This window comes from Mesoplodon densirostris, chromosome 15 (assembly GCF_025265405.1).
Source record: "Mesoplodon densirostris isolate mMesDen1 chromosome 15, mMesDen1 primary haplotype, whole genome shotgun sequence".
Taxonomy (NCBI): Eukaryota; Metazoa; Chordata; class Mammalia; order Artiodactyla; family Ziphiidae; genus Mesoplodon; species Mesoplodon densirostris.
In genome coordinates, this window is record NC_082675.1 from 58495332 (window position 1) to 59648764 (window position 1153433).

Sequence of the window (1153433 nt, forward strand, 5' to 3'; positions counted from 1 at the left end):
AGAATCTAAATATCTATACACAGATGTATGTATATTCCTGATATTATATATATATATATATATATATATATATATATATATATATATATATATATATATATATATATATATATAAAACAGTTTTGCCAGTTATGAACCTAATATAAATGGAACCATACTGTATGTATTGCTTTTTCCTCAACATTGTATTTATTATATTCATCCACGTTGATTTGAGTAGCTTAAGTCGGTCATTCATTTTCACTGCTTTATAGAATTTCTTTGTATAAATACATTTATTATCTATTATGTTGTGGGTGAATTTTTGGCTGTTTCTTAATGTTTGCTGTCGTGAACAATGATTCTGTAGACCCATGTTCAATTTATTCTAGTACATAAGTATAGTAATGATTCTATAGTTTATACCCAAAGACAGGATTGCCAGATGGTTAGACATGGGCATATTCCACTTTACTAGGCAACACCAAACTTTTATCACATTGGTTTTACAAATCTTTAACTGTTCCAGCAGTGTATGACAGTTCCTATTGATCTATATGCAAGCCATCATTTGACATGATATGTATTACTAGTGTCCATCAATATTTTCAGTTCACTTCTTCTTTCAGAAATAACATTCCCTAACCTCTTTGAGGTGAGCCAAAAGCATGAGACCTAGTTTGTCCTTTCTTTGAACAATAATGTTTATTTCTGGGTGGAAATATTTAAGACCTTTTAAGTAATTCTCCACATTCTTTTCCTGCTGCAGCAAATGCAGATGACAGTGTCATGCAATGGTAAAAGTATTTTTAGCCTTGTCCCCAATTTATTATCATGTGCAGAACCCTTAGTCAAGCTCCTGTGTTGAACTTAGTACATGATTAAGAAATAACCTTTTATTGTTTGAAGCCAGAGGATTTTTATTTTTAAATTACTGCTTAGCCCATGACATTCCAGCTTAACACGCACTATTTTGTCAGACTTTGTAATTTTTGACAGCCCAGTAATTGTGTAATGGTATCTCATTGACAGTTCAATTTGTATTTGTCTGATTCTTGTGAGCTGGTATTTTTCATATATTAATGTTTATTTGAGTTTCTTCCTCTGGAAATGATCTTCAATAACTTTGTTCCTATTTTTCTATTAGCTTGTTTGTATTTTTCTTACTGATTCATAAGATATCTTTATATGTTACAGATAATATCCTTTGTCAGTTATGTGCTTTCAATTTGTTTTATTTTTCCATTTTATGATGTATTTTGAACTTTAGAGTCTGAACTTTGAAATTGATTAATCAATCAATCTTCACCTTTATGGGTACTGTATTTTGTGCCTTGTGTAGCCTTTCTCTATCCCAAGATTATGAAGATATTCTGCCCCTTTCTCTTCTGAAGTCTTTTAGGTTGAAATCTTAAGGAATCCATAACTGAATCTTATATAACATGGGAAATAAATATGTAAATTTATTTTATTCCACAAGAATAACCAACTGTCCCAGCACCACTTTTATATAGTCTATCCTTTCTCCATAGATCTGCATTACAACCTCTGTCATAAAGCCCATCCATGTCCATACTTTACATCAGTCTGCTTATGGACTATCCATATTTTTCCAGTGATCTAGTTGTCTATCCATCAGTTCCATACTGCCTTATTTACTATAGCTCTATAATAAATCTTGATCTCTCATAAGATGTCTCCCATCCTCAGTTTGTTTCTTCAAAATGTTTTGACAATGCTTTATTACTTAATTTGACAAATACCTAAATCAGTTTGCCACATTCCAAAGTAAAATCTGTGGGAAGTTACACTGCATTTATAGATCAACTTTGGGGAGTTCTGACCCAGGATCCAGGAACATAAACTTTAACTCCATTTATTTAGTCCTATTTTAGTATCTCTCAATCATGTTGCATAATATTTTCCATAGAGGACTTGTAAACCATTTGGTAGATCTGTTTCCAGGTACTTCATATTTTTGATGATATTGTGAACAGCAGCTTTTAGATTTTTTTAATTTTTCTATTTGCTTTTGACATATAGTCCTTTACTTTATTTTCCTGTGGAATAATTTTGTGTCCAGTAATCTTATTAAAGTTTGTTATCAATGCTAATATTTTTCCTATGATTTATTTTTGATCTTTAAAAAAAATAACAAACACATCATTACCAATTATTGTTTTCTGTCCTTTACAAATTTTATACCTTTTATTATTTTTTAAAAGGCATTATTATGCTGACAAATAAAAATGATGATAAAAGGCATAGAGAATTTCCCTAAAAAATGCTTTAAATGCAACAATATTAATTATTGTATTTATTTTAAGATTTTTTTCCTTTTTTTTCTTTACCTTTAATTTTTTCTAAAGATACTTATACCAGGATAAAGAAATTTTCTTCTCTTTGTAGTTGGCTAAAATTTTTTTCATCATGAATATATGTTGAACTTTATTAAATGTTTCTCCAATATTTACTGAAAAATTCCTATAATTATTTTTCTTTGATTGTGTATGCAGTGATTGATGTTAATTTCTAATGTTAAATCAATCATTAATTATAATGATAATCCAACATGGTCATAATTTTTATCCTTTTATAAGTTGTTATATTCAGTTTACTAATATTTTGCCTTAGTTAATTTTATATATGTTCATGAGTCACATTGGGCTATAATTTTTCATTCACATAATCTCCTTGCCAAGTTTGGTATCAAGCTAGTTCTCAATAGGGACTGTTTTTACACCCCTGGGAACATTTGGCAATATCTAAAGAAAGTTTTAGTTGTCACAGTTCATGGGGAGCTGCTATCTAATGGGTAAAAGTCAGGGATGCTGCTAAATATCCTTTAATGCATAGGACAGCATGCCACAACAAAGAATTATCTGACCAGAAATGTTAATGATACTGAGGTTGAGGAACTTTGTTCTAGCCTTATAAAATTGTATAATATATCTAAAATTGGAATTTTTTGTTTTCTTAATGTGTAGTATAATTCATCAGTGAAGATATCTGGGCACAGGGTTTTCTCTGTGGGGATATTTTGACCTTATGTTGCTTTAGTGGTTTTAGAATTTCTAATTCTAATTCTTTGTGTGTGTGTGTTGGGGGGGGGTTAGTAAAATATGTTTTCCTGATAATTAATTTGATTTATCCAATATATAAAATTTACTGGCTACAGTTGTTCATAATATACCTTATAAATGTTGTCATGTTTATGTGGACTAATCAAAAATATATATATATATATATATGTATATATATATATATATATTTGTAGTTTCTTAAGTAATAAGAAAAGGAGGAGCATCTCTTGTTCTAATATTTGGTCTTTGACCCTGTCCCTTACATGGGGCTCCTAAAATTCTTGTAAATTCCTAAGTGATAGGTGCACTAGGAGCATATTTTATTCTAATAAGGTGACTCTGGGTGGACTCCTGGATGACTCCTGGTGGAGGCTGGTAACTAGAAAGACCAAGTCACAATCAGAAGCTTAGAATTTTCAACTCCACCCAACTCTTCTCCAGAGAGGGAAGAAGGGCTAGAAATGGAGTTTATAATTGTTCCTGCTGGGAGATCAAGATGGCTGAGTAAGAGGATACAGACCTTACCTCCCCACATGAACACATCAAAAATACATCTCCTTGTGGAACAATCCTCACTGAAATCTTCTTGGAGCCTGACAGAAAGACTTATACAACTAAAGCTGTAAAAAAGAGACACACAGAATCAGATAGGAAGGGAAGAGAAGCAGTCAGGTTAAACTTGTGCCTCTGTGAAGGGGCACAGAAGAGAGGGGTATTACACAGGTTTGGAGACCTTCCCTGGGGAGTGAAGAGTTCAAGTCACATATCAGATGCCCCAGTCCCCTTAAGGGAATGAGTCCTCTTAGCTGGTTTGAAAACAAGTGGGACTAATGAGAGGGCTGTAAGAAATCTAGATTCCACTCATGAAGAGAGCATAAACATTTGCTTATTCCTGAAAACCAGGTAGAGGAAGCAGATTGAAACTGCTGAGGATTCTGGCTGGTTTCCTGTGACCACCCTGGATTGCACCACAACCTGAGCCCAGAGCTCACTCAGACCAGCTTGTTCCACGATGCATCTCCACATAGGGGTAAGGGCTACTGTGGCCTAAGAGAATGCATGGTTGTGAGAGATGGAGCTGACTCAGACATGGTATAGCATCTTAACAGGGCAAGGACAATCATTGCAAGAGCTTACAGAGGCAGCACAATGGGTATGATCTGGAACTCTGACTGGGATCAGAATTGTCTCAGTCCACACCAAACATCATTCTGAGCAGTCACTCCAGGCCCTCTTGCTCCAGCAATGTTCCCCTCTGGGGTAAGGATGCTGGTGCTGGAGAGGGGAGAGCATATACTTAGAGGGAATGGAACCAGCTCATACCTGACCCTCAGGTTTTCTTCTCCAGCAACTTGGGGCCCAACCCCATCCTCAATAGAATGATGTTGTTCATTGAGCAAAGAAACCCTCACTCACACTGGCTCTCTGGCTCTACCCTCTCTATCACCATCCCCACCTCCTATTAAGGTAATAGATTCCAGTACGTCCTGGGGGAAGACATGACTTGTACTCCCATCAGATCCAGCTCTCCCACCAAAGCCACTGGGCATATGCAGACTGTATAGGAACACTCTTATACAAAGAGAAGTGTTTGACTCCCTTCAGGAATGAAATAGGTGGCTTTTTCAGCTAATTTCATAGAGACAGAGAGTTAAGCAAAATGAGAAGACAAAGGAATTTGTTTCAATTGAAAAAACAAGAAAAAGAACCCTGGACAAAGAACTAATGAAAGAGAAATAGCAATTTACCAGATAAAGAACTCAAAATATAGAGAGAATTCTGAAGGAAGCAAGAGAAAAACAAAGAGTCATATAAAAGAGAAACCCCATAAGGCTATCAGCTGATTATTCTGCAGAAATTTTGCAGGCCAGAAAGGAATGGAATGTTGTAGTTTAAGTGCTGAAAAGGGAAAACTCTGCAACATAGGATACCCTACACAGCAAGATTATGATTTAGAATCGAGGGAGAGATAAAGAACTTCTCAGACAAGCAAAAACTAAGAGAGTTCATCAATACTAAACCTACCCTAAAACAAATGTTTAAAGGGCTAATCTAAGAGGAAAAGAAAAAGCTAAGATAAGAAGAATCTATAGGAAAGGAAAAATCTCCCTAGTAGAGGCAAATATATAGTAAAGGCTGAGGATTAACCATTAAATAAGCTAGTATGAAGATTAAAAGACAAAAACATGTAAAATCAACCATAAATACAATAAACACTGAAGGGTTAAACATGAAGATGTAAAATATAACATCAAAAGAGAGGGGAATAAAAAATGTATATCTGTTAGAATGTATTTGAACTTAAATGACCACCAGTCTAAAACAAGTAGATATAGTTATAAGTCAAAATATATGAACCCATATTAACCATGAATTAAAAACCTGCAGTAGAGGAACAAAAACTAGAGAGAAAGGAACACAAGCATAGCACTGAAGAAAATCGTCAAACTACAGGGAAGGAATTAAAAGAAGAAGAAAGGAAGAGATAAGACCTACAAAAGTACCAAAAAAACAAGAAACAAGATGTCAATAAGAATATACTTATCTATAATCACTTTAAATGTCAATATACTAAATGCTCCAATCAAAAGACATTGGATGCCTAATTGGATAAAAAAAAACATGACCCATCTGTATGCTGCTTACAAGAGACTCATATCAGGGCTAAAGACACACAGAGACTGAAACTGAGGGGATGGAAAAAGATATTTCATGAAAATGGAAATGACAAGAAGGCAGGGGTAGCAATAGTCATATCAGACAAAATAGACTTTAAAACAAAGTCTATTACTAAAGACAAAGAAGGGCATTATATAATGATAAAGGGATCAATACATATATGCACCAAATACAGGAGTACCTAAAAACATATAGCAAATGTTAACAGACATAAAGGAAGAACTTGACAATAATATAATAATAGTAGGGGACTTTAACAACCCATTTACATCAATGGACAGATCATCCAGACAGAAAACCAAAAGGAAGCAGCAGTCAAATGAAACTTTAGACCAGCTGGACTTTATAACTATATACAGGACATTCCATCCAAAAAGAGAAGACCACACGTTCTTTTCAAGCACATAAGGAGCATTCTCCAGGATGGATCACATGCTAGGCCACAAAACAAGTCTTAATAAATTTAAGAGAATAGAAATTATATCAAGTAGTTTTCCAACCACATGGGCATGAAACTAGAAATCAACTACAGGAAGAAAAATGGGAAAAACACAGACACATGGAGACTAAACAACATGCTAATAAAAAAATTAAAATAGGTCAATGAAGAAATCAGAGAAAATCACAAAATACCTCAAGACAAATGGAAATAAAACATAACTTTCCAAATACGTGGGATGCAGCAGAAGCAGTTCTAAGAGGGAATTGTATAGTAATACAGGCTTACTTCAAGAAGGAAGAAAAAACTCAAATGATCTAACTTATCATCTAAAGGAATTAGAAAAAAAAGAACAAACAAAGTCCAAGGTCAATACAAGGAAGGAAATAATAAAGATCAGAGAGTATCAATAGATAAGTGGATAAGGAAGATGTGGCATATGTATGTACAATGGAATATGTATATAGATATGTCAGAATTGAGTTGAATTCTTGAATTCTTGACTTCCCTGGTGGCGCAGTGGTTAGGAATCTGCCTGCCAATGAAGGGGACACGGGTTCCATTCCTGGTCAGGGAAGATCCTGCATGCCACAGAGCAGCTAAGCCTGTGCACCACAACTACTGAACCTGCACTCCAGAGCCCATGAGCCACAATTCCTGAAGCTTGGGTGCCTAGAGCCCATCCTCTGCAACATGAGAAGTCACCTCAATGAGAAGCCTGCACACCGCAATGAAGAGTAACCCCCACTCACTGCAACTAGAGAAAGCCCACACACAGCAACAAAGACCCAACACAGCCAATAACTAACTAACTAACTAACTAACTAAATTAAAACAAACAAACAAACAAACAAACAAACAAACCTGCAAACAGATCCCTGGAATCAGACCTTCTTAAAAATAAAAAAAGGGGGTGGGGAACATGCACATATTTGATGACCAGAAGTTTCTCTTTGAAGATAAGATTCACACAGGAAAGAAGGACATAAGGAAGAATTGTTTTGTTTGTTTTTCCCTGCATAGAAAAGTAGAAAACGGAGTTCCTTCTTAGCAGTTTACAACAGCTGTTGTAATGTCTTATTTTTTATTTCTCAAAATCTCTTACGTGTGTCTTTTACGTTTTTTTTTTGTTTGTTTGTTTCTTTTGGCCAATCACACTGAAGTTTTTCTGTTTTATTCATTTTTTTAAAGAACCAGCTTTGAGTTTGTTGGTACTTCCTGTTACATATTTATTTTCCATTTTGTTAATTTTTGCACTTATCTTTATTTATTTATTTTCTACTACTCTTTTTAGGTTTATTTTGCTGTATTTTATTAAGTTCTTAAGATAGACAGTTCATTCATTAGAGTTAGATTTTTATATTTCCTAATATTAACATTTTAAGGCTATAGATTTCCCTATTGATTTTTGATAGTTGCATACTACTTATATTTATAAATGTTCAATGTGAACTTAGAAATTATTGCATGTAATATTCTATAGCAGTAGGTTTGGTGTAGTAATCATACTGTGAAAATCTATATTGTTAATTCTTTTTGTACTGATTACTGAGGGATGTGTTATAATCTCTTATTATGATTGTGAATCGTCTTTTTCTTTTAGAAGGTATCTCAATTTTATCTACACATGTTGAGACTGCATTATTAGTTACTTATTAAGCTTAAAATTATGTGTTATTGATGAATTTAGTCTTTTACTATTATGAAGTACTTATATCTAGTGAAGCTTTTTACTTAAAGGTATATTTAAGGAGGTGGGACAAGATGATGGAGTCGGAAGAATCTGGGTTTTCCTCTTCTCATGGACACACCAAAATTACAACTATGTATAGAAAAATTATCTCTGAGAATGACCTAAAAACTAGCAGAAAAAAAATTTCACAACAAAAGATAAAAGGGAAAAGCCACACTGAGGTGGGTGGGTGAGGAGGAGACATAGTCTGGTGGGGACCCACACTCTCAGTGCTACAACCCACAGACAGGAGGGATATCATAGTCTCAGAAGTTCCCCCTGAGGAGTGCAGGCTCTGAACCCCATATCGGACTCCCCAGCCCAGGGGACCTACATTGGGAAAACGAGGCCCCAGAATATTTGGCTTTGGAAATCAGCAGGGCTTATGTCTAAGAGAACCAGAGTGCTTCAGGAAACTGTGAATCTTCTCTTAAAGGGTGCATGCAGAACTCACTTGTTCCAAGTCCCAGCACAGAGGCAGCAGTTGGAAAAATGCCTAAGTCATATGTGAAGGAGATTCATTAACTAATTTTAGACCATGAGGGCATGCACCTGATGGGCAGGGATTTGGTAGAACTATCTCTGGGTACAGAGGAGCTGTATATACTGGACATTCCACCCCAAAACAACAGAATACACATTATTTTCAATTAAGCATGAAATATTCTCCAGGATAGATTACATGGTAGGCCACAGAACAAAACTCAATACATCTAAGAAGACTGAAATCCTATTGAGCATCTCTTCTGACCACAAGAATATGAGCCAAGAAATCAACTACAGAAAAAAAAAACACAACAAATAGAGTCAAAACAACATGCTATTAAGCATCCAATATGTCATTGAAGAAATTGAAAAATACCTGGAGACAAATAGAAATGAAAACACAATGTTCCCAAACGTATGGGACACAGCAAAGGCAGTTCTAAGAGGGAATTTTATAGAAATACAGGCCTACCTCAGAAAGAAAGAAAAACCTCAAATAAACCTTACACCTAAAGGAACTAGAAAAAGAAGAACAAACAAAGCCCAAAATTACTAGAAGGAAGGAAATATTAAAGTTCAAAGTGGAAAGAAGTGAAAGAGACTAAAATAACAATGGAAAATATCAATGAAACTAAGAGCTGCTTCTTTGAAAAGATAAACAAGATTGATAAAACTTTAGTCAGACTCATTGAGAGAAAAAGAGAGAGGACCCAAATAAAATCAGAAATGAATGGAAAGAAGTTACAACCAACACTACAGAAATATAAAGGATCATAAGAGATTACTATGAAAAATGATATGTCAAAAACTGGACAACCTATAAGTAGATAAATTCCTAGAAATATACAATCTTCCAAGACTGATCAGGGAGAAACAGAAAATCTGGCCAGACAGATTACTGGGAATTAAATTGAATCAGTAATCAAAAAATTCACAACAAACAAAAGTCTAGAACCAGATAGTTTCACAGGTGAATTCTTCCATACATTTAAAGAAGACTTAATACCTATACTTCTCAAACTATTCCAAAAAGTTAAAGAGGAAGGAATGCTTCCAAACTCACTCTGTGAATCCAGCATTACCCTGATACCAAAACCAAAGATATTGAAAAAAAATAAATGGAAAAGAAAAAAAATACAGGCCACTATCCTGATGAACATGGATGAAAAAATCCTCAACAAAATATTAACAATCTGGCTTCAACAGTACATTAAAATGTTTCTACACCATGATCAAGTAGTGTGAAAAATTTTGTGTGAGGTAAAATTGGAAAGGTAGTTTAATTAACTTCAACTTCAGTCTTTGAAAGTTTCCAAATTTTTTGTCTTTTTAAATTAGAGGGGGATTATTTAGAAATATTAATTACCTTTGATATATAAATAGATTAAATCATTGAGGGTCTGAAATCAGGGAAATTTATTGTGAAACAGATATTAAAATCTGGGCTTAAGGTGGTTAAGAACAGGATTGAGGCACTTGTAATAAAAGTGGAAGTAAAGGAATGGATTCAGGACATACTGTGATGGAGGACATGTCTTGAGTCCTGATTAGATGTGAAAAGGATAAAGATAAAAGGTAGCTAAATTAAACTCTTGTATTTTTCAAGATAGTAGCTAGAAGCATGTTGTTTCACAACTAGAGAACAGAAACTTGGAAATATTTTGAGGGTGGATATAGATACAGAGATAGAGATAGGTAGAACTGGAGATGGGGAGAGAGAGAGAGGTTGTTTGAGTATGTATTGGGGAAGTAGCATGTTGAAGAGGTATTGGTTGATGTTATGGGTCAATAGTTGACAAAATTGTCTGCCTATCAGAATAATTTGCATTGATCTTCAATTAATAAACCATGGACCACACCTCTAGAGAGTCTAACTCAATAGGTCTATATATGTTTAAAATATACACATAATAAATCAACCTAACAAACAAAAGTTTCCCAAGGGATTCTGAGGGGCAGGGTCCTTGCTAAGTTATATGACATTTTTGTGGAATTAGGGAAAGGTAAACCTCCCATTCTCCCCCAGGGCAGACTCAAACTTCTGCAAAGGTGCAGGACTAGGTGAATACAGTATTCACCGGATTTCAAGCCCCATTCACCTTCTCCTTGACTAGATATTTTTGTACAGTATATTTACTATACAACCAAGGGCATCAGCCCTGCTCATGGGCAACTTAGAGCTGGATCTGTTTACATAAGATCACAGAATATTAAGAGGTCTCAAATATAAATATCTCTTGTGCATCCCAAAATATCAGTCAGAGCCCTGGGATTAAATTCACACTAGCAGAGGAAAGTTTTAAATGCCTTTTTCCATGTCACTGTGTGCATTTCCCCTAATCTATCTTTGTCTTTTCTCATAGACTGTCTCCTTTCATGCAGTACTCTGACCACTCCAATTGCTAGTCTATAGCTCACAGTGTCCTCAGATACCACCTGGGAATGATATCTCACTCCTGTCAGCCATTTATCCTGGGATTAACCTCTCTCAAGAGATGAAGAGGAATTCATTGGTCTTATTTAAATGGACTTGCAAAGTTAGCTTATCATATTTTGTTTAATTTGTAGGACATCATCAATGGATTACTTTGTCAAGTGCATGCAAGTTCAGCAGGAATTACACTCTAAGTGATTTACTAACACTCAGTGCCAGTGACAGCAGTGATACACTGCTGTGCCTGAGGGTGATAAAAATGGCCTGTGCACCAACCAGACAGTTATGCTGCTAAATCATGGAACATCTTTAGGTAAATATCAGAAAAATAATTACCTTACATTTGCAAGTAAATGATAATGCTTACATTTGTTTCTAATAAAGGCTACCTTCTCTGTGTGAGAATATGGATCATATGGACATATGTGTCATGTCATGCGGTTTGTTTGAGTTTTTCTAAGTCTACCCAAATTTTCTTCTATTAAGGCCTAAATTCTGCCTTAATTATTAATTCCTGGGTCATAAACAATCTCTAGATAATTTTGCATGTGAGAAAACTAAGGTTCAGAGAAGTGAAGTTGCCAAGGGCCACATAGATCTTTGTCCACAAAACTAAGGCAGAATTCCTGAATTCTTGTTTTACGTATTTTTATTATGACATGTTGCATTTGGCTTAACCATTCCTCTTGCCAGTATTCTATTTCACAATTAAATAATTTCAGGAGAGACTGTATAGTAAGTTCTTAACACTTTAGTATGAATGAATTATTGCTGCAAGGTAGTAGAAACCAGGGTAAGATATTATTGGATCTTAAGAAATGAAGAGAAATAGAAAGTGATAAAGGAAAAGGAAGGTTGAGGAAAGGGAGATTAAAAGAAAAGCCTTGGAGTGACAGAGGGAATTTTTGGCTGACCTAATTTTCAATTTTACCTTGGACCTGTATGGTTTTGTAAAATATAAAGCGTTGTTCATTTAACTGATTGTTTCCCAAGACCAGTGTATTATTCCCAAGATCAGTGTATTATCTGTGAAATTTCATGTTACCAGTTCATTTTATTTCTATCCCTTTTATTGTGAAGAAGACAAACAATTGTGCTGTCATCGAAGTAGGCAGCGCCTTCTGCAAAAGTGTTCTGCTCCCATGAGTAGGGTATTGATGCTCTTTTTAAAAAACTTTAAAATCAGAAGAGACTGCTACTAACCACAAAGAGAAATTCTTTAGTTCTTTATTCCGCACTATACTTTCTAACTTGCCACTGTAATCTTCATATAGCTGAAGGAAGTCAGGCATGAAATGGTGTTCTATTTAGTTTAATGGTTAACAGACTGCTCCAACAGCTGCATTCAGTGCATCATCCAATGCTGAAAGACCTGATAATTTTAATAAGGCAAAAAAATATTTGGTGTATTACACTGTATGGCAGAAATATACTTGACCCTCTTTTTCTCTTCATTGTCACAAAATATATTGGACAGGGGCGCTTCATAATAATGCTTTTCTAGCTTTTGCTTACACAAAGCAAGGAGCTCATGGACCTATGGAGTTCAAAAGAGAGTTAAAATTACAAAATTTCCTATAGATTTTGAAAGATCTTAACAGTTCTCTAGTCCAAATCATTTTATTTGTCAGTTAAATAAATCAAAACCAGAAAAGTTGAGTGGCTCCAATAAGTCAGTTAATGCATAGCTTCTTTTCTCTCCTTCCTTTTTTCCTCCTTTCCACATTTTTTCCTTTATTTTTTCCTTCCTCCTTCCCTCCTTCTTCCCTTTCTTCTTTTCTTCTTCTCTTCTTATCCTCCTTCCTTCCTTCCCTTCCTGTGTATCTTCTTAGTGTCACAAGAAGATTATGTTTGATACCTCTCTCTTTCAATCCCATACTCGTAAAAACAATTTTTGTTCAAGACTGCTCCTCCCCACACTCACACAGTGGGTATTTTCTTGATAGGCAAAATGTCCTTCTCTTGGAAAAAAAAGGAAAATTAATATGTAATACTTGATCTCCTCTCTTTCTTATTATTATATTTCCTAGTCCCAAGAATCCTAACCTTCAAAGCCCTCAGTGCAACATAGTTCAATTTCAATATTCATTAATTAACTAGATGAAGAAATAGTTTTATCTAAAAGTAATTAAACCTTTATCTTTCATCTCATAGGATTACGGATTAAAGACGCTAAAAATGTCATAATTATTATTGATCATTTTGACTAAAATATGAAATACCTTGTAAATATGGATAATTACACTCATTTTTCAGAGTTGTCTCACATTATCATCTCATGTGAGCCATATACCCTCTGTACTACCATAGAGAATATATCATTATTTAAATTTTATAGATGGTAAAATGAATTTCTGAGATTTTACATGACTTGGTCAAGGTCACACAGTTTATCAGTATTAGAGTCATGACTAAATACCAGATTTTCTAACACCCAGCTCTATGTTTTTCCCACTATACCAAACCATTTCCACTCATGATAGTAATTACCGTCTGGGTGTAGGGAGATGAAACAGAAAAACTGGACTGAGGAAGAATTGTGGGGAGAGAGAGACTTGGGAAAGCATAGCAGAGGAGAGCAGAGGAAGGTAGAATTTGCACATTTTCCTGCAGGCTCATGTGGGATACTAGTGGAGTGGCAAAGTGGTGGAGAAACAATTGGTTCATGAAAAATAGACCCCTCATCCTTAGGAAACTGCAGGCTGGATCACACTGGAAAGTTGAGCCCCAGTGTTGAGGTAAGCACCAAGGACAGCTCCAAAACAAGCTATGAATTGAGGCAAAGGTCACACAGAATACAGCAAAACTGATCTGATGGGAGAAAATAGTAACGGGAACAAATAAGATTATATAGTACTACTGAAAATTTTACGCTTTTTTATCTTAAAGAAATAGTCTATCCACACAAACTTCTTTTCTTTTTTAATGTTAAATTTATTCTCTTCTTTTGTATAACCTGAAAGTGTCATCAATGTGCTTTCAAGAGTGATTAAGGTCAGTTCCATGATAGCCTTGCAATATTGATTATCAGATACTTCTCATTCTAGGGCTCTGTGTCAGAAACTGTATGTGGAGCAAGATACCCTAGCTTGGGACTTAATAAATATATAGTTGATTTTGCATTGGTATCTTATAGGCAAATATTTTGTGAATGTAAAATTTACTCCAAGAAAAATGGCATGTCATGTTTCTATTTAAGATGTTAATAACAGTTCACTTTACTTGGAGGGGCCATTTAACAAGATGGTCTAAAAGATATATCTTGAGCTGCTTCTATGAGTTTATGTAAATTTATTGAGCATAAAATAATTTATTTTTCCAAAAGATGCTCTCTCCTTTAAAGTAATTATCATGGGAGATAGTAAATAAATCCAAACAATATTCCTATTTTTTGAACTCTTTTGTATACTTTAAAAACTTTACCATAGTACTTTATAGGAGTTTGAATTAGAGTAAATGCCTCCCAAAATGCTTGCTTATAAGTATCATGTATACCATAGAGTTATGACTAAGAAATAGAAAATAGAAATAATCCTCCCAAGGAACTATGGAGACTTTGATTCTTGTTTATCTCCTTTGATGTAAGTCAGAGACATAGTTTCCAATCCAAGCTTTTTCATTAATTAACTGTGTAGCTTTAGGCAAATGTCTTAACCACTCAGTTTCTTCATCTAAAAGATTGGATTACATGACTTTTCAGTTTCCTGCCAGTTATATCAGTTTGTATTTCTATTATCTACATGGTGCCAAATCCAGCACCAGGTTCTCTTAGGGAAGGTGTGATCTTTAAAAGGTAAATTATGAGTAATAAGGGACATTTGCAAACTTCAATTCCAGTGAACAGAATGAAGTTTTTAAACACAAATAAGTGTCTAATTGTACATATTTATATTCTCTTGGGACTTCAGGAAAGAGCATTGCCAAGCCAAATGCCACAAGCCTTGCATGAGACAAGTGGTCAAGAAAAAAGTCAGAGGGCAGAGAAAAGCAAAATGAATGAGAATGAGAGAGTAGTTAAAGAGTTATAAATATTCAAAAGAACTAGTCAAACAAATAACACAGACATATCTTTAAACAATTATGGGTAGATTCAAATAAATATAACATAAAAATCAACATAATGAGGATAACAACTTCTGTGAAAATTTGTACATTTTTTGACAAGTAGAAGTAATTGAGAATGGACACCTGAGAATGGAATACAACAGATACCAGCAGAGGTCACCATACCCAATGAGAATGAAAAAGAATCAGCCCAATTACCCCCACATTTTATGGGATGTCACACGTTCTTTCTAAGATTTTGGTAAAATCCCAGGGTCTTGGAGTTTCCTAATCATTTCTGGCCTCAAGTCTTCCCTCCATCCAGGCTTGGACCTCAGTATAGCTTCCCTCCCATGGTAAATCTCTGTCCTATGCTCTATGTTGACCCAATATTGAACTCAGTATCTTGATGTGATTGTCTACCAAAGCCATTCTATGAAATGTCTGTGAATGTGCAAAATATCTGGGATAATGTTGGGTGTTTACAACAACAACAAAAAAAACAACTTGTAATTGAATCTTGAGCATCCTGTTGTGATGCTTTTGGGCCACCCTATCATGTGGAATTCTTTTCTGATCTCCTTAAATATAAATTGGGCACTTTCACTTAGGCAAGACCTTTCCTATTCAATTCCCCGTCCTCTAACTAGGTCCACTGAGGGTGTTCTCTGCAGATTGTACCCTTCATGAGGTCTGTGGTTGGGTTTCCCAGTATCAAAAAAAGCCTAGTACTATGTTTAATGAAGTTGATCAATAACAGTACTAGCTGAGAAAACAAAATAATATCCCAGACTGTTGAGTCTGGGTAATGTTTTTGACTTTACCTCTTGCAAACTCTACAACTGCACATTGTTCTTAGACCATGAAGCTATCACAATACTTATTGTTTGAATGTTTCCCCTCCAATCACACATACCTTCTATCCAGAGACATCTTTAAACATGGAGACTTCAACACTGATATGAAACTAAACACAAAGCATATGGCTAGTAAACATTACCTATCTGCAGAGAACAAGGAAGTGATTTAAAATCTTAAGTTTCTGTCAAATAAATCTTAGGCAAAGTGCCAAAATACTTTTGCATCCATTGAAGGAAGACTATATATCAGGAATGGCACTGACAGCAGAAATAAATACATGAAACTATCTACCATTATCACTAAATAATTGTTTATTCTTTAAAATGGGCTTGCAATGTTGCATTATTTCTTAAAACATCATCCCATAATATTAAAATCCAAACTTGCAAATTTCTAGGAGTTGTCAAACTGCTGTGCTGATCAAATGAGAAATCTGAGCATTTGTATGCAGAAAAATTCCCAAGGCCATACTCAACTAGAAGGAAGAATTAGAAGAATAATATGATGAAGGACTGTGGTTGAAAATTATCACTAAGAAAGTGAATATGCCGAGGCTAGGAAAGGAAAAAGGATAAAAACCATGCAGGGAAGGATATGCATGTAGGAGAATAAAAGGTTTAAGTGCTGTGCTACCAGTGCAGAGTCACAAGTTTGGGGGGAGGGTGATGATGAAAACAAGTTGGCAGGAATCAGAGAGAGCAGAGGGTGAAAGAAGGATGGAAGAAGTGAAAGGTGGAGGAGGGAGGGAGGATGCTGGAGGGTGGATATGATTCTGAATGAGAATATAATTACCATGTAAGTGTTCAGAGCACCCCCTTTCTCAAAATGAATCTGAGGTCTCTATCTGCTTAAGTTCCCCTTCTTCTCATGCTATTCCCCCCAAATGTTGTCAACATTCCTTCCTTGCCCCACTTATCTTTCTAAGGAGAGTTCTCTGTACAAGACTGAATCTTCTGACTTCAGAGATGATTTTTTTTTTTTTTTGTGGTACACGGTCCTCTCACTGTTGTGGCCTCTCCCGTTGTGGAGCACAGGCTCCGGACGCGCAGGCTCAGTGGCCATGGCTCACGGGCCCAGCCACTCCGCGGCATGTGGGATCTTCCCAGACCAGGGAACGAACCCGCGTCACATGCATCGGCAGGCAGACTCTCAACCACTGTGCCACCAGGGAAGCCCAGAGATGAAATTTTAGAAGAAACTGATGAGTTTGATGGAAGAAGCTTAAGGGAAAGATGAGATTCAAGGAAAGGCTTGACCTGTATAGTTTTGTTTTTTTTTTTAGTTCTTCTAAAAAAAGCTAAAAAGGAGAAGGAAATTTAGCAAGCTGCACGGGAAGGAAGGCTTTAATTTAATTTTGGGCTTTGTTTTCTTTAGCATTTCATTGTGTTTTTCCAGAAGATTTAAAGAGGTAGTTGTTGGATCATGAGTTGCAGAATGTAAGGATGGTAGACTTAAGAGTCCACAGAATTTTAGTAAGTGCTGCCAATGGATTATTATTTAAAACATCATTTTGCTGCTTAGGAAATAAGAGGCCAAAATGTTCAGTTATTTTGATATGCCTTTATTTGTTGGATTTTATTTCTTGGTTCAAGAAGAGGTGTAATCCATAGGTCTCAGATCTATCCAAATTGCATTTGGAGTAGGGTGTCAGATATTGGTGCATGCCACTTAGATTTTTCAGTTGGAAAGACCAAAAGAGGTGTAAATGATACTGGAGGGCTTCTTTAGTTGGACCATGAAGTGAATAGAAAACATACAATAGCTTTAGGCTACCATAATCTTACCTGTAAAAGCCATGAGACTTAAATAAAAACAGGACTTAGAATAGAACAGCTGGACTGCTGGTCTTTTTACACACTTGGAATAGCTTTAGTATTTTTTAACCCTGTTGTTGATGCCTGTGGTCTTAACATTGCAAGGAACACTAATAATAAGAAACGTGAGTGGCATACCTGTGCTGTTTCTCATGAGTTGGGATCAGGTTTTCACTTGGCAGAGAGAAATAACAAATTTAAAATGATTAATATTGACTAGGGATAAGGTTTTGTATTCTAGCAAATGCTCTTTAAAAGTGTCTACTTATATACCAAGGACTGTGCATTTCCTATAGGGAAGGTATGAATTTCAAAATTATAATCATCCTTATATATTTGCTTAGTTTTCCACAATATCAAGTTATATATTAATACCAAACATTCTCCTAAATTACTAGCCAAATATGAGAAAGTCAAAATCATAAGGCTAAAGCTACCTTAAATGATAAAAAAAAAAAAAAATCACCGTTTTGCAGGTTTAACTGGAAATTGAGAACATTCTAACAGGAAAACTACCAATCTTTAAGGAGCAATTGCCACCAAAGAGTGCTCAATTTATGTCATGACGATTGCTGTATCATCTATTGGACATTGCATTTGCCATTTAATTTTTTTAACATCTTTATTGGAGTATAATTGCTTTACAATGGTGTGTTAGCCTCTGCTGTATAATAAAGTGAATCAGCTATACATATACACATATCCCCATATCTCCTCCCTCTTGCATCTCCTTCACACCCTCCCTATCCCACCCCTCTAGGGGTGGGATAAAAACACCCAGCTGATCTCCCTGTTATGCAGCTGCTTCCCATTAGCTATGTATTTTATATTTGGTAGTGTATATATGACCAAGCCACTCTCTCTCTTTGTCCTAGTTTACCCTTCCCCTCCCTGTGTCCTCAACTCCATTCTCAATGTCTGCGTCTTTATTCCTGTCCTGCCCCTAGGTTCTTCAGAACCATTTTTTTTTCTTAGATTCCATATATATGTGTTAGCATACTGTATTTGTTTTTCTCTTTCTGACATAATTCACTCTGTATGACAGTCTCTAAGTCCATCCACCTCACTACAAATAGATCAATTTCATTTCTTTCTATGGCTGAGTAATATTGCATTGTATATATCTGCCACATCTTCTTTATCCATTCATCTGTTGATGGACACTTAGGTTGCTTCCATGTCCTAGCTATTGTAAATACTGCTGCAATGAACACTGTAGTACAAGGATCTTTTTGAATTATGGTTTTCTCAGGGTACATGCCCAGTAGTGGGGTTGCCGGGTTGTATGGTAGTTCTATATTTAGTTTTTTAAGGAACCTCCATACTGTTCTCCATAGTGCTTGTATCCATTTACATTCCCACCAACAATGCAAGAGGGTTCACTTTTCTCCACACCCTCTCTAGCATTTATTGTTTGTAAGTTTTTGATGATGGTCATTCTGACCGGCATGAGGTGATACCTCATTGTAGTTTTGATTTACATTTCTCTAATGATTAGTGATGTTGAGCATCCTTTCATGTGTTTTTTGACAATCTGTATATCTTCTTTGGAGAAATATCTATTTAGATCTTCTGCCCATTTTTAGATTGGGTTGTTTGTTGTTTAGATATTGAGCTGCATGAGCTGCTGGTATATTTTGGAGATTAATCCTTTGTCAGTTGCTTCATTTGCAAATATTTTATCCCATTCTGAGGGTTGTCTTTTCATCCTGTTTAAGGTTTGTTTGCTGTGCCAAAGCTTTTAAGGTTCATTAGGTCCCATTTGTTTATCTTTGTTTCTATTTCCATTTCTCTAGAAGGTGGGTCAAAAAAGATCTTGCTGTGATTTATGTCACAGAGTGTTCTGCTTATGTTTTCCTAAGAGTTTTATAGTGTCTGGCCTTACATTTAGGTCCTTAATACATTTTTAGTTTATTTATGTGTATGATGTTAGGGAGTGTTCTAATTTCATTCTTTTACACGTAGCTGTTGAATTTTCCCAGCACCACTTATTGAAGAGGCTGTCTTTTCTCCATTGTATATTCTTGCCTCCTTTATCAAGGATAAGGTGACCATATGTGTGTGAATTTATGTCTGGGCTTTCTATCCTGCTCCATTGATCTGTATTTCTGTTTTTGTGCCAGTACCATATTGTCTTGATTTCTGTAGCTTTGTAGTATAGTCTGAAGTCAGAGAGTCTGATTCCTCCAACTCCGTTTTTCTTTCTCAAGATTTCTGTGGCTATTCAGGGTCTTTTGTGTTTCCATACAAATTGGGAATTTTTAAATTCTAAGTCTGTGAAACATGCCATTGGTAGTTTGATGGGGATTGCATTGAATCTGTCAATTGCTTTGGGTAGTATAGTAATTTTCACAATGGTGATTCTTCCAATCCAAAAACATGGTATATCTCTCCATCTGTTTGTATCATATTTAATTTATTTCATCAGTGTCTTATAGTTTTCTGCATACAGGTCTTTTTTCTCCTTAGGTAGGTTTAATCCTAGGTATTTCATTCTATTGTTGCAATGGTAAACGAGAGTGCTTCCTTAATTTCTCTGCCAGACTTTTCATCATCAGTGTTAGGAATGCAAGAGATTTCTGTGCATTCATTTTGTATCCTGCTACTTTACCAAATTCATTGATTAGCTCTAGCAGTTTTTTGGTGTCATCTTTAGGATTCTCTGTGTATAGTATCATGTCATCTGCAAGCAGTGACAGGCTTACTTCTTCTTTTCTGATTTGGATTCCTTTTATTTCTTTTTTCTTTTCTGATTGCTGTGGCTAAAACTTCCAAATCTATGTTGAATAATAGTGGTGAGTTTGGGCAACCTTGTCTTGTTCCTGATCTTAGAGGAAATGCTTTCAGTTTTTCACCATTGAGAATGATGTTGGCTGTGGGTTTTTCATATATGGCCTTTATTATGTTGAGGTAAGTTCCCTCTATGCCTACTTTCTGGAGAGTTTTTATCATAAATTGGTGTTGAATTTTGTTCAGGTGTTTTTCTGCATATATCGAGATTATCATATGGTTTTTATCCTTCAGCTTGTTAATATGGGTTATCACATTGTTTGATTTGTGTATATTGAAGAATCCTTGCAACCCTGGGATAAAACCCCATTGATCATGGTATATGATCCTTTTAATATGCTGTTGGATTCTGTTTGTTAGTATTTTGTTGAAGATTTTGCATCTATGTTCAACAGTGATATTGGCCTGTTGTTTTCTTTTTTTATGCCATGTTTGTCTGGTTTTGATATCAGGGTGATGGTGGCCTCGTAGAATGAGTTTGGGAGTGTTCCTCCCTCTGCCATATTTTGGAAGAGTTTGAGAAGGATTGGTGTTAGAGCTCTTCTCTGAATGTTTTTGATAGAATCCACCTGTGAAGCCATCTGGTCCTGGGCCTTTTTTTGTTGAACGATTTTTCATCACAGTTTCAATTTCAGTGCTTGTGATTTGTCTGTTTATATTTTCTCTTGCTTCCTGGTTCAGTCTCGGAAGGTTATGCTTTTCTAAGAATTTGTCCACTTCTTCCAGGATGTCCATTTTATTGACATGTAGTTGCTTGTAGTGATCTCTCACGATCATTTGTATTTCTGCAGAGTCAGGTTCTACTTTTCCTTTTTTCATTTCTAATTCTATTGATTTGGGTCTCCTGCCTTTTTTTCTTGATAAGTCTGGCTAATGGTTTATCAATTTTGCTTATCTTGTCAAAGAACCAGCTTTTAGTTTTATTGATCTCTGTTATCATTACCTTCACTTATTTTTCATTTATTTCTGATCTGATCTTTATGATTTCCTTACTTCTCCTAACTTTGTGGGGTTTTTTGTTGTTGTTTTTCTTTCTCTAATTGCTTTAGGTATAAGTTTTGGTTGTTTATTTGCGATACTTCTTGTTTCTTTATGTAAGATTGTATTTCTGTACATTTTCCTCTTACAACTGCTTTTGCTGCATCCCATAGGTTTTGGGTCTTTGTGTTTTCATTGTCATTTGTTTCTAAGTATTTTTTTATTTCCTCTTTGATTTCTTCAGTGATCTCTTGGTTGCTTAGTAGAGTGTTGTTTAGCCTCCATATGTTTGTATTTTGTACAGATATTTTCAGTAATTGATATCTAGTCTCATAGTGTGGTGGTCAGAAAAGATATTTGATATGATTTCAATTTTCTCAAAATTACCAAGGCTAGATTTGTGACCCAAGATATGACCTATCCTGGAGAATTTTCCATGAGCACTTGAGAAGAAAATGTATTCTGTTGTTTTTGGATGGAATTTCCTCTAAATATCAGTTAAGTCCATCTTGTTTAATATATCATTTAAAGCTTGTGTTTCCTGATTTATTTTCATTTTGGATGATCTGTCCATTGGTGAAAGTGGAGTGTTAAAGTCCCCTACTATTTTTTTTTTTTTTTTGGCTGTATGCGGACCTCTCACTGTTGTGGCCTCTCCTGTTGTGGAGCACAGTCTCTAGACGCACAGGCTCAGCGGCCATGGCTCACGGGCCCAGACGCTCTGTGGCATGTGGGATCCTCCAGGACCGGGACACAAACCCATGTTCCCTGCATCGGCAGGCGGACTCTCAACCACTACACCACCAGGGAAGCCTAAAGTCCCCTACTATTTTTGTGGTTCTTTCAACTTCCCCTTCTATGGTTTTTAGCATTTGCCTTATGTATTGAGGTGTTCCTATGGTGGGTGCATAAATATTTACAATTATTATATCTTCTTCTTGGATTGATCCCTTAATTATTGTGTCATGTCCTTCTTTGTCTCTTGTAATAATCTTTATTTTAAAGTCTATTATGCCTGATATGAGTATTGTTACTCCAGCTTTCTTTTGATTTCCATTTTCATGGAATATCTTTTTCCATCCCCTCTCTTTCAGTCTTTATGTGTCCCTATATCTGAAGTGCGTCTCTTGTAGACAACATATATATGGGTCTTTTTTCTGTATCCATTCAGCCAGTCTATGTCTTTTGGTTGGAGCATTTAATCCATTTACATTTAAGGTAGTTATTGATATGTATGTTCCTATTACTATTTTCTTAATTGTTTTGGGTTTGTTATTGTAGGTCTTTTCCATCTTCTGTGTTTCCTGCCTAGAGAAGTTCCTTTAGCATTTGTTGTAAAGCTGTTTTGCTGGTGCTGAATTCTGTTAGCTTTTGCTTGTCTGTAAAGGTTTTAATTTCTCTGTCAATTCTGAATGAGATCCTTGCTGGGTAGAGAAATCTTGGTAGTAGGTTTTTCCCTTTCATCACTTTAAATAAGACCTGCCACTCCCTTCTGGCCTGCAGAGTTTCTGCTGATAGACCAGCTTTTAACCTAATGGAGATTCCATTGTATGTTATTCGTTGCTTTTCCCTTGCTGTTTTTAATATTTTTTTCTTTTTATTTAATTTTTGATAGTTCGATTAATATGTGTCTTGACTTGTTTCTCCTTGGATTTTTCCTGTATAAGAGTCTCTGCTCTTCCTGGACTTGATTCACTATTTCCTTTCCCATATTAAAGAGTTTTTCAACTATAATCTCTTCAAATACTTTCTCAGTTTCTCAGTCCCTTTTTTTCTCTCTTCTTCTGGGACCTCTATAATTTGAATATTGGTGCATTTAATGTTATCCCAGAGGTCTGTGAGACTTTTCTCAATTATTTTCATTCTTTTTTCTTTTCTGCTCTGTGGTAGTCATTTCCACTTTTATCTTCCAGGTCACTTTTCCGTTTTTCTGCCTCAGTTATTCTGCTGTTGATTCCTTCTATAGAATTTTTAATTTCATTTATTGTGTTGTTCATCATTTTTCATTTCCTCTTTAGTTCTTCCAGGTCCTTGTTATACATTTCTTGTATTTTCTCATTCTATTTCCAAGATTTTGGATCATCTTAAAATTGACTCCCAGCCCCCACCCACCCCAGTGAGTGAGCAGACAAGCGTCTCAGGCTTGTAAGTGCTGGTCAGCACTGATCTTATGTACAGGAATCTCTCTGCTTTGCTGCCTGTGCCCCTATTGCTGCGCTCTCCTCCATGGCTCCAATTCTTTCCCCCCCGCCCACCTCCAGTCTCCACCAGTAAAGGGGTTTCCTAGTGTGTGGAAACTTTTCCTCCTTTACAACTCCCTCCCAGAGGTGCAGGCCCCATCCCTATTTTCTTTTTTTTTTTTCTTTTTTTTTTTTTTTGCGGTACGCGGGCCTCTCACTGTTGTGGCCTCTCCCGTTGCGGAGCACAGGCTCCGGATGTGCAGGCTCGGCGGCCATGGCTCACAGGCCAAGCCGCTCTGCGGCATGTGGGATCTTCCCAGACCGGGGCACGAACCCATGTCCCCTGCATCGGCAGGCGGACTCTCAACCACTGCGCCACCAGGGAAGCCACCCTATTTTCTTGTCTCTGTTTTTCCTTTCTTCTTTTGCCTTACCCAGGTATGTGGGTGTTTTCTTGCCTTTTGGGGAGTCTGAGGTCTTCTGCCAGTGTTCAGTAGGTGCTCTGTAGGAGTTTTTCCACATGTAGATGTATGTTTGATGTATTTGTTAGAAGGAAGGTTATCTCCATGTCTTACTCCTCCGTCATCTTGAACGTCCCCCCCACTTAATTTGTTTTATCTTTCCTGGCTTTTTTTCTTACCATTTTTCAGCATTGTTATGGAATATATACATAAAACACCATTTTCTGCCACATTTCTTCAAAAAATATTTAATGAGTTTTTGTCATTGCCTATAGGATCTAACTCATCACTTGGTTTTTATAAAAGTCTTCATAAAATTATTTCATTTTAGATATCATTTTTTTGAGGGGGTTACATTAGTAAGGTTGGTACAAGCCCAGAACAAAAGCTGACCTGGAGGGCCTATTCAAAATAGTTTAATCCTTTAACCCAAGCAGAAAATATAATTCCCTATGTCAGTTTTAAATTTCCTCATGATTTTCTTCTGACTACCTCCCTCTTGCCTTATTTGTCAGCCATAACTCACTCCCACTGCTGGTACTTTGTCCAGTATGTGGAATACCCCATGTTCTCTCTTGCTTCTTGACTATTGCACAAACTATGCTTGGAATATTTTGTCCCAAATTTGTAGGTCAGATCTCTTGTTTTAGCTACATTTTACCCATCTTTTAGGTAATAAACCAATTTCCCCATTATTTGAGAAAATTTTCTGGGATAGTTGAATATGGATAAATCGCATGCCATATGTTGCCATAACATCTTGTCCTGCTTTTATCATATACAGATATTGTCATACATCACTGTAATTGTTTCCAATTATCTGCCTTCCAATAGACTGTAAAAATCTAGGATTATGTTCATCTCATTCATCATTATATTTCAGTGCCTCCCATAGTTCCTTTCTTACAGCATTCATATGAGCACAATTTGAAAAATGAGGCTATGAAATGTGATGTTTTTGTTAAAAGCAGAAAGAAACACCAAAGAGCACAGTGATGAATTCAAATTAATACCAAAACAATTTTCAAATTTGCATCAGAGTGGAAACTATGATCATGAGTAATATACAGCAGCTACCTGGGGGATCAGACCAAGAGGGAGGGATTTGGCTAAACCGACTCAGTGGGATTCTTGCTAAAACTGGGCTGAAGGGGCCAAGGACAGGACCCAAGGTGGGGGCTTAGTCAGAGAGAAGACAGAAGAGCCTGGCTCAGGTTTGCTCAAAGGAGAGTCCTTGTCACCTCAAGCATGCAATGAAGAGAGAGTGGCTGGAGCTGGAGAGGCAGGTAGGGTGATACAGAGTGAGACCCTGTCTTCAGGCTTGTAATATTGTATATATTTCAAATGTACAATAGCATTAAGTATAAATTAACTACCTCAAGGCTGCATAATAGACACTGAGTAGAGGACTTTCAGCTTTATGTCTTTGGTTTGAATCTATACCTAGTTTAAGACTAACTGAAAGTCATTATCTTTTGTCAACTGTTTGGTGACTTATGAAATGAGTTATTGGTCTTAGTTAAGTTCTGTAGTCAAAAAACTTCACAATTGATGATCTTTGGGAGCTATTGGAAGTTAAGAAACAGGGCGAGAGATTGAATTGGTTATGAAAATTGAATAAGTGTCTCTCTGGTCCACTTTTTAAACATACATTGAGGCTTATAGTTTTATCCTTCTCTAGAAGAGAATGATATGTCTCAAGAGTTGTTGATTAGACATCTTTCATTAGCATAATAGGGTGGAGACAATTTATGGCTTTTTCTTCTAGCTAGGGAAGCACAATTATCTCCAATTTCTTTCTTCACAAAAAGAGATATCTGAGGGCTTAGTCATCTCCAGGGTATGCTTTTTTTTTTTTTTTTTGAAAACCTCACAAAGTACAGATAAAACTCTGAGATTCCATAGCCTTTCTTATAATTGTCTCTATAGGGGCAAGAACATGTTGGAATCAGATTGTTATTTCTGTCTAGAAATAACATGGCTTAGTAGAAAGCATCCTTGTCATGTGGAGTTTTCTCTGTTTGGTTTTTAGTTCTTGCTCTGCCTCTATCTGTAAAACATTGTGTGCACTTTTACCCTAATCACAGGGCTAGTTTATTTTGATATTAGTTTAAATGACATCTACTTAAGAAGGTCTTTCCCCACCTCCTCTTTCAGTCTCTTTTCATCTCCTTGGTTTTGTGATTTTTGTGTGTGTTTTAAATAAGATGCCTTAGCCCTAGCAATTATTTTACTTATCCGTGTAGTACTTGGACTTTAATTTTGTACTTTTTTGTTTACTTTTTTCTTTTTCTTGCTCTGTTAATGTAGAACCTAATCTCCATAACAGAAGAAACTCTATCTATCACGTTTAGCACCATATCTTTAGAATGGTTTCTGACATACAGTAAGTTCTAAATAAATATTCAAGGCTTGCTTGACAGATGGAGTGAATGATTTAAGGGGATGCAGTATATTTGGAGGAGAATATAGCTCTAGGAAAGGAGAACTAATAGATGACATCCAAGGATCTTCAGTCAATAGAAGGTTCTAGGCTTGACATTGGTACCACAGTGGAGATTAGGTCTTAAGTAAGACAATAGGGAAAACACTGAAGTGAAGTGTCAGAGAGGAAGCTCAATTCAGTAACTGGGCAAATATAAGTGTGGCTTGTCAGTAAATGTGCTGTAAGGGCTTGATATCCTGACAACAGTTTGCCCTGGTCAGGTGAGGCTTAGATGCAACACAAGAACCCAGCAGGCAGACCAAGGTATAAATCCAAGAATCAGGCAAAGATGAATATAACTGGAAAAGAGGGCAGGGAGCATTACTCTCTTGTCCAATTTGGAATACTGAAAATGTGGTTTTACACCAAGCATTTAAGAAGTGCTTAATAAAATTAGGCAAGACATGTATGAGTGTCAAATGAATGAATGAATAATTAACCTATGTATGTAAAGACAATTACTGGGCTTCCCTGGTGGTGTAGTGGTTGAGAGTCTGCCTGCCGATGCAGGGGACACAGGTTCATGCCCCAGTCTGGGAAGATCCCACATGCTGCGGGGCAGCTGGGCCTGTAAGCCATGGCTGCTGAGCCTGCACGTCTGGAGCCTGTGCTCCACAATGGGAGAGGCCACAACAGTGAGAGGACCACATACCACAAAAAAAGCAAACAAACAAAACAAAACAAAACAAAAAACAATTACTGTAATGTCTGGTATGTTAGTCACTTGTCTTCCCTCCCCTTTTCTCTACCTTTATAAGTTGTAGCAAATGATGGAGGTGATGCTGCTTTGAAACTTGTCAGGTATGCCTGTTGGATGGGGGTGGGCTCTTGAGGGACTGGCAAATACTGCTATGTGGAAGTTGGGAAAGACAAAGATGATGGGGAAATGAGGCAGAGACAGAAGAACTGACTGCTGCTGTAAGTAGACTCCCTAAAGAGAATATTAATATTGTCATTACTCAAGTGACATTTCTTCAGGAGTTTCTCAGTAACATGAGTTAGATTAAGCTTTATATAATTAACACTAAGAAATTATCTTTAGTCAAGAACTCAATTCTATAATTTACTTGCTCCCTGATCTCTCTATTTCTTCCTGTTCTTTTTGGCACTCAATCCTATTTTATACTAGATTGATATCTGTTGAATCAACTTCCCTGGCTATCTAAATGACATTTGACCTAAAGGAGAAATAGTCTTAATTCCCATAGTATACCAGTTTTCTAAGGCTGTAATAACAAAGTACCACAAACTGGGTGTCTTAAAACAGCAGAAATGTATTTTCTCACAGCTCTGGAGAACTATTAAGGATTCTTTACAGAACTCTGCCTTGGGACTTATTTTTATTTTGTGTAGTTTTTTTTTTTAATTGACAGTGTATATTATCTAGTCTAGCTTGCAGACTGAAAATATGAAGAGAAGGGGAGAAATATTTTAAGAAGCTCCATGTCCTTGACGCCTTCGTGAAATTTTTCTCAGTAGGCTGTCTTGTGGGTTGTAATTTTTTTTTTATTCTGGGTTTTACTTTATTAAGAAAAGTGACAGGACTTCCCTGACACTCCAGTGGTCAAGACTCCACACAGCCACTGCAGGGGGCACGGGTTCTATCCCTGGTCGGGGAACCAAGATCCCGCAAGCCACGCGGTTCGGCCAAACAAAACAAACCAACCAACAAACAAACAGAAATGTGGCATTTCCCTGGGGACACTGACTGTAGCATCTGTTTGGGGGCCCAGAGGAAGAAAGATCGCTGTAAATGTCAGGACAAAAAATGTGAAGGAGAAAGTGCTAGAAACACCACCGGGGTCAAGAGCTCAAACCCTTCCCAAGAGGGAACTTCACAGCTGGTTCACTGGGGTGGGCCTTGAGCTGGGACTGGTTGCTTGGTCAGGGTCTCAGGCAACAGCAAACACTGGAGTGGGCAGCTTCCCAGAAGGAAAAGCCTCTTTAGTGAAATCCACGGGGACGCGGAAGCCACACAAAGCCCTGCCCCTGAGATAAGGGGGTGAACTAAGCCAGGCCGTCTTCCTCCTCATTCATCCCTGCCGGCCGCTTGGGTGCGGGATTCCGTGGAGAGCATGGGCCCGTGAAGGGGCTCTGCAGCACGCCTACCTGACCTACTGCCCTTTCCAAATTGGCTTTAATGAGGTTTTCTCTGTTCCTCATTTCTTGCAGCTGAAGCAATTTCCTTCTGGAATCCTCCCGAAGCTTCTCTTCAACCTTGCTCTTTTCCAGCAGCGTCATAGAGATCAGGCTCTGCTCGGTACTGCTCCTTTTCAGCTCCACCCTGAGCTTCCTCATTTCTTTTTCCATGTCATGAATTTGGGTTTTGCAGAGTTTTAACTCTTTCTCTTGGGCTTCCCACTTCTCCTTCTGGGCATCTTCCTTCTGTAACTCTTCTTTCAGCATTGAGCATCTGGAGCTGAGGACTTCGAGCTGGTGATCCTTTTCTTTGTTCTCACTTTTCAGTTGATTCACCTCCTGTTTTAGTTGTTGAACTTGACCATCCTTTACTAACACATCTCTTTGCAAAGATGACACCATCTCTGATGTGATGGCGGCCTCCCTCCTTAAGTTCTCAGCCTCGTGCTTCAGGGAGGTGATTTCTAAGTTTCTCTCAGACAGGGTCTGGCACAGCACCTGGTTGTAGCCTTGCTGTAGGACACTGATCTGGTTTTTCAAGCTCTGGATCTCTCTCTGTTGGGCATCGTCCTCTTCATGCAGAACCTGAAACTTGGGCGGGATCACCCTGTCCTTCTGCCTGGAGGCGGCTGTTTCAGCAGAAGTTGTTGGAGATGAGAAGTCAGAAATCAAGTTTTTGGCAAGTCTGTGCTCCCTATAAAAAGTCCAGGAAAGACTCTTTCCTCTTCCTAGTTTCTGGTAGTTGCCAGCAACCTTTGACACCCTTGGCTTATGGATGCATAACTCCAGTCTCTGCTTCTGTTTTCACATGGCCTTCTCTATGTTTCTCTGTTTCCAAATGTCTCTACTTTTGTAAGACTCTCACACTAATCCAGTATGACTTTATTGTAACATTATTACATCTGCAAGGACCCTATTTCCAACTAAAGTCACATTCACAGGTTCTGGCTGCATGTGAATTTTGGGAGGATTGTATTGAACTCAGTACATGTAGTGGGAGGGAAAGTACTATTATGGGATACTCCCAGGCTTAAGCCCTTATTGAGAAAGGCCTGGGGAATTTTTCACATTGAGTAGATTTATTTTACAGATACTTTTTCAAAAGGAAATGTGCCTTAATCTTTTTTATATTCTTCATTCTTACAAATGGTTTTATACACAGTGTGTATTTACTGAATAAACAAATTTGAATAAATGAATACTACTAATGATCTTCTTGGCTGCCCACCTCCGTGGCTCACTAACACCACAAATGAAGTTTTGTATTGACTCAGGGGCTAGGATAGGAAGTGCCTGGATTCAGATGCCTTGGTCTCCTGGGCCTGCCACACTTTGTTTCTGATATGTCTGTCACCTGGTTGATATGTTTATGATTCCTTTTAATACTTGAATTTTGAGACAGTGTTTTGAGAAACAAAGCCTGAAGTATGAGGAATTATCTGTTCAAAACAATGTTACTGAAATATTGGACATTAAATTAACTGTTTTAGAATCATATTTGTATAGAAAACCTATTAATATAAGAGATAGTCAATACAAATAGCTGTTCTTCATTTGATAACCAGCTTTTTGGTTAAACTCATCTGTATTGCTTTTAAAATATATATATATTTAGACAGTGTAAATCCAAGCCTTAAAACAAATGAGCTTGTAGAGAGAGACAATGTTACATTTGCATGGCACTTTCTAATTATCTCATTTGATCACTGCAAGGTAGGCAAGACATGGATAATTTTCTCCAATTGACCAAGAAGGAAACTGAGGCTCAGAGAAGTTAAGTAGTCATATTAAAGAAAAGAAGTAAATAATGAGGGTATGAGGACTTCATGTCTTCATATCCTAGTCTCTTTCTTTTTCCAGAATACTACCATGCTTCTCATCACTTGGAGTATCTGAATGGTTAAATTAGGTTACATTGTCAATGACTACACAGTCTGAATAAGTTATAGCTCACATCTACATTGGTCATACAATGGATTTTGTTTAGGAACTACTACTAGACTTTTTTTCTTCATGTTCAATTAGTATTAATATAATTTTCTTTTTTCAAAGTCTTATTTTATTACAACCCAAACAAAAGCATAATATTAAAGAAGAAGAAAGTCCTGTGTAAAGAGTATCAGATCCATAGGCTGACAGCTTGAGCTTAAGTTCTGTGTGATTTGGGACGAGCCACTGCCTTTCTAGGGATCCCAAATGAACTCCAATGTAGACCTCTACACTTTTTGACCTTATGATATTTCAGTATCTGGTTGGAGTTAGGGGGAAAATATCTTGTGCGGGGAGTTTGGAAAAAAACTGGTCATTCTGGTAACTTTACCAATTATACTTTGCTCAGCACATGAACAATTTTGGGCCTATTGATATTTGCTGTGACACTTAAATGTTCAGCACAGTATTGATTCTAAATGTCAAGCCCTCTGCTTAGGTGATATTTCTGTGTGAAGAGCAGATCACAAGAGAATATTAATTGAACCCTTTAAATACACACTTACTCACAAATGCACACATATACACACATTCCTATATGCACGGTACAACACACAGCAATTTAAGTGCACGTTTAACCAGAGCCCATTCTCAACTTTAACAGAAACAAAATAGCTATGTTTTAAGTGTTGCTAAATAGTTTGTAGTGAGTCTTCCACCAAAATACATAATTTACTGCTGTAAAATAAGGTTACATGGTTTGAAATGGTATCTGGGACAGTTAATAACCAGATTAGGAACAATGATGAAATAGAATACTAATCTGAGACAGAAAATATTATATTATCATGCACTAAAGGGAATAAATGAAATGTAATTGACTTAGTGCACTTGAAAAAAACAAGGTTTTGAAGAAAATTTCTAAGGTTATTAAAGCATCTACAGAAAAGTTGATAAGAATGAAAAACTGTTTATTGGTAAAATCAAGAAAAGACGTGTAAGTTGATTAATGTTAGTCTATGTTGTAAAATCATTCTTAATATTCTGTAATTAAATGATTATTTGGCATCTCAGAAGCAGAGACAAACTAACAAGCAAAGTTGTTTATATCCACATTATCTCATGTTTTCAGTGCCACATAAATTCCATAATAAAAATTCTTATCACAAACTTCAATATCTGTGTTTTTTTTCTTGCCCAATAGAGTATGCCCCCTATCTGATAATTTCCTACAACTGTAGTAATTATACCTCACATCCATGCTTTCCCCTCACCTCTTCTGTCCCCTGAACAAGTCTGGTCCTTCTTCACATGACTCTGAATGGTGCAGTGTGCCTCCTCACCTTGAGAATTGTAGGTAATTGACACATCTTTTAAAGGCATTGACCTTTCTGTGTCATGACTCAGTCATAACTATAAATTAAATCCTTGGTGCATTTAAAACAGTTGTTTTGAGAGTTCAATTTTAAATGATTCAGTTGTAACTTGTTCATCTTTTTTGAGGGGTATATATATATATATATATATACACACACACACATACATATATATAAACATATATATATATAGATATAGATCAATATGTACACAGATAGATATATTAAATCATTTTATCACATAATTCTAGAAGTTTAGTTTAAAATTAGCAAGAAACTCTTTAACCCACACTCACTTGAGAAATGCAAGGTCTTTATATTAATGAACAAGAAATATCTGATCAAAATTAGAAAAATATACTTTATGATTTAAAAAATAAACTGTAAAGTTCTTGCTGATACTCAAATCATATGAGAGGTCTTTCTTAACTCAAGTCTCCTCTGATTCTGAAGTGATAATCAACATCAGGATGTCCTGAAGCACAGATTGGAGGAACCAAGATGGCGGAGTAGAAGGATGTGCTCTCACTCCCTCTTGCAAGAACACCAGAACCACAACTAGCTGCTGAACAATCATCAACAGGAAGACACTGGAACTCACCAAAAAAGATACCACACATCCAAAGACAAAAGAGAAGCCACAATGAGATCGTAGGAGGGCGCAATCACAGTAAAATCAAATCTCATAACTGCTAGGTGGGTGACTCACAGACTGGAGAACACTTATACCACAGAAGTCCACACACTGGAGTGAAGGTTCCAAGCCCCATGTCAGGCTTCCCAAACTGGGGGACCAGCAAGGGGAGAAGGAATTCCTAGAGAATCAGACTTTGAAGACTAGAGGGAATTGATTGCAGAACTTTGACAGGACTGGGAGAAACAGACACCCCACTCTTCGAGGGCATACACAAATTAGTGTGCACATCGGGACCTAGGAGAGGAACAGTGACCCCAGGGGAGACAGAGCCTGACCTACCTGCTAGTGTTGAAGGCTCTCCTGCAGAGACATGGGGGGGGGGCTGTGGCTCACTGTGGGGATGGAGATCCTGGCAGCGGAAGTTCTAGGAGGTGCTCCTTGGTGTGAGCCCTCCCAGAGTCTGTCATTGGCCCCACCAATGAGCCAAAGTGGGCTCCAGTGTTGGGTTGCCTCAGGCCAAACAACCAACAGAGAGGGAACCCAGCCCCACCCATCAACAGTCAAGCAGATTAAAGTTTTACTGAGTTCTGCCCAACAGAGCAACAATCAGCTCTAACCACCACCAGTCCATCCCATCAGAAAACTAACACAAGCCTCTTAGATAGCCTCATCCACCAGAGGGCAGACAGCAGAAGCAAGAAGAACTACAATCCTGCAGCCTGTGGAACAAAAACCACATTCAAAGAAAGATAGACAAGTTGAAAAGGCATAGGGCTAAGTACCAGATGAAGGAACAAGATAAAACCCTAGGAAAACAACTTAATGAAGTGGAGGTATTCAATCTTCCAGAAAAAGAATTTGGAATAATGATAGTGAACATGATCCAGGACCTCGGAAAAAGAATGGAGGAAAAGATTGAGAAGATGCAAGAAATGTTTAACAAAGAACTAGAAGAATTAAAGAACAAACAAACAGAGAGGAACAATACTATAACTGAAATGAAAACTACACTAGAAGGAACCAATAGCAGAATAACTTATGCAGAATAATGGATAAGTGACCTGAAAGACAGAATGGTGGAATTCACTGCTACAGAACAGAATAAAGAATGAAATGAAAAGAAAACAGCTTAAGAGATCTATGGGACAACATTAAATGAAAGAACATTCTCATTATAGGGGTCCCAGAAGGAGAAGAGAGAGAGAAAGGACCAGAGAAAATCTTTGAAGACACTATATTTGAAAATTTCCCTGACATGGGAAAGGAAATAGCAACCCAACTCCAGGAAGTGAAGCGAGTCCCATACAGGATAAAGCCAAGGGGAAAAATGCTGAGACACATAGTAATCAAATTGGAAAAAATTAAAGACAAACAAAAATTATTGAAAGCAGCAAGGGAAAAATGACAAATAACACACAAGGGAACTACCATAAGGTTAACAGCTGATTTCTCAGCAGAAATTCTACAAGCCAGAAGGGAGTGGCATGATATACTTAAAGTGATCAAAGGGAAGAACCTACAACTAAGGTCACTCTACCTGGCAAGGATCTCATTCAGATTTAGTGGAGAAATCAAAAGGTTTACAGACAAGAAAAAGCTAAGAGAATTCAGCAGAAGCAAACCAGCTCTACAGCAAATGCTAAAGGAACTTCATTAAGTGGGAAATACAAGAGAAGAAAAGGACCTACAAAAACAAACCCAAAACAATTAAGAAAATGATCATAGGAACATGCATATCGATAATTACCTTAAACGTGAATGGATTAAATGCTCCAACCAAAAGACACATCCTTGCTGAATGGATACAAAAACAAAACCCATATATATGTTGTCTACAAGAGACCCACTTCAGACCTAGGGACACATACAGACTGAAAGTGAGGGGATGGAAAAAGATATTCCATGCAAATTGAAATTAAAAGAAATCAAAAGAAAGCTGGAGTAACAATACTCATATCAGATAAAATAGACTTTAAAATAAAGAATGTAACAAGAGACAAGGAAAGACACTACAGAATGATCAAGGGATAAATCCAAGAAGAATATATAAAAATTATAAATATAAATTATAAATATATAATGTACCAAAGATAGGAGCACCACAATACATAAGACAATTGCTAACAGCTAAAAAAGAGGAAATAGACAGTAGCACAATAAGTGTGGGGGACTTTAACACCTCACTTACACCAATGGACAAATCATCCAAAATGAAAATAAATAAGGAAACAGAAGATTTAAATGACACAATAGACCAGATAGATTTACTTGATATTTATAGGACATTCCATCCAAAAGCAGCAGAATACACTTTCTTCTCAAATGTGCACACAACATTCTCCAGGATAGATCACATATTGGGTCACAATCAAGCCTCAGTAAATTTAAGAAAATTAAGATCATATCAAGCAGGTTTTTCTGACCAAAATGCTATGAGATTACAAATGAGTTACAGGGAAATAAACGTGAAAAACACAAACACATGGAGGCTAAACAATATGTTATTAAGTAACCAAGAGATCACTGAAGAAATCAAAAAATACCTAGAGACAAAAGATAATCAGAACATGACAATCCAAAACCTATGGGATGCAGCAAAAGCAGTTCTAAGAGGGAAGTTTAGAGCAATACAATCCTACCTCAAGAAATAAGAAAAATCTCAAATAAACAATCTAACCTTACACCTAAAGGAAATAGAGAAAGAAGAACAAACAAAACCCAAAGGTAGCAGAAGGAATCCTAAAAATCAGAGTAGAAATAATAAATAAAGAAAACAATAGCAAAGATCAATAAAACTAAAAGCTGTTTTTTTGAGAAGATAAACAGAATTGATAAACCATTAGACAGACTCATCAAGAAAAAGAGGAAGAGGACTCAAATCAATAAAATTAGAAATGAAAAAGGAGAACTTACAACAGACACCGCAGAAACACAAAGCATCCTAAGAGACTACTACAAGCAATTCTATGCCAATAAAATGGACAACCTGAAAGAAATGGAAAAATTCTTAGAAAGGTATAACCTTCCAAGACTGAACCAGGAAGAAACAGAAAATATGAACAGACAAATCACAAGTCTTGAAATTGAAACTGTAATTAAAAATCTTCCAACAAACAAAAGTTCAGGACCAGATGGCTTCACAGGTAAATGCTATCAAACATTTAGAGAAGACCAACACCCATCCTTCTCAAACTCTTCCAAAAAAGTCAGAGGAAGGAACACTCCCAAACTCATTCTATGAGGCCACCATCACCCTGATACCAAAACCAGACAAAGATGCTACAAAAAAAGAAAATTACAGACCAATATCACTGATGAATATAGATACAAAAATCCTCAACAAAATACTAGCAAACAGAATACAACAACACATTAATAGGATCATACAACATGATCAAATGGGATTTATCCCAGGGAAGCAAGGATTTTTCAATATATGCAAATCAATCAATGTGATACACCATATTAACAAACTGAAGTATAAAAACCATATGATCATCTCAATAGATGCAGAAAAAGCTTTGGCAAAATTCAACACCCTTTTATGATAAAAAGTCTCCAGAAAATGGGCATAGAGGGAACCTACCTCAACATAATATAGGCCATATACAACAAACCCACAGCAAACATCATTCTCAATGGTGAAAAACTGAAAGCATTTCCTCTAAGATCAGGAACAAGGCAAGGATATCCACTCTCACCACTATTATTCAACATAGTTTTGGAAGTCCTAGCCATGGCAATTAGAGAAGAAGAATAAGTAAAAAGAATACATATTGGAAAAGAAGAGGTAAAACTGTCACTGTTTGCAGAAAACATGACACTATACATAGAGAATCCTAAAGATGCCACCAGAAAACTTCTAGAGCTAATCAATGATTTGATAGTTTCAAGATACAAAATTAATGCACAGAAATCTCTTGGATTCCTATACACTACTGATGAAAAATCTGAAAGATAAATTAAGGAATCACTCCCATTTACCACTGAAACAAAAATAATAAAATACCTAGGAATAAACTTACCTGGGGAGACAAAAGACCTGTATGCAGAAAACTATAAGACACTGATGAAAGAAATTAAAGATGATATCAACAAATCGAGAGGTATACCATGTTCTTGGATTGGAAAAATCAATATTGTGAAAATGATTTTACTATCGAAAGCAATCTACAGATTCAATGCAATCCCTGTCAAGTAACCAATGGTAATTTTTATAGAACTAGAACAAATCATCTTAAAATTTGTGTGGAGACACAAAAGACCCCGAATAGCCAAAGGAGTCTTGAGGGGGAAAAAAAGAAAGCTGGATGAATCAGACTCCCTGACTTCAGACTATACTACAAAGCTACAGTAATCAAGACATTATGGTACTTGCACAAAAGCAAAAACATAGAATGGAACAAGATAGAAAGGCCAGAGATAAACCCACAGACGTATGGTGAACTAATCTATGACAAAGGAGGCACATTTATACAATGGAGAAAAGACAGTCTCTTCAATAAGTGGTGCTGGGAAACCTGGACAGCTACATGTAAAATAATGAAATTAGAAAACTCCCTAACACCATACACAAAAATAAACTCAAAATGGATTCAAGACCTAAATGTAAGACCGGACAGTATAAAACTCTTAGAGGAAAACATAGAAATAACACTCCTTGCCATAAATCACAGCAAGATCTTTTTTGATCCACCTCCTAGAGAAATGGAAATAAAAACAAAAATATACAAATAAGACCTAATGAAACTTCAAAGCTTTTGCACAGCAAAGGACACCATAATCAAGACAAAAAGGCAACCCTCAGAATGGGAGAAAATATTTGCAAATAAATCAACAGACAAAGGATTAATCTCCAATATATATAAGAAGCTCATGCAGCTCAATATTAAAGAAACAAACAACCCATTCCAAAAATGGGCAGACGACCTAAATAGACATTTCTCCAAAGGAGACATACAGATGGCCAAGAAGCACATGAAAAGCTGCTCAACATCACTAATTATTAGAGAAATGCAAATCAAAACTACAATGAGATATCACCTCACACCTGTTAGAGTGAGCATCATCATAAAATCTACGAACAACAATGCTGGAGAGGGTATGGAGAAACGGGAACCCTCTTGCACTGTTGGTGGGAATGTAAATTGATACAGCCACTATAGAGAATAGTATGGAGGTTCCTTAAAAAACTAAAAATAAAATTACCATATGATCCAGCGATTCCATTACTGGGCATATACCAAGAGAATACCATAATTCAAAAAGACACATGCACCCCAATGTTCATTGCAGCACTCTTTACAATAGCCAGGTCATGGAAGCAACCTAAATGCCCATCGACAGATTAATGGATAAAGAAGCTGTGGTACATATATACAATAGAATATTACTCAGCCATAAAACAGAACAAAATTGAGTCATTTGTTGAGATGTGGATGGATCTAGAGACTATTATACAGAGTGAAGTAAGTCAGAAAGAGAAAAACAAATATATATTAACGCATGTATGTGGAACGTAGAAAAATGGTACAGATGAACTGGTTTGCAGGGCAGAAGTTGAAGCACAGATGTAGAGAACAAATGTATGGACACCAAGGGGGGAAAACCGCGGTGGGGTGGGGATGGTGTTGTGCTAAATTGGGTGATTGGGATTGACATGTATACACTGATGTGTATAAGATTGATGACTAATAAGAACCTGCTGTATAAGAAAATAAATTAAATAAAATTCAAAAATTAAAAATAACAAATCAGAATATCCTACAAATACAAAATGCATTCTTTATTTAGCACCTTCTTTCTTTGTCTTTCTGGTAGATTGCCCCATGTTTTTCTTAAAAGTTGAATTGCAAAGCAGCCTTCAGCTGTTTTCAAGCAGAACTTGGGACTTACTATTGTGTAAAAACAAAGATATCCACCCAGAAACATACTCTACACCCCAAAAGCATACCATCAGTATTATCTCTCTTTGTTTGAGATACTGTGCCATAAACCATGGTTTGAAAATTTCAGTTCCTCTAAGCTGAGGCAGCAATATTCAAAATCTTCAGTGGATTTGATATAAGAAAGACCAATGCAGACATTTAATGGAAAAAATGCATTGTTATGATTAGTGGACCATCATCTAGAACAGTGATGTTAATCAGTTTCACCACCAGAGTACTAAATTCACTCCTTGAAATAATAACACACAAAACCGTGGGTTGATATTGAGTGTTAAGTGTGTCCTTTTATGTTTCTTCATGAAGATGAGAATTAACCATGGCTTGTCAAGGATTTATAGGATAATCTTGTTTATAACTTCAAAAGGCACATTAGACATGATAAAGCCAGTTATCCCAGCACTCTTATCTGCAATGTTATCTCCTTTGGTGCATACATGCATCTGATGCACTTAGCTGTGGTGCACTTTAATAGATCACACTATCAGAAAAAAACGATGGAGTTTTAAAGGCTGTATTGGGGCCTGCTACATATAATCAAATACAGTGGGTCTGATCCTATCAAGTGCATAAGATACTCTGGAAGTTGTCAGGCAGCGTGTGGAGTCCCCCTGAGCTCACTTGCTCTGGTTCTGTGTGATTCCAAAGCCAACAAGGCAGGGTTATCTATTCCAGCATCACCAAGACAATGTCAGCAATACTGTCAATGAACTATATTTCCTTCTTTTCTAAAGGCTGATAGATGCTGTTACATGAACCTCCCAATTAGCTATTGTTTAAAGAGTTATTTGTTGTAAGGAATTTAATTTTGTTGCCTTAAGAAGTGAATTTGTTTGTAGTTCCAGCTGTCAGAAAATACATCATATGGATGTCATTAACATCGTGGTCCTGACTCAAAGAAAATGGAAGCCTTTTCTCTCAGTTTCTTCATCACTCTTGGTACAATTCCAAGTCCAGTAATTCAGCTTTCAAAAAATATGGCTTTCGTTTATTTTCTTAAATCAATTTAATTTCCAAACCTGACTTGCTGAGGTTGATGGGAAATTTTACATTATGTCATTTGAGTTTTATGCCCCAGTTTTACCAAGGCTTATACCAAAGTTCCATGATTTTATGCAGAGCTAATGCTCCAGGGAGGCCCATCTGGTAATTGTCTTTTTTGTCCATGTTGGTAATTGTGGAGATGGCTCTTGGCTTAGCACTTATTGTCCTTAAGTTTTGAATCATCCTCTTTCTGTGCCTTGAAAAGGATTTGGCATTTTTGGTGAGGTATGGGATTTGCTTTGTTCCAAGGACCCAGAGTCTTCTAAGTCCTACCTCCTCCCCAAGGACATTGCCAAGATTAAGAGAAGGAATCTGCCTCACCAGGCATCTGGGGCCCTTTATCTTCAATTCTCAGAAGTTACCCTTCTCTCCTCAAATCCAGTATTAGTTATCATCAAAGCAAATGGCTCTTGAGGCCAAAGAAGTAAATCCTTGAGGCCATTAATTTAAAGGTCCAAAGGTCTCTACAATATCTTGTTTCCAGGACACTTGGAATAATCATCTCAGGGACTGTGGAATTTTTTGAGAAATGGAACATAGGGAAGGAAGTATCTTCCCAACAAATTTTTCCTTCCACCCAGTGACAAATCCCCTTGACTACAAGTCAACCCTACATCACCACAGGCCAAGAGATAACAGAACTTGAAGCTGTTGTATAGAGGGGTGGATATGGGGAAATAGTATAAAAACAACACTGGTAGTGCATATTCATCCTGCCACACTCTTCATGACAAAATCACCCACTTTGTTCCAGGAATGCAACTTTGTAGTTACATTTTACTTCCTGGATGACCTCCTGCCAGTTTCCTCCTAGGGATCGCTCTTCCCATTTTTTCCATCTTTCCCTCTCCCCATCCACAAGACCTCATACTATTTCAATTCTTTATTGAACTGAATGTGCTGAAATTTAAAATCCTTGAAAAGAGAAGCTTGGGTCTATAACCCAAATGTTTGTTCATGTTGGTTGCCTCAAGGCAGGGATGTTTTCTTTTTTAGTCTGTTCAGTCCCAGTGCATGTCCTCTTTTGTTGAATGAATGAATTCTACCACTACTCAGAGGTGTCAGGCTGAGCCAGTAAGGGTTCATGATTTCATGAGGCTCTTTTGAAACATCTTTGCAAGATCCATATCCTTCAATTTGTATAAATCCAATTTCTTGAGGGCAATTTCTTTAATTAAAGGTCACATTTTTTAAAGTCTAACTGGGAATATGACTTCCCTCCTATAGCAGCTGGGCTCTAATTGCTGCACATAAGTAAACATCATCTGGAATAGAGCCATCTTATAACTCTAGATGCTACTCATTTCCAGACTGCCATGGTCATTTATTACTAATGACATGAATCTGTAGCTGGCTGAAGCTGGCAGTCATGTTCCTATGCAATCAGAATTTCAAATTGGCTGTGTGATTTTGGGAAAACAGCCTAAACTTATGTGCTTCATGTCTTGATCTAATTTCCATGTCCTACAGGAAGTCTTCCTATGTCACATTATGATCCATTTGTTGTCCATGTAACAAATTCATATACAGTTGTGTATCATTGTCATATACTGCTATTTAGATTCTTATACATCTATGTCATTCATCTTAAGGGATAAATGAGATTCTTTAGGAAAGCAACTGTTTCATATTTGAATTATTCAAAGCCATAAGCACAGAAATTTGACATTGCTGAATGTCTAAAAATAACCAATCAACCTGTATAAGGGATCATCCAATCCAAACTGCTCAGTTGACAATGAGAGAAAAACAGGGTATGGAAGGGACCAAAGAAGAAAATAATTTACTCAGTTTGTTTATTGCCTGCATTTCTTCATTTCCAGAAGTCAAGGATAACTATCCCTTACTGACAAACTCAGCCATGCCATGTACAGTAATATTGTGCTTGTTGCAGATTAGAAGAAATTTAAGGAAAATTATGGCACAGAATTCACTACATTAGCAGTTCAGCCTTAAACTGGAACCATTCTAATTTAATATCTAGATTTTTTCCTTCCAGGTTTATTGAGATATAACTGACATACAGCACTATATAATTTTAAAGTACACAGAATAAAGATTTGACTTACATATATCATGAAGTGATTGTCACAAATTTAATGAACATCAATCATTTCATATAGAAACAAAATTAAAGAAATAGAAAAAGTTTTTTCTTGTAATGAAAACTCTTAAGATTAACTCTCTTAACAAATTTATATACAACTTAGAGCAGTGTAAATTACATTTATCATGTTGTACATAATATCCTTAATACTTATTTATCCTATAACTGGAAGTCTGTATCTTTTTACTGCCTTAATCAAATTCCTTCACTCCCCATCCCCATGTCCAATAACCACAAAGCTGACCTCTTTTTCTATGGGTCTCTTTGCTCTTGAAGTATGATTGCCTGCCAACATTAAGTTAATTCCTGCTACACAACATAATGATTTGGTATTTCTAAATGATCACCATGATAATTCTAGTTAAGATATTTCACCATACTAAAATATTACATATCTATTGACTATATTTTCCACACTGTACATTTAATACTCATGATTCATTTGTTCTGCAACTGGAAGATTTTACCTCTTAAATTACTTCACCTATTTCTTTCCTACCCCCAATCCTCTCACCTCTGGCATCTTAGGGTTCTGACTGTTCATTTTTTTTGTTTGTTTCTTTTATTTTTATGAGTGTGTGTGTGTGTGTGTGTGTGTGTGTGTGTGTATGTTTCTGTCCGTGATTTTGTCTGTCAGGTTTTGCTTTTACCATTTGGTTTGGGGTACTACCTGCTTGGCTTCTTTTTCCTTTTTTTTCTTCCTTTTCTTCTGAGCCGTGTGGCTGGCAGGGTCTTAATGCTCCAGCTGGGTGTCAGGTCTGAGCCTCCAAGGTGGGAGAGCTAAGTCCAGGACACTGGACCAGCAGAAACCTCCCAGGCCCAAGTAATATTATTCAGCAAGAGCATTCCCAGGGATTTCTGCCTCAACAAATAGACTCAGCTCCACCCAACAGCCAGCAAGCCCCAGCGCTGGATACCCCATGCCAAACAAATAGCAAGACTGGAAAACAACACCAACCATTAGAAGAGAGGCTGCTTAAAGTCATACTAAGTTCACAGACATGTCAAAATACATCACTGGATGCCACCCTGCCTGCCAGCACCAAAAGGAAAATATCCAGCCCCAACCTCCAGAACACAGGTACCAGTGCCCCCCACCAGGAAGCCTACACAAGCCACTGAACCAACCTCACCCACTGGGGGTAGACACCAAAAACAATGGGAACTACGAACCTGCAGCCTGCAAAAAGGAGACCCCCAAAACAGTAAGTTAAACAGAATAAGACAGAGAAATATGCAGCAGTTGAAGGATCAAGGTAAAAACCCACCAGACCAAACAAGTGAAGAGAAAACACATAGCCTACCTGAAAAAGAATTCAGAGTAATGATACTAAACATGATCCAAAATCTTGGAAATAGAATGGAGAAAGTACATTTAGAAAAGTTTAACAAGTACCTAGAAGAACTAAAGAGCAAACACACAAAGAAGAACAACACAATAGATGAAATTAAAAATTCTCTAGAAGAAATAATAGCAGAATAATGGATAAGTGACCTCAAAGATAAAATAGTGAAAATAACGGAAACAGAGCAAAATAAAGAAAAAAGAATTAAAAGAGCTAAGGACAGTCTCAGAGACATCTGAGACAACATTAAATGCACCAACATGTAAATAATAAGGGTCCCAGAAGAGGAAGAGAAAAAGAAAGGGTCTGAGAAAATATTTGAAGAGATAGATTATAGTTGAAAAATTCCCTAAGATGGGAAAGGAAATAATCGATCAAGTCCAGGAAGGACAGACACTCCCATACAAGATAAATCCAAGGAGAAACGAGCCAAGACACATATTAGTCAAACTATCAACAATTAAATACAAAGAAAAAATATAAAAACAGCAAGGGAAAAGCAACAAATAACATAAGAGGGAATCCCCATTAGGTTAAAAGCTGATCTTTCAGCAGAAACACTGCAAGCCAGAAGGCTGTGGCAGGATATATTTAAAGTGATGAAAGGGAAATACCTACAATAAAGATTATTCTACTCAGCAAGAATCTCATTCAGATTTGATGGATAAATTAAAACCTTACAGACAAGCAAAAGCTAAGAGAATTCAGCACCACCAAATCAGCTTTACAACAAATGTTAAAGAAACTTCTCTAGGCAGGAAACACAAGAGAAGGAAAAGACCTATCAAAACAAACACAAAACAATTAAGAAAATGGTAATAGGAACATATATATTGATAATTAGCTTAAATGTATATGGATTAAATGCTCCAACCAAAAGATATAGACTGGCTGAATGGATACAGAAAAAAAAAAAAAAAGACCCATATATATGCTGTCTACAAGAGACACACTTCTGACCTAGGGACACATACAGACTGAAAGTGAGGGGATGGAAAAAGATATTCCATGCAAATGGAAATCAAAAGAAAGCTGGAGTAGCAATACTCATATCAGACAAAAGAGACTTTAAAATAAAGACTATTACAAGAGACAAAGAAGAACACTACATAATGATCAAGGGATCAATCCAAGATTAAGATATAACAATTGTAAATATTTATGCACCAAACATAGAAGTATCTCAATACATAAGTCAAATACTAACAGCCATAAAATGGGAAATCAACAGTAACAAAATAATTTTAGGAGACTTTAACATTCCACTTTCACCAATAGACAGATCATCCAAAATGAAAATAAATAAACACAAGCTTTAAATGACACATTAGAGCAGATGGATTTAATTGATATTTATAGTACATTCCATCCAAAAACAACAGAATATATTTTCTTCTCAAGTGCACATAGAACATTCTCCAGGATCGATCATATCTTGGGTCACAAATCAAGCCTTGGTAAATTTAAGAAAATTGAAATCTTATCATATATCTCTTCCAACCAAAATGCTATGAGGCTAGATATCAACTACAGGAAAAAATTGTAATAAAAACCAGACACATCAAGTATAAAAAATACACATCTAAATAACCAAGAGATCACAGAAGAAATCAAAGAGGAAATCAACAAATAACTAGAAACAACTGACAATGAAAGAACAATGACCCAAAACCTATGGGATGCAGCAAAAGCAGTTGTAAGTACACAAAAATTTACCAATTTTGATAAATCTTTTTCAAATGGATGCTGATATGACAGCTGTTACATACAATCTAACAAAATTGTTTTGAATGAAGTTGAAGACCACTAAGTGCTACTAGAACCATATTACAGAAAAAAATGAACAAACCTTTTTTTGGCCAACCCAGTACCTCCTGCTTTGTTCTTTTTTCTCAAACTTGATCTAGCTACTCAGGGTCTTTTGTGTTTCCATACAAATTTTAGGATTATTTGTTCTAGTTCTTTAAAGAATTCCATTGATAGGGATTGCATTGAATCTATTGATTACCTTAGGTAGTATGGTAATTTTAACAATATTAATTCTTCCAATCCATGAACATGGTATATCTTTCCATTCGTTGGTGTCATCTTCAATTTTTTTTAGATCAACATCTTATAGTTTTTCAAGTATAGGTCTTTAATTTTTTAGTTAGATTTATTCTTAGATATTTTATTCGTTTTGATATGATTGTAAATGGGGTTATTTTCTTAATTTCTCCTTCTGATAGTTCATTGTTAGTGTATAGAAATGCAACAGATTTTTGTATATTGTATCCTGCAACTCAACTGAATTCATTTATTAGTTCTAATATTTTTGGAGGCATCTTGAGGATTTTCTATGCATAGTATCATGTTTTCTAAATTTAGTGACAGTTTTATTTCTTCCTTTCCAGTTTGGATGCCTTTTATCTCTTTTTCCTTGTTTGATTGCTGTAGCTAGGATTTTCATACTATGTTAAAGCTGGTGAAAGTTGGCACATTTGTCTTGTTACTAATTTTAGAGGAAAAACTTTCAGCTTTTCAATATTGAGTACGATGTTAGCTGTGGGATTGTCATAAATGGTCTTTATTATGTTGAGATATATTCCCTCTATGCCAACTTTGGTGAGAGTTTTATTATGAAAAGATGTTTAATCTTGTCAGTGCTTTTTCTGCATCTGTTGAGATGTTCATGTGATTTTTATTGTTCCTTTTGTTAATGCTGTGTATCATATTGATTGATTTGCAGATATTGAACTATCCTTGCATCTCTGAAATAAGTCCCACTTGATCATGATATATAGCTATTTTACTACATGTTGAATTTAATTTGCTAATATTTTGTTGAAGATTTTTGCAGCTATGTTTATCAGTGATATTGGCCTTCAATTCCTTTTAATGTGATATATTTGTCTGCTTTAGGTATCAGAGCAAAGTTGACTTTGTAGAATGAGTTTGGAAGTTTTCCTTCCTTGGCAATTTTTGAGAATAGATTGAAAAGGATAGGAGTTAACTCTTCTCTAAGTGTTTTGTAGAATTCACCTGTGAAGCCTTTCAGTCCTGGACTTTATTTTGTTGAGAGTTCCTTTTATTACTGATTCAATTTCATTATTAGTAATCCATCTGTTCCTATATTCTATTTTTCCTGATTCATTCTTGAGAGATTGTACATATCTAGGAATTTATCTATTTCTTCTAGGTCATCCATTTTATTGGTGTATAATTGTTCATAATAGACTCATGATCCTTTGTATTTCTGTGGTGTCTGGTGTAATTTCTCCTCTTTCATTTCTTATTTTGCTTATTTGGGTCCTCTCTATTTTCTTCTTGATGAACCTAGCTAAAGTTTTATCAGTTTTGTTTATCTTAGCAAAGAATCAGCTTTGGTTTCATTGATTTTTTTCTATTCTTTTAACTTCTTTATTTCCTCTGTGATTTTTATTATATCCTTCCTACTGCTGAATTTGGACTTTGTTCTTCATTTTTTAATTCTTTTAAATTGTAGGTTAGGTTGTTTATTTGTTTCTTGTTTTTTTTTTTCTTCTTGAAGTAGGCCTGTATTACTATACACTTACCTCTTAGAACTGCTTTTGCTGCATCCCATATATTTTGAAAAGCTGTGTTTCATTTTCATTTGTCTCAAGCTGTTTTGTGATTTTCTCTTTGATTTTTTCATTGACTCATTGTTTTTAAAGAAGAACGTTTTTTATTCCCCAAATATTTGTGTTTTTCCCTTTTTTTCCTGTAATTGATTTCTAGTTTCATGCCACTGTGGCCAGAAAAAATGTTTCATATAATTTCTATCCTCTTAACTTTGTTAAGACTTCTTTTGTAGCCTAGCTTGTTATATATCCTGGAGAACATTACATGTGCACTTGAAAATGTATTTTGCTGTTTTTGGATGGAGTGTCCTACAGAAATCTATTAAGTCTACTGGTCTATTGTTTCATTTAAGACCACTGTTGCCTTACTGATTTTTTGTCTGGATCATCTGTCCATTGATGTAAGTGGGGTGTTAAATTCCCCTACTATTATTGTATTATTGTCAATTTTCCCTATTATATCTGTTTGTATTTGTTTTATATATTTAGGTGCTCCTTTATTGGGTACATATATGTTCATGAGTAATATCCTCTTCTTGTATTGACACCTGTATCATTATATAGTGCCCTTATTTGTATTTTGTTATAGACTTTGTTTTAAAGTCTACTTTTTCTCTTATTGGTATTGCCAACCCAACTTTCATTATGTTTCCATTTACATGAAATATCTTTTCCCATCCTCGCACTTTCAGTCTGTGCATGTCTAGATCTGATTTGACTCTCCTGTAGGCAGCCTATATATATGTCTTCTTTTCCTATCCATTCAGTCACTCTAGGTATTTTTATTAGAGCATTTAGTCCATTCAAATTTAAAGTAATTATTGATAGGTACTTATTACCATTTTGTTAACTGTTTTTGAGTTGTTTTGTAGTTCTTTTTTATTCCTTTTTTCTTCTTTTGTTTTCTTCCTGTGATTTGTTGACTATCGTTATTGTTGTTTTGAATCCTTTCTTTTTTCTTTGTGTGTGTCTATTATAGATTTTTTGTTTATGGCTACCATGAGGTTTATATATAGCAATCTCTAATATATTAGACAACTTTAAGTTGCTGATCTCTTAAATTCAAATGCATTTTAAAAACCCTGCATTTTTACTCCTCTCCATGTTTACTTTTTTGACATCATATTTTACATATTTTTGTTTTTCATTTCCTTTAACTACTTATTGTGCATATAGGTGCTTTTCTAATGTTTGTCTTTTATCCTTCCAGTAGCTTTATATGTAGTTGATTTACTACATTTACTGTATGTTTCCTTTACCAATAATATATTTGTTTTCTTAATTTTCATGTTTCTAGTTGTGGCCTTTTCTTTTTCACCTAGAAAAGTCCCTTTAACATTTCTAGTAAAGCTGAATTGGTGGTGCTGAAGTCTTTTAGGTTTTGTTTGTCTGCAAAACTTTTTATCTCTCCATAAAATTTGAATGAAAGCCTTGCCAGGTAGAGTATTCTTGGTTGTAGATTTTTCATTTTTGTCATAGAGTATATCCTTTCTGGTCTGCAGATTTTCCACTGAAAAGTCAGCTGATAGCCTTTTGGGAGTTTTGTTGTAGGTAACTTGTTGCTCTTTCCTTGTTACTTTTAAGATTCTCTCATTATCTTTAATTGATACCATTTTAATTACAATGTGTCTTGGTGTGGATCTCTTTGTTGGTTCTGTTTGGGACTCTCCATGCTTCCTGGACCTGGATGTATGTTTCCCTTCCCAAGTTATGGAAGTTTTCATCTATTATGTCTACAAATATATTCTCTACCTCATTCTTCTCTTTCTCTGACCCCTATACTGTTAACGTTAGCATGTTTGATGTTTTCCAATATGTCTCTTAAACAGTCCTCATTTCTTTTTATTCTTTGTATTCTTTTTTTGTTTGTTTTTCTGTTCAACTTAAGTGATTTCCACTATTCTGTCTTCCAGCTCACTGATCTGTTCCTTTATATTATCCAATCTACTATTGATTCCTTCTGGTGCATTTTTCATTTCAGTTATTGTATTCTTCACCTCTGTTTTGTTCTATTTTTTGTTTTCTAACTATTTGTCAAAAACCTCTAACTCTGTTCATCTAATCTTCATCCAAGTTCTTTGAATATCTTTATGATTATTACCTTGAACTCTTTATCAGGTAGATTGCCTATTGGTTGGTTCTTCTTCTGGGGTTTTACCTTATTTCTTAATATGGAAGGAATAATAATTCTTTTGATGCCTCAGTTTGACTAATTTGTTGTTTTTATCTTTATGTGTTTGGTAGGATTTTCCTATTTTCTGATCTTATTCAAATGTTCTTTCATAGGAGATATTATATGTGTCTCAGAAGCACACTCCTCTCTGGTCACCAGAGCTATATGCTCTAAGGATACCCCTTATGTGGGCTCTGTGGGTACTTCTGTTGTGGTGGGCTGACTACTTTGGGCAGTCTAGTAGGTGTGGCTAACCTCTAGTCCAGCTAGTTGCCAGGCCCTGCCTTGTGTGAAGGTTACAAGCCACTGGTAGGCAGTGCTGGGTCATAAGGCTACTCCCTCCTGGGCCCCAAGGGGGGTCCCAGGGCTAGTACTGGACCGCTGCTGGGTGGAGCCATGTTCTGGGAAGTGTGATTGTAGAGCCAGTGTCTAAGATCTAGTTTTGGCCTGCTAGTGGGTGAGGTCAGTTCTTGACACAGCTGGCTGTTGGGTTTGGGTGCCACAAAGCTGTTGTTGGTTCACTAGTGTGTGAAGCTGCATCCTCCAGATGGTTGATGAGGGTTCCAATGTGTCTCAAAACTTGTGTTAGCCTGATGGTGGGTGGGACTGGGGCTCAGGAGGTCACAGGGTTAGTACTGGCTTACTGGTGGGTGGAGCCATGTTCCCTGGTCTCTGGCTGCAGTGCCCTGTGGATCCCTAAGCTGATGTCTGCCTGATGGTGGGTGGGGCCAGATCTTGGGGCAGCTTTTGAAAGGGCCCAATGTGTCCTAGAGCTAATCTGTTGGTGGGCAGGACTGAGTTTCAGGGCATCATGAGGTTGGTGCTAGACTGCTGTTGGGTGGGCTGTGTCTTGATTCAGCCAGCTACAGGGCTGTGGTAGCCCTGGGGCTGTTGTCTGCCTGCTCTTGGATGGGGACAGGGCCCAGTGGAACCTGTGGCTGGGGCAGTTGCATGTCCAATGGTGTGTGAAGCCAGGTCCTAAGGCTAGTGCTGGCTCACTTGTGAGCAGAGCCATATCCTGGGACTCTGACTGAAGGCTCCTGGTGTAACAAAGCTGATGTCTGCATGTTGATGGTTAAGGTCAAGGCCTAGGGAGTCCTGGGACTAGTTCCAACTCAATAGTGAGCAGAGCTGGGTCCCAGGGCCACTGGCTGCAGGGAGCTGGGGGTCCTGGAACTAGTGCCAGTACACTGGTATGCAGGGCTGGGACTTGGTCCCTCTGGTTCACAGAACCAGGTCTCAGGGCTGCTGTTCACTCAGGGGCTCTAAAGGCATCAGGCCTGCTATTGGGTAGGGTTGTATTTTCACCTAGTTAGCTCCTTGGCCTGAGGTGTCCCAGTACTGGTGCAGACACACTGGTGGGAGGGACCGACTCCTGGTGCTAATAAGCTAGAGGGAAGATTTCAATTGACTAGCTAATGCCAGAATCTCTGTGGTAGAATGAGCTCCCCAAAATGGCTTCTACCAGTCTCTGTGTCCCCAGGGTGAGCTCCAGTTGTCTCCTGACTCTCCAGGAGGCTCCCTGAGGGCAGAAAATTGATCTGACCCAGGTTTATTTCAAATTACTGCTTCAGCCCTGTGTCCCAGAGAATGTGAAATTTTGTATGCTCCCTTTAAGATTGGAGTCTCTATTTCCCACAGCCTCTGGTTCTCCTGAAACTAAGTTCTGTTGACCTCCAAAGCCAAGTGTTCTGTGAGCTTGTCTTCCTGGTGCAGGACTCCTAAGCTTGGGAGCCCAATGTTCCTTAAGGAAGACCTCTAAAATTGTAATTATCCTCCCATTTGTGTGTCACCCACCGGGGGTTATAGGTGTTGACAGTAGTGTGTCTCCACCTCTCTTACTCATCTCATTGTGGTTCTTTCATTATATCTTTAGTTGTAGAAGATCTTTTCTGCTAGTCTCCCAATTTTTCTCTTCATTAGTTTCTTTGTAAATAGTTCTAATTTTGCTGTGTCTATGGGAGGAGGTGAGCTCAGTGTCTTCTCCGAGTTCTGTGAGACACTCTAGCAAATTAACCAAACCCAAGGAAGGGGTCATGAGAAATGGATTTACAGCCAGTTGATCAGAAGCACGGGTAAAAATCTGGACTTTCAATTGGCATCAGAATGGGAGTGAGGGCAGTCTTGTAGGACTGACCCTTTAACTTATGGAATTGGACAATATCTCCACATAGTGTCAGAATCGAATTGAATTTTAGAACACTCAGCTGGTCTCAGAGAATTGCTTGGTGGTGTGGGGAAAAAGCCACATCTTGGAATTGGGAGCAGAATCATTAGAGACAGCAAAAAATCTAGTCAGAGACACAGAGTGTAGGCAGAAAGATATAGAGTGACTAGGAGAATTCTGCATTTAAGAAACAAACCCCATACAGACTGCTGGTTTCCAGAGCTAATTCCTACTGTTTCTGACCATCAAGAGGGGATGAGCAAAAACACAGTAGGGAGGGGTAAGATACCAGAACAATAGTTGATTGGACAAAAGAAAGGTTTAGGATCTTCACACATCTGCTTTCTCTCTGAAACACTATTCCCTCTGGCTCTTTCCCATCCTCCAGAGAGGCTCTGTCTACCACCAATCTAAAATAGTTATCTCTGTCCCTATTTGTCTTTCTCAGGACACCTGGTTCTTTTCCCTGTGTAACCTATCACATTTATCCCTATTTTTTTTTTTTTGTTTATTCCTTGTCTTCCCAACTAAAATATAAACTGTGAAGTTAACATCTAGTTCTGTTTTCTTCACAATCAAATACTCAGGGACTATTTATAAATATGCATTGAATGAATAAATGAATAACCAGGATTCAGACATAGGGGCAAAAGACATCAGCCCATTTAATGTAATGAATCCAAAGTTGAGGAGGAGACATCAGAGAGAAAAGATCACTTAAGTTGAATTACCACATTACCATTATTTAGCATTGATGAGCTTCCCAGGGTCTCTGGTACTAGATATTATAGAAATGTAATGAAGACAGAAGATAGACAGGTTTGCAAAATCCCTATGAAAATGTTATAAGTGGAAGGAGATTTGTCCCCTGATATAAACTCTGAAAATTCTGCTTACTAAAGTGCTGTTATATAGAATGTTTACCAGAAATGGACCTATATTTACCTATTATTTTCAATGAAACATTTTGCAAGCACAAAATTAAAATTTTAATGGGTTTAACTTATTCCACTTATGTATATGTGACATGAAGTTTTAAAAATATCATATTCTTTGTATCTGCTCATCAGACATAACACACACACCCACTATAGCCTCTCTCTCTCTCCTCTCCTCCCCAGTGGCCCTGATCTTTTTTACAAAAAAAATTCACTCTGAAGGTTCTGCTGAGGATGAGTGACTACAGATATGCCAACGAGCACTCCAGGAACCTCTAATAAGGAAGACATGAGATAAAAATATAGATGGTTATTTTTCCAAGAGATGGGACCCCTGTCATGAGGAAGCTCTACAGGCTGCCTCGCCTTTTGTGTTTTAATTTGGTTGTTAATAAAGAATAGCAAGACATTGAGCTGCCTGCCTCTCACAAACTCCAACTCCTAAACACAGGTGAGAGGGAGGGAATGATAGCCCATAAAATGTGTGGAGCTAAGAAAATAGTATGTAATAAACTTCACCCTATATGGAGGCACAGTGAAAACAAGGTGCCTCATTAAAGTGTTGCCTGCAATATGGTGTCTCATTCGAGGTCTAGGACTGCAACTGCCAGGTTTGTGCAGATCCTATTTATTTATTATCGACACCTGCTTTTACCTTCTACTTTCTCAGAAAGTTTCTCCTTTTGCCACCCCACAAAACCATCCTCTTTTCTTTAGACAAAGACCAGAGATTAAAAAAAAAAAGGCTGTAGCAAAAGAAATAAGCAGTGTGAGCCCTTTTAAAATCAAACTAAGTAATGACTGAGTAACATTTCATTAGATCACTTATCTACTTTCAGATTTTTTTAAATTAAATTTTATTAGAGTATAGTTGCTTTAAAATGTTGTCTTAGTTTCTGCTGTACAGCAAAGTGAATCAGTTATACATATACATATATCCACTCATTTTTTGGATTTCCTTCACATTTAGGTCACCACAGAGCATTGAGTAGAGTCCACTGAGCTATACAGTAGGTTCTCATTAGTTATCTATTTTATAAATAGTATCAATAGTGTGTATATGTCACTCCCAATCTCCCAATTCATCCCACCCCCTCTTTCCCCACTCAGTGTCCATATGTTTGTTCCTTACATCTATGTCTCTATTTCTGCTTTGCAAAATAGGTCATCTATGCCAGTTTTCTAGATTCCACATATATGCATTAATATATGATATTTATTTTTCTCTTTCTCACTTACTTCACACTGTATGACAGTCTCTAGGTCCATCCATGTCTTTACAAATGACCCAATTTCGTTTATTTATTTTTTTTTTTTTTTTTTTTTTTTTTTTTTTTTTTTTTTGCTGTACGCGGGCCTCTCACTGCTGTGGCCTCTCCCGTTGCGGAGCACAGGCTCCGGACACACAGGCCCCGCGGCCATGGCTCGCGGGCCCAGCCGCTCCGCGGCATGTGGGATCCTCCGGGATCGGGGCACGAACCCGTGTCCCCTGCATCGGCAGGCGGACTCTCAACCACTGCGCCACCAGGGAGGCCCTAATTTCGTTTATTTTTATTGCTGAGTAATATTCCATTGTATATATGTGCCACATCTTCTTTATCCATTCCTTTGTTGATAGACATTTAGGTTGCTTCCATGACTTAGCTATTGTAAATGGTGCTGCAATGAACATTGGGGTGCATGTGTCTTTTTGAATTATGGTTTTCTCTGAGAATATGCCCAGTAGTGAGATTGCTGGGTTATATGGTAGCTATATTTTTAGTTTTTTAAGGAACATCCATGTTGTTCTCCATAGTGGCTGTATCAACTTACATTCCCATCGACTGTGCAAAATGGTTCCCTTTTCTCCACAGTCTCTCCAGCATTTATTTGTAGATATTTTAATGATGGTCATTCTGACTGGTGTGAGGTGGTACCTCGTTGTAGTTTTGATTTGCATTTCTCTAATAATTAGTGATGTCAAGCATCTTTTCATGTGCCTCTTGGCCATCTGTATGTCTTCTTTGGAGAAATATCTATTTAGGTATTCCATGCATTTTTTTGATTGGGTTGTTTGTTTTGTTTGATCTTGAGCTGCATGAGCTGTGTATATATTTTGGAGATTAATCCTTTGTCTGTTGCTCCATTGTCAAATATTTTCTCCCATCCTGAGGGTTGTATTTTCATCTTGTTTATGATTTTCTTTTCTGTGCAAAAGCTTTTAAGTTTAATTAGGTCCCATTTGTTTATTTTTGTTTTATTTTCATTATTCTAGGAAGTTCTATTTCAGTTATTTCTGCTCTGATCTTTATGATTTCTTTCCTTCTACTAACTTTGGGTTTTGCTCATGTTTTTCTTCTCTTTCTCTACTTGATGTAGGTGTAAGGTTAGGTTGCTTATTTGGGATTCTTCATGTTTCTTGAGGTAGAATTCTATTGTTATAAACTTCCCTCTTAGAATTGCTTTAGCTGCATTCCATAAGCTTTAGGTAATCGTGTTTTCATTATCATTTGTTTCTAGGTTTTTTTGATTTGCTCTTTCATTTCTTCAGTGATCTCTTGGTTATTTAGTAGCATATTGTTTAGACTCCATATGTTTGTATTTTTTACAGTTTTTTTCCCCTGTAATTGGTATCTAGTCTCATAGCAATGTGGTCAGAGAAGATACCTGATACAATTTCAATTTTCTTAAATTTACCAAGGCTTGATTTGTGACCCAAGATAAGATCTATCCTGGATAATGTTCCATGAACACTTGAGAAGAAAGTGTATTCTGTTTTTTTTGAATGGAATGGCTTATAAATATCGATTAAAAGTCCTTTTTGTTTAATGTGCCATTTAAAGCTTGTGTTTCCTTATTAATGTTCATTCTGGATGATCTGTCCATTGGTGAAAGTGGGGTGTTAAAGTCCCCTACTAATTGTGTCACTGTCAATTTCCCCTTTTATGGCTGTTAGCATTTGCCTATGTATTGAGGTGCTCCTATGTTGGATGCATAAATATTTACAATTGTTATATCTTCTTCTTGGATTGATCCCTTGATCATTATGTAGTGTCCTTCTTTATCTCTTGTAATAGTCTTTATTTTAGTCTATTTTGTCTGATATGAGAATTTCTACTTCAGCTTTCTTTTGATTTCCATTTGCATGGAATATCATTTTTCCATCTCCTCACTTTCAGTCTGTATGTGTCCCTAAGTCTGAAGTGTGTCTCTTGTAGACAACATATATACAGGTCTTGTTCTGAATGCATTTAGCCAGTGTGTGTCTTTTGGTTGGAGCATTTAATCCATTTACATTTAAAGTAATTATCAATATGTATGTTCCTATTACCATTTTCTTAATTGTTTTGAGTTTTGCAGGTCTTTTTTCTTCTCTTATATTTCGCACCTAAAGAAGATCCTTTAGCATTTGTTGTAAAGCTGGTTTGGTAGTGCTGAATTCTTTTAGATTTTGCTTGTCTGTAAAGCTTTTGGTTTCTCCATCAAATCTGAATGAGATCCACACTGGTTAGAGTAATCTTGGTTTATCTCTTTCATCACTTTAAATATATCCTGCCACCCCCTTCTGGTCTGCAGAGATTCTGCTGAAAAATCAGCTGATAATCTTATGTGGATTCCCTTGTATGTTATTTGTTGCTTTTCTCTTGATGCTTTTAAGAATTTTTCTTTGTATTTAATTTTTGTTAGTTTGATTAATATGTGTCTCAGTGTGTTTCTCCATGGGTTTATGCTGTATGGGGCTCTCTGCACTTCCTGGAAATGGATGACTATTTCCTTTCCCATGTTAGGGAACTTTTCAACTATAATCACTTCAAATATTTTCTCAGACACTTTCTATTTCTTCTCCTTCCGGGGTTCCTATAATTCGAATGTTGGTGCATTTAATGTTGTTCCAGAGGTCTCTGAGACTGTCCTCATTTCTTTTTATTCTTCTTTCTTTATTCTGCTCTGCAGTAGTTATTTCCAACATTCTCTCTTCCAGCTCACTTACTCATTCTTCTGCCTCAGTTATTCTGCTGTTGATTCTTTCTAGTTTATTTATTTATTTATTTATTTATTTATTTATTTATCTCTGTGTTGGGTCTTCATTGCTACACACAGACTTTCTTTATTTGTGTTGAGCAGTGGCTTCTCTTCGTTGTGGTGTGCAGACTTCTCATTTCAGTGGCTTCTTTTGTTGCAGAACATGGGTTCTAGGCACATTGGCTTCAGTAGTTGTGGCACATGGACTAAGTAGTTGTAGCTCATGGGCTCTAGAGCATAGGCTCAGTAGTTGTTATGTATGGGCTTAGTTGCTCCACGGCATATGGGATATTCCCGGACCTGCGTCATACCCATGGCCCCTGCATTGGCAGGCAGACTCTTAACCACTGTGCCACCAGGGAAATCCCCTTTAGTAAGTTTTCAGTTTCAGTTGGGGTGTTTTCAGTTGGGGTATCTGTGAGCTTAGTACAACTTTAGGCAGCCTGTCTGCTAATGGGTTGGTTCGTGTTTGTCTCTTGCTTGTTGTTTGGCATGAGACCTCCAGCACTGGAGCATGCAGGCAGTTGGGTGGAATTGGGGCTTGGAGTAGAGATGGAGACTCCTGGGGGAGTTCTCACAGATTAATTTTCACTGGAGCTGGGAATTCTCTGGCAGTCCAGTGCCCTGGATTCAGCATTTCCACCCCAGAGGCTCAGACCCAACCTCCAGCTGGGGAAACAAGACCACACAGGACACATGGTACAGCAAAAAAAAAAAAAAAAAAAAAAAAAAAAGAGGGGGAAGAAAACACACAGATATGCAAAACTCAAGACAAATAATAAAGACAAAAACAAAGAAACAGCAACAACAACAATTTTTTTTAAAAAAAGAAAACAAGTGAACGGACAAATAAAACCCAAGAAAAATGGTAACAGCAAAACCAAACAAGCAAAAATATAAACTAACAAACACACACATACACAAAAGAAACAAAAACAAAGAAAACAAAAAACAAGAGCACTAGTCAAAAAAAAAAACCCAAAATGAAATCAAACAATTAAAGACAAAACTAACAAAAACAAAAAACAAGAAACAAAACAGAAGCAGAATGTAAACTAAGAAAAAGAAAGAAAAAGAAAAGAAAACATAAAACAAACACAAAAAAAATAAAAAAAATTAAAACCAAAATGGAAGACAGAAAATAAAAACAAAACAACAAAAAGTGAAGTAAAAATAAATAAATAAAAAAGATTAAAATTTTTTTAAAAAATTAAAAAAAGATAATAAAAAACATCAACAGAACAAAACATAAAATAATAATAGTAATAATAGTATTTTTTCTGGTGTCTCAGGTGTCAGTGTCCTTGACCCCACCATGAGCCAACCTCCACCTCCACAAGAGACCCTCTGATACCTCTATGTAGGTCCCTGTATCTGTAGTGGGCACTGTGGAGGCAGCTCAGACTCTGACCTAGCCCAACTCCCATGTGTACTTGCCCCAATATCCATGGCTACTAAAGCTAGACCTGTCTCAGTTGTGGGAATACTCGTAGTTCATTCAGATATTCCATAGCTACAGGGTTTACGAAGACAATCACAGGGATTTAGCCTGTGGCTTGTGCAGCTGCCTGGAAAGATTTTCATTCCTCTTCCTTAGTCACCCCACTACTGGGGCTCAGTTGTGGCTTTAGCCTCACCACTGCATGTGGGCCACCCACAGTGCTCTTCTCCTGAGGCTGCCATGGAGCACTCAGTTCTGCCCCAGTGAGGACAGGGCATGGATGTAACATGGCTGCCAGGGTCGTGGAAGCCCTAGCAGTGACAGGTGTGCAAGGGGGTCAGTGGCCATGAAAGATTCAGTCTTGCCAGTGAGGAGGTGTGTGGGGAAGCTGGCTGCCATGGGTGTGAGAGATCCAGCCCTAGTAGGAGACTTTCCTAGAACTCAGTGACCATCATGAGAGGATCAATGTCAGCTTTTCCTAGTGCCTGGTGACAGGCATGCAAGGGCCAGCCATGGTGGAGGCCTTTCCCTAGTGTTTGGCCACAGGCATGTGAGGGCCAGCCCTATTAGGGGCTTTTCCTAGTGCCTGGAGGCAGGTACATGAGGGCCTGCTCTGGCAGGGCCCTTTCCCAACACCTGGGAGAAGCAGAGGCTGGTGCATGGGAAGAGGAAGAGAGAGACTGCAATGGTGGCTCCACCCCTGTACGTCATTCAACAGTGGTGGCACCTTGTTTGTATGGTAGACCGGATTTCCTCTATAAGCATTCCAAACTGCAGATTCCCTTCCTCCTATTCCCTCAGGCTGTCTCCTTACAGCCAACGCCATTCCTCTCTCTGGGTTTGCTCTCCAATCCCCATGTTCTAGCTCCCAGCACTCATGTACACTGGTGGATACATGTCCCAGTCTGGGACCCTCAGGGCTGTGGCAAGCACTGTCTGTGTAGGTCTCACTCTGTCCTGTCTGTTACAGACCCACGTTTTCACCTTCCTCCGACAGCCTCAGATGCTCCCCTTCTTTCTTAACTGATTTTCCCATTGGTGAGGGTTATTCCTCAGATGTTAACCTCTCCTCTTCCTCAGCTCCCCCTAGGGGCACAGGTCCCATCCCCTTCCTCTCCTCTTCTTTTTCCTTTCTTTTTTCTTTCATCCTACCCTGTTACTTGTGGATCTTTCCTGTTCTTTCCTGTGTCCAAGGTCTTCTGCTCATGTTCAGTTGGTGCTCCCTGGGAATTGTTCAATCTGTAGATGAATTCTTGATTCATTTGTGAAGAGAGATAAACTCTATATCCTCCTACTTCTCCGTCATCTTGAAATCCTTCTACTTTCAGATTTTAATGAGACTAACTTCTGAATTTTACTATTTGTAACTCAAACCAGTATTTGCTTTTATGGAACCATACCTAAGAGATAAGGATAATGATTGAACTTCTTAATGGTCCTGGAGTAGTAGTCAGGTCTCCCATTCTCCCTCTTCCATTTTTCTAAAAAGAACCATCAGGTCCAAGAATGAGTAGCCAAACTCTATAAGTGGCTTCCCCAGAGAAAGGACTCTCTTCTCACACTCTTGTTCAGACTTTGTCCAATCTTCTTCCCATATACACATTGCTTGATTATTGATACTTGTAATTTCATTAGTCAAAACATATCTATTTTGTTTGTACAAATTATCCACTAAAAGCTGCTCTTAGATACTCATGCCTTAATGTAAATGAATTCCTAATGCTTCACAAAAAGCTGGTCTATGAGAGTGGGACTGTGGACACTGACCACCATAAGAAGGAGGAGAGGACAGAAACACATAAAAAACATCAGAGATGAGAATAATGGAAATCTGAGAGGCTGTCAGTGTCAACAAAGATATAGACTTAATTCACTATTTTGCCAAAGACACACTCTTCTTTTATTCTAAAATTCAAATTGGGAAATTTCCACCAGAACCACCTGTTCAGTACTGCTTGTTGAAAAATATATACAGATATTTGTCCATGGCTGATGCTGGCTAGCATGGAATCAAAGCAGGAAGAAGACAGTGAAGGATATGGTAGAAGATTCATTACAGGATGATATATAGTGTGACATTTAGATTTTGTTTTTAAATTGGTTTACAATGCTTCATGTTTTTTTTTTCTTCTTACTTCCACACTTTTTTTTTTCCCAAATATGTTAACACAGTTTTCACCAGTCTTGATCTCCCTAACTGTTAAGGTAAGTGCATAAGAATCAGAGATTAAAAAAAAAAAAGTCTCTGATATATGAAATTTAGGAGCATGTGCCAGAAAAGAAGTGACCAGGTTTTGAATCAGTCTGATATCCCTGCAGCATCCTCAGATTGCCTTCTGCTTCATTCTTAGTTCCTTTAACAACCCCCAATTTTTTCCCAGTGCCAGCCTTTTCCTTACAGTAGCAGAGCCTGGGAGATTATACCCATTAGAAAGGAAAATAAATTTCATCCTTCAACCAAAAGTTGATGAAAGAGCCTGCTATCAAATAAAACTGAGAAAAATGCCTCTCAAGTCACTGATCAGTTTAAAAAAATAATTAATAGGTGAAGAGCAAAATACCATTTTTAAATGGAAATGTTGAAGAAAGAACACTGGATGTGAGGAGCCAGCATCAATTATGATGTGCTACACATCAATTATGTGCTACTAATTACAACCCTGGTCTTCAGGTAGTCACTTATGGGAGTGGGTAGGGCATGGTCAGGCTCATGTACTCTCATGAAGTAGAAGAAGACAAATGTTCTCTAGTGTCTGTTTTCTTTTTTGTATGATTTCATGAGTTTTCATTGGAGAATAGCATTCATTTTTGTGGGTTCTACCAACATTCCAAGACCTGGCACCCCTTGTCTCTCATGTTCTTGTTTGCCTTTTGTGGGATAAATTCTCTGCAACACTCCCTAGCTATTGCAGTTGGAATTCACTCCAGTAATAGCTGCTGCTACCAAAATAATAGCTGCTAACAACTGAACGAACTATCTTTCATTAGGATATTCATTGTATTGGATTCTTAAATATGATTCTGAGGAATGATTTTTGAGACAGCGATCAACAGTGGAATAATTATTTCTGATCAGAGATCATTTCCCCTTAAATCACACCTGTTCCACTTCCCACTAAAGCCAATCATGCTTAAATGACTCAGCTAAATTCATCCCTTGCTCCCATTTAACCAGCCTTTATTTCCTTGTTTGTTCATCCAAATATGTTAATGATTACTCATGCACAGTGTTCCCAGTCATGCATGGGCTTGTTATGCAGGAGAGAAGATACAATTCCTATCCTAAGGAAACTGCATGTTTCTAACAACTAGCCTCTTCTGAAAGTGAAGAGGAAATTTAATGTTTTCTAATTTGACCTCTTTGATCCTCCAAGTTGTCAGAAAAGCATGTATGGAGGGTGGAGAAAAAAGAAAAAGAAAGGTAACCTAGAGTCAACAAGACATTTTTTATTGAGTGTGTAGATTCACTGGTGACTCATCCTGCCTCTTAACTTGTGAATTAACAGATGGTGACTTTGGTCAAAGGGCCAGTTGGAACACTGTCCTTGGCCCTCTGCAAGATCGAACTTGATCAAATACTGACTTGTATGTCACTATCTAAGTTCAGGGAAGTTCTTGGACGAAGGTGGGCCTTGAAGAGTTAGATTAGTACCAGGCTAAAAGGAGGGCATTCCAAGTGGGCCAGTGGGAACATCACATGTGGGATTCAATATTGCAAAAATGTGGGATGAGACATATGGTTAATGATCTATTTCATGTTGGGAATGTAGGCCTCTAACCTCTGTGGGGACCAGGCAGATCATATAAATGATTAAAGAGCAGAGGATAAGAACTAGAGGCTGATTGGCCCATACCAGAATTTGAGCTCAGCATGGAAGAAGTGTTCTATTCTATTGGTCAAGAGAACTTAGAAAGCTGCTTTTTGTCTTTGTGTGTGTATACTCTTCCTATTTAAAATGGTGATCATGTAGTTCTTTTTTTTTTTTTTTTTTTTTGCGGTACGCGGGCCTCTCACTGTTGTGGCCTCTCCCGTTGCAGAGCACAGGCTCCAGATGCGCAGGCTCAGCGGCCACGGCTCATGGGCCCAGCTGCTCCGCGGCAAGTGGGATGCTCCCAGACTGGGGCATGAACTCGTGTCCCCTGCATCGGCAGGCGGACTCTCAACCACTGCGCCACCAGGGAAGCCCTGTAGTTCTGTTTTTAAATCCTTGTGGTGCAAACAAAAGACAACCACTGTGTGGATCTTTTCTAAACACTACCAGTTTGCTTTCGTGTCTCTTCACAAAGACATTAAGATTAGACTGACAGAGTTTTTAACAGTTTTTTCAAGATGTCTTTCAAGGGGGTTAAAAAACTCCAAGTACAGAGACAAACTAGAATGATGTTACTTGGAATTTATGTAAAAAATGATAAAACAGAAAAGCAGAGAGAAATCCCTGAGAAGAAATTGTTCTATTGAAGATACATCTGATATTTATTATGGGCGATATTTCCACAATTTACATTGATTAGCTTTGAGGTAGAAAACAGAGACATATCGGGCTATTAAGATATGTTAAAGGGCTTTTTCTCCCTTTGTTTTTCTAAAAAAGTGCCAAGTAATTTTATGGTGTCCATAACTTGTTTATGCATTTCAGAACATTGACCTCTTGGGAAAAATAATGTTTATTTGGGTGAAGTTGTAAAATGCACACATTGTATCTGAAAACCTACACTTGACAAGTTGTTTGTATTTTTTTTAAATCAAACATTTCTGAAGAAAAATAATTCTCATTTTTATAGCTAGAAACAAGGTATCACAATGAGGATACAGCTTTTCAATTATGAAAAATGACTGGAAAAGATAAATTCTCCACACATGCTCACAAAACGTTACAAATTTTATGCCATGTGCATCTATTCTCCTAAGATGAACTTAAGTTACAAGAAAACTTATGTTTTCCCACAGAGGGTAGAGTCCAGACTGCTTGAGTTCAATATCAGATTTTGCTTTCTACAAGGTTCCATAGTTATAAATATTCACTATAGTGCCATGAAATCACACCATAAATCTATGTTAACCACCTCCTTTTATATTTATTATTTGGGAGCAGAGGAAAATCTTAGAATTAGAAGCAGCATCTAACTATTCTGTTAAAAAGGAAAGGCTTGTAATAATTTTTTTAAACGAACTCAATTTGGCATACTATATATAGTGAGAATGTATTAACCCAATTATAACAGCTATAACTGGAAGATGTTTCTTACCTGATAAAAAAATTATGTAACTGATTGTTGATTTATCTATGAATTCACATGGTATAATTATCATTATTTCAAAGATATCAGACAAATTTAGCTGTATTTATTTTGTCAGTCAAAAATCTCAAATTTGGGGTACTATAGAGATATATAATAAAAGTGTAGGATATTGTTGCTACCCTTAGGACCAGCTTCCCAGTAAAACCTTATTAAAGTAAAATTTCCTTGACTACCCAGGTTCTCATTCAAACACCTTGTGTGCCTTTGGGACAGTCTTATTCTTTTCCCAGATTCTCTGCAGGAGACAACTTACCACAAGATCCCTCATTCATCTCCATTATACAAATTGTTGTCCAAGTAGGCTTTCAAATTATTATTATTGACTAATTATTAAAGTCAAACTGTATATTCTAAAATATTTACATCTGAAAATAAGGATTTATAAATTATGTGAAACATATACATGAGTACCCAATCATATTCTTAAAGTACAACTTTCCCATTTGTTTGTAGAATGGCTTGGCCTCCAAGATTTGCTTTTTACAGTGGTTGGCACATGAAAGCCTTTGTATACCATCCTGAGAATCCAGGGTTTTGGCCATGTAGGAATCTTACCATGATGCATAGTACTTTCTGAAAGAAGAAGCTATCAGAACAAGTGAGTTCTTGATAGAGAGTTTTCCATAGGAACCTAATCATATATTTTTTTAATGATAAGAATGCAAAAATAATATTGAAACACTTGATATTGTCCATTTTCATTTATTGACAGTATCTCATTCTCTTCTAAATTCCTCCTTCCCTTTTGTGATCTCACTAATCTAAGACAGTTCTAATACCTACTGAGTGGAAAAATGAGACAATTATTCAGATAATTTAGGCTAAAAAAATAGCATACAGCATAGTCGACTGATTGTATTATTTTTCACAATATTGATTTTATTGATAATAATAAATAACTGAATAAATTTAATAACTGTTCACTTGATCTTGAAATTCACATACAAAGACAGCTTCTGGTGGTTATCAAACAAAAGATGAAAATTTCAAGTCTTTTTGGAGCATTCAATTTCTTTTTGTCCTATAACATGACAGTGAGGCTTTATTTTCATGGCCCTGTCAATCACTGCATTCAGAGGCAGGCTGAAAAATTTTTTGAAGCTCTTACCCTTTCTAGACAATGAAGAATTACTTGACCTGAGCCTGATCAATGTTGTATCAGAAGAGATATTTGTGAAAACTAATGATAACCTCAGGTGTGCTTCAACATTTACATTTCCTACTAAATTAATACATCCTCCTCCTGAAAATGATGGATATGTGCATATTTAGATAATTTTTATTAGCTAATGAATTAAAATACAGTGAAAGTGAACACCTTCCAAATCACTAGTTTACATACTTAATTAAAACTCTGTGAACTTCATTTAATATGCAAAATAATGATCTTGCGATTTGGGGATTAGAGGACTTTTGTTAGGGAGCTAGAAAATGCTGATATCATGAGCTTCTTTCACAGATTTTGTGAATCATATATATGGAAACAGTTGTTCTACATGTTTTAAACATTTGAGACAGAGAAAGAGGGGCCCAGGGTTTGGGAAAAGTGACAATTTTTCAAATCTCCTCCACTTATATGCTAATTTTAGTCTCCAAGAAAAAAAAAAAAAAACACCTCAAAATGAGGTGTCTGGTCTCCTTGATCAGGAGATGAAAAGTTATCCAGGAGTTATAGATGGGAACATGTGTCAGAGACCACCTTATAAGTTGGGGATAATGAACCCCTGTGCTTTGCCAGAATTTCTCACTTAAGAAGAAATGTGTCTCTACTTGTTTAAACCTTTCTTAGTATTGTTTAATGCTTTCAACTATATTCAGTGTATTTAAACACACATTTTTAATTCCTCATTTCTGTTCCATGAGTTAGGAAGGTTAGCTTACAAACTTCATTTTTAAGTGGAAATACTGAGTTCCAAGTGTCCTGAGGGCTCAAGACTCTGTGTCCAAAGTCACACAGAGTAGAAATGGTAACTCTTGACTAGGTACTGCCTGCATCTCCTTGGGCCTGCTGTCTGATGTCTTAACAAAATGCCAAAGTGTGATTCACTCCATGTAGTCACATGTGGCATTATATGTTTTTTTTTTTTTTTTCGGTACACGGGCCTCTCACTGTTGTGGCCTCTCCCGTTGTGGAGCCCAGGCTCCGGACGCATAGGCTCAGCGGCCATGGCTCACAGGCTTAGCTGCTCCATGGCATGTGGGATCTTCCCAGACCTGGGACACGAACCCGTGTCCCCTGCATCGGCAGGCGGACTCTCACCCACTGCGCCACCAGGGAAGCCCTTGTGGCATTATATGAAGGAAAGAAAAACAATGAGGCTGGAGGTCAGGAGGGCTTACTTATTCTGTACTCACCATTTCAGAGTCAAGGGCACATCTCATATATTTTCTTTCTCAACTATCGTTATGGAAATTGATGTGAAATGGTTTTGTGGTGGTGGTGGTTGTGTTTGCAAAGTCATGTTTCTTTGTGACCTATAAAATATGAAGAAACATATATTTTTGATATATACAGATAATAATACAATTTACATGTGTCAGGTTATCTTTATCCTTTTGATTACTTGACTGGATGAATTAGAAATTCGATAAAGCAGATTAAGAAAAATTAATCGAAATATATTTGTTTAGCACCTGGTTCTGTGTTACATACTTTGAAAGATACAGAAAAATCTGAAACATGGTTCCAATCCTGGTACTGACCATATTTTATGAGGTGAGGTATTCATGCCTGAAACCAAGAACAAATGAAATTCTAAAATACTTTATTGACAGTAAGGATGAAGTGATAAATCAGTATGATAAGAACCACTATCAGATAGAGACTAAATGCAGGAGCCTTGGAGCTAGACTGTCCAGATTCAAACCCTAGTTCCAACAGTCACTAGCTCTGTGGACTCACTTTTAGCCTCCCTTTACCTCAGTTTTCTCATCTGTCAAATAGAGATAATAATGTCAGCTATTAGAGCAACTGTGAAGATTAAATTAATTAAAATATATAATAGAGAAATCAAGATGGCAGAGGAGTTGGAAGACGTGGAGTTCATCTCCCTCTACAAATGCATCAAGAATACATCTACAGATGGAAAAACTTTCACAGAACACCAGCTGAACAATAGCAGAAGACCTCAGACACCAGAAAGGACAAAAAAGATCCCCACATAACCAGGTCTGATAAAAGAAAGAAGGGAAAAAGAAGAAGAGAGGAAGTGGGACGGGATCTGTGCACCTGGGAGGGGAGCTGAAGCAGAGGAGATGTTCCCACATATGGGGAAGCTCCCTCACTGACAGGGAAATCAGTTGAGACAGAAGGGGAGTATCAGAGGAGGGTTAAACAGCTGGCCTGTGGCGGAGAGAACAAAGACCTACACAGACAGTCCATGCCACAGCCCCGCATGCCCCAGACTGGGACGTGTGTCCACTGGTGCACACGGGGGCTGAGAGTTGGAATGTGGGGATTGGAGAGCAAACCCTGGGGAGGACTGCTGTTGGCTGTGAGGAGACAGTCTGAGGGGTTGAAAGGGAGGTAATCCACACTGAGGAATGCTTGTGGAGGAAACCCAGACTGCCATAGAAGAAAGACACCACTGTTGAGTGATATGCAGGTGGTGGAGCTGTCATTGCAGCCTCTCTCCCCCCACACGTTGGTCTCCTGTCCCACCAGACATTAAGAAAAGCCCCTACCAGGGCTGACCTTCTTGTTCCTACCACCAGGCACTAGGAGAAGCCCCCACCAGGGCTGACCTTCTCACACCAACCACCAAGTGATAAGAAAGGCTCCCACTAGGGCTGCATTGCTCACAGTTTTCCATGCACCTGTCACCACCAGGGCCCTAACGACCCCAGCAGCTGTGTCACCTCCACACCTTGTCCTCACAGGGACAGATTCAAGTGCTCCAGGGAAGCCGCGGGAGCACACTCTTGTGTGTGGCCTACACACAGAGGCGGGGTTAAAACCACAGCTGAGCACCAGAGGTGGGGTGACTAAGGAAGAGGAAAAAAAAAATCTTTCTGTGCAGCTGAACAGACCACAGACTAACCCCCCCACAATCAGTTTGGTAAACCCTGAATCTCTGGAATATCTGAATGGACAATGAGTTTTCCCACAACTGAAACTGGTCTAGCTCTAGCAGCTGTGGACTTTCAGGACTAGTACAAATGGGAATTGGGCCAGGTCAGAGTCTGAGCTGCCCCCACTGTTCCCACAGCCGGTACAGAGACCTACATAGAGGTATTGGAGGGCCTCCTGGGGAGATGGAGGTTGGCTGTAACTCTTAGTGGGGGCAAGAATACAGACAGCTGAGACTCTAGGAAAATAATTATTACTATTTTTTAATGTGTTGTTTTGTTCTATTGTTGTGTTTGTTAAATTTGTTGTTACTTTTATTTTCATTTAGTTTTTAAATTTTTTAAATATATTTTTATTTGTTATATTTCTATTTCTACTTTACTTTTTTCTTGTTCTGTATTTTTCCTTGTTTTCTTTCTTTGTTCTAATTTGCTTTTATCTTTTATTTTGTTCTATTTGTTCTTACCTTTTTTTGGTTATTTTCTTCTATTGTTTTTGTATGTTTGTTTTGTTTTCTTTTCTTTTCCTTCAGTTTGCATTCTGCTTTTTAAAAAAATTATTATTATTATTATTTTTTTTCTGGAACATGGGCCACTCACTGCTGTGGCCTCTCCCATTGCGGAGCACAGGGTCCAGACACACAGGCCCAGCGGCCATGGCTCATGGGCCTAGCTGCTCCACGGCATGTGGGATCTTCCTGGACCGGGGCACGAACCCATGTCCCCTGCATCGGCAGGTAGACTCTCAACCACTGCGCCACCAGGTAAGCCCCTATTTTTCATTTTTTAAATTTTGTTTTTAATTATTTGATTTCATTTGGGATTCTTTTGATTGTCTGGTGGTTCTCTTGTTTTTTGTTTTCTCTGTTTTTGGTTTTTGTTTTTTATTTTGTATGTGAGTGTGTTTCCTTGTTGTTGTTTTGTTTTTGATTTTGTTTGGTTTTGCTTTTACCATTTGTCTGGAGTTATGTATGTCCTTTTGTTTGTTTGTTTTTAATTGTGGCTATTGCTGTTTGTTTGTTTTTGTCTTTGTTATTTGTCTTGGGTTTTGTTTGCCTATTTTTATCATTTGTTTCCTTCCAACACCCCCCCTATTTTTTTTTCATTTCTTTATTTTTCCCTTTTTTTGCTGAGCCATGTGGCTTGCAGGGTCTTGGTGCCAGGTTAGGGGTCAGATCCAGGCCTCTGGGGTGGGAGTGCCAAGTCTGGGACGCTGGAATGCAAGATAATTCTCAGCCCCAGGTAACGTTAATCATCAAGAGCTCTCCCAAAGGTCTCCATCTCAACTCCAAGACTTGACTCCACTCAACAGTCAGCAGGCTCAAGTGCTGAATTCTCAACCCCAAACAACAAGCAAGACAGGAGCACAAAGCCATCCAACAGCAGATAGGGTGCCTAAAGTCATACTAAGCCCACAGACACCCCAAAACACACCCCTTGACATGACCCTGTCCACCATAGGGACAAGACACAGCTCCACACACCAAAGGTCAGGTATGAGTCCCTCCCACCAGGAAGCCTGCACAAGACACTGGACCAACCTCATCCATGCAGACACTAGAATCAAGAGGAATCATGACCCTTCAGCCTGTGGAAAGGAGACCTCAAACACACTAAGTTAGACAAAATGAGAAGATAGAGAAATATGTTGCAGACAAAGGAGCAAGAGAAAAACACACGAGGCCAAATAAATGAAGAGGGAATAGGGAATCTACCTGAAAAGCAATTAAGAGTTATGATAGTAAAGATGATCCAAAATCTCTGAAATAGAATGGAGAAATACAAGACATGTTTAACAAGGAGCTAGAAGAACTAAAGAACAAACAGTGATGAACACAAAACAACTGAAATTAAAAATACACCAGAAGGCACTGTTCACAGAATAACTGAAGCAGAAAAACAAATAAGTGAGTTGGAAGACAGAATGGTGGAAATAACTGGAATGGAACAGAATAAAGAAAAATGAATGAAAAGAATTGAGGACAACCTCAGACAACATTAAATGCAGCAACATTTGAATTATAGGGGTCCCAGAAGAAGAAGATAAAGAGAAAGGGCTTGAGAAAATATTTGAAGAGATTATAGTTGAAAATTTCTCTAACATAGGAAAAGAAATAACCACCCATGTCCAGGAAGTGCAGTGAGTCCCATACAGCAAACACAAAGAGAAACATGCTGAGACACATATTAATCAAACTAACATAAATATATGTTATATATTTGAAAATGAAACAACTGACAAAGGATTAATCTCCAAAATATACAAACAGCTACTGCAATTCCATATAAAAAAAAGCCCTATAAAAATGTCTAAATAGACATTTCTCCAAAGAAGACATACCAATGGCCAAGAAACACATGAAAAGATGCTCAACATCACTAATTATTATAGGAATGCAAATCAGAGCTACAATGAGATATCACCTCACACTGTTCAGAATGGTTATCATCACAAAATCTACTAACAGTAAATTATGGAGAGGGTGTGGAGAAAAGGGAACCCTTTTACACTGTGGGTGGGAATGTAAATTGATACAGCCACTATGGAGAACAGTATGGAGGTTCCTCAAAAAACTAAAAATAGAACTACCATGTGACCCAGCAATCCCACTTCTGTGCATATCCCAGAGAAAACCATAATTCAAAAAGACACATGGGGGCTTCCCTGGTGGTGCAGTGGTTGAGAGTCCACCTGCCAATGCAGGGGACACGGGTTCATGCCCCGGTCTGGGAAGATCCAACGTGCCACGGAGCGGCTGGACCCATGAGCCATGGCTACTAAGCCTGCGTGTCTGGAGCCTGTGCTTCGCAACGGGAGAGGTCATAAGAGTGAGAGGCCAGCATACCGCAAAAAAAAAAAAAAAAAAAAAAAAAAGATACATGCACCCCAATGTTCATCACAGCACTATTTACAATAGCCAGGACATGGAAACAAACTAAATGCCTATCAACAGAGGAATGTATAAAGAAGATTTTGTACATATATACAAAGGAACACTACTCAGCCATAAAAAGGAACAGAAATGGCTCATTTGTAGAGACATGGAGAGAGCTAGAGACTGTCATACAGAGTGAAGTAAGTCAGAAAGAGAAAAACAAATATCATATATTAACACATATATGTGGAGTCTGAAAAAAATTGGTATAGATGATCTTGTTTACAAAGCAGAATTAGAGCCACAGTCGTAGAGAACAAATGTATGGATACCAAGTGGGAAAGGGGAAGTGGGATGAATTGGGAGATTGGGATTGACATATATACACTATTGATACTATGTATAAAATAGATAACTAATGAGAACCTACTGTATAGCATAGGGAACCCTACTAAATGCCCTGTGGTAACCTAAATGGGAAGGAAATACAAAAAAGAGGAGATATATGTATATGTATAGCTGATTCACTTTGCTGTACAGTAGAATCTAACACAACATTGTAAAGCAACTGTACTCCAATAAAACTTTTTCAAAAATAAAAAAATGAATAAAATATATAATATTCTCAAATAGTATGTGCCTAATACTTCTTGGCATTTATTAAGGTCTTGGGCAATCCTAGAGGTTTATGCAGGAGACAGGTCTTGTAATAAATCGTATATAACAAAGCAATTTGAATGGAAGAGGGAATGGATTCTCATGTTAGCAATGTGAATATATAACTGTAGTGGGAATGTAAGTAGCTAGTTCATGGGTTAGTGAGAAAACCAGGTAATCTGGAACAAAGGAAGAAGGTAGAGGGAAAAAATGCTACTCAGATCGGGAGGTGTGGAAGAACTGGCTAAGAGATGATCTCATGAAGAGCTGGTCTGAGATGGGATGTGTGATTATTAACCAAACTGCCTGAAAACTGGAGCAGAAACTTTATCACTACTTCCCAGGTCCTCATTGGATTCAAGGTCATTTACTTACAAAGATAAGGCTGGCTACATGACCTCTTTTATAAGTGTAGACTTAGTAGTAAATTATCTGAGAGGAATGATTCAGGAGTGATTAACCAATTTTAACTTCTAAGAATTAATATTTTTATCTATAACTTCTCTGGACAACATTACAATGAATGAATAATGAATGAATGAATGAATGAATGAATAAATGAAATCACCGGTCCATTGGATGCTATCTCCATGCAGAAGGTTATGCTGATACACAGAACCTCAGTGTTAGCCTTTAGAGAGAGATTATATTATATCCCAAAGTAAATGATTCTAACTTGTTTCTAATTCCTAAAGTCTTTCTGAGAGACACTAGCTAATTGCATATACAGCAAACTAGATCACAAATATATTGATTTATTTACATTATTATATTACATTATACTATATTATAAATATACATTGTATTTGATAAATTTTACAGAGTAGGCTTGAAAGTGGTGTACATCAGTGATTGTCAGTGACAGTTAAAAAAGAGCTTGCATCATAATATAAATCTAAACATTCCTTCCTTAATCAAAATTTTTGTGTTATGAAAATGTACTTCTGGTCTCAACTCTGACATGCAAACTGCTTGGACTTCATCACTCCCATCTTCAAAACAAGTAAAAGTTTGAACAATCTGAAAATGAACAACTTTTCTTGGGACTATAAAAGAACTGACATTGCAGGGTAAACTGACACTCCAAAACCTGGAGAGGAAGGTGAATCTAGAGAATCACAGCTAAGATTTGCATACCTGGAATGGAAGCCACTGGAGCCATAAACTGAGAGGAATATTTAAGTGGTAATTTTGACAAATTGGTGGAAGCTGAGGATAAACTAGTGTGAATGAGAAACTCCTGGGGCCACATTCTTGTGGGGACTTCCATATTTTTATAGGTTTACCTCCAGGAAGTATCCCTCAATGCTCTGGGTAAGTGGGGATAGAGTAGTGGTGGTGGTGTGAATAATCACTGTGAAATAGAGTGCTCTCCATAACAATGGCCTACTTTCTGAGGGAAAGGACTTTGCCTGAGCCTTAGGGAAGTGTGGAGAATGGCTTTTATCAGAGTCTAGCCCCTCTAGCTTTCTTGCCTCAGCAAAGGGGGAAAATAAAAACTAAACAACTGGAGAAATATTTATGAAGGCCACAGACCACATACGCAGTCTCACTAAAAAAAACTGAGATTAATCATTATATTATAGAACACTACTCCTCTTCCATTATACACTTACCATCATGCCAACAAGTCTCCAGTAAAACACAAGTGGATTCGAGCTGAAAAGGTACAGGGAACATACTGCCTCTGAGAAGGAGTGCTTAGAAAAGCTCAAGTCAGGAAAAACATAAGCAAGGAGACTAGAAACTTTGGAGCCTCTGACACTTACAGGTACAAAAAGAATTAAAGATGGCCCAACTTTTGCCCAAATTCACATAAATGCTAATAGTAAAAGGCCTAATAGTCTCTGTTCTTATACCTAAGACAGCATGTCTGGCTTTCAACCAAAATTAGAAGTCTTGGCAAAAGACAAGAAAACACTATCTAAAGACACTCAGCAAACATCAAAACCAGACTCAAATGTGAAAGAGATGTTCAAATTTTCAGGCAGAGAATTTAAAATAACTACTATTAATATGTTAATGCCCTAATGGGGAAAGAAAAGAAAAGAAAAGATTCAAGGACAGATGAGTATGGTAAGCAGAGAGATAGAAACTCTAAGAAAGAATCAAAAGGAAATGTTAGAAATCAATAACATTAGTATATCAGAAGATGTCTTTGACACTCATCAGTAGACTGGACACACCAAAAGAATCAGTGTGCTTGAAGATTGGCCAGTAGAAACTTCCAAAAACTTAAATGCAAAGAGAAATGAGTGTGGGGGAAAAAAATGAGTAGAGCATCAAAGAACGTGGGACAGTTTCAAAGCATGTTCATATATACCAGAATTGAGATAGGAGGGAAGGGGTCAGGACACAACCTTAGAAGAATAACATAGCTGTTGAGAATACAACAAAAACTGGTTGGAAGCTATTAGGTCCAAGATGGTGGAAGATTAGGCTTCCAGTAGATCTTGAGCCTCATACACGCTCATTTACTACTTTAGCATGCTAAATGACACAACCACAGGTGCCATGACAGTTCTGAGACTGACAATAAATGGCTAAAAATTAGGCAATGATCCAATTCCTGGAAATCCCTGCCCCTTCCACAAAATAGTTGGAGTAATCCTCCCACTCATTAGCCTATGAAATTATCCAGCCCATAAAAACTAACCACCTTGGAATTGAGGGCTCCTCTCACCTTATGAGATGGACTGCATTCTGTCTACGGAATGTATATCTCTATCAGTAAACCTGCTTTCACTTTACTATGGTTCACTCTTGAATTCTTTCTTGTGTGAAGCCAGGGACCTTCACTTAGCGAACTGACTTAGGAACTTGCCTGAGACCTGGGATATGACCGTCCTCTTGCACCCCATTTTCCTGCTCCATCTTTACAAAGGAAGAGGAAGAAGGTGGTCTTCTCTCCCTCCCTACTTTTCCTTTGATTATAAAAATGTAGTTCACTTAGTTCTCACGGCTGACCCCTCTTGCCTTCCCAGTTGTATCCTTCACAATCATTCTATATTAATAAATCTACTTCTTACTTATCACTTTGCCTCTCAGTGAATCCCTTCTGCATGGAGGCATAAAGAACCTGAGCTTCATTAATTCCTGAAATGAGTTGTGTGGTTTCAGTTGGAAGATTGTGGGTTTGACTCCCATCTGAGGTGTGACTGGCTTTGAGTTCCATCTGAGGTGTGGTTTCAGAATGAGAAGAAATAGAGAACTTAGCAGAAGAAATATGTGAAGTGATGATGGCTTAGAAATTTCTAAAATTGATTACAAAAAACAGATCTAAGGAGTTCAGAGAACACCAGGCAGGATAAATATCAAAACACTGCATGTAGGCATAACACATTCAAACAGCAGAATAAAACAAAAAGAAAGACTTGAAAGATGCCAAAGTGTGGGGGGAAATCATCAATAGAGAACAAAGGATAAGAATAACTTTATGCTTCTCATTAGAATCATATAAACAAAGATAATAGAGTGAAATATTTAAAATCTTAAAAGAATGAAACAACCAACCTAGAATTTTATATCCAATTAAATCATCCTTCACAATTAAAAAAAATATAAGATTTCTCAGATAAATAAAAAATGAAGAAATTCATTAGTAGCTAATCTGCCCTGCAAAAAAATATTAAAAGAATTTCTTCAGGGAGAAGGAAAATGATAGTTTAGAAACTTGTATCTGAAGAAAGAAAGAAAGAAAGAGAGAGAGAGAGAGAGAGGAAGGAAGGGAGGGAGGGAGGAAGGAAGGAAGAAAAAAAGAAATGTAAAATAAAAATATTTTTTATTCTTAATCTGAAAGGTAACTTTTTTTTAAAGTAATACTAACAATGAGTGATTATAGCATATGAATAAGTGAAATGAACAACTACAATTTATTAAGGATGGGAGATGCAAAATTGGGACTACTCTCTTTAAGGTAACTATACTCCATGTGAAGTGATATAGTATTATTTGAAGGTGAAATTAGATTAGTTAAATATATATATTGGCAACTCTAGGCTAACTACTAAAAAACAAAGAGGTATACCAATAAACAAAAAAGGAAGTATAATTGATATACTAAGAGAGGAGAGAAATAGAATAATACAAAATGATAAAATAAAACTAGAAAAGGCAGAAAGAGAGGGAGAAAACAAAGAATAAATGCAACAAATAGAAAACAATTACATACATCATAAATATTAATCAAAATATACAAATAATCACATAAATGTGAAATGTCTAAATATACCAATTAAGAAATAACATCCAAGGACTTCCCTGGGAGTCCAGTGGTTAAGACCCCATGCTTCCAATGCAGGGGGTATGGGTTTGATCACTGGTCAGGGAACTAGGATCCCACATGCCGTGTCATGAGCCTCCTAAAAAATATTGACCAATAAAAATCACATGATCACATTTAAAAAAATAAGATCCAAGTATATGTTATCTACAAAGAACCCACTTTAAGTACAAAGACTCAAGTCAAAAGTAAAGGGATAAAGATATACCATGCTAACACTAATCAAGATAAAGCTTGAATGATCATATTGATTTCAAACCAGGAGACTTTTGAGATAGGAAATTTATCAGGAAAAAAGGATAGTTTACATAATCATGAAGGAGTTAATTTTTCAAGAAGATATAATAGTCCTAAATGTGTATGCACCTAAAAATACTGCCAAAATGTATGATGCAAAAACTGACAGAAATGAAAGGACAAATAGACAAAGACAATATTATAATTGCAGACTCCTCTTTTAGTAAGATATATAAAGATATCTAAATATATATCTTTATATATCTATATATCTATATCCATCTATATATATAGATATCTATCTATATATCTTTATATATATATAAAGATTTATAAAGTAAGATATATAAAGTAATAAATTAATGAAATTAGAAATAATTAATAATAAAATTAATTTAATTTTTTTAAAAAAATCTAACTTGAAGTATAAAATAAATATCTTTAAGTCCACAGTAATATGAATAAATAATTGAATAAATGTGGGAGAAGAGACAAATCTCCCTTGCAAAGAATTCCAAATTCTGTAGATATTCTGCCCTCAAGATTGTAGAACACAACTCGCCACTCCTTAAGTGTGGGCATTCCATAGTATCTTCCTCTCAAAGAGTACAGTATGGAAAGGGAGGGGAAAGAGTAACTTTCCAGTGGTGAAACCTCACAAATACTATCTCAACTAAGTGATTAATGTCAACATTAACAGTGATGTCATGATGATAGTATGTATTTTTTTTTTCATCCTACTGGGTGTGAAGTGGTGTCTCACTGTGGTTTTGATTTGCATTTCCTAATGACTAATGATGTTGACTCCAATTGACTCTTTTTAAAAAAAATAAGTTATTTATTTATTTATTGCTGCACTGGGTCTTCTTTGCTGCACATGGGCTTTTCTCTAGTTGCGGCGAGCAGGGGCTACTCATTGCTGTGGTGTGCGGGTTTCTCATTGCAGTGGCTTCTCTTGTTGCAGAGCATTGGCTCTAAGCACACGGGCTTTCAGTAGTTGTGGCACAAGGGCTCAGTGGTTTTGGCTCATGGGTCCTAGAGCATTCAGGCTTCAGTAGTTGTGACACATGGGCTTAGTTGCTCCATGACATGTGGAATCTTCCTGGACCAGGGCTCAAACCCGTGTCCCCTGCATTGGCAAGTGGACCCTTAACCACTGCACCACCAGAGAAGTCCTCCCATTGACTCTTGAACCCATGTCAATCAGATGGTCACTCCCACAGCTCCACAGATATTGCTCTTATCAAGTTCACCAAGGATATCCATGTTCCTAAAACCAATGGTCAATTCTCAGGCCTCCTGTTTCATGAGTCAGGAGTATCTGAGACAGTTGATTAGTCTCTCCTCTTTGAAATGCTTTCTTCATTTTGTCTTTCAAAATGCCATAATTGCCTTGCTTTCCCCCTCAGTTTCTTTTTTCTTTTCATGGTTTCTCTTAATGTTGTTGACTATTTAACTTTGGAGAAACCTCTTCTTTTCCACTTCTCTTTTCCATCTATACTCATTTTCTCTGTGCATGAATACCTCATCCATGTTCCAAGCCTGGAGATGGGCCACTGAAACTTACATCTTCACATCCGACCTTGTCCCTAATTCCAGATTTGTATGCACAATTGCGTCCAAGACACTTCCACTTGGATCCTTAGTAACTAGACCCAACTCCCAATCTGTCCTCCCCTTCCTCCTCCTTAAACCCCATGAAACCTGCTCCTTAAATGGTCTCCATTATCTCAGTAAATAGAACACCATTCTTCCAGGTGCTCAGGACCAAAAATGCTAGAGCTGCACTGTCCATATAGCCATAACCATATGCAATTATTTAAGTTTTTTTTTAAATTAACTAATTCATTCTTTGATTATCTCAATCAGTCACAACAATATTTAACAAATTCCTATTGAATTCCACACATTTTGCCAGGTTTGCAAATACAGAAATTTTAAGAGGCAGAGCCTGCCTTCCAGGAGTTCTAAGTCAAATAAAACAAAGAGAATGTGATCCATAATTAATCATATTCAGACACATGCCTCTATGACTTCTGTTGTCACAGGGGGAGATGATTTAGATTTAAATTATTAAAGCTATAAAAGATTATAAATTCAGTTCCTCAGTTGCACTGGCCACATTTCATGAGCTTCATCGTGGCCATATGTGGCTTATGACTAAATAACACAGGTCTACATAATTTCCATTAAGGCAGAAGGTTCTACTGGACATTGATGCTGTTCTGACCATTGACCCTTGACCACTTTCTTTCTCTCATACCCAACATCCTGATCCATCAGCAAATCCCATAAGTTCTACCTTCATGAAAGATTTAGAACGACTGCTCCTCACCTTCACTGCCATTGCTTTATCTCCAAGCTGCCTGTCTTTCCTCAATTAAAGTTGCTATCTCATGCCTGGATTACTGCAGCACCTACAGTGATACTTGCCTCCACCTTTGCCCCCTACAGTTTGTTATCCATGCAGGAGCTATGTAAATCAAATCAAATCATGAACTTCCTTGGCTCAAAACCCACCTACGATCTCACAGGGAAAAATCTAGACCTTGCAGTGGCCAAGGTCTTGCATGAACTGGTCCTCTCTGTTCTCTCTGACCTCACTGCAGATAGTTTGGAAGAGTACTGGTCATGTATTTTGTAGAAAGTCCCTCCATTTTGATTTTTACGAAGTTTTTCCTATGATTAGACTGGGGTTGTGTGTTTTGGGGAGGAAGATCTATTTTCATCACATCATATCAAGAGTACATACTATCTGAGGCGTTGATCTTAGACTTCTGACTCTCTTTAATGTTTAGGTCATTATCTTTTATTTAATGAATGGCTCTATTTTACATGCATACTTTTCAGAGGGTTTTCCCTTCATAGCAGTTGATAATTTATAGATATGGTATTTTCCCCATTTTGCTAATGAGCAATATAAACAAACTATTTTTTTCAATATTTAATTTTTTTAAACTATAAGCTTTCATGTTTCTTGCAGAGTCTTTCCAGAAATCCTACAGTCATTTACAGAAGGAAACTCCCCGGAACTCCAGACTATGCTCACAAACACTGAATGCATATGGCATCAGTCACTTTACATCACTTCCTGCTTGATTGAGCTGGAAATCTCAGGATAAATGACAGTTCTGCACTCACATCCTCTTCCCAGGATGTCTGAGTGGTTCAGATACGATGTGGAGGAGATTTTAGACATCTCACTGCTCAGACAGTCTGAAAGACCATGTTTGATGGGGCTTGCCCATGGCTAAAGAGACCATAATGTGACAATGAGATTTCTGTATCTTTGTAATGGTTTCCCAGACTTCTACCCTTGAAGTTGTTTTCCTTCCTCACTCTCTCAGGGAGTGATTTATGCATCCCTCCGGTGTGGATAGTAAGCCTCAAAGGCAAGATGATAGGAGGGGCTTAATGAAGTCCAATTCACTGATAAGAAGTTTCCTGCTGTTGGGAATTGCATTTATGTGAACAACTTTTTTTTTTTTTTTTTTGTCCATGATGTGAACAACTAAAATCAACTAAAATGGTGAAATCCTATCTGCTTCACAGATTGGATTCCATTTTCTTCTTTTCCATTATTATGAGTAAGGAAAAGGAGAGTGGGGGTGATGTTTTCTTCTAACTTTTCTTTTAGAAGAACATATTAAAATATAAATATTTTAATATGTATCTCCTCTATAAATGGGGACACTAATGTCTACCTGGATTCTAGAAACCTTCTTCTCACCATCTCCTTTCAGTTCCAGACACAGTTCTCATTTAGAATTTAGTGTGTGTGTATGTATGTATGTGGAGGGCATAAATGTGTATGGGCATCTGTGTGTAACTCTGTGTGTGTGTGTTGAGGGATACTGAGTAATTGTTGTTTCCCTTTTTTTGCCTAGGAATAATTGGTGTCAGCTTATGGGGGGAGAGATTTTCGTGTGTGCTATTTTTCCGAAGTAGATATTTGAAATGATTGTATTCAGATTGCTGACTTTCCCTACCAACACTCTGAAAAAAAAAAAAAAAAACTCAAGCAAGAATGCTCTGTATTTTAATTACTTGTTTTTCCCTCTTGAAGTGTGTTATTTTTAAGGTCATCAATTTACAGTAGGAATATTCCTTGAAAACATTGGGATAAAATGGAAAGCTGTGTCTAAAGTTAGGTCCATGTAACATGATTATATCACAAAGTAAAAGCAAAGAGCTGAACAATGTTGAATATAAAATTGTCCTCCAGGGCACTAGGCATCATGAGGGGTTAACAGAAGTCCCCTTCCTATGATATGCAGTAAATGAAAGAGACAGAATATGATTCAGTGATAAACAAAAATAACAGAATGAGCAAGGCAATGAGAAAGAGTTGTGCATGTACAGCACATCATAAGGCCAGAGAATTTTAAGTGCTAACAGATTTACTCCTGCATATTCCATCAGTGGGATAAGCTTTGTCCTTTCAATCTCAGTGACACTTTGAAGGTCTTTGCATTCATTAAATTTTTATATACTGCATTTCTTTTTACTCCTTTTATTTTATTTTCAACACACTAAAAAGGAAGAAGTTTATTGATACATTGTCCAATAAATACAAATCTGTTGCAACACAATGTATACCTTTTATTAGCATTTGTGTTAGTTCAAAAAATCAATTCATCCATAGACGTTCATTCCCAGACGTTCATTTTTTAATATCATTTAAAAAAATGATATTAAAGGGAAAGCTCCGTTTTTACAAGAGAAAAATTGTTAGAAAAATGACTAAATTTCAAAATGAGAAATTGATTATGATCAATTTCTGTTTCAAAAAAAAATCACCAGGTAAAATTCCAATGCCTAGTGATGTATTTTAGGAACAAGCCAAGGTTGGTCATTAAAGACATAGAAACATTAATATTTACAAATGGAGTTAACTATGTTTAATTCCAAGGAAAGGAGTCCTGTGGTCAGGACAAAGCCCATTCTGACTCTGTAAACAGATATTAACTTTGCCCTTGTCAGAATCCCCTTACATTCTGGAAGAAAAGTAAACAACTCCAGGGGTGATGAGGACTCCAAATGTGTCATTCCTCAAAAGTGAAAGGCAGTCCTCCCACTTTCCCTTGAGACATTTCTTTCCCAATTTGGGGATTTTTCAATTGCTGTTCTGGATGGCACACATGGTCTGCTTACATGTATGCCAAATCCCTCTCCTGGGTTTCTGCAAGAGTAGTTAATCCACCTAACAGCATTTTGATGAGACAAAAAGATCAGCTGATCCTATCTGGGGACAAGAAAGTAGCATGAACAAAGGCTCTGCTTGTCTCTTTTTCTAAATGATGTCCTAATCTGTAGTAGGATCCTTGATAGCATAGTCTCTGCTAAGGAGCTCTCTGCTCTGACTCTCTAGTCTTCCAGGTTAAAGGCATACAAAGCTTTCTGCAGTCCATTTGCCACTGTCTTCTGAATACCTTAAAAAATGGTATTAAAGTTCAGGAAAAGTAAATTTTGACTGTACATAGTTAAATAAGTAAGGTTTATAGCAGAAAAAAAGATTAAGAATAAATCCTGGCTTAGTAGAGCTATTAGTAAGAGGGAAATCAAGAAAAGTCTATAATTTTTTCTCTAGTAGTTATTATAGCTCTGAAAAAGAGAGCCAAAATGCTGCTGGAAAGGATTATAGCTTTCATCACTTAAAAGTATTAGTTACAAATTGGATTAGCTCTCCTTATCAGTTTTGGATTGAAAAATACTCTTGTAATGTCATAGCCCCCCATAATGAAGTGCCCTGCTAATACCTATCAGTGGTTTGTCAGAAATAAATCTTTGAAGAGTAAAAAATGATAGTAGCCCTATTTTCCAAACCAAATATAATGAACCAAACTCTGAAAAAATGAAAATTATTATTTTCAAATTTACCTACAAATAAATGTGTGTTATTAATGGTTTCAATTTGTTCAGTCCTCTCTGTGTCCTTCTATACGGACTCTGGGCTTAGCCATATGACTTGCTTTCCACCAATTTCCACCAACAGGATGGAAACAGAGACTTGACAAACACTTTTTCATTGGGTTCTCTCACTTTATATTGGAACCCTGCTACCAGGTGAGGGAGACTATGAAAATCTGCTGAGGCTGTATGGTGGGAGTAGAGATGCTTTGTCAGCAGTCAGCCAGCCCTAAACCAACACAGCAGCTGTCAACGGACTCATGAGTGAGCCCAGATAAGATCAGCCAAGTATATTCTGGGGCCACAGGGTGGCCCATCTGAACGAAGCATGCATTGCTGACAGGCAAATTGTGGGCAAAATAAATTGTTCTAAATTTGGGAACAATTTGTTACATAACAAAAACTAGCTGATACATTGCCATTAAAGAATGTTCCTAAAATATTTGACTTTGTTATTTGTAGTCAACTTAAAATCCTAGGATGTAACAGTGGGAAACACTTCACCCCTTGACTTTCTACATAAGGAAAGTGTGTTACAGAGATATGATATGACTTATTTAAAGTCCCACAGCTAGTTAGTGACAGCATGGAAGCCTGGTTCACTGGTTCTCCCCTAAGTGATCTCCCTACTAGATGATTACTGTGTTTTCTTTTGTTTATGAAAAAGATGTCATTTTCCTCACAGTATGTGTGCTGGAGTTACCTCACTAAAAATTAAAATGGAATGTGCTGCACACATTCACCTGTACCATGCCATGTCCTCCTGTGATAAGTTCCCAACCTATCCCTGGTTATGGTGAGTGGTTTGCCTGTGTCTGTGGTGCACATAGGGATACGTCCACCACTACCTATCTTGAACTCATTATCTCTCTGATCCTGAAAATCAAGCAGTTTCTAACCAGCTGTTATATGGCAGCTACTAGTCTAGTTAGCCATACGTGCATAGATTTTGTAAGGAGACAATGAGTTCAAATATGTTTAGACAGTAGGCAGCATAAACTGCATGTTCATTGAAGTTCCTCTTGCCCCCAAATCCCATGGGGGTGATGTAGAGGCAGGACCTGGTGGATACTATTCATACAAGTATTTGTTTCACAGCGGAGGGACACTGAGCTTAGGAAACTCCCAATCTTTTATAGAAATTATTAGCAAAATTGACCAAACTTTACCCTGCAAGGAAAGCATTATTTTTATTATCTTAGTCAGGAAACAAATGTACCCTCTGACCTGGAGGGAGACTCTACTTCTAGATTCCAGGGATATCTGTTATGCCAACATCCTTGAACAAAGTTGCCAATATCTTTTGCTCAGAAGATGTGGAAAAATGCCAGATCCATGGGGAATTATCTCCCAGCAACCACATGAGTTTGATCTTGGAGAGACAGCAGCAAGTGGTGGCTTGAAGTGAGATCTTAGTTCCCTGCCCAGGAATTGGACCTGGGTAGCCTGGGTGAAAACCAGGAATCCTAGCTGCTAGTCCACCAGGGGCTAGAGGCTAGAAGAAAAGTTGTCCTGGCTCTTGCCCCATTTGAAAAATGAATTTCTCAAGGAGACAAAAGCTGTAAAAACAGGTACAAAGTTTATTATTAGAGACACAGCACAACACTTGGGAGAGAACACAGAGAAATAGTTTGTTTATTTAAGACAGAAGCAAGGCAGAAATACACACCCAGAGAGAAAGGCTGTGGGCATCCTCCCTAATGAGGAGGAGCACAGTCAAGAGGTGGTTAAATCATTTATATAGGGCAGTTCTTCCAGGTCTTTATTTACCTTTCGACAATTATCTTTTTTTTTCCCCACACCTGACCTTCCCTAGGACCCTCCCCAATATGTGTGTGCAACTTTCTGCCAAGATGGATTCCAGCACAGAGGCCTGTGGAAGGTTTGACAACATTTATTATGGGGCAACACCCCCTCCCTCTTTGACCCTTGAGGAGCCTTCCTGAACATGTGCAATCCGGGAGATTTTCTTGACCCCAGGAGTAATCATCTTATCTCTTTACTATAGCAGAGCTCAGCTTTTGCCATTAACATTTTCCTTGGAGTGTCTAGGGAAAACAAAGCTCCAATTTATTCTACTTGACAAACTCCAGCTGCTCAGCCCAGGGGCCCATCTATCTCCTACCTCAGGTTCAGCTCACCTTCACCTCTTGTCTGTTTTCTTGCAATAGTCTCTGACGACTCATTTTTTTCCATTCTTATTTGATTCATACCCACCCTCCATAGTTGGTAGAACTAACTTTTTATAACAAATCTTATCATAACACTGGCTCTTCACTGCAGTGACAAAACCCCCATCTTACATTATTATATGGAGCAGCCTCTGTCCTGCTCACCAGTGTCATCTGTGGCTATAATGATCTTGTTGCTCTCTGAATTACTGAGCCACTTTGTGTTTTTCTTGTTTCCTCAAACACACTGATTTGTTTTTCATTCAAGGACATTGCACATGTTAGTTCTTGGAATGCTAAACCCTATACTTAATCACACATACTTCTCCCCACCACCTCACCAGCCTTCTGGTGCCTTCCTCCTTCTTAACCAATAGTTGTCATTTCAGAACCTAGAATTGGATTAGCTACTAGTTTCATTATGCTCACTGGTTTTATTCATTATTTTAAAAACAGCTTTATTGAAATAAAATTTATATACATCAAAATTCACCCACAAAAAGTGGACGATTCAATGGAATTATAAAACATTTACTGCAATCAATTCTAGAACAATTTCACCATTCTAGTGGTTTTATCCTTAACACTTGTAGAATTTGTAATGATATACTTTAGTTTGCATGTTTATTTTTTGTCTCCTTCACTATTGTAGGCTCCAGGAGGACAAAGATGGGGTCTCCTTATTCACTACAGCATATTCAGCACAATCATAGAATCTAGAACATAATAGACACTTACATATTTATTGGTTGAATGCAAAGAGTGATCTTGGGAGAAGAGTCTTCTACATAGAGAGAGCAGTATGATTAAAGGCTCCAGATGGGAAATAATATGAGAAGTTTAAAGAACTGAAAGAAACTGGAGTAGCTTGAAGAAGAGAGCAAAGGAGTCATGGTATTAAGATAAGGCTGGTGAGACAGGCAAGGGCCTTGCAAGGTTTTGATAAGAATTTCATTTTAATAACTACGTCTAGTCCACTTTTTTTTCTGCTTGAGGTTTACTGAGAAGCCCTTGACTAGATCAAAGAATTGGTATTTGAGTTCCTTCTCCAACTATTTGAGTGTTTGAAGATTCCCAGTGTTTACATAAGTGCTGAAGTACCACTGGGTGTATCCTCACATGATACAGGCTGATCTTTGGGCAATGTCTCAAGCATAGATTTTGCCAGAATCTTACTTAAACCATGGTAGAAAATGTTCCATTGAATCAATGTCAGGCTTATGCCCATATGGGCCCTTTAGTCTGGCTACTACTCCTGAATACTTACTTAATGCTACTCTCCTTCCCACCAAAACCAAATCTGGAACAGGTGTCAAGATAGGACTTTGGAATTCAATCATCTGGACAACAAATCCTCGTCATGCCCTGGTCTCTGCTGAACCTCCACATCTTTCTTCCTTAAGATTCCTGCCTCCTAGTAAATACTTCTAATATAAAGGTGTTCCTTCAACTCCTATTTTCCATAATAGTGCCTATGGCCCATCTGAAAAGGCATACAAATTATCGGTCATATTGTGGGTCAACTTCTCCTTACCCATCCACAAGGACACTGGGGGTTTTCTTATTACAACAGTGAAAAACAAGACACAAATTACTTTCTCAACCTGTCATTATACTAGTTCATCTTTGTTTCTACAGAAATTTTACCTTAAGGGCAATGAGAAGAGAGATCAGTGAGGTGTTTTAAAGCACATGGGGAGTGATTGTCAAAGAAAAGTATTCAAATCTGGACTTTTTAGATCTCTGAGGCTGGATTGCATGGGACAGAGACTGAATATTAAGTAACCATTTCAATATGAAAACAAAATATTTTTGTCGGCTTGGTTCTTGGGAGTGGTGGTGAAAAATAAGGAGAACAAACTCAGAAAAATATTTAGAAAATAAAACTGACTGGACACAATGAGAGGAGGGAGATGGTAGAGAGGGAAGAGTCACAGATGATGGCAAGGTTTCTGACTTGCATGACTGAATGATGGTGTTATTATTTATCAGAATGGGACCTGGGTGGAAAAACAGGTTTAGTCTATGGGGAGGATTAGTTCAGTTTAAACAAAAATTCTTGTGTGATATCCAGAGATTGGCAAGTAGAAGGTGGGTTTTATAGATCTAAAACTCAGAGGAAATATCTAGGCTGAAGATATTAATTTGAGAACTAGTAGCCCCTTTTCCGTCCCTAACTCACTCGACATCTCAGCATCTTTAAACAGAACAGAAAATTCTTTCTTAAAATAGTTTGTTACTTGGATTTTATGATACCTCAATCTCTGGTTATCTTCCTGTATCACTGGTCATTCCTTCCTTGTCTCTTTTGCTGCTAACTACTCCTCTTTTCAACCTTTAAATGTTGGATTTGGTATTGGGCCAATTTTTCTTCTCCATTAAATTTCCCTTGCCAAGTAATTGCTAGTATTATTCTCCCAGTGGCTTTCATATTTACATCTTTAGTCAGATTCTTTCCCCCAAAATCCAGATTGATATTAACATGTTCAAAACAATTCTTCCCTAACATTCCCCTTCTCAGTAAATGGTACCATCATCTATCCAGTTGCTCAGGTCAAGAATAAAGTTGAGGTCAAACACTTAAATCATAATAAAGTCCTTTTGACTCCACATCCAAAATAGTCTGAAATATGGCTACTTCTATTTTCACTCAAGCCACCATTTGATTTCTCTGGGATCATTGCAATAGTCTCTTAAATCTCTCCCTGCTTCATAGCCCACTCTATTTCTTTCCATTTTCTACACGGTAACCGCTTACATTTGTTATTTTTCAAATGTAAATTAGATGTCATTACCCTGCTCAACACACAACTTTGAATCCCTATCACACTAAGTATCAAATCTTCTTTGTAAACCCATTTGAACAGGCCCCAGGCCATCTATTGAAACTCAACTACTACTTTTACCATCCTTTTTCTCTATAATTCAGCCACAGTTGCTTTCTCCAAACCCTATGCTTCAAATGCATCATTTGCTTCCTCCTAAGTGCCTTTGCACTAGATGTTTCTTCTGATGGATAACTCTTTGCATATGTTGCTTTTCTTATCACTCCTGTCTTAGATGAAACATCACAACCTCTGTGAGTCCTTTCCTGACTACCCAACTTAGAGTAAACCTAGAGTAAAACCCTTGTTTTCTTCCTGTCACATTAACCTATTTTATTTAATCACATCTTCTTTGTTTAAGTTTTATTGTTCGCCCTCCCCTAAATTTTAAACTCTTTTAAAAAAAATAATGTATCTCTTAGGTTCAGTGTTATAATATTTTAGTAGTTAGAACAATGTTCACTGAATGAATGAATGAGATTTGTAAACATATTTTGATAATTGAAGTCATAGATATAAATGAGATGACCCAGGGAGCAAGTAGAGTGTGAGAACAGAAATTGGTTAGGACCAAGTTTTAAGGAATGCCAATATATATTTTTTTAAAGGCAGGGAGAGAATAATGAGCATGTGTGATGAGAGAGGAAGGTAGAAACTAGGAGAGAGTATGAAAACAAAGAGAAGGAAGAGGGAATGCTCATTATGTGCACGGCTCTTATGAGGTCAAGTAGGATAAAAACTGACTCATGTTCACTAAATTTTCTAATATATAAGTTTTTATGGACCCTTAGGTACGTCAATAGGCTTTTTAAAAACTGAATACCCTAATGATTTCTTGTAAAAGGGAATAAATGTGGACTATCTTACTCTTAACTTTCTCAGTTTTAAGTCTACCATGCACAGAAACCTCATTGTAGTAGATAAAGATGATGATGTTGCCTTATGGTCATCTATTGAAATTATTAGCCAGGTTTTTTATCATTGTGAGGATTTAGCCCTATAAGAATATTTTATTTGAGGCTAGAAGTAGGGCTGAATATAATGGAAAGAATAATATCAAATTTGGCCCACTACCTGTTTTTGTAAAGAAAGATGTATTGGAACACAACCATACCCACTTGTTTATATGTTGTCTTTTGAGTTATAAAGGACCAGTAGTTGTGACAGAAACCCTATGGCTCATTAAGTTTAAAACATTTACTATCTGCCCTTAACAGAATGTTTGTCAACCCCTGACTCCTGATTTAAATCATGAGAATACCCATGTTTTCTCTGTGGGATCTCCCCCCTCCAAAATATGTTTCTTTGGAGTAGGGACATAAAAAATGTTTCATCCCCATTTTTGTTTTCCTTGAAATTTAACGAGTCCTGGTTAAAAAAGTGTTGCTTACCACTGATGTAGTAATTATTTGATTCATATTACAAAATTATCTTAGAGGTGAATGATCATTACTGTTGAGAAATAGTTATAGTATCACTGGGAAACATTTACTAACCAAATATATCTCGAATAATCAGAGAAAATTTAAAGAGTCAAAAAATGTGTTGTTTTTTTTTCCTCTAGAACTTAAGGAAACTCTATTGCTTAAGGATTTATATTTAACTGAACAGAAGTCTAAGTTTGGATACTTTTCTTATCACATTAAAAGGTAGATGGTGTAGAGAAACAGAAGGGGAAGTCAGTCAAAAGCACACACAACTCTGATTTTAATAAGACTATTTTAAAATTATTTACTAGAATTTTTATTGGATTGTATAAGTAATAAAAACTTAGCACTTCCTAGATGTTGCTTTGCATGTTTAAAAAATAAAATAATGAGAGATGAAAAAAATACTCTGAATCTTTCACGCATATAAATCTGCTTATCTATTAGTTATCCAGGTGGTTCAAGCCAACACATTAATTTGACTAAGACAATTTCTACATGTTTATTGCCGTGAGGACAAAGCCAAAGACCTTAACACCTTAACAGGTAAAAGTTTTAAACTGAGGTCAAAAGGGGTCTTCTGCCACTAGTATCTGATAGAGCAATTCTTCAGTCTGAGAATAATCCTAATTCACAAGTTTAAGAAACAAAATAAACTCCAAGCAAGGTAAATGCAAAGTAGAAATATCTATTTAGGTCTTCCACCCATTTTTTTTTTTTTTTTTTTTTTTTTTTTTTTTTTGCGGTATGCAGGCCTCTCACTGCTGTGGCCTCCCCCACTGCGGAGCACAGGCTCCGGACGCGCAGGCTCTGGACGCGCAGGCTCAGCGGCCATGGCCCACGGGCCCAGCCGCTCCGCGGCATATGGGATCCTCCCAGACCGGGGCACGAACCCGTATCCCCTGCATCGGCAGGCGGACTCTCAACCACTTGCGCCACCAGGGAGGCCCCACCCATTTTTTGATTGGGTTATTTGTCGTCTTGATATTGAGCTGCATGAGCTGTTTATATATTTTGGAGACTAATCCTTTGTCAGTTGCTTCATTTGCAAATATCTTCTCCCATTCTGATGCTTGTCTTTTCATATTGTTTATGGTTTCCTTTGCCTTGCAAAAGCTTTTAAGTTTAATTAACTCCCATTTGATTATTTTTGCTTTTATTTCCATTACAATAGAGCTACTGTATGACCTTACTCTACAAGATGGATCAAAAAATATCTTGCTGTGATTTATATAAGAGAGTGTTCTGCCTATGTTTTCCTCTAAGAATTTTATGGTATCCAGCCTTACATTTAGGTCTTTAATCCATTTTGAGTTTATTTTTGTGTACAGTGTTAAGGAGTGTTCTAATTTCATTTTTTTTACATGTAGCTGTCCAGTTTTCCCAGCACCACTTATTGAAGAGACTGTCATTTCTTCATTGTATATTCTTCCCTCCTTTGTCATGGATTGGGTGGCCATAGGTGTATGGCTTTATCTCTGGGCTTTCTATCCTGTTCCATTGATCTATATGTCTGTTTTTGTTCCAGTACCATACTGTCTTGATTACTGTAGCTTTGTAGTATAGTCTGAATCAGGGACCTTAATTCCTCCAACTCCATTTTTTTTTCTCAAGGTTGCTTTGGCTATCAGGGTCTTTTGTGTTTCCATACAAAGTGTAAAATTTTTGTTCTAATTCTGTGAAAAATACCCTTGGTAATTTGATAGGGATTGCATTGAATCTGTAGATTGCTTTGGGTAGTATAGTCATTTTTACAATATAGATTCTTCCAACCCAGGAACATGGTATATCTCTCCATCTACTTATTTCATCCTCGATTTCTTTCATCAGTATCTTAGAGTTTTGTGAATACAGGTCTTTTGTCTCCTTAGGTAGGTTTATTCCTGTGTATTTTATTCTTTTTGATGCAATGGTAAATGGGATTGCTTTCTTAATCTCTCTTTCTGATCTTCCATTGTTAGTGTATAGGAATGCAAGAGATTTCTGTGCATTAATTATGTATCCTGTAAGTATACCAAATTCTTTGATGTGTTCTTGTAATTTTCTGGTAGCATCTTTAATATTGTCTATGTATAGTGTCATGTAATATGAAAAAAAGTGACAGTTTTACTTCTTTTTCTTTTTTTTTTTTGCAGTATGCAGGCCTCTCACTGTTGTGGCCTCTCCCATTGCGGAGCACAGGCTCTGGACGCGTAGGCTCAGCAGCCATGGCTCACAGCCTAGCTGCTCCGTGGTATGTGGAATCTTCCCAGACCGGGGCACGAACTCATGTCCCCTACATCGGCAGGTGGACTCTCAACCACTGCGCCACCAGGGAAACCCTACTTCTTCTTTTTCACTTTAGATTCTTTTTATTTCTTTTTCTCTCTGATAACCATAGCTAGGACTTCCAAAACTATGTTGAATAAAAGTGGCAAGAGTGGACATCCTTATCTTGTTCCTGATCTTAGAGGAAATGCTTTTAGCTTTTCACCATTGAGTATGATGTTAGCTGTAGGCTTGTCATATATGCCCTTTATTATGTAGACGTAAGTTTCCTCTAACCCACTTTCTGCAAAGTTTTTATCATAAATGGGTGTTGAATATTGTCAAAAGATTTTTCTGAATCTATTGAGATGACCACATGGTTTTTATTCTTCAGCTTATTAATGTGGTGTATTACATGGATTGACTTGCATATATTGAAAAATCCTTGCATCCCTGGAATAAGTGCCACTTGATCATAGTGTATGATCCTTTTAATGTGTTGTTGGATTCTGTTTGCTAGTATTTTGTTGAGGATTTTTGTGTCTATATTCTTCAGTGATATTGGCCTGTAATTTTCTTTTTCTGTGATATCTTTGTCTGGTGTTGGTATCAGGGTGATGGTGGCTTTGTAGAATGAATTTGTTCCTTCCTCTGCACGTTTTTGGAAGAGTTTCAGAAAGTTAGGTGTTAACTCTTCTCTAAATGTTTGATAGAATTCACCTGTGAAACCATCTGGCCATGGGCTTTTGTTTGTTGGAGGATTTTTAATCACAGTTTCAATTTCATTACTTGTGATCGGCCTGTTCATATTTTCAGTTTCTTCCTGGTTCGGTCTTGGAAGGTCATATCTTTCTTATAATTTGTCCATTTTTTCTATGTTGTCCATTTTATTGGCATATAGTTGCTTGCAGCAATCCTTATGCTCCTTTCTATTTCTGTGGTGTCTGTTGTAACTTCTTTTTCTTTTCTAATTTTATTGATTTGAATCCTCTCCCTTTTTTCCTTGATGAGTCTGGCTAAAGGTTTATCTTTTCAAATAACCAGCTTTTAGTTTCATTGATCTTTGCTATTGTTTTCTTCATTTCTATTTCATTTATTTCTGCTCTGATCAGGTGTAAGGATAGGTTTGTTATTTGAGATTTTTCTTGTTTCTTGAGGTAGGATTGTATTACTATAAACTTCCCTCTTAGAACTGCTTTTGCTGCATCCCATAGGTTTTGGATTCCAAAGAAGACATACAGATGGCCAACAAACACATGAAAATATGCTCAAAAAACTAATTATTACAGAAATGCAAATGAAAACTACAATGAGGTATCACTTCAAACCAGTCAGAATGGCCATCATCAAAATTTTTACAAACAATAAATTCTGGAGAGAGTATGGAGAAAAGAGTCCTCTCTTAAACTGTTGGTGGGTATGTAAATTGGTACAGCCACTATGGAGAACAGTATGGAGGTTCCTTAAAAGGCTCACAATAGATCCACTGTATGACACAGCAATCTCGCTCCTAGGCATATATCTGGAGAAAAACCATAATTCAAAATGATGCATGCCCCCCAATGTCCATTGCAGCACTATTTACAATAGCCAGGACATGGAATCGACTTAAATGTCCACTGACAGAGGAATGGATAGAGAATACGTGGTACATATACAAATGGAACATTTCTCAGCCTTGAAAAGGAGCAAAATAATGCCATTTGCAGAGGTGTGGCTGGACCTAGAGACTGTCATAAAGGGTGCAGTAAGTCAGAAAGATAAAAACAAATATTTTATAATATCGCTTATATGTGCAATCTAGAAAAATAGTAAAGGTTAACTTATTTGCAAGGCAGAAATAGAGTCACAGATATAGAGAATAAACTTATAGTTATAAAGGGGAAAGTGGGTGGCAAGATGAATTGGGAGATAGGGGTGACATATCTGTGCATTAATTTTATATCCTGAAAACTTACCATATTCATTTATTAGTTCTAGTAGTTTTCTGCTGTCATCTTTAGGATTTTCTATGTATAGTATCATGTCATCGGCAAACAGTGACAGTTTTACTTCTTCTTTTCCAATTTGTATTCTTTTTATTTCTTTTTCTTCTCTGATTGCTGTGGCAAGGACTTCCAAAACTATGCTGCAAGAAAGCGGTGAGGGTGGACTTCCTTGTCTTGTTCCTGATCTTAGTGGAAAAACTTTCAGTTTTTCACCATTGAGTATGATGCTTGCTGTGGGTTTGTCATATATGGCCTTTATTATGTTGAGGTAGGTTTCCTCTATGCCCATTTTCTGTACCATGTAAATTGATACAACCATTATGGAAAACTGTATGAAGCTTCCTTAAAAAAAAGAAAACTAAAATAGAACTACTATATGACCCAGCAATCCCACTACTGGGAATATACCCTGAGAAAGCCATAATTCAAAAAGAGACATGTACCACAATATTCATTGCAGCACTATTTTAAATAGCCAGGACATGGAACCAACCTAAATGTCCATTGACAGATGAATGGATGAAGAACATGTGGCACATATATACAATGGAATATTACTCAGCCATAAAAAGAAACAAAATTGAGTTATTTTTAGTGAGGTGGATGGATCTATAGTCTGTCATACAGAGTGAAGTCAGAAAGAGAAAAACAAATACCATATGCTAACATATATATATGGAATTAAAAAAATGTTACTGATGAACCTATTTCAGGGCAGGAATAAAGAGGTAGACATAGAAAATGGACTTGAGGACTTGGGATAGGAAGGGGAAGCTAGGGTGAAGTGAGAGTAACATTGACATATATACACTACTGAAGGTAAAATATTTGGCTTGCAGGGAGCAGCGGCATAGCACGGGGAGATCGACTTGGTGCTGTGTGATGACCTAGAGGGGTGAGATAGGGTGGCTGGGAGGGAGGCTTAAGAGGGAGGGGAATGGGGACATGTGTACGCATATGGCTGATTCTCTCTGTTGTGCAACAGAAACTAACACAGTACTGTAAAGCAATTATACTCCAATAAAGATCTATTAAAAAAATAGCCAAAATATGGAAGCATTCTAAGTGCCCATTGATAGATGAATGGATAAAGCAGCTGTATACACACAATGGGTTACCACTCAGCCATGAAAAGGAATGAAATCTTGCCATTTGTGACAACATGAATGGACCTAGATTGTATTATGCTAAGTGAAATAAGTCAGACAGAAAGACAAATACCTTATGATCTCACTTACATGTGGAATCTAAAAAAACAAATGAACAAACATAAAGAAAATAGAGACAGACTAATTGATACAGAGAACAAACATGGTTGTCAAGGGAAGGGGTTTGGGGGAGGATGAGTGAAATAGGTAAGGAAGATTAAGAGGTACAAATTTCCAGTCATAAAATTAATAAATCACTGAGATCTAGCATACAGCATTGGGAATATAGTCAATAATATTATAATAACTTTGTAGAGTGGCAGATGGTAACTAGACTTACAATGACAATCATATTATAATGTATAAAAATATCAAATCACTATATTTACAACTGAAACTAATATAATATTGTAAGTCAATTACACTTCAGTAAGAAAAAAAGTTCTGAGAGGGCAAATTATATTTTCTAGTATCTCTATGCATTGAAAAACCATTAATCAAGTGTGAAAGCAATAAACAACCATACATAGGCAAAAATAATATTTTTCAAATATGCGTGTTATTTGATATAGACCTATGTCTATTAAACTCAACTTGAATATATTATTTAGGATATATGCTAGTAAACCAACAATTGCAATCACTCTAAGCTTGAGTTGAAACAGTCGAGGTGAAAAGGTAAAAAAATCACAGGAGACTCCTATGACTCTGGATGCCTGTGGCATTCTCCTTAAAGTGACACAGATTTAGGGATACATGAATACATTTCCTTCCCTGTGGATATTATTTCACTACCCAAGTAGTCTGTAGAGAATTATTTGTACATAATATTCTACTGTTAATTCTTTCATTGGATGAGAAATTTTGTAATCAACTTTTAGAGAAAACATAGAAGATGATTTTAATCAGGCAACAAACTGTATATGTTAAATATAAATAGAATTTTAAAAACAAGAAAATGGAGAAGAGAGCAGAGTGGAAGGACATATATGTGCTTATCATCTTTCCCATTAAAAGTCCATAAATATACTCTGATACTGTTATGGCAAAGACTGGGAGTTTTAGTTTACTATCTAAAGTTACAACGTTGACCACTAGAATAATATAGTATTATATTCTTATAATACTATAAGAAAATCAAGACAATTTCTTGTTAATGCACTACATTTTAAAAAATTATTAAAAATTTTTAATAGAAACCCCCAGAAAAACTTAAAAAACAACCAACACATTAAAAAACAAAAACACCAAACTACTAATAGTGGTTGCTTCTATGGGCTGGATAAGAGGAAAACTTTTAAAATTTCACTCCTTTGTGTTTTTTTAATTTTTAAAATCATGCATAAACATTTTTATTAAGAAACAAAAACTATTTTAAAATGAAATAAATGGCTGTCCTCCACAACAGGGGATTGATTGAACAAATAGTAGTATACAGCTATCAGAGTCCAATGCCCCCTTTGGAAAGAATAAGATAGGTCAATGTTCTGTCATTGAAAGAAGACATTGGTTTAAGAAATAGAAAAAAAGTAAATTGCAATAAAGAAAACACAGAGCATAATCCAATGTATGTTTAAAAGTATATGCTTTTGAGTATGTGTTTCTGTGATTGTGATTGTATTTCAATAAAAAGACATCTGGAAGAAGGAAGGAGATGAGAGGATTTCCACTTTTTTAGTTCAGCCATTCAGTTTTATTTGAATTTTATAATGCATATTTTATTACCATAATAAAATTATTGTATCATTACACTCTGCAAAATAAAGCTATTGAAGATGTTAAAAGGCAAGCAACTTAGATGTCTCTAATTAAGATAGATAGAGGCAACAAAAAATCTCAGTTTTTTTGGAGATTCAAGGTTTCACAATGGAAAGTATTTAAATCTCTTCATTTAGTTTTCCCTTTAACTTTGACTAGGACATTTTTTGATTAGGGTTACTTTTCCTTCCTAACTTACTCATCTAATCAATGGATTTGATTCAGTGACAGGAGGGGTACAGTCTTCTAAGCATAATAGCACTTATGTGTTTTATAATCTGTTCCTCTTCCAGAACTCTAATGGTATCACATCACACACACACACACACCATACTCAACACACACAACTATATTGTATCATATATATATATATTTCAAAGTTACCACAAATTAACATGATAGCTCCAAAGAAATGAAGAAGATATCTATAGTAACCCTCTTTCAGGCTAGTTTCTGAATCTGTTTTTTTTTTTTTTTTTTAAGTTATTTTTCATAGAGTTATCTAGGTACTGTAAACTATGTAGTCACCAAGGGCCTTAATTATCAGTATGCTTTTTTGCCACTAACCAAATTAAAAGTAAAAAGAAGAGAATTTTTTTCTTTTTTTAGTGGCTAGAATTGGAATTCTTTTTAAGGAAGCTATTGTTAATGAAATTTGTTGCTAAGCTTCTGAGGGAGAAGGTGAGACCCTAAGCCATAGTTTCTCTCTGTGTGGCTCATCGACCTCCTGTATCTGTCCCCTATGACTGTTGAAATTCATATTCCTGAGTCCTACCCCAATAAACTGAAACTGAATTTCTGGATAGGAGACACCCTTTGAGATTTATCTCATGAATGTCTTAAGGAAGGTTGACAGGACTTTTAAGAACATAATTATTTTCTATGTAACTTGATGTGCAGCTGTAATGGTAAATGTCCCCCACCTAGTATTTATTTTCTCCATTTATTCAATAATGACCTTTGCATTCTTAAATGCTTTCATTAAGAACTCTTTTTGTTTGTTTGTTTTTTTGGTTTTGATTGTGTGTGTGCATGTGTAACAAAAACCAAGTTGGTGGTTCACACCTGTGTCAGTGCTGTAGGGACCAAAAGAAGCAGACTTAGAAAGAGGCACCTGAAGGCAGAAGAGAGCTTTAGAACTTGAGCCTCTATGGGAATACCCAAAGACTTAGGAAGGCTTTGTGTGTCCACAAAGTGTGTATTAGGCTTCTAGTCAATCTCAACTCAAGGATTTGGGAAGTCTGGAGGGCAACTATGTCATATAATTAAACAATTTCTAGTAGCCTCCTCTTTTGTTTGTGTGGTGCCAGCTGAGTCCTTCAGGAGCAGTCAGTGGATATTGTTGAATGCTATTTTCTCTACAGGAAAAATCTCCAAGGAGTTAAGAGGCAACATGTTTTCAGCCCTGAAGATGAATGTGTTAGTGTTCCTCACATACACCATAGTCACAAGCAGTATTAGCTAATGCTCTAGTTCAGTGGTCTTCAACATTTTTGGCACCAGGGACCAGTTTAGTGGAAAACAATTTTTCCACGGACTGGGGTGGGGACGGGGTGGTTTTGGGATGATTTAAGCACATTACATTTATTGTGCACTTTATTTCTATTATTATTACATTGTAATATATAATGAAATAATTATACAGCTCACCATAATGCAGAATCAGTGGGAGCCCTGAGCTTGTTTTCACTTGCCACTCACTGGTAGGGTTTTGATATGAGTCTGCAAGCAATTGATTTATTATGGTCTCTGTGCAGTCAAACCTCTCTGCTAATGATAATCTCTATTTGCCACAGCTCCCCAGAGCTAGCATCACTTCCTCGGCTCCACCTCAGATCATCAGGCATTAGATTCTCATAAGGAGTGCACAACTCAGATCCCTTGCATGTGCAGTTCACAGTAGGGTTTGCACTCCTTTGAGAATCTGATGCCGCCGCTGATCTGACAGGAGGTGGAGTTCAGGTGGTAATGCAAGCAATGGGGAGCAGCTGTAGATGCAGAAGAAGCTTCTCTCACTTGCCCACTGCTCACCTCCTGCTGTGTGGCCTGGTTCCCAACAGGCAACAGACTGACCGGTTCGTGGCCCAGAGGTTGGGGAACCCTGGAGTACAGTACAAGGAACAAGAAAGATGAAGAACACTTTCATGCAGGCAGAGTGCAGAGTCATGGGATTAGTGATATTTTTAAAAGCCACTTTAGTATACAGGTGCTAAAAGAAGAGCTTGGGCCTTTTTTACAAGGAACATGTGAAGGAATTCTTTGTGGCATGTAAATAGCCATGACTTTCATGTGGCAATCTGTGCAGATAATTTTGTAGAGGGAATTGATTTTAGAGATTAGGTTAGGCCACTCACCCTTAATTTTAAGAGAAACTGAGCTCCAAAGACTTTCCGAAACTCACACAGTTTGATTATAGCAGAGGTGGGATGAAGGAGAATGGAGAGTAACTGCTTAATAGGTACAATGTTTCCTTTTAGGGTGATGGAAAATTTTGGAACTAAATAGAAGTGGTTGAACAATATTGCAAATGTGCAATACTAACTGCCACTGAATTGAACACTTTGAAAAAATTAATTTCGTGTTCTGTGAATTTTACCTCAATAAAAATTAGTAAATATATATACACCATATATATATATATATTCACATATAGTCTCAAGCTTTTTTGTTCTTTTCAGCAAAAGAGTTGGACAGAATTACCTTGTCCACCATTTTCTTTTACTTTTTTTTTTTTTGTCAGAGAGACCTAGTCTACCAATGTGCTTTTATTTAATACAAATCCCTTGTGTGTTCTACTCTCAACCAGGTTTTATCATCCTTGGCACTGTTGATATTTTGAGCCAGATAGTTCTCTGTTGTGGATGATTGTTCTGTGCAATATAGGATGTTTAACAACATTTCTGGCTTCTACTCACTAGATACAAGTAACAACCTAGTCCTAACTGTGATAAATAAAAATGTTTTCAGACATTGCCAAATATCCTCTGAGAGGCAAATTTGCCCCTGGTTGAGAATTTCTGCTCTAAGTTAAGTGTTCTTAGCTTGGCTTGCATCAGCTCCTAGGGTATGCAAGAAGGGTCTATGAACCCTCTGAAATTGTATGAACCCAGAAGAGAAAGTAGAGTAGGAGTTAACAGTTTCATTTGAAGAAAGTTTTAAAAAGTTAAAAACAGGTTTGAAACTTATTCTCCTCCAGGAGTTGTACAATAGGAGTCCAGAGTAAGGGGAGGTTCTCATTCTAAGTGCTTTCCTTTTCTTTAGTAGAGGTTTAATCTGAGGTCTGGGTAGGTAGAGTTTAAGTGTTTGTTGTTGTTGATGATTGTTTTGCTTTTAAAAATCACAAACAGAATTTTAAAAATAGAAGTAACTTGTAAACTACTAAAATGCCTCAGTCAAGGCTCAGATCAGGAAACAGACCTTGCTTTAGATATTTCAAATAGAAAGAGGTTTAGTAGATGCAATTGGATGCTACAAAAATTACTGTAAACTTTGGATTGTTACCAGTTGATTTCCAGGTCTCACCACCTCAGTCAGGGTACAGAGGTAAAAAAGCTGCTGTTGTAATCACTGACACTTTTTTTTTTTTTTTTTGCCATTACAACTGGCTTTCTCAAGCACAAAATTTTTTGGCTAGACATTGGAATGCAGAGACCAGCTGCTACAAAGGTATGGCTCTCCAACTGCTACAGAATGAGGATTGGTCCCTGTGCAGTTTTGCCTTCAATTGCCACCCAAGTGCATCAGATTAGGAGAACCTGAATGACCTCCAGATTCCTAGCTAAAAGAAGGTCTAGGAAATGTAGGCTATTACCTTAATTTTCTAATCTTTTCAAGTAGAAGGAAGATGGAATGGGAGTTTCAAGAACCAGTTTAAGCAGCTACTATGTAAGGAAATTCACTTAGATGATGGATTGCGTGAGTATAAATAATTACAAGAAACAGAAATCAAAGATCCACAAATTTTTTGAATACTGCTTATGAACATCAATATGGTAGAAAAATGGTCATTTTTACTAGTTTTCAAGTAAACAGAATCTGACACAATGTTATAGCCCAGACTGGGACAGTGCAAATCTCTGGGTTGTTCCTTCAAAACAAAGAGATAAGCTAAAAAGACCTAAGCTAAACTCTGCAGAAAAGAGCAGCTTTAGATACCTAATGCTGAGCACTTTCACATGAGAATTGACCTTATCTCAAGAGTCAGACTAAATAGAATTGAAACAAAACGTGCATTAGTTTTAGCATATGCAAAACAACAAGTGACTCATACATTAAAAATAATCATATAAAGTACTGACTAGACTTTTTTGTTCTATTCCTCCATCACTTAACCCTCTTCATCATGTCTTTTATGTAATGTTTATTTGGATAATCCAAATAATTTTCACATTATATTCTCTGGTTGAAGTTGCTTGTGAAGAGCAGAGTAATAAAGCTTCCAGGTGAAAGTTAACTTGAGTCCAATGGCCTTTCTCCGTAGATAATAAAGTTCTTTATTTACCAATAAACTCTTACACAAGTATATTTTAAAGTGAGATAAACCTGGAGAATATTTTTTTTATTGGAACTTCAGCATGCTAATTTTCACACAGGGCAGGAGAACTCCTGTTACCATCAGGCAAGTCAATTTTCTATTTGCCTGACTCTCACATGAAACAAATGCTGGAAAGGGCTGCCTGGCATGCATATTTGTTATGCTGACTTCTTTGGGAGATTACCTGATATGTGAATTGAACTGAAGACACTTTATTACTATTTCTCCTCTTGAAGAAGTACACAACCACCCTCATCAGATACTTTTGCTCATGAGGTCCCTGACCTTACCTTAAACAGAAGAAATTAATCTTATTAACTATATTAAATGTAAATTGTAGTGACTTGATGTTTTACCTTTCCTAGCACATTTGTATTTGAAACATAGCCCAGCATTATTCAGAAGATGTTTTTGTTCAGGACAACTCCCAAATCACGTTTCATAGATTATGGTATTATTTGTGCCTGCTTTGTTACTTGAGCAGGAGGTTCGCTGGGTAATATACACAATGATCGGTTGTTTGTATAGGCAACAGAGGACTACTCATCAATACACACATTTATACTGCTTGTGATAATATTCTGGTTACATGGAAGACATAAAATAATTGCTTTTTAAAGATACAACAGTCTAAATAGTATATTTTTGTTAAAAGTTGACCAGATCTTAAAGAATTACAAAACAAAGCAATCTAGTCTATGAACCAAATGAGGTAAAAAGGTGATTATTTACATAAACAGAAAATTCTTTACTGTAATATCCCTCATAGGATTTTTTTCCTATAGAGAATATGTACCCAGTAGTAAATCCACTTAAATACCACTGAAATATTTGAAACCATTTTTAAGGATTCATAAATTATAGTCATTTTTTAAAATTGGAGAACAAACTTAGATTCCACAGGATTATTTGTTTTATACAAGGCATATTCTGACACCTGACTGAGCAATATCTAAGTGTCATAGTACTGTATCTTTGGACAAATTAAATGCTTGATTTTTAGAGTTCCTATTATGAAAAAGGAGATGTCAGAGATGTCAAAACACAAAAATAATTTATTGCTTATTTAATTGAAAGAGGCTATGTTGGTCATGTACACTCTTTTGAGGCAGAGCAGGGCTATGATCTTATGATTTTTAGGAAGTTTCATATTCAAGGTCTGGCAAACTTTCAGAAGTGCAAGTTGATGTCAGCTATAGAAACATTCATGCTCAGGGCTTCCCTGGTGGTGCAGTGGTTAAGAATCTGCCTGCCAATGCAGGGGACATGGGTTTGAGTCCTGGGCAGGGAAGATCCCACATGCTGTGGAGCAACTAAGCCCATGCACCACAGCTACTGAGCCTGCGCTCTATAGCCCACGAGCCACAACTACTGAAGTCCACGTGCCTAGAGCCCATGATCCACAAGAGAGGTCACTGCAATGAGAAGACTGCACACTGCCATGAAGAGTAGCCTCTGCTCACCACAACTAGCGAAAGCCTATGAACAGCAACAAAGACCCAGTGCACCAAAAATGAATAAATCAAAGAAAAAAAAAGAAAAGAAAAAAGAAACATCCATGCTCAAGTGAGATTTTTGTTCACCGCGTAACGTTCAGAAGCATGTTTTTAGGTGTGAATGCACTCTGATTGCCTGACTTAGAAACAAGCTGCCGTCACTGATTTGTTGTCTTTCAGAAATGTATTCATTGGGTTGTCCTCATTGATTAAATGGTAACATGGCTACAGAACTATAAATTTTTTCCAAGGAATGAGAAAATATTTCTCCTTATAGCATAATTATCTTCAATAATACAGATAATCATAAGATATTTTAGGGAGGCTTTGTGCTGCAAATAATAGAACACCAGACTCAAATTAATTGGCTAAAGCCATTAGGAAATTTTTGGCTCACATAAGAGAAAGTACAGTGAAAGGATAGGCTTCAAGGACTGACTAAACTCAACATCTCTGAATTTCTTTACTTAAATTTTCTGATTCTCCCCTCTACAAAATATTGGCTCCAACCTCAAGATTTAGAGGAGGGATGGCAGGTATTCCCTAGTCCCATATGATGGCATCAGAGGAGAAAGGAAGTTAGCTTTATAAGTTAGGAAGATACATTCCCCCCAAATCTAGTCCCCTTTCATGGTTGGTCTGAATTAGGTTACATATGTATTTTTGGACCAGTCACTGGGAAGGAGGAGGAATTATGTTTAGACCAATTAGGCCTGCCCCCATATTTGTTGGTGATTTCAATATTCCTTGAGGTGCATGGGTAGGTGGCATGGAAAACAGAACACAATCACAGGTTTAGAAGGATAGAGGAAGAGACACTAGATAGGGGGAAGGGAACCAACAGTATCCACCAAATATAATAAAACAAAATAATGTAGAAAGCTCAATGTTTATATCATAATATGTAAAATTTACTATATAATTCACATTTTATTTTATTTGATATTCACAACCACCACTGATGGGTATTTAGAGTAGTTACTCAATGTATTCATTTTTCTAACTTTATTTTTCACGTCTTTTTAACTTACACTACATCCATTCTCTTTCTTTATTCCCAAAAAACTCTATATTCCATTTCTGAAGACAAACTAGAAATTTTAAGCTTTTCACTGACATTGATGTCCTTCAGTCCTTATCTTGAAAGTTTCTGTTGATTATTACTTTTTTTTATTTTTATTTTTTTAAATTTTTGGCTGTGTTGGGTCTTCATTTCTGTGCGAGGGCTTTCTCTAGTTGTGGCAAGTGGGGGCCACTCTTCATCGCAGTGTGCGGGCCTCTCACTGTTGCGGCCTCTCTTGTTGTGGAGCACAGGCTCTGGACGCACAGGCTCAGCGGCCATGGCTTACTAGGCCCAGCCGCTCGGTGGCATGTGGGATCCTCCCAGGCCAGGGCTCGAACCCATGTCCCCTGCATTAGCAGGCAGATTCTCAATCACTGTGCCACCAGGGAAACCCTGCTTATTACTTTTTTAAAGTTAAAAGCCATTTCTTCTATTTTTTCTTCCAGTTTTATAGAGATGTAATTGATATACAGCACTGTATAATCTTAAGTTGTACAGCATAATGATTTGACTTATATACAACATGAAGTACTATCATAATAAGTTTAGTAAACATCCATCATCTCATATAGATGCAAAATAAAAGAAAAAATTTTCCTTGAGAAGAGAAAAACTTTCACATATAACATAATGACAGTATTAATTACATTAATCATAATGTACATTACATCTCTAGTACTTATTTATCTTGTAACTGGAAATTTGTATCTTTTGACCCCCTTCATTCAATTAGTGCTCCCCCCGCTCCCCTCCTCTGGTAATCTCAAATCTGATCTCTTTTTCTATGAGTTTGTGTTTTTGTTTGTTTGTTTCTGAAGTGTAATTGATCTACAACACTATGTCATTTTTGTAGTGATTTGATATTTCTATATATTACAAAATTATCTTCATGGTATATTTAGAAACCATCTGTCACCATACAAAGATATTATAATAAAATTGACCATATTCCCCATGCTTTACAGTTCATTTCTGTTACTCATTTATTTTGTAACTGGAAGTTTGTGCCTCTAAGTCTTCCTCACTTATTTCACTCATTTTCCCAGCCCCCTTCTATCTGGTAACCACCTGTTTGTTCTCTGTATCTATAAATTCTGTTTCTGTTTTGTTATGTTTGTTCATTTGTTTTCCTTTTAGATTCCACATATAAGTGAGATCATACTGTATCTGTCTTTCTCTGTCTGACATTTTCCTTAGTGTAATACACTCTAGGTCCATCCATGTTGTCACAAACGGCAAGATTTCATTCTTTTCTATGGCAGAGTCATACTCCATTATATATATATATATATATATATATATATATATATATATATCTCACATCTTCTTTATTCATTCATCTATGATGGACACTTAGGTTGATTCCCTACCTTGGCTATTTTAAATAGTGCTGTAATGAACATAAAGGTGCATCTATGTTCCTGATTAGTGTTTTTTATTTCTTCAGGTAAATACCCAGAAGTAGAGTTGCTGGATCACATGCCGGTTCTAGTTTTAATTTTTTTAGGAACCTCCATATTGTTTTCCATAGTGGCTGTACAAATTTACATTCTCATCAAGAGTGCACGAGAGTTCCCTTCTTCCAACACTTGTTATATTTTGTCTTTTTGATGCTAACTCTTCTGACAGGAGTGAGGTGATATCTCATTGTGGTTTAGATTTGCATCTCCCTTATGATCAGTAATGTTGAGCATCTTTCCAAGTACTTATTTTTCATTTGCATGTCTTCTTTGGTAAAATGTCTATTCAGGACCTCTGCCCATTTTTTAATTGGATTGTTTGTTTCTTTGCTATTGAATTGTATGATTCTTTATATAATTTGAATATTAAACCTTTACCAAATATATTATTTTCAAATACGTTCTCAAATTCAGCAGGTTGTCTTTTCATTTTATTGATGGTTTACTTTGCTGTGCAAAAGTTTTTAGTTTGACACAGTCTCACTTGTTTATTTTTACTTTTGTCTCCCTTATCTGAGGAAACAGATCCCAAAAAATATTGTTACAATTGATGTCAAAGGGCACACGACCTACATTTTATTTTAGGATTTTTCTGGTTTCAGGTCTTACATTTAATTCTTTAATCCATTTTGAGTTTATTTTTGTATATGGTATGAGAAAATGGTTGTTTTATTCTTTTGCATGAAGTTGTCCAGTTTTCCCAACACTGTTTATTAAAGAGGCTGTCTTTTCCTTATTGCATGTACTTGCATTCTTTGTCATAGATTAATTGACCATGTAAGTGTGGGTTTATTTCTGGGATCTCTATTCTGTTCCCTTGATATATGTGTTAGTTTTTGTGCTAGTATCACACTATTTTGATTACTGTCACACTATAGTATAGTTTAAAATCAGGGAGTATAATACCTTCAGAATTGTTGTTCTTTCTCAAGATTGATTTAGCTATTCCAAGTCTTTGCATTTCCATATGAATCTCAGAATTATTTGTTCTAGTTCTGTGAAAAATGTTATTGGTGTTTTGACAGGAATTGCATTAAATCTGTAGATCGCCTTGGGGAATATTGTCATTTTAGCAATATTAATTCTTCCAATCCACAAGCAAAATGTATCTTTACATTTGTTTGTACTGTCTTCAATTTCTTGCATCAGTATCTGAAGTTTCCTGAATACAAGTCTTACCTCCTTAGCTATATTTATTCCTAGGTATTTTATTCTTTTATTCTTTTTTTTTTTTTTGCAGTTGTATATGGGATTGTTTCCTTAATTTCTCTTTCTGATAGTTTGTTGTTAGTGTAGAAAAATACAAGATTTTTGTATATTAATTTTGTATCCTGAAACTTTACTGAATTCTTTGATGAGTTTTAATAGCTTTCTGTTGGCATCAAAAATCTTTAGGATTTTCTGTATATAGTATTATGTCATCTTCACACAATGACAGTTTTATTGCTTCCTTTACAATTTTGACTTCACTTATTTTTTTTCTTGTCTTATTGCTGTGGCTAGGACTTCTGATACAATGTTGAATAAAACTGACAAGAGTGGGTATCCCTGCCTTGTTCCTGATCTTAGAGGAAATGCTTTCAGCTTTTCACTACTGAATATCATGTTAACAGTGGGTTTGTCATATATGGCCTTTATTATGTTGAGGTATGTTCCCTCTAAAACCATGTTGAGAGATTTTCCATAAATGGATGTTGAATTTTGTCAAAAGCTTTTCATGCATGTATTGAGATGATCATATGATTTTTATTCCTCAATTTGTTAATGCGATATTTCACATTGATTGTAGATTGAACCATCCTTGGATCCCTGGGATATTTCCCACATGATCGTGGTGTATGATTCTTTTAATGTATTGTTGAATTTAGTTTGCTAATATTTTGTTGAGGATTTTAGTATCTGTATTCAGAAGTGATATTGGCCTATAATTCTATTTATTTTTTTTGTGTGTGTGGTATCTTTCTGATTTGGAATCTGGTTATACTGACCTCATAAATTGAGTTTGGAAGAATCCCTTCCTCTTCAGTTTTTTGGAATAGTTTGAAATGGATACTTGTTAATTGTTATTTTAATGTTTGATGAAATCACCTGTGAAGCCATCTGTTCCTAGCTTTTATTTATTGGGAGTACTTTTATTACTGCTTCAATTTCATTACTGGTAATCTGTCAGTTAATATTTTCTATTTCTTCTTGATTCAGTCTTGAGAGGTTGCATGTTTCTAGGTATTTATCCATTTCTTCTAGGTTGTCCATTTTATTGGTGTATAATGGTTCAAAATAATATCTTATGATCCTTTGTATTTCTGTGGTTGTAATTCTCCTCTTTCTTTTCTGATTTTATTGATTTAGGCCCTCTCTTTTTTTCTTTTTTTTTTTCTTTTCTTAATGAGACTGGCTAAAAGTTTATAAATTTTGTTTATCTTTTCAAAGAAACATTAGTCTTGTCTAATTTTTTTTTTAGTCTCTATTTCATTTATTTCCCCTTTGACATTTATTTTATTTTTCCTTCTACTAAATTTGGGTCTCATTTCTTCTTCTTTTTCTTTTGTTACTTTAGGTGTAAAGTGAGGTTGTTTATTTTAGATTCTTCTTGTTTCCTGAGGTAGGTTTGTATCAGTGTAAACTTCCATCTTAGAACTGCTTTTGCTGTGTTTCATAGATTTTGTGTTGTGTTTTCATTTTCTTTTGTGTCCAGGTATTTTTAAATTTATTTTTGACTTCTTAAGTGACCCATCAATTGTTTAGTAACATATTGTTTACCCTCCACATTTTTGTATTTTTTCCTTTTTTTTTCCTTATAGTTCATTGCTAGTCTCTTCCTGTTGTGGTTTGAAAGATGCTTAATATGATTTCAGCCATAAATGTATTGAGACTTCTTTTGTGGCCTAGCATGTGATCTATTCTAAAAGATGTTCCATGTGTACTTGAAAAGAATGTGTATTTTGCTGCTTTTGGATGGAATGTTCTATATATATCCATTTGGTTTAGTTTGTCCTTTAAGGTCAGTTTTTCCTCATTGATTTTATGTCCGGATGATTTGTCCATTGATGCAAGTGGGGTATTAATCTCCCCTACTAATATTGTGTTACTGTCAGTTTCTCCCTTTAGTGTGTTAATATTTGCTGTATGTATTTAGAGTCTTTTAAATTGGATAGATATATATTTACAATTGTTACATATTGTTGTTGTATTGATTCATTTATTATTATATAGTTATCTTCTCTTTTTACAATCTTTGTTTTAAAGGTCATTTGGAATAATATAAGTTTTGCTACCATGGCTTTGTTTTCATATCCATTTAGCCACTCTGTGTCTTTTGGTTGCATCAGTTAGTCTATTTACAATTAAGGTAATTATTAATAGGCACGTGCTCATTGCCATTTTGCTCATTGTTTTCAGATTGTTTGTGTAGTTCCTTGTTTCTTGGGGAGAACTTCTGAAAATGTTATTGTCCTCCTGTTTGTAGGTCACCTACCCAAGGTGTGGGTTTTGACTGTATCACATCTCTGTCCCTCCTACCCATCTCACTGTGGTGCCTTCTTTATATCTTTAGCTGTAGAATATCTATTCTGCTAGTCTTTGGGTAATTCTCATTGATAGTTTCTCTGTAAATAGTTGTAATTTTGATGTATCCACGGGAAGAAGTGAGTTCAGGGTCTTCCTACTCTGTTATCTTGCATACCCTTCTGTTGATTCTTTAAGACCTCAGTTACTCTAAGAAGAATTTAGACCTCTATAATATTGGTCTTATTAGTGCCTTGTATTATCTCTCTGATAGCAATTGTGAGTTTGTTTTATAATTATGGATTTACACATTCATTCAACTTCTACAATATGAAGCTGAAGGTGAGTGGACAAAGCAAGAAGGGGTCAAGAACTTTATTTTAATCATATTTGTATCTCTAGTAGCTAGCAGTTCCCATAAGATAGGCATTCAAAATTGCCAAATAAAAAATGAGGCAAAAGATATGTAATTGTTTAACTTTTATCAATTCCAAATATTTGTTATTTCTTTCATTTTCAAATGGTAAAAATGGGGTTGATATGGAAAGTGAATGATGAGTGTTATCTCCCAAGATTATCAAATTGAAATTGGGTATGTTAGGAAACCTTTTGGAGAAAGGGATTTACAAAGATAAAATGTAGTAACATCATTATCACCATCATCATCATGCATTCATACAACAAATATTTATTATTTACCCTGTCTCAGGCAGAGCACAAGGAACACATTGCTAGCTGGAGAATATAGTCATTTTTTCTGAACATCTGTGCCTATTCTTTACTCATAGAAAACAGCCATTTTGGAGTACTTTCAGAGATTCCTGAATCTTTATGTTAACAACAGACATGCTTCTAAAATGTGGACTTTCAAAGCCAAATACTTGAAGGCCAAGTGAACCATGGAAGACCTCTGGTTCCCAGACAGATGACCAAACCCATGCATCCCTGAATTTGGATGGATGGTTTCCCATGGAACCTTATACAGATTGGACCCAGTACTGGAACAGCGTTGGCTTGGAGGAATAAGCTCCTAGAAACCTCACTTAGAGTTTGGTGTATGGACATTAAACAATGCTGAGGCTGGAAGAAATACATCACACAGCAGCTTCCAGGAAATAAGCAGAAGGCTGGCTGTAGGCCAGGGCAAGGGGCCAAATTACTTGTCAGGGACAATTCCCCACAGAGGAATGACAGCAGGTTTGAGGACAGCAGGTGTAACCTGAAGAGATAATTATATTAATTACATTTTGAAAATGGGAAGAACAGAAAAAGAAAGTGTTTTTTATTTGTTTCTCTAATGAGAGAGATTTTAATTTTTTACCCAGCTTTCATAAAAGTGTGAAAGAAATGAATAATTTAAAAATGAATTTTAAAGCAGTGTTAAGCATATTAACCATTACTACACATCAGCCTTATTATAAGTTCTTATATATGTATATATATATTATATATATATATAATATATATATATAATATATATATATATACACTTATTTAGTTTTCACAACTAACCTTTGTAATAGGTAGTTAATATCTCCACTTTACAAATGGAGGATATAGAGAATAGAGAGGTTAAGCAACCTGCTCTGGTTCATAGAAGTAGCACTGATGGAGCTAGATACCAAAATAAGGTAATCTGGCTCCAGAGTCTACTCTCTTAAACATGTTGTTGCACTACCTCTCTATTCTGTCATAATAATTATGAAGGGTCAAATTCACCCAGGAATAGATAAATAACCCAATGAAACATCAAAACAGAGCTCAGAAGGACTCTGGCACATACAGGATCCTGCTATGTGATGGAGGTAGAAAATAGATCAGTCAGCAAAAACGGATGCCCTATTTAATAAATGGTGCTAAGGCAACTGGTTTTCCATTAGGAAAAATACAAATTTAGGTGTTTACCTTACTTACACTGTATATAATAAATCAATCCAAGTAGATTTAAGTCTTAAATGTAAAATACAAAACTTGAAAATTGTTAGAAAAATATATTTACTGCCTATGGGGAGAAGAACAATTTTTCTGAAAGCATAAATTATTTGGAATTTTTGAATGAATTTAATTAAATTATACTTTAACATTTCAATTTATCAAGATACATATTTTAAAATGAAAACACAAGCTACACATTTGAAGAAGATGCTTGCCACAAATAAAATTCACAAAAAATTTGCATCTAGGCTATGTAAAAAACTCCTATAAATCAAATAAAAAACTCCTATAAATCAAATAATAAAATAATTGAGGAAAAGATACAAAAAAACATTTCATAGTAAAAGGAACATTAATGACCAAAAATGTGAAATGATTCTCAAGCTCACTATTAATCAGAAAAATTCAAACTAAATTCAAAGCTTTCATTTCACATTCATTATTTTGGTAAAAGTTAAAACTTCTGACAATGTCAAGATTTGGCAAGGATGTGAGACAATGGAGAATCTTACACACTTTTGGTGGTGATAGAAAAGTGTATTTGTACAACTACTCTACAAAACAATTTGTTGGTACTTGGTAAATTTGAAAATATCTAAACACTACAACCAGCAACTCCACCCTTAGATATATACTCTGAAGATCATCTTGGACATGTGCACATAGTACTAATTTTTATATAATAAAGAGCCTAAAAATAAACCCAAATAAAAATTGTGAGATTGATAAACAGTGATATAGTCATAGAATGGAGATCCAGCAAAAAAAAAAGAATAAACTACAGTTACACACATTAATATGTATGAACTTCACAAACTTTACAATGTTGAACAAATGTTGAGTAAAAGAAAAAAGCAAGAGACAAAATATAACTGTTATGATTCCAATTATTTAAAGTTTAAATACAAGAAAAACTATAAAAATGACTTTTGGATCATAATAAACTATAAAGAAAAGCATGGAAATGGTACACACAAAGTTCAGGATCATGCCTCCTTTTTTTTGATGGGGGTGGGAAGGATGGCAGATTCTGATATGAAGGGACTAGCAATAGTAGGGCCTTCAAGATTTCCTTGATGGTAAGTACATGCATATTTATTATGCTTTATAACTGAAATATGCACTATACATACTTATGTTTAGGTACATTTTTAAATGTACGCAATATAAGTTTTGCCTTCAAGTTGTTCTTACATTTGGGGAGACAGGCAGAAGAACAAATAAGTGCAAATATTTTCAGTGTGTCTATGTCCTAGGAGCTATGAAAATCTTGTCACTGGATTTCTGAGAAAATTACTTCTTAAATCTGTGGAGAAAGAACGACAGATAGACAATACTGAAATCAGTGAGGCTAGACAGACACTATAGTAACAATCTAGTCAAGGGACAGTTGCTGGGACCAGTATTGTAGCAGTGGAGTTAGAAAGAAGTGGACAGATTTGGGATATGTATTGGAGATACTCAATAGAATATGCTGAATGATTGTGATATAGGAAAAAGGGAACAAAAAGATTCACTAGAATGCATAGATTTTTGGTTTGAGCAATTGAATGTATAGTGGTGCCATCTAATATGATGTGAAAGGCTAGGGGACTGGCAGGTAAGAGCAGAGGATAGATGAGGAAATCAAGATTCCTGTTTTGCTATGTTAAGTTTGAGACACAAAATAGATTATTCAATTAGATATGTCATGAGGGAAGATAGATACATAAGTCTGGGTATTCAGTAATGGTTAAAGACTGAATATAAAATTAAAGTGTCAAGTAATTTGGGACATATCTAAAATCTTGATTTTAGATCTCAATTTTCTCATTAGCTAGGTTTACAGATATTTTCAAAATTAAATAATTTAAAATGTGAAAATGTTTTGGGTATAACAAGTGTAACATAAGAACATCATTATTAGTGGAAAAAATGTACTAGGATTAGAAGAAAGGCATTTTAGGCCTAACTCTTTCATAGGCTAATGCTACAACTCTAGACAAGTTATATAATTCATTGATTTGAATTTCTTTAGGTTTAAAATGATGGAATTAAAATCAATATTTATTGATTAGTTACCCATCTAACGTTCAAAAAGACATTGACATATTGACTTTAATTGTTCACTGGGAAGAACATGGTTATTATTATTTAGGTGCAAATTACATAGACGTATAAACTTTGTAATCACTTTATTTGAAAAACATTAAGCATCTAAATGTGACATTACAAGAAAATCTTAAGTTTGAGCCACAGGAAGGACTCAAGAACCAGACTGAATTCTTCAGTGTCTGTGCAATTTTGTATTAGAAATAAATTTGGTTTTCTCATTTGGATTTGCAGTGACATTTATATTTAGGCAGAATGGATCTGGAGATGAGAGCAAATAATTGTAAACAAAAACAAAAAAAAGTCTTGGATATAATATTTTTATGATGGACCATCAAACAGAAACCTTAATTTCCATTACTAAGCAAAGTCATGGTTGAAGCAAAAACTTTAGGAAGAATAACTTTGACTGCATCCATATTTTTCTGTAATCTTAACATTTTTGTAATATGCATGTAAATTTATAATTAGCTAAATACTTAGAGGATGGGTCAGAATAAACTAGCTACTGAGTCAGCATTTAAAGACCTAACAAGGGGCTTCCCTGGTGGCGCAGTGGTTGGGAGTCCGCCTGCCGATGCAGGGGACATGGGTTAGTGCCCCGGTCTGGGAAGATCCCACATGCCGTGGAGCAGCTGGGCCCGTGAGCCATGGCCACTGAGACTGCGCATCTGGAGTCTGTGCTCCGCAACGGGAGAGGCCACAACAGTGAGAGGCCCACGTACCGCAATAAAATAATAATAATAATAAATAAATAAAGACCTAACAAGAATATCACTAATCTCTAAATCTTATATGCCACACGTGGACTCATAAATTTCCAAAGACTAGAGAATTTAGAGTTCAACTTCTTTTCTTATTTAAGACCACTTGAAAGTGGCCTTGAATATTTCCAGTGCAGTAAACTGATATTTCATGGGATAGTCTATACTATTATTGTACAATTCTAAATGACAGACCATCTTTGCAGTGTAAAACCAAAGTCAACTGCCTTGTAATTCCCATCCTTTGATTCTATTTTTTTTCCACTTTGGAGAAACAAGTAGAAAAATAAACAAGCAAACATGTAAACTTTGAATATATTTGAATATATTGTATTTGAGGTAGGAAAAAGTGGGCTTCAGGCCATACACTTACAACTAGCTTCCTGTTTTCATTTCCTGAGAAAGGAGATAGGTGGGATCCAGGTTAGGCATTTACAATCAGCCTCCTGTTTGCTCTCTGAGATGGAAGTGACAACAGAAATATAGTAAACAGCCAGGCTTTGTCTCCTGGGTACATTTTAATATAACAGTCATGGCGGGAACAGAGAGGCACTAAACCTTGTTTGAGTAAAGGATCAAGAGGTCACATATTTTTCATCCTTGGAGCAAGGGAGACATTGTACATGTGCAGAAAGGCTCCTTGGGGGTTAAAAAGGAGGGGGCACTACCCCATAATATGTGATGCTAAGGCCATCTCAGAGGCCTCTGGGCTGGAGTCCATCTTAGAAAAAAGTTGTTCACGCATGTTGGGGAGGGTCCTAGGGCAGGTCAGGTGTGGAAAAAGAAACCAGCTAACTGGCCAAAGGTAAACAAAGACCCGGAAGAACTGCCCTATATAAATAACTTAACCGCCTCTTTACTGCGCTCCTCTTCACTAGGGAGGACGCCTACACCCTTTCTTTCTGGGTGTGCATCTCTGCCTTGCTAAACAAACTGCTTCTCTGTGTGCTCTCTCACTAGTTGTTGTGCTATGTCTCTAATAATAAATTTTTACCTGTTTTTCACAGTTTTTGCCTCCGTGAGAAATGCATTTTTTCACTGGGGGCAAGAGCCAGGGGGCCTGGTGGCTAGGATTCCTGGTTTTCACCCAGGCAAACCAGGTTCAATTCCTGGGCAGGGAATTAAGATCTCACTTCATGCCACCACTCACTGCTGCCTCACTGAGATCAGTATCTTCTCAGATCTTTCTATTCATTCTCATGTTCGTCAAGCATTTGTTATTCTATTTTCTGGACTACTTCATCCATAATTTGTCCTTTTATGTAAGAATTCATTTTATAGTTTTAATCTTTAAATGTGGTGACCAGAATGGACCATGATTATTTAGTTATGATATGACAATTACAGAAATTAGTGAGATCCATCACCTTCAAGATTGACTTGCATTGAACTTGTAGGATTCGGAAGCCCTTAGTCTTTCTTAAAAAGTGTCAAGCCAGGCATTACCAATTGTACACTTTTGTAATTTATTAAACTTCTTCAAATTTACATGTAAAAAGTTCAATAAACATTTCCTTCAACCTGAATTTTCTCTTAAAAGCACTCTGTTAATTTGGCTCCCATGGCCACTAGAATATAAATCTCTTATTTCTATTCTTTATGTTAATGAGAATAGATTAAAGATTTTTTCAGCTCAGGGCTTTTTATCAAATATCACTGTGACATATGAGGCAAGGTCTTTTATTTTTGACCAAAGCAAGATCAAGATTTGAGGTATATTATTTAATGTCTGCAAAAGACTAAATTTGAATACCTCTGACCCACAGCTCCAACAAATATATTAAATTCCTATTTTTGTAATGTTATAATTCTTGTCCTGTAGGGTTGCTCCCCACAGGCTTGCAAGCACTGTAATTGCCCAGCCTCAAGACTGGCAAAGAACCCAGAGTCGGTGACAGAGACATCAATGGTTTAATAGATGAGAGATCTTAAACATTTGAAGGAAAAGGGTCATAAAGTGACAGCCTACCATGAAAGGGACAGCAGATGGCAGGCAGGATGCTACAGCAGCAGTCTTCACTGGTTGTGGGGGTGGTGGTGGCATACTACCAGTTATAGGGGGAATTAATGTCAGAATGGCTCACTGGTTTCTAGGGAAACCAGCAGAGAGGCATGGCCCTATTAGTCCCTCTGGCTAAGTACTTCATAGGGCCGAGGTCTTCCCTTTGTTAAAACTATCAAAGGAGAGCCATTCTGAAATAAAGATTAGACTAATCACCAACTGGGCCCTAGAAACACGTATGTAGGTATTTACTGATTAGGCTCTGTAATTAAGGACGAAGGTCAGTCATGTAAGATGTAGGTGAAGCTGGGACTATTCAAGCAGTGGATCTACAGAAAACCAGCAAACAGCCATCTTGGGTAGCCTGATCATATGTGTCTTGAATAAAATGTACTCATAGATATCATTTAAAAAACTGTAACATTTATACTTTTTTATGTTGTATTTATTCTTGTTTATTTTGGCTCAGATTTCCACCTCTGAATATCTTTTTGATATGCAATCTGACCTCTATCTTGTTAGCTAGGTGTAAAGTGTACTAGAATGTTTTCTATCAATTCTTGATAAATATATTGTAAACACAAGGCTAAAGGGTCAATTCCTTGGCTGCTGGGAGACTTATATTAGACTTATTCCTCTTCAAATATAGACCATTCCTGAACTTAATATTACTTCCCAGACAGATGAAGACTAATGTCTGGTTTAATAAATTTAAATTCTATCTCTGTCTCTCCCTCCCTCTCTCTTTCCCTCTTTTCCTCCCTCTCTTTCTTGTCTATTAATCTTTCAGTCAAATTCTTTAACAAGACTCTATCCTTTCTCACTTAGAACATTTGCTTATATCCTTAATTCTATATCCAGGTCTTAGAGCATAAGGTGCTCAATTCTATGATACTTTTTCTAGTGTCATGACCTATTCTGCAAATATTGTCTGGGTCGGGGTAAATTTATCTGCATGTCCCATAATATGACATCTCTGAAATGAACTCATTCCTTTATCCCAGTCATCAAAGACTGCCTATCTGTAGATTTTCTGACACCCCCCACCTTTTTTTTTCCTCTTCCTGTTGCTAAAATTTGGCCTCTGTACACCAGTGCTGGATTAAATCTCAGAGACAGAGTTTTGGGTGAAGTAGAAAAAAGTGGCTTTATTGCAGGGCACCAAGATAGGCGTATAGGACAGCTAGTGCTTAAAAGTCCTGAACACACTAAAGGCTTTCAGGGAAAGGTTTATAAAGACATGGTGAGGGAGGGGGTTTGTGGGGTGTGTGATCAGCTCATGGACATTCTTCTGACTGGTTGGTGGTGAGGTAATTGGGAGTCAACATCATCAATTTTCAGGTTCCAACAGGTCTGAGGTCTACATGTTTGTGGGCAACATACAGTTAACTTTTCCATCTAGTGGGGGTTTCAGTATCTGCAAAACAGCTCAAATGACATGGCTCAGAATATTATCTATAGTCCTTGAGGAAGAAGTAAAAGTCCTTGACTTTGTTTAATGGTTAAAGTATTATTATTTTATCTTGCTTGACTCTTTTCCTTTCTTTCTGCATTTTCTCAGTTCTCTAATTAAATTTATTCTTTTTTTTTGACTAAAGTTTCTCTACAGACAAAAGGCAGGCAGAGGACAAGGGTGTGGGGAGTCTATTCTGGGAAGGCCTCACAGGGTCCTGCTCAGTTACATTCCCAGTTGGCTACTTTATGTTTAAAGCCTCCTCTACAACCAGTGTGCCTAGGTTGTCCTCTCACATAGTCCATTTTCTAATATTGTGTTTCTCTGCTGAAACATAGATAATATGGACACAATTAAAACATTTATCACCAAAAGAGCCAGTCATTATTAACATTATCTTCATAATAACATAATTACCATCATCAGCTTGGTAGAAGTCAAAGCGTTTAATTAGAGCTATTAAGTTTACTGTGGTAATGACATGATAAGGGAGTGAACATCACAAATACCAAGCTATTATTATCCCATCTTCTTTAACGTCAAATAAGCCTTTCTCAAACCAACCCTGCTACATTCTCTATTGATTAGTGTCACCTCTAAAATGGTACTTTATTTGAAATTGATCAGCCATTAATTTAAAATTTTTAAATGCCAAGATTTAAAGCTGAATATTAAAACAGGAGACCATAAGCTGTATTCATCTATATTGGCTCTTTAGATAAGATTTAGAGTTCACAGAAACTTTCATATCCCAAGTTAGTTCGCCAAAAAAATGCTCACAGGCCATTTTGATTTTCCACTACAAAAAAAGAAAATTAACATTAAAAAAAATAACTTTCATTTGTTTAGATACTTTATCTGTGTTTAATTATCACTAAATGTCTATTATTATCCTTATCTTGTAGATGTGAAGACCAAAGCTCAGAAAGATTAAATAGCTACTCAGAGAAATAAAATAAAAGAGCCAAGGCATGGATAGAAATCCTACATTCTTTCTATATTTTACTGCTTTCCAAGAAGGAAAATTGCCTAACACTTTACTAGTTATATTACCTTAGGAAAGTTGTTTAACTTTTCTAAGCTGTAGTTTGTCTCATCTCTAAATTAGTTATAAGAATAGTAATCATCCCACAGGATTGACACAAAGATTAAATATCTTAGAACAGTTTCTGTCATATAGGAGCTTCTATACATGTTATATGACAATAATGAGTATAATGAAGATTATGATTGCTATAGATTAAACTATTCAGAAAAAAAAATCTCGAGGAAGTAATGTGGTGTTTTAGAAAAAACACTATATTGGAAATGTACTCAGGAAGAGGGAGAACAGGAGGGTCCTTCTAAGATTTCAAGCCTGGCTGATGGAAAAAATTAGGATCTCACTATATAAGAGGGAAATAATAAGAGTAGTAATCTTTTCAGAATCAAAGAAGTTGGACATTTTTGTTACATGTGAAGTTTTTGAGTCTCTTAGACTGGCAAGATGAGGTTGTCTAACATGGAGTTGTATATGTAGGGATGGTGATCAGGAGAGTAGAGAGGCTGAAGAGCTATGTCTGTGAGGTCTCTACATACACCGCCGGTTGAAGTTAGTGGAATCAATGATGTAGATCAGAATGAGAATTTAATGTGTGTAAAGGAAAGCAATGGGAATGAAAACTTCATAATATCTACATTAAGAATAGAAATAGAGAACAAATTTACCAGCCAAAAAGACAGAGACCAGTATTCATCCTATTGCCTACAACCTGTCAACTGGAGTTTTGGGGGAAAATACTTGACTTCCTGCTCATATTTTAGCTTAAAATCAAAACAACTCTGCTAACTTGAAAGCTGTAAAGACATTTTGGCCTCCCCAACTTTCTGTCCACAGCACAGAGACCAAAGATGGGTATCCAGAAGAAAAGTGAACTATTGTTTTCTATTTTCTGCTTTTTTGTGATATCTGAGTAATGGTTGCTCATCACTTTTTTTTCTTCCATTCAGACACTGCAGTTTTCAAATAATATTAGGGCAGAAAGTTCAGAGTTGGAAGGCTGAAGCAGGTGGTAGAGGTTTTCAACTAGAGATACTTCCCTAGAATGATATTAGATTGTAACTTCATCTACCTGACCTCACATCTTGAGGGCAGAGAACATTTTTTTCATAGAGTAGCACTCAAATATTGTTAAGAAATTCAATGAGTAAATAATAAACAAAGGAGCAGATAAGATATGGTATGGGCCCAGGTAAAATGCTATGCTTGAATTTATAGTTTTTCATGTATTTTAACCATTTAGAGAATCAGATAAACAAGCAGTGGGGAGAGGAAAGAATATTGCTTCAGACTATCAAAGCTCACTATATACATGGGTACAAGACAGTGGGATTTGGGAAGAAGCTTTCAAATCTAGCTACCTTGTAGCTGTCTGAGAAGTAGATTCCTCCATCATCCAAGTAAATGCTGAAGGAAGGCAAGGAACATCTATATACACTCTTTCTATTGACAATATCGAGGGTGAGTAGATTTGCTTTATCCATGAGCATGTGACATGTAAACATAAAAATATACTGTAGAATATGAGAAAGGCAATAAATATTATGAAGATCTATGAGACAAACACACACACATCTGGAAATGTTTTCCTAAAAATTTAGAAAATTGCTTGCTATATTCAAAAGGATACAAGTTTTAGTGGTTTATGTCTATGAAAGAGAATAACAAATACACAAGGAAAGAAAACAACTGAAATGAAAGATGATACTAATGTGTATGAAGAAAACAAATTTTAATGTAAAAAGAACTGCCTGAGAAAAGGAACAATTGTGTCATTTAAAATTGCAAGGGTAATAATTGGAAATACACATGATCAGAATTCAGAATGCAGAAAGTTGAACCAGCAAGGTAGGTTATAAAATTGAGATACACTTCAGTGTAAAGGAATAGAACTACTACATGAAAACAGTAAGAAAAAAGATATAAAAATGGTAATAATTCAAACTGAGATTTATGGTTATTTTCAAAAAAGAAAAGTTAGGGGGAAGCAATAATCTAAAATGTAAGGAAAATATTTCCAGAATTGAAGAAAGTCATAGGTACTTACACTGAAAGATTCTATGTGTCCCAAGGAGATAAATTTAATAGGGCAACAGTTAGTAAAGAACATGAGAAAAATCATGCAAGTATCAGTCAAAAAAGAACAACTTAATGTCAAATAATCAAAATCAGGCTGGCATAAGCATTTTTCTTAGCAGTACTAAATGTTAGAAGAAAACAAAATTTTACATGAATATAGAGTTTACAGCAAAAGTATTGAGGACTAAGAATCACTAGAAGATGAAAAAAAAATTTCTTAGGTAAAAAAAGGTTCAGAGACTATGTCCCTCACTTTATTTTTTTCCCAGTGTGGCCCTGCCATCTCAGAAATTTCTGCTGTCTACCATATGGATTGGTAAATGAGAGCACATTGGGAATCTTGCAGGTATTTTTATGGACAGATCTGAATGTGATCATCTATTGTCAAATAATCATGTGGTCTTAATTCAAGAAGTTCGGAAATACAGTGCTTCTATGTATTTAGCAAGATCAAATGGGATTGATGAACATCTCCCTACTAATATTATGTTTTCCAACATTTCCCTTGGAGCTATAAGCTCAGTAAGCACATGATCTGCCTTCTAAGTTACAGTAAGTGACAGTTTTAGTGAATATTTTGCCACTGTATAACAAGAATCTCTAGCAACCCAGTCTAATATATCCCTTTCTTCACCAGTTGATGCCTAACATCTAAGCCAATACCATATGCTTTAGGATTTTATTTCAGTGGCGTCTCAATTTTGGTATCAATCTGGATTGCTTGAGGCTACTCTGCAGCATCACTTGTCCCCCACACCAAATCTTGTGGTTTAACTCAGTGGAAGTATGTCTTTAGCACAATTCTAAGTGGGATATAGGAGATGTGGAGAATCTCCTAGCTGATGCTCTTTGAAGCAAAGGTGCAAGGACCTTGGCTTCTTTTCTAGAGTAGCTCCATTACCTCATGTGTGCAGAAGAAAACTGAGTATATGTAAAATCACAAAATATAGTTTATGACCAGTTATTTTTTTTTGGCTACTGTGTGGACAATAGGCTGTAAGAGCAAGGTAGAGAAGGAGGAGACTAGATAGGAGACTATTGCAACAATCCAGGTAGGTGAGAGGTGATGATGGTTGGAGAAAAGAATTAGAGATGGTAGTGAGAAGAGACAGGATAATAGAGAAATTTAAGAAACAACCAATAAGTTTTGGTGAGTAATAAAGAGTCAAGACTGACTCCAAAGTTTCTGGCATAAGTAACTAGAAGGACAGAATGTCCATCAATTGAGATAGAGAAGCCAGTGGGAAGCAGGTATTTAGGGAAAGGTCAGAAGATGAATTTTGAGCATATTATGTTTGACATGTTTAACAGCTATCCACTTGGGATTTTGAGTAGCCAGCTGGATAGATGAGTCTGAAGATGAGGGAGAGTCTCTTCTCTATCAAGTTCATGCCTTTATATGTTACAAAATAAAGAGATACACAAGAATAAAGAGTAAGAAAGACTAAGAAATGGTAAGAGGGGTAGTAAAAGACTCAAACACTCTTATTGGGTGATAAAAGGTATCTGGTGATACTACTGCACTTTTAATTTTAATAATTAGAAAAACATAACTACAAGAATATTTTGAAAAACTTAGAGATAAATTTTAGTAGAATTAAAATGTATTCTGTACCTTATAAATTCCTGGATTAGAAGAAAGCAAAGGAAATAAAATTTATATGATGAAAAAATGAAAGAATGCAAAGAGCAAAAGCATATTAAAGTAGATATTTTTAAAAAGAATATAAAAATTAAGATAATAGGTGATTGAACATGTAAATATATCAGTGAACACTTTAAGCAGATTAAAATTTGAAGAATCAGAAGGAGGTTTTTTAACTTTATTCTGTTTATTAAAATATACATTAAGAATAAAGTGACATACAACAGTTAAAAAAATGAAATGTGAAATATACAAGCAAGAGAAAATGCTGACAATATTAATTTCAAGAATATTCTAGTATTCAAGGCAACATGGATAAAAGAGGATTATTTTATAAGGATAAAAGTTAGACCTACAAGGAAGATACAAAAACCAAGAACTTCAGGTACCAAATATAACTTCAATTACACATATAAAATAAATATTTCAGAAATCAACACAGAAAATTATATGAGATTACCTGTTACAGCCTATGCTGAACCAAATAAAGAAATAAAGAAACCTTGGAGTACATCAATAATACAACCCCAAATTTAAGTGAATAGATGGATATCAAATTCTGTTTCATACAGATTATTCTCCTTGTGTTTAAGAATGCATTATATACTAGGCCCAGAAAATAGAAAGCAGTTAATAGTCACCAAACCTCTGCTATGTGTCAGCAACTGTGTTGGACATTTATTTTCATTATCTCTTTCAAATTTTTAACTTTCATACGAATACATGAGATTGGTGTTTCTATGCCCATTTAACATACAGAGATTTCAAGAACACCAGTCCAAATTATATAGCAAATACGTGGCACAACTCAGGTTCAAATCTAGATTTGCTTGTCCTAAGGTCTGAGCTTATTGATTTCCTCCATGTGCCATTAATTTTACTCTTCTTCTTATGTGTGGGATAAGCAAATACTTAAAGCCTTGGAAGATAAAATCCACTTGCTCCCCCCACCCCACCACCCCAGTCCTGGTGAGTCCTGGCCAGCAGGTTCACAATCTAGTCATCTGTGGTGGTGGGGAAAGGCTTTCACCCATTAATACTGCTATGCTTCTTGTTAGAGAATAAGCCCCATCACTCAATTGCTCAGTCAAGTGTTCTTCCCATAATCCTCACTGTTTGGTTGTCTCTTCCATTTTCTTGTTTCCCAAGAGGCAGTCCAGGCAGTCTGTTATGCTGACTCTCCTCTCACTGGGCCCAAGATGAGATGACTAAATTCAACTACATTGCTGAGACAATGTACAAATTTTGTTCTTTAATTACTCCTACTTACTTTCACCACATATTGTGATTCATTTGCTTAAAACCACAACAATAGTTGCTGCCATAATAAATGATTTCCTGAGAGTCAGCTTAATGTTCCCCTTTATTTCTAGCATGTCTGCAATAATGCAGTCAACCGAAACAAGCTTATTTTTCACTCACAGCCTGCCTTTTATGAGTCCCTCTGACAGTTTCTTAATAAATAATGCATTTCTAAATGTTTCTAAGCTTTTCTCCTTATTAATAATTCCAGTAGATTTCCCAGGGCTGAAGGGTTTTATTTGGTCACTGGCTATATTTTATTCTTGCTGTTTTTCTACATTTTACTTTCTTAGACTACTGTCTGGACAAGCAGAATGTTGTGACAACATTTCCCCAATCAGAGGAGGTGTTCAATAATTATGAGTTAGTATAAACAAAACATTTAAATCTATAGCACAGACTCTATTGGGTGTTTTTTCCTAGTTTATTTTTGTAGTTCTGGCTCTTTTTTCATGGGAACCAAGGCCAATCCTTGGATTCCACTGAGAGAAATTTTAGGGCTGGTATTCTGGACACATCATGTTTGCAAAATGCTTTCTGAGGTCTGATTATCATGTTTGGACATGAGAACTTTATTTCTGGTGTTTGTACCAAACTACCTTTTCTTTATCTATAAGTATGAGAAACTGTAACTAATGCCTGAAGATAGGCCTTTTTAATCAAAAAAACATTGTCTCAATTAATTCAGAAAAACACAATTCAAGGGGGAAGAAAAAGAGCAGATCCACACAATTTCTCATTCTCCACAATGTATTCCTCTTTTCTCTTGATAATGCACTGTGGTGACATGGATGGAAAGGAAGTCCAAAAGGGAGGGGATACATGTATATGTATGGCTGATTCATTTTGCTGTACAGTAAAAATTAACACAACATTGTGAAGCAACTATACTCCAATAAAAATTAATTAAAAAATACTAATCTGGAATGTTCTCTCTGATATTCCTCCATGAAGCATTTTCTGGATAGCCCATTTCATGGCTCCCCATTCTGAAATTACTTGATTATGTGCTACTCAGTGTATGAATTGAATATATGCTTTCTTGTAGGATTCTCTTATTATTTCAGTGTTATGAGTTCTTCCAAGTAACTTGTAAATTTGGGGGAGGATAAGGCTTTGGCTTAGTCACATAACATTTAATATACGATGTAGTAGAGTAAGAGCTCAATAAATGTGCTCTGATTAATTGATTTGTTTACATCTACTTATGTTTCATCTTTTGTGTGTTTTGTATCTTTATTTTGTGCTTGTCAAGAATTTTCTGTATGGAAATTCCACAAGCCAACAGCTATGTTTTCAGGTTCTTTTGTATCTATAGTGACAATCAGATTATTCTACATATAGTCGGTGTTAATATTGATAAAGGATGTTGTACTACAGAAAGAGAGAGGGTAAATTTCACCATGATGAAGAAATGGTTTCAGTAAATTCTTCTTTCTATAAAAATTAAGTAAATCTTTACTGACTAGAGTACAATATATAATCTATATCATGAGATTTCTTGAATTGATGTAAAACTTGTTTATCACCTAAACTGACTGCATATGCTCAGCTTATAAAAAACAAAACAAACAAACAAAAACAAATACATTTGGATTCTATGATGTTTTGGCTTGGAAATTCTTATAATTCTATTTCTGATAATTTATGACACATATAATCTCACCAAAGCATTCAGTCTTTGGGGGTAAATCCTATCAATTTGTACCCATATGCTCTAACCTTACCTCTCCAGTACACACCAATTAACTTCTAACTGCCAGTTCTTGCCTTTCTGTTTTTTTTTTTGTTGTTGTTGTTGCATTGGGTTTTTTTTGCTGTGTGTGGGTTTTCTCTAGTTGTGGAGAGCAGGGGCTACTCTTGGTTGTGGTGCATGGGTTTCTCATTGCAGTGGCTTCTCTTGTTGTGGAGCACGGGCTCTAGGCGCACAGGCTTCAGTAGTTGTGGCATGTGGGTTCAGTAGCTGTGGCTCGTGGGCTCTAGAGCACAGGCTCAGTAGTTGTGGCACACAGGCTTAGTTGCTCTGCAGCATGTGGGATCTTCCTGGACCAGGGATCAAACCCATGTCCCCTGCATTGGCAGGAGGATTCTTAACCACTGCACAACCAGGGACGTCCCGGGTTTCTTTACTTAAATACTTTCCTTGACATGGGAAACCTCAGCCTTGCACCCTTTGGGTGGAATAATTCTGAGGTATGGGTGCTACATTAACTCCTAGAGTAACCCTCTGTGCTTAAACTCCAGTGCTCTATGGTGGTAGTTGGCTTGAAAAACTTCCCTTTGTTGTTTCCCTTCCTTTATTGTGCTTCTATTCCCTGTTTCAGCTCTCCACTTCCAAACCAGCATTTTCTTCACTGTCCAAATAAAATATTTAACACTTGAATTTGTGAATCACCTATTTCTGGGGAATCCAAATTTGGGCACTTATATACTACTCATTTCAACAGAAATGTACATTTTAATTATTTTAACTTATTCATTTTTGTTAATCATTTATTTTATAGAAATCCATTCTTAACAAATATAGAGTTCATGTGGGGGTTCTTAAAGATTTTTTGTTTTTTTTAAATTTCACTTGAGAAACAGGAATAAGCATCCTCATGAGGAAGGTGTGTGGAACAAGCTCAACTTGTATCCTTTTTGATATCTGTGGTGTCCTGCATGCAGGACTGTTGAAGAAGTCAAGTAAAGACATTGGCAACTAACTCTGACCTTGAAAGAAGCACTTGCCTTCAGAGACCAGAGACAATTTCAGTTTTTCTGTTTATCCTTGTGTTACTAAGAGAATAGAAGCAAACCAAAGTGCTGATACAGTGGGCATAACATCGCTGAAGCAAAACGCAATCCTAAGTGATGCATTCAGAGTCCAGATCTTGTGTAACCCTCTAAATTGCCTTAATTTCCATTTCAGAGCTGATTCAGAGACACTCTTTCTTAGGAATAGCTGCAAAAAGTTTGTCCCTGAAACTGCAGTTGGGATGTGAGGCACTGGCTCGGTAAAATACAGAGATGGCATGAGGTACTCTGGAGCTGATTTTCTCTCCTGACTATATATATATCAGAGTTTGGTTTACCACTCATTCAATTATAATTAGAGTGTTGAACACGACCCATTCACTAAGGATGTGAAGTTAATTTACATCTCAGATTAGAGATTGCTACATCTTGTATTTTGGAGTCCAATGATTTTAAATGTAATATTGTGTGTATTATATATATATGATATTATGTGTTTATTATATATAGATATACACACACGTAAAGGAATATACATACTTATGCAAAATCCCATATTTACATGTGCCTTCCTAAAGTCAGCTATTCTCATCCTCAACCTTCTTTCCTAATTCTCAATGCCCAAATGAGCACTCTGCCTCTTGCCCCTTCCTTAACACAGTCTGTACCAATTATACATTATATATGTGTGTGTGTGTGTGTGTGTGTGTGTGTATATATATATATATATATATTTATACATATATATATATTATATATATATATATAATATATATATTTATACATATATATACCACCTCTGGATGTGTTTTAAGAAGTTATCATCAAAGACACTAACTTTCAAATTCAGGAGGCATTTTAGATTCTTATATTACTGGACATCTCTGCGACATTGATTTTGTTCATCACTTTTCACTTCTTCAATATTTCTTTTTTCTTTTCTTCTATTGCATAGCACCATGTATAATTGTGATATCTTCTTCCTCTGTGATGATCCTTTCTCTTCCAAGTTGATGCCCCTCAGTGTTCTGACCTCAGCTCATTCTTCTTCTCTATGTGGACTCTCTCTATGTTTGATCTCCTCTCCTTATGGTATCAATTAACATTCATGTGCTGAATCCTAATCAATATCTCTAGTGCAGAGCCTGACTTTATTCCAATGCATGGGATGTGGGTTCGATACATGGTTGGGGAACTAAGATCCCACATATCGTGGGGTAACTAAGCCCACGTGCCACAAATACTGAGCTCGTGCACCTCAACAAGAGAGCCCACGTGCTGCAAAGTACAGAGCCCATGTGCCCTGGAGCCCACGCCAAAACCTAGAGGGAAGCCCGTGCACCACAACTAGAGAGAAGCCTGTGCACTGCAATGACAGATCCCACATGCCTCAACCAAGATCCTGTGTGCCGTAACTAAGACCCGACGCAGCCAAAAAAATAAATTAAATAAATAAATGTTAAAAAATAATAAATAAAAAAACAAAACAAAACTTCAGTTTCACATACCTGATTGCATGCTGGGTACGTTCATCAGGTATCCCAAACACAGTAAGGCCAAAATAAACTCACTGTTTTTCTCTTTAACTAATTTGGTTTTTTATCAATCACCAAATGCAACAGTTTTCCTCCCAAATATATCTCTAGTTCACCCTTTCTTCTCCATCCCTATTATATCATTCATCTCTCATTTGGACTGCTGCAGCAACCTCTCAAATTGGCTACCTATCTATAGGGCTGGATCTTCAAATCCAATCTCCACTTTGTCACTAAAACAAACTTCCTAAAACATAAATTAGACCATGTCGTTCTGCTGAAAATAAATTGATCCCTTTCATCAAGTGTAGCTTACTTAATGCAGCATGTAATGCTGCCTATAGTCTGCTGCCAGCCAATTTCTATAGACTTATTTTTCTCTAATTATTGTGCCAAGCTTTTGTTTTAGCAACATAGAACTTATGTAGTTGCTTGCATTTTTTTTTTACCCTCACTCTGTACCTTTGCTCATTTCTCTACTCTGTTGTCAATAAATAGCATCTTCACTTTCCCAATTCCAATTGAGCACACTCAAACAAAATACTGATAATTTTTATGTTTAGGAAAACATACTTGGTTTCACTCTTTAAAAAAAAGTGCACTTAAAAGTATTAACTTTGCTAAACAGCATAAACAAATACAACATTGTAAAGCAACTATACTCCAATAAAAAAAAATTAAATAGTATATTGTGGAACCATTTTTTCACTTTTCTGAATGGCAAAGGTAAGAAGTTTGATAATGAGTTATGGAAGATTATAAGTAAATAGGCAATCTCTATATTTTTGCTTGGTAATTTAGAAATATGTTTCAAGAATAAGAAATATAAAAGCACTGTGACCCAACAATTTCTCTTCTAAAGATTTATTCTAAAGATAAACATACTCAAATGTGTGAAATGACCTATGTACAAAAACATATTCACTGCAGCATATCAGCATTTTAGCAAAGATTTGGAAAATAAGTTAACTGTTCATCAACAGGGACAACTTAAATACATTATAGCACATTCCTACAAGGGAATTTTATGTAGCATTTAGAAAAATGAGGTTAATTTATGCACTAATATGAACAAAATTTCTTAGACACATTGTTAAAAGAAGATCTAGAACAATATGTAACCTCAGCTATTCCATATGTTGTCATTAGCCACATATGGCTATAGAGCACTCGAAATGTGGATAGTGTGAATAAGGAAATTAATTTTAATTTTAATTAAAATTTGCCTGATACTTGATTTAGTTATTGGAAAAAAAAACTAAGTATGTTTCGAATAATTTGTATATGAGAATCTACTTTTGAAGCTGTTAGTTTTGTGAAACCTAAACACAAAACAAGTATTTTACATGAAAATTCATTCATTGAAATGACATTTTCTGTAAGTATAAAACACACTAGATTTTGAAGACTTGGTACAAAAATGTAAAATATCTCTATAATAATACTTTAAATATATTACATGCTGAAATTATATTTGAATATACTGGGTTAAATATAATATATTAAAATTAATTTTACTTTTTTCTCTTTGGTTTCTAGAAATATTAGAATTAAAATGTAGCTAGAGGTTCTATTTCTATTATACAATATTTGTATCCAGTGTGCTTTTCATGATAGAAAAAATTATATATATATATATATATATATATATATATATATATATATATATATATATATATATATATATATTACTGGAGTGTAATTGTTTTACAAAGTTGTGTTAGTTTCTGCTGTACAATGAAGTGAGTCAGCTCTATGAATACATGTATCCCCTCCTTCTTGGACTTCCCTTCCATCCCCCTCCCTATCCCACCCATCTAAGTCATCACAGAGCACTGAGCTGAGCAGCCTGTGCTATACCGGAGGTTCCCACTAGCTAGATATTTTACACATGGTAGTGTATTTATGTCAAACCTAATCTCCCAGGGCATCCCAACCTCCCCTTCCCCACCTGTGCCCCTTCCCCACCTATGTCCAATCTCTACAATTGTGTCTCTATTCCTTCCCTGGATATAGGTTCATCTGTACTATTTTTCTAGATTCCACATATATGCATTAATATACGATATTTGTTTTTCTCTTTTTAGCTTACTTCACACTGTATGACAGATTCTAGGTCCATCCACAGCTCTACAAATTACCCAATTTTATTCCCTTGTAAGGCTGAGTAATATTCCATTGTATAAATGTATATATGTACCACATCTTCTTTATCTCTTCATCTGTTGTTTCCATGTCCTGGCTATTGTAAATAGTGCTGCAGTGAACATTGTGGTACATGACTCTTTTTGAATTATGGTTTTCTCAGGGTATATGCCCAGTAGTGGGATTGCTGGATCGTATGGTAGTTCTATTTTTAGCTTTTTAAGTAACTTCCATACTGTTCTCTATAGTGGCTGTATCAAATTACATTCCCGCCAAGAGAGCAAGAGGGTTCCCTTTTCTCCACACACCCTCCAACATTTATTGTTTGTAGATTTTTTGATGATGGTCTTTCTGACAGGTGTGAGGTTATACCTCACTGTAGTTTTGATTTGCATTTCTTTAATAATTAGTGATGTTGAGCATCTTTCCATGTGCCTCTTGGCCATCTGTATGTCTTCTTTGGAGAAATGCCTATTTAGGTCTTCCACCTATTTTTTATTTTTTATATTTTTTGCTGTACGCGGGCCTCTCACTATCGTGGCCTCTCCCGTTGTGGAGCACAGGCTCCGAATGCACAGGCTCAGTGGCCGTGGATCACGGGCCTATCCGCTCCATGGCATGTGGGATCTTCACAGACTGGGACACGAACCTGCGTCCCCTGCATCGGCAGGCGGACTGTCAACCACTGCGCCACCAGGGAAGCCCTTCCACCTATTTTTGATTGGGTTGTTTGTTTTCTTGATATTGAGTTGCATGAGCTGTTTGTATATTTTGGAGATTAATTCCTTGTCAGTTGCTTGTTAGAAAATATTTTCTCCCATTATGAGCAATGTCTTTTTCTCTTGTTTATGGTTTCCTTTGTTGTGCCAAAACTTTTAAGTTTAATTAGGTCACATTTGCTTATTTTTTTATTATTTTCATTACTCTGGGAGGAGGGTCAAAAAATATCTTGCTGTGATTTATGTCAAAGAGTGTTCTTCCTATGGTTTTCTCCAAGTGTTTTATAGTATCCAGTCTTACATATAGTTCTTTAATCCATTTTGAGTTTATTTTTGTGTAAGGTATTAGGCACTGTTCTAATTTCATTCTTTTACATGTAGCTGTCCAGTTTTCCCAGCACCCCTTAGTAAAGAGGCTGTTTTTTCTCCATTGTATATTCTTGCCTCCTTTATCAAAGATAAGGTGACCATATGTGCGTGGGTTTATCTCTGGGCTTTCTATCCTGTACCATTGATCTATATTTCTGTTTTTGTGCCAGTACCACACTGTCTTGATTACTGTAGCTTTGTCATATAGTCTGAAGACAGGGAGCCTGATTTCTCCAGCTCTGTTTTTCTTTCTCAAGATTGCTTTGGCTATTCGGGATCTTTTGTGCTTCCATACAAAGTGTAAAATTTTTTGTTCTCATTCTGTAAAGAATGCCATTGGTAATTTGCTAGGGATTGCATTGAATCTGTAGTTTGCTTTGGGTAGTAGAGTCATATTCACAATATTGATTCTTCCAATCAAATAACATGATATATCTCTCCATCTGTTTGTGTCATCTTTAATTCTTTCATCAGTGCTTTATAGTTTTCTGTGTACAGTTCTTTAACCTCTTTAGGTAGGTTTATTCCTAGGTATATTATTATTGTTGTTGCAATGGTAAATAGGATTGTTTCCTTAATTTCTCTTTCTGATATTTTGTTGCTAATGTTTAGGAATGCAAGTGATTTCTGTGTATTAGTTTTGTATACTTCAACTTTACCAAATTCAATGATTAGCTCTAGTAGTTTTCTGGTGGCATCTTTAGGATTTTCTATGTATAGTATTATGTCCTCTGCAAATAGTGACAGTTTTACTTCTTCTTTTCCATTTGGATTCCTTTTATTTCTTTTTCTTCTCTGATTTTCATGGTTAGGACTTCCAAAACTATGTTGCATAATAGTAGTGAGAATGGATATCCTTGTCTTCTTCCTGATCTTAGAGGAAGTGCTTTCAGTTTTTCCACCATTGAGAATTATGTTTGTTGTGGGTTTATCATATATGGCCTTTATTATGTTGAGGTATGTTCTCTCTATGCCCACTTTCTGGAGAGTTTTATCATAATGGGTGTTGAATTTTGTCAAAAGTTTTTTCTGCATCTATTGAGATGTTCACGTGGTTTTATTCTTTAATTTGTTAATATGGTGTATCACATTGATTAATTAACATATATTGAAGAATCCTGGCCTACTTGGGATAAATCCCACTTGACCATGGTGTAGGACACTTTTAATATGTTGTTGGATTCTGTTTGCTAGTATTTTGTTGAGGATTTTTGCATCTATGTTCATCAGTGTTATTGGCCTGTAATTTTTTTGTGTGTGTGTGATATCTTTGTCTGGTTTTGTTATCAGGGTGCTGGTGGCCTCATAGAAGGAGTTTGGGTGTGTTCCTCCCTCAGCACTTTTTGTGAATACTTTGAGAAGGATAGGTATTAACTTTTCTCCAAATTTTTGATAGAATTTGCCTGTGATGCCATCTGGTCCCAGGCTCTTGTTTGTTGGAAGATCTTTATTAACAGTTTCAACTTCATTACTTGTGATTGGTCTGTTTATATTTTCTACTTTTTCCTGGTTCAATCTTTGAAGGCTGTACCTGTCCAAGATTTTTTCCATTTCTTCCAGGTTGTCCATTTTATTGGCATATAGTTTCTTGTACTAGTTTCTTATGATCCTTTGTATTTCTGTGGTGTCAGTTGTAATTTCTCCTTTTTCATTTCTAATTTTATTAATTTGAGTCCTCTCCCTTTTTTTCTTGGTGTTTCTGGCTAAAGGTTTATCAATTTTGTTCATCTTCTCAAAGAACAAACTTTTAGTTTTATTTCTCTTTATTATTGTTTTCTTTGTTTCTATTTTATTTATTTCTTCTCTGATCCTTATGATTTCTTTCCTTCTACTATCTTTGGGTTTTCTTTGTTCTTATTTCTCTATTTGTATTAGGTGTATGGTTAGATTGTTCATTTGAAATTTTTCTTATTTCTTGATGTGAGATAGAATTGCTATAAACTTCCCTCTTAAAACTGCTTTTGCTGCATCCCATAGTTTTTGGGTCATCATGTTTTTGTTGTCATTTGTTTCTATGTTTTTTGTTTGTTTGTTTGTTGTTTTTTGGGTTTTTTTGCTTCCTCTTTGATTTCTTCAGTGATCTCTTGTTTATTTAGCACTGCACTGTTTAGCCTCACTGTACTTGTGTTTTCTACATTTTTTCCCTGTGATTGATTTCTAATCTCATAGCATTGTGGTTGGAAAAGATGTTTGATATGATTTCAATTTTCTTATCTACCAAGGCTTGATTTGTGACCCAAGATTTGATCTATCTTGGAGAATGTTCTGTGTGCACTTGAGAAGAAAGTGTATTCTGCTGTTTTTGGGTGGAATGTCCTATAAATATTAATTAAATCTATCTGGTCTATTGTGTTATTCAAAGCTCACATTTCCTTATTTATTTTCTGTCTGGATGATCTGTCCAGTTGTGTAAGTGGGGTGTTAAAGTCCCCCACTATTATTGTGTTACTGTTTATTTTCCCTTTTATGGCTGTTAGCATTTGCCTTATGTATTGAGGTGTTCCTATGTTGGGTGCATAAATATTTACAATTGGTATATCTTCTTGGATTGATCCCTTGATTATTATGTAGTGTCCTTCCTTATCTCTTGTAACAGTCTTTATTGTAAAGTCTATTTTATCTCATATGAATATTGTTACTCTGGCTTTCTTTTTTTTAATTTTTGTATTTTATTTTATTTTATTTTATTTTTTATACAGCAGGTTCTTATTAGTCATCAATTTTATACACATCAGTGTATATATGTCGATCCCAATTGCCCAATTCATCACACCACCACCACCACCACCCCACCACTTTCCCCCCCTTGGTGTCCATACATTTGTTCTCTACATCTGAGTCTCAATTTCTGCCCTGAAAACCTGTTTATCCGCACCATTTTTGTAGGTTTCACATATATGCATTAATATACGATATTTGTTTTTCTCTTTCTGATGTACTTCCCTCTCTATGACAGTCTCTAGATCCATCCGCATCTCAACAGATGACCCAGTTTCATTCCTTTATATGGCTGAGTAATATTCTATTGTATATATGTACCACATATTCCTTATCCATTCGTTTGTCCCACCTTTCTTTTGATTTACATTTGCATGGAATAACTTTTTCCATCACCTCACTTTCAGTCTATATGTGTCCCTAACTCTGAGGTGGGTCTCTGTAGACATCATCTATGTGGGTCTTTTTTCTGTATTCATTCAGCCAGACTGTGTGTTTTGGGTGGTACATTTAATCTATTTACACTCAAGGTAATTATCAATATGTATGTTTCTATTACCATTTTCTTAATTGTTTTGGGTTTGTTTTTGTGGGTCTTTTTCTTGTCTTGTTTCCTGTCTAGAGAAGTTCCTTTAGCATTTGTTTTAAAACTAGTTTAGTGGTGTTGAATTCTCTCAGCATTTGCTTGTCTGTCAAACTTTTGATTTCTCCATCTAACCTGAATGAGATCCTTGCTGGTTAGACTAATCTTGGTTGTAGGTTTTTCCCTTTCATCACTTCAGATATATCTGGCTACTCCTTTCTGGCCTGCAGTGTTTCTGCTGAAAATCAGCTGTTAACCTATTGGGGGGTTCCCTTATATGTTATTTGTTGCTTTTCTCTTGCTGCTTTTAATATGATTTTCTTTGAATTTAATTTTTGTTGATGTGTCTTGTTGCGTTTCTCCTATAGTTTAGCCTGTATTAGACTCTCTGTGCTTCCTGGACTTGGGTGGCTATTTACTTTCCCATGTTAGGGATGTTTTTGACTATAATCTTTCCAAATATTTTTTTCAGATCCTTTCTTTTTCTCTTCTCCTTCTGAGACCCCTATAATTTGAATGTTGGTGCGTTTAATGTTGTCCCAGAACCCTGTGAGACTATCTTCAATTATTTTTATTTATTTATTTTTTGTTCTGCTTCTTGGCAGTCACTTCCACCATTCTATCTTTCAGCTCACTTGTTCATCTACTGCCTCTCTTATTCTGCTATTGATTCCTTCTAGAGTGTTTTTCATTTCATTTATTGTGTTGTTCATTGTTCTTTGTTCTGTAATTCTTTAGGATCTTTGTTAAACATTTATTGTATTTTCTCAATGTGTACCTCCATTCTGTTTCTGAGATGTTGGATTATCTTTACTATCATTACTCTGAATTCTTTTTCAGATAGGTTGCTTATTTCCTTTTCCTTTATTTGGGCTTGTAGGTTTTAACCTTGCTCTATCATCTGTAACATATTTTTTTGTCATCTCATTTTTCTTTCTGATGTGTGGCACTGTGTTCCTGTCTTACTGGTTGCTTGCTCTGAGGCATCCATCACTGGAATTTGCAGCCAGTAAGGTAGAGCTGGGTCTTGGTGCCAAGATGGGACCCTCTGGGGGACCTCACTCTGATTAATATTCCCTGGGATCTCAATTTCTCTGTTAGTCCAGTGGTTTGCACTTGGTGGTCCCCATGCCCAGGAGTTCATGCCAAACCCCCAGCCTGGGATTCAAGATGCTGCAAGCCATGCAGCATAGCAAAAAAGAAAAAAAAGTAAAAGAAAGAAAAAGAAAAAAATGAAGAAAAAGAAAAAGCAGGCAGAACAATAACAAAGAATAAAAATAAAATGAAATTAGAAAAATAAAAAAAATTATTAGAAAAAATAAAAATGCAAATGATAAAACAAAAAGGTAAAGTAAAACCACAACAGCAAAAAAAAAAAAAAAAAAAAAAAGCCTGGAAAGTGTATTGGCTGTGGGGCCTGGGGCTTAGGTTGGGGGCATGACCTAGACTCCATGCAGCCAGAAGGGGCCTCAGAGTGCAGAGGATCAGGCCAAGGACCTCAGCAGGCTCCCTGGGGCCCGAGTGGGTGGGGGAAGCTTTGGCCCATTCCCTTCCTATGTTCCTAACCCCTGAGGGTCTCCCTCCTTTCGTGCTGATTTCCACACCATAGATGTGCTCTTCCTAAGGGTGGGAACCCCTCCCCACCCCCAGCCATCCCTCAGTGTCACTGGTCTCATGTGGTCTCCAGTTCTCCTTCCCCTTTCCTCCCCCCCATGACCTACCCAGTCACTCAGAGTTTTCTCCCATTCCGTTAAGTGTCCAAGGTCCCCCAACAACACTGGTAGCTGCCCTAGTTGTGAGGAGACATGAACTCAAAGTCCTCCTACTCCACCATCTTGACTCTGTCCAAAAATTATCTATTTTAAAATGTATGGAGTATATCTGGAAGGACTTGCAAAGATTTGATTATGTCCTGAGAAGGAAACTGGGTGACTATAAGTCAAAAGTAGGCGGGATGCTTAACCTTCATTCTCTTCTCATTGTACCTTTTGAATTTGTTTTCTATGGGCTTGCCAGTTATTTAAAATTAAAATAATAGGGCTTCCCTGGTGGTGCAGTGGTTGAGAGTCCGCCTGCCGATGCAGGCGACACAGGTTCGTGCCCCGGTCGGGAAGATCCTACATGCCGCGGAGCAGCTGGGCCCATGAGCCATGGCCGCTGAGCCTGCGCGTATGGAGCCTGTGCTCCACAATGGGAGAGGCCACAGCAGTGAGAGGCCCACGTACCAAAAAAAAAAAAAAAATTAAAATAATAAACATAAATAAAAAATAAGATTTAGTGCTTCTGAAGGTTTCCAGGAGTCTTTCTCTGAGTCCCTTCACTAGTCACAGTGAGGAACCCTTCTTCCTCCCATAGTTCCCAGATATGACTAATTTTACCCTCACTGAATTGTTTCATAATTGTCCACTTGCACCATTATGCCACACACACTCTGAGCTCTTTGAGACAGGAATAAATCATTACCTAATTTAACCATATATATAATTCTTAGCTAGAAATAATTCCTTGGGAAAGAAAGAAAAGGAAAAAAGAAAAAAATCTTATTTTTCTCTACTGTTGACCTTAACCCTGATATTCCATGCTGTGAAACTAAAGGAGAAAGAAAACAGAATTTTAAAAGTGAGAGAAAAAGAGAAATTTAAAGAGGAGGAGGAACTAGGGGAGCAGAGTGGATGGGCTTTCACTTTCTCATCATCCTCTTTACTCTATAGTTACCTATGTTGCTATATTCTTGACCTAATTCATGTACAAGATGACAGAGGCCATGGGTGGGCCCAACCATTCTTCTCTGCTGGGTACCAGACTATGGGAGATCCAGAACAGATGCTAGAGAAGGACCAATTCACCCACCTCTCAATCAGCTATTTCACTTGTTCTCTTGTCTGTGGCTTCTACACATTGATCTTAGTTCTATCCTTTTTAGCTAGGAAGAACAATGTGATTTCCTTTCACAGGATGACCACTTGTACCTTGAGAAAGTTACTTTAGTCGAAACTGAAAGTTGGATTGGCTTCCTGAAAATCTTATCCTCCTTTCACTGTCAAACAGAAAACAAAGTGTCTTTCATTTCACTTCTTATAGATAATTGACCAGAAATGAAGAATTTGGTTTTGCCTGGAAGCATTTATTTTAGATAAAATTGAAACATCTTATAAAAATATATTGACCTGTGGTAGCTAGAAGCTGAATTGCTAAAAATACAATATTACTGACAAAATGAATCACATTTCATAATAGGACTGGGACAGTTAAAATACTGAGAGAGGTGCCAATGCTTTAAATGCAGAGAATTTGTGGGTTTTCTCTTTTTTTTTTATTAGTTTCTGCTTTATAACAAAGTGAATCAGTCATACATATACATCTGTTCCCACATCCCTTCCCTCATGCATCTCCCTCCCTCCCACCCTCCCCATCCCACCCCTCCAGGCGGTCACAAAGCACCGAGCTGATATCCCTGTGTGTGGGTTTTCTCTTGTTGTTGTTCTTTGGATACAAACTGGCCCCAAGTACAGAGCCTATTAATGACCTTTAGAAGCTGAAACCATGTTAGAAATGTGTCTTCTCTTTTGTTCATGTAGGGAACTATATAATGGTTGGAGTTATGAGTGCAGAATGATCTTCAAGAAGGATTATATTGTCATGCTAGACCAGGATTAAAGATAGTTAGAAAGAGGTCATGGTTGGGTCTCTATTTTGTCATTGGATACTGTGCCTTTTAACATTCTTGTAACATAACCCAGCATGTATGATTATATCTCCTCTCTCTCCATCAAACTTAGAAAATTTGTCAGGATATCCATTGTGCTGAAGTCAGAAACCACATTTTGTTCAATAGATTGATTCATATTGTATCAAAATGCTAGTGATTTTCTTATACTAACAGAAAACTCACATGTGGACGGTAATTAGGGAACTACTAGGTCTGTAGCAGATGCAAACATTCTTTTTATCACGTCCTCTTTGAACAACCTCACAGAGACAGCACATTATGCTTTAGACAGATCTGAATCACAAAACTCTTTTCCTTTAATATATCTGCATTCTGTCTCCCTGCTACTTTTACCCTTAGTCTTTGAACTACTCTTTTTAACCAAGTAGAACAACAATCTTTCTATTTCATGGTGGTCCTTTGCACCCTGAGAAAGTTACTTCATCTCTCTTTTCTTTAGTTTTCTCTTCTGAAAAAATGCAGATTAATGACAGTATCAAGTTCTAGGGTTACAGCTACTGATTTTTTCATAGTAGTAGGTTGTTAATGCTACTACTAAATGAGATGACACATATAAACATTTTATAACAGAGTGTCTGGCACAGATGAACATTCAGTAAATGTTGGTAATTTTTACTATTATTTGAAGATAAGAACATGGTCTAATCAAATCTTCTCTTCTCTAGAATAAACATTATTGCCACCCTCATCTCTGGATGGTTTCCATGAAGTATAAATATCCTCTTCAATGCAGCAACCAAAACTGAACATTCCATCTTGGTTGGGGCTGAATGACAACACAGAGTGGACTGTTTCTGTGAGTGACCTCTGAGTACTATAATTCTAGAAAGCTGCTTCAACCAACTTTACTTTTGCCAGCAGCCACTAACTTATATAAAGTTTCCTATGCCTTGAAACTAACTTCACATGATCCAGTTCTAGTCTGTGCCTTTTTCTGTTTTGTCTTTTAACTTAAGGGCAGAAATTTACACTTATCCCTAATAAAGTTTATATTGTTGGGTTTCATTTTAACCCATTTTAAACATTCCATTTTTTAAATAGTTAGGTATTTATCTTCAACTGTATTTTTTTAAAAGGTCATATAAGTATCCTACTTATTTCAAACATGCATTTCAAGTGATTTTCAATAGAAAAAGAATGTAAGACAAAAGGATTTGATGTGTTCTTTAACTGTACTATCAGCGACTGTCCAGTCATTCCTGTGTTGATAAAAAGTTCTGTTCAACTACCCAGAGATCTAATGTTTTGCGTCCTTATGGGCTATTCAAGTGAAAAGAATATTAATTACAACAAATAAACCTAAATTTTGTAAACTTTGGTCAATCCACATTAAAAGCTGAAGAAATAGGAATCTGGAACAAATTACTGAGGGGCCCTAGAAGGGGCCCAACCCTATTATATCAGGGTTCATATCTTTCTGGGTAAGATGACTTGGCCCAACATTGGGAATTAAGAACACAGATCTGTAGGTAGCAGTTTGCTTCAGGCATTTTAATTTCTACCATAGGAAAGTTTGCTTTATCTTTACACCCACTTTGTATTGCTTTTTAGCAAATAAATGTCTATTGTCACTCTAGTCTCTAGGCTGTCAATTAAGCACTTAAATTGATTTACCTTTTTATTTTTTTATAAGGAAATATATCACTGGAAACAAAGAAATTAATCAATTTCACATCAGTGACAGAGCCAAGATTTCATTTTCTAGTTCAATTATTCCTGCACATCATTTTTGAAAAGGTAATTGGAGAATTGTGCACTTAGGCGGTTAAAGACTTTATCAACCAAAAATAAATATTTAATACTCTGTCTGATAGGTAAAACATTTGCCAGAAATTCAGAGAAAGTTTGTCATTGACCATAGAGGTTTAGAAGAACTGGCTTCTGAAGGGACTAGGAGAGAAGATAAGTCAAATATAGGTCAAGGATTTTCTTACTGGGTCTGAGGTATCTGCTATAACTAAATTTACTCCATATCTGTAATAGAAATAAGAGTATTGTGGTTTTAAAGATAAAATTTTCTTTTCACTTTGATCCTTCCCTGCTATGAACAATCAGACAGTTGTAGAGATATTGCACTTAGTTTTACATTCACACAGGCTCCTCCTGTTGTACTGAACTTTGTAATATACTATTTCAACAAAGAATTTATAAATAAAAAATTCTTACAAAAATAATGTAATTAGTTTAACTCACTAAGCAATTTTATTTGCCTAATATTTTCCCATCGCTGGTATAAATGTAATAAAATATGAAAGAAGTATAATATGACATTTGTAGAATCTCAAGATAGAAAATACTTTTAACTGAGGTTTTGGTTGACTGTGTCTTGACCAAAGAAGCAATGACACTCAGCAATGTGGTAGACTCAGCAATTCTTCACATTCTACTCCTAAAATCTACTTCCATTACAGATATTAGTGAAATACATAATTTTATTAAGCAGTTGGCAGGAGAAATGGAAGAGTAGTTTGTATACAAAACTCCTCAGGGTAGTCCCTGATGAATTCCCATAAGCATATTTTTTCTTTCCAGTTGTCTCCTCTCTCTCTCAAGCCACCAGCCTTTAGGTGCCTCTTCCCCCCTCTCCTTATAACACTTGATCACCAATGAATTTCATTCCAATATATTTTTTATTCAGAGCACTCAAATTCAGAAAGCAAAGAAAACTTTAATGACCATATTCCTTAGAAAGATGATGAAAATTATGAATTAAATACATACAAAATGCGTTCTCTTACATACCAGAGTGGAATTCAAGGAATGGCTAAATATCAAGTTAAGGTTATGCAGATAGAGAGCATTTTGACTGTATCCCTGAATTAGAATATAGACAGTACTATAGAGAAAAATAAAATAGATCTCACTAGGTAAAATGTATCATTACTCATATTTGAATTTCAAAAAAGATATCTTAGATTTCCAGATAAAATAATAGTCTTGAAGGCAGGCTAGTTTTACTTGGAAATCCAAGACTTGACCTTTATCAATAACTATTTGATCTATAAAACAGCCAGAAAACAATTAACAAAATGGAAATAGTAAGTCCTTACTTATCAATAATTTCTTTAAATGTAAATGAATTAAATTTCCCAATAAAAAGACATAAAACAGCTGAATGGATTAAAAAACAAGATCCAGTGATATGCTATCTACCAAAGACTCACTTAAGACTTAGTGACACACATAGATTGATAGTGAAGGGATGGAAAAATATATTTTAAGGAAATGGTAACTAAAAAATCAGAGATGGCTACATTTATTATCAGATAAAATCGACTTTAAACTAAACATGGTAAAAAGAAACAGAGAAGGTCATTATATGACAATGATAAATTTGTGAATCTACTGAGATGATACAGTAGTTGTAAACAGTTATGCATCCAATATCAGAGCACCTAAATATATTAAACAAAAACTAACAGAGCTAAAAGGAGAAATAAACAGGAATATAATAATAGCTGGGGACTTTAATGCCCCACTCTCAATAATTGATACATCTTTCAAACAGACAATCAATTAAAAAAACAGCTTTATTGATGCTCAAACCGATTTGAACAACACTATATACCAAACAGACCTAGCAGACATAGAGAAAATCTTATCCAACAACAAAAGAACACACATTCTTCTCAAGTGCACATGGAATATTTTCTAGGATAGACCATATATTAGACCACAAAACAATCCTTAGCAAATTCAAGAAGATTTAAACCATACTAAGAATCTTCTCTGACCACAATGGTATACAACCAGAAACCAATAACAGGAAGGAAACTGGAAAACTCATGAATATATGAAAGTTAATGCTCTCTTGAACAACTAATTAATTGAAGTAGAAATTAGAAGTGAAATTAAAAATATCTTAAGACAAGTGAAAATAGAAACACAAAATACAAAAACTTATGAATATAGCAAACACAGTTCTGAGAGGGAAGTTTATAGCAATAAACACATACATTAAGAAACAACAGATTTTTAAAATAAATCAAGATGGCAGAGTAAGAGAATGTGGAGTTCCTACCTCCATGAACACATCAAAAATACATCTAAGTGTGGAAAAATTCTCACTGAAAACTAACTGGAAGTTGACAGAAGGAATCCTGTACAACCAAGGCTGTAAGAAATATACACATGTAATCAAGTAGAAAGGGAAGAAAAAAAATCAGGCCAGGACATGTGCCCTTGTGAGGGAGCTCAGAGGAAGAGATTACACTGGCAGATATCCAAACTAGGGAGTGAGTGGTTTGAGCCACAGATTGGGCACCTCAGTCCTGGAATCCTACATGAAGGAGATAAACACCCTTGGCTGGTTAGAGGACTGCTGGGACAAACAGCAGGGTTGAGGGAAGCCTGGAGTCATTCATGAGAAGGATGCTCATACTGGCTAGCCTCTGAGGCAGAGTAGAGAGAGGTCTGCTCTAGTAGCTTACTAAAGCAGCACCTCAGAAGCTGCCTAGATATCTTAGAGTGGCCACTCCATCACAGTTCACCCCATGATAAACAGAGAAACCATGCAGACCTCCATGCCCTGTGGGGTGGTTCTATAACAGGGTGTGAGCAACAGAGGCTGTGGACAATGATCAGTTGTGAGAGACAAACAGAACTTGCTGCTGAGGCAGGATGGGGAGAGAACTGCTATTGCAGCTTCTGGGTTTCTCACTACTGCCTCACTGTGCATTCTAGCCAAAGCTAAGCAAATACTCCAACCTCACTCACTCCATGCCACAGCTTGGCACTGGATCTGGGGTGCCCATCACCAGGGATAAGACTCTACTCTGGGATTCAGAGGTAACCTGGTTCCAAGGCAGAACCTAGGTGGGGTGGTGGCACACATTGTTGGTGCTTACTCAAATATGCCACAGAAGTCACCCAGATTTCTGAGAGCAGTTGTTCCATCATAACTTACCTTCCAATACGAGCTGAAAATCCATGTGGACATTGTCAGCCCTGCAGACTGATTCCAAGAAAGGGTAGAAGACTGGAGGTAGTGATTGGCTATGAGGAACAAAGGAATCTTGCATATAAGGTTGCATCTGAGAAGAGATGCATGCCCCTACACAGGCAGTGCACCAGACTTCTGTCTGCATACAAGTTCCACTTGCCTCAGCACTCCCCTCTTCTGGGGCAAGAGTCCTTGTGTGGAGAGAGAGAAAAACACACACTTAAAAGGAGTAGAGTCAGCTTGGGCCCAACACTCAGGGTTTTTCCTCCAGCAACTTGGGAACAGACCCCATCCTCAATAGGGTGGTGATGGCCACTGAGCAGAGAGAAAGTTCTGCCTTACATCCAGTGCTGGTTCTAGACTGTTTATCTCCAGATCCACTCCCTATCAAGGTGATAGCTGCCAGCACACCCTGAGGAAAGATATGACTTGCATCATGTCAAATCCAGTTCTCCCACCAAAGGCACTGGACACACATCATCTATATAGGGATATTTCCTTATAAGAACATCCATTCAAGACCACAAAGGTAACTGTTTCACCTAAATTGATAGAAGCAGAGAAAGTTAAACAAAATGAAATGGCAGAGAAACTGTTCTCAATTGAAAGAGTAAGAGAAAACCCCCTAGAGAAATAAATAATGAAACAGAAATTTTAAAAATTACCAGATAGAGAATTCAAAACATTGGTCATAAAAATATTAACTGAAAATAATTGATGTAAAGAGTTAACATTTTAACAAGGAACTAGCAAATAAAAAAGGACCCAATCAGAAGTGAATAATTCAATAGCTGAAATAAAAAACATCCTAGAAGTAATGAATAGCTTACTAAGTGATACAGAAGAATGCATAAGTGACCTGGAAGATAGAATAATGGGAATCACCCGATCAGAACAGCAGGAAGAAAAACAAAACGCATTTTTAAAAAATGAAAACAATTTGAGAGATGTCTGGGATAACATTAAGTGTTCCAACATTCACATTATAAGTGTTCTAGAAAGAAAGTGAGAGAGAAAGTGTTCAAAAATGACGTTGAGGTAATTATGGCTGAAAACTTCCCAAATCTGAAGAAGGAAACTGGTATCCAGGTACAGGAAGGAGAGAGGTTTCCAAATAAGATGAACCCAAATAGATCCACACCAAGATGTATCATAATTAAAATGACAAAAGTTAAAGAGAGAATTCTAAAGGCAGCAAGAGACAAACAAAAAGTCATATACAAGGGAATCCCCATATGTCTACCAAATGATTTCTCTGCAGAAACTTTTCAGGCCAGAAGGGACTAGAATTAAATATTCTAAGTGCTAAAAGGGAAAAACTTGTAACTTAGGATACTCTACTCAACAAGAATATCATTTAGAATAGAAGAAGGATTAAAGAACTTCTCAGACAAGCAAAAACTAAAAGAGTTCATCAATACTAAGCTGAACATAAAAGAAATGTTTCATTGTCTTCTCTAAGTGGAAAAGAAGTAAGACTCCATAAGAAAGTGAAAACCCCACTAGGAAAGGCAAATATATAGTAAGGACTGAGGGTCAGCCACTTAAATAAGCCAGTACGTAGATTAAAAGACAAAAAAAAAAAATTGTAAAATGGAAGATGCAAATTATGACATCAAAATCACAAAATGTAAAACTGTGGAGAAATAAATGTACATGTTTGTAATGTGTTAGAAGCTAAATGACTACTAGTTTAATAGAAGTAGATAAAATTACAAGTCAACATATATGAACTCCATGATAAACACAAAACAAAAACCTACAATAGATGTACAAAAACTAAAAAGATGGGAACACAAACATACTGCTAAAGAAAATAATCAAACTACAAGGGAAGGAACAGCAACAAAAAAGAAATGAACAGAGAAGTACAAAAACAACCAGAAAACAAGTAACAAAATGGCAACAAGTACATACCTATCAATAATTACTTTAAATGTCAATGTACTAAATGCTCTGATCAAAAGACATAGGGGTGGGGCTTCCCTGGTGACGCAGTGGTTGAGAGTCCTCCTGCCGATGTAGAGGACGTGGGTTCGTGCCCCAGTCTGGGAAGATCCCACATGCCGTGGAGCAGCTAGGCCTGTGAGTCATGGCCACTGAGCCTGTGTGTCCGGAGTCTGTGCTATGCAATGGGAGAGGCCACAACAGTGAGAGGCCCACGTACCACAAAAAAAAAAAAAAGACATAGGGGTGGCTGATTGGATATAAAAAAATAATCCTTCAATATGCTGCCTGCAAGAGACTTACTTCATGGTTAAAGACACACACAGACTGAAAGTGAGGAAATGGAAAATGATATTTCATGCAAATTAAAACAAAGGAGTGTGGGTAATGATAGTCATATCAGACAAAATAGACTTTAAAACAAAGTCTAAAACAAAAGACAAAGAAAACATTATGTAATGATAAAGGGATCACTACAAGAAAAGGATACTATACTCATTAACATATATGCACCCAATATACGAGCACTTAATATATAAAGCAAATATTAGTAGACATAAAGGGAGAAATAGACAATAGTTCAATAATTTTAGGGATTTTAACACTCCACTTACATCAATGGACAGACCATCCAGATACAAAAATCAATAAGACAACAATGGTCCTACATGATGCAATAGAGCATTTAGACTTAATAGATTTCTACAGAATATTCCATTCACAAACATCAGAATACACATTCTTTTCAAGTGCACATGGAACATTCTCCAGGAAAAATCACACACTACACCACAAAATAAGTCTCAACAAGTTTAAGATAGAAATTATTTCAAGCATTTTTCCAATCACTACTGTATGAAACTAGAAATTCATTACAAAAAGAAAACTGGGAAAAGAACAAATAGTTGAAGACTAAAAACATGTTACTACAAACAAGTCAGTCAATGATGAAATCAAACAGGAAATCAGAATATACCTCAAGACAAATGGAAATGTAAACACAATACTCCAAAATTTATGGGATGCAACAGAAGCAGTTCTAAAAGGGAAGTTTATAGCAACACAGGCCTTCCTCAAGAAATAACAAAAATCTCAAATAAACAACGTAATAAAAAATATAGAAAGTATAAAAAACAAAGCTCAAAGTCAACAGAAGGTAGGAAATAAAGATCAGGCAGGAAATAAATAAAATAGAGATTAAAAAAACAATAGAAAATATCAATAAAACAAAGATCTGAGTTTTTGAAAATATAAACAAAATTGATAATCCTTCATCAAGCTTCACCAAGAAGAAAAAAGAAAGGACCCAAATAAATGAAATAATCAATGAAAGAGGAAAAAAACAACAACCAAGGGCTTCCCTGGTGATGCAGTGGTTGAGAGTCTGCCTGCCAATACAGGGGACATGGGTTTGTGCCCCGGTCCAGGATGATCCCACATGCTGTGGAGTGGCTGGGTCCATGAGCCATGGCCACTGAGCCTGTGTGTCTGGAGCCTGTGCTCTGCAACGGGAGAGGCCACAACAGTGAGAGGCCCACATACCGAAAAAAAAACCCCAAAAAACCCAATACTACAGAGATATAAAAAATCATAAGATAATACTATAAACAGTTATATGCCAACAAATTGGACAACCAGGAAGAAATGGACAAATTTTTTAAAGATACAACCTGTCAAGATGGAATCTGGAAGAAACAGACAAGTTGAACAGACCTATCACTAGTAATTGAATTTGTAATAAAAATCTCCCACCAAACAAAAGTCCAGGACCAAATGATGTCCCAGGGGAATTCTATCAAGCATATGAAAAGAGCTAATACCTTCCCTTCTCAAACTATTGCAAAATACTGAAGCAGGGAGAACACTCTCAAATACATACTAAGAGGCCACCATTGCCTTGATACCAAAACCAGACAAAGATAATACAAAAAATTACAGACAAGTATCACTGATGAATATAGATGCAAAAATCCTCAAAAAATATTACAAAAATGAATCCTACAATACATAAAGAAGATCATACACCATAATCAAGTTGAATTTATTCCAGGAATGCAAGGATGATTCAGCATTCACAAATCAATTAATGTAGCACCCAACATTAACAAAAGGAGAGCTAAAAACCACAATGTTCATCTCAATTGACACAGAAAAAGCATTTGACAAAATTCAACATCCATTCCTGATAAAAACCCTCAACAAAGTTATTTTAGAGAAAACATACCTCAACATAATAAAGGCCATTTATGAAAAACACATAACTAACATCATACTCAAAGATGAAAAGCTGAAAGCCTTTCCTCTTAATTCAGGAACAAGACAGGGATGCCCACTCTTGCTACTTCTATTTAACATAGTATTTGAAGGCCTAGTCATGGCAATCAGGCAGGTGAAAGAAATAAACGGCATCCAAATTGGAAGGGAAAAAGTAAAACCGTCAGTATTTGCAGAAGACATGATTTTTTACATGGGAAACCCTAAAGTCTCCACTCAAAACATTAGAACTAATAAATGAACTCAGCAAAGTGACAGGATATAAGATTAATATATATATTAATATATGCTTTTCTCTATACTAATAATGAACTATCAAAAGAAAATTTCAAAAAAAAATCCCATTTACAATTGCATCAAAAAGAATAAAATACATAAGAATAAACTTAACCAATGGGCTGAAAGTCCTATACTCTAAAAACTATAAAGTATCAATGAAGAAAATTGAAGATTATACAAATAAATGGAAAGATAGTCCATGTTCTTGGATTGGAAGAATTAATATTGTTAAAATGTCCATACTACCCAAAGCAATATACAGGTTTAAGGCAATCCCTACTAAAATAACCATGTTATTTTTCACAGAACTAGAACAAAGAACCCTAAAATTTATATGGAACCACAAAAAGCTTCAAAATTACTAAGGCAATCTTGACAAAAATGAACAAAGCTGGAGGTATGACACCTCCAAACTTCAAATTGTACTACAAAGCTATAGTAATCAAAACAGCAAGGTACTGGCACAAAACAAACAAGTAGATCAATGAAACAGAATAGACAGCCTAGATGTAAGTCCGTGCACCTATGGTCAATTAATCTATAACAAAGGAGGCAAGGATATATGATGGAGAAAAAATAGTCTCTTTAAAAGTGGTGCTGGGAAAACTGGGCAGCTACATGTAAAAAAAATGAGATTAGAACATTCCCTCATACTATATACAAAAATGAAATAAAAATGGATTAAAGACCTACATGTAAGACCTGAAACCATAAAACACCTAGGAGAGAACACAGGCAGAACACTATTTGAAATAAATCATAGCAATATTTTTTTGAATTTGTTTCCTAAGGCAATAGAAATAAAACAAAAATAAACAAATCGGATCTAATTCAACTTAAAAACTTTCACACAACAAAGAAAACCATCAGCAAAACAAAAAGACATTCTTTGGAATGGGAGAAAATATTTGCAAATGATATAACCTACAAGGGGTTAACATCCAAAATACATAAACAGTTCATACAACTCAATAAAAAAAAAAAAAAAAAAAAACAACCCAGTCAAAAAATGGTCAGAAGACCTGAGAGATATTTTTCTGAAGAAGACATACAGATGGCTAACAGGCATGTGAAAAGATGCTCAACATTGCTAATATTAGAAAAAAGTAAATCAAAACAATGAGATATCACCTCATACCTGTAGAATGGCTATCATTAGGAAATATTCAAATAACAAATGTTCAAGACAAGGTGGAGAAAAGGGAACCCCTGTACGTTGTTGGTAGGAATGTACATTATGTAAATTGGTGTAGTAACTATGGAAGACAGTATGGAGGTACCTCAAAGAACTAAATGTAGAACTACCATATGATCCAGCAATTCCACTCCTGGGTATATACCCAGAAAAAAATGAAAATATTAATTCAAAAAGATACATGTACCCCAATATTCATAGCAACACTATTTAAAATAGTCAAGATATGGAAGCAACCCAACTCTCCAACAACAGACAAATGTATAAAGAAGCTATGGTGTGTGTGTGTGTGTGTGTGTGTGTGTGTGTGTGTGTATAGAGAGAGAGAGACAGAGACAGAGACAGAGACAGAGACAGAGAGAAATATTACTCAGCCATAAAAAAGAATGAAATATTGCTGCTTGCAGCAGCATGGATGAATGAAGGGAATATTATGCTTAGTGAAATAAGTCAGAGAACAACAAATACTGTATGATATGACTTAAATGTGGAATTTTAAAAATAATACAAATGAATGTATATAGCAAAACAATAGCAGAATCACAGATATAGGAAACAAACTTGTGGCTACCAGAGGGCAGAGCAAAGGGGTAGGGGCTTGTTAGGGGTATGGGATTAAGAGATACAAACTACTATGTATAAAATAGATAAACAAGGATATACTATACAGCACAGGGAATTATAGCCATTATCTTTTACTAACTTTTAATGGAGTATAATCTTTAAAAATACTGTATCAATATGCTGTCCATGTGAACTAATATAATATTGTAAATGAAATATACTTCAATTTAAAAAATGTAGAAAGATTTCAAACAATGTAACTCTACACTTCAAGGAACTATATAACGAAGAACAAACAAAGCCCAAAGTTACCGGAAAGCAGGAAATAATAAAGAATAGAGCAGAAATAAATAAAATAGAGTGAAGAAAAGAATAACTATTTGCAGGCTTGACCATATTGTAGCCAATGTATAGGAAAAGCAAAAGAGTATATCATAAAAAAGGAGAGTTTGTTTCATACAGGGGAAGGTAAATCTTCCTTGTCAGTGGGAGGTGGTGCCAGGAAAGAATAGTGATATGCAAGAGGTCAGAGGCAAACGTGAGTGAGTATGAGGAACAGAAAATTCTGATGGTTTGGGAAGATTCAGGTGTCATATCTGATGTTTAATTTCTCAGGCACAGGCATGGGAAGATGCATACATTATCCATATTTAGTAATTCAGGTATGTACAAGGCTATATGCTGAGGCAATTATCAAGGCAGGAAGGAAGGAATGGCATTGACTTCAGCAACATCTAGTATCATGTCCAAAAGACCAGGTAGGACCAGGCAAATCCCACTGAAATAAGTTCAGGGTAATATGGATGAGGTGACCAGATGGTACCACCATGAACACAGCAAGAACCTGAAGGAGACGCCAGGATCATACACTTCTTCTCCAACTCCTGAGCTGTGAAAGTTTCCACTTGTCAGGGGATGGCCTTATTCTTTCTTAGAAGGCAGAGAAGGATGGAATGAGGAAAATCTCAAAAAGCTAAATAATTACACCCCCCCCAATAGGCTATAAATCATAAGAGCCTGAGATAACTTTAGTTGAGAGTGGGGATGAAAGAGATGAGCTTTAATACAAAAATTAAATTAGAAATTTGGCAATCTGTTTAATATTTTGTAAATTTTGACCCCTTTACAGTGTTTACAGTTAAGAGTTAAAATGAATTGTCAAAAGGAGTTGAGCTGGGAGAAAACACATGCTGTGACAAAAAGAGAAGAAGGAGAGACAAAACAAAGGGGATGATTGTGAGCTTGAGTTGTCCATCAGCTAGAACTAAAAACTCAAAACATCATACAAGGTAAGAAGTCAGAGAGGAGCAAATTAAAAATCAATACAAAGAAAGCAGCATTAAAGTGAGGTTATGGGAGGTCAATGACTGATTTAGCAAAAATGTCATGAATTTTTGAGTTTTTTCTCTTTTTTTCCCCAGGTTTAGATTGACAGCCAGCAGATAAAGAAAAAAGCTCTTCAACTCAGCAGGGCCATGCTTGCTGGAAAAGAATGACCTCACGTGTAAATACCTGACTATTGATTGTCTTTTCTCACCTCTCCAGATGTGGGTTCCTTTCTAAAGAAATTTCCCTCAATTTAAATAGAACATCCATGTTTTACAGATTCCTCAGTAAGAACAGTTCTTAAATCTTCAAGGCTGACAAATTTCCTTTAGGCTAAATAGCTCTCAAAGCATTCAAAGGTTTCTTTTTTTCTTAAAGTTTTGCATAATTGTGTAAAATTATAAGTAGTTTACATGTTAGAGAATGTTCACAAAAGTAGGCTTGTTCAAAAGTACTAAAGTGAACAAACAATGGAAAAGTGTAAGCTTGGAATCAAACTAAAGATTGGATTTTTGTCTGCTGGCAATGGTCATATAGTCATGATGGACTGAAATTGAATAGGGATATGACTTGTTTTGCTTATTGTGTAAGTTTTTTGAAAGAGTAATTTCTCCTGATTCTACGAAAAATACTCTCTTTAAACTGAGGTGTTTTGTTATATTCTTCATGTGAAAATTTTTTCTAAGTTTCTGTTGATTTAGATTACTGTTCAAGCATAATTGACTCTCCAAACATAACTGGTTTGGCTAGGAGAACTATTAGTGAGTGGCTCTCTGTCACCAATGGTCACGGTTATTTCCCTCTCATTCTTCAAAATCACCCCTAAGGACCACTCCCCAAAAGGTTCTGATTCCACATCACTGAATTTGGATGCTGTGTGTGTGTGTATGCCTGCCTGCCTTTTTGGCTCTCATTACTCTTTTGATTGCTCCTAAAGTTGGCTAAACAAGGCCTTCTTCCTCACTGTAAATGAGGACTAATTCATTTATTTTAACCATGTCATGGTTAGTTTGGTCCAATGCTTCTTTAGAATAGTTAATCAATCAATCATTGAGTGACTCAACAAATATTTATTAAACACCCTCATATGCAAATTCCGCAGTAGGCATTCTGAGGGAAACAAATCAAAAGCAAAGCATGATATCTTCCTTTAAGTATAGAGGGCCCAAGAATTGCAGTATTCTTATTGAAGGAGGAAACTTATGTACTTGAAATGCATGTAGAATGTAGATATGCAGAATAGAAGTGCCATTACAAACTAGGTTACTGACAAGAATAGAAGGTTAACTGAGCCTGATGGAGGTTGAGAGTGATGTGGGTAACCCACAAAGAATCAACCATCGAAAGCATTATCTGTTTAGTTTTATGATATTAGAAGTAATTATTTGCTCCCTAATAGATCAAATTTCCTAATTATTTAGACTTTGTATTATTTTTGTATTTCTCTTGTAACTAATTACCATAAGGTTGGTGACTTAAAATAGCACACACCTATTCTCTTATTTAAAGATCAGTTTAAAGATCAGTAATACAAAATTAGTTATAATGGGCCAAAATCAATGTGTCAGCAGAGCTGTGCTCCTTCCAGAGGCTGTAGGGGAGGATTATTCTCTTCGCCTTTTTCAGCTTGTAGAATGGCATTAATGGCACTGCTTGACTCATGGTGCCTTTTTTTGTTTTATAAAGATAGCAGCATAGTATTTGGCTTCAGTGCTTACATTGTCTTCTTTTTCATCATCAAGTCTTATCTTCCTCTTAGAATACTTGTGGTTCAAGATAATCTCCCAATCTCAAAATCCTTAATTTACTCACATCTGCAAAGTCACTTTTGCTGTATAAAGTAACACATACGGGTTCAAGGAATTAGGATATCTTTGGTGGGGGGGGGGCGTATCTCTGGGGGCCATTATTCAGTCTATCACAGACTTTTATTGTACTGACTTCATATTCTAGGAGAAAATATCAATTGAGGAAGAAAGCTGATTGTCTCTGCTGGAAAGATGAGCAAGGCAATATGCAAAGTATATCCAGAAATGGAAATAGAGAAGTGAATAATTCAGAATGTATTTTGAGCATGTATTGATACTTGGACTCATGTTTGTCTTACAGACACTATTTGTTGATACCACTGAGATTCTATAATGTTGGTCCTACATTTGAGAGTTACTGGGAGCACTCTGAAGGCATGAACTCAGGCATGAACTCCTCCATGTGAGGAGGTTTTTTTCCATATGCACATATTGCCCCTGATGTGTCAGCAGGAGCTACCTCCTTTGCTGTCAAGAAGAACTCCACCAACTTCACTCTGTCATCCTCAGTGTCTGGCATCTTGCTCCTAATCTGGCAGTATACCTTACTTGTCTGTGCATCAAGCAGTTGGCATAATCTCAACATCTGGGGTTTTCTATTTAAATAGCCATTCACTCTGCCTCTTGGCCACATATGCAGATGTCGTTATTCTAAGTCAACTCTCTCTTGTCATGCTGCTAGTGGAATTCATCCTTGAAGTGCAGCACATCACAGCTCAATATTTCTTTTTTTTCTTTTTTCTTTTCTTTTTTTTTTTTTTTTTGTGGTACGTGGACCTCTCACCGCCGTGGCGTCTCCCGTTGCGGAGCACAGGCTCTGGAGGCGCAGGCTCAGCGGCCACGGCTCACGGGCCCAGCCACTCAGTGGCACGTGGGACCTTCCCAGACCGGGGCACGAACCCGTGTTCCCTGCATCGGCAGGCAGACTCTCAACCACTGCGCCACCAGGGAAGCCCACAGCTCAATATTTCTTAAGCACAGTGTACCCCCTGTGCATTATCACTCTTCCAGAGCCCATGGCCTTTTCTTGTTTCTTCATACATGGCATAGCCACCCAGGACACCTAAACTTCCCCTGTGATTTCCTGCTAATCACTACTCCCACATTCCCAGAACTCTCAAAAATTGTAAACTCTTCAAATGCAAACATTTTTACATTACATGTATATGTTTTCTTAGCCACTGACACCATCTCATAATACCAAGCTGAATGTCACTTACCATTAGTTGCTCTTCAAATGAGCGCTGTTGTGGGGAAAAATGTGAAAACCTAAAACCCTTAGGTTTTACTTAATAGGAGTTAAGTATTATTATTTTTGTCAATACACTGTTGAGGGCCTTTGATAAATCAATTATCAACTTTAAGTTTTACAAATATTTTCTACAAATTCCTCATCAGACTTATTATACAGGGTTATGATCAGGGTTAAAGAAGGTCAAAGTTGAAAAGGCATTTTGAACAACTGTATTAGTATAGGGTAATCTTATTTTTTAATCATAGGAATTATTATACTCTAATAATTAGTATAATAATTTATATGATTATTATATAATAATAATCCCATAAAACACTTCTTTAATTTCAACTAAAATAACTTTCAAATATTTTTCAATAAATAGGAATTTTGAGTATGGAAATATCACAGATATTATATGTTCAATAACCCTGAGAAATAATTTCCATAAAATCAGAAACTCGTTAGTGGCAAAGATGGAAAGAGAGAACAGATTTTTAGTTTAAAGCAGTGCTTATTCTACCATTCCATAATACTTATAATAAAAAGTATGGTTGGCTTTCTCATGTATGATTCTTACACTCACATTACTTTATGTTCCCTGCTTCTTTAATTAAAAAAAATTTTTTTCTGTTTTATGTTGTACTTAAATATTTACTCAGTCATTAAGGTTTTATTTTCAAAGACAAGTTACTTTCTTGCTTAACCTTTGTAAACTGTCATTAATAAAATATCTGCCTTGTAACCAGAAGTCTTTGTTTTCTTTTGTTTTGTTTTGGAAAGGTCAGTTTCTTTATTTGTTCTCTTTTATTTAAATCACTTGGATGAGAATCTTCCAAATATAAACTACTGTAGGTTTGTTTTTTATTGTTGTTATTTAGAAAGGATGAAACTAAATTATCATTGCTCCCAGGTTCTTTATTATATACATAAAGAATCCCAAATAATTTAGAATTATTCAGATTAGTAAAATAAGTTATTTGATGCATGATTTAAAAAAAATGCTTTTCTACATGTCAGAAAACAAAACAAAAAAATGTTGGAGAAAGATTACATTTACCAAAGCAAAACAACAACAAAATGTTTTGCAAAGGACTCCCACAGAGCACAGTTTCCATTGTCATTGTTGCAAAGATCTGAGTTCCCATGTGGAATGTAATTAATAGATAAAGGGATTGGTCCTGTGCTGGCAATGCATACCTACCTAACTGCAACATGGTAGGTGTCTTTTTATACCTGAGCCTCAGTGATCTCATCTGAAGTCTGGTGGAAATGGTAAATTGTTCATTTTCATTGATGACTAGAATTCCATTGCTTGGATATCTACCAGTTTGCCCATTTTCTTATTGATGGACAACTGGCCTGCTTTGTCTTTATGTATCTTGGGTAAATATTATATTTAGGGTTGAGATTGTGGTGTCAGAGATAGATATACCCAGAATTAGAAGCTGTTTAATTTCTTCTATTACACAGAATGCATGACCTAGAATAAATGATTTGTTTCTAGGTCTCTCTGGCTGCATTTCCTCAACTGAAGTCATGAAATCATGAATCACACATCCTAAAATATTGTTCAGAGATGTAATCAATCAATTGGGGGTAATGCTCCAATCCATTTGTATATCTGCAAAGCTAGAAATTTCTACTTATCTTCCTTTCCTAAATTTGCAGTGAGCTTTGCAAAATTGCAGGGAAGTGCTAAGTTGTATTATTATTCAGGAGACATACTTGGGCTTGAGTATAAATTGTGATAATTCCAGAGTCTTTTAAGGTACCACGGGGAATGGATAGATCCATGTTTTGATTGGTTTAGATAGTTGTCTACACAGCTACATCCTGGCTATTTGTCTTTGCCAGTCACATGGCCCCGTACATCTCTCTGTGCTATTTCCCACCCCTGAGAAAACTACTGAGGTCATCAGACGCGTACTAGACATATCTGGAGAGGTTCAGCTAACACTGGGATGATTGCTGGTCTGGTGTTTTGGTTATATTGTAGGCACATATTTTGTAAAATATTTCCTTATTTTCAGAGTTTCTGCTCCAGGTGCTATGACATATGACACATTTTTTGTTTGGAGTGAACACAACATTTGTTTCTCATTTAATCTTAAATGTCTACTATTGCCACTTAAAAGAAAAGGCTGTGTTTCTGATAATGAAAGAAAATGGCTCTCATCCTTCTGAAAAGGGCCTTCCTGAGAACTGGTATACATCTGCTTGAAGAAATGACAGAAAAGATCTCCCCAAATTTGCAACAGCAGAAAAGGTGATATGGCCATCACCACTCTGGTACCAAAACCCTGATCCTTTAAAATTAATGAATGTTTGCTTCCTTTGTTCTCCTCACCTGAAAAAGTTATCTTCCTCAACCTTACTTACCTCTGCTGCTGACCTGTGTGTGTCTCTCAGCTCTACCTGTCCAAATCCTGCTTATTTTTCAGACAAAATATCATTTTCAGTGTTAAGCCTTATTCATCCTCTAAGTACATTCATATTCTCTTGGATAGAGTTTCCACTGAGTTTTGTTTTCATCTTTAATGATATCTGTGTTTTCCTTGTCCACCTTCCTTACTACTGAAGACCAAGATAACGTCTTATTCATCTTTCTGTCTGACCTGTGACAGTGCCAATGATTAACAATGTCCTGATACTTGTTAAATTATTTTATGTTTCTGGGTGACTTAGGAAGAATCCACTAAAATCATTCAGCAGGTCCTTTGTGCAAAAATCGTGAAAATATATTATACACTTTAGTTATTGGAATACACTTGGGGAGACTAATACACTAAATAAGGCTATCTGCAAAATAGTTTTCCTCATTAATGTAAACCTAGAGACTGAATGTAACTTACCTTATTAACACCAGGACTAAATTGAAGCATCAGGCCAGAAAATGGGCTGAAGAAGTAAAACCTCAAAGAATACGAATGCAGAATTGTATATTATTGGTAACAAGGTGTAAACAAAGTAATATCTCAGGGACAAGATGTTATTGAAAGACTTCCTTCATGTGTGTTTCTCTATTCATCTTTGGTTTTATTTGGAAGAGTTTATTCTGTTGGATCTTTTGGTTTTGCATTGGTTCTCTCGAATGGAGATAGTCTAGAAAACCAGACACTAATATGTATGTCAAAATTATATGAACAGCTGTCATCACTGGAGCATAGTGACATCTCAGTGGGGTCAACTACAGGATTATCTTGAAGCAGGCTGAAGAAAGAAGGGTAAGGAAAGGGAATTTTCTTTCTTGTTGAGTCCAAAAGAAGTTTGGCAGCCTTTTTTTCTGAGTCAAGAGGGACATGATCAAGCATACTTCTATCTGTTGAGGGAGGGTAAGATTACCCCTTAGCACACATCACCAAAAATATATGCATAAGCTATCAAACAATGTGCTGACAAGCAGGGAGCTAAAGGAGGAGAAGACCAGGGGGAAGACTCTAGCAGATAGAACTATGCTCATTGAACTCTGGTAACAATATCCCTGGAAACACAGTCGGTTTCTTTTTCCTTATCTCATTCCTAAGTGTCTAGGAGGTTTTGCTAAACTTTCAGCCTGGTATTTGTTGTTCTGGGTGGAATAAAGGGAGGAGTGTGCAGCCATGCTTGGTGTGAGATGGGAGATGAAAAGCCAAAGAGATGTGCAGCAGGAGGGCAAGTGTGACCCTCCTTGTTGGGGATTAGGGAGACCAGAGACAAAGAACCACCATGAATGTCTAGTTTACCTGTTAGGACTCCTATTCCTTACAACCTGGGGATAGAGTTACCTATAACAAATCAGTGCCAGAGACCGAATGATAGTTACTGGCTGTTAAAGGGAAGGTGGCCTCCTGAAGGCTGGGAAACTCAGGGACATTTGGTTTCATCTACATAACCAGAAGAAATAGAGATAAAACTCTGGGAACATCTGTCCTCTTCTCTTAAATGGTCAGTTCGTAAGTAGGAAATCTGAGACCAGCCAAGGAAGAACTTATGAAGTTGACCCTTGAAATACATGGGCTTAAACTGTGCAGGTCCACTCACATGCAGATTTTTTCAATAGTAAATACTATAGTACTACGTTATCCATAGTTGGTTGGATCCAGAGGAACTGTGTATATATGGAGGATGACTATAACTTATACACGGATTTTTGACTGAGGAGGTTGGGAACCCTTAGCCTCCAAATTGTTCAAGGCTAACTGTACTATAATAATATAATTGGCCAACTTCACAAAAGCAGATGAAATCTCAGAGTGGATCACTATGAGACTGACATTGAAATATATTGGAGAATGAAGAGAAGTGGAAATTTAAGAGTTATTTTATTTTTGATCTACGAGGAGAACACTGACGAGCAGCCCTCCAGTGAAGGTTTTCACTCCTTTTATCATTAAAACATGATGTGGGGGAGAAAAAGAAAACTAAACTTGAAATATTTAGGCAAAATATAATAAGGAGGTAATTTTCTTCCTTATCCCCCTGTTTTGGATGATCATATTTTTTTTAATAGTTTGACCTAAAGCAGTTGGCTTTGCTCGACTAGGTGGGAAAATCTCTGAGAACAGACTTCCTCCTGCCTCCAATTGTGGCAGCGATAGGTCACGTGTGACCTTTGGTGTGGTATTGTAGGGTTTCAGTATAGGCCCTGGCTAGGTCAGACAGGCACAGATGCTCTTCACTAAAAGTGCTCAGGTAGGCCAAAGTGAGAGGCTCCTGGCTCTGCACATGTTAGCCAGATGAAAGTAGAATTTAGACATAATTGGATCCATGTCATCCAGACTAAATGACATTTTAAAACTCTGTATTATGGATTTTGTTTCCCTTTTTGATTGTTAGAGTTTTCAGGGGCATCTGTGAGCACTTGTGGATATTCATTCAAAGTGCCATTGTGCAGTTTTGTAAAGGTTTTGTCTTCTAGAAGAGAGAGCACTGAGTTTGGAGTCAGACTGTCCTGGGTTTGAGTGACATTTTTGCTTAGTAAACGTGTTACTACTGGCAAGTTGCCATAATTCTGAACCTCAGATTCCAATGTGTAAAATAAAATAGTAAGGATAGTAATGTATTTTTACAAACAAACCAACCCTCACGTTCCTTTTAATCAAAACACTTCAAAACCTTAAGGCATCTTCCGGACCATAGGACAAGGTCGAACACACAACATCCATCCAGAGAGTCCTGATTTTCTCCCCACCTCTCTAATTTTATTTTTCACTCCCCTTCTACCTCTGCTCCTCACAATACTCCTCTCTCTCTCTGACCATTTTCACTGCTTACATCTGCTACCATCATGCTGACCTGTTTCCTGCCTTCTTGCTTTTTTTCCTAGTGCTCTCTGTGACTAAAACAGACTCCCCTCCCTCATCCCTGGCCAACTGGATAACACTAGGTTCTTTTTGGGGCTTAAAATATTATTTCTTTTGTTTAAACAGCCTCCTCATCTTTTTCTTTTTTAATTCCCAAGTGGGAAAAAAAACAAAAAACTTTTCCTTTGAGTTCCTCCTGACTTAAGAGTTTTTGTGTCCCCAACATGTAATACAGAACTAAGCACAAAAAAGACACTTAATGCTTTTGTTGAATGAATGGATCATTGACTGGGGAGTTAGAAGTCCATAGATTGTGTATTCACTATTCTGAACAAGCCATACTGTTCACTGGTTTGAACACCATTCTTATGTCCCAGGTTTTAACACTTACTTCAGCATCTGCAGCAAGATTAGTGAGCTGAGAGAATGAGGTGCTCACCTTTTCAGAAAGTCCCCATCCACTCATCCTCATTGTAGGGATGTAACATGTTTTCCCAGCTAACTCCTCCAATACCTCTTCCTACAACCCCAGTGTATGGGTCTAAACTTTAAGAAACATGGAAATGTTTTCTTCTGCATGGGCTATGGAAACAACAAAATTACTCTCTTCTCTCAAGATGAAAGAGAACAAGTCAGGCCAGAAGTAAGCACAATAGTGGGTGAGGTTGAATGCTGCCTGCTTCCTCCACCCATCCCTCCACTCTCCAATGTATAAGTAAGCATCCATGTCCTGCTCACTTCAGCCATGCACATTACCTGCCCAGCCCCAGAAGGGCTTGGAAGATTTGATTAAGAGCTTAAAGGTTTGGATATTGTTCTTCCAGGAAAGGAGAAAATGTCAGAGTAGAATAGGTGATAAGTGGAAGAATAAATTTTTATGAGAACAAAACAGTGCATATTTTTACTACCATTTAAAAATGTTCAAATATATGTTAATTGCAATTTAAATAAAAACTTAACAAAACTCCTGGTGCATTTCTGTGGAACTCCTGATTCTAGATATCAAAGTATAAAATCTAGTTATCTGCACCTTTCCACCAAATTGAACTCTCTAGAGCATCAGAAATAGACCATAGACAGTGTAAAGTCCTTTGTCAGTTGACAAGTCCATTTTCTAGGATTTGTAGCCAATCCCTATTCATACTAAGGCTGTATTTTCACAATGCCAAAAAGCTAGTCAAATTAATTCCAAAAGCAGCTACTCAAGATATTTTCCTCATGAATTAAAAGAGTAATTTTTGATGGACACATTAGAATCTCTCAGTGAGTGCTTTGTGATGTATGAACACTCTTAGAAAAAGCTACATGTGTGAGTTAAGGGGGGAAAATATCCTTGTAGCAACAATTTGTCATATCATACTATCAGTGTTTAGATTCTTGATAAAAAGTCTAGCTATACCAGGGGAACAAATCATGCATGAAGCATAGTGAATTCTCCAGGTGTCTAAAGTATTTAGAAGTATGACTTTGTGTGACCCACATCTACTGGGGCAATGCACACCTCTTAGTTTTATTTCTGATGTCTAGAAATGAAATGCACAAATCCAACTCGCAAAATCTACAGCAAAATCTATGTGAATAAAACAAGATGCTTCCATCATCAAAGTCTGATTGAACAAGTGTTCAATATGTTCAATGAAATCTTGGCTGTATTTTAAATTGTGTTTACTCTTCCAAAGTAAGGAGTAACATATCCATTTAGACTTGAGTTTTCTTTCACTCGGTGAGAATAGATTTTTGTTTTGTTTTGTTCTTTTCTTTTCTTCTTTTTAAAATGTGAGCTTCACTGAATGTACATAGTACTTTATTTTGGTCAGCTCCATTTGCTTGTCACTTTATTTTTTCTGAAGTGAATGATGCTGGGGTTTCAGGTAACATAGTTCAAGCTGTAACCAGATTCTACAATACAGTTTTCAGGGGCCTAACATAGGCTATGTACATACTTTAGTTTTAAGTAGCTTGTTTCCAAAATAGAGTGCTAGCTCAAACATTGTATGTTTCATTGATGCCCATTCACACAATGGCTATAGAGAACAAATAATTTTTTTATTTTAATTTTAAAGAGTGATAAATATTCTTTTGAGTGTTTGATTAAATACTAAAACCTAAGTTCACAAACATGTTTTGTTAGTTTATTACTAGCAAGGGAGGTAAGTGGCAGAGGTCCCCAGTCATCATTTTGGGAAAAAGTAATTTAGCGGGGGAAGGGTGTTCCATAATTCTCTAAAAGCTATATGCTCCACAAAGAATGAAAGTCACTTAAAGGACTAATGAAAATATTCATGTCAGAGTCAAAAAAGTCTTAAGAACTAGTGTTTAATGAAAGAAACTCTGTGCCTGCTGAATATCATTCTACTCATCTCATCTGCCACTTGGAGTTGGAGCTCTTACCTCTGAGTGCCCTCTGTGTTCCATTTTCTGCATTCCTGACTCATGTGTTCCAAACTCTAACATTGAATCTGATTACCCAAAGCAGCTCTGTGAGTTGTTTCAGTTGTACTTCTGTGTGCAATAGAAAAGGTACAAGGCTTGGAATCAGGATTTCAAGGAATCAGGGCCATCCCTTGATGGTTGTGTAATCTTGAGATGCTGTTCAGTTTTCCTGAGAGTAGGGTTGTAGTGAGAGTCAAATGCACTAATACACATCAAAGTGTAGCCAACAAACAAGTTAGAAAACAGTTAAATATCAATGTTTATGATTGTTATACCTTGGGTAGGGAATGAGGGAAATGCAATAAGGTGACTTCTGCAAAGTGGTATAGGCTTTTTTTCAGGTAACATTTGCTGACTGAATAAAAAACAGCACAGCCTAAAAGTTGAGAACTAGGGCTTCCCTGGTGGCGCAGTGGTTGAGAGTCCGCCTGCTGATGCAGGGGACGTGGGTTCGTGCCCCGGTCCAGGAGGATCCCACATGCCGTGGAGCGGCTGGGCCTGTGAGCCATGGCTGCTGAGCCTGTGCATCCGGAGCCTGTGTTCCACAACGGGAGAGGCCACAACAGTGAGAGGCCCGCATACCGCAAAAAAAAAAAAAGTTGAGAACTATATTTTATTTGGCAAACAAACCTGAGGATTTAAGCCTGGGAAGCACGCTCACAGATAGCTCTGAGAAACTGCTCCAAAGAGGGAAAGAACCAGGCAGGACATACAGGAATTTTTTCAACAAAGGCCAGGTAGTCGAAAATTTAAATGAGTACTGTTAATTAAAGAAAACTGGAGACCTTCAAGATGGCAGAGGAGTAAGACGTGGGGATCACCTTCCTCCCCACAAATACATCAGAAATACATCTACATGTGGAACAACTACTACAGAACACTTAATGAACGCTGGCAGAAAACCTCAGACTTCCCAAAAGGCAAGAAACTCCCCACGTACTTGGGTAGGGCAAAAGAAAAAACAGAGACAAAAGAATAGGGATGGAACTTGTACCTCTGGGAGGGAGCTGTGAAGGAGGAAAAGTTTCCACACAATAGGAATCCCCCTCAATGGCAGAGACGGGATTGGGGGGGTAAGATTCGGAACCATGGAAAAGAGCACAGCAACAAGGGTGCAGAGGGCAAAGCAGAGAGATTCCCACACAGAAGATAGGTGCTGACCAAGCACTCACCAGCCTGAGAGGCTTGCCTGCTCAGCCACCGGAGTAGAGTGGGTGGGGGCTGGGAGCCGAGTCTCAGGCTTTGGAGGTCAGATCCCAGGGAGAGGAATGGGGTTGGCTACATGAACACTGTCTGAAGGGGGCCAGTGCACCACAGAGAGCTGGGAAGGAGTCCAGGAAAATGTCTGGACCTGGCTAAGAGGCAAGAGACAATAGTTTCAGGTTGCGTGAGGAGAGGGGATTCAAAGCACAGCCTAAACAATCTCCAGAGATGGGCGCAAGCCGCAGCTATCAGCCTGGACACCAGAGAAAGGCATGAAACACTAAAGCTGCTGCTGCAACCACCAATAATCCTGTGTGCAATCACAGGTCACTACCCACAACTCCCCTCCCAGTAGACTGTGCAGCCTCCCACTGCCAGGGTCCCGTGATCCAGGAACAACTTCCCTGGGAGAACACACAGCATGCCTCAGGCTATTGCAATATCAAGCCCACCTCTGCTGCTGCAGGCTAGCCACGCATTCCGTACCCCTCCCTCCCCTGGCCTGAGTGAGCCAGAGACCACTAATCAGCTGCTGGTTTAACCCCGTCCTGTCTGAGCAAAGAACAGACACCCTCAGGTGACCTACACACAGAGGCAGGGCCAGATCCAAAGCTCAACCCCAGAAGCTGTGCAAACAAAGAAGAGAAAGGGAAATTTCTCCAAGCAGCCTCAGGAACAGCAGATTAAATCTCCACAATCAACTTGATGTACCCAGCAACTCTGGAATACCTGAATGGACAATGAATCATCCCAAAATTGAGGTGATAGACTTTGGCAGCAACAGTAGACTTGGTTTTTCTTTTCTGCAACTAATTTGTTTCAGTTTTATGTTTATCTTAGTTTATAATTTAGAATTTATTATCATTGGTAGATTTGTTTATTTATTTGGTTGCTCTCTTCCTCCTTTTTTATGTATAGATATATGTATTTTTTACTTTTTTTCTCTTTTTATGAGTGTGTATGTATATGCTTCTTTGTGTGATTTTGTCTGTACACTTTGCTTTTACCATTTTTCCTAGAGTTCTGTCTATACATTTTATTTATTTATTTATTTATTTATTTATTTATTAGTATAGTTTTTAGCACTTGTTATCATTGTGGATTTCTTTTCCAGTTTCATTTCTCTCTTCTTTCTTTCTTTTTTCTTTTTTTATTACTTTTTGGTTATTTTTAATAATTATGTTTTATTCTTTACTTTTAAAATTTATTTTACTTTATTTTACTTTTTATTTTATTTTATTTTATTTTATTTTATTAAATTTTATTCTTTCTTTCTTTTTTCTCCCTTATCTTCTGACAGGGAAGCTGGCTGACAGGTTATTGGTGCTCTGGCTGGGTGTCAGGCCTGTGCCTCTGAGGTGGGAGAGCCGAGTTCAGGACATTGGCCCACAAGAGACCTCTTGGCTCCATGTATTATCAAATGGTGAAAAATCTCTCAGAGATCTCTATCTCAATGCTAAGACCAAGCTCCACTCAACGACCAGCAGATCTGTGCTGGACACCCTGTGCCAAACAACTAGCAGGACAAGAACACAACCCCATCCTTTAGCAGAGAGTCTGCCTAAAATCATAATAAGGTCACAGACACTGCAAAACACATGACTGGACATGGTCCTGCCTACCAGAAAGACAAGACACAGCCACATCCACCAGAACACAGGCACTAGTCCCCTCCACCAGGAAGCCTACTCAATCCACTAAACCAACCTTAGCCACTGGGGGCAGACACCAAAAACAACAGGAACTACGAACCTGCAGACTGCAAAAAGGAGACCTCAAACACAGTAAGTTAAGCAAAATGAGAAGACAGAGAAACACACAACAGATGAAGGAGCAAGTTAAAACCCCACCAGACCAAAGAAATGAAGAGGAAAGAGGCAGTCAATCTGAAAAAGAATTCAAAGTAATGATAGTAAAGATGATATAAAATCTTGGAAATAGAATGGAGAAAAAAAGAAACGTTTAACAAGGACTTAGAAGAACTAAAGAACAAAAAATAATGAAAAACACAATAAATGAAATTAAAAATTCTCTAGAAGGGATCAATAGCAGAATAACTGAGGCAGAAGAACAGATAAGTGACCACAAATACAATTGTGGAAATAACTACTGAAGAGCAAAATAAAGAAAAAAGAATGAAAAGAATTGAGGACAGTCTTAGAGACCTCTGGGACAACACTAAATGCACCAACATTCAAACTGTAAGGGTCCCAGAAGAAGAAGAGAAAAAGAAAGGAACTAAGAAAATATTTGAAGACATTATAGTTGAAAACGTCCCTAACATGGAAAAGGAAATAGTCAATTAATTCCAGGAAGTTCAGAGAGTCCCATACAGGATAAATCCAAGGAGAAACACATCATGACACATATTAATCAAACTATCAAAATTAAATACAGAGAAAAAATATTAAAAGCATCAAGGGATAAACAACAAATAACATATAAGGGAATCCCCAGAGGTTAACAACTGATCTTTCAGCAGAAATTCTGCAAGCCAGAGGGGAGTGGCAGGACATATTTAAAGTGATGAAAGGGGAAAACCTACAACCAAGATTACTGTACCCAGAAAGGATCTCATTCAGATTCAACAGAGAAATTAAGACATTTAGAGACAAACAAAAGCTAAGAGAATTCAGCATGACCAAACCAGCTTTACAACAAATGCTAAAGGAAATTCTCTCGTCAGGAAACACAAGAGAAGGAAAAGACCTAAACAACAAACACAAACAATTAAGAAAATGGTAATAGGAACATACATATCGATAATTACCTTAAATGTAAATGGTCCAACCAAAAGACATAGACTAGTTGAATGCATAGAAAAACAAGACCCATAAATATCCTGTCTATGAGAGACCCACTTCAGACCCAGAAAAATGCACATACTGAAAGTGAGGGGATGGAAAAAGATATTCTGTGAAAATGGAAATCAAACGAAAGCTGGAGAAGCAATTCTTATAACAGACAAAATACACTTTAAAATAAAAATAAAGACTACTACAAGAGACAAAAAAGGACACTACATAATGATCAAGGGATCAATCAAAGAAGGAGATATAATAATGATAAATATTTATGCACCCAACATAGGAGCACTTCAATACATAAGGCAAATGCTAACAGCCATAAAAAGGGAAAATTGAGAGTAACACAATCATAGTAGGGGACTTCAACACCCCACTTTCACCAATGGACAGATCACCCAAAGTGAAAATAAATAAGGAAACACAATGTTTAAGTAATAGATTAAACAAGATGGACTTATGATATTTATAGGACATTCCAACCAAAAACAATAGAATACACTCTCTTCTCAAGTGCTCATGGAATATTCTGTAGGATATATCGTATCCTGGGTTACAAATCAAGCCTTGGTAAATCCAAGAAGATTGAAATCATATCAAGTATCTTTTCCAACCACAACATTATGAGACTAGATATCAGTTACAGGAAAAAATCTGTAAAAAATACAAACACATGGAGGCTAAACAGTATACTACTTAATAACCAAGAAATCACTGAAGAAATCAAAGAGGAAATAAAAAAAATACCTGGAAATAAATGACAATGAAAACATGACAACCCAAAACCTATTGGATACATTGAAAGCAGTTCTAAGAGGGAAGTTAATAGCAAAAAATCCTACCTCTAGAAAGAAGAAACATCTCAAATAAACAAACTATCCTTACAGCTAAAGCAATTAGAGAAAGAAAAACAAACAAACAAAAAACCCAAAGTTAGCAGAAGGAAAGAAATCATAAAGATCAGATTAGAAATAAATGAAAAAGAAATGAAGGAAATTATAACAAAGATCAATAAAACTAAAACATGGATCTTTGAGAAGAGAAACAAAATTCATAAATTATTAGCCAGACTCATCAAGAAAAAAAGGGAGAAGACTCAAATCAATAGAATTAGAAATGAAAAAGAAGTAACAACTGACACTGCAGAAATACAAAGGATCATGAGTGATTACTATAAGCACCTATATGCCAATAAAATGGACAACTTGGGAAATATGGACAAATACTTTGAAAATCACAACCTACCAAGACTGAACGAATAAGAAATAGAAAATATAAAATGACCAATAAAAGCACTGCAATTGAGACTGTGATTAAAAATCTTCCAGCAAACAAAAGCCCAGGACCAGATGACATCACAGGTAATTCTATCAAATATTTAGAGAACAGCTAACACCTATCTTTCTCAAACTCTTCCAAAGTATAGCAGAGGGAGGAACACTTCCAAACTCATTCTACGAGGCCACCATCACGCTGATACCAAAACCAGACAAAGGTGTCACAAAGAAAGAAAACTACATGCTAATAACACCAATGAACAGAGATGGAAAAATCCTCAACAAAATACTAGGAAACACAATCCAACAGCACATTAAAAGGGCCATACACCATGATCAAGTGAGGTTTATCCCAGGAATGCAAGGATTCTTCAATATATGCAAACCAATCAATGTGATAAACCATATTAACAAAGTGAAGGAGAAAAGCCATATAATCATCTCAATGAATGCAGAAAAAGCTTTTGACAAAATTTGACACCCATTTATGATAAAAACCCTCCAGAAAGTAGGCAAAGAGGGAACTTACCTCAACATAATAAAGGCCATATATGACAAACCCACAGCCAACATCATTCTCAAAGGTGAAAAACTGAAACCATTTCCACTAAGATCAGGAACAAGACAAGGTTGTCCACTCTCACTACTATTATTCAACATAGATTTGGAAGCTTTAGCCACAGCAATCAGAGAAGAAAAAGAAATAAAAGGAATCCAAATCAGAAAAGAAGAAGTAAAGCTGTCACTGTTTGCAGATGACATGATATTATACATAGAGAATCTTAAATATGTTACTAGAAAACTACTAGAGCTAATCAATGAATTTGGTAAAATAGCAGGATACAAAATTAATGCACAGAAATCTCTTCAATTCTTATACACTAATGATGAAAAATCTGAAAGAGAAATTAAGGAAATGCTCCCCTTTACCACTGCAACAAAAAGATTAAAGTAGGATGACTTCTGGGTAAGATGGCGGAAGGGTAAGATGGCGGAAGAGTAAGACACGGAGATCACCTTCCTCCTCACGGATACACCAGAAATACAGCTACACGTGGAACAACTCCTACAGAACACCTACTGAACGCTGGCAGAAGACCCCAGACCTCCCCAAAGGCAAGAAACTCCCCACATACCTGGGTAGGGCAAAGTGGAGAGATTCCTGCACAGAGGATCGGTGCCGAGCGGCACTCACCAGCCCGAGAGGCTTGTCTGCTCGCCCGCCGGGACGGGCGGCGCTGTAAGCTGAGGCTCGGGCTTCAGTCAGAGCGCAGGGAGAGGACTGGGGCTGGTGGCGAGAACTCAGCCTGAAGGGGGCTAATGCACCACAGCTAGCCGGGAGGGAGTCTGGGAAAACTCTGGAGCTGCCGAAGAGGAAAGAGACTTTTCTTCCCTCTTGGTTTCCTGGTGCGCGAGGAGAGGGGATTAAGAGTGCTGCTTAAAGGGGCTCCACAGACGGGCGCGAGTCGCGGCTGAAAGCGCAGAGCCCAGTGACGGACGTGGGATGCTGGGGCTGCTGCTGCTGCCGCCAAGAAGCCTGTGTGCGAGCGCAGGCCACTGTCCACACCGCCCTTCCGGGAACCTGTGCAGCCCGCCACTGCCGGGGTCCCGGGAACCAGGGGCGGCTTCCCTGGGAGAACGCACGGCACGCCTCGGGCTGGTGCAACGTCACGCCGAACTCTGCCGCTGCAGGCTCGCCCCGCACTCCATGCCCCTCCCTCCCGCCCGGCCTGAGTGAGCCAGAGTCCCCAAAGAGGCTGCTCCTTTAACCCTGTCCTGTCTGAGCAAAGAACAGACGCCCTCCGGCGACCTACACGCAGAGGCGGGGTCAAATACAAAGCTGAGACCCAGGAGCTGTGAGAACAAAGAAGAGAAAGGGAAACCTCTCCCAGCAGCCTCAGAAGCAGCGGATTAAAGCTCCACAATCAACTTGATGTACCCTGCATCTGTGGAATACATGAATGGACAACAAATCATCCCAAATTGAGGAGCCAGGAGTCAGTGCTGTGCCTCTGAGGTGGGAGAGCCAACTTCAGGACACTGGTCCACAAGAGACCTCCCAGCTCCACATAATATCAAACGGCGAAAATCTTCCAGAGGTCTCCATCTCAACACCAGCACCCAGCTTCACTCAATGACCAGCAAGCTACAGTGCTGGACACCCTATGCCAAACAACTAGCAAGACAGGAACACAACGCCACCCATTAGCAGAGAGGTGGCCTAAAATCATAAAAAGTCCGCAGACACCCCAAAACACACCACCAGACGTGTACCTGCCCACCAGAAAGACAAGATCCAGCCTCATCCACAAGAACACAGGCACTAGTCCCCTCCACCAGGAAGCCTACACAACCCACTAAACCAACCTTAGCCACTGGGGACAGACACCAAAAACAATGGGAACTACGAACCTGCAGCCTGCAAAAAGGAGACCCGAAACACAGTAACATAAGCAAAATGAGAAGACAGAAAAACACACAGCAGGAGAAGGAGCAAGATAAAAACCCACCAGACCTAACAAATGAAGAGGTAATAGGCAGTCTACCTGAAAAAGAATTCAGAATAATGATGGTAAAGATGATCCAAGATTCTATTTCCAAGATCCAAAATCTTGGAAATAGAATAGACAAAAGGCAAGAAACAGTTAACAAGGACCTAGAAGAACTAAAGATGAATCAAGCATCGATTAAAAATACAATAAATGAAATAAAAAATACTCTAGATGGGATCAATAGCAGAATAACTGAGGCAGAAGAACGGATAAGTGATGTGGAAGATAAAATAGTGGAAATAACTGATGCAGACCAAAATAAAGAAAAAGGAATGAAAAGAACAGAGGACAGTCTCAGAGACCTCTGGGACAACATTAAATGCACCAACATTCGAATTATAGGGGTTCCAGAAGAAGAAGAGAAAAAGAAAGGGACTGAGAAAATATTTGAAGAGATTATAGTTGAAAACTTCCCTAATATGGGAAAGGAAATAGTTAATCAAGTCCAGGAGGCACAGAGAGTCCCATACAGAATAAATCCAAGGAGAAATACACCAAGACACATATTAATCAAACTGTCCGAAATTAAACACAAAGAAATCATATTAAAACCAGCAAGGCAAAAACAACAAATAACAAACAAGGGAATCCCCATCAGGTTAACAAGTGATCTCTCAGCAGAAACTCTACAAGCCACAAGGGAGTGGCAGGACATAATTAAGGTGATGAAGGAGAAAAAACTGCAACCAAGATTATTCTACCCAGCAAGGATCTCATTCAGATTTAAAGGAGAAATTAAAACGTTTACAGACAAGCAAAAGCTGAGAGAGTACAACACCACAAAACCAGCTTTACAACAAATGCTAAAGGAACTTCTCTAGGCAAGAAACACAACAGAAGGAAAAGACCTACAATAACGAACCCAAAACAATTAAGAAAATGGGAATAGGAACATACATATCGATAATTACCTTAAATGTAAATGGACTAAATGCTCCCACCAAAAGACACAGATTGGCTGAATGGATACAAAAACAAGACCCATATATATGCTGTCTACAAGAGACCCACTTCAGACCTAGAGACACATACAGACTGAAAGTAAGGGGATGGAAAAAGATATTCCATGCAAATGGAAACCAAAAGAAAGCTGGAGTAGCAATTCTCATATCAGACAAAATAGACTTTAAAATAAAGACTACTAGAAGAGACAAAGAAGGACACTACATAATGATCAAGGGATTGATCCAAGAAGAAGATATAACTATTGTAAATATTTATGCACCCAACATAGGAGCACCTCAATACATAAGGCAAATACTAACAGCCATAAAAGGAGAAATCGACAGTAACACAATCATAGTAGGGGACTTTAACACCCCACTTTCACCAATGGACAGATCATCCAAAATGAAAAAAAATAAGGAAACACAAGCTTTAAATGATACATTAAACAAGATGGACTTAATTGATATTTATAGGACATTCCATCCAAAAACAACAGAATACACATTTTTCTCAAGTGCTCATGGAACATTCTCCAGGATAGATCATATCTTGGGTCACAAATCAAGCCTTGGTAAATTTAAGAAAATTGAAATTGTATCAAGTATCTTTTCCGACCACAATGTTATGAGACTAGATATCAAAAAAGAGCTGTAAAAAATACAAACACATGGAGGCTAAACAATACACTACTTAATAACGAAGTGATCACTGAAGAAATCAAAGAGGAAATTAAAAAATACCTAGAAACAAATGACAATGGAGACACGAGGACCCAAAGCCTATGGGATGCAGCAAAAGCAGTTCTAAGAGGGAAGTTTATAGCAATACAGTCCCACCTTAAGAAACAGGAAACATCTCGAATAAACAACCTAACCTGGCACCTAAAGCAATTAGAGAAAGAAGAACAGAAACATCCCAAAGTTAGCAGAAGGAAAGAAATCAAAAATATCAGATCTGAAATAAATGAAAAAGAAATGAAGGAAATGATAGCAAAGATCAATAAAACTAAAAGCTGGTTCTTTGAGAAGATAAACAAAATTGACAAACCATTAGCCAGATTTATCAAGAAAAAAAGGGAGAAGACTCAGATCAATAGAATTAGAAATGAAAAAGGAGAAGTAACAACTGACACTGCAGAAATACAAAAGATCATGAGAGATTACTATAAGCAACTCTATGCCAATAAAATGGACAACCTGGAAGAAATGGACAAATTCTTAGTAATGCACAACCTGCCAAGACTGAATCAGGAAGAAATAGAAAATATGAACAGACCAATCACAAGCACTGAAATTGAAACTGTGATAAAAAATCTTCCAACAAACAAAAGCCCAGGACCAGATGGCTTCACAGGTGAATTCTATCAAGCATTTAGAGAAGAGCTAACACCTATCCTTCTCAAACTCTTCCAAAATATAGCAGAGGGAGGAACACTCCCAAACTCATTCTACGAGGCCACCATCACCTTGATACCAAAACCAGACAAGGATGTCACAAAGAAAGAAAACTACAGGCCAATATCACTGATGAACATAGATGCAAAATTCCTCAACAAAATACTAGCAAACAGAATCCAACAGCACATTAAAAGGATCATACACCATGATCAAGTGGGGTTTATTCCAGGAATGCACGGATTCTTCAATGCATGCAAATCAATCAACCTGATACACCATATTAACAAACTGAAGGAGAAAAACCATATGATCATCTCAATAGATGCAGAGAAAGCTTTCGACAAAATTCAACACCCATTTATGATAAAAACCCTGCAGAAAGTAGGCATAGAGGGAACTTTCCTCAACATAATATAGGCCATATATGACAAACCCACAGCCAGCATCGTCCTCAATGGTGAAAAACTGAAACCCTTTCACTAAGATCAGGAACAAGACAAGGTTGCCCACTCTCACCACTCTTATTCAACATAGTTTTGGAAGTATTAGCTACAGCAATCAGAGAAGAAAAGGAAATTAAAGGAATCCATATTGGAAAAGAAGTAGTAAAGCTGTCACTGTTTGCAGATGACATGATACTATACATAGAGAATCCTAAGGATGCTACCAGAAAACTACTAGAGCTAATCAATGAATTTGGTAAAGTTGCAGGATACAAAATTAATGCACAGAAATCTCTGGCATTCTTATATACTAATGATGAAAAATCTGAAAGTGAAATCAAGGAAACACTCCCATTTACCATTGCAACAAAAAGAATAAATATCTAGGAATAAACCTACCTAAGGACACAAAAGACCTGTAGGCAGAAAAGTATAAGACACAGATGAAAGAAATTAAAGATCATATAAATAGATGGAGAGATGTACCATGTTCTTGGATTGGAAGAATCAACATTGTGAAAATGACTCTACTACTCAAAGCAATCTACAGATTCAATGCAATCCCTATCAAACTACCACTGGCATTTTCCACAGAACTAGAACAAAAAATTTCACAATTTGTATGGAAACACAAAAGATCCCGAATAGCCAAAGCAATCTTGAGAATGAAAAATGGAGCTGGAGGAATCAGGCTCCCTGACTTCAGACTATACTACAAAGCTACAGTAATCAAGAGAGTATGGTACTGGCACAAAAACAGAAAGATAGATCAATGGAACAGGATAGAAAGCCCAGAGATAAACCCACGGACATATGGTCACCTTATCTTTGATAAAGGAGGCAGGAATGTACAGTGGAGAAAGGACAGTCTTTACAATAAGTGGTGCTGGGAAAACTGGATAGGGACATGTAAAAGTATGAGATTAGATCACTCCCTAACACCATACACAAAAATAAGCTCAAAATGGATTAAAGACCTAAATGTAAGGCCAGACACTATCAAACTCTTAGAGGAAAACATAGGCAGAACACTCTATGACATAAATCACAGTAAGATCCTTTTTGACCCACCTCCTAGAGAAATGGAAATAAAGACAAAAATAAACACATGGGACCTAATGAAACTTCAAAGCTTTTGCACAGCAAAGGAAACCATAAACAAGACCAAAAGACAACCCTCAGAGTGGGAGAAAATATTTGCAAATGAAGCAACTGACAAAGGATTAACCTCCAAAATTTATAAGCAGCTCATGCAGCTCAATAACAAGAAAACAAACAACCCAATCCAAAAATGGGCAGAAGACCTAAATAGACATTTCTCCACAGAAGATATACAGACTGCCAACAAACACATGAAAGGATGCTCAACATCTTTACTCATTAGAGAAATGCAAATCAAAACTACAATGAGATATCATCTCACACCAGTCAGAATGGCCATCATCAAAAAATCTAGAAACAATAAATGCTGGAGAGGGTGTGGAGAAAAGGGAACACTCTTGCACTGCTGGTGGGAATGTGAATTGGTATAGCCACTATGGAGAACGGTATGGAGGTTCCTTAAAATCTATAAATAGAACTACCATATGATCCAGCAATCCCACTACTGGGCATATACCCTGAGAAAACCATAATTCAAAAAGAGACATGTACCAAAATGTTCATAGCAGCCCTATTTACAATAGCCCGGAGCTGTGAACAACCTAAGTGTCCATCATCAGATGAATGGATAAAGAAGATGTGGCACATATATACAATGGAATATTACTCAGCCGTAAAAAGAAATGAAATTGAGCTATTTGTAATGAGGTGGATGGACCTAGAGTCTGTCATACAGAGTGAAGTAAGTCAGAAAGAGAAAGACAAATACTGTATGCTGACACATATATATGGAATTTAAGGGAAAAAAATGTCATGAAGAACATAGTGGTAAGACAGGAATAAAGACACAGACCTAGTATAGAATGGACTTGAGGATATGGAGAGGGGGAAGGGTAAGCTGTGAGAAAGTGAAAGAGTGGCATGGACATATATACACTACCAAACGTAAGGTAGATAGCTAGTGGGAAGCAGCCGCATGGCACAGGGAGATCAGCTCGGTGCTTTGTGTCCGCCTGGAGGGGTGGGATAGGGAGGGTAGGAGGGAGATGCAAAATGGAGGGGATATGGGAACATATGTATATGTATAACTGATTAAATTTGTTATAAAGCAAAAAAAAAATTATTAAAGTACTGAGGAATAAACCTACCTAAGGAAGCAAAAGACCGCTACAGAGAAAACTATAAAACACTGATGAAAGAAATTAAAGATGACACAAACAGATATACCACGTTCTTCAATTGAAAGAATCAACAGTGTGGAAATGACTATACTACCCAAAGCAATCTCCAGATTCAGTGCAATCCTTATGAAACTACCAATAGCTTTTTTCACAGAACAAGAACAAAAAAATTTCACAATTTGTATGGAACCCAAAAGACCCTGAATAGCCAAAGCAATCTTGACTGCTGGAGGAATCAGGGTCCCTGACTTCAGACTATACTACACAGCTACAGTAATCAAGACAGTATGGTACTGCCACAAAAACAGAAATATAAATCAATGGAACAGGGTAGAAAGCCCAGAGATAAACCCATGCACATATGGTCACCTTATTTTTGATAAAGGAGGCAAGAATATTCAATGGAGAAAAGACAGGCTCTTCAATGAGTGGTGCTAGGAAAATTGGACAGCTACATTGAAAGAATGAAATTAGAACACTCCCTAACACCATATACAAAAATAAACTCAAAATAGATTAGATACCTAAATGTAAGGCCAGACACTATAAAACTCTTAGAGGAAAACATAGGCTGAACAGTCTATGACAAAAATCACAGCAAGATCCTTTTTACCCATCTCCTAGAGGGATGGAAATAAAAACAAAAGAAACAAATGGGACCTAATAAAACTTAGAAGATTTTGTGCAACAAATGCAACCATAAACAAGATGAAAAGACAGCCCTCAGAATAGGAGAAAATTTTTGCAAATGAAGCCACTGACACAGGATTAATCTCCAAAATTTACAAGCAGCTCATGCAGCTCAATATCAAAAAATCAAACAACCCAATCCAAAAATGGTTCAGAAAACCTAAATAGACATTTCTCCAAAGAAATTATACAGATTTTCAGCAAACACATGAAAGAATGCTCAACATCACTAGTCATTAGGGAAATGAAAATCAAAACTAAAATGAAGTATCACCTCACACCAGTCAAAATAGCCATCATTAAAAATTTGCAAACAATAAATGCTGGAGAGTGTGTGGAGAAAAGGGAACCCTCTTGCACTGTTGGTTGGAATGTAAATTGTTACAGCCATTATGGAGGGCAGTATGGAAGTTCCTTAAAATATTAAAAATAGAACTACCATACGACCCAGCAATCACAGTACTGGGCATATACACTGGGAAAACCATAATTCAAAGAGTCATGTACCACAATGTTCATTGCAGCTCTATTTACAATAGCCAAGACATGGAAGCAGCCTAAGTGTCCATCGAGAGATAAATGGATAAAGAAGATGTGGCACATATATACAATGGAATATTACTCAGCCATACAAAGAAACAAAATTGAGTTATTTTTAGTGAGGTGGATGGACCTGTAGTCTGTCATACAGAGTGAAGTAAGTCAGAAAGACAAAAACAAATACCTTATGGTAAAAAATATATATGTAATTTAAAATAAAAATGGTTCCTAAGAAGCTATGTGCCAGATAGGAATAAAGACACAGACATACAGAATGGAATTGAGGACATGGGGAGGTGGAATGGTAAGCTGGGCCTAAGTGAGATAGTGACATGTACGTATATGTACTACCAAATGCAAAATAGATAGCCAGTGGGAAGCAGCCACATAGCACAGGGAGATCAGCTCAGTGCTTTGTGACCACCTAGAGAGGTGGGACACTGAAGATAGGAGGGAGACACGAGAGGGAGGGTATATGGGGATATATGTATATGTATAACTGAGTCACTTTGTGATAAAGCAGAAACTAACACACCAATGTAAAACAATTATACTCCAATAAAAATGTAAAAAAAAAAAAAAAAAAGAGAAAACCAGTATATCAAGTTAATGAATTTAGTACTTTTCTATGATGGGAATAAACAAGAGTCTGGGTTCATTGAAATTATTCCTTTGATGTTCACCTCAGCTATCTGGGGTCAGTATCCTTTGTTTTCCTATCCCATTCTCCTAGGGCGCACTGTTGGTGGTGGCTGTAGTGGCTGATTGCTTGATGGCGGGCATCCTGTTTTAATCCTGAGTTCCCTCAGGGCTCACCATTAGTTTGGCTGTAATGTGATGGCTTGATGGTTGCAATATACTTTGTTTACTGATATGGCAGGCAACATTTTTTCATTGACACATTCAATCTAAAAGTTGTTATTTCAGTTCCAAAAGTCCAATATTTTTGTGACAGTGTTTCTCAAAATATGGTCTACAGTCCAGTAGTAGTCAGAATGGGTAGATTAACAATCCTTACAATTGATTTCATAAGAAAAACTATTTCTACCAGGAGGGGCAACTTCTGCAAAAGGACGTCTATAACTATATAACTTCATAAAAAGTTATCAGTTTTAGAATAAATATGAATTGTTTCTTGACTCTAACCTTGACTCAATGGTGTTAATTTGACCCTTCTCCCTTCTCCAAGAAAAATGCATTTTTTTGTTGTTGCTATTAAGTAGAAATTTATTATGAACATTGAGATATTGAAGATCTAATTGCATTTTCCCTCCATTTTTCATGATTCCTTTCAGGTATCAAACCCACCATCTTTTTATTTCCTCTGTTGACTTGGCTTTTCTGGGAGAGGAGATTTGTATCTGCTTCTATATGGGTAGAACAATGTTCAGGTGGTACTCCTTTAGAATGGACCATCTCTTAGACTTTGGTGGTGCCACTCTGCCCTGCCTTTGGGCTTACCTGTATGAGAGGAAATGGCTGGGTAACTTCTCAGTGGCAGTAGTACTCCATCATCTTCTCTAAGTCTAAGAATGTTAAATTTATGAGCTAAATACTATAAGAATGAGGTTCATCTACATCACTGAGCAGTGAGGCAGTGCTGTCTTGTGTAGCACTTTGGCACAAAACAACAGGCTGGTTGGAAGTGGAACCAGAGAGTGGCCATTTCACAGTCAGGTTACTCCAGTTGTCTTAACAACTGGATTGTTGCCAACTGGTAAAGTTAAGATGAATTGATAGGAGGCTGACTTGTAAATAGTCAAGCCAGTCAGTCATACAGACATAAGCAGTATAAAATAGAGGTCAGCTCATCTGGCAAGCAGTGAAGAGTTGTGCGGCTCTGGGTTATTTACATGAAATGACCCACATGTGAAAGGGAGAAGGAAACTACTTTAGTCAAGGACACTGAAATTGGTAATTCATAAAGATTCTGAAAAGTGGCTTGGAGAGTATCTAGTCCAACCTCTTTGTGTTATATATAAAGAGAGTGAGGTAAAGATAAATTAATAAATTAGCCAGCATCATTACAGTTAAGGAGAGAGCCAGGATTAAAACACAGGATTCTAACTTCCGATTCAGTCCTGTTACCATAACCAAGGGAAGGGTGCTCTGTACTTCCTTCCAATATTCCCTTTCCCTAACGTTGCAAATTAGAGAGCCATATATTCTACCTCACCACAAGGCAGGTGTGAACTGATGAACGGGTACTTAAGAAGATGAGGGAAATATCAGCCTCACAAGGAGGTAACATTGATATCCATGGGATCTAGTAGTGGAAGTGGAACATGGGGAAGAGTGTCTTCCTCTTAAAGACTTAATGTTTAGCGCAGAGTTCAGAATCAGATTCTATTGTACATCTTACTACAATTATATGTGTGAAGTTATTCTTAAAAATAACTGCATGCATGTTTAGCACTAAAGAAAAAAGGTTCAAAAGTCTCATGGATGTTGTGCTTAATGACACCTAAGTAATTTAATTTAATGCCATCTAAGTAGTTTTTAAATGCTTATGGTATTTCTAAACAGTGGATTGCTAGCTTTCTAGTAGGTTAAATTGGGAACTTGGTGGTTCTGCTGTTTTGCAAGAACTAATCATATAAGAGAGACAGCCTCAACTGTTACAGATAAACCCTAGTCCATGACCTTATAACACATTTTTAAAAAATGCTCTTGCCTTTGTACATTTGTTCCTATAATATTAATAATCAGCAAAAAGAAACAAAAACAGACAAATAAAAAGCCCTGACAAAGTAAATCATATGTTTTATTGGCCATATGCCTTTTTATTTGGTGCTTAAGCAATGTGTAAACTTCCTCACATTTTTTGAATTCTTTGAAAAAAGTATAAACCATGAAAATACTTGAAATTGCATTTATCTTCTTTATTTCTATTTTTGCCAAATCATTTGGTGAAAAAAATATGTTTTTAACTCCTCAAAGCTTATAGCTTTTACTTCTTATATATTCCTTAAGAAAGTTAGGTGCTCAATTATATTTATGTTAGTTACATTATCTAACAATTTAATTAAAAGTTCATAAAGGAATCAGAAAAGTTGGTGAATACCTGTGAGAGAAAGGTGCATACATTTTCCTGATAACTACCACCATAAACTTGGGGGTTTTAAGAGGAAAAAGAAATTCCAGGAATGACTTTTACAGTCATGGTCCTATGACTGCATTTATCATGTGTTAGAACATTCTCAGTGATTATACCTTATTGAATAAGCAGATTGCTCACCTGATCTCCATATTGTGGGTGCAAAGATAAATCTCATTTTATGTTATGCTTGGTTACAGGAAAAGAGTTAGATTATGTTGTTCTAAGGGACACGAGGTTATATATCCGTTGTAATCATCCGTAAAAATTACATAAAGTTGAGCCACTAAGAGCTTGTTGGGCCACTGAAAAATCTGGATAGCGTGCTTTGGCCCATTTCATGTAGTCTTGAAAAATATATATATCCTGGGCTTCCCTGGTGGCGCAGTGGTTGAGAGTCTGCCTGCCGATGCAGGGGACACGGGTTCGTGCCCCGTTCTGGGAAGATCCCACATGCCGTGGAGTGACTGGGCCCGTGAGCCATGGCCACTGAGCCTGCACGTCTGGAGCCTGTGCTCTGCAATGGGAGAGGCCACAACAGTGAGAGGCCCGTGTACCGCAAAAAAAAAAAAAAAAAGAAAAGAAATATATATATATATATATATCCCTGAGTGATTTGCCTCTAGACCTTTAGAAATGAGACAAATTTGTGGATTTTCTTCCTGAGAATCATATTGCAAAGGAGAAGTATTGATTTTATTTCATTCAGGCAAAACTGGTTATTTTTACTTATGACTATTATAAAAATGGGCTGATCTGCCTTGTTATAATTAAATAAGAATGATCTATATAATTAAATAAGAATGATCTATAATGGTTTCCTGAGTATTGAATAGAATCCAAACCATATTGGGGTCAGAAGTGTTAGACAATTTCCCAGTGTTGAGAGGTGGCGAAAGGATGAACACAGCTTGTGGACAGCATATCTGATTAGAGCAATAAACTTTGGCTGTGCCTGCACTTTTATTAGAAGCACAAAGGAATCAGAAGCCTCATTTCAGAAATGATAATGATGTGGACTTAGATGTCGATAATAAACTTGTAATTATTTTTCAGTCAGTTGGCCTATTTGATAATTCCTGGAAAGAAATACTCTACTGAATCAACATTTATCAGACACACAGACACATGCACACACACACAAACAAAATAAAGCACTATATTAGTGTCAAATGCCTTTGACGTCCAGTACCCCAAAGGATAGTGCATCTAAAACTACGTGAAATGAAATTTTACATATATTTATCAAACATTTATAGAATATTTGATTTTATTATTCAACTCCCTAACATTCAGGATGAGGAAACTGATGGCTATTTCTCTATTAACTCTATTATTTCTCTGTGTCTCCCAAGTCCCAAATCAGTATGCATGCCAGTAAACAATACTGGTATCTATTGCAGATATGGTAGGAAATTATTTAGGATAGTCTTTATCCACAGTGCTTCAATCTGTTTTTGTTTTAGTCTACCTTGTTTTTTCATTTCAGGTCTCAGTCTCAATTTTACCCTTTAGAAAAAACTGTAGTGATGACCCTATCATTCATCTCTTCATTACTCTTTCACTATATCCTGTCTATTTTACTCCTAGCATTTAGACAAATCTCTGATTATTTTATTTATCTGATTTATCTGATTATTTATTATTTTATTTATTTGGTTATTATTTATGTATTTGTCTACAGGTTTATTTCACTCTTCCTACCATTATGAAAGTTCCCCGAGCAGGATTCACATCTGTGTTGTTCACCACTCTATCTTTAGAACATAGTGTCTGGAGCCATGTAGGTGTTTGATTCATTTTTGAACATTGAATAAAATTAGAGAGAATGAGATAGAAAGAGAAAACAATTAGTAGTGTTTAAAATCCAGAGGGGAAAGGATCAAGAATGTTAATTGGCATAATGTTTAGCAGGATATTTTTATACTCTGTAGAGACATAAAAAATGTACCTTGTGTGTGTGTGTGTGTGTTTATGTGCCTGTCAGGCATGAGGTAGTAGATGAAAGAGAAAATGAGAATGTTTGGAAAACATCAAAAAAGCTTGATAAAAGGGGTCTATGGTAGGCTGAATAAATGTCCCCAACGATGTCCATATCCTGATCCTTCAACTCATGAATATGTTAGGTTCTATGGCAAAGGAGATTCTGCAGATGTGATTAAGTTAAAGATATTGAGGTGTGAAGATTATCCTGGATTATCCAGGTGGGCCCAATATAATCACAAGGGTCCTTATAAGAGAGAATCAAGAGAGTCACAGAAGACATAATGATGGAAACAGAGGTGATAGATAGACAGTGAAAGAGACACAGAGTTGAAGACATTATGCTGCTGGCTTTGATGATGGAGAAAGGAGCCATGAGACAAGGAATACAGGTGACCTGTAAAAGCTGGAATGCGCAAGAAAGTCCATTTTCTTTTAGAGCCTCCAGAAGCAGTGTGGCCCTGCCAACTCCTCTTAGATTTCTGACCTCCAGAAATATAAGTTTGTGTTGTGTTAAGCCACTGAGTTTCTTGTAATTTGTTATAGCAACAACAGGAAACTAATATGGGATCCTATTAAATATATTCCTTAAATGGTAGTTCTTTTACTCTTTTTAAATTTATTTTTTGAAAAAAATAACACATACTCACTGAAGAAAACTTGGAAAATGCAGAAAATGTATATACAAGAAAATAAAATTACGCTTAATCCTATCACCCAGAGAAAGAAGTATTAACATTGTATGTTTCAGTTTTATAAATGGACTTTTGATCAATGAAGACAGGGAAGAAGGATAATAAATCTGACACTAAAATCACTTTGTCATATTGAAATGAACATTTAGTTAAGTTTCAAATTACATGTCATATTTAATTATTATTTTCTTAGCCTTAAGTATAATAGAAGTTAGTGTGATAAAGAAAAAATGAATTAGGAAAAGCTTATATCTACTGCCTTCCCCTTTATCAGGGTGAATTTCTCTTATAAAGCCCTGGGCATGGCAGAGATGCCATTGCCCATTTTGTTTTACCATCACATTCCATCCCAGGGAGCATAATGAGTATTAGCCCAGAGTTACAGAATGAAGTTGGCAGTCTTAGTGCTTAGCTCTATCCCTCACATGTCCTTTCTCTTCCTTGGAACTCAATTTATCCATTAAACATCAGTCAGCTTATCTTGAAAGCCTTCTAGCTCTAACTTCCTAGGGCCCAATTTAAAGCTCTCTGAAAAGAACTTGTATTATTTCAATTTCTGTTACATTTGTTTGTTCCCAAGGGACTCTAGTGAGTACTCCTCTGTTTCCCCAAATCTCATTTCATTACTGAAGGAGTTAAAGAAATAAATTACTACTTTCTGGGAGACACTGACAAGACTGAGAAGAAATTGGCAGCCTACAATATTTTCATACTGTATACATTTTCAACTAACCCTATAGTTCTTAGAATTTTGTTCAGAACGTCAAAACAAATTTCAGTAGTAATGTTGAATTACTACTTACTATAATCATTTCAAGCTTACAAGGCTGGGAGTGGCAAAAGGAGTGTTAAAAACACAAATCATAACTGCATTCACCTGGGTTCTATAAAATGGGAGCTCTCAGTGTGGCTGGCCCTAAGTTTTTATCTCACATTCAGAGTCTAAAGGACAGAGAAATCATTGAGAAATCAAACAGACTGAAGTTGTGTCTGCATATACAAACTGATTTTTGGGGAACTAGGGGTGGAATTAGATTAAATTGCTATTTAGAATACAAATATTCAATTTTAAAGTAACGGGTCTTGCTGAATTCAACTCCTTTTCTGAATTCTGTATGTGCAAAGACCCTAAAATTAGTGTGAATAGCAAAATCCCTTTACCTTTTGCAGATTGCCCTCTTGAGTCCTTCCTGAGGGAAGAACTGCTCCCCTGGTATAGCAGAGAGTAGATGAGTGTTTTGAAGAGCCATTCAGTTTATTATTTGCAGTAATAATGAAAACATTGTGTTGAATAATTTAAAGGTCTGGATGAGTCATTCAGAACCAGGATCTGAATGACAGCTACTCACATATGAAACAATCTTGAGCTTAAAAAATTCTGCCTTGGGCCTCCCTGGTGGCGCAAGTGGTTGAGAGTCCGCCTGCCGATGCAGGGGATACGGGTTCGTGCCCCGGTCTGGGAGGATCCCATGTGCCGCGGGGCGGCTGGGCCCGTGAGCCGTGGCCGCTGAGCCTGCGCGTCCGGAGCCTGTGCTCCGCAGCGGGAGAGGCCACAGCGGTGAGAGGCCCGCATACCGCAAAAAAAAAAAAAAAAAAAAAAAAAAAAAAAAAAAAAAAAAAAAAAAATTCTGCCTTGACTGGGTAGGTCAGAACAAGTAAAAAGTTGAAGGGATGATAAAGTTATTAGAAAAAAAAAATGTTTAGAGATCTGAGAGCCATTTTTTGAAACACAGACCTCTATTTCATGAATAGAGAGAAAGGTCAAGGACATTTCTATTTGGCAAGAAGAAAATTCTTCACTTCTAATACAAGGACTAAATTATATTATGTATTTCATAACTGTGAAAGGTTTAATAACTCAAGTTCTGGATTAGTACATCCAGGATTGACTCTTGGTGATGGACCCACTGTGTGTGTAAGACCAAGAAAATGGCTTATCTTCACTTTCTTGCCTGTACAGTGGGGCTATTAGTAGCACATGATGGTCCATTCCTGGAGAGTTTTAGGAGAGCTGAAGTGAAATGATACATGTGGTTCCTGGAAAACAGTAAGGGTACAATAACTGTTAGCTTTTCATAGCAGAAGTAGTATTTGTAAAATACAACCTGAGCAATTCTTATGGGCAAACAGCAAGCTAGAATTTGAGGACAGAGTGCCATAATTGAAAAGAATATTTAAAAAAATATATATGTATATATATATATATATATATATATATATATATATATATGTATGTATATATATATATATATATATATATATATATCTTAATCAAATTGCTTCACACCAGAAACTAACACACCATTGTTAATCAACTATACTCCAATATAAAATAAAGTTTTTTTAAATGAAAAAAAAGGTAAGAAAAAAGAAAAAAAAAATCTCACTTGTAGACAGCCCTTTCAGTCCATGTCCAAAGTGCCAGCCTACTCTTCCCAGTAGGCTGTGCTATGGATTTTGGACTTGTCTAGCCAGGCCCCCAATCGTGTAAGCAGGTTCCTTGCAATAAATCTCACTATATACATATATATAGGAGATTTATTGCAATATATATGATTATATGTGAGGAAAATGCATAGAAGACTATTTATTTCAAGTCCAAGTGAGATGCAGAGAGAACTTTATTTAAGATAGTAAAAGTGGTGATGGAGAGATAAATATAAATCTGAGGGAAAGGGGTTTCAATTCTCAGAAAAATGTGGAAAGTGAAAGAGACAGAGATGTAAAGAATCACCTAATTAATTGTTGGTTATAACTTGGATTAACTGTTTTAATCACTGCTTCTATTAATCAAGATAAAGCATGCACATGGATCTTGGATTGGGAAGTGGGGAGAGATTGTGTTCTGTTTTAGAAATGAGTGTGAAGTGGTTAGCTTTCCTAATCGAGGAAGACCAGATGCCAAGTGCAATTACAGATGGGTAACTAAGGAGACAAGCCTTTCATGACCATGCTTATTTGGGGGCTGTCAAATCTGCAGGAGCTAGATGAGGCCTGGGCAGCCAATGTACTTCACCAGAGATAGACTTAAAAAGAAGTTTGGGGTAAAAATCATTGTCTCTACTGGAAGCGAAAACTTAGGTGTGCCATTTGTATTTAATTAAATTAAAAGGTAAATGGGGTAGAATGCAAACAATTGGCATCTCTCTATAAAGATTATGTGGGAATTACTTGTATTATTCTTACAACTTTTCTCTAAGTTTGAAATTATATTAAAATGAAAATGTTACCAAAAAAATCCTTCTCCATAACTGTGTCAATAGAAATGTTACCAAATAATTACTCATGAATGATTTCAAATCTAAAACTTTGTGTAGAATGGAGCCAACTGACCAGTTGGATGAAATATTTTTCTTTAATTTTCTTTATTAGTCTTTTTTGCTAATGTTGCCAATATAAGATTTTAGCTTCAACTTTAAATTCTCTGGTTAGAATTAACAAAAATTGACTAGTTGTGTGATACTTTGGAATTTACTTGTCATGTAGAGTGAGGAATTAAGTGAGCTTGTTTTTATTCCAGTCAATGAATATCAGTGAGATTTCTTCATGAAGATGAAGGAAGGAATAGAGGGATCAGTGCAGTTATGGGAATTCAAGTCTGTGAGTTTGGCACTGTTAGATGTATGCTCATATTAAGAGGACTCAGTTCATTTACAATCTCTGACTTGGGGCTCTTCCTTGGTAAATGCCACAGAAAATGACATAGCCATTTTTTTCTGTAATTCTTTCCCATTTCATTTAGCTTGAGAAAATCTACTGGAGCCCAAGGGCTTGGAGGAACTCCATACTTTTATTTGTTTTCTTTGGGAGGATAAGATAAAGAGACAAGTTATTTTGGTTCTCTGTGCATGGTCAGAATGTACCAGCCAGAAGGGCGTTTTTATGGGTTTTCCTATACAAGATGAAGGGAAATTTGTTATTAGAATATCAGTTCCAGTACACATATCTCTTAAAGTTTGTCATTTAATAATGTCTTCTGTCATCTGGCCTTTAAACACAAGTGTATATTTGAAAATGGAATTCACAAAATTAATTTTTAATAAGTTAAAACATCTGAAAGAGTAATTTAATTTAAACTTACTAAAAGTTTTCAAAGAGCATTTTAATAATAAAATTTAATTTGATTGTGGAAAAAATGTATAATTTACATTAGACCTTACATTTCTTCCTGATAACCTCATCCTGTGATACACTGTATGATATAATTACTTTGTGTAATTTTTAGTCAACATTTCTTGGTGGCAAGCCCCACCAGTGTTTGCTTCATCTACATGTTCTTGTTAGAATTATGCAACCATACTAAACCTCAGTTTCCCCCAAATGAAGATATTAGCAGCACCTACATCATCAGCTTATTGTGAGTATTAAATGAGATAATGCACATGAAATATTTAGCATGGTACCCATTCTATTCTAAGTGATCAATATACATAGCTCTTATTATCTTAAAATGAAAACTTTAAAAATTTTATCCTTTCTGACTAAATGTATATTTTAGTTTAGTAACACAATGAATCAAAATAGTCACATTGATCAATAAACCTTTTATTTATTTTTTTATTCTCTGGTCAATTTAATTGAACTCACAATGACGTTTTGTACCATAACCAATCAATCATATAGTCAGTCAGCTTTTGAAAAACACCTATAAGTCCCTTTCTTAGCCATTGTAGAAGATACAACATTTATGTTTCTCTTTCAGGTTTACCCTTTTAGCTAGGAACTCAACACAGAGTTACTGTTTGGATGTTCCATGAAGAACCTGCTATCCCTCTCAATTATTTCAATACTATTTAATTCAACATGCTCTGTTTTCATACATGAGGGATATACAGATTATAAAGGCTCAGGCGATATCCTTAAGAGTCAGTCTGGTGGGTAAAATGAATGATCCTAGTACAGTATTATATGTAGTACAATAAAAATATATGTATGACAAGATATTAGCAGACAGTGAAAGAGAAGAAAACTATGAATTATTCCTAGTAGATCCAAGAGGGCTAGATTGAGAATGAAGAGCCTGAGCTGGGATCTGAAGGACTGAGAAAGCACTCAGTTTGGAATCCCAGACAGAAGGAAGAGCCTATGTAAATACATGAAGGAATGAAATAGCAAGAATGTGCAGAACAAGAACTAATTATTATTTGGTTGCAGAGTATTAAGTGGGTAGAGGAAAAAAATTGGGCATAGATGATATAGGCAAAATAATATGATACTTCTTGATTATTCCCATTCCTACCACATTTCTTTATAGGAAATCTAGTTCTCCCTTCTCATTGAATTTATAGTAAAATACATTTTCCCCCATCTATTATTTCCTTGCTCCATATGAGACAATAGCGTGTGTATTCAATGTGGGTAATTTCCTTGGATGCAGACATGTGGGACTGGACGTCCTCAAACAATAAATTATAATTTTAATAATGTCTCTCTGCTGATCTCTAATGGAGCTTCCATTCACTATTTCATTATTTCCGGGGCTATAGTGATTCCTCCTGTATAGCTCTGAGGGATTTTTTAATCTCCTTTAGTACTGTCAAATCAACTTTTGATTCTTTCTGAAAGACTATTCTGAAGGAGTTTCTGAGGCACTCCAGATAGCAGCTGTTTGACACCTTCCACTTTTTGGGAAATTGTCCAAAGTTTCCTATCTTAACCTCTGAGAAACAAGCCTGTGAATAGCCCATGCTGTAAAAATCTTTGTTGATTTTAGCCTTTTCTTACTATGTTCCAAGTCAGGTGAAATTTTACTATAGTAGCTAAGAGAAAGTTCTAAAGTTATCTATAGGATCCTGCTGTGGGGGATGGCTTCTTGGCAGCACACTGATTCAGTGTTGTGGAAAGTTTGGCCAAAGCACAAAGTTCATTTTTACACAGTTATTTCTTCACTTACATAGGGCAGAGAAATATATGTAAAATTGTCTGAAATAGTCCTGAGTTTCCCATTTTCCTCCAAATTGAACAGGCAAACAGGTATAGATTTCTGGGCCTTACTCTTGACCAACTAAATCAACATCTCAAGTAGGGGACGCAGAATCTGCCTTTTAAAACTACCCCATAGTGATTATTTTGCTTGATAAAATGTTAGGAGATCTAATACAAAGTAAAAAATCTGAGGCACTGAAGAGTTTTGAAAGTTGTGTTTTGGGAAGATTAATGTGCTAGCATAGTATAAGATGGATTGGATCAAGGAGAAATTGGGGGCCATAAGACAGAAAGTTATTGTACTTCTAAAGCAGGTATAAGGGCATGAGAACTGATATTAATCTTGGTGTTTGGATGTATGCATGGCTCTAAATCACGGTAATGAATAGAGGAGATCTCTGTATAAAGGTTAATATTGAAGTGCTTAAAAGGCATCCTCTAGTGTAAAAAACCCTGCCCCATCCTTAAGAAATAGTGAAGGTATGGGCATATGCTATGACTTAAAAGGGCCAAATGTTCCCCGTGAGTGTTGACAGGAAAGTTGGAATTGAATATGATTATCCAACATCTCAAAGAAAAACATGCACTGAATTAATAAGATTGAGAAAGCATCATCTTGCCATTTTTGTGAATGTGACCAGATGGTCAGTCACACATGCCAATGAGAAACACTGAAGCAGTTTTGCTTTTTTTTTTTTTTTTTTCCAAACTAGCTTTTGATTATTCTAAGATGAAAGCTATTATGGGAAAAGTCCATAAAGATAGGCCAACAATAAAATCAACTGGGAAAGCGTAAGAAATAAAAATTAGAGTTCTGATAAGGACAGGCATAAAGGACAGCTCTAGTTATCCAGGTAAATGTAATTTCAGAATATAGTTTCTGGAAGTGCCTATTGAAGGTCCAATGCTTTTTACTCTACAGATTGGAAAACAACAACCCAGAGAGCTCAAAGGACTTTATTTTAAGTTTTCAAACTAGTTAATGACAAAGCCATAATAAAAGCCTCATATTCGGCAGATTTTCTTGTGTTCTTTCATCTACATCACAAAGCATTCTTACTTTCTTCAAAATCAATACATACCATGTCAACATAAACATGTGGTTTTTATAATTTTATTAATTTTAAGTAAACCTTTTACTAACACATAGCTTATATACTGAAAAATAATGTATACATTGCAAGCAATCTGATTAATGAATTTTCATCAAATGAACCAACCACATGAAAACAATGCAGTAAGGAAACAGAACATTATTTGAATTTGAATTATCAGTAATTCAAAGTTCCTCCCTCTCTTCTTTCCCATTCATCACTATCTACTCCATTCTCCCAAAAGTAACTATTTTTTAATTTTAACAACAGAATTAATTTTGCTTGTTTTTATTTCTTAAATAAAGGAATCATTCAGTATATACATATATATGTTTTTCAGACTTTTTTGCCCAACATTATATTCTTAAGATTTGTTTCTGAAATATGTAACTGTAGTTCATCATTTATTATTTTCATTGTCGGATATTTGTGCTAAATAAATTTGTAGAATGTATTTATCCATTCTACTGTTGATGATCACTTTGCGTGTTTCTACTTTTGGTCTATTATAAGCAATATTGCTTTGAAATATTTTTATTCATTTCTTTTATATACCTAGAAGTATAATTGTTAGATAGCAATATATAAATACATTTATCTTTTGTAGATTCTGTCAGTTTACTGGCCTATACTTGTGTATATGAATGTTCTATTTAAAATCAAATTAGCACTGCAGATCTGTGAGGAAAATGATAATCCTCTAATAAATATCACTAGAACAATTAGATATATGTTTTTTTTTAAATGAACCTTAATCCCTACCTCATACTATATACAAAAATCAGTGTCAGGTGGATAGTAGTTTTAAATATCAAAGTTTAAAAAATAAAGCTTCAAGAAGTTATATTAGAAAATATTATGTACTGTCAAGATTTTTAGGCAGAAAAAATCTTTTTATAGTCTATAGAAAGTGTGCTACATAAAGGAAAATACGAAGTATAACTACATTAATATTAAGAACTTCTCTTAAAAGCACCAAATGGAAGATATTTACATATGTATGACTATTGAACAGGGCATAAATCCAGAATATAGAAGATCTACAAATAAATAAGGAAGAGGCAGCATAATAAAAATTGGGGGGACCCGGAGGAAGATGGCGGAAGAGTAAGACGCGGAGATCACCTTCCTCCCCACAGATACATCAGAAATTCATCTACACGTGGAACAACTCCTACAGAACACCTACTGAACGCTGACAGAAGACCTCAGACCCCCCAAAAGGCAAGAAACTCCCCACATACCTGGGTAGGGCAAAAGAAAAAAAGAATAAACAGAGACAATAGGATAGGGACGGGACCTGCACCAGTGGGAGGGAGCCGTGAAGGAGGGGAGGTTTCTACACACTACAAGCCCCTTCGCGGGCGGAGACTGCAGGTGGCGGAGGGGGAAAGCTTCGGAGTAGCGGAGGAGAGCACAGCAACAGGGGTGTGGAGGGCAAAGCGGAGAGATTCCGGCACAGAGGATCGGTGCCCTCAGGCACACACCAGCCCGAGAGGCTTGTCTGCTCGGCCGCCGTGGCGGGCGGGGCTGGGAGCTGAGGCTTGGGTATCGGCTTTCAGTCGGAGCGCAGGGAGAGGACTGGGGCTGGAGGCAGGAAGAGAGCCTGAAGGGGTTAGTGCACCACGGCTAGCCCAGAGGGAGTCCGGGGAAAGGGACTGGAGCTGCTGAAGAGGCAAGAGACTTTTTTCACTTTTGTTTCCTGGTGTGCGAGGAGAGGGCATTAAGAGGGCTGCTTAGGGAAGCGCCGGAGACAGGCGCGAGCCGCGGGTAAGGCGTGGACCTCGGAGGCCTCCGCGGCCCGCCGCCGCCCGCCGCCCCCGCGGCCCGCCACCGCCGCCGCATGCCGCCGCCCGCCGCCGCCGCAGCCGCCGGGCCTGTGTGCGAGCGCGGGTCACTGTCCGCCCCGCCTTCCGGGGGACTTGTGCACCCCGCCACTGCCGGGGTCCCGAGACCCGGGGACGGCTTTCCCGGGAAAGCGCACGGAGCGCCACGGGCTGCTGCAACGTCACGCCGGCCTCTGCCCCCGCAGGCCCGCCCCACACTGCGCGCCCCTCCCTCCCCTCTGCCTGAGTGAGCCAGAGCCCCCGAATCAGCGGCTCCTTTAAAACCGTCCTGTCTGAGCGAAGAACGGACGCCCTCCGGCGACCTACGCACAGAGGCGGGGCCAGGTCCAAGGCTGAGACCCGGGAGCTGTGAGAGCAGAGTCAGGGAAATCTCTCTGTGCAGCCTCGGAGGCAGCGGATTAAAGCTCCACGGTCCATTTGATGTGCCCTGCGTCTGTGGAGTGCATGAATGGACAGCGAATCATCCCAAATGGAGGAAGTGGACTTTGAGGACAAGATTTAAGACTTTCCCCCCTTTTCCTCTTTTTACAACGAATTATTCCAAAGTAAGGAGGTGGACTTAGAGAGCAAGATTTCAGACTTCTTGCCCTTTTCCTCTTTTTACAACGAATTATCCCAAATTGAGGAGGTGGGCTTGGAGAGCAAGATTTTTGATTTTTCCCCTGCTCTCTTTTTGTGAATGTGTATGTGTAATCTTCTGTGTAAGATTCTCTCTGTATAGCTTTGCTTCCACCATATGTCCCAGGGTTCTATTGGTCCGGTTTTTTTTTTTGTTTGTTTTTTTGTTTTTTTGTTTTTTTTTCAATAATTACTTTCTAATTTTAATAACGCTACTATATTTCATACTTTATTCTATTTTACTTTACCTGCTCTTTCTTTTTTTCCTAACTTTCCTTCCTCCCTCCCTCCCTCAGCTCTTCCTTTCCTTCTTTCTTTTTCTTTCCTCCCTCCCTCCCACCCTTCTTCTTTCCACTTTCTTATTCTTCCCTTCCCCCCTCCCTCCCTCCTGTCTTTCTTTCTTTCTTTCCTTCCTCCCTCCCTCCCTCCCTTCTTCCATTCACTCTTCCTTTTGCTTTCATTGCTCCCTCCCTCCCTCCTTTCTTTCCTTCTTTCTTTCCATCCTTCCTCACTCCCTCCCTCCTTTCTTTCTTTCTTCCTTCCTTCCTTTCTTCCCTTCTACCTTTCTTTCCCTCTCTCTTTCTTTCTTCTACTAATTCTTTCTTTCTGCTTTTTCTCCCTGTTATTCTGAGCCGGGTGGATGAAAGGCTCTTGGTGCTGCAGCCAGGAGCCAGTGCTGTGCCTCTGAAGTGGGAGAGCCAACTTCAGGACACGGGTCCACAAGAGACCTCCCAGCTCCACATAATATCAAGCAGCGAAAATCTCCCAGAGATCTCCATCCCAACACCAGCACCCAGCTTCAGTCAACGACCAGCAAGCTACAGTGCTGGTCACCCTATGCCAAGCAACTAGCAAGGCAGGAACACAACCCCACCCATTAGCAGAGAAGCTACCTAAAAACATAATAAGGCCATAGGCACCCCAAAACACACCACCAGACGTGGACCTGTCCACCAGAAAGACAAGATCGAGCCTCAAACACCAGAACACAGGCATTAGTCACCCCCACCAGGAAGCCTACACAACCTACTGAAACAACTTTAGCCACTGGGGTCAGACACGAAAAACAACGGGAATTACGAATCTGCAGCCTGCAAAAAGGAGACCCCAAACACAGTTACATAAGCAAAATGAGAAGACAGAAAAACACACAGCAGGTGAAGGAGCAAGATAAAAACCTACCAGACCTAACAAATGAAGAGGTAATAGGCAGTCTACCTGAAAAAGAATTCAGAATAATGATGGTAAAGATGATCCAAAATCTTGGAAATAGAATAGACAAAATGCAAGAAACAGTTAACAAGGACCTAGAAGAACTAAAGATGAATCAAGCATCAATTAAAAACACAATAAATGAAATGAAAAACACTCTAGATGGGATCAATAGCAGAATAACTGAGGCAGAAGAACGGATAAGTGAGGTGGAAGATAAAATAGTGGAAATAACTGCTGCAGAGCAAAATAAAGAAAAAAGAATGAAAAGAACAGAGGACAGTCTCAGAGACCTCTGGGACAACATTAAACGCACCAACATTCGAATTATAGGGGTTCCAGAAGAAGAAGAGAAAAAGAAAGGGACTGAGAAAATATTTGAAGAGATTATAGTTGAAAACTTCCCTAATATGGGAAAGGAAATAGTTAATCAAGTCCAGGAGGCACAGAGAGTCCCATACAGAATAAATCCAAGGAGAAATACACCAAGACACATATTAATCAAACTGTCAAAAATTAAACACAAAGAAATCATATTAAAAGCAGCAAGGCAAAAACAACAAATAACACACAAGGGAATCCCCATCAGGATAACAGCTGATCTCTCAGCAGAAACTCTACAAGCCAGAAGGGAGTGGCAGGACATAATTAAAGTGATGAAGGAGAGAAACCTGCAGCCAAGATTACTCTACCCAGCAAGGATCTCATTCAGATTTGATGGAGAAATTAAAACGTTTACAGACAAGCAAAAGCTGAGAGAGTTCAGCACCACCAAACCAGCTTTACAAAAAATGCTAAAGGAACTTCTCTAGGCAAGAAACACAACAGAAGGAAAAGAACTAAAATAACGAACCCAAAACAATTAAGAAAATGGGAATAGGAACATACATATCGATAATTACCTTAAATGTAAATGGACTAAATGCTCCCACCAAAAGACACAGACTGGCTGAATGGATACAAAAACAAGACCCATATATATGCTGTCTACAAGAGACCCACTTCAGACCTAGAGACACATACAGACTGAAAGTAAGGGGATGGAAAAAGATATTCCATGCAAATGGAAACCAAAAGAAAGCTGGAGTAGCAATTCTCATATCAGACAAAATAGACTTTAAAATAAAGACTACTAGAAGAGACAAAGAAGGACACTACATAATGATCAAGGGATCAATCCAAGAAGAAGATATAACAATTGTAAATATTTATGCACCAAATGTAGGAGCACCTCAATACATAAGGGAAATACTAACAGCCATAAAAGGAGAAATCGACAGTAACACAATCATAGTAGGGGACATTTAACACCCCACTTTCACTAATGGACAGATCATCCAAAATGAAAATAAATAAGGAAACACAAGCTTTAAATGATACATTAAACAAGATGGACTTAGTTGATATTTATAGGACATTTCATCCAAAAACAACAGAATACATATTTTTCTCAAGTGCTCATGGAACATTCTCCAGGATAGATCATATCTTGGGTCACAAATCAAGCCTTGGTAAATTTAAGAAAATTGAAATTGTATCAAGTATCTTTTCCGACCACAATGCTATGAGACTAGACATCAATTACAGGAAAAGATCTGTAAAAAATACAAACACATGGAGGCTAAACAATACACTACTCAATAACGAAGTGATCACTGAAGAAATCAGAGAGGAAATTAAAAAATACCAAGAAACAAATGACAATGGAGACACGACAACCCAAAACCTATGGGATGCAGCAAAAGCAGTTCTAAGGGGGAAGTTTATAGCAATACAATCCCACCTTAAGAAACAGGAAACATTTCGAGTAAACAACCTGACCCTGCACCTAAAGCAATTAGAGAAAGAAGAACAAAAAACCCCCAAAGCTAGCAGAAGGAAAGAAATCATAAAGATCAGATCAGAAATAAATGAAAAAGAAATGAAGGCAACGATAGCAAAGATCAACCAAACTAAAAGCTGGTTCTTTGAGAAGATAAACAAAATTGACAAACCATTAGCCAGACTCATCAAGAAAAGAAGGGAGAAGACTCAAATCAATAGAATTAGAAATGAAAAAGGAGAAGTAACAACTGACACTGCAGAAATACAAAAGATCATGAGAGATTACTACAAGCAACTCTATGCCAATAAAATGGACAACCTGGAAGAAATGGACAAATTCTTAGAAATGCACAACCTGCCAAGACTGACTCAGGAAGAAATAGAAAATATGAATAGACCAATCACAAGCACTGAAATTGAAACTGTGATTAAAAATCTTCCATCAAACAAAAGCCCAGGACCAGATGGCTTCACAGGCGAATTCTATCAAACATTTAGAGAAGAGCTAACACCCATCCTTCTCAAACTCTTCCAAACAATTTCAGAGGAAGGAACACTCCCAAACTCATTCTACGAGGCCACCATCACCTTGATACCAAAACCAGGCAAGGATGTCACAAAGAAAGAAAACTACAGGCCAATATCACTGATGAACATAGATGCAAAAATCCTCAACAAAATACTAGCAAACAGAATCCAACAGCACATTAAAAGGATCATACACCATGATCAAGTGGGGTTTATTCCAGGAATGCAAGGATTCTTCAATATACGCAAATCAATCAATGTGATACACCATATTAACAAGTTGAAGGAGAAAAACCATATGATCATCTCAATAGATGCAGAGAAAGCTTTCGACAAAATTCAACACCCATTTATGATAAAAACCCTGCAGAAAGTAGGCATAGAGGGATCTTTCCTCAACATAATAAAGGCCATATATGACAAACCCACAGCCAACATTGTCCTCAATGGTGAAAAACTGAAAACATTTCCACTAAGATCAGGAACAAGACAAGGCTGCCCACTCTCACCACTCTTATTCAACCTAGTTTTGGAAGTTTTAGCCACAGCAATCAGAGAAGAAAAGGAAATAAAAGGAATCCAAATCAGAAAAGAAGAAGTAAAGCTGTCACTGTTTGCAGATGACATGATACTATACATAGAGAATCCTAAAGATGCTACCGAAAAACTACTAGAGCTAATCAATGAATTTGGTAAAGTAGCAGGTTACAAAATTAATGTACAGAAATCTCTGGCATTCCTGTACAGTAATGATGAAAAATCTGAAAATGAAATCAAGAAAACACTCCCATTTACCATTGCAACAAAAAGAATAAAATATCTAGGAATAAACCTACCTAAGGAGACAAAGACCTGTATGCCGAAAATTATAAGACACTGATGAAAAAAATTAAAGATGATACAAATAGATGGAGAGATATACCATACTCCTGGATTGGAAGAATCAATATTGTGAAAATGACTCTACTACCCAAAGCAATCTACAGATTCAATGCAATCCCTATCAAACTACCACTGGCATTTTTCACAGAACTAGAACAAAAAATTTCAAAATTTGTTTGGAAAAACAAAAGACCCCGAATAGCCAAAGCAATCTTGAGAACGAAAAAAGGAGCTGGAGGAATCAGGCTCCCTGACTTCAGACTATACTACAAAGCTACAGTAATTAAGACTGTGTGGTACTGGCATAAAAACAGAAAGATAGATCAGTGGATCAGGATAGAAAGCCCAGAGATAAACCCACGCACATATGGCCAACTTATCTTTGATAAAGGAAGTAGAAATGCACAGTGGAGAAAGGACAGCCTCTTCAATAAGTGGTGCTGGGAAAACTGGACAGGGACATGTAAAAGTATGAGAATAGATCATTCCCTAACACCATACACAAAAATAAGCTCAAAATGGATTAAAGACTTAAATGTAAGGCCAGAAACTATCAAACTCTTAGAGGAAAACATAGGTAGAACACTCTATGACATAAATCACAGCAAGATCCTTTTAGACCCACCTCCTAGAGAAATGGAAATAAAAACAAAGATAAACACATGGGACCTAATGAAACTTCAAAGCTTTTGCACAGCAAAGGAAACCATAAACAAGACCAAAAGACAACCCTCAGAATGGGAGAAAATATTTGCAAATGAAGCAACTGACAAAGGATTAATCTCCAAAATTTATAAACAGCTCATGCAGCTCAATAGCAAAAAAACAAACAACCCAATCCAAAAATGGGCAGAAGACTTAAATAGGCATTTCTCCACAGAAGATATACAGACTGCCAACAAACACATGAAAGAATGCTCAACATCATTAATCATTAGAGAAATGCAAATCAAAACTACAATGAGATATCATCTCACACCAGTCAGAATGGCCATCATCAAGAAATCTAGAAACAATAAATGCTGGAGAGGGTGTGGAGAAAAGGGAACACTCTTGCACTGCTGGTGGGAATGTGAATTGGTACAGCCACTATGGAGAACAGTATGGAGGTTCCTTAAAAAACTAAAAATAGAACTACCATATGATCCAGCAATCCCACTACTAGGCATATACCCTGAGAAAACCATAATTCAAAAAGAGACATGTAGCAAAATGTTCATTGCAGCTCTATTCACAATAGCCCGGAGCTGGAAACAACCTAAGTGTCCATCATCGGATGAATGGATAAAGAAGATGTGGCACATATATACAATGGAATATTACTCAGCCATAAAAAGAAACGAAACTGAGCTATTTGTAATGAGGTGGATAGACCTAGAGTCTGTCATACAGAGTGAAGTAAGTCAGAAAGAGAAAGACAAATACCGTATGCTAACAAATATATATGGAATATAAGAAAAAAAATGTCATGAAGAACCTAGGGGTAAAACGGGAATAAAGACACAGACCTACTTGAGAATGGATTTGAGGATATGGGGAGGGGGAAGGGTAAGCTGTGACAAAGCGAAAGAGAGGCATGGACATATATACACTACCAAACGTAGGGTAGATAGATAGTGGGAAGCAGCCGCAGAGCACAGGGAGATCAGCTCGGTGCTTTGTGACTGCCTGGAGGGGAAGGATGGGGAGGGTGGGAGGGAGGGAGATGCATGAGGGAGGGGATGTGGGAACAGATGTATATGTATGACTGATTCACTTTGTTATAAAGCAGAAACTAATAAAAAAATAGAAAAAAAATGAAACGAAACTGAGCTATTTGTAATGAGGTGGATAGACCTAGAGTCTGTCATACAGAGTGAAGTAAGTCAGAAAGAGAAAGACAAATACCGTATGCTAACACATATATATGGAATATAAGAAAAAAAATGTCATGAATAACCTAGGGGTAAAACGGGAATAAAGACACAGACCTACTTGAGAATGGACTTGAGGATATGGGGAGGGGGAAGGGTAAGCTGTGACAAAGCGAAAGAGAGGCATGGACATATATACACTACCAAACGTAGGGTAGATAGATAGTGGGAAGCAGCCGCAGAGCACAGGGAGATCAGCTCGGTGCTTTGTGACCGCCTGGAGGGGAGGGATGGGGAGGGTGGGAGGGAGGGAGATGCATGAGGGAGGGGATGTGGGAACAGATGTATATGTATGACTGATTCACTTTGTTATAAAGCAGAAACTAATAAAAAAATAAAAATAAAAAAAAAATAAAAATTGGGCCAGAATGGGAATGGGCACTTTATAAAAGAAGGTATCCCAATAATATAAATGAATGAATGAATGAATAAATAAATAAATAAATAAATAAATAAACACCTGAAGTTAAACCCCAAATTAGATGTCCCTGTACACACATCAGATTCTTTAAAATTCATTGCAGATGAAGAAGAGCCCTGAGCTCTCTTATACACTGCTGGTGGAAACATTTGTGGGCACAACCACTTATAAAAACTTTTTGGCATTATTTCCAAAAGTTATAGACACTCATATGAATCTATACCCAACAATATGTACCTCATTAGACAGATACAAGAATGCTCATGATGGGTTTATTCATAATAGGCCCAACATAAAAACAACTCAAGTGTTTTGTCAATAATAGTACAGATTGATAATTTTGTGTGTCAAAGGATAGAATGCTATAAAGCAGGGGTTAGCAAAATTTTTCTCAGGGGGGAGTGAGGGAGCAGTAAGGTGAAGGGACATTGTGGACAGGGAGGCTTTAGGCAGTCATCAGCCTTCTATTTCATTACCTGAATGGAGTTTATCCACTTGTTTCATTGAGCAATACATTTTTGTGCAATTTTTTGAAATATGTTATATTTCACAATGAAAATGATTTAAAACAATAAACAAACTCTTTAAACATTTAATAACAACTTCTTGCATTAGAAATAGGAGGGAGGTATTGTGGGATGGAAAAAAAAAAAAACTACAGCTCCAAAAACAGAGTATTTTTAGAAATATGAAGTTAAATTCACTTGTTATTTTCACAATATTTTAAAAATCACTATGGTGCCTTGAATAAATGAGAGGTAAATAGAATTAGGGCTTTGGAGTTGGCAGCTCACTTTGCAGGACAACATACTTTAATGATAACACAGCTTTGTTTGGACAGGGGTTGGGAAGAGTGGTTTCTTATTTATTTATTTATTTATTTATTTTCCTTCCAGTTTTATTTAGATATAATTGATATACAACACTGTATGAGCTTAAGGTGTACAGCATAATGGTTTGACTTGCATACATCATGAAATGATTATCAAAATAAGTTTAGTGAGCATCCATCAGTTTATATAGACAAACAATTTAAAAAATAGAGAAAAAAATTCCTTGTGATGAGAACTCTTAGGTTTCACTCTCTTAACTTTCATATGTAAGTATATGAAAGTTAAGAGTATATTTCTCACGTTGTGATTACATCCCTTGTACTTATTTATCTTGTAACTGGAAGTCTGTACCTTTTGACCACTTTCATCTAATTGCCTCTCCCCCTCCCCTGGCATCTGGTAACCACAAATCTGATCTCTTTTTCTATCAGTTTGTAAGTTTGCTTGTTTGGGTTTTGAAGTGTAATTGACCTACAGCACTATGTTAGTTCCTGTTACACAACATACTGATTCAATATTTCTATACTTTTTCAAAATGATCACCATGATAAGTCTAGTTAAGATATGTCAACATAAAAATACATTACATAGTTATTGACTATATTTCCCACACAGTACATTTCATACCCTGACTCATTTGTTTTTCAACTGGAAGTCTGTAACTCTTATCTCCCTCATCTTTTTCTTTTCTCCCCCTGCCCCCTTCTTCTCTGGAACCACCTGTTTGTTCTCTGTATCTATAACTCTGTTTCTGTTTTTTATGTTTGTTCATTTGTGGTTTTTTGTTTTGTTTTGTTTTGGTTTGGTTTGGTTTTGGTTTTGCGGTACACCGGCCTCTCACTGTTGTGGCCTCTCCCGTTGTGGAGCACAGGCTCCAGATGCACAGGCTCAGTGGCCATGGCTCACGGGCCCAGCCGCTCCGTGGCATGTAGGATCCTCCCGGACCGGGGCACGAAACCATGTCCCCTGCATCGGCAGGCAGACTCTCAACCACTGTGCCACCAGGGAAGCCCCATTTGTGTTGTTTTTAAATTTCACATATAAGTGAAATCATACAGTATTTGTCTTTGTCTGTCTGACATTTCACTTAGCATAGTACCCTCTAGGTCAACCTATGTTGTTGGAAATGGCAAGATTTAATTCTTTTTATGGCTGAGTAATATTCCATTATATACACACCACAACTTCTTTATCCATTTATCTGTCGATGGACATTTCAGTTGTTCGCATATCTCAGCTATTGTAAATAATGCTGTAATAAACATGGGATGAGTGTATATTTTCTAATTAGTGTTTTAACTTTCTTCAGATAAATAACCAGGAGTGGAATTACTGGGTCATATGGTAGTTCTATTTTTAATTTTTTGAGGGAACTCCATACTGTTTTCCACAGTGGCTGCACCAGTTTACATTACCACCAACTGTGCACAGTGGCTCCACTTTCTCCATATCCTCATCTACATTTGTTATTTATTGTCTTTTTGATAATAGCTATTCCAACAAGTGTGAAGTCATATCTCATTGTGGTTTTCATTTGCATTTCCTTGGTGATTAAAGATACTGATCATCTTTTTCTGTGTCTGTTGGTCATCTATATATCTTCCTTGGAAAAATGTCTATTCAGATCCTCTGCCCAATTTTAATTGGGTTGTTTTTTTTTTGATGTTGAGTTTTATGAGCTCTTTATATATATTGGATATTAACCTCTTATTGGATATACTGTTTACAAATATCTTCTCTAACTCAGTAGGTGGACTTTTCATTTTCTTGGTAGTTTCCTTTGCTATGCTAAATCTTTTTGGTTTCATGTAGTCCCATATGTTTATATTTGCATTAGTTTCCCTTGCCTGAGAATGAATATATATATGTTTTATATAACACATATACATAACTAAGACATATATATGTCTTACTTATGTATATATGTTATATATAACATATATATATGTCATATATATATATATAAATAATAACTATATAACTAAGACCTATGCCAAAGAGCTTAATAACTATGATTTCTTCTAGAAGTTTTATGGTTTCAAGTCTTACATTTAAATATTAAATTCATTTTGAATTTATTTTTGTTCATGGTGTGGAGAATAGTCCAGTTTGATTCTTTTCCATATAGTTGTCCAGTTTCCTCAACATCATTTATTGAAGAAGCTATCTTTTCCCCATGGTATATTCTTGCCTCCTTTGTCATAGATTAATTGCCCATATAGGTGTGGGTTTATTTCTGGGCTCTCTATTCTGTTCCATTGATCTATGTATATTTGCCTTTACCAATGAGATTTTTCCTTTTGTAATTGTCATATTTCTAGTTGTGACTTTTTCTTTTCCACTTAGAGAAATCCTTTTAAGATTTCTTGTCTAGAGCTGGTTTGGTGGTGCTGAACTCTTTTAGCTCTTGCATGCTCATAAAACTTTTGATCTCTTCTTCAAACCGGAATTAAACCCTTGCCAGGTAGAATGCTCTTGGTTGTAGGTTTTTCCTGTTCATCACTTTAAATAAATTGTGCCACTCCCTTCTGGCCTACAGCATTTCTACTAAAAAGTTAGCCAATAACCTTATTCAAGTTCCCTGTATGTAATTAGTTGCTTTTACCTTGCTGCTTTAATATTCTCTCTTATTTTTAATTCTTGTCATTTTAATTACAATTTGTCTTCATGTTCATACTCTTTGGGGAAATACTGTTTGAAATTCTCTATGCTTCCTGGACTTTGTTATCTGCTTCCATTCCTAGGATAGGGAACGTTTTAATTATTATTTTTTTCAAATAAATTCTCTGCCTTTTCCTCTCTCTTCTCCTTTTGGGACTTCCATAATGTAAATGTTAGTGTGCTTGATGTTGTCCCAAAGATCTCTTAAACTGCCCTCATTTCTTTTTATTCCTTTTTACTTTTTTTTCTGTTCATCTCCACTACTCTGTCTTGTAGCTCACCAATCCACTCCTCTTTATTATCTGATATATTGTTGATTTCTTCTAATGTATTTTTTATTTCTGTTATTGTATTCTGCATCTCTGTTTGGTTCTTTATGCTTTCTAACTCTTTATTAAAGACTTCTAACTTCTCATTCTCCTCATCCAATTTTCTCCTGAGTTGTTTGAACATCTTTACAAACATTACCTTGAACTCTTTATCAAGTAGATTGCCTGCCTCCACTTTACTTCATTCATCTTCTGTGGTTTTAACTTGTTGCTTCATCTGAAACATGTTTCTCTGTTGCCTCATTTTGCCAACTTTTCTGTTTTTATTTCCATATATTTGGTAATTTGGTTATATTCCCCAACCTTGGAGATGTTGCCTTTTGTAGGAGATGTCCTATGTGTCTCAGCAGTGCACTACCCTCTGGTCAGAACTATATGCTCTTGGGGTGCCCCTTATGTGAGCTCTGTGGGTCCTTCTGTTGTACTAGGAAAACTATTATGGGCAATCTGGTAGGTGTGGCTGGCCCCCAGTTTAGTTGGTTGCCAGATTCTGCCTTGTGCAGAGGCTGCTGGGCACTGGTGGGAGGGAAGTCTGGTCACAAGGTGGCTGGTTGCACAGCCTAAGGTGTCCTGAGGCTAGTGTTGGCCCATTGGTGAATGGGGATGTATCTCAGGGTGGCTGGGTGAGGGATCCAAGGTGTATCAGACCTAACGTTGCCCTGCTGGTGAGTGGCCTGAGTCCTGACATGGCAGGCTGTGGTGATCCTGGGCCTAGTGTCCACTCACTGGTGGGCACGGCCAGGGCCCAGGGTAACCCAGAGCTGATGCTTTCTAACTGGTGGTTGAGGCTGGGTTCTGGGGCTAGTGCCAGCCCCACTGGTGGGTGGAGCCAGGTCCTGGGGCCTCTGGCTACAGGGTTGAGGGATCCCAGATCTGGCATCACCCCCCTGCTGGGAATGACTTAGGCTCAGGAGGTTCCTGGGGCCAGTGCAGGCTCATTGGTGGGTGAAGATGGGTCCCAGCATCTCTGACTGCAGTGCTCTGAGTATCCTGGAGTTGGTGTGTCAGCCCTCTAGTGGGTGGGGCTAGAGCCCAGAGGTTCTTGGACTGGTATCTTCCCACTGGTGTGTGAAGCTGGTCCTGGGTCTGTTGCCCACCTGCTCGTGGGCATAACTTGGTACCAGGCCCTGGGAATCTCAAGACTATTGCTGGTGCACTCATGTATAAGGTCGGGTCCCAGGGCACTTTGGGGCTCAGAGGGTCTTAAGGCAGAAGACCCGCTAGTGGGTAGGGTGTGTCCCTGCCTGACCAGGTGCTCAGCTTGGCCTGAGTTGTCCCAGTAATGGTGCAGACAGGCTGGTGGATAGGGCCAGATCTTGGCACTAATAAGCTAAAAGAAGGATTACAAAATGGTGCTGGCAAATGTCCTCATGGTAGAATGAGAATGCCAAAATTATTGCTGCCAGTGTCTCTGTCTCCAGGGTGAGCTCCATTTTCCTCCTGCCTCTCTATGAGGCTCTCCAAGATCAGCAGGTGGGTCTGACCCAGGCTCCTTTCAAATTATTACTTCTTCCTTGGGTCCTGGAGTGTGTGAGATTTTGTGTGTAGCCTTTAAGAGTGGAGTCTCTATTTCCCTCAGCCCTCTGGCTCTCCTGAAAGTAAGCCCTGCTGGCTTTCAAACCAAGTGTTCTGGGGGCTTGTCTACCTGGTGTAGGACCCCTGAGCTGGAGCTCCTGATGTGGGGCTTGTACCCTTCATTCTTTGGAGAGAAATTCTGCAATTGTAATTATCCTCCTTTTTGTGGTTTGCCCACCTAGGTGCATGGGTCTTGACTGCATCTCCACCCCACTCCCACCTGTTTTATCATGGTGCCTTCTTTATATCTTCAGTTATAGAATATCTTTTCTACTAGATTTCAGTATTTTTCAATAGTTACTCTGTAAGTAGTTGAAATTTTGGTGAGCCCCTTGGAGGAGCTCAGGGTCTTCACACTCTACCATCTTAGCCACACTCTGAGAGTAGTTTATTTTTGAAGGGAAATTCAAGATTCTAACTTCTCTAATGCAGTTATATCCAAAATTATAAACCCTCTCTTCATTTATTAAGGTGGTATCTGAATTTATCAAAGCAGGAAAATGTCTGATTAAATAAATATTATGGAATATTTATTCTTCCTCTCTTGAGGGCACTGGTTCTGTTCTTAAATGGCTTCTGAACATCAGATTGCTATCTTCAGGACAGCTTCATCAAATCTGGCCTAGTGCCCACTCACTGGTGGGCAGGGATGCCATCTGACTGGGATGCAAGGAGGACTGTAGGCGCCCAAGACTGAGGCAAAAGAGGCTTCAGCACAAGGAACTCTTTTAGCCGAGGAGTCATTGAAACTTCAGTGTTGTCTGGCCTCTTATCTCTGTCTTTGGAGACATTCTATTGACTGACTATTTTTAATAGGACATTTTGCCATCCATATTTATTTCTCTCCAGATCTCTTGGTTGTTGACTGTTTTCATGGACAATTGACTCCTTGACTTAGTCTCTTCTCTATGTAGCCTCATCCTTATTGTTTTCTTGGCCTCTGATCTGTTCATTTCTTGTGTGCTTGGCTTCCTGACTCTGGCTCCTTACTTGATCATTTAAATTCTTGTCTCCCCTGACTTAACATGACCTCTGTAGATGAGCACTTTTTATGCCTGAGGAAAATGTGAAGTTTTGGAGATACTGGTTTCATAAGAAGAAGCAGAAATAAACAGTGAAGAGGCAAGGAAGGGAGAGGAATAGCTGGAATAAACAGTGAAAAGAGTATAAAAAAGTACTAAAAAGAAACTTGTTTAGATATAAGATTGAGTTAAGAGAACTCAAGTTACTTAAGAAAAGTAGTTGCAGGAGACAAAAAGAGGGCATATATTGATTAGAAGACCAAGTGATAGATCAAAAAAGAAAGGATAAATTGCAGAAAATTAACACAATGAACAAATGTTTAAAGAAAAATAAGCTTGTCTAGTGTAAAGCTGAACTTTAATTTCTATTAGCATAACAGAAAGTACTTCTGTTCTGAAATTAAGAGATGGAACAGAAAGAAATAATAGCAAATCCTCAAATACCAGAACAAGACACCATACCATTGTATACTGTGTATTAAACTGTTTCTAGCATATTTAACAATGATGTCACAACCAATAATAGGGATTGAGAGAGAGGTACAGAATAGCAATTTGATAAAATTGTCTGTTGGTTAGATGGTATGAGAAGTTCTGCTGAAGAGAAAGTGAAAGGACAGGTTGTAGACTGTTCATGGCAAGACAAAGCAAAGAATCAAATTGAAATCACTGTATCACTATTGACACCCCTGAGTCTCATGAAACATGGCCTTCATCTGCTTTCCTATACCATCACCTGCATGAATCAACATCCCTGACTTTGTCCCTTTTTCTTTTCTTCTGACAAATTTAAAGCTCTCTTCTTAGGTACTAGAGATGTACACAACCACTGCAAGCATGGAACTTGAAGTCAGGTCTAGTGGTGACACAGAATACAAATAAATAATTGATCAATAATTATATAAATAAGTGCTAGAAATGAGAAGTGCAGCTCCTTAAGAGTGTATAATGGGAGATTCCCCGGTGGCGGAATTGTTGAGAGTCTGCCTGCTGATGCAGGGGACACGGGTTCGTTCCCTGGTCCGGGAAGATCCCACATGCCGCAGAGCGGCTGGGCCCGTGAGCCATGGCCACTGAGCCTGTGCATCTGGAGCCTGTGCTCCACAACGGGAGAGGCCACAACAGTAAGAGGCCCGCGTACTGCAAAAAAAAAAAAAAAAAAAAAGACTGTATAATGGGACAAGTAATCTAGAAAGCATCTAGGAGATAGGGATACTTATGCTGAAATCATCCTAGCTTGAAACTCTTAACACATTCAGAATGACATACATTTTCCTACTTCTCCCACAGCCCTTTTTCATCCTGTTTCTCATCTGGAGGTTACCTCTTGGTTCCTCAACACAATAGCCTAGTGGCTTTCTTTGAATTGTTGACTACACCTAGTACTTTGAACAAATCGTAAAGCTGCACAGCTAATGCATTTTTCATATATTCATTTATTTTAAGTCCTCAAATGTATCATATCACATTAAAGTAAAAAGTTTTGCTTAAAACAAATTAAAGTTTAGAAAGCTTACAATGCACAATGGAAAGTTTGAGGTACAAAAGACTGGGCACATCAGTCACAATCATCAATTTGTGATCTAAATACTTCTTTTTCCTTAAAGTAGAAGCTAATGTAACCAGCAGTATATTCCTGTTTGAAGAGTTTGTCCAGTTACCCTTTTCTGTCCTCAGCCTTGTAGTGGTTTCCCAACAAGATTGAAGAAACAACATGTGAAAAATACAAGGTTGAGCACAATGTACTCAGAGAATGCCAAGGATACTCTCCTTGGCTGACATGGTGTGCGGTCTCACTATAAGGGAGAAAAGGAGGCAGTTGGTATTGTGGTTGGGAGACTGGACTTTTGATTCAGGAAGATAGGTTGTATTCTGACTCCTTCTTATTCTACCAATATGAACTTTGGCAGGTTACTTAACCAGTCCTTGCCTCAGTTCCTTCATTTGTAAAATAAAGATAATAATTATACTGTTGCAAGATTGTTTTAAGAATTTAGCAGTGGGGACTTCCCTGGTGGTGCAGTGGTTAAGAATCTATCTGCCAAAGCAGAGGACACAGGTTCAATCCCTGGTCTGGGAAGATCCCACATGCCACAGAACAACTAAGCCTGTATACCACAACTACTGAGCCCGTGCGCCACAGCTACTGAAACCCATGTGCCTAGAGCCCATGATCCGCAACTAGAAAAGCCACCACAGTGAGAAGTCTGCACACTACAACGAAGAGTAGCCTCTTCTCACTGTAACTAGAGAAACCCCGTGTACAGCAATGAAGCCCCAACACAGAAAAAAAAAAAAAAAAAGAAGAAGAAGAAGAAGAATTTAATGGAATATTTTAACTATAGCACTTAGCTCAGGATAGGAATATACTAATAAAGAATATACCTGCTGTAAAAGATTGAAATCCAATATAAAATAGCTTAAACAGACAAACCACGGGATTTTTTGACTTTCATAACAGGGAAGGATAGAGGTGAGGTTGATCATCAGCTCAAGTACAGGGAATCAAATTTCCAATAGACCTGCATCTTCATCACACTCAAATTGCTCCAGAGCCTCAGCTTCATTCTTTGCTATTGCAGGCTACTTTTTTTCTGTTTTGGGGGAGGCATGACACAGATTCTTCCAGACTTTACCTTGCCTTTCAATGCCAATGGTTAGAAGTAGGTTTCATGTCCATACCTCAGCAATATAGAGATCTCCAAAAGGACTTTTTTCTCCTATCTTGGTCCACAACACCACACTTATAGCTATGAGTCAGGGGGATTTACATTGTTATCCCTCACAGAACCACACAGTTAGAGTGGGGGAAGAATAATATCCTCCATGAGGAGCAGATAGGTATAGCCATAGGGGGAAGAAAGCAGCCAGATTAAGAAGTGATATAAAGTGTTACCAAAGGTGAATGTTAAATAGTGCTACCAAAGGTGAATGTCAAGTTTCTGTTATGGCATAAAATAATCATAAAATTTGAGAGTCCTTGACTCCAAAATGGGACTGATAAATGACTTCAATAAAATGGGAAGGGGTGAAAGGAGAAATCCCAGGCAGTGCAGCCATTCCTGCCTCTCATTTCACAGTTTAGAATTTGTCCCAAGACAAGGATAAAAGAACACATCTGTGGTGGGCAGAATAACAGTCCCCAAAGACGTCTATGTCCTAAATCTTCACAACATGTGATATATTATCTTACTTTGCAAAATGGACTTTGCAGCTTGATTAAATTAAGGCTCTTGTGATGGGAAGATCATCCTGGATTATCTGTGTAAACCCAATGTAAACACAGGAGTCCTTATAGTTGAAAGAGGGAGTTAGAGTCAGTAATGGAGATGCACTGATGAAAATAGAAGTAGGAGTGATCTATTGCTGGCATCAAAATGGAGGAAGGGGCCAGAAGCCAATAAATACATGTGGCCTCTGGAATTTAGTAAAGGCAAGGAAATAATTTCCTTCCAGAGTCTCCAGAGGAATGCAGTCCTATCAACACCTTTATTTTAAACCTGTGATACTCATTTCAGACATCTGATCTTCATAACTGTAAGATAATATTTTTTGATTGTTTTAAGCCACTAAATTTGTAATAACTTGTTATAGCAGCCATAAGAAGCTAATACAACATCAGTTCACTCTCCTAACATCTGTCTCTTCTCTTGCTCTCCTTCCCTGTCACCCTCCTTAATTTGCTAGGGCTTCCCTGTCATAATAGTTTGTCATTCATTAGCTCATATTTCTCTAAAAAGTAGGGCCACATCTTTGAAAAGTAACCTATTACTGAGTGTTCATGAGGATAAACTCTTGTGCCATTTCACTTTCTACACCTATGAGAGATGAGCTTCTCCATATTTTGGTGAGATCATCTAGGCAGTGCCCAAGTTAAAGGCAGGCAATAGATGCTTTTATGTTCCCAATTCATGCAACTAGGATAGGTAAATTTATTTTGAATTTTAATGCATGTCTTTCTGAAGATATTTCAAATGATAATTATTTGAATAGTTTTGAGTCAATTTTCCAGTTTTCATTTCTCTAGTTCCAGGGGAATTTGTGGGGAGGAGAAGATTGCCCATTACTGGCAGAAGGATGACACAGAATTGCCATGGAAAGAATTGCAGAACATATGTGGAAGAAGCTCCTTTTCACCTTTGTGCATCTCCAGCAATCTGCCATCAGAACTATCACTAGACCTCTTCATGCCTCTGCTCACTAATTGACATATAACTTGTGTATTGAACAAATAAGGCTTATGAATGCAATGAGAGCATAAATTTGTTTTCTCCTCCCATTGTCTTAGTTACTTTGCTTAGGAGGTAGGGAGTTACTTTTCCCCTTAATCTAGAAGAAAACTCATGCAGACTCATAACTTTTCTATTCTCCCAATTAATCCAATGTTCTACAGTCAATTTGAGCCAAAAACAGACTTATCTCGGCACTCAGAATGTTCAATTTAATGGAATAGTCAAATTCATTCACAGTTACAACTATTTTACCTGCTTCTCCAGCTGGAAGTTGCTGCAGTGGGTGATAGAAGTGTGGGCAGATTATTCCTTCTTCCCTTGACCCTCCCCCACAAACTTTCAGTTAATGAGTCCTCCAGAGTTGAATCTTAGTGAAAGAAGTGGGGTAAGGTGTTCACAAAAAGTTTTTACTTGGCTAGTGCAGTCACATGCTGTCTTTACGGTTTCTGAGTCTGGCCAATGTTCAGTGCTGATGTGCTTTCCTCAATAGGGTTTCCAAATAAAGTAGAATTAAACATGATTTCAAATAAATAGCGGTTTTTGTTTGTCTGATTGTTTGTTTATGCTTTTTTTTTAGTGTACTTATCTTCCACGCAAGATTTGAGACATACTAAAATACTACTTGTTGTTTATCTGAAATTCAAATTTACCTGGTGTTTTGTATTTTTCTTTTCTAAATATGACAACCCTAATCCTTAGGGACTTCCCATTATTACTGGGGACTTTTAACTATAGTTCCTTTGATGTGTGTGATCTTTCTATTCTGACAAAACTACCTTGGATATCTTAGATGGGGCTAAGGCCTGTTTGCTTCTGTAGGTGCCTTACTGGATAAGATCTAATATAACTCACACTACTGCTCTCTCATTCTTGATCCACATTTGGTCAGTTAAAAAATGCTCATGAAACCTTTGCCCTAATTAATGCTGGGAGTGAAGTTCACCAGTTTTATCACTTCACCTATGTTCCCTCTATCCAGGCTGCTAGCCAGATGTCTCTTGCCTTTAACTATTCCAGTCGATGGTTAGACACCAATCCACTTCACTTCACCTACAGTTGGCACATATTTCACTCAGAGGTTACACTGATGTCCATTCACCAAGCCTGAGGAGGGGGACTGACACTTCCCACATCTACCCTTAAGAGGCAGAGATTCAGAGCAAAGAAATACCTCTTTCTAGAGAAATATTCTCCAAATTTGTTTACTCAATTTCTAATGACCAGATCTTCTTATTCCTTTGAGTCTTGTAATTGGTTTCTATGTTTCCTTTGACAATGTGACAAGATGAACTTTGGTGCATCTTATCAGTTGTATCTTCCAACAAATTTTCTAATTTAATATCCTGTCTATGTAGAAGGAGAGGTTGGAGAAAATGATCCCTAAAGTTTCTTTTCCCCTTTTCTAGAAGTCAATTTTGTCCCCTTGGATGTTAGACATCTAATTTCTACTATACAAATTGGTTCTGATCCTGAAGTTTCTTTGTATATGCCCTTATTAGAAAATTAGAATTCTCACCTGAGTAACAACAAGAGCTACAAGGAAGCACAATTATTTATTACATATACAAGAATTCATGTAATAACAGTGGGTGCAACTTTCTAAAAAGCCATTTTGTAAAAATGTAACCCTCCTTAAAATTCTCTAAGACCCTTTTATTGCCTACAAGATAAAGTGCAAAATCCTCAGTAGGACATTCTTGCAATCCATTATCTGCTTCTTATTAGCCCTCTCATTTTTACCTTTAGTCCTCTTCACCATGTACCCTCTCTTTCGCCATTATAAACTACTTACAGTTTCTCAAATTAATTAAGCTACTTCATGCCCCATGCCTTTACTTTCTGTTTCCTGATCTTAAATGCCTTGACCTTGTGCAAGTAGTAGAAAATACAAGCCCCCAAAATTACCTGTTCTTAACAGTCCTTTTTGAGCTTCCACTATTTCCTCTTCCAAGAACTGAAGCACCCTTCTCTGTGATCTTCATTATATATTACAAACACTTCTAGAATGATCTTAGAGAAGAATGCTTCTAATTAGTACTCAGTCTTCTTTTTTTTTTTTTTTAGATGTTGAGGGTAGAAGCTTTTTAATTAATTAATTTATTTTTGCTGTGTTGGGTTTTCATTTCTATGTGAGGGCTTTCTCTAGTTGTGGCAAGTGGGGGCCACTCTTAATCACGGTGCAGGGGCCTCTCACTATCACAGCCTCTCTTGCTGTGGAGCACAGGCTCCAGACGCACAGGCTCAGTAGTGGCTCACGGGCCTAGTTGCTCCATGACATGTGGGATCCTCCCAGACCAGGGTTCGAACCCATGTCGCCTGCATCAGCAGGCAGATTCTCAACCACTGCACCACCAGGGAAGCCCCTGTACTCAGTCTTCTTTGATTAAAAGTTTGTCTCCCTCTATCTGACCCTAAGTTCTTTGAGGCAGGATTTGTATAATTTTTCTCTCCAACCCCAGCAGCTTGTTCAGTATTTTCCTCATGACATGTGTTGTTCAGAGAGTGAATGAATGAGGTGTGAGATCCCCTTATATATGGTTACTTTGGGATGGAACACCATGATTCTTCTAATATTGGCAGTGACCAAACTCTTTAGGGAAATACTGTTTTGAAACTCTGAACCATTTCAGAGCCATACAAGAAAAAGTTATTGCCTTTATATAACTTTAGGTTGTTGAAAATAAAACACAGTAGAATAAAATAAAATAAAAATCAAACCCACCCAGAAAATAAGGATTGATCTCCTTTGAGAAGGTTCAATATAGGCATTAAACAAGATTTGTTTGAAAAGGAAAAACAGTAGAGGTGAATATATTCCGTTAAAGACAGCATCCCAAAACATCTAATGGACTATTGAGAAAAATGTTACTATAGAAAGAACAATCTTTTGTTTCTACAAGATAGAGTTCTGATTTGATATTTTTTTCTAAATTACTGAGCAATGTTTTCAGAGTATCTCAAGTATCTTAGTCCATTTCCTACTAGGGACTACAGGATCTGTGGCCATCTTGAAATCAGGTGGTCTTGATCTACAGCAGCTTGAAGCAGGATTTCAGTTCTCAGCCAGAAACTGAAGTCAGGCTGTGACAGTGAGAGCACTGAATCCTAGCCACTAGACCACCAGGGACCAGTGGCTGGTGACAAGGCCCCTGGCCCTTCGGCTTTGTGGAAATGAATTCCCACAAAGACAGAAAGTAGTGAAACAAGTGAAGTATTTATTAAGAGGAAAAAGAGTTTGTGAGGATAGATACACTGGCGGACTCAGAGAGAGAGTCACACCCTCGTAGTACTTTGAATCACTTATATGGAGCATTTCTTCCAGGTTTCCTTTGGCCAAGGACCTTGCTTTGCCTGGTTCTGAGTCCATATTTGTTTTATCTCAGGGTCCTCCAATGTGTGTGCACGTATCTCTTAGCCAAGACGGATTCTAGGGAAGATGCCTATGGGTAGGTTGACATCACTCCATTTTTGACCTCCAAGGAGCCTTTCTGAGCATGTATAGTCAGGAAGGTCTCCTCTACCTCGAGAATGAGAAATATATGGTCTCTATCTTTCATCTGCACAGGGCGCAGCTCTTCTCTCTCTTCTGCTATTTTGGAGTATCTGCCCACAGGGGACAAACTCCAGCTGCTCAGCCTGGGGCCCATCTATCTCCTGCCTCAATCTCACTATATTGCTGTGTGTTTCTGGATAAAATATAATCATCTTTTTCAAATTTTTATAGAACTCAAAAGATTTTATTTTTATGTGATAATCTAAAAGTATGTGAGAGACTGAATTTACAAAAGGACAATGCACAGGCCATATATAAAAATAGAACTCTACCTCACAGCCTGCAGCAACCTGGCCAGGAAACCATGCTTTTATTACAATAAACAACCCAGGAAGCCAGCCTCCTCTGAGACATACTTGTAAGAAACCAGATTGTTGGGCCTCCCTGGTGGCGCAAGTGGTTGAGAGTCTGCCTGCCGATGCAGGGGATACGGGTTCGTGCCCCGGTCTGGGAGGATCCCATATGCCGCGGAGCGGCTGGGCCCATGAGCCATGGCCGCTGAGCCTGCGCGTCCGGAGCCTGCGCGTCCGGAGCCTGTGCTCCGCAGCGGGGGAGGCCACAACAGTGAGAGGCCCGCATACCGCAAAAAAAAAAAAAAAGAAACCAGATTGTTATCTCTAGTAATAATCCAGGAAGCTAAACAATAACTTCTGTAACAATCAGTTCAAAATACCCAGGACCTGATAAATAACTAAGAGTTTCCCTAATTTTTGCCCCCACATTCAACTTAGGACCAACCAGAGAAAGCCAGTTATGTACCCCTAACCAATCACATAAATGTCTGACTTCTGGTTAGCCCAACCACGTCTTCCCCAGGTCAATAGCCTCCAGGGCATTTCTGAAGCCTCTTTTTTTCCCACTACTAAGCTTTCCCACTCTTTTGTTGGTCTTTGAGTCTGCCAAACACAAGTGATGGTAGTTGACTCTCTTGCTATAACAAGCTCTGAATAAATAGCCTTTGCTTTTCCCATTTTGTTGATCTGATTTCCACATAGGTGATACTCATACTTGTTTTCCTCCCTTAAAACATGATAAATACCAGATATTTAAAATTGCTCTAGTTTTGTTTGTTGTTGTTGTTTGTTGGGTTTTTGTTTTGTTTTGTTTTGTTTTGGATTTTTTGGAATAAAGAAACATGTGCGGGTTTCCCTGCTGGAGCAGTGGTTGAGAGTCCGCCTGCCGATGCAGGGGACACAGGTTCATGCCCCGGTCCGGGAAGATCCCACATGCCGTGGAGCGGCTGGGCCCGTGAGCCATGGCCGCTGAGCCTGCACGTCCAGAGACTGTTCTCCGCAACGGGAGAGGCCACAACAGTGAGAGGCCTGTGTACCGCAAAAAAAAAAAAAAAAAAAAAAAAAAAAAAAAGAAACATGTGCAATTATGGCCACAATTTACAGGGTAGTTCCTTTATTTTTAGATATAGCAGACTATATTTAGAGTCTGGTTAGATTATGTTTTAACATAATAGCTCTTTTTAGTTTCCTCTCTTTTATGCTCGATGCTCCTGGTTACCTAGACAGTAATTGCAGTTTTAATTATACTCTCATCTTTTCCGAAGACCAGAAATATTTTAAAAGAAAAAAGTAGTTAATTTTCTGCTCACAAAGGATCCCAAAATATGTTTCATTTTATGAATCAGCAGTTCCAGCTGTTCTTTCTTCACAGCCCCTGTTTGAAAAGTTGCTTGATAGATGAGGAAACTACAGTGCAGAGTGCTTGAATATGCAAGCTGTACATGCTGATAGATGGAAAATTACAGTGTAAACTGCTATAATAATCAATATGCAAGTAGCAGCAGAATAGAATGCCATTCTGGCTTAATTGTTCCTCTTGGTGGATGGCTTTTCTGTGTTGCTAGTTTGGAATTCACCATAATCCTGGGAATTACGATCATGTAATCTTTTCGTAGCTAGTCTGCTGACATGTATATCATATGTTTGTTCAATTAATGTGCTCTAAATTCTAGCTAGGTTGAGGGTTCCAGGCTGTTTGTAACTCAATTACAAATGCTATGTAAATTTGTCTTTTTCTTTCAGAGAATGTATTTAATACCTACCTTGTAGGTTCTCTGCAAAGATTTAAAGCATTATAAGTGTAAAGTGTATAGTTTAGTATATGCTCAAAGCTTAATAAATCATGGTTCTCCTGGCTTTGCTTTTCACCTTGCTGATGTCCTTGATTCTGAAGACAGATAAAGTTAACAAAGCATTTTTTTCACTTAGATTAAACTAAAATTTCTCAAAGTTAAAAAGCATTAACAAATTCTAAAACCAGGATAAAGAACTACTCCATTTTTTTAATCGTATTGAATGACTTGGGATACTTCATATGCTATGAATGAATTTGTGGGTGGTACCCAAAGATACCTGGTGTTGCAAAAAATGACATGTGTTCAATTTTGAGGGACGAAGAATGAACCGCTTGATCTGAAGTCTTTTCTTACTGACTGTGAATCAGTTAGAGTCAGGATTGGGAAGGACTTACTGGCTTCAAAGTTATGAAACTGATGAAGTTTGTCTTTAGTAAACTGCCTCCCCTTTCTGCCACATCCAGTGGCTTCATTGTTAAAACCTCAATAGAAGCTGACAATAGTTATTCAAATACCAGTCATTATAAAACCCTAGATTCCTTCCCGTGAGAACGTTTACATGAACAACTTTTCTGTAGGAGCAGAAACAAGATTGGTTCCTGACTGAAGGAATATGAGCAATTTGCAAGCAGACCCAGAAAATGTTTAGAGTAAAAGGGAAGCCCTTTCCTAAATCTCTAAAGTAAGTCACTAGTAATGCTTAGGTTTGATTTTTCTTTTTTACTCACAATAATTTTTTAATCTGTTCAATTGAAAAGATTAGCAGATTTAAATTCAAGTGTGGTTGCTTTAAGAGCTATGCGCGCCTCGAAAAAGATGAAGAGAATGAATTCCAGGGCATATGCAGCAGTCCAGATATAGAACAGCATAGCTGTTACATAGTTTCAATAGCTATAAAATTAGGTAAAATTATTAAATATGAAAAAAGTAAGACAACAAATATGAATATACTTTAAAAGCAAATCACACCTGTGGGACTGTAGCAATGGAGTTCTCATGCATGAGAAACCATTCACTAAAGTATGGACTTTGGAGAACAAAAGGAACAACTAACTCTTTTTACATTTCATTTGAAAGTAAGTGAAAAGAAAGTAAGCTTAAATTTTGCTTCAGTAAATACTATTTACTTAGATGATTTTAGCTAAAGTTATAGAGTTAAAATAATTTCTTTAATGACCCACTTTACTTTTTTGACACAAAAATTATTTGCTTCTAATAAAACAGAATTTATTAAATAGAACTCAGCATTTTTAGATGAGTCCATTTAGATGAGTTTATTTACAGTATTTGGGATTAATCACAAAAAGAAAACCATAAGAAATTGCATTGGCATTGTCAAGGGTAAAATTTGAGCTATGAAAAGGATAAACACTGCATATGATTGAATTGGATTTCCTTGTTAATTTTTATTTTAAAGGTTTATTGTTGGTTTAAGCACAATCTTTTTCCTTGATTGGAATTGTGCTTATATGGATACAGCTGGTGAATGTGCCTTTAGATATGCATGCCGGTCTTAAGAAATTTACTTATATTTGAAAAATGCAGAAGTATTTATATTATATTTGGTGTGTGTTTAGCAATAAGGTAAAGTTTACTAAATAGATAATTAGCTTATGGGACAGAAACGTAAGAATATAAACATTTATGTTACATTTCTAGCTTTTTTTTCTAGACATTTGCCACTAGCCCTATATGATCCAGGCTATTTCTATATTCTATACATCAAAAAGGTGCAGAATAGTAGGAATGTATTGAATTTAAAACGCATGTAAGACTCTATAAACCCAGGAGATTTTAAAGCCTCTGTTCTAAAATTACACTAACTGTTCTACAAGTAACTATTTATACAAAGAGCATTAATTGTTCACTTATTCAGTATGTATTGAGCACACTCTGAGTAAGTACTAAGTCAGGTGTTCAGGATACATTGGTGACTAAGACTCAGTCCTTGACCCTAAGGAATGTAGGGTTTGGGAAAGACTGACAGATATGCACTTGTTACAGATGAGATCCATGTTCTGTGACAATGCAACATAAGGCTCATAACATACCTATTTTAAGAGTTATGGATGTCATCCAAGAAGAAGCAAAATTTAAAGTGAAAAACGAGGAGGAAGAGGCAATAACGGCATGGACAGAACTTTAGGCAGAATATACAAAGGCACAGCAGCATGGGAGAAGATGGTGCGTTCAAGAAACTGCGTAAAGTCCAAGGTCAAATGGTGAACTGAGGCTGATGAGGAGAACAGGGGCCAGGTCATAAGTCTTGATAAGTGGTCTAAATAATTAGGACTGTACCCTGTGACAATAGCAATTCCTTGAAAGATATTAAGCGAGGAAATTATATGACCAGACTGGACCCTTAAAAGATCAGTCGAGCTGCAATGTGGAAAATAGATTACTGGGTATCAGGAGTTGGGGTGGAGGATAAACTGCTTTGAGACTGTGTAATTTGGGAGAGTATTGGTAGCCTGGAATAAGGTTGTGTACTGATGGTACAAAGAAATGCACACATTTCAAAGATACTACATATGCAGGTAGAATCTAAAAGGCTTTGTGAGAGATTGGACAAAGGGAATAAGAAGCAAGTAAAATTCGAAACGAATGCCCAGTTTCTGGTTTAGGCAAGTGGGTTTATAGTGGTGTTGTTCAATAAAATAGGCAGGATTTTAAGAGGAATAGTTTATTAGTCAGGATAACTAATGCTAGTTGTTGTGTCACACATACCTGCCCCTGGTAACTAAAGGATCCTTGTTTTGATTTTTCTCTGTATTTATTTTAAAGCACCTGACATTTGTCAAAGATGTTTTACGGCTGTGCTTCAAGAAATATGCAATGATCAACTGCTCTGAACGGCTCTGATTTGACCACAGGAGCATGCCTGGCAGATGAGACTTGGAGGTGACCAAAAGTTACCTTTGCTTCATTACCATGCTGAAGTCTTGCCCAGGGGGAGACTTGCACTTTGCTAGGCACAATTTGTGCCATGTACAAAGAAGTGTGGAAGACTGCACATGCCCCAGCAGCCCCTGGAAATCTCTGCCCCTTTCCTAGACATACCTTCCTCTGGCCCTTAAAATTCCTTTACTCCTCTCCCCTTAGGAAGAAGGTGCTTTTAGAGCACTAGCTCTCCCTTCTCCATTCCTTGATCAAAGAATAATTTCTGCTCTGCTATACTGAATCCAATTTTGTTTGATTGGCATGTGCGACTCTGGGCAAAGGACCCACTGAGGAGTCACTGACCCATTGGGGATTTGTAACAATTAAAGCAACAACCTCCAAATATCAGTGGCTTCACACAGTAGAAGATTTGTGTTGCTCACCATACAGTTTGATGAAGAAAAGACAGTTCAGCTAGTGGCAGCTCAGGGATCTGGGTTCTTTCCATCATGGAGTTCTATCATTTCAGATTGATTCTATTTGCATTGGTGAAAACGAGAGAAAGATTTTTTTAAACTATTTTAAACCCTAAACCTTTTTTTTTTTTAAATAGCAGTTATTGTTATCCTGACTAATACAGATGTAGGTTGCTACCATAACAAACAGAACACGTGGCAAAGGCTAGTGGTCAGTCAGCAAGCAGGAAGAAACCTGATATTAAAGATTGAAAAGATGCCTATACATGTTATGCAGTGAAAAAAGTTTGGAAAAATATTTTTCTGTAATAACTTGGGAAACATGCTTTATGTCCCAAGTGAACTGGCAGCTCTAGGTAGAGTTGTCAGGTAGAAGTTTAGTTGTGTGTATTTGTTTTTAGTGGCTGTCTTGGGCAAGTGGAGCAATTCAGACAAGACCTCAGGAAACAAGTGGCTTTTAAGGATCTTGGCTAAAATTAAGGAAAAGGTAATATTGTAACTAGATGAATGTGTGAGGTCAACAGAGATTTTAAGACATGAGAAGATAAGAAGAAATGATTGCAGGGAATCCTGTCTTGCACAATATTCTAACTCTAACACCACTTCTAATCTTAAACTAATTTCTATACTTTATCCTAAATTTTCATGAAGGGGATGTCTTCTGCTTCTGTGTTCCCCAGGGCTGAACAGAGATTGAACACACAGTAAGAGGGTAATAAATATTTTATTGGTGTTTAACCACTATAGACATTGAGATTGCTTAATTGGAAAATGAGATTATGAGGAAAATATATCATATTAGATTTCAGAAAGAGAAATTTAGGATAGAAATTAGAAAACAAAAATATCCTACTTCCCAGAATTTTGATGAATTTTACCAGAGAATTTTGAGAACATTATTCTGTAGTTATTTTTAATATTTGTTTCCAGGCCTGTAAGAATCCCTTCAGTTGTAAATATGTACTGTGCAGAATATAAAACTGCACAGTTATATTATGTCATAAAATACTTAGATAGTCCTATCATTGTAATTTTATGTTACTTTTTCATTTTTATTTCATCTATTAATAATATTTGTCCTAATAAAATAATAAGAGCACCTTCACTTTTATCATTGTTTAACTTTCATATTTGTTGTCAAATCTTGACACAGTCTGGGAAGATAGACTAGGAAGACACATTTATTTCTACTTAGCAACAGATCTGGGTTTAGAATTCAGCTTCTCTATTTCCAGTCCAGGGATCTTGCACTATATAAATTCAATCAACACTTTTGTGACATTTCTATCCCAAGTATTTAGCTCATACAATCTGGTTAGTTTTTCTGTCTGCCTTCTTTCCCTGGTTCTTTTGATATGTTTGAAATAAAGAATAATTACTCTCATCTAAATAGAAATAACTGTTTAACACATCCATAAAACATTTATTTCATAGATGGCTTAGAGACAGTGAGGATTTGAGGAATACCTCCATCTGAGAAGCTCATTCAAATTGCCTGAAGCTTTTTTTGCTGTACAGGGCTGGCGCTTAAAATCTTGATTCTGTGTCCAATCTCAGGGTACTCAGGCAACCACAATGCACTTGCTGAATCTTAGAAGCACCACAGCTCTTAGCAATAATTTCTTTCAGTCAGTAGGTGGGGACTGTAGGATCAGGGTATTCTCTTTGCCTCTGAAATCATCAATGTCAATTGTTGTATATAACTGCCTATATGCAAAACTGGGCACAGGAAAAAGGCGATCTAGGTGAAAGTACTGGATTGATTTTCAGGGAGACAAATAATTTCAAACTATAGCAAATTTTAATTTTCAGAGGTTGTATCAAGAACTGTATTTATTTTTTTTTAAAGTGCATGCTACTAGTGAAGTTATAATATAGTAACTTATTTTTAGTAATGTCAAACTGCATTTGAATTATCTCTTTTTTTTGGTCAAATTGCAGATAATGACTTGTTCTTTTCATGAAAATAGAATAAAATAAGCCTTCAGAGACAGACGGAACATGGTCTCATAAGGAATTCAAATGGGTGGTACTGAGCTGTTGAGTTTGCACCCAATTCTGTACTCCAAATGGTACACTCTTTGTGATCAGATATTTTCAAAAATTACTTTTAAATTATGGGAAAAAAAAGATAATTAGTTGTCAGCTGGAGATATTTTAGTTTTCCACATAAATTTTGAACCAGATCGTAGACCCAACTTCCGAATACTTTGAAACAGTGCTTATACTGGAGAGTTAATCTCTCTCAGAGAATATTATATATTAAGTCTCCAGGTAAGGATTACCCCCTTAGTATATAGCACATGGTTTCAATTAAAGAGAACTAGAATGATCAGAGATGAGTGTTTTACAATTCGGTTCACCTAATATTTTTGGATACAAATTATTTAACTTCTTCATGTCAGTTTTCTCACTTATAAAATGGGAAAATAATGTCTGTGCCTTTTGCAGTATTTCTAAGGTGTTAAAAGTACATTTTCATTGAAATAAATATTTGGAAAATATCTCATTTAACAACACAGTGTTTATCATTTTTATGTCCTATGTATCATAATAATCCACTAGCTGTTGTGGACCTGGATCCTTTGAAATGTGGTATACTTGTTTTTTTTTTTTTTTTTTTTTTTTAGTTTCTATTTTCAAAATTGGCTCAGAGCTTGGATATATTTGAGTTAAGCAGCTCTTCCTTATGGCCCCAATTATATGGCTCTTGAGGATATAGAAAGAGTGTGAAAGAAGATGGTGGGAAAACATAACAATAAAGATTCAAACTTCTTAGAGTTTTCATGGCTTGAAGTATTATCTCTGAAAAGAAAAATAAGGGGAACAAAGAGAAAAGAAAAGAAAAAGACCAGAGTCATTTCCCTTTCTGTTTTAAGATATTTATTTGTGGACAGATTTACCTGCATTTTTTTTTTTTTTTTTTTTTTTTTTTTTTTTTTTGGTACGCGGGCCTCTCACTGTTGTGGCCTCTCCCGTTGCGGAGCACAGGCTCCGGATGCTCAGGCTTAGCGGCCATGGCTCACGGGCCCAGCCACTCTGCGTCATGTGGAATCTTCCCGGACTGGGGCACGAACCCATGTCCCCTGCATCCGCAGGCGGACTCTCAACCACTGTGCCACCAGGGAAGCCCTACCTGCATATATATATATATATATATATATATATATATATATATATATATATATATATATAAACTTTCATTAAGTGCCACTAAGAAACTATATTAGATTAAACTTTATTAACATCTCTTGAGCTCTGACTGAGTTTACATATGCAGGTTGAAGAAGGCAGGTATCTGCCTTTAAAAGAAATGTTTTCTTTCATTGATCTCCCTGTTTCAGGTTCTGTTTTTCATTTATGTCACCTGTAAAAGTGTACTGAGTCACAGAAATGATAGTTGAGGGAACACACACTATTTGGGTGTAAGCACAGGGAAGCAAACCTAGCAAGTAGCATTTGGTTTCTTAGATGATGGTGCCATATTCCTGACACTGATGAAGACAACGAAATATTCATGAATTTCTTAAAGTCTTTTAGAAAGAGTGTGTGCTGGAATGGAACATTAATGAGCCAATCTCTTTTGATTTCATGTCAAAAGGAGATGTTAAATAATTAAGGTGTGAAAGCCAGAGTTTATGCAGGAGGAGGTGGAAAGAAGCAGTCCTTCAGCATGAGAAATGTTCTCCTGCCATATTGAAATGAACACCCATCTGGGCCAAGTTCTCTTACATTATTTGAAGTATTCTCTTTAAAAATCTCAAGGTACAAAATTCATTAAATTTTTTTGACAGAAAGCTGCTGAGGAACATTGAGCTACTTCAAACATATTTGGAAATCATTCAATTAGCTTTTAGTGACTGTGAATAGCATTGTGAGGCAGTGAGGAGGAAAACAAAATAATCATACCTCAAAGTTCTTGCTTTCTAGTACCCTAGACTAATTGAAAAACTGTGGAAAAAAATTACTCTGTGGTCAATCGTAAAATTGTGTAGAGATTTAAATGCTTAAAGGAGAGATACAGTGAGCACTGTTGAGCCAAGGAAGTTTTCATGGATAATGGGGTATTTATCTTGGGCCTTGTAGAAGATAATAGAATTGCATGAGCAGAAGAGAAAAAAGGTTCATCTCTAAAAAGGAAGGAATAAGAAAATGAACAAAAGTACAGAGAAAGTAATGCACAAGTATAGAGTACAAATATTATGTGATGCCATATCATCAGTAGACAATATAGAAAATAGCATTCATATTTTACATCATACATGAAAATGAAATGAACCTAGGTCCTAAAAGAAACATTGAATTATTTCAGCTAAGTGTTGGCTCACCACAATATTCAGACTCTCTGAAAGGTAAGGTAGATTCCCAGGAGACATTGACACAGTCTTTCAGCAAAGTAGACAAATTGAAACCTAAGGAGTTTTTATGTGTGTGGAGCTTTCATATCAGACTATGAAACCAGACATTCTCATAGTTTTATATTAAATATGTAAAATCTCATGATACTTTCATAAGAGAAAATATTCTTGCTGCTTTACTTGATCACTCATATATTATCCACAGAATTGTTAGTCTGTGACTTTCTTTATAAGGCTGGCCTTTGCAGATATTTAATAACTATATTTGTTTGTTTATATTTCTGCTTTCACTTAAACAACTAAACACCCACTGCTCAGAACACAGGGATTTTTTTTTAAGTTAGTGTCTTTATTGGAGTATAATTGTTTACAATGGTGTATTAGTTTCTGCTGTATAACAAATTTAATCAGCTATACATATACATGTATCTCCTCCCTCTTAGGTCTCCCTCTAACCCTCCCTATCCCACCCCTTCCCTTTAGGTGGACACAAAACACTGAGCTGATCTCCCTAAGCTATACAGGTGCTTCCCACTAGCTATCTATTTTACATTTGGTAGTGTATATATGCACATGCCAATCTCTCACTTCATCCCAGCTAGCCCTTCCCCCTTTCCATGTCCTCAAGTCCATTCTTTACATCTGCATCTTAATTCCTGTTCTGCCCTCAAGTTCTTCAGAACCATTTATTAAATTTTTTAGATTTCATATATATGTGTTAGCATATGGTATTTGTCTTTCTCTTTCTGACTTATTTCTCTGTATATGACAGGCTCTAAGTCCATCCACCTCACTACAAATAACTCAATTTTGTTTCTCATTATGGCTGAGTAATATTCCATTGTATATATGTGGTATATCTTCTTTATCCATTCATCTGTCAATGGACACTTAGGTTGCTTTCATATCCTGGCTATTGTAGATAGAGCTGCAATGAACATTGTGGTACATGATGCTTTTTGAATTATGGTTTCTCAGGGTATATGCCCAGTAATGAGATTTCTGGGTCATATGGTAGTTCTACTTTTAGATTTTTAAGGAACCTCCATACTTTCTCCATAGTGCTTGTTTCAATTTACATTCCCACCAACAGTGCAAGAGGGATCCTTTTTCTCCACACCCTCTCCAGCATTTATTGTTTGTAGATTTCTTGATGATGGCCATTCTAACCGGTATGAGGTGATACCTCATTGCAGTTTTGGTTTGCATTTCCCTAATGATTAGTGATGTTGAGCATCCTTTCACGTGTTTGTTGTCAATCTGTATATCTTCTTTGGATAAATGTCTATTTAGGTCTTCTGCCCATTTTTGTATTGGGTTATTTATTTTTTGGATATTGAGCTGCATGAGCTGCTTGTATATTTTGGAGATTAATCCTTTGTCAGTTGCTTCGATTGCAAAAATTTTCTCCCATTCTGAGCATTGTCTTTTTGCCTTGTTTACGTTTCTTTTGTTGTTCCAAAGCTTTTAAGTTTCATTAGGTCCCATTTGTTTATTTTTTCTTTTTATTTCCATGTCTCTAGGAGGTGGGTCAAAAAGGATCTTGCTGTGATTTATGTGACAGAGTGTTCTGCCCATGTTTTACTCTAAGAGTTTTATAGTGTCTGGACTCACATTTAGGTCTTTAATCCATTTTGACTTTATTTTTGTGTATGGTGTTAGGGAGTGGTCTCATTTCATTCTTTTACATGAAACTGTCCAGTTTTCCCAGCACCAATTATTGAAGAGGCTGTCTTTTCTCCAGTGTATATTCTTGCCTCCTTTATCAAAAATAAGATGACCACATGTGAGTGAGTTTATCTCTGGGCTTTCTATCCTATTCCATTGGTCTATATTTCTGTTTTTGTGCCAGTACCATACTGTCTTGATTACTGTAGCTTTGTAGTACAGTCTGAAGTCAGGAACCTGATTCCTCTAACTCTGCTTTTATTTCTCAACATTGCTTTGGCTATTTGGGGTCTTTTGTGCTTCCATACAAATTGTAAAATTTTTGTTCTAGTTCAGTGAAAAATGCATTGGTAGTTTGATAGGGATTACATTGAATTTATAGATTGCTATGGGTAGTATTATCATTTTCACAATGTTTGTTCTTCCAATCCAAGAACATGCTATATTTCTCCATCTGTTTTTATCATCTTTAATTTCTTTCATCAGTGTCTTATAGTTTTCTGCATACAGGTCTTTTGTCTCCTTAGGGCGGTTTATTACTAGTTATTTTAGTCTTCTTGTTACAGTGGTAAATGGGAGTGTTTCCTTAATTTCTCTTTCAGAATTTTCATCATTAGTGTCTAGGAATGCAAGAGATTTCTGTGCATTAATTTTGTATCCTGCTACTTTACCAAATTCATTGATTAGCTCTAGTAGTTTTCTGGTAGTGTCTTTAGGATTCTCTGTGTATAGTATCATGTCATCTGCAAACAGTGACAGCTTTATTTCTTCTTTTTGATCTGTATTACTTTTATTTCTTTTTCTTCTCTGATTGCTGTGTCTACAACTTCCAAAACTACATTGAATAACAGTGGTGAGACTGGGCATCCTTGTCTCATTCTTGATTTAGAGGAAATGGTTTCAGTGTTTCACCCATTAAGAACAATGTTGGCTGTGGGTTTGTCATGCATGGCCTTTATTATGTTGAGGTAAGTTCCCTCTGTACCTACTTTCTGAAGGGTTTTATCATAAATGGGTGTTGAATTTTGTCAAAAGATTTTTCTGCCTCTATTGAGATGATCAGATGGTTTTTCTCCTTCAATTTGTTAATATGGTTTATCACATTGATTGATTTGCATATATAAAAGTTTCTGTGCATTCCTGGGATAAAACTCACTTAGTCATGTTGTATGATACTTATAATGTGCTGTTGGATTCTGTTTGCTAGTATTTTGTTGAGGATTTTTGCATCTATGTATATCAGTGATATTGCCCTATAATTTTCTTTTCATGTGACATCTGTGTCTGATCTTCATATCAGGGTGATGCTGGCCTCATAGAATGAGTTTGGGAGTGTTCCTCCCTCTGCTATATTTTAGAAGAGTTTGAGAAAGATAGGTGTTATCTCTTCTCTAAATGTTTGATAGAATTCGCCTGTGAAGCTATCTGTTCCTGGGCTTTTTTTGTTGGAAGATTTTAATCACAGTCTCAATTCCAGTGCTTTTGATGGGTCTTTTTATATTTTTTATTTCTTCCTGCTTCAGTCTCGGAAGGTTGTGCTTTTCTAAAAAATTGTCTATTTATTCCAGGTTGTCCATTTTATTGGTATATAAGTGCTGGTAGTAATCTCTCATGGTCCTTTGTATTTCTGCAGTGTCAGTTGTTACTTCTCCTTTTTTATCTCTAATTTTGTTGATTTTAGCCTTACTAATGGTTTATCAACTTTATTTATCTTCTCAAAGGCTAGCTTTTAGTTTTATTGATCTTTGCTATTGTGTCCTTCATTTGTTTTTCATTTTTATCTCATCTGATCTTTATGATTTCTTTTCTTCTGCTAAATTTGTGGTCTTTTTCTTCCTCTTTCTCTAATTATTTTAGGTTTAAGTTTAGGTTGTTTATTTGAGATGTCTGTTGTTTCTTCAGGTAGGCTTGTATAGATATAAACTTCCCACTTAGAACTGCTTTTGCTGCATCTCATAGGTTTTGGGTGGTCATGTTTTCATTGTCATTTGTTTCTAGGTATTTTTTGATTTCCTCTTTGATTTCTTCAGTTACCTCTTGAATATTTAGTAGTGTATTGCTTAGCCACAACATGTTAATATTTTTTACAGTTTTTTTTTTCTGTAACTGATATCCAGTCTCCTAGTGTTGTGGTTGGAAAAGATACTTGATATAATTTCAATTTTCTTAAATTTACCAAGTCTTGATTTGTGACCCCAGGTATGATCTACCCTGGAGAATGTTCCATGAGCACTTGAGAAGAAAGTATTTTCTGTTGTTTTTGCATGGAATGTCCTATAAATATCAATTAAGTCCATCTTGTTTAATGCCTTATTTAAAGTTTCTCTTTCCTTATTTATTTTCATTTTGGATGATCTGTCCATTGGTGAAAGTGGGGTGTTAATGTCTCCTACTAATTGTGTTACTGTCACTTTCCCCGTTTATGGATGTTAACATTTGCCTATGTATTGAGGTGCTCCTATTTTGGGTGCATAAAAATTTACAATTATTATATCTTCTTCTTGGATTGATCCCTTGATCATTATGTAGTGTCCTTCTTTATCTCTTGTAATAGTCTTTATTTTAATGTCTATTTTGTCTGATAGGTTTATTGCTACTCCAGCTTTCTTTTGATTTCCATTTGTGTGGAATAGCTTTTTCCATCCCCTCACTTTTCACTTTCCATCCCCTCATGTATCTCTAAGTCTGAGGTTGGTCTGTTGAAGCAGTATATATACGGGACTTGTTTTTGTATCTATTCAGCCATTCTATGTCTTTTGGTTGGAGCATTTAATCCATATTCATTTTAGGTAATTACTGGTGTATATTCCTATTACCATTTTCTTAATTGTTTTCGGTTTGTTATTGTAGATCATTTCCTTCTCTTGTGTTTCCCACCTAGAGAAGTTCCTTTAGCACTTGCTATAAAACTGGTTCAGTGGTACTGAATTATCTTAACTTTTGCCTGTCTGTAAAGGTTTTAATTTCTCTGTCAAATCTGAATGAGATCCTTGCTGGGTAGAGTAATCTTGGTTTTACATTTTTCTCTTTCATCACTTTAAATATGTCCTGCCACTCCCTTCTGGTTTGCAGAGTTTCTGCTGAAAGATCAGCTCTTAACATTATGGGGATTCCCTTGTATGTTATTTGTTGTTTTTCCCTTGCTGCTTTTAATATTTTTTCTTTGTATTTAATTTTTGATAGTTTGATTAATATGTGTCTTGGCATATTTCTCCTTGGATTTATCATGTATGGGACTCTCTGCGCTTCCTGGAATTAATTGACTATTTCCTTTTCCATGTTAGGGACGTTTTTCAACTATAATCTCTTCAAATATTTTCTCAGTCCCCTTCTTTTACTCTTCTTCTTCTGAGACCCCTTTATTTCGAATGTTGGTGTGTTTAGTGTTGTCCCAGATGTCTCTGAGACTGTCCTCCATTCTTTTTTCTTTATTCTGCTCTGTGGTAGTTATTTCCACTATTTTATCTCCCAGGTCACTTATCCGTTATTCTGCTTCAGTTATTCTGCTATTGATTCCTTCTAGAGAATTTTTAATTTCCTTTATCGTGCTGTTCATCATTTTTGTTTGTTCTTTAGTTCCTCTAGGTTCTTGTTAAACGTTTCTTTTATTTTTCTCCATTCTCTTTCCAAGATTTTGGATCATCTTTACTATCATTACTCTAAATGCTTTTTCAGGTAGACTGCCTATTTCCTCTTCATTTGTTTGGTCTGATGGGTTTTTACCTTGATCCTTCATCTTCTGTGTATTTCTCTGTCTTCTCATTTTGCTTAACTTACTGTGTGTGGGGTCTCCTATTCACAGGCTGCAGGTTCGTAGTTCCCATTGTTTTTGGTGTGTGTCCCCAATGGGTAAGGTTGGTACAGTTGGTTGTGTAGGCTTCCTTGTGGTTGGGACTGGTGACTTTTTTCTAGTGAATGAGGCTCGATCTTGTGTTTCTGGTGGTCAGGACCACATCTGTTTGTGTGTTTTAGGGTGTCTCTGAACTTAGTATGGTTTTAGGCAGCCTCTCTTCTAACGGGTGGGGTTGTTTTCCTTTCTTGCTAGTTGTTTGGCAAAGTGTGTCAAACACTGTAGCTTGCTGGTTATTGAGTGGAGTGGAGTCTTAGCATTGAGATGGAGATCTCTGGGAGAGCTCTCACCATTTGATATTACGTGGGGCCAGGAGGTCTCTGGTGGACCAATTCCCTGAACTGAGCTCTCACATCTAAGAGGCTCAGGACTGACACCTGGCTGAAGCACCAAGCCCCTATCATCCACAGAGCTCAGAAGAAAAGGGAGAAGAAAAAAGAGAGAAAGGAGAAAGAAAAAATAAAATAAAGTAAAATATTTAAAATGAATAATGAAAAAATATTATAAAAAATAAAAAATAGAAAGTAATAAAAAAAGTAAAAGAGAGCAACCAAACCAAAAGACAAATCCACCAATGGTAACAAGCACTAAAAACTATATTAAACACCTCTCCCCCCCCAAAGAAAAACTAAACTAAAACGGACAGTGAGAACCCTAACACAAATGGTGAAAGCAAAGCTATATAGACCAAATCACAGAAAGAAGCATATATACACACTCACAAAAAGGGAAAAAAACTAAATATATATATATATATATATATATATATATATATATATATATATGTAAAAAAAGAAGAGCAACCTAATAAATAACTAAATCTACCAATGAAAATAAACTCTAAATACTAAACTAAGAGAAACATAACACCAGGAACAAATTAGTTCAGAAAGCAAACCCCAAGTCTACAGTTGCTCTCAGTTTTGGGATGATTCATTGCCTATTCAGGTATTTCACAAATGTAGGATACATCAAGTTGACTGTGGAAATTTAATCTCCTGTTCCTGAGGCTGCTGGGAGAAATTTTCCTTTATCTCCTTTGTTCACACAGGTCCTGTGTTTCTGCTTTGGATTTGGCCCTGCCTCTGCATGTAGGTTGCCTGAGGATGTCTGTTCCCCACCTAACAGGACGAGGTTAAAGGAGCAGCTGATTTGGGGACGCTGGCTCACTCAGTCCAGTGGGAGGGAGGGGTACAGAATACAAGGTGAGCCTGTCAGGGCAGAGGCTGCCATGATGTTGCAATAGCCTGAGGCAAGTCGTGTGTTTTCCTGGGGAAGTTGTCCCCGGATCACGGGATCCTGGCAGGCTGCACAGGCTCCTGGGAAGGGAGGTGTGGATAGTGACTTGTGCTTGCATGCAGGCTTCTTGGTGGTTGCAGCAGCAGCTTTAGCATTTCATGCCAGGCTCTGTTGTCTGTGCTGATAGTCACAGCTCACACCCATATCTGGAACTTGTTTAGGTGGTGTTCTGAATCCCCTCTCCTTGGGCACCCCGAAACAATTGTCTCTTGAATTTTAGGCAGTTCCAAACTTTTTCCCTGACTCCCTCCCAGCTAGCTGTGGTGCACTAGCCCCTTTCAGGCTGTGTTCATTCAGCTATCTCCAGCCTGTTTTGTTGGGATCTGAACTCTGATGCCTGAGCCTCAGCTCCCAGCCCCCACCTGCCCCAGAAGGTGAGCAAATTAGCTTCTCAGTCTGGCAAGTGCCGATCAGCACTGATCCTCTGTGCAGGAATCTCTCCACTTTGCCCTCTGCACCCCTGTCACTGCACTCTCCTTCATGGCTCTGAAGCTTCCGCCAAGCCCAGCCCCCATCTCCACCAGTGAAGGGGCTCCCTAGTCTGTGGAAACTTTTCCTCTTTCACAGCTCCCTCCAAGAGGTGCAGGTCCCAACCCTATTCTTTCGTCTCTGTTTTTTCTTTTGCCCTACCCATGTAAGTGGGGAGTTTCTTGCCTTTTGGGAAGTCTGAGGTCTTCTGCTAGTGTTCAGTAGGTGTTCTGTAGGAGTTGTTCCATACGTAGATGTGTTTTTGATGTATTTGTGGGGAGGAAGGTGATCTCCACGTCTTATTCCTCTGCCATCTTGAAGGTCCCTCCTCAGAACACAGGGATTTTAAAACCCATCTCTTAATGGACTTGAGGACCCAGGGAGGGGGAAGGGTAAGTGGGGATGAAGTTAGACAATAACATCAACATATATACACTACCAAATGTAAAATAGATAACTAGTGGGAATCAGCTGCATAGCACAGTGTGATCAGCTCAGTGCTTTGTGACCACCTAGAGGGGTGGGATAAGGAGGGTAGGAGGGAAGCTCAATATGGAGAGGATATGGGGTTATATGTATACATATAGCTGATTAACTTTGTTATACAGCAGAAGTAACACAATATTGTAAAGCAATTTTACTCCAATAAAGATGTTAAAAAAAACACACACTCTCCCTTTCTTTAGCTTACAAGCTAGGTTAGAGAAATATATAAACAATAATGTTTATTAAAAGTCACCCATAATTTTACCAAAGAAATCATAGATAATAGTTCAGTGAATTTCCATTTAGCTTTTTAATCCTGTATGGTGTAATACTTTATTTACGTATTTATTTACCTACTATGATTGTGATCCTGCCAAACATATCATTGGTCTCCTAATTTTTTGCTTTTGTTTTATGTTAAAAATGTTTCCTATGCCATTTTCAAAATATACTTAATCTCCTCATAACATACTATAATTTATTGAAATATTCATTTTTGTTAAAAGTTTACATTTTTATAATGTTTCATTGTTGTAATTAACACTTTGATGAACATCACTCAACATCAATCTATAATTCAATGCTTATTTTCTCAGAGTAAATTCTCAGATGTGAAATGTCTGAATTGAAACGTATCAACATTTTTAGTGATTTGGGCACATACTGCCAAACTATTCTCCTAAAAACACCAACTTATAATCCAACTTATAATAGTTGAGAAGAGCCAACTATTTCATAAAAGATTCCTTGTCAACTTTGATATTATCTTGGATTTAAAAAGATCTTTGCCAATTTGATAGGTGAAAATATGTCATTGTTTTTATTTGCATTATTTATAACATTGAACATATTCTCTTCTATTTAATGGATATTTTTTGTGGATAAGTGTGTGTGTGTGTATGTGTGTATGAGAGATAGAGAGTCATTTCATCATGACTTTTGCCCACTTTTCTATTTCTGTGAATAGTCTTTAATAATTACTTATAACAATTATTATTTGTGAGGTCACAGGAAAACTTCTAATCATAATAAATTTGATCTGGATATTAATGAAGCATTATAGCTAGGATTTATTTTTACCCAAATCCAACATTACAGGAAGAAAATTGGAATCTCATTACTTTTTTTCTTTTTACTGTATTTTAAAATAGGTTCAAGTTATTAGACATAAACTTTAAAAGCTGATTACTTTCTTCTAATAACTGGTTTGAGTTTTAAACCCAAAGTCTATTTATTGGTCAACATTGCTTTATAACATACAACCTTCTATCTGGTTGGAGCTATTGACCTTCAGACATAGACTTCCAGAAGAAAATGTCTGTTTTCTGTTTTCTGTTTTTTTGTTTTGTTTTGTTTTGTTTTAAGACAGCAAATAGTACCTTTCATTATATTATAAAGAGATAATCTTTAAATGCATGGAAGTATTTAATAAACATAATTAAAACTTGCAAGTTTTTAGCTTGCTCACTCATCTCTCTGCTATCCACAAAAACGGGGTAAGCACATCATTCCCCATGGGTATAATTTCACTCCTCCATTACATTCTTCCTCTTCCCCTACAGGCATCCATGAGGTAGAGTCCCTTTTATTGCTAATCCTTCAATATAAAAAATCTTATTTTCATCTGTTTTTTCTACATCATTCACTGCTTTAAAAAATATTTTTCCTCAAACAGGAGAAGGAAGGTCTCTGGCTTCATGATATCTTGTATATTTTTTTAATAGTAGCTCTAATTTGTAGAGCTAAGAGGTACTCTTACTATTCTGGAATGAATATTCATTTTAGAATAGTAATTATTCATTACAATGAAGCAAAGAAAATATATTTTCATGTTAAAAGAGTTTATATCTAGCCTCATAAATAAGACGTTTCATGCACCTAACCTAACAGCATGTTGTTATCCAAATGCCTCATTATAAGAAAGTTACCAGTTGTCAGAGAAATAATGTCTGAGGCCCTTGAAAGCAAGACTATTTGGTATACAACTGTAAATGAGTGTGCTCTGTCTTGGGGTATCAAAAATCAGCCTTGGTTTTATATAGTATGGTGAGAGTGTAGTCAGGGAGAAGCACCCACATGGGTCACTTCTTCAAAAAGTTCATTCATTGAGAATGTCAGAATAAATGCATGAAACCGCACAGGACGCTCCCGGTACAAAAGCCCCTCCACGTTCCCTTTTTCTTGTTTATGAGGGAAAAGACTTTGGTCTCCTATGCCTTCCTTGAGTTTCAAAGAGCAGGCTCAAGCAGTTATTAGGACAATAGAGTCAGCGGACTCCTAGTTCCTCCTGAAGGAATATAGGTAATAATCTGATGCATATCTCTGAGTTGTTCTGCAGAAATTAAGACCCCATCTGGTGGAGGATGCTGACTACATGCTGACCACAAGCAAGCAAGTGAGGCCTCACTGTACATTGGGCACAGGAACTTGAGTTTGATCACATACACAGATAAAAATGCCATCACATTCATGAAAAAATAAACAAATACTATTAAAAAATTAGCTGTAGAGGAGAATTCACTCTAAGGAAGATCAATTCTGGAATCCACATAAGGAAGAATATATTAGTGATAGTTACTTTGCTCATGGGTTGCTCAAATAAGTCTTTATAAGTCAGCTTTGTCAATAAAACAAGATCAAGGCCAGAATTTTTAAACAGCCTTCCAATGATGTGCCTGTATCTAATGTAAGGCAGTGGGGGAGAACTTATCCTGCAGCTGTAGTCAGTAATTCCTGGTCACTGGCAATAAACACATAGGTCTTGTGTCTTCCTAAGCTTAAAATAAGGCTGCTCTTGACCCTAAGATTGTTTTTTTTTTCCCATCTCCCTATCCTTACTTTATTCTCTACCTACTCCCTCTTCATTCCTGGCTTTTATCCAATTCCTCATTTCTGTACTCATGGCTCACCCTTGCTTGACTTGTACTTGTATACCCTAATCTTGATCAATTTCATCAACTTTATCAGTCCTCTATTTCCTATTTACAAACTGGAACTCTGGCTGCTCACACTCAGCATCATATTTATTAGTCAAACCTTTCAGCTTTCCCTTCAAAATGTCTCTAGAATATAATTATTTCACAGTACCTCCATTGTTACCACTTTCCTCTAAAGCCACCATCACTGAATTCCTCATTTGTTATAAATAGTCTCTGAAATGGTCACTCCGTTTCCACCTTGGTCTATATGACAAGCTGAAAGATCCTTACTTTCCTGACCTCATTTTCTATTAACACTATTTTTCTACTCCCTTCAAAGTGGTCTCTTTAGTAGTCCTCTAACTTGCCAGCAGACTTCTGTATTAGGGTCATTGCAATTGCTGTTTCCACTACCTGGAAGGTCCTTCCTCAGAAAAAAAATAAAAAAGTAATGATTATTTGTTTCATATTTCTTAGATATTATCAGGGATTTTTTCTCTGACCTTCTTGTATAAAAATATACCCTATCTATCTCTATCTCCCTTCCCTGCATCATCTTTTATCATAATGCATCTCATCTTTGAACAGAGCATGTATTTATTGTTTATCTCTTCTTCTAGAATGTAGTCTTCATGAGGGCAAGTTATCTTTTTAAAACATTTGTACTACTTAATCTCCCAGTATCTGGCACTGAATGGTCCCATAATAAATGTGTGAAAGAAGAAAGTAGAATGAATAAATGAATTTATAATCTTTCTACCTCTTAACTGTATTGGAAGTAATATATATATAGCCCCCTCAAATACTTAAACATTAAAATAAAATTTTAATCTTACTCTCAGCACAGTTGTCCAGCAAGGAAAATAAATATAAAAGACAATTTGCTATGTATAAAGTCACCAAATGACCAATAAGTAAGAGGAGTATTTCTGGGATGCTACATTTATTTACTCATATCCCATTTCATCCCACTCATTGAAGCTACTTAGAAAAGATAAGAGAATGAAATTAGTAGTGAAGTAAATGAGACAAATGAAAAACAAGATCAGCAAAGGATGAAATTAATACATATAACTGCAGGCAGAGGTTGCTCATCTAGCTTTAATTGTCCTCAGTTTAAAAGTAAAGGGGCAACACAGATCAGCTCAAGATTTACAATGTCCATGAAGACAAACAAACTTATGCAAGAAGTAAACTATCCTTGATGATGAGATATGAGTGATACATCCTGTATTGATCAATTTCCTTGGAAATGTCACTTTGCTATATCTGCTAACAAGAAGACTTGAATAAAGGGAGGAGATGCCAGGAGAGCTCTCTGGTAAAATAACTGAAAATACCAGGTATGTGATTTGGTAGCATTCCATACTTTTCCTTGCCTTTTACATTGTAACTTCTCTCATAGATTCCTGTTTTCCCAGCCAACTAGTATGAAAGATAATGGCTATTAAGCTACTAACTATTTTATCCTCATTGCCTGGTACACTATAACATTAATAAACATTTAAGAACAAAGGAATGAATGAAAGAATGAATGTTAAAGAAGAAGATAAGGACATTTTAGGGTCTGTGATGAGATATGGTGCTTATTGGAACTGGAGTGAGTGACCCAGGACAGTCAGCTCCATATTTGTGTTTTTGGTGGGTATATATACAAGTTGAAAAGACAATAGGAATATTGAATAAACCTCAAATGATCAAATGGCTTTCTACTCTGTAATGAAAATCTGGCCAGCTCAAAAGGAGTTCTGGTCCTAAAAGTCAGTATATTGATGTGACAGATATTAAGGTAGGAATTAAACTTAATAAACATTGTCCTTAAATTCCAGAACTCTTGGGCATACTAATGTGTTCCAGCTGCTGGATATTACCTACTCCTAGAAATACTGGTCATGGGCGTAGGATGGACGTCTGAACTCTGACTTTTGCTCTCTGCTTAGCTTGAATTTTGCCCATCTTAATTTATTATTTATTTATTTAGAAATTACTTTTTAGCAAGCATTTTCTAGATATTTGAGATAAAGTGAAAGAGCCACACTCTGCTCTCACATAGCTCAAGTTCATGGTTAATGGACAAATAAAGCTGAAAATTTAAAACTTTCCTGTGGCTTATGGGATAATTTCTTGGGAAACCCAGTGGACTTTTAGCCAATTGCTACTCTAACAAGGTTGACTATTCAGTTTCTACTTCAAGGTGCCAACTCAAACCAGAGCCTTAATTGCCTCAGGGTCAGCCTATGTGTCAGTCTCCTCAGTACTGACCCTGAGAACTAGCCTTCCAGTCAAGTATATTACCAGTCCAAGGATCATTTCAGACACTACAACCACTATTATACCTGAGATCATTCCCTAAAACCTGGCCTACTTTCTTTTACTGCTGCAGTAGACAGTATGTTTTACTGCACTTGAAAGACAAGGTGAGTTCCGCAAAACTAAGTTCTGATACTCATCAGAAATAAGACCTTGCAAAATTATTTAACCTCTCAGATCCACAGTCTGTAATAATATGCCTTCCTCTAAAGGTTTCTGTGAAGGTCAAAGAAGATGTGATTTTATTCTATCACAATGCCTGGCATAGGAGCTCCTGTTTTCTTTCATAATTCCCATGAACATAAGTAAGGTGAGTAAACAATGTCTGAAAGAAGAAAGTATATGCTCAGGAAAACTGTAAAAGAGTTAACTCAATTTATAAATTGAGGTGATTCCACTGGAGAATACCCTTAAGTAAGTATTGAAAGCTATGACTTATTAGTAATGTTTGGGACAGAGTGACCTATCCCTTGGGAAATGTAGATGATGATATAGTTTCAAAATCACTCGCATATTATCTTGTATTCATTTCACACTTCAAAATACAGTGACTTAAATGCTGTATAGAAAGAAATTTACAATAGCTAAGAACCAACATGATTATTAATTGTTTTGAGTTCAAATCTATCAAGATGCTTATTAACTTATCTCTGTACAGCTCCCATAAAAATATTTAGGAATTAAATATAAAATTATTAAAAAGTGCTTTTCCAGAAAGGAGAAAAAGATGATTTATCTCATTTTTCTTTGAATTATGCCAGCTTTTGTGTATTTATGAATAGCACTGAAGTTTGGGGTGCCATTGTACACTTTAACTGTTGATTTGCACTTGAAATCCTCCAACTAGTGCAATCTAAAGTGGCAATTTAATTATATTTTTATTCATCAATCTCCCTCACTTGCTCACACTTGACGTTCCTGAGGCTATGAATCTTTATTAAGGTTATAAAATGCTTCAACCTTCATAAAAGGCATAGTGACTTCCCATGAGGTTCAAAGCATTAATGATGAGATGAAATGCAAAATCACTATCTGAGAGCAGCATCTCTCTTACCACAGAAGCTATTCAAATCATCCAATTGAAAGGCAAACCTATACAAAAGCTAGTAAAGATTCACCCTGGAGGTTGAAATATTGGACAAATTGCTTTTTGATGTTAACTGGGTGACAGCCAAATGATGCTGCTGGTTCACTATATTCCACCTCTGTAAGCTGGATAATTGATGATCTTTGGGTTCAGAGGTCAAAAGTTGTTTGGTGCCTTTACAATGAGAAACTTCACTGTGGAAATGGACAAGTGGTAAGTATTTATTACTTGCCATTGTCTTGGTACCAAAGGCTTTATTAGGGAAACCATGCTTCATTCAGGGTTAGTGTCACATTTGCATTCAACTGTTCATGAAAACTTGTAAGTGTGTCAGTGGAAAATTAAATGTTGACAACTTGAGAAAATGTCACTTACGTAAAAACCAGTTTATGAAGACAGGGTCTTCCCTTCTTCCCTTCTAAAGCAAAGCAGTGTGCAGCAATGTATGTAATACCCATAGGTGATGGTAGTGACAAATAAGTACCAATCCATTTATTTCATCTTAGATTTAAAGCCTGTATTAAAAAGAGGCTCAAGTATGTGAGAGCCGAAAAGTCCATCTTTATCAGTCTTTACCCTACCTTCATATATGTAAACTTACTCATTTTTTTAATAATGGAAGAGAAATTTCTTTATGATTACATCAAAATCCAAATTCTTTTGTGTCAATTAGCATATTTATAATGAGATAGGTGTTCTTGGGCTTCTATTGCACAACATGATGATATGATATGTACTGTCAGAAAGACAAGGAATGTTAAAGGGATCTAAAAACTTATCTATTTCATGAGTCCACAAAGGCCCACCAAGGTATAAATGTGGAAATATAGGTTGATAATAATTTTCAATGTTCCATAACACTTGCTGGACATTATAACTCATACAAACTAGGCATTAAGGCACGATAAACAAAACTGGTGTTCACTTCAGCAGCACATATAAAAAAAATTGAAACATTACAGAAAAGATTATCATGACCTCTGAGCAAGGGTGACACAGAAATTCGTGAAGCATTCCATATTAAAAAAAAAAGATTATTCCATCACACAGACTACTTTTATACTAGAATTTGCTAACTTGTAAAATGGAATTTTCCTTTTGGATGATAAGCAGGATTTCCTTATAAATTGGTCGGACACTGGTCACTTTTAGGAGAGTTAAACTCTAGTAATTATGACAGCTACATTGAAAAATAATTGTTCTGCAATTGTTTATCTTCATTTAGTTTAAAATTCTTAATGTTTGTAAAACTAAATTATTTAGAGGGATGAGGCAGAGGGGTGGGCAATTTATTTTGTAAGAGTAAAATAAATGAATATGTATTGAATATTAAAAAACAAACAAGACAAAAACCCAAAAAGCAGCACTTGACTGAGAATCAGGAGACCTGGCTTCTGGCAATGATGCAGTCAATATCTATGACAATTTTAAAGAGTTGTTTTATTTACTTAAGTTTCTAATTTCTGGTCATACCAGATAATCACTAAGGCTTCTTCCAAGTTTAAACTTGGAAGCTACTTTCATAAAGAAGCTACATTCTTCATTGCTAAATGTGCTTTTTATTGGAGCATTTGAGTAATACCTTCTAGTTACTCCCTGTAGGGAATGTTTCAACTCTGGTTTCTAATGGAAAAGAGAAGCAAATATGGTAGCTGGAAAACTATGCTTAAGTCCACGTCCCTCACTATTTCCTATAGAATAATACAGAAAAACAAGTCAGTCAAAATTACACATGAAGGACACACTCAATGTACTTAGAGTATCACTTAATTTTAAAATAACTGGAACCAGACTTCCCTGGTGGTGCAGTGGTTAAGAATCTGCCTGCCAAGGCAGGGGACACAGGTTCAAGCCCTGGTCCTGGAAGATCTCACATGCTGCAAAGCAGCTAAGCCCATGCACCACAACTACTGAGTCTGCACTCTGGGCCCATGAGCCACAATGACTGAGCATGTGTTCTAGAGCCTGGGAGCCACAACTACTGAAGTCTGCATGCCTAGTGCTTACGCTCCACAATGAACAGTAGCCCCCACTTGCCACGACTGGAGAAAGCCCATGCACAGCAACTAAGATCCAATGCAGCCAAACAAACAAACAAACAAACAAACAAATAAATAAATAGGACCAAAAAAGAAATAAGAAAAAAGCAGCAGAAGAAAAATCACAAAATGACCTCTTATGTTTCCATTATATCATAAGGCTTTGAGGTCAAGCAAGAGCAGTCTAAGCAAAAGTGCAGGGAAGAAAGAAGAAGGGAGCTGGTGACAGGACTAAACTTGAGCCAAAACACTGCCAGAAAGATTACATTAACTCTTAAGTCAGAAAATACTAACAATGTGCCTTGGTAGATCACAGCATGCATGGCAAAGAAGTCATTTACAAGTATGTACTACTTGAAATGACAGCCCTGTAGAACTTATGGGTGGGAGGAGGAAGAAAGGACAAAAGTGACAGAGAAGCATCTTTGGTGACTACGTGGAAAGAGAAAAAACAAAAGAGGAAAAACACAGTTCCACCCTCAACCAAACACACGTGCAAAAAGACAAAAATTCTCTAAAGCATCTAAACTTTGGAGAACTGACAGAATATGCCATTGTAAACATTAATCTTGTAAACCACCCCAAATCCACAGAATGAACAGAAGAGACTGGATAAATCTAGTCAAAATTACCATAACATAACAGAAAATATGGTTTAACACATGTTGACTGACAAAACCCTTTTTCAAAGTAGAAAAATACAACAAAAGAAAATTATAGATGCTAAAGTAGATTACCATTTTGAACCAGAATAGAAACAAAACTCTGGAAGCAATAAAATGAGTTGATTGTACTCAGGAACAAAATAGAAGAAATACAGAAATGTTTCTCAACTGAAGACTGTTGAAGAAAGTCAGGAAAATAACTAACAAAATGAAAATGAGGTAAGAAAAGAAGTAAAAAAGTCAAAGATGAAGTAATGCACATGGAAGGTAGACAAAATGGGAATAACATAGGTACAATCAGAGTCCCTGAAAAAGAAAACTAAACAATAGAACAGAATTAATATTTAAAAAATATAACTGAACAAATAAAAGAATGTAAAATTTACATATTGAAAAGGCCCACTTGGGACCTAGGAAAATTAACACAGAATTATCATCTCCAAAGTGTATCCTACTAAAATTATTAGACTAAAACAAATCCAAAATCCTATCAAGGCATCCAGGCAAAAATCAAATAATTTACAAGACCACTAGACTTTTTAAAAACAACACACAAGGAAAGGCAACAACAGAGTAACTTTAGAATAATAAATCTCAATGAATGAAGGTATGAAAACAGATTATTATTGCCAGCTAATGTGCTTGTCAAATACCAAGTCTTTAAAAAAAAAAACAGTTTTAAACGTACACAATGTAAAACATTCTCTGCCCATGAGCCCTCCATGAAGAATTTACTAGATTAGCTTCATTCAATCAATAGATAAATGGGAAAACCTCAGCAAAGGACTGATGATGAGCATTTTAATGCATACAGATGTAGATCTAAGACAAAAACAAAGGCATGGAAAGGCAGCTGAGCATGGGTTGGAGTGCAGAGCAGAGGGGACACAGGCGGTGCTGGCCACAGGCTGTGAGCAGGGGGGCTGGTGGAGCACCTTGGGGTGCAGTGAGGGGCACCCGTAAGCCCAGGGTGTCCAATGAACAGATGGCACCCCTGGGAGCTTTGCTGACTGGCAGGCTTACATAATGGTACCCCTAAATGGAGAGAGATTACAGGGCTGATCAGAGAGGACAAGAAACAAAGAAGGCTTCTGAAGGAAGGGATGCAGGTTAGATCCCTGATCAGGGAACTAAGATCCCATGTGCCACAGGTCAACTAACCCTGTGCACCACATCTACTGAGCTCATGCACCTCAACGAGAGAGCCCATGTGCCAGAAACTACAGAGTCCACACGCCCTAGAACACATGTGATACAACCAGAGAGAGAAACCCCACATGCCACAACTAGAGAGAAGCCCACGTGCCCCAACAAAGAGCCTATGCCACAACAAAAGATCCTACATGTCTAAATGAAGATCACGCATGCCACACCTGAGACCCAATGCAGCTGAATATAAAATTTATTTTTTTAAATCACTCATTTAGCAGTAAGCAGGCACCTCTATATTTCTAAATCTTTTAAAGGATATGTCCTATGTTTATAACTAGGTTAAAAACACTAATGAAAGCAAAGACCTTGATATATTTACATACACACATAAAAATAAATGCATATATATATTTACCTTGTACTTCTATCAAAGTGCACTAAACAGATTCACAGAAAGATAGACAAGATGAAAAGGCAGACGGCTATGTACCAGATGAAGAACAAGATAAAACCCCAGAAAAACAACTTAATGAAGTGGAGATAGGCAACCTTCCAGAAAACAAATTCAGAATAATGATAGTGAAAATGATCAAGGACCTCGGAAAAAACAATGGAGGCAAAGATCGAAAAGATGGCAAGAAAGGTTTAACAATGACCTGGAAGAATTAAAGAACAAACAAACAGAGATGAACAATACAATAACTGAAAGGAAAACTACACTAGAAGGAATCAATAGCAGAATAACTGAGGCAGAAGAATGGATAAGCGACCTGGAAGACAGAATGGTGGAATTCACTGCTGCAAAACAGAATAAAATAAAAAGAATGAAAAGAAATGAAGACAGCCAAAGAAACCTCTGAACAATGTTAAATGCAACAACATTCGCATTACAGGGGTCCAAGAAGGAGAAGAGAGAGAGAAACGACCTGAGAATATATTTAAACAGATTATAGTCAAAAACTTCCCTAACACGGAAAAGGAAATAACCACCCAAGTCAGAAAGTACAGTAAGTCCCAAATAGGATAAACCCAAGGAGAAAAAATGCCAAGACACATAGAAATCAAATTGGCAAAAATTGAAGACAAAGAAATGAAAGCAGCAAGAGAAAAATGACAAAAAACATACAAGGGAACACCCATAAGGTTAACAGCTGATTTCTCAGCAGAAACTATACAAGCCAGAAGAGAGTGGTATGATATACTTAAGTGATGAAAGGGAAGAACCTACAACCAAGATTACTCTAACTGGCAAGGATCTCATTCAGGTTCGTTGGAGAAATCAAAAGTTTTACAGACAAGCAAAAGCTAAGAAAATGCAGCACTACCAAACAAGCTCTACAACAAATGCTAAAGGAAATTCATTAAGTGGGAAACACAAGAGAAGAAAAGGACCTACAAAAACAAACCCAAAACAATTAAGAAAATGGTCATAGGAATATACATATTGATAATTACCTTAAATGGGAATGCATTAAATGCTCCAACCAAAAGACACAGACTTACCGAATGGATACAAAAACCAGACCCATATATATGCTATCTACAAGAGACCCAATTCAGACCTAGGGACACATACAGACTGAAAGTGAGGGTATGGAAAAAGATATTATATGCAAATGGAAATCAAAAGAAAGCTGGAGTAGCAATACTCATATCAGATAAAATAGACTTTAAAATAAAGAATGTTACAAGCGAAAAAGAAGGACTCTACATGATAATCAAGGGATCAATCCAAGAAGAAGATATAAAAATTATAAATATATATGCACCTAACAAAGAAGCACATCAATATATAAGGCAACTGTTAACAGCTATAAAAGAGGAAATCGACAGTAACATAATAATAGTGGGGGACATTAACACCTCACTTACACCAATGGACAGATCATCCAAAATGAAAATATATAAGGAAACAGAAGCTTTAAATGACACAATAGACAAGATACATTTAATTGATACTTATAGGACATTCCATCCTAAGAACAGCAGATTACACTTTCTTCTCAAGTGTGCACAGAACATTCTCCAGGATATATTACATCTTGGGTCACAAATCAAGCCTCAGCAAATTTAAGAAAATTAAAATCATATCAAGCATCTTTTCTGACCACAACACTTTGAGACTAGAAATGAATTACAGGGGAAAAAAACCGTAAAAAACACAAACACATGGAGGCTAAACAATACGTTACTAAATAACCAAGAGATCACTGAAGAAATCAAAGAGGAAATCAAAAACTACCTAGAGACAAATGGCATGAAAACAGGATGATCCAAAACCTATGGGATGCAGCAAAAGCAGTTCTAAGAGGGAAGTTTATAGCTCTACAAGCCTACCTCAAGAAATAAGAAAAATCTCAAATAAACAATCTAACCTTACACCTAAAGGAACTAGAGAAAGGAGAACTAATGAAATGCAAATTTAGCAGAAGGAAATAAACCATAAAGATCAGAGCAGAAATAAATGAAATAGAACAATGAAAACTATAGCAAAGATCAATAAAACTAAAAGCTTGTTCTTTGAGAAGATAAAATTGATAAAGCATTAGCCAGACTCTTCAAGAAAAAGAGGGAGAGGACTCAAGTCAATAAAATTAGAAATGAAAAACGAGAAGTTACAACAGACACCACAGAAATACAAAGCATCCTAATAGACTACTACAAGCAACTCTATGCCAATAAAATGGACAACCTGGAAGAAATGGACAAATTCTTAGAAAAGTATAACCTTCAAAGACTGAACCAGGAAGAAGTAGAAAATATGTACAGACCATTCACAAGTAATGAAATTGAAACTGTGATTAAAAATCTTCCAAGAAACAAAAGTCCAGGACCAGATGGCTTCACAGGTGAATTCTTTCAAGACATTTAGGGAAGAGCTAACACCCATCTTTGTCAAACTCTTTGAACAAATTGCAGAGGAAGGAACACTCTCAAAATCATTCTATGAGGCCACCATTACCCTGATATGAAAACCAGAGAAAGATACTACATAAAAAGAAAATTACAGACCAATATCACTGATGAATATAGATGCAAAAATCCTCAACAAAATATTAGCAAACAGAAACCAACAACACATTAAAAGGATCATACACTATGATCAAGAGGGATTTATCCCAGGGATGCAAGGATTCTACAGTATATGCAAATCAATCACTGTGATACACCATATTAACAAACTGAACAATAAAAACCATATGATCATCTCAATAGATGCAGAAAAAGCTTTTGACAAAATTCAACACCCATTTATGATAAATAATCTCCAGAAAGTGGGGAAGGAGGGAACCTACCTCAACATAATAAAGGTCATATACGACAAACCCACAGCAAACATCATTCTCAATGGTGAAAAGCTGAAAGCATTTCCTCTAAGATCAGAAACAACCAAGCATGTCCACTCTCACCACTACTATTCAACATAGTTTGGAAGTCCTAGCCACGGCAATCAGAGAAGGAAAATAAGTAAAAGGAATACAAATTGGAAAAGAAGAAGTAAAACTGTCACTGTTTTTAGATGACATGATACTATACATAGAGAATCCTAAAAATGCCAACAGAAAACTACTGGAGCTAATCAATGAATTTGGTAAACTTGCAGGATACAAAATTAATGCAGAGAAATCTCTTGCAATCCTATACATTAATGGTGAAAAATCTGAAAGAGAAATTTAGGAAACACTCCCATTTACCATTGCCAAAAAAATAATAAAATACCTAGGAATAAACCTACCTAGGGAGACAAAAGACCTGTATGCAGAAAAGTATGAGACTGATGAAAGAAATTAAAGATGAGACCAACAGATGGAGAAATATACCATGTTCTTGGATTGGAAGAATCAATATTGTGAAAATGACTATACTACGCAAAGGATTCTGCAGATTCAATGCAATCCCTATCAAATTACCAATGGCAATTTTTATGGAACTAGAACAAAAAATCTTAAAATTTGTATGGAGACACAAAAGACCCCCAATAGCCAAAACAGTCTTGAGGGAAAGAAACAGAGCTTGGGGAATCAGACTCCCTGACTTCAGACTATACTCAAAAGCTATAGTAATCAAGACAATAGGGTACTGGCACAAAAACAGAAGCATAGGTCAATGGAACAAGATAGGAAGCCCAGTGATAAACCCATGCTCGTATGGTCAACTAATCTATTACAAAGGAGGCAAGGATATACAATGGAGAAAAGACAGTCTGTTCAATAAGTCATGCTGGGAAAACTGGACAGCTACATGTAAAATAATGAAATTAGAACATTCCCTAACACCATATACTACAATAAACTCAAAATGGTTTCGAGACCTAAATATAAGACCACACACTATAAAACTCTTAGAGGAAAACATAGGAAGAACACTCTTTGACATAAATCATTGCAAGATCTTATTTGATCCACCTACTAGAGTAATGGAAATTAAAACAAAAAGAAACAAATGGGACCTAATGAAACTTAATAGCTTTTGCATGGCAAAGGAAATGATAAACAAGATGAAAAGATAACCCTCAGAACTGGAGAAACTATTCACAAATGAATCAACAGACAAAGGATCAATCTCCAAAATATATAAATAGATCATGCAGCTCAATATTAAAGAAACAAACAACCTAATCCAAAAATGGGCAGAAGACCTAAATAGACATTTATCCAAAGAAGACATATCCAAAGAAGATGCCCAAGAAGCACATGAAAAGCTGCTCAACATCACTAATTATTAGAGAAATGCAAATCAAAACTACAATGACCTATCACCTCACACCAGTTAGAATGAGCATCATCAGAAAATCTACAGACAACAAATGCTGGAGAGGGTGTGGAGAAAAAGGAACCCTCTTGCACTGCTGGTGGGAATGTAAATTGTTACTGCCACTATGGAGAACAGTATGGAGGTTCTTTAAAAAACTAAAATTAGAATTACCATATGATCCAGCAATCCCATTACTGGGCATATACCCAGAGAAAACCATAATTCAAAAAGACACATGCACCCCAATATTCATTGCAGCACTATATACAATAGCCAGGTCATGGAAGCAACCTAAATGCCCATCGACAGATGAATGGGTAAAGAAGTGTGGTACATATATACAATAGAATATTACTCAGCCATAAAAAGGAACAAAATTAGGTCATTTGTTGAGATGTTGGTGGATCTAGCGACTGTCATACAGAGTGAAGTAAGTCAGAAAGAGAAAAAACAAATATCATACTTTAACACATGTATGTGGAAACATAAAAATGGTACAGATGAACCAGTTTGCAGGGCAGAAACTGAGACAAAGATGTAGAGAACAAATACATGGACACCAAGGGGGAAAGTCATGGGGGGGTGGCGATGGTGGTGTGATGAATTGGGTGATTGGGATTGACATATATACACTGATGTGTATAAAATTGATAACTAATAAGAACCTGTTGTATAAAAAAATAAATAAAATTAAATTAAAAAAAACACCAACTCTAAAATTTCTTTGGGTTATTTGTATGCAAATATGTTAATATAAATGTTTCAGACATTACATGAAATTCCTAAGAATCTTCTATGTTTTGGTATAATGTTATGTCATAATTCTAGTTATTATTTTAAAATGTATATTTCAGAAATAACTAAAATTCCTTGTCCATTGCAAAAAGAAAACAAAGACATGAATGCACAGATGTTATATTTTATGACAAAACAGCAAAAAAGCAACTAAATATGAGAGAAGAAAGGAAACAGAAAGTAGAATAAACTCAACTCTAAGTCAATAAGTAGGATTTAAAATATACCATCTAAAATTAACAAACCAAAGAGTAAAATATCAAATAAGAAAACGTAGGATAAATGGTATTATAAAAGATATAAATTCAAAGGTAACCACTAGAATGAAAATATGATCCTTCCTAATTATTGTGTTTAATTAAAGAGCAAATAATGCACATTTTGTGAAGAAGTAAGCATAGCAAGTATAATCTAATACACGAAATTTTAAAAAATATAGTGACATAATTGCGACAACAGAATTGAGACATATTAGTCATATCAATAAATATGAATGAACTAAAGTTGTGAAACATTTTGATTTTCACTTTGGCTTAAAAAGCAATACCCAGCTAGATGCTGTATTCAAGGGACTTAATTAAAAGAAAGTGATTCAGCAAAGCAATCAAATGATATAGACAAAAGTATCCCAGGCCCATTAAAACAGTAAGAACAGAAGAATGTGAACTTGATATCTGTAAAGCAGTATTCAATTTAAAAATTAATTAAAAAATTGAGATTTTTAATGCTCATATTTTTAAATATGTAATTTATTAGTATATAAGAACAAATAATATAGCAACCACCTTTATGAAGTAAAAACTATAAAACATATATAGAAACACCGTAATAATAAGAGAGTTTAAGACAGCAATCTCAGATCAAGACAGAACAAGTGGACAAACCAAAATTAATTAAGGAGCCAGAAAACCTAACCAATATAATTAATAAAGTAGATCTTATCATCATATAACAAATTTTAGACCCTGATATTAGAAAATAGTCTTCCTTTCCAGTGCTTATGGAACATTTACAAAGTGTTTCACATATTATTTCACAAGAAAAACATCAAGATGTCCTATAAAGCATAAATACTACAAATGATACCCTCTGATGACAGTGCCATATAACTAGAAATTATTAACAAATGAAGAAATTAAAAACCGCTTCCTCTTTCTATGAGACAAATCTTTGGTGAAACAGAGAAATACAGATTGAAACCAGAGAAGTCAATCAAATAATAAAAATATTACATACAATAAATCCTGGGATACACTTAAAACAGTGGTCAGAGGAAAATTCATAACAAACTGTTTCACTAGTAAAAATGAAAGAATGTAAACAAATTAAATACCCAGCTGAAGAAACTGAAAAAAGAACAAGCAAAAGAAAGCTCAAGAAAGTAAATAATAAAGATAAAAGCAGAAGTTAACAAGGTATGTCTTAGAAAAACAGTAGATTATACGTGTGTGTGTGTGTGTGTGTGTGTGTGTATTTGTTCAAGTGTGCATGGCGGGACGGGTGTGGGATGGTTCAATGAGAATGGAGCAATATCTTCTTTCAGATTTGAGGATATTCTGTGGAAAACACAGGTTTCACTGGGATAGAAAAAATGTGTTTGTGTGTTGATGTATGTGTTCACATATATCTGAATTTTTGCCTGCAACTCACTGTTTTACAACTTGAAATGTGAACATATGTGGTTTTCATTATGTGAATTGTGACTGCTTATACTGAAATGGCAAGTGGGACCTAACACTACAAAACCTAAGCAGAATTGTGCTGTTTATCTCTGCAACAGTGATAACATGATTAAGAGAATCTATGATGTGGACAGCCACAGTGCTGGTGGCAATAGGAAAAGAACAATAGGAATAGGAACGTTACGCTTGAACAAAATAGAGATATTATCAATGCTGGATTTCTTCATTACATTTGGGTTTTACATTTATATTTTTATAGCTTTCTTCATGCCCAATATTAGTAAAATTATTTCAGGGAAGAAAAGACTTCAATATAATTAGTCTGAAATACTTTTGCCTCCCACCCCCATTTCTGTGAATCACTCTCATGGAACTATTGTTAGGTGAGACAATGTGGGTTGTGAAAGAATTCACAGAAGTGAGAAGAAAAGAAAGTTTTAATTCACATTCCAAGGGAGGAAAGGGTCCAGACGCATAGAATGGTGTTGTCCCTGAAGGGTGGGGGTTTGAGTCTTTTATTGGACTACAAAGGGCAAGGTACAGGAAAGAGGTGGAAGGTTCTTATGTATTTTGGTCCACAGTTGTATTCGAGCTGGCTATGCTTCTATAGGATGTGGTTTTTCTGAGAATCTGTAACTTTTTGTCTTCAGTAATTTTCCAGTCCTTGGGTGTCTGAAAAAGACTTGATAGTGGCCCTTGATGGGTGTTACTCTATTTTGAACAATGTTACATGGGTTTACATTTATTATCAAAATTACTTCATCTTAACAGAGCAAACATTTTGATTAGATGAGCTGAAAAAAGGTAAATTATTATCTTATAGAATATTTCTCAACCTGAGACTGAGAACAGTTGCTCTGAGGATTGAGATTCTATCTTACATATTAGGGCCCTACATATTCCAGGCTTTCAGAATATCTACTGACTAAATATACCAAAAATGAACTAATGTTCACTTTTTAAAATTTCTATGCAGATACAGTTTTCCCTTCTTTAGACACATTACAGTTTGTCAATTCCTTTTGTGGTTTATATCTCCATAAAATTTCAACCTCCACAAAAAAGAGGAATATGCTAGTTCTATAGGACTAGGCTTAAATTATATTTTCTTAGTCAGAAAACCAGCATAACAATTTCATAAAGTTTTCTCATTTACAGCTAATTAATCCCATGTTTTGACGCTTACCATAAATTTCAGCCAGGCTTCATTCTAATATTACTATTTGGTTCCTCAGAAGATGTGAAGGATGGCAATTTCCTGCACAATTTATCAGAAAGTGTTCAATGTTGTTTACAGAAAACTTATAAAAATACAATTTATGCAAGATTTATCACATTCCTTGAATTTTAGCATGTTTCCAGAACTAGCAACCAAATTCCTTCTTGACTGCTTTTGACAAGAGTAAGTTTAATAATAAATATTAACTCTCCTTCCCATAAAAAAGACATAGATATTATTTATTTAGGATGCAGTTTTGTGAAATTATTCAGAGATTTTCATACTCTACTGCAATGCCTATATAAGGATCATTCTTCCTAATTTAATTTGATTCTCTTTCCTCATAAATATCATTTAGTAGCTTTGTCACCTACCATTTATATATATATGTCTTATTGGTTCTGAACTCTGATGAGTATAACTGCTAATAGAGCTTTCCTATTTTTCCTTTCAATTTGTTTGGCTGAGGAAGTTTACGATATAGTATCAATTTCCTTCCTTCCTTCCTCTCAATATATACTGCCTTAAAGTTGTAATACTTTACCATCAGCAATCTGGATTTCCCCTTAGTGGGAGGAAGCATGGGCTGTGGGCTGCAGCCCAGCCCAAGGACTTCCACATTGATTCTTATGGGTCCCTGAATAAAATAAAGCGATCCTCCTCCTGGTGTGTGCAGCTCACTTGGGAATACTAAAATAAGGACAAGCCTTTTTAGGTTAAGCCAATTATCATCAAGTATAACCCTAAATTCTACCTAATCTGTGAACATATCTTAATCCTTAAATTTACTGGGGCCTGTGAGGGGACTGCTCTATGTTCTTGAATCTGTCTAGGTATAGTTCCATCACAAGATAGAACCTTTCTGGGCAGAAGAAAAGAGAGGCACAAACTCTCATTTGTTGAGCTCTCACTGTGTACCCACCACTGAGTTATTTGTTTTACTTTGTTATATTACTTAAAGTTATTCAGTTCACACCATAATCCTGTGAGGTAAACACTGTCATGAGAACACTTGAAATCACATATCCCCTAAGTGTCAGAGCTGCAGCTAACACCCACGCCCAAGATGGAACTTCCCTCTCATAGCTCCCACAGTTGCTCTGCTGGCCAAGGTGATAGAGATCCCATAGACCCATATCAGAACTGAGGATTGGCCTTAACTTTTAACCCTTTGTAGATATGTGAATTATATTCTTCTAAACACCTATTGGAGATGGCTAGGTGTCCACTACAATCCATATTCTTCTTCTTCCAAAATTATAGAATTGAACTAGGACTCAGCTCTCTAGGGAGCATGTATCTCAGCCTTCTTTGGAACTAGGTATCACTATATAATTGAATTTGTGCCTGGCAGCCCCAAACTTGGACGTCTTTCTGTATGTATTCTTTTCTGCCTTCCTGTTGACTGAGATGACCAGAGCATGGCCACTCAGGAAGTCATTTGTTGAAGATGGTGGAGCCACTGTTCCCCTATGTCTGTGAATCATGGTATGTGGGTAGCTGCCTACTGCCCCCAAACGCCCACCTTGGACTATTACATGAGTGAGAAACAAACCTTTTTATTTCTTAAGCGACTGAATTAATTTTGGGTCTCCTTTGCAGCAGAACATCTGAGTCTATCCTAACCAGGGAGCACTTTGTTTATATTTTTAGTTAATTTAATTAACATATAGGGTTCTACTATATGCAGATATAATGCCTTGTAAATGCATTTGTTCTTTGGTGAACTTATTCTGATGATTAAATTGATATCTTTGTGCATGTCCAAAATTAACCATCAAGTCAATAAATTGAAAAAAAAATTCCATCAAATTGGTTGGTGCTCAATGTGTAGAAAAAGTTACTGTTAATTTTGTTTACTGATTTCCCTTTCTGCTCTGTTTTAAGAGTAGTATGTGGACTCAATGCCAGATTAGGTGTGTCCTCAGTGCATTCAAGCCAAAGTATTTTTATTCTTTTGGTGCCCTCCACTGTACCTATGTCTTAAGTTTACCTGAAGCAAATTATATTCCAGAAACATTACAAAGAAAGAAGACAAATATTTCCAGCGTTTGTTTGTTTAATTCATATTGCTGACTCAACTTCTGTGATGTGTTTAAAAATGGCAGACCTTATTTACTATACTGATCAGTTTGGTGATGTCTTGATGAAAACAGGATAGTGGGATATATGAATTCTCATAGGCATTTCTAGCTTCCTATGACTATGACATGTTTATTTTTATTCAATAATTATTAGAGAAAGCTGTCATTTCAAACTTACTAATTTTTCTTTCCTCACATACAGCTTAATCTAGTGTTTCAACAATACACTTAAATTTATTTTCATGATCTTGGAACAGGTGGGCACAGACTTGGAAATGTCAAACTCTGTCAACCTGGCTAAATATAGATATGTAGCGATTTTCAATGTATTCGGAAAAAAATGTTCATCTGGCAAAATAGCAAGATAGTAGTGAGTAACTTCAGTCTTCATCTCCCATCTTACCCCAACTACAATTTTTTTCTCTTCATTTATATTTTTATCCTTCATGACCTCAGAATTCTCAGCTGAGTGATATAAGTTATAACAACATCTATTGGATTTTACCACATTCTTAATCAAAACTAATTCCACTTAAGGAAAAAAATACAAAATCTTTAACTTGCTCTCCAATGGGCATGATTTCATCCATGCCTTCATAAGCTCATGCTGTGGTATTATATGTTTTCATCATTCTCTAGACAGAGTAGCCTTTTATTGGATAGTTTTTTTGTTTGTTTGTTTGTTTTTTTCTTTGAACTTTAAGTGTTCCCTTTACAGGAATACTCTTTTCCTTACTCTTCCTTTTGTTTCAGGTAACATTTCTTCAAAAAGGCTTTCCCCAACCTTCAAATAAAATGTCCTGTTATAAGTAAACACTTATGAGGTTTGTAATTTGTTTTGTGTCAGATTATTACTTTAATAGTTGTCAATTCTCTACAGTGAGTGACTGTTGTTTTACCTGCTCAGTATTCCTCCATATTTTCTGTGACTTCTCTGGAAACTTCTTCCCCACTCCATCTATGTTATCTCCCCTAGAAATACCTTTTCTCCTATATAATTGTAATCTCACCCCAACAACAATTTCTAGTAGAGTAATGGGCACATTTATCTAGCCACAATTCTTCCCTAGGAGTTTGCAAACCTCAATGATCATGGTCAACATTTTCTCAAGTAGAATTCTGAGGCTCTTGCTAGTCTTGTCCCCACAATTTGGTGAAATCCTAGATGTCTACAATGGGAGAGAATGTGCCTGAAATACATAAAGAATCAGAGATGAGAAAAGGATTGAGAGTACCAGAAGTGTTTGAACGCCTGGTTCTAGTTGTTCCAGAAGCTAGATTACAATATTGACCTTCTTAGAGACAGACTGGAGATGATTTTATGAGATATTCCAGTCAATCTTTTTTTTTTCCTTAAGTTAGATTGAGTTAAATCATTGTCACTGGAAATTAAAATTGTTGATTACTAATATGCCCTGGGATATGTAAGGTCCACTAAGTCATCCTTTGTCTATCTGTACGTGATGTCCAGTCCTCCACTTTTCTTCAGAACAAACATCTTTTATAGTATTGTGAAGGAAGCTCTATCTGCTAAGAGTGTATTGAACTACAAAGGAATCCAAATACTAATAATCTCACTTTGACTTCTTCATTGCTTTCTAGACCTTGAATGTTTGTGTGAAGGTTTCTTTTTCTTTCTTTCTTTCTTTTTTTTTTTTGACATCTGGAAAGTGTCCAGACTGTGGAGCTTAATTTAAATATCTTGGTATAAAGTCAAACATTCTAGAATTTTTTCTATTACTTCTCTTCCTTTCCATCCTCCCAAAAGGTAAACTCTTCTTTGAAAATACATTGAAAACATGTCTTCTTTATATACATGTTTTTTGCTGATTCCTAGCATTTAAAACTTCCCAAGTTCTATCATCTTAGGTATGAGTGGGAAGTGACCCAGCTTCTTTTGTCACATTTTCTTGAGATTACCCTGCTAATAAAGGTTTCAGGGATCTGACTGGGCAATGTAAAAATATAAGTTTCCCCTCTCTCTCAAAATTCCTATCCTGGGACCAGTTTATTGCCAACTCACCATATGCTTAGTATATTTCAGGGAGTAAAGTCAAGTTGGAACTCTGTTTCTCTTACTGTTTCACCATGATTGTTTGTACAACAGATGCAGGCAATCCATCAAATCCAGGAGAAACTGAGAGGAAATTGCTCTCATAACCATAGACACTGAAACACAAATTCTCTCTTAAAAAAACAACATAGGGACTTCCCTGGAGGTCCAGTGGTTAAGACTCCATGCTTCCAATGCAGGGGGTGTGGGTTAATTCCCTGGTCAGGGAACTAAGATCCCACATGCCACGTGGTATGGCCAAAAAAAAAAAACAAAAAACAAAAAACAAAAAAAAATAAACATAGAACATTATTTTGACCCTTTGGGGGAAAGATGTATCATTAATATTAAAATATTTAAATAATCCATTTAGATGTATATTAAACAAAAACCTTATGGAAATAAAAGTTGTAGAATTAGATGTGAGAAATAATAACATGTGACTAAACTTTTAAAGTTTACAAAATACATTTAAAATATTCAGCAGCTCACAAGAGGCAACTTTTTAGAGATTAAGAAAATAAATTTAGGTTTGGGAAGTGACTGAATAAGTATTGCCAGATAAAGTACAAGTGTGATGTATCCAGTTATATTTGAATGTTGGATAAGCAACAAATTTTAGTTAAATATATTTCAAACATTGCATGCTTATCTGAAATTCATATTTAGCTGGGTGTCCTACAATTTTATATTCTGAATCTGGGAATCCTAGATAAAACTAAGGTTACAAAGTTTATAATTGGCAAAGCAGGACATCCTTAAAAACCAATGGGGTATATGATAGCTGACACGAACTTCAAAAAGATTCTAGCATACACTCAGATGAAATTATTGTCATTATCACGACATAAAATAAATAATTTCTGCACAACCCAGATTTCCAGGTGAAAGCTAGTGTGAAATTGTCCATGAATAGGCACTAATTCTGGTGGGCCTTTTTGAAATATGGGGGGTATATCGACCCAGTAGGAATAAGAATTCATCAGGCAGATTTCTTCACTGGTTATCCACCACATCCATCAATTCCTGAGGATTAAGGCATTATTTGAATGCAATGTGTGCTCTGGGACATTTAAGAAGAACTAGTCCATCATTTTTTTAAAAAAAACTGACAAATGGGTTTCAAATCTCAGCTTGGACCCTAATTAAAAATAGATCCCAGGGCTTCCCTCGTGGCGCAGTGGTTGAGAGTCCACCTGCCGATGCAGGGGACACGGGTTCATGCCCCGGTCTGGGAAGATCCCACATGCCGCAGAGCAGCTGGGCCCATGAGCCATGGCCGCTGAGCCTGCGCGTCCGGAGCCTGTGTTCCACAACGGGAGAGGCCGCAACAGTGAGAGGCCCGCTTACCACAAAAAACAAAAACAAAAACAAAACAAAACAAAAAAACAATAGATTCCAAAAGGGACATTTCATAAACAAAAGAGAAATAAGACCTTTTAGACTCTTGTACTCTTTGGGAATAAGTGTGGGAAGTAAGTCAATGAAGCTATGCTAGAAAACTTTGGAGGGGTCCTTGGTTCATTCTCTAGCACAGATATTTATAGATCCTACTAAGTCCTATTTATTTTTCACTAATAAAGTTTTCATTAATACAGTTTTCAGATGGTTAAAGCTGTATATGAGTACAAAGAAAACAGGTAAGCAGCCTATTGTTTTTATCAACAGAAATTTCATCAAAAATCTGAGTTTTTAATTCCAGAGTTAGCAATCATAGAGAAACTCTAAAAAGAAATATATGGCATTTTTTTTCCAGAAGTGAAGTAACAAGAGTTCTGTTACTTGCTTTCTAACTAGTATCATGCTAGACAGAAATGGTCAGTAGTGGCTGTAACTGTAATGTGCATATTATAGGTTTGAGCTTAGCAAACAGTTTCCTCTTTTCAGTGAGTATATTCACAGAATACCAAAAGTAAAGCACCAGTAGGGTAATCAGGACCATTGAGAATACTAAGGAATGGGATATTTTCCTTTAGGTGGCAGAACTGAAAGCCTCCAAGCAAGGAATCACTTGAATGATACATAATAAACTAACATCACGTTATTGTGTTTTAGATAAATCTACAATTTTAGAGTTTCAATCATAAATTTGAGCATTCTGGAATAAAGTGACCTGCAAATAACATACCTGGTGCTTGTCTATAGTGTCATGAGAAACGTGGACACAGACTCTACTGTGGATTGAATGATACCAGAGAGGATTCAGCAAGTCCCAATCTGTATGAGCTTAAATTAAGTAAGAGGCAGTAAGAAGCTTAACATTTCACCACAAATGCAACACTGAAAAGCATTAAGTGTGGATTTCCAGGGCAGTGCAAGAAATTATAAATTTTTATAAAATATAGACATGTGGAAAGGATGATATCATTTTTTTTGAATTTTTCAATTTTATTTTAATTCTTCTTTTATTTATTTTTTATTTTTTATTTTTTTATTTTTTTTTTGCGGTATGCGGGCCTCTCACTGTTGTGGCCTCCCCCGTTGCGGAGCACAGGCTCCGGACGCGCAGGCTCCGGACGCGCAGGCTCAGCGGCCATGGCTCACGGGCCCAGCCGCTCCGCGGCATATGGGATCCTCCCAGACCGGGGCACGAACCCGTATCCCCTGCATCGGCAGGCGGACTCTCAACCACTTGCGCCACCAGGGAGGCCCTAATTCTTCTTTTAAATAGCAGGTTATTATTAGTCATCAATTTTATACACATCAGTGTATACATGTCAATCCCAATCGCCCAATTCAGTACACCTCCATCCCCACCCTCTCATGGCCTTCCCCCTTGGTGTCCATATGTTTGTCTCTACATCTATGTCTAAACTTCTGCCCTGCAAACTGGTTCATCTCTACTATTTTTCTAAGTTCCACACGCATGCATTAATATATAATATTTGTTTTTCTATTTCTGACTTACTTCATTCTGTATGACAGTCTCTAGATCCATCCACGTCTCAACAAATATGCAATTTCATTCCTTTTTATGGCTGATTAACATTCCATTGTATATATGTACCATTACTTCTTAATCCATTTGTCTGTAGATGGGCATTTAGGTTGCTTCCATGAACTGGCTATTGTAAAGAGTGCTGCAATGAAAATTTGAGTGCATGTATCTTTTGGAAGAATGGCTTTCTCTGGGTGTATGCCCAGTAGTGGGATTGCTGGATCATATAGTAATTCTATTTTTAGTTTTTTAAGGAACATCCATACTGTTCTCATTGAGGCTGCATCAACTTACATTCCCACCAACAGTGCAAGAGAGTTCCCTTTTCTCCACACCCTCTCCAGCATTTGTTGTTTGTAGATTTTCTGATGATGTTCATTCTAACTGGTGTGAGGTGATACCTCATTGTAGTTTTGATTTGCATTTCTCTAATAACTACTGGTATTGAGCAGATTTTCATGTGCTTCATGACAATCTCTATGTCTCCTTTGGAGAAATGTCTATTTAGGTCTTCTGCCCATTTTTGGATTGGGTTGTTTGTTTCTTTAATATTGAGCTGCATGATCTGTTTATATATTTTGGAGATTAATCCTTTGTCATTTGCAAATATTTTCTCCCATTCTGAAGGCTTTCTTTTAGTCTTGTTTATGGTTTCCTTTGTTGTGCAAAAGCTTTTAAGATTCATTAGGTCCCATTGTTTATTTTTGTTTTTATTTCCATTACTCTAGGAGGTAGATCAAAAAAGATCTCGTTGTGATTTATGTCAAAGAGTGTTCTTCCTATGTTTTCCTCTAAGAGCTTTATAGTGTCTGGTCTTACATTTAGGTCTCAAATTCATTTTCAGTTTATTTTTGTGTATGGTGTTAGGGAGTGTTCTAATTTCATCCTTTTACATGTAGCTGTCCAGTTTTCTCAGCACCACTTATTGAAGAAACTGTCTTTTCTCCATTGTATATTGTGGCCTCCTTTGTCACAGATCAGTTAACCATAGGTGCGTGAGTTTATCTCTGGGCTTTCTATATTGTTCCGTTGATCTATGCTTCCGATTTTGTGCCAGTACCATATTGTCTTCATTACAGTAGCTTTATAGTATAGTCTGAAGTCAGAGAGTCTGATTCCACCAGCTATGTTTTTTTTTTAACCTCAAGACTGCTTTGGCTATTGTGGGTCTTTTTTGTCTCCATACAAATTTTAAGATTTTTTTGTTCTAGTTCCATAAAAAATGCCATTGGTAATTTGATAGGAATTGCACTGAATCTGTAGATTCCTTTGTGTAGTATAGTCATTTTCACAATATTGATTCTTCCAATCCAAGAACATGGTATATCTCTCCATCTGTTGGTATGATCTTTAATTTCTTTCATCAGTGTCTTATAGCTTTCTGCATACAGGTCTTTTGTCTCCCTAGGTAGGTTTATTCCTAGTTATTTTATTCTTTTTGTTGCAATGGTAAATGGGAGTGTTTCCTTAATTTCTCTTTCAAGTTTTTCATCATTAGTGACTAGGAATGCAAGAGATTTCTCTGCATTAATTTTGTAACCTGCAACTTTACCAAATTCGTTGATTAGCTCTAGTAGTTTTCTGGTGGCATTTTTAGGATTCTCTATGTATAGTATCATACCATCTGAAAACAATGACAGTTTTACTTCTTATTTTCCAAATTGTATTATTTTATTTCTTTCCCTTCTTTGATAGCCGAGGCTAGGACTTCCAAAACTATGTTGAATAATAGTGGAGAGTGGAAATCCTTGTCTTGTTCCTGATCTTAGAGGAAATGTTTTCAGTTTTTCACCATTGAGAATGATGTTTGCTGTAGGTTTGTCATATATAGCCTTTATTATGTTGAGGTAGGTTCACTCTATTCCCACTCTCTGGAGAGTTTTTGTCATACATGGGTGTTGAATTTTGTCAAAAGCTTTTTCTGCATCTATTGAGATGATCATATCGTTTTTATTCTTCAATTTGTTAATATGGTGTATCACATTGATTGATTTGTGGATATTGCAGAATCCTTGCATCCCTGGGATAAATCCCACTTGGTAATTGTGTATGATCCTTTTAATATGTTGTTGGATTCTGTCTGCTAGTATTTTGTTAAGGATTTTTGCATCTATATTCATCAGGGATATTGGTCTATAATTTTATTTTGTTGTAGTATCTTTGTCTGCTTTTGGTTCAGCGTGATGGTGGACTCATAGAATGGATTTGGGAGTGTTCCTTCCGTTGCAAATTTTAGGAAGAGTTTCATAAGGATGGGTGTTAGTTCTTCTCTAAATGTTTGATAGAATTTACCTGTGAGGCTATCTGGTTCTGAGCTTTTGTTTCTTGGATGATTTTTAATCACACTATTAAATTCATTACTTGTGAATAGTCCGTTCATATTTTCTACTTTTTCCTGTCTCAGTCTTAGAAGGTTATACCTTTCTCAAAATTTGTTTATTTCTTCCAGGTTGTCCAATCTATTGGCATAGAGTTGCTTGTAGTAGTCTCTTAGGATGCTTTGTATTTCTGTGGTGTCTGTTGTAACTTCTCATTTTTCATTTCTAATTTTATTGATTTGAGTCCTCTCCCTGTTTTTCTTGAAGAGTCTGGCTAATGGTTTATCAATTTTGTTTATCCTCTCAAAGAACCACCTTTTAGTTTTATTGATCTTTGCTATTGTTTTCTTTGTGTCTATTTCATTTATTTCTGCTCTGATATTTGTGGTTTCTTTCCTTCTTCTAACTTTGCGTCTTGTTAGTTCTTCTTTCTCTAGGGCCTTTAGGTGTAAGTTCAGATTGCTTATTTGAGATTTTTCTTGTTTCTTGAGGTAGGCTTGTAGAGCTATAAACTTCCCTCTTAGAACTGCTTTTGCTGCACACCATAGGTTTTGGATCATCGTGTTTTCATTGTCATTTGTCTCTAGGCATTTTTTGATTTCCTCTTTGCTTTCTTCAGTGATCTCTTGGTTATTTAGTAACGTACTGTTTAGCCTCCTTGTGTTTGTGGTATTTTTTATGGTATTTTTTCCCTGTAATTCATTTCTAATCTCATAGCATTGTGGTCAGAAAAGATGCTTGATATGATTTTAATTTTCTTAAATTTACTGTGGCCTGACTTGTGACCCAACATATGATCTATCCTGGAGAATGTTCCATGCACACTTGAGAAGAAAGTGTAATCTCTGTTTTTGGATGGAATGTCCTATAAATATCAATTAAGTCTATCTGGTCTATTGTGTCATTTAAAGCTGCTGTTTCCTTATTTATTTTTATTTTGCATGATCTGTCCATTGGTATAAGTGAGGTGTTAATGTCCCCCACTATTTTTTTGTTACTGTCAATTTCCTCTTTTATAGCTGTTAGCAGTTGCCTTATGTATTGTGGTGCTCCAGTGTTGGGTGAATATATATTTATAATTGTTATATCTTCTGCTTAGATTGCTCCCTTGATCATTATGTAGTTTCCCTCCTTGTCTCTTGTAACATTCTTTATTTTAAAGTCTATTTTACCTGATATGAGTATTGCTACTCCAGCTTTCTTTTGGTTTCCATTTACATGGAATATCTTATTCCATCCCCTCACTTTCAGTCTGTATGTGTCCCTAGGTCTGAAGTGGGTCTCTTGTAGATAGCATATATATGCATCTTGTTTTTGTGTCCATTCAGCAAGACTGTGTCTTTGGTTGGATAATTTATTGCATTCACGTTTAAGGTAATTATTGGTATGTATGTTCCTATGACCGTTTTCTTAATTGTTCTGGGTTTGCTTTTGTAGGTCCTTTTCTTCTCTTGTGTTTCCCACTTAGAGAAGTTCCTTTAGCATTTCTTGTAGAGCTTGTTTGGTGGTGTTGCATTCTCTTAGCTTTTACTTGTCTGTAAAGCTTTTGATTTATCCAATGAATGTGAATGAGATCCTTGCCAGGTAACATAATCTTGGTTGTAGGTTCTTCCCTTTCATCACTTTAAGTATATCATACCACTCCCTTCTGGCTTGTAGAGTTTCTGCTGAGAAATCAGCTGTTAACTTTATGGGAGTTCCCTTGTAGGTTATTTGTCATTTTTCTCTTTCTGCTTTCGATAATTTAACTTTGTCTTTAATTTTTGCCAATTTGATACTATGTGTCTTGGCATGTTTGTCCTTGGGTTTGTCCTGTATGGGACTCACTGCACTTCCTGGACTTAGGTGGCCATTTCCTTTCCCATGTTAGGGAAGTTTTCGACTATAATCTCTTCAAATATTTTCTTTGGTCCTTTCTCTCTCTCTTCTCCTTCTGGGAACCTTATAATGTGAATATTATTGCATTTAATGTTGTCCCAGAGGTCTTTTAGGCTGTCTTCATTTCTTTTCATTCTTTCTACTTTATTCTGTTCTGTAGCAGTGAATTCCACCATTCTATCTTCCTGGTCACTTATCCGTTCTTCTACCTCAGTTATTCTGCTATTGATTCATTCTAGTTTAGTTTTAATTTCAGTCTTTGCATTGTTCATCACTCTTTGTTTGTTCTTTAATTCTTCTAGGTCTTTGTTAAACATTTCTTGCCATCTTTTCGATCTTTGCCTCCATTCTTTTTCTGAGATCTTGGATCATCTTCACTATCATTATTCTGAATTCTTTTTCTGGAAGGTTGCCTATCTCCACTTCATTTAGTTGTTTTTCTTGGGTTTTATCTTGTTCCTTCATCTGGTATACAGCCCTCTGCCTTTTCATCTTGTCTATCTTTCTGTGAATGTGGTCTTTTTTCCACAGCCTGCAGGATTGTAGTTCTTCTTGCTTCTGCTGTCTGCTCTCTGGTGGATGAGGTTAACTAAGAGTCTTCTGTAAGTTTCCTGATGGGAGGGACTGGTGGTGGGTAGAGCTGACTGTTGCTCTGGTGGGCAGAGCTCAGTAAAACTTTAATCTACTTGACTGTTGATGGGTGGGGCTGGGTTCCCTCTCTGTTGGTTGTTTGGCCTGAGGCAACTCAACACTGGAGCCTGCCTGTGTTCTTTGTTGGGGCTAATGACAGACCTTGGGAGGGCTCACGCCAAGGAGTACTGTCCAGAACTTCTGCTGCCAGTGTCCTTGTCCCCACAGTGAGCCACAGCCACCCCCACCTCTGCAGGAGATCCTCCAACACCAACAGGTAGGTCTGGATCTGTCTCCCCTGGCATCACTGTTCCTTCCCCTGGTTCCCGATGCACACACTACTTTGTGTGTGTCCCCCAAGAGTGGAGTCTCTGTTTCCACCAGTCCTGTCCATGTCCTGCCATCAAATCCCACTAGCCTTCAAAGTCTGATTGTCTAAGAATTCCTCCACCCATTGCTGGAAGCCTGACGTGGGGCTCAGAACCTTCACTACAGTGGGTGGACTTCTGTGGTATAAGTGTTCTCTAGTCTGTGAGTCACCAACCCAGCAGTTATTGGAATTTATTTTACTGTGATTGTGCTCCTCCTACTGTCTCATTGTCTTTGGATGTGGTGTATATTTTTTGGTGAGTTCCAGTGTCTTCCTGTCAATGATTGTCCAGCAGCTAGTTGTGATTCTTTTTTTTTTTTTTTTTTTTTTTTTTTTTTTTTTTTTTGCGGTATGCGGGCCTCTCACTGTTGTTGCCTCCCCCGTTGCGGAGCACAGGCTCCGGACGCGCAGGCTCCGGACGCGCAGGCTCAGCGGCCATGGCTCACGGGCCCAGCCGCTCCATGGCATATGGGATCCTCCCAGACCGGGGCACGAACCCGTATCACCTGCATCGGCAGGCGGACTCTCAACCACTTGCGCCACCAGGGAGGCCCGAGTTGTGATTCTTATGTTCTCACAACAGGGAGTGAGAGCACATCCTTCTACTCCATCATCTTGGTTCCTCTCTCTATCTCAACATTCTTTTCTGGGAGAGATGATGGTGGGACTCTCATTGATCCTTTGCAGAGCAGAATCCAGTTTATCAGAGAGAAAATTGGATGATACCATTTTATCTAAGGAAATTAATCCCTATATGTGATGCTAGAAGAGCAGATAAAACTACAAGTAGAAAGTCACACAGATTTAATTAAGGAGAGGCACAGACATCACTGTCAGTTCCTTGGGAATAGCTCCACCCAAGCTCAAGCTCATGGATTATTCACGTGAGCACTTTTTCCATCTTACTAGAACAGAGAAATCAATAAATCATGACCATTTTTGAAATCAAGATGCTGTTTATTCCCCATAAGTTATCTGTAGTGCACTGTGGGAAAATGAATAACACATAAGTATCTCCTGCTTCAAATTCCTTCCTTTAGCATTTGAAATTATTTGCCATTTGAGATGTAAGTTCCTTAACCTATCTGAGCAGAGATTTGTCCTTACAAAGCAGTTAGGTCTAATGAGATTTTACCAGAGGTGGAAGTTTAGCACAAGGGAGCAGACTGTCAATAAATTTTACCATATGGACACTGTCATTGTTTGCCCTTAATAATGAGGGAGCAACACCAGGTCCATTCAGAGAAGTGAGTGTCTGACCTTCAGACAGAAGATTTAATGCATAGTAGAAAATAGATAGAGTCTGGGCATAGTGTGTGATAGAGTAAACGTTCTTATAAAACAATTTTAATTCGTTCTTCAAATGTTTGTCTCATTCCAATTACATAACAAAATTCACTCTAGTCTTGAGGAGAAAAAGTTCACTAATTTTGGCAGACAATACTATATACTCTGCTTATGTGGAGACTGATAGTGTTGTTGACTTGCCACCCTGGAGCCCAATTGGCAACTAGTTAGTCAGGGATAACATGAACTCTGCAGAAAGGATTTTGAAGTCTTTCTTGCCATATCTCTTTATGAAACAGAGAAACATGAGGAAGGAGAAAGAAACTGTCATTAAACTCTGATGCAGGGAAACATATATACAAGGTTTAATCCAATGTATGATGGCTTCTCAGACTATAAATCCTTTGAACATGCTATTTATCTCCCAAAGCATGAAGGACCAAAAGACCCAGAGATGCCATCATCTAGAACAGAACGTTATTTAGAAGCATAAAATTGTCATCCCAAGGAGAAATTTGTTGGAAAAAAAATTAGAACAAAGAAATAATATATCTATCCTCTGTTCAAATCTACCTATATAACTACTGCTCCACAAAGTAAGGAAAAGAAATCATTCATATAGCTGAGGACCTTGCATCTTTGTGCGTTTATGTTTCTGGGAACAATTTAAAAAACTGGCAATGAAGGTTTTTCAATGACATTTATATAGGTATTAAAATACTTATTGTCACCAGCTATGTCTGACCAATTTGTATGACATGTTCATGAGAAATCTGCTTCTCTGAGGGGCTGAGAAGCCTCACTGGAGAGACTTTCTCTGAAGAGAAGAATCAAACAGAAAAGCTTGACCTATTAATGCAACCCTAGTAACTTGCAGGTGAATGTGCCTATTGGATTTGAACTGAGGCTTATAGTATAACTTAATAGGTAAGGGGAGAGGAGTGTGAGAAAACATTGAAAAAGCTGTTTTTAATAAGACCTAGATCAGATACTAGAGAATGAGGTGGTCCTCCAAGAGTAAAACTCTAACATAATGACATTATAGGAAAATAGATAATGAAATTTTCTTGTTCTTGACCACAGACTATCAACCAGATTTGGCCCATTGGAGGTTCCAGTACATTCTCTCTCTGAGCCTCATTTCCATCTGTAAGTTAGTAATGATAATATCAGTATATTATACTATAAAGTGTGGTATATAATATTAAGAGTGCAAAGAGTATTAGAGATTACCTATTCAATAAATGAAGAAGAAGAAAGGAAAGTAAGAAGGGAGAGACAGGTGAAAGGAGGGAACAAAGGAGCAAGAGAACTAATAACTAGAATGACTAGAATGAATAATTTTCTAAGATCACAAATATTACTTGTAATAAATTCATCAGTGGATTTCAGTTTTATTTACTCCCAGTCCAGTATTTTTCAAATATGTTAGCTAGCTTATGATACATCTACAGTGAACTTCAAAATAATCTGTCCTGGGCAGGATATATTGTATATATGTTAAGTAGTTTAAGCCTCAGTTTTAGGAGCCATTGTCCTCATTTATAATGCACACTGCAGGGGGTTTTCATTGAGAAAAGTCTATATTCTAGAAGCAGCTACTACAAGTTATCTTGATCAGCACCTCCTATTACACAAGTCAGACTGGTGAGTGGGAGAAATATTTTTATTGGTGAATTTAGCTATTCATCTACTATTGGTTGACTCACTGGATGCTGAAGCTGGGATACGGGATGGCCAACTGTACAATATCATTTTACAAAAGGAACTTGAGTATCAGAGGATTTGGGTATCTGTGGGGTCCAGGAACCAATACCCTGTGGGACAACTCTACAACTTTTAGTGGTGATTATTAAGCATTTTAGATGACTAAGAGGAGAGGGATTTGGAAGAAGGGATTGAGTTTTGCTGCTACTTATTTCAAAATTTGAAGGCCACATATACTATTGCATGTATGAAGAGCCCACACTGAATAAGTTATCTATTTTCAGGAAATGAACAAGTTGAAGTTGGGAAATCTAAGGGAATTGACTTAAAAAAGGAGATGTAATTAAATGAGGATATGGATTTAAAGAGATAACAGTAACGCTTTTTTGAAACACTTTTGAGAAGTCTATTTTTGGGGAGGAATATCAAAGTGGTATTAGATAAATAATGCTGCCAAAAGAACATCAGGATCTTAGATGCTTTATGAGCACAGATTCATGGAGCTGAATTAATGAGGACATTTTGTATGAAACCGTGTGACAACCTGGTTGCTATTTGTCATTGAAATGTAACTTAATATACACTTTATATGCTATAAAACGTTCACCTTCAGATTTAGTATATTACAATATGAATATATATGTGCGTGTGGATATGTGTATTTTTCTCAGTCTAATTCTCAGTGGGGATGCATGCTGTCAGAAGGATGCACCCTTAGATGTTGAACAGGGAGGGCAGCACAATTAGAGGGCTCTTGCAAGTGGCCCCTAGTAATCTGCTAAAGAATTCCTACTAATGCAGAAGGCTGCAGGGCTCCTTATGTGGAATATATACACCTTAACCCAGTCACTGCCCTCCACCTGTCCATCTATACACTGTTGTCAGATTCATCTTCCTTAATCTCCAGATTTATCATATTCCTCCCCAATTTATAACCTTTCAACAGTTACCTATTTCTCACAGATGAAATCCAAATATCTTTACCTGGCAGTTTACACATTGCTAGGTATAGCCTACAGAAACGCTTCTCTCAAAATAAACTTGGGATTTTGATATTTTCTGCACATAGCTTAAACTTCCTTGACTGCACTTGTCTTAAGCCTTTTCAGTCTGCTTGCTTTGCAAAATCTCATTCTGAAAATCTCTTTGAAAAGAATCAAAGATCTTGTGCTTATTGGGGGTGAAAAGAAAAGTGTGCTCCCAGTTTCTCTATGCAGTTCTAGGGGAAAAGAAAGAAGGGAATTATAAAAATCTTCTTTTTCATGGGAAAAGACACCTTGCCCACAAACTCTGTTGAGCCATTCATAAGCAATTTACATAATCAGCATGAATTCCACATGTTTCTGTGCTCAATTACATTAGATAAAATTTGCTCAGTATAAATTCAGTTGGCTTCTCCACTTCTTATTTACAGTTAAGGAAAAGTTTCTTTACCTTACATGGAAAGACAATGTTCTAGGATCAAAATTGTATCAATGTGCCAAGGAAGTGACACTGTAAATTGCTCCTTCTAAAAATTATGGATTATTAAGGCTCGAGTCTTCCATCAGAGTGAGAAACATCTAAAGAAAGAATTGAGAGAGAGAAATGTCCAAGGAATGGAGGGGATTAGCTTTAGGCAGGTCCAAATGAAAAAGTTCCTGGCTCAATGCATCTTGGGCTGTGCCAGCCATCCCACCTGTGGCCAGACTGAGTTAAGGTAGGATAAAATATCTGTACTATGAAATATGTTCCTGTCGATGTTTTTTTCCCCCCTTATTGTTCTAGTTAAAGATGAATGACAATCTCAGACTAAGAATGCAACATTTTTTTCTCCCTGAGGCATATTTAACTGGTGAACAGTACATTTATGAAGCTTTACATGGTGGGAGCAGCATGAGGGGCAGCTTAGAGTCCCAAAATGAGTTTGGGAAGCAGAAGCAGAGAGAAATGATAGCAAAAAGCTATCCCTATCCTTTACTTTCCAAACAAAGGGATTCAGATGGTCTGAACAACACACCTGGCCAGAGGTGTGATGAAGGACACACCCTAAATTATTTCTCTCTGTCTTCATTTACTACTTACAATTAATTTCCTAAAATCTTAGGTTGATTTCATGTCCCTCTTCCTCTACTCATCCCCCTCCATATGAGACTTTGTAAACATCAAGCACTCAGTATTCTTCCAATTGTGATGGTGGTGGTGGCAGAGAGAAGACTGTATTTGGAGGAGGAATACATGTCCACTCTCATTGCAACCTATTTTTCAGGCCCTTTGGTGTGTCATTCTTGGTGGTAAGATTTGGGAGGGCTCAAATTGGTGACAGTTATTACTTTTGTTTTTGAAAAATAAGAGAGGTGAGGCCTGAGAGAAAACAAAGAGGTAGCAGTTCATGGAGACCTTGTAGGTTGTTTCTATGTGTTCAGTTCATTTTACCAGACTAGGAAAGAGGACAGGGACTTAAAGCAAAGACTGGTGAAAGAATGAGTCATCCTTTAATTACTGAAATCTCTTATAAGGATGAAAAATTATCCTTCTTATGCATTCCCATCAACAAAAGAGGTGGGGGAAAGGGTTGCTAATTTTGTGCATCAGAAGATTCCAAAACAGGTGGCCATGAACCAACATGGAATAGTAGAAAGACGTGCTCTCATTCCCTGTTGTGAGAACACTAGAATCACAACTAGCTGCTGGACAATCATCGACATGAAGACACTGGAATTCACCAAAAAATATACACCACATCCAAAGGCAAAGGAGAAGCCACAGTAAGATGGTAGGAGGGGTGCAATCATAGTAAAATCAAATCCCATAACTACTGGGTGGGTGGCTCACAGACTGGAGAACATTTATACCACAGAAGTCCACCCACTGGAGTGAAGATTCTAAGGCCCACATCAGGCTTCCCAACGTGGGGTCTGGCAATGGTAGGAGGGATTTCTAGAGAATCAGACATTGAAAGCTAGTGGGATTTGATGACAAGACATCAACAGGACTGGCAGAAACAGAGACTCCACTCTTGTAGGGCACACACAAAGTAGTGTGTGCATGGAGATGCAGGAGAAGGATCAGTGACCCCAGGGGAGAAGGAACCAGACCTACTGGCTAGTGTTGGAAGGTTTCCTGCAGATGCGGGGGGTGGCTGTGTCTCACCGTGGGGACAAGGACACTAGCAGCAGAAGTTCTGGGAAGTAGTCCTTGGCATAACCCTCCCAGAATCTGCCATTAGCTGCAACAAAGAGCTCAGGTAGGCTCCAGTGTTGGGTTGCATCAGGCCAAACAACCAACAAGGAGGAAACCCAGCCCCACCCATAGGCATTCAAGTGGATTAAAGTTTTACTGAGCTCTCCCCACCAGAGCAACAGTCAGCCCTAACCAGCACCAGTCCCCTAGCATGAGGAAACTTGCACAAGCCTCTCAAACAGCCTCATCTGCCAGAGGGCAGACAGCAGAAGCAAGAACTACAATCCTGCATCCTGTGGAACAAAAACCACATTCACAGAAAGATAGAAAAGATGAAAAGGCAGGGCTATGTAACAGATGAAGGAATAAGATAAAATCCCAGAAAAAAAAAAAAAAACTAAACTAAACTAAATGAAATGGAGATAGGCAAACTTCCAGGAAAAGAGTTCAGAATAATGATAGTGAAGATGATCCAGGACCTCGGAAAAAGAATGGAGGCGAAGATTGAGAAGATGCAAGAAATGTTTAACAAAGACCATGAATAATTAAAAAACGAATGAACAGAGGTGAACAATACAATAAATGAAATGAAGACTACACTAGAAGGAATCAATAGCAGAATGACTGAAGCAGAAGAACGGTAAGTGACCTGGAAGACAGAATGGTGGAATTCACTGCTGGAGAACAGAATAAAGAAAAAAAGAATGAAAAGAAATGAAGACAGCCTAAGAGACCTCTGGGACAATAGTAAACACAACAACATTTGCATTATAGCAGTCCCAGAAGGAGAAGAGAGAGAGAAAGGACCCAAGAAAATATTTGAGGAGATTATAGTCAAAAATTAACCTAACATGGCAAAAGAGCCACCCAAGTCCAGGAAGAGCAGCCAGTCCCATACAGGATAAACCCAAGGAGAAACACACCAAGACACATAGCAATCAAATTGGCAAAAATTAAAGACAAAGAAAAATTATTGAAAGCAGCAAAGGAAAAATGACAAATAACCTACAAGGGAACTCCCATAAGGTTAGCAGCTGATTTCTCAGCAGAAACTCTACAAGCTAGAAGGGAGTAGCATGATATACTTAAAGTGATGAAAGAGAAGAACCTAAAACCAAGATTAGTCTACAGGCAAGGATCTCATTCAGATTCGATGGAGAAATCTAAAGCTTTACAGATAAGCAAAACTGAGAGATTTCAGCACCACCAAACCAGATCTACAACAAATGCTAGAGGAACTTCTCTAAGTTGGAAACACAAGAGAAGAAAAGGACCTACAAAAAGAAACACAAAACAATTAAGAAAATGGTTGTAGGAACATACATATCAATAATTACCTTAAACATGAATGCATTAAATGCTCCAAACAAAAGACACAGGCTTTCTGAATGGACAAAAAAACAAGTTGCATATATATGCTATCTACAGGAGACCCACTTCAGACCTAGGGACACATACAGACTGGAAGTGAGTGGATGGAATAAGATATTCAATGCAAAGGAAATCAGAAGAAAGCTGGAGTAGCAATACTCATATCAGATAATATAGACTTTAAAATAAAGAATGTTACAAGAGACAAGGAAGAACACTACATAATGATTAAGGGAGCAATACAAGAAGAAGATATAACAATTATAAATATACATGCACTCAACATTGGAGCACCACAATACATAAGGCAACTGCTAACAGCTATAAAGAGGAAATTGACAGTAACAAAATAAAGTAGGGGACATTAACACCTCACTTATACCAATGGACAGATCATGCAAAATGAAAATAAATAAGGAAACAGAAGCTTTAAATGACACAATAGACCAGATAGACTTAATTGATATTTATAGGACATTCCATCCAAAAACAGCAGATTACACTTTCTTCTCAAGTGCACATGGAATATTCTTCACGATAGATCACATCTTGGGTCACAAATCAAGCCTCAGTAAATTTAAGAATATTGAAATCATATCAAGCATCTTTTCTGACCACAATGCTATGAGATTAGATATGAATTACAGGGAAAAAAAAACGTAAAAAACACAAACATATGGAGGCTAAAAAATACGTTACTAAATGCCAAAGAGATCACTGAAGAAGTAAAAGGAGAAATAAAAACACCTAGAGAAAAATGACAATGAAAAACATGATGATCCAAAACCTATGGGGTGCAGCAAAAGCAGTTCTAAGAGGGAAGTTTATAGCTCTACAAGCCTACCTCTAGAAACAAGAAAAATCTCAAATAAACAATCTAAACTTACACCTAAAGGAACTAGAGAAAGAAGAACAAGCAAAACGTAAAGTTAGTAGAAGGAAAAATGTCATAAAGAGCAGAGCAGAAATAAATGTAATAGAAGCAAAGAAAATAACAGCAAAGATCAAGAAAACTGAAACCTGGTTCTTTGAGAAGGTAAACAAAACTGATAAACCATTTGCCAGACTCATCAAGGAAAAGAGGGAGATGACTCAAATCAATAAAATTAGAAATGAAAAATGAGAAGTTACAACAGACACCACAGAAATACAAAGCATCCTAAGAGACTACTACAAGCAACTCTATGCCAATAAAATGGACAACCTGGAAGAAATGGACAAATTCTTAGAAAGGTATAAACTTCCAAGACTGAACCAGTAAGAAGTAGAAAATATGAGCAGACCAATTGCAAGGACTGAAATTGAAACTGTGATTAAAAACCTTCCAAAAAACAAAATTTCAGGACCAGATGGCTTTACAGGTGAATTCTATCAAACATTTAGAGAAGAGCTAACACCCATCCTTCTCAAACTCTTCCAAAAAGTTGCAGAGGAAGGAAAACTCCCAAACTCATTTATGAAGCCACCATTACCCTGATACCAAAACCAGACAAAGATACTGCAAAAAAAAAAAAAAAATTACAGAACAATATCACTGATGAATATAAATGCAAAAATCCTCAACAGAACACTAGCAAACAGAATCCAACAGCATATTAAAAGGATTATACACTGTGACTAAGTGGGATTTATCCTTGGGATGCAAGGATTCTGCAATATATGCAAATGAATCAATGTGATACATCATATTAACAAAGTGAAGAATAAAAAACATATGGTCATCTCAATAGATGTCAAAAAAGCTATTGACAAAATTCAACTCCCATTTATGATAAAAACTCTCCAGAAAATGGGCATAGAGAGAACCTACCTCAACATAATAAAGGCCATATACGACAAACCCACAGCAAACATAATTCTCAATGGTGAAAAACTGAAAGCATTTCCTCTAAGACTGGGAACAAGACAGGGATTTCTACTCTCACCACTATTATTCAACATAGATTTGGAAGTCCTAGCCATGATAATCAGAGAAGAAAAATAAATAAAAGGAATACAAATTGGAAAAGAAGAAGTAAAATTGTCACTGTGTGCAGATGACATGATACTATATGCAGAGAATCCTAAAGATGCCACCAAAAAACTACTAGAGCTAATCAATGAATTTGGTAATGTTGCAGGATACAAAATTAATGCACAGAAATCTCTTGCATTCCTATACATTAATGATGAAAAATCTGAAAGATAAATTAATGAAACTATCCTATTTTCCATTTCAACAAAAAGAATAAAATACCCATGAATAAACCTACCTAGGGAGACAAAAGCCCTGTATGCAGAAAAGTATAAGACACTGGTGAAAGAAAGTAAAGATGATACCAGCAGATGGAGAGATATACCATGTTCTTGGATTGTTAGAATCAATATCATGAAAATGACTATACTATGCAAGGAATTTACAGATTAAATGCAACCCCTATCAAATTATCAATGGCAATTTTTATGGAACTAGAACAAAACACCATAAAATTTGTATAGAGACAGAAAAGACCCCAAATAGCCAAAGCAGTCTTGAGGGAAAAAAAAAAAAAAAAAAACGGAGCTTGAGGAATCAGACTCCCTGACTTCAGACTATACTATAAAGCTACAGTAATCAAGACAATATGGTAGTGACACAAAAGCAGAAACATAGATCAATGGAACAATATAGAAAGCCCAGAGATAAATCTATGCACCTATGGTCAACTAATCTATGACAAAGGAGGCAAGGATATACAGTAGAGAAAAGAGAGCCTTTTCAATAATTGGTGTTGGGAAAACTGGACAGCTACATGTAAAAGAATGAAATTAGAACACTCTCTAACACCATACACAAAAATAAACTCAAAATAGATTAGAGACCTAAATGTAACACCAGACACTATAAAACTCTTAGAGGAAAACATAGGAAGAACACTCTTTGACACAAATCACAGCAAGATCTTTTCTGATCCATCTCCTAGAGTAATGGAAATTAACACAAAAATAAACAAATGGGACCTAATGAAACTTAAAAGCTTTTGCACAGCAAAGGAAACCATAAACAAGGTGAAAAGACAACCCTCAGAATGGGAGAAAATATTTGCAAATGAGTCAATGGACAATGGATTAATCTCTAAAATATATAAACACCTCATACAGCTCAATATTAAAGAAGCAAACAACGTAATCCAAAAATGGGCAGGAGACATAAATAGACCTTTCTCCAAAGAAGATATGCAGATGGCCAATTAGTGCATGAAAAGCTGCTCAACATCAGTAGTTATTAGAGAAATGCAAATCAAAAGTACAATGAGGTATCACCTCACACCAGTTAGAATGAACATCATCAGAAAATCTACAAACAACAAATCCTAGAGAAGGTGTGGAGAAAAGGGAACCCTCTTGCACTGTTGGTGGGAATGTAAATTGATACAGCCACTATGGAGAACAGAATGGAGGTTCGTTAAAACACTAAAAATAGAATTACTACATGATCCAGCAATCCCACTACTGGGCATATACCCAGGTGGTGGGGATGGTGGTGTGATGAATTGGGCAATTAGGATTGACATGTATACACTGATGTGTATAAAATTGATGACTAATAAGAACCTGTTGTATAAACAAGATAAATAAAATAAAATTCAAAAATTAAAAAAAAAAAGAACCAGGGGTAGGACAGAAATAAAGACGCAGACGTAGAGAATGGACTTGAGGACACTGGGATGGAAATGGGTAAGCTGGGATGAAGTGAGAGAGTGGTATGGACATATATACACCACCAAATGTAAAATAGATAGCTAGTGGGAAGCAGCCGCATAGCACAGGGAGATCAGCTTGGTGCTTTGTGACCACCTAGAGGGGTGGGATAGGGAAGGTGGGAGGGAGAGGCAAGAGGAAGGGGATATAGGGATATATGTATATGTATAGCTGATTCACTTTGTTATAAAGCAGAAACTAACACACCATTGTAAAGCAATTATACTCCAATAATGATGTTAAAAAAATAAAATTATTTGTTGAAATATAAAAAAAAAGAATACGATTCCAGAAAAAAGAGTGGATTGTGTTTTCTAGTGGATAGAGTTACTCTTCCTTTTTGTTTCTACTCTATTACACTTATTCCAGAGAGAGTATAGTTTGTGTGTTCACTCTCTCTCTCTCTCTCTCTGTCTTTGTCTTTTTCTCTCCGTCAGAACAGGGGGGACTATATAATACACAATGACAAATAATGTGGTGTAATATTTCATAACAGTGGTTCCAACACTTTGGAATTTCATGGGTTGGTAACATTTCCAGGGACTTACATAAACATGCTGATACTATTTTGTCAAGTAAAATATATAGTTATATATAAATAAATGTAAGTAAACATATAATCTATCATCATCATAATTTGATAACATAAATGACATAAAAAACATAAACATAAATAGTCTCAGAGTTTTAAAAAATAATAAATTTGTGTTTAAAAGAAATCTTATTTTTCAAATTTCTTCTGGTCAGGTGAAGACTTCATTAATTGTGAAATAAAAAGTCTGAAAGGGGAAACTTACTATTCAATGATGTTGAGCTACTAGTTTAAATCAATTTCTACATTATAAAGTTTTATTTTTTAATCTTTTAATATGATTAATTTATTAATTGATATTTAAATATTCAACCAATCTTGCATTCCTTGGATAAACCTTAGTTGGTCAAACTGTACTTTTAAAATATATTGTATTCAAATTTCTAAAACTGTCTTTATAATTTTCTTAGTTATTTCATAGATGTTGATCTGTAGTTTTCCTTTATAATAATGGTTTTGTCCAGTTTGGGCATCAATATTTAGTTTGCTGAATGGTAGTTACTAAAGAGATATGTCTACATCCTAATACCCAAAACCTGTGAATATTATATGGTAAAAGCATATCACCTTACGTGACCAAAAAGAGAAATAAGATTGCATTAAAGATCTTGAGAGGCAGGGTTTATCTTAGATTATCTGGCTGGCTCTCAATCCATAAAACAGAGGTAAATGGATATTTGAGACAGAGAGTAGAGGAAAGACACAGGAACATAGGCAAAGAAAAGGGAAGTCAATATATCCACAGAGGCAAAGATTGAAATGATGTGGCCAGAAGCCAAGAAACACCTTAAGAAACAAGAGCTGGAAGAAGCAAGAAAAGATTCTCCCATAGAGGCTTCAGAGTGTGTGTGGTCCTGCTGACACCTTGATTTCAGACTTCTAGACTCCAGAACTAGAAAAAAATAAATTTCTGTTATTTTAAGCCACGCAGTCTGTATTAATTTGTTGTAGTAACCTTAAGAAACTAACATACAAGCTAGTAATAGCCTCACATAATGAGTTTCTACAACAGTTTGTATGGAACTAGTATTATTTAATTTTCAGATGTTGTTAGAAAGTATCAGTAAAGCCATCTGGGCCTTTCATTGTGGGAGGCTTTTGTTATTTGTGTTTCCTACATATTTATTTTCTGTAATGGATGTAGGGGCTAATCAAGTTATTTATTTCTTCATAAATAAACTTTAATAGTTTTTCAAGGAATTTATCTATATCATTTATATTTTCAAACTCATTGGCATAGAGTTGTTCTGATGTCATTTATTATTTCTGATATTAGTTTTAATATTTTGTTTGATTTTTTTCTTCATTTTTGGTTGTTTCAGGTGTGTAATGGCTTGGATTGTGTTCCCTTCCACATGCTCCCTCTAAAAAAACACATCATATTTGAAGTCCTAACCCTTAATACTTCAGAATGTGACATTATTATGGAAATAGGGTGATGCAGACAAACATGTGCAGAGGAAAAATTTTGATCTCAGGTAATACCCAGAACCAAAGTTTCTCCCCTCTGCATGGAACCAAAGGACCAGGACAGGACCACAACCTGAATGCCAGAACCCTTTCAGAAATGAATGGTCCATTGTCCAAGAAGATCTGGTGCTGAAACCCCTTTACCACATCTTACCATTAACTGTCAGGTTCCAAAGCCCTCTAATTGAAACCTGCCCCACCAGTGCTTCTGCATACCAGCTCACCCTCCCCTAACCCATGAAAGTTTGACCTGACCCCAGATGGGAGAGACATATTAAAAATTTTACCTCCTGTCTCCCTTCCCAGTAGATCTCTCAATAAAGCTTTTTCTTTTCTGAAAAGCCAGTGTCATAGTATTGGCTTATGTGTGAGTTGGGCAGCGAGCCATTTCTTGGTAACAGTTTACAGGTTGCCCTATGAAGGTACATTGAGTCTGATTTATCCATAGTTTGGAGATATAGTCAGCTCAACATGGAAGGATTCCATAGGGCAAGCACAGTGGGAATGTGAAGTCAGCTTTGTTTTACACTGAAACACTTTGTTCTATACACATCCTTGTACCTAAATAACTTTACACACCTTTAGAAAATTTATTATCTGGACATTATCAGTTTCTCTTGGGAATAAGTTTACTGTGAGTTTTTTGAGAGGAGGAGATATCACAATTGGTGGCAAATGACTAGAGAGATTTTAATCTATTCTGTTTCTTATGTATCCTTCAGAGATGATTAGAGGGTAAAATGCTGGTGAGCAAATTTTTAATTTTTTCTGCACATCTCCAGGTTGAGTTTTAAAGAAACAGAAGAAAGAAAAAACATGGCTAGCTAGTATATATTTTGGTTCATAAAGGTATTTCTACATACTACATTTAATCGACTTATATTATCTAATTTAGATTTAAAATAACAGGGTAAATATGCTATAATTATATAGTATTTGTTGGTAATGGAAGTTTATCCAGCCTGGGATGGCATTAAAGTCATGATTTATGGTGCAGAACCCTTTTGTATTAACAAATAGGAGTTCTCAGAACCTTACAGATGACGATTGATATTGCTGTGATTGGTACACAAGAGTTTGTATAAGAATTCATTTTTTTATAACATCTTCATTGCACTATAATTGCTTTACAGCGTTGTGTTAGTTTCTGCTGTATAACAAAGTGAATCAGCTGTATGTATACATATATCACCATATCCCTTCCCTCTTGCATCTCCCTCACACTATCTCTATCTCACCCATGTACATGGTCACAGGGGACCAAGCTGATCTCCTTGTGCTATGCAGCTACTTCCAACTGGCTGTCTATTTGACATTTGGTAGTTTATATATGTCAATGAAACTCTCTCACTTCGTCCCAGCTTACCCGTCACCCTCCCCATGTCCTCAAGTCCACTCTCTACTTCTGCGTATTTATTCCTGTCCTGCCCCTAGGTTCATCAGAACCATTTTTTTAAAATTCCATATATATGTGTTAGCATATGGTATTTGTTTTTCTCTTTCTGACTTATTTCACTCTGTATGACAGATTTTAGGTCAATCCACCTCATTAAAAATAACTCAATTTCATTTCTTTTTATGGCTGAGTAATATTTCATTGTATATATGTGCCACATCTTTATCCATTCATCTGTCGATGGACATTTAGGTTGCTTGCATGTCCTGACTTTTGTAAATAGTGCTGCAATGAACACTGTGATACATGACTCCCAGTAGTGGGATTGCTGGGTCATATGGTAGTTCTATTTTTAGGTTTTAAGTATCCTCCATACTGTTCTCCTTAGTGCCTGTATCAATTTACATTCCCACCAACAGTGCAAGAGGGTTCCTCTTTCTCCACACCCTCTCCAGCATTTATTGTTTGTAAATTTTTGATGATGGCCATTCTGATTGGTGTGAGTTGATACCTCATTGTAGTTTTAATTTGCATTACTCTAATGATTAGTGATGTTGGACATCCTTTCATGTGTTTGCTGGCAATCTGTATATCTTCTTTGGAGAAATGACTATTTAGGTCTATTGCCCATTTTTGGATTGGGTTGTTTGTTTTTTGATATTGAGCTGAATGAGCTGCTTGCATATTTTCGATATTAATCTTTTGTCAGTTTCTTCATTTGCAAATATTTTCTCCCATTCTGAGAGTTTCCCTATCTTCTTGTTTATGGTTTCCTTTGCTGTGCAAAAGCTTTTGTTTCATTGTGTTCCATTTGTTTATTTTTGTTTTATTTCCATTTCTCTAGGAGGTGGGTCAAAAGGGTCTTGCTGTGATTTATGTCAAAGAGTGTTCTTCTTATGTTTTCCTCTAAGAGTTTTATAGTGTCTGGACTTACATTTAGGTCTTTAATCCATTTTAAGTTTATTTTTGTGTATGGTGTTAGGAAGTATTCTAATTTCATTATTTTCCATGTAGCTGTTCAGTTTCCCCAGCACCACTTATTGAAGAGGCTGTCTTTTCTACATTATCAAAGATAAGGTGACCATATGCGTGTGGGTTTACCTCTGGGCTTTCTATCCTGTTCCATTGATCTAAATTTCTTTTCTTTTTTTTTTTTGTGCCAGTATCATATTTTCTTGGTTACTGTAGCTTTATAGTATAGTCTGAAGTCAGGGAGTCTGATTCCTTCAGCTCCATTTTCCCTCCTCAATATTGTTTTGGTCATTTGGGTCTTTTGTTTTTCCATAGATATTGTGAAATTTTTGTTCTAGTTCTGTGAAAAATGTCACTGGTAGTTTGAAAGGGATTGCATTAAATTTGTAGATTGCTTTGGGTAGTATAGTCATTTTCACAATGTTGATTCTTAGTACATCTCTCCATCTGTTTGTATCATCTTTAATTTCTCTCATCACTGTCTTATAGTTTTCTGCATACAAGTCTTTGGTCTCTTTAGGTAGGTTTATTCCTAGGTATTTTATTATTTTTTTTGCAATTTTAAATGGGAGTGTTTCCTGAATTTGTCTTTCAGATTTTTCATCATTAGTGTATAAGAATGCAAGATATTTCTGTGCATTAATTTTGTATCCTGCTACTTTACCAATTTCATTGATTAGCTCTAGTAGTTTTCTGGTAGCATCTTTAGGATTCTCTATGTAGAGTATCATGTCATCTTCAAACAGTGACAGTTTTACTTCTTCTTTTCCAATTTGCATTCCTTTTATTTCATTTTCTTCTCTGATTGCTATGGCTAAAAGTTCCAAAACTATGTTAAATAATGGTGGTAAGAGGGGGAAACCTTGTCTTGTTCCTTATCTTAGAATAAATGGTTTCAGTTTTTCACCACTGAGAACAGTATTGGTTGTGGGTTTATCATATATGGTCTTTATTAAGTTGAGGTAGATTCCCTCTATACCTACTTTCTGGAGTGTTTTTATCATAAATGAGTGTTGAATTTAGTCAAAAGCTTTTTCTGCATCTATTGAGATTATCATATGGTTTTTTTTTTTCCTTCAATTTGTTAACATGGGGATGACATTGATTGATTTGCATATATTGAAGAATCCTTGCAATCCTGGGAGAAACCCCACTTGATCATGGTGTATGATCCTTTTAATGTGTTGTTTGATTCTGTTTGCTATTATTTTGTTGAGGATTTTTGCATCTATATTCATCAGTGATAGCGGCCTCTAGTTTTCCTTTTTTGTGACATGTTTGTCTGGTTTTGGTACCAGGGTGATCATGGCCTGTAGAATGAGTTTTGGAGTGTTCCTCCCTCTGTTATATTTTCAAAGAGTTTGAGAAGGATGGGTATTAGCTCTTCTCTAAATGTTTGACAGAATTTGCCTGTGAAGCCATTTGGTCCTGAGCTTTTGTTTGTTGGAAGATATTTGATCACAGTTTTGATTTCAGTGCTTGTGATTGGCCTGTGCATATTTTCTATTTCTTCCTTGTTCAGTCTCGGAAGGTTGTGCATTTCTACAAATTTGTACAATTTTTCCAGGTTGTCCATTTTATTGGCATATAGATGCTTGTAGTAATCTCTCATGATCCTTTGTATTTCTACAGTGTCAATTGCTACTTCTCCTTTTTCCTTTCTAATTCTGTTGATTTGAGTCTTCTCCCTTTTTTTCTAGATGAGTCTGGCTAATGGTTTATCAATTTTGTTTATCTTCTCAGAGAACCAGCTTTTAGTTTTATTTATTTTTGTTATTGTGTCCTTCATTTCTTTTTCAGTTATTTCTGTTCTGATCTTTATGATTTCTTTACTTCTGCTAACTTTGGGTTTCTTTGGTTCTTCTTTCTCTAATTGCTTTAGGTGTAAAGTTAGGTATTTGAGATATTTCTTGTTTCTTGAGGTAGGATTGTATAGCTATAAACTTCCATCTTAGAACTGCTTTCGCTACATCCCATAGGTTTGGGGTTGTCATGTTTCCATTGTCATTTCTTTCTAAATATTTTCTAATTCCCTCTTTTGTTTCTACACTGATCTCTTGGCTATTTAGTAGCATATTGTTTAACTTCCATTTGTTTGTATTCTTTACAGTTTTTTCCTGTAATTGATATCTAGTCTCATAGCATTGTGGTCCGAAAATATAGTTGATATGATTTCAATTTTCTTAAGATTACTGAGGCTTTATTTGTGACCCTATATATGATTTGTCCTGGAGAATGTTCCATGAGCTCATGACAAGAAAGTGTATTCTGTTGTTTTTGGATGGAATGTCCTATAAATATCAAATAAGTCCATGTCATTTAATGTGTCATTTAAAGCTTGTGTGTCCTTATTTATTTTCATTTGGATTATCTGTCCATTAATGAAAGTGGGGTGATAAAGTCCCCCACTAATTGTGTTATTGTTGATTTCCCATTTTGTGGCTGGTAGCATTTGCCTTATGTATTGAGGTGCTGCTATGTTGGGTGCACAAATATTTACAATTGTTATATCTTATTCTTGGATTGATCCCTTGATCATTATGTAGTGTCCTTCTTTGTCTCTTGTAGTAGTCTTTATTTTAAAGTCTATTTTGTCTGATATGAGAATTGCTGCTCCAGCTTTCTTTTGGTTTCCGTATGCATGAAATATCTTTTTCCATTCCCTCACTTTCAGTCTGTATGTGTCCCTAGGTCTGAAGCGGGTCTCCCTAGACAGCATATATACGGGACTTGTTTTTGTATCCATTTAGCCAGTCTATGTCATTTGGTTGGAGAATTTAATCCATTTACATTTAAGGTGGTTATTGACATGTATGTTCCTATTCCCATTTTCTTAATTGTTTTGGGTTTGTTATTGTAGATCTTCTCCTTCTTTTCTGTTTCCTGCCTAGGAAGTTTCTTTAGCATTTGTTATAAAGATGGTTTTGTGGTGCTAAATTCTCTTAGTTTTTGCTTGTCTGTAAAGGTTTTAATTTCTCCTTTGAAGCTGAATGAGATCCTTGCTGGGTAAAGTAATCTTGGTTGTAGGTTTTCCCTTTCATCACTTTAATTATGTCCTGCCACTCCCTTCTGGCTAGTAGAATTTCTGCTGAAAATCAGCTGCTAACCTTGTTGGGATTCCCTTGTATGTTATTTGTTGTTTTTCCCTTGCTGCTTTTAATATTTTTTCTTTGTATTTAATTTTTGATAGTTTTATTAATATGTGTTTTGGCATGTTTCTCCTTGGATTTATCCTGTATGGGACTCTCTGCACTTCCTGGAATTAATTGACTATTTCCTTTCCCATGTTAGGAACTTTTTCAACTATAATCTCTTCAAATGTTTTCTCAGACCCTTTCTTTTTCTCTTGTTCTAGGACCCCTATAATTCAAATGTTGGTGTTTTTAATGTTGTCCCAGAGATCTCTGAGGCTGTCCTCAATTATTTTCATTATTTTGTTCTTTATTCTGCTCTGTGGTAGTTATTTCCACTATTTTCTCTTCCAGGTCACTTATCCATTCTTCCACCTCAGTTATTCTGCTATTGATTCCTTCTAGAGAATTTTTAATTTCATTTATTGTGTTGTTCACCATTGTTTGTTTGCTCTTTAATTCTTCTAGTTCCTTGTTAAACGTTTCTTGTATTTTCTCCATTCTCTTTCCAAGATTTTCATCATCCTTACCTTCATTACTCTGAATTCTTCTTCACGTAGACTGACTATTTCCTCTTCATTTGTTTGGCCTGGTGAGTTTTTACCTTGCTCCTTCATCTGCTGTATATTTCTCTGTCTTCTCATTTTGCTTTACTTACTGTTTTGGGCGTCTCGTTTCACAGGCTGCAGATTCATAGTTCCCGTTGTTTTTGGTGTCTGCCCCCAGTGGATGAGCTTTGTTCAGTAGCTTGTGTAGGCTTTCTGGTGAAGGGGACTTATGCCTCTGTTCTGATGTGTGGTGCTGGATCTTGTATTTCTGGTGGGTAGAGCCACATCCGGCGGTGTGTTTTGGGGTCTCTGTGAACTTATTATGATTTTTGGCAGCCTCTCTGCTAATGGCTGGGATTGTGTTCCTGTCTTACTAGTTGTTTGGCATGGAGCATCCCGCACTGGAGATTGCTGACCTTTGGGTGAAACTGGGTCTTAGCGTTGAGATTGGGATCTTTGGGAGAGCTCTTGCCGATTGATATTACATGGGGTCAGGAGGTCTCTGGTGGTCCAGTGTCCTGAACTCAGCTCTCCCACCTCAGAGGCCTTGGCCTGACACCAGGCTGGAGCACCAGGACCCTGTCAGCCAGGTGGCTTTAGGTCAGAGGACTCTGAAGTCAGGATTTCCTAGTTTCAAAACTTAGTTTGGCCTTCTCTGGTTATGTGGTCTCAGGTGAATTTCATCATCCACTGGCTCCTTAAACACAGCAACCATTCACCATGACTGCAAAACTAAAGGGCAGAGGTGGAGGACTGAACTCTGAGGAAAAAAAAATACAAGAAAACCCAGAAGTTGGACAGCAAGTGGTAGAAACCTGAAGAAGGAAGACTAGGCCAAGAATTCCTTTTTAACTTCATTAGAGATCTCCAAATTCTATCAACAGAATTGAGAGAGAGTGAGGACTACTGCTTCTGCTGTTGTTATATGATGTTATGTTGTAACTATATTATTTATTTGAACTGTTTATTTGAAAATATTTTCAAATCCACAGAATAATTTTGATAGTGCACAGAACTCCTATATGCCCTTACACAGGGCTTCCCCAATTGTTAACTGTTATATTTGTACTAGCATTTCCTCTCTCTTTTTTGTTTTCTTTTTCTGTACTATGTGAGAGTAGGCTGCATATATGATATTAACATTTAATGTTTCAATGTATATTTGCAAAAAGGAGACATTCTCCTTATAACAACAGTACAACCATCAATATTAAAAAGTTAATACTATCTAATATCACCATCTTCTTAACTGATCCCACTCAAATTTTATCCACTGTCTAAGTGATATTTATAAAATCCAGAACCTTTTATTGCATTTAGTCATCATGTTCCTTTAATTTCCTCCAATCTGGAATAGTGCCTCAGTCTTTCCTTATGATTCCTGACTTTTATATTGATATTTTTATAGATTATAGACCAAACTCTTTGTAGAATTTCCATCAATTTGGATTTGATTTTATTGGCTCATAATTTATGTGGAACTTATACATAAATAAATAATAATTTGGGAAGGACAGGAAAATACTAAAAGTGATGCTATTTTCTTTTCATTGCAACACATTAATAAGAATATGATACCAACTTTTTCCATACTGGGGGTATTAACTTTTATCACATGGCTAAGATGAGGTCTGACATTTCTTCACTGTAAAGTTAATTAATAATTATGTTAAATAATTAATAAGTAATAATAATTTTAGGAGAAGATATTATGACTTCTACTGTAATGTAGAGCTGTTCCTTCTTACTCATTTAATCTTTTTCACTTATTAATTTATACCAGAATATAATCATGGGTTCTTATTATTTTACTTATAATTTATAATCTAAAATTATTTAATATCTTTACCTCTATCTCTGTGTCTGTCTCTATCTCTACCTCATGCTCACATTATCCCAGTCTTGTGTAATAAGAAACCTTTCAAGCTGGCTCCTTGTCACTTAGGCATACCTCCATCATTTTCTTCATACATTTTACATTCTGTTATATTTTCTTCTGGGATAATCTGCTACTTTTTGTGCTACAGTTTTGGAGTCAGCCATTTCACCAAAGATCTTTCATTTTTTCTCTTTAGTAGAGAATGGTATTTAGAAATCAAGCATACATACACATACATACATATACACATGTATTCCTATCTAACCTCTCTTCCTTTCTCTCTCTCTCTCTCTCTCTCTCTCTCAACTGTCTATCTATCTCAAAACCCAAAATTTCATCTTACTTTCTCCAATTTCAATTCAAAACTACAGGGTTGATTTTAGTATCCACTTTTATTACATGTACAGTGATAAATCTAGCTCCAATCATCATCAAAGTATTTACTTACTTGCTCAGTCTCCCATGTATATAACCAATCTGTCTGCCACAATAGCACAAAGTTCATCCTTGGACATACTTCTAACTTCCACCCTGGCACAACTTCCAAAACCAAGACTCAGAAAAGGAGGAAGAGGAAGAGAAAGGAGGAAAAAAGTAGGGAAAAGTGGTATATCTATTTATTTAATCATTAAAGTAAAGTTTGTATTTATGTTACTGAAATTGTATTTGAGATATATCATAACTGTCATAGAATGGAATATAAATATTTAATTTAAGTAATACCTACTTCACCCACTTTTATAACTAGGTGTGTTTTCCCTTTGAGGTAAAATGGGGACATCCATGGCATACATAATTCTCTGTTTTTTTTATTAGTATTTACTAATTTTCACCCAAAGGAAAAAATGATAGAAGAGGTAAGAACTGTTACAAAAATAGAAAGGATAATGATGAAGATTGTCCTGTGTGTGTGTGTGCAGAAACACATGAATACATTTGCATTTAGAATTTTTCAGAGGGCTTGTTATTATGAATTAAGACAATTTGGTCATGAAAAATATCATAATATTTTTGGTAAAAATCAATACTTATCAATAGTTATAGATAGATGATAACTATACTTTTCTTCCTCCACAACTATAGGGAAAGGTAATTTCACACATACAAATATTTATTAGCAAGGAGGCATAAAGTAGTCACATAACCTTATCAGTGGGCTTGATAAAATCTCATATCTGGCCCTTTGTGGGTTCCAAAGCACTTTGCACTAGAAATAAATGTGATAATAACTTTAGGGACATGATCCAGCTGACCCTGATAGTCAGAATCAGGTTACCAAAAACGAGTTGCTGGATACAGGTTCACTTATGAATCAGTCCTAGAGAATGATTGTGAAACTTGAACAATAAAAAATTAAAGATTCTTATACTCTTATGCCTATACTAGGCAACATTGTGGACTGTCTCAGTAATATTTTAGATAATCCATATATTTTGACCACCATTAATCTTGCCAACAAAACCTCAAAATTTTACATTCTTTGTGCTAATTAACAAGTCATTAATTCTACTACTGCAAACTTATTTCTAATATTCATGATGCTGTTTAGCAATGATGACCTTGTACATCAAATATACATTTTGGCTGAAATGCCAAATGGCTAAGTGGTAAGATCAATATTCACAGAAGCCAAGTGTGAAGGTATATATCAACATTTTTGGTCAGTTATTAAACCAATTGATCACCCTGGTATATAGATCAAAACTAATATTACTGAACACAAGTTCATGTGTCCAACACACAGTGAGGTGAAACAAACCAAAAAGTTGGAGTTTGGAGGAGAGAAAAGTTTGTGGTTGGGGCATGCAAAGAAATGAATGACTTGTGCCCAGAAAACTCTGAACTCTCTGAAGGGTTCCAGCAAAGCATTTTTATTCATTTGTTTATTTCATGAAAAGGCATTTTATCTTAAATATAGCAGTGTGTACATGTCAATCTCAAACTCCCAATCTATCCCTTCCCTCCCCCTTCCCCAATGGTAACCATAAGTTCGTTCTCTAAGTCTGCAAGTCTGTTTCTGTTTTGTAAATAAGTTCATCTGCATTGTTTTTTTTTAGATTACACATGTAAGTGATATCATATGATATTTGTCTTTCTCTGATTTACTTCACTTAGCATGATAATCCCCAGGTCCACCCATGTTGCTGCAAATGACATTATTTCATTCTTAATGGCTGAGTAATATTCCATTGTATATATGTACCACATCTTCTTTATCTATTCATGTGTCAATGGACTTTTAGGCTGCTTCCATGTCTTGGTTATTGTAAACAGTGCTGCAATGAACATTGGGACACATGTATCCTTTTGAACCATGTTTTTCCCCAGATGTATGTCCAAGAGTGGGATTGATGGATCATATGGTAGCTCTATTTTTAGTTTTTTAAGGAAACTCCATACTGTTCTCTACAGTGGCTGTACCAAGTTACATTCCCACCAACAGTGTAGGAGGGTCCCCTTTTCTCAACACCCTTTCCAGCATTTATTGTTTGCAGATTTTTTGATGATATGGTCATTCTGACTGGTGTGAGGTGGTATCTCATTGTAATTTTGGTTTGCATTTCTCTAATAATTAGCAACGTTGGGTATCTTTCCATGTGCCTCTTGGCCATCTGTATGTCTTCTTTGGAGAAATGTCTCTTTAGGACCTTGGCCCATTTTTTGAGCACATTGTTTATTTTTTGATATTGAACGGCATGAGCTGTTTGTAAATTTTGGAGACTAATCCCTTGTTAGTCACATCACTTGCAAATGTTTTCTCCCATTCTGTGTGTTGTCTTTTCATTTTGTTTATGGTTTCCTTTGCTGTGCAAAAGATTTTAAGTTTAATTAAGTCCCATTTGTTTATTTTGTTTTACTCTGGGAGATGGATCAAAAAAGATATTGCTGCCATTTGTCAGCATGTGTTCTGCCTATGTTTTCCTCTAAGAGTTTTATAGTATCTTGTCTTACATTTAGGTCTTTATACTCTTTGAATTTATTTTTGTGTATAGTGTTAAAGAAGGTTCTAATTTGTTTTCTTAAAAGTGTCTCTCCATTTTTTCCAGCACTATTTATTGAAACGAATGTCTTTCCTCCACTGCATAGTGTTGCCTCGTTTGTCATAGCTTAATTGACCATAGGTATGTAGGTTTATCTCTGGGCTTTCTATCCTGTTCCATTGATCTATATGTCTGTTTTTGTGCCCATACCATACTGTTTTGATGACTGTAGTTTTGTAGTGTAGTCTGAAGTCAGGGAGCCTGATTACTCTAGCTCCGTTTTTGTTTCTCAAGATTGTTTTGGCTCTTTGGGGTCTTTTGTGTCTCCATACAAATTTTAAGATTTTTGTACTAGTTCTGTGAAAAATGCCATTCGTAGTTTAATAATGATTGCATTGAATCTGTAGATTGCCTTGGGTAATATAGTCATTTTTTTTGGGCGGGGAGAAAAACTGGAAATTTTAATTATTTATAAAATGTACAAGAGACAGGATAAAATGTACAGGTAGATATCAAAGTTGAACATAAAATGGAGTTTACTAAGAGGTGAAAAATAGCTCAAAGATAATGCACAAGATTATAATCTAATAACTCACAAGGGTGCACTTAAAACATAAAACTTCTCTGTAGAGGCATCCCCTTCTGAGTCTTGTTTACAAAATAAGTCTGGTCTTATTAGATTTGGCCTTACTTACATAAGCACAGCAAGAATGGTAATTTACCACATGGGCCTTTCAAAGTTTGCTTTGTTGTAACTTTTTTTTATATAAAGTTTCTTTTTATTTATTTATATATATTTTTTGGCTGCATTGGACCTTTGTTGCTGCGTGCCAGCTTTCTAATCCCAGAACATGTTATATCTTTCCATTTGTTTGTGTCATCTTTGATTACTTTCATCAGTGTCTTATAGTTTTTGGAGTACAGGTTTTTGTCTCCTTAGGTAGGTGTATTCTTAGGTACTTTCTTTTTATGCAATGGTAAATAGGATTGCTTCTTTAATTTCTATCTCTCATCTTTCCTTGTTAGTGTAGAGAAATGTAACAGATTTCTGTGTATTAATTTAGTATTCTACAACTTTATAAACTTCACTGATGAGACCTAGTAGCATCTTTAAGATTTATTATGTATAGTATCATGTTATCTGCAAACAGTGACAGTTTTACTTCTTCTTTTCCAATTTGGATTCTTTTTAGTTTTTCTTCTTCTCTAATTGCCATGGCTAGGACTTCCAAAACTATGTTTAATAAAAGTGGCTATTCTTGTCACATTCCTGATATTAGAGGAAGTGCTTTCAGATTTTCACTGTTGAGCATGATGTTAGTTATAGGTTTGTCATATATGGCCTATATTATGTTGAGGTATGTTCCCTCTATACTCACTTTCTGTAGAGTTTTCATCATAAATGTGTGATGAATTTTGTGAAATACTTTTCCTGCATCTATTGGGATGATCATATCCTTTTTATTCTTCAGTTTCTTTATGTGGTGTATCACACTGATTGATTTGCAGATATTGAAAAATCCTTGCATCCCTTGGATAAATTCCACTTGATCATGGTGTATGATCCTTTTAATGTATTGTTGGATTTGGAATGCTAGTATTTTGTTGCCAATTTTTGCATATCTATTCATCAGTGATATTGGCCTGTAATTTTCGTTTTTTTTTTTTTTTTTTGTATCTTTGTCTGGTTTTGGTGTCAGGGTGATGGTGGCCTCATAGAATGAATTTGGGAGTATTCCTTCCTCTGCAATTTTTTGGAATAGTTTCAGAAGGATAGATGTTAACTCTTCTGTAAATGTTTGATAGAATTTACCTGTGAAGCCATCTGGTTTTGGGTTTCTGTTTATTGGAAGAATTTTAATCACAGTTTCAATTTCAGTACCAGTAATTGGTTTGTTCATAATTTATATTTCTTCCTGGTTTAGTCTTTGGAGATTGTGACTTTCTAAGAATTTGTTCATTTTTCTAGGCTCTCTATTTTTTTAGCATATAGTTGCTTTTAGTAGTCTCTTAAGATCCTTGTATTTCTGTGGTGTCATTTATAACTTCTCTGTTTTTATTTCTAATTTTATTTATTTGAGCCCTCTCCCTTTTTTTCTTGATGAGTCTGGCTAAAGTTTTATCAATTTTGTTTATCTTTTCAAATAATTTTTTAGTTTCATTGATCTTTTCTATTGTTTTATTCATTTCTATATCATTTATCTCTGCTCTAATCTTTATTATTTCCTTCCTTCTGCTAACTTTGAGTTTTCTTTGTTCTTCTTTCTCTAGTTGATTTAGGTGTAAAGTTAAGTTGTGTATTTGTGATTTTTCTTGTATCCTGAGGTTAGACTGTATTGCTATAATCTTCCATCTTAGAACTGCTTTTGCTGTGTCCCATAGGTATTGGATCATTGTACTTTCATTATCATTTGTCTCTAGGTACTTTTTCATTTCATCTTTGATTTCTTCAGTGATCTATTGGTTGTTTAGCAGCATATTGTTTAGCCTCCATGTGTTTGTGTTTTTTACAGTTTTTTGTCTTGTGGTTGATTTCTAATCTCATAGCATTGTGGTTGGAAAAGATGCTTGATATAACTTCAATTTTCTTAAATTTACTGAGGCTCACTTTGTGGTCCCACATGTGATCAATCCTGGAGAATGTTCCATGTGCACTTGAGAAGAATATGTATTCTGCTGCTTTTGGATGGAAGCTCTATAAATATCAACTAAGTTCATCTGGTCTAATGTGTTATTTAAGTTCTCTGCTTCCTTATTGACTTTCTTTCTGGATGATCTGTCCATTGATGACAGTGGGATGTTAAAGTCCCCCACTATTATTGTGTTACTGTCAATTTCTCCCTTTATGGCTGTTATTATTTGCCTTATAAACCAAGGTGCTCCTATGTTGGGTGCATATATATTTGAAATTGTGATATCTTCTTAGATTGATCGTTTGATCATTATGTAGTGTTTTTCTTTGTCTCTTGTAACAGTCTTTATTTTAAAGTCTATTTTTTTCTGGTATGAGCATTGCTACTCTGGCTTTCTTTTGATTTCCATTTGTATGGAATACCTTTTTCCATCCCCTCACTTTCAGTCTGTATGTGTTCCTGGGTCTGAAGTCAATCTCTTGTAGACAGAATATATACAGGTATTGTTTTTGTAACAATGCAGCCAGTCTATGTTTTTTGGTTGGAACATTTAATCCATATATATTTAAGATAAATACCAATATGTATTTTGATTTGTTCTTGCAGGTCTTTTTTCTTCCCTTCCTCTTTTGTTCTCTTTTCTTGTGAATTGGTGACTAACATTAGTTTTGTGTTTGTATTTCTTTTTTTGTGTGTGTGTGTGTGTATTGTAGATTTTTGGTTTGTGGTTACCATAAAGTTTTGATAAAGCAGTCTGTATAGTAACAAGGTTGTTTTTAGCTTCAACAAAGCATTTTTAAAGGCAAGGTGAGGGTGGGTCATGGTTAGTTGTTGCAAACTTCTTGGTGTAGGAATCCTTTGTTCTTTCAATTTTCCACATAGGTCAGGTCATTATGTTCAGTAAACCTCTAAAAAGACAAATGTTATTCTTTGTTCTGCAACTTTTTATCTCTATATGAATGGACTTTTAAAGGTCAGAGCCTTGCAAATAGGTTATCCTGTGTATTTCAGGATGTAAGCAACATTCTTTCACAAAAGGTGCAAAGCCAGCATGACTAAGCACAGGCAACAGAGCACAAATGTTAAAGTAAAAGGAACAAATTTAATATGGAATCAGTTTTATTCTTCTCTGTTACATTAATGCCAATCTCCCTGCTCCACACATATACATATTGCCTATGCCAAAATACTTTAAGACAAATCACAGACATCATAATGATCCAGCCCTAAATATTTCAAGGTGCTTTACTGAAAAATAAAAGTGTCTTTTTCATTGCTACAAAATGTGGTCAAAACAAAAATATGAATAATAATTTCCCAACATCATCTCATAACCAATAAAAATTCCCTTCTGTCTAAAAATGTCCTTTGTATTTTCTTCCAACCCAATCATAGTCCAACCCAAACCATATATTACATCTGTTTGTTACACCCCTTAAGTTTCTTTCAGTTCAAGTTGTTTTTGCAATGTCATTCTACCTATTGACCTGTTCATTGTTAACTTGGGATTTGTGTGATTACTTCCTTGTTGATATCATTTCATTTTTTCCTTTATCCCTGTAACTCCTATAAATTGGAAGTTAATTCTAAATATTCAATTAAAAACAAGTTATTTTTTTCCAAAGAGACATCAGATGTGATTTTATATGTCGCATATTTATTTTCTCACTTTGAGAAACACTATGGACCAATGACTTTTCACAGAATCAATGTATTTCAATAACCATTATTATATTTTTGATGTTCACATTGTAACAACGTTAGTCATCTGAACTCCCTCCAAGCTGTCATGTTTGTTCTTACTTTTTTTTTCTTTTTTTAATGAAAATATATTAGGCCTACAATATCATACTAGTTTCAGTTGTACATCATAGTAATTTGATATTTTTATAGATTACACTCCATACAAAGTTATTATAAAATGTTGACTGTATCTCCTGTGCTGTACATTACATCCTTGTAATGTATTTGTTTTATACCTAGTCGTTTATATTTATTAATCCCCTTCACCTATTTTGCACTTTCTCCCACCTTCTGCCCTCTTGCAACAATATGAATGGACCTGGAGGGTATTATACTTAGTGAAGTAAGTCAGACAGAGAAAGACAAATACTGTGTGTCTTCACTTATATGTGGAATCTCAAAAATGAAACAAATATAACAAAATAGAAACAGACTCACTTTTGTTCTTAGATATTGTCATATTAATCTTTGCAATCTTCCCTCTTCTTACACAAAAAATTACATGCTCTCCTTCTATTCTCCTTGCTTACATAAGGGAATTAGCCATTTTTACAAGAAATTCAGGATTCTGTCAGTTGAAAATTCATATTAGAAAAGTCTGGATTCTTGTGGTATATGTCAAGTTTGCATTATAGGGATGACCTGGGTCCTTGACAATTTTGTTGGATACATAAAGATACATATTTTTTTAAATCATGAGTTTAAAGTGCTATTTCTACATTAGCTCTAACATTACAGTGTGAGTATGGGTAAGGAGTGAGTAATTTTAAAATAGGGTTTTCAGGGATGGCCTCATGAATAAGTGATATGGAGAAACTGTAGATAAGCTTAGCAAACGTCCATGGTGGTCTAGTTAGAGGAAGGAGCAGGTACCAAAACTTTAAGGCAGGAGTTTGCTTAGTGTGAGGAACAGTGAAGAACTTGGTGTGAACTGAGTGAAAGCAAATGAAAGAGGGGTTAATGAGAAGATATGAGTCATCAGGGATGTAAAGCTCTGAGGAGGCAATGGCCAGATCATGTATGGTTTTGTAGGTATTTTAAAGACTTTGTATTTTATGCTGGATGAGATGAACAGGTATTTTTTTAACACAACCAAATATTAAAATGATTAATTACACTGAGCTCTGGAAAAAGTAAAAAGAAATAGAAGTTTAAAAGTTTATTTGTGTTTTGGCAAGAAAATGATTAAATCAATATTTCTCGTGGAATATTTGCTAATATGCATTAAAAGCCTCAAATATTAAAAAAAACTTCAAATATTTATAACCTTTTATTTTATAAGTCCATTTGTAAGAATTTTTCTTAATAAAAAAATGGAACCATGTTCAGAATAATTTAAAATAGGAAAAATTAGATACAATAATCTATTAATAGGGAAATTATTATAATTATGATTATGCAGCCTTTCAAAAGATGACATGAAGCTATATTTTTCACTTGGTAATATATATACAAAAGAAAGAAAAATAAACTAAACAGAAAAAAAAAAAGGAAGAAAATCACAAGATGCTTCTTTAGGAAAAATCCTCTTAGTCTTAAGTGCATAATCAAATTTCTGGCAGGAACAATAAAAATTAAAAGACAGATGTAAGTAAAACATACATTAAAAAATAAGTTGGCTATAATAACATGTAAAACATCATAAAGTATATGACAATAAATTTACTAAGAAAAAATTAGAGGTAGAAATCCTTGCAAAATTCTAAAATGCTAAATTGAACCAAAAAAGAAACTGAAAATGAATAGATTAATAATTTTTAATGATAGTGAAATGCCCAATAAAATAATAAAAGCTACTCTCTTTCCTCTACCCAAATTTAAATGTGCTTGGTCTAGAGAGTCTTCTGTCAAGCTTTTAAGAAATAGAAATTTTCTCTGTTATATAATATTTTCCAGAATAAAAGGAATTATTGTTTAGTTATTTATGGGGCTTGTATAAATTTTATTCCCAATCAGATATAGATAGGACAAGAGAAGACAAATATAAAAATTAAAAAACAAATATTAAGTAATCAATTCCAACTTTTCTATACAAATATATTCATGCCTGTTAAATAGGATTTATTGATCTCTAAGATGGTTAAAGATAAATTACCATACAAATTCCTAAACATGGTCTATAAAACTTCCATAATCTGGCCCCTGCTTACCTGTTTCAACTTAATTTGTGTCTCTCTTCATTGATGCTAGATTCTAGCCACCAAGTATCTTGTTCTATACAGAATCAAGCTCTTTCTTGATGTACAACTTTGTATCTATATTTCTCTTCCTGAAATTCTTTTACAACAGCTTTCCTACTGACTAGATATTCTTTTCTTCATATCAGGCCAAATATTTAACCCTCAGATAGATCTTTCTTGACCACCCACTCTGAGAGAAGCCCATCTACCTTCCCTTCTAGGAATCTCTATGTCTTTTTTAAAATTACAATTACAGTATGTGTTTATTACCTTTAGTACATTTGTCATTATCTGAACTATCTTGCACATTACTTGTTTATATGGGCACTGTATAACTCCCAGTGGTAGAACACAGGCTGCTGAGGCAGATATTTTCATGGGATAGTGCTGAACACATAGGGCCTTCTACACAACATTATACAAACTTCATAAATGAATGGAGCATGAAAAAGTTACTTAGTACCTCAATTTCCTCACTTATTACTTGAGGTAATAATCAGTGTCCTACTAACCTTAAAGTATATATATGATAAATAAGATATAGGAATGCACAAGTCTATTCTGACATATTTTTATTAGTATCATCACTCTAATCGTCATCTTAGCTGTTAACATCATTAGGGCCACAAAATACTTTTTTATCTTAGTTTCTGTCAGCATCATTTATATGAAGTAGGTCATATGGCAGCTGCATGCTGTAATCATTTCTAAATCATATCTTCAAGGGATACAGATATACTATTCACTACTTGCCTGAAAACCAAGATTATTACTAACATATTTTCCCACCACTGAGCTGTGTCAAGGATGTTTATGTGTGTTTTGTTGCCTTGTAAACAGATGAACAAGATCCAAAAAGAAAACTGCAGTGTCTGTGCTGGGATGAAGGGCTAGCTTGCTTTTTAAAAGCTATCAGTAAGAAATATGGCTCAGCATGAGAGATGATTGTACGTAGAAGGCATCTGAGACAGGAACAATCTGTCCATGAATAAAGCAACTGCCTATAAACCAGAAATAAGAAGAAATAGGTATGAGGCACAGGAGACACATCAAAGCATTAATTTTTAAGAAAGTTGGAAAATTTTATCAAAAAAAAAAAAAGGAATCCAAGCGTGGGATTGTTCTTAAACTTTTCTACTTGGTTATGTTGCATGAGTTTCTCATGGATCAATTATTTATTTCTTAACTTAGGTAGCAATACTTGTGGAGTACTCAGACGGTACCAAGCCTTGTTTTGGGTGTGGTGGAGACCACAAGAATAATCAACCACTGTTCACACCTGAAGTATGGAAGATTGCATAAATATTTTTCATATACATTTTTTTTTTTTTTTTTTTTTTGCACAGGCCTCTCACTGTTGTGGCCTCTCCCGTTGTGGAGCACAGGCTTCGGACGCACAGGCTCAGCAGCCATGGCTCACGCGCCAAGCTGCTCCGTGGCATGTGGGATCCTCCCAGACCAGGGCACGAACCTGTGTCCCCTGCGCCGGCAGGTGGACACTCAACCACTGCACCACCAGGGAAAACCTTTCATATACTTTTGAGTACTCTGTAATTTACAAATTGGTTTTGTGTACATTATTTTGTTGACTCCTGGAACAAATTTTGGAAGTATACAGGGCAATAAAATCAAGGCTATCTAGGCAAAGTGGCTTCTCAAAAGTCACTTAACCAAAGTTAGTATGTGGTGAAGCAGGTGGTAAAGCCTCAAGGCACTTACTTCCCAACTTTCCATTCCATCACACAAGTACTTGCTGTCTCAAAGGGCAACACAGAGATTTATAACACAAATTGTTATCCAGAGGCTCACATCAAGTAGCTGGAGAAATAAGAGGCTACCTAGAGGGTGTGGCATTTCAAGAAAGACTAGAGACATGAAACAGCTTCTGCCAAGTAGGAGTTCATGACCTTGCCAGTGTTTATGAGCTAGTCCACATCTGAACTAGTTACAAAGCAGGCAGCACAAGAAAGCAGTGTGAATACAGAGAAAGTAAGGTGATATCTGAGAAAGTGCCAAAGGACAGCAATAATTAATAAGAAGGAACAATAGCAGGAGTCATAATCAGGAACCCTTCAGTCATTGCATCTTGAAGAACTGGATACCTGATCTGTCAGGTGATCAGCATTACAGAGTGAGCTGCAGCATCACAGGTTCTAAGGTAGACTGGTCTGTCAGGTGATCAGAGACTTCAGTGGAGTAGAAACTGAATTGAAGCATAACAATAGATATTTATTTAAGTGTCATTTGGTTTCTCCTGAAATAAGCTAAAAATAATTAATCAAATAAAGCTTACAATGCTCCATTGTGAAGCCAGATTTAATTAGTGTGCCATATTGGCAATTCATTTCAACAGGGAGCTCAGGCTGGTTTTAAAGCAGTCAAGTGAGAAGTGATAATGGAGGAGGCCTTCTGCTATTTCTCATGTTTCCCTGAAGACACCACTATTAGATGGCTATTCAAATAGGGACTTCTAAACACAAAAGAAATAGATGCAAATTTTGGAAAATTTAGAAAAGGCTGATGTTAAAATAATTCAAAATGTTAAATCCTGGGTATAACCCACTATTAAATTTTTAAAGTATTAAGTTTTAGTCTTTTATCTGTATACTGTGAAATATGTATGTGTATAAAATGGTTGTATGTATTTGTCATGTATAGTTATAATCACATATATATGTATAATTATATGAAACATATATATATATATTTTGATAGATATATAGAGATATAGATAACTCTTTATATGAAGTGTGATTATACTATGTATAGAGTTTTACATGACCTGTTTTTTACCACTAACAATTGTAAAAAATTTAGAATTTTATATGGCCCTGAGTATTAGCCTCACCTCTTTCAAATGTCTTCTGCTAGCAGAATTTATGCAAAGGAGAATTTGCCAGACAGTTATCCCTGAGTCCATTTGTTCTGCAGGTGCTCCTTTTTGAAAATTTGCTGCCCTTCTAGTACCAACATTCCCTTTCCAGAAGCTCAACCATTAATTCAAGTCAGTTCTCCCCAATCTAATTTGGCCAGTACTCTACTGACCTCACCAAAGGGGTAATACAGAGAAGGGCACACTCCTCGATGGTCCCCATCTATAAAATTGCCTGGAAACTTTAGATGTATAACATACTTTACTGAAGGATGAAGAATAACTAGAGGTGATTAATGTTCTGGGGATAGTGTAGGGTGGGATATAACCTAAATACTGAATAGGAAATTCCCAGAATCTAAGGCAAGATATCAAATATTAAAATCTTCCTTGGTTCACCATTGCCTTTATTTGCTGCACTGTCTTGAAATGTGCTCTCCCTGACCCTGCCACCCCACAAAAGGACACAGTAACCTGAAGCATCGTATTTCCCAAAGTCTGAGCTATTTATTTTCAGAGGTGGGGTAGTCAGTGGTTAGTTGGAGAGGGGCCAGTGTATGTTTCCCAGAAGACCAGTTCAGGCCAGGGACAGGGAGGCTCCAGATCTGGTCTGCTGTGTGATCTTTGCTGGTGTCAGGAGAAGATAAGCCCTTTAATTTCTCACCTTTTTCCAGTCTTCATGGTGGGAAACTATTGGATCTAATTCACTATATTTATAGTATATTTATGCATATGGACACACACACATTACAAATAATAATTCTCACAAAGAGGACAACCTCCATTTCCTCTTTACATATCCTCCTCCACTTCAGGACATGTCCAGGGCCTACTTATTTATAAGTAATGAAGTCTCATAATTATACTCTTGAAACAATAGGTGATCTACTGAAGTTGCAGTTTTTATTTACCTCCAGATAGAAAAATTTCTTAAGCTTGATATGTTTCTTCTCTGAGTATCAGCATTTATGTAACTACTCACCAATTATTGACTATTTATGTTTTCATCTCTCTTGTTTACAAACATATCATCCTTTAAATCTTCCTTCACTTCACACAAGCTTCACAAAGAAACAGACATGTCAGAGGCCATAATAAGCTAAATGGCAAATACAATGAACTAAGTTTCAAAAAAATCTGGGTTTGGGTCTTTACTATTTAATTAACTACCTAAGAAATGTTGGACAAATTACTTAGATTTTGTGTACTTCCATTCAGTCCCTTTCTTTACAAAATTGTAGAGATGAGCAAAGAAGTCTTTAGGATACCTTCAAATACTAGCTTATTCCTCCACAAATTTATTTCAATCAGTAATTCTTGACCCTGAGACAAGTTACCTCTAAATACCTTGAAGTGTCAATGATATCAATCAAATAACTATTGTCTATAAAACTATTTATCTTTGATTTTAAGACAAATTACATCTGTCAATCAGAATTATTTGGGAAGAATAACTACTGTAAAAATCAATAAGGGGAGACAATTGCAAAAAAGTTAGTAATCAGTGATTATCCTGCTCACCTGCAGGCTTCCTCCATGCTTTCCACCACTTAACATTCACTGTTGTGAGCAGGGCACTTTCTTAAGCACTAAGAATCCAGCAGTAAACAAAAAAACAAAATAAGGTTCCTCCCCGGAGTCCTTAAATTCTACATCTAAAGAATTATCATTAAGAAGCTTGCCAATGACACATGGATATATATACACTACTAAATGTAAAATAGCTAGTGGGAAGCAGCCGCATAGCACAGGGAGATCAGCTCAGTGCTTTGTGACCACCTAGAGGGGCGGGATAGGGAGAGTGGAAGGGAGACTCAAGAGGGAGGGGATACGGGGATATATGTATACATATAGCTGATTCACTGTGTGATACAGAAGAAACTAACACACCATTGTAAAGCAATTATACTTCTATAAAGATGTTAAAAAATAAATAAAATAAAAAATAAAAGAAATAAAGTTAAATAAGAATCTAAAAAAAAAAACAAGACGCTTGCCAATGACAAAATGGGAAAGGTGTATATGCATGTGGAGAGGTGTGAAGGCTTGGTTCTTATGTGGAGTTTGGGAAGGATAGGGTCAAGAAAAGAGGAAGGAGATTTTTTCTATTAAAACAAAACAAAACAAAAACCTCTCCATGCTAAATCTCAATAACTCTTGTATTTTTGCCCCATTTGGGACAAGTACCTGGCCTGAGTGATCTCACCTCTTCAGAAACCTCTAAGCTACTGCTTTTTTTTTTTTTTTTTTTTGACTGTATTCTGAAATGCGGACCAATAAATTTTGGTTTCCTAACATTTATTCCTCAGAAGCTTTCTGAATAGTTCTCAGATTTCATTCTGAGGGAGAAAATGACCAAGGCCCCCCAATGTGCTAATAATTTTTGGCTCCCAATCTACCCCTCCCCCACCTTCCTATCTTTGATTGAGCAAAGGTTCATAAATTATTCTATTCATGTTGAGATCCTGACTACAGATGTATGCTCCCAATCAGTGTTGGTATGCTATCAATTCCATTGGAAATTGCACTGTTTCCAGACTAGAGTTGATAAAGATGAGATGGGAAATCAATGATTTAAAAGCACATGAAATGGCAAGATGATGAAATGGAAATAGAAACAGATCCAGATTCTACTATCAAGTTGACTACCAGTACTGCTGGCTGTTTATATATATCATATTACATTTTGGACTTTAGTATCTTCAGTCATGGAATGACACATCTGGATTAGAATATCTCTAGTGTATAAATAGATCTTGCTGTTGTGGTTTAAGCAGTTTTATTGAGAGCAGAAAGTCCCTGAACTTTTCCAGGGCCAAAATTCTATAATTCTCACTTCTCCTGGGATGTTTTTATTCTAGGACAAGAAGCCTAAGATGTGACATAAGTATTTTTTTAAGGACAGGAAGTACTTATAAAGTACATCTAGGATGTTTTTTCTACAAGCCTCTGAACAAGGAAAACATGGCCTAAAATTTAGGTACAAGAATGTCTTGATTCTCAGAGACAAGAAAGTGAATATTCAGAGAGCTAGTTAAGATAATTGATAATCAACAGTCTTGGATAGTTATTAATCTAATTTGAATGTAGGGAGGTTATGGTGGCTTTAAAAACATATCTACATACTATTTGATATTCTTACCTTCAAGAACAGAATATGACATAATTTATGGTTTGTACTCTCTGAAAATAGGTAGTAGAATGACCGAGTCTTCTCTCTCTTTCTGTCTCTGATCACTTGTTCAGAGGGAAACCAGGTACTATGTTGAAAGCTGCTCTATGGAGAGGCCTAAGTGATGAGGCACAGAGAATGCCGCTAGTCAGCATCCAGTGAGGAACTAAGACCCTCAGTACAACACACTGCAAAGAACAGAGGCCTACCGGAAGTCACTTGATTGAGATTGGAAGTGTATTGTTCTTCAGTCAAGCCTTCCGATGAGAATACAGCACTAGCTATAGTCTAGTCTAGTCTAGCATGGCAACTAATGAGCGACCTTGAGTACAAATCACCTCTGTAAGTAATCTTGGATTCCTGACAAAAAGAAAATGGGAAATAAATTTTTTTGTTACTCTGAGGTGCTGAGTTTGGAAGAAATTTGTTATACAGTAATAGGTAATTAATACAGAGATGCACCATAACTCCCCTCAAAGATGCTTTCCCTTTCTTTGGAATCTCATTTGTTAAAAAGTAAAATATATACCTTTAAGACTGATCTCCAAAGTTCACTTCAACTTATTTTTCCAAGCTTCTCACCATACACTTCTATATATACCCTGAGCTGCCATCTAAATAAAACTAGACTTTTTGCTGGAATTATGCTTTCAGGATGCCAAGTCTTTGTATATGGTTTTCCTAGGATGAAAAAAAAGTTCTTATCACCAAACTATCCAGAGTTCAAAGCACATCTCATTTGCAGTATAACCTAGAGTTTAAATACATTGGGTCTGAGTCAAATGGAACCAAGTTTGAGCTCTAGTTCTGCTCATTGAAAACAGTATGATCTTGGACAAGAAATATTCTTACATCTACATGTGAATAATATTTACCTACCTCAAAGAACTGATATAAAGATTAATAAGGTAGCACTTGTAAAACACTTAGTGCTTGCCATGTGAGCATTTAATAACTGTTCCTTATCATTGTTATTGTCATTCTATTCCTTATTTTCCATGGAGATCTTCTTATGTTCACCTAATTCAGATAAAATCTCTTCCTTTTGAAATCTGATTGTACTTTTTGTTCTTGTATTTTTTTTAAATTACAATTATTTCTACCTCTTAATAATTGTCTGTAAGGAGAGTATCTTATTTCTCTACTCTTTGAAGTGCCTTATACATATAAGTGACTGCAATAAGTAACTCTATGTGTGTTTGCTGAATTAAGTTGGACATTGAATTTTTAAATAATTTTTTAAATGACATTGGCTACTAAATTTTTTCAAATCTCTCTTGAAACAGATCACTCCAAGTGGGTGGGTATTTCCCATATTCTCAATATCTCTATTAAAATATCTCTCTGTAACTACCAAGAGAAATGAATACCTGGCTTGAGCTTAGACTCTTGTACCACCTAGTTAATGACAGGTCAAGCCACTCAACTTCTGGAATTTAGTCTATTCAACTTTTAATTTAAGTGAATATGTTTAAATTTTCTTTCAGTTCTGACTTCTGAAAGTCATACTTTCCTGATATATACTCCATCTTTTTCTGAGGCTTAACTGCAGGTGGATAAAGAGATTAGATTTTTGGTACTCCAGTCTTTTTGTCCTTCTCTGTTCTGTATTATAAGAAATTATTTCTTTATTGGCCAAATAAACTTAACTTTTTAAAATGCTCCATTTGGTCTTCTTCACTTGATTTCACAACATGAGCAGTCTGACATGTGAATTTAATGACACAGATAAAATCCCAGTGTATTCACACAAAAATTGCTTGTATGTGTGTTCTATTTCCTGAGAAGATGGAAAGCTTATGTGCTGGTAAAAGAAACAAAGGGGAAAATGACTATTTGAAAGGTAGTAAAAGTTTATTTTATGTGCTAGTCTCATGTATACCACTAGCTGTGACTACCCTAAAATCTTTATATATGTATATATATATTTTGCAGATAATAAAAGGCAAAGAAAAATGTTTTTGTTCCTAGCAAATTGTGTTGTTTATTAACCACATAGGTATATTGATAGAATATATTAAAATCATAAATTTTTTGAGAGCTGAGAGAGAGCTTCGGGATTATTTTATATAGTGATTCCTAATCTAGGGTTCCTGAAGAGCTATTTTCAAATATTTTCAAAGCTTAATATGAATTATATGTTGAGTTATAATATAAATATATAAAGAAATTTGCAGAAAATTCAGAGAAGAGGAGTAGGAATAATAACATGTTTGGGCTGGTATTTTATTTTTGGTCCTGTCCTTTTATAAATAGGGACATTAAACTAAAATGTTTTAATTATTTTTTCAGGGTGAATCAGAATGCTGTTGTCAGGACTCATAAGCCACTTGCTGACCCCCATTCAGAATTTTTCCCACCCAATCTTTGACAAAAAACCGTCCTGAATCTGAACTAATTCTTTGTGGTCCCGCTAGTCAGAGACTAATGCCTCCAACTGTGGGTTCAGGAGTATCCAGGTAAAAGCCTTTATTAAATACTTTGGTTGCATACTTCACTCAAATCTAATAACAGTCCACGAAGTTTCAAGAAGTAAGGCATATAATTTAAGTAACTTCACTGAGATCATTTAGCTTCTGAGTGTCTAGTCCAGGAATACTGCTCAGGCCTTCTGATTTTAAAGCTGACATATTCTCAGTTCAAAGTGCAAACAATTTAAGTATTCAAAAATATTTTTTTCTTTATATAAACAGGGTACAAATTGTCAAAATTATAAAATGGGTAGAAAAATATTGATAGATAAATTTGAATATATACATATAAATTAAAATATTTGTTTAGCTGTGTATGAGTTTTTTAAACTATCCTGCTTTAACCAACTTTGTTACATAACTTACCAACTATCACAGGAGATGAGATGTACTCTATTATAAATAAAATGAACTGTTGAAAGCTTGTCCACTTATCTTAGAACTAACTTAGAGAGTTGTAGTTAAAATGTTCTTCTGTTATGCTATGTTGTGCCATAGTATTAACATGCTCATTCTCTTAAAATTTTTCCTTCTCTGTTACTTACTTAAATTACCACCAAATCATAAAAACAAAGATTCTAGCTAATCTCTAAAGAAGAGTAGAAATTTTTGTGTCTAGCAGTCTATAGACCAAATTCAGGGTGTTGATGAACTCCATGAAATTGTATATGTATATGTATAAGTCTCTGTAACTGTAGGTAAAGCTGTAGATGTAGTTGAATGGGTACATATAGATGTAAGTGTACATGTTAAGTGTGAGTTCATATACATGGATAAGTAGGACATTTTTTGTGTACATTTTTCTTGAGACTCCATAGTTTCACCAGGCTCAAAAATAATACAGAACACAAAAAATGATTAAAGAAAAACTCTTGCTTTATAAAAAGTTTAACATCTTCATTCCACAATGACTACATCAAAACACAGGCAGATCCTGACTTACTTACTTCTTAAGATTTCTAATTATTCTCCCTGATCATTTTGTACACCTAACATATACTTCAGGCTATAGTGTTAGGTACATTTTTATTAGATCCAGAGCTTTGTGTAAAAAATGAATATTTTTCTTGCAGCTCTGTGCTTCTCTTTTTTACTTCCTGTCCTGCTCTTGATCTCTCTAAACACTTTATTACCATTTCTCACTTTGTTTCCCCCTCCCACCAAACTTGATTATTAGAGATTATTATTCATAAGAATTAGAATCTCCAAACCAGGCTTTTCAAAATCTCTATCCTGATTGCACCTTTCTTTTATAGTAATAATCTCTTCTCTGCATTCCTGTCCATTTCTTCTCCACCTGAAGTTGGCATCTTATTCCAACATTCACATAATATTCCTAACAATTTACATGAATTTAAGGAACACATGCCAAATTCTCCCTAATGAAAGACCTTTATTAATTTTTAACCCCATTTGATCCTCACAATAGAGAGGTTGGTAGGGTTTACTATTCCTATTTCTAAAATGGAGAAATTAAAGCCCAGAAGAATATATAATGTTTTCATAATCACAAATTCAGTTACCAATATTCCTGCATATCTTAACCAGTAATCTAAGGCTAATCTATATATAATCTAAGGCAGACTTTTTTTTAATGTGCTTATTGGACATTCATATGTCTTCTTTATTTTTTTTTTTAATTTTTGAATTTTATTTAATTTTTTTTATAAAGCAGGTTCTTATTAGTCATCAATTTTATACACATTAGTGTATACATGTCAATCCCAATCACCCAATTCATCACACCACCACCCCAACTTCCCTGTGGCTTTCCCCCCTTGGTGTCCATACATTTGTTCTGTACATCTGTGTCTCAATTTCTGCCCTGCAAACCGGTTCATCTATACCATTTTTCTAGGTTCCACATATATGTGTTTATATATGATATTTGTTTTTCTCATTATGACTTACTTTACTCTGTATGACAGTCTCTAGATCCATCCACGTCTCAGCAAATGACCTAATTTTGTTCCTTTTTATGGCTGAGTAATATTCCATTGTATATATGTACCACATCTTCTTTATCCATTCATCTGTCAATGGGCACTTAGGTTGCTTCCATGACCTGGCTATTGTAAATAGTACTGCAATGAACATTGGGGTGTATGTGTCTTTTTGAATTATGGTTTACTCTGGGTACATGCCCAGTAGTGGGATTGCTGGATTATATGATAATTCTATTTTTAGTCTTTTAAGGAACCTCCATACTGTTCTCCATAGTGGCTGTATCAATTTACATTCCCACCAATAGTGCAAGAAGGTTCACTTTCTTCCATACCATCTCCAGCATTTGTTGTTTGTAGATTTTCTGATGATGCCCATTCTAACTGGTGTGAGGTGATACCTCATTGTAGTTTTGATTTGCATTTCTCTAATAATTAGTGATGTTGAGCAGCTTTTCATGTGCTTCTTGGCCATCTGTATGTCTAATTTGGAAAAAATGTCTATTTAGGTCTTTGGTCCATTTTTGGATTGGGTTGTTTGTTTTCTTAATATTGAGCTGTATGAGCTGTTTATATATTTTGGAGATTAATCCTTTGTCCATTGATTCGTTTGTGCCAGTACCATACAGTTTTGATGACTGTAGCTTTGTAGTACAGTCTGAAGTTACAGAGCATGATACCTACAAATCTGTTCTTCTATATCATTCTGTGAAAAATGTCATTGGTATTTTGATGGGGATTGCATTGAATCTGTAGATTGCCTTGGGTATTCTGGTCATTTTAACAATGGTAATTCTTCAAATTATGAACACAGTATATCTTTCCATCTCTTTGTTTCATTTTCAATTTCTTTCATCAGTATCTTATAGTTTTCTGAATACAGGTCTTTTACCTCCTTAGGTAGGTTTACTCATAGGTATTTTATCCTTTTTGATGTCATTGCAACTGGATTGTTTCTTTAATTTTTCTTTCTGATAGTTTAGTGTTAGTGTACAGAAACAGATTTCTGCATGTTATTTTTGTATCATGTAACTTTACTGAATTCATCGATGATTTCTAGCAGTTTTGGTCGCATCTTTAGGATTTTCTATATATATAGTATCATGTTGTGTGAAAACAATGACAGTTTTACTTATTTTTTTACAATTTGGATCCATTTTCCTTCTTTGATTGCTGTGGCTAGGACTGCTAATAGTACTTTGAATAAAAGTAGAAAGTGTGGGAATCCTTGTTTTGCTCCTGATCTAAGAGGAAATGTTTTCAACTTTTCATTGTGCAGTATGATGCTAGTAGTGGGTTTGGCACATATGGCCTTTATTATGGTGAGGTACGTTCCCTCTATACCAACTTTCTGGAGAGTTTTTTTTTTTTTTTTTTTTTTTTTGCGTTACGTGGGCCTCTCACTGTTGTGGCCTCTCCTGCTGCGGAGCACAGGCTCCAGACGTGCAGGCTCAGTGGCCATGGCTCACAGGCCCAGCCACTCCGCAGCATGTGGGACCCTCCCAGACCGGGGCACCCAGACTGGGGCACGAGCCCACGTCCCCTGCATAGGCAGGCGGATTCTCAGCCACTGTGCCACCAGGGAAGCCCCATGTTTTTTTATTCTTAAACCTGGTAATGTGATGTATCACACTGATTGATTTGTGGATATAGAAAAATCCTTGCATTCCTGGAATAAATCCCACTTGATCATAGTGTATTTTTTTTTGAAGTGTGTTTGATTTCCAGTGTTGTGCTAGTTTCTGGTGTACAGCAAAGTGATTCAGATTTTTTTCCATAATATTGTGTTACAAAGTATTGAATATAGTTTCCTGTACTATACAGTAGGACTTTGTTGTTTATCTCTTTTATATATAGTAGTTTGTATCTGCTAATGCCAAACTTCTAATTTATCCCTCCTGCCCTCACTCCTGGTTTGGTTACCATAAGTTTGTTTTCTATGTCTTTGAGTCTGATCCTTTTAATTATTGTTGAATTTGGCTTTCCAATATTTTGTTGAGGATTTTTGCATCTATGCTCATCAGTGATATTGACCTGTAATTTTCTTTTTTCATGTGATGTCTTTGTGTGGTTTTGGTATCAGGGTGATGCTGGTCTCAGAATAAATTTGGAAGCATTCCTTCCTCTATAATTTTTTGGAATAGTTTGAAGAAAGATAGGTGTTAACACTTCTCTAAATGTCTGGCAGAATTCAGGCATCTGGTCCTGGACTTTGGTTTGTTGGAAGTTTTACAATTACTGATTCAGTTTCATTACTGGTAATTGGTTTGTTCATGCTTTCTATTTCTTTATGGTTCAGTTTTGGGAGATTGCATGTTTCTTAGAAATTGTCAATTTTATTATCATACACTTGTTTGCAATAATCTCTTATGGTCCTTTGTATTTCTCTAGTTTCAGTTGTAAATTCTCCTTTTTTATTTCTGATTTTATTGATTTGGGCCCTCTCTCTCATGCTCTTTTTTCTTGTTAAGTTTTGTCTTCCTGGTACAGGACCCCCAAGCTGGGGTGCCCAATATAGGACTCAGTGCCTTCAGTCCATGGGGAGAACCTCTGTCATTGTAATTATTCTCCTGTTTGTGGGTCACCCACCTGAGTTATTGGTCTTGACTCTACCATGACTTTAACCCTCCTAGCTGTCTTGGTGTTGTTCCTTCTTTATATCTTTAGTTGTAGAAGATCTTTTGTGGTAGGTTCTTGTCTTTTTCTTTGATAGGTGTTCTGTAAATTGTTGTAATTTTGGTGTTTCCATGAGGGGTTGTGAGCTCAGAGTTTTTCTACTCCACCATCTTACCTCTTCCCTCCAAAATTAACATTTTAAAGACCAAATAATTGTTACCTCATCTAACTGTTTAACTCCATTTAATAGCCTCCCATTTTTCTCAAAATAAAGATCAAACTCATAACTCTCACCTAAATAGATCTGCATGTTTCTTTTTTCTAAGTCTCCCTTCATCTGTCATCATTTCACAGACCTCTTTTTTTTCCTCCCAATCATGCTGGTCACCTCTACTCATGATGCATCCACTTACCAGAGGGCTGATGCTCATGCTGTTCTTGCTGATTGAAATACATTAACATCATCCCTATCCTCTTGGCCTAAATAAATAATGTTCCTCCTTCATATCCCAACCCAATCTTCATGTCTTCAGGGAAGCTCCTGAGCTCCTCAACTAGTTCAAATGCTCCTATTATGGACAATATTTACACACCAAAATTCTCCATTATAGCATTGATTATGGTCACAATTTAAACATTATAAGTCTAAATATTTTATCACTATCTTTCTTCCTGATTAGACTGTAAGCCCCAAAAGAGCAAGGATGATAGTTATTTTGGTACAATATTATCCCCTTGATTTAGTGCGGTATATTTCAGAGAGTAAGTTCTCAGAAATTATGTTCTTTGTGTATGAATCATTTGTTTTTGTGTATGTGATTACTGAGGAGTTAATAAAAATGCTAATCAGGGTGTGTTGCACACAATAGGAGTGAAAACAAACCACCTGATTAAAAGATGGGCAGAGGACCTGGGTAAGCATTTTCTAGAGAAGACTTACAGATAGCCAATAGTTGAAAAGATTCTCAACATCACTAATCCTCAGGGAAATACAAATCAAAACCACAGTGAGATATCACCTCATACCTGTCAGAATGGCTGTCATCAAAAAGACCACACATAACAAATGTTGGCAAGGATATAGAGAAAAGGGAACTGTAATGCCCTGCTGGTGGAAATGTAATTGATTCAGCTACTATGGAAAACTATATGGAGGTCCCTCAAAATATTAATAATAGAACTAATATAGGATGAGGCAATTGCACTCCTGGGTATTTTATCTGAAGAAAGTGAAAACACTAAATAGAAAAGATATATGTTCCTCAATGTTCATAACAGCATTATTTACAATAGCCAAAATATTAAAACAAGAAACCTAAGTGTCCATCAACAGATGAATGGATAAAGAATATGTGAGTTATATATTATGTATTTTATATTATATGTAACTATATAATATATAATATAGTTATATGTACAATTCAACCATTAAGAAGAATGATATTTTGCCATTTGTGATAACTGGATTGACCTGAAGGGTAGAGGGTATTATGCTTATTGAAATGTCAAACAGAGAAAGACAAATTCTGTATGTTTTCACTTATATATAAAATCTAAAGAATAAAACAAAACAGAAACAGATTTACAGATACAGAGAAAAGGTTGGTGGTTGCCAGTGGGTAGAGGGTGAGAGAATGGGCAAAATGGGTGAGGGGGATTAAGAGGTACAAACTAACAGATATAAAATAGATAAGTTACAAGGATGTAATGTACAGTACAGAGCATATAACAAATGTTTTGTAATAACTTTGTATGGAATATAATCTATAAAAATATCAAATCACTATGTCTTACACTTGAAACTAATATAATATTGCAATTAAGTATACTTCAATAAAAAATAAGTGAATAAATATATGAATAATTCAATGCTGAATTATCTGTTAATGAATTGAGTACCTGTGAATTCATGAGTCATCTGTTATTTCAGCTCAACTTTTTTTTTAGCATATCCTCTGAAATTCACAAATTCTGTGATTCAGACTCAGTATGAACAGAAAACTCTTGAATTATAGTTGTTTTAAGCTTCTGAAACATCATCAGAATAGTGGCATGCTGGTAGTACTTTTATTTTTCTTCACCTTTTTAACACATAAATTAAGATTCTAATTGCTGCAAGTCCAGCACTTCTCACCAGAAATAAATTTAAAACCTTTGGCCGACTTCCCTTAATTGATGTCTCACTCCCTTGTCTAGTTAACTTCCCTGGAGGGAGTGACTTCCAATAGCAATGTTTTCAGGGTCCTATTTCCTAACCTATAAAGGGAGGTAAACCATCCTCATATTTTATGTATTTTAAAGAGATACTATGGATCTACTCCAGAAACCATATTTTTATTTTATTTATTAGCTGGTTTTAATTACACCTCTAGAGAAAGCTGAATGAAGCCCTGATTGCAACAGAATCAGAAGATTAAATTATTTTTGTTATCTTAGTCACATGCGAGGTATATCAGAGAACAAATTTTTTCTCCTTTTGAGATAATTTTTACTAAAACTGGGAGATATAGTAAAAAATACATATCTATTTTTTTCAGATTCTTTTCCTTATAGGTTATTACAAGATATTAAGTATAGTTCCCTGTGCTATACAGTAGGACCTTGTTGTTTATCTATTTTATATACAGTAGTTTGTTTCTGTTAATCCCCCACTTCTAATTTATCCTTACCTCCCTTCCCCTCTGGTAACCATACGTTTATTTTCTATGTCTTTGAGTCTATTTCTGTCTTATATAAGTTTATTTGTGTCCTATTTTAGATTCCACATATAAGTGATATTTGTCTCTCTCTTTCTGACTTACTTCAAATAGTATGATAATCTCTATGTTCATCCATGTTATTGCAAATGGCATTATTCCATTCTTTTTTTATAGCTGTGTAGTATTATAGTATGTATATATACCATATCTTCTTTACCCACTCATCTGTTGATGGACAATTAGGTTACTTCCATGTCTCAGCTATTGGAAGTAGTGCTGCTATGAACATTGGGGTGCATGTGTCATTTCAAATTATAGTTTTCTCTACATATAGGCTTGGGAGTGAGATTGCAGGATGATATGTTGACTCTAATTTTTTGGTTTTTTAAGGAGTATCCATACTCTTTTCCAAAGTGACTGCACCAATTAACATTCACATCAAAAGAGTAGAAGGATTCCCTTTTCTCTAAACCTTCTCGAGTATTTATTATTTATAGACTTTTTGATGATGGCCATTCTGACCAGTGTAAGGTGATATCTCATTGTAGGTTTGTTTTGCATTTCTTTAATAATTAGTGATGTTGAGCATCTTTTCATGTGCGTGTTGACCATCTGTATGTCTTCTTTGGAGAAATGTGATCTTCTGCCTTTTTTTTTTTTTTTTTTTTGCGGTATGCAGGCCTCTCACTCTTTTGGCCTCTCCCATTGTGGAGCACAGGCTCCAGATGCACAGGATCAGCAGTCATGGCTCACGGGCCCAGCTGCTCCGTGGCATGTGGGATCTTCCTGGACTGGGGCACAAACCCATGTTCTCTGCATCGGCAGGTGGACTCTCAACCACTGTGTCATGAGGGAAGCCCTCCTGCTTACATTTTGATTGGATGTTTGCTTTTTTGATATTGAGCTGTTTATGTATTGTGGAAATTAATCCCTTGTGGATCACATTGTCTGCAAATATTTTCTTCCATTATGTGGGTTGTCTTTTTATTTTGTTTATAGTTAAGCTTTTAAATTTCATTAGGTCCCATTTGTTTATTTTTGTTTTTATTTCCATTACTCTAAGATATGGATCCAAAAAAATATTTTTGTGATTTATGTCAAAGAGTGTTCTGCTTCTGTTTTCATCCAGGAGTTTTATAGTATCCAGTCTTACATTTAGGTTTTTAATACATTTTGAGTTTATTTTTTATATGGTGTTAGAGAATGTTCTAATTTCATTTTTTACATGTATCTGTCCAGTCTTCCCTGTACTATTTATTGTAGAGACTGGCTTTTTCTCCATAGTATACTCTGACCTCCTTTGTCATAGATTAATTGACCATAGGTGAGTTGGTTTATTTCAGAGCTTTCTATTCTGTTCCAATCATTTATATGTCTCTGTTTATTCCAGTACCATACAGTTTTGATGACTGTAGCTTTGTGATGTAGTCTGAAGTCAGGAAGCCTGATTCCTCCAGATGCATTATTTTCTCTCAAGATTGCTTTGGCTATTCAAAGTCTTTTGTAGTTCCATACAAATTTTTAAATTTTTTTTTAGTTCTGTTTAAAATGCCATTGGTAATTTGACAGGAATTACATTGAATCTGTAGATTACCTTGGGTAGTGTAGTTATTTTAAAAATATTGATCCTTCCAATCCAAAAATCTTTCCATCTGTTTGTGTCGTCTTCAATTTCTTTCAACAATGTCTTACAGTTTTTGGAGTACAGGTCTTTGGCCTCCTTAGGTAGGTTTATTTCTAGGTATTTTATTTATTTTTGATGGAAAATGGGATGTTTTCCTTAATTTTTCTCTCTTATCTTTAGTTGTTAGTGTATAGAAATGCAACAGATTTCTATATTAATTTTATATCCTGCAACTTTACCAAATTCATTGATGATCTCTAGTAGTTTTCTTATAGCATCTTTAAGATTTTCTATGTATGTTGCCGTGTCATCTGCCAACAGTGACAGTTTTACTTCTTTTCCAACTTAGATTCCTTTTATTTCTTTTCTTTCTCTGATTGCTGTGGCTAGGACTTCCAATACTGTGTTGAATAAAAGTGGCCAGACTGGGCATCCTTGTCTTCTTCCTGATCTTAGAGGTGACGTTTTCAGCTTTTACCACTGAGTATGATGTTAGCTGTGGGTTTGTCATATATAGGCTTTATTATGTTGAGGTATGTTCCCTCTATGCCTACTTTCTGGACAGTTTTCATCATAAATCAGTGTTGAATTTTGTCAAAACATTTTTGTGCATCTATTGAAATCATCGTATGGTTTTTTTTTTTTTTTTTTTTTTTTGCGGTATGCGGGCCTCTCACTGTTGTGGCCTCCCCCGTTGCGGAGCACAGGCTCCGGACGCGCAGGCTCCGGACGCGCAGGCTCAGCGGCCATGGCTCACGGGCCCAGCCGCTCCGCGGCACATGGGATCCTCCCAGACCGGGGCACGAACCCGTATCCCCTGCATCGGCAGGCGGACTCTCAACCACTTGCGCCACCAGGGAGGCCCCCCATCGTATGGTTTTTATTCTTCAATTTGTTAATGTGGTGTATCACACTGATTGATTTGCGGATATTGAAAATTTCTTGCATCTGTGGCATAAATTCCACTTGATCATGGTGTATGATCCCTTTAACATGTTTTTGGAGTTGGTTTGCTAGTATTTTGTTGAGGATTTTTGCATCTATATTCATCAGTGATATTGGCCTGTAGTTTTCTTTTTCTGTGACATCTTTGTCTGGTTTCTTATCAGGGTGATGGTGTCCTCATAGAATGAGTTCAGAAGTGTTCCTTTCTCTGCAATATTTTAGAATAGTTTCAGATGGACAGATGTTAACTCTTCTCTAAATATTTGGTAGAATTCCCTTGTGAAGTCATCTGGTCTTGGACTTTTGTTTTGGGGAGTTTTATATTACTGTTTTTGTGTTCATATGCTGTGTTCATATGCTGTGTTCATATTTTCTATTTCTTCCTGGTTCAGTTTGGGAGACTGTACCATTCTAAGAATTTGTTCATTTCCTCTAGGTTGTCCATTCTATCCGTGTATAATTGCTAATAATAGTCTCTTACAATCTTTTTTTATTTCTGTCGTGTGAGTTGTCACTTCTTTTGCAGTTTTGATTTTATTGATTTGGACCCTCTCTTGGTGAATCTGGCTAAAGTTTTATCAATTTTTTGTGTTACTGTCAATTTCTCCTTTTACGTTTGTTAATATTTGCCTTATATACTGAAGTGCTTCTATGTTGAGTGCATGTATATTTACAATTATTATATCTTCTTCTTGGATTTATCCCTTGATCATTATGAAGTGTCATTCTTTGTCTCTTATAAAAGCCTTTATTTTAAAGTTTATTTTATATGATATAAATACTGCTACTCCAGCTTTCTTTTTATCTCCATTTGCATGGAATACCTTTTTTCCATACCTTCACTTTCAGTCTCTATTTGTCTTTAGATCTGAAGTGTGTCTCTTGTAGACAGCATATATACTGGTCTTGTTTTTGTACACATTCAGGAAGTCTTTGTCTTTTAGTTGGAACATTTAATTTGTTTACATTTAAAATAATTATCGATATGTGTATTCTTATTTACACTTTGTTAATTGTTTTGGATTTGTTTTTGGCAGTCTTTTTTTTCTGTTTCTTCTTTTTTCTCTTCTCTTGTGGTTTGATGACTATCTTTATGTCTTTATATCTATTATAGAGCTTTGTTTTTCAGTTATTGTGAGGCTTTGGTATAGCAGTCTATATATATACATGAATACTTTATTTTGCTGATCTCTTAATTTCAAAAGCATTTTAAATCTCCTGCACTTGTCCTCTCCTCCTGTCATGATTCCTGGTTTTGATATCATATTTTACATGTAATTATTTTGCATACCCCTTAAGTGCTTATTGTGTATACAGATAATTTTACTACTTTTGTCTTTTAACTTCCTTACTAGTTTTTGTGTGGATGATTTCTTACCTTTACTGTAGGTTTGCCTTTACACTTGAGATTTTCCATTTAGTAATTTTCTTATTTATAGACGTGGCCTTTTCTTTTCTACCTAAAGAAGTTCCTTTAGCATTTGTTGTAAAGCTGGTTTGGTGGTGCTGAATTCTTTCAGCTTTTGCTTGTTTACAAAGCTTTCGATTTCTCCATGCAATATGGATGAGAGCCTTGCTGGATATTCTTGGTTGTAGGCTTTTCCCTTTCATGACTTCAAATACATTTTGTCATTCCCTTCTGTGCTAAAAATGTGGAATGCTTCACAAATTCACGTGTCATTCTTGTGCAAGGTCCATGTTAATCTTCTCTGTATTGTTCCAATTTTACTATATGTGCTGCTGAAGTGAACACTGATGTGATTTCTTTTTTATAATATTTAATTTTTCACACCGATAATTTTAACAGTGACAGTTATACCGATATATATATATGTGTGTGCATGTGTGTGTGTGTTAGAGACAGAGCTGGACTGAAGCAAAAAGGTGAATGAAGTAGATGATAGTCTGTTGGTGTGAGTTTTGTGTTGCATTCTTACCTCCTACCCTGCTTTTGTGACCAGCATCCCTTTACTCCCCTTAATAATCATTTTACCGTGGGGACTCTGATTCCTTTGTTCTATCCTGTATGTCCAGAGTTCCCAGTAGGCTACTTAGACCTGAAAATGATGAATGGTCTAGGTACTCTTTTTTTTTTAACTGATAAAAATTCACATATTCTTTGTCCTTTCCACCACAGTCCCTTCTGCTCTGCTTTTACAATTGGCAACAAGATTATATGACAAATATATTTATGCTCTTGACATTTTAATAGAAGACTAAATTTTATACTTTCTAACATTTGTATTTAATAGTATATGGATGGCTTGAAAGAGCAACTTCACTTTTGCCATCTAAACCTAAATAGTAACTCTAATTGGGAAAACTTAGGCCAAGAGGAGGTGGTCAAATGCAACCTTACAGTAGATGATTTAGGCCAGGTAGATGTTAGAACGTTCTCTAGAATCATGTAAACAACAAACTAGAAGAACTACAACTTTAATTTATATAAATACAGTTCAAGAGGCTTAGTTTTAGTTGGTGTATGTGTAACAGGGATAATTATGTTTTAAAATATGTTTAGGTATATTCTCCTATCTTGAAATTTTTCTTGATCCATGGCTTTTTACCCTTTTAAAAAAATATGTGCCATCTTTATTGAGATGGGGTTTTCATATTTTTTACAATATTATATAAAGTTACAGGTGTACAACATAGTGATTTACAATTTTTAAAGTTTATACTCCATTTATAGTTATTATAAAATATTGGCCATACTACCTGTGTTATATAATATATCCTTATAGCTTATTTGTTTTATGCATAGTAGTTGTACCTTTTAACCTCCCACTATCAACTAGCCCCTCCCCCTTCCCTCTCCCTACTGGTAACCACTAGTTTGTACTCTGTACCTGTCAGTCTGTTTCTTTTTGTTACATTCACTAGTTTGTTTATTTTAGATTCCACATATAGGTGATATTATACAGTATTTGTCTTTCTCTGACTTATTTCAGTTAGCATAATACCCTCCAAATCTATCCATATTGTAACAAATGGCAAAATTTCATTATTTTTTATGGCTAAATAGTAATACATTGTATATGTATGCCATATCTTCATTATCTATTCATCTGTTGACAGAAACTTAGGTTGCTCCCATATCTTGGCAATTCTAAACAATGTTGCTATGAACATTGGGGTGCATGTATCTTTTCAAATTTATGTTCTTGTTTTTATTTTGGATGTACACCAGAATGGAATTTCTGGGTCATATAGTATCTGTATTCTTATTTTTTGAGAAACTGTCATACTGTTTTCCACAGTAGCTCCACCAATTTATAATCCCACCAACATTACATGTGTTCCCTTTTCTCTACATTCTAGGCAACATTTGTTATTTGTGGTTTTTTTGATGATAACCATTCTGACAGGTGTGAGATGATACATCATTGTGGTTTTAATTTGCATTTCTCTGGTGATTAATGATGAATGATGATTAATAATGAACATCTTTGCATGTGTGTTTGGTCATCTGCATGTCTTTGGAAAAATGTCTATTCAATGTGTACCACTCATTGAACAGAAGCCCCCTAAAATAAGAAACTCATTTATCATCTTTGCCAATCAAATTCTGTTTTCTTATTTATTTTAGATGCCAGCATGTCGTTGAAGGATTACTTAGAGAAAGAATAAGTAAGTAGCCTACTCCCCTTCCACAAGATGGCTTGTGTTAGAGAGACACTAACAAAGCATATGGATCATAAAGCAGCATCCTCTACCTAATCCTCCACTCTATGCCATTCAAGCCAACTAATGGGAGGTTGCTTACAAACAATCACAAGGAAGTTTGAAAACACTGGGGCTAGTGACCGAGTTTCCCACAGTTATGAACACACTTACTGTTTACATTATATCTCCATTCTGATGGGTCTTTGTTTATATTTCACTTTTAAGGAATGCTAGGAGTAAGCTGGACTCCCTGGGGCAGCCCCACATGAGCTAGACAGAGGTGGCAGCAGAAAGCTGCAACAGCTTTATTGAGACAATGCTCAGGAGTCCACATGGCCTACGTGTGACATGTAAATAATACCAAAGAGAGTCAAAAGTACTGGCAGAAATGGACTGGAGGAGACCTGGTGTAAGAATAAAGAGACTGTGTTGAGAAGGACCTTGAGACCCAAAGGCAAAGGAACTAGTTCATGTGTTCCAGTAGAAAGTGCCTATTTATCATGGGCCCACTTGCCTGTCTTTGACATAACTCAGAGTAAACCAGTCTAGTAAACAGAATCAAATGGTTACCAAGGGCTGGAGGGAAGGAGAAATGGGGAATTACTAATCAAAGGGCACAAAGTTTCAAGCAAGAAGCTCTAGAGATCTGATGTATAACATTGTACTTATAGTTAGCAATAATATATTGCACACTTAAAATTTTGTTAATAGGGTAGATCTCATGTGAAGTGTTCTAATGACAATTGAATAAATTTAAAAAAAAAGAAGAAGAATCAGACCTGACCCTTGGTTAAAAACATCAAAAACAATACAGAGGATACTGTAGGACTTAGAAGATGAGAGGAGGAAATTCTACTGCCATGAGGTCGCATAAGCCACACCTTTCCCCCACACTCAAGTGCAATTTTGGAAAGGACAGTGAACAGGGCAGAACTTTGAATGAAAACAACTGGCCTAAGTGCCCCATGCAGAAGTTGTGTTATTTAAATATGTTTCTTAAATTATTGCCGTAGCTTAGCACTAAATTACTGGACTAAACCAAAATTTAGTTCCTCCTCACCCCAGCTATCCATCAGTCAAGGACGCATGAGAAAGAATAGACGAGTTGTAGAGAAATAAAACAACTATTTGTTCTTTGCATATATGAGTGTGATGTGAATAATGCTTGGTTCTAGCTGTCCATGTTTTTTTTTTTATTGGCATTTTCTACACAAGTTCCAAGGCTCATTATAAACTGTCCAATCTGGCAAGTTATTTTATTATGGGGACCCACAAGACCAGTTAATTAAAAATACATAAAATAAATGAATGATATATTTCTAGAGAGCAGAAAATGTATTTGGAATTGCACAGTGCCTCTCCAACACACACACATGCATGCACACACACCCAGTGGTATCTAGAAAAGTGCTTGCACATAGCACACAATTATTTACTATTTGGTAAATTGTCTTGGGTGACTACATATTTGTTTACAATGCACATGGATGCTTATTGTTTCATAGTTTCTTGACACTCCCTTGGCTATGTGGGTATGTGCACATTGTGCTTTTCTTCTTTAAGCTTTGAGATTGATTGAGGTATCCTAGGTCTGGTTAGAAGTTTTCAGGGATAGTGATCATGTATGAGATCTTGGAATTTAGGTCATATCAAAGAGAGTGAGTCAATAGTCTTTGGGCAGAAATAACTCGGTTTTATTCTTCTAGAACATTTACTTCCTTCTAGCAGACTGGTTTAAAAGAATAGTTAAAGTCTGCCTCTCTCTGCTGATGATAATTATTTCAAATTCATGCCGTTTCCCTGAGTGATCATTTACAGACCTCCTTCTTTCCACAGGATGAAATGGTTGGACTTGGTAACTGTTCCATAATCTAAACCTCTCTAAGAATTTCTAAACCATGTAAATTATTTATCAGCACTCAAAAAGTATAAAGAGAAGGAACAAGAGAGAATAGATACAAAATTTTAAAGCCAAAGGCAAGGAAGCTGACAGTAAAATAAAATTTACAAAGACTTTTAGTTGTTTAAAGAAATGTGTCAAACACTACTATTATTCATAGATAGGGCAGTCATCAGGTTTTCAAAGATGTAGGTCCATCATATGAAACTAGGTGCCAACTACTCTGTTTTTTAGATGTCATCTTCTAGCAAACAGAACAATCTAATGGACTGCAGTATTCACAGAGTCTTCCCAAACTTGGAAGAGTTCCAGGGGTCAGGGTAGTTGAGGGATAAAAATAATGTACTAACCCATTTTAGCAGGATAAAAGCACAGTATTAAACATTTAGAGCAAAGGAAAGGAGGAAGTAAAGACCAGTTCTATGGCTATAAGAATCTTGTTATTTTTATATCATCTCCACATTTAAAAACTATATTTTTTGGTTTTTCTCCTTACTTATGAATACCTTAGAATGAAAAGATATAGTGGATTTAATTTTAGAGGTAATATGGGACAGAGAAAACTCAATAGATTGTGCCTTACTCCATAGAACATGAGGGTTGAGAAAAAACCAAAGGGACAGAGTAGAAGCAGTTAACAAGTGAATAAATGCAAGCTGATTGCCTTGATCCCAGAGCTTAGGAATAAGAGCAATGAAGTCCATATGTGTTTGAGAAAGGCCTCGGCCCCAAGCAATAAAAGGATCCATAAGTACAATATTCTGAAAGGCTAAGATTTTAGTCCAGTGGTTGAAAAATGACAATCTCTATTCATTCTTGCTGTAGCTATATTACGATATAAAATGTGTCTTCTTATCTACAAATTTATAATCCCATTTTTCTTCCACAAATGAGTCTTCTAGGTAGTGTTAAACTACCTTGATTCATTCCTGCATTCTCAGAGATTATCTAGTGCCAGAAGCATTGTGAATAAAAAATAAGTGCTTGCATGCTTAATGATAACTCTGGTCTTAGTCCTTCCTTTTCTCTAATTTATTATATAAACTGTCCCCAACCCATGAAGATTAGTTTGATGGATTCCACCTCATGTTTAGCTGTCTGTTCTTTATGTTTTTTGTTTTAACTCTAGTCTATTAAACAGTCAGAACTGTTCTTTCTGGTAAGGTGTTTTCTGAGTTTGAGTTTGAACACACCAATTAATACAATGGGATAAATAAGTATATGGGCAATTTCATTTACAAAATGATCCATTTTAAAACAAGAAAAAAAGCCCTCTAACTGATGGTGTTTCACCATTTGAGTAAGAAGGTATAGAAAATTTTGGCAACAAAGGGAGAAAACAGGGTCTCTGGAGTCAAGAAGCCTCTTGCCTTGCAGATGGTCTTAACTCAGGTTACTCAGTCCTAATAGGGACTCCTTACTGAGAGGGTTCAGGATGTCCTTTTGGAAGTATGTGAACCATCAGATTCATAGAAACCTCTCTTTTACTGCTATAAAAACAGTATCCGTTTGCGACAGCTCAGTGACTTCACTGTGATAATTTTGCTGAAGCCTGATAGGTCAGAGCACTGTAAATATGGTGATATTTTATTTCAGCCCTCGAATGACCCACAACTAGCTCCTATTATTAATAATTCCTCCAGGGTTCATCTCAAACATTCAAGAAAAACAGCATGGCTTTTGCACTTAAGGAAAGATCAGGTTGCAGACTCCTGATCTGAACTGTTTCCTGAGCTTCTATATTATTTACTGAGATGCCTGAAATGCAAACAACTGGAGTCTTATCAGGCAAAGGCAGATCCCCTGAGTCTTTTATCATTCTGTCTGCAATTTTGAATATTTTCTCTATAACCAGACAGCATACCAAATGAAGCTAGAGTCTTTAAAGGGAAATGAGACAATTGGAATGTCAATTTTATTTAGTAATATATTGTAAAAACTAAGCAACATATCTGGCTGATTAACAAAATCCATCCAACACTTAAGGGCAAAACAAACTATCTCAAGAGGTACAGTTATGCAGATTTTGCTTTACTTATAGGCAGATATTGAAAGTGAGAGAGAGAGAGAGAGAAGGGAGTGGTGGAGGGAGAGGGAGAATATTAAAGCTCAATACAACATCTAGAATTGCTTGACTGAAAATATTCAGAGTGAGAGTAAAGAAGTTAGAAGCAAGGATATCATGTCATATTTTCTCTCTTCTTCAATGAGCTTTTAAAAATATATATATATATATATATATATATATATATTTATTTAACATTTTTATTGGAGTATAACTGCTTTACAATGGTGTGTTAGTTTCTGCTTTATAACAAAGAGAATTAGCTATAATACACATATATCCCCATATCTCCTCCCTCTTGCTTCTCCCTCCCACCCTCCCTATCCCACCCCTCTAGGTGGTGATAAAGCACTAAGCTGATCTCCCTGTGCCATGCAGCTGCTTCCCACTAGTTATCTATTTTACATTTGGTAGTGCATATATGTCCATGCCACTCTCTCACTTCATCCCAGCTTACACTACTCCTTCCCCGTGTCCTCAAATCCAATCTCTACATCTGTGTCTTTATTCCTCTCCTGCCCCTAGGTTCTTCGGAATTTTTTTTTTTTAGCTTCCATATATATGTGTTAGAATACGGTATTTGTTTTTCTCTTTCTGACTTACTTCATTATGTATGACAGACTCTAGGTCCATCCACCTCACTACAAATAACTCAATTCCATTCTTTTTTATGGCTGAGTAATATTCCATTGTATATATGTGCCACATCTTCTTTATCCATTCATCTGTTGATGGACACTTAGGTTACTTCCATGTCCTGGCTATTGTAGATGGAGCTGCAATGAACATTGTGGTACATGATTCTTAGAACACTCCCTAACACCATACACAAAAATAAACTCAAAACGGATTAAAGACCTAAATGTAAGGCCAGACACTATAAAACTCTTAGAGGAAAACATAGGCAGAGCACTCTATGACATAAATCACAGCAAGATCCTTTTGACCCACCTCTTAGAGAAATGGAGATAAAAACAAAAATAAGTAAATGGTACTTAATGAAACTTAAAAAAGCTTTTGCACAGCAAAGGAAAACATAAACAAGACAAAAAGACAACCCTCAGAATGGGAGAAGATATTTGCAAACAAAACATTAACAAAGGATTGATCTCCAAAACTTACAAACAGCTCATGCAGCTCAATATCAAAAAAACAAGCAACCCAATTCAAAAATGGGCAGAAGACCTAAATAGACATTTCTCCAAAGAAGATATACAGATTGCCAAGAAACATATGAAAGAATGCTCAACAGCACAAATCATTAGAGAAATGCAAATCAAAACTACAATGAAGTATCACCTCACACCAGTCAGAATGGCCATCATCAAAACATCTACAAACAATAAATGCTGGAGAGGATGTGGAGAAAAGGGAACCCTCTTGCACAGTTGGTGGGAATGTAAATTGATACAGCCACTATGGAGAACAGTATGGTGGTTCCTTAGAAAACTAAAAATAGAACTACCATACGACCCAGCAATCCCACTACTGGGCAAAAACCCTGAGAAAACCACAGTTCAATGAGCCTTTTAACTTCTTCCATAGGCTGTCTTTTCAGTTCCTTTTCCATCAAGGATGTCATGGACTCCTTCTTGTGGATTTCCCTCATTAAGCCATGAAAAGCATCATCAGTGCAGAATCTGAGGGCTGCAGAGGTCTCAAAAAAACCACTGTTATATACTCGGGACAGACTCAAGCCTTCTTCCATAGAGACCTAAGAGGAAAATAAACTATATTAGAAAGAGAAAAAGGGAGAGAGACTTCAATCAAAAAGTATGTTCTCTACCAGTGTTGTAGGCCTCGGTTACATGTAGAGCTTGGTTACATGTAAAATGCGAGAATTTATCTTTTTTTAAAATTTTTATTGAAGTATAGTTGGTTTACGATGTTGTGTTAGTTGTGTTAGCTTCTACTATACAGCAAAGTGAATCATTTATATGTATACATATATCCCCTCTTTTCTGGATTTCCTTCCCATTTAGGTCACCTCAGAGCACTGAGTAGGGTGTCCTGTGTTATACATTAGGTCCTCATTAGTTATCTATTTTATACATAGTATCAATAGTGTATATGTCAATCCCAATCTCGCAGTTCATCCCATCCCCTCTTTCCCCCTTGGTATCCATATGTTTGTTCTCTACATCTGTGTCTCTATTTCTGCTTTGTAAATAAGATCATCTATATCAATTTTTTCAGATTCCACGTATATGCATTAATATACAATATTTGTTTTTCTCTTTCTGACTTACTTCACTCTGTATGACAGTGTCTAGGTCTATCCACATCGCTAGAAATGACCCAATTTCATCCCTTTTTATGGGTGAGAATTTGTTTTTAAGGGAAGACTCCTAGACTTTCTGAACTTGAAGGACAAATGGGAAATCAGAACCTCTGAAAGGGCAATAGAAGAGAACTGATTAAAAATGAAACTGGAAACCACTCTCCAGACTTCAAAAGAAATAACATAGTACAGTAGTCAAAAACATGGCTTTAGGTTAAAACTACTGGGTTTCAAGGCCTAGCTCTACTACTTGCAAATCTGAGTAAATATCTTAAACTTTTGGTCTCACTGTTCTCATCTGTAACATAAGATAATAACACCAGTCCCAGAGGCTCTTTGTTAGGGTTAAATGAGATGACCTATAAGAGATACATTGAAAGTGCTGGGCACATGTTAAAACTCTATAACTCTTAGTTATTATTAGTTGTAGTCTTACGTGGAGCTCGTAACTCTAGACTCTTAACTGGAGTTCAGCTCCAGGCTGTTAGTTAGTTTCTACTTTGTCCCTCCTATCTTCTTATCCTGGGACTCTGGCTGAAAGAGCACGTCTTACCTGGAATATGATGTTCCTATGATGGAGAACAGGTAGGCAGAAGGTAGAGATAACTGCACCCACATCCCATGGTCAAAGACAAATGGGGAAATCTAAAGTCAATGAAGCAGGATGTATACTCAGCTTACAATGAGTGATGGCAATGATGAGGGAAAAAAACAAATTGTAAAGAAATAATAGAAGGTACCAAAATCAGTTATATTTCAATGCAGTACACTCCCAAATTAAAAAAGACAAAGATTATCAGAACACATTTTTTAAAAGCACTTGTAATTGAAACATCTTACACATAAGGATATAGAAATCATAAAATTTGAATGGAATTTAATACAAAAAGAAAGCTGATACACTGACTTAATATCAGACAAAGTACATAGTACTTTTTAAAAAATTGCTAGAGTTAAAGGGAATTGTATTATGATGATAAAAAGATTAATCTATCAAGATATTATATTTTGTGTGCACTGAAAATGTAGCCTCAGTTTATGGTGAAGAAAAGTGGATAGAACAAAAATTGAAAATTATAGTAAGATATTTGAACACATCTCCCTCAGCAATTGAAAGAGTATGTAGGAAAAACATCAATAAAAATATGGAAAGTTTGAACAAAACAACACAATCAATCTAATATACATACATAAGATGTTGTACCCAACAACTGAAAAAGTCACATTTTCTTCAAATGAACCTGGAACGTCTATAGAAATTGACTTCATGCTAAGGTATAAAGCACTTCTCAAAGCATAACAAAGAATCAAGTTCATAGCATACTCCCAAACAAATGAAATTAATCAAATTTGAATATGGTTCAATATTGTAGGAAAAAAATATATTTCTACATGGTCAATAGGTCAAAAATATATTACATAAAATTGAGAAAATATTTGTACCTGAACAATAATGAAAATACCACATATCAAAACTGTGCATTATCTAAAACTTTGTTTAGAATGATGTTTATAGTATTATATGAATGTTTTAGAAAGGTAGAAACACAAATTCGATGTTACTATTGCAATTGTTTTGGGGCATCACAAACCACGCTCATATAAGATGGCGATCTTAATCAATAAATGTTGTGTGTTCTGACTTCCCCACATACTGGCTGTTCCCCCATCTTCTTCCCTTGCCTCAGGTCTCCCTATTCTCTGAGACACAACAATATATTAAAATTAGGTCAATTAGTAACACTACAATAGCTTTTAAGTGTTGAAGTGAAAGGAAGAGTAACACATCTCTCACTTTAAATCAAAAGCTAAATATGATAAAGCTTAACGAGGAAGGCATATTGAAAACCAAGACAGTCCAAAAGCTAGACCTCTTGTGCCAGTTAGCAAAGTTGTGAATATGAGGGAAAAGTTATTGAAGGAAATTAAATGTTCTACTCCAATGAACATACAAATGATAAGAAAATGAGACAGCCAAAAGGCCGATATGGAGAAAGTTTTAGTGGTTTGCCTAGAAGATCAAATCAGCCACAGCATTCCCTTAAGCCTAATTCTGAGCAAGGCTCTAGATCTGTTCAATTCTATGAAAGTTGAGAGAGGTGAGGAAGCTGCAGATGAAAAGTTTGAAGCTAGCAGAAGTTGGTTCATGGCATTTAAGGAAAGAAGCCATCTCCATAACATCATAGTTCAACGTAAGCAGCAAGTGCTGATGTAGAAACTGTAGCAAGTTATACAGAAGATCTAACTCAGATAATAAAGGTGCCTATACTAAATAATAAATCTTCAATGTAGATGAAACAGCCTTATATCACAAGAGTCTACCATTAGGACTTTCATAGTCAGTGTCTGACTTCAAAGGACAGACTGGCTCTGTTGTTAGGGGCTAATGCAGCTGGTGACTTGAAGTTGTAGGTAATGATTTTTTACCATTCCAACAATCTTATGACCCTTAAGAATTATACTAAATTGACTGTGATTGTCCTCTATAAATGGAACAACAAAGCCTGGATGACAGCACATATGTTTACAATATAGTTTACTAAATATTTTAAGTCCACTGTTGAGACCTACTACTCAGAAAAAAAAAGATTTGTTTCAAGATATGACTGCACATTGACAATGCACCTGGTCACCAAGATCTTTAATGGAGAGGTACAAGGAGGTTAATGTTTCCATGCCTGCTAACATATCCATATGTCCACCCATAGATCAGGGAGTAATTTCAACTTTCAGGTCTTATTATTTAAGAAACACAGTTCATAAGGCTATAGCTTACTGCTATAGATAGTGATTCCTCTGATGAATCTGGGCAAAGAAAACTGAAAATCTTTTGGAAAAGATTCACCATTGTAGATGCCATTAAGAACATTCATGATTCATCAGAAGAGGTAAAAATATTAACATCAACATGTATTTGATAGAAGTTGGTACTAAACCTCATGAATGACTTTGAAGCGTTCAAGACTTTCGTGGAAGAAGTAACTGCAGACGTGGTGGAAATAGCAAGAGAATTAAAATTAGAAGTGGGGCCTGAAGATGTCATTGAACTGCTACAATCTCATGATGAAATTCTAATAGATAAATAGTTGCTTCTTATGGATGAGCAAAAAAAGTGGTTTCTTAAGATGGAATTTAATACTGGTGAAGATGCTATGAAGATTGTTGAAATGGCAACAGAGAATTTAGAATATTACATAAACTTAGTTGATAAAGCAGCAGCAGAGTTTGTGAGGATTGACCTTAATTTTGAAAGATGTTCTACTGTGGTAAAATGCTATCAAACAACATTGCATGCTACAAAGAAACTGTTCATGAAAAGAAGAGTAAACCAATGTGGCAAAATTTATTGCTGCTTTATTTTAAGAAATTGCCACAGTCACCTCAACCTCCAGCAACCACCATCCTGACCAGTAAGCAGCCATCAACAGCTACACAAGCCCTTCTATAAGCAAAAGGATTATGACTCACTGAGGGCTCAGATGATGGTTAGCAATTTTTAACAATAAAGTACTTTAAATTAAGGTATGCAGTTTTTTTCTGACATAATGCTACTGCACACTTAATAGACCACAGTATAGTGTTAACATAAATTTTATATGCATTAGAGAACCAAAAAGTATGTGTGACTCACTTTTTTTGTATTTGCTTTATTGTAGTGGTCTGGAACTGAACCCTCAGTGTCTCTGAGGTATGCCTGTATGGTAATATTTCCATAGCTAAATATTTTAACATCCACAGTAAATTGGTTATGTAAGTCTCTAACTAGACTCAGATCACATCAGATTATAATTTTTTCACAAAATGAATTGATTCGTGTCAGATTTTGCAAGTAACTACATCAAGAAAACTTTATCTTTCATATTATTTACATTTCTGAAATCAGATAACAGATTGTGGACCTGTGTTTTTAGTGAGAAGTTTCAGCATCATAAAAATTGAAAATTATCCCAAATTAATATATAATTTCAATACAAATACATTCAAGTCCTGAAATCTTTTGAATCATAGAATGCATACAGAGATACTAAAATTAGTAGGGAAAAATAAAGGTAAAAATAAAAAAGAAATATTTGAATTCTAGTAAGAAGGAGGTAAGGAGGAAAGGAACAATAACAATGGTGCTGAACTCACTCTTTTAAGGCTCTCTGTAAAGCTGTAGCAGTTTAGGCAATGGGGTATTAGTTAAGGGCTAGAGAGACCAATAAACTTCAATAAAGAATGAAGGAATATGGTCAAAATGTATATGGGAGTTTGATATATTATTGGTGGCATTCCAAACTAGTGGGGAAATGAAAGTGCATTCAATGGTACACTGACATTGAGTTATCATTTTGGATTATTTTTGATGTATTATTTCAAAGAGATTTTTTCCACCAATACAGGAAAGTGATTTTTCTTTGGGGAGAATAGTAGTAGAAAGGGATTGGAGCTAAGTTTTTCATGAAATATACAATTATTTTACACATATGAAAAATCTCACTAAATAAATACACATATATATTAGCTAAGTGTTTCCTAATTATAAAAATGTGGCAACACAAATAAACCATTGGAAACATCAAAATTCAGTCCAATATAATAATCAAGCTTAACCTAAAATAAAATTGGAAAACAAATTCTATGCAAAGATTCTTATTGAAATATTATACAGCAAAACAACACCTGAATAGATGACATAACTGCATATTTTATTATTTGTAGCAGGCTGAAGAACATATATTTAACTCCATGACTATGCATTACTTTGGGAGGTAACTTAGGAATCATGAACCCTCTATTTCAAAGTATAAAATGTAGTTGTATATACCCTTAGGTTCATTATGAGAATATTAATTCCATGTTATTTAAATGAATAACTCAGTAAATTTTAAACTCATTATAATAAAGTCTAAATGGAATTTAAATTTAGTAAAATATTTGATCTCTTCTTTAAAAAATTCTTACTAGATCAGTGACCTAAAGCTTTCTATTTTTAGAAAAAATATTAAGATGAAAGCATATTTTAAAAATAAATTTCCACATTTCAATAAATTCCATCTCATACGTTTATTGACAAATCATACATTTGTCATTTCTACCTTTGACCTTGAAATTTATATACTATAACTTCAATGGAAAAACGAATCCAAACATGTAAGAAAAAGTAAGTTTAAGAAACATTAATTTTTACAGATTTCTGGGCTTTTTACTTAGTAATTATGAGTCAGTTTGAAGGCCATAAATATTGCAATAGCATCACTGAGAGTAATTTTTTTTTTTTTTTGTCCACTAGTGGTGTCTGACTGATTCAGCAATTACAGCTTCTGTATCAGAGCTCAAAACCGGGATGATCAACATATTTTTCTAAGATGTTATATCTTGTCTCTATAAATTTCGAGTAAAATTAAATATTTTTAAATCACAAATATTCATCCACATGCTATAGTAACTGCTAAGAATGAAGCATAGTTTTATAAGGGAATTAATTTTTTTTGTATTTACTAAATGAGGAGTTTCAAGTCCAGAAAGCTTAAGCACACATTTAATCAAGGTAAAAAAAACTGTTAAGTTCTACTCTATTCCATCAAGTATTATTTCCAGTCCTTCTTATTATTTCCAATAGGGGTCTTTCCAGTTCCCTTTGCTAGTACAATATTTCATATATAGTATATATGTGGAATAATTAATTATACTGATATGAGGTGTTACAACTTAAGATGATTCTTAAATGGTAAAAAAATTGGCATAGAATATTTTATTTTACATAAAGGGAAAATTTTAAATAAGTGCAGAAAAATAAGAAAAATTATATATTGTAGAAAGATTATTTGGGGAGGGGAACAATTGGTGCAGATACCATTATACCAGCATGGCCCTCCATTAAAAGAAAGGGCATTAGTGATTAAACATAGCACCTGGAGGCCATAGAAAATATTGGAAGAAAAAAGAAAGGAATAAAGAAAAATGTTTCATACAAGTAATAAAAATTTCAGTAACCCAGGGATAACATCTTTTTAATATATGTGACCTTTTCCAGCAAGGAAGATTACCATATAATATGCCAGGTATTCCCTGAAATGCCATTTCCCATCTGCCAAAGAAGGCATTTGAATACAGCAACAGCTGCATAGTGGGTTGATGAGACTATTGGGGCACAATGGCTAGCAGAGCCTGTTCTAGTCCAGGCCCAGCTGCTAGTGAGAAGTGACAAGCATACAGGGCAATTAGAATTCCAATCCCAACAATCTGCTGACTTCAGGAGCTTCATTGTTCTTCACATCTTTTTTATCTTATACCCGAGCTGGGTAAAAATAAACTAAATTAAATTATTGTAGGTATTCATGGTAATAGTGGTGTTCTATAAGCTATATAATTCTTAATATCACAAAAGGAAGCTCTGATAATGCTCTGCTATAATTGCTAAACATGAATGATGAAAGATTGGCAGAAACATGGTTGTGACTCCTCCAGGAGAAGCTTCAAAAGAAAAAATACGTTCATGGTTAGGACTACTGCGCACTGTTAAAATATTTAGTGTACAGAACAAACTCTTTGGGATTTGTTTTAATTTTTTAAAATATCTCCCTGTCTGTGTTTCACTTCATTCTTATCCATGGAATTATTAATTTTTATTATATAGCCTACATCATTACAGTAACTGGAATCATAGTTTCCTGAGAAGTTTGGGGCCAGCACGTTATTTGAAGGAAAAGCTATCTAAACTTAGATTGTTTAGTTTTCATTTTGTTTAGTTGTATAATAATATTGATCATTTTAACAATATGAGCATCCCTGCCAGTTTCCTTGAACAGCTCCAGTGAAAATCCTTTTGATTGATTAAACCTGATTTATTTATTTAATCTGTGAGTCATTTGTTTTTTAGAAGTCACCTTCCATTTGAAGATAAGGGCATATGTCCATTACTCTGGGAGACTGATATAAAAAGTTACTGCTGCAATTTATGTCAGAGAGCATTCTGCCTATGTTTTCCTCTAAGAGTTTTATAGTGTCTGGCCTTACATTTAGGTCTTTAATCCATTTTGAGTTTATTTTTGTACATGGTGTTAGGGAGTGTTCTAATTTCATTCTTTTACATGTAGCTGTCCAGTTTTCCCAGCACCACTTACTGAAGAGACTATCTTTTCTCCATTATATAGCCTTGCCTCCTTTATCAAAGATAAGGTGACCATGTTGGCATGGATTTATCTCTGGGCTTTCTATCCTATTCCATTTATCTATATTTCTGTTTTTGTGCCAATACCATGCTATTTCGATGACAGTAGCTTTGTAGTATAGTCTGAAGTCAGAGAGCCTGATTCCTCCAGCTCCATTTTTCTTTCTCAAGATTGCTTTTGTTATTTGGGGTCTTTTGTGTCTCCATGCAAATTTTAATATTTTTTTTGTTCTAGTTCTGTGAAAAATGCCATTGGTAATTTGTCAGGGATTGCACTGAATCTAGAGATTGCAAGATTGCTTTGGGTAGTATCAACATTTTCACAATATTGACCCTTCCAATCCAAGAACATGGTATATCTTTCCATCTGCTTGTGTCATCTTCAATTTCTTTCATCAGTGACTTATAATTTTCGGAGTACAGGTCTTTCAGAGTACAGGTCCTTAGGTAGGTTTATTCCTAGGTATTTTATTCTTTTTGTTGCAATGGTAAATGAGATTGTTTCCTTAATTTATCTTCTGATCTTTCATTGTTAGTATATACAAATGCAACAGATTTCTGTGTATTAACTTTGTAACCTGTAACTTTACCAAATTATTTAGCTCTAATAATCTTCTAACAGTTTTCTAATAATTAGAATAATAATAATAATTTTCTGGTAGCCTCTTTACGGTTTTCTATGTATAATAAGTCATCTGCAAACAGTGACCATTTTACTTCTTCTTTTCCAATTCCTTTTATATTTTATTTTTCTTCTCTTATTGGCATGGCTAGGACTTCCAAAACTATGTTGAATAAAATTGGTGAAAGTGGATATCCTCATCTTGTTCCTGATCTAAGAGTTTGTTTTGTTTTTTCAGCTTTTACCATTGAGTATAATGTTAACTGTAGGTTTGTCATATATAGCCTTTATTATGTTGAGGTATGTTCCCTCTATGCCCACTTTCTGGAGAGTTTTTATCATAAATTGGTGTTGAATATTTTCAAAAGCTGTTTCTGCATCTATTGAAATGATTATATGGTTTTTGTTCTTCAGGTTGTTGATATGGTGTATCACACTGATTGACTTCTGGGTATTGAAAAATCCTTGCATCCCTTGGATAAATCCCTCTTGATCATGGTGTATGATCCTTTTAATGTATTGTTGGATTTGGATTGCTAGTATTTGGTTGAATATTTTTACATCTATGTTCATCAGTGATATTGGCCTGTAATTTTCTTTTTTTTTATGGTATCTTTGTCTAGTTTTGGTATCAGGGTGATGGAGGCCTCATGGATTGAGTTAGGGAGATTTACTTCCTCTACAATATTTTGGAACAGTTTCAGAAGTATAAATGTTAACTCTTTTCTAAATGTTTGACAGAATTTACCTGTGAAGCCATCTGGTCCTAGACTTTTGTTTGTTGTGAGATTTTAATCACAGTTTAAATTTCAGTGCTTGTGATTGGTCTGTTCATATTTTCTATTTCTTCCTGGTTCAGTCTTGGGAGAACATACTTTTCTAAGAATTTGTCCATTTCTTCCAGGTTGTCCATCTTATTGGCATTCAGTTGCTTGTAGTAGTCTCTTATGGTCCTTTGTATTTCTGTATTTCTGTGGTGTCAGTTGTAACTTCTACTTTTTCATTTCTGATTTTACTGATTTGAGTCCTCTCCCTTTTTTTCTTGATGAGTCTTGCTAAAGATTTATAAATTTTGTTTATCTTTTCAAAAACCAGCTTTTAGTTTAATTGACCTTTGCTATTGTTTCCTTCATCTCTATTTTATTTATTTCTGCTCGGATTTTTATGATTTCTTTCCTTGTACTAACTTTAGGTTTTGTTTGTCCTTCTTTCTCTAGTTGCTTTAGGTGAAATGTTAGGTTGTTTATTTTGGAAACTAATTAAACTCAAAAGCTTTACACAGCAAAGGATACCATAACCAAAACGAAAAGGCAACCCACAGAATGGGAGAAAATATTTGCAAATGATGTGACTGACAAGGGATCAATGTCCAAAATTTACAAACAGCTTATGGGGCTTAATATCATCAAACTAAACAACCCAATCGAAACAGTGGGTAGAAGACCTAAATAGACATTTCTCCAAAGAAGACAGATGGCCAAGAGGCACATGAAAAAGCTGCTCTAAATCACTAAATATTAGAGAAATGCAAATCAAAACTACAATGAAATAACACCTCACACCAGTCAGAATGGCCATCATCAAAAAATCCACAAAGGATAAATGCTTGACAGGGTGTGGAGAAAAGGGAACCCTCCTCCACTGTTCGTGGTAATGTAAATTGGTACAGCCACTATGGAGTACAGTAGAGAGGTTTTTACAAAACTAAAAATAGAGTTACCATATGATCCTGCAATCCCATTCCATGGTGTATATCCAGACAAAAACATGATCTGAAAGGATACATGCACTGCAATATTCATTGCAACACTATTTACAATAGCCAACACATTGAAGCAACCTAAAGGTCTATTGTCAGAAGAATGGACAAAGAAGTTGTTATATATATATATATATATGTGTATATATATATATATATATATATATATATATATATATATATATACATATACATATATATATATACATATATATATATGTATATATATATACATATATATATACACACATACATGAAGGAATATTACTCAGCCCTTAAAAATAATGAAATAATACAATTTGCAGCAGCATGGATGGACCTAGAGATTGCCATATGGAGTGAAGTAAGTCAGACTGTGAAATATCAGAAGCAATAGAGTATGATATGGCTTATATGCAGAATCTTAAAAAAATGATAGAAATAAAATTACTTACAAAACAGAAAGAGACTCAGAGACTTAGAGAACAAACATTGTTACCAGTGGGGAAGGGGTGGGTGGGGAGGGACAGTTAAGGAGTTTGGGATTGACATGTACACACTGCTATACTTAAAATGAATAGGCAGCAAGTACCTACTGTATAGCACAGGGAACTCAATATTATGTAACAACCTAAATGGGAAAAGAATTTGAAAAAGAAAAAAACAACTATATTTTACCTTAGATTTTGCTAAATGCCTAAACTCTTGAGCACAAACGTATGAAGTATCTTTTCTGACCACAATGCTATGAAACTAGATATCAATTACAGGAAAAGATCTGTAAAACATACAAACACAGGGAGGCAAAACAATACACTACTTAGTGCTTCCCTGGTGGGGCAGTGGTTGAGAGACTGCCTGCCAATGCAGGGGACAGGGGTTCATGCCCCGGTCGTGGAAGATCCCACATGCCATGGAGCAGCTAGGCCCGTCAGCCATGGCCACTGAGCCTGCGCATGTGGAGCCTGTGCTCTGCAACAGGAGATGCCACAACAATGAGAGACCCACATACCTCAGAAAACAACCAAACAAGGAAAAAAAACACATAATACACTACTTAATAACCAAGTGATCACTGAAGAAATCAAAGAGGAAATGAAAAAATACCTAGAAACAAATGACAATGGAGACAAGACGACCCAAAATCTATGGGATGCAGCAAAAACAGTTTTAAGGGGGAGGTTTATAGCAATACAATCCTACCTTAACAAACAGGAAACATCTAAAATAAACAACCTAACCTTGCACCTAAAGCAATTAGAGAAAAAGATAAAAAAATGTTAGCAGAAGCAAAGAAATCATAAAGATCAGATCAGAAATCAATGAAAAAGAAATGAAAGAAATGATAGCAAAGATCAATAAAACTAAAATCTGGTACTTTGACAAGATAAACAAAATTGATAAACCATTAGCCAAACTCATCAAGAAAAAAAGGGAGAAGACTCAAATCAATGGAATTAGAAATGAAAAAGGAGAAATAACAACTGACAGTGCAGAAATACAAAAGTTCATGAGAGATTACTACAAGCAACTCTATGCCAATAAACTGGACAACCTGGAAGAAATGGACAAATTCTTAGAAATGTACAACCTGCCGACACTGAACCAGGAAGAAATAGAAAATATGAACAGATCAATCACAAACACTGAAATTGAAACTGTGATTAAAAATCTTCCAACAAACAAAAGCCCAGGACCAGATGGCTTCACAGGCGAATTCTATCAAACATTTAGAGAAGAACTAACACCTGGTTTTCTAAAACTCTTCCAAAATATAGCAGAGGGAGGAACACTCCAAAACTCATTCTACCAGGCCACCATCACCCTGATACCAAAACCAGACAAATATGTCACAAAGAAAGGAAGCTACAGGCATATATCACTGATGAACATAGATGCAAAAATCTTCAACAAAATACTAGCAAACAGTATCCAACAGCACATTAAAATGATCATACACTATGATCAAGTGGGTTTGTTCCAGAAATGCAAGGATTCTTCAATATACGCAAATCAATCCACATGATACACCATATTAACAATCTGAAGGAGAAAACACATATGAACATCTCAATAGATGCAGAGAAAACTTTCTACAAAATTCAACACCCATTTATGATAAAAAAAAACCTGCAGAAAGTATGCATAGATGGAAGTTATGTCAACATAATAAAGACCATATATGACAAACCCACAGCCAACATCGTTCTCAATGGTGAAAAACTGAAACCATTTTCATTAAGATCAGGAAAAAAACAAGGTTGCCCTCTCTTACCACTATTACTCAACATAGTTTTGGAAGTCTTAGCCCCAGCAATCAGAGAAGAAAAAGAAATAAAAGGAATCAAAATCAGAAAAGAAGAAGTAAAGCTGTTACTGTTTGCAGATGACATGATACTATACATAGAATACTAAAGATGCTACCAGAAACCTACTAGACCTAATCAAATGAATTTTGTAAAATAGCAGGATACAAAATTAATGCACAGAAATCTCTGGCATTCCTACACACTAATGATGAAAAATCTCAAAGTGAAATTAAGAAAACACTCCCATTTTCCATTGCAACAGAAATAATAAATTATCTAGGAATAAACCTGCCTAAGGAGACAAAAGACCTGTATGCAGAAAATTATGACACTGATGAAAGAAAGTAAAGATGATACAAGTAGATGGAGGGATATTCCATGTTCTTGGATTGGAAGAATTAACATTGTGAAAATGACTCTACTACCCAAAGCTATCTAGAGATTCAATGCAATCCCTATGAAACTACCACTGCCATTTTTCACAGAACTAGAACAAAAAAATTCAAAAATTTTATGGAAACACAAAAGTCCCCAAATACTCAAAGCAATTTTGAGAATGAAGAATGGAGCTGGAGGAATCAGGCTCCCTGACTTCAGACTATACTACAGAGCTACTGTAATCAAGACAGTATGGTACTGGCACAAAAGCAGAAATATAGGTCAATGGAACAGGATAGAAAGCCCAGAGATAAGCCCATGCACATATGGTCATCTTATCTTTAATAAAGGAGGCAAGAATATACAGTGGAGAAAAGACAGCCTCTACAATAAGTGGTGCTGGGAAAACTGGACAGGTACATGTAAAAGTATGAAATTAGAACACTCCCTAACACCATACACAAAAATAAACTCAAAATGGATTAAAGATCTTAATGTAAGGCCAGACACTATCAATCTCTTAGGCAAAAACATAGGCAGAACACTCTATGACATAAATCACAGCAAGATCCTTTTTGATCCTCCTCCAAAAGAAATGGAAATAAAAGCAAAAATAAACAAATGGGACCTAATGAAACTTAAAAGCTTTTGCACAGCAAAGGAAACCATAAACAAGACAAAAAGATAACCCTCAGAGTGGGAGAAAATATTTGCAAATGAAGCAACTGACAAAGGATTAATCTCCAATATTTACAAGCAGCTCATGCAGCTCAATAACAGCAACAACAACAAAAAACAAGAATCCAAAAGTGGTCAGAAGACCTAAATAGACATTCCTCCAAAGAAGATATACAGAATGCCAAGAAACACATGAAAGAATGCTCAACATCATTAATCATTAGAGAAATGCAACTCAAAACTACAATGAGATATTATCTCACACCAGTCAGAATGGCCATCATCAAAAAATCTAGAAACAATAAATGCTGGAGAGGGTGTGGAGAAAAGGGAACACTCCTGCACTGTTGGTGGGAATGTAAGTTGATATAGCCACTATGGAGAACAGTATGTAGATTCCTTATTAAACTAAAAATAGAACTACCATACGACGCTGCAATCCCATTACTGTGCATTTACCCTGAGAAAACCATAATTCAAAAAGAGTCATGTACCAAAATGTTCATTGCATCTCTATTTACAATAACCAGGACATGGAAGCAACCTAAGTGTCCATCATTTGATGAATGGATAAAGAAGATGTGGCACATATATACAATGGAATATTACTCAGCCATAAAAAGAAATGAAATTGAGATATTTGTAGTGAGGTGGATTGACCTATAGTGTGTCATACCATGTGAAGTAAGTCAGAAAGACAGAATCAAATACCGTATTCTAACACATATCTATGAAATCTAAGAAAAAATAAAAATAAATAAAACGGGTCATGAAGAACCTAAGGGTAAGATGGGAATAAAGACACAGACGTAGTAGAGAATGGACTTGAGGATATGGGGAGGGGGAAGGGTAAGCTGTGACAAAGTGAGAGAGTGGCATGGACATATATACACTACCAAATGTAAAATAGATAGCAAGTGGGAAGCAGCCACATATCACAGGGAGATCAGCTTGGTGGTTTGTGACCACCTAGATGGGTGGGATAGGGAAGGTGGGAGGGAGCGAGATGCAAGAGGGAAGAGATATGGGAACATATGTATATGTATAACTGATTCACTTTGTTATAAAGCAGAAACTAACACACCATTGTAAAGCAATTATATCCAATAAAGATGTTAAAATTTGTTTAATGAAATAAAATAAAAAAATAAAAATATTGAGTCTTCGTATTTGTGAAAACAGGGAATCTTTCCATATGTTTGTGTCATCTTGAGTTTAATTCATAAGTACCTTATAATTTACTGAATAAATGTCTTTTACCTCCTTGGTTAGATTTATTCTAGGTATTTCATTCTTTATGATGCAATTGTAAATGGGATTGTTTTCTCAATTCTCTTTCTGACATTTTGTTGTAAGTGTATAGAAATGCAACAGATTTCTGTGTATTGATTTTGTCTTTCAACTTTACCAAATTCCTTGAGTAGCTCTAATATGTTTTTCTTGATGTCTTTAGGATTCTCTATGTATAATATGATGTGACCTCAAACAGTGGCAGTTTTACTGCTTCCTTTCCAATTTGTATTCCGTTTGTTTATTTTTCTTCTCTAATTGCTGTCGCTAGGAATTCCAATACTATGTTGAATAAAAGTCATGAGAGTGGGCATCCTTGTCTTTTTCCTGATAGTAGAGGTAATGCTTTCAGCTCTTAATTTTTCAGTATGATGTTCTCAGTGGGCTTACATATATGGCCTTTATTATGTTGAGGTATGCTCCCTCTATACCCATTTTCTGGAGAGTTTTTATCAGAAATTAATATTGAATCTGTGAAAAGATTTTCTACATTTATTGAGATAATTTTGTTATTTTATTCTGCAACTTGTTAATGTGGCACTTCACATTGATTGATTTGTGGATATTGAAAAATTCTCACACTCCTGGGATGAATCCCACTTGATCATGGTGTATATCATTTTAATATATTGTGGAATTTAGTTAAGTAATATATTGTTGAGGATTTTTGAGTTTAAGTTCAACAGTGATGTTGGCCTATAATTTTATTTTTTTGTGTTATCTTTGGTTTTGGTATCAGGATGATGTTGGCCCCATAGAATGAGTTCAGAAATATTTCTTTCTCTGTAATTTTTCATAAGAGTTTGAGAAGGATAGGCATTAATTCATCTCTAAATGTTTGGTAGAATTCACCTGTGAAGAGTTGTGGTCCTGAGCTTTTGTTCTTTTTTTTTTGGGGGGGGGTGATTTACTGCTGATTCAATTGTATTACTGGTAATCAAATTACTGGTAATTTCTCCAAACTCCAGTCTTGGGAGATTGTGAATTTCTAGGAATTTGTCCATTTCTTCTGGGTTGCCCATTTTATTGGGATATAATATTGTACAGTAATCTCTTATGATCATTTGTATTTCTTTGGGTTGGTTGTAAATGCTTTTTGAAAATGTTTTTTTTTTCATTTCTGATGTTATTGATTTTAGCCCTCTCTTTTATATTCTTGATGAGACTGATTAAAGGTTTATCCCTTCTGTTTATCTTTCCAATGAACCAGCTCTTAGCTGCATTTATTTTCTCTATTGTTTTTCTGCTTTCTATTTCATTTATTTATTATGTGATCTTTGATTTCTTTTTTCTACAAACCTTGGGTTTTGTTTTCAATTCACTTTCTAGTTCTTTTAGGTTTAAAGTTATGTTGTATGTTTCCAATTTTTCTTGGTTCCTGAGGTAGGCTTGCATTGCTGTAAACTTGCCTGTTAAAACTGTTTTTGTTGCATCCCACAGATTTTGGATCATTGTGTTTTCACTTTCATTTGTCTCCAGGTATTTTTTTTAATTTCTTCTTTGATTTATTCAGTGATCCATTGGTTGTTTAGGGGCATAATATTTAGCCTCCATGTGTTTGTATTTTTGGCAGTTTTTATTCTTATAGTTGATTTCTATTCTCATAACACTATGGCCAAAAAATTTTGATATTATTTCAGTTTTCTTAAATTTACTGAGATTTGTTTTGTGGACTAGCTAATAATCGATCCTGGATAAAATTATATATATATGTAATGTGTTTTTAAGACCACTGTTTTCTTATGGTTTTCTGTCTGGCTGATCTCTTCACTTATCTAAGTGGGGTGTTAAATTCCCCTACTATTAATGTGTTACTGTCAATTTTTCCCTTTATGTCTGTTAATGATTGCTTAATATATTTAGGTGCTCCTATGTTCAATGCATATATATTTACAGTTGTTATATCTTCTGTTGGATTGAACCATTGGTCATTATGTAAAACCCTTTGTCTTTCATTACAGTCTTTATTTTCTAGTCTATTTTTTTCTGATATAAGTATTGTTACCTCAGCTTTCCTTTGATTTCCATCTTCATGGAATACCTTTTTTCATCCCCTCACTTTCAGTCTGTTGTGTCTCTACATCTGAAGTGGTCTCTTGTAGGCAGCATATATATGGGTGTTGTTTTTGTATCCATTCAAATCTGTATCTTTTTAGTTCATTTATGTTTAAAGTAATTATCAATAGGTATGTACTTATAGCCAGTTTTTAAATTGTTTACAGGCCGTTTTTATAGTTTTTGTTACTTTTTTATATTTTGCTCTTTCTCATTGAGGTTGATGACTACCTTTAGTTATATGTTTTGTATTCCTTTCTCTTTTGTGTGTGTGTATCTATCATAGATTTTTGGTTTGTTGTTACTATGAGGTTTATATATAGCACTCTCTCATTCTCTCTCTCTCTCATATATATGTATATGATCTATATATACATATGATCATATATATGTATATGATCCTATATATAGATCATGTACATATATATTATATTTTACATCTTTTTTGCTTTTCATATTCCTTAACTATTTATGCAGATATAGACAATTTTACTAGTTTTGTATTTTAATTCTCCTACTAGCTTTATAAGTGGTGGTGTCTGCCACTCGTAGGCAGGACTGGGGCCCAGGTGATCCTGAGAATTTTGCTCACCCACTGGTAGGTGACATTGGATCCTGGTACTTGTGCTTGCCCATTGGTTAGCAGAGTCAAGTTCTGGGGTCTCTTGCTGTAAGGCCCAGGGTTCCAGACTTGTGTCAGCCCATTGGTTGGAGAGGCTGAGGCCCAGGGAGTCCTGGCATTAGTGTTAGCTCACTAGTAAGTGAAGCTGGCTCTCAAGGTCTTTGGCAGTAGGGCCCTAGGGGCCTAGAGCTGGTGCATTGGTCCACAGAAAATGAGTCTCTGGCTGCAATGCCCTGGAGATCCTGGGGTTTGTATCAGTGCACTGGTATGTGTTGGTGGGTCCTGTTTCTTCTGGTGAACAGAGTCAGGTCCCAAGGTGGCTGTGTACTCAGGGGGTCTTAAAGTAGAAGGCCTGCTGGTGAGTGGGGTTTTGTCTTTTCCTGGCTAGTTGCTTGACCTGAGGTATCCCAATAATGGCATTGACAGGCTGATGAGAATGGCTGGCTACTGGCACTATAAGCTAGAGGGAGGATTCCAAAATAATGCCTGTCAGCATCTCTGTCCATGTGGTAGAATGTGCTCCCCAATATGCTGCTAACAGTGTCTATGTCTACAGTGTGAGCTCCAGTTGCCTCCTACCTCTCCTGGATGCTATCCATGATCAACAGGTAGGTCTGATTTAGTATCCTTTTAAATTACTGCTCCTGCCTTGGGTCCTGGAACATGTGAGATTTTGTGTTCCCCCTTTATGTGTGGAGTCGCTATTTCTCACAGACGTTTGGCTCTTATGAAAGTAAGCCTCACTGGCCTTAAAGCCAAGTGTTCTGGGGACTTATTTTCCAGCATAGGATCCCTAGGAAACTTGCTGTGGGGGATCAGACCACTTGCTCCTTGGGGAGACCAGTGCAATTGTAATTATCCTCCTGTTTGTGGGTCACTCATCCAGGATTGGGTCTTGCCTATACCAGATCTCTGTCTCTCCTACCATGTCTCATTATGGTTTTTTCTTTATATCTTTAGTTGTAGAAAACCTTTTTTGCTAACCTTTCCACCTTTATCATCAATAAATGCTCTGTACATAGTTGCAATTTTGGTGTGCCTGTGGGTAGAAGTGAGCTTAGCATCTTCTTACTCTGCCACACTCATTCCCTCTCAGACACATTCAGTAAGAACTCAGCAGAAAACTGCACCAGATGCAAAGTGTAAAATGAATTAATCCTGGTTCTAACATTGACTCTGTAATATCAGTAAAGTCACTGATCTATTAAATCATTGGAATCTTAATTTTTAAGGAGGAATATCTACCTAGGCCAAATCAAATAATACATCATTTATAGGATATCACATTGAATATTATATATCATTGAATAGTCTATCATATGAATATAAAGTATTTAGCTAATTAACTAGTCAGTTTTGTATTAACTAAGATGCTCACTTCTACATTATTTATGAGGGATGGAAATGTAAGCCAACATGTGCTTTTTTTTGTTTTGTTTTTTCTAAGGTTAAAATAATGAGGTCCTGGAGACACAATTTATACCTCTGACTTCTACATCTGATTTTACAAATGGCTCATATGGATGTATCAGTGCAAACAGTTAAAATTGAAAACAACAACAACAACATAAGTCCAATAAGAATGATGGAATTGTTTGTATGGTACACTTTTATTAGAGGAAACAGTTCATATTGTGCAGTAAAAGCTGATTCGTACTATGCCACTTATCAAAAGAGGAATGAAAAACCTTTGAGACTGCCTTGCTAATGGGGAAGGGGCTATTTTTCCTTCAATATTATGAGAAATAATGCATAATAAAAAACTATGAAAATAACTGTCAAATAAGTTGACACTGGTGAAAGGCATACAACCATTAGTTTATTGCATTTCTTTTCCACAGGAGAATCTTGAATATGTCAGACGTTGTAGAAAAATTGACATGAACATTTTAAATATCTCCCCTTCCTTGAAACAAAGGCAATAGCACCCACATATACTCCTGACCACAGTGAGCTGGGTGCTGAGTGTGGGGTTTATAGGAGTTTTATCATTGGGTTGTCTTCCATTAGGCATCCTTATGAGGTGGATGTTATAGTTCTTGTTTTCCATAAAAGAAAAGAAAAAAAAATGGAGACCAAGTTTATAAAGTTAGTATGTGACAGGATTTAAACCCATTTCTAAAAGGTGACCATCTTTTTTAAATGTGTTTTTTTTCAAACCTTGGAGTGCTTTTAGCACATATTTCGGTTTTTTTTTTTCATTTCACATACAACTTTTATCCAATTTCCTCTAAATTGAACTCATCATAGTTCCTCAGAATCTGCTCCTCTTTCTATCTCATCTAGTCAACAGGACTAGTATTTTGGGGTGTCTTAAATCCTCTCCTAAAACATTACCTCAGGAGTATATGCTGGGTTCTAACAGAGAGCTCAATTACCAGAACAGCAATATAAGGTCCAAACAGAAAGAATTGCAAATTTACTTGACACCTGTCTTTCAAACCTTCCAGCTATGATTCCTTCCTCCTTAAGTAAAGAGAAGGATTAGCTCAGAACATCAGAGTAGTTGAGTCAATAGACATTTGGTAAAAGCAATAAAAATAATTATAGGAGGAGTCAAGATGGTGGAATTGGAGAATGCAAATTCATCTCTCCTCACAAGTACATCAAGAATACATCTACAAAAGGAACAATTCTCACAGAGCACCTGCTGAACATTAGCAGAAGATTTGGACACCTTAAAAGACAAGAAAAATTCCTTCACAACCAGGTAGGATGAAAGAAAGAAAAAAAGAAAAGAAGAATCAAAAAAGAGACCAGCAACCCTTGTAGGAAGCTGAAGGTGAGAAGTTCCCACACTCAGAAAAACACCCCCTTCATGGTAGGGAAATCAGCTAGGACATAAAGGGACCTTTGTGGGATCAAAGGAGAACAAAATGGACAGTCTGTGGCAGGCAGGACAAAGTAAGAACTCTGCTCATAGTCTGTGCCTCAGCCGTGCACACCCCAGCCTGAGTCATGTGTCTCATTGCCGAAGGGGGCTGGGTCCTGGAAAGTGGAGTTTGGAGCATGAACCCAGGGAGGGGACAGATGCTGGCTGTGAAAAAGACAGCTTGAAGGGACAGGAGTAAAGAACTCCACAACAGGGAAAGTTTGAGGAAAAAGCCTGGGACACCATAAGAAGAAATGTGTCACTGTTGAGTGGTGTGCAAGGGGTGGGCCACCATTGCAACCCCCTTCCCCACCCACTGACCTCAGCCTCTGAGGGAACTGGGAGGGGCATCCATCTGAATAGGTTCACCAGCTCTTCAAACCAAGGCATCCTCAGCTCATGTAGGCTTCACAGTCCTGAGTGCTGTCCGTCCAGAAGCCTCCTCGGGAATCAGCCCTGGGCATCCCTGCCTGAGACAGGAATCTGGCAGTGCTTGTGGGGGTTGAGTGCTAAAGCATGGGGTCAAGAGAGCAAATCTGGGGAAAGGACCACCACTGACTGCATGGATCCAACAGAGGGAAAGGGAGTGAGGCGCTCTGCCACCAGGAATGCCCATAGATGAACTGTCATCTGACTAGGAAATGAGGCAGCATTGTTGAATGCAAGGATCAGGGCTGCCACCGCCCCCACATGCCATCCCCTGCTTTCATGGGCACTGGGAGAGACTCCCAGCAAAGCGACTACACCACTATCTGTTGCAACTGCCTTCTGGTCTCCGCTGCCACCAGGGACACCCCAGTTGTGACCTCCATACCCCTACCTGGCCTGAGTAAGTGTAGCCCAATAAGATGCTGCTTTTCTGCTCCCTCTTGCGTGGGCAGGGAACAGATGCTTGAAGATGGCACACACAGAGAGGGCAAACCAAAACCAAAGGTGAGCCCCAAGGGCAGTGCAACTAAGGAAGAGGAATGGAAATCTCTCCATGTAGGTGCACAAGCCATGGATTAAATCCCTGTGATCAGCTTGTTAAATCCTGCATGTGGAATTTCTGAAGAGACAATAAGTGTTCCCACAAGAGAGGCTGGTCTAGCATTAGCAGCAGTGGAATTTGGGGGCAAGTCCATGTGGAAGTTGGACCAGGTCAGAGTCTGAGCTGATCCCACAGTGTACACGGCAGGTCCAGAGACCTACCTTGAGTATTGGAGGACCTCCAGGATAGGTGGGCGTTGGCTCTGGCTCACTGAGGGAGCAAGGACACTGACAGAGGAGGACCCAGGAAAATATTTTTATCACTATTATTCTTTCTTTCTTTCTTGTTTTGTTTTGTTCAGTAGTTGGTGTTCTTGTTTTTAATATTTGTTTAAGTTTTGTTCTTTAACATTTTTTTTCTATTTTTACTTTACTTTTTGTTGTTTTGTGCTTTTTTCTTGTTTTTGTTCTTTATTTTATATTTTAACATTTTTATATGTTTGTTTTATGTTCTCTTTGTGGGTTTTTTTTGGTTTCCTTTCTGTTTTCATTTTGTTTTTCATCTTTTTTTTGTTTCTGTTAGTTTAGTATTTATTATTTTCACTTTTGAGTTCTTTTGTTTGTTCTCTCATTTCTTTTTTTCTTTTTTCTTTCTTTGAGTTCTTTTGTTTGTTCTCTCATTTCTTTTTTTCTTTTTTCTTTCTTTTCTGTCTGCTTGTTTGTTTCTGTTTGGTTTTGTTTTTATCATTTGTCTTAGGTTTGGTGTGTCTGTTTTCATCCTTCTTATTTTGTGTGTTGTTTTACTGCTGTCTATTTTTGTTTTTGTTACTTCTCTTGGGTTTTGTTTGTTTGTTGTTTTCTTTTCTTTTTTCTTTTTCTTTCTTTTTCCTCTGGCTGTGCCATGTGATTTTCAGGCTCTTGGTTCCCAACCAGAACTCAGTCCTGGGCCTCCAGGGTGGGAAAGATGAGTCCAGAATGCTGGACCACCAGAGAATTTCCAGGCCCAGGGAATATTAATTGGCATGCACTCACCTTGAGGTATCCATGACACCAAGACCTGGCTACTCCCAACTCCCTGTAGGATCCAGGTCTGGACACCTCATGCCAAACAACCAGCAAGACAGGATCAAAGCCCCACCCATCAGCAGATAGGTTGCCTAAAGTTGTACTAAGCTCAAAGACATCCCATAACACACCACATAACATGGCTCTGCCCATCAGAGGGAAAAGGATCAACTCCACAAGAGTACAGGTATCAGTCTCTCTCACAAAAAGAAAAGAAATAACTGCCACAGAGAGGAATAAAGAAAAAATAATGAAAAGAGGTGAGAACAGTCTCAGAAACTGTGACAACATTAAATGAACCCACATTTGGATTATAGGGGTCCCAGAAGAAGACGAGAAAGATAAAGGGAATAAGAAAATATTTGAATAGATTATAGCCAAAAACTTCCCTAACATGGGAAAGGAAATAGCCACCAAATTTGAGGAAACACAGAGAGTCCCATACAGGATAAACTCAAGGAGAAACATGCTGAGACACATATTGCTCAAACTAACAAAAATTTAATTAAAAGAAAATATATTAAAAGCAGCAAGGAAAAAGCAAAAATAACATACAAGGGAATCCCCTTAAGGATATCAGTTGATTTTTCAGCAGAAACTCGGCAGGCCAGAAGGGAGTGTCAGGATATATTTAAAGTGATGAAAGGGAAAAACCTACAACAAAGATTACTCTACAAAGCAAAGATCTCATTCATATTCAATGGAGAAATCAAAATCTTTACAGACAAGTAAAAGCTAAGAGAATTCAGTACCACCAAACCAGCTTTACAACAAATGCTAAAGGAACTTCTCTAGGCAGAAAACACAAAAGAAAAGGACCTACAAAAACAAACCCAAAACAATTAAGAAAATGGTAATAGGAACATACATATTGATAATTACCTTACATACAAATGGATTAAATGTTCCAACCAAAAGACAGACTGACTGAATGGATCCAAAAACAAGACCTCTATATACACTGTCCACAAGAGACTCACTTCAGACCTAGGGACACATGCACACTGAAAGTGAGGGAATGGAAAAAAATATCCCACGCAAATGGAAATCAAAAGAAAGCTGGAGCAGCAATTCTCATATCAGAAAAAAACAGACTTTAAAATAAAGACTATTACAAGAGACAAAGAAGGACACTACATAATGATCAAGGGGTTAATCCAAGATGAAGATATAACAATTGTAAATATGCACCCAAGATAGGAGCACCTCAATACATAAGGCAAATGATAACAACCATAAAAGGGGAAATCGAGAGTAACACAATCATAGTAGGGGACATTAACACTCCACTTTCACCAATGGAAAGATCATCCAAAATGAAATAAAGAAGGAAACACAAGCTTTAAATGACACATTAAACAAGATGGACTTAATTGATATTTATATGACATTCCATCCCAAATCAACAGAATAGAGCTTCTTCTCAAGTGCTGATGTAACGTTCTCCAGGATAGACCACATCTTGGGTCACAAATCAAGCCTTGGTAAATTTAAGAAAATTGAAATTGTATCAAGCATCTTTTGCAACCGCAATGGTATGAGATTAGAAATCAATTACAGGAAAAAGACAGTAAAAAATACAAAAACATGTAGGCTAAATAAATACTACTAAGTAACAAAGAGATCACTGAAGAAATTAAAGAGGAAATCTAAAAATACCTACAAACAAATGACAACAAAAACATGAAGACCCAAAAACTTATGGGATGCAGCAAAAGCAGTTCTAAGAGGGAAGTTTATAGCAGTACAATCTTACCTCAAGAAACAAGAAAGGGACTTCCCTCGTGGCACAGTGGTTAAGAATCTGCCTGCCAATGCAGGGGATATGAGTTTGATCCCTGGTCCAGGAAGATCGTACATGCTGCAGACTACCTAAGCCCATGCACCACAACTACTGAGCCTGTGAGCCACAATGACTGAGCTTGCATGCCACAACTACTGAAGCCCATGTGCCTAGATCCCATGCACCACAGCAAGAGAAGCCACCACAATGAGAAGCCCGTGCACTGCAATGAAGAGTAGCACCTGCTCACCACAACTAGAGAAAGCCTGTGTGCAGCAACAAAGACACAACACACCAAAAATAAATAAAGTGAATGAATTAAAAAAAAATTTAAACAAGAAAAATCACAAACAAACAATCTAACCTTACACCTTAAGCAACTAGAAAAAATGAATAAGACCCAAAGTTAGTAGAAGGAAAGAAATCATATTGATCAGAGCAGAAATAAATGAAATAGAAACAAAGAAAACAATAGCAAAGATCAATGAAATTAAAACATTTTTTGAGAAGATAAACGAAACTGATAAAAGTTTAGCCAGACTGTATACATGTAGCTGATTCACTTTGTTATACAGCAGAACCTGACACAACATTGTAAAGCAATTATACTGCAATAAAGATGTTTAAAAACAAAACAAAACACTGGTGTTTAAAAAAAAAGAAAAGAAAAATAGGAAAGGACTCAAATCAGTAAAACTAGAAATAAAAATGGAGAAGTTACAACTGACACCACAGAAATACAAAGAATCAGAAGAGACTACTACAAGAAACTATATGCCAGTAAAATGGACAACCTGGAGGAAATGGACAAATCCTTAGAAAGGTATAAGCTTCCAAGTCTGAACCAGGAAGAAACAGAAAATATGAACAGACCAATCACAAGCAATGAAATTGAAACTTTGATTAAAAATCTTCCAACAAACAAAAGTCCAGCACCAGATGGCTTCCCAGTGAATTCTATAAAACATTTAGAGAAGAGCTAAAATGAATCTTTCTCAAATTCTTCCCAAAAATTTCAGAGGAAGGCACACTCTCAAGCTCATTCTATGAGGTCACCATCACCCTGATACCAAAACCAGACAAAGATATCACACACACACACAAAAAAAAGAAAATTGCAGAGTAATATCACTGATGAACATAGATGCAAAAATCTTCACAAAAATACTAACAAACAGAACCCAACAACACAGTAGAAAGTATCATACACCATGACCAAGTGAGATTTATCTCAGGGATGCAAGGATTCTTCAATGTGTGTAAATTGGTCAATGTGATACACCATATTAACAAGTTGAAGAATAAAAACCATATGGTCATCTCTATAGCTGCATAGAAAATCTTTCGAAAGAATTCTACACTCATTTATCATAAAAGCTCTTCAGAAAATGAACATAGAGGGAAGCTACTTCAACATAATAAAAGCAATGTATGACAAACTCATAGCAAACAGAATTCTCAGTGGTGAAAAACAGAAGCATTTCCACTAAGATCATGAAGAAGACAAGGATGTCCACTCTTGCCACTCTTATTCAACAGTTTTGGAAGACCTAGCCACAGCAATCAGAGAAGAAAAAGAAATAAGAGTCCAAATTGGAAAGGAAGAAATAAAACTGTCAGTGTTTTCAGAGGACATAATACTATACATAGAATTCCTCAAGATGCCACCAGAAAACTAGTAGAACTAATCAATGAATTTAGTAATGTTGCAGGATACAAAATTAATACACAGAAATCTCTTTCATTCCTATAAACTAACAATGAAAGATCAGAAAGAGAAATTAAGGAAACACTCCCATTTACCTTTGCAACAAAAATAATAAAATAGCTAGGAATAAACCTACCTAAAGAGGAAAGACCTGTACTCTGAAAACTATAAGATGCTTTTGAAGCTAATTGAGGACAACACAAACAGATGGAAAGCTATGCCCTGTTCTTGGATTGGAAGAAACAATGCTGTGAAAATGACTATACTACCTAAAACAACATACATATTCTATGCAATCCCTATCAATTACCAATGACTTTCTTCACAGAGTTTGAAAAAAAAAAATTTACAATTTGTTTGGAAACACAAAATACCTCGAATAGCCAAAGCAATCCTGAGAAAGAAAACCGGAGCTCGAGGAATCAAGCTCCTGGACTTCAGACTATACTACTTAGCTACAGTAATCAAGACAGTATGGTACTGGTACAAAAATAGAAATATAGATCAATGGAACAGGATAGAAAGCCCCAGAAATAAACCCACACACATATGGTCACCTGATCTTTGACAAAGGAGGCAAGAATATACAATGTAGAAAAGACAGCCTCTTTAATAAGTGGTGCTGGGAAAACTGGACACCTACATGAAAAAGAGTTAACTTAGAACACTCCCTAACACCATACACAAAAATAAACTCAAAATGGATTAAAGACCTAAATGTGAGGCCAGACACTATAAAACTCTTAGAGGAAAACATAGGAAGAGCACTCTTTGAAATAAATTGCAGCCAGATATTTTTTGACCTACCTCCTTAAATAATGAAAATAAAAACAAAAATAAATGTATGCGACCTAATTAAACTTAAAAGCTTTTGCACAACAAAGGATACCAAAAACAACACAAAAAGACAACACTCAGAATGGGAGAAAATATTTGCAAATGAAGAAACTGACAAGATTAATCTCCAAAATATACAAACAGCTCATGCAGCTCAATATCAAAAAAACAAACAACCCAATCAAAAAATGGGCTGAAGACCAAAATAGATATTTCTCCAAAGAAGACATAACAGATGACCAAGATGCACATGAAAAGCTGTTCAACATCACTAATTATTAGAGAAATGCAAATAAAAACTGCAATGAAATATTACCTCACACCGGTCAGAATGGCCATCATCAAAAAATCTACAAAGCAATAACTGCTGGAGAGGGTGTGGAGAAATGGATAACCTCTTACACTGTTGGTGGGAATGTAAACTGATACAGCACTATGGAGAACAGTATGGAGTTTCCTTAGAAAATTGAAAATAGAACTACCTTTGATCCAGCAATCCCACTACTGGGCATATACACAGAGAAAACCATAATTCAAAATGATACATGTACCCCAATGTTCATTGCAGCACTATTTACAGTATCCAGGACATTGAAGCAACATAAAGGTCCACCAACAGAGAAATGGGTAAAGAAGATATGTTACATATGTACAATGGAACATTAGTCATAAAAAGGAAAGAAATTGTGTCATTTGCAAAGACGTTGATGAGCCTAGAGACTGTCATACAGACTGAGGTAAGTCAGAAAGACAAAAACAACTATCGTTTATTAACACATATATGCGGAATCTAGAAAAATGATACTGATGAAGCTATTTGCAAAGCAGAAATATAGACACAGACATAGAAAACAAACATATGTAACCAAGAGTGGAAGGAAGGGTGGGATGAATTGGGACATTGGGATTGACATATATACACTACTATGTATAAAATAGATAACTAATGAGAATCTGCTGTGTAGCACAGGGAACTCTACTCAGTGTTCTGTGGTGACCTAAATGAGAAGGAAATCCAAAAAAGAGGGGTTATATGTATGTGTATGGCTGATTCACTTTGCTGTACTGAAAAAACTGACACAGCAGTGTAAAGCTACTATACTCCAATAAAAAAATAAGTTAAAATTTTTATTTCTTTCTGCATTCTTCTGCTGGCTAATTTTAGATATACACAAATTCATATCTATCTATTTGTACCAAGGAATAATAGCCAGAACCTCATAGGGTGATTGAGAGATTTAAATAATATAAACATCTGTATCTCCAGAGAGCATCTAGACAATAGTCCCTTGGTAAATATTAATTTCCTTCCCTGATCCTTCGCTTACTTTCTAGTTCTGTAGAAGAAATGTAAAGGATAGGAAATCATGCACACAATATAAAAAGGAACTCAAATGTTAAGAAAGGTTCAATTAGGAAACCAAAAATCCATGATTATGGATGTAGTACTGAGAAGGAGGATAAGATGTTTTTACTTTAGTAATGTCACAATTTTTTCTTCACTTAAATCACATGAAGAAAGCACCTGGGATCTATAATCAAGACTTCATCTCTTTCTGTTACTGAACTCAGTTTCAGCTGCTCACTGCTCAAAAGTCAATACTTGAGAGGCAAATTTGGTAGAATGGAAAGTTGCTTTAATCAGAAAGACAGTGATCTAAGGAGCATGTGGACTCATGTCCTCAAAAACCAACTCTAAATATTCTGCTCAGCCATAACAGTTTTTAAAGGGGAAAGTATCTCAGTGAATCATCAAGGCAGAAGTCAAGCTCTGAGTCATTTTCCTTTGCCTGCAAGCTGGCTGACTCCTCATGATCTTTCTACAGATGTTATCTCATCCCTTTGTAGTCTACTTGCAGTATTGTTAAGGGGGTTACTAGGGGTAGAGATTTAGTCATTCTTTAACTACTTAATTCTTCATTTCTACTTGTTTTAATCTAGGGAAAGAATCAATAGGTTAGGCATGGTATTGTGTGCATTTTAGCAGGGTAAAAATCAGCAGTTGTTAAATGTTACCTAGTAATCTCATTTTTATAATTAAGGTTTCAGTGGAACAGAAATAGACAAAATAAGAAAGGGGCAAAAGAGCTGCTTACAAATACCCACTTTTCAGACATCATTCTGTTTCTATGAGATTAGGGGCAAAGTTCGATCTTGTGTAACTTCATGCTGACATAGGATGCCATATACTTAAAGTGGAAGATGTTGACATGGGTCTGTACCATCTGTTTGTTGATAATTTTAGTTGCCTGATTACATAGACAGACAGAACAAGCTACAATTATCTTGATGCCCACAAAGATATAGATTATGAGCAATAGTGTTAATCTGTTCTCTTAAGACCAGTTCTTGGAATTGTGCTAACCATAGATTCAGTACTACTCAAGATGGAGCAGTTTATATATTGGCTACAGTCTGGTCACCATGCACTTAGCCTTTTCTCTCTGGTAGCAGTTATAGTATCTGTAAAATAACTCAGGAATGTGCATCAGACACTGAGCCTGTGACTCTATAATCCTAATTATTAACTGCTTGAGCCTGCAATTTTGTGACTCAGGGAGGCCTGGGGGACTTCAATTTTTCTACAAAAAAGAGTCAGTGGATATAGAGGGGCTTTTGTACTGGAGGGGAAAGCTGTGGGTTTCTGAGCAATTCCATTTATATTCCACAAGAATTAAAAAAAAACTGCACATGAATAACTGATAGTATATGGAGATTAATATACAGCTCTCTATTTTGTTAAAGATAGTTAATTTGCAAAATTAGTCATTTTACACATTGCTTGTTACAAATTATGAGGAAGAGCCATCACAATCAACCTCAGCACAAGCAGATCTAAAACATTCAAGATTTGGTTGTGACCCAAATTCTAGATCATAAATCTTAACATCCATAAAAATATGCAGACTATAATATAATACCATGGGATATATGGTTTTAATTATCTGATCTTTTGAGCCATTATCCAATAGAACTTTAGCCTGCCTTTTCAGCATTTAAAATTGTTGCTTTGTCTTCAGTCATTTAATATTCACTGAGTACCCACTATATGTCAAGAATCATCCTGATCTCAGAAAACCTTAAATAATTGTCTCAAGAAGTTTTCCTTCAGATTCACTGCTATTAATTCTGAAAGAAACACAACAGTCTGGAATTTGTGAACTTAATGTTATCAAAAATTTTACCTCATGATCATAGAAAGTTAAAATTGAAACCACTTCCAGGACACTACAGTCTCTTTCTTGTTTTTGTTTTTGGTTTGTTTGCTTGTTTTTGGTTAAGCATTGAGATTATGTATATTTGATAAAAGCTAGTTTACTTTAATTCAATTTCCAATATTTTATTATAATATTGGCCTTCCCTCTCTAAAATTTATTGTGCTAAAATAAAGTATTACAAAAATAAATAACCAGTAGGTATTAAATTGGAAAGATAGAGATCTTCAATCATACTGATCCTTCTGATGGAACTCTAGGAAAGTATACTAGTAAAAGAACATTAAATTGTAGGTTTTCTTCCATTCTGACATATTTTCTCCCCAACCCCTCCCATCCACTATTGGCACCTAGCCAATTAATGGCTACACTGCATGTTGAAAATTGGGTTGCCACTGACTTCCAGACAATTGCTTTAGAAAATGGTTTTGTCTTTATTCACAAAAGTTTAATTAAAAATCTCCTGCCCCTCTGTTAGAGAGCCTGGTGACAACTCGGATGCAGATGGAGGCATAAATAACACTTTCCTGAGGATCTCAGCATGCTGTAGAATCATTGTGGAGGGAGGATTTTTACAGGTCTTTAATCATGATCAACCCTCAAGGAAATATATCCAGTCTCATTGCATAAACTATTTTAGTTTTAGCATTTGTTTGTAATTGTATGTTATCCTCCACTACTGTCACACTGTCAACATATTAACCTCAGCAGTTATCAGGAGGCTATTTAGTATTCTGAAAAATAAATAAATAGGGCACTTCTGTCAGGCCTTCATAGGTTGAAGAAACAAAATGCATTCAATCAATATGTAGAAAGCAAACTTATGGTTACCAAGGGGAAAAGGGGGGGTTACATTGGGAGACTGGGATTGACATATACACACTACTATATATAAAATGGATAACGAATAAGAACCTACTGTATAGCACAGGAAACTACTCATTACTCTGTAATGGCCTATATGGGAAAATAATCTATGTATGTATATATCTGACTCATTTTGCTGCACAGCAGAACTAACACAACATTGTAAATCAACTATACTCCAATAAAATTAATTTTTTAAAAAGGATGCAGTGAATCAAATGAAATCCTACTTCTCTGCCTTCCCTGCTCCCAGTGGAGCTGTGACAATAACTTCAAAGTCTATTCTCTTTTCATGGAATTGCAATATAAGTAGGTATTAAGGTGTTACAGAATAATGAGTTTACAGACTGTCTGGAATAGACCTTAGAAATTACCTAGGCAAAGACTTTATCTAAAGCAAAATTTCTCAGTCTTGCATTTCTCATAAATACTCATTTTTCATATCCATTTGCACACCAAAATAAATGTCTAAAATATTCTGAATTCATTTCTTTTTTTTTTTTTTTTTTTTTTGCGGTATGCGGGCCTCTCACTGTTGTGGCCTCCCCCGTTGCGGAGCACAGGCTCCGGACGCACAGGCTCCAGACGCGCAGGCTCAGCGGCCATGGCTCACGGGCCCAGCCGCTCCGCGGCATATGGGATCCTCCCAGACCGGGGCACGAACCCGTATCCCCTGCATCGGCAGGCGGACTCTCAACCACTTGCGCCACCAGGGAGGCCCCTGAATTCATTTTTATTTTGTTACTACTGTAGCCCAAGCTACCATGATTTCCTGATTAAACTATTGCAATAACTTCCTAATTGTTACTTTCTTATTCTCTCACAGTCCCATGAATACATTTTCCTCTCAGCAGCTGAAGTGATCTCTTTAATCCGTGTCACTTTTTTAGAAAATTCAATGATTATGTTTTAAAAATAAAAATGAAGACTAAAACCTCACAGAACACTGCATGGTCTGGGTTCTGCTTAATTTTCTTGATCCATGTAAAGACTGCATTTCCTCATGAATCTAAAGAATACCTTTCTCCATACATATTGATTTTCTTTTAGTTTTTTTTTTATTTGCAGTGAGCAATTTTTGTGTTTGTTTCCTGCTCAGGTGTTTCCTCTACCTCTTCACTTGGCAGTCTTCTCAGCTAGAACATCACCTCCACATAGAGAGTCTTCCAAACGAGCCTAATTCTCCTAGTACGTGTTATTATAGATCTTGTATTTGTCTTTCATTAAGATGATCATACTTGAAATTTAAATAGTTACTTGTATATAAGTTTTGTATCTACCCTCTTCATTTAGCCTATAGACTCCATGAAGTTAGGAATGTGTGTCTCAGTCACCACTATATCCTTGGCACTTTAAAAAATGTCTGACACATGGTCTGGCTCAACAAACATTAGTTAATCAAAAGAATAGAGGAATAAATGACACTCATGTAAAAGTAGGATTTCCAATTACTCTTTTGTAAGATTGATCATCTCACTTACAGCACAACAAATACCATCTAATTTTAGTATGGTTCTCTGGAGCTACAAACAATTGATCGTATAGGGATCTGAAGATAGCACATTTCCCTTAAGCCCTTAGTTCTATTTTTAAGCTAACATTTATTAGTAACTTTAATTCTTTACATAGGATTAAGTTTCAGCTGCTAGTTGCTATCCTTAGGATCTTGATTTTTGCTTTACATAAGGGTTTATATTTAGAGCATTATACACATTGACTTTAACCTGCTTAAATTGTATGTGGACGTAAACTTCAGAGCTGAAGCACCCTGAAGGTAATTGTCCCTCCTTTTGTTTTCAGGGCACTGTACTCTCCCTTATCCTTTAACCTCTTTAATCTTTTCCTCTTAGTTTCCTATATTGGACCCTTTCCTCTGAATGGCTTCTATTTTTTGATGAATTCACAATCATATTCTCTACTCCATCCCACTAATTTTGCATGCATTCCCTTGGCAATTTCATTTTCTCCCATAGGTTTTAAGAGCACCAATTGCTGATGGCTGTCATTTTTATCTCTTTCTTGTACTCAGTGCCTAAGCTGCAGAAAAAAGAAGCTTGATTTAAACAGCTATTTGAAAGTGTTTCTCATGACAGTCTATTTTACAATATGCAAAATATTAACTTGATGCTAGTGTTATTAGAAACAGTTGAAGTTTGTTGATCAATGTACTCACAACATGTGACATTGGGCCTCTGCTCAACGTCACTTTGGACATCAAATGCCAAGAGCTACAGGGCTTTGACTGCAGCCTTATCTATAGTATTATTAGTTAATTAATTAATTTTTTATTTGGCTCATAAAGATGACTTATAAAACAGGCATGTAAATAGTGCAAGAGACAAAAATTGCAAAGCTCAAATGCAGAAAATATGGGATATCAGTCAATTGGAAAGGTGTGAACATAGAGTTAAAACTGAAAGTGTGAATTTTAATTGGGATTATAATGAAGATAATACCCAAATACTTCGGTTGAAAAAAACATAAAACATACAGAGATACTTGGGATCTTATTTAAAAACTAATTCATGCAGAAGAAAAAGCAATTTATTAGATAGCATACTTAATATGATTAAACAAACAGCGGTGTGATGCAGTTACAAAAAGTGAATGCAATTTTAGTCTGAATAAATATAAAAATACTAAAAATAAGGAAGTCAGCAATTGTATTGCTCTTGGTGTATGTCAAATAACATTAGAAGTCTTGTCTTCAGTTTTGGGCATCATGTTTCAAAAAAATATTTATTAAAGTATGCATTACTTTAAGTAACAAAGTCTAGTATCATTTTCTATTTGCACACTGACAAGATAAAAATGAGAAACACTGCCAAAAAGAGTTAAGCATAAAATTATGGAGGCATTAGCTATTTTGTAAATCCTTCCTGGGGTTTAAGATATATTTTATCATAAAGTGACTCTTTAAACTACATATAGGGATCTTCTTTTACTTTATTCACGGTCAGGATTGATTCTCCTAATTGACCGATGTTGCTGACTACACAGATGTTTATATTCTCTCTCATTTACTCTTTATGTGTGTCCTAGAATCCCAAAACCATGTTGTTGTCAGGTAATTTGAAATCTTATTCCTTAATGATTTATGAAACAAAACAAAACAAACCTGTAACATATTTCAGTTTAAGCTCTTCAAGTGTCAGTATACCATGGGTTTTGGTGCTGTCAGAGGGTCATGGTTCTGTCACCACCAGCACTGTGACCTTGAGCAAGATTCTTAATCTTGCTAAGTCTTAGTTTCCATGACTGTAAAGTGGAGATAGTGCCATGAATCCCTTCACTCAATGTTATATTTTTAATTAAATATTTGTTAATGTCTACTCTAGGCATCTATTTAGTACTTGATAAATGTTAACTGTTCTTCTTATCAAAAGTAAATTCCAATGACTTCATTATCTCAACCTAATTTTTTTTTTGGTTGGGCCATGTGGCATGCAGGATCTTAGTTCCCTGACCAGGGATCAAACCCATGTCCCCTGTAGTGGAAGCATGGAGTCCTAACAACTGGACCATCAGGGAATTCACTCAACCTATTATTATTTTTTTTAAGGTTTGTTTTTATTTTTTTATTTTTATTTTATTTTATTTTATTTATTTTATTTTATTTTTTATTAGTTTCTGCTTTATAACAAAGTGAATCAGTCATACATATACATCTGTTCCCACATCCCTTCCCTCATGCATCTCCCTCCCTCCCACCCTCCCCATCCCACCCCTCCAGGCGGTCACAAAGCACCGAGCTCAAACTATTCTTTATTCAAGCATTATCTGCTTCTTTTGGTAAATTAAACTTATTGTACCAAATTTTCCCCATCTTCCAAAGAAAGGAACTAAAGTTACATTTGTTAATTAGGAATATGAATGGAAATAAATTTTTACATTTTTAATTCTCTAACATCTATATATTTTTATTCACAGAAACCACTTATGTACCTGTAAAATGGGCATTTATTAATTATTCAATGTATTTACTTATCAATAATATAGCAGAAGTGAAGTATATAATGCTGAAGCTAATTAAGTTAACTTTCTATTCCATTTATTTACCTATTTTTTGAAAATTTCCCTAAAGTTATCCAGACTTATAGCTACTAGCAGATACCATTTTGAGAATGGCTGGTCGTGTCCTTGAGTTTGACTCAGGTAAGAAAATTCAAGTTCTCAGTAATGCAGGAACATGTCTGAAATATCCATAATGGCCATCAGGCTCCATTTTGAATGCCTGAACAGCAGTTACTCCATTTTGATTTTTAAATGCATTATTTTCTTTAATGGTTAAATCAGATGTACAATGTATGTTTGATAGGCCACAAGACAGGCTGTTCTAGTTCAAGCCAAATCATGTATAAACCAGAATGACTTCCCCATGCCTCAATATGTGTAAGAATTTCTTCCATCAGCTGTGAGAGAAAGCTTTGGCAGATGGCAAGTGAACACAAACAGAATGGGGATCAAATCTGCAGGTGAGGGTAAGATCACCAATTGGAGCCTTAACACTGACATTGGGAAAGCAAAAAGGAAGCTGTTATCACTTGACCATGGTATATTGCAGGATAGAAAGAAAGCATACAAGTTTAAGAATTCTGTCACAAGAAGGAGAAATAAGTGTGAAGTAGGTGTATGTAGAAGGTCTGAGAAAGTCTCAGAATCCCTAGCAGGGCTGGCAGAAGGTATTTCTCTCCCAAAATAGCCAGGAAAAATGGAGGAGGTGACTGCTACTTCAAATGTGAAGAGAGCAATGCAAGACTTTAAGTAATATGAAAAATCATTGAAACATGACACCAATAAAGGATCTCAATCTTTCCCAATGAATAATTCAAAATAGTTGTTTTAAGAAAGCTCAATGAGCTATAAGAAACCATGGAAAGAAAATTCAATAAAATCAGGCACATGATACAGAAACAAAGTGAAAAGTTCAATAAAGAGATGGAAATCATAAAAAAGAACTAAAAAGAAATTCAACAGCTGAATAATACAATGAAAGAGATGCAAAATGAAGAGGAGAAATAAATGAAATCTATACCAGAACAGCATTGAAAAAGTTTAACAAAATTGGGAGCTTTTTTTTAAAGAAAAGAATTGACAAACCTTTACTAGACAAAGAAAAAAAATGAGAGATTGTTCAAATAAATATAAAATCAGAAACGAAAGAGATATTACAACTAATACTACAGAAATACAAAGAATCACGACACTACTATGAACAATTATATGCCAACAAATCAGATAACCTAAAAGAAATGAATTCCTAGAAACATACAATCCACTGAGACTGAATCATGAGAAACAAGAAAATCTGAACAGACCAAAAAAAAAAAAAAAATGAGTAGGAGGTTGAATCAAAAATTTCCCAACAAATAAGCAGCTGCATAGCACAGGGAGATCAGCTCGGAGCTTTGTGACCACCTGGAGGGGTGGGATAGGGAGGTTGGGAGGGAGACGCAAAAGGGAGGGGATATGGGAACATATGTATATGTATAACTGATTAAATTTGTTATAAAGCAGAAACTAAAAAAAAAAAGAAAAGAAAAAAAATTTCCCAACAAATAAAAAATGAGGAACAGAAGGTTTTATTAGTGAATTCTATCAAACATTTAAAGAAGGATTAATGCTAATCCTTCTCAAACTCTTCCCAAAAAATTGAAGAGGAGGGAACACTCCCAAACTCATTTTACAAGGCCAGCATTAATTAAAAAGCCACACAAGGACACTGTAAAAATAGAAAACTACAGGCCAATATCCTTGATAAATATTGATGCAAAAATTCTCAACACATTAGCAAACAGATTTCAACAGCACATTAAAAAGATTATATACCATGATCAAGGGGGATATTCTTTTCCCTGGGATGCAAGAATTTTTCAATGTATGGAAATCAATAAATATGATACCACACATTAATAAAGTGAAGGATAAATTTATATAATTATCTCCATAGTTGCAGAAAATGCATTTGACAAAATTCAATGATAAAAATTCTCAACAAATTGTGTATACATGGAATATACCTTAATTTAATAAAGGCTATATACAATACACCCACACTGAACATAACTCTCAACAGTGAAAGTTTGAAAGCTTTTCTTCTAAGATCAAGAGTAAGACACGGGTGTACATTCTTACCACTTTTATTCAACATAGTATTGGAAATATTCACCAGAGCAGTTAGACAAGAAAAAGAAATAAAAGACATACACAATGGATAGGAAGAAGTCAAATTGTTTCTGTTTACAGATGACATGATTATATATATTAAAAAATCCTAAAGACTCCATCAAAAAACCATTGTGACTAATCAACAAATTCAGTAAAGTTGAAGGATACAAAATCAATATCTGAAATCAATTGCATTTTTATACATAAAAACCAAAACTATCTAAAAAATATAATAAAATCAATCCTATTTACAATAGAATCAAAAACAACAAAGTACTTAATATTAAATTTAACTAAGGAGGTGAAAATTCTGTACACTGAAAGCTATAAGATTTTAATGAAAGGAATTAAAGAAGATACAAAGAAAGATATTCTATGTTCATGGATGAAAAAAATAATATTGTTAAATGTCAATACTATCCTAAGCTACCTATAGATTGTTGGTAATTCCTCTCAAAATGTCAATGGCATTTTCACACAAATAGGAAAAAGTCCTAAGATTTGTATGGAAACACAAAAGATCTCAAATAACCAAAGCTATTTTGAAAAAGAAGAACAAAGCTGGAAGTATCACACTTCCTGATTTCAAGCTATATCACAAAGCTATGGTAATCAAAACAGTATGATACTGGCATAAAAACAGAAACATAGATTAATGGAACAGAATTGAGAGCCCAGATATAAACTCTTACATACAGTAAACTATTATTTGGCAAGGAAGTCAATGATACTCAATGGGGACAGAGTAGTTTCTTTACTAAATGGTGTTGGGAAAAGTGGATAATCACACCCAGAAGATTGAAATTGAACCTCTATTTTACACCACTTAGAAAAATAAATTTGAAATGGAGTAAAGACTTAAATATAGGCCTAAAGTCATAAAACTCATAGAAGAAAACATTGGAGAAAAGCTCCTTGACATTGGTCTTAACAATGATTTTCTGGATATGACACCAAAAACACATGCAACAAAAGCAAAAATAAATAAGTGGAACTATGTTAAACTAAATAACTTATGCACAGCAAAAAGAAATCAACAAAATGAAATGACAACTTATGGAATGGGAGAAAATATCTGCAATCCATACATCTGATAGGTTTATATCCAAAATATATAAGGAACTCATATAACTCAATAGCAAAGCAAACAAAAAAAATCCAATTAAAAAATGAGCAGAGGACTTAGATATTTTTCCAAAGAACACATGCAAATGGACATCAGGTACCTAAAAAATGCTGTATATCACTAATCATCAGAAAAATGCAAGTCAAAACCACAGTGAGATATTACCTCACATCTGTTAGAATCATCATTATCAGAAAGATAAAAGATAACAAGTGTTGGCAAGGACATGGAGAAAAGGGAATCCTTATGCACTGTTGGTGGAAAGGTATTTGGTGCAACCACTATGGAAAACAGTATGGAGGTCTCAAAAAATTAAAAATAGAACTACCATATAATCTAGTAATCTTACTCCTCAGTATATATCAAAAGAAATGAAATCAGTATCTTGAAGTGTTATCTGTATTACCATGTTCATTGCAACATTATTTATGACAGTCAAGATATGGAAATAACCTAAGTGTCTGTTGACGGATGAAAGGATATTGAAGACATGATATATATATATATATATATATATATATATATATATATACAATGTAACATTATTAAAACATAAAAGAAGGAAATCCTGCCATTTCCTACAAAAAGCATGAACCTTGAGGGCATTAAAATTGAACTAGATCAGAGAAAGACAAATACTGCTTGATCTCACTTGTATGTGGGATCTAAAAAAAATAAACAAAAGCAACAACAACAAAAAAATACTAAACCCATGGAAACAGAGAGTATATTATTGCCAGGGCTAAAGGTGGGAAAAATGGAAACATGTTGGTCAAATGGTACAAACTTACAATTATAAGATGAATAGTTTTAAGGAAGTAAGGTATAGCATAGTGATTATAGTTAACAATACTGTATTATGTACTTGAATGTTTCTAAGAGAATGGATCTCAAATGTTCTCACCACAAAAAACAAACAAAAACGGTAACTATGTGAGGTGATGAAGTTGTTACCTATCCCTATTGTGGCAACCATGAAATAACATATAAGTGTATAAAATCATGTTGCACACTTTAAACTTATATATCAAATATTATATATCAATTATGTCTCAATAAGGTTGGAAACAATTCTTATGCATTTTTGCAGCTAACTGAAGTACTAACTCAAATCACTGTAAATTCAAAGTTAGTTGATTCCTTTTTACGAATGTTAAACTAATGGGGTAAAAAATGTTTTTCACTTAGTAAGTTGTGTATCATATATTAATTTTCTCAAAGATAAATGTGCTGACTATCCACATCAGCATGATTGTCTCTTTTCTAAATGTTTTGTTTTTTAATTGCACCTGTTTGTATATGAGGCAATGTTGGTTATCTCTGTTAATATATAGAGTGGAAGGATATTTTTTCAAAGTTGATGATATTTGAATATTATGTGTTTGCATATAATTCACATGCTAGAATATATTTTCATCAACAAATAAGAAATTTTCCAATTGATTATTTTTTAATCATTGGTTATTAGTTATGTATTTCAGTACAAGGTATTCTTCAAAGTCCTAATACTATAATGAGAGAGACAAGATTTTCACAAATGGTAAATATAACAAAATTAATTAAAAATGAAATGTGTATAAATTTAGAATTGTGTTGTATAAATTTATATTTACTAAGGAAGTACAGAATAATAGAAAACAAATGAAAATAGACTACCCAGGGAAGTTTCTATGGGATTAAGTGGGATTTTAATTACTCTTTGTTGAGCTTATTTCACATGTGTTATCATGAACTTTTTCTTTGTGAAATTGAATATTTTGAGGAGTATACTAGCTGCTTTTGACATGAAACCATAGATAAGATGTCCATAAATCCTGAATCAACATTTATGAATGTCTGCATATGTTAAAATAATCTCTCAACCTAGGAATAATTTTCTTGAGAAAAGGCTGTACAGAATCATTTTGAATATTTTATACAATTTAACATCATAAAGATCAATTATATTTTTTTAGTTTTTACCTGTACTAGTCTTTGAGTTAGAGATCTGATTTGTGAGCAGGCAACCTGATGGGGTTGTAAAGGACAGGATCCAGTCTTCTGTCTCCCACTTTTCTGATTAAATGTTGAAATTATTTTATTCATTTTAACATCGTGTTGGCAAAATTATTTTGCTGATGGTTTAGGAATAAGTTGGTGAAGAGAGAGTTACAGTAGGAAATTGGACATGGCCTAACTATAAATGTTCCCCAATTATAATAAATTCTAGTATCAGTTTAAAACATGGTATTAGATATATTAAAAGTCTTCAGATAATAGTCTTTTATATTTAATTAAACATTTTTTACCATAACATGTCCCCCTGTAATTGTTCCCCCCTTCCCATGTCTTCTGCCTGCCTACCTCTTATTTGTACTTAACTTTAGTCTCCCAGGTCTCCCTTGAGTTACAAAAGGCTAGCTTAAGAATTAATGATAGGAGAATGTGAACATGTAATAACAAAATATAGCAGTTGGCCCAGGAGAACTGGTAACAATTTAAACAACAGATCAGCCATATAGCAGAGTCACAGAATCTTTAGTCCTCCCTAAAGGACATAGATAACAGTGTCTGATGTACATTCCTGGTAGTTTTACAGATGCAAACCCTCCCCCCACCAGATGGAAGAAGCTAACTGCATGATGACCATGAGTGCATAGCCCCCAAATCAGCTGGTGCCTGAGGATTGATGATGTTAACCTCTGTGTCAACACCCTGTTACCTCACCATCAACAATCAGGCAATTGTGCATTAGACAATTATGCAACCTGCTACTCTCTCTTTCACCTTGCCTTTAAAAACCCTTCCCTGAAATCTTCAGGGAATTTGGGTCTTTTGAGCATTAGCTGTCCATACTCCTTGGTTGGCCTTGCAGTAAACACTGCACTTTCCATCACCACAACCTAGTGTCAGTAGATTGGCTTTGCTGCATATAAATGAGCAGACCTAAGTTTTGTTTGCTAGGTTTTACACCTTCTGTAGATGTTAACTGTCTTTGGCAAAACCTCATCATTTCATTTGTCATATATACACAATCCTCAGTGTCTAAACTTAGGCTTTTAGATTTGGAAGGAAAATCAGAGAACAACAAGTGTACTCAAAAATGTTCTCAGAAATAATTCTGATAGATTGTTTCCAGGAATACTTAGACTTTTATACTAATAAGAATCTCAACACTTCATAAGGCAACTCTTAAAATGTTTATATGATTCCAATATCTAATAAGGAATTTGTTTTACTTAAAAATATTTTCTGCTATTTTTTACCAAGTAGCCTCCTGTAGAACTGTACATAAGTAGGTCTAATTTCTGCTTCCTTGGAACATCTTTCATTATTTAAATATAGGTCTCATCTCACCCCACTGACAAGCATTGACTGAGTGCTTATAGTTTTATGGGCAATATGCTAGCCATCCCAAGTTTCTTCAGTCTTCATCTTATGAGTAGCCTTGGGGCTCAGATCGGTCCCTACCAGGCTCCCCTGAGGAATTCAAATATCAACATACATATGTTCCACTCACATCATATGGCACCCAGACAAAAGCTCTGTAGAGTACTCACATGTCCTTTGTTTTATGCTCCTTATATGGTATTTGAACTCATATATTGTGGTAGAGACAGCTGAAATACACACCAATTCCATTTCCTCTTTCTGAGCACATAGGAAAACTCCATTTCTCTGCTTTTGTTGTACTTACACAGTGGCTATGTAACTGTAAGCTGGTAAATGTAGTGTGGTCAAAGTGATGTAAGCTAATCCAAGGCCTGGTATAGAACCCCTGTGTCACTGTCACTCTTTTTATTCTCTAACTACAATGGAAATGTCACAAGCCCACAGAAAGCCTATATTCCTAAGTCATTCTCTGGACAGGAGCTATCCAAAATACATCAGATTCTAAAATGAGTGGCCTGTGTTATGTCACTAAGAATTTAATTGATCTTGTACTACAACAGAGCCTACTTCAATTTCTTGAGTAATTTATGCTTGAATTAGGGTGCTGTTTTAGCCCAAAGCTAAAGCTCATAAAGTTGGTTTGGTATTGGGTGATATGCAAGCTAAAAACTGGTATCAGACACTAGAAAGATGAAAATCAGTGATATATAGTAGCAAAGAATTTTAGTAAAATTATTATCCAATATACCCTAGAAGGCCACTCATTTGCCTAATGAGATTGTGGTTTTAAAGCAAGGCTTTGGAAAATGGGATATTAATGTTATGTGTTACATTTTTTTTTCTGTGCTTGATGAAGGGTTATAAGATAGAGATAAGTTAAGGAACAAATTGACTGGTTTTTAAAAAGATATGAAAAGGAACAGAGAGATTTCAGAAAATTGACAACTTGCTTTGGACAATTGCTTCTAGACAAGTGTTTTCAAATAGAAATATAGTTTGAGTCACAAAGGTAATTTAAAATTTTCTAGTGGCCATATCAAAACGTTAAAAAGAACCTGGTAAAATGAATTGAATAATATCTTATAAGATCTAATATTTATAAAATACTATTTCAACATGTAATCAATATAAAATATTAATTTGATATTTTATACTTTTATTTTCATTTTAAGACTTCAAAATCAGTATGTATTTAAATTTATATCACATCTCAATTTGGGCTAACTACAATTAAGTGCTGAGGAGCCATATGTGGCTGGTAACTGCAATATTGAACAATGTAGGTCTATACCCTTAATAAATAGGAATAAGATTTTGAAAAGTCTTTGTACAATAATAGGCCATAAAACTTTTCAAATGAGTAAAGTAATTTAGGCAAAGACCAGGTTACTTCTGATATCTCTAAGGTAGCTTCCATTAATCATAGAAAGAAAAACATAGTATGAGAAAGCAAATAAGTGAATCATATTTTAAAATTGTGTCTTGCACATAATTTTGAGAGTGATCACTGAAGCACATTGATCAGAAGTTTAATTCCATTTTTTAAGGAATTGCACTGACAAAGAAACCATGTATTCAATTTAAATATGGTTGAATATTCAAGACCTGAAACAATTCTTTAGTTCCCAACTTACCATGGACAAGAATAAGCTTCTAGGTGTGTACAGATCCTGAAGAAAGCATGTTCCTCAATACTCAAATCAGAGGTTAAGAACAGGTACTATAGATACCAATGGGCAGGAGAAGTAACAAGCCTTAACAAGGTAACACTCCTTGATCCCTAGTGGGAGAAGGAGTCCTTTAAAATAGCTGTCAAACTGAACTTCAGAATTAGTAAGGAGTGGCAAGTGTTATGTTTCTCATCTGTTCCATTTTCTGAATGGTAAGGTCCTGTTCTGTTATTGTATATGGGATATGACAGGAGGTATATAACTTGTCTCTTTAGTGCATCAGGAACTAGAAAAGGAGGCCTCACATAAAACATGACAAAGAATGACTGCACATCTACCATAAAATCACCTGGGTAATTACATATTTTCTTACCTTTTTATGGCAACTGTAGACACCCTGTGTTGAAGATAACAGTTTCACAAGATGGAATGAGCCTAGATCCCTGAGTCACTACTTGGAAAGAAGCCACCCAGAGAGTTGCTCAACCTATATCAGATTATGACATGAACTAGAATAAAGTCTCATGTTGTTAAACCAATGAGATTTTTGTTGTTGGTTGTTATAGGAACTAGCAAGCATTACCCTCCATAATGCCCTTATCTAGTGAAGAATAAGCTTCTAGATTTTAGAATCAAAAACCAGCAACCATTCAGCCCTATCAAAGCATTTAGTACTTAATAACAGACTAAAGAAAAACAATGACTGAGGATATAGTTAAAATACCCTAAAGTGGATTCTAAAGGTCTTAGAATCTCATTTGAAACATAAGATCACTTGCTTTTTTAATGGATTGGGACTATAGAGCTGGGAAGTTAAAAAAATATTCTTATGCTCATGTGTTATGTGACTTTGGTGCCTGTATGGAAACACGTAGCTGTCAGTTTCAACAGTCCATTGAAAATAATTTGTATCTGACCTGGTTTCATCTCCATCTAATATTGTTTAATAATTTGTTACTGAATACTGTATGTCAGTGAGAGTGTGTTTGCAGTCAAGTGTAAACAACGAGATCTTCATTTCTGTGCACATTTCCCATTAGCCTTTCTGTAAATGGAACACAGAATTTAGTATGCCTTCTTTTAGTCATAGTGGTATTGTAGTATACAAGCATTGCCTTGGCAACTCCACCTAATTTAATCAATAAGACACAACAGAGCATGTTGTATGGGACAATTAATACATGTTTTGGTATATTTCAACCTGATGTTATTTGCTGCCCAAGGTGTTTATTAATAATCCTATAAACATTTTGCAAACAACATTTCTCTGATAAAAATGAAAACACTTATTGTAAAAATTCAATTTCAGCAAGAACTTTATTTTAATTACTTTTCAAGAGATGTTTCCATTTTAAGAAATAGAATCTTTAATTATTAACTAGCATAGGACTTGACCCAGATTGGTCAGAGTACAGGTAAGTTTTAAGGCGTAGTGCTGCTTTTAAGATAACGGTCTGGTAACGTAATAATTTTGTTACATTCAGGTCTAAAAGGAAAATATGTGCCAAAGGGCTTTAAGGCATTCTGACTAGCTAGTGAATCAAGCTGCTTGTAACTGAAGAATTATAGTAATAGTTGAAGAATAGATTCACAGATATTGGATTATATATATATATAAAATGTGACAAAAAACTTTTAAAGTCAGGATATTCCAAAGGAAATTTTAACAAACACATCAGCATTTCCAGGATAACAATAGACATATCAAGCATAAATTGGACAGGAAGGAACATTCATCCCAACATGGATTAAGGTTTATATTCTTAGGAAATTAAAGATAAATATCTTTCTTGTATCCCCAGTCTTTCATCCATATCTAACAAGATATAAATGATTAACTCATGCCCTTAGTCCTCAGAATTGGTGCCAACTATCACAGCTCACTGTGACCGAGTCAACTGTCTCAACTCACTTGAGGTTCTTTACCAACATTAGCTGACCAAGGTTGATAATCGCTAACTCCTGTTTTAATTTCCAGGTGGGGATGACCTGAACTCTGTCATTTTCTGTTTCCTAGATGTGCCCTAATCAGGAAAAGAAAACAGACAGTTTGAGAATGTCAGAAAGGAGAGTGAGTGTTCTTAACAGAGAGGCTTAAAGATAACTGAGACAATTTTCACCAGCAAAAGCAAAACTGAGAACAAAAGAAAACACCCATTTGTCTTTGAATATCAAAACATGAGACTAAAGACTAAGGTCATTAGATCAATGGCTCTGAATTTAAGTAAGCTACATCTACTGACATTTAACATATTAGAAATTAAAACTGACCTTTAATTATGTTTATTAATTCATTGAAAAATAACAATGATAACTCATTGATTTTAACATAAATTTTTATTAAAAATGCACTTTACAAAAAAATGTGGGAGATAATGGCATTGAGTTACATTTCTACAAATCTCATTAATGTCTGGTCAGATATAAGAAAGTTGGATTCAGGTATCTTTTTTTTTTTTAGTATTATTTAATATGTTACTTTTTTTTGTAGTACATGAAGAAAATCTGGGCTTACAAAGTTGGAAAAGGGAGGAGTATTTGAATAGACTTTCTAGATAATTGAGAATATTCTTCTGTTATTGTACCAGTCTGAAACCATATAAGTAAATGGTTTATACATTCTTACATGTAAATCTATTTGTATAATTTGCATTTTGAATGGAATTTTTACTCATGCTTGATTTTGTAAATCTTGTATTGATCATTTGGAAAATATTGATTTACTGAGACATGCTGATCTTCCAAAGATTAATACATTGATTATAAAATATCAAAAATATCACATTTATTAATATCATTACCAAGCTCATAAGAGAAATCCTTATGTATAGAGAAGCTACAACTACTATGTATTTCTATATGTACCTTATGTAGACTTCCTATTTTGTCAACAAAATATTAAAGTGACATATACTTAAGGGTAGAAATTCAGTAAAATTCATAATGTTTACTGATTCATCAAAGGCATTTTTAAGTGAAACTGGGTATTTGTTTTTAAGACTTCATGGTCATGAAGAATACAAATGACCACCAATATGATTTAATGTCACTGCTTTGATTTGTGCTAAAGGGCCAGTGACTTCACTGTAAAAGAGGTTAATAGCAACTTGTATTATTGTGAAAATAATTTTGATCTCCTAGGGTCTTAGAGGTCGTGGACTACTCTTTGTAACTATTATATATTAACATTTTGCAAAGAAAGTAACCTAAATTTATTAGTAAATAACAATTCACTACTGAATTTACAAATGTAATAATTACAAAATTTTCAATACTAGTCTAGTAAAGAAGGACATATTAAGCAATACTGATAAAATATAAAACAGTTAATTGTAAACAGGAATTTCGAGGCTCAGCATATAGAAATAATTATTTTTATTTGAAGAAAATAACTTTTTATCACAGTAATTTTGAAAGATGATTCCTATGGTATGTTTATGAAGGACAGTGTATGGCTTTAAAATATATCTTGTATTGGTTGTAATTGTTTAGATATACTTACATTTCTGTGTTGATTTCATTATCCTAACATTATGGATCTTTTAAGTTATGTGTCTCTGAGTCTTTCAATATATAAATTTGTTACTTTAAATTAAAAAAAAGAGCATTTTATTCTGAGTGGGTCATTAATTCTTTCAAAAAAAAATTTTTTTTTTTTTGCAATACACGGGTCTCTTACTGTTGTGGCCTCTCCCATTGCAGAGCACAGCTTCCATATGCACAGGCCCAGTGGCCATGGCTCACAGGCCCAGCCGCTCCATGGCATGTGGGATCTTCCGGGACTGGGGCACGAACCCGTGTCCCCTGCATCAGCAGGTGGACTCTCAACCACTGCACCACCAGGGAAGCCCCAGAATTTTCTTGATAAGAGGCAGTCCTCAGGCTCTTCTGTTTTCTTTCAGAATGTGTCATTGCATGCATTTTCATATTTTTTAAGCAGCCTTGAATAAAGTGTTTGTGTTCTGAGAACACTGCTGTTATTTTTAAATGTGGTATCTGAAAACTGTATCATAGACACTGAGTCAGAATAAGTAGTAAAACAAAACATTTCCCGTTCTTGTGCTTTTGCTTTTATGGAAACCACTGCCCCTTAGAAGCACAAAAGCAAGATACAAGATTATTTTAATGCAAAGTGAGTACACATCTCATCTGAAATGAAATAAATTAGAAGTGAATTTGCTTAGGAGCTTCAGCAGGTATTAATGGTGTAGGTAACAAACAGTGCTAAAAATATTAAGGTAAGATTTTTGATTATGCTAGTGTATAGAGAAATGAACAAAAGATTCAAGGTTGTTTCTTTTGGCATGAATGGATGATGTGTTAGGAATTGTTCAGCAGAATTTAATGAGCTGTCAGTTCGGAAGCTAGTCAGAATTCTCAGAGTGACAGAATAAATATGAACAAAGGATTAATTAAAATCTGGAAGGTTTATATGGCATCTCTTAAGGTTGTTTTGCTCAATGGAGTAAAAGCAAAATCATTTAGCACCTATTCTCTCACCTTAGAGTTGTATGAACTAACTGAAAAAGCTGAGTTACTCCTGGAAATTAGTAAAATATTAACACAAATTTCTGTATCACACATGCTGGTTATTTAGCACATTTTGACATATACATTCTGCTAAATTACATCAAGAGAATCTGGAAAATGATGCACTTCATAGAAAAGAGAATTTATAAACTCATACAAAGAACACACATAAAGGACATATAAAGTCATAATCTTGTGCGGAAATTTACCACCTCAGCCCCCTGCCCCATACTATTGCTAAAGAAAAGAGCTAATTATTTTCTCTCTAAAGAGAAATGATAGTTCTATATCTTATTTCAGTATAGATGCCATGATAAAAACTTCTATGTTTAAATAAACTTAAGTACACATAATTTGAATTAAAAAGATGGCTTAAAAAGAAAAAAAGATAATTTAGTATCTTTTTACTTAGTGAGTTAGATGAAAAGGAGGCTACCAACTAAAAGTTTGATTAAACTGAATATTAGGTCTTCTGTGTTTAGTTGTATTCCCTCTTGAAACTACTTTTGTGTTACTTTGCAAATACCTGCAGGAATGTTAGGACGTAATTTGTTCATATAAATCATCACTGGGTGTGAAAATTCACCAAAGACTGGACTCAATAAATAACCATGAACAATTCTGGCAATAATCAAAATATAATCCTATTGTAATATTTAGATTAGTTCTCTATCAGTACCAGTTACTGAATTTAAAGTGACAGTGATACTACCAGAAATTCTAGCCTCTCAAGGTTTACAGTAAAGATCTGGCTTTCCCAAGCTTTATATCAATATCATTGCAATGAGAAAAAGCCTTCTTTTAGAATGTGTTTATATTGGGGGAAATTTGTATTAGATTTGACTTTGTTTTTAAGGATTTTACAATACTATTGAGCTAGAATAGGCAAAAAAAGAGAGTAAAGGTCATATATACTTATTACATTATATGGTTAGTGATAAAAAGATAGCAAAAATATTAAATTCAATAAAAATTCTGCTTATGTTGTGTTTTGAAAAAAATCAAGTTTGACTCAATGTTTTAGCACTGGAAAGAAATTTAGAGAAAATCTGGGCCAAATTATTTACTGAAATGAAAATATAAGGACAAGATTAAAATACTTGACCAAAATTCTGTAACTAGAGATAGACTTAAATTACTTTAATTCAAATATCCTAAATACCTGTATTAGTTTCTTTTAATGACACTATAAGGAAGAATAATTTAACACCCCAAAATATTCCTCTGGAGTATTAATTCTTTTAAACCAGTTATTTTCAGAGAAACAGCAGACATGGGAAGGGCTCTGAAAACCAAGTGAAAATTACCCTTTTGTGAGAAACTCATTTGTAAGGGTTTTTCTGTACCTGAAAAAAGAGGGAGGCCAAATTTCTAGAAACTATTATCAATGGGGAAAACAATGGCTTAAATCTGCATCACAATCACTCTTATTTACTGTGCTTTTTTCTGACTGCAATGGCATGAAACTAGAAATCAACAGCAGAAAAAGAAACGAGAAAAAATTGATTGCATGGAGACTAAACAACATGATACTAAAAAAACAATGGGTCAATGATGAAAGAAAAGAAGAAATTAAAAAATACCTTGAGAGAAATGACAATGAACACAGAACCAGAAAAAATCTATGGGATGTATCAAAAGCAGTCCTAAGAGGGAAGTTCATAATGATGCAGGCCTTCCTCAAATAAACAACACAACCTACCAACTAAAATAATTAGAAAAATAAGCACAAACAAAAACTAAAGTCAGCAGAAGGAAGAAAATATTAAAGATCAGAGAGGAAATAAGTAAAGATTTTTTAAAAATAGAAAAAAAAATAAAACAAAAGCCATTTTTTTGAAAAGGTAAACAAAGACAACAAACCTCAGGCCAGGCTCACCAAGAAGAAAAGAGAGGACCAAAATAAACATAATATGAAATGAAAGAGGAGAAATGACAACTGGGACTGCAGAAATACAAAAAAATAAAAAATAAAACCCAAAAAAACAAAACAGAAAAAAACAAAAAAAAAAAAACAGAGATAGAGAGAGAGAAAGAGAATACTATGAACAATTATATGCCAACAAATTGGACAACCTAGAAAAAATGGACAAGTTTCTACAAACATACAGTCCACAAACACTGAATCAAGAAGAAATAGATAGTTTGAACAGACCAATCACTAGATGTGCAATAGAATCTGTAATAAACATAATTCCCTGAAAACAAAAGTTCAGAACCACATGGATTCACTGGGGAATTCTACCAAACATACAAAGAAGAATGTATACCAATTCTTCTCAAACTCTTCCAAAAGACTGAAGAGGAGGGAACACTTCCATAATAATTTTATGAAGTCACCATTATCCCTATACCAAAACCAGATAAAGACACTACCAAAAAAAGAAAATTACAGGCCAATATCTTTGATAAAAATACAAACAAACATTCTCAACAAGATATTAGCAAACCAAACCCAAAAGCGTGCAAAAAATATCATATATCATGATTAAGTTAGATTCATACCAGGGTCACAAGGATGGTTCAACATATGCAAAACAATCAATGTGATATGCCACATAAGCAAAAGACAGGACAAAAACCACATGATCATCTCAATAGATGCAGAAAAAGCATTTGATAAAATTCAACATCAATTCATGATAAAACTCTTACCAAAGTGGGTAGAGAGGGAACATATCTCAGTATAATAAAAGCTTTTTATGGCAAACCCACAGCCAAAATAAAGCATTACCACTAAAATCTGGAAGAAAACAAGAATGCCCACTCTCACAACATCTATTCAACATAGTATTGTATGTCATAGCCACAACAATCAAACAAGAAAAAGAAATAAAAAAACAACCAAATTGGAAGGAAGAGGTAAAATTATCATTATATGCAGAAGACATGCTACTGTATATAGAAAACCCTAAAGAATTAAAAATTTGCAGGATAATATTTAAGGTGTTTTGGAGTCAGGAGTATTTGTAAAAAACCACAACAGTTATTACAAATAATAAATATTGGAGAGGGTGTGGAGAAAAGGGAATCTTCCTACCTTGTTGATAGGAAAGTAAATTGGTACAACCACTATGGAAAACAATATGGAGGCTCCTTAAAAATCTAAAAATAAAGTTATCATATGTTCCAGCAATTCCACTCCTGTGCATATGTCCAGAGAAAACTATAATTCAAAAAGATACATGCACCCCAATGTTCATCACAACACTATTTATAATAGCCAAGACATGGAAGCAACCTAACTAAACTAATTGCCCATCAACAGATGAATGGGTAAAGATGATGTGGTATATATACACAATAGAATACTACTTAGCCATAAAAAAAGAATAAAATAATGTCATTTGCAGCAACATGAATAGCCCAGAGATTATCATACTATGTGTAATTTTCCAATTGTTATCATGTTATTGAGCAGAACTTGAGTCACTTGCCTGCAAAGCCAATATGTTGACATCAGGTTGTGGTGAAGGAAAGTAGAGCATTTATTACAGGGTCCAGCAAGAACTATGGGTGGCTCATTCTCAGAAGACCAGAACTTCCCAATGGCTGTCAGGGAAGGATTTTTAAAGACAACATTTGAGGTGAGAGTTGCAGGGGTATGACTTAGTTGGTGGGGAGGTGACGGGGTGAAGTTTCAGGAATCTTAATCATCAACCTTCTGGTTTCAACCAGTCTGGGGTCTATATGCTTGTGGTCAGCCTGGTCAGGTCTTAGTTTCTGTAGAACATCTCAAACATATCCATCTAATTTTTATGTATATCCCTTGAAGAGGAACTAGGACTTTATTTTATAACTGAACTATTGTTCCTTGACTGCTTTTCCTTTGTTTCTGCATTCCCTTCTTCTCTCACTAGCAACTGCTTGAATCTGTTCTTTGGGGCTCTGGTAAGGCCTAGGAGACTAAAGCTTTTTTTTTTTTACAAAAAAGAAATGAGGGACATAGAGGAGATTTTGTACCTGGGAGGGCTCCACAGGATTCTGCTGTGTTTCAATCTCTCAAAAGAGGTTTTACAGTTTTCTCTAGCTTTGCTTTAGTTCATCCCATTCTCCCAGTTTGGAATGCCAGATTCATTCCCTTCAACTTCGTGAACATGCTTAAAATTTCAGACTTTGACTTGGAAATTAAAGCAGATGATCTCAAAACAGTCTTCCATTTCTCAGATTTTATTTTATTGCTTCTCAGTTCATTCGGTGTCATCTCTCATTCAGCTATAGACAAAATAGATTTTGCTCTTGATTCAAGAGCAATTCTAGCATTATCTATGGTTTCCCACTGACCATTAAATGATAGGACCATATCACAAATAACAATTTTGAAAGTTCAGAAACAGTTCACATTGAAGGCATATTTGTAGGAGACATGTATGAGCAAAGACATGTAAAGCAGGAATTGTTAAGCAGGACCACAGCCAAAAAACAAAGAGCTGGACTAAGGTTAAAGGATACTACAAATGCCAGAGAACAGAAAGGACAATGTGTTGTTGAACTGGGAATGTCACCCAGGCTGTAAAGATATATCAGGAGTTCAAAAACTTATATACAATAAAATGATTCAACTTTGTGTTTAACTTCCTCAATAATAGGGTATGAAAATTTTTTGTTAAAGAGATAAATTTAAAAGTAGGTAAAATTATAAATATCCAATAGATAAAAATAAATACTACCTAAACATTCACAAATTGTCATACTTTAGTTGAACAATGTAATTAGAATTGAATGATTCATCTGAAACACATGGCAAGGTGCTAGAAATCTGGGTATATGATCACCGAATAAAAGACACAAAATATCAAGTGAACATATATACAGTGAGGAGGGGGAAAAGTCAACAAATGTTACAAAAAATTAATTATCCAAGAATGCAAAGACCCAGATTTTATGTCAAGAAAGCATAAGGTAAATAAAGCAAATATGAGTCACTTGGATATAAATATTGAACATTCTACATAAATATGGAAGTCCTGGGCCTGGAAATGCATAAATAAGATATTTGCAAGCAGAAGAAAATTTAGAGATCTAGAAGCATGCATAGTAGTGTGCTACATGTGATAGGAGCTACTTAAGCCTCTTGGTATAAATGTTAGTGCTGTTCACCATTTCTGACTTTCTGTTTTCCAGGACATAGTAGAATAGTGTATCCTGGCTACCTTTAAAGTGAGGTGTGGTCATGTCATGTGCTTTGGCCAATAAGTTGTGAGTAGAAGTTTTAAGCACTAGGGTACAAGTCTTCATATTCCTATTTTCCTTCCTTGAGAATCATAAATGTCCAGATAAAGAGCTTCCCTTGGTTTGAATCCCTTAGTGAGGACCACATGAAGTAGACACATAGTAGACTATGTCTCAAAAATGAAGTCGTAAACTTTTGAATCTGCTCACACAAAGCAAGCATTCAATATGTACTCATTTATAATAAGTAATCATTATCATGGTTTATTATATTTAATAAAATATAATATAAATATTAATATGAAATTTGTATTTATCCTAGAGTGCATATTATTAAAGTAATATATTAGTTATGTTAGTTTGATATTTTATGAGTTTTTATTAAAAACAATAATCATTTTTTTTCAAAACAACATTATTGAGGTAAAATGTGTACATTTCAATGAATTTTACAAACATATACATATATCCATATAATCACCACCATAGTCGAGATATAGAACACATTGATCAAACCAAAAGGTTCCCTTGAGCCCCATCCAGGTCAATCACACTCCACCCTCAGCTGCAGACAACAACATGTCTGCTTTTTGTCACTGTAGATTAAATCTGTTTTTTTTTCTTTTTTTCTAAAGCAACATTTCTGGTATAATAATCGTGGGTAGTAAATGGAATCATAGAGTTTGTATTCTTTTGTGTCTGGCTTATTGAACTCAGCATAATGTTTTTGGGACTCATTCATGTTGTTATATGTATCAGTACTTTCTTCCCTTTAAGTGCTAAGTAGTATATTATTACACGAATATGCCACAATGTCCTCATCGATTCACTAGTTGATGGATATTTAAGTTGCTTCCAGCTTGAGGCTATTATGAATAAAGCTGCTATGGACATTCATGTACAAGTATGTGTGTAAACATATGTTTTCACTTCTTTTAGGTAAATATTTAGTAGTAAAATTGTTGTATGTTATGGTAATATGTTTAATTTTATAACACACTGCCAAAGAGTTTAAATGGTTTTATCGTTTTACTTTCCTACCAGCAGTATATGAAAGTTCCATTCTAACACTTGTTCTTTTAATTTTTAATTTTAGCTATTCTGATAAATATAAAATAGTATCTCATTGTTTTGGTTTGCATTTTTCTGATGTCTAATGATGTTGAACCCCTTTTCCTGTGCTGCACTGTCCATTAGTTACTTTCTTGTGCCTAGATTTTTAACTGAGCTGTCTTTTTAATGAGCTGTAAGAGTTCTTTATATATTCTGGCTACAAGTCATTTGTCAGGTATATGCATTGTGAATATGTTCTTTCTGTTTAAAGATCACCTTTTCATTTTTTTAACGATGTCTTTTGAAGAATAGAAGTTTTAAATTTTGATAGAGGCACATTTGTCAATTTTTCATTTATGGTTCATGCTTTTTGGGCCCCAAGAAATCTTTGCTTATCCCAAGTTCACGAGTATTTTCTCCTGTAATTTTTCTTGAAGTTTTATAGAAAAACAGTAATCATTTTTATTAATGATGTGTCTGCTTAATATGCTCAATTGTTAAGATAAAACAGGATACTATATATGAAATTTCTTTTTTTTTTTTTTTTGCTGTACGCGGGCCTCTCACTGCCGTGGCCTCTCCCGTTGCGGAGCACAGGCTCCGGACACACAGGCTCCGCGGCCATGGCTCGCGGGCCCAGCCGCTCCGCGGCACGTGGGATCCTCCGGGATCGGGGCACGAACCCGCGTCCCCTGCATCGGCAGGCGGACTCTCAACCACTGTGCCACCAGGGAAGCCCATGAAATTTCTTTTTAAAAAATAATATATGATATATATATATATATATATATGAGTTAACTTTTCAACCAGAATGAATTGGCCACACATTAACAGATTTAGAGTCGAAATACTGATGCTCAGAATGCTCAAAACCAGGCAAGCTGGATCTGTAAGGAACTTTATTATTCTACTTTTTCTTATTTTTACTTCATATTACACTTGGCACTGTGAGAAACATTTTAAAAGTATAAAATGTGACCTTTATTTCTCTCAAAAATTTGATAACCAGATTCACACATGAAAAAAGAAGACCCATATGGTATAATGTATGGTGACATTTATATTTGTAAATATGTAGAAAAGAGTGAATTCTTTGACTAACACAGTCATTAAATATGTTTTTTGTGGAGGTCTTGGTATCTAATACTTGACCTTGAAGTTTAGCTTGAATTTGGAGATACTGCTCCAAGCAGTAATCATGTTCACTTAACTGAGGATGTCAAGGAACACAGACTGTGCAATGAACAATAAATAAAGAACACTGCAGGCATGTGGCTAATTGTAGTGAAAAATGGATCCTGGGGAGATGTGATCAGTACAGCTGGGTAGGTAGGATGGGGCAGATTTTGGAGCATCTGGACAGCATACAGCAGCATTTAGGAGCAATGTGATAAGCAAAACAATGATGTAATAAAATAGTGCATTAAATCAACAATTAAGGTGGTTCTATGTGGGAGGAATTGGAAAGAAGAAAAAAATTCAAGTCATAAAATATATAGCAGGGCTTCCCTGGTGGTGCAGTAGTTGAGAGTCCACCTGCCAATGCAGGGGACATGGGTTCATGCCCCAGTGCGGGAGGATCCCACATGCCACCGAGCAGCTGGCCCCTTGAGCCATGGCTGCTGAGCCTGTGCATCCGGAGCCTGTGCTCCGCAATGCACGGGAGAGGCCACAGCAGTGAGAGGCCTGCGTACCTCAAAAAAAAAAAAAAAAAAAAAGAAAAAAAGAAAAAAAAAAGATATAGCAATCACAAAAAGGCTTATAATATTGTCTTTAAAAATGTTCTCACTTAGGGTTTTCCTGGTGGCACAGTGGTTAAGAACCCACCTGCCAATGCAGAAGACATGGGTTTGAGCCCTCATCTGGGAAGATCCCACATGCCACAGAGCAACTAAGCATGTGTGCCACAACTACTGAGCCTGTGCTTTACAACCCATGCTCCACAACGAGAGAAGCCACCGCAATGAGAAGCCCATGTGCTGCAAAGAAGTGTAGCCCCCACTTGCCACAACTAAAGAAAAGCCCATGCACAGCAACGAAGACCCAATGCAGCTAAAAATGAATGAATGAATGCATGAATGAATTTTTTAAAAAGTTCTCACTTCTCATTTCTATTTTAAGTGTTAAATGTGATAAAAATTGGACTCCCTGGTGGTGCAGTTGTTAAGAATCTGCCTTCCAATGCAGGAGACACGGGTTCGATCCCTGGTCTGGGAAGATCCCACATGCCACAGAGCAACAAACCCCATGGGCCACAACTACTGAGCCTGAGCTCTAAAGCCCGTGAGCCACAACTACTGAGGCTGCATGTCACAACTACTGAAGCCTGTGCACCTAGAGCCCATGCTCTGCAACAAGAGAAACCACTGCAGTGAGAAGCCTGCACACCACAATGAAGAGTAGCCCTCACTCGCCGCAACTAGAGAAAGCCTATGAGCAGCAATGAAGACAAACCCAGCCAAAAATAAATAAAATTTATTTTAAAAAGTGATGAAAATAATGTATAGAATTGAGAAAAGACAGAGCATCACGTCAATACTATATAAATTCTTAGATCAGAAAAATCATTTGTTCAGAAAAAACAAATTATGAAGGAAGACAGAGGTGATAAGAAGCTTGGCTTGTGATCAGAAGTGAGATATTCTTATCTCAAACAAATATTTCTCTTTCTGCATTATATGATGAAATGATATAGCTGAATAGGAACTGGTAGCATCCAAACCATGGGAGTTACCAAATTTGTATTCACCAATTAATAAGATTATGCAACAACAATGTAAATGCTGCAATCCCTGAATTTGTATTTTAACACTTGATGCAAAACCCCTAATTCCATTTCATTAAAATCACCAGAGATTTGGAATACCATGTAAGCGATAGGTCAAACATAGGAAAGATTGCAATTCATAAACTGTTTATTTCCAAGAATATTGTGTTAAATTCTTATTACTTTAAGTATGGTTTTCTTGTTTTTCTTCTTCTAAAGTAAGCCTGTCTGTCTTTTATAATGTATTCTCAGCACAATGGGCTTTTATTATATGTTTTCTATATTTAAATAAAACATATCTTTATGCATAGCACATTGTACTCTGCAAATATAAATTAATTCATTCTGTTTATGTTATCCTTAGGTGTTAAAAGGTGAAGTTCCTATTTTACATTATATAGGAAAACAATGACTTAATATATACAACTGAGAGGCCTGAATTTGTTGCCCAATTTCATCTATCTGTTCAATTTATACAAGTCAACAGAGAATTCAGTAAAAACATCAACAAAAGAGCCAGAGAGCAATGGGTACAAAAAGATAAATAAAAATGCCCAAACAGACAAACACAAATATCAAATGACTATTTGGGCCACTATTTTTTTTTTAACAAGGTTACTTGAACAACGTAGTGAAACTGTTTGTGTTCTATGTAATTCCAACATGAGTATTCAATTACATTTTTAAAAATTTTACTGAAGAGTAGTTGATTTACAATGCTGTGTTAATTTCTACTGTACAGCAAAGTCAGTTATACATATATATACTTTTTCATATTCTTTTCCATTATGGTTAAATCACAGGATATTGAATGTAGTTCTCTGTGCTATACTGTAGAACCTTGTTGTTTATCCATCCTATATATAATAATTTGCATCTGCTAATCTCAATCCTTCCTTCCTCATCCAGCCCCCTGGCAACTGCAAGTCTGTTCTCTATGTCTATGTCTATGTCTCTATGTCTATGTCTTTCTGTTTCATAGATATGTTCATTTGTGTTATATTTTAGATTCCACATATAAGTGATATCATATGGTATTTGTCTTTTTCTTTCTGACTTACTTCACTTAGTATGAGAATCTCTAGGTTCATCCATGTTGCTGCAAATGGCATTATTTCATTCTCTTTTATGGCTGAGTAATATTCCATTGTGTATATATACCACATCTTCTTTCTTCATTTATCTATCAATGGGCATTTAGGTTGTTTCCATGTATGGGTTATTGTAAATAGTGCTGGTATGAACATTGGGGTGCATATATCTTTTAAAATTACAGTTTTGTTTGGCCATATGCCCAAAAGTGGAGTTGCTGGATCTTATGGCAACTCTACTTTTAGTTTTCTTTGAGGAACCTCCATACTGTTTTCCATAGTGGCTGCACCAATTTACATTCTTACCAACAGTGTAAGAAGGTTCCCATTCCTCCACAACCTCTAAAGCATTTATTATTTGTAGACATTTCAATGATGGCCATTCTGATTGGTTTAAGGTGGTACCTCATTTTAGTTTTGATCTGCATTTCTCTAATAATTAGTGATGATGAGCATATTTTCATGTACCTTTTGACCAATGTATGTTTCCTTTGGAGAAATGTCTAATTACCCTGTCAATTACATTTTAATTTCACCACTGGCATTCAGCTTTAGTTCAGCTTGATAAACAAATATTCACTCATTTGTTCACTAACTTTTAAGTGCCAGACATGTAGGGGGGTAAAATTTGCCATCCCAAAATGTGTGTGTGTGTGTGTGTGTGTGTGTGTGTGTGTTTTAACATCTTTATTAGAGTATAATTGCTTTAAAATGGTGTGTTAGTTTCTGCTTTATAATAAAGTGAATCAGTTGTATGTATACATATGTCCCCATATCTCTTCCCTCTTGCATCTCCCTCCCTCCCACCCTCCCTATCCAACCCCTCTAGGTGGTCACAAAGCACCAAGCTGATCTCCCTGTGCCATGCAGCTTCTTCACACTAGCTATGTATTTTACATTTGGTAGTGTATATATGTCCATGCCACTCTCTCACTTTGTCCCAGCTTATCCTTCCCCCTCCCCGTATCCACAAATCCATTCTCTAGTAGGTCTGCCTCTTTATTCCCGTCTTGCTCCTAGGATCTTCTGACCATTTTTTTTTTCTTTTCTTAGATTCCATATATATGTGCTAGAATACGATGTCTGTTTTTCTCTTTCTGATTTACTTCACTCTGTATGGCAGTCTCTAGGTGCATTCACCTCACTATAAATAACTCAGTTTTGTTCCTTTTATGGCTGAGTAGTATTCCATTGTATATATGTGCCACATCCTCTTTATCCATTCATCTATTGATAGACACATAGCTTGCTTCCATGTCCTGACTATTGTAAATAGAGCTGCAATGAATATTTTGGTACATGACTCATTTTGAATTATGATTTTCTCAGGGTATATGCCCAGTAGTGGGATTGCTGGGTCATATGGTAGTTCTATTTGTAGTTTTTTAAGGAACCTCCATACTGTTCTCCATAGTGGCTGTATCAACTTACATTCCCACCAACAGTGCAAGAGTGTTCCCTTTCTCCACACCCTCTCCAGCATTTATTGTTTGTAGATTTTTTGATGATGGCCATTCTGACTGGTGTGAGATGATATCTCATTGCAGTTTTGATTTGCATTCCTCTAATGATTAATGATGTTGAGCATACTTTCATGTGTTTGTTGGCAATCTGTATATCTTCTTTGGAGAAATGTGTATTTAGGACTTCTGCCCATTTTTGGATTGTGTTGCTTGTTTTTTTTGATATTAAGCTGCATGAGTTGCTTGTATGTTTTGGAGATTAATCCTTTGTCAGTTGCTTCACTTGCAAATATTTTCTCCCATTCAGAGGGCTGTATTTTCGTCTGTTTATGGTTTCCTTTACTGTGCAAAAGCTATTAAGTTTCATTAGGTCTCATTTGTTTATTTTTGTTTTAATTTCCATTTCTCTAGGAGGTGGGTCAAAAAGGATGTTGCTGTGATTTATGTCATAGACTGTTCTGCCTATGTTTTCCTCTAAGAGATTGATAGTGTCTGGCCTTACATTTAGGTCTCTAATCCATTCTGAGTTCATTTTTGTGTATGGTGTTAGGGAGTGTTCTAATTTCCTTCTTTTACATGTAGTTGTGCAGTTTTCCCAACACCACTTATTGAAGAGGCTGTCTTTTCTCCACTGTATATTCTTTCCTCTTTTTTCAAAGATAAAGTGACCATAGGTATGTGGGTTTATCTCTGGGTTTTCTAGCCCATTCCATTGATCTATATTTCTGTTTTTGTGCCAGTACCATATTGTATTGATTGCTGTAGCTTTGTAGTATAGACTGAAATCAGGGAGCCTGATTCCTCCAGCTCCATTTTTCTTTCTCAAGTTTGCTTTGGCTATTCGGGGTCTTTTGTGTTTCCATACAAATTTTGAAATATTTTGTCCTAGTCTGTGAAAAATGCCAGTGGTAGTTTGACAGGGATTGCACTGAATCTGTAGATTGCTTTGGGTAGTAGAGTCATTTTCACAGTGTTGATTCTTCCAATCCAAGAACATGGTATATCTTTCCATCTATTTGTATCATCTTTAATTTCTTTCATCAGTGTCTTATAGGTTTCTGCATAAAGAAAGGTCTTTTGTCTCCTTAGCTAGATTTATTGCCATATATATTATTATTTTTGTTGCAATGGGAAATGGGAGTGTTTTCTTAATTTCACGTTCAGATTTTTCATCATTAATGTATAGGAATGAAATAGATTTCTGTGCATTAATTTTGTAACCTGCTACTTTAGCAAATTCATTGATTATCTCTAGTAGTTTTTTGGTAGCATCTTTAGGATTCTCTATGTATAGTATCATGTCATCTTCAAACAGTGATAGCTTTACTTTTTTCCAAATTGGATTCCTTTTATTTCTTTTTCTTCTCTGATTGTGGTGGCTAAAACTTCCAAAACTATATTGAATAATAGTGGTGAGGGTGGGCAACCTTTCCTTTTTTCCTGATCTTAGCGGAAATGGCTTCAGTTTTTCACCATTGAAGATTATGTTGGCTGTGGATTTGTCGTATATGGCCTTTATTATGTTGAGGAAATTTCCCTGTATGCCTACTTCCTGGAGGGTTTTTATGATAAATCTGTGTTGAATTTTGTCGAAAGCTTTCTCTGCATCTATTGAGATGATCATATGGTTTTTCTCCTTCAATTTGTTAATATGGTGTATCACATTGATTGATTTGCATATATTGAAGGATCCTTGCATTCCTGGGATAAACCCCACTTGATCATGGTGTATGATCTTTTTAATGTGTTGTTGGATTCTGTTTGCTAGTATTTTGTTGAAGATTTTTGCATCTATGTTCATCAGTGATATTGGCCTTAGTTTTCTTTATTTGTGACATGTTTGTCTGGTTTTGGTATCAGAGTGATGGTGGCTTCATAGAATGAGTTTAAGTGTGCTCCTCCATCAACTATACTTTGGAAGAGTTTGAGAAGGAGAGGTGTCAGCTCTTCTCTAAATGTTTGAAAGAATTCGCCTGTGAAGCCATCTGGTCCTGGGCTGTTGTGTGTTGGAAGATTTTTAATCACAGTTTCAATTTCAGTGCTTGTGATTTGTCTGTTCATATTTCTATTTGCTTGTGATTGGTCTGTTCATATTTCTATTTCTTGCTGGTTCTGTCTCGAAAGGTGGTGCATTTCTAGGAATTTGTCCATTTCTTCCAGGTTGTCCATTTTACTGGCATAGTGTTGCTTGTAGTAATCTCGCATGATCCTTTGTATTTCTGCAGTGTCAGTTGTTACTTCTCCTTTTTCATTTCTCATTCTATCGATTTGAGTCTTCTCCCTTTTTTTCTTGAGGAGTCTACCTAATGGTTTATCATTTTTTTTATCTTCTCAACGTACCAGCTTTTAGCTTTATTGATCTTTGGTATTGTTTTCTTCATTGCTTTTTCATGTATTTCTGATCTCATCTTTATGATTTCTTTCCTTCTGCTAACTTTGGGATTATTTTGTTCTTCTTTCTCTAATTACTTTAGGTGTAAGTTTAGGTTGTTTATTTGAGTTGTTTCCTGTTTCTTAAGGTAGGCTTGTAGAGCTATAAACTTCCCTCTTAGAACTGCTTTTGCTGAACCCCATAGGTTTTGGGTCATAGTGTTTTCATTGTCATTTGTTTCTATGTATTTTTTCATTTCCTCTTTGATTTCTTCAGTGGTCTCTTGGTTATTAAGTAGTGTGTTGTTTAGCTTCCATCTGTTTGTATTCCTTACAGTTTTTTCCCTGTAATTTATATCTAGTCTCATTGCATTGTGGTCCAAAAGATACTTGATATGATTTCAATTATCTTACATTTACCAAGGCTTGATTTTTGACCCAAGATATGATCTATCTTGGAGAATGTTCCATGAGCACTTGAGAAGAATGTGTATTCTGTTTTTTTTTTTTTGAATGGAAGGGCCTATAAATATCAATTAAGTCCATCTTGTTTAATATATCATTTAAAGCCTGTGTTTCCTTACTTATTTTCATTTTGGATGATCTGTCCTTTGGTGGAAATGGGGTGTTAAATCCCCTACTATGATTCTGTTTCTGTCGATTTCTCCTTTTATGGCAGTTAGTATTTGCCTTATGTATTGAGGTGTTCCTATGTTGGATGGATAAATATCTACAATTTTTATACCTTCTTCTTGGATTGATCCCTTGATCATTATGTAGTTTCCTCTGTTTCTCTTGTAATAGTCTTTGTTTTAAAGTCTATCTTGTCTGATATGAGAATTGCTACTCCATCTTTCTTTTCATTTCCGTTTGCATGGAATATCTTTTTCCATCCCCTCATTGTCAGTCTCTATGTGTACCTAGGTCTGAAGTGGGTCTCTTGTAGACAGCATATATACACGTCTTGCTTTTGTATCTATTCAGCCAGTCTACGTCTTTTGGTTGGAGCATTTAATCCAATTCCATTTAAGGTAATTATCAACATGTATGTTCCTATTACCATTTTCTTAATTGTTTGGGTTTTATTATTGTAGGTCTTTTCTTTCTTTTGTGTTTCCTGCCTAGAGAATTTCCTTTAGCATTTGTTGTAAAGCTGGTTTGGTGGTGCTGAATTCTCTTAGCTTTTGCTTGTATGTAATGCTTTTAATTTCTCCGTCAAATTCTGAATGAGATCCTTGCTGGGTAGAGTAATCTTGCTTGTAGGTTCTTCTCCTTCATCACTTTAAATAGGTCTTGCCACTCCCTTCTGGCTTGCAGAGTTTCTGCTGAAAGTTCTGTTGTTTACCTTATGGGGATTCCCTTATATGTTACTTGTTGTTTTCCCTTGCTGCTTTTAATAGTTTTTCTTTGTATTTAATTTTTTTATAGTTTGATTAATATATGTTGTGGCGTGTTTCTCCTTGGATTTATCCTATATGGGACACTCTGTGCTTCCTGGGCTTGATTAACTATTTCCTTTCCTATTATTAGGGAAGTTTTCAGCTATAATCTCTTCAAATATTTTGTCATCCCTTTCTTTTTCCCTTCTTTTTCTGGGACCCCTTTAATTTGAATTATGTTGTGTTTAATGTTGTCCCAGATGTCTCTGAGACTGTCCTCAATTATTTTCATTCTTTTTACTTTATTCTGCTCTGCAGTAGTTATTTCCACTATTTTATCTTCCATGTCAGTTATCCATTCTTCTGCCTCAGTTATTCTGCTATTGATCCCTTCTAGAGAATTTTTAATTTCATTTATTGTGTTGTTCATCACTGTTTGTTTGCTCTTTAGTTCTTTAGGTACTTGTTAAACGTTTCTTGTAGTTTCTCCATTCTATTTCCAAGATTTTGGATCATCTCTACTATCATTATTCTGAATTCTTTTTCAGGTAGACTACCTATTTCCTCTTTATTAGTTAGGGCTGGTGTGTTTTTGCCTTGGTCATTCATCTGCTGTGTGTTTCGCTGTCTTCTCATTTTGCTTAACTTACTGTGTTTGGCGTCTCCTTTATGCAGTCTGCAGTTTCACAGTTTCCATCATTTTTGGTCTCTGTCCCCAGTGTTTGAGTATGTTTCAGTGGGTTGTGTAGGCTTCCTGGTGGAGGGGACTTGTGACTGTGTTTTGGTGGATGAGGCTGGATCTTGTCTTTCTGGTGGGCAGGTCCACATCTACTGGTGTGTTTTGGGGTGTCTGTGGCCTTATTATGATTTTAGGCAGCCTCTGTGCTAATGTATGAGGTTGTGTTCCTGTCTTGCTAGTTGTTTGGCATAGGGTGTCCTGAACTGTAACTTGCTGTTCATTGAGTGGAGCTGGGTTTTGGCATTGAGATGGAGTTATCTGGGTGATGTTTGCTATTTGATATTACATGGAGCTGGGAGGTCTCTTGTGGACCAATGTACTGAACTTGGCTCTCCCACCACAGTGACACAGTCCTGACACCTGGCTGGAACACCAAGAGACTGTTCTCCACACAGTTCAGAATAAAAGGGAGAAAATAAAGAAAGAGATAAAGAAGATAAAATAAAATAAAGTAAAATAAAATAAATAATTAAAATAAAAAATAATTATTAAGGAAAAAAAGATTTTTAAGTAATTAAAAAACCCCAAAAAACAGACAGACAGAACCCTAGGACAAATGATAAAAGCAAAGCTATACAGACAAAATCACACAAAGAAACATACACATACACACTCACGAAAAGAAAAAAAAGGAAAAAATGTATATATATATAGTTGCTTCCAAAGTCCACCTCCTCAATTTAGGATGATTCATTTTCTATTCAGGTATTACACAGATGCAGGGTACATCAAGTTGATTGTGGAGATTTAATCCACTGCTCCTGATGCTTCTGGGAGAAATTTCACCTTTCTCTTCTTTGTTTGCACAGCTCCCAGGGTTCAGTTTTGGATTTGGCCCCAACTCTGCCTGTAGGTCACCTGAGAGTATCTGTTCTTCGCTCAGACAGGATGTGGTTAAAGGAGCAGCTGATTCGGGGGCTCTGGCTCATGCAGGCTGGGGGGAGGGAGTGGTACTAATGAAGGGCAAGCCTGCAGCAACAGAGGCCAGTGTGATTTTCCACCAGACTGAGGCATGATGTGCATTCTCCTTGGGAAGTTGTCCCTGGATCACGGGACCCTGGCAGTGGCGGGCTGCACAGGCTCCCAGGAGGAGAGGTGTGGATAGTGACCTGTGTTTGCACACAGGCTTCTTGGTGGCTACAGCTTCAACCTTAGAGTTTCATGCCCACCTCTGGGGTCTGTGCTGATAAACACGGCTCATGCACGTCTCTAGAGTTCTTTTAAGCGGCACTCTTAGCCCCCTCTCCTTATGCACCAAGAAACAAAGAGGCAAGAAAAAGTCTCTTGCCTGTTCGGCAGCTCCAGACTTTCCTGGACTCCCTCCCGGCCAGCTGTGGTGCACTAGTCCCTTCAGGCTGTGTTCATGCAGCCAACGCCAGTCCTCTCCCTGGGATCCGACCGAAGGCTGAGCCTCAGTTCTCAGCCCCCACCCGAACCGGCAGGTGAGCAGACGACCTCTCAGGCTGGTGAGTGCATTTCATCACCAATCCTCTGTGTGGGAATCTGTCCACTTTGCCCTCTTCACCCCGGTTGCTGTGCTCTCCTCTGTTGCTCTGAAGCTTTCCCCTTCCCCCACTGTCTCCGTCTGGGAAGGGCCTTCCTAGTGTGTGGAAACCTTTCCTCCTTCACAGCTCCCTCCCATTAGTGTGGGTCCTGTCTGTGTTCTTTTGTCTCTGTTTTTTCTTTTTTCTTTTGCCCTATTCAGGTACGTGGGGGAGCTTCTTGCCTTTTGAAGAGCCTGAGGTCTTCTGCCAGCGTTCAGTAGGTGTTCTGTAGCAGTTGTTCCACATGTAGATGTATTTCTGATGTATCTGTGGGGAGGACGGTGATCTCAACATCTTACTCTTCCACCATTTTGAAGCTCCTCCTCCAAAAATGTGTTTGTTTGTTTGTTTGTTTTTGATATGAGGACGAATTTAGACTGATTATTTTAATAAACAGAAGATTCTGGAAACTTTCCTTTTACTTTCCCCTTACCTGCCTAATTAATTTAGATAAAAGGGCCTCTCAGCAAAGAATATGATCTAGGTGTGGTGGGGGCAACTCAGCAGGTCCTAGAGATCAGAGTTCACTCTGTGTCTCATTGTCTCTGTATGGCCCAGCAAACATTTGTTTACCAAATATTTGTCTTTTCATCTCCATGTGAATTGCCTACTTCCCATTTGGAGTCCCAAAACCCTACCTTCAACTTCTTTTGTCTTTAGATGAAGATGGTATTTAAGATGAACTCTTAAGCCATTTTGGCAAATTACTCAGTTTTTCTGGGTCTCTCCCATGTACACGTTACTACATTTTTGTTTGATTTTCTCGTAATAATCTGTCTCATGTCAATTTAATTCTCAGAGTAGCCAGAAGAACCTATAAAGGTAGAGAAAATTTTCTCTTTCCCCAACAGACAGTGTACACATTGTTAGAGATTTTAAGATGAATATATATGATCATGACCCTGACCTTGAACAGCAACTGAATGTTTAAATGTAAGACATGGAAATAAGGCAGTTTAACATAATGGTAAATTCTGAAGATTTTTACAGAAAAATGCATGATGGGGCATAAATTCATTCATTCATTTATGCATTTTTATTCAAGAAAAAGAGGGGACATAAATTCTTTCAAGAATGAAGTATCCAGGAGTCAGAGCAGCCTCGTTAGGATTAGATGAAACTTTAGCTTCTTGAAGGACAAGTCAGAGTTTTCCATGTCAGCATTTTTGAGCTGTTCCAGGAAGCAGGAATAGCATAACAAAAAGAGCAAAAGAATGAAAAATCTTTGTATGCTTATAGAATTCAAGGCTGTGTAGGGTTAACCAACTGTAAGGTGCAAGTTGAGAAAAAGTGAAAGATTACACACATGAGATTATTGACAGCAAAATCATCAAGAGTTTTGTACACATACCAAGAAGCTAGATAACTCTAGAAGGTTCATGTGATAGTGTCGTGGTTAACATATCTATTTCAAAAGATCAGAAGTGGTAATATTGAGACTAAATGGGAGAGGATACTAGTATGAAACAGACATTAACTAGCAAGTTATAGTTCATCTCAACCATATAGTTTTTATTAAGCACAGCATATGCAGGGACCTGGGAGTTAACTGTGGGTGCAGTCACTCCATTGATATTTTACCCATTTTTTTCCTTCAGTTTCTCCCAGGGCTGACATAGACAAATTACAATTGAATTATATTAATTCCATACTGGAGGGGAAAAGTCACTACCTTAAGCCCCACAAGAGCTTTTCACTTGCCATTCCACTCATATTTGTCCCTCCTTGGGCCCTCCACCAAAATCTTCTGGGGATATTGTTCTTACTTCTCTAAGTCTATGGACAGTATATTTTTGGTGAGTGAGTGCCAAAATTATATGCACTGTTAACTATTTTTAATATTAATCTTACTAATCATTTACCTCTCATTTTACATATCCCCCTCTTATTCTTGACTCTCGGCTCTCTGGTTTATTACTTTGCTCTTTTCTCTTTTGACTTTGTATTATGTCTCTCTAGCTACTGGCTTTTTAATGATCTAACTTGGAGCTATTTGATATTTTCTTTCTATTTGGACTAACTTATTAGTACTGTTGACTTCTGAGAACCACTTCTAATTCATGGCCATAGAAGGACAGGACAGATTTCAGCCAGTTCTCCATTATGGTACACAAAATATAGGAGGTTCTGACAATAGGTAATGCAAAGATGCCCAGGGTTTCATATATAGCACATTACAAGAAGGATGAGATATAGCAAACAGATTTGAGAGCTACTTAGAAGATAAACTACAATGGATTTATAAATGACTATCTGTGGAGAATTAGAAAGGTGAACTGGCTAAAGTATTGGTTTAGAAGATTATTCTGAGATCTTTGGTTTTTGATGATTCTGAGGTAGTGCTGTTCTCATTTGACACAAATAAACCAGGAGAAAATGTTACTTTGGGAAAGAAGAGAGACAGTCAGCTTAATTTTGAAAAAAAAAAGTTCAGTTTGAGGGCCTCTGCAGCATCCCATGACCATGTATTGGCAATACAGATTGAAGAATTATGAGCATGTAGGTAGGAGTTAAATAAATAAAAATATACAATATTGCCTAGGAAGACTATTTATGGCAAAAGAGAAGTGAATCTAGAGAACATTTCCATTAATAAGGTTCATTGAGAAGACAGGACAATGTAGAAAAGAAGGAATGGTTAGAGAATTAGGAAGAGTATAAAAGATTCATTGTTTGTAGAAACTGATTAAAGATAGAGTTTAGGGAAAGGAGTTGTCATTATTATCAAGCAATGCAGGATGTCGTGACAAAAAAATTAAAGAACTTCTCTACTGATATAAACCTATATCAAACCAAATTCAATGCCATGAAGAAGGTGGTAGGTTAATTACAGGGGGTTGAAGTATAAATAAAATGTGAGAAGAAGGAAAGTACACTTTACTTAAAGAAACTGTTTCAAGATCAGAAGAGAGCAGAAGCATGAAATCCTTGTACTTTTTGTTTTTTCCACCTGGAAATCAAAATTAATTTAAACAGTAACAAAAAATTATAAATAGTTTAAAAACTTGTGTCTAATAACCACATATGTCCAAGAGAATATACTATAATTAAAATATAGTCCCTGCTTTTAAAGACTTTCAGATTCACTGTAATTGGTGTGCTAGCTAGCAGGTAAACAAGGATTTGTTTAAAAAAACAAGTAGGTCAATTAAGGAAGAACTATTGTCTGCCATAGAAGTTAATTTCACAATGATAATTTAAATTATATGTTTACATTAATAACAGGGTCATTCTGTTTTGTTTACAAAGGTAGAGAGAAAAAGTGGGCTGAATTAACTTCATTTTGTTTTAGCAGCTTCACTCTCTATCCTTATCCACTCTGATCTCTACTCCAATACTTTGAACCATAGGCACTATATTAACAGTTTTTCTTATTCTATAATTTTCTGTATGGTTCAGTCAATGGGAAACTATGGAAGGGATTCATGTGAAGAAGAGTGACATCAGAGTGCTTAATTCTCTGACGTCTTCCCTAAGAGGTCACCTTGGTTTGCCTTGGACCCTCTACTGAAAGTCACAGAGCCTATCAAGGTGACTCTTTCTTCCTAGGTTTTGTTAACAATTCCATTTCTCTATCCTGTCAGGTCTTAGAATCTTAACAACTGTGTGATACTGCATTATCCCCCTTTTTTTCTTGCCTACACTCTGCCTACTTCTGTATATATTTCTTTTATCCTTATTTGAGATGTCCTCTGTTTCCTGCTAAGACCCTGACTAATAGAGAAAGCCTCATCTGACTGCTGAGAATCAGAATCAGGCTCTATAGTATGAATAAGATTTGAGGAAATTAAGTAGAATGAGGAAATTTAAAGAAGGAATAAAAAAATACTACCTCAAACAATGGCATAGGGATGGTTCACGGTGGATTTATCTGACTGTAAATAGGTTAGCTTTGATATAGACAATTCATGCTGTGAAAATATGAGAAATAAGATTGTAATTATTTCTTTAAAGCAAAGATTGTCAATCAAGGATAATTTTGCACCCAGGGGACATTTGGCAATGTCTGGAGACATTTATGGTTGTTAAGACTTGGAGGTGGGGGTAGGGAACAGGAGGAAATGATATTAACATCTAGTGACTAGAGAGGCCAGATATGACGCTAAACATCCTACAATGCACAACACAGCACAGAAAAGAATGATCTAGCCTAAAATGTCAATAGTGCCAAAGTTACCAAACCTTACTTGACAGCTAACTTTGGAGTGCATTCAGTACTTCTTGACCACTTGTCCTACCATAAAACCTTAATTAGGCAGGGAAGATTCATAAATTAATTCAACAAATATTTACTGATTACATATTTAGTGTACAACACTGCAAGACACTGTATTACAAGAGCATACAAAAAGGAGAGAACTTAGAATCAAATGCAAGAAGAAGTCATTAATTAACTACACAAATAAATGTAAAATAGAAACTATGTTAACGGAGGCTGTTGAAAATATAGAAACTTAAGTTGGGGGTTGGGAGTTGTTGGTCTAATCAAGGAGGTCAGAAAAGATTGCCTGAACAAGAATTCAGTAGGAATTGAGTTAGGTAGGGAAGAAACATGAATACAGAGGAGAGAGCATGTGCAGTGTTTGGAGGTCTGAGCAACTGGCCAATCCCAAATATGTATGTACATAAGTTATAAAGTATATTATTTACTTGTTAGAGTATTTTTATTTCATGGTTGCATTTGTGTTTGAAACTGTTTTATCTCTAACTAAGGAGTAAATTGTCCAGAACTAAGAACTGTTTCTTATTCCATTCAAAGCTTCCATACATATGAGTAATGTTCTATAAATGGTACTAATTATAACTAGCTCAATGGCTAATCATGTGCAAAACTCTATATCCAAAATTTAGGCTCTGAAGTTGTTTGATAACTTCACTCATTTTAAAGAAAACTTGTGTGCATGTTTATGGAGAGAGATGAGGGTGACAATTTGAAAAGGAACTCTCTCAAGTTTTCTTATATCTAATATTCCAGTCTCTTTCATCTGTAGTACTTGGTTTCAATGATCTGTAGTACATTAATAAAGACAACAGAGCACAATACCCTAGTCTAGAGTACTGGTGGGGTGGCAGAAGACCAGGAAGTTACTTCCAGCTCGTCTCTAATGACCTTGTGATATACAGAAACTTCCTGAAACTATGTGTCTGTCTCTCTGCTAAAGATGTTTCAAATAATATTCTTATTATACATTTTTAAGGATACAATGACACCATACCTTTGAGGCCATATTAAAATGCATAAAATACTATGCAAATATAAGGGCGTATGCAGCAATTTTAAAAGAATAATTGGAAATTCAAAGCTTAAAAAGTATCCACATGAAATCCATGATGCAAAACATTGGCCAGTATCCAAACAGAATAACAACTATAGTAAAGCTCGCAAGGCAGGCGTAAATAAACCCTTGTAAGCACAGTTCAAACACAAGAAAGAAGCTGACTGATTCCCACTATTGAGACTGTGCCATTGAAGGTTATGGTGAGAAGCCATCTGTGGCAAATAAATCAACATTGGGCTAGCAACAATGTGACATCTAGACCCTGTGGAAGTCCTGATAGGCCAGATGTATTGGTAATCTCAAATCAGACAACTGTGAAGCTTACTTTATGACAAATTAAGAATGAAAAATATCCACTTAGAGCTTTAGTTAGAAAAAAGCTTCATGAGCACTCCCAAAAATAAAAGTGCAGAGCCAGCCAACTAGAACTGTTGGGACAATTATCAGAAAATGTCCAACACGTTTGCTTAAAAATTATGATGATGGATATGGCAAATAACTAATCCTTGACTAATATTTAGGTTTTACCCTTACACAGCTTGGCTAAAGAGTCAGTGAGGGGAAAATGAACTGGTTATATCCATGTGTTTAAGTTCCACAGGCATTTATCAAATACATATTTTGTGCTAGTCATTTTGGTGAAAAATGCAGGAGCAATATTAGGTAATTAAATAATGCTAATATAAAAGGCATATTTTGGTGGAAATACCAGTGTAGTAGAGTCAAGCGATCATGCTTCTACTTCTGATTTCTGCCTAATATGCTATGCATCAGGCTGGCAACTTACCACTATATACCTGTTTCCTAATTATAAAAAGAAAAGTGGATTAGAATAAAAATAATAGTAAACACAGAAGGTAAAATTTATTCACTGTCTATTATGTACTGAAACTATATCAGGAGTCTTTACATCCATCATGTTATTTAATGTTCACAGCAAATGTTTGAGGTAGATACCCATATTAAATTGATAAGGAAACTGAAGGAAGTTATAGAGCCAAATTCACAAAGTAAGCAAGAGACAGAGCTGGGATTAAAGTTTTTCTTTACCTACATCTACCCTTTTTCCATTCTAGTATTAAGGAGTTTGGTAAACAAGCATGTGTTCAATCTTAAGGTTATCTCACAAGATTCTATAGATATAAAACATAATTACATATCAGTTATCATCTTTTCAGATGAAGTATTTTCATTCATATTCATATATCCTCCATTATTTCCCTGTTTGTTAATATCAAAATAAACATGGATAAATAAACAACAAAAAAAGATCAACTTTGCTACTACTAATGGCTTCTAGATTCACAAGTTTAGGACTTGGTTAGAAAGGTTTGAACTTTCAACTTTCTCTTTCAACATGTAGCACATTGTTAACTTCAAACGCCATACACTGAAGGAAGTGAAAGTTGGGTTGATAAATTCTCTTGGTTTAATTTCATGCATTCACAATTTAAAAGTAAAAAAATGAGTGGTAGGTCATAACACAGTAAGTCAACTAGACTGTAACAAAGAATACTCATAAACAAGGAATGAATTATGAAGATGTGTGCTTTTTTCTCAAAGATGCATAAAATTATATGCTAGTCTAAGTAGTAAGTTGAGGAGATAATAATGGACATTTCAGATCTAATAATGTAAAATTATAAATCAGATATTTTTATACCTCTGCAGATATATTAATGTAAAAATCCATTTGAAGCAGTGGGATTTTAATAAAGATATTCATATCAAATTCTTCTCCTAGGCGAATCTCTTGCTAAAGCTTGTTTAAATCCTCTTTGTTTTCTTTTTTTCTCTTTCACTACAGGGAGAAAAAATTAAGGAGAAAAATTGTAAGAAAGAAGAAAAATACACACCTCATAATATCACTTCTTTATTTATAAAATTTTAACAAGTTATGTTTGTGTCTGATAGTCATGTTCAGAGGATCATGTATATAAAGTTGAACTAGCTTCTGCTTTTAGGCTAAAGAAAAAATATTGGATTGGACCATTCTCATCAATTCTGCTAATTGCTGAAGTTTTATATTTTGTACACATAATCAGTTTTATAATTTTGACTGAATCATAATTGTGTTTAGTCCAATAACTTGATGATTTAGTTAAACTTGTGTTTCTCAATTTAATGAAAAATAAGAGTCACTACAGGTATTTTTTAAATTTTTTTAAGTTGGTCAAAGTCATTTCCATATATATATTTCATTAAGGCAAAACAAGCATTAATTATAGGGAGAAAATGGAACAAATAAAAGATAAGAGTAAAATGCATGAAGTCAAATTCCTTCCATAGTGCCTTAAACATAAGCTTGATGTAGATTATAAATTCAGCTCTAACTTTTTAACGGGCAGTTCAAACAGGGAGATCAACCACATAAGTCAAGGTCTTTATGATAGAAATTAAATGATTACTTGGTGAAAATAAAATATTTCTAGTACTAGGACCAAAGAGAAAATTTTCCCAAAGAAGTAATGCATTTAGCCAAAGTCCCCTAAAAGTTCCTCCAAGTATCCACAATTGGAAAACTACTGCATAACTTTGGTTAGAATATGTATGATTAAAAAATATATGGACAAAGCATTCCATAGATAATTATAGCACAATTTACTTAAGTATATGGTTGTAAAAATGCTAAAGTATGAGCAAATAAACTTTACCAGTATGTAAAATAATATCAATATCAGTAACAGTAGCAAAGAACTGTAATTAAAATTACAGTTTTAATTTTATTCCTTGTACAACAGTCTCTCTGTGTGTGTTTATAAATATATGTATATATGTACATGTATATATATTATCACAACAATTTCTAAATAAAATTGATAGATTTTTTTTAATGGAACAAAAAGTATTGAATGTGTTCAGTTGAAGATTTGGGATTGTGTATCATACCCTCTGGGTCCATCTGATTCTATGGAGTCTCTGTGTCTTATATTGTCTTTGAGCTATTTTACAACTCCATAATTTGTGGAAAACTGATTTACTGCAAATAATTCTTGAATATATAATAACATGATTTGTGTCTTGTGGAATGCATTTTGTTATTGCACTGTGGATTTACCTGTTTGGCATATCTTTGTAAATTCATTTCAATGCTGAAATGCAAAATGCATGCATTATTGACTATATGCATGGCACTATTAATTCTCATTTGAATCAGTTGTAACACTTTGCTGGTTCCCTCATGAATTAGTTAAATAAAAGTATGACAAATGTGCATTATATATTTGTATGAGTTAGGACTCCACCTTTTCTTATATGTATTTATGAGTACTCAGTGAGGTAAGCACTGACACTCATAGAGATATTAAGTAACTTCTCCAAGGCTAAGGAACAATCTCATTGGTAAAGGCAAACATACAGTAAGGCAGTAGATCAACCAATTATAAAACTAGGAGGAATATTAAGTACAAAATTAGAAAAATCATCTCTGTCCACAATAAGAGGTTAAGAAGCACACAAAACCAAACATGTAAATTATGATGTCAGAAATATTAAATGTGGGAGAGGGGAGTAAAAATGTTAGATTGCTAAAATGTGTTTGAACTTAAGAGATCTTCAACCTAAAATAATCATGTGTGTGTGTATATATATGTGTGTATATATATCCACATATATATTTTTATATATAATCTTCAAATAAACAAAAATCTATAATTGTCACATACACAAAAAAGAGAAAGAAATTCAATCATAACATTAAACATAGTCATTAATTCACAAGTGAAGGGAGAAAAAGAAGAAGAAAGAAAGAAAAAAGAACTACAAAAAAATGAAAATAATTATTAAAATGGCAATAAGTACATACCTATCTATAATTACTTTAAATGTAAATGGATCAAACTCTCCACTCAAAAGATATAGTCTCAGAATAAATATTTTTTAAAAGACCCATATACATCTGCCCACACACTTCTTACTTCAGATTTAAAGACACACACAGACTGAAAGTGATGGGATAGAAAAAGATATTTTATGCAAATGCAAATGAAAAGAAAGCTCGGGTATCAATACTTATATCAGATGAAATAGACTTTAAAACAAAGACTATAAAAAGAGAAAGAGAAGGATATTACATAATGATAAACAGAGGAATCCAACAAGAAGATATAACACTTGTAAATATATATGCATTCAGCATAGGAGCACCTAACGCATACAGGGTGTATTAACAGACATAAGGGAGAAATTGATGGTAAAATTTTAATAGTAGGGGACTTTAACAACCTACTTATATCAATGGAAAGATTATCCAGACAAAAATATCAATAAGCAAACAAGGAAACATTGGCTTTAAATCACACATTAGACCAGATGGACAATATATATATATATATATATACACATATATATATACATATATGTGTATATATATATATACAGAGAGAGAGAGCGAGAGATAGCATTCCATCCAAAAGAAGCAGAATAAAAATTATTTTCAAGTGTACATGGAACATTCTCCAGGTTAAATTACATGCTAGTCCACACAATATCTCAATAAATTTAAGAAGATTGAAATCACATCAAGCATCTTTTCTGACACACTGCTATGAGACTACAAGTCAAGTAAAGTAAAAACTTGCAAAGAACCCATGGAGGCTAAACAGTACACTACTAAACAACTAATGGATCAGTGAAGAAATCAAAGAGGAAATTAAAAAAAATATACCTGGAGACAAATGAAAACAAAAACACAATGTTCCAAAGTATATGGGACCAGCTAAAGAAGTTCTAAGAGGGAAGATTATAGTAATAAAAGCTTACCTCCAGAAACAAGGAAAATTGCAAATAAACAACCAAACTTTACACCTAAAGGAACTAGAAAAAGAAGAACAAAGTTTGTATAAGGAAATAAATCATAAAGATCAGAGCAGAAATAAATGGCAAAGAGATTGAAACAATAATAGGAAATATCAGTGAAACTAAGAGCTGGTTCTTTGACAACATTAAAAAGAAAATTAACAAACCTTTAGACAGACTTATTATGAAAAATAAAAAAAAAAGAAAAAGAAAAAGAGAGAGGCCCCAAATCAATAAAATCAGAAATGAAAGAGAAGTTACAACTGACACCATGGAATTACAAAGGATCATATTACTATAAGCAATAAATTGACAACCCACAAGAAATGGATAGATTCCTAAAATGTACAATATTCCAAGACTGAATGAGGAAGAAATAGGAAATATGACCAGACAGGTTACCAGTATTGAAATTGAACCAGTAATAAATACATCCCAACAAACAAATCCAAGACCACAAGCCTTCACAGGTGAATTCTACCAAACATTTAAAGAAGAGTTAACATCTATGCTTCTCAAATTATTCCAAAAAACTGAAGAGAAAGGAATGCTTCCAAGCTGATTCTCCAAGGACAACAAAACCCTGATACAAAATCCAGTCAAAGACACTACAGAAAAGGAAATTACAGGCCAATATCAATGATGAAAATAGATACAAAAACACTCAACAAGATATTATTATACCAAATTCAACACAATATGTGAAAAGACTCATACACCATGATCAAGTGGGATTTATGTCATAGATATCAGACAGCTCAGTATCTGTAAGTCAATCAACATGATACACCACATTAACAAATTGAAGAGTAAAAATCTCAATAGATACAGAAAAAGCTGTAGATGAAATTCAACATCCATTTATGATAAAAACTCTCCACAAAGTGGTTACAAAAGGAACATACCTCAACATAATAAAAGCCATATGTGGCCAACATCATGCTCAACAATGAAAAGCTAAAAGCATTTCCTCAAAGATCAGGAAAAACACAAAGATGCCCATTCCCACTACTTTTTTACATATCATTGGAAGTTCTAGACACAGCAATCAGACATGAAAAAGAAATAAAAGGAATTCCATTGGAAAGGAAGAAGTAAAACTGTCACTGTTTACAGATGATATGATACTATATAGAGCAAATTCTTAAGACGCTAACAAAAAAGCTATTAGAACTAATAAATACATTCAGTAAAGTTGAAGGATATAAAATTAATATACAGAAATATGTTGTATTTCTATACACTGACAACAAACTATTAGAAAGTAAAATTAAGAAAGCTATACTATTTACAATTGCATCTAAAAGAATAAAGTACGTGGGAAGAAATCTAACAAAGGAAGTAAAAGACCTGTAGTTGGGAAACTATAAGACATTGATGAAAGAAATTGAAGATGACAAAAGGAGTTGAAAAAATATATGGTGCTCATGGACTGACAGAATTAATATTGTTAAAATGACCATATTCCCCAGGGAAATTTATATCTTCAGTGCAATCTCTATCAACATACCAATGACATTTTACACAGAGCTGGAACAGATAATTCTAAAACTTAATTGGAAAGATAAAAGACCCTGAATAGCCAAAACAATCTTAAGAAAAAAAAAAGAACAAAGCTGAAGGCAACTTGCTCCCTGTTTTCAGGATATACTACAAAGCTACAGTAATCAAAACAATATGGAACTGGCACAAACACAGACACATAGATCAAGGGAACAGAGTAGAGAGCTCAGAAATAAACTCATACATATATGGTCAATTAATCTATGACAAAGGAGGCAAGAATAAACAATGGGGACAGAACTTCTGCAATAAATGGTATTGGGCAAACTGGACAGCTACATGCAAAAGAATCAAACTGAACTACTGTCTCACAACATATACAAAAATAAAACCAAAATGTATTAAAAACTTAAATGTAGGACCTGAAACCATAAAACTCCTAGAAGGAAACATAGGCAGAATGATTTTGACATCAGTCTTAGCAATATTCTTTTGGATCTATCTCCTCAGACAAGGAAAACAAAAGCAAAAATAAACAAATGATACTACATGAAACTAAAAACTTTTCCACAGTGAAGAAAATTATGGACAAAACAAAAGGATAGCTTACTAATGGGTAAATATTTTTGCAAGCAATATATCTGATAAGGGGTTAATATCCAAAATATACAAAGAACTCATACAACTCAACATCAAAAAAACAACTTGATAAAAAATAGTCATAGGATCTGAATAGACATTTTCCCAAGAAAGACATACAGATGGCCAACAGACACATGAAAAGATTCTCAGCATCAATAATCATCAGGGAAATGCAAATCAAAACTACAATGATAATTCTATTTTTAGTTTATTTTCCCAGCAATCCCACTACTGAGAAAACTATAATTCAAAAAGGTACAAACACCCCAATGTTCATTGCAGCACTATTTATAATAGCCACGTCATGGAAGCACCCTAAATGTCCATTGATGGATGGATAAAGAAGATGTGGTATATACAGTGGAATATTACACAACCATAAAAAGGAATGAAATTAAGTCATTTGTAGAGATGTGGATGAACCTAGAGACTGTCAGACAGAGTGAAGTAAGTCAGAAAGAGAAAAACAAATATTATTTATGAACACGTATATGTGGAATCTAGAAAAATGGTACAGATGAAACTGTTTGCAAGGCAGAAATAAACAGAAGCAGAGGACAAACATATGAACACCAAGGGGGGAAAGGGGAGGTGGGATGAATTGGGAAACTGGGATTGACATATATACACTAATAAGTATAAAATCAATAATTAATGAGAACCTGCTGTATAGCACAGGGAACTCTATTTAATGCTCTGTGGTAACCTAAAAGGGAAGGAAATCCAAAACAGATGTATATGTATACATATAGCTGATTCACTTCACTGTAGAGCAGAAACTAACACAACATTATAAAGCAACTATACCCCAATTAAAACACACACACATGCATGCACACACAGACACACACACACACAATGAGATACCACATCATACATTTCAGAATGGCTATATCAAAAAGATAAAAGTAAGAAGTTTTGGTGAGGATGTGGAGCAAAGGGAATCTTTGAGTGCTGTTGGTGGGATTGTAAATTGGTTCAGACTCTATGGAAAACAGTATGGAATGTTCCTCAAAAACTAAAAAGAGAACTGCCATATGATCTAGTAATTTATCTTCTGGGTGTTTACTTGAAGAAAACAGAAACTCTAATTATAAATAATGCATGTATTCCAATGTTTTTTGCAGCATTAAATATAATAACCAAGAAATGGAAGCAACCTGTGTCCATAGATGAATGGATAAAAAAGTTGTAATTATATATATATATATCTCACTTTGCCAAAGTGGAGATGGTTGGGGTGATGAATGAAATAGGTGAGGAAGACTAAGAGATCCTGTTATAAAATAAATGAACCACAAGGATGTAATGTACAGCACAGGGAGTATAGCCAATAATATTGTGATAACTTTGTATAGTGACAAATGTTAACTAGATTGTCATCTTGGTCATTCTGTAATGCATAAAAATATTGAAGAACTATGTTGTACTCCTGAAAGTAATATAATATTTTAAGTCAATTAAATTTCAATAAAAAAGCAAGAATGTGTGAAAGAATTATCACCCCAACAATTTAATATTATACAGGAAGCCCAGGCAGTATCAAGATTAAAAAGACATTTCACAGTTGGAATAAATATGTTATTTATAAATATCATTATGATTATCTATATAGAATATACTAAGATTTTTGAGAAGGAATAAAAGAATTAGTAGAACTCAGCAACTTTTTTGGATATAATATACATTATCAAATATCAATTGTATTTTTACTATTTTTTTACACATACTAATAAAAATTATAAAAATAAAATATGAAAAAAATAAATTCATGTTAGCAAAATAAACTATAAACTGTTTACTATTCTTGATATACTCAGGAACAAATACAACAACACTATAAGTATTTAAAAGAGAAAATTACAATATATTTTTGAAAACTTACAAGAGAAATAATGATTATGATAGTTACTGGGTTATTTAAAATGTGTCAGTTCCCCCAAATTCACATGAAAAGGTCCAAGCATGCAATTTTTAAAAAAAATTTATTTATTTATTTATTTATTTATTTTTGGCTGTGTTGGGTCTTCGTTACTGTGAGAGGGCTTTCTGTAGTTGCAGCGAGCAGGGGCCACTCTTCATCGTTGTGCACGGGCCTCTCAGTGTTGTGGCCTCTCTTGTTGCGTAGCACAGGCTCCAGATGCGCAGGCTCAGTAGTTGTGGCTCATGGGCCTAGTTGTTCTGCAGCATGTGGGATCTTCCCACACCAGGGCTCGAACCCATGTCCCCTGCAATGGCAGGCAGATTCTCAACCACTGTGCCACCAGGGAAGCCCCAAGCATGCAAATCTTAAAACAAACAAAAACCAAAGAGAGAAGAATTGCCCTAGTGAGTTCAAGGTTTAGTATAATGCTATCTTTCCACAGTAATTAGAACAGAATAATGTTGGTGCTAGGATGATCAGAAGAGACACTGACAATTGTATGGACAATGTTATACTTTAGAAGATGTAGTAGAAATTTGGGGGTAAAATAAGAATGCTTTAACTTACTGTGTTTGAGAAAATTGCCTTTTTTTTTATATACAACAGGTTCTTATTAGTTATCCATTTTATACATATTAGTGTATATATGTCAATCCCAATCTCCCAATTCATCACACCACCACCATCCCACCTCCACTTTCCCCACTTGTGCCCATATTTTGTTCTCTACATCTGTGTCTCAATTTCTGCCCTGCAGACTGGTTCATCTGTACCATTCTTCTAGGTTCCACCTATATGCGTTAATATATGATATTTGTTTTTCTCTTTCTGACTTACTTCACTCTGCATGACAGTCTCTAGATCCATCCACGTCACTACAAATGACCCAATTTCATTTTTTATGGATGAATAATATTCCATTGTATATATGTACCACACTTTACCTATTTTTCTGTCGATGGGCATTTAGCTTGCTTCCATGACCTGGCTACTGTAAATAGTGCTGCAATGAACATTGGGGTTCATGTGTCTTTTTGAATTATGGTTTTCTCAAAAACCATGGGTATATGCCCAGTAGTGGAATTGCTTGGTCATATGGTAATTCTATTTTTAGTTCTTTAATAACCTCCATACTGTTCTCCATAGTGGCTGTATCAATTTCCATTCCCACAAACAGTGCAAGAGGGTTCCCTTTTCTCTTTGTTTGTAGATTTTTTGATGATGCCCATTCTAACTGGTGTGAGGTGATACACCATTGTAGTTTTGATTTGCATTTCTCTAATAATTAGTGATGTTGAGTAGCTTTTCATGTGCTTCTTGGCCATCTATATGTCTTCTTTGGAGAAATGTCTGTTTAGGTCTTCCTCCCATTTTTGGATTGGGTTGTTTATTTTTCTTTTTAATATTGAGCTGCATGAGCTTTGTATATATTTTGGAGATTAATCCTTTGTCCATTGATTCATTTGCAAATATTTTCTCCAATTGTGTGGGTTGTCTTTTCGTTTTGTTTGTAGTTTCCTTTGCTTTGCAAAATCTGTTAAGTTTAATTAGGTCCCATTTGTTTATTTTTGTTTTTATTTCCATTTCTCTAGGAGGTGGATCAAAAAGATCTTGCTGTGATTTATGTCAAAGAGTGTTCTTCCTATGTTTTCCTCTAAGAATTTTATAGTGTCCAGTCTTACATTTAGGGATCTAATGAATTTTGAGTTTATTTTTTTGCATGGTGTGAGGGAGAGCTCTAATTTCATTCTTTTACATGTAGCTATCCAGTTTTCCCAGCACCACTTATTGAAGAGGCTGTCTTTTCTCCATTGTATATTCTTGCCTCCTTTGTCATAAATTAGTTGACCATAGGTGCATGGGTTTATGTCTTGGCTTTCTATCCTGTTCCATTCATCTATATTTCTATTTTTGTATCAGTACCATACTGTCTTGATTACTGTAGCTTTGTAGTATAGTCTGAAGTCAGGGAGTCTGATTCCTCCAGCTCCATTTTTTTCCCTCAAGACGGCTTTGGCTATTCGGGGTCTTTAGTGTCCCCATAAAAATTTTAAGGTATTTTGTTCTAGTTCTGTAAAAAATGCCATTCGTAATTTGATAGGGATTGAATGGAATCTGTAGATTGCTTTGGGTAGTATACTCATTTTCACAATATTGATTCTTCCAATCCAAGAACATGGTATGTCTCTCCATCTGTTGGTATCATTTTTAATTTCTTTCATCACTGTCTTATAGTTTTCTGCATACAGGTTTTTGTCTCCCTAGGTAGGTTTATTTCCAGGTATTTTATTATTTTTGTTGCAATGGTATATAGGAGTGTTTCCTTAATTTCTTGTTTTTTGACCATTAGTGTATAGGAATGCTAGAGATTTCTGTGCATGAATATTGTATCCTGCAACTTTACCCAATTCATTGATTAGCTTGAGTAGTTTTCTGGTGGCATGTTTAGGATTTCTATTTATAGTATCATGTCATCTGCAAACAGTAACAGTTTTACTTCTTCTTTTCCAATTTGTATTCATTTTATTTCTTTTTCTTCTCTGATTGCCATGGCTAGGACTTCCAAAGCTATGTTGAATAATAATGGTGAGAGTGGACATCCTTGTCATGTTCCTGATCTTAGAGGAAATGTTTTCAGTTTTTCACCATTGACAATGATGTTTGCTGTGGGTTTGTCATATATGGTCCTTATTATGTTGAGGTAGGTTCCCTCTATGCCCACTTTCTGGAGAGTTTTTATAGTAAACAGGTGTTGAATTTTGTCAAAAGCTTTTTCTGCATCTATTCAGATGATCATATGGTTTTATTCTTCAAATTGTTAATATGGTGTATCACATTGATTGATTTGCATATATTGAAGAATCCTTGCATCCCTGGCATAAATCCTACTTGACCGTGGTGTATGATACTTTTAATGCATTGTTTGATTTTGTTTGCTAGTATTTTTTTTGAGGATTTTTGCATCTATATTCATCAGTGATATTGGTCTGTAATTTTTTTTTTTTTTTGTAGTATCTTTGTTTGGTTTTGGTATCAGGGTAATGGTGGCCTCATAGAATTAGTTTTGGAGTGTTCCTTCTTCTGCAATTTTTTAAAGAGTTTGAGAAGGATGGGTATTAGCTCTTCTCTTAATATTTGATAGAATTCACCTGTGAAGCCATCTGGTCCTGGATTTTTGTTTGTTGGAAGATTTTTAATCATACTTTCAATTTCATTACTTGTGATTGCTCTGTTCATATTTTCTCTTTCTTTCTGTTTCAGTCTTGGAAGTTTATACCTTTCTAAGCATTTGTCCATTTCTTCCAGGTTGTCCATTTTACTGGCATAGAGTTGCTTGTAGTAGTTTCTTAGGATGCTTTGTATTTCTGTGGTGTCTCTTGTAACTACTCCTTTTTCATTTCTAATTTTATTAATTTGAGTCCTCTCCCTCTTTTTCTTGATGAGTCTGGCTACTTGTTTATCATTTTTTTTTTATCCTCTCAAAGAACCAGCTTTTAGTTTCATTGATCTTTGGTATTGTATTGTTTGTTTCTATTTCATTTATTTCTGCTCTGATCCTTATGATTTCTTTCCTTCTACTAAATTTGGGTTTTTCTTTTTCTTCTTTCTCTAGTTTCTTTAGGTGTAAGGTTTTATTTTTTATTTGAAATTTTTCTTGTTTCTTGAGGTAGGCTTGTATTGCTATAAACTTCCCTATCAGAACTTCTTTTGCTTCATCCCATAGGTTTTGGATCATTGTGTTTTCATTGTAATTTGTCTGTAAGTATATTTTGATTTCCTCTTTGATTTCTTCAGTGATCTCTTGGTTATTTAGTAATGCATTGTTTAGCCTCCATGTGTTTGTGCTTTATGTTTTTTCCCTGTAATTGATTTCTAATCTCATAGCGTTGTGCTAAGAAAAAAATGCTTGATATGATTTCAGTTTTCTTAAATTTACTGAGGCTTGATTTGTGAGCCAAGATATGATCTATCATGGAGAATGTTCCATGCACACTAAGAAGAAAGTGTGATCTGCTGTTTTGGGATGGAATGTCCTATAATTATCAATTAAATCTATATGGTCTACTCTGTCATTTATAGCTTGTGCTTTCTTATTAATTTTCTGTTGGGATGATCTATCCATTTGTGTAAGTGAGGTGTTAAAGTCCCCCACTATTTTTGTGTTACTGTTGATTTCCTCCTTTATAGCTGTTAGCAGTTGCCTTATGTAGTGTTCCTATGTTGGGTGCATATATATTTATAATTTTTATATCTTCTGCTTTGATTGATCCTTTGATCATTATGTAATGTCCTTCCTTGTCTCCTGTAACTTTCTTTATTTTAAAGTCTATATTATCAGATATGAGTCATGCTACTCCAGTTTTCTTTTGATTTCCATTTGTATGGAATATCTTTTTCCATACTCTCACTTTCAGTCTGTATGTGTCCTTACATATGAAATGGGTCTCTTATAGACAGCATATATATGGATCTTGTTTTTGTATTCATTCAGCTAGCCTGTTTCTTTTGGTTGGAGCATTTAATCCATTCACCTTTAAGGTAATTATTGATATGTATGCTCTTATTACCATTTTCTTAATTGGTATGGATTTGTTTTGCTGGTCCTTTTCTTCCCTTGTGTTTCCCACTTAAAGAAGTTCCTTTAGCATTTGTTGTAGAGCTGGTTTGGTGGTGCTGAATTCTCTTAGTTTTTGCTTGTCTGTAAAGTTTTGGTTTCTCACTCGAACCTGAATGAGATCCTTGCTGGGTAGAGTAATCTTGGTTGTAGGTTCTTCCCTTTCATCACTTTAGTTATGTCATGCCACTCCCTTCTGGCTTGTAGAGTTTCTGCTGATAAATCAACTGTTAATGTTATGGGAGTTTCTTTGTATGTTATTTGTCATTTTACCCTGGTTGCTTTCAATCATTTTTATTTGTCTTTAATTTTTGTCAATTTGATTACTATATGTCTCCATGTGTTTCTCCTTGGGTGTATCCTGCCTGGGATTCTCTGCATTTCCTGGACTTATGTGGCTATTTCCTTTTCCATATTAGGGAAGTTTCTGACTATAATCTCTTCAAATATTTTCTTGTGCCCCTTCTCTCCCTCTTCTCCTTCTGGGACCCCTATAATATGTATGTTGTTGCATGTAATGTTGTCCCAGAGGTCTCAGGCTGTCTTTATTTCTTTTCATTCTTTTTTCTTTATTCTGTTCTGTGGAAGTGAATTCCACCATTCTGTCTTCCAGGACACTTATCCTTTCTCCTGCCTCAGTTATTCTGCTATTGATTCTTTCTAGTGTATTTTTCATTTCAGTTTTTGTATTGTTCACATCTGTTTGTTTGTTCAGTAATTCTTCTAGGTGTTTGTTCTTTAATTCTTCTAGGTCTCTGTTAAACATTTCTTGCATCTTCTCAATCTTTGCCTCCATTCTTTTTCCGAGGTCCTGGATCATCTTTGCTATCATTATTCTGAACTCTTTTTCTGGAAGTTTGCCTATCTCCACTTCTTTTAGTTGTTTTTCTGGGGTTTTATCTTGTTCATTTGTCTGGTACATAGACCTCTGCCTTTTCATCTTGTCTATCTTTCTGTGAGTGCAGTTTTTGTTCCACAGGCTGCAGGATTATAGTTATTCTTGTTTCTGCTCGAGACAGTTAGCTTTCTATTTGGAAGAAAAAAACAAAATAACATTTTATTCCTGTATTAAATCAAATACAAAATAAATATCTATTGGGTTAAAGACACAAGAAGCAAAACTTTATAACATTTACTAGGAATTATAAGAGATTGATTTTAAGATCTCAGGGTAGTAAAAGATCTCTTAAATCGGATTCAAAAGACAAAAATCATACACAAAATAAGACTTATTTTTGTATAAACTTCAAACACTTTTTCATTACACAGGAATCCAAGAACACTAAAAATTAAAAGATAAGTAACAACCTATGTAAATATATTTGCTTCATAAAACAAACAAGGAATTCATTTTGGGGAAAAAATGTATGACCTTCCACATGAATCAGTAGGAAGAGGAAATGCAACACAATAAAAATTAGATATAGGCTATGAATAGGCAATTCACAGCAGAATAAAATGTAATTATTACTAAGCATATGAAGTTGTTCAATCTCATAAGAATAGAGAAAAATATAAAATAAAACTATAATGAGGGATACTGCCCATGTTGAGAAGTTGGTGGTTCCTCAGCATCCCGAGTCCTGCTGGCCAGAAACCCTCCTCCTGGGCCTGTGTGGGAGGAGCAGGGCCTCTGAGGGGGGCTGTGAGCCTGCCGGCCCTGATCTCTCCTTAGCAGCAGAGGCTTTTCAGTAGGACAATATGTTCAAGAGAATGGCCGAATTTGGGCTTGACTCTGGCAGGATAGTGAAGGGGGTTACTATCATTAAACCAATAGTTTATGGTAATCTTTCTCAATATTTTGGAAAGAAAAGAGAAGAGGATGGTCACACCCATCAGTGGACAGTATATGTAAAACCATATATTCAACAGAAATGAGGATATGTTAGCATATGTGAAGAAAATTCACTTTAAATTACATGAAAGCTATGGCAGTCATTTTAGAGTTGTTACTAAACCTCCATATGAAATTACTGAAACAAGATGGGATGAATTTGAAATAATCATCAAAATATTTTTCATTGATCCTAATGAAAGACCTTAACCCTGTAACATTTATTAAAGCTGTTTCAATCAAACACCAGTGCAATGCTGGGAAAAAAAGTCAGTGGTTTCAGAGTTCTATGATGAAATGATATTTTAAGACCCAACAGCAATAATGCACCAATTATTAACATCTTGTCAGCTTACTTTAGGAACCTATAAGCATGAAACAGAATTTGCAGAACTTGAGGTGAAGACCAGAGAAAAATTAGAAGCTGAGGGATAAAAAAAGATAAAAATAAACAAGCTTTGACTGAGATGAAGTGAGAGAGTAGCATTGACATATATACACTACCAAATGTAAAATTGATAGTGGGAAGCAGCTGCATAGCACAGGGAGATCAGCTTGGTGCTTTGTAACCACCTAGAGGGGTGGGAGAGGGAAGGTGGGAGGGAGACACAAGAGGGAGGGGACATGGGGATATATGTATACATATAGCTGATTCACTTTGTTATACAGCAGAAACTAACACACAATTTTAAAGCAATTATACTCCAATAAAGACGTTAAAAAACAGACAAACAAGCTTCGAAATTGCAGAGCTTAAAGAGAGATTAAAAGCTAGTTGTGACACTATAAATTGTTTAAAAAATGAAATTAAGAAACTTGAAGAAGATGATCCGAGAAAAATAATATAAACAGTTCTGAAGAGAACTCAATAGTAAGGGAAAATAAAAATAAGATAGATGTTAAAGGAGAGATGGGCTACAAATGCTGTGATGTTTCTTAGAAGAACTGCATATATAGTTGTTGACCATAGATTTCTCAGCAATGAAGTCAAAGTATTTGTACTTTACAAGCAATCTTTAATGTGAAATATATGTGTATGAAAAGAATGAATGCTGTATAGGCACTTTATCAATGCATTTTGGGGTAGTTCTATGATATTAAGCACAATTGAAAAACACTTCTATTGCATTGTATATATAGCTTATCCTTTTGACAGGCATCAAAATTTCACTATAAAGTATAATTTATAAAAATTTTGTACTTCCCTAGTAGCTAGAATTCGTGCTAACATTAATGTGTATATTTAATTTCTTAAGTTCTTACATGCCCCTATCCCATCTCTTTTGTATCTGATGTGCCCAGTGTTCAGTAAGCACTCAATAAATATAGTTTACAGAAAAAAAAAACAATACACTGACATACCATTTTATCTCCATCACATTAAGGAAAAAAAAAAAGAAAATAAGAACAATTAGACAGTACCAAATGTTGATAAGAATGTATTTTGGGAAGGGACGCTGAGACCCTGCTGGCAATAGCATACATTTTTACAACTTTGGAGAGTGGTTTGTTAATATAAACACAAAATATTTGTATACTAATATATGTATATTTATCAATTCTATATAGTGCAATTATTATCAAACTGTTACTGCAGTTGTTAAAATAAAACTCAAACTTGTGTGCTACTAGAATAAATATATTATCTTGAACATTACTTGGAGCATCCTTAAAAATCACCTGTTTGCAACATATCTACTTAGGTGACTTGTTTAATTTGCCAGTAAATTTCTCAACTACCATTCAGTTATATGATGAGAGGCTTCTATTTAGAGTGATAACTTTGTTTTTAGAACAGTTGTCATGTAGCCCTTGATTTTGGCAGAAATTAACAAAAGCAGTTGGTTATTAAAGCAATGAAATTTGTAGAGTTAGTGTAAGAAATCAATAAGCCAAGTTGGATATTCATGGCCCAAGACCCTTCATGGCATGAGAACTGACACTTGGTGGTATCTTGAAAGGACACTCAACATCAATTCCAGGGAAACAAATGTGGAAAGTCAATGGAATTGTAATCATGGCCTGGAGACTAAAGATTTATAGAATCCTGCTCTCCTATGGGAAATGGACTGAAAACGAAAAAGCCTAGCCTCAGTCTTGTCATGTTACCCAAAAATTAAGTCTATGTTCTAGAAGTGAAATTAGCATCCTTCTTTTTAGGCTCTGATATTCAGGAGAGGAATACACTATCTAAAATAAGTCTTGAAAAACTAAGAGTTTCTTCAACAAGGTCATAGTTGTTGCCGGTATTGAGAAGCCTTTTCACCCAGGTCTATTGGTAGTGAGCACTGAGAGAAATTACTTGAGACCCTGCCTAAGTGGTTGGAGGAATCATTTGGGCATATGGAAGTAAGTATATTAGAGACTGGTTGATGCCAGAATTTTGACTGTTTCCCTTACATTGGTCCCTTCTCTGGAGATCTGATTGTATTTGATACTTCAGCAAAAACATCCTGGCAGAGGAGGATGGTAGAGAGAAAAAAAGTCACCTCTTTGAGGAAGACCTGCTTTTTTACCTTTGTGGTTCATGGCTGCAATTGGAATAGTTTTAAACATAGTTTTAAAAACTATAATTACAAAAGTAAAATTAACATTAATACTATAAAACACACATCTCCTTATATAAAGTCTAGACAGTGTGAGATGCCAAGAAATAATACCCTCACAAAACATCACATTATGTTACCTATACATTAGCCCTCATTGGACAGCTGACCTTTGTGTTTCTTGTATCTCTAGGTGGAGCCTAAATGACAGGGAGATCTTCTGAGTGTGAGGATGAGAGCTCAGGTATGGCTTCTGGTACGGAGGTGCATGTGGTAGCAGTTAAATGTCAAGAAAAGTCCCCTGACTATTTGTTGTTGGATTAGAATTTCTCAAACCCACACCATCTTTCTAGATATGCTTCTTAAAAATCAGCAAAAAGAGCACTCAAACTCAAGGAAACTTAAGAAAAACTACAAAATGACAAGAAACAGATAAAATATAAGAGGTGTGTGAGGTGAGGAGATAGAAATTAAAAAGTAATTAAAACTAAAATAAATAGTATTAGGAGTAGCAAAAGCAATGTATATATAATGTGGTATAACTTAGAGAGTTAAAATACCAGAAAAGAAATCTATGGCAAAATTGAAATAAAAAAGTAAATAAAATTAAAAAGTAGTAGTAATAGGACTGTAGTATAAAAAATAAAGAAAGTTGAAGAAAGCCATATTTAAATGAAAAAACCTCAAACACTGAGAAGATGAGAGATGGATGAGGAAAAGGTGTGGGGGGGTTAATAAAAATTGCTAGAAGCAACTAAGGAATGAGAATTTTTAAGAGTTCTCAGAGCTGTCCAACTTTCCTTCTTGAGAGATACTGCACCACAATCCCCTACCCTGTGATTCTCATGGGCAGAACTTAGGGATAATAACTTGCCATCAGTTTTCACTCCCTTAAGGGGCAGGCTGATAAAGGCACTATCTGAAAAGTTGAAAACATGAGCTCATGTCACAGAGCTATTTGTACAGTTTCTGAGTTTCAAAAGCAAGAGCCAATTTAGGCTAAGAAAACATCCTACTTGCTGCTTAGTTGTAGCCTGGTGCTGTCTGAACAGTTGTTTCCTATTCACAATAGTTATTTGGAGTGGAGTTTATACTACTCTCCACTATAAGATGGTCAAATAGTAATGTTTTCACATGATTCACATAAATGAACAGGGTGAGAACTTCAGTAGAGACTTCAGCCAGGTGCTGAGGAATTTTCCAAGAAGGAAGAGCCTTCATAAATGCCCCAGGGGAAATTATACACTGTTCACGGAATTTGCTGGAATAGTGGTGGAAGATTAAACTCTGTATCCTAAAATTGTATAGACCCAAGCTCTACTGGAACTAAATAAAGACAGAATTTTCCTAACAATCTGGAGCTGAAAATAGCGTTTCCAAGTGAGACTAGAAATCAGGGGTTCTCCCCCCCATCATTCTGTCCATCTTGCCTGAGTGTCCGGTAAATGTAAAACAATGGGTGCTATAAGAATTTGAAGCAAGGTAGTCTTTAAATGGGTTTATTATAGATGTTTTTTGATGGTAACCTGCTGTTTTCTTTTTCTTTTCTAGGACCATTAAATGAATTGATGTTGATTGAGGTCTCCACTTAAAATCAGAATCACTGGGTCACAAATTTTACTTTCTTTCGGAAAGTAATTGGTAGAAATCGATTATTCCTCCCACAGTATTTTCTAATTTACTCTTCTAAATAAGGGCACAGAACAAAGATGTAGGAACTGGAAGTACTTTTCCTTATTGCATAATGAAATTCAAGTGTGCTGACCTCCTGACCATGCTGTATAAGTCTAACGATTTTAAAATTATTTTGGCCTGCTGAGTTGTACATTATAGCTTGGGACTAACTAATTATCATTTTAAACTGAACAGATTATGTAAATGAGTGTGTTTCTCAGTTTATTCCTTTCTTTGTTTATACTATGAGAGGCAGGAATGGTTTCTCAAATAAAAAAAATTAAACATCTGTGCTTAGGATCATCTCAGTGTTAAAACACTTGTTTTCTCATAAAGCTGGTTTTATATCTAAACAAGCAAATACTTCAGAGGAAGATTGTTTTGAAAGGCAGTAGGAAGTTCTCATTCTCCACAAAACTAGCTCTTGTTTTTGTTTTTGCTTTTTTCCCAGATTTGTCCTTTTGTCCTCATTGATTTTTTTTTTTAAATTTAAATCTACTGGTAGTTGGGATATGTTTGTTTTGATAGGAAGAATGGTTTATTGGATCCTTTCCTCTAAGTGACAAGAAGGGGTTATGCTCAGTGTGAGAGTAGAGTAGAGGCAGGGTTAGTTTGAGGCCCTAAAGGAACAGCCTCCAAAGAGCAGAAAATGTGAAGAGTCAAGGGACATGAGAGGACTGGAGGCAGAAAGGAGAAAATTGTTTGCATCTGTGAATGTTAACAAGTCTTATATTTGACCCAATTCCTGTAGGTATGGAACACAGATATATAAACACAAGCTAAACTTGGAAAGTGATGCCCAAGGAGTGTTGACTATTATTTCTTCCCTGCTCCCTAGCATAGAGTTTGAATCTTAGTTTGGAAAATCATTTGAGTGATTAACCCTTTTCCTGCTCTTTGTTGCCTCTCCTCTTCCCTGCAACAGCTATGATTCTGCATTGATCTCTTTGTTTCTAGATTATTAACTTGGATGACATGGCTTGAAACACCACCTGATTTTCTTCTGATCTTACAAACAATCATGTAAGAACAAGCCACAGTGTGTCGTCTTCTATTTTTATACGCAACTTTCTTTTCATAGGTCAAATGCAGACTCAGAGGAGAAAGCTTCAGGGCATGCTATTATCAGAAGAACAGTTGTGCAGGAAAAGCTGGAAATGGGTTGGAAATGAGGAATCAGAGAAAAGGATGGTGAGGAGGCAGATTTTGGTCTAGTGTGTGCTACTAGTTTGACTCAATCATTTAACGTTTGGCACAGATAAGAAAGAATTCAACTATCAGGTTTAATCTTGAGTCTGAGGCAGCAACAAATGACCTGGTGTTAAAATAAATATGTGATCAAGCTATTTCCAAATAGTGGTAAATATCAAGTGGAAACCATCAATGAAATAAACTTATCCACTCTACCCACAAAGTGAAAGGAAAAACAGATATTCTCCTTCTAAGATTAATTAATGTAATTTTCAAGCAGCTCTCACTGTCAGAATATATTTTACGTGTACTCCCAATAAATGGTATTGTAAAATGACCCTGAATGCAAGTCTCATTTTTTAACTGAGACGATAAACTCTGTCATCAATAAAGTTATTTTAATTTGTATAGCATTTTACAGTACACATACATTCACATATTCTAGGTCAACTAAAATAAGTAAAATAACTTTTACCTGTGATCATGCATCTTGAAAGTCATGGATCACTGAAACTGATTCTGTTGAGTCAAAATCTGAAGTTATCTCAATTACAAATTAAGCTACAGTCGCTTATTCAATGTATTTTTATTGATTGATTCAATTCAACCAGTCAATATAATTCAGTAAGTATTTATTGAGTACCAACTCTGCCCAGCATTTTCATTAAGCATTAATAGAAAATTTAAAAAGGAAATAGATATGATACTGTACTGCTCACAAGAAGATTGTACAGAAAGGTTGTGTAGGAAGACAATAGTAAAAAGGTATAAATTTGAGAAAAGTGGAAAAGGAGAAGAAATTATTTGCTCTGGCTGCCTGGTGTCAGGTAATTTTAAATGTGCTATCTATTTTAACCTTCCTAACAATCATTCAAAGCACATACTGCTTCTCTTTTATATGGTGGAAGTGCAAACAAAGAGAAGTTACACAACTTGCCCACCCGTCCCCCAGTGGGTGTGGATTCAACTCCATCAGCCTGATCTTCTCCCCATCAAACTTTTCTCTTTCCCAGGAATTATAAATAAATGAAAAGCAAAATTCATTTACTACTTAAGTTCATGAGGAGGAGAGAATAGGATTGATTATTTTGTCTAAGTTCCCTGACTGGTTTGTCCATGATATAGTTGAAAGTTTTCTAGATTGAAAATCAAAAAGTCTGCAGTCTAGATTTTATCTGTTTTAAACTCATTTTGTAGACTTGGGCAATACATGTAAACTATGAATTATGTGAACCTTAATTTTTCTCCCTTATAAATGGATGGGTTATACCTAAAATCTGTCCTATTTCTGAAATAGCACTTTGACTGAACTTGACCCATTATGTTACTCGATAATTATATTACTGGCTAAATTTTATTACTGGATATTTGCAACTCCACTATTTATATATGCAATGGTGTATAATGCAAAGTTTACAATTTTGCTACCACTGACTTGCTTTCTCTCTCTGTCTCTCTGTCTCTCTCTCTCACACACAGACTTCTATGATGGTTTTGAATAGCTTTCAAATTTTTTTTCCAATGAAGATTTATATATATTTATGTATATGTAAATGAAGTAATTAAGTAAATTAAGTAATAAGGAATTTGAATTATAGAAATAAAATTTAATAGAAATAAATTTTAAATATACAGTTATACAATGGATAAATCTCACTCCAATATGTATGTTCCATATTTTCTCTACTTAAATATGTACCTACAAATTAAGCTAAAAGCAATTGATGCCACGGTGAATTCATTGCATCTTTTAGAATGCTTTTGACATGCTTGACATAAATTAGTCTCATAACAGACATGGTTGCTAAATTAAGCACAAAACAAAATTCATTTAAATTTGCTGAAAGAATTGGTCAAGAAGGAGTCTTCAAACTGTCATCATTCTATTGTTCCACATAAGGAGAAAAATAATTCTACATGAGGTCCATATGAAATTGTAATCCATGAAGTTACCAATTTATATCTCTCATGTTTAACTATTTCTAACTAGAGTAAAATATCAAGTCAAAATTATTCTGAAAATCTGTTCTGCTTTGGCCACACTCCATGCACTTGTAAAGACATTTCTCCAAATCTTACATTAGTTCATTCTACTCATTTGCCATTCCCTTTTATTCATCTGTTTTAAACTTACATTTGTATAATTTTTAATTGAGACATAATTGACATGTAACATTACGTTTCAGGTATACAACATAATGATTCAATACCTGTATACATTGCAAAATGATCACCACAAGAAATCTAGTTAACTATCACCTTACATAATTACAAATGTTTTTTTTCTTGTGACCAAAACTTTTAAGATTTACCCTTTTTGCAACTTTCAAATATGTGATACAGTATTATTAACTATAGTCACCATTCTATACATTACAAACCTATGATGACATTCCTTTTAAAAACTTCCACTTTTACTTGTTTTTTAAAGGTTTCTGCCCAAGATTCAGTAGATAGGCCAAAAGGACATGTACAAACATGCAGAGAAACACAAAGTTGAAATAGTACCTAATAATGATAACTTTCAAAAACAAGGTTTTCAATGTGAAGGAATGAATGCCTGTAAATGTTGGAGCCAACTTTAGAATTCATGGGGAACATATACTTTCAAAATGATTGGAGATTAATAAAGAAGTGTAAATTAATGGGTATCATATTGCCCTGGCCAGAATATTTGTTGTTTGATCAAATGGAATTATTTAACTAATTAATAAATTTGTATTCAACCAAATATGAAATTGTTTCATTACTAACAATAACGCAGTAAAAGTATCCAAATTATTTCACTTCTTAGGGCTTCATTTTTCTATTTTGTAAAATGATGCTGGAGAAGAAGATGATCATTAAGTTCCCTTTCTAGGTGTACTATCCTGTTTCTTACATAAGGAGTTACTATTTCTTATATACATACTATTTTTACTTCAGAGTTGTGGACAGAAAAGAAATTGGGATAGTAATAGTCCATATGGTATACAAATTTTAACCAGACCAAAAATAAATTAGTAAACGTTCATGTCATACTTGATCTTCCAATATTTTTTTTTATTTTTTTGGCGGTACGCGGGCCTCTCACTGTTGTGGCCTCTCCCTTTGTGGAGCACAGGCTCTGGACGTGCAGGCTCAGCGGCCATGGCTCACGGGCCTAGCCACTCCGCGGCATGTGGGATCTTCCTGGGCCAGGGCACGAACCCGTGTCCCCTGCATCGGCAGGTGGACTCTCAACCACTGCACCACCAGGGAAGCCCTTCCATTATTTTTCCCAAAAAAAGTCTTCGTACTTCCTTGTCTTTCAGGTCACAAATAGTTTAATATCTCCCTGGAAACAATGAATCACAAAACTTCTAATTTAGATTTAGACTCATCATTGTCTGAGCTAAGCTCAAGGAAACTACACAGAGTAGGGTGGTGGGGATAGGGGTTCAGCTATCCCCTGTTATGTCTTGTGAGTCTTTGCCTGGGGAATCATCACAGAGACTAGAAGTCAGCATGAGAGCCCTGGGCACTGGAGATCAGAAAGTAAGACAACAGAAGAAAAAAAGTTGATAAGGAAACAAAGTAGGCAAACTTCAATTTCTTTAGAGTTTTACCACAAAATGATAGTAAGGCGAGACTTCCTCTGGGGACAGTAAGTCATATTTTCCCATGCTGGGTTAATAAAAACAAGGAAAAGGAAAATTAAGCCCATAGAAGTATAAACATTAAAAGAGAGGAATATGGTACCAGGCTTTTTTTGCTTCTGTTGAGGAATAGCAATGTACTGGTTATGTTTACTTTACTTTGAAAGTACCAAATTATTGTGAGATGATATATCATTCTCTATCCCATGCATCCTTCAAAATGAAATGAGTTATGATTTGAGTATCTCACAGCTTTTAAAATATGTTGTGATTTCCCCAAGGTCAAGAATGTCAAGAGTGTTGTTCCTGATGGTAAGAGCTCTGTGACTATGTGCATTACAGGCAGTGACTAAGAGAAGAAATTGACAGATCCACTAAATTCACTAATGCATGGTTTTGCAAACTATCTGTAGGGGAGGATTATTTTTGTTTGTTTGTTTGTTTTATTTGTTCAGTGGTCACATTTAGATACAGAGTCCTACTGTGCCTGTCTCCTATTTAACTCAAGCAACAAGCAACTTACTATGTGAATTCAATCACATTCAACATGATCTAAACCATCTTCAGGGAAAAAAAAAATCAACTAATTTTGCCCTTGATACCATGACAGTGTTAAATTGCTATAAAATTTTTGAAACACCTTCAAGTTCTGTACTTATCTCATCATATACTAATACTGTTCATGGACAGGTTCAGGGAGCTACTTTGAACAGAAATGCTATTCAGAGTAATTAGGTGATTTGTTAAGAATTTTCCAAACCCTTCTCCAATAAGAACTTGTCAAACTCTTCTCTAAAAACAAGATTCTCTCTAGATTTGGAACACAACTACATGAAAGGAACATGAATTTAAAAAATACTGGGATTTGGGGCAAATCATTGTTTTACTTCTGCTTCTCCTTCTCCTTCTTTTTCTTCTACTGGCAGCGTTATTATGAAGTGTTAAAAACAGCTCTTTCTGGGTCAAAAACCTCATTTCTTCATCTTTCAGTGTTTTCCCTATAAACCATGTTACATTTTTAAATGTCTAGTATCTTCTAGATTGAAGTCTCAGAATTTGAAAATCTGTGGCCTCACTTAGAAACCCTAAAGCCCATGGGTTCTGATCAAGCACTAGATGGATTACTTCAGCTATTATTTACAACCAAAAGAGATAATCATCAGAAAAGCCTGCATATGTTATTGAAACTGACATGCATAAATTTCCCTCACTTGAGAAGAGGAGCTTGTCAGAGTTAGTGCATACCTCACCTGTAGAGCAACTTCCAGCAACAACTCACTCAAGCCAGATGGATTCTGGCAATATGTATCACAACACTCAGCTCAGAATGACAAGGAAGATGTTAACATAACAGAAACCAGATCAGCTAGTAAACATGTTAAAAATCTTCCTTCATCCCAAACTCACTCAATGGACACTAGAAAATGAGAACAGCAAAATTCCAATAAACAAAAGTTTAAAAAGCAAGAAAGGGTCAAGCTACATATCTAACTTCAGCTGACCCCCATTAGAGGGCCATTCCTTCAGGATCAACACCCCTAGTGCATAATTACAGACACCCACCAATCAATGGAAAAGGATAAAAGAAGCAGAACCAATAAACATTACAAAGGAAGGAGAGAGCGAAGAAAGAAAAAATACAGTGAGAATACTGGACTTTGCTGAAATGAGAGGTATGGGAATTGCTTGAAAGTCACATGCTTTCTCATTAATCTAAACTGTTTCCTCAACCTGAAAAAGCTTGTCTTGGCCTCAGTTGACTTTACGAGCAAATGGATAATAGCATAGTGAAGACTTGATTGACCTAAAAAGTTCTCTCAAGAAAATTTCATAGTCTGGAATTACATCATAAGAGACTGACTTTGTCACATTAAACTATTGTGTTCTCCTTGGTCTTATAAAATGCAAGTGCTCTTGGGAGATTAATACTTCATGTCATTGTCATTGGAATGTTAGTAATATAGCATCAACCACTTAGCAAGTATTGATACTTTATGTTAGTGTTGCCAGATAAAATTCAGAACACAATGCAATATTTTTGGTTGAGAGACTGAATATACAAATGGACAATAGATCATATATGAAAATAGAACTCTGACCCACAACCTTTGGCAACCTGTCAAGAAAACTAATCCCTTATCTACAATAACCATCCAGAAAGTCAGCCTAATAAGTCAGAGTTATGCAAAGTCAGACTGCTATCTCTAGGGACAATCCAGAAAGCTAAGCAATAACGTTTGTTAACAATCAGACTACAATGGCCAGGACTTGATTAATAGCTGACTAAGCTCCCCTAATTTGCCCCTGCTTATAATTTAGAACCAACAACAGGAAGCAAAAGATGTACCCCTAATGAATCACATAAGATGCACATTTCTAGTTAATAAACCTGCAGCTTCCTCTTGCCAACAGCCTCTATCGGGGCATACCTGAAAACTTCCCTTTCTTCTACTGTAAAGCTTTCTCATTTCTCTGCCTACCTTTAAGCTTCTGCCAGAATGCAAGTAACAATGGCTGACTCCCTTGCTATGAATAGCCTTTGTTTATTATCATGTGTTGGTCTTTATTTATTTCCACAGGACATACTTACACTAAAATATTATTGTTTATCTGAAATTCAAACTTAATTGGGCACCCTGTATTTTTATTTGCTAATTCTGGAAACCCTACTTACTATATAACAAGAACTGCTGTGAGAGTTTTGACATATATTGCATTTAACTTTCACAATATTCCAAAGTGGATATTGTCATTCCCAAGTGGGACAACTGTGGTTGAGTGATATTTAACAATATGCTTGGGTGCTAGAATGAGGGATTAAAAATTACATCTGTCAGATAGTGAGGCTGATGTCCTTTACCACTAAACTAGCTTTCAAATTGAAGATTGGCATTTCCAAAATGAAATTTGCAAAAAAATTCCTGTGTAAGGAGACCTGAATGCTGCTCTATGAGCCAGAGAGGAGGGAGAGATTTGCATATAAAGATCCTAAGTAGAGGGATGTGCTAGATTTAGGAAGAGAAAGAAAATGAGAGTGAGTGATATCAATGGCAATGTTTCAATGAATACTCTGATGAAAACCCCATTAAAAATTTCATATAATAAGTATAGTAATTGTGACAGACAAAACAGAGATGCTCACACACATTTTCCTTTCTCTTCCATCCCTTACACACTTTAAAGTTGTAAAAAAGAACAGCCTTCAGTTGGAATTACAGCAGCTTCTCATCCATAAAATCTAAACTAAATAAATCATTAGGTTCATTTAGGAAAATGTGCAGTTTTAAAATTACAGAATGATAAAATCTTGTTTTCTAATTTTCCTTCTATAAAGAGCTATATGATGAATTTAGGTGAAATATGCTTTCTAGAAAAAAACTGTTTCTTACTCCTGATGATATGCCTCTTTCATCTAACAATAAAACTATAATACCCAAAATTTTTCCCTTTATATCATGGCCACTCAAAATTAGAGTCAAATTTAAGGCTAATCTGAATTCTAATCTAAACACTGGGTTTCAGATTGCATACCCTAAACTTCCTTTAAGACCTTACCTTCTCGACGTAATTCTAAATCTACCATTCAATAATAACATCACACCAGTGGAATAAGTATATTAATTTAAATTGTGTCATATTTATTTCCCATTCCATCTGTGAATTTTAATAGTCTCTTTTAACATTATACAATACATATATGTTTCCATGATTGTACAAGAAAGCAATTTCCTTATTTTTATTAATTCAGCCTAAGATTTCTCAAGCTCTGAATCAGCTGATTTATACCATTAGGCCACATTGAGTCTCTGTTCTCACTCAACTTTCCAGAGCTTTTCCTTAAACGTGTTACCCAGATCTTGCACATCCTGCATCCTGTATTCATATAAATAATTATTATAAGCATAAAGTTAAGACCACATTTATTCCTACTAAATTTCATTTCTGTGGTGTTTCCCCATTATTCCAGGCTACTTCCAGCTAATCGAGGAGTTAAAAAACTTTTATTTGCTAAGGGCAAATATGCAACTAATTTGTCTATAAATTATATTTTCCTCCAAGGGAGGTATTCCTCCAGGATCTTTCCAGATTCACCTTCTGTTACGGTGCATGTCTGATTGTCATTTATTAGTTTTATTTGCATTATTTGGTCGATTAATACATATCACCCACAACTTAGTTTCCATCTGTTCAAATGGGTACAGGGATGTTATCAAACTGTCTAGGAAATAAAATTGTCTTGGGTCTCATTATCAATGTCTGTCATCCTCTAACAAAAGAGTGTAAATTACCTAATCAGAAAGAGGTTGAAATAGAAGATGTAAAGATAAATTATTTTGGTAGTGTATATATGTCCATGACACTCTCTCACTTTGTCCCAGCTCATACTTCCCACTCCCCATGTCCTCAAGTCCATTCTCTACGTCCGAGTCTTTATTCCTGTCCTGCCCTTAAGTTCTTCAGAACATTTTTTTAAATTGCATATATATGTGTAAAACAGATAGCTAGTGGGAAACAGCTGCATAGCATAGCGAGATCAGCTCGGTGCTTTGTGACCACCTAGAGGGGTGGGATATGGAAAGTGGGAGGGAGACGCAAGAGGGAGGAGATATGAGGATATATGTATATGTATAGCTGATTCACTTTGTTATAAAGAAACTAACACACCACTGTAAAGCAATTATACTCCAATAAAGATGTTAAATATATATATATAAATTACTTATATAAAATATTTGACTTTACCTTATTTTTGTGAATATAACTCTGTATTAGAAAATTAATTTGTTTATTAAAGGAGGTAGGGTGACTAGAAGTCTTATAAATATGTTCCTCAGACTTTTCTCAAATACACAGACAGAGCTGGGAGGTTAAGCGGAAACTCACTTACTTTGTCTGCCTACCTCAAGCTGAGATACATTTTTAATTCCTCATTTTAAGAAGCTTCATAAAGAAAGTTCTAAGTCCTGATAGCTTCCATTATGGCAAAACTAACTTTCCACCAAATCACTTAGCAGCTTAATCAACAAATAAGTCAATGCACATGTAGTTAGTGTATGATGAATGCCCAGTATTGGCTTTAAGACTATGATGGATGTGAGGAAGTATAAACATGTGACACTATTTTTAATGAAATAAACCAATAACAGATGTATGTCAAATAAAGGACAATTGAAACAAACATTTTTATTTATTTATTTATTTTATTTTTTCCCTCAAAGTATCTTTTATTTATTTATTTATTTATTTTTTATTAGTTTCTGCTTTATAACAAAGTGAATCAGTCATACATATACATCTGTTCCCACACCCCTTCCCTCATGCATCTCCCTCCCTCCCACCCTCCCCATCCCACCCCTCCAGGCGGTCACAAAGCACCGAGATGATCTCCCTGTGCTCTGTGGCTACTTCCCACTATCTATCTACCTTACGTTTGGTAGTGTATATATGTCCATGCCTCTCTTTCGCTTTGTCACAGCTTACCCTTCCCCCTCCCCATATTCTCAAGTCCATTCTCAAGTAGGTCTGTGTCTTTATTCCCGTTTTACCCCTAGGTTCTTCATGACATTTTTTTTTAATTCCGTATATATGTGTTAGCATACGGTATTTGTCTTTCTCTTTCTGACTTACTTCACTCTGTATGACAGACTCTAGGTCTATCCACCTCATTACAAATAGCTCAGTTTCGTTTCTTTTTATGGCTGAGTAATATTCCATTGTATATATGTGCCACATCTTCTTTATCCATTCATCCGATGATGGACACTTAGGTTGTTTCCAGCTCCAGGCTATTGTGAATAGAGCTGCAATGAACATTTTGGTACATGTCTCTTTTTGAACTATGGTTTTCTCAGGGTATATGCCTAGTAGTGGGATTGCTGGGTCATATGGTAGTTCTATTTTTAGTTTTTTAAGGAACCTCCATACTGTTCTCCATAGTGGCTGTACCAATTCACATTCCCACCAGCAGTGCAAGAGTGTTCCCTTTTCTCCACACCCTCTCCAGCATTTATTGTTTCTACATTTCTTGATCATGGCCGGACAGGGACATGTAAAAGTTTGAGATTAGATCATTCCCTAACACCATACACAAAAATAAGCTCAAAATGGATTAAAGACTTAAATGTAAGGCCAGAAACTATCAAACTCTTAGAGGAAAACATAGGTAGAACACTCTATGACATAAATCACAGCAAGATCCTTTTGGACCCACCTCCTACAGAAATGGAAATAAAAACAAAGATAAACAAATGGGACCTAATGAAACTTCAAAGCTTTTGCACAGCCAAGGAAACCATAAACAAGACCAAAAGGCAACCCTCAGAATGGGAGAAAATAATTGCAAATGAAGCAACTGACAAAGGATTAATCTCCAAAATTTATAAGCAGCTCATGCAGCTCAATAGCAAAAAAACAAAGAACCCAATCCAAAAATGGGCAGAAAACTTAAATAGGCATTTCTCCAAAGAAGATATACAGACTGCCAACAAACACATGAAAGAATGCTCAACATCATTAATCATTAGAGAAATGCAAATCAAAACTACAATGAGATATCATCTCACACCAGTCAGAAACAAACATTTTTAATACTGCATAGGATCCATATTCCTTCTAGCCTAAAATAAAGTTTCCAAAATGCATATACCAGAACAGTATGATTTCTCTCAAACATTAAACTTTCATTTATTATTTTAGGTGTAGGAAATGTTAATATTTATGACATCCATTCATTACAGTGAATATCTGTGAAGTTTTTTGAATACTCACCACACATTCTCCCTCCATAGGTCAATAACATCAAATTCCCCATATAATAATTATCTTAGTATCCACTTATGTGTTTTGAATGAGGCTGACTCGACCTCCTAATCCAGATGTGAGTGCTTGCCTCAGACCTAAACCAATTAGTGAATTATATCCCCTCTCAAAACAATCATGATGGACATAGGACCCCATTATTCAGGTCAATAAGGATCAGGTACAAGACTTTTGTTCAAACTGTTATGGAAGAGAAGATCTCTTTCTTTTTTGTGTAACCCCTGAGAGGTACTGCTGGCAATCGTGAGAAATGACTATTTGAAAATGAAGTCTTCCAAAAGAAGATGTGTTCAAGAAATAAAGAAGACCAGGTCCAGATGACTTCAGTTGAGTTGCAATCTGTTAGAGCTGAAAAAAAAATTATAGATGATCTCTTCTAATATCATTCAAAGGAACAGTAAACCAAGACCCAAAGGAATTTAGTGACTCATTTCCATCAATGTCAAAGCCAGTGGTATTTATATTATCATTTCTTTGTTGGAATCAATTAAATTTAATGTATTTACCTAGCACCTATTGTAGAGTAGATATCATTTAAGCATTAGTGATATAAAGAGAGAAATGTTAAGTCTCTTTCATCAACTAGCTATAGACTAGTGGTCAAGGCTATTAGGTAAGCAGGCAATTCACATAGAGTGTCATAAGTGCTACAGTAGGGGTAAGCACAGGGCTTACTGGGAACCATAAAGAGACACCATACTTGAATTGTGGAAGAGAATGAGAAAGTGACACCATGTTAAACTAAAAACACCATCCACTAAGACTCCATATACTAATGAGTACACGCCTAAAACCCATGAACTTTAAAACTTACCATCTCATCCTTTCAAAAATCCCCGTGTGCTTACAAGTCTCTCCTATAAACTTCTTATATGTCCCCAATAATAAGGTACAAAAAGGAAGCAATAAAATATTAATCTCAAGATAATTTAGAGACTATAAAATACAATTTTATAGAATTCTTTGATGCTTTGACCAAGACTACTTCCAGAGCATGACTACCTGTCTAGAAACTTGATGCATAGAACTCAGACACACAGAATTACAAAGGAAAAGAGCTGAAGTAGGAGTATATATCTACATCTATATAATATATAATTTTTATATATATATATATATATATATATATATATATATATATATATATATATATATATATATATAAGCTCCAGATTCAAAGCATAACTCTCCTTATTTACCATTCTGTTGGCCTCAGTGACATTGGAATAAAGCAAGCAAACTTAGGGATTTACCAATTTAGAAAGTTATTGAGACCTATTTCTCTAGAATGTTGGCAGGTATACAACTGACACTTGGATATCAGAAAATTGTTGATGTTTGTAGCAATGACTGCAGAGACACTGATGAAACAGGACTTCTCAGCTCAAGAGAAGTTTCAGAGCACAGATTCAATTTTCCAAAGGAATTGATGTCTAAGACAGCACCTGAAAGTCAATTAAGTTATTTTGGTAAAGAAAAAAGATACAAATAGTCCTGGAAGAGATTCTATGTTACCTGCAGCAGAGATAGAAAGACTAGAATATTTTAAGAAACATTAAATAGGTAGAATCTAATTGATAATTAAAACAGTGTCATACATATAAAAAACAATTGATATATATGTGCTTATTAATGGTATGGGAGGATGGTGAGGTAGTCAAAGGTAATATTAAAGTTTTTGATAAGGCATCTTAGACACTGCTGCTATTTATTGCCACAAAAGCATAAGTATGTTTCAGAAACGATAATAAATTCAATTTTGTTTACCTTCAATTTGAGAGATGTGTAGGATATCAAAATTGAGAAGTTGGATTTATAGGATTATAATGCAGTCAAAAAAAATCTTGATGGTAATATAGATTTAATAGTCACTAGCATATTGAAGACAATTGGAACAATGAAACTAGGAGAGATAGCTCAGGCATCATCTGTAGAGAAAACAAAAAGACTTGACATGAAACTCCATGGGACAGTAAAAATTAAAATAAAAAAATAAAAGAAATTACAGAGTGTATGCAGTAGTGAACGATTTCAAATGGTGCAAAGAGGTCAAATAAGCTACTAAATGAAGACAGTCTATCAAATTAGACAATAAATAAATTATTGGTAAGCTTGACTGGGTAAATTCAATGTTGTATTGAAAAAAGAGGGCAGAATGCAGTGAGAATGAATAAGAACTAAGAAGGTAATGACGATGGTTCCTTTTATAATGAACTAAGCCACTTTTATAATTTTATAAATGGCTAAGCCAACATCCTTTGAGAACCTACAATGAAGATTCCCTGATTTCATGTCTATGGGATGACTCTCACATGTAGCTTGCATTTGGTTTTTTGTTTGTTTGTTTGTCATGTAACAAATTAACACACAATTAGTTTCTTTTTAAATTATTTTTATTGGAGTATAATTTCTTTACAGTATTGTGTTTGTTTCTGCTGTACAGCAAAGTGAATCATATATATATATATATATATATATATATATATATATATATATATATATATATATATCCACTCTTATTTAGATTCCCTTCCCATTTAGGTCACCACAGAGCATTGAGTAGAGTTCCCTGTGTTATACAGTAGGTTATCATTAGTTATCCATTTTATATATGTAGTGTGTATATGTCAATCTCAATCTCCCAGTTTATCCCACCTCACCTCCTGCCTTGGTAACCATAAATTTGTTTTCTACATCTGTGACTCTATTTCTGCTTTGCAAAGAAGTTCATCTGTACCGTTTTTCTAGATTCCGCATATAAGCCACATTATACAATATTTGTCTTTCTCTTCTGACTTACTTCACTCTGTATGACAATCTCTATGTCCATCAATGTTGCTGCAAATGGCATTATTTTATTCTTTTGTATGGCTGAGTAATATTCCATTGTATACCTATACCACATCTTCTTTATCTTAAAAACAGTAATACAATCTCTCCAACTTAACTTCTGCCACCAACTGGAGAAGACTCTCTTCTTTTAAGAAGTTCACGTTGTTAGATTGGGGCCACCTGGATAATTTTTCTTTTCTCAAATAATGCGTCTTAATCACAGGAGTGATATTTCATCATATTCACAAGTTCTACCCATGTTCAAGTGGTGGGAATTGCATAAAAGACAAGGATCATTTGGGGTCATTTTTAGATTTCTGTCTACCACACACTTCCCCTCTTTATTTCAGGAGAGTAACATAAATTTTACTAGAATTATTGCTTTTCTTTAGTGTATGGTAGAAACCAATTATAATAATCATAAAGTCTTTGTATTATACTTTGTGTATATAAAATAAAGTGATTCTAAAATAAAATTTGGCCCATAAACTTGTATTATGAATAACAGGAATAAAAATAATCACTCTGGGGCTTCCCTGGTGACACAGTGGTTGAGAGTCTGCCTGCCGATGCAGGGGACATGGGTTCATGCCCCAGTCTGGGAAGATCCCACATGACGCAGAGTGGCTAGGCCTGTGAGCCATGACTGCTGAGCCTGCGCATCTGGAGCATGTGCTCTGCAATGGGAGAGGCCACAACAGTGAGAGGCCCGTGTACCCCCCCAAAAAAAAGAAAGAAAAAATCACTCTGAATTTTAATGAAATAGCTACTGGTATTCAATTTCTATTAATGGTGGTGTATGAACTTTGGATAAACCTTCCCATGTATATAAGTATGTTCAACAAAGTACTGCACTTTATTATTCACAGACTCACACATATAAAAAAATAAAAAATAATTCAAATTATGTACTTGAAGGCATCAGAGTGCTACAAAGACAGTAAGAAGCTGGAAAATATAAAACTCCAGAGTATTCCATCCAGAATCTGGTATCACTTTTCCATGGAGGTATATCTCTTCTACAAAAAGGTAGATGAGAATCTCAGAAGCTAAAAAGAAATTTTCAGATGCCATGTGAGATAAAGAGAAAATTTTGGAACCAGTGTCCCATGAAGTTTGCTGTAACAAATCCACATGCTCTCAATTGGGACCCAGGAGGGCTTCATAATAGGATATGAGCCAGAAACAAACTGGTACTCACAAGTGTGAAATCCAAATTTAAATAATTTCACACATTTAAAATAGATTATTATTTTTTTCCAGATTTATATTGTCCCTAGCCTCCACCCAGAAAATAATTAACATAAATTTTGGTTAAAAGGAAAATAATATCATGCTAGGACTTATGCTAGTTTTAAAATATTTCATATAATATTCAGATATGAAAAAATAAGTCAGTTGGTAAGAAAATAGAAATTAAATCCAAAAGAAGCAATGAACATTATAAGCAGATGCACATGGATTCAGCTTTTTCCCCAACACAGATTTTTATACAACTTTGATTATTGTATTCAAAAACTAAGACAAAGTTGAGAATTTAAAAGCCAGAATTTAAGTGGTACACTTCACAAATCTAAAGAAAAGATCACAACATCCAAAAAAATAACAATTTTAAATGTAGATAATCTTAATAATATAGGCTCCAAATATATGACAAAATTGAAACACTAAAAGGAGAAATAGAAAAATTCATAGTCATAATAGGAATTTTAACACTCTTGTCTTAGTAACTGATAGATAAAACTGACAAAAAAAAGTTCAGTAAAAAATATATATTTAGGGCTTCTCTGTTGGTGCAGTGGTTGAGAGTCTGCTTGCTGATGCAGGGGATATGGGTTCGTGCCCCAGTCCAGGAGGATCTCACATGCCACGGAGAGGCTGGGCCCATGAGCCATGGCCACTGAGCCTGCTCATCTAGAGCCTGTGCTCCACAATGGGAGAGGCCACAACAGTGAGAGGCCTGCATACCGCAAAAAAAAAAAAAAAAAAAAAAATATATATATATATATATATTTAAAGATCATTATCCACAAACAACCTTATTCATGTACAAAACATTGCACCCAATAACTGTAATATACAGATCATTTTCAAGTACACATGAAACAATTACAAATATTGCTAATATATTTGCATGATACAAGATTCATCATATTCCAAAAAATAAAAATCAATGAGTACATTGTCTCATAACAGTGGAATTAAGTTAGAAATCATTAAAAACAAAAAAGTAGGAAATATTTTCATATTTAGATATTAAAAAATAATCATATAAATAACCAATACATCAAAGAAGAAATCAATAGGGAATTTAGAAAATGCTTTGAAATAAATTATAAAGAAAATGATATGTTTTAAAACTTGGAGGATACAACTAAAGCTGTGCCTACAGGGAAATTCAAAGTTTTTTCTTTTTATGCATATATGAGAAATAAAGTAAGCTAAATATTAATCAGTAAGAAATGAGAAAAATAATATGAAATTAAACCCAAGGATGTAGTAGGAAGAAACTAACAAATATAAGAGCATAAAAAAAATCTAGTAAAGACAAACTTCCCGCAAAATAAAATGTGAAAAAAATTAATACCATTGAAATAATTCCTGGACATATTAAGCAAAATGAAAGAGAGAAAGCAAGCAGAAAATATGCAAAATCAGGAAGAAAATAGATGACACGATATATTTCCACCAGACACTGAAAAAAAATTATAAAGAAGGCCGGTAAACAACAACACTGAAAATTTGTGTTAAATGGATAAATTCTCAGAAAAAATAATAGTTAAAACTGACACACAAGGAAAAAAAATAGGATAGTCTTATAATTGTGACAGAAAATAAATCTGTAACTAAGAATCTTTACCAAAAGAAATGACTTTTCACCATGAATAATCTTGTATAAATTCTTCAAGCTTGATATTGTTTCAGCTTTGATAATAAATGTAGCAAGGGAGTTACAAGAGAAAAAAATATATAGACTGATGGAAGAAATTTTCATATTGAGGTGTGGGAAAGTCATTCTGGCTTATACATGATTTGGCCTAAACTTTATGTCTAACCAGAACAGCCTGTCTTATGGCCTGTCAAATATGCATCGTACATCTGTTAGCAGCTTCCAGCTATAACTGTATGGTCTCAAGGTATCCCCTTGTAACTCTACAATCATTTTGGACACCAAATAATCCTTGCTTAACAAACACCCTTACTTCTTGCTAGCTCCAATTCTAATTCTTAACAAACAACTTTTGTAATTTTGTGAGTTTTGCCTTAATAAGCCTCCACATATTGTAGTCAGGCAGAACATAATTCAACTGCTCCTTGAATCTGTCACCCAGTTTATAGTCCTCAGTTTAGCAACAACAAACAAACAAACAAAAACAACAATAAAAAACCTATCTTCTATTCTTATGGTAGATTATTTTATTGATATTCCCATCAGCAAATCTAATCTCACAAACACAGATGGCAACATTCTAAATGAAATATCAGCAAACCAAATCCATCAGTGTATAAAAGACAATATATTACAAGATGAGTTTACTTTAGGAATTCAAAGATTAATATTCAAAAACCAAACAATGTAATTCATCTCATGAATGGAGAAGAATAAAGGAAAAAATACACAGTAATCTAAGTAGATGCAGAAAAACATAATATAAAATACATTATTTATTCATATTAAAATATTTATCAAGCCAGGAATAAAAAGAGAACTTATTCACTCTCATAAGAGGTAAAAACAAAAAAATCCAAACAAACATTACACTTAAATTTAAATTTTGATACTTTTCCTTTGAGTTGAGTTTGAGTTTTCCTTTGACTTTGGAAAAGTGCCATGAATAGCCATGACTGTTTTTCTTCATTTGGACTACATAGTAAGTCATTTTAAGTTAAAAAAAAAAAGTGACAAATTTTCTCTCAGTTTAAAATACTTTTCTGTCATAAATAAGCTGTAGGAAGTTCCTTGATACACCTCAATATAGATGGTCAAGCCTATTGGTTCACAAATTGGGCCCCACACAGGAAGGTCATGAAGAAACTGAAGAAAGAGGCAATCACTCCACGTTGGTAAGTGGAGGGTTTAACAAGAAAGGGAACTTACATTTGAGCCTTGTCTTGGGTGCTGCAAGATTAGTAGATCCTGCCCTAGTTCAACCAGAATCTCAAGATTTTATAGAGAGGCCTTAATGGGGTCATCATTTATACCATCTAGAAGGTCTCAACAACACATTACTCAAGGCTGCATCCTTGAAAATTTCTCCCACTGTGGGAGTGGTGGACAGAGTGAACATTCCAAGGATGGGGGATGAGGGAATTTATCTAGATCCAGCTTTCAGTTCAACTGCAGTCATGTTCTCTCTATTAACTCCTCCAATAAAACCATCTGTCATTCTTCACATTTCCAGTCCATATAATCATAATTTCTAATCTTGTTTAAATGTATATATTTTAATCAAGGAAATTTAAGTCTTTTAGTTTATATTTTCATTACTGGACAGATAGTTGGAATTATTTATAACTATGTTCTAGGTAGGCCTTTGGGGAGTAAAAATTACAGTTTGGAGTATTACTGGTTATCAGACTTATAAACCTGATTTTAAAGAATTTATAAGGAATTGTCATAGAGACTATGATATACTACCTAGGTCACCCTATAATTAAGGACTTGTTGCCCAGATTCTTGGAGTGCAGTCTGGATTATCTTCACTATCAGCCACTTTGGTAACTGCCTCTCTCCAAACTGCCCAGCCCAAGTCCTATCCCAGTTTGTCCCCTATCCAAAGCCTGATCAGTGTTGAAATATAAAGGCCTAGTCATCTTGATTCAATTCAATACAACCCTGGAAGGCAATTCTCTCTCTCTCTCTCTCTCTCTCTCTCTCTCTCTCTCTCTCTCTCTATATATATATATATATATATATATATATATATATATATATATATATATATATATATACACATATATATATATGAATATATATTCAGAAAAACAAAATTATTGATTATTATGATTCATCAAAGATAGGTCTGTAAACATGTAGATCACCATTTCTAGTTCTTTTTATTTTCGTGTAATTATGAATTTAGATAACAAGAAACCACAAGAAATAGCTCTTGAATTAGTGTCTATGTTTGCCAGTTCATATAAATATATTTTAGTCAGACTGCTCAAATTCAAATCCCACCACCCTTACTTACCAGCTTTAAGACCTTAAGACCTTATGTACGTTATAACTCATTTTATTCTCAGTTCTCCCATGGATAATAGTGGACTCATAATTTTTTCAGGCTAACTATGAAGGTTAACTGAGATGATGTATGTTAATTGTTGATCACAGTGTGTGGCATGTAGTAAGCATCCAATAGAGTTACTGATTATTATTAATATTTATGTAACTGAGCAGACCTCTAATGGGCTTTCCCATGACAGATCCCTCACTCTTTGTCCTCTGCCTGCCTCTTCTTTGTTGAAAAACTGTAGGCTTTCAGGCCTCCCCTGTGTTACAAAAACCTGGCTCAAGAATTAATGATTCGGGCCTCCCTGGTGGCGCAAGTGGTTGAGAGTCCGCCTGCCGATGCAGGGGATACGGGTTCGTGCCCCGGTCTGGGAGGATCCCATATGCCGCGGAGCGGCTGGGCCTGTGAGCCATGGCCGCTGAGCCTGCGCGTCCGGAGCCTGCGCGTCCGGAGCCTGTGCTCCGCAACGGGGGAGGCCACAACAGTGAGAGGCCCGCATACCACAAAAAAAAAAAAAAAAAAAAAGAATTAATGATTCACTTCCGGGTAAGATGGCGGAAGAGTAAGATGCGGAGATCACCTTCCTCCCCACAGATACACCAGAAATACAGCTACACGTGGAACAACTCCTACAGAACACCCATTGAACGCTGGCAGAAGACCCCAGACCTCCCAAAAGGCAAGAAACTCCCCACATACCTGGGTAGGGCAAAGCAGAGAGATTCCCGCACAGAGGAGCGGTGCCGAGCGGCACTCACCAGCCTGAGAGGCTTGTCTGCTCCCCCGCCGTGGAGGGCGGCACTGGAGCTGAGGCTCGGGCTTCGGTCAGAGCGCAGCGAGAGGACAGGGGCTGGCGGCGAGAACTCAGCCTGAAGGGGGCTAATGTGCCACAGCTAGCCGGGAGGGAGTCCGGGAAAACTCTGGAGCTGCCGAAGAGGCAGGAGACTTTTTCTTCCCTCTTGGTTTCCTGGTGCGCGAGGAGAGGGGATTAAGAGCGCCGCGTAAAGGAGCTCCAGAGACGGGCGCGAGTCGCGGCTGAAAGCGCCGAGCCCAGAGACAGGCGTGGGACGCTGGGGCTGCTGCTGCCGCCGCCAAGAAGCCTGTGTGCAAGCGCAGGTCACTGTCCACAATGCCCTTCCGGGAGCCTGTGCAGCCTGCCACTGCTGGGGTCCCGGGATCCAGGGGCAGCTTCCCTGAGAGAACGCACGGCGCGCCTCGGGCTGGTGCAACGTCACGCCGACCTCTGCCGCTGCAGGCTCGCCCCGCACTCCGTGCCCCTCCCTCCTGCCCGGCCTGAGTGAGCTAGAGCCCCCGAAGAGGCTGCTCCTTTAACCCTGTCCTGTCTGAGCGAAGAACAGACGCCCTCCGGCGACCTACACGCAGAGGCGGGGCCAAATCCAAAGCTGAGACCCAGGAGCTGTGAGAACAAAGAAGAGAAAGGGAAACCTCTCCCAGCAGCCTCAGAAGCAGCGGATTAAAGCTCCACAATCAACTTGATGTACCCTGCATCTGTGGAATACATGAATAGACAACAAATCATCCCAAATTGAGGAGCCAAGAGTCAGTGCTGTGCCTCTGAGGTGGGAGAGCGAACTTCAGGACACTGGTCCACAAGAGACCTCCCAGCTCCACATAATATCAAACGGCGAAAATCTTCCAGAGATCTCCATCTCAACACCAGCACCCAGCTTCACTCAACGACCAGCAAGCTACAGTGCTGGACACCCTATGCCAAACAACTAGCAAGACAGGAACACAACGCCACCCATTAGAAGAGAGGTGGCCTAAAATCATAAAAAGTCCGCAGACACCCCAAAACACACCACCAGACGTGGACCTGCCCACCAGAAAGACAAGATCCAGCCTCATCCACCAGAACACAGGCAGTAGTCCCCTCCACCAAGAAGCCTACACAACCCACTAAACCAACATTAGCCACTGGGGACAGACACCAAAAACAATGGGAACTACGAACCTGCAGCCTGCAAAAAGGAGACCCCAAACACAGTAACATAAGCAAAATGAGAAGACAGAAAAACACACAGCAGGAGAAGGAGCAAGATAAAAACCCACCAGACCTAACAAATGAAGAGGTAATAGGCAGTCTACCTGAAAAAGAATTCAGAATAATGATGGTAAAGATGATCCAAAATCTTGGAAATAGAATAGACAAAATGCAAGAAACAGTTAACAAGGACCTAGAAGAACTAAAGATGAATCAAGCATCGATTAAAAACACAATAAATGAAATAAAAAATACTCTAGATGGGATCAATAGCAGAATAACTGAGGCAGAAGAACGGATAAGTGAGGTGGAAGATAAAATAGTGGAAATAACTGCTGCACAGCAAAATAAAGAAAAAAGAATGAAAAGAACAGAGGACAGTCTCAGAGACCTCTGGGACAACATTAAACGCACCAACATTCGAATTATAGGGGTTCCAGAAGAAGAAGAGAAAAAGAAAGGGACTGAGAAAATATTTGAAGAGATTATAGTTGAAAACTTCCCTAATATGGGAAAAGAAATAGTTAATCAAGTCCAGGAGGCACAGAGAGTCCCATACAGAATAAATCCAAGGAGAAATACGCCAAGACACATATTAATCAAACTGTCAAAAATTATACACAAAGAAATCATATTAAAAGCAGCAAGGCAAAAACAACATATAACACACAAGGGAATCCCCATCAGGATAACAGCTGATCTCTCAGCAGAAACTCTACAAGCCAGAAGGGAGTGGCAGGACATACTTAAAGTGATGAAGGAGAAAAACCTGCAACCAAGATTACTCTACCCAGCAAGGATCTCATTCAGATTTGATGGAGAAATTAAAACGTTTACAGACAAGCAAAAGCTGAGAGAGTTCAGCACCACCAAACCAGCTTTACAACAAATGCTAAAGGAACTTCTCTAGGCAAGAAACACAACAGAAGGAAAAGAACTACAATAACGAACCCAAAGCAATTAAGAAAATGGGAATAGGAACATACATATCAATAATTACCTTAAATGTAAATGGACTAAATGCTCCCATCAAAAGACACAGACTGGCTGAATGGATACAAAAACAAGACCCATATATATGCTGTCTACAAGAGACCCACTTCAGACCTAGAGACACATACAGACTGAAAGTAAGGGGATGGAAAAAGATATTCCATGCAAATGGAAACCAAAAGAAAGCTGGAGTAGCAATTCTCATATCAGACAAAATAGACTTTAAAATAAAGACTACTAGAAGAAACAAAGAAGGACACTACATAATGATCAAGGGATCGATCCAAGAAGAAGATATAACAATTGTAAATATTTATGCACCAAACATAGGAGCACCTCAATACATAAGGGAAATATTAACAGCCATAAAAGGAGAAATCGACAGTAACACAATCATAGTAGGGGACTTTAACACCCCACTTTCACCAATGGACAGGTCATCCAAAATGAAAATAAATAAGGAAACACAAGCTTTAAATGATACATTAAACAAGATGGACTTAATTGATATTTATAGGACATTCCATCCAAAAACAACAGAATACATTTTTCTAAAGTGCACATGGAACATTCTCCAGGATAGATCATATCTTGAGTCACAAATCAAGCCTTGGTAAATTTAAGAAAATTGAAATTGTATCAAGTATCTTTTCCGACCACAATGCTATGAGACTAGATATCAATTACAGGAAAAGAGCTGTAAAACATACAAACACATGGAGGCTAAACAATACACTACTTAATAACGAAGTGATCACTGAAGAAATCAAAGAGGAAATTAAAAAATACCTAGAAACAAATGACAATGGAGACACGATGACCCAAAACCTATGGGATGCAGCAAAAGCAGTTCTAAGAGGGAAGTTTATGGCAATACAATCCCACCTTAAGAAACAGGAAACATCTCGAATAAACAACCTAACCTTGCACCTAAAGCAATTAGAGAAAGAAGAACAAAAACATCCCAAAGTTAGCAGAAGGAAAGAAATCATAAAAATCAGATCAGAAATAAATGAAAAAGAAATGAAGGAAACGATAGCAAAGATCAATAAAACTAAAAGCTGGTTCTTTGAGAAGATAAACAAAATTGATAAACCATTAGCCAGACTCATCAAGAAAAAAAGGGAGAAGACTCAAATCAATAGAATTAGGAATGAAAAAGGAGAAGTTACAACTGACACTGCAGAAATACAAAAGATCATGAGAGATTACTATAAGCAACTCTATGCCAATAAAATGGACAACCTGGAAGAAATGGACAAATTCTTAGAAATGCACAACCTGCCAAGACTGAATCAGGAAGAAATAGAAAATATGAACAGACCAATCACAAGCACTGAAATTGAAACTGTGATAAAAAATCTTCCAACAAACAAAAGCCCAGGACCAGATGTCTTCACAGGCGAATTCTATCAATCATTTAGAGAAGAGCTAACACCTATCCTTCTGAAACTCTTCCAAAATATAGCAGAGGGAGGAACACTCCCAAACTCATTCTATGAGGCCACCATCACCTTGATACCAAAACCAGACAAGGATGTCACAAAGAAAGAAAACTACAGGCCAATATCACTGATGAACATAGATGCAAAAATCCTCAACAAGGGCCTCCCTGGTGGCGCAGTGGTTGAGAGTCCGCCTGCCGATGCAGGGGACACGGGTTCGTGCCCTGATCCCGGAGGATCCCACATGCCGCGGAGCGGCTGGGCCCGCGAGCCATGGCCGCGGGGCCTGTGTGTCCGGAGCCTGTGCTCTGCAACGGGAGAGGCCACAGCAGTGAGAGGCCCGCGTAGAACAAAAAAAAAAAAAAAAAAAAAAAAAAATCCTCAACAAAATACTAGCAAACAGAATCCAACAGCACATTAAAAGGATCATACACCATGATCAAGTGGGGTTTATTCCAGGAATGCAAGGATTCTTCAATATATGCAAATCAATCAACGTGATACACCATATTAACAAACTGAAGGAGAAAAACCATATGATCGTCTCAATAGATGCAGAGAAAGCTTTTGACAAAATTCAACACCCATTTATGATAAAAACCCTGCAGAAAGTAGGCATAGAGGGAACTTTCCTCAACATAATAAAGGCCATATATGACAAACCCACAGCCAGCATCGTCCTCAATGGTGAAAAACTGAAACCATTTCCACTAAGATCAGGAACAAGACAAGGTTGCCCACTCTCACCACGCTTATTCAACATAGTTTTGGAAGTCTTAGCCACAGCAATCAGAGAAGAAAAGGAAATAAAAGGAATCCAAATGGGAAAAGAAGAAGTAAAGCTATCACTGTTTGCAGATGACATGATACTATACATAGAGAATCCTAAAGATGCTACCAGAAAACTACTAGAGCTAATCAATGAATTTGGTAAAGTTGCAGGATACAAAATTAATGCACAGAAATCTCTGGCATTCCTATATACTAATGATGAAAAATCTGAAAGTGAAATCAAGGAAACACTCCCATTTACCATTGCAACAAAAAGAATAAAATATGTAGGAATAAACCTACCTAAGGAGACAAAAGACCTGTATGCAGAAAATTATAAGACACTGATGAAAGAAATTAAAGATGATACAAATAGATGGAGAGATGTACCATGTTCTTGGATTGGAAGAATCAACATTGTGAAAATGACTCTACTACCCAAAGCAATCTACAGATTCAATGCAATCCCTATCAAAGTACCCCTGGCATTTTTCACAGAACTAGAACAAAAAATTTCACAATTTGTATGGAAACACAAAAGACGCCGAATAGCCAAAGCAATCTTGAGAACGAAAAATGGAGCTGGAGGAATCAGGCTCCCTGACTTCAGACTATACTACAAAGCTACAGTAATCAAGACAGTATGGTACTGGCACAAAAACAGAAATATAGATCAATGGAACAGGATAGAAAGCCCAGAGATAAACCCACGGACATATGGTCACCTTATCTTTGATAAAGGAGGCAGGAATGTACAGTGGAGAAAGGACAGACTCTTCAATAGTGGTGCTGGGAAAACTGGACAGGGACATGTAAAAGTATGAGATTAGATCATTCCCTGACACCATACACAAAAATAAGCTGAAAATGGATTAAAGACCTAAATGTAAGGCCAGAAACTATCAAACTCTTAGAGGAAAACATAGGCAGAACACTCTATGACATAAATCACAGCAAGATCCTTTTTGACCCACCTCCTAGAGAAATGGAAATAAAGACAAAAATAAACACATGGGACCTAATGAAACTTCAAAGCTTTTGCACAGCAAAGGAAACCATAAACAAGACGAAAAGACAACCCTCAGAATGGGAGAAAATATTTGCAAATGAAGCAACTGACAAAGGATTAATCTCCAAAATTTATAAGCAGCTCATGCAGCTCAATAGCAAAAAAACAAACAACCCAATCCAAAAATGGGCAGAAGACCTAAATAGACATTTCTCCACAGAAGATATACAGACAGCCAACGGGCACATGAAAGGATGCTCAACATCTTTACTCATTAGAGAAATGCAAATCAAAACTACAATGAGATATCATCTCACACCAGTCAGAATGGCCATCATCAAAAAATCTAGAAACAATAAATGCTGGAGAGGGTGTGGAAAAAAGGGAACACTCTTGCACTGCTGGTGGGAATGTGAATTGGTACAGCCACTATGGAGAACGGTATGGAGGTTCCTTTAAAAACTACAAATAGAACTACCATATGACCCAGCAATCCCACTACTGGGCATATACCCTGAGAAAACCATAATTCAAAAAGAGACATGTACCAAAATGTTCATAGCAGCCCTATTTACAATAGCCCGGAGATGGAAACAACCTAAGTGTCCATCATCGGATGAATGGATAAAGATGATATGGCACATATATACAATGGAATATTACTCAGCCATAAAAAGAAATGAAATTGAGCTATTTGTAATGAGGTGGATGGACCTAGAGTCTGTCATACAGAGTGAAGTAAGTCAGAAAGAGAAAGACAAATACTGTATGCTGACACATATATATGGAATTTAAGAAAAAAATGTCATCAAGAACATAGGGGTAAGACAGGAATAAAGACACAGACCTACTAGAGCATGGACTTGAGGATATGGGGAGGGGGAAGGGTAAGCTGTGACAAAGTGAAAGAGCGGCATGGACATATATACACTACCAAACGTAAGATAGATAGCTAGTGGGAAGCAGCCGCATAGCACAGGGAGATCAGCTCGGTTCTTTGTGACCGCCTGGAGGGGTGGGATAGGGAGGGTGGGAGGGAGACGCAAAAGGGAGGGGATATGGGAACATATGTATATGTATAACTGATTAAATTTGTAAAATAAAAAAAGAAATAAAAAGATAAAAAATAAAAAATAAAAAAAGAAATTAAGAAACCCTGTCTCTTTCAATAACAGCTAGCTTTTTTTTTTTTTTTTTTTTTGCGGTACTCTGGCCTCTCATTCTTGTGGCCTCTCCCATTGCGGAGCACAGGCTCCGGACGCGCAGGCCCAGCGGCCATGGCTCACGGGCCTAGCCGCTCCGCGGCATGTGGGATCTTCCCAGACCGGGGCACGAACCCATGTTCCCTGCATCGGCAAGCGGACTCTGAAACACTGCGCCACCAGGGAAGCCCAGCTTTTAATCTTAATATGTCAAAGCATAATACTGTTTTGAATGCCAGTTTTACCTTTCTCTCTGTATTCCTACTCGCACAATCCTAATCCCACTTTTATTCTGGAAGTTGGACTTTTAAACCCAAGGGTGGAGGAGAAGGTCAGGTATGCTGAAAAACAAAAGAGAAAAGCATACTACTCTTTTTTTGTTTTTTTTTTTCAAAATATTACCATATATACATTTCTAATATGATCCAGAGAGACAGAGACATGTTGTGATTTATGAAGCCAAACACATTTCACTGTGGCATGTAATACAACTACATTCATCAAACAGAAGACATCAACTATTTGAGGTCAATGTTTTCAAGTTATAAATTGTGAACTTGTAGTGACAATTCCATATTTTGTGAGTCCATCAAATCATGGCCTAATTCTTACAGGATCTCTATACATTTTTTACTAATGTCCTTATTGTATGTTATATATCATTCATTGTGCTCTACAACCAAACGTCCAAACTTCCCAAACCCACATCTGTGCAGGTAAACATAGTGATTCAGCCTCCTGAGCAGGTACTGCTTTTCATTGTAATTTAACTCTCTATTGTGGGCATATCTAACCTCCCTACTAAGATTATGAAACTTATTCAAACAAAGGATAAAGCTGTTAACTCTTTATATTTTCAAGGGTATCTATGATTAGATTGGGCATAATGTTGGAGTGCATAAAATGCATACTAAATAATCTATTAACACCTAGAATCTTTAAATCCTCACAAGATACCAACTTTGGATTAACACACTTCATGCTTTATTAGGTTACTCCTTTGTTTTGAGGGAGAGATACATAACAAAGATGAAGTATTTTCATCCAATGAATTGAGTAGATGTCTCAATCCAGATAATTGTTGACTAATATTTATAGCTCATGAACATTCTCTTGGTAGGGATTACAGAATTTACTGTGTTGATATGCCAATGAAATAAACTCCATTACAGATGAGGATATTTAGAGAAGTATACTTAGTTTGGCAGAATCTTCCACCTGTTGACTTTTGGCATTCAAGGGTGTGTGTGTGTGTGTGTGTGTGTTTATGTATTTTGGACTTCTCACCATTCGAAAGGCCACCTTTATTATTGAAGTATCATTGATTTACAGCATCATATTATTTTCAGGTGTACAACATAGCAATGCAACATTACTATAGATTATACTACACTTAAGTTCACAACAAAATAATGGCTGCGTTCCCTGTCTTGTATAATAGATACATGGAACCTATGTATTTTATACATAGTAGTTTGTACTTCTCAATCCCATACCTCCATCCTACCTCTCCCCTCTCCCTCTCCCCCAGTGGTAACCACCAGTATTTATACCTATGAATTTGTTTCTGGTTTGTTATATTTGTTTATTTTATTTTTTAGATTCCACATATAAACAATATCATTCAGAATTTGTTTTCCTCTGTCTGACTTATTTCATTAAGTGTAATAACCTCTAAGTCCATCCATGTTGTTGCAACTGTAAATATTTCATTCTTTTTTATGGCTGAGTAATATTCCATGTATATATGTAATATTCCATATATATATATAGGTATATATATATATCACGTGCTCTCTATCTATTCATCTGTTGATCGACAGTTAGGTTGCTTCCATATCTTGGCTATTGTAAATAGTGCTTCTATGAATATAGAGGAGCATTGTGTTTTTGAATTAATGTTTAAATTTTCTTCAGATATATACCCAGGAGTGGAATTGCTGGATCATGTGGGAGTTCTACTTTTAGTTTTTTTGTGGAAATTCTGTATTATTTTCCATAGTGGCTGCACCTATTTACAATCCCACCAATAGTGTACTAATGTTCCCTTTTCTCCACATTCTTGCCAATATTTGCTTTGTGTAGACTTTTTGACGTTAGCCATTTTGACAGGTTTGAGGTAGTATCTCACTGTGGTTTTGATTTGCATATCTCTGATGATTAGCCATGTTGAGCATCTTTTCATGTGCCTTTGGCCATCTGTATATCTTCTTTAGAAAAAATATCTATTCAGGCCTTCTGCCCATTATTTAATCTGGTTATTTGTTTGTTTTTTTGATATTGATTTGTATGTGCTGTTTGTATATTTTAGTTATTAGTCCTTTTTCAGTCATATCATCTGCAAATATATTCTCCCATTCAGTCAGTTGTCTTTTCATTTTGTCAGTGGTTTCCTTTGTGTGCAAAAACTTTAAAGTTTAATTAGGTCCCATTTGTATATTTTAATTTTCTTTCTTTTGCCTTAGGAGACAGACCCAAACAAACAAACAAACAAACACCAAACACATTGTTACAATTATATCAAAGAGTGTTCAACCTATGTTCTCTTCTGGGACTTTTATGGTTTTCAGGACTTACACTTAGGTCTTTAATCCATTTTGGTTTTATTTTGAATATGGCATGATAAAATGTTCTAATTTCGTTATTTTATATGTAGCTGTCCAGTTTTCCCAGAACCACTTATTGAAGAAAATGTCTTTTCTCCATAGTATATTCTTCTTCCTTTGCCATAGATTAATTAACTGTATAAACATGGGTTTATATCTAGGATCTCTATTCTGTTCCATTGATCTATGTGTCTGCTTTTGTGTCAGTACCATGTTGTTCTATTTGCTGTAGCTTTGCAACATAATCTGAAGTCAGGGAACATGATACCTTGTTCTTTTTTTTTTTTTTAAGAGTGTTTTTACTATTCTGGATCTTTTGTGGCTCTATAAAAATTTTAGGATTTTTTTGGGCTAGTTCTGTGAAAAATAACATGGGTATTTTGATAGACATTGCATTAAATCGTAGATTGCTTTGGGTAGTATGAACATTTTCATAATATTAATTCTTTCAATCAATAAACATGGGATATCTTTCCATTTCTTTGTAGCATCTTCATTAATATTTTATAGTTTTCAGAGTATAGGTTTTCCACCTCCTTGGTTAAGTTTATTCCTAGGTATTTTATTCTTTTTGATATGATTTTGAATGAAATTTTCTTTTGCTTTCTCTTTCTGATAGTTCATCATTAGTGTATAACAAAGCAACAGATATCTGTATATTAATCTTGGATCATGCCACTTTACTGATTTCATTTACAAGTTCTAATAACTTTCGGGGGAGACTTTAGGGTTTTCTATATATAGTATGTCATCTGCAAATAGTGACTTTTTACTATTTCCCTTCCAATTGGGATGTCTTTCTTTTTTCTTGTCTGACTCTTGTGGATAGAACTTCCAATAATATGTTAAAGTTGTGAGAATGGGCAGTTTTCTCTTGTTCCTGATTTTAGAGAAAAGCTTTCAACTTTTCACCATTGAGTATGATGTCAGCTGTGGGTTTCTCATAAATTTTCTTTACTATGTTATATTCTCTCTGTACCAAGTTTGATGAGAGTTTTATCATGAATGGATGTTGAATTTTGTCAAGTGCTCTTTCTGCATCTATTGATGTGATCATATGATTTTCATCCTTTTTGTTAATGTGGTGTTAATGTGATGAGTTACATTGATTGATTTGCAGATATTGTAAATATGTTGAATACTTTTAATAAATCCCACTTGAACACAGTGTATGATCCTTTTTATATATTGTTGAATTTGGTTTGCTAATATTGTTGAGGACTTTTGCATCTATATTCATCAGAGATATTGGCCCATAATTTTCTTTCCTTTTTTTTTGTATTATCTTTGTCTGATTTTGATATCAGAATAATGGTGACCTCCTAGAATGAATTTGGGAGTGCTTTCTCCTCTTCAATTTTTGGAATGTTTTGAGAAGGATAAATATTACCTCTTCTTTTTATGTTAGGTAGAATTTCCCTGTAAAGCCTTGACTTTTGTTTGTTGATAAGTTTTTTTTTGTTTGTTTGTTTGTTTTTTACAAATACAGTTTTACTACTGGTAATCAATTTTTTCAGATTGTCTATTTTTCATTGATTCCATCTTGGAAGGTTGTATGTTTAGAAATTTGTCCATTTCTTCTAAGTTGTCCAATTTGTGACATATAAGCCTTCAAAATATTCTCCTATGATTTTTTGAATCTCTGTGATATTGGTTGTTATTTCTCCCTTTCATTTCTTATTTTGTTTTTTTGTGTTGTTTTTTCTTGATGAGACTTAATAAAGGCTTATCAACCTTATCTTTAAAAAAAAAACAGCTGTTGGTTTTATTAATATTTTCTACTGTCTTTTTGGTTTCAATTTTCTTTATTTCCTCTTTGAATTTATCATTCCCTTCCTTCTGCTGACTTTGGGCTTTGTTTGTGCTTCTTTTTAAAATTCCTTTAGATGGTAGATCACGTTGTTTATTTGATATTTTTGTTTCTTGACGTAGGCCTGTATGCTATAAACTTCTCTCTTAGAACTGATTTTGCTGTATCGCATAGATTGTGAAAACTTGTGTTTTCATTTTCATTTATCTCGAAGTATTTTCTGATTTCCTCTTTTATTTTATTGTTGACCCATTGGTGTTTTTAGTAGCATGTTGTTTAGCCTCCATTTTTCTTCCTGTAATCAATTTCTAGTTTCATGTCATTTTGGTTGGAAAAAGATACTTGGTATAATTTTTGTCTTCTTAAATTTGCTCAGATTTGTTTTATTGCCTAGCATGTGATCTATCCTGGAAAATGTTCCATGTGTACATAAAAATAATGTATATTCTGCTGGGTTTGGATGGTATGCCCTGTAGATATCTATTAAGTCCAACTGTTCTAATATGTCATTTAGGAATACTGTTCCCTTATTGATTTCCTGTCTGGATGATCTGTCCATTGATGGTGGGGTGCTAAACTCTATTATTATTGTATTATTGTCAGCTTCTCCCTTTATCTCTGTTAATGTTTGCTTTTTATATTTCAGTGCTCCTGTATTAAGGGCATACATGTAAACAAGTATTATTTCCTCTTCTTGTATAAATCCCTCCCTTTATTATTATATAATGTCCTTTGACTTTTGTTACAGCTTTTGTTTTATAGTCTATTTTGTCTGATATGAGTATTGCTACCCCTGCTTTCTCATTGTTTCAGTTTGCATGAAATATTGTTTTTCATCCCCTTACTTTCAGCTGGTTTGTGTCTTTGGTTCTGAAGTGAATCTCTTGTAATCAGTAATCAGATGGGTCATATTATTTTCTTTATCCGATCATCCACCCTAGGTCTTTTGATTGGAGCATTTAATCCATTGACATTGGGGAACGGAGGAAGATGACGGAAGAGTAAGACGCGGAGATCACCTTCCTCCCCACAGATACATCAGAAATTCATCTATACGTGGAACAACACCTACAGAACACCTACTGAACGCTGACAGAAGACCTCAGACCCCCCAAAAGGCAAGAAACCCCCACGTAACTGGGTAGGACAAAAGAAAAAAGAATAAACAGAGACAACAAGATAGGGACGGGACCTGCACTAGTGGGAGGGAGCTGTGAAGGAGGAAAGGTTTCCACACACTAGAAGGCCCTTCATGGGCGGAGACTGCAGGTGGCGGAGGGGGAAAGCTTTGGAGGAGCCGAGGAGAGCACAGCAACAGGGGTGTGGAGGGCAAAGTGGAGAGATTCCGGCACAGAGGATCGGTGCCCTCAGGCACACACCAGCCCGAGAGGCTTGTCTGCTCGGCCGCCGGGGCGGGTGGGGCTGAGAGCTGAGGCTCGGGTATCGGGTTTCAGCCAGAGCGCAGGGAGAGGACTGGGGCGGGCGGCAGGAAGAGAGCCTGAAGGGGTTAGTGCACCACGGCTAACCCGGAGGGAGTCTGGGGAAAAAGTCTGGAGCTGCCGAAGATGCAAGAGACTTTTTCTTCCCTTTTGTTTCCTGGTGCACGAGGAGAGGGCATTAAGAGCACTGCTTAAAGAAGCTCCAGAGATGGGCGTGAACCACAGCTAAAGGTGTGGACCCCGGAGACGGGCGTGGGATGCTGGGGCTGCTGCTGTCACTGCCACAAGGCCTGTGTGCGAGCACAGGTCACAGTCCACCCCCCCTTCCAGGGAGCCTGTGCAGCCCGCCACTGCCGGGTGCCCGGGACCCAGGGTCAGCTTCCCCGGGAAAGTGCATGGAGCGCCTCGGGCTGGTTCAACGTCACACTGGCCTCTGCTGCTGCACACCTGTCCCACACTGTGCGCCCCTCCCTCCCCTCTGCCTGAGTGAGCCAGAGCCCCTGAATCAGTGGCTCCTTTAAACCCGTCCTGTCTGAGCGAAGAACAGACGCCCTCCGGCGACCTACGCACAGAGGCGGTGCCAGGTCCAAGGCTGAGATCCGGGAGCTGTGAGAGCAGAGAAGAGACAGGGAAATCTCTCTGCTCAGCCTCGGAGGCAGCGGATTAAAGCTCCATGGTCTGCTTGATGTGCCCTGCGTCTGTGGAGTGCATGAATGGACAGCAAATCATGCCAAATTGAGGAGGTGGACTTTGAGGACAAGATTTAAGACTTTTTCCCCTTTTCCTCTTTTTACAACAAATTATCCCAAATTGAGGAGGTGGACTTTGAGAGCAAGATTTTCGATTTTTCCCCTTGCTCTCTTTTTGTGAATGTGTATGTGTATGCTAATGTGTGAGATTTTCTCTCTATAGCTTTGCTTCCACCATATGTCCCAGGGTTCTATCTGTCCGTTATTTTTCAATAATTACTTTTTAATTTTAATAACGCTACTATATTTTATTCTTTATTCTATTTTAATTTACCTGCTCTTTCTTTTTTCCTACCTAGCTTTCCTCCCTCCCTAGCTCCACCCCTCCTTTCTTTCTTTCTTTCTTTCTCTCTTTCTTTCCTTCCTCTCTCCCTCCCTCCCTTCTTCCTTTCACTCTTTCTTTTTCTTTCCTTCCTCCCTCCCTCTCTCCCTTTCTTTCTTTCCATCCTTCCTCCCTCCTTCCTTTCATTCTTTCTTCCTTCCTTCCTTCCTTTCTTTCCTTCTTCCTTTCTTTCTCTCTCTCTTTCTTTCTTCTACTAATTCTTTCTTTCTACTTTTTCTCCCTTTTATTCTGAGCCGGGTAGATGAAAGGCTCTTGGTGCTGCAGCCAGGAGCCAGTGCTGTGCCTCTGAAGTGGGAGAGCCAACTTCAGGACACGGGTCCACAAGAGACCTCCCAGCTCCACATAATATCAAGTGGCGAAAATCTCCCAGAGATCTCCATCTCAACACTAGCACCCAGCTTCAGTCAACGACCGGAAAGCTACAATGCTGGTCACCCTATGCCAAGCAACTTGCAAGACAGGAACACAACCACACCCATTAGCAGAGACGCTGCCTAAAAACATAATAAGGCCACAGACACCCCAAAACACACCACGAGACGTGGACCTGTCCACCAGAAAGACAAGATCGAGCCTCAACCACCAGAACACAGACACTAGTCCCCCCCACCAGGAAGCCTACACAACCCACTAAACCAACATTAGCCCCTGGGGACAGACACCAAAAACAACAGGAACTACGAATCTGCAGCCTGCAAAAAGGAGACCCCAAACAGAGTAACCTAAGCAAAATGAGAAGACAGAAAAACACACAGCAGGTGAAGGAGCAAGATAAAAACCTACCAGACCTAACAAATGAAGAGGTAATAGGCAGTCTACCTGAAAAAGAATTCAGAATAATGATAGTAAAGATGATCCAAGATTCTATTTCCAAGATCCAAATTCTTGGAAATAGAATAGACAAAAGGCAAGAAACAGTTAACAAGGACCTAGAAGAACTAAAGATGAATCAAGCATCAATTAAAAACACAATAAATGAAATGAAAATACTCAAGATGGGATCAATAGCAGAATAACTGAGGCAGAAGAATGGATAAGTGAGGTCGAAGATAAAATAGTGGAAATAAATGATGAGGATGAAAATAAAGAAAAAAGAATGAAAAGAACAGAAGACAGTCTCAGAGACATCTGGGACAACATTAAATGCACCAACATTCAAATTATAGGGGTTCCAGGAAGAAGAAAAAAAGAAAGGGACTGAGAAAATATTTGAAGAGATTATAGTTGAAAACTTCCTTAATATGGGAAAGGAAATAGTTAATCAAGTCCAGGAGGCACAGAGAGTCCCATACAGAATATATCCAAGGAGAAATATGCCGACACAAATTAATCAAACTGTCAAAAATTAAACATAAAGAAATCATATTAAAAGCAGCAAGGGAAAAACAACAAATAACACACAAGGGAATCCCCATCAGGTTAACAGCTGATCTCTCAGCAGAAACTCTACAAGCCAGAAGGGAGTGGCAGGACATAATTAAAGTGATGAAGGAGAGAAACCTGCAACCAAGATTACTCTACCCAACAAGGATCTCATTCAGATATGCTGGAGAAATTAAAACGTTTACAGACAAGCAAAAGCTGAGAGAGTTCAGCACCACAAAACCAGCTTTACAACAAATGCTAAAGTAAATTCTCTAGGCAAGAAACACAAAAGAAGGAATATACCTACAACAACGAACCCAAAGCAATTAAGGAAATGGGAATAGGAACATACATATCAATAATTACCTTAAATGTAAATGGACTAAATGCTCCCAACAAAAGACACAGATTGGCTGAAAGGATACAAAAACAAGACTCATATATATGCTGTCTACAAGAGACCCACTTCAGACCTAGAGACACATACAGATTGAAAGTAAGGGGATGGAAAAAGATATTCCATGTAAATGGAAATCAAAAGAAAGCTGGAGTAGCAATTATTATATCAGACAAAATAGGCTTTAAAATAAAGACTATTATAAGACACAAAGAAGGATACTACATAATGATCAAGGGATCGATCCAAGAAGAAGATATAAAAATTGTAAATATTTATGCACCCAACATAGGAGCACCTCAACATATAAGGCAAATACTAGCAGCCATAAAAGGGGAAATCATCAGTAACACACTCAGAGTAGGGGACTTTAACACCCCACTTTCACCAATGGACAGATCATCCAAAATGAAAATAAATAAGGAAACACAAGCTTTAAATGATACATTATACATTAAACAAGATGGACTTAATTGATATATTAAACAAGAGGGACTTAATTGATATTTATAGGACATTCCATCCAAAAACAACAGAATACACATTTTTCTCAAGTGCTTATGGAACATTCTTCAGGATAGGTCATATCTTGGGTCACAAAACAAGCCTTGGTAAATTTAAGAAAATTGAAATTGCATCAAGTATCTTTTCCGACCACAATTCTATGAGACTAGGCATCAATTACAAGAAAAGATCTGTAAAAAATACAAACACATGGAGGTTAAACAATACACTACTCAATAATGAAGTGATCACTGAAGAAATCAAAGAGGAAATTAAAAAATACCTAGAAACAAATGACAATAGAGACACGACGACCCAAAACCTATGGGACACAGCAAAAGCAGTTCTAAGGGGGAAGTTTATAGCAATACAATCCCACCTTAAGAAACAGGAAACATCTCGAGTAAACAACCTGACCCTGCACCTAAAGCAATTAGAGAAAAAGAACAAAAATCCCCAAATTTAGCAGAAGGAAAGAAATCATAAAGATCAGATCAGAAATAAATGAAAAAGAAATGAAGGAAATGATAGCAAAGATCAATAAAACTAAAAGCTGGTTCTTTGAGAAGATAAAAAAAATTGACACCATTAGCCAGACTCATCAAGAAAAACAGGGAGAAGACTCAAATCAATAGAATTAGAAATGAAAAAGAAGAAGTAACAACTGACACTGCAGAAATACAAAAGATCATGAGAGATTACTACAAGCAACGCTATGCCAATAAAATGGACAACCTGGAAGAAATGGACAAATTCTTAGAAATGCACAACCTGCCAAGACTGAATCAGGAAGAAATAGAAAATATGAACAGACCAATCACAAGCACTGAAATTGAAACTGTGATTAAAAATCTTCCAACAAACGAAAGCCCAGGACCAGATGGCTTCACAGGCGAATTCTATCAAACATTTAGAGAAGAGCTAACACCTTTCCTTCTCAAACTCTTCCAAAATATAACAGAGGGAGGAGCACTCCCAAACTCATTCTACGAGGCCACCATCACCTAGATACCAAAACCAGGCAAGGATGTCACAAAGAAAGAAAACTACAGGCCAATATCACTGATGAACATACATGCAAAAATCCTCAACAAAATACTAGCAAAGAGAATCCAACAGCACATTAAAAGGATCATACATCATGGTCAAGTGGGGTTTATTCCAGGAATGCAAGGACTTTTCAATATATGCAAATCAATCAATGTGATACACCATATTAACAAATTGAAGGAAAAAAACCATATGATCATCTCAATAGATGCAGAGAAAGCTTTCGACAAAATTCAACACCCATTTATGATAAAAACCCTGCAGAAAGTAGGCATAGAGGGAACTTTCCTCAACATAATAAAGGCCATATATGACAAACCCACAGGCAACATTGTTCTCAATGGTCAAAAACTGAAACCCTTTCCACTAAGATCAGGAACAAGACAAGGTTGCCCACTCTCACCACTCTTATTCAACTTAGTTTTGGAAATTTAGCCATAGCAATCAGAGAAGAAAAGGAAATAAAAGGAATCCAAATTGGAAAATTAGAAGTAAAGCTGTCACTGTTTGCAGATGACATGATACTATACATAGAGAATCCTAAAGATGCTACCAGAAAACTACTAGAGCTAATCAATGAATTTGGTAAAGTTGCAGGATACAAAATTAATGCACAGAAATCTCTGGCATTCCTGTACACTAATGATGAAAAATCTGAAAGTGAAATCAAGGAAACACTCCCATTTACCATTGCAACAAAAAGAATAAAATATCTAGGAATAAACCTACCTCAGGGGACAAAAGACCTGTATGCAGAAAATTATAAGACACTGATGAAAGAAATTAAAGATGATACAAGTAGATGGAGAGATATACCATGCTCCTGGATTGGAAGAATCAATATTGTGAAAATGACTCTACTACCCAAAGCAATCTAAGGATTCAATGCAATCCCTATCAAACTACCACTGGCATTTTTCACAGAACTAGAACAAAAAATTTCAAAACTTGTTTGGAAAAACAAAAAACCCCGAATAGCGAAAGCAATCTTGAGAACGAAAAACGGAGCTGGAGGAATCAGGCTCCCTGACTTCAGACTATACTACAAAGCTACAGTAATCAAGACAGTTTGGTACTGGCACAAAAACAGAAAGATAGATCAATTGAATAGGATACAAAGCCCAGAGATAAACCCACGCACGTATGGTCAACTTATCTTTGATAAAGGAGGCAGGAATGTACAGTGGAGAAAGGACAGCCTCTTCAATAGTGGTGCTGGGAAAACTGGACAGGGACATGTAAAAGTATGAGATTAGATCATTCCCTGACACCATACACAAAAATAAGCTCAAAATGGATTAAAGACCTAAATGTAAGGCCAGAAACTATCAAACTCTTAGAGGAAAACATAGGCAGAACACTCTATGACATAAATCACAGCAAGATCCTTTTGGACCCACCTCCTACAGAAATGGAAATAAAAACAAAGATAAACAAATGGGACCTAATGAAACTTCAAAGCTTTTGCACAGCAAAGGAAACCATAAACAAGACCAAAAGGCAACCCTCAGAATGGGAGAAAATAATTGCAAATGAAGCAACTGACAAAGGATTAATCTCCAAAATTTATAAGCAGCTCATGCAGCTCAATAGAAAAAAAAACAAACAACCCAATCCAAAAATGGGCAGAAGACCTAAATAGACATTTCTCCAAAGAAGATATACAGACTGCCAACAAACACATGAAATAATGCTCAACATCATTAATCATTAGAGCAATGTAAATCAAAAGTACAATGAGATATCATCTCACACCAGTCAGAATGGCCATCATCAAGAAATCTAGAAACAATAAGTGCTGGAGAGGGTGTGGAGAAAAGGGATCACTCTTGCACTGCTGGTGGGAATGTGAATTGGTACAGCCACTATGGAGAACGGTATGGAGGTTCCTTAAAAAAACTACAAATAGAACTACCATATGACCCAACAATCCCACTACTGGGCATATACCCTGAGAAAACCATAATTCAAAAAGAGACATGTACCAAAATGTTCATAGCAGACCTATTTACAATAGCCCGGAGATGGAAACAACCTAAGTGTCCATCATCGGATGAATGGGTAAAGAAGATGTGGCACATATATACAATGGAATATTACTCAGCCATAAAAAGAAATGAAATTGAGCTATTTGTAATGAGGTGGATGGACCTAGAGTCTGTCATACAGAGTGAAGTAAGTCAGAAAGAGAAAGACAAATACTGTATGCTGACACATATATATGGAATTTAAGAAAAAAAATATCATGAAGAGCATAGGGGTAAGACAGGAATACAGACACAGACCTACTAGAGAATGGACTTGAGGATATGGGGAGGGGGAAGGGTAAGCTGTGACAAAGTGGAAGAGCAGCATGGACATATATACACTACCAAACGTAAGGTAGATAGCTAGTGGGAAGCAGCCGCATAGCACAGGGAGATCAGCTCGGTGCTTTGTGACCGTCTGGAGGGGTGGGATACGGAGGGTGGGAGGGAGATGCAAAAGGGAGGGGATATGGGAACATATGTATATGTATAACTGATTAAATTTGTTATAAAGCAAAAAAAAAAATCTAGGAATAAACCTACCTAAGGAGACAAAAGACCTGTATGCAAAAAATTATAAGACACTGATGAAAGAAATTAAAGATGATACAAATCGATGGAGAGATATACCATGCTCCTGGATTGGAAGAATCAATATTGTGAAAATGACTCTACTACCCAAAGCAATCTACAGATTCATTGCAATCCCTATCAAAGTACCACTGGCATTTTTCACAGAACTACAAAAAAAATTTCAAAATTTGTTTGGAAAAACAAAAGCCCCCGAATAGCCAAGGCAATCTTGAGAACGAAAATTTGAGCTGGAGGAATCAGGCTCCCTGACTTCATACTATACTACAAAGCTAAAGTAATCAAGACAGTGTGGTACTGGCACAAAAACAGAAAGATAGATCAATGGAACAGGATAGAAAGACCAGAGATAAAACCACGCACATATGGTCAACTTATGGGGAGGGGGGGAGGGAAGGAGATGCATGAGGGAAGGGATATGGGAGCAGATGTATATGTATGACTGATTCACTTTGTTATAAAGCAGAAACTAATAAAAAAAATTTAAAAAATCCATTGACTTTTAAAGTGATCATTGATAGGTATGTACTTATTGACATTTTGTTACTCGTTTTCTGGTTGTTTGTGTAGTTATTCTCTGTTCTTTTCTTCTTCTTCTCTGTTCTTTTCTTCTTTTCCTCTCCTGTGGATTGGTGATTTTTAGTGGTATTCTTTGTTCCTTTCTGACCACTTTGTGTGTATCTATGATAGGCTTTTGATTTATGATTTCCTTGGAGTTCATATATGTTGACCTATATCTACTTGTTTTAAATTTGTAGCTATTCAAACACATTCTAAGAGATCTTCATTTTTTACTCCCCTCCCCCAAATTTTGTGTTTTTGATGTCATATTTTACATTTTTATATTTATCCTTTATTATTATGTAGTTATCACTGATTTTAATTTTTTTTCTGATTCTTCATACTAATTTAATTAATTGGTTGATCTGCAGCCTTTTCTAGTGAGATTCTTTCTTTCTTCTGGATGCTTACTTCTTGTTTTAGCTTTATCTTTTCAACTTAAAGAAGACTAAGATTTATTTTAGATTAGGTTTAATATTGAGAAACTCTTAATTTTTGCTTCCCTGAAAAGTTATTTATCTCTCCTTTTATTCTAAATGATAACTTTGCTGGGTAGAGTATTCTAGTTTGCAAATTTTTCCCTTTCAGTACTCTAAATATAACATGCACTCCCTTCTGGCCTGCAAAGTTTCTGCAGAGAAATTAGCTGAGAGCCTTGTGGTGATTCCCTTGCATATGACTCTTTATTTTTCCCTTGCTGCCTTTACAATAATCTCTTTATCATTAACTTCTGTCATTATGATATGTCTTGGTGTTGGTTTGTTTGGGTTCATTTTGTTTGGGACACTCTGTTCTTCCCATGCCTTGTTTTCTGCTTCTTTCTTCACGTGTGGGAAGTTTTTAGCCATAATTTAATAAAATACATTTTCAACATTATCCTCTCTCTTGTCTTCTGGGACCTGTATAATGGGAATATTGGTATGTGTGATGTTGTTCCAGAGTTGCCTTAAATTTTTCTCTCAATTTTAAATTGGTTTTTCTTTTTTTCTGGTCTGGTTGGTTGTTTCCATTATTCTATCTTCCAGATAGATCACTTATGCATTTTGCTGTATCACCTACTCTCATATTATTTCTATTTCACAATTGTATTCTTCAGTTCTTACTGGCTCTATTTATATTTTCTGGTTTCTTGTTAAAATTCTCACTGTGTTCATCTACTATTTCCCCTTATTCAGTTAGCATTAATTTTATTGCTAATGTTTTGAACTCTTTGTCTGGTAAATTATTTAGTTTTGCTTCATTAGTTGTTTTTATTTTTTAACAACTTAATTGGAGTATAAGTGCTTTACAATGGTGTGTTAGTTTCTGCTTTATAACAAAGTGAATCAGCTATATATATACATATATCCCCATATCTCTTGCCTCTTGCATTTCCCTCCCACTCTCCCTATCCCACCCTTCTATGTGGTCACAAAGCACTGAGCTACTCTCCCTGTGCTATGTAGCTGCTTCCCATTAGCTATCTATTTTACATTTGGTAGTATATATAAGTTCATGCTACTCTCTCACTCTGTCCCAGCTTACTCTTCCCCTTTCCCGAGTTCTCAAGACCATTCTCTATGTCTGCACCTTTATTCCTGTCCTTCCCCTAGGTTCTTCATAACCTTTTTTTTCTTATTTTTAGATTCCATATATATATGTGCTAGCATACAGTATTTGTTTTTCTCTTTCTGACTGACTTCACTCTGTATGACAGACTAGGTCCATCCACCTCATTACAAATAACTCAATTTCGTTTCTTTTTATGGCTGAATAATAGTCCAATGTGATTATGTGCCACATCTTCTTTATCCGTTCATCTGTCAATGGACACTTAGGTTGCTTCCATGTCCTGGCTATTGTAAATAGAACTGCAATGAACATTGTGGTACATGACTCTTTTTGAATTATTGTTTTCTCAGGGTATATGCGCAGCAGTGGGATTGCTGGGTTGTATGGCAGTTCTATTTTTAGTTTTTTAAGGCACCTCCATACTGTTCTCCATAGTGGCTGTATCAATTTAAATTCTCACCAACAGTGCAAGATGGTTCCTTTTCTCCACACCCTCTCCAGCATTTACTGTTTGTAGATTTTTTGATGATGGCCATTCTGACTGGTATGAGGTGATATCTCATAGTTTTGATTTGCATTTCTCTTCATTATTTGTTTTTTCAAGGGTTTTCTCTTGTTCTTACAATTGAAACAAACTTATCTGTCTTCTAATTATTCATTTTTCTCTATCTCTATGAGTAGGTGAAACAGTTATCTATTTCAGCCTTGAAGTGTACTTATGTGGGACCATTTTTATACAGTCTGTGTGTGGTCAGTGGATTTGATGGGGGTGGCTAGATCTGATGTGAGCACAAGTCATATCTTACTCTAGGTTGTGATGACAGCCCTCATCTTGAGGTGGGGGTGGAGATGGAGGGTCTAGAGTCAGAGCCATGTGTGAGTTGGAACTTTGCCTCTTAGTGACCGATACCACACTTTTGGTGGTGGGATTGGGTTCCAAGTTGCTAGAGCAGAAGCCCTGTGGTTTGCATCCAAGCTGGCTTCATTCTCTCTAAGTGTGTGTGTTTCCATTCTCCTAGCACTGCCACCCTTCCCTCAGAATGGAGCAGTACTAGAACAAGAAGAGCTAGACTGAATGCTCATCATGCATTTAGTGCTTACTGTGACAGTCCCACCATGGTCAGAGTCCTGGACTGCACACAGTGAACTGCCACTTTGAGCATTAGTAGTGGCTGTCCCTGTGCCATTCTGTCATTCCAGTCCGAGCTGGCTCCATCCCTCAAAACTGAACATTCATTTCAGTTGTAGTTTGCCCTAGTGTGGAGCTGCATCATGGAGCCAGCAAGCCCAGAGCAGGAGCTTAGCTCAGGTTGAGGCACAAGCCAGGGAAGTTGGGAGAAACTGGCCAGAGTCTCATGCAGTTTCAATCCATTCCCTATGCCTCGTTTCAGGAGTAAGCAAGAGTGTGCATTCTCTTCATGAGTAAAATCTTCATTTCTTATGCTTCTCCTGGTAGTCCCCCTGGTTTTCAAACCAGCTATGGGGACTCATCTTCCCAGTGTCAGACCTCAGTTTTGGGGCACTGAATATGTGGCTCAAACTGCTCACTCCCCCAGAAGGAACTCTGCCTGTGTAATCCCCCTACATTCTGTGGTCCCTCCTGGGGGAAGAGATCCAAGTCTGGTTTCATGTGGATTTTTCTTACGGCCTTGGTTGTACAAGAATCTTTCTGTGAGAATTGCTTCACATGTAGGTGTTATGTGTGTGTGTGTGTGTTTGTGGTGAGAGGTGAGCTCTTTATCTTCTTACTCTTCCATCTTGATCTAATATCAAAAAGACCAATTTGAATAATACTTCTTTTGATTTGGTAATGGCCAGAAAGACTTCCATCATTGTATACTAATTCACAGTCCTCAGGCATACTTGTTTTAAAATGCAAAACTCTAGGTTCTATTCCAGATATATTGAATCAGACTGGGTAGTAGAGAACCAAGTCTGCTTTTAAAAACAATACAAAAATCCTTCACAGTGTTTTTTGGACTAAAAAAATGTTTGGACCTCTAAATTAAACCATGTGTGGTCCTTGAGGAGACATGTATCAGGCCATTATAGAATCAAAACGTTATAAAAGTATGTAAAACATCAGTACAAGGTTGGCCATAGCATAGGCAGTGTGAGAATTAATATCTTCTCTCCATGAACCTTGACAAAAATCAAAGGACCTTAATCCAATTGTCATAGTTCTACTTCTACAGTTTTTCTACCATTAAATGTCAATATTTAACCATTCCTGATTCTCCTGATGTTTTTAGAAATGAAAAGAACATTCTCCCTCTATGCCTCTATGACTTTTCTAGTTTCTGTAGTTCACTTGAAGAAAAATTATCTGGATGAAAATAACAAAGTATTTAGCTGGACCTCTTATTGAGCAATAAAGCAAATATCTTCCAAGATAAATTTGAAGGCCAAGCATGCTCCCTTGGAAATTTAAGGAAATGAACTATACAATTCTTACTCTGTAATAACACCTAGAATATTTATTGGAAACTTCCAAACTTCTTCAATCTTGCTTCCACTATTTTTTGGTAGGTTACTCTCCCAGTGCAGAAACTTGGAATATAGATACAAAATAACACAGTCTAAATCTCAGATCATCATGCTACTGAATCAATTTCAAGTAACAAACAAAAGGTGTGTATTTCAAGAATAAATCTAAGTAAATTAGAGAAAGCAGAAATAAATAATTAATATCTATGTATTGAGAGACTGAAGGCAAACTAATTAAATCCGGAACTGTTCCATAGAAAAAGAACAAACGGTGATGTAATAAAATAAAAACAATGAGCTGGAGAACTAGCAACTCTGTGCATAAATTGGATAAAAAGACTGTTTAATAGACACACTACTATATATAAGGTAGATAATCAACAAGGATCTACTGTATAGCACAGGGAACTACACTCAATATTCTGTGATCAACTATATGAGAAAAGAATATGAAAAAGAATGAATATATGTATAATTGAATCACTTTGCTGTACACCTGGAACTAACACAGCATTGTAAATTAACTCTATGCCAATAAATTTATTTTTTAACATCTTTATTGGAGTATAATTCCTTTACAATGATGTGTTAGTTTCTGCTTTATAACAAAGTGAATCAGTTATACATAAACATATGTTCCCATACCTCTTCCCTCTTGCATATCCCTCCCTCCCACCCTCCCTATCCCACACCTCTAGATGGTCATAAACCACTGAGATGATCTCCCTGTGTTATGCGGCTGCTTCCCAGTAGCTATGTATTTTATAGTTGGTAGTGTATATTTGTCCCTGCCACGCTCTCACTTTGTCAAAGCTTACCTTTCCCCCTCCCCATATCCTCAAGTCCATTCTCTAGTACGTCTGTGTCTTTATTCACATCTTTCCCCTAGGTTCTTCCTGACCTTTTTTTTTTTTTCTTAGATTCCATATATATGTGTTAGCATATCATATTTGTTTTTCTCTTTCTGACTTACTTCACTCTGTATGACAGACTCTAGGTCTATCTACCTCACAACAAATAACTCAATTTCGTTTCTTTTTATGGCTGTGTAAAATTCTATTGTATATATGTGCCACATCTTCTTTATCCATTCATCTGTTGATGGACACTTAGGTTGGTTCCATGTCCTGGCTACGGTAAATAGAGCTGCAATGAACATTTTGGTACATGATTCTTTTTGAATTATGGTTTTCTCAGGGTATACACCCCGTAGTGGGATTGCTGGGTCATAGGGTAATTCTATTTTTAGTTTTTTAAGGAACATCCATACTGTTCTCCATAGTGGCTGTATCAATTTGAATTCCCACCAAGAGTGCAAGAGTGTTCCCTTTTCTCCACACCCTCTCCAGCATTCATTCTTTGTAGATTTTTTTTTTGCATTGTTTGTAGATTTTTTGATGAAGGCCATTTTGACCTGTGTGAGATGATATCTCATTGTAGTTTTGATTTGCATTTCTCTAATGGTTAATGATGTTGAGCATTCTTTCATGTGTTTCTTGGCAATCTGTGTATCTTCTTTTGAGAAAGGTCTACTTAGGTCTTCTGCCCATCTTGTGAATGGGTTTTGTGTTTTCTTCTTATTGAGCTGCATGAGCTGTTTATAAATTTTGGAGATTAATCCTTTGTCAGTTGCTTCATTTGCAAATATTTTCTCCCATTCTGAGGGTTGTCTTTTGGTCTTGTTTATGGTTTCCTTTGCTGTGCAAAACGTTTGAAGTTTCATTAAGTCTCATTTTTCTTGTTTGTTTTTATATCCATTTCTCTAGGAGGTGGGTCAAAAAGGATCTTGCTGTGATTTATGTCATAGAGTGTTCTACCTAAGTTTTCCTCTAAGAGTTTGATAGTGTCTGGTCTTACATTTAGGTCTTTAATCCATTTTGAGTTTATATTTATGTATGGTGTTAAGGAGTGTTCTAATTTCATACTTTTACATGTACCTGTCCAGTTTTCCCAACACCACTTATTGTAGAAGCTGTGTTTTCTCCACTGTATATTCTTGCCTCCTTTATCAAAGGTAAGGTGTCGGGCCTCCCTGGTGGTGCAAGTGGTTGAGAGTCTGCCTGCCGATGCAGGGGATACGGGTTCGTGCCCCGGTCTGGGAGGATCCCATATGCCGCGGAGCGGCTGGGCCCGTGAGCCATGGCCGCTGAGCCTGTGCGTCCGGAGCCTGCGCGTCCGGAGCCTGCGCATCCGGAGCCTGTGCTCCGCAACGGGGGAGGCCACAACAGTGAGAGGCCCGCATACCGAAAAAAAAAAAAAAAAAAAAAAAAAAAGGTAAGGTGTCCATATGTGCATGGGTTTATCTCTCGGCTTTCTATCCTGTTCCTTTGATCTATATTTCTGTTTTTGTGCCACTACCATACTGTCTTGATTAGTGTAGCTTTGTAGTATAGTCTGAAGTCAGGGAGCCTGATTCCTCCAGCTCCATTTTTCGTTCTCAACAGTGTTTTGGTTATTCGGGGTCTTCTCTGTTTCCATAAATATTGTGAAAGTTTTTGTTCTATTTCTGTGAAAAATACCAGTGGTAGTTTGATAGAGATTGCATTGATTCTGTAGATTGCTTTTTGTAGTAGAGTCATTTTCCAAATATTGATTCTTCCAATCCAAGAACATGATATATCTCTCCATCTATTTGTATCATCTTTAATTTCTTTCATCTGTGTCTTATAATTTTCTGAATACAGGTCTTTTGTCTCCTTAGGTAAGTTTATTCCTAGATATTTTACTCTTTTTGTTGTAGTGGTAAATGGGAGTGTTTTCTTGATTTCACTTTCAGATTTTTCATCATTAGTGTATAGGAATGCAAGAGATTTCTATGCATTAATTTTTTATCCTGCTACTTTACTAAATTCATTGATTTGCTGTAGTAGTTTTCTGGTAGCATCTTTAGGATTCTCTATGTATAGTATCCTGTCATCTGCAAGCAGTGACAGCTTTACTTCTTCTTTTCTGATTTTGATTCCTTTTATTTCTTTTTCTTCTCTGATTGCTGTGGCTAAAACTTCCAAAATTATGTTGAGTAATCCTGGGGAGAGTGAGCAACTTTGGCTTCTTACTGATCTTAGTGGAAATGGTTTCAGTTTTTTACCATTGATGATGATCTTGGCTGTGGGTTTGTCATATATGGCCTTTATTAGGTTGAGGAAAGTTCCCTCTATGCCTACTTTCAGGAGGGTTTTTATCATAAATGGGTGTTGAATTTTGTCAAAAGCTTTCTATGCATATATTGAGATGATTATATGGTTTTTTCTCATTCATTTTTTAATATGGTGTATCACGTTGATTCGTTTGTGTATATTGAAGAATCCTTGAATTCCTGGATTAAACCCCACTTGATCATTGTGTATGATCCTTTTAATGTGCTGTTAGTTTCTGTTTGCCAGTATTTTGTTGAGAATTTTTGCATCTATGTTCATCAGTGATATTGGCCTGTAGTTTTCTTTCTTTGTGATATCTTGTCTGGTTTTGGTATCAGGGTGATTGTGGCCTTGTGGAATGAGTTTGGGAGTGTTCCTCCCTCTGCTATATTTTGGAAGAGTTTCAGAAAGATAGGTGTTAGCTCTTCTCTAAATTTTTGATAGAATTCGCCTGTGAAGCCATCTGGTCCTAGGCTTTTGTTTGTTGGAAGATTTTTAATCACAATTTCAATTTCAGTTCTTGTGATTGGTCTGTTCATATTCTTTATTTCTTCCTGGTTCAGTTTCGGCAGTTTGTACATTTCTAAGAATTTGTCAGTTCTTCTAGGTTGGCCATTTTATTGGCATAGAGTTGCTTGTAGTAATCTCTCATGATCCTTTGTATTTCTGCAGTGTCAGTAGTTACTTCTTTTTCATTTCTAATTCTATTGATTTGAGTCTTCTCCCTTTTTTTCCTTATGAGTCTGGCAAATGGTTTATCAATTTTGTTTATCTGCTCAAAGCACCAGCTTTTAGTTGTATTGATCTTTACTATCATTTCCTTCATTTCTTTTTCATGTATTTCTGATCTGATTTTTATGGTTTCTTTCCTTCTCCTAACTTTGGGGTTTTTTTTTTTTGTTCTTCTTTCTCTAATTGCTTTAGGTGCAAGGTCAGGTTGTTTATTTGAGATGTTTCCTATTTCTTAAGGTAGGATTTTATTGCTATATACTTCCCTCTTAGAACTGCTTTTGCTTCATCCCATAGGTTTTTGGTCATCTTGCTTTCATTGTTATTTGTTTCTAGATATTTTTTGATTTCCACTTTGATTTCTTCAGTGATCTCTTGGTTATCAAGTATTATATTGTTTAGCCTCCATGTGTTTGTATTTTTTACAGATCTTTTCCTGAAATTGATATCTAGTCTCATAGCATTGTGGTCAGAAAAGGTACTTGATACAATTTCAATGTTTTAAAATTTTACCGAGGCTTAATTTGTGACCCAAGATGTGATCTATCCTGCAGAATGTTCCATGACCACTTGGGAAAAATGTGTATTCTGTTGTTTTTGGATCGAATGTCCTATAAATATGTATTAATTCCATCTTGTTTAATGTATCATTTAAAGTTTATGTTTCCTTATTTTTTTTCATTTTGGATGATCTGTCCATTGGTGAAAGTGGGGTGTTAAAGTCCCCTACTATGATTGTGTTACTGTCGATTTCCCCTTTTATGGCTGTTAATATTTGCCTTATGTATTTAGGTGCTCCTATGTTAGGTGCATAAATATTTACAAGTGTTGTATCTTTTTCTTGGGTTGATCCCTTGATCATTTTGTAGTGTCCTTCTTTGTCTCTTGTAATAGTCTGTATTTTAAAGTTTATTTTCTCTGATATGAGAATTGCTACTCCAGCTTTCTTTGATTTCCATGTGCATGGAAAATCTTTTTCCATCCTCCCTCTTTCACTCTGTATGTGTCCCTAGGTCTTATGTTGATCTCTTGTGGACAGCATATATCGTTTCTTGTATTTGTATCCATTCATCCAGTCTGTGTCTTTTGTTTGGAGTGTTTAAATTTAAGGTAATTATTGATATGTATGTTCCTATTACCATTTTCTTAATTGTTTTGGGTTTGTTATTGTAATTCTTTTCCTTCTCTTGTGTTTCTTGCCTAGAGAACTTCCTTTAGCATTTCTTGTAAAGCTGGTTTGGTGGTGCTGAACTCTCTCAGCTTATGCTTGTCTGTAAAGTTTTTAATTTCTCCATCAAGTCTGAATGAGATCCTTGCTGAGTAGAGTAATCTTGGTTGTAGATTTTTCTCCTTCATCACTTTAAATATGTCTTGCCACTCCTTTCTGGTTTTCAGAGTTTCTGCTGAAAGACCAGCTGTTGACCTTATGGGGATTCCCTTGTATGTTATTTGTTGTTTTTCCCTTACTGCTTTTAATATGTCCTATTTGTATTTAATTTTTGATAATTTGATTATTATGTGTCTTGGTGTGTTTCTCCTTGGATTTATCGTGTATGGGACTCTCTGTGCTTCCTGGACTTGATCAACTATTTCCTTTCCCATATTAGGGAACTTTCCAAATAAAATCTCTTCAAATATTTTCTAAGCCCCTTTCTTTTTCTATTCTTCTTCTGGGACTCCTATAATTCGAATGTTGCTGTGTTTAATGTTGTCCCAGAGGTCTCTGAGACTGTCCTCAGTTCTTTTCATTCTTTCTTCCTTATTCTGCTCTGCAGTAGTTATTTCCAGTATTTTATCTTCCTGGCACTTATCCATTCTTCTGCCTCCGTTATTCTGCTATTGATCCCTTCTAGAGTCTTTTAAATTTCATTTATTGTGTTGTTCATCATTGCTTGTTTCCTCTTTAGTTCTTCTAGGTCCTTGTTAAATGTCCCTTGCATTTTCTCTATTCTATTTCCAAGATTTTGGATCACCTTTACTGTCATTGTTCTGAATTTTTTCAGGTAGACTTCCTACTTCCTCCTCATTTTTTAGGTCTGGTGTGTTTTTTCCTTGCTCCATCATCTGCTGTGTGTTTTTCTGTCTTCTCATTTTGCTTATCTTACTGTTTTTGGAGTCTCCTTTTCACCTGCTGCAGGTTCGTAGTTCCCATTGTTTTGTATCTGTCCCCAGTGGCTAAGGTTTATTCAGTGGGTTGTGTAGGCTTCTTGGTGGAGGCGATGTGCCTGTGTTCTGGTGGAAGAGGCTGGATCTTGTCTTTCTGGTGGACAGGTCCACGACTGGTGGTGTGTTTTGGGGTGTCTGTGGCCTTATTATGATTTTAGGCAGCCTCTCTACTAAAGGATGGAGATGTTTTCCTGTCTTGCTTGTTTATTTCCATAGGGTGTTCAGCACTGTAGCTTGCTGGTCGTTGAGTGAAGCTGGGTGCTGGTGTTGAAATGGAGATCTCTGGGAGATTTTTGTCATTTGATATTACATGGAGCTGGGAGGTCTGGTCTCTTGTGGATCAGTGTCCTGAATTTGGCTCTCCCACCTCAGAGGCACAACACTGATTCCTGGCTGGAACACCAAGAGAGTTTCATCCACTCGGCTCACAATAAAAGGGAGAAAAAATATTAAGAATGAATGAAAGAAAAAAAGAAAGAAAGAAAGTGGATCAAATCAAATCAAATCATATAAAGTATCATATAATAAAATAAGATATTAAAATAAAAAGTAATTATTATGAAAAAATTTTAAAAATTAAAAAAAAAAGAATGGATGGACAGAATCCTAGGACTAATGGTGAAATCAAAGCTATACAGACAACATCTTACACAGAAGCATACACATACACACTCACAAAAAGAGGAAAAGAGGAAAAAATAATATATCTTTCTCCCAAAGTCCACCTCCTCAATTTGGGTTGATTCGTTGTCCCTTCAGGTATTCCACAGATACAGGGTACATCAAGTTCATTGTGGAGCTTTAATCCACTGCTCCTGAGGCTGCTGGGAAAGATTTCCCTTTCTCTTCTTTGTTCCCAGAGCACCTGGTGTTCAGCTTTGGATTTGGACCCACCTCAGCCTGTAGGTCATCTGAGGGCGTCTGTTCTTCTCTCAGACAGGATTGGGCTAAAAGAGCAGCTCATTTGTCAGCTCTGGTTCACTCAGGACGGTGGGAGGGAGGGGTATGAATGCAGGGCAAACCTGCGGCAGCAGAGTTCACCATGTTGTTGCACTACCCTGATGCATGTCGTGCATTCTCCTGGGGAAGTTGTCCTTGGATCACGGGACCCTGGCAGTGGCGGGCTGCACATGCTCCCAGGAGGGGCAGTGTGGATATTGACCTGTGTTTGCTCACAGGATTCTTGGTGGCTGCAGCAGCAGCCTTAGCATCTCATGCCCATCTCTGGGGTGCGCGCTGATAGCCATGGCTCATGCCCATCTCTGGACCTCCTTTAAGCAGCTCTCTTAATCCCCTCTCCTCACGCACCAGGAGAAAGAGGGAAAAAAAGTCTCTTGCCTCTTCGGCAGCTCCAGACTTTCCCTGACTCCCTCCCCGCTAGCTGTGGTGCACTAGCCCCCTTCAGACTGTGTTAATGAAGCCAACCCCAGTCTTCTCCCTGGGATTCAACTGAAGCCCAAGCCTCAGTTCCCAAACCCTGCTCACCCCGGCGGGTGAGCAGACAATCCTCTCAGGCTGGTGAGTGCTGGTCGGCTCCAATCCTCCATGTGGGAATCTCTCTGCTTTGACCTCAGTGCCCCTGTTGCTGTGCTCTCCTCCATGGCTCCGAAGCTTCCCCCTTCCACCACACACAGTCTTCGCCCATGAAGGGGCTTCCTAGTGTGTGGAAACCTTTCCTCCTTCACGGCTCCCTCCCACTGGTGCAGGTCTCTTCCCTATTCTTTTGTCTCTGTTTATTCTTTTTTCTTTTGTCCTACCCAGGTACCTGGGGAGTTTCTTGCCTTTTGGGAGGTCTGCACTCTTCTGCCAGCATTCAGTAAGTGTTCTATAGGAGCAGTTCCACGTGTAGATGTATTTCTGATGTATCTGTGCGGAGGAAGGTGATCTCCACCTCTTACTCTTCCGCCATCTTCTCCTCCAAAATTTTTTTAAAAAAGAAGAAAAAAACACTTTTTAAAGAAATGGAGAAAAACCTGTATGAATGTGACATTGTTAAACAAAATTAATCAACTCTTTCAGTAATATTTCTTAATGTTATTGCAATAATAAACAGTAACACATTTTAGCACTTAACATTCCTCTACTATTTCTTTATCTCATCTGATATTTCATTTGGGAAACTATAATTAAACAATATTTTAAACCCTTTGTAGAAGTCATAGATATATTTATTTGATGTGAAGATAGATGAATAGAGAGATTGATAATGTATACTCCAACAATTACTTGCTGATTAATTAATTAGGCACATTTTGTGTTTCATGATGCCAAAATAAAACAGGATCAGTGTATTATCTCATTTATTCCAAATAAAATCACACTTGGACACACAATAAATTCATACTGAATTTGTTTAAGCCAGGTGTTATATTTGCCTTTAGACGTGAATGTCATGGATAGGTACACAAGGAGGAAACTTATGAACAGTGAAATAATAGAGCAAGCACAGTGTCCAAAACCATTATTCTACAGTTTAGGCCAGTTATATATAAATGTTATACTGGCATTAAAGCCAAAGCTGTGGCAAGGCATGCAAGTCTTGACTTGGCCAATAGGAAGAAGGGCTTGCAAGTGAAAGCACTCCAGAAAGACAGCAAGCTCCATCCCTTTACATGTAAAAATTATATAGGTCTTCCTAAAAGCTAAGCAACTCTGAATTTTTCTAAGTGACAAGAGCCATTTCAAACAATCTGTGGGACTAGGAACCATGGTAGAGAGTGTATATGAGGGCCCTGGAAACAATTCTTATGTATCAGAAATATGGACATTAGCTAATAGCCTTCTCCCACAGACTTACTCAGTCCAGGGAGCTAGCTCTCTGTTAGGTGGCCAAATGAGGGAAGGAAGTGAGTATCCAGGGTCATCCCCATTTGTCTTTCATTACAGTGCTGTAAAAAATGATCCCTCATATCTGAATTTTTGATATTAAATTTTTTTAAAGCTAGGATTTGACAGATTTTTTCTTTCAGTGTAACATCTTAAATTATTTCAGTTGCAAATAAACTGGCTCTCAATCTGGTTTTAGACAATGAAGGAAATTGCTTGGCTCATATAGTTTACAATCCAGAAACAGGACTGGATTCAGATGTGTCTTCTTTCAATTGTTTAAATGTCACCAAAACCCCAATTCCTCTCTTCCTTTCTCTAGGTCCATTTTATTGGCTTCATCTTCCACATCGACATTGTGGACGTATACAGATTGAGATGCCCTCCACACCCATGATCACAAAATCACTTCCAGAGGAAGAGAGCTTCTCTTCACAAAGTTGGATGAAGTCCTAGTTCTAGAACTCATTGGCTGGACTTGCATCTTGTGCCCAACCCTGAATTAATCACCGTAGCCCAGGGGAGTCTAGACTTTCTTTGTTCACATCACCCTTTTGTCTCAATAGCCTTTTCATGGTGTGCCAGGAAAATATAAAGCACTGTTTTTTATTAAGTACCTAGGTCCAAACAACTCAATAAGTATTTATATCTTAACAACATGGTAGCTGTTAGGAAATACAATACACATAAGTTTAAAAAATATTTTTATTTTTATTTTTAAATAACTCCAAGTACTAACTTGTAGGTTGCATGTGGCACTGCACAATTTTTTCAAATCTTGGAATCAGATTGGACACTTCTATCCTTATTTCCTGTTACACATAGATTTTTCACTCAGCATTTGTTATTTTTACCACAACAATTTTTTTTCCACAAATAAACAAAGCTATGGAAAGGAATATTGTACAATACATTGTGATGTTTGTGATGTCCAACAGAAACTGTGCATCACTTTGTTTCTCTTGAAAAGTTATAATAACCCATGGCCCACAGTTTGGGAACTACAAATGTCATCAGAATGATGGAATATGTTCCTTGGACTTAGCTAGTCATAACCCAGTCCCTGATCTGAGGGTGAGGTTAACTCCACATGACTGAGGGTTGTAGACAGGTGCTTTCCCCAGAAGACTTTAATAGTGGTGTTTGATTAAAAAATTCAGTATTTGGGGGCAATAAGATGCCTATTATATCTAGTTTGTTTTTACTTATTATTGAAATTTAGTCATCATTTATTTGTTCCTTGTGTTTTATCTACTGAGTGAAACTTACATCTCTCCAAGGGAAGAAACCTTTCTATAGCTAAAAAAGTTACACTTAACATCTATGCTTTTCATACATTAAAGTTCCTACAATTTATGTTATTAGATTCCCATCTGTGAGTAGAGCTATGTTGATCACAAAATAGACCATGTTCAATAAATGCCTATTGGCTTATTGTGAGTGTGAGAGGAATTCTCATGAGCAAAAGTATAGAAGGCAAACCCAGGAATATTTTCATCCCCTATATTTATTTTGCACAGTTTTATTTTACAGTTCTTGAAGTTTTTCTTTTGTTCATCTCCTAGTTGCTCTGTGATGATTTTTTAATTAAAAAATATGGTGATATTATAATAAGGAGAAAGAAAGAACAGTTTTCTTCTGCTGAACACAAGGGATATTGAAGATGATAAAAGCAGATACTGGAAACTTTTTAAAGTAATTCTTTCTCAAAAATGAAATGAAAAGAAAGGAACACTGTATTCTTAAAAGTAATTTCTCTTCAGAAAGAAGGGGATCACATTTTCTAAGCTAATAAAATAGTTAACTTCTCTGTCCTTGACAATGGTCTTGAAACAGGAAAAGGCTACATGGAACAGTGCAAAGAACACTCAAGTGGGAATCAGATAAAGCAATGGTGAGTGATATGTGGGCCCTGGGAGAACACAGTGTTACTTTCTTGCTTATGATTCTAAATTTAACTTAGAAAACACAGCTTTAGACACAGAATGAGAAATGAAAGCTGATTCTCCATCACAGCATCATTTAACGGAGAGATGGCTGGGAGCAAATTATGAATCAACATAACCCTACTCTTGCCTCTGAATTATTGAGTATGAAACTGAAACCTTGGAGAGGCTTAAACAATCTATCAACTGCTAAGCTTTTGTTAGAAAATTAGCTCATGATTTGTAATGGTATTTCCTATACATTTTAATTTCTTTTAACAGTTTAAATAGAATCTGAGTAATAGCTCCTTAATGTTCACCACAGAAGGTAACTAAATCTTTAATGGACACTGGCTGCAGCCTTCTTAATGTTGTAATTTAATTGAAGTCTACGTAAAAGAGTTTTTCTTCTTCCCTTCATATTTATATTTGCAGATTTGTTGAGATCCCTGTTTTAGTCAAGCTGTTTTACATAAACACAACTGATATTTGTATGTGACTGAAATAGAATCTTTACAATAGAAGGAGAATTTTTCTCTTTTGCATTGTTGAAACCTTGAGATTTGAAGAGATTAGATATTAACAGAAAAAGTAAAAGGTGGCTAGATTTTTATTCATGTATGTGTAGAATCAAGAACCTGTCTTGTGTTTCCCTGGACTTGCCACTATGAAACCACAGTTTAGCTTCCTGGTGTGCAATACACTTCCCCCTTTAATGAGATCTTGGTTACAGAATCTTCATCATACTGTGTTAAGAATAACAAAAACAGTTGAAAAGACTTACTTTACTTGAAAATTTGAATTTTCTTAGGCACCAAAATGTTAAACTGTAGTTCTGATGATTTTGGACACCAGTTCACAGTTGGGAGGAAAGAAGTGGAACGTCTTTCCATGTGAGGAAATTTTGCAAGGAGTCAGAGAAGGCTCACTCAAGACTGCCTGGGGCCCTGAGAATTACAGCACATAACCAGGATTCTATCCCTCTGCAGTTGAACTGATCACATACATGCAGCATGTGGTTTAACATTATCCTCACATTTAGGATCTAAGCAGGTAGAAAAATTTAGAACCAGAGTAGTCAACATGTCACTGTGACTGGCATCATGAACACCATGGCCTAAAACATATCACTTCTGTATATTGCTTTCTTATCTCTCAACCCTCCCTACTGCATCATCTGCCACTTTTTTGCTACACTTCCTTCCACCCTTATTGTTTCTCATTCTTCCCCTATTTTCTTTTCTTCTTGTTGTATAGTTAGCATGGTATTTTTGTCCTTTGAAGCAAGTAACAATGAATATAGACTTGCTTCATTTTAAATTTTGGCTGTTTGTAAGCCACATTTGCCTCCTCTGTTAAAAAAGTGTGTGTGTGTGTGTGTGTGTGTGTGTGTGTGTGTGAGAGAGAGAGAGAGAGAGAGAGAGAAAGAAAGAGAAGAAAGAGGATAATATGCATACTTTATAGAATTTAAGTTAAGCTTAAAGGAGAGAGTATTATGTAGAAAGAAAGAGCATAGCCCTTTACATAATATAACATGCTAGTAAAGGGTATTGTGTTGTCACTAATGGCTTTATTTCTTTATGAATAACAAAACTTGAATATGTGAAAACACAGATGCTTGTGTTATGCAGGAAAAACCTTTAGTCAATGACACTTCTGCACTCCTTATTCAATATGTTGATTTCATGTAGCTGCACTGTTGTTTAAAAATACGTTTTAGGAGATTTGTAAAATGTGCATTTAGAATTCAGGATAATTTTTTATTACCATTACAGTTAGCTTTAGGAATAATGCAAGAAAGGAATAGACTCCATGACTTATGCCACCCATTTTAGTCTCCTTTATCCATGTACACTCAAACATTCTTTTTTTGTGTGTGTTTGTTTGTTTGTTTTTTCCTGTAATTCCTTATGGTGAAAATAATCTAACCAACTTAATCATAACAGAGTTCTAGGAATACATGCATCACTTGACTCAGTTATTTGCATTAAAAAGAGAACAAGAAGGTATAATGCTTTATATCAAGGGTTTAATCTTACATGATGTCATTATCAGCATGGAGTTTGGGAAGAAGATGGCTTGACAGTGGCTTCTCTTAAGAGATGATACCTCCCAAAGTATCAACAGTTGACTGAACACCAAATCACAAACATCCGCAAAAAGTCAATTAAATTAGTCACTGAACCATATTAGAGTCAAAAAAGTTTAGAATTTTGGGAAGGTCTTCTCAGACCATTTACTAGTAGAATACTCTGACTTGTAGTATAAAAATTAGGTCTTAGAGAATGAGGGGACAAATATATCTCTTATTAGGATAGCCAAGATTACATAACTCAGGTCTTCTGACTCCCAGTTCAAGTTATCAACCCATATTCAAATATTCATAATGCGTTTTGAAATCAAACATTCACTGAACTGTGTATGAAACATTTTTTCAAGAAAGTACACTGATTTGTTGATAAAGATTATTCAAATGAGTTATCAATTTTAAGAGTACAGAGAGAAAGGAGTATCCATGATGTAACAGAAAAGGAATGAGGTCTTAAATTAACTTTGTTTTCAATTCTCTCTTTGGTCTCCACCAAGTGAGAAAAGTAATCACAAGCAGAGGGAGGGAAAAGAAAACAATAAAACCTTGAATTTTGTAAAGTTCATAAATAATACCAGAAAAAAATGTTCCCAACTAATTTTGAGAAACATATTTTCCTGTTCACTTATTTAGAGATCAGTATTTATTGTAGTGTATTTTTTTCTTATAAGCAACAGTCAACTTTCAAGGAAGTGTGTTATTAAGTGACAACATTATGCTCTTCTATTTTTTAAATAGATGCATATAATACTTTATTCTTACAAAAATTAATATTTTGTAAAAATTAACACTGTGATATATATTAAAATATTTTAAGGTCAATTCTTAGGAAATTCAGAGATCTAGATTTAAAAAAAAATTCTGCCAGCCCCAGCAATAACAATGCTCACAGTTCTAAAGTCTACTTTCACTGGATGGACTATTCCCTATACTAAAAACTGGCATGGGGCATTAGCCATGGAGGAAATTTATCCTAGTTTTAAATGTCTTTTTCTCTCACATATTTCCTTAGGAGACCCATTTTTTCCAGGACACCCAGGGAGTAAAGAATAATTCTGCCTTTCCTTTACCATTTACTGACCATGGGAGATATCAGGTTTAGTTTCAATTTGATTAAAGAGACAGACATTTTTGAAGAAAGAAGAAAACTACCAAATTTTTAAAAGGATCAAGACAGTTCATATATATATGATTAGGATGTACAGTTGACCCTTAAACAACACAGGTTTGAATTGCACAGGTCCACTTATACATGGATTTTTTTCAATAGTAAATACTACAGTACTCCTCGGTCAAATGTTGGTTGAATCTGAGGATGCAGAGGAACCAAGTATTCGGAAGGCCAACTATAAGTTATACACAGATTAACTCCTGCCTTGTTCAAGGGTCAAGTGTATGTAAATATACACATAAAGGTAATGTGATTTGCATAATATTCAGTTACATTTCATTTACTATTCTATTTCTACTATGATATTGACCTGAGAGAGACCTTTTATTTATTTTTTAACATGACTTTGACATTGCAAATATTATTTTTATTTTTGTGGCTCTGTCTAAAAGTGTAACTTTATTTTGCTTATTTCTACTGTTATCTTTCCATCAATGAATATTTCTTAAGGGCTTACCATGCTGCTATGTGCCAGGCTCTGGTCTAGATGGTCTAGCCATACATGAGTGGACAATGAGACATAACCCCTGATCTTGGATTTTTGTACACATATATACACACACACAAACATGCACACACACCCCTCCATATCACCAAAAACCATGCTTAAATTGCACCTTCTTTATTTTTCTATGTTAGACATTTTCTCCTGAGTTTTGGTTGGAAGTTCTCCCTTGACTTCACTTTACTGAAGGTGAGGATTTAGCTTTCTGTATCTCTCTCTCCCAACTCCTACTTCCTATTTGCTTATTTCCCCCACACCCTGGTACCATATTTTGATTAGAGTATTAATTGCTATTATAAGTGAAACTTGTGATTCCTCCACAGCTTTCAATTTTTCCAGGAGTTAATTACTTTGGTCTCATTTTTTTTCTCTGTGTACTTATCACTAATTCAATATTAAAATCTTTTCCAATTATTCTTGTTTTCTCTCAGTATATTCAAATACATCAAGTATTCTACAAATGCAGAGGAAATCTTCCATAGGAAGCCTCTACAAGAAACTTCTGATCTGTTCTAAGTGAATGGTTTCTTTCCAAACTTGCTGTACAGCTGTCATCATGGGATATTTTTCACCATCTTCTGGGAATTTCCTTCACATTTCTTTTGAGTTAAATCTCCCTTTTCTTGAATAATATGTTTTCCTCTATATTTTTCTACTCTTTCACTGATAGAGCATATCTCAGAGTGTCTTAAAAAAAGTATATGGAAGAAATGTGTTTGCTATCCTGAAATATGAAATATTATTATTTTGTGTGTGTATTTTTTAAATTTTATTTTATATTGGAGTTGTTTGTTAACAATGTTGTGTTAGTTTCAGGTGACATCAAAGTGATTCAGTTATACATATACATGTATCTACTTTTTTCAAATTCTTTCCCATTTAGGTTATTACAGAATACTGAGAAGACTTCCCTGTACTATACAGTAGGTCCTTGTTGGTTACCTATTTTAAATATAGTAGTGTATACTCCAAATCTATCTCTCCCCCTCACCATTCCATTCTGGAAACCAAAAGTTTGTTCTCTAACTCTGTGAGTCTTTTTCTGTTTTGTAAATAAGTTCATTTGTATTTTTTTTTAGATTCTGCATATAAGCGGTATCATATGATATTTGTCTTTATCTTTCTGCCTTACTTCACTTAGTATGATAATCTCCATGTCCATCCATGTTGCTGCAAATGACATTATTTCATTCTTTTTAATGGCTAAATAATATCCCAATTGTATATGTATACTACATGTTCTTTATTCATTAATCTGTCCATGGACATTTAGGTTACTACTATGTCTTGGGTATCGTAAACAACACTGCAATGAACATTGGGGTGCATGTATCCTTTTGAACCATGCTTTTCTCCAGATGTATGCCCAAGTGTGGGATTGATGGATCATATGTTAGCTCTATTTTTAATTTTTTCAGGAACCTCGGTACTGTTCACAGTGGCTGTATCAATTTACATTCCTACCAAGACTGTAAGACGGTTCCTTTTTCTCCACACTCCCTTCAGCATTTATTGTTTGTAGATTTTTTGCTGATGGCCATTCCAATTTGGTGTGAGGTGATATCACGTAGTTTTGATGTGCATTTATCTAATAATAAACGATGTTGATCATATTTTCATGTTCTTCTTGGCCATCTTTAAGTCTTTTTTTGAAGAAATGTCTATTTAGGTCTTCTGCCAATTTTTTGATTGGGCTGTTTTTTTGTTTGTTTGTTTTGATATTGAGCCACATGAGCTGTTTGTAAATTTTGGAGACTAATCCCTTGTTTGTAGCATCATTTGCAAATACTTTCTCCCATTCTGTGTGTTGTTTTGCTTTCTTTTGTTTTGTTTTGTTTTGTTTTGTTTATGGTTTGCTTTGCTGTGCAAAAGCTTTTGAGTTTAATTAGTTCCCATTTGTTTATTTATTTTTAAATTTCTATTACTCTAGGAGATGGATTGAAAAAGATCTTGCAAGTTATGTCAAAGAATGTCTGCCTATGATTTTCCTCTAAGAGTTTTATAGTATCCGGTCTTATATTTAGGTCTTTAATCATTTTGAGCTCATTTTTGTATATGGTGTTAAAGAATGTTCTAATTTCATTTTTTTTACATGTAGCTGTCCAGTTTTCCTAGCACCATTGATTGAAGAGACTGTCTTTCCTCTATTGTATAGTCTTGCCTCCTTTATCATAGATTAATTGACCATAGGTGTGTGGGTTCATTTTTGGGCTTTCTATCCTGTTCCATTCATCTATATCTCTGTTTTTGTGCCAGTACCATACAGTTTTGATGACTGCAGCATTATAGTATAGTCTGAAGTCAGAGAGCCTGATTCCTCCAGATCCATTTTTATTTCTCAAGATTGCTTTGGCTGTTTGGGTTATTTTGTGTAACCATACAAAGTTTAAGATTTTTTATTCTAGTTCTCTGAAAAATGCAGTTGGTAATTTGGTAGGGATTGCATTGAATCTATAGATTACCTTGGGTAATGAAATCATTTTGACCGTATTGATTCTTCCAATCCAAGAACATGTTTTATCTTTCCATCTGTGTGTGTTGTCTTTGATTTCTTTCACTAGCCTCTTATAGTTTTTGGAGTACAGGTCTTTTGTCTCCTTAGGTATGTTTATTCCTAGGTATTAGATTCTTTTTGATGCAGTTGTGAATGGGATTGTTTCCTTAATTTTTCTTTCTGATCTTTTGTTGTTAGTATATAAAATTTCATCAGATTTCTTTGTATTAATTTTGTATCCTACAACTACACTGAATTCATTGATGAGCTCTAGTAATTTTCAGGTAACATCTTTAGGATTTTCTATGTACAATATCATGTCATCTGCAAATAATGACAGTTTTACTTCTTATTTTCCAATTTGGGTTCATTTTATTTCTTTTTCTTGTCTGATTACCGTGGCTAGGACTTCCAAAATTACTTTGAATAAAAGTGGTGGGAGTGGGCATCCTTGTCTTTTCCCTAATAATACAGGAAATGCTTTTAGCTTTTCACCATTGAGTATGACATTAGCTGTATGTTTGTCATATATGGCCTTTATTATATTGAGGTATGTTCACTCTATTGGCACTTTCTGGAGAGTTTTTGTCATAAATTTGTGTTGAATTTTGTCAAAAGCTTTTTCGGCATCTATTTAGACTATCAGATATTTTTCATTCTTTGATTTGTTAATGTGGTGTATCACACTGATTGATTTGCATATATTGAAGAATCCTTGCATCCATGGTATAAAACCTACTTGATCATGGTGTATGATACTTTTAATGTGTTGTTGGATTTGGATTGATAGCATTTTGTTGAGGATTTTTGTGTCTATGTTCATCAGTGATATTGGCCAGCAATTTCTTTAGTTATTTATGTATTTATGTATTTTATTTATTTATTTTTTTGTATCTTTGGTTTTGGTATCAGGTTGATGATGGCCTCATAGAATGAGTTTGGGAGTGTTCATTCTTCTGCAATTTTTTGGAATAGTTTCAGAAGGGTAGATGTTAACTCTTCTCTAAATGTTTGATAGAATTTACCTGTGAAGCCATCTGGCCCTGGACTTCTGTTTGTTGGAAGTTTTTAAGTCACAGTTTTAATTTCAGTAATTGTGATTTATCATTCATATTTTCTATTTTTTTTTCCTGATTCAGTCTTGTGAGATTGTACATTTCTTAAGATTTATCTATTTCTTCTAGATTGTCTGTTATATCAGTATGTAGCTATTCATAGTAGTCTCTTATGATCTTTTGTTTTTCTGTGGTGTCAGTTGTAACTGCTCCTTTTTCTCTTCTGATGTTATTGTTTTGGGCACACTTCCTTTTTTTCTTAATGGCTCTGGCTACAGGTTCATCAATTTTCTTTATCCTTTCAAAGAACCAGCTTTAATTTCATTGATCTTTTCTATTGTTTTTTTCATTTCTATTTCATTTATTTCTGCTTGGATTTTTATGATTTCTTTCCTTCTACTAACTTTGGGTACTGCTTGTTCTTCTTTCTCTAGTTGCTTTAGGTGTAAGGTTAGGTTGTTATTTGTGATTTTCCTTGTTTCCTGATGTACAATTTTATTGCCATAGACTTCCCTCTTAGAACAGCTTTTGCCATGCCCCATAGGTTTTAGATCATTGTGCTTTCATTTTCATCCATCTCTAGGTACTTTTTAATTTCTTTTTTGATTTCTTTAGTGATCCACTGGCTGTTTAGTAGCATATGGTTAACCTCTATGTGTTTTTGGTTTTTCCTTGTAGTTGAATTCTAATCTCATAATGTTTTGGTAGGAAAAAATGCTGGATATGATTTCAATTTTCTTAAATTTGCCAAGGCTCATTTTGTAGCCCAGAATGTGATCAATCCTGGAGAATGTTCCATGTGTACTTGAGAAGAATGTGAATTCTGCTGCTTTTGAATGGAGTGCTTTATAAATATCAATTAAGTCCATCTGGTCTAATGTGTCATTTAAGGCCTGTGTTTTCTTATTGATATTCTGTCTGTATGATCCATCCATTGATGAAGGTGGGTTGTTAAATTCTCCCACTATTATTGTGTTAGTGTCCATTTCTCCTTTTATGGCCATTAGTATTTGCTTTATATTTTGGGGTTCTTCTATGTTGAGTGCATATATATTTATAATTTTTATATCTCCTTCTTGGATTGATCCTTTGATCGTTATGTAGTTCCATCTTTGTCTCTTGTAACAGTCTTTATTTTAAAGTCTATTTTGTCTAATATGTGAATTGATACTCCAGCTTTCTTCTGATTTCCATTTGCATGAAAATTGTTCCATTCCCTCATTTTCAGTATGCATGTGTCCCTATATCTGAAGGTGGTGTCTTATAGACAGCATATATACTGCTTTTATTTTGTATCCATTTGGCCAGTCTATGTCTTCCAGTTGGAGCATTTAATTCATTTAGACTTAAGGTAATTATTGATATGTAAGTTCCTATTACCATTTTCTTAATTGTTATGGATTTTTTTCGCAGGTTCTTTTTCTTCCCTTCCTCTTTTGTTCTCTTCTCTTGTGATTTGATGATGAAGTTTAGTGTTGTGTTTGGATTACTTTTTCTTTTTTCTGTATGTATCTATTGCAGATTTTCAGTCTGCCATATGGTGAGGTTTTGGTATAGCAGTCTATATATTTGTGTGGGGATGATTTCCTACCTTTACCTTATGTTTGCTTATAACAGTGAGCTTTTGCAATCCTAATGTCCTTGTTTCTAGTAGTGGCCCTTTCTTTTTGACTTAGAGAAGTTCCTTTAGCATTTGTTGCAAAACTCATCTAGTGGTGTTGAATTCTTTTAACTTTTGCTTCTCTGTAAAGCTTTTGATTTCTCCACCAAATCTGAATGAGAGCCTTGCTGGGTAGAGTATTCTTGGTTGTAGGTTCTTTCCATTCATCACTTCAAATGTATCATGCCACTTCCTTTTGGCCTGCAGAGTTTCTGCTGAAAAATCGGCTGATAACCTATGGGAGTTCCCTTGTATGTTATTTTTTTGTTTTTCCCTTGTTGCTTTTAATATTGTTTCTTTGTCTTTATTTTTTGTCAGTTTTAATACTATGTGTCAGTGTGTTCCTCCTTGGGTTTATCCTGCTTGGGACTTTCTGTGATCCTGGCCTCGGGTGACTATTTCCTTTCCTATGTTAGGGAAATTTTCAGCTATTATCTTTTCAAATATTTTCTTAGGTCCTTCCTCTCTTTCTTCTCCTTCCAGGACCTTTATAATGCTAATGTTGGTACATTTTATGTGGTTCCAGAGGTCTCTTAGACAATCTTCATTTCTTTTCATTATTTTTTTCTCTTTATTCCTTTCTGCAGCAGTGATTTCTATCATTCTTCTTCCAGGTCACTTATCCATTCTTCTGCCTCAGTTACTCTGCTATTGATTCCTTTTAGTATATTTTTCATTTCAGTTATTATATTGCTCATCTCTGTTTGTTTGTTCTTTAGTTCTTCCAGGTCCTTGTTAACTATTTCTTGTATCTTCTTGATCCATGCCTCCATTCTTTTTCCAAGATCTTGAGTCATGTTCACTATCATTACTTTGAATTATTTTTTTCAGGTAGATTGCCTATCTGCACTTCACTTGGTTGTTCTTCTGGGGTTTTATCTTGTTCCTTCATCTGAGGACATATTCTCTGTGTCTCATTTTGTCTAACTTTCTGTGATTGTTGTTTCCATTCTGCAGGCTACAGGATTGTAGTTCTTCTCCTTCTCCTTCTTTCTGCTTCTGCTTCTGCTTCTGCTTCTGCTTCTCTTTCTGCTTCTCCTTCTCCTTCTCCTTCTCCTTCTCCTTCTCCTTCTCCTTCTTCTTCTTCTTCTTCTTCTTCTTCTTCTTCTTCTTCTTCTTCTTCTTCTTCTTCTTCTTCTTTTTTGGATTGTAGTTTTTCTTGCTTTGGCTGTCTGCTCTCTGGTGGATGAAGCTGTCTAAAAGGCTCACACAGGCTTCCTGCTTCCTGCTTACTTGTGGATGGACATGGTCCTTTTCCCTCTGGTGGGCAGGGCCATGCTCAGGAAGACTTTAAGCAGCCTGTGTGCTGATGGGTGGTGCTGTGTTCCATCCTGTTGGTTGTTTGGTCTGAGGTGTCCCAGCACTGAAGCCTACAGGCTGTTGACTGGGGCTAGGTCTTGGGGATGAAATGTTGGCCTCCAGGAGGGCTCATGCTATGAGTACTGGCCAGAACTGCTGCTGTCAGTCTCTTTGTCTCCACAGTGAGCCACAGCACCCACTCCCCACAGCCGACCCTCCAATACTAGCAGGGAGGTCTGGCCCAGCCTCTTATGAAGTCACTGCTCTTTTCCCTGGGTCATGGTGTGCACAAGACCTTGTGTGTGCCCTCCAAGAGTGGAGTTTCTGTTTTCCCCAGTCCAATGGAATTCCTGCAATCAAACCCCACTTATCTTCAAAGCCGGATTCTCTGGGGGCTCCTCCTCCTATTGCAAGACCCCCAGGTCAAGAAGCCTGACGTGGGGCTCAGAACTTTCACTCCCATTGGAGAATTTCTTTGGTATAATTATTTTCAAGTTTGTGATTTCCCACCTGGTGGATATGGGATTTGATTTTATTGCAGTTGTGCCACTCCTACCATCTTGTAGTGGCTTCTTCTTTGTCTTTTAGTATAAGGTATTTTTTTGTAGGTTCCAGTTTTTTTTTTTTTTTTTTTTTTTGTCTATGGCTGTTCAGCAGTTAATTGTGATCTTGGTGTTTTTACAAGAAGTGGTGAGCTCACGTCCTCCTACTCTGCCATCTTGCAATGTCCTCCAGCTGAAATATTATTAATTAATAGTTGAGCTGGATAAGGGTTTTATTGGAATTCACTTTCAAAAGTTTTAAGGCATTGCTTAATTGCTTTTAAAATTCTAGTGTTGCTATTATTATAAAGAAGGAACTATTTTCCATTATAATCACTTATTTTTGTATCACCTGATCTCTTTGTCTTGTTGGTCTTTTTGTTTCTGTAAAACAATCATTTTTGTTCTTTAAATTTTCTTTTAATAATTGTGTCTTTTTTTGTTTCATAGGTACAACTTTGTGCATGTGTGTCTCTGAGTATAGCATTGATAGTTGCTGTTGCTTTAGGTGTTCTTCTCCATTTCCAAATTGCTTTTTAAATGTTTGTTTTCATCTATAGCTTTCATGTTGAAGGCTTTTTTCAAATGACACCCCATCAGATGCAGTCTGATCATATTTAACAGTGGGGCATTAAAAAGCTGAAAAAAAAGATAAGAAACTGACTGCATGGGCAAGACTTTTTGATTTTGGGCTTCATATTGTGGTGATTGTTTGAGACTGAATGATTTCATTTTGATCTCAGTATATTTATAAGTGTTAGATTTTCATAAGTTGATCAATTTCTCCATATAGACTGACTTCAATCTCCTGATACAGCTAGTAGATTTCTGGGAGTTGAGTGGGAAAAGAGTTCTAAGTCTTGCAACATACAGTATTCAAATATTGCCTTAATTTTTCTTTTTTGAGCACAACCCCACCTCCCGAACTTGATCCTGACACCAGTGATCCAGTCAATGATTCATCCTTGACAAATCTAACCATTTTCTACATGGGAAAGGTGTAATAATATAGCTATATAATAAAAAGTAGGATATCTAGTATCACAAGTTCTTATACAGACTCCTAGCAATTCTCCTGTGAACTTCCCTATCTTCCACTCCATCTCCAGAGATACCTAAGGCCTTTTTGGAGTTATGTAGAATTTATCAGTTTCTTTTTCAATTTTCTCCACTGCTAGTTTAGGATATGCTTTCCAGCTTCCAAACTTTCATTGTTCATTTCCTATTTCTGTTTTCTTGATTCTTGTAAGCTTGTGCCTTTAAAAAAATATCCTAACTATTGGTTTAGTGAAGTTCCAAGAGGGTTGAAAGTTTGTGTATGTATTCAATCTGTAGCTGAAACCACTCTGCCTTTCTTGAAACTGCTTTTTTTTGGTCTTTGATATCTGCATCATTGTTCTCTCCTTATTCTTCTCCTTTTTTTATGGTTATTGTTCACATTTTCTGTCCTAGGTATTTATTCCTCCTCTATTCTATAAAACAATCATGTTCCTCAGAGTTTCCAATCTCCATGTCTTTCTTTCTCTGAAACTTCATCATACTTTAAATTCTTCATTATACATTGATGACTGTGAAATCAAAATCTTGACCCTATTTTCCACCCCTCTGTTTCAGAACAGTGATTATAACTGCAAGTGCATGTGTCCAATAAATATTTCTTCCTCTCTTTACCTTGTTCCCATCTTCTGCAGACTTGCTGCCTCTCTGATACTTAGAAGCCCATTGTGAATGGCACCACAACCTATGCGCTAATAAAGCAAGCAAAATAAACAAATAACAGAAACTAGAAATTACTTAAATACCTTGCTTTCACATGTTTCCCTCATCTAATTACAATTGGCCAATAAATATCACTGACTTTGTTCTTTTAGTGATATCTTTCTTTCCCTTTCTCTCTCTATCCCTGCTTTCCCTTTGCTATTATCTTGTTCAGCTATTAACAACTCTTACTTTTTTTCTTATTATAATAGGCTCAGGCTTTGCCCCTTTGATTGATTCTTTATCTTGTCCCCAGAATGATAATTTCTAACATAAATAAAACTAGGTCACTCTCTTGGTTAATCCATCCAGTAATACTTCTTTGTCTAAATTCTTGTGTGAAAGTCCAAGTCTCTCCATCATTCTGCTCCTTAGTAACTCTCCATCTTCCTTGCTACCATTGCTTTCTCTCTCCTCTACATGCATGCAGAATTCCAGCAAATGACTTGAAGTGCTTCCAATTGTCTATATTTTTTCTCTATTCTGCATATGTTGTTCCTTTAGGTCTTCTTTATCTAACTAATCTTAGAACTTTCTTAAAATTTCAACTCAGGTATCATAGCCTCTAGGAAACATTCTCAGCATGGTCAGGCTGGTTAGATGCCTCTTTTCTCTGTTCCCTATATATAACTTTCTCTCAGCATGTTCAACATTTTTTCATTATGGCCCATTAGAGCAAGAGTTTGATGGCCCATTAGACCAAGGGCAAGAATTGTATCCTATTTATGCCCAGTAACTGATACTTAGATAGTGGGTAAGAAATGCTTATTGGATTACTGAATGAAAGCAAGGTTGAATGAGCAAAGATGACTCTAATTATGAACACCACCTGTTGTGTTTGTTCAGGCAACACTTAAGGAAAGCTGAATATATAAAGGGACACGTTTGGAAAAAGGAAGTAGTTAGGAGAGAGTAAAACACAAAACTTTAATTGTTCATATTTTTTCCCATATCTATCCTGCTGTATCTTTCAGTCTGTGTGGAACAAAAGAGAGGGCATATTTCGAATTCAGATTATAATGGCATGACCACTATTGAACTGGACAGAGAGCAGTTGATTTACCATATTCAGTCATGTTTTATGATCAGCAGTGTGATTGCTGATTGGACCTATTGTGCAGAAAGGCAAATTTAAAACAACCAGTTAGCTAAGACCCTGAATATACTATTGTCCAAGTTCACAATCTTTCGATTCTGTTTTCCCTACTCAATTAATGCTCTGAATCACATAATCCTAATGCTTTATAATGGAAGCATATATCTTAAAATCTTAATTGTATCCCAGGTATAAGGATGAATCATTCCAGAGCTCATAGTTGATTTAATTTTTTTCACATGATTGTAAAGATCTTATTTTCTCTTTGCTACGGAAAATAAGCATTTCATGTTTTTCCTAAATTTTCCTCTTTTTTTCCATTTATACCTCCTTATATCAGATAAAAGAGGTCACTTGTGTCCTTGCCTTCCATTTGATTAGTTTTAGACTATTTTTTTCTGCCATTCAAGTTTATTGCTGAGCAATAAAAGACAAGCTTAATGGACTAGTATTCAAAAATGGGAAATCATTCAGCTACTGAGCCATTGGTGGTATCAAATTAGAGGTAGTTCTGATCCATTCTCTCCATTCTTAACCTCTGTCTCCAAATGTTTACAGGCCAGAATGTGAGGGATCTGGATCTAAGATTGTGTTGAGATACTTATCATAAGGCTGAAAATTTTCCATTGTTTCAAGTATTCTGTTTTAAAATGTTATTATTGTAGCAGTGTTTTTCAAGTTCAGCAATGATGAATTACTTACACCTGGGACTGTGGCTATATAATCTATGTGCTTTGACCTGGAAGAAATCATTAGTCTAGTTAATTCATACTAATTACATTTCAACTACTGGGGTTGGCTGGTGGAGCAGACTAGGTAATTCAGTCAAGAAAGATGAAGTTTTTCTTGTCATCTTAAAAAAGCTGAAAGCTTGTATCAAGCACTAAGTCTATTCATTAGCCCTGTTAGTTGGCTTGGCTTGGGTCAATCAGTGAAACTCTAAGTTTTGATTTCTGCTTCTGACAAGTAAGGTGGTTAGATGAGAGAAGGACCACAGAGTAATGCTGGTTATAGAGCTCTACTTAGATCATTAATTCTGGTCCTGGAACACTCTTATAGCCTATGGTATGCTGCTTGCAATTCTAGTAAATTTTGGAGAACTAAGATCATTTTTGGATTTTTAATATGCCTTCCTCCACCCTTAAATAATTTTTGACAGTGAGCAGAAAGACTGATAACCTAAAGAGTCATTGTATAACCACCACATGTTTTATAAATAAGATCTTCACTGACAGCACATGTTTATACCCCTTCTATTTCAAATAGACATCTTACTTCAAGCTAAATCATATAATTTTTGAGCATCTCTTGTGTGCCAGAAACTGTTCTAGGTTCTAATGGCACAGTTATGAACAGTACAGAGTTCTTCATGAACTTACAGTAATTATATATGTGGGAGTGTATGTATATGAACATTGATTTTCTCCACACAGAATAGAAATAATGAAAAACATGTTAACTTTAAGAGGTTATATTTAATTACTATGTGTAGAAATTTTCTTCCAGGTAAATAAAAAGTTTCCTTCAAAATTGCATATAGAGGTATGTTGTAAGTTTGTATTCAAGCATTTTCAATATAAAGAAAGCATCCAGGAGAATTTGGATAAACTTCTACTTGGAAGCAGTGTGATTGATAGGAGAGAATCTGACAGTGTGATATATTCTTCTTTAATAAGATCCCTCTATGATTTTTTTTAATTTACACACTTAACAGAAAAATATGAAATTATCAAATATGAAAGTATATTTTAGTATAAATTACATATTTATATTAATAAAATCATTATTTAAGAATTAAATAAATTTTCTCACTCTATATCTAGACACCAATAGTTTGGTCTACAAGTTACAGAATAAGATAAATTTTGAAGTGCTGCTAAAGAAATACATTAGAGCTTGAAGTGGTTTGTGTGTGTGGGTGGGGGGAGAGGTTTCTAAAATGTATTTCAGAACCCCAGAGAGACCTGGTGTTAGCATATGTAAAATTCTGATTACTACACAAAATGCTACTAAGGCTAAGTTAGTTTTGTTCCTAACAATAAAGCCAGGAACAAAGGGAGCCAGTGATCTAATATTGTTTAATGGGCTATTGCATGATGCACAATGTCACTGTAATTGTTCTGTAGTTAATTTGAGGTACTCTGTATTTGTTCCATCTATGACTATGCTAATTTCCTTACATTAAACATTATCACTACTTCATGTGTAAATCCTCTGTTGAAGAAATTGGACTTTAGAGCCTCAGTAGGAGACAGATTCTAAATAGCACTTTTGCAAATTGGTTTCTATAGGTGAGTGCTTGAGGTTTCTCAGATTTTCTTTTGCTTTATTCAACTTATGAGAGAAATAGCATTTTTGTTCTCAGTGGGAAACCCCAACGCTATTTTCAGAAATAGTTGAAGTGTGAGTATGTAAATAACCCTTTGAAATAGAATTTTATGATTCTAGACACATAAAGAAAAAAAAGATTTATTTAAATCTTGGGTGATCCCAAATACTCAGATGTGTGACTCTCCAGAGATTCTATGTTCAGATGACTCTTTAATACAACTATTACTTCTAAAAAAGAGCCCTTAAAACTGACGTGTCCGACTACCATCATTTTCTGATCAGAATCTCAGAAGGGTTAAGTGCTATACCTAAAATGATGTGGCTCACTAGTAGCAGATCACAGTCCTTTCCACCATACTATACATTATAGAAGTTGAGGGAGTCATTCATCCTTAAAAAATCTTTAAAATCTTACAAGACAATAAAATTATATGTAATCATCCAAATAAATGCAAATTAAAGATGTCACAACATTAAAGGTTGCAATATATTAAAACTTAATAGCTTAGAAAAATGTTCTTAAAATTTGGTCAGTTTACAGAGTGTGGCAATGAACCAAAGCCTTTCCTTAAAAGGAAAAAAAGAAAAAAGAAAAAAAAATTGGTAACCCAGGATCTAAGCAGTCCCCCTTGGGAATTGACAACCCTTGAACTTTAAATATCTTGTGAAGCTGCTCATCTCCATGGATTGTCAGTTGAATTCTCTTGGTACAGAGGGCATAGATTCTCAGAAAATCACCCTCTCTCTTTTCTCTGTCAACAGTTAAGGTCATAACTATGAGAACCCAAGGTAATACTAATCACCTGAGAAAGGTTCCCTTTGGAAATCTCCACTGTATATCCATGAAATAAACAACAGGACCTTAAGGTCTAACTTTGATCATAGTTCATAGATTTCTATCACATTTTTCTTCCTGATGGCTGATACTGTTATGTAGACCTCTTAGACTGTGTCATTTCAGAGGTTCTGGGTGTCTCATTTGTCCTCAGTGTTCATTCTCCAATCTCACCCTTATTATTAAAGATGTTCACTTGATCCTCTTATAGAGTCCTGTCAATGTATTATTATATTACCTGGAATAGTAATCTGGTAACCCACTAATTATCCATAGATCTCAGATTAATTTCTCAGACAAACAAAATGACACCCAAAAAACTCAAGGAAATAGACACAACATAAGACTTTGGTTAAGGGAAGCTAGAAAATTTTAAAACTTGAAGAAAATAGGAATACTTATTATAATGTAATCAGTGTTTATCACATGAGGAGATCTTTAGACTATATCACAACAATCTTTCTCTACTTTATGGGTAAACTTCTTTAAAAGCTATCTGTACTTAAAATTGCCACTTCCTCAGCTCTAGTTCACACTTTACCCAATTGCCAGAAGCTTCTACTATAGAATCCCACTGAAACTATTTTCACCAAGGTTACCAAAATGAATGGCTTGATAGCCATTATATCATACCATTGGATTGACGATTGACTCCAAAGTCAGTTGTGATATTGCATTCCTTCTGTTGCTACTTTCTTAAATCAGATTAACAGTTGCTTAAAAGAAGTGTGGCTGGCAGCAAGATAAAGTGAGAGCATTAAAATAGAAGAAAACAAATACAAACAACTCAAAAACTTTAGGTGCGATTTTATAAGTAATATTCAATTCAGAGGTGACAAATTGGACTTGGTTTCATCCCTAGTAAAAATACCAATCACTAATGGAAACAAAATGGGAAGAACACTTTGTCAACAATTAGAGAACAGGCAATGGGAGTCCACAATGAGAAGAGATATGTGAAATATTATGAATATATTTTCATGAATGTTTACTATTACAGGAGAGGGCTGGTGGGATAGCAATAATATTGCACTAGTTGTAGGACTTTCCTTATGGATGTTAAAGAGCAATAGTCAAAGTCACTTAAATGAAAGACTTTTTTTGAAAGAGTCAACACTTATTTTCATGTAAAAGTTTGGGGATTCTGGCTCAATAATCAATCCCACAGCTTTATAATACCACTGGTTCCATATTTTATAAACTTCTTAGAGCTTCATGGGACCAGACATGGAAGTAACCTTATTATATTAGCTCTATAATACCAGCATTGAAGTATCTAAGCCCGAAACTACACTGCCTCTTCCTTAAGAAGTGTTTTATTAGTAACCAGGTTGTGTGATTATATTAATTCAGAGTGTTCTCTCTAAAATGAACTCCTTTCAATTTTCACTTTAAATGGAGTTGGGAAATTAAGACAAAGTGGTAATCTTTGATTTACTGCAAACTGTGATTTTTCATGATTGACTATCGATTAAAGCATACATTTTAAGATAAAGAAGAGGTGGTATATATATATATATATATATATATATATATATATATATATATATATATATATATACACACAATGGAATATTATTCAGCTGTAAAAAGAAATGAAATTGGGTCATTTGTAGAGATGTGGATGGAACTAGAGAGAGTCATACAGAATGAAGTAAGTCAGAAAGAGGAAAGAAAATATCATGTAATAACGAATATATGTAGAACCTAGAAAAATCGTATAGATCTTATTTGCAAAGCAGAGAGACACAGATGTAGAGAACAAATGTATGGATACTAAGGGTGAAAGTAATCATAATTTTGTTTTCTACATCTATAACTCTATTTATGTTTTGTAGATAAGTTCATTTGTACAGTATTTTAGATTTCACATATAAGTGATATCATATGATATATGTCTTTCTCTGTCTGACTTACTCCAGTCAGTATGACAATCTCTAGGTCCATCCATGTTTCTGCAAATGGCATTATTTCATTCCTTTTTCAGGGCTGAGTAATATTATATATATATATATCACATCTTCTTTATCCATTCCTATGTTCATGGACATTTAGGTTGCTTCCATGTCCTGGCTATTATAAACAGTGCTGCAATGAACATTATTTTCAAACTATGGTTTTCTCCAATATATGCCCAGGAGTGGGATTACTGGATCATATATTAGTGCTATTTTTAGTTTTTTTAAGGAAGCTCCATACTGTTCCTCCATAGTGGCTGTACTAGTTTACATTGCTACCAACAGTGTAGGAGGGTTCCCTTTCCTCCACACCCTCTCCAACATTTATTGTTTTGTAGATTCTGGATGCCAGCCATTCTGACTTGTGTGAGATGCCAGCCATTCTGACTTGTGTGAGCCATTCAGACTTGTAGTTTTGATTTCCATTTCTCTAATAATTAGTGATGTTGTGTATCTTTCCATATGCTTTTTAACCATCTGCATGTTTTCTTTGGAGAAATGTCTATTTAGATCATCCACCTATTTTTTGATTGGGCTGTTTCTGTTTTGGTTTTTTGTTTTTGTTTACTTTTTGATATTGAGCTGCATGAACTGCTTCTATATTTTGGAGATTAATCCTTTGTCAGTTGCTTCATTTGCAAATGATTTCTCCCATTTTGAGGATTATCTTTTAATTTTTTTATGAAAAAATGAAATGAAATGAAAGTTTTCTTTCATTTGCAAAAGTCTTTAAGTTTATTTAGATCCCATTTATATATGTTTGTTTTTATTTCCACTACTCTAGGAGGTGGATTGAAAAAGATCTTGCTGTGATTTATGTCAAAGAATGTTCTGCCTATGTTTTCCTCTAAGAGTTTTATAGTATCTAGGCTTAGAGTAAGGTCTTTAATCCATGTGGTATCAGGAAGTGTTCTAATTTTATTCTTTTACATGTAGCTGTCCAGTTTCCCAGCACCACTTATTGAAGAGGCTGTCTTATCTCCATTGTATATTATTGCCTCCTTTGTCATAGATTAGATGACCATAGGTGTGTAGGTTTATCTCTGGACTTTCTATCCTGTTGCACTGACTAGTACTTGTACCAGTACTATAGTGTTTTGATGACTGTAGCATTGTAGTATAGTCTGAAGTCGGGTAGCCTGATTCCTCCAGCTCCAATTTTCTTTCTGAACGTCCCTTTGTCTATTCAGATCTGCTGTGTTTCCCCACAAATTGCAAAATTTTTTGTTCTAACTCTGTGAAAAATGCCATTGGTAATTTGACAGGGATTGCATTGAATCTGTAGATTGCTTCGGGTAGTATAGTCATTGTCACAATATTGATTCTCCAACCCAAGAACATGGGATATCTCTCCATCTGTTTGTGTCCCCTTTGATATCTTTCATTAGTATCTTGTAGTTTTCTGAGAAAAGTTCTTTTGCCTCCTTAGGTAGGTTAATTCCCAGGTATTTTATTATTTTTTATGTGATGGTAAATGGGATTGTCTCCTTGATTTCTCTCTCTGATGTTTCATTGTTAATGTAGAGGAATGCAAAAGATTTTTGTGTATTAATTTTGAATCGTGCAACTTTACCAATTTCATTGATGAGCTCTAGTAGTTTTCTGGTGGCATCTTTAGGAATTTCTATGTATACTATCATGTCATCTGCAAGTAGTGAAAATTTTACTTCTTTTCCAATTTGTACTTTTATTTCTTTTTCTTCTCCAACTGCTACAGCTAGGATTTCCAGAACTATGTTGAATAAAAGTGGTGAGCGTGGATATCCTTGTCTTTTTCCTGATCTTAGAGGCAATGCTTTCAGTTTTTCACCATTGAGAATGAAGTTTGCTGTGGGTTTGCTGTATATAAACTTCATTATGTTGAGGTAGGTTACCTCTATGCCCACATTCTGGAGAGTTTTTATCATAAATGGATGTTGAAATTTGTCAACAGATATTTCTGCACCTATTGAGATGGTCATATGGTTTTTATTCTTCAATTTGTTAATGTGGTGTATCACATTGATTGATTTGTGGACTGAAGAATCCTTGTGTCCCTGGGATAAATCTCACTTGATCATGGTGTATGGTCCTTTTAATGTGTTTTAGGATTTGGTTTGCTAGTATTTTGTTAAGGATATTTGCATCTATGTTCATCAGTGATATTGGCCTGTAATTTTCTTTTTGCCATATCTAGTTTTGGTATCAGGGTAATGGTGGTCTCATAGAATGAGCTTGGGGGTGTTCCTTCTGCTGTAGTTTTTTTGGAAATTTTTCAGAAGGGTAGATGTTAACTGTTCTCTAAATGTTTGAGAGAATTCATCTATGAAGCCATCTTGTCCCAGACTTATGTTTGTTGGAAAATTTTTAATCACAGTTTTAATTTCAGTACTTATGATTGGTCAGTTCATATTTTCTATATCTTCCTGGTTCAGTCTTGGAAGATGTATCTTTGTAAGAATTTGTCCATTTCTTCTAGGTTGTGCATATTATTGGTGTATAGTTGCTTTCAGTAGTCCCTTATGATTCTTCGTATTTCCGTGGTGTCCATTGTAACTTCTCCAGTTTCATTTCTAATTTTATTGATTTGAGTCTTCTCCCTTTTTTTTTTTCTTGATGAGTCTGGATAAAGTTTTATAAGGTTGTTTTTCTTCTCAAAGAACCAGTTTTTAGTTTCATTGATATTTGCTATTGTTTTCTTCATCTCTATTTCATTTCTTTCTCCTCTGATCTTTATGTTTTCTTTCCTTCTACTAACTTTGGGTTGTGTTTGCTCTTCTTAAAGTAGTTTGTTTTTGGTGTAAGGATAGGTTGTTCCTTGAGGTAAGATTGTAGTGCCATAAACTTCCCTCTTAGAACTGCTTTTGTTTTATCTCATAGATTTTGGATCATCGTGTTTTCATTATCATTTGTCTCCAGGCATTTTTTGATTACCTCTTTAATTTCCTCAGTGATCCATTTATTATTTAGTAACATATTGTTTAGCCTCCCTGTGTTGTGTTTTTTACAGTTTTTTTTTTTCCTGTAGTTGATTTCTAATCTCATAGCATTGTGGTCAGAAACAATGCTTGAAGATTTCAATTTTCTTAAATTTGCTGAGGTGTTTTGTGACCCAAGATGCCATCCATCCTGGAGAATGATCCGTGGGCACTTGAAAAGAAAGTGTATTCTGCTGCTTTCAGATGGAATGTCCTGTAAATATCAGTTAACTCTATCTGGTCTAATGTGTAATTTAAGGCTTGGGTTTCCTTATTAGTTATCTGTCTGGATAATCTGCCCATTGGTGTAAGTACAGTGTTAAGATCCACCACTATTATTGTGTCCCTGTCAATATCCCCTTTCATGGCTGTTAGTATTTTCCTTTTATATTGAGGTGCTCCTATGTTGGGTGCATATATATTTACAATTGTTATATCTTCTTCTTGGATTGATCCCCTGATCATTATATAATGTTATTCCTTTTCTTTTGTAACAATCTTTATCTTAAAGTCTATTTTTTTCTGATATGAGTATTTCTATTCCAGCTTTCTTTTGATTTCCATTTGTGTGAGATATCTTTTTCCATGCCCTCACTTTCAGTCTGTATGTGTCCCTAGGTCTAAAGTGGGTCTCTTGTAGACAGCATACTTATGGGTCTGGTTTTTATATCCATTCAGGCAGTCTGTGTCTTTTGCTTGTTTGTTTGTTTTGTTTTGTTTTGTTTTTTTAGTCTGTCTTTTGGTTGGAACATTTAATCCATTTACACTCAAGGTAATTATTGATATGTATGTTTCTATTACAATTTTCTTAATTTTGGGTTTGTTTTTGTAGGTCTTCTTCTTCTCTTGTGTTTTCTGCCTAGAAAATTCCTTTAGCATTTGTTGTAAAGCTGATTTGGTGGTGCTGAATTCTCTTAGCTTTTGCTTGTCTCTAAAGCTTTTGATTTCTCCATCGAATCTGAATGAGAGCCTTGCTGGGTAGAGAATTCTTTGTTATAGGTTTTTCCCTTTCATCACTTTAAACATATCATGCCACTCCCTTCTGTCCTGCAGAGTTTCTGCTGAAAAATCAGCTCATAACCTTTCAGAGATTTCATCATACATTGTTTGCTGCTTTTCCCTTGTTTCTTTTAATATTCTTTCTTTGTATTTAGTTTTTGTTAATTTGATTAATAAGTGTCTCAGCATGTTTCTCCTTGGGTATATCCTGCCTGACACTTTCTGCACTTCCTGGACTTGGGTGACCATTTCCTTTCCCATGTAAAGGACGTTTTTGACTGTAATCCCTTCAAATATTTACTCAGCCCCTTTCCATTTCTCTTCTTCTTCTGGGACCCCTATAATTTGAATGTTGGTGTGTTTAATATTGTCCCAGATGTCTCTGAGAGTGTTCTCATTTCTTTTCATTCTGTTTTCTTTATTCTGTTCCATGCAGTGATTTCCACCATTCTATCTTTCAGCTCACTTATCCATTCCTCTGCCTCATTTATTCTGCTGTTGATTCCTTCTAGTGTGTTTTTCATTTCAGTTATTGTACTGTTCATCACTGTTTTCTTGTTCTTTAGTTCTCCTAGGTCCTTGTTAATCATTTCTTGTATCTTCTTGATCTGTACCTCCATTCTTTTTCTGAGATCTTGGATCATCTTTGTTATCATTACTCTGATTTTTTTTTCAGGTAGGTTGCTTATCTCCTGTTCATTTAGTTGTTCTTGTAGATTTTTAAATAGCTCCTTCTTCTACAACATATTTCTCTGACTACTCATTTTGTCTAACTTTCTGTGTTTGTGGTTTTATTTTTGCAGGCTGCAGGGTTGTATAACTTCTTGCTTCTGGTGTCTACCCCCAGCTGGGTGAGGTAGGTCCAGGGGATTATGAGGCTTCCTGGTGGGATAGACTGGTGTCTGCACTCTGGTGGGTGGAGCTGGGTCTTGTTCATCTGTTTGGCAGGGCCATGTCAAGGGAAGTGTTTTGGAGTGTCTGTGAGCTTAGTAAGACTTTAGGCAGCCTATCTGTTGATGGGTGGGGTTGCATTCCTCTCTTGTTCCTTGCTTGGTCTGAGGCATTCCACCATCTTGACCCCTCTTGCTCTCAGCTAATCTTGGTTTTCCCAGTTATTTGTCAGCTGGTGACAGGGAAAGATATGGGTGCTGATTAATTTTCCAAATACTCCCACATATTAGATAGTGGTGAACTACTTTGATTGTCTCAAAGCATACATTTGAGGAAAGGAATTGAACAACACCTCTTTATGTATGCCTTTAATATGGTAGCAAAAATTACAAATAATTAAATTAATCCCTTCTTAGACAATAGGAAAGATCATTTCTGATGTTATCAATTTCAAATTGTAATAATTGATTTTAATAATGAGCTTAGTAATCAATTCTAAATTTCTTTCAAAATGAACAGCTGATTTTATGAAAGTATGATTTATTCTGTCCTTAGTTTACAGATCTGGGTATATTATTACTATCAAATGAGTGGCTGCTCTATTTTATAAAAATTTAGGAAAATAATATTTTAATTTATATAATCCCCCAGACCCATGTGCCTTGTCCAGAGCTTATCAAACCAGACAGGATTTTTTTTTTTGTCAGTACCTTACTCAGTACTCTAGTTGATAATACATTAACAATATCTATCAGTTAAATCATTTTAGTTTCCTCTCTACACCAGTGTATACATGAATGTCTATCAATCACTGCAACTATAATTTTTCTCATATGGGTAGTGAGTTTGCTGTTACAATGTGTTCTCAGGCAAAAACTGATAGAGAACTGGTGGAACTCCAAGGAGAAATAGATGAATTCACTAATATATTAAGATATGTGTAAAAGAAATAGATCCAGTAGTCAGTAATTCAGTAAGGACATCCTGGAATTCAACAGTGACTTCATCAACTGAATATAATTGACATCTATAGAAAATATCAGAATACACATTTTTCTCAAGCTCACATGGAACATTCACCAAGATAGACCATATTCTTAGCCATAAAACACACCTTAGAAAATGCAAAATAATAGAAATCATACAATGTCTGTTCTCAGACCACAGTGGAAGTGGTTTAGAAATCAATAACAGAAGGATAGCTAGAAAATCCCAAAATATTTGAAGATTAATCAATAACTTGTAAATAGCATATGGGTGAAAGAAGGAATATCAAGAGAAATCTGAAATTATTTAAACTAAATAAAAATAAAAACAACTTAGAATTTGTGGGATGAAGCAAAAGCAGGACTTAGAGGGAAACTTATAGTATTTAATACATATATTAGAAAAGAAAAAAGATCTAAAATCAGTAATCCGAGCTTCCACCTTAGGAAAGTAGAAAACAGAGAACACATTAAATTCAAGTAAGCAGAAGAAAAAATAGAGAAGAAATCAATGAAATTGAAAACAAGAAACAATAAGGAAAAGCAAAAAACAAACAAAAACATGATTCTTTAAAAATGTCAATAAAATAGTTAAGCATCTTTCTAGATTAACTAAGAAAAAAGAGAGAGAAGGAAAATTACTAATATCAGAAATATTAAAAGAAGGGACATCCCTACATGTCCCATGAACATTAAAAAAAAAAGCAGAGGAATATTATGAACAATTCTATGACCATGAATTTGATAACCTTGATGAAATGGTCAATTCCTTAAAAAACACAGTCTGCCAAAACTCACACAAAAATAAGTAGACAATTTTAATAAGCATATATCTATTAAAGAAATTGCATTAATGAGTAATAACCATACAGCACCAGGCACAGCTGGACTTACGGATTTATTCTACCAAAGTATTCTAATTCTCTATAATCTCTTTCTGAAGATAGAAGCAGTAGGGATATTTCCTTAGCTAATGTTATGGCACTGGAATTACCATAATACCAAAACCAAACAAAGACATTTTGAGAAAACTACTGACCAATATCTCTCATGAACTTATGTGTAAAAATCTTCAACAAAGTTCTAGCAAAAACCATGTTTAAAAAAATCTATACTGCCCCCATTCATGACCAAGTGAGATTTATCCAAGATATAAAAGACTGGTTCAACATTTGAAAATCAATTAATGTAATTCCTCATATCAACAGACTTAAGAAAGGTTAGGTTTGCATCAATAGATATAGAAAAGGCATTTGACAAAAACCAACACATATTAATGATAAAAAAAAATCCTGGAAAACTAGGAATACAGAGAAACTTCCTTCATTTAATTTTAAAAATTTACAAAAAATCTACAGCTAACATCATATATAATCATGAGAAATTCAAAGTATTCCTGTTAAGGTCAGAAACAAGGCCCTTTCACCATAGATTTTCAACATTGTACTGGAAGTCTTGAATAATTTAATATAACAAAAATTAAATAACAGATATAGAGATTGTGAAGGAAAAAATAAAATTTTGTTGGCCGATGACATTACTATGCAGAAAATCTGAGAGAATGGACAGAAAAAAAATTCTAGCACTTAAAGCCATTATAACAAATTTGCAAGATATAAGGTTAATGTAAAACTTCAATTACTTTCCAATATACCAACAATGAACTAGGGGAATTAAAAATTAAGACACCATATAATTTACATTAGTGTCCTCAAAATGAAATACTTAGACATAAATCTAACAAAATATGCATAAGATCTATATGACAAAAACTATGAAACTCTGATGAAAGATATCAAGGCAGAACTAAATAAATGAAAGGATACTTCATCTTCATAAATAGGAAGACTCAGTAGTGTCAAGATATCAGTTCTTCCCAACTTGATCTATGAATTCAATACAATCCCAATAAAAAATTCCAGCAAATTATTTTGTGGATATTAACAAACAGATTCTAAAGTTTATATGGAGAGGCAAAAGACCCAGAACAGCCAACAAAGTATTGAAGGACAAGAACAAAGTCAGCAGACTGACATTAACAAAATATACTATAAGGCTACAGTAACCAAAGGAATGTGGTATTGGTGACAGAAAAGGCTAATAGGTCAATGGAACAAAACAGCCCCAAAATAGACCCCCATACATACAATCAATTGATCTTTGAAAAAGTAGCAAAGTAAATACAATGGAGCAAAGAAAATCTTAACAAATGGTGCTGGAACAACTGGACATACACAAGAAAAACTGAATCTAGACACAGACTTATACCTTTCAGAAAAATTAACTCCAAAGGGATAATAGACCTAAACATAAAATACAAAACTATAAAACTCTTACAAGATAACATAAGAGAAAATCTAGATGACCTTAGATAGGGAGATGACTTTTTACTTATTTTTTTTAACACTTTTTCTTCCAGTTTTATTGAGATATAATTGACATAGAGCATTGTATAAGTTGAAGGTGTACCGAATGATTATTTGACTTATATCATGAAGTGATAATCACAATAAGTTTAATGATTATCTATCATCTCTTATAGATACAAAATTAAAGAAATAGAAAAATAATATTTTCCCTGGGATGAGAACTATTAGGAGTTCTCTATCTTAACAGCTTTCATATACAACATACAGCAGTGTGAATTATATTTATCATGTTGTGCATTACATTCCTAGTACTTATTTATCTTATAACTGGAAGTTTGTACCTTTTGACTGCTTTCCTCCAATTCCCCTTCACCCACCCCCTGACTCTTTTGATCTCTTTTGCTATGAGTTTGTTAGTTTGTGAAATATAAAAACACTATATTAGTTCTTGTTATACAGCATAGTGATTAGATATTGCTATAAACTTCAAAATGATCAACATGGTAAATCTAGTTATGATCTGTCACCATACTAAGATATTACATTGTTATTGACTATGCTTCCCACACTGTACACTTCATTCCCATGACATTTGTTTTGCAACTGGAAGTTTGTACCTCTTAATTTCCCTCACCTATATTTCCCTCCCCCACCCTGCTCTCCTCTGGCAACCACTTGTTTATTCTCTGTATTTTTAACGTTGTTTCTGTTTTGTTAGATTGTTTTATTTATTTTGTCTTTTAGATTCTACATACAAGTGAATTCATACAGTATTTGTCTTTCTCTATCTGACTTATTTCACTTAACATAAAACCCTGTGGGTCCATCTAAGTTGTTGCAAATGGCAAGATTTTATTCTTTTTTAAGTCTAATATTCCATTGCATATATACATCTACTCTATCCATTCATCTATTGATGAACGCTTAGGTTGCTTTCATATCTTGGCTATTGTAAATAATGTTGCGTGCATATATATTTTTTTGAAATAGTGTATTTATTTTCTTTGGATAAATACCCAGGAGTGGAATTGCTGGATTATATGGTAGTTCTATTTTTAATTCTTTGAGGATTATTCCATACTGTTTTCCATAGTGACTGCTCCAATTTACATTCCCACTAACAGTGCAGGAGGGTTCCCTTTTCTCCATATCTTCACCAACACTTGTTATTTGTGGTCTTTTTGATAATGGCCATTCTGACAGGCATGAGGTGATATCTCATTGTGGTTTTGATTTGTATTTCTCTGATGATTATTGATGTTGAGTATTTTCTAATGTGTCCATTGGCCATCTCTATGTGTTCTTTGGAAAATGTCTATTTAGATCTTCTCCCATTTTTTTAATTGAGTTTTTTGGTTTATTTGATGGTGAGTTCTGGTGAGGACTTTTTATATAAAATACCAAAGTCATAATCCATCATGATCAAATTAACTGATAAGCTAGACTTTATTAAAATTAAAAATGTCTACTCTTTGAAAGACAATGCCAAAAGAATGAGAAGACAAGCCAGACACTAGGAGAAAATATTTGCAAAAGACACATCTGGTAAACAACTCCCACAAAATATACAGAAAAATCTTAAAACCCAATAATAAGGAAATGAATAACCCAATTAAAAAATGGGTTAATGACCTTAATAGACACCTCACAAAGGAGGCATACAGAGGGCATATAAGCAAATAAACAGATGCTCAATATCATATGTCATCAGAAAAATACAAATTAAAACAACAAAGAAATACCACTATAAACCTATCACAGTGGGTAAAATCCAGAACACTGATGACCTCCACTGCTAGAGAGGATGTGAAACAACAGGAACACTCACTCATTCATTGCTGGTGGGAATGCAAAGTGGCACAAGCCACTTTAAAAAATTTTGGCAGGTTTTTATAAAACTTAATACCATCCAATAAGTACATCCAATACAGCTTTTGGTATGTATTCAAAGGACTTTAAAACTAATGGACACACAAAAACCTGCAAATAGATGTTTATAGCAGCTTTATTCATAATTGCCAAATTTTGGAAGCAACCAAAATATCCTTTAGTACGTGGCTAGAAAAATAAATGTGATACATCCAGACAGTGAACTATTATTCAATATTAAAAAGAAATGAGCTATCAAGCCATGAAAAGACATGAAGGAATCTTAAACTCATATTATGAAGTAAAAGAAGACAATCTGAAAAGGCTACATATTGTATGACTCCAACTATACGACATTATGGAAAAGACAAAAGTAGACAGTAAAAAGATCAGTGGTTTTTAAAGATAGTGTGGGGGTGAAGGCATGAAACACAGAGGATTCTTAGGGCAGTGAAACTATTCTGTATGTTACTACAATGGTAGATACCTGTCATTATACATTTGTCAAAACCCATAGAATGTAGAGCACCAAGAGTGAACCCTAATATAAACTATGGACTTTGGGTAATAATGATATGTTAAGGTAGGTTCATCAGTTGTAATTAATGTACCACTCTGTTGTGAAATGTTGATAGTGGGAGTGGAGAAGGTTGTATGTGTGTGGGAAAAGGGAGTTTAGGGGAACTCTTTGTACTTTCCACTCAATATAAAACTGAACCTGTTCTAAGATATAAAATATTAATTTAAAATATATTAAAAATTAAAATGCATTTTAATATAAGGGGCAGCTCTTCTATCAATTGTGTTTGTTACATAAGAAGTTAATACATGCTATTTCACAAATAAGTGATATATTCCCTTTAAAAAACACTCAGGGTAACCAGCTTCCCTCAGTTATACTGATACAGAAGAGATTCTACTGACCCAACATTAACTCAATGTATTCACCAATGTACAGTTATAGTAAGTTAATTTAAATAATCTCTTTAGAATTAGGATTCTTTGTCTGTACCACAAGCTAAAATTTCCAACTTCACTTCACCCTAGATGGATTATATTATTTATAACATTATAATTATAGTAAAACGTGGTTTATTTAAATTACTTTCTTGCAAGGAAATAAAGTAGAATTACCATTGACTATACAATGCCATGGATATTTAATTTCTTAATATCCCTGCTATAATGGAAGACCTTTGATCTTGAATATATTAATTCAAAGGGGTTACCATAAGAAAGGTGATGGTTTTAGAATATCCCAACTGGAAATTCTGCGATCTATTTCTTTTTAAATGGGTTAGTGAATGACAAATATGCCTTAAAGCTAAGGAGAAAAGCCATTTTGTGATGGACACATTATTGACAAGCTTCCTTTTAAAACTGTATACTGCTATCAAATATTTATACATATAATTACAAACGGTTAACACACACTCTACCTTATGTAACATAAGCAGGCACGTGTGTTGACAATAAAGAGACAGAGGAATGAAGAAAGTGCATTAGCTTGTATTGTTATTTATACTCTATTACTTTGAATAGCAAGTAGGGATAAGAATCATTTAATCAGATGTACACTTGTGCTATAAATTTGTTCTGTTTTGTTTTCTACAAAGGACATACACCTAAAATGTTGAAACCTCTACCATCTCCTCCAAATTATGAGACTCTTATTTTTTCATTTTTATTTTTTAATTATTTTTAACACACACACTGTATTTTATTTTTACAAGAGATAAATAAACTGACACCAAGCATTGTAAATGGATGACCACAACAAAAGCAACAATGATTGCAATTACCAAACATGAAACACACTCATACTATGTCATAATATTGACATTCAGTCCAGTAATCTTCCACTGTAACAGCTCCTTTACTTTGCAGTGAAAATTGATTTGTATATTTTTTGCCTCCGAGTCCTTGTGGGATTTTATGAGACTCTTTTGAGTGATTTATTTTAATTATCTTTAAATATATTGATAGGTTTATGCATTATGGTATTATGCATTATGCTACAATACAAGAAGCTGGGTGATTTGGGCACCATTTCTGGCTACCATTAAGATAAACTAAGGAAAATCATTTGACTTGAGTGGCTTCAACTTAAAAATGAGAGCTTTAGGATAGTTTTATTCTAAACTTGCCTTTCAACTCTAAGTTTCTATGTTCTTCATGGAGAAATAAACATGGCTACTCTTTATTTCGATTATTCCATAACATAATTCTATTATAAACAACATCCAAACAGAAATTTTCATCAAAGTTACCAGTAGCAAAAAAGAACAAAATAATGTGGCCAACAATAAGGATTTTAATTTCATTTTTATCTTGTTGTAGATAAGTTCTGTTTAATACTCTTTCCTAGGCAGCTTGAATCCTATTTGGCAAGAAACTTAGCTTTTGCAATTCTTTAAATGTGAAGGAAGAAATGGAGGGAGGGAACACTTCTTAAGAGCCAACAGAAAGGTCCATAATATTTGCCTTTTTGGACATTTCTATGTAATGGTCAAGGTCATTAATATAGTTTGGTATTTTAGACTCACTCAATATGGCCCCATATTCTCTTGGCTATGTTACCAAATCTCAAAAAAATATAAACATCAAATTAAAAATAATAAAGATAAATCACTCTTCCTCTTCCTTATTAACCTTACATAAACACAGAGCTATATTAAGGAATAGGACAACTGCCTGAGTTATAATTGTAGGATGGATATTAAAATTTCACTGGAAATAGACAAAATGAAGATATTTATGTTTAGCAGAAGTTATGTTCAGTTTGTATTTGGAAAAAAGGTTTTGATAAGCCTTTTTAGGTGAAGGGGAAGCTTTGAGCCCTCCAACAGACATACTCAACTCGAAACAGATCATCATTCAATGACTTCAAAAGAGAAAGATCTGAATAACTTCAGAGTTTGTATTTGGTGAAGTTCAACGTATGCGGGCAGAGCAGAAGACAAGCAGGGACCGAGAACTGGTACAAGCAGTCCTTTTTCCTTTCCTTTCCTTAATGCTGCATTCAGCTTCAATCCTAAATCGAATACTTTACTCATATTTTAATAATAGTCATATGAATATCCATCAAACTTCCCAAGATATTCACATGCTTTTATGGAGTTGTCATATAGTCCTCTATCTCTATATTAAAAACATATAAAGAAGGATTATTATGACCGCTAAATAAATTATTCAATTAATTCAAATATTTTCTCCATATTTAATTTACACGGGCCATATAAACCTTGTCCAATGTTCTCACAAAACACTGTGTGTGGGTGTTTATAGCAGTTTTATTCATAGTTGCCAAAACTTGGAAGGAACCAAGCAACATCCAGATAAAGGAATATTATTCAACATTAAAAAGAAATGAACTAGCAAACCATGAAATGATATGAAAGAATCTTAAATTTTTATAACTAAGTGAAAGAAGCCAATATAAAAAAACTGCATACTGTATGACTCCAACTATACACAATTCTGAAAAAGGCAAAACTATGGAGACAGTAATATGATCAGTTTTTGCCAGTGGTTAGATGGAAGAGATGGATGAGCAGAGCACAGAAAATCCTTAGGCCAGTGAAACTCTTCTGTATGATACTGCAATAGAAAACACATGTCATTATACATTTTTCAGAACCCATATGTTGTATAACACAAGAGTAAACCTAATGTAAACTATGGACTTTGGGTGATAACAATGTTTCAGTGTAGGTTCATTGATTGTGACAAATGTATCACTCTGGCGGAAGATGTTGATATTGGGGGAGATTATGATATTGGTGGGACCAAGAGGTATATGGAAATTCTCCATGTGCAATTTTGCTGTGAAGCTAAAACTTCTCTAAAAAATGAAATCTATGAAAACAACAATAACAACAGTAAAAACAAACCTATCCATGATTAAGGGCCAAGATCAGAGTTACCTCTTGCTGAAGTTTATGCTCACATTCTTCGATCTACACCCTGAGTTTCCACTTCTGAGCTCTGTAGCACATCTCGTCTGGAGCACTAATTTAGACCTCAGTATATATCTTGAAGTAGAGTACTTTGCATTGTTAAAAACTCTTTCATATATATAGACATTATTTTTTCAGCTCAAGTTAACATTTTTTTTCTGTAAAATCTAACCCAGGGCTGGACTTACTATGATTAAGAAATTATCATGAATTAATGTATTTTAATACTAACTTACTTGGAACCCATTGGATTATACTGATTCTTAAGCTATTAAAAAAAATCTCTGTTCTCATAATATCTTAGTGCTCCAGAGGAAATAATCCTGTTTAGCAAGCTAGTATCTGCATTCCTAAAGGGTTTTGCCCATATTAAATTTATCTGCCATTGTGTGGCATGAAACTTAAATGTTCAGAATCTGGAGTTGTTTTGAATTCAAACAAAACACAACATATGACAATGCACCAAAGCCATTTGGGAAATAAAGTCACTTGAAGTATGTCTATAAAATATGCATTAGTGACAAAATGCTTATGAGAAAACTAAGAATATTTACATTTCATTGAGATAAAAATACAAAATAAAATCACCTGCAATCCTGTTGTCTCATAAAAAGACCATCAAACATTCTATTTTGCCGGGAATAGGTCTTCATACTAAATTCACAATATTGAGCTAGCAGAACTTTAGATTGTCCACTCTCAGAGAGGTCTAAATTAGGTTTGTCGAAGTGTGGGAACTAAGACTGATTATCTCTGCTTACTACTTTAGCCTCCATCAGGCTTTGAGGTAAAAAAAAAATCATTACTACAGTATGGTGGACTTTATTGAAATTTTATTTCATATACATGAGCAATGGACTTTAAAAATCCAAAGCTCAGGGCACTTGGAGACATCGGGTTTATACCAGGCTCTTTAAAAGCTAACTCTCTAATTGTAGGTTCTTAAAAAACATGAAGTCGTTTATATTAAAAAATGAAACATCATCTTTGAAATAGGTTTTTATGTGTTCCTGTTAGAAGGAAAATTCTATCTATAACAAAGATGGAAGAGAAGGAAGAAAGGAGTCAAAAATGGAGAAATCCAGTGATTTCTTTCTACCATGAGCTTGTGTACATCTCTTTCATTTTTATTTCTCTTCAGTCCTTTCTGTTCTCAGTCAAAACTCATATTAATAAAAGTGTTTTTACCTCATTAGATTAAAACAATTGACCCTGAAATATGAATGAACCATAGGATTAATCTCTTCACAAAATGTTCACATCTAAAAGATAAAATTTTAGAAACAGTAATTTATCAATTGAGAGATGGTGAGCTGTGTTCAGGACAATAAGCTTGATAAAACTCTCTGTCTATGTCAAAATTCTCAAGGCATCCAGTGGAAACAGGACAGCTTAGTTGAAGCCTTGCAGCTGTATATCATTCCTGTCACATCCCTATGTATATTATGTTGTCAGTGACTCATTAAAACAGGGACAAGAAGAGATGTTAGCATAGTAAAATATTGTCCATCAAATGGCATAGATGTTACAGACTATGTTTTCTTGGAGAAATCATGCTGCTTCTTGAAGGAGTAAGTTAAGAACAATAAGGTTATTAGCAGAACTCCATTTAAAGTTAACTAATTCTTAAAAACTGATAATACTTTGATCAGTATATAGCCTGGGTTATGATAATAATGTAATACATCTTGAATATTTCTGATACTGGTAAATAATAGACTATAAAATCAACTCTAAAGAGGAAATAAAATAAGCAGCATTGTAGAGTCAAAATTAAGAAAATTTACAATTATAATCAACTTACATAAAATTATAGTGTGCTATGTGGAAAAAATGATACTGTGGTATGATAAAGCAATCACACTTTTTGGAATGTGATACTTTTATGTACATAGATATACTTTTTAATAGTAGAAACCACTTTGTATGAAGAAACTTCAGGCACTAACCATAACTGCTCTAGGAATAGGGAAGTAATTTTAGCTAGGGATTACATGATTTCTGGTTTTGTCACTCCACCTAGTATGAGAGGGGAAACCTCAAGTATAAGTACTTGAGAGAGAATTTTCTCTTATCCTCAATGAGGAAATCTACAGATAATTTTATGATGAAGAATTAAACTTTGACATTTTAATCTCATGTAATCAGGTGTAGTATGTGAATGGGAAACTTCTCTCAAACATTTTTCACACCACCTCAATAGTTATGGTTTTCATTTTAGTGATTCTTTTCTTCCAGCCAACACTACATTGCCTTATATAGGAATACTCAGGCCTTCCAATATGTCCTTTACATTGCTGGCAATGATTACTATGTGTTACCAGTTAAGGACCACACATAAAATAGAATTTTCCCCTATGTTCTGACATTGAGAAAAATAAACATGTTATTTTAGATTTTTGCTATTGAATACTGTTTAAATACATATTTTTCTTTATACTCTATGTCTTTTAATTTTGAAATTTGAGTTATTTGGTGACAGAAGTATATCTGAAAATAAAATTCAACATTAAAGTAACAGAACTTATAATACCAAAGTGAAAAGTCACCATGAAATAATGTGATTGGGTCTTCTGATTGAAGACATCTGAGAGATGAAGGACTTTAATTAAAATTAAGACCTGGATTCTTGTCCAGGATGATTGATAAATATTTGTGTGATCTTAAGAGTGCCTTTTGTATTGGATAATCCTCATTGTCCCCTTCTATCAAGTGCAAAGTCTTAGGTGGCTATTAACTGACATAAATAAATCTCTCAGTCACAATATATAGAGGTAGAAGCAATTTGCCGAATAATATATACCTAGAAAATTATGAAATGGTATATATATATATATATATATATATATATATATATGGTTTAGAGAGTAACACACCAACTGTTAACAGTGATTTTCTCTGGGATGGGAAGCAAGATAGGGCTGGGGCAGGTACATTGGGAGGCAGTCAAATCTAGTCTTTAGATTTATTGGTACGATTTTAAGTTTTAAAAAGAAAATTTGTTTTCATGTATAACTTCTAAGAAGAAATATATGGTCAGTTAATTTTCAACAAAGGAGGTGATAATATAAAATAGGGAAAATATAATCTCTTCAATAAATGGCACTGGGAATACTGGTTAACCAAATACAAAAGAACAAAACTGGTTCTCTATCTTACACCATACAGAAAAGTCAGTTCAAAAAGAATTAAAGAGTTAAATATAATACCTGAAACCATAAAACTCCTAGAAGAAAGCATAGAGGTAAACTCCTTGACAATGGTCCTGGCAATGTTTTTTTTTTTTTTTTTTTTTGTACTGACACCAAAACAAAGGCAACAAAAGCAAAAATAAACAAGCAAGACTACATCAAACTAAAAGCTTATTTCTGGTTATGGAAACCATCTACAAAATGAAAAGAGAAATGGGAGAAAATATTTGCAAACCATATATCCAATACGGGGCTAATATCCAAAATATACAAAGAACTCATACAAATCTATATAGTAAAAAACCAAGTAACCTAATTTAAAAAATGGGCAAAGAACCTGAGTAGACGTTTTCCCAAAGAAGTATGCAAATGGCCAACAGGTACATGAAAAGACACTCAACATCACTAATCATCAGGGAAACACAAATCAAAACCAAAATGAGATATCACCTCACACCTGTCAGGATGTCTATTGTCAAAAAGACAAGAAGAGAGACCTTCAAGATGGCGGAAAAGAAAGATGTGATGATCACCTTCCTCCCCACAAATACATCAGAAATACATCTATATGTGGAAAAACTCCTACAGAACACCTACTAAACACTGGCAGAATAACTCAGACTTCCCAAAAGGCAAAAAACTCCCCACGTACCTGGGTAGGGCAAAAGAAAAAAGAAAAAACACAAACAAAAGAAAAGGGACAGGACCTGCACCACTGGGATGGAGCTGTGAAGGAGGAAAATATTCCACACACTAGGAAGCCCCTTTACTGGCAGAGACAGGTGGTAGCAGGGGGGGGAAGCTTTGGAGCCATGGAGGAGAGCTCAGCAACAGGGGTGCAGGGAGCAAAGTGGAGACATTTCCACACAGAGGATAGGTGCAGACCAGAGTGCACCAGCCTGAGAGGTTTGTCTGCTTACCCACCAGGGTGGGTGAGGGTTGGGAGCTGAGGCTCAGCTTTCAGAATTCAGATCCCAGGGAGAAGACTGAGGTTGGCTGTGTGAAGACAGCCTGAAGGGGTTTAGTGTGTTACAGCTAGCAAGGAGGGAGTCTGGGGAAAAGTCTGGACCTGCCTAAGAGGTAAGAGAAAATTGTTTCTGGGTGCATGAGGAGAGGGAATTCAAAGCACCACCCAAATGAGCTCCAGAGATGGGCCCAAGCCACGGCTATCAGTGTGGACAACAGAGACGGGCATGACACAAGAAGGCTCCTCCTGCAGCCACCGAGAAACCTGTGTGAAAGCACAGGTCAATATCCACACCTCCCCTCTCAGGAGACTGTGCAGCCTGCCACTGCCAGCGTCCTGTGATACAGGGACAACTTCCCTGGGAGAACATGGTGCACATCAGGGTGTTGCAATGTCATGCTGGCCTCTGCCACCACAGGTTTGCCCTGCATTACATACCCATCCCTCCCCATGGCCTGAGTGAGCCAGAGCCCCCTAATCAGCTGCTACTTTAACCCGGTCCTGTCTGAGCAAAAAACAGAAACCCTCAGGTGACCTACACCCAGAGGTGGAGCCAAATCCAAAGCTGAACCCCAGGAGCTGTGTGAACAAAGAACAGAAAGGGAAATCTCTCACAGCAAAGTCAGGAGCAGCAGATGAAATCTCCACAATCAACTTGATTTACCCTGCACCTGTGGAATACCTGAATTTTTTTTCCTTTTTCTCTTTGTGAGTGTGTATATGTATGCTTCTTTGTGTGATTTTGTCTGTATAGCTTTGCTTTTACCATTTGTCCCAAGGTTCTGTCTTTTCTTCTTTTTTTTTTTTAGGATAATTTTTAGCACTGATTACAATTGATGGATTTCTTTTTTTCAGTTTGGTTGCTCTCTTCATCCTTTCTTTTTTTATTACTTTTTAATTATTTTATTTATTTTTTATTTTAATAACTTTATTTTTTCTTTCTTTATTTATTTTTCCCCTTTTCTTCTGAGCCATGTGGCTGACAGTGGACTGGTGCTCTGGCCAGGCATCAGGGTTCTGCCTCTGAGGTGGGAGAGCCGAGATCAGGACATTGTTTCACCAGACACTGACCAGCTCCACATAATATCAAATGGTGAAAGTTCCCCCAGAGAATTCCATATCAAAGTTAAGATCCAGATCCACACAATGACCAGCAAGCTATAGTGCTGGAAACGCAATGCCAAACAACTAGCAAGACTGGAACACAAACCCACCCATTAGCAGAGAGGCTGCATAAAATCATAAGAAGGTCACAGAAACACCAAAACACGCCACTGGATGCAGTGCTTCTGACCAGAAACACAAAATCCAGCTTCATCCACCAAAACACAGGTACTAGTCCCCTCCATAAGGAAACCTACACAACACACTGAACAAACCATAGCCACTGGAGGCAGACACTAAAAACAATGGGTATTACCAACCTGCAGCCTGTGAAAAGGAGACCCCAAACACAATAAGTAAAGCAAAATAAGAAGACAGAGAAACACACAGCAGATGAAGAAGCAAGGTAAAAACTCATGAGACTGAACAAATGAAGAGGAAATAGGCAATCTACCTGAAAAAGAAATCAGAGTAATGATAGTAAAGATGATCCAAAATCTTGGAAATAGAATGGAGAAAATGCAAAAGACGTTTAACAAGGACCTAGAAGAATTAAAGAGCAAACAAACAATGATGAACAACACAATAAATGAAATTAAAAATTCTCTAGAAGGGATCAAAAGCAGAATAACTGAGGCAGAAGAACTAATGGATGACCTGGAAGATAAAATAGTGAAAATAACTACCACAGAGCAGAAAAAAGAAAAAAAAAATGAAAAGAATTGAAGACAGTCTCAGAGATCCCTGGGACAACATTAAATGCACCAACATTCTAACTATAGGGGCCTCAGAAGAAAAAGAGAAACAGAAAGACAGAAAATATTTGAAGAGATTATAGTTGAAAACTTCCTTAATATGGTAAAGGAAATAGTTAATCAAGTCCAGGAAGCACAGATATTCCCATAAGGGATAAATCCAAGGAGAAACACGTCAGGACACATATTAATCAAACTATAAAAAAATTAAATACAAAGAACAAATATTAAAAGCAGCAAGTGGAAAAAAAAAAAACCAAAACAACAAACATACAATGGAATTCCCATAAGGTTAACAGCTGAACTTTCAGAAGAAACTCTGCAAGCCAGAACGAAGTGGCAGGACATAATTAAACAGATGAAAGAGAAAAAATCTACAAACAAGATTACTCCAACCAGCAAGGATCTCATTCAGATTCAACAGAGAAATTAAAACCTTTACAGACAGGCAAAAGTTAAGATATTTCAGTATCACCAAACCAGCTTTACAACAAAATGATAAAGGAACTTCTCTAGGCATGAAACACAAGAGAAGGAAAAGACTTACACAAACAAACTCAAAACAATCAAGAAAATGGTAATAGGAACATACATATTGATAATTACCATAAATGTAAATGGATGAAATGCTCCAACCAAAAGATATAGACTGGCTGAATGGGTACAAAAACAAGACCCATATAAATTCTGTCTACAAGAGACTCACTTCAGACCTAGGGGCACATAGACTGAAAGCGAGAGGATTGAAAAATATATTCCATGCAAATGGAAATCAAAAGAAAGCTGGAGTAGCAATTCTCATATCAGACAAAATAGACTTTAAAATAAAGACTGTTACAAGAGACAAAGAAGGACACTACATAATGATCAAGGGATTGATCCAAAAAGAAGATATGACAATTGTAAATATTTACACACCCAACATAGGAGCACGTCAATACATAAGGCAAATGTGAACAGCCATAAAAGGGGAAATTGACAGTACCACAATCATAGTAGGGGACTTTAACACCCCACTTTCACCAAAGGACAGATCATCCAAATGAAAATAAAAAAGGAAACACACACTTTAAATGATATATTAAAACAAGCTGGACTTAACTGATACTTATAGGACATTCTATACAAAAAAAAAAAAAAAAAAAAAAAACAGAATACATTTTCTTTCCAAGTGCTCATGGAACATTTTCCAGGATAGATCATATCTTGGCTCACAAATCAAACCTTGGTAAATTTAAGAAAATTGAAATTGTTCCAAGAATCTTTTCTGACCACAACACTATGAGACTAGATATCAATTACAGGAAAAGATCTGTATGAAATACAAACACATGGAGGATAAACAATATCCTACTAAATAGCAAAGAGATCACTGGAGAAATTAAAAAATACTTAGAAACAAATGAGAATGAAAACATGAAGGCCCAAAACCTATTGGATGCAGTAAAAGCAGCACTAAGAGGGAACAATATAGCAATATAATTTTCATCAAGAAAGAAGAAATATCTCAAATAAACAACATAATCTTACAACTAAAACCACTAGAGAAAGAAGAATGAAAGAAAACCCCAAAGTTAGCAGAAGGAAAGATATCATAAAGATCAGATCAGAAATCAATGAAAAAGAATTGAAGGAAATTATAGCAAAGATCAATAAAACTAAACACTGGATTTTGAGAAAATAAACAAATTTGATAAACCATTAGCCAGATTCATCAAGAAAAAAAGGGAGAAGACTCAAATCAACTGAATTAGAAATGCAAAAGAAGAAATAACAACTGACACTGCAGAAATACAAAGGATCATGAGAGATCACTACAAGCAACTCTATGCCAATAAAATGGACAACGTGGAATAAATGGGCAAATTCGTAGAAAAGCACAACCTTCTGTGACTGAACCAGGAAGAAATAGAAAATCTAAACAGACCAATCACAAACACTTAAATTGAAACTGTGATTAAAATTTTTCCAATACACAAAAACCCAGGACCACATGGCTTCACAAGTGAATTCTATCAAACATTTAAAGAAGAGCTAACACCTATCCTTCTGAAACTCTTCCAGTATAGCAGAGGGAGGAACACTCCCAAACTCAATCAATGAGGCAGTCATCACCCTGATACCAAAACCAGACAATGATGTCACAAAGAAAGAATAATACAGGCCAATATCATTGATGAACATAGAAGCAAAAAGTCTCAACAATATACTAGCAAACAGAGTACAAAAGCACATTAAAAGATCATAAACCATGGCCAACTGGGGTTTAATCTAGGAATTCAAGGATTCTTCAATATGCACAAATCAATCAATGTGATACACTATATTAACAAATTGAAGGAGAGAAATTATATGATCATCTCAATAGATGCAGAAAAAGCTTTTGACAAAATTCAACACATTTATGATAAAAACCCTCCAAAAAGTAGGCATACAGGGAACTTACCTCAACATAATGAAGGCCAAAAATGACAAATGCAGAGCCAACGTCATTCTCAATGGTGAAAAACTGAAACCATTTCCACTAAGATCAGGAACAAGAAAAGGTTTCCCACTCTCACCACTATTATTCAAAATAGTTGTAGAGTTTTTAGCCACAACACTCAGAGAATAAAAAGAAATAAAGGAATTCAAATCAGACAAAAAGAAGTAAAACTGTCACTGTTTGCAGATGACATGGTGCTCTAAATAGAGAATCCTAAAGATGCTACAAGAAAACTGTTAGAGTTAATCAATGAATTTGGTAAAGTAGCAGGATAGAATATTAATGCACAGAAATCTCTTGAATTCCTATACACTAATAATGAAAAATCTGAAAAAAGACATTAAGGAAACACTCCCATTTACCATTGCAAGAAAAAGAATAAAATACCTAGGTATAAACCTACCTAAGGAGCCAAAGACCTGTATGCAGAAAACGATAAGACACTGATGAAAGAAATTAAAGATGATACAAACAGATGGAGAAATATACCATGTTCTTGCATTGGAAGAATCAACATTGTGAAAACAACTATATTACACAAAGCAATCTACAGATTCAATGTTATCCCTATTAAACTACCAATGACATTTTTCACAGAACTAGAACAAAAAAATTCACAATTTGTATAGAAACACAAAAGACCCCAAACAGCAAAGGAACATTGAGAAAGAAAAATGGAGCTGGAGGAATCAGGCTGTCTTACTTCAGACTGTACTACAAAGCTACAGTAAATAATAAAGTATGGTACTGACACAAAAACAGAAATATACATCAATGGAACAGGATAGAAAGCCCAGAGATAAACCCATGCATATATGATCACCTTATTTTTGATAAAGGAGGCAAGAATATACAATGGAGAAAAGACAACCTTTTTAAATAAGTGGTGTTGGGAAAACTGTACAGCTACATTTAAAAGAATGAAAGGAAAACTATCCCTAACACCATACACAAAAATAAACTAAAAATGGATTCAAGACCTAAATATAAGGTCAGACATTGTAAAACTCTTAGAGGAAAACATAGGCAGAACACTCTATGACATAAATCACAGCAAGATCCTTTTTGACCCACCTCCTAGAGAAATGGAAATAAAACCAAAAATAAACAAATGGGACCTAAAGAAACTTAAAAATTTTTGCACAGCAAAGGAAACCAAAAACAAGACTTAAAGACAACCCTTACAATGGGAGAAAATATTTGCTAAAGAAGCAACTGACAAAGGATTAACCTCTAAAATTAACAAAGAGCTCATACAGCTCAATATCAAAAAAGAAAAAGAAACCAAAAATGTCTAGAAGACACAAATACACATTTCTCCAAATAAGATATACAGATTGCCAGCAAACACATGAAAAGATGCTCAACATCACTAATCATTAGAGAAGTGTAAATCAAAACTACAGTGAGGTATCACATCACACCAGTCAGAATGGCCATCATTAAAAAATCTGAAATCAATAAATGTTGACGAGGGTGTGGAGAAAAGGGAACCCTCTGGCACTGTTGGCTGGAATGTAAACTGATACAGCCACTATGGTGAACAGTATGGAGGTTCCTTACAAAACTAAAAATAGAACTACCTGATGACCTAGCAATCGCACTACTGGGCATATACTCTGAGAAAACCATAATTCAAAAAGGGACATGTACCACCATATTCATTGCAGCTCTATTTACAATAGCCAGCACATGGAAGCAACCTAAGTGTCTACTGACAGATGAATGGATACAGAAGATGTGGCACATATATACAATTGATTATTACTCAGCCATTGAAAGAAACAAAGTTATTTGTAGTGAGGTGGATGGATCTAGAGTTTGTTATACACAGTGAAGTAAGTCAAAAATAAAAACAAACACTGTATGGTACCATATATACATGGAAACTAAAAAAGAAAAAAAAATCTGAAGAACCTGGGGACAGGACAGGAATAAAGACACAGGCATAGAGAATGGACTTGAGGACACGGCGCTGGGGTGGGGGGTGGGAGGTAAGCTGGGATGAAGAGAAAGTGTGGCATTGACATATATACACTAATAAATGTAAAAAAAAAATAGCTAGAGCTTCAAGATGGCAGAAGAATAAGACCCAGAGATCACCTTTCTCCCCACAGATACATCAGAAATATATCTACATGTGGAACAACGCCAACAGAACACCTACTGAACGCTGGAGGAAGACCTCAGACCTCCCAAAAGGAAAGAAATGCACCCAAGAACGTGAGTGGGATGAAAGAAAAAAGAAAAAAAAAAACAGAGAAAAAAGAATACAGATGGAACCTGCACCAGTGGGAGGGAGCTGTGAAGGAGGAAAGGGTTCCACACACTAGGAAGCACCTTCATTGGTGGAGAACATGGGTGGTGGAGGGAGAGGCTTCAGAGCCATGGAGCAGAGTGCAGCAACAGGGATGCAGAGGGCAAAGCAGAGAGACTCCAACACAGAGGATCGGTGCCAAGGAGAACTAACCAGCCCAAGAGGCTTGTCTGCTCACCTGCCAGGATGTGCGGGGGCTGGGAGCTGAGCCTCCAGCTTCGGAGGTAGCATCCCAGGGAGAGGACTGGGGTTGGCTTCATGAACACAGCCTGAAGGGTGCTAGTGTGCCACAGCTAGCTGGGAGGGAGTCTGGGAAAAATTCTGCAGCTGATGAAGAGGCAAGAGACTTTTTCTTGCCTCTTTGTTTCCTGGTGAGCAAGGAGAGGAGATTAACAGAGCCACTTAAAGGAGCTCCAGAAATGGGTGTGAGCGGTGTCTATCAGTGCAAACCCCAGAGATGGGCGTGGGACGTTAAGGCTACTGCTGCAACCACAAAGAAGCCTGTGTGCAAGCACAGGTCACTATCCACACTTCCCCTCCCAGGAGGCTGTGCAGCCCACCACTGCCAGAGTCCTGTGATCCAGGGACAAATTCCCCAGGAGAACACACTGTGTGCTTCAGGTTACAGCAACATCATGCTGGCCTCCGAGGCCGCAGGCTCACATTGCATCCAAACCCCTCCTTGCTTCTGACCTGAGTGAGCCAGAATACCCGAAGAAGCTGCTCCTTTAATCCCATTCTGTCTGAGCAAAGAATAGTTGCCCTCAGCGACCTACATGCAGAGGTGGGTCCAAATCCAAAGCTGAACCCCAAGAGCTGTGTGAACAAAGAAGAGAAATGGAAATTTATCCCAGTAGCCTCAGGAGCAGTTGATTAAATCTCCACAATCAGCTTGATGTACCCTGCATCTGTGGAATACATGAATATACAGTGAATCATCCCAAATTGAGGAGGGGGACTTTGGGAGAAACAATGTATTTTTTCCGTTTTGATCTTTTTGTGATTATGTATGTGTATGGTTCTCTGTGTAATTGTGTCTGTATAGCTTCACTTTTCAGTTGTCCAAAAATTCTCCCCATCAGTATTTTTTTTTTACTTTAACAATTTTTTTCTTAACAATTATTTTTTATTTTAATAACTTTATTTCATTCTATTTTATCTTTTTCTTTCTTTCTTTCTTTCTTTCTTTCTTTCTTTCTTTCTTTCTTTCTTTCTTTCTTTCTTTCTTTCTTTCTTTCTTTCTTTCTTTCTTTCTTCTTTTTCTCTCTTTTATTCTGAGCCGTGTGAATGACAGGCTCTTGGTGCTCCAGCCAAGCATCAGGGCTGTGCCTCTGAAGTGGGAGAACCAAGTTCAGGACACTGGTCCACAAGAGACCTCCCTGTTCCATGTAATATCAAATGGTAAAAATCTCTCAGAGATCTCCATTTCAATTCCAAGATGCAGCTGAACTCAACGACCAGCAAATTACAGTGTTGAATACCCTATGCCACACAACTAGCAAGACAGGAACACAACCCCATCCAACAACAGAGGGGCTGCCTAAAATCATAATAAGGCCACAGACACACAAAAACACACTGCCAGACGTGGACGAGCCCACCAGAAAGACAAGATCCAGCCTCATCCACCAGAACACAGGCACTAGTCCCCTCCACCAGGAAACTTACACAACCCACTGAACCAAACTTAGCCACTGGGGACAGACACCAAAACCAAGGAAAACTACGAACCTGCAGGCTGCAAAAAGGACAACCCAAATACAGTAAGTTAAGCAAAATGAGAAGACAGAAAAACACACAGCAGATGAAGGAGCAAGGCAAAACTTCACCAGACCTAAGAAATGAAGAGGAAATAGGCAGTATACCTGAAAGAGAAATCAGAATAATGATAGTAAAGATGATTCAAAATCTTGGATATAGAATGGAGATAATACCAGAAAGGTTTAACAAGGAACTAGGAGAACTAAAGAGCAAACAAAATGTGATGAACAACAGAATAAATGAAATTAAAAATTCTCTAAAAGGGATCAATAGAAGAATAACTGAGGCAGAAAAACGGATAAGTGACCTAGAAGATAAAATAGTGGAAATAATTACTGCAGAGCAGAATGAAGAAAAAAGAATGAAAAGAATTGAGGACAGTCTCAGACACATCTGGGACAACATTAAGTGCACCAACATTCGAATTATAGGGGTCCCAGAAGAAGAAGAGAAATAGAAAGGGACTGAGAAAATATTTGAAGAGACTATAGTTGAAAAATTCCCTAGTATGGGAAAAGAAATAGTTAATCAAGACCTGGATGCAAATAGAGTCCCATGCAGGATAAATCCAAGTAGAAACATGCCAAGATGCATATTAATAAAACTATCAAAAATTAAATACAAAGAACAAATATTAAAAGCAACAAGGGAAAAAAAATTGACACACAAGGGAATCGCCATATGGTTAACAGCTAATCTTTCAGCAGAAATTCTGCAAGCCAGAAGGGAGTGGCAGCACATATTTAAAAGGATGAAGGAGAAAAACCTACAATCAAGATTACTCTATGCAGCAAGGATCTCATTCAGATTTGATGGAGAAATTAAACACTTTACAGACAAGCAAAAGCTAAGAGAATTCAACACCACCAAACCAGCTTTACAACAAGTGCTAAAGGCACTTCTCTAGTCAGGAAACTCTAGAGATGGAAAAGACCTACAATAACAAACCCCAAAAGAATTAAGAAAATGGTAACAAGAACATACATATTGATAATTACCTTAAAGGTAAATGGATTAAATGTTGCAATCTAAAGACATAGATTGGCCGAATGGATAAAAAACCAAGACCTGTATATATGCTGTCTACAAGAGACCAACTTCAGACCTAGGGACACATACAGACTGAAAGTGAGGGGATGGAAAAATATATTCCATGCAAATGGAAACCAAAAGAAAGCTGGAGTAGGAATTCTCATATCAGACAAAACAGACTTTAAAACAAAGCCTATTACAAGTGAAAAAGAAGGAGACTACATGATGATCAAGGTATCAATTCAAGTGAAGGATATAACAGTTGTAAATATTTATGCACCCAACAAAAGGACACCTCAATACATAAGGTAAACACTAACAGCCATAAGAGGGGAAATCGACAGGAACACAATCATAGTAGGGTATTTTAACACCCCACTTTCACCAATGGACAGATCATCCAAAATGAATAAGACAACACAAACTTTAAATGATACATTAGACAAGATGGACTTATGTGATATTCATAGGACATTACTTCCAAAAACAACAGAATACACATTCTTGTCAAGTGCTCCTGCAACATTCTCCAGGATAGATCATATCTTGGGTCAAAAAGCAAGCTTTGATAAATTTAAGAAAATTGAAATCCTGTCAAATATCTTTTCTGAGCACAATGCTATGAGACTAGATATCAATCACAGGAAAAAATCTGTAAAAAATAGAAACACATAGAGGCTAAACAATACACTACTTAATAACCAAGAGATCACTGAAGAAATCAAAGAGGAAATCAAAAAATACATAGAAACACATGACAATGAAAACACGTAAACCCAAAATCTATGGGATGCACTAAAAGCAGTTCTAAGAGGGAAGTTTATAGGAATTCAATCCTATCTTAAGAAGCAAGAAACAACTCAAATAAAAAACTTAACCTCACACCTGAAGCAACTACAGAAAGACGAACAAAAAACCTGCAAAAGTTAGCAGAAGGAAAGAAATCATAAAGACCAGATCAGAAATGAATGAAAAAGAAATGAAAGAAGCGAGAGCAAAGATAAATAAAACTAAAAGTTCATTCTTTGAGAAGATATGCAAAATTGATAAACCATTAGCCAAACTCATAAAGAAAAAAATGGAGAAGACTCAAATCAATAGAATTAGAAATGAAAAAGGAGAAGTAACAACTGACACTGCAGAAATACAAAGGATCATGAGAGACTACTACAGGCAACTCTATGCCAATAAAGTGGACAACCTGGAAGCAATGGAAACATTCTTAGAAATGCACAATGTTACAAGACTGAACCAGGAACAAATAGAATATATGAACAGACCAAAAAAAGCACTGAAATTGAAACTTTGACTTAATATCGTCCAACAAACAAAAGCCCAGGACCAGACGGTTTCACAGGTGAATTCTATCGAATATTTTGAGAAGAGATAACACCTATCTTTCTCAATCTCTTCCAAAATATATCAGAGGGAGGAACACTCCCAAACTTACTCTACGAGGCCACCATCACCCTGATACTAAAACCAGACAAAGATGTCATAAGGAAAGAAAACTACAGGCCAATATCACTGATGAACATAGATGCAAAAATCCTCAAAAAAAAAAATACTAGCAAACAGAATCCAACAGCACATTAAAAGGATCATACACCATGACCAAGTGGCATTTATCCCAGGAATGCAAAGATTCTTCATTATACTCAAATCAATCAATGTGATACATGATATTAACAAATTGAAGGAGAAAATTCATGTGATCATCTCCATAGGTGCAGAGAAATCTCTTGACATAATTCAACATCCATTTCTGATAAAATCCCTCCAAAAATAAGACATAGAGGGAACTTGCCTCAACATAGTAAAGGACATATATGAAAAACCCACAGCCATCATTGTCTGCAATGGTGAAAAACTGAAACCATTTCCACTAAGATCAGAAACAAGAAAACGTTTCCCACTCTCACCACTATTATTCACCAGTTTTGGAAGTTTTAGCCACAGCAATCAGAGAAGTAAAAGAAATAAAAGGAATCCAAATCAGAAAAAAAGAAGTAAAGCTGTCACTCTTTGCAGAAGAAATTATACAATACATACAGAATCCTAAAAATGCTACTAGAAAACTACTAGAAGTCATCAATGAATTTTGTAAAGTCGCAGGATACAAAATTAATGCACAGAAATCTCTTTCATTCCTATACACTAATGATGAAAAACCTGAAAGAGAAATTAAGAAAACACTCCCATTTACCATTGCAACTAAAAGAATAAAGAATCTAGGAATAAACCTAACTAAGGAGACAAAAGACCTGTATGCAGAAAACTATAAGACACTGATGAACAAATTAAATATATACCAATAGATGGAGAGATATACCATGTTCTTGGATTGTAAAAATCAATATTCTGAAAATGAATATACTACCCAAAGCAATCTACAGATTCAATTCAATCCCTATCAATCTACCACTGGCATTTTTCACAGAGCTAGAAAAAAAAATTTCACAATTTGTATGGAAACACAAAATACCACGAATAGCCAAAGCAATCTTGAGAAAGAAAAACAAAGCCGAAGGAATCAGGTTCTCTGACTTCAGTCTATACTAAAAAGCTACAATAATCAACACAGTATGGCACTGGCACCAAAACAGAATTATAGATCAATGGAACAGGATAGAAAGCCCAGAGATATACTCACACACATATTGTCTCCTTATCTTTCATAAAGGAGACAAGAATATACAGTGGAGAAAAGACAGCCTCTTCAATAAGTGGTGCTGGGAAAACTGGACAGCTACATGTAAAAGAATGAAATTAGAACACTCCCTAACACCATACACAAAAATAAACTCAAAATGGATTAAAGGCCAGACACTGTAAAACTCTTAGAAGAAAACATAGGCAGAACACTCTATGACATAAATCACAGCAAGATCCTTTTTTACACACCTCCTCGAGAAATGGAAATAAAACCAAAACTAAACAAATGGGACCTAATGAAACTTAAAAGCTTTTGCACGATAAAGGAAGCCAAAAACAAGACCAAAAGACAACCCTCAGAATGGGAGAAAATATTTGCAAATGAAGCAACTGACAAAGGATTAATCTCCACTATTTACAAGCAGCTCAATATCAAAATAACAAACAACCCAATCCAAAATTGAACAGAAGCACTAAATAGACATTTCTGCAAAGAAGATATACAGATTGCCAACAAACACATGAAAGAATGCTCAACATCATTAATCATTAGAGAAATGCAAATCAAAACTACAATGCAATATCACCTCACACCAGTCAGCATGGCCATAATCAAAAATTCTACAAACAAATGCTAGAGAGGGTGTGGAGAAAATGGAACCCTGTTGTACTGTTGGTGGTAATGTAAATTGATACAGCCACTATGGAGAACAGTATGGAAGTTCCTTACAAAACTAAAAATAGCACTACCACATGACCCAGAAATGCCACTACTCACCCTATACCCTGAGAAAATCATAATTCAAAGAGAGTCATGTACCACAATGTTCATTGAAGCTCTATTTACAATATCCAGGACATGGAAGCAACCTTAGTGTCCATCAACAGATGAATGCATAAAGAAGATATAGCACATATATACAATGGAATATTACTCAGCTGTAAAAAGTAAAGAAATTGTTATTTGCAGTGAGGTGGATGGACATAGAATGTGTCATACCTAGTGAAGTTAAGTCAGAAAGAGTAAAACAAATACAGTATACTAACACATATATATGGAATCTAAAACAAAAAAAATACTGGTAATGAAGATCCTAAGGGCAAGATGAGAATATAGATGCAGACCTAGTATAGAATGGAGCTGAGGATATGGGGAGTGGGAAGGATTAGCTGGGACAAAGTGAGAGAGTGTCATGGACATATATACACTACCTAATGTAAAATAGATAGCTAGTGGGAAGCAGCCACATAGCACAGGGAGATCAGCTCGGTGCTTTGTGACCATCTAGAAGTGTGGCATAGGGAGGGTGGGAGGAATGGAGATGCAAGAGGGAAGAGATATGGTGACATATGTACATGTATAACTGATTCACATTGTTATAAAGCAGAAACTAACACACCATTGTAAAGCAATTATACGCCAATAAAGATGTTAGGGCTTCCTTGTTGGCACAGTGGTTGGCAGTCCACTTGCCGATGTGGGGGACACGGGTTTGTGCACCAGTCCGGGAGGATCCCACGTGCCACGGAGCAGCTGGGACTGTGTGCCATGGCCGATGGGTCTGCCCATCAGGAGCCTGTGCTCCACGGCAAGAGATGCCATGGCAGTGAGAGGCTCGTGTACAGCAAAAAAAAAAAAAAAAAGATGTTAAAAAAATAAATAAATAAAATAAAATAAAATAGATAGCCAATGGGAAGCAGCTTCATAACACAGGGAGATCAATTCATTGGTTTTTCATTCACCTCTAGGTGACCACCTAGAGGGGTGGGATAGGGCTTGTGGGAGGGAGACGAAAGAGGGAGGGTATATAAGGATATATGTATAGCTGATTCACTTAGTTATAAAGAAGAAACTAACACAACAATATAAAGCAAGTATACTGCACTAAAGATATTTAAAAAAATAAAATAAAGAGCTATCAAATAAAAAAAGTAAAAAACAAATAATGGAATTGAATTAATGAATTTGTTAAAAAATGAATAACCAGAAGTTAACTTAATTATTCACTGAATCCCAGAAATATGTTATAATCAGTTAGTACTTACAAGGTATGCATTGTATGTCTTAATTAATCTAAATTAAGCATGCAATTAAGAAATTTAGGATAATTCAGTTTTAATGAGGTGCTTTTAATTGTAGAAAATTTAATGTTGCATAATTTGGGTGAAATGTGTGCTTCTCTTAGTAGGAAGATATCATTACAATATCTCATATGTGACAGACATTATATAGTCACTTAATGATGTCTCTGGGTTGTTTTGCAAAACCTACCTTTGGAGTCAAAACTAAATGGGAAGTCAGGTTAGTAATCCATAACATGAGAAGCACATACAAGCAACTATTGAAATTCAACTAATTCCCGGGTATAAATTATTAGGTTTAGAATGTGCCAGGTTAATGTGGCATGGCTATAGCTCTCTGTAGAAAAGAAGCTAAACAGAACACCTGTGAACAACTTTTAGTGAAAAAGTTTCTTTTGATGGTATTGGCTATATCTAAATACCATATCATCATCTGTCTAGCTCAATCTTCTACTGTCAGCTTCCTTACAAGGATGAATATATACCATTAAATAATTCTGTCTCTTTTTAAGATCAATGTTGATAGTATTTCAATAACAAGACATATGGGGATAATAGAGATTCAAGTTTGTAGGCTGATGCATAAGGCCTGGAGAGGAAAGTAAAAATTTATAGATGTTGGCAAAATGGAAAATTTCATGAAACTGTATCACAGAGAATTTTGCAAAGAATGAAATCAGAAAGTACATAAAGAGGGCTTATGTTTAACAGTAATCCTCAAAGTTTGACACCTAGAACACTGGGCTTTCCAAGAATTTTTCAGCGTATCCCTGAGGTCAAAACTGTTTTCATACTATTAATAATATTTTATTTGGCTTTTTCCCTGTGCTGGCATTTATACCATAGCTGCAAATAAAATTTTGGGTAAAACAACTGATGCTTTAGCATGAATCAAGGCAGTGGCACTTGTATTATTGTATTCTTGCTACCACATACTCACTGTACAAATAATGGCAGTTTAATTGAAGAATAAACTTGATGAAGCAGTACACATTATTAATTTAATTAAATATTGACTCGAATTCACATCTTTTTAGTATTCTGTGTAAAGAAATTAAAAGATTGCACAAAGCAGTTTTGCTACCCATGTACAATGATCAACTTAAAGTACTTACACAATTGTTTGTGTTATGAGCTGAGCTAGCCACTTTTTGTGGAATACTATTTTTGCTTGAAAGAATGATTTACAGACAAACAATAGTTTCTCAGGCTTGAATACTTGGCATATATTATCTTGAAAATTAAGGAAGTGAAACTTCCATTTCAAGGAGAACTACTGACAATATTTGTGACCAATAATAAAATTTGAGCTTGCAAGCAAAAATTAGAATTTTGGAAATCTTGTATCCTGTATCATGAACTTAACAAATTCCCAATCCTAAAATACTTTGTAAGTGAAATTTATAGTAAAACTAATGAATCTAATGTTTTGTATAACTAAATGTGTTACTATTCAGAAAAGCTGCATAACTCAGTAAACCAATATTTTCCAAACGATGTTACAAAGCTATGCATGCTTTTCTAAATTATCCATACAAAATAATGGTAAACCAATGAATTTTGAGGTAGGAGAGTTTGAAATTTCATTTACATGGCTTTAGGTTCCACATGGCAACTATTTTTAAGAAAATATTCCTGTATTTTCCTGTATTGTCAAAGAAGAATGTCCATAACTATATAGAAGAGCTATGAAAATACTTTTTCTGAACTTGGATTTTTTTGCATATAATTTAACCAAAACGTGTTCATCACAGATTGAATAAAGGAGCAGATAAAGGAATCCAGCTGTCTTTTATTTTTGGCTAGACATTAAAGATATTTGCAAACATTATAAAATAATGTCACTCTATCACTAATTTGGGGAAGAAATATAGGCTGTTTATAAAAATCTCTTATTGATATTAATGTGTAATCAGTTCACTATTGTTAATTTAAATGACATAGATAACAATAATAAATTTAATGGTTCTTTTTAGATTTTTAATATGGTGAATATCAACATATCTGACTGAGATAAACAGAAGCTTTTTGAGGTTCTTCTATAATTTTAAGAATGTAAAGGGACTCTTGAGAACTACTAGGCTTTATGTTTTATTACCTATAAAATGTGTATGAGTGTACCATAATAATGACCAGTACAAAGACATGTAGCAAAAGTGTAATGAAAGCAAATTATTATGAATATAAATTCAGAAGAGGACAACAAGGAAATACAATCACAGAAAGATCCTGGGGCACTTCAGTGTTGCTGAGAATGTTCTGATTTTTAAGTTGGGTGTAGATTTTATGGATAGTATTATTATTATGTACTTCATAATGTACACATATTCTGTTATATCAACTATTTGAAAATTTTAAATATAGAAGTAGAATTCTAAATAACAATTGATTGAAATATAGAATGGTAAAAATTAGAGAGCAGTTGGAGTATGAAAATACCTTATTTGTCAAGAGAATAAAAACATCTAATAATTTTGTTTTTTCTTAGGGAAAAAAGAAAGATGAATATGTGAAAAATTGGAAGGCAAAATAATACAAGTCTAAGCTTTAAATTCTGAACAATAAGAGTAATAAAAAAGGAACAATGAATTGTTAATTAAAGACAGGAATATATTAAAAGAGAAACAAAGAAAAACACCATAAACAGAAAACAGTAAATAAATCTCAGTGAATCAGTAATTATAAAATATGCAATTGAATTAACATTGTTTTAAAAATAGTCTCTAAGATTACATTTAAAATTAAAATGAAATACTTTTACATACTACTTAAAGTACAATTTAAAATGACAGAGAGGATAAAGGATTGGAGAAGATGACTAAAATAAAAAAGGTATAGTAATAGAATTTGACTTATAAACCAGTAAAAAAGAGCAGCATAAAATATTAGAAAAAAGCAGCAATCTACACAGATGAACAAAGTTATAAGAAAAGTGGACAAATTTTCAATCTTAGCATTATAACTCTCAGATATACTTCTTTTAGAATTTGATGTAATAAAGAAACCAATATGAAATTTGCATAATAGAGAGATTGACCAGCAACCCTAGTGTGTCTTGTTAAGAAAGAAAATTTATGTAAATCACAAAATACAACACAGAAAGGAAACTTGAGATAACAGGTAAGGTGAAAAAATAAGTGATTGACTGGTATATACATATATAACTTATAAGAAACAAAAAAATAGAATTTTTAAGGAACTCATTAATTCACATGCAAAGGGTAGGTAACAATAAAAATGTGGGCAAAGTATATAAAAAGATAATTCACAGAAACGGACAACAAAGATACATGAAAAAGTGTTACACTTAATTAGTAATCAGAAGAATGAAAATCAAAACAAAAGAATGAGATAAAATTTTACACTAGACAAGCAAACATTTAAAATCCAATAATTAGGGTGTAGAAAGATGATTCTTTATATATTCTAGAGGATGTGTAAATCGGTACAATTATTTTGGAAAATATTTTTTCAGTACCAAGTAAAACTGAAAATTTGCATGCCTTCACCTAGTTCAATTTCACTTCATCCTGCTAAGGAATTTCTTGCCCATGTGTTTGAAGAGATGTGCACAGAAATGTTCCTAGCAGCATTTCTAGCAATGTGAAAAAAATGGGGGAAACATTTTATAACAGGTTGATATAAATTTCAGTGTATTAATTGACTGGAGTATTATTATAAAACCATTGAAATTAATGAACTAGTTATATATATATATATATCAACATAGATACCAAAATCATAGAATGGTATGAAACAAGAGCAAGATGTATACATGCATAAATGATAGAAAGATAGATAGACATGTAAGTATGAATATATGTGTGTATATGTATCCCATATAATGTATTTAAATGTATTTACATTTTAAAATAAATTAAAAAAAATTACCTATTATTTCTAAGTACGTATATTTCATAATTGAACAAAAACACATTTACGATAATATTTCTGTTTCCAAAAAGCTAGAATCTAAGGCTGTTGATAAAATTGATCAGAGGAAACAGAGAACAGGTTAGAGGCTTGCTTTAATGCACAGAACTAGGGATAAAGTCTAAGGAGAAAAAAAGATGAACTTATATTTATAAGCAATACTTTTTCTTTTTATTAAATAAAAGTAACTGAGGCAAACTTAAATATATACAGCTGCTTATGCATCTCTTTCTCCAGGAGAACTTTCATTTTAAGGCTTGTCTCTCTCTTGGAATAAAAGTTTGTGCTCCCTAATACTGAATTGTATGGATTTCTTTATAAGAAATATCTCCTTTGATTATATGAAAAGTGTCTTTATTCCTAGATCTTTTCTAATTAGAATACATTTTAGAAGAAGATAAAGGCAAACCTTAATTTAAATAGTATCATGGTGTACTTAAGACACTCCAAAGATGTTTCTGAAATTATTGGTTTCTGAGAGAATAAAAACTTCCTATCCAGCCTCTCCCCAGATTCTCCTAATGGTAATTTTAACTACAAGTTCATTTTTATAACATTACTGGTAGATTAGAAACATATGATAGACATTACTAATTGCTGTACATAAAACACTCTATTTCAAAACCTAACTTGCCTGCCACAGATTTTGACTGATTTAAGAAAATGGTTTTGTTTCTTCTATTAAGGGAATCACTAATGAAAACAATGCAGTTTTTCCAATCATTCCCAATTCCCTTATGTTATACTCAAGACTTAGACTAGCCAAGCTTCCTGACTAGGCTCTCTCTCTTCCTCTCATCATTTTCCATCATCTTTCTGAAAGTTGGTGTTTTAAATTCAAGGTATAAAAAGTGGTGAAATAACTTAGCATGAGAGAGGTGGACAAGTGCTATATTTAGATGGGATTAGACATTGAAATTTACTCTGTAGATCATCTGGAGGGTTGCATACAAGGGATGAAACATTCTGAAATATACATTTGGGAAAAAATAAACCCGAGGCTCAAAGTAGAAACCTACCAATGGTGCTTCCCACAGGGTGGGAAAAATTTACCATACCACTATCTCAAACTGTATGTGACTGATTCAGCATTCCCCCACCCACTCACCCACTGCCCACTAAGATGGCTACTGCCTCCAAAAGTCCTAATATAGGACCAGATGGCTGTATATTCCTGGCTCTTACCAAGAATAGCAGACTTTAGGGGTCAGGCCCTGGCTCAAGTAACTCACACATCTTTTCAAAAATGGACTTAAAATTCATTCACACTCATTGTCATTTAAATTAATTTATGATAAACTTGAAATAGCTAAATGTATGTACAAGGCCTACAAGCTTAAACTACTTTAGCAAAGAGTCTGTTGGCCAGAGAAAGAACATGTCATTAAAACTTGAGAGTGAGTCCCCTTCTGGTGATAGCCCACCAGGTAACTTTGAATAACTCTCCTACTGAAACAAAGTAGTAGAACTGGAGAAACAAAGACAGATATAATTCCTAGCTGGATTAAGTTGATGTGGGATTTTAGACTAAAGGTCTCCTGCCAGAAGTAAATTTGATAAATCACTGTGACTAAAAAATCAATAGTAATAAAAAAAAGAGAGAGAGAGACTTTCAATGGATTCAGAAAAGTGGTATCCATCACAGTATTTTTTGTTGTTGTTGTTTTTGTTTTTGGGTTTTTTTTGCTGTACGTGGGCCTCTCACTATTGTGGTCTCTTCCACTGTGGAGCACAGGCTCCAGATGCGCAGGCTCAGTGGCCATGGCTCACGGGCCCAGCCACTCTGTGGCATGCGGGATCCTCCCAGACTGGGGAATGAACCTGTGTCCCCTGTATTGGCAGGCAGACTCTCAACCACTGCACCACCAGGGAAGCCCATCACAGGTTTTAAATAATCATGTTTAGGATTTTCAAGGATAGATTAAAAAATTGAACAAATAATATTAAATTTAAAAAGCAGAACTACTAGAATTTAAAAATACAATTGAAATTAAGTACTCAGTAGATGAGTTTAAATCAAATTAAGTATAAAAGAAAAATGAAGTAGTAAACAAACAAACAAACAGAAAAAAAGAGTTCAGAAGAAGATACCTAGAATGAAGCACAGGGAGACAAAATGACAGAAAATGCAGAAAAAAATCATAAATGAAATTCAGGATAAGGTGAAAAGTATTAACATAGGATTAGCTGAAATCCCAAAAGGAAGGGAGAGAATAAGACAAAAGTAATATTTAAAGAGATAATGACTAAGAATTTTGCAAATCCAATTTTTTAAAAATAATGCCTAACTCAAAAAGCACTACAGACAAAAGTAACACATACCCAGAGAAAGAGCAAGAGTGAGAGAGAGAGAGAGAGAGAAAGCCATAACATATATCAGATTGAAGTTGTTGAAAATTACAGAGAAGATATATCTTAAGCATCAAGGGTAGAGAGATGTGGTGTAAGAGATGTGGTATAGAGTATCTTCAAAATAACATAGATGGATATTTGATTTTCTTACACAAACAATGGATGCCAGGAGAAATGGAATGATACCTTCAAATTGTTGAAATAAAATAACTACAAGGGCTTCCCTGGTGGTGCAGTGGTTGAGAGTCTGCCTGCCGATGCAGGGGATGTGGGTTAGTGTCCCAATCTGGGAAGATCCCAAATGCTGTGGAGTGGTTGGGCCTGTGAGCCATGGCCACTGAGCTTGTGCATCTGGAGCCTGTGCTCCACAATGGGAGAGGCCACAACAGTGAGAGGCCCGCTTACCGAAAAAAATAAATAAATGAAATAACTGCAAATCTGTACCTACACAAAAAGCTACCTGAAATTACATATTCTTATCAAATACACATGTTATATTTAGCAAAACTGATCAGTTGTCATGTTAAAAAATCAACACTCTATAAATTTTAAAGGACTAAAATTACACAAAGTATATTCATTAAAATAGTAGAAAATAAGTAGAAATTAAATAATGAAATAATAACTTGCAATTCACCATATGCTCAGAAATTAAGATCTATACTTCTGAAAACCCCATGAGTCAGAACACACATTACAATTGAAATTGAAAAATACTTTGAACTTAATAAAATATAAAATAGAATTTTAAGATATAGCTCTATAGCTAATGTCTTCCTTGGAGAGACAATTATAACTTTAAATGCATAAATTAAAAAAAGAAGAAGAATGAATGAAAATCAATGAGCTAAGCATCCATCTCAAGCATTCAAAAACAGAATAGCAAATAAAACACCAACAAATTAGAATGAATAAATGTTTAATCAAAAATAAAGCAGGAAATAATAAAATAGAAGTTTTTCAGGACAATCTCACTAATACAAATATTGAGATATAATGAATAATATATCAAGACCTGTGTTTATTCCAGAAATTTATGGTACATTTTAAAATTAAAAATTAATCATTGGAATTCACTCTTAGTAAAACTACAAAGCCAAAAGTTGGTGCTTTGAAAAACTAGTAAAATTAATAAATATTTGTCGACTGTTCAATAAAAAGAGAAGCACAAATGAACTTTATGAGGGATTTAAAAGGGAACATTACTTCAGTTTCTACAGCCTTTAAAAGATTAAAAGAAGCTATTATAATAATTTTATGCCAATAAATTTGAAATTTTTACAAATTGAAAAACACCTAAAATGTATCCAATGAATACAAGGATAAGTAGAAAAACTGTATATTCTTATAACTCTTAAAAATGTTGAATTCATAATTTAAAACTTTCTCCTAACAAATACTGGGCCCAGTTAATTTACTCCAAAACTTTTAAGCAAAAATAATATTGATCTTACACAAGTTATTTCAAAAGTAGAATTACCAACTGTGGTCATCATAACCTTGAAACCAGAAGTTGACCAGGATATAATTAAAATAAATTAAATCTCACTTATTACCTTACCTTAATCTTACTTATTACCTTATATACAAAAAATCCTAAGCAAAATATCAGCAAACAGAATCCAATAATATGTAAGTGATAATACATCAAAACTTGGTATTATTCCAGGAGTATATGGTAGACGTCACAAGTTAAAAAATCACTGCAATCCTTAATTTCAAAATAAAGGAGAAGACTCACATGAGTTCTCAGTAGAAAAAGGAAAGCACTGATGAAATTCAACATTCTCTCATAATGAAAACTCTGAGCAAACAATGACTAGGAAAAAAAATTCATAATTTTATAAATGGGTACCTGTAAAAAATTACAGAATTCATACTTAATGAAGAAATGTTGAGAGTTTACTGCCTGAAATCAGGAATGAGACAAGGATATCCAATTTAATTTATCTTTCAAATTGAGTTCTACAATTCTATTCAACATTGTACTAAATATCATGGCAATATTTTTTTAAAAAGATATTATAAATGTTGAAGAGATGATAATAAAAATGTCATTATTTATAGATGACATAATGATGTATATAGAAAATGCTGAGGATAAATTATGAAAACCCATGAGTGAATTTAGTGAAGTTGTGGCAGGGTATATTTTCCAAGATACATGCAACAAGTTCTCCTATCCAGCATTCTCTTCAACATGTGATTTCGACAATTTACCCATTGGGAGATGAAGTTTATGGTCCTCTCCTTGAATCTGGACAAACCTCTAACTATGAAGGAAGTGATACAATTTGAATCATGAGGCTAGTTCATAAAAGGTGATGCAGCTTCTGTTTAATCCTCTTGGGACACTTGCACTTAGGACTCAAGTTTCATGCTGTGAGTCAGCCCATCCTGTGTAAATAGGACACATATAGGTGCTCTGGCAAACAGTCAAACTTGAGATTCTAGTCAACAGCCAACATCAACTGCTGGATATGTTAGTGAGGAAGTCTTAGAGATGACTGTATTCCCAGATAGTATCTGACCACTACCATATAAGAGATTCTGGGCAAAAACTGCCTTGATGATCCCAGTCAACCCTCAGAACCCTGATGAATACTAACAAAGTGACTATTGTTTTAAGACAATGTTTTAAAAGTGATTATTCTTTAACAATGAATTACTAGGTCAGTATATTTTAAAAAAATAGAAAATAAAATATTAAAATGGTATGAAAATATAAAAAGTAATGAAAGATGTACAACATTTTCGTAGAAAAAACATAAAATGTTATGGGAAATATTAAGGGTTTTACAATGTCTGTTGACTAAAATATTCAATAATATAAAGTTGTCAATTTTCCTCAAGATTTTTTATATATAAACTGCAATCCAATTAAAATACAAGTGTGTGTGTGTGTGTGTGTTTGCATATGGAAATAGACAAGCTAATTTTAAAATTTTATGGAAATGTGAGCAAGAATAGATGGGACAATCCTAAACAAGAAAAATAAATTTAAGGCTTTTTATTGCTAAATATCAAGACTTATTACAAAGCTACTGTAACTGAGACACTGCATTATCAGTACAAGGATAGATACATAGGTAATGGAAGAAATGAGAGTAAATAAGTGGACTAAAAAATGCATGTATACTTGCTTTCTCACAAGGTGACACTGAAGAACAATGAAGAAAGCAAGATCTTTTTACAAATGGAACCAGGTCAAATTGACATTTATATGGAGGAGAAAATGGTTGATCCCTACAGTGGGAAATCCAGTAGGATGGCAGTTATAAATATAAAAGGTAAAATCAATCATCAGGAAGAAAACAAAGGAGACAATTTTAACAAAATTCCTTTCAAAAATGTATAGAAAGCATTAACCATAAAAGAAAAGATCAATAAATTATACCATGTTAAAATTAAGAATTTCTGTTCATATTAATGAAAAGAGAAGAGAAGCCATTGAGTGAGGAAAATATGTACAACACATGTTTCTGACAAATGGCCTACATCCAGAATGTTAAAGACCTTCTACACAGTTAAAAGAACAAGTCAACCTAAGAGGAGACTGGGTGAGTGACTTGAATAAGCCTTTTTAGAGAGGAAATGGAAAATTTCACTCTACATTTAGAAAGAGATTCATTCTCATTAATATCCAAGAAAATGCAAGCAAAACCACACGGAAATATCATTACATACAGAACAGAGTGTTTAAAAATATAAAGACTGACAAGTTGGTGAAGATTTGGGGCAATTAGAATTCTCAAACCCTGCTGGTAGTAGTATCAATTTAAACAAATGCTTTAAAAAACAATTTGGTGGAGGAGCTTAAAGATGGCAAAAGAGTAAGATACGGAGATCACCTTCCTCTCCACAAATACATCAAAAATACTTCAACATGTGGAACAACTCCTACAGAACACCTACTGAACGTGGGAAGAAGAACTCAGACCTCCCAAAAGGCAAGAAACTCCCCACGTACCTGGGTAAGGCAAAAGAATAAAGAAAAAACAGAGACAAAAAATAGGGATGGGACCTAGACCACTGGGAAGGAGCTGTGAAAGAGGAAAGGTTTCCACACACTAGGAAGACCCTTCACGGGCACGGGAGACTGTAGGAGCTTCAGAGTCACAGAGCAGAGCACAGCAAAAGGTGTGCGGAGGGCAAAGTGGAGAGATTCCCACACAGAGGGTCCGTGCCGATCAGCAGTCACCAGCCCGAGAGGCTTGTCTGCTCACACGCCGGAATGGACGGGGCTGGGAGCTGAGGCTCGGGCTTCAGAGGTCAGATCCCAGGGAGAGGACTGGGGTTGTCTGCGTGAACACAGCCTGAAGGGGGCTAGTGCACCACAGCTAGCTGGGAGGGAGTCCAGGAAAGAGTCTGGAGCTGCTGAAGAGGCAAGAGACTTTTTCTTGCCTGTTTGTTTTCTAGTGCATGAGGAAAGGAGATTAATAGTGTCACTTAAAGGAGCTCCAGAGACGGGCATAAGTCACGGCTATCAGTATGGAACACAGAGACGGGCGTGGGATGCTAAGGCTGTAGCTGCAGCCAAAAAGAAGCCTTCCAGGGAGTCTGTGCAGCCCACCACTGCCAAGGTCCTGTGATCCAGGGACAACTTCCCCGGGAGAACACATGGCACACCTCAGGCTGTTGCAATGTCACGCCAGCCTCTGCCGCCACAGATGCACCCCACATCTGTATCCCTGCCTCCCCCCACTCTCAGTGAGCCAGAGCCCCCACATCAGCTGCTCCATTAACCCTGTCCTGTCTGAGCAAAGAACAGGTGCCCTCAGGTGACCTACATGCAGAGGCGGGGCCAAATCCAAAGCTGAACCACGGGAGGTGGGCAAACAAAGAAGAGAAAGGGAAATTTCCCCCAGCATCCTCAGGAACAATGGATTAAATCTCCACTATTAATTTGATGTACCCTGCATCTGTGGAATACCTGAATACACAACGAATCATCCCAAAATGAGGTGGACTTTACGAGCAAAGATATATATCTTTTTTCCCTTTTTCTATTCTTCTGAGTGTGTATGTCTATGCTTCTGTGATTTTGTCTCTTTAGTGCTTTTACCATTTGTCCTAGGATTCTGTCTGTCCATTATTTTTTAATTAAAAAAAAATTTTTTTTAAAATTATTTTTTATTTTAATAACTTTTTTATTTCATTTTATTTTATTTTATTTTATTTACCTTCTTTCTTTCTTTTTCCTTCTTTCTTCCTTCCTTCCTTCCTTCCTTCCTTCCTTTCTTTCTTTCTTTCTTTCTTTCTTTCTTTCAATTTTTCTCCCTATTATTCTGAGCTGTGTGGATGAAAGACTCTTGGTGCTCCAGCCAGGTGTCAGGGCACTGTCACTGAGGTGGGAGAGCCAAGTTCAGGATACTGGTCCACAAGAGACCTCCCAGCTCCACGTAATATCAAATGGTGAAAATCTCCCAGAGATCTCCATCTCAACACTAAGACCGAGCTTCACTCAATGAGCAGCAAGCTACAGTGCTGGACACCCGATGCAAAACAACAAGCAAGACAGGAACATAGCCCCATCCATTAGAAGAGAGGCTGCCTAAAATCATAATAAGGAAATAGACACCCCAAAACATGCCACCAGACATGGACCTACCCACCAGAAAGACAAGGTCAAGCCTCATCAACCAGAAGACAGGCACTAGTCCCCTCCAACAAGAAGCCTACACAACCCACTGAACCAAACTTAGTCAATGGGGACAGGCACCAAAAAACAAAGGGAATTACGAACCTGCACCTTGTGAAAAGGAGACCCAAAACACAGTAGGTTAGGCAAAATGAGAAGAAAGAAAAACACACAGCAGAGGAATGAGCAAGGTTAAAACCCACCAGACCTAACAAATGAAAGGGAAATAGGCAGTCTACCTGAAAAAAGAATTCAGAATAATGATAGTAAAGATGATTCAAAATCCTGGAAAAAGAATAGAGAAAATACCACAAACATTTAACAAGGAACTAGAAGAAATAAACAGAAAACAAACAGTGAAGAACAATGCAAAAAATGAAATTAAAGATTCTCTACAAGGGACCAATAGCAGAATAACGGAGGCAGAAGAATGGATAAGTGACCTGGAAGATAAAACAGTAGAAATAACTACTGCAGAGTAGAATAAAGAAAAAAAGAATTAAAAGAATTGAGGACAGTCTCAGAGATCTTTGGGACAATATTAAATACACCAACGTTTGAATTATAGGGGTCCCAAAAAGAAGAGGAAAAGAAAGAGGCAGAAAATATTTGAAGAGATTATAGTTGAAAACTTCCCCAACATGGGAAAGGAAATAGTTAATCAAGTCCAGGAAGCACAGAGAGTCCCATACATGATAAATCCAAGGAGAAACACTCCAAGACACATAATAATCAAACTATCAAAAATTAAATACAAAGAACAAATATTAAAAGCAGCAAGAGAAAAACAACAAATAACACACAAGGGAATCCCAATAAGGTTAACAGCTGATCTTTCAGCAAAAACTCTACAAGCCAGAAGGGAGAAGCAGGACATATGTAAATTGAAGAAGGAGAAAAACCCACAACCAAGATTACTCTACCCAGTGAGGATCTCATTCAGATTTGATGGAGAAATTAAACACTTTACAGACAAGCAAAAGCTAAGATAATTCAACACCACCAAACCAGCTTTACAACAAGTGCTAAAGCAACTTCTCTAGGCAGGAAAAACTAGAGATGGAAAAGACATACAATAAGAAACCCAAAAACAATTAAGAAAATGGTAACGGGAACATACATATCGATAATTACCTTACAGGTAAATGGATTAAGTGCTCCAATCAAAAGACATAGACTGGCTGAATGGATACAAAAAGAAGACCATATATATGCTGTCTACAAGAGACCCACTTCAGACCTAGAGACACACACAGACTGAAAGTGAGGGAATGGAAAAAGATATTCCATGAAAACGGAAATCAAAAGAAAACTGGAGTAGCAATTCTCGTATCAGACAAACTAGTCTTTAAAATAAAGACTATTACAAGAGACAAAGAAGGACACTGCATAATGATCAAGGGATCGATCCAAGAAGAAGATATAACAATTGTAAATATTTATGCACCCAACATAAGAGTACCTAAATACATAATGCAAATACTAACAACCATAAAAGGGGAAATCGACAGGAATACAATCATAGTGGAGGACTTTAATACCCCACTTTCACCAATGGACAGATCATCCAAAATGAAAATAAATAAGAAAACATGGGCCTCCCTGGTGGCGCAAGTGGTTGAGAGTCCGCCTGCCGATGCAGGGGATACGGGTTCGTGCCCCGGTCTGGGAGGATCTCATATGCCGCGGAGCGGCTGGGCCCGTGAGCCATGGCCGCTGAGCCTACGCGTCTGGAGCCTGCGGGTCCGGAGCCTGTGCTCCGCAACGGGGGAGGCCACAACAGTGAGAGGCCCGCATACCGCAAAAAAAAAAAAAAAAGAAAAAAAAAAAAAGAAAACACAAGCTTTAAATGATACCTTAAACAAGATGGACTTAATTGATATTTATAGGACATTACTTGCAAACCAACAGAATACACATTCTTCTCAAGTGCTTATGGAACATTCTCGAGGATAGACCATATCATGGGTCACAAATCAAGCCTTGGTAAATTTAAGAATATTGAAAGAATATCAAGTGTCTTTTCCGACTGCAAGGCTATGAGACTAGATATAAATTACAGGAAAAAATCTATAAAAATTGCAAACACATGGAGGCTAAACAATACACTGCTTAATAACCAAGAGATTACTGGAGTAATCAAAGAGGAAATCGAAAAAAACTAGAAGAAAAATGACAAAGAAAACATTTTGGCCCAAAACCGATGGGATGCAGCAAAAGCTGTTCTAAGAGGTAAGATCATAGTAATACAATTCTACCTTAAGAAATAAGAAGCATTTCAAATAAACATCTTAATATAACACCTAAAGCAATTAGAGACAGAAGAATAAAAATAACCCAAAGTTAGCAGAAGGAAGGAAATCATAAAGATCAGAACAGAAATAAATGAAAAAGAAATGAAGGAAATGATAGCACAGACCAATAAAACTAAAAGCTGGTTCTTTGAGAACAGAAACAAAATTGATAAACCATTAGCCAGACTCATCAAGAAAGAAAGGCAGAAGACTCAAATCAATAGAATTAGAAATGAAAAAGGAGAAGTAACAAATGACACTGCAGAAATACAAAGGATCGTGAGAGATTAATACAAGCAACTCTATGCCAATAAAATGGGCAACATGGAAGAAATGGACAAATACTTAGAAATGCACAACCTTCAGAGAATGAAACAGGAAGAAATAATAGAAAATAAGAACAGACAAATCACAAGCACTGAAACTGAAACTGTGATTTAAAAGTTTCCAACAAACAAAAGCCCAGGACCAGATGGCTTCACAGGCGAATTATATCAAACATTTACAGAAGAGTTAACATCTATCATTGTCAAACTCTTCCAAAATATAACAGAGGGAGGAACACTCCCAAACTCATTCTATGAGGCCACCATCAGCCTGATACTGAAACCAGACAGGGATGGCACATTGAAAGAAAACTACAGGCCAATATCACTGATGAACATAGATGCAAAAATCCTCAACAAAATACTAGCAAACAGAATCCAACAGCACATTAAAAGGATCATACACCATGATCAAGTGGTGTTTATTCCAGGAAGGCAAGAATTTTTCAATATATACAAATCAATCAATGTGATACACCATATTAACAAACTGAAGCAGAAAAACCATATGATCATCTCAATAGATGCAGAGAAAGCTTTCCACAAAATTCAACACCCATTTATGATAAAAACCCTCCAGAAAGTAGGCATACAGGGAACTTTCCTCAACATAATAAAAGCCATATATGAGAAACCCACAGCCAACATCATTCTCAATGGTGAAAAACTGAAACCATTTCCACTAAGATCAGGAAAAAGTCATGGTTGCCCACTCTCATCACTTTTATTCAACATAGTTTCAGAAGTTTTAGCCATAGCAATCAGAGAAGAAATTGAAATTAAAGGAATCCAAATCAGAAAAGAAGAAGTAATACTGTCAATGCTTGCAGATGACATGATACTATACATAAAGAATCCTAAATATGCTACTAGAAAACTGCTAGAGCTAATTGATGAATTTGGTAAAGTAGCAGGATACAAAATTAATGCACAGAAATCTATGGCATTCCTACACACTAATGATGCAAAATCTGAGTGAAATTAAGAAAACACTCCCACTTACCATTGCAAAACTAGAATAAAATATCTAGGAATAAACCTACCTAAGGAGAAAGAAGACCTGTATGCAGAAAATTATAAGACACTGATGAAAGAAATTAAAGATGATACAAATAGATGGAGAGATATACCATGTTCTTGGATTGGAATAATCAAAAATGTGAAAATGACTCTACTACCCAAAGCAATCTACAGATTCAATGCAATCCTTATCAAGCTACCACTGGCAGTTTTCACAGAACTATTACAAAAAATTTCACAGTTTGCATGGAAACATAAAAGGCCCCGAATAGCCAAACAACCTTGAGAATGAAAAACGGAGCTGGAGGAATCAGGCTCCCTGACTTCAGACTATACTATAAAGTTACCATAATCAAGAGTATGGCACTGGTACTAAAACAGAAATATAGATCAATGGAACAGGATAGAAGGCCAAGAGGTATACCCATGCACATATTTTCACCTTATCTTTGATAAAGGAGGCAAGAGTATACAGTGGAGAAAAGGCAGCCTCTTCAGTAAGTGATGCTGGGAAAACTGGACAACTACATGTAAAAGTATGTAATTAGAACACTCCCTGACACCATATACAAAAATAAACTCAAAATCAATTAAAGACCTAAATGTAAGACCAGACACTGTAAAACTCTTTGAGGAAAACATAGGCAGAACACTCTATGACATAAATCACAGCAAGATCCTTTTTGACCCACCTCCTAGAGAAATGGAAATAAAAACAAAAATAAACAAATGGGATTAATGAAACTAAAAGCTTTTGCACAGCAAAGGAAATCATAAACAAGACAAAAAGACAACCCTTAGTATGGGAAAAATATATTTGCAAACAAAGCAACTGACAAAGGATTAATGTCCACTATTTACAAGCAACTCATGCAGCTCAATGTCAAAATAACAAAAAACCCAACCCAAAATTGGGCAGAAGATCTAAATAGACATTTCTCCAAAGAAGATATACAGATTGCCAGCAAACACATGAAAGAATGCTCAACATCGTTAATCATTAGAGAAATGTAAATCAGAACTATAATGCGATATCATCTCACACCATTCAGAATGGCCATCATCAAAAATGTACAAACAATAAATTCTGGAGAGTCTGTGGAGAAAAGAGAACCCTCTTGCACTGTTGGTGGGAATGTAAATTGATACAGTCACTATGGAGAACAGTATGGAGGTTCCTTAAAATACTAAAAATAGAACTATCATACAATAATATGGAACTACCATACCATACCAGCAATCCCACTACTGGGCATATACCCTGAGAAAACCATAATACAAAAAGATACATTTACCAAAATATTCATTGCAGATCTATTTATAATAGCCAAGACATGGAAGCAACCTAATGTCCATCAACCGATGAATGGATATGCAAGATATGGCACATATATACAGTAGAATATTACTCAGCCATAAAAATAAATGAAACTGAGTTATTTGTAGTGAGGTGGATGAAACTAGAGTCTGTCATACTGAATGAAATAAGTCAGAAAGAGAAAAACAAATACAGTATGCTAACCCATATATATGGAATCTAATAAATAAAAATAAATAAATAAAAGGTCATGAAGAACCTAGGGGCAAGATGGGAATAAAGTCTCAGATCTACTAGAGAATGGACTTGCAGTTATGGTGAGGGGGAAGGGTAAGCTGTGACAAAGTGAGAGAGTGGCATGGACATATATACACTACCAAACCTAAAATAAATAGCTAGTGGGAAGCAGCCACATAACACAGGGAGATCAGTTCGTTGCTTTGTGACCACCTAGTGGCGTGGGATAGGGAGGGTGGGAGGAAGGGAGACAGAAGCGGGAAGAGATATGGTGACATATGTACATGTATAACTGATTCACTTTGTTATAAAGCAGAAACTAACACACCATTGTAAAGCAATTATACTCCAATAAAGATGTTAAAAAAAATAGTTTGGCAAAATCTACTGATGTTGAACATATGAAAGTCTTATGACCTAGCAATTACACACTAAATATAAACCCAATAAAAATACTGCATGAGTGCTTCAAATAATAAAAGAAACAACAGTAACCTCATTATTCATAAGACCCCCAAACTGGACACAATCTAAGTGTCCATTAACAACAGAATGGATAAATAAATTGTGGTATATTCATACAAAATAATATATTATTATAATTATAACAAATAAGCACATAAACCCATAGATGAATCTCACAAATACAATGTTGAACAATATTCTGAAAGAAGTCAGAAACATGTGAATCGTGTTTTAATTTCATTTATTTAAAGTATAAAAGCAAAACTAACTAAAGTGGTTAAGAATCAAGATGGTGGTTTTCTTGCAAGTAGAAGGAAGAAGTAAAGCTCTTCAGAAAAAACAAGGGCATTTCCAAGGTGCTGTTTTCTATTTCTCGATCTGTGTGGTGGTTACACAAATATGCTTAGTTTTATTAATTATTTAAGCCATACACTTAGTATTGTCATAATTTTCTGCATGCATGAAAGTCTTTACTAAAAGTAAAAAAAATAATAATAATATTCCAATCTAGTGCAGCCTAAAAGGGTATTTCCCAAGAGTTCTAATAAAGATTCTCCTTCAGAATTTCTTGTGGATGTGGTAGGGTACAACCCTCTTCAGTAGGCTGATATCAGGTTTGGCTTCTTAATTTTACAGCTATTATTTTCCTCTCCCCTCCCTTCCTGCTCAGAAGAAAGCTTAATTTATAAAATCATGTAAAAGTAATACTTTGTAGAGAAAAGGCAAGTTTAATGGTGGACACATTGATGTGATCATGAGAAGACTGGCTGTAGTTTGCTCTCTGTTTTTCTCTTGACCATCTGTTTGTCTCTGTGTCCTTTAACTCAAATTGTACTCTTTAAAATGAGTGTATTGGACTAAATTAAAGCTAAAATCCCTTCCAAATCTAGCTTTCAGGGTTGCTTTGTTCATTCTGACAATGAGATTAAAAGAGGTCAGCACTACTTGAACCTCAGTTTGAAATCAACAAATCAGTGCTTATACAACACCTTATATGTAAAAAAGACACTGTTAAAGTTGATGAGGGATTGAAGAGAATTAAAATCAAAAGATACTCACCTTGAGGTGCTTAAAGCATAATTCAGAAAATAAATAAACATAGCCCCCAAAAAAAGAGTAGTTGTAACATCAGGGTGAACTGAAGGAATTCAAAAAAGAAAAGTTCTATCTGGAATTATTTTGGCTAAGGCATGGTAGAGAAATTTTACTTTGAGCTCGACTTTGGGGGATAGAGAAAATTGGTGAGACTGAAAAAGCAAATAGAAAAAGCCTTAGATGTTCAGCATGAGCACAGGCAGGAAATAAAGTGGGAATATGCATGGGAAATATTTCTCTGGAGCTCAGCAATGCTACCTTCTAATGATATGTTAAGGATAAAGAATGTTTAGTGGATGGAAACTCTGATAGGAACCATCATTTTGCTTGGGACCCACTACTGGATTTTGTCATTTGGAAACAGGATAACCTTAAAAAGAGCTATATGGAAGTCCAATCTGTCATGAACAGCAGCAGAGGAAACAGAACTATTACAGGACCCACTTTACAACTAGAGTGCTGGCAGGTAGAGTAATCCTTTCACAGAGCCTGCATCACACCTGCCTTCTATTCTCCTTCCCTTCAACAAGGAGACATAGGCCCAAGAGCTACTGCCCTTACTTCACATAGAAGTTAGTTCAGAGAAATCAGTGGTCTGGAAAAGTTTCTTCCAACCCTTTAGACAACACCATTAGGGATTGGAGCAGGAGCTCCAACAGCACTAAAGGAATAAAACAGACCAGAATACCATTGCAAGGAGTATAAAAATAAAACTGTCATTAGGTCTAAACGCCACAAATGTAAGGCAGAAATCACATATTAGCCTAAATATGGTAACCACCTGCTAAAATAGAAGAATTAAATAGGATGAAGAATCTCCTATCATAATGACTAAAATGAGAAAGATACAATAAAAATCATTCATCAGTATAAAAACTGGAAAAATCATGATCTGAATTAAAAATACAATCATTCAGATTCTATTACTAATATGAATCAGATATTAAAATTATCTAATAAGGATTTTAGGGCAGCTATCATAAAATGTTTCAATAATCATTACAAATTCTTATGAAAGAAATAAAAAAAAGAACTCAAGAAAGAAATAGGAGGTATAAAAAAGTATCAAACAGAAATCATACAAGTGAAAAACATACCAACCAAAAATAAGAAGAAAAACAAAAACAAAAACAAAAACAAATCTCACTGGATGGCCTCAATAGTAGAGTGGAGAAGGCAAAAGATAGAATTAGTTAAATCAAAGACAGGTCAATAGAATTTATTCAGTCTGAACAACAGAGAGAAAGTACATTGAAAGAAAAAATAAAACTTCTTATGGATCTGTAGAATAATGACAAATACCTAACATTCTAGACATCAGAGCCCTGAGTGAGAAGAGAAATGTTGTGGAATTTCAAAAGTGTTTAACAGAATAATGGTTGAGAACTTAGCAAATTTGGAAAATCACAGAAACCTACAGATTCAAGAAGCTGAGTAAAATCCAAGGATTATAAACCCAGGTAAATCTACACCAAGACACATCATAATTAAAGTTCTGAAAAATAAAGACAAACAACAAATCTTCAAAATATCCATAGAGGAATGATACATCACCTCTAAAGGAAAAGTAAGTTAAATGACAGAGAATTTCTCATCTGAATCCATTGAGGTCAGAAGGAAGTAGTGCAAGCTTTTTAAAGGGCCGAAAGAAAAGAACTGTCAAATCCAAATCCTATATCTGGTGAAATTATCCTTCAGTAATAAAGAAAAAATAAAGACACTCTCATATGAAAGGAAACTAAGAATTCATCACTAGCAAATCTACTTTTAAAGAATGGTAAACAAAACAAAAAAAATAAAACTCTTACAAACAGAAATAAAATGATAACAGAAGAATGGGACCTTCAGAAAGCAAAGAAGATTAGAATGAATAAAAATAGCAATAAACATAATAAATATATAAGTGAAAACACAAGACACCAAAAAATAAAAGAAAAAGAAAGAGGAGAAAAATAAATACAAAACAAGTTGAAGGAAGGAAATAATAAAGAGCAAAAATTACAAATTATAGAGGAAAACCGGAGAGAAAACTAACAAAACTAAAATTGATTCTTATAAAAAAGATAAAATCTGTAAACTTCTGGAGAGACTGGCAAGGGATAAAAAGAGAGAAGACTGAAAAACTAGTATCAGGAAGGAAACAGAAAATATCACAGTGGATCCTACAATCATTAAAAGGATAATAAGGGAATATGAAAAACTTCACACTCATCAACTGAACATTTGGAGGAAATCAATAACTTCATTGAAAACTACAAACTGACAAAACTCTGTCAAAATCAAACAGATAAAATGAATAGTCCAAAACTATTAAGAAATTGAATTTTAATTTTCAAAGCTACCAAGCAAGAAACATCCAGGCCCAGATAGTTTTAATAAAAAGTATTACTAAACACTCAAAAGAGAATTAACACAAATTTTACACAATCTCATCAAAAAATAGAAGAACAGGAAATATTTCCCATCTCATATTATGAGGCCAGTATTACTCTGATAACCAAACCAGATAAAAACATCACAGAAAATGAAAATTAGAAACCTGTAACTCTCACGAATCTGATGCTAAATATTCAACAGCATTTTAGCAAAATATTGTACAACAATGTATAAAAAGAATAATATCCCATGATAAAATAGGATTTATTCCAGATACACAAGTGTTATTGAACATTGAAAACCTTGCATTGTAATCTACCATATCAACAGAATAAAGGAGGAAAACTCTATGATCGTATCAATGACTGCATTCTCTCTAAGACTGGGTTCAATTCAAGGATGTCTCTTTTCCTTACACTTATGTAACATAGTACTAGAAGTTTTTTGCCACTGCAATAAGAATAAGAAAGGGAAGTAATGGGCATACACAGTTGAAAGGAAGAAATAAAGCTGTCTTTATTTGTAAATGGCAAGATTGATTACATAGAAAACCCCAAGAGAAAATCCATTTTGAGAATTAATAAGTTGAGTGAAGTTACAGAATACAATAACAAGACACAAAACTGAATTACATTTCAATATACTGACAAGGAACAATTGGAAACAGAAAAAAAAAAAAGCACGATATCATTTGCAGTTGCTCCAAATAAAATTACTTAAGTATGAGTCTAACATCTATTGTATCTGCATGATGAAAATTATAAAATGAAGATTAATAAATCATTGAGGATCTAAATGTTTGGAGAGGCAGATCATATTAATGGATTGGAAGATTTAGCATAGTAAAAATGTAAATTCACTATAAATTAAACTGTAGACATTTTTTCTTGTTTTTTTTTTAGTTGTATAGTTGATTTACAATACTGTGTTAGTTTCAGGTGTACATCATAGTGAGTTTATTTTTTACAGATTATGTTTAATTACAGGTTATTATAAAATACTGTGTTTAATTCCCTGTGATATACAGTAAATCCTTGTTGCTTATCTGTTTTATGTATAGTAGTTTTTTATCTCTTAATCCTATGCTCTTAATTTGTCCATCCTCTTACCCTATCCCCTTTGGTAGCCATAAGTTTGTTTTCTATGTCTGTGAATATATTTCTATTTTGTATATAGATTCATTTGCATTATTTTTTAGATTCCACATATAAGCAATATCATATAGTATTTGCCTTACTCTGTCTGACTTACTTCACTAGGCATAATATTCTCTAGGTCAATCCATGTTGCTGTAAATGAAAATATTTCATTCTTTTTTACTGGCTGCATAATATTATATATATCTTCTTTATCCATTCATCTGTTAGTGGACACTCAGGTTGCTTCCATATCTTGACAATTGTAAATAAAGTTGCTATGAAAATTAGGGTGCATGCATCTTTTCAAATTAGAGTTTTCATTTTTTCTGGTAATATATTCTAGACTGGAATTCATGGATCATATGGTTGTCCTATTTTTAGTTTTCTAAGGAACTTCCATGCTGTTTTCCATAGTGGTTGCACTAATTTACATTCTAACCAACAGTGTACAGGGTTGCTTTTCTCCATATCCTCTTCAATATTTATTATTTGTAGACTTTTTTTTTTCATTTTCCTTGGGCAACTTTTTTTTTATTCTTTTTCAAATTATTTTCCCATTTAGGTTATTACAGAATACTGAGCAGAGTTCCTTGTGCTATACAGCAGGTCCTTGTTGATTATCTATTTTAAATATAGCAGTGTGTACATGTCAGTCACAAACTCCCAGTCTATACTTCCTCACCATATTTCCCCTCTGGTAACCATAAGTTCACCCTCTAACTCTGTAAGTCTGTTCTGTTTTGTAGATAAGTTCATTTGTATCATTATTTTTTTTATATTCCACATAGAAGTAATACCATATGGTATTTGTCTTTCTCTGACTGACTTCACTTAGTATGGTGATCTCCAGGTCCATCCAAGTTGCTGCAAATAGCATTATTTCATTATTTTTTATGACTGAGTAACATTCTGTTGTATATACGTACCACAACTTTTTTATCCATTCATCTGTCAATGGACATTTAGGTTACTTCCATGTTTTGGCTATTGTAAACAGTGCTACAATGAACTTTAGGGTGCCTGTATCCTTTAGAAATTAGAACACTCTTTAATACCACACACAAAAATAAACTCAAAATGGATTAAAGACCTAAATATAAGACCAGATACTATAAAACTCTTAGAGGAAAATATAGGCAGCATACTCTTTGACATAAATCACAACAATATCTTTTTTGATCCATCTCTTAGAGTAAATGAAATAGAAACAAAAATAAACAAATGGGGCCTCATTAAACTCAAAAGCTTTTGCACCAAAAGAGAAACCATAAACAAATGAAAAGACTTAAAATGAAAAGACAACCCACAACATGGGACAAAATATTTGTAAATGATACCACTGACAAAGGATTAGTGTCCAAAATTTACAAACAGCTCATGTGGTTCAATACCTTAAAAGCAAACAACGCAATCAAAAAGGGGGAAGAAGACCTAAATAGATATCTCTCCAAAGAAGACATATAGATGGCCAACATGCACATGAAAATATGTTCAACATCACTAATTAATAGAGAAATGCAAATCAAAACTACAATGAGATATCACCTCAATGCAGTCTGAATGGCCATCATAAAAAAATCTACAAACAATAAATGCTTGAGAGGGTGTGGAGAAAGGGAACTCTCCTACACTTTTGGTGGGAATTTAAATTGGTACAGCCACTGTGGAGAACAGTATGGATGTTACTTAAAAAACTAAAAAGATAGAGCTACCATATGATCTAGAAATCCCACTCTTGGGCATATGTCTGGAAAAAAATTGGTTCAAAATATGTTTTTCACATCACTTACAAATATTTTCTCCCATTCCATATATTGTCTTTTCATTTTCTGGATGGTTTTCTTTGCTTTGCAAAAGCTTTGAAGTTTGATTAGGTCTCATTTGTTTAATTTTGCTTTTATTGTTTTTGCTTTGGGAGACTAATCTAAGAAAATATTGTTACTATTTATTTCAGATAATATTTTGCCTTTGTTCTCTTTTAGGAGTTTTATGGTGCCATGTCTTACATTTAGGTCTTTAAACCATCTTGAATTTATTTTTTATATAGTGTGAAGGAATATTCTAATTTAATTGTTTTACACATAGCTTTCCAGTTTTTCCAACACCACTTGTTCAAGAGACTGTATTTTCTCCATTGTATATCCTTGCCTCCTCTTGAAAACATGGAGAAACTTATTATAAAATCCATATGGAAAAGGAAGACACTAAAATACCCAAAACAATTTTAAAAAGAAGGAAAAATTAGAATTCTTGATATTAAAGCTTACTATATAGATGTAGTAATCAAATCAGTTTGACACTGGCAATGGATAGGTATATAGATCAATGGAACATAATCAAGAACCCAGACCTAAATCCACACAAATATACCCAATTAATTTTTGACAAAGGTGCAAAATAATTTTCAATAGAGAAGGGATGACTTTTTCTGTAAATGGTGCTGGAGCAATTAAACATCCATCATCACAAAATGAACACTTTATACAAAAATTAATTCAAAATGGACTGTGCACTTAAAAGTAACACATAAAACTTACTCTCTTCTAGAAGACAGCATAGGAGAAATCTTTGGTTAAGGGTGTTCTTCAATTTAATACCAAATTAGTGATCCATAAGAGGAAAAATCCATGAATAGACCTCATCAAATTAAAAAAAATTTCCCAACAAAAGATCACACTAGAGAGATGAAAAGTCAAATCATGGGCTTGGATAAAATATTTGCTTTTCACATATGACAAAGTGCTTGAATCTAGAATATACAAAGAACTCTCAAAACAATATTAAAAAATAATAATCCAACTATAAAATGGACAAGGGACGTACACAAATATTTCACTTAAGAGGCTATAGTGGTGGCCAATAAAGACAGGAAAAAATGTCCTATATCATTAGTTATTGGATAAATGCAAACTAAAACCATAGTGAGATATCACTATATACCCAGCAGAATATCTAAAATGAAAAATAGTGATAACTTCTAAAGTTGACAGGGGTGAGAATGTAAAAGTGTACAGCCACCCCGGAGAATACTTGGTTGCTTCCCTTCAAGACTAAAAATGGACTTATAAGACCCAACAATTTCACTCTTGTGCATCTATCCCAATGAATTATAGACGAGTTCATGTAGGAACTTTTATATGAATGTTCATAGAAGCTTTAATCATGATAACTGAAAACCGGTAATTGCCCATGTCATCATAAATGGTGAATGGATAAACAAACTATGGTACTATCCAAATTGAATACTATTCAGTAATAAAAAGAAACACATTATTGATAAACATAAAAAGTTGATGTACCTCAGGATATAATGTTGAATGAAAAAAGCCAGTCTCCAAAGGATACATATTAGATGATTTCACGTACATAATAAATCAAAAAGTAAAAAATCAAAAAGTAAAATAATTGTAAAGGTGGAGACTGTACTATGGACTAGTGGTTTCTAGGAGGTAGGGATTGGGATAGATACGGGGTGGATGTAGCTGTAAGGAGCAACATGAGGGAATCTTATGGTAATGGTACAGTTGAATATCTTGATTGTGGTGGTTTATGAAAGCTATATATGTAATAGAACTGCATGTAATTATACACACATGCATGAATGAGCATGTGTATAACTAGTGAAGTTTAATAAGCTCTATGAATTGAACCAATGTCATTTTTTTTCATTTTTGATATCATTTTACAGTTTTATAATTTGTTTATATTGGGGATGCTACGGGAAGGGTGCATGGGGCTTTTTACACATTTGTTCACAACCTCCTTTGCCTCTATAATTATTTCATATTTTGAAACATGAAAGTTTTAAGACAGGATGGATTATGTAGTTTCCTAAACATGTGGTGAGATAAAGTTTAAAGGTTTCCAAAGTGCAAATAGCAAGTTTTCCTCTTTCACAGTATTTGTAATTTGACTTAGATCATTATTTTGGATTTATAGGATTACCTTGGTCTTTAAGATACCTGTACCTATATACATAACTGTGTGTGTGTATGTGCATGCACACACACACACACACACACACACACACACACTGATTTATTGGGAATAGCCAGAAACCTGACCAATAATTGAAGAAAGTTCTCACAAATGTCAGAGTTTGGGTTGGCCAGGATACCTAGGAAAACACATGGAAAGCTGAAATCTTGGATAGAATAATATAAAATTTAAAACTTTACTTCAGTATTTATTTCCTTTTGTGCAGCTGTTTTAAATGATTGGCTTGAAAAATCATAAGAGATCTATTCTGAGCAATTTTGTAACCTTGGGTTTCATTTCAAGGAACTAGCAATATTCTACATACAGCGTTTTTCCCCCTCTTTTCCCTAAGAAGAAGCAAGCTCATTTCTATAAGCTTTCACTGACTTATCAATTTGATAAATGTAGTCAATGATCCATGAAAAACAAACAATACAGTATAATGTTTAAATAAGGAAGGGAAGCAAGAAGTTATGTTAATTCAAACTGAGCAGATACAATCTCTACTCCAATGAAACAAAAAACTGACAAATAAAAATCCATTTAGTGGGAGTTGCACAGTATATACAGAGCAATTTAGATTTTTATAATGCATTGATTTAATCTATAATATTTTTTCACTGTTTTTATATAAGCACTAATTAATTTTATTTAAAAAAATATTTTTATATTTTAAATATGTGTGTGCACATGTAAGGGTGTATGTTTATTTACTTTTTTTTTCTTCTAGGTCTTGTTCAAGACCTTTGAATTATTTGTAGTGTCTAGGCTTTCTTACAGGACCTAAAGGATAAAATTACCGTTTATGTCCATTCATCTATATTCTAGCCCAGTGATTCCCTAGCTTTAGCATGGTTCAGAACCACCCAGAGAATTTGTTAAAATAGATTGTTGTGCCTATCCCCAGGTTTTCTGGTTTAGTAGGACTATGCTGGGACTTGAGAATTTGTTTTTAACAAAGTTTCCAGGTGATACTGATTCTTCTGGTTTGTGCACCACACTTTGAGAATTACAGGTCTCATCCATAGTGAGTTTGTTGGTACATGGAAAAATTAGCTTAACTTTTCTGGAATGCTCAATATTTTTTTGGCTTGCTCGTATATCTTCAGATTATGCAGGTTTACTTAATTAATGAACTAAAGGAAGAAAACAATGATTTATACAGAGTTCTATTTTTCAGAATTCAGTTACTTCAAAATTGTTACTGTATGTTTCACAGCTGAAAATTAGAAAAAATAATTACAAAATTGATTTTGCAAAATCCATGCATTGACATCTCTACACTGGTCATCACAAAGTTCCCTGAGCCTTAAGTCAGGATTAATTATTTCTTTTCACCAAATTCTTATACTTTTGGTTTGCTAGTTTATAACTTGCAAAATAACAGATCAGAACATGATAATAACCAAAGACTATTGCAACAATTCAGGTGAGGGATGAGGATGGTAGTACCTAATATTTATTGAGTTCCTACTTTGTGCGAAACACTATCTATGCTAGATAATCTACTGACATAATCTCATCTACCCCACCTCATAACCTATGAAATAGGTATTAATATCTCCATTTTATAGAAGCAGACACTGAGACACATTTTAGAGTACATGATATTTATTAGGGATCAACACTCATGAAAGGAAGGAGAAGGAAACTGGATTAGGAAGAGGGAAAGGTTGAACCTCAAGGCAAGACTGACAAAGTTCTTGCCAAACCAGTGAAGGGATCTGGAGCAAGATTTGCTTTTCCCAGTGACCCACATTGGGCTGCAATGACTGGACATTTATGCCCACACCACACTGGAAATGAGTTTCCCCCAGGAAGGCTATGACCTCAGGCAAGGAGACTTTGTGTAGCTGAGGCTGATCCTGAAGTATTTGATGGCTGGAAGATGTCTACTGATTATACCACCTACCTCTGTGCTATTCAGGAAGTACTTCTTTGAAGGGGAATCCGGGTGTCCATCTTGTGTTTACCACTGATTTTTCCAAGAACACAGCACTGTCTCAGTAATGACTGAAACTCAAGGACTATTTATACAATATATATTTTTTACTTTCTAAAATATATTTACCAAATATATTTCTTAACCTTGTCTTAGGAGTCCATGATGGACACACACTGTATAATGTGATAATACCATGATGACCTCAGGTGCCACTGAAGGATGTAGTATAGCTCATCCATACATGGAAGGTCTCCAAATCTCTACTGTAGTTTGTCACCTGTCATCCTGTCTGTGTGCTTCATGAGTATGGAATCTGTGAATAGTTAGTGTTACTCTTTTCACTAAAGTTACCATCATTCCTCATCCTGATGGCTAAATCTCTTAACTGGTCTCCCTGTTTCCATTCTTGCCCCACCCCAATACCTAGCCTGAAAATGAAAAATGTATTCATGCTACAACTCTGCTCAAATGACTTAAATAATTTCCCTTCCCATGTATGTAGGACATTTAGGTTGTTTCCTTGCCCTGGCTATTGTAAATAGTGCTGCCATGAACACTGGTGTACATGTGTTTTTTTGAATTACAGTTTTCTCTGGGTATATGCCCAATAGTGGAAGTGTTGGGTCATATGGTAGCTCTATTTTTAGTTTTCTAAGGAACCTCCATACTGTTTTCCATACTCTCTGTATCAATTTACATTCCCACCAACAGTGTATGAGGGTTCCCTTTTCTCCACACCCTCTCTAGCATTTATTGTTTGAAGATTTTTTGATGATGGTCATTCTGACTAGTGTGAGGTGATACCTTATTGTAGTTTTGATTTGCATTTCTCTAATAATTAATGATGTTCAGCATCTTTTCATGTGTTTGTTTGCCATCTGTATGTCTTCTTTGGAGAAATGTCTATTTAGGTCTTCTGCCCATTTTTTGATTGTGTTGTTTTTGTTTTTGTTTTGTTTTGTTTTGTTGTGTGTTTTTTTGATATTGCACTGTATGAGTTGCTTGTATATTTTGGAGATTAATCCTTTGTCAGTTGCTTCATTTGCAAATATTTTCTACCATTCTGAGGGTTGTCTTTTCATCTTATTTATGGTTTCCTTTGTTGTGCAAGAGATTTTAAGTTTTACTCATTTCTTTACTATACTCTGAAGCTGCCACCACTCTGGAACGATAAGTAGGTGCTTGATATAACTCTAAATAGAAGGTATTTTTCTTAGTACAAAAATCCCTGATTCCCACAGCCTTCATATGTCCCTCTCAGTAAAGTAATAGAACTACTTTCATTAGATAACTCACTGATTAATAAACAAAGAGTATTTCAGGATCCCAAGCAACATTCAGGCTGTGGAAAGCAGAGTTTCAAGACCTCAAGCTGAGTATTAAACTGCAATTAGACTGGCAGCCCTGAGGGATTTGTCTCGGTCTATCTTCAGGATAAAACAATTTGTAGTCTGTTACTGATGTAAGACTTTTCTAATCCAGTTCCCAAATCTCTGAAATTCGTTCCATTCATAGCACCATTTTTACTTTGCACAGTTGGTTAGGATTTTCCAGAAAGAAACAAACAAAAAAACAAAACAGGAATTATCTCCTTTTACTCTCCAGTATGACAGTTGAAGATATTGTAAATATGGACAAAGCCAGTGGAAGCTGAGGGACTTAATGTCTGGGAATTTTAAAAAGGCTTTAGAGTAGTCTAGATGGAATCTGGACAAATTTGTTCAACTGATTAGAAAATACTATCTTTGAGTAGTTTTGAAACTCATTTTCTTTCTTTTATTTTCCCTCACACTCTTCCCCCCAAATCCTGGCTATTACTCGTTTGTCCAGGTACTGGAGCTCCTCACTCCACATCCAAAGAGTTATCATTCTGATCCTTCGTGATCCATCTTGCCAATGAAATACAATTGATTATGTTCCATTCTCTGAGAAGTATGCTAAGGTCCAGAAGCTGATATTTAAAAAAAAAAAGAATCATGAAAATAATAATGGCTTACAGGCCAACAGTCTAACATAGTGAGATTTCAAATGAGAACACAGTGGATATTGTCTCTCAACTCTAACTAGCTGTGTGACCTTGAGCAAGTTACTGAAAGTATTTTATTTTATTTTATTTTTATTTTTTTGCAGTATGCGGGCATCTCACTGTTGTGGCCTCTCCCATTGTGGAGCACAGGCTCCGGATGTGCAGGCTCAGCGACCATGGCTCACGGGCCCAACCACTCCACGGCATGTGTGATCTTCCCGGACCAGGACACAAACCCGTGTCTCCTGCATCGGCAGGTGGACTCTCAACCACCGCGCCACCAGAGAAGCCCTACTGAAAGTATTAAAGCTCAGTGGACTCATAGGTAAATAGGTACCATAAAAGAGCCTACTCATGAGCTTCTGGTAAGGAATAAATACAATGATGTGTGTTAAGTGCCTGGCACAGAGCCTTGCAAATAGTAAATGCATCATCAGCATCATCAGTGTCAGAATGAATATTGTTCACAGATAAAATACTAGACTTTAAATACAATATTTTAGCTCAAAGAGATGAATGATAATTTTTAAAAATCAGGCACTAAAACTTGTTTATTTTTCTTGGAAGAAAGGGACTTGTGGTTCACCAAAATGCATTAAGAATGCAGACACCTATACTAAACAAACGTGATAAGAAACAGCTTTCATCAGCAGCCTTCTTTCCTTTCAATACCTTTCAGTGTAGGCAGGAGGAAGAAGAGCTTCCAAATGAGAATCCTACTTCTCTGCCTCTCAGCACTGAACAAAACACCAGCATGATTTCCTTCCATACCTTTGAGAGTTTAACATTATTACTCTTGAAATCTTCACAAAACTCCTTTGAGTTATAGATGACTCAGGTGTCAACATTTTTGTTTTTGCTTTTGCTTTAGATGAAAAAAACAAAACCAAAAAAACAAAACAAACAAAAAAGAAACAGTGACCTAACTTTAAATATTGATGTAATAAAAGGATTACATATGATCTGGGTTTTAGTCTTAATTTTGTCACTAACAACAATAATTTACCTCAATATCTATCAATATATTCACTTCTCAAATATCCTCATCCATCAAATGCTTGCCTTACAACTACACAGGGCAGTTATATGATTAAAATAAAGTGTGAATTGAAAGCATTTTGAAAAGAAAATAAAAAACATGGTACAATTACAGGAATAATTATTTCCATCACAAACACCACAACCAGAAGCCAAATTTGCATATCAACACTTCATTATTTGAGAGGTTGGTACATGAGCAGTTTTTAAAAGATAGTAATTTGAGTTTTCATGTTTTTGGCACTTTCTGTGACTATCTTGCTTTTATCTAAAAGGAAAAGTTTGTCAAATCCACTAAATTACTCAGCTTAATGTATTTTTTTGTTATTTCTTTCAGTGGCATTTATAATGCTTGTGATTCACATCGCTGCTAATGTGAAATTACTCAGGCAAAGATAGGGGTCTTGTTGAATATTCCTTTGTGAGATGCAGAGGACCACTTTTGAGCAGAAAGCAGAAGCAGGGACAGGAGGGTGAGAGGAAAGCACATGTCCTCCAGCATTGGAGTCATGGAGAGCAATCATTCTAGAGAGAATCTGATTAACTTCTACCTGAAGAAGTTTCCCTAATATTCTCAAATTCACTAGCTTTCTCAGAGTTACTTACAGTTCTCTTTACTGGCATCCAAATAAATGTTTATGTTTTCTAGGAATTCTGAGAAGTGAAACAAGGGTGGTCATGTGATCACTGACGGTCACACACATCTCAGGATGCTCTCTTATGCCACTTTCCAGAAGTCCTAAAAAAACTAAACTGTCCCCACTTTTCAGAGGAGTATCTGAAGGGTTTACCACTAGATCTATACCTCTCTTCTTCCTCTCTGTCAAGTATCTGAGAATAGATTCATATTTAGCTGCTGAGATAAACTTGAATTCCTAACCCATAATAATGTAACCATATCTAATTAAACATGGTAGAAAGGGGAAAAAAAAGCAAGGCAGCAGAACAGGTGCAGAGGAAAATAAATGGTATAACTCCTGAAAAATAGTTAGCTGCCACTTTAAGATGCTTTAATTTTAAGTGAAATATACAAAAATGCATTGCACTAAATCATAGGAATATGTTTCTGTGTTAAGCATAAATTTATAAACATTGGCTCTTATATGAGATCATTTCACTTTAAGAAAACTTAAAATACATTAGATACGAAAGTTAAAATGTATAAAACACTTAACATAGAAGAAAACTATTTGTTTTAGTGAAGATTCTTACTTTAGCAAAAGGTTTTATTAACAGGGTAGTTTGAGCAGTCTAAAATAAGTCATTAGCTGGAATAACATAAATTATTAAAATCCAGTCAAATTTAAGGTCAGTGCAAATAAAGATGTAGCATCTCAAATTATAAACTACTTGATTTAGAGAACTTGATTTAGAAAAATTTGATTTGTATGCAACATCTCAGTAATGCAACTTTGTACAAATAACAGCGATGGAATTTTGAGATGATTTGCCTTATCCCTGAATTAGGTTTTTGTCTTTTAGTCTCGTAAGGAGTATAAGGACAACTTAAGTATTGTTACATTGCAGAGATCTCAGAGACAAGGCAATCATAGTTTGTCCATCTGATAGTCTGATCAGATGAGAATAAACTATAATGAACTACATGAAATCTAATAATGGATCACAGTTTAAACCAAGCATGGTTTCTGGATTATCAATTTTGTTTGTTTGGAGAAATTGTGAGACTGTGAGGATCACAGTGATACAGCAGAGGAGATTGAAGCAGATTGATGGTATATAGGAGTCATTTCTTATTCAACTTGAGAAACAGTTGTTCTGATTCTGGAAAGTAGGAAGGGTCCTATTTGATTATCCATTGCTGCATGAAAAATCACTCCTAACCATGGTGTTGTAAATAATTCAATTGTATTTGTCCATGATTCCGTGTGTCAGAAATCTAGACAAGCCTCAGCTGGGAGATTTTAATGACCCTTATGGATTGACTAGGATATCTTATGAGATTGCAGTCAAATGGCAGCTGGTACTAGAACATGCAGAATGGCTTTGCCCACCGGTGTGGTGCCTTGGCAGGGACAGATGTGAGGCTGGATGTTGCTTTGTCCTCATGGCTCTCTTCAATATTTAGATTGGTCCTCATTACATAGTGTCTGGACCTCAAGAACAAGAATTTCAAGTGGCAAAGGCAGAACCTGAATAACTCTGTTTTTTTTTTCAATATTCACAGCTTACACTCGATTTACAGTTATTACAAAATATTGGCTATATTCCCCATGTTGTTCAATGCATCCTTGAAGCTTACCTTACACAGAATAGCTTGTAGCTCCTGCTGCCCCAATAGTTCCCCTCCCTTCTCACCCCACTGGTAACCAGAACTTTGTTTGCTATATCTGTGAGTCTGCTTTTTTGCTGTATTCATGAGTTTTTTGTATTTTTAGATTCCATATATAAGTGATATAATATAGTATTTCTCTTTCTCTGTCATCACTTGTCATAATGTCCTCCAGGTTCATCAATGTTGCTGCAAATGGCACAATTTTGTTCTTTTCTATGGCTGAGTAGTATTTCATTGTGTATATATATATACCACATCTTCTTTATCCATTCATCTGTTGATGAACAACTTAGGTTGCTTCCATATCTTGGCAATTGTAAATAATGCTGCTATGAACATTGGGGTGCATGTATCTTTTCAAATTAGTATTCTTTTTTTTTTTTGGATAGATACACAGAAGTGGAATTGCTGGCTCATATGCTAGTTCTATTTTCAGTTTTCTGAGAAACCTCCATACTATTTTCTACAGTGCCTGCACCAACTTACATTCCCAAAAACAGTGCACGAGGATTCCCTTTCCTCCAAAATCTTGCCAACATTTGTTATTTGTGGTCTTTTTGATGATAGTCCTTCTGGTAGGTGTGAGGTCATATGTCATTGTGGTTTAGATTTGTATTTTCCCAATGATTAGTGATGTCAAGCATCTTTTCATATGCCTGTTAATCATCAGCATTTTCTCTTTTGAAAAATGTCTACTCAGTTCTTCTGCCCATTCTTTAAAAAAGTTGCTGGTTTTTTTTGATATTGAGTTGTATGAGCTGTTTATATATGTTGGATATTAATTCCTTATAATTCATAACATTTGCAAATTTTTTCTCTCATTCATAGGTTGTTTTTTCATTTTGTTGATAGTTTCCTTTTCTGTGGGAAAGAGGTTAAGTTTAATTAGGTCCCATTTGTTTATCTTTGCTTTTATTTCCTTTACTTTAGAAGAAAGATCAAAAAAAATATTGCTTTGATTTATGTCAGAGTGTTCTGCCTATGTTTTGTTCTAGTAGTTTTATATGTTCAGTCTTAATTTGAGTTTTTAATCCATTTTGAGTTTATTTTTGTATGCATTAGATAAGCTTCTAATTTAATTCTTTTACATGTAGCTGTCCAGTTTTCCCAACACCATTTACTGAAGAGACTGTTCTTTTTCAACTATATATTCTTGCCTCCTTTGTCATAGATTGACCATAAGTGCATGGGTTTATTTCTGGGCTCTCTAACCTGTTCCATTGATTTTATCTATGTGTCTGTTTTTGTGTCAGTACCATACTGTTTTAATTACTGTGTATTTGTAGCATAGTCTGAGGTCAGGGAGTGTAATTCCTTCAGCTCTGTTCTTCTTTCTCAAGATTGTTTTGGCTATTTGAGGCTGTGGGTTTCCATACAAATTATAAAATTATTATTTCTGATTCCATGAAGAATATCTTTGGTATTTTGATAGGGATTGCCTTGAATCTGTAGATTGCCATGGTAATACAGTTATTTTAACCATATTGATTTTTTGAGCCAAGAACACATTATATCTTTCCATCTGCTGTGTCATCTTCAATTTCTTTCAGTGATATCAGTGTATTACAGTTTTTTTGAGTATAGGTGTTTTGCCTCCTTAGGTGGGTTGTTTTCCTAGGTACTTTATTCTTTTTGATGTGATGGTAAATGGGATTGTTTCCTTAATTTCTCTTTCTGTTAGTTTGTTGTTACAATACAGAAATGCAACCAGTTTCTGTATATTAATTTTGTATCCTGCAAATTTACTGAATTCATTGATGAGCTCTAGTATTTTTCTAGTGGCCTCTTTAGGATTTTCTATATATAGTATCATGTCATCTGCCAACAGTGCCAGTATTACTTATTTCTTTCCAATTTGGATTATTTTGTTTTTGTTTTTCTTCTCTGATTGCTGTGGGTAGAACTTCCAATACTATGTTGAGTAAAAGTAGTCAGAGTGGACATCCTTGTCTTGTTCCTGATCGTAGAGGTAAAGCTTTCAGCTTTTCACCATTGAGTATGATGTTAGCTGTGAATTTGTCATATATAACCTTTATTATGTTGAGGTAGATTCCCTCTATGCCCACTGTCTGGAGAGTATTCATCATAAATGGATGTTGAATTTTATCAAAAGCTTTTTCTGCATCTATTGAAGTGATTACATGGTTTTCATTCTTCAAGTTTTTTAATGTGGTGTATCATACTGATTGATTTGTGGATATTGGAAAATTCCTAGGATAAATCCCACTTGATCATGGTGTATGATCCTTTTAATGTATTGTTGGATTCAGTTTGTTAGTATTTTGTTGAGGATTTTTGCATCTAGTTTCATCAGTGATATTGGCCTGTAATTTTCTTTTTTTGTGTGATGTCTTTGTCTGGTTTTGGTATCAGAGTTATGCTGACTTCATAGAATGAATTTGGAAGTGTTCCTTCCTCTTCAGTTTTTTGGAAGAGTTTGAGTAGGTGTTAAGTCTTTTCAAAATGTTTGGTAGAATTCACCTGTGAAGCCAAAACTAATCCATTTACATTTAAGGCCTGGAACTTTTGTTGGTTGGGAGTTTTTAAATTACTGATTCAATTTCATTACTGGTAATTGGTCTGCTCATATTTTCCATTTCTTCCTCTTTCAGTCTTGGGAGATTGCACATTTCTAAGAATTTGTCCATTTCTTCTGGATTGGCCATTATATTGGTATGTAGTAATTCAGAGTAGTCTTTTATGATCTTTTGTATTTCTGTGGTGTCTGTTGTAACTGTCCCTTTTTCATTTCTGATGTTATTGTTTTGGGCCCTCTCCTTTTTTTCTTGATGAGTCTGGCTAAATTTTGTTTATCTTCTCAAAGAACCAGCTCTTAGTTCCATTGATCTTTTCTGTTGCTTTTTCAGTCTCTATTTTATTTATTTCTCCTCTGTTCTTTATGATTTCTTTCTTTCTACTAATAATGGGTTTGTTTGTTCTTTTTTCTCTAGTTGCTTTAGGTGTAAAATTCAGTTGTTTACTTGATATTTTCTTGTTTTCTGAGGTAAGCTTGTATTGCTAACTACTTCCCTCTTGGTGTAGTGTTTTTGCTGCATTCAATAGGTTTTGGTTGTTGTGCTTACCTTTTTATTTCTCTCTAAGTATTTTTTTTAATTTCCTCTTTGATTTCTTCAATGATTAATTGGTTGTTTAGTAGCATATTGTTTAGCCTCTATGAGTTTGTGTTTTTTTCAGTTTTTTCCTTGCAGTTGATTTCTACTCTTATAACACTCTGGTTTAAAAAAAAAAAGATTCTTGATATGATTTCAATTTTCTTAAAATATCAAGGCTTTTTCTGTAGCCCAGCATGTGGTCTATCAGGGAGAATGTTCCACGTGTACGTGAGAAGAATGTGTATTCTGCTGCTTTTGGGTGGAATGCTCTATAAATAACAATTAAGTCTATTTGGTCTAATGTGTCATTTAAAGCCTGTGTTTCATTATTCATTTTCTGTATGGATGATCTGTCCATTGATAAAAGTGGAGTGTTAATGTCTCCCACTATTACTGTGTTACTGTGAATTTCCCCTTTTATGTCTCTTAACATTTGCCTTGTATACTGAGGTGCCCTATGTTGGGTGAATATATATTTACAATTGTTATGTATTCTGCTTGGATTGATCCTATGATCACTATGTAGCATTTCTCTTTGTCTTGTAACAGTCTTCATTTTAAGATCTACTTTTTTTTTTTTCTGATATAAGTACTGTTACTCTGGCTTTTTAAAATTTCTATTTGCATGTAATATCTTTTTCCATCCCCTCATTTTCAATTTGAATGTGTCTCTAGATTTGAAGTCAGTGTCTTGTGGACAACATATATACAGGTCTTGTTTTTATAACCATTCATGCAATCTGTGCCTTTTGGATGGGACATCTAATCCATTTACATTTAAGGTAATTATCAATATGTATGTTCTTATTGCCATTTTGTTAATTGTTTTGGATTTGTTTTGTAGGCCTTTTCCCCCCTTTCTTAGTTTGTCCCCTTCTCTTGTGATTTGATGACTATTTTTAGTGTTGTGTTGGATTCTTTTTATTTTTTGTGTGTATATCTATTATAGATTTTTGGTTTGCAGTTACTATGAGATTTTTGTATAGCAGTCTATATATACACATAATTAAGTTGCTGATGTCTTACTTTTAAATGCATTTTAAAAATGCTCTATTTGTACTCTCCTCCCCTATGATTACTGTTCTTGATATTATATTTATATCTAATTGTTTTGTTTAGCCCTTAACCGTGGAAATAGATTATTTTAATACTTTTGTCTTTAAACCTCCCTACTAGCTTTGTGTGTGGATGAGTTCCTACCTTTATTGCTTGTTTGCCTTTACTGATGAGATTTTTCATTTCATAACATTCTTGTTTTTCACTGTGGACTTTTCTTTTTAACCTAAAGAAGTTTCCTTAACATTTGATGTAAAGCTGTCTTGGTGGTGCTGAATACTTTTAGCTTTTGTTTGTCTGTAAAGCTTTTGATTACTCATGAAATCTGAATGGAATCTTTGCTGGGTAGGGTATTCTTGGTTGTAGGTTTTTCCCTTGCATCACTTTAAATATGTCATGACACGCCCTTCTGGCCTGCAGAGTTTCTGCCGAGAAAAGAGCCAATAGTCTTATGGGAACTCCCTTGAATGCTATTTGTTGCTTTTCCTGTGCTGCTTTTGATAGTCTCTCTTTATCTTTAATTTTTGTCATTTTGATTATAATGAGTCTTTGTGTGTTCCTCTTTAGGTTAATACTGTATGGGACTCTGCATTTCCTGGACTTGGGTGACTGTTTCCTTTCCCAGGTTAAGGAAGTTTTCAGCTTCTAAGTCTTCAAAGATTTTCTCAGGCCTTTTCTCTCTCTCTTCTCCATCTGGGACCCCAGTAATGTGAATATTATTGCACTTGATATTGTCCCAGAGATCTCATAAACTGTTCTCACTTAACTCTTAAGGCTCAGCCTCAAAAGTTATAGAGCATCAGTTCTACTACACTCTGCTGCTCAAAACAAATCATAGGGCCAGCCCAGATCCAAGAGGATGGAAGAAACAGACTCTGCCTCTTGTTGGGGGAGTGATTAGGACACTTAAAAGTAGTATGTGGAATAAGGTATATTGTGGTGACTAACAAAATCTATCACAGTTCTTCAAAGACTTCTTAGAAAACTTGTGTGCAATATTTATTTCTCATAATTCTCAATATAAACCTCAGAAAGCAGCCATACTTGATACTATGTATTCTCAGAGGAAAAGACAGACACTAACAGGTAAAATTTACACTCACTTGATGAAAGTCTGTCAGATCAATTTTGTTATCCACCAGGACCAGGGGGATATCATAAGTGTGGCTGACCTGAAAAATGAGCTCTTTAAACTTGGCAGCCTCCTGGAATGACTGATGGTCAGTGACAGAGTACCAGATGGTGAATCCCTCACCACCTGACATGTACTATTCCCACATGGCTGTGAATTCTGCCTGCAGGAAAAGAGTAAAATTATTATGTAATTTAAAACAATGAAGTGAACACATAACATTAGCAACATAAAAGGTCAAAAGTAGACAAATTAGGAGACTAAGTAGTTTGGGTAGAAATTTTCTAAAAGTATATTTATAGGCTTTGCAGATAGAAGAGCCATGTGAGGTCTAAACAAACCATTATGAAATCCGAATGTTTTAAACTGCTCAAAGTGTTGATCTTTAATCACAGAAGATTTGATTTAAGATATATTAGGGGAGATATGTTAAAAAGCAAATTTACTCATGAACTCTTGGTGATTATTTATAGATTATATACTTCTAATGACCTAATTTTAGGAAAAGAAATCTAAATTTGTACACTCCAAACATTAAAACCTAGAGGAACTAACTAAATTTCTCCTGAAAAATATGAAAACAAACTAGAGTTTTACTTTATCTTTGTGAATGGAGGAAGTTATTAACATAAATACTCCCTAACCCAGAGATATATTGGGGTATTCTTAGATATGTCTCCCTAAGAGGCATAAACAGAGAGATAGTAATTGCTGAGTCACGGGTCCATTTCTACATTCTGTTGACTCTTCCATCCTCTCTTTGTAGAGGAGGACAGTAACTCCCTCCCCAATGTACCAATATCCCAACCTGGGAGATATTGCTGTATCAGTTTTTATGTTGCATCCCACCTAAACTAAATTGGTTGGCAACTGAAAATTCAATATTTGGCTTGACTTGTGATATGAAACACTTATTTTACTCTGAAATATCTGTTTTCATTCACTATTACTCTGAACCTCTTGCTAAAAACACAAAGGTTAATTAGACACTTGCAATGGGAAATATAAACCTTAGACTCTAGCTGTGGAACAAGCCATGCTAAAAAATACAGAAACAACACAGGACCATATTGTGAAACAAACAAACAAACAAAAAACAAAACCTGATCAGAGTAAATGTCAAAATAAATGTCAATTTGATTTAACATGGTTTGACATTTAAAGGATGGCAGCATTTACATAGATCCAGAAATTCTGGAAAACTGAGGTGCTTACAAGTCCAGAGAAAGTAATAAAGTTAATAAGGTCCTGAGTTAGTTGGTGAATCTCTTAAAGATTTTTCAGTCAGTATGACAAATGCAAACAGTATCACTGAATTCAGCCAATCATTTCAAAGCTGTAAAAATGAGCCAAGAGAGAAAAGAAAACTTATCCAAGGGTAGATAGCCAGCTAATGTAGAGCTGGTTTGAATAATTAATATTCTCTGACCCTCACTATTTCAATTTATTAAATATTAAATTTTACTTTAACTCAATCGTAAATTTTACCATGTGAGTGAAACAAACTAACATGGGAGAAAAAAATCCTACTGGACCCAGTTTCTTCATCTCCAAAACAAAGTTAGATTATAAAATGTCTGAGGTCCCTCATACTTCTGACATTCTTTGATTTTGAAAACGCTATGCCTCAGTCAGAATCCTACAGTTGACATAGATCGACTAGAGAAGCATGGATTGAAATAGCTAACTGATATTTCCCAAACTTTTAATTACTTTTTCATATAGAAATGATAGAATCATCATAGAAATATATCAAATCTTGCAAAAAATATAAATAGATTTGTTGAATCAGTTGTATATGGTTTAAGTCATAATAAAAGTGCAAACTGAACTGGAAAAGACATATTTCACAATTTACTGTTCAGTCAGCCTAATTGTCAATTATTATTTTAAACATTAAACTTATTTTTAATCATCTAGTGTTTATTGAAAAATAATATATGCACATTGCAAAATGTTTAAATGGTACAAGTATATAAAATTAATTTAGTTTTCTTTCCACCTCAAACTTCTAGCTTTTTTTTCCCAAATGCATGAGTTAATTTTTTCTTTATCCTTACAGAAACAGTCTATGTATACACAGCCAGAGACATACATTTCACCTTTATACACATCTTTATACTAAAATAGGAACATAATATACCTAATTTTTACTTTAAATCTTAATTAAGCCTTAAGAACCTTAATATACCTTGAATATAATATATTTAATATAACTTGGAATTGTTCCATTTAAGCATACACAAGTATTGATTATTATTTTCCCTGGTTGCATAATAATTCCTTTTATGCATATACTATATTTTATTTAAATAGTTGTCAATGAACAGGCATCTAGATATCCTCCTTTTATTCCTAATACAAACAATGCAACAGTGTATATTTTTAGCCATCCACATTTCACAAATTTATGTATACCTGGGAAGTAGTACTGCTAGGTCAAAGAGAATATATATTTTTACTTTTGAGAAATACTGCCAATTTCACCACTAAAGATATTGTACCAATAACACCAGCATTATACAAAAGTGCCTGTTTCCCTTAATTCTTACCAATACCATTTACCATCAAAGTTTTCTGTCTTTTAAAGATTTTAGGGTTAAAATAGTATCTTGTTTCTTTAATCTGTATTTATTTATGAGCTATATTGAACATCTTTTATGTTTATTGTCCATTTACAAATTCTCTTCTAGATATGGATTCAATTTTGTTGTAAGAAACAAAATATTTTTTGATTTTGAACTAGGATTTTTTTTTTTAATTTAGACTGGAGAAGTTTCTTTATATGTGAAACAAAAGAAAAGAACAGTAAATTTGATTATTTCAACAATACCTACACCATAGACATAAGACTAAAATTTTTTAAAGATCCCAGCAACCTGTTAGGAAGACAGGTAAAGTACATAAAGGTGAAATTCACAAAGAATAACACTGGATGAATGGATGAGTGAATATCCAATAATGCTGGTTAACCAAACTCAAAGTCACATATATGTCATTTAAAAAATAGATACAGTAGGCCTCACATCTGACCTGAATTGTAGTCTCCAGGTATAAGGTTCTAGCATCATAGTGTTTTACCAAGCTCCTTGGCTGATTTTGCTTTGCACATGTATGTAAGGGTACAAAACTTTGCATTTATGTTCAAAAGTTGTCTATATAATCTGAAAGCACAGAATCTGGAAGACATAGTATACAGCTTCTAGGTCTATTACTCACTTAGGGTGTATCTTCTAACAAATTAACCCCTCAGCACCTCAATGTCCTGTTTGTCAAAGAGAAATTAGGACACACACTTAACCTGTCTTACAAAGCTGTAGAAAAGATCAAATGAGCAAAGAGAAGTGAAAATGTTTTGATAAATTTTTAAAATACAAATTAAGCCTATTATCTCTGGTACAAATCCTGCAGAATGCAACATTTCCCTGAAGGCACAGGCATGAAATCCTCTTTGAGCTGCAGTAAATATGTGTGAGAGCATTTCTTAAATAAGCTCAATCAGAAAATTATTAAACTTTTTTCTCCAAATAGGAGAATCTTGCCACCAATAAAACAGGTATAATTAAGTTATCCCAAAGAATACAGAGGATGCTTCCTCTTAGATGACCTTATCCATACCAATTCTTTCATAGCATATATATGTGTGTGTGTTACTGAAAGATGCACTGGAGGTTGGTGGAGCCCAGAGAATTGAGCAGATCTGCAGCTATGTATCAACTTAATAACATAAAATACGGAAATCACTTTTCAAGGAAAAATGCTATGTTCAACATGCTGCTTCCATCTTCATTCATCCATGAATTAAAGATCCCTGTGCTTTGTGTTCTGTGTATCTTGAATATAGACATCTTCATTTGCATCCTGCTATAAATAAAAGTTGTTGGTTAATTATTCAGGAACATTATGAGATTCTATTTGTTATCCGTAAGTAACAAAATATATATGGAATGGGCGCACAGTAAAATGCTGTAAACATAAACGTTTCCAATATCTTCCAAGGTATTCTGAGTACAATGCTGCAGCTTGATCAGTTCCCTTTGATATGCTTTCTTATAATGAAATTTATAATGAAATAGTGTAAAAATTCTCTTAATTCTGAAAATAAAGAAATAAGTTTTGATTAGTCTCCTATCCCAGTTTCTTGATTATCAGAGTAAGAATTTTGAGCAGGTATTTGGAAACTTAGGGACAGAACCAGCTCTCCATTGCATTCAACTAGTGGTATTACATTGTATGAATGGGCTAGCACAATAGCCAGACCAGCCTTTCAACTGTTTCCTGGTACAACACACATAACATTGTCTATACTGGTTACTACACCCACTACAACCACATCTCTGCACCAAATTTATCTTCTTAGTATGAAAGAAGCAAATCAACACACAAAATAGTAGCCAGGAGCACATATTAGGGGAACTCACAAGAGAATGTATCTGGGCAGGTTTCCCAGGGGAAGGGAGAGTGACAATTCTGTTCAAATAGTAAGTCATTACTGAAGTTTCCTGAGTCCTGTGGAGGACAAAAGACTGGGCATTGGTTGGATGTGCAAGGTGGAGATGAAGTGTGGGGTTAGAGAGAAAGTGCAGGACATGTGATGTGGGACTGGGATATATACTTAAGATGGGAAATTATGTTACAGAAAGAGACATGAGTATAGCTCATGTAAAGGGGTGACATGTTCCTGTTGTTGAGTGAGGTCAGGTTATTTACCCATGACAACAAGATTTTAGACTTGATGTGACAGTAAACCAAGAACTCAAGAGAAAGGAGGAAAGCAACATGCAGCCCAGTTTATTGCCAGGATTGGTCTGGCAATAGTAGGAGTAATGGAGAGAAGAGAGGTTGAAGGCAGGGAGAAATTCTTGAAGGCTTTTGCAGTAACCCTGATTTTTCCATAGGAGAAGAAATAGAAGGTGAAATACTTAAATGAAAGGTCATGATACAAAGTATTGGGGAGAAGAGAAATATGAAGAAAAACTTGATGCTCACTAGTTTGGGTGTAAGAGAGACAGGAAGTGGGAAAATGCTATTGATGTTTCAATCAATGATACTAAGCAATAGGTTGGGCTTTTGCACATGCCCTACCTCTGTTGTCTATGTTATCAACTCCCACTTTGGATATTTAAAAAATCAAAATATAGATATACTAAATAGTATGGCAAAATTCTTAGAATTGCCTTATTTCAAGGTGTATTCCTGTAGGTTTTATCAGTTAGATAAAATCTACAGGAATTGGTAGATAATTTTTCAATTATTCAGTAGTTAGAAAATCAGATACACATCATGCCACACTGCCTAGCCAAGAAAGGAAAAATTAAACAAAATATGTCTCCAGATTTTGTAGCTCTGGAGCCTGGCAAACAACAACAGAAGTAATAACAGAAAGAAGTTAATTAAGAAAGTGAGTAACTTAAAGGCCATTTTGTTTCATATATGTTTGCACTAAAAGGAGTTATCCATAGGTAACTGGAAATATGGTATATGTGAAAGAATAAAATCTAAAAGGGGTAGGTATGAAAGGTGCAATCAGAGGTGGGGCAAGTATTTTGGACTGACCAATAGGGACAGGAATTAGGGTGTAAAGTTGGCTAGTCTGGATCAGTTTTGGGAAAGAGTATTGGTTTGCCACTTTTTTTTTTTCCTTGAGATGTGGAGCTTTGTACCACTGCAAGTATATGTATCTATTTTAAAGATTTTATGAAAATGGTTTTTAACAGCTCTCTTCTAGTTGTATTCCTTCTTGCCAAACATGCTCAGTACTTAACAACTTCCAGATTTTGGCACTTATAATTCTTTCTTTCTATTGTAATTCATGTGCTTTGCTCTCATTCCCATCAGTAGGTTCTAAACTACCTGAGATAAGGTCTGTTCAGCCTTGTATACTCCAAAGCACTAGGGATGGTACCTGGATCAGAGCCCAGTAGATAATTATATTATCATTTGGTTAATTACTTAGCTTAAGCTAAATGTTTAAAGTAATGTTACCATTTCCTTGATGATATACACTTTATGGAGAGTGAAGTTTGAAGGCTGGAGAATTGAAACAAAAGGAAAAGGAGATCAAATCTCTACAATAAATAGATAAAGCTTTTATATTGTTATTTACTCATTCCTGCACATGTAAGGCCAGGCCTCATTTAACTTTTATGTAGCCATATATATCACTAAAATTTGCATCAATTAGAGAACAATCTAATGTTCTCTACCTTCAATTATTTGTCTTTTTCTAAGAAGAAATGAAGTCTGAATCTTATTGTCTTTGGATGCATCAAATTTCTTTCCCAGAGAAGTCTGTTTGCCTTTTTTCCCATCTGTTTGACATGTACTTCCTCAGAGCCTTAAAGTTTCATGACAGTCTCTGGTAATAGAAATCCACCAAAAAATATTATCACAGCTGGCTTCCTGTTTGTCCTGGAGGTCACTCATATTGGGAGCTACTTTCCTTCTGATAAAACCTACAAGAATGCATCATGAAAGAAGCAACTTAACTGTGTTGTTTAAAAACTTTTAACAAGGTTGATACAGAGGGAACATGTCTCAACATAATGTGTCATACATGATAAGCCCACAGCTAACATTGTGCTCAATGGTGTAAAGCTGAAAACATTTCCTCTAAGTTCAGGAACAACACAAGGATACTGTCCCACCAGTTTTTGTAAACAGAGTATTGGCTCTCCTAACTACAGGATTTAGACAAGAAAAAGAAAGAAAAGAAAAGTAAATTGGAATGGAACAAGTATAACTGTCACTGTTTGGGTATGACATGATACTATACATAGAAAATCCTATAGATGCCACTAAAAATCTACTAGAAATCATCAATGATTTTAGGAAAATTGTAGAATAAAAAATTAGTATACAGAAATCTGTTGTGTTTCTGTAGATAACAACAAACTATAAGAAATAGAAATTAAGAAATCAATCCCATTTACAACTGCATCAAAAAGAATAAAATACCTAGGAATAAATCTAACTAAGGAGGCGAAAAACCTGTACTTGCAAAGCTCTTAGACACTGATGAAAGAAATTGAAGGTGGCACAAACAGATGGAAAGATATACTATGTTCATGAATTGGAAAAATTAATATTGTTAAAATGACCATACTACCTAAGTCAATCAACAGATTCAATGGCATCCCTATCAAAAATACCAAATGCATTTTTTTACAGAACTAGAACAAAGAATTCTAAAATTCGTATGGAAAAATAAAAGATAGCCAAAGCAAACTTGAGAAAGAAGAACAAAGCTGGAGGTATTATGCTCCCTGATTTCAAAACATACTACAGAACTACAGTAATCAAAACAGTATAGTACTGTCACAAAAACAGACACATAGATCAATGGAACAGAATAGAGAGCACAGAATTGAACCCACACTTGTGTGAGCAATTAATCTATGACAAAGGAGGCAATAATATATAATGGGGAAAATATAGCCTCTTCAGTAAATGATCTTGGAGAAACTGGACAGCTACATGTAGAAGAATCAAACGGGACTAGTCTTTCACACCATGCACAAAAATAAAATCAACATAGATTAAATACTTAAATAAAAGGGGACATAGGGAGTGTGCTCTTTGACATCAATCTCTGCAATATTTTTTGTGGATATGTCTCCTTGAGAAAGAGGGAAAAAAAGCAAAAGCAAACAAATGGGACTACATCAAACTAAAAAGCTTTTGCACAATGAAGGAAACTATTAACAAAAGAAAAAAGGTCTCCCAATGAGTGAAAGAAGAAATTTGCAAACAACAAATCCAATAATGGTTAAAATCCAAAATACACAAAGCATTCATACAACTCAACAGCAACAACAACAACAAACCAATTAAAAACTGGGCAGAAGATCTGAAAGGGCATTTTTACAAAGAAGACTTACAAATGGCTAACAGGTACATGAAAAGTGGCTTAACAACACTAATAAACAGGAAAATGCAAATCAAAACCACAATGAGATATCACTTCACACCTTCAGAACCCCTATTATGAAAAATACAACAAACAACAAATGTTGGCAAAGATGTGGACCAAAAGGAATCCTCATGCCCTGTTGGTGGGAATGTAAACTGGTGAAGCTACTATAGAGATCATTATTGGAGGTTCCTTTAAAAATTAAAAATAGATCCACCATGTGACTCAGCAATTCCACTTCTTGACAGTTATTCAGATAAAACAAAGACACTAATTTGAAAAGATATATTCATGCCTATGTTCATTACAGCACTACTTACAATAACCAAGATATGGAGGGAACCTAAGTACCCATTGATAGATGAATGGGTAAAGAAGATGTGAGATATATATAGATATAAAACAATATTACTCAGCCATAAAAAATAATTGAAATCTTGACATTTGCCACAACATGGATAGACTTAGAGGGTATTATGCTAAGTAAAATAAGTCAGACAGAGAAAGGCATATACTGTATGATTTTACTTATATGTGAAATCTAAAAGACAAAACAAATGAATAAACATAATTAAACAGAAACAGAGTTACAGATACAGAGAACAAACAAGTGGTTGCCAGAAGGGAGGAGGTGGAGGCTGGAAACAAAGAAGTGAGGTAGAGTAAGAGGTACAAAGTTCCAGTCACAAAATAAGTGAGTCGGGGGTATGAAATATACAGTGTGGATAATATTTTCAATAACTATGTAATAACTTTGTATGGTGACATATCTCAACTAGACTTATCCTTTTGAAATGTATGGAAATGTTGAATCATTATTTTGTGTAACATGAAATAACATAGTATCATAGGTCAATTATATCTCAAAAACAATCAAATAAACTCATAGAAAAAGAGATCAGATTTGTGTTTACCAGAAGTGAGGATTGGAGGAGAAGAAACTAAATGAGGGCAGTTAAAAGGTAAAAACTTCCAGTTATAAGATAAATAAATACTGGGAATGTAACATACAACATGATAAATATAATTCACATAGCTGTATGTTGTATTTGAAAGTTGTTAAGTGAGTAAATTCTAAGAGTTCTCATTACAAGAAAGTTTTTTTCTATTTCTTAATTTTGTATATATATGAGATGAAGGATATTTACTAAACTCGTGATAATCATTTCATGATGTATGTATGTCAAATCATTATGCTGTACACCTTAAACTTACACAGTACTGTATATCAATTATATCTCAGTAAAAGTAGAAGAACAATTAAAAGAAATAAAAAAGAAAAATGGCACTGACTCTGAAGAGCTGGTGTAAATCAGGTCACTAAAGGAGAAGGGCAGCTTCCCACACAATGTAAAAGAGATTGGAAGACTGAATTTTCTGACCCAGCTGCATTTCAATTCCTTATGAGAAAATGATGTCTTTACAATTTTTCTGGGACCTGATTTCTTATCTGCTGAGTAAAAGGGTCACAGCTGATAATCACTAAATTCTCTACTATGTGGAAAAAGTGCAAGTGTGGGGCACAGTGGTGAAAGGAGACAATTTATATGATCAAGCCATGAGACATGTGACCCTATTAGAATATAGAGTGAATATTCAGGATTCATGGGACATAAATTGGGATATGTAGCATAGTATCAGATTGCATAGGGTGTTAAAATCAGACAGATGAGTATAGATTTGATGTGAATGCAAATGGGTATCCATTGGACCTTGGAGGCCAAAGAGAAGCATAAGGAATATAATGCTTAAGAAAGCTTAGTTAGGTAAATAAATGAATGATGGATATATTGGAAGAGACAAGCTGGGATTAAGGCAACCACTCAGGAAGCTGTATCTAAGCTGGAGCATAATATATACCAGTACTTTATAAGTCAGGAACACTCTAATTTCTGTCTGGTTGTTGGTAAAGAAAAAACAGAGCTGGATAATAAAGTGATAAAAACAGATTTTTTTTTTTTTTTTTTTCCTTTTTTTTTTTTTTTTTTTTTTTATTTATTATTATTTTTTTTTATTTTACAAATTTAATCAGTTATACATATACATATGTTCCCATATCCCCTCCCTTTTGCGTCTCCCTCCCACCCTCCCTATCCCACCCCTCCAGGCGGTCACAAAGCACCGAGCTGATCTCCCTGTGCTATGCGGCTGCTTCCCACTAGCTATCTACCTTACGTTTGGTAGTGTATATATGTCCATGCCGCTCTTTCACTTTGTCACAGCTTACCCTTCCCCCTCCCCATATCCTCAAGTCCATGCTCTAGTAGGTCTGTGTCTTTATTCCTGTCTTACCCCTATGTTCTTGATGACATTTTTTTCTTAAATTCCATATATATGTGTCAGCATACAGTATTTGTCTTTCTCTTTCTGACTTACTTCACTCTGTATGACAGAATCTAGGTCCACCCACCTCATTACAAATAGCTCAATTTCATTTCTTTTTATGGCTGAGTAATATTCCATTGTATATATGTGCCACATCTTCTTTATCCATTCATCCGATGATGGACACTTAGGTTGTTTCCACCTCCGGGCTATTGTAAATAGGGCTGCTATGAACATTTTGGTACATGTCTCTTTTTGAATTATGGTTTTCTCAGGGTATATGCCCAGTAGTGGGATTGCTGGGTCATATGGTAGTTCTATTTGTAGTTTTTTAAGGAACCTCCATACCGTTCTCCATAGTGGCTGTACCAATTCACATTCCCACCAGCAGTGCAAGAGTGTTCCCTTTTTTCCACACCCTCTCCAGCATTTGTTGTTTCTAGATTTTTTGATGATGGCCATTCTGACTGGTGTGAGATGATATCTCATTGTAGTTTTGATTTGCATTTCTCTAATGAGTAAAGATGTTGAGCATCCTTTCATGTGTTTGTTGGCAGTCTGTATATCTTCTGTGGAGAAATGTCTATTTAGGTCTTCTGCCCATTTTTGGATTGGGTTGTTTGTTTTTTTGCTATTGAGCTGCATGAGCTGCTTATAAATTTTGGAGATTAATCCTTTGTCAGTTGCTTCATTTGCAAATATTTTCTCCCATTCTGAGGGTTGTCTTTTCGTCTTGTTTATGGTTTCCTTTGCTGTGCAAAAGCTTTTAAGTTTCAGTAGGTCCCATGTGTTTATTTTTGTCTTTATTTCCATTTCTCTAGGAGGTGGGTCAAAAAGGATCTTGCTGTGATTTATGTCATAGAGTGTTCTGCCTATGTTTTCCTCTAGGAGTTTGATAGTGTCTGGCCTTACATTTAGGTCTTTAATCCATTTTGAGCTAATTTTTGTGTATGGTGTTAGGGAGTGATCTAATCTCATACTTTTACATGTCCCTGTCCAGTTTTCCCAGCACCACTTATTGAAGAGACTGTCCTTTCTCCACTGTACATTCCTGCCTCCTTTATCAAAGATAAGGTGACCATATGTCCGTGGGTTTATCTCTGGGCTTTCTATCCTGTTCCATTGATCTATCTTTCTGTTTTTGTGCCAGTACCATGCTGTCTTGATTACTGTAGCTTTGTAGTATAGTCTGAAGTCAGGGAGCCTGATTCCTCCAGCTCCGTTTTTCGTTCTCAAGATTGCTTTGGCTATTCGGGGTCTTTTGTGTTTCCATATAAATTGTGAAATTTTTTGTTCTAGTTCTGTGAAAAATGCCATTGGTAGTTTGATAGGTATTGCATTGAATCTGTAGATTGCTTTGGGTAGTAGAGTCATTTTCACAATGTTGATTCTTCCAATCCAAGAACATGGTACATCTCTCCATCTATTTGTATCATCTTTAATTTCTTTCATCAGTGTCTTATAATTTTCTGCATACAGGTCTTTTGTCTCCTTAGGTAGGTTTATTCCTAGATATTTTATTCTTTTTGTTGCAATGGTAAATGGGAGTGTTTCCTTGATTTCACTTTCAGATTTTTCATCATTAGTATATAGGAATGCCAGAGATTTCTGTGCATTAATTTTGTATCCTGCAACTTTACCAAATTCATTGATTAGCTCTAGTAGTTTTCTGGTAGCATCTTTAGGATTCTCTATGTATAGTATCATGTCATCTGCAAACAGTGACAGCTTTACTTCTTCTTTTCCCATTTGGATTCCTTTTATTTCCTTTTCTTCTCTGATTGCTGTGGCTAAAACTTCCAAAACTATGTTGAATAAGAGTGGTGAGAGTGGGCAACCTTGTCTTGTTCCTGATCTTAGTGGAAATGGTTTCAGTTTTTCACCATTGAGGACGATGCTGGCTGTGGGTTTGTCATATATGGCCTTTATTATGTTGAGGAAAGTTCCCTCTATGCCTACTTTCTGCAGGGTTTTTATCATAAATGGGTGTTGAATTTTGTCAAAAGCTTTCTCTGCATCTATTGAGATGATCATATGGTTTTTCTGCTTCAGTTTGTTGATATGGTGTATCACATTGATTGATTTGCGTATATTGAAGAATCCTTGCATTCCTGGAATAAACCCCACTTGATCATGGTGTATGATCCTTTTAATGTGCTGTTGGATTCTGTTTGCTAGTATTTTGTTGAGGATTTTTGCATCTATGTTCATCAGTGATATTGGCCTGTAGTTTTCTTTCTTTGTGACATCCTTGTCTGGTTTTGGTATCAAGGTGATGGTGGCCTCGTAGAATGAGTTTGGGAGTGTTCCTCCCTCTGCTATATTTTGGAAGAGTTTGAGAAGGATAGGTGTTAGCTCTTCTCTAAATGCTTGATAGAATTCGCCTGTGAAGCCATCTGGTCCTGGGCTTTTGTTTGTTGGAAGATTTTTGATCACAGTTTCAATTTCAGTGCTTGTGATTGGTCTATTCATATTTTCTATTTCTTCCTGATTCAGTCTTGGCAGGTTGTGCATTTCTAAGAATTTGTCCATTTCTTCCAGGTTGTCTATTTTATTGGCATAGAGTTGCTTATAGTAATCTCTCATGATCTTTTGTATTTCTGCAGTGTCAGTTGTTACTTCTCCTTTTTCATTTCTAATTCTATTGATTTGAGTCTTCTCCCTTTTTTTCTTGATGAGTCTGGCTAATGGTTTATCAATTTTGTTTATCTTCTCAAAGAACCAGCTTTTAGTTTTATTGATCTTTGCTATCGTTTCCTTCATTTCTTTTTCATTTATTTCTGATCTGATTTTTATGATTTCTTTCCTTCTGCTAACTTTGGGATGTTTTTGTTCTTCTTTCTCTAATTGCTTTAGGTGCAAGGTTAGGTTGTTTATTCGAGATATTTCCTGTTTCTTAAGGTGGGATTGTATTGCCATAAACTTCCCTCTTAGAACTGCTTTTGCTGCATCCCATAGGTTTTGGGTCGTCGTGTCTCCATTGTCATTTGTTTCTAGGTATTTTTTAATTTCCTCTTTGATTTCTTCAGTGATCACTTCGTTATTAAGTAGTGTATTGTTTAGCCTCCATGTGTTTGTATGTTTTACAGCTCTTTTCCTGTAATTGATATCTAGTCTCATAGCATTGTGGTCAGAAAAGATACTTGATACAATTTCAATTTTCTTAAATTTACCAAGGCTTGATTTGTGACCCAAGATATGATCTATCCTGGAGAATGTTCCATGAGCACTTGAGAAAAATGTGTATTCTGTTGTTTTTGGATGGAATGTCCTGTAAATATCAATTAAGTCCATCTTGTTTAATGTATCATTTAAAGCTTGTGTTTCCTTATTTATTTTCATTTTGGATGACCTGTCCATTGGTGAAAGTGGGGTGTTAAAGTCCCCTACTATGATTGTGTTACTGTCGATTTCTCCTTTTATGGCTGTTAATATTTCCCTTATGTATTGAGGTGCTCCTATGTTTGGTGCATAAATATTTACAATTGTTATATCTTCTTCTTGGATTGATCCCTTGAGCATTATGTAGTGTCCTTCTTTGTCTCTTCTAGTAGTCTTTATTTTAAAGTCTATTTTGTCTGATATGAGAATTGCTACTCCAGCTTTCTTTTGGTTTCCATTTGCATGGAATATCTTTTTCCATCCCCTTACTTTCAGTCTGTATGTGTCTCTAGGTCTGAAGTGGGTCTCTTGTAGACAGCATATATATGGGTCTTGTTTTTGTATCCATTCAGCCAGTCTGTGTCTTTTGGTGGGAGCATTTAGTCCATTTACATTTAAGGTAATTATTGATATGTATGTTCCTATTCCCATTTTCTTAATTGTTTTGGGTTCGTTATTGTAGTTCTTTTCCTTCTGTTGTATTTCTTGCCTAGAGAAGTTCCTTTAGCATTTGTTGTAAAGCTGGTTTGGTGGTGCTGAACTCTCTCAGCTTTTGCTTGTCTGTAAAGGTTTTAATTTCTCCATCAGATCTGAATGAGATCCTTGCTGGGTAGAGTAATCTTGGTTGCAGGTTTTTCTCTTTCATCACTTTAAGTATGTCCTGCCACTCCCTTCTGGCTTGTAGAGTTTCTGCTGAGAGATCAGCTGTTATCCTGATGGGGATTCCCTTGTGTGTTATTTGTTGTTTTTGCCTTGCTGCTTTTAATATGATTTCTTTGTGTTTAATTTTTGACAGTTTGATTAATATGTGTCTTGGTGTATTTCTCCTTGGATTTATTCTGTATGGGACTCTCTGTGCCTCCTGGACTTGATTAACTATTTCCTTTCCCATATTAGGGAAGTTTTCAATTATAATCTCTTCAAATATTTTCTCAGTCCCTTTCTTTTTCTCTTCTTCTTCTGGAACCCCTATAATTCGAATGTTGGTGCGTTTAATGTTGTCCCAGAGGTCTCTGAGACTGTCCTCTGTTCTTTTCATTCTTTTTTCTTTATTTTGCTGTGCAGCAGTTATTTCCACTATTTTATCTTCCACCTCACTTATCCGTTCTTCTGCCTCAGTTATTCTGCTATTGATCCCATCTAGAGTATTTTTTATTTCATTTATTGTGTTTTTAATCGATGCTTGATTCATCTTTAGTTCTTCTAGGTCCTTGTTAACTGTTTCTTGCATTTTGTCTATTCTATTTCCAAGATTTTGGATCATCTTTACCATCATTATTCTGAATTCTTTTTCAGATAGACTGCCTATTACCTCTTCATTTGTTAGGTCTGGTGGGTTTTTATCTTGCTCCTTCTCCTGCTGTGTGTTTTTCTGTCTTCTCATTTTGCTTATGTTACTGTGTTTGGGGTCTCCTCTTTGCAGGCTGCAGGTTCGTAGTTCCCGTTGTTTTTGGTGTCTGTCCCCAGTGGCTAAGGTTGGTTTAGTGGGTTGTGTAGGCTTCTTGGTGGAGGGGACTACTGCCTGTGTTCTGGTGAATGAGGCTGGATCTTGTCTTTCTGGTGGGCAGGTCCACGTCTGGTGGTGTGTTTTGGGGTGTTTTCGGACTTTTTATGATTTGAGGCAGCCTCTCTGCTAATGGGTGGCGTTGTGTTCCTGTCTTGCTAGTTGTTTGGCATAGGGTGTCCAGCACTGTAGCTTGCTGGTCGTTGAGTGAAGCTGGGTGCTGGTGTTGAGATGGAGATCTCTGGAAGATTTTCGCCGTTTGATATTACGTGGAGCTGGGAGGTCTCTTGTGGACCAGTGTCCTGATGTTCGCTCTCCCACCTCAGAGGCACAGCACTGACTCCTGGCTCCTCAATTTGGGATGATTTGCTGTCTATTCATGTATTCCACAGATGCAGGGTACATGAAGTTGATTGTGGAGCTTTAATCCGCTGCTTCTGAGGCTGCTGGGAGAGGTTTCCCTTTCTCTTCTTTGTTCTCACAGCTCCTGGGTCTCAGCTTTGGATTTGGCCCCGCCTCTGCATGTAGGTCGCCGGAGGGCGTGTGTTCTTCGCTCAGACAGGACAGGGTTAAAGGAGCAGCCTCTTCGGGGACTCCGGCTCACTCAGGCCGGGCGGGAGGGAGGGGCACGGAGTGCGGGGCGAGCCTGCAGAGGCAGAGGTCGGCGTGACGTTGCACCAGCCCGAGGCGCGCCGTGCGTTCTCCCAAGGAAGCCGCCCCTGGATCCCGGGACCCCGGCAGTGGCAGGCTGCACAGGCTCCCGGAAGGGCGGTGTGGACAGTGACCTGCGCTCGCACACAGGCTTCTTGGCGGCGGCAGCAGCAGCCCCAGCGTCCCACGCCCGTCTCTGGGCTCCGCGCTTTCAGCCGCGACTCGCGCCCGTCTCTGGAGCTCCTTTACGCGGTGCTCTTAATCCCCTCTCCTCGCGCACCAGGAAACCAAGAGGGAAGAAAAAGTCTCCTGCCTCTTCGGCAGCTCCAGAGTTTTCCCGGACTCCCTCCCGGCTAGCTGTGGCACATTAGCCCCCTTCAGGCTGAGTTCTCGCCGCCAGCCCCAGTCCTCTCCCTGCGCTCTGACCGAAGCCCGAGCCTCAGCTCCAGCGCCGCCCGCCCTGGCGGGGGAGCAGACAAGCCTCTCGGGCTGGTGAGTGCCGCTCGGCACCGCTCCTCTCTGCGGGAATCTCTCTGCTTTGCCCTACCCAGGTATGTGGGGAGTTTCTTGCCTTTTGGGAGGTCTGGGGTCTTCTGCCAGCGTTCAGTAGGTGTTCTGTAGGAGTTGTTGCACGTGTAGCTGTATTTCTGGTGTATCTGTGGGGAGGAAGGTGATCTCCGCGTCTTACTCTTCCGCCATCTTACCCGGAAGTCTCCTAGAAGCATTCTTACTGAAGGGAGACCAGGGTGATCAGACATCACCTGGGGGTAGTGGAGGTTGAGGAACCTGATTATATATTAAGGGTGATGAGGTAGGAGGGTGGAGAGTTCAAGCTAAACCAATGTAGCAGGATTCTTGATAAAACTGGACCATGAAAAGACAGAAACCAATGTCAGAAAGTTGAGAAGTATTTGAAAGGTTCAGGGAACCTGGATAGAATTTAATGAAGGAAAGAACTTTTGTCACCATAATTCTGAAATTATGGAGGACGAACCATTATCTTCTATGGGAATCAGTTATTTGTGTTGTGAGGCAGTGCTGGCTACTCAATACAACTGAAAATTTTTTGGATTTTCTGGAGACAAATTATTCTAAGTATTACAAAGCAAGATGATTTGGTTTTTACTTGGGGGGAGAAACCAAATAGTAATTTATTTTTTTCCATTTGTCCAATAGAAATATGAATTACTCTGTGTGATAATAAGGTTTTTTTTAACTGTATTTCATATATATCATATATCATTTTTCTTTATTTATAGTAGTATCCTATCACGTGCTCTAAATAAATTAGCGAATACAATTTTCACTTTTGTCAAAAGCTGTTTTTGCCTCTTTTGAGATGATCATATTACAGTAAGTCCCCTACATATGAACCTGCAAGTTGTGAACTTTCAAAGCTGTGAATGTGAGTTCCATCAACATCAGGTGTGAGTGAAATTGCAGCTTGCCCTCCGTCTCCTATTGCTGATGATCCTTCTGCTCTACCATCTCCCACCTCTTCTCCCTCCTCCAGTCAGTAACTCTCTTGTCTATTCACCCAATGCCAGCTCCTGTATGCCAGCTATTGTACTGTACTACTGTACTTTTCAAGTTACTGTACTGTAAGATTAAAAGTTTTCTTTATTTTTTGTTTGTTTTTATCTTTATTTGTGTGAAAATATTATAAAACTATTACAGTACAGTACTATATAGTCAATTGTGTTAGGTAGGTATCTAGGCTAACTTTGTTGGATTTACAAACAAACTGGACTTATGAATGTACTCTCAGAATGGAACTCATTCATATATAGGGCCCTTACTGTATACATATTCTTAATGAAACACTCTTGCATCCCTGGGATAAATCCCACTTGATCAGGATGCATGCTATTTTTAAAGTATTGTTAAATTCATTTGCTAACATTTTGTTGAGGATTTTCACATCTATGTTCATCAGGGATACTTGCCTATAAATTTGTGTGTGTGATGTTTGTTTGGTTTTGGTATCAGGGAAACTCTAGCCTTGTAGAATGAGTTCAAAAGCATTCCTCCCTCTGCAATTTTTGTTTTGTTTTGTTTTGTTTTGTTTTGTTGTAATAGTGTAAGAAGGATAGGTGTTAACTCCTCTCTAAATATTTGGTAGAATTCAGCTGTGAAGCCGTCTGCTCCTGGGCTTTTGGTTTCTGTTGGGTGGGGGTGTGGGGGGAGTTGGCTTATTATTGACTCAATTTCATTATTGGTAATTGGTCTTCTCATATTTTTAAATCCTCCTCGGTTCAGTCTGAAGAGATTTTACATTTCTAGAAATGTATTCATTTCTTTAAGGTTTTTATATTTTATTGGCTTATAATGATTCCTAGTAATATCTTATGGTCCTTTTCATTTCTATGGTTACTGTTGTCACTTCTTTTTCATCTCTCATTTTGTTGATTTGGACACTCCTCTCTTTTTTTCTTGGTGAACCTTGTTAAAGATTTATCATTTTTTTTTATGTATTCTAAAAGTAATATCTTAGTTTCACTAATCTTTTGTACTGTTGTTTGAAACTGTATTTCATTTATTTCTGCTCTGATATTTCTGATTTCTCTTACTCTACTAACTTTTGGTTTTGTTTGTTCTTCTTGTTCTTGTAGGTATAAACTTAGGTTGGTAATTTAAGATTTTTCTTGTTTACTGAGGTAGAACTTTATCACTATAAACTTCCCTCTTAGTACAGCTTTTGCTGTATCTCATAGATTTTATATAACTATGTTTTCATTTTCATTTCTCTCCAGGTGCTTTTTATTATTTTTATTTCTTCAATGACCCATTGGTTGTTTAATAGTGTTTAGTTTAGCTTCCACATATTTGTGTATTTTTGCAGTTTGTTTCTGTAGTTGGTTTCTAGTCTCATAATACTGTGTCTGGAAAAGATTCTTCATATGATTTCAATTTTCTTAAATTTACTGAGGCTTGTTTTGTGGCCTGGAGTGTAATCTATCCTGGAGAATGTTCCATGTGCACTGGAAAAGAATGTGTATTCTACTGCTTTTGGTCGGAATGTTATATATATATACAGATATATATATATATATATATATATATATATATATATATATATATATATACATATATACATATATATATATAAAGTTCTTTTGGACAATGTATTGTTTAAGGCCAGTGTTTCTTATTGATTTTTTTTTTTTTTTTTTTTTTTTTGCGGTATGCGGGCCTCTCACTGTTGTGGCCTCCCCCGTTGTGGAGCACAGGCTCCGGACGCGCAGGCTCCGGACGCGCAGGCTCAGCGGCCATGGCTCACGGGCCCAGCCGCTCCGCGGCATATGGGATCCTCCCAGACCGGGGCACGAACCCGTATCCCCTGCATCGGCAGGCGGACTCTCAACCACTTGCGCCACCAGGGAGGCCCTCTTATTGATTTTTTGTTTGGATGATATGTCCACTTATTAAGTGGGGTGTTAAAGTACCCTAATGTTATTGTGTTACTGTCAATTTCACCCTTTATGTCTGTAATATTTGTTTTGTGTATTTAGGTGTGCCTATGTTGGTTGCATATATATTTAAAACTGTTATCTCTTCTTGATTGATTGATTCCTTAATCATTATGTAATGTTCTTCTTTGTCTCCTGTTAGAGACTTTGTTTTTAAGTCTATTTTGTCTGTTTTAAGTATTACTAACCCAATTTTTTTTTCATTTCCATTTGCGTGGAATACATTTTTCCATCCTCTCATTTTAAGTCTACATGTTTGTTTAGATCTGAAATGAGTCTTTTGTACGTAGCATATATTTTGGGTTTGTTTTGTGCTCATTCAATGTCTTTTTTTTTTTTTTCTTTTGCAGTACATGGGCCTCTCACTGTTATGGCCTCTTCCGTTGCAGAGCACAGGCTCCGGACGTGTAGGCTCAGTGGCCATGGCTCACGGGCCCAGCCACTCTGTGGCATGTGGGATCTTCCCGGACCGGGGCACTAACCCGTGTCACCTGAATCGGCAGGCGGACTCTCAACCACTCTGCCACCAGGGAAGCCCTCTATGTCTTTTGATTGGAGCATTAAGTCCATTTACATTTAAAGTAACTATTAATAATTATACACATGCCATTTTGTTAATTGTTTTGGGTTTTTTTGTAGGGTTTTTTTGTTGTTGTTTTTGTTGTTCCTTTCTTTTTTGCTGTCTTCCCTTGTGATTTGATGACTGTCTTTAGTGTTATGTTTGAATTCCTTTTCCTTGTTTGTTGGTGTATCTATTATTGATTATAGTTTCTGGTTACTACTATGCTTATATATAGCAATCTTTCTCTCTCTATATATATGATTATTTTAAATTGCTGATGTCTTAAGTTCAAATTCATTTTAACAACCCTCCCTTTATTTTTACTTCCTCCTCACCCACACTTCCTGGTCCTGGTCTTGACATCATATTTTACATCTTTTTGTTTTGCATATCCCTTAACTACTTATGACAGAAACAGATAATTATACTACTTTTGACTTAACCTTTCTATTAGCTTTATACATTGTTGATTTATTATCTTTACTGTATATTTGCCTTTACCCATCAGCTTTTTCTTCTGTAATTTTTTTTTTTTTTTTTTTTTTTTTTTTGCTTAAAGAAGCCCCTTTAGCATTTTTTATAAATTTGGTTCTGTGGTGCTGAACTCTTTTAGCTTTTTCTTGTCTATAAAAATTTGATCTCTTTATCAAGTCTGAATGAAAGCCTTGCTGGGGAGAGATTATTGGTTGTAAGTTTTTTCCTTTCATCACTTTAGCTACATTGTGCCACTCTCTTCTGGCCTGCAGAGTTTCTTCTCAAAAACCAGCTGATAGGGCCTCCCTGGTGGCGCAAGTGGTTGGGAGTCCGCCTGCCGATGCAGGGGATACGGGTTAGTGCCCCGGTCTGGGAGGATCCCATATGCCGCGGAGCGGCTGGGCCCGTGAGCCATGGCCGCTGGGCCTGCGCATCCAGAGCCTGTGCTCCGCAACGGGAGAGGCCACAACAGTGAGAGGCCCACATACCGCAAAAAGAAAAAAAAAAAAAAAAAAAAAACCAGCTGATAGCTTATTGGAGTTCCCTTGCAGGAAATGTGTTGCTTTTCCCTTGTAGCTTTTAATATTCTCTCTTTGATTTTAGTTTTTACCATTTTACTTTCAATGTATCTTAGTGTGTTCCTCTTTGAGTTGATTCTTTTGGAGAATCTCTGTACTTGCTGGAATCATTTGTTTGGAATTGTCTGTTTCCTATCCCATGTTAGGGAAGTTTTCAGATATTATGTCTTCAAATATGTTCGTTGCCCCTTTCTCTCTCTTCTCCTACTGGGACCTCTATAATGTGAATGTTAGTGCCATTGATGGTGTCCCTAAATTTCTTAAGCTATTCTTTTTATTTTCCTTTTCATTTCTTTTAACTTTTTTTTCTTTTTCTGTTCTGCTTCAGTGATTTACACTACTCTGTCTTCCAACTCTCTCATCCATTCCTCTGTATCAACTAATCTATTGTAAATTCCTTCTTGTGCATTTTGTATTTCAGTTATTGTAATTTTTATCTCTGGTTTTACTTTATACTTTCTAACCCTTTGTTAAAAATGTCTTACTTCTCACTCTGTTCATTTATTCTTCTCCTGAGATCTTTGAACAGTTTTACATTCATTACATTGAAATCTTTATTGAATTGATTTCCTTTACCTATTTCACTTAGTTATTCTTGGGTTTTATCTTGTTCCTTTATTTTAATACATTTCTCTGTCACCTAATTTTACTGAATTTGCTGTTTTTATTGCAATGTATTTGGTAGGTTGGTTACATTACCCAACCTTTGAGAATCGGCCTTTTATAGAAGACATCCTATGCATCTCAGCTGTGTATTATCTTCTGGTCATCAGAGCTATATTCTCTAGTGGTACACCTGTGTTGGTTGTGTGAGCCTTTGCTTTGTGGTGGGTTGACCACTCTGGATGATCTGGTAGGTGTTGCTGGCCTCTAGTCATTGGTTGCCAGTCCTTGTCTTGTGTGGAGACTGCTGGTTGTTAGTCAGTGGGCCCTGGGATGTCCCAGGGCTAGTACAGACCCACTTCTGGGTGTAGCTATGTTCAGAGTTGGGTGGTTACAGGTGTTGGGTATCCTGGATCTAACATTGGCCTGTTAGAGGGCAGGGATGGTTCCTGACACAGCTGGCTGTGTGGTCCAGAGTGGCTCAAACCTGGTATTTGCCCAGTGGCGAGTAGGGCTGGATCCTAGGGCAGCTGTCTGAGGTGTCCATAGTGTCTTACTACTGGTGTCAGGTTACAGTTGTGTGGGGCTGTGGCCCTTGGGGTCCTGGGGCTAGTGCCTGCCTGCTGCTATGTGGGCTGCACCCTGACATAGCAAGCTACAGGGCTACAGTGATCCTGGTACTGGTGTCTACCACTGGTGGGTTAGGCCATGTCCTGAGCCTCGTGCTGGCCTATTGGTAGGCAACACCATGTCCTGTGTTCTTTAGCTGAAGGGCTTGGGGTTCCTGGAGTTGGTGTTGGCCCTCTAATGAACAGGGCCAAGGACACGTTGTTCCTGGGGCTAGAGTCCACTCATTAGTGGGTGGTCCTGGTCCCTGGAGGTCTCTGGTTGCTGGTCCCTGAGGGTCCTGCAGTTGGTGTGTTGGTTCAATGGTGGACAGGACTGGGGCCTTCCAGTCCAGGAGCTGATGCTTCTCCACTGGTAGGTGAGGCTGGTCTAGGGGTTAGTGCTTGCTCACTTGTGGGCCAAGCCATGTCCTGAGGTCTCTGGCTTCTGGGCTCTGGGTACCTCAGGGTTAGAGCTGGCACACTGGTGTGGGGGGTTGGGTCATTGACCCTCTGGTGGAAAAGGTCAGGTTCCAAGGCATCTCCTGGCTGAAGAGGTCTTAAGGCAGTCAGCCTGTTGGTGGTGGGGCTGTGTCTCCACTTGGCTAGTTTCTTGGCCCAATGTGTCCCAGTACTGGTGCCAACAGACCTGCCCACATCATGGTGCTAATAAGCAAGAGAGAAGATTCCAAAATGTTGCTTGCCAGGACCAGTGTCTTCATGGTAGAAGGAACTACCCAGAACTGTTGTCTCCAGTGTCTATGTCCCAATGGTGAGGTTCATTTGCCTCCTTCCTCTCTGGGAGGCTCTCCAAGATCAGCAGGTAAGGATGACCCAGGCTTCTCTCAAAATATTGCTTCTTCCTTGGGTCCCAGAGGATGTGAGATTTTGTATGTCCCCTTTAAGAGTAGATTCTCTATTTCCCACAACCCTCTGGCTCTTCTAAACGTAAGCCCCACTGACCTTCAAAGGCAAACATTCAGGGGGCTTGTCTTCTTGGTGCAGGACTTCTGGGCTTGGGAGCTCTGTGGGGCTTGGAAAACTTGTTGCTAGGGAAAACCTCTGCATTTGTAATAATCCTGTTTGTGGATCACCCATCTGCTGGTATGGGTCTTGACAGTATCTCTACTCTACTACTACTCATCTTATCATGGTTCCTTATTTGTTTAGTTGTAGAGACATTTTCTGCAGTCTTCTAGTCTTTCTTCTCAATAGTTTCTCTGTAAATAGTTGTAATTTTGGTGTGCCTATAGGAGGAGGTGAGCTCAGGGTCTTCCTACTCTGCCATATTGGCCTCACCCCCATTCTTTCTTCTCTTATGCATATATGCCTAATGGGCCCAGCCCTTATTAATAATTGTTCTGTTTTATATATTTTCATCACTTATGAGTCTCAAAAATTAGCAGTTCTATCTTTATCATGTTGTTATTATTTAAGTGAGTTAGATTTGTTTTATGAAGTAGATTTTAAACATTTATGAGAGTCAACATCAAGGCTTAAACTGTGTTTAATGTTTATATTGCCTAGTAGATTTTGGGTAGATGGAAATTTCAATTAAATTGTTGCTGTTTGAATGGATAAATGTCATTTCAAGTAAATACATTTTTATACTTGGTCCTCAGAGAATGTCCGTGTTCTGGAACAGTGATAATAAGAAAGCTTCTAACAGTACAGGATTTTTGAAGACATATAAGAATACATTTTAATTGGTCAATTTTTAATAAAATTTGTAGGAAAAACTTTTGAAAATTTAAACTTTTAGAGAACATGTCTGAACAAGTAAAATCAGTAAAATTTTTGTCCTCAAATCAGCCAATCTCTCTCTTTTAAAAAATTATTTTGCAACCTTGTATACCAATATATTAATTTTTTGAATACAGAACAATTATTGTTTGTCCAAAATTATTTCAACTTTCTGCAGTAACTGCTTTACCAAATAATTTGGTTATACAAATGTAACTGTGCTTCATTCCACTTTCAGACTCAGTTAGTTCCTCAATAACATAAAAGTTTTAAAATACTAATTTGGTGATTTTAAGATAATTTTCATCTAGGTATTTAAAATGTAATAATTTAAAAATTACATATTCAACTGTAAATATTCCAAAAAACAGGTTAATAGCATGAGGTTAAAAAGCCAGTAAAAATATAAAGATAATGGGTAAAGGTAAGATAATGAGGAAAACTGAGTTTTAAAACTATCAAAGTTGGCTACTGTCATAGTGTTGTTTGTGAGATGCCTGAAAGTGGATTCAATGGGGAAGATAATAGTTCATATAAATCATAAGTTTCAGTAGTTAATAAAAAAGCATAGATACTAATATATTTCCCATCTAACATATCAGCTTTATTATTTTAAAAATGTACTTTGGTGCCCAGTATATTTAGAAGTTTAAAGCAATTTTTTTCTAAAACAATCTTTATTGAATCAATATTTTAAAATTGAAAATTTGCTCTTTATGATGGTAGGCAATTTCCCCATTCTTCCCCCCAGCTCAAAATACAATTATAATCCCAGATTTTTTTCTTAAATATATAAATATCATTAGAAAACAAAATAATGAAAACAGTACCTTAAATTTTCTAGGAGATTAAAGGTGAAACAAAACAAAAAAAAATAAAACAGATTATCGGAAGGCTTCCTAGTGTAGTCTTAGTAGTTTTTAAACACTAAGTCACTAGCATATAGAAAAACAGTGGACCAGGGGCTGTTTGTCAGAATAATTAAATAAAGGAATATCTGGGACAAGTGACACTCCTTTCCTCCACCTTAGCTCGAAGCCCTGCTGATCCTTTTAAGACAGGTGGAAAATCTAGATGGGGGATATCCGGATGTGGGTTTTAAAGCCTCAATAGAGACAGCATAACAGATGTTGAGGTAATTCTGAACTGCTTCACAAGACAGTAGAGTGGACCAGGGATGAATAAATGAGAACCCTGCTCAAGTGGGAAATGTATTATACTAATGGAATCCCTTACATCAACCCTAGTGCAAACACCCATTTCTCTCTTTCTTTTTTGCAGAAGTCTGCTGCCTGAAAGTCTTTTAGATTTCAGTGTATACTAATGTCTCAGGGCTAGTTAAGTGCCATAATGCTTTGGGCTAGCTTATCATAACACATAATAAACAGTGTTACTGAAATTGTCTGCGGTACACTCCTGGACTCTAAGATCCAAGAAGGCAGAAGACTTGTCGAGTGTGTTCAACATGATAGCCTTCACACAAGAGTCTCTGATATATAATATTAGACAATAGCATGTTATGAATAACTAATAAATGAAGATACTTTAAAAGTCACACTATCAGGTGCATTCTCATTTAACTTACGAAGTTGTCAGGATGTGTATAAACTTCCATTTCCCAACCAGATTTTGTCATAAAAAAAAAATAGAAGACACATTTCCAGTTACACTGAACAATATTAGGAAGTTTCCTTTTAAGAATTTGAAACAATACAAAAAGTACAAGGGGATATTTTTTTAGTTTAGGGAACTCATAAATATAGACCATTTTCAGAAGATTTAGACTACTGAAGTGAAAAATCAGAGACATTACAAACTTTTCTAACCTCCCACACACTTTTCCTGACTCCTCACCACTTTGTGATCTCCATCTTTTATGAACTATCACACTTAGAACATCAATTACACACCTAAGTATATGTTCTTCCATTACATGCAGCAGTCTTGCCACTCCAACTCCATATCAAGGACAGAGTACAGGTGATATAATGAAGAGACCATGACTTAAGAGCCCCATAAACATAACTTTTAATTTGCTGCACAAGTTTTTTATTTCTCTCTCCATCTGTTTCTTCATCTGCAATATGGAAAATCAATGCCTCTCTAATACCACCAACATGTAGATTAAATGATATAATGTGTAAAAAATGTCTTATGTTTGGTTCTAAAGTGATTTGCCACTAAAAATTACTAGCTATTTCCCTCATATCATTTTTTTCCATCTTCATGGAAGCCAAAATAACAAACCCTAATTTCAATGTTTTATTACTGAAAAATTTGGCCATCAATTTTGTTAGCAAAAGTCCTTGAAAACATGTCCACCTAGGTGGAGAGTACTATTATCAGAGTGATCCTCAAATTATGTTTTATGTTACTTGAACTTTAGAGGTATATCAGAGAAGCTGACAAAGGGGATGATAAGAGCCTGACTCTCCTAGCAATATTGTGGCAAGCAGTCTGGCACACATGAGAGGTAAGTCAGAGAGAAAAAGAAGATAAGTAGGAGATGTGCTCTGGAGAACATCAAAACAATCTGCAAAGCTGATTTAGTTATCAACTAACCACAAAGCTTCCTGCTCTACATATCTCAGTGTTGGATTCAATTTTCTCAAATCTAGATTGAATAGGAAAGAGAGTTCATAAGACAAAGATGGACTATCTCAGGCAGATACACAAATTTGTGAACAACAGAGAAAAAAAACATAAGGGACAAATAAAAGCTAACCCAAACTTATCAGATCAAGAACGCAGGAAATAGTAATTGTGACTATTTTAGGAAGTAATAGGATAAACAAAACCCTTCAAGAAGCAAAGGATTGGCCATGGTTATTTGAGTGACAAATGTAAGACAAGGCCCAGGCCTGAAGAGTTTTCTACCTCTAACAGATGACTCCAATGGCTGTAGAAAATTGCCTTGTGTTAACAAAACCTCAGCATCAGGCACAGAGTAGAAAAATGGAAAGGTGTTCAAATATGGGTCACTGAGGTATTCCAAGAGTTCAGTATTTAGCACAGAGGTAACATGACTGATGTGAGAAAAAGAGGAAAAAGTAGCTGTGCTCCACTTGACACAATAGATGTTTGAAATGTGATATTTGAAAGCTATAAATGAGAAGAGAGATAATGCATTGAGTGTGACTGAGGGGACACAATAACAGGAGAAGAACAATTAAGGAAAGTAAAAACAAGGGACTTTTAAGAACACATGCAGAAGGTCTTTTGGTAGAAATGCCAGTCCCAGAGATATTTGAAATGAGACTGAATAAGTGTGAACTCATGTATTTCATGAGATCTCTAGATGGGGAATTAAAAAATGGCACTATAAAGTAGGTCCTTTTTACCTAGCTTTCAGGATTCAGGAAAGATTAACACACTTGGTAGGTATTTCTGAAATTTGCAAGCCCTTTCTCCCTGCTCCCAGCGCCTTCAAAGTTGTTAAAAGAAGACCTCACAAGATAACCAATTTTCAACCTTAAAGCACACTTTAGGAGATGATTTTGTTTCCACAAATAGCCAACTGTCCACTCCAGTTTTAGAATTTAGCATTATCAACTGAAGGATGATACTACAATAATGAAAAATATTCTATTTATATTTAGGCAAAAAGATCAAGAGAAATATTGAACTACTCTGATAAAAAGTTGATAGTAACACACATGATAGACTACTTCTGATTTGCTTGAAAGAGATAAAATAAAAAAACTGACCTAATAGAATATATAGGGATATATATATGTCCTTGTTCTACACTCTCTACTGCAATGTGGGCTACCTGGTAAGTTGCCTTTGTCTTGAACTTATTAGATCCTCCACAAACATTTGTTAAGGAAATGAAGAATCACACTTTATACAAAGTTCTTTACAGTTTATATGGCTCTTTCATGAGCTTTTTTCTTTAATACAACAATATTGAAAGGTACAGGTTAAGGAAATGAAGCTCAGGAATAATATTACGTACTTTGACCAAGGTCACATGCAGTGAGTGGAAGGATGATGATTTGAATTTAACTTCATCTGACCGTAATTCTTGTGCATTGGTCAATTTGTTGACTCTTAGAGCAGCAATGCCATTTATTTCATTGTACAAAATCCCACTATCCTAAGACTTTGAATGCAACCCTCTGATAGTGTAAATCAGGTCCCATTTATTCCTAGTTTTATCTTGGAAAATTGCATTAATTCTATCAGGCTTGACACTCAGGCTGCTAACATATATATTTGGCTTACAGATATTATTCAGCATAAGGGGAGTTTTAAACCACATCTAAGGGAGAAAAGGAAAAGTTTGATCTTGAATGTGGGGAAGGGTATATAACTAGACTGAGACTACAGAAGCAAAAGAGGAATGAGCAATGGTTGTATATCATTTTTTTAAGCAGATTTGTATGGTGAGAACCAAAAGCTTCTGTTATGAAAGAATATAGACTGGCTGTACGGTTTCCTTAGGATAGGAAACTGTCAATCTGGTGTGATTTAAGGGACACTAAAAGCCATTCTCAATGACCTCTCCTCCCCCACTAGAATTACTTATTTTTCTGAGTTAAAGAATCAAAAGTTTCTGTTTACAGGCAAGTATGTTTCCTACAAGGGATGAAGCTTTCAGTGTTTGCTGCTCATAGATATAATATGAAGTGATTTATTAGCAAAGGGTAATGAATTCCTTAAAACAATACAAGTAAAACCAGAATAAGGCATGTAAACAAATTTTTCTAAAAATACTTTCCTTGAAGTCATTGTTCTTGTTACTCACTTACCCATTTACAATGTTGGCCATATCGATTACCAATAAATAATCAGAACTTGAAGAACAATAGTCTCAGAACACTGCAGTCCCACATTGCAGGATCTTCCATGGGAAATCGGGTCTCTTTGAAAGAACAGAAACTCTGCCACCAACTCATTATGTAACCTTGAGTAAGTAATAGTCCTCTCAGGCCCAGTTTCTTCATTTTCAGAACAGGTGATGAGGATCTCTACCCTTCCTAACAAACAGGATTTTTGTGAATGAATTTCCTATGGGGAAAATGTGTTAGACAAATGTAATATTTTATTATTTGCTTTAAAATACCACTAATATCTAACACATTTAGATAGAATTAAGGACTAACATTACTAAACATTACAATACAGTCATACCACTGTATTATTATTAGTCAGGTGTTATTCTGTGACTATATACATATTTTTTCACTTAATTTTTAGAACAACCTTATGAAAGAGGGACTAAGAAACTAAAGAGAAGAGAAATTAAGAACCTGAGAGGTTAAGAAACATGTCAAAGTTACACAGCTAGTTTGTGTCAGAACTGCGATTATTGTGATAGGTACTTTTATTTTTCTCATTTCCATTTATCAGTTTATAAAAAGAAAATAAGCACTTTTCTTACTGGTACTCAAATCCTTGAAGCATCATTTTAAATGTAACTACTTAGATGTCTTTTTAGAGTTATTAACTGAATTGCTCAAGTTAACAAAATAATGAATATATCAAATACTTGCACTGGTTTACCATTTGCCTTTTTCAAAGTAGAAACAATCCCTAGAAGTAACAATTAATTATATAACAACTTCTTGATATGGCTTGGCATATGAACTCCTTTTCTCTGGTGCACAGACTGGATAATGCTGTGAGGTCTCAACTTCTTCTATATATGAGTCCCAACATTGGGACAGTAGAGGAAAGATGGACTCTCAGCATCTGAACTCTCTGCCTAGGAATCCAATGAATTGCCTTCTAGTATACTTAATATTCAATTGGATGTCACTGCTCATGTAGTCTTCTTCTTCTTAGTTAACTGTCACTTTAACTTCCTGTTGCTTTGGTTCTATATTACAGAGTCATCCTTGACTTTTCTCTCTTTGCTTTTCTGTACCTCACATTAAATCTATTAGCAAATTTTGTCAGTTCTGCCTTCAAGATATATCCATAATCCAACAAATTTCTTTTACCACTGATACCAATTTGGTGCAAGTCACCACCTCCTCTGACTTATTTTATTGCAGTAGCCTCCCAGCTGCTCTTCTTGCTCTTACATTTGTTCCTTCCTCCCAGGTCTGTTATCAACACAATGTTCAGAGTGAGCCTCTTAAATGAAAGCCAGATCAGGTCCCTTCCTTGCTCAGAACTGGCTATTGGCTCTCCATGTCATTCAGTGGAAATGACAGTGTCTTGACAATGGGTCACAAGTCCTTATGCAGACTGTCCCTCATCCATTACATGTCTGGTCATATGTCTTATTATATTCTTCTTGCTCATCCCACTCGAGACATGCTGGCCTCTTCTCTGTGCCTCAAATATGCTGGTCAAGCTCTTGTGTCAAGGCTGTAGTACTACCTAGTCATTCTGCCTGCAAATGTCCACGTGGCACACCCCCTCATCTTTTTCAGGGCTTTATTCAAATGTTACCTTCCAGAAAGACCTTCTCTGACTGCCCTATTAATCATCCCCTCCTAACACACATACACACACACACACACACACACACGCACTCCAAGCTATTTTTTTCTCCATAGTTTCCATTTCATCTAACAGACCATTGAGTTTGGTTGTTTATATATGTCTGTTTCCTCCTCTACAGTGTAAGCTTACTAAGGTTAGAGATTTGTTTCCCTTTTATTTGCAGCTATATCCCCTAATCTCTGGGCTATGCATAGAACAGGGCAGGTGATCGCTGAGTCTGAGGAAAGGGTGTTGGCCAAGTGGGCACTTGTGATTTGAAGAGCAAGTACACATCTCAATGAGGCAGACTCCATTCAGCCTCAATGTACTATGGTCACATGGTAGGATAGGGAGGGCAAGAATTCTGGATTTTTGTGAGAAATCTCCTGATATTAAGACTGAAAAAATATTCAAAACAGATTTTTTGTTGGTGTTGTTTAACATTAGCTCTTCAAACAAACAAACCCTATATGGACAGGAGAAGGTATGCCCACAAGTCACCACTTTGGGGGCTCTACTCTGAGTTTCTGAGATGCTAGGAATCCTTTCAGCTCAAACACTCAAAGGATGCATTACTGGATCACACATATTTCCATGAAAATATATAATTTAAAAGAGCCAATATTTTCAATCATCCTAGGAGAGAGATTATATCACTCTGGAAAGTCTCTCTCCATTAAGCCTTTTTAGGAGAGGTGAGAAGGCAATTACAATAATTAAAGGAGATTTGAGAGTGATTATTTTAATTATTTCATACTACTAAAACTCGAGCATTAGTGTTTGTGTGTTGTTCTCTTTTGTTTATAAAATAGCATTTCACAACATTTTCCTTAATAGTTATATTATTGAATGTGGTAGATTACTATCTAACATTGTTTTTTCTCAAATGTAATTTTTTCCATCTGATGACTTTAACACTTGTTTAGATTAGGTATTTTATAGGTACATTTATGTCACTGACCCTTTAACATTAACTTAAACTGCTCATTGATATCAATTCCCTAACAGATATTCTGCAAAGGGTAATCCTATTCTACAAATATACATGGCCAATGAGTGAATCTAGTTTTCTTTGTTTGTTTATTTTTGGTTTTGTTTTTTTTAACTTCTTTTCTTGTCCCATGGGAGAGAAAATGTTGGGATATAAGTATAACACTCATTTAGGTCATAATTCTTCTTTGAAGAGTCAAAGAAGACTAGGAAATATTCCTTCCATTAAAACACTGCAGGCTGATCATACCTCTGAGAATTTGGGCAACAACATTGTGTGAAATGGGCATATGTTTTTGACACTGAAACTGTGTACAAGCCCCTGTGACTTTGTCTTTTGAAGTAAAATGCTGGCTTAAGAGTTAATGATTAGGAAATGTGAAGATGTAGAAACAAAGAATAGCTGCTGGGCTCGGGAACTGGTAACAATTTGGACTATAATTCTGTCACATTGCAGAATCACTGAACTCCCAGTTCCCTGAAAGATGTAGATAAAGGCCTGACACATATTCCTAAGTTGTTTTTACAGGAAGCAGATCCCCACCAGATGAAAACTGCTGACCACAAGCACATAGACACTAGACCAGTTGAAACCAAAAGTTTGATGATGATTAAAACTTCACCTTGATGCCAGCCAATCTGAGAATTGCACCCTGCTCCTTGAACACTATAAAATTCCTCACTACCCACTCCAGGGTGGGTCACTCAGTCCTGAGGGCATTAGCACACTGTGGCCCCCTTTGCCTGGCAAAGCAATAAAAATTACTCTTTTCTACTTCACCCGAAGCTCTATCTCCATGTTTCTATACAGCACTGGTGAACAAAGGCCGAGTTTTGGCAACAACACTACAAAACCTACGTGAGTAAACATGGATTTTGTTGTTAAGTGTTTCCCCTGACAGAATAAACATGTTTATTTCAATCAGGCAGTTATAATGTTATATTTAATTAGGTTTATTTCTGTGATTATTTTGTATTAAGTGTGATCTTTCTTAACTTCTGGTATTTTATTTATTTATTTATTTATTTAAAGCATACATTTTATTTTATTTTCAGACTTGTGCTTATAAGATGAGTGCTTATAAGATTGTGTTTATAAGATGAGCAAGCTACACAGAGTATATCTGACAGTAAGAACAAATCAGTTTATCAACAAATAAAAAGTTTGTCAAAATATTTTTTGACAGATATTATGCTCGTTATACCATTTGAAATATTTGCATAAGAAAACACAGATAAGGGGATATCAGATAAATGGGTTTGTTGTAGACAAAGAAGCACTGATTTGGAAATGTTTTTATTTAACTCTTAGTTCTTTTTAAAAAATCATACAGAAGCAAATGTTAAATGCTATGTATATTTTGGACACGCATTTTATGTAATCACACATTAGCCTTAAAAAAAACTAAAGTTTTTCAAATATAAAATTAAATAAACTGAGCATGATATATGGACATTATGAAAAAATATAGAAATTTTATCTAAAGGGGTAAAAACTTGTAAGCCATTATGACATTAGTATCAAAAAGTCAAGCTTTTAGCAAACTCCTAATATAGACCAGTGGTTTGGAAACTCTAGCATGAATTAACATTACCCAGACAGCTTCTTCACACAGATTGCTGGGCCCCAGAATTGGCACTTCTAACTAATTCCCAGGTGATACTGATACTGCTGGTCTAGGACCCACTTTGAAAGTCCCTAATGTAGCCAATATCTTTCTATATCCCATCTTTCCAGTAAGTCTGTTACAACTCTATTAAACACTCAGTAAAATTCTTGTGTTCAGGAATTCTTCTACTCTCTTTTAAAATTCAGTGAGTCTAACATTTCCTATCAGTTATTAAACTAATTTATAAGGTAGATTGTTTAAATGCTCTACTTAATCGTGTGTAGTATACTTACACTTCAGAGAGATTCCATTGGTTAAAAACTAGTTATTTTGTTATTTGCTAATATGTGAATATTATTACCTATTATTAATAAAATTATTAATTTTAGGGGATATTATTAATTTAGGGGATATTATTTTAGGGATAGAACTGACTCTTCTTGTTAAACAGTTAAGAAGCTCTTCAAACTGAATTTTGTCAACTTTGTTCTCATTAAGGGCGTTGTGAAACAACTAGGAACTGGAATGACCAAGGCTAATATTGACCTAAAATCTCAAAAATATAATTCTTGCTGCAGAAGGTTTAAGATAAAGTACTCTGCCAGTTCAAAAAAGATGCAAATGAAAGAGGAATCAGTCAGTCAGTTAAGATCCAAAGATTAAAAAAAAAATGCCTGTTCAAATGAACCCTGACTATCCCTTAATACCCTTAAATTTCCTGACCTAAGCTGTTAGAAGCACAAAAGAAGACAGCCTTTCTTATTTTTTTTTCCATCTTTGTTATAGACTTGCTTTGTTTGGCAAGACCGGAAATGACATGGGTCAAGGAAGAGAAGGGATCTCTCAGCCTTCTCACTCTCTTATATTTTAATATAAAAAATATAACTATGAATATAAGGAGACACTACAGAATTTCCAGCTGAACAGATCAGAGGGTGATTCATGGAAGAGCTAGATTTGTATTAGTTCTTGACCTAGGAATATAATTTAGACATGTGGATATAGAGGAAACTGACCCTGCAGGAGCACACAAGAATATTCTTAAAGGCAAGTTAACTGGAATGAGTTGCATAGACAGTGAATCACTTAGTTCCATTTGGAAAGAAGACAAATGAGAGCAAACTGAATTCCTTTGTCATGAAAACAAGGTTGACAGCTGGATTGATTAATCCATTTGTGGAATCCCAGTCAAACTGTGAATGTTGTGATCAGATGATTCTTTACAATTCAATAAATGAATCTTTCATTTCCCATGGCTGAACACATTAAGAAAATGGAATTTGTTTTGTATTTCCTGTATTGACGTTTGTTACTCCCTGTGACATTTCATGACTCAATGTGCACAGCATGTTAGAGGGAAGAAGCTCCTTAGAAACCACTAAAGAAGATTGGACTTAGTAGGAAATTTAAAAAGCACAGGTATAAAAATGAAGGATTTTCTGTACCGAGAGTGAGGTCTGAATCAGCAACACTGCCACTATTCCAGCGTAGTAAGCATGAGGCAGGCAAAGTAGTTAGACATACAAAAGAGAGTCAGTATCATGTGGATGAAGTATAGCTTGAACCGGATCAGGACAGTGAAATGCAGAAGAACTGAGGATTAATACAGAACACCTCTGTCCAATGTTCATAATAGCCATATATAAAATGTACCTAAGTAAACAGAAGAATAAAATGTATGTAGTCCTTTTCCTAGAGGTGCTATTACTTTTACCATGTTTTTGGTTTTTGTCCTATAACTAAATTCCTGAACTAAATAACTCCTCCAGGTATTTTACAAATATATATATATAGACACACACTCAATAGCCTGACATGTTCATATGTTCAAAGGCAATAGAGAACTTGGTTAGAGGAGGTTTGGCTATTATGAATTTACACTCAGGTAAATTAATCTTTGATATCTGATCTTCCTCAATGATAGTCTGTAGTCAACAGGAGCATGGAAGGGTTTGCCATTTAGTGTAAATTACCAGCGTGGCAGGTTTTAGGGCCATGACAAACAGGTCTCTTATTATTGAATTATAAGTCTAAGAATGAGCTGCATCAGATAGGAGGATGAGAATGTAAGTCAGGACAGAAAATGCAAGTACAGGAAGTGTATATGTGCTCTAGCTAATGGGCCTGGGCAGAATGCAAATTAAGGAATATTCCAGTTTGCCCAAGGAGTCCTGGATTATGCTTGACTTGTCTTGATTGTTTATTAACACATCCTTTATATCCTGAAAAATGTCTGATTTGGATGATAAATTATGTGGTCATCTTAATAAGAGAAAAATCAAGAGAAAAATACTTTATTTAGGGTATCGCTCAATCAGCTGGAACAAACCTAAAGTACGTAAAACATTCTGATAGGAGAACACGTCTCCCAAGTTACCCTCTAGCCCTTCACTTTCCTCTCCATTTCACCTCAAGATACAGTTATACCCAAAAGCATAAGAAAGGAAATGAGAAATTCAGAGAATCCTGCCCACTTTGGGAGCTTAGAACTCTCAGAGCAACTCTGCTATTGTTAAAGCTTCATTGGTTTTTCCACTTACTTTTTAATTCTGATTTCCCACAGCTCTACTTCCTATCTGTGTTCCAGCCAGTTGCACAGCTGGGGAGAAATTAAAATAGAGATTGCTGCAGCAATACTCAAAACTAGGAACACTAATTAGATGTTCTGTGATATAGACCATAGCTTTCATGCCAAAAAGAACTACACACATCTCCCTGCTTCAGAAAGTATAGGGGTAGGGAGGAGAATACCAGATGATGTGGCATTCTTTGACTGAAGGGTGGTAAGGAAACTGAAAAAAAGGACATGCATAGGGACAGAAATGACATGGGGCTTTGGATTTAGTAGCCTGAAAACCGTATACCCCAGTGGAGAGAACATTTGCAGAATCAATTTGGTTGAATACAAAAGGAAAAATCAACAGAATCTCCATCCTAGTTGAGCTGCATTCCAATGTGTTCCCAAAAAGAAGTTTACTTAGGGTTTGGCCTATGTATACACAAGAAGGAAAGAATAAATATCTGCTTCTCACTTATATCTACATGATAGAGAAGCATTTCTTAGCAGTTCTAAGTATTTTTTTAATTAAAACAATTCATGTACAAGACGTAAAAAACTGAATCATATTTCAAGACTGATACCAAAAAATACAAGTTTCCTATCATACTCCCCCAATACTTTATCCTTTTGCATAAATTTTCAGCCAGTTCCCTTAAATTAACCTCAAGCCTCATCCTCTTTTAGTTAATAAAAGAGTTCTTACAATTTTATTAAATACAAAATTATATATGTATATATACATGTTATACATATATATTGCATCAATAATGTATGAGATAATAAAGGCCACCACCCAGCTTAAGAAATAAAATATTACTCATACTATTGACATTTCCTATATATCTCTCCCTGAGAACAAGGCTCTTTTTCCTGAGGTAAACTCTATCCTGCATTTTTTATCATCCCTTTCTTTTCTTTATAGTTTTATGCTCCCACTTTTTTTCAGTACATTATAGCTCCACTTCTCAGGTTTTCCAGGAACCCTCAGAGTAAATTGCATTATTTTTCATTGTGTTTCTCTGCAGACACCTAGTTTGTAGTTTTCCGTTCACTTTGTTTCTTCCAAAAATATGTTGCAATCTCATCTTTATCCTCTTTGTATTTGTGAGTATAGTTATAGTCTTTCAATATCAAGTTTTAGTCTTTCAATATAATTTTAATATGGTTTGAAAGAGAGAAAATAGACATATGCTAACAGTTTATCATGTTTATCTGTAATCTATGATACATCATATATAATTACCAAAAGACTTATTCTTTATTATAATATTGATTCATGACAAAGAGAGTCCAAGAATCAGTGATTAAAAGGAGAAGATATTTTATGGAATAGTGAGTCATCTAAGTGTTATCTAAAAGTGGATGATATACACAGACACAGTGGGTACTTTGGAAATATGAGAGGACATTATCAAAGTATGGGAGGCATTTGTAGAGGAGCCAGTGCTAGTTTGACTACCATAGCCCTCTGATTCTGGCCTATCAGGGACAAGAATGTTTAAAAAGACATCAGGGGTCCCACATTTGGTTAAGACCATTTGCTTCTTATGGAATCACCAAGATGTGCCATGGAAAGGCCTTGCTATCTTTGTAAACAACAACTTTAAAGGCTTGGGATATTCCCAGAGAGCCTCCCCTAAAGCATCAAATACTTCCAAATTTAGTTGTGATTCCCAGTGCTGTATATAAAAATATTTTAATTATTGTCTCTATAAATAAAAGTTTAAAAGAAGTGTCAGAAATAGTGGTATTTAAAAAATAAAGTGCTAAAGAATAACAATAGAGACCAGATAATATCTAGAGTCCTTCCAGCTACACTGTTCCAGGCTGAACACAGACATCATGCTTTCCTTTTCTTCCAAAAGGAATTCTATCACTCTAGACTTGAAAAGAAAGGGTCACAAATTTCCTGAAAAGGCTTTCCTTTCAAACTACATGCTTTACATTCCTGATATTTCTTAAGTCACAAGAAAAAAGTCTTGTAGAGGAGTAAAGACAAAAATCAATAACAGTGGTATTATACATTATAAAAATATGTAGTAAATAAAATTTCTAGAGGTTATCAACTTTCAAAATAAACCATATAAATACATGATATTTAGTCTAGCACATGATCCCTCTTATGAAACATGTTCTTTCTTATCCAAGATGCAGACTCTCTTACAAGTTCTGTGTTATATAGGCTTGATCAGTTTTTAGTTTTTCAGCAATCTCTTACTATTTGAAGCTAAATATATTTTGAATTTTCATTGTTCTTTTATTTTTTTTAATTTTAATGTGATATGTATGTAATCATATAGTCTTTTAACTGAATTTCTCAGTACATTATTAGGTCCTTGATCTCCTGTCCATCCCATGAGTCAGTGCTTTCTCCATGTTCTATCAAAAAGGCCTTTTTAGAGCAGAACTGGCTCATAGGAGGAAGGAGAAATAATTGTTGTCACTTTCTTTGGTTTTAAAAGACTGATATAGGGCTTCCCTGGTGGCACAATGGTCAAATATCTGCCTGCCACTGCAGGGGACATGGGTTTGAGCCCTGGTCCAGGAAGATCCCACATGCCGCTGAGCAACTAAGCCTGTGCACCACAACTACTGAGCCTGTGCTCTAGAGCCCGTGAGCCACAACTACTGACGTCCGCATGCCTGGAGCCCATGCTCCGCAACAAGAGAAGCCACCGCAATGAGAAGCCCACTCACCACAATGAAGAGTAACTCTTGCTCGCTGCAACTAGAGAAAGCTGGTGAGCAGCAATGAAGGCCCAACATAGCCAAAAATAATAAATAAATTTAAATAAATAAATTTATAAAAAATTAAAAGACTGATATAAAACTCTCTACATGTTTTTTTTTCTAATACTGATAGTGAGTTTTCAATTTTAGTGAATAAATATAAAAATCATATTATCTCAAATCCACTCTTAGCAAAACCATTGCTCAGGAATTGTCGTAATTACTGGCAACACTGCCAATTGAAATGTTGTTAAGGATTGTGCAAACGGTTTTCATTATAATGGAATTACCCCCACTCTTTCCTGCCCTGCTATTAGAATCATGCAGAAATGTTTGAGAATTTACATTGACTAGACAGGAATGACTTAGTAATATACCAAAAGTGTACTAGTAAGTGTAGAACAATAGCTTAAATGCAGGTTGTATTCTGAATACTTTCATGAACTAGGTACATAATACATCTAAACTGTTTTATAAATACATTTTTTCATTATTTTATTCCATTTAGTGTAAAATTGTAATATAGATGCTTTTGGGGGAGAGAACTTTGCCTTTGTCAGATATAAGTGAAGTCTATCCTTCCCTGTTTCTATTATCTTAATTAACATAAAGATGTTGTCCTTCTCCTAAACTTTATTCTTTCAAAAATATAATTCATTTACATTCATCACTTCTCACACCATCTACAACATATTATTTTCCCTTCTCTGTATAGCAGATTTAGGTCACAATAAGTGAGAAAGAAATAGGAATTATTTTGCTTAATAATACAGATGTTATTGGGCATATCAAAGCATTTGACATCAGGCAACCTATTATATGTGGAGCTCCAGGAACCCATGAGGTCAGACTATTGTCTCCATGTTAGATATGAAGAGGCTAATGTAGGTCACATGATGTCATATCTTAACACATTTCTGAGGAAGTCAGATAAGCAGTGGTCAAATTATTGGAAAAATAGTAGAGTATGATAGTTCAAGCTGTTTCAAAATAGAGACCAGAAGAGTTTTATCCACAGATTGAAATTGTTCAGTTCTACTATTCCTAATTCAGCCAAAAATGACTGCTGCTGAAACCCAAAGTGCATGCAAAAGGGTAGAAGATAGAGTGTGTAAGGATTCATATACAAATGGTTGATAGATAGATTAATAGGAAAACAAATACAGGAAGATACAGGTTGATGTGAAAGCAGGAGGTCAGTTGGCCATGATGGCATTGACCATGATTGCACATAAAGAACAGTGGCTTGATTACAAACTAACATTTCTTTGGTGCTGAAGTTACCCCAAAACTTTTTCCAGTTAAATTTTAAAGAGGGTACTCTCAGGTTAAGGCTTGAACACAAGGGTCACAAAATCTTTGCACTTCTCACTTTTTATGATTTCATGGTTTTCCCATGTGAAAGAGCAGGTCAGTTCAAGAGCAGAGGCTAAGATTACTATTCTCTGGTTATATGCCTGAGTCTATGTCCCAGATGTTCTGAAGTAATTGGTCTGGTTTAGCCTGCTCCTTATGATGTTCTTGGGGAGGAAGAAATTTTTTCTACCTTTCTAGGTTCTTCTGGCTGATCTAAAAACTAAATTGACCTGAGACAGATTAACAAAAGAAAATCAAACACGGGTTTAATAACATGTATACATGGGATAGAGCCAGGAAAACTGAGTAACCCACCAAATGGCTGAAACACTCACCTTAAATACCATCTTCAGCTAAAGACAAAAGAGAATGTTGGCAGTAGTGATTTGAAATTTCCAACGGGAGGAGGGAAATTCACACGGAGATGGAAAAAGAAGTTTCCTGGGCCATACGGAGACAATGAAACACAGAGAGGACCCTGATCTTTAGTTACTCCCACCACACTTAGGTAATATTTTTGCAGATATCTCTGGTTATAACTCTATTTTGGGAAAAGGCACTTTATCTAGCTTCTTTAGGCAGCTGAGGAATCTTTGTTTCTTAAAATGTAATTAGCTTAAATTAATTCTCATGCCAAGAGACACATTTTGGGATGGCAAATTTTGTTCCACTACCATGGTTTTAAATTTTTGTTTATTCAACTGAGATTTAATTATTACACCGTAAATCTCAGCATTTTAAAATATACAATTCAGGGCTTTTTTTAGTATATTTACAAAGTTGTGCAACCATTGCCACTAAGTCCAAAACATGTTCATCACTGCATAAAGAAATTTCAAAACCATTAGCAGTTATGCCTTATCCCTGCTTCCCCTATATCTTGGCAACCACTGATCAACTTTCTGTCTCTATGGATTTGCTTATTTTGGATAATTCATATAACTTGTATAAGGTTTGTTTATGGTTTTTAATGCACTCCTTGATATATGGGAGAGATATACCCACACCCCACATTCCTGTTAGAGGACAATAATGATTAAAAGAAATAGGTCGCATCCCCAGTAATCCAGCCAACCCTGGCTCAATATACCAGGAATAAGAGCAGACCATTAAATAAGTTTTGGTTATTTCTCTATGTGTCCCGCTTTTGCTGTAATTCTGCTGAATTTTTTTAGCATCTCTTTTTTTATTAAGGTATAGTTGATGTACAACATTATATAATTTTCATGTGTAAACAGTGATTCACAATTTTTAAAGGTTATATTTCATTTATAGTTATAAAATATTGGCTATATTCCCTGTGTTGTATAATGTATCATTTTAGCTTATTTATTTTATACATAGTAGTTTGTACCTCTTAGCTCCCTTCCCCAGTTGTGCACTTTCCCCCTTCCATCTCCCTACTGGTAACCACTAGCTTTTTTTCTCTTTACCTGTAAGCCTGTTTCTTGTTATGTTCACCAGTTTTGTTTTGTTTTTTTTAGATTCCACATATAAGTGGTATCTTACAATATTTCTCTTTCTCTGTCTAACATATTTCACTTAGCCTAGTACCCTCCAAGTTCATCTATGTTATTGCAAATGGGAAAATTTCATTCTTTTTTATGACTGAGTAATATTCTATTTTATATATATATATATATATATATATATATATATATATATATATACCACATCTTCTTTATACATTCATCTGTTGATAGACACTTAGGCTGCTTCCATATCTTGGCAATTGTAAATGATGCTGCTATGAACATTGGTGTGCATGTATCTTTTTGAATTCATTTTTTTCCAGCTAAATACCCAGAAGTAGATTTGCTGGGTCATATGGTAATTCTAATTTTAGTTTTTTGATAAACCTCCATACTGTTTTCCATAGTGGTTGCATGAATTTACATCCCCACCAACAGTGTACGAGGGTTCCCTTTTCTCAAAATCCTTGCCAGGACTTGTTATTTGTGGTCTTTTTATGATAGCCATTCTCAAAAGTGTGATGTAATGTCTCATTTTGATTTTAATTTGCATTTCTTTGATCTGTTGAATTTTTGATCATTTAGGCATCATGATAGGCACTTATAACCTGCACAGACTATTCAGGTTTTGTGGCATAAGATGAAGGTTAGAGATAAATGAAACATGTACTGAAATTTGATTTCCTCTCTGCTCCATTTCATTGGTTTGAGACATGGTAAATCTAATCACAGATTGATCTTATTAAGGCTAATGACCTTATGATTAACAAGAGAAATGCATCTGTGGTCAAATTGCCTATTTTAATTATTCCAAGGAAACGCACCATCAACAGAGAACAGGCTCTTGGATAAAAGTTTGCCTGCACGTGGTGCTATCTTGATTATTACTCTCTCGGTACCTAGCAGAGGAAAAATAACCAAACAGTTCAGAGGTACACAACTTCTCACTACTGAGACAGTATGAGGCAGAGGTGAAAAGTTTGATTCTGATATGTGTCATGAATTACAGTGGAATCCTGGTGTCACAGAAGACAGCTAAGAGAGGACATGTGAGCAATCTGGTTAGGAGTTTGTTTGGCAAGAAGTCAAGTGGAGATTGTTGTAAATCAGAGAAACCAGATCCTAGCCCAGGGAGTAAAAATCTAGAGGACAACATGTTTACTGCTGATTCATTCAAAGAATATTTGGTGTCTGGGTTGTCCTGTGGCCAGGGACTTTTAAGGACCATAAAATATCTGATCTGGCCCCATGCTGGTTAATTGGCATCAGTTAAAACATGGAATAATTTTAAATGATACATACATTAATTTTTATATTAATTTTAAACATACAAATACATATTTATCTTTCAATCTTTGATGATGAGCCAACACACTCATTTTTAAAAATAAGTCTGCCAAATGGAGTTATATTTTTGCGTAAAACATTCGTAATGCATAATGCATACTTTGAAGCTTTGATATCTTTAAAGTGGAGCAAGAATTTAAGATTCTTGTGAATTTATGAGTTCAGAATTGTAGATTTTTAATGCCAAATTTTCAACCATCTTGCCCACCCCTATTTCAGAGACAACTTGAGAGGTATAAGAGCTGAGACTCATCATTAGCATACCATTTTGAAACTTTCAAATTAGTTTAAATGTTGACTCTCTTCTCACAATATTTTATCAGTTCATGTGACATACTTACATTATATAATTACAAAATTATGTAAAACTGGGATAAACTTATTGAGGAGACAATATCACCAATTCTTATGATAAGCATATTGGGGAGAGTTGAAGTGCAGATGAAGTAGAGAGTAATCTGGATGTCAGCATCAATCGTAAGATTTAGAAAGGGAGTAGGGTCCACTGGTTAACAAGATGAGTGAGTTAAAGAGAAGGCTGGTTAAGGGTTCCTACTGTAACAGGTAACACGAACAGAGTGAGGTATTGTGTCACAGACTTTGGAGCCAGAGACTATTTTTACATGGCCAAAAAAAAAAAAAAAAAAAAAAAGAAGAAGGTTTATAAAAAGGAGTTTCTTATAAAGTCTTTATTTTAAGAGTGGCAATTTGGAAATTTTGCAGCTTTATAAACTTAGATCTATGTTTCTGTTTTTTAATGTAATTTTGCAAGAACACTCCAGCAATTCTCATTTATTGGTCTATATAGAGCTGAGAGTCTGTATCTGTAATGTTGAAAAAAAAACATAGAATATTATTTGACTGAAGTATTTAGGCTTCCAGGGTCTACACATGAATTTTCATTTCAATTAGCATAGAAATATTAGCAAGCCAAGTGAATTAACATAAGACAGTCCATATTTACAGTAGCTAAATAAATAATGAGTGCTTTTCATGAAAATTAAGGAAAAAAATTTATAATAAAATAGTCTTACAAAATAACAATATCTAATTTGACAATGAAAAATACTAAAATGTCAGACCATGACTAGATGCTAACAATAATTCCAGATATGTAACTCTAGAATATTTCCCCCAATCTTATTTCTATATCTGAAATGACTCTTGTAGTGTGCCACTTCTCTTCATCAACCCAAAGAAGGCTATCATCCTTTGCCTGGAATTCTGTAAAGGACACTTAATGATGTTCCTACAATTTATTCTGTCTCCTTATAGTTCTCTATACTACTCCAAGGTGAGTACTTAAAAATACAACTCTGATATTTTTACTCTTCATCAACTACTTCTGCTTACTGCTAGAATTAAATTCAGAATGATTAACCTGGTTAGTCAGGTTATTATAATCAGACTGAATCTTTAGTCCCATCTCTCCACATAACCCCCAACATGCTCCCTGAGAAGTACTGGACATCTCTTAATTTGCACACCTACCATCCTCTTCCCTGATACAGGCATCCCCACATGCCAATTCCCATGCCTGGAATAGTTTTTATTTTCCCTCCCATCTGCTTCATAAACTCAAACTCATGGAAATTACAGCCTTCACTAACCTCAACCCTCCACATTAGGGCAGGTTCCCTTTGTACAGTTGCAGTTGTTCGTTTAGTCTAGTTTAGTTTAGTTTGTAGTTTTTCATCTATCTTCTCTATGAGATCAGTCCATGAGGGAAGTTGATCTCTGCTTTGCTCAGCCCCTTCCTTGTGTCCAGTCCAGAGTCGATCTCTGCTTTACTCAGCCACTTCCTTGTGTCCAGTTTCATGTGTAAGTATCATAGACTCTTAATCAAAATTTGCTAAATAAATCAGTTATTTTATTGTTTACAGGATAACTTGGGGTCTTGCTGTTTGACTTTTTAATTGCTAGGGTTAAAAACTGTAGAAAATTTGTCAATATTAGGACATAGTAACTTTAAGACAACAAATATCATACTTTCATAAGACTAAAAAAATTTTAAAGTAAACCCAATTTTTGGTTTAAAGGATGAAAATAAATAAACACACACACATCTATATATATTTATGAATGACATGTTAAGTATGACAAGAATTACACCATTGCTCTTAAACCTTACAATTGAACAGTTGTGGATTTTACTCTAAATCCTAAACAAACACTAAATTAAAAATGACAGCTTTGTGACCTATTGAAAATTTTTATATATCAGTCTACTCTCTGGGATTTACATGTTAATAGGTGTTCATTCTATTTTGAATCAAACAGAGTTGAATGCTCAAGACAGATTGTTGTTATTCTCCTAATAGGTTTTAGGGACCTGTAATTTGTTAGACTTAGGTCACTGCCCTCTATTTAAGATTAATTCATGTGAAAAAAACCTGTTACATTAATATAAGTTCATATTTTACTTGCACTATGAACTTTGCTTAGATATTTACTTGTTGCAAAGGGAATCTATAACCTGGTGAAGACATTACAGCCTATGAAATATAACTGAGCCATTTATCTAATGCCTACATAAGTTTCTGTAATAATGACTAGGGAAATTATTATGGATAATAATAATGCCCTTGATGAAGCCATCAGCTAGTTCCTCTTCACTAAAGTAAATTTAGCCAAAGTAAATTTCCAACAAAAAATGAATTAGACTATATACTCTACCAAACAGGTAATGAAATAAAAGGATATTTTTTAAAAATGAATGATACAAATAAAAGTAATCAGAAAGTTCTTTTCTATAGATTAATTGGAATGTCTAAAGCCCTGTTCAAGCTTTGCTCTTCTGTAGATTTACAAGGACACAGAATCTTCATGAAAGTTCACTGTTCTGAGGATCACCTCAGAAAGAAATTTAAGAATTGTCATAGAAGTCTATATTACTTAACATCATGAACAAACTTAAATGGACAAAATTCCTAGAAGGCATCTACAGTTCAGAACATATGAAGCAAATTATTTGAGTTGTTGCCAACATTTTCAGTAGTACTCATAAGTGTTCATTAGTCCAAACTGAAGGTTAACATCAGCTGTATAACATTAATAGACTGTAATCATATTTCCCAACTATATTTTCTTACCATATCCTATAGCAATGGTATAGGCTAGCACACATTCATCAAAATTATTTACAGTTTGCTATTACCAGCATATATGTTGACTAGCATGTTTATTTTTCAGAGAAAATATTGCTCATCATTGCCTCAGGATAGGAGGAAAATATTTGTGTTATTCAACATGGTATAATTTGCATATTTTTGCAAAATGTTATAATTTGCATATTTTAATCACCTTTTCTCTAAAGTTTGTTTACCATTTAAGATTACCTGTTGGTTGGGCTTTTTGTTTATTATTTATGCTTTTGAAATTTCTCAGTGCATCTTAGAGAGTCTGATTTGTTGTGTTCCAGATGTGGTACCATGTTATGGTTACTCATGGGATGAACAGGTAATATAGTTTTGGGAATCATTTTAAAATTTATTTGGTTTATAACGTTTATACATAAAAGAATAAAAAAATTGAAAGCATAAATGCTATAGTCACTATATACCCAGCTATTTATTTATTATATATTATATTTATTATTATTATTATATATAATATATATATTATAATAATATAATAATATATTTTATTTATTTATTTATTTATTATATATTATATACTAGCACAATTATAATTATATTTATTATAATTCTGTATTTATTCCAATCCTCTACTATAAAAACAATTTAGGAATTTCAGTTTTTCTTGAATTGACTCAAATTCTACACTGTTTTTCTTCTCTCAAAGATAAATAAATGTTTGGTTAGAAATATTATTAAAGTTATTACCAGTTACTCCAGAAATGGAGTTTTGGAAATTTCTGAATAGTAAGGTTGGCCAATTTATTGCTGGACATATCAACTCAAGTTTAATACAGAAATGCTGAATCCCTGATACAATTACAGGCATATTGAGAGTTCTCATCAAGACCTAGATGAAGCTATTCAAGACTCAAACTTACTCTACTACTACCCCAACTCCACCTCTGACCTATGCTAACTGACTCTCAATTGTTACCTGTTTCTCTTATCTACAAGATCAATGTAGGAGCAGACATAGCACCTATGACCAAGTCAAGACAACATTTGTGGCATTTTCACAGTCTATTGTGAAGATGTGGGACCCCGTGAGTGACTTGACCCCACAGTTAAATTTTATAAGTATCTCCCTGGAGACACCAGTTGGATTGCTCTTTAGGCTACATTTCCTATGGTCTCACCAGGGTCAGAGAGTGAAAGAAGGAATAATTCTTCCTTAACTAGCACATCTACTAAAATGGAATCATCTGATATTTTGATAACAATTAGTATAAGAGTCTCCCCAAATGGTATTTCTAATGGTTAATTTTATGTTTCAAATTGACTGGGCTAAGGGATGCCCAGATACCTGGTATGACATTAATTCTGGGTATATCTTTGAAGGTGTTTCTGGGAGACATTAGTATTTGAATTGGTAAACTAAATAAAACAAATGGCCCAGTCTGGGTGGGCATAGTTCAACTCCTTGAGGGTCCAGATAAGACAAAAAGGTGGAAAAGGGGTGAGTTTGCTTTCTACTTGGTCTGAGACATCCATCTTCTCCTGCCTTCAGACATTGGACCCTTTGGTTCTTGGGCTTTTGGACTTAGATCAGGATTTACATCATCACGTCTCCCAGTTCTCAAGGCTTTGGACTTTAACTTATACCATAGGCTTTCCTGATTCTCCAGCTTGCAGACAGCAGATTGTCGGTTTTCTTGGCCTCCATAACTGTGTGAGCCAATTACTATAATAAATCTCCTTCTCATACTTATCTATATCTGTGTCTATATCTATATATCTATATAGGAAAAGGAAAATATCACTTTGCATTTTAATACAAATGGGCTTTCTTGAATTATAGTAGGAAAAAAAAATAACAAAGAGAGTGGGAAATTTATTTAAAATGATTTTTAAAACTATTTTTATCCTTTGAGGACTCAGTTTATGAGTCACTAAAATATTACTGATAAAAATGTATTTTGAGCTTCCATTAGTTAAGCTATTTCAGCTTTCATTTGAAACATGAATTAATTCAGGATGAGAGAATATTTTTGGATAATAAGCTTGGAAAACCCAGGGTTGTCAGAGTATCTCACAGAAGTATTATATTTAGTGAAAGTATGTTTATCTGAAGAGCCTTTGGGAGTCAAACAGCTTTGCTACAAAGTTGAAAGCAGGGTTCAAAATTTTTGACTTAGGAGCCTGGTAGGAAAAACATGTCTTTTGATTTCTTAGTGATACTAAAAACACTTGTTAGCCTAGTGGATGGACTCATCATTTAGTTTCAAACTGTCATTCTAACATAGACCCCCTATATCTTTCAGTAATCTCTGATTTAGGTGTTATTTTCATTTGCATTAAAAAGAGTTTAAAAACCAGAGCATGTTTAGCAATACAGATAAATTTAGTCTCCAAAGTATCTGTATTAAATGGCTCCTCATCAAATTCTATTGATTAGAAGAAGGCACTTAATAGCTCTGGGGTAATGTAATTTTGAAAAGTCTTTTGGTCACAGTCTGTCTCCAGTTGGTCACTGAAGTCAAAATTAGCATGCCAGTAGTTGGTCCAAAGAATAACCCAAATTTCTTGAATGAGAGAATTTCAGCAGCTCTGCTGCCTAATTGCAAAATTGATTTCTAATAGAGAATTGATTTGTAACTCCATCTGTTCCTGAATTTCAAGTAAAATGAAACACACTCATTTTCCAGGGCCTTTGAAGATTCTTAGGTATAAGAGCAGGTTGAATAGAAAATAAAGACCAGGAATTTTGAACCAAAAAGGAAAAAACTGGATTTCTTTTTTTTTCCAGTTGATTGAAAAAGCTATGTTATTAAGAAACACCTACAATATACCTAACAAAAAATAACTAGACATAGACAGTCACATAAAAGGACAGAATGTATTCACTCACTTAAAGGATTTTCAATCTTGTAAAGGAGACCAACTGACCTATTTAAATTTTCATATATTAGCTATATAGTATATAAGGACTACTGGTATTTCACAATTGATTTTCTACCGCATTATGGTTATCATACTCAGGAATCAAAGATCATTCCAATCAAATTCATGTCAATTTCTGATTAAAGTTTTTACCCTTTATTATCATATATGTTCCCAACCTGCAAAAAATGGTCTTTAAAGTGTAGAAATATGATCTAGTAAGAAACAGCAGGCTTTTTCCTTTAAGGATTGATTAAGTTTCAAGAACTCAGTTTTCCATTTCCTTTCCTCTGATTCCTACCTTGACCCTTCTTAACTATCTGTATATACAAGATGTTCCAAACACACTCAGAATCTTTCTCACCTTTTGACTATTCCCCACAAAAGAACATAGAAAAAATGTTTTAACATCATGATATTGTTATATTCCAGAAGAAAAATTATACAAATCAAAGTTTAGCATCAAAATGTCCTATTCCAAGAATGTCTATCATGAGAAACATTGCCCAGTTGTTTTTCTTTTCAGAGACTCAGATATTGGAACTTATGTGTATAAATATACCTCCTCAGTGAAATTAACAGTTTGTTGGGAGAAGTCCTCCTGCATTACGCTTCTCTAGTTATCATTTTGTCTTAGCAAAAATAGTTGATTTTTATTCTTTAAGTTAATTGAGAACTACTTTTATGGCACATTAGTGACACTTTCTCTTAACAAGCCATGTACATCTTGCCTCCACTGCCTAAACTGCAAATTTCTAAAAGACAGGAAACATTTTTCAAATTTGTTTGAATCTGTCATAGCTAGTAGCACAGGTGAGAGAGCATAATCAGTGTTCAAAACTTTATAATTTACTGTGGAATGAATGAAATAGTTTTGAGAATAATATAATAGAGCAGAAAATATTTAAATAACATTTAATCTAAGCTCTCTATTTTAAAAATGGGAAGAAAGTGAATCACAGAGATGGTGAATATTTTGTCTAAATCTGCATATCCCATTTATGTCAGATGTGAGAAAAATAGAGGTCATATGCCAAAATGTATCATTCACTTTTATTGTGTAATTATCCTTAACTGTGTTCCTCCTTCATGATATAGCTAGAAAAGAATTACAGAAGTGAAGTGTTCAAAATGGCAGAATAGGAAGACCCTGTGTTCACCTTCTCCCATAGACACCCTAAAATTAAACTATTTACAGAACAACCACTTATGAGAACAACCTGAAGATTGGCAGAAATATTTTCTATAATGAAAGACAAAGAAGGAATCACAACAAGATGGGTAGGAGGAGTAGGAGATGGGGTACAGTTACGACCTATAGCTGAAGAGCTATAGGAAACAGAGACTCTGCCCTTAAAGGGTGCACACAAAATCTCACACACTCCAAGTTCCAATGCAGATGCAGTAGTTTGAAAGGAATCTGGGTCAGACTCACTTACTGATTGTAAACAACCTCCCAGAGAGGCATGAGGAAAGGGTTATGCCTTCTGGAGCTGAACAAACTGGACCATTTTTGGGTGCTTGTTTTACTGTGATAAAGCTGACACTGGCAAATGCCATTTTGGAATCCTCCCTCTAGCCTATTAGTGACACGAACCTGACCCCACTATCCAGTAAGCCAACACCAGTCCCAAGACGCTTCAGGCCATGAAGATAGTGGTATGAGGACCATCAGGTTGACATGAGTCCCACACACCTTGGGCCATGCAACCAACCACAAGGGAAGCCTGTTCTGTTCCAGAGTCAATACACAAGGCACAGCCTCATAGCTGATCAGGCCAGGAGCTAGACCCAATTACCAGGGTACCTATAGTTGTCAGCCATACCACAACAGAAGGGCACATGTGGACCACATGGGTGCACCTCTAGAACATATAGTTCTGGTGACCTGAGGAGAGCATGCTGTTGGGCCCCATAGGACGTCTCCTATATAAAACCACTTTTCCAAGATAAGAAAATGAAACTTGCCCACTTAACACATAGAAATAAACATAGAGAATTAGCTAAAATGAGGAGACAGAGGAATATATTCCAAATAGAGGAGCAAGACATAACCTCAGAAAAATAAATAAATGAACTGGAGATAAACAATTTACCTGAGGAAGAGTTCAAGGTAATGACCATAAAGATGGTCAACAAACTCAAGAGAAGAATGGATGAACACAGTGAGAATTTCAACAAACTATTATTAGCTAACATAAAGAAGAACCAAACAGAACTGAAAAGTACAATAAGTGAAATAAGAAATACACTAGGAGGAATCAACAGTAGATTAGATGATACAGAGAAATAGATCAGGGAACTGGAAGACAGAGTTCTGTGTGGCTTTTATTCTTGGGTAGAAATCACCCAAGTTAAACAAACAAAAAAAAAAGAAAGAAATAGAGAGAGAGAGAGAGAATTTTTAAATATGAGGACATTTTAAGAGACTTTTGGTGCAACATCAAGCATGCTAACATTCACATTATATGGGTACCAGAAGGAGAAGAAAGAGGCAGAGAATTTACTTGAAGAAATGAAAGCTGAAAAATTCCTAATCTAGGAAAGAAAAGAAACATCTAAACCCAGAAATCACAGGGTGTATGAAAAAAAAGTTGAAACCCCAAAGGTTCACAGTAAGACACATTAAAATCAAAATGGCAAAAATTAAAGATAAAGAGAGAATATTAAAAACAGCAAGAGAAAAGCACCTAGTTATGTCCAAGGGAACTCCCATAAAAGTGCCAGCTGAGTTTTCAGCAGAAAATTTGCAGACCAAAAGGGTGTGGCAACATATTTAAAATGATGGAAGGAAAAAATTTACAAACAAGAATACTCTAACCATCAATGTTATTATTCAGACTTAAAGGAGTTACAAATACTTTTACAGAAAAGCAAAAGCTAAAAGAGTTCAGTACCACTAAACTGACTTTTCAAGAAATGTTAAATAGATTTCCAATTAGAGTGGAAAAGAAAAGACCATGACTAGAAATATGAAAATTATAAAAGGAAAATTTTCACTGGTAAAGGCAAACATACAGTAAAGGTAGTAGAACATCCAATTTTAAAGCTTATAGGAAGGTTAAACATAGAAAGATCATCTATATGCATAATAAGAAGTTAAGGGATCCAGGTAGCAAAAATATGTAAAGATGATATTAAAATATTAAATGTCAGGGTGAGTGTAAAAATGTAGGGTATTTAGAATGCATTCAAACTTAAGAGATCATTAACTTAATCATATATAAGACATATATATATATATATGATTTATACATAAACCTCATGACAATCACAAACAAAACACCTGTAATAAAAAACAAAAAAAGAGATAAAAATCTGAACATAACATTAAAGATAGTAATCAAATCACAATGGAAGAGAGAAAAAGAAAAAAAGGATAAAAAAGAACTGCAAGGGCTTCCCTGGTGGCACAGTGGTTGGGAGTCCACCTGCTGATGGAGGGGACACAGGTTCATGCCCTAGTCCTGGAGGATCCCACGGGCCACAGAGCAGCTGGTCCCATGAGCCATGGCCACTGGGTCTGCACGTCTGGAGCCTGTGCTCCGCAATGGGAGAGGCCACAGCAGTGAGAGGCCCGTGTACCACAAAAAAAAAAAAAAAAAAAAAGAACTGCAAAAACAACCAGAACACAATTAACAAAATAGCAATAAATACATATTTATCAATAATTCCTTTAAATGTGAAAGGACTAAAAGCTCCATTCAAAAGACAGAGTGGTTGAACAGATACAAAACAAGATATATATATTGCTTGCAAGAGACACATTTCAGATTTAGACACATCGCAGATTGAAAGTGAGAGTATGAGAAAGGGTATTCCATGGAAATGGAAATGAAAAGAAATCTGGAATAGCAATGCTTACATCAGACAAAATAGACTTAAAACAAAGACTGTAACAAGACAAAGAAGTCAGTTACACTATGATAAAGGGATAAATCCAACAAGAAGATATAACAATTTTAAGTATATATGCATACAACATATGAACACCTAAATAGACAAAGCAAATATTAACAAACATAAAGGGAGTAACTGATGGTGAAAAGCTGAAAGCACTTTTTCTACAATCAGGAATGATAGAAGGATTCCCATTTCTTGTCATTTGTATTCAACATAGTATTACAAGTCCTAACCACAGCAATCAGAAAATAAAAATAAATAAAATGAATCCAAACTGGAAAGGAATGGGGACTTCCCTGGTGGTTCAGTGGTTAAAACTTCATCTTCTAATGTAGGGGTGTGGGTTTCATCCCTGGTTGGGGAGCTGAGATCTCACATTCCTCACAGCCAAAAAAGGAAAACATAAAACACAAACAATATTGTAACAAATACAATAAAGATTTTAAAATTTGTCCATGTAAAAAAGAACTCTTAGGGGATTTGTTCAAGATGGCAGAGTAGAAGGACATGTACTCACTCTCTCTTGTGAGAGCACCAGAATCACAACTAACTGCTGAACAATCGTCAACAGGAAGACACTGGAACTCACCAAAAAATATACCCCACATCCAAAGACGGAGGAGAAGCCAAAATGAGACAGTAGGATGGGCACAATCACAATAAAATAAAATCCCTTAACTGCTGGGTGGGTGACTCACAAACTGGAAAATATATATATATATACCACAGAAGCCCACCCAGTGGAGTGAAGGTTCTGAGCCCAAAATCAGGCATCCCAACATAGGGGTCTGGCAATGGGAGAGGGAATTCACAGAGAATCAGAGTTTTAAGCCTAGCAGGATTTGATTACAGGACTTCAACAGGACTAGGGGAAACAGAGACTCCACTCTTGGAGGGGACACAAAAAGTAGTCTGGGCATCAGGACCCAGGGGGAAGGAGCAGTGACCCCATACAAGACTAAAACAGACCTATCTGCTAGTGTTGGAGGGCCTCCTGTGCAGGAGGAGTGCAGCTGTGGCACACTGTGGGCACAAGGACACTGGCAGCAGGAGTTCTGGGAAGTACTCTTTAGTGTGAGCCCTTCCAGAGTCCACCATTAGACCCAACAAATGGCCTGTAGGCTTCAGTGCTGGGTCACCAGAGGCCAAACAACCAAAAGGAAGGGAACTCAGCCCCACCTAACAGCAGACAAGTGGAATAAAGTTTTACTTATCTCTGCCCAGCAGAGCAACACCCAGCTCTACCCACCACCACACCCTCCCGTCAGGAAGCTTACACAAACCATGTCAATAGCCTCATCCACCAAGGGCAGACAGCAGAAACAAGAAGAATTACAATCCTGCAGCCTGTGGAACAAAAACCACACTCACAGAAAGATAGACAAAATAAAGGCAGAGGAAAATGTCTCAAATGACAGAACAAGATAAAACCTCAGAGAAACAACTAAATGAAGTGGAGATAGGCGACCTTCCAGGAAAAGAATTTAGAATAATGATAGTGAAGATGATCCAGGACCTCAGAAAAATAATAGAGGCAAAGATCAAGAAGATGCATGAAATGTTTAACAAAGACCTAAAGAACAAAGAAACTGAGATGAACAACACAATAACTGAAAGGAAAAATACATTAGAAGGAATCAACAACAGAATAACTGAGGTAGAAGAACAGATAAGTGACCTGGAAGACAGAATGGTAGAATTCACTGCTGTGGAACAGAATAAAGAAAAAAGAATGAAAAGAAATGAAGACAGCATGAGAGACTTCTGAGACAACATTAAACACACCAACATTCGCATTATAGGGGTCCCAGAAGGAGAAGAGAGAGAGAAAGGACCTGAGAAAATATTTGAAAAGATTATAGTTTAAACTTCCCTAACATGGGAAAGGAAATAGCCCCCCAAGTCCTGGACGTGCAGAGTGCCAGGCAGGGTAAACCCAAGAAGAAACATGCTGAGACACATAGTAATCAAATTGACAAAAATTAAAGACAAAGAAAAATTATTGAAAGCAGCAAAGGAAAAATCACAAATGACATAAAAGGGAACTACTATAAGGATAACAGCTGATTTCTCAGCAGAAAATCTACAAGCCAGAAGGGAGAGGCACAGTATATTTAAAGTGAAGGAAGGGAAGAACCTACAACCAAGATTGCTGTACCCAGCAAGAATCTCATTCAGATTTCACAAAGAAATCAAAAGCTTTACAGACAAGCAAAAGCTTAGAAAATTCAGCACCACCAAACCAACTTTACAACAAATGCTAAAGGAGCTTCTCTAGGCAGGAAACATAAGAGAAGAAAAGGACCTACAAAAATAAACCCAAGGGCTTCCCTGGTGGCGCATTGGTTGAGAGTCCGCCTGCCAATGCAGGGGACACAGGTTCATGCTCCAGTCCGGGAGGATCCCACATGCTGCAGAGTGGCTGGGCCCATGAGCCATGGCCGCTGAGCCTGTGCATCCAGAGGCTGTGCTCCACAACGGGAGAGGCCACAATAGTGAGAGGCCTGCGTACAGCAAAAAAACAAAACAAAACAAAACAAAAAAACAAAAGAATTAAGAAAATGTTCATAAGAATATATATATCAATAATTACCTTAAATGTGAATGGATTCAATGCTCCAAACTAAAGACACAGGCTCACTGAATGGAGGGATAAACAAGACACACACACACACACACACACACACACACACACACACACACACACACACATATATATATATGCTGTCTACAAGAGACACACTTCAAACCCAGGGACACATACAGACTGAAAGGGATGGGGTGGGAAAAGATATTCCATGCAAATGGACATTAAAAAAAAGCTGGATTAGCAATACTCATATCACACAAAATAGATTTTAAAATATAGAATGCTTCAACAGACAAGGAAGGACACTACATAATGATCAAGGGATCAATCCAAGAATAAGGCATACAATTATAAATATATATGCATTCAGCATAAGAGCACCTCAATACATAAGGCAAATGGTAGCAATATAAAAGAGGAAATTGACAGTGACACAATAATAGTGAGCGTTTTTAACACCTCACTTACACCAATGGATAGATCACACAGACAGAAAATTAATAAGGAAACACAAGGTTTAAATGACACAGTACACCAGATAGATTTCATTGATATTTATAGGACATTCCATCTGAAAACAGGAGATTACACCTTCTTCTCAAATGCACACAGAACATTCTGCATGATAGATCACATCTTGGGTCACAAATCAAGCCTCAGTAAATTTAAGAAAATTGAAATCATATCAAGCATTTTTTTCCAACCACAGAACTATGAGATTAGAAATAAATTATGGGGAAGAAATGTAAAAAGCACAGACACATGGAGGCTAAACAATACGCTGCTAAGTAACCAAGAGATCACTGAAGAAATCAAAGAGGAAATCAAAAAACACCTAGAGACAAATGACAATGAAAATGCAATGATCAAAAACATATGGAATGCAGCAAAAGCAGTTCTAAGACAGGGAATTTATAGCGATACAATCCTACCTCAAGAAAAAAGAAAATCTTAGATAAAATATCTAATCTTACACCTAAAGGAACTAGAGAAAGAAGAACAAACAAAACCCAAAGTTAGTAGAAGGAAAAAAATCACAAAGATCAAAGCAGACATAAATGAAATAGAAACAAAGAAAACAATAGCAAAGATCAATAAACCTAAAAGCTATTTCTTTGAGAAGACAAACAAAATTCATAAACCCTTAGCCAGACTCATAAAGAAAAAGAGGGAGAGCTAAATCAATAAAAATAAAAATGAAACAAGAGAAGTTACTATGGACACTGCAGAAATACAAAGCATCATAAGAGACTAATACAAGCAAATCTATGCCAATAAAATGGAAACATGGAAGACATGGGCAAATTTTAGAAATATATAACCTTCAAAGATGGAACCAGGAAGAAATAGAAAATATGAACAGACCAATCACAAGCACTGAAATTGAAACTGTGATTATAAATCTTCCAACAAACAAAAGTCCAGGACCAGATGGCTTCACAAGGGAATTCTATCAAACACTTAGAGAAGAGCTAACATCCATCCTTCTCGAACTCTTCCAAAAAATTGCAGAGGAAGGAACACTCCCAAATTCATTCTACAAGGTCACAATCCCCCTGATACCAAAACCAGACAAAGATACTGCAAAAAAAGAAAATTACAGTCCAATATCACTGATGAATATATATGCAAATATCCTGAATAAAATACTAGCAAATAGAATCCAACAACACATTAAAAAGACCATACACCATGATTAAGTGAGATTTATCCCAGGGATGCAAGGATTCTTCAATATATGCAAATCAATCAATGTGATACACCATATTAACAAATTGAAGAAGAAAAACCATATGATCATCTCAGTAGATGCAGAAGAAGCTTTTGACAAAATTCAACACCATTTATGATAAAAAAAAAACCTCTACAGAAAGTGGAAATACAGGGAACCTGCCTCAATGTAATAAAGGCCATATGTGACAAGCCCACAACCAACATCATTCTCAATGGTGAAAAACTGAAAGAATTTCCTCTAAGATCACGAGCAAAAGAAGGATGTCCACTCTTGCCACTATTATTCAACATAGTTTTGGAAGTCCTAGCCATGGCAATCAGAGAAGAAAAGCAAATAAAAGGAATACAAATTGGAAAAGAAGAAGCAAAACTGTCACCATTTGCAGATGACATGATACTATACATAGATATCCTAAAGATGCCATCAGAAAACTACTAGAGCTAATTAATGAATTTGGTTAAGTTGCTTAATTAATGAACAGAAATCTCTTGCAGTCCTATACACTAACAAGGAAAGGTCAGTAGAAAAATTAGGGAAACAATCCCAATCACCATTGCAACAAAACGAATAAAATACCTAGGAATAAACCCACCTAAGGAAGTAAAAGACCTGTACTCAGAAAACTATAAGACACTGATGAAAGAAAACAAAGATGACACAAAAAGATGGAGAGATATACCATGTTCTTGGATTAGCACAATGAATATTGTAAAAATCACTATACTACCAAAAAAAATCTACAGATTCAATGTCATCAGAATCAAATTACCAATGGTGTTTTTTACAGAACTAGAACAAAAAATCTTAAAATTTTTATGGAGACACTAAAGACCCCAAATAGCCAATTCAATCTTGCAGGAAAAAAAAAAAAAAACACACAGCTGGAGGAATCAGATTCCCTGACTTCAGACTATAGTACAAAGTTACAGTAATCAAGACAATAGGGTACTGACACAAAAAATGAAATATAGCTCAATGGAACAGGATATAAAATCCAGTGATAAACCCACACACACATGGCCAAGTAACCTATGGCAAAGTATGTAGGGATATACAATGGACAAAAGACAGTCTCTTGAATAAGTGGTGCTACATGTACAGCTAATTGTCAAAGAATGATATTAGAACACTCCCTACCACCATACACAAAAATAAACTCAAAATAGATTAAAGACCTAAATGTAAAACTGGGCACTATAAAATTCTTAGAGGAAAACATAAGAAGAAAACTCTGTGATATAAATCACAGCAAGAGCTTTTTTGATCCACCTCCTCAAGTAATGGAAATAAAAATAAATAAATGGGACCTAATGAAACTTAAAAGCTTTTGCAAACAAAGGAAACTACAAACAAGATGAAAATACAGCTCTCAGAATGGGAGAAAATATTTGTAAGTGAATCAATGGACAAAGGATTAATCTTCAAAATATATAAACAGCTCATTCAACTCAATATTTAAAAAAATCCAATCATAAAATGGGCAAAAAACCTAAATAGATATTTCTCCAAAGAAGACATACAGATGACCAAGAGGCACATGAAAAGCTGCTCAACATCACTAATTACTAGAGAAATGCAAATCAAAACTAAAATGAGGTATCACTTCACACCGGTTAGAATGGGTATCATCAGAAAATCTATAAACAATAAATGCTGGAAAAGGTGTGGAGAAAAGGGAACCCTCTTGCACTGTTGTTGGGAATGTAAATTGATACAGCCACTATGGAGAACAGTATGGAGCATCCTTAAAAAACAAAAAATAGAATTACCATATGACCCAGCAATACCACTACTGGATATATACCCAGAGAAAACCATAATTCAAAAAGACACATGCATCCCGATGTTCACTGCAGCACTATTTACAATAGCCATGTCATGGAAGCAAACTAAATGCCCATTGACAGATGAATGGATAAAGAAGGTGTGGCACATGTATACAATGGAATATTACTTAGCCATAAAAAGGAACGAAATTGGGTCATTTGTAGAGACATGGATGGACCTAGAGACTGTCATGTAGAGTGAAATAAGTCAGAAAGAGAAAAAGAGATATATATTATTGCATATATGTGGAATATAGAAAAATGGTGCAGATGAACCAGTTTGCAAGTCAGAAATAGAGACACAGATGTAGAGAACAAATGTTTGGACACCAGTGTGGTAAAGCGGGGGTATGTGAGGTGGTGGTGGGATGAATTGGGATATTGGGAGTGACATATATACACTAACATGTATAAAATAGATAACTACTAAGAACCTGCTGTATAAAAACATAAATAGGGCTTCCCTGGTGGCGCAGTGGTTGAGAGTCCACTTGCCGATGCAGGGGACGCAGGTTCGTGCCTTGGTCCGGAAAGATCCCACATGCTGTGGAGTGGCTGGGCCCATGAGCCATGGCTGCTGGGCCTGTGCATCCAGAGCCTGTGCTCCGCAACAGGAGAGGCCACAACAGTGAGAGGTCCGTGTACCGCAAACACACACACACACACACACACACACACACAAAATAAATAAATAAAAATTTTAAAAAATTTTAAATAAACACTGGAAAGGAAGAAATAAAATTGTCAGTGTTTGTAAATTATACTATATATAGAAAAATCAAATAAAAACTGAGAGATTATTAAGTTAATAAATGAATTCAATAAAGTTATTAGTAAACTAATAAATGAACTCAATCAATGCAGAAATCTGTTGCATTTCTATACACTAATAATAAACTATTGGAAAGAGAAATTAAGAAAACTATTCCATTTACAATTGCATCAAAAAGAATAAAATACCTAGGAATAAATCTAACCAAAGAGATGAAAAACCTGTACTATAAAAAGACATGGATGAAAAAATTGAAGATGACACCAATAAGTAAAAATATATGCCTTGCTCAAGGATTGAAAGAATTAGTACTGTTAAAATGACCATACTCCCAAAGACAATGTCTAGATTCAATACAATCCTTATCAAAATACAAAAGGCATTTTTCCAGACAGAACTTGAACAAAAGACTCTAAATTTGTATAAAAACAAAGACTCCAAATTATCAAAGAATTCTTGAGAAAGAAGAACAAAGCTTAAAGCATCACACTTCCTGATTTCAAATTATACTACAAAGGTATGGTAATCAAAACAGTATGGTATTGGCACAAAAAAGACACACAGATCAATGGAATGAATAGAGAACCCAGAAATAATCCCACACTTATATCATCTGTTAATCTATGACAAAGAAGGCAAGAGTATATACTGGGGAAAAGATGGCCTCTTCAATAAATGGTATTGGAAAAACTGGATGGCTACATACTAAATAAGTCAAATGGATTAAAGACTTAAATGTAATACCTGAAATCATAAAATTCTAGAGGATCACATAAGAAGTATGTTCTTTGACATCAATCTTACTAATTTATTTTTTGGATATGTCTCCTCCTACAAGGGCAACAAAAGCACAAATAAAGAAATGGAATTAAATCAAACTAAAAAGCTTTTGTATAACAAAGGAAACTATCAAAAAAATTAAAAAGCAGCCTACTGGCTCATTTGTGATATTTGAAAATTATATATCTGATATGGGGTTAATATCCAAAATATGCAAAAAAGTCATACAACTTAACACCAAAAAAAAAAAAAAAATTAAAATATGGGCAGAAAACCTGATTAGAAATTTTTCCAACATCATACAGATAGCTAACAGACATAAGAAAAGTTGCTAAGTATTGTTAATCATCAGAGAATGCAATTTAAAACCGTAATGAGATACCACCTCAAATCTGTCAGAGTGACTATCTTTTGACTATCATCAGAAAGGTAACAAATAACAAGTGTTATCAATGGTGTAGAGTAAAGGGTACCCTTGTACACTTTTGGTGAGATTGTAAATTGGTATAGCCACTATGGACGATAATATAGAGGTCCTCAAAAAATTAAAAATAGAACTCTCGGGCTTACCTGGTGGTGCAGTGGTTAAGAGTCCGCCTGCCGATGCAGGGGACACAGGTTCGTGCCCCGGTCTGGGAAGATCCCACATGCTGTGGAGTGGCTGGGCCTGTGAGCCATGGCCGCTGGGCCTGCACATCCAGAACCAGTGTTCCACAATGGGAGAGGCCACAACAGTGAGAGGCCCGTGTAACACACACACACACACACACACACACACAAAATAGAACTCTCATATGTTCCAGGAATTTCATTTCTGAGCATTTTCCTGAAGAAAACAAAAACATTAATTTGAAAAGATATATGCACACCAAAGTTCTTGGTAGGGTAACTATAATAGTCCAGATATGAAAATAACCTAAAGTCCATTCGTTGATAGATGAGTAGATAAAGATGTGGTACACACACACTCACACACACACACACACAAATATTACTCAGCCATGAAAAATAATTAAATTTTGCCATTTGAGAGGTGGATGGATCTAGGGTTTATTATGCTAAGCGATATAACTCAGACTGAGAAAGACAAATACTGCGTGCTCAGACTTGTATGTGAAATTGGAAACAAAACAAAACAAACAAAACAAAACAAAAACAGACTCACAGATACAGAAAACAAATGAGTGGTTTCAGAGGGGAGGGGCTGGACAAAATGGAGGTGGGTTAAATGGATATTGGCAATTAGGAGGTACAAACCTCCAGTTATAAAATAAATAAGTCATGAGGATGTAATATACATCATTAATATGTAATATGGTCAATAATATGTATGGGGCAGATGGTTACTACACCTACTGTGATGATCACTACATAATGTATGCAAATATCAAATTACTAACTCATATACCTGAAACTGACATAATATTTTATATCATATGCATTTCAATAAAATAAATAAAAAATAAAATAAAAATTACAGCAAGTGGTATTGGCTGACTCATATTGTTCTTGCTAATTTGATCATTCATATAGATGACAAAGAGATGTAATATTGCTATTCATATATACCATTTAAATTTTTTCTAGTGGACTGATATATTGATAATGTAACTCAAAAAAAAATGGCAAAAAAAATCCCCCTGATATTTAGAATTAGGGAAGATAAATCCTTTGTGCAAAATAGTATAAAAGATATAAAGAAACATAAAAAGATGGTCGTAAAAAAACTCTGCAATGATGCCATTCTTTTTCTTCAGACTCTTCCTTGGTTTCACCATCTTGAGTTTTTGGTCCATCATTCTTACCAGTTTTCTGTACCAGCGGTTTTCAACTAAGACTCTTTTAATCAAACTATCATTGACATTGTCAAAAAATTAATACCCAACTAACAAGCATTACCTGTCATGAATAGTCTAGCACTGTTCACAGAGATGGCTTTTAGAAGACATAATGTAGCAAAGTTACTGTAAATTTCACGAATGACAAACAGGCATAGCACTAAGATCACTCTGGCATTGGCATTTAGAAGCCACATGACCTTGAATAAACAAGTAACCCCTTCTGAGCTTGGGTGTCCCTATTTGTAAACAAAGAGGACTAAAATATTAGACTTCTAGAGCCCCTTTTCATTTTAAATATTGACAATTATAGTAATTTACATGGATATTTAACAGAAACATTTATGAAGTGATGGAAGAGTTTCTACTAAGGACTATTCTTAGTGAAAGTATTGTTTGTGCAGTGGCACAATGGTAATCACAGGAAGCAAGGTTCTGGTATTGTCCATCACAAAAATGGAGTACTGAAGGATATGTTTTAAATAATGAGGTCATTAAATGACATTCTGTTTTTCTACTATTTCTACTAATAGCATACTTTAGAGTGCCTTGGGAGTCATTTTATTTAGTTTGTTTATGCTAAGTATAAATAAAATCTTTTTCTTTTTTTTATTATTTATTTATTTATTTTATTTTTTATTTTTTGCTTTATAACAAATTTAATCAGTTATACATATACATATGTTTCCATATCCCCTCCGTTTTGCGTCTCCCTCCCACCCTCCCTATCCCACCCCTCCAGGCGGTCACAAAGCACCGAGCTGATCTCCCTGTGCTATGCGGCTGCTTCCCACTAGCTATCTACCTTACGTTTGGTAGTGTATATATGTCCATGCCGCTCTTTCACTTTGTCACAGCTTACCCTTCCCCCTCCCCATATCCTCAAGTCCATTCTCTAGTAGGTCTGTGTCTTTATTCCTGTCTTACCCCTATGTTCTTCATGACATTTTTTTTTCTTAAATTCCATATATATGTGTTAGCATACAGTATTTGTCTTTCTCTTTCTGACTTACTTCACTCTGTATGACAGACACTAGGTCTATCCACCTCATTACAAATAGCTCAATTTCATTTCTTTTTATGGCTGAGTAATATTCCATTGTATATATGTGCCACATCTTCTTTATCCATTCATCCGATGATGGACACTTAGGTTGTTTCCATCTCCGGGCTATTGTAAATAGGGCTGCTATGAACATTTTGGTACATGTCTCTTTTTGAATTATGGTTTTCTCAGGGTATATGCCCAGTAGTGGGATTGCTGGGTCATATGGTAGTTCTATTTGTAGTTTTTTAAGGAACCTCCATACTGTTCTACATAGTGGCTGTACCAATTCACATTCCCACCAGCAGTGCAAGAGTGGTCCCTTTTCTCCACACCCTCTCCAGCATTTATTGTTTCTAGATTTTTTGATGATGGCCATTCTGACTGGTGTGAGATGATATCTCATTGTAGTTTTGATTTGCATTTCTCTAATGAGTAAAGATGTTGAGCATCCTTTCATGTGTTTGTTGGCAGTCTGTATATCTTCTGTGGAGAAATGTCTATTTAGGTCTTCTGCCCATTTTTGGATTGGGTTGTTTGTTTTTTTTGTTATTGAGCTGCATGAGCTGCTTATAAATTTTGGAGATTAATCCTTTGTCAGTTGCTTCATTTGCAAATATTTTCTCCCATTCTGAGGGTTGTCTTTTGGTCTTCTTTATGGTTTCCTTTGCTGTGCAAAAGCTTTTAAGTTTCATTAGGTCCCATGTGTTTATTTTTGTCTTTATTTCCATTTCTCTAGGAGGTGGGTCAAAAAGGATCTTGCTGTGATTTATGTCATAGAGTGTTCTGGCTATGTTTTCCTCTAAGAGTTTGATAGTGTGTGGCCTTACATTTAGGTCTTTAATCTATTTTGAGCTTATTTTTGTGTATGGTGTTAGGGAGTGATCTAATCTCATACTTTTACATGTCCCTATCCAGTTTTCCCAGTACCACTTATTGAAGAGACTGTCCTTTCTCCACTGTACATTCCTGCCTCCTTTATCAAAGATAAGGTGACCGTATGTCCTTGGGTTTAACTCTGGGCTTTCTATCCTGTTCCATTGATCTATATTTCTGTTTTTGTGCCAGTACCATACTGTCTTGATTACTGTAGCTTTGTAGTATAGTCTGAAGTCAGGGAGCCTGATTCCTCCAGCTTCATTTTTCGTTCTCAAGATTGCTTTGGCTATTCGGGGTCTTTTGTGTTTCCATACAAATTGTGAAATTTTTTGTTCTAGTTCTGTGAAAAATGCCAGGGGTAGTTTGATAGGGTTTGCTTTGAATCTGTAGATTGTTTTGGGTAGTAGAGTCATTTTCACAAAGTTGATTCTTCCAATCCAAGAACATGGTACATCTCTCCATCTATTTGTATCATCTTTAATTTCTTTCATCAGTGTCTTATAATTTTCTGCATACAGGTCTTTTATCTCCTTAGGTAGGTTTATTCTTAGATATTTTATTCTTTTTGTTGCAATGGTAAATGGGAGTGTTTCCTTGATTCCACTTTCAGATTTTTCATCATTAGTATATAGGAATGCCAGAGATTTCTGTGCATTAATTTTGTATCCTGCAACTTTACCAAATTCATTGATTAGCTCTAGTAGTTTTCTGGTAGCATCTTTAGGATTCTCTATGTATAGTATCATGTCATCTGCAAACATTGACAGCTTTACTTCTTCTTTTCCAATTTGGATTCCTTTTATTTCCTTTTCTTCTCTGATTGTTGTGGCTAAAACTTCCAAAACTATGTTGAATAAGAGTGGTGAGAGTGGGCAACCTTGTCTTGTTCCCGATCTTAGTGGAAGTGGTTTCAGTTTTTGACCATTGAGGACGATGCTGGCTGTGGGTTTGTCATATATGGCCTTTATTATGTTGAGGAAAGTTCCCTCTATGCCTACTTTCTGCAGGGTTTTTATCATAAATGGGTGTTGAATTTTGTCGAAAGCTTTCTCTGCATCTATTGAGATGATTATATGGTTTTTCTTCTTCAATTTTTTAATATGGTGTATCATGTTGATTGATTTGCGTATATTGAAGAATCCTTGCATTCCTGGAATAAACCCCACTTGATCATGGTGTATGATCCTTTTAATGTGCTGTTGGATTCTGTTTGCTAGTATTTTGTTGAGGATTTTTGCAGCTATGTTCATTAGTGATATTGGCCTGTAGTTTTCTTTCTTTGTGACATCCTTGTCTGGTTTTGGTATCAAGGTGATGGTGACCTCGTAAAATGAGTTTGGGAGTGTTCCTCCCTCTGCTATATTTTGGAAGAGTTTGAGAAGGAAAGGTGTTAGCTCTTCTCTAAATGCTTGATAGAATTCACCTGTGAAGCCATCTGGTCCTAGGCTTTTGTTTGTCGGAAGATTTTTAATCACAGTTTCAATTTCAGTGCTTGTGATTGGTCTGTTCATATTTTCTATTTCTTCCTGATTCAGTCTTGGCAGGTTGTGCATTTCTAAGAATTTGTCCATTTCTTCCAGGTTGTCCATTTTATTGGCATAGAGTTGCTTATAGTAATCTCTCATGATCTTTTGTATTTCTGCAGTGTCAGTTGTTACTTCTCCTTTTTCATTTCTAATTCTATTGATTTGAGTCTTCTCCCTTTTTTTCTTGATGAGTCTGGCTAATGGTTTATCAATTTTGTTTATCTTCTCAAAGAACCAACATTTAGTTTTACTGATCTTTGCTCTCATTTCCTTCATTTCTTTTTCATTTATTTCTGATCTGATCTTTATGATTTATTTCCTTCTGCTAACTATGGGGTTTTTCTATTCTTCTTTCTCTAATTGCTTTATTTGCAAGGTTAGGTTGTTTATTCGTGTTGTTTCCTATTTCTTAATGTAGCATTGTATTGCTATAAACTTCCTTCTTAGAACTGCTTTTTCTGCATCTCTTAGTTTTTGGGTCATCGTGTCTACATTGTCATTTGTTTCTAGGTTTTTTTTTTATTTCCTCTTTGCTTTCTTCAGTGATCACTTCGTTTTTAAGTAATGTATTGTTTAACCTCCATGTGTTTGTATTTTTTACATATCTTTTCCTGTATTTGATATCTAGTCTCAAAGCATTGTAGTTGGAAAAAATACTTGATACAGTTTCAATTTTCTTAAATTTACCAAGGCTTGATTTGTGACCCAAGATATGATCTATCCTGGAGAATGTTCCATGAGTACATGAGAAAAATGAGTATTCTGTGTTTTTGGATGGAATGTCCTATAAATATCAATTAAGTCCATCTTGTTTAATGTAGCATTTAAAGCTTGTGTTTCCTTATTTATTTTCATTTTGGATGATCTGTCCAATGGTGAAAGTGGGTGTTAAAGTCCCCTACAATTAATGTGCTACTGTTGTTTTCCCCTTTTATGGCAGTTAGTATTTGCCTTATGTATTGAGGTGCTCCTATGTTGGGTGCATAAATATTTACAATTCTTATATCTTCTTCTTGGATCGATCCCTTGATCATTATGTAGTGTCCTTCTTTGTCTCTTCTAATAGTCTTTATTTTAAAATGTATTTCGTCTGATATGAGAATTGCTACTCCAGCTTTCTTTTGGTTTCCATTTGCATGGAATATATTTTTCCATCCCCTTACTTTCAGTCTGTATATGTCTCTAGGTCTGAAGTTCATCTCTTATAGACAGCATATATATGGGTCTTGCTTTTGTATCCATTCAGCCAGTCTGTGTCTTTTGGTGGGAGCATTTAGTCCATTTACATTTAAGGTAATTATCAACATGTATTTTCATATTCCCATTTTCTTAATTGTTTTGTGTTTGCTATTGTTGGTCCTTTCCTTCTCTTGTGTATCTTGCCTACAGAACTTCCTTTAGCATTTGTTGTAAAGCTGGTTTGATGGTGCTGAACTCTCTCAGGTTTTGCTTCTCTGTAAATGTTTTAATTTCTCCATCAAATCTGAATGAAATCCTTGCTGGGTAGAGTAATCTTGGTTGTAGGTTTTTCTTCTTCATCACTTTAAATATGTCCTGCCAGTCTCTTCTGGCTTTCAGAGTTTCTTCTGAAAGATCAACTGTTAACCTTATGGGGATTCCCTTGTGTTATTTGATTTTTTTTCCTTGCTGCGTTTAATGTTTTCTTTGTATTTAATTTTTGATGGTTTGATTAATATGTGTCTTGGCGTATTTCTCCTTGGATTTATCCTGTATGGGACTTTCTGTGCTTCCTGGACTTGATAAACTATTTCCTTTCCCATATTACAGAAGTTTGCAACTATAATCTCTTCAAATATTTTCTCAGTCCCTTTCTTTTTCTCTTCTTCTTTTGGACCCCCTATAATTCGAATGTTCATGTGTTTAATGTTGCCCCAGAGGTCTCTGAGACTGTCCTCAGTTCTTTTCATTCTTTTTTCTTTATTCTGCTCTGCAGTAGTTATTTCCACTATTTTATCTTCCAGGACACTTCTCCGTTCTTCTACCTCAGTTATTTTGCTATTGATCACATCTAGAGTGTTTTTAATTTCATTTATTTTGTTGCTCATCATTGCTTGTTTCATCTTTAGTTCTTCTATGTCCTTGTTAAATGTTTCTTGCATTTTCTGAGTTCTATTTCCAAGATTTTGTATCATCTTTACTATCATTATTCTGAATTCTTTTCAGGTAGACTGCCTATTTCCGCTTCATTTGTTAAGTCTCGTGGATTTTTATCTTGCTCCTTCATCTGCTGTGTGTTTCCCTGTCTTCTCATTTTGCTTATCTTACTGTGTTTGAGGTGTCCTTTTTGCAGGCTACAGGTTTGTTGTTCCTGTTGTTTTTGGTGTCTGTCCCCAGTGGCTAAAGTTGGTTCAGTGGGTTGTGTAGGCTTCCTCATGGAGGGGACTAGTGCCTGTGTTCTGGTGGATGAGTCTGGATCTTGTATTTCTGGTGGGCAGGTCCACGTCTAGCATTTTTTTGGGGGGTTTCTGTGGCCTTATTATGATTTCAGGCAGCCTCTCTGCTAATGGGTGGTGTTGTGTTCCTGTCTTGCTAGTTGTTTGGCATAGGGTGTCCAGAACTGTAACTTGCTGGTCGTTGAGTGAAGCTGTGTGCTGGTGTTGAGATGGAGATCTCTGTGAGATTTTCGCCATTTGATATTATGTGGAGCTGGGAGGTCTCTTGTGGACCAGTGTTCTGAAGTTGGCTCTCCCACCTCAGAGGCACAGCACTGATTCCCAGCTGCAGAACTAAGATTCTTTCATCCACTTGTCTCAGAATAAAAGGGAGAAAATGTAGAAAGAAAGAAAGAAAGAAAAAAAGAAAGAAAGATAGAAAGAGGGAGGCAGAGAGGGAGGGAAGGAAGGAAGGAAGGTAAGAAAGAAAGAAGATCAAATAAAATAAAATAAAGTTATTAAAATAAAAAATAATTATTAAGAAAAAAAAATTTTTATGAAAAAGGAAAAAAAAAACCTGACCGATAGAACCCTATGACAAATGATGGAAGCAAAGGTATACAGACAAAATCTCACACAGAAGTGTACGCATACACACTCACAAAAAGAGGAAAAGGGGAAAAAATAATAAATCTTGCTCTCAAAGTCCACCTCCTCAATTTGGGATGACTCATTGTGTATTCATGTATTCCACAGATGCAGGGTACATGAAGTTGATTGTGGAGTTTTAATCTGCTGCTTATGAGGCTGCTGGGAGAGATTTCCCTTTCTCTTCTTTGTTCACACAGCTCCCGGGGCTCAGCTTTGGATTTGGCCCTGCCTCTGCATGTAGGTCGCCGGAGTGCATCTGTTCTTCTCTCAGACAGGACAGGGTTAAAGGAGCATCTGCTCTGGGACTCTGGCTCACTTAGGCTGTGGGGAGGGAGGGGTGCCGATGTGGGGCAAGCCTGCAGAGGCAGAGGCCAGTGGGACGTTGCACCAGGCTTCGGCGCGCCGTGCATTCTCCCGGGGAAGCTGTCCCTGGATCCTAGCACCCTGGCAGTGGTGGGCTGCACAGGCTCCCGGGAGGAGTTGTGGATAGTGACCTGTGCTTGCACACAGGCTTCTTGGTGGTGGCAACAGCAGCCTTAGCATCTCATGCCCGTCTCTGGTGTCCGTGCTTTTAGCCGTGTCTCGCATTCGTCTCTGGAGCTCCTTTAAGCAGTGCTCTTAATCCCCTCTCCTCGCCCACCAGGAAACAAAGAGGGAAGAAAAATTATCTTACCTCTTTGGTGGGTCCAGACTTTTCCCCGGACTCCCTCCCAGCTAGCCGTGGTGCACTAACAGGTTGTGTTAGTTGTGTTCATGCTGCCAACCCCAGTCCTCTCCCTGCACTCCGACCAAAGCCCGAGCCTCAGCTCCCAGCCCTGCATGCCGCGGCGGGTGAGCAGACAAGCTTGTCGGGCTTGTGAGTGCCGGTCGGCACTGATCCTCTGTGTGGGAATCTCTCCTCTTTGCCCTCTGCACCACTGTTGCTGTGCTCTCCCCTGTGCCTCCAAAGCTTCCCCCTCCGCCACCCACAGTCTCCACCTGTGAAGGGGCTTCCTAGTGTGTGGAAACCTTTCCTCCTTCACAGCTCCCTCCCACTGGTGCAGGTCCCATCTCGATTATTTTGTCTCTGTTTATTTTTTTTTTCTTTTGCCCTACCCAGGTACATGGGGACTTTCTTGCCTTTTGTGAGGTCTGAGGTCTTCTGCCAGCATTCAGTAGGTGTTGTGTAGGAGTTGTTCCACGTATATATGTATTTCTGGTGTATCTGTGGGGAGGAAGGTGATCTCCACGTCTTACTCTTTCGCCATCTTCCTCAAAGCCTCAGGAGCTGGGGTTTTCAGAGTAATAGCCACCTGTATCTTAGCATGGCCCTACAATAAATCTTCCTCTGCTCCAAACTCTAATGTTTCAGTTTTTTTGGCCTCATTGTGCATTGGGCACAGAAACTTGTGCTAACAGTAATAGGAAACCTGTATTAGAGTCTGGTGTTGTGTAGGCAGCAGTGAGTAGGACACTGAGGGGATTATTAGAAAGACAGCAGAAATCTCTAGACCTCCTTCATACCAGATTGGTTAAAGGACTTGCGTTGACTTCAGAGTTGGTTAAGAGCTAAACTAAATAGCAAATTTAAATTATATTTCATATTGCTCCAAAATGTCTTAATCCAAGCAGTTGTCAGATGTTGGGGGCCATGCCCAGGTGTAGGAAGTTTCAGTGAGTGGATATATTAACACATCAAAAAAGTAGAATCTAGAGTACTTGAATTATTTTTATTATTTCTAATAAGGCTGAGGATTAAATACCTTTGTAATTAAATTGAATTTATTATATTTATTTTGTTAGAGTTTCACTTAAATACACTGACAAATTATTTTTTCAAAAACTTTCTTCTATTTTGATTTATATTACATATATATATATATATGTATTATATATATATATATAGATAGATATATAGATAGATAGATAGATAGATAGATAGATATATTGATATATACTTTTTTTTGTATATAGTCCAGGACAAAAGATAACTTAGGTATCAGAGATAACCCATGGCCACAATTTTTATACTTCTGCCTTACTCCTTATCACAATTGGTACAATTTTTAATTTTGTGTTCTCCCACTGTCCCAAACTTTAAGCACTTTGAGAACAGAGGCTCAATTTTGTTGTATTATGCATTTTCTTGACTTAAGATAGTACTTTGTACACACTAAGGGATTCCCTTAAAGAAGTGAAATAAGAAAGAGCTTGAATGGGAGTGGAGATGGATTCTAGTCACTGCTGGCTTGCTGCGTGGCCTGAGATAAAGTTATGTAACCTACATGAGCCTTAAGTTTCCATTTATAAAATGAGTAATATAACTTTTTTGAAAGTATAGATCTGAAACCAATAGATGGAAACTATAGAGAGGAAAATTTCAGCTCATTGCAAGAAAACTTTCTAATAATTAATGTTTTCTAAATGCTCTACTTGTCTGCTTCCAGAACAACAGTTCCTGATCAACAGAAGTGGTCAAACATAGGTAGTGGTCAGAAGTGGTCAAACATAGGTCAAACATTCACATAACTTTTATTACACTATATTTTAAAATTTGTACTGTTTTATTGGTAGTTGTTAATCTCTTACTGAGTCTAAATTATAAATTAAAGTTTATCATAGGTAAAAAAAATAAATTCTTAACAAAAATATTGCCTCTAAGAGGACAGTCACTTCATTTCTGTACAACATTTTACTCAAATTCTAGGAGGTAACAGTAATAGTAATTTTCCTATCTACTTCTTGGATTTGTTTTAAGGATAAAATTTCAATTAATGTTGAATAGTAACAACAACAAAAGAAAACAAGGCAATATCATTAAAAGTATTTTAATGGTGTTCTCTCCTATCTCCTACAGGGAAATAAGCTTTGTTAAATCTACTGTATAGATTACCTCTTGCATGTGGGTGTTTGTTTAATAATGGTTTGGAAGCCAACAAGTCACCATTTTTAAGCCTGATATATTCCTGATTATGTTTGGCTGCAGTTGAAACTAGGTTAGAAAAATATTTAATGGTATACAGGTGTAATAATTTTATTTTTTAAATTGTGTATTTGAAAGTTTCTTATTGTTTCCAAAGCATATAATCTTAGAGTTAGAAAGTGTTACAGCAAGCAGGTAGCTAGATATGAGCAGAGAAAGGGGTGCATGGGCCAGATGGTAGGAAAGGGTGATAAATGTCCTGGAGGCAGACAAAGAAAGGTGGGAAAAGGCAGGAATCTCCAGGGTCCAAATGTAACCTATTGTTCTTTATGCTCTCATTACAATAAAATTAGCCTTGCAGATAAGATGTACCCATCATGTACCAAACTCATGACACTTTTGATCAAAGTGAAAGAAGGACAAAAATCCTTCCATCCCTTGGGGAGGTGACACTGGGATAAAAATCAGGGAATACAACCCCAAACCCCTCCCTCCCCAATGAATATTCCATCCCTTCTTTTGTACACCCCACATAACAGGCTTGCCAATAACACTCAGGGCAGCTATTCACCTGAAACTGCCTGATCTCATCTCAAGAGTGTACTATCACTTAAATTCTCACTTTGCTTTCTTAACCTTCCTGTCTTGTCTCAGAATTCTTTCTGTGACAAGACAAGAACATTTCACCCAGAACAAAAACACTTGAGTGTGTATATGCAGATTTATCTCTTAACATTCACCATTTCACCCACAAATGTGTAGTATTCTTCATCTCTAGCTATATCAAACTCATAAATGATCCTTTAATATGCTATATCAATCAATATGCTATATCAATTGCTGTGTAACAAACCACCTCAAATTCAGGAGATTGAAGCAACTAGTGTTGATGGTTTTTTTATTTCACAAGTCTATGAGGTTGATGGAGCAGATCTGTTTCAGGCTGTGAGTCATCTGGGTTGTGCTCCAATCTTTGAGTTGGATTTAGGACTGCTTCTCATACTTCTTCATTCTTCTGGGACCAAGAGTTACCTGCCTTATGCTTTTCTCTTTGGGAATTAGCAGAAGCACTATTAGTGTCTCTTCAGACTGTGACCCAGAACTAACAGGTTGACTCATTTGCTTAAAAATCATTGACCTAAGCAGTGACATGGCCAAGCCTACTCTTGTGGGGAGGAGAAACATCTCAGTATTCATGATTGTATTAGCACCAAAAGTGTACTTTCTCTTGGGTAACACAGCTTTTTTTTTAAATAATTGAAATATTCTTTTATTCTAAATATTCACAATCACTTCAACATTTTCCCCCCATATCCAAATGTCCCTGGAAACAAATGATTTTGTTTATATATGGCTCTTAAATAGTCTTAATATATCTCATAAATATAGAAAAAAACAGCTCTTTCCAGTGGCTTGTATAGTACCAATATTCCAATTAATGCAGCTATTTTTAAAATAGTTTCATCAAATAGATGAGATAATAAAACTTTTTTTTTTTTTTTTTTTTTTTGGTAAATGGGCCTCTCACCGTTGCGGCTTCTCCCATTGCTGAGACCAAGATCCAGATGCACAAGCTCAGTGGCCATGGCTCATGGGCTTAGCCGCTCCTCAGCATGTGGGATCCTCCCAGACCGGGGCATGAACCCGCTGCCCATGCATTGGCAGGCAGACTCTCAACCACTGCACCACCAGGGAAGCCCAATAAAACATTTTTTTAACATCTTTATTGGAGTATAATTGCTTTACAATGGTGTGTTAGTTTCTGCTTTATAACATAGTGAATCACCTATACATTTACATATATCCCCATATCTCCTCCCTCTTGCGTCTCCCTCCCACAATCCCTATCTCACCACTCTAGGTGGTCACAAAGCACCGAGCTGATCTCCCTGTGCTATGTGGCTGCTTCCCACTAGCTATCTATTTTACATTTTATAGTGTATATATGTCCATGCCACTCTCTCACTTCATCCCAACTTACACTTGTCCTCCTCATGTCCTCAAGTCCATTCTCTATGTCTTCATCTTTATTCCTGTCCTGCCCTTATGTTCTTCATCACCATATTTTTTTTAAGATTCTGTATATATGTGTTAGCATGTGGTATTTATTTTTCTCTTTCTTACTTACTTCACTCTGTATACCAGACAAAGATGTCACAAAGAAAGAAAACTACAGGTCAATATCACTGATGAGTATATATGCCAAAATCCTTAAAAAAATACTAGCAAACGGAATCCAACAGCACATTAAAAGGATCGTACAGCATGATCAAGTGGGGTTTATCCCAGGAATGCAAGGATTCTTCAATACACACAAATCAATCAATGTGATACACCATATTAATAAATTGAAAGAGAAAAACTACCTGATCATCTCAATAGGTGCAGAAGAATCTCTTGACAAAATTCAACACCAATTTATGCTAAAAACCTCCCAGAAAGTAGGCATAGAGGGAACTTTCCTCAACATAATAAAGGCCATATATGACAAACCCACAGTCAACATCATTCTCAATGGTTAAAAACTGAAACCATTTCCACTAAGATCAGGAACAAAACAAGGTTGCCCACTATTATTCAACATAGTTTTGGAAGTTTTAGCCATTTTTTTAAAAAATTTAAAATTTCTGTTTACAAAGGAAAATAATATAATGAAGATATATATTCAACTAAATGTTTCTAATAAAAATTATCATCACATTAGGGTCTAGGACAGAGTTTTGTGCAAATCTGAGGGAGAATAATAAACTATTTTACTAATTTTATGATCTCATTGGCAATATTACATCAATACCTTTACTTTTATATTTAAAAAAATAAGGGAATGTTGAAATATTCGGAGTGACAAGGAGTCATGGTTTTTTGCTAATTCTTATTTAATTCCTGATTGCTATTAAAAATTTGCTCTTCTGTTTGAGTAAATTCATCTTCTACTCTGTGGTGAAAGAATTTGAGGTTAAAGCATAAACTGACGTCAGAGATTGAAAAGATCTAAAGAAGATACCTACCTTATCAGCAGTGTCCAAGTTATCCCAATAAGCGGGCTCATTGTCGATCCTAACCTGGGTCTTATATGCATATTCTGAGAATAATGCAAGAAAAAGTTTATATTTAAATATATTCAACATAAATGTTATGATTAATTTTTAGATTTCATAATGAAGAATAATTTTTAATTAGGTTACTAATCAAGAGAATCATGTACTGTACTTAATTACAGCACATAGATTACATAGAGTACATAGGATGTAACCCAGGGAAATAGAAGAAAGGAGTTTCTGCTTAAAGCGAAGTCAGATGGGTTTCTTCTTCATCAGAAGAATTTCATGATTTGAGGTCCCTTAGTCATATTACCTAAGGAACAAACCATGGAACAAATGTATCAGTTCTTTCTAATCATGCACTGCAAGTTTGCATCTTAACATTATAATCAAAAGTGAAAGGCTAAAAGCTATTCCTCTAATATCAGAAACAAGACAAGGACACCTGCTTTAACATTTTTATTTAATGTAGTAGTGGAAGTTCTAGCCAGAGCAAAAAGGCAAGAATAAAATGGCATACAAATTGGAAAAGGAGTAAAATTATCTCTGTTTGCAGACAATATGGTTTTATATGTAGAAAACTCTAAAGATTCCACAACACACACACACACACACACACACACACACACACACTTAGAACTTCTAAACAAATTCAGCAAAGTTGAACAATTCAAAATCAACACACAAACATCAGTTGTATTTCTGTATACTAACAATGAACAATCTGAAAAACAAAGTAAGAAAATGATTTCATTTACAATAGGATCAAAAGTAAATACTTCAGAGCAACTAGATATATAATGAAAGTTTTGGATTATAACTCAAGGAATAAAATAAGCATCCCTGAGTCCATGCTGATATAAATAAATAATTGAATACATAAATAATACATATATACATACATATTTCAGAATAAACTTAGCTAAAGAGATAATGTTGTACACTGAAAACTATAAAACATTTTACTTTGTTTACTTGTTATTAACTTATATAAGTTCATTGCATATTCTGGAATATAAACAGTTAGTTACAAGATATATATTTTGTGAATATTTTCTTCTATTCTGTAGGTGATTTTTTTGCTTTATTAATGGTAGCCTTTGATGAATAAAAAATCCTTAATTTTATCAAGTCCAATTTATTTGTTTTTTTATTGTTGCTCATGCTTTTGGTATCATAGCTTAGGATCTATTACCAAATTCAAGATCATGAATATCTAACCTTATGTTTTCTTCTCAGACTTTTATAATCTGGTCTTTAGGTCACTGATCCATTTTCAATTAATATTTTTGTAGGTTGTTTGGTAATGCTATAAATTAATTTATTTGTATAAAATTATCTTATTATTCTTTTCATTTCTGTAAGGTTGGTAGTAATGTTCCTACTTTAATTTCAGATTTTAGTTATTTGATTAAACTCTTTTTCTTAGTCAACCTAGCTATTAGAGCCATTGTCAATTTTATTCATTGTTTTGAAAAATCAACACTTTGTGTCATTAATTTTCTCTACAGTTTTTTATTCTCTATTTTATTTACTGCTCTTCTAATTATTTATTATTTCTTCTTATTGTTTCCTTCTTTCTACTCATTCTGGGTTTAGTTTGTTCTTTTTCTAGTTACTTAGGGTTTAAAGTTAGTTTGTTAATTTGGGATATTTCTTTTTAATGTATGCATTTAGAGTTATAAATTTCCCTTTTAATGTTATTGCTCCATTCCATAAGTTTTGGAATGTTGTGTTTTCATGTTCATTAATCTCTAAATATTTTCTAATTTAACATCTGATTTCTTCTTTCACCCTTTGGTTTTTTAATTTCCATATATTTGTAAATATTTCAGTTTTCCTCTCCTTTTGCTATTGGTTTCATTCCATTGTGATTGGAAAAGGTATTTTGTGTCATTTCAATCTTACTTCTGATATATTCTTGGAAAGTTAAGGAATGATTCCTGTAAGAAACAGCACCTAAACTGAGTAGGAGTTACAAAAAAGTAAAGAAAAAGGAAAACTGAAATCAAAATCTCAGATATTATAAAGATGATGGAACAAAAAAAGAACGTAGATAATTTCAGTGTGGCTAAATCTTAGAGTTCAGGAAAGAAAAGTAAAATTTAAGAGATATATTAAACTTGCTTATTAATATATTAAATTGAATCATATTTTTGAGTGAGGCATCTGAAGTCAGACTGGCTGAGTTTAAATCCTGGCTCTACCACTACCAGCTTTCTGATTTTAGGAAATTTACTTTATGTCTCTAAAATATATAGTACTCATTTTAAAATGTTTTAATAATATTGGTATTTAACTCATGAAATTGGTCAGAGGATTCAAAGAGATAAAGCATAGAAGGCATCCAGTATAGTGCCTTGTGTATAGTAAATGTTTAATAAGTGTTAAGTATGATTATTGTTTTTTAAAAATTTGGACTCTATTGTAATGTTATTTGGGGATACTAACTCTGGCTGTAATGTGGTAAATGAATTTTAAGTTGGAAAACTAGAAAGATTAAGTAGATATATAGTAATCTAAGTGAGAAATATTGATGGCCTATACTATGATAATGACAGTAGGTTGGAGGGAAACTTATAGATTTGCAAAATGTTTAGAGGTTGAACCTATGGCATTTAGTGATATATGGAGAACAAGGAAGGAGGATGATGCCAAAGAAGCTCTCAGATTCCTGGCATTTGCAGATGGACAGATAGTTATAACATTTATTGAGAAGAGAAAGAAAGGAGGAGAACCACAAGTTCAATTTGGGAAAAGTTAACTTTGCCATGTCTGTGTTTCACTCAAGTGAAAATAGTGAATATTTTGGTCTGAAGCTCTGCAGAGAGATCTGAGAGTCTTATTTCATTACGTTTTTTATTTCCTCATTCATGACAGTCCCATCCTATGTATTTCAGCCTGTTCAAATACTTACAGTGAATACACTGTCATTTGTGAAACATGGTTGAAACTTCTGAGCCTGAAACACAAATTCCTGGAGTATGGCTGCAATCTCTATTTTGTTTTATCCACCATCTATGTTATAAGTAAAGAACAAACAGTACCACTCCACTACAAAAGCATTTAGAACAGCATTGAATATTGGCACAATAATTATTCATATTGTTGATTTTGAACCACAAATAAAAAATTAATTAATTTCAGAATCTTTTGGTGTAGAAAATAATAATAACCAAACACAGGATGCACTTTTTCAATGCATAGTAGAAAAATTCAATTCTACTATTCAATTCAATTCTACCGAATTCAATTTTTTTCTAGCTGTTTGAGATATGGAGACACCTGCATGCACACAGACCCACACACACATAATAATCATGATCTCCACTCTAAAGGAATTTATACAATCATGGTGGAAGACACATACATGCAATGGGATGTTAAAATCCAAAAATTTATAGGGCATATAGCCTACCTTCAAGGAAATTTATTCCTTATGACTATGCTCAAGAAAAATGAAGTTGTGGGAAGTGAAAATTGCAGAGAAGTTAAACTACTGTGGTTTTAGCAATTACCAGCTTTAGGATAGGAAGAAATTTGCCACTACCCTTCCAGGTTATTTTGGCTGGACTAGAAAGTAAATTGATATGAGATAGATTAGAATGAAACAATCAAACAGAGGTTTAATAATATGTATATATAGGAGAGACCCAAGAAAACTGAGTAATTCACCTAAGTAGCTGAAACCCTCACCTTAAATACAGGTACAAACAAAAGAGGATATTTGGGGTAGTGGTTTGGGACTTCAATGTGGAGGAAGGCAACTTGCATGGAGATGGAAAAAGAAATGTTTGTAAACAAATATTTTCTGGGACGTGCAGAGACAATGGAACATGGAGAGGAATTTTAACAAACTGACTTTGCTAGGTTTCACCATCTCTAGTATATCTAGTTCATACTGTAGTTAGCTATGATAGTAGTTTCCTTCTTGGAATATGTCCTTTATTTACATTCTTTTAGGCAGTTGGGGGAAAGTCAAAATTTATTCCTGCTTGTTTTGGGCCTTGACTGTTGTCAGCTCAAAATACTCCTTCTGCCAAAGAGACATTTTGGAGTAGCAGCTTTTGCTCCCCTACACAGCAATTCTAACAGCATTCAGTGCATAAGCAATGACACAATTTCTATTTTTTCCTCTATTGTTCTTTGTGCTTTTACTGATCTTTCTCTCAGAAAAGATAAATCTTGTGGAATTGCTTGCAATTTATTTTGAAAATGCATAGGGTTGTTTTTCAGTTTCATGGGGAAATAAAAATAGTTACTCTGAAAAGTGCTCTGTGACCTGAGGATCACATGTGAATCTTTAGATTTCATAGTTGTTTATTTAAATTCAAAGGTCCCAAAAGAGCCTGCTGAGACCAGTATAGTACAAGCTATATCAATACATAGGAATTCTATAAGGATCAACCAAAGTAACATTTATGATGGTGCTTTAAAAAAAAAAGAAACCACAATTCAAACTCAAGGAATGCTATATTGTAAGTTTTAAAAAGAAATTTTCCAACGTAACCATGAAATTATATTAAAACAAAATCACTTTTGCTATTTATATTTACCCATGAGGGAATGCTTTCTTCCCAACAAGTAAATCATAGAGCATTCAGAAGGGTATGTTTACAATAATCATAAAAATATAAAGTTTTTAATTAATTAAAAAACCTTAATGTGTTCTGGATGATTTGCCCAGAATAATTGATTTAATGCCTTCAAAGAGTAAACAATAACTTTAAAATATTTTAGTTGTAAATATGAAATTGGAGTAATTTAAAACTACAATATGTGGGCTTCCCTGGTGGTGCAGTGGTTGAGAGTCCACCTACCAATGCAGGGGACGCGGGTTCATGCCCTGGTCTGGGAGGATCCCGCATGCTGCGGAGTGGCTTGGTCCGTGAGCCATGGTCACTGAGCCTGTGTGTCTGGAGCCTGTGCTCTGCAATGGGAGAGACCACAATAGTGAGAGGCCCACATACCACAAAAATAAAAACAAAAACAAAAAAACTACAATATGTAACTGAGAGAAAATATTAGAAGCTTATTGTTTAATTTTCACTAGAAGACTTTTTAAAAATCTTAAGATAGTGGAATACTTTTATATGGTTTACCTAAAATCTGAAATGTAGTAAATTGACGATATAACTCTGAGATAGTATACACCTCTAAGAAATTAATCATTGATCCAATTTAAAAACAGGAAAATGGTTAAAAAAATAAAGGTTCAAATAATCTCTTGATAAGAACTTTCTCAAAGAATTACTTAAATAAATTATCTTAATTGTGTGTGTGTATGTGCGTGTGTGTGTGTGTGTATGTATGTATAAAGCAGAAACACTTTGGAGTATATTGTACTGGACACTTTCTCTTGAACAAGAAGTTAAATCATGGATGAATCAGCACTGATGCAAATGTAATGAATCAGAGTATTTATCAATAATAACATCATTTGAGCGTGTAATATGTGTTGCACACTCACCTAGGCACAGAATCTACAATGTTGAAAGATATAGATTTGATTTCTACCCACATAGAATTTATAATCTCTATGTAGGAGAATATATAAAAATAAGCAAGCAATTACACAGTATTTTAAAGAGTGTTACATTAGAAGCATTTGAAAAGTAATTAGGTAGATAGCAGAAGACACTCAGAGGAGCTGTAGTTCAGCTAAGGTCAGTCTTCAAAGTGAGAAGATATAAAACAAAGTTTGGAAAGAGGAAGACTGTGAGAGCCGGAAAAAAGAAAGGAAGTTGCTTGTATTCTTGTATAGTCCCTTCTCTTGAACCTAAACATTCAGTGAAATTTTATATAAGTTTTGGGTATATATGCTTGTTGGGTGTAAAAAAGATTTTGAAAACTAGCTGAAATTAGCCCCTAAGATGATTCAGGGTGAAGAAGAACACCCCCCCCAACCTGGAAATAATATCTGAAGAAAGAGGTGCCATTACAAAATAAATCCTGGGGAATCCACAGGATTTATAAGGCAGAGTTTTAAGTTTTTCCCCCATGCTGTAAAGTTGAGAATTTAGTCAATTTTATTTAGGTCTGTGAGGGGTAAGTACTCCCTGATGATATCTGAGGTATACAGCAATTGAAATCTTTCCCCTAGACATATAAACAGATTCTAGTGGAGTAGTTTATACTAACAAGCATTTCTCTACTACCCCTAGGGAGAAGATCAATGTCACTGTTCTGGGAAGTCTGACCCTAAAATGGTCAACCATATGCATTCTGAATGGTCTACAGGCAGATTTTCCAGTGAATGGCACTGCCTTGCATTTCAGGAAGCCTTGCCACATACGTCAGACCCAGTGAGGTTGTGCAATCTGGAGTGTTTCTTTTGGAACAGCAGGAAATCAACTGGAGATTTTTACGTGCTGAGAGCCTCTACTGGAAGATGTTATTCCAACCAATGGCTTCTTGAAGTAAGCACAAGCTGATAGTGAGGCTTTTGACAAGAAATAATAGTCATCTTCTAAGGAGTAGACCTGGGCAAGCATTTGCCGAGATAGCAGCCAAATCAATGTTCTTCCCCAAAGTACATCTACAGAAAGTACTTCAGGACATTCTTTCAATGTTAGGGCTTTTAACCTTTTCCTTTCAGCATGAGAAGATAGAGGAATCCATGGAAAGCCTGATTGCCTGGCTGTCTTTTGCCAAATGGATATGAGAAGCAGTAAGACTAGGTCACAGGTACTGATACTGAATGTCTCAAGTCATTTGGCTCTGCCTCAATTATTGTTTTGGGATAAGTAGAAGACACAGATATCCTCTGCTCTACAGCTTCTTCAACAAAGAAAGATGGCATACCTTGTTCTATCTTTCATGCCCCCACTCACCATACGCATGATAAATTGTTTCATGATCCTAAGGCCATGATCTGTACAATGGTTGCCTTCCAGACCTTTTGTAAGATTGAATGAGTTTAAATACATATTTCTTCATAGAAATAAAAAGACATGTTATGGTCAGGGAAATCATGGGAGTCCCAGAATCCTACTGGCTCTTCACCCTCACTCAATGGACAACTCCTAAAGGACTGCAAAGAAACTCTGGAACCCATAGATACAATATGAGAATATCTAGTGACAGAGGATTGATTTATACCAAAACTACTGTTTCTTGGAAGATGGAATAGATGTACTTTTCCCTATGCCTCCTGCTACATACAATATAAAATCATGGACATTATATGTGAAACAAGAGTAAGAAAGGCAGAAAGAGGCAAACTTTCTAAGAACTTCAGGAGCCATATTCAGAAAGCAAATAAGTGCATAAAACATGTTCAACGTTATTAGCCTTAGGTAAGTGTAAATTAAACCCTCAATGAGCTATCACTATATATGTATCAAAATGGCTAAAAATTAAAAAGAAAACAAAACAGTGACAATACAACGCTGGTAAGTATGCAGAAAACGGGATCACTCACACATTGCTGGTGGGTACATAAAATGATATTGCCACTCTGGAAAACAGTTTGGTAGTTTCTTTTAAAAAGATATATATATATATTTTTGTGTGTGTGTGTGTGTGTGTGTGTGTGTGTGTACACATACACCCATATATATATATATATATATGTAGGATGTATATATCATATATCCTATATATAATATATAAAGCAACAGTTGCACTCTTGGTCATTTATTGCAGAGAAATGAAAACTTAGGTTCACACAAAAACACACTAAAAATGTTTCCAAATTGTTTATAGTAGCTTTATTCATAATAGCTAAAACAGGAAACATCCCAAATATCCTTCAATGGTTGCACAACCTGTGGTACAACCATATCATGGAATACCACTCAACAATAAAATAAAAAAAAAAGGAGTGTTGAAACATGCAACAGCCTGGATGAATCTCCATAGAATTATGCTAACTCAAACCAGGTAATCACAAAAGGTTACATAATATTATATGATTCCATTTATACAATATTCTTCAAATGACAAAATTGCAGATATGATTAATAGCTTAATAGTCACCAAGTATTATAGAAGAAGTGGCCTATGGCTTTAAAAGGCAACATGCCCCCCACCCCACCCCAATAAAGGTGTTAAAAAAGAAGAGTGGCTCATTTTTATCCATGGTATAACTCAAATACTTTCCCAGAATACCACTCATTTGCTAAAGAATTACTTCATATCTTTACTTAGTTAAGAATTTTTCAAGTACCTCACAGGATAGACTGCTAAATTATTTACACCCTTGTGGAAAATTTATATAATATTTTCCTTTCATAACTGGTCTCTCAAAATATAGTCTTCCCTATGTCATCCATACTAGATGTAATTAAGGAATTACTCTTATCTTGATTTGTATATATTAAACTTTAATGATATGCTTAAATCTCTGGAGAATAAAATGTGTTCTCTCAAAGTTCTCCAAAAATAAATAAATAAATAAATAAATAATAAGGCAACATGAAGTATCCTTATGAAAATGGAAATGTTTTGTATCTTGACTGTATCAATATAAATATCCTGGTTGTGATATTGTACCATAGTTTGCAAGATGCTATCACTGGAGAAACTGGGTAAAGGAACATGGGATCTCTCTGTATTATTTCTTAAAATTCAATTGAATTTACAACTGTCTCAAAAAAATCATAGAAAAGTATTCACTTATGTTTAAAATTACTGAAAATCTCAAAAAAAATCTTAACAACCTAGGCATAGAAAGCAGCTTGCTTTATTTAATACCAGGTATCTAAACAAAGCAAACATTATGATTAATAAATATTAAAACCACTCTCTCTCAGATTGGGATACAAGAAAAAATACTCATTATAAATACCTTTATTCACTTTATACTGGTAATTCTAAGCTGTGCAGCTGGGCAAAAATATGATTGATGTTAAAAAAAGTTTTAAAAAAGAGGAAAATGTCACTATTTATGGAAAATATATTTTGAGTATGTAGAAAATTTCAAAGAAATTTCAAATAAATAAAATTTCTATTTATTCTATAGATAAATCAGTAGATTGAATAAATGAATTTAGTAAGTTTTCTTGCAATAATGTCAATATAGAAAATAATCAATTTTATTTTTATATATGAGCAACAAAAGATAAGAAATGAAATTATTTAATGGTGTCAATTACCATAACATCACATATACAAATTCAAAAAATGAATCTTGCAGAAGTTTTGCAAGACTCCTACGTAGGAAACTGGAAAACATTTTGAGAAAAATTAAAGATGATATAAACAAGTAGAAGTGAATGCCATACTTACAGTTTGAAAGAGTCAATATTTTAATGGTGTCAAATTCCTCTAATTGATTTATAAAAACAAACCAAACAGATTTGTAGGGAGGGTGGAGATTCACAACTAATTCTAAATTAATAAGAAAATGAAAAAGGCCAAAAATAGTTACAACAATCTCAAAACAGAATAATTTCTACCATATATTGAGATTTACTATTAATCCACAGCAATTAAGACAATATGATATTGGCAAATTGATTGAAAAATAAACTGACAGAATGGAGAACACATAGACTAATGAACACTTTTTTAGATAATAGAATTGGTATTTTAGAGCAGTAGTAAAAAGAAAATATATTCAATAAATAGTACTCTGAATCAGATATAAATATTGAACCAACGGACTGGACTTTTACCTTAAAATATAAAAAAATATAAATTCTAGTTCAGTTTTAAATATAAATATGGAAAGCAAAACAACAAAGTTTCTCAGAGATTTCATAGGAGAATACCTCCAAGGCGTATACTGGTAAGGTATCTTGAAAATTAATATAAACACACTAACTATAAAGTGAAAGATTGACAAATTGAAATACATTTATTAAAATTGCTACTACATTAAAACAAAAGAAAGTTTCATCAAAGACACTACTAAGAGAAGAGAAATCAAGTCATAGTGTGAAACAAGGTATATGTAGCAGGGAAAAGAAGGCTCATAAATATAATATGTAAAGAATTCCTACAAATCAATCAGAAAGAGGCAGACTTCTCCAATGAAAAGTGAGCAAGAGACTGAGGGACCTTGCCGTTGGTTGCTGTCTGTGCTGTAGTTGGAATCTGAATCTTGAACTTTCTGAGGAGAGCATCTGAGCCTCAGAGTTCCTATCAGCCATGTGGATGAAAGGTTCTTGGTTCTACAGCCAGGAGTCAGTGCTGTGTCTCTGAGGTGGGAGAGCCAACTTCAGGACACTGGTCCACAAGAGACTTCCCAGCTCCACATAATATCAAAGGGCGAAAATCTCCCAGAGCTCTCAATCTCAACAGCAACACCCAGCTTCACTCAACGACCAGCAAGCTAAAGTGCTGAACACCCTAAGCCAAACAACTAGCAAGACAGGAACACAACCTCACTCATTAGCAGAGAGGCTGCCTAAAATCATAATAAGTCCACAGACACATCAAAATACACCCTCAGAGGTGGACCTGCCCACCAGAAAGACGAGATCCAGCCTCATCCACCAGAACACAGGCCCTACTCCCCTCCACCAGGAAGCCTACACAACCCACTGAACCAACGTTAGCCACTGGGGACAGACACCAAAAACAACGGGAACTACGAACCTGCAGCCTGCAAAAAGGAGAACCCAAATACAGTAAGATAAGCAAAATGAGAAGACAGAAAAACACACACCAGATGAAGGAGCAAGATAAAAACACCCCAGATGTAACAAATGAAGAGGAAATAGGCAGTCTACCTGAAAAAGAATTCAAAATAATAATAGTAAAGATGATCCAAAATCTTGGAAAGAGAAAAAATGTAAGAAACATTTAACAAGGAACTAGAAGAACTAAAGATGAGACAAGCAATGATGAACAGCACAATAAATGAAATTAAAAATACTTTAGAAGGGGTCAGTAGCAGAATAACTGAGGCAGAAGAATGGATAAGTGACCTGGAAGATAAAATATTGGAAATAACTACTGCAGAAAAGAATAAAGAAAAAAGAATGAAAAGAATTGAGGACAGTCTCAGAGACCTCTGGGACAGCATTAAATGCAACAACATTCAAATTATAGGGGTTCCAGAAGATGAAGAGAAAAAGAAAGAGAATGAGAAAATATTTGAAGAGATTATAGTTGAAAACTTCCCTAATATGGGAAAGGAAATGTTAATCAAGTCCAGGAAGAACAGAGAGTCCCATACAAGATAAATCCAAGGAGAAACATACCAAGACACATATTAATCAAACTATCAAAAATTAAATATATAAAAAAATATATATTAAAAGCAGCAAGGGAAAAACAACAAATAACACACAAGGGAACCCCATAAGGTTAATAGCTGAGCTTTCAGCAGAAACTCTCCAAGCCAGAAGGGACTGGCAGGACATATTTAAAGTGATGAAGGAGAAAAACCTACAACCAAGATTATTCTAACCAGCAAGGATCTCATTCAGATTTGATGGAGAAATTAAAACATTTACAGACAAATAAAAGCTGACAGAGTTCAGCACCACAAAACCAGCTTTACAACAATTGCTAAAGGATCTTCTGTAGGGAAGAAACACAAGAGAAAGAAAAGACCTACAATAGCAAACCCAAAACAATTAAGAAAATGAGACTAGGAAAATGCATATCAATAATTACCTTAAATGTAAATGGATTAAATGCTCACATCAAAAGACACAGACTGGCTGAATGGATACAAACACAAGACCCATATATATGCTGTCTAAATAAGACCCACTTCAGACCTACAGACACACACAGACTGAAAGTAAGGGGATGGAAAAGATATTCCATGAAAACAGAAACCAAAAGAAAGCTGGAGTAGCAATTCTCATATCAGTCAAAGTAGACTTTAAAATAAAGATATTAGAAGAGACAAAGAATGTCACTGCATAATGATCAAGGGATCAATCCAATAAGAAGATATAAGAATTGTAAATATTTATGCACCCAACATAGGAGCACCTCAATACATAAGGCAAATACTAACAGCCATAAAATGGGAAATCAACAGTAACACATTCATAGTAGGGGAATTTAACACCCAACTTTCACCAATGGACAGATCATCCAAAATTAAAATAAAAAAGGAAACAGAAGCTTTAAGTGGTACATTAAACAAGATGGACTTAATTGATATTTAAAGGACATTCCATCCAAAAACAACAGAATACACATTTTTCTCAAGTTCTCATAGATCATTCTCTAGGATAGATCATATCATGGGTAAAAAATCAAGCCTTGAAAAATTTAAGAAGATTGAAATTGTTCAAGTATCTTTTCCGACCAAAATGCTATGAGACTCGATATCAATTACAGGAAAAGATCTGTAAAAAAATAGAAACACATGGAGGCTAACAGTACACTACTTAATAACGAAGTGATCATTGAAGAAATCAAAGAGGATATTAAAAAATATCTAGAAACAAATGACAATGGAGATACAACAACAAAAAACCTATGGGATGCAGCAAAAGCAGTTTTAAGAGGGAAGTTTATAGCAATACAATCCTAACTTAAGAAACAGGAAACATCTCGAATAAAGAACCTAACCTTGCACCTAAAGCAATTAGAGAAAGAAGAAAAAAAAACCCCACCAAATTTAGCAGAAGGAAAGAAATCATAAAGACCAGTTCAGAAATACATGAAAAAGAAATGAAGGAAATGACAGCAAAGATCAATAAAGCTAAAAGCTGGTTCTCTGAGAAGACAAACAAAATTGATAAACCATTAGTCAGACTCATCAAGAAAAAACGGGAGAAGACACAGATCAATAAAATTAGAAATGAAGAAGGAGAAGTAACAACTGACACTGCAGAAATACAAAAGATCATGAGAGATTACTACAAGAAATCCTATGCCAATAAAATGGACAAACTGGTAGAAATGGACAAATTCTTAGAAATGCACAACCTGCCAAGACTGAATCAGGAAGAAATAGAAAATATGAACAGAACAATCACAAGCACCGAAATTGAAACTCTGATTAAAAATCTTCCAACAAAGAAAAGCCAAGGACCAGAAGGCTTCACAGGCAAATTCGATCAAATATTTAGAGGAGAGTTAACACCTACTCTTCTCAAGCTCTTCCAAAATATAGCAGAGGGAGGGACACTCCCAAACTCATTATGTGAGGTCAACAACACTCTGATACCAAAACCAGACAAGCATGCTTACAAAGAAAGAAAACTACAGGCCAATATCACTGATGAACATAGATGCAAAAATCCTCAACAAAATACTAGCAAACAGAATCGAACAGCACATTAAAAGGACCATACACCATGATCAAGTGGGGTTTATTGCAGGAATGCAAGGATACTACAATATATGCAAATCAATCAATGTGATCCACCATGTTAAAAAATTGAAGGAGAAAACCCATATGGTCATCTCAATAGATGCAGAGAAAGCTTTCGACAAAATTCAACACCCATTTATGATAAAAACTCTCTAGAAAGTAGGCATAGAGGGAACTTTGCTCAACATAATAAAGGCCATGATAAACCAATAGCCAACATATCCTCAATGGTGAAAAAATGAAAGCATTTCCACTAAGTTGAGGAACAAGACAAGGCTGCCCAATCTCACCACTCTTATTCAACATCATTTGGGAAGTTTTAGCCACAGCAATCAGAGAAGAAAAGTAAATAAAAGAAATCCAAACCGGAAAAGCAGAAGTAAAGCTGTAACTGTTTGCAGATGACATGATACTATACATAGAGAATCCTAAAGATGCAACCAGAAAACTCCTAGAGCTAATCAATGAATTTGGTAAAGTAGCAGGATACAAAATTAATGCACAGAAATCTCTGGCATTCCTATACACTAATGATGAAAAATCTGAAAGTGTAATTAAGAAAACACTCCCATTTACCATTGCAACAAAAAGAATAAAATATCTAAGAATAAACCTACCTAAGGAGACAAAAGACCTGTATGCAGAAAATTATAAGACACTGATGAAAGAAATTAAAGATGATACAAATAGATGGAGAGATATTCCATGTTCTTGGATTGGAAGAATCAACATTGTGAAAATGACTCTACTACCCAAAGCAATCTCCAGATTCAATGCAATCCCTATCAAACTACCACTGGCATTTTTCACAGAACTAGAATAAAAAAATTCACAATTTGTATGGAAACACGAAAGACCCCGAATAGCCAAAGCAATCTTGAGAACAAAAAACGGAGATGGAGGAATCAGGCTCCCTGACTTCAGACTATACTGCAAAGCTATAGTAATCAAGACAGTATGATACTGGCACAAAAACAGAAAGATAGATCAATGGAACAGGATAGAAAGCCCAGAGATAAACCCACGTACATATGGTCAGCTTATCTTTGATAAAGGAGGCAGGAATGTACAGTGGATATAAGACAGCCTCTTCAATAAGTGGTGCTAGGAAATCTGGACATTTACATGTAAAAGTATGACATTAGGTCACTCCCTAACACCATACACAAAAATAAGCTCAAAATGGATTAAAGACCTAAATGTAAGGCCAGAAACTATCAAACTCTTAGAGGAAAACTTAGGCAGAATACTCTATGACACAACAAGATACTTTTTAACCCACCTTCTAGAGAAATGGAAATAAAAACAAAAATAAAAAAATGGCACCTAATGAAACTTTGAAACTTTTGCACAGCAAAGGAAACCATAAACAAAATGAAAAGACAACCCTCAGAATGGGAGAAAATATTTGCTAATGAAGCAACTGACAAAGGATTAATCTCCAAAATTTACAAGCAGCTCATGCAGCTCAATAGCATAAAAACTAACAACCGAATCCAAAAAATGGACAGAGACCTACATAGACATTTCTCCAAAGAAGATATACAGACTGCCAACAAACACATGAAAGATTGCTCAACATCATTAATCATTAGAGAAATGCAAATCAAAACTACAATAAGTTATCATCTCACACCAGTCAGAATGGCCATCATCAAAAAATCTAGAAACAATAAATGCTGGAGAGGGTGTGGAGAAAAGGGAACACTCTTGCACTGCTGGTGGGAAAGTGAATTGGTACAGCCACTACGGAGAACAGTATGTAGGTTCCTTTAAAAACCACAAATAGAACTACCATATGACCCATCAATCCCACTCCTGGGCATATACCCTGAGAAAATCATAATTCAAAAAGACTCATGTACCAAAATGTTCATTGCAGCTCTATTTACAATAGCCGGGAGATGGAAACAACCTAAGTGTCCATCATCTTATGAATGGTTAAAGAAGATATGGCACATATATACATTGGAATATTACTCAGCCATAAAAAGAAATGAAATTGAGCTATCTGTAATGAGGTGGATAGAGCTAGAGTCTTTCATACAGAGTGAAGTAAGTCAGAAAGAGAAAAACAAATACCATATGCTAACACATATATATGGAATTTAAGAAAAAATAAATATCATGAAATAACTAAGGGTAAGACAGGAATAAGGACACAGACCTACTAGAGAATGTACTTGAGGATATGGGGAGGGGGAAGGTTAAGCTGTTACAAAGTGAGAGAGTGGCATAGACATATATACACTACCAAACATAAAATAGATAGCTAGTGGGAAACAGCAGCATAGCACAGGGAGATCAGATCGGTGCTTTCTGACCACCTACAGGGGTGGGATAGGGAGCGAGGGAGGGAGGGAGATGCAAGAGGGAGGAGATATTGGAACATATGTATATATATAACTGATTCACTTTGTTATAATGCAGAAACTAACACACTATTGTACAGAAATTTTACTCCAATAAAGATGTAAAAAAAAATTGAGCTTTTTTTTAAGTAATAACATTTATTATTATAATTTATTGAGCATTGAAACTGTACTGGCATGGTAAAAATACCTATTTTTACATTAATTATGTCACAATTCTCATAATAAGCCTATAAAAATTATTCTCACTTCCATTTACAGTTGAGAAATTAAAGATCAGAAACGTTATATCATTTGCCCAACTTCACACAACTTGTGTAAAGCATGCTACTGTAGATGAACTTTCATTTACTTATTACCCATTTATACAATATTTATTTAGTTTCTAATATGTATTTAAAATAATACTATGTACTAGGGGTATAAAGTTTAATAAGATATAGCCCTTGTTCTTAAATGACTGTACAAAGGAGGTATAACAAAGTTTAGTTGTAGTTGGAGGTTGAAGAATACGTAACAAACCTTCAGCTACCTTAACAGTCATCTCACTGAGAGAACTGGAGAAGGGTAAGGAAGGAAATAATTCCGAGGTGGAGGCAGCAGTATCAGAAAAAGTATGATGTAGTTTCCCTTCTCTTCCCTTTCCTTCCCTTCTCTTTCTTTTCTTGGGGTTAGGAGGCAGTGATAGTGGCACCAGGAATTGAGGAGGTAATGTGATAAAAAATGTGCAGTGCTTTACAAATATGCATAACATCTTATACAGGGGCCATGCTAATCTTCTCTGTATTGTTCAATTTTAGTATGTGTGTTGATGAAGTGAGCACAAGAGATTGAGTTTGTATGAAGGGGTCATTCAAATGGCTGATAAATAAATTTAAAGCTGCACAACCTTATTAATAATCAGTAAAAGCAAATTAAAACTATAGTATAATGCAAATGCTTTCCTAAAAAATTGACAAATTTAAAAGACTGACAACATCAAATAGTGCTGAACTTTTGGAGTATAGAGAACTTGTATATATTACAGGTGGAGTGTAAAATGGTGCAACCAGTTTAGAAAACTCGTTTGGGGCTGTCTACTAAAGCTTATCATACGTGTAACCTATGTGTTGAATTGAATTATTGGTCCTAGTTTTTCTCTGTACTAATATTGTATATCTACACTCTTGCCATGGCCTTATACAAGGTGGAGTATATGTCCCCGTTCTATGACTTTAAGCTTGACCATGTGACTTACTTAGGGCAATGGAATGCTAATGAATATGACATGAACAGGCGCATGGAATATTCATGTGCAGTGGGGCTTGTGCTCTTTTGATTCTTCCATCACCATGATAAGAATATTTCCTGAGACGCCCACTGCTTTCAGAAGCAAGATAAATACCAGTCTGAAGGGAAGACATTCCAAATAATCTACAGGTGTGTGAGGGACAAATAAGTGTTATTATTTTTACCAAATTTTTGGCAGTTTGCTATAAGCAATTTTACTCATCAGAAATATATGCACATTTGTGACCACCTAGAGGGGTGGGATAGGGAGAGTGGGAGGGAAACACAAGAGGGAGGGGATATGAGGTTATAGGTATACGTATAGCTGATTCACTTTGTTATACAGCAGCAACTAACACAACAATGTAAAGCAATTATATTCCAATAAAGATGTTTAAAAAAACAGAAGTATATGCACATGTACAGTTACACATGTGCAGGAAAGGCAGGAATGAAAATATTTATGGCAGGATTATTCATACTGTCCCTAAACTAGAAACAACCCAGAGTTCATCAGTATGAACTACAAATGATACAAATGATACAAATAAACTCGAGTACATTTATACAGTGCATTAGTTTTGCTATGAAATGTAGAAAACTGTAGCACTCTACAGCATAGTTGAATTTTTGCAATATAATTTTGAGTAAAAGAAGCTAGATATAAAAGAACAGACATTGCATATTTCCATTTAAATAAAATTCAAAATTAAACACCCAAGATAAGCTATATTTATTGGAAAATGCTTTCTTAACCTTGCAAGAGATTATCTGAATATTTACTTTGTGATAAATTATTGTTTTGTATAATTTCTGTATCTATGCTGTACTTTACTAAAAAAAATTTAAAAGGAAATGTTTTAAATTACTCAAATGTAAAAAAAAAAAAAAAAAAAAAAAAGGAGAAAATACCCAGTTCCAGTTCTCTATTTGTTCATATTTTTCTGGTAAGAATATTTGCACAAAGTTAAACTATGACTTAATTTTTTCAAATGATTTTCTCTATCTTCCTCTAGTCTAGATCAATTTTATTTCACATAATGACAATTTCTAAATAGTCTTTGTATTGTATAAGTCTTTACAATGTTGATGAATATGGGTTATTGAGATTGAAAACAGAATAATATCAAAATACCTTTTCTCATTGGCCTGGCATGGTGCTCCAAATTCCACCCCTTCTGCTTCATTCTCCCTAGTTAAGATAAGCCAAGTAATTTCCAGGAACTCCCTATTAAAATGCAATAAAACTACACGAGAGGTAAAATATTAAGCTATTATCAAGCACAAACACCTTACTCTGAAATTACTTTTGCACAGAATTAGCTGTCGTGAGAGAAAGCAGAAAGCAGGGCCTGAGGGGATGATCAGCAGAGATGATAACATAATGAAAGGGGAGGGAAAACACTGCTAACAGCTATGGGTACAGAGACTGAGAGAGTATAGGGTGAACAGCAGTTCCAGGAGGCCTAAGGACACCCAAGGCCCAGAAAGGACCCCAGGTTTTAGCCGCAGCCTGACGAAAAACAATGTATGCATAGGAAGAAACAATGCATTCTTCCTCCTTCTCAAAACTGATAACAAAATGAAGTTGTTCTGTGCCCCAAGTTTGCTGAGTATGGCATTTTAATAACTGAAAATTATGTGTATACCAAAGATGAATCTGACTTACAGAAACATGTTATTCAGAATGCCAGGCTTTCCTTTTGTGAAGTCAGATAATCCCTAATATGTCAGCTGTCTAGGAATAAGGGCTGCAGGAATGACATTTCCTCTACAGATGGAGGAAGAAGTGGAGTTATTATTAGAGCAATGGGCTAAAGTAATGCTTCATAAACTTTTCTGTACATACAAATCTCCTGGGAATCTTGTTAAAGTGCACAATCTGTGTCAGTAGGTCTCAGCCTGAGATTCTGATTCTGTATTTCTATTAGATACCAGGTCATGCCCATGCTACAGATCCAGGGCTGATAGCAGCACTGTTCAACAGAAATATATGAGCTGTATTTATTCTAAGGAATGGGATAACACAATTATGGAGACTGAGAAATTCCAAGATCCTCAGTTGGCAAACTGGAGATCCAGGATAGCTGATGGTGTAATTTACAGTCCAAGGGCAGGAGAAGACCAAAATCCCAGATCAATCAGTCAAGCAGGCAAAGTTTTCTCTTACATAGCTTTTATATTCTCCTCAGGTTCTCAATTCAGTGGATTAGGACTACCCACATTAAAAAGGGCAGTCTGCTTTACTCACTCTACTGATTCAAGTGTTAATCTCATCCAGAAACACCTTCACAGATATACCCAGAATAATGTTCGACCAAATGTCTAGGCACCCCATGGCCCAATCAAGCTGTCACACAAAATTAACCATCACACTTCCCTATGAAGCTTTCCTGTATTTGTTCACTGAGAAACTTTATGCCTTCTCCTATACTTCTATAACACCGCACATAGTTCTATTAAAACATTTTAACTATTCCATTCTAATTATTTTTCTTAGTCTCAGTTATTTGAAAGTATGGAGCATGACTTATTCATCTTTGTATATGCATTTTCTAGCATTCTGACAGTCACGTAAGTGGTCAATAAATTCAGTTTACCTTTTGCACTCTGCTCGATTCTTTCAGATGTTTTAGCTCATTTCAGTTACATAACACACTGCATATATATCAATATGGACAATTTAAATATGAAAAATATAAATAGGTATTAAACTTTACAAAACTCATAAACCTATAGGAGGTGATTGGGAGAATAATCTAGGTCTGGTAAACACCAAAAGCCATTCTTATTTTGCTAACTGGTTGTTTTTTTAAAGACTAATCAAATAAGTAAAGAGGTTTACCTTGAAGATTAGGTGTTGTTCCTTAATTGATGTGAGTGAATACGTAATTGCAAAATCTGGTCCAAGTTTAAATTAGTACTCAGATATAAATAATAGACAGCTTAATCTTCCATGAAACCACATTTATTGAAAGACAAGAAAAAGTAACATAGTGGACAATTGTTAAGTTCGTGACGACCAGTATTTATTAAGTCTTACTTTCCATGATTGAGATAGAAGCAATGACTCACTTTCCCGGCCTCCTTTGCAACATGGTTACAGGCATGTGACCTAGACTATGCCAAGCAAGTCTATCCAATGAAATCCTTGATTCAAATGTGATCATTATGAGGATGTCTGTGCCATGGTATTTGAATTTCTTGTTGGATGATAAAGCATGGCAAACACCACTCCCGTGAATGATGGCAGCAATATCAGCTTCATTGCTTGATTAGCACAACCAGAGTATAACTTAGACCTGGCTCAGGATGCATATCCTCAGAATTCACTTCTCCATGTCCATGAGAATTTATGTGAGAAGGATTTTTCCCAGATCTAGCACTGATTCTACCCACTTCTTCTTATAGACTTGTACACCATGGGTGATTTAGTTTTCTTTTCTCTCTTTCATAGCAACAGTTTTAATTTATAGTCTATGTGTCACCTTTGAACACCTGGTTTCCATTTACCTTTCCACCATTCACTGAGAACAGCCTGGTGTTTCAGAGCTAAGCATTAGAGCAGAAGACAAGGGCACACAGCTGCTGATTGATTTTTTCCAGCACATAATTTATACTTCAGTTTTTCTCTCCCTTCTAGGCACCAAAAGTAGAAAACTATCTGCTAAGTCTGGAGGCTGTGGTGATTGGCACCTGCACACACACACACGCACACACACACACACACACACACTTGTTTAGGTGCTATTGGCAGGTACTTACAGATGTGTGTCTTTTTTCCTATCTCTTGTCCTCCCTTTCCTATTACATTCAATGTTATGGCTGAATTTTGGAATAAAGGAATGTTTGAGAAGCCAAAACAAATGAACAAACAAACAAAACATAGCCTGAAGTTATTAGCTGTCTAAAATTTCACTTTGATCCACATTTTTATGCCAGGCAGACAGAGCTAGTGATGTTAATTTTGTATCCCATATGTATCATCATGGATTTCATTTACTCATTTAAAAATATTCTGAGAACATTCTACATACAGTTGACCCTTGAACAACATGGATTTGAACAGCAAGGGTCTACTTACCTGCAGATTTCTTTCAGTGAATCCATACTACAGCATTACACCATCTGAGGTTGGTTGAATCCATGGATACAGAACTGAGGATACATACAGGAGGACCAGCTCTAAAGTTATACAGGGATTTTTGATTGCATGGAGGTGTGGTCAGCACAAGTGTCAACCGTATTTTGTTCTGGGGAACAATGTGAACAAAACAGACATCACCATTGCCCTCACGTATTTTTAACCTGAAGGTAGAGAACCTAAAATAATAAAAGGTGATAAATACTGAAGTACAGTTTTATTAAGTCAAGGTGTTCCCACCAAACTCTTGTAAAATAACCAGTGATTTCAAGAGACATTCAACTAATGAGGATGAGAAGACCATATCAATATTTCTGATTTTAAAAGGCCTGAAGCTTATTGATATAGAATTCCTTTTCACACTTCCCTCTACTGTGGGAATAGAGAAAGATGTGGGGAGAGGGAAATTAATGAATTTCTGTACACGTGTGCATTTCCTATCCTCTCATAACTGAAGGAAGTATTGGGATATTCATGGGGCAGAACAGGATGTTTCCACTGAAGATGGAGCCAAGCAGTCGAACTTGGCAAATTAAGGAGAAGTTTCAAAACCAGAGATAGCCCAGATAATTATAAAGTAATTTAAGAGTAGAAATTGAAAGAAAAACAATACTTTGCCCATGGGAACATTGAAGATTTTACCAGGAGACTCAATGGTTTTAATTTCTTTTCTTTCGAACTTCAGAGAAGTTAATATTTTCAGGGCCTCCCTGGTGGCGCAGTGGTTAAGAGTCTGCCTGCCGATGCAGGGGATACGGGTTCGTGCCCCGGTCTGGGAGGATCCCATATGCCGCGGAGCGGCTGGGCCCGTGAGCCATGGCCGCTGGGCCTGTGCATCCGGAGCCTGTGCTCCGCAACGGGAGAGGCCACAACAGTGAGAGGCCCACATACCGCAAGAAAAGAAAAAAAAAACAACAACAAAAAAAAAGATTTTCAAAAGATACATAAGAGTCCATCCTTACATTTAGGTCTTTAATCCATTTTGAGTTTATTTTTTGTGTATGGTATTAGGGAGTGTTCTAATTTCATTCTTTTACGTGTAACTGTCTAGTTTTTCCAGCCCCACTTATTGAAGGATCTGTCTTTTCTCCATTGTATATTTTTGCTTCCTTTGCCATAGTCCAGACACTATAGAACTCTTAGAGGAAAGCATAGGCAGAACACTCTTTGACATAAATCACAGCAAGGTCTTTTTTGACCCACCTCCTAGAATAAGGAAAATAAAAATAAAAATAAACAAATGGGACCTAATTAAGCTTAAAAGCTTTTGCACAACAAAGGAAACCATAAACAAGACAAAAAACAACCCTTGGAATGGGAGAAAATATTTGCAAATGAAGCAATGACAAAGGATTAATCTCTAAAATATATAAGCAGCTCAGGATTAAAAAACAATACAAAAAACAAACAAACAAAAACAGCCCAATCAAAAATGGGCAGAAGGCTTAAATGGATATTTCTCCAAAGAAGACATACAGATGGCCAACAAACAGATGAAAAGATGCTCAACGTCACTAATTATTAGAGAAATGCAAATCAAAATTACAATGAGGTAACACCTCACACTGGTCAGAAAGATCATTATCAAAAAAACCTACAAACAACTAATGCTGGAGAGGGTGTGGAGAAAAGGGAACCTTCAGGCACTGTTGGTAGGAATGTAAATTGATACAGGCACTACGGAAAACAGTATAGAGGTTCCTTAAAAAACTAAAAATATAGCTACCATATGACCCAGGAGTCCCATTACTGGGCATAATCCCAGAGAAAACCATTAGTCAAAATGACACCTTTCCCCCAATGTTCATAGCTGCAATATTTACAATAGACAGACCATAGAAGCAACCTAAGTGTCCATTGACAGATGAAGTGATAAAGAAGATGTGGTATATATGCACAACGGAATGTTACTCAGCCATAAAAATGAATGAAATTGGGTCATTTGTAGAGATGTGGATGGACCTAGAGACTGTCATACAGAGCGAAGTAAGTCAGACAGAGAAAAACAAATATCCTACATTAACACATATATGTGGAATCTGGAAAAATAGTATAGATGATCTTATTTGCAAAGCAGAAATAGAGACACAGATGTAGAGAACAAATGTATGGATACCAAGGATGGGAAGGGGGAGTGGGAGGAATTGGGAGATTGGGATTGACATATATACACTATGGATACTATGTATAAAATAGATAACTAATGAAAACATACTGTATAGCACAGAGAACTCTACTTAATGCACTGTGGTTACCTAAATGTGAAGGAAATTCAAAAAATAGGGGATATATGTATATGTATAGCAGATTTGTTTTGCTGTACAGTCAAAACTATCTCAACATTGTAAAACAATATACTCCAATAAAAATTAATTTTAAAAAAATTCAAAAGACAATATATCCAGAAAAAAAAAGGTGATAAAAAGAGTCTGTAATGCTGATGAATGGCCAAACCATCAGAATTCCCTGACTTCTTATTCTCTTTTAGGAGAATTGTATTGAGAATCAAAATATAAAACTCACATTTGTAAAGAGACTAAAATACCAAGATATGCAATGGAGTGTAAATTGCTTTTTTAGAGTAATGGCATTTTAGGTTTCTACAAAATAAATGAATGGAATTTTGAACCATCACTGAGCAGGGAAATGGGCATCAGATAGGTGTTTAACTTACAATCTCTATTGATAAATAGGAGAAGTATAAACTAGAACCAAAGATGATTAGAAAGAAGAGTAAATATTTGAATTACTTTATCCACAATAATAAAAGTTAGAGTGTTTCAGTATGTAGGAAATTTTCTAGTAGTTTGCTATATATCCTGTCATTTGCCACAATGTGTTTTCCATTTCTATTAATGATTTTCAAGAAGGTACAGAATAATACATGTTCATAAAGGAAGACTGGTAAAGATAGTGAATAATTTATATGATATTATTGGTGTGCTAAAGATTCTTCACAGGGTTGAGGGTTGAAAAATGGACAGTTTATAATAGGACAACACACATTGGAGATTGATGTGAATTTCTGAGAGTGCTTTTTTTCCCACTCCTTAAAACCTATGGACAGGAATAGGAGATTTGAACTCAAAGTATTAGTTATAATAAAATATCTGAACATTTTTCTAATGATAAGAATCCCAATATGAGTCAACAAAGTAAGATATATCCAAAAGCCAGTTAAAGTCTATTGGGCTCTAGCAGGTAGAGATTGTGAAGGTAAGAATATCTGCATTTACTTAGAACAAGGAGTTAAGAACCCACCATATTCTTTTTGTTGTTGTTGTTTTAACATCTTTATTGGAGTATAATTGCTTTACAATGGTGAGTTAATTTCTGCTTTATAACAAAGTGAATCAGTTATACATATACATATATCCCCATATCTCTTCCCTCTTGCATCTCCCTCCCTCCCACCCTCCCTATCCCACCTCTCTAGGTGATCACAAAGCACCAAGCAGATATCCCTGTGCTACGCGGCTGCTTCCAACTAGCTATCTATTTTATGTTTGGTAGTGTATATATGTCCATGCCACTCTCTCACTTTGTCCCTGATTACCCTTCCCCCTCACTGTATCCTCAAGTCCATTCTTTATTAGGTCTGCATCTTTATTCCCACTGTGCCCCTAGGTTCTTCATGACCAGATTTTTTTTTTTTTTAGATTACATATATATGTGTTAGCATATGGTATTTGTTTTTCTCTTTCTGAATTACTTCACTCTGTATGACAGACTCTATGTCCACCATATTCCTTATCAGTCAGGCTGTAAGTGAAATATTTCATTTATTGCTGTGGGACACTACTCTGAGATATTGATAGACTGTAATGTATACAGGGAGGGACATGAGATATATATGGATTTGAAGCCTTGTTATAGAAGGGATAATTAAGGAATTGAGGATTTTGAACCTGGAGAAGGGGCAGGCAGTGAATGTCTAATTATCTTATATTAATTTTAGTGCTTCCATGTAAACAAGAATTATACATTTTAATTTTTTTTACTTTTTTAACATCTTTATTGGAGTATAATTGCCTTACAATAGTGTGTTAGTTTCTGCTTTATTACAAAGTGAATCAGTTATACATATACATATGTCCTCAAATCTCTTGCATCTCCCTCTGTCCCACCCTCCCTATCCCACCCCTCTAGGTAGTCACAAAGGACCGAGCTGATCTCCCTGGGCTACGTGGCTGCTTCCAACTAGCTATCTATTTTACGTTTGGTAGTATATATATAACCATGTCACTCTCTCACTTTGTCCCAGCTTACCCTTCCCCCATCCCCGTATCTTCAAGTCCATTTTCTAGTAGGTCTCCATCTTTATTCCCATCTTGTCCCTAGGTTCTTCATGACCATTTTTTGTTTTTTAGATCCCATATATATATGTTGGCATAAGGTACTTGTTTTTCTCTTTCTGACTTACTTCACTCTGTATGACAGACTCTAGGTCCATCCACCTCATTACAAATAGCTCAATTTCATTTCTTTTTATGGCTTTTTATTCCACTGTATATATGTGCCACATCTTCCTTATCCGTTCCTCTGTTGATGGACACTTAGGTTGCTGCCATATCCTGGCTATTTAAATAGAGCTGCAATGAACATTGTGGCACATGACTCTTTTTGAATTATGGTTTTCTCAGGGTATATGCCCAGGAGTGGGATTGCTGGGACATATGGTAGTTCTATTTTTAGTTTTTAAGGAATTGCTATACTGTTCTCCATAGTGGCTGTATCAATTTACATTCCCACCAACTGTGCAAGAGGGTTCCCTTTATTCCACACACTCTCCAGCATTTACTGTTTGTAGATTTTTTGATGAAGGCCATTCTAACCAGTGTAAAATGATATCTCATTGTAGTTTTGATTTACATTTCTCTAATGATTAATGATGTTTAGCATTCTTTCATGTGTTTGTTGGCAATCTTTATATCTTCTTTGGAGAAATGTCTATTTAGGTCTTCTGCCCATTTTTTGGATTGGGTTGTTTGTTTTTTGATATTGAGCTTCATGAGCTGCTGGTAAATTGTGGAGATTAATCCTTTGTCAGTTGCTTCATTTGTAAATATTTTCTCCCATTCTGAGGGTTCCCTTTTCATCTTGCTTATGGTTTCCTTTGCTGTGCAAAAGCTTTTAAGTTTCATTAGGTCGCATTTGTTTATTTTTCTTTTTATTTCCATTTCACTAGGAGGTGGGTGAAAAAAAAATCTTGCTGTGATTTATGTCATAGAGTATTCTGCCTATGTTTTCCTCTAAGAGTTTGATGGTGTCTGGCCTTACATTTAGGTCTTTAATCCATTTTGAATTTATTTTTGTGTATGCTGTTAGGGAGTGTTCTAATTCCATTGTTTTACATGTAGCTGTCCAGTTCTCTGAGCACCACTTATTGAAGAGGCTGTCTTTGCTCCACTGTATACCTTTGCCTCCTTTATCAAAGACAAGGTGACCATATGTGCATGGATTTATCTCTGGGATTTCTATCCTGTTCCATAGATCTATATTTCTGTTTCTGTGCCAATAACATACTGTCTTGATTACTGTAGCTTTGTAGTAGTCTGAATACAGGTAGCCTGGTTCCTCCAACTCCGTTTTTCTTTCTCAAGATTGCTTTGGCTATTTGGGGTCTGTTGTGTTTCAATACAAATTGTGAAATATTTTATTCTACTTCTGTGAAAAATGCCAGTGGTAGTTTGATATGGATTTCATTGAATTTGTAGACTGCTTTGGATGGTACAGTCATTTTCAAAATGTTGATTCTTCCAATCCAAGAACATGTTATATCTCTCCATCTATTTGTACCATCTTTAATTTCTTTCATCAGTGTCTTATAATTTTCGGCATACAGGTCTTTTGTCTCCTTAGGTAGGTTTATTCCAACATATTATATTATTTTTGTTGCAATGGCAAATGGGAGAGTTTTCTTAAATTTACTTTCAGATTATCCATCATTAGTGTATAGGAATGCAAGAGATTTCTGTGCATTAATTTTGTATCCTGCTTCTTTAGCAAATTGTTTGATTAGCTCTAGTAGTTTTCTGGTAGCCTCTTTAGGATTTTCTATGTATAGTATCATGTCATCTGCAAACAGTGACAGCTTTACTTCTTCTTTTCTGATTTGGATTCCTTTTATTTCTTTTTCTTCTCTGATTGCTATGACTAAAACTTCCAAAACTATATTGAATAATAGTAGTGAGAGTGGGCAACCTTGTCTTCTTCCTGATCTTAGTGGAAATGATTTCAGTTTTTCACCATTGAGAACGATGTTGGCTGTGGATTTGTCATATATGGCATTTACTATGTTGAGGAAAGTTCCCTCTATGCCAACTTTCTAGAAGGTTTTTTTCATAAATGTGTGTTGATTTTTGTCAAAAGTTTTCTCTGAATCTATTGAGATGATCACATGATTTTTCTCCTCCAATTTGTTAATATGGTGTATCACGTTGGTTGATTTGCATATATTGTAGAATCCTTGCATTCCTGGGATAAACCCCACTTGATCATAGTATATGATCCTTTTAATGTGTTGTTGGATTTTGTTTGTTAGTATTTTGTTGAGAATAGTTGCATCTTTGCTCATCAGTGATATTGGCCTGTAGATTTCTTTCTTTGTGACATCTTTGTCTGGTTTTGGTATCAGGATGATGGTTGCCTTGTAGAATGAGTTTGGGAGTGTTCCTCCCTCTGCTATATTTTGGAAGAGTTTGAAAAAGATAGGTGTTAGCTCTTCTCTAAATATTTGAGAGAATTCGCCCATGAAGCCATCTTTTCCTGGGCTTTTGTTTGTTGGAAAATTTGTAATCACAGTTTCAACTTCAGTGCTCGTGATTTGCCTGTTCATATTTTCTATTTCTTCCTGGTTCAGACTCGGAAGGTTGTGAATTTCTAAGAATTTGTCCATTTCTTCCACATTTTCCATTTTATTGTCATAGAGTTGCTTGCAGTAATCTCTCATGATCCTTTGTATTTCTGCAGTGTCAGTTTTTACTTCTCCTTTTTCATTTCTAATTATGTTGATTTGAGTATTTTCCCTTTTTTTCTTGATAAGTCTGACTACCAGTGCATCAATTTTGTTTATCCTCTCGAAGAACAAGCTTTTAGTTTAATTGATATTTGCTATTGTTTCCCTCGTTTCTTTTTCACTTGTTTCTGATATGATCTTTATGATTTCTTTCCTTCTGCTCACTTTGGGGTTTTTATTGTTCTTCTTTCTGTAATTGCTTTAGGTATAAGTTTAGGTTGTTTATTTGAGATGATTCTTATTTCTTAAGGTAGTATTGTATTGCTATAAACTTCCATTTTAGAACTGCTTTTGCTGCATCCCCTAGGTTGTGTGCCGTCATGTTTTCATTGTCATTTGTTTCTAGGTATTTTTTAATTTATTTTTTGATTTCTTTAGTGATCTCTTGGTTATTAAGTAGTGTGTTGTTTACCCACCATGTGTTTGTAATTCTTACAGATATTTTTCCTGTAATTGATATCTAGTCTCAAAGCATTATGGTTGGAAAAGATACTTGATAAGATTTCAATTTTCTTAAATTTACCAAGGCTTGATTTTTGACCCAAGATATGATCTATCCTGAAGAATGTTCCATTAGCACTTGAGAATAATGTGTATTCTCTGTTTTTGTATGGAATATCCTATAAATATCAATTAAGTCCATCTTGTGTAATGTATCACTTAAAGCTTGTGTTCCATATTTATTTTAATTTTGGATGATATGTCCATTGGTGAATCTCGGATGTTAAAGTCCCCTACTATATTTGTGTTATTGTTGATTTCCCCTTTTATGACTGTTAGTATTTGCCTTATGCATTGAAGTGCTCTGATGTTGGGTGCATAAATATTTACAATTGTTATATCTTATTCTTGGATTGATCCCTTGATCATTAAGTAGTGCCCTTCTTTGTCTCTTATAATCATCTTTGTTTTAATGTCTGGTTTGTCTGATAAGAGAATTACTACTCCAGCTTTCTTTTACTTTTCATTTACATGAAATATCTTTTTTCATCCCCTCACTTTCAGTTTGTATGTGTCCCTAGGTCTGAAGTGGGTCTCATGTAGACAGCATATATATGGGTCTTGTTTTTATATCCATTCTGCCAATCTATGTCTTTTGGTTGGAACATTTAATCCATTTACATTTAAGGTAGTTATTGATATGTATGTTCCTATTTCCATTTTCTTAATTGCTTTGGGTTTATTATTGTAGGTCTTTTCTTGCTCTTGTGTTTCCTGCCTAGAGAAGTTGCTTTAGCATTTCTTGTAAAGCTGGTTTGGTGGTGTTGAATTCTCTTAGCTTTTGCTTGTATGTAAAGATTTTAATTTCTCCATCAAATCTGAATGAGATTCTTGCTGGGTAGAGGAATCTTGGTTGTACGTTCTTCTCCTTCATCACTTTAAATATGTCCTGCCAGTCCCTTCTGGCTTGCAGAGTTTCTGCTGAAAGATCAGCTGTTAACCATAAGGGGTTTCCCTTGTGTGTTATTTGTTGTTTTTCCCTTGCTGCTTTTAATATTTGTTCTTTGTATTTAATTTTTGATAGTTTGTTTAATATGTGTCTTGGCGTGTTTTTCCTTGGATTTATCCTATATGGGACTCTCTGTGCTTCCTGGACTTGATTAACTATTTCCTTTTCCATATTAGGGAATTTTTCAACTGCAATCTATTCAAATATTTTCTCAATCCCTTTCTTTTTCTCTTCTTCTTCTGGGACCCCTATATTTCAAATGTTGGTTTGTTTCATACCCCAGAAGTCTCTGAAACTGTCCTCAGTTCTTTTCATTATTTTTTCTTTATTCTTCTCTGCAGTAGTTATTTCCACTCGTTTATCTTCCAGGTCACTTATCCGTTCTTCTGCCTCAGTTATTCTGCTATTGATCACTTCTGGAGAATGTTTAATTGCATTTATTGTGTTGTTCATCACTATTTGTTTGCTCTTTAGTTATTCTAGGTCCTTGTTAAACGTTTCTTGTATTTTCTCCATTCTATTTGCAAGATTTTGGATCATCTTTACTATCATTGCTCGGAATTCTTTTTCAAGTAGACTGCCTATTTCCTCTTCATTTGTTAGGTCTGGTGGGTTTTTACCTTGCTCCTTCATCTGCTGTGTTTTTCTCTGTCTTCTCATTTTGCTTAACTTACTCTGTTTGGGGTCTCAATTTTGCACACTGCAGGTTCATAGTTTCTGTTGTTTTTGGTGTCTGTCCCCATTGGCTAAGTTTGTTTCAGTGTGCTGTGTAGGCTTCCTGGTGAAGGGGACTAATGCTTGTGTTCTGGTGGATGAGGCTGGATGTTGTCTCCTGGTGGGCAGGTCCACATCTGGGGGTGTTTTGGGGTTTCTGTGGCCTTATTATATTTTTAGGCAGACTCTGCTAATGGTCGGGTTTGTATTCCAGTCTTGTTAGTTGTTTGGCATAGAGTGTCCAGCACTGTAACTTGCTGGCCGTTGAGTGGATTTGGGTCTTGGCATTGAGATGGAGATCTCTGGGAGATTTTTGCCATTTGATATTATGTGGATCTGGGTGGTCTCTTGTGCACCAGTGTCCTGAAATTTGCTCTCCCACCTTAGTGGCAAGCCTGGACTCCTGGCTGGAGCACCAAGAGCGTGTCTTCCATATGGCTCAGAATAAAAGGGAGCAAAGGAAGATAGAAAGAAAGAAGACAAAATAAAATAAAGTAAAGTGGGGCCTCCCTGGTGGCGCAAGTGGTTGAGAGTCCGCCTGCCGATGCAGGGGATACGGGTTCGTGCCCCGGTCTGGGAGGATCCCATATGCCGCGGAGCGGCTGGGCCCGTGAACCATGGCCGCTGAGCCTGCGCGTCCGGAGCCTGTGCTCCGCAACGGGGGAGGCCACAACAGTGAGAGGCCCGCATACCGCAAAAAAATAAAATAAAATAAAAAAAAATAAAGTAAAATAAAATAGTTATTAAAATAAGAAATAATTATTAAAAAAATAATTTAAGTAATAAAAAAATAAAAGGCAGACAGAACCCTAGGACAAATGGTAAAAGCTAAGCTATACAGACAAAATCACATATAGAAGCCTACACATACACACTCACAAAAAGAGAAAAATGAAAAAAAAAAATATATATATATATCATTGCTCCCGAAGTCCACCTACTCAATTTTGGATAATTCATTGTGTATTCAGGTATTCCACAGATGCAGAGTACAAGTTGATTGTGGACATTTAATCCACTGCTCCTGAGGCTGCTGGGAGAAATTTCCCTTTCCCTTCTTTGTTCACACAGTTCTTGGGGTTCAGCTTTGGATTTGGACCCACCTCTGCGTTTAGGTCACCTGAGGCTGTCTGTTCTTCGCTCAGAGAGGACAGCATTAAAGGAGAAGCTGATTCTGGCTCTCTGGATCACTCAGGCCAGGGGGAGGGTGCAGTACAGATGTGGTGCTAGTCTGCATCGACAGAGGTTGGCATGACATTGCACCAGCCTGAATCATGCCATGTGTTCTCCCGGGGAAGTTGTCCCTGGATCACGGGTCCCTGGCAGTGGCAGGCTGCACAGGCTCCCTGGAGGGGAGGTGTGAAGAGCAACCTGTGCTTGCACACAGGCATCTTGGTGGCTGCAGCTGCAGCCTTAGCGTCTCATGCCTGTCTCTGGGGTTCACGCTGATAGCCATGGCTCACACCTGTCTCTGGAGCTCCTTTTTGTGGCACTCTTAATCCCCTCTCCTCTCGCACCAGAAAACAAATAGGCAAGAAAAAGTCTCTTGTCTCCTCGGCAGCTCTATACATTTTCCCGGTCTCCCTCCCAGCTAGCTGTGCCGCAGTAGCCCCCTTCAGGCTGCGTTCACGAAGCCAATCCCAGTCCTCTCCCTGGGATCCGACCTCCGAAGCCCGATCCTCAGCTCCCAGCCCCCACCTGTCCTGGCAGATGAGCAGACAAGCCTCTCGGGCTGGTGAGTGCTGGCCTGCACAGATTTGCTGTGCAGGAATCTCTCTGCTTTGCCCTCCATGCCCCTGTTGCTGTGCTCTCCTCCGTGGCTCCGAAGCTTCCCCCCTGTGCCACCCACAGTCTCTGCCCGTGAAGGGGCTTCCCAGTGTGTGGAAACATTTACTCCTTCACAGCTCCCTCCCACTGGTGCAGGTCCCATCCTTATTATTTTTTATCTTATTTTTTCTTTTTTATTTTGCCCTACTCATGTACGTGGGGAGTTTCTTTCCTATTGGGAAGTCTAAGGTCTTCTGCCAGCATTCATTAGGTGTTCTGTAAGGGTTGTTCTACATGTAGATGTATTTCTGATGTATTTGTGGGGAGGAAGGTGATCTCCACATCTTACCCTTCCACCATCTGAGAATTACACATTTTTAGTGTGGGTGTAAGGGAGTGCTAGGAAGACAAATAACTAAATTGTTTGATTAAAGGAGAAGAAAAATATATATATTTAGCTCAAATATAAGAAAAAAATAGTACAGGCAAGAAAAGGGCACTGTCAAAAGATAGGGTGGATTTTCTTGTAAGAAAATGGGTGCAGGGAAATATAGGTTGTAGTTAGAGGAAATCTTGTAAAGAGAGTTCAAACATAAAACAGGCTGTTAGATTGGATATTTTTAAATATTTCTTACATCGTTTAAAGGAGAAATTACAGAGACAGAAGTGAGAAAGTTGATTGTAAGAAGATTTGGGGATATAAATGGAGTAAGAAATAGTACTTATATGATAAAGTCATTTGGGATTTTATGTGGAGACTTAAAAGTTTAATTTCACTTCTTTTAAACATTATAATTTTGTTTTCTCTTTATATTACATCCTCACTGTACTTATTTTTTTTCAACTTTTATCAATTTGCCATTTATCATTTAACATAGGATTGAGGAATTTAAAATGTTCTGTTTTATGTCTGGCAAAATTAAGAGAATTAAGAAGCCCACCCCTCCTACTGCTGCTGCTGCTGTGTATGTGTGTGTGTGTGCACGTGTGTGTGCAATAAGACTGAAATTTCAGAATTTCAGGAACAATTTAAAAGATATTATTCCATATCAAAGTTTAGTTTTTAAAATACCTAGATATTATTTTCACAATATGACTTTCTGCCTGATGGTGGGCCTCTTTAAGAGTCAGAAAGTAGAAGGAATTGGCTTCACCTTCCAGGTGAGCCCTTCCATGGACTTGTGTATCAATAAGCCAGTGTGGGAGGGAGTATTTTGAGCCATTTTATTTCTTTACTTGCAGTATAAATTATGATTCATTATAATGTTTCTGGTAGGAAGAACCATGCTCTCCTAAGATATATGTCTCTTAACCCCAGAACTTATAAATATACTATGTCACATGGCAAAGGGAAATTAAGTTTGCAGATGGATTTAACCTTTCTTGCTAATCACTTGACCTCAGAATAGAGAGAATATCTCATATTATCCAGGAGGGCCAAGGTAATCACAAAGGTTTTTAAAGTGGAAAAAGTGGCCAAAGAGGGTCAGAGAAATAATGTGACTAAAGAAGGAGGGCCAGAGAGATACTATGCTGCTAGGTATGAAGATAGAGGAAGAGAGCCACAAGCCAATGAATGTAGGCATCCTTAAGAAACTGGGAAAAGCAAGGAAACAGATTCTTTCCTAAAGCCTCCAGAAAGGAATGCAGCCCTGCTGACACCTTGATCTTAATCCAGTGAGTTCTGGATCAGGACTCTGACGTCCAGAAATGTAAATTAGTATTGTTTTACATTTCATATACATTTTAAACCACTATATTTATGTAATTTTTATGGCACCAATTGAAAACTAGTACAACATCCAATCATAACTCTCTTTTCCTTTTTGGGGATACAAATGTACATACTTAAATGCACAAATGATAGGATTTCACTTTGAGACAGTTATATATATAATATATATATATTATATATATATATTATATATATATAATATATATAATATATATATTATATATATATAATATATATAATATATATATTATATATATATTAACATATTTACTGGAGTATAATTGCTTTACAATGGTGCTTTAATTTATGCTGTATAAAAAAGTGAATCAGCTATACATATACATATATTCTCATTTCTCTTCCCTCTTGTGTCTCCTTCCCATGCTCCCTATTCCACCCCTCTAGGTGGACATAAAGCAACAAGCTTATCTCCCATGCATCTGCTTCTCACTAGCTATCTATTTTATATTTGGTAGTGTATATATGTCCATGTCACTCTCTCACTTCATCCCAGCTTACAATTTGCCCTCCCCATATCCTCAGGTCCATTCTCTACATCTGTGTCTTTATTCCTGTCCAGCCCCTAGGTTCTTTAAGACCATTTTTTTTATTCCATATATATGTGTTAACATATGGTATTTGTCTTTCTCTTTCTGAATTACTTCACTCTGTAAGACAGTCTCTAGGTCCATCCACCTTACTGCAAAAACTCAATTTTGCTTCTTTATATTGCTGAGTAATATTCCATTGTATATATGTGCCACATCTTCTTTACCCATTCATCTGTCAGTGGACACTTAGGTTGCTTCCATGTCCTGACTATTGTAAATAGTGCTGCAATGAATATTGTGGTACATGAATATTTTTGAATTATTGTTTTCTCAGGGTATATGCCCAGTAATGGGATTGCTACTGGGTCCCACTACTGGGCATATAGCATGTCATATGGTAGTTCTATTTTTAGTTTTTTAAGGAACTTCCATAATGTTCTCCATAGTGGCTGTATCAATTTACATTCCCACCAACAATAGGGTCCCATTTTCTCCACAACCTCTCCAGCATTTATTGTTTGTAGATTTTTTAATGTTGGCCATTCTGACCAGTGTGAGATGATACTTCATTGTAGTTTTGATTTTCATTTGTCTAATGATTAGTGATGTTGAGCATCTTTTCATGTGTTTGTTGGCAATCTGTATATCATCTTTGGAGAAATGTCCATTTAGGTCTTCTGCTCATTTTTGGATTGGGTTGTTTTTTCTTTTGATATTGAGCTGCATGAGCTGTTTGTATATTTTGGAGATTAGTCCTTTGTCACTTGCTTCATTTGCAAGTATTTTCTTGCATTCTGAGGGTTGTCTTTTCGTGTTGTTTATGTTTTCCTTTGCTGTGCAAAAGCTTTTATGTTTCATTAAGTCCCATTTGTTTATTTTTGTTTTTATTTCGATTTCTTTAGGAGGTGAGTCAAAAGGATGTTGCTGTGATTTATGTCATAGACTGTTCTGCCTACGTTTTCCTCTAAGAGTTTTATAGTGTCTAGCCTTACATTTAGGTCTTTAACCCGTTTTCAGTTTATTTTTATATATGGTGTTATGGAGTGTTCTAATTTCATTCTTTTGCATGTAGTTGTCCAGTTTTCCCAGCATCACTAATTGAAGAGGCTGTCTTTTCTCCATTGTATATTCTTACATTCTTTGTCATAGATTAATTGACCTGAGATACATGGGTTTATTTCTGGGCTTTCTATCCTGTTCCATTGATCTATATTTCTCTTTTGGTTCTAGTTCCATGAAGAATGACATTGATAGTTTGATAGGGGTTACATTGAATCTGTATATTGCTTTTGGTAATATAGTCAGTTTCACAATGTTGTTTCTTCCAATCTAGAACATGGTATATGTCTCCATCTGTTTGTATCATCTTTGATTTCTCTCATCGGTTTCTTATAGTTTTCTGCATACAGGTGTTTTGTCTCCTTAGGTAAGTTTATTCCTAGGTTTTTTTTTTCTTTTTGTTTAAATGGTAAATGGGAGTGTTTCCTTAATTTCTCTTTCAGATTTTTCATCATTAGTGTATAGGAATGCCAGAGATTTCTGTACATTAAGTTTGTATCCTGCTACTATACCAAATTCATTGATTAGCTCCAGTAGTTTTCTGGTAGCATCTTTAGGATTCTCTCTATATAGTATCATTTCATCCCAAAACAGTGACAATTTTACTTCTTTTCTAATTTGGCTTACTTTTATTTTTCCTTTCTGATTGTTGTGGCTTAAACTTCCAAAACTATGTTGAATAATAGTGGTGAGAGTGGGCAATCTTGTCTTGTTCCTGATCTTACTGGAAATTGTTTCAATTTTTCACCATTGAGAATGATGTTGGCTGTGAGTTTGTCACATATGGCCTTTGTTATGTTGATGTGAGTTCCCTCGATGCCTCGAACTTTCTGGAGAGTTTTTATCAAAAATGGGTATTGAATTCTGTCAAAAGCTTTTTCTTCATCTATTGAGATGATCATATGGTTTTATCCTTCAATATGTTAACATGGTGTATCACATTGATTGATTTCCATATATTGACGAGACCTTGCATTCCTTGGATAAACCCCCCTTGATCGTGGTGTATGATCCTTTTAATGTGCTGTTGGATTCTGTTTGCTAGGATTTTGTTGAGGATTTTTGCATCTATGTTCATCAGGTATCTTGGCCTGTAGTATTCTATTTTTGTGGCATCTTTGTCTGGTTTTAGTATCAGGGTGATGCTGGCCTCATAGAATGAGTTTGGGAGTGTTCTTCCCTCTGCTATATTTTGGAAGAGTTTGAGGAGGATAGGTGTTAGTTCTTCTCTAAATGTTTGATAGAATTCACCTGTGAAGGCATCTGGTCTTTGACATTTGTTCTTTGGAAGATTTTAAATTACAGTTCCAATTTCAGTTCTTGTGGTTGATCTTTTTATGTTTTCTATTTCTTCCTGGTTCTGCTCAGAAGGTTTCATTTTTTAAAGAAATTGTCCATTTCTTTCAGGTTTTCCATTTTATTGGCATATAGTTGTTTGTAGTAATCTCTCATGATTCTTTGTATTTCTGCAATGTTCATGTTACTTCTTTTTCATTTCTAATTTTGTTGATTTTACTCTTCTTTTTTTTTCTCGATGAGTCTGGATAATGGTTTATCAATTATGTTTATCTTCTCAAGAACCAGTTTTATTGATCTTTGCTACTGTTTCTGTCATTTCTTTTTCACTTATTTCTGATCTGATCTTTATGATTTCTTTCCTTCTACTAACTTTGTGGTTTTTTTGTTCTTCTTTCTCTAATCGCTTTAGGTGTAAGGTTAGGTCATTTATTTGAGATGTTTCTTATTTCTTGGGGTGGGATTGTATTGTGATAAACTTCCCTCTTAGAACTGCTTTTGCTGCATCCCATAGGTTTTTTTTTTTCATTGTCATTTGTTTCTAGGTACTTTTTAAATTTTCTTTTTGATTTCTTCAGTGATTTCTTGGTTATTAAGTAGTGTATTGCTTACCCTCTATGTGTTTGTATTTTTTACAGATTTTTTTCCTGTTATTAATATCTAGTCTAATAGCATTGTGGTCAGAAAAGATACCTGATATGATTTCAATTTTCTTAAACTTACCACGGATTGATTTGTTACCCACAATATGATCTATCCTGGAGAATATTCCATGAGCACTTGAGAAGCAATTGTATTCTGTTGTTTTTGGGTGGAATGTCCTATAAATATCAATTAATCCCATCTTGTTTAATGTATCATTTAAAGCTTGTGTTTCCTTATTTATTTTCATTTTGGATGATCTGTCCATTGGTCAAAGTGGGGTGTTAGAATCCTCCACTATTATTTTTTACTGTTGACTTCCCTTTTTATGGTTGTTAGCATTTGCCTTATGTATTGAGGTGCTCCTATGTTGGCTGCATAAATATTTACAATTGTTATATCTTCTTCTTGGATTGATCCCTTCATCATTATGTAGTGTCCTCTTTGTCTCTTGTAATAGTCTTTATTTGATGTCTTTTTTTTTTTTTTTTTTTTTTGCTGTACGTGGGCCTCTCGCTGTTGTGGCCTCTCCCATTGCGGAGCACAGGCTCCGGACGTGCAGGCTCAGTGGCCATGGCTCATGTGCCCAGCCGCTCTGCAGCATGTGGGATCCTCCCGGACTGGGGCACGAACCCATGTCCCCTGCATCAGCAGGCAGACTCTCAACCACTGCACCACCAGGGAAGCCCTAATGTCTATTTTTTCTGATATGAGAATTACTACTCCAGCTTTCTTTTGATTTCCATTTTCATGGAATATCTTTTTCCATCTCCACACTTTCAGTGTGTATGTGTTCCTAGATCTGAAGTGGGTCTCATGTAGACAGCATATATATGGGTCTTGTTATTGTATCCTTTTGGCCAGTCTTGTCTTTTGCTGGAGAATTTAATTCATTTATATCTAAGGTAATTATCGATATGTATGTTCTTGTTACTATTTTCTTAATTATTTTGGGTTTGTTATAATAGTTCTTTTCTTTCTCTTGTGTTTCCTGCCTAGATAATTTCCTTTAGCTGGTTTGGTGGTGCTGAATTCTCTTATTTTTCTTGTCTCTAAAGGTTTTAATATCTGCATTGAATCTGAATGAGATCCTTGCTGTATAGAGTAATATTTGTTGTAGATTTTTCCCTTTCATCACTTTAAATATGTCCTGCCAGTTCCTTCTGGCTTGCATAGTTTCTGCTGAAAGATCAGCTGTTAACCTTATGGGGATTCCCTTGTATGCTATATGTTGCTTTTCCCTTGCTCCTTTTAATATTCATTCTTTGTATTTAATTTTTGATAGTTTGATTAATATGTCTTGGCATATTTCCCTTTGGATTTATCCTGTATGGGAGTTTCTGCACTTCCTGGACTTGAGTCTTTCCTTTCCCGTATTAGGGAAGTTTTCAACTATAATCTCCTCAAATATTTTCTTAGTCCCTTTCTTTTTCTCTTCTTCTTCTGGGACGCCTATTATTTGAATGTTGAAGTGTTTAATGTTGTCCCAGTGGTCTCTGAGACTGTCCTCAATTATTTTCATTCTTTTTTCTTTAATCTGCTCTGCAGTATTTATTTCCACTATTTTATCTTCCAGGCCACTTATCCGTTCTTTTGCCTCAGTTATTCTGCTATTGATTCCTTCTAGAGAAATTTTTTTTTCATTTAATGTGTTGTTCATCATCGTTTGTTTGCTCTTTGGTTCTTCTAGATTTTTGTTGCATGTTTCTTGTATTTTCTCTATTGTATTTCCAAGATTTGAGGTCACCTTTACTATCCTTAGTCTGAACTCTTTTCAGGTAAACTGCCTATTTCCTCTTCATTTGTTTGGTCTGGTGGGTTTTTACCTTACTCCTTCATCTACTGCATATTTCTCTGTCTTCTTATTTTTCTTAACGTACTGTGTTTTGGGTCTCCTTCTCACAGGCTGCACGTTGGTAGTTCCCATTGTTTTTGGCATCTGCTCCCAGTGGGTAAAGTTGTTTCAGTGGTTGTTTAAGCTTCCTGGTGGAGGGGACTCATGCCTCTTTTCTGGTGAATGAAGCTGGATCTTGTTTTCCTGGTGAGCAGTACCATGTCTGGTGATGTGTTTTGGGTGTCTGTGGACTTATTATGATTTTAGGCAGCCTTCTGCTAATGGATGGGGTTGTGTTCTTGTCTTTCTATTTGTTTGGCATAGAGTGTCAGCACTGTAGCTTGCTGGTCGTTGAGTGGAGCTGGGTCTTATTGTTGAGGTGGAGATCTCTAGAGAGCTCTCACTGATTGATATTATTTGGGCCAGGAGGTTTCTGGTGGTTCAAGGTCCTGAACTCGACTCTCCCACCTCAGAGTCTCAGGCCTGACACCTGGCCAGAGCACAAGTACCCTCTCAGCCACACAGCAGTTTATGTGGCAGTCTCCATTATGAAGTCATATTATGAGGTTATACAATAGCTCTTCATCTAGAACAGACTGACTTGGTAGAAATTTGTCTATGAGGCTGTCTCCAGCAGCTGGTGGGTAAAATATTAGGTCTCTACATATGCTGCCAGAATCTTAAATGTTTATATAGGGGTCTTCACTGGGTTCAATCATGGATTTGGTACAGATGGTCTCATGAACACCTTACACTCTCAAGGTGTGTGCTTGAAACAGCTCCTAAGCCTGAGGGTCTACAACCTGCAGGAAGCCGAGACTGCATGGGGTTGTCTGCAATCTGTGATTCTTGCCACAAACCCTGCTGCTGCCATCATGGAATCTGGCTTCCCCCACTGCTCTGCAATGTGTTTTCACTGAAGCTGTTCCTCTGTGCTAATGAGATTCATGCTACCTGAGTCGCCCGAAGCCATAGAATACTTAAATGTTGGGGCTGGGGCACAAATGCAGCAAATCTGGCTCCAAGGTCTGTTACCTCAGCCAATGAGAGTGAGGAAGGCACGCACCTAAATGCCTCACCTCCGTGAGCCACTTCCTCAAACCCATACCACTGCAGGAAGAGTCTCCCACTCCAGCCAATGTGGCCATTTTAACAATATAATTCTTCCAATCCATGAAGATTGTGTATCTTTCCATTGTCATCTCCAATTTCTTTCATCAATGTCTTATAGTTTTCTGAGTATAGTAAATCTTGGTTAGCTTTATTCCTAAGTATTTTAATATTTTTGATGCAATCATACTTTGATTTTTTCCCTAATTTATCTTTCTGATATTTTGTTGTTAGTGTACAGAAATGCAACAGATTTCTGTATATTAATTTTGTATCCAGCAATGTGACTGAAATCATTTTTCAGTCCTAACAGTTTTTTTTTTTTTGGTGGCATCTTTAGGAATTTCTATATTGAAGCATGTCATTTTCTTTTCAAATTAGATTCATTTTATTTCTTTTTCTTGCATGATTGCTGTGACCAAGGGTACAAATATCATGTTGAAAAAATGTGACAAGTTTGGACATCCTGGTCTTGTTCCTGATCTTAGAGGAAAAGCTTTCAAATTTTCACCAGTATGATGTTAAAAATGGTCTATCATGTGTAGACTTTATTATGTTGAGATATGTTACCTCTGTACACATATTGTTGACAGTTTTTATAGTAAATGACGTTGAATTTTGTCAAAAGGTTTTTCTGCAGCCATTGAGCTGATCATATGATTTTTAATCTTCAATTTGTTGAGTGGTGTATCACATTGATTGGTCTTCAGATATTGAACTATCCTTGCATCCTTGGAGTAAATCCCAAATGATTATGGTATAGGATCATTCTAGGTATTGTTAAATTTGGTTTGCTGATATTTTCTTGAGGATTTCTGAATCTATGTTCATCATGGATGTTGGTCTGTATGTGTGTGTGTGTGTGTGTGTGTGTGTGTGTATGGTGTCTTTGCTTTTCATATGAAGATGATGCTGGCCTTGTAGAATGAGTTCAGAAGTGTTCCTTCTTTTTCGATTTTTGGAATAGTTGAGAAGAATGGATATTAATTCTTCTTTAATTGTTTGTTAGAATTCACCTGTGAATCTGTCTGGTCCTAGAATCATCTACTCAGATTTTAGGAGGTTTTTATTATTATTGTTATTATTATTATTATTGATCCTAGTCATTACTGATAGTTGGTCTGTTCATATTTTCTATTTCTCCCTGATTCAGTCTTTGAAAATTGTACATTCCTAGGAATTTATCCATTTCTTCTAGGTTGTCCATTTTATTGGCATATAACTGCTCATAGTAATCTCATATTTGTTTTTCTGTGGTGTTAATTATAACTTTCCCACTTTCATTTATGATTTTATTTTATTTTATTTTTTTGCCTTCTCTTTTTTGTTCTCTATGGCTAAAGGTTTATTTCAATTTTACCTTTTCAAAGAACCTCCTCTTATTTTTATTGATCTATTTAATTTTTTCAAGTCTCCATTTCATTTATTTCCACCCTGATTTCTATGATTTCTTTCCTTCCACTAACTTTTGGTTTTGTTTGTACTTATTTTTCTAGTTCATTTATGTGTTAGGTTAGATTGTCTATTTGAGATAGTTCTTGTTTCCCAAGGTAGGCCTATATCACTTTAAACTTCCCTCTTAGAATTGCTTTTGCTATGACCCACATATTTTAGATCAGTGTTCTCATTTTCATGTCTCCAGGTATTTTTTTGATTTCATCTTTGATTTCTTCAGTGACCCACAGTTTGTTTGTTAACATGTTAGCCTATACATGTTTGTGATTTTGCAGGGTTTTTTTTTTCTTGAAGTTGATTTCTAGTCTCATACCATCATCAGAAAGTTGCTTGATGTGATTTTAATCTTTTAACTTAGACTTGTTTTGTGCCTATCATATATCTATCTCAGATAATGTTTCATGTGCATGTGAGAAGAATGTCTATTCTGCTGGGTTTTGGATGAAATATCCTGCATATATCTCTTATTTTCACCCTAACATGCCATTTAAGGCCAGTGCTTCTTATTGATTACCTGTGTGGATGGTCTGTCCATTGATGTAAGTGGGGGACTTAAATTCCCTACAACTATTGTGTTACTATCAATTTCTGGTTTATATTTGTTAATATTTGCTTGATGTATTTAGGTCCTCTTATGTTGGTTGCATTATATTTACAATTGTTATATCTTCTTGTTGGATTGATCCCTTTATGTGATGTCCTTCTTTGTCTCCTGTTATGGTCTTTGTTTTAAAGTCTATTTTGCCTGATATATATTTTGCTACCTCAGCTCTCTGTTATTTCCATTTGCATGGAATACCTTTCTTCATCCCCTCACTTTCAGTCTGTGTGTCTTTAGATCTGAAGTGAGTCTCTTATTGGCAGCTTACATATGACTCTTATTTTTATATCCATTCAGTCACTGTCTTTTGATCAAAGTTCTTATATTTAAATTATTAATAATAATGTACTTATTGCCATTTTGTTCATTGTTTTTGTGATCTTTTGTGTGTTTTTTTGTTCTTTTCTTCTTTTTATCCTCTCTTCCCTTTTGATTTGGTGACTATATTTTCATGCTTGGAATCCTTTCTCTTTTGTTTGTGTGTATCTGTTACAGATTTTTGGTTGTTGGTTACCCTGAGGTTCATATATAATAACTTATATAAATGTGATTATTTTATGTTGATGATCTCTAAAGTTTGAAAGCATTCTAACAACCTTGCATTTTTTACTCCCTTCTCCACATTTAATGTGTTTGATATCATAATTTACATCTTTTTGTTTTGTTTATCTCAACAATTTATTGTGGATATAGATTATTTTACTACTCTTGTACTTTAACCTTTCTTCTGGCTTTATAACTGGTTTATGTACTACATTTACCATATGTTTGCTTTTACCAGTGAGATTCTTTTTTCTGTTGTAATTTTTATATTTCTAGTTGTGGCCTTTCTTTTCCTCTTAAGGAAGTTCCATTATCATTTCTTGTAAAGCTGATTTAATGGTGCTGAACTCAGCTTTTGCTTGTCTTTAAAGCTGTCTCTCTTTCAACTATGAATGATAACCATACCAGGCAGAGTATTCTTAGTTGTAGGTTTTTTCATCACTTTGATATATCATGCCACTCCCTTCTGTGCTGTGAAATCTCTGCATAACAGTAATTTGATTGTCTTATGAAAGTTTCCTTGGATGTAACTATGTGCTTTTCTCTTTCTGTTTTTAAGATTCTTTATCTTTTTTTTTTTTTTTTCCCATTTTAAGTATAATGTGTCTTGGTGTGGACCTCTGGGTTCATCCTGTTTGGGACTCTTTGTGCTTTCTGGAACTGAGTGTCTGTTTCCTTTTTCTGGTTAGAGAAGTTTTCAGCTATTTCTTCTTCAGGTAATTTCCCTGCCCACTTTCTCTCTCATGTCTCCTTCTGGAACCCCTGTAATGTGAATGTTAATGAGCTTAATACCCCAGAGTCTTTTGAAACTACCCTCATTTTTTAAAATCTGTTTTCTTTTTTTCTCGTTCAGCTTGTATAAATTCCACTATTCTGTTTTCCAGTTTGCTGACCTATTCCTCTGTAATATCTTATCTATTGTTGATTCCTTCTAGTGTTTTTTTTTTCTTATGTATTTTTTAACATCTTTATTGGAGTACTAGTGTGTTTTTAATTTTAGTTGTTGTGTTATTCAGCTCTGTTTGGATCTTCTTTATATTTTCTAACTCTTTGTTGAAATACTCATTGTTTTTATCATTCTTATCCTGAATGCATTGATTATCTTTATGATCATTATGAGAACTCTTTATCAGGTATATTGCTTATCTTCATTTCACTTATTTCTTCTTCTGGGGTTTTGTATTGTTCCCTCATTTGGAACACATTCCTCTCTCTCCTCATTTTGCCTAATGCCCTGCATTTATTTCTATGTATTATGTAGGTTTGTTATGTTTCCCAATCTTGGAGAAGTGGCCTCATATAGGATATTACCTATGGGGTTCAGCTGCAGTCATCTGCTCTGAGATATTCCTTTTGTAGGCCGCATGAGCCCTTCTGTTGTTGCAGGCTAACTAATTTGAGTAAGTTTGTACATGGGGCTGGCCCCTGCACTTGTTAGCTGCTAAAACCTGTCTCATGTGGTGACTTCCATCATGCTGGTGTGCAGGGCTGGATCCCAGCTTGGCTGGCTGTGAGGATGGGGAGGGAGGGTGGGGCTGATGCCACCCACAAGCCTAGGTCTGTGTTCTGGGGGTCTTGGAGCAGTCTGTAGTTTAAAAAGCCTTTTTTACTCCCCTTTTTTCTTCAACCTTCTGGGGTGTTTACACTTCAAAGACATGATAAGATTTACATCTTCAAGGAACAGAGAAAGATTTCATTTTTTTTTTTTTATGTAGGAGTTTGAGGTATAGTTCTCTATTATTCAAAATCTAAGCTAATTATTATTTAAAATTTACTTTTGTATTAGGTGTAAGATGACATGGGGTGTTTTTTTGTTTCATTGTCAATTACCATAACCTCCTCCCCTTAGCTCTCCTCATTTTCCATTGATACCGCCTCATAATGTCTCCATCAGGCCTTGTCACCAGGGTTTGGAGCTTAATCCTTCACAGTGTGTGCCCTTCTAACTTTGCAAAATTGCATATTAAGGTCTTCAATTTATTATTCAGCTCTGCCACCTTTTCTATTAGCCCCAAATGTAGTAGAGTAGTGAATAACTGCATGTCTTTCTCTAACCTTATTTCTTCTTTCAACTTTGAAACTTGAGTTTTCAACTCTAGTAGGGCATCGGTGGAGAGCTGAACTGCCCAAAGTAGAGGCTAACCCACTGTGGATGCCATTTTTTTCTCTTTATTGATGCTGTCTCCTCTATGCAGTTTCTTAAGCAAGTGCATTAGACAAGCTGGCAATTTTATGGTGTTGCCATACTCACATGATGGTCCATAAGTATCCAACATATGGGCCAACCCTCCTCACATAGATATTGTTGGCCAGCTTGAGATTTCCCTCACTGATGCTTCATTCCCAGGACTCATTTCATTGGTCTCTTTGTTGGCTCACCTGTTCTTGGTTTGCAAACTGGTCCCAGTACATGGAAGGTAAGGAGAGACCAAAGAAATAAGCAGACCACTCCAGATTGTTGGTGATGGTTTTAATAAGCAAAATAACTTATATATGAGGCTTGTCTTGGACATCTCCAGTATAAGTAGATCTCTACACCCACCTGCTAGTATTTTAGAAGTTTATATAAAGGTCCTTATCTGTGTTCAGTATCATATATCATCCATATGGTCTCAACAATATACTGCTCTCTCAAGTTTGTGTCCTTGGAATAACTCCAGTTTTGAGAACAGTGGGTTGAACATACATTTAAGAAACAGGGAAGAGGGCAAGGAGCCTCTGATTGCCCTAGTGCAGCTCATGGGTCAACCAGCAGTCATCTTGATGACCTCCTCCAATGGTAATACTTAATACTAAGATTTATTTAAGTACTAACAGTACTTAGATTTAAGGGACATTTACAGTATCCTAGGTTCTATGCCAACAATTCACATATGTTATCTCCACTAATCCTTATAGCAACCTTATGTGGTAGGAACAATTATTTCAATTTTTCAAGTGAAGAAATTGAGTTCAATAAATCAGAGGTAGGAATGTAAGCAGCTTCCCTGAGTCACACAACTGGGAATCACATGGTATTTAAAATGAGATTCATTAGAGTTCCACCTGTGAGGCAGGAAGACTGGCTTTTAGTTGTATAAATAATAATAAATCAATAATAATATTGATTGTGAATCAATAATAATATTAATTTGGATCAATAATCAATAATAATATTAAAGAATCAATGAATCAATAATAATATTAATTTGGATGACTATAGGAAGACAATTCTCTTTGCAACCTTATACACAAACACACACTGCAAGACTAAAACAGACAGTATACTCCAGAACTGCTGTGCTACTATGTTGATACTGATGTAAACTTTCTTCCTTTTTTTTTAATCTCTTGAAAGTTTTATAGGGAGTTTCCCAAGCAAAATGAGTATAAGATCAGATAGTTCTGTAGAAGTTTTCAAAGTAACCTACCTTTGTTCGGACTACTGTCTCCTTTCACTTTAACTTCATTTCCCTCACATTGTCCTTAACATCAGGAGTGACTTGGAAAGAGGCAGAGGTACCTCAGAGGACAGTAGACTGTGACATTAATGAAGCTGAAGCTTCAGGGCTGTTCAGTTGCAGTGGTTCTTTCCATTTTGTATTCAAAATTTTTCCCAATTTTGTATTCAAAAACTTTATCTTTTTTTTTTTTCCTTAAAGAGGTAGGAGTATTTCTGGAAGCCATATCAAATGAACTAGCAAGAACCTGACTATACATAGAAGTGATTGCAAATCAAGTAAATATATTTGATTACACACAAATATAATGTGTCCTCAAATAAACCTCCTGACATTATTACATATTTATTGGTAAGTTTGCATTGTCTCTCTACTCCAACGAAATGTAATCTTCATGAATGCAGAGTCTTTGTTTTGTTCACAGCTGAGGTCCAGCTTTAAGAACAGTACCCAGCACAGATTTGGTGATTAGTAATTATTTATTAAAGAATGAATGGACAGGAGCCAGAATGCTGGTAGTCAAAGCAACCTGAAGAAGTTGGAGTTACCCTGAACCCACAGAACTTAGCAGAAATAAGATTATATTAGCATATATAAACAATGAATATCTCATTCAGGAGGAGATTGACTTACCAAAAATGCTGATAAAACAGCAAGTGTTATTTCAATTATTTTCAGGAATGATCTAATTCATAGTCTATTTTGGAGCTAAAAACTAGGTAGTGTAGAATTCAGCACAAGACAGTGCAGTCCTGATGGATGTGGCCCACGTTCTTAGCTTAATATCATTAAACTTTCAGTTCTATTAACTGCCTTTGGACTAATTTGATACCCCAAAAGCAAGACAGCCATTATGGAGATGATGTGCTGCTCATATCCAGTTTTTTGTTAGAGACTTCACATGGTAAATTGAATCATGAATTTGTAATTATGATTTTTTTCTCCTTTATGTAGTTTAGCCACAGGGAAAAAAATGATCATAATCATAAGTGCTTTGAGTAATTCCAGTTACAGGAACACTAACATCATTGTAAGTTAATAAATTGTCATTCTGGTGATTTTGACATCTTTTCTGGATGGATTACCTGGGCCTTAAAAAAAGAGGAAAAAATATTTGTGGTCTTTTCTGAGAGTTTTCCTTGTTACCATTTTTATCTTTCAGTTCAACTGACTTCTACTAATGAAATCATAATATTCATTTTGTCTTGAGCAGAGTGTGAATCCGTTATATCTACATTAGCTCACAGAACAATTATGAGAAATAGTGCCATCACCTCATTTTTATAGGTGAGAAAAGGTCCGCATTTTATGCTAATTTATTCATTTGAAGGACCAGTAAGTGCTTTAGACATTCACTTATTCAATTTATTGATCATCTGCTATGGACCATGCACTAATCTAGATTCTTGGGAAACTTCAGTGACCAAAACACGGTCTGTGTTCTAGCTAAAGGAGACAGATGTAACTATATAATAAATAAGAAGGTAACATATGCTATGAGAAAAATAGATAGAAGAGAGTGAATGTAATCAGGATTTCTGGTTGTGCTCAGAATAAGCCTGATTGAGAAGGGGCATCTGAACCTGAAGGAAAGACTTGAAGAAGGTAATGAGGTTATCCCTCTGAGTACCCAAGTGCTCAAGTGCAAAATCATTTGCAAACAGGCCAAGGTGAGAAACCATCTTGCATGTTTCAGAAACAACAAGGAGCTTAGTATGGTTGAAATCAGAAGAATGAGGGTGTATGGTAAGAAATGGAAAGAAACAAAGTCAGAGGGGCAAGAGGTGTTATTTCTAAGTACATTATAAGCCTTTGTCAGTATATTAGCTTTTACTTTGAGTAAAATAGGGAACTACTGCAGGGTTTTGAACAAAGCGACATAATCTAGTTTTTTAAAGATCACTCTGTCTGCTGTGCTGAAAATAGACTGGAGGGTTGGGTAAGAGTAGAAGCAGGGATACCTCTAAGAAGCCAGAGTAGTAATCCAGCTTGGAGATTCTGATGGCTCACATCAAGATAGTAGCAGTAGAAGTAGTGAGAAGTAAGCATATTTTGGATATACTTAGTGAGTAAAGCCAACAGGATTTCCAGAGGGCATGTTGTGTGTTAAGACAGAGGAATCAGGGAAGATTCAAAAGTTTTAGGCGAAAGCTCTTGAAAGAATGGGATTGTCATAAAGATGAGAAAGGCGATAGAAGGAAAGATGTTGTGGAAAGAACCAGATATCAGTTTGGACAGGATAATTTGGGTTGTCTTTTAGACATCCAAATGGAAAAGTTGAGTAAAAGTTAGATATACATTTCTGGAATTCAGGAGCTGTAACATATAAATGACACTCAAGATCATGACTCTGAAGGGAATCACCAAGGAAGAGAATGTGGACAGAGACAATAAGAGGACTAAGCACTGAGTCTTAGTGGCACAATAATATCCAGGAGAAAAAGAAGAGCCAGGCCAAGACTCAGAGAAGCTGTTATAGAGATTAGAAGAAAACCATGAGACTGTGGTATCCTGAGTGCCAAGTGAAAATCTGAGAGTGGTAGAAAATATAAAATGCTGCTGGTAGATCAAAATTGATAGAATGAAAATTGTCCATTGGATTAGACACTATAGATTCAAGATAACTTTGATAAAAGCAATTTCAGTGGAGCGATGGAATTAAAAACCTGGTTAGAGTTAATTGAAGAACGTAGGAGAAGGGGAAGTAGAAGTGGTATCACAAGCAACTTTTTGAGTAGTTTTCCAGCAGAGACAGTGAGAAAATGAGGCAGGGACTGGTGGAAGAAGTAGGATCAAAAATGATTTGATTTGTTTTATTATTTAGGATGCAAGAAATAGCAGCATGCTTTTTATGATGATAGGAAATGCTCTTTAAAAGAGAAAATATGTTTGAGCAAGATTCTTGAGCAAGAAAGGGAGATGTAATCTACTCAATAGAAAGTACAGTACTGGCTTATACAGGAGCATGAAAAGTTCACATAAGTAATAAAATTAGTAGGAAGACCAAATATGGGTGCAGAGTTGTGGGTAGCTTTGGAAGTATCTTCTGGATGGAAGTCTTTGTAAATTTAACTCCAGATTGCTTCAGTTTTTCTCAGTAAGATAGCAAGCAAGGTCTTCAGGGAGAGTATGAAGATGGGAGAAGTTGGTGGTTTTAGAGGAGTGAATGAGTAATCTATGTCCTAAATGTGTTTGCCAGGCATCATTCAAAGAACATTTGAGATCCATGGTAATACATTTAAAGTGAGACCAAGCTGCATGGTTGCGTTCAGCTGCTCCAAAGCAGTTTCAGAACGGGCAAAGTTTTTAATTTAACCTGGGTGGTGCTTGCTTACTACCTCAAAAAAGAGAGGGCTAAGGGATCTGAAATTATGTGATCATGGAATATAATTTAAATAGAGCAAAGAAGAGGACACCAAAATCATTCATACCTTCTTTTAATAAACAAGTATTTTGAACATTTGTTGTTAACCATACATTATGCTAGGTTCTGTGTGAAATACAGTGAATAAGACAGACATGGTTTCTACCATCATGGAGCCTTTATCCCACATGGGGAGACAAACAAAAATAAAACAATTTTTAATGCAGAATTTGATAAATATTAATAAGAGAACAAACCACGTGTTGACTTTGATAATACATCTGTATACTACACATACACATGCTTGTGTTTGCATTTGTTTTGGGCAATTAATTTAGGTAAGGTGGTAAAAGAAGACTTCTCTGAGAAGGTGATATGCAAACAAGCTGAGACCTAAATGATGAAAAGGAACTTATTATGTAAAGAGTAGAGGGAAGATACCCAAGGTAAACAATAGCACATTGGCAAAAACTGAAAGCCAGATAGGAGCTTTCTTGTCAGATTTAAGGAAGACTAGTGTGGCTGGAGCACAGCAAACAAGAGAGTGATATGGCATGAGCCAGGGAAGAAAATATGGTGCCAGCATGAAAGCAGAATTCAATTTCTGATCTGATTTTATATGAATTTCCTTCCTATTCTACCATGTTTGTCATTCCAGAGTCACTAAGAAATGCAATTCTTCAATTTCATTATACAACACCTTGCTTTTCTTCAAAAATTATACTGTAGCACTTATTCTACCTTGTAGTAATACTCCCCCTTCTCCAAATCTCATGCTACCTATTCATAGTTTCTCTGTAGACCATAGCTTTGTGGTTTGCTCACTAGAATAATCGAATACATTAATCTATGCTAATGTATAAATGACTCCTAATGGTTCTGGGCATTACCTCTCCCCTGAGCATTCACATTTTAACATGGATTTTCTTTTTGTCTTTTTCTTTTTTGGCTGTGTTGGGTCTTCATTGCTGGATGTAGGCGTTCTCTAGTTGCAGTCAATGGGGGTTACTCTTCATTTTCGTTGTGTGAGCTTCTCATTTGCAGTGGCTTCTCTTATTGAGGTGTCTTCTTTTGTTGCAGAGCATGGGCTCTAGGCATGCGGCCTTCAGTAGTTGCAGCACGTGTGTAGTAGTTGCATGAGGGCTCTAAGGCGCAAGGGCTTCAGTAGTTTTGGCATGCAGGCTCACTAGTTGTGGCTCGTGGGATCTAGAGTGCAGACTCAGTAGTTGTTGTGCACAGGCTTAGTTGTTCCACAGCATGTGAGATCTTCCTGGACCAGGGATTGAACCTATGTCCCCTGCATTGGCAGGCAGATTCTTAACCACTGCACCATCAGGGAAGTCCTAACAGGGATTTTCTAGTGGCACAAAGGAGTGACTCTGTTAGTGCATATCTTAGACACTGAACAGGCCATTTCAGTGTAATTCAAGCCCATTATTTCTCTAAAATCCTTAGCTTAGGAACATTGTATTCTATCAGAGATACTGAGAAATGTATACTTAATATGGTACATTTGTCCTTTGGTGGTCTAATCACATTGATATTTTTTCATGCTTATGCACTGTGGTACAATAACAGTCACTGGGCATGGTGCTATCCATACACAACCTGTCTACATTGTTAATGTACTTTGCCACTTAAATGAGGCCCTTGTTTTTTCAAGCTTTTCAAACTATTCAGGAAGACTTAACTCTATATATAACTCTATATATATCATTTCATTCTTTTTCTTTAGAGCTTGTTACAGTCCTAACCAATTGCTCACGTAGAATATAAATCTTTCAGGGGAGTGTATTATGCAGTATTCATGGCTTGTAAGTGAAATTAAAGGTTTGAACACTAAAAGAGGAAAATCGTGCACAGAAAGTATGTGTTCTTTGAAAATGGGACAGCTGGAAAGTAAGCACAGTTGGAAACTTGTTGGTCATATGAATTTTAGGGCACTGTGAATACTGCTTAAATGTACTAAATAATGTGCTAGATAAATGTATGAGTTTTTTTTTTTTTTTTTCTTTTTGCAGTATGCGGGCCTCTCACTGTTGTGGCCTCTCCCGTTGCGGAGCACAGGCTCCGGATGCGCAGGACCAGCGGCCATGGCTCACGGGCCCAGCCGCTCCACGGCATGTGGGATCCTCCCAGACCGGGGCACGAACCCGTATCCCCTGCATTGGCAGGCGGACTCTTAACCACTGTGCCACCAGGGAGGCCCATGTATGAGTTTTTAAAGCTGTTTTCTTTTTGCAGGAAAAGCAACCCAAACAATTGAATAGGTCCATAAGGCCAGTTTAATTAAATTGCGTTCTGTATTTACATAATGACCTCATCATCTTAATGCAATGAAGAAAAAGGCGGGGGGCAATTGGATCTAAAACAAAATCATACCTTTATAGAGGTATGATCAGCTCTTAGAGATGATGAAATAGAATTAGGCAGGAAAGCTCAAATCAGAATAGATTCCTACCTATTTTTGTGCATCATTGATTCCTGTGCCTTGTACAATGCCTGAAACATCATAGCTGCCTAACAAATATTTGTTAATTAATTAATACTGTTACCAACTCAGATTCAGCTGCTTACAATATTGAAAAGAGTGGAAGAAGTAGAAGAGGAGAAAGAGTATGAACAGAAAGCAGAAGAAATAATAATAGGCATTAGTATAGTGTCTTTATTTTTCAAAGAAATTTTCCTCTGATAACCATTTCAGGTTAAGAAATAGCCATTAACATATATAAGGAATTTCTACTAAAGACCATTAGCATACATTTGATTAACTATTGCTCCCTATGACCCTAAAGTTAACTGTAGCAGCATCTAAAAATTGATACTGCCTTTCTAGAAATGTATTTGTTCATCTATTTTTTATTCAACAAATATTTACTAAGCATCTACTATATACCTGGCATTCTGCTAAGGTCTGGGGAAGTACTTCTGAATCATATGTCTGGTATTCCTACCATCATGACACTGTAATTAAAAAGATAGTTAACTACATAATTGTTTAATTGAATAGAAATAAATGATATTAAGAAAATATTCAAGGTCCTGAGAGAATACATGAAAGAAGGTCTTACTTTATTTTGGGTAGGCAAAGAGGACTCTCTTGAGGAAGCAATGTTTAGGCTGAAATTTGATCATAGTATGAGATAATGAAGCAAAGGTGGAGGGTGGAGAAGTAAAGAGCATTCAGAGTTAAAATATGTGTATAAATATCTTAAGGCAGAAAATGGCTTGGCTGGTTTGTGAATTTGAAAGAAGATGGATGTGTTTGAAGCCCAGAAAAGAGTGGAGGATGGCAAGTGTGTAAACAACAGTAACAAGACCATGAATGTTCACTGTATGCTTAGAATTTATTCTCCATCCTAAACATAATGGACAACATTGGGAACTGTTACACAATGCAAATTTGAGTTTTTAAAGATATTTCTGGATTCTGTGTAGAAACCAATTGGAGAGCTAGTCCAAATTGGAAATGAGAGTGGCTTAGAATAAGAAGACAGGAAGAAGGTCTACTAGGGATAATCAGTAATTAGTTGAAGTTGGAGCATGCTTACTTTTGTCTGCCTTGGTGCTATCTAAATGTATATCTTAAGCAGGCTGTCAGTAATATTCATTTTTACCTCAGAAAAGAGTACATGACCGTAGGTATCTAAACCCTTGGCCAGTCTTACAAGATCTTTAAAGATATCATCCCTGACAAATTTTTGCTTCCTTTTGCCACTCTGCACACTGTGTCATTTATTTCCTCCTTAGGACTTTTGGTTCCTCAAATACCCCATCTCAGTCACATGTTGTGTTGTCTTTCTTCATGCCTGTATTTTTTGTTCTTAGAGGAATATCTATTCTACTCTCCTCTTCACTTGCCTAACTCTTATGCACCCTTCAAAACTCAGTGCAGAGAGCATCTGCTCTACAGATATTCCCTGCCCCTTCTGATCAAGTGAGATATACACCTACCTTGTCCTTCCTCAGCACCTTGTGCTATTTTTATTTCATAAACTCATTGTATGATCATGGTCTTGTTTGCTCACTTATCTTCCCCACCCAACTGGGAATGCTTTGAAGGCACAAATTCTGTGTTTATCTCTATACATCCTGTGTTTAGTGTGGTATCTGACATCACACTACATGTATTTTTTATTAGTTTTTATTGGAATATAGTTGATTTACAATGTTGTGTTAACTTCTTCTATACAGCAAAGTGATTAAGTTACACATATATACACTCTATTTTAGATTATATTCCCATATTGGTCATTACAGAGTATTGACTAGATTTACCTGTGCTATACAGTAGGTTCTTATTAGTTATCTATATTATATATAGTAGTGTGTATATGCCAATCCCAATCTCCCAATTTATCCCTTCCCCCCTTTCCCCCTTGGTAACCATAAGTTTGTTTTCTACATCTGTGGCTCTATTTCTGTTTTGTAAATAGGTTCATTTGTACCATTTTTTTTAGATTCCATATATAAGCCATAACCCATGATATTTGTCTTTCTCTGTCATTTGCCATCATATCAAAAAGAATGAAATACCTAGGAATAAACCTACTTAGGAATCAACCTACCTAAGGAGGCAAATGGGCTGTATGCAGAAAACTATAAGATACTGATGAAATAAATCAAAGATGACACAAACAGATGGAGAGATATACCATGTTCTTGGATTGGAAGAATCAACATTGTCAAAATGACTATAATACCAAAAGTAATCTACAGATTCAATGCAATCCCTATCAAATTACCGATAACATTTTTCAAAAAATTGAACAAAATATTTTACAATTTGCATGGAAACACAAAAGATGCTGAATAGAAAAAACAATCTTGAGATTGCTCCCCGACTTCAGAGTATACTACAAAGCTACATTCATCAAAACATTATGGTACTGGCACAAAAATAGAAATATAGATCAATGGAACAAGATAGAAAGCCCAGAGATAAACCCACTCACTTTTGGTCACCTAATCTATGACAAAGGAGGCAAGAATATACAATGGAGAAAAGACAGTCTCTTCAATAAGTGGTGCTGGGAAAATTGGACAACTACATGTAAAATAATGAAATTAGAATGTTCTCTAACATGATACACAAAAATAAAGTAAAAATGGATTAAAGACCTAAATGTAAGGTCAGATACTATAAAACTCTTAGAGGAAAACATAGGAGAACGCTCTCTGACATAAATCACAGAAATATCTTTTTAAATCCACCTCCTAGAGTAATAAAAATACAAACATATACACATATAATATTATATAATTGATAAATTTTAATATGATATATATATATGATAAAGATCTATAAGCATGAAGAGAAAGGAGGCAATAACAACAGTCTTTGAGGACAGTGAGAGATAATCATCAAGTACATATAGAACTTAATTAAAATTATGATGCTTTTGTTTCAGGAAAGAAAGTGAAGTGTGAGAAGATGGTCACATTCCAGTTCTCAGGCAAGTCCCTGGGACAGCTGCCAAGTGTAGGTTCTTGGCTTTGTGCAGGAAAGAATTCAAGAGTGAGCCATGGTAAAGTGAAAGAAGGTTTTTTCAGGGCTACACACACACCATAGAGAGAGTATAGGTCATCTCAGAAGGAGAGAGACCCTGAAATATGGGTTGATCAGTTTTTATAGGTTGGCTAATTTCCTAGGCTAATGAGTGGGAGGATTATTCCACTATTTCGGGGAAAGGGCACAGATTTCCAGGAATTGGGTCACCCACTTTGCTGACCTTTTATGTTCAGCTTTGGAACTGTCATCACACCTGTGGGTGTGTCATTTAGTGTGTTGATGTATTACAATGAACATATAATGAGGCTAAGGTCTACTGGAATTCAATCATCTGCCATCTTGAACCTAGTTGGTTCTAACCAGTGAATGTCATGTCCTCAACTGCTATGTCATTCTTTTAAATGATGTGCCCTGCCCCCTTCCTGTCTCATTCCCCACTGAGATTTTACTCCCATAATCTTATGGGAAACAGAGGGTGATGGTCTGTTTTCTGTAGCTGCTTCAAAGCTGAGTAAGAACACCAGCCCTCTCTGCCAGAGAGTAAAAATCTCTGGATGCTTGATCTAGGGGCCCCAGGGGCAAGATGGCTACTGGTTTTAAGATGGTATGGGCTGGAGTCCTCACATAACCATCATCTCGATGGGGAACTGTTGTAACTGCTTCTGTAGACTTCCTATGACTCTTCTTGAAAATGAAGCACTTTTGTAACAGCTTCAGTACAAAAATAACTGTCTATAAATGACAAAAGACTTAAAGTTCACAGTTAAATATCTGATTATATGTTATTGATAAAGAAGCTTGGTTACTGCTGTGACATACAACATTTTAAGATAACAACTAGGACTTTAGCATTATACCAGGACATATCCAAATTCCAGAAACTTTATATAACGTTTAGAATATCTATATTAATAACATTCATCTACATGGTATATCTTAAGTAAGTTTATCACTCATGTGATAGTGCTCTCCATATAATTTAACATGCCAAATAATACTAGTTAAATATCTCTCTGAGCTGCCTCAGGAGCTCTCTACAGCATCCCAAAGTTAATTGGAAGTCAAAAGAACTTTAATTAAAAATTGATATTTGGGAATTTTGTCAAAAACTTTAAAACATTTGGTCAAATAAGATCATAGGTCACTGTGAGACAATACTCATTTCTTAACCAAAGTTACAAGAGATACCAAAAGGAGGTCTTCCCTGGTGGTGCAGTGGTTTGGAGTCTGCCTGCCAATGCAGGGGACACGGGTTCATGCCCCGGTCTGGGAAGATCCCGCATGCCGCGGAGTGGCTGGGCCCGTGAGCCATGGCCGCTGAGCCATGGCCACTGAGCCATGGCCGCTGAGCCTGTGCGTCTGGAGCCTGTGCGTCTGGAGCCTGTGTGTCCAGAGCCTGTGCTCCGCAACTGGAGAGGCCACAACAGTGAGAGGCCCGCATATCCCAAAAGGAAATACAGATCACTTAAAGGCACAGAAACACACACAATGTTTTATCAAAAGCAGCATTCCAAGAAAATTTTGTTTTCTTCACAGAGACCGAATCCAAGTTTTGCCTCAGCCCACTCCCAACAAAATCAATTTACCCAGCTAAATTCCCTTTTCATTTTCCACAAACCTTTTACAAATTTTTGTATCTATATCACTGTGCCCGTTTCTTCCATTTAGAAGCAACCAGCTGTAGGGCAAAAATATTTTCCTTTAAGAGAATGTAATGCCCTTCCTCATACCTTCTTTTGTCCAAAACACACATCCTACTTTTCTTAAGTGATCATAAACTGTCTTCTACACCAGTACTCTGTAGATTGGTAAACATAAATACCAATGATTTCTAAAAACCATGTGCTGTGTTATAGAGAATATCTCAGAGTGGTAACAAACATATTTATCAATAGTCCTAAATACCTTTAGTTTCTCTGTTTAGTAATTGAAGACTCATTATCTTATTTTATTTGGGAATGACCTAGCTATTTAATAAACATCCATCACTTAATTTAGAACAACTCTAAATTTCAAGTAAATTTCCAAATACCTGGAGAGATTATTCTTAAGTAGACATTTATTAAATATAATTATTCCTAAAAATTTCATCCAAAAGCTCTTATGTCATTTGTATTTAATTCACTTATAAAAATTTCATCATACCAATTTATTTTTCTTGCTGACAAATTTCAACACATATATATTAAAAAGGCCTTATTTGACCTCTAGTAATACTAGGTACAACAGAAGTATTATACTTAACATCGATGCCTCTAAAGACGTCTATGTTAATCAAACCAACACGCTTAAGGTAATACCAGATATTAATTTAACACTGAATGTTTTCTAGATCACATGAACCTGAAATTCACTCTGACTGGTTTCCTTCATATTTATAAGTATTTATATAAAAGTCACGGTCACCTGTCTAGATGGCTAAATATAGTTTTTACTAATATTTATAGGGAAGACACTTAAGGTCCTTATTTGTCCTTGACAAGTTCTAAATTGCTTACCCCCTGTTTCAAAATTAGTATTTTATTATTATTATTATTATTATTATTTTAATTTGTATTTTAAAAGATGGCAGAGATAAGTGTTCCTGGAGAAAACCAGGTAAACATTTGCATTTCAAAGGCATGGGAGGAGAAAGGCAAGTTCTTCTTAGGATGACTTTGTTCCCTCTTTGTTTAATACTTATAGGCCTCTTAAGATAAATAGGGAAGGTTTTGGGAGTGGTAACAGGATTTGTGGGCTTTGAATTATTTCTAGAGCCACACCTCTGGTCTTGTAAAGACTAGATTTGTAAAACAAGGACAGTTTAATTTAATTTTATTTTTTTTTGAAGAAGAATTTGGTGGCTACCTCAATGATGTTGAAGGACTGACATTATCATTTACCTATGTTGGAATGTTTTACTTTCCCTCATTTAGCTTAGAAGAGAAGGCCTCCTCTTCTTGATAAAATTCTTATCAAGTATGGTTAGTTTAGTCAGACTGGTGGCCTTCCATTTTGGTAACCTATCTACAAACTCTTTTGTGGGTCCTCCCTTGGTTTAAGAAAATTTTAAATTATTTCCCTCAGTCCAGCCTTTGATCTGAGGAGGCTTTCATACAGTCTCATATGATCTCCATTTCTAAAAGTAGCTGGACAATTTTTAGATATTTTTTCTGTCTATTCCTTTCCTATAATGTAGGCACTCTCAGCTTGAATTTTATAAGCACACAGAGTGGAGGCATTCATGGTATTACAGTGTATGGATTTGTCCATTCAAAGAAAAAGAGATATTGGGATTCTGGGTGCAGGGGAATGCAGAAGAAACTGGCCTTTAGTTCTGGCACTGTGAACCTGTTTAACAGCCCATAGTTTAAAAACCTAGATGGGGTGGAATGGAGACCTCATCTAGCTTGTAACTGAGGTAGACTCCTCCAGCAAAGAGCAATTATTTTTCTTGGTGTGTGCCTTCTCCATGAAGGTTTCCAGCTTGGACTATTGTCTGTAATTTAGTGAGTAAGTCTCTTCCTAACAAGGGGACGGAGAACTCAGGCATGAGCAGAAACTGATGTGGAAAGGCAAAATTTCCTAGCAAGTAGTTGAGGGGAGGGGTGAACAGCTTGGTTTTGGGCTTTCCATTAATCCCCGTTTTTATACAACATGGGGAGGACAAGGGTCCAGGGAAATCAGTCAGCACAGAGTAGGCAATCCCCATATCTAATAAGAAAATAACTTTCCTACTTACCACATCAAGGGTTATCCAAGGTTCATCCACAGAAAGGACCAGGTGTCCTTTGGAAGCCAGGGAGAATCCCAGGCCCCATCAATCTCCAGTCCTCTCAGACATCACTGGTTTGGGGGCCCTGAGTCCCCTTTGGGACTGGGGGCAGTCTCACTTCCAATAGCCCTCTTGTTTGTACATTGTGCGGATCCCCGTGGACTTTTCCCATACAGGGAGAATTTGACCTTCCAGTGGCCATCTTGGTCACACTTAAAACAGATGCTTTCTTGGCAAGACAGTGGTTCTGATTCAGGCTTCCTGGAACTTGTCCTCACTATGGATCTTCACAAAGGAATGTAAACCTGAGGTGATGCAGGGTTTAGGAATGCCACCAGTAACTGTGCTTTTTGCTGTTGTCCTTGAATTCTTTTTGCCTCTTCAAACTTATCTCTATTGTTAAATACTCCAAAGGCCAAATCCATGAGCTGATTTATGGGGGTCTGTGGTCTCCAGCTCCCCAGATGGGGTGTCAAGGGTAAACAGTCCAGAAGACTTTCCTCCCCCCTCAGAATTGGGAGAGGTAACAGTTCCCAGTTGTGGACCTTGGGGAGGTGTACTCATAAGGGGATCACCTAAAGTATCAGGCTCCTGTTGGGGAAGAAGCACTTTGAAGGGATGTGAGCCAGGCACACCTGGCAGGAATTCTTTAGACATGGATTTTGGAAAAAGGTTATGAATATTTGGATGCATAGGACTTCCCCTCATTTATGTTTCCTTTTACAAAATAAGCCCAGCTGCAAGATGGTATTGTAATTCAATGACCCATTTTCTGGCCAGATCTCTTGGTCCTCTAGTTTGTATTGGGGTCATGAAGTATTGAAAAAGAAAATTAATTTCTTTTTTTCTTAAACCATCCCGTCTAAATTTTCCCCAATTAGCTAATATGCATCCAAGGGGGGAGTCCTTCACGATGCTTGTAGTTGTCCCCATTTAAAAAAAAAATCTGTATCTTGATAAAATGGGGGTCTGATGGATCCTGGCCAAATGGTAGTTATTTGTCCTGGCATTCGTTCTCCCAGTGTCAACAGTGAGCCCCCGAAATCTGCCTGGTCAGTGAGCCTGAGGAGGCCTCTTGGATTAATCAAGGAAGGGAACAAGAGCCAGTGGGAGAAAAAGCAACCAGAGTCCCAGGGCCTAAATCCTTCAGAGAGGGAGGAAGGAGACCCAGGCCCTGAGCAAACTAAACGGATTAACTTTATCACTGAAACAAAAGAAAGAGAAATAAATAGACCTGAAGGGTAAGGCTGGAGCACCACAAAGCAGTGATAACAATACAAGGCAAAAGCTCTCAGGATATGGTCCTTGTGATATTTAAGAAGGTTACCTCTCCACAGAAGTAAAAGAGGCAACACACATCCTGTTGGCAAAGCTGGCAAGGAGGTTCAAGTATCAGTAGACAGTCCAAGAAGTAAGGAGAGGTGGAGGATATAAGAGAAATCCAGGGCAGGAGGGAAGGTGTGCAGCCATGACACTTGTTAGAATAGAGAGGAGTTGGCAAGAAGGTGCACAGCCATGATGTTTCCTAGGCCAGTGATTCATAAGCCTACTGAGAAAGGTGCCTGTCTACTACCTCCATTCAGGGGTTGATAAAGTCCACCAGTGACCCCTATAAGGGAAGTGCTCACTCACAACTTCTGCACAGGGGTGTCTGGGCTCCCCACGAGAAGTGACCCTTAACAGGGAGCACAACCTGGCTTGGTATCACAGTTGAAATGGGGGTTGAAATAAGGAGGATGACTGAGTGGGACTAGGAAGTTGTGATCCTGGAAAGGCAGCAGTGGGTTGTGGTGTGAAGCGAGATCTTAATTTCCTGCCCAGGAATTGAACCTGGGTAGCCTGGATGAAAACAAAGTATCCTAGCCACCACATGCCCTGGCTCTTGCCCCCAGTGAAAAATGCATTTCTCACAGAGGCAAAATGCTAAAGGCAGGTACAATGTTTATTATTAGAGACATAGCACAACGACAAGTGGGAGAACACAGAGAGAAACAGTTTGTTTAGTTAAGATAGAAGCAAGGCAGAGATACACATCCAGAGAGAAAGGGTGTGGGCATCCTCCCTAATGAGGAGCTCAGTAAAGAGGTGGTTAAGTCATTTATATAGGACAATTTTTCCAAGTCTTTGTTTACCTCTGGCCAATTATCTGTTTTTTTCCACACCTGACCTGTCTTAGGACCCTCCCCAACATACGTGCCCAACTTTTTTTTCAAGATGGACTACATCCCAGAGGCCTATTGGATGGCCTTAGCATCACATATTATTGGGTGGTGCCCCCCTCCTTTTTGACCCCCAAGGAGACTTTCTGTGCATGTGGCAATGTTTCCTTTGCCCCAAGGATGGGAAACAAAAGACCTCTTGACCTTCTAACAGGGTTTAATTCTACTCTGTCCAATGTCCAGTTATTTACCCTATTTCTGTTGCTGGTTTTTATATCGAGGTACAGATCTCAAAATATAGACAGGAGTCCAGTCATAAATATGTAAACCTGAAACCTGTTTGTCTCTTGCTTCAGGAAATGTAAACAGGGAAATGGTAATGAATGTCTGGCCTGGAACCCATTTCTTCTTGCCCCAGGAAGTGTGAACAGGAGGCCAGTTGTAAATGTTTAGCCTGGAGCCCATCTATCTCTTGCCTTCTGCTTCAAGTGTACAGCCACAACAATTCCTGGGGGGTGGGAGCAAGGGACCGTGACCCTCTTGAGGGAAGTGCTCACCTACAACATCCATTCAGGGATGCAATGAGGCCCAAGAGCACTTGGGGAGGGCCAGGCTGAAAATTTAGAGGGCTCACAGAGTCCCCCAATTTGGACCCCCAACACAGTTCCAACATCTCCAAACCACACTGGGATTAAGAAAGAGTAGAGAGGGGGAATTGGGCTCAAGGAGCCACAGAAGGGAAAGTCACCCAGCAAAGTTGCCAATTACTTGCCCCGTGGTCTTAATTTGGATGTCCAGTAGTTGTCTCAGTGGATCTTTTCAAGTCCAAAGAGACAGAGTGGTAGGAGAATGAGAAAGCTTGAAGGGAGAAAAGACTTCAGCTGAGTGGGCTCCTTCACAGCCAGATAACTGGTCCCTGCCAGATCCTGCAAGGCAGCATAAGCTGCCACATAAGGGGCTACTTGACTCTACACAGCTCAGGATGTGTCCCAGCCACCCTCCACAGAGGGAAGCCATAGTCCAATACACAGATCAAGATTATGCCCTTTGAGACCCCACTTTGGGTGCCAGAAAAGTTGTTACAGGAAAAAAGAAGTGGTCTCAGGAGAGACCATGGGACAGGCCACCAAGTGTGGGTTCTTGGTTGGCTTTGGAACTGTTATGGCACCTGTGGGTATGTTATTTAGCATGCTGATGCATTAAAATGAGTTTATAATGAGGCTCAAAGTCTACTGGAAGTCAGTGGTCTGCCATATTGAACCTAGTTTGTTCTAACCAGTTAATGTCATGTCCCCAACTATTATGTCATTCTTTTAAAGGTTGTACCCTGCCCACTTCCTGTCTCACTTTGTGACTGAGAAGGAACACAAATCCTTCAAGGTTCAGAATTTTCTATCCAGTATCAAAAGTCTTATTCAAAGCAAGCTATTTGAGACTATATCATGTTTCTATCTGTATTAATTTGTCAAATGAAGTCATCTGGCTTTCTATGCTCACATGTTTGCCTTCATTATTATTTTTTTAAACATCTTTATCAAAGTATAATTGTTTTACAATGGCGTGTTCGTTTCTGCATTATAACAAAGTGAATCAGTTTCATATATACATATGTTCCCATATCTCTGCCCTCTTGTGAAGCCCTCCCTCCCACCCTCCCTATCCCACCCCTATAGGTGGTCACAAAGCACCCAGCTGATCTCCCTGTGCTATGCAGATGCTTCCCACTAGCTCTCTATTTTACGTTTGGTAGTGAATATATGTCCATGCAACTCTCTCACTTTGTCCCAGCTTACCCCTTCCCCTTCCCCGTATCCTCAAGTCCATTCTCTACTAGGTCTGTGTCTTTATTCCATTCTTGCCCCAGGTTGTTCATGACCTTTTTTATTTTATTTTATTTTATTTTAGATTCCATATATATATGTTAGCATATGGTATTTGTTTTCCCCTTTCTGACTTACTGCACTCTGTATGACAGACTCTATATCCATCCACCTCACTACAAATAACTCAATTTTGTTTCTTTTTATGGCTGAGTAATATTCCATTGTATATATGTGCCACATCTTCTACATCCATTCATCTGTTGGTGGACACTTAGGTTGCTTCCATGTCCTGGCTATTATAAATAGAGCTACAATGAACATTTTGGTACATGACTATTTTTGAGTTATGGTTTTCTCAGGGTATATGCCCAGTAGTGAGATTGCTGGGTCGTATGGTAGTGCTATTTTTAGGTTTTTTAGGAACCTCCATACTGTTACCATAGAGACTGTATCAACTTACATTCCCACGAACAGTGCAAGAGGGTTCCCCTTCCTTCACAACCTCTACAGCATTTATTGTTTGTAGATTTTTTTATGATGGCCATTCTGACTGGTGTGAGATGATATCTCATTGTAGCTTTGATTTGCATTTCTCTAATGATGAAAGATGTTGAGCATTCTTTCATGTGTTGACAATCTGTATACCTTCTTTGGAGAAATGTCTATTTAGGTCTTCTGCCCATTTTTGGATTGGGTTGTTTGTTTTTTTGACATTGAGCTGCATGAGCTGCTTGTAAATTTTGGATATTAATCCTTTGTCTGTTACTGCATTTGCAAATATTTTGTCCCATTCTGAGGGTTGTCTTTGTTTTCATTTATGGTTTCCTTTACTGTGCAAAAGTTTTTAAGTTTCATTAGGTCCCATTTGTTTATTTTTTCTTTCTATTTCCATTTCTCTAGGAGGTGGGTGAAAAAGGATCTTGCTGTGATTTATGCCATAGAGTGTTCTGTCTATGTTTTTCTCTAAGAGTTTGATAGTGTCTGACCTTACATTTAGATCTTTAATCCATTTTGAATTTATTTTTGTGTATGGTGTTAGGGAGTGTTCTAATTTCATACTTTTATATGTGCCTGTCCAATTTTCCCAGCACCACTTATTGAAGAGGCTGTCATTTCTCCACTGTATATTCTTGCCTCCTTTATCAAAGATAAGGTGACCATATGTGTGTGGGTTTTTCTCTGGGCTTTCTATCCTGTTCCATTGATCTATATTTCTGTTTTTGTGCCAGTACCATACTGTCTTGATTACTGTAGCTTTGTAGTAGAGTCTGAAGTCAGGGAGCCTGATTCTTCCAGCTCCATTTTTCTTTCTCAAGATTGCTTTGGTTATTCAGGGTCTTTTGCATTTCCATACTAATTGTGAAATTTTTTGATCTAGTTCTGTGAAAAATGCCAGGGGTAGTTTGATAGGGATTGCATTGAATCTGTAGATTGCTTTGGATAGTACAATCATTTTCACAATGTTGATTCTTCCAATCCAAGAACATGGTACATCTCTCCATCTATTTGTATCATCTTTAATTTCTTTCATCAGTGTCTTATAATTTTCTGCATACAGGTCTTTTGTCTCCTTAGGTAGGTTTATTCCTAGATATTTTATTCTTTTTGTTGCAATGGTAAATGGGAGTGTTTTCTTAATTTCTATTTCAGATTTTTCATCATTAGTATATAGGAATCTCAGAGGTTTCTGTACTTTAATTTTGTATCCTGCTACTTTACCAAATTCATTGATTAGCTCTAGTAGTTTTCTGGTAGCATCTTTAGGATTTTCTATGTATAGTATCATATAATCTGCAAACAGTGACAACTTTACTTCTTCTCTTCTGATTTGGATTCCTTTTATTTCTTTTTCCCTCTGTTTGCTGTGGATAAAGCTTCCAAAACTATGTTTAATAATAGTGGTGAGAGTGGGCAACCTTGTCTTTTTCCTGATCTTAGTGGAAATGGTTTCAATTTTTCACCATTGAGGATGATGTTGGCTGTGGATTTGTCATATATGGCCTTTATTATGTTGAGGAAAATTCTCTCTATGCCTGCTTTCTGCAGGGATTTTATCATAAATGGGTGTTGAATTTTGTCAAGAGCTTTCTCTGCATCTTTTGAGATGATTGTATGTTTTTTTCTTCTTCCGTTTGTTAATATGGTGTATTGCATTGATTGATTTGCATATATTGAGGAATCCTTGCGTTCCAACGATAAACCACACTTCATCATGGTTTATGGTCCTTTTAATGTGCTGTTGGATTCTGTTTGCTAGTATTTTGTTGAGGATTTTGTACCTATGTTCATCCGTGATATTGGCCTGTAGTCTTCTTTCTTTGTGACATCTTTGTCTGGTTTTGGTATCAAGGTGATGGTTGCCTTGTAGAATGAGTTTGGGAGTGTTCCTCCCTCTGCTATATTTTGGAAGAGTTTGAGAAGGATAGGTGTTAACTCTTCCCTAAATATTTGATAGAATTCGCCTGTGAAGACATCTGGTCCTGGGCTTTTGTTTGTTGGAACAGTTTTAATCACAGTTTCAACTTCAGTGCTTGTGATTGGTCTGTTTATATTTTCTATTTCTTCCTGGTTCAGTTTCAGAAGGTTGTGCATGTCTAAGAATTTGTCCATTTCTTCCACATTGTCTATTTTATTGGCATAGAATTTCTTGTAGTAATCTCTCTCATGATCCTTTGTATTTCTGCAGTGTCAGTTGTTACTTCTCCTTTTTCATTTCTAATTCTGTTGATTTTAGTCTTCTCCTTATTTTTCTTGATAAGTCTGACTAATAGTTTATCAATTTATTTTATCTTCTCAAAGAACCAGCTTTTAGTTTTATTGATCTTTACTATCATTTCCTTCATTTCTTTTTCATTTACTTCTGATCTGATCTTTATGATTTCTTTCCCTTTGCTAACTTTGTGGTTTTCTTGTTCTTCTTTCTCTAATTGCTTTAGGTGTAAATTTAGGTTGTTTATTTGAGATATTTCTTGTTTCTTGCAGTAGGATTGTATTGCTATAACCTTCCCTCTTCGAGTTGCTTTTGCTGCATCCCATAGTTTTTCGGTCATCGTGTTTCATTATCTTTTGTTCCTAGGTATTTTTTTATTTCCTGTTTGATTTCTTCAGTGATCTGTTGGTTATTAAATAGTGTATTGTTTAGCCTCCATGTGCTTGTATTTTTTAGAGTTCTTTTCCTGTAATTGATATCTAGTCTCATAGAGTTGTGCTTGGATAAGATACTTGATACAGTGTCAATTTTCTTAAATTTACTAAGGCTTGATTTTTAACCAAGATATGATCTATACTGGAAAATGTTCCATGACCACTTGAGAAGAAAGTGTATTTTGTTGTTTTGGGATGGAATGTCCTATAAATATCAATTAAGTCCATCTTGTTTAATGTATCATTTAAACCTTGTGTTTCCTACTTTATTTTCATTTTTGATGATCTTTCCATTGGTGAAAGTGTGTTGTTCAAGTGCCCTACTCTGATTGTGTTACTGTTGATTTCCCCTTTTATGGCTGTTAGTAATTGCCTTATGTTTTGAGGTGCTCCTACTTTCGGTGCATAAACATTTACAGTTGTTACACCTTCTTCTTGGATTGATCCCGTGATCATTATGTAGTGTCCTTCTTTGTTTCTTGTAGTAGTCTTGTTTTTAAGTCTATTTTGTCTGATATGAGAATTGCTACTCCAGCTTTCTTTTGATTTCCACTGACATGGAGTATCTTTTTCCATTGCCTCACTTTCCATCTATATGTGTCCCTAGGTAAGAAGTGGCTCTCTTTTAGACAGCATATATACGAGTCTTGTTTTTGTATCCATTCAGCCAGTCTATGTCTTTTGGTCGGATCATTAAATCTATTTGCATTTAAGGTAATTATTTATAGGCATGTTCCTATTACCATTTTCTTAATTGTTTTGGGGCTTGTTATTGTAGGTCTTTTCCTTCTCTTGTGTGTCCTGCCTAGAGAAGTTCCTTTAGCATTTGTTGTAAAGCTGATTCAGTGGTGCTGAGTTCTTTTAGCTTTTGTTTGTTTGTAAGGTTTTAATTTCTTTGTCAAACCTGAATGAGATCCTTGCTGCATAGAGTAATCTTGGTTTTAGATTTTCCCCCTTCATCACTTTAAATATCTCTTGCCACTCCCTTCTGTCTTGCAGAGTTTCTGCTGAAAGTTCAGCTGTTAACATTATGGGGATACCCTTGTGTGTTATTTGTTGTTTTTCCCTTGCTGCTTTTAATATTTGTTCTTTGTACTTAAATTTTGATAGTTTGATTAATATGTGTCTTGGCATGTTTCTCCTTGGATTTATCCTGTATGGGACTCTCTGTGCTTCCTGGACTTGATTAACTATTTCCTTTCCCATACTAGGGAACTTTCCAACTACAATCTCCTCAAATATTTTCCCAGTCCCTTTCTTTTAATCTTCTTCTTCTGGGACCCCTATAATTTGAATGTTGGTGTGTTTTATGTTGTCCCAGAGTTCTCTGAGACTGTCCTGAGTTCTTTTTGCTTTATTCTGCTCTACTGTAGTTATTTCCACTATTTTATCTTTCAGGTCACTTATCTGTTATTCTGCCTCCGTTATTCTGCTGTTGATCCCTTCTAGAGTATTTTAATTTCATTTATTGTGTTGTTCTTCATTGCTTATTTGCTCTTTATTTCTTCTAGGTCCTTGTTAAATGTTTCATGTATTTTCTCCATTCTATTTGCAGGATTTTGTATCATCTTTACTATCATTATTCTGAATTCTTTTTCATGTAGACTGCCTATTTCCTCTTCATTTGTTAAGTCTGGTGGAATTTTATCTTGCTCTTTCATCTGCTATGTGTTTCTCTGTCTTCTCATTTTGCTTATCTTACTGTGTTTGGGGTCTCCTTTTTGCAGGCTGCAGGTTCGTAGGTCCCGTTGTTTTTATTGTCTGCCTCCAGTGGCTAAGGTTGGTTCAGTGGATTGTTTAGGCTTTCTGGTTTAGGGGAGCAGTGCCTGTGTTGTTGTGGATGAGGCTGGATGTTGTCTTTCTGGTGGACAAGTCCACGTTTGGGGGTGTGTTTTGGGATGTCTGTGGGCTTATTATTATTTTAGGCACCCTGTCAATAATGGATTGGGTTGTGTTCCTGTCTTGCTAGTTGTTTGGCATAGGGTGTCCTGCACTGTAGCTTGCTGGTCTTTGAGTGGAGCTGGGTGTTGGAGTTCAGATGGACATCTCTGGGAGATTTTCACTGTTTGATATTACATAGAGCTGGGAGTTCTCTTCTAGACCAATGTCCTGAAATTGGCTCTCCCACCTCAGAGGCACAACCCTGACACCTGGCTGGAGCACCAAGAGCTTGTCATCCACGTGGCTCAGAATAAAATGGAGAAAAAAAGTAAGTAAGAAAGAAGAAGATAAAATATAATATAATAAAATTATTAAAATAAAAAATAATTATTAAAAATATTTTTCAAAAATAAATTTTAAAAAAGAAAGAAAATAGAGGGTAACCAAACCAAAACACAAATCTACCAATTATAACAAGTGCTAAAAACTATACCAAAAAAAAAAATAACAAAAATCAAAATGGACAGACAGAAGCCTAAGAGAAATTCTAATAGCAAAGCTATACAGACAAAATCACAGACAGAAGCATACACATACACACTCACAAAAAGAGAAAAAGGGAAAAATATATAGATAACATTGCTCCCAAGTCCACCTCCTCCATTTTAGATGATTCATTGTCTATTCATGTATTCCAGAGATGCAGTGTACGTCCAGTTGATTGTGAAGATTTAATCCATTGCTTCTGAGGCTTCTGGGATAAATTTCCCTTTCTCTTCTTTGTTTGCACAGCTCCTTGGGTTCAGCTTTGGATTTGGCCACGCCTCTGCATGTAGGTCACCTGAGGGCATTTGTTCTTCTTTCAGAGAGGATGGGGCTAAAGGAGCAGTTGATTTGGGGGTTCTGGCTCACTCAGGCCCAAGGGATACGGAGTGCAGGGTGAGCCCGTGGTGGAATAGCCCGGTGTGACATTGCAACAGTCTGAGGTGTGCCGTGTGCTCTCCTGGGGAAGTCGTCCCTGGATCACGAGACCCTGGCATTGGCGGGCTGTACAGGATCCCTGGAAGGGAGGTGTGGATAGTGACCTGTGCTTGTAGACGGGCTTCTTGGTGGCTGCAGCAGCAACCTTAGCATCTCATGCCCATCTCTGTGGTCTGCGCTGATTGCCGTGGCTTGCGCCCACCTCTGGAGATCCCTTAAGCTGCACTCTTAATCTCCTCTCCTGGCACACCAGGAAACAAAGAGGCAAGAAGAACTCTCTTGCCTCTTTGGCAGCTCAGACATTTTCCCAGACTTCCTCCTGGCTAGCTGTGGTGCACTAGCCCCCTTCAGGCTGTGTTCACACAGCTAAAACAAGTCCTCCCCCTGCGATCCGACCTCTGAAGCCCAATCCTCAGCTCCCAGCCCCCATCCATCCTGGCGGCTGAGCAGACAAGCCTCTTGGTCTGATGAGTGCTGGTCGGAACCGATCTTCTGTGTTCGAATCTCTCTGCTCTGCCATCTGCATCCCTGTTGCTGTGCTCTTCTCTGTGGCTCTGAAGCTTCCCTCCTTCGCTACCCACAGTCTCTGCTGGTTAAGGGCCTTCCTAGTGTGTGGAAACGTTTCCTCCTTCACAGCTCCCTCCCACTGGTGCAGGTCCTGTCCCTATTCTTTTGTCCCTGTTTTTTTCTTTTTTCTTTTGCCCTACCCATGTATGTGGGAAGTTTCTTGTCTTTTGAGATGTCTGAGGTCTTCTACCAGTGTTCAGTATGAGTTCTGTAGGAGTTGTTCCACATGTAGATGTATTTCTGATGTATTTGTTGGCAGGAAGTTGATCTCCACGTCTTACACTTCTGCCATCTTGTTTCTCCCCAACCCCTTCCAATTAGCTTAATCTTGTGTGATGGGTGTGTCTCATGATTATCTAAAGGAGTTATTATCACAGTCTTATTATTTCTTCCTCTTGAAGAAGGCATTTTTAATTTATTCTTATATATTGCCCTATTCAAGCCACTAGACATGAGAAGCTGGATAGCAAAATTAGGTTTTTGAAATGCCAATTCATGTAAAGCTTAAACAATTATGAAAATAATAAACAGTATAGTGAATTTATGAATTCATAAATGATATATTATACTGTTGAGTTTTCCAACAAGATAAAGGATTCAGAGCTATTGCCCAGAGATTCTTTTCTGTAACTCTTAGTTGGTCATGCAAAGTTATCAACATTCCAATATCAAGATACTTAGAAAATTGATTTAGAAAAACAAGAAAGGGGTGCAGCAAACTGCCTTTAAAAGTTTACAAAGTGATTATTTTCTCTTTAGAAACATAATCTTTGAGGAAGTACTTCTTGACTAACAACATACAGATTGCCTATAATTAAATCTTACTGATTTTCATTAATAAAGAGGCCTTGCTGAATTATGGGATATTTTTAAATGAGTGCATTTTATTCATTTCATCAATAGCTTTTAAGCAAATCCTGGTGTATTTTCAAGAAGGGATACAAGATAATTTGTGTAGGATAACAGTTTATATATACAATAGGGCCTTGCATTAAAATTGAGTAATGAGTAAAATAGGAACTAGAAAAACTCACCTATTGGGGGTGAGGGTAAGAGATATTTAGATTGAGGGAGTAAAAAGGGTAAGTGATGATGTGTAGTCAAAGTATCTCACAATCTAGGAAAGCAGACAACCATGAGGGATCCAAAAGCCATGTTTTCCTCTACCACAAAATAATGCTTGTTATGTTTTCAGTGCCAGTGTGTTTCATGACAAAGAATGCTATGGCAGAATCTACTTGGAAATTTTCCACTGATACTTTAAAGTGCCTCCTTGAATGAGTAAAGCACTTTTAAAGACATCTTTTCTGCTTTAACTGAGGGATAAAATATGTTCTTAAGTGCAATGTTCCTGCAGTGTATTATGATAGAAAGAAAACTGGATAAGAAGAATGAAACATGTCTGGAGGCTCTGACAATATTTTGATTCTTTGGATCTTAATTACCTCATCTTGATTATGGTGAACAAAATTGTATCTACATTTATATCTCTATCTAACATCCTTTCCAAATGCACCCTTAATATTCCAAAATAATTCTGCAATAAAAAGTTTAGAGACTGTAAAGTGAGCAAATGACCAAATAAGTATACAATGGCATCAGATATATTTTCCAGAGTACAGTTTTTCAAGTGCAGGTAAATATCCATTAGTGGATCCTGAAATCAACTTAATGTATTCCATCATCATTTATCAGAAAGAAACAGAATATAATGGAAAATACAAGAATGCATGGCAAGAAGTAAGGATAAATATTGTATCTTGAAACTTTTATTGTGGTAGCCTACCTACTGTATGTGTGCAATGTATCTAGAGTAAAATATATTTCTTATTGTCCATAGGTATCAATAATATTTGTGAACTATTTAGAGTGTCTGTTTTGGCTAAAGGAGAAATGAGGCCTCTACTCAACAATAGCTGAAAACATGCACCTTCATTTGGGCTTGAACACTTGTGTTGGGACTTGAACTCGTGTGATGGGACTCAAACTGAGGCTAAACCCAGATTAGGGCTTGAACCCACATGGCCTGGACTCAAACCTGGCCAAAACCCTGATTGGGACTTGAATTCATGAGGCTGGAACTTGAACCCAGCCAAAACCTACAGTTTTCCAACTGAGATCACACATCTGGCTTCAGGACTTAATGAATCTCAGGTTCTTAATGTCTCATCCAGAAAGAATTCAGTGAGAGACAAAGTGATAGGTAAGAAATGGATTTATTTATTCCACAGACAGAGTGTAGACCATCTCAGAAGGCCAGAGCAGCCTTGGAAGAATCACACTCCACAGACAGAGTGGGGGCCCTCTCAGAATGTGAAAAAGGCACCAGGGTATAGTGGCAGTTTTTATAGGGGTGGGTAATTTCATAGGCTAATGAGTGGGAGGAGTATTCCAGCTATTTCAGGAATTGAGCTACTGCCCACGTTTTGATACTTATGGTCTGTCTTGGAACTGTCATGGCACCTGTGGGTGTGTCATTTAGCTTCCTGATGTGTTACAGTGAGTGTATACTTAGGCTCAAGGTCTAGTGGAAGTCAACTTGTCCAGCATCTTGGACCCATTTTGTTCTAATCAGTTTATGTCATGTCCTCAGGCTATGTCATTCTTTCAAGGGCTGTGCCCTGCCCCCTTCCCTCCTGTTTCAGTCGGGTCATGGTAATCAGGGAATTGATGGCTACATTGTCATTGCTGAAAAGCAAGTAAATTAAATTTAACAAAAAATCACCAGTTCATCAATAAATTATTAACCAATGTAATATTAGTATTCTAATAGGTTCTAGTAAGTAATTTATTTCTCAGTGACTAATTTAATTATAAAACATAAACAACAAAATGATAGTAAGATAAAGTTCTAGAGGGAAAACAATATATCTAGAGGAAAAAAATAATCCCAGATATTTCTCTGGAATAAATTTGTCCAAATTTTAAGTGCATTTCAATAAAAATTGCCTTGAAGTAAAAATAAGGAGGCTCTTTACATAATAGGAATGTAAACTCACTGTAGGATCCTCCTTCTGGTTAAACAGTTGGTATTAGCAGGGAAGATTTTTTCACTAAGAGATGTTCCTGTACATTTTCTGTGACTTAACTTCCTCATCTTTATAATAAAGAAATCCTCTCAGAGGTCTCTATTAGTTATGAAGGTACATGATTACATGAGGTTTTATCCTTAGTTTTTCACAGCTAAAATTATTTGTCACTTTTATTTTGTCTAATTCATATTATTTATAACACTATTAATTTGCATTACTTTTTTTTGGTGTCTACTCTAAATTTTCTACATTCTTTTCAAAACTATAATTTTGTAAAACATTTTTAATGTTTCTGTTGTAGAATTTCCCCATGTAAATTTCCATTATTAGGAGACAAAGAAAACTCTGAAGCAAAGCAACAAACTCAGAAAAAAATTGGTATATAATAGTTCTTCTCTTCCTTTTTCTTGTGTGTGTGTTTGCATATGTGTGTGTGTGTGTGTGTTGATAAAGACTCTCTCTTTGACCAACTTTAGTCAGGTTTCTCTAAGTCCTCTTTTCAGCTAAGCCTTGACCTTGGCCCTTTTCCTTTCTAGGCCTGTACAGGCCATTAGTAGCAAGACTCCTGCTAAGTCAGTGTAGAGAAATTCCCCTACCGTTGTTATCTAACACCTTGGCTTGGCTTCAGTAAGAAATCTTTTAAGTCTGCTTAGCAAGAATTCTCCTATCCTTGATGTTTCTTCTTAATTATTTTTTATCCACCAATGCCTCCTCTCATTTCCCCCTCCTTTGCCTATAAAATCCCACTTTTCCTTGTATTTGGAATTAAGCTCAGTTTATAATGAAGTCTCTTTACTCCTAGTTCCTGAATAAATGTGTTTTTACTACTTTACTCTCTGGCTCTGATTCTTTTTAACAGTGTATATGCTTTAGAAAATGTTCAGAGCAGGGAAGACGCCATTAAATTCAACAAACCTGTACAAGGCACTAGCTGACAAATGCAAAGAAATAGAATCTGACACAGTAAAAGAAAATTTGTTTACACTTTGACAGTATTTACCTCCTGTTTTTGCATTAACAAAGGAAGTCCATATGAAAGTATTACTTAATTTGACAGCTTAGGGGAAATTTTTGAAGTGAAAGTCAATATTCCTTATAGATAGCTTAAGACTAAGGCTATTTCAGGTAAACAAACTGAAAGCAACATGTTTATAAAGTGAATATCGAGAATTTGGAAAATATTTTTCATGAATTTTAAAAGAACGGTCTCCTCTATCTCTTAGTCCCTTGCTGGTTTACTCTCAAGTAGATCACAAAGGTTATAGGCCTGGCCTCATAATGAACAATTGGACTTGTTAGTCAATCAACTAAATTTGAAATATATCTCAGGTTCATTTAAAACAAAAATGAAGAGACCCACAACACCTCACTCAAAGCAAAGAGATATGCACCTATTCATTAAAATGATTAAGAGCCTCAACATCTATTATATGATAGTCAGTTATTTAGGCCAAAATCTTGAAGATATCTTTGGACATTTTACCTCTCTTAAGTTCCATGAATTTTTATTTTTACTACCAAAATATCATTCAAATATGTTTAGATTCTTTATCATGTTACTCTAGTTCAAAATCTTAGGAGTCTCTTGAAAATCTCTTGCAATAGACTCAAAACTGATTTCTCTGTAGCTCTTTTCTTTCTCTTGCATTAGAACTTTTACAACGATACTAGAATTATCATTTGAAAAAAACATCATGCATATGTCATCAACTATTAGGATAAAAATCATAGTTGTTAACACAACATGATAGTGTACGTTGTCTTTCATGTTACCCATCATACCTTGTCAGCCTCAATTTACACCACTGTCCAAACAGCTACTCTGTCTAGTCAGACTTACTGAAGTACTTTCCATATATTATCCCAAGGCTTAGAATGGCCTTCAACTTCTCCTTCATTTTTTTTTTTTTTCTTTTTGTGGTATGTGGGCCTCTCACTGTTGTGGCCTCTCCCGTTGTGGAGCACAGGCTCCGGATGCGCAGGCCCAGCGGCCATGGCTCACGGGCCCAGCCGCTCCGCGGCATATGGGATCCTCCCAGACCGGGGCACGAACCCGTATCCCCTGCATCGGCAGGCGGACTCTTAACCACTGCGCCACCAGGGAGGCCCTCTCCTTCATTTTAATATCATACCAACACAGACTTTCCTTGACTAACATTTAGTCAAGTTCTTCTGACCCTTCCTATAAACTAGGCCTTGACTTTTAGGGTTCCGTATGTTTCTCTGCATTGCCTAGTGTTAGTAAGAATTTTTCTAAGTCAGTTTAGAGGGAATGCCCCACACTTCATATCTGATCAAATTCATCATTCTCCAACATCATCCTCCAGGTGATATCTAATTATCTTAGTCTGCCTTCAGCAAGAATACTATTAAGTATGTTTAACCAGAATCCATGCTAGACAACTAACTGCTGAAAAAATGGGAAGGAAGAGAAGACACTGGAACTCACCTAAAAAAGACAGCCCACATCCAGAGACAAAGGAGAAGTCACAATGAGATGGTGGGAGGGGAACAATCACAATAAAATAAAATCCCATAATTGCTGGGTGGATGACTCGAAAACTGGAGAACACTTATACCACAGAAGTCCACCCACTGGAGTGAAGGTTCTGAGCCCCACATCAGGCTTCCCAAACTGGGAGTCCAGCAATGGGAGCAGGAATTCCTAGAAAATCAGACTTTGAAGTCCAGCGAGATTTGATTGCAGGACTTTGACAGGTCTGGTGGAAACAGAGACTCCACTCTTGGAGGGCACACACAAAGTAGTGTGCACATCAGGACCCAGGGGAAGGAGTAGTGACCCCACAGGAGACTGAACCAGACCTATCTGTTAGTTTTGGAGGGTCCCCTGCAGAGGTGAGGGGTGGCTGTTTCTCACCATGAGGGCAAGGACAAGGGAAGCAGAAGTTCTGGGAAGTAATCCTTGGCATGAGCCCTCCCAGAGTCTGCCATTAGCCCCACCAAAGAGCCTGGGTAGGCTTCAGTGTTGGGTCATCTCAGGCCAAACAACCAACAGGGAGGGAACCCAGACCCATCTGGCAGCAGACAAGCAGATTAGAGTTTTACTGAGTTCTGCTCAACAGAGCAACAGCCAGCTATACCCACCACCAGTGCCTCCCATCAGAAAACATGCACAAGCTTCTTAGATAGTCTCATCCACCAGAGGGCAGACAGCAGAAGAAAGAACTACAATCCTGCAGCCTGTGGAAGAAAAACCACATTCACAGAAAGATAGACAAGATGAAAATGCACAGGGCTATGTACCAGATAAAGGAACAAGACAAAACCTCAGAAAAACAACTGAATGAAGTGGAGATAGGCAACCTTCCAGAAAAAGAATTCAGAATAATGAGAGTGAAGATGATCCAGGACCTCGGAAAAAGAATGGAGGCAAAGATCAAGAAGATGCAAGAAATGTTTAACAAAGACCTAGAAGAATTAAAGAACAAACAAACAGATGAACAATACAATAACTGAAAGGAAAACTACACTAGAAGGAATCAATCGCAGAATAACTGAGGCAGAAGAATGGATAAGTGACCTGGAAGACAGAATGGTGGAACTCACTGCTGCAGAACAGAATAAAGAAAAAAGAATAAAAAGAAATGAAGGCAGTCTAAGAGACTTCTGGGACAACATTAAATGCAACAACATTTGCATTATAGGGGTCCCAGAAGGAGAAGAGAGAGAGAAAGGACCTGAGAAAATATTTGAAGAGATTATAGTTGAAAACTTCCCTAACATGGGAAAAGAAAAAGCCACCCAAGTCCAGGAAGCATAGAGAACCCCATACAGGATACACTCAAGGAGAAACACACTGAGACACATAATAGTCAAATTGGCAAAAATGAGAGACACAGAAAAATTATTGAAAGCAACAAGGGAAAAATGTCAAATAACATAGAAGGGAACTCCCATAAGGTTAACAGCTGATTTATCAGGAGAAACTTTACAAGCCAGAAGGGAGTGGCATGACATATTTAAAGTGATGAAAGGGAAGAATGTACAACCAAGGTTACTCTACCAGCAAGGATCTCATTCAGAATTGATGGAGAAATCAAAAGCTTTACAGACAAACAAAAGCTCAGAGAATTCAGCACCACCAAACCAGCTCTACAACAAATGCTAAAGGAACTTCTCTAAGTGGGAAAAATGAGAAAAGAAAAGGACCTACAAAAACAAATGCAAAACAATTAAGAAAATGGTCATAGGAACATACATATCAATAATGACCTTTAAAGTGAATGGATTAAATGCTCCAACCAACACACAAGCTGGCTGAATGGATACAAAAACAAGACCCATATATATGCTGTCTATAAGAGACCCACTTCAGACCTAGGGACACATATAGACTGAAAGTAAGGAGATGGAAAATGATATTCCATGCAAATGGAAATCGAAACAAAGCTGTAGTAGCAATACTCATATCAGATAAAATAGACTTTAAAACAAAGAATGTTACAAGAGACAAGGAAGGATACTACATAATGATCAAGGGATCAATCCAAAAGGAAGTTATAAGAATTAGAAATATATGTGCACCCAACATAGGAGCACCACAATACATAAGGCAACTGCTAACAGCTATTAAAGAGGAAATTGATAGTAACACAAAAATAGTGGGGTACTTTAACACCTCACTTACACCAATGGACAGATCATCCATTATGAAAATTAAAAAGGAAACACAAGCTTTAAAAGACACAATAGACCAGATAGATTTAATTGATATTTATAGGACATTCCATCTAAAAACAGCAGATTAAATTTTCTTCTCAAGTGCACATGGAACATTCTGCATGATAGATCACATCTTGGGTCACAAATCAAGCCTCAGTAAATTTAAGAAAATTGAAATCATATCAAGCATCTTTTCTGATCACAATGCTATGATTAAAAATCAATTACAGGGGAAAAAATGCAAAAATACACAAACCCATGGAGGCTGAACAATACGTTACTAAATAACCAAGAGATCACTGAAGAAATCAAAGAGGAAATTTTAAAAAAAAAGACCTAGAAACAAATGACAATGAAAACACGATGATCCAAAACCTATGGGATGCAGCAAAAGAAGTTCTAAGAGGGAAGTTTATAGCAATAAAAGTCTACCTAAAGAAACAGGAAAAATCTCAAATAAACAATCTAAACTTACACCTAAAGGAACTAGAGACAGAAGAACAAACAAAACCCAAAGTTTGAAGAAGGAAAGTAATCATAAAGATCAGAGCAGAAATAAATGAAATAGAAACAAAGAAAATAATAGCAAAGATCAATAAAACTAAAAGCTGGTTCTTTGAGAAGATAAACAAAATTCATAAACCATTGTCCAGACTCATCAAGAAAAAGAGGCAGATGACTCAAATCAATAAAATATGAAATGAAAAAGGAGAAGTCCAAGAGACACCACAGACATACAAAACATCCTAAGAGACTACAAGCAACTTCATGCCAATAAAATAGACAACCTGGAAGAAATGGACAAATTTTTAGAAAGATATAGCCTCCCAAGACTGAACCAGGAAGAAATAGAAAATATGAACAGACCAATCACAAGTAATGAAATTGAAACTGTGATTAAAAATCTTCCAACAAACAAGAGTCCAGGACCAGATGACATCACAGGTGAATTCTATCAAACATTTAGAGAAGAGTTAGCACCCATCCTTCTCAAACTCTTCCAAAAACTTGCAGGGGAAGGAACACCCCCAAACTCATTTTATGAGGCCACCATCACCCTGATACCAAAACCAGACAAAGATACTACAAAAGAAAAAAAAATTACAGACCAATATCACTGATGAATATAGATGCAAAAATCCTCAACAAAATACCAACAAACAGAATCCAACAACACACTGAAAGGATCATACACCATGATCAAGTGGGATTTATTCCGGGGATGCAAGGATTTTCAATATATGTAAATCAATCAATGTGATACATCACAGTAACAAATGGAAGAAGAAAAACCATATGATCATCTCAATAGATGCAGAAAAAGGTTTTGACAAAATTCAACACCTATTTATGATAAAAACTCTCCAGAAAGTGGGCATAGATGGAACCTACCTCAAAATAATAAAGGCCATATATAACAAACCCACAGCAAACATCATTCTCAATGGTGAAAACTGAAATCATTTCCTCTAAGATCAGGAACAAGACAAGGATGTTCACTCTCATCACTGTTATTCAACATAGTTTTGGAAGTCCTAGCCACGGCAATCAGAGAAGAAAAAGAAATAAAAGTAATACAAACTGGAAAATAAGAATTAAAACTATCACTGTTTGTAGCTGACATGACATTTTACATAGAGAATGCTAAAGATAGATGCCACCAGAAAACTACTAGAGCTAATCAGTGAATTTGTTAAAGTTGTAGGATATAAAATTAATGCCCAGAAACCTCTTACATTCCTATACACTAATGATGAAAATCTGAAAGAGAAATTAAGGAAGCACTCCTATTTGCCATAGAAACAAAAAGTTTAAAATACTCAGGAATAAACCTACCTAGGGAGAAAAAAGACCTGTATGCAGAAAACTATAAGACACTGATGAAAGAAATTAAAGATGATACAAACAGATGGAGAGATGTACCATGTTCTTGGATTGGAAGAATCAATCCTGTGAAAATGACTATACTACCCGAAGCAGCCTACAGATTTAATGTAATCCCTATCAAATTACCAATGGAATTTTTTACAGAACTAGAAGAAAATATTTTAAAATTTGTATGGAGACACAAAGGACCCCAAATAGCCAAAGCAGTGTGAGGGAAAAAAACGGAGCTGGAGGAAGCCAACTCCCTGACTTCAGACTATGCTACAAAGCTACAGTAATCAACACAATATGGTACTGGCACAAAAATAGAAATATAGATCAATGGAACAGGATAGAAAGGCCAGAGGTAAACCCACTCACCTATGGTCAACTAATCTATGACAAAGGATGCAAGGATATACAGTGGAGAAAAGAGAGTCACTTCAATAAGTCTTGCTGGGAAAACTGGACAGCTACATCTAAAAGAATGAGATTAGAAAACTCCCTAACACCATACACAAAAATAAACTCATAATGTATATGTATGACTGATTCACTTTGTTATAAAGCAGAAACTAATAAAAAATAAAAAATAATAAAAAATAAAACAAACAAACAAACAAATAAATAAACTCATAACTGATGAAAGAACTAAATGTAAGGCCGGACACTGTAAAACTCCTAGAGGAAAACATAGGAAGAACACTCTTTGATATAAATCACAGCAAGATCTTTTTTGATCCGCCTCCTAGAGTAATGGAAATAAAACCAAAAATAAACAAATGGGACCTAATGAAACTTAAAAGCTTTTGCACAGCAAAGGAAACCATAAACAACATGAAAAGACTACCCTCAGAATGGAAGAAAACATTTGCAAATAAATCAACAGCCAAAGATTAATCACCAAAATATATCAAAAGCTCATGCAGCTCAGTATTAAGAAAAAAAAAAAATCCAAAAATGGGTGGAAGACCTAAATAGACATTTCTCCAAAGAAGACATAGTGATGACCAGGAAGCACATGAAAAGCTGCTCAGCATAACTAATTACTAGAGATATGCAAACCAAAATTACAATGAGGTACCGCCTGACACCAGTTAGAATGGGCATCATCAGAAAATCTACAAACAACAAATGCTGTAGAGGGTGTGGAGAAAAGGGAACGTTCTTGCACTGTTGGTGGGAATGTAAATTGATACAGCCACCATGGAGAAGAGTATGGAGGTTCCTTAAAAAACTAAAAATAGAATTATCATATGACCCAGCAATCCCACTATTTGGCATATACCCAGAGAAAACCATAATTCAAAAAGAGTCATGTACCACAATTTTCATTACAGCACTATTTGCAGTAGCCAGGATGGAAGCCACCTAAAAGCCCATTGACAAATGAATGCATAAAGATGTGGTACATATATACAATGGAATATTACTCACCCCTAAAAAGGAACAAAACTGGGTCACTTGTAGTGACGTGGATGAATCTAGAGACTGTCATACACAGTGAAATAAGTCAGAAATTGAAAAACAAGCATCATATATTAACGCATATGTGCAACCTAGAAAAACAGTACAGATGAAACAGTTTGCAGGGCAGAAATTGAGACACATATGTAGAGAACAAACCATGGGGGAAAGTGGCAGGGGTGGTGAGGGTGGGGGTGGTTGTGGGGTGATGAATTGGGAGATTGGGACTGACATATATACACTAATATGTGTAAAATGGATAACTAATAAGAACTTGCTGTATAAAAACTAAATAAAATATAATTCAAAAAAAAAAATCCACTCTACACTTTTAGCAATTTTTCCATCTACTCACCCCCACCTTGCTCCTTGACTGTAAATTACTAATTGTCCTTGCTGTATTTGAAATTGAGCCCAATTGTGTACTGAGTTTTCTCTCCTATTGCAATAATCCCTGAATACAATCTATTTTTACTTTTTTAACTACTGTCCAGGTTTGCTTCTGTTTAACGATGTTAATAATACTCCGTATCTCCACTCAAATATCATACCATTGAGTCCAGAGTGCTAATTAGTACACCATGGGGCCTGTTGCAATGCCATACCTTTCAATCAATACATTTAAACTCCTCATCTACCAGGTGCCAATATGTGATAGTCATGGAAGCTCCCAAGAAGAATTGGAAAACAATGTGTATAATTATGGGCTAAGTTAATTACTATATATTTAGGAAAGAATTTTGAAGGCTGAGGAAGTTTGGGAGAAACTTAAAGAAAATATATATATATATATATATATATATATATATTAAGAACTGATATATATTTTATACTAGATTTGAGATTCCCAGGCCTAGTATCAGTAATAAATGAATCAGTCAAAGATTTACCTATTACACTTATTTATAAGAAACCCAACATATAGTTAGATGATGGAATTTGTGCTTTATTGGAAACCTGCTGCTTACTGTATAATTGTAAAAGCCCTTCAATTCTCTAAGCCTCTGACTTACTACTGAGACAGAGCTAAAGAAGAGAGGGCCAGCTGAGCTTTATTCCAGAACTTAAAAAGATTATTTTAGAAAGACTGATTTGCAAAATTTATTTTCTGTTTTACAAAGTGAATGCCTCATGGGACATCTAAGAGTTATTTCCCTTTGCAAAGATAATATGATAAACAAACAACTTTTGAAAGTTGTTTGTAGTGGAAGGATGGAGTCTTAACCACTGGACCACCAGGGAAGTCCATATATATATATATATTTTAAATAAAATATTACCTTGAGGAGTTGTAGACAAAGTTCATAACATTTAACTCTAAACCAGTTCAATTGATCAACTTGACAAAACCCACCTGGAAGCATGACCAGTTTATATTTAATACATTCAGGAAAGATATAGACAAGCAAGGCAAGATAGTACTAGAAATAAATTTCACAAATATTATTCTAGAAGTTACCCTGGCTGTGCCTCTGCTGTTCTTTAAAAGATAACAAGAATCATTTTGGAAAATTTTGAAGAAGGGCAATTTCACATTGAGGCCAGGATAACTTTTCCATACACTTCAGAAAACCTGCTAAGTCAACAGAGTCAGAATTTTGGAGGGCTTACCAGAAGTTGTAGTTTTTCAACAATGGGAGATTCTTTTTGTATATATGTATTTGAAATAGTTAAAAAATGTTTTACAAAGTGCTGAACCACTGGATGATATACAGATGGATTTATTGTGTTCAGAGTTTCACTCACAGTCAAAATCATTACCAATGTACATGTAGCAATGCTTGTCTCAGAGACTGTATTGCTAAATTCAGCAGGAGGACATGGATATTAGCCAGCAATAAAAATGTTCAGGAAGCAATGAGATGATGGGAAATAAGCACAAGAATTTGTTTTATCTCATAAAGTATCTTAGACCCCTTGATTTAAATAGAATTTTGTGTATGAATCAGGTAAATACTGGTATTGGGCCATAGAATCTCTATATCAAAGTGAACCATTAGGGTACCTATCATTTGTTTTTATGAAGGCTATTGATTTTTATATGTTAAATTTAAAATATTCTATCTTGCTAAAGTATTTTATTATTTGAGTTATATTATCAAGATATTTTAGGAGTTTCTAACATCCATCTACAACTTGAAATAGTTACCAATTTTTATTTTCATAACTAATTAATCTTGTGTATATTCATTGAGGACAATCTTCATGAAAGTATTAAATAGTAATGCAGATAGTGATCACGTTTTATTTTTTTCTTGACCTTAGTGGGAATAACATTTTTGTTTTTCACAGTAAGATTCTGGCTTTAACATTGTAATATATTTACCTATTTCATTACCTTATGATATAGTCATTCATTTGTGCTTTCTTGAAATCTTTAATAAAGAATAAAAGTCATTATTTAAAAGAAGTTTTCAGTATAATGGAGATAATTATCAACTTTTTCTGCTGAGAACCATTAGTATGGTGATTTATTAGTAATTAATTTATAAATTTATTAATAATTATTATTATGTCTATAGAAATAGGTATCTGAATATTAAACCAAGCTTGCATTTCAATATTGAAATCTATTTGGTTATGATGTCTTTTTTTTAAGTTATTGGAACATGCTAATAAATTATTTAAGATTTTCAAATTATTATCCATAAGTAATATTTCTCTACAGCTTTCCTTTCTGGGTTATCTTTATCAGAATTAGACGTAAATCCTGTGCTTCCATTATAAAATAATTTAGGAGATTTTTATTTATTTTCTATGCTCTGAAATAATTTATAAAGCATTGGAACTATGTGGTCTTTAAATGTTTGGTAGAATCTCCTCTGAAACCAGCTGGACTTTTTGCCTTTTTAATAGAAGTAGTTCCTTGAAAACTTTTCTCTATTTATTTTGTGTATATTTGTCTGTTTAAGTTTTCTAACTCTACAAGGGACAATTTTAGGAAACTGTATTATCCTGAGAACTTATCCACATAGGTTTTCAATGTTATTTTCAAAGAGGTACGTAAACTTATTTGATAATGTTTTAAATTTCTATTGTATCAGTAATCATTTCCTCCTTATAATTTTTTTGTTTGCTGTCTCCATTTTTTATTTGTTTAAATTAGCTAGTAGTTTGTCTATTTCTGTTGATTTATTTTCAGTCTTACTGTTACTCTTTCCTTACTAATACCCATGAAGGACACTTCTAAGTTTTTCTAAATAAAGTATCTTTGAATTTTTACTGAATAACTCAAGGAATTATTACAAGAAACTAAATTAAATTTTTGTAGGTTTCAGCAATCTACATGGTGGAAATCTATATATAATTTATAGATTTAAAAATTAGTTCTCCAGCTAAAAGTATGTCTGAAATGATGGGTATTTTTTTTTCAGGTCAACTCTGTGACCATTATTAAAAGGTCCAAAAAAAAAATAGTGACAGGAGACTTGTCACACTCCATGCACATAAATGTTTCTCCTTATGTTGGTTTGTCTTTCACTGGCTTTATAGGTACAAAAAATTGCAGAGTGCATAGAAGTACAGAAGGCTTTTAAAGATCAGAAAAGTTGAGTCATCCACTGTAATCTTAATAAAAAGCAATTAGGGATGAAAATAAAGAGTATTTGGTAAATGCAGCCTTGGTCTATTTGATTTCTAAAATTATTAGTGGATGACCATTGTTGGCAAATAAGATTTTTTTTTGCCTATAGAAATGGGTGCTTACTTAATACTAAGCTGTAGACAGCATCAGATAGTACCTGATGGATTTTATAACAAAGACACTTTTCCTTTATTATTGGCCATAGCTTTAACATATATTATGTAAATGTAGTGCTTGCCTGAACTTTATAAAATATTCATTAAATGTATACAGTAAATAATGATCAGTTGCAACTTCAGTGTTCATGCAAAAGTAGTGGTGAGAGATTAAATACAATCATTTTTTAAAAAACAAATTCATTTTACTTGGACTAATTTTTCATACATATGTTTTTTATTTAAATTTCTATTTTTTATTCAGATATTCCATTAATTTACTATTTCATTTTAAAGTTAAATTTAAAATCAACTGCTTCTTGTTTTACATAATTTAGTATTAAAATGTCATATTTACTTATATGAAAAATCTGACAATATTATATATCACCATCATTGGAATGTCAGTGGTATTTGCCCAGAGGCAGAGACTGTCAGTTATGGAAAAGGAAAATTGTGGAAAGAAAGGAGTAACTTTCGACTACAAAATATTTTAAAATATTAAAATACTGCATAAAATCAGACTACTTCATTAGTACTCTCCCTACAAAAGAATATGATATTTATGGAAAGTACTAAACTGAAACAGTTTGTAGAATGCTATAATTTAATTACACAGAGATAAGATGTTAGCAAGTCTTTGTTGTTCCTTTGGAACTTGACAGTCTGTCAGTGGACTAGGAAATATATGATGGGAGTCTAGTCACTAAGATTTATTCCCATTTTTCTCTTGGTTTGTTGTAGTACCTTGACAAAATCATTTAAACTTTCTGTGTCAGTTTTCTTGTCTGCAAAATGAGAGAAGGAAAGAAAGACAACTTAAAACTGCATCTAGATTAAGCATTCTACAAAACTTCTTTCTTCATCTCATTGTCCTTACCATCATCATATTAGTTCTTTATCCATTTAAGATCTGGTTCTTTTCTCTGTTCTTATTCTGCCTTCTATTTAGTCATTCTGCTTCATTCATGCTGGCTTTCTGTGAGTTTTCTGAACTTTTCCAACCATGATCCTTCCCAAGGAATTGTCTTTCCTGGTGCTGTTTCTTTTGCTGGAATTCTCTTCCCCCAAATAAACACTTGGTTTTTATCTTTAAGATTATGTACATGTGACCTCCTTTGGGAAGTATTCTCTCACCTCTGAATTTAAATTGAAACCCATTCCTCCCCACTAGAACTCCCTATGCCCCCTTCCTAATATTCATTCATTCATTCATCTATTCAAAAATATTTATTTATTACGTGCCAGCCCTGCTTTATATTATGTGCCAGACTTTATTTTAGGTCCTTGGGACACAAAATGAACCCCTGCTCTCTAGGGGCTTAAAATCTAGAAGAAGGTGGGGAATTGGAAAGGAAGACAAAAAATAAAAAGGCACACATATTTGCACATGTATTAATAACATGTTTGATGATACCAACTGCTATGAAAAAAGTAAAATTATTATAGAATCATTTTTTTAATATAAAGATATAGTACATTAGGATGAACTTCTATGGAAAAAATGTAATGAGTATACAATTTCCAGGAAGAATAGGAACAAGGACACTTTTTACACTATTAAAGAACTTGTGCATATAGTTTTTAAAAGGACAATAGTGAGTATCAAATTATTATGCCTTTTATATCCCAATGGACATATTTATTAAAAAATGTAACATTTTAATTTAAATGATTATTACTTAAAGTAAGCTGAGAATTATATACTTTAAAATGATTTAAATTTAAGATGAGGTTTTTAGATATCAACCTAGAATTATGCAAGTTGGGTACTTAATCTTTCAAAATTCCTTTAAAAAACATTTTAACAAAAATGTTTTAAGATCCATGCATTAACTTGATCAGGGTTACAGATCTAACAAGGAATCAAATTGGTCAGGTCATAGGACTCTGAAGCCAGACACTTTCCATTGTACTAGTTACTTCTTATTATTCTGTCTCTCTTAACTGAAAACTTTTGTTGTCTCATGAATGGACCATGGATATTTGCTGAATAATAGCATGAATAGGTCAGAAACATTTATTTTTTGAATGAATAAATAAATGAATGTCTAAAATTATCTTGACTCACAGTTAAACTCAGGTGAAAATGGTAGATAGATCTTATACTTGTCCACCAACACTCAACAGTTACATTTTCTAAAATGCATTGAGCTGAGGGTCAAGGACAACCCCATAAGATGCCATAGCATGAAATTTTTCCCACGGAGGACATGTAACATCCTGCTGATTACCTTGAGTAAGGTGAGGTGGCTACCAACCTGGAATGCTCCCAAACAGAAATGATAGAATTCTTTATAAAGTCAAGGTAATAGGGGGAGTTACTAAAAGTAGTAGTATAATAGAGTCTTCATGGAGTTTGGCAAACACATCTAGAGACTCCTCCTTGATTTTCTTTATAGCTTTATTTTTTAATTTTTAATTAACTTTATTGGAGTATAGTTGATTTACAATGTTGAATTAGTTTCTGCTGTACAGCAAAGTGAATCAGTTATACATATACATATATCCACTGTTTTTTTTAGATTCATTTCCCATATAGGTCATAAAAGAGTACTGAGTAGAGTTTCCTGTGCTATACAGTAAGTTTTATTAGCTTTCTATTTTATATATAGTACTGTGAATATTTCAATCCCAGTTTCCCAATTTATGCCTCCCCCCTTCCCCCCTTGGTAACCATAAGTTTGTTTTCTACAACTCTGACTGTATTTGTGCTTTATAAGTAAGTTTTTTGGTACCTTTTTTAAAGATTCCACATATAAGTGATATCATATGATATTTGTCTTTCTTGGTCTGACTTACTTAACTCAGTATGACAATTTCTAGGTCCATCCATGTTGCTGCAAATGGAATTATTTTGTTATTTTTTATGGCTGAGTCATATTCCATTGTGTATATATACCACATCTTCTTTATCCATTCATCTGTCAATGGACACTTAGGTTGTTTCCATGACCTGGCTATTGTAAATAGTGCTGCAGTGGACATTAGGGTGCATGTATCTTTTTTTTTTTTTTGCATGTATCTTTTTGAATTATGGTTTTCTCTGGATATATGTCCAGGAGTGGGATTACTGGATCATATAATAGCTCTATTTTTAGTTTTTTAAGGAACTTCCATACTGTTCTCCATAGTGGCTGTACCAATTTACGTTCCTACCAAGAGTGTAGGAGGGTTCTCTTTTCTCCACACCCTCTCCAGTGTGTATTGTTTGTAGATTATTTGGTGAAGGCCATTCTGACCAGTGTGAGGTCATACCTCATTGTAGTTTTGATTTGCATTTCTCTAATAATTAGTGATGTTGAACATCTTTTCATGTGCTTCATGGACATCTGAATGTCTTCTTTGGAGAAATGTCTATTTAGATCTTCCACCCACTTTTTGATTGGGTTGTTTTATTTTTTTTGATATTGAGCTGCATGTGCCATTTGTATATTTTGGAGATTAATCCCATGTTGGTTGCTTCAATTGCAAATATTCTCTCCCTTTCTGTGGGTTGTCTTTTAATTTTGCTTATGGTTTCCTTTGCTTTGCAAAAGCTTTTAAGTTTAATGAGGTCCCATTTGTTTATATTTGGTTTTGTTTTCATTACTCTAGGAGGTGGATCAAAAAACTTCTTGCTGCAATTTATTTCAGACAGTGTTCTGCCTATGTTTTCTTCTAAGAGTTTCATAGTGTCGGTCTTAAATTTAGGTCTTTAATCCATTTTTACTTTATTTTTGTGTATGTTGTTAGGGAGAATTCTAATTTCATTCTTTTACATGTAGCTGTCCATTTTTCCCTACACTGCTTATTGAAGATACTGTCTTTTCTCCATTGTATAGTCTTGCCTCTTTGTTGTAGATTAATTGACCATAGGTGCATGGGTTTTTCTCTGGGCTTTCCTGTTTCATTGATCTATATCTCTGTGTTTGTGCAAGTACTGTACTCTTTTGATGACTGTAACTTTGTAGTATAATCTGAAGTCAGGGAGCCTGATTCCTCTATCTCCGTTTTTCTTTCTCAGGATGCCTTAGGTCTTCAGGGTCTTTTGTGTCTCCATGCAAATTGTAAAATATTTTGTTCTAATTCTGTGAAAACTACTATTGGTAATTTGATAGAGATTGAATTAAATCTGTAGATTACTTTGGGTAGTATAGTAATTTTGGCAATATTGATTCTTCCAATCCAAGAACATGGTATACTGCTCCATATGTTTGTGTCACCTTTTATTTCCTTCATCAGTATCTTATAGTTTTCAGAGTACAGGTCTTTTGCCTCCTTAGGTAGGTTTATTTCTAGGTATTTTATTCTGTTTGGTGTGATGGTAAATGGGATTCTTTCCTTAATTTCTTTTCTGATCTTTCTTTTTAGTGTATAGGAATGCAAGAGATTTTTTGTTTTAATTTTGTATCCTGCAACTTTACCAAATTCATTGATTAGCTCTAGTAGTTTTTCTGGTAACATGTTTAGGACTTTCTGCATATGGTATCATGTAATCTGCAAGCAGTGACAGTTTTACCTATTTTTCCAATCTGGATTCATTTTATTTATTTTCCAACTCTGATTGTCATGGTTAGGACTTCCAAAACTATGTTGAATAAAAGTGGTGAGAGTGGACATCCTTGTCTTGTTCCTGATCTTAGAGGATATGCTTTCAGTTTTTCACTGTGGGGAATGACGTTTGCTGTGGGTTTTACATATGTGGCCTTTATTATGTTGAGGTAGGTTCCTTCTATGCCCACTTTCTGGAGAATTTTTATCATAATTGGGTGTTGAATCCTGTCAAAAGCTTTTTCTGCATCTATTGGGATGATCAGATGGCTTTTATTCTTCAGTTTGCTAATATGGTGTATCACATTGATTGATTTATGAATATTGAAAAATCCTTTTGTCCCTGGGATAAATCCCACTTCATCATGGTATGACTCTTATAATGTGTTGTTAGATTAAGATTGCTGGTATTTTGTTGAGGATTTTCACATTTATGTTCATCAGTGATATTGGCCTGTAATATTCTTTTTTTGTGACATCTTTGTCTGGTTTAGGTACCAGGGTGTTGGTTGTGTTGTTGAATGAGCTTGGGAGTGTCCCTTCCTTTGCAATTTTTTTGGAAGAGTTTGAGAAGGATAGGTGTTACCTCTTCTCTAAGAGTTTGATAGAATTCACCTGTGAAGCCATCTGGTCCTGGAGTTTTGTTTTTTGGTAGTTTTTTATATCACAATTTCAATTTTAGTATTTGTGATTGGTCTGTTTATATTTTCTGTTTCTTCCTGGTTAAGTCTTGGAAGGTTGTACCTTTCTAGGAATTTGTTCACTTCTTCTAAGTTGTCCATTTTATTGTTGTATTGTTGCTTATAGTAGTCTCTGATGATCATTTGCATGTCTGTGGTGTCCTTTTTTTTGGTTTCCTGTAATGATTTCCAATCTCAGAGTGTTATGGTCAGAAAAGACGCTTCATATGATTTTAATTTTGTTACATTTACTGTGATCCTTTGGTGTCCATTGTAACTTCTCCTTTTTCATTTCTAATTTTATTGATTTGAGTCCTCTCCCTTTTTTTGTTGAGTCTGGCTAAAGGTTTGTCTTTTTTTTTTTTATCTTTTCAAGAACCAGCTTCTAATTTCACTGATCTTTGCTATTGTTTTCTTCGTTTCTATTTCATTTATTTTTGCTCTGGTTTTTAAGTTCCTTTCCTTCCACTAGCTTTGGGTTTTGTTTGTTCTTCTTCCTCTAGTTGGTTTGGTTTTAAGGTTAGGTTGTTTATTTGAGATTTTTCTTGTTTCCTGAGGTAAGACTGTTTTGCTATAACTTCCTTCTTGGAACTGCTTTTGCTATGTCCCATAGGTTTTGGATCACTGTGTTTTCATTGGCATTTTTCTCTAGGTATTTTTAGACTTCTTCTTTGATCCATTGGTTGTTTAGTAACATATTGCTTAGACTCCATGTGTTTGTGTTTTTTACAGCTTTTTTTTTTTTTTTTTTTTGGTTTCCTATAGTTGATTTCTAATCTCATAGCATTGTGGTCGAAAAGATGCTTGAAACAATTTCAATTTTCTTAAATTTACTGAGGCTTGATTTGTGACCCAAGATGTGATCTATTCTGTAGAATGTTCCATGTGCACTTGAGAAGAAAGTGTATTCTGCTGTTTTTGGATGAAATGTCCTATAGATATCAATCAAGTCTATCTGGTCACATGTGTGATTTAAGGCTTCTGTTTCCTTATTAATTTTCTGTCTGGATGATATGTCCATTGGTGTAAGTGGGGTGTTAAAGTCCCTCACTATTATTGTGTTACTATTGATTTCCCCTTTATGGTTGTTAGCATTTGCCCTATCTATTGAGTTGCTTCTATGTAGGCTGCATATATATTTTAAATTGTTATATCTTCTTCTTGGATTGATCACTTGATCATTATGTAGTGTCCTTCCTGGTCTCTTGCAACAGTCTTTATTTTATTTTATATTTTAAATAAATTTATTTATTTACTTATTTATTTTTGACTGTGTTGGGTCTTTGTTTCTGTGTAAGGGCTTTCTCTAGTTGCGGCAAGCAGTGGCCACTCTTCATCACAGTGCATGGGCCTCTCACTGTTGTGGCCACTCTTGTTGCGGAGCACAGGCTGCAGACGTGAAGGCTCAGTAGTTGTGGCTCATGGGCCTAGTTGCTCCATGGCATGTGGCATCTTCCCAGACTAGGGCTTGAACCCGTGTCCCCTGCATTGACAGGCAGATTATCAACCACTGCACCACCAGGGAAGCCCAACAGTCTTTATTTTAAAGTTTATTTTTTCTGATATGAGTATTCCTGCTCCAGGTTTCTTTTATTTCCATTTGCATGAAATATGTTTTTCTATCTCCTTACTTTCAGTGTGTATGTGTCCATAGGTATGAAGTAGGTCTCTTGTAGACAGCATATATATGGATTTTGTTTTTGTATCCATTCAGCCAGTCCATGTCTTTGGGTTGAAGAATTTAATTTATTTACATTTAAGGTGATTGTCAATATATATGTTCCTATTGCCATTTTCTTAATTGTTTTGGGGGTTTTTTTTGTAGGCCTTTTTCTTCACTTCCTCATTTGTTCTCTTCTCTTATGGTTTGATTACCATCTTCAGTGTTGTGTTTGGGTGCTTTTTTGTGTGTGTTTTTATGTATTGTAGTTTTTGAGTTTGCTGTTCCCATGAGGTTTTGATATAGCAGTCTATATATATACAGTGTTGTTTTAAGTTGTTGGTCTCTTTCCTGCCTAGAGATGTTCCTTTAGCAGTTGTTGTAAAGTTGGTTTGGTGATGCTGAATTCTCTTAGCTTTTGCTTTTCTGTAAAGCCTTTGATTTATCTGTCTAATCTGAATGTGAGCCTTACTGATTAGAGTTTTCTTGGTTGTAAGGTCTTTACTTTCATCACTTTTAGTATATTGTGCCACTCCCTCCTGGTCTGTAGAATTTCTGCTGAATAGATCAGCTGGTAACCTTATGGGTATTCTCTTGTATGCTATTTGTTGCTTTTCCCTTGTTGCTTTTAATATTTTTCCTTGTCTTTATTTTTTTTCAGTTTGAGTAATATATGTCTTGGCATGTTCCTCTTTGGCTTCATCCTGTATGGGACCCTGTACTTCCTGTACTTGAGTGAATGTTTCCTTTCTCACATTAGGAAAGCTTTTGGCTATGATAACTTCACATACTTTCTCAGGCCCTTTGTCTTTCTCTTCTCCTTCTAGGACACCTATAATGTGAATGTTGGCACGTTTAATGTTGTCTCAGATAATTTGAGACTGTCCTCATTTATTTTCATTCCTTTTTCTTTATTATATTCTGTGGCAGTGATTTCCACCACTCTGTCTTCCAGCTCACTTATTCCTTCTTCTGGATAAGTTATTCTGCTAGTGTTTCCTTCTAGAATATTTTTCATTTCAGTTATTTTATTGTTCATCTCTGTTGTTTGTTCTTTAAATCTTCCAGCTACTCATAAAAGGTTTCTTGTATCTTTTGATCTGTACCTCCATTCTGTTTCTGAGATTTTGGACCATCATTATTGTCACCTCTCTGAATTATTTTTCAGGTAGATTGCCTATCTCTTCTTCATTTAGTTGTTCTTGTGGGTTTTTATCTTGTCCATTCATTTGCAACATATTTCTCTCTCTTCTCATTTTGTCTAAATTTCTGTGTTTGTATACTCCTTTTCACAGGCTGCAGGCTCATATTTCCTCTCACTTCTGGTGTCTGCCCCCTGGTGAGTGATGTTGGTCCAGGGACTTGTGCAGGCTTCCTGGTGGGAGGAAATGGTACCTGACCTTTAGTGTGTGGAGCTGGGTCTTTTCCCTCTGGTGGGTAGAGCCGTGACAAGGGTGTGTTTTGGGATGTCTGTGTGCTTAGTATGACTTTAGGCAGCTTTTCTTCTGATGGTTGGGACTGTGTTCCTATCTTGTTGGTTGTTTGGCCAGAGACTTTCCAGCACTGGAGCCTGCAGTTTGTTAGGTGGGGTTGGGTGCTGGTTTCAAAATGTAGACCTCCTGGGGAGTTTGCTCCGATCAATATTCCCTGGGGCTTCTGCTACCAGTGTGCTTGATTCCATGGTGAGCTATAGTGAAACTTTTCCTCCCCAGGAGGCTTTCCAAGACCCCTAGGTATGTGCAGCCCAGGTTCCTAAGGAGGTATCACTTTGTGCTGGGTCCCAGTGCACATGAGACATGGTGTGCACCCTCGAAGAGTGGAGTCTCTGTTTTCCCCAGCCCTGTGGAACTCCTGCACTCAAGCCCCACTGGCCTTCAAGGCTAAATGTTCTGGAGGTTCTTCCTCCTTATGCCAGACCCTCAGACCATCTTGGAGGGTTATTTTATGTGGAAACGTCCCTTTGTAACCATCATGGTTTTAATTTTTTTGTGTGTGAGGATTTTTTAACTACAGATGTCTGTCACCTCTTTCCTAGGTGTATGCTGGCCATTATCCTTTGATACGAAATGTGACTGTAGTTGTGGTGATAAAAGCCTACACGGGATATTGAGCAGTGCCTCCCCTTTGTTCTGTGGTGGTCACTGTCTTGTCAGAGGTAGGGTCTGCTCCTTAGTTGTTGGAGTAGAGTCCCTCAGATCTGTTTCTTAGCTGTGTTTCTGATCTACGGTGTGAGGTTGGTGGGATTGGAGCACTTTCACTGGGAGGGAAGTCACTGAGTATTCCTCCTCTGGATCTGTTTACCTGTGGGTGTGCTCTGTTGTGTCACCTTTCACCTATTGTGCTAGCTCTCAGATTACAGTGTTGTTGGCACTGCTCTCAGCCCCACCTTAACCATGGGTATGCTGGCAATTGGTCCTTGTGTCTCTCAGATATTGTTTTCACCAGGCCACCACTGTAGATCCACTGAAATCAGGTCCCAGGGTTGCAGTAATCATGGATCAGGACCCACTGTAGGTGTTATGGGGGCATCTCAGACTCTGGCCTGGCCCAACCCTCATGTGTATGTGCCCACAAAGTCTACAGCTGCTAAAACTGGATGTACCTTGGCTGAGGGAACACTTGTTGCCCGTTATATGTTCTGTAGGTGTTAAGTTTACAAAGTCACTTGTGGAAGTGTCAGTTTGTGGTTTGCAAGGAGAGATTTCAGCTTTTCTTCCTTAGTTGCACGGCCCCTGGGGCTCAGCTGTGGTTTCAACCACACCTCTGCATTTCAACCACCCACAGGGGTCTGCTCTCAAGACTGCCCCAGAGCACATGAGTCTGCCCTGTTGAGGGGGGGGCGTGGATGTAGTGGCAGCTGGTGTCACATGAGTGCCCACTATGGAGGAGGAGGTGGTGGCTGCTGGCGTTGCAGGATACCCTGTGTGGATGGGGCGTGTGGGGTTGCCAGCAGCCTTGGGCACAAGAGAGCCAGACCACATGGGAGCCCTTCTTAGTGCCTGGGGAGTCAGGGGCTGGAGCATGGGGAGAGAGGCTACAATGGTAGCCCCACTCCTTGTGCATCACTTAACAATGGTGCTTCATTTCAATGGTGGTCCAAGTTTTCACCACAAGCATTCCCGGTTGTGGATTTCCTCACTTCCACTCCCTTGGGCTGTCTCCTCACAACCAACAGCTTTCTTCATGCTGGTTTGCTCTCCAAACCCCACGTTCCAGCACCCAACCCCTGTCCACAGTTTTGGACAGGCATTTCAGGCTGGGACACACAGGGTTGTTGTGTGATGCCAACAATATGTGTAGGTCTCACTCTGTTCTGCCTGCTACAGACCGGTTGCTGCACTTTCCTCTGATAGCCCCGGAAGCTCCCTTTCTGTCCCAACTGATTTCCCTGCCAGTGAGGGGGCTTCCCCAGATGCGGGAACCTCAGCTCTCTTTCAGTTCCCCCATCCAGGGATGCAGGTCCCATCCCACTTCCTCTCCTCTTCCTTATCCCTTCTTTCTTTTGTCCTACCCAGTTATGTGGGGATCTTTCTTGTCCTTTTAGGTGTCTGAGGTCCTTTGCTAGTGTTCAGCTTGTGCTCTGTGAGAACTGTTCCATTCATAGATGTATTCTTGATACATTTGTGTGGAGAGATGAACTCCACTTCCTCCTACTCCTCCACCATCTTTATTCCTCTCACTCTTTATAGCAGTTAATACTGAAGAGTTTGAACTGTTGGGTAGACTGGGAGGAATGCTGAATCAGAAATTAGGTAAAAGGAATCCTAATCTCCACTCTAATGCCACTATTCTTTTTTTTTTTAACTAATTTATGAATTTCTAACATGAATGGGGTTCTTTTCTGTTTTCTCTAAGGGTATTACAGGTTCTAAAATTATAAAAAAACTAACATTTAGAACGAGGAATTAAGCAATATCGGTTTGGTGACTTGTAAGTTAATAGCATAATTCAACATATTTATATCTGGTTGCAGTAACCCAAGGAATTGCCAAACCTATGCCTCCAAGAGTTGGGTTTTCTTCACTCATTATTATTTTCTTAGAACAGAACCATCATAGTTCAAAGGTGTACAGGTAATGTGAGAATGTAATTTAATTTGTTCACTTAGTTATAGATTTATTGAAGGCCTGGTATGTTCCCATATTCCTATACATGTGTGGATATAGGATGAGGATGGTTGAGAATGAAGGGATTGAGATTTGGAGGTTGAGGAATAGATTAGAAAATGGCACCATTTGTTTGGGGGTATGGCACTAAGCTAGGGTGTTGTCAGTACATGGGAGAGGCAGCTTTCAAAATTCTCCATTTTTCTGAGGATTTCCCCTTCTGTGGAATGCTGTCAATCACTTCCCTTTGTTTTCTTCTCCTCATAAACCTTCTGCTAACATAAAAATTATAATTTTCAGGACATTAAAAATTCTATTTATCTTCACTGAGTGATTTTCAAGAATGATTGATGGGACACAGAAAGAAGTGATAGATATTAAAACTCAGTATTACCAGTCATTACTTATTTGCTCTATACTGACAGTTTAATTTGTACTTAATGAAACAAAAAAGAAAACTATATTTTCACCAATAATTTCCCAAGTATTTTATCATTTAGTATAAACCTCATCTCCTTAGATAAATAAAATTTTGTTGATGTCCTGCAAACATGTACTAACACAGGTAAATATATCTTCCCCTTTAGCTCCATTTTAAAGAGTATAATAATTAATGGAGATAATTACTGGAGTCTCATTCATGTGAATGAGTGATGGGGCAGAAAGTGTCCCAAAGTGTTCAAATTTTATAATGTGTATAATTTGCCCTGGGAGTTGTCATAGACATTAAAATCTAGTCTATATCAGAATTCATATTCTTATTATTTGCTATAATAAGAATTTACTGTATTTGACATCCTGATTCTGCAATAAAGCATTTCCTGGTATTTTATCATGTTAGTAACTAATATATAACATATGCCTTGGGGCTGAAAGGTTTTCTTCAATAGTTTTAGAAGATGACCCCATCATGAAACACCTGTGATTTAAATGTTTATTATAATATTGTATCTTTGCTAAGCATTTTCCTTTATTTGATGAATCTCCATCTTTTTCTATAAATTTTATAATACTCTTTGCAGACTAGGTCATAGGCTAGTGGCAGGGTTCAGAACATGCTATCCCAAAATATGACATCTTGACATGGTGAACATTTTAATGTGAAGGGATGTGAGAAATGACAGGCACAGGAAAGACCTCACTTATCTTTCTTGAAGCAGGTTATAAGACCCTCTTCTGAGAGCTTTCCCTGCCACACCTGGAGGAAAAAAAATTTATCTCTAAAGGAGGGATGCTGAGAGACTCAGAACAAACAGGACTTGCTAAGTTCCCCCAATTTACCACCCTTAGCTCATCATACCCTTTTATCCTATTATATTTTCCCATGACTTTCCACCCTTCATCAAACCTACTATAAAAATGCTCAAGCTTAACCACTTCTTAAGGTCTTCATTTTTAAATGAAGTTTCCAGAGTCATATAAAATTTAAATAAATGTGTATGTTTTATCTTGCTAATGTCTTTTGTCAGTCCAACTTACAGGACCCTGGTGTGAGAACCTAAGATGCGTACAGGAAGAGAATTTTCCTCCCCTACACTAGTCAGCCGCTTACATTACCAGAAGAGCATTGGACAGTTTAAACAATTTTCTCCTGCCCCATTACATATTTCTTCTTTCTGCCTGAAATTTCCCATTCAGTGCTTTGTGCCTTGCATGATTCTGGGTTCCTTTACTCTCTTTTGAAAACATCATTATGATAGGGATAGAGTAGTATAATTAAATAGTCAGTTTAGAAATCCCACTAGGAGATTAAGGACAGAAAGGGAATTTTAAGGGAGTTGGGGAGACTGTTGTAAGCTAATGACCACTCAAGAAAAGAATCCAATAACCTAGCAACAATCTGCACTTCCTTGAAGGAAGACCAGGTGTATCCAAGTGTCAGATACACTCAAGCCAGAAGTCCTGATAATCAAAACACAAGACAATAGATATGGGGCCTGAATCTTGTTACATGAAGTCAAAGAGTTAATAATCCCTGAAGCATAGCATTTCTGCATGTAACCAAGACAGAAATATAGGTGAAAGGGGAAAAAAAAATAGTTGAAAGGGGACAATATACGGAAACCTGAGATGAATTACCATATTTTAGTATATGTTACTACCCTCTTGTTAATATACATATGATTTAAATAGTGCCATGAGAGTCCCAGCTAAACCATAAAAGGCCAAGGGAGGAACGAATAATGTAAGCCTTGACGTCTGCCCAAGATTGAGGAAGAAGATGGTCTTCTCCCCTCCCCACTTTTTCTTTGATTATGAAAGTGTAGTCCTCTTTGTTCTTGGGGCTGCTGCGCTCCCTTGTCAGTCTGCTTGTATTCACAAGTATTCTATGCTAATAAATTCACTCTTTGCCCCACAGTGAATTCTTTCTGCAAAGAATGAGACAAAAGAACCTGAGTTTCACTAAGTCCTGAAAACAAGTGAGCAATTTTAATCAAGACAGTGTGTTTGAGGCCCCTTCTAGTCAGGAATCATACGTTCAAGTCCCAATCTGAGTTTTAGCTGGGTTTGAGTCCCATGTGCGAGGGAGTGCAGTTTCAATTAGCTTCTATCAGGTTTTACAGTCCTTCATGATACAATAGATGCTTCAGCCAGGCAGAAAAAGCTCTGAAAAGTGGGATGGACTACACTCTAAATAAAAGTCACACTTTTTCTATGGCCTTACCTAGATGATTTCTAAATAATTATTATAACCTTTATAATACTGTACTCCTTCAGGGCATTTTTTTTTTGGTTTATACATACTTTTAAGCTATATGCTTTTTATTCACAACAGTGTAAAATGACATAAAATTAAATTTAAAAGCTAGTAGACTGGGTTTCAGAAGCAAATTTTATTGTAATTGCATTAGGCTGGAATGATGGAGCAAACCCAGATAGACGAAATATTAAAAAATTAATGCAAGGGCCTAAGTCAAGAGCAAAGTGCGGGACCGACGAAAGTACCAGCCCACGGTGTCCTCATGCTGTGGAGACGACAGAGCGTGCTGGCTTCCGAGGAAAGCAAAAATTAAAAAGGCCCTTGACATTAGGAGTAGACTAGAGGGATGTGGAAAATATATAAAGATGAAGGTATTTCAGACCATCTGCAGGCAGCTTATAAGTTCAAAGGGGTTTTCTGTAGAACCAGCCCCCAGTGTGATCTTCTCCACTTCCTCTTATACGTGTGGTGGGAAGAAAAAAGTGAACGTTATGAAGAAGTGGACCCAAAAATGTACTCTGATTTAGTAAGGTCTGTCTTGTCATTCAGAGGCCACGCTCAGACTCCACAGCTTTTGTTCGAGGAAGATGCTTTACTCTATGGATCTGTGAGGAAGTGTAAGGCCCCAAAGCAAAACGAAGAGGCAGGAGGTCCACGAAACTGAGGTCCTCTCTTCAATCCGGAGAAAAGCGGAAAAGCAAATGCATGAAATGATCCTACAATTCCTCTGAAAATCCCTTTGCAAAGGAATATGACACCAAGGGTGACCCAAGTCCTTCAGCAGACCATGAACTCAGAACAGATTTCCTGTTTGGAGAGGTGGAAACAGTGGATGATTCTGGAACTGGGAGAGGATGGTTTTGCAGAATATATTTCAAACATGTTTTTACAAGGGAAATGGTTTCATGAAGCCTTGGAAAGCATATTTTCACCCCAGGGGAACTTAAAAGAGCGAGATGAAAATCTCAAATCTGGCTACACCCAAAGGGTCCAGCATGTTCTGAGATATGTCAGTGGAGTGTGGGCTCTGGAAAATGCTCTTAAATGTGAGACCCTAAAGTATGTAGGTCTGCTGCACTGTGTGGCTGATTATCAGGGCAAGCTGTGTGTGACTGATCGGAAGACGTCTGAGAAACCAAAGCCTTTCATCCGAAATACATTTGACAACCTGCTGCAAGTCGTGGTGTATGTCGGTGCCATAAACCATAAGGCCAACTACAGCTTTCAGGTTCACTGTGGCTTGATTGTGGTGGCCTACAAAGACGGGTCCCATGCCCACCCACATTTCATGGATGCAGAGCTCTGCTCCCAGTACTAGGCAAAGTGACTTCTTCGACTAGAAGAATATACAAAGAAGGGAAAGAACCTGAATATTCAGAAACTAGATTCGGGGCAGGAAGCTGTGTGGGAAGGTTCAAGACTTTCTCACAGTTTGGGAAGATGTATTGCTGTTTCCTGTGATCTAGAATGAGGTGCTACAGGGTCTGAGAGCTGCAGTAACACAAGCTGAACTAGTAATTTTTTGAAATTTATTGCAACCAAAAAGGCAAAGCTGGAAAAGTTAAATTAAAAAGCCAGACTTCGGCACATAAAAGACTAGCTCTGCTACCTCTGACTAGCATTTACCCCCCAAAAAAAGGGCAAGCAGCATTGGCACAGTGTTGGTGCCTCTTGGACCCCCGTAGACCTTTCGGTATTCCGGGCAGGATGCCCAGTCTTTGAACTGAGAGATTCAGGGTGGTGAGGCCTGGTGCACAGAACACTTCCCTGGGGCACGCCAGCAGGGAGGGCTGTGCACCCACAGGGTGTATGTGCAGTGAGAATTCGTGTCAGCTAACTACTGCTGCCAGTGCAGGCTCCTAAAACTTGTTTTATGTATGGAGTTCCCTGTATTTCATTTTGGGGAAAAAAGCTTCCATTTGACATTTTTGAAAAATAAACGTGATTCCTTAGCCTCAAGTAAACATTGCTCTCTCAAAAGATGAAGTATACTCACCATATCATGGGCTATGCCCCTTGGCATCCCACCAAATAACACTCAGAAGCAACCAGGCTACAGTCTGAGAATCGTAATTGTAGGTATTTTGGTAGCTATCTTCTGGTTTGAGTCAGGTAATTGTGTACGTGGAGAAAATGTATTGTTTGTTGAATTTTCCAGCTATGGGGAAAAATAATAACATGTAATTTTTTCTGTGTTTGATAAGTAATAAAATTGATTAGTTCACTGGGTTCAGGAAACTTAAATAAATGCCCACTACAGCTCTGGGGGAAGGCTCCCTGTTTTATGGAGTAGGTTAGCATTTAAGTTACAGTTGCTATCTTAAAATAGTAGGGTGCTACAAACACCTTTTCCTTCATTAGCCATTAATTATAAGAAATAAAATACAAGATGTGAGTAAGTAAAAAAATAATAATAATGTAACAATGTTATATTTTGGTTTGAATAATACATTTTACAATTTAAAAAGTATTAAATGAGTTGCACCTGCTATGACACTTGTTCAATGAAAAAATACATGGGTGTTAAAATTAGTCAACATAATTATCTGACACAAAATAAATTTGAAGGAGATGCACAGTTTAAGGGAGATTTTATTATTAAATTTCAACATATCACAGGTTGGTTCATTATGTTGGATTTGTTATGGTGACATGAACATTTGTTCTTTTTCCACTTGCTTGATCCAGTACCTCGGCTGGATTTCATCCAACCTCTAAGACAAACATGTTTTCATCCCAGTACAGCCCTGAGATGAGGTCTGCCTACAGCTGGACTTCTTATACTGGCCTCCAAACAGCTGATAACTCAGGGCCTTGCCTACCTGGGAACTGGATGAACTTTGCTAGCAGATGACACAGGTGGTTGCTCCTTTGCTCTATTAACATTTACAGAATTGAATTGTTTTTATTCTGTCTAAAGCAGTGGTTCTCAAAGTGTGGTCATGTAACCCCAAGCAGTCTGAGAGACTCTTTCACAGGATTAATGAGATTCTCTCTTTTTCCAACTTCCTATATGTATGAAAATGGATTTTTTTCGTATATTCAACCAAAATATACTGAAGCATATTGAATACAGAAGTAAATAGATGACTCCTAACGTCTTTTAAGCTAGGTATCTTTGGAGATTTAAAAATAAGTAAAATAATGTCATTCTTCTCAATTTATTTTGAGACATAAATTTTTTAAAGTTACTTGTTATGATATATTTTAAATTAATATTTATTATACCTTTTTAATAAATTAGTTCAGTTTTATAAAAAAATAGTTTTAATTTATAATATGGTACATATCAATAGAAATTATCCATATAATCAAAAGTTCTTTGGGGTCTTTAGTCATTTTCAAGGGAATGGAATGAAACCAAGACCAAAAAGTTTGAGTTCTACTGATATAGGGCAAAACCTTAGCTTGATAAAATAAAAGCATGTGGAAAAAGTATGATTATTCATACTCAATTAATATTTATATTCAATTAATAACATTTGTAAAGCCTATAGTTAAAGATTAAACAACATAGAAGCTCACTTGGTCAAGATAATTATATATAATGCCAGATCTCATTTTTTTCATTTTTGTTTTCTATCTTTTGTTCTCTATGTTTCCATGTCATATATTCATGGCTAATGTGCTTATATATTTTCCTTTTTATCTTTCCCTTTTCCTCTCTCTGTACCCAACTGTTTCTCCTTTCTCTCTCTCTTTCTTCCCTCCCAGACCTTGCTGCCATCTTTTTCTATTTTACACTATTGTAAGAGTACATAGTATCAAATCATAGAATTAAAAATATATGCTTTTCTTCAATCTTGAGAACGAAAACTGGAGCTGGAGGAATCAGGCTCCCTGACTTCAGACTATACTACAAGGCTACAGTAATCAAGACAGTATGGTACTGGCACAAAAACAGAAAGATAGATCAATGGAACAGGATAGAAAGCCCAGAGATAAACCCACGGACATATGGTCACCTTATCTTTGATAAAAGAGGCAGGAATGTACAGTGGAGAAAGGACAGTCTCTTCAATAAGTGGTGCTGGGAAAACTGGACAGGGACATGTAAAAGTATGAGATTAGATCACTCCCTAACACCATACACAAAAATAAGCTCAAAATGGATTAAAGACCTAAATATAAGGCCAGACACTATCAAACTCCTAGAGGAAAACATAGCCAGAACACTCTATGACATAAATCACAGCAAGACCCTTTTTGACCCACCTCCTAGAGAAATGGAAATAAAGACAAAAATAAACACATGAGACCTAATGAAACTTAAAAGCTTTTGCACAGCAAAGGAAACCATAAACAAGACCAAAAGACAACCCTCAGAATGGGAGAAAATATTTGCAAATGAAGCAACTGACAAAGGATTAATCTCCAAAATTTATAAGCAGCTCATGCAGCTCAATAGCAAAAACACAAACAACCCAATCCAAAAATGGGCAGAAGACCTAAACAGACATTTCTCCACAGAAGATATACAGACAGCCAACAAACACATGAAAGGATGCTCAACATCTTTACTCATTAGAGAAATGCAAATCAAAACTACAATGAGATATCATCTCACACCAGTCAGAATGGCCATCATCAAAAAATCTAGAAACAATAAATGCTGGAGAGGGTGTGGAAAAAAGGGAACACTCTTGCACTGCTGGTGGGAATGTGAATTGGTACAGCCACTATGGAGAACGGTATGGAGGTTCCTTAAAAAACTACAAATAGAACTACCATATGACCCAGCAATCCCACTACTGGGCATATACCCTGAGAAAACCATAATTCAAAAAGAGACATGTACCAAAATGTTCATAGCAGCCCTATTTACAATAGCCCGGAGATGGAAACAACCTAAGTGTCCATCATCGGATGAATGGATAAAGAAGATGTGGCACATATATACAATGGAATATTACTCAGCCATAAAAAGAAATGAAATTGAGCTATTTGTAATGAGGTGGATGGACCTAGAGTCTGTCATACAGAGTGAAGTAAGTCAGAAAGAGAAAGACAAATACTGTATGCTGACACATATATATGGAATTTAAGAAAAAAATGTCATCAAGAACATAGGGGTAAGACAGGAATAAAGACACAGACCTACTAGAGCATGGACTTGAGGATATGGGGAGGGGGAAGGGTAAGCTGTGACAAAGTGAAAGAGCGGCATGGACATATATACACTACCAAATGTAAGGTAGAGAGCTAGTGGGAAGCAGCCGCATAGCACAGGGAGATCAGCTCGGTTCTTTGTGACAGCCTGGAGGGGTGGGATAGGGAGGGTGGGAGGGAGACGCAAAAGGGAGGGGATATGGGAACATATGTATATGTATAACTGATTAAATTTGTAAAAAAAAAATATGCTTTTCTTAGTAAATAAAATTTTAATATATTTATATCAAATCTCTCATTTTACTCTCTCCTCAAGGTAGCTAAAATTAAAAGTTGGGTGACATTTCTAAAAACCAAAAAGACACCAAAAATAAATATTTAATTCATACTTTAATGTAATGTTTGAAGTTTTCTCTAGAAATATTTTAACATTCTTAGAAAAGCATAAAAGGAAAATAAAGTAAAAAGCAAAGAAAATTATTTTATTTATGGGAAGTGAGGTGTCTTCAAATGAGAAGAATAAGTGAAATGTATATATATATAAAACTTAAACTAGTGATTGGTCAATTATACGGTCTCGGTGAACATTATCAAGACATAAAAATTATTTTATTTGGAATGATTTACATGATTTCTCTTTTCCAATATTGCATGGTGGTCTCAGGGTCAAATTGGCTAGAATATAATGTTTGTACAAACTGCAACACACATGTTCATATGATGTTATCCCATCTGTTTGAAATATATCATTTAAATCAACTGGTGTTTTGCTTTCATGAATATACCTAGATTGATAGCTCTTGTATTATCCTGGGAATGCCAGTTGTTTTTGCTTTTATCTTTTTGTCTTTGAATTAATAAGTCAGTAGAGAAGAGAATATAATTTATGTACTGGTTTCAAAGATTGTTTAAAACACATGGTACACTGAAATTTAAAAAAATATATTGTTCGAGCCTAGAATATATACCCTGATTACTTCATTAGGGTTGTTTCCTGTTGTTTGATCTTCTTAATATATAAACTGTAGCACTACTAGTACAGCACTCCAACTCTCTAGAGCAAAACCTAAGTGAATTATGTAAAAATAACAGGTAAACCAGCACTGACATACATGGTGACATACATGGTGATAGTGAATACTGGTGTGAGAACTCTCAAAGACAGCCTGTACTTACCTTTCATAAACAATGACACAGTAGGAGCTACTTGGAATTTGTCTAGGGTTTAATAGAAAGATCACTGAGCAATGGTGTGAGCTGAGTTCTCAAAATGGCTAATGCTAAGTTAATTCAAACTAATCATAATAACAGCTCTAGTTTAATTTCCTTAACTCTAAACCACAAGGGTTATATCAGACATATTATTAATTTTTATTCTACTGTATTTTTATTCAATAAATAATTGTACTACTATTAGGTACCCTGTTAACTTTTGGGACACAGAGTTGAAGTAGATAAACCCCGTCTTGAAGGAAATCACAGTACAGTGAAGGACACTAAAGGTTATGATATTTAATCCCAGGTTCTTATTTAGGCAAAGAAAAGAAGAATGTAATCTAATCTTGGATATGAGTAATTATTTCTCTGAGACAATGGGGACAACTCTGAATCTCAAATAGTGAATATAGTAAATGTGTGTTAAAAATGTACATGGAGTAGGAATTAGTGGAGACTTCCAGGCAAAGGAAACAGTATATTCAGGAGTACCAAAGGCTAAGGAAACGTGATAACTTCAGGAATTTCTGGTAATTCAGTATAATGAAGCCTTGGGTGTGGAAAGGCCAGATGGAAGATGGAGAGGGAAGCCAAGTTCATATTGCCAAGGCCCCATTATGCTAATCATTTAAAATTTTATCCTGAAAGCAATGGGTAATCGTGAAATAATTTTTAAGAGGAAATGACATATTCAGAATTGCATTTTGAAAACAAAACCTGTTGGCAGAAATGAAAAAATAGATATGAAGTGACATTACTGCGTGAAGGGATACCTGTTAGGAAACTGCTATGGGAAAGCTAGGTAAGAAATAATGAAGGCTTGACATATGACTCCAGCAGCAGTAGTGGGAATGGAGGAATGGATTTGATAAATATTATAGGAAGAAAATTTGTAGAAATTAGAGACTGATTAAATGTATGAGATCTGGAAGAGAGTTATTTTTCTGGGTGGATGGGGTGGTGCTCTTTGCTGAGAGAACACAGGAATGGGAACAGGTTGGAAAAGCTGATAAATTTCCATAAAGGATAGATTCAGTTTAAGTTTCCTTTCCATTTATAATGGGAGACATCCATCAAAACATTGGACATATGGGTCTAGAAATCAAGAGATGATCCCTCAATTATCTTTTCAAATAATTTTATAAATAAATTTACCCAAAAATTGCTTAACTAAGAGAAACTTTTTTAGTGCTAACTATATTCTAGCCATTAGTCTAAATCTGAATAATTGAAAAAATGAATATTATTTAAGTATTTGCATTGCCCTTGCTTTGAAGTAGCTCACTAACTCAGAAGGAATATGTCTTGTTATCTAATAATTAACCCACAAAATATAGAAAATAGAATGCCAAAAGAAATATTCACCTTTTAATTCTTTAACCTATTTTAGAATACCACTCAGTCACATTTTTCCAGATAAAATTTCTACTTTATCAAGCTAGAGCTTCCTTTGAGCTTCTTCTGTTTTTACTCCCTCTCTTTTTGTGTGGCTCTTTGGATTATCACAAGACTGTTCATATGTTGTTTGACACAGAGACAGACAGAGTACCCAGGGCTCTACCAAAGTTTTACAAGCCAAGTATTGCCAGACAGTAACTTCCTGGACAATGACACTTCTCTTTTGAATTTATCTTAAGCTTTTTCTCTTGTTACTTCCATTGTCTTCCTGTTCAACAATTGATAATAAATAGCAATCAAGTCCCTTTCCCTCTCACAATGTCAACTTTTAATTATTGCATTAACTTTTATTACATATATAATTTTTTAAGTTAAATAATTCTGTTGTTATGTGAAAAAGAATCATTACAAAAATATGGATGCTCTAAGAAATTTAATTAGGATTATGTAAATAATAAAGAACTATGTATAGGAATTATTTATTAATTGGACTTTCTTGTTTCTATTATAATATCTGTCATAATTTATATAATGAAAAATGTGATTGAAAACAGATGATATTTCCCAGCTCTAACTTCCTGAATCTTTCATGGAATTTATATAATTCCCCATAGAAGACACTTTAATCTCCATTGCATATAGGATCAATTCCAAACTCCCTAGTTTGATGCTCAAAAATTCTTCCTAATCTGTTAGGCTGAATTTGAACATAAAATTGTGAACTCCAGCAACTGATCCCCTTTCCAGCCTATACCTTTGACTTGGTGCCAGCCATGTCTGTTTGTTTCCTTCTCTCTATATACTCACCAACCTTTAGTTCAGTTTTTCTTCTTTTCTGGGAACTTTCCTGATATTTCCAATTTTCAGTGATCCTAATTATATTCAGCACTTATTCTATGTCTCCCTCTCACTTTCTTCATATGTGTATATCTGTGTTCCAAAGTCACCTATAAAAGAAACGTTGAGGGAAGTGACCAGGAGTGAGCAAGAGACAAATAGTTTTATCTTGCCCTCTAATTCCAGTCACATTGCATATTTTCTTATGTCTCAATAGTACTTTTAGATTGATTATATGCATATGATTAAATGAGGTTCAAATAACTTCTTAGAACTGCCTCAGGTTTTAATGGGGAACTGGATTTGAATTCAGAGCTGCCTGTTTTTTTCTCTTGCTCATCTTACCCATGGCCAGGATGAGGTGGGCATGGGCTTTGAAACTGGGGTGTTAGAGTTTAAATTGCAATGCTGCTCCTTACTAGCTATGTGGACAAATTTATCAAACATTTTCTATATTCTCTACTAAGGATTTTACAAACCTCAATACAGGTAAGATTGTGAGCAAGAACACTAAGCCATGGTGGTAATATTATTGTCACTTTATAAATAAGGAAATTGAAGCACAGGGAGTTTGGGTAACCTACGCAAGTTCATAGAATTAGAGGCACAACTGAACTTCAATCCTGGGAAGTCTGAACCTACATTCTAAATTAATATGCTAATCATTATGCCCCTATGGGAAACTACTATAACCCTTTTAAGCAGCAACAGTTTCATCATGTATAACATGGTTATAAGATTAATTAGAAGATTAAATGAGATAATAGGAAAACACTAAGCACAATGACTTGCATAGTAGTGACTAGATAATAATGATTGTTGTTATCTTAATTATTTTGTTTCCGAATTAAGGCATACAGAGCCCCCTCAGGCCCTAGGCTGCTCGAGGTCGTTTGCTTCAGTGGGGAAGGGTACTTTTCCATTTGGGTTCAAGCAGCCAACTAAAACTGAAGCTGAGATCAATACAGCACAAGCTTTATTCAATGGCTAAAGAACGGAGAAGCAAGAACTAAGTTCACAGAACAAATTCTCACCCAGAAGATGAGAAGGATTTAATTTTAAAGAGTAAAGACAAAGGGAGGAAGAGTGAGGCTAATGATGGGGAGACATATGCATTAGTCTATCTGGAAGGGACAGAGGTTTTTCAAGGGAGTGGGAAACCACCCCTTTTTGATTCTTCTTTGGTCCTTAATGTCCTGTAATGGCCATTGGTAGGTGTGTTATTTATTATGCTAATATAGTAAAAGCAGTGTATAATGAGACTCAGGGCCTGTTGGAGGTCAGATTTGTTTGTCATCTTTGTCCGAGCTGGTCCTACTTGTTTTTCGTTTGTTTGTAGCTTCCTTTCTTATCTCTATACCCTTTAAATTAAAGATTTATGTGAATTTCTGCTAAAGGTGGTGGTAGGTTTGTTTTGAGCAAAGACCTGAAGCATCTCTGGCAACAATTTGTGCTGTCTGGAGAGCTGGGGGCAGGAATTATATATTTTTATCTCATCAAAAATTAACTCTGCATATAGTTACTTGCTTCATAAAAACTTATTCATTTTATTATTTAATATATTAGTTATTTTGAAAGATGAAGGGAAAAAAGACAGAGCGTTGTTAAATATTGACAGATACATCAATACAGTATTAGATCCTTTTAGATTTAAACCATATTCAATAATGGAAGAATATTTTATGACACCACTTAGAAAGAAGCTTTGTGGGAGAAATTTCATCATTGGACATTATATCCATTTAATAGCAAAAGCCTTCAATATAATCTACCTCAGAATCCAAAACTTGCTTTACTCATGTTTTCCAATAATATTGCAATCCAAGTGTATGTTGGACTCTGCTCCATTATTTTCTATCATTACTCCCTTTAGGACACTCATATCTAAATGTGCCCACAGCATAGCACCTAGCATGCATTGGTATGGAGAACTCTCTGATGATTTGCAATCTGTACCAGGAGAGAAAAAGTTGTGGAGTCAGTTCTTTTTTGAAAGTTAGTTTTATTTGTCCCCACCTCCAAATTCTAGACAGTCTCCTCCTAAATATGTGCCTGTGATTGCAAGGATGACAAGGCTAGAGTGTGCAGTTAGGTCAGTTCTCAAATACCCCTCTGAAAAACGTGGAAGAACTGAAAGTAGACAGGATAATGACATCACCCAACAGATAACAGAGAATTCCAGGTTGAGATCCAAAGGTGTCCCTCTGAGGCAATATATAAATTGTTACAAATAAGATTAAGAAGATTACTATATCCCAGAAAGAGAATTAATCTATAACTCCTAGAAACTAAATTGAATTATGTCAAATAAACATGTTAAAAATAAAAAGGATATAATAAAGAAAGGTGGGGCTTCCCTGGTGGCACAGTGGTTGAGAGTCTGCCTGCCGATGCAGGGGAATGTGTTCGTGCCCCGGTCTGGGAAGATCCCACATGTCGCAGAGTGGCTGGGCCCATGAGCCATGGCCGCTTTGCCTGTGCGTCCAGAGCCTGTGCTCCACAATGGGAGAGGCCACAGCAGTGAGAGGCCCGTGTACCGCAAAAAAAAAAAAAAAAGATGGTCTATATGGAATCAAGATAATTAATTGAAGAGCAATTACATGACAGGGATAAGTCAGGAATGACTAAGGAGATATAAATGTTATCTGGAAAGTGAGTATTTTAATCATCAGAAAGAAAAACACAATACTCTGAGTAAAATTTTCCACAACCTTCTCCAATTCCTTATACTGTTTCATGTTCTGCTTTCCTATTTTTATTTTCCTATATACCAGTGTGCTTTCTTATTCTGTTTGCTTGTATCTTGATAATAGAAACGTTTCTTGGCATAGCAAAAAAGAAGTTTCTGGTCATTGGAAAAAGAATAACTTTCACTGTAAATTATCATTTCTAGTTTTTATATTTTTATTTTATTTAATTTTTATTGAAGTACAGTTGATGCAAAATATTGTTTTAGTTTCAGGTGTGCAGCAAAGTGAGTCAGTTATACATATTCATTTATTGATTATTTTTTTAGATTATTTGCACATATAGGTCATTAGAGAGTATTGAGTAGAGTTCACTGTGCTGTTAGTTATTTATTTTAAATATAGTTCTGTGCACGTGTCAATCACAATCTCCCAATTTATCCCTCCCCTCTTCCCCCCGGTAACCATATATTTGTTTTCTACATCTGTGATTCCATTTGTTTTGTAAATGAGTTTATTTTTACCATTTTTTTTAGATTCCACATATAAGTGTTATCATACTATATTTGTCTTTCTCTGTCTAACTTACTTCACTCAGGATGACTATCTCTAGGTTCATCTGTGTTGCTGCATATGGCATTGTTTTGTTCTTTTTTATGGCTGAGTAATATTCCACGGTACATGTGTACCACAACTTCTTTATCCACTTCTCTGTTGATGGACATTTAGGTTGCTTCTATGTCCAGGCTATTGTAAATAGTGTGGCCATGAACATTGGGGTACATGTATCTTTTTGAATTATGGTTTTCTCCTGATATATGCCCAGGAGTGGGATTGCTGGGTCATATGGGAGCTTTATTTTTAGCTTTTTAAGGAAACTCCATACTGTTCTCCAGAGTGGCTATAACAATTTACATTCCCAACAAGAGTGTAGGAGGGTTCCCTTTCCTTCACACCTTGTCTAGCATTTATTGTTTGTAGATTTTTTGATGATGGCCATTCTTCCCGGTGTCAGGTGATACCTTGCTGTAGATTTGCTTTGCATTTCTCTAATAATTGGTGATGTTGAGCAGCTTTTCATGTGTTTCTTGGCCATCTGTATGTCTTCTTTGGAAAAATGTCTATTTAGATCTTCTGCCCATTTTTTGATTGGGCTGTTTGTTTTCTTTTTTTTTTTGATATGGAGCTGCATGTGCTGTTTGTATATTTTGGAAATTAATTCCTTGTCAGTTGCTTCATTTGAAAATATTTTCTCCCATTTTGAGGGCTACCTTTTCATTTTGCTTATGGTTTCCTTTGCTGTGCAGAAGCTTTTAAGTTTTATGAGGTCCCATTTGTTTATTTTTGATTTTATTTTTACCACTCTAGGAGGTTGAACAAAAAAGATATTGCTGCATTTATATCAGAGAGTGTTCTGCCTTTGTTTACCTCTAAGAGATTTATAGTATCTGACCTTACATTTAGGTCTTTAATCCATTTTGAGTTTATTCTTGTGTATGGTGTTGGGTAGTGTTCTAATCTCATTCTCTTACATGTAGTTGTCAATTTTCCCAACACCACTATTGAAGATACTGTCGTTTCTCCATTGTATATTCTTGACTCCTTTGCCATAGATTAGGTGACCATAGGTACATGGGTTTATCTCTGGACTTTCTATCCTGTTTCATTGATGTATATTTCTGTTTTTGTGCCAGCACTATACTGTTTTGTTGAGAGTATCTTTGTAGTATAGTCTGAAGTTAGGGAGCCTGATTCCTCCAGCTCTTTTTCTTTCTCAAGATTGCTTTGGCTAGCGGTTGCACAAAAGGAGTCACGGGAGGTGGCTCCAGCTGCTGGTCGACCATAGAGATGAGGCTCCCGCCCGTGCAGGGCTGGGAGCCTTGCAGGTTACAAAACGGCTTTCCCATTTGCTGGCACTTGTGATTCCCGCTCTGGCCCAACGATGTGGATGCTGTCATCGCCTCCACTTTACGGATAGAAAAGCTGAGGCCTCGAGAAGCAAGGGGACTGTATCTGTCCAAGGCCACGCACACGTAAGAGGACATAGCACACAAGTTGGTAGTGATGACAGACCCTGTGTTGGACTCACAGCCAGCCAACAGCACTGGGGATATGGATGGACTGTGCCCTGAGCTATTGTTGATCCCCTGACCTCTCTCTAACCAATGGACTCCTAGAACCTGTCCAGAGCCCCTGTCCTTCTGGGAACCCTCCACCTTTGCCTGCTGACCCAGGCTGCCTGCTGGTAGAAACCACAGCAACTGAAGAGGACACAGAGAACATGGAGATCATTGTGGAAGCAGTAGTTGGAAACCTGTCCCCAGGTGCTCCTGGAGAGACCCCAGGTACCAACACAGTTACTAGCAGGCAAGTGAGACAAGCAACCCTGAGTTTTTGTCTGTGCTGTTTTTGATCGTTGTATATAAATATGATGAAGACACAAGGTAGCATCCTATTTTTATACTTAGAGATGTAATCTGATTTGCAGTTGGTGAATGTTGATTGAAGTCTGGCGAGGTGGTGCACAACTTGTACCAAGCTCTTGGCAGTCTATCCCTGTGAGGGCTTCATGTCTGCTAGGCAGTAATCCAGAAGGGAAGACCTTTCTGACACCTCTGCCCAATCCTTACTCCTATAGTCCTCAAGGATTCTTTTCTCCATGTTGACCCTCCTACCCAGGAACTGCAGCCAGGGATTAGGCAAAAGGCCCAGCCTCTCTCCACCACCCAGGGCTTGGCAGGGCTTCCTAGCGATATTTCCCTGCTCTAGTTTCTTGCAGATAACATACTTAACTCACCCAAGGCATGCCGTTAAGAGTGGGAGTTGAATAATTTATATTTACATTAGAAGAAAGAGTCTCCCCTTTAATCTTCCCACATCTCAACTTCTTATTTTTAGGTAACTTCCCTGTTTTGTAACTGTCATCTTCCAGTTACAGTTGTACCATTTTTCCTTGGTAGTGTACAAAGAATACTGGGGAAGATTAGCTAGTTTGATTGTATAATATTTCTAAACTTTGATGTGGTGAAAGAAATAATAAATAAATTAAAAAGCAACCTGGAAAAAAAAAAGATTGCTTTGGCTATTCCAGGTCTTTTGTGTCTTCATACAAATTGTAAAATTTTTGTTCTAGTTCTGAGAAAAATGCCATTGGTAATTTGATAGGGATTGCATTGAATCTGTAGATTCCTTTGGGTGGTATTTTGACAGTACTGATTCTTCCAATACAAGAACATGGTATATCTCTCCAACTGTTTGTGTCATCTTTGATTTCTTTCATCAGTATCTTACAGTTTTCTGAGTACAGATTTTTGCTTCCTTAGGTTCATTCTTAGATTTTTTTTTTTGGTGTGATGCTAAATGGGATTCTTAATTTATTTTCTGATCTTTCTTTGTTAGTGTATAGGAATGCAAGACATTTCTACATATTAATATTGTATCCTGAAACGTTACCAAATTCATTGATGAGCTCTAGTAGTTTTCTGGTAGCATCTTTAGAACTTTGTATGTATACTATCATGTCATCTGCAAAGAGTGACACTTTTACTTCTACTTTCCAATCTGGGTTCCTTTTATTTCTTTTTTCTTTTTTTTTTTTTTCTCTGACTGTCATGGTTAGGACTTCCTAAACAATGCTGATAAAAGTGGGGAGAGTGGACATCCTTGTCTTGTTCTTGATCTTAAAGGAAGGGCTTTCAGGTTTTACTTTTGAGTAGGATGTTAGCCACAGGTTTGTCATATATAGCCTTTATTATGTTGAGTTATACTCCTTCTAAGCCCACTTTCTGGGGAGCTTTTTATCATAAATGGTGTTGAATTTTGTCAAAAGCTTTTTCTGCATCTGTTGCAATGATCATATGGTTTTTATTATTCAGGTTTTTTTTGTTTGTTTTTTTGGGGTTTTTTTGCGGTACATGGGCCTCTCACTGTTGTGGCCTCTCCCATTGCAGAGCACAGGCTCTGGACGCACAGGCTCAGAGGCCGTGGCTCACGGGCCCAGCTGCATGTGGGATCCTCCCGGACTGGGGCATGAACCCATGTCCCGTGCATCGGCAGGCAGACTCTCAACCACTGCACCACCAGGGAAGCCCTCTTCAGTTTTTTTAATGTGGCAAATCACATTGATTGATTTGCATATACTGAAGAATCCTTTTATCCCTGGGATAAATCCTACTTGATCATGGTGCATGATACTTTCAATGTATTGTTGGATTCAGTTTTCTAGTATTTTGTTGAGAATATTTGCTTTTATGTTCATCAGTGATATTGGCCTGTAATTTTCTTTTTTGTTGTCTTTGGTTTTGGTATCAGGGTGATGTTAGCCTCATTGAATTAGCTTGGGAGTGGTCCTTCCTCTGCAATTTTTTGGAAGAGTTTCAGAAGGATTAGTGTTTCCTCTTCTCTAAATGTTTGATAGAATTCACCTGTGAAGCCATCTGGATCTGAACTTTTGTTTGTTGGAGTTTTTTATATCACAGTTTAAATTTCATTACTTGTGATTGGTCTTTCCATATTTTCTGTTTCTTTCTGGTTCAGTCTTGGAAGGTTGTACCTTTATAAGAATTTGTACATTTCTTCTAGGTTGTCCATTTTATTGTCATATATTTGTTTATAGTAGTCTCTTCCATGTCTTTGTATTTTTGTGATGTCTATTGTAACTTTTCCTTTTTCATTTCTAATTTTATTGATTTGAGTCCTCTCCCTTCTTTTTCCTGATGTGTCTGGCTAAATGTTTATCAATTTTATTTACTTTTTCATGAACCAGATTTTAGTTTCATTGATATTTGCTATTGTTTTCTTTGTCTCTATTTCATTTATTTCTGCTCTGGTCTTTATGATTTCTTTCCTTATACTATCTGTAGGTTTTGTTCTTTCTCTAGTTGCTTTAGGTGTAATTTTATGTTGTTTATTTGAGGTTTTTCTTGTTTCCTGAGGTAAGATTGTATTGCCATAAACTTCCCTCTTAGAACTACTTTTGCTATGTCCCATAGGTTTTGGATCATTGTGTTTTCATTGACATTTGCCTCTATGTACTTTTTTTATTTTATCTCTGATTTCTTCAGTGATCCATATTGTTAGTAACATATTGTTTAACCTCTATGTGTTTGTATTTTTCACAGTTTTTTTTCCTGTAATTAATTTCTAATCTCATAGTGTTGTGGTCAGAAAAGATGCTTGATAAAATTTCTTTTTTTTTTTTTTTTTGCATTTACCAAGGCATATTTTGTGTCCCAAGATATGATCTATCCTGGACAATGTTCCATGTGAACTTGAGAAGAAAGTGTATTCTGCTGCTTTTGGATGGAATGTCCTATAAATATCAATTAAATCCATCTGGTCTAATGCATCATTTAAGGCTTATGTTTCCTTATTGATTTTCTGTCTGGATGATCTGTCCATTGTTGTAAGTGGGGTGTTAAAATGCCCCACTATTATTTCATTATTTTTGATTTCCCCTTTTATGGCTGTTAGCATTTGCCTTATGTATTGAGGTGCTCCTATGGTGGGTGCAGATATATTTACAATTGTTATATCTTCTTCTTGGATTGATCCCTTGATCATTATGTAGTGTCCTTCCTTTTCTCTTGTAATAGTCTTTATTTTAAAGTCTGTATTGTCGGATGTGAGTATTGTTACTCCAGCTTTTATTTGATTTCCATTTGCATGGAATATCTTTCTTCATTCACTCACTTTCAGTCTGTATGATTTCCTAGGTCTGAAGTGGGTCTTGGTTTTATATCTATTCAGCCAATCTGTCTTGTGCTTGGAATATTTAATCCATTTACATTTAAGGTAATTTTCAATATGTATGTTCCTATTGCCATTTTCTTAATTGTTTTGGGTTTGTTTTTGTAGGTCTTTTTCTTTCCTTCTTCTTTTCTTCTGTTCTCTTGTGTTTTAATGACCATCTTTAGTGTTGTGTTTGGTTGTTTTGTGTGTGAGTGTGTTTGTGTGTGTGTATCTATTGTAGCTTTATGGTTTGCATTTCCCATGAAGTTTTGATATAGCAGTCTGTATATATACAAGGTGGCTTTAAGCTGCTGCTCTCTTAAGTTCCACTTCCTGCATTTGTATTCTCCTCTTCTCACAGTTGCTGGGTTTGCTTTCATATTTGTGTGTGGGTGATTTCTTACTTTTACTATATATTTGCCTTTATCTGTGAACTTTTTCATTTGTACTTTTCTTTTTGCTAGTTGTGGCCTCTTTTTTTCCCCGCCACATATAGAAGTTTCTTTAGCATTTGATTTGAAGCCAGTTTGGTGATGCTGAATTCTCTTAGCTTTTGCTTGTCTGTAAAGCTTTTGATTTCTCCATCAAATCTGAATGAAAGCCCTGGTGAGTACTCTATTCTTGGTTGTACGTTCTTCCCTTTCACCAATGTAAGTATATGTGCCACTCACTTCTGGCCTGTAGATTTTCTGCTGAGAAATCAGTTGATAACATTATGGACATTCCCTTGTGTGTTATTTTTTGCTTTTCCTGCTGGTGTTTAAATTATTATTTTCTTTACAAATAAAAAGTTGATCAGGGTAAAGTATTCTCAGGACTTATTATTCCCATGGTGCACTCATGAAAGTTCATTTCTGAACCTGGAAAGCAAAGAAGATCTTGAATCTGTTGAGATGCCCCCATGGTTCATATTTGTGGTTTAAACCTGCTGACATTTTCCATTTAAACTTGGGCTGTCAAATCTAGCTTTGCATTGGATTCACCTTGGCTGTTGTTACAAGCAGCAGTTCATACGTACCCCTCAAAATATGTGGAATCAGCCAGGGGTTGATATATAATTATTTTAAAGAGTTCTTCAGCTGATTCTGATGGTACTTTTGCTATGCCTTCTGAAATATAATAATGCCATGTTCAAGAGAGAAAGACAGCCTGATAAATTGTTTCTTAATTGTGTATGTGAATAACCACCTCAAAAAATAGAAAAAAATAGCTATTTTCTTTTTATGAGGAAAAACTCTGCACTCAGTATAATTCCTTCTGTTCTACAAAAAGTCCCGTCTAAGACCATGTTCTCCAAGAGTATTTGATGAATACCTAGTGAGGAATAAAATGATGAAATGGCAGCAGGACACCAAGATGGAAATTATGGTTGTGGGTTCTTGACAAATAAGTAGTAGAGGACGAATTAGAAGCAGATGAGTTAGGTCTCTCAATGTCAAGTGTATCTACCTCTAAGTGAGAAGAACTTGATTATCTTCAGGTTCTCCAGAAAATAATAAAAAATGATTAAATAAAAAAGATTAATTGTTATCAACAACTGAAAGAACACAGACTACATTTTTTGTAGTTTCTTTTGTAACTACTTAAAGACAAAGACAAAATATTTCTTTGTTGTGTTGTAGAAAGGATGTAATTTAAAATATAGCACAAAGTCCACAGGTTTCACACTGAATAATTGACATTCTCTAATACCAGGGGCAGTACTGTAGGACTGACTATAAGGTTTCTGCACATGTTTTGGTCTAGGAGGAAAAAATTTGGATTCTAAGGAACATAGAAGTACACAGGCAAACTGGATTTACTAAAGAATCTGAGTGCAGAGAAGTAAGATAAATGAACCAAGGACAGGCAGATACTGTAGGTGTTGGCAAACAGGTCTCTAAGGTTATGGGTTTGCAATAGCAAGTTAAAAATTAGGATGCAATGAAGGTGAATTCTGTACTTAGTCCTCATTTTTCTCTGAATTTTATTGGCTGCCTTGGTGTGTGTGGGTGACCTAGAGCATGGAGGTGAATATTTACATATAGACAAAATCTAGTCCTGTTTGCAAAGTGAGAATTAAATGAAGACATTTAAATAACATGCTTGTATCTGCTCATAGTTGACACTCAAGAACTGGTTTATTATTACACATACGTAAGTCTAAGCTGTCCAGCCGTTTCTTGCACAATGATATATTTTGTGATACACATACTGTTTACACTTTTAAAAGTTATTGGTAGAGACAAAGTTCAGGGTACTAAAGGATGACTCAAGCCATCTGTAAATCTAAGCTATCACTGTAAAACTCATCAATACCATGATACACTCAATCTGAAAACCAGCAAAAGTAATATTCCTCCCAAGACTGCAGACACTGTCATCAAAGTTAATAAACATTTATTGGAAAATATTATTGGAAAGTTTCCCAGAACTGTTTTCTCCTCGGGAAATATGTACTTATGGGAGCCATGGTCTAAAGGAAACTCTATCCCCCATCATATTAAGTTGAGAAATAACCAATAGGGGACAGTGTAATTGGTGGCACTTATGAAAAAAGAAGTTGGCACATGACAGCCATTTTACTACATTTCAAAGATATTGAAGAAATAAATCATGATGATAGTAAAGAATTTGGATTTTTGAAACTTTAGGCTTGGAAACTCAAATGATATAGAGACTCAGGATGGATTCTAGGCACTGAACACATCTGAATTGCTCAAGGCATCAGTAAGAACCGTAGCATTCATGGGTCCCCTAGGCCTTGCCAGGAGTAATGACCAGGACAATAGCTTTTGAATGAACAAAGCTCTTATAACATTTGAAATACCTTCAGCAAACAAAGCAAACTCCTTATTTCATTATTCCTGCCTTCTGATACTTCAGATGTCCAAAACAAACTTTTATTTGATTGTATTCATGTAGTTTTGCTTTTCCATGGTCTGACTTCTGAAAAAAAATATTATTCTTATTCTTATGATGAAGGCTAAATAAGCACTTCTAATCATCCCAGGTGGTTGTGTTAATGTGGGATACCAGTGGAGACTATTTTTGAATATTGTACGTTGTGTTATCTATTAGCTAAGGCAGAGAGTATTGCTAACAGAATTAAATACTTGTTTATATTTGTTGTATCCAGATTTGTTTGCCTCCTCTTGTCCCCTAAACTACTGTTCTAATCAGCAGACCTACTTTCTACCCTTTTTGATACCACAAACTTACTTATTGTTTGAGTTAAATCATAGAAGGCCAAAGCCCTTGGCTTTCCAATGTGAAGCACTAAATGTAAAATGAGTTACTGAAAATAAGACAAGTCTGGTGCCATAAACCTGTCAACCTCATCTCCAGGATTTTCTTTCCAGATGGCACCACATACTTTCTTGATATTACCTTGCACTGAAAAAGTTGGGCATTTATGAATCTCATGTTTCAACACATTCTCAATAATGTAAAAGAATTGGGAGTAATAAGCATGGATCATTTTGAATCCATCATGTGTGTGCATTAAACTGACATTAAATATTTAGTTAGCATGAAAAGCAGAAGACTTTTAGTTTAGGTTTAAGATTCGGTGATTGCATTCTTCAGTTTTCCACGCTCCATCAAAGAACATCAAACAATCATGGAGGAGCAGATGTTGATATATTCTCTAGTGATGAAGCTAACATCCAAAGGATTCACAATTCCTATTTTGTATATCAGCTAAAGCAGAACCAGATGCAGCAAGTGGATTTGGCCCAAAAATTAGAATTAGCTCAAGCCAAATGTCCTTAGGAGGATTGCAATGTGTCCTGCCTGGGCAACACAAAATACAATATTGGACTTTCTGGAGCTATATGAGAAGAGGCAACATGCAACTTACAAACAAAGCTAATTGGAACTGTATCAGGAAGATTTTTATCTTTAGCAAAGGATCTGGTCAGTTTATTATACCTAAATTACAGTGGTAATTAAAATGATAAAAAAAGAAAAAGAAGTGGGTAGTGGTTTCAGAGTCAAACACTTTGTTGCCATGCTTGATGGTTTAGAATAACAAGCATGGTTGTAACTTTGTTGACGGTTATGTTAAGACATTCTTTCTTATGTATATATTTTAGATTAAAATAATTACTTGGATGTACAGTGACACAAAAATTACCAAAATGATAGGCCTAGCTGTGAATTATCAGACTAAGAAATAAAGATTCTACATTACCTGACTGCTGAAAGAATGGTCCAACTTTGATGCCACTGGGGATTTTGTTAGAAATGCAGACACTATGGCTGCACTACAGACCTACTACATTAGAATCTCATTTAACAACATCCCTGGGTGATTTATATGCACATTGAAATTTAAGATGTACTGCTCAATTACTTTAAGAAGGTTTGATGTGTCAGTGTTTGTGTATGTGAGTCACATGTACAAGAATAGCACTGTCATTGAAAATCAGTTTATAAAAGATGTTTTATTTTTCAATACATTGCAACCTTGAGCCCATGACTAATATTGTTCCCTACTTCTTGCTCTTCAGAAGCAACTTGCCCCCATGTTCATCATGGCTGCCCATCCCTACTGGACTCACATCAAGGGAAATCTTCTACAGAGGCTGTAGGCTTAAAGAATGTTTGGGTATAAAGTTGCCTCTATATTTTTTCAATGAGAGATATGAAATTTCCTTAAGATAATAAGAGTAATTGCTAGTATTTACTGAATATATATATATATATATATATATATATATATATATATATATATATATATATATATACACAATGTGCAAACAACTCTTGCAAGGGTTTCATAAGCATCATCTCATTTATCCAAATATATGATGGGTATGATTATTCCTGTTATAAAGACGTTGATAGTGAGTTTCAGAAACTAAGTGAATTATCCAGGATCACAAAGGTAGTATGTGGAAGAGTCAGAATTCATACAACATAACCACTATTGTATGCAGTTTTTGCCGGAAAACCACCCTCAGCAGGAAATCCCCTTTCTTGCCAATTTAAGCAAAGCTACATTTTAACTAACTTTTAAATCAGGTGTCCCCGTGCTCTACTCATCTCTGGTCCTAGCACAATATTCAAATAGTTTCATCATGGAATACCTTGCCTAAGCTGTTGGTTCTTTCCATAAATCAAAGAAGTAGAAATAAAGAATAAGCAATTAACAGATGACCAGATCTATTCCCTAGCTTCCCCTTCAGTACTCCTGTGAACAAACTGTGTAAACAAAATATTATCTAAAGAAGAATCACAAAAAGTCAAGAAGCCTGCACACAGTAGGGGATGGCGATGACTCTGACCCCCCATCTCAATGATTAACTAAGATGACTTCCCTTTTTCCCATTAAAAACTTTCATGGCCAAGCAGAATCTTGAGAGATCTTTTTGGGGAAACACTGAGTACAATATCTCTGCAGATTGCTGGCATTCTTATTTAAAGCAACTTTCTTTTCTACCAACATTCCTCTCTCTCATGTATTGATTTTCAGGTGGTGAGCAGTCAGACCTGATTCAGTAACAGATGCTCAGTATTGCTAATTAGTAGAGAAATGCAAACCCAAACCAAAATGAGATATCACCTTACACCTGTCAGAATGGTTATCATCAAAATGTCTACAAATAACAAACGTTGGTGAGAATGAGGATAAAAGGGAACCACTTGTACACTGCTGGTGGGAATGTAAACTGGTAAAACCACTATGGGAAACAGTATGGAGGTTCATCAAAAATCTAAAAATAGAACTACTATATGATCCGGCAATTCCATCCCTGTGTGTGTGTGTGTGTGTGTGTGTGTGTGTGTGTGTGTGTGTGTATATATATATATATATATATATATGAACACCAATTTGAAAAGATACATGGACCCCCATATTCATAGCAGCATTACTTACAATAACCAAGATATGGAAGCAACCCAAGTGTCCATCAACAGATGAACAGATAAAGAAGATGTGAGATATATACATATATATGTAGACTATTTCTGTATATGACTGTAATATTTCTCATCCATAAAAAAGAATAAAACCCAGCCATTTACAACAACATGGTGGACCTAGAGAGTACTATGCTTAGTGAAATAAATAGACAAATACTGTATGTTATCACTTATATGTGGAATCCAACAAATAAAACACACAAATGTATATAATGAAACAAAAACAGCCTCATGGATATGGAAAACAAACTACTGATTACTAGTGAGAAGAGGGAAGAAGGGAGGGGCAAGATAGTGGTATGGGATTAAGAGATACAAACTAGTATGTATAAAATAGATAAGCAACAAGGACATATTGTACAGCATAGGAAAATGTAACCATCTTTTAAAAATAACTTTAAATGGAGTATTATCTATAAAAATATTGAATCATTATGCTGTATACCTGAGATAATACTGTAAATCAACTACAGGTTAATAAAAAAAGAAAGTTATGAGTAACTACATATATTGTTTCAGAACACAGAAGAGTGCATTCTTTAATATGGTCAGCTATATCCCAGTTATGAATAAAAATATCACAGTCCTTTCTTCTCAATATGTTCTATATATCTCTATATATCTTAGAGTATAGTCTACAATTTTAGTGGCAGAAGCCTTAGTTTTTGGAGTTTATGAGAATCATGATTCTTAACATTCTATTCAAAATAAATATTGCATTATAATATTGAAAATGCATTTTAAAATTGCATAATGCCCCAAGAGACTTTGATAAGCCACCCTTTCTCCCCATGAAAATCAATAAATTTATGAGATCCACAGCACCAGGATCATTAGTTTAAATATCCTCTTCAACAGCCTACTTATTCTAGAACAGTAGTGTAAAAAGTTAATACACTTTGGATAAATAATCATCTTATAAAAGAATGGAATAACTACATGCTTAGATATGGGTTAGTGATGCAGTATCAAGTGGGTGCATAAAAAGGAAAAAAAAATTCTGTCATGCAAATAGAGAACAGAGTGGCATAGAAAGCACTGATTAGACAAGGCATCCTAAGTCAAATATGATGCAGATAACTTAGTGAGTCGCATTCAAGATAATGGACATTCTTGAGAAAGAATTAGAAATCTGTGATTATTTTTAAAAGGAAAGGGCTGGGGACATACTCGAGATGGCTCTGACAACAGTTACATATTTAAGAGTAAAAACAAGAGCAGGAAGATTAAATCACAAAAGAGCAGATTCAAGTCAATCCATAAAGATCTAATCTATTATGGCTGGAATCATGCCTTTCTTTTAAAATGTTTTCAGTAAATATTAGTAGATTTGAGTAAAAAAGATATATTTTATAAATGTGATTATGGCATCATTATATTATACCATCTATCAGGGGGAAAGGGTGATTTAAAATAAGAGTCACCGAATGTGTGTCTGGAACTTTTACTCCCAGCCAGCCATCAAGAGCACAGTGTCTATGCTTTCAATATGATAAGACTGTTGACCAATATTGACTCACTTGCTTGGTTCCATTGGTGACCTTCAGAGTTGAAGAAGTAGCCAACCTCTGGTTTATATGCAGGGAGATAAAACTCAAGACCCACCCAAGACCTTTCCATTTGGGTAAAGAATAACTTAGGGACATTGGCAACCCTAAGCCATTGACACATTTGATAAAAGTCATTTACTTCATTTTTGAAATTGATTTTAAACTTTGTTGGAGAGTTTTTATGTTCCAATCAGGAATCTAATCCAAACCTTTTAAAGTTCAATTTTTACTCATAAGTTATTTTCCTTTGTTTAGGGTATAGATTTTTTGGAAGTATTAAAATGAAAATAATACAATTCTTAAATGACAATTTAGAACATTAACAAATAATGAACACTTTTGCAAAATCAAAAAAAATTAATTAATTTTGTTACTAAACAGACTACCAGGTGAGTTATATTAAAAATGAAAAATGAGCCATGGGAATGATAATGGAAATGTCTATCAGGGGCCCACAAAATCTGGGATTTGAATTGGTGAAAATCACAAGGGAGGACTGAGACCTCACCCAGGTGCCACATCCTCAGTACAGAATTCCAATATCTTAAAATGAAAAGCACCTTAAAACTTCAACTGCATGTTTTACAGATGAAATAATTTGTGTCCAGAGCAGCTAAAGGATTTTATTAAGGATGTACAAGCTAAGCAGTGGCAACACTGGAAGCAGACATAAGATTTCATGACTTCCTTAACATTCAATCAAAAAAACCTGTTAAATTATTGGATGGATACCCTCATAAGGTGGTTCAAAATTTCAGAACAGAAATGAGTGGGATCCAATCCTAAATTTTGTTGAAGAAATGTAGATTAAGGCAAAGGTAAATCTGGCATCTTCCTAGCTCCAGAAATCTCAACTCACCATAAAGTCATATACCAGAATATATAATGAACACATAAAAAACATTTATTAAGCATTGGTTCCAAGTTAGAGTAACGCATGGCCTTTACAGAAGAGTGTTAAATGCATTTATTATTGGTGAATAGCTTATTCCCCTGACTGCAATATTTCTAAGTAATGACTATCTTGGAGGTTATGAATCTCTCTTTACATCCTATTACCAAGCAATACACATTTCACTTAGGATAACATGGGAATTAAATAAAGACACACAATTTCAGATGGAAAATAGTATTTGGAATCATTAGATTACAGACAGATCTCCATAAAACTTTTAAAGAACACTAGAACAATATGATTTCTGGGGCAATTATTCTTCTGGGTTTATATGATGTGTTTTAACACAAAAATGCTTTTCACAATAAAGTTCTAAAAGACCAATGGTCTCATAAGGACCCTTTAAAAAATTCAAAATCAGAGCATCAAATTCTAATGCTCAGTGAGGTAATTGACCACATGTCACTCTTACTACAATTTAATCAGAATTGTTATTTTCTATAATCATCACAATAAAAATTCAAATATATTTATTTTATTAAGAAGTATTAGATTTTAGTGAATTTTATCATCAGAAAATCCATCTTGTCCCACTTTCATCTTTTCTAAGCATTTAAAATAAGTCATGGAATGACAACTTATTTCAATGTAAATGAATGTTTTTCTGTTTTGTTTTTATTTCTCTCTGCCTTCCTTGAGTTAATGCTAGTCAATACAACTTTCTGGGATGCTGAGAAAATGTCTTCAACCATTTGTACATATACAGGTAGTTTAAGAGTAATCAAAGTGGTTTAACTTCTTTATTCACTTGAATAAATAATATTTGTATTCCCACCCACCTCAAACTTTGGCTTAAAAAAAGAAAGATACTAGACAGGTACACTTACATGCTATTACAAATTGTGTGGAAAGTAAGAAAAGAGGGGGAAAGAGGATAGAACTAGTTAACTTTAACTTACGACAATTAAGGAAGGTTTTATAGACAACATAGCATGTGAGTGAGATAATGAACAATAAATAGAATACATAAAGGCAGAAACGGCAGGTGGAGTACATTTTAGATGGCATGGATGTAGATGTACATGTAGATGTAGTTAGATATATAGATAATGACTTAATTGAAAGCATGGTGTTGAAGTAAAAAAAAATACATGGTTAAGGTATGTTTAGTGGATAGTATTTATGTTCAGGCTACAAAATTATATTCAAATCAATAGAGTGCTTTAATTATAAGACAATGGATTTTAACTTATAGCATTATTTCTCAAATTTAAGACCTTGTGTATCTCCAAAAAATATTCCAATGGTTTCACAGACATTGATTCCTGTTGAATTAAAATCTGAGTGGGAACTCTCTAAGTGAACACTTGAAGTATCACCATTGGAATACAAGTGTAAGCATATGAACTAAAACAAAGTGGCAAGTCTGGATTACAAAATGGCTATCCAGAATGATCCAGAATATGCTTATATTGATTTATTAATTGTTATTTAAATGAATTTGTATAATTAAGAATAAAATCCATAGAGAAATTTAATTTCCTGATAGCAAGGATCTGTAATCCCCAATTTAAGAACTACTGTCTTATAACCAATGTAGAGCCACTAAAGTTTAAAAGTACAATTAAATTGTCACTTTAAAAGAATTATTCTAGAGAATTTCATCTTAAGAGATACTGGAGAACTTTCCTGTTCATTAGATTATTCTATCAACTAATATTTAACTAATCCCCTAGATTCCACCTAGATACTAAGTGTCAGAGAAAAAAAAAGATGAATACATGGTTCTGCCATAAAGAAGCTCATGATTTAGGTGAGGAAAATGTCCTTGACTTATAAAAATAATAAAATATGAATATACAATGGTAGAGAGATTGACAGAGAAGTGGCATTTAACCCTGCATGGAGGCCAGAGAAGACTGAATGACTAAACTAAGTTTTAAACAGTACATTGAAATTGTGTTTAAGTTTGAGAGTGAGTGTGTGTATGTGTGCGTGTTTGTAGGGGCAGGGGTGGGGCCCTTGAAGAATTAAAAAAACAGCATGAATAAACATTCCTTTGATGTTGCTAAAGTGAAAAGTTTGAAGCAGCAGATATTAGGGAATCAAACTGGGAGTGTAAACAGCAGCTAATCCCTGTGGTTGTAGTAAATTGCTGTTGTTAAGACACTGGCTTTATCTTTGGGCCATAGAGAGCTCTTAGGGAATGAGAAATGAGGGGTGACAGAGTTGACTTGATATTTTAGTAAGATAACTCTAAGAAGAGGAATAGGGATAGTAGATGAAGATTATTCTAATATTATCCCAAGTGATGAGTCCCTGGGCTAGAACACAGGTGATAGTAGAAAACAGAATGAAAAAAATTACATTTAAGAGGTAAAATCAGTAGAATACTGACTACGCATGGAGCATGACTGAAAGGAGGAAGTCAAGGATAAATAAGTTTTCTGGCTTAGACATATCTATCAATTGAGAATGAGATTATAATGAGATGAAAAAAAACTTGAAGAGAAAATAATAAGTTAATTTTGATATATTGGGAGTATAGGGCCTGTGGGCTACCCAATACATGACTCTATTGACAGATGAATATACAAATCTGAAACTTGGGCAGAAGCTATGGCTTAGAAATGTAGTTTTAAGATTCAAAAATTTAATAGTTGAACAATCTGCTGATGTTTAAGATAGGTGTAAGTTATTAAGCAATTACAGGAGGCTAGGCTCTTTCCAAAGTCCTTTAAATGAATTATCTCATTTAAGACTCAACAAATATATGGAGTAAATACTAGTAAAATCCCCATTTTACAGACCAGTAAAGTAAGAATTGGTGTCAAGAGAGGAACTGTCCCAAGGTCTCAAAGCTAGGTAGGGTTGGATCTCAGAAAGAAGCTCAGGAAATCTGACTCCATAGACTATATGGCTTCTCTGGGAAACTGTATAGTGAGAGAAGCTGTTGGCAATAGCAGAACCATGCAGAATACCACAACTTAGTGTTTTATGTTTATTATTTTATTAAAATATAGGTGAGCCTATGAGTGAGCCTATGAGTGAGACAATCATCAAAGAGATTTATAGAGAACCAGGCTACATAGTGTCATGGTGGTCAGGTCAGCGGTCAATTTGAGAAGCCAGTAAAAATCCATAATTTGGTTTGGCAATTGAGATGACATTTGTAAAAGAAGCTTCAGTGGAATTTAGGGATATAAGGGATATTACAATTGTCAAAGTGATAATTAACTTGTTTTGAAATAACTACTGTTTTGAAAGTTCAGAAGACAAAAAGAAGAGAGATTCAAGTACACTCTAAGCTTTGATTTGTGTTGGATCCGGTCTGCATGGTTGTGCAACTTCCATACCTTCTCTAAATTCACCTTGTTCTAAATGATCCTTAATGTTATTTCAGTTAACTTGGAAATATAACCAGTTATCAAGACCTCTTTAGTCCCAACTGGGCTTGACTTGTTTCCACCAACTAAGCAACCTCCTAGCTTTCATAGGACAAAAACAAATAAAAGCCCGCCGACAGCCTATTCCTCATAAAGTAACCAAGATAATACTTAGATATATTTGTTTCTTCTAAAATGTAAATTCCATAGATCCCTACAGCTAGAAAAAATTATTACCCAGAATAATTCTCAAAAATGTGTGTTAAATGAATAGACAAAGAAAGGAAATAATGTTTATATCAATGATTCACATTGCTTGTTCCCTTTAGACGTTTTCTTCAACTGGGAAATAATTTTCTATGACTATATTTATGAAGACATATCATCACACTGTCAAATAGACATAATGAGGTAGCAGGAATTGATAATCAAGAGTGTCATTTCTTCACAAAGATCTGAAAATTTAAGAATGCAAAGGAAAACTATAAGCACAATTTCTTTCTCTTCACATAGGACAAAACCTGATATTGTCCTCTAAATTCTTTGTTTATATCAAAGCAGAAATGAAATTACAGGGGTGATGATTTTAGTTCAACTCAATAAAACTAGTCCCTCACTGCCAAGGGCTGTTTTAGATACCAACAATAAAGTGCCATTTTAGAAATGAAAATCATGGGCTGACCTAAAAAATCATGTTTGTTCTCAAGTCACACAGGGTGTACTTTTAAGTAGAGTGAATGCAGCAGGGGTTAAGAGAAGCACTTTTTTTGTTTATCATATTATCTACAGAAAAATATGATTTGCCTATTTACCACAGTGTCCATTAAGTGCATCATCTATTATGTAGTAAATTTTCCCAACATAATGAATATATTCAGTTGAAAATCACCAGAGCAACCCTTTTATAGAATGATAATGGCTATGAGAAATACAGCAGTAATCCAGTCAAATGTCTGCCCAAAGATCTGGGTATTGCTATAGCAGTCCACATGCTTCCATCAATTACAAGCCAGTTTTATATTTATCAGCTTATTTTTCATATACAGCCAGTTTTACCACCCCTTAAACACTGTGAAGGATCATGTAATTAACTTTTTCTTGTTACACTTGTATAAAAAGTGCCTCTGAAACAACTTAATGTAGGAAATAATAAGAATATTAGATTTTCTTGTGGTTTATATCACTTCAAATAAAAGTGTTTATTTTTCTCAATACTTTTCTGGATTCCTCCATCTGAATGATAGCGATCATGTAAAATTTATTCCATTGCATTTTTTTTTTTTTTTTTTTTTTTTTGCGGTATGCGGGCCTCTCACTGTTGTGGCCTCCCCCGTTGCGGAGCACAGGCTCCGGACGCACAGGCTCCGGACGCGCAGGCTCAGCGGCCATGGCTCACGGGCCCAGCCGCTCCGCGGCATATGGGATCCTCCCAGACCGGGGCACGAACCCGTATCCCCTGCATCGGCAGGCGGACTCTCAACCACTTGCGCCACCAGGGAGGCCTCCATTGCATTTTTGAAGAAAGAATTTCTAATCTAGAGACTTGCTTTAATGGCTCAGTTCCTCTGAAATTTGGAAGTAAATATTTAAAAAATTCCTAAAGATCCTTTTCTTCAAATCTGCCTTGCAGTCTTAATTTTATTTGAGAACTCTGAATCATTAGAGTCTCATATTTTTATTTACACTCTAACCTATAGTATTATCCCTGGATGGGTCTAAATAAATGCAACTAGATCATGGGTTCTCAATTTACTGGGACTATGTATTTGAATGGAACAAAAAGATAACATATTTATTTTTAACTAACCTATAATTGACAGTTGTCATTTGTTCCATTATAAATATAGTCAACCAACTGGAGCACTACTAACAGTATCTATGACTTTGTCACCAATAGAAAAGACAGTTTTCAAATCATCTGCAAGTTATGAAGAGAACCCAAGGTATCACTAATGATTATCACTACTTTGAAATTACAGAAGTTATTTTTCCTTCTGGTTAATCTTATTTAATATGTTAAAGAAGCATTTACATTACTGTATCACATTTATTAATACTATGATACATGTGTTTCAATATAATTGGTTTCATTTGTAAATTCATCTCCTTTATTTTATGTGTTTAAAAGCATTATTCTGAGGAGGGGCTCTATAAACTTCACCATATAGTAAAATGTGTCTACTACTCAAAATATGACAGGGTGGGTTTGGGATAGCCTGTTCCTTTTTTGTTCACACACTTAGTCTCCCTTCAAATCAGACAATTATCAAAATAATTTTCAGTTTTTCAGAATATTTCTTCATACTTCTACATATTACAATTGTTGGTAGTTTTGTTCCTGAGCAATTCATCAAGGAAAATTCCAGAGCTGGGGTCTATCTTCCAAATTTTTTTCCCAGATCAATCTGCTCCGAATATTTTTGGCAGAGTTAAAAATTCAGCCAATTATTTAGGGCTAAGAATTCTTTTGAGCTTTTTATGTCTTGCATAAAGGAAATAAAACATCACTTTTAGAGGTAAATGGAAGGAAGCCCTTCAAGTCCTCAGGAAACTACAACCATAATGTTACAGTGAAAAACAAAACAATCAGTTAGCAAGTTAGTCATCAACTCCAGCCAACTAGCAAACTGAATTGATCATCTAGTTTTTGGTCAGAGGACACTGGGAATTTTTCCCCTATGCTGGTTTCTTCCACAAAACTTTACCTTGTCAAAATCTGTTTTTACATTGCATCTGCTTATTCTGAATCTCATTTTCTCAGGCTCTTTGCAACCTCCCATATATTCCAAGGCGGTAGGTAATTAATCTCTTAATGGAATTAATACTATAGAAAAAAGAAAGGTAGAGGAAAAAATATTTTCACATCCTCTTATTTTTTTCTTTCAACATTTGTTGAGCACTTTCTAGGGGTTAGGCACTGTAGAGAGTAAGAATAAAGCATGGTGCTTCTCTGCAAGTCCCTCTTTTACACCTCAGTCCCCTCTTCTTTCTACATTATGCTACTCACCACCCCCTTGGCATGTTTTAACAGATACTACAAATATCTGAATTTTTAAAGTGACCTTAGAGTAGTAAATTGTTATTTCTAACTTACAGAAGTGTGACTTATGTGTGAGACTCTCCAATGGTTCGTGCTTAATTATCTGAAGAGAAAGGGAAGGGATTGCATAATTGACAGAATTTGATGCCTCTGCCTTCCTAGTCAGATGACAACCCAACCACCCATTTCTTAGTGTCAGTCCTGGTGGACACAGGGAATGTTGGCTCCAACTTGTGTATGTATTTTTAAGCAAAAATTAGAACACACTGTACATACTGTTTTATAACAACTTTTTCAGCTAATAATTTTCATCTTTCCACTTTAGTAAATGTTTCTTTTATCTAAAATTCAGATTCATTTCAAAATGCCCCAGTGATTCCTAAAATGTCCTTCATAGAAATTTGTCTAAGCTAGGATCCTATCCAGAACTGTGCATTGTTTGTGCCTTAAGGCTCTTTTTAAGACATAACACCAAAATGTCTTAAATTATTTATCATTCTTAGTTTTGTGGTTCTTGTTCAAACATCAATATATCATGTTTTGTAATCATGCTTACATATTCCCTGAGTATATTTAATTTTAAATTCCCTCTCCCTCTTTTATTTCTAATTTGACCACAATTACCAGTGAAGAATGCACACTAATCTATATGATACAAGCAATAAAATATTAGTTTATCCTCTCATGAAGGGCTATGAACAAGGGTTATGGTGACAACAGTTTGCTGACATTTTCTTTTCTTCTGTGTCTATGAATAAATTCCTTTACAAGAAATTGACTCCTTTGTAAATGTTAATGTTTAACTAGTTCAGAAACTGTAAGAGGCTTTGATATAGCCAGTTTTGAGCATACTCAATACATACATATCTTATATTTTTAAAAGACTAGCTTTTTATAGGAAATTAAATTGAATTCTGCCTTAAGGCACACAATTTAGAGCATGCAGTTATTCAGCCTAAATATACATACATATTCTTTTCAGCATAATTTAATCATAATTGGAATTGTGGTTGGAATCATCATTCAGAATTGCTGTCTCCTCACCTCTTGTCACAAAGTTTCATTCTGTCCCCCTCTCCCCACTTTGTCTAAGAACTCTCTCAGTCTTATCAATATGCTTTAGCTTTTTTTCAGACTGCACTAGACATAAAGGAAAGGGGAGAAAATGGGCTTTTTGAAAATGATTGAATTTTTTATAAATCCAAACCTCATTTCCTATTTGGCTTTAGTGAATAAAATGATATTTGCAAAATCCTGCAATAGTGAGCATCATTTTTTATCATTTTTAACGTGAAGCCAATTCAGTAGAAATGAGCTGAGATGAAGGACAATTAAACATAGGTCTGACTTTAGAGTGTTGTTGGCATTCCTAGAAAGATTCCTTTTTCTGATCATATCTAACTTCTATTCATTTCCTCTGCTTTATATTGTTTTACTTACAGCTTCACATTATTTGGATTCTGAGAATATATCATTTCTTCCTTATAAAGAGCTTAAAATAGTGAAACCTAAATATACAGGATAGTGACAGAAATAGGGCAGTCTCCAAATTGCTGACTCTGATTTCTGCAGTTCAGTTAAGGTGGCTATGAGATGCTCTTCTACTTGAGCTGCATAGCTATAGCCTTCTTTCCCTAAAATTGATATTTTTTTAGTCAATAAGTATTTATTGAGCATACGCTATATGTCAAGCTTGGGATACAGCAGCAGTAAACAGAATAGAAAAAACAAAATCCCCACCCTACATAGTTTATGTTCTAATTAGGTTTGTGTGGTGGGGGGAGGGGATAAGGGTGATAAGAAATAGACAGTAAGGAAAAAAGAAAAGAATAATGTTAATCATATTGGATTATGGTAAGTGTCAAGGAGAGACCCAAAGATGAGAATGGAGCAGTCATCAGGGAAAGTCTCAGAGAAGATAACATATGATTAAAGCCCTAAAAGAGGTAAAAGAACAAGCCGTGTAGATATTTGGACAAATATCTGTAGCCATGATTCTAAGGAAGGCAGGAAAGTTTCCTGTAACCAGAAAGGGTTGGGCATAGTTAAAAACTAAGGGAAATCCAGAATTTAGAGTGTAGACTCTCACTCCTTCTTGCTGCAACTCTGAGTACCTTGCTGAGCTACTGGATCACATGGAAGCTCAGCTGGATTTTATCTTTTTTTCCTGAGTGATAATAAAAATTATCCTAACCATTTGAGTTCTTAGTACTTTTCAGACATTTTAAGATCTTTACATAAAGTGTTTTTTTTTTTTAATCCTCTCATCAGTTCTCTGAGACAAACAATGGCATCTTATTTACCAAGAGAGGGCACTGAAATCTGTGCTCAGCTAGTGGAAAGCAGAGCCACATAAAAACCCAGATCCAAAGCAAGGGGTCTCTCTGCCTCCAGCCTGTGAACTATTGACTGCTCTGCCATACAAATACCCACACTTCTTGAGATGCATGTGTGAACATATTCATAGATAGAATGAATTACTTTTGTAGTTTTGACTTGAAAAAAATCACAACATAAGAGCTATGAGTTAAGTTTTATTTGGGGCAAAATTAGGGCTATAACCTGGGAGACAGCATCCCAGATATCTCTGAGAAACTGCTCCAAAGAGCCAGGGGGAAATGTCAGTATATATGTGATTTTGGTGAATGGGGAGTACATGAAATCAAGCACATATTTTTTGCAGAAGTTTTCTGCTAGTCTTGTGAAGGTTACTGCTAGTCACGAGGAGCAGATGTCACCATGAAGGGTTTTAGTGCTTTTCTAGATATGAGGAGATATAAGAACTGGGCTCATAAAATCGTCTTCTGAAAATACCTATCTAAAGAATTGTTCTGCCATTTTGTCCCAGGGCACAGAGGACCTCATTTCTGCTCTCCACCCTGAATTCCTTTCAGTGGGTGTTAAAAGTCAGCCACTGCAGCAGCACATGATTTAATCCTTGTAGAGGTAGATGGCAAGTGCCAATGGGCAAGTGCCAGTTTGTAGTAGACAATAGGACATTAAATTTTCAAAATAACGTCAAAGATTTAGTAGTTTATTTTTATGAGGCTCAATCTAAAATCTTCAGTCAAATCTGATATGACCTATAATTTCTGCTTTTTCACAAATACTATTAGAGAAAGCCCAGGTATGGGATGACAAGAAGTAAAGAAGACCTGTAAGAGTGCTTTCTACAGGCAGCTGTTGAGAAGACAAAATTCTGCTTGTGCATATGTACATGTTTATTATAGAATCTTACCCCAAGAAGGGGTAAGATTCTATAATATTGAATAAGGAAGTGTAGTGTTGGAGAGGAAGAAGTTATTCTCTACTTTTCTAGATTCATCTGGTTGGTCTAAGAATTAAATTAACATTAGACAGGAGAGAGTCAAACAAAATTTCATAACATGCATACATCAGAGAGACCCAAAAAAACTGAGTAACTCTACAAAATGGCTGAAATCCTCACCTTATATGCCATCTTCATTTAAAGCCAAAAGAGGAGGTTGTGGGTAGTGGTTTGGGAACTCAAAGGGGAGGAAGGCAATTGACATGGAGATACAAAAGCAAATGTTTGTAAACAAAATTTTGCTGGGTCATACAGAGACAGTGGGACATAGAAAGGAATTTTAACAGACTTTCTTAGGTTCCTTCCTGTCTACCACACTCAGTTCATACTATAGTCATCTATGGTGATAGCTCCTTTCCTGGGACAGTTCCTCTATCTATATTCCTTAGTCAGTTAGGGTGAGATAAAAGTTTCTTCCTGAGACTTTTGGGCCTTTATTTTTTTCAACTCAAAATAATCTGCATGCCAAAGAGATATTTTTGGGTGACAAGTTTGCTTCCCTACAGTAGCTAATAGTATCTAGTTCAAACTCAGTTGGGCCAGACATCCTTCATTCATGTCCCTGACCAGATGGCCAAAGCATTTCCTTGAATTTTTTTTTTTTTTTTTTTTTTTTGGCTGTGTTTGGTCTTCGTTGATACATGCAGGCTTTCTCTAGTTGTGGCAAGTGGGGGCTATTCTTTATTGCAGTGTGCAGGCTTCTCATTGAGGTGGCTTCTCTTGTGGAACATGGGCTCTAGGCATGCGGGCTTCAGTAGTTGTGGTGCACGGGCTCTAGAGTGCAGTCTCAGTAGTTGTGGCACATGGACTTATTTGCTACATGGCATGTGGGATCTTCCTGGACCAGGGATCAAACCTGTGTCCCCTGCATTGGCACGTGGACTGTTAACCACAATGCCACCAGGGAAGCCCCCTTTGAACACGTTCCTCTGTGACATTTTGTTTTCCTTGGGATAGCTTCTATCCCAAGGAAAAACTGCTTCACTTTGAGTTCCTTTGGCCTGTTGTAACTTGATATCCTATCTGTTTCATCTTTTTTACATTTTTAGTGAGAATACTGTATTGTCAGGAGAATCAAGTTCTAGTCCATTGTTGAACACTAACTAGCTTTACACTATAATGATTCATGTAACACCTTTTGGGTTTAAATTGTGACATGAGCAGCATAGCAAGTCTTTTTTCTCTAACAGCCCTTCACTTATCTTACGGCCATTGCACACCATCCTGTCATAATGTCTATTACTTTTTTTAATTGAAATATAGTTGATTTACACAATTGTGTTAGTTTCAGATGTACAACAAAGTGATATATATATATATATATATATATATATATATATATATATATATATATATATATATATATCAGATTATTTTCCATTATAAGTTATTACAAGATATTGAATATAGTACCCTGGCCTATACAGTAAATCTATTTTGCTTATCTATTTTATGTATAGTAGTTTGTATTTATTAATCCCATACTTCTAATTTATCCTTCTCCCCTCCCTTTTCCCATTGGTAACCATAAGTTTGTTTTCTATGTCTGTGAAACTGTTTCTGTTTTTTATATAGATTGGGTTGTATTATTTTTTAGATTCCACATAAGTAATATCATATATTTGTGTTTCTCTGACTTACATCACTTAGTATGATAATCCCTAGGTCTATCCATGTTGCTGCAAATGCCAATGTTTCATTCTTTCTTATGGCTGAGTAATATTCCAATATATATATATATATATATATATATATATATATATTCTTAAACCAATGTTCTGTTGGTTGGGCACTTAGGTTGTTTACATGGTTTGGCTATTGTAAATAATGATGCTATAAACATTGGGTTGCATGTATCTTTTCAAATTAGTGTTTTCATCTTTTTTGAATATATGCTCAGGAGTGGGATCACTGGATTGTATTGTAGCTCTATGTTTAGTTTTTTAAGGAACAGCCTTACTGTTTTCCATAGTGGGTGTACCAGTTGACATTCCCACCAACAGTATAGGAAGGATCCATTTTCTCCACACCCTCTCCAGCATTTATTATTTGAACACATTTTGATGATAGCCATTCTGACTGTGGTGAGGGGATACCTCATTGTGATTCTGATTTACATTTCTCTAATAATTAACAATGTTGAGAATCTTTTCATGTTCCTGTTGACCATATGTGTGTCTTCTATGGAGAAACATCAATTTAGGTCGTCTGCCTATTTTTTTTGATTGGGTTGTATGTTTTGTTGACATTGAATTATATGAGCTGTTTATATATATTGGATAATAACCGCTTGTTAGTTACATCCTTTGCAAACATTTTCTCCCATTCCATATGTTGTCTTTTCATTCTGTTTATGGTTTCCTTTGCTATGCAAAAGTTTTAATTTTGATTAGGTCTCATTTGTTAAATTTTGCCTTTATTTCTTTTGCCTTTGGAGATCGGCTTAAGAAAATATTGCTACAATTCATGTCTGAGAATGTTTAGCCCATGTTTTCTTCTAGGAATTTTATGGTGCCTTGTCTTATATTTAGGTATTTAAACCATTTGGGGTTTATTTTGTTTATGGTGTGAAGGAATGCCCTAATTTTGTTTTACAGGTAGCTGTCCAGCTTTCTCTTTACCACTTGCTGAAGAGACTGTGTTCATTGTACATTCTTGCCTCCTTTGTCATAGGTGTGTGGGTTTATTTCTGGGCTCTGTATTCTACTCCTTTAATCTATATGCCTGTTTTTGTGCCAATACCATGTTTTGATTACTGTAGCTTTGTAGTATAGTCTGAAGTTGGGATGGGTTATGCATTCAGCTTTGTTTTTTTTTCCTGAGGATTATTTTGGAAATTTTGGGCCTTTTGTGCTTCCACATAAATTGTAGTATTATTTGTTTTAGTTCTGTGAAAAATGACATGGGTGTTTTGATTGGGATTATGTTCAATTTGTAGATTGCTTTGGGTAGTCTGGCCATTTTAACAATATTAATTCTTCCAGTCCAAGAGCTTAAGGTATCTTTCCATTTCTTTAAATCTTCTTCAGTTTTCTTTACCAGTGTTTTATAATTTTCAGCATATGGGTCTTTCAACTCCTTGGTTAAGTTTATTTCTAGGTTTTTTTTACTCTTTTCACTTTTTCTTGATTTTATACAGGATTGTTTTGTTTTACTTCCTCTTTCTGATATTTCAGTTTGTAGTGTAAAGAAATGCAATAGATTTCTGTATATTAATCTTGTATTCTGCTACCTTGCTAAATTCATTTATTAGTTCTAATAGGTTTTGTGTGGAGTCTTTAGAATTCTCTATATAGAGTATAATGTCATTTGTGAAGAGTGACAGTTTTACCTCTTCCCTTCCAATTTGGGTATGTTTTATTTCTTTTTCTTGTCTCCTGTGGCTAGCACTTCCAATACCATGTTGAATAGAAGTGGTGAGATTGGGCATCTTTGTCTTATTTCTAAATGTAGCAGGAAGTCTTTCAGCTTTTCAATGTTGACTATTATGTTAGCTGTGGGCTTACCATAAATCACTATTATGTTGAGATATGTTCCCTCTATACCCACTTTGGAGAAAATTATAATGAATGAACTTGAATTTTACTAAATGCTTTTTCTGTGTTTATTGAGATAATCATATGATTTTTGTCTTTTCTTTTATTGATGTGGTTTATCACATTGATTGATTTGTATGTGGTGAACCATTCTTGTGACACTGCAATGAATCCAACTTGATCATGGTATATGAGCTTTTCTATTTATTGTTGGATTTTTTTTTTTGCTAATATTTTGTTGAGAATCTTTCTGTCTATATTCATCAAAGATATTGGCCTCCAATTTTCTTTTTTATGATAGCTTTGTCTGGTTTTGATATCAGGGTGATATTGGCCTTGTAACATGAGTTCAAATGTGTTCATTCCTCTTTAATATTTGGAATAGTTTGAGAAGGATAGGTATAAGTTCTTCTTTCTATGTTTGGTAGAATTCCTAAGTTGAAGCCGTCTGATCCTGACCTTTTTTTTACAGGGAGTTTTTAAAATTACAGATTCTATTTCACTTCTAGTGATTGGTCTGTTCAAATTATCTGTTTCTTGAAATTTGTCCATTTCTTCTATGTTGTCCAATTTGTTGGCATATAACTGTTCATAGTATTCTCTTATGATATTTCATATTTTGGTGGTATCAGTAGTTATTTATCTTCTTTCATTACTTGTTTGGTTTATTTGGGTCCTATTTATTTTCTTCTTGGTGAACTTGGCCAGATGTTTGTTGATTTTGTTTATCTTTTCAACAAAAGCAGCTCATGGTTTTACTGATCTTTTCTATCTTTTTAATCTCCATTTAACTTATTTCCTCTATGATCTTTATTCCTTCCTTCTGCTGTTGACTTTACATTTTGATTGTTCTGTTTTTTTTCCAATTATTTTAGGTGATAAGTTGGCTTGTTTGAGATTTTTGTTGTTTCTTCAGGAAAGTCTGTAAACTTGCCTCTTAGAACTGCTTTTTCTGCATATTTTGTAGAGCTGTGTTCTAATTGCTATTTGTTTTGAGGTATTTTCTGATTTCCTCTTTGACATTATCATTGACCCATTGGTATTTTAGTAACATGTTGTTTGACTTCTACGTGTTCATTTTCTCCCCCCATCATTTCTTGTAGTTTATTTCTAGTTTCATATAATTGTTGTCAGGGAAGATACTTGAAATAATTTCTATTCTCTTAAATTTGTTGATACTTGTTTTGTGTCTTAGTATGTGGTCTATTTCATGCATGCTTAAAAAGAATGTTTATTCTTTTTTTCTTTATTTTCTTTCTTTCTTTCTTTCTTTCTTTCTTTTGAAGTAATGAGATATCAGTGAAGTCCAACAGGTATATTGTGTCATTTAAGATATCTGTTGCCTTACTGACATTCTGTCTGGAACAACTGTCCATTGATGTCAGTGGTGTGTTGAAGTCTTCTATTTTTGTGTTCCTCTCAATTTCTCCATTTATGCTTGTGAGTTTTTGTTTTATATATTTATGTGTTCATATGTTAAGTGCATATATGTTAACAAGTGTATTCTTTTTTGTTTTTGATCCTTTTATTATTATATAATGTGCTTCTTCATCTTTCTTTATGGACTTTGTGTATTGCTACTCCCACTGTCTTGTTATTTCCACTTGCATGAAATATCTTTTGTCCATCCCATCACTTTAAATCTGTGTGTGTTTTTTGCCCTGAAATGAGTCTCTTATATGCAGCTTATTATTGTAGGTTCTTATTTTTTTATTCAATCTACCACTGTTTTCTTTTGATTGGAGATTTTAGTCTATTTACATTAAAGTAATTTTTTTTTTCGATATGCAGGCCTCTCACTGTTGTGGCCCATCCTGTTGCAGAGCACAGGCTCCAGACGCACAGGCTCAGCGGTCATGGCTCACAGGCCTAGCCACTCCACAGCATGTGGGAACTTCCCAGACTGGGGCACCAAACTGTGTCCCCAGCATCGGCAGGCAGACTCTCAACCACTGTGCCACCAGGGAAGCCCTAAAGTAATTATTGATAGTTGTGTACTTATTACCATTTTAAAATTTGTTTTCGAGTTAATTTTGTAGTTTTTCTTTGTTCATTTTTTCTTTTTTGTGGTTTGATAGGTTTTTTTTTATATTATGTTTGAGTTCCTTTCTTTTGGGTTTTTGTAAGTCTACTGTATATTTTTTATTTGTGGTTACCTTGATTTTCAAGTATGCTACCCCATACCTATATCTACTTGCTTTAGATTGATAGTCGTATATGTTCAAACACATTCTGAGGTCCACTTTTTTATTCCTCTCCCCACACTGTGATTTTGATGTCTTATTTTACATTTTCATGTTTATCCTTTTGCTGTTGATTGTACTTATAATTGCTATTACATATATATTTTTTAAATATATGTTCTGGCTTATTTAAGTGATCTTCCATTCTTTTATATATTTGCCTTTCCTATTGTGATTTTCCCTTTCCTGTAGATTCTTGCTTCCTTTCTATTTAGAGAAGCCCCTTCAATAGTTCTGTTAGGTTAGGTTTAGCACTGCTGTATTCTTTAATTCTTGCTAGCCTGAGAAATTATTTATCTCTCCTTTTACTCTAAATGATAATCTATCTGGGTAGAGTATCCTAGGTGCCAGGGTTTTTTTCCCTTTCAGGACTTTGAATATACCATGCCTCTCCCTTTTGGCCTGCAATATTTTTTCAGAGGAATCAGCTGATAGCTTTATGGGGGTTCCATTTTAACTGACCCTTGTTTTTCTCCTGCTGCCATTACTAACCTCTGTTTAACTTTTGTCATTTTAATTATGATGAGTCTTGGTGTGGGTTTGTTTGGGTTCATCTTGTTTGGGAACACCCCAACCCCATGCTCCTTCTATGAAGATATCTGCTTCCTTCCTTCGGAAGTTTTCAGCATAATTTCTTCAAATATATATGTTTGTTTTTTAGAGTTCACATTCTGTTAAAAAAATTAACATCTTTATTGGAGTATAATTGATTTACAATGGTGTGTTAGTTTCTGCTTTATAAAAAAGTGAATCAGCTGTATATATATATACATATATATATAATATAATTCATTCATATAATTTCATTTTGATATTGAGCTGCATGATCTACTTGTAAATTTTGCAGATTCATGTTTTCTCAGTTGTTTCATTTGGAAATATTTTCTCCCATTCTGAGGTTTGTCTTTTCATTTTATTTATGGTTTCCTTTGTGTGGAAAAGATTTTAAGCTTCATTATGTCCCATTTGTTTATTTTTGTTTTTATTTCCATTTCTCTAAGAGTTGAGTCAAAAAGGATCTTACAGTGGTTAATGTCATAGAGTGCTCTGCCTATGTTTTCCTCTAAGAGTTTTATAGTGTCTGGCCTTACATTTAGGTCTTTAATCCATTTTGAGTTTATTTTTGTGTATGGGGTTAGGAAGTGTTCTAATTTTATTCTTTTACATGTAGCTGTCCAGTTTTCCAAACACCACTTACTGAAGAAGCTGTCATTTATCCATTAGACATTCTTGCCACTTTTATGAAAGATAAGGTGACCACATGTGCATGGGTTTATCTCTGGGCTTTCTATCCTGTTCCATTGATCTATATTTCTGTTTTTGTGTCAGTACCATACTGTCTTGATTACTGTAGCTTTGTAGTAGAGTCTGAAGTCAGGAGCCTGATTCCTCCAACTCCATTTTTCTTTCTCAATATTGCTTTGGTTATTTGGGTGCTTTTGTGATTCCATGTACATTGTGAATTTTTTTGTTCTAGTTCTCTGAAAAATGCCAGTGGTAGCTTGATAAGGATTGCATTGAATCTGTAGGTTGCTTTGGGTAGTACAGTCATTTTCACAATGTTGATTCTTCCACTCCAAAAACATGCTATATCTCTCCATCTGTTTGTATCATCTTTAATTTCTTTCATCAGTGTCTCATAATTTTCTGCATACAGTTCTTTTGTCTCCTTAGGTAAGTTTATTCCTAGGTATTTTATTCTTTTTTTATTGCAGTGGTAAATGGTAGTGTGTCCTTAATTTCTCTTTCAGATATTTCATCATTAGTATATAGGAATGCAAGAGATTTGTGTGCATTAACTTTGTACCCTGCTACTTTACCAAATTCATTGATTAGCTCCAGCAGTTTTCTGGTAGCATCTTTAGGATGGATTCTCTATCTATGGTATTTCATCTGCAAACAGTGACAGTTTCACTTCTTTTCCAACTTGAATTCTTTTCATTTCTTGTTCTTCTCTGACTGCTGTGGCTAAAACTTCCAAAACTATGTTGAATAATAGTGGTGAGAGTGGGCAACCTTGTCTTGTTTCTGATCCTGGTGGAAATGTTTTCAGTTTTTCACCATTGAGAATGATGTTGTCTGTGGATTTGTTTTATATTCCCTTTATTATGTTGAAGAAAGTTCCCTCTATGCCTACTTTCTGGAGGGTGTTTATCTTAAATGGGTGTTGAATTTTGTCGATAACTTTTTCTGCATCTATTGAGATGATTATGTGGATTTTCTCCTTCAGTTTGTTCATATGCTGTATCACATTGATTGATTTGCCTATATTGAAGAATACTTCCATTCCTGAAATAAACCCCACTTGATCATGGTGTATGATCCTTTTAATGTGCTGTTGGATTCTGTTGGTTAGTATTTTGTTGAGGATTTTTGCACCTAAGTTCGTCAGTGATATTGGCCTGTAGTTTTCTTTTATTCTGACAATTTTGTGTGATTTTGGTATCAGGGTGATGGTGACCTTGTAGAATGAGTGTGGGAGCTTTCCTCTCTCTGCTATAATTTGGAAGAGTTTGAGAAGGATAGGTGTTAGCTTTTCTCTAAAAGTTTGATAGAATTCTCCTGTGAGGCTGTCTAGTCCTGGGCTTTTGTTATTTGGAAGATTTTTAATCACAGTTTCAATTTCAGTGCTTGTGATTTGTCTGTTTATATTTTCTATTTCTTCCTGGTTAAATCTCAGAAGTTTGTGCATTTCTAAGAATTTTTCCATTTCTTCCAGATTGTCTATTTTATTGGCCTATAGTTGCTTGTAGTAATCTCTCATGATCCTTTGTATTTCTACAGTGTCAGTTGTTACTTCTCCTTTTTCATTTCTATTTCTATTTATTTGAGTCTTCTCCCCCTTTTTTCTTGATGAGTCTAGTAATGGTGTATCAATTTTGTTTATCTTCTCAAAGAACCAGGTTTTAGTTTTATTGATCTTTGTTATCATTTTCTTCATTTCTTTTTCATTTATTTCTGAAAAGGTCTTTATGATTTCTTTCCTTCTGCTACCTTTGGGGTTTTTTTGTTCTTCTTTCTCTAATTTCTTTAGGTGTAAAGTCAGGTTGTTTATTTTAGATGTGTCTTGTTTCTTGAGGTAGGATTATATTGCTATAATCTTCCCTCTTAGAAATGCTTTTGCTGCATCCCATACGTTTTAGTTGTCATGTTTTCATTGTCATTTGTTTCTAGGTATTCTTTATTTCCTCTTTGAGTTCTTCAGTGATTTCTTGCTTATTTAGTAGCATACTGTTTAGCCTCCATGTGTTTGTATTTTTTACTGTTTTTTTTTCCTGTAATTGATATGTAGTCTGATAGCATTTTGGTCTGAAAATATTCTTTCAATTTTCTTAGCTTTACCAAGACTTGATTTGTGACCCAAGATATGATCTATCATGGAGAGTGTTCCATGAGCACTTGAAAAGAATGTGTATTCTGTTGCTTTTGGATGGAATGCCCTATATCAATTAAGTCTATCTTTCTTAATGTATCATTTAAAGCTTAATGTATCATTTAAAGCTTAATGTATCATTTAAAGCTTGTTTCCTTATTCATTTTCATTTTGCATGATCGGTCTATTGGTGAAAGTGAGGTGTTAAAGTCCCCTACTGTTATTGTGTTACTGTAGATTTCCCCTTTTGTGGCTGTTAGTATTTGCCTTATGTACTGAGGTGTTCCTATCTTGGGTGCATAAATATCTACAGTTGTTATATCTTCTTCTTGGATTGATTCCTTGATCACTATGTAATGTCCTTCTTTGTCTCTTGTAATAGACTTTATTTTAAAGTCTATTTTGCCTGATTTGAGAATTGCTACACCAGGTTTCCTTTGATTTCAATTTGCATGGAATATCTTTTTCCATCCCCTCAGTTTTAGTCTCTGTGTGTTCCTAGGTCTGAAGTTGGCCTCTCGCAGACAGCATATATATGGGTCTTGTTTTTTTATCCATTCAGCCACTCTGTGTCCTTTGCTTAGAGCATTTAATCCATTTACATTTTAGGTAATTATCAATATGTATGTTCCTTTTATCATTTTCTTAATTTTGAGAGGTTTGTTACAGTAGGTCTTTTCCTTCTGTTGTGTTTCCTGCCTGGAGAAGTCCTTTTAGCATTTGTTGTAAAGCTGGCTTCGTGGTGCTGAATTCTCTTAGGTTTTGCTTGTCTGTAAATGTTTTAATTTCTCCATCAAATCTGAATAAGATCCTTGATGGGTAGTTTCATCTTGGTTGTAGGTTTTTCCCTTTCATCACTTTAAAAATGTCTTACCATGCCTTTCTGGCTTGCAGGGTTTCTGTTGTCATATTCACTGTTAACCTTATGGTGATTCCCTTTTATGGTATTTGTTGCTTTTCCCTTGACGCTTTTCATATTTTTTCTTTGTATTTAATTTTTGATAGCTTGATTAATATGTATCTTTCTGTGTTTCTCCTTTGATTTATCCTGTATGGGACTCTCTGTGTTTCCTGGACTTCACTGACTATTTCCTTTCACTTATTAGGGAAGTTTTCAACTATAATCTCCTGAAACATTTTCTCAGTCCATTTATTTTTCTCTAGTTCTTCTGGGACCCCTATTATTCTAATGTTGGTACTTTTAATATTGTCCCAGATATCTCCTAGACTGTCCTCCATTGTTTTCATTCTTCTTTTCTTTATTCTATTCTGTGGTAATTATTTCCACTATTTTATCTTATAGATCATTTGTCCATTCTTCTGCCTCAGTTATTCTGCTACTGACTCCTTCTAGAGAAGTTTAAATTTCATTTATTGTGTTATTCATCAATGTTTCTTTGCTCTTTAGTTCTTCAACTCCTTTTTAAACGTTTCTTGTATTTTCTCCATTCTATTTCCGAGATTTTGGATCAGCTTTACTATCATTACCCTGAATTATTTTCCAGGTAGACTGCCTCTTTCCTCTTCATTTGTTTAGTCTGGTGGAGTTTTACCTCCCTCTTTCATCTGCTGTATATTTCTCTGTCTTGTCATTTTGCTGAGCTTACTCTTTCTGGGGTCTCCTTTTCACAGGCTGCAGGTTCATAGTTCCCATTGTTTTTGGGTCTGCCCCCGGTGGGCAAGGTTTGTTCAGTGGTTTGTCTAGGCTTCCTTGTGGAGAGGATGGGTTCCTGTGTTGTGGTGGATGAGGCTGGATCTTGTCATTCTGGTGGGCAGGACCACATCCGGTGGTGTGTTTTTTGGTGTCTGTGAACTTATGATTTTAGGCAGCCTCTCTGCTAATGGGTAGGGTTGTGTTCCCGTCTTGCTAGTGGTTTGACATAGGGTGTCCTGCACCATAGTTTGCTGCTCATTGAGTGTAGCTAGGTCTTAACATTGAGGTGGAGAACTCTGGGAGAGGTTTTGCCATTTGATATTACGTGGCTCTGGGAGGTCTCTGCTGGACCAATGTCCTAAACTTGGCTCTCCCACCACAGAGGCTCAGGCCTGACACTGGCCTGAGCACCCAAGACTCTGTCAGCCACATGGCTCAGAAGAAAAACGAGAATAAAAAAGAAAGGAAGAAAGAATGAAAAAAGTAAAATAAAATTATTAAAATAAATAATAAAAAATATTACTAAAAGTATTTAAAAAATAATGGAAGAAAGAAAGAGAGCCAGCAAATCTAAAAACAAATCCATCAATGATAACAAGTGCTAAAAACTATACAACAACAACAACAACAGCAAAGACTGACTGAACCCTAGGACAAATGGTAAAAGCAAAGCTATACCAACAAAATCTCATAAAGAAGCCTACACATACACACTGAAAAAAAGAGAAAAAGAAAAATATATATATATATATATTTTTTTTAAAGGAAGAGAAAAACCAAAGCAATAAACAAGTCTACCAATGATGATAAGCTCTAAATACTAAACTAAGATAAACATAATACCAGAAATAAATTAGATGCAGAAAGTGAGCCCCAGGTCTAGAGTTGCTCCCAAAGTCCACCGCCTCAATTTTGGGATGATTCATTGTCTTCATGTATTTCACAGATGCAAGCTACGTCAAATTGATTGTGGAGATTTAAGCTGCTGCTTCTGAGGCTGCTGGGAGAAATTTCCCTTTCTCTTCTTTTTTTGCACAGTTTCTGGGGTTCAGCTTTGGATTTGGCCCTGCCTCTGTGTTGCTTTAGGGCGTCTCTTCCCCGCCCAGACAGGATGGGGTTAAAGTAGCAGCTGATTAGGGGTCTCTGGCTCTCTCAGGCATGGGGGAGAAAGGGGTATAGAATGTGGGGCGATCTTGCAGTGGCAGAGGCTGGTGTGACCTTGTAACAGCTTGAGGCGTGCCGTATGTTCTTCTGGGAAATTATCCCTGGATCACAGGACCTTGGCAGTGGTGGGCTGCACACACTCTTGGAAGGAGAGTTGTGTATAGTGACTTGTGCTTACACACATACTTCTTGCTGTCTGCATCAGCAGCCTTAGCATTTCATGCCCATCTCTGGTGTCTGCACTGATAGTCATGGCTCACGCCTGTCTCTGGTGCTCCTTTAGGCGGACCTCTGAATCCCCTCTCCTCGCACACCTCAAATCAATGGTCTCTGGCCTCTTAAGCAGTTTGAGACTTTTTCCTGGAGTCCCTCCTAGCTAGCTATGGCACATTAATGCCCTTCAGTCTGTGTCCATTCAGCCAACCCCTGTCCTCTCTCTCGGATCCGACCTCCGAAGCCCGAGCCTCAACTCCCAGCTCCCACCTGCCCCAGCAGGTGAGCAGGTAAGCCTCTCCAGCTGGTGAGTGCTGGTCGGCACCAATCATCTCTGCAGGAATCTCTCCACTTTCCCCTCTGCACCCCTGTTGCTCTGCTCTCCTCTGTGGCTCCAAAGCTTCCCCCCTGCCCACCCCCCCATCTCCACCTGTGAAGGGGTTTCCTAGTGTGTGGAAACATTTCCTCCTTTACAGCTCCCTCCCAGAGGTGCAGGTCCCATCCTTATTCTTCTGTCTCAGTTTTTTTCTTTTTTCTTTTTCCCTACACAGGTACAAGTGGAGTTTCTTGCCTTTTGGGAAGTCTTAGGTCTTCAGCCAGCATTCAGTAGGTGTTCTGTAGGAGTTGCTCCACATGTAGATGTATTTCTGATGTATTTGTGGGGAGGAAGGTGACCTCCACATCTTACTCCTCTGCCATCTTGAAGATCCCCTTCAAATGCATTTTTGATCCCCTTCTCTCTCTCTTCTCCTTCTGGAACACATAATATGCATAATTCAGCACTCTTATATTAGTCAATAGATCTCATATGTTGCTTTTTTTAATTTGTCTTTGTGTCTGTTGGTCTGATTGGGTAATTTCCATTATTCTATCTTCCAGAATACTTATTCATTCTTCTGTGCTATTTAGTCTGTTATTATTCTAGATTGGTTTTTATCTTGCCAATTGAGTTGTCTAATTTTTATTGGTTCCTCTTTATAGTTTCAATTTCCTTGTTGCAATGATGTGCATTTCTATCAATAATCTTTTTAAACTCCTTTAGCATTTTATTACTACCTTTCTGAACTTGTGATCTAGTAGACTGGTGAGGTCCATTTCATCATGTGTTCTTTCAGGAGATTTATTTATTTATTTATTTATTTATTTATTTTACTTGTAAGTAGTTCCTCTCCTTTTTTTTTTTTTTTTGTGGTACATGGGCTTTTCACTGTTGTGGCCTCTCCCATTGTGGAGCACAGGCTCCAGATGTGCAGGCTCAGTGACCATGGCTCAAGGGCCTATCTGCTCCACATCATGTGGGATCTTCCTGGACCAGAGCATGGACCCATGTCCCTTGCATTGGCAGGCGGACTCTCAACCACTGTGCCACCTGGGAAGCCCTCCTCTCCTTTTTCGCTTTACTTAACTCTATCTGTCTCTATTAATTTATGAGAAACAGTTATCTACTGTGATCTTAAAGGGATGTTTTTATGTACGAGCAAAAATAGTCTAATATTATTGGTGTGAGGGCTGTTTTTGGTATGGATGCAACCATATTTCTCCTCAAAGTGTGCTGGCCATTATTCCCTTGATAGTGTTTTATTGGTGTTGTGGCGTCCAGAGCTTGCAGTGGATATTGGATGGGGTCTCCTTTTTGTTCTATGGCTCACACAGCCCTGTTGGGGGTGTGGTCTGCTCCAAAGTCATTGGAGTAGAAGCCCTGGGGTTTGTGTTCAATAAGGCTCTGTTGGCCTTAAGTACATGCTCTGTCCCAAAGGAACTAAGCATTGAAGCTAGAGGCTTGTATGGTCACAGCAAACCCATGCATTGCCAGTGCAGGCATCCACAATTCTGCCCAGAATTAGCCCAAGGTCACTTTCTGTTCTTCATTTTTTCCCCAGATCTAGTATTAAGCTGGTGCTGGGGGGCAGGACACTGTGGTTGCAGGAATCAGGGTGGTCATGCTGCTTCCTTGGACCTGGACTGCCTTTGTGGCAGGCCTCTCCCAGGACCTGTCTGCCCCAGATCCTGATCTAAGCTGCAGTGTGGGGTAGGCAGAACATGAGTACTTATACCAAGAGCCAAACCACTGTATATTCCTGTCCAAGGGCTGTCCTCCTTAGATGTGTTCTTCTGTGGTGCTACACTATGTGTGCACCAACAAAATCCACCACTGCTGGACACACTCCCACCGTGTGAGAATTGATAATGTGCTCTGAAGGTGAACCCATACCTGATGTGCGCATGCTGGCAATGAGCTCCAAGGTTTGGCTCAGAACACACCCCAGGCCCTCCAGGTTGTCTCTGCACAGCTAGACCAAGTCCTCTTCCAGGGCCTGTCTGCCCAATATTCAGTGCCTAGGTGCTGCACATACTAATAGCCCTGTCCAGTGCATATTTCAGGCTGGGAAGTGCAGCGAGATTTCAACCATCAGAGCCAGTCTAGCAAACCAGCATTTGTGCACTCCTCTTGAGCAGAGTGCAGGCTCCTCCAGCTCCTCTATCTGTCCCAGTGGACATCCCAACAGGTAAAGTGTCTCTCCAAGGCAAGGTTGTGCCCATATTTACCTTCCCTCCTTCACAGATCCCTCCCAGGAGCTCTAGTTCCATCCTGATGTCTTTTTTCTCCCATCCTACCTGGTTTTGCACTTTTTGTTGTATAAGAGGTCTCATGCCCATCTCCTGTTGGTTTTTTGGGAGAATTCTTCTATATGTAGATGTATTTTTAATGCATTGTTTGGGGAGGCAAACTCCACATCCTCCCACTCTGCCATCTTGATCCTCTCATCATGACTATTTCTATAGATGCACAAAATCTATGTTTACTAGACTGTATTGGAGATTAAAACAATAATGTCTAGAGCAGGTAGTATGTATCATTTCTTCTAAGACACTGAATTTTTTTAAATAATATGTTTCTATTTTCTGTGTCAGGTGAAGTAAATGTTACCTAGATGTTGACTTCTTATCAGGAAATCCAGCTTAATATTGCCATCAAGCAATGTGAAAAACATTTGTGTTTTTCAAACAGACATTCCTTGCTTTCTCAAAGATATTTTCTCCTAAAAGCATGCAAATAGAAAAGAGTCTTTCTATATTCAGGTCCAATTTCATACTCACCTCCAGCATATTGCACTTCATGGACAGTTAAACATTCTGTTTTTTTAAGTTAATACTGTGGATAATTATTTTACATTGCTAATATTTAACTTGCTAATTTCAACCTTCCAGGTTATTTTATTTTATTTATTATTATTATTATTATTATTATTTTTTTTTTTTTTGCGGTACGTGGGCCTCTCACTCTTGTGGCCTCTCCCGTTGTGGAGCACAGGCTCCCGACACACAGGCTCAGCAGCCATGGCTCACGGGTCCAGCAGGTCTGTGGCATGTGGGATCTTCCTGGATTGGGGCATGAACCTGTGTCCCCTGCATCAGCAGGTGGACTCCCAACCACTCTGCCACCAGGGAAGCCCCAGGCTGATATTTTAAATCATAGTCTGGCCTCATCCCATTCTTCTAACCATATCTCTGCTCTCCACAAACCCAAGCTCTCTAAAAACCTAAACTCTCCACATACTGAGACAGTTCTCTCTCTGACCACTCTGTTTGCCAGGTGTGTTCTTGCTTCTAGATCTTTGCCAAAGCCTGGTCTATTTCCTTCAACAAGTTGTCCTTCCAGGTATAGCTAAATTCCCACCTTTACAAGAAAACCTTTCATGATCACTGCAACCTCTATAAATCTATAACCTCTGAATTACAGAAACTCTAAAATTTGTTTTTATGGATATGTTCAACATCCCCCAATAGCTTGTAAGTTCCCTTAAACCACATTGATACTTGTCTTTTTTACATGTCAAATATTACTGGTTCAAAATACTATCTGGCACACCCTAACTTCCAGAAGAGGCCAGAAACAAGTATGGACACAAAGTTGAGGCAAAACTAGGAGAAGGGTGAGTGGCCTCCAGAACCCCTACTCTTTCAGACATTACTGGCCTCAGCAATGGAGCTTTGGGCCCAGGAGAGCTAGAAACAGAGTCTCAGATTTTCTTTCTTAATATTCTTCTGATTTGTTTCGCTATGACTATGCCCCTTTTACCTGAACTGCATCAGTCTTTGTTTGGAGGCACCTGTAGAGCCAAGGGTGGCCAGTGTACAGTCTAGGAAGGGACATGGACAATCTAAACGGTTTGCCTTGGCTGAACTTCAGGATACATGCCATAATTAAAAGTAATTCCAGTGACAGAACAAAGCCAAGTCAGATATATTGCATTCTGTTTGGATACTTAGCATTCTCTCTCAGACAAGCATCAAAGATAATTTGTTTCACTTAAAAAGAAACCAAGTGTCTTGAAGTAGCTTTATAAATATTTTTATAAGTGAGTCTCAGATTATTTATAGAAATTTAAAGCCTTATAATAATCAAATTCAATCCTTTAACTTTCTCTCAAATGAAAAACTAAAAAACAAAACAAAGGGTTTGTAAAAGTCACTCATGTTCATGTGTTAGCGGAATGCTGGAGTTAAGGACATTTGTGTGTGTGGTATTTTATTTCTATTTTGGGGTTGTGTGGTTTTGACCTATAAAACTGGAAATAAGACAAAGATTATTGAACTGAAAAATCAGAAAGGATTTATTGGGTGCAATGTAATTACTATATTTATAATTCACTGTGAAATTTTTGGTGGCCAAGAGACTAAACATAAGAAAATATGCATCACCCTGATGCTTTCATCTGTATTAAGACAAAACTTATTGGAAATGGAAAATTTCCAAGTTTTTCTATAGGACTGAAAAGATGTCCAACAGTCATCTGTAAGTGGATCTGTGATGAAAACTAAAGCCATGGAGTAACTGCAAGTTTGGAAAATGTGATTTATGACAAGTGAGTCCAAAGGCAGATGCTTCCCCATCTCTGAACTCAATGCTATTTTTCCACTTTGTATTCTCAGCTCCAGCAGCATGTTTAAGCAAGCTAGAGATATACTATGTTTAAAAGTAAGTTTGGAATGTATAATCTGGTTTCATCAGGCTCACTATAGGTCAATGAATTCGTTTTTGCACTTCTTATCTACCAAGAAAATGAGGTATCTTCCATGTTTCAATTTCAAAACTCTTGTCAAGTTAGAATATGAGAAAGACTCCTGAGCTTTAGTACGCTGGTTCAGCTTTTTAAAAATTGCCTTCTGTCATATGCCTGGCTCCTGTCACAGAGACGGCAAACATCATTCACTATCAACACAAGTGAGATAAAAATGTTTTTAGATATTACAACTTCAACAACATATTTGTTAATTTCCATCTCAAAAAAAAATAAAAGAGAGGGAACTGAGGCATAAAGCTTTAAATTTCACTTATTATTCACCACATTCAGTTCTTATTTTTCTATTTATTTATTAGGAACTAAGATTCCTGTGTCCCATTGCCTTTGAGGCCACCAATCTTTATTGTGTTCTTACCCTGTGTCAGAACACCTTCGTCTGTTAGAGAATGTATGCACATTTCCTAATTCTTCACCTCATCTCTGCAAAGGCAAGTTATTTAGTGCCCATTCTACTGATGAGAGCAATGAGGTCCAAGGAGGGTCTAAGTGTATTGCCCAAGGCCACACACCTGGTAAAGGATAAATGTAGAACTTGAATCCAAAACTTTCTGATTCCTCACACAATCCTATCTCTTATTTATTGGTTCTGAGTTTCACAATTAGGTAGGCTTTTTGTGGAACTTTTGAATGTTTGATCACACTGACACAGACATATAGCCCAGAGCAACCTCAAGCTAAATGACAAAATACCTACCTCCCCCTTTACTGCATTCCTGCTGCTTTGTTTTTTTCTGCCATTAGATTTGAAAAATTAACATTGACAAGAAAACACTAATTTTGTTTTTCAAAACCCATTATATGCATATTTCATTTGATACTTTCAAAAGCAAAGTAGAAAGGGGAACTCTAAGTCTCCCACTTTACTGCAGAGTAAACATCTTAAAATCCAAAGCAACTGATCGGTGACTGGCTTAAGATCACTTGTTGTCACTCACTTACTTGCTCTAAGGACAGTACTCTTATTTCCATCATGTCCTATGTACTTTCCTGTGGTTACTTTTTCTTAAAGACATGACCATATAGCTTATTATCCAAACCAGGACACTCTTTAAAAAGAAAGGAGGTTCTTTTAATAATTAAGGTAGAGAACCAATGCCCCAAAGCTACTGGGAAGGCTACTTCAACTGCTGAGGTAGAGCTGTAGAGGCCCAATCCCAAGTTGGCCACAAACAAATGGCTGGAAACCTGATTCTTTTATGACTTGCCCATCCTCCAGTCGTGTGACTGACAGGGTCCTGGTGCTCTGGCTGGATGTCAGGCCTGAGCCTCTGACATGGAAGAATTGAGTTCTGGACATTGGACCACCAGAGACTGCACTGCCCCACGTAATAACAATTGGTGAGAGCTCTCCTAGAGATCTCCTTCTCAATGCAAAGACCCAGCTCCACTCAACCACCAGCACACTCCAGTGCTGGCCACGCCATGACAAACAACTAGCAAGACAGGAACACACTCACATCCGTTAACAGAGAGGCTGCCTAAAACCATAATAAGTTCACAGACAAACCACTGGATATGGGCCAGCCCATCAGAAAGACAAGATCCAGCCTTATCCACCAGAACACAGGCACCACTCCCCTCCACCAAGAAGCTTACACACCCCAATGAACCAACCTTACCCACTGGGGGCAGACACACACAAAAAATGGGAACTATGAACCTGCAGCCTATGAAAAGGAGACCCTAAACACATAAGTTAAGCTAAATGAAAAACAGAGAAATATACAGCAGATGAAGGAGCAAGTAAAAACACACCAGACCAAACAAATGAAGAAGAAATAGTCTACCTGAAAAGGAATTCAGATTAATGATAGTAAAGATCATCCAAAATCTTGGAAATAGAATGGAGAAAATACAAGAAACGTTTAATAAGGAACTGGAAGAACTAAAGAACAAACAAACAATTATGAACAACACAATAACTGAAACTAAAAATTCTCTAGAAGGAAGTAATAGTAGAATAACTGAGGCAGAAGAGCAGATAACTTACCCAGAAGATCAAATAGTGGAAATAACTACCACAGAGCATGTTTTAGCCATAAAAGGGGAAGTCGACAGTAACAAAATAATAGCAGGGGACTTTTTAACATAAAGAAAAAACAATGAAATGAATGGAGGACAGTCTCACAGACCTCTGGGACAACACTGAACACACTAACATTCGAATTATAAGGGTCCCAGAAGAAGAAAAGAAAAGGAAAGGGACTGAGAAAATATTTGAGGAGATTATAGTTGAAAACTTCCCTAATATGGGAAAGGAAATACTCAAAAGTGCAGGAAGCACATAGAGTCCCATACAGGATAAATCCAAGGAAAAACATTCCAAGACACATATTAATCAAGCTATCACAAATTAAATCCAAAGAAAAAGTATTAAAAGCAGCAAGGGAAAAGCAACAAATAACATACAAGCGAAACAGCTGATCTTTCAGCAGAAATTCTGCAAACCAGAATGGAGTGGCAGGACATATTTAAAGTGATGAAAGGGAAAAACCTACAACCAAAATTATCCTACTCAGCGAGTATCTCATTAAGATTTGATGGAGAAATTATAACATTTGCAGACAAGCAAAAGCTGAGAGAATTCAGCACCAACAAGCCAGCTTTATAACAAATGCTAAAGGAACTTTTCTAGGCAGGAAACACAAGAGAAGGAAAAAGCCTACTATAACAAACCCCCCAAAATTAAGAAAATGATAAAAGGAACATACATATTGTTAACTACCTTAAATGTAAATGGATTAAATGCTCCAATCAAAAGACATAGACTAGCTGAATTGATAAAAAAACAAGACCAATATATATGTTATCTGCAAGAGACACAATTCAGACCTAGGGACACATACAGATGAAAGTGAGGGAATGGAAAAAGATTTTCCATGCAAATGGAAATCAAGAGTGCTGGAGTAGCAATTCTCAAATCAGACAACATAGACTTTAAAAGAAAGTCTATTTATTACAAGAGACAAAGAAGGACACTACACAATGATCAAGGGGTCAATCCAAGAAGATATAACAATTGTAAATAATTATGCACCCAACATAGGAGCACCTCAATACATAAGGCAAATGCTAACAGCCACAAAAGGGGAAATTGACAGTAACACAATAATACTGAGGGACTTTAACACCTCACTTTCACCAATGGACAGATCATCCAAAATGAAAATGAAGTAGGAGACACAAGCTTTAAATGATACATTAAATTTACATTGGTAAATTTAAGAAAATTGAAATCCTATCAAATATCTTTTCCGACCACAATGCTATGAGACTAGATATCAATCACAGGAAAAAAATCTGTAAAAAACACAAACCCATGGAGGCTAAACAATACACTACTTAATAACCAAGAGATCACTAAAGAAATCAAAGAGGAAATTAAAAATACCTAAGACAAATGACAATGAAAACACAAGGTAAAAAAAAAAAATGGGATGCAGCAAAAGTACGTCTAAGAGGGAAGTTTATAGCAATACAATCCTACCTCAGGAAATAAGTAAAATCTCAAATGAACAACCTGACCTTACATCTAAAGCAATTAGAGAAAGAAGAATAAAAAACCAAAAGTTGGCACAGGGAAAGAAATCATTATACTCCAAATAAGATGTTTTTTTTTTAAAAAAAGAAATAAATGAAAAATAAATGAAGGAAACAATAGTAAAAATCCGTAAAACTAATAGATGGTTCTTTGAGAAGATAAACACAATTGATAAACCATTAGCCAGACTCTTCATGAAAAAAAAGGGGGGGAAAAGACTCAGATCAACAGAATTTGAAATGAAAAAGGAGAAGTAAAAAGTGACATTGCAGAAATACAAAGGATTATGAGAGATTACTGCAAGAAAACATATGCCAATAAAATGGACAACCTAGAAGAAATGGGCAAATTCTGAGAAAAGCACAACTTTCTGAGACTGAAACAGGAAGCATTAGAAATATAAACAGAACGGTCACAAGCACTGAAATTGAAACTGTGATTAAATATCTTACAACTAACAAAAGCCCAGGACCAGATGGCTTCACCACAAATTCTACCAAACTTTTAGAGAACAGCTAACACCTATCCTTCTCAAATTCTTCCAAAATATAGCAGAGGGAGGAAACTCCCCAACGCATACTACAAGGACACCATCACTGTTACCAAAATCAAATCAGAAGACTACAGGCCAATATCACTGATGAACATAGATGCAAAAATCCTCAAGGAAAATGTGAGCAAGCAGAATCCAACAGAGCATTAACAGGATCATACACCACGATCAAGTTAAGCCCAGAAATGCAAGGATTCTTCAATATAAGCAAATCAATCAATGTGATACATCATATTAACAAATTGAAGGATAAAAACCATATTCTAATCTTAATAGATGCAGAAAAGGCTTTCAAAAAAATTCAACACCCATTTATGATAAAAACCCTCCAGAAACTAGGCACAGAGGGAAGTAACCTCAACATAATAAAGGCCATATATGACAAAACCCACAGCCAACATTGTTTTCAATGGTGAAAATTTGAAAGCATTTCCACTAAGATCATCAACAAGACAAGGTTGCCCACTCTCACCACTATTATTCAACATAGTTTTGGAAGTTTTAGCCACAACAATCAAAGAAGAAAAAGAAATAAAAGAATCCAAACAGGAAAAGAAAAAGTAAAAGTGTCACTGTTTGCAGATGACATGATACTATACATAGAGAATCCTAAAGATGCTACCAGAAAGTTACTAGAAGTCATCAATGAATTTGGTAAAGTAGCAGGATACAAAATTAATGCACAGAAATCTCTGGCATTCCTATACACTAATGATGAAATATCTGAAAGAGAAATTAAGGAAATATTCCCATTTACCATTGCAACAAAAAGCAAAAAATACCTAATAATAAACCTACCTAATGAGACAAAAGACCTGTATGCAGAAAAATGTAAGACACTGATGAAAGAAATTAAAGATGATACAATAAATGGAGAGATATACCATGTTCTTGGATTGGAAGAATCAACATAGTGAAAATGACTATACTACCCAAAGCAATCTACAGATTCAATGGAATCCCTATCAAACTACCAATGGTATTTTTCAGAGAACTAGAACAAAATGTTTCACAATTTGTATGGAAACACAAAAGACCCCAAATAGCCAAAGCAATCTTGAGAATGGAAAAGGGAGTTGGAGGAATCAGTCTCCCAGACTTCAGAGTTTACTACAAAGCTACAGTAATCAAGACAGTATGGTACTGGCACAAAAACAGAATTACAGATCAGTGGAACAGGATAGAAAGCCCAGAGATAAACCCACACGCATATGGTCACCTTATTTTTGATAAAGGAGGCAAGAATATACAATGGAGAAAATACCGCCTCTTCAATAAGTGGTGCTTGGAAAACTGGACAGCTATATGTAAAAGAGTGAAATTAGAACACTCCCTAATACCATAAACAAAAATAAACTCAAAATGTATTAAAGACCTAAATGTAAGGCCAGACACTTTAAAACTCTTAGAGGAAAACATAGGCAGAACACTGTATGACTTAAACTACAGCAAGATCCATTTTGACTCAACTCCTAGAGAAATAGAAATAAACAAATGGGACCTAATGAAATTTAAAAGCTTTTCCACAGTACAGGAAACCATAAAAAAAGATGAAAAGACAACACTCAGAATGGGAGAAAATATTTGCAAATGAAGTAACTGACAGAGGATTAATCTCTAAAATATACAAGTAGCTCATGCAGCTCAATATCCAAAAAAAAAAAAAAAATCCAAAAATGGGCCAAAGACCTAAACAGACATTTCTCCAAAGGATATATACAGATTGTCAACAAACACATGAAAAGATGCTCAACATCACTAATCATTAGAGAAATGCAAATCAAAACTGCAATGAGGTATCACTTCACACTGGTCAGAATGGCCATCATCAAAAATTCACAAATAATAAATGCTAGAGATGGTGTGGAGAAAAGGGAACAGTCTTGCACTTTTTTGGGGAATGTAAATTGATACAGCCACTCTGGAGAGCAGTATGGAGGTTCTTTAAAAAACTGAAAAAGGAGCTATGATATTACCCAGCAATCCCACTACTGGGCATATACCCTGAGAAAACCATAATTCAAAAAAAGTCATGTATCAAAATATCCATTGCAGCACTATTTACAATAGCCAAGGTATGGAAGCAACCTAAGTGTCCATCAACAGATGAATGGATAAAGAAAGTGTGGCACATATATACAATGGAATATTACTCAGGCATTAAAAGGAACGAAACTGAGTTATTTGTAGTGAGGTGGATGGACCTAGAGTCTGTCATACAAAGTGAAGTAAGTCAGAAAGTGAAAAACAAATACCATATGCTAATATATATATATATATATATATATATATATATATATATATATATAATCTAAGAAAATAAAATTGTTCTGAAGAACTTAGGGGCAGGACAGGGATAAAGACAGATGTAGAGAATGGACTTGAGGACACAGGGAACGGTAAGTGTAAGCTTGGATGAAGTGAGAGAGTGGCATTGACATATCTGCACTACCAAATGTAAAGTAGATAGCTAGTGGGAAGCAGGCTTATAGCACAGGGAGATGACTGCGGTGCTTTGTGACCATGTAGATGGGTAGCATAGAGTGTGAGAGGGAGACACAAGAGGGAGGGGATATGGTGATATATGTATACATATAGCTGATTCACTGTGTTATACAGCAGAAACTACCACAACATTGTAAAGCAATTATACTCCAATAAAGATGTTAATAAGTAAATAAATAAATACGCAAACAAACAAATAAATAAATAAATAAATAAATCTAGCACGACTGGAATAAACCCAGACAAACCTGAACAGATGATCACCTTAGTCTTAATGAACATAACGTTCTCTTTAAAAAAAATATGACCCATTAGTAAAATGCCAGAAGTTACAGTGACATGTGATGGACACTGTTATGTAACAAAAGTAATCCAGTTTCCTCAGTAATTGATATAATAATTGTTGCATATTGGTCTATTAACAGATATGTACTAATACTAGTCAGAAGCCTTCACAATAGTTTACTCTTTAAGCTTTTGAACTCATCCTTTTATAAAAGCACTTAGAATAATAATTACAACATTTCTTGTGCCACCACATTTTATGATTTATATACCACTCTTGTAAGCAGCTAACATAATTATTTTTTAAACTACGTAATAATTTTCATGACAATCACAATGATGATGGTTAACGTTTATTGAGCAACTACTATGTTCTAACTGCTTTAAATACATTCTGTCACTCAATCCTCTCAGTAACTAAGGACTGGGTATTATTATTTTGTCTATATTATGTTACAAAGATGGAAACTGAGAGACAGAGGTATTATGACCTACTTGTCTCACTGCTGGTACATCTGATTTCCAATTTAAGGGAGCAAAATATGTCACCACAAAATGTCTCTTTGGCATGCGTACTATCTTGAGCTGCAAACAAGCCCAGAAAACTCCGGAAGAAACTTTGACATTTCACATAACTGCCTAGATAGAAGACCTGTTCCAGGAAGGGAGTTATCTCCATAGACAATTATAGTATGAAGTAGGTGTGTTAAAAACAGACAAATCTAGTAAAGTCTGTTTGTTAAAATTTCCCTCTGTGTCCCATTTTCTCTGCATGGCCCAGCAAACCTTTCTTTACCAAAAATTTGCTTTTCCATCTCCATGTGAAATGCCTTCTTCCATTTGAGGTCTCAAGCCACTACCCCCAACATCCTCTTTTGTCTTTAGCTGAAGATGGTATTTAAAGTGAGGGTTTCAGCCTTTTTGGCAAGTTAGTTTTTCTGAGTGTCTCCCATGTATACCTGTTATTAAACCTTGAGTAATTTTCTTATGTCAATTAGTCTCATGTCAATTTAACTCTTAGACAAGTGAGAAGAATCTAGAAAGGCAGAGGAACATTTCTTTCTTCCCAACATCATTTATGTGCTTTTAACTGTTATATGTTATTAGTTCCTCCACACTGAGATAGATAAGGCATGTGTCATCTTACCTGTTTCTTTCACAGATGAACAAATTGAGGCACAGAAAGGCTGAGCACTTATGAAAAGTCTCCCTGTTACTAAGTGGGAGAGCTCTGTTTAAAACTCAGGTAATTTTATTACCTGCTTTCCTCTTTTACCATGCAGTGCTTCATGAATAATTACTTTTAATCAACATAATAGCTCATGGGATCATGCTCCAACACTTCAATGTGTACTTCAAGACCTACACCAGTTGGATTTACTCTTGCAATCCTTAACTTTTCTTATTTTCTTCCCCCCTCTCTCTTCCATCATCCAATATCTTTGAGTAACTGTTTTCTTCCTAGCACTAGGCTCAAGCAGTCTACTCAAAGACAATCTCCTGCTTAAGAGACACTCTGTTTAAGAGACTTACAATCTGTTGAGGATTTCAGATCTATAAATCAAGAATTACTATAGTCTGTGCCATAGTGATGTGTGAGAGAAACAGTGAGAGCAACTCCTATAGATGGGGATGGAATGAGGAGGAAGATAAAGAAAAAGAAATGAAAGAATGGAGGAAGAGGAAGCCTTTTTGAGGAAGTGTTATAGAAGTGCAGGAAGGCAGAAGGAGAAGAATGGGAGAAGAGAGTCTCTGTAGAGGGACCTGTGGTTAGTGGCTAAAAGTGGCAAGTGGAACAAAAGAGGGAACAGATCTTGAGGGCCTTGTATAAAACATTCTAGGATTTATACTTTATTGTGAAGTCTGGGCATGGAGATGACATTTCACTCCACAAAGGACAAACAAGAGTTGACCACAACAGAGGACATGTTCCAGGCAAAGGAATGAGATAAAGCCACAGAAGAACTAAGTGATAGAGATAGTCAATCTACCTGAGAAGGAATTCAGATTGTAAAGATAATCAAAGAACTCAGGAGAAACTGGATGTGCAGAACAAGAATTTAGTCGTTTTTAACAGTGTTAGAAAATATAAAGAAAAAACAAAGAAGTAAAGAATACAATAAATGAAATGAAAAGTTCACTAGAAGGTATCAAGAGTAAACTAAATGATACAGCTGAATGGATCAGTGAGCTAGAAGACAGAGTAGTGGAAATCACTGATTCTGAACAGAAAAAAGAATGAAAAACAATGAAGAAAGTTTAAAAGAATACTGGGCCAACAACAAGGATACTAATATTTGCATCATAGTGTTCTCAGAAGGAGAAGACAGAGAGAAGGGTGTGAGAATATATTTAAAGACATAATAACTGAAAACTTCCCTAACCTTGGAAAGAAAACAGTAACCTAAATCCAGGATGTGCAGAGTCCCATATAAGATTAACCCAAAGAGGAACACACCAAGACACATAGTAAATAAATGGCAAAAAAATAAAGATAAAGAGACAATATCAAAAGCAGCATGAGAAGAGCAACAAATAGCATATGAGGGAACTCCCACAAGGCTATCAGCTGACTTTTCAGCAGAAACTCTGTAGGTCAGAAAGGAGTGGTACAATATATTTAAAGTGATGAAAAGGAAAAAACTTTCTACTCAGCATGGTTCTCACTCAGGTTTGATGGAGAGGTCAAAAGATTTACAGACAAGCAAAAGCTAAAAGAGTTCAGCACTACCAAACCAGCTTTACAAGAAATGTTAAAGGAAATTCTCTAAGAAAAAAGGAAAAGGCCACAACCAGAAATGTGAAAATTACTAAATGAAAAACTCATTTGTAAACCCAAAGGTACAGTAAAGATAGGAAATCATCCATGCACAAAGCCAGTAGGAAGCTTAAAAGGCAAAAGTATTGAAATCATCTATACAAACAATAAACATTTAAGGGATACACAAAACTATTAGATGTAAAATATGACATCAAAAACACTAATCATGAGGGGGGAGATAAAAATACAGGGTTGTTAGAATGCATTGAAAGTGAGACATCAGCAACTTAAAACAATCATATACATATATATAAACTTCATGCTAAGCACAAACCACAAATCTATAACAAATAGACACACAAAAGATAAAAAGGAATACAAACATAACCCTAAAGAAAGTCATCAAATTACAAGAGAACAAAAGAAGGAGAAAAGAGCAAAAAATACCTACAAAAACAATCCCAAACCAATTAGCAAAATGGCAGTAAGAACATAGGTATTAATACTTGCTGTAAAAGCAAACAGTATTAATACTTGAACATAGGTATTAACACTTTAAGAACATAGGTATTAATACTTGCTGTAAAAGCAAATCAATAGAGTGGCTGAGTGGATACAAAAACAAGATCTGTATATATACTGCCTATAAGAGAGTCACTGTTGATTTCAAACAAACACAGACTGTAAGTGAGGGGAATGGAAAGAAGTATTCCATGCAAATGGAAATTAAAAGAAAGCCAGGTTAACAATACTTACATTAGACAGAATAGACTTTAAAGTAAAGATGGTTTGTCAAAAGAGACAAAGGAGGACATTATATAATGATCAAGGGATCAATCCCAGAAGAGGATATAACACTTGTAAATATATATGTCCCTAACATAGGAACACATAAACACAAAAACAAATATTAACAAACAGAAAGGGAGAAACTGAGAGTAACACAATAATAGTAGGTTTACTCCAATAACCCCATTATATCAATGGAATGGTCATTCAGACACAAAATCTATAAGGAAACATTGGCCTTAATAACACATTAGAACAGATGCACTTAGAAAAAATATATACAACATTCCATTCAAAGGCAGCTGAATACACATTCTTTTCAAATGCACCTGGAGCATTCCTCAGGGTAGATCACATGCTAGGCCACAAAAGAAGCCTTGGCAAATTTAGGACAATTGAAATCAAGCATCTTTTCTGACCACAGTGCTATGACACTACAAATCAACTGTAGGAAAAAAAAAACTGCAAAAAACACAAACATGTGGAGGCTAAACAGTATAGTTCTAAACAACCAATGAATACTGAAGAAATCAAAATGGAAATCAAAAATAACTGGAGAGGTCGTCCCTGGAGGAAGATGGCGGAAGAGTAGGACGTGGAGATCACCTTCCTCCCCACAGATACATCAGAAATTCATCTACACGTGGAACAACTCCTACAGAACACCTACTGAACGCTGACAGAAGACCTCAGATCCCCCAAAAGGCAAGAAACTCCCCACATACCTGGGTAGGGCAAAAGAAAAAAGAATAAACAGAGACAAAAGGATAGGGATGGGACCTGCACCAGTGGGAGGAAGCCGTGAAGGAGGAAAGGTTTCCACACACTACAAGCCCCTTCGTGGGCGAAGACTGCAGGTGGCAGAGGGGGAAAGCTTCGGAGTAACGGAGGAGAGCACAGCAACAGGGGTGTGGAGGGCAAAGCAGAGAGATACTGGCACAGAGGATCGGTGCCCTCAGGCACACACCAGCCCGAGAGGCTTGTCTGCTCGGGAGCCGGGGCGGGCGGGGCTGGCAGCTGAGGCTCGGGTATTGGCTTTCAGTCAGAGCGCAGGGAGAGGACTGGGGCTGGCGGCAGGAAGAGAGCCTGAAGGGGTTAGTGCACCACGGCTAGCCCAGAGGGAGTCCGGGGAAAGGGTCTGGAGCTGCCGAAGAGGCAAGAGACATTTTCTTCCCTTTTGTTTCCTGGTGCACGAGGAGAGGGCATTAAGAGGGCTGCTTGGGGAGGCGCCAGAGACGGGCACGAGTCGCGGCTAAAGGCGCGGACCCCGGAGACGGGCATGGGACGCTGGGGCTGCTGCTGCCACTGCCGCGGGGCCTGTGTGCAAGCGCTGGTCACTATCTGCCCCGCCTTCCGGGGGACCTGTGCACCCCGCCACTGCTGGAGTCCCGGGACCCGGGGGTGGCTTTCCCGGGAAAGCGCACGGAGCGCCTCGGTCTGGTGCAATGTCACGCCGGCCTCTGCTGCTGCAGGCCCGCCCCACACTGTGAGCCCCTCCCTCCCCTCTGCCTGAGTGAGCCAGAGCCCCGGAATCAGCGGCTCCTTTAAACCCGTCCTGTCTGAGCGAAGAACGGACGCCCTCTGGCGACCTACGCGCAGAGGTGGGGCCAGGTCCAAGGCTGAGACCCGGGAGCTGTGAGAGCAGAGAAGAGACAGGGGAATCTCTCTGTGCAGCCTCGGAGGCAGTGGATTAAAGCTCCACGGTCCACTTGATGTGCCCTGCGTCTGTGGAGTGCATAAATGGACAGTGAATCATCCCAAATTGAGGAAGTGGACTTTGAGGACAAGATTTAAGACTTTCCCCCCTTTTCCTCTTTTTACACCGAATTATCCCAAATTAAGGAGGTGGACTTAGAGAGCAAGATTTCAGACTTCTCACCCTTTTCCTCTTTTTACAATGAATTATCCCAAATTGAGGAGGTTGACTTGGAGAGCAAGATTTTTTTCCCCCTACTCTCTTTTTGTGAATGTGTATGTGTAATCTTCTGTGTAATATCCTCTCTGTATAGCTTTGCTTCCACCATATGTCCCAGGGTTCTATATGTCCGGTTTTTTTTCAATAATTACTTTTAAATTTTAATAACGCTACTATATTTCATACTTTATTCTATTTTACTTTACCTGCTCTTTCTTTTTTCCTACCTTCCCTTCCTCCCTCCCTCACTCCGCTTCTCCTTTCCTTCTTTCTCTCTTTCTTTCCGTCCCCCTCCCTCCCATGTTCCTTTCACTCTTTCTTTTTCTTTCCTTCCTCCTTCCCTCCCTCCCTCCTGTCTCTTTCTTTCCTTCCTGCCTCCCTCCCACCCTTCTTCCTTTCACTCCTTCTTTTTCTTTCCAACCTCCCTCCCTCCTTCCTGTCTTTCTTTCTTTCTTTCTTTCCTTCCTCCCTCCCTTCTTCCATTCACTCTTCCTTTTTCTTTCATTCTTCCCTCCTACCCTTCCATCTTTCTTTCTTTCTTTCTTTCCTTCCTTCCTCCCTCCCTCCCTCCTTTCTTCCTTCCTTTCTTTCCTTCTTCCTTTCTTTCTCTCTCACTTTCCTTCTTCTACTAATTCTTTCTTTCTACTTTTTCTCCCTTTTGTTCTGAGCCAGGTAGATGAAAGGCTCTTGGTGCTGCAGCCAGGAGTCAGTGCTGTGCCTCTGAAGTGGGAGAGCCAACTTCAGGACACGGGTCCACAAGAGACCTCCCAACTCCACATAATATCAAGCAGCGAAAATCTCCCAGAGATCTCCATCTCAACACCAGCACCCAGCTTCAGTCAATGACCAGAAAGCTACAGTGCTGGTCACCCTATGCCAAGCAACTAGCAAGACAGGAACACAACCCCACCCATTAGCAGAAAGGATGCCTAAAAATATAATAAGGCCACAGGCACCCCAAAACACACCACCAGACGTGGACCTGTCCACCAGAAAGACAAGATCGAGCCTCAACCACCAGAACACAGACTCTAGTCCCCCCCACCAGGAAGCCTACACAACCTACTGAAACAACCTTAGCCACTGGGGACAGACACCAAAAACAACAGGGACTACGAATCTGCAGCCTGCAAAAAGGAGACCTCAAACACAGTAACATAAGCAAAATGAGAAGACAGAAAAACAAACAGCAGGTGAAGGAGCAAGATAAAAATCTACCAGACCTAACAAATGAAGAGGTAATAGGCAGTCTACCTGAAAAAGAATTCAGAATAATGATAGTAAAGATGATCCAAGATTCTATTTCCAAGATCCAAAACCTTGGAAATAGAATAGACAAAATGCAAGAAACAGTTAATAAGGACCTAGAAGAACTAAAGATGAATCAAGCATCGATTAGAAACACAATAACTGAAATGAAAAATACTCTAGATGGGATAAATAGCAGAATAACTGAGGCAGAAGAACGGATAAGTGAGGTGGAAGATAAAATAGTGGAAATAACTGATGCAGAGCAAAATAAAGAAAAAAGAATGAAAAGAACAGAGGACAGTCTCAGAGACCTCTGGGACAACATTAAACACACCAACATTCGAATTATAGGGGTTCCAGAAGAAGAAGAGAAAAAGAAAGGGACTGAGAAAATATTTGAAGAGATTAGAGTTGAAAACTTCCCTAATATGGGAAAGGAAATAGTTAATCAAGTCCAGGAGGCACAGAGAGTCCCATACAGAATAAATCCAAGGAGAAATATGCCAAGACACATATTAATCAAACTGTCCAAAATTAAACACAAAGAAATCATATTAAAAGCAGCAAGGCAAAAACAACAAATAACACACAAGGGAATCCCCATCAGGTTAACAGAAACTCTGCAAGCTAGAAGGGAGTGGCAGGACATAATTAAAGTGATGAAGGAGAGAAATCTGCCACCAAGATTACTCTACACAGCAAGTATCTCATTCAGATTTGATGGAGAATTTAAAAGCTTTACAGACAAGCAAAAACTGAGAGAGTTCAGCACCACCAAACCAGCTTTACAACAAATGCTAAAGGAATTTCTCTAGGCAACAAACACAACAGAAGGAATATACCTACAATAACGAACCCAAAGCAATTAAGGAAATGGGAATAGGAACATACATATCAATAATTACCTTAAATGTAAATGGACTAAATGCTCCCACCAAAAGACACAGGTTGGCTGAATGGATACAAAAACAAGACCCATATATATGCTGTCTACAAGAGACCCACTTCAGACCTACAGACACATACAGATTGAAAGTAAGGGGATGGAAAAAGATATTCCATGTAAATGGAAATCAAAAGAAAGCTGGAGTAGCAATTCTTATGTCAGACAAAATAGACTTTAAAATAAAGACTGTTAGAAGAGACAAAGAAGGACACTACATAATGATCAAGGGATTGATCCAAGAAGAAGATATAACAATTGTAAATATTTATGCACCCAACATAGGAGCACCTCAATACATAAGGCAAATACTAACAACGATAAAAGGGGAAATCAACGGTAACACAATCATAGTGGGGGACTTTAACACCCAACTTTCACCAATGGACAGATCATCCAAAATGAAAATCAATAAGGAAACACAAGCTTTAAATGATACATTAAACATGATGGACTTAATTGATATTTATAGGACATTCCATCCAAACACAACAGAATACACATTTTTCTCAAGTGCTCATGGAACATTCTCCAGGATAGATCATATCTTGGGTCACAAATCAAGCCTTGGGAAATTTAAGAAAATTCAAATTGTATCAAGCATCTTTTCTGACCACAATGCTATGAGACTAGACGTCAATTACAGGAAAATATCTGTAAAAAATACAAACGCCTGGAGGCTAAACAATATACTACTCCATAATGAAGTGATCACTGAAGCAATCAAAGAGGAAATTAAAAAATACCTAGAAACAAATGACAATGGAGACACGATGACCCAAAACCTATGGGATGCAGCAAAAGCAGTTCTAAGGGGGAAGTTTATAGCAATACAATCCCACCTTAAGAAACAGGAAACATCTCGAGTAAACAACCTGACCATGCACCTAAATAAATTAGAGAAAGAAGAACAAAAAAACCCCAAAGTTAGCAGAAGGAAAGAAATCATAAAGATCAGATCAGAAATAAATGAAAAAGAAATGAAGGAAATGATAGCAAAGATCAATACAACTAAAAGCTGGTTCTTTGAGAAGATAAACAAAATTGACAAACCATTAGTGAGACTCATCAAGAAAAAATGGGAGAAGACTCAAATCAATAGAATTAGAAATGAAAAAGGAGAAGTAACAACTGACACTGCAGAAATACAAAAGATCATGAGAGATAACTACAAGCAACTCTATGCCAATAAAATGGACAACCTGGAAGAAATGGACAAATGCTTAGAAATGCACAACCTGTCAAGACTGAATCACGAAGAAATAGAAAATATGAATAGACCAATCAAAAGCACTGAAATTGAAACTGTGACTAAAAATCTTCCAACAAACAAAAGACCAGAACCAGATGGCTTCACAGGTGAATTCTATCAAACATTTAGAGAAGATCTAACACCCATCCTTCTCAAAATCTTCCAAACAATTTCAGAGGAAGGAAGACTCCCAAACTCATTCTACGAGGCCACCATCACCTTGATACCAAAACCAGGCAAGGATGTCACAAAGAAAGAAAACTACAGGCCAATATCACTGATGAACATAGATGCAAAAATCCTCAACAGAATGCTAGCAAACTGAATCCAACAGCACATTAAAAGCATCATACAACATGATCAAGTGGGGTTTATTCCAGGAATGCAAGGATTCTTCAATATACGCAAATCAGTCAATATGATACACCATATTAACAAGTTGAAGGAGAAAAACCATATGATCATCTCAATAGATGCAGAGAAAACTTTCGACAAAATTCAACACCCATTTATGATAAAAACCCTGCAGTAAGTAGGCATAGAGGGAACTTTCCTCAACATAATAAAGGCCATATATGACAAATCCACAGCCAGCATCGTCCTTAATGGTGAAAAACTGAAACCATTTCCACTAAGATCAGGAACAAGACAAGGCTGCCCACTCTCACCACTATTATTCAACATAGTTTTGGAAGTCTTAGCCACAGCAATCAGAGAAGAAAAGGAAATAAAAGGAATCCAAATTGGAAAAGAAGAAGTAATGCTCTCACTGTTTGCAGATGATATGATACTATACATAGAGAATCCTAAAGATGCTACCAGAAAACTACTAGAGCTAATCAATGAATTTGGTAAAGTAGCAGGATACAAAATTAATGCACAGAAATCTCTGGCATTCCTGTGCACTAATGATGAAAAATCTGAAAATGAAATCAAGAAAACACTCCCATTTACCATTGCAACAAAAAGAATAAAATATCTAGGAATAAACCTACCTAAGGAGACAAAAGACCTGTATGCAGAAAATTATAAGACACTGATGAAAGAAATTAAAGATGATACAAATCGATGGAGAGATATACCATGTTCCTGGATTGGAAGAATCAATATTGTGAAAATGACTCTACTATCCAAAGCAATCTACAGATTCAATGCAATCCCTATCAGACTACCACTGGCATTTTTCACAGAACTAGAACAAAAAATTTCAAAACTTGTTTGGAAAAACAAAAGACCCTGAATAGCCAAAGCAATCTTGAGAAGGAAAAACGGAGCTGGAAGTTTCAGGCTCCCTGACTTCAGACTATACTACAAAGCTACAGTAATCAAGACAGTGTGGTACTGGCACAAAAACAGAAATATAGATCAATGGAACAGGATAGAAAGCCCAGAGATAAATTCACGCACATATGGTCACCTTATCTTTGATAAAGGAGGCAGGAATGTATAGTGGAGAAAGGATAGCCTCTTCAATAAATGGTGCTGGGAAAACTGGACAGGGACATGTAAAAGTATGAGATTAGATCATTCCCTAACACCATACACAAAAATAAGCTCAAAATGGGTTAAAGACCTAAATGTAAGGCCAGAATCTATCAAACTCTTAGAGGAAAACTTAGGCAGAACACTCTATGACATACATCACAGCAAGATCCTTTTGGACCCTCCTCCTAGAGAAATGGAAATAAAAACAAAAATAAACAAATGGGACCTAATGAAACTTCAAAGCTTTTGCACAGCAAAGGAAACCATAAAGAAGACCAAAAGACAACCCTCAAAATGGGAAAAAAATATTTGCAAATGAAGCAACGGACAAAGGATTAATCTCCAAAATTTATAAACAGCTCATGCAGCTCAATAACAAAAAAACAAACAACCCAATCCAAAAATGGGCAGAAGGGCTTCCATGGTGGCGCAGTGGTTGAGAGTCCGCCTGCCGATGCAGGGGACACGGGTTCGTGCACCGATCCCAGAAGATCCCACATGCCGCAGAGCGGCTGGGCCCGCGAGCCATGGCCGCGGAGCCTGTGTGTCCGGAGCCTGTGCTCCGCAACGGGAGAGGCCACAGCAGTGAGAGGCCCGCGTACAGCAAAAAAAAAAAAAAAAAAAAAAAAAAAAATGGGCAGAAGACTTAAATAGGCATTTTTCCAAAGATAGTATACAGACTGCCAACAAACACATGAAAGAATGCTCAACATCATTAATCATTAGAGAAATGCAAATCAAAACTACAATGAGATATCATCTCACACCAGTCAGAATGGCCATCATCAAGAAATCTAGAAACAATAAATGCTGGAGAGGATGTGGAGAAAAGGGAACACTCTTGCACTGCTGGTGGGAATGTGAATTGGTACAGCCTCTATGGAGAACGGTATGGAGGTTCCTTAAAAAAACTAAAAATAGAACTACCATATGACCCAACAATCCCACTATTAGGCATATACCCTGAGAAAACCATAATTCAAAAAGAGACATGTGCCAAAACGTTCATTGCAGCTCTATTCACAATAGCCCGGAGCTGGATACAACCTAAGTGTCCATCATTGGATGAATGGATAAAGAAGATGTGGCACATATATACAATGGAATATTACTCAGCCATAAAAAGAAACGAAACTGAGCTATTTGTAATGAGTTGGATAGACGTAGTGTCTGTCATACAGAGTGAAGTAAGTCAGAAAGAGAAAGACAAATACCATATGCTAACACATATATATGGAATTAAAAAAAATGTCGTGAAGAACCTAGGGGTTAAATGGGAATAAAGACACAGACCTACTTGAGAATGGACTTGAGGATATGTGGAGGGGGAAGGGTAAGCTGTGACAAAGCAAAAGAGAGTCATGGACATATATACACTACCAAATGTAAGGTAGATAGATAGTGGGAAGCAGCCGCAGAGCACAGGGAGATTAGCTCGGTGCTTTGTGACTGCCTGGAGGAGTGGGATGGGGAGGGTGGGAGGTAGGGAGATGCATGAGGGAAGTGATGTGGGAACAGATGTATGTGTATGACTGATTCACTTTGTTATAAAGCAGAAGCTAATAAAAAAAAATGAAAAAAAAAAACTGGAGAGACAAATGAAAACAAAAATATAGTGATCCAAAATCTATGAGACATAGCAAAAGCAGCTACAAGAGGGAAGTTATAGCAATACAATCTTACCTCAGGAAACAAATAAAATCTCAAATAAACAACCTAAACTTACACCTAAAAAACATAATAAAAAAGGTTAGAAGAAGGAAAGAAATCATAAATATCAGAGCAGAAATAAATGAAATAGATAATAAAAAATAGAAAACATCAATAAAACTTTGAAAAGGTAAACAAAATTGATAAGCTTTAGCCAGACTCATCAAGAAAGAGAGAGGGCCCACATCAATAAAATCAGAAATGAAAAAGGAGAGGTTACAACTGATACTACAAGTCTGAGACACAGGTATTATATGGCAGGAACTGAATTGGAGTCCAGTCCTTCTGATTATTGGCTTTTACTTATATAGTTTTTCCTGGATGAGGCTGGTGATTGAGTAATAAAATTATTAAGAAAAACCAATTATTATGATACAACAGCCTAATAAATGTGCTTAACTTGAGGCATATTTTGACTTCTAGATGTGTCTCCTGTATCACATTTATGTGGTGTATTTCAAAAAGAAGTTGTTATAGTTGTCAATGCCACTGAAACAATACAGGAGTGGGGTCTCTTTCCTTACTTCCTCCTTACCTCTCTGCTTCTCCATTCTAACTCCTCTGTGTCCACTTGCATAATGGTGTTTAGACTGGTGAGCAGAGTAGCAGTAGACCTCCAGCACTACTCCACCAAGAATCACCAAATGAGTGTAGGACAAAGATGATAAAAGAAAGTTATCTGATGAAGGGCGCTTTTGAAATCAAGTCACTTGTGTTTTTCAGATATTGTATTATTGAATACAGATACTCCACAATCAGAGAGAAGAAAGAACTACACTGTTACTTTTGGATGGAGTGAGTAATGTAAACTCACAATTAATTAAAACTAATCAAAAACAAAAAAAAACCCTTGTTTGGGCTCAAAGGGAGAAGGTAGTTATGTGTCTCAAAGGGTCGTTTTGAAAATTAGCTGCACTGATATTAGGAAAATAGAATAGTGCCTGACACATAGCAATAACAGTGTGTTATTATTTACAGCAAATGTTGAAACATATCAAAGTGTCACCATGCATAGTCTTCTCATCAAGAGGTCTGATATCCTCAGGCTTCCTACTGTATGTCTGAAGCCATAGCTGAGACTCCCTTTGCATGATTTACTTGACTTGTCAGTGTACCTCTGAGCTTGTGTTCTGGGCAATTTTATTTTTCTTTTTTACCTCTTTTTTTATTGAGATATAGTTGATGTACAATATTATATAAGGTACAGATGTAGTGCATAGTGATTCACAATTTTTAAAGGTTATATTCCATTTATAACTGTTATGAAATATTGGCTATATTCCCTGTGCCATAAACTTTATCCTTATAGTTTATTTTATACATGATAGTTTGTATCTCTTAAGCCCCTACCCCTATTTTACCCCACCCCCTCCCCTCACTTCACTGGTAATGACAAGTTTGAGATCTATATTTGTAAGATATTTCCTTTTTGTTATATTCACTAGTTTATTTTTTAGGTTCCACATATGAGTGATATCACACAGAATTTGGCTTTATCTGACTTATTTCACAAGGTGTAATACCCTCAAGACTATCCATGCTGTTGAAAATGGCACAATTTAATTCTTTGTTGTGGCTGAGTAGTATCCCATTGTGTATATATGTGTCTGGTTTTTGTTTGAGGGGGATGCTGGTCCTGTAGAATGAGTTTGAAAGCATTCTTTTATCTTCAATATTTGGAATAGTTTGAGGAGGATAGGTGTTAACTCTTTTCTAGGTGTTTGGTTGAATTCACCTGTGAAGCTATTTGGTCCTGGAATTTTGTTTGTTGGGAGTTTTTAAATTATTAATTCAATTTCATTACTGGTAATTAATCTGTTCATATTTTCTATTTCTTCTTGGTTCAGTCTTGGGACCTAATTGGAATATATCCATGTTCAATATTCTCCATGTAATATTTGGTCCTGACTGAGGCAATCTAAGGGGATGTATGTGAAAGTATTAATATAGGGAAATATTTTGTAAAAGTTTTATCATCAATTATTGGGGGAAAATAGAATGAAGTTTCATTAAAAACACATTGAATACAGTTAAAAGTTAATCTATACTTCTCCAGGGAGTTTTTTGTTTGTTTGTTTTTTGTTTCTTTTTTTATCAAGTTCCCAAGTTTTTTCTCCTAAATTTAAAAGTAAATAAAGAAACATGTTTTGTTCATTCTTTCTTTTAACATATATTAATTTAATATTTACTCTGTTTAAGGCACTGACTTCTATGCTATTATAAATGAGCAGGACTCTATGGGGTCTTCCTGGGACAGACCCTTACCTAATATCTTTTTTTGTAGCTCCTCTCTGAAGTACTTAGATAACAGTATATGATGCACACTTCCTGAGTTGTCTCACAGATGCTAGAATAACCACCAAATGAAATAAATTAACTCCCTGATGATCATAAGCCCCCAGACTTACTGGTGCCTAAGCACTGATAATATTGTTACCTCAACATCAACCAATCAGAGAACTGTGCACAAGTTGATCACATACCCTGTGACTCCCCTCTCCCTCACCTGACCTTTAAAAATCCTTTTCTGAAACCCTTCAGGGAGTTTACAGTTTGGGTGGACATGAGCCACCCATTCTCCTTTCTTGGCCCTATAATAAAACTTTATTTGCTCCAAACTTCGATGTTTTGGTTTGTTTGGCCTTACTGTGTGGTGGGCACACAAACTTGTGTTCCATACAAGACAAAGAAAATGTAATTGTTGCCTTCAAAATGTTTATGCACTAATTCATGGGGGAGACCAGCCTATAAATGCAAATCCTGTGACACAGGCATGCTTTGTTTTTTTCTCACTAACACCAGTGTGTTTCACTAACATCCTTAGGTAGAGGTTTGATTATTCATTTTAACACTTAAACTGTGGATTTGCTTTGGGTGATATAACAAATAAGGATATTAAAACTGTTTCAAAAAATGAAGTGCTGAATAATGTAGTCTTTTTCATAGCCTCATTTGGAAACTCCTTGCTTCCAAGATGTTAAATGTGGCCATGAGCAGTGGGTGGTGACCATCTTCATTCAAACCCTCTCCTGTGACTGGGACTGTGAGCCTGAGTTCCTGGGAGCCACATGTGCTTCTGCTGTTTACCTTAAACTGGTTCATTTTCTGGAAATTAAAACAAAATTGGCTGTCCAGTTACATAGCAGGAAGAAGATGTGCTGCAGAAGAAATTGCATTATATGCTCCAAAGACAAAGATGACCTTTGGATTATTTGTTATTTAGGATTCTGAGTTCACCTGGTCCCATTCCTGCCTATGATGATTGAAAGATGATATTATCTGTTTAATTTAACCTTTCCTTCCTAAGCAATATTTTAAAAACATGTGATGAGTTCATTTTCCCTTGGATCTTAGCTATATCTAGCTAAGCAGCAGCTACATATATTTAAGTCAAAAGAATTCCAAACATTGATGTTCCGATGCATTTGTCACTCCATATGCATTACTTCCTGGATAATTTTAAAGACAGTTATGGTTAGAACAGGGCACAGAATTCTTCCATCTATGGCATCACGTGTAGACACAATATTAAAAACATTCCTGCTTTCCAAGCTATCAGGATATCCACCACCATTTTAAAATTGTTAGAGGACACAGAAAGAGATTCTTTGGTCTGAAGATGTCATGCAGTTGCCTCATTCCAGGAAACATGCTTTTTTAGCAAGAGCTCTGTAGAGATCCAACTCATTAATCCCCCAAATTGAGGCTCTTTGAGTTAGAAGACTCAGGGTAATATTTTCAAGACCCACAACCTAAGATGTTTCTTCATCATAAAAATGGAGGAAACACACCTGCCTGACCAGTTCACAATGATAGAAGGCTTGGATCAGACACCTTGAGATACTTTTGGGTAAAGATGATGCTATTCTCTGAAATCTGTTTAACTAATCTCAAATGTGTTATCACATGACAATGGTAAAATAGTGTCTCATTTAATATGGACTATACATTTGAGTCTGTGAGATGTAAATGTAGTCTCTAAATTAACTGTAGGTATTCTGGGAGAATTTTAGACATCTTAAATTCTCCTTCAGATGAAAGACCACTGTGATTGCACACAGGAAGGATCATAGTTCCAAGTATAAGCTTTGTATTGACTTGTAAGGACAGAACTTCAACATGTACTTTTGTGCCCAAGCATATTTGCTTATTATCAAGCAAATGTGAGACAAGATAGTATTATATAAACACAAGCAATATAGTGTTATTAAACCAGGGAATTATGGCTGCAACTTAGATCCTATGATAGATCTCTTTTCTGCCATGGTGTTGGGCCAGTTTGGAATGGTCAGGGGAAGTTTCAGTCTTTCTGTTAATAAAAGGGACAATTTAAACGATGTGATTTTCATCACTAACATTAGCTAATGTAAGCTTTGATGAGGGCATGGCATATTTTTATATGTAAGCAAGATTATTTATACACAGTGTCTATCAAAATTTTTAAAAAGAATACAATTACAGTGTAATCCCACTTAAAATTATTTTATTAGCTTAAGTCAAACAGAGAAACTTCTTGAGGAATCAATCATATGAGTAGGTAGGAGAATTTTTTTTTTAATAAATTTATTTATTTATTTATTTATTTATTTATTTATTTATTTATTTATTTTTGGCTGTATTGGATCTTCATTTCTGTGTGAGGGCTTTCTCCAGTTGAGGCGAGCGGGGGCCACTCTTCATCATGGTGCACGGGCCTCTCACTGTCGCAGATCACAGGCTCCAGATGCACAGGCTCAGTAGTTGTTGCTCACGGGTTTAGTTGCTCCGCGGCATGTGGGATCTTCACAGACCAGGGCTCGAACCTGTGTCCCCTGCATTGGCAGGCAGATTCCCAACCAGTGTGCCACCAGGGTAGCCCGGTAGGATAATTTTTTAAGAACTGGAAAACTTCTCTAATTAAAGTAATTCAGTATTTTCTCTTTTGAAATAAGAAAACTGAGCCCCAAAGGAGTGAAGGTCACTGTGGTATTTCATATTAAATTGTGCCACTGTCAATCTGCTGTAACTCACTCCACTAACAATGGCAAAGCTGAACAGCTGGTTTTCATTGAGAAGATGAAAATGTGCTTCACTTTATTTCAGTTATATCTCAGGGAAAAGTATTTTTTTTTAACGTTTATTAGCATCAACAGTTTATTTTATAGACCCTTCTTGTCTACTGATCCCCCTCCATTTCAAGCAACTGAGGAGTGTTGGGAGATGTGTTTCTCAGAAGAAGAAACATTTAAATATAAGACAAGGGAATAGAGAATAAATATCCTGCAGGTGATGGAACCTGTCAGCATGGTGAAGTCAATGCTTTCTTCAGACCAGAAATTTCCAATGAAGTCAGGTCTTTGTTAGCTCAGTGAAAAAGAAAAGAAAAGAAAATTTGGTTTCTGCATAAGTTAACTCTACCATTTTTGTTAAGACAAGATATGGAAGACAGAGAGATCTGTGAAAACTGGTGAAGACCATGCAAATTGCTGTGGGATCTAGTTACCACTGACATGGAAATATTGTTTTACATTCAACACAAAATTTTTATTTTACATTATATTGAGAAATTTATGAAAGATCGAGTTTTGGATTACATAGGAAACAATGTACGTGTAAAGCAAAGTTGAAAATGGAAACCAGCATGAGACTAGGGTGAGGCAGACACAAAATTTAGAGGATGTCAAAAAATTCAGTAATCGAGAAATTATAACTATAATGCAATTATTTAAAATTCAAAAAGCAATGCAAAGATATGGATGATCAAGGCAAGCCAGAAGGAAACTGAGTGACTATATATTTTTGTGGTGTTAAATATCATAGGAGTGGGATTATAAAGAATGACTATCTACAGAATTTTGATTGGAGCTGAATGTAAAATACCTATGTGTAGGTCAGCTTCTTCAAATTCACTTTTGCTTTCAAATATCTCATACTGTTTATCAGTACCTAGTCATAGATTCTGCAATATATTTTTTCTTTACCTGGTACTTGATAACACTGAATTTTTAATTACTTTGATTTGAATTGAATGTCATTAGAAGGACTAAAGAAAACATGCAAGACAACATGGGTTTGATGATACAGAAAACGACGTGAGGATCACATGGAGATATAAAGAAATTGTGTTGAGAATATGTCTACCTTTTTTCTATAAAGACTTCACAATTAATGAATTACTATAGATATCATGGAACAGCATATGGAGAAATGACTTCAAGAAATGAGGGATGAAAAATGGTCAAAATATTAGACATAAATTAACAAGCTGTTGTTCCCATCAATTAGAAAAACTGACGTGGTAAATTCAGCTTGAAAACATAGACAAGTACACAAATAAAGTTAAAACTTACTACTTGGGAGCAAACATTTTACTCCCTAGCTCATATGTAAAAAAAGTAAACTTTATTTTAAATTCATTGTAATCATTTTATCTAAACTAAAATGGTATAAGGAAGATTTATGTGTAATATATCTCTATACAATTATCTGCAGTATGATTTCATGAGCTGACTGATTGGTAAATTGAGTTAATACTTCAAAGATGCACATTCTAAGTGTGTAAAGTGCCATGCTGATTTGATTGAACAAGATATTTAACATTATTATTTCTGAAAAAATCATAAGGAATTTGGATATTATCTAATCTACCTTTTTTTCTTACTCTAATATTAAAGATGAGGAATCTGTCATTAGGTGATGTCTGGCCTCTCAACTTTCTGTTCAAAGACTCTGGCTTATCAGGACACAGTGAACACTTATACACAAAAACATGCATATTTACAATAATTAAAACTCTGCAAAGGTATTGATAAGCAGGAAGTCTTTTACAGAGTACGTGTTCAAGAAACAGAACAACCAGAGCAAGGAGAACAGTTTACCTTGGAGTAAAAATGGAAGGAAAGAAACAGAAGAGTAAGCATAAATACTAATTAGTCAGCAAGTGTTTACTTAGGGTCTGTTAAGGAAGTCTGGGAAATAACATTTCTAATGAAGACAATCTAGATAACTACTGAAAAACAGGCATAGATAAATTGATTGAAACTAAAATTTACCCTATTTGAATTTCCATTGGCCCATATGTTAGCAATTTGTAGAACTGAGTCAGCAGTCATGCTGCCCCTGTTAGGTTATTAACAGTATCTCTTGAGATTTAGAAGGGTGAATCCACATTTTCAAGAAGAGCAAGACATGCTCATCATACCACAGAAGGATTGCGAAGATTATTTCATAATATGACAAACTCCTATTCAAGTGACAACATATATTTATACTATTCAAAGATTCATGCTAGCACAGGAATAGGTGTTATGTTTGGATGACTGCTGAAGAGATACTTTTGCCTTTATATCTTTCTATAATAATATCTAAATTGATTTAAAAACTGTTTTTGTTTGGTGATTAAAGGTATTTAATAAAACAACCAAAATTACCCACTAAGTTGAATGGTAGAGCTCAATGGTGTTTGTTTTATTGTTCTTCTTGACTTTTAGGTTACATATTATTTTATATGTATCAAGTATTTTATACTAAAAATATAAAAAATAAAATCCTAGGGAAATTGCTTACCATAATATTTTATGCCACAGTTGCTTATGTATATTATATGCTACATTTGGAGTTCTCTGGGAAAGTATGAAGATGAAATATAAGGGACTGAAAGGGGAAGGTAATGGAGAAATTAAGAGAAACAGAGAAAGAATTCCAAACTCAGATTTGTGCACAGAAAAAGATATTTCTTTGTCCCGATCCAAAGGGTTTTAGCTCTTAGAAGAAACCGATTTTAACAAACTTATATGTGTGTCCAGTATATGCTTTGGCCTGTCTATTCTGGGAGAAAAAGAAAGCAGTGTGTGTAGGGTAGTGATTCCCAAATATTGCTGTGCAATATAATCATACGGGGAGCTCTGAAAACATCTCAATGCCCAGACTGAACCTCAGACCAAGTAAAATCATGGTAACTGGTATCAGCAGTTTTAAAACTCTCTCAGGTGATTCTAATGTGCAGCCAAGTTTGACTGTCACACTTGAGCTTATATCAGTAATACCAAAACTGCTTGTTAAAATACAAATTGTTGGGACCCAAACTCAGAGCTTCTGACTCTGTAAATCTGGGTGAGACCTGAAAATTTACATGTCTAACAAGTATCCAAATGCTGCAGTGGCTAAGGACCAGGAAACCGCACTTTGAGAACTATTTCCATAGAGTATATAAAACTAGCCTTTAACTTAAAGGAGTTTATATCATTATGAGCACACAGCACACACACACAGAGAAAGTTAGATATACAAATCAGGATATGTTAAGTGTTAAATGAGCTTGTTTGGAGGTTGTTTGGGGGTTCTAACAGAGGAGCGCAGCTACCTATGACCTGAGAGTGGTCCTGCTCTAGCCAGGAGCTTTGGAAAGGATGCACATGGAACTGGCAGGGAGGAAGGAAACACCTGCCCCATCAGCCAGATCAGCCAAATCACTCACACGTCCGTGGATATATTAAGTGTTAAGTGAATAGTACAGACACTAAAAGAGGAAGAATAAATTACTGTGGGTTTGGATGTTCACCTCTTGGCTTTGAAGAATAAATGGAATTTAAATAGGCAAGAGGAAATTCCAGAAGCTCCATTGGAACTGGAAGCTCATTGACTAGAAGTACCTGTGTAAAATTAGGTAGTGATGTTTGTTTGGGAGACAATAACGTCTCACTGGCTGAAACAAAAGATTTGTGCAAGGAAACAGTGGTTACTTTTTGGAGAGTCTTTTTGAAAGCTGGTGCTGGAGGATCTACATAAAAATCTGAATAAAAATACAGTTTATCCACCAGGCAGTAGGGAAATTCTTAAAGACCTGAAAAGTGTCCCTTGCAGGACTTTTTATTACAATGATCATCAGTAGCAGATATCTAGCCAGACTCCAGTGAACTCAATATTACATAAATCAGAACTGAAGTCCTATCTTTTGAAAGACCATTAATCACTTTCAGAAATGAGACATTTTTAATATTATCAAATTAAACACAAATGGATATTAAAAACTACAACAGATGATTAATCAATAAAAGTGAAAGTCGAGGAGCTTATTAGTTAGATAGGGATTAGCTGGTATAGCTTAAGTGCTAGCTATAAAATAAAAAAAATAAAAATAAAAATAAAAATGATACCAGTAGCAATGTGGAACAACCCAGAGGGATGTAAAATGTGTCACCTTCCATGATAAGCTCATATTTCGCAAACTACTAAAACTATCTTTGTTTCCCTAATTATCCTTTGAATCTCTTGATATACAATTTCATTACACATTAGGTTTCCACATTAACAAAAACAAACAAACAAACAAACAAACAAAAAACACTGAACAAATCTTGCAATGTTGAAAAAACTATTAGAAAGTCCTTCTCTGAGTTTTCAGAACGATTCCAGGTCCTGACTCTTTACGGTCAGAGTTTTTAAAAACTGCAGAAAGCTATATCTTCCTTTCTGGGAAGGAACAAAATCTTAGAAGTCAGAAGCCACTGTCTTCCCTAGAAAGTAGTTAGTAAAAGTGACCTTTGGTCCTGATCCCTCTAGCCCATTTGCTTAGGAATGCATGATTTTTTTTTTTTTTTTTTTTTTTACCCTAAACTCAAAGTAACGTGTTATAGGGAAGTAAATGAGAAATGCTTTTCTGGGAATATGAGGGAAGGAAAGTCATAACAGCATTGAAAAAAATGTAGAAAACATAGCCTTCAACCTGAATAGAACTGAATAGTGTTTTTGGAAAGACATAATAATAACAATGGTGACAACAATAACAACAGTAATGAGCATATATATAGAAGGACCAGTTACTATTCTGAGCACTTTATTCTCACTAATTTACTGGAAGTCAAATTATTGATTCATTGCAAAACCATTGTATTATTACCCCCATTTGACAGAGATGGAAACTGAGACTCATAGATGCTGAGTAATGTGCCCAAGGTCACACTAAATGAATGAACCAGGATTTGAATGCTGGTAGCAGGGTCTCAAATCTGTGCTTTAAAGCACACTCTATGCAAAACAAACCCAGAGTTGGATGAGTGAAGTCATGTGAGCATTTGGAATGAAATATAGAAACAGAAAGGTGATATCTGAGCTGCACACATGGGGAAAACGTCCATGCTATTGGCCTATGACTGTGACAAGAAAGGATCAATTAAGGAGAGGAGAGGATGGAGTTTTCTGATTTTTTGTTTTGGTTCTAGACAAATAACATAAGGCAAATTTATGTGGGAAAGATAATCAGGAAAGTGAACACCAACAAGATCAGCTTTAAGCTATGTAATTGTAATTTCCAAATTATTTGTCTCTCTTTACCATTATAACAGAGTATTTTGAAGGTGGGGTGGAGCCTAATTCAATGCTGTGTTTCTAGTTTCCAGAACAATGGCTGGAAAGAAAGAGCTGAATATATCTAAGCTGCATATAAAATGAAAGAATGGCTTGGTTACCTCCTTAACAGAGGAAGATTTCCAAGATTACTATGATCTATAAATAAGCTTTCATCTACTCTCTTTCCATTAGAATGTGTAAATGTAAATTTACATTTTTATCTTATACTTACAAATGTTTCCCTTTCTTACTCACCTCAAGTATCAGCCTTTTTATTCATATAAAGAAGAAGAAGAATTTCATGGGACTTCCCTGGTGATCCAGCAGTTAAGACTATGTGCTCCCAATGCAGCAGTCCCCATTCAATCCCTGGTCAGGGAACTAGATCTTGCCTGCATGCTGCAACTAAGAGTTTGCATGCCACAACTAAAAGATCCCATGCAGCAACTAAAGATCCTGCATGCCACAACAAAGATCCTGCATGCCACAATTAAGACCTGGTGCAGCCAAATAAATAAACAAATAAATAAATATATAAACAAAGAAGAATTTCAAACATTACCTACTGTAACTATCATATTGCTTTATTTGGATTATTACATTTAATATTCATATCAGTATAAGCTCTGTTTGAAAATGTCTTGAACCCAACTGGAGCACAAACTTCTAGTTATCATAAAATGTGTCTGTATGTTGTCTCTCTGTAATGTCAAGAGCTACATACACTCTCTTTTTTTTTTTAACATAAGATTACAAGAATAATTTTGTGGGGTTTTTTAAGTGCCAAGAACTTTACATATAATAATTCCATTTCAGTTGATGGCAAAACCATCCTTCCAATTGTTTGAGCCAACCGTTCTCTCCTATCAATTATTAAATACTTTTGGCATTTGTCTAATGTATATCCAGAATCTTATCACTTCCCATCTCCACTGCTACTATCCTGAATCTTACAACCCAAGGCAAGGTTGGTACAATAGTTATTGTATATTATATTATATTATTATATATAATATATTATCCATACTTTAGAGATGAAGAAATTGAGGCTTCACAAGTTTAGGTGATTTATTTATTTCATTTATGCACTAGGGACTTGGAAGAACAAAATAGACATTCTAGTTGGGGAAGGCCAACAATAACCAATAATATAAAAATATTAAATTAGAAGATAATAGGTGCTACATAAAGAAGAAAGTGGACCAGATAAAAGAATATGGGTGTATTGTAAGGAGGTGAGGTTTTGAACAAAACAAACTGGTCAGGATAGGCCCATTGAGATAAAAAAGAGCAATGATTGTAAGAGATAGAGCAGTCAAGCAGATATCTAGAGAAAAGTATTCCAGGAAGATGGAAAAGATAGAACAAAGTCCTTAAAAGGAGAGTGTTCATGTCTGAAATATTTTAGGAAGAATAAGGAAGCTGGTGTTATTATAAGAGAGAGAAGCAAGAGAGTGGGTAGTAGGACATGAGATCAGAGAAGTGATATAGGCCATTGGGAGTACTGTGAGTGAAACAGGACCTGTGGTAGGGTTTTAAGCAAAAGACTGACAAAACCTAAATTTTAACTTAAAAGAACCACTCTGGCTGCTGTGTTGAGAATAAATTGTAGGGGGCTATAGTAGAAGCATGGAGCACAGTTAGGGCAATATTGCAGAAACAAGCAAAAGAGGATGGTAATTTGGACCAAGATGGTAATAATTGGTTTTGAGAAAAGAAGACGATTGGATATGTATAAAAGGTAAAGGCAAAAGGATTTACTTATATATTAGATGTGGAGATATGAGAGAAGTAGAAGAGCAAGGGATCAGGCCAAGATTTTGGCCCTGAGAAATTAGAAAGTTGGAGTTGTCATCAATTGATAAGACCTAGGCAGCAGGTGAAACAAGTTTGGGAAGAAGATCAGTACTTTAGTTTTGGACATTTTTTGTTTGTTTGTTTGAAATTGTTGTTAGCTATTTAACTGGAGATGTCAAGTAGAGAGCTGAATACATGACTGGAGTTTATAAAGGAAGTCTGGACTGGAGATATAATGTTTTAAAAGTTCATAAATCTTTTCTATTGTGAAATTTCACGTACCTTAAGAAGATGCAAAACAGAATATTTTATAGTTCTATGGTTTATCACAAGGTGAACACTCATGCTACCACCACCCATAATAAAGCAAGAACATTTCCTGAACTCCAGAATCCCCATGCCCTTCCCAATCACTGCCCCCTACCTCCCTCAACAGGTAACTAATATCCCAGATTTTATGGTTATTTTATATATATATATATATATATATATATATATATATACACACACACACACACACACACACATATATATATATACACACACACACACATATATACACACATATATTGTACAAATGCATGTATATGTGTGCATATATATAGTATACATAATATTCTAACATAATTGATTCTACTCACTTTTATATTAATGAATATTTAAACTTTTAATATGAGGCTATTAGGAATAATGGCTCTAAGAATACTCTGGTCATGCCTCTTGGTCTACACATATGTGAATTCCTGTTGGGTATATATAGCTAAGAGTAAAATTTCTAGATCATATGGTCAACTTATGTATTTCTTCAACTTAACACACAGTGACATATCATTTTCCATGGTGGTTTTACCAATTTACTCTCCCATTACATCTTACTCTACATTTGGTATTGGTAGTCTCTTTAATTTTAGCCAGTTTAATATTATCTCCTTATAGTTTTAATACAGATATTAATTTAATTTAATCTAAAGATATAAAGATACATAAATTTATCCATAGAGCTGGATGAAATAATTTAGTAAATTAAAGATAAGTTGAGGTCCAAGAAATGAGCCCTGGACCCTCCAATATTCAAAGATCAGAAAGAAAAGGAAGAGCCAGCAAAGTCATTTGCCTTATAAGTAGTAGAACAGAATTTTAGTGCTTGTCTCTCCAACTTCAAACATGCTTCACTGTCTCAGAATTATACTCAAGGAAAATGCAGATAAGCTCAGAGAAGCAGATAACTTGTGTGCTTGTTACAACAGAGTATTCTATGTAAAAGTGTTTTCCATTTGCTTTTCTGTGATGAAGTAAGTGAATGATACAGTTTTTTCCCCCCCAAGGGGGAAAAATATTAAAGGCTTTTGTGGAGTGGTCTAAAAAATGGTGGAAACTGATATTAGATTGCTGAAGCTCTTCCATTATAATGAAGCAAAAGAAAGGAGTAAGGAGTGAGGTAAGTCAAGGGGAAAAATAGAAAGGAAAAGCTCTTGATACTAGCAAAGAAAGTGCTTGTTTTTTCTTTAACAGCAGCAACAATTTTACCTATAAAATGGTTCTTCCTGTCTTGATTTTAGAGCGTCCTGAAATTAAGGAGAAGGTATAATGCCTTGATTATAATCTGCTCTTATGATTGTCTGCTATTCTTAGGGGCTAGGTGTTCCTCTTTCTTTTTGCATTAGAATATAGATTGCCAAAATTAAATCACCACCCAGGGAGCTTTTCATCCTCACAGGAAAAATTTGTGGAAACTTGTAGTTTCTTCAAAATTCAGGTTTACAATCACAATCTTGTTTTTTCTTACTGTAAACCAAGAAATATTATTTTCATTGAGATGTTAATATGCATTTTGAACTCAAAAAACACGAGTAAACAAAATTCTGCAGGCTTGTTTATCAAGGTTTCCCCATAAAGTTTTATAAAATAATTTTCTTTCCCCATCCTCTTCCTGGTGTCCAATGAAAAAATATTTGGAAAACTAAACATGAGTTATTTTCAATGTCTCATCTGTATTTGGCTGTCAGCTGTTTCTGTCCTTTTTCTTTAAAGGAAATTACACAGCTCCTGATCCTATTGTATCTGCCTTGCACATGATCACTTCTTATAACGTGGAATTTTCATCTTACTTGTTCTTGCCTATCTGTTAAATTTCAGCCCACAATCTTACTTTGGCTTCTTTGTTTTACTGAACCTCCTAAACATAGAGTGGTCAAAACCACTACCACCAAAGTCTATACATGCTAGCCTGAGTCTATTTTCCTCCCAAGCTACAACGTATTACATTTCTATTGGTGCCAGTTTCTTTCTCTATATCCACGGCTCTTTGTATCATGAAGTTTTAGAATATTGTTAATTTTATTTCACTGTGTATGTATTGTGCCTTATTCTCTACTTTTTCCCAAAGGTGAAAGAAGGAAAGTACATTTGTAAATATTTTTGAGAATTTACTACCATATCTTTTCATGGGAGAGAAAAAAACTATATAAAGTTTGTTTCCTATTCTGCAGGAATTTGTAACCAAGATGGGGAGATAAATTTTAAAAGACACAAAGTAAAATAAAAATACAAGATTTAAATAACATTTTAAGACCACAAACCAGATGCTGGAAGAACCTATATAATTATGAACAGCTATGAAATAAATAGTTTTAAGTGCTATAAAGGGGAGAAACTATGTTAGACTGAAGTAGATAGGGACAATATTAAGAAGCAGGAAATACTTGTGCGGAATCTAGAAGAGCAGATAAAGACAGACAAATTGAGAGAAAGGAGAAGAGAGCTTATGTTGGAGTTATTATGTAAATAATACAGGGAAGAAGTCTCAAGAACTTGGAGGTAGAATAAGAGTATAATAATTTGTCTAGAAGACAGATAACATGCTAAAAGGATAATTCTAGTGGTTATGGGTCTTTTAAAATTAGGGCATAGCTCACACTCAGGTAAGGGGAAAGAGAGAAAGAGAGACACAGGGACACAGAGAGAGACCAAGAGTGAGAGGAGAGATGATACAGTCTAAAAACTCATATCATATGAGGGCCCACATAAAATAACATTTTGGCAGCAACTCAACATTTGTAACATCCGTTCTAAATCTTCTCATTTTCACTTCACCTAACTTCATTGTTAAGATGTTTTTCACTCTCAGTTTCAAATCTCACTGATCCCTCTTGGCTCCTGACATTTGTGTCTGTTACCTGGTTCCCAATCCTGCCTTCTCTGGCTTGACTCCTCTGTGCCATTCAACACTACAGTCCTCCCCATCTGACTCACCTTAGGGATACCTCCTTTTTATTTAGTTGACAGATGATCCCACAAGTCTCAAACATCAGGAGTCCTGTGGACTTTGGATATCAGTCTGTTGGCAGTGAGCAAGCCACTGAAAACATTTGATCAGAAGAAGCAAAATGGAACCTCAGGACAATGGGCCTGATGGCGGAGTGGAAAGCAAACTGTAGTGGGATGTGGTCTGTTAAAAGATAATAGGCAGGGGCCAATTAGAATTGTAATTGTAAAGACTTGTAAAGTCTTTACAATTTCAAATAACAGAGTGTCCCTTGTGCTTCTAAATAAATAGTCTAATTTCTTCATTTTACAAAAACTCTATATGTGTGTTACTTATTGTTAACTTTTCCTGAAACTGTTAAATATGACTCTTTCCATTTAAACGTAGCAATGTTGTTACTGTGTAGAACAAAGGGAACATCTTATTATTCAAAATTTACTAAAACAACACAAGTATTGGAAAAATTAATTACAGTCCAGGTTCATGTACAGGCCTGCTCTGTTATAAAATACAGCCACTCTAATCCGGCCTTTTGTAGCTGTTGTAGCAGGTCAAGCAATTGTTCTCAAATCCTTTCTCTAACAGGCAGTCATGTGTGTGTGTGTGTGTGTGTGTGTGTGTGTGTGTGCATATGTGTGTGTGTGTAATGGGTCAACTAGGATAAATAGAGTAACTAGCAAGCTACCATTACTATTGTAACCGAAATTACCACTTAAGAGACTAAAACTGAAACTAATCAATATAAGGATACAGACAACAAGGATAGGTATAGGGCAGGTGGATATACAATGACATATAATGTTGAAACCAAATTACATTTTTCCTGATACCCACCTGAAAGATTTTCTGTCACTATCCTCCCTTACTCCACTGATGTAAACTGCCTTAGGTGGAGGAGTGGAAAAAAAGAAGGAAGGAGAGAAGGGAGGAGGGAGGGAAGGAACAAATGGACATATGAAGGAATGAAGAAAGAACAGTAGACAACAGAGTTAATGAGGATGTAATATCTTGGACACTATAATTCACACTTTTAATTTAATATTTTCTAATGTCATCTACGGAGCAACTCTTTAAAATAATTTTAATTAGTGTCATTGTTAGGATGAAGAAAATGTAGACTCAAAGAGTTTAAGTGAAGGGAGATTGGCCAAGATGATAGAGTAGAAAGACCCTGAGCTCACCTACTCCTATGAGCACGCCAAATTACAACTATTTACAGAGCAACTTTTGATAGAGAAAAAACAGAATCTAGCATAATAGATCTTCTACAACTAAAGGTATAAAGGGACAACTACAAAAAGATAGGTATTAGGGTAAGAGTTGTGGTATACTCAAGAACCATATCCCAGTGGTGAATCCACAAACAGGAGGATAATTATAATTGCAGAGGGTTCTCCCCAAGGAGCAGTGGGTCTGAGCCACACATTGAGTTCCCTGGCACTGGGGAGACAAGACCCCAGAATGTTTGTCTTTGAAGGCCACCAGTGCTTTATTTCAGGAGAGACAGAGGGCTGTCAGAAATAGACTCCACTATTAAAGGGTACACATAAAAGCTCACATGCCCTGGAACCCAGGACAGAAGAAGTAATTTGAAATGAGACTGCTATATTTAAAAATAAATAACCAACAAGGACTTCCCATTAAAAAAATAAAAGGTACAAACTTCCAGTTTTAGGTGAGTACTAGGAATGTAATACACAACATTACAAAGATAATCAACACTGTTGTATGTTATATATGAAAATTGTTGAGAGTAAATCCTAAGAGTTCTCAACACAAGGAAACTTTTTTCTATTCCTTAATTTTCCATCTGTATGAGATGATATGTGTTCACTAAAATTACTGTGATGATTATATCATAATGTATGTAAGTCATATCATTATGCTGTACACCTTAAACTTATACAGTGCTCCTGTGTCAAATATACCTCAATAAAACTGGAAGAACAAATAAAGATAAAAGAAGATAATTATTATTTTGTAACAAACTATTATTTAATTATCATATCATTAATTAGTTAATAAATAATTAACTTGGCTTGTCTCCTTTATATGTTAGTTAAATTTTAATAAGCATCATTTATATATATATAATCACCTGTGAAATATTATAAATGAGTTTATATACTTTCAGTAAATTTCTATCAGGGAATAGAAATGTGTATAATAGAAAAAGGGGTTGGAAAAATAAGAATATATAATTAAAGTAAAATAAATAAATAAATAAAGAACCTGGGTCAGGGCTTCCCTGGTGGCGCAGTGGTTGAGAGTCTGCCTGCCGATGCAGGGGACACGGGTTCGTGCCCCGGTCTGGGAAGATCCCACATGCCATGGAGCGGCTAGGCCCGTGAGCCATGGCCGCTGAGCCTGCGTGTCCGGAGCCTGTGCTCCGCAACGGGAGAGGCCACAACAGTGAGAGGCCCACGTACAGCAAAAAAAAAAAAAAAAAAAAAAATGAACCTGGGTCAGATCCATCTTCTGATTGCAGTCTCCTGGAGAGGCAGGAGGCAACTGGAGCCCAACCTGGGGAAATAGAAACTGAGACAGCCAATTTTGGGAGTTTGTTCTACTGCATGGACATTGGTGCTGGCAAGCGCCATTTTGGAATCCTCCTCTAGCTTATAAGCATGAAGACCAAGAACAACCCACCAGCCTATTGGCTCCAGTACTGGGATACCTCAGGCTGAGCAGCCAGGCAGGAAGTGACACAGCTCCACCCACAAGCAGACAGGCAGACTTAAGACCCTCATAACTCACAGTCACCCTGAGATATGGCTTTGTCCACCAGAAGGTCCAGGGCCCAACCCCACACCTCAAGGGTCCTGTGGCCAGAGACCCTGGGACCTGGCTCCACCCACCAGTGAATAAGCACTAAACCTGGGCCTCCAAGGTCCTGGGCCCTACCCACCAGCAGGACAACAGCAGCTCTGATATCCTCAGACCCTGGAGCCCAAGACATTGGACCCTGACATTAACCACAAGGGGCCTGACACTATCCCTGGGACCAGCCTCACACATCAATGGGCAGACACCAGTTCCAGGACCACCACATCCCCACAACATACTGTGGCAGGACTTAACCCTACCACCAGCAGTCTGGCACTAGTTCAGGACAACATGGGCAATGGCTATGCTGCTCACCAGTAGGTGAACACCAACTCTGAGACACCTTGGGCCCCCAAGCCAGCTTCCCTGGCATCTGACCACACCCACTAGTAGGCCAATGTGAGGTTCAGGAGCCCACAGCCAGCTGTGTAAGAAACTGGCATCAACCACCAAAGGCCAACACTAGATCTGGGACTGCAAGGCTCTGCAGCCAGAGATCCCATGACCTGACTCTGGTTACTAGTGTGCCAGCAATAGCCCTGAAACCATTTAGGCCTTGGCCCCACCCACCAGTTGTCCAACACCAGCTCTGGGAATCCCGGGCCCTGCAGCCTGAGATGTCAGGACCCAGCTCTGACTGTCAATGACTCACCACTATCTCTAGGACCCAATTCACACACTGGTGGGTGGGAATCAACTCCTGGGAGGTCCCTGGGGCCCCAGTTTCACCTACCAGGAGGACAATACCAGCTCCAAGATAACTTGAACTCCTCAGAAAGCCTCACCAGGAACCAGCCCCATGCATGAGAGAGCCAGCACAAAATTTGGGACACCCCAGAACCCACAGGCATGTCAGGAACTGGCCTGACCCACCAACAGACAGACACTAGATATAAAAACCCTGGATTCATAACCACCCATCCCGGAACCCAGATCAGCCCAACAGTGAGGCAGCACTAGGGCTGGGACCTCCTGGGGTTCTGCAGCCAGAAGCCTCATTATCCAATCCCAAAAACCAGTGGCTGGCAGACTCTGCAAAAGGCAGAGCCAGGCAACCAACTGGACCAGACAACAGTCATGCCTACCAGACTGCTCATAATAGTCAGTCTGACACAACAGAAGGACCCACAAAACACACATAGGTACATCCTTAGAGCATGTAGTTCTGGTAGACCAGAGGAGAGTGTGTTATTGGGACATACAGGACATCTAAAAAAAGCACTCCTCCAAGGTCAGGAAATGAAACCAACCTACCAGACACATAAAAATAAAAACAGCAAAGTAGGCAAATTGAGGCAACAGAGGAACACTTTTCAAATGAATAAACAAGATAAAACCCCAGAAGAAGTAAGTGAAGTGGAGATGAGATGAGCATTTACCCAATAAAGAGTACAAGGTAATGATGACAAAGATAATCAAAGAACTCAGAGAAGAATAAATGAACAGAGTGGGCAATTAGAAGTTTTTAACAAAGTTAGAAAACATTAAAGAACCAAATAGAGATGAAGAATACAATAACTAAAATTTAAAAATACACTCAAAGAAATCAAGAGTGGATTAGATAGTAGAGAGGAACAAATTAACAGACTGGAAGACAGGGTAGTAGAAATTACTGGAGCTGAACAGAAGAAAATAAAAATAATAAAAAGCAATTGGGGGCTTCCTTGGTTGCTCAGTGGTTGAGAGTCTGCCTGCCAATGCAGGGGATGTGGGTTTGTGCCCTGGTCTGGGAAGATCCCACATGCCGCGGAGTGGCTAGGCCCATGAGCCTGTGCGTCCAGAGCCTGTGCTCTGCAACGGAGAGGCCACAACAGTGAGAGGCCCACATATCACAAAAAAAAAAAAAAAAAAGGAATGGGGCAATTTAAGAGACCTTTGGGACAACACTAAGCACACTAACATTTGCATTATAGGTGTCCCAGAAGGAGAAGAGGAAGATAAAGGGACAGAGAATATGTTTGAAGACATAATAGCTGAAAACTTCCTTAACCTGAGAAAGGAAGCAGACATTCAGGTCCAGGAAGCACAGAAAGCCCCAAACAGGTTTAACCCAAAAATGATATATTTTAATTAAAATGGCAAAATTTAAAATTAAAGAGACAATATTAAAAGCAGCAAGGAAAAAGCAATAAGTTACATACAAGGGAACTCCCATAAGACTATAAGCTGACTTTTCAACAGAAATTCTGCAGGTCAAAAGGGAGTGGTATAATATATTTAAAGTGTCTAAAGTTAAAAATCTACAATGAAGAATACTCTACCTGGCAAACATGTCATTCAGATTTGATGGAGAGATCAAAATTTGTACAAAATATCAGGCTAGTGGTGCAGTGGTTGAGAGTCCACCTGCCGATGCAAGGGACATGGATTCGTGTCCTGGTCTGGGAGGACCCCACGTGCCATAGAGCAACTAGGCCCATGAGCTATGGTTGCTGAGCCTGCACGTCTGGAGCCTGCGCTCCGTAACGGGAGAGGCCACAACAGTGAGAGGCCAGCGTATCGCAAAAAAAAAAAAAAAAAAAAAAAAAAAAATGTACAAAAAAGCAAGAGGTAAAAGAGTTCAGCATGACCAGCACAGCTTTATAATAATGTTAAAGGAACTTCTCTAAGCAAAAACAAAAATTCACAACTAGAAAAATGAAAATCACACACAAAAGAATTATTGATAAAGGCAAATATACAGTGAAGATAGTAATTCAACCATGAACAAATCTAATAGCAAGACTAAAAGACAAATTAGTAAAATCTTCTATATCTGCAATAAGTAGAGAAGGGATACACTAAGCCAAAAGATGTAAAATATGATGTCAAGAAAACTTGTTTGGGGAAGAGGCTAAAAATGAAACGTTGTTAAAGCCCATTTGAACTTGAGACCAGCAACTGAAAATAATCAAATAAATATATGGATTGCTATATATAAACTTCATGGTAACCACAAATCAAAACTCAATAATAGATACACACACAAAAAAAAGAGAAAAATTAGTCATCAAATCACAAGGGAAGACAGCAAAATAAGAAGAACACAACATAACTACAAAAACAACCAGAAAACAATTTAAGAAATGGCTGTAAGAACGTACCTATCAATATTTAATTTAGACTCCCTCTTGAGGGAACACCAGAATCACAACTAACTGCTGAACAATCGCCAACAGAAATACACTGGAACTCACCAAAAAACATACCTCACATCCAAAGATAAAGGAGAAGTCACAATGAGATGGTAGAATGGGCATAATCGAAATAAAATCAAATCCCATAACTGCTGGGTGGGGGATAAACAAACTGGAGAACACTTAAACTACAGAAGTCCACCCACTGGAGTGAAGGTTCTGAGTCCCACGTCAGGCTTCCCAACCTGGGGGTCTGGCAACAGGAGGAGGAATTCCTAGAGTATCAGATTTTAAAGGCTAGTGGGATTTGATTGCAGGAATTCCACAGGACTGGGGGAAACAGAAAATCTACACTTGGAGGGCACACACAAAGTAGTGGGTGCATCGGGAGCCAGGGGAAGGAACAGTGACCCCATAGGAGACTGAAGCAGACATACCTGCCAGTGTTGGGGGGTCTCCTGCAGAGTTGGGAGGTGGCTCTGTCTCACCGAAAGGACAAGGATACTGGCAGCAGAAGTTCTGGGAAGTACCCCTTGGCGTGAGCCATCTCAGAGTCTGCCATTAGCCCCACCAAAGAGCCCAGGTAGGCTCCAGTGTTGGGTCGCCTCAGGCCAAATAACCAACACAGACGGGACCCAGCCTCACCCACCATCAGACAAGTGGAATAAAGTCTTACTGATCTCTGCCCACCAGAGAAAGAGCCAGCTCTACACACCAGCAGTCCCTCCCATCAGGAGACTTGAACAAGCCTCTTAGATAGCCTCAACCATCAGAGGGCAGAGAGCAGAAGCAAGAAGAACTACAATCCTGCAGCCTGTGGAACAAAAACCGCATTCACTGAAAGATAGACAAGATGAAAAGGCACAGGGCTATGTACCAGATGAAGCAACAAGATAAAACCCCAGAAAAACAGCTAAATGAAGTGGAGACAGGCAACCTTCCAGAAAATGAATTCAGAATAATGACAGTGAAGATGATCCAGGATCTCAGAAAAAGAAAAAATGGAGGCAAAGATTGAGAAGATGCAAGAAATGTTTAACAAAGACCTAGAAGAATTAAAGAACAAACAAAAAGAGATGAACAATACAACAACTGAATGACAAATACACTAGGAGGAATCAATAGCAGCATAACTGAGACAGAAGAACGGATAAGTGACCTGGAAGACAGAATGGTGGAATTCACTGCTGCAGAATACAACAAAGAAAAAAGAACAAAAATAAATGAAGACAGCCTAAGAGACCTCTTGGACAACATTAAGCACAAGAACATTCACATTATAGGGGTCCTAGAAGAAGAAGAGAGAGAGAAAGGACATGAGAAAATATTTGAAAAAATAATAGTTGAAAACTTCCCTAACATGGGAAAGGAAATAGCCACCCAAGTCCAGGAAACACAGAGAGTCCCATACAGGATAAACCCAAGGAGAAACACGCTGAGACACATAGTAATCAACTTGGTGAAAATTAAAGACAAAGAAAAATTATTGAAAGCAGCAAGGGAAAAATGACAAATAATATATAAAGGAACTCCCATAAGATTAACAGCTGATTTCTCAGCAGAAACTCTACAAGCCAGAAGGGAGTGGCCTGATATACTTAAAGTAATTAAAGGGAAGAACCTACAACTAAGATTACTCTACCTGGCAAGGATCTCATTCAGATTTGATGGAGAAATCAAAAGTTTTACAGACAAGCAAAAGCTAAGAGAATACAGCACCACCAAACCAGCTCTACAGCAAATGCTAAAGGAACTTCTCTAAGTGGGAGACACAAGAGGAGAAAAGGACCTACAAAAACAATCCCAAAACAATTAAGAAAATGGTAATAGGAACATCCATATTGATATTTACCTTAAAGGTGAATTGAATAAATGCTTTAAAGAAAGACACAGGCTTGCTGAATCGATACAAAGAAAAGACTCATATATATGCTGTCTACAAGAGACCCACTTCAGACCTAGGGACACATACAGACAGAAAGTGAGGGGATAGAGAAAGATATTCCATGCAAATGGAAATGAAAAGAAAGCTGCAGTAGCAATACTCATATAAAGAATGTTACAAGAAACAAGGAAGGACACTACATAATGATCAAGGGATCAATCCAGGAAGAAGATATAACAATTATAAATATATATGCACCGACAATAGAAGCACATGAATACATAAGGCAACTGCTAACAGCTATAGAAGAGGAAATTGACAGTAACACAGTAATAGTGGGGGACTTTAACACCTCACTTACACCAATGGACAGATCATCCAAACAGAAAATTAATAAGGAAACACAAGCTTTAAATGACACAATAGACCAGATAAATTTAATTGATATTTATAGGGCATTCCATCCAAAAACAGCAGATTATGCTTTTTTCTAAAGTGTGCATGGAACATTCTCCAGGATGGATCACATCTTGGGTCACAGATCAAGCCTCAGTAAATTTAAGAAAATTGAAATCATATCAAGCATCTTTTCTAACCACAACACTATGAGATTAGAAATCAATTACAGAGAAAAAACCATAAAAATCACAAACACATGGAGGCTAAACAATACGTTACAAAATAACCAAGAGATCACTGAAGAAATCAAAGAGGAAATTTAAAAAATGCCTAGAGACAAATGACAATGAAAACAGGATGATCCAAAACCTATTGGATGTGGCAAAAGCAGCTCTAAGAGGGAAGTTTACAGCAATACAAGCATACCTCAAAAAAAAATCTCAAATAAACAAACTAACCTTACACATAAAGGAATTAGAGAAACTAGAACAAACAAAACCCAAAGTTAGCATAAGGAAAGAATCATAACGATCAGAGCAGAAATAAATGAAATAGAAACAAAGAAAACAATAGCAAAGATCAATAAAACTAAAAGCTGTTTTTTTGAGAAGATAAACAAAATTGATAAACCATTAGCCAGAGTCATCAAGAAAAATAGGGAGTGGATTAAAATCAATAAAATTAGAAATGAAAAAGGAGAGGTTAAAACAGACACCTCAGAAATACAAAGTATCTTAAGCGACTACTACAAGCAACAGTATGCCAATAAAATGGACAACCTGGAAGAAATGGACAAATTCTTAGAAAGGTATAACCTTCCAAGACTGAACCAGGAAGAAACAGAAGACATGAGCGGACCAATTACAAATAATGAAATTGAATCTGTGATTAAAAATCTTCCAACAAACAAAAAAACCAGGACCAGATGCCTTCACAGGTGAATTCTATCAAACATTTAGAGAAGCGCTAATACCCATCCTTCTCAAACTCTTCCAAAAAGTTGCAGAGGAAAGAACACTCCCAAACTCATTCTATGAGGCCACCATCATCCTGATACCAAAACCAGAGAAAGATACTACAAAAAATGAAAATTACAGACCAATAACACTGAGGATTATAGATGCAAAATCCTCAACAAAATGCTAGCAAACAGAATCCAACAACACTTTAATGGGATGATACACCATAATCAAGTGGGCTTTATCCCAGGGATGCAATGATTCTTCAATATATGCAAATCAATCAATGTGATAAACCATATTAACAAATTGAGGAAGAAAAATCATATGATCATCTCAATAGATGCAGAAAAATCTTTTCACAAAATTCAACACCCATTTATGATAAAAACTCTCCAGAAAGTGGGTATAGACGGAACCCTCAACATAATGAAGGCCAAATATGACAAACCCACAGCAAATATCATTCTCAATGGTGAAAAACTGAAAATATTACCTCTAAGATCAGGAAAAAGACAAGGATGTCCACTCTCACCACTATAATTCAACATAGTTTAGGAAGTCCTAACCATGGCAGTAAGAGCAGAAAAAGAAATAAAAGGAATACAAATTGGAAAACAAGAAGTAACACTGTCACTGTGTGCAGATGACATGATACTTTACATACAAAATCCTAAAGATGTCACCAGAAACCTACTAGAGCTAATCAATGAATTTGGTAAAGTTGCAGGATACAAAATTAATGCAGAGAAATCTCTGGCATTCTTATACACTGATGAAAAATCTGAAAGAGATATTAAGGAAACACTCTTATTTACCAATGCAACAAAAATAACAAAATACCTAGGAATAAACTTACCTAGGGAGACAAAAGACCTGTATACAGTAAACTATAAGACACTGATGAAAGAAATTCAAGATGATACAGACAGATGGAGAGATATACCATGTTCTTGGATTTGAAGAATAAATATTGTCAAAATGACTATACTACCCAAAGCAATCTACAGATTTAATGCAATCCCTATCAAATTACCAATGGCAGTTTTTACAGAACTGGAAGAAAAAATCTTAAATTTTTTATGGAGACACAAAGCACCCCAAATAGCCAAAGCAGTCTTGAGGGAAAAAAAAAATAGAACTGGAGGAATCAAACTCCCTGACTTCAGGCTATACTACAAAGCTACAGTAATCAAGACAATATGGTACCAGTGCAAAATCAGAAATATAGGTCAATGGCACAGGATAGAAAGCCCAGAGATAAACCCATGCACCTATGGTCAACTAATCTATGACAAAGGAGGCAAGGATATACAATGGAGAAAGGACAGTCACTTCAATAAGTGATGCTGGGAAAACTGGACAGCTACATGTAAAAGAATGAAATTAGAACACTCCCTAACACCATACACAAAAATAAACTCAAATGGATTAGAGACCTAAATGTAAGACTGGACACTATAAGACCCTTAGAGGAAAACAGGAAGAACATTCTTTGACATAAATCACAGCAAGATCTTTTTTGATCCACCTCCTAGAGCAATGGAGATAAAAACAAAAATAAACAAATGGGACCTGATGAAACCTAAAAGCTTTTGCACAACAAAGGAAACCATAAAAAAGATGAAAAGGCAATGTTCAAAATGGGAGAAAATATTTGCCAACGAATCAATGGACAAAGGATTAATCTCCAAAATATATAAACAGCTCAGGCAGCTCAATATTAAAAAAATGAATAATCCAATCCAAAAATGGGCAGAAAACCTAAACAGACATTTCTTCAAAGAAGAGATACAGATGGCCAAGAGACACAAGAAAATCTGCTCAACATCATTAATTATTAGAGAAATGCAAATCAAAACTACAATAAGGTATCACCTCACACCAGTTAGAATGGGCATCAGCAGGAAATCTACAAACAACAAATGTTGGAGAGGGTGTGGAGAAAAGGGAACCCTCTTGCACTTTTGGTGGGAATGTAAATTGATACAGCCACTATGGAGAACAGTATGGAGGTTCCTTGAAAAACTAAAAATTGAATTACCATATGACCCAGCAATCAGACTACTGGGCATATACACAGAGAAAACCATAATTCAAAATGACACATGAATCCCAATGTTCATTGCAGCCCTATTTACAATAGCCAGGTTATGGAAGTAACCTAAGTGTCCATCAACAGATGAATGGACAAAGGTGATGTAGTACATATATACAATGGAATATTACTCAGCCATAGAAAGGAATGAAATTGGGTCATCTGTAGAGACGTGGATGAATCTAGAGACTGTCATACAGGGTGAAGTAAGCCAGAAAGAGAAAAACAAATATCATATATTACCACATATATGTGAAACTTAGAAAAATGGTACAGATGAACTGGTTTGCAGGGCAGAAATTGAGACACATGTAGAGAACAAATGTATGGACCCCAAGGGTGGAAAGCGGTGGGGGGTGGGGGTGAAGGTGTGGTGAATTGGGAGATTGGGATTGACATGTATACACTGATGTGTATAAAATGATGACTAATAAGAACCTGCTGTATAAAAAAATTAACAAAATAAAATTCAAAAATTCAAAAAAAATTACTTTAAATTTAAATGGACTAAATGCTCCAATCAAAGACATAGAGTAGGTAAATGGATACAAAAACAAGACTGGTACATATGCTGCCTACAAGAGACTCACTGCAGATCTAAAGACACACAGACTGGAAGTGAGGGGATGGAAAAAAGTATTCCTTTCAAATGGAAATCAAAGAAAGCTGGGGTAGCAGTACTTATATTAGACAAAATAGATTTTAAAACAAAGACTGCAAAATAAGACAAAGAAGGACATTACACAATGATCAAGGGGTCAATCTAAGAGGAAGATATAACAGTTTTATAACAATATATAAGAATATATTAACAATTGTAAATATATATGCACCCAACATAGCACCTAAATACATAAAGCAAATATTAACAGACATAAAGGGAGAAATTAATAATTATAGGGGTCTTTAACACCCCCACTTATATCAATGGGCAGATCATCCAGACAGAAAATCAATTAAAAAAAACTACTGAACTTAAATTACACATTAGACCAAAAGGTTTAGTACATATATATAACTTTTTCTTGTTTATATATATTTGTATGTTTGCACTGCATACAAAAGCAGCAGAATACACATTATTTTCAAGTGCACATGGAACACTCTCCAGGATAGATCAAATTCTAGGCAACAAAACAAGTTGCAATAAATTTAAGGAAATTGAAATTATATCTAGCAACTTTTCTGACTGCCATGCCATGAGACTAGAAAATAACTACAAAATAAAACTTCAGAAAACACAGACAAATGGAAGACAAACTATATGCTAGTAAACAACCAATGGGTCACTGAATAAATTAAAGAAGAAATCAAAAAATAACTTGAGAAAAATAAAATTGAAAACATCCAAAATTTATGGGATGCAGAGAAAACAGTTGTAAGAGAAAATTTTATAGTGATATAAGCCTACCACAGAAAACAAGAGAAAAACAAATAAAAAACCTAATCTTACTCCTAAAGGAACAAGAAAAAGAAAAATAAACAAAACCCAAAGTTAGTAGAAGGAAGAGACTCATAAGGATCAGAGCCAATATAAATGAAATAGAGACTAAAGTAACAATAAAGATCAGTGAAACTTAAAGTTAATTCTTTGAAAAGATAAACAAAATTGATAAACTTTTAACCAGACTCATCAAAAGAAAAAAGAGAGAGCCTAAATCAATAAAATCAGAAGTGAAAATAGAGAAGTTACAACCAACACCACAGAAATACAGAAGATCATAAGACATTACTACAAACAGCAATATACCAATAAATTGGAAAACCAAGAAGAAATGGATAAATACGTAGAATATACAATCTCCCTGTACTAAACCAGGAATAATTAGAAAATATGAGCAGACAAATTACTGGTAATGAAACTTAAACAGTAATTTAAAACTCCCAACAAACAAAAGTCCAGGACCAGATGGCTTCACGGGTGAATTCTACCAAACATTTAGAGAAATGTTAACTTCTATCCTTCTCAAATTAGTCTAAAACACTGCAAAGAAAGGAATGCTTCCAAACTCATTTGGTCATCATCACCCTCATCTCAAAACCAATCAAAGATATCATAAAAAAGAAAATTTAAGCCAATAAAACTGAAGAAATAGGTGCAAAATTCTCACCAAAATATTAGAAAAACAAATTCAACAATATATTGAAAGTATCATACAACATGATTAGCTAGAATTTATCCCAGGGATACAAGGATGGTTCTGAAAATCAATCAATGTGATATATCACATTAACAAATTGAAGAATAAAGATCATATAATCATCTCAATAGATGGAGAAAAGGCTTTTTATAAAATGCAACGTTCATTTATGATAAAAACTCTTCACAAAGTGGGTATAGCGGGAACATATATCAACATAATAGAGGCCATATATGACAAAAGCACAGCTAACATCATACTTAATGGTGAAAAACTAAAAACATTTTCTCTAAAAACAAGAACAAGACAAGTATGACAAGTATGACAAGTATGACCACTGTCACCACTTGTATTCAACATAGTGTTGAAAGTACTAGGCACAGCAATTAGACAAGAAAAAAAAGACCCCAGATTGCAAAGGAAGAAATAAAATTTTCACTGTTTGCAGATGACATAATACTATGCATAGAAAATCCTAAATACACCACCCCAAAACTACAAGAGCTCATCAATTAATTCATTAAATTTGCAGGATATAAAATTAATATACAGAAATCTATTGCATATCTATAAACTAATAATGAAAGAGAAATTAAGTAAACAATCTTATTTACAATCACATCAAAAAGAATAAAATACCTATGAATAAATCTAGCTAAGGAAGTAAAAGGCCTGTACTCAAAAAACTATAAGATATTGATGAAAGAAAATGATGATGACACAAATGGAAAGATAAACTCTGTTTATGGATTGGAAGAATTAATACTGTTAAATTGATTATACTACCCAAGGCATTCAGTGCAATCCCTATCAAAATACCAAGGGCATTTTTCACAAAATTAGAACAAATCATTTAAATTTTCTATAAAACACAAAAGGCCTTGAATAGCTAAAGCAATCTTGAGAAAGAAGAACAGAGTTGGAGGTATTACACTCCTTGACTTCAAACTATACTAAAAAGCTATAGTAATCAAAACAGTATGGTACTGGAACAAAAACAACAAAAAGACAGAAAAATTTATGGAACAGGACAGAAAGCCCAGAAATTAACCCATATGCTTATGGTCAATTAATCTACAACAAAGGAAGCAAGAATGTACAATGAGGAAAAAATGCACTCTCAATAAGTCATTTATTACAGGTAAAATAATAAATTATAACATTTTTTCACACTGCATACAAAAATAAACACAAAATTGATTAAATACCTAAATATAAGGCCGGAAACCATAAAACTCCTCTAAGATAAGATAGGCAGAACTCTCCTTGACATAAATCACAGCACTGTTGGTTTTTTAATTTTTTTTTAAATCTTTCTCCTAAGGCAAAGGAAATAAAAGCAAAAGTAAATAAATGGGACCTAATAAAACTTAAAAACTTTTGTATAACAAAGGAAACAATTGACAAAATAAACAGACAACTACTACATGGGAGAAAATATTTTCAAATGATATGACAGATAAGGAGTTAATATCAAAAATATATAAACAGCTCATACAACTCAATATCCCCAAAATATACAACCCAATTAAAGAATGGACAGAAGACCTGAATAGATATTTTTCCAAAGAAGACATACAGATGGTCAATAGACATATGTAAAGATGCTCAACATCACTAATAATCAGAGAAATGCAAGTCAAAATCACAAAATCACCTCATACCTGTCAGAATGGCTACCATCAAAAAGACCACGAATAAAAAAATGCGAATAAAAGGGTTCCCTTGTATACTGTTGGTGGGAATGTAATTGGTACAGCCATTGTGCAAAACAATTTGAAGTTTCCTTAATAATCTAAAAATAGAACTACCATATAATCTAGTAATTCCATTCCTTGGTATATAACTGAAGAAAATGAAAACATTATTTTGAAAAGATTCATGCACTCTAATGCTCATAGCAGCATTATTGATAATAATCAAGATTTGGAAGCAATCTGAGTGTCCATCAACAGATGATTGGGTAAAGAAGATGTCATACACACATACACAATACAATACTACTCAGCCATATGAAATAATGAAATTTTGCCATTTTCCACAACACAGTTTGACCTGAAGTGTATCTTATGTTTAGTCAAATAAGCCAGACAGAGAAAGACAAATACTATATGTTATCACTACTTGTGGAAAATAAAACAAATGAATGAATATAACAAAACAGAAACAGACTCACCCATATAGGGAACAAACTATTGTCTACTGGTGTGAAGAGGGTAGCCAGTAGGGGTAAGATAGGGGTAGAGGATTAAGAGATACAAACTACTATGTACAAATAAATAAGCTACAAGGATATATTTTATAACATAGGGTGTATAGCCAATATTTTATAACTTTAATTGGATTATAATCTATAAAAATTTTAATTACTATATTGTACCCCTAAACCTAACATATTTTAAATCAACTATACCTCAATATAAATGAAAAACAAAGAGCTTAAGTGACTTGCTCAAAGTCAAATTCTGTTAAGACAAATAATTAAAAACAAAGTTATGCCTTTATGTTACAAGCATTACTCAGCACTTACCATGTGCCAGGCTTTGTTATAACTGCTCTATAAATAGCAGTCATTGCAGTATCTATTATTGTTATTCCTTATTTACAGATGAGAAAACACAAATCTGTATTTGCTAGGATGTTAAAGCCTTCAGTTCACATTATTCTGTCATAGTTTCTATGCTGAGGCCTTATGATGAAGATCAAGGATAGATTAAGAACATGGGATGGTGAGTGGCATAGTAGACAGTGTTAAGGACCTGGGATTTGGAGGTGACTAAGATCTGCCCAGACACAGGTTCTGTGTTCATGAGCAAATTGCTCACCCTCTTCAAGCCTCACTTTACTCCTCTGTGAATTACGGATAAGCACCACAAATATGCTTAGCATTTTTGTGAAGATTCAATGAAATAATGTACATAAAGCATTTTGAACAGGGTCAGACATATGTATGACTCAAAGATGTGGGTTCTTATTCTGCTTTTCATTAGGGGAAGAAATTAGAAGACAGAGAAATAGTTTAGACAAAACAACAATCATTCCTCCTTGTGAGTGCACAGAGATTTATATACACGACATGTACTCTGACATAATTGCTTCTCATTTTAAAGCATATTAAGAGCAACTATGTGGTTATAAACTATCTAATGTTTTCTTTTCCATTCAGTTAGTGACTACCCAAAGAATCACTTCCCTATTCAAGCAGTCCACTGCATAAAAGCCTCTGCAACTTATATAACCAGTTAAAAGTCCTTGTCTGGTGTTCCATTGTGAGACCACAAATTTTCTATACAATTTCACTACAGTTTAATTAAAGATTATTTTCCTGGGATTCTGAACTGTGTGTATCCTCTGATTCCCAACTCAATACAACATCCCCAGAGAAACCATCATCCTCAACATACTCCAGCATAATCCATCCTTCACACATACTCTAAGGAGAATCTGGCACATACTTCTATCCCTCTAATACACTTGGTAGGGGCAAGATTGAAGTACTTGAGAGTATGGAGACAAGAATAGGTCATGCTTCAATGATAATGTTGTGTCAGCTGGAGTAGGGTTATAGCAAGCAGAAAGGGCAGAACAGATTACCTGGCATGTTGCCAGTAACAGCACTTAGCTGATGCCTGCTGATGAACCAGAAGAGCAGGTAACCCTCTTTGGTGACAGTCGTCAAAGAGCTGACATTTATGAGCAAAGCCTGAGCGACTGAGTTGAGATCATTGATGGGCTTTGCAAATAAGAGCCAAATTCAGTGATAAGAGAATTTCTTACATTCTTGTAAGCAATGTAGAGGACTGCTGCCTATGAGTGTATACAGTCACAATTCCAACACTGCAAAGACATACACACTCAAAAAGAGTCACCATAAGCAGCCTAAACTCCAGTTAGGAGAAATAGATTTTATGCTGGTTTATGGGAGGCAGCATGATCTAATGAAAAAAAAAAAAAAAAGAAAAAAAGAAAATCCATGATCCAGGAATTTAAGAGGCTTCTGGTCCCAATGTTATGCCTGAGCAGCTGAGCAACCTGTGGTAGGTAACTAACTTCATGAGCCACAGTTTGCATTGTTTTCAAAATACCACGTATACATCTCTATCTTTGTGCCTACCCCACTGCATTGTAATTCTCTATTTATACATCCTTTTTATCCCACTGTACAGGGTGAGGATTATGTCTAATTCTTGGTAACAGTTCAGGGCCTTTCAAGGTCTGGGAACACACACAGACACACCAAAACCCTTAATCTTGTTAAATAAATGGACAGGGAAAGTATTTTTGTTTTTTTTACAACTTTATTGGAGTATAATTTCTTCAAAATGGTGTGCTAGTTTCTGCTCTATAACAAAGTGAATTAGCCATACACATACATCTGTTCTGATATCCCTTCCCTCTTGCATCTCCCTCCCTCCCACCCTCCCTATCCCACCCCTCCAGGAAGTCAGAAAGCACCTATCTGATCTCCAAGTGCCATGCGGCTGCTTCCCATTGGCTATCTACCTTACGTTTGGTACTGTATATACGTCCATGCCTCTCTTTCGTTTTGTCACAGCTTACCCTTCCCCCTCCCCATATCCTCAAGTCCATTCTCAAGTAGGTCTGTGTCTTTATTACTGTTTTACCACCAGGTGCTTCATGACATTTTTTTTTCTTAAATTTCATATATGTGTGTAAGCATACGTTATTTGTCTTTCTCCTTCTGACTTACTTCACTCTGTATGACAGACTCTAGGTCTATCCACCTCACTACAAATAGCTCAATTTCATTTCTTTTAATGGCTGAGTAATATTCCATTGTATATATATGCCACATTTGCTTTACCAATTCATCCGAGGATGGACACTTAGGTTGTTTCCATCTCCGGGCTATTGTAAATAGAGATGCAATGAACATTTTGGTACATGACTCTTTTTTTTTTTTTTTTTTTTAAATTTCAACCAGGATTTTATATTATTTTTTATTTTTTGCTTTATAACAAATTTAATCAGTTATACATATACATATGTTCCCATTTTCCCTCCCCCGGCGTCTCCCTCCCACCCTCCCCATCCCACCCCTCCAGGCGGTCACAAAGCACCGAGCTGATCTCCCTGTGCCATGCGGCTGCTTCCCACCTGCTATCTACCTTACGTTTGGTAGTGTATATATGTCCATGCCACTCTTTCACTTTGTCACAGCTTACCCTTCCCCCTCCACATATCCTCAAGTCCATTCTATACTAGGTCTGTGTCTTTATTCCTGTCTTACCCCTATGTTCTTCATGACATTTTTTTTCCTTAAATTCCATATATATGTGTTAGCATACAGTATTTGTCTTTCTCTTTCTGACTTACTTCACTCTGTATGACAGACTCTAGATCCATCCACCTCATTACAAATACCTCAATTTCATTTCTTTTTATGGCTGAGTAATATTCCATTGTATATATGTGCCACATCTTCTTTACCCATCCATCCGATGATGGACACTTAGGTTGTTTCCATCTCCAGGCTATTGTAAATAGGGCTGCTATGAACAATTTGGTACATGTCTCTTTTTGAATTATGGTTTTCTCAGGGTATATGCCCAGTAGTGGGATTGCTGGGTCATATGATAGTTCTATTTCTAGCCTTTTAAGGAACCTCCATACTGTTCTCCATAGTGGCTGTACCAATTCACATTCCCACCAGCAGTGCAAGAGTGTTCCCTTTTCACCACACCCTCTCCAGCATTTATTGTTTCTACATTTTTTGATCATGGCCATTCTGACTGGTGTGAGATAATATCGCATTGTAGTTTGATTTGCATGTCTCTAATGATTAATGATGTTGTGCATTCTTTCATGTGTTTGTTGGCAATCTGTATATCTTCTTTGGAGAAATGTCTATATAGGTCCTCTGCCAAACTTTGGATAGGTTGTTTGGTTTTTTGTTATTGAGCTGCATGAGCTGCTTGTAAATTTTGGAGATAAATCCTTTGTCAGTTGCTTCATTTGCAAATATTTTCTCCCATTCTGAGGGTTGTCTCCTGGTCCTGTTCATGGTTTCCTTTGCTGTGCAAAAGCTTTGAAGTTTCATTAGGTACCATTTGTTTATTTTTGCTCCCATTTCCATTTCACTAGGAGGTGGGTCAAAAAGGATCTTGCTGTGATTTATATCATAGCGTGTTCTGCCTATGCTTTCCTCCAAGGGTTTGATAGTTTCTGGCCTTACATTTAGGTCTTTAATCCATTCTGAGCTTATTTTTGTTTATGGTGCCAGGCAGTGATCTAATCTCATACTTTTACATGTCCCTGTCCAGTTTTCCCAGCACCATTAATTGAAGAGGCTGTCCTTTCTCCACTGTACATTCCTTCCTCCTTTATCAAACATAAGTTGACTATATGTGTGTGGGTTTATCTCTGGGCTTCCTATCCTGTTCCATTGATCTAACTTGCTGTTTGTGCCAGTACCATACAGTCTTGATTACTGTAGCTTTGTAGTAGAGTCTGAAGTCAGGGATCCTGATTCCTGCAGCTCCATTTTTCTTTCTCAAGATTGCTTTGGCTATTTGGGGTCTTTTGTGTTTCCAAACAAATTGTAAAATTTTTTGCTCTAGTTTTGTGAAAAATGCCAGTGGTAGTTTGATAGGGATTGCATTGAATCTGTAGATTGCTTTGGGTAGTAGAGTTATTTTTACAATCTTGAATCTTCCAATCCAAGAACATGGTATATCTCTCCATCTATTTGTATCATCTTTAATTTCTTTCATCAGTGTCTTATAATTTTCTGCATTCAGGCCTTTTGTCTCCTTAGGTAGGTTTATTCCTAGATATTTTATTCTTTTTGTTGCAATGGTAAATGGGAGTGTTTCCTTGATTTCACTTTCAGATTTTTCATTATTAGTATAAAGGAATGCCAGAGATTTCTCTGCATTAATTTTGTATCCTGCTACTTTACCAAATTCATTCATTAGCTCTAATAGTTTTCTGGTAGCATCTTTAGGATTCTCTATGTATAGTATCATGTCATCTGCAAACAGTGACTGCTTTACTTCTTCTTTTCCAATTTGGATTACTTTTATTTCCTTTTCTTTTCAGATTGCTGTGGCAAAAACTTCCAAAACTACGTTAAATAAGAGTGGTGAGAGTGGGCAGCCTTGGCTGGTTTCTGATCTTAGTGGAAATGGTTTAAATTTTTCATCATTGACGATGATATTGGCTGTGGGTTTTTCATATATGGCCTTTATTATGTTGAAGAAAGTTCCGTCTATGCCTACTTTCTGCAGGGTTTTTATTAAAAATGGGTGTTGAATTTTGTTGAAAGCTTTCTCTGCATCTATTGAGATGATCATGTGGTTTTTCTCTTTCAATTTGATTATATGGTGTATCATGTTGATTGATTTGTGTATACTGAAGAATCATTGCATTCCTGGAATAAACTCCACTTGATCATCGTGTATGATCCTTTTAATGTTATGTTGGATTCTGTTTGCTAGTATTTTGAGGAGGATTTTTGCATCTATGTTCAACAGTGATATTGACCCGTAGTTTTCTTTCTTTGCGACATCCTTGTCTGCTTTTGGTATCAAGGTGATGGTTGCATCCTAGAATGAGTTTGAGACTGTTCCTCCCTCTGCTATATTTTGGAAGAGTTTGAGAATAGGTGTTAGCTCTTCTCTAAATGTTTGATAAAATTCACCTGTGAAACCATCTGGTCCTGGGCTTTTGTTGGAAGATTTTTAATCACAGTTTCAATTACAGTGCTTGTGATTGGTCTGTTCATATTCCATATTTCCTCCTGATTCAGTCTTGCCACATTGTGCATTTCTAAGAATTTGACCATTTCTTCCAGGTTATCCATTTTATTGGCATAGAGTTGCTTGTAGTAATCTCTCATGATCTTTAGTATTTCTGCAGTGTCAGTTGTTTCTTCTCCTTTTTCTTTTCTAATTCTATTGATTTCAATCTTCTCCCTTTTTTTCTTGATGAGTCTGCCTAATGGTTTATCAATTTTGTTTATCTTTTCAAAGAAACAGCTTTTAGTTTTATTGATCTTTGCTCTTGTTTCCTTCATTTCTTATTCATTTCTGATCTGATTTTTATGATTTCTTTCCTTCTGCTAACTTTGGGGGGGTTTTGTTCTTCCTTCTCTAATTGCTTTAGGTGTAAGGTCAGGTTGTTTACTCGAGATGTTTCCTGTTTCCTAAGGTGGGATTTTATAGCTATAAACTTCCCTCTTCGAACTGCTTTTGCTGCATCCCATAGGTTTTGGGTCGTCGTGTCTCCATTGTCATTTGTTTCTAGGTATTTTTTAATTTCCTCTTTGATTTCTTCAGGGATCAATTCGTTATTGAGTAGTGTATTGTTTAGCCTCCATGTATTTGTATTTTTTACAGATATTTTCCTGTAATTGATATCTAGTCTCATAGTGTTGTGGTCGGAAAAGATACTTGATACAATTTCAATTTTCTTAAATTTACCAAGGCTTGATTTGTGACCCAAGATATGATCTATCCTGCAGAATGTTCCATGAGCACTTGAGAAAATTGTGTATTCTGTTGTTTTTGGATGGAATGTCCTATAAATATCAATTAAGTCCATCTTGTTTAATGTGTCATTTAAAGCTTGTGTTTCCTTTTTTATTTTCATTTTGGATGATCTGTCCATTGGTAAAAGTTGGGTCGTAAAGTCCCCTACTATGAATGTGCTACTGTCGATTTCCCCTTTTATTGCTGATAGTATTTGTCTTATATTTTGAGGTGCTCCTATGTTGGGTGCATAAATATTTACAATTGTTATATCTTCTTCTTGGATTGATCCCTTGATCATTATATAGTGTCCTTCTTTGTCTCTTCTAATAATTTTATTTAAAAGTCTACTTTTTTCTGATATGAGATTTGCTACTCCAGCTTTCTTTTGATTTCCATTAGCATGGAATATATTTTTCCATACCCTTACTTTCAGTCTGTATGTGTCTCTAGGTCTGAAGTGGGTCTCTTGTAGACAGCATATATATGGGTCTTGTTTTTGTATCCCTCCAGCCAATCTGTGTCTTTTGATGGGAGCATTTAGTCCATTTACATTAAAGGTAATTATTGGTATGTATTTCCTATTCCTATTTTCTTAACTGTTTTGGGTTCGTTATTGTAGGTCTTTTCCTTCTCTTGTGTTTCTTGCCTAGAGAACTTCCTTTAGCATCTGTTGTATAGCTGGTTTGGTGGTGCTGAACTCTCTTAGACTTTGCTTGTCTGTAAATATTTTAATTTCTCTGTAAAACCTGAATGAGATCCTTGCTGGTTAGAGTCATCTTGGTTGCAGGATTTTCTCATTCTTCACTTTAAATATGTTCTGCCAGTCCCTTCTGGCTTGCAGTGTTTCTGCTGAAAGATCAGCTGTTAACCTGATGGGGATTCCCTTGTGTGTTATTTGTTGTTTTTCCCTTGCTGCTTTTAATATGTTTTCTTTGTAATTAATTTTTGACAGTTTGATTAATATGTGTCTTGGCGTATTTATCCTTGGAGTTATTCTGCATGGGACCCTCTGTGCCTCCGGGACTTGATTAAGTATTTCTTTTCCCATATTAGGGAAGTTTTCAACTATAATCTCTTCAGATATTTTCTCAGTACCTTTCTTTTACTCCTCTTCTTCTGGAACCCCTATAATTTGAATGTTGGTGCATTTAATGTTGTCCCAGAGGTCTCTGAGACTGTCCTCAGTTCTTTTCATTCTTTTTTCTTTATTCTGCTCTGCAGTAGTTTTTTCCAGTATTTTATCTTCCACGTCACTTATCAGTTCTTCTGCCTCAGTTATTCTGCTATTGATCCCATCTAGAGTATTTTTCATTTCATTTATTGTGTTGTTCATCGTTGCTTGTTTCATCTTTAGTTCTTCTAGGTCCTTGTTAATTGTTTCTTACATTTTGTCTATTTTATTTCCATGATTTTGGATCATCTTTACTATCATTATTCTGAATTCTTTTTCAGGTAGACTGCCTATTTCCTCTTCATTTGTTAGGCCTGGTGTGTTTTTATCTTGCTCTTTCTTCTGCTGTGTGTTTTTCTGTCTTCTCATTTTGCTTATATTACTGTGTTTGGGGTCTCCTTTTTGCAGGTTGCAGCTTCGTAGTTCCCGTTGTTTTTTGGTGTCTGTCCCCAGTGGCTAAGGTTGTCTCATGTTGTTGTGTAGGCTTCCTTGTGCAGGGGATTGGGCCTGTGTTCTGGTGGATGAGGCTGGATCTTGTCTTTCTGGTGGGTGGGTCCACGTCTGGTGGTGTGTTTTGAGGTGTCTGTGGACTTATTATGATTTTAGGCAGCCTCTCTGCTAATGGGTGGGATTGTGTTCCTGTCTTTCTAGTTGTTTTTCATAGGGTGTCCAGGACTGTAGCTTGCTTGTCGTTGAGTAAAGCTGTGTGCTGATGTTGAGATGGAGATCTCTGGGAGCTTTTCACCATTTGATATTATGTGGAGGTGGGAGGTCTTTTGTGGACCAGTGTTCTGAAGTTATCTCTCCTACCTCAGAGGCACAGCACTGACTTCAGGCTATGACACCAGGAGCCTTTCATCTACCCGGCTCAGAATAAAAGGGAGAAAAAGTAGAAAGAAAGAATTAGTAGAAGTAGAAAGAAAGAAAGGGAGAAAGAAAGAAAGAAAGAAAGGAGGGAGTGAGGGAGGAAGGAGAGAAGGAAGGAGGGAAGGAAGGAAAAAAGAAAGAAAGAAGGTAAAGTAAGATAAAATATAGTATGGGGCTTCCCTGGTGGCGCAGTGGTTGAGCGTCCGCCTGTTGATGAAGGGGACACGGGTTCGTGCCCCGGTCCGGGAGATTCCACATGCTGTGGAGCGGCTGCGCCCGTGAGCCATGGCCGCTGAGCCTGCGCGTCCGGAGCCTGTGCTCTGCAACGGGAGAGGCCACAGCAGTGAGAGGCCCGTGTACCGCAAAAAAAAATATATATATATATATATAGTATGATAAAATACAATAGAGTTATTAAAATAAAAATTATTATTAAAGAAAAAAAGGACAGATAGAACCTTTGGACAAATGGTGGAAGCAAAGCTGTACAGACAAAATCTCACACAGATGCATACACATACACACTCACAAAAAGAGGAAAAGGGGAAAAAATCATAAATCTTGCTCTCAAAGTCCACCTCCTCATTTTGGGATGATTCGTTGTCTATTCATGTATTTCACAAATGCAGGGTACATCAAGTTGATTGTGGAGCTTTAATCCACTGCTTCTGAGGCTGCTGGGAGAGATTTCCCTTTCTCTTCTTTGTTCTCACAGCTCCCATGTCTCAGCTTTGGATTTGGGCACACCTCTGCATGTAGGTCACCAGAGGACATGTGTTATTTGCTCAGATAGGACGGGGTTAAAGGAGCAGCCACTTCTGGTACTCTGGCTCACTCAGGCCGGGGGGACGGAGGTGTATGGAGTGTGGGGTGAGCCTGCAGTGGCAGAGGCCAGCGTGATGTTGCACCAGCCTGAGGCGCACCGTGCACTCTCCCGGGGAAGCTGTCCCTGGATCCCGGGACCCCAGCAGTGGCGGACTGCACAGCCTCCTCAGAAGGGTGTCATGGACAGTGACCTGCGCTCACACACAGGCCTCTTGGGAGCAGCAGCAGCAGCCCCACTATCCCGCGCCCCTCTCTGGGGTCCACGTATTAGCCACGGCTCGTGACCATCTCTGGAGCTCCTTTAAGCAGCACTCTTAATCCCCTCTCCTCGCGCATGAGGAAACAAAGAGGGAAAAATATTATCTTGCCTCTTTGGCAGGTCCAGACATTTTCCCGGACTCCCTCCTGGCTAGCCGTGGTGCACTAACCCCTTCAGGCTGTGTTCATGCTGCCAACCCCAGTTCTCTCCCTGCGTTATGACTGAAGCCCGAACCTCAGCTCCCAGCCCCGCCCACCCCGACAGGCGAACAGACAAGCCTCTCAGGCTGGTGAGTGCCGGTCGGCACCGATCCTCTGCGGGAATCTCTCCGCTTTGCCCTCCACATCCCTGTTGTTGTGCTCTCCTCCACTACTCTGAAACTATCCCCCTCTGCCACCCACAGTCTCCGCCCGCAAAGGGACTTCCTAGTGTGTGGAAACCTTTCCTCCTTCACAGCTCCCTCCCACTGGTGCAGGTCCCATTCCTATCCTTTTGTCTCTGTTTATTCTTTTTTCTTTTGCCCTACCCAGGTACGTGGGGAGTTTCTTGCCTTTTGGGAGGTCTGAGGTCTTCTGCCAGCGTTCAGTAGGTGTTCTGTAGGAGTTGTTTCACGTGTAGATGTATTTCTGGTGTATCTATGGGGAGGAAGGTGATCTCCGTGTCTTACTCTTCTTCCATCTTACCTGGAAGTCTGCCTCGGGCCTCACCACCCCATTCAGCCTTCAGGGAAGGTATTTTCTATTTGTTACCTATAGTTTCTATCAATTACTCTGTAATACACACACACACACACACACACACACACACACACACACTGGGATTGACAGAGAGAGAGAAAGAAAGAACACTTTCCCTGTAATTGATGAGCACCTAGTAGACCTTGTTTACTTTCTTCATTCGTATGATAGCAGACTTTAATAATTTCTTATTATTACTGGGTTAATACTTGATTTTCTCAAATTGAGAGAATTATCATCCCTTCTCTATGTGGTCGAGGACTCCAGGGGTCCTTGTATGGACCAGAACATAATGTCTTTGATCCATACATGTTGAAATGATTTGTCAGACCGTCCCATACTTTCCCCCACCCCACCTAATAAAAGGAACACTCCGTGTTGTTTGCATAGAAAATTAAAATTTTTCAAGTATTTTGGTGTACATGATTTTGTCTGATGTCTAAAATGTATCTATGAAAATTCAGCTGAATTAGAACTCAGGTTCTTTGTATCATATCCTCAAGAAATAAAATAAAATTTCTTAGAGTAGGAAATTAAAATAGTGTAACCATTTAACTTTGACATGTATGTGTAGGCGCCTCAGGACCATCATTTAATATCTCTGTGTCTCTGAGCATATTACTTTTTTTTTTTCCTGTGGGCTTCAGTTTCCTCACATACAAAGTGTAGACACTTATGCTTACCTCACAAGATCAAATTAGGGAATAAATGGGGGCCAGGTGAATTTGAGAGAACTTTAGCCATTGGGACACCAGAGTAAATGTGTGACTCTGAAGGAGCCTAGCAGGATGTGGGTAGTCAGAGACCGATACAAGCATATCCTTCTGCAGGCCCTTTCTCTGGTAAAGACATAGCTGTAGTAACTCCTTTTTAAAATCAATTTAAAATCTATAGAGTGCATATAATCTTAGACATATTATCAGTCAACATCTTTTACATGAATTATACTTTCAATCATTACTTCATTGGGTAGGCACCAATTTACTTTACTATTGAGGCTTATTTGGACTTGGATAATTCTTGTTGACAATATTGCAAGTGAGTGATGATCTACAGTATAATTAAGGTGGTGACAATTAAGGGTGACAGCAGAGGGCTCACTAAGTCTTGAAATATTTTCATTTTTCCCTTGTTTATCTTTTCTTTTGTCTTTGAAATTCAGAACGTTCAAGTAGTCATGATTTGACAATTATTCAGCTTTGTCAGTTCCAAAGTTCTACTAATGAGGTAAAACACAGTGCCTTAGGGAAGTGATTGTTGTACTTGGTTGTTGGCCTTGATTTAATTCATCAGATAAGGACTTGATCTTCTACCTTCTTATACCAATTCTTTGTGGTTGAAGGATTGGCTTTGTTCTGCTTTCTGTTTACAACAGAAAATATCCCTATTGCTTTCATTTTATAGAATCCTGCTACACAAAACTCAATGTAAAAAAGAGCCAAATTGAAAAAAGGTGTTGGGCAGAGTATGATTACTTACTTTACAAATCAGTTTTCCCATTACAAAAAAATCCACAACAGATGCATTCTAATAAATTCTGAGTTCCTTAATGAGTTATATGATTTCAGCTTGTTTTGTTTTGTTTTAGTTTTCAGTTTTCCTAAGATAGGTTTTGAGCAAATCTCAGGAGAGGTTTGTCCAACTGCCTCAAAAGACATCAAGCTATCAAGATCCCTTCATAAAAAAATTGTAACTAACTCTTGCATTCCTTTTTGTCTTTGCATGCTTACCATTAAATTCTCATCCTCTCCAACCCCAGTACTCCCTTTACTTTCTGTTCTCAACCTCAATAAATACTTCTCATCCTTTAGTACACAATTCAGATATCATCACTGCTGTGATTCCTTCTTAACTTTAACATGCAGATTTAGCACCCCTTATCCTGAGTTTCCACAGTTTTTATGTCAGAGGCCTAATATAAACATATCATTTTGTAATATAGATTATTATTGTAGTATACATTATTTTCTCCCATGAGATGGTGAACTCCTAGAGGGAAGGGGTCATGTCAGCAACAGTATGTAGGAATAACACTCTCTCCCTGCCCAATGACTTGTATAATATTTCATACATACTTTACACTTGACATAATTTTATCAAGGTAATTTCAACATGTGTCCCAGAACTAGAGAAGAACATGTAGATCTCATCTGATATTTGGATATTTCTCTACTTTTCTCATGAAATTTGGTGGAGAAACAATTTATTGTTAGAAAACTTGAATTCCTTTCATAGTTCTTACTTACTTCTGTGTACTCCTGAACGAATCTGTCAACATTTCTGGACCTCAGTTATCTCATGTGAACATAGGGAATAGATCATTTATTTGCCTTCTCAAATAAGATTATAAAATCTTATTTTATAGTAAGATTTATCCTCAAATAAGATTAAAAATCATAATACATAAAATGCATTTTGGAAAGTAAAATCTTATAATTACTGGGTAAGATTTGCTGAAAAACCTGACTCTGCACTGGAAGAACCAAATGTGAATGCAGGGAAAGTAAGTGGACACTAATCATGCTCTATCACTGAGGAACAGCCTTTATATATCAAACCACAAACACATAGAAAGATCAATATTTAAAACAGTTATAGGGTTTTTAAAAACTCCATTTAAATCTTAAAGTATAGCTGTGAGATTTTACATTTTTTTGTTTTTTGAGCAAGGGGAAGGGATCGTAGGCAGTGGAACAAAGAGAGAAAGCTAAGAATGGGTCCAAGTTACATGAAATTCATTGGATAATTGGTTCAACTTTTATTTAGCTTACCCTGTGTAAAAATTTATGTGTAGTAGAAAAACAGCTTAAATGGGGGTCATGAAGTCTGCATTCTAAATGTGACTCTGATACTACTGTGTACATGTATTTGGCAAGTCCCTTCAACTCCTGGGGTCTCAGTTTCACCATCTTTCAAATACAGTGGGGATTCTGGTTTATCCTGTTCTCTCAGCACTTACAGAATTCTTAGATAATATTAGGTGTAATGTTTCATATATAAAACAAAATAAATACATTTTTATTTATATAGGATATAATATATAATGTTCAATTATATTAATTTAAATATTAAAAAGGCATGAATGTATAAAAGAGAGTGTTAGTCCAGATGGTTTAGATCTCTTCTAAATATAACCTTCAGGAGGTAGAGAATGAAATACCAACAGCCTTATTTTCTTCTTAATAATGACTGGTAGAACTCTTTCCTCTTCCTCTCCAGGGTGTTAAAAATAATGTAAAAGAGTTAGATAAAAGCTCACAGAACTCTATAAATTATTACCTCCATGACAAAAGTTATTACTTCCAAGCACAAGTTTTTGCCTTGGGCTTCAGTTTTTCCATCTATAAAATGAGAACCACTAGTCAGATTGTGATGAGGATTGAATATATGCATGAAAACCATGTAGCTAATACCTGCTACACAGTGGTGCTTCATAAATATTCACTTCCTTCTTGTTTCCCCTCTATAGTAACTAGTACAGGACCTATGCATAGTATGTACTCAATAACTTTCTGATCAATTACTTGGGTTTTGAAATTTCTCACACACAGTTTATTTATTTACCTATACATTTTAAATCTTGTGAGAAGTTGTGCTCCAGTAAAGTTGCAAATCCTTTCAAAATTCCCTACTCACAGAACTATATCTTAGTACAATATAGATAGAAAAAAATCTTAATTTCTTAGTAAGCATGGAAAATCTCCAATATTTTGTTCATTTAAAACATATGGTCCGGGCTTCCTTGATGGCACAGTGGTTGAGAGTCCGCCTGCTGATGCACGGGAAACAGGTTCATGCCTCAGTCCGGGAAGATCCCATATGCCACGGAGAGGCTAGGCCCATGAGCCATGGCTGCTGAGCCTGTGCATATGGAGCCTGTGCTCCACAACGGGAGAGGCCACAACAGTGAGAGGCCCATGTACAGCAAAAAAATAAATAAATAAATATGGTCCCAGTAAATTGAGTTTCTCATTCATGTTAAGGCTGACATGGAACTAATTTAGGATTTGAAATAGATATATCTTCTTTAGATTCTTCTGAAAAGCAGCCTTCTTGAAATCCCTTCATACAACCCCTTCAACTAGCATGTGCAGTCCTTTTGCATAAGCACTCAAATTGTGGGAAGGAAAGTAAATTGTACCTGTATTGATACAGATCTTCAGCAATACAAAAAGTGGCTTTATAATTTTAAAAAAATATTTTATCAACAGTTCATTTGAAAGGAAACATTTTAACCTTCAAAAGAATGTTATATTGAGAATCAATGTTTGAACATTTATATACTGGTAACATCAAATGCATCATAGGGGCAAAGCCAAAGGATAAGATATGATTCCATCACTCTGATTCCAAACATATAGCCATCAGGACAGCATTTTCCAGGCCTGGAACTGTACTATGAATTCTCTCTGAAGTTATAGCCAAGTATGTTATTTATAAAATCAGTACAACTGAACTATTTACACTTTTTCATTCTTAACCATCTCTAAGGTAAGCTGGCTACTCCTGTCTTTATCACATTAGAAGAATTTGCTCAAGTATTTAATTATGAACTGACTTCTTTGGTACATAGTGAATGTGAGAGTAACCCAGGTCCCACTGCTGGCCAATTTGTTATGTTAAAAATTTTCAGGTGTTGGAATGGTGACAATGATCAGTCAGTACAATTAATACTGAGGCGGGGTCAAAATAGAAAATATCACCTCCAGGGTAAGTATATTGCTGAAGGATGCTCCTATCCAACATCTCTCCAAATTCCATTTCCCTGGAATAAATGACTGAAAACTAGTCACTCTATTCCCACATCTCCCAAGCTCCTGGAGAAACAAGAAAATATCAAGCCAGTAAAAAAAAAAAGGGACTACATGGGCACATTATGGGACCCACACAGCACCTCTCTGACCTCACATACTGCTCATGACAATTCTGTTGATTAGGCCATCACCTTTTCTTAGATCTTTTTCTCTCTCATCTCTCCATTTTATGTTCATATTGTTCTTCCTCATTGAGTCAGACTTACTATATTCTTTCAAAACAGTTTTATTTTATATGGATTATATTATTTTTATCCTTTATCCTTACCTCCCTCCCTAATCCTTACCTATTTTGATTCATTCTCCTTCAAACTATTACATCTTTTTAGAGGAAAATTTTTAGAAAATTCATCATTCACATACAGTTGTGAAGTTTTCACTTCACACTGACAAGCCTTTAGTGATTGACCACATCCAGATCTACCTATTTCTTTTCTTTGTACTTATCCCTGTGTTTTTTTTTTTGGGGGGTGGGGCTGGAGGGGTGTTAAGGTGTTTAATTTTGTGTCTCTTGCTATTGTTTCAATCTCTTTATCTTTGCTGTCTGTGAAAGGAATATTCCCTTTTCCTCTTCTTTATGGATCAATTTTCTTATCACCTGTGGACCCACAACAAAAATAATCAGCTTTTGGGGGATTATACTATTCTTTTGTATACCAAGAATGTTGCCTCGACTTTGAGTCCTTTTGTAAAGCACTAAAACTATTGAATCTTTTGTATATATCTTTTCCATGTTAACTCTAATATTTCTCATTTCTTTTGGCATCCCCAAAGATATATCCCCCATGGGGGTCTTTTTATATTTATATAAAAAGTTATATTTACCTGTTTATTTTCTAGTGATATCCCTAGCCTCAAGATAGTCAACATTTAATCACCTCAAAGCCTACTACATATCTATTTCTTTATTCTTAAAAATTTTAATATATATTGGAGCACAGTTGATTAACACTATTGTGTTAGTTTCAGGTATACTGCAAAGTGATTCAGTTATACATATATATATATATATATATATACATATATATATATATATATATATATATATATATATATATATATATGTGTGTGTCTATTATTTTTCATATTCTTTTCCCATTTTGGTATTTACAGAATATTGAACAGCATTCCCTGTGTTATGCAGAAGATCCTTGTTGGTTACCTATTTTAAATATAGTAGTGTATATATGTGAATCCTAAACTCCCAATCTATGTCTCCCCCACACCAACTCTTCCCCCCCCGGTAACCAAAATCTCATTCTCTAAGTCTGTGAGTCTATTTCTGCTTTGTAAATAAGTACGGTTGTATTATTTCTTTTCTTTTTTTGATTCCACATGTAAGCAATATCATATATTTGTCTTTCTCTGTCTTATTTACTTCACTTAGTGTGACAATCTCCAGATCCATCCATGTTGCTGCAAATGTCATTATTTCATTCTTTTTAAAGGCTGAGTAATACTCCATTGTATATATGTACCACATCTGTATCCATTCATCTGTTGATGGACATTTAGGTTGCTTCCATGGCTTGGCTTTTGTAAAGATCACTGCAGTGAACATTGGGGCACATATATCCTTTCAAATCATGTTTTTCTCTGGATATATGACAGGAGTGGAATTGCTGGATCATATGGTAGCTCTTTTTTTAGTTTTTTAAGGAACCTCCATACAGTTCTCCACAGTGACTGTAACAATTTACATTCCCACTAACAGTGTAGGAGTATTCCCTTTACTCCACACCATCTCCAGGCTTTATTGTTTGTAGATTTTTTGATGATGGCCATTCAGACTAGTGTGAGGTGATATCTTTTTGTACTTTTGATTTGCATTTCTCTAATAATTAGTGATGTTGAACATCTTTTCATGTTCCTCTTGGTCAGCCAAGAAATTTTGTTTAGGTCTTCTGCCCATTTTTTGTTGGGTTTTTTTTTTTTTTTTGATATTGAGCCACATGAGCTGTTCATAAATTATGGAGACTAATCCTTGGCAGTTGAATCATTTGCAAATATTTTCTCCCATTCTGTAGGTTGTTTTTTTGTTTTGTTTATGGCTTCTTTCACTGTGAAAAAGCTTTTGAGTTTAATTAGGTCCCATTTGTTTATCTTTGTTTTTATTTTCATTATTTTAGGAGGTGGATTGAAAAAGATCTTGCTGTGATTTATGTCAGACAGTGTTCTGCTTATGTTTTCCTCTAAGAGTTTTATAGTATCTGGTCTTACATTAGGTCTTTAATCCATTTTTACTTTATTTTTGTGTACAGTGTGAGGGAGTGTTCTAATTCATTCTTTTGCATGTAGCTGTCCAGTTTTCCCAGCACCACTTATTGAAGTGACTGTCTTTTCTCCATTATATAGTCTTGCCTACTTTGTTGTGGATTAATTGACCATAAGTGTGTGGGTTTATCTCTGGACTCTCTATACTTTTTCAGTGGTTGATATGTGTGTTTTCTGCCAGTACCATACTGTTTGATGAATGTAGCTTTGTAGTATAGTCTGAAGTCAGGGAGCCTGATTCCTCTAACTCCATTTTTCTTTCTCAAGATTACTTTGGCTATTTGGGGTCTTTGGGATCTGCATACAAATTGTAAAATATTTTGTTCTAGTTCTCCAAAAAATGCCATTAGTAATTTGATGGTGATTGCATTGAATCTGTAGATTGCTTTGGGTAGTATAGTCATTTTCACAATATTGATTCTTCCAATCCAAGAACATGGTATATCTTTCCATCTGTTTGCATCATGTTCAATTTCTTTCATCAGTGTCTTATAGTTTTCAGAGTACAGGACTTTTGTCTCCTTAGGTAGGTTTATTCCTAGGTATTTTATTCTTTTTTGTTGAAATGGTAAATGGGATTGTTTCCTTCATTTCTCTTTCTGATGTTTCATTGTTAGTGTATAAGAATGCAGTGCAAAAGATTTCTGTGTATTAATTTTTATCCTGCAGCTTTACCAAATTCATTGTTGATCTCTAGTAGTTTTCTGGTAGCATCTTTATGATTTTCTATGTATAGTATCATGTCATCTGCAAACAATGACAGTTTTACTTCTTTTCCAATTTGGATTCCTTTTACTTTTTTTTTTTCCTCTGATTGCCACGGCTAGGACATCCAAAACTATTTTGAATAAAAGTGGTGACAGTGGATATCCTTGTTTTGTTTCTGACCTAAGAGTTTATTTTTCAGTTTCTTACCAGTGAGTCTGATGTTAGTTGTAGGTTTCTCATGTATAGCCTTAATTATGTGGTGGTAAGTTCCCTCTATGCCCACTTTCTGGAGAGTTTTTATGATATGTGGGTGTTGAATTTTGTCAAAAGCTTTTCTGTATATATTGAAATGATCATAACATTTTTGTTCTTCAATTTGTTGATGTGATATATCACATTGATTGATTTGTGATTATTGAAAACTGTTGCATCCCTGAGATAAATCCCACTTGATCATGGTATATGATCCTTTTAATGTACCACTGGTTTCTATTTACTAGTATCTTGTTGAGGATTTTTTTGTATTTATGTTCATCAGTCACATTGGCCTGTAACATTTTTTTTTGTGTGTGATATCTTTGTCTTGTTTGGATATCAGGGAGATGTTGACCTCGTAGAATGAGTTTGGAAGTATTCCTTCTTCAGCAATTTTTTGGAAGATTCTCAGAATGATAGGGGTTAACTCTTCTCTAAATATTTGATAGAATTCACCTATTAAGCCATTTGGTCCTGGACTTTTGTTTGTTGGAAGCTTTTAAATCTCAGTTTAAATTACAGTACTTTTGATTAGTCTATTCATATTTTCTCTTTCTTCCTGGTTCAGTCTTACAAGGTTTTACCTTTCTAGGAATTTGTCCATCTCTTCTAGGTTGTCCATTTTATTACTGTATAGTTGCTTGTAGTAGTCTCTGATGATCCTTTGTATTTCTGTGGTGTCCATTGTAATTTCTCCTTTTTCATTTCTAATTTTATTGAGTCCTCTCCCTTTTTCTCTTGATGACTCTGGCTAAAGCTTTATCAATTGTGTTTATCTTTTCAAGGAACCAGCTGTTAGTTTCATTGATTTTTTTCTATTGTTTTCTTTGTCTCTATTTCATTTATTTCTAATCTGGACTTTACGATTTCTTTCCTTCTACTAACTTTGGGTTTTGTTTATTTTTCTTTCTCTAGTTGTTTTAGGTGTAAGATTAGGTTGTTTATTTGTGATTTTTCTTGTTTCCTGAGCTAAGATTGTATTTCTATAAACTTCCCTCTTAGAACAGCTTTTGCCACGTCCCATAGATTTTGGATTGTCTTGCTTTCATTTTCGTTTGTCTCTAGGTATTTTTTGATTTCCTCTTTGATTTTTTCAGTGATCAATTTGTTGCTTAGTGGCATATTGTTTAGCCTCCATGTATTTGTGTTTTTTACTGTTTTTTTTCCTTGTAGTTGATTTCTAATCTCATAGCATTGTGGTTGCAAAAGGTGCTTGATATGATTTCAATTTTCTTAAATTTACTGAGGCTTGCTTTGTGGCCCATCATGTGATCAATCCTAGAGAATGTGCTTTTTCTGTATCCATTCAGCCAGTCTATGTCTTTTTCTTGGAGCATTTAATCCATTTACATTTAAGGTAATTAATACATATGTTCCTATTGCCATTTTCTTGATTTTTATGGATTTGTTTTTGTCAGTCTTTTTTCTTTCCTTTCTTTTTTGTTCTTTTCTCCTGTGATTTGATGACTCACTTTAATGTTGTGTTTGGATTTGTTTTTCTTTTTTGTATGTGTATCTATAGTAGATTTTCTGTTTGTGATTACCATGAGATTTTGATATAGCAGTCAATACATAAACAGGATTATTTTAAGATGTTGGTCTTTTAATTTCTACCTTTACTATATATTTGCCTTTACTGGTGAGATTTTTCATTCATAATTTTCTTGTTTCTAGTAGTGGCTTTTTCTTTTCTGCTTAGAGAATAGAGAAGAAATTCCTTTAGCATTTGTCGCAAAGCTTGTCTGATTGTGCTGAATTTTCTTAGCTTTTGCTTGTCTGTAAAGCTTTTGATTTCTCCATCAAATCTGAATGAGAGCCTTGTTGGGTAGAGTATTTTTTTTCTTGTAGGATCTCCCCTTTCATCTTTTTAAATACCCCTCCCTTCTGGTCTGCAGAATTTCTGCTGAGAAATCAGCTGATAAATTTATGGGAGTTCCCTTGTAAGTTATTTCTTTATTTTCCCCTGATGCTTTCAATATTTTTCTTTGTCTTTAATTTTTTTGTCTTTAATTTTATCAATTTGATTATTCTGTGTATCAGTGTATTCCTCCCTGAGTTTATCCTGCTTGGACTCTCTGTGTTTCCTAGACTTAGGTGACTGTTACCTTTCCCATGTTAGGGAAGTTTTCAGCTACTATCTCTTTAAATATTTTCTCAGGCCCTTTACCTCTCTCTTCTCCTTCTGGGACCCCTATAATGCAAATGTTGGTGTGTTTAACATTGTCCCAGAAGTCTCTTAGACTGTGTTCATTTTGCTTCATTCTTTTTTCTTTATTCTGTTCTGCAGCAGTGATTCCCACCATTTTGTCTTCCAGCTCATTTGTTCATTATCCTGCTCAGTTACTGTGTTTTTGAGTCCTTCTGGTGTATTTTTCATTTCAATTATTGTATTATTTATCTCTGTTTATTTGTTCTTTACTTCTTCTAGGTCTTTGTTAAACATTTCTTGCATCTCTATCTATGCCTCCATGCTTTTTTCTGAATTCTTGGATCATCTTCACTATCATTACTCTGAATTCTTTTTCTGATAGATTGCCTGTGTGCACTTCACCTAGTTGCTCTAAGATTTTACCTTGTTCCTTTATCTGGGACATAATACTCTGTCATCTCATTTTGTCTAACTTTCTGTGACTGTGGTTTACATTCTGTAGGCTGCAGAATTGTAGTTCTTCTTACTTCTGCTGTCTCTCTTCTTGTAGATGAGGCTGTCTTAGAGGCTTGTGCTAGCTTCCTGGTGAGATAGTCTGGTTCCTGCCCACTGGTGGGTGGAGCTGAATCTTGTCCCTCTGGTGGGTAGTACTGTGCTCAGTAAGACTTTAAGTAGCCTCTCTGCTGATGTGTTCCTGCCTTGTTCATAGTTTGGCCTGAGGCATCCCAGCACTTGAGCCTACTGTTTGTTAGGTGGAGTTAGGACTTGAGGAGGAAATGGTTGCCTCCAGGAAGGCTCATGCCAATGAGTACTCATCAGAACTGCCACTGCCAGTGTCTTTGTCCCTGCAGTGAGTCACAGCACCTCCCCCCATCTCTGCAGGAGACCCTCCAATACTAGCAAGTTGGTAGTTGGCCCAGTATCTTAAGAGGTCACTGCTATTTTCCCTCTGTCCTGGTGCACAAGGGACCTTATATGCACCCTCCAAGAGTAGAGTTTCTGTTTCCCCCAGTCCTATGGATTCCTGTGATCAAACCCCACTGGCCTTCAAAGCCAGATTCTCTGGGGACTCCTCTTCCCATTACCAGACTCCCAGGCTGGGAAGCCTGACATGGGACTTAGGACTTTCACTCTTGTGGGAGAAATTCTGTGGTATAATTATTTTCCAGTTTGTGGGTCACCCACCCAGCAGGTATAGGATTTGATTTTATAGTGATTGCACCCCTTCTACTGTATTGTTGTGGCTTCTTTTTGTCTTTGGGTGTAGGGTATGGCTTTTGGTAGATTCCAGCTTTTTTCTTTTTTCTTTTTCTTTTTTGTCAGTGGTTGTGCGGCAGTTAATTGTGATTTTGATGTTTTTATAAGAAAGTATAAGCTCACGTTCTTCTACTCTGCCATCTTGCCAGCCAATACTATTTCTTTAATTTGTTATATTCAGCATTGTAAGCCCCTCCAGAAACCCAACCAGTGACAACTTCTGTTTCTTATGTATCAAAAATAAAAAAATTACCAGTCTTTACCTTCATTAATACCCTGTACTTCTTTATTCTTGTAACTTTCTCTTTTAATTCATTAACCATAAAATTTGGTTTGATCACCCTGTATAGATCCCACAATGAGTATAGTTTCTTAAACTCCTGTAACTTTCTAAAAACAACTTTCCTTTTGGTATCCAAAGTCCACACATACTATGTCAGATCACAGATAAGAAAAAGGAGACAGGAAATTCCTAATCAAAGAAACAAACACAGCAATCAGCAATGATATGTGTGTCTGTGTTTGTATATATATTTCATTGACTATTCATAGCATTTCTTTCTTTATTTGAGCATTTTTGAGACCAGGAACACATTTTTCTCATACCATGGCTATTTCATAAATATCATATAAATATTTTTTAAAAGACATATAAATTAAGATCAAATGTCACCCAGCAGGAAGACAAAGGAAAAAAATGATTTTCTTAAAGTTCTATATGTTGTCACCTGTTGTCTCTCTATTCTCCATCAGCATTCCTTTTACAGTCCTTATGCTTTGAAACATTTTGCCAAATACTTGGTATTTAACAGCCACAGCTAACTAACCTCTGGCAGCATCAGGATTGTTGTTTTGTTGTGGTTATTATTATTATACACTCTATAGGGTTGCCTCTACAGAGATCCCATCATTTGGTATTAAAACTCACTGCTTTTACCAGCTCTTCCTGCTCCCAGCATTACCTCTGTGTACTCTCTTGCCCTGACTGATGACCTGCTGGGGGAGCAGCTGACTTCATTTTCTACCCCCATCTTACTAGAGGAATCAGAGGAGAAAAAAGAAGAAAAATGTTGCCCCTTTGGGTATTTGTCCCACCATTCTGATACTCTGACTATGTCAGTCATTCTGATTTGGTGGTAAAGCACACAAATGGCCATGTCAGTTGTGTTCTTGATGCTTATTTCTCTGGTACACTTATTTCAATATTGGTTAAGAGAAAGGAGTACATTGAAATGTCCTTTTACATAAACAAATAAATGGCTGGACAGAGAGAGGAAATTTTAGCTAGCGAATTGGCTTTAATCTCAATGTGTAATGTATCTGTTCATATTCCTCAAATGGAAGTAAGGAAGATTTTCCCCTATTTACATGGAAGATGTAAAACATAAAGTGCAAGGGGACTTTCCTAGGTACAAAATCCTCTTTCTCTGCCTCTGCTTTGAAATTCTATACCACTCTACTCTAGTCCCTTCTTCTAAGTTACTAAGGAACACATGACATCCTCATTGACAATGGTTGAATTTTAGAGCATTCTATTTATTTTATTATTATTGTTTTTTTTGTGGTACGTGGGCCTCTCACTGTTGTGGCCTCTCCCATTGCGGAGCACAGGCTCCGGACGTGCAGGCTCAGTGACCATGGCTCACGGGCCCAGCCGCTCCGCGGGATGTGGGATCTTCCCAGACCGGGGCATGAACCCGTGTCCCCTGCATCGGCAGGTGGACTCCCAACCAGTGTGCCACCAGGGAAGCCCGGAACATTCTAATGTTAGAGAGTTTCAGTTTTATTAGTGAACTTTTGTGAATTTGCATACCTCATGCCTTGAAGAGTGCACCCAAGAGTCTGAGAGTATGTGTCTATGTCTATTTGAGAGAGAGAGAGAAATGGGGGGGGTGGAAGAGAGAGGGGGAGAGAGAGAGAGAAGTATTTTCCAGGTGTGTAAATGATGATCAATATGAATCTTTAAGTAAACAAAATCTTTACATGGCAGATTGCTTTGCTCTTGGGCAAATTATTAAATGATTGACGTTTGCATTTTCTTCCTCTAAGCTACTCTGACACTTGCCATCCTTTTTTAATGTCACATGATTCCCTTTGAGTGCTCATCTCCATCAGTGAAGACCCAGGTGTTCAGTGTTTACTCAACTCCTTGAGCAGGATCAAAGTACTCTCCACCTCAGCTCTGTCAGCTGCTGCTCACCTTTCCAATCCTTAGGGAACAAAAGAAGAAAATAATTTAACAAGCAATTCCTTCAAAGTGAATTCATTAACTCTATTTATATGGATATCTTTCTAAACTCCTCTAGGAACTGCTAAGGCATCCAGTCACTGTAAGTGACACCCTGTTTCACTGTAGGGGGAAGTTTGGCACATTGAGAGTTCTTTTCTCACTTATTCAGTCACTGATAGGCAGAGCTCATGACACCTGTGTCTACAAAGCCATTCTTCTCTTAATTAGAGCATTTACAATCTTTATTACCATGATTTATTTACATTGCAGTTCACCTCACTAAAAAGTGATGACCCTGCCTTAATTCATCTTTATCTCTCTAGAATTTAGCACAGTACCTGGCATGTGCTAGGTGACTAAGACATTCTTGTTAAATGAAGGAATTAGTTGCAGTGACTGTCTATTGTCACTATTAATGAAATTAACCCTGAAAGTGTATTATTTACTATTTATACCATAATGAAAAGGTAAAACAGAGAGGGAAGAAATTGCAACATAGTTGATAACCTCTGAGTAAATAAATGTTTGTCATGTGCATTTTCAGCATGAAATTTAAGACCTTTGTAAACAAGATGATAGCACAACGGTTCATGACAAAAAGTGAACTGGAAACATCAAAGCCAAGGGATAAACAGAAAAGAGCTAACTTTTTAAATAGGAGGCACGGTTCCATTTGCATGGTACAGACTTCTCTATCACACTGATCTCCTCATAAGCATATTCAGTAAAATTCACAGTAGGTGTTAATGCCTCTTGTTGGGGAAGGATTCACTTTATTCCAGAACACTAATTAAGGTAGCAATATCTGAAAAGTGGGATCTTACATGAGATCTAAATAAGCTGTATTCATTCATTTATTCATTCAACATGGATTCATTCATAAAATATGGATTAATCTGATATGCTCAAAATCATTTATTCAAATGTGCTAAGGTTTTTAGAAAAATAAAGGAATATGCAATATAGTCCATGAGTTCAAAGAGATTATACCCTCACGTGGGAGAAAGTCACCTGCATACCAATCACTGGAATAAGCTAGAATGTCTCAGGTACTTGAATAAATGAATGAGCAGAGTCTGACAGGAACACAGGGAAAGGAGAGACTGATTATAAATAGGAAGACAAGGTGAGATGCCAGAAAGAGGGAGTACAGTACCTCAGGCTACATTTAAAGTCAGAATTAAGATTATGGCTGAAGAGTAAGATGCAGAGATCACCTTCCTCCCCCCAGATACACCAGAAATTCATCTACACGTGGAACAACTCCTACAGAACACCTACTGAACGCTGGCAGAAGACCTCAGACCTCCCAAAAGGCAAGAAACTCCCCACGTACCTGGGTAGGGCAAAAGAAAAAAGAATAAACAGAGACAAAAGGATAGGGATGGAACCTGCACCAGTGGGAGGGAGCCGTGAAGGAGGAAAGATTTCCACACACTAGGAAGCCCCTTCGTGGGCAGAGACTGCAGGTGGTGAAGGGGGAAAGCTTCAGAGTAGTGGAGGAGAGCACAGCCACAGGGGTGCAGAGGGCAAAGCAGAGAGATTCCCGCACAGAGGATCAGTGCCAACCAGCACTCACCAGCCCAAGAGGCTTGTCTGCTTGGCTTCTGTGGTGGGCGGGGTTGGGTGCTGAGTCTCAGGCTTCAGTCAGAGCACAGGGAGAGGAATGGTGTTGGCGGTGTGAACACAGCCTGGAGGGATTAGTGCACCACAGCTAGCCAAGAGGGAGTCCGGGTAAATGTCTGGACCTGCTGAAGAGGCAAGAGACTTTTTCTTCCCTCTTTGTTTCCTGGTGCGAAAGGAGAGGGGATTAAGAGCGTTGCTTAAAGGAGCTCCAGAGATGGGTACGAGCCGCGGCTAAAAGCACAGACCCCAGAGACAGGTGTGGGATGCTGGGGCTGCTGCTACCACCACCAAGAGGCCTGCGTGCGAGTGCATGTCACTGTCCACACCCCCTTTCCGGGGAGCCTGTGCAGCCCACCACTGCCGGGGTCCCAGGATCCAGGGACAGCTTCACTGGGAGAGCACACGGCATGCCTCGGGCTGGTGCAACATCATGACGGCCTCTGCCACCACAGGCTTGTCCCGCACTCTGTACCCTTCTCTCCCCCCAGCCAGAGTGAGCCAGAGTCCCCGAAGTGGCCTCTCCTTTAACCCCGTCCTGTCTGAGCAAAGAACAGATGCCCTCTGATGATCTACACACAGAAGTGGGCCAAATCTAAAGCTGAGAACCAGGAGCTGTGAGAATAAAGAAGAGAAAGGGAAATCTCTCCCAGCAACCTCAGAAGCAGTGGATTAAAGCTCCACAATCAACTTGATGTACCCAGCATCTGTAGAATACCTTAATAGAAAACAAATTATCCTAAATTAAGGAGGTGGATTTTGAGAACAAGATTTATGATTTTTTCCCCTTTTCCTCTTTCTCTGAATGTGCATGTGTATGCTTCTGTGGAGATTTTGTCTGTATAGTTTTGCTTCCACCATTTCTTCCAGGGTTCTACCTGTCCATTTTTTTAAATTATTTTTTAATATTTATTTTTTATTTTAATAACTGTATTATATTTTATCATACTTTATTCTATTTTACTTTATCTTCTCTCTTTCCTTTTTCCTACCTTCCCTCCTTCCTCCCTCCTTTCTTTCTTTCTTTCTACTTCTACTAGTTCTTACTTTCTACTTTTTCTCCCTTTTATTCTGAGCCATGTGGATTAAAGGCTTTTGGTGCTGCAGCCAGGAGTCAGTGCTGCGCCACTGAGGTGGGAGAGCCAAATTCAGGACACTGGTGCACAAGAGCCCTCCCAGATCCACATAATATCAAATGGCGAAAATCTCCCAGAGATCTCCATTTCAACACCAGCATCCAGCTTCACTAAACGACCAGCAAGCTACAGTGCTGGAAAACCTATGCCAAACAATTATGAAGACAGGAACACAAACCCAACAATTAGCAGAGAGGCTGCCTAAAATCATAAGGCCAAAGACCCCTCAAAACACATCACCAGACGTGGACCTGCCCACCAGAAAGACAAGATCCAGACTCATCCACCAGAACACAGGCACTAGTCCCCTCCACCAGGAAGCCTGCACAACACACTGCACCAACCTCAGCCACTGGGGACAGACACCAAAAACAATGGGAACTAGGAACCAGCAGCCTGAAAAAAGGAGACCACAAACACAGTAAGATAAGCAAAATGAGAAGACAGAAAAACACACAGCGGGTGAAGGAGCAAGATAAAAACCCACCAGAGCTAACAAATGAAGAGGAAATAGGCAGTCTACTTGAAAAAGAATTCAGAATAATGATAGTAAAGATGATACAAAATCTTGGAAGTAGAATAGACAAAATGCAAGAAACATTTAACAAGGACATAGAAGAACTAAAGATGAATCAAACAACGATGAGCAACAAAATAAATGAAATTAAAAATACTCTAGATGGGATCACTAGCAGAATAACTGAGGCAGAAGAATGGATAAGTGATGTGGAAGATGAAATAGTGGAAATAACTGCTTTGGAGCAGAATAAAGAAAAAGGAATGAAAAAAGGGAGGACAGTCTCAGAGACTTCTGGGACAACAGTAAATTCACCAACATTCAAATTATAGGGGTTCCAGAAGAAGAAGAGAAAAAGAAAGGGACTGAGAAAATTTTTGAAGAGATTATAGTTGAAAACATCCCTAATATGGGTAAGGAAATAGTTAATCAAGTCCAGGAGGCACAGAGAATCGCATACAGAATAAATCCAAGGAGAAATATGCCAAGACACATATTAATCAAACTGTCAAAAATTAGACACAAAGAAAACATATTAAAAGCAACAAGGAAAAAAACAACAAATAACACACAAGGGGATCCCCATAAGGTTAACAGCTGATCTTTCAGCAGAAACTCTGCAAGCCAGAAGAGACTGGCAGGACATATTTAAAGTGATGAAGGAGAAAAACCTGCAAACATGATTACTCTACCCAGCAAGGATCTCATTAATGTTTGATGGAGAAATTACAAACTTTACAGACAAGCAGAACCTGAGAGAGTTGAGCACCCCCAAAACAACTTTACAACAAATGCTAACGGAACTGCTCTAGGCAAGAAACAGAACAGAAAGAAAATACTTACAATAATGAATCCAAAACAATTAAGAAAATGGGAATAGGAACATACATATAAATAATTACCTTAAATGTAAATGGATTAAATGCTCCTACCAAAAGAAGCAGATGGCTGAATGGATACAAAAACAAGACCCATATATATGCTGTCTACAAGAGACCCACTTCAGACCTACAGACACATACAGACTGAAAGTAACAGGATGGAAAACGATATTCCATACTTATGGTAATCAAAAAAAGCTGGAGTAACAATTCTCATATCAGAAAAATAGGCTTTAAAATAAAGATTATTAGAAGAGACAAAGAAGGACACTATATAATGATCAAGGGATCAATCCAAGAAGAAGATATAACAATTGTAAATATTTATGCACCCAACAGAAGAGCACATCAATACATAAGGTAAATACTAACAGCCATAAAAAGGGAAATCGACAGTAACACATACTTAGTAGTGGACTTTAACACCCCACTTTCACCAATGGACAGGTCATGCAAAATGAAAATAAATAAGGAAACACAAGCTTTAAATGATACATTAAACAAGATGGACTTAATTGATATTTATAGGACATTCCATGCCAAAACAACAGAATACACATTTTTCTCAAGTGCTCATGGAACATTCTCCAGGATAGATCATATCTTGGGTCACAAAACAAACCTTGGTAAATTTAAGAAAATTGAAACTGTATCAAGTATCTTTTAGGACCACAATGCTATGAGACTAGATATAAGTTACAGGAAAAGATATGTAAAAAATATAAACACATGGAAGCTAAATAATACACTACTCAATAATGCGTAATCACTGAAGAAACCAAAGAGGAAATAAAAAAATACCTAGAAAAAAATGACAATGGAGACAGGAGGACCCAAAACCTATGGGATGCAGCAAAAGCAGTTCTAAGAAGGAAGTTTATAGCAGTAAAATCCCACCTTAAGAAACAGGAAACATCTCGAGTAAACAAACTGACCTTGCACCTAAAGCAATTACCGAAATAAGAACAAAAAATACCAAAGTTAGGAGAATGAAAGCAATCATAAAAATCAGATTAGAAATAAATGAAAAAGAAATGAAGGAAATGATAGCAAAGATCAATAAAAATAAAGGCCAGTTCTTTGAGAAGATAAACAAAATTGATAACCCATTAGCCAGACTCATCAAGAAAAAAAGGGAGAAGACTCAAACCAATAGAATTAGAAATGAAAAAGGAGAAGTAACAACTGACACTGAAGAATTACAAAAGATCATGAGAGATTACTACAAGCAACTCTATGCCAATAAAATGGACAACCTGGAAGAAATGGACAAATTCTTAGAAATGCACCATCTGCCAAAACTGAATTAGGAAGAAATAGAAAATATGAGCAGACCAATCACAAGCACAGAATAGAAACTGTGATTAAAAATCTTCCAACAAACTAAAGCCCAGGACCAGATGGGTTCACAGGCAAATTCTATCAAACATTTAGAGAAGAGTTGACACCTATCCTTCTCAAACTCTTCCAAAATATAACAGAGGGAAGAACACTCCCAAACTCATTCTACGAGGCCACCATCACCTTGATATCAAAAGCAGACAAGGATGTCACAAAGAAAGAAAACTACAGGCCAATATCACTGATGAACATAGATGCAAAAATCCTCAACAAAATACTAGCAAATGAATCCAACAACACATTAAAAGGATCATACACCATGATCAAGTGGAGTTTATTCCAGGAATGCAAGGATTCTTCAATATATGCAAATCAATGAACATGATATACCATATTAACAAATTGAAAGAGAAAAACCATATGATCATCTCAATATATGCAGAGAAAGCTTTCAACAAATTTCAACACCCAGTTATGATAAAAACCATGCAGAAAGTAGGCATAGACGGAACTTTCTTCAACATAATAAAGGCCATATATGAAAAACCCACAGCCAACATCATCCTCAATTGTGAAAAATTGAAACCATTTCCACTAAGATAAGGAACAAGACAAGGCTGCCCACTCTCACCACTCTTATTAAACATAGGTTTGGAAGTTTTAGCCACAGCAATCAGAAAAGAAAAGGAAATAAAAGGAATCCAAATCAGAAAAGAAGAAGTAAAGCAGTCACTGTTTGCAGATGACATGATACTATACATAGAGAATCCCAAAGATGCTACCAGAAAACTACTAGAGCTAATCAATGAATTTGGTAAAGTAGCAGGATACAAAATTAATGCAGAGAAATCTCTGGCATTCCTTTATACTAATGATGAAAAATATGAAAGTGAAATCAAGAAAACACTCCCATTTACCATTGCAACAGAAAGAATAAAATATCTAGGAATAAACCTACCTAAGGAGACAAAAGGCCTGTATGCAGAAAATTATAAGACACTGATGAAAGAAATTAAAGATGATACAAATAGATGGAGAGATATCCCATATTCCTGAATTGGAAGAATCAATATTGTGAAAATGACTCTACTATCCAAAGCAATCTACAGATTCAATGCAATCCCTATCAAACTATCACTGGCATTTTTCACAGAACTAGAACAAAAAAATTCACAATTTGTATGGAAACACAAAAGACCAAAGTAATATTGAGAACGAAAAACGGAGTTGGAGGAATCAGGGTTCCCTGTCTTCAGACTATACTACAAAGCTACACTAATCAATACAGTATGGTAGTGGAACAAATACAGAAAGATATATCAATGGAACAGGATAGAAAACCCAGAGATAAACCCACACACCTATGGTCACCTTATCTTTGATAAAGGATGCAGGAATGTACAGTGGAGAAAAAAGAGCCTCTTCAATAAATGGTGCTAGGAAAACAGTTACATGTAGAAGTATGAGATTAGATCATTCCCTAACACCATACACAAAAATAAGCTCAAAATGGATTAAAGACCTAAATATAAGGCCAGAAACTATCAAACTGTTAGAGGAAAACATAGGTAGAACACTCTATGACATAAATCACAGCAAGATCCTTTTGGACCTACCTCCTAGAGAGATGGAAATAAAAACAAAAATAAACAATTGGGACCTAATGGAACTTCAAATCTTTTGCACAGCAAAGGAAACCATAAACAAGACCAAAAGACAACCCTCAGAATGGGAGAAAATATTTTCAATTGAAGCAAGTGACAAAGGATTAATCTCCAAAATTTATAAGCAGCTCATGCAGCTCAATAGCAAAAAAACAAACAATCCAATCCAAAGATGGTCAGAAGAACTAAATAGACATTTCTCCAAAGAAGATATACAGACTGCCAACAAACACATGAAAGAATGCTCAACATCATTAATCATTAGAGACATGCAAATCAAAACTACAATGAGATATCATCTCACAGCAGTCAGAATGGCCATCATCAAGAAATCTAGAAACAATAAATACTGGAGAGGGTGTGGAGAAAAGGGAACACCTTTGCACTGCTGGTGGGAATGTGAATTGGTACAGCCTCTATGGAGAAGAGTATGGAGGTTCCTTAAAAATCTACAAATTGTACTACCATAAGACCCAGCAATCCCACTACTGGACATATACCTTGAGAAAACCATAATTCAAAAATTGTCATGTACCAAAATGTTCATTGCAGCTCTATTTACAATAGCCCGGAGATGGAAAGAACTTATGTGTCCATCATCTGATGAATGGATAAAGATGATGTGGCACATGTATACAATGGAATATTACTCAGCCATAAAAAGAAATGAAATTGAGCTATTTGTAATGAGGTGGATAGACCTAGAGTCTGTCATACAGAGTGAAGTAAGTCAGAAAGAGAAAGACAAATACATTATGCTAACATATATATATATATGGAATTTAAGAAAATAAAACTGTCATGAAGAACCTAGGGGTAAAACAGGAATAAAGACACAGACCTACTTGAGAATGGACTTGAGGATATGGGGAGGGGGAATGGTAATCTGTGACAAAGCGAGAGAGAGGCATGGACATATATACACTACCAAACGTAAGGTAGATAGCTAGTGGGAAGCAGCTGCATAGCACAGGGAGATCAGCTCAGTGCTCTGTGACTGACTGGAGGGGTGGGATAGGGCGGGTGGGAGGTAGGGCGACACAAGAGAGAAGGGGTATAGGAACAGATTTATATGTATAACTGATTCACTTTGTTATAAAGCAGAAACTAATACACCATTGTGATGCAATTATACTCCAATAAAGTTGTAAAAAAATAAAAAGAAAAATAAAGGACTTGAACTATAAAAAAATAAAATAAAAGTAAAGTCAGAATTCAAACGGTGGAAATTACTAAAAGCAGGTGTATTGAAAGTTTAGAGAATAGGGTGCTTGGTGACCTGCAAGTCAGTGATATGTGGTTTATTCATAAAAACATAGAAACATAGTCTAAAAGTTGGATTATAGATGAATCACAAAGAACTTTAAATTATTGCATACAGTGTGAATTTCTTTTTTATCTATCTATCTATCTGTCTAAGCTTTAGCAAAGCACAATGTCCAATTTGAAGCAGAACAGTGAATGACATAAACTTCTGATTAAAAGAAAGTCTTCTCTAACTGAAGCTACTTTTCTTCTATTAAATTTTTCGGCTTTCTCAAATTCCTTTTATTTGGAACTAAGTGAAATTTCTATATATTATTATTTTTGAGGTCACTAACTTGACACATAGCATTCTTAACTCCTCTCTATAGCTTGTCAGTATTACAAAGAGAAACTATGGTGGAAAGCTAATGGTTTGAAATGATATCTAGCAAAAAGCCTAAAATAGCATCTCCAAAATTCTAACCAACATACTTATCAAGATGTAGAAAACAGAGAAAAAATTACACTGAAGACAAAGCCAAGGAAAAATCTGGCTAACTAGAAAAAAGAAAAAAAAAGATCACTGACATTTTTGGACTTGGCTTGATGAAATCAACCAGTCCATTTTCTTAAAAATCAATATGGAAAATTGTGAAACCTCCTGCAATCTCCCCCCTGGCTTAGAGATGAGGGTGTGAACCAAACATGAAATTGTAAATGGATTATTCCACTTTCCCACTCCTGTTTTTTGAGAGGTTCAGAAGCCCACTTTCCCATCACCATTAATAAAATCTATATATAATTGCAACTCACACAAAATGGCAGTGTGTCAGGTACAAGAGAGGGGCATAGATAGTTAAGTACTGCATTCTGGAAAGTTAGTCTCAACAAAACCAGAAAAATGAATAGCCCTAGAAAGAAGACATGCTAGATATTGTGGATTACATAAGTACTCCTGTTCAGGAAACTAAGAGTGGGGCCCAAGCAGTCTTGTCGAATAAGCTTAGATAGATCTACATATTTGTGGAACAGTAATCAGAAAGGGAGTTTTCTAAAAAAATATGTGGTACAAGTAAAAGAAATGCTATCACAATGACAAAGAGAAAAATCAGATCTATGAAAATCTTCAAATTCTGTAATTTTTGCTCCAAAAAAAATTCACAAATTCTTAAGAGTATGCTAGAACTTGGTCTCTATAGAAAAGTAGATAGCTTAAAAAGAGAAAAGTCTTTATACAAAAGTAGTATATATGCTGTATAAAGAGGTAGATCTTAGATTAAAGTACAGTGGTAAGAGATACAATATAACAATCATAAAGTGATGCAAGTTACTTTAGTACCAAACACCAGAACTGGCACAGAGTGGGTTCTCATTAAATATCAGCTCCTGCATGCAATGACAACAGACCGATAAAAAAATAATAGAAAGTAATATTGAAAAATGAAAAGAAATGTGTTTCAATAATGGATTTTAAACCCAAACTGAAGATGGTAAAATCATATATGACATTATTAAAACTAAAATCTGTGTAGTGGAGGAAAAAGTTAAGATGCAGAGGAAAAGGAAGTTGATGACAATGATGAAAGAAATGGTAGAGATAGAGAACATGGGACTTTCACCCAATTCATTTTTCTTACTATTCCTCTTAAAGAAGTGGAGAATGGATACACTGTGTGTGGTGCTGGATTTGATGCAACACAACAGTTAAATGATAAGGTCAGAAATAACCTGCTCCAGGAACAAGTGTAGGGCAGGTAATTTTTCTTCTTCTTCTTTTTTTTTTTTTTACAATTAACTGTTACATGTGTTCCCTGGGGAAGAAATATAAGGAATGGCATCTTGGAAAGAAATCAAAACAGAAGCCAGAAATGGTTAGTCTGAGGAAAGAGTTTGACATCACAGCAATACTGTGGAAACAAAGAAATATCAGGGAAAAAAAAAAAAAGAACCCAAATCAGACAATGGGGGGGTCCAGCCAGGAGAAATTTCCTGAACTGACAAATTCATGTTTAATTAGATGTCTTCACATGTTATATGGGAAATAGCTCTTCCAGGGGCCAACCTTACCTAGAGAGGATCTGATTTCCAGAAAATATGTTATTTATATCAATCCAAATAAGTAATAATGTGTCAGGTTTTGAGACCACATGAGAGGTCTTATTTTGCTACTGAGCACAGTTCATTAAGATGTCTTTATTTATATGATCTAAATAAAGATGTATGAAACCTAAAGAGTGAAATGGGAGTCAGTGGTGAAAGAGTTTCCAGAGCCTCAGTCCATGTACCTTGTCAGATCAAGAGCCTCTGTTTGTGATGAGGAGAACTTGAAACCAAGCATGACCCTGTGGGAACTTCCTTGGAACATGCTCCCATGTCACTTGCCTCCTTTTTTTTTTGGGGGGGGGGGTGGTATGCAGGCCTCTTACTGTTGTGGCCTCTCCTGTTGTGGAGCACAGGCTCCAGATGCGCAGGCTCAGTGGCCATGGCTCATGGGCCTAGCCGCTCCGCAGCGTGTGGGATCTTCCTGGACTGGGGCACAAACCCATGTCCCCTGCATCGGCAGGCAGACTCTCAACCACTGTGCCACCAGGGAAGCCCCACTTGCCTCCTTTTTGTAGAAAAATGTTAGCCTCCAAGGTCTCCGCTGAGTTCTGAAGAGCAAATTTAATCAGAGAAGTGAGAAAAATCCAGAAATAAAAAAAAAGCAGTCAAGGCAAAATAATGAGTTTAGTCATAAAACAAAATCAAGGACCTTTAGTTCCTCCTCAAGGGTTATAGATAATATCCTGAGCCACATCTTTGAGCTGCTTTGCAGATATTAAAATGCCCTCCAGGTGGGGGAAGTTAACTGCATGTTGACTACCAGAAAATAGACCCCAGGACAGTCAGAACAAGAAGGTTGATGACTGAGATTCCTGAAACATCACCCTGTTACCTCACTATCAACAAATCAGAGAATTGTGCATGAGCTGATTAGGCACCCTGTGACACTTTCCATCACACTGTCTTTAAAAACACTTCCCTGAAGGTCATTGGGGAGTTTGGATCTTTTGAGCACAAGCTACCCTTTCTACTTGCTTGGCACTATGCAATAAACATTGTACTTTCCTTCACCACAACCTGGTGTCAGTAGATTGTTTGACTTTGCTTCACATTGGGCGAGTGGACTAAAGTTTAATTCAGCAATAAATTTAAGAGCCATTAGAGACTGCAGCTGCCTTAAGCACCCTGTATCATGTTAATTCTGTGCCTATCGAGCAGAATTCTTGTTTAAATTTGACCTTCCAGGAAAATAATCTGAGTCTTGAACTCCAGAATAGAAAGACTTTGTCAGTCACCTAGACCTAAGTCCCCATCTTAACATCCTCTTCCACATCCCATATTTGCATTCATGTAGCTTTGCCTCAATACTTCAGAGATTTGGAGCTCAGGGTGAACTAGTTCATTGTTTTAATATTGTGATTATTGCAAAAAGTTGTTTTATATTGAGTTGAAGTCTTTCGCTTGATATCTTCTATTTATTTTAGTTCTGCTTTTGGAAGTGAGTTGGAAACGGTCTAGTCCCACTTTGATGAGAAAGCCCTTTGCACTCTTTAGCACATTTACTGTGTCCTCTTTTGCTCTTCTTTCTAGGCACAACACCACAGGTTTCTGTAATGATTTTGTGATACGGATTAAAGACTTCAGTATCCTACTTACCCTCATATAAAAGGCCTCTTCTAAATTCTTCCTGTTGCTTTATCTTAGAAAATTTATATAATGTCTGTCTGTCCACCCAAATAACTAACATAAATATGATCCTTCTAAAGTGAGGCTGGAAGAAATGATAAAAATCACATGCAATTGTAGTACCAACAAACCTTCAGTACTGTTCTATGTGGCCCCAAACCTCAACTGCAGTAATTCTTGGGTATAATTGCTGATTTATATATATATATATATATATATATATATATATATATATATATGTAACAGCCTCCACTTTTTTTCCAAATGTGGATTTGTGCTTAGATGCAGAAATGCCTCAACCAACCTCCTGAAAAGCAGAAACCATGAAATATTCACTAGCTGTGAATTTCTTCTTGCTTGCTGATGCACTTAGTACATCTCATAAATACCCCCAAAATAGACCAGGAATATAAAGTGTAGTGGATTTTGGTGGTTAATCTCCAATTGGGAACTCTAAGGAAATAATGTTAGCTAAATGTTAGACAAATTAAAAGTAAGACAAAGTCCTTATTAAGATTGGTAGGTGTCTCTAAGTACACACATTAAGCCTTTTAAAGGATCAAAAAAATATTGCTGAGGTATTATTGAGTTTGCAGAAGAAAGATCAGGATACATAAGGGAAAGGATTACTATTCACCAAGCCTTCAGTTCTTTGCAGTCTCAGAAAGGAATGAGGTTGGCTAAGAACTGAGGCAGAAATATCAGTAGATATCTGATATATGCTTAAAATAGAAAGTAAGAGTCTTCCAACTTGAAGCCCAGCTGGGCTTTTTTTACAGACAGGAGTTCTCAAAAACTTAGATTTTCAAACAAGAAAAGGATCAGTTGAAAATAACATATCTAAGTCATTCTTAACTATGAACAAGTTTAACAGAAATAGTCTTATGAAGATTCTACAACTAATAAAAAGAAAGAGCTGCAGGAGTGTTGAGAGTTTGTCCCAGCAAAATTTGCCACTTAATTAGGGACCCCCACAGATGGTCCTGCTGTTTCTGCTTGAATCCCTTCAGTGACAGCAAATCTCGTCTTCAGCATGAATCCAAGGTGCCAGTGATAGTTCAGGGACCTGGAACTAAAAGACATGATTTAATTCTTAACTCTGCCATTTATTGCAAGGATGAAGCACTATGCTTTAGAATTTCCATTTAGAAGGAGCAAATACATCCTTCTCAAGAATAAATGGTCACATGTTTGGAAGTAGTTACTTTTCTCAAGATTAGATTTTCCTTTTGGAGACAAGTATCCTGTTACTACTAGGGTTTCTCTTGACAGACACACTCTCTATTATACTACTTACCTTCCTCTGTGCATATCTTATCCAGTTTCTCAGAGTTGCTCTTATAATGGTGGGCTAAAAATTAGCATAACACTTCCAGTATCACTGAGCACTTCTGGATACAATGAGATGACTCAGAACCATGATTCTATGCTTTTATTTAGGCATCTTTAGCTGTGCACTTGTTAAAATAATTTTCTTTTTCTTTGCATATGCATGTTCATTCAAATCCTCCCTTTACTGTTTATTTTGTGATGGTTACTGATTTCACTAAATGGATGGTCAAACATTTAAATATGGAGATTATTCCTTTGAAACCCTAATGGCACATGGCATAGTGCGGGGCTCATATATTAAACTGAGTTAAACTGTACTTGAAACTTCAACAGACCACAACCTAGTTAATGTCCCAGCACCCTCCTAGAGTTATTTATTTGAATATTCTTCTCACACAAGGTAAGAACACTTGAATCACAGGAAAGAAGAAAAGGGGAGGGGGGCTGGCAAAGATCACCTGCCTCCAATGCAATTAACCTGTGTTCAATGAAAGCCTGCACTGTGAATATTCAGTGTAATATTCATGTGTAATCCACACAATAATATTCCCATTGCATCACATGAAAGCTTAGGACATGCCGGCCTCTCTTTAAAAAATGAACACACCTCAGTAAAAACTTGCTAATACATTAGCAAATTATTGTTCCCTTTAACAAATCCACCTTGCAAGGTGTTCCTTAATAACATCCCAGTCTCCCAATACATTTGTCTCCAACCATTTGATTGAGAAGCCATGGGGAATGAGGAGAAGGGGAAGTGAAACTTAAAGCTAGAGGGTTTGGAGCCACTCCTAATTGAAGGTCAATCAGAAAAATATTGAGTATCTGGCAATGAAGATCTAAATCAGAAGCAAGCGAGAGATGAACTTGAAAAGGCTGTGTCCTCACAGTGTGCTGCAAGAGGCACTGATAACAGTGAGTGGACTTGCCCAGCCCCCATCCAGCCCCACCACTGAACAGGGTTGCTCCTGAAAAGTTACAGAGGACTGAGTGTGTCTTGGGCACTTAGCCTGCTCTTCTTTATCAACAAGAGAGTTTCTTTTGTTCTATCCTCTGTGAATACATTACAAGACTTATAGCCTTCTTTCTCATAATTTTCTTTCCTTCTTTTATTTTCCTCTCAGCATTCTTTTTTTTTTAAGAACATGTTGGGGGTACGAGTTTATTAATTACTTAATTTATTTTTGCTGTGTTGTGTCTTCGTTTCTGTGCAAGGGCTTTTTCTAGTTGTGGCAAGCGGGGGCCACTCTTCATCGCAGTGCACGGGCCTCTCACTATCGTGGCCACTCTTGTTGCGGAGCACAGGCTCCAGACGTGCAGGCTCAGTAGTGTGGCTCACGGGCCTAGTTGCTCCGCAGCATGTGGGATCCTCCCAGACCAGGGCTCGAACCCGTGTCCCCTGCATTGGCAGGCAGATTCTCAACCACTGCGCCACCAAGGAAGCCCATCCTCTCAGCATTCTTAATTCTCCAAATTGTGAGGAATTTCTATTCTCCCACATTTTAAAGCTATTTTAGGAAGCTATTTAAACCTGTGGTAGCACAAACTCTGACATTTTTATTAGATCAGAGGAGTGTTTGTAGACAGTTGAAGACTTTTTTGTCACATCCGTTAAATTTGGAGATGGAGTTTCACAGAGGAAGGTGTGATTAGGTCAGCTATAAGATATACAAGAAATAACCCTAGCTGCTTCCTCGCATCTGCAACGGTAAGAAAAGCTCTTAGGATTTCTGCCTCCGTGGTGCCTCAGGCTGCCGTTGCAACTAAGGGAATATGTGGCTGTCTGAGGTAAAAGGTCAGGTTGACTTCTCTGGATTGTGATTTTGAGATTATTAACTGCCCCACACCCCAGGGAGCTCAACTGGAGAGAATTTTGAAGTTATGAATGTTTTCTTCAAATTGGGAAACTGGGCTTCTTAGAGCAAGAAGTCTTCACTCCAAGCTGTCTGTATAAAAAACAAAACAAAACAAAACAAAAACCAGGCTGTCACTTCCAGCTGATGACACACTGCTGGGGAGGAAGATTTAGCACCAAAAAGTGTTTACATTTTCAGCTGAGAACAGTTGACTTTCACAAAATGACCCAAATCGACATGTTGCTCTCCCAGATCCTATATTTTAAAAAGGAAAGAAATCAGTTATACATGCAAACAGGCCTAATGGAGTTCTTCTTCCCTGTCATTTTTCTTTGTAAATAAAAATATTAGTTCTTTATACAATAAAAATTAAAATAATAAAAGTTATACTTGTTCACAGTTTACAGATTCTAATAAGCCCAGAAAGGCCAGGATAAAAATTAAACAAAAACCTAAAATTTGAAGAGGAACTGGGAATCAACAACACTAGATATGGCAGAAGTAAACTGACAATCAGGTTGGAAAAATCCACTTTGCACTTCCTATCAGCATGTGTCACAGGTGAATGATCTTATTTTAGTTTAAATGCTTCATTACCATTTCCAAAACGCAAGTTGATGTAACCCAATTTTTAATTTAGATAGAAAATGGGAAATTTTCAATAGAAAATAAGAAAAAATTTACTGTGATGTACAAAGTATGCCAAATTTTGATTACCAATTTGCAGATGAAAAATAATTCAGGTACTTTATCTGATTATATTTTGAAACCATCTCTCTTAAAGACATTTCTTAAACACTTTGAATGTGTACAACATGTTTTTTTCAGTGATATTGCTTTAGATATCAACTTCTGTCTCGATCCACTCATAAAATGAGCTTGCATAAATTACTTAGGGCTATCTATTAGCTGAGATTGCATGGGGATATTGTGTAAATTGGTCTTACAATATAAGCAGAGTATATGGTCAACTTTATGATGAATTTGAGAATACTAGGAAGAGAATCTTACCTTCAAATGTACCTAAATGTGAGTTTTCTATTGGTGCCTGCCAGAGGCCAGGGAGGGTTTGGAAACTGAAGGATGGCCCAGTTCGCAAAGGTGGAGGAGGTGAAAAGACACCCAGACCAACTGAACTGCACCATTTAAACAAATTATTGTAGACCAACTACAGCTAATAAGAAAATGTAAAATCAAACTACTGTAGCTTTCTTAAGACTATGGATTCTCTGATGATGCCCTCTCCATTTTTATCATCAGTCTCCCTTCCCTGAATCTTCAGTCTTTAGAAAAAGGTGAATGCCAAGGTGAAGAAGCAGGAACCATTCACATGCCAATTCAAGAGTGGAAATGAGTTTGCTGCATGCTGAAGTGTAGTCCATAGGAACATGGCACGGGCAGGCCATGGGAACTAATTATCAGGTGTGTAAGAGCTTATGTTTGCTTCTTTTTTTTAATATTGAAGCATTCCTCCTTCCAATCTAATTTTATTAAATGCATTATAATTGTTCCTTGTTTGATATTTAACATAAAATATCAGGACTGATCAATGTAAATGGGAACATGAACAAGCTAATATTTTTTTTCATAGCATAAAGTAACTTTATTAATTATTTCAGGAGTAAGAAGAATTGCTTTTAATGACAATCCAGTTTTTTTTTTGTTGTTGTTGTTTTCAACGGCTTTATTGGAGTGTAATTGCTTTACAGTGGTGTGTTAGTTTGTGCTTTATAACAAAGTTAATCAGTTATACATATACATATGTTCCCATATCTCTTCCCTCCTGTGTCTCCCTCCCTCAAACCCACCCCCATCCCACCCCTCTAGGTGGTCACAAACCACCTAGCTGATCTCCCTGTGCTATGCGGCTACTTCCCACTAGCTATCTATTTTATGTTTGGTAGTGTATATATGTCCATGACACTCTCTCACTTTGTCACAGCTTACCCCCCCCATATCCTCAAGTCCATACTCTAGTATGTCTGTGTCTTTATTCCGTCTTACCCCTAGGTACTCCATGACCTTTTGTTTGTTTGTTTGTTTGTTTGTTTGTTTGTTTTGTTTTAGATTCCATATATTATGTGTTAGCATATGGTATTTGCCTTTCTCATTCTGACTTACTTCACTCTGTATGACAGACTCTAACTCCATCCACCTCATTACAAATAACTCAATTTAATTTCCTTTTATGGCTGAGTAATATTCCATTGTATATATGTGCCACATCTTCTTTATGCATTCATCTGTTGATGGACACTTAGGTTGATTCCATGTCCTGGCTATTGTAAATAGAGCTGCAATGAACATTGTGGTACATGACCCTTTTTGAATTATGATTTTATCAGGGTATATGCCCAGGACTGGGAATGCTGGGTCGTATGGTAGTTCTATTAGTAGTTTTTTTAAGGAACTTCGATAGTGTTCTCCATAGTGGCTGTATCAATTTACATTCCCACCAACAGTGCAAGAGTGTTCCCATTTCTCCACACCCTCTCCAGCATTTATTGTTTCTAGATTTTTGATGATGGCCAATCTGACCGGTGTGAGAAGATACCACATGGTAGTTTTGATTTGCATTTCTCTAATGATTAATGATGTTGAGCATTCTTTCATGCATTTGTCAGCAACCTGTATATCTTCTTTGGAGAAATGTCTATTTAGGTCTTCTGCCCATTTTTGGATTGGGTTGTACGTTTTTTTGTTATTGAGCTGCATGAGTTACTTGTAAAATTTGGAGATTAATCCTTTGTCAGTTGCTTCATTTACAAATATTTTCTCCCATTCTGAGGGCTGTCTTTTGGTCTTGTTTATGGTTTCCTCTGCTGTGCAAAATCTTTTAAGCTTCATTAGGTCCCATTTGTTTATTTTGGTTCTTATTTCCATTTCTCTAGGAGGCGGGTCAAAAAGGATCTTGCTGTAATTTATGTCATAGAGTGTTCTGCCTATTTTCTCCTCTAAGACTTTGATAGTGTCTGGCCTTACACTTAGGCCTTTAATCCATTTTGAGTTTATTTTTATGTATGGTGTCAGAGAGTGTTCTAATTTCATACTTTTACATGTACCTTCCAGTTTTCCCAGCACCACTTATTGAAGAGGCTGTCTTTTCTCTGCTGTATATTCTTGTCTCCTTTACCAAAGATAAGGTGACCATATGTGTGTTGGTTTATCTCTGGGCTTTCTATCCTGTTCCATTGATCTATCTTTCTGTTTTTGTGCCAGTACCATACTGTCTTGATTACTGTAGCTTTGTAGTATAACCTGAAGTCAGGGAGCCTGATTCCTCCAGCTCCATTTTTCGTTCTCAAGATTGCTTTGGCTATTCGGGGTCTTTTGTGTTTCCATACAAAATGGTAACTTTTTTGTTCTACCTCTGTGAAAAATGCCAGTGGTAGTTTGATAGAGATTAAGTTGAATCTGTAGATTGCTTTGGATAGTAGAGTCATTTTCACAGTGTTGGTTCTTCCAATCCAAGAACAAGGTATATCTCTCCATCTATTTGTATCATCTTTAATTTCTTTCATCAGTGTCTTATAATTTTCTGCATACAGGTCTTTTGTCTCCTTAGGTAGGTTTATTCCTAGATATTTTATTCTTTCTGTTGCAATGGTAAATGGGAGTGTTTTCTTAATTTCACTTTCAGATTTTTCATCACTAGTGTATAAGAATGCCAGAGATTTCTCTGCATTAATTTTGTATCCTGCTACTTTACCAAATTCATTGATTAGCTCTAGTAGTTTTCTGGTGGCATCTTTAGGATTTTCTATGTATAGAATCTTGTCATCTGCAAACAGTGACAGATTTATTTCTTCTTTTCCAAATTGAATTGTTTTTATTTCTTTTTCTTCTCTGATTTCTGTGGCTAAAACTTCCAAAACTATATTGAATAAGAATGGGGAGAGTGGGCAACCTTGTCTTGTTCCTGATCTTATTGGAAATGGTTTCAGTTTTTCACCATTGCGGACGATGTTGGCTGTGGGTTTGTCATATATGGCCTTTATCATGTTGAGGAATGTTCCATCTATGTCTACTCTGTGCAGGGTTTTTATCATAAATGGGTGTTGAATTTTGTTGAAAGCTTCCTCTGCATCCATTGAGATGATCATATGATTTTTCTCTTTCAATTTTTTAATATGGTGTATCACGTTGATTGATTTGCATATATTGAAGGATCCTTGCATTTCTGGAATAAACCCCACTTGATTATGGTGTATTATCCTTTTAATGGGCTGTTGGGTTCTGTTGGTTAGTATTTTGTTGAGGGTTTTTGCATTTATGTTCATCAGTGATATTGGCCTGTAGTTTTCTTTCTTGGTTACATCTTTGTCTGGTTTTGGTATCAGGGTGATGGTGGCCTCGTAGAATGAGTTTGGGAGTGTTCCTCCCTCTGTTATATTTTGGAAGAGTTTGAGAAAGATATATATTCTCTCTTCTCTAAATGTTTGATAGAATTTGCCTGTGAAGCCATCTGGTCCTGGACTTTGGTTTGTTGGAAGATTTTTAGTCACAGTTTCAATTTCAGTGCTTGTGACTTGTCTGTTCATATTTTCTATTTCTTCCTGATTCAGTCTTGTCAGGTTGTGCATTTCTAAGAATTTGTCCATTTCTTCCAGGTTGTCCATTTTATTGGCATAGAGTTGCTTCTAATCTCTCATGATCTTTTGTATTTCTGCAGTGTCTGTTGTTACTTCTCCTTTTTCATTTCTAATTCTATTGATTTGAGTCTTCTCCCTTTTTTTCTTGATGAGTCTGGCTAATGGTTTATCAATTTTGTTGATCTTCTCAAAGATCCAGCTTTTAATTTTATTGATCTTTGCTATCTTTTCCTTCATTTCTTTTTCATTTATTTCTGATATGATCTTTATGATTTCTTTCCTTCTGCTAACTTTGGGGGGTTTTTGTTCTTCTTTCTCTAATTTCTTTAGGTACAAGGTTAGTTTTTTTATTCGAGTTGTTTCCTGTTTCTTAAGGTAGGATTGTATTGCTATAAACTTCCCTCTTTGCACTGTTTTTCCTGAATCCCATAGGTTTTGGGTCGTCGTTTCTCCATTGTCATTTATTTCTAGGTATTTTTTAATTTCCTCTTTGATTTCTTCAGTGATCACTTCGTTATAAAGTAGGGTATTGTTTAACCACCATGTGTTTGTATTTTACAGGTCTTTTCCTGTAATTGCTATCTAGTCTCATAGCATTGTGGTCAGAAAAGATACTTGATACAATTTCAATTTTCTTAAATTTTCCAAGTCTATATTTGTGATCCAAGATATAATCTATCTTGGAGAATGTTCAATGAGAACATGAGAAAAATGTGTATTCTGTTGTTTTTGGATGGAATGTCCTATAAATATCAATTAAGTGCATCTTGTTTAATGTACTATTTAAAGCTTGTGTTTCCTTATTTATTTTCATTTTGGATGATCTGTCCATTGGTGAAAGTGGGGTGTTAAATTCCCCTAATATGAATGTGTTGCTGTCGATTTCCCCTTTTATGGCTTTAGTATTTGCCTTATGTATTGAGGTACTTCTATGTTGGGTGCATAAATATTTACAATTGTTATTTCTTCTTCTTGGATCGATCTCTTGATCATTATCTAGTGTCCTTCTTTGTCTCTTGTAAAGTCTATTTTAAAATCTATTTTCTCTGATATGAGAATTACTACTCCAGCTTTCTTCTGATTTCCATTTGCATGGAATATCTTTTTCCATCCCCTCACTTTCAGTCTGTATGTGTCCCTAGATCTGAAGTGCGTCTCTTGTAGACAGCTTATATATGGATCTTGTTTTTGTATCTGTTCAGCCAGTCTGTCTCTCTTGGTGGGGGCATTTAATCCATTTACTTTTAAGGTAATTATCGATATATATGTTCCTATTCTCCTTTTCTTAAATGTTTGGGTTTGTTATTGTAGGTCTTTTCTTTCTCCTCTGTTTCTTGCCTAGAGAAGTTCCTTTAGCATTTGTTGTAAAGCTGGTTTGGTGGTGCTGAGCTCTCTCAGCTTTTGCTTGTCTGTAAAGGTGTTAATTTTTCCATGAAATCTGAATGAGATCCTTGCTGGGTAACATAATCTTGGTTGTAGGATTTTCTCCTTCATCACTTTAAGTATGTCCTGCCACTCCCTTCTGGCTGGCAGAATTTCTGCTGAAAGATCAGCTCTTAGCCTTATGGTGATTCCCCTGTATGTTATTTGTTGCTTTTCTCTTGCTGCTTTTAATAGTTTTTCTTTAGATTTAATTTTTGATAGTTTGATTAATATGTGTCTTGGCATGTTTCTCCTTGGATTTATCCTATATGGGGCTCTCTGCACTTCTTGGGCTTGTATTCCAATTTCCTTTCCCATATTAGGGAAATTTTTAACTATAATCTCTTCAAATATTTTCTCAGTCACTTTCTGTTTCTCTTCTTCCTCTGGTACCCCTATAATTCAACTGTTGATGTGTTCAATGTTGTACCAGTGGTCTCTGAGGCTGTCCTTTACATTCTTTTTCGTTTATTCTGCTCTGCAGCAGTTATATCCACTCTTTTATCTTTCGGGTCAGTCATCCATTCTTCTGCCTCAGTTTTTCTGTTATTGATTCCTTCTAGATAATTTTTAATTTCATTTATTGTGTTGTTCATCATTGTTTGTTTGCTCTTTCGTTTTTCCAGTTCCTTGTTAAATGTTTCTTGTATTTTCCCCGTTCTATTTCCAAGATTTTGGTACGTCTTTACTATCCTTAGTCTGAAATCTTTTTCAGGCAGACTGCCTATTTCCTCTTCATTTGTTTGGTCTTGTGGGTTTTTACCTTGCTCCTTCATCTGCTGTGTGTTTCTCTGTCTTCTCATTTTATTTCACTTACTCTGTTTGTGGTCTCCTTTTCACAGGCTACAGGTTCGTAGTTCCTGTTGTTTTTGCTGTCTCCCCCCAGCAGGTAATTTGGTTCAGTAGGTTGTATAGGCTTCCTGGTGGAGGGGACTGGTGCCTGTGTTCTTGTGGTCATGACTGCCTCTAGTCATGTGTTTTGTGGTGTCTGTGAACTTAGACTGATTTTAGGCAGCCTCTCTGTTAGTGAGTGAGGTAGTGTTCCTGTCTTGCTACTTGTTTGACATGGGTGGTCCAGCACTGGAGCTTGCTTTTCTTTGAGTGGACCTCAGTCTTAACATTGAGACAGAGATCTCTGGGAGAGCGCTCACCGAATGATATTACAAGGGACCTGTAGAAACTTTTTTATTGAGAAATCAGATATTGACAGACAAAAAGTTATCAAATTAAAAGGACTATATGAGGGAACTTATATTTATTCAATGTCTATACAATCTTCACTTTGTCCTTATCTTAGAAACATGATTCCCACCTATTCCTTCCTATCTCTGCTTTTGGACTCATGTACTTTCTCCTTATCTCTATTTTGCACCCTTTGTTTCTCTTACCTTCCTCTTTACAAATATCCCTCTCTAACCTTCTCAAACTACTTGGTCCATGGTGTCATCTCCCTTCAATGAATTTTTAAATCATCACTTGATAGCCACGCAGACTTAAGTAGTGCTGCTCCCTCAGCAGCACTTGGTAAATAGTTGAATTCAGGACCTTCTATATGTTTTATTCCAGATTTCTGGATTGCCTACTGCTCACATTTAAATTAGAATAGCTTTGCAGTTTATCTGTGGAAATGCTTTGTGTTTGAGCCAAAGGTATATTTATTACACTGTTTCCAAAGGACAGCTCACCCTTGCATCCTACAGCCACTTATGAAATATTCACAGTAATAAAGTATTTTATAGTTTAAATGAAATAATACATGTGACAGGAAGCTCCCAGTAGATGTTGGTTATATTTTTAGCTTTTTCTTCCTTGCAGAACAAATGCATCTTATAAAGCATAATTTATACTGGCTAAATTTTAATACAAATTTCCAGGAGAAGTTTTAAAAAGTACAGGCTCTATTTTTACCAATTGTAACAAAGAACAGAACAAAGATAATAGAAATGCTGTAACATCAAGAGATAAATAAGAGAATTAGTTAACAACAAATGTGTATATAAGCTCTTTATATATTAAATCCAAAGAAACAAATTTGAGGTTGAGTTCTGACAGCTTTTTAGTCACCACAGTAAACGTTCTGGATCTTACTCAGCTGTGACATATAATCATCACATATCACAATAAATATGAATGTATAGTTGAAAAGCAGAATGAATGTTACTCCAAGCAACAGTGGTTAAATTGGCAAATTACTGCCCACTATAAATAGAGTAACCTTGGAAAATTGTTGAGCCATAAAACTTTCATCACTAAGACAACTGATACTGAAAAAAGACCCTGCATTAACAAGCCAAAGAAGACCATCAGTCTTCCTGATAGATGAGTAGAGATTAATCCTGTTTGCTGGTTCATAGCAAATCATGTAGTGCTTAACTTATCCTATACCAAAATACTACTCCACAAATATCAGAAATTCTCTTTAAACATAGATTAATATTCTTCTACTTTCTGTGGTTCCTTTTATTCTCATTCTTATTTCAGCTATAATAACCATATCATCTTATGGATATATCATGTTTAAGGCCACTTTAAAGAGACTTCTGTGTGTTAGACTTTAGTACATCTAAGTGAATTGTATTTATACCTTATTTATGTTGTTGGCAAATTTATTTTTACCTTTGATGTATTTGAACAGATTCTATTAAAAATGCTAAGAAATTCAGCCCAATATTAAGCTAAACATTAATTATGAACCACCATTTATCTCTAGTTTTATAACATCAAAAAACTATCAAGTTTTTATAAGACACTTATGAAAGAAATCAAAGATGACTCAAACATGGTATATGGACAGATATTCCATGTTCTTGGATTGGAAGAATCAATATTGTGAAAAAGACTATACTACCCAAAGCAATCTACACATTCAGTGCAATCCTTATCAAATTACCAATGGCATTTTTTACAGAACTAGAACAAAATAATCTTTAAATTTTTATGGAGACACAAAAGACGCCAAATAGCCACAGCAAACTTGAGGGGAAAAAGCGCAACTGGAGGAATCAGACTCCCTTATTTCAGACTATACTGCAAAGCTACAGTAATCAAGGCAGTATGGTACTCGCACAAAAAAGAAATATAGATCAGTGGAAAAGGAGAGAAAGCCCAGAGATAAACCCATGCAGCTACAGTCAATGATGACAAAGGAGGCAAGGATATACAATGGAGAAAAGACAGTCTCTTCAATAAGTGGTGCTGGGAAAACTGGAAGCTACAAGTAAAAGAATGAAATTAGAACACTCCTTAACACCATACACAAAAATAAACTCAAAATGGATTAAAGACCTAAATGTAAGACCAGACACAATAAAACTCTTAGAGGAAAACATAGGAAGAACACTCTTTGAATAAATCACAGCAAGATCATTTATGACCCACCTCCTAGAGTAATGGAAATAAGAATAAACAAATGAGACCTAGTGAAATTTAAAACCTTGTGCACAGCAAAGGGAACTATAAACAAGACAAAAAGACAACCCTCAGAATGGGAGAAAATATTTGCAAAAGAATCAACAGAAAAAGGATTAATCTCCAAAATATATAAACAGCTCATGCAACTCAATATTAAAAAAACAAAAACCCAATAAAAAATGGGCAGAAAACCTAAATAGACATTTCTCCATAGAGGACATACAGATGGCCAAGGGGCGTTTGAAAAGCTGCTCAGCACCACTAATCATTAGAGACAGGCAAATCAAAACTACAATGAGGTATCACCTCACACCAGTTAGAATGAGCATCATCAGAAAATCTACAAACAACAAATGCCAGAGAGTGTGTGGAGAAAAGCGAACCTTCCTCACCCGCAAGTGTTATGACCCATCCACTGTCATAAATAAACATGTGGACTAGCCACAGAAAATATTTTCTCATGTAGGTCCATTTAAAATTGCTCAAAACAGAAATTATGTCTTGTGCTTTTTATTTTTTCTAATGTACTGGCCTCCAAACACAGCAAATAAAGTTAGCTAATGTGTTTTTTAAAAAAAGAAACAAGATTGAAAATTAAAATAGCTTTATTCATTTTTTCTCTCGTTGAATTTGGAAGTGCTTTCACTCTCCAATTAATTGCTACTACATAAAAATCTGTAGCATTTATTTGTTGAATCATCACATAAACTATTTGGCATCTGTTATGCTGTCTCTAACCAAATGAATGTTGATCTTTAACTTTTCTCATATTCCTACAAATACAAATAATTTTTTTACAACTTTATAATCATCAAAAATAATTACAATTCAAAATTACAATGAGGTATCCTCTCAAACCAGTCAGAATGGCCATTATCAAAAAATTCAGAAACAATAAATTCTGGAGAGGGTGTGGTGAATAGGGAACTCTCCTGCACTGTTGGTGGGAATGTAAACTGATACAGCCACTATGGAGAACAGTATGGAGGTTCCTCAAAAAACTAAAAATAGTTTAGCCATATGACCCAGCAATCCCACTATAGGGCATAAACTCTGAGAAAACCATAGTTCAAAAAGAGACATGCACCACAATGTTCATTGCAGCACTATTTACAAGAGCCAGGACATGGAAGCAACTTAAGTGTCCATCAACTGATGAATGGATAAAGAAGATGTGGCACATGTATACAATGGACTATTACTCAGCCATAAAAAGAAACAAAATTGGGGCCTCCCTGGTGGCGCAGTGGTTGAGAGTCCGCCTGCCGATGCAGGGGATACGGGTTCGTGCCCCGGTCTGGGAGGATCCCATATGCCGCGGAGCGGCTGGGCCCGTGAGCCATGGCCGCTGGGCCTGCGCATCCGGAGCCTGTGCTCCGCAACGGGAGAGGCCACAACAGTGAGAGGCCCGCATACCGCAAAAAAAAAGAAAAAAAAAAAAAAAAAAGAAACAAAATTGATTTATTTGTAGTGAGGTGGATGGACCTGGAGTCTGTCATGCAGAGTGAAGTAAGTCAGAAAGAGAAAAACAAATACCATATGCTAACACATATATGTGGAATCTAAAAAAAAAAAAATTATACTGATGAACATAGTGGCAGGGCAGGGATAAAGATGCAGACATAGAAAATGGACTTGAGGACACAGGATGGGGGGAGGGGCAGCTGGGGCAAAATGAGAGTAACATTGACATATATACACTACCAAATATAAAATAGATAGCTAGTGGGTAGCAGTAGCGTAGCACAGGGAGATCAGCTCAGTGTTTTGCAACGACCTAGAGGGGTGGGATAGGGAGGTTGGGAGGGAGACTCAAGAGGGAGGGGATATGGAGATATATGTATGCATATGGCTGATTCACTTTTTTGTACAACAGAAACTAACATGGCATTGTGAAGCAATTATACTCCAATAAAGATATATTAAAATAAAAAGCAAAGAAGAGGGTGAATTGGCTGACCCCTTGCAGTCCTTTTACCATGTAAGAGAGCTCTCCACACCCCTGGTGCATCCATGTCTCTTAATTGCAAGAGAGATAAATCAACCAAACACTCCAAAAAAGAAATAAGACAAACAACTGGATTAAAAAAATGGGTAGTGTCTGAATAGACATTTTTCCAAAGAAGACTTATAGATGTCCAACAAGTACTTGAAAAGATTCTCAACATCACTAATCACCATGGAAATGCAAATCATAATCACAATGGCATGTCGCCTCACACCTGTCAGAAAGTCTGTTATCAAAAAGACCACAGATAACAAGTGTTGGCTAGGACGGGAACCCTGGTTCACTGCTGATGGGAATGTAAACTTGTGCAGCCACTATAGAAAACAGTAAGAGTATTCCTCAAAAAGTTAAAAGTAGACTATTATATGATCCAGCAATTCCATTCCTGGGTATTTATTCAAAGAAAACCAAAACACTAATTAGAAGAGATATATGCACCCTTATGATCATTGCAACATTATTTACAATAGCCAAGATATAGAAGCAACCTAAGTGCTCATGAATAGATGAATGGGTAAAGAAGATTTGGTGTATATATACAAAGGAATATTACTCAACCATAAAAAGAATGAAAGCTTGCCATTTGCTTTGGATGGACCTAGAGGGTACTATGATAAGTGAAATAATTATCAGAGAAAGGTAAATAATATATTATTTCTCTTATATGTGAAATTAAAACAAACACACACAAAAAAGAATAAACATAGCAAACCAGAAACAGAAACAGAAACAGAATTATATATACAGAGAAAAAAAGGGTGGTTGCCAGGAGTGAGGGAGATGAGGAGAAGAAAGCAATAGGTGAGGGAGGTTAAGAAGTACAAACTTTCAGTTACAAAATAAATGAGTCATGAGGATAAAATGTACAGTGTGGGGAATATAGTCAATAATTACATAATATCTTAGTATGGTGACAGATCATAACTAGATTTATCATGGTGATCATTTTGAAATGTATAGAAATATTGAATCACTCTATTGTGTAATAGAAAATATCATAGTGCTATAAGTCAAGTATACCTCAAAAACAAACAAACACATAGAAAAAGAGATCAGATTTGTGGTTATCAGAAGTGGGGTTTGGGGGTGAGGGAATTGTATGAAGGCATTTTAAAAGTACAAATTTCCAGTTATAAGATAAATATGTTGTAGGGATCTAATGGACAACATGATAAATATAATTAACATTGCTGTATGTTATATGTGAAAATTGTTAGAGAAAACCATGAGTTGTTATCACAAGGGAAAATACCTTTTTTTTCTATTTCTTCATATTTGTATCAGTTTGAAATGATGGATGTTCACTAAACTTATTATGAGTTATTTCATGATGATGTAACTGAAATTACTATGATGTACGCCTCAAACTTATACAGTGCTATATGTCAATTATATCTTAATACAACTGGGAAAACTAGAAAAATGGCATTCAAAGTTACATCACTGGTTCGTGGCTAGACTGACACTTTGCTTTATGATTTCCAAAATCATTCCTTTGATGCCCCCCCACAGAATTATCAAAAGGATTTTCAAATAACTATAATGCATATCTGTCCCCAACTTCCACCTAGCCATAGAACCAGGAAGGACTAAATAAATAGACTACTAGCACCAGCACTGATTTTTCACTTTGCATGTGAGTGCATGCATACAGCAAAATAAGCTTCTATTCACCAATACCCTCAACTAATTGAATTCACCACATTACAATATTGTCAGTAAATGGCAACTACAAAGGTCAGTATTACAAATATATTTGACACCCCATTTGTCGCTTGTGCACTACATTTCTGGGGCATGTGTTGGGCTCTGGGCAGTTCAATCCACGCTACTATAGCTCATTTATTTTCTACTCTCAATCTTTGACAAAGATCTATGACAGATTTCCTTAATCAATAATTCAACAGTATAATGACAAATTTTTAATTCATGAAAGTGAATACATGCATTTTACAAAGTATTTCAAAGCAGGAAGGGAATTCAGGATAATCATCCACAGACCAGGAAATTCAGGTGGTTGGAACACTCTTCCTTCGTCAGTAGCTTTCCAGATATGGAGATTTTATTATAATGTGCTTTACATTTGCTAATGTAGTTCTATTAAAAGTCATACGTTCTAAATTGGTATTTTACTCCTCCTCTCTTTCCCCAATGCATTAAATGCAATTATACAGAGCCACCTGTGTATACAATACTCAACCAAACTTGGCATTTCTGAAGTAATTTGGAGAGAGATGACAGCAGGTAAAATTGGAATATTCCCAGAAGGTGCTCATTCTGTATTCAGAGGTATCCCAGATATTTTTGAAAATATTTTTTCTCCAAGTTGCATTATTTCTAAATACATTTTACATACTTTTCCAAGTTTACTAGCTGTACTGCAATATGTGCATTAATATTTAAGCTTGTGTCAGGCCAACTTAGACATATGAATTAAATGTGGCATAAATTAAGTGCACATTTATTTAACATTCAGTTGATAGTATGTTATTATGGCTTCTTAGCACTAGAAAGAGAGAAGGGTGTTCAAAGAACTCTTTCTGTGTTGACCCTGCCATGCTCTGGACCATTTTTTGCACCACCCTTAGGCTGCCTAGGATAGCCAGTAGACTTCAGTAAATAGAAAAATCTTTTTCGTTAATAGTTTAAATCACAAGTGTATGTGAGAGAATCATTTGTTCGCAGGGTTGGCATGCACCCTACCAAAGGCAAAAGAAAATATGTTTCAACCATTCTCTCTCTAAAATGTAGCTAACTGCAGACCTCAAAGTAGTGGGCAATAATAACTTCTGAAATCTACTCATTCTGGCTTTGTACATCTCTAGAGGCTTTTTGAATATAATATCTATGGTAGATATATTTTTGGGCTCCATGATCTTCTCTCCTTGGTTTTATTCCTGCAGTTATATTATGTTACATGGTAAAGGAATTTTATCATGTAGATGTAATTACAAACAGAAAGGGAAGTCAGGGAAAGGTTCAATTTGCCATGTCAAATTCTGCCACCAATCAGAAGGAGTTTGGAATTGACTTATTCCTCAGAGTCTCCACATAAGATTGCAGCTCTGTTGACACCTTGATTTCAATCTGTGAAACCCTGGGCAGGAAACCCAGTTGAGTCATGCTATGTCCAGACTTCTGGCTCGTGAAATTGTGAGATAATCAATGGGTATTGTTTTAAGCAGCAAATTAGTGGAAATTCAGTTTAAAAGAATAGAAAGACAGTGCAAATTAGAAGTATACAGATTCCTAGTGAGCTTCTTGTTCAACACTTTTATTTACTCACAAGGAAAGTGAGTTTAATGAAAGTTAAACTTTTACCCAAGGTCATAATTTATAAGTGACTCTACCACTACTATTACATGCTAGTCTCCTAAACATCTACTTTATTAATTTGTTGATTTGTTTATTAAAAAATATTTAATCAACTCTTTTGAAATAAATGAAGAAGGTAGAGAATTTGGGATCCTTCAGAGGGTATATTTTTGAGTTACCACTATATTCTCAGTACTGTTTGATATTTTAAATATGTTATTTATTTTATAAAATTCTAGTATGTAAATGACTTGTTAGAGTTATAACATGCACACAAATAATACTACAAAAAATATAAACATCAAACCATATATAAGAGCTATTTGATAAAAGTGAGTTCACAAAAATATGTTTGACTTTCAATGGAAGGAATAAAGAAATTTTCATAGAAATGTCAACATTCGTCCTGAAACTGAAAGTTAATGAGAGTATACTACATTTCAGTTGCTCTAAGTAGTTCTTGCTGTATATATATTGACTCTGAGCAGCCTGAAAAATGACATGAAGAGCAATGCATGCTTGGGATCACAGCATTTGCCCAGGCCATCTTTCTTCAAACCTTTACAATTCCTTTCATTTATCATTAATTCAATTTTTTTGATCCTACCCAATAGTGTTTGAATTCAGTAACCAAGATTATTAGGACATCTCTGGTTCTTTCCTGATTCCCATCTTTCATGATTTATTACAATATTTTACTCTCAGTATAATACACCACAACTATAGACAAAGGTATTATTCATTTCTAGCTGAATTTATATACCACACCTTATAGTATATACCATTGGTCCATGAGGGATATCTAAAGATAGAATTTGGATAAGTTCAAACTAAGGAATGCATAAATTCCTAGAGATATAAATACATGAACCAAATTCAGGATGGCATGAATGGGACCTTTACTATCATAGATATATTATTCTATTTAATCTGAGTATAATGTGCCTAAAGAAGAAAAGCATATGTTACCAAGTTATGTTGGCATGAGATTAGCAAAATTTTTAAAATATGAAATAGTGAAATTTGGAGAGATTACTTACTTATTATAGATATTGGGCAGCCTTTGGATAAACTGGCAGAGAAAAATGAATAGTCTAGAGTAAGTTTTTGTAAAGATACTCCTCTGTTAAATATATGTATGAAGAATTGTCTGTCTCTCAGAGGAAGTCAAAAGAAAGTATATTTTGATTTAACAAAAGAGAGTTGATATTTATTTGCATGTCTATTGTGCAGAAACTGGCAAGCATTTTACTAAACCAATTTTCACTTTTTCTTAAAAAATAAATAATCAGTAAGATATGACCATATGAAGAAGCTCCAGTCAATGTAATGCATGTAATATTTTGCTTCTTTTCCAGGCCCTTCCTATAAAACCTTCCCATTCTCAATTTTTCATGCTCTTTCTAATCCTGAAATCTTTTAAATTGTAATACAGGGGATTTTGAAAACCATATACTGAAAAAGTTGGAGACACAACATTTTTCCTGAAGCTCCATTTGAAGAAGAGGTCAGCCAGTAATCAGAAATACTTGGTTTGGATTATGTGAATGAAAAATAAACTATTATGTTTGAAACTGAGAAAAATTTTTCCCCAAAAATTTTGCTTCAAACTTATTTTATTTTATTCCACCATTAGACCAACATTTGCTTGAGTTAAAAACTTTTAGTATCAGTTTGTAGAATACAAATGTCTCTTGTAAAAAAGAACATTAAGGCTTTTTCACATGGGAATATGTTTTGTGTAATAATCCAGACATAAAAAAGATTAATGTAAGATTAACTTCTAAATATGAGGGAGATCAAGATGATGGAGTATGAGGATATGAAATTCACCTCCCACCATGAACACATCAAAAATACATCTATATGTGGAAAAATTCTCATGGAAAACTAACTGGAAATTGGTATAAGGGCTCCTAAACAACCAAGGCTGTAGAAAAGATAAAGACATAATTGGGTAGGATGGGAAGAAAACATCAGGTGGGGACTTGTGTCTCACTGGGAAGGGAAAAAATGAAAAGGGAATACTACATTGGCAGACCCTCACCCTAGGGAGTGAGCAGGTCAAGCCAGTCCTGGGGTCCTACACATATGAGACAAGCTCCCTTGAATGTTCAAAGAACCACTGCAACAGATAGAAAGGCTGGAGAAACCTAGACTCCAATTATGAGTTGTGTACAAGTACCATCTTGCCCCCAGGCAGGGTGGAGAGAGTTCTGCCCTAGCAGCTGCTTCCTTGTTGTGTTCTCCAGAGCAAACCAAGCTAACCTGAACCTAGCCCACTCCTTACCATAGCTTGGCCCTGGATCTAGGGCATCCAGGACCTGGGAAAAGACTCAATCTAAGAATACAGAAGTGAGCCAGGGACCTAGGGCACAGCCCAGTTTGGGTAGTGGCAGCCATAGTTGGTGTTTACTCAAAGAGCAACCTAGAAATAGCTCAGACTTCTGACAACTGTGGTGGCTCAGAATTCCCAAAACCAGCTTGAAGTGCATCCCAGCACAAGCCAGGCAAATGCTCTGGCCCTTCCCACTTCACATGACAGCATAGCTCTAGATCTGGGGAGACCACAACAGGGGAAATCATGTGACCATGGGCTGCATCTGAGTGGAGATGACTACACAGGCAGAACATTTGACCTCTGTAAGCACATAAGCCCCACTTGCTTCAGCACTCCCTTCCTTTGGAGCAAAAGCTCCAGTGCAGGGAGAAGAAAAATCACACACCTAAAAGGAACATAGCCAACTTGAGCCCAAGCTTCAGATCTTCCTCTCCAGCAACTTGGGAATAGACCCTACCCCTGACAGGGTGATGATGGCCACTGAGCAGAGAGGAAGTCCTATTTCACACTCTGTTCTGGCTCTAGCTCCTCCATCACTAGGCACAGCCCCTGCCAAGCTGAGAGCAGTCAACACACCCCGAGGAAAGATATAACTGTCATCCACACCAAACAAGCCCTCCCATCAAATGCATTGGGCACACAGAGTCAGCATAGGGATGTTCCCACATAAGGACACCCTTTCAAGACCACAATAGGTAATTGTGTCACCTAAATTCATAGAGACAGAGAAACTTAAGTAAAATGAAAAGACAGAAGAAGTACTCTCGATTGAAAGAGCAAGAGAAAATCCCTGAAAAAATAATAAAACAGAAATAAACAATCTACAAGAAAAAGAATCCATAACATTGGTAATAAAAATGCTAAATGAATTAGGGAAGATAATTCATCTAAACACAGATCATTTTAAAAAGGAACTAGAAACTATAAAGAAGACCTAATCAAAAATAGATAATTCAATATCTGATATTATAAGCACTCTAGAAGCAATGAGCAGCAGACTAAATGACACAGAAGAACACATAAGTGATCTGGAAGATAGAATAATGGAACTCACCCAATCAGAATAACAGACAAAAAGACAAATAGTTTTAAAAAAAAGGTTCCACATACAAGATCTCTGGGATAATATCAAGCATGCCAATATCCACACTATACAAGTTCCAGAAGAAGAAGAGAGAAAGAAAGATGAAGTTATGGCTGAAAACTTCTCAAATTTAAAGAAGGAAACAGATACCCAGGTACAGGAAGCAAAGAGGATCCCAAACAAGATAAATCCAAGACACCCACATGAAAACATATCATAATTAAAATGACAAAATTTAAAAATAAAAGGAGAATTCTAAAGGCAAAAAGAGAAACATATATAGTCATATACAAGAGAATCCCCATAAGGCTATCAGTCAATTTCTCTGTAGAAATTTTGCAGGCCACAAGGGAATGACATGATATATTCAAAATGCTGAAAGGGAAAACCCTGCAACATAGGATAGTACACCTAGAAAGATTATCACTCAGAATAGGAGAGAGAAATAATTTCTCACACAAGCAAAAACTAAAATAACTCAACAATACTAAACCTATGCTTAAAAGAAATGTTGATGGGTCACCTTTAAATGGAAAAGATTTAAGAGTATATGGAAAAGGAAAAATCCTGATAGGAAAGGGAAATATATAGTAAGGATTGAAGATCACATAAATAAGTCAGTATGTAGATTAAAAAAAAAAATTAAAAGCAACTATAACTACAATCAACAGAAAATGGATAAGCAAGATGTAAAATATGACATCCAAAACACAAAATGTGGGGAAAAATAGTAAAAAATGTAAATATTTTCGAGTGTATTTGAACTTAAATGACTACCAGTTTAAATAAATTAGATATAAATATAGGTCAATGTTTACAAATCTCATGGTAACCACAAATCAGAAACCTACAATAGGTACACAAAAATCAAAAAGAAAGGAAATCAGCATACAATAAAAGAAAATCATCAAATCACAACAGGAGAAACAAAAAGAAAAAGAAGTGAACATAGAAGACCTACAAAAACAACTGGAAAACAGGAATAAAATGGCAGTAAGTACATACCTATCAGTAATTACTTTAAATGTCAATAAACTAAATTATCTGATCAAAAGACATAAGATGGTTGATTGGATAGAAAAAGAGAAGAAAGAAAAGACCATTCAATATACTTCCTACAAGACATTTGCTTCAGAGCTAAAGATACACACAGAATGAATGTTATGAAATGGAAAAAGATATTTCATGTGAACAGAAAATCTGCAAGAAAGAGGGGGTAACAATACTCATATCAGACAAAATAGACTTTAAAACAAAGTCTATAACAGAAACCAAAGAAGGGGATTTTATAATGATAAAGGGATCAATGCAAGAAGAGGATATTATACTCGTTAGCATATATACACCCAATATAGGAACACCTAAATACATAAAGCAAATACTAACAGTTATGAATGGAGAAATTGACAATAATACAATAATTGTAGGGAACCTTAACACACAACTGACATCAATGGACAGATCATCCAGACAGAAAAATCAATAAGGCAACAGTGGTTATAAAGACACAAATGATCAGTAGGTCTTAAAAGCTATCTATGGGATATTCCATCAAAAAAACAGCAGAATACACATTTTTTCAACTCCACCTGGAACATTCTATGGGATAGATTACACACTAGGTCACAAAATAAGCTAAAACAAACTTACGGGGTTAGAAATTATACCAAGCATTTTTTTCCAAACACAATGGAGTGAAACCAGAAATCAACTACAGAAAAATAATGAGAACTATGTACAAAATAGATAATGAATGAGAACCTACTGTATAGCACAAGGAACTCTACTCGGTGCTCTGTGGTGAAGTAAATGGGAAGGAAATCCAAAAAAGAGGGGATATATGTGTACATATGGTTGATTCACTTTGCTGTACAGCAGAAACTTACACAGCAGTGTAAAGAAAATATACTGCAATAAAAAAAAGAAAAGAATCACCAGGAAACTAAAGAATATTCTACTAAAAACTGAATGGGTCAATGATGAAATTAAAGAGAAAATCAGAAAATACCTCAAGGCAAACAAAAATGGAAACCCAAATTTTCAAAATCTATGGGATTCAGCAAAAGCAGTTTGAAGAGGGAAGTTCATAGTGATACAGGACTTCCTCAAGAAAGGAGGAAAATCTCAAATAAACAACGTATACTACAACCAGAAAGAATTAGAAAGAGAAAAACAAACCAAGCCCAGTCACCAAAAGGAAGGAAATAATAAAGTTCAGAGAGGAAATAAATAAAAAAGAGATAAAAAAATTAAAAAGATCAGTGGCACAAAGAGCTAACTTTGTGAAAAGATAAACAAAATTTATAAAACATTAGCCAGGTTCACCAAGAAGGAAAGATGACACAAATAAACAAAATAAAAAATGAAAGAGGAGAAATAACAACTGGTACCCCAGAGAAACAAAAAGTCATAATACTATGAACAGTTATATGCCAACAAATTGAACAACCTAGAAAAAATGGACAAATTTCTAGAAGCATACAGCCTGCCAAGACTAAGTCAAGAAAAAACAAACAATTTAAATAGACCAGTCACTAAGAGTGAAATTGAATTTGTAATTTAAAAAAATTCCCAGCAAACAAAAGTCCATGACCAGACAGCTTCACAGGGAAATTCTACTAAACATATAAAGAAGAATTAACATCTATCCTTCTCAAACTATTCCAAAAGATTGAAAAGGAGATAATATTCCAAAGTTTATTCTATGAGACTGCAATTACCTTATTACCAAAAGCAAACAAAGATACTATAAAAAAAAGAATGTAATCAATATAGAGAGATATAGATGCAAAGTCTTCAACAGATTTTAGCAAACAGAATCCAACAATGTATAAAAAGGATCATACAGCATGATCAAGTTAGATGTTTTCCAGGGTCACAGGGATGACTCAACATTTGCAAATCATTCAATATGATACACCACATTAACAAAAGGAAAGATAAAAATCACATAGTCATCTCAACAGGCACTGAAAAAGCATTTCACAACATTCAACTTTCATTTATAATAAAAGTCTCATCAAAGTGGTTAGAGAGGAAACATATCACAACATAATGAAGGCCATTTATAACAAACCCACAGCCAACATAATACTCAACAATGAAGAGCTGAAAGCCTTCCTGTTAAATTCAGAAACAATACAAGAATGCCTACACCCATGCTTCTACTTAACACAGTATTGGAAATTCTAGCCACAGCAATCAGACAAGAAAAATATAAAATAAAAGTATCCGAATTGGAAAGGAAGATATAAAACTGTCATTATTAGTAAATGACATGATACTCTATATAGAGTGCCCTTAATCTCCACTACAAAACTATTAAAACTAATAAATGAATTCAGCAGGCCTGCAGGATAAAAGATTAATATACAGAAATAGCCTGTGTTTCTATATACTAACAATGAAATATCAGAAAGAGAAAGTAAAAACAATCCCATTTAAAATTGCCTCAAAAAGAATAAAATCCTTAGGAATAAACTTAACCAAGGAGGTAACTGCCCTATACTCTGAAAACTATAAAACACTGATGAAGAAAAATGAAGATATTACAAAGAAATGCAAAAATATCTTATACTCTTAGATTCGAAGAATTAATATTGTTAATATGGACTACTACCCAAAGTAATCTACAGATTATATTCAATCCCTATCAAAATACCCTTGATATTTTTCACAGAGCTAGACAAATAATCCTAAATCTCATATGGAACCACAAAAAAACACTGAATTGCCAAAATAAGCTTAACAAAAATGAACAAAGCTAGTGGTATAACCCTCCCAACCTTCAAACTACACTACAGAGCTACAGTGATCAAAAGAGCATAGTACTGGCACAAAACTAGACACAGAGAAAAATGGAACAGAATAGAGATCCCAGAAATACACACAGGTACCTATGATCAATTAATCTATGACAAAGAAGCAAGAATATACGATGCAGAAAAGTGAGTGTCTTCAACAAGTGGTTCTGGAAAAACTGGACAGCCACATGTAAAACAATGAGATTAGAACGTTCCCTAACACCATATACAAATACAAACTCATAAAGACGTGAAAGTAAGACCTGAAATAATAAAACTCATAGAAAAGAACATAGGCTGAACATTCTTTGACATAAATTATAATAATATTTTATTGGATAAGTCTCCTGACGCAAAAGAAATAAAAGCAAAAATAAACAAATAGGACATAATTAAACTTAAAAACTACTGCATAACAAAGGAACCATCAACAAAACAAAAAGGTTTTCCTTTTCTCCAGGTTTATGGAATGGGAGAAAATATTTGCAAATGATACTACTGCCAAGGGGTTAATTATCCAAAATATATAAACAGTTCATACAACTCAATATAAATAAAACAAATAATCCACTCTAAAATGGGTAGAAGACCTGAATAGACATTTTTCAAGATAAGATATACAGATGAATAAGAGACACATGAAATGATGCTCAACATGGCTAATTATTAGAGAAATGCAAAGCAAAACAATGAGTATCTATGGAAGTTCCTTAAAAAACTACAAATAGAACTACCATACAAGCCAGTAATCCCACTACTGGGCATATACCCTGAGAAAACCATAATTCAAAAAGAGTCATGTACCAAAATATTCATTGCAGCTCTATTTACAATAGCCAGGACATGGAAGCAACTTAAGTGCCCATCATAGGATGAATTGATAAAGAATATGTGGCACATATATACAATGGAATATTACTCAGCCACAAAAAGAAACGAAATTGAATCATTTGTAGTGAGGTGGATGGACCTAGAGTCTGTCCTACAGAGTGAAGTAAGTCAGAAAGAGAAAAACAAATACCATACGCTAACACATATATATGGAATCTAAGAAAAAAACAGGTCATGAAGAACCTAGGGGTAAGACGGGAATAAAGACACTGACCTACTAGAGAATGGACTTAAGGATATGGGGAGGGGGAAGGGTAAGCTGTGACAAAGTGAGAGAGTGACATGGACATATATATACTACCAAACGTAAAATAGATAGCTAGTGGGAAGCAGCTGCATAGCACAGGGAGATCAGCTCCATGCTTTTTGACCACCTAGAGGGGTGGGATATGGAGGGTGGGAGGGAGGGAAATGCAAGAGGGAAGAGATATGGGAACATATGTATATGTATAACTGATTCACTTTGTTATAAAGCAGAAACTAACACACCATTATAAAGCAATTATACTCCAATAAAGATGTTAAAATAAATAAAAAATAAAACAAAACAACAACAACAAAAAAAAAACAATGAGTATCACCCCACACCTGTAAGAATGGCTATCATGAAAAAGTGTACAAATAACAAATGTTGGCAAGGATGTGGAGAAAAACAAACCCTTGTACACTGTTGGTGGGAATTTAACTTGGTGCAGCCACTATAGAAAACAGTCTGGAGTTTCCCCAAGAAACTAAAAATAGAACTACCATACGATCCAGCAATTCTACTACTGGGAATATATCTAGAAAAATGGAAATCACTAACTAGAAAAGATACAGGAATCACAGTCGTCATAGTAGCACTGTTTACAATAGCCTAGATATGGATCAACCCAAGTGCCCACCAACAGATGACTGGATTAAGAAGATGATATATATGTATATGTGTGTGTGTGTGTGTGTGTGTATATATATATATATATATATATATTACTCAGCCTTCAAAAGGAATGAAATACTGCCATTTGTAGCCACGTGGTTGGACCTAGGGAATATTATGCTTAGTAAAATAAGTCAGACAGAGACAGATGTATACAGTATTTGTCTGTATAAAATACTGTATATTATCATTTATACATACAATATAAAAAATAATATGCAAAACAGAAACAGACTCACAGATATAAAACAAACAAACAAACAACTTGTAGTTACCAAAATGGAGAGGGAAACAGGGAGGGACAAATTATGGGTGTGGGATTAACAAACGATGTATAAAATAGATAAGCAACAAGGATATACTCTATAGCACAGAGAATTATAGTCACTATCTTCTAATAACTTATAATGGAGTATAATCTGCAAAAGTACTGAATCACTATGCTGTACACCTGAAACTAACACAATACTGTAAATCAACTATACTTCAATTTTTTAAAAATATGCATATCATCACATTCTGAACTGGCAAGCCATCCACATGAGATTGACAAGTAATTCCCTCTGTATCTGTTCTCCCACTTTGGGGTAGTAAAAACCCCAGGGCTATTTTTCATCAAAGTGCAGTTTCAACACTCACACAATGGAAGTAGGTCACAAGTTTTGTTACTTAATGTAACAAATTACATTACATTAATGTAATGGGGACACAGAGGGTTGTGGGCAGGTAGTCCTCAGTCCTGGGTTACTAATGAACAGGGGATAGAGAGCAGGTAGCAAGCCATTATTACTTATAAGATGATTGATATAGCAGACACAAAACTAAACCCACATACTTACCATCAACTAATCTTTCACAAGGGTGCCAAGAATATACAATGGGGAAAGGATAGTTTCTTCAATAAATGGTGTTGAGAAACTGAATATCTATATGCAAAAGAATGAAATTGAACTTTTATCTTACACCATCCACAAAAATTGACTCAAAATAAATTAAAGACTGAAAAAAAAAGCTGAAACTGTAAAACTCCCAGATGAAAACATAGGAAAAAGCTGCTTGACATTGGTCTTGGCAAGTGTTTTGTTTGTTTTGTTTTGTTTTTTTGCTTGTAACACCAAAAGTTTCTTGGCACTGTTGTTGATGATATATTTTGAATATGACACAAAAAAAGACTGGCAACAAAAGAAAAAATAAACAAGTGGTACCTCATCAAACTAAAGAGTTTACACACAGTAAGGAAAATATTAACAAAATGTAAAGGCAACCTGTGGAATAGAAGAAAAATTACAACCCATATATCAGATAAGGGGATATTTGGGATTAATATTCAAAATATATAAAGATCTTAAACAACTCAATAGCAAAACAAACAAGCTATTTTTAAAAAGGACAAAAGGCTTGAATATGCATTTTTTTCAAGGAAGACATACAAATGGCCAACAGGTATATGCAAAGGTGTTCAACATCATTAATCATCAGAAAAATGCAAATCAAAACCACATTGAGATGTATTACAATTTTTAGAATTATTGTAATTGACAAGGGAAGAGATACTGTGTTGTAATGATATGTAAAAAGGGGAGACCTAGTTACTGTTGGTGGGAATGTAAATTGGTATAGTCATTGTGAAAAACAGTATAGAGGTTCTTCCCCAAATTAAAATATATGTTTACCATATGCCCCATCATAGCATTTCTGGGTGTATATCCAAAGGAAATAAAATCCGTGTGGAAGAGATATTTGCCTTCCCATGTTCACTGCAGCATTATTCATAGTAGCCAAGATATTGGAAAAACTGACTTATCCAACAGATGAATGAATAAAGAAAACATTTATCTATCTATGTATCATCTATCTATCTATAATGGAACATTATTCAGCTATTAAAAATCAGGAAATCCTGCCATTTTGACAACATGGATAAACCTGGAGGACATCATGCTTAGTGAAATACACCTGATATAGAAAGAAGAATATTGTATGATCTTACTTATAGGTGGAATCTTAAAAATTAGAACTCAGAAAAGCTGAAAGAAGATGGAGGTTGCCAGGAAATGGATGTCATGTGAAATAGGGAGAAGCTGATCATTGGGTACAAACTATTCATATGTAGTTGAATAGGTTGTGGGGAATCTAATGTGAAGCATTGTGCCTGTAGTTAATCATACTGCATTGTGTACCTTAAATTTGGTAAGATTTTAAACTTTAAATGTTCTCACAAAATGATAATTATGTGAGTTAATGACTGTTTATTAGCTTGATTGTGATAGTACTTTCAGAATATATATGCATGTCAAACCACCTTATTGTGCACTGTGAATACATACAATTTTTGTCAATTATACCTAAATAAATCTGAATAAAATTTAAAAGCAAAACAAAAAACCAAAATAATAAATAGATATGCTGTTTGATATACAACAATCTTTTCCTCCCAGTTTCCCAGTCATTTAGAAACAATCTTCCAGATTGGTGCTGTGTGGATGAGACGGCACTTGACCAAGGAAGTCAAAAATATGTAGGATAAGAAAGAGAAAAGCAGATTCTCAACAGTGAAATGTTGAGTAAACTGATAGAGGTTTGGTTGGGGAGAACATTCATGGTTGTATGAAGTCAATAATAGAAAAATGAATCAGGGAGAAAGTTTTGTTAGGGGTACACTATACTTCTGTTTGCTAACTAAAACTAAACTGAAGCTTGATTCAAGACTTGTAATGATTGGGCACTCTTCTAGTGTGAATTCTCTATTCATGTAATGAAGCTTACTGATAATTATATAATCAATATCTCATAAAGCTAGTATGATGCTGACTTGAAATTTGACTTAATCTCTCTCCTTTTCTTTTTAATATTCTAGTATAAAAATTTTTAAATGCTAAATTAAACAGATTTCCTATCTAGAAAATGTATACAATGAAATTTACTTAAGAGAATGAAGCAATTAATATACAGTTCTGGCCAATTTTTAAATACTTTAAAACATTAACTATTTTTCATGTTTTTTGCCTTGTTATATAGAACTTTGCTTTAAAAACTGTTACTTCTGAACATCTTAATGACCGTGTGCAATATGAAAGGGACTAGTTTTATTTTTCTCTATTTTTTTTATTAGTTTCTGCTTTATAACAAAGTGAATCAGTCATACATATACATCTGTTCCCACATCCCCTCCCTCATGCATCTCCCTCCCTCCCACCCTCCCCATCCCTCCCCTCCAGGCAGTCACAAAGCACCGAGCTGATCTCCCTGTGCTCTGCGGCTGCTTCCCACTATCTATCTACCCTACGTTTGGTAGTGTATATATGTCCATGCCTCTCTTTCGCTTTGTCACAGCTTACCATTCCCCCTCCCCATATCCTCAAGTCCATTCTCAAGTAGGTCTGTGTCTTTATTCCCGTTTTACCCCTAGGTTCTTCATGACATTTTTTTTCTTATATTCCATATATATGTGTTAGCATACGGTATTTGTCTTTCTCTTTCTGACTTACTTCACTCTGTATGACAGACTCCAGGTCTATCCACCTCATTACAAATAGCTCAGTTTCGTTTCTTTTTATGGCTGAGTAATATTCCATTGTATATATGTGCCACATCTTCTTTATCCGTTCATCCGATGATGGACACTTAGGTTGTTTCCAGCTCCGGGCTATTGTGAATAGAGCTGCAATGAACATTTTGGTACATGTCTCTTTTTGAATTATGGTTTTCTCAGGGTATATGCCCAGTAGTGGGATTGCTGGATCATATGGTAGTTCTATTTGTAGTTTTTTAAGGAACCTCCATACTGTTCTCCACAGTGTCTGTACCAATTCACATTCCCACCAGCAGTGCAAGAGTGTTCCCTTTTCTCCACACCCTCTCCAGCATTTATTGTTTCTAGATTTCTTGATGCTGGCCATTCTGACTGGTGTGAGATGATATCTCATTGTAGTTTTGATTTGCATTTCTCTAATGATTAATGATGTTGAGCATTCTTTCATGTGTTTGTTGGCAGTCTGTATATCTTCTTTGGAGAAATGCCTATTTAAGTCTTCTGCCCATTTTTGGATTGGGTTGTTTGTTTTTTTGCTATGGAGCTGCATGAGCTGTTTATAAATTTTGGAGATTAATCCTTTGTCAGTTGCTTCATTTGCAAATATTTTCTCCCATTCTGAGGGTTGTCTTTTGGTCTTATTTATGGTTTCCTTTGCTGTGCAAAAGCTTTGAAGTTTCATTAGGTCCCATGTGTTTATCTTTGTTTTTATTTCCATTTCTCTAGGAGGTGGGTCCGAAAGGATCTTGCTGTGATTTATGTCATAGAGTGTTCTACCTATGTTTTCCTCTAAGAGTTTGATAGTTTCTGGCCTTACATTTAAGTCTTTAATCCATTTTGAGCTTATTTTTGTGTATAGTGTTAGGGAATGATCTAATCTCATACTTTTACATGTCCCTGTCCAGTTTTCCCAGCACCACTTGTTGAAGAGGCTGTCCTTTCTCCACTGTACATTCCTGCCTCCTTTATCAAAGATAAGTTGGCCATATGTGCGTGGGTTTATCTCTGGGCTTTCTATCCTGATCCACTGATCTATCTTTCTGTTTTTATGCCAGTACCACACTGTCTTAATTACTGTAGCTTTGTAGTATAGTCTGAAGTCAGGGAGCCTGATTCCTCCAGCTCCTTTTTTCGTTCTCAAGATTGCTTGGGCTATTCGGGGTCTTTTGTTTTTCCAAACAAGTTTTGAAATTTTTTGTTCTAGTTCTGTGAAAAATGCCAGTGGTAGTTTGATAGGGATTGCATTGAATCTGTAGATTGCTTTGGGTAGTAGAGTCATTTTCACAATATTGATTCTTCCAATCCAGGAGCATGGTATATCTCTCCATCTGTTTGTATCATCTTTAATTTCTTTCATCAGTGTCTTATAATTTTCTGCATACAGGTCTTTTGTCTCCTTAGGTAGGTTTATTCCTAGATATTTTATTCTTTTTGTTGCAGTGGTAAATGGGAGTGTTTTCTTGATTTCATTTTCAGATTTTTCATCATTAGTGTACAGGAATGCCAGAGATTTCTGTACATTAATTTTGTAACCTGCTACTTTACCAAATTCATTGATTAGCTCTAGTAGTTTTTCGGTAGCATCTTTAGGATTCTCTATGTATAGTATCATGTCATCTGCAAACAATGACAGCTTTACTTCTTCTTTTCCGATTTGGATTCCTTTTATTTCCTTTTCTTCTCTGATTGCTGTGGCTAAAATTTCCAAAACTAGGTTGAATAAGAGTGGTGAGAGTGGGCAGCCTTGTCTTGTTCCTGATCTTAGTGGAAATGGTTTCAGTTTTTCACCATTGAGGACAATGTTGGCTGTGGGTTTGTCTTATATGGCCTTTATTATGTTGAGGAAAGATCCCTCTATGCCTACTTTCTGCAGGGTTTTTATCATAAATGGGTGTTGAATTTTGTCGAAAGCTTTCTCTGCATCTATTGAGATGATCATATGGTTTTTCTCCTTCCACTTGTTAATATGGTGTATCACATTGATTGATTTGCATATATTGAAGAATCCTTGCATTCCTGGAATAAACCCCACTTGATCATGGTGTATGATCCTTTTAATGTGCTGTTGGATTCTGTTTGCTAGAATTTTGTTGAGGATTTTTGCATCTATGTTCATCAGTGATATTGGCCTGTAGTTTTCTTTCTTTGTGACATCCTTGCCTGGTTTTGGTATTAAGGTGATGGTGGCCTCGTAGAATGAGTTTGGGAGTTTTCCTTCCTCTGAAATTGTTTGCAAGAGTTTGAGAAGGATGGGTGTTAGCTCTTCTCTAAATGTTTGATAGAATTCGCCTGTGAAGCCATCTGGTCATGGGCTTTTGTTTGATGGAAGATTTTTAATCACAGTTTCAATTTCAGTGCTTGTGATTGGTCTATTCATATTTTCTATTTCTTCCTGAGTCAGTCTTGGCAGGTTGTGCATTTCTAAAAATTTGTCCATTTCTTCCAGGTTGTCCATTTTATTGGCATAGAGTTGCTTGTAGTAATCTCTCATGATCTTTTGTATTTCTGCAGTGTCAGTTGTTACTTCTCCTTTTTCATTTCTAATTCTATTGATTTGAGTCTTCTCCCTTCTTTTCTTGATGAGTCTGGCTAATGGTTTGTCAATTTTGTTTATCTTCTCAAAGAACCAGCTTTTAGTTTGGTTGATCTTTGCTATCGTTTCCTTCATTTCTTTTTCATTTATTTCTGATCTGATCTTTATGATTTCTTTCCTTCTGCTAGCTTTGGGGGTGTTTTGTTCTTCTTTCTCTAATTGCTATAGGTGCAGGGTCAGGTTGTTTGCTCGAAATGTTTCCTGTTTCTTAAGGTGGGATTGTATTGCTATAAACTTCCCCCTTAGAACTGCTTTTGCTGCATCCCATAGGTTTTGGGTTGTCGTGTCTCCATTGTCATTTGTTTCTAGGTATTTTTTAATTTCCTCTTTGATTTCTTCAGTGATCACTTCGTTATTGAGTAGTGTATTGTTTAGCCTCCATGTGTTTGTATTTTTTACAGATCTTTTCCTGTAATTGATGTCTAGTCTCATAGCATTGTGGTCGGAAAAGATACTTGATACAATTTCAATTTTCTTAAATTTACCAAGGCTTGATTTGTGACCAAAGATATGATCTATCCGGGAGAATGTTCCATGAGCACTTGAGAAAAATGTGTATTCTGTTGTTTTTGGATGAAATGTCCTATAAATATCAACTAAGTCCATCTTGTTTAATGTATCATTTAAAGCTTGTGTTTCCTTATTTATTTTCATTTTGGACGATCTGTCCATTGGTGAAAGTGGGGTGTTAAAGTCCCCTACTATGATTGTGTTACTGTCGATTTCCCCTTTTATGGCTGTTAGTATTTGCCTTATGTATTGAGGTGCTCCTATGTTGGGTGCATAAATATTTACAATTGTTATATCTTCTTCTTGGATCGATCCCTTGATCATTATGTAGTGTCCTTCTTTGTCTCTTCTAATAGTCTTTATTTTAAAGTCTATTTTGTCTGATATAATAATTGCTACTACAGCTTTCTTTTGATTTCCATTTGCATGGAATATCTTTTTCCATCCCCTTACTTTCAGTCCGTATGTGTCTTTAGGTCTGAAGTGGGTCTCTTGTAGACAGCATATATATGGGTCTTGTTTTTGTATCCATTCAGCAACTCTGTGTCTTTTGGTGGGAGCATTTAGTCCATTTACATTTAAGGTAATTATTGATATGTATGTTCCTATTCCCATTTCCTTAATTGCTTTGGGTTCGTTATTGTAGGTATATTCCTTCTGTTGTGTTTCTTGCCTAGAGAAGTTCCTTTAGCATTTGTTGTAAAGCTGGTTTGGTGGTGCTGAACTCTCTCAGCTTTTGCTTGTCTGTAAACGTTTTAATTTCTCCATCAAATCTGAATGAGATCCTTGCTGGGTAGAGTAATCTTGGCTGCAGGTTTCTCTCCTTCATCACTTTAATTATGTCCTGCCACTCCCTTCTGGCTTGTAGAGTTTCTGCTGAGAGATCAGCTGTTAACCTGATGGGGATTCCCTTGTGTGTTATTTGTTGTTTTTCCCTTGCTGCTTTTAATATGATTTTTTGTGTTTAATTTTGGACAGTTTGATTAATATGTGTCTTGGTGTATTTCTCCTTGGATTTATTCTGTATGGGACTCTCTGTGCCTCCTGGACTTGATTAACTATTTCCTTTCCCATATTGGGGAAGTTTTCAACTATAATCTCTTCAAATATTTTCTCAGTCCCTTTCTTTTTCTCTTCTTCTTCTGGAACCCCTATAATTCGAATGTTGGTGCGTTTAATGTTGTCCCAGAGGTCTCTGAGACTGTCCTCTGTTCTTTTCATTCTTTTTTCTTTATTTTGCTCTGCAGCAGTTATTTCCACTATTTTATCTTCCACCTCACTTATCCGTTCTTCTGCCTCAGTTATTCTGCTATTGATCCCATCTAGAGTATTTTTTATTTCATGTATTGTGTTTTTAATCGATGCTTGATTCATCTTTAGTTCTTCTAGGTCCTTGTTAACTGTTTCTTGCATTTTGTCTATTCTATTTCCAAGATTTTGGATCATCTTTACCATCATTATTCTGAATTCTTTTTCAGGTAGACTGCCTATTACCTCTTCATTTGTTAGGTCTGGTAGGTTTTTATCTTGCTCCTTCACCTGCTGTGTGTTTTTCTGTCTTCTCATTTTGCTTATGTTACTGTGTTTGAGGTCTCCTTTTTGCAGGCTGCAGATTCGTAGTTCCCGTTGTTTTTCGTGTCTGACCCCAGTGGCTAAGGTTGTTTCAGTAGGTTGTGTAGGCTTCCTGGTGGGGGGGACTAATGCCTGTGTTCTGGTGGTTGAGGCTCGATCTTGTCTTTCTGGTGGACAGGTCCACGTCTGGTGGTGTGTTTTGGGGTGCCTATGGCCTTATTATGTTTTTAGGTAGCTTCTCTGCTAATGGGTGGGGTTGTGTTCCTGCCTTGCTAGTTGCTTGGCATACGGTGACCAGCACTGTAGCTTGCTGGTCTTTGACTGAAGCTGGGTGCTGGTGTTGGGATGGAGATCTCTGGGAGATTTTCGCTGCTTGATATTATGTGGAGCTGGGAGGTCTCTTGTGGACCCGTGTCCTGAAGTTGGCTCTCCCACTTCAGAGGCACAACACTGGCTCCTGGCTGCAGCACCAAGAGCCTTTCATCCACCCGGCTCAGAATAACAGGGAGAAAAAGCAGAAAGAAAGAATTAGTAGAAGAAAGAAAGAGAGAGGGAAAGAAAGGAAGAAGGGAAGAAAGGAAGGAAGGAAGGAAGAAAGAAAGGAGGGAGGGAGTGAGGAAGGATGGAAAGAAAGAAGGAAAGAAAGGAGGGAGGGAGGGAGCAATGAAAGCAAAGGAAGAGTGAATGGAAGAAGGGAGGGAGGGAGTGAGGAAGGAAAGAAAGAAAGAAAGACAGGAGGGAGGGAGGAAGGAAAGAAAAAGAAAGTGGAAAGAAGAAGGGTGGGAAGGAGGGAGGAAAGAAAAAGAAAGAAGGAAAGGAAGAGCGGAGGGAGGGAGGGAGGAAGGGAAGGTAGGAAAAAAGAAAGAGCAGGTAAAGTAAAATAGAATAAAGTATGAAATATAGTAGCGTTATTAAAATTAGAAAGTAATTATTGAAAAAAAAAAAGAAAAAAAAACGGACCGATAGAACCCTGGGACATATGGTGTAAGCAAAGCTATACAGAGAGAATCTTACACAGAAGATTACACATACACATTCACAAAAAGAGAGCAGGGGGAAAAATCAAAAATCTTGCTCTCCAAGCCCACCTCAATTTGGGATAATTCGTTGTAAAAAGAGGAAAAGGGCAAGAAGTCTGAAATCTTGCTCTCTAAGTCCACCTCCTTACTTTGGAATAATTCGTTGTAAAAAGAGGAAAAGGGGGGAAAGTCTTAAATCTTGTCCTCAAAGTCCACTTCCTCAATTTGGGATGATTCGCTGTCCATTCATGCACTCCACAGACGCAGGGCACATCAAATGGACCATGGAGCTTTAATCCTCTGCCTCCGAGGCTGCACAGAGAGATTTCCCTGACTCTGCTCTCACAGCTCCCAGGTCTCAGCCTTGGACCTGGCCCCGTCTCTGTGCGTAGGTCGCCGGAGGGCGTCCGTTCTTCGCTCAGACAGGACGGGTTTAAAGGAGCCGCTGATTCGGGGGCTCTGGCTCACTCATGCAGAGGGGAGGGAGGTGCGCGCAGTGTGGGGCGTGACGTTGCAGCAGCCCGTGGTGCTCCGTGCGCTTTCCCGGGAAAGCCGTCCCTGGGTCTCGGGACCCCGGCAGTGGCGGGGTGCACAGGTCCCCCGGAAGGCGGGGCGGACAGTGACCTGCGCTCGCACACAGGCCCCGCAGCTGCGGCGGCGGCGGGCGGCGGCAGGCGGCGGTGGTGGCGGGCCGCGGGGGCGGCGGGCCGCGGCGGCGGCGCCGGCGGGCCGCGGCGGCGGCGGGCGGCGTCGGGCGGTGGGCGGCGGCGGGCCGCGGCGGCGGCGGGCGGCGGCGGGCAGTGGGCGGCGGCGGCGGCGGTGGCGGCCCACGCCCGTCTCCGAGGTCCACGCCTTACCCGCGGCTTGCGCCTGTCTCCGGCGCTTCCCTAAGCAGCCCTTTTAATGCCCTCTCCTCGCACACCAGGAAACAAAAGTGAAAGTGAAAAAAGACTCTTGCCTCTTCAGCAATTCCAGACCCTTTCCCCAGACTCCCTCCGGGCTAGCCGTGGTGCACTAACCCCTTCAGGCTCTCTTCCTGCCGCCAGCCCCAGTCCTCTCCCTGCGCTCTGACTGAAAGCCGATACCCAAGCCTCAGCTCCCAGCCCCGCCCGCCACGGCGGCCGAGCAGACAAGCCTCTCGGGCTGGTGTGTGCCTGAGGGCACCGATCCTCTGTGCCGGAATCTCTCCGCTTTGCTCTCCTCCGCTACTCTGAAGCTTTCCCCCTCCGCCACCTGCAGTCTCCACCCGCGAAGGGGCTTGTAGTGTGTAGAAACCTTCCCTCCTTCACGGCTCCCTCCCACTGGTGCAGGTCCCGTCCCTATCCTATTGTCTCTGTTTATTCTTTTTTTCTTTTGCCCTACCCAGGTATGTGGGGAGTTTCTTGCCTTTTAGGGGGTCTGAGGTCTTCTGTCAGCGTTCAGTAGGTGTTCTGTAGGAGTTGTTCCACGTGTAGATGAATTTCTGATGTATCTGTGGGGAGGAAGGTGATCTCCGCATCTTACTCTTCCGCCATCTTCCTCCGGGACCTCTCTTTTTTTTTTAACGTCTTTTTCGGAGTATAATTGGTTTACAATTGTGTTAGTTTCTGCTTTATAACAAAGTGAATCAGCTACAAATATACATATATCCCCATATCTCCTCCCTCTTGCTTTTCCCTCCCATCCTCCCTATACCACCCCTCTAGGTGGTCACAAAGCACGGAGCTGATCTCCCTGTGCTATGCAGCTGCTTCCCACAAGCTATCTATTTTACATTTGGTAATGTATATATGTCCTTGCCACTCTCTCACTTTGTCTCAGCTTACCCTTCCCCCTCCCTGTGTCCTCAAGTCCATTCTCTACTTCTGCGTCTTTATTTCTGTCCTGCCCCTAGGTTCTTCATAACCACTTTTTTTTTTTTAGATTCCATATATATGTGTTAGCATACAGTATTGTTTTTCTCTTTCTGACTTACTTCACTCTGTATGATAGACTGTAGGTCCATCCATTTCACTACAGATAACTCAATTTCATTGATTTTTATTGCTGAGTAATATTGCATTGTATATATGTGCCATATCTTCTTTATCCATTCATCTGTTGATGGACACTTGGGTTGCTTCCATGTCCTGGCAATTGTAAATAGAGCTGCAATGAACATTGTGGTACATGACTCTTTTTGAATTATGATTTTCTCAGGGTATATGCCCAGTAATGGGATTGCTGGGTTATATGGTAGTTCTAGTTTTAGTATTTTAAGGAACCTCCATACTGTTCTCCATAGTGGCTGTATCAACTTACATTCCCACCAAAAGTGCAAGAGGGTTCCCTTTTCTCCACATCCTCTCCAGCATTTATTGTTTGTAGATTTTTGATGATGGCCATTCTGACTGGTATGAGGTGATACCTCATTGTAGTTTTGATTTGCATTTCTCTAATGATTAGTGATGTTGAGAATCCTTTCATGTGTTTGTTGGCAATCATTATATATTCTTTGGAGAAATAATATAGATCAATGGAACAGGATAGAAATCCTAGAGATAAGCGCATGCACATATGGTCACTTTATTTATTTATTTATTTATTTATTTATTTATTGGTGGTACACTGGCCTCTCACTGTTGTGGCCTCTCCCATTGTGGAGCACAGGCTCTGGATACACAGGCTCAGAGGCCATGGCTCATGGGCATGGCTGCTCCACAGCATGTGAGATCTTCCCAGACCGGACATGAACCCATGTCCCCTGCATCGGCAGGTGGTCTCTCAACCACTGCACCACCAGGGAAGCCTTGCTCACCTTATTTTTGATAAAAGAGGCCAGATTATACAATGGAGAAAAGACAGCCACCTCAATAAGTGATGTTGGGAAAACTGGACAGCTACATATAAAAGAATGAAATTAGAACACTCCCTAACACCATACACAAAAATAAACTCAAAATGGATTATAGACTTAAATGTAAGGCCAGACACTATAAAACTCTTAGAGGAAAACATAGGCAGAACACTCTATGACATAAATCACAGCAAGATTCTTTTTGACCCACCTCCTAGAGAAATGGAGATAAAAACAAAAATAAACAAATGAGACCTAATGAAACTTTATAGCTTTTGCACAGCAAAGGAAACCATAAATAAGATGAAAAGACAACCCTCAAAATGGGAGAAAATATTTGCAAGTGAAGCAACTGACAAATGATTAATCTCCAAAATTTAGAAGCAGCTCATGCAGCTCAGTATCAAAAGCAACAAACAATACACTCTAAAAATGGGCAGAAGACCTAATTAGACTCTCTCATTTTTGTTTGTGAATTAAGGATACCTGAGAGTACACTTGACAGAACGTCTGTCAGCTTGGTGTTCTCACTCTAGTATCCTGATTCTTTTTCTTTAGACATATTGGAAACCTTAGACCAGTCATTTAACTGAAAAATATCTCAGTCTGAACTAGATAAACTCTAATGTCCTTCCTATTTCTGTGCTGCAATGATTCCATAGTGCCCCAAGTTGGATCAAAATTCAAAAATTATCTTAGTCTCCTTCTGTGCACAGATATCCAAACATTTTTTTTTTTTTTTTTTTTTTTTTTTTTTTTTGCTGTACGCGGGCCTCTCACTGCTGTGGCCTCTCCCGTTGCGGAGCACAGGCTCCGGACACACAGGCTCCGCGGCCATGGCTCGCGGGCCCAGCCGCTCCGCGGCATGTGGAATCTTCCGGGATCGGGGCACGAACCCGTGTCCCCCGCACCGGCAGGCGGACTCTCAACCACTGCGCCACCAGGGAAGCCCCCAAACATTTTTTAAAATTTGGTAAATTCCAAAGTGATAATGTTGCTCAGTTGTGCTTTCTTTCAATCCCACTGCCAGGGTGTTAATGCATGTCTACTTTATTTCTGTTTTTTTTTTTTATTGTCATATAGCTGATGTACAATATTATATAACTCACAGGTGTACAGTATAGTGATTCAACTTTTAAAAGTTATACTCCATTTATAGTTATTGTAAAATATTGGCTATATTCCCTACATTGTACAATATATCCTTGTAGTTTATTTTATACCTGTTAATCCCCTACCCCTATGTTGTCCCTCTCCCAATCCCTCTCCCCATTAGGAGCCAGGAGTTTGTTCTCTATATCTATGAGTCTGTTTCTTTTTTGTATATTCACTAGCGTGCTGTATTTTTTTAATTCCACATATAAATGATATCTTACAGTATTTATTTTTCTCTGTCTGACTTATTTCACTTAACATAGTACCTTCCAAACATCCATGTTATTGCAAATAACAAATTTACCTTTTTTAAGGCTGCATAGTATTATATTGTGTGTGTGTATATATTGTGTATATATATATACCAAGTCTTCTTTATCCATTCATATGTTGATGGATTCTTAGGTTGCTTCCTACTTTGTTTCTTGGCAATTGTAAATAATGCTGCTATGAACAATAGGGTAAATGTATCTTTTCAAATTAGTGTTTTTATTTTTTTTGGATATATGGCCAGGAGTGGAATTGCTGGGTCATAGGGTAGTTCAATTTTTAGTTTCTTGAGAAACCTCCATAATGTTTTCCAGAGTGGGTGCAGCAACTTACATTTCCAGCAACAATGTGCAAGGATTCCCTTTTCTAAACATTCTCACCTATATTTGTTCTTTGTAAATTTCTTGATGACAGCCTTTCTGACAGGTGTGAGGTGATACCTCATTGTGGTTTTGATTTGCATTTCCCTGAGGATTAGTGATGATGTGCATATTTCCATGTGTGTGTTGACCGTCTGTGTGTCTTCTTTGGAAAAACTATGTTTTCAGGCCTTCTGCCCATTATTTAATTGGGTTATTTGGTCTTTTTGACATTGAGTTTTATGAACTGTTAATATATTTTGGTATTAACCCATGATTGTTCATATCATTAGCAAATATTTTCTCCTACCCAGTAGGCTTTCTATTCATTTTATCAGTGGTTTCCTTTGCTGTGCAAAACCTTTTAAGTTTAATTTTGTTTTTTTGGGGGGTTGTTTTTGGTTTTTGTGTGGGTTTTTTGTTTTGTTTTGTTTTTTGCTTTAAATTTCTTTGTTTTAGGAGACAGATCCAAAAAATATTGCTACAATTTATGTTGAAGAGTGTTCTGAATATGTTTTACTCCTGGATTTTTATGGTTTCTGTGCTTACATTTAGACATTTAATCCATTTTGAGTTTATTTCTGTATATGGTGTTAAAGAATGTTCTAATTTCATCCTTTATATGTAGCTTTCCAGATTTCCCAGCACCACTTACTGAAGAGACTGTCTTTTCACCATTGTATATTCTTGCCTCCTTTGTCATATATTAATTGACCATAAGTACATGGTTTTATTCTAGTCTCTCTATTCTGTTCCATTGATCTCTACATCTGTTTTTGTGCCAGTACCATATTGTTTTCATTACTGTAGCTTCGTAGTATAGTCTGAAGTCCAGGAATGTAATTCTTCCAGCTCTGTTCTATTTTCTCAAGATTATTTGTTGGCTATTTGGGGTCTTTTGGGTTTCCACGCAAAGTTTAAAATTATATCTTCTTCTGTGAAAAATGCCTTTGGAATTTTAAAAGGATTGCATTGAATCTGTAGATTGCCTTGGGCAGTAAGGTCATTTTAAACATATTAATCCTTCCAACCCAAGAACATGGTATATCTTTCCTTATGTTCTGTCATATCCAATTTTTTTGTCAGTGTCTTTCAGCTTTCTGAGCACAGCTGTTTTACATCCTTAGATAGTGTTAGTCCTATCTATTTTACTCTTTTTGATATGATGGTAAATGGGATTGTTTCCTTAGTTTCTCTTTCTGATAGTTTATTCTTAGTGTATAGAAATGCAACAGATATACTGTATACTAATTTTGTATTCTGCAATTTTACCAGATTCATTGATAAGCAAGCTCTAGTAATTTTCTTCTGGTGTCTTTAGGATTTTCTATGTATAGTATCATGTCATCCACGAACAGTGACAGTTTTACTCGTTCCTTTGAAATTTGGGTTAATTTTATTTCTATTTCTTGGCTGATTGTTGTGGTTAGGACTTCCAATACTATGTTGTTGTTGTTGTTGTTGTTGTTGTTGTTTTGCAGTACACGGGCCTCTCACTGTTGTGGACTCTCCCATTGTGGAGCACAGGATCCGGACATGGAGGCTCAGTGGCCATGGCCCATTGGCCCAGTCGCTCTGTGGCACGTGGGATCCTCCCGGACTGGGGCAAGAACCTGCGTCCCCTGCATCAGCAGGTGGAGTCTCAATCACTGCGCCACCAGGGAAGCCCCAATACTGTGTTTAATACAAGTCATGAGAGTGGGCATCCTCATCATGTGCCAGATCTTAGAGAGAATACTTTCAGCTTTTCACTATTGGTTATGATGATAGCTGTGGCTTTGTCATATATGGCTTTTATTATGTTGAGTTATGCTCCTTCTGTGCCCACTTTCTGAAGATTTTTTTATCATAAATGAATGTAGAAATTTGTCAAAAGGTTTTTCTCCATCTATTGAGATGATCATATGTTTTTCATTCTTCAATTTGTAGTGTCGTGTTTCACATTGTATGATTTGCAGATATTGAAAAAATCTTGCATCCCTGGGATAAATCTCACTTGATCATAGTGTATGGTCCTTTTAATGTATTGTTGGATTTGATTTGCTATTTATTTTTAGGACTTTTGTATATATGTTTATCAGTGATATTGGTCTGTAATTTTATTTTGTTGTGATATCTTTTTCTGGCTTTGGCATTAAGGCCTTACAAAATGAGTTCAAAAGCATACTGTCCTCTGCAAATTTTTGGAATAGTTTGAGAAGGATAGGCATTAACTATTTAAATGTTTGGCTGAATTCACCTGTGAAACCATCTGGTCCTGGACTTTTGTTTGCTAAGAGTTATTAATTACTGACTAAATTTTATACTGGTAATTTGTCTGTTCATATTTCCTATTTATTCCTTGTTCAGTCTTGGGAACTGTACATTTCTAAGCATCTGTCAATTTCTTCCAAGTTGTCCATTTTATTGGCATATAGTTGTTCTCAGTAGTCTATTATGATCCTTTGTATTTCTGTGATGTTGCTTGTAACTTCTTTTTCACTTCTGATATTAGTGTTTCGGGCCCTCTCAAATTTTTTCTTGATGATTCTGGCTCAAGGTTTATCAATTTTGTTTATCTTTTCAAAGGATTAGCTTTTAAGTATTGCTCTTTTCTACTGTTTTTTAGTCTCTGTTTCTTCTCTGATCTTTATGACTTCTTTATTCTACTAAATTTATTTTTCTTTTTATTTATTTATTTTTTTGTTCTTCTTTCTTTAGTTCCTTTAGGTAGAAGTTTAGGCTGTTTATTTGATATTTTTTTTGTTTCCTAAGATGAGCTGGTATTGTTATAAACTTTCCTCTTAAAACTGCTTTTGCTGCCTCCCATAGGTTTTGGATCATTGTGTTTTCATTTTCATTAGTCCCTAGATATTTTTAAAATTTCTTCTTTGATTTCTTCACTGATCCATTTGGTTGTTTAGAAACATACTTTTTAGACCCCACATAGTTGATTTCTAATCTCATAACGTTGTGGTCAGAAAAAAGATGCTTGATATGATTTCATTTTTCTTATATTTACCAAGGCTTGTTTTGTGGCCTAGCATGTGGGGTCTCCTGGAGAATATTCCACTTGCACTTGAAAAGAATGTGTTTTCTGCTACTTTTGGATGGAATGTTCCATATATATCTATTAAGCCCATCTGGCCTAATGTCTCATTTAAGACCAGTGTTTCCTTATTGATTTTCTGTCGGATGATATGACCATTGATGTAAGTTGGGTGTTAAAGTCCTCTACTAGATTATGCTACTGTTCATTTTTCCTTTTATTTCCATTAATATCGCTTTATATATCTTAGGTTGGGTGCATATATATTTGAAAGTCATACCTTCTTCTTGGATTGATCCCTTGATCATTATGTAGTGTCCTGCTTTGTCTCTTGTAACAGTCTTTATTTTAAAGTCTATTTTGTCTGGTATAAGTATTGCTACCCCAGCTTTCTTTTGATTTCCATGGAATACTCTTTTCCATTCCCTCACTTTCAGGCTGTTTGTATTTAGTTCTAAAGTGAGTATCTTGTAAGAAGCATATATATAGGTCCTATTTTAGTATCTATTCAGCCATGCTATGTCTTTTGACTGGAGAATTTATTCCATTTATATTTACACTAATTTTGATATATACATTCTTATTGTGATTTTTTAAAATTATTTTGAGCTTGTTTTCATAGATATTTTTTGTTCCTTTCTTCTTCTTTTGGCCTCTTCTCTTGTAATTTGATGCCTGTCTTTAGTGTCAGGAATGAATTCTTATTTTGCTTTTTGTCTGTATATCTATTATAGACTTTTGATTTGTGGTTACCATGAGGTTTTTATATAGCAATCTATATATATATATTTACATGATTGTTTTAAGTTGCTAATCTCTTACTTTCAAATGCATTTTAACAACCCTGCATTTGTACTCTTCTCCCCTCACAATTACTGTTTTTGATATCATATTTTACATCTAATTATTTTGTGTATTGCTTAACTATGTATTGTGGATATAGATGATTTTACTACTTTTGTCTTTTAACCTTCTTCCTAGCTTCGTGTGTGAATGATTTCCTACATTTACTGTAAGTTTGCCTTTACTAATGAGCTTTTTTATTTTGTAATTTTCATGTTTCCCATTCTGGACATTTCTTTTTTGCCTTAGAGAAATTCCTTTAACATTTCTTGTTAGGCTGATTTACTGTTGCTGAAGTCTTTTAGCTTCTGCTTGTGTGTAAAGACTTTTGTTTCCATAAAATCTGAATTAGACCCTGGCTAGGTAGAGTATTCTTGGGTATAGGTTTTTCCCCTCTCATCACTTTAAATATATTGTGCCATTTCCTTGTGGCATGCAGAGTTTCTGTGGAAAAAAATAAGCTGATTGCCTTATGGGAGTTCCCTTCTATATTATTTGTTGCTTTTCCCATGCTGTTTTTAATATTCTCTTTATCTTTAATTTTTTATCATTTTAATTACAATATATCTTGGTGTGTTCCTCTTTGGGTTAATCCTGTATAGGACTTTCAGTGCCTCCTAGACTTGAATGTCTGTTTCCTTTCCCAGGTTATGGAAGTTTTCATCTATTATGTCTTCACATATATTTTCAGTCTATTTCTCTCTTTCTTCTCTTACTTGGACAGTTATAATGCAAATATTAGTGAGCCTGATATTATCCCAGAGGTCTCTTAAACTGCCCTCATTTCTTTTCATTCTTTTTTTCTGTTCACCATTAGTGATTTCCACTACTCTCTCTTCCAGCTCGCTGATGTGTTCCTCTGTATCATTTAGTGTACTGTTGATTCCTTGTAGTGTATTTTTCATTTCAATTATTGTATTCATCTTTGTTTGGTTGTTCTTTATATTTTATAATCCTTTGTTAAAAACTTCTAACTTCCCACTCTGTGTATCCATTCTTCTCCTGAGTTCATTGATTATCTTTACGATCACCACCCTGAACTCTTTCTTGGGTAGATTACCTACCTCCACTTTACTTAGTTCTTCTGCTGGTGTTTTATCTTGTTCCTTTGTCTGGAACGAGTTTCTCTGTCACCTCATTTTGCCTAAGCTGCTGTTTATATTTTTAGGTATATGGTATATAAGTTATGTTTTCTTATGCTGGAATAGCAGCCTTCTTTAAAAGATAGCTTATGCATCACAGCAGCACACTCCCCCCTCATCACCCAAAGCACATGCTCTAGGGTTTTCCCCTATGAGGGCAGCATTAATCCTTCTATTGTTGAGGGCTGACAATTTGGGTGCTCTATAAGCTTGGTTAGCCCCTAGTTCAGTTGGCTGCCAGCCTCTACTTTGTGTGGAGGCCGTCAGCTGCTGGTTGGTGGGGCTGGGTCATGAGGTGGCTAACTGCAGCACCCCAGGGGTCCCTGGAGTTAGTGCTGGTTCACTTATGGTGAAGTCAGGGTCCAGAAGACTCCAGGGCTGTTGCCCACCCTCTGGTATGTGAAGCCAGGTCCTGGGATTACTGCCAGACTACTGGAAGGCAGTCAGGTTCTGGATCCTGGTTCCAGGGCCCAGAGAGCTCAGCACTGGTGTCAGATTGATAGTGGGGTTGGCTGGTTCATAACTCAGTTTGGTACAAGTGTACAGAAGCTTGTGTTGTCCTGCTAGTGGGCAGGGTCTGAGCCCACTTGGTCTCAAGGCAAGGTCTGTCATGCTGTGGGCTGGTTGGGTCTGCAGGCTACAGGATTGTGGGTTTTCTTTTGTCTGATGTCTGCCTCCTGGTGGGTGAGGCTGGTCCAGTGGCTAGAGCAGGCACCCTGAAGGCAGAGGTGGAGCCCAGGGTATTCTGGAGGTTGTGCTTGCCCACTGGTGGGTGGATCTGGTTTCCAGGCCATCTGATGGCAAGCCCACTTTATTTCTTATTTGTATTGTACTAATTTTCTAAGTGTGTATATATATATATATATATATATATATATATATATATATATATATATCTCATATATTTCCCTTTAGATTACTTGTGTGTTTCAACTGTTTTTGCCACACTGATTTCTCAGAGTAATAAGTAGTTGAGAGTTTATTTAGGCACATGACCTTATAAAATGGTGCATCATTTCTTTAGAATAAAAATGATATGATTTTGATTAACTAAGGAGGAATATACAGATAAATTATATATATTATTTTACTTAAAATTTTTATATTACTAATAGTCTATAAAGTTGTTAAATTAATAAAATAAATGTTAATGTGAAGGAGATAGATAGCAGTTGAAATGTATGCTCCTGTAGTACACAAAATATATTACTGGGCTTCCCTGGTGATGCAGCGGTTGAGAGCCCACCTGCTACTGCAGGGGATGTGGGTTCCAGCCCTGGTCCAGGATGATCCCACATGCCACTGAGCAGGTGGGCCTGTGCACCACAGCTGCTGAGCCTGTGCTCTGGAGCCTGCGAGCCACAACTACTGAGCCCACATGCCACAATTATGGAAGCTCACATGCCTAGAGCCCGTGCTCCACAACAAGAGAAGCCACCGTAATGAGAAGCCCACACACCATAATGAAGAGTAGCACCCACTTGCTGCAAGTAGAGAAATCCCGTGAGCAGTAATGAAGACCCAGTGCAGCAAAAAATAAAGATATAAAATTAATAAAATATATATATATATATATATATATATATATATATATATATATATATATATATATATAACTGTTGGCACCTCAGGAGGAAAAAAATACATATATAATATCACTAAAAAAATTACCTCAGAGAAGAAAGTCAGTTTGAAAGAAATGGAAGTCAGATTAGTTTATATATGAAAACAACTGGAAGACCTCTAGTTGGCTGAATCATCTAGGAATGTTAATAAAAGATTATTTTTTTAATGAATATGAGCTGAATTTAATCCCTTCTCCTACACTCATGTGAGGAAAGTTATTTTACATTTATAATATTCAGTTTCTATATATATGGCAATAATCAATAATATAAGCTTTATTGTGCTACTTTGAGGAAATCAAAATAATAGAAAACATTTAACATAATGCCAGCCCTGATATTTTTATTGTTAATGTTATCATCACCATCAGCATTATCACCATCATCTCCTGTACATTTGGATTTTGTTGGTCCATGTCATATATATATTCATGTATGCTTTGTGGTTTATATTATTTATCCACTCTGAAATTAAGTTGTTATTTATAAATGTAAACATATAATATATAAAATATTTATATTTAATACTCAGAGCCATGTGTCTAGCCTTAAGAAGCTTTTCAACAAAGTTGAAACATCATAACATTCCTTTGTAGTTGTTTGCAATCATAATTTACCTCAGATTTTTAGCTCCTGTGGGTAAAGATCATGTATGATTTATAATTAAATTCCAAAAAGACACTCAATAATAAGAGAATAAACCAGTATTAAGAGAGCATCCACTCTGTGTCATACATTGTGTTAAGTATTTTTCAGACATTATAAAATATGTGCTATTTACTTTTCTTGAGGTGTTGAAAGTTTAACTAAGTCTTTAAAATGCTAAAGACCTCATAGGTGGGGAACTGGGCCACAGACGCAGCTCTATTTCCTCCACAAGTTATAGAATTTATATGATACCCCTTGACTCCTCCTCAGGACCTAGAGTGGTTCCATATACACAAAAAATATTTAGAACAAATTAGCAGAATAAACAATGAATTAAGAAATAAGCATGAATATTAGATTTATTATGAACTAAAGTTGGCTTTATTATAGGCACCTTTATCTCTTTTCTGATTTTTTTCTCAAGGGAAATGATTCTTTTCTCTGAATTAGAACATTGTTTTATTTATCTACACTATTTTTATGGAAATTTTTAGAATTATGTCTGTGCATCACTAATAAAATCAATCGAATAAGAATACCAATTTTGGGCCTCCCTGGTGGCGCAGTGGTTGAGAGTCCGCCTGCCAATGCAGGGGATACGGGTTCGTGCCCCGGTCTGGGAGGATCCCATATGCCGCGGAGCAGCTGGGCCCGTGAGCCATGGCCGCTGGGCCTGCGCATCCGGAGCCTGTGCTCCGCAACGGGAGAGGCCACAACAGTGAGAGGCCCGCATACCGCAAAAAGAAAAAAAAAAAAAAAAAGAATACCAATTTTGCTGATAACATTACAGTATATCTCTGTTTCCCTGTGACAAGGTGATGGGAAAGATGAACTTAACTCTGCCCATACTTTTAAATATAACTGTTATTAGGGAGTTTTTACTTTAATGTTTGTAGATTTTACTTTCAAAGTCAATAATAACGAATTCCATTAGTAATTTATAAATGTCATTTTCACTGTAGGTTGATTCTGGATTAAATCCACCACAGTTCTATAACTGTCATGCCAAAGATGAACCCTTAGGAAATGTCCATCCACAAAGCTGTAAGCTATTTTCAATATAAAATTTTAACTTGCTGCTTCTCACCATTCTTTTTGTTAACTAGTAGTCATACTGCTTTCCAAACAAGCAAATAGGAATATTGTAGGACAATGGACCAAATATTAACAGATATTACTGTGTTGAAATTTTATTTTCACTTTAAAATGTAGACAAGCTGGAAAAACTTAAAAGGACATTTCTGTTTTGAATCAACTTCCATCGGTCACCATGAACTCAAGCTACATCCAACATATTTGAGACCACTGGGAGAGGAGTTCAATTTAAATTAGAAACAATTTTAATTTGAAAACCACCTGATGGAAAAAAAAACTTCTATAAATACACACTGAGACACAGATACACACATATAAGCTAATTTATTGGCATTAAATGGTTATTGATTAACATAATAGAGTTGGGGGTTGATCTGGTCTACTGAAATGGTTAAAACCAATGTCTTTCAAAGGATTTCAAACTAACTTAGGTTACTTTTTCCTTTTTATTAATTTATTTATTACCTTTTACTTATATACTTAAACTTAAAAAACAGACTCATAGATTTTTATTCAGGTATATACATGGATGGGATTATGAGTATTATAAATGGATGAGATTAGCATTTAGATTGTGGCAGATCCCTGGAAGCAGAATTATTAAGTCAACATTGTTAAAATGCCTATTTTCCTTGAAAATGGATTTCTTCACAATGGAGGTTTATCTCATGTCCAAAGAGTTGAAGCAGGTCTCTATAATTGCTTATTACACAGTTTGAAGTAATAAAATATTTGTGTGGATTCATGTCTTCTCCTCTAAAAGTAAACATATGTCCCTTATTAATAATCTACCAGTATCAAAGTCATGCTGCTACATAAATAAAAGAAAATACATAAAATTAAAATTCCAAAGCAGTTGTTCATTAAGACTTACTGCACAAAGTCTCTAAAATTACCAGTTCATATGCCTAGCTCAGGGAAAATTCAATTTCCGAATCACAGAACCAAAGGTCTTGGTGTTTAGTAGAAACAAAATAATCACCTGGTAATAAAGAGTGGGTCATCAAATTAGATGTTGCCTGTGAAGGATTTTGACATTATTACAACCACTATTAGTATCACCATCATCACCATTGTCATCATTACTAATATTTTCCAGACATTGTTTTGACACTCAGGAAGATTATCACCCTCATTCAAGAGAACAAAACCCTAAATTTTGATGTCTAATTGAACATTGAAATCTCATCCAAATCCTGGATTAAAAAATAAATATCAAGCACAAGAATATAGTGTTACCAGATTCAATTGAGAAGAACCTGAGTAAGTAGAGCTTTGTTCAATTATCACATTTTGACATATAGTGTACATCATTCCACTTACTGTTTATTAATTTATAGGTGATTTATCTTCCTGATTCATTTTTCCTAGAAGACAGATGTAATGTTTTAAGCATAAATAATCAGATTAAATTCTCATATAGCCATGTTTTCTAACTATCGTAAAAATATTCCTAGTCATAGCCAGAAGTGTAAAGGGGCCCCATGAAACCAAAGTATAAGCTTGGTACATCATCCTGGAGCATTACTTTTAAAATGCTAAGTAATATGAACTATTATTTTGATATTGTATTATGGGTTAGAATGCTGAGTTTATATGAACTCTAATGATAAGAAAGAAATTAAATCATCGTTCTTATGGATTATTTGAAAAACATAGAAGAAAATTAATTGTGTTGGTGACTGGTGAGTGTAGATAAGAGTCAAATTTTCTGAATTTATGTCTTCTCTGTGCCACTTGCTTTTGCTGTGATCTTAGGTAAATTAGTCTTTCCAATTTCTAGGTCCCTCATCCCCAAAAAGGGATTATATTAAGACCTAACTCATGGAGTTATTGTGAATATTACATTGTTTAACTCATGCAAGACGCTTATTATAGAATCTGGACAATACTAAGTACACATTCTTAGGCATTGTGGGTAATATATAGATCAGAGAATCCATTTTTTTATTTTTTTATTATTTTTTATTTTTTTGCTTTATAACAAATTTAATCAGTTATACATATACATATGTTCCCATATCCCCTCCCTTTTGCGTCTCCCTCCCACCTTCCCTATCCCACCCCTCCAGGGGGTCACAAAGCACCGAGCTGATCTCCCTGTGTTACGTGGCTGCTTCCCACTAGCTATCTGCCTTACGTTTGGTAGTGTATATATGTCCATGCCACTCTTTCACTTTGTCACAGCTTACTCGTCCCACTCCCCATATCCTCAAGTCCATTCTCTAGTAGGTCTGTGTCTTTATTCTTGTTTACCCCTATGTTCTTAAGGACATTTTTTTTCTTAAATTCCATATATATGTGTCAGCATACAGTATTTGTCTTTCTCTTTCTGACTTACTTCACTCTGTATGACAGACTCTAGGTCTATCCTCCTCATTACAAATAGCTCAATTTCGTTTCTTTTTATGGCTGAGTAATATTCCATTGTATATTTGTGCCACATCTTCTTTATCCATTCATCCAATGATGGACACTTAGGTTGTTTCCATCTCCGGGCTATAGTAAATAGGGTTGCTATGAACATTTTGGTACATGTCTCTTTTTGAATTATGGTTTTCTCAGGGTATATGCCCAGTAGTGGGATTGCTGGGTCATATGGTAGTTCTATTTGTAGTTTTTTAAGGAACCTCCATACCGTTCTCCATAGTGGCTGTACCAATTCACATACCCACCAGCAGTGCAAGAGTGTTCCCTTTTTCCTACACCCTCTCCAGCATTTATTGTTTCTAGATTTTTTGATGGTGGCCATTCTGACTGGTGTGAGATGATATCTTATTGTAGTTTTGATTTGCATTTCTCTAATGAGTAAAGATGTTGAACATTCTTTCATGTGTTTGTTGGCAGTCTGTATATTTTCTGTGGAGAAATGTCTATTTAGGTCTTCTGCCCATTTTTGGATTGGGTTGTTTGTTTTTTTTGTTATTGAGCTGCATGAGCTGTTTATAAATTTTGGAGATTAATCCTTTGTCAGTTGCTTCATTTGCAAATATTTTCACCCATTCTGAGGGTTGTCTTTTGATCTTGTTTATGGTTTCCTTTGCTGTGCAAAAGCTTTTAAGTTTCATTAGGTCCCATGTGTTTATTTTTGTCTTTATTTGCATTTCACTAGGAGGTGGGTCCAAAAGGATCTTGCTATGATTTATGTCATATAGTGTTCTGCCTATGTTTTCCTCTAAGAGTTTGATAGTGTCTGGCCTTACATTCAGGTCTTTAATCCATTTTGAGCTTATTTTTGTGTATGGTGTTAGGGAGTGATCTAATCTCATACTTTTAAATGTCCCTGTACTGTTTTCTCAGCACCACTTATTGAAGAGACTCTCCTTTCTCCACTGTACATTCCTGCCTCCTTTATCAAAGATAAGGTAACCATATGTGCGTGGGTTTATCACTGGGCTTTCTATCCTGTTCTATTGATCTATCTTTCTGTTTTTGTGCCAGTACCATACTGTCTTGATTACTGTAGCTTTGTAGTATAGTCTGAAGTCAGGGAGACTGATTCCTCCAGCTGATTTTTCATTCTCAAGATTGCTTTGGCTATTCGGGGTGTTTTGAGTTTCAATACAAATTGTGAAATTTTTTGCTCTAGTTCTGTGAAACATGCCAGTGGTAGTTTGATAGGGATTGCATTGAATCTGTAGATTGCTTTGGGTAGTAGAGTCATTTTCACAATGTTGATTCTTCCAATCCAAGAACATGGTACATCTCTCCATCTATTTGTATCATCTTTAATTTCTTTCATCAGTGTCTTATAATTTTCTGCATACAGGTCTTTTGTCTCCTTAGGTAGGTTTATTCCTAGATATTTTATTCTTTTTGTTGCAATGGTAAATGGGAGTGTTTCCTTGATTTCACTTTCAGATTTTTCATCATTAGTATATAGGAATGCCAGAGATTGCTGTGCATTAATTTTGTATCCTGCTACATTACCAAATTCATTGATTAGCTCTAGTAGTTTTCTGGTAACATCTTTAGGATTCTCTATGTATAGTATCATGTCATCTGCAAAAAGTGACAGCTTTACTTCTTTTCCAATTTGGATTCCTTTTATTTCCTTTTCTTCTCTGATTGCTGTGGCTAAAACTTCCAAAACTAGGTTGAATAAGAGTGGTGAGAGTGGGCAACCTTGTCTTCTTCCTGATCTTAGTGGAAATGGTTTCAGTTTTTCACCATTGAGACTGATGCTGGCAGTGGGTTTTTCATATATGGCCTTTATTATGTTGAGGAAAGTTCCCTCTATGCCTACTTTCTGCAGGGTTTTTATCATAAATGGGTTTTGAATTTTGTTGAAAGCTTTCTCTGCATCTATTGAGATGATCATATGGTTTTTCTCCTTCAATTTGTTAACATAGTGTATCACGTTAATTGATTTGCATATATTGAAGAATCCTTGCATTCCTGGAATAAACCCAACTTGATCATCGTGTATGATCCTTTTAATGTGCTGTTGGATTCTGTTTGCTATTATTTTGTTGAGGATTTTTGCATCTATGTTCATCAGTGATATTGGCCTGTAGTTTTCTTTCTTTGTGACATCCTTGTCTGGTTTTGGTATCAAGGTGATGGTGGCCTCATAGAATGAGTTTGGGAGTGTTCCTCCCTCTGTTATATTTTGAAGGAGTTTGAGAAGGATAGGTGTTATCCCTTCCCTAAATGTTTGATAGAATTCGCCTGTGAAGCCATCTGGTCCTGGGCTTTTGTTTGTTGGAAGATTTTTTATCACAGTTTCAATTTCAGTGCTTGTGATTGGTCTGTTCATATTTTCTATTTCTTCCTGATTCATTGTTGGCAGGTAGTGCCTTTCTAAGAATTTGTCCATTTCTTCCAGGTTGTCCATTTTATTGGCATAGAGTTGCTTGTAGTAATCTCTCATGATCTTTTGTATTTCTGCAGTGTCAGTTGTTACTTCTCCTTTTTCATTTCTAATTCTATTGATTTGAGTCTTCTCCCTTTTTTTCTTGATGAGGCTGGCTAATGGTTTAACCATTTTGTTTATCTTCTCAAAGAACCAGCTTCTAGTTTGATTGATCTTTGCTATCATTTCCTTCATTTCTTTTTCATTTATTTCTGATCTGATTTTTATGATTTCTTTCCTTCTGATAACTTTGAGAAGTTTTTGTTCTTCTTTGTCTAATTGCTTTATGTGCAAGGTTAGGTTGTTTATTCGAGATGTTTCCTGTTTCTTAAGGTAGGATTGTATTGTTATAAAGTTCCCTCTTAAACTGCTTTTTCTGCATCCCATAGGTTTTGAGTCATCATGTGTCCATTGTCATTTCTTTCTAAGTATTTTTTAATTTCCTTTTTGATTTCTTCAGTGATCACTTCGTTATTAAGTAGTGTATTGTTTAGCCTCCATGTGTTTGTATTTTTATAGCTCTTTTCCTGTAATTGATATGTAGTCTCATAGCATTGTGGTCAGAAAAGATACTTGATACAATTTCAATTTTCTTAAATTTACCAAGGCTTGATTTGTGACCCAAGATATGATCTATCCTGGAGAATGTTCCATGAGCACTTGAGAAAAATGTGTATTCTGTTGTTTTCGGATGGAATGTCCTTTAAATATCAATTAAGTCCATCTTGTTTAATGTATAAAATTAAAGCTTGTGTTTCCTTATTTATTTTCATTTTGAATGATCTGTCCATTGGTGAAAGTGGAGTGTTAAAGTCCCCTATTATGATTGTGTTACTGTTGATTTCTCCTTTTATGGCTGTTAGTATTTGCCTTATGTATTGTGGTGCTCCTATGTTGGGTGCATAAATATTTACAATTGTTATCTCTTCTTCTTGGATCAATCCCTTCATCATTATGTAGTGTCCTTCTGTGTCTCTTCTAGTAGTCTTTATTTTAAAGTCTATTTTGTCTGATATGAGAATTGCTACTCCAGCTTTCTTTTGGTTTCCATTTTCATGGAATATCTTTTTCCATCCCCTTACTTTCAATCTGTATGTGTCTCTAGGTCTGAAGTGGGTCTCTTGTAGACAGCATATATATGGGTCTTGTTTTTGTATCCATTCAGCCAATCTGTGTCTTTTGGTGGGAGGATTTAGTCCATTTACATTTAAGGTAATTATCGATATGTATGTTCCTATTCCCATTTTCTTAATTGTTTTGGGTTCATTATTGTAGGTCTTTTCCTTCTGTTGTGTTTTTTGCCTAGAGAAGTTCCTTTAGCATTTGTTGTAAAGCTGGTTTGGTGGTGCTGAACTCTCTCAGCTTTTGCTTGTCTGTAAACATTTTTAATTTCTCCATCAAATCTGAATGAGATCCTTGCTGTGTAGAGTAATCTTGGTGGCAGGTTTCTCTCCATCACTTTAATTATGTCCTGCCACTCCCTTCTGGCTTGTAGAGTTTCTGCTGAGAGATCAGCTGTTAACCTAATGGGGATTCCCTTGTGTGCTATTTGTTGTTTTTCCCTTGGTGCTTTTAATATGATTTCTTTGTGTTTAATTTTGGACAGTTTGATTAATATGTGTCTTGGCATATTTCTCCTTGGATTTATTCTGTATGGGACTCTCTGTGCCTCCTGGACTTGATTAACTATTTCCTTTCCCATATTAGGGAAGTTTTCAACTATAATCTCTTCAAATATTTTCTCAGTCCCTTTCTTTTTCTCTTCTTCTTCTGGAACCCCTATAATTCGAATGTTGGTGCGTTTAATGTTGTTCTAGAGGTCTCTGAGACTGTCCTCTGTTCTTTTCATTCTTTTTTCTTTATTTTGCTCTGCATCAGTTATTTCCACTATTTTATCTTCCACCTCACTTATCCATTCTTCTGCCTCAGTTATTCTGCTATTGATCCCATCTAGAGTATTTTTCATTTCATTTAATGTGTTTTTAATCGATGCTTGATTCATCTTTAGTTCTTCTAGGTCCCTGTTAACTGTTTCTTGCATTTTATCTCTTCTGTTTCCAGGATTTTGGATCTTGGAAATAGAATCTTGGATCATCTTTACTATCATTATTCTGAATTCTTTTTCAGGTAGACTGCCTATTACCTCTTCATTTGTTAGGTCTGGTGGGTTTTTATCTTGCTCCTTCACCTGCTGTTTGTTTTTCTGTCTTCTCATTTTGCTTATGTTACTCTGTTTGGGGTGTCCTTTTTGCAGGCTGCAGGTTCGTAGTTCCCGTTGTTTTTGGTGTCTGTCCCCAGTCGATAAGGTTGGTTTAGTGGGTTGTGTAGGCTTCCTTGTGGAGGGGACTAGTGCCTGTGTTCTGTTGGATGAGGCTGGATCTTGTCTTTCTGGTGTGCAGTTCCACGTCTGGTGGTGTGTTTTGGGGTGCCTGCGGACTTTTTATGATTTTAGGCAACCTCTCTGCTAATGGGTAGTGTTGTGTTCCTGTCTTGTTAGTTGTTTGGCATAGGGTGTCCAGCACTGTGGCTTGCTGGTCGCTGAGTGAAGCTGGGTGCTGGTGTTGAGATGGAGATCTCTGGAAGATTTTCACCGTTTGATATTATGTGGAGCTGGGAGGTCTCTTGTGGACCAGTGTCCTGAAGTTGGCTCTCCCACCTCAGAGGCACAGTACTGACACCTGGCTCCTCAATTTGGGATTATTTGTTGTCTATTCATGTATTCCACAGATGCAGAGTAAATCAAGTTGATTGTGGAGCTTTAATCCCTGCTTCTGAGGCTGCTGGGAGAGATTTCTCTTTCTCTTCTTTTCTCACAGCTCCTGGGTCTCAGCTTTCGATTTGGCCCCGCTTCTGCATGTAGGTCACCAGAGGGTGTCTGTTCTTCACTCAGACAGGACAGGGTTAAAGGAGCAGCTGCTTCGGGGACTCTGGCTCACTCAGGCCGTGGGGGGGAGGGAGGGGCATGGAGTGCGGGGTGAGCCTGCAGTGCCAGAGGCTGGCGTGATGCTGCACCAGCCCGAGCCATGCCATACGTTCTCCCAGGGAAGCTGTCCCTGGATCCCAGGACCCCGGCAGTGACGGACTGCACAGGCTCCCGGAAGGGTGGCATGGACAGTGACCTGCGCTCACACACAGGCCTCTTGGCAGTGGCACCAGCAGCCCCAGCGTCCCACGCCCGTCTCTGTGCTCCGCGCTTTCAGCCACGACTCGTGCCCGTCTGTGGAACTCCTTTAAGCAGCGCTCTTAATCCCCTCTGCTTTTGCACCAGGAAACCAAGAGAGGAAGAAAAAGTCTCTTGCCTCTTCGGCAGCTCCAGAGTTTTCCCGGACTCCCTCCTAGCTAGCTGTGGTGCATTAGACCCCTTCAGGCTGAGTTCTCACCACCAGCCTCAGTCCTCTCCCTGCGCTCTGACCTATGCCCGAGCCTCAGCTTCCAGTTCTGCCCACCCCGGCGGGCAAGCAGACAAGCCTCTCTGGCTGGTGATCTCTCTGGCACCGATCCTCTGTACAGGAATCTCTCTGCTTAACCCTACCCAGGTACTTGGGGAGTTTCTTGCCTTTTCGGAGGTCTGGGGTCTTCTGCCAGTGTTCAGTAGGTGTTCTGTAGGAGTTTTTCCCATTTTCTTAAAGAGGAGATAACTTCATAAAAACACATTATGTGGAGAAACACAATGTTATACACAAAAAAGAGTGAAGTGCCAGAGAAGCCAAGTAGATGTCTATATTATAAGAAGTCATCTTCTCCTCTCCTCGAGCTAAAACTCCAGAATAAAGTTCAATTCATTCCCACACCAGTCACTGGGAATTCACTGGTAAGGAAGTAAACAAGAACTTTGCTCTTCCTTCTAGAGGGAGAAGACACAAAAATACACATAAATATCAATGACTAAATAAGCACTACCAGATGCTGATATTCCCTTGTTTGTTCATAAAAAAAACAGAGTAATTAATCAGAGCTTCCCTAGTGGTGCAGTGATTAAGAATCTGCCTGCCAATGCAGGGGGCATGGGTTTGAGCCTTGGTCCGGGAAGATCCCACATGGCACAGAGCAACTAAACCCATACACCACAACTACTTAGCCTGCTCTAGAGCCTGTGAGCCACAGCTACTGAGCTTGCATACCACAACTACTGAAGCCTGCATGCTTAGAGCCTCTGCTCTGCAACAAGACAAGCCACTGCAATGAGAAGCCCATGCACCACAAGGAAGACTAACCCTCACTTGCCGCAACTATAGAAAGCCTGCATGCAGCAACAAAGACCCAATGCAGCCAAAAATAGATAAATAAATAAATCGATGTATTAAAAAAAACACACACAAAGTAATTACTCATACAACTACACTAAAATATAATATTTTGAGTGTGCCTGTGAATATATCTTGAGAAATGAGTAGCTACACAAAGATTTAACTTAGTGATGTACATCCAAATGGGCTCACCTGAAGAACCTCTAGGATTACAAATTTTCTAAAATGATTATGGATTTATCAAAGGACATAAGGAAGCCAACCAGAGTTAAAACATTTCAACTTGAGTTTATTAATTTACCAGGAAGGAAATACATACTAGTGAAGAAATAATTTATCAGGTAGTCCATCATGGACCACAAAAGTCACAATTACTTTAAATGTTAAAAAGTGGAAATGCATGGTGGTCATACATATTAGCACCCTGGATAGGATAGAATAAGTCCATAGATTTGCACACAGTTAGTTAAAAGTTAGGCCCAATAAAAGTCGGGTGTCCTGTAGTTAATCAAATGCATTGTCCTTTGTTAATCTCAGCTGTTTAGAAGCAGTTGTGATGAATAACAATATTCAATTTTTATATCTCCTAGTCTAGTGTTTATTAAATTTTGTTCCTGACCTGCACCATCAGCATCACCTGGCAACATGTAGCAAGAAATGAAAATTCCCGGACACCACCAAACACCTTCTTAACCAGAAACTCTGGGGTAGGACTCAGCAATCTGCATTTACACAAGTTCTGTGGATGATTACGATGCAGGAAAATTTTTGAGAATCACTGTCCTAGGTAAATATTTCTGGAAGTGATTTTTTCCCTTTTATAGTCATTTTTGTTGTTGTTGTTGTTAGATAACACAAAATAGTACATTAAAGAAAAAATCTAGAGTTTCAGTTTGTCAATAGCCTTTAGTATCTGGGACACATTCATTCAAATGATAGTTGGTTCCTTTTGATTCTGATTTTCAAAAATCGGTGTTTCTGCCTTAACCTTGTCCTACGGTTTTCATTCTGATGACACCCCAGCTAATTCTCAACTGTCAGGTATCAACTTTGTGTGGGAAATCTACCATATTTATTTTGTAAGTTTTGATCACTTTCTTCTGGACTAAATTATCCCATTTCCAACATTCTGCTCACATGCATTCCAATACAGGTGGATATAAATAAATCTGAAATAAGAATATTTAAACAGAGTTTCTAATTTTCAGCAACCTTGGAAATAACTGTTTTAAAAGAGAAAGAAAGGCTGTTGAAGGAGGCTCATTGAATACTCAACCAATAACCTTGAGACCAGTGAAATTTTGGTCAACCTGGCTCATATTTTTGGGGATTTTGACTCTTCCCTCACCCTTTCACAGTTTTCATAAAGCTGTATTTTTTAAAAATGAAGAACATCTTTATAAATATCTCATTATGATTATCATATTCCTTGAATAAATTTCTAGAAGTATAATTTTAGAATTTCTTGATCTAACAATCTGACCAATTTTACCTCATTTATGTGTGGAAATTATGCTGATGTATTCTTACCAAAAATTACCTACCTAGCAAGCTATCCAGTGAAAACAGAACAGAAAAACTTATAGACCAAATTAAGATACTCAAATCACACATGTTTATTACATCAATTTAAAACATACAACAAGAATCAAGGAAAACAAGATGTGGTAACTTAATAACTTTGGAGTAGAGTACATGTATTGTATAAACACTATTCTGCTTATTATGGATGATTTATGCTTCCCACCACCCACAGCCCCGTGATTAATATGTTGAAATCCTAACACCCAAAGTGGCTGGAACTGGTGTATCTAAGGAATACTTATTTGACTTTATCTAAGGTCATAGAGGTGGTGTCCTGATCCAATAAGATTATTGTATTTATAAGAAGAAACATCAAAGAGCTTAGGTACCAAGGAAAGATCATGTGGGCACACAGCAAGAAGACAGCTATCTGAAAACCCGTGAGAAAGCCATCACAGGGAACCAAATCGGCTATCACCTTAGTATTGGACTTCTAAGTCTCCAGAATTGTGAGAAATAAGTGTCTGCTGTTTAAGCCACTCAGTCGGTGGTATTCTGTTATAACAACCTAAGCAGACTAATCTACTGTCTGAATCTTGTGTCATGAAATTGTCACAAACCTTTTCACTCTCAGCCTACCACACTAGTGGTGTGGTGACAAGAATCAGAGCTGATGTTTAACATAGGAGGCTCACAGTTGCAAGGTGATAAAAGTCAAGAAGTTATACTTACTTTATTGCAGAATAGAAGGACAGAAACACCTGCCACAGCTATAGCTCACAGATTAATGTGCTTAGAAACTCTAGGTTTTATCTGCAGGAGGAAGAATTGCACCATTATAGATGTCACAAGTATAGGTTTGCCAGGTAAAATACAGGTACCAAGTTAAATTTGAGGAAAAAAATGACAAAATATATATTTTTACTATAAGTTTATCCCAAATATTGCATCATTGTTTATCTTTATCTTAAATTCAAATCTAATAGGTTGTCCTATATGTATTTTTATTTGCTAAATCTACAACCTTAAATCAGTGGATGTCTATTTTGGCTTAAAGTTGTCAGTCTGGAGCTGTCATGATCTGCTTCCTATAATTAAGAAGTACTTGGTATTTCTATCTTTTTATATTTATAAGACACTCTTTACTGTTCCATCCTTTTATCTATATTAAAAACAAGTGTGCTCCATTTATTCTATTTATGACTAATATGTCTCACAAGCTACTAACGTATCTATTATGTATATTTATCACATCTCATGAGGTTCATCTATCCAATTGTGTTTTGTCCTTAATACATATGAATAAAATACTCTCAAAGAAAACAGCAAGCACATGTTGTACAAATTTATATGTATTTTATGATGATGATTACGCTGAACATGTCATTTCCATCCCCAACCATAATTAACTTAGGAACAGAATACATGTTTGACTCATATATTGCAGGCAACCCTGTCCTACCACAGCATCACCCTTTGTTGAAGCCTAAACTTTCTTTCAAGATTCAGCATACCAAATTTGGACCAATACCTGCAAAAGCAGGTGAAGGCTTTCCTTCTCCATGGGGGAGGAATATGGAAATATAGAAATAAAACCATTATCAGGTGGGCCTTGAGCCTACAAAATCAGTGAGACTTTTTCTCCTAATTGTCCACCTGTTACTCCCATCTTAAAATACATTAGTGGAAGATAACAGATCTTAGTAGGAATATGACTATCCTTGCGGCTTACAAGTCAGCCCAAGGATGCATTCCTTAAATACACAGCACTTTTCAAAAGGTAGACACTTTATATGACTTACCTTCCAGTGGAAATTTTATCTTGCATATCCTCCAACATTACAAAGTTGTCTTCTATACATCCCAGGGAAACATCACTTTCCTCATTCTAAATTAGGTCTAACTGTTATATACTTTCACACCACTATGTACTCTTCTTTATAGCATTTACTTAAAAGGAAGATTAGGGCTTTTTAAAAATTAATTGCTTAACTTCTCTGTCTGACAATAGTATATAAATTTTTATTGCAGCATTATATATGGTGGGAACAACAAAGTACAGAATATTCATTTGTGGACTATTGTGTTTTTATATCCTCTACACCTAAGACTGCTATGTGGTGCATGCATAAAGCTAAGCTGAGATATATTCCTATTAGGCCTGACAAAAGTAGGAATCCAAATAAATTAGATTAATGTTCTTATACAATTTATAGTCTTATTTTAAAGATTATCTCCAAGAATGTCTCTAATGGGTTTAGACAAAGCAGCACCAATAGAATAAGTATGCCCCCTCTCAAATGGAGTTTTCTGAAGACTTTATTTTAATTTAACGTTTGCATGTCTACTTAAAAATATTATTATTTTCTGATAATAGTATATAAAAGTTATGATTCTTTTACATTTGGGCTAATTTTAATTTTTATTACACTAGAGACCTGAACTTAAGTGGTGCTTATTTATGCATTTCAGAAAAAACTAATTCACTGGTGATGCTCTCCAAAAACTCAACAAAACAAAACAAAACCTAATTTGAGCAAAACTTCAAGAAACTAGTACCTTAACTACTATGAGTTGATAACAAGAAGAGATGCCATATGCAGGTAAAACTACAAATGCTTCAGAATTAAGTGAGAAGACAGGTGCAGTCAAGTTATATCATCATCAGTTCCCAAGATATTTTACATTTTTCTAAACTTGACTGCCTGAAACATAAGTTAGGAACAAAATGATGTCATTAAAATTTTGTCAGCATGTCAGGCTATAATTTCACCCTGTGTTTAACACAAATCTCTGGTAAAACTTTTGGATGCCATTTCTGCATAATTCTCAAATGTCCTTGTTTCTACCAGAGTTGCATATTTCTGTTTTCTGCTTCCAAATCACTGCTAACAACAAAATGACAATGGAAAAATGAAAGAAATATGTACATCTGAATGAGAATTAAACCATTGTAATTCACCATACCAGGTAATAATATTCAACATATTTTCAATACATTCCTGTTAGTTTCCATAATAGGAATAATCAATATAAATAGACAGAAGAGGTTGATAATGTAAATATGGGCCACAAAGAAGAAACTGACTCTAAAAAATTAGTGAAGACAACATTTATACTTCCTGAAAATCCATCATAATTTTTAACCATTTCAAAGACACCTAGCTGATGACATGAAGAACAGGTTAGTTAAAGCTCCCTAGCTGCCGACATTGCCAACAACTCAACAATGTCTTCCACAGATGGCCCTGCTATTAGTTCATTGAGAACTGTATGAGCCATTTATCCTCCTACACACAACTCATCACTTGGATTGAGGAACAGAATAATAAGCTAATGTGCTCTGTGACAAGAAACCATGCCTATCCTAAGTGGCATCCAAACATCCTCTCTGCTTGAGTGCAACTATTATAATGAATAAAATTAATGATGTAAGACAAAACTCAGCAAAAATTGGTAATAAAGTTTTGGAGGGTTGCAGTCTTATATTCAAGAGGATGAGTATGTGTTTATACATATGTATGTGCATGATTTTGTGTAGGAAAGAGATAGAAAGAGAGACAGAAAGAAATAAAGACAAGAATAACAGGGAGTTCTTCAATGGTAGAGATCTAATGTAATTATGTTTTCAAACCAAGAACTGTGCTTGGCACACAGGAAGTTATGGAAGTAAAATATTGTTGAAAGGATAGACCATAGGTGATTTATGAGATAACAGAGGCATTATTGATTCAGTCATTTACCATGGAAAGATCACATCTTAAAACAACATGGTTTTGTTGTTCAATAAAACAATTTAAAAGCTAAAAGATTAATGCTTTGAGTCTGTAAATTAAGATTTTTATGATGTTTAAGTTTCTTTGAAATTAAGTTGCAATAAAAGCTGCGTAAAATGAACATAACACTTCAATAACAAATGAAAAAAAGTAACTTAAATCTGGCTGCATTTCAGTGATGATTCCCGTGTTAAAGAGTTTGTAGTATTTTAAGTGAAGCTATTATCACTAGGAACCTCACAAATGAATATAAACAGGGTATTGCCCCTGAAGACTGTTTTTTAAAAACCGGACAAATGTTCTTTATTTACATTTTCTTCACTGAGTAAGTTATTCCAGCACTAAGCAATATCTGTATCGTGAATATTAGTCTGCTAGTCTCAAAAGGGTAATAATTTTCTAATTTCAGCTCTGTTGAAGAGGTATACTTAATGTGTCAGGTGTTAAGTAGATTGATGAACTTTACCAATTCTTGCTTATAATTAGTAGAAAATGATTATAGAATCATTGAATCTTAGAGTTGGAAAATGATCCAGTGTGATCATTTTCATAAGAGAAACAATTTATGCAAGAAAAACTTAGGCAGTAATGCAATAGAAGAGAAGATAAGTATTTGATTAGCATAGATACATTTTACTTGTTTAAATTAGTAATTATTTATTATAAGACTAGTCAATAGGAAGAATGAGTCTATTTTATGCTCACGAAAATTTCAAATCTAGAGGCTTATACATAAAATATCAGGTTTATTATTCATTTCTATAATTTGTTTAGGTTGGAAATCCTGATTTAACAAGCTGTACTATTACAATTGGTGACCTTTTTAATCTATTTGAAATATGTGATTACCACTTCAAGAAATCTCATAAGCAACTGTCCTCCATGAGGTGATACAGTGGTTCTGCTACTTTGAACTTTTGGTCCTGTTATCTCAACCATTCGCCAACTGCATGATTACTGCAGTAAGTGAAGAGAGACTGAAGAATCATATGAGTGGCTAAATGCTTTAGTGTATAGATGATACTTATCACTTCTGCTCCCAACGCATTGGTCAGAATTAATTGTATATCTGTCTTAATGCCAAGGGATATAGAATGATAATTCTCTCTTTTGTCCAGAAGTGGATATGTGAGGGCAGTAGATACATTCTAGAATAGATTTATTTACTTAAAGTTCATGTTCAGTTGACTTTAATAGATGTTTCCAAATTATCCTCCAAAGATAATGTGTTCTATATTCTCATCAATAAACTTAAAATGTAATCTTTTGAAATGTCAGATATCTCAGTGCCCTTATCTGTCAGATATTCCTTCAAAATTTCCAAAGAGTAAATTTTATTTAGTTTTGCTAGTTGAGTCTAATTTTAACCAAATTACTTATAGACCCAGCACATCTTAATGGTGATATTTTAAAATTTACTAAATTCTTATCAAGAAGTACCCCAAATTTAACTTATTATAACATGCTATTATGAAAAGGAATCTGGTTCCATGTTCACCTGTTATTGTACAACAATCAAAGACAAGAGAGAGCCTAGAAGGCACACCTGAGCCTTTTTCAATGTTCAACATATGTGACTTGTCCTGTGGTCTCAGATTTCTTCAGTTAGTTGGCCTGAAGAGGCAAAACCAATAAACAAAAAAAAAAGAAACAAAAGACAAAAACAAGTAGAGAGCTGAAAGCTTTCTTACACAATGAAACATTTGCAAGAAATTCAAATGCATCTACAGGGGTAGTGGGAGAACTTTTATTCTATAACCTATATGGAAAAAAAATAAACCTGGCATCTAAATCAATCTGGCAGTCATCTCTTGTTTATTAACTTTAACGCATAACACACTTGTAAATTGATCTTATTAATTCAATGCCCTAAATTATTAGGAATACATTAAAAACTGTTAAATAAGCACTTGTGGGTAAGCATATGAAAGAGCACTATTTGAAGAGTGTTACCTAAGGATTTTATGGAGAGATGTTCATTTCATTAGAATATAAAAATTTAGAGGTATGGAATAAAAAAAAAAAAACACCCAAGAGGTCAAATAGATTTTTAAACAGCATAACTAACAGATGTATTATCAGAAATTATTTAAAGTAAGATCGAATTGGGGTTTTGATGTCATTTGAGTGGATTTATTTTTACTTTCCAATTTGAAGTATTTCCCTTGGTGGCTAAGACAGAAACAAACTACAACATTTGCATAGTTCAACTTTTTCTTAATTTATTCTCATTGTTTCTTCTTTCTCTGCCTCTGAATCTTCATTTGCCTCTTTATATATTTCTTTTTCTTGAGATATACCACAACATAAGACATATAAAATTAAATGATTAGGCAGTTATCTTGAGACTAATGATTATTTTTCCAATTATTTTAAATGTCACTTTATAATTTATTAAAATGTTGAATATTTTGTAAACATTTATAGATAGCATATTTTGATGCCAGTATCATAGCATGTTGAGTATTGTGCCATCAATTTTAATATATTAGGTAATAGTCTAGTTCAAAAACTTTGGAAATTTTTATGTATATATTATTCTTCATGAAATTTAGGTTTTATTTCATTAATTTGAAAAAGCTTTTACTGACATGTAAAGATATTATTTAGTAGATCAAGTTAAACATAAATGTATCTATAGTATTCTTACTATCTTAGAAACAACATTATTTTTTCCAATATTATTTTATATTCCTGGATATAGTGTAATTTTCTTCACATATGTAGAAAAAAATTAAATAAAAATGTACTGTGAATATTATATGTCATAGAATATAGTATATAATTGTATGCCATTCAAAGAAATATATGTCATACTGACATAATAAATTATCAGTTTGCATAATTTTTTCCCATAGCTTATAAATTATACCCTGGAAAGATAATGATTTTGATAACTGCATATTTTTGACTGTTTGATCACATTACTTAACATTTTTATCATTTAAAAAAATTTTCAGTGATTTTATTAAACTTCCCAAGTGAACAATAATGGTTATTTTATCATCTTCTTTTCCTCTTTTTACTTTTTTGTGTCTAATCATAGATCTTCCACTAGAATGCAAAATAATAGTACATACATTTTTCTTTTCTCTTTGATTTCATGTCTGCCCTGTTCAATGAATCTAGTCATTTAGAAAAATTATTCATATTAAGAGGACATTTTCTTATTGCTATATTTGGTAGATATTGAAGTTTATTAAATATCTTTCTAGCTTCTAAATATTATCCTGAAAACTTATTTTCCTTTTCCAAAGTTTGAATGTAAAGAATTATAATAATATATTTCCTAATATTCAGTCTTTCATTTTTTGTAATAAGCCCTAATTGATCTTGCAACACTATTCTAACATTGAATTTACTAATATTTGTTTATGAAATTTGCATCTCTAGATACAAAATTGACATTACATACATTTTAACTTAGTAAAATGATTTGTGCATTTTATTTTTAATTTTCCAGGCTCTTAAGCACTGTAAAAGGCAAATAAATTATATGGTCTTCAAAGACATTATAAAGAAACTTGCCTCAATACTATCTAGTATTGTCTTTTTAATTTGTTTTCAATTGGTTGATCTAGTCATTTTGTTTTTGATAACTCTTTCTTGAATCAATGTTAATAATTGATATTTTTCTATACAATTCTTAATTGTATCCATATTTTCAAATTTATCACATATAGCTGAATATGATCATTTAAATTTTTCTATCTTTGCTTCATTGGTAAACTATTATTTTTTTTTACTATTCAGTGTTTTATTTTCCCAATTAAAAATATAGTAGCCTCTTTTGTAGTTTTGTCTATCTATTCAAAGAACTAGCTCTTGGATTGAGTATCAAGTCTTCTCTTTGTTCTGGTGAAAAACCATTAATAATAAAATATTTAATTTGCTTAATTAAATTAATTTGCCTTTAAATTTATTATTTTATGTTCCCAGGTCTTCTAGGATAATGATAAATGGGATGAATTGTCTTTTATTGCACTGACGTATTCTGCCAATACATAGATTTAAAGGTTCTTTCAAACCGCAAAATCCTTGCCATTCACCATTTGGTTTTCCATTGAACAAAAACTTATCAGTATCTTTGTGTTCCATTTTTAACCTCCATTCTTTTCTTACTTATGTTTTTACCTTTTTAAAAAAATATTTTCATCATTTATTTTTTTGAGGAAGAAGAGATAAAACTGTCTTTACAGTCTGTAATCCTGTACTGGAGTTTTATATAAACATCACTTGATTTTTTCCTACATTTTATGATTATTTTTTCTTAATCATCTTGTTTCAAACTGAAATTAAAAAGTGATTTTTGATTTCTTATCTACCATTTACAATATTTTGTTCAAAGTTTTGTCCTTTTGATATTAATTTAAATTTTACAGACATTTCCTGTGATTAATGTTTATTTTTCACCTTATATTTATTTTTATTCTCTTTTTACATTTGGGCTTTTCATAGTGCTCACTGTTTAAATAAATGAATAATGAAGAACAGACCCATTACTGGCTTTCTTTGTTTTACTTATTTATATTTGGTGTGTTTCTTTTTCATTTTTTTTTTTTTTTGCAGTACGTGGGCCTCTCACTGTTGGGGCCTCTCCTGTGGTGGAGCACAGGCTCCAGACCCGCAGGCTCAGTGGCCATGGCTCACAGGCCTAGCCACTCCACGGCATGTGGGATCTTCCTGGACTGGGGCACAAACCCATGTCCCCTGCATCGGCAGGTGGACTCTCAACCACTGTGCCACCAGGGAAGCCCCTGGTGTGTTTCTTTTTAATCAAGTTCTTTTAAATATAATTTACACTAGATTAAATGCACACATTTGAAAAGTAGAAACCAAATATAATAAAATTTCTGGTATGCAACAAAAGCAGTACTAAGAAGGAAATTTATAGTCATAAATGACTACCTTAGGGAAAAAAAAAGGTCTCAAATAAACCACCTACATTTACACCTCTAGGAACAGGAGAAAAAAAACAAGCTAAGCCTAAAGTTAGCAGAAGGGAGGAAACAATAAAGATTAGGGCAAAAATGAATGAAATTGAGACTATTAAACACAATAGAAAAAGTCAATGAAACTAAGAGTTTTTTAATTTTTTTAATAAGGAAAATTGGCAAAACCTTTGGCTAGACTAAGTTTGATGAATTTTGTCAAATGTATATCAACATATAACCACGCCCATTCAAGATACAGAACCTTTCCACATTTCCATCAACCAAAAAAGTTCCAAATATGACTTTCAACCTATTCCCAATCCCCTCAGCCACCCAAATTCACTACTGGCTCCAGGCAACAACTGATTACTTTCTATGATTGTTTACTAGTTTACCTTGCTGTAGGACATAATATAAATAGAATAATATACTCATTTGTAACAATTATTTTCACTTATTTTAGTGTTTTTGAGTTCCACCCCTGTTGCTCTATGTATCTGTAATTTGTTACTTTATTGTGGAATAATCTATTGTCTGGCTACATGACAATTTGTTTATCCATTCACCTATAAATGGACATTTGTTTTTGTTACCAGGTTTGATATTATGAATAAATTTACTAAGAAAATTTACAAACAAGTATTTTTGGTGGACAGATATTTTTATTTGGGGGTAAATATGTAGGAGAAAAATTGCCGACTTATATGGTAAATGCATGTTTAACTCCATATGAAACTGCCAATCTGTTTTCTAAATTGGTTAATTTTACAATTTTATAGATACAGCAATATATAAAAATTCTAGTTGCTCCGATTTCTCACCAACATTTGTCATGCCAAGCTTTTTTAAAAATGTTAACTACTATAATGGTGTCTCATGACACTTTAATTTGAAATGACCAAATGAGTAATGATATAAAGCACTATGTCATGACTTCCATATGTCTCATTTGTTAAGTATCCCTCCAATACTTCAGCCCATTTTTTAAATTGGTTGTTTGTTTTCTTATTATTGAGTTTTCAATGTACTTATATATCCTGGTTTCAAGTATTTTGACAGATATATATATTATGAATATTTTTCTACTCTGTGACATGTATTTATATTTATAACAGTGTGTTTTAATGAGCAAATTTTGTTTTAATGAATTTCAACTTATCATTTCCTTTTGCTTTTGTTTTCTTCCAGCATTTTTTTATATTTAGGGCTATTATCCATTTTGAGTTAATTTTTGTTTATGGTATGTGCTAAGGGTCAATTTTCATATTTTAATATGAATATTCAGTTTCTTTTTTTAATGAATGTATTATTTTTCTGATTAAATTGCCATAATGCCATAGTTCAAGAACAGATGTACAGAGTTTGGGTCAAACGGAGGAATAGGAGGACCTGGGGTTCACCTCTCCCCACAAGTACATCAAGAATACATCTACAAGTGGAACAATTTGCACACCACACCTTCTGAACACTAGCAGAGGACCTCAGACACTTAAAAGGATAAGAAAAGATGCTTGCATAACTAGATACGACAAAAGAGAGAAAAGGAAGAAAAAGAAAAGAGGAAACGAGATGGGACCCACAACCCTTGGGGGGAGCTGAAGGAAAGGAGAGGTTACTGCACCCAGGGAAGCCCCCTCACTGGTGGAAAGATCAACAGGAATAGAAGGGGAGCTCTGGGGGCTATCAGAGGAAAGTGCAGCAGCTGGTCTGTGGCAGACAAGACAGAGTGAGACTTATACAGGTGTTATGTGCCACAGCTCTGTGCACCCCAGCCTGAGACGGGTGTCTGCCAGTGATAGCAGGGGCAGGGTGCTGAAGCATGGGGTTTGGAGAGTGGACCCAAGGGGAGGACTGTTGTTGGCTGTACAGAGAAAGCCTGAGGGAATGGAAGTGAATAGCTCCACAACCAGGAATGCTCCTGGAGGAAGCACAGACTGCCATTGAAGTGAGGCATGATTGTTGAGTGGAATGTGAAGGGTCGGGAGGCCATTATGTCCTCTCTCCCCACACACCAGTCCCTGTCTCTGCAGGCACTGGGTGGAACTCCTGCCTGAGAAAGTGTGTGTATGCCCCATTTGCTGCCTTGTTCCCCTCAGCTTGGATGAATATGTGTCCTCCGGTTGGTCACCACCTCTTGCCAGTCCCTGCCACTGTGGGTTCTAGAGGGGACTCCCACTGGAGAAAGTGTGTACTCCCCAGTCATTGCCACCTTATCCCTCTCCCACCTAAATGAGAAAGCATGACCCACTCAGTTGCTGCCTTCGTCCCCTCTCACCTGGGTGGGGAACAGATGCCTGAGGATGGCCCACATACAGAGCTGGGGCCAAAACCAAAGCTGAGCCCCAGGGGCTGTGTGACTAAGGACAAAGAACTGAAATCTCTCCATGCAGTGGCACAAGCCACTGATTAAACCCCTGTGATTAGCTTGGGAAATCCAGCACCTGAGGAATATCTGAATGGACAGTGATGCTCTCACAACACAGAGGTGTCTAGCTTAAGCAGCTGTGGACTTTGTGGGCATGTACACATGGGAGTTGGGCCAGATCAGAGTCTGAGCCACCCCCACAGTGCCCACAGTGGGTCCAGAGACCTACCTAGAAGTCTTGGAGAGCCTTCTGAGGAGGTGGGGGTTGGGTGTGGCTCACCATGGGTGCAAGGACACTGATAGTGGAGGCCCCAGAGAATTTTGTTGTTGTTCTTTTTGTCATTGTTCTATATATTTATTTTATTTAGCTTTATTTTATTTTTTAATATATTTTTTACTTCTCTCTATGTAATTTTGTTTGTTTTGTTATTTTGATCTTATTTTTTTGTATTTTTTTGGTATTTCTTTGCTATTTTTGTTTTTTGTGTGTTTTTTTGGTTTTTGTTTCTGTTAGTTTTGTTTTTATTGTTTGTGTTGGTTTTTGGGTTTTTGTTTGGTTGTTTCCTTTGTTTTCTTTATTTGTTTGTTTTTATTGTTTGTTTTGGGTTTTGTTTGTTTGTTTTCTTATTTTTTTGGCCATACCATCTGGCTTGCAGGCTTGTGGGGTCTTGGTTCCCTGGCCAGGGTTTGAACCTGAGGGCCCACAATGGAAGTACCACATCCTAGACCCTGGACCACCAGGGAATTCCAAGCCTCAGGAAATAGTAATTGGCATGAGCCTTCCCAGAGGTCCCTAGCTCAGCACTAAGACCCGGCTCCACCCAACAGCCTGCAAGCTCCAGTGCTGGAACACCTCAGGACAAACAACTAGCAAGACATGAACAGAGTCCCACCCATCAGCAGACAGGCTGGCTAAAGTCATACTAAGCACACATAAACCAAAACACACTCATTGACACAGACCTGTCCACCAGAGGGACAAGACCCAGCTCCACCCACCAGAGGGCAGGCACCAGTCCCTCCCACCAGAAAGCCTACACAAGTCCCTGGACCAAACTCACCCACCAGGGAGCAGAAACCAGAAGCAAGAGGAACTACAACACTGCAGCTTGCAGAGAGGAGACCATAAACACAATAAGTTAGACAAAATGAGATAAAAGACAAATATGTGACAGAAGAAGGAGCAAGGTAAAAACCTACAAGAACAACTAAATGAAGAGGAGTTAGAAAATCTAACTGAAGAAAAATCAGAGTAATGACAATAAAGATGATTCAAGATCTCAAAAAATAAGAATGGAGGCACGGATCAAGGAGATACAAGAAATGTTTAACAAGACCTAGAAGAACTAAAGAACAAACAGTGATGAACAATACAGTAACTGAAATTTAAAAATACACTAGAAGGAAACAATAGCAGAATAAGTGAGGCAGAAGAACAGATAAATGAGCTGGAAGATAGACTGGTGGAAATCACTGTCACAGAAGAGAATAAAGAAAAAACAATGAAAAAACAAAAATGATGACAGTCTCAGAGACCTATGGAATGACATTAAACACAACAACATTCCCATTATAGGGGTCCCAGAAGAAGAAGAGAAAGAGAAAGAGATAGGGAAAATCTTTGAAGAGATATTAGTCAAAATCTTCCCTAACATGGTAAAGGAAATAGTCACCCAAGTCCAGGAAAAACAGAGATCCCCATACAGGATATACCCAAGGAGAAACAAGCTGAGACACATATTAATCAAACTAACAAAAATTAAACACAAAGAAAAGTATTATAAGCAGTAAGTGAAAATCAACAATTAAAACACAAGGGAACTCACAAAAGGTTATCAGTTGATTTTTCAGCAGAAACCCCACAGGTCAGAAGGGAGTGGCATGATATATACATGGTATATTTTAAGTGATGAGATGGAAAATCTTACAGCCATGAATAATCTACACAGGAAGGCTCTCAGTCAGATTTGACAAAGAAATCAAAAGATTTACAGACAAGCAAAAGCTAAGAGAAATCAGTACCACCTAACCAGCTTTAAAACAAATGCTGAAGCCACTTCTCTAGGTAGGAAGCATGAGGAGAGAACAAAAGAAGAAGGGAAGAAAAAAACCAAAACACAAAACAATTAAGAAAATGGCAGTAAGAACACACACATTGATAATTAAGTTAAATGCTCCAACAAAAACACACAGCCTGCCTGACTGGATATAAACACAAGACCCATATATATGCTGTCTACAAGAGACCCACTTAAGACCTAGGGACACATACAGACTGAAAGTGAGGAGATGGGAAAAGATGTTCCATGCAAATGGAAACAAAAAAACAGCTGGAGTAGGAATACTCATATCAGACAAAATAGACTTTAAAATAAATACTCTTACAAGAGACAAGGAAGGACACTACATAATGATCAAGGGATCAATCCAAGAGGAAGATATAACAATTGTAAATATATGCACCCAACGTACGAGCACCTCCGTACGTAAGGCAAATGTTAACAGTAATAAAAGGGGAAATCAACAGCAGCATAAGAATAGTGGGGGATTTTAACACCCCATTTACAACAATGGACAGATCATTCAGAGAGAAAATTAATAAGGAAACACAAGCCTCAAATGACACATTAGACCAGATGGACTTAACTAATATTAATAGGATATTACACCTGAAAGCAGTAGAATACACTTTCTTCGCAAGTGCACAGGGAACATTCTCCTGGATAGATCACATCTTGGGTCACAAATCAAGCCTTGGTAAATTTAAGGAAATTGCAATCATGTCAAGCATCTTTTCTGACTACAACACTATGAGATTAGAAATCAATTGTAGGGAAAAAACTGTAAAAAACACAAACACATGAACACTAAACAATATGTTACTAAATAATACATGGATCACTGAAGAAATCAAAGAGAAAATCAAAATATATCTAAAGACAAATGAAAACATGATGATCCAAAACCTATGGGATACAGCAAAAGCAGTTCTAAAAGGAAAGTTTATATAAATACTACCCCAAGTCCTACCCCAAGAAAAAAGAAAAATATCAAATCCTATCCTTACACCTAAAGCAATAGAAAGAAGAACAAACGAAACCCAAAGTTAGTAGAAGGAAATAAATCATAAAGATCAGAGCAGAAATAAATGAAATAGTGACAAAGAAAACAATAGCAAAGATCAATGCAACTAAAAGTTGGCTCTTTGAAATGATAAACAAAATTGATAAATCTTTAGTCAGACTTATCAAGAAATAAAGGGAGAGGGCTCAAATCAATAAAATCAGAAATGAAAAAGAAGTTACAGTGGGCACCACAGAAATACAAATGACCATAAGAGATTACTACAAGCAACTATAAACTAATAAAATGGACAACCTAGAAGAAATGAACAAATTCTTGGAAAGATGCAACCTTCCAAGACTGAACCAGGAAGAAATAGAAAATATGAACAGACTAATCACAAGTACTGAAATTAAAACTAATTAAAAAGCTTCCACAAACAAAAGTCTAGGACCAGATGGTTTCACAGGTGAATTCTATCAAATATTTAGAGAAGAGCTAACACCCACCTTTTCAAACTCCTCTAAAAAATTGCAGAGGGGGCTTCTCTGGTGGTGCAGTGGTTGAAAGTCTACCTGCCGATGCAGGCTACACGTGTTCATGTCCCAGTCCAGGAAGATCCCACATGCCGTGAAGCGGCTAGGTCTGTGAGCCATGGCCACTGAGCCTGCTTGTCTGGAGCCTGTGCTCCACAACAGGAGAGGTCACAACAGTGAGAGACCCGCATACCTCAAAAAAAAAAATTGCAGAGGAAGGGAGACTCCTAAGTTCATTCTATGTGGCCACCATAACCCTGACACTAAAACCTGACAAAGATATCACTAAAACAGAAAATTACTGACCAATATCACTGGTGAACAAAGATGCAAAAATCCTCAATAAAATATGAGCAAACCAAATCAAACAACACTTTAAAAGGTTCATACCTTATGATCAAGTAGGATTTATCCCAGGGATGCAAGGACTTTTCAACACATGCAAGTCAATCATATATTGACTTATACATATATATATATATATATCATACAGTATATCAATATATATTGTGTGATAAACCCACATTAACAAATTGAAGAATAAAAACCATATGATCATCTCAATAGATGCAGAAAAAGCTTTTGACAAAATTCAACACCAAGTTATTATAAAAACTCTCCAGAAAGTGGGTATAGAGGGAACGTGCCTTACCTCAACATAACAAAGGCCATACATGACAAATCCACAGCAAACTTCATTCCCAGTTGTGAAAAACTGAAAGAATTTCCTCTAGGCAAGGCAAGGATGTCCACTCTTACCACTTTTATTGAACATAGATTTGGAAGTTCTAGCTATGGCAATCAGAGAAGAAAAAGAAATAAAAGGAATCCAAATTGGAAAAGAAGAACTAAAACTGTCACTGTTTGCAGATGGCATGATACTATACATAGACTATCCTAAAGATGCTGCCAGAAAAATGCTAGAGATCATTAATAAATTTGATAAAGTTGCAGGATAAAAAATTGATACACAGAAATATTTTACATTCCAATACACTAGCAGCAAAATGTCAGAAAGAGAAATAGAGGAAACAATCCAATTTACCATTACATCAAAAAAATAAAATATCTAGGAATAAACCTACCTAAGGAGGCAAAAGACCTATACTCAGAAAATTATAAGATATGATGAAATAAATAAAAGATGACAGAAAAAAAGATGGAGAGATATATCATGTTCTTGGATTGGAAGAATCAGTATTGTGAAAATGACTATACTACCCAAGATTCAATGCAATCCTTATCAAATTACCAATGGCATTTTTCATAGAATTAGAACCAAAATTTTACACTTTGTATGGAAACACAAAAGACTGTAAATAGCCAAAGCAATCTTGAGAAAGAAAAATGGAGATGGAGGAATCAGGATCCTTGACTTCAGACTATAGTACAAAGCTACAGTCATCAAAACAGTATCATACTGGCACAAAACCAAAAATATAGAACAACAGAACAGGATAGAAAGTTCCAAGATAAACCCATGCACCTATGGTCACCTAATCTATGGCAATGGATGCAAAAATATACAATGGAGAAAAGAAAATCTCTTCAATAAGTGGTGCTGGAAAACCTGGACAGCTACATGTAAAAGAATAAAGTTAGAACACACCTTAACACCATACACAAAAATAAACTCAAAATGAATTAAAGACCTAAATGTAAGACTGGATACTATAAAACTCTGTGAGGAAAACATATACAGAACACTCTTTGACATAAATCACAGCAAGATGTTTTTTGATCCACTTTCTAAAGAAAATAAAAATAAAAATTAATGGGACCTAATTAAACTTAAAAGCTTTTGCACAACTAAGGAAACCATAAACAAAACAAAAAAACAGCCCTCAGAATGGGAGAAAGTATTTGCCAACCAAGCAACTGACAAGGGATTAATCTCCAAAATATACAAACAGCTCATGCAGCTGAGTATCAAAAAACAAACAACCCACTCAAAAAATGGGCAGATAATCTAAATAGAAGATTATGTCTTAAAGAAGACATACAGATGGTTTAACAGCACATGAAAAGGTGCTCAGCATCACTAAATATTATAGAAATGCAAATCAAAACTATAATGTGGTATCACCTCACAAGTGTCAGAATTGCTATCATCAAAAAATCTACAAACAGGGGGCTTCCGGTTAAGATGGCGGAAGAGTAAGACGCGGAGATCACCTTCCTCCCCACAGATACACCAGAAATACAGCTACACGTGCAGCAACTCCTACAGAACAACTACTGAACGCTGGCAGAAGACCCCAGACCTCCCAAAAGGCAAGAAACTCCCCACATACCTGGGTAGGGCAAAGCAGAGAGATTCCCGCAGAGAGGAGCGGTGCCGAGCGGCACTCACCAGCCCGAGAGGATTGTCTGCTCCCCCGGCAGGGCGGGCGGCGCTGGAGCTGAGGCTCGGGCTTCGGTCAGAGCGCAGGGAGAGGACTGGGACTGGCGGCGAGAACTCAGCCTGAAGGGGGCTAATGTGCCACAGCTAGCCGGGAGGGAGTCCGGGAAAACTCTGGAGCTGCCGAAGAGGCAGGAGACTTTTTCTTCCCTCTTGGTTTCCTGGTGCGCGAGGAGAGGGGATTAAGAGCGCCGCGTAAAGGAGCTCCAGAGACGGGCGCGAGTCGCGGCTGAAAGCGCGGAGCCCAGAGACGGGCGTGGGACGCTGGGGCTGCTGCTGCCGCCGCCAAGAAGCCTGTGTGCGAGCGCAGGACACTGTCCACACCGCCCTTCCGGGAGCCTGTGCAGCCTGCCACTGCCGGGGTCCCGGGATCCAGGGGCGGCTTCCCTGGGAGAACGCACGGCGCGCCCCGGGCTGGTGCAACATCACGCCGACCTCTGCCGCTGCAGGCACGCCCCGCACTCCGTGCCCCTCCCTCCCGCCCGGCCTGAGTGAGCCAGAGTCCCCGAAGAGGCTGCTCCTTTAACCCTGTCCTGTCTGAGCGAAGAACAGACGCCCTCCGGCGACCTACACGCAGAGGCGGGGCCAAATCCAAAGCTGAGACCCAGGAGCTGTGAGAACAAAGAAGAGAAAGGGAAACTTCTCCCAGCAGCCTCAGAAGCAGCGGATTAAAGCTCCACAATCAACTTCATGTACCCTGCATCTGTGGAATACATGAATAGACAACAAATCATCCCAAATTGAGGAGCCAGGAGTCAGTGCTGTGCCTCTGAGGTGGGAGAGCGAACTTCAGGACACTGGTCCACAAGAGACCTCCCAGCTCCACATAATATCAAACGGCGAAAATCTTCCAGAGATCTCCATCTCAACACCAGCACCCAGCTTCACTCAACGACCAGCAAGCTACAGTGCTGGACACCCTATGCCAAACAACTAGCAAGACAGGAACACAACACCACCCATTAGCAGAGAGGCTGCCTCAAATCATAAAAAGTCCGCAAACACCCCAAAACACACCACCAGACGTGGACCTGCCCACCAGAAAGACAAGATCCAGCCTCATCCACCAGAACACAGGCATTAGTCCCCCCCACCAGGAAGCCTACACAACATACTAAACCAACCTTAGCCACTGGGGACAGACACCAAAAACAACGGGAACTACGAACCTGCAGCCTGCAAAGAGGAGACCCCAAACACAGTAACATAAGCAAAATGAGAAGACAGAAAAACACACAGCAGGAGAAGGAGCAAGATAAAAACCCACCAGACCTAACAAATGAAGAGGTAATAGGCAGTCTATCTGAAAAAGAATTCAGAATAATGATGGTAAAGATGATCCAAAATCTTGGAAATAGAATAGACAAAATGCAAGAAACAGTTAACAAGGACCTAGAAGAACTAAAGATGAATCAAGCATCGATTAAAAACACAATAAATGAAATAAAAAATACTCTAGATGGGATCAATAGCAGAATAACTGAGGCAGAAGAACGGATAAGTGAGGTGGAAGATAAAATAGTGGAAATAACTGCTGCACAGCAAAATAAAGAAAAAAGAATGAAAAGAACAGAGGACAGTCTCAGAGACCTCTGGGACAACATTAAACGCACCAACATTCGAATTATAGGGGTTCCAGAAGAAGAAGAGAAAAAGAAAGGGACTGAGAAAATATTTGAAGAGATTATAGTTGAAAACTTCCCTAATATGGGAAAGGAAATAGTTAATCAAGTCCAGGAGGCACAGAGAGTCCCATACAGAATAAATCCAAGGAGAAATACACCAAGACACATATTAATTAAACTGTCAAAAATTAAACACAAAGAAATCATATTAAAAGCAGCAAGGCAAAAACAACAAATAACACACAAGGGAATCCCCATCAGGATAACAGCTGATCTCTCAGCAGAAACTCTACAAGCCAGAAGGGAGTGGCAGGACATACTTAAAGTGATGAAGGAGAAAAACCTGCAACCAAGATTACTCTACCCAGCAAGGATCTCATTCAGATTTGATGGAGAAATTAAAACCTTTACAGACAAGCAAAAGCTGAGAGAGTTCAGCACCACCAAACCAGCTTTACAACAAATGCTAAAGGAACTTCTCTAGGCAAGAAACACAACAGAAGGAAAAGAACTACAATAACGAACCCAAAACAATTAAGAAAATGGGAATAGGAACATACATATCAATAATTACCTTAAATGTAAATGGGCTAAATGCTCCCACCAAAAGACACAGACTGGCTGAATGGATACAAAAACAAGACCCATATATATGCTGTCTACAAGAGACCCACTTCAGACCTAGAGATACATACAGACTGAAAGTAAGGGGATGGAAAAAGATATTCCATGCAAATGGAAACAAAAAGAAAGCTGGAGTAGCAATTCTCATATCAGACAAAATAGACTTTAAAATAAAGACTACTAGAAGAGACAAAGAAGGACACTACATAATGATCAAGGGATCAATCCAAGAAGAAGATATAACAATTGTAAATATTTATGCACCAAACATAGGAGCACCTCAATACATAAGGGAAATATTAACAGCCATAAAAGGAGAAATCGACAGTAACACAATCATAGTAGGGGACTTTAACACCCCACTTTCACCAATGGACAGGTCATCCAAAATGAAAATAAATAAGGAAACACAAGCTTTAAATGATACATTAAACAAGATGGACTTAATTGATATTTATAGGACATTCCATCCAAAAACAACAGAATACACATTTTTCTCAAGTGCTCATGGAACATTCTCCAGGATAGATCATATCTTGGGTCACAAATCAAGCCTTGGTAAATTTAAGAAAATTGAAATTGTATCAAGTATCTTTTCCGACCACAATGCTATGAGACTAGATATCAATTACAGGAAAAAAGCTGTAAAACATACAAACACATGGAGGCTAAACAATACACTACTTAATAACGAAGTGATCACTGAAGAAATCAAAGAGGAAATTAAAAAATACCTAGAAACAAATGACAATGGAGACACGACGACCCAAAACCTATGGGATGCAGCAAAAGCAGTTCTAAGAGGGAAGTTTATGGCAATACAATCACACCTTAAGAAACAGGAAATATCTCGAATAAACAACCTAACCTTGCACCTAAAGCAATTAGAGAAAGAAGAACAAAAACATCCCAAAGTTAGCAGAAGGAAAGAAATCATAAAAATCAGATCAGAAATAAATGAAAAAGAAATGAAGGAAACGATAGCAAAGATCAATAAAACTAAAAGCTGGTTCTTTGAGAAGATAAACAAAATTGATAAACCATTAGCCAGACTCATCAAGAAAAAAAGGGAGAAGACTCAAATCAATAGAATTAGAAATGAAAAAGGAGAAGTAACAACTGACACTGCAGAAATACAAAAGATCATGAGAGATTACTATAAGCAACTCTATGCCAATAAAATGGACAACCTGGAAGAAATGGACAAATTCTTAGAAATGCACAACCTGCCAAGACTGACTCAGGAAGAAATAGAAAATATGAATAGACCAATCACAAGCACTGAAATTGAAACTGTGATTAAAAATCTTCCAACAAACAAAAGCCCAGGACCAGATGGCTTCACAGGCGAATTCTATCAAGCATTTAGAGAAGAGCTAACACCTATCCTTCTCAAACTCTTCCAAAATATAGCAGAGGGAGGAACACTCCCAAACTCATTCTACGAGGCCACCATCACCTTGATACCAAAACCAGACAAGGATGTCACAAAGAAAGAAAACTACAGGCCAATATCACTGATGAACATAGATGCAAAAATCCTCCACAAAATACTTGCAAACAGAATCCAACAGCACATTAAAAGGATCATACACCATGATCAAGTGGGGTTTATTCCAGGAATGCAAGGATTCTTCAATATACGCAAATCAATCAATGTGATACACCATATTAACAAGTTGAAGGAGAAAAACCATATGATCATCTCAATAGATGCAGAGAAAGCTTTTGACAAAATTCAACACCCATTTATGATAAAAACCCTGCAGTAAGTAGGCATAGAGGGAACTTTCCTCAACATAATAAAGGCCATATATGACAAATCCACAGCCAGCATCGTCCTCAATGGTCAAAAACTGAAACCATTTCCACTAAGATCAGGAACAAGACAAGGTTGCCCACTCTCACCACTCTTATTCAACATAGTTTTGGAAGTTTTAGCCACAGCAATCAGAGAAGAAAAGGAAATAAAAGGAATCCAAATGGGAAAAGAAGAAGTAAAGCTGTCACTGTTTGCAGATGACATGATACTATACATAGAGAATCCTAAAGATGCTACCAGAAAACTACTAGAGCTAATCAATGAATTTGGTAAAGTTGCAGGATACAAAATTAATGCACAGAAATCTCTGGCATTCCTATATACTAATGATGAAAAATCTGAAAGTGAAATCAAGGAAACACTCCCATTTACCATTGCAACAAAAAGAATAAAATATCTAGGAATAAACCTACCTAAGGAGACAAAAGACCTGTATGCAGAAAATTATAAGATACTGATGAAAGAAATTAAAGATGATACAAATAGATGGAGAGATGTACCATGTTCTTGGATTGGAAGAATCAACATTGTGAAAATGACTCTACTACCCAAAGCAATCTACAGATTCAATGCAATACCTATCAAACTACCAATGGCATTTTTCACAGAACTAGAACAAAAAATTTCACAATTTGTATGGAAACACAAAAGACCCCGAATAGCCAAAGCAATCTTGAGAACGAAAAATGGAGCTGGAGGAATCAGGCTCCCTGACTTCAGACTATACTACAAAGCTACAGTAATCAAGACAGTATGGTACTGGCACAAAAACAGAAAGATAGATCAATGGAACAGGATAGAAAGCCCAGAGATAAACCCACGGACATATGGTCACCTTATCTTTGATAAAGGAGGCAGGAATGTACAGTGGAGAAAGGACAGTCTCTTCAATGAGTGGTGCTGGGAAAACTGGACAGGGACATGTAAAAGTATGAGATTAGATCACTCCCTAACACCATACACAAAAATTAGCTCAAAATGGATTAAAGACCTAAATGTGAGGCCAGACACTATCAAACTCCTGGAGGAAAGCATGGGCAGAACACTCTATGACATAAATCACAGCAAGATCCTTTTTGACCCACCTCCTAGAGAAATGGAAATAAAGACAAAAATAAACACATGGGACCTAATGAAACTTCAAAGCTTTTGCACAGCAAAGGAAACCATAAACAAGACGAAAAGACAACCCTCAGAATGGGAGAAAATATTTGCAAATGAAGCAACTGACAAAGGATTAATCTCCAAAATTTATGGGCAGCTCATGCAGCTCAATAGCAAAAAAACAAACAACCCAATCCAAAAATGGGCAGAAGACCTAAATAGACATTTCTCCACAGAAGATATACAGACAGCCAACAAACACATGAAAGGATGCTCAACATCTTTACTCATTAGAGAAATGCAAATCAAAACTACAATGAGATATCATCTCACACCAGTCAGAATGGCCATCATCAAAAAATCTAGAAACAATAAATGCTGGAGAGGGTGTGGAAAAAAGGGAACACTCTTGCACTGCTGGTGGGAATGTGAATTGGTACAGCCACTATGGAGAACAGTATGGAGGTTCCTTAAAAAACTACAAATAGAACTACCATATGACCCAGCAATCCCACTACTGGGCATATACCCTGAGAAAACCATAATTCAAAAAGAGACATGTACCAAAATGTTCATAGCAGCCCTATTTACAATAGCCCGGAGATGGAAACAACCTAAGTGTCCATCATCGGATGAATGGATAAAGAAGATGTGGCACATATATACAATGGAATATTACTCAGCCATAAAAAGAAATGAAATTGAGCTATTTGTAATGAGGTGGATGGACCTAGAGTCTGTCATACAGAGTGAAGTAAGTCAGAAAGAGAAAGACAAATACTGTATGCTGACACATATATATGGAATTTAAGAAAAAAATGTCATCAAGAACATAGGGGTAAGACAGGAATAAAGACACAGACCTACTAGAGCATGGACTTGAGGATATGGGGAGGGGGAAGGGTAAGCTGTGACAAAGTGAAAGAGCGGCATGGACATATATACACTACCAAATGTAAGGTAGAGAGCTAGTGGGAAGCAGCCGCATAGCACAGGGAGATCAGCTCGGTTCTTTGTGACCGCCTGGAGGGGTGGGATAGGGAGGGTGGGAGGGAGACGCAAAAGGGAGGGGATATGGGAACATATGTATATGTATAACTGATTAAATTTGTAAAATAAAAAAAAAAATCTACAAACAATAAATTCTGTAGAGGGTGTGTAGAAAAGGGAACCCTCCTACACTGTTGTTGGGAATTTATACTGGTAGAGCCACTCTTGTTAGTATGGATGTTCCTTAAAAAAACAAAAGTAGAGGTACCATTTAATCCAACAATCCCACTCCTGGGCATATATCTGGAGAATACTGTACTTCGAAAAGATACATGCACCCCAGTGTTCATTGAAACACTATTTTTAATAGCCAGGACATGCAAGCAACCTAAATGTCCATCAACAGAGGAATGGATAAAGAAGATGCAGTACATATATACTGTGGAATATTAGTTATAAAAAAAGAATGAAATAATACCATTTGCAGCAACATGGATGGACATAGAGAATGTCATACCTAGTGAAGTAAGTCAGACAGAAAAAGACACATATCATATCCATTATATGTGTAATTTTTTTAAAAAGCTACAAATGAACTTATCTACAAAACAGAAATAGAGTTACAGAAGTAGAAAATAAACTTATGTTTACTGATGGTCAGGGGTGGGGAGGGATAAATTTGGAGATTGGGATTGACATATACACAGTACTATATATAAAATACATAACTAATGAGGATCTACTGTATAAAACAGAGAACTCTACTCAATACTCTGTAATGACATATACGGGAAAAGAATCTTTAAAAGAGTGGATATATGTATATGTATAACAGATTCACTTTGCTGTACACCTGAAAATAACACAACATTGTAAATCAACTATACCACAATAAAATTTTTTAACAATAAGAAATAAAAAAATAAAGTACTTGCATCAATAACTTAAAAATAAGAAAAAAAAATATATAGATATTACTCAATTATTTGTTCCACTGACTTATATGTGCATTCCTATATAAATATAATATTTTTAAATTTTTATAACTTTATACTGTCTTGAACTTTCTGTTATTCTGTATATACTTATTTTTTAAATATAATATAAAATATAATTATACATTTATTACATATTATTTTTCTTAGAGAAACTGTCATTTCTTAAACATCCATTTTGTTCTTATAATTTTATTTCCTCTGTTAAAATTTTCTGTTTCCTCATTGAAAGCATATTTTCCTTTAATGATATGAACTTATTTTATAATAGCTAATTTATAGTGTTTGCTAAATCCAGATTCTGGTTACTTCAAGGTCGATTTTTATTTACTGACTTTTTTCTGATTTTTTTGTATATTTAGTAAATTTTTCTTTGCATAATGGACAATGAAGATATTATGTTGTAATGTTTTGGATTCTGTTATCCTCCTCTGAAGAATGTTGAATTTGTAGTAGGCAGTATAATTACTCAGTGATTACCTTGTACAACTATAAGCTTGTTTTGATGAATTGTTAGGGCAGCTCTCTGGAAAACATAAAATGTTTCCCTCTAGCTGGATGGTAATCAAACTCCAAACTATGTCTTTCTTGCATATCTTGTAAAGGTTTAAACTTGGACTTTGTTAGAGTGGCTCTAGAGTAAGTCCTAATCTAGGCTACAATGCTTGCTTCTTATAGAATTTTCTGGTGTCTCAGCTGGAGGTCTGTGTGCTAATCAGGTACTAGAAGTTTCTCCCACACTGCTTAAAAATATAATAGCCCCTTTCCAGAGTCACTAGACCTCTAGTATCTCTGTTCTGCTCTCAACTTCTATTCTTTGGTCACTCTCTTAGGCATTCTCATTCTGTACATGTTTCTGCCTTCCCTCAGCTAAAGACTCACATGAGACCCAAAGAGGCTTCGGGAGATAACCTTATTCAATTCTCCCTTCTCTGCTCTATTGCAGATACCAACTGCTTCAGCTTCTCCTCAGATATATCTGTGCCTCCTTGTCTCAGCATACTGCTGTGTTCTGACTGGATTCTAGCTCATTATGCTGTAGTCAATTATCTTTCTCTAAGCAAAGACCTGGAACAATTTGAGGACTTATTCTTGAGTTTTCTATCTCTCAGGATTTTCAATCTTACTTTTTTTCCTGTTGGTGATTTTGGCTTTTCTCCTCTGGTACCCAGTTTTCCAATGTAAAAAATGAAAGCTTTAATCCTGATTGATGTCTAAATTCTTTCCCAATTCTAGTCTTTCATGAGTCTGGAATATATGAGTGACTTTGTTTGCAATGTAACTTTTGTTTTCCATATCTAGCAGTCCCTACAGTGTTTGAAAGAAACATTAAAATATATTTATGATAAACTATACACAAACATATAAAATCAACTTTCATAAATTTAAAAATATGTTGCAATTTCTTGAAATCTGTGTCTAAAATTAATATTGAAGAGTAAGTTACATTAAAGATTTATAAATCATGTCTGTAAGTAATATCCTTCAGCATTTCAGGCAAGTTCAAAAAACATTACAACTAAGAGGTTGAAGAATCTACTTCTCCAATTACTTGAGTACACTTGGAAAGGAATAGAAAAATCTCCTTATAATCATAGCAATTCAGCCTCTTTTACCCAAGAGTATAATTATCAGAGATGTTTTTGCACCTGGATTCACACTTAATATTGGACTCACCATGGAGAAAACACTATCTAAATTATTCAAATTAATGAAGTAACTACGTTAAAAAGCACCTTATAGAGGAGAATTTTTTCATTTCTTATTACAAGTCAAAAAATTTGAAAAAAGTTAGTCTTTCTTAAATAGTATACCATTTTTATTAAAGTATAAGTAACTTAGAGTAATATTTTAGTTTCAGGTGTACAACATAGTGATTCAATATTTTTATATCTTACAAAATGATCACCAGGATAAGCCAAGTTATCATCTGTGACCATACAAAGTTATGCCATATTATTCACTATATATTGTATGTTGTACATTACATCCCATGACTTATGATTTATTTATTTTATAACTGGAAGTTTATACCTCTTAAACTTTCTCACTAATCCGCTTATCCCCCACTCCCCTACTTCTGGCAATTGCAAGATTATTCTCTGTATGTATGAGTCTGTTTCTGTTATGTTGTTTCCTTCTTTTGTTTTTTAGATTCCACATATAAGTAAAATTTTATGGAATTTGTCTTTCTCTGACTTATTTCACTTAGGATACAACCTCTATGTTCATCCATGTTTTCACCAATGGCAAGCTTACACTCTTTTTGTGGCTACTATTCCATTTTATATGCATACCAATTCTTCTTTGTCCATTAATCTATTGATTGACACCTAGATTGCTTCCATATTTTGACTATTATCAATAATGTTGCAATGAACATTTTGGTGCATATATCTTTTCAAAGTAGTATTTTTGCTTTCTTCAGAAAAACATCCAGAAATGGAATTGCTGATCATATGGTAGTTCTATTTTTAATTTTTTGAGGACTCTTTATACTGTTTTCCATAGTGGCTACACCAATTTACATTCCCTCTAATAGTACACAAGGATTTCCTTTTCTCCACATTGTCACCAACTCTTGTTTTTTGTTGTCTTGTTGATGATAGCCATTCTGTATGGTGTGAGGTGGTATCTCATTGTGGTTTTGACTTGCATTTCCCTGATGATTAATGATGTTGAGCATCTTTTCATGTGTCTGTTGGCCATCTGTATGTCTTCTTTGGAAAAAAGGTATATGCAGGTGGTCTGCCCATTTTTTTTTAATTTGGTTGTCTGTTTCTCATATATTGAGTTGTATGATTTATTTGTATATTTTGGACATTAACTCTTTACAGGATGTATTGCTTGCATATTGCCTGGCATTCAGTAGGTGGCCTTTTTGTTTTGTTGGTACTTTTTTTTTTTACTTTGATGTGGTCCCATTTGTTTATTTGTGCTTTTGTTGCCCTTACCTGAGGAGACATATCTAAAAAAATATATTTCTAAGACTGATATCAAAGAGTTTATCTCCTATGTTTCCTTCTAGGAGTTATATGGTTTTAGGTCTTACACTTAATCTTTAATTCATTTTGAGTTTATTTTTGTATATGGTGTGAGAAAGTAATACAATTTGATTCTTTTGCATGTAGCCATCCAGTTTTCCCCACAACATTTCTTGCAGATGTGGTTTATTCATTGTATATTCTTGCCATTGGTAAATTGATAAATTGACCATATATATTTATATATATACAGAGAGAGAGACAGACAGAGACAGAGACAGAGACAGAGAGAGGTCTGGTCTAATATGTCATTAAAGGCTGATAGCCTATGGGTGTTTTCTTTTATGTAACATTTTCACCTTGCTGCTTTTAATATTTTCTCTTTATCTTTGCCATTTTAATTATAATATGTAATGTGTCTTGGTGTGGTCCTGTTTGGGTTGTTCTTTTTTGGGATTCTCTGGACCTGGAGGTCTGTTTCCTCTCCCAGGTTAGTTAAGTTTACAACTTTTATGTCTTCAAATATGGTTCTTGTCCCTTTTCTCTCTCTTCTTCTGAGAACCCTATACTGTAAATGTTAGTATACTTGAAGTTGTCGCAGAGATCTTTAAACTTCTCATTTTCTTTTAGTCCTTTTTTTTTTTTTTCCTGTTCAGATTGAGTGATTTCCACCACTCTGTCTTCCAGGTCACTAATCCATTTCTGTATATCATCTAATCTACTGTTTATTTCTTCTAGAGTATTTTCTACATCAGTTATTGAATACTTCATCTCTGCTTAGTTCTACTTTATATTTTCTAACTCCTTGTTAAAATTTCTAATTTCTTACTCTGTTCATCCAGTCTTCTCCCAAGTATTTTCAACAACTTTATGATCATTACCTTAAACTCATTAACTGCTAGAGTGCTTATATCTACTTCACATAGTTTTTTTTTTGGGGGGGGGTATCTTTTTTCTTCATTTGGAACATATTTCTCTGTCACTTCACTTTTCCTAATTTTCTTTTTTTATTCTATGGGTTTTGTATGTTGGTTACTTTTCCTGATCTTGACGAAGTGGCCTTATGTAAGAAGTGTCCTATGGGACCCAGCAGCACATTACCCACTGCTCAACAGAACTATATGCTTTAAGGGTGCCCTCTATGTAGCTATGTGGGTCCTTCCAGTGTGGCAGACTGACTACTGTGGGTATACTGGTAAGCTGTGAGGCTGCTGGTATGGTTGGTTGCCAATGTTTCTGGTTACTGGTGGGTGGGACCAAGTCATGCATGGCTGGTTGCATGGAAGGGGAGTCCTGGTCCTGGTGATTGCCCACAGGTGGCAGGACCAGGTTATGAAGCAACTGGTCATATACCACAAGTGGTCCTAAGGCTGCTGTTAGTGTCCTGGTGAGTAGGACCAATTCTTGACACAGCTGGCTACTATGTCTGGGGTAACCTAGGTCTGATGACAGCCTGCTTGTTTGTGAGGCTGGATCCTGACATGGCTATCAGAGGGGCCAAAGATTTTCTGGAGCTGATGTAGACCCATTTTTGGGAAAAGCCAGGATCCAGGACATCCCAAGGTCTTGCCGATCTGCTGATGAATGAATCAGGTGTTTACACAGCTGGCTGGGGGCCCTGCTTGTCCTGGGACTGTTGCTCATTGGTGGGCAAGGCCTGTACCCTGGGGGTACCAAGCCTAGTACTAGCCTTCTGGTTGACAGACCCTGATCCTGGGGTCTCTGACTGCATGGCCCTAGGGTTCCCACAATTAATGCCTGCCCAATGTGGGTAGGGTTAGGACCTAATGGATCCCAGGGAGGGTGTCCACATAATGGTGGGTGAGGTTAAGTCCCAGGGCTAGTGTCAGACTGTTGGCAGGCAGGGCTGTATCTGGCAGCTAGTTGAAGGACCCCTGTGGGTACTGGAGCTGGTGATGGTGCACTGCTGGGCAGGGCCAGGTCCTACACCTGCTGATGGGTGAGACTGTGTCCCAGGGCAGTGAGGGGCTCTGTGGGTCTGCTTGTGGCTAGAGCTAGGTCCTGGCACTAGAGAGAGGATGAAAATGGCACTTACCAGTACCAGTGTCTTTGTGGTGGGTCATGTTCCCCCAAATACTGATGCCAGTGCCAATGTTCCCAGGGTGGGTCTCAATTGCCTCCTGCTTCTCCCAAAGGCTCTCCACGATCAGCAAGTGGGTCTGGCCCAGGCTTCAATCAAATTACTGCTTCTGCCCTCTGTCTCAGAGTGTTGATATATTGTGTTTGCCCTTTAAGAGTGGAGTCTCTCTTTTCCACAGCCCTCTTGCTATCCTAAAAGTAAGCCCTGCTGGTGTTCAAAGCCAAACATTCTGGATGCTTGTCTTCTGGAGGTTTGTCTTCCTGGTATAGGACCCCTGAGCTGGGGAAACCAACTTGGGACCTGGACCCCTTGCTTGTTTGGGTGGACTCTGCAATTGTAACCATCCTCTCATTTGTGGGCCACCTCCCTGGGGCTAGGGTTAGGGGTCTCCTAACCCTAATACCACATCTCCACCTCTGCTCTCTGTCTTGTTGTGGTTACTTCTTTATATCTTAGCTGTAGAAGATGTTTCTGCTAGTCTTCAAGTCTCTTTCATGGAAAATTGCTCTGTAAATAGTTATATTTTGGTGTGCCCACAGGGGAGGTGAGCTCAGGTCTTCCTACTCTACCATCTTGGTCACTCCTCTCTCAACTTCATTCCTTTTATCAACATCTAACAGTTTTTTCAGTACAGGTCTTTTACCTCCTTACATATATTGATTCATTTTAGATAAAATTTTAACTGGGATTATTTTCTTAATTTATCTTTCTAATAGTTCATTGTTGGTGTATACAAATGCAACTGATTTCTGTATAATTTTTTTATATTTTTATTTTATTTATTTATTTCCTTTCTTTCTTTCTTTCTTTCTTTTTGGATGCATTGTGTCTTAGTTACAGCACACGAGATCTTTGTTGAGGCATGAGAGATCTTTTGTTGTGGTGCATGGGCTTCTATTTGTGGTGCACAGGCTCCAGGGTGCATGGGCTATGTAGTTTGTGGCACATGGGCTCTCTCGTTGAGGTGTGCAAGCTCAGTATTTGCAGCGTGTGAGTTTAGCTGTACTGCAGCATGTGGGGTATTAGTTCCCTGACCAAGGATCAAACCCATGTCCCCTGCATTGGAATGGATTCTTTACCACAGGACCACCAGGGAAGTCCCCCTGTGTATTAATTTTGTATCCTTCAAATTAACAGTTTGTCAGCTCATAATCTTATTGGAATTCCCTTGAACATATCTAGTGGCTGTCCTCCTGCTGCTCTTAAGATCCTCTCTTTATTTTAATTTTTGCTATTTGAATTATATGCCTTGGTGTTTAACTCTTTGGGTTCATCTTTTTTACTACTTTATGTGCTTCGTGGGCTGGATATCTGCTTCCTTTCCCAGGTTAGGGATGTTTTCAGCTATTATTTCTCTTTTTTTTCTATGTAAAATTTTTAACTTTTATTTTATATTGGAGTATAGTTGATTTACAATGTTGTGTTAATTTCAGGTGTAAAGTAAAGTGGTTTAGTTATACATATATCTATTCTTTTTTAGATTATTTTCCCATATAGATTATTACACAGTACTGAGTAGAGTTCCCTGTGCTATACAGTAGGTTCTTGTTAGCCATCTATTTTATATATAGTCGTATGTATATGTCAGTCCCAATTTCCCAATTTATCTCTCCCCCTCACCTTTCTCCTTTGGAACCATATGTTTGTTTTCTAAGTCTGTAAGTCTGCTTCTGTTTTGTAAATAACTTCATTTGTATCATTTTTTTTTAGATTCCATATATAAGTTATATCATATTATATTTGTCTTTCTTTGTCTGACTTAGTATGATAATCTCCAGGTCCATCCATGTCACTGGAAATGGCATTATTTCATTTTTAATGGCTGAGTAATATTCCACGGTAGATATATACACCACATCTTCTTTATGCATTCATCTGTCTATGGACATTTAGGTTGCTTTCATGGCTTGGCTTGCAAATAGGGCTGCAATAAACATTGGGGTGCATATATCTTTTCAATGTATAGTTTTCTCTGGATATATGATCAGGAGTGGGATTGCTGAATCATATGTTAGCTCTATTTTTCTCTATTTTTAGTTTTTTAAGGAAACTACATACTTTTCTCAATAGTGGCTGTACCAATTTATAGTTCAACCAACAGTGTACGAGGTTGGTTTTCACCTTATACTCTGCGGCATTTATTGTTTGTAGTTTTTTTTTTTTTTTTTTTGATGATGGCTATTCTGACTGGGGTGAGGTTATACCTCATTGTAGTTTTCATTTTAATTTCTCTAATAATTAGTGATATTAAGCATATTTTATATGCCTCTTGGTTATCTGGATGTCTTCTTTGGAGAGTATCAACTTAGATCTCCTGTCCATTTTTTGATTGGGTTGTTTGATTTTCGATATTGAGCTGCATGAACTGTTTGTATATTTTGGAGATTAAACCCTTGCTGGTTTATTAAAAGTTAAGTTGTTTATCTGAGATTTTTCTTATTTTCTGAGGTAGGATTGTATCACTATAACCTTTCCTCTTAGAACTGTTTTTTCTGCATCCTATAGGTTTTGGATCATTGTGCTTTTGTTTTCATTTACCTCTAGGTATTTTTTGATTTCCTCTTTGATTTCTTCAGTGATCCATTGATTATCTAGTAGCATTGTGTTTAGCCCCCATGTGTTTGTGTTTTTTCCAGTTATTATTTTTATTATATTTGATTTCTAATCTTATAAAATTTTAGTCAGAAAAGATACTTGATATGATTTCAATTTTCTTAAATTTATCAAGGCTTGCTTTATGTCCTCACACATGATCTATCCTGGAAAATATTCCATAGGTACTTGAAAAGAATGTGTATTCTACTGCTTTTGATTGGAATGCTCTATAAATATAAATTAAGTCTATCTGGTCTAATGTGTCATTTAAGGCCTGTGTTTCCTTACTGATTTTCTGTCTGGATGATCTGTCCATTGATAAAAGTGGGGTGTTAAATGTCCTTCACTATTATTGTGTTACTGTCAATTTCTCCTTTTATAGCTGTTAGCATTTACCTTATATATCGAGGTGCTACTCTGTTGGGTGCATATATATTTACAATGCTTATACATACTTCTTGGATTGATCCCTTCATCATTATGTAGTGTCCTTCCTTGTAACAGTCGTTATTTTAAAGTCTATTTTGTCTGATATGAGTATTGCTACTCCAGCTTTCTTTTGATTTCCATTTGCATGGAATATCACTTTCCATCCCCTCACTTTCAGTCTGTGTGTGTCCCTAGGTCTGAAGTGGGTCTCTTGTAGACAGCATATATATGGGTCTTGTTTTTGTATCCATTCAGGGAGCCTGTGTCTTTTGGTTGGAGCATTTACTCCATTCACGTTTAAGGTCATTATCGATAAGTATGTTGTTATTACCATTTTCTTAATTGTTTTGGGTTTGCTTTTGCAGGTGCTTTTCTTCTCTTGTTTTTCCCACTTAAGGAAGTTCCTTTAGCATTTGTTGTAGAGCAGGTTTGGTGGTGCTGAATTCTTTGAGCTCTTGCTTGTCTGTAAAGCTTTTTATTTCTCCATCAAATCTGAATGAGATCCTTGCCAGGTAGAGCAATCTTGGCTGTAGGTTCTTCCCTTTCATCACTTTAAATATGTCCTGCCACTCCCTTCTGGCTTGTAGAGTTTCTGCTGAGAAATCAGCTGTTAACCTCATGGGAGTTCCCTTGTATGTTATTTGTCATTTTTCCCTTGCTGCTTTCAATGATTTTTCTCTGTCTTTAATTTTTGCCAAGTTGATTTCTCTAACTCTCAGTGTGTTTCTCCTTGGGTTTCTCCTGTATGGGACTCTCTGTGATTCCTGGACTTGGGTGGCTATTTCCTTTCCCATGTTAGGGAAGTTTTTGACTATAATCTCCTCAAATATTTTTTGGGGTCTTTTCTCTCTTCTTCTTCTTCTTGGACCCCTATAATGTGAATGTTCTTGTGTTTAACGTTGTCCCAGAGATCTCTTAGGCTGTCTTCATTTCTTTTCATTCTTTTCTCTTTATTTTGTTCTGCAGCAGTGAATTCCACCATTCTGTCTTCCAGGTCACTTATCCATTCTTCTGCCTCAGTTATTCAGCTATTGATTCCTTCTAGTGTAGCTTTCATTTCAGTTATTGTACTGTTCATCTCTGTTTGTTTGTTCTTTAATTCTTCTAGATCTTTGTTAAATATTTCTTGCATCTTCTCCATCTTTGCCTTCATTCTTTTTCCTAGATCCTGGATCATCTTCACTATCATTATTCTGAAATCTTTTTCTGGAAGGTTGCCTATCTCCACTTCATTTAGCTGTTTAATGAAGCTGTTTAATGTTCCTTCATCTTGTACATAGCCCTCTGCCTTTTCATCTTGTCTATCTTTCTGTGAATGTGGTTTTTGTTCCACAGGCTGCAGGACTGTAGTTCTTCTTGCTTCTGCTGTCTGCCCTCTGATGGTTAAGGCTATCTAAGAGGCTTGTTCAAGTTTCCTGATGGGAGGGACTTGTGGTGGGTACAGCTGGCTCTTGCTCTGGTGGGCAGAGTTCAGTAAAACTTTATTTCACTTGTCTGCTGATGGCTGGGGCTTGGTCCCCTCTCTGATGGTTGTTTGGCCTGAGGCAACCCAACACTGGAGCCTACCTGGGTTCTTTGGTGGAGTTAATGGTGGACTCTGGGAGAGCTCATGCCAAAGAGTACTTCCCAAAACTTCTGCTTCCAGTGTCCTTGTCCTCACAGTGAGACACAGCCACCTCCTGCCTCTGCAGGAGTCCCTCCAACACTAGCAGGTAGGTCTGGTTCAGTCTCCTATGGGGTCACTGTTCCTTCCCCTGGGTCCTGATGCACACACTACTTTGTGTGTGCCCTAGAAGAGTGGAGTCTCTGTTTCCCCCAGTCCTGTCGAATGCCTGCAATCAAATCTCACTAGGCTTAAAAGTCTGATTCTCTAGGAATTCTTCCTCCAGTTACTGGACCCCCAGGTCGGGAAGCCTGACGTGCAGCTCAGAGCCTTCAATCCAGTGGGTGGATTTCTGTGGTATAAGTGTTCTCCAGTTTGTGAGTCACCCACCCAGCTATTACAGGCTTTGATTTTATTGTGATTGCACCCCTCCTACCATCTCATTGTGACTTATCCTTTGTCTTTGTATGTGGGATATCTTTTTTGGTGAGTTCCAGTGTCTTCCTGTCAATGATTGTTCAGCAGTTAGTTGTGATTCTGCTGCTCTCACAAGAGGGAGTAAGAGCACGTCCTTCTATTCCTCCATCTTGAAGCAATCTGTTTCATTGTTAATTCTGTTTTGGGTGTGCTAAATTTGAGATGCCACTTTAAAATTACAGAGGAGTTCCTATGTAAGATGGACAGAAAGAAATGTCAAATGAAAAAAAGAAAAAAAAACAAAAACCTTTAATCTTCAGAAAATGAAAAGAATATTCTTCACATCTCAAAAGAATATACTTTAAAATATATTTTCTATAGCATGCTATTGAGGAATGAATATGAAATTTAAAAATAAAAGATTTAGGCTCAAATCTTTGAACAATTTATATAGTGTCTCTGCTCCTCAGTGTCCTTAGCTGTAAAATGGACTCAAAAATAACTTTCTTAAATAATTCACATGACCTTCCTGAAGATTTGATGAGTTAAAGTATATCAAAGTACTTTATAAACTCTATATCAATGTTGCCTAAAAGTTGCTGACAATAAGAACTGCCTGATGAAGTTTCATTTTGATTTGGGTTTGTTGTTTATTTGTATGTTTGTTTTTAAAACATAATATGGTCTTTCCAGAAGTGTACTGAGACAGAAACTTCAGGAGTAGAGTTTGTTAATCTATCTTTCCAAAAATTCAAGTTTCCCAGTTTCTACTTTAAGATGTTCTATCTTAAGACTTCTTGCTCCAAATCTATCAAATAAGTATTGCATATTTTAATTTTTTTATTCATTTATATAAATGGCTTTGTGGCTTCAAGTCAGTATGAAATATAACTTGATGCACAAAACTTTGTTTTGTTCAAAATTTTCCAATAGGTAGTTCAATTGGTGTAGTGTAAGCCCTGGCAGTTGTCTTTTTCTTTTGTAATGTAAATGCTGAGGGATCCACTTCAATAAACACATTCCAGCCACACAACTAGATAAAGAGCTAGGCTACCCAACACCACCTCCTCCTTGTTTTAGAGATCTTGTTTGATTTCGATAACTGACATTTTGGGCCACTTTTTTTTTTCTCTTCCTGTGCTTTAAATACCTGTTCTTATGTTTTTTGTTTGTTTATTAATTGAATATAGTTGATTTACAATATAATGTTATTTTCAGATGTATAGTACAGTAATTCAGTATTTTTACAAATTATATCCCATTAAAATGTATTACAAGATAATGACTATAATTCCCTGTGCTATACAGCATATCTTTATTGGTTATCTATTTTATACATAGTAGTTCGTATCTCTTAATACTACTGGGCTGGTCCAGCCACAACATTGGTTATCCATAGGCTGAGACTGGCACAAAACAATGAAATAACACAACTTTATAACTATTCTAATGCTAAACCTACAGGGTAATTTAGAAGAATATCAAGTTTATCTTTAGAATCAACCATTCTCTGAGCACCCTTCCTTTTTATTTGTCATCTTACACTCATATATAGGAACCACGGTTGTCTTGTCCAAGTTACAAGATTGGTTTACACTCATTCAACTCAGTTTTTAACATATTAATGTAGTATGCCTCTTAAACATCTTAAGTAATGTTAAGTAATATGTCAGCATATTCCAAAGTGGACATTTCGAAGAGGTAATATTGAGACTTAAAGAATGAATAGTACAGACAGAAGCATTTACAGCTGGATGGCTCTTTAATGAAAGGCACTATTTCTGTAGAAGTTGTTATGCCAATGTGTTTAGAAAGTATCTCTTTTACCTGCAGGGAAGATAGATCTCAATCAGTTTGCAAGAACCTACTGAGGGGACGTGACAGCCGCAGAGACCACAAATCAGTCTCTGAAGAAGTCAACTGATTTTTCTACTTCTCATCTGACATGTGTGAGGGTGATGATTAAGCATGGGGGAAAGAACTAGTACTGAAGAAAAAAAAATCCATATTGACCAAATTATGTCTTTGTTTTAACATTGTTGCTTGAAATTTCTCTACTGCCTTTTAGATCCAGATAGTCCTTCCTGAAAAATGTGGATAAAATGAATTGACCAGAGTTGTTAAATGACTAAATGAGATCACAATAAAACTAAGTTATCCTGGGTTGTACAGAATTATAGAACCTTAAAATATTAGAAGAAAGCTGATTTCTCCATATTAAAAGTAAAACATAGATTGGAACCTTGATATCCTAACTGCCAGCCCTATCACAATGCAGCTCTGTTTCACACTGCCTGTTTATAATTTTTTTCAGTGCACATATTTCTATGATAATTAACATGAACAAATTATGAACATGATTTTTTTCATATTTTATAGCAAATTCATTATCACTTTCAAGCAAAAATCTAGTCTATAGTTCTTGGAATATCTAGTTTTTGTTATTTCAGTAGTGAAAGAGCCAACTAGCATGATATTTGCATTTTCTTTTTTATTTTACTAAAATTTTTATTATATATACTGATAATAGTGAAATACTTCTTACTAGTTTCATCCCACAAAATATGTTTTCAGAAAGAGATTATGATGTTTACAACTTTCTCTCTCTGGACAAACATGACTGTAGCTGTGTCTGGCTTTGGGAGTAACTAAACAAACACTGTTGACCACATACATAAAAGGAAGGAGCAGATAGAGTAAGAAACGTCTTGATATTAATGTGGTATCTGGAAGTTCTTTATTGAATATAAAATATCTTTTCAGTAAGCATTTCAGGAAATAAATTTCTTTCTCTCTCACTTTCTCTCCACCTATTATGACTAAATGGTGCCTCCCCTCTCCAAAATGCATATGCTGAAGCCCTAATCCTCAGTACCTCAGAATATGACCATATTTGGAGATAAGAACTTTTAGAGAGATGATTAAGGTAAATGAGCTTATATGGTTATATAATTCAATATGACTAATGCCCTTGCAAGAAGAGATGAGGAAGCAGAATGCACACACTAAAGACCAGGTGAGGACACTGGAAGAAGACAGCCATTCACAGGCCAAGGAGAGAGACCTTAGAAGAAATCAACCCTGAATACACCTTCATCTTGGACCTCTAGCCTCAAAAATTATGAGAAAAATAAATATCTCTTGTTTAAGGCACCCAAGCTGTGATATGTATTACAGGAGTCCTAACAAACTAATATACCATCCATCTTTTTAAATATATTCCTCAGAGTGCAAATCTAGGTATTGTCACTCTATAATTCTTTAAGTTGCATTGTTTGTTTCATTTATAATTATTTGAATAAAATTATATGTTAAAATAATGATACTAAGTAATTATCATCCTTACAAATATTCTAGCCTTAGTATAATTCCTTTTACGGCTTTTGAAACTTAATAAAGTTGAAAATTTTACTTTTGCTCTTAATAACATGTTTTATACTTAGGTGTATGCAAAGCACCCAGGATTTTGCATGTGTATATTAATATGCACGAATGAAGGCAGAGCTGCATAGCATAGCAATAAAGTAGGTTAACCAAATACAATTGTAGTTTCAATTACTCCTAAACAAAACGTTTTTCTAATTTTATTTTTTAATTAATTTCATCTTTTATTTTTATTTTTTAAAGATTGATTTTTGGCTGTGTTGGGTCTTCGTTGCTGCACACGGGCTTTCTCTAGCTGTAGCGAGGGGGGTTACTCTTTGTTGTGGTGTGAAGGCTTCTCATTGCAGTGGCTTCTCTTGTTTCAGAGCACGGGCTCTAAGCACGTGGGCTTCAGTAGTTGTGGCACATGAGCTCAGTAGTTGTGACTCATGGGCTTTAGAGCACAGGCTTAGTAGTTGTGATGCATGGGCTTAGTTGCTCTGCAGCATGTTTTACCTTCCTGCACCAGGGCTCGAATCCATGTCCCCAGCATTGGCAGGCTGATTCTTAACCACTGCACCACCAGGGAAGTCCCTAATTTTATTTTTATTATTATTTTTTTCTTTTTGCTGTATGCGGGCCTCTCACTGTTGTGGCCTCTCCTGTTGCGGAGCACAGGCTCCGGATGCACAGGTCCAGCAGCCATGGCTCACGGGCCCAGCCGCTCCGCGGCATATGGGATCCTCCCAGACCGGGGCACGAACCCGTATCCCCTGCATCGGCAGGCAGACTCTCAACCACTGCGCCACCAGGGAGGCCCCCTAATTTTATTTTTTAAAAATAAAGCATTTTTCATACAGTTGGTATTGTCTACTTGTCCCCTGTACCCCATCCAATCTCCTCATCATTCATGCCATGTCCCCATCATGAATGGTTTGGAATTTTCCTAATTCAAAATACTTCTTCTCTGTTTTCTAGAAACAGTTAAATTAGTAAGAGATATCAATACCTATTTTTAAAACCTTGCAGTTTAAATTTTTGTTACTATTTACTTGTTATATGATCTGTGTTAAAAAAAAAAAAAACTAAAACAAACCTGAGGAGTTAATTCAACCATAATTTCCTAGTATTTTCACTTTTTGCCAGAGGTGTGACTTATTATAAGAACTGGGAGTGAAAGAAGCAAAACACATGGTTCTCTGCCAGCTTAAATCAGGTCAGTGTGATGCCATACACACAGTAGGGACTTTATATTCAGGAAGCCTTAAATTCCATTCCATCTTCAATTGTGTGGTTTTAAATGAGGTAAAAATCTGAAATTTATCTTTATCATCTATAGATGATAAGAAGAGAGGAACTAGAGGAATATTTCTTATAATTTGAGTTGTGCTGCACATTAAATGAGATGATATCAATTAGAAAATGCATTATATTATTAAATTTTAAATTTCAATCCAATAAATGTTTGAGTTACCTTCTACCATGAACAGATAGTTGGGATACAGCAATGTCTATTACAGGAGGTTTCCCCATCAAGAGGGAATATAAACTTTAGGCAAGTAATTCCAAGATGGTTGTTGTTAGTACTAGAGGTAATAGAACACTAGCATCACTAGCATCATCACTATTATCAGCAACCTAGGCCAGGGGAGCAATTTGAGGTTGAGAACTCAACTTATTTCACAAAGGTCGTTTGTCTTTATGGATTTTCCGCTGAAATTATAAGTGACTTATGAATGTAACAGAGACTGAAGCAATATTTTCATTGTGCTCTTGCCTTCTCTCCCTGAGCCATGTGGACATTTGAGGTGTAGGCCTGGACATCTACTTGCTTGCTGTGATTTCCCAATTGCTCTCTACATGACTTTGTGTCAGCCATCTAAATAGGTCCCTTGGTAATTCTATGCGCTTAAAAATCTTTTGCTTAGCTGAACTTCAGCATTTCAGTGAGTCATATTTCATGTGTGCTATATGACCTCAGTGTTAAATTTCAAGTCACCCACAGTAAATTTTCAAGTCAAATTCATACCTTAGTTGCCTTTATTTTTATTTTTTTAACTTTTTATTTTATATTGGAGTATAGTAGATTAACAATGTTGTGTGAGTTTCAGGTGTACAACACAGTGATTCAGTTATACATATACATGTATCTATATTTTTTCAAATTAATTTCCTATTTAAGTTGTCACATATTATTGAGCAGAGTTCCCTCTGCTATACAGTAAGTCCTTGTTGGTTATTCATTTTAAATATAGCAGTGTGTATATGTCAATCCCCAAATCCCTAACTATTCACATCCCCTCACCAACCCCACTGGTAACCATAAGTTCATTCTGTAAGTTGGTGAGTGTGTTTCTATTTTGTAAATAAACTTCACTTGTATCATTTCTTTTTAGATTTCACATACAAATGATATCATATGATATTTCTTTCTCAATACACAGAAATCTGTTGCATTTCTATACTTTAACATTGAAAGGTCAGAAAGAGAAATTCAAGAAACAATCTCATTTACCATCACATCAAAAAGAATAAAACACCTACCTAAGGAGACAAAAGACCTGCACTGCAAAAACTATGAGATGCTGATGAAAGAAATGGAAGATGACACAAACAGATGGAAAGTTATACCATGTTCTTGGATTGGAAGAATGAGTATTGTCAAAATGACTATATTACCCAAGACAATCTACAGATTTAGTGCTATACCTATCAAATTTCCAATAGCATTTTTCACAAAATTAGAACAAAAAAATTTAAAATTTGTATGGAGACATAAAAGACCCTGAATAGCCAAAGTAATCTTGAGGAAGAAAAACAGAGCTGGAGGAATCATACTCCCTGACTTCAGACTATACTACAAAGCTACAGTCATCAAAACAATGAGATACTGACACAAAAATAGACACATAGATCAATGGCACAGGATAGAAAGCCCAGAAATATACCCACACACCTATGGTCAAGTAATCTATGACAAATGAGGCAAGACTATACAGTAGTGGAAAGATAGTCTCTTCAAATAGTGGTGCTGGGAAAACTGGAGAGCTACAGGTAAAAAAAAAAATGAATTAGAACATTCTTTAACACCATGCACAAAAATAAGCTCAAAATGGATTAAAGACCTAAATGTAAGACCAGATATTATAAAACTCCTAGAGGAAAACATAAGCAGAACACTCTCTGACAGAAATTGCAGCAAGATCTTTTTCAATCCATCTCCCAGAATAATGGAAATAAAAACAAAAACTAAAAAGCAAATGGGACCTAATTAAACCCAGAAGTTTCTGCACAGCAAAGGAAATCATAAACAAAACAAAAAGAGAACCCACAGAATGGGAGAAGATATTCCCAAATGATGTGACCAACAAGGGATTAGTCTCCAAAATTTACAAACAGCTCATTCAGCTGAATATCGTCAAAACAAACAACCCAATCCAAAAATGCACAGAAGATCTAAATAGGAATTTCTCTTAGTTGCTTTTAAATGATCTTTCCCTAACTTCAGATGACATCCTGTCAAGGAATACAGAATCACTTTAGTACTAGCTTAATGCTAAAAGCTGGAGTATAAATCCAATTTTAAGAAATAAACAGTGAAACACAATTCTCCCCAAAGCTAATTTGAAAAAGTTTGGGATGTCTATTATATGTATAGCACATTGGACTTCTCTAGCTTCTAATATAGTATGAATTACAATAACCCCCCCCCCATCTGAAGTTTCACTTTCCTTGGTTTCAGTTACCCTCAGTCAACCACAGCTGGAAAATATTAAATGGGAAATTCCAGAAATAAACAATTTATAAGTCTTAAATTGTACCCTGTTCTGAGTAATGTGATGAAATCTCACACCATCAAGCTCCGTCCTGCCCAGCATTCCAAACTTTTGACATCATCTGTTCCTGACATTCAACAATTGAAATTGTCATAACTCAGTGATCCAGGATCACTCAAAGCATGTGATCCTCCTTCTGACATAACTTCAGAAGGTCAATAATAGCTGTCATTCATCTCACTTCATCTTATCTTTCTTTTTTTTTTTTTTTTTTTTGCGGTATGCGGGCCTCTCACTGTTGGGGCCTCTCCCGTTGCGGAACACAGGCTCCGGACGCGCAGGCTCAGCGGCCATGACTCACGGGCCCAGCCGCTCCGCGGCATGTGGGATCTTCCCAGACCGGGGCACGAACCCCTGCCCCCTGCATCGGCAAGCGGACGTTCAACCACTGCGCCATCAGGGAAGCCCTCACTTCATCTTATCATGTAGGTATTTTATCACATCTTCACAAGAATAAGGGTGAGTATGGTAAAATAAGATCATTCAAGTGAGAGAGAGACCACGTCCAGATAACTTTTATTACAATTATTGTTATAATTGTTTTATTTTATTATGAATTATTGTTATTAATCTTGTACTATGCCTAATTTATAAGTTAAACTTTATCATAGGTAGGTATGCATAGGAAAAAAAAAACATAGTATATATGGGATTCGGCACCCACTGAATGTCTTGGAAAGTATTCCCTGGGGAAGGGGGACTACTATACATCAAAATAACAACAACAACAACAACAAATTCTTTTATATATTTGGAACAACTTTTTCTACTGCTATTCTTGAACAATTGTGGTTTTCACAATGCTTTCCCATCTAATCATCAATTAAGTTTGATTTAGTTAAAGAAGTATTTATTGAGTTTATTATGTACAACCTAGCTACTAGTGAAAATGTAAAAATCAGTAAAAAACACATTTCTTATTTATAAGGGCGTTATCTTACAATGGGAGAGTAAATACTTCTTCCCAAATAACTTTTTAAAAATAATACTGCAAAGGAGTACTATAGAGCTGTAAAAATGAATAAGGACTATATATGCAGCTGGAGAATGATATCCAAGGTATATTGTATAGCATGCTTTTGTTCATCTGATACACAGAAAAATGTGAATATATCTACATATGTTTATATTAAAAATGAGAAGAATTAACCCAAAGCTTAAATGGCATTATGTATGGGAGAGGAAGGAATAGTTGAGTGTAGAAATAGATGGGCTTCTGTTAATATATTTTGTTTTGTAAATTTATTTTTATAAAATATATTTCATATAACTATAAATCAAAATTAAATTCAAAAATCAATTTCTTAAAAATAGAAGCAATCAAAAAATCTACTTGAATGAGTTTGTGGCATAATTACACAGAAACCATCACAAAAGACTTTTAAAAACATTCATCCAACTATACATTCATGGGGAAAAGTACATTAAGAAAAAAAGAACTGCTCCCAACACATGTAAATTTTTTTTAATTTTCAGAAAAATATCGCTGGTAATAGTGTTAGTATTGTTATTTATTTTTCTTTAAAAAGTTATAAATAGTTTCTATCTTGTACATTTTTTCCTTAACAGCTTTATTGAGGTGTAATTTGCATATAATAAACTGTACACACTTAAAGTGCACAATTTGAAATTTTTTGATACATGAATATACCCGTGGAAACATCATCACAATCAAGAAAATGAACTCATCCATCCCCCCCCAAATTTCCTACAATTCCGTTTTAATCTCACTCACTCACACATGTCCAGACTCCCTACTCCAATCGCAAGCAAACACTGATCTGCTTATTATCACTACAGATAAGTTTGCATTTTCAAACATTTCTGATAAATTAAATCATACATTATACACTCTACATTTTGGGGGTTCCAAGGGAAAATAACTAGCTTCCTTCACTCAGCATAATTATTGTAAGCATATATGTTGTTGCAAGTATCAATTGTTTATTCATTTTTTTATTGTTAAGTAGTATTTTATTCTGTAGATACAACACAATTTATTTATCCATTCACCTGTTGTTGAACATTTAGGTTGCATCCAGTGTTTAGCTACTACAAAAAAAAAATCTATGAAAATTAATGCATGAGTTTTTGTTCAAATGCATGCTTTCTTTTCTCTTAAGTAAATACCTAGAGGTGGAATGACTGGGTCATTTGGTAGTTGTATATTTAACTTTTTAAGAAACTGACTACTTGCTTCTCAAAACAGCTATACATTTTATATTCCTACTAGCAGTGTAGATCAGTGTAGGATTATTCCTCCAAATCACCAACACTTGTCATGTTCAAACTTTTTGATTTTAGCCATTGTAATAAGGCATGCAGTAGTATCTCATTGCTGTTTTAATTAGCATTTCCCTAATGACTAATTCCCTTAGAAGATCTCTTCAGTGTCTCTGGTTGCTTTTGGCAGGGAGGTCTACAATATATTTAAGCACTTAAATGTAATGACCAACTCTTTTAACATAACTGTGCACAGTCTTAATACAATTAATATGGTTTAAAACAAAAATACAATGTCAGCAGATTTTGATTGCAACCATTTGCAAGGTTTTTTTGCCAAGTGTGATAATACAGAACACATCCATATAGATTAGTGCTGTAAAAAATGGCTGATCCTCCTGGTGGTGGATCCCATAGTTCCCATTTACCTTAGCTGGTGTCTGATGGAAACAGTGCAGATGTTCTGGGTCTTTTTTTCCTACATCTTTAAGAAGAAATAAAGACTTCCATTTCCACTCCATTTTACTGAATAAATCTATCCAATGCAAGGATATAGGAAAAATGAAAAAGGAAAGACAGTAATATAAAATAGGTAATGAGACTAAAGTGAGAAAGAAGATCATGAAAGACAGTAAAAGGAAGAGTAAATTAAAAGTTGTGATTGAAAATGGTGAAAATGGTAAACTAACACACCATTGTAAAGCAATTATACTCCAATAAAGATGTTTTTAAAATGGTAAATAAAATATGGAATAGTGACCACAATATAGAAAGGAGAAGTCCAAGAATGTGGGCATGAAACATTTTAAGAATCTAGTAGAGCCAATTGATGAGGATCCCTAGAGGAGAGTGGCCTGGCATAGAGAGAAGAGTGAGGTATGCCATGAAATCTATTCACATAACATCCGTGTGTACTTGAGTCAATTGCCAAAGCTCCTTGAGTTTCAGGTTTGCTTCTGAATAGGGATAATATCTTTCCTGGATGAGTGTTATGAGGATTTAGCAAAACACAACAAGGTATGTGGGAGATCTTGGTGTTGAATCTTTATGTTTCTTAATATATGCCAGATGATCTATTAAGGAAACTCGAGAGCTTAGAAAGAAATAAGAGAATCCATTAACAGAAAACTTTGAGTTGAAATGAGTTGGTCAAAAGCAGCCATTTATTCATGTCTTATAACATGATCTTACAAACATCATACAGAGCTGGCACAAAAGAACAGACACCATCTCATATACCATGCTTCCTCCCAAATCACTTCTATTAAGTTACAACATCAGAACAAATCCGTTACTGAGTTACACAGTTCTTCAAATATGGATACCTCCCCATTAGGGTGGTTAGATTCGCTAATCAGACAAACAATTAATTTACATGTTTAATACAGGGCAGAATGTGTAACAGAATTCAAGATATTCACACAGATATTGTAATACAATATAAAACAGTACAATTTTCAGAAGATGATATCACTATGTCCCTGCCTGTTTCAATTCCTTTCTAGTTTTTCTTCTTTCTTTTCTTAACAGCAGTTGCAAATAGTTTTACTAAACTTTTCACACCGAAAAACACTTTAACTTTTAAGAACTAAAAACTATTTACAAATTAGTTATTGTAATTTTGTAATTATTTGTTGTTGGTTTCACTGTTCCCCTAAAAAAAAATCACCCTCTTCCAACAACACTTTGCTTGGTACCGTCATTAACTTCTGGCAGCCCTGAAGGATAATTAGGGTTGACTTCTTACAATGTTTCAGAGCTCCAAAATATATTATATTACTTGACCCATGATACCAAATATACAAACATTAAAAGGCCATATGACTCCCCCAACCCATATACTGACTACAATTCATTTCACATTGCTTTCACAGAAATACTGAGTGGACCAAGATGCTATGAGTTGATTTTGTGATGGCATGAAGATGATGATTGGACAATATTCTTGTTTAATCCCCAAATCATCTTAAAGCACAAGAAGAGAGGTTGATTTCAATCTTTGTATATAGAGTGTAAAGCATTTTCTTTACATTAAGAATAGTCATAAAAAGCATGTATAAGGTTTTTTGAAAATGCATTGTCATAGATTTTACAAACACTGTGATATCAAACACATTCTCAAAAACTGCTAAAACACTGACACAAAACCTGACTCAAAATGTAAATTTTTCAGTAGACATCAGTTCTAACTTGCATATTTAAAATTCAACTGTACCTGAGTTTCACTCATACTTTTCTAAAAACTCAAATACAGTGACATTACCTCAAGTAAATTCTTTCCAAATAATCACAGGGTTTAATGGATTTTTAATGAATTTCAGAGCCCTAGCACTGGAAAGCAGTATAAGATACAGGTTTATAAACTGGTCAACAGACAACAGCTCAAGACAAATTAGCCTAGAAAAGATAGTGAAACATACTTGTGCTAACTTGACAGCCTAAATATATTATGTATGAACATATATAAAGTATATTAGGCTTGCCATGTAACTATTTTTTATTAGTTGTTTGGGTTAAGTAACACTTTCTATCCAGCAATGATTACAACTTCACAACTTTTTTGTCTTCATTTCTTTTCAAATAGTAGATTAGTCCTCGCTGTGGGAGAACAAGCTGAATGAAGACTTGTTTACCCATGCCCTTTCTGTGTTCAAGGGATAACCTTGAATGTACACTTGCATACTATATATATTTCCTATAAGAAAACGGCATTTCTAACTGGATTTCTCAATGAAGTTTATTTCTTTACCCACTAGCTAACTCAGTAACTTCACAAAACTATATAGGGCTTTCTTAGGCCACATTGACATTTGTCACAAGCAGTGAATAATTCAACACCATGGTTCTTATCTGAGATTATATTTTATTTTTGACTCACATGTAAACATAGAGAGGGGAAAGCATATTTCGGCTATAGTATTCTCAACTTAGCTCTTTGATAAAATGTTTTCTCATTTTGTTCACTTTTTTTTTCAACAAACCTAAGTTACCCTTCTTATGATAAAATTGTGTCAAATAATCACAGACCAAAAAGAAATAATCATATACTATTATATGCAGGACAACCATTTGCACATGACATAATTAATAAAATAATCTAGAGAACATTTCTTTAATATCTTTGGGTTTAAAGAAAAATTGATTTCTCCAGTTGATGAACAATGGATGAATTTTCACAAGAGAAGACCTGCTTTTCATTTCTAAATCCTAACAACCACATTGACTTCCAGTGACATGTTCCAATGAGATCATCACCACAGCCGTAACTCGGGACTGCAGAACAGTATTCCTAAAAAGCTTGGCTACTCTTATTTATATAACTGGTAACTTGCAGGGGAAATTGAATATCTTATGAAAATTTATCCAACTTCTCTAATAAAGAGTAAATTATCATGATACACATTTACAGTTACTTTCTGGTCTGATAATTCTATCCATTTCTAACAACAACAACAAAAAAGCTTTCACAAGCTTGCAATCATGTATCAGAAAAAAAAAGAAAGAAAATTTCTCCTTGCCTAGTAAAAATCATCAAGTTCCAACTCATCACGGCTAGGATGCTAACCATCACAGAGCACATGCCACTTGGCAATTTGTCTCCTGGGATAGTCACAAATCTCCTTCCAGTGCTCTCCACTGGCTCCTTCTGCTGCTGCTCCCAGGACCAATCGCCCAATCACCTCATTTCGGGATCCCCTTTCAGAATCCAAAACCAGAAATTCAACACTTATCTCTTCAAGACCCTCACAGGGAATGTCAAAGACAAACAGTTCATTGAACACTGCATTGGGGGTGCATTTCTTCACATGAGTCTTCTTTTTGGAGATTCTCTTTTTGGCATGGTACAGGTTCACTTTGACATAAGGATCTGTAATGGGAAACAACACACATTGTACTGACAAAACTTGGCGGGAAAGCTGATCTCAAGATAATGGTGCCTTAGAGATGCTAATAAAATGTGATTATAAGGAATATGAGTCAGAACAAAGTGAAAACATGGATAAAGCTTGGCTTATCTATTGTCAATAAATTGAAAATAAGTAAGAATGTACAACATAAGAGATAGTGGAGGACGGGAAAGAACTGTAATGGAAGGATGAAGAGATAGCATAAAGGGGAAGAAAATAGAATGTTCTAATGACACATTCTGATTACTAATAATTCATTCCAGAGAATGGAATACAAGGAAAAAATATTACACAACATCTATCCTTACTGAGTTGTATGACTTTGGATAAATCTCACTAATTCTCTGAGCATGGGCTGCTTTCTCTTTTGAATGGGGGAATGGGCATTTAGAATTCACGATGGCAATGCCTTTTTTGGCTTTAATTTTTTTTGTCGTTCTTTAACCACTTGCTGTATTTGTTTCCTGTTACCCAGTATTGATGTTTCCTGTGTCACCTGTATTCTGTGAATTTTAAGATAATACTACTTTATCACACATTTAATTATATTATTTTGCCCTTTTCTGGTTGCATGAGTTCATTTTAACTTCCTAACCTAAATCTTTGAGACCACGTTTTTAACCTCCATTATCTAATAATAAAACTACAATTAATTATAGCACTGGATGATATTTAATGAAATATATATTTCCAGACCTCATAATCCCCTTCAAGGTAAGTACTATTATATCCAGCTTGTATAGAGTTTAAGAAACATACCCAATGTTACGATGCTAAGAAATGGAAGGGTTAGGATTTGAACTCAGATCGTTTTAAACCATAGGTCATGTGCTCTTTCTCATTGTACTATACAGAATTTTTTTTTGTAAAAATTAGTCACAAAACTAAAAACTAATTCTTAAAGCAGACACCAGAGACATAAGGAATTAAAGGAAAGATAAAAATAATAGAAATGTAAGGGTAGGCAGGCTCATTAATTTTAAAATAGTAAAATTAAGAACTTTTCCTAAACCTTAATTTTATTTCCATCATTGTGTTTTTGGCAATGGCCTCACTTCTGCATTTATCACTGCTTTCTGCTTTGACTCCATTCAGTCAGACATCTATGACATACTAGCTTTGTATTGGATCTTAGAACTATGCAGTTTTCTTCTTGATAATGGCCTTGGCTCACATTTTTATTCCATAAAATGAGAAACAGAAAAACAATCACATAATTTGTGATTGTGAATAAAAGGTGAATCTAAATCATAGTCCAATGTTAGTTGTTAACTATTTTGCCCAATATATTGCTCATTTCTACACTGAGCGTGAGTTTTTCAAAAACATTCTTACCTGAAAGTCCAGATACATCAGATTTAGGCAGGTGCCGAGCTTTTAAAACAACCACAGTGAGAGTATTTGTGATGGACTGATAGCAGAGAGAGATCAGTAACTCACCACGTCCTGAAGACTTCTAAACAAAGAGAGATATGAGATAAATAATGTTTTTATTATTCTTTAGTGTTGAAATTTATACTTATATTAATTTTAAAGCACTATAATAACATTGTTATTTAACTGTAATTTTCCTAGTTATTTTACTTTAATATGCTAAAGAATCAAAGAGTAACTAAAAGCTTTTGTGCAGTACCATCACCTTCTAAAACAACTACCTGCCATCTTGTGGTCTTTTTAGGTACTACAGAGTGTTAAAATTCGTAAGGAGTTAGCCACGCCCATTACTAGAAATGTTTTAAAGGGGGATTTTAAAATATATCTTACACAGAGGTACTTTTAGTTTTTGCTTTTTAATTAACTCTCCACTTTTTGAAGTTATTAATGGTAATGAAAATTATCTAATTATTTGAATGGATCTGTATATTGTAAAGTGACTCAAGTTTGATTTGATTTCAGATTCTTTAGCACAGACGTTATTAGAATTTCAGAAAACTTGAAATTTAGTCTGACACCCATCACTCTCTTAGCCCAGAGGACTGATGGAGTTAAAATTCTCTTCTCCCACCCCACCCAGAGTCCTCCTTTAATCCAAGGAATGAATTAAGTATTGGAGAGAATTGATTCAGAATAGTTAATGCTTTGTCTCTGAACAGTATCATAGGGTTTTTCTTTGCATAATACTTAGATCTTATTTTTACTTTAACATTAGATAAGATGACCAAGAACTCAAAGTACAAGTTCTAACTGAAAGTAACAAGAAGTAAACTTGGTATAACTAAGAATGATGGTTGCCCAGAGCTCCTAAAGCTTCAATATGTATTTATATAAAAGCTGACATGGGGTAACTGTATGAATAAGCACTCCAAGAAGAATAAGAGTAGTGAACAAATCTTTATTCCCACTGTGCCACTAAACAGTTAGATGACTCAAACTACTTAATATTTCTGGATCTTGACTTTCATTAAATTCAACAGAAAAAGGTAAGGCTGTGGTCAAAACAAACTTTAGGGTATTCTATAGAATTATGCGTTATAGACACCAGTTATTCTGAAATACCACAACTGGAATCAAATGAGCTCCATATTTAAAGGGAAAATACATTTAAATTTGATTAATTGATGTCTTATCGTTTTCTAATAATTCCAGAACTACCAAAGTAGCATAACTGCAAAGGCAGAGTAACTCACTTCCTGTTATACAACATATAGGTGAATATTTGTAATTCAATATAATGAGATATCTCTTCCTTAAAAAGCAATTCTATGAAGAGTCACTAGAACTTCAAACACTCAAAATGAACTGACTTAATTTTCAATTTGAATTTGAATTTCAAATTCAATTATGTTGACATTGAAATATATTTTTAACTTTCTTATGAAAAAGAGATATTTGTCTGCATTTTAGTGGTAATCTTAGTCAACATACTTGTGACAGAAATTAATAAAAATATTTATATAAATGATATTTAAATAAATCCATAAAGGGTTCCTATTTATTTTATATCATTAAGATAATTTATGCATTTCAGATGTGGGTTAAAATTTCTTTCATCTACTCTATCCCCCTGCTCCTCATTTGATTATGATTAATAATAGTTAAACATAGTAAAGATGATATGTATGACATCATTTTAATAAAAATCCCCTAGATACAAAAAAGCTACAGAAAATATTGTTTATAAATATGTTAAGCACTAAAAGTGAATTACCCTAACATTTCTCTTGATAATCTCTCTGTTCATTAACATTTTTCCATCAGTTAATTCAATTCCTGTGAGAGGAAAAAGGACTTCTCCAATTATATCATCTCTTGAAAACCTGTCAAAACTCAAGATTGTGAAGTGCAAGGCCAACTCTTGGATCTGGGTGTAGGGTATTCCATAGAATGTAAAGGTCTCATCAAAAGCTGGGTCCAAGGTCTTTCTCAGAACTCTGGTTTTCACTTTATGCTTCTTCTCTGGGAGAATCATCAGTTTGATGTATGGATCAGAGGTCATCGACAGCTCATCCATGGCTGGCAAGCCACGGGCTTCTTTAATATTTACCACAAATGCTTTCTTCTCAAAGTTATACTCTAAGGAGAAGAAGAGGGTTCCCAGCTTCTCTTGTTTCTCATCTGAAGTAAGAGAAGTGCTGGACTTTAAGCTATCAGGGGAAACTGCCTCTTTTTCCCCTTCTGAAAAGAGCTTTGGGGTCACATTCTCCAGGTCAGAAGGACTGCCAGCTTTGAGGTTTGTTTTGGGAAAATTGCCATTTAGATCTCTCTTCTCAAGATCAAGATGCAAAGAATTCTTTGGCCCAGCTGGTTTATTCTTTACTTCATTTTTCTCATCTGCTCCAAACTTCTTTTTGCTGTTTAGGTTTTCAGGATAAATATCAACTCCCTTTAGCACATGCACAAACTTATATGGAGGAGTCTTGCTAGATTTGGATGATTTTCTCTGACAGCAGATCCATGCAAACAGAGAGACTGTGAAGACCAGGCCAAATGCACTGAAGATCCCCACCACTGTGGGGATTTCATCTGAAAAATCAAATGACCAATAACATGCATTAATTGGGCAGAGTTTGAGACACCCTATTTGAAAAGCATCCTAAAGCTGGCAGTTGCTTGAATTATGTACCTATTTCATGTCACTTTCAAGAATAAACACATATGTAACACATAAAGAATAAATACAGTATGATAGAAAATCCTTCATTGTAGTAATTTTTCACAAATAAAATGAAAAGATGAAACTGGGCCTGGGCCAGGGTTGGGAGAATGCTAAATGACCCTGACCTACCTTCGTTTTCTCAGATACCATGAGTCAACTACAGCATGGTGAGTCAGTACAAATTTCATTATGTTTTCATTGACATTTTCAGGGTTTCCAGAAGCATCAATTCTTACTATGTAGCTTTAAGTGCATATTATTCAAATACTGACAGAAATTATGGAAAATTACCTGCAGTTGTCACAAAGTCATTAATAATTTCTATCCAAATTAAAGAACAGTGGTAAAAGAAATGTACAAATATTAGGGAAAAAAGAACAAAATTATGAACAGTTTATTAATAGTATACAACTTATAAGACTACAAACTCATAGGCTGACCCAAAATTCTTCAAACACTGAATCATTCAAAGTACAAATTAATACCTAAATAGAATAAAACCCAAACAATGGTTATAAATGAATTATCATCTTTAACATGTAATGAGAAGAGTGCGTAGAGGTAATTTAGAGTTCAATTTTATCCATAACTGATTTTTTCCTAGCACATTTCCACATGGCAAATGGCAATCAAATTGAAACTGGCATTTGTTCCTTGAATGCGGGCACGTTAAATTACTGACATTAGGTAACACTGATTATGCATGAAGCTCATCATGTTCCATATGTAAGTATATTCTCCAACAAATAATAAGTAACACTGTGTAAGTAAAAGCAGTATTACTATATCTGGACACAATGCATCAGTTGAGTCAATGTTTAATATAATCAAAACTAATATAATTAATGTAATAATATCTGCCTTTAGCTCCATTCCAGTCTATGTTTTAATCCCAAATAATGAATAATAAAGTTAAAAGTTCCAGTCATGAAAGGGTTAAGGCTTGTTTAACTAACCTTGAAGGAACAATCTTTTGTTTCTCCTCTCCCCAATCCTCCAAACTTCTGCCTATCTACTTCATAATCGCAAAACTGAACTCAAATAATATAAGATTAAGAAATGACAAGAGCAAAAATGCCTAAGAAGATAAAAAGCAAATACAACAATAAAAAATTCTGTAGTTTAATTATATCAAAGAACTGAATTGTGTAGAGGTGAACTTTGAATTTCCCAGATAGAAAAAACAAGGAATGCCACAGAAGAAGAATGAGGTGAGAGCTAAAAATCATCAGTTAAACTTAGTACCAGCTTTTCAATTTTTCCTTCTTTTTAAGTCTTTGTGGGGAGAAGAAAAAGAAAAAAAAAATAACACTCCTGGACTACCTAATAATCCAAGGCCAGGGAGCTAAAGCAAAGTCATGAACTATTCTTGATTCTTTAGTCAATGCAGGAAGAATAATTTTTTTAAAAAGGAATAGAAAACAAATTTTTTCCTAAATAAACAATGTCAACACTAGAACATATTTTTAACTAGCATAGCCTCTGAAAATCCCTCAGTATTCAAATATTTTTCTGATTTTCAAATCAGAAATTGGGAATACATATCATATCACAACAATATAAACTCAAACGCTCAAATGGACAACTGTGAAAGAAATTCATTTCTGAATATAATATCACAAATTTTCTGTATTTAATATTCATGTCAAATGGCAAAATATTCAATATAATACAGAAGTGCTCACCTACTCCCTGTGTATTCTCTACTGTTAAGGTCCTAAGCTTTTGAGAGCAAAGATCTCAGTCATTTCACTCAGTTCCATAACAAACTTCTAAAAATTCCCTGATATTTCCAAATATATGTAAAGTAAAACTCAAATCTCTTGCCTTTGGAATATAATGGGACCTAAAAATACTACTTTTCTATTTGAAGAAGTACATCTGATTTTTTCTCCTTTTCTTTTTTACTGAAAAAGAGGAGAGTAATGGTGCTAGAAATCTGTTATAGGAAAAAGGAAATTGAACATGAAAATATAAGCCCTAAGTATAGTTTCCAGTATCTTTTAGCTAACCGACTTGCAACATTTCCCTTATTTCTCTGGGCTCCTGTTACCTCACCTGTGAAATGGAATGGGCTCAGCTAGTTAATTTTGAATATCCCTTTAACCCTAGTATCATAGGATTCTGTGTCTTTCGCTAGCAAAATATTTCAAGGATACAAGAAAAACGTAGCAGAGAAAAAAAAATACACTCTGCAATAAAGTATACATTCTAAATGCCCAATGTTCAAGTTATTTTATGCCAAGATAAAACCCTTATGTAATCACAGAAACATCTGGCTTCCCCCAATAAGATAAATAAAGGTTTACGTACACATAGAAATCACCTGCAGAATTAATGACACCAACAAGCAAACAGACCTGTTTACTTAGCGCGTGCTGCAATTTACAGGGCTACCTGAATGATTAGGAACTTCTTGGATGTAAAATCGCCCTGGCAGAAAGCAATTTTAAGGAGAAAGATAACAAGGAAGGGAGAAACCACAGAGATATTGCCCTTTTACAGTTCTCATTTTCCTACCTGGGAAATCTGTGTTCAACATCCCGCGAACACACACACACACGCACACGCGCGCGCACACACACACATATAAACACAACACATCACCCCAGAGTATTTAAGGAACAACCGCAGTTATAAGCGGAGTAACTTGCTTACCAAATTCTTCCCGGCTGGTAGCGATCGGAGCCATTTTTTGCTGCGTATTCTGTCCGAGGTGCTGAACGGAAACTCCCTATCTTGGTTCACTTGCCTGGATGTGAAGCGACAGGGCTTTTCCTAATGCTGAAAACAACGGCGCAAAGCTCAGGGAACCTAAGCCTGGAACAGGGAGGAGGCAAAGAGGGAGGTCCACTCGCCCTCGCACAGTGATTTGCCACCCCTCTTCCTGTTTTGCCTCTTCAGAGACGCTTGTCTCTGAGACTCTAGAGGTGGTTGAAACCCGAATTGACGCAATCCTGACGCTACAGGGTTGAAATCAGCACCTCCCTCCTCCAAGCCTCTCCTCTACCCTTCATTCTTTCTTCTTCCCTTTCCTCCTGAGAATTCAACACACATTCATCAATTATTTTAACTGTTGGACTACGTTTGCTATTCCGTGAGGGCTCAGAGGTACATAAATATGTCTTGAAACTCATCAATGTCAATTCCTGATATAAAATCTGATCATCTAGATCAGTAAAAATGTGTCTGTGTTATCAGAATAATATATTTTACAGAGGCGATTTGAGGAAAGAGTAAAAAGAGAGAAATTTCTGCATCAGTGATCCACTGTAAAATGCAAATCTATATTTTCTTGCTATTTAAAATTTTGTTTGATATATTATACTTATATTAGAAAAAAAAAACTCCCTGCACATTGATCCATTTGAAATAAGATAACAGTTTTCCTATCATTATCACTTGTTTTCTAATAAATTATTAGTCTAAACGTTTTGTTGATTCTGTTGCTCAATCTGTCTCTTAGCTCTCTTCCATTAATATCTGACATTGGGTCATTTAAAGTACTTAGGGACAGATGGGAATAATCCTTTCTGTATTCCAACTCACAGTTTTGACTTTTACATATAATGAGATTGTTTTTGGAATGCCACTTCTGGTTAAAAGTCTAATATGTTTGTGCAAAATAGTTACAAGAATCATACCAAAATCTAAAATGACATTGATAATTATTGGTTATTTTCAAAGGAAAACATATATTTTTCTGAACTGATGATATTCCCAGGGTTGAGGAACTAGGAAAATATGGTGTCAGATTCTGATTAATTTTAGTCTGAAGAGTGTGACTTTTTAAAACAAGCATTAGCAATTTTCCAGAGAAGAGAACTGAGGTTGTAACTTCAACTTTCAATTATTGGTCCACAAAGAATTCCTCTTCTCTGGAGCTCAGTGAGCAAATGACATTCAGTGTGTGCTGGGATGGGGGAAGAATGGGTATGGGGTGAGCCCAGAAAGATACTGTACAAGTGACAGTTTCCTGCATACTGGCAAGCAGCTGCTCTGAACGTCAGGACTGTGTCTGGGGAGAAATTGGCTTCAGTCTTTTACATCATGGAAAATTTTATAAACCTAAATCCCTCTTCTTTCCCTTTCTACTCACTCCCACATACTTGGCATTTTAACATTATTCTAACAGATTTTTTCTTTAGCTTATATCTTCCTGCTATGAAAACATACAAACTAACTCACTGTGTTCAATTTTTCCATTGGCAAAATCTGTGTTTTCTGTCCTCATCTTTCCATTTAATTCAGATTACTTGCTTTCTTGATTTTGCATGCACTGGTGAGATTGCCCCTATGAATAAATATCCATTAGACAGATGAAAGAGAGAGTGGCATTTTTGTGTGATATGTATCACAGGTAAACAAAATATATCGTGTGAGGTTTACTAAAATATATTTTCTAGCTAAGTTATTGCTACATACGGTTATACTCACTTGTAGACATAAGTACCTTATATATGTGTTCTATATAAATTAATGTCTCATTAATTTTACCTTCAGGTGGTAAAATTCTATCATCTAAAACCTCTCTAGATTGTTTAAACTCTGTTTCTACAGAACCCCACCTTACCCTTGACTGTCTCATTTCTGAGGACACATTGTGATAAAATTTCCTCTTGCCCAGAGCTAATGCTATTATGGATATAGTAACCCTTTCATTGTTTGCTTTAAAAGCAAACTGAAAATAAATATTATTAATTAAAATGTCAGATGTTTCCTTCATTTTCATATGATGCATAGCATATTATTCATTTTTAAGCTCTTTAGACAAACTTCCAGCAGCACCAGATGAGGAGTGGGAAGTTGACCCAACGTAGAGGAAAAAAAAACCTGTAAGTTTCCTGTGATTGAGATTCACACCCTACCACTGTATTACATTCTCTTTGGATCCAGCAAACAAGTAATCAATTCGCTGACGTAAACAATACCACTCTTGCAGCATTGATTTGGGAGGAGGGGTAGTTGCTAGGTAACCACCTTATTGCCACCCAAAACACACAGTCTCAAGCAAGTTCCTGCCCTGGGAAACAAACGCATCTGTACAAGTGGCATTGTTTACTTCAAAGTGATTCTTTGACTGTTGAAGTGCTTCAGCGTTTACCTTGTTTTATTTCTGATTGCAAATATGTATAGATATTTTGAGAAACAATGAGCAGAACACTCGAATTCAATTTGGCCTTAAGAAATCCAGTTGATTTTAGAGATTATTGTTAAATAATTACATGATTATTTTTATTCATTTTACTTATTTTTCTTATTTCTATTTAATATATAGTTTAATTTGTAAACTTTATTTTATGGTTTATTAATTATATAATTTTGTCTATATTTTCTCAATTTCTTTCCTTAAAAATATTATTGGTGGATGTATTTAGAACTTCCTGCTAAGCAAAATAAAATTTCAAAAAGTTTTGAAAATGTTTCAATGATCTTCAGTATTCAGTAATCTTTAGTAATACCCAGGTTAGTAATACAAAGGCATTTTACTGGTCTGCAGGTAGAGTAGAATGAAGTATATGATAATGGATAATGGATAATTTTCTTAATGTTCCATATCATTCTATTAAGAATGCTAGCTCTAATGTTAAAGGAATAGGTTTGTATCACAAGCATACCCAAGTCAAAATTCTACAAGACAAATCCTTTCCCAATTGGTATGACAGAAATCCCTTCACATGCACAAGTTCTATATTTGTTTTTCTTCAAACTATTCAGCACTTACTATGTACCAAGCTAAATTGGGCTCTGATGGCTCATGAGTGAAAAACTCATTAGTTAAAAAAAAAAAGCCAATAAACTTTATTCCTTTCTTCTTTTCTTCTTTCAACACATCCTTATGAAATATGTAATACCTCCTAGGTTTTACCTAAGTAGGGGATTTATGCTGGTCAAGATGATAAAAATGATCCTTGTCATCATGGAGCTTACAGACCATAGAGAAAATAGACAGCCCTTCCTTTAGAACTGGGCAGAAACTTTTCAGATCATAATTGTAATCATATTTCTTTTACTTGGTACTTCCTACCAAACTTGGTCAGCACTGTTCCACAGCCATCACTCTCTATCCCATTCAGTCTGTCTTTATTGATCTTGTTCTTCATAACTGTAGATTCATTATGATACACTCAGATTGCATTCTTCCTTATCCTATGAACTGTCCACATCTTTTCTCCCATTTAAGAGAGTTTCATTTATACTATGAAGTTTCTGACTTACCAGCACTCATGGATCTATTCTGATTTAAATTTTTATAACACTATCTCTAGTGAAGTCCTTTAATTCAGCTTGACATATCCTTGGTTACATGCCAAGAATTCCCAGAAAGGTAAACCAGAGGCCTCCACTAATTCTCCCCTCAAATATTCCACAAGTTTCACATTTGTTCATGATCTTGGCACCAATTTTTTCATATCTCTTGGCTTAATTTTATTTTTACACTCCAGGCCTGTTTTTAGGTTGTGGTCTTTCAAGCAAGTTCTCCAGTTGTTGGATATTGGTTCTTCAACAAGAATTTGACCTGGAGCCATGCTAGAAGTTTATCCTGTTTCCATTTAATTTAAAGGTATTTCTTGCAAGCTCCTCACAACACATCCATCTTCCCTATTCCAATCTATTACTAAGTGAGACTTCTCTTAGCCTTCTTCCAACAATAAACATATATATTACCTTAAAAAGCAGCAATAACATTCATCTGACATCTCAATAGATATGAGAGAAGTCTGAAGACAATTGAATAACTCTAAAATGATAAAAGAGAACCGTCAATCTAGAAATTTATCCTAGCAAAAATCAAAATGAAAGAAAGAAATTTCTAGAAAAGCAGAAGACGAGAGTATTTATTGCCAGCAAATGTTAACTAAGTGAAGGAAAATGATCACAGACCAAAACACTGAAATGCAGAATAAAACAAAGAACACAGAAAGGGTTAATATGTGTCTAAGTATAAATGAATATTAACTGTTTAAAAGAAAAAAAACGTATTGTGATATACAAAATATATGTAGAATTGTAATGTATGGCTAACAATGTTTCAAAGATTAAAAGAGAGTAAGTTGAGTTCTCATGTTTTAAATCTTGGAAATGGTAATAGTAATAATTTATATTTAACTTTTAATCTCCAGGGTAACTCCAAATGAGTATCAGGGGAAAAAATGTACATAAGAAGTTAGTAAGTGCCAAAGAGCTAATAAAAAGTAAAAGAAAAAAAAAAGGTAGAAAAAAAGAAAGAAACAGGTGGCCCAATAGAATACAAATGAAAATTTGGAGGATAATAATAAAAACATTAACTGAAATGGACTAAATATTCCTATTAAAAGATGGGGGGTTGAATTGTCAGACTGGAGAAAAAGATAGAAACCTAACACATCACTCTATGATTTTTATAAGAGACAATTGTAAAAGACAGAAAGTATCAAAGTAGAAGGATAGAAAATATATGTCCTGTACACTAACTGAGAGAAGGTGGTATATATTCATTTTTCTACTTATATACTTTGAATAAGTAGATTCTTAAGTCAGACAAAAAGGTATTTGGAAGATAATAATGGATATTTTATAATGATAAATTTATAACTATGCCAGGAAGATATAAAATGTCTAAATTTATATATGCTCATTAATACAGCTTCAAAATCTATAAAGTTTAGGTTGGTAGAATAATATGAGAAATAGACAAATCCACATCATAGAGGAAATATTTTCAAAACTTTTTCATAACTGATAGCAGCAGACAAAAACCAGTAGAGAAACACAGTACCTAAACAAATTAATAAATTTGAGCTAATGAAAAATACCTAGTAATTTTTACAAGTAAATATGGAACATTTAGTAAAATTGATCATGAAGTAGCCATTAAATGTTTCAAAACACCTCAAAAGACTGAAATAATTCAGTTTGTTCACAAAGATATTAAGCAGGAAATAGTATAGTAAGCTATCTAGAAAACCACTTATTGTTTGAAAACTAAGCATGAAACATGTAAATAGCCCATGGGTCACAAAGAAATCTCAGTAGAAATTAGGGGAAAAGTTTCAAATGAATGATAATTACAACATATATTAAATTATGTGGAATACAGCTTAAAAAATGCTGAGAGAGTATGTGGTCTTAAATGCACATACTAGAATAGAAAAGATTCTGGAAAACAATAATTTAACTATTTATTGGGAAAAAATAGAAACAAAAGCAATTCTATGCGAGAAATGTGAAGGAAAATAGACAGAAAATAAATTAATACAATTTTAACAATACTACATAAAGAGAGCTAAAAAATCTAAAATAATTTATTTGAGAAAATTAATCTTATTGATAATTCCTGGCAATATTGATAAGAAAGAAAAGAGGGAAAAATAAAAGTTACAAATGATACAACAGAGCAAAAATGACAAGTCATAGAGCAGGACTTAGAGAATATATTCGCAATGAATATTTCTGACATAGGTATTTTATACAGAAATATGTAAAGAAAAATCCATTTTAAAAACAAACATTCCAATTTAAAATGGACAAAAGCCTTATTACAGGCTTATTACTTCACTAAGAAGGATACATCTTAATGGCTAATGATCAATGAAAAGAGCTTTGCAGCAGCAGTCATCAGAAAATACAAAGTAAAACCTCCCACAAGAGATAGTACTACACACCCACCAAAAGGCCTGACAGTGTAAGGGAAGATGACACAAAGTGTTGATAAGAATGTGGGGTAATATGAAATCTTATTCACTGTTTTTTTGGCTTTTATATTGTTACAAATATTTTGAAAACTGACAATACTTACTAAAGCAGAACATAGACATGTGCTATGGCCCTGTAATTCCACCTGTGATTAAATTCTAAACTGAAATTACTACACCCAAGTACAAAAATGTTCATAACAGTATTAGTTGCAGTAGCCAAAAATTGGCAACATCTTACCTTTCCTATCAACACTAAATTGAATAAACACTTTATACACTACAATACTATACAGAAATGAAAAGGAACAAAATGCTACTATATATAACAAGGGTGAATCTCATAAACATTATGTTGAATGAAAGAAACCAGATAGAAAATTATAAACACTATAAGATCTACTTATTTAAATTTCAATAAAATAAAAACTAATCAGTGTTAATAGAAGTCATATGGTGATTATCTATGAAGGAGGCAATAACTGATATGGAGCACAGACAGATTTCTTTGGCATTAATATTCTATATCTTGATCTGGGCAGTAGATGGTGAATCGTTTTTTTAACTCATTGAGTTACTCAGTTACAACCGGTGTTCTATTTTTAAAAATTTTTATTGTAGTTGATTTACAAAGTTGACTTAATTTCTGCTGCACAGCAGAGTTATTCAGTTATATATATATATATATATATATATATATATATATATATATATATATATATATATATACATTCTTTTTATATATATAGTCTTTTCCATTATGACTTATCATAGGATACTGAATATAGTTCTCTGTGCTATACAGTAGGACCTTGTTGTTTATCCATTCTATATATAATAGCTTATATCTGCTAACCACAAACTCCCACCCCATCCTTCCCCCAAGCCCCTCCACCTTGGCAACGACAAGTCTGTTCTCTATGTGAGTCTGTTTCTATTTCATAGGTTCATTTGTGTCATATTTTAGATTTCACATATAAGTGATATCATATGCTATTTTTCTTTCTCTTTCTGACTTACTTCACATAGTATGATCATCTCTATTTGCATTCATGCTGCTGCAAATGGCATTATTTTGTACTTTTTATGGCTGAGTAGTATTCCATTGTATATATGTATCACGTTTTCTTTATCCATTCATCTGCTGATGGACATTTAGGTTGTTCCCACGTCTTGGATATTGTGAATAGTGCTGCTATGAACATGGAGGTGCATGTATTTTTTTAAATTACAGTTTTGTCTGGATGTATGCCCAGGAGTGGGATTGCCAGATCATAATTCTATTTTTAGTTTTCTGAGGAAACTTCATACTGTTTTCCATAGTGACTGTACCAAATTACATCCCTGAAAACAGTGTAAGAGGGTGCCCTTTTCTCCACATCCTCTCCAGAATTTTATTTGTAGAATTTTTAATGATGACCATTCTGATCAGTGTGAGGTGGTACTTCATTGTAGTTTTGATTTGCATTTCTCTAATAATTAACGATGTTGAGCATCTTTTCATATACTATTGGCCATTTCTATTTCTTCTTTGGAGAAGTGCCTATGTAGGTCTTCTGCTGGTTTTTCAATTAGGTTGCTTCTTTCTTTGTTGTTGAGTTGTATGAGCTGTTTTTATATTTTGGAAATTAATCCCTTGTCAGTCACATTGTTTGCAATATTTTCCCCCTTTCTGTATGTTGTCTTTTTGTCTTGTTTGCGGTTTCCTTTGCTGTGCAAAAGCATGTAAGTTTGATTAGGTCCCATTTGTTTAATTTTGTTTTATTTCTATTGCCTTGGGAGACTGACCTAAGAAAACATTGGTATGATATATGTTAGACAATGTTTTGCCTATGTTCTTTTCTAGTTCTATGGTGTCATGTCTTTTGTTTAAGTCTTTATATGTTATATGTCAAAAAAAAGTTTACCCAAAAATCTCTCTGTGTGTGTGTGTGTGTGCACTTAACATTGCTACATATCTTACAAGGGCAATTATATTTTCAAGGACATATACACAAAAAATTATGGTAGATATTAAAGTTGATTTATGTAAGGGAGGAAACTATGACTGGCAATTGGGCATAAGGCAGAAAAGTAAATTAAATTGCAGATAGACTGTGTATACTTTATTATGCATCTATGTTTTAAATTGTTTTCCAAAAATTGAGTATTCCTTTGAACTTTAACTTTTCAACTATCTAGTCAGTTTCACTTCTATCTCATAGTCAAAGAGCTGCACTTCCACCTCGAATTTAGAGAGAGCCATCAATTCTGAACTATTTCCTTACCCAGGTACAGATACTATAAAAATAGATTATTATGAGAATTGAAAGTATTAGGAATTGGCTCTGCATAAAGATTATAAAAATAAAATGTATGTGAAATGTGAACTTCTTGAACTTCTACATAAGATGAATACACATTTTAAATGTTTATATATATATAATATATATAATATATATATATTATATATATATACATACATATATAATACAGTTAGGGTGAAGTGAAGTTCAGGGGGCTGGAACCATTATCTAACATCAGATTGGAAAGGTAAGGTTGGGAAGGTTTAGAACTCCATGACTTTTAAGCTTCCTTCCAATTATTCCATGCTAAGAAACAATTCATTACCCCAGCAGAAATAGCTCTAATCTCCATTTTACTGAACCTATTCTGCATAGAGTACCATTTCCACTGCCAAAAGTCAAGTATAGCAATACAAATGTGCAAAATAAAAAATTGACATTGAAATGTGTCTTTGACATACTTATCCTTGCCTTATGCAAACCTTTTCCATACCTTTCAGTACTCACTTTTTCACAAACTTAGTATTCATCTGCTTATCTGTTTTCCCCTCTCCCTTTCACAAATGCATACTTTCTCTTGGGTGAAAAACTAATAGCAATTTATCATAGCATACTTTTAAATAAAATCCTTTTGTGACTTCTCTTGAGGAGATAGATTTTTTTTCTTTTTTTTGTGGTACGCGGGCCTCTCACTGTGTGGCCTCTCCTGTTGCTGAGCACAGGCTCTGGACACGCAGGCTCAGCGGCCATGGCTCACAGGCCCAGCAGCTCCGTGGCATGTGAGATCTTCCCAGACCAGGGCACGAACCCACGTCCCCTGTATTGGCAGGCGGACTCTCAACCACTGCGCCACCAGGGAGGCATGAGGAGATAGATTTTAAAATACTTATATGTGTGAATATAACCAAAGATCCTTATCTACTACAGGAAATTAATAAAAGAGTGAAAAATCACCTGTCTGCCTACCTGAGCGTCTAAAATCATGTAATGACTATGCTGTTTTGTTTCTCCTCTCAGTATCTCCCCTTGGAAAGCAGGACACATACTGATGAGAAATATTGGTGAAATTAAGATAAGATTTTGATGGTATTGATTTAATAGTGGCAAGGAAGAAAAAAAGAGAAGAAACTATAAAGTTTAACTTAATAACTATCATTTGATACCTGAGAAGGTATCCATAATCTGGAGAAAGAAAAAGTCAATGGTAGTTTAGTATGTCAAATCATCACTATTAAAATGCTACCCTTTTAGGTAACAGTTCACAATAACACAGGTTAGAAATTATGAAATTAATTTAGTCTGGTTTGCATATTTTACTGCTCCTCATCTTTCACAGGAATCATTTTTTTTTTTAAATTTAAGTATCAATATAACCTACTAATTAACTTTGGACACCAAACCACATTTAGTCCATTTGATGTATAGTCATGGCTCCCAGAATTGCTGATTAGCCCTTCTAGAAAATTATGAACTTCATCAAAATATTTGGTTAATGTCCAAAGAGCCAAAGTATAAGAGAAGAAGAAAAGGAAACAACACAGTGAAGAGGTGAAAAATTGGGAAAAGAATAACAAGACTATAGAGAAAGGAATAAGGCAGAGATGAGTGAGAAAGGAGGGAAGGAAGAGAGGTGACCGAGAAGAGAAGAGAGCAAAAAAGAAATTCTTTTGAATAGAAAAATTTAAAAACATATAATTTAGTAGTCTACTAACAAATTGCAGTCACAGAAATTTGCTTCCTTTTGAGTCTTTTTGCTGTTATCACTATTATATTATCCCTCTATCTCCTCCGTTTGTCTGTGATCTTTTCTTATCCTGGGCTTTTTTTTCTTTTTCTTTTATTTTTAAGCATCTTTATTGGAGTATAATTGCTTTACAATGGTGTGTTAGTTTCTGCTTTATAAGAAAGTGAATCCCCTATACATATACATATATCCCCATATCTCCTCCCTCTTGCGTCTCCCTCCCACCCTCCCTAACCCACCCGTCTAGGTGGTCATAAAGCACTGAGCTGATCTCCCTGTGCTATGTGGCTGCTTCCCACTAGCTATTTTACATTTGGTAATATATATAAGTCCGTGACACTCTCCCACTTCGTCCCAGCTTACCCCTTCCCCCTCCCCATGTCCTCAAGTCCATTCTCTATGTCTGCATCTTTATTTGTGTCCTTCCCCTAGGTTCTTCAGAACCTTTTTTTTTTTTTAAGATTCCATATATATGTGTTAGCACACAGTATTTATTTTCCTCTTTCTGACTCACTTCACTCTGTATGACAGACTCTAGGTCCATCCACCTCACAAAAAATAACTCAGTTTCCTTACCTCACAAAAAATAACTCAGTTTCCTTTCTTTTTATGGCTGAGTAATATTCCATTGTATATATGTGCCACATCTTCTTTATCCATTCATGTGACGATGGACATTTAGGTTACTTCCATGTCCTGGCTATTGTAAATAGAGCTGCAATGAGGGCTTTGTTTTCATTTCTCTCTCTCTCTCTCTCTCTCTGTTGAAGTATAGTTAACATACAAGTTTAGGTTAGGTTCAGATATACAACATAGCAATTCAAAAGTATTATTGACCACATTATATATGCTGTATACCCATGAATTATTTATTTTATAGCTAGAGGTTTGTACCACTTAATCTCTTTCACCTATTTTTCCCAATCCTCCACATAGCTCCCCTCTAGAAACCATCAGTCAGCTCTCCATGTCTACGAGTCTGTTTTTGCTTTGCTTTGTTGTTTGTTTTGTTTTTTGTATTCCACATATAAGTGAGATCAGAGGATATTTTTCTTTCACCGTCTGACTTATTTCAATTAGCAGAATACCATCTAGATCCATCTATGTTGTCTCAAATGACAAGATTTCGTTTTTGTATGGCTGAGTCATATTCTTTTGTATATATACCACATCTTCTTTACTCATTCATCTATCTTTGGACACATACAGGGACAAAATTTTGGCCATTGTAAATAATGCTGCAATGAACAAAGGGTTGATATATCTTTGAATTAATATTTTTATTTTCATAGGGTAAACACCCAGAAGTGGAATTTCTGGATCAAGTGATAGTTCTATTTTTAATTTTTTGAAGCAGTGGCATACTGTTTTCCATAGTAGCTGCACCAATTTACAATCTGTCCAACAGTGCAGGAGAGTTCCTTTTTCTCTGCATCTTCACCAACACTTGTTACTTGTTGTCCTTTGATGATAGCCACTCTGACAGGTGTGAGGTATTATCTCACTGAGGTTTTGATTTGCATTTCCCTTATGATTAGTGATGTTGAGCATCTTTTCATGCATCTTTTGTCCATCTGTATGTTTTCTTTGGAAAAATGGCTGTTCAGGTTCTCTGCTCATTTTTTTTAACCAGGTTATTTGTTGGGATATTGAGTTCTATAAGTTCTTTGTAAAATTTGGATCTTAATCCTTTATTAGATATATATAATTTGCTAATATCTTCTTGCACTTAGTAGATAACTTTATATTTTGTTGATGGTTTCCTTCTCTGTGCAAAAGTATTTTTTTTTAATTTGATGTAGTCTCATTTGTTTAGTTTTGCTTTTGTTACTATTGCCTGAGGAGACAGATCTCCCAAATTATTGCTAAGATCAATGTAAAGGTGCATACTGCATATGTTTCCTTTTAGGATATTTATGGTTTCAGGTCTTACATTTAAGTCTTTAATCCATTTTGACTTTATTTTTATATGTGGTGTAAGAAAGTAGTCCAGTTTGATTCTTTTGCATGTAACTGTCCAGTTTTCCCAATACCATTTATTGAAGAGCCTGTCTTTTCCCCCACTGAATATTCTTACCTCCTTTGTTGTAAATTAAATGACCATATATGTATAGCTTTATTCCCAGGCATTCTATGATTGGGATCTTATGTGTCATTGATCTATGTGTCTGCTTTTGTGCCAGACTGATTTGAATATTATAGCTTTTTAATGTGGTTTGAAATCAGGTAGAGTGGTACCTCTAGGTTTTTCTTCTTTATCAAGATAGCTTTTGTTTTTTGGGGTCTTCTGTGATTCCATACAATTTTGAGGATTATTTGTTTCAGTTCTATGAAAAATGTCATTGGTATTTTGATAACATTGAACTGTACATTACCTTGAGCAGTATGAATATTTTAACAGTATTAAATCTTGCAAATTATGAAGACAGTGTATCTTTCCACTTATTTTTGTCACTTACAATTTCTTTCATCAATGTCTTATAGTTTTCAGAGTACAGAGCTTTCACTTCCTTAATTAAATTTATACCTAGGTACTTTATTCTCTTTGATGCAATTGTAAATGGGATTTTCTTAATTTCTGTTATGTATAGAAATGCAGATTCCTATACACAGATTTTCCATACAGGAAAGAACAGATTTCTGTATGCTAATTTTGTATCCTGCAACTTTACCAGATTCATTTATTAATTCTGATAATATTTTTATTGGAGTATGTATATTTTCTATATATATAGTATTATGTCATTGGCAAACAGTGACAGTTTAACTTCTTTCTTTCCAGTTTGTATTTTTTCTATTTCCTTTTACTGTCTGATTGCTATGGCTAGGACTTCCTATACAATGTTAAGTAAATGAGGCAAGAGTGTGCATCGTTGTCATGTTTCTGATCTTAGAGGAAAGGCTTTCAGCTTTTCACTCTTGATATGCAGTTGGCTGTGGGTTTACCATATATTGTTTTATTAAGTTGAGGTGTTTACCTTCTATACCAAATTTCTGGAGAGATTTTATCATAAGCTGATGTTGAATTTTGTTAATAACTTTTTTTTTTCTGTACCTATTGAGATGATCTTATGATATTTATTGTTCAGTTCCTTGATGCACTCTATTACATTGTTTAATTTAGTGTTTCTGAGCCATCCTTGCATCACTGAGCTGTTTTACACTTGATCATGGTATATGATCTTTTTAATATATTATTAGATTTGGTTTGCTAATATTTTGTTGAGGATTTGGCATCTATGTTCATTAGGGATACCAGCCTGTAATTTTCTTGGGTGGGGGGAGAGTCTTTGTCTGCTTTTTGTAGCAGGGTGATGGCTCCAAAGAATGAATTCAGAAGCATTTTTCCCTATTCAACTTTTTGGAATAGTTTAATAAGGATAGACATTAACTCTTTTTAAATATTTACTATAATTCAACTGTGAAGCCATCCGAACTTTAGTTTTTGAGGATTTTTTTTTTTTTTTTTTTTTTTTTTTTTGCAATATGCAGGCCTCTCACTGTTGTGGCCTCTCCTGTTGCGGAGCACAGGCTCCAGACACGCAGGCTCAGTGGCCATGGCTCACGGGCCTAGCCGCTCTACAGCATGTGGGATCTTCCCGGGCCCAGGCATGAACCCGTGTCCCCTGCATCGGCAGGTGGACTCTCAGCCACTGCACCACCAGGGAAGCCCCTAGGAGAATTTTTAAATTACTAATTCAATTTTTACTGGTAATCAGTCTGTTCATATATTTTATTTCTACCTGATTTAGTCTTGAGAGATTGTATGTTTCTAGAAATGCATCCATTTCTTCTTGTCTGTCCATTTTATTGGCATATACATGCTCATAGTAATCTCTTATGATTCCTTGTATTTCTGTGTGTTTGTTGTAATTTCTCCTCTTTCATGTCTGATTTTATTGATTTAGGCCTTCCCTCCTTTTTTTTTTTTTTTTTTTTTTTGATGAGTTTGGGTAAAGGTAAATGAATTTAATTTATCTTTTGAAAGAACGAGCTCTTAGTTTTATTGATTATTTCTATCATTTTCTGTCACTATTTCATTTATTTCTGCCCTGATCTTTTATTATTTCTTTTCTTCTCTTAACTTTGTGTTTTGTTTGTCCTCGTTTTACTAGTTCCTTTAGGTGTAAGGTTAGATTGCTTATTTGAGATTTTTCTTGTTTCACAAGGTACACCTGCATAGCCATAAACTTTTCTCTGGAACTGTTTATGCTGCTTCCCATAAATTATGTTTTTTTTTAAATTATTGCACGTTTATTTTATATATAGTGCATTTTTGCATAACATTTATTTTGAAGAGAATGTTTCCATCTTGTGAAAAATAAAGACCTTATTTAATGTAAATTTTATGTGCTCATTTAGTATGAATCCACTGATACTGTAAGTTTGTTATGAGCAGAGGTTATATTGTACTCACTTTTGCTTCCTATTCCTCCCCAAACATCAAACACTGTGCTGATGGAGTAAAATAATGGAGTACTAAATTAATCTGGTTATTTTTCTGTGGGTATGTCTAGAAGAAGAAGCATATTTCTGAGTATGGATCATAAGCTATCTGGGAGAGCTGAATTGAATTGAAAGACCTTTGTAATTCACAGGGAGAGAGTTCAGCATAGCAGTGGATAGAGTATGGTCTCCAGAGACACTCTGGTTTTAAATCCTGCCTGCCACTTACTAGCTAAGTATTCATGGAAATTTTATGGTACCTCTCTTTCTCAGTTTCCTCAACTGGAAATAAATAGAGCATTAAAAAAGTACCTAATTTACATAGTTGATGCAAAAATTGAGTTAAAATACATAAAGCTCTTGGAAGAGTGTCTTGTTCTGTACATGGTAAGAAGTTTATATGTCAATTATTATCATTTTACTATATAATTATATTTATATAAATATTCTATATCCTGAAACTGGATGTCTGTTTTCTTTCCCAGTTTAGGGAACTTTTCAGATATCTTGTCTTCAAATGTGTCCCTTGCTCCTTTCTCTAGCTCTTCTCCTTCTGAACCCTTTTAATGTGATTACTATTATGCTTGATGTTTTCACCGAGTTCTCTTAAATGGTCTTTACTTTTTAAATTATTTTTTTTTTATTTTTCTGTTCAGTTTCAGTGATTTCCACTATTCTGTTTTCCAGCCTGCTGAACCATCCATCTGTATCATCTAATCTACTTTTGATTCCATCTAATGCATTTTTAATTTCAGTTAATGTATTCTTCCTGTTTGGTTCTTCTTCATGTTTTCTAAATCTTTGTTAAAACTTTTAACTTCTAACTCTGTTCAGCCAATGTTTTCTGCTTCTTTGAATATCTTTATGATTATTACCATGATCTCTTGACCATGATCACATGGATTGCTTATCTCTAGTTTCACTTAGTTCTTCTTCTAGAGTTTTATCTTTTTGCTTCTTTTGGAACATATTTCTCTGTCACCTCATTTTGCCTAATTTGTTGTTTTTATTTATATGGATTTGGTAGATTGGCTACTTTTCCCAAACTTAGGCTTACATTTTTTTAGATGTCCTATACATACCAGCAGTACACTCCCCTCTGGTCACCAAAGTTATATTCTTATGTGGGCTGTGGGGGTTCTTCTATTTTGCAGGCTGACTACTGTAGGCACTCAGGTAGGTTGTCTGTTGGTTCAGTTGTTACCAGGCCATACCTTGTACAGAAGCCACCATCCACTGGTGAGTAAGACAGGGTCAGGAGGCAGCTGGCTGCAGAATCCCTGGAAGTTCCAGGACTAGTTCTGGCCCACTGGTAGGCAGAGCTGAGTCCTAGGGTGGGTGGTTGTTGCCTGGGCTCTTGGATCTGGTGTCAGCCTGTTGATGCATGGGACTGCTGTTGACACAGCTGACTGCAGTGTCTGGGGTGCCCAAAGCCCACTGGTGAGTGGAACTGGATCCCAGGGTGGTTGGCTTTGTGGCTTTGTGTTTCTTGGAGCTGGTGTCAGCCTGATGGTGGGCATTGCCAGGGCTCAGGTTTGCCCTGGGCTAGTGCCAGCATACTGATGTGTGGAACCAGATCCTGGAGTCTCTGGCTGCAGGTCCCTGGATGTCCTGAAGCTGTTGTCAGCTTGCTGATGGGTGGGACTCAATCCTGAAGTGGATGGCTGAGGTTTCCAATGTGTCCTAGAACTGGCATTGACCTGCTAACTGGTAGGGCCAGGATCCAGGGCATTTCAGGCCTGGTGCCAGCCTGCTGGTGGGTCAGCTGGATCCTGACATGTCATACTGCTGTGGTCCTGCATCTGGTTTCCAACTTCTGGTCGCCAGGCCAGGGGTTCCCAGGGCTGGTGCCTGTCCACTAGTGAGTGGAGTCAGGTTCAGGGGTCTCAAAACCTTTCTACTAGTTGTGTAAGTTGTTGATTTACTCCCTTTACTATAGTTTCCTTTAGCAGTGAGATATTTTTTCTTTTATAATTTTCATATTTCAATTGTGACCTTATTTTTTTCCACTTAGAGAATTTCCTTTAACATTTCTTGTAAACTTGATTTAGTGATGCTCAACTTTTAGCTTTTTCTTTTCTGTAAAACTCTTTATCTCTCCTTAAATTCTGAATAACCTTGCCATGTGGTGTATTCTTGGTTGTATGTTTTCCTCTCAACACTTTAAATATATCATCTATTCATCCATCTGTCAATCCTTTCTGGCTTACAAAATTTCTGCTAAAAGGTCAGCTTATGTGTGTTTCTTTGTAGATAACAAGGTAATTGTTGCTTTACTCTTGCTAATTTTAAGATTTTCTCTTTATATTTAATTTTTGACATTTTGTTTATGTGTCTTGGTGTAGACCTCTATGAGGATCTGTTCAGGACTCTCTGTACTTCTTGGACCTGGATGTGTGTTTCCTTTCCTAGCTTAGGGAAGTCTTCAGCAAGTATTATTTTTTTTCCAAATAATTTCAATGCTCCTTTCTCTCTCCTCCCTCTGGGACCCCTATAGTGTGAATGTTAGTACCCTTGATGTTGTGCCAGACGTTCATAAAATTATCCTCAAATTTTTAAATTCTTATTTTTTTTTATTTTTTCTCTTCAGCTTGGGTGATTTCCACTACTTTTTCATCCCAAATCACTGATCCATTCTTCTACATCATCTAACCTATGGTAAATTTATTCTGTATTTTTCATTTTAGATGTATTCTTAAGCTCTGATTTTTTTCTAAATCTTTGTTGAAGCTCTCAGTTGTTTCACCAATCTTCCTCCCTAGGTCCATGAACTTCTTTATAATCATTGCCTTGGGTAGATTGTTTATCTCCATTTTGTTTAGTTTTTTCCTAAGATTTTGTTAAAACAAAAGAATACTTTTTTGGAAGACATTCCTCTCTCTTCTCATTTTGCTTAATTCTCTGTGTTTATTTCCATTTATTAGGTAGGTCTGTTATATCTCCTAGTTTTGGAGAAGTGGCTTTATGTAAGTCATATTCTATGGCCAAGCAGGGACTATATTCTCCAGAGCTGTTCCCTATATGTGGTACATACACCCTATTTTTGTTAGGGGAAGAAAATTGTTGATGTACTGGTAGGCAAGGCTGATGCTGACCAGCTTGTTGCAAGGTCCAGCAGCACATGACTGCTGCAGGTGGGCAGGTGAACAAAGCAGTTTTCCTGCACAGCTTGGTTGTGGGGCCTAGCAGCACCTAAGTGCTGCAGGCATGCTGGTGGGTAGGGCAGGCTCCTAGTGGTAATAGGCTAGAAGGAGGATTCCAAATAGTTCTTGCCAACACTGGTGTCAGTACAGTAGAAAAAAATCACAAAAATTGCTACTTCCAATGTCTCATTCCCCAGGGGAGCTCCAGTTTCCCCTTTCCTCTCATGGAGGCTCTCTAAGTTCAGAAAGGGTATCTGACCCAGGCAAAGTTTACACTGATGCTTCTGTGCTGGGATTCACAAGCATGAGAGATTTTGCTCACACCATTTAAGAGTAGAATGTCAGTTTTCTACAGCTCTCTATCTCTCCCAAACATAAGTCCTGCTGTTTTTTTGGGGGGGTTTTTTGTTTTTTTCGTTTTTTTTGTTTTTGTGGTACATGGGCCTCTCACGTTTTGGTCTCTCCCGTTGCGGAGCACAGGCTCCGGATGCACAGGCTCAGTGGCCATTGCTCATGGGCCCAGCCGCTCCACAGCATGTGGGATCTTCCTGGACTGGGGCACGAAACAGTGTCCCCTGCATCGGCAGGCAGACTTTCAACCACTGCGCCACCAGGGAAGCCCAGTCCTGCTGTTTTTGAAAGCCAGACTTTTGGGGATCTCATCTTCCTGGTGCAGGACCCTAGGCTGGGAGCCTGATGTGGGGCTCAGACCCCTCACTCCTCAGGGATGACCTCTGCAGTTGTGATATTCTTCCTGCTTGTGAATCACCAACCCAGGGTGTGGTCCTTACTAGAAAGTGTCTCCACCTCTCTTACCCATCTTATGGTGGCTCCTTCTTTGTATGTTTATTTATGGAAAATATTTTCTGCTGGACTTCATGTAATTCTCAGAGTTAGTTTCTCTGTAAATAGTTGTAATTTTGGTGTGCCCATGGGAGGAGGTGAACTCAGGGTCTTTCTACTCTGTCATCTTGATCCACCTGCTGGATCCACCTGTTTTGTTTATGGCTATTTTTTAATTCAACATTTTAAATTGTAATACAAGAAATTGACTCTTTCATATGGTTCTATGAACTTTAACACATGTATAGATTTGTATAACCACTACCAAAACTAAGATACTGTTCCATCACCCCTCAAAACTTCCTTGTGGCATATCTTTATTTTTCTACCACCTCTCAAGTATAAATTCTAACAAATAATATGTTCTACATCACTATAGTTTTGTCTTTTTGAGAATATCATATAAATGTAATCATACCATGTGTATTGATACTTTGTAACCATGTAAATGGAATAATACAGTATGAATGATGACTTTCTTTTACTCAGCATAACTTCTTTTCAGAATTATTCAAGCTGTTGCATGTATTATTAGTTTCATCTTTTTATTGCTAAGTGGTATTAAATTTTGTGAATAAACCACTGTTTATCATTAACCCAATGAAGGACATTTGGGCTGTTTCCAGTTTTTATCTATTACAAAGAAAACTGCTAGAAACAATCATGTCCAGAATTTTGTGTACATATGTTATTATTTTGCTAGAGTAAATACCCAGTTGCTTGGTTGGTTCTAGTGGCATGTTTGTGTTTCATTTAATAAGAAACTGCATGAGACCTCCCTGGTAGTCTAGTGATTAAGAGTCCATGCTCCCAATGTGGAGGGGCCAGGTTCAATCCCTGGTCAGATCCTGCACATCACAACTAAGAGTCTGCATGCTGCAACTAAAGGCATGCTGCAATGAAGATTCTGCATACTGCAACTGAAGATTTCACATACCACAACTAAAGGTCCTGTGTGTCACAATGAAGATCTCACCCATGACAACAAAGATTCCGTGTGCCACAAATAAGACCCAGCACAACCAAATAAATAAATAAATAAACATTAAAGAAAATCTTACCCGGTTATTAAACAAAACAAAACAAAACAAAACAAAACACCGTTTTCCAAAGTGGTCTTGCATTTCTGTCAGTAATTCATGAGTGTTCTAATTGCTCTACATCTTCACCAACAGTTGGTATTGTCAGCATTTTCTATTTTAGTCTTTCTACCAGGTGTGCAAAGTGTGTATAGAGATAATACGTTTTGGTTTTAATTTGCATTTCTTTAATGGCTAATAAATAACACTGAACATTTTTTCATGTGCTTACATCTGTATATCCTTTTTCGTGGAATGTCTGTTGTTAAAAGATAGACTTCAGAACAATAAAAAATTTTAAAGCTTATTTGACACACATTATTTCTAATTGGGCAGCACTGAAATGAAAGTAGTTAGGAGTGCTGCACGAACAGGAACTGTGGCAAGTTTTTTTTATAGAAAAGAGTTGGAAGCAAAGCAGATAATTTTTTTTTGATTGGCTATTACAAAAGTGGTTGCCTTATAGCTCATTAGCTAAGTTGGCTATTTGGTTGGTTGTTCTTAAGTTTTACTTTATCCAATTCTAGTTCATTTACTGTGCCTTAGGTTTCAGTTTGCTTATGTAGGCTACCAATAATTTGAACCCCAGTCTATTTGCCTCCTTGTTTAATTACATTAACACTGTCCAAGTACTTTACAGTTTTTAAAAACTGGGTTGTTCATTTTGTTACTGCTGAGTTTTGAGGTTTCTTTGTATACTCTGGTGGAATATCCTGTGTGATTTACAAATACTTTCTACCAATCTGCAGCTTGTCTTTGATTTCTCTAGCCAATGCCTCTGGTAAAGCATTTTTTTTTTATTTGGAAAAACTATGATTTATCAATTTTTTCTTTACTAGATCATGTTATTGGTGTTAGTTCCAAGAGCTCTTGTTCCAAACCCAGTCAGGAAATGTTTCTTTTAAAAGGTTTTTATAATTTTATGCTTTCATTGAGACCTATAATCCACTTGTAGTTAACTTTTGAATAAGATATGAAGTTTAGTTTGAATTTCACTTTTGTTTACATACAGTTTATGAACACCATTTGTTAAAAAAAAAAGACTTGCTTTTTCCCTTGAATTGCTTTTGCAATTTTTGTCAAGACAAAAATGATCATATTTGCATGGGTCTATTGCTGGATTGTATTTTGTTCCATTGAAATATATATATATATATATATATATATATATATATATATATATATATATATATATATATGTGTGTGTCTATATTTGACAATATCACATTATTACTGTAAATTTATATTAAATTTTAAATTCTAGTAGTGTAGTTCTCACAACACTGTTCTTTCTTCCAAATTACTTTATCTGTTGTAGTTTCTTTACCCTTTCATATAAACTTTAGAATCAGCTTGTGTACATCTATAAAGCTCTAGCTAGGATTTGCGCTGACATTATATCAGACTCATAGATCACTTTGAGGAGAACTGATATATTTACTATGTTGAGTCTTCCAAACCATGATCTTGGTAAGTCTCTCCATTTACTTAAGTTATCTTTGATATCTTTTATCAACATTTTAGTGTTCAGCATACAGATCCTGTGTATGTTTTTTAGATTCATGTATAGGTATTTCATTTTTTGGAGCTATTGTAAATGATGTTGTGGTTTTAAATCTTGTTTTCTAATTGTCTATCATTTGTATGTACAAATACACAATTACATTTTCTTTGTTGACCTTGTATCCTACAACCTTACAAACCTCACTTATTGGTTCTGGGAGGGTTTTATATTATTATTCTCTGGGATTTTCTGCATAAAATTTTATGTCATCTGTATTATATTTTCAACCTGCATATAAATCTAAAGTTATTCCAAAATAAAAGTGTACTAGTTTTTTTTTTTCATAGGAGGTACATAAACCAATGCAAGACACCAATTTATGGGTCATTTATAGGAAAAAAAAGTCCATTTTAGAATATTAGTACCAAAGGTAAATTTTCATCACTGTTCTGGTTTAGCCATGATAAATCAAAGGAAAAGTATCATAGTACAGATCATTTTATATATATATACATATATATATATATATACATATATATATATATGTATATACCTATATATATGTATATATATATATGTATATGTGTGTGTGTATATATATATATATATATATATATATATATATATATATAATCTGTATCAACAAATAATTTCCCCAAAGGAAAGATTTAAATAGGTTCATTGAGTAAAGAAGTTAGAGTTTATTAGTGTTTGTATAGGATATTAATGGTTAAAATGTTGGAAATAACCTGGGAAAATTTTGTGGTACAACTTAAACACCAACAGGATATTTTTACTTGTTTGAGTTGTACATTCAATAAGGATTTATTGAGTATCTCTACCAATGGGCCATTGTAGGGACTGTAGGTTGAATTAGAATATCTTAGTTATACTAGAGAAGTGTACATTCTAGTGAGGAAAATAAGCTTATAAACACCACCAAAGAATCACAATAATGTGTGGTAAGTGCTATAAAAGGACATACATGTTTACTCAGTCTATCCTATTGATTATTTGAAAATATTTTATGCTGTGAAAGAGTAAGAAGTGTAAAAGGGCTTTATATTACTCTAAATCCTTCACAAGAGTACATGAATTTTATTTCAGGCTATTCCCAACACTCTTCCAAACCCTGTCATTCATGAATTATGCCTTCCCTGCCCAGATAATATGAAACTACACCAACTAGTCTTCAGGATTTTAGCAGCAGCAATTGGGGCTATCTCTAGTTTGGTTTAGGTCATTCACCAGACTATTCATCCCATATGAATTTATCATCCAAGTTCATCTCTAAAATTGTAAGCCCTTGTTAGACTCCTTTTTTCTTTGTTTATGGAGTTAACAAACATAATCAACATGTGTCTATTGAACATATACATAGACATAGATATGTTTTAGAAAACAGAAGCATAATGATGGTCCTTGTCCTTGAAAAACTCATACTCTATTGGATAAACAAGTTTTATTATCACATTCTAGACTAAAAGTGCTATCTGGACTCAGAGAAGGAAGGATTCTAATTCTGTAAGCTTCTCCTACTGGTTTTGTATTTTGATACTTTAATAATATTAGTTTCTACTAAACCATTTCTTAAAATTTTCCCTTTCATTTCTCTCTTTACAAATGAAGGACAAAGAGAAGAAGAGTGTTGGGGATAATTCTAACTCTGGTCCCTGTTTTTGTAGCAACATCTCTCTGCCAGATAACCAGTGTAAGATAGCAATTATACTCAGCAGTTGTCTTTGGTATAAAAACTTTTAAAAACAAAATTGTCTTCAGTATATGTCTATTTACTTTCTACATTTTCTCTTTTTTTCTTCTTCTTCATCCTTCAAGCATTCAGAGCTGTCAATATTTACCACACAGCACCCTACATGGAGTACAGAATTTATGCACAACCCAAACTTTACTTTCCCTTCACTTTTCTCACCTTTATTTTAACTTTCTTGGGATTTTCCCTGATCTTGCTTATCTGATTGATTAGATTCAATGCAGTACTGGGTCATATTGACTTTCTTTACTTATCCCTGCAGGAACTATAAATAATTTAATAGCTACACTATTTGAAAAACCATCTAAAGAAGTAAGCAACATGAGCTTTGTAAGGAAAAGATGGAAAAACTTTTAAGTGTCGTGGTGGGTACACTACATACAACAATGCTTTTGTAGGAATTTATCCTGTCTTAATAATTCCCTGAATGAATCTGTCTTTCACATATTTTTTTCTGTTATTAGAAGATATACTTTTTCTCTAGGTCAGTATATTTTGAAGTCATCAAGCAACTAGAAAAACCTCAGATGAATCTTAAAGACAAGAGATCATTCAAGAAAACAGGGATGAAAATAATTTTCCTTATTTCTTTTGCATGATCTTCAATAACTCTGTAGTTAAAACTAAAATCTGAGAATGGATAAATGATAATAGATTCCAAGACACAAATTAGGCACATTAACCCAAGGAGAGGGTAAAAGAAAAACTCATGCTGCTTTAAATGTACAATTTATTTCTTAATTTTCTGCATGCAATGGAAAATACTTGGGCCTAATTAAATAAATGCATCAGGTTTGTTTTTGAGGCACAATGTACAATAAATGAAGTACCTATTGGAGTGACTCCATTTACTGTTGGGAAGCCAATGTATTCAGTCCTTACAGAATTGGATTATTAAATTATTATTAGAGGGCAAATTTTGAGGAGGCAATGTTCAAATCCTTTGAACCATACTTCCTTGTGATTTCTCCTTGTGATGTTTCAGGAAAAATAAGCAAAGTACTCTCTCACTGTGGATTCCTTATCAGTAGGGCTTTACACTAACTTTTAGTAGAGTTAATGACCTCCTTATGTAGGTACTCAAAAGTTAATAACATTCTCACCCATATATATGATTCTTACAAGAGAAATATTCAGATTTAAAGACACACACAGATAGAAAGTGAAGGGATGGAAAATGTATTCCATGCTAATGGAAATGAAAAGTAAGCTGGTGTAGCAATACTTATATCAGAGAATCTAGACTTTAAAACAAAGATTGTAATAAGAGACAAAGAAGGACACACAGAACATTTCAAGGAGGTGGTCAAGATAGCAAAGTAGTAAGACCCTGTCTCTCATGGGTACACCAAAATTACAACTATTTACAAAGCAACTATTGATGAGAATGACCTGAAAACTAGCAGAAAAGATTTTCCAAACTAAAGATATAAAGAAGTAACCGTGAGAAGATGGGTAAGAGGGCTGAAGAAGTAGTATAGTCAACGCCTACACCCTTGGGTAGGTGAACTACAAATGGGAGAATAACCACAATTGTAGAGGTTCTCCTTGAGGAAGAAGGGATACAAGCCCCACATTGGGCTCTCAATCCTGGGGGCTATGTGCCAGGAAGACGAGCCCCCAGAAAATCTACCTTTGAAAGCCAGCAGGGCTTTTGTACAGGAGAGTGAGAGGGCTGTAGAAAACAGAGACTCCTCTCTTAAAGGGCTACAGAAAATTTCATGCACTCTGACACCCAGTGCAGGGACAATAATTTGATAGGAGCCTAGGTCAATTCCATTTGCTGATTTTTAAGAATATCCCTGAGAGGCAGGAGGCAACTGAAACTTCCCCTGGAGATATATATGCTTGCAGTGGCCATTTTTAGAAGCTTATTTTACCAGGAGAACACTAGTGTTGGCAAGCACCATTTTATGGTCCTCCCTCTAGCCTATTAGTGCCTGGGACTTACCTCCAAACAGCCCAGCAGCACCAGACCCAGGACTCTCCAGGCTAAGCAGCCAGCCATGTGGGGATTAACCCCAAACACAGTGGGCCAACACCAGCTCTGAGATTTTTCAGAACATAAGGCCAGCTTCCCTGACGCCCAGACCCACCACTAGCAAGCTGGCAGCCCCTACATGAGGAAAGACCTACCAGGCAACAAGGCCAGACGCTATCTCTGCTTACCAGCTCAGGCACAGTAGTTGGCCCCAAGAGGCCCACAGAGCCCATATAGGGGGTGCCCGTAGTTCTAGTGACCAAAGAGATTATGACTCTGGACCCCATAAGATGTAAGGCCATTCCCCCAAGATTAGGAATCATAACATACCTACATAGTACATAGAAATAAAAACCGGGAATTAGGCAAAATGAGGAGTCAGAGGAGTATATTCAAAATGCAAGAAAAAGATAAAACTCTAGCAGAGGAACTAAGAAAACTAGAGATAAGCAATCTATTGGATGAAGAGTTCAAGGTAATGATCATAAAGATGCTCATCAAACTTGGCAGAAGAATGGATGAACAGAGTGAGAAGTTTAAAGAAGAGTTAGAAAATATAAAGAACCAAAGAGGGCTGAAAAATACAATAACTAAAATCTTTTAAAGACACTAAAATGAATTAACAGTAGATTAAAAGATTCAGGGGAACAGATCAATAAACAGGAGAAGGGAGTTGTGGAAATTTTTCTGTCACCCAAGGTAAAAGAAAAAGCTTTTTTTTTTTTTAATGAGGATCGTTTGAGACCTCTGAGACAATGTAAGTGTTCTAACATTCACATAATAGGGATCTTAGAAGGAAAAGAGGGAGAAAATGGAGCAGAGAACTTATCTGAGGAGAAAATAGCTGAAAATTTCCTTAACCTGTGAGAGAAAACAGACATTAATATCCAGGAAGCACAAAGACTCCCAAACAAAATGAACTCAAAGGGATCCACACCAAGACCCCTTATTATTTAAGTGATAAAAATAAAAGAAAAAGAGAATCTTACAAGCAACAAAGGAAAAGCAAATAGTTACATGATGACATGATACTATATATAGAAAACCTTAAAGATGCCACCAAAAAACTATTGTAACTAATACATGAATTTAGCAATGTTGCAAGATACAAAATAAATATAAAGAAATATGTTGCATTTCTATACACTAACAGCAAACAATCAGAAAGAGAAATTAAGAAAACTATCCCATTTACAACTGCATCAAAAAGAATAAAATAGCTAGGAAACAATCTAACCAAGATATTAGAAGACTTGTACTTGAGACTGTATTTCAATAATGAAAGAAATTGGAAATGAAATGACAGAAAAAAATGGAAAGATAACTCATGCTCCTGGATTTGAAAAATGAATATTGTTTAAATGACCATACTGCACAAGGCAGTATACAGAAGCAATGAAATCCCTATCAAAATGACAAGGCACCTTTCACAGAACCAGAGCAGATAATTCTAAACTTTGTACGGAATCACAAAAACCTTGAGTAGCAAAAAAATCTTGAGAAAGAAAAGAAAGTTGGAAGTATCATGTTCCCTGATTTCAAACTATTATACAACTCAGTCACCAAAACAAAATTTGTGTGGCACTGGCACAAAACCAGACACATAGATGAAAGGAACAAAATAGACAGCCCAGAATTAAACCCATGATTATATGGTCAATTAATCTATGACAAAGGAGGCAGGGATATGCAGTTGTGAAGAGATAGCTTCTTCAACAAATTGTGTTAGGAAAACTGGGCATGTACATGAAAAAGAATCAAATGGGACTAATTTCTGACACCATATACTTAAATGTGAGACTAAAATGTGAGACTTAGATGTGAGACCTGAATCTGTAAATCTAGAAGAAAACATAGCCAGTATGCCCTTTGACATCAGTCTTAGCAATAGTTTTTTGATGTGCCTCCTCAGGCAGTGGCAACAAAAGGAAAAATAAGCAAATGGAACTATATCAAACTAAAAAAAAATTTTATTTTGTGATGGAAACAATCAACAAAATAAAAGGCAAATTCTCCTACTAAATGAGAGAAGATATTTATAAATGATATATCTAATATGGGTTTAATATTCAGAATTTATAAAAAAAAACTCATGCAACTGAAAATTAAGAAAAAACAAAAACAACTCAATAAGTGAGCAGAAGGTCTTAGTAGACATTCTTTCAAAGATGGCCAACAGACACATGAAAATTTGCTCAACATCATTAATCATCAGAGAAATACAAATCAAAACCATGATGAGATACCACCTCACACCTGTCAGAATGACTATCAGCAAAATACAACAGATAACAAGTGTTAGCACAATGTGGAGGAAAGAAACCCTTTTAAACTATTGGTGACATTGTAAATTGGTATAGCTACTGTGAAATAAAAATATTGAGATTACAAAAAAAACTAATGATGGAACTGCCATATGATCCAATAATTTTACTTCTGAGTATTTACTAGATGAAATCAAAAATTTGAAATGATATATGCACCCCAATGTTCCTTGAAGCATTAATTACAATATCCAAGATATGGAAGCAACCAAAGTGTCCATCAACAGATGAATGGATAAAGGAGAAGTGGTATATATATATAATGAAATATTACTCAGCCATAAGAAAAATGAAATCTTGCCATTTGGGACAACATGGATGGATTTAGAAAGTATTATGCTAAATGAAGTAAGTCAGATAGAGAAAGACAAATACTGTATGATCTCACTTATATGTAAAATCTGAAAAAGAAAACAAAACAGACTCATAGATACAGAGAACAAACATGTAGTTAGTTGCCAGGAAAAAAGGTGTGGGGGAGTGAGCAAAATAGGTGAAAGGGATTAAGAGGTACAATCCGCCAATCATATAATATAATAAATGCCATGGGGATGTAATGTACACCATAAGAAATATGCTCAATATCATTGTAATAGCTTTGATGAGGACCAATTGTTACTAGACTTATCTTGGTGGTCATTTCATATTGATGCAAATGTCAAATCATTATATAGTACACCTAAAACTAACATAATACTGTACATCAACTATATTTCAGTTTAACAAGTCAACATTTTCATTCACTTAAAAATATATTCTAAACTGGGTAAGACAGTTGAGAATTGTATTTCCAAAGCACATCTGCACATATATATCTGCATCACTGCATACCTGCTACATGCAGTCTTGCATTTTGACTAATTCTATATTTCAAATGACCTTTGTGAACTTATGAATAATGTTTCTTTATCTGCATGAGCAGCAACTTACATGTGTAATATGGTATCTGTACACATACCATGAACTGCATTTTCTCTTTTCACATCTCTGTAGATTTAACCACAGTCATCCATTCTTTGTATAATTTTACATCCAATTGTGATGTTATGACACTTGCTTTAGTTTATTTTGTGTCATTATCTATTGGGGTTTGACTCTGAGGCACAGTGTTAGGAAAATAAAATATGTTCTCTTTTTATTTTTCTACATCACTAAATTGTACAGATGCCTCTTGCACACCATATTTCTGTTACATGTAGAAAATATTGCGTTTCTGTCCTATTCCTGTTATTTTGATTTTATTTTTTATTTTATTAGACAATGTGTCTTTTTATAATTCAAAAATTACATAATAAATTAATATATTAAAAATCTTACACTATTATTGTCTTGGTTACTTCAAAACCCTGAACAAGTAATATAAAATGATATGCTTATTTATGATGATTTTATCAACCTAAAATGACAACATTCTTTCACGTACAGCAATGAATGTTTCCAAAACACAAAACCCAAGCATAATCATTATAACTGTTTGGGAGGAAAAGTTTGTGAAGGTCATTGAGAACAGTGGGCCCAATTTTTATCTCTAAATAAAGCAGAATTGGGAGGAAACCATGATGGCAGAGGAGTAGGAGGACATGGAGTCCATCTCTCTCCACAAATGCATCAAGAATACATCTACAGGGGCTTCCCTGGTGGCGCAGTGGTTGAGAGTCTGCCTGCCGATGCAGGGGACGCGGGTTCGTGCCCCGGTCCGGGAAGATCCCACATGCCCAGAGCAACTAGGCCGGTGAGCCACAACTGCTGAGCCTGCGCGTCTGGAGCCTGTGCTCCACAACAAGAGAGGCCGCGATAGTGAGAGGCCCGCACACCGCGATGAAGAGTGGCCCCCGCTTGCCACAACTAGAGAAAGCCCTCACACAGAAACGAAGACCCAACACAGCAAAAATAAATAAGTTAATTAATAAACTCCTACCCCCAACATCTTCTAAAAAAAAAAGAATACATCTACAGATGGAACAATTCTCACAGAACACTGGCTGAACAATAGCAGAAGTTCTTGGACACTGGAAAGGACAGGGGAGATCCCTGCATAACCAGGTAGGGTGAATGAAAGAAGAGAAAAAGAAGAAGAGAGGAAGCAGGATGGGATATGCACCCCTGGGAGGAGCTGAGTCAGAGGAGAGGTTCATGTATTTGGGGAAGCCCCCTCACCAATGGGGAAATTAGTTAGGACAGAATGGGAGCAGTGGAGGCTGTCAGAGGAGGGTGAAATGGCCAGTCTGTGGCAGACAGGACAGAACGAGACCTACATAGATGGTCTGTGCCACAGCCCTGCATGGTGCAGACCAGGACGTGTGTCTGCTGATGCACAGGGGCCTGGGAGGTGGAATGTGGGGATTGGAGAGCAGTCCCAGTGGGAAGACTGTTGTTGTCTGTGAGGAGACAGGCTGAGGGGATGGCGGGAGGTAATCCCCAACTGGGAATGCTTGTACAGGAAACCAAGACTGCCATAGAAGCAAGGTGACACACTTGAGTAACATGCAGTGGGTGGAGCCACCATTGAAACCTCTTTCTCCCCACGTGTCAGCCCCCTTCCCTGCCAGACACTAGAAAAAGCTCCCACCAGGGCTGACCTTGCACTGGGCTTCAGGCACTAGGAAAGTCTCCCACTAGTACTGGATCTCTCACACATGTGGCCACTGGCTTTCCCATGACCCAGTCAGTTGTGCCACCTGTGCACCCTGTTATCATTAGGGCAGACTCGAGTGCTCCCGGGCAGCCTCAGGAGCAGACTCCTGTAAGTGGCCAACAGGCAGAGGTGGGGCTAAAACCACAGATGAGCCCCAGGGGCATGGTGACTAAGGAAGAGGAACAAAAATCTTTCTGTGCAGCTACACAAACTGCAGATTAAATCACTGCAATCAGCTTGGTAAACCCTGCATCTATGGAATATCTGAATGGACAATGAGTTCCCACAACTGAAACCAGCCCTAGTAGCCATGGACTTTGGGGACTAGTACACATTGGAGTTGGGCCAGGTCAGAGTCTGAGCTGCCTCCATAATGCCCACAGGGGGACCAGAGACCTACCTAGAGGTTTTGGAGGACATTCTGGGGAGGCAGAGTTTGGCTGTGACTAACAGTGGGAGCAAGGACACTGACAGCAGGAAAATATAATTATTACCATTTTTTATGATTTCTTTTGTTCTTTTGTTGTGGGGGCTTTTATTTGTTTTTATATTTATTTAGTTTTTTTTAAATTAAGAAACTTTTTTATATTTCTATTTTTAAGTTACTTTTTTTGTTGTTCTGTGTTTTTTCCTTACTTTTTTTCCTTTCTTTTGTTCAATTTTGTTTTTATCTCTTTTTCCTTTGTCCTATTTGTTCTTATCTTTTTATTGTCTTTTTTCTATCACTTTTGTGTTAGTTTTGTTTTGTTCGTTTTTTTCCTTCAGTTTGCATTCTGTTTTTGTTTCTTTTATTATTTTTATTTTTGTGAGTTTTGTTTTTTAATTGTTTCATTTCATTTGGGGATTCTTTTATTTGCCTGGTTGGTCTCTTGTTTTATTGTTTTCTCTGTTTTTGTTTCTTATTTTGTATGTGTTTGTTTTTTTGTTTTTGTTTTTGTTTGTTTAGTTTTGTTTCTACCATTTGTCTGGGGTTTTGTTTGTCCATTTGTTTGTTTGTTTTTAATTGTTAATGTTGCTGTTTGCTTGTTTTGTCTTTGCTATTTGTCTTGGGTTTTGTTTGTTTGCTTTCATTTGTGTTCTTCTGGCCCTTCTTTATATTTTCCATTTTTTCTTTTCCTTTTTCCCCTTTTCTGCCAACATGTGTGGCTTGTGGGGTCTTAGTTCCCAGGCCAGGGGTTGGGCCTGAGACCCTGGAGTGGGAGCTCTGAGTCCAGGACGCTGGAACTTCAGAGAATTCCTGGCCACAGGGAATATCAATCAGTGACAACTCTCCCAGAGGTCTCCGTCTCAACTACAAGACCCAGCTCCACCCAACTGCCTGCAGGCTCCAGTGCAAAAGGCCCCACACCAAATAACAAGCAGGACAGGAACACAAAACCACTCATGAGCAGATAGACTGGTTAAAGTTGTACTAAAGCCACAGACACCCAAAACACACTGCCTGATGTGGCCCTGCCCATCAGAGGGAAAAGATCCAACTCCACCCACCAGAACTCAGGCATCAGTCCCTCAACCAGGAAACCTACACAAACAACTGGATCAACTTCACCCACTGGGAGCAGACACCAGAAGAAAGAGGAGCCACAACCCTATAACCTGCAGAAATGGAGACTTCAAACACAGTAAGTCAGACAAAATGAGAAGAGAGAGATCTATGTCACAGATGAAGGAGCAAAGTAAAAACCCAAAAGACCAAATAAAGGAGGAGGAAATAGGCAATCTACCTGAAAAAGAATTCAGAGTAATGGTAGTAAATATGATCCAAAATCTTGGAAATAGAATGGAGAAAATACAAGAAACCTTTGACAAGGACTTAGATGAATTACAGAACAAGTAAACAGTGATGAACACAATAACTAAAACTAAAAATACACTAGAATGAATCAATAGCAAAATAACTGAGGCAGAAGAACGGATAAGTGACCTGGAAGATAGAATGGTGGAAATAACTACCACAGAGGAGAATAAAAAAAAAGAAAAAAGAAAAGAAAAGAATTGAGGACACTCTCAGAGACCACTGGGACAACATTAAACACACCAATATTCTAATTATAGAGGTCACAGAAGAAGAAGAGAGAGAGAGTGTCTGAGAAAATATTTGAAAAGATTATAGTTGAAAAATTCCCTAACATGGGAAAGGAAATAGTCAATCAAGTCCAGGAAGCACAGAGAGTCCCAACAGGATAATCCAAAAGAAACATGCTGAGACACATATTAATCAAGCTAACAAAAATTAAATACAAAGAAAAATATAAACAGCTAGGGAAAGGCAGCAAATAACATATAAGGGAATCCCCATAAGGTTATCAGCTGATCTTTCAGCAGAAACTCTGCAAGTCAGAAGAGAGTGGTGTGATATATTTACAGTGATGAAAGGGAAAAACCTACAACCAAGATTACTCTATGAAGCAAGGCTCTCATTCAGATTTGATGGGGAAAACAAAAGCTTTACAGACAAGCAAAAGTTAAGAGAATTCAGCACCACTAGACCAGCTTGGCAACAAATGATAAAAGAACTTCTCTAGGCAGGAAACAAAAGAGAAGAAAAAGACCTACAAAAAGAAACCCCAAATAATTAAGAAAATGGCAAGAGGAATATTCATGGCAATAATTAATTTAAATGTAAATGAATTAAATGCACAAACCAAAAGACACAGACTGCCTGAATGTGTACAAAAACATGACCCATGTATATGCTGTCTACAAGAGACCCACTTCAGACCTAGGGACACATATAGACTGAAAGTGAGGAGATGGAAAAAGATATTCCATGCAAATGGAAATCAAAAAAAGCTGGAGTAGCAATACTAATATCAGAAAAAAATAGACTTAAAAATAAAGACTGTCAAAGAGACAAGGAAGGACACTACATAAGGATCAAGGGATCAATCCAAGAAGAAAATATAACAATTGTAAATATTTATGTACCTAACATAGGAGCACCTCAATACATAAGGCAAATGCTAACACCCATAAATGGGGAAATTTTCCACTTACACCAATGGATAGATCATTCAGACAAAAAATTAATAAGGAATCATTGCCTTAAATGACACATTACACTCAATAGACTTAATTGATATTTATATGACATTCCATCCAAAAGCAGTGGAATACACATTCTTCTCAAGTGCACATGGAACACTTTCCAGGATAGATCACATCTTAGGTGGCAAATCAAGCCTCAGTAAATTTAAGAAGATTGAAATCCTATCAAGCATCTTTTCTGACCACAAAACAATGAGGTTATGAATCAATTACAGTAAAAAAATCATAAAAATTACAAACACAAGGAAGCTAAACAACATGCTATGAAATAACCAAGAGATCACTGAAGAAATCAAAAAAGAAATCAAAAAATACCTAGAAACATATGACAATGAAAACATAATGACCCAAAACCTATGTGATGCAGCAAAAGCAGTTCTAAGAAGGAAGTTTATAACCATGCAATCCTACCTCAAAAACAAGAAATATCTCAAATAAATAATCTAACCTTACACCTAAAGCAACTAGAGAAAGAAGAACAAACAAACCCGAAGTTAGTAGAAGGAAAGAAATCATGAAGATCAGAACAGAAATTAAAAAAATAAAAAGAGCAAAGATCAATAAAACTAAAAGCTGGTTCCTTGAGATGAAAATCAAAATTGATATACCTTTAGCCAGACACATCAAAAAAAAAGGGGGGGGGGAGGACTCAAATCAGTAAAACTAGAAACAAAGAAGAAGTTACAACTGACACTGCAGAAATACATGAGATCATATGAGACTACTACAAGTAGTAGACTACTACTACTAACTCTATGCCAATAAAATGGACAACCTGCAAGAAATGAACATGTTCTTACAAAGGTACAACCTTCAAAGACTGAACCAGGCAGAAACCGAAAATATGAACAGACAAATGACAAGTAACAAAATTGAAACTAATTAAAAATCTTCCAACAATCAGAAGTCCAGAACCAGATGGTTTCACAAGCAAATTCTATGAAAAATTTAGAGAAGAGCTAATACCTATCCTTCTCAAATTCTTCCAAAATATTGCAGAGACAAGAACACACCCAAACTCATTTTACAAAGCCACCATAACCCTGATACCAAAACCAGACAAAGATATCACAAATAAAAGAAATTACAGGCCAATATCATTAATGAACATAGATGCAAACATCCTCAACAAAATACTAGCAAACCAAATCCGACAACACATTGAAAGGATCATACACCATGATAAAGTGGTATTTATCCCAAGGATTCAAGGGATTATTCAATATATGAAAATCAATCAATGTGATACACTATATTAACAAATTGAAGAATAAAAACCATATGATCATCTCAATAGATGCAGAAAAATCTTTGAACAAAAGTCAACATCTATTTATGATAAAAACCCTCCAGAAAGTGGGCATAGAGGGAACCTACATCAACATAATAAAGGCCATATATGACAAAACCACAGCAAACATTACTCTCAATGGTGATAAACTGAAAACATTTCCTCTAAAATCAGGGACAAGACAAGGGTGCCCACTCTCACCCCTAATATTCAACATAGTTTTGGAAGTCCTAGCCACAGCAATCAGATAAGAAAAATAAATAAAACAAATCCAAATTGGAAAAGAAATAAAACTGTCATTGTTCACAAATGACATGATACTACACATAGAAAATCCTAAATGTAGTAACAGAAAGCTATTAGAGCTAATCAATGAATTTAGCAAAGTTGTAGGATACAAAATTAATGCACAAAAATCTTTTGCATTCCTGTATACTAGCAACAAAAGATCAGAAAGAAAAATTAAAGAAATAATTCGATTTACCATTGCAACAAAAAGAATAAAATACCTAGGAATAAACCTACCTAAGTAGTCAAAAAAAACTGTATGCAAAAAATTATAAGATGGTGATGAAAGAAATCAAAGGCAACACAAAAAGATGGAGACATACACCATGTTCTTGGATTGGAAGAATCAATATTGTGAAAATGACTATACTACCCAAAGCAATCTACAGACTCAATGCAATCCCTATCAAATTACCAATGGCATTTTTCACAGAACTAGAACAAAAAATTTCACAGTTTGTATGGCAACAAAAAGACCTTGAATAGCAAAAGCAATCTTGAGGGGAAAAAAAAAAAAAAAACCCGATTTGGAGGAATAAGGCTCCCTGACTTCAGACTCTACCACAGTGCTACAGTAATCAAGACAGTATGATACTGGCACAAAAACAGAAATATAGGTCAATAGAACAAGATAGAAATCCCAGAGATAAACACACACACACCTATGGTCACCTAATCTATGACAGAGGAGGCAAGAATATACAATGGAGTAAAGAGAGCCTTTTCAATAAGTGGTGCTGGGAAAAATGGATAGCTACATGTAAAAGAATGAAATTAGCACACTCCCTAACACCATACACAAAAATAAATTCAAAATGGATTAAAGACCTAAATGTAAGACCGGACACTATAAAACTCTTAGAGGAAAACATAGGCAGAACACTCTTTGACATAAGTTGCAGCAAGATCTTTTTTGACCCACCTTCTTAAGTAATAAGAATAAAAACAAAAATGAACAAATGAGACCTAATTAAACTTAAAAGGTTTTTCATAGCAAAGGAAACCGTATACAAGATTAAAAGACAATGCTTAAAATGGGAGAAAATATTTGCAAACAAAGCAACGGACAAAGGATTAATCTCCAAAATATACAAACAGCTCATGCAGTTCAATATCAAAAAAAAACAATCAAAAAAAATAATCAAAAAATGGGCAGAAAGCCTAAATAGACATTTTTCTAAAGAAGAAATATAGATGGCCAACAAACACATGAAAAGATGCTCAACATTAGTAATTATTAGAGAAATGCAAATCAAAACTACAATGAGGTGTCACCTCACACTGGTCAGAATGGCCATGATCACACAATCTAAAAACAATAAATGCTGGGGAGGGTGTGGAGAAAAGGGAACCATCTTAAACTTTTGGTGGGGATGTAAATTGCTACAGCCACTATAGAGAACAGTATGGAAGTTCCTTAAAACACTAAAAATAATCCTATCATGTGACCCAGCAATCCCCCTCCTGGGCATATACCCAGAGGAAATCATAATTTAAAAAGACACATGCACCCCAATGTTCATTGCAGCATTATTTTCAATAACCAGGACATGGAAATAACTTAAATATCCATCAACAGAGGAATGCATATGGAAGATGTGGTATATATATATACAATGAAATTTTACTCAGCCATATAAAAGAATGAAATTGTTTAATTTGTAGAGTCGTGGATGAACCTAGAAACTGTCATACAGAGTGACATAAGTCAGAGAAAAACAAATATCATACATTAACTCATATATGAGGAATCTGAAAAAATTGGTATATATGATTTTTTTTACAAATAGAAATACAGCCACACACATAGAGAAAAAACATATGGATACCAAGGGGGAAAGGTGGGTGGGATGAATTGGGAGATTGGGATTGGCATATATATACTATTGATACTATGTATAAAACAGATAACTAATGAGGACCTACTCTATAGCACAGGGCACTCTACTCAATGCTTTGTAGTGACCTAAATGGGAAGGAAATCCAAAAAAGAGGAGATATATGTATACGTACAGCTGATTCACTTTGCTGTACAGTAGAAACACAACATTGTAAAGCAACTGTATTCCAATAAAAACTTTAAAAAATTAATGTGGAAAAATATATTGAACTTACTACTTTGAAAATGGAAAGGTTGGTATTAAAATTCTATAAAGGGAATGATATGTTTACTGTATGCTCATTGTACTTTTTAAAATTGTGGTAAAATATATAACACAGGAATTGCAATTATATTTTTAAAGTGTGAAATTTTTGTGGCATATTTACATTCACATTTTTGTGCAGTCATCACCACATTCTGTTTCCACCTATTTTTTGTCACCTCAAACTCTCCCTCTGCCTCAGTCCCTGGCAATCTCCATTATTTTTTCTGTCTCTTTAAATGTTTCTAGTCTAAAAATTTCATATAAGTCGAATCATACAATATGTCCTTTTTTCTTTTCAACCTTTGATTTTAAAATTTTTTTAAAAATACAGAAAAATTGTAAGAATGATACAATGAAATCCCATTTACCTACTACCTACATTCAACAGTTAATATTTTGCAATATTTGTTTTATCTATCTACATATACTAATTTTCTTCTTTGTTATGGTGTTAAAGTACGCATCATATAAAATTTATCATCTTAACCATTTTTAAGTTCACAGTTTAGAAGTGTTAAGTATAAGAATTTTTTCATCTTGTAAATCCGAAACTCAATTTCCTTTAAACAGCAACTCTCCTTTACCTCATCTTCCCAGCCCCTCATGACCACTATTTTACTTTCCTTTTCTGTGAATTTCAGTACTTTAGATACTTCATATAAGTGAAATTTGTCTTTTTATGACTGACGTGTTTCTCTTAGCTTAATTTTGTCAAGTTTCATCCATGTTGCAGCATGTGGCAAGAAATCCTCCTTCCTTGCTAAGGCTGAAAGTAGTCCATCATATGTATGTAACCCATTTTGTTTATCAATTCACTCACCGATGGACACTTGGGAAACTCCCACTTCTGGGCTAAATAGTTCTGTTGTGAATAAACGTGGGTAAATATCTCTTTTAAAAAAAATAAAGCAGAATGGGGATAAATTGCAATGCTCACAGTAAACTACAATATGAAATTGATATAATTCCAATAGTTAAGTCTTACTATTCAACATATTTAATATTTTCATGGGAATATCAATAGATCTATTTTATATATGAGGATATTAAAGCACAGCATGAAGAGTGGTAGAGGTTTCTCCTTTGTTGTTTACCTACTTTTATAAATATATCCTTAAAATGAGTCCTACAGTTGATGGAATTGATAAGTCACTAAGGCCACACTGAAAGAAAGCTGATAATACTGAGTAAATTGGGCTATATTTACAGTGAATACAGTTTTGTTAATTCTTTGACCTTGTAGAGACCATGTACTTTGTTGGTCTCCTCTCTAAACTGGCACAGGCAATTCTGGTAGAAAATCAAAGTGATAGAGTAGAAAGGAGAATGAATAAATTGTGACATTTAAAATCTTCTTAAAAGTTTTTGAAACTTCTTGAAGACAAAAGCTCTATGAAGTTATCTGAGGCTCTAAGAAAGTATTATCTATTCTTTATGCATCTCATACACTATAACAGAGAAGTTAACAATTTGACAATAAGAATACGTCATTTATCTATTTTTATAAAGAACAGTGCCCTTCCTCACATAGTACAAATGTTTTCATTATTTATTGTCTCCTCAAGCTCAGTTGAACACATAACTCATAATTGAGAGAGAGAGCTTTTTATATATGTTTCATCATCTGATGGCTTTGAGAATATATAAAGTATCTACATCAGTCAGTGGATTTGCAGATGAAATGACTGGAAATGAGTGAATCATCAAATGTAGCTTTGGCTTCCATGAGCAATCTCATTTCCCATTTGTACTAAAGCAGCTTCCTCTCAAACAGCTGTGGAATTTAATAAGATAATAGTATCATATAAATTTTAGAGCTATAAGAAACGTCAGAAAACTTTATACACTCTTCTTTGAAATCTTGGTGAAGATACAAATACTCAGTCTAGTTAAGAGTTTGTGTACAAAGTCACATAGCATGGTAATATCCAGTCTGAACCACAGTCCTTTTTTTTCAATCCAGTGTATGTCCTTTTCAAAAACAACTTTTATAGTTTTTGTATTTGATGAATTCAGTACAGTTCATCTGTCTCTTTTATTGAGTGGTAAACATTCAAGGAAATAGAACCAATTTTAAGTTGTATTAATTACTCTGTTTACAGTTCTAAGAAAATATTGAGAAAATAATTTTTTTCTTCTTTTTATTTTCAAGATACTTGAATACAATTTTGCTGGCTATGTACTTCAGAAAATTAGACATAGTCTATAATTAATGTCTAATAGTCTGAAAGGAAAAACAGAATCCATTTCCTACATGATGAAAGTCAACAGGGAGAATCCAAACTTCTGCCTGATGTTCCACTAAAAACTGTCTCCATTATCTTTTAAAATTAAAATGCTCCTTCTAGTTACAAACATTCTTCTCACTGCTTCTCTGCATGCATTGATATTTGTAAGATCAATATGAAATTTAGTATCAGCATGTTTAATCATAATCAGCCAGAGTCCTACGTTTAGCTGAACCTATAAAATGTGTTATGATCATTCTAAAATGTTTAAGAATCACTGCTGTGCATACAGAGACCTGTGTTAACTTATTGATTGTAACTAGTACACAGAAGCAGACAAACACCATCTGGTGGCAAAAATGGTTCTATAGCTATCCCCCTTTCAATCTTGGTTCTAAAGTAATGCATCATTGATTGTGTTTCTCCAGATATAAAACTTGATTTTCTTTCTACACATCAACAACGAAAATTTTTGGCCCTTTAAACCTCACAGTATCAATAACTATCGTTCTTCAAACTAAGATAAAACTTTCAGGACTATGGAGTTGTCAAATGAGTTTGGTTGTTATAATCAGACCTCAATGAAAATTTTCAGTAAAAACTCCTCACCCTGTATGCATCTCATGAATAATAATGAGTGATGTTAAAGTTGTTGAACCTCAAGTTCAGACATTCAGAATGAAAATCAATGCTCAGCATGTAAGTATAGAAAATGCCAAATATTAACTAATATCTTATTTGTATAAGAACAGGTGCACATGTGCACACATGTGTGAGCCTGTTGTGTATGTGTATGTGTGTATGTTGATATAGGGCTTAGGTAGAAAGCCTCCTTCAGTATAATACAATTTAAGAAGATATCTGAAATAAGGGTAGAGGAAACTACCATGTCCACTCTTAAAAAGATCCAACATTGTTATATGCATTTGTATACCTTTTATTCCTTTAGCACATCTACTTAAACCCAGTATTGGAATATGCCACCAGGGTACCAGAGCCTTTTCCTCTTTCTTCCTTGTTCTCCCTGTTGTTTAACCCAACTTTTGAAATTCCTAGTGCAAATAGAAAGAATTGAGCTATATGTGTATGAAGATCTTACTGCCCTCAGTACTCAGGGTGGCTGTGCTGGACATAAGGCAGACCAATATCTTGGGCAGTTACCTCCACCATTAAGTAGCCTCATTGAGGACTCCTCAGACCAAGGTTTCATGGTTCAACATAAGGTCTCCATTTCAATAGACATACTGGATAAAATCAGGCTTGCTATTCCATCTCACTGAACAGAGTGCAGCTAAGAGAGAGTTCTGTCATGCAAACATCTATTTCAGCAGCCAGTGACAATATGTTTAACACTATCATGGACAGGAACCCTAAGGAAATTCTAGAAGAACTTGTGGGCCAGGTGTAAAGAACATAATATCCAGGCCAAATTGCAACTAGTGTGGAGGATGAAGGATTTAGGGAGGTCCCAGTTTGAGGTCTGACTATGCCTAATTTGGACATATCTGTTTTCACATATACTGGCTACCTCTCTACACTTGAAGTTGATATGTCCTTAGGTAGAATCCAAGCTGGAGCATTGAATCACTGAAATCAAATAACAGCAGTCACCTTCATGGTCTATTGAGGCACGGAAGAATGTGGAAGCAGGAAGTTTCAAGTTGCATCATAGTTCTGGGCAATTTGTCCATTCACAATGGGGTCTACTCTCATAGTAAGAGGGGCATGAAGGAGACCCAAAAGCCTCATCTAAGTTACTGGGGATCAGTATAAAACACTAGTCTAAAAAGAGGTCTGGGACAGGAGGAAGAATGCCTATAAATTTCCAGAGAGTGGGAGGAAATCAAGGCCACACCCATGTCTCTGGATTAATACAGTGGATTTATACCCCATAACTCAATGCCTTGGGAGCATATGGTGATATCTTTGGAGGCATTTACAAAGGTAATAGCTAAGCAGTGGAAGTCTGGGCAACCCAACCCAACTTTATCTTTTTTGCATGGTAGATATCTTCTTTTTTATTTTGTATAGTATACTTCCATGAAAGATTTCACTTTAAGAAAGAGTTTGATCATTTAAAAACTCCCAATAATACTTGATTAGTCTAGAAATTTGATGAGAATGCAGCATCTCAGAAACCAGATCTGGGTTCTGTTCAGGTGAGCATCATGATTTACCTCCAAAAATGAATGGTGGTACGTAGGCTACTGCTGCTTTTGTGACAGGTTTAGGATCTTAAGTAGCCTCTGCAGAGGTGGCTGTCTAGGAAAGAGAAGAACAAGCAGAGGCTGCTGAGAAGATACCCAGAATACTCCTAGAGGCAGTACAGAATGATGAGTGGGTTGTGTACATGGGCTGGTGTATGCTGTGCTCTCAGGAACTAAGGTTGGAGAGCAGACTCCTATATGTAACCTCTGCCAGTTGCAGGGAGTTTGATCAGACTCTGATTTTACAAGAAACATTACACGGGTTCTTTATCTAATCCACTGATAATCCAATTTCCATGAAGAGGTTAAAAGCATCATAGAACACTTTACTATTTTCTTTATATATCATCCCTGAATTACAGATAATTATAGCTGTAGCAGTTCATGGAATATTCATTTATTCAAGCAGACCTTAAGAAAGTCAAGACCAATGACATAATTGCAAGACCAATGATATAATTGCAGTAGAGTAAACTTTTTCAAAAGATCATATCCATGTGTGATATAGCATGTCATTGCATTTCCCTCTTGTCTCACCTTACTGCTCAGTATGGGAAATCAGGTTCTGACATATAAAATATGGTTAATAAAATGGACAATGTTATTAAACACAACATCATGCAGAAACTTCTTCCATTTTCAGACATCTTACATTAACTAACTTATTAATGTTATCTATAAAGCATCTATAAAACTGGTGTGTGTGTGATATTGTGATATATTGATAATTTGAGATATATATTTAGTCTTTGTCTATGGTTCCTGGCAAAAAATCTTCTAAAACCTTTGGAATTTCCTGAGTGACAGGGATGATAAGAGCATCTTTTGTTGTAAAAATCTCATCTTTGCCTCTGGTTTCTGACAAAGAGCTCCTAAAATCCTTGGAATGATTGATGAGTGCCTTGGTAAATTAATGAGATGACTCTTGGCTGAGGGATTACTAGATAACTTCAGGATGCAGGCTGGTCACCAGAAAGTCCAACCACGTTATTAAAGGGTTGGAACTTTCAGCCCTATCTCCAGACTTCCAGGGAGGACAATGAATTCCATTACCAATGACAAATGATTTAATTGATCATGACTATGCAATGGAACTTCTGTAAAAACCCTAAACAACAGAGTTTGGAAAGCTTCTGGAGTGGTGACCACATCCAGGTGCTTGGAAGGTGACCCACCTGGGGAGGACATGGAGGCCTACATCCATTTCACCATACTTCACCCTATGCATCTCTTACTCTGGGTTGTTAGTGGCAGAATTGAGTTGAATCGTAGGTCACCCAGTTGGTATTGAGGGTTGGAGAACTGATTAGTGTGAAAAAAATTACCACACACATTTGATGTCAGAGTGTTGTGAGTAGAAACGATATGCTTATCTATATCTGTATTCAGGTGGCCATTGCAATGTTAACCATGGTAAGGTTAACATAAAAGCCCTGTCTCCTTATTGGAGAACCCCTTTTAGATCTGTGTCAACAAACACATTGATAACATGCATTGAACATGTTCACTGGGCCTATTAGAGATTCTAACAGGGAATAAACTTATCAGTCTTCAGAGTTTCATGACTTTGGTGTGGGAAATGGATATAAATTGACCTGTGTCATAACTTGGAATAGTGAAAACAGTGTTTGGATCATATGGAAAAAATAGACTACCTGTTCACTAAACTTGTGAACAGTTTTTTCTTTCTGGGGACACAACTAGATGACATTTCCCAGACTTTTCTTGGCATTAAACTGAATTCTACAAATGTAATGTGAGTGGAAGTGATGCATGCCACTTCTGGGCCTGGCTTGTATAAATCTTCCATATTACTTACTCTTACACTTGCTTGATGCAGATAAAGACAATGACTTTGGAAGCTACTGGTAGAGTCTGTGTCCCTAATTCACAGTTGGAGAAAATTGCTTGCCAATTAGGAGCACCTACTTTGGACTTTATCCAAGTGAGGAACTTCTATAATATGTTAACTATTATGAATTTTGGTATTTGTTGTAACAAGCATTAATTTAATTAATATAGCTAGGATTTTGAAGACTTGAATTCTGGTATAAGTTCTATCATCAGATGATGATGAGGTTTATACTCATATGAGGTATTTAATCTTGTCATATCTCAGCATCCTCATCTGTATAATGGCACTAATTATGCTTTTTCAACCATCATACAAGATCACAGGGTAGCCCTAATAAGATAATGGATCTGAGAAGTTACTGAAAAGCATGATATATGATATGTGTACAACGCACTATAAAATAATTTGGGGTGCCCAGATCTCTTAAGTGACCAATAAATGGAATTGATATCTCCATTCTGAACAAAATATCTTGCTTCTTATACATACGAATGATTTCCTGCTCATTTTCTGAAATACTTATTAGCATAGATGAATCTATGTTCAGATGTTGTGAAGAGAAAGTTAACACATGGTCCCATTTAGTCCTGCCTTTCACACCACAGTATAGAGATACTCTCCTGTGCATGATTGTTCAAAGGAAAAACACTAAATTGAAAACCAAAGTCAATCATAACCTTATCTATAACTTCACTCAGGCCAAAAAATCAGATTAATCTCACTGAGAAAACCAGTGCAATGGGAGCAGTCAGCAAGATGATGCTGTATGGCCTGACTCTGAAAGCCCAGATCAGTGCTTTCAAATTCACTAATCTACCTTTCCATTTATTTTCTTATAATTGTTTTCACATGTAGAGTTACATATGTAAAGTTTAATATATGTATTTTTTAACCTAAAGGGCAGCAATATTGATTTAAATTTCCTATGGGATGTATAAAATTTTCCATATCACAAAAAATTATCAGCTTTAAAAATCCATACTGTTAAAAATTATGTGGTGAATAAGACAAAGTAAGCTGTACCTGAGGCATCACTCCAGGTGTTCCAAAATTTCACCTCCCTCATTCCAGTCCCTATTCCCCATCCACATCTTCTTGCAATACCACTAGAGTGCCCCAAACTCCAATTTCTATAATGCTTCATTGTTTTTTAAGTATATACATTTTTTAAGTTTTTTTCTCTCTTTATAAGAAGGATGTCATGTTATATATAATATTTTGAGGATAATTGTTTCCATTTAATATGTTATGGATGGGGTTCATTCCTGTGAGGTTACACCACTGTAGTTTATTTCTTTAGATGTTTGTATACTGTGGTAAGCAGAATAATGGTGACCAAAGACATCCCTGTCCTAATATTCAGAACCTAGGAATATGTGTGGTTTTTGTTTACTTGTTTGTTATTGTTTTTAACAGTAGGTCCTTATTTGTCATCTAATTTATACACAGTAACATGTATATGTTAATACAAAACTCCTAATTTATCCCTTCCCCCCTTTCCTCTTTGGTAACCATAAGTTTGTTTTCTATGTCTGTGAGTCTCTTTCTGTTTTGTAAATAAGTTCATAAATATCTCTTTTTTATATTCCACATATAAGTGATATCATGATATTTGTCTTTCTCTGTCTGACTTACTTCACTTAGTATGATAATCTCTAGGTCCATTCTTATTGCTGCAAATGACATTATTTCATTCTTTTTATAGCTGAGTAATATTCCATTTCATATGTATACTGCATCATTTTTATACATTCATCTGTCAATGGGCACTTAGATTGCTTCCATGTCTTGGCTACTGTAAATAGTGCTGTAATGAACAATGGGGTGTATATGTCTTTCTGAATTACAGTTTTCTCCAGCTATATGCCCAGGAGTGGGATTACAGGATCATATGGTAACTCTATTTTTATTTTTTTAGGGAACCTCCATACTGTTCACCATAGTGGCTCTACCAATTTATTTTTCCACCAATAGTGTAAAAGGGTTTATTTTTCTCCACACTTTCTCCAGCATTTATTAGTTGTACAATTTTTGATGATGGCCATTCTGACTGCTGTGATGTGATACTTCATTATAGTTTTTAATTGCATTTCTCTAATAATTAATGATGTTGCACATCTTTTCATGTGTCTGTTGGCCATCTGTATGTCTTCTTTGGATAAATGTTTATTCAGACCTTCTGCCCATTTTTTGATTGTGTTGTTGTTTTTTTTTTTTATATTGTGCTGTATGAGCTATTTGTATATTTTGGAGATTAATCCCTTGTTGGTCTCATCATTTGCAATTATTTTCTCCCTTTCCTTATGTTGTTTTTTCATTTTGTTTATGGTTTCCTTTACTGTGCAAAAGATTTTAAGTTTGAGGGAATATATTAATTACATGGCAAAGGATAATTAAGGTTATAGTTGGAAAGATTGCTAAGGGTCTTGAGATGTAGAGATTAGACAAGTAGAGATAGTAATATTAGAATTTAATAGAAAATGCCTGTGAGAGAAAAATGAGGAGGAATTCAGGCAACCTGGCAGAGCTGTCAGATCTTGATGCAAGTCTGACTTTGAGTGAAGGAAAGAGGGAAGGAAGGTTGGGTATAAGCATCCTAGACAACCATGCAATCTAAAGAATGTTTGACAAGCCCTTCAAATAATCCTCAAGCCAAAGCAAGCATCCGAGGAACATACATTTTGTAGGAAAAAGTCTGCCTTAGAATAGATGCTGAACTCAGTCACTGGCTGGAGGAGCCCATGGGAGCCATGGCCTCAGTGCAAATCAGCCATGGATATTAGCTCAGCAGTTTAGGCTCTCAGTAAATTATGGTCGCTGTGTTTGGAGGTCTGTGAAGCTTTTTCTCATAGCTGCCACCAGCTGGGAAGTGTTTGACTTTCAGATTTCTGGCCCATCAATGATGGGAATTTTCAAAGCAGAGAATAATGTGGTCAAAATGGAATTTTGAAAGATGACATAGCATCTTAGTTCTTGTGGATAAAGAATACACAATAAATATAAGCTCTGCCTATAATAAATGCTAACCAAGTGGGTTTTTTTAATAAAACGTATTCACTTATATGAAGTTGATGAAGTAAAAACAAAACAACAACAAAACAAAAGAACACCTCTTATAAATCTTGACTTCTAAAATCCTGATTTGAATCAAGTTTCCTTATTATTTATGACAACAATTTAGACCTGAGCAAGGGAAGCTTTTTCTGTATATAGCCTGAAAGTATTATAGGTTTGAGGGATCAGCTAGTGTCTATCACAATTATTCAACTCTGCCTTATAGTGTGAAGTCATCCATAGATTATATGTAAAAGAAGAAGTATGGCTCTATTCCAATAAAATTTTATTTACAGAAGTACATGCTAGCCACAGGCTGTAGTTTGCTGACCATAGATTTAGAGATTTCAAATAATCAAATATATATACATGATCAGTTATAGCAGATCATTCTAAAATTCAAGCCTGCATGGTATATTAGGAGTTTCATATTTAGGGAATTGTGATACAGAAAGCTCAATAAGTAGCCAAGGACCAAATCCTGCTTATTCCAAACATGTTCAATTCCAAAGAATTTGATTTTATCCATGGGAAGCCATTATTATATTTTATGCAAGGAAATGACATAAAGAATTAGAGGGGCAAAGCAGAGGGAGGTGAGCCTGGAGGATAAACAAGTATGAAATTGTGCAACCAAAAGATTAACAAAATACGAAAGCCTAATTCAAAAGGGAGTGACTGGTTAATTAATAGAAAGGAGTGGATAAAAAGCTCTAAAAGGTACAAAATTCCCAGAATGCAGGAAACTTATATGTGGAAAATATGGAAGGGAAGTATACCAGAATGAACCAGAGCTTTATATAAACTTGAGTCACTGGGTGAACAATGGTGTCCTTCACTAAAAAAAGAGGCAAAAAATGAGTATCTGATTTAATGGATTCAGATGAAAGGCTCCTTTGAGGAGTTTGAATTGCCTGTGGGATATTGAAATAAAACAGTCTAGTAAGCAGTTGGTTGCTTATGTTACACAGTCCTGTGTAACATAAGTTTAACAGAAACTGTTTGGGGCCTATTTGAAAAAATATGTTGCCTGCCATTGTAAGGGAGCTGAACAATAATTAAGACAAAAGCTGACAGAGATAGGGAGAAAGAAAGAGCCTTTCACAAAGATTTAATCATGTTAATTTCCCAAACTTTCTTCCTTAACTGTCATTCTCCTCTTAGCGTATCTTATAATTCCTGCACTTATTTGATAGGAGGAAATATAAAGAATATCTCAGGAGAGGTTGCTACTGTAAGGTCACATTTTCTTATCCATTCTAAATCTCAGTCATCTAAATTCTAGATTTTATAAACCAGTCACATTTCTTTCCAAAATTTTTATTTAACAAGATTTATGTTTGGTCCCAATTTGACTAGAAGAAAAGCAGCAAAGAGTAAATACAATGAACATATCTGATAGTTATTCCAAGTCATTTTCTTTAAAGTGAAATTTTGCTTTTCCAAATACCTCCCTGCCCCCAGGTATGGAGCTCACTGTTAATTCTATTTTAATATTATGCCTCAATAATAATAATAATTATAAACTGCTTCAATATGCCTGGCATTGTCATAAGTGCTTTACATTTATTAATCCATTAATTCCCCAAACCACCCAAAGAGGTACTAACTATTATTGTCTTTGTTTAGAGGTGAGGAAACTAAGAAATTGTAAAGCTTGCTAAAGTTCATGCAGTTTATAGGTAGTAGAAGTGGGTATGTATCCACACAATATAATTACAAAGTCCATATTCTTATCCACTACCCAACACTGCATCTCATAACCAGGAACTATACTGAAAATCATATAATTAACAATACAAACTGATATTATTCCTTCCAGTACTATCATTTCTTAAATAAAGTTCAAATTCATCAGCTTGAAATATAAATGAGGCCCAAGTACTTCTGCATCATGTTTTCTCTCAAACCTCCCAAGGGTTCTCCTCACTTGGCCTTGCTGTTCTTTTGGCCCTAGACAATCTCCACATGATTAGACTCACATCAGAATGATAACTGGGATCACAAACAGACACATGAAATTTGTCTGCATCTGAGTCTTCTAAAAGACATGGACGACTCAATTTTAGGGTAGTGTCTAAATTTTCATTTTGTTAACTAATAGACACTTGAAATGCACAGATTACAAAAGAACAAAGAGCACATTGTCATCTCTAATTATTTAAAACCTTAGCTTTTAATTGGAGAATATCTGATTGTGTTGTTAATTTATAAATATTTAATTAAAGAAAATACCACACATTTTGTCTAGTGCATGTCTCATGATCCTTAACTGTGGAACAACATGTCACTTTTGATTATATTATGTAAATATTTATTTATAATTCTACCTTGTTCCACACACACACACACACAAACAAGCACACACACATGAATATCATAGTCCTTTTGACTGCAGGAGGAGCACACAGAAGCCACATTACTCTTCATTTTACTATGAACATTTAGTGTAATAATCCCTGAGGCAATCTTTAAAAAAAGGCTGTTTTTAGAGAAAACCTCCTTAGGGAATCCCTTCTCCTGTTAACTCCTTCTGCACATTCAGTTCCATTTCAGGAAAAAAAAAATTATGTGGTGTTTCAAATACGTATTTTTTGTGAATTTATATTCTTCACATACAGGATAGCAAAATAGAATGGGTGAAAAATAGCTGGGTCAGTTCTAGCACTGGTTTATTCCATGCATTCCTCAGTTTAATATACGTGTATGGAACACCTCTGCATTGAATCTGTCTTAAGGAATCTTACAATTTAATGGAAGATATAGAAGACATAGTCATTCATTCAATAGTGTATCCAATCCACAAGTATTTATTGTGTGTCTACAATATAATTTCCATTTTCTTACCCTTATAAACAATGGACTGTAATGAATTTTATTAGTCTTCTGAGGAGGTCATATATTATGAGAGAGGATAAGTTTGATATGGTGCATTGTAATTGCAGAGTGGTGAAACATCCTCCTGTTGTAGGAGTTTGAGTGGTAGAACAATAAAAAACCTTAAAAAGGAATTAGAATTTAAAGGGTGAATCCTTATTTACATGACCTTAGAGAACTATCTGGAAAGTGATAAGATTTTACCAAACACCATACAAGTTCTCTTAAGAACTTAAAATATCAACTCTATACATTTATACAAAGAAAATGAATATAGCTAATGGAAATCAAGAATAATATTTTCCCTTAGACTTAAAATTTTTAAAAAAGAGACTAGAGCTAGACTGTAGAGAACCTCAAATGCTAAACTAAGGAATCATACATTTTATATATACCACTGGCCACCAAACAGTTTCAATATCCCTTCATGATTAGAAAAGTATAGCACAGTCCTCACTATGTGGATATTTATTCATTTATGAATTATATACACATAGAAAAAATACATTCAATTTTAATGTAATTCTGCAGGGTCTAGATAAATAAGGAATATTTTCCAACTCATTTTATAATCTCTATAACTAAACCTCTCAAGGAAAATATTAGAAAGGAAAATTATAAGACCAATCTTGATCAAGAAAATAAATGACAAAAATTTAAACAAAATGTTAATGAACTGAATTTAGTTATACATTTTAAATAATGGTAAAGCTGAATAAAACCCAGAAATGTAAATTTGGCTTAACATTAGAAAAATCAAGTAATATAATTAACCACATTAAAGGATTAAAAGAGAAAACTGTATCTCTAAGTCAATAGATGTAGAAAAATTATCAGATAAAATTCAACAACCACTGATGATTTTTTTTAAAAAAAGCTGAACTCCTTTTTAGCAAACCAGGAATGGAAGAGAAAATTTTTTTAATATAATAAAAAGTATCTACAAAATTGCCAAGCAAACCTCATACTAAATGGTATTTACCTCATAATTAGGAACAAGAAAAGAGTGTACACTGTACTCTGGTTTATTCAATAATATATTAGTGGTCCTGGCTAGTGCTCTATGGAAAGAAGAACCTATAGAAATATGATTATTTAACAGAAAGACATTAAGTTGCTACTGTTCTTGAGACAAATTTATATGTAAAATTTCAGTAGGATTGTATTAATTAAAATGGGCTGAATTATTTTCTGATAACAAAGAACTACAAAATTTCAGAAGCTTAAAAATCAAAAACATATTTTCTTCACACTTCATGTCTAACAAGAATGAGCAGAGAAATGCTCTTGACATTTCGTCAGGAACCCCAGTTGATGGTGACCCAATTAAGATGAAAGATTTCATACATGATTTTCACAATAACACTTGCAGTGGAAGTGGAAATGAAAATTGAAATTGATCCGCAGAAATTGCATTTTTCCATCCAGAAATGATGTGTCATTTCCACTCACTTTTTATTTATTTCATTGGCCAAGGCAAATCAAGAATATGCCTAACTTCAAATGGGTACAAGAGTGCAATCCTATTGTGTTCCCAGATTGAAGAGACTGGAATATTTGTGAGCAATCATAACAGATAAAATTAGAATCTACAGGTCAAATAAGATAACTAATAGGAGTGTTCAACAGAATTGCATTAAAAATATATATAGATACATAGCAATTGCATATGCACTAGCAACACATAGTTAGGAAATGTAACTTTAAAACTCTCATTTAATAATGTATAAGTTATATAAATTTCCACAAATAAATCTAACCAAAGATACAAAACTGAAATGGACAAAATTATAACACTTTATTAAAAAAATTTAAAGCAGATTTAAATAAATAGAGGTATAAGATGCTACCAGAAATTTATGAATCTGTGGATTTAATGTTCTATCACTTCACGTAAATTGGTCCTTGTGTTTGTTTGTATTCATAAAATCTAACAGATTCTGAAATTTATAAGGAGCAAATAACAAAGCATCATTGAGAAAATCAGCCAAATAATATAACTTTTCATATCAAATAGGATAAAGTGTTTGTAGAGCATGAGATTAGCATTTAGACTACAGCTATGGAATAAAAGCCAAAAAGACCCATACATGTATATAAACTTGATTGATAAGCTGGCTGAACTGGTTTTGGAGATCATTGGAAAAAGTATGGACCTTATAATAAGTAAAGCTTAAATAATATTATTCATTTAATAAATAAAAAAATAAAATTTCATTCCATCCTTACACCATACCTTCCTGCTCAGGTCAGGACCTACCATTACAAGCTTCACTAACCTTTATCAATCATTCATCTTCTCTTCTTCAACAATCCCTTCTCCCATGTCATAGAATCATAAATTTTTTAACATCTTTATTGGAGTATAATTGCTTTACAATGGTGTGTTAGTTTCTGCTTTATAAGAAAGTGAATCAGTCATACATATACACATGTTCCCATATCTCCTCCCTCTTGCGTCTCCCTCCCTCCCACCCTCCCTATCCCACTCCTCTGTGAGGTCACAAATCACATAGCTGATCTCCCTGTGCTATGGGGCCGCTTCTCACTAGCTATCTATTTTACGTTTCATAGTGTATATGTGTCAATGCCACTCTCCCACTCCATCACAGCTTACCCCTTCCTCTCCCCATATCCTCAAGTCCATTCTCTAGTAGGTCAGTGTCTTTATTCCCGTCTTACCCCTAGGTTCTTCATGACTTTTTTGTTTTTTTTCCTTAGATTCCATATATATGTGATAGCATACAGTATTTGTTTTTCTCTTTCTGACTTACTTCACTCTGTATGACAGACTCTAGGTCCATCCACCTCACTACAAATAACTCAATTTCATTTCTTTTTATGGATGAGTAATATTCCATTGTATACATGTGCCACATCTTCTTTATCCATTCATCTGTTGATGGACATGTAGGTTGCTTCCATGTCCTGGCTATTGTAAATAGAGCTGCAATGAACATTTTAGTACATGACTCTTTTTAAATTATGGTTTTCTCAGGGTATATGCCCAGTAGTGGGATTGCTGGGTCGTATGGTAATTCTATTTTTAGATATTGAAGAAACCTCCATACTGTTCTCCATAGTGGCTGTATCAATTTACATTCCCACCAACAGTGCAAGAGAGTTCTCTTTTCTCCACACTGTCTCCAGCATTTATTGTTTCCAGATTTTTTGATGATGGCCATTCTGACCAGTGTGAGATGATATCTCATTGTAGCTTTGATTTGCATTTCTCTAACGATTAATGATGTTGAGCATTCTTTCATGTGTTTGTTGGCAATCTGTATATCTTCTTTGGAGAAATGCCTATTTAGGTGTTCTGCCCATTTTTGGATTGGGTTGTTTGTTTTTTTGTTATTGAGCTGCATATTCTGCTTGTAAATTTTGGTGATTAATCCTTTTTCAGTTGCTTCATTTGCTAATATTTTCTCCCATTCTGAGGGTTGTCTTTTGGTCTTGTTTATGGTTTCCTTTGCTGTGCAAAAGCTTTTAAGTTTCATTAGGTTCCATTTGTTTATTTTTGTTTTTATTTCCATTTCTCTAGGAGCTGGGTCAAAAAGGATTTTGCTGTGATTTATGTCATAGAGTGTTCTGCCTATGTTTTCCTTTAAGAGTTTTATAGTGTCTGGCCTTACATTTAGGTCTTTAATCCGTTTTTTTTTTTTTTTTTTTTTTTTTTTTTTTTTTTTTTTTGTGGTACATGGACCTCTCAGAACATGAAAGAAAGTTTTCTTTCTTTGTGACATTTTTGTCTGGTTTTGGTATCAGGGTGATGGTGGACTCATAGAATGAGTTTGGGAGTGCTCCTCCCTCTGCTATATTTTGGAAGAGTTAGCTCTTCTCTAAATGTTTGATAGAATTCACCTGTGAAGCCATCTGGTCCTGGGCTTTTGTTTGTTGGAAAATATTGTTTTTCTTTTTTTCTTCTTTTTTTTTTTGTGGTACGTGGGCCTCTCACTGTTGTGGCCTCTCCTGTTGCAGAGCACAGGCTCCGGACATGCAGGCTCAGTGGCCATGGCTCACAGACCTAGCCGCTCCATGGAATGTGGGATCTTCCCAGACCAGAGCACGAACCTGTGTCCCCTGCATCAGCAGGCGCACTCTCAACCACTGCGCCACCAGGGAAACCCTGTTGGAAAATATTTAATCACAGTTTAAATTTCAGTGCTTGGATTGGTCTGTTCATATTTTATATTTCTTCCTGGTTCAGTCTCGGCAGGTTGTGCATTTCTAAAAATTTGTCCACTTCTTCCAGGTTGTCCATTTTATTTGCATAGAGTTGCTGTAGTAATCTCTCATGATCCTTTGTATTTCTGCAGTGTCAGTTGTTACTTCTCCTTTTTCATTTCTAATTCTATTGATTTCAGTCTTCTCCCTTTTTTTCTTGATGAGTCTGGCTAATGTTTTATCCATTTTGTTTATCTTCTCAAAGAACCAGCTTTTAGTTTTATTGATCTTTGCTATCGTTTCCTTCATTTCTTTGTCATTTATTTCTGATCTGATCTTTATGATTTCTTTCCTTCTGCTAACTTTGGGGTTTTTCTGTTGTTCGTTCTCTAATTGTTTTAGGTGCAAGGTTAGGTGGTTTATTTGAGATGTTTCCTGTTTCTTGAGGTAGGATTGTATTGCTATAAACTTCTCTCTTAGAACTGCTTTTGCTGCATCGCATAGGTTTGGGGTCATCGAGTTCTCATTGCCATTTGTTTCTAGGTATTTTTTGATTTCCTCTTTGATTTTTTCAGTGATTTCTTGGTTACTAAGTAGTGTACTGCTTAGCCTCCATGTGTTTTTATTTTTTTCAGATCTTTTCCAGTAATTGATATGTAATCTCACAGTGTTGTGATTGGAAAAGATACTTGATATGATTTCAATTTTCTTAAATTTACCAAGGCTTGATTTGTGACCCAAGATATGATCTATCCTGGACAATGTTCCATGGGCACTTGTGAAAAATGTGTATTCTGTTGATTTTGGATGGAATGTCCTATAAATATCAATTAAGCCCATCTTGCTTAATGTGTCACTTAAAGCTTGTGTTTCCTTATTTATTTTCATTTTGGATGATCTGTCCATTGGTGAATGTGGGGTGTTAAAGTCCCCAACTATGAATGTGTTTCTATCAATTTCCCCTTTTATGGCTGCTAGTATTTGCCTTATATGTTGAGGTGCTCCTATGTTGGGTGCATAAATATTTACAATTGTTATATCTTCTTCTTGGATCGATCCCTTGATCATTATGTAGTGTCCTTCTTTGCCTCTTGTAATAATCTTTATTTTAAAGTCTATTTTGTCTGATATGACAGTTGCTACTACAGTGTTCTTTTGATTTCCATTTGCATGGAATACCTTTTTCCATCCCCTCACTTTCAGTCTGTATCTGTCCCTAGGTCTGAAGTGAGTCTCTTGTAGACAGGAAATATATGCGTCTTGTTTTTGTATCCATTCAGCCAGTATGTGTCTTTTGGTGGGAGCTTTTAATCTATTTACATTTAAGGTAATTATCGATGAGTTTGTTCCTCTTCCCATTTTCTTAGTTGTTTTGGGTTTGTTATTGGAGGTGTTTTCCTTCTGTTGTGTTTCTTGCCTAGAGAAGTTCCTTTAACATTTGTCGTAAAGCTGGTTTGGTGGTGCTGAACTCTCTCAGCCTTTGTTTGTCTGTAAAGGTTTTAATTTCTCCATCAGATTTGAATGAGATCCTTGCTGAGTAGCGTAATCTTGGTTGTAGTTTTCTCTCCTTCATCACTTTAAATATGTGCTGCCAGTGCCTTCTGGCCTGCAGAGTTTCTGATGAAATATCAGCTGTTAACCTGATGGGGATTCCCTTGTGTGTTATTTGTTGTTTTTCCCTTGCTGCTTTTAATATTATTTTCTTTGTATTTAATTTTTGATTGTTTGATTAATATGTGTCTTTTCATGTTTCTCCTTGGATTTTTCCTGTATGGGACTCTCTGTTCTTCCTGAACATGATTAACTATTTCCTTCCCCACATTAGGGGTGTTTTCAACTATAATCTCTTCAAATATTTTCTCAGTCCCTTTCTTTTTCTCTTCTTCTTCTGGGACCCCTATAATTCGAATGTAGGTGCATTTAATGTTATCCCAGAGCTCTCTGAGACTGTCCTGAGTTCTTTTCATTTTTTTTTCTTTATTCTGCTCTGCAGTAGTTATTTCCACTATTTTATCTTCCAGGTCACTTGTCCGTTCTTCTGCCACAGTTATTCTACTATTGATCCCTTCTAGAGTGTTTTTAATTTCAATTATTTTGTTGTTCATCGTTTCTTATTTCCTCTTTAGTTCTTCTATGTCCTTGTTAAATGTTTCTTGCATTCTCTGTGTTCTCTTTCCAAGATTTTGGATCTTTACTATCATTATTCTGTATTCTTTTTCAGGTAGACTGCCTATTTCCTTTTCATTTGTTAGGTCTGGTGGGTTTTTACCTTGCTCCCTCATCTGCTTTGTTTTTCTGTCTTCTCATTTTGCTTATCTTACCGTGTTTGGGGTCTCCTTTTTGTAGGCTGCAGGTTCGTATTTCCCATTGTTTTTGGTGTCTGTCCACAGTGGCTAAGGTTGGTTCAGTGGGTTGTGTAGGCTTCCTGGTGGAGGAGACTAGTGCCTGTGTTCTGGTGATGAGGCTGGATCTTGTCTTTCTGTTGGGCAGGTCCACGGTGGTGTGTTTTGGGTTGTCTGTGGACTTATTATGATTTTAGGCAGCCTCTCTGCTAATGGAGGGGCTGTTTCTGTCTTGGTTGTTTTTTGTCATAAGGTGTCCAGCACTGTAGCTTGCTGGTCGTTGAGTGAAGCTGGGTCTTGGTTTTGAGATGGAGATCTCTGAGAGATTTTTGCCATTTGATATTATGTGGAGCTGGGAGGTCTCTTGTGGACCAGTGTCCTGAATTTGGCTCTCCCACCTCACTGGCGCAGACCTGACACCTGGCTGGATCACCGAAAGCCTTTCATCCACACGGCTCAGAATAAAAGGGAGAAAATGTAGAAAGAAAGGAAGAAAGAGTATAAAATCAAATAATATCAAATAATGTAAGATAAAATAAAATAAAGTTATTAAAATAAAAAATAAAAAAATAATTATTATGAAAATATTTTAAAAATTAAAAATAATAGAATGGATGGACAGAATCCTTGGAAAAATGGTGAAAGCAAAGCTATACAGACAAAATCGCAGACAGATGCATACACATACACAGTCACAAAAAGAGGTAAATGGGAAAAAATAATATATCTGGCTCCCAAAGTCCACCTCCTCAATTTCGGATGATTTGTTGTTTATTGAGGTATTCCACAGATGCAGGATACATCAAGTTGATTGTGGAGCTTTAATCCACTTCTGCTGAGGCTGCTGAGAGAGATTTCCCTTTCTCTTCTTTGATCCCACAGCTTCCTGGGTTCAGCTTTGGATTCGGCCTCGCCTCTGCATGTAGGTCGCCTGAGGGCGTCTGTTCTTTGTTCAGACAGGACAGGGTAAAGGAGCAGCTGATTCGGAGGCTCTAGCTCACTCAGGCCCAGGGGAGAGTGGGATACGGATGCAGGGTGAGTCTGTGGTGGCAGAGGCTGGCATGACATTGCACCAGCCTGATGCACACCATGCATCCTCCCGGGGAAGTTGTCCCTGGATCACTGGACCCTGGCAGTGGCGGGCTGCACAGGCTCCCGAGTGGGAGGTGTGGATAGTGACCTGTGCTTGAACACAGGCTTCTTGGTGGTGGCAGCAGCAGCTTAACATCTCATGCCATCTCTGGGGTCCGTGCTGATAGCTGCTGCTAGCGCCTGTCTCTGGAGCTCCTTTAAGCAGTGCTCTTAATCCCCTCTCCTTGTGCACCAGGGAACAAAGAGGGAAGAAAATGTCTCTTGCCCCTTCGGCAGGTCCAGACATTTTCCTGGACTCCCTCCTGGCTCGCTGTGGTGCACTAGCCCCCTTCAGGCTGTGTTCACGCCACCAACCCCAGTCCTCTCCCTGCGATCCGACTGAAGCCTGAGCCTCAGATCCCAACCCCCGCCCACCCCGGAATGTGAGCAGAGAAGCCTCTCAGTCTGGTGAGTCCTGGTCAGCACTGATCCTCTGTGCAGGAATCTCTCCACTTTGCCCTCTCTACCCCTGTTGCTGTGCTCTCCTCTGTGGCTCTGAAGATTCCCCCTCAGCCACCCCCAGTCTCCACCTGTGAAGAGGCTTCCTAGTGTGTGAAAACATTTCCTCCTTCATGGCTCCCTCCCACTGGTGCAGGTCCCATCCCTATTCTTTTGTCTCTGTTTTTTCTTTTTTATTTTGCCCCACCCAGGTACATGGGGAGTTTCTTGCCTTTTGGGAGGTCTGAGGTCTTCTGCCAGCCTTCAGTAGGTGTTCTATAGGAGCATTTCCACCTGTAGATATATTTCTGATGTATCTGTGGGGAAGGAAGGATTTCTTTGTGTTTTACTCTTCTGCCATCTTCTCTTCATAATTATTTTGAGGGACAGACTAGCCTTTCTTGTGGAACTGACAGAGCAAGAGCTTTTACAATTCTACTGCCTCTGCCATTAGTTTAAAATTCAATTTGAAAAAAAAATATTATCTTCATTCTTCTTTAGTCCTTTTGTGACATTATTCCTGGAGGTAGGAGAAAGAAAACCATGCAGTAGTCCATACTGAGAGCATGGGATAAGCTACAGTATTAAAAAATATTAAAAATCCTAGAAATAAAAATTCATTGCCTATTATACAACCAGAAAGCACTGAAGACAGAAGCATACTTTGAAAACTATTGTAATTTCCCATTTGTGAGGCATGAGTTTCTTGCCCCAATGTGGAGGCAGTGATAACAGGCCAAAACATATACATTCAAGCAATATTATAAAGCAAAAATTGCATCAGTGTCATGTAGGTGACAGAGAAAGATGGGAAAATCAACAAGATTTTAAATGTGTGTTGCTAGTAGACTTAACCAAATAGTGATGGAAATGGGATCAAGGGTAGTCATAAAAGGAAGTAGGTTTAGTGATAAAGGTGATGCTAAGTGTTAGAGAGCAGTAGTAAATGCAAAAAGGAATACCCGAAAATCTTTTATAGGAGTGAAACCCAGTGTTGAAGTTAAGATTCAAGAAAAAATCCATGAAGAAGTAGTGATTCACTTGACTCAGTATGTTTAGTAAATACAGGTCAATTCCAGGAATATACATGGGGCAAGACTACTGACTGAAATTGTTGAACTAAAAAATTCTTGCCTTTTTATGAAATATTTTCTTACCAACAGTGGGGATTACTTACACAGATTAAATCTGATAGCAGTAACTCCATTTTTTTTTTTTTTAAGAATCAAAAGGAAAATGAAGCTTGGTTTCCTCAGAGGTTATATCAGACTAGGCATGGAGATTTTTTTCAAGTTTACTCATTGTGAAGGTCTTAAAAAAATGGTGGTTGTGATGAATAGTACTTATGGCATTTAAACATTATGATTATAAATACAGTATAAGAACTACATCTTTATTCATTAGAATTCCATCAACACTCACCTTTTAATAACTTATGTTAGTGCTTAAAGAAAATCTAAACAATAGACATTTTCTTTATAAGACTGCAGCAAAAATCACAGAGGTTCAGTGAGAGTAAGACCTGGAGGAGTGGGACCATGGAGAGAATACTATTGTGAAGGAGGATCATAGTGCAGAGAATTGGAAAATGCAGAAAGAAAGAGAATTATGAAATTCCTTCTAAGTTACATAGGTATGGATGCAGGTTTGAATTATGCCATTGTATGCACAGATTTTACTTATGTGAGTTTAAATCACAAGTGGAAACAATTGTTTTAATTGAGCTATTTAGAAGCACCTCTAGCAAAATCAAAAGTAAATTCTGTGGACTTCCCTGGTGATGTTGTGGTTAAGAATCTGCCTGCCAATGCAGGAGACACGGGTTTGAGCCCTGTTCCAGGAAGATCCCACATGCCATGGAGCAAATAAGCCCATGAGCCACAGCTAATGAGTCCACGTGCCACAACTACTGAATCCCATGTGCCTAGAGCCCGTGTTCCACAACAGGAAAAAACCACTGCAATGAGAATCCTGTACACTACAATGAAAAGTAGACCCTGCTCGCTGCAACTAGAGAAAGCGCACAGATAGCAATGAAGACCCAACACAGCCAAATATAAAAATAACTAAATAACTAACTAAATAAGTAATAAATAAATAAATTTATATATAAAAAACTAAACTGTGTGGTACATTACACTTTCCAGGGCACTCTATTTTAGGGAACATATTTTACTTTTATGAAATTATCAAACACTTATGCTTTATGGACAAAGCCCTACAGCATAATGCTTGGTCTACTTTGCATAACAGTGATGATTTGTTCTCTTTCATAATACAGCAAAATGTTTTCATTCTTTTGAAATTGATCTTGTGCTCCTTGGCGGCTGGTTCAAAATATTGGGTCGGCATCCAAGGTATTGTTGCAGAATATGAGTCAACTAATAATAATAATAATGTTCATTTTCTTCATTTTCTTTGATTCTTTTTTTCTACTATCTAGCTTCAATACCTGAAAATTCCTTTACCTAACTCTCAGTTAATTAAAAATGCTACAGCAGAGTAATGAATGTGCCTACCAGAAGACCTCAAGCAGTGCAGATGGCCCCACCTCTGCACTGAGAAGCAGAAAAGTAGGTCTCTAAAACAACTGTGGGCAAGAAGGCTCTGGGTGGACTCTGACTTCTGGCATGCAAATAAGGAGAGTGTAGCTGATTTGAATTTCCAGTGCTCAAATCAACTAATTCAATGATAAAATGCTTTTTAGCTGAAGGAGTGTACAATTTACTCTCTTGCAGCCATATATATATATATATATATATGTATATATATATATATATATATATACATATATATATATGGCTTCAATTATATATATAACATATATTATAATATATATAATATATATATAATTATTTTATAATATATATAATTTTATATATATATATATATTGCTGAAGTTTTGTACTATGTGGAATGATGTATGTGCTACATATTGCTTAGAAAGCTGTGGTTATATGTGGGTATAGAAATTGAAGGGCAAAGGGCAATTGTACCCCAGGTGGTTTCTAAGAGGTCCCATTTGAGTTCTATAAAAGGAACACTAAATTTGTACCTTTGGGCTGTACATTTACTCATTTTTCCTCCAGTTGCATATATACCATAATTTAGGAAGATTCTAGTATCTTATAGCTTAAATTGCAACCAGATTTTACCTTATCATATAAGGTAAGCAATAAGTAAGCAATAAGCAATAATTGTATATTGTATAAGCAATAAATATTGATTGGATGTAAATGCATTCCAATGTATTCCCCTGCCCTCAATCCCAAACACAATGAAAAACATTACTGTGGGTCAGAGTTCAATTCACAAAAAGTGAGCATACGTAATCTTGCTGTAAAAGCAAAATGCAAAACAATGACCCCATGATATCCTCAAGGGCCTGTTGGAGGAAAAGGTGTTCTAACCCATAGTCAAGGAATACATAAAAGTTTGAGACAGAGTCTCCACACACTTGTGATTAAATTACCTGTTTGGATATTACTTTTAAATTCGTGACTATTTACACTATAATTCAGCAGAGTGTTCTTATGATTATTTCATCTCTGTATAAACAAGCTACCATTCCACCCTATAAATCAGGCAGTGAGCAATCAGTACACTAACAAAGAACAAGATGAGATGAGATGGTGAAAGAGAGGGACCAACAGGCTTTCCCAACCAGTTACCTCCTATGCTTGTCTTTAACACTCTAACTGACTAGATTTCTGTTATCCAAGTTTTTATACTTTGGTGGAAATGGAGAATTCTTTGGGACGAAAAGATGCAGGGCAATATAAACCCTTATTTCATACAGTATGGTTTAAATATACTCTGTACAACAAATAATTAATAATAGCAAAAAAAATTGTTTTTATAAGAAAAACCTATTCATATCTAAAAGACAACCATTTTTTAACAATATTATTGGAGTATAATTGCTTCAAAATGGTGTATTAGTTTCTGCTTTATAACAAGGTGAATCAGTTATGCATATACATCTGTTCCCATATCCCTTCCATCTTGCATCTCCCTCCCTCCCACCCTCCCTATCCCACCCCTTCAGTCATTCACAAAGCATTGAGCTGATCTCTCTGGGCTATGTGGCTGCTTCCCACTAACTATGTACCTTACATTTGGCAGTGTATATATGTCCATGCCTCCCTCTTGCTTTCTCACAGCTTACCATTCTCCCTCCCCATATCTTCAAGTCCATTCTCAAGTAAGTCTGTGTCTTTATTCCCGTTTTACCCCTAGGTTTTTCATAACTTTTTTTCCTTAAATTCCATATATATGTGGTAGCATACAGTATTTGTCTTTATCTTTCTGGCTTACTTCACTCTGTATGACAGACTCTAGGTCTATCCACCTCATTACAAATAGATAAATTTCATTGGTTTTTATAGCTGAGTAATATTCCACTGTATATATGTGCCACATCTTCTTTACCCATTCATCTGATGTGGTTTCGATATCAGGGCTATTGTAAATAGAGCTGCAATGAACATTTTGGTACATGACAATTTTTGAATTATGGTTTTCTCAGGGTATATGCCCAGTAGTGGGATTGCTGGGTCATATAGTAGTTCTATTTGTAGTTTTAGAAGGAACCTCCATAATGTTCTCCATAGTGGCTGTTCCAAATCACATTCCCACCAGCAGTGCAAGAGTGTTCCCTCTTTTCCACACTCTCTCCAGCATTTAATGTTTCTAGATTTTTTGATGACGGGCATTCTGACCAGTGTGAGATGATATCTCATTGTAGTTTTGATTTGCATTTCTCTAATGATTAATCATGTTGAGCATTCTTTCATGTGTTTGTTAACAGTCCATATATCTTCTTTGGAGAAATGTCTATTTAGGTCTTCTGCCCATTTACAGATTGGGTTGTTTGTTTTTTTGCTATTGAGCAGCATGTGCTGCTTATAAATTATGGAGATTAATCCTTTGTCACTTACTTCATGTGCAAATATTTTCTCCCATTATGAGGGTTGTCTTTTGGTCTTGTTTATGGTTTCCTTTGCTGTGCAAAAGCTTTGAAGTTTCATTAGGTCCCATTTGTTTATTTTTGCTTTTATTTCCATTTCTCTAGGAGGTGGGTCAAAAAGGATCTTGCTGTGATTTATGTCATAGAGAGTTCTGCCTATGGTTTCCTCTAAGAGTTTGATAGTTTCTGACCTTACCTTTAGGTCTTTAATCCATTTTGACCTTATTTTTGTGTATGGTAATAGGGAGTGATCTAATCTCATACTTTTACATGTCCCTGTCCAGTTTTCCCAGCACCGCTTATTGAAGAGGCTGTCCTTTCTCCACTGTACATTCCTGCCTCCTTTATCAAAGATAAGGGGATCATATCTGCGTGGGTTTATCTCTGGGCTTTCTATCCTGTTCCATTGATCTATCTTTCTGTGTTTTAGCCAGTACCATACGGTCTTGATTACTGTAGCTTTGTTGTATAGTCTGAAGTCAGGGAGCCTGATTCCTCCAGCTCCATTTTCTGTTTTCAAGATTGCTTTGGCTATTCAGTGTCTTTTGTGTTTCCACACAAATTGTGAAAATTTTTGTTCTAGTTCTGTGGAAAATGCCAGTGGTAGTTCGATAAGGATTGCATTGAATCCATAGATTGCTTTGGGCAGTAGAGTCATTTTCACAATGTTGAGTCTTCCAATCCAGGAACATGGTATATCTCTCGGTCTATTAGTATCATTTTTAATTTCTTTCATCAGTGTCCTATAATTATCTGCCTACAGGTATTTTGTCTCCTTACGTAGGTTTATTTCTAGATATTTTATTCTTTTTGTTGCAATGGTAAAGGGAGTGTTTTCTTGATTTCATTTTCAGACTTTTCATCATTAGTATAAAGGAATGCCAGAGATTTATCTGCATTAATTTTGTCTCCTGCTACTTTATCAAATTCACTGATTAGCTCTACTAGTTTTCTCGTATCATCTCTAGGATTCTCTATGTATAGTATCATGTCATCTGCAAACAGTGACAGCTTTACTTCTTCTTTTCCAATTTGGATTCCTTTTATTTACCTTTCTTCTCTCATTGCTGTGGCTAAAACTTCCAAAACTTTGTTGAATAAGAGTGGTGAGAGTGGGCAACCTTGTCTTGTTCCTGATCTTACTGGAAATGGTTTCAGTTTTTCACCATGGAGGATGATGCTGGCTGTGGGTTTGTCATATATGGCCTTTATTATGTTGAGAAAAGTTCCCTCTATGCCTACATTCTGCAGGGTTTTTATCATAAATGGATGTTGAATTTTGTTGAAAGCTTTCTCTGCATCTACTGAGATGATCATATGGTTTTTCTCCTTCAATTTGTTAATATGGTGTATCACGTTGATTGATTTACATATATTGAAGAATCCTTGCATTCCTGGAATAAACCCCATTTGATCATGGTGTATGAGCCTTTTAATGTGCTGTTGGATTCTGTTTGCTAGTATTTTTTTGAGGATTTTTGCATCTATGTTCATCAGTGATATTGGCCTGTAGTTTTCTTTCTTTGTGATATCCTTGTCTGGTTTTGCTAACAAGGTAATGGTGGCTTCGTAGAATGTGTTTGGGAGTGTTCCTCCCTCTGCTATATTTTGGAAGAGTTTGAGAAGTATAGGTGTTATCTCTTCTCTAAATGATTGGTAGAATTCGCCTGTGAAGCCATTTGGTTCTGGGCTTTTGTTTGTTGGAAGGTTTTTAATCACAGTTTCAATTTCAGTGCTTGTCTTTGGTCTGTTCATATTTTCCATTTTTTTCCTTATTCAGTCTTGGCAGGTTGTGCATTTCTAAGAATTTGTCCATTTCTTCCAAGTTGTCCATTTTATTGGCATAGAGTTGCTTGTAGTAATCTCTCATGATCTTTAGTACTTCTGCAGTGTCACTTGTCACTTCTCCTTTTTCATTTCTAATTCTATTGATTTGAGTCTTCTCCCTTTTTTTCTTGATGAGTGTGTCTAATGGTTTATCCACTTTGTTTATCTTCTCAAAGAAGCAGCTTTTAGTTTTATTGATATTTGCTATCATTTCCTTCATTTCTTTTTCATTTATTTCTGATCTGATTGTTATTTCTTTCCTTCTGCTAACTTTGGGGGTTTTTTGGTCTTTTTTCTCTACTTGCTTTAGGTGCAAGATCAGGTTGTTTACTCGAGATGTTTCTTGTTTCTTAAGGTGGGATTGTATTGCTATAAACTTCCCTCTTAGAACTGCTTTTGCTGCATCCCATAGGTTTTGGGTTGTCGTGTCTCCATTGCCATTTGCCTCTTGGTATTTTTTGATTTCCTCTTTGATTTCTTTAGTGATCACTTCGTTATTAAGTAGTGTATTGTTTAGCCTACATGAGTTTGTATTTTTTACAGATATTTTCCTGTAATTAAGATCTAGTCTCATAGCATGGTAGTCAGAAAAGATACTTGATACAATTTCAATTTTCTTAAATTTACCAAGACTTGGTTTGTGACCCAAGATATGATCTATCATGGAGAATGTTTCATGAACACTTGAGAAAAATGTTTATTTTGTTGTTTTTGAATAGAATGTCCTATAAATATCAATTAAGACCATCTTGTATAATATATCATTTAAAGCTTGTGTTTCCTTATTTATTTTCATTTTGGATGATCTGTCCATTGGTGAAAGTGGTGTGTTAAAGTCACTTACCATGAATGTGTTACTGTCAATTTCCCCTTTTATGGCTGTTAGTATTTGCCTTATGTATTGAGGTGCTCCTATGTTGGGTGCATAAATATTTACAATTGTTATATATTCTTCTTGGATCGATCCTTTGATCATTATGTAGTGTCCTTCTTTGTCTCTTCTAGTAGTCTTTTTTTTAAAGTCTATTTTTTTCTGATATGAGAATTGCTATTCTAGCTTTCTTTTTATTTCCATTTGCATGGAATATCTTTTTCCATCCCCTTACTTTCAGTCTGTATGTTTCTCTAGGTCTGAAGTGGGTCTCTTGTAGACAGCATATATATGGATCTTGTTTTTGTATCCATTCAGCCAATCTGTCTTATGGTGGAAGCATTTAGTCCATTTACATTTAAGGTAATTATCAATATGTATGTTCCTTATCCCATTTTCTTTATTGTTTTGGCTTCGTCATTGTGGGTCTTTTCCTTCTGTTGTGTTTCTTGCCTACAGAAGTTCCTTTAGCATTTGTCGTAAAGCTGGTTTGGTGGTGCTGAACACTCTCTGCCTTTGCTTCTCAGTAAAGTTTTTAATTTCTCCATCATATCTGAATGAGATCCTTGCTGGATACAGTAATCTTGCTTTTAGGTTTTTCTCCTTCATCACTTTAAATATGTTCTGCCACTCCTTTCTGACTTGTAGAATTTCTGCTGAGAGATCAGCTGTTAACCTGATGGGGATTCCCTTGTGTGTTATTTGTTGTTTTTCCCTTGCTGCTTTTAATATGATTTCTTTGTGTTTAATTTTTGACAGTTTGATTAATATGCGTCTTGGCGTATTTCTTCTTGGATTTATTCTGTATGGGACTCTCTGTGTCTCCTAAACTTGATTAACTATTTCCTTTTCCATATTGGGGAACTTTTCACCTATAATGTCTTCAAATATTTTCTCAGTCCGTTTTTCTCTTCTTCTTCTGGAAACCCTATAATTCGAATATTGGTGCATTTAATGTTTTCCCAGAGGTCTCTGAGACTGTCCTCATTTCTTTTCATTCTTTTTTCTTTATTTCACTCTGCAGCAGTTATTTCCACTATTTTTTCTTCCACTTCACTTATCCATTCTTCTGCCTCAGTTATTCTGCTATTGATCCCATGTAGAGTTTTTTTTAATTTCATTTATTGTGTTGCTCATCATTGTTTGATTCATCTTTAGTTCTTCTAGGTCCTTGTTATCTGTTTCTTGCATTTTTTCTATTCTATTTCCAAGATTTTGGATCATCTTTACTATCATTATTCTGAATTCTTTTTCATGTAGACTGCTTATTTCCCCTTCATTTGTTAGGTCTGGTGGGTTTTTATCTTGCTCCTTCACCTGCTGTGTGTTTTTCTGTCTTCTCATTTTGCTTATCTTACTGTGTTTGGTGTCTCCTTTTTGCAGGCCACAGGTTCCTAGTTCCCGTTGTTTTTGGGGTCTGTCCATAGTGGCTAATGTTGGTTCAGTGGGTTGTGTATGCTTCCTGGTGGATGGCACTAGTGCCTGTGCTCTGCTGGATGAGACTGGATGTTGTCTTTCTAGTGGACAGGTGCATGTCTGGTGTTGTGTTTTGGGGTGTCTGTGGACTTATTATGATTTTAGGCAGCCTCTCTGCTAATGGTTGTGGTTGTGTTCCTGTCTTGGTTGTTGTTTGTCATAGGGTGTCCAGCACTGTAGATTGCTGGTCGTTGAGTGAAGCTGCATGGTGGTGTTGAGATGGAGATCTCTGGGAGATTTTCACTGTTTGATATTAAGTGGAACTGGGAGGTCTCTTGTGGACCAGTGTCGTGAAGTTTGCTCTCCCACCTGAGAGGCACAGCACTGACTCCTGGCTGCAGCACCAAGAGCCTTTCATCCACATGGCTCTGAATAAAAGCTAGAAAATGTAGAAAGAAAAATTAATAGAAGTAGAAAGAAAGAAAGAAGGAAAGAAAGAAAGAAAGAAAGAAAGAAATGAAGTAGGGAGGGAGGGGGAGGGAGGAAGGATGGAAAGTAGGAAAAAAGAGAGAAGATGAAGTGGAATATAGTAAAGTATGATAAAATATAATAAAGTTATTAAAATAAAAATAATTATTAAGAAATAAAATTAAGAAAACAAAAACGGACAGATGGAACCCTGGGACAAATGGTGGAAGCAACGCTATACAGACAAAAATCTCACACAGAAGCATACACATACACATTCACAAAAAGAGGAAAAGGGGGAAAAGTCAGAAATCTAGGTCTCAAAGTCCACCTCCTCCATGTGGGATGATTCGTTGTCTAAAGGAGGGAAGGGAGGAAAGAAAGAAAGAAAGAAAGAATATAGAGTAAAATAAAATAAAGATAAAATAAAACAAAGTCATTAAAATAAAAATAATTATTTAAAAAATTTTTTTTAATAATTCAAAAAACAAAACAAACAACAAAAAAACGGAGGTATAGAACCCTAGGACAAACGGTGAAAGCAAAGTTGTATAGCGAAAATCTCACACAGAAGCACAAACATACACACAAACAGAGGAAAAAATCAAATATCTTGTTCTCAAAGTCCACCTCCTCAATTTGGGATTATTCATTGTCTATTCAGGTATTCCACAGATGCTGGGTCCATCAAGTAGATTGTGGAGCTTTAATCTGCTGCTTCTGAGGCTGCTTTGAGAGATTTCCCTTTCCCTTCATTATTCTCACACCTCCCGGGTCTCAGCTTTGGATTTGCCTCCGCCTCTGCATGTAGATTACAGGAGGGCATCTGCTCTTTGCTCAGACTGGACACGGTTAAAGGAGCTGCTGCTTCAGGCACTCTGGCTCACTCAGGCCGGGAGGAGGGAGGGGCACGGAGTGCGGGGTGAGCTTGCGATGGCAGAGGCTGACGTGACGTTGCACCAACCCAAGGCACACCGAGCGCTCTCCTGGGGAAATCGTCCCTGGATCCCGGGACCCCAGCAGTGGGGGGCTGCACAGCCTCCCCAGAAACGGGGCATGGACAGTGACCTGCGCTCACACACAGGCCTCTTGGCGGAGGCAACAGCAGCCCCAGCATCCCAGGCCAGTCTCTGGGCTCCACGCTTTTAGCTGTGGCTCGCGCCCGTCTCTGGAGCTCCTTTAAGCAGCGTTTTTTATCCCCTCTCCTCACGTACCAGGAAACAAAGAGGGAAGAAAAAGTCTCTTGCCTCTTTGGCAGGTCCAGACGTTTTCCCGGACTCCCTCCCGGCTAGCCTGCACTAACCCCTTCAGGCTGTGTTCACGCTGCCAAACCCAGTCCTCTCCCTGCTCTCCGACCCAGCTCCCAGCCCTGCCCATCCCAGGGGCCAAGCAGACAAGCCTCTTAGGCTTGTGAGTGCCAGTTGGCACTGATCCTCTGTGTGGGAATCTCTCCGCTTTGCCCTCCACAACCCTGTTGCTGAGCTCTCCTCCACCACTCCATAGCTTTCCTCCTCTGCCACCCCCAGTCTCCGCCCTCGAAGAGGCTTCCTAGTGTGTGGAAACCTTTCTTCCTTCACGGCTCCCTCCCACTGTTGCAGGTCCCATCCCCATCCTTTTGTCTCTGTTTATTCTTTTTTCTTTTGCCCTACCCAGGTATGTGGGGAGTTTCTTGCCTTTTGGGGGGTCTGAGGTCTTCTGCCAGCATTCAGTATGTGTTCTGTAGGAACTGTTCCACGTGTAGATGAATTTCTTGTGTATCTGTGGGGAGGAAGGTGATCTCCACATCTTATTCCTCTGCCATCTTCCCAGTAATCCCTCGAGAACCATCTTTTGATGATACTACTTATTAAACTTTATTTAGGAGCCAACAATGTATAGGGTTGGCCAGAAAGTTTGTACAGGTTTTTCCATAACATCTTAGAGAAAATCCCAAATGAACTTTTTGGCCAACCCAATTATTATAATGTTTATCTATCACTATACTAAGAAAACCACAGCAGGCTTTGTCCCTAATTACAGTTTGTATTGTAAACTGTAATTACAGGGCTTTTTATTAAAGAACAAAACCCAGATTTTTGTTTTTAAAATACCTTAATTTTTAACACTTAAATTAGGAATACATTGAGATATGTTACTGTGTCACAACACAGGGTGGGAGTGCAATCAGGATTTAGATAAACAAATGAGCAAAAATGCATAATTATTCCAGTTAGTAGAAAACACTTTGCTAAAGCCCTTATTCTCATTTTATTTATGTGCTATATTAAAATTTTGCATTGAAGAGATTTAAATAAGTGTTGAAAAATCCACGAACAACCTAAAATAAAAGCAAGTTAAGTAACTACTGTCCAGGAAATGGTTTTTACATGTGAGTATAATGAAACTACCTAGGAAATGCCATTATGAAACTAATCACTTATCTTGATTCAAACAAAAAGTTGTCTAGGAAGAAGATCATACTATAATTCTCTTTTTGAATGAACAACTAGGTGTTTTATTTAACTTTTTATTTTATACTGGAGTAGAGCTGATTAACATTGTATTATTAGTTTCAGGTACACAACAAAGTGGCTCTGCCATACAAAAGCATGTATACATTCTCCCCCAAACTCCCTTCCCATCTAGGTTTCCACATAACATTGAGCAGAGTTTTCTGTGCTATGCAGTAGGTCCTTGTTGGTTATCAGTTTTAAATATATCAGTCTGTACATGTCAATCCCAAGCTCCCAAACTATTCCTTCCCTTCCTCCCTGGTAACCATAAGTTAGTTCCCTAAGTCTGTGAGTCTGTTTCTGTTTTGTAAATAAGTTCATTTGTACCATTTCTATTTAGACTCTGCATATGTTATATCAACTAGTTTTAAAAACTATTGCATAAAATTCCAGTGGGATTTTAAGAAATAATTTTCTTAGTGATATATTTTACCATTTGGAACAGGTTTTTTCAATGAAGTTCTGTAGCAAATATCCTTATTTTCCTTTAAGATCAAAAGTAGGATTCTTGCCTAGGTGTACTTCTAAGCAATTATTAGGTCAGCAAGCCAAGTTTTAAGATCATAAGTTCAGCTCATAAATGTATTCTGATATTTAAAATTTTTGTTATGGGCTTCCCTGGTGCTGCAGTGGTTGAGAGTCCGCCTGCCGATGTAGGGGACACGGCTTCGTGCCCCAGTCCGGGAAGATCCCACATGCTGCAGAGCAGCTGTGCCCGTGAGCCATGGCTACTGAGCCTGCACAACTGGAGCCTGTGTTCCACAATGGGAGAGGCCACAACAGTGAGAGGCCCACATACCACCAAAAAATAATAATAATTATTAAAAAAAATAAAATAAAGTTTTTGTTATAATTTTATTAATTTAGATTCCTAGTAATAAAATCAGAATGTTCAATCCTAAGAGGTAATGCATTCATGAATAGACTTTCAAATACCAAAATTTTCTACTAGATTTAAAACTAAATTTTAAAATTAAAATTATGTGTATACCCTCAATTTTATAATAAATGAATCTCACTGGGTTATCTATTTTTGGAATTAACTGTCAGAATAGTGCTATCATGTCTAAGCCTTTTCAGACCAAAAGAGAGGCTCCTTAAAAATTAACAATGGTCTCTAGAAGATTTAAACAAACAGAGATGAACAATACAATAACTGAAATGAAAAATATGTTAGAAGGAATCAATAGCAGAATAAATGAAGCAGAAGAATGGATAAGTGAGCTGGAAGATGGAGTGGTGGAAATCACTGTCCTTGAACAGAATAATAATAATAATAAAGAATGGAAATAAAGGAGAACAGTTCCAGAGACCATTGGGACAATATCAAATGCACCAATATTCACATTATAGTGGTCCCAGAAGGAGGAGAGAGAGAGAGAAAAGACCCGAGAAAATATTTGAAGAGATTATAGCTGAAAACTTCCCTAACATGAAAAAGGAAACACTCACTCAAGTCCATGAGGTGCATACAGTCCCATACAAGATAAATCTAAGGAGAAACACATGGATACCCATACTAATCAAACTGACAAAAATTAAAGACAAAGAAAAAATATTAAAAGTGACAAGGGAGAGGCAAGCAAATAACATACAAGGGAATCTCCATAAGGTTATTAGCTGATTATTCAGCAGAAACTCTGCAGGCCAGAAGGAAGTGGCACAATATATTTAAATGGATGAAAGGGGAAAGCCTACAAACAAGAATATCCAGTAAAAATCTTATTCAGTTTTGATGGAGAAAGCAAGACTTACAGACAAGCCAAAACTGAGAGATTTCAGCCCCAGCAAACCAGCTTTACAACAAATCCTAAAGAAACTTCTCTAGGTGGCAAAGAAAAGGCTACAACTCGAAACAAGAAAATTATGAATGGGAAAGCTCACTGGTAAGGCAAATAAAAAGTAAAGGTAGGAAATCATCCACATACATATATGATATCAAAACCAGCAATCATGAGAAGAGGAGAGTATAAATGCAGGATAATGGAAATGCATTGGCAATTAAGAGACCAGCAACTTGTATATATACAGACTGCTATATCAAAACCTCATGGGAGTTCAAACAAAAAGTCTACAATAGATACAAATACAAAAAAGAAAAAAACAATCCAAACACAACACTAAGATAGTCACAAGAGAGGTGAACAAAAGGGGAAAGGAAGAAAAAAGACCTACAAAAACAAATCCAAAACAATTAACAAAATGGCAAGAGGAACATACATATTAATAATTACCCTAAATGTAAATAGATTAATTGCTCCAACCAAAAGACAAAGACGGCTGAATGGATACAAAAACAAGACCCATATATAGGCTGTCTACCCACAGACAGAAAGTGAAGGGATGAAAACAATTATGCCACGCAAATCAAAATCAAAAGAAAGCTGGAGTAACAGTACTCATATCGGGAAAGATAGACTTTAAAATAAAGACTGTTACAAGAGACAAGGAAGGATACTACATAATGATCAAGAGATCAATCCAAGAAGAATACATAACAATTGTAAGTATATATGCACCCAACATAGGAGCACCTCATCATATAAAACAAATACTAACATCTATAAAAGGAGAAATTGACAGTAGCACAATAATAGTGGGGGACTTTAATACCTCACTTCCATCAATGGACAGATCATTCAGACAGACAATCAATAAGGAAACACAGGCCTTAAATGACACAATAGACCAGATAGATTTAATTGATATTTATAGGACATTCCATCCAAAAGCAGCAGAATACACTTTCTTCTCAACTGCACATGGAACATTTTCCAGGATAGAGCACACCTTGGGTCACAAATCAAGCTCTGGTGAATTTAAGAACATTGATATTGTATCAGGCATCTTTTCTGACCAGTATACTATGAGATTAGAAATCAATTACAGGAAAAAAAATTTAAAAAGAAAAAAAACGTGGATGCTAAACTATATGTTGCTAAATAACAAATGGATCACTGAAGAAATTAAAGAGGAAATCAAAAATTACCTAGAGACAAAAGAAAATGAAAACACGATGACCCCAAACTTCGGGAACATAGCAAAGGAAATTCTAAGGGGTAAGGTTATAGCAATACGACCTTACCTCAGGAAATAAGAAAAATCTCAAATAAGCAACCTAACTTTACACTTAAAGCAACCAGAGAAAGAAGCAAAAACAAACCCCAAAGTTAATAGAAGGAAAAAAATCATAAAGATTAGAGCAGACACAAATGAAATAGAGACACAGAAAAAAATCAATGAAACTAAAATCTAGTTCTTTGAAAAGATAAACAAAATTGATAAACCTTTAGCCAGACTCATCACAAAAAACAAACAAAAAAAAAGGAGGGGAGAGGGATCAAATCAATAAAATTAGAAATAAAAAGGAGAAGTTACAACAGACACCACGGAAATACAAAGGGTCATAAGAGATTACTACAAACAACTATATGCCAATAAATTGGACAACCTAGAAGAAGTGGACAAATTCCTAGAAAGGTACAACCATCCAAGACTGACCCAGGAAGAAATATAAAATATGAACAGACCAGTCACAAGTACTGAAATTGAAAGAGTGATTCAAAAACTCCCAACAAACAAAAGTCCAGAACCAAAAGATTTCTCAGGTGAATTCTAGCAAACATTTAGAAAGAGTTAGCACCTATCCTTCTGAAACTCATCCAAAAAAATTGCAGAGGAAGGAAGACCTCTCAAGCTCTTTCTATGAGGCCACAATCACCTTGATACCAAAACCAGGTAAAGATACCACAAAAAAAGAAAATTACAGGCCAATCTCACAGATGACCATAGATACAAAAGTCCTCAACAAAAACACTATCAATCTGAATCCAACAATACATTAAAAGGATCATACAACATGATCAATTAGGATTTATCCCAGGGATGCAAGGATTCTTCAATATCTGAAAATCCATCAATGTAATACACCACATTAAAAAGCTGAAGAATAAAAACCAAATGATCACCTCAATAGATACAGAAAAAGCTTTTGACAAAATTCAACACATATTTCTGATAACATCTCTCCAGAAAATGGGAATACAGGGAACATACCTCAACATAATAAAGGCCATATATGACAAAACTACAACAAACATCATTCTCAAAGGTGAAAAGCTGAAAGCATTGCCTCTAAGTTCAGAAACAAGACATAGATATCCATTGTCACCTCTTTTATTCAACCTAATTTTAGAAGTCCTACTCATTACAATCAGAGAAGAAAAAGAAATAAAAGGAATTCATGCTGGAAAGAAGTAAAACTGTCACTGTTTGCAGATGACATGATACTACACATAGAAAATCCTAAAGATGCTACCAGAAAACTACTGGAGCTCATCAATGAATTTGGTAAAGTTGCAGGATACAAAATTAATACACAGAAATCTCTTGGATTACTATAAAATAACAACAAAAGATCAGAAAGAAATTAAGGAAACAATCCCGTTTACCATTGCAACAAAAGGATTAAAATACCTAGGAAGAAAAGACCTGTGCTCAGAAAATTATAAGATGCTGATGAAAGAAACTGAGGATTTCACAAAGAGATGGAAAGATATGCCATGTTCTTGGATTGGAAGAATCAATATTGTCAAAATGACTATATTACCCAAGGCAACCTACAGATTCAATGCAATCCTTATCAAATTACCAATGGCATTTTTCACAGAATTAGAAAAAAAGAAAATTAAAATTTGTATGGAAACACAAAAGACCCTGAATAGCCAAAGCAAACCTGAGAAAGAAAAACGGAGCTGGAGGAATCAGGCCATGAAGCTACAGTCATCAAAACAGTATAGTACTGTCCAAAAACAGAAATATAGATCAATAGAACAGGATAGATAGCCCAGAAATAAACACACACACCTATGGCCAATTAACATGTGACAGAGGAGGCAAGAATATACAATGCAGAAAAGACAACCTCTTCAATAAGTGGTGCTTGGAAAACTGTACAGCTACATTCAAAAGAATGAAATTAGAACATTCTCTAACACCTTGCACACACACAAAAAAACGTAAAATGGATCAAAGACTTAAATGTAAGGCCCGACCCTATTAAAACACTTAGAGTAAAGCATAGGCAGAACACTCTTTGATGTAAATTGCAGCAATAAATTTTGTGGTCTACCCCTTAGAGTAATGAAAATAAAAACAAAAATAAACAAATGGGACCTCATTAAACTTAAAAGCTTTTGCATAACAAAGGAAACCATAAACAAAAAAAGAAGACAACCCACAGAAAGGGAGAAAATATTTGCAGATGAAGAGACTGACAAGGGATTAATCTCCAAAATATACAAAAAGCTCACGCAGCTCTATGTCAAAAACAAACAAACAAACAAAAAAACCACCAAAAAATGTGCTGAAGAACTAAATAGATATTTCTCCAAAGAAAACATACAGATGTCCAAAACGCACTTGAAAAGATGCTCAATATCACTAATTCTCAGAGAAATGCAAATCAAAACTACAATAAATTATCACCTCACACTGGTCAGAATGGCCATCATCAAAAAAATCTGCAAACAATAAATGCTGGAGAGGGTGTGGAGAAAACGGAGCCCTCTTAGCTGTTGATGGGAATGTAAATTGGTGCAATCACTGTGGACATCAGTATGGAGATTCCTTTAAAAAGATAAAAATAGAATGACCTTATGATCCAGCAATCCCACTCTTAGCTGTATATCCAGAGAAAACTATAATTCAAAGAGATGCATGCACCCCGATATTCATTGCAGCACTATTTGTAATAGCCAAGATATGGAAGCAACCTAAATGTCCATTGACAGATGAATGGATAAAGGAGATGTGGTACATATATAAATGGAATATTACTTAACTATAAAAAGAATGAAATAATTGCAGAAATGTGGATGGACCTAGAGATTACCATACTAAGTGCAGTAAGTCAGACAGAGAATGACAAATATCATATGATATCACCCATATGTGGAATCTAATTTATAAAAATGATATGAATGAACTTATGTACAAACAGAAACAGACTCACAGATTTTTTTTTAAATGTTTATTAGAGTACAGTTGATTTACAGTGTTGTGTTAGTTTCAGGTGTACAGCAAAGTGAATCAGTTATACATATACATATATCCACTCTTTTTTTAGATTATTTTCCCATATAGGCCATTACAGAGTATTGAGTAGAGTTCCCTGTTCTATACAGTAGGTTCTTATTAGTTATCAGTTTAGATGTCCACTCTCACCACTCTTATTCAACATAGTTTTGGAAGTCCTAGCCATGGTAATCAGAGAAGAAAAAGAAATAAAAGGAATACAAATGGGAAAATAAGAAGTAAAACTGTCACTGTTTGCAGATGACATGATACTATACATAGAAAATCCTAAAGATGCCAACAGAAAGCTACTAGAGCTAATCAACGAATTTGGTACGGTTACAGTATACAAAGTTAATGCAAAGAAATCTCTGGCATTCCTATACACTAAAAACTAAAAATCAGAAAGAGAAATTAAAAAAACAATCATATTTACCATCACAACAAAAAGAATAAAATACCTAGGAATAAACCTAACTCAGGAGGCAAAATACCTATATCCAGAAAACTATAAAATAATGATGAAAGAAATCAAAGTTGATACAAACAGATGGAAAAATATTCCATGTTCTTGGATTGGAAGAATCAATATTGTCAAAATGACTATGCTACCCAAGGCAATCTACAGATTCAATGTAATCCCTGTCAAACTACCAATAGCATTCTTCACAGAATTAGAACAAAATTTTTTACAATTTGTATGGAAACACAAAAGTCCCTGAATAACCAAAGCAATCTTGAGGGGGAATAAATGGAGCTGGAGGAATCATGCTCCTGAACTTCAAACTATACTACAAAGCTATAGTAATTAAGACAGTATGGTATTGGCACAAAAGCAGAAATATAAATCAATGGTACAGAATAGAAAACCCAAAGATAACCTCATGCACATTTGGTCGCCTAATTTATGACAAAAGAGGCAAGAACACACAACAGAGAAAAGACACTCTCTTCAATATGTGGTGTTGGGAAAACTGGACAGCTACATGTAAAAGAATGTAAATAGAACACTACCTAACACCATACACAAAGATAAACTCCAAATGGATTAAAGACACATTTCACCAGATTAACAGATTTTAGAAACAAATTTAAGGTTACCAAAGGGGAAAGGTGGAGGGAAGAGAAAAATTAGGAGCTTGGGATTAACATACTCACTACTACATATAAAATCGATAATCAACAAAGACCTACTCTATAGCACAGGGAACTCTACTCAATATTCTGTAATAATCTATATGGGAAAAGAATCTGAAAAATAATGAATATGTGTATATGTATAACTGAATCAATATACTGTACATCTGAAACCAACATAATATTGTAAATCAACTATACACCAATATATTTTTTTAAATTATCAATGCTCTGATAAAATCTGTCCTTGACAAATGTACTTTTCAGTGCTTATTGTGGGAGTGTATGAGTACCAATTGTTGCTCAGGGGACAAGGGTGGTACAGAACAGTATAATACTGACAGTAAGGCTTCTGTAGCTGGTGAGAAAAATTAAAGTTATTTTTACAGTTTACATAAACAATCAAGTACACATGTTTATTAGAAATGGGAGGTGTTCTAATACAATTTCCTAATTAGCTCACAACAGACAACAGTAATGACTATATAAGAATAATGACTAAAACAAGGATTCTTAATCTTTGCTTCAGGTCTTCTTTTGAACCCTTAAAAATTGTGTACAAAGTGTGCATTTGTGTGTGTGTGTGTGTGTGTGTGTCCAGAGACACTTCACAGCTCCAATTAATTTTTCAAAGAGTAATGCTTCCACCCTTACCGCCATATACCTCTGAACTGGGTATAGACCATTAGCTAAAAAGTGAACACTTCCCTTTTGATATAATGGGGAGAACATGTCTGGAGTCAGTCAGAACTCATTATTTCCCCAGTTCCACAGTTCTTCAGTGCTAGAATACTGAGCTAATCACTTCAGCTCAGAGTCTCCAGTGCATGGCCTGCTGGCACCTAGGGTGTCTTTTTGAGTATTATAAAAAGGAACATTTTTCTTCCTCAGGCTGAGGAAAACCTCTTCCAAGCACAGAATGGAATTCAGCTCCATGTGACTCTGTGATTTTGTGTAGGATAAAACCTGTCTGGTCATTATTAGTAACATGAGAATAATTTATTCAAAACACTTTTATTGCTGGGCTTGGTCTTAAGCATTGAGGAGGCAGATGTCAACAAATCAGACAAAAAACCTTGCTGTCTTGGAGCTTATATTCTGGGTGGTGGTAGTAGTTTGGGGGATGGGGTGGTAGAGAGGTAATGGTTAATGAGATATGACATGTAAAGGATGTCCTGAAAAACTTAGAGAGAGGGAGAGAGAGAGAGAGAGAGAAAGAGAATGGATGTAATTGATTAACGTTTTCTTTGGCATATAATAAGGACTTAGGGATGGTGTTTTATATTTTGAAATTGTAATATGGAATATTATTAGGGAAAAGGGTGTTTCAATTCTAAGAAACTCATAGTGTTCTCATATGCTACTACATTCAAGTTGTTTTCAAAGCATTAAAAGGACACACTGCTTTAAATAACAGCCTATAAACAATTCAAAATGACAGTTTTTACTCTTCATGCTTACTGTAGAGACCTCAAGAAATATTATGAGCCTCTGGAGTTGGTTAGCTCCACCATAGGAAATAAGATTCTGAATCTGTGTTCAGAATATAGGAAAGGACTCAGATTCTATCAAGTTACCTTCCTCAATCCTACAGACAGCACATCCAGGCTGGTAGACAAAGGTGTAATGTCTGTTGGGATAAGCAATCTCTGTGATAAACTGTTTGTCTTCCTGGTTAGGCAAGGAGATATTTAATAGAGCTGTCGCTCATTTTTGGAAGAGAAGAGGAAAAAAAGAGAAGTGGATGAGGGAAAGAACTTGTTCACTTTGCCCTAAAATATTATTTTCTTTTTAAGACTATGAAATCCGAGCCCTATTTTATGAAAGAGATTTGCCTGCTAGCAGCTTTACAGGCAGAGGTGACTACTCATTTCTTATTCTTCACAACAAAAAAGTGTGTAAGTCAGTCATTACTTCTATTTCTATTTCTTATGGAAGCTCTGCAAAAAGAAAGAGACTCACATAGGGCTAATTGTCACAAACATTGCTATATTGCTGAGGCACAGGTTGGGAAAGAAGAAAAGAAGCAGATCTGTCCCATTACATTGTTAGTTTCTCTCTTGGAGCTCTAAGCATAATTTGACCCCTTTCTGGGAAGGAAATGACCATAACTGCACCATTCTGGTTCACTTAAGGAGGAAGTATTGTATTCACAAAATGAGGCTTCATAAATATCTCCATTTGCTGTCCAAATCCCAGAACAATAATAAAATTATGATTATAGATAGGCATGGGTCAGTCTGCTGACACTCTGACTTCCCAGCACAGGTGACTGTGTATGTTTCCTCCATAGTGACTCCCCACCTCTATCTACCATTGCAAATATAAACTTTTGTAACTCAGAAATTTTTATTTATTATTTATTCATTTAGTTTATTATTACTTTATAATGTATTTTAAACTCTTTTTTTTATTGAAGTATAGTTGATTTCCAATACTGTGTTACTTTCAGGTATATAGCACAGTGAGTCAGATATATATAGTGAACATGGGGTGTCTGTATATTTTTGAATTACAGTTTTCTGTGGATATATGCTCAGGAGTGTGATTGTTGGATCATATAGTAGCTCTATTTTTAGTTTTTTAAGGAACATCCATACTGTTCTCCATAGTGCCTGTATCAATTTACATTCCCACCAACAGTGTTCCTTTTCCTCCACACCCTCTCCAGCATTTATTTGTACATTTTTTGATGATGACAGTTCTGACCGGTGTGAGGTGATACCTCATGGTAGTTTTGATTTGCATTTCTCTAATAATTAGTGATGTTGAGCTTTTTTTCACGTGCCTGTTGGCCATCTGTATGTCTTCTTTGGAGAAATATCTATTTAGATCATCCTCCCATTTTTGATTGTGTTGTTTGTTGTTTTTGATATTGAGCTGCATGAGATCTTTGTATATTTTGGAAATTAATCTCTTGTCATTTGCACCATTTGCGAACATTTTCTCCCATTCTGTAGGTTGTCTTTTTGTTTTGTTTTTGGTTCCTTTGCTGTGCAAAGCTTTTAAGTTTAATGAGGTCTTATTCGTTTTTGTTTTTATTTTCATTACTCTAGGAGATGGATCCAAATAGATATTGCTGTGATTTATGTCAAAGGGTGTTCTGCCTTTGTTTTCCTCTAAGAGTTTTATAATATCCAGTCTTACATTTAGGTCTTTAATCCATTTTGAGTTTATTTTTTGTGTATGGTGTTAGAGAATTTCTAATTTCATTCTTTTACATGTAGCTGTCCAGTTTTCCCAGCACCACTTATTGAAAAGACTGTCTTTTCTCCATTGTATATTCTTGCCTCCTTTCTCAGATTATTTGGCCATAGGTGCATGGGTTTATTTCTGGGCTTTCTATCCTGTTCCATTGATCTGTGTGTCTATTTTTGTGCAAGAGCCATACTGTTTTCATTAATGTAGCTTTGTAGTATAGTCTGAAATCAGGGAACCTGATTCCTCCAGCTCTGTTTTTCTTTCTCAGGATTGCTTTGGCTATTTGGGGTCTCTTAGAATGTCTTTAAAACCTCCTAGAATCTGGCTGTCCCAAGCTTTTCTCTGGGTGGTTATTTAATTAAAGGAAACATTTATTTATTGATCACATATTATGTGCAAGACACTGTGAGAGACACATTGATGAATAAGCATGATCTCTGGCCTAGAAAAACTTATAATCTTGTCTTCTTGTCTGAAGATTTAGAATTTTGCCAAAATTATAATTACCTTTTAGCAACAAGAGATCAAATAGAATCAGATTTTAGACTTGTGAAAGCATGAAAACATATGGTGACATTTTTTCTTATTTCTCAAAAACATTTTATCATTTATTCTTTTATAAATCAGATAAGTACAGTAATTGATATTTAGACAAACTCCTTATTTTGCTATATGGCCTATCTACTATTTGGACACAGTTGATCATCTAAATTTCTCTTGGGAGTCAGATTTCAGCTGGATGTGTGAAGCCATATACAAAGTTAGAACTTCTGTTTGTTGTTAGCTTATTTGGAGGCTATAAATATTTAACTTTCTAAATAAAGATGGGCTTATTTACTCAACAATATAAGTATTGAGCTCTTATAGTCTCTTAGGAGCCATACTAGGAGCCATAGATACAAAGATGTCAAGTCTTTATGGAATTTTGTAATACATGCACTGAGAGCTTTTTTTCCTGAGACTCACTTGAAAATATAGAAAAATAACTTAGAGTAAACATGTAGTAGACTTTCTTTCAAAACCCTCTCTGAAATGGCCCTAGTTACTCTTCAAATTCCTATTTCCAACCATAAGCATTTACACACCTTATGCTTCGCTCAGTCACTTGCTAGCATATGCTCTTGTCATATGGTCCCACCTTGTACTTTTGTGTTCTCTTTCTTCCATACCACTGGCCTTTCCATCTACATCATCTGTAATTCCATATTCAAACATCCATCAAAGTTCTGCTATAATCTCACTTTTCTATAATATTTTACAAAGCATTTTAATTTTAAGAATCTCTATCTTATGCATGATACTTTGAATCTCTTATGATAATATCCACTTCAACCGTATTGTAGCCTTATTTACATTAGTTGTCATCTTTATTAGATTGTGTAGTCTCTCAAAAGATGATTCATATCTGATCCACTCAGAAGAGCTCCTTGATTTGGAAAGTGCTCAATAAATATTTCCTGATGGAGTCAATGATACAAAGTGCAATCAAAGAGGGACTTATCAAACTTTTGGGTGCATAAAAATCACCTGAAGAGACTTAAAACAAGGATTGCTGGGGTCCACACAAGAGATTGAAATTTAGTAGGTGTGGGGTAGGCTACAACAATGGTGATTGTGCAGGTCTACAAGCTAATGAGTAACACCCCTGACACACACCTAGAGAGACACCCAATATTTGAGGGTGGGGTTAGCTTCATAACATTTTTCTTCAAGAGAAGGGTATAGGCTATAGTCTAAAACTAGCTCCATCTATGCAAGATATTATATTGGGAATAATAAAAGTATAAACAAAGGCTTTGTGGTGGAAGAAATAAAACATTGGCTTTATTGTATGTAATATGGTGTCCTCTGGGAAGTGTATAGGAGGATATAATATTTTTCTCTCTATACATGTAGGGGAGGCAAAATTTAGGGTTTTGCAGCTGGCCTGAGAATTAAATTGATATGAGACATTTACAGGAGAAAAAATTATATAATTTTCATGTGACATGGGAGCCTTCATAAGGAAATGATTCAATGACATAGCAAAACTTTGATTATTTTATATTAGGTTGAACAAAGAGAAGCAATGTGGAAAAGTAACTTAACTGTGTGGTGAGGCTAAAAGAAGGTAAGAATTATTTTAACAACATGTTTGTACAGAATTCTGTCAGCTGTGACTCCTCATAGAAGAATAATACTTTTATCTTTCACATCGGAGTTTAAGCTAATGTTTTTAGGAAGAAAAGGGAATATGCTGAGAATACCCTTGGTGCATCCAATGTTTTTTAAGTATTTTTAGCTCAAAATAATCCTGATGCCAAAATGATATATTTTGGTGGCATATCCTGCCACCCTTCACACCCTTTTGTTACTGTAGCAATTCTTCACCATTGTCATGCATTCTCCTTGCCATTCTGAACCTGTCCAAAGCATATTAATACTGTATATTAATTACCAAGGACACAAGAAACAGCAAGTGAGAAATTATCATATATTGTCATATAACAGAAAATGAATTTAAAATGTTAAAAAAAATTTAGGAAAAAATAATTAGTCACATATACTAAAATACATTAAATTATTGAAAAGACATATATCCAGTTCTCACATAAGTTCTCAGAAAGTTGATCTTCATGGCAAGTGGACTGAAATTGTTGATGTATTTTATGATTAAAGGAGCAAGGAGGGCTGATATCAGAGTAATAGAAAGTAACTTAAGGATCAATTGGATTCCCCAAGTTCATAATAGTCATTGTCTAATTATTAGTTGAAGTTAGGAAGGAAAAAACAGGAAGTTCTCACAAAGATGCCACTGACATTGAAACATGATGAAGAGGTAGTGGGTGAAAGAGGAAATGACCTAGAAGACCAATATACTGTTGATGAGTGCTGTATGTGCATGCACTCCAGCAGCCTTTTAGCATTTCATTGACAGCCTTTATTAATAAATGGGATGCTATTTACTCTACCAAGTGGAGAGGCTGTGATACTGTTACCCATAGCAGGAAAATAATTCATATGCATTACAAGGTTCATTGCATTTATATGTTCAATAGCTTGTTATAATTGAAATATTATAAATTTTCATCTGGTAAGCAATATCTTGCTTTCTGTTTCTTGCTATCTTTGATAATTAATATAGTTTATTAATATATTTTAGACAGTTTTAGAATGGAAGTTCCCATTTCTAAAAGGTAATTCTGGGTATTGGTTACTTAGTAATTAATGCTGCTGCCATCCAGTCTTGGTTTTATACTTGTCAGAAGTAAACAGAAACTCCTTGCTCCTTGATGGAGTAAAATTCAAGAGTGTATCACAAAGGAACAAGCTTAGTCCTTTATATATAGTGGCAATTTTCTGTGGCATGGCCACTTTGTATAAGGCAATACAAACTGGAGGCAAAAGCATGTTTACCCTGGTTCTTATTGGTCATGGCATGTGGTCAGGGCTGGTTTCACATTCCCACATATATTATGAAAGGAAACGCAAGGATAGAGCTGCTAGAGAGCATAGGCCTTGATCAAAGAAAAAGGAAGAGTGGAAGAACTGGCCATTCTGGGAGCAGTGTAATGTAAAACTTGGGTTATTGTGTAGCAGAAAGCCCTTGAAATCCTGTTGAGAATTTACTTGGGTGGTAGTAGGGATTTAGTACATTAAAAATTATAATAACAATTAAAGGAAACCTTAAAATCTCTATAACTTTATAGGACAAGGCAATACTGCTTTTTAGGACAATGAAAGACTAGGTGATACAATGGAGAAGACCTCTTTTTTTTTTTTCTATTTGGCAAAATTATCAGCTTGCCTTGGAAAAAGCATGAAGGTGGAACATTTTCCACTGGGATTAGGTGAGAAATGAGAAATTATTTCATGCTGGTGCTTTCATCATGGCCATCAGTGGGCAATGGATTTTATAATAGGTACATGCTCAATTTATTTTAAAAACTGCCAAACTGTTTTCCAGAGTGGTGTGTAATTTTATATTCCCAAGTAAATATGATTCACTTTCACAGCATCCTCACTGGCATTCAGTGGTGTTATGATTAGTCATTTTAGTCATTCTGATAGGTGTGTAGTGATATCTTATTGTTGTGTTAATTTTCATTTACCTAATGGCAAATGATGTTGAAAATATTTTGCCATTTGAAAAGAATACCTTTTTCCATCCCCTCACTTTCAGTTTTTTATATCTGAAGTGAGTCTCCTTCATATTTTTTTATATTTCTAGTTGTGGCCTTTTCCTTTTTACTTGGAGAAGGCCCTTTAACATTTCTTGTAAAAGCTGATTTGGTGGTGCTGAACTCTTTTAGTTTTGCTTGTCTATAAAACTCTTTATCTGTCTTTACTTCTGAATGATAACCTTGCTGGGTAGGTATTTTTCATTGTAGGTTTTTTCCTTTCAACACTTTGAATATATAATGCCACTCTCTTCCAGCCTGTAAGATTCTGTTAAAAAGTTAGCCAAAAGTCTTATGGGGATTCCCTTGTATGTAACTAATTGCTTTTCTTTTGCTGTTTTTAAAATTTTGTTTTCCTTTAATTTTTGCCATTTTAATTATAATAGGTCTTGGTGTGGACCCCTTTGAGTTTATTTTGTTTGGGACCTTCTGTGCTTCCTGGACCTGGATGTTGTTTCCTTTCCCAGGTTAGGGAAGTTTTCAGCTATTATCCTTTCAAATAAGTTCTCTGCCTCTTTCTTTCTCTCTTCTTCTTCTGGGATCCCTATAATGCAAATGTTAGTACTCTTGATATTGTCTCAGAGGTCTCTTAAATTGTCCTCATTTTAAAGAATTCTTTATTCTTTTTTCTGTTCAGTTTGAGTGATTTCCACTACTGTCTTCCACTTTACTTATCCATTCCTCTGTATCATCTAATCTACTGGTAATTCCTTATAGTGTATTTTAAAATTTTCAGTTCTTTTATTTTTCAGGTTCTGTGTGGTTCTTCTTTGTATTTTTAGCTCTTGTTAAGCTTCTTACTGTGTTCTCCCAAATGCATTGAACATCTTTATGATTATTGTGTTGAAATCTTTATTGAGTAGACTGCTTATTTCCACCTCGAATAGTCCTTCTTATGGCATTTTTATCCTTTTCCTTCATTTGAAACATATTCCTTTGTCACATCATTTTGTCTAATTCTCTGTGTTTATTTGTATGTGTTAGGTTGGTTGGTTACATTTCCAGATCTAGGAGAACTGATCTTAAGTAGAAGACTTCCTGTGGGGTCCAGCAGCACACTCCCCTCTGACCACCATAGCTGTATGCTTAGGGGTGCACCCTAAGTGGACTGAGTGGGACCTTATGTTTTACTGGGGCCAACTTCTGTGGGAATGCTGGTAGGAAGGGCTGGCCTTAGCTCTGTTGGATGCCAGGTCCTGACTTTTCAGAGGCTGCTGGCTGCAGGTGAGCAAGGTCTGGTCCTGACATGGCTGGCTGCATGGCCCATGGAGTGTCCAGGCTGATACCATCCTGGTATTAGGTAGTGCTCCTTCCTGGCATGGCTGCCAGTTTGGCCTGGATATCCTGGGGCTAGTGCCTGCCTGCTTATAGGTGGAGCCAGGTCTCAGGGCAGCTGGCTGTGGATCCAGTGCCTGGGGGTTTCTGGGGGCTGGTGCAAGCCTGCTTGTCACTGGAGCCTTGTTCCAGCATGACTGGCTGAAGGGTCCAGGATCCCAGGTTAGTGCTGGCCCACTGGTAGATGGGACTTTGTCCCCATGAAGTTGGCTACTCAGCCTGAGGGAAACCTAGAACTGGTACCTACTGGCTGTTGGGCAGGACCAGGTCTCACCACTAACAGTTTAAAGGGAGGACTCCAATATAGCACTTGTTAGTACCAGTGTCCTTGTGGTAGAATAAGATCACAAAAATTCCTTGGAGGAATGTCAATTGCCTCCTGCCTCTGTGGGAGGAATCTCCAAAATCAGCAAGTGAGTCTGACCCAGGCTCCTTTCATATTGCTGCCTTTGCACTGAGTGTGTAAGATTTTGTGTGTGCCCTTTAAGAGCAGACACTTTGTTTCCTACAGTCCTCCAGGCCTCCCATACACAAACCCTGCTGGCTTTCAAAACCAATTATTTTGGAAGCTTGGCTTCCCTGTGCAAGACTCCTGGCCTGTGGATCACAATGTGGGGATTGGACCCCTTACTATTTGGAGAAAACCTCTGCAATTGTGATTATTCTCCCATTTGTGGATTGCCTACCAAGGGATGTGGGTCTTGATGCTACTGCCTCTCCTCCCCTCCTACCCATCTCATTGTTCCTTCTTTATATCTTTAGTTGTGGAAAATCTTTTCTGCTAGTCTTCAGGTTTTTCTCTTGATAGTTATTCTGTAAACCATTGTAATTTTGGTGCATCCATGAGAGAAGGTGAGCTCAGGGTCCTCCTACTTCGTCATCTTGCCCCAAATCAGGAATATTGTTCTTTAGTTTTCGTTTTTTGTACAATCCTCACCTGGGTTTGGTATCAGTGTAATCTTAGTTTCATAAAATAAATTGAGAGGTGTCCCATCCAATTCTATTTACATATTAGATGCTAATTCTTCTTATGATATTTTAAATGTTTGGTTGAATTCTCCATTGAAACCATTTCAGTCTAGATATTTCTCTTTGGAGGGAGTTTTTAAACTGTAAAACCAAGTTCCTTAGTATTTATATGACTATTCAAATTGCCTATTGGTAGTTGTGGTAGATTTTTTTTCTTTGTCAGACTTCCTAGAAGTTTATCAATTGTATTCATCACTTCATGAAATAGCCTTTGTTTTATTGATTTTTTCTATGGTTTTATTTTTTAATTTCATTGATATTTATTCCCTTTCTTTTGGTCTTATTTTTCTAAGTTCTTGAGGTGGGAGGTTAGATTATCCATTTGGGACATTCTTTTTTCAAATGATTCATTTAGTGTTGTAATTTTCTTCTCAGTATTGCTTTAGCTGTCTCTCACAAATTTTGATATGTTCAATTTTCATTTTCAATTCAGTTCAATGTATTTTTTTATTTCCCTTGAAGTTTCCTCTTTGGCTCATGATTATTTAGAAGTCTGCTGTTTATTTTTCAAGTATTAAAATATTTTTTATTATTTTTCTGTTACAGATATTTGTTTGATATCAGTATAGTTGGAGGACACAATCTATATAATTTCAATCTTTTAATATTATTGAGATTTATTTTATTACCCAATATATGGTCAAACTTGGTATATATTATTCCATAGGCACTTGAAAAAAAATGTATAGTCTGCTGTTGTTGGATGAAGTGTTCTATAAATGTCAATGAGATACTGTTGATTGATGGTGTTGTTGAGTTCTTCTAGATCCTTGTGGATTTTCTGTCTCATTTTATCAACTGATGAAAAAGGGATATTGATGTTTCCAACTATAATTGTTGATCTTTCTATATCTCCTTTCAGTTCTATCAGTTTTTGCTCACATATTTTGCAGTTCTATTTGAGGGTACGTACATTCAAAATTGTAAAGTCTTCTTAGTATATTAACACATATCATTGTATAACGTACATCTCTGTCTGTAGTAATTTTATTTGCTCTGAAGTCTACTTTATCTGATTCTAATATAAACATTCTGGCTTTTTTAATTAAAATTTACTTGAGATACATATTTTACTTTTGATCTGCTTATAACATTGCATTGGTATGTTTCTTATAAACAAAATATATGTGGGTGATATTTTTAATACACTCTGTCAATCTCTATCTTTTGTATATTGAGGTGTAGTTTATTTACAATATTATGTAAGTTTCAGGTGTACAACATAGTGATTCACAATTTTAAAGATTATACTCCATTTATAGTTATTATAAAATACCTGTATTCCCTGTGCTGTACAATATGCCATTGCACAATAATTGTACAATATACCATTATTTATATTATCCATAGTAGTTTGTACCTCCTTTAATTGGTATATTTAGGCTATTTATGTTTAATATAAGTAAATTTGCCATTTTACTTTTTGTTTTCAGTTTTTTTCTGTCTGCTTTTTATCTCTATTTTTTTCCCATCTTCCTGTGACTTACCTGAATTTTTTAAAAAAATAATTTAGACTGTCTTTTTTTTGCATTCAGTTAGAGATATTCCTGTTTTTTAGCAAAATAAAGGCTTTTCATTTAAAAGATGGACATTTTGGGTATTATGTGAGGAGATCCTGGTTCTCATTAAAACTTTGGTTTTAGTTGGCTTTTCATAGCATTGCCCCAGCAAAGGTTTTCCATTCCAACACCTTTTTTGACACACAGCTGAGGAAGAACCCTCATCACTCTTTTATGGCTGTGGGAGTTCTGGATCCCACTAGGCTTCCAATGGTACTGCCTTGGCTATGAGGAGTAGGAAGACCTCCTTATTGCTCTCCACTTCACCTCCCCTGACACCATGGAAGACATGACCTTTTACTATTGGGAAGTAGAAAATCCTGACCCTCCACTAGGCCTCCTTTGGTACCTCCTCAGCAGGGTGGGTGAGGGATGGCACCACTCCAGTTTGGTAGATGAGGGCCACCTTGTTACTGATGGATGGGAATCAAAGTCTAGATACTTGACATTGTGTCCACTGACATTGTTCAAGGGGGACCCATTACTGGCTAATGAGAATGAAAACCAAGGTGCCTGAGTTGGCCTTCTCTGATAGTGTTCCAACAGGGATCTAGGGATTTTGGTATAGGGTGACAAGAATGGAAGACTTAGTTCCTCACTCAGCTTTTGCTAGAGTTGGGGTCACAATTTAGGGGGTTGAGTTTGGCTGAAGTAATATCATTATTTACCTAAAATAAAATTTTATTCAAATTTTTATCTAAAAGTTTTCTGTCTTGCTAAGCTGCTGCTTTCCTTGTTCTTTCTCTAAAGAGAGCTGAATTTTTAAGGGGCTTTATTTGTCTGTGCCTGTTTCTGTTTCCAGGTTGCTGGCTCCTTCAGTTCCAAGTACAGTATATATGCAACAAAAAGAAAACCAAGGGAACTTATCACCATGTCAACTGCTCTCCACCTTTCAGCATCTTCTTGTGTTTGTTTTGTATTGAAGGTCCAGAATTTTGGGTTGTACTTAGCATGAGGAATATGGAAATACCCCATCTTCTCAGAAGTGTTTCTTATTTTTAACCACAGTCTGATGTGACATGAGAAAACAGGAATTAAATAGCAATTGTGTAGTCAATTAATTCCTAACTTCATTTACCTGACATTTATTGGAGAACTACCCTAAGCCAATTACTGTGGATTATGCTGGCAATCCAGAGAATGGACAATAGTTCTTTTCAAGAAGTCACATTTTTGTAGGAGAAGCAAAAAAGAAAAGCAGCAATTGAACATAATGTATGCAAAAAAACCTGTTAAGTAGAGATTTGTATGAGATACTATGGGAATCAACAAATCTAATAAAAAAGAGGGAGGCAAAAAGAAGGAGACATTTTACCTGAGGATTATGGAACAAATACAAGTTAGCTAGAAAGCCTAGGATAGGGGTGACCAGGATAAGGTAGGGCCACCCCTCCACATAAAGTTAAAAGACCTACAAATGCACACAGTCATAAAATAATACAGTTGGGAAATGCAAGTGGTCACTATGACATGGGGGAAGGGTATGAACAATTACATAGTGGAGGAGAAATTAGAGCGCTCATCAAAAAGAACCATTTCTATATATCATGTTATGTGCTTTGGGTTTTAAATGACAACAGTAAAGAATGCCTGGAAAATTTTAACCATTGTATCAACTTGTTATTTCTGAAACAAAACATATACAAGTAAAAAAGTATATAAAATGTGCATGCTAATTTAAGAACACATAGTTATATAAGAACAACAAAGTATATAATCTACTCTCCACTGTTTAAAGCAGACCTTGTCAGAAAAGATCTTTTCTGACCACAATCTCTGAATTAGTTTTCACTGTTATCACTGTTTATACCTGTTTGTTTCCTATTTATTACTGTTGCAACTTGTAAAATTTATTTGCTTGGTAACTTGTGAACTGTTTACCTATTTACTGTAGTATCTTTATTGACCACTGCTGTTCATGACTCTTAACACATGCCCAATACATATCAGTGTGCTGGCATGCAATGAGTTGCTGGCAACAATGATCAGAGATTCTCTGTTAATTTGTTCAGATTTAGGTCATCATTTTCTTTATGCTAGAACCTGAAAATTACTCTTTTCCCACCTAAGCAAAATGGCATAAACTTCTCTTTACATTAAGGCATGGAAGATCAATGTTAATTATCCAAATTGTACATAGCTTCCTTGCCTTTTCATTGTACTCAGACATCCCTGAAGGAAATACCACCAGTTTATTGTTTTGTTGATTTAAGAACATGCAACGTCGCTGTAAAAAACAACAAAAAAAGTAGCTTTAATGAGTGAAGAATTAAATTGTGTAATTGAAACCATTTGAAGTAACCAAATAAAATGGTATAAGCAAATGTGATCTTGTGCCTTTTATTTTACTCTTCCCATTTCTTCTTTATTTCTACCTACTTGTCTTCCACTGTTAATTACTACCAAGGAGCAAGCAGACTTTCCAGCTCCAACTGTTTTTCTACAACCAAAGAATATTCAAATTTTTATCTTTATCTCCAAACTCCTGATTCCTCCTTATAAAAGGAGTCTCACATGGCTGGAGAACAAAAGCAGCCATCCTAGCAATGGAGATGGTGGCTAGTATTTGTAAGGAACAAGTCAGCCCCTGAAAACTAATGCAGGGCTCCTTCAGAATAGTCGTAGCTTGAGCTAATATTTGTAACATTAGTTAGCACTGCCTTTAAAAGTTGGATCACTTTATAATGTATACAGATGTCTAAGTATAATGTTGTACACCTGAAACTTACATACTAATTTTACATTACCTCAAAAAATAGAAATTGGTCATTTTAAAATAGTTTTTAAAATGTCACTATTCTTCAAGAGAACTAACCCATTAAACCTGCAGTTCTCAAGGTTTGGCATGAATAAATCTCTGGAGCTTATTAAATTACAGATTCACAATCTCTACTTCTAGAAATTGTATAGGTCTGGGTTTTTATAAGCCCAGTGCTTAGAGTTTTGCTTATAATATAAAGACCCTAGTGATTATAAAGAAGTGGACCAGTGTTTCACTAGGGAAACAATACAAGACTAATTTACATTGCTTTATGTTTCCAAACCAAGATTTTAGGACAACGAGTCATGGCAGATAAGTTTCAATGTGGAAGAAGGGGGTGGGGATTTGCAGAACAATACAAAATAGTAAATAGTTATTAATCAATGATATAATTTCCCTAAGGAACATAAAACTTTTGCTGATTATAATCCAATAGGAAATTTTGGCTTTAATGGCCATAATATTTTTTTAAAGATAAAGTATTATTTTGCCAAAATATTTTTTAAAATAAAGACTTGTTCATACATAGGTGACAGCCAAGAAACTAAAAATATTTGAATATAAAAGTTAGAACACTTACTTTCACAGTAAAAATCCTTCTGAGGAAATTTGATCAGTACTTCCCCAAACATCTTACCAACTCATTTTTGGAAGTGAATGAGAAGAAGTATTGGCAGGTAGAATCATTGTTAAAATTGTCTTTCTGGGAAAGGAATATTTTAGCATATTCTGAAGGCCTTATAACAGCTTTCTACAACAGTCCAAGGAAGTTAAACTTTTGGGTATATTTCCCTGAAATATACATCTGAGTTGCCTCTCACTTCTCTTTCTGCCAGACTAGGACCCTTCAGAGTGGTCATTATATACAGAATATGGAAAAGGTTGTTAATATTTGGGTACACATATTTGTATATATAGAACTAAAACAGAACTTTTTCCCCTAAAGTCAGAATTTTAGTTTTTGGTGATACTTTTTTTTTTAAATTTTATTATTATTATTATTATTATTTGTGGTACGGGGGCCTCTCACCATTGTGGCTTCTCCCATTGTGGAGCACTGGCTCTGGACATGCAGGCTTAGTGGCGATGACTCACAGGCCCAGCTGCTCCGTGGCATATGGGATCCTCCAGGACTGGGGCAGGAACACGCATCCCCTGCATCGGCAGGCGGACTCTCAACCATTGTGCCACCAGGGAAGCCCTGGTGATAAGTTTTAAATTACCTTTCCTGAGACCACAATTTCAGAAGAATGATCTTTCAATTTTGACAAGAAAATGTCAGGAAAAGGATTACTGTTTCATTTAATAAGGGAACCCACTTAGGATTTCCAAGAGACTACAGGTTTTATTCCTTAATTAAACAGGTATTTATTGAGCAACTACTATGTGGAAGTATATATTAGGCAATATTGGTGATACTGAGACCATATGAATTTAAGGGACATTCAGTTCAATAAAGAGAAATACAGAAATTGCTATGCCACAGGATATAAAATATAAGAGTTATGAATAATACCACCAAGTTCTATGACCATCAAAAAAGGGGACAGATGAATTCCAGTTAGGATACTTTAGGGAAGTTTCCCTAAATGCAGTGGCATTTTTCTCAGGACTTTTTTTTTTTTTTTTTTTTTTTTTTGGCGGTAAGCGGGCCTCTCACTGTTGTGACCTCTCCCGTTATGGAGCACAGGCTCCGGACACGCAGGCTTAGCAGCCATGGCTCACAGGCCCAGCCCCTCCACGGCATGTGGGATCTTCCCGGATGGGGGCACGAACCCGTATCCCCTGCATCGGCAGGCAGACTCTCAACACCTGCGCCACCAAGAAAGCCCTCTCAGGACTTTTGATCATGGTAAGTATAGAGAGAATATGGACAACTAAAGAGATAGAAACGAGAGCATTTTCTGAGCACCTTCTCTGGGCCAGCTTGTGCAAAGCACTTTGCTTTATGTACACAGATGCAGATGTGGGGGGATGTATGGGAAAAGATGAATAGTTAATTTCAGATAGAGTATACAGTTCATGAGAGAGATTTAGGAGTAATTAATTTGAAAGCATTTAAGGAGGTAATTCATAGAGTAGTTTGAAATCTAAGCTAGAAATTCATCCTTTAATAAGTTTAATATGGCATCAATGTGATTGAAAAGGAGAAAAAAACGGAGTGGTGAGGGTGGGGAGTGGCTAGTAAGGAGGCTATAATTATTGTCCTCAACCAAGAGAAGTAGGGCAATGGGAGTGGAGAAATGAAAGCACAGGTATGAAAAGATAGATGAGTATGGAAAGTAAAAAGATTACTGTCATAAATGTATTACCATCTATACAAACATGCCTTATTCACCCTAATTTAGAAATAAGAGTCAGGAAGAAGTTTAAAATATATCTACAGAATACTCTAGAATCCTGCCAATTCAAGGAGCTAATTATCAGCTATTAATAGTTCTTTGATATCTTTTAAACATAGCTTGACCAAAAAGTAATAAATCTAAGGTTAATAAACTAATAAGTTAATGGACACATAATATGTGTCTCTTTTAATAATAGGGCCATAGATATTATACCTGCAAAAAAGTTCTGCCATTCTTACTTTCTGGAAGAAAGTTATACTTTGACCACCAAAGCAAAAATCCTCCAAAATTTCTATACTAACAATTTCAGTAAAAGTAAAATTACAATGTCATGCTCAATAATCTTCATCATCAAGATATTTTAATAACTGATTTTCCTTGAAAAATATTACAAATGCAACATGTGCAACATGTATTCACTACATTATACCTATCAAATACAGGCAGGTAAAGGGAATTGGAAGAAAAAATAATTCTGTTACCCAGAAAAATAAACCAAACCACAACAAAACCACTGTTAACATTTTACGTACATCCTTTTGGAGTTTTCCTACACAAATGAATCATGTTCTTTGTCCACTACGACCCAGAGATCTATCTCATCACAATTACCCAAAGACTTTCCACACTTTAAATTATGTTAATTCTTGATACCAATCTATTAATACATTCATACTTGCTAAATTTTTGGCTCTTGACAAATAAAAAAGGAAGTTTTTAAATATAAAAAAAATTCTCCTGGGCCTACAACCTTTCAATTGGAATACTATGTTATAAGTAAAAATGCAATTATTTAACATGCATAATATACATGTCAAGTTGGATAATCCTAATCTTATAATTCACCACTTTAAATCTCTAAAATATGAATTATTTACAAGAAAAAACTAAAAGCTTGCCCAAGTTTCCTGTCTGTGTTAGTAATGTGTTCTTTGACGATGCTGTTTTGTTAAAGAACACACTTTTGTTATAAACTGAGATTTACATATTACTATCTATGCATAATAAGCAAATGTGAATCACATCTTACTAGTGGGGGATAAGTTTAAATTTATCCTAGATCAGCTAATGAAACCAAACAAACAAGGGAAAAGACTTTCTCTGTCAAAAAGAAGTTTAGATGGAACAAGTAAGAAATAATCTATTTCAGGAAAAATATATTTGGTTGTTTATGCAGGTGTATGCTGTAATTTTTTTAGTATTTTCAGAAAGTAGAGTCTGAAGACAAAGGAAGTAAACAGTACTACATTTCTTCAGGAGTAGGCTATGAAAGTATATAGTCATTGTAATTTTACCCTAAATTGACATATCCATAACTAAGTAGTGGTAAGTTTCAAGGGCTTGAGATGCTAACTTGAATTCAGTCTCTAGAGTCATGCAAGTGACAGGACATAAGATTTAACCAAGAGAAGTGGTGTCTTCCCCAAAAGAACATGCTAATTAAAGGTGAGTTGAAAAACAGAGTTATATTTACTTAAGCATTAAATGAACAGATTAGATTTCTGTTCTTCTTTTTGAAGGTGAGTTTCAAAGACTCTGTGTCTGTGTGTGTGCATGCATGTGTGTGTGTGTGTGTGTGTGTGTGTTTTGTTAGTCACCTGTCTATCCTAGAATTTAAGTCCTTCTGTTATTTACCATAAGACCATGACCTAGGAATATATTTCACAGAGTGCTGCCTATGGACAAATGCTTAGGAAAGGCAATGAAGAACTTCTTTTGTGCTGAACTTGAAAATCCAAATGTAAAAATAAAAGAAAGAAAAGGAGAAACAGGAAAAGACTATTCCCTTTTAAAATGTAGGAGGATAAAACATTAATATTTTATATCATGTTGAATGGAAAATTTTATTTACTAAGTTCTTATTTCCCCAAACTGGCCTGAATCAGTGTCTTGCAAAGCAGTTTTAGATGATCCTCAACTACTGCCACTTGCAGGAAGAGGGTGGATGAAGACAGTGGCTACATGGAAAAAACCTATTCCACTCTTGGAAGTTAAACACACATAGATGAACAAAAACACCAAAGCCCAGCATGTTCATGGACAGCATCATGAGCTTCACATAAAAAAGTAACATGATGCCTTAGAAATGGCATGAGTTTCCTCATAATTTTACCACCTTCTCTAATTATGATCCATACTCCCTTATGTCAGTGGTTCTCAAAAGTGTGGTCCTTGGACAAGCAGGATCAGAATCACCTGTTCCTACTCTAGGCCCTACTCCAAACCCAGTGAATCAGACACACTGGTGGTGGGGTCCAATAATGTTTGTTTTCACAAGTTGTCTCCAGGAGCTTCCGATGCATGCTCATGTTTGAGAACCACTGCCTTTACCTAGCTGAGATATGCTTTCCCTGTAGCACTAAAGATTCCTATAGTACATCTGTACTTAAAAGAAATTTTGATTTTATGGCAAATTTGAGTAGAAAAAAATCAAACACAAAATACCTTAACAACAACAACAACAACAACAATTTTTGTATACTGCATCTCAAAACAATTATAAAAGGACTAGGAACAAATATTTACTTATCCTGCTGAAAATTAGAGGAAATACTCATCTCAAACATCTGAAGTGGTAGAATGATGATAGTTATTAACAGGCACTGGATCTGAGTAGGGCTTACCTCGTTTAGAATGATCAAGTGCAGACTACTTGAACAACAGAGTTTTCTGGCCTATCATAAGCTAATGTGACAAGCCCTGCTGTGAGCCATCATCCTGCTGTACCTCTAATCAGATGGTTGCTACCACTAGGATTTCCCTGTGGCTATATGAAACTTTCCAACTCTGTCTCTGTATGAAATGTGCTAGTACATTTGGTGCATTATCTGGCTGTTCTGAAACTAAGACACATCACACCAAACTAAGAATCCAGATTGTTTTTGCTCCTCTTTAGAACACGCTTTAGCAGGCTTCTCCTCCTGGTGGGATTCTGGATTCATTTCTCCTACAGTGGTGATAAGCCTATGGGCAACCAAACACTGGGAACAATGTGCACATTTGAAGGAAAAGAAATGTGTAACACACACTTTTTAACTTTGGTATATTTTATGCTCTCTTTCCTTCATAATGGTGTCTATTGGTGGGGAAGACTGCAGTTCTCAAAACTCCAATTCAAAATTCTCTGTAAATTGTACTGTTTTATTCTTTCCATTTAGAAATATTAGTAATGGTAAGCAGTAATCCTGGATACCAATCATTGTCATAAGATTCACTTTTACCTATTCAAATATTAGGTTAACCCCCCAAATTGTTGTGGGAACTTTAAGCTAACATCATTCTTCTTTTGCTTTATCAATTGAAGAATGTTGAAAGAATTAGAAGAAGGTCACAAAAGTGCTGACAGTTAGGCATTAAGAATTGATTTAAAAGTAATTTCTCACACCCTTGTCTGACTTTATCCCCACAATTACCACCTATGCTATAAACCATCAGTAATATAACATTGATAAATCGGTGTCAAATGGAGCTGAACTTCAGCCACTAATACATCTGGGATATTACTTATTTTTGTTTCAGCATTTTCACTGCAATAATACATGGTCTGTAAAAAGAATTCACTGATTCTTATGAACTGGGGGTGTAAAGGAAAATCATTTACAAATGTGTCTTTTCTTTTCTTTTCTTTCCTTTTTTTTTTTTTTTTACTAAAGCGTAGCCCTTTCTAGGACAGATGAGATAATCTCACCTGTTTCAACAAAGTACCTCCACTATATGTATATGTCTCAGCCACATGGGTATTTCTCATTTACTTATTTAATCATGTAATCCATAAGCTTATATTAAGTACCAATGACCTCAAGGAACTGGATAAGGTGTTAGAGAGATATAGAAAGGAAAATAAAATACTATCATATTTCTTCTCACCCAGCAGAGTTGTATTTCTCCTTAGGAATTCTTACACTTTTGATGATGAATTCCACTATGATTTTCATATGTCAGTTGCTTGTTCCTGGAAAGAAGTCTCCAAGTTTCCTGAACTTAGTATTTCTTTAAAAAATCCTTTATGATATTGCTCACTTGGCCTGGCTACCTCATTCTTGTACATGTATAGTCTAACCAGCTAAAGAGAGTTACATAATATTTTAGCCACATAATATAAATAAATGTCCACAATATTTTATGAACTAACTCAGTTTCTATTTGCTCCCAGATCATGCTTACACTTTAAGCCAAATTCTGAGGTCACTACAAAGATAACTAAGACTCAGACCTTATTGTCTAGGATACTATAGTCTGAATGAAAATACAGTTAAGTAAATTATCTCATAGATCATTGGGTCTTACTCACTCTTGGGGTCATGGAATTAGTAAGATGTTGATGAAAAATGTACAGTTGGGAAATGCATATACACACAAAATTGTGAAAATAATTTAAATTCTACTAATGAACCTTTAAATCCCATCCATGGTCCTGCATTAGGAGAACCAGAGAAGTGCTAAAGAAACATGATAAATGGACACTAATTCCATTGGGGTGATTATGCATAGGTTTTTTGATGGAATAGATATAATCTGATTTTAAGGAAACTTTAGGATTTTCCCAGGCAGACACTGGAATTAGCAGAACATGTTTGGGATATATTGAGGGAAAGATGACTGTGTCTCCAGAGACCATAAGTTACAAGGGGGTATATTATGGGAGCAAATACTGCAAATTTCACATAGAAGCCATATTTGACAGGAATTTGAATGCCAAGTATTAAATGCCAGGTGTTAACATGTTTCTATGTGTATATGGAGCCACTGAAGTTCTTTCAATGGGGGACTAACGTAAGAAAATCTGTAGGGAACTACCTGTGAAGCAAAGTGTAAGAAAGATTAGAGAATGAAAAAGAAGCAAGTGATGAGGCAGAAAGTTACTGCAATAACCAAAGTGAGAAGCAATGATTTCCTGATTTCAATAGCTAGGAAGTGATTAATGATGATGATGAGGAGGAGGGTGTTGATGGGGATGGTATTAACAGTTATATCAATATGAGAATACTTCTGTGGTACCAACAAGTAAAGGTCATTGTAATAAAAGATATAAAGCAAATCAGAATGAAATGTTCCCATCTGGTATTCTTGGGAATATAAATACTCTGATGCATGACAGCCATAGAGTTTTAGTCCATTATAATATTGTTTTTAATATAAGAGATATATAATATACATGGGTAATTAAGTGGTAAATTTTAATATGTGTACATTGTTTGTCTTGAAAATGAAAGAATAAGCCAGAAAATATTATAAAGGATAATCTTAAAATATGGACTTATATTTGCATTCTGTTTTTGCTTAATGGATGTCTTTAGTTCCAATATAAAAATTTAACAGGGAAAAGGGTTGGTAACGATCAGCTGATTATGAATGAGACAAGATTTTAAGTCTATGGTTCTCAATTTTGGCTGCACATTAGAATCATCTGGGAGCTCTAATAAATACATACTCTTCTCTGGTCTCTTCCTCCAGAGATATTGACTTAATTGCCATGGATGGTAGACAGGACATCGAGATTTTAAAAAATCTTACCAGGTGTTTTAAGTTATAAAATAGTTGATATTTGAGGTAAAAACTTCATAGATATATAAAATCTTGACAGGCAGATATAGAGGTGAAGATAGGAGATTTGCAAAGGACTGAGGGCAAGAATGCCTTATGTAGCAAGTAAGTAAGAGGTAAAATGACAAATGTGATGCAGAGCCAATTCTGGAGTGCTTTATAGAACAGATAATTCAGAACTAGGAAGAATGCCTAATTAGACACAGGATACCCAGATTCAAAACCTGGATTGACCTGTACTGGTTGAGTGAATTTGGATCATTCATCTAACTTCTTAGTACTGGTTTCCTCATTTGTAAAATTGACATAGTAGCTGTTTCTTATGGTATATAGAGTCATTAAGCATTGTTATGGGCTGAATTATGTCCTTCACAAAATTCATATGTCAGAGTCCTAAATCTGTGTACCTCAGAATATGCTCATATTTGGAGATAGTGTCTTTACTGAGGTAATAAAGTTAAAATTAGGTAATTATGTAGTAAAACAAAACAAAACAAAACAAAACTCAGAGACATACTATGTATAAAAGATGTAAATAATTGAGCAAAATTTTTTAGCTCATATGGTAGCTGGAAAGTATATACTGAGAGAAATTGTGTAAATGAGGAAACTGGGAACACATGATGTACTCATCTGATTAAATATATGCATTGGTACAGCAAATAAAATAAAATAAATTTAGGTAATTATGGTGGGCCTTACCAATTTCACTAGTGTCTTTATAAAAAGAAAATTGGACACAGAGAGCTAAAAAGAAGAAGGTGATATGAAGACACAGCGAGAAGATGGTGACATCATATGTAGGAACTTGAATTTACTATTAGGTAAGTGAAATTTCCTTTTAATTTTTAAAACTTTCATTTTTAACTTTTCTTTATTATTTTATTTTATTTTTTATAAATTTACTTATTTTATTTTATTTATTTTTGGCTGTGTTGGATCTTCGTTGCTACGTGTGGGCTTTCTCTAGTTGCAGCAAGTGGGGTCTATGCTTTGTTGCTGTGTTCAGGCTCCTCATTGTGGTGGCTTCTCTTCTTTTGGAGCACGGGCTCTAGGTGTCTGTGCTTCAGTAGTTGTGGACCGGGGCTTAGGTGCTCCATGACATGTGGGATCTTCCAGGACGAGAGCTCAAACTCGTGTCTCCTATATTGGCAGGTGGATCCTTAACCACTGCGCCACCAGGGAAGCCCCTCTTTATTATTTTAAATATATATTCTGTACAACACCAAAGTACAGAGGCTTGAATTTCCATTGTTCCTATGTTCCTTCAGGTAGGAAAAGCTCACTTTGAGCCAGTATAGTGGCAAATGATGCACAAGCCATTCTCTACAAATCTAATTTTTTTAACGTCTTTATTGGAGTATAATTGCTTTACAATGGTGTGTTAGTTTCTGCTCAATAATAAAGTGAATCAGCTATATATATACCTATATCCCCATATTTCCTCCCTCTGTCGTCTCCCTCCCACCCTCCCTATTCCACCCCTCTAGGTGGTCACAAAGCACTGAGCTGATCTCCCTGTGCTACGTGACTGCTTCCCACTAGTTATCTATTTTACATTTGGTAATATATATATATAAGCACATGCCACTCTCTCACTTCGTCCCGGCTTACACTTCCCCCTCCCCATGCCCTCAAGTCCATTCTCTACAACTGCGTCTTTATTCCTGTCCTGTCCCTGGGTTCTTCAGAACTTTTTTTTTTTTAGACTCCATATATGTGTTAGCATATGATATTTGTTTTTCTCTTTCAGACTTACTTCACTCTGTATGACAGTCTCTAGATCCATCCACCTCACTACAAATAACTCAATTTCATTTCTTTCTTTGGCTGAATAATACTACATTGTATATCTATGCCACATCTTTATCCATTCATCTGTCGATAGACACGTAGATTGCTTCCATGTCCTGGCTATTGTAAATAGAGCTGCAATGAACATTGTGGTGCATGACTCTTTTTGAATTATGGTTTTCTCAGAGTATATGCCCAGTAGTGGGGTTGCTGGGTCATATAGTAGTTCTATTTTTAGCTTTTTAAGGAACCTCCATACTGTTCTCCATAGTGGCTGTATCAATTTACATTCCCACCAACAGTGAAAGAGTGTTCCCTTTTCTCCACACCCTCTCCAGAATTTATTGTTTCTAGATTTTTTGATGTTGGCCATTCTGACTGGTGTGAGGTGATACCTCACTGTAGTTTTGATTGCATTTCTCTAATGATTAATGACATTGAGCATTCTTTCATGTGTTTGTTGGCAATCTATATATCTTCTTTGGAGAAATGTCTATTTAGGTCTTCTGCCCATTTATGGATTGGGTTGTTTGTTTTTCTGATATTGAGCTGTATGAGCTGCTTGTAAATTTTGGAGATTAAGCCTTTGTCAGTTGCTTCATTTACAAATATTTTCTCCCAATGTGAGGGCTGTCTTTTCATTTTGTTTATGGTTTCCTTTGCTGTGCAAAAGCTTTTAAGTTTCATTAGGTCCTATTTCTTTATTTTTGTTTTTATTTCCATTTCTCTAGGAGGTGATTCAAAAAGGATCTTGCTGTGATTTATGTCATAGAGTGTTCTTTTTATGTTTTTCTCTAAGAATTTTATAGTGTCTGGACTTACATTTAGGTCTTTAATACATTTTGATTTCATTTTTTTGTATGGTGTTAGGGATTGTTCTAATTTCATTCATTTACATGTAGCTGTCCAGTTTTCCCAGCACCACTTATTGAAGAGGCTCTCTTTTATCCATTGTATAATCTGGCCTCCTTTATCAAAAATAAGGTGACCATATGTGCATGAGTTTATCTCTGGGTTTTCTATCCTGTTCCATTGATCTAGAAATTAAGGAAACACTCCCATTTACCATTGCAATAAAAATAATAAAATACCTAGGAATAAACCTAAGGAGACAGAAGACCTGTATGCAGAAATCTATAAGACACTGATGAAAAAAATTAAAAATGATACAAACAGATGAAGAGATATACCATGTTCTTGGATTGGAAGAATGAACATTGTGAAAATGGCTATACTATCCAAAGCAATCTACAGATTCAATGCAATCTCTATCAAACTACCAATGGCATTTTTCACAGAACTAGAACAAAAAATTTCACAATTTGTATGGAAACACAAAAGACCCCAAATAGACAAAGCAAACTTGAGAAAGAAAAATGGAACTGGAGGAATCAGGCTCCCAGACTTCAGACTATATTACAAAGCTACAGTAATCCAGACAGTATGGTACTGGCACAAATCTAATTCTTGAAGCAGTATGGGACCATATAGAAAAGAGTTTCAGAAAATTTGTGCAAAATTCTGAATCTTCTGTGTTTCTCTTTATAACCTGATTTCTCAGAAAAAATCCTTCAATATCAATATGTCAACTTAATAAATATTTGGATAGATGCAAATCCATAAGCAAGAGAATTGAACCACATCTGCTGGATATCAAAAGTTAGTGTGAAGGCTATGTGGTCTTCATGACAGGAGACCTCTCTATCACATAAAAATCTAGTAAATGGGGACAGTACAGTATTCAAATTGGCAGCATTTACAGAATGCCATTACATCTAGAATGTATAAAATAAGGTGTAAAAATGTCAATTTTAAGGGATTTCCCATAATTAGAAATTACAGTGTTTTATAGTCTTATCTTTAAATATATTAACATATATAATTAAATACTTGTGTTTACACATTAGATAAGAATTAATAATTTACAAATAAATTTTGATCAAAAAGATGCAACCTATTTAGTGAATATTCAAATATGTTGAATATTCAAATATTAAATATTCATTTAACCCTTAAAGAGAGGGTATTAGATCTTTTATGTTTGTAGCTCCAGAACCAGTAGAGGACCTGGAATGTGACAACTATTTCAGTGCTTATTTGTTAAATGGAGGGACTTGGCCCTGCTTAGCATTTTTCATAATCACTTATTTCTATCTTGTCATTTGAAATAGCAATATGTCTTTGCATAGCAAAGGAAACTATTGACAAAATAAAAAGAAAACCTACTGAATGAGAGAAAATATTTTCAAATGATGTAACCAATAAGGAGTTAATATCCAAAATATAAACAGATCACATAACTCAATATCAGAAAAAGAAACAACCCAATTAAAACAGGCAGAAGACCTGAATAGACATTCTTTCCAAAGAAGATATACAGATGGCCAACAGGCACATGTAAAAATGCTCAACATCACTAATCATTAGTGAAATGCAAATCAAAAGCAGAATATCACCTCACACGTATCAAAATGGTTATCAACAAAAGGTATATAAATGTTGGTAGGGATGTGGAGAAAAGGGAATCCTAGTACACTGTGGATGGGATTGTTGTTTGGTACAGCCTGTATGGAAAACAGTATGGAGTTTCCTCAAGATACTAAAAATAGAGCTACCATACGATCCAGCAATTCCACTGCTGGGTCTATGTATCCAAAGAAAACAGAAACACTAATTCAAAATATACATGCATCCCAATGTTCATAGCAGTCTTATGTACAGTACCCAAGATATGGATGCCGCCTAGGTGCCCATCAACAGATAAACGAATAAAGATATATACCACATCTTATTTATATTCATAATGGAATATTATTCAGCCATAAAAAAGAATGAAATTCTGCCATTTGCATCAATGTGAGTGTACTTAGACAGTATTATGCTTAGTGAAATAAGTCAGAGAAAGACAAATACGGTATGTTATCACTTCTTATATGTGGAATCTAAAAAAAAATAATAAAACAAACAAATGTATATAAAAAAACAGAAACATACTCACAGACATAGAAAACAAACTAATTGTTACCAGTGGGGTGAGGGAAGGGAGGAAAGTCAAGTTAAGGATAGGAGATTAAGAGGTACAAACTTCTATGTATAAAATAAATAAGGGGAAGTGGAGAGGGGAGAGATAGAGGTATGGGATGAAGAAAAACAAACTACTGCATATAAAATAAATAAGCAACAAGGATATATTATACAGTACTGGGAAATATATATTATTTTGTAATAACATTAAATGGAGTTAATATATATTAATAAAATATTTTATTAAAATATTTTATTTAAAATATTTTAATTTATAAAAATATCAAATCAATATGTTGTACATCTGAAACTAATATAATATTGTAAATCAATTATACTTCATTTAAACATAAATATAAAGAAATAAGAAATAATATAGTACTGTGTCTTGGAATATCCAGCAGTAAACTTGTTCATAACTTGTATCCATTATCTTTTAATAAACACTTGTCACCTGAGCACAGTTAGGAAATCTATATGTCTTCCCCCCAAAACATATATCTATATCATGTGACCTCTGCACATGTGACTAATTCTGATCTATTTTATTCTATTCTATTCCATTCTATTCTATCCATTGTGTTATCTTCTATTTCATTCCATCCTAGTCCATTACCTTGCAATAAAAAAGCAAAATAATTCACAAAATTGATTGCATGGTCCTCTAGTGGGTCATGGGTCACTGAATCTCAATCTAATGAGTCATTCCAACCTGCAGTTTGATAAACATTGCTATAAAAATCTCAATGTGCCCTTTTGTAAGAAACATCCATACCTTGAGAAGCTTTGGTGGTTTACCTCAGAAATGTGTGTTTACCAAACAGAAAGTAGAGCCATATTATTTCCTTTCCCCATTAAAATATTATCATAGTTATAAAAGTTGACAAAATTGGAGCATTTCTGGACTCTGAGCTTTGCTAAGGGGCTTTACAACTGAATATGATGTTTATATGAAAGATATGTTAGCATTTAACTATTTCACCCAGCAGTGAGGAGAGGACTTCGAATAAATCTAAATATGTATTAAAAAATCATCTTCTTGTCTTTGTAAACCTTGGCTGATTCCTCTAAAATTAACTTTTTCTGCACCTGACTGGAGTAAAATGTAGAGTTACTGAGAAAAGTATTAATATTTCATATGCTGTACTTGTGAAAAGCCTCAAGCACTTTGCTCAGACTTCAAGAAAATAAATTTGCTTTGAAATACCAATCAATCATTTTATAAAAAGATTCCACATTACCACCTTAGAAATATCATAGAGTTGAATCCTACACTCTTTAAATGGTTATTTTAGACTGAGGCAGATCTTGCCTGTATCTGCTTTCACTTGGGATAGCTACAGTGAAGTATTCCCAGCTAGCCTGTTATTATAGACTCTTCAGATTGTACTGATTTAGTAAAATGTTGCCATAGCATAACAAAAATGGCATCATTTTATTTAAACTTGAAATTCCATCTTTGGGTCAAAAGTGTTTTTGCTTTGGTGGAGGTTTGGTGTGTCATCGTTCCTGAACTAAACAGGTTGAGGCCAAAAAGTATCTTCATCACTCATCTATCCACAAACTTTAGAGTTTGGTTAACTGAAACTTAGTAAGTATACCATTTGTAGATTGCCATTTTTCAAGGAGTTAAAAAATGACTCAATATAACTGTAATGAGCATCTATCATTATCTATGGTTAGTGGTCTTTAAAAAGGAATAAGATAGTAATTTTCTATCTTTCTCCAATAAAATAACACTCACCTCTCTCTTCTGATCCCCTACCTTAATTAAAGTCTCCCTGTCTGGAAAAGTAAGGGTCTTGTTTCAAACAATGCTGTTGTACTGTACAGTCCTAACTTATTATTCTGTATCCTGCAAGGTATACCCTGGAGGCGCCTGAAGTTGCTTAGCACTTTCCACTGTAGCCCCATCGGGGGTTTCAAAGTATTTTCTTGTGTGCATGTGTGTGTGTGTGTATATAAGATAGCATAAAGTACATAAAGTTTTTTATTTACTGAGCAAATAGTGTAGTTTAAACAGGTCCAGATCACATTCACAAGACAGGAACCTCTTAGAATTAACTTATATTTAATGCATTCTGTCTATTCCCCCTACTAGACTCTAAGTTCAATTTATCTTTTTTATTTATTGTTGTATTTCACAGATGTAGAATAGTGCCTACATTTATTTTTTAAAGATTTATAATATTTCTTTATATAGAGAGGATACTTATGATTATTTTTCTTATAAATTTTTCTCAGTTCACAAATTGACTTTTTTTAGTGTAGAGTATTTTAATTAACAAAATAAGTCTACAGTCTTTTTCTTTAAGGTCTCTTCAACTTTCTGTCTATGGTATCCCCAAAGAATTGTGAAATCTTACCTCAGCATTTCCTAGTTCATTACTCCCTAGTGTGTAAGTCAATAATGTGTGAACCCAGCAAGCTGCACAAACCATTCAATCATCCCAGCACTTATTAGGTGTCTGATGTTACAGTAGGCATGATGAGACATACAATATGTTTATAAAACATGGACACATTAAATGTTTCTGATACATATTAAATGAATAAATATGAAATATATTAATATAAAACAGACATAAAACTGATGATCCTTATAGCAGATTATGCACTGCCAAATATAGATATCAGTTTCTATGAGTTCAGAATACAAAACAGGATGACAGTGGATTATAGTGAGATGAAAAATATAAACCTTAAAATCATCTGGGGAATGTCACCTGGCAATAAAAAAATAATTTCAGTGAAATAAAGCACTAAATTTATTTTTCTTAAACTCCTAGAAATTAAAAGCTAAAAGTTGTTCTTTGGAAAGATAAACAAAATTGATAAACCTTTATCAAGACTCATCAAGAAAACAAAAAGGAGAGGGCTCAATCAATAAAATTAGAAATGAAAAAAGAGAAAGTACAACAGACACCACAGAAATGCAAAGGACCATCAGAGACTACTACAAGCAACTATATGCCAATAAAATGGACAACCTAGAAGAAATGGGTAAATTCTTAAAAATGTACAACCTCCCAAGACCAAACCAGAAAGAAATAGAAAATATGAACAAATCAATTACTAGTAATGAAATTGAATCAGTAATTTAAAAACTCCCAGCAAATGAAAGTCAAGGACAAATGGCTTCTCAATAAATTCTACTGAAGATTTAGAGAAGAATTAACACCTATCCTTCTGAAACTATTCCAAAAAATTGCAGAAGAAGGAACACTCCCAAGTTCATTCTATGAGGCCACTATCACCTTTATACCAAAACCAGATAAAGATACTACAAAAAAATAAAATTATAGGTCAATATCACTGTTGAACATAGATACAAAAATCCTCAACAAAATACTAGCAAACTGAATGCAACAATACATTAAAAGGACCATAAATCAAAAGATGCAGAAAAAGCTTTTGACAAAATTCAACACCCATTGGTGATAAATACTCTCCAGAAAGTGAGCATAGAGGGAACCTACCTCAACATGATAAAGTCCATATATGACAAATGCACACTAACATCATTCTCAATGGTGAAAAACTGAAGGCATTTCCTCCAAGATGAGGAACAAGACAAAGATGTCCACTCTCAACACTTTTATTCAACATAGATTTGGAAGTTCTAGCCATGGCAATCAGAGAAGAAAAAGAAATAAAAGGAATTCAAATTTGAAAGAAGTAAAACTGTCACTGTTTGCAGATGACATTATACTATACACAGAAAATTCTAAAGACACTACCAGAAAACTACAAGAACTCATTGATGAATTTGGGTAAATTTGCAGGATACATAATTAATATACATATTTCTTGCATTCCTATACCTTAAAAATGAAAGAGCAGAAAAAGAAATTAAGGTAACAATTCCATTTACCATGGTATCAAAAATAATAAAGTACCTAGGAATAAACGTACTTAAGGAAGCAAAAGACAAATACTTAAAAAAACTATAAGATGCTGATGAAAGAAATAAAAAATGATGCAAACATATGGAGGCACATACCATGTTCTTGGATTGGAAGAATCAATATTGTCAAAGTGACTATATTACCCAAAGCAATCTAGAGATTCAATGCAATACCTATCAAATCACAAATGGCATTTTCTCAAAACAATTTTTTTTACAATATGTATTGAAACAAAAAAGATACTGAGTAGCCAAAGCAATATTGAGAAAGAAAAACTCAGTTGGAGGAATCAGGCTCCCTGACTTCAGACTATACTACAAAGCTACAGTACAAAACTGTGTGGTACTGATACAAAAACAGATATATAGATCAATGGATCAGGATAGAAAGCCCAGAAATAAACCCATCCACCTATGGCCAATTAATCTATAGCAAAGGAGGCAAGAGTATACAATAGAGAAATGAGTCTCTTCAATAAGTGGTGCTGGGAAAACTGGACAGCTACATGTAGAAGAATGAAATTAGAACATTCTCTAACACCGTATACAAAAATAAACTCAAAATGGATCATATACATAAAAGTAAGGCCAGATACTATAAAACTCTTAGAGTAAAACCTAGGCAGAACACTTTTTGACATAAATCACAGCAATATGTATTTGGATCCGTCTCCTAGAGTATGAAAATAAAAACAAAAATAAACAAGTGGGACCTAATTAAACTTAAAAGTGTTTGCACAGCAAAGGAAACCATAAACAAAATGAAAAGACAGCCCATAGAATGGGAGAAAATATTTGCAAATGAAGAGACTGAAAAGGAATTAATCTCCAACATTTACACACAGTTCATGCAGCTCAATATAAAAAAACCCCAAATAACCCAATCAAAAAATGGACAGATAACCTAAACAGACATTTCTGCAAAGAAGACATACAGATGGCCAACAAGCACATGAAGAAATGCTCAACATTGCTAATTATTAGAGAAATGTTAATCAAAACTACAGTGAGGTATCACCTCACACTGGTCAGAATGGCATGGACTTGAGGATATGGGGAGGGGGAAGGGTAAGCTGTGACAAAGTGAGAGAGTGACATGGACATATATACACTACCAAACATAAAATAGGTAGCTAGTGGGAAGTAGTCACATAGCACATGGAGATCAGCTAGGTGGTTTGTGACCACCTAGAGGAGTGGGATAGGGAGGGTGGGAGGGAGGGAGATGCAAGAGGAAAGAGATATGGGAACATATGTATATGTATAACTAATTCACTTTGTTATAAAGCAGAAACTAACACACCATTGTAAAGCAATTATACTCCAATAAAGATGTTTAAAAAAAAAGTCTAAAAACAATAAATGTTGGAGTGGGTGTGGAGCAAAGGAAACCCTCCTACACTGTTGGTGGGAATGTAAATTGGTACAACCACTATGGAGATAAGTATGGAGATTTCTTTAAAAACTAAAAATAGAATGACCTTGTGATCCAGCAATCCCACTCCTGGCTGTATATCCAGAGAAAACTATAATTTGAAAAAAATACAGGCACTCCAATGTTCATTGCAACACTATTTACAATAACCAAGATATGGACACAATTCAAATGTCTATCAACAGAGGAATGGATAAAGGAGATGTGGTACATATATGCAATGGAATATTACTCAACCATAAAAAAGGAATGAAATAATGCCATTGGTAGCAACATGAATGGACTTAGAGATTATTAAGAGAAAAACAAATATCATATGAGATGACTTATATGTAGAATTAAAAAAATGATACAAATAAACTTATTTACATAGCAATTACCAAAGGGGATGGAAAGAGAGATAAATTAGGTATTTGGGTTTAACATATACACACTACTATATATAAAATAAGTAAACTACAAGGACCTACTGTATAGCACAGGGAACTATACTCAATATCTTGTAATAACTCATAATGAAAAAGAATCTCAAAAAGAATATATATATATATGTGTGTGTCTGTGTGTGCATATATTTATACACACACATATATATGTGTGTGTGTGTGTATAACTGAATCAATTTTCTGTACACTTGAAACTAACACAACATTGTAAATTTAACTATAAGTAAATTAAAAATAAATAAATATTCCAATTAAAATGCAAAGATTATCAGACAATAAAAATAAATAGGCCAAGTAATAGACAAAAAAGGAAACAATATTTGATCCTCTGGAGAATTACATCTAAAATAAAATGACACAAAAAGTTAAAATTCAAAATATCAAAGAGATATGATATAACATGCATATAGTAACTAAAACTTGTGTATATAAATTCATTGACTAAATAGACTTTAAGGTAAGATTTATTACTAGAGATAAAGAGGAGCATTTAATAATAATAAAAGCTGCTAATTCGGGGGAAAGTTATAACTAACATAAATTTATATGCTACCAAAATATAAAATAAAAGCAGAAATAAAGGGATAAAAAGAAAAGCCTAAGTCAGAGCCAGAGGTTTGAAAACAACTGTCTTTACAAACTGATAGACAAACTGACAAGGAATCAGTAGATAGATAGAGAAATTGAAAAATACTATTATCAAAATGATCTAGATAGGTCACAAAAAATGTAGAACACATTTTTAATAACCATGCAAATTTTACAATAATGGATAATATGCTGGATCATAAAGCAAATAAAGTATAAAACAAATGAAAACATAGAGAATATCTTCACTGATTGTAATGAATGAAAATAGAAAATAAAAACAAAAGTTTGAACATTAAAATACTTAAATTTTCAAAATTTTTAAGAAAACTTATTTCCGAATATTCTAATGGTCAATAAAAAAGTAAAATAAGAAAATATGTTAAATAATTACTAAAGAAAACAATATATCAAAATTTGTGGCATGCAGTTAATGAAGTACTTTCAGAGAAATTATTGCCTTAAAGACCTATTTGTAAAGTTATAAGGTTCCTCATAAAGAAACTTTTTTAAAATATTGAAAATGAAGCACAAATAAAAGTAGAAGAAAAATATACATGAGAACAAAAAATCTATTAAATCAAAAACAAGGTACAAGAGTCTCAAAAAGTTTATATCACTACACATACTTAAAATATCAATAGATAATAAGAGTAGAATATAAATACTGATATGTCAATAAATATGAAATTTTAGGTAAAATTAAAAATTGCTCAGAGAAAACATAACTTTAAAAATCTGATACAAGAACCAACTAGAAAATCTGAATAATCCCAATTTCAATTTTAAAAAGTCAATCCATTTTCTAAAAGAAGTTAGTCAAAAAAAAAAAGTTGGTCAATGTAAATTATCACATTAACATAATAATAATATAATCATCTTAATACATTCAAATTTTTAATCAACTTCAATACCTAATCATTATTTAAAAAAACCTAAAATATCCCAAAACCTCTTAACAAATTAAAAATAGAAAAAAAAACATTCTTAATCTGATAAAAAATATTATCTACAAAATTATTGAGACTAGTTGAATGTTCATCCCAGAGATAAGGAACAAAATTTAAATGTCTGCTATCACCAATTCAGTTCAAAAGTATCCTAAAGGCCCTAATCAGTACAATAAAGAAAGAAAAAAAAAATGAACTCAGAAGTAGACAACATAACTGTATAGGTAGAACATACAGAAGAATTCAAAAGTAAATGACTGGAATTAATAGGTGCCATTAGTTAAGATTTGGGGTAGCATATCAATATAAACACTTCAATTGTATTTTGATATAGTGGCAACAAGCAAGTGGAAATGAAATTTAAAACACCATTCATAATAGCATCAAATACTTAGGATTAATCTAATAATAAGTGTGTATATCTCTACTCTGAAAATTACAAAAATTACCAAGAGAAATTAAAGAAGACCTCAATAAATGGAGAAGTAGAACATGTTCATGTATTGGAAGATTCAATCGTGTAAATATTTCAATCTCTTCTAAATTGATCCAAAGATTTAACCCAATCCTAATAAAAACTCCAGCAGTCATTTATTTTGGCATGTGGAAATTGACAATCTAATTCTAAAAGGGGCAAAAACATCAAAGAAGAAACAGAACAAAGATGGAGAATTTATACTAGCAGGGCATATTATAAAGTTATATTATTAAAACAGCCTGGTAATTATGTAAAGATAACTAAATGAATCGATGGGACAGAAAAGAGATCCCAGAAACAGAGCTACACATACAGGATCACCTGATGAGAAAGGCACCACACCAGTGCAGAAGGAGGGGATGGGAGGAGAGAAATTATGGTCTTTTCAGGAAATAGTGCTGCATCAAGTACATATCTGTATGGAAAAAAGTTTCTAAACATTGATCTTTTCCTATTACCAAAAACAAAAGTAATTTTAAGTAAATTGCAAAACTTAAGGTGAAAGTAAAGCAATATTGTGTCTAAATTGCCATATAGTCTGTCATAATATTTATTTATTTATATTATTTTTTTTTTTTGCAGTACGCAGGCCTATCACTGTTGTGGCCTCTCCTGTTGTGGAGCACAGGCTCCGGACACACAGGCTCAGCGGCCATGGCTCACGGGCCCAGCCACTCCATGGCATGTGGGATCTTCCCGGACCGGGGCACGAACCTGTGTCCCCTGCATTGGCAGGCGGAGTCTCAACCACTGCACAACCAGGGAAACCCCTGTCATAATATTTAGATGAGCAAAGATTTCTTAAATTTATGAGAAATCATCAAAATCAAGTAAAAAGATCAATGAATTGGGCTTCATTAAAAATTAAGAACCATCTATTCATTTGAGGATACTGTATAAGAGAGAGAAAGGGAAAGTATGGTGTGGGAGAAGATATTTGTTATACTTACCTGACAAACAATTTGTATCCAGAATACATGAAGAATGCCCACAAATGAATAATAAAAACACAGACAAAGCCTCAAATATGACTGAACTGAATGGGTACCTCCCAAAACAAAATACTGAAATGTGATAGACTTCTGAACAGTGTTCAAATTCAGTAGTCATTTTAGAAATGCAAATGAAAATCACAATGAAATACAATATATAATCAACAGAATAGCAAAATTAAAATACATATATAAGTACAGTGACAATATCCAGTATTAATGAGAATACATAGAATTTCTAATTTTTATACACTGCTGACCAGAGTATAAATTGGTAGAGCTATACGGAAAACTGCTTGGCAATATCCTCTGATGCTGAGAACACCTTATGCTCCCCAAACTTCAATACTTGGTAAATACCCAAAAAAGAATGTTGCATATGTGCAAAAGACATACTAAGAAGATTAGCAGCAGCAGAATTCATAATACCCTCAAACTAGAACCAACCCTAAAGTAATCGATGATAGAATGAATAAGTTGTGATATAGTCATAGAACAGAATAAGATAGAACAATAGAAAAGAACAAATGATAACTACACAAAAAAGCATGAATGAGTCTCAAAAATATACCATTGAGGTAAAGAAACCAGGTATAAAAAGAATGCATTTCATGTAATTCCATTTATAAAATTTCAAATAAGCCAAAACCACTCTGTGAAGATAGAAGTCAGAATATGACTACAGAATATGGGAGGGGACAAGAGGGCAGACAGCAGAAGCAAGAAGAACTACAAAATATAGTCACCTAATCTATGACAAAGGAGGCAAGGCTATACAATGGAGAAAAGAAAAAATGAACAGACAAAACACAAGTAATGAAATTGAAACTGTGATTAAAAGTCTTCCAACAAACAAAAGTCCAGGACCAGATGGCTCAACAGGTGAATTCTATCAAACATTTAGAGAAGAGCTAAAACCCATTCTTCTCAAACTCTTCCAAAATGATGCAGTGGAAGGAACACTCCCAAGCTCATTCTATGAGACCACCATCACCCTGATACCAAAACCAGAAAGAGATACTACAAAAAAAGACAATTACAGACCAATATCACTGATGAATATAGATACAAAAGTCTTCAACAAAATACTGCCAAACAAAATCCAACAACACATTAAAAGGATCATACACCATGATCAAGTGGGATTTATCCCAGGAATGAAAGGATTCTTCAATATATACAAATCAATGAATGTGATACACCATATTAACAAACTGAAGAATAAAATACATATGAGGGCTTCCCTGGTGGCACAGTGGTTGAGAGTCTGCCTGCCGATGTAGGGAACACAGGTTCATGCCCTGGTCCGGGAAGATCCCACATGCCATGGAGCAGCTGGGCTTGTGAGCCATGGCTGCTGAGCCTGCACATCTGGAGCCTGTGCTCCGCAACGGGAGAGGCCACAGCAGTGAGAGGCCCACGTACCACAAAAAAAAAAAAAAAAAAAAAAAGATATTCTTACTAGATGCAGAAAAATATTTTGACAAATTAAACACCCATTTATGATAAAAAAAAAACTCTTCAGAAAGTGGGCATAGAGAGAACCTACTTCAACATAATAAAGGCCATATATGACAAAACCACAGCAAACATCATTCATAAAAGTGAAACACTGAAAGCATTAGCACTGAGATCATAAACAAGGCAAGGATGTCCACTCTCACCACTATTATTCAACATAGTTTTGGAAGTCCTAGCCATGGCAATCAGAGAAGAGAAAGAAATAAAAATAATACAAATTGGAATGGAAGTAAAACTGTCACTGAAGAAGACATGATACTATACATAAAGAACCCTAAAGATGCCACCAGAAAACTTCTAGAGCTAATCAATAAATTTGGCAAAGTAGCAGGATACAAAATTAATGCACAGAAATCTCTTGCATTCCTATACACTAACAATGAAAGATCAGAAAGTGAAATTAAGGAAGCACTCCCATTTACCATTGCAACAAAAAGGATAAAATACCTAGGATTAAACCTACATAAGGAGGTAAAAAACCTGTACTCAGAAAACTATAGGACTGATGAAAGAAATCAAAGATGACACAAACAGATGGAGAGATATACCATGTTCTTGGATTGGAAGAATCAATATTGTGAAAATGAGTATACTACACATATCAATCTACAGATTCAATGCAATCCTTATCAAATTACCAATGGCATTTTTCACAGAACTAGAACAAAAAATCTTAAAATGTGTATGGAGACACAGAAGAGCCCAAATAGCCAAAGTAGTTTTGAGGGAAGAAAATGGAGCTGGAGGAATCAGACTCCCTGACTTCAGACTATACTACAAAGCTACAGTAATCAAGACAATATGGTACCGACACAAAACAAAAATATAGATCAATGCAACAGGATAGAAAGCCCAGATATAAACACACACACCTGTGGCCACCTAATGTATGACAAAGGAGACAAGGATATACAATGGAGAAAAGACAGTCTCTTTAGTAAGTGGTGCTGGGAAAACTGGACAGGTACATGTAAAAGAATGAAATTAGAACACTCCCTCACACCATACACAAAAGTAAACTCAAAATGGATTAAAGACCTAAATGTAAGACTACACACTATAAAACTCTGAGAGGAACACATGGGAAGAAAACTAATTGACATAAATCACAGCAAGATATTTTTTGACCCACCTCCTAGAGTAATGGAAATAAAAACAAAAATAAAGAAATGGACCTAATGGAACTTAAAAGCTTTTGCACAGCAAAGGAAACCATAAACATGGTGAAAAGACAGCACTCACAATGGGAGAAAATATTTGTAAATGAAGCAACTGGCAAAGGATTAATCTCCAAAGTTTACAAGCAGCTCATGCAGGTCAATATCAAGAAAACAAACAACCAAATCCAAAAATGGGCTGAAGACCTAAATAGACATTTTTCCAAAGAAAATATACAGATTATCAGGAAACACATGAAAGGATGTTCAACATCACTAATTATTAGAAAAATGCAAATAAAAACTACAATGAGTTATCACCTCACACCTGTTAGAATGGGCATAATCAGAAAACCTATAAACAACAAATGCTGGAGAACATGTGGAGAAAGAGGAACCTTCTTGGACTGTTGGTGGGAATATAAATTGGTACAGCCACTATTGAAAACAGTATCGAGGTTCCTTAAAAAGCTAAAAATAGAATTACCATATGACCTAGCAATTCTACTACTGGAGATACACCCAGAGAAAACCATAATTCAAAAAGACACATGCACCTTAATGTTCATTGCAGCAGTATTTACAATAGCCAGGTCATGGAAGCAACCTAAATGCCTACTGACAGATGAATGGAAAATGAAGATGTGGTACATATATACAATTGAATATTACTCAGCCATGAAAAGGAATGAAACTGTGTCATTTGTAGAGATGTGGATGGATCTAGAGACTCTCATACAGAGTGAAGTAAGTCAGAAAGAGAAAAGCAAATGTCTTATATTAATGAATATATGTGGAATCTAGAAAAAATGGTAAAGATGACCCAGTTTGCAAGGCAGAAATAGAGACACAGATGTACAGAACAAATGCATGGACAACAATGGGGGAAAGTGGAGGGTGGTGGTGGTAGTGGGATGAATTGGGAGATTGGGATTGACAGATATACACTAATATGTATAAAATAGATAACTAATAAAAGCCTGCTGTATAAAAAATAATAATAATAAAAGAATATGGGAGGGTGTAGTGAATCTTGGAGGCAATAAAATAGGGAGTTTTTCAGGCTCTGGAAATGCTCTGACTCTTTATTTGGGTGGTGGTTACATAGGTGGTTTAACTTTGTAAAAATGCACTGAATGCACACTGATGTTCATTGCAGCACTATTTACAAGAACCAGAACAAGGAAGCAATCTAAATGTCCACTGACAAAGGAATGGATAAAGAAGCTGTGGTACATATATACAATGGAATATTACTCAGCCATAAAAAGGAACAAAATAGTGCCATTTGCAGAGATGTGGATGGACCTAGAGACTGTCATACAGAGTCAAGTAAGTCAGAAAGAGAAAAACAAATATCATATAACATTGAGTATATGTGGAATGTACAAAAATGGTACAGATGAACTTATCCTCAAAGCAGAAATAGAGTCACAGATGTAGAAAACAAACTTATGGTTACCAAGGGGGAAAGAAGGGGATGGGATGATTGGGAGATTGGGATTGACATATATACATTACTAAGTATAAAATAGAGAACTAATGAGAACCTACTGTATAGCACAGGGAACTTTATTCAGTTCTCTGTGGTGACTTAAATGGGAAGGAAATCTATAAAAGGGAGGCTATATGTATACGTATAGCTGATTCACTTTTCTGCATGGCAGAAGCTAACACAACATTGTAAAGCATCTATACTCCAATAAAAATTAATTTTAAAATAAAAAATAAATAAAATGCATTGAGTTGTATGCTTAGGTTTTGTGTCCATAGTGAATGTATGATATACTTCATTAAAACATAGTTTAGTGCCTAACACACACACACACACACACACACACACACACACACACACACACACACCCCTCAGAGGGAAAGGTAGGTGCCTTTAGTTATCAATTATAGTTCTGGTCCTTCACTACAAATGTAGCATCTGATCATGCACATTCTCTCTCTTCATCTCTCTCTTATCCTCTCTCTCTCTTCCTTTTTCCATTTCTTGCTCCTCTCCTCATTTATCCTGCTATTGAATCCCTGTCTAATGCTTTTATGTTTTTCCCATCACCTTATATTACTTCTGGAGGTACCACTTTTTCTTCATCTTCACAAGGACCTTACATTTGGTGACCTAATTGTACTGTCCAGTTCTCAGTAGCCCCAAAATATATGCAATAGAATGTTTAATATTTAATATTTCTTTTCACTTAACCCAGGCTTTTATGAGACTGTTAACATAGGAATTATAATAGGTAAGTAAGGTTAACCTCCATTTATTTCTCTAGTTATGTGAGTTCCACTTTATAGTCATTTCAAATGCTTGGAGGAGTCTCATTAACTTTACAAGGTAAGACTGGATTTACAGAGCAAATATGTATATGGAGAAAGCAACACCTGCAGGTTCTGTTTTTATTGGAGGTTTTCTGTTGCCTTTTTCTCTCTCTAATGCAGATGCATTTTACAGGATTACTTTTTATGGAACAAGATGGACAGGCAATAAAATTCAGATGGCAAGGTTCCTCTTCCAACAGGCACTCAGGTGAGAGGATGTGCCCAAAGACTATGAATTTTATGAGGGGTTAATGCAATTAATGTATTTTACATTATTTTGAATAACAAACAACATTGCCCCAAGCCTCTGTTTCAGGTAGCATATTTTCTAAACAAATTCACATCTTTTAAGTAAACTTTAAAAACAAGTATAAGATTATTCTTAGTTCTAAATTATTTTTATCTGCTTTAACTAGTTCTTCTTTCCAGAGACTAGACCATGAAATAATTAAATTGAGTGTTTCTTATTTTCATTCAGCTTTGACTAGTTCTTAACTCTGAAGCTTAACTATTTTGAGCATATGATGAAGGAACAAGCTGCGATTATTATGCAGTCATCCTTCACTATTATCAAGTATTATCTAATAAGCATTCAATCATTAGAAGTAGGAAAATATACAGAATACATAAATGCAGTCAAATGAATACATAGGGTATATTTCAATAGTACCCACTACTATGTGTAAAATTTATAACAGATATTAATAGTTAATTGTTTACCATGTGAAGTTGTGTTTTTCTTATGTTGAAGTAGCGTGTGACACATATGTCTCTATTGCATGCTGTCTGCCCACAGTACTAAATATTTCAAGTTCCATTCATGGGCATATGGTAGGATTGCACTTCCTTACACCCTTGATATAAGGTTTGAACATGTGACTTGTTTTACCAGTAAAAATGTGAGCAGAAGTGCTGCATGGCACTTCCATATGGAAAACATTGAGTCAGTGTGAGACTTACAATCCTTTCTTTCTCTATGCTAAGGTACAGCTATGTTCCAGAAAGTGTTTGCTCTGGAAGCCTGCATCTGGGGGTGCATAGGATGCCTAGACAACTTATGATAACCAGGTTGCTTCAGTGAGAAATAAATATTTGTGGTTTTAAGCCGCTTAACTTCACAGATTATATATAACCACATTTGTACATCCTGATTGTGGTACACCCTGAGCCTAGAATGATGTCTGCTTTATCATAGGTGCTCAACAATCTTTACTAAATTCAACAGTTGGACTGAGGAAAATACTTTAGTTACTGAGGAAAATACACAGATGCATAAAAGAAAAGAAGTTCATGTGACATGAATTTGAAGTTGCTATATCAGGGGTCCCCAACCCCCAGACTGTGGACCGGGACTGGTCTGTGGCCCATTAGGAACTGGGCCACACAGCAGGAGATGAGTGGTGGGTGAGCAAGTGAAGCTTTGTCTGCCACTTCCCATCACCCCCCATTGCTTGCATTACTGCCTGAACTATCCTCCTTCCCCCATCTGCCCATGGAAGAATTGTCTTCCACAAAATCAGTCCCTGGTGACAAAAAGGGTTGGGGGGCACTGCACTAGGTGATGTTTTGGGGGGCTCCAAGGAGCTCCGGTTCTTTATGTCTCAACACAGAAAGAATTCAGTGAGAGGCAAAGTAATAGATAAGTGATTTATTAGAATAGGATGATTTTGAGGCTTATTAGTGGCTGGGTGAGAGTGTGCCATGTCCCGAGAACTTAGTGAGCTACAGTTTTATAATCAAAGGAAAATTTTATAGAGGGTTAATGCATAAAATTTGGTGGGGAGGGGGAAAACACACCTTCTTCTTCATTCTTGAGTAAATGTCACACTTCCATCATCAGTTCCTCCTCCATGTTGGGCTGAGGAGTTTTCTTGTCCCTACATGGACAAGCCAGGACTGTCATGGTGCAATGGAAATGAGCAAAACGGTGATAACATATGCTAAAAATGGTAAATTATCTCAGGTTTTAGTATAATGTCACCTTTTCCTTATATTTTTGCTTTTAGTGCAAGCAGAGGAGCATGTCCTAGGAATCATTAACTTACTGAGCTCACTGGGTAGGATGTGGGCCTCATGCTACCATTGTTTTATTGTTTTGAGGCATGTCTCATGCTTCTGTGGCATGTTTTTTTGCTAAGCAAGCCTGCTTGGTTTTGTGGTTAAGCAAAGCTGCTTTCTTGAGTAATCATTAACTTACAGGGGTCTCCGATTTTTTTCTTTACTTACAGTCTCCTAGTGGAATTAGTCACCTACTTTGTCCCTGTACTTTGTCCCTATCAAGTTTGCTAAAAGCCAGTGGAAAGCTAAATTACAATACAGAATCACAGTCAAAAGAGGCTATCAGATAGTACTTACTTAGTCACCACATAAATGGCATATATAATGAAAACTAGGACTTCAGGGAATTTGAGCAATAACTAGAGGCAAGCTCTCAAAGGCCTTTTGGATATTGAAGGACTTTAATCAGGTCCTTAAACATCAGTAGGGTTTGAAGAGGCAAAAGTGATATTCTAGATGAAAGATGGAACTTGAAGAAATAAGGAAGTAATTAAGTTGGGCAGATTCAAATAATAATAGATTTTAAAGAAACCAACGATACATAAATTCAGAAGACTAGAAATAAATATGACTGGAAACATGTTGTAGAACCAGATTTGGCAACTCTTTAATGAAACTCTGGGGGTTTGAATTTTATCCTTTAAGCAGGAGTAATTGAAGTTTATTATCATGGGAATAAGAGATAGAACTGCATGACTAGTTCAAGGGTCAGATTGATGGAAGATTAAGGAGAACTTTTACAGGTAGAAGAGAATAAAAGTGGGATTTTAGGAGACATTTCCAAAAACACTACTAAGGAAATACTCTTTTGTATACTGGACTTTTAGCTAAAGTTTGGAGATGAGAAAGGGAAATAGAGGACAGTAAAAAACGTTTTCAAATTAAGTATTAGCTGTAAGCCTGCCAAATAAAACAAATGCCAACAAAGCTAAAAATTACACAGCTGTGTCAAGCAAAGGAAATATACACTGTTATTAGATTCACTGTATATTTTAGTGAAGAGAAAGCTCAGGTATCTTGCAAACTGAAAAGGAGCTCATGGTCATTATGCTAATTAGCACTGAAAGCTAGCACATTGGAGAAGATAGAATGAGTCCATAGGCCTGTATACAGTTGGTTAAAATAATTTATTTTTTCCCTAGTCAGGAAAATATTCAGTTAGTTTCAGTAATGGTTTGGTGTCCTAAGGTCAAATTTCACTTTCCAATATTAGCTTCAGCAGGTTAGAAACAGTTGGAATTAAATCCAAATGTAAATTTTTATGCTTCAGGCAAGACATACTATAAGAGAAACATTACCCTTTTGAAGTGTTCCTAATGTTCTTGTCCATGATCGACACAAGGATTTTTTTCACTGAATACTGTCAGTCACTGACAATAGTGACTAGACATCCACTGCTGTCATGTAACAGTGACCTAGTCCCTCTCTTTGTAGAAATTTTTTCCCACCTTCTTTCCTACTTGAGGTCTGGCTCTTGAAACTCTATTCTCAGATTGCTCATGAAACATTTAAGTTATGTTAACTTATTATGTATTACTAATCTTTGAACCATATTTTTCTTCCTTGAAAACTACTCCAGATTTTACTTTCCATTACCAAGAAGATCATTTTTCTTTTTAAAAAATGGCATATAGCTCTGAAGTAAATTTTATTACTTATGCTGACCCCTTTACTAGGAAAAGCACCTACAAAAACATTTTTTCTTGTGAAATTTTAAAATTTCAAATATGTTCTTACTGGCTTATATGTACAGATTTTAAATTGTGAACACATCTTAGAACACCAAAGAAGAAAGGAAAGGGGGTGTGGGGAAAAATGGAGTAAGAAATGAGAAGAGAGAAACTCAGCAGAAGGGAGAGGAAAGGAAAGTAAAGAGAGGATAGCAAAGTGAGAATTCTATAACAACTTCCATCTCTAAAATTATAGACACCTAGTTAGTCTGTTAAATGATCTTACCCAAGTAAATTTGTATTTAACTGTGATCAAAGCCTTAAAGAAAATGATTAGGAGTTCTACACAATCTCTGAAACATATGGGCATGTGGCAGAGAATTTGCATTTCTGGGTACCTTTCTTTTTTATGATTTTTTTCTTCCAGTTTTATTTATATATAATTGATATACAGCACTGTGTAAGTTTCAGTGTACAGCATAATGATTTAAATTATATACATTGTGAAATAATTACCACAATAAATTTAGTGAACATTCATCATCTCTTAAAGATACAAGATTTTAAAAATAGAGAAAAGTATCTTCTTGTGATGAAAGCTCAGGATTTACTCTCTTTTCATATATAATGTACAGTAGTGTTAATTATATTTATCATAGTGTGAATTACATCCCTATACTTATTTATTTGATAACTAAAAGTTTGTAACTTTCTGCTGCCTGTATCCAACTCTCCCTCTCCCAACACACTGCCTCTGGTAACCAAAAATCTGATCCCTAATTTCTATGAGTTTATCTGTCAGTTTTTGAAGTATAATTGACCTACAACACTATGTTATTTCCTGGAACACAAAATAGTGATTCAATATTTCTATACATTTCAGAATGATCAAAAGGTGATCCTATTTACCATATATCACCATGAAAAGATATTACATAATTGTTGATTATATTTCCCACACTATACATTACATACCCATGACACTTATTTTACAACTGGAAGTTTGTACCTCTTAATATCTCTCACATATTTCTCTCCTCCTCCCACCCCTCCCCTCTGGCAAGCATCTATTTTTTCTCTGAATCTGTGATCTGCTTTTGCTTTGTTATGTTGGTTTATTTCTAACATTCTACATATAAATGAAACCATAAATTATTTTTCTTTCTCTGTTTGACAATTCACTTGGCATAGTACCCTCTAGGTACATCTATATTGTTTTAAATGGCAAGATTTTGTTCTTTTTCATGGCTAAGTAATATTCTATTGTATACATACACAGTCTTCTTTGCCAATTCATCTATTGCACTTTGGTTGCATCCATATCTTGGTTATTGTAGGTAATGTTGCAATGAACATTGGGATACATATATCTATTTGAATTAGAGTTTTTGTTTTCTTCAGGTAAATATCAAGGAGTGGAGTTGCTGGATCCTGTGGTCATTCCATTTATAGGTTTTCTTAGGAACCTCCATACTGTTTTCCATAGTGGCTGCATCAATTTACATTCCCACCGACAGTGCACAAGTGTTCTCTTTTCTAAACATCCTGGCCAACACAGTTGTCTTTTTTTTTTTTTTTTTTTTGGCGGTATGCGGGCCTCTCACTGTTGTGGCCTCTCCCGTTGCGGAGCACAGGCTCCGGATGCGCAGGCCCAGCGGCCATGGCTCACGGGCCCAGCTGCTCCGCGGCATATGGGATCCTCCCAGACCGGGGCACGAACCCGTATCCCCTGCATCGGCAGGCGGACTCTCAACCACTGCGCCACCAGGGAGGCCCCAGTTGTCTTTTTGATGATAGCTTTTCTGATGATAGCACCTGTTATCTCATTGTGGGTTTGATTTGCATTTCCTTGATAATTAGTGATGTTGACTTCTTGCCAGGCCCCTGTTGGCCAATCTGTATATATTCTTTGGGAAAACATACATTCATATCCTCTCTCCATTGTTTAATCAGGTTGCTTGTTTTTGAAGTTGAGTTATATGAGTTCTTTGTATGATTTGGACATTAAGACAATGTCAGATATCATTTGCAAATATCTCATCCCATACTGTAGTTGACCTTTCTGTTTTATAGATAGTTCCTTTGCTGAATAAAAGCTCTTTAGTTTGATGCAGTCCCATTTGTTTATTTTTGCTTTTAGTTCTCATGGTTAAGGAGACATATACAAAAAAATATTACTAGGACTGATGTCAAAGAGCATATTGCCTATATTTTCTTCTTTGAGATTAATGAGTTCGGGTCTTACATTTAAGTTTTTAATCATTGTTTAGTTGATTTTTGTATATGGTGTGAGAAAGTGGTAAAGTTTGATTCTTTTGCATGTACCTGTCCAGTTTTCTCAACATCATTTATTAAAGGGGCTATCTTTTCCCCATTGGATATTTTTGCCTAGTTTCTCATAGAATTGATAGCCTGTATAAACATTGCTTTATTTTTTGGCTCTCTATTTTGAACCATTCATTTATGTGTGTGTTTTTGTGCTAGTGCCAAACAAATGTTGTGTGATGACTGTAGCTGTAGTAGAGTCTGCAATCAGGGAACATGATACCTCCAGCTTTGTTCATCTTTCTCAAGATTGTTCTGGTGATTCAGGGTATTTTGTGTTTCCATATAAATTTTAGAATTATTTATTCTAGTTCTGTGAAAAATGTAATTGGTATTTTGATAAGGATTGAAGTGAATCTGTAGGTTGCCTTGGGTAGAATGATCATTTTAACAGTGTTAATTCTTCAAATAAATGAACACAGTATATCTTTCCATTGGTGTAGTCTTTAAGTTCTTTCATCAGTGTCTCACACTTTTCAGAGTACATGTCTTTTACCTCCTTAGTTAGACTTATTCCTAGGTATGTTATTCTTTTTTGATGTGATTGCAAATGGGATTGTTTTCTTATTTCTCTTTCTCATTAGTGTACAAAAATGCAACAGATTTTTATATGTTGATTTTGTGTCCTGGTCTTTTCTCAATTTACTGATGAGTTCTAGTAATTTTTTAGTGATGTCTTTAGGATTTTCCATTAATAGCATGTCATAATGCTATTTCCATGTCATCAGCAAACAGTGACAGCTTTATTTCTTCCTTTCCAACTTGGATTCTTTTAATTTCTTTTCTGCTGATTGTCATGGCTAGGATCTCCAATACTAGTTTGAATAAAAGTGGTGAGAGTGGGCATCCTTGTCTTATTCCTGATCTTAGAAGAAATGCTTTCATCTTTTAATTGTTGAGTATAGTATTTGCTGAAGGCTTGTCATACATGCCCTTTATTATGTTGAGGTATATTCCCTGTGTACCACTTTGTGGAGAATTTTATCACAAGTGGATATTGAATTTTGTCAAAGCATCTATTATGATGATCATATGATTTTTATTCTTTAATTTGTTAATGTGGTGTATCACATTAATTGATTTGTGGAAACTGAACCATCCTTGTATATCTGGGATAAATCCCACTTGGTCAAGATGTATGATCCTTGTAACGTATAGCTGAATTCAATTGACTACTATTTTGTTGAGGATTTTTGCATCTATATTCATTAATGATATTGGCCTGCAATTTTCTTTTTCTGTGATAACCTTGTCTGATTTTGGTGTCAGGGTGATGCAGTTCTCCTAGAAAAAGCCTGGAACCATTCTCTCCTCTAAAATTTTTTGGAACAATTTGAGAAGGATAGGTGTTAACTTTTCTTCAAATGTTTGGTAGAAGTCATTCCTCTTCAACCTTTATTTGTTGGAAGGTTTTAAATTACTGATTCAATTCATTACTGATAATCGGTCTCTTCATATTTTCTATTTCTTCCTATTTCAGTCTTGGGATTTTGTAAATTTCTAGGAAATTGTCCATTTCTTTTAAGTTGTCCATTTAATTGGCATATAATTGTTTGTTTAATTGGGATATAATTGTTTGTAGTAATCTCTTGTAACCCTTTGTATATCTGTGTGGTGTCAGCTGTAAATTCTGCCTTTTCACGTTTTTGATTTGGGTCCTCTCTCTTTTTTCCTTCATGATTCTGGCTAACATTTACCAATTTTGATTATTTTTTCAAAGGATTAGCTTTTAGTTTCATTGATCTTTTCTTTTTTCTTTCTTTGTTTTTAGTCTATTTTTTATATTTCTGCTCTGATTTCATTATTTCTTTCCACTAACTTTGGGTTTTGTTGATTCTTATTTTTCTAGTTCTTTTAGGTGTAATTTTAGATTGTTTATTTGAAATTGTTCTTGTTTCTTGAGGTAGGCCTGCATAGCTATAACTTCCCTCTTAGAACCATTCTTCCCCATCCCACTGATTTTTTTTTACATCTTTATTGGAGTATAATTGTTTAATAATGGTGTGTTAGTTTCTGCTTTATAAAAAAATGAATCAGTTATACATATACATATATACCCATATCCCCTCACTCTTGCGTCTCCCTCCCACACTCCATATCCCACCCCTCGAGGCAATCACAAAGCACAGAGCGGATCTCCCTGTGCTATGCGGCTGCTTCCCACTAGCTATCTATCTTCCATTTAGTAGTGTATATATGTCCATGCGGCTCTTTCACTTTGTCACAGCTTACCCTTCGCCCTCCCCATATCCTCAAGTCCATTCTATACTAGGTCTGTGTCTTTATTCCTGTCTTACCAATATGTTCTTCAGGACATTTTTTTCTTAAATTCCATAGATATGTGTCAGCATACAGTATTTGTCTTTCTCTTTCTGACTTACTTCACACTGTATGACAGACTCTAGGTCCATTCACCTCATTACAAATAGGTCAATTTCATTTCTTTTTATGGCTGAGTAATATTCCATTGTATATATGTGCCACATCTTCTTTATCCATACATCTGATGATGGACACTTAGGTTGTTTCCATCTCTGGGCTATTGTAAATAGGGCTGCTATGAACATTTTGGTACATGACTCTTTTTCAATTATGCTTTTCTCAGGGTATATGCTCAGTAGTGGGATTGCTGGGTCATATGGTAGTTCTATTTGTAGTTTTTTAAGGAACTACCATACTGTTCTCCATAGTGGCTGTACCAATTCACATTCCGACCAGCAGCACAAGAGTGTTCTCTTTTTTCCACACCCTCTCCAGCATTTATTGTTTCTAGATTTTTTGATGATGGCCATTCTGACTGGTGTGAGATGATATCTCATTGTACTTTGATTTGCATTTCTCTAATGATTAAAGATGTTGAGCATCATTTCATGTGTTTGTTGGCAGTCTGTATATCTTCTGTGGAGAAATGTCTATTTAGGTTTTCTGCCCATTTTTGGATTGGGTTGTTTGTTTTTTTGCTATTGAGCTGCATGAGCTGCTTATAAATTTTGGAGATTAATCCTTTGTCAGTTGCTTCATTTGCAAATATTTTCTCCCATTCTGAGGGTTGCCTTTTGGTCTCGTTTATGGTTTCCTTTGCTGTGCAAAAGCTTTGAAGTTTCATTAGGTCCCATTTGTTTATTTTGTCTTTATTTCCATTTCTCTAGGAGGTGGTACAAATGGGATCTTGCTGTGATTTATGTCATACAGTGTTCTGCCTATGTTTTCCTCTAAGAGTTTGAGAGTGTCTGGCCTTACATTTAGGTCTTTAATCCATTTTGAGCTTATTTTTGTGTATGGTGTTAGGGAGTGATCTAATCTCATACTTTTACACGTCCCTGTCCAGTTTTCGCAGCACCACTTATTGAAGAGACTGTCCTTCCTCCACTGTACATTCCTGCCTCCTTTATCAAAGATAAGGTGACCATATATGCATGGGTATATCTCTGGGCTTTCTATCCTGTTCCATTGATCTATCTTTCTGTTTTTGTGCCAGTACCATACTGTCTTGATTACTGTAGCTTTGTAGTATAGACTGAAGTCAGGATGCCTGATTCCTCCAGCTCCATTTTTCATTCTCAAGATTGTTTTAGCTATTCGGGTTCTTTTGTGTTTCCATACAAATTGTGAAATTTTTTGTTCTAGTTCTGTGAAACATGCCAGTGGTAGTTTGATAGGGATTGCATTGAATCTGTAGATTGCTTTGGGTAATAGAGTCATTTTCACAATGTTGATTCTCCCAAATCAAGAACACGGTATATCTCTCCATTTATTTGTATCATCTTTAATTTCTTTCATCAGTGTCTTATAATTTTCTGCATACAGGTCTTTTGTCTCCTTAGGTAGGTTTATTCCTAGATATTTTATTCTTTTTGTTGCAATGGTAAAAGGGAGTGTTTTCTTGATTTCACTTTCAGATTTTTCATCATTAGTATATAGGAATACCAGAGATTTCTGTGCATTAATTTTGTATTCTGCTACTTTACCAAATTCACTGATTAGCTCTAGTACTTTTCTTGTAGCATCTTTAGGATTCTCTATGTATATTATCATGTCATCTGCAAACAGTGACAGCTTTACTTCTTCTTTTCCCATTTGGATTCCTTTTATTTCCTTTTCTTCTCTGATTGCTGTGGCTAAAACTTCCAAAACTAGGTTGAATAAGAGTGGTGAGAGTGGGCAGCCTTGTCTTGTTCCTGATCCTAGTGGAAATGGTTTCAGTTTTTCACCATTGAGGACAATATTGGTTGTGGGTTTGTCATCTATGGCCTTTATTATGTTGAGGAAAGTTCCCTCTATGCCTACTTTCTGCAGGGTTTTTATCATAAATGGGTGTTGAATTTTGTCAAAAGATTTCTCTGCATCTATTGAGATGATCATATGTTTTTTTCCTTCAATTTTTTAATATGGTGCATCACGTTGATTGATTTGCGTATATTGAAGAATCCTTGCATTCCTGGAATAAACCCCACTTGATCATGGTGTATGATCATTTTAATGTGTGTTGGATTCTGTTTGCTAGTATATTGTTGAGGATTTTTGTATCTATGTTCATCAGTGATATTGGCCTGTAGTTTTCTTTCTTTGTGACATCCTTGTCTGGTTTTGGTATCAAGCTGATGGTGGCCTCGTAGAATGAGTTTGGGAGTGCTCCACCCTCTGCTATATTTTGGGAGAGTTTGAGAAGGATAGTTGTTAGCTCTTCTCTAAATGTTTGATATAATTCGCCTGTGAAGCCATCTGGTCCTGGGCTTTTGTTTGATGGAAGATTTTTAATCACAGTTTCAATTTCAGTGCTTGTGATTGGTCTGTTCATATTTTCTATTTCTTCCTGATTCAGTCTTGGCAGATTGTGCATTTCTAAGAATTTGTCCATTTCTTCCAGGTTGTCCGTTTTATTGGCACAGAGTTGCTTGTAGTAATCTCTCATGATCTTTTGTATTTCTGCAGTGTCAGTTGTTACTTCTCCTTTTTCATTTCTAATTCTATTGATTTGAGTCTTCTCTCTTTTTTCTTGATGAGTCTGGCTAATGGTTTATCAATTTTGTTTATCTTCTCAAAGAACCAGCTTTTAGTTTTATTGATATTTGCTATTGTTTCCTTCATTTCTTTTTCATTTATTTCTGATCTGATTTTTATGATTTCTTTCCTTCTGCTAACTTTGGGGTGGTTTTGTTCTTTCCCTAATTGCTTTAGGTGCAAGGTTAGATTGTTTATTCGAGATGTTTCCTGTTTCTTAAGGTGGGATTGTATTGCTATAAACTTCCCTCTTAGAACTGCTTTTGCTGCATCCCATAGGTTTTGGGTCGTCGTGTCTCCAATTGTCATTTGTTTCTAGATATTTTTTAATTTCCTCTTTGATTTCTTCATTGATCACTTCGTTATTAAGTAGGGTATTGTTTAACCTCCATCTGTTTGTATTTTTTACCGATCTTTTCCTGTAATTGATATCTAGTCTCATAGCATTGTGGTCGGAAAAGATACTTGATACAATTTCAATTTTCTTAAATTTGCCAAGGCTTGATTTGTGACCCAAGATATGATCTATCCTTGAGAATGTTCCATGAGCACTTGAGAAAAATGTGTATTCTGTTGTTTTTGGATGGAATGTCCTATAAATATCAATTAAGTCCATCTTCTTTAATGTATCATTTAAAACTTGTGTTCCCTTCTTTATTTTCATTTTGGATGATCTGTCCATTGGCAAAAATGGGGTGTTAAAGTCCCACACTATGAATGTGTTACTGTCGATTTCCCCTTTTATGGCTGTTAGTATTTGCCTTTTGTATTGAGGTGCTCATATTTTGTGTGCATAAATATTTACAATTGTTATATCTTCTTCTTGGATCGATCCCTTGATCATTATGTAGTGTCCTTCTTTGTCTCTTTTAGTAGTCTTTATTTTAAAGTCTATTTTGTCTGATATGAGAATTGCTACTCCAGCTTTCTTTTGGTTCCCATTTGCATGGAATATCTTTTTCCATCCCCTTACTTTCAGTCTGTATGTGTCTCTAGGTCTGAAGTGGGTCTCTTGTAGACAGCATATATATGGGTCTTGTTTTTGTATCCATTCAGCCAATCTGTGTCTTTTGGTGGGAACAGTTAGTCCATTTACATTTATGGTAATTATCGATATGTATGCTCCTTTTCCCATATTCTTAATTGTTTTGGGTTCGTTATTGTAGGTCTTTTCCTTCTGTTGTGTTTCTTGCCTAGAGAAGTTCCTTTAGCATTTGTTGTAAAGCTGGTTTGGTGGTGTTGAACTCTCTCAGCTTTTGCTTTTCTGTAAACGTTTTAATTTCTCCATCAAATCTGAATGAGATCCTTGCTGGGTAGAGTAATCTTGTTTGCAGGTTTCTCTCCTTCATCATTTTAAATATGTCCTGCCAGTCCTTCTGTCTTGCAGAGTTTCTGCTGAAAGATCAGCTGTTAACCTTATGGGGATTCCCTTGTGTGTTATTTGTTGTTTTTCCCTTGCTGCTTTTAATATGTTTTCTCTGTATTTAGTTTTTGACAGTTTGATTAATATGTGTCTTGGCATATTTCTCCTTTGATTTGTCCTGTATGGGACTCTCTGTGCCTCCTGGACTTGACTGACTATTTCCTTTCCCATATTAGGGAAGTTTTCAACTATAATCTCTTCAAATATTTTCTGAGTCCCTTTCCTTTTCTCTTCTTCTTCTGGAACCCCTCTAATTCGAATGTTGGTGCATTTAATGTGTCCCAGAAGTCTCTGAGACTGTCCTCTGTCCTTTTCATTCTTTTATCTTTCTTGTGCTCTGCAGTAGTTATTTCCACTATTTTATCTTCCACCTCACTTATCCCTTCTTCTGCCTCAGTTATTCTGCCACTGACCCCATCTAGAGTATTTTTCATTTCATTTATTGTGTTTTTAATCGTTGCTTGATTCATCTTTAGTTCTTCTAGGTCCTTGTTAACTCTGTCTTGCAGTTTGTCTATTCTATTTCCAAGATTTTGGATCATCTTTACTCTCATTATTCTGAATTCTTTTTCATGTATACTGCCTATTTCTTCTTCATTTGTTAGGTCTGGTGGGTTTTTATCTTGCTCCTTCTCCTGCTTGTGTTTTTCTGTCTTCTCATTTTGCTTATGTTACTGTGTTTGCGGTCTCCTTTTGCAGGTTGCAGGTTCGTAGTTCCCATTGTTTTTGGTGTCTGTCCCCAGTGGTTAAAGTTGGTTCAGTGGGTTCCTTAGGCTTCCTGGTGAATGGGACTAGTGCCTGCGTTCTGCTGGATGAGGCTGGATCTTGTCTTTCTGGTGGGCAGGTCCATGTGTGGTGGTATGTTTTGGGGTGTCTGTGGACTTTTTATGATTTTAGTGGTCTTCTCTGCTAATGGGAAGCATTGTTTTCCTGTCTTGCTAGTTGTTTGGCAAAGGGCGTCCATCACTGTAGCTTGCTGGTCGTTGAGTGAAGCTGGGTGCTGGTGTTGAGATGGAGATCTCTGGAAGATTTTTGCCGTTTGATATTATGTGGAACTGAGAGGTCTGTTGTGGACCAGTGTCCTGAAGTTGGCTCTCGCACCTCAAGAGGCACAGCACTGATTCCTGGCTCCTCAATTTGGGATGATTCGTTGTCTATTCCTGTATTCCATAGTTGCAGGGTACATCAAGGTGATTGTGGAGCTTTATTCTGCTGCTTCTGAGCCTGCTGCGAGAGATTTCCCTTTCTCTTCTTTGTTCTCACAGCTCCCGGGTCTCAGCTTTGGATTTGGCCCTGCCTCTCCATGTAGGACACAGGAGTGTGTCTGTTCTTTGCTCAGACATGACAGGGTTAAAGGAGCTTCTGCTTCGGGGACTCTGGCTCACTCAGGCCATGGGGGAGGTAGGAGCAGGAGTGCAGGGCGAGCCTGCAACAGCAGAGGCCGTCGTGACGTTGCACCAGCCCGAGGCGTGCCTTGCATTCTCCCAGGGAAGCCATCCCTGGATCCCGGGACCCCGGCTGTGATGGGCTGCACAGGTACCGCAGAAGTGGGGCGTGGACAGTGACCTGCACTTGCACACAGGCCTCGTGTTGATGGTAGCATCCCCAGCGTCCCACACCCGTTTCTGGGGTCTGTGCTTTCAGCCACAGCTCATGCCCGTCTCTGGAGCTCCTTTAAGCAGCCCTCTTAATCCCCTCACCTTGCGCACCAGGAAACAAAGAGGGAAGAAAAAATCTCTTGCATCTTCGGCAGGTCCAGACTTTTTCCCAGACTCCCTCCCGGCTAGCTGTGGTGCATTAGCCCCTTCAGTCTGTGTTCACGCTGCCAGCCCCAGTCCTCTCTCTGCGCTCCGACTGAAGCCCGAGCCTCAGCTCCCAGCAACGCCCACCCCGGTGGGTGAGCAGACAGGCCTCTCTGGCTGGTGCGTGCCGGTTGGCACCAATCCTCTGTGCGGGAATCTCTCTGCTTTTCCCTACCCAGGTACATGGGGAGTTTCTTGCCTTTTGGGTGTTCTGAGGTCTTCTGCCAGCATTCAATATGTGTTCTGTAGGAGTTGTTCCATGTGTAGCTGTATTTCTGGTGTATCTGTAGGGAGGAAGATGATATCCATGTCTTACTCTTCCGCCATCTTCCCTGGAAGTCTCCATCCCATTGATTTTTTTCTGAGTTTCGTGGTTTTATTAACACAAACACAACGTGCACATGAGCTATCTATTCATTTTCTTTGTTATGCAGGCTGGCATTGGGATTGGTGACTCTGATGGCCAGCTGGGCTGCTTTTTCCACAGTGGTTTTGCAGTTCTTGGAGGAGATATTGTGAACAATCTCAGCACAGTAAGATTTTTTGCACCTTAGAAGCACTTCAATCTTGTTGACATTGTAGACAAGGAACTTCCAGAAGAACACATGCTTTATTTTCTTGTTGCTCTATAACAGATGTGGAGCATCAAGATCTGACGCTTGAATCTCCTGCACACCCTGTTTTCACTGCCTCTGGGTTTCTACCAGTTACACTTAATTTTGACATATTGGTCTCACTGGTGCTGGATAAACTTCTTGGTCCTCTTTCTGATGGTCTTGGGCTACCCGAGGGGTCTGAGGGCAGCCATGATGCTGAGTAGGTGATGGTTGCCATCTCTGTAGGCAGTGCTAGGAAGAGCCGAACTATTGATTTTGGATTAATGTGTTTTCATTTGTCTCCAGGTATTTTTTGATTCTCTCTTTGATTTCTTAATTGACCATTTGGTTGTTTAGCAGTATACAGCTTCCACATATTTATGGTTTTCTGCAGTCTTTTTGTATGTGTGTGTGTTTGATTTCTAGACTCATAACATTGTGGTCAGAAAAGATACTTGATATTATTTCAGTTTTCTGAAATTTACTGAGACTTGTTTTCTGGCCTTGCATGTGATCTATCCTGGAATATGTTCCTTGTTCACTTGAAAAGAATGTGTATTCTCTCTGCTTTGGGATGGGCTGTTCTTTATATATCTATTAAGTCCATCTTTTGTAATGTGATTTTTAAAGCCAGTGTTTCCTTGTTGATTTCTGTCTACATTATCTGCCCTTAGATATAAGTGGGGTGTTCAAATTCTCTAGTATTATTGTCAATGTCTTTCTTTTTATCTGTGAATATTTGCTTTATGCCTTTATGTTCTCCTACGTTGGGTACATATATATTTTCAATTGTTATATTCTTCTTGGACTGATCCCTACATCATTATGTAATGTCCTTGTCTCTTGTTACAGTCTTTGTTTTAAAGTCTATCTGATATAAGTATAGACACTCCAAATGTACTTTTATTTCCATTTGCATGAAATAACTTTTTCATCCCCTCATTTTCAGTTATTGTGTGTCTTTAAATCTCAAGTGACTCTCTTGTAGAGAACATATATATGGGTCTTTTTAAAAAATCTATTCTGCCACTCTCTTTGATTAAAGCATTTAGTTCATCTACATTTATAGTAGTTTTTGACAGGTATGTATTTATTGTCATTTTTTAATTATTTCCCTGTTCTTTTTGTGGTTATGTTTTGTTTCTTCTTCTTTTGCTCTCTTCCCTGTGGTTGCTGACTGTCTTTAGTGTCATGTTTGGATTCCTTCCCCCTTTTGTGTGTTTATCTATTATAGATTTTTGGTTTGTGGTTACCATGAGGTTTACATGCAGACTACTTTCACTGTATAATTGGTTTTACCAATGAGATTTTTCCCCTTTAATTTTTATATTTCCAGTTGTGGACTTCTCTTTTGTATTTAGAGGAGGCCCTTTAACATTTCTTACACAACTGGTGGGCTGGTGCTAAACTCTTAGCTTTTGCTTGTCTCTAAAACTTTTGATCTCTCCTTCAAATCTGAACGATACTGTTTCCAGGTAGAGTATTCTTGATTGTAAGTTTGTTCCTTTCCTTTTGTCACTTTAAATAGTCCACTCACTTATGCCTTGCAAAGTTTCTCCTGAAAAGTCAGCAGATAGCCTTTTGGGAGTTTCCTAGTTTTTACCTTGTTTTCCCCTTGCTGCTTCATTCCTTCTTTAACTTTAATTTTTGTCATTTTAATTACCATGTGTTTTTGTGTGGTTCTCTTTGAGTTGATTCTGTTTGGGAATCTCTGTTATTCCTAGAGCTCGGTGTCTGTTTCCTCTCCCAGGATAGGGAAATTTTCAGCTTATATGTCTTAAAATATGTTCTCTGTTCCTTTCTCTCTCTCTCTCTCCTCCTTCCAGGAACCCTATAGTGTGAATGTTACTACACCTGATGTTGTCCCAAATGTCTCTTTAACTGTCCTCATTTCTTTCTTTTCTTCTTTCTGTCCAGCTTCAGTGATTTCTTCTACTCTGTCTTCCAGCTCCCTGATCCATTCCTTTGCATCTTCTAACTTACTGTTGATTACTTTTCACGTCAGCCTGCTGGTGAGTGGGACTGGATCTCAACACACCTGGCTGAGAGGGCCAAAATGTCTCAGACCTTCTGTTGGACTGCTGGTAGATGGGTCCAGGGTACACAGGGGACTCCATTTAATGCTAGCCCACTGGTGGGAGGATCCAGGTACCTGGGTCTCTGGCTTCAGGGTCCTGTGGGTCCTGGGACTCATGACAGCCTACTGGTGGGCAAGACAGGATCCTGATTCAGTGGCTGCAGGGCCTGTGGTGTTCTGAATCAAGTGTCAGCCCTCTGTTGGATAAGGCTGGACCCCAGAGTGGCCAGCTGAGGATTCCCAAATTTTCCCAGAGCTAATATTGGCCTGATGGTGGGCAAGCCCAAAGTTCAGGGCATCCTGTGGTTGATGTCCACCTATAGTGGGTGAGGCTAGTCCCTGGAGCTAGTGCCAGCTAGGAACCAACCAAGTCCTAGGTTCTCTGGCTGCATGGCTCAAGTGTCTGGAGCTGGTGTTGGTCCACTGGTGTGTGTGGCCAAGGCCCAGGGGGTCCCGGGGCTAATGCTGGCTCACTGGTGGGTGAAGCCTGGTCCCAATGTCTCTTGCAGCAGGGCTCTGGCTGTCCCAGTGTTGGTGTGTTGGCCCACTGATGAGCAGACCCAGGGCCCAGGGTGTCCTGAGTATGGTGCCTGCCCACTGATGGGTGAGGTTGGTTCCAGGGTTACTGCCAGCTCTCTGGTGAATGAAGAGGGTCCTGGGGTCCCCAGCTGTAGGGCTCTGTGGGTCCTTGAGCTAGTGCCAGCACACTGGTGTGCAGGGCTGTATCCTGGGTCCGCTGATGGACAGGGCCATGTTCCAGGATGACTGTGGGCTTAGGGTGTCTTAAGGCAGCCAGCCTGCTATTGGGTGAGGCTGTGTCCCTGACTGGCTTGTTGCTTCTCCTGCAGTATCACAGTACTAGTGTTGACAGGTTGATGTGTGGGTCTCAGGCCCAGTGCTAATAAGCTAGAGGGAGCATTCCAAAGTGCTTCTTCCCAGCACATCTGTCCTCATTGCAGAATAAGCTCCCAAGATGGTTGCTACCAGTCTCTATGTCCCCAGAAGGCTCTCCAAGATCAGCAGGTGGGTCTGACCCAGGCTCCTTTCAAATTATTGCCTCAATCCTGGGTGCTGGAGTGTGTGAGGTTTTGTGTTTACCCTTTAATAGTAGCATTCTATTTCTTACAGCTTTCTGCCTCTCTTGAAAATAAGCACCACTGGCCTTCAAAGCCAAATATTCTAGGAGCTCATCTTCCTAGTGCAGGACCCCTGGGCTGGGCAGGCCAATGTAGAGCTCAGACCCATGCTTCTTGAGAAAAACCTCTGCAATTGTAGCTATCTTCTTATTTGTGGCTTGTCCACTTGGGGATATCTATACTACATTTCTGTCCCTCCTACTCATCTAATCATGGTGCCTTCTTTATATCTTTAGTTGTAAAAGATCTTTTCTGCTATATTTGGGTCTTTCTCATCAATAGTTGCTCTGTAAATAGCTGTAATTTTGGTATGCCCATGAGATGAGGTAATGTCAGGGTCTTCTACTTCATCATATTGGCCACAATTCCAACCAGGCATTGTTTTTATTGTTGTGTCCTGTGCCTGCTTTTCATTTCAGCATCAAGTGTTAGCTTTATTGAATTTTCATATAACATTTTGCCTGAAGTTAATTCACTTATACTTTCATTGTCTGAGTGCATTATCTGTCTGAGAGAATTGAAACCTGACTTTTTGACTAAATTATCCCATAAAATTTCAAAAATTAAAAGGTAGTATTATTCATTCGAACAGTGAAAGCAGTGCATTCAAAGAAATAAGAATAAATATTAAAAATTCTTTGCATGATAATTTCTTCAGAGTAATCCAATTCAAATACATTTATACTTACCAGTGTTTAATTACACATTTTGGAATCACTTTACTTGCACTCATATGCCTTATAAAGGAGGTGTTTAATAGACTCATCTACCATAACCACAGATAACATAACATATTCAAAATTAAGCCTGAAAGTTGATATATATCTAAGTAATTTAACTTAGGCGTTAATTGTAAATTTATTTTTGAATTGATAGTGAAATTAACTACAAAAATGGAATATTTTCTGGAGTTTAAAAAAATTGCCCTCTAAAATTTCATTTTATATTGGTATTATTACTCAGAGGCTTCTACATAAGTCAATGGCCTTGATGTGTGAATACAGAATACATGGCATTATGGTGAGGACTTTTATTATGCAAAGTATGGAAGTGGTAGCAAGAATATAAGCCCTGCAAACCTGAAGTGCAAAGCATTTCTTACCAAAAATCTGACTGAGAGTGTTGAGAAGGTAGTGCTTCTTAAACTACCTTACCTGTGGTGAAGGCCTGCCTTATTTGTTCTCTTAATGTGTTATAAGTGCTACTTTTAGAAAAAAAGTAAAAATAAACGTGTAGGAAAATGAAATACAAACACAACAATGATATATAAAATGCAATTGAGTCCCTTATTTTTAATTATTATATTTCACCAACATAAATATAATTTTATAAATTGATCCAAGCATTTTTACATGCTCACTCTCAATTTCACTACTCATTGTCCACAGGTATCAAACAGTTCCTGAATTGATGTAGGTTCATGGACCACATTTTGAGTTGCATTACTCTAGGCCTTCCTGTTTCTGAACCCAATTTCAAAGTGTGATGCATTTGGAAATAAATTTAGTCCATAAGAACAGGAGTTATTATTGTTCCCACTCTGACTTAAAATTTCTGTATTTAGCACAGTGCCTAGCACTCAATTTCAAAATCAGTAAAAGACATTGGAATTTAAGACATAAGAATAAAGCCTGAAAAAATAATGGATTTTATTTTGTAATATCCAACAAGTCATACTCTCATTTTAATCCAGATCCATATTTTCATATTTAGTCCCAGGTACGTTATAATTAGAAGACAATGCCAGTCCAAAGGTTCTCTGGTGTAGTATGCCAGGAGGCAAGTGTGTATTACAGAAATGACAGAAAGTGATTTATATAATTTTTAACATAGGCAGAGAAAGAAAACAATGGTTTTGGACTCCTAGAAATAATAGCCAACTCCTCTGAGAATTTCTTTATCTCCAAAATCTTAGTCTCTAAGCTTCCAGTATCTGTTCTCAGGTTTTTATTGTTTCTACCCCCGACCTTACTCCCACACCAGCTCTTCTGCTATCTTATCAGTACTTTAAGGCCATCACCACACTTTTTTCTTCCGTGTAAAAGTCCTTTAGATTTTAATTTTCACTCCTTTTTTTTTTCTTGTTCAGCATAGACTAAAATTGAAACACTTTTTCTATTAACTACACTTTCTCTTTGGAAGCTTCAATTTCTTTCTCCCTTTGCCTAAAATATGTTTAAACATCTACCATACTTAAAAGTCCTGTAGAGATCTTATAATTAACTTCATTCTTCCACCTTTACTATATTAGCCTCTTCTTAACAAAGTAGCTTTAAATTTCTCCTCTCCCTCATCTCTCATTTTATGTTAACCCACTGCAATTTAACTTCTGTCTCTAATTTTAGACTGAAATTGTGAAGATCACCAGGAACGTCATCAGTTACCCCAGAGATGGAAACATGTCCCATGTCATCTTTCTTGATGTCTATGTTTTGTCTGTCTACCTTTATGTCTATGACTTTTTGTGTAATATCAATGTCTAATGATTGACTTCATATCTCTAACAGGTAAAGCCTGACTCCATCTTGGGTGATGTTGCATGCAAACAAAAAAATTAACTCATTTAAATCCTGGAATTTTTAGTTCACTTAATTTCATATTTTTATTAGGTATTTTTGTAAAATCTTATTTCCAAACATGATATATCCTAGGTGAAAGAACATAGACTCACATTTTAAAGTTGTGGTTTGCCTCTCTGAACTTGTGCCCACCTGTCTTTGTAAACCTTTACTGTTTTTTCCTTTTTTTTTTTTTTGTGGTATGTGGGCCTCTCACTCTTGTGGCCTCTCCCATTGCAGAGCACAGGCTCCGGACGTACAGGCTCAGTGGCCATCGCTCATGGGTCCAGCCGCTCTGCGGCATGTGGGATCTTCCTGGACTGGGGCACGAACCCGTGTCCCCTGCATCAGCAGGCACTGCGCCACCAGGGAAGCCCCTTTTCCCTCTTTTTGCTGGGATCAGGATCTAGGATCAGAGTCCAAAGTAACTCCCTCTGGGTATAAAGTCACTTGAATTTGTCTTAAAATTGTAAGCATATTTGGTATTTTATTCATAATATATCTGTGCTGGATTTAACTGAAACATAAATCACTGACTAATACTTTCTTTCTATTATGCTGCATCATGCGTTTTCCAAGGACTTTGGCATTGGTTAAGTTGGGGTTCAAATTCTGGTTCTAATATTTACTAACTGAATTGAGAAAATCAGGTAACTTTTCTATGTCTCAGTTTTTTTGTGTGTTTAAAATGGTTTCTTATGGTTTCTACATCAAAGGTTTTTTTTTCTTAATTAAAAGACATAATACTTGTAATACTTTTAGAACAGATTCCTAACAAATAGGAACTGGCCAATAAATATTAGTGATGATTATGATATTCACTGTTTGGGACACATAGCTGTGGTGTAACATCTAAAATTAAAGTCCACAACATTTTAAATCAACTATACTCCAATACAAAATTTTTTAAAAAATAAATATAATAGTGTGTACAGGTCAGTCCCAAACTCTCAGTCTATCCCTCCCCATTGCTCTTCTCCCCAGTAAACATAAGTTCATTCTCTAAGTCTGAGAGTCTGTTTCTGTTTTGTAGATAAGTTCATTTGTATTATTTTTCTTAAAGATTCCTCATATAAGTGATATCATATCATATTTGTCTTTCTCTGTCTCACTTACTTCACTTAGTATGATAATTTCTAGGTCCATCCAAACTCTTGGGAGTTTGGGATTGACATGTACACACTACTTATTTAAAATAGATATTTAAATAGGGGGATATTTAAAATAGATAACCAACAAGGACCTAGTGTATAGCACAGGGAACTCTGCTCAATATTCTGTAATAACCTAAATTGGAAAATAATTTGTAAAAGAATGAAAAAAAATTAAAAAAATTAAATTAGATTAAATTAAGGTCCACTATTATGTGCTGCATTGACCTCCAAAACCAGGAGAATCTTGAATGGCCTGAACATAAGTTCTCTCATGACTCTACTCCTATGGATAAAGTTCCCTAACCAAACAATCCTTTTAATGAAGAGAATCAGGAATAGTTCCTGCTTATCCCTGAGGACATGGTTTCAGTCCCCGCAACTCATAAAATTATTTAAATAAGTAAATCACATCCTTCCTTAGGAACCAAGTGTCATCTCACTCTCTTGATACTACAAAATCTGCCTCCCACCGCCAATAGTTATTCACTCTGTTCCTGAATGCAACCCCTGTGTTTCTCTGTGCAGCATGCAGTCTCCTTATCCTTGGACTTCACAACTCATGTGACTAATATACTTCACAGTATGTGACCAATAAACTGCTATTTATCTCATGTATCTAGTGTCAGATGTCCATTCTGTGATGAAGCAAGTTTGCACAGAAGACTTTATATGAGCATAGAGGAAAAGTAAGGAAAGGGAGACAAAAATCCAGAAGAAAATACAGAGTTAACAAAAAATGCTGAGGTGGTCAATAAAGTATAATCTGGCAATAAGAAGTAGATAATTTGGTGCTCCAGTGGATTTTTCATCATTATTGAGATATAGTTGACATTCAATAAATTGCACACAATAAAGTACAATTTGATGAGTTTTTGATATATGTACACACCTGTGAAAGCAAAATCACCATCAATGAACATATACATTGACTCCAAAAGTTTCCTCATAGCCCTTTGTAATTCATTCCTCCCCCAGTCCTTAGACAACAAGTGATATGTTTTCCAGATCTATAGATCAGTTTGCATTTCCTAGAATTTCATATAAATAGAATCATGCTTCCTTATGGTCTGTTTTCTTGCATACATCGTAATGACTTTTATTTTCATTCACATTTTTACATGTATTAATTTACATTCTGGTAAATATTTAACAATCAGCTGTCTGGTGGCAGTGGGCAAGGGGACTGATTTGTAACACTCACTGATTTACATGGTGTAATATTTAACCCTATGACTGATTTCAAGCTACTAACATGAGGTCACTGATCTCAAAGGTGGGAATAGATTAACACAATCAGATCTCATGAGCCAGTTCTAGCCAAATCCAGCCCATCACTGCATATGTCAAAGTTTCATTACTTTATATTATCAAGTAGTATTCCATTTTATGGATTTTTTTTTATCCATTCACCTGTTGATAAACATTTGAGTTGCTTCCAGTTTAGAGATATTATAAATAGAGTTATTATGAATATTCTTGTATATGCTTTCTTTTCTCTTGAGCAAGTACCTAGGAATGAAATGGCTGGGTCATACTGAAGGTGTATGTTTAACTTGTAAGAAATTGTAAAACTCTTCCAAAGGAGTTAAACCATTTTACATTCCCACCAGCAGTATAAGAATGTCTAAATTGCTCCATATTTTCCCCAACACTTAATATCATCAGTATTTTTTTTTATTTTTATCATTCTAGTGAGAATATAATATATCAAGTTGTGGTTTTAATTTGTATATAGTGACTAATGATTTGGAACATCTTTTCATGTGCATATTTTGCACCTATAGATCTTCTTTGAAAAGTGTCTATTAAAATATTTCCCCCCATATAATTTTCCTGTTTCTTTCTAGAAACAGTAGAATTTTAGCCCTCAAACTTTGATCTGTATTCCATTTTGAGTTAATTTTTGTATATGACATGAGTTAAGAATCTAATTTCATTTATTTTGATATGGTTAACAAATTGATTCAGCTCCATTTGTTGAAATACTATCCTCATTGCTCAATAGATTTAAAAAAAAATTATAGATACTCATATATGACTCTAATAGAAAAAAAAGTTATATCTTTGAGGCCTTTGAACTCAGCTTAATTAATTTAAATTTCATTGTGAGATGTTAAAGAATGTGGACATTTAGAGATTCTGTGTAAAGAAAAATGAGCTGATCAAGTTATATTAATTATTTAAAATATAAGCCTAGAAAATATAACAAAGATATTTGTAACCTTTTATGAGTAGTTTTTAGAGAATTTATCAAGTATTAACAAACCTCCTCCAAGAAAGATGCCTAATAATGTACACACCCAGAATTTTGCATGCAATATCAGTATTGCCTGAATTGTATCTATGTTCTATCTACGGGTTTGAAGACACTAGTTAAGAAGTATAGGAAAATATTTGTAATAAAAACAACCCTAAGAAATTCAAATGAAGGAAGGAGACATGTACTGAGACATGTTCCAAGAAGTCAGCCTGCTTAACTTTCATTTCACTGTAGTATAAAGGACAAGGGACCTGAAAGAGAAGATATGGTTGGGAATATAAAGGGTGTCGGAAATAATGGAGTCATTGGTGCAGCAAATGAGTGCTGTATTCCAACAGAGAAAAAAGAGAGCTCAAAATATGATCATAATTGTCATAGTAAGTCTTGCTAGACTTCTACACCCTGAAGTTATGTGTACACCCCCTATCTCTTTCCACTTTCCCCAATTACACAACCTGGTTGTTGAGAAGTATATGGATATCAGAAGCTATGTATGAAGTATTAAAAACCACATGAACCAGTGTAAAAACCAAAAAATTAAACAAAACTACTATGATTAGCTTTTCAAAATGTTTTGCTGTTGTTTAATTAAGCAGACATCTGCCTGACTAGAGTTTCATACCAGCAGGAATGCAAAAGAGTTTCATTTCCTAACCTAAAATAAATTAACATAAAACAAAACAATAAAATGATCATAATTCTATTGAAATCATTCTTCCTGTAGAGAATTAGAGGGCAAAGGAGCTTTTTATTTATGTCATTTTCATATATCCTTATGTGTTTTCCTCATATATCATAGAAATGTCCTGAAAATTCCAATATATTGACAACTAGAATCAAACTGAACCATTCCTCTTAAAAAATGCTTATTGTTCAAACTGAGTTTTCAACAAGATATAAGTATCAAACCACAGCAATTGATTAAAATAATGATTTCAATGATCACTATATTAGTATAACTGTATTAGTAGTTAATAAAGTAAACATATAAGTAAATGTGAATTATTTGCTATAAAAGTGTAAGAATATGAATGCAACACTTACTTGAAGAAAATTTTTTGTTAGTCCCCATGTTTTGATTTGCAAATTATGGTTATTGCATCTGAACAGAGGAAAGTAATTTGTGATATCTCTTTCATAGATCCTAATGGGATAACCTCCAACCAGAGGATAACCTACAGGAAGGAACACCAGCTTCCAAAAAAACTGAAAGCACAGAAAATCCATAAGACACCAAGCTACACAGCAGGAAGAAGCTGAAACACTGGAGAAAAAACATAGCAGTAAATGGCAGGTGACATCAGATGTGATTTATTCTTGAGTGTATGCAAGTTACTTTTTACATACTGCTCACATTCCTCAGGAAATAGGAACATGGAGTTTTGAATCAGCATGTGTGGACAGAGCAAAGTTTTATACTGCCATTAGTGCTTGCCCCAGTTACAAATAGCCACATGATGTGTGTTTCCAGTACTAGCTTTACACCTTGTCTAGGGTCCTAGACAAGGGCCTGATGCCTGCTTCTCCCTCTCCTCACTATATTCCTTACACAAACATACTTTTTGTCCATTAGATTATATCTGAAATTATACAAATAGAGTTTTATATACCCCATCCCCCAAGTCCACCCTTCCACATTTATATCTCAGTGTGAATAGATTAGAAATCAGATTTTGAGATTCTGAGGGAAGTGGTATTGGAGATGGGGGCAATTGACAGGCAGTGGGGATATGGTGAAAAGGAGAATGCCAGCAGGGCATAAGGACAGAAAAATGGGAAGACTGAGAACTCAAAAGCAAAATGTGAACTCTCTGAAGAGATTCCCCTTACTTCTGTGTCTGTATCTCCTGGAATAAAACCAAATGGCTGCATTTACAACTCTGCTGATTTCTTCAGTGTTTGTTTGCATGTCTGTCTCCTTGTGTAGTCTGTAAGTTCTAGATCAAGAGTTGCAGCACATGATGAGAGCTTGGTTTAACCAATAAATAAATCAATTTAAAAAATCTATTTTCCAAGGAGACCTTCAAGATGGCAGAAGAGTAAAACGTGGAGATCACCTTCTTCCCCACAGATACATCAGAAATACATCTACATGTGGAACAACTCCTACAGAACACCTACAGAACGCTGGCAGAAGACCTCAGACTCCACAAAAGGCAAGAAACTCCCCACGTACCTGGGTAGGGCAAAAGAAAAAAGAGAGACAAAAGAATAGTGATGGGACCTGTACTAGTGAGAGGGAGCAGTGGAAGGAGGAAATGTTTCCACACACTAGGAAGTCCTTTCACTGGTGGAGACGGGGGTGTGCATCTGGTGGGGGGAAGCTTCAGAGCCACAGAGGAGAACACAGTAACAGGGGTTCAGAGGACAAAGTGGAGAGGTTCATGCACAGAGGATCGGTGCCAACCAGCACTTACTATCCTGAGAGGCTTCTCTGCTCACCCACCAGGGCAGATGGAGGCTGGCTGCTGAAGCTTCATTTTGGAGGTCAGACCCCAGGGAGAGGACGGGGGTTGGCTGTGTGAACACAGCCTGAAGGGGGCTAGTGCACTACAGCTAGCCAGGAGGGAGTCCGGGAAAATCTCTGGAACTGCTGAAGAGGTGAGAGTCTTTTTCTTGCCCCTTTGTTTCACTGTGCACAAGGAAAGTGTATTCAGAGTGAGACCTAAACAAGCTCCAGAGATGGGCGCAAGTTGCAGCTATCAGCATGGACACCAGAGATGGGCATTAGATGCTAAGGCTGCTGCTGCAGCCACCAAGAAGCCTGTGTGCAAGCACAGGTCACTATCCACACCTCATCTCCTGAGAGTCTGTGGAGCCAGCCACTGCCAGTGTCCCGTGATCCAGGCTCAACTTCCCAGGAAGAACACACGGTGTGCCTCAGGCTGGTGCAGCGTCATGCCGGCCTCTGCCACCACAGGCTTGCACCACATTCTGTACCCCTCCCACCCCCCGGGCTGAGTGAGCCAGTGCACCCAAATCAGCTGCGCCTTTAAACCCGTCCTGTCTGAGACATGAACAAATGCCCTCAGGCAACCTACATGCAGAGGTGGGGTCAAATCCAAAGCTGAACCCCAGGATCTGTGAAAACTAAGAAGAGAAAGGGAAATCTCTCCCAGCAGCCTCAGGATAAATGGATTAAATCTCCACCATCAACTTGATGTACACTGCACCTGTGGAATACCTGAATAGATAACAAATCATCCCAAAATTGAGGCGGTGGAATTTGGGAACAATGACATATATAATTGTTTTTTCCTTTTTCTCTTTTTAATTAACTGTGTATGTGTATGTTTCTGTGTGTGATTTTGTCTGTATAGCTTTCCTTTTACCATTTGTCCTAGGGTTCTGTCTAGTCCGTTTTTGTTGTTGTAGTACAGGTTTTAGCACCTGTTACCATTGGTAGTTTTGTTTTAAGTTTTGGTTGTTCTCTTCTTTCTTTTTAATTATTTTTTAATTTTTAATAATTAATTTTATTTTTTATACTTTAATTATTATTTTTCTTTCTTTTTTTTCTCCCTTTTATTCTGAACTGTGTGGAGGACAGGGTCTTGGTGCTACAGCCAGGTGTCAGACCTGTGCGCCTGAGATGGGAGAGCCGAGTTCAGGACATTGGTCCACCAGAGACCTCACAGCTCCACATAATATCAAATGGTAAAAAAACTCTCAGAGGTCTCCATCTCAACACCAGCACCCAGTTTCACTCAACGACCAGCAAGCTACAGTGATGGTCACCCTTTGCCAAGCAACTAGCAAGACAGGAACAAAACACAAGAGAAGGAAAAGACCTACAATAACAAACCCAAAGCAATTAAGAAACTGGTAATAGGAACATACACATTGATAATTACCTTAAATGTAAATGGATTAAATGCTCCAACCAAAAGATATAGACAGGCTGAATGGATACAGAAACAAGACCCGTATATATGCTGTCTAAAAGAGACCCATTTCAGACCTAGGGACACATACAGATAGAAAGTGAGGGGATATGAAAAGACATTCCATGCAAATGGAAATCAAAAGAAAGCTGAAGTAGCAATTCTCAAATCAGACAAAAGAGATTTTAAAATAAAGATTAGTACAAGAGACAAAAAAGGAGACTACATAATGATCAAGGGATTGATCCAAGAAGAAGTTATAACAATTGTAAATATTTATGCACCCAACATAGGAGCACCTCAATACATAAGACAAATGCTAAAGCCATAAAAGGGGAAACTGACAGTAACATAATCATAGTAGGGGACATTAACACCCCACTTTCATCAATGGACAGATCATCCAAAATGAAAATAAATAAGGAAACATAAGCTTTAAATGATGCATTAAAAAAGATGGACTTAATTGATATTTATAGGACACTCCAATGAAAAACAACAGAATACACATTCTTCTCCAGGGCTCATGGAACACTCTCCAGGATAGATCATCTCTTAGGTCACAAAACAAGCCTTGATAAATTTAAGAATATTGAAACTGTATCAAGTATCTTTTCTGACCACAATGCTATGAGACTAGACATCAATTACACAGAAAAATCTGTAAAAAATGCAAACACATGGAGGCTAAACAATACCCTACATAATATCAAGAGATCACTGAAGAAATCAAAGAGGAAATCAAAAAATATTTAGAAACAAATGACAATGAGAACACGACGTCCCAAAACCTATCTGAGGCAGCAAAAGCAGCTCTAAGAGGGAAGTTTAGAGCAACACAATCCTAGCTTAAGCAACAAGAAACAGCTCAAATAAACAATGTAACCTTACACCTCAGGCAATTAGAGAAAGAAGAACAGAACAACCCCAAAGTTAACAGAAGGAAAGAAATCATATGATGAGATCAGAAATAAATGAAAATGATATGAAGGAAACGATAGCAAAGATCAATAAAATTAAAAGCTGGTTCTTTGAGAAGATAAACGAAATTGAGAAACCATTAGCCAGACTTATCAAGAAAAAAAGGGAGAAGACTCAAATCAATAGGATTTGAAAGGGAAAAGGAGAAGTAACAACTGACACTGCAGAAATAAAAAGGATCATGAGAGACTACTACAAGCAATGATAGGCCAATAAAATGGACAACCTGGAAGAAATGGACAAATTCTTAGAAATGTACAACCTTCTGAGACTGAACCAGGAAGAATTAGAAAATATGAACAGACCAATCACAAGCACTGAAATTGACACTGTGATTAAAAATATTCCAACAAACAAAAGCCCAAAACCAAATGGCTTCAAAGGTGAATTATATCAAACATGTAGAGAAGAGCTAATGCCTATCCTTATCAAACTCTTCCAAAATATAACAGAGGGAGGAACACTCCTAAACTCATTCTACAAGGCCACCATAACTCTGATACCTAAACCAGAGAAAGATGTCACAAAGAAAAAAAAACTACAGGCTGATATCACTGATGAACATTGATTTTAAAATCCTCAACAAAATACAAGCAAAAAGAATCCAACAGCACATTAAAAGGATCATAGACCATGATCAAGTGGGGTTCATCCCAGGAATACAAGGATTCTTCAATATATGCAAATCAATCAATGTGATACACCATATTAAACAATTGAATAATAAAAACCATATGATCATCTCAATAGATGCAGAACAAGCTTTCGACAAAATTCAACACTGAATTATGATAAAAGCACTCCAGAAAGTAAGCAAAAAGGGAACTTATCTCAACATAATAAAGCTCATATATGACAAACCTGCAACCAACATCATTCTCAACAGTGAAAAACTGAAACCATTTCCACTAAGATCAGGGAAAAGACAAGGTTGCCCACTCTCACCACTATTATTCAAAATTGTTTTGGAAGTTTTCACCACAGCAATCAGAGAAGAAAAAGAAATAAAAGGAATCCAAATCAGAAAAGAAGAAGTAAAGTTGTCACTGTTTGCAGATGACATGATACTATACATAGAGAATCCAAAAGATGCTACCAGAAATCTACTAGAGCTAATCAATGTTTTGGGTAAAGTAGCAGGATATTTACTTAATGCACAGAAATCTTTTACATTTCTATATGCTAATGATGAAAAATCTGAGAGAAAAATTAAGGAAACACTACCATAACCACTGCAACAAAAAGAATAAAATACCTAGGAAGAAGCCTCCCTAAGGAGACAAAAGACCTGTGGGCAGAAAATTATAAGACACTGATGAAAGAAATTGAAGATGATACAAACAGATGTAGAGATATACCATGTTCTTGGATTGTAACAATCAGCACTGTGATAATGACTATACTAACCAAAGCAATCTACAGATTCAGTGCAATCCCTATCAAACTACCAGTGGCATATTTCACAGAAATAGAACAAAAAATATCAAAATTTGTATGGAAACACAAAAGACTCCAAATAGGCAAAGCAATCTTGAGAAAGAAAAATGGAGCTGGATCCCAAATAGCAAAAGCAATCTTCAGAAAGAAAAATGAATCAGGCTCCCTGACTTCAGATTATTCTACAAAGCTACAGTAATCAAGACAGTATGGTAACTGGTAGAAAAACAGAAATATAGATCAATGGGACAGGATAGAAAGCCCAGAGATAAAGTCACGCACATACGGTCACCTTATCTTTGATAAAGGATACAAGAATACACAGTGGAGAAAAGACAGCCTCTTCAATAAGTGGTGCTGGGAAAACTGGACAGCTATATGTAAATGAATGAAATTAGAACACTCCCTAACACCATACACAAAAATAAACTCAAAATGTATTAAAGACCTAAATGTAAGGCCAGACACTATAAAACTCTTAGAGGAAATCATAGGAAGAACACTAATTGACATAAGTCACAGGAAGATCCTTTTTGACCCACCTCCTAGAGAAATGGAAATAAAAACAAAAATAAACAAATGGGACCTAATGAAACTTCAAAGCTTTAGCACAGAAAATGAAACCATAAACAAGATGAAAAGACAACCCTTAGAATGGGAGAAAATATTTACAAATGAAGAAACTGACAAAGGATTAACGTCCAAAATTTACAAGCATCTCATGTAGCTCAATATCAGAGAAACAAACAAACCAATCCAAAAATGGGCAGAAGACCTAAATAGACATTTCTCCAAAGAAGATATACAGAGGGACCCTGGGAAGATGGCAGAAGAGTAAGACGCGGAGATTACCTTCCTCCCCACAGATACATCAGAAATTCATCTACACGCGGAACAACTCCTACAGAACACCTACTGAACGCTGACAGAAGACCTCAAACCCCAAAAAAGGCAAGAAACTCCCCACATACCTGGATAGGGCAAAAGAAAAAAGAAAGAACAGAGACAAAATGATAGGGACGGGACCTGCACCAGTGGGAGGGAGCCGTTAAGGAGGAAAGGTTTCCACACACTACAAGCCCCTTCGCGGGCAGAGACTGCAGGTGGCGGAGGGGGAAAGCTTTGGAGTAGCGGAGGAGAGCACAGCAACAGGGGTGTCGAGGGCAAAGCAGAGAGATTCCGGCACAGAGGATCGGTGCCCTCAGGCACACACCAGCCCGAGAGGCTTGTCTGCTCGGCTGCCTGTGTGGGCGGGGCTGGGAGCTGAGGCTCAGGTATTGGGTTTCAGTCGGAGCGCAGGGAGAGGACTGGGGCTGGCGGCAGGAAGAGAGCCTGAGGGGGTTAGTGCACCATGGCTAGCCCGGAGGGAGTCCGGGGAAAGGGTCTGGAGCTGCCGAAGAGGCAAGAGGCTTTTTCTTCCCTTTTGTTTCCTGGTGTGCGAGGAGAGGGCATTAAGAGGGCTGCTTGGGGAAGCGCCGGAGACGGGCGCGAGCCGCGGCTAAAGGCGCGGACCCCGGAGACTGGCGTGGGACGCTGGGGCTGCTGCTGCTGCCACCGCCGCGGGGCCTGTGTGCAAGCGCGGGCCACTGTCCACCCCGCCTTCCGGGGGGCCTGTGCACCCCGCCACTGCCGGGGACCCGGAACCCGGGGACGGCTTTCCCGGGAAAGCACACGGAGTGCCTCGGTCTGGTGCAACGTCACGCCAGCCTCTGCCGCCGCAGGCCCACCCCACTCAGCGCACCCCTCCCTCCCCTCTGCCTGAGTGAGCCAGAGCCCCCGCATCAGTGGCTCCTTTAAACCTGTCCTGTCTAAGCGAAGAACGGACGCCCTCCAGTGACCTACACGCAGAGGTGGGGCTGGTCTAAGGCTGAGACCCGGGAGCTGGAGAGCAGAAAAGAGACAGGGAAATCTCTCTGTGCAGCCTCGGAGGCAGCGGATTAAAGCTCCACGGTCCACTTGATGGGCCCTGCGTCTGTGAAGTGCATGAATAGACAGCGAATCATCCCAAATTGAGGAAGTGGACTTTGAGGACAAGATTTAAGACTTTCCCGCCCTTTTCCTCTTTTTACAATGAATTATCCCAAATTAAGGAGGTGGACTTAGCAAGATTTCAGACTTCTCGCCCTTTTCCTCTTTTTACAATGAAGTAACCCAAATTGAGGAGGTGGACTTGGAGAGCAAGATTTTTTATTTTTCCCCCTACTCTCTTTTTGTGAACGTGTATGTGTATTCTTCTGTGTAAGATCCTCTATGTATAGCTTTTCTTCCACCATATGTCCCAGGGTTCTAACGGTCCATTTTTTTTTCAATAATTACTTTTAAATTTTAATAACGCTACTATATTTCATACTTTATTCAATTTTACTTTACCTGCTCTTTCTTTTTTTCCTACCTTCCCTTCCTCCCTCCCTCATTCCCTCCGCCCCTCCTTTCCTTCTTTCTCTCTTTCTATCCTTCCTCCCTCCCTCCTGTCTTATTTTCCTTCCTCCCTCCCTCCCACCACTCTTCCTTTCACTTTCTTTTTCTTTCCTCCCTCCCTCCAACCCTGCTTCCTTTCACTTTCTTTTTCTTTCCTTCTTCCCTCCCTCCCTCCCTCCTGTCTTTCTTTCTTTCTTTCCTTCCTCCCTCCCTCCCTCCCTTCTTCCATTCACTCTTCCTGTTTCTTTCATTCCTCCCTCTCTCCCTCCTTTCTTTCTTTCTTTCTTTCCATCCTTCCTCCCTCCCTCCCTCCTTTCTTTCTTTGTTCATTCCATCCTTCCTTCCTTTCTTTCCTTCTTCCTTTCTTTCTCTCTCTCTTTCTTTCTTCTACTAATTCTTTCTTTCTACTTTTTCTCCCTTTTATTCTAAGCCGGGTAGATGAAAGGCTCTTGGTGCTGCAGCCAGGAGTCAGTGCTGTGCCTCTGAAGTGGGAGAGCCAACTTCAGGACACGGGGCCACAAGAGACCTCCCAGCTCCACATAATATCAAGCAGCGAAAATCTCCCAGAGATCTCCATTTCAACACCAGCAGCCAGCTTCAGTCAAGGACCAGCAAACTACAGTGCTGGTCACCGTATGCCAAGCAACTAGCAAGGCAGGAACACAACCCCACCCATTAACAGAGAGGCTGCCTAAAAACATAATAAGGCCACAGGCACCCCAAAACACACCACCAGATGTGGACCTGTCCACCAGAAAGACAAGATCGAGCCTCAACCACCAGAACACAGTCTCTAGTCCCCCCCCACCAGGAAGCCTACACAACGTACTGAAACAACCTTAGCCACTGGGGAGAGACACCAAAAACAACAGGGACTACGAATCTGCAGCCTGCAAAAAGGAGACCTCAAACACAGTAACATAAGCAAAATGAGAAGACAGAAAAACACACAGCAGGTGAAGGAGCAAGATAAAAACCTACCAGACCTAACAAATGAAGAGCTAATAGGCAGTCTATCTGAAAATGAATTCAGAATAATGATAGTAAAGCTGATCCAAGATTCTATTTCCAAGATCCAAAATCTTGGAAATAGAATACACAAAATGAAAGAAACAGTTAAAAAGAACCTAGAAGAACTAAAGATGAATCAAGCATCGATTAAAAACACAATAAATGAAATGAAAAATACTCTAGATGGGATCAATAGCAGAATAACTGAGGCAGAAGAACGGATAAGTGAGGTGGAAGATAAAATAGAGGAAATAACTGATGCAGAGCAAAATAAAGAAAAAAGAATGAAAAGAAGAGAGGACAGTCTCAGAGATCTCTGGGACAACATTAAACGCACCAACATTCAAATTATAGGGGTTCCAGAAGAAGAAGAGAAAAAGAAAGGGACTGAGAAAATATTTGAAGAGATTATAGTTGAAAACTTCCCTAATATGGGAAAGGAAATAGTTAATCAAGTCCAGGAGGCACAGAGTATCCCATACAGAATAAATCCAAGGAGAAATACACCAAGACACATATTAATCAAACTATCCAAAATTAAACACAAAGAAATCATATTAAAACCAGCAAGGCAAAAACAACAAATAACACACAAGGGAATCCCCATCAGGTTAACAGCTGATCTCTCAGCAGAAACTCTACAAGCCACAAGGGAGTGGCAGGACATAATTAAAGTGATGAAGGAGAGAAACCTACAACCAAAATTACTCTACCCAGCAAGGATCTCATTCAGATTTGATGGAGAATTTAAAAGCTTTACAGACAAGCAAAAGCTGAGACAGTTTAGCACCACCAAACCAGCTTTACAACAAATGCTAAAGGAACTTCTCTAGGCAAGAAACACAACAGAAGGAATATACCTACAATAACGAACCCAAAGCAATTAAGGAAATGGGAATAGGAACATACATATCAATAATTACCTTAAATGTAAATGGACTAAATGCTCACACCAAAAGGCACAGATTGGCTGAATGGATACAAAAACAAGACCCATACATATGCTGTCTACAAGAGACCCACTTCAGACCTAGAGACACATACAGATTGAAAGTAAGGGGATGGAAAAAGATATTCCATGCAAATAGAAATCAAAAGAAAGCTGGAGTAGCAATTCTTATATCAGACAAAATAGACTTTAAAATAAAGACTATTAGAAGAGACAAAGAAGGACACTACATAATGATAAAGGGATCGATCCAAGAAGAAGATATAACAATTGTAAATATTTATGCACAGAATATAGGAGTAACTCAATACATAAGGCAAATACTAACAGCCATAAAAGGGGAAATCAACAATAACACAATCATAGTAGGGGACTTTAACACCCCACTTTCACCAATGGACAGATCATCCAAAATGAAAATAAATAAGGAAACACAAACTTTAAATGATACATTAAACAAGATGGACTTAATTGATATTTATAGGACATACCATTGAAAAACAACAGAATACACATTTTTCTCAAGTGCTCATGGAACATTCTCAAGGTTAGATCATATCTTGGGTCACAAATCAAGCCTTGGTAAATTTAAGAAAATTGAAATTGTATCAGGTATCTTTTCTGACCACAGTGTTATGAGACTAGACATCAATGACAGGAAAAGATCGGTAAAAAATACAAACACATGGAGGCTAAACAATACACTACTTAATAACGAAGTGATCACTGAAGAAATCAAAGAGGAAATTAAAAAATACCTAGAAACAAATGACAATGGAGACACGACGACACAAAACCTATGGGACGCAGCAAAAGCAGTTCTAAGGGGGAAGTTTATATCAATACAATCCCACCTTAAGAAACAGGAAACATCTCGAGCAAACAACCTGACCCTGCACCTAAAGCAATTAGAGCAAGAAGAACAAAAAATCCCTAAAGCTAGCAGAAGGAAAGAAATCAAAAAGATCAGATCAGAAATAAATGAAAAAGAAATGAAGGAAATGATAGCAAAGATCAATCAAACTAAAAGCTGGTTCTTTGAGAAGATAAACAAAATTGACAAACCATTAGACATACTCATGAAGAAAAAAAGGGAGAAGCTCAAATCAATAGAATTAGAAATGAAAAAGGAGAAGTAACAACTGACACTGCATAAATACAAAAGATCATGAGAGATTACTACAAGCAACTCTATGCCAATAAAATGGACAACCTGGAAGAAATGGACAAATTCTTAGAAATGCACAATCTGCCAAGACTGAATCAGGAAGAAATAGAAAATATGAATAGACCAATCACAAGCACTGAAATTGAAACTGTGATTAAAAATCTTCCAACAAACAAAAGCCCAGGACCAGATGGCTTCACAGGCGAATTCTATCAAATATTTAGAGAAGAGCTAACACCCATCCTTCTCAAAGTCTTCCAAACAATTTCAGAGGAAGGAACACTCCCAAACTCATTCTACGAGGCCACCATCACCTTGATACCAAAACCAGACAAGGTTGTCACAAAGAAAGAAAACTACAGGCCAATATCACTGATGAACATAGATGCAAAAAATCCTCAAAAAAATACTAGCAAACAGAATCCAACAGCACATTAAAAGGATCATACACCATGATCAAGTGGGGTTTATCCCAGGAATGCAAGGATTCTTCAATATATGCAAATCAATCAATGTGATACACCATATTAACAAGTGGAAGGAGAAAAACCATATGATCATCTCAATAGATGCAGAGAAAGCTTTCGACAAAATTCAACACCCATTTATGATAAAAACCCTGCAGAAAGTAGGCATAGAGGGAACTTTCCTCAACATAATAAAGGCCATATATGACAAACCCACAGCCAACATTGTCCTCAATGGTGAAAAACTGAAACCATTTCCACTAAGATCAGGAACAAGACAAGGCTGCCCTCTCTCACCACTCTTATTCAACCTAGTTTTGGAAGTTTTAGCCACAGCAATCAGAGAAGAAAAGGAAATAAAAGGAATCCAAATTGGAAAAGAAGAAGTAAAGCTGTCACTGTTTGCAGATGACATGATACTATACATAGAGAATCCTAGAGATGCTATCAGAAAACTACTAGAGCTAATCAATGAATTTGGTAAAGTAGGAGGATACAAAATTAATGCACAGAAATTTCTGGCATTCTTATACACTAATGATGAAATATCTGAGGGTGAAATTAAGAAAACACTCCCATTTATCACTGCAACAAAAAGAATAAAATATCTAGGAATAAATCTTCCTAAGGAGACAAAAGACCTGTATGCAGAAAATTATAAGACACTGATGAAGAAATTAAAGATGATACAAATAGATGGAGAGATATAACATGTTCTTGGATTGGAAGAATCAACACTATGAAAATAACTCTACTACCCAAAGCAATCTACAGATTAAATGCAATCCCTATCAAACTACCACTGGCATTTTTCACAGAACTAGAACAAAAAATTTCAAAATTTCTTTAGAAAAACAAAAGACCCCGAATAGCCAAAGCAATCTTGAGAACGAAAAACGGAGCTGGAGGAATCAGGCAGCCTGACTTTAGACTATACTGCAAAGCTACAGTAATCAAGACAGTACAGTACTGACACAAAACAGAAATACAGATCAATGGAACAGGATAGAAAGCCCAGAGATAAACCCACACACATATGGTCACCTTATCTTTGATAAAGGATGCAAGAATATACAGTGGAGAAAAGACAGCCTCTTCAATAAGTGGTGCTGGGAAAACTGGACAGGTACATGTAAAAGTATGTAATTAGAACACTTCCTAACATCATACACAAAAATAAACTCAAAATTGATTAAAGATCTAAATGTAAGGCCAGACACTACCAAACTCTTAGAGGAAAACATAGGCAGAACACTCTATGACATAAATCACAGCAAGATCCTTTTTGACCCATCTCCTAGAGAAATGGAAATAAAAACAAAAATAAACAAATGGGACCTAATGAAACTTCAAAGCTTTTGCACAGCAAAGGAAACCATAAACAAGACCAAAAGACAATGCTCAGAATGGGAGAAAATATTTGCAAATGAAGCAACTGACAAAGGATTAATCTCCAAAATTTACAAGCAGCTCATGCAGCTCAATAACAAAAAAAACAACCCATTCCAAAAATGGGCTGAAGACCTAAATAGACATTTCTCCAAAGAAGATATACAGACTGCCAACAAACACATGAAAGAATGCTCAACATCATTAATCATTAGAGAAATGTAAATCAAAACTACAATGAGATATCATCTCACACCTGTCAGAATGGCCGTCATCAAAAAATCTGGAAACAATAAATGCTGGAGAGGGTGTGGAGAAAAGGGAACCCTCTTGCACTGTTGGTGGGAATGTAAATTGGTACAGTCACTATCGAGGTTCCTTAAAAAAATACAAATAGAACTATCATACAACCCAGCAATCCCACCACTGGGCATATACCCTGAGAAAACCATAATTCAAAAACTGTCATGTACCAAAATGTTCATTGCAGCTCTCTTTATAATAGCCAGGACATGGAAGTCACCTAAGTGTCCATCAACAGATGAATGGATAAAGAAGTTGTGGCACATATATACAATGAAATATTACTTAGCCATAAAAAGAAACAAAATTGAGTTATTTGTCGTGAGGTGGATGGACCTAGAGTCTGTCATACAGAGTGAAGTAAGTCAGAAAGAGAAAAACAATTACATTATGCTAACACATAAATATGGAATCTAAGAAAAAAAAAGTCATGAAGTACCTAGGGGTAAGATGGGAATAAAGACACAGACCTACTAGAGCGTGGACTTGAGGATATGCGGAGGGAGAAGGGTAAGCTGTGACAAAATGAGAGAGTGCCATGGACATATATACACTACCACACATAAAATAGATAGCTAGTGGGAAGCAGCCGCGTAGCACAGGGAGATCAGCTAGGTGGTTTGTGACCGCCTAGAGTGGTGGGATAGGCAGGGTGGGAGGGAGGGAGATGCAAGAGGGAAGAGATATGGGAACATATGTATATGTATAACTGATTCACTTTGTTATAAAGCAGAAACTAACACACCATTGTAAAGCAATTATACTCCAATAAATATGTTAAAAAAAAAACTAAACTTTTTTTGATGAAGGGTTAAATAAAATGGTATATTTTAATATTTTTATGATTTTATTGATATAAAATTTACATAAAATTCACTATGTTAACCACTTTATAGTGTATACTCACAATGTTTTACCACTGTCACCACTATATCCAAAACATTTCCATTACCTCAAATAGAAACACCATACCCTTTTTTTCTCCTTCCCCATCCCTGAGCAATTACTAATCTACATTCTGTCTCCATGGATTTGCTTTTTCTTGACATTTCATATAAATGTGTTCATATTAAAAAAAATAAAGAGAGAGAGACCACATATTTCTCACTCTTGAGGTCAAGGAGACTTTCCCAACTACACAAGTGCACAAAGGTTCCTCAGAGGTTAAAAAGGGAGGGCATGCCACCCCATAGTAGGTGACATCAACCTACCCCATAGTCCTCTTTACTAGAATCCATCTTGGCTAAGAGATGCACACACACACACAGAGGAGGACACTGAGATAAACCAAATACGGACTCATAGCCAGACCAATCAAGATGATTGGCCAAAGGAAACCCAGATGAAATTCCCTGTATAAGTGATTCAAACTTACACAAAGCCACGAGTCTCTCTCTGCTCTCACCCGTGTATGTCTACTCACACATACAGTAAGTTCCCTACATACGAACCTTCAAATTTCAAATTTTAAAGAGGTGAACATGCATTTGCATGTCCAATCACATAAGTTAATTCACATGTCTGGCAAATATTGTCATATGCATGCATCCTCTACAAGTGGTTGTGCTTTTGTGTACTTTACTGTACAGTACTGTATAGAGTACAGTAGTACAGTATATTTACTTCAAGCCCAGGATGTCATTTATGATGAGAAAAAAAGAGCTACTGCCCAGACATCACTGGGTCATTTTTTTCAAGAGTGTAGATAGAATTGAATCCAGCAAGGAACCAGAACCTGTGCCATCAACATCAGGTGTGAGTGAAATTGAAGCTTGCCCTCCATCTCTATTGCTGATGATCCTTCAGCTCTACCATCTTCCACCTCCTCTCCCTCCTCCAATCAGTGACTCTTCTTGCCTGTTCACTCGATGCCAGCCCCTGTATGCCAGCTGTTGTACTGTACTACTGTACTTTTCAAGATACTGTACTGTAAGATTAAAAATGTTTCTTTATTTTTTGTGTTTGTTTGTTTTTTATGTATAATTTGTGGGGAAAGTATTATAAACCTATTACAGTACAGTACTATATAGCCAACTGTGTTAGTTGGGTACCTAGGCTAATTTTGTTGGACTTACAAACAAATTGGACTTATGAACGTGCTCTCCAATGGAACGCATTCATATGTAGGAGCTTTACTGTACTGTTATTCCTCCTAATAAATACTTTACTTGTTTCACTACTTTCTGTCTCTTTGTGGAAATTCATTTCTATAAATCTGACAGGCTGTGTCACTGGCCATCGTGGTCTAGTGGCTAGGATTCAGTGCTCTCATTGACACGTCTGACTTCAATCTTTGGATGAAGAACTGAATTCTTGCTTCAACCTGCTGCAGACTGAAGCCACCTGAAATCATTTTGGTGCTGAAACCCAGGAATTCAAGGTAAACCGCAGGCTTTGCCTGGGTGCAGCTTGAGGTCCCTGACTTTCTCTCTTGCCCTCTTTCTCTTGCTCCCTGCTTTGCTTTCTTTTCAAGACCCACAAGGCATAAACTCAATCCACTCACTGCATTATGTGCATTATGGTTCCCTCAAATTCAGGGTGGCAGCTGGTATCCCGAGGCTGTGCAGATTCAAATAATGCTTGTGTGACAGCTGACACTGTCCTTTGGGACCTGGTGGAAATGTGATTTCCAACCGTGAAGGAGCCCAAGGGTTTATTCTCTCTCCTCTCTCCCTCTATCTTTTGCTCTGCCTAAACCACAACCCTCAGCATGCCCAGCACCCAAGGTGTGTATCCTCAGCAACATTGTGAGCAACACGCTGGGAGTCATAGCTTGGTGTCTGTTGCTGTTTCCAACAAACTGTACCCTGTTACACAGCACACTTTATTTCCTAGGGGTGGAAAAATTTCATCTCCTGGGCCCCGCTGTCTTCCAGTGTCTTTCACCCAGAGTTGCCCGCCGATACACACACCACCCCACCAATGTGCACAACTGCTCTTCATTTTTTTCCTGAAATTTTCTTTCTTAATTTACTCACGAGGCAAGATTTCTTTTTCACCTAAACCTTAGGTCCTCTTCAATTTTACCTTAGCTGCCAAACAAACAGGGCAACAGACTAGGGGTTCTTCTGCTGTTTAATCTCCCAGCTTACTCTGTGTCCGAAATCCCCTATGGGAATACTCCCACCTCTTTGTCCTCATGTCCTGACCCCCATGGCACTTTCCATTGCAGCCAACTCCAGTTCCTCTAGGAGTTCCCCCTTTACTCCAGACCTTGGCAACCTATGCACTGTCATAGACAACAGATTCCCTTCAAGGACAGTCATGGTAATGCACTGGCAGTGCATCCAATATCCCCCCTTCTGGGGACCCCTCAGGTGAGGAACTCGGTCAACCAGAGACATCTGGTCAGGGATCAGTGGGAGAGTAGAGGCGGTTCAAAATTCCATTAAGCAACAGAATTCAAAGGAAATTCAAAGGATGTTCTGAATCTCCTTCATGTGCCTCTTAGTAATGTTTTCTAGGAGTGCTGTTCTCGGATGCAGGCTGCTCAACATGAGAGGATCCCCTTTCTAAGCCAGATGGACCAAGAAGGGAAAACTTAAGTTTTGCTGTAACATTGCCTGGCCTTTATTTAAGTTTGGGGATAGAAAATGGCCTGAAAATGGGTCTCTAGATTAAAATACTATCTTACAATTATATCTTTATTGTCACAGGATGGGAAAATGGACTGAGGTACCCTTATGTCCAGGAATTTATGGCCCTTTATCATAATCCTGCTCTATATGGCTCCTATAATCGAAATCTTGAGGAATCAGAAAAACTCTCCTGACATTCTAAACGATTGCCTTCTAACTTCTCTCAACTGTCATGGGGGAAACTAAGCTTCCCCCACTCCTGCAATTTCCCTTACTCCTTCAGATTCTTCTGATCAAACTAGAACGCCACCTCCCCAGAGGGACAACCTCTGCTGGGACAACATTTTATCAACAAGTCTGCTCCTGTTATCAGGGCCAATCTAAATTTTAGCTATGAAACTATGACAACAGAAAAAGGAAGATAAGTTTTGACAGTGTGGCAACAATGTTCTTTGGACTCCAGAGAAAATTGATTAAGAAAAAACTTTTTTTTTAAAATGCAAAACCTGTTCTTTTTTTGCATGTACAATCAGAGAAAGCTAGCTTGTTAAAATACGTTTTTGTTTTTTTTTCAGAATTCTGAACCTGAGAGAACAAAAAGTCCTACTAGAAAAACTTGATTTTCCCTCCCTGTGCCCTGAGACCAGGGGTCTCAGGAACCCTTATCTTATCTAGACCATCTCTAATTCCTGAGTACTGAGGGGAAAAAAAATAAAAAAGAGGAAGAAACCTTTTAACTTTTTTCTTATTCCAACTGTTATTTACAAATATGAAGTTTTATACTGTGATATCTGATTCATGACTAAGTTTAGGAAATGAAGCCATGAGATCTCCTTGTGTCTGTCTATATGTTTATGTGTGCATTATCTTTGTTTTTACCTTCAGATAGTGTTTTCAAAATTAATTTGTCATTGGCCTAAAGGAAATTACACACAAATATAAATTCTTAAAAATATAGTAGGTAACTGACCAGAATTAATTTCAGGTTCATGTGAACTGAGAAATATTTAGTATTAAACCAATGCCTGGTATTAATGTATAAACTTGTTGATCTAATTAATATAGACATGCCATCAACATTAAGTATAATACCTTTATTGTACCTAGGTTTAATAGAAGTTAAATAAGATCTTATTATATCTGTTGCAAATTTACAGCAAATAAATTAATAACTTGGTATGATAAAAATTCTTACAAGTAAATTAAATGTAAATGAGATAAGAGATTTTAGGTAAACTCTATAGGAATAGTTACGTTTTAGGAATGTCTATCTAAAGTAGTCTCTCCAGATTCTAGTAACTTGAAATTCTAGTGTTGTGACCTTTTAAGTAATCTGTTCTATATTTGTCTTTGAAATTTTTTATTGTCACTTGGCTAAGTGAATATTGTTTCACAGTGACCTGTGATCCTATCTAACTGAATGTTCTAAACACTTTTCTTGATAATTTTTTGCTAAAACTTCCTAAGTCAAATTCTAGTGAAGGCCTTTTGACTTCTAACTAACTTTGGAATGCTTCAAAGAGCCCCTGAAACATCCCAAAAGGAGATATTGAACTAATTATGTTCATTTGGTATGTTAAATTACATAGAAAGTATTGTCAAATGAGTAATGAATTTTGTTAGGTTATATTGTATGGTAAATATTATTAATATAGATATTCTAGAAATTATATGGAGTTCCTAAAATTCTGGTATGTCCTGGTTAAATGTTATCAGTTATAATTCTAGTTATTGTCTTAAAGTTTTGTATGTCACAACATTAACCAAGTTACTTTGTCAATTACATTGTAATCAGGTTTTTTACCATACCTTCTTAATTATTTTTGTCATTCACAGACACTTATGGTTTCACTCTGATACATTTGTAAAAATGCTTCCTCTTCAAGAAGATTTATAGAAAGGATTTTTGGATAAATACAAGTTTCTGACTTTCAAACAATAATGCTGAACTAGATAAGATATTGAAATTTCTAATGAAAAACCTGATGAATGACTTCATAAAAATTTAACAAAATGACTGAGTGAGTTGGTGAATATTGTTATAATTTTTATGATTTCTATCTGAAAAATTACTGGTTTGAATCTGTTTTCCAGGTATAAGGAAAACCTTCTCCTCAAACAAATTATGACTTAACAGTAATTTAGTAAATTATACTTTTGTCAGCAGGATTGAAACATTTATCTTTTCTCTCTATCTGCTCCCTCCAGAGACTGGAAACTCTTTGGTTCCCAGCATCTTTATGAGGTAAATTATGAAGACTACCTCTTAACAGGTGAAGGAAGCTGAAGGTATTTTGTGGACCTCGAAAAGGGACGAATTCACCTAAATCTGTAAGGGAAAATCTGTGATAAGCCTTTGGCATGACTTTCCTATTCTCAAGAGGTCATTTAAAAGTTCAGTCTGAGACTCCTTAAAAAAGTTTCAGCAAAGCCAAAAAAAAAAAAAAAAGTCTATATGATCAATTATAGTTATATAAAACATCAGGCCAAGTTTACTGAGACTAGACATATTTTGCAAACAAATTAGTCTTAATTTGGTTATATTTGGTAGAAATGAGATTAATTTTAGAGAGAAAAAATATTATGTTTCAGTGAATATTAAATTCCAGTTTTGTTAATGGAGGTTTGTATTTACTAAGGCTCACTTCCCAGATAGTTCCTTGCTGTCATGTTATATTAATGTAAAATTTAATTGAATTATTAAAAGGACACTCTATGTTTGTTCCTGAAGCTTATCTTGGTGATCTACATTTGGATGAAGATCAGATGCCCCATGACCTACAACCTGGGGATTATGCATACCAGAAAAGACATAATTTAAAGCACTATCTCCAACCTAGATGGAAAGAGCCTTAGCAGATACTCTTAACTGCTCACTCACAGTGAAACTAGGGAATTGACACAGTTTAATTTCCATTCACAAAAGATCCCTGCTTTGGACTGGCCTATAGAGAGGACAGCTGACCTTAAAATCACCTTAAAACAATGCCCAAACAGAGGAGAAACTACACTCCTACTAGGACAAGAAAAAGATGACATCAGAAGCAGACAGCTAGCCCAAGATCCTCGACCTGACTCATATGATCATTTATAATTTTTTTCTTAAGTTGGATTCTTGAATATGAATCAAATGTTTCCCTATTGTGGGCTAGTTTTAAAAATCAATCCAATTGTTGGGTTTATGGCCAATTGCTTGTGTCTAGTACTTCTGGGTTACCTTTTTTTTAACTTCTGCACTCCAAGGCTCTAATTACTTCGCCCTTAGGAAATTTATTCTAGAAAAAAACAAATTATAGTCCTGTTTAGGCCACTATTGATATTACTAGGTGGGATACCCCTCACCTGGCCAATTAACAATACCTGCTCTGACCCTGGCCATAAATATGAATTTTCCTCTTTCATTCAAGCTCAATCAGAGCAACAAGCAAAATTTCAGCCAAGGAATAAAACTTCCTACAATTATGGGATGGATTTATGTAGTTAACACCAGACTATGGTAATTTAAATTTAAAGGTTCCACTATGTTGGGAACAATTAAATCATATTAAGGATAATCAGGGGCTTCCCTGGTGGTGCAGTGGTTGAGAGTCCGCCTGCCAATTCAGGGGACACGGGTTCGTACCCCGGTCTGGGAAGATCCCACATGCTGCAGAGTGGCTGGGCCCATGAGCCATGGCTGCTAAGCCTGCACGTCCGGAGCCTGTTCTCCACAACGGAAGAGGCCACAACAGTGAGAGGCCCGCGTACTGCAAAAAACAAACAAACAAAAAAAAAGGATAATCAGTCTAGTAACACTAGGAGACTGAGCTGAAAGCCTTGTGGACAATGCCAGTATATAATTTCCCTTAAAGATAAGGACTGGTACAGAACAGACTAAGTCAAATGACCTGGGATATGCTGGATGGCACCTGATGAAATTTCTTGACCTAAGTTCTTATTTATGACCTTACTAATACTGCTAGCTATATTATTTTCTATATTGCCTGTTTCAGAAAATTGTTGTTTCTTACATTACCAAATGTGTGACTGAGCCTCTGACAAAATTGTGATATTATGTAGATCCATATGAGATCAATGATTGTAATAGTATAACCCTAGATATGGGAAGAAGCAACAAGAGGGGATAATTTTCTGGACCATAAGGGACTAGTAAGGCAGGTGGTCCAGAGACTTTTGGCTACTGTTAACAAGGCCTAGTTCAGTCATAGCACATTGAATGGCTTATCAGTGAAATCTTTACCAGACCTGAGAATAAGCATTCCTAGCACCATGGGACAAAATGGTCATGAAATACTCCCCAAACCATGGTCGAATTTATGACCATGAATAGGCCATCCTGACTGGAAATTTACACTTGCCATCTACCTCTACAAAGATTAAATCATGAGCTGCTGCAGCTGCTGACTTTTAACACCCACTAAAAGAGGTTCAGTGTGGAGATCAGGAATAAGGTACTCACTCTGTGCACTGGGAAAAACTGGCAGAATAGGTCTTCAGATAGTTAGATACTTTTAAGAGATTTTGTGAGCCAAAATTCTTGCATCTTCTCATACCTAGAGAAACAATAACATTAATGGTGACATCGGCTTTGGCTATTAAGGAGAAAATTAAAATTAAAAATGAAAATGGAGTACCTATGTTTCAGACATGCAAGGTAATATTAGGTAACACTATGGGTGTGATTTCCCCAAAGTACAAGGTCCAGACTGGGTTTCATGCTTATTCTCCTGAAAAGAAATGAGATCTATTTTGTCTATTAACATTCAAGTTGGCACACCTCCAACTACTTCTAACTGTGTCTGTTACACTTACATCAATCACACTGGGCTAATAGAAGAGGACATCAAAAATATATATGACCATGCCAAATGGCTCCATTCTTTTGGACAGGGTAACCCAAGTTCTAACTCTATCTGAACCAGGATCAAAGTTGCTACCAAACATGGCCTGGTTCTTACTCCTGCTTGGGCCCCTGGTTACAATAATTCTTTTTTTGATCTTTGGTCCCTGCCTTCTTAATCTACTTACTTAGTTTGTCCTTTCTAATGACACAACGGTTTCTTAGACAAGATGACTGTGATGCAGAGATTCCAGCCAGTCCTTGGAAGAGATCCTGTTGAAATAACAGTGGAAGTCACCCTGGGCCCCTTAATGAGACAGGATGAGAGCTCCATGACCCCAGCTAGGTAGGGTCTACCAGCCCCATGCCGGCCTGAAGAAATTACAGAAGACAGGCCTTCACTCTTCATCTTCCCAATAAAGATTTATTGGGGTCTATGTCTCTCAGGGGGAATTTGAGGCAGGAGATAGATGGGCCCCTGGATGAGCAGCTGGAGTTTGTCCCCTGTGGACAGATACTCCAAGATAAAGATAATACCAGAAGCGAGGAGGAGCTGAACGCTGTCCACATAAGAGATATTCTTTGGATCAAGAATACCTTCCTGACTACACACAGGAAGAAAGTCTCCTCAGAGGTCAAAAAGGGAGGGGGCACCACCCCATAGTACGTTATGTCAACCTACCCATAGGCCTTTTCACCAGAATTCATCTTGGCTAAGAGATGCATGTGCACACATGGTAGGACTCTGAGATAAACCAAATACAGACTCAGAGCCAGATAAAGCAAGATGATTAGCCAGAGGAAGCCTGGAAGAAATACCCCATATAAGTGACTCAAACTACCACACAGGGGTGACTCTCTCTCTGAGCCCACCCATGAGAGTCTACTCACACATACTCTTTTTCCTCCTAATAAACACTTTACTTGTTTCACTACTTTCTGTCATTTTGTAGAAATTCATTTCTACAAATCCAACAGTCCAGGGCCTCATCAGTGGCTGTAGTGGTCTAGTGGCTAGGATTCAGCACTCTCTTTGCCATGGCCTGACTTCAGTCTCTGGCCAGGGAACCAAAGTCCTGCTTCAAGCTGCTGCAAGCCGAGGTCACCCAAGACCAGAATTAGCATCAAACTCCATAGGTTTAAGTGTTCCCACAAGACTGCTTTCATTTCAAATGCCAGCCTCAATTCTAAGAGCCAACAGACCAGCTATAAATTAGAGAATTCCCACAACTCCTTCAGGTTCAACAATTCACTAAAATAACTGACAGAACTCACTCAAAGCACTATACTTTCTATTTCAGTATTATTATAAAGGTTACACATAAAACAAGATCTGAAGTGTCCCAGACATAAAGCCTTTATGCCCTCTCTCTGTGGAGTCAGTGCATATCACCCTCCCTGTATGTCAGTGTGTTCACCAACCTGGATGTTCTACCAAGTCTTGTGTCTAGAGTTTGTATTGGACATGTAAGCATGATTAATTAAATCATTGACTAAGTGATTGAATTCAATCTCCAGCACAACCTCCTCTCTTTGGATATCAGCTTCATCCAAAATTTCAAACTTCTAATCATATACTTGGTCTTTATGGTGTCCATTCCTCACCCTGAAACTATCTAGTGGCTTACCTTTTTACTTCATTAACATAAAAAGAACTCCTATCACTCAGGAAATTCTAATGGTTCTATGGGTTTTGTGCCAGAAATTCCATAGGAACAGAAACTGGATATATTTTTTCATTATACCACACCATTTCTCTATCATGGAGCATATTATATCACTTATTATTTTAAAAAACTGTTTTACTTATTCAGCTAACACAATGTGTCAGAAATAAAAATGGTGCAAGTAACGTCCATATACTCATTATTCAGTTTCATCCACTGTTAACATTTAACCCCATTTGGCTACTTTATTATTTTCTCTCTCCTTCCTTCATCTCCATACACACACACTCACACATATTTTTTCCCCAGGATCATTTCAGGGTACATTACATGCATCATCTATACTACTCTTAAGGTTATGATAAAAGATTTATCTGTATAAAAGATTATTGTTGTTCATGCAAATGTGATTACATTTATCAAAGCAATTATTTTTTGTATTTTTGATAGTGTAGGGAAGTGAAACTTGCCTCCAAAAAAATGTCTTTTTGGCATGCAGATTATTTTGAGCTAAAAACAATCAAGGCCTAAAAGTCTCAGGAAGAAACTCTGACTTTCTCCCTAACTGTCTAAAAGAGTGTAGATAGAGGACATATTCCAGGAAGGGAAGTATTACCATAGATAACTATAATACGAAGTAGGTATGGTAGACAGTGAGGAACCTAGCAAAATCTGTTTGTTAAAATTCTTCTTTGTGTCCCATTGTCTCTGCTTAGCTTAGCAGATATTTATTTACCAAACATTTACTTTTCTATCTCCCTGTCAGTTTCCTTCCTACATTTTGGGGCCCCAAACTCCTACCCCCAACATCCTCTTTTGTCTTTAGTTGAAGATGGTATTTAAGATGAGGGCTTTAGCTATTTTGGTGAGTTACTCAGTTTTCCTGGGTCTCTCTCACATATACATGCTATTAAACTTTGTTTGATTTTCTCCTGTTAATCCATCTCATGTCAATTTAATTATTATGTTATCCAGAAAAACATAGAAGAACAAAGAAAATTCCTTCTTCCCTGACAGGATGGTAGGTAAAATGTTATTATTTTATAGAGAGATTCCTAGAACCCACTCCCTACTATTCTGACTTGTAGGCCCTTAAGGATCCAAGCACCTCTATTTTTTTAAAAAAATACATATACTTTATCCTGGTCCAAGTAATGTTTTAAAATATGCTTTAAGTAGAATGATGTTTTAAAATTATCCATGTATCTGTTATCAAGTTTATCCAGCACTCAGTAAATATTTTCTAAAAGGAAATGTTTCAGAAAGGAAATTATTTAATGAAGTTCCCTTGATCTTGTATTATACAAATACTGATGAATTACATTATATTCACTTTATACTGAATTCTCCCTTATAATGAAAAATGACAGATACTAGTAGTTTCCTGTATATTCTCTATAGTCAAAAATACTATACACAAGCATTTTTAACTTAGTTTAATTTCTACCTAAGGCTAGATTCCCTAGAAGAAATGCCGAAGACAAATATTCAAGTCCATGTGATATTTTTTAAGTCAGTGCCTTCAGAAGAAAGAGCATGAAGGAAGCAGGACAGGGCAAGGAAAGAGGCTTGCCCAATATGTGTCTCAGCTGGAGTCTAGCTTTAACCTAATCTCCATAGGAGCTCTGGAGCATAAGTTGTACTACACAGAGAAAAGACCAAAAGCAAGAAAGTTGGCCATTTTTATTTTTATGCCAATCAGTCATTGATAACACCAATTACTGGGATAGGGAATACAACCTCCCAGGCAAGGCAGCTGCCATTTGGCTGAGGGCAATTTTCTAGAGAAGAAAGTTTCTGTGAGCATTAGTGACCAACATTCACAGCAGCTGGGAGAGCAGGTGCATCAGCTTGGTAAAGGAGATTCAGGAAGGGAATTGTCGACTTAAAAAAATGCACAATGTGAGAGTTATGAGGTAAGTTTTATTTGGGGCAAAATGAGAACTGCATCCAGGGAGACAACATTTCAGAGAGCTCTGAGAAACTGTTCCAAAGAGGTAGCGGGGGAAGGTCAGTATATATGTGACTTTGGTGAAGGGGAAATACATGCAATCAAACACACATTTTTTTAGAACATTTCTGCTAGTATTGTGAAGGTCTGCTAGTCACGAGAAGCAGACGTCACCATGAAGGATTTTACTGTTTTTTCTAGATATGAGGAGATACAAGAATTGGGCTCATAAAAGCAGCCCCTAAAAATATCTGAGTATCTGAAGACCTGCTCTGCGAGTTTTTCCCAAAGCACAGAATGCCTCATTTCAGTTCTTCACCCTGAACTCCTTCCAGGGGTATGTTGAAAATAAGCAGCTTCAGCAGCACATAATTTAATCCTTGTAGAGGTAGATGGCAAGTGCCAATGACAAGTGCCAATTGTAGTTGACAGGACCCCCTCACGGTCATAAATTCAACCATGCTTTGGGAGACATTTCATGACCATTTGTCCCACGGTGCTAGGAAGGCTCATTCCTAGGTCTGGCGAAGATTTCGTGGATATGCCACTCAATGTGCTATTACTGGGCTAGGTCTTATCAACAAAGGTCTCTGGACCACCTGTATTCCTAGTCTGTTATGGTCCAGGAAAAAGATACCCTCTTCTTGCATCTTCCCATATCTAGAGTTACACTATAAAAATCATTGATTGCATACAGAACTATATATTTGATCACCTGTTTCAAGTAACCTAGTCATCATTATTTTTGTTGGTGGCTCAGTCACACATTTGGTAATAAAAGAAAAAACAATCTTGTAAAGTAGGCAAAATACAAATAACATAGATAGTAGTATTATTAAAGCCATAAGAAAGAATTAAGCCAAGAACTTCCATTAGGTTCAGACCAGTATATCCTCAGGTTGTCTGACTTAGTCTGTTCTGTACCAATCCTTATCTTTCAGGGAAATGATATATTGGCACTGTCTGTAAAGCTCCCAGCCTAATTTCCTAGTTACTAGGCTGGTTATCCTTAGTATAATTTAATTGTTCCCAAGATAAACAGGTGCCTTAAAACTTAAATGACCATAGCCTGGTGTTAACCACATAAAGCCATCCCATAATTGTGAGAGGTTTTACTCCCTGGCTGAAATATTGCTTGTTGCTCAGATTGTGCTTGAGTAACTTTAGAGGAAAATTCATTTTTATGGTCAGTGTCAAAGCTGGTATTATTAATTGTCTAAGTGTGGGGATCCCATTTAGTAATATAGAGAGTAGCCTGAACAAAACTGAATTTTCTTTCTTCTAAAATAAATTTCCTAAGGGCCATCCAATTAGAGCCTTGGAGTGCAGAAATCCACCAAGGTAATCCAGAAGTACTAGATACAGGAAAGTGTCCACGAACCCAACAATTAGATTGATTTTTAAAACTAGCATAGGATTGTGTCTATGATAGAGAAACATTTTATTTATATGCAAAAGTCCAAGAATTCAAGAAAACATTATAAAACATCATATGAATCAGGTCCAGCATCTTTGGTAAGAAGTCTAGTTCTGATGTCATCTTCTCATCCTGGTGTGAGTGTACTTTCCTCTGTTTGAGCATCATTTTAACGTTACTTTGAGGTCAGCAGTCCACTCTATAGACCAGTCCAGTGCAGGAGCCCTTTTTAAGTGGGAAATATGAAACCAAGAGTGAATTCTCTTTAGTTTTGCTGCACATGAGCTAGTTAAGAGTACCTAGTGGGGGCCTTTCCATCTGGGTTGTAGTGAGTCCTTTAAATGATGTCTTTTCCAATATACATAGTCCTTTGGTTGCAGGTTGTGGGACATCTGATTTTCATCCAAAGATAGATTACTGAGGTAGGCTTCAGGAACAAACTTAGAGTGCCCTTTTAATAATTCAATTTAACTTTACATTAATATAACATGACAGCAGGGAACTATATGAGAAATGAGTCATTGTAGTAAATACAGACCTCCATTAACAAAACTGGGATTTAACATTCACTGAAACTTCGTTTTTTTTCTCTAAAATTACCCTTATTTCTACTAAATATAAGCAAATTAAGACTATTTAGTTTGAAAAATAAATCTGGTCTCAATAAACTTGGCCTGATTATTCATATAACTGTGATTGATCATAAAGGATTTTTGCTTGCTGAAACTTTTATAAGGAGTCTCAGACTGGACTTTTTTTTTTTTTTTTTTTTTTTGCGGTACGTGGGCCTCTCACTGTTGTGGCCTCTCCCATTGCGGAGCACAGGCTCCGGACACGCAGGCTCAGCGGCCATGGCTCACGGGCCCAACTGCTCCATGGCATGTGGGATCTTCCCGGATTGGGGCATGAACCCGTGTCCCCTCCATCAGCAGGTGGACTCTCAACCACTGCACCACCAGGGAAGCCCTCAGACTGGACTTTTAAAAGACCTTGTGCACAGTAAAGGAAACCATAAACAAGATGAAAAGACAACCCTCAGAATGGGAAAAAAATATTTGCAAATGAAGAAACTGACAAAGGATTAATCTCAAAAATATACAAACAGCTCATGGAGCTCATTACCAGAAAATGAATGACCTAATTAAAAAATAGGTGGAAGACCTAAATAGACATTTCACCAAAGAAGACATACAGATGGCCAAGAGACACATGAAAATACGCTCAACATCACTATTTATTAGAGAAACGCAAATCAAAACTAAAATGAGGTATCACTTCACACCGGTCAGAGTGGCCATCATCAAAAAATCTACAAACAATAAATGCTGAAGAGGGTGTGGAGAAAAGGGAACCCTTTTGCACTGTTGGTGGGAATGTAAATTGATACAGCCACTATGGAGAACAGTATGGAGGTTCCTTAAAAATCTAAAAATAGAACTACCATATGACCCAGTGCTCCCACTACTGGGCATATACCCTGAGAAAACTATAATTCAAAAGGGCACATGAACCACAATGCTCATTGCAGCACTATTTACAATAGCCAGAACATGATAACAACCTAAATGTCCAATGACAGATGAATGGATAAAGAAGATGTTGTACATATATACAATGAAATGTTACTCAGCCATAAAAAGGAATGTAATTGGGTCATTTGTAGAGATGTGGATGGAGCTAGAGTCTGTCATACAGGGTGAAGTAACCCAGAAAGAGAAAAACAAATATTGTATATTAATGCATATATGTGGAATCTAGAAAAATGGTACAGATGAACTATTTGTAGGGTAGGAGTAGAGACGTACACATAGAGAACATACTTGTGGACATGGGGGGAAAGGGAGGGTGAGATGAATTGGGAGATTGGTTTGACATAAATACACTACCATGTGTAAAATAGGTAACTAGTGGGAACCTGCTATATAGCACAAGGAGCTCAGCTCGGTGCTCTGTGACTACCTAGATGGGTGGGATCAGGGGGTGGGAGGGAGGTCCAAGAGGGAGAGGATATAGATATACATATAGTTGATTCATTTCATTGTATAGCAGAAACTAACACAACATTGTAAAACAATTTTACTCCAATAAAAATAAAATAAAATATAAAATTAAATTAAATTTAAAATACCTCTCGGGCTAGGAAATTCATGCCAAGAGCTTATCACAGATTTTGCCTAATAGATCTAGGAGAATTCCTCCCTTTTCAAGGTCCCCAAAATACCTTGAGTTTTCTATACGTGTTAGTGAGGGAGCCTTCCTAATTTATCTGATAAAGTTGCTGGGAACCTAAGAGTTTCCAACGTCTGGAGGGAACAGATAGAGAGAAAAGATCAATGTTTCAATCCTGCTTACAAATGTATAAGGTAAACCTTCCTTGAAGGGAAGATGTTCCTTACACCTGGAAAACACAGATTTAAGCCAGTAATTTTTCAGATAGAAACCATAAAATGTATAACCATATTCATCAGTTCACTCAGTCCTGTGTAAATAATGTTTTTTGTTAACAGCTTTATGAAGCCATCAGGTTTTTCATTAGAATTCTTCAATTTCTTACCCAGTTCAGGGACTTCCCTGGTGGCACAGTGGTTAAGCATCTGCCTGCCAATGCAGAGGACACGGGTTTGAGGCCTGGTCCAGAAAGTTCCCACATGCCGTGGAGCAACTAAGCCTACAAACCACAACTACTGAGTCTAAGTGCCACAACTACTGAAGCCCTCGCACCTACAGCCCATGCTCCACAACAAGAGAAGTCACCGCAATGAGAAGCCCGTGCACTGCAATGAAGAGTAGCCCCCACTCACCACAACTGGAAAAAGGCCATGAGCAGCAAAAACACCCAACGCAGACAAAAATAAGAGAATAAAAAAATAAAAAATGTCTTATCCAGTTCAGCATTATGGTCTGAAAGTCAGAAACTTGTATTTATCCAAAAGTCCTGTCTATAAATCTTCTTGAAGAGGAAACATTTTTGCAAAGGCATTAGAGTGAAACCATAAGTGTCTATAGTGACAAAAGACTTAAGGCACGTTTAAAGCAGCAGCATAGCACAGGTATATCAGCTTGGTGCTTTGTGACAACCTAGAGGGATAGAATAGGGAGGGTGGGAGGGAGTTTCAAGAAGGAGGGGATATGGGGATATATGTATGCATATGGCTGATTTACTTTGTTGTCCAACAGAAACTAACACAGTATTATGAAGCAATTATACTCCAATAAAGATCTATTTTAAAAAATCTGCTTACAATGCAATGCAACTGACAAAGTAACTTGGTTAATGCTGTGACATAAAACACTTTAAGATAATAACTAGAATTATGACTGATAACATTTTACTGGGACATGTCAGAATTTTAGGAACTCCATATAATTTTTAGAATATCTATATTAATAGCATTTATCATACACTAAAACCTAAGAAGATTTATTACTCATTTGACAATACTTCCCATGTAACTTAAGGTACAAATAAACCTAGTTTATAACTCTCTTTGGGATGTTTCAGGATCCCTTTGAAGAATCCCAAAGTTATCTAGAGGTCAAAAGGACTTTATTAGAATTTGATTTAGGAAGTTTTGTCAAAAAAAAATCAAAGTGTCTAGAACACTCACTCATTTAGGATCACAGGTCACTGTGAAACAATAGTTATTCACTTAGCCAAAGTAAAAATAAAACACTTTAAAGGCAAATACAGAACGGATCACTTAAAAGGTAAGGAAACTTAAAATCTGTTATCAAAGGCAGTTCAACATTTTAAGAAATCTTGTCCTCTTAAGAGAGAAAAAAGCCAAATGCCAGTTTTGCACCCACTTACTTTTAAAATTCATTTACTCATTAAATGTATTTTAAACTTAGTCAATCCTGACCATGCACAAAACTCTTTTCTCAGGGTCCACTTTCCACAAACACTTTTGTCACTTTCCTTATCCATCACTTTATTTTCCCATTCAGAAAGAGCCACCTGTAAGTCAGACCTACCTCCTTTTCCCTAGTAAAATGCAATTCCATTCCTCATGCCTTCTTTACAGAAAACACACATCTTACTTTCCTTAAGCAACCATGAACTGTCCTTTATAATAGCATTTTGTAGATTGGTGAACATAAATACCAATGATAATTTCTAAAAACATTTGCTTACTTTTAGAGAACATGGCACCAAACATATTCATTAATAGTCCAAGTTATCTTTAGTTTCTCTGTAAGAGGAAGCCAGTGTTCAGTAATTAATGTTTCAGTATCTTATTTGGGAATGACCAAGCTATTCAATAAGTTTCCATCACTTCACTTAATTTTACACAAATCTAGAATTTCAAGTTACCAGAATCTGGAGAAACTATTTTAGATAGACATTCCTAAAGCATAACTATTCTTAATAGAGTTTATCTAAAAGCTATTATCTCATTTACATTTTCTTTCCTTAAAATTTTCTTCACATCAAGTTACTTTCCTTGCTGACAAATTTGTAACAGATATAAAAAGATTTTATTTAGCTTACATTACACCTAAGCACAATAAAAGTATTATACCTAATGTTGATGACTAAAAACATGTCTATAATATTTAGATCAACAAACATTAATACCAGATATTAATTTAATACAGAATATTTCCCAGTTCACATGAACCTAAAATTAATTCTGGTCAGTTACCTTCTGTATTTTCTTTTTGAGAATTTATATAAGCACTTAATTTCCTTTAACCCAGTTAAGTAGAGCTCACTTACAAATTGTTTTGATAATGCCATCCAAAGATAAAAACAAAGATAATGCACACATAAACAGACATAATGAGAGATCTCATAGCTTCACTTTCTATACTTAGTCATGAATCAGATATTATAATATAAAACTCACTGGTTTATAAATAACAGCTGGAATAAAAATAATTTTTTAATCCTTCTTCCAGGTTTTTATTTTATTTTATTTTATTTTCCAATATCAGGAATTAGAAATAGTCTACACAAGTGTTCCTGAGAGCCCTGGTCTCAAGGCACAAGGAGAGAAAATCAAGTTTTCCTAGTAGGACTTATTCTCTTAGGGTCAGAATTCTGAAGAGAATTTTTTTCCTCCAAGCTAGCTTTCTCTACTGGTTGGGAATTAAATGGGAGTCAGTTAACCTTCGATTGACATTGTGTACTTAACTGGCATTGTGTACTTAATTGGCATTGAGTACTTAATTGGCGCAATTGGTTCATAATTTTTGTAGATCCCCCTTTTCTTTCTTTTTAATTGTTCTGCAAAGTTGGTCTGATATAGTTTCAAGTAATTAATTGTTGGTTTCCTGAAAAGTAGTTACTCTATCATTTCTTCTTTTAGAAGACTCTAGTAAGCATTCTATTCAGTTTGTTTGATCTTATGGCTGACTTTTTTCTGTTTGTGCAAAAATATTAATTTTGGAATATCAAAAGAAACCCAATTTGGTCATTTTAAGTTGAGATCTCCTTTAGTATAAGTTCCCCAATTAAGTGTACTTGCAAGCATGAGATTTTGTATGTATATGAACCTGGCTGGAGTGTTAGTCAGAGGCTGGCTTTCTGACGCCCCTTGTTTCTGTGTTTGAGAAGCTCTATTTCCCATTTTAAAGTTGAATTTGTCAGGGATAAAAACACTAGTGAAATTGTGTGGTAGGTCAGTGTGCTGCTTGTGAGCTTAACTCCTCTAGGCAACACCCTAGAGTTGTTTCAGACCTCTTACCTCTCTGTTTCTCCCTTTGGCGCTCTAAGACCATCACGGGTGCTCAGATCACTGAATGGTCAATTCTTATCTGTGACCCCTGGATGAGCAAGTGTTTTAATTAATGAGTGGGTTTCCCTACGGGACCACTGCACAGTATGAGGACTCTGCCTCCACCACTCCTGTATATTTCTCAGTCTCCTGAGAAAGCTGTAACCGGCCGGGAGGTGTCTTGTCCCTTTTCTTCGGAGCAAAGTTCTCATGTAATCTCTCCACTTTTATTGCTACAAATTCTATTAAGGCAGCCGAATTGAGAAAAAGCGTCAGATCAACAAATTACCTAACCACTCAGCACAGACCACTCAGTCTCCTACAACTGAACAAACCCTGGTATCTTTCAACCAGCCTCCCCACCCCAGTATCTTTCACCTGGGTGGATATTCCCCAGTATCTTTCAACCAAGCCCCACCCACTATCTTTCCACTGGGTGGGTATTTCCCTGGTATCTTTCAACCAGGAACCCCCTGCCCAGTATCTTTCCACTGGTAGGAGGCAGATACCTGCTATACTGCCAAATAAAACTCAGGATCATCAACTAATATGGGAGATCCGAGAACGAGGAGAGACTTACCCAAATTCCTCTGGACTCTCTGAGGAGGCAGATGGATGCAAGGGACCTCTGCTGGTACCAAGCCTCCCGATCCTTGTAGAGCTCAGGCAAAGGAGAGAAGTTCACTCTGTCTCTTCCTTTGTGGTCACCATAACTGTCGACTTTAAAAAATGCACAACGTAAGAGTTGCGAGTTAAGTTTCATTGGGGGCAAAATGAGAACTGCAGCCCAGAAGACAATATTTCAGATAGTTCTGAGAAACTGCTCCAAAGAGTTAGAGAGGAAGGTCAGTATATATGTGATTTTGGTGGAGGGGGAATACATGCAATCAAGCACATATTTTTTGTAGAACGTTTCTGTTAGTCTCATGAAAGTTACTGCTAGTCAGGAGGAGCAGACATCACCATGAAGAATTTTAGTGTTTTTCTAGATATGAGGAGATACAAGAATTGGGCTCATAAAATTAGCTGCTGACAATATCTAACTATCTGAAGACCTGTTCTGCCAGTTTTTCCCAGAGCACAGAGTGCCTCATTTCAGTTCTCCACCCTGAACTCCTTTCAGGGGGGTGTTGAAAATCAGCAGCTGCAGCAGCACATGATTTAATCCTTGTAGAGGTAGATGGCAAGTCCCAGTGGTGAGTGCCAATAGTAGTTGACAGCATCAACAATGTCTACTAAAGTCTCAATAACCAAACAATTATTTATTGAATACTTAGCAGAGATCCAGTGTTTACCAAACACTGTGAAGTCTCTTCAGATTTCCAGATACATTTTAAAATTTAACATAATGATTTTGGGGTAGTCCTTTAAATATGCTTGCTTTCAAGACTCTAGTAATTAAGCTTTAGAAAGGACAAGACAGCTATTAAAAGAGAATTTTCAAGTGGCACATAGGAAAACATCATTCTAGTTCTTAATGTACACCAGACAATGCCCTTTCATTCCCTTTACTCAATATCTGTAATTGAAGCTGCTTACGCAAGTATCCCTCTTCTACTTAAATGCAAACTTTTTGTTTTTTACATTTTATTCAGATATATATTACTATTGCCTTTCTATTCAGTAAGTGATCAATTCATGGCTAATGAGTAAGTAAACATGTGTCTGAATGTATACAACTGTAATAATATGATACTTGGACCAAAAACATCTTTTAGTGCATCTGAGAAGGAAGACAAACATATGGGATAGCAATTAGCTTAAAAAAGATATAATTTACTGTTAAATTGGTTAGAAAGGGTGTGACTAAGAAATTAAATGATAAGACAGTCAATCTCGGTGAAGGAAGATCAATAAGGATAGATAATCTGCTTGTTGAATTATACAAATAAAACAAATAATGCTCTACTTGTAGGGAAATTATAAGAATGAATTGAAATAATTCATTCTTAAATTCTATGTAAATACATATTATCAGGTAGTAAATTAAATATGGAACTGGAAGAGTATATAGTTTTACTTCTAAGCTAACACATTTGCACATCATTTTTTTCAATTTGTCAGATTCTTGGTACAGGTAGTGCACCAGGTGTTTTAAAAATCTAACAAAAACAAAAATCTGAAGTCATCAGTCCATTTTGCATCTGTTGATTTATTTTTCTCATGGCAGTCACCAAGATCAATATTTCTTTCCCCCATAAAATAAAAACACACATTTTATTTTTAGTTTATCTGTGCTCAAACTTTAATCCAAAAATGATTTTTAAGTGGCTTATAATGATAGCTCAAAACAAATATTTTGTTCACTTAGTTGTATTCTGAGTGTGTTGGCTTTCATTTTCTGGATATTTTAGTGGTTTCCTAAATATTGATTGTTGGAGCTGGGATCTAACTTTAATTTCTGTACTTAATATGAGTTCCCATATTATATCTTGTACTATTATTGGCCAGAGCTTAAGATTCAGGGCTCATTGTTTAGAACAAAAGCTCTCATACATACACATGTCATTTGTAAAAATGATGTAGGGGTTCTGACAACACTGGTAACTTGGGTTGCAGTGGAAACACATTGGGACAAGAATAGAAGATGGAAATGAGACAGCCTTGGTAAGCATCAAATTGAATGCCTAGGCAAACTGATGTAACAATAATCAGGCATTAGACTTAATTGGAGAATTACAGAAATATGTAAGCAATAAATTAGTCAACAAAGTACCCCATTCAGTCCAATTACTCCTTTTTCTTTAAATGTTACCCCTATTTTCATTTCTAGCAACAAACACTATCTTTTATAGAAAAATAGGCACTTACATATTAATTTTAATTTAATAAATATTTATTGAACAATAATTATGAACTAAATATTTGAACCATTAGAAAAGACTTTTTATTAAGTTGGATATTGCATTAAGTTCTTTTGAAATGTACCAATATATAAACCTTGATGTTTGAAGGAGCTTGGAATTCAGAGACTATGAGAATAAGGACAGTTAGTTTCCTCAGTCTTCATTTCATAAATACTTATATAGTCTGGATTGTAAGACCCAGGGAGGAATGTAGTGATAGTGATGACCTTAATGAATATTTGCTAAATGAGGAGCACTAAACTTACTCTATTTTAGTCATTTAAAAATGACTAGTCGTGTATCATGTTATGAAGTTTAAAATAATACTAGGAAAAATTCTACTTTAATAAACAGAGCACTACTGCTCTATGGCATATACTACACTGGGTGCAAGGGTCTCAGTAATGAAATGGTCAGACATGGTGTTCTGATTTCATGGGTCTTATAATCATGTGTGTTTCAACCAGGGCTGATTAGCCACCCGCTAGGTAGGGTGTGGAATATTGGTAAATGGTGTATGTGTGTGTATATAGTGGGGGAGGGGAGAGCTTGGCTGCAATTAATTGACATAATGATTGGTCAGTGCTATGAATCTTCAATGATTAAAGTCCAGGTATGGTAAACATCCTGTGCAACCTGGGAGAGACACACTTAATAAAGAATGGCCTGCCCAACATGCTTATAGTACCTCTCTTGAATACCACTGCAGGAAAAGAAAACAATGTGCATTTTAAAATATGGCACAACATATAAAATTAAAATATATAATTGCCACTCATGAGATATTACAACATATACACTTGATATGCCTAAGCCAACTTTGGACCTTTAGAAAATTAGGGAACTTCTGTCAAAAGAAGTGGAAACTAAAGGATGAGCAAAATTTAGCCATGTGAAATGATGATTGAAGAGAGGTATTTACAGACTTGTGCAAAAATATGTGGGCAGGAGAGAAGAAGTTCTGTATGAGAAATTTAAAAAAATGCATAGAGGCAGTATAACTGCCAGGTGCAGAGTTTGGAGAGATGAAGCTTG

The 1153433-nt window shown here is 36.1% G+C and overlaps 3 protein-coding genes, 3 non-coding genes and 3 pseudogenes across 6 annotated transcripts; 4 read left to right on the plus strand and 5 right to left on the minus strand.

Annotated features, from left to right (window-relative positions):
* The first annotated feature begins 233540 nt into the window (after window positions 1-233540).
* On the plus strand, window positions 233541-233648 carry LOC132503356 (U6 spliceosomal RNA). The gene has a single exon (XR_009534599.1). It is a non-coding gene; the product is annotated as a U6 spliceosomal RNA (small nuclear RNA).
* A 74313-nt stretch (window positions 233649-307961) lies between these two features.
* On the minus strand, window positions 307962-308068 carry LOC132503339 (U6 spliceosomal RNA). The gene has a single exon (XR_009534587.1). It is a non-coding gene; the product is annotated as a U6 spliceosomal RNA (small nuclear RNA).
* Window positions 308069-314061: 5993 nt separating this feature from the next.
* On the minus strand, window positions 314062-848072 carry RIT2 (Ras like without CAAX 2). Its single transcript, XM_060119529.1, is given in 8 exon segments — window positions 314062-314086; window positions 315463-315501; window positions 315503-315660; window positions 550948-551139; window positions 625156-625226; window positions 697244-697281; window positions 807237-807258; window positions 847970-848072. Coding segments are annotated over 8 exon segments (648 nt in total).
* LOC132503157 (YEATS domain-containing protein 4-like) lies at window positions 401294-402274 on the plus strand (annotated as a pseudogene).
* On the minus strand, window positions 641514-641618 carry LOC132503353 (U6 spliceosomal RNA). Its single transcript, XR_009534597.1, has one exon. It is a non-coding gene; the product is annotated as a U6 spliceosomal RNA (small nuclear RNA).
* Window positions 723439-724391, plus strand: LOC132503207 (mitochondrial genome maintenance exonuclease 1-like; annotated as a pseudogene).
* LOC132502373 (zinc finger protein 142-like) lies at window positions 736384-736732 on the plus strand. The gene is given in 2 exon segments (XM_060118235.1): window positions 736384-736485; window positions 736487-736732. Coding segments are annotated over 2 exon segments (348 nt in total).
* A 120487-nt stretch (window positions 848073-968559) lies between the features above and the next one.
* On the minus strand, window positions 968560-975695 carry SYT4 (synaptotagmin 4). Its single transcript, XM_060119476.1, has 4 exons — window positions 975662-975695; window positions 972056-972870; window positions 970243-970363; window positions 968560-968867 (listed from the first exon to the last, which is right to left on the minus strand). The coding sequence occupies exons 1-4, from the start codon at window positions 975693-975695 to the stop codon at window positions 968560-968562; spliced, it is 1278 nt and encodes a 425-aa protein (XP_059975459.1).
* A 131309-nt stretch (window positions 975696-1107004) lies between these two features.
* On the minus strand, window positions 1107005-1107402 carry LOC132503082 (large ribosomal subunit protein eL32-like; annotated as a pseudogene).
* Between the last annotated feature and the right edge of the window lie 46031 nt (window positions 1107403-1153433).

Excerpts from the sequence above, each read along its gene's own strand:
- SYT4 (XM_060119476.1), bottom strand. The coding sequence starts at position 975,695 with ATGGCTCCGATCGCTACCAGCCGGGAAGAATTTG. Across the intron at positions 972,871-975,661 it reads TACCAGCCGGGAAGAATTTG|ATGAAATCCCCACAGTGGTG; the intron begins GTAAGCAAGTTA and ends TTGATTTTTCAG. Across the intron at positions 970,364-972,055 it reads TTATCAAGAGAAATGTTAGG|AAGTCTTCAGGACGTGGTGA; the intron begins GTAATTCACTTT and ends CTCTTTGTTTAG.